The sequence below is a fragment of the Mauremys mutica genome, chromosome 7, assembly GCF_020497125.1.
Source record: "Mauremys mutica isolate MM-2020 ecotype Southern chromosome 7, ASM2049712v1, whole genome shotgun sequence".
In the NCBI taxonomy this organism is placed as follows: domain Eukaryota; kingdom Metazoa; phylum Chordata; order Testudines; family Geoemydidae; genus Mauremys; species Mauremys mutica.
The window spans coordinates 46,269,729-47,423,161 of NC_059078.1; the positions used below are offsets into that span (position 1 = coordinate 46,269,729).

The 1,153,433-nt window shown below is 46.1% G+C and overlaps 6 protein-coding genes and 2 long non-coding RNA genes across 18 annotated transcripts; 4 read left to right on the forward strand and 4 right to left on the reverse strand.

The window, feature by feature from the left end:
* Positions 1-48,291: 48,291 nt before the first annotated feature.
* CISH (cytokine inducible SH2 containing protein) lies at positions 48,292-58,524 on the reverse strand. The gene is made up of 3 exons (XM_045025084.1): positions 57,640-58,524; positions 52,116-52,342; positions 48,292-51,587 (listed from the first exon to the last, which is right to left on the reverse strand). The coding sequence occupies exons 1-3, from the start codon at positions 57,684-57,686 to the stop codon at positions 51,085-51,087; spliced, it is 777 nt and encodes a 258-aa protein (XP_044881019.1). The 5' UTR covers positions 57,687-58,524; the 3' UTR covers positions 48,292-51,084.
* Positions 58,525-92,469: 33,945 nt separating this feature from the next.
* MAPKAPK3 (MAPK activated protein kinase 3) lies at positions 92,470-208,298 on the forward strand. Of its 3 annotated transcripts, XM_045025262.1 has the most exons (12): positions 92,470-92,582; positions 119,534-119,706; positions 123,957-124,282; positions 183,940-184,079; positions 185,023-185,087; positions 192,304-192,383; positions 199,303-199,429; positions 200,910-200,985; positions 201,222-201,346; positions 202,843-202,928; positions 205,449-205,529; positions 206,464-208,298. In XM_045025262.1, the coding sequence occupies exons 3-12, from the start codon at positions 124,058-124,060 to the stop codon at positions 206,620-206,622; spliced, it is 1,164 nt and encodes a 387-aa protein (XP_044881197.1). In that variant the 5' UTR covers positions 92,470-92,582; positions 119,534-119,706; positions 123,957-124,057; the 3' UTR covers positions 206,623-208,298. The 3 variants fall into 3 exon arrangements, with proteins under 3 accessions (XP_044881197.1, XP_044881195.1, XP_044881198.1); XM_045025260.1 differs by lacking the exons at positions 92,470-92,582; positions 119,534-119,706 and adding an exon at positions 121,874-122,030; XM_045025263.1 differs by lacking the exons at positions 92,470-92,582; positions 119,534-119,706 and adding an exon at positions 122,660-122,677.
* Positions 208,299-277,862: 69,564 nt separating this feature from the next.
* Positions 277,863-325,027, reverse strand: LOC123374879. Its single transcript, XR_006581233.1, has 3 exons — positions 324,732-325,027; positions 279,506-279,576; positions 277,863-277,985 (listed from the first exon to the last, which is right to left on the reverse strand). It is a non-coding gene; the product is annotated as an uncharacterized LOC123374879 (long non-coding RNA).
* A 107-nt stretch (positions 325,028-325,134) lies between these two features.
* On the forward strand, positions 325,135-966,462 carry DOCK3 (dedicator of cytokinesis 3). Its single transcript, XM_045024316.1, has 52 exons — positions 325,135-325,547; positions 402,948-403,031; positions 418,319-418,359; positions 464,535-464,590; positions 502,422-502,518; positions 578,867-579,015; positions 623,031-623,115; positions 647,048-647,089; positions 648,456-648,610; positions 720,505-720,586; positions 738,495-738,555; positions 739,449-739,596; positions 783,349-783,437; positions 785,328-785,453; positions 801,023-801,147; positions 809,729-809,891; positions 810,473-810,579; positions 811,353-811,524; positions 812,453-812,550; positions 819,069-819,152; positions 819,548-819,648; positions 821,215-821,296; positions 831,690-831,860; positions 836,154-836,346; positions 841,042-841,169; positions 843,846-843,950; positions 850,370-850,468; positions 857,945-858,039; positions 860,458-860,533; positions 861,192-861,292; positions 861,578-861,636; positions 865,041-865,189; positions 868,830-868,915; positions 870,517-870,612; positions 885,708-885,768; positions 886,464-886,557; positions 887,497-887,645; positions 904,802-904,888; positions 906,604-906,708; positions 917,205-917,346; positions 918,586-918,752; positions 919,296-919,382; positions 920,060-920,239; positions 921,348-921,431; positions 938,335-938,451; positions 940,918-941,039; positions 942,862-942,997; positions 943,624-943,771; positions 952,283-952,401; positions 954,240-954,327; positions 960,920-961,002; positions 963,274-966,462. Exons 1-52 carry the CDS (start codon positions 325,511-325,513, stop codon positions 963,784-963,786), a joined length of 6,024 nt encoding a protein of 2,007 aa, XP_044880251.1. The 5' UTR covers positions 325,135-325,510; the 3' UTR covers positions 963,787-966,462.
* LOC123374393 lies at positions 859,650-868,082 on the reverse strand. 3 transcript variants are annotated; one of them, XR_006581090.1, is made up of 4 exons: positions 867,745-868,082; positions 866,805-867,454; positions 866,363-866,482; positions 859,650-859,739 (listed from the first exon to the last, which is right to left on the reverse strand). It is a non-coding gene; the product is annotated as an uncharacterized LOC123374393 (long non-coding RNA). The 3 variants fall into 3 exon arrangements; XR_006581089.1 differs by lacking the exon at positions 859,650-859,739 and adding an exon at positions 864,550-864,806; XR_006581088.1 differs by lacking the exon at positions 859,650-859,739 and adding an exon at positions 865,035-865,320.
* Positions 966,463-994,528: 28,066 nt separating the features above from the next.
* Positions 994,529-1,002,961, forward strand: MANF (mesencephalic astrocyte derived neurotrophic factor). 2 transcript variants are annotated; one of them, XM_045024349.1, is made up of 4 exons: positions 994,529-994,668; positions 997,410-997,537; positions 998,601-998,742; positions 1,002,522-1,002,961. In XM_045024349.1, the coding sequence occupies exons 1-4, from the start codon at positions 994,542-994,544 to the stop codon at positions 1,002,704-1,002,706; spliced, it is 582 nt and encodes a 193-aa protein (XP_044880284.1). In that variant the 5' UTR covers positions 994,529-994,541; the 3' UTR covers positions 1,002,707-1,002,961. The 2 variants fall into 2 exon arrangements, with proteins under 2 accessions (XP_044880284.1, XP_044880285.1); XM_045024350.1 differs by having other exon boundaries at positions 994,611-994,771.
* An 827-nt stretch (positions 1,002,962-1,003,788) lies between these two features.
* On the forward strand, positions 1,003,789-1,007,141 carry RBM15B (RNA binding motif protein 15B). The gene has a single exon (XM_045024348.1). The coding sequence runs from the start codon at positions 1,003,925-1,003,927 to the stop codon at positions 1,006,637-1,006,639; it is 2,715 nt and encodes a 904-aa protein (XP_044880283.1). The 5' UTR covers positions 1,003,789-1,003,924; the 3' UTR covers positions 1,006,640-1,007,141.
* Positions 1,007,142-1,010,796: 3,655 nt separating this feature from the next.
* DCAF1 (DDB1 and CUL4 associated factor 1) lies at positions 1,010,797-1,138,710 on the reverse strand. Of its 6 annotated transcripts, XM_045024128.1 has the most exons (26): positions 1,138,605-1,138,653; positions 1,121,111-1,121,189; positions 1,108,446-1,108,563; positions 1,100,703-1,100,779; positions 1,097,356-1,097,429; positions 1,094,963-1,095,076; positions 1,086,605-1,086,742; positions 1,085,021-1,085,524; positions 1,082,034-1,082,135; positions 1,081,178-1,081,336; positions 1,077,738-1,077,917; positions 1,076,609-1,076,818; positions 1,075,210-1,075,379; positions 1,074,107-1,074,231; positions 1,071,640-1,072,900; positions 1,070,439-1,070,637; positions 1,065,381-1,065,463; positions 1,062,602-1,062,686; positions 1,060,896-1,061,129; positions 1,048,468-1,048,561; positions 1,047,071-1,047,175; positions 1,046,182-1,046,255; positions 1,044,711-1,044,815; positions 1,029,179-1,029,187; positions 1,018,112-1,018,367; positions 1,010,797-1,011,729 (listed from the first exon to the last, which is right to left on the reverse strand). In XM_045024128.1, the coding sequence occupies exons 3-26, from the start codon at positions 1,108,553-1,108,555 to the stop codon at positions 1,011,671-1,011,673; spliced, it is 4,527 nt and encodes a 1,508-aa protein (XP_044880063.1). In that variant the 5' UTR covers positions 1,108,556-1,108,563; positions 1,121,111-1,121,189; positions 1,138,605-1,138,653; the 3' UTR covers positions 1,010,797-1,011,670. The 6 variants fall into 6 exon arrangements, with proteins under 6 accessions (XP_044880063.1, XP_044880061.1, XP_044880064.1 ...); XM_045024126.1 differs by lacking the exon at positions 1,121,111-1,121,189 and having other exon boundaries at positions 1,138,605-1,138,710; XM_045024129.1 differs by lacking the exons at positions 1,121,111-1,121,189; positions 1,138,605-1,138,653 and adding an exon at positions 1,134,516-1,134,545.
* Positions 1,138,711-1,153,433: the final 14,723 nt, after the last annotated feature.

Below are 1,153,433 nucleotides of genomic sequence, written 5' to 3' on the forward strand. Positions count from 1 at the left end.
ACTCAGTTAGATCTCAGCACAACCAATATTCCAATTGTAATTGCTGCTTGTTGTGTGCTCCACAATATCTGTGAGAGTAATAGGGAGACATTTATGGTGGGGTGGGAGATTGAGGCAACTCGCCTAGTGGCCAATTTTGCACAGCCAGACAACAGGGTGATTAGAAGAGCGCAGCAAGGCGTGCTGCGCTTCAGAGAAGCATTGAAAGCCAGTTTCATGACTGGCCAGGGTACGGTGTGACAGTTGTGTTTGTTTCTCTTGAAGTTACCTGCCCCCTATATATATGAAAGGAAATAAAGTCAAAATTGTTTAAAACTGTTCTTTATTATTTGTTGCTCAACACATTGAGAGAAATCCAAAGGTAGACGGGGGGAGGGGGTGGTTGGGTTAGGGGAGTGGAGGAGGAGGGAAGGACAAGTCCATAAACCAAATCAAAAGTTTGCATATGCCAGCTTTCTGCTGCTTGGGCGATCCTCTGGGGCTGAGTGTGTGGGTCCCCGTAGCCTCCCCGCTCGTGTTCTTGGGCATCTGGGTGAAGAGGCTATGGAACTTGGGGAGGAGGGAGAGCAGTTATACAGGGGCTGCAGCAGCAGTCTGTGGTCTTGCTAAAGCAGCAAAGAGTCCTGTGGCACCTTATAGACTAAGAGACGTTTTGGAGCATGAGCTTTTGTGGGTGACTACCCACTTCGTCAGATGCATGTGGTCTTGCTGCCTTTCCCGCATTAGATCCACCATACAGCGGAGCATGTCAGTTCGCTCCCCCATGAGCTTGACCATAGCGTCCTGCCTGCTCTCATCGCATGCATCCCTCTTCTCTTCGTGTTCCTGTAATGCTTTACGGGACTCTGCAATTGTTTGCCTCCATGCATTCAGCTGGGCCCTATAAGTGTAGGAGGACTGCATGAGCTCAGCTAACATGTCATCCCAAATTCGTTTTTTCCACCTTCTAATCTGGACTAGCCTCTGGGAAGGAGTAGATAGGGGCTGCGTTGGAACATTTGCACCTGTGGGAGGAGAAAAAGGGAGGGTAATATTTTAAAAGATACATTTCAGAGAACAAAGGAGACACTTTGGTGTGAGTAAGCCATCACACACGGCCGGGCAACAGAATTCAGCTTGCAGGCAGCTTAGAGGCACGCGGGGTTCTGCTTCTTCTACATTCATTTCAATGCTTTCAAACTGCCAGGCCCCCTTTCCCATAGCAAGCAATGCCTGGTGAGTTTGCCATATAAAAGGAGGGCCTGCGGGCTCTCTGGGATGATCGCTTCACACACACACACCCCGCACCCACCGTGTGGCTCCGATGAGGCTCTGAGCAGGGATGAGCCCTTTAAACTAAATGCAAACAGTCCAGCGCGGCTGGGTTTCCCTCCCGCCCCCCCACCGTGTGGTTCCGATCAGGCTCTCACTCACCAGAAGTACCTTCTCCAGGGTCATGATCCGGAAGCCCACCTTGGGAGTAGGGGGAGGCCATTGGCTCCAGCGTTAAGAACAGTTCCTGGCTAGGGGGGGAAATGGATTCCCCACTTGCCGCCTGTGCACTGTGTCCTCCTCCTCCTCCTCCTCTTCATCCTCCAATGACTCTTCCTCCTCGCTCCATGCAACTCCCCCTTTGTAGGTGTCCACGGACAGTGGTGGGGTAGTGGTGGTGTCACCCTCCATAATTGCATGCAGCTCACGGTAGAAGCAGAATGTATGGGGCTGTGATCCAGAGCACCCATTCACCTCCCTGACTTTTTGGTACACTTGCCTGAGCATCTTGATTTTTGTACAACACTGCTCTGTGTCCCTGGAATAGCCTCTTTCCGTCATGGTCCTGGAGACTTTAGCGTTTGTATTTGCGTTCCTTTTTTTGGAACGTAGTTCTGCCATAACAGACTCGTCTCCTCAACATGCAATGAGATCCAGTACCTCCCGTTCAGACCATGCTGGAGCTCATCTGCGAATTCGGGACTGCATGGTCACCTGTGATGGTGGACCGTGCTGATGGTGACCAAACAGGAAATGAAATTCAAAAGTTTCCGGTGCTTTTCCTGCCCACCTAGCTAGTGCATTGGAGTTCAGAGTGTTGTCCAGAGCGGTCACAAGGGAGCATTCTGGGATAGCTCCCGGAGGCCAATAACGTCGAATTGCATCCGCAATACCTTTAACCCAGGATTGTGATCTTGATTTAAGCGCTACTCCACTTGCTGAGGTGGAGTACAGAAATCGGATTAAAGAGCCCTTTAAATAAAAAAAAAACAGTTTGGTCGTGTGGACGGAATCTTTTTTTTTCGAATTAACTTGGCTAATTCTGAAATAACAGACTAGTGTAGACCAGGCCTTAGACTTCTGTAAAGCATTAGACTTCATAATGCATGACATCTTGATTAAAAAGCTAGAAAGATATAAAATAAACATGGCAGATATTAAATTGATTAAAAGCTGGCTAACTGATCTCAAAATATAACTGTAAATGGAGACTCATCAAATAAATGTGTTTCTAGTGAGGTCCCACAGGGATAGGTTCTTGATCCTATGCTATTTAACATTTTAATGATGATCTGGAAGAAAACATAAACTCATCATTGATGAAGATTGCAGATTACACAAAAATTGGGGGAGTGGTAAATAAGAAAGAGGACAGGTCACTGATACAGATCTGGATCACTTGATTAACTGGGTGCAGACAAACAATATGTATTTTAGTATCAGAGAGGTAGCCATGTTAGTCTGGATCTGTAAAAGCAGCAAAGAGTCCTGTGGCACCTTATAGACTAACAGACGTATTGGAGCATGAGCTTTCGTGGGTGAATACCCACTTCGTCAGATGCATGTGACGAAGTGGGTATTCACCCACAAAAGCTCATGCTCCAATACGTCTGTTAATATGTATTTTAATATAGCTAAATGTGAAGTCATACATCTAGGAACAAAGAATGCAGGCCACACTGACAGGATGGGATGCGGGGAATGGAATTATTCTGGGAAGTGGTGACTCTGAAAAAGATTTGGGAATCATGGGGGATAATCAGTTAAACATGAGCTCCCAGTGGAATGCTGTGGTCAAAAGGGTTAATGCAATCCTAGATGCGTAAATGGGGGAATCTTGAGTAGGAGTAGTGGAGAGGTTCTTTTACCTCTGTTTTTGGCACTGGTTGGAATGCTGTTGGAATACTGTGTCCAGTTCTGGTGTCCACAATTCAAAAAAGATGTTGACAAATTGGAGAGAGTTCAGAGAAGAGCCATGGGAAATGATTAAAGGATTGGAAAAGATGTCTTAAAACTAATGATAGACTCAAGGAGCGCAATCTGTTTATCTTAACAAACAGAAGCATATAAGGGGTGACTTGATCTCAATCTAGAAGTGCCTACTTGGGGAACAAATATTTGCTATTGGGCTATTTAATTTAGTAGACAAAGATATAGTAAGATCCAATGACTGGAAGTTGAAGCTAGATAAATTTGGACCAGAAGTAAAGTGCATATTTTTAACAGATTAACCACTGATACAATTTACCTAGGGTTGTGGTGGATTCTCTGTCACTCGCAATTTTTAAATCAGAATTGGATGGTCTTCTAAAAGATCTGCTTTAGTTCAAACAGGAGGTAATTCAGGGAATTTTTATGGCCCATATTATGCAGGGGGGCAGACTAGAATAGATGATCACACTGGTTACTTCTGGCCTTAGAATCTATAAATACATTCCAGGAGTCATAATCCACAAGACCTTGCTCTCAGCAGCAGACACCATCTCTAGATAGAGATCTACACACACTGCACTGTGCATGGTAGCAGCACTGCTCATACTGCTATAATTAAGCATTTTTTCACTAGCTTTTATCTAACTTCCCTAACCTTAAAGGATCATAGTAGTTCTCTACTGCTGCCTTCACATGCACTTGTATACACCAATGAGAAATGCTGAAAATAGGTTCTGTCTTTTAATAGTTTTAGTGGAACATGAGCCACAGTGCTACCTATGCCCATATGGGCCATAAGGAACAGGTGGCATATTTGGGGAGCTATAGTCCCTTTAGAGCCAAATGCCTCCCTTAAAAATATTGGACGTGTTTCTGCTCTCACTTGCATTGGATTTACACCATTGTCTTCAGTGGAGTCACTCCACATTCACTCTGGTGGGATCAGAATCAGGCTTCTTTGTTTAGTGGCACCTTCTCCTCTTGCCCCAAGGGAAAGGGTTCTGGTGCCAGTGTCAGGAATGAATTTAAGGTAAGTTTATGAAGTGTATGTATTTTAAAAGCATGGGCCAATCAGGCTCATGACTAGGAGTTCTACAACTCTTCAAGCAGATTGGAATGCTAAACTGTATAGTACTATTTGGCCACTGGATAGTGCTGTGTGTAAAATACTTATTTAAACTATCCTCAGCCACACCTAGCAGAGCACTAAAGAATCTTATGATGAACATATCTGATGCATATCTCCCTCAGAAGTAAGCTCTGTAGCCAGTCTGTATCTGATACAACAGCATGGCATTGTGTCAGAAGTAAACTAAGGGCTGGTCCACACTAGCTCTTTAAATCGAATTTAGCAGCGTTAAATCGAATTAAGCGTGCACCCGTCCACACCAGGAAGCCATTTAATTCGACATAGAGGGCTCCTTAGTTCGACTTCGGTACTCCACCTCGACAAGGGGAGTAGCACTAAATTCGACATGGCTATGTCGAATTAGGCTAGGTGTGGATGCTAATCGATCTTAGTAGCTCCGGGAGCTATCCCACAGTGCAACACTCTGTTGACGCTCTGGACGCCAGTCGGAGCTTGGATGCTCTGACCAGCCACACAGGAAATGCCCCGGGAAAATTTGAATTCCTTTTCCTGTCTGGACAGTTTGAATCCCATTTCCTGGTTGCTCATCGGGGCGAGCTCAGCAGCACCGGCAACGATGCAGAGCTCTCCAGCAGAGGAGTCCAGGCAATCTCAGACTAGAAAGAGGTCCCCAGCATGGACTGACCGGGAAGTCTCAGCTCTGATTGCTGTGTGGGGCGATGTGTCTGTGCTTTCGGAGCTGCGCTCCAGCAAACGAATGCTGGACCAGCAGGCGACTCAAACGCTGCTTGGACTAATAAGGGAGCAAACGGACACGCTCAGGCACCTTGTCGATGTTCTGCAGGACCGCAGGCAGGAAGACAGAGCCCCCCTGCACTGTATCTGCAACCGCCCACCCCCGCCTCAAACTCCAATCCCCCCCTCATCAAAAATAACAAGAAGGAGGGTCACCAGGGGCCGTGAAAACTGTCACTGCACCACAGGACAGTGTTAAATTACCCAAAAGCTATCAGTCACTACATTTTGAAAAGTCCTTCCCTTACTGTGTTGTTGATTATTAAAAGTAGTTTTCTGTTACTTACTTTTTCCGTCATGGTTTTTTACACAACGCTGTGTTAGATGTCTTGGGTGGGTCGTTGGGTGGTTGAGGGGGTAGTGTAATGCATAGGACAGTCACCTTTAGCAGGGTACAGAGACGGGGGCTGGATCAGCAGCATGTCACACACACAGTGCAGTCAGTAGGCAGTTAGCTGGTATGGGAGGTGGTTTGCAGGTTTTCTGTCGTTGGGGGTGGTACGTCCATTTGTAGCGGGGGAGGGGAGTTACAGATGTCATGCAACGGTCCCTGTAATGGACCGCAGAGCCACGCAGCAGAGGAATCTGTATCCGTCTGTAGGGATATTAAAGAAGGTTTATATTAGACATGGTTTATATAAAAAATGACTTATTGTTAATTGATGCCTCATAACTAAAGGTTTATGTTAAAAGTAAATTTGTGATTCTAACCTGCAAGCCACCAGCTGTGTCTGTGTGAAGCCTGCTCAAAGAAATACTTTGTATAAAACTTGTTAAACATTAATTAACTCTAAGTAAGCCAAAACAGTGAAATAGATGTGATTAAGATAGAGAATGTATGTGACTGAATGGTTAGGGAGTTACCAGTCTGAAGAATTCAGTGTTGGCTGAAGAAGGTGTCAAGTGGGATCAACCAGATGACCCACCACACCTCAAAGGAAGGAAAAACAAGCATCTGACAGAATGGAGCCAGCCATCTGCTGATTGATTTAGCAACAGCAGAATGAGGCAACTCCTATGAACTAACATAGGGAAAAATCCCTATAAAACTGGACTCTAAAGACTGAGGACTTTGAGTCTATGGTTCTGATACCAACCTCCAGGAGCATCAGGTGCATCTGACACAGACTCGGCTCCATCCTCATGACCAAGATACCTGGCCAGTAACTTGGCATGAGCAACATCTAGGCTGGTAACTATAACATCTATACAGAACCTGAATGAATGATTGTGTGAATGAATATGTGTGTGCGTGTGTGTGTGTGTGTGTGTCTGTGTCTGTGTGTGTATAAGGAATAAGTAGTAATGGAAACAAGTAGGAAAACATTGTCTTTTGTTTTGTTATGGTATTTACAATAAATGTGGCATCTTTGCCTTATCCCTCTTAATAAGATCCTGCTGGTTTTTATTATATTGGTACAACATTTTGGTGGAGAATAGCGAAAGGGGGATTATTGGTATTTTTGCCTCACTTATTGTAAACCATTCTGTGTGCACACAACCGGCTCTACAGAGCACGGTTCTATTCTTGGTTAACCAAAACTGCTGGCCCCCGTGTGGGTAGCAGGAAAATAAAGAGCTCATAAAATTATTGACAAAACCTGCTGGCCCCCGTGTGGGTAGTAGGAAAAGATTGTTAACAAAACCTGCTGGCCCCCGGGTGGGTAGTAGGAAAAGATTGTTAACAAAACCTGCTGGCCCCCGGGTGGGTAGTAGGAAAAGTAAAATTGTTAACAAAACCTGCTGGCCCCCGGGTGGGTAGTAGGAAAAGTAAAATTGTTAACAAAAACTGCTGGCCCCCGGGTGGGTAGTAGGAAAAGTAAAATTGTTAACAAAAACTGCTGGCCCCCGGGTGGGTAGTAGGAAAATTGTTAACTAAATCTGTTGGCCTCCGTGAAGGTAGCAGAAAAAGAAATATATATATATATATCAGGAGCAACAAGAGGGTCCCAGGGACCAGACAGTGCTGCTCGCTGAACAAAATTTAAAATGTTTAAGAAAAGGCAAGGGAAAACAGTCCCAGAGGAAGAAATGAAGTCAAAAGTAGCTTCTACCTCACCTTTTATTAAAGAGATAACGCCTTTTCAGAAAATTCTCCAAAGATATGGGCACAGTCCTTGGACTGAACAAGCCCTTGCAGATATCTGCACCATTTTGAACCTAGAGGATAGATTGGCCCAATATATCCTCATATGCAAACCCCTAAATGCAGTAAAAAGAGATGCTGCAGGGATCTGGCTGCTGTGGAAGGCTTGTAATGACAGCTACCTCCACCTAGCAGCCTGTAAAGAGGAGAAAATAGCTCTAAAAAAAAAAACTATCCCAATTGGAAAAAGGGGTAGAAAATTGGAAAGTAATGGCACATTGGGAAAAAGAGGCTTGGGACCCCCGAAAAACATGGGAAGAAAATATGTAAAACAACCATTGTAAGCTGCTCTTTTAGGAATTAGGGGCTATAGTGCTTAATATTTATCAGTTTGGTTTTTGTTGTTGTTGTGGTTGGTTGTTGTTCACAACTGTTGGGAAAATGTAAAAACAAAAAAAAACTGCATTAAGATTTACAAGCCTCTGCTGCAAAAGCAGAAAAATAAAAATGTATGTAGTACCCAAACCCAGTTAAGTGCCCTTAAGGTTGGGTACAGAGAGTTAAAACAGCACTCTCAAATCCTACAACAGCAGAAACATCAGAAGAAGGAACATTTGAGACCCCTCTGGAGAGTGGGAAGGGGAATATTTGGGTAGATTCCTCCTCCCAGGGCCAGAATGCCATGGCAAAGTGGCTGGGAATTCCTGCATCTGCCTCAGACCTCCAGGCCATGGCAAAGTGGCTGGAAATTTTAAAGTAAAAATTTTTTTTTTGCACCACTTAATTAGCATTTGTGCAGCCCCAAGTACCAAACACACTGTGGCAGAGACTAAGCAGGGTCTGCCATGTGGAAGCACTGTGCTAATTTATTTCTAAGTTTCTATTTTTCAGGCTCTAAAACCAAAACATCAGAAGAGCTGGTACCAGCTGAAGAGTTATAAAATACCATGGTTATAGTGTCGCAACAAAGTCTGTGTTCAGTGTTCTGTGTTGCATGTTCTCTGTTGCATGTTCTGTGTCTGTCTCTAGTGGTGTCCTGTGCTAGCATTGGGTCCAGAAAAAATATACTACACTAGACAGAGCAAATGTCTCTCTACTTCCCCCATGTCCATCCAACTTATCAATCACCACTTGTGTCCAAAAGACTTTGGTCCCCAGTGCATCAGGTTTATTTTTTGTTAGGTTTTCCACACTTTTCTCTATACACTCTGGTTCTACTTCCCCAAGTCCTAAAGGGTAGTTCTTGGGCCCCCATAACCTGTAAGACCTTGGCCCATAATTGCAGGGCCCCATCTTTCAGGTCCCCAAAAACCTCTTAAGTACAACTGTTAAAAATAGGGAATTCTGCAACATTTTAGCAAATAAATGTTAAAGTCCAAATCAGCTTAACCCTGCATAACAACTGTGGTCCTCCTACAAAATCTTATTTGTTGTGTGTGCTTAAAAAGGTCCTAACCTCAGTAACTTTTATTGTTTGATGGCTATTGCAGCATCAAATGTACCCAATTATTGTAATGGTTATGGTTTTACTGTACTCCCAATTATTATAACTATAATTGTTTGGATTTGTGTTTAGGTTATATCTGGTCTTTAGTCAATTGTAATGGTTTTAGTTATATTCACCTGGTTATAATTGTTTGGTTTGTTTACAACAGATCACCTGTGCCCTACCATGACAACAACTACTGTAATGATCATAGATCAAGGGGCAGAGTGTTAGCAGCCCCCAGTAGATAAATGTAAATGCAATGTCAGTACTGTTTTTACTAAACAAATAACCTACCACTGGTATGATATATTCTCTGAATGGTCCCCAACCGCTACTGGCATCTTATCAGTAATGCTACATCCCTTGATAGTTGTCTTAGTATTAAATTGTATTTGTATTATTGAAATGTTTAGCATGTACTTTTGGATAAAAAGAATGTACAATAGATTGGAATCACAAACCCATGTTGCCTCACAGTACCTTCTTTTAAACAGGTTACATAGAAAGTGACACTAACGAATATATGTATATCGTAGTGTCAAAAGGGGGATTATGTAGGGATATTAAAGAAGGTTTATATTAGACATGGTTTATATAAAAAATGACTTATTGTTAATTGATGCCTCATAACTAAAGGTTTATGTTAAAAGTAAATTTGTGATTCTAACCTGCAAGCCACCAGCTGTGTCTGTGTGAAGCCTGCTCAAAGAAATACTTTGTATAAAACTTGTTAAACATTAATTAACTCTAAGTAAGCCAAAACAGTGAAATAGATGTGATTAAGATAGAGAATGTATGTGACTGAATGGTTAGGGAGTTACCAGTCTGAAGAATTCAGTGTTGGCTGAAGAAGGTGTCAAGTGGGATCAACCAGATGACCCACCACACCTCAAAGGAAGGAAAAACAAGCATCTGACAGAATGGAGCCAGCCATCTGCTGATTGATTTAGCAACAGCAGAATGAGGCAACTCCTATGAACTAACATAGGGAAAAATCCCTATAAAACTGGACTCTAAAGACTGAGGACTTTGAGTCTATGGTTCTGATACCAACCTCCAGGAGCATCAGGTGCATCTGACACAGACTCGGCTCCATCCTCATGACCAAGATACCTGGCCAGTAACTTGGCATGAGCAACATCTAGGCTGGTAACTATAACATCTATACAGAACCTGAATGAATGATTGTGTGAATGAATATGTGTGTGCGTGTGTGTGTGTGTGTGTCTGTGTCTGTGTGTGTATAAGGAATAAGTAGTAATGGAAACAAGTAGGAAAACATTGTCTTTTGTTTTGTTATGGTATTTACAATAAATGTGGCATCTTTGCCTTATCCCTCTTAATAAGATCCTGCTGGTTTTTATTATATTGGTACAACACGTCCTCCCCCGCAACAAGGCCACATAGCCCCCACACACAGAGTCCAAAAAAGGAGGGATGGCAGGATCCGTTGAAACAACCAGTCCGGCACTGCTGACCGGTCTGGGAGCGGGAGCATGTCAAACCTCGACTTTAGAGGCGGTCTTTACATGACCACACACCCTACCCAGCACAGTGTGCGTCCCAGTTTCAACCCTTTAACGCAAAGTCATCAATAAAGACACCGTTGTAAAGCTACAGTGGAGCACGTACTTTAATTTTTAAATGTGTGTTAGAAGTTGGGGAAGCGGGGTGGATGGGGTATGTAACTGCAGAGGCTAGTCAACAGTAACTTGGTAAAGAAACAGGGGCAGGTTCAGCTTCTCTGTGAAGAAACTGAACAGTCACAGTTCTCGCTGCTCGCTGCTCGCTGGTACTTGAAGACTTCCTTGTCGCTGTGCAAGGTGCCTGCATAGGGCGTGACGAGCCAGGGCATTAGCGGGTAGGCTGGGTCCCCTAAGATCAGTATGGGCATCTGCACATCCCAAGCGTTATTTTGTGGTCCGGGAAGAAACTACCTTCCTGCAGGCATCTAAGCAGTGCACCGCTTCCAAAGTCGACGCTTCGCCCGTTACTGTGGACTCACACAGTCGAATTAGTGTATTTATTGTGGATACACAACTTCGACTTCATTAGGTCGATTCCAGAAATTCGAATTAAGATTAATCGAAATAGTCTTGTAGTGTAGACGTACCCTAAGAAGAGAAACAGAAGGAAAACAGCAACAAAGGTTGCAAACAGCAAACAGGAGGAACAAAGCAACAAAGGTTGCAAATTCCTCATCAGCGTGCCATTCTTCAATGACCCAGAGAATTTCAGCTTTGACGAACTTTCTCAATGGACATACTGGAAGCAATATTTCAAGGTTTCACATTGCAAATAAGCTCCACAAAGAAACTGGAAATATATAGCTGTATTCTTTAATTTATGCTATGCAGAAGCAGGCAGTGCATATCTTTGAATTCTTTGACTTTACTGAAGACAGTCACAAAGATGACTTTGAAAGGGTTTTTGTTGTGTTTGATGCAAGCTTTATACCTCGGAGAAATTTGGTTTGTGAAAAAGCATTTTTTCACCAGAGAATTCAAAAAACAGGGGAAATATTGAATGTTTATAAGAGCTCTGCATACATTGGCTGAAAACTGTGATTTTTGGGAATGCAAATCATGAAAATATAAGAAACAGGCTAGTTATTGGGTTAACATATAAAAATCTTTCACAGCAGTTACAACTGAAGTCAGACTTCATCCTAGCCACAGATGTACAGAAAGCAAGCGGTCTGAATTAGTCAAACAACAGAACAAAAGGCAGGAGCAACTTGAAAAACCTGAAACTAGCTTAGACGCTATAAACAGATATTTGAGTGTTAAAAGACATTATCATAAAATCCCTGAGGCAAGAAGAGAGAATGCCCAGACTAAGAGGGACAAATTTCAGCCTACGTGCACAAGGTATGGAAGAAGTCATGTCCCCAGAGATGATCCATGTTCAGCCAGAGACACACAGTGTAATAAATGAATGAAATATGGACCTTTTTCAGATGTTTGCTACACTGAAGCAGTCAGGAAGTTGACTCATATTACAGACAATCAAGAGTCATTTTTTCTGTGATCTGTCACTTGCAATAACACAGAGCCTACCTGGAGAGTGAAACTGAATATTCATGACAAGATTATTGACTTTAAAATTGGCTCAGGAGCATATTTAACAGTCACCTCGGACAGGACTTACAATAATCATCAACTCCTCCTAGAGCTGAAGTCACCTAACACAGCTCTGACTAGCCCTGGATGTATTCTGTACTGTGTGGGCCAGTTCACCACAGAAACAACTTGCAAAAGCTATGCATTCAGAGTGTATGTGATCAAAGGATCAAAGGATCTTTGAAAACTCATGGTGATTGGGGGAGGTCCCAGATTACTGTAAAAAGGCTAATGTAGTGCCCATCTTTAAAAAAGGGAAGAAGGAGGATCTGGGGAAGCCTCACCTCAGCCCCTGGAAAAATCATGGAGCAGGTCCTCAAGGAATACATTTTGAAGCACTTTGAGGAGAGGAAAGTGATCATGAACAGTCAGCATGGATTCACCAAGGGCAAGTCATGCCTGACTAACCTAATTGCCTTCTAGTGATGAGATAACTGGCTCTGTGGATGAGGGGAAAGCAGTGGACATGTTATTCCTTGACTTTAGTAAAGCTTTTGATACAGTCTCCCACAGTATTCTTGTCAGCAAGTTAAAGAAGTATGGGCTGGAGGAATGGACTATAAGATGGGTAGAAAGCTGGCTAGATCATTGGGCTCAACGGGTAGTGATCAATGGCTCCATGTCTAGTTGGCAGCCGGTTTCAAGTGGGTCAGTCCTGGGGTCGGTTTTGTTCAGTATCTTCATTAATGATCTGGAGGATGGCGTGGACTGCACCCTCAGCAAGTTTGCAGATGATACTAAACTGGGAGGAATGGTAGATATGCTGGAGGGTAGGGATAGGATACAGAGGGACCTAGACAAATTAGAGGATTGAGCCAAAAGAAATCTGATAAGGTTCAACAAGGTGCACAGAGTCCTGCACTTAGGACAGAAGAATCCCATGCACTGCTACAGACTAGGGACCAAGTGGCTAGGCAGCAGTTCTGCAGAAAAGGACCTAGGGGTTACATTGGACGAGATGCTGAATAGGAGTCAACAGTGTGCTCTTGTTGCCAAGAAGGCTAACAGCATTTTGGGCTGTATAAGTAGGAGCATTGCCAGCAGATTGAGGGACATGATCATTCCCCTCTATTCAGCATTGATGAGACCTCATCTGGAGTACTGTGTCCAGTTGTGGGTCCCACACCACAAGAAGGATGTGGAAAAATTGGAAAGAGTCCAGCAGAGGGCAACAAAAATGATTAGGGGGCTTATGAGGAGAGGATGAGGAAACTGGGATTATTTAGTCTGCAAAAGAGAAGAATGAGGGGGGATTTGACAGCTGCTTTCAACTATCTGAAAGGGGGTTCCAAAGTGGATGGATCTAGACTGTTCTCAGCAGATGACAGAACAAGGAGTAATGCTGTCAAGTTGCCGGGGGGAGGGGCTCAGTTGGATATTAGGAAAAAATTAGGAAGGTGGTGAAGCACTGGAGTGGGTTACCTAGAGAGGTGGTGGAATCTCCTTCCTCAGAGGTTTTTAAGGTCAGGCTTGACGAAGCCCTGGTTGGGATGATTTAGTTGGGGATTGGTCCTGCTTTGTGCAGGGGGTTGGACTAGATCAGTGGTTCTCAAACTTTTGTACTGGTGGCACCTTTCAGATAGCAAGCCTGTGAGTGTGACCCCCCCACCATATAAATTAAAAACACTTTTTTATATATTTAACACCATTATAAATGCTAGCCATGAAGCGGGGTTTGGGGTGGAGGCTGATAGCTTATGACCCCCCATGTAATAACCTCGCAACCCCCTGAGGGGTCCTGACCCCCAGTTTGAGAACCCCTGGACTAGATGACCTCCCCAGGTCCCTTCCAACCCTAATATTCTATAATTCTATGATTAAACCAACAGACTTCTCAGACACAGTGTGGCAGCAATGATGGGCTTAGTGAGAAAGGTGGAAGAAATCAATGAAATATTCAGTGATATTGAACTTTTGAAAGGAGATCCAGTACAAATAACCTAAAGAGGCAATACTGAATCATATAGTGTACATACACCTCACAGGATTCCAATCCCAGTACTTAATAAAGCAGAAAAACTGAGTTAAAGAGAATGGAATGGATTGGCATAATCGAGAAAATCTCTGCCAATAACATAGAGTGCCACAATAGTACCAGTTATAAAGACAAATGGGAAAATACAAATCTGTGTGGATCTCAAAAGACTTAATGAAGCAGTTTTGAGAGAAAGCTATACCCTCCCAACACTGGACGACTTCCTCCCCAAAGTGAAAGGAGCTACAGTATTCTCCAAGCTGGACGCCTCAAGTGGATTCTGAGAAATTCCTTTAGGCAAAGAAATGCAGTCAGTTTAGTGCTTTATCACACCCTTTGGGAGAATTTGCTTTCAAAGATCACCATTTGGGATTACCAGTGCACCTGACATTTTCCAAAGAATTAAGGTAGAAATGTTATCAGACACAAATGGAATTGTAGTTTTTATGGATAATATTTTGATATCTTCAATGGAAAAACATAACAAAACCATCAACAAAGTCCTAAGACTAATCAGTCAGTGTGGACTGAAGCTAAACAAGGAAAAATGCATTTTCCGCCTATCCCAAAGCGAGTTTTTGGGACAGACAATAAACAAAGAGGGAATCAGTCCTAGCCCTGAAAAAGTAAAAGCAATTTGAGAATTGAATGCACCAACTAATGTACCAGAACTGAGACACCTCTGGGGATGGTAAATTACCTTGGTCAATACCCACAAGACCTTTCTACAGTGACAAAATCATTGAATGAATGGTTAAAGTCCAACACATCTTGGGTGTGGGGACCAAATCAAGACATTGCCTTCAAAAAGGTAAACAAAATTATCTCAGCAACTCCAGTTCTCAAGCATTATGTCGTGAACAAACCCACCACGGTCAGTGTAAGTGCAAGCAGCTATGGCCTAGGGGGTGTACTGTTGCAACAACATGGCTCTGAGTGGAAGCCAATTGCATTTTGCTCTCGCATACTCACAGAAGCAGAAAAACTATATGCACAGACTGAAAAGGAGTGCCTGGCGAGCGTATGGGCATACATTACAGATATCTGTGTGGATTGGATTAGTTTATACTAGTGGTTCTCAAACTTTTGTACTGATGACTCCTTTCACAGAGCAAGCCTCTGAGCGCGACCCCCCTTATAAATTAAAAACACTTTTAAATATATTTAACACCATTAAAAATGCTGGAGGCAAAGCAGGGTTTGGGGTGGAGGCTGACAGCTCACGACCCCCCCATGTAATAACCTCACGACCCCCTGAGAGGTCCCGACCCCCAGTTTGAGAATCCCTAGTTTATACTGATGATAGACTACTAACCGCTTGTAACCCTCAACAATGGAAAAGACTTGAATCAAGCACCATTGAGATGATAACATCTATTGTTCGGGTTAATATGAGTTAACCCTTTTGCTAAATATGATCCTGGGAAAAATCTGGTAGTAGCAGATACTCGGTCATGGAGCCCAGCATCACACTCATCTATCTGTGAGCTTGAAGATTATGTAAAGGCTTACATGGATGCTCTGGATCAGTGGTTCCCAACCTTTTCGTCTGGCGGGCGCCAGACGAAGGACCGTGGCGGCGGTGGAGCACCCACCGAAATGCCGCCGAATTTCTGCGGTGTTTCAACGGCGACGCCTCTCGATGACGTTGCTTGTCGGCGGCAAGTGACGTCATCGAGAGGCGTCACCGCTGAAACGCCGCAGAAATTCGGCGGCATTTCGGCGGATGCTCCACCGCCGGCCAGGATGCGGGCGCATTTAGATGCCCCCATGGGTGCCATGGTGCCCACGGGCACCGCATTGGGGACCCCTGCTCTGGATGCATACAGACCAGTGTCAGAAAAGAGACTACATCAGCTATAGAAAGCAACCGTGACAGACAATGCTACTTCAGGAAGTTCTAAGTTACATTAGAGCCAGCTGGCCCAACTATCTAAAGGACAATGAGGAAGTGACAAGAGACTGCTTTGCAATGCATGGACAATTAAGTAAATCAAAATGGACTTACAATTAAAGGCAATTGCATCTTAAAACAAAATGAGAGGAGAAATCCTAAACCTCATCCATGAAGGACATCAAGGATTAACTAAATGCTGCTAATGGACCAACTAGTTAGTGTAGTAACTAGGAACCAGCAAAAGCATAAAGAATAAAGTATTTGTATGTGAACACTGCAGAACTAACAGACCAACACAACACAAAGAAACTTTAATAACAACACCTCTACCAGAGGGATCTTTAAAGAGACTAGCTGCAGATTTATGCAAATTCAGAGATCATCATTACCTGGTCGTCATGGACTATTTTTCCAGGCATATAGAAATAATGTGCTTGAAAGACATAACATGTCACAGTGTTACCGAGAAACTGAAGTATGCTTCATTATTCCAGAACAGCTAGTGATGGGCAATGGACCACAATTCATTGCAGCAGAATTTGTCATTCTAAACAAAATAAGATTTTGATCATATTACTAGCACCCCACATTATCCACAAGCCAATGGAGAGGCTGAGAGAGCTGTACAGACAGCCAAGAAAATCATACAACAGGAAAATCCATTCCTTGCTCTTCTGAGTTACAGATCAACACCAATAGCAGCTACTGGACATAACCCAGCACAACTCCTGATGGGAAGACAACTCAGAACTACTGTTCCAACTTTGGAAAAGAATCCAGCTCCAAAGTGGCCAGACACGAAGAGAGTTGCCAAATTGGATAAAAAGGCTTAAAGAGCTTATGAACACTTTTGCAACAGATTTCATTCAGTTAGAGAACTGCCGGGGTCTAGAACCTAGTGACTGTGTTCATGTCAAATTGGGTGGAGAAAAGGTGTGGACAACTCCAGCTGTCATAAAGAAAAAGAATTCAGTGCCCAGATATGTGATTGATGGTGGAGAGTTCAGCAGAAACCATTGACATCTACAGTTTGTTCCTCAGAGAGAGCAATGAACAGAGCAAACTCTACAGATGGTGGATGGAGAACAGAAGAAGACGACTCAAGGATTCAGGACCAACCACAGCCAGTCATTTCAACTAATGGACAGCCAGATGGCTAAGTGGTTGTGTGTTTGGGTTGTGTAACTGGAAAACAAGTACAATTCAGAAACACTTAACAGATTGATACATCCTGAACTTCAAAGACAGTGTGATAGTGTAAATATTGTAAATGGTAGGAATGTAGAACTTAAATGGAGAGATGGAATGGAATGTGAAACTGTATTGTACTGTTCAGCCACTAGGTGGCACTGTGTGTAAAATACCTCATTTAAGCTAACCTCAGCCATACCTGGCAGAGCATTAAAGGATCTTATGATGAACACGCCTGGTATGTATCTTCCGTAGAAATAAAAGCTCTGTAGTCGGTCTGTGTCTGATACAGGAGCATAACAGAGGAGGGGACTGGATTTCTCTTGGGTTCTTGAAGCAAGCCTTTAACTCGTGTTCTGACATGCACTTTGGGCTGTGCATGTTCCAAGCCTAATTCAGAGCTTTGCACAACCCTGTCCCCCATGTTACTTCTGCCTGGTTTTCATTTGGATGGCGTCATCCAAGTGGTTGGGTTTTTGTGTGTGTCACACTACGCAGAAGCCAGGTCCTGAGAAAAAGCAAAGAGCTGCTTCTTTTTTTTCAAATAGTTTCCTCTTAAAAATCTCCTCACTCTGCTGTGTGATTGGGTGGCTGGCAGAGGAGTGACTGGGCTCTTGTCTTGTCTGATTTCCTGGAAGATTCCAGCTATTGGCTAAAATGACTACGGGGTGAAGAGGGGAGGGACAGGCTGTTCTGCAGAAAGCTGATGGCAGAGCGGGGGCTGACTGATAGGACATATTTCTTAGAGCTCATTACGTTATATTGCCACAGTCTGACGGAGAAAGGGGAAAGAATGCTGCACACAGGCTGTCCAGGTCATTCATCATCACACTGTTAGAACCCCCTACAGCCTCCCCAAATAGGCACTAGCTCAGGGCTTCCAAATCTCATTTGAGAATCTACACCAGAACATCCTCACAGAGGAGACACTCCAGTCTGGCTCTTAAAGGCATCAGCTCTGGGCATCTTTCAACACTGTAGGTCATGAACCTATTACCCCTCTGCCTCCCATTCCATTTTCACTGTGTTTTCTCTGCTCCACATATTTTATTCTTGTCTTTTGAACCCTTTCCCCCACTGATGTGACTCAGACCACATTGCCATCAAGGAAGGGGGGAAATCCAGATATTTTGGCAGCTGGGTAGGGTACAGTTGGGGCTTTTGGCACCTGGGGACATAGTTTGAGATTGTGAGATGAACACATGAGCTGGTTGTTTAAACCATCAGCAGTGAGATATTTACCACTGATATTTACATTGTCATCTTTAAGTTTCAGTGTGAACACTGCAGTTTACAACACTGTTGTTTCAGGCTCTCTGCAGACTCAGACAAACAGCATTGCATCAGATTACGCTTAGCTCATGGTTTTTGAGATTTTCTTCTCAGCCGTAGGAGCTAGTAACACTTTTGTTTTAATAAATGCTTAAATCTGGGCACATAGTTCTGTGGGAAGGGGTGGATTGCGTGGCAAATTCTATGGCTGCAGGATTGTGATACACACAGGCCTTGAATAGAATCAGGAAAGGATGAAGACTAAGCTGTGAGAGGGAAATAGAATCTCTGAGTGGTAGTAAAGGCAATCTTGGTGGCGAAAAACAGCTCCCTGACTCTCTGTAGCTGGCTGGACCAAGCGTTGTGCTGTCCTGCCCTGTGGCCATACTGTGAAGGAGAAGAGAGCTCTACAGAAACATTTAGAAGAAAGCGAAATCAGCAAAAAGGGAAAAGATACTTCTTTACAGTTCAGGCACTATCTTTCTGTAGGTCCATCTGATGTCAAGCAAATGGCTGTCTTGTTATTCAACTTAATTTAAAATGTATGAGTCATTTTCCATTGATGGGTGCATATGTGTTAAGGCCAGAAGAAAAGAGGGCTGGGGAAATAGAAGAAGGTGAAGGTCCCAGGGCAGAGAGAAGCAAGATGGGACGAGAATGAAACATGGGGCAATTGAGAAGGGATTGTACACATAGGGAGGGATTGAGAGACAGGACTGGAAGGCTGCAAAGAATAAGAAGGAAGGAGATACTGCTTTCCAGAGAATGAGAAAATGGTACAGAGAGTGGTAAACAAAGAAAGAAAAAAGAAACACTGAAAGGAGAGAATGAAAATGGGAGAGGGATAGAAAAAACAGCCTTTGCCTAAAACATGTCAGATCTGTGCAATGTTGGGTTCAAGCTGAATATTTCCATGCTCTCTCTTTGGCCATGAGATCTTGACTATCGCTTCTACAATTCACTGTGTGATCTTTAAAGCCACCTATAAACCTTAAGCACCTGCTCTCCTATCGCCATACTGCTGGGAATCTTACTCCCATAGGAATGGTATAAAATATAAGTTTCTGGTTGGCCCAGCCATGTAATAGCAGATGGGCAATGCTGCCACCACCATGTAGATTTGAATTAAATATTGATCCCAGGCTAGGAGTGCTGCAGAAGCAGCACATGCAGTGCTAGCTGGTAGGAAGAGGGGATCTCGCCCAATCCCTCAGAACAACGTGCACAGACTAAGAATGGAAGCCCGTTCAGTTGTGTGAGGCTGGAAGGAGTGTTGCCACCACCAGGGCTATAAGAAGGAATAAAGGCCAGAAATAGGGGATTATGGAGGACTGCAGCTTCCACAAAAAGTTGAGTTGATTGGGTGAACTGACATTGGCAGCGGGCTGTACAGAGCATATTAGGAGCTCTTTACAGAAAGGTCAGATTTCAGTTTTGTTTGTGCAATTTGCTTCATATGAAAAAAAATCTGTTTTGTATTTCTGAGCCTTTTACAGCTGGGACTCAGTACTTAAGCCAAATCTGAGCAAAGAGTGAGAAAAATAGCTGTTTTCTACAATGGATGAAAAATAATTTCTGGGCTGCCCCATCCATCCTTTTCTTCCTCAGTCGGCCAACCTGATGAAACCATTTTCCTGAGGTTTGGTTTGGTTTGCTCTTACATTCTTAATTTGTATCTAGTTTGTAGATGTGTAACAATCAGGAAAACCCTGGAAGGAGACAGGCTCAAGGATGTGGTCTTAAAGAGGCAATGTCAGTCTGAATCTGTGGCGGAACCAAGCAAGGAGTACCTGCTGTGTAAGGGTGACTGATCATAAAGAGAACAGCATATGTAGGTAGAGCTGATCACTGCCAATTGCAGTACTCTGTAGAGTAAAGGAACTTCATAACACTGTAGACCAGCCCTCCTGATAATCTCCTCTTGCTGCCCCAGAAAAGGGTTGTTTATATCATTCTGTCTCACTGTAAGGAGATGATGAGGATGTGCTAAGCCCTTCCCTCCTGGAAACAGCACCAGCGCTGTGGGCATAGACTGTAGGAAGTCCTGTCTTGCTCCACCATTTAGCAGAACCTGTGAGAGAGGCTACAGACATGGGGATGCTCATTCTTTCTGATGCTGCCTCTGGTGACATCAGCATGGCTTTTCACTGTTTCCTGTTCCCCTTCCCTTTTGCACTCTTCCATTTTGTGTCAAGAGAGGAGATTGGCTGGTGGGGAGTAGGTGACTCAGTCTCCAAAACTTTGCATCACATCCTGACAGTGACCACAGTGGCCTGTGTTAGGTGGAAGTGCTATTCTACCCAGAGATAACATGACTCAAGCTCTGGGACCAGCATGTGGCCACATATTCTTCCCTTACAGGAAGTCACCTGATACTGGCCTTTGGAGGCCCAAGGGTTCAGGCTTTTCCATCTGTTGGTTTAAACTCACTTTGCATTGGTTCCCATAGGAAGAGTGGGAACTAGATGTGGAGCAATGCCAGGTTCCTAATCCTGCTTCTCATGACCGACTACCCCAGTGGCCACTCCAAATGAGCAAAGGACTATAACTAAACTGGCAGTGGGAGTCTGGTGGAGGGGAGGAGAGAACTTGTCTTTTGGACTTAAAAGGCTTTAGGATAGTGGCATACACAAAATAATCTTGAAGCCTCTCATTGTTGTTATTATTGCCATTGGATTTCTGTCTTTAAAAATGTATATTTATTTTCTGAAGCCTAAAATGCATTTACAACAGTTCAGCGTTTGTCAGTATTTGACAGTGGATAACGGCAACTCCCAGAGCAAAGGGGAACTGGGGCCAGAATGTGACTGTCTGAGTTACTATCTGGTTCCTGATCTACACTAAGGGTAATGAAACTAAGTACTGCTCCTTGCCCAAGGGTTGTATCAAAGCCACAATTTAGCCTTTTAGATACATAATAATTCATACTGCTGACTACTTCCCTGTTGTCTATAACACCAGTGGCTGGATAGGTTCAATGGCATGGCCTGAAAATATTCTCATGCTATAGATCAGAATAATTTCCTCTTTTTTTTTTCATTTCCCTGGCCCTGCAGAAACCAATTGGCTAGGGCCCAGATAGGAGAGAAGTTAGAGAGAGAGAATGAGAGCTCTCCTCCCCATCCCCTTTCATAGCCTCTGTTCAGTGTACTTGAGAAACAATAAATATTTTTCCTGGACACTGGCACACTCAGTTGGAGATCCTGAGGGTAAAAGTCCATAGTAATTTCTCTCTGCTACACAAACATCCTCTCTCAACCTTTTATAAACCAAATAAACACACGGGATTGTGACCTTGGGGACAGGCCAGGAAATGGAACCGAGTTGTCACCTTCCACCACCGTGCACACAATTGGAAAGAGAAATTGGTAGTGGAGGAGCAAGAAAATCCATTTATCTTATTACTGTCTTTCCCAGTCTAATTTCTTCTTGGCTCCTCCCACATTTTTTGCTTTTACTTTTCAGTCAGTTAATTATTTTAAGAGCTCTTCCCTTCCAAGACTGCCTTTTTCTGGTAGCCTCAAACCCATCAGCAGGTGCATCAATGCTTTTGTATTTATATATATATATAAATGCTTTCCGATACATTCAAATGGGAGCTGCCTCCTCTTAGCCCTACTCATAGAAGTTGGATGTATATCCCATTATACATTTGGCTGTAAAGTGCATTTCTAGGGAATGAATGTCTACAACATTAGCCAGTCACATCTGGGGACAAATTCTTCTCTTAGCTCTCATGTGTTCCCTCCCTCATTTTCATGATGTTGTACCAGTGTAGTGGAGAAGAGAATTTGGCCCACAGTCCAGTTTATTTCCCAGCGTTCCATTTGGTTGGTTTCTGATTCACACACATGCATTGTATGTCAGTCTCAGGGCAACTGCACTTGTTTTCCCCATCCATGGTCCCCAAGGGCACCCAGTTTGCTCCTCTGACTCCCAGCTCTCACTTCTCTTGGGCGGCAGGTGAATACAAATCGGGTCCCGCACTTGTTAATGCTGGCCCTGTTGGGCTGAATAAATCCACATCGCCCTCCCTCTTGACTGGGGATTTTAAGTCTGCACAGCTCCCTGCCTTATACCGTGATATCCCCAGCAAAACAGACTGCCTAAAATGGCTAGCGCCTGCACTTGGCCTTCTCTCCAAGGGCTATGACTAGTGTATGACCTGTAGTTATATGTTACCACACTGCTCCTTCTAATATTCTTAAGGTAAAAGCATTACAGAGAAAACATTAAAACAATAAAAGATCCTACACACATGCTAGAAGGCTTACCAGAGGTCACTTCCCTCTCCAATCTAGGGCTCTGGTAGGTTTTAGTCCCTCAGAACCCCGAGATGGGTTTTCCCCATGGTTACAAATTCATCTGTTTTAGATCCACAACCAGAGCAAAGGCTGGGCAGCTCAGCCATTATTTTATACTGCTTGGGCCTTTGATTTTGGCCTCTTGTGACAGGTAAACCAGAAGACAATGACCCTCTCCTGATGGCATAGCTTCAAAAGGCTAGGTTTTTTCATCACCGGAATTGGGGAATTTGCATTAACCTCTCCCTGGGGATTCCCCAGGAAATCCACTTAACACTTATCATCCCAGAAGTCCATATCTGTCTGGACGTTTTCAGAATAGTATTTGGAAACCTTTACGCTTCCCAGGTCTGACATCTGTCACATCTCCCCCCAGGGAAGTTGCATACAATCCCGGCCCATCTTAATACATAAACTTAATACAATAAGGTCTTCTGAGGATATTGCAGGAGATTGCCATATCTTCACAATATAGACACAAAATATGTGAAAGTGATTACTTTAAAAAGCCAGGAAGTTTGTTCTATAAAACAGTTGATTTTCACTGTGTTAATCTCAGGTTTCCTTTAACACACATCACAGGCATTAGCTAGGGTGACCAGAAGTCCCGATTTTATAGGGACAGTCCCGATTTTGGGTTTTTTTTCTTATGTAGGCTCCTATTACCCCCCACCCCCATCCCGATTTTTCACATTTACTGTCTGGTCACCCTAGCATTAACCATGAAACATGCCAGCAAGTGAAAGCTGATAAAGCATATCATCCTTTTGGGGAAATCCATCCCAGTGCAGATCTTCCACACAAGCCCCAACACACAGTTTAAACCCTGCTGCACTGGGGTCTGTTTCACCCAAAACTATTCATACCTAAAACATCACTTTGCATAATGTCCTTTGAACACTGAAAATAAAATCCAGTTTGAGAGGCCATCAACACCCAGATATTGCTGCCTCCTGTCCCTGAGTCATTCTTAAATTTGAGAGACGTGATTACTGAAAGCAATCTCCAAGACATGCCAGCAGTGGGGAGCAAAGCCAGCTGGAGGAATTCCTTCCAGCATGGGAAGAATGGGAATGGGGGGCAGCTTGCATGAGCGGATGGCCCAGACAGGCCGCAGCTGGGCTCACAGCTCAGGTTCATGCACTCTCTGATATTTAAAAATTAAATGAAAATAATCATTTTCAATCCTGCTGGGATTTGAATAAAAATGGAGGGAGAGGTTCTGGTATCCTTGGAATATGGCGTGGTGAAGGGATAAGGGAAATGCTGCCTGTTTTCTGTGATTCTTCTCTGTCTCCACTTCCAGCCCCCCAGCCCCTGACTTCTTAAATCTTTTTTTGTTTTCTTCCCTCCTTTCGAATGAGGTGACCAGAGGCCCAGCTGTTCTAGGAAAAGCTCAAGCCGAGTCAGCAGCTGTGAATTCCAGTTCTAGGAATTGCAGTTGTGGGTCCTGGCGGAAACTTCCTGGAATTCTCTCTGCCATTTGAAGGAAAGCAAAATAACTATTTCAGTGACCTTAAACTCCCAAAGACTTAGGAGCAAGAGTTTAGAGGCAGCAGAGATAGAAGGGGTTAATATTTTTCTCCTGTAATTTAGTAGGTTGTTTGGCTTTTGTACTTTATTTAACGTCCGGGCAACTGGCATGAGAAAGTGAGCAAGAGAGCTCGCTATACAGACAGAAGAAGATAGCTGTAGTGACCACAGGACCACAGGAATTTTTAAAAGGAAGGTACGGTAAAAAGGTCAGAGTTTTCAGCCATCAGCCACAACCTCTTTGTGAAAGGTCAGTGTCTGTGTCAGACCTGGGAGACACCCATAACCAACCTCACACAACCACAGGGCCATGAATAAAAGGACCCAGAAAGCCACTAACAGAAAACGGTGCTGTTGTTTAAGCTGTAACTCAAGACAGCAGGTGCCACCTGGCACTATGTTGCCTCTGTTAATTGTTCACCCATTCTCAGCCCAGTCAGGGATTTGTCACTTGCTCTCTCCAAACAGGAAATGATGGGGAGATTTCTCCAGTAACCCTGCAAAGCAATTAAGGAAACAGACTCAGCATGGCATGTACAAAGTAACCCTGTTTTCCTCACTGTCCGCAGCCATATCCACATCTGCTCCTCAGTCTGAGGGAGGAGTGTTCTCGCCATCCTGAGTTATTTTAATAGTCCATCTCTCTTCTGTGCAGCACCACTTAGGCACCATGTTTGACTTAAAATCAGCAGTGACATTAGGGGGAAAAAGTTTGACAAGTGGGCATTCAGCTCAAAAGCACTGTCATAGGTTACATGCAGCCCTGCTACAAGTGTACACATTAGTACCTATTTTTCTTCTCTTACAAGTTTTAACTCCCAAATGGTCGGCAGCCCCACTTAACAGATTCTGAAAGAGATATTCTAGCTGTGCCATAAGTTATTGAGCTTGAAGCAGGAATTATGGTTTGAAATTCTCTGGCCTATGTTATGCAAGAGGTCACACTAGATGCTCGGAATAGTCCCTTACTGCCTTAATATTGAAGGATCTATTCATTTAACCTGGCTGTTTCCACTCAGCACTTGTTCTTTAGTTTAGATTTGCCCCCAGTCACCCTTTGCAAGTCAGATGACAGATTTTGGAGACTTCACATCCAAACCGCGACTTTAACCTGCTTCTTGCATTTCATTGTGTGTCTGTACATAATGGGATGGATTTGCTATGAGATGGCAACTGACGCTGGACAAACTCAGGCTGGAAATAAGGTATACATTTGTAACAGTGAAAGTAATTAACCATTGGAACAAGTTAACCAGGGTCGTGGTGGATTCTCCATCACTGGCAATTTTTAAATTAAAATTGGATTTTTTTAAAAAAAGATCTGCTCTAGTTTGAAATTAATTATTCTGGGGAAGTCCTGTGGGCTTTGCTATACAGAAGGTCAGACTGGATGATCAGAGTGGTCTCTTCTGGCCTTGGGATTGCATTTCACTGCAGCTAAATGAGAACCCAGGGTTCTTGTGGCATCCTAGGCAGCAGTTTTACAAGGTGAATCAAAAGGCACCCTCCCATTGGCCATCCCAGTAGGAGCCATGCTGAGCTGCTGTCAGGAGAAGCAGCTCATGCATTATGGGTCTTCCCTCTTTCCCCTTCATTATTTTCTCCCTAATGTACTCAGATACCACAGTGATGTGAGCTTGATTGATAACGATTCTGTGGCGCACCTCCTTTGTGGCACACCTCTCCCGAGTCTGTGCTGCTGCTGAGTTGGTGCAGTGCCCAGTATAATGGGGCTGTTTTCACTTATATCACAAAAGCTGTTGGTGGACTGTGTTAGACTAGAATCTTCATTCCATCCCTGGCATGGCCCCTCCCTTCCAGCAAATCTCCTATACCCCTGCTTGTGAGACAGGCAATGTAGGGATGTTCGTGCTAGGGAAATTGTTTCTAGGCCCCTCACAGTGCATATATGTGGCTGGAATGGTGTACATGGGCCAAAGCAGGAGAAAGAATATCTCCCATAAAGTTACCCCTTCATTGTTAATTTGTAGATCTGTAACCTCTCCTCTATCTCCTTTCATATCCTCCTGGCTTCAAGTGTCTTTATTTTCATTTCTTACCCTAGTTTTTTCTCTGCATTTCCCTCACCCTCTTTTCTTTGTTCTTCTCTTTTTTTCTCCTGGGTGTGTGTGTGGGTGTGTTTGAAATAATTTGCCATTGCTGCTTGTTTCTTTCCTTTCGAGAAAAGAACAGGATGGAGCTCAGGCGAGTCAAACAATTTCATACTGAGTTTAAAAGCAAACCAAGCCCAGGTTTCTTTGTGTTTCAGTTCCTTTTGCTGGTGTAAGTAGCTGCAGGTGTCACATTTTACAAATCTGCTCAGTAGTATGCAAAGTTATTAGCAGCTAATGCTCATGTTGGTGAAGAACCCATCAAGGCTTCAGATATTATTTACATGCAAGAAAGTCTTCAATAGTGATTTTTTTTAAAGGAAAACTTTTTGCCTTTATGGCAAACTAAAAACAGACAGAAGCTATGAAGTGACAGTCAGTGTGATGAATTCATATATTCCAAGGCTGGAAGGAACCAGTGTGATCATCTAGTCTGACCTGTATAACACAGGCTGGAGAACTCTCTCAAAATAATTCCTAGAGCAGAGCTTTTAGGAAATCATTCAATCTTGATTTAAAAGTTATGTGTGATGGAAAATCCACCACAACTCTTGATAAATTGTTCCAGTGCTAATTACCCTTGCTGTTAAAAATTTACACCTGATTTCCAGTCTGAATTTTGCTAGCTTCAACTTCCAGCCATTGAATCATGTTATACCTTTCTCTGCTAGATTGACGAGCCCATTATTAAATCTTTGTTCCCCATGTAGGCACGTATAGCCTGTAATCAAGTCACCCCTTAACCTTATTTTTGTTAACCCAAATTGAGCTTTTAGAGTGTGTCACTGTAGCAGGGTGGATCCTGCTGGAAGGGGTTTAAAAAGTGGCCTGACAGGGCTTGAGAGCAGTGGCTCTCAAGGCTGAGCTGATCAGGGAAGTGGCTGCAGCTGGGGGCCATGCCCCAAACAGAGCAACCGGGCCTTATAAAAAGGCCAGGGAAGCCAGAGGCCAGACAGTCTCTCTCTGCCTATAGAGAGAGATGGACCTGGCTGCTTAGGAGCTTGAGACCAGGTACTTGAGTGCAGCAGGGCTGGGGAAGGCTGAGGAGCTCCAGCCTAGAAAGCCCCAGACTGCGGCCTAGCAGTGGGCCAAAGGTACTGGGGGTTGCAGAGGGCAGCCCAGGGGTAGGACAAAGCAGCAGGTCCAAACCCTCCTTGCCAGGGATGAGTTGGCTGAGACTGCAGTCTGCCCCAGAGTGTGGGGCTAGACAATGACTGGCAGTAGCCAAATACTGAGGCAAGGTAGGGATAGAGGGTGGGGGTTCCCTAAGGAGGGGAGACCCAGAGAGATGGGGGGTTACTGCTAGGGGGCAGCACCCCATGTAAAAGGGCACTGGGTCCAGGGAGGGACACGGGGGGCCTGCGAACAGGTGGATCACCAGCCTGCAGAGGGTGCTCCAGGGCTGGACTGAGCTAAATTTGCAGAGCAACCAGCAGGAGGCGCTGCAGGGGTGAGTCGACCCGTTTACAGTCACTATAAGGCATGTTTTCTGATCCTTTAATCAGTCTCATGGCTCTTCTCTGAAACCTCTCCAGTTTATCAGTGACCTTGAACTGTGTCCAGTTCTGCTGCCCACTCAAGATTCCCCTGTTTATATATCCACAGATTGCATTAGCCCTTTTGGCTGCAGCATCACACTCGGAGCTTGTGTTTAGTTGATGATCCATCACAACCCCCAATCTTTTTCAGAGTCTCTGCTTCCCAGGACAGAGTTCCCTATCTTGCAAGTACACATGTACATTTAGCCATATTAAAATGCATATTGTTTGCTTGTGCCAAGTTTACCAAGACATCGAGCTAGCTCTGAATCAGTGAACTTCCTATTTACCATTTCCCCAATTTTTGTGTCATCTGCAACCTTTATCAGTGTTGATTTTATGTTTTCTTCCAGGTCATTAATAAAAATGTTAAATAGCTTAGGGCCAAGAACCGATCCCTGTGGGACCGCATTAGAAACACACTCATTCTATGCTGATTCCCCAATCCAATTATATTTTGAGATCCATCAGTTAGCCAGCTTTTAATCCATATAATGTCTGCCATGTTTATTTTATATCTTCATGGTTCTTAATCAAAATGGCATGTGGTACCAAGTCTAAGTATATTATGTCAACACTATAACCTTTATCAGCCAAACTTGTAATCTCATCAAAAAAAGATATCAAATTAGTTTGACAAGGTCTATTTTCCATAAACCCATGTTGATTGGCATTAATTATATTACCTTCCTTTAATTCTTTATGAATCGAGTGTGCTAAATCTTGGGCATGGCGTTGGTAAAATTGTTCTACATGGTTGGCTCTTAACTGAAAGGATGGTGGTTTGGCCCCCTCAGGGATGAGGACCAGGATGAATACCTGAACCTGGCATACTGCTCGCACTCAGGAGAGGGAAAGCTGGGATTGTTCTTATGTTTATCATATATCACCACATGCATGAGTCCCTCACAGGAAGAATACAGTATGAAGGATATATGTAGCCTGCTTTGGGAGGTGATGATGTGCAGAGCACTTAGCAAAACTCGGCTCTTTCTGCAGGTTCTTACAACAAGCTGTGCAGTGATTCCTGGGATTACTGAGTGAACATCTCCAAAGTAAGTGGCTTAATCTCAGAGAAAGCAGAGGAGAGCTTGCGTCCTTTCCTACAAGGAACAGATGTTCGAAATGGCAAGGATTCACCCCTCTACACTGTTATAAAAGCACCTTGGGCAGCCAGGAGAGCATTCCTCTTTCACTGGCATTGCATTGAATAGGGGATGGGCGCTGTATAATTCTGTAGGCAACCTGGGTTGGGCTACATAACTCAGAGGAGCCCCTTGAGCTGACTAAAGTATTCCATGGACCCTCTCAGTCCCTGGAGCAGCCTGGAATTTGGAGGGCACAGGAATCAAATGTGGAGTGACACTGCCTTTGCCCTGCTTCCTGCTATGCTCTGAGTTCTGCTCAGAGCATACCAGGAGACGCAACACAGAATCTCACCCAATGTGTGTAATGGCACTTGCACACTGGTGACAGGACCCTTTGACAATGTGAACGTGGTGGTGGCACAGGGAGGAATTTTGGCTGCTAGACAGAAGTGAATATTGGTGGCAGCACAACACTGAAAAGCCCCCTGTCTTTGTTGTGACCTATGCCAGGAGCAAGGAACATGAGCTTCACCCTCCGTTCTGCCATATGAAGCTTCCATCTGATCTGAAATTAGCACAAAATAAGGAAGTGGCTCATCCCCTGCATGCACATTTTAAATTCTTTTGCAATTTGCATGCTTGGTAGTTACTGGAAATTATAAAAGGTGCTGGCTGTCACACCACCCAGGGAATAAACCACTGAGTTCCCCTTGGTTGGCAGTCAAGACCCCTAGTTACACCCACTTCCTTATGGGGCCAATGTGACAGATGTTGCAATCCCATGCAATGTCTTTAGGGACCAACTATATTGCGGTTATGAATGGTTCAGAATGGCTTTAATGGATTCAAAACTGGCTGATCAGTCTTAGTGTGTAATTGTAAATGGGGAATCATCATTGAGTGGGTATGTTGCCAGTGTGGTCTCTCAGGGATCAGTTCTTGGGGATATTCTATGGTCTGTGTGATACGGGAGGTCACAATGGTCCCTTCTGTCCTTGGAATCTATGAATATGTAATTGCATTCTGTTCCATGGAGAGAGGATTACCATAGCACCTACAGGAGCTAAAAACAGTGGGGCTTAATTAAGGTGAGTCACTGAGACTAAACAGTGCTAGAGAGGTGCCACCCCCTGAACTGGTTGGCTGGGTCATTCAAACTATGGAGGAGTTACATTAAGGATGAATTTGGTCCATATTTTGTTAAGCCTTTTGAGATCCTCAGCTGAAAGGCTCTATAGAAGTCCATTATAAGTACAAGGGAATTTGACCAGGACACTGGAGCTACCTCCCCCTATTAGAATGAGCTATGTGGTGTGTATCATAGCTATGACCATATGCCCTATCTACTGCATCTTTATATTACTAGGTATCTCTAGCAGGCGTCTGCTATTTTGTTTTGAGTCCAGATGCATCATGCTACAGAGGAGAGAGATGCACACTTTGCTCTCTCAGGGAGGTTTTCCTTTGTTGGTTTTCCCTTAGTGTCAAATAAGAAGTCATTGAGACTGAAAGTATATGGCTGCTTTTTGTGTCTGGCAAAACATTAGGAGTGTGATTCTGTGCCTCTAAGCCCAGGGAGAGTGGGGGCTGAGATGTGCTCACCACTGCCAAATGAGGTGTACGTGCAACAGCAACCCCTCTCCCAGTGTGAACTCATGAAGTCCACAGTGAAGCCTACAAGTAAAACTCCACCGTTTTCCCAGGTCTTCAGCTGAGATCCAACAGACGAGCTGTAGAATGCAGGCCAAGAATGTCACTAATCTCTTTCTGAAAGAGAGAGCACCATTGTTCATCAGAACAACGCCTGCACTACCCTCATGCCCAGGCAACTCCCTGTATTATGTTTGTTTCTCATGCGTCACCTAAATCACTCATAAAATGAGGATTTTTTAATAAAACATGTTTAATTAGCTTCCTCTCAAAAATCTCCACTCCCTGCCATCTGATTGGCTGCTGGCAGAGGAGTGACTTGGCCTGCTGCATGTCTGGGTTCCTGGAAGAAGCTGCGTGCCAGTGAAAATGACTCCAGGGAGGAATGGGCGGTACCAGAAAGAGCTGGCTGAGAGGAGAGAGGTCTTGAAGCTCATTTTGTTTCCTTTCTGCAGCCTGACAGAGAAAAGGAGGGAAGGGGAAAGCTGCACACAGCTTCTGCCAGGTCACTCATCATCTGATTCCTGGAGCTCCCACCATCCTGCTTGTCAAAGACACCAGCTAACTACTCCGTGTTTCAGTAAAGACGTTGTACCAGGGGTATTCTTTGGGGAGATCCAAGAGATACTTCAGCCTGGTTCTGACCATCTTAAACCCTGTAGGTCACACACTCCTTACCCCACTCCACATTCTCTCTTTCTTACCTACACCATACATTTTGTTCCTGTTTTTGGGATATTTCTCTTCACGTGTTTATCTTTGGTTCGTTAACAGACAGACTTTGAATTGCAACTTTCACCCCCTAGTGTTCTTATACTTTTGAGGTGTTCTGATCATAGAGTTGGATCTGGCCCATTATGGAAAGAGGATTTGGTTTCCACCCTCACCGGCACCCAGACTTTGATGAATGCTGGGATATGGGGGGGTGAAGGGTGGTTCAGGTATATATCAAGTTTCTTGCCTCTAAAATCCAAATGTCTCTTAACTGGTGGGTGGAGACAAATTCCACCTGTCATTTCAGAGAATGGAGAAATAGCCCCTCATCTGAGGGCTGGGCAGGTATGTGAAATGTAACATTAAATAACAAAGCAATATATACTCTACTCTGGTTTTGGAATTACAGGCAGGTGGAACTGGGGAGCTGAAACCTGCTCTCTAGCCTACATGCTGTCTCTTTATCTCTTGCCAAGCACATCTTGCATCTTTATCTTCCCTAGTCCCTGTGGGAGAACTACAGGGAAGGATGGAAGCCATCCTCTTCTCCTGCTTCCAAAGCAAACTCCTATGACTCAGAACACTGTGTGGCTTATGAGGAAGTGATCAAACAGCTGGCACCTACAATTTGGGCTCCCTTACTTAGACACACTTTAGGAATGCAGCTGGAGTCTAAATACAGCAGGTCATATTCATCCCTGGTGAACCTCCCATTGACATCAGTGAAGTTATATCAGGGATTAATTTGGCTCACTGACTGTACAGTATTTCAAAACCAAAACTGAGGCACTCTCTGGCTCTGAAGCTACGGTGCATGAAGCTTTTTTTCCTGGAGAGCACCCCTAGGCTGGTAGTGACTGAAAGCTGTCACCAGCCAGCAAAGGCTGCTTCAGAAGTTACTTGGTGAGCTCATTCCTATTCCTAGCAATCTGGTGTCAGTATCATCACTGTTAGTCTCTGGTCAAGGACTAAATGGAATAAAAAATGAAATTATCTTCTTGCCTCCAGAGGTGTTCCCTCCAGATTTAGCATGAGCAACATGTTATACTTCATTTATGGATAAAGAGCTTCAGGGCTGTCAAGCCAAAATTTTTCTCAACACCAAAATTCAAATGCAAATATTAATTCTCCACTTAACCACTGAGAAATCTGAAAAAGGTACACACTTCTTTCTCCCATAGATTACACTAGCAACCCAGCAATGCATAAATTCCCCTTCTGGCTCTCCTGTTCCCACAGTCATTGTTGACTGTGGTGCATACTCAGAGGACTGACTCGCCTCTCACTCACCCTACTTTCATATCCGTGAAGCTCCACCATCTTCTGTGGAGCCACTTCTGACTTACACTGGTGTACATGAGAGGGGATTGAGGTTCAAGGTATTCAACAGGGGATTAAAATGGGCTTCCACGCAATAAGAAAGAGAAAAAGAATGTTTGCCAACTAGACAAGGTCAAACACAATAAAAAGAGAAATGTTCATTCCAAGTCTCTTTACTGGCTATTGCAGCAGGTTGCAGAGACTCCAAATATAAATATGTAAATAACAAAGTTGACATTTAATACCTCAGTTAATTGAAACTAATCAATTGCAACATAAACAGCAGGAGGAAGAGACTCTAGTGTAACTGACTATCTTACAGTGATCACATCTAGCAGTTAAAGGCATGTTGGAATAGGTGTTCTCTGTCTCATATAAAAAGGGTGTAGCTAGGACCAAAGGGTGTAGCTAGGACCAGTTTTCCACGAAAAGCTCGTTAACCAGCATAGGTATTAACCCTGTTCAGGAATTCTGTTGCTGTAAACAGGGAGTGCTGCTCCAGCCACCTCGCATAATAATGGATTACCAACCAGCAATTACATTTTATTGTATTCGGCTCTTAGCTGCCAAAAGATTGGGGATTGCAGAGCTGAGTTTAAAACTCAATCAAGAGAAGGGCTCCTGAAGTAATCATGGCAACTCATGGTCTGATTGCCTAATAGAGGGGAGGCTCCGCCTGATTTTTCTCCCCATTCTAGGGGAAAGAACCAGAAGGAAACCCTGTGTTTAAGGAAGCCATTGTGGCAGCTTTACTGCCTGAATATTCTAAAGCCATTGCTGGGGAGAGTGACTTTTTCTCCATGTGATATGCAGCAGATTCCTTCAGCAAGAAGGGAGGACAAAATTTAGCTAAGTCCCTTGTGCTCTCTCTTTCCTCTTCTGTCCCTTTGCTCCTTGTTCCCCTTCAGTGGGCTTGGACCAGGTGTAACCAGGGATAGAAACGGGGTCCAGAGGTTCTACAATGAATAATCCCCACTAGGACCTGAGCCAGTGGCCCTAGCTGTTCGTTTGGTAGAGGGCTACAGAGGTATTCATCTTGACATAAAATGCTTTATGCCTGACTCTACATCCTGTTGCCCTGTCTTTTGCCCATTTAATATCAGTGGAGTTCCATTGGCATGGAACAAGGTGGAAAATTGGACCCTCTGTTTTACTCTGATAAACTGAATCCTTCCTTGAGAATTAGATTGTTTTTAGGTTGCACTGAGCCAGACCCTGAGCTGATGTACTGCATCGCTGACAACTTTTTATTTCAGAAGGTTGAAAAAGCTACTAGAGGGGAAGCTGTCCTAGACTTGATTTTAACAAATATGGAGGAACTCATTGAGAATTTGAAAGTAGAAGGCAGCTTGGGTGAAAGTGATCATGAAATCATAGAGTTTGCAATTCTAAGGATGGGTAGAAGGGAGTACAGCAAAATAGAGACAATGGATTTCAGGAAGGTGGATTTTGGTAAGCTCAGAGAGCTGATAGGTAAGGTCCCATGGGAATCAAGACTGAGGGGAAAACCAACTGAGGAGGGTTGGCAGTTTTTCAAAGGGACACTATTAAGGGCCCAAAAGCAAGCTATTCCGCTGGGTAGGAAAGATAGAAAATGTGGCAAAAGACCACGTTGGCTAAACCAGAAGATCTTGCATGATCTAAAAAATAAAGAGTCATATAAAAAATGGAAACTAGGACAGATTACAAAGGATGAATATAGGCAAACAACACAGGAATGCAGGGGCAAGAATAGAAAGGCAAAGGCACAAAATGAGCTCAAACTAGCTACGGGAATAAAGGGAAACAAAAAGACTTTTTATCAATACATTAGAAGCAAGAGGATGACCGAGGACAGGGTAGGCCCACTGCTCAGTGAGGAGGGAGAAACAGTAACAGGAAACTTGGAAAGGAAGGAAAAATCAGTTTCACACATACAAAATGGGAAGAGACTGTCTAGGAAGGAGTATGGCAGAAAGGGATCTAGGGGTTATAGTGGACCACAAGCTAAATATGAGTCAATAGTGTGATACTGTTGCAAAAAAAAAAAAAGCAAACGTGATTCTGGGATGCATTAACAGGTGTGTTGTGAGCAAGACACGATAAGTCATTCTGGTTAGGCCTCAACTGGAGTATTGTGTCCAGTTCTGGGCACTGCATTTCAAGAAAGATGTGGAGAAATTGGAGAGGGTCCAGAGAAGAGCAACAAGAATGATTAAAGGTCTTGAGAACATGACCTATGAAGGAAGGCTGAAATAATTGGGTTTGTTTAGTTTGGAAAAGAGAAGACTGAGAGGGGACATGATAGCAGTTTTCAGGTATCTAAAAGGGTGTCATCAGGAGGAGGAAGAAAACTTGTTCACCTTAGCCTCTAAGGATAGAACAAGAAGCAATGGGCTTAAACTGCAGCAAGGGAGGTTTAGGTTGGATATTAGGAAAAAGTTCCTAACTGTCAGGGTGGTTAAACACTGGAATAAATTGCCTCGGGAGGTTGTAGAATCTCCATCTCTGGAGATATTTAAGAGTAGGTTAGATAAATGTCTATCAGGGATGGTCTAGACAGTATTTGTTCCTGCCATGAGGGCAGGGGACTGGACTCGATGACCTCTCGAGGTCCCTTCCAGTTCTAGAATCTATGATATAGCTTCAGTGACTTCACAGGAGCCAGGCTGGTTTATGCCAGCTAGAGATCTGGACCAATGTGTTCAGAAAGTGTCCCAGTTGCTTCAGTTCTTACCTTGTTCCCAGCCTACATCTCTGGGTGGGATGCTGTGCTAAGCTTCTTAGGGTACGTCTACACAGCCACCAAAAAAAAAACAAAAAAAACCCTGCAGCAGGGAATCTCAGAGTCCAGGTCAACTGACTTGGGTTCATGGGACTTGAGCTGCAAGGCTAAAAATAGCAGTGTAGATGTTCAGGCTTGGACTGGGGCCCAGGCTTTGAAGCCCGGTGTAGGGGGTGGGTCTCAGAACCCAGGCTCCAGCCCAAGTGGAAACCTCTACACTGCTCTATTTAGACTCACAGCTTGAGCCCCGCGAGCCCAAGTCAGCTGACCCAGGCACTGAAACTCGCTGCTGCAGGGTTTGTTTTTTATTTGCTGTGTAGACATACCCTTAGACTCGGAACAGCACAGAACTCGTGGCCCGGGGGTAAGGGTATAGGGAGCCTTCAAGCCACCCTTGAACTCTCCCAAGCCTGAGCTGCTGCAGGGCTGGAGATGCCTCCATATATTTTAGCCATTCCCAGGCCCCCTCCATCCATTTGTTTGGTGTCTGATAAATGTGCAATATATCAAGAATCTGGAGGTTCCTGGCCTTTGCAGCCAGTAGTGATTGGTGTAGGATATGAAATGTGCTCGTTGTAATCCTTTCACTGGCCCTAGTCTATGTTCTGTGTTATATTAAATAGATGAAATATGAATAGCCATCTTAGACTTCTGTTACCTGTTTAGGTAAAGGAATGATTTAACCGCACCCTTTGTTCCAGGATTATTCACTGCAAAGGATTATTTTATTTAAAACAACATAGGAATTGCCTAGTAACTGGAATAACCAGTTAAAATAAACATAGCTATGCTCTGCATCACACTGAAATTGATGTTGAAGAAATGACCTACTTTCTGCAGAGAGAGCAGTCATTTTAAAGCAAACATGTTGTTAAATTGATACTTGGTAACTCTAGGCACCTTAATATTTCTGCTTCCTTCTCAGTTGCTCAATTTTGTAGCATCTCAAGGTCAGGCTGAAATGAAGCAGGTCACCAGATGAGGAATTTGGATGGGTAAATCTCTCAGATCATTTTCTAAAGATACAGCGATAGATTACCAGTGCAGGAGACACGGACAATGCATGACATGAAAGCTCACCCCATCTCTGCATTGCTTCATATTAGTATGTGGGAGATGTACGTTCAATCCTCGTATTGGTTTTTATCTCCCCAACTGAAGTTCCTGCATCTCTCTGATTCTGATGGATAATGGAACAAGCTTTTGTTATCTACTGGTATTCCTGAGTTCCAGGACATGCAAAGGGATGCGGTGTGTACCCTGTTCAGTTGTAGAAGGTCCAAGCACCACTCATCTGTGCGGAAATGAAAGCTTATTTTTGCTGGTATTTTTATTTATTTACTTATTTAATCTATTTTTAAGAAAAAATTTTGTCCAAAGACTCAGAGCTAGGTTCTTCTTTATGCAAATAGCATCTCTTTAACACTAGCAGACACAGTTGCCCCTGCTACTTATCGCTCATCAACCATGCCCTAGATTTGTAGACTATAAAGTCAGAAGAGACTATTGTGATCATCTTGTCTGACCTCCTGCATAAAACAGGCCATAGAACTTCCCTGAATTAATTCCTAGAGCAGGGGTCGGCAACCTTTCAGAAGCGTTGTGCCGAGTCTTCATCTATTCACTCTAATTTAAGGTTTCGCGTACCAGTAATACATGTTAATGTTTTTAGAAGGTCTCTTTCTATAAGTCTATAATATATAACTAAACTATTGTTGTATGTAAAGTAAATAAGTAAAAGTAAAGTAAAATGTTGAAGAAGCTTTATTAAAAATTAAATTAAAATGCAGAGCTCCCCGGACCAGTGGCCAGGACCCGGGCAGTGTGAGTGCCACTGAAAATCAGCTCGCGTGCCGCCTTCGGCACCCGTGCCATAGGTTGCCTACCCCTGTCCTAGAGTGTACCGTCCTCTTTCTCCTCTTTGCTGCTGTTAAGAGGAGAGACAATCACTTATATATTTTGATGGTTTATTTAGTTCAGTAAGGATGTCTACCTTTGTCAGCTAGGCCATAAGAAGCTTAGTTGTAGTTTGTCAGCCACACTCTAGCTAGGTGAGATCCCCACTTACTTCTCAGCAGGCATTCTGCTCACAGGGACCCAAGAGAACAGCTAGGGCCTGGACTGCAAGGTATACTCAAGCCAAAGAGATCTTCCAGGAAGAGTAACTGGTTTCCTAAATCCATACTGTTGGCTTGGATGGAGGTCCTCCATATTAAGGAGTTAGGTTTTGTCAGCTAGAGAAGGTTGACCCCGCAGAGTCTGGACACCCTGTTGCCACAATGCTGATAGAGTTGGAAAAGGACACGATCTCATCCCGTTAAAATTTTTTTTAGTTTTTCAACTGTTTGTAGCTAAAAGGAGTAAATCATATAATTCCAGACCCCTCTACCCTCCAAACACAGCTGTGTCAGGTGAACCCACTTGCAACATAGGATTGATTTAAAACGTACTTGGTTGAAACTATAGTAAAGAACACGATTATCAGACACATATATGAATATGATATGTTGGGGAAGAGTCAACATGGCTTTTATAAAAGGAAATCATGTCTCACCAAGCTATTAGAAGTCATTGAGGGTATCAACAAACATGTGGACAAGGTTGATCCAGTGGATATAATGTACTTGGACTTTCAGAAAGCTGTTGACAGTGTCCCACATCAAAGGCTCTTAAGCAAACTAAACAGTCATGGGACAAGAGGGAAAGCCCTCTCATGGATCAGTAACTGACTAAAAGACAGGAAACAAATGGTAGGAATAAATGGTCAGTTTCCACAACAGAGAGGGGTAAATAGCAGGGTCCCCGAAGGAGCTGTACTGGGACCTGTACTGTTCAATATATTAATACATGATATTATGAAGGGGGTGAACTGTGAGGTGGCAAAATTTGCAGATCATAGACAATTACTCAAGATAGTTAAGTCCGAAGCTGACTGCAAAAGGTTACGAAGGGATCTCACTAAACTGGGTGACTGGGCAACAAAATGGCAGATGAAATTTAGTGTTGATAAGTACAAAGTAATAATGCACATTGGAAAATATAATCCCAACTATATCTACAAAATGATGAGATCTAAATTAGCTGTTACCAGTCAAGAAAGAGATCTTGGAGTCATCGTAGATAGTTCTCTGAAAACATCAGCTCATACTAGAAGAGATTAAAAAGCCTGGGACTGTTCATCTTAGAACAAAGATGACTAAGGGGGGATATGATAGAGGGCTATAAAATCATGTATGGTATGGGAAAAGTAAGTAAGGAAGTGTTATTTGCCCACTGACATAACACAAGAACTAGATATCACCTGATTAAATTAATAGGTAGCTGATTTAAAAAAAAAAAAGGAAATATTTTTTCACACATCATGCAGTCAACCTGTGGAACTCATTGCCATGGCATGTTGTGAAGGCCAAAGCTATAACTGAGTTCAATTAGCCAAGATGGTCAGGAACACAAACCCATGCTCTAGGTGTCCCTAAACCCCCCCCACTGCCAGAAGCTGGGAATAGGCAACAGGGGCTGGATCACCTGATGATTGCCCTGTTCTGTTAGTTCCCTCTGAAGTTTCTGGTGCTGGCCACTGTCAGAATACAGGATACTGGGCTACATGGACCAGTGGTCTGACCCAGTATGGCCGTTGTTACATTCTTATGACTCATGGTATTCAGGAATCTGATAAAAATGTTCTCTTTACCATGTATAGTTTATTCTTTACTCTGGGTTAATTTGCCAGGAGTACAGAGGTGGCTACACAAATACATACACTGACGTGTACAGCATGCACATCAGAATAAACATCTATCAGTCTGGCATCAGAGATACATTGATTATTAGTGACTGGTTGTGTCATAAACAGTTAGTTAAGGGTTAAGGTCTCTTTTACCTGTAAAGGGTTAACAAGCAGTATCTGAGGAACACCTGACCAGAGGACCAATCAGGGACAAGATAATTTCAAATCTCTGTGGAGGGAAGTTTTTTTTTTCTGTGTTCTTTGTTTTGAGTTGAGTCTCTCTTGGGAGCTAAGGGAGTCCAGACATCTTAATCAAGTCCTCCCAGGTTTCTGCAGTATTTTTCATCTATTCAGTCTAGTGAGCATTAGAAAGGCGTACTAGTATTATAAGTTTATTTCTACAATTGCAATTGTGTGTTTGCTGTATAAATTCTTTATTCCTGATTGCTGTTACTTTGCTTTTACTGAGAAAGAAGGGGGAGGGGGAATTCTCTCCAGGTTTATAGGTTAGACTCTGTGTATTGTTCCATCCTGGTATTACAGAGATAGTGTACTTTCTTTTGTTCTTTTAATAAACTCTTTTCTTTTCTTTGGACTTGGTTAATTCCTTCTCTTGTGGAAATTCAGGGGAAGGGGAGGGGGGAAGAGTGAGTTCCTCCTGGGTTTGATTCACGGAGTTGAATCGGTGTGTATCTCTCCGGAGTAGGCTAGGAGAGAGAGAGAGGGGGGAAGTGGGCTGCTTCCCTTTGTGTTGAGATTCAGGGAGATTGAATCTGTGTTCCCCAGGGAGAGTTTGAGGGAACAGGCAGTGTGTTATCCACTTTAAATGTAACTGGTGGCAGCAGGACCAGATCTAGACTAGGATTAGTTTAGAGGAGCTCATGCAGGTCCCCATCTTGGAACCCAAAAGCTCCAAGTGGGGGAGAAAACCTATGACAGGTTGAGATAAAGATTAGTGGGTATTTTACCGCCATTTGACTTTGTGAGCATTTAGGGCAGGTGAAAGGTGCTGGATTGCCAGTCCACAATACTAAGTCCTCAGTTCCCAGGATAGGTACAAAACCATCCAGGACAGGGCAAGCTTCCCCCACACATTGGCCCCCTCCCTCCAATGTGCACAATCCCTGATCTGGAGGGACCATCACTAAGGGAGAAAGAGGCACTCATTGCACATTGTTTAATTTTTGGCCTCTCTGCTGAAACTGCCCACAAAGATGCCAGTTAGCACTACCTTTAATGTCAGTTCTTGATGTGGTCATTTGCCCACTGGGAATTAGATGGACAGGACTGGGCACTGGGTCATCCTAATCAAACTCATTTCACACAGGTCAGTAAAGAACTATTTGATGATGACCACTTCTAGACACAACTGACTTGGGCTATATTTGCGCCAGTGACCTGGGGGCCTAAGACCCATTCTAAAGCTCCTGGGGCATCCCCCACATTTTCTTATTTGTTGGACCCTTGTTGCTAGCTCTGTGTAGACTCACTGAATGGGACCCCTTACCTGATTGGGAAGATTTAATATTCTCAAGCATAAGGATGGTCTTGTGAGAATCGTATGCTCACTTCCTCTGTCACAGCAGCAAGATTCAAAATCAGGTTGACAGCTGGCAGTTCCCTTGGGATATGGTGCTTGTCAGAAGTTATTCAGCTTGGTCACGATCCCTCCCATCACGTAAACCTCTTAACGTTCATTGCCAGATGCTAAACCTTGGAGAGACAGAGTTCAAAGTGCTACATGTAAGCCCATATACACTTATTTCTGGCACTTCGCACAGCAGATGCGGTGTGTGTTACAGAGCATATGTTTGAAATATTTAACTATTAGCAAACATGCTGTTGTGGTACCTATCAGACTGGGACACTGCCCTTCTGGGAAAACCTAAAATGTGACTGACTTTCATTATTTTCTTGTCTCTTTTTTTGCAAAATCCAGGTAACGTTTTATATGAAGGTATGCGAAAGATGCACAAGGGGCAGGGTGTAGTTTCAAAACAAATGCTTCAACACTCTTGTCTTCAGGTTATCGTTCACATGCCTCCCAGACCCCAAGGATCCCTTTGCCCTTCACCCACCTCCCATTTGCTTGTAACTTATTCCCCGCCCTGTGTCTATCCCGCCCTGTGCCAGAAGGAGGCTGTCCTTCTGGCACAGTGGGGCTGGGTAGAATACCCCTAAGAAGTGTGAAGTTCTCACCAGGAGCTGAGTATGCTGCCTCCACACTACCTTTAATCTATTTTAGACACTGAGGAATAAGCTAACAGAGGGCATCTAAGTCCTTCCTCAGTGCAAGGACCTATCATCCAGTCCTTACTACAGAAGGGCAGAGTATTACAGAGTGACCGTGACAAGCTTTTCATCCAGGGGCGCTCACATACTCTGGTTCCGAGCTGATGTAATAACCTCAGTGCCTCAGGGTGTGTGAACTAGCTGGGAAGAGTAGTTTGGTCATTAAAGTAGCAGTGAAGCACCCTGTTGCAGAACATGTTGATGTTGTTGTAAAATACACAGCTGAAAAGATGCACCTTATTTATTTTACATTTCACATTCGGTGACAATCACTCTGGTGGCATAGACCAGATCTAATAAATTACTTCCACAAACCGCTCTGCACTGCCTATTACCCAGCTCCACCCAGCTCACACCCATCTGACACATGTGGAATCCTTCATGTACCTCCAGGCAGCAATCCAGATGTCGTCTGCTGGCTTGGCTCTGCTTTAAGAGCAGGGTTTTGCTATGCATTGAGAATCTGTGTGCCAGACAATCACAGAACGTAACCAGATGATCTGCACATACAGTAGCATGCAGTACTCTTTTTTTTTTTTTGATGTGCCACTGGGAGGAGGATATTGCTATTTTTAAATCTTCATTCTGATAGTTTATCCCTACTCTTTGTTTCCTGTCTTTTAACCAGTTGCTGATCCATGAGAGGCCCTTCCCTCTTAGCCCAAGACTGCTTCCTTTGCTTAAGAGTTTTTGGTGAGGGACCTTCTCAAAGGCTTTCTGAAAGTCCAAGTACACTATATCCACTGGATCACCCTTGTTCACATGTTTGTTGACCCCTTCAAATAATTCTAATAGGTTGGTGAGGCATGATTTCCGTTTACAAAAGCCATGTTGACTCTTCCTCAACGTATCGTGTTCATATATGTAGTTTCAACCAGTTTGCCTGTTACTGAAGTTAGGCTTACCAGCCTGTGACTGCCAGGATCGCCTCTTTTTTTTAAATTAGGTGTTACATTAGCTGTCCTCCAATCCTCTGGTACATAGAGGTTTTTAAGGACAGGCTTGACAAAGCCCTGGCTGGGATGATTTAGTTGGGAATTGGTCCTGCTTTGAGCAGGGGGTTGGACTAGATGACCTCCTGAGGTCCCTTCCAACCCTGATATGAAAGGCTGATTTAAGTGATTGGTTACATACCACAGTTAGTAGGTCTACAGTTTCATATTTGAGTTCCTTTAGAACTCTTGGGTGAATGCCATCTGGTCCTGGTGACTTATTACTGTTGAATTTATCAATTTGTTCCCAAACCTCCTTTGGGACCTCAGTCTGGGATAGTTCCTCCTAAAAAGAATGGCTCAAGCGTGGGATCTCCCTCACATCCTCTGCACTGAAGACATGATGCAAAGAATTTGTTTAGTTTCTCTGCAACGGCCTTGTCTTCCTGAATGCTCTTTTAGCACCTTAATCATCCAGTGGCCAATCGACTGTATCAAATCGATTTCTAAAAAATCGACTTCTATTAAATCGACCTAATTTCATAGTGTAGAAATACCCTTAGACTCATAGACTTTAATGCCAGAAGGGACCATTCTGATCATCTAGTCTGACTTCCTGCACATCGCAGGCCACAAAACCTCACCGACTCCCTCCTGTAATACATGCATCCGACGAAGTGGGTACTCACCCACGAAAGCTCATGTTCCAATACGTCTGTTAGTCTATAAGGTGCCACAGGACTCTTTGCTGCTTTTACAGATCCAGACTAACATGGCTACCCCTCTGATACCTCCTGTAATAGACTCCTAACATCTGGCTGAGTTACTGAAGTCCTCAAATCATGATTTAAAGATGTCAAGTGACAGAGAATCCACCATTTACACTAGTTTAAACCTGCAAGTGACCCATGACCTGCAGAGGAAGGTGAAAATTCCTCAGGGTCTCTGGCAATCTGACCCCATAGAAAATATCTTCCCGACCCCAATATGGTGATCAGTTGGACCCTAAGCATGTGGCCAAGACCCTTCAGCCAGACACCTGGGCTGGGAAAGAATTCTCTGTAGTAACTCAGAGCCCTCCCCACCTAGTGCCCTATCTCTGGCCGGTGGGGATATTGCTACAAGCAGTCACAGATAAGCCACATGCCATCATAGGCAGTCCCATCATACCATCCCCTCCATAAACTTATCAAGCTCAGTCTTGAAGCCAATTAGGGTTTCCCCCACACACACTGCTCCCCTTGGAAGGCTGTTCCAGAACTTCACTCCTCTGATGGTTACAAACCTTCATCTAATTTCAAACCTAAACCTGCTGATGGCCAGTTTATATCCATTTGTTCTTGTGTCAGCATTGGCGCTTAACTTAAATAACTCCTCTCCCTCCTATGGTGTTTCTATAGTGAGCAATCATATCTCCTCTCAGTGTTTGTTTTGTTAGGCTAAACAAGCCAAGCTCCTTGAGTCTCCTCTCGTAAGCTAGGTTCTCCATTCCTCTGATCATCCTAGTAGTCCTTCTCTGCACATGTTCCAGTTTGAATTCATCTTTCTTAAATACGGGAGAACAGAATTGCACAAGTATGCCAGATGAGGTCTCACCAGTGCCTTGTATAATGGTACTAACACTTCCCTGTCTCTACCAGAAATACCTTGCCTGATGCATCCTAGGATCTCTTAGCCTTTTTCACAGCCGCATCACACTGGCAGCTCATAGTCATCTTCTGATTAGCCAGTACACCCAGGTCTTTCTTCTCTTCTGTCTCTTCCAGCTGTTTTGCAACTTCACACCTACTCCCTTTCCAATGGCCTCTTTCCTTGCCTAGCATGCAGCACAAGGGACAAGGTTTGTTGTTCCAGCACAGTTGTGAGTGGAGGATCCATGTGAGGCTCAAGCGAGGTTAACCATGATGTTCCACAGTGATTGAGAGTATGTTTCAAGCCTCCTTTCATTCCCGCTCCCCCCCACACTGAAATGCACTTGATAAAAAGGGTGTGGGACTGGGTGTGGGTGGAGAATAGACGTGTCTGAGAAAAAATGGGTTTGAGCAGGAGCCTCAGTGTATTATCAAGACCTTTAGTTCCATGGCCCCATTTTTGGTATCCTGATATGAGGGAAAAGTTACTTGGTGCACAACAGCAGCATCAGATTGCCCTGCTCTCCCTGTGCTGCAGATCACATCCTGTCTGGCTCTTATACATGAAACACCATGCTGCTGCTAATCTAACAAGCCGAGAGGTGCCCCAGGTGCTCTGCAGAATGGCAGGGCATACTCTGGGAATGTAGCCCTGGGAATGGAGCACTGGCAAGGAGCTGCAATGGGAAGGCTCCATTCCTTGGATAATTACACATTCAGGAAGATTTTATCTTATTTTTTAATTATCTCCCGTTTTTCGCTCTTGGCTCTTCCTCTAATTAGGGGCTGCCAAGTTTAATGGTTTTAAAAATTTTCCACCTGTGGGGCTAGGGGGCAGGGCTTGTTAAAGTTGATGCACAAAACATTTTAACTTTGCAATTAGGGATGGGGATGAGATGCAAAATTCTGATCAGCATCCAAAGCTGGGGGTTGTTCAGACCCACTTCTACTCACTATTCCCTCCCCCCATATTCCAATCCCTTGGACAGCAGGTGAAGTGGGGGAGGGAGACATTAATGGTGGTGCCATCCATTGTATATGCACCGGTGATGGCTAAGGAGATATGGGAAGCAGCAGTGATAGACAGGCTTTCCACAGACTTGAGCATTAGTAAGTTGCTGGGCCAAGTGGAAGAACTGTATGTGGAGTATCCAGTTATTTTGCTTTTTGAGTCTCCATTTCCTCTGATAACTGGTGAAAATAGCGATGGACAGTGGCCCAGAAATGCAGTGTAACAGGTCAGCAGGGTTTGCTAGAAACACCCCAACGCATCTGCAAGTGTTGGTTCTGCTGCAAAAGGGTTAAGTGGATTGTAGTGATTCATTGAGAGTTTTGCTGACTAATTAACCAATCTGCCTGTAAGGGAGTGCATCTTCAGAGAGAGGATCCTGGGCATGGGCTGAGCAGTCCAGGGGAAGGAACCCTTGAGCAGCGAAACCCAAAAAGAAGGTTGGAACTAAACCACGTTAATGTATAATTGGTTTCCTGGTTAATAATAAAGCTAAACCCCAGGAGACAGGGTGAGATTTCACTGTGTTTGAGAGCAGGGTGGGAAAGGTGTCTGCTCACACACACACATGCTGTCTACCAGGGCCGGCTCCAGGCACCAGCATTCCAAGCTGGTGCTTGGGGCGGCAATCTGCAAGGGGCAGCAGTCCCTGTTGTTTTGCCCTCAAGCAGCATGCCAAATTGCCGCCGCAGGCGGTGGGGACAGTCCGTGTGCCCTTAGGGCGGCAGGCACGTTTCAGCGGTGGCGGCAATTCGGCAGCAGCTTCTATGTTTAGCTGTCAGGGGCAGCTTGCCACCCTAATGGCACACGGATTGCCCCCGCTGCCTGCGGCGGCAATTCCGCGTGCTGCTTGGGGCGGCGAAAACTGTAGAGCCGGCCCTGCTGTCTGCTCAGAAGAGTGATTTCTTAAGGCATGAAGTGAGACTGTAGGAGCTAGTGTGGAAAACACTTTACCTGCTTATTTCACTGTGAAGAACTGCAGGGCATCTCTGTAGCACATTTTCAGATGTGGATTGGAGGATCTGTCACATACCCTTCCGACCTGCTTAGAGGTCTGCTTCAAATGCTCTGTGTGCATTTGTATGCATCTAGCCAGAAATAATATGCATGCAGAAAGAATGCCGTACGCTGGCCCGGCAGCAATGATACTTAGCACACTACATAAGCATCCCAGGGAGAGATATTAAAGCAGGCTTTTCATGATGTTATAATTAAAGTGTTGTCTGCGTTTTCATTCACACCCCTATTTTCAGAGATGTATAACTCAGCTGTAAAAATAAATTAAATCTGGGTCGAAACTTGGCACGTGGGCTCCCAGAGCATGAACACATTTTCTTTGGCAAAATGTCCTGAAGATGCAGGAGTGGAAAATAATAATTACGATAACATAGGGTGTCAGTAAAAACACCTGTCAGCACATGACTACCTTTGTGTGTTAGCTGGCCATATGCATACTCCAGATGACCTACCTCCAACTTCAAGGGGTTGCATACATTAAATGAGGGAAGAATTTGACTTCAGAGTATTTAAAATCATATTCAAGTAATTTCTTAGTGCTTTTCTTCTTTCTTTTTAATGCTCTCCATTGTTTGCAAATATTTCTTCCAAGTCTGTTCACAACTTCCCTCCTGATTTTATTTTTCCATATGACTTGCCTTGATTTCCCCATCCCTCCATGCCTCCAATGGAACCAACAGAGACACATCTGTTTGTGTTTAACAACTTCAGCTTGAGCAGCAGCATTATCCTGCCCACATATCCTCGGTGTGCAGTGGAAATCTCATGTGTGTGGTACTGGCAGGAGTGTTCTTTAGTGAATGCCCATTCCAGGGCCAGTGTAGAGAGAACAAAGTGTGGATTTTGGGGGCCCATGAAAACAGAAGCCAATATTCTTGGCTTTCAGACAGTGGATTTTAAAAAGGAAAAAAATCCCAGATTGGGATCCAAATTCTACTCACTTACATGGGGGTGAATCTGGAGTACAGTAGAACCTCAGCATTATGAACACCAGAGTTATGAACTGACCAGTCAACCACACACCTCATCTGGAACCAGAAGTACGCAATCAGGTAGCAGACCAAAAAAAAAAAAAAGCAAATACAGTACAGTACTGCGTTAAACGTAAACTACTAAAAATAAAAAGGGAAAGCAATATTTTTCTTCTGCATAGTAAAGTTTCAAAGCTGTATTAAGTCAATGTTCAGTAGCAAACTTTTGTCCCTAACCCTAACGTTTTGTCAGAGTTACAAACAACCTCCATTCTGAGGTGTTGTGAGGTTCTACTGTAACCTCCATTTAAGTGCATGCAGCTATTCCAGATCAGTATCAATGTAACTGAGAGCAGAGTTTTATCCTTGGGGCCTGTGGTGGGGCAGGTCCCCACCCTCATGAGGAAGGAGTTAAAGAGCTCCTCTAGGCACAATCAGCCTCAGACCGGCATGCCTGTGACGCTTGTCAAGCCTGGAGATGGGCAGGTCCTGAAGTGTATGTGTGCACTGCAGCTGGGAGATGTGATTCCCAGCAGAGGCAGGCAGACGTGTGCCATTTCAGCTCAAGGTAGTGCACTGAGAAGAGCAGTGTGGACATTGTGGTAAGGGCTGTGGCTCAGGCTAGCTAGCCCAAGCCTGGCCAGCCTCCTGGATCCAAGCCTGGGCAGCAAGCCTGAGCCGGCACTCGCACTGCAACGTCCCCACTGCTATTTTTAGTGCACTAGCTCCATCTGAGCTAGCATGAGTCTATCTACCCATGCTGGGAACGACACTGCCCAGCTGCAGTGTAGACATACCCTAAAAGGAAGGGTCCCTGCTTGGTGCAAGGTAGCTCTCTGGAGCAGGACTGAAAGTCAGAGCTCCCCCTGCCCCTGGAAGCAGGGGTTGCTGACCAGGGAAATGCCTTGAGAGCACTGGCCACCTCAGAAAGAAGGACTGGTGCTTTTTTTTTTCTCTCTCTCTTTGGCTTCCCTAAGGCCTAGGACTCTGCTCTCTTTTTGTTTGGATTACTTTAGGTCCCCCTGCAAGGGAGCAGAGACCCTGACAGCATTGCCAGAGGGCTATGCCCCAGACTCCAATACAGAAGAGGAACCTACCATCTCCCCAAGGGAGTACTAGAGGTGTATAGCCTACAGTAGGGCCAAATTCAAAACTGGTGTAAACAGGTGCACTTCAAAAGACTTCTAGTTGCATTGCACCTACTTACACCCAGATTTTAGACTCTGGAGGGTTTTCTCTCCCAGGTACTAGCAATGTTAAGATGGGTGAGATGCTTTCATAAACTATTTGAGAGCATTCCTTCCATGGCAACTGGAGACCTGTGAGTTTGCTGCCCGTAACTATTGTATAAGGAGTGGCAATCAGATTCCTGTTCACCTACATTGTGATGTTCAGTTCAGAATATTCTAAAACTCTGAACTCTCCTGATATCTACAAAATAAAAACTTGGGTTTGTGTGTATTTGGCAGGATGGGGAGGCTGGCTAAGAGCTTGTCCCTTGTTCTCAGACTCATTTTTTAAAAAGATTAAATGAAGAGTCACTGTTTGATGATTCCACATGGATATGACCAGAGATTTTTAGATTGAATGGCTTTAAAATATCAGACTTTTATTTAAAATCCAGTCAAATGATTTAAAAAAAAACTGTTTCAAGGTAGAAGAAAGTGATTTTTTGGAGTCTGTGTATATTATTATTTATATTGCAGTAGAACCCAGAGGCCCCATGTGCTAGGTGCTGTACAAACATCACAGAGAGCCCTTGCCCATAAGAGCTTACAGCCTCCAGCTCTCCCTGTGCATCCACTCACTGTCAGATGGACCAAGCATGCCACATTGTTACCCTCGTCTCCCACCCACTCTTCCTACCTGGGAGCTCTTTGGGCAAGAGCTCAGAAACCTGCAGGCTCAATTCCCGCACCAGCCCCACAAAGAAAAAAGGTTGGCTGTTGGGACACAGCTGAATGGGGGTCACCAGGGGATGGTTCAGAAAGCAGAGCCACCTACCCACTCCCTACACACATTACTATAGTGATTGAGTCTCTCCCAGAGCCCTGCCACATATGCAGCTCTGCTTGGCAAGTCATACAGGTGTCCCAAGATCATTATTGTGCATTCCATAGCTGGGCTGTCCTGGTCTCCACACACACCCCCAGCAGACAGATGAGCTTGTCTAAAAGGAAGCCTTGTTCAGTGGTCTTATGGGTTTATTTTATGTATTTTCTATTTGTTTTTTAATTTTCTATTCTCATTTGATTGCCTTTCCACAGCCCCTGCGTGAGGGCAGGGGTGCAGTAACAGGGAAACCTGACCTCACACACACACGCTGTCAATCATCAAAGTATGGAAAACAAAGCCAGCAATACTACCAGTGTGTAAAAATGTGACAAGAAATGGGCGTTGACTAAAAACACTGGGCCGTGTTGTCCCGTAGGCAGGATGCTGCTATCTAGGGAAGAGGAAACTCCACTGGTTTCCTTCAGACTATTATCCCCTGGGGCATTGTCCTGTCTCTTCCTCCCATTCCAGCTCTCTGAACAAACTGGGATTTCTCTCCCCAAATACACCCAGCCCTGGGACCAATGAAGGCCAGGGCCTACTGCCTGCTAAAGTCCTGAGGGTTCAGAGGTGAGGGAAGATGCTGTGGAGAGGAGCAGCCCCCCCTAGACCCATGTGTCCCCTTCCTAGCTGCATCTTCCTCACACACACTCCCACACAGCCCTGTGAATTGGTCTCCATGAGGTTGGGCAAGTGGTGGGAGATAATGATGGTTCAGAGGAGGCAGTCTTCCCCCTTCCATGCTCATTGCTGGGCAGAAGCCACCCACTCTGTGTCCCCTCTTTCTGCAGGGGATGATGTGGCCCAGTGTGATTGATTTGCTGTGTGGGGGCAGAGGCAGGGGACTGGGGGTAACAGCTTCATTTTGGCACCCAAGGGTCAGAACAGACATTGATCAAAGATTCCACAGATAGCCGTCGGGGGAAGGAGAAGGCAGGGCTGTAGGGTGTGGATACTGGCAAAGGGGAGGAAGCTCCAAGTGCTGTTTCTACTATGGGATGCAAAAGCAATACTGGTGTCAGTTAGATTAAGTCTTGTTCAAGTGAGAAGACGCTACCAGCAAATTAAGCAGGGGATAACAAAATCATACACAGTTCTGATTGAAGCTGCCTAGTGGTGGTTGGCTAGTTATTTAGTGCTGAACAGGGCAGAGGGGCTGGTTATTTGGCAGCATGGTGATGATGGAGCAGGGACAGGTGTGTTTTTTTTCCTGTGCCACTGAAAGAATAAATAAATAAATAACCTCAAACCATGTGTCATCATTGCAGCTCAGCAGAGCCAGCTTTGAGCCAAGGCCAGGATGCCACCACCCTTCTCCCTGCTTCACCAAGGCAAGGGCAGTGTCAAGAGATTGACACTGATGGGAAGAAAACACAAGCCATATGGGAGAGATGCCCACGACCCCCCACTGCCTGAAGATAATCAGCCTGGGACTTGGATTGCCAAGGTTAATGTAAAAGTGTTACTGGGAACTTCCTTTTGAAATGGGAAAGAGGATAGGGGCGGGCAGGGGAACAGAGCGGGGCTTCCTTATCCCAAACTCAATATCCAGAACCTGTGAACTCGCAGAGGAGAGGTGTTTTTGTCCAAAAATTCTTCCAACCTTGGTGTCATCCCAGTGAAATATACAGATGCCTGCCATACATACCGCTTGGAAGTCACAGCATTTCCAGCCCTTTCTTAGTTTGTGAATTTAGGAAATAGACTATATGTTTCAGAGATAGGGCCCAGGTGCCAAAGTTTGCATCCAAACTCTCATCTGAATCTCAGTTTCCCCCATGTTGCCAGGGGTGTTTGGATGTTGAATTTAGAGTGGCCTACTTCAAAGACAGGGTCAAAGAGGTGACACTCAAATCCAGATCTGAATCCAGATCCAAACTGCCCTGGAGTTTCGGGTTTGGTCTGGTTTGGGATCCTTTATTCCAGCCCAGGTCCATCCCTAATTTCTTGAAAGGAAAAGAAACAAAAACAATAGACTAAAAGGTGCTTTAAAATATCAGGAGAGAGGCTACCAAGGAAATAAATAGTGATAAGAACAATGGTAATACTCCTAATGTCACGGCAGCTCTAAAATTCAAGTAGTGTGCATGTGTCAAGAGCATTTCCTTCAAGCCTCTGTGGCTCGGAGGTTGGATTGTGCCCCACAGTTCACAGGTACCATCAGCCCCCTCCCTGGTGTAGACGTGGAATTGGGGGAGGGGAGAGGAAAAGTGGATGCAATCACTGCGGATGACCATGTCTTTACTGTACCCCCTTGATGCCATGCTTCAACGAGACAAAAAGACATCAAGATTCTAGTCTGTTGGTCTGAGGCCAGTCGGCTGTACCTCAGAGCTGGAAGGGATATTGCTTCAAATAGTCCCCCATCCTCCTGGGCAGGGGCAGCTGGTCCACCTCCTCTGTCGACTTGTTAATCTGTAGCCGGCACAGGTGCTGTAGGCTGGGGACACTGTCCTTGCGGCTGAGTGGCCGTATCAGCTTCAAGTGCACTGCCGCAGCCACCATCTCCTTTTGCATGGAGGACAGGGGCGAGGGCGGTGGGTAAGGGGCCTCATTCTTGTTCTCCACTGTGCAGGACATGACATAGTGCTGGATAAGGCTGACCACATCTGGGAAGGCCAGGATGCGGGGTTTGGACAGGCAGTTCGAGTCGAGCCGGAACTTGCTGTCGGCATATTCAATGCGCACATTGGTGGGACCCCGGTTGGTCTTGACGGAGAGTGTGAACAGGTAGCTGGGGTGGGTGCTGTCCCGTACCAGGAAGGTACCCTCAGGCATCTTCTGAAGATGCTGCTTGGCCTCACTGGCTGTGATAGACCCCCAATACCAGCCTGGAAAGGAATCCCAAAAAGAGAGTTCATTTAGAAAGAAAGAATCATCACTAGACTGAAAACACAGGCTGCTCATATCAGGGAGGCAGGAGGAGGCTTCATGGGAAATACAGTAGAGATGGCATAGCCAAGCCCTGCAAGGATTCCAGCCTACGTTTTTAATCAGTGTGCTTAGGCTGGGGGAGGGGAGGCCACTTCTGCAGTGTTTGGGGCTTACACAGACAGAGGAGCCAGTTCCCCTTTCTGTCAATTGAGCTATTAAAGGCAAAGCTCCCATGTATGCTAGTGGTAGGCTACTTTGTGATATAAACACTGACTGTATGGTGGCTGAGACCAGGACCACTCATTGCACTGATAAGTTTCTGCTGTAACAGCTTCTGGGGCAAGACACTTACAGCAGACCAACCTTAGTGCCTAGCGACCTTCCTAGGAGAGGAAATTCTTCTTAGAGGTGACTCACAGAGCGTTCTTTCCCACACCCTGTGGCCTCCTCACCCAGTGACCTCATGCTGGTGGGTAGAGCCTTACCGGATTCTCGCAGATAGGAGAAGGTTTTTGCAATGCATAGCAGGTCTTCTTCAGGATCTCGCATCCGAGGCAGGTTATTCTCAGGAGCAGGTGCCATGAAGGCAGGAGCAGATTCTCCCTGGAAGACCATAACGGAGCGAGGTTGCATGATCTGCTCGGACAAATCCACTGCAATGCCTCTGAGCGACTGTCTCCTGATCTTCTCCTCCGCCAGCAAAGGATGGGGTCTGAAATGAAGGATGTATTGTGTGATTTTTAGCTTGTCTTGCCTAAGGTTGCATTATCAGATCAGCGTCTGCTCTGCTGTGCTACAGCACGTGTTCTGTAAAGAGATCCTCACTATGGTTATGTTTCCAACAGAAGTAGAAAAGGAAAAAACAAACATCACAGAGTTAAATATGAACCCCTCGATGCAGGGAGGCATGGGTGGCTTTTTCCACCTTGGAAGGGACACTAGTTCAAACACCTTGTAACTCCACCAAGAGTCTGACATTCCTCTAATCCATTGGTCCTCAACTCAGGGTATGCATACCTCTGAGGGGTACGCAGAGTCTTCCAGGGGGTACATCAACTCATCTAGATATTTGCCTAGTTTTACACCAGGCTACATAAAAAGCACTAGCGAAGTCAGTACAAACTACAATTTCATACAGACAAGAGCTTGTTTATACTGCTCTATATATTATACACTGAAATGTAAGTGCAATATTTATATTCCAGTTGATTTATTTTATAATTATATGGGTAAAAATGAGAAAGTCAGCAATTTTTCAGTATTAGTGCGCTGTGACACTTGGGCATTTTTATGTCTGATTTTGTAAGCAAGTAGTTTTAAGTGAGGTGAAACTTCAGGATACACAAGACAAATCAGACTCCTTCAAGGAAGGGGTACAGTAGTCTGGAAAGGTTGAGAGCCACTGCTCTAATATATAGGATATTGCATTTTTAATAAGGCTGTGGGGAGGAGATACAGATAGGATTCCTGATGACATGCAGTGGGCCTGATTCTGTTTCACTGGTTTAAACTTCGGTGGAGTTACTCCAGATTTATGACAGTGTGTCTGAGAGGAGAATAACCTTTCCCCTCCCTCCCCCCAGTTATCTTCCTGTCACTACAGGTTGGCCTGATCTTGTCATGGCTGTTAGAAGCTAAGTGTGTGTTGATCTTGAAATGCCATCACAGCAGAATAACTAGCCAATCCCTGGCACTACACAGGCCCTGGCATTCAAATGGCATGAAGGAAACAGTGTAAAGTGGAACCACCCAGCCCCTGGCATGTTTAGTAATGGTAGAAGGGTTTCAACAAGGTAGTGCCATGGTGAGCATTGTTCAGTGTGGTTATAAATCTTCCAAGGGAGCAGGATTGTAGCCTTCTAGCAACTAGCTGCAATGTGTCCCATTGCCCTGTGGTCTGTGACAAGTCCTTCTCTGTACCATGGGGAATGCTAACCTGTGGTGAGAGTACAGGATGATGGAGTGTAAGGAAGGAGCTCTCATTGCCAGTCAGACTTCTGAGTCTGAGGAAGTAGCCCAGAGTTTTCACTGCCAGGGGAATGTACAAAGCTGCATGTCCTGCAGAAGGAGGCTGAAAATAAGCAGCATGTGTGTCAGTGCTCTAGGTGAGCAGCACCCTACTTGCATTGCGCCTGCATGTGAAAATCCTACAGAGCTGGCAAGAGTGAAATGTAAAATTAAAGGAAAGAGAATAAAAAGAGCAGCTGATAGGAGGGTCTGACTGGGCCTGGCTCAGGCCTTCTGTCACTCTTCACCCTCACACAACCCTGTGCTGCAGCACATCTCAAATGTTTATCCCTACTGCACCTGGCACCAAGGTGACCTCTCTAGGGTCAAAAAATATAAGGTAAATGTGTTCCCAAGGAAATGCAGTACAATCCCCAACTTGAGACACAGGGACTGCCTGAAGCTAATGGATATTTAAAAGGCAGCTGCAGCATTCTCCCACGTCATAGGAAAAAGAGGGGGAGAGAGGACAGATGTCCCTGGCATTTCTCCTCCAATCTTATCAACTTTGTCCTTTGTATAGACAGTGACATTTAATGGGCACACAAATGTGGATGAGGCAGGGATAAGGTTACAGACTGATCTTCCCCAGCCTACCTTGGCTTGGCCCACTCCTCTCTCCAGCCCTCTCGCCCTGCTGTGTCCCAATTGTGGGACAAAGACCCAAAAGGAGAGACATATGAAGAACAATAGCACAGAGGGGATTGAAGGGGAGTTTTTCCTTTAAGAGAGAGAGTGAGCTGCAGTCAGAGTTCCACGGTTCTGCATTTATGGGGCCATAGGTAAATCTGGCTCTAAAGTGAGGGACACTCAGTATTCTTAAACAACGAAGGGCAGTCAAGGACAACACACTGATCCCACAAAATCAAATGCTCCACAGACTTTCAGAAGAGACTGTTGTGAGTTAAAACATCAGCCAAATACATCCCTTGTCTTCTTCAGCCAATCTCTACTTTAGGAAAAGCAAGATATGACATGCATGGACTTTGAATCCTGCCTATTAATTTCTATCCCAGAAGACCTCACCTTTGTTTTAGCCCCTGGTTTTCACCAGTATTCTCTGATATCTAGTGTACAAAGCGTTTCTCTGTGGCTCTTGTTTTGCAGGCAACGGCTCTGGATAAGATTCCCTTCCATGGTAGCACTGTCGTGAAGGAAGAACAGACACTTTCTCCAAGGAAAGTCTGACCTGGGTTATATTCAGTAGCTTTTGGGCACTGCCTGTGCTCTTTCAAAAAGAAGTAGTACAGGCCTGATTCTCCACTGCCTTGCACCTTGTGTAATCACTGTGAAAAGTGGGTGTCAAATGCTGCCCTCAGTGGAGGATTGGTAGCTTTCTACACCAGCAGTTTGCATTGCACAGAGATGAATGACTGCCAAAGGTGAAAGGTAGGGGAGAAGGGGTCCCATGGTGCATAGACCTCATTCCCAGCTCGAGAACAATAGTGCTGCAGCTTGGATTCCAAAATTGAGCTTGCTTCTTCTTGGAAATGTTTCTGCTACGCCCTCAGGCAAAGTCTTGTGTTTAAAGAAATGTTTTCTTGTTGCTAGCATGAGAACCATTTTGCTTTTTAGACACCTGATTTGGGAAGGGGATTAAGATTTGTCTGGAGGAGATGGAGAGACCAGGAAGCGGTTTTGAATGGAATCTTTAGACAATCACTAGGTACCTTAACTGATAAATTATTAGAAAGTTCTGCTCCTGCTTTCACTATGCTGCTTCTGTATCTTCCATTGTCTCATGGAATGCGGACTCTGAACCTCCAGGACTCATCTTGAAGCCACCTTGGGGAGGCCATTCCCCTTTCACTAAAGGAAGCTGTGAACCAATTCACATTTCACTTCAGAGATGTAGAAAGGGCTCAAGTCTTTAAACTCTGTGTACAATCATAGGTGCTGGAACTAGGAGTGCAGGGGATGCTGTCGCACCCTCTGGCTTGAAGTGGTTTCCATTATATACAGGGTTTACAGTTTGGTTCAATGGCTCTCAGCACCCCCACTATAAAACTTGTTCTAGCACCACTATGTACAATCCCCTCTCCGTAGTCACAAAAGCTCTTGTGAAGTGGAGCCAGTGTGGACTGGAGAAAGATGAGTTCACCTACAGTGGTCATCCTCTGGCTCCCATTTGCTCCCTGACTATCCTGCCACCTAAAATCTGTGGAACCCAAACCCCCGTGCATTTCCAGTGGGGTTCTTCCACAATATCCAGGGAAAGGTAACAGGGGATGCTGCATGGATTTTGCTGCCCTTCCATACGTATAAAAAAGCCTGGGGTTACAGTACCTCTAATGAACTCACTGCAGTGAAAGAAAGTTTTAAAATCTATGTGTGGCAGGAACGTGGACCCATTAATGGAGTCTAATTAATGATGATTCAAAAGTGGCTGAGCTACTAAACAAGACAAATATAGAAAAGAGGTCAAGGATCAGGTATGAACAGAATACGTGTGACTATAGCTGCTATTATGAACCAGATAAAGAACTATGTGGAAGAAAGTGTATTTATAAAAATCAGCAGGTCCAGTTGATATCCATCTTTTTGTCCTAAAAGAAGCAGCAAACAAACTTTTTCTGACTCCTCGAGAAAAGCCCTGGAGAACTAAGAAGATACAAGAGCGCAGACACAGGTGGTACCAATTAGAGTGATCTTTACCATTTCCTCTGTGATAAGTCAAACAAGACCAGTCCTACACTCCTTATATTGGCAAACTCCCATCAACTCCTACAGGACTTTTGCCTGAGTAAGAAGGGCAGGATTGGGTCCAAAATGCATACAATCTTAGGAGGACAATGGAACAAGCAGCTTTATAAAGACAAACAGTGGACAAACTTGCCCCATTGGAATGAAGGACAGGTTATAGGTATAGATGATAGGTAGGCTGTAGAGATGATATATTTGCACTTCAGTAAAGCATATGATAGGGTCCTGCAAAGCCTAAACTGAAAAATTAATTTCAAGCAGCTTGGCTATGAGCACTATCATGTGGGCTGAAAACATGGGTGAAACCAAGCAAAGAAAGACATAGGTTGAGCAGCAGGAAAATATTTGTAATAGTGAGCTCTATGATACATTGGGGGCTCTCAGGGGAAGTGGTGGAAATCCCCAGACTTGAGTCACTTAAAAGTAGACAGAGCAAAAAGTATAATGCTGTGAGGAAAATCTTCTAGTGGCAAACAGGATGGTTAAAATGACATCATGGCCAGCCATTAATGAAGGTGGGAGCTTGCAAATATTTCCAAGAGCACAAATGCCTAATATATTCATCCAGATCAGGTACGTACATATGTAGATGACCCATGTAGTGCCTAACTGACCATGTGAGCATGCAAATGCCAATATGCATGCACTAGCCAGGGGTACTTATATGATAAAATTAGGCATGCACAAGAATTTATTTGCACTTTATTGGATATCTGGGGCACTAGGGCTTTCCCCAGCTTTAATTTTTATAATGCACTGTGTGTATACACATGCATGTGTACACACATAATCTTGTATAGAAAAGCTATGCAAGAAGAAATATACATTAATTCTATATATTCATTTGGAATTAGACATAGACAATTTAAAAAAAAATTCCTGGAAAGCTTTTCCCTGTAAGTAGTTTGTTTCTATGGAGAAATCGGATAGCTCCTATTATTCTGTGCTTCTCTCCTCTCTAGTTTTACATATGATATATTGTACAGCATAGTCAGACTTTTCCCCTAACTAATTTTTACCTGTAAGAACCTTGAGTGCCATGTGATTTCTCAGCTATAGAGAGAGCATGGATATCAGGGTGTCTGTTCATGCCCTTCTTAGACAAAAGATATAAAAACCCCAGAAACAAAAGACACTCACATGTACTGAGGGCCAGATACTCAGCTGATGCAAATCAGCATAGCCCCATTAACCTGAATAGACCTACACCAGTTTATACCAGCTGAGGATCTGCCCCAGAGTCTGTTATTGAGAATTCTCAAATCAAGCGTTTAAAATGAAGGCTGCAAGGAATCTTACCCCTGAACACAGATGATCATGTCACTCCAGGACAAAGAAAAACGCATTAAGTCTTCAATAGGATGGGAAAATGGTCTTCCCCTTTTTCTTGCCGCCTTCTTTGTTCCCCAGAGGAGCTAGGGCAAATCTTTAGTTAGGAATTCACAGGAAGAAAAAGACTGGACTGCTCCCAACAAACCTCTTCCACGACACTCTGGAGTTCACACACCGGGAGAAGCCAAGCAGAAAGCAAATCAGGCTGCCCAGAGAAAAATTGTACTGATTTTTCAGCAACTTTAGCTAGGAAAATGTGCGCAGTCTTGGTACTTCTGAAGATAATAAAATATATTCTTGCTCTGATTAAAAAGAAAAAAAGAAAAATGACCAGAGAAAAGGGAAAACGATTTAAAAAGAAGGAATGAAATCTCCTTCAGAACGACCTTTCAAGTCAGGATTTAAAGCACCTCCGAAATAACAATAAATAGGTATCAATAAATAATCTCTCCCTGAATGTGGAGCTGGGAGAGCTGCAACCTACTTGGACGCTGGCTCCAGGAGTAATGAAGCTCTGGGAAAAAACACAACTAAGTAATCTTTTGTTTGCCCCTTTTAATCTGTTCCAGGAAGTGACGGATTCCTGGAATTGTATTGTATTCACATCACTGTTCTGACATTAAAAAACAAAAAGTATAAATAGATGTGTCCGTAATGGACATCTTGATGTCAGCACTGCACTCCAGAGAATTGGGGTGGGGGGAGAGCCTCCAAAATATACCAAAATCCCCAAGGAAAAAGACAGGGTCAGGTCAGATTGGTCAGCTCCTTCCAGGGACTCAGCTGAAAAGTTGTAAGTTGTTTTCTGTTTTATAAAGCATTTGGCTGCTGTCCCCTGTGTGTTCACAGAAATACCTTTGATAGATTTCCAAGAACTTTCCAGGAAAGCTGGGCTGGACCACAGAGCTCTGCCAATCAGAGGAAACCGAGGCTGGGCTGGACCTCAGAGGTCTGCCAATCAGAGGCGAATGAGGCTGAGCTGACGCTGCAAGCTGCAGTGAGCCCCTCCCCCACAGTCACAGAGAAACACACACACACACACAGCAGAAGAGGGAGGGAAATGTAGGCAGCAGTTGCAATCACCAGGGGCCCTTTGACCATGTGACTAGGAAAAAGCGAGATTAGAAACCTTGCTGACCATTCCCAGATGGCTATGTGAAACCAGAGAGCAGCTGTAATGCACCCGCTGCTCCAAATATCGGCAAGTAGCCTCCTTGTTAGGCTTTGTACCACAAGGCTAGGATCAAGAAAACTCCCCTCCTCTAGCTTTAACTTGTAGCACCAAACTTGTCAATTCCCCCTGCTTTCTCATAAAAACAAACAATCTTTCCCTTTCCTCGCCAACCCAGCAGTGTCTGGCCAGACAGGCTGAGATTTCAATACTGAGACTCATGTTTTCCAAGTGGATTTGGTGAACGTGAAAGGTGCTGAGTTGAGAGCCCCAGAGATAATTTCTCTTTAATTCACAGAACAAGGACTGCAGGGGCAACAGCTGAGCAAACACCTTCCAAGGAACATAGAAGGTAGGACTGGAAGGAACTTCCTGGGTCATTGAGTCCAGTTCCTGCTATTGCAGGCAAGCCCATCCTATAATCCCATTCCTAAATTTATCAAGTTTCCTCTTCAAACTAGTTAGGTTGTTTGCACCCATTCCTCCTACTGGGATGCTGTTCCAGAGCCTCCTCTGATGGTTAGAAACCTTTTTCTGTTGTCCCGCTTAGATTTATTAATGGCTAAATGAATAAATTCCATACCACCCAGGCCAATGCATCTCAGTCACTGATCTGTAGGGACCACCTTAAGGGATAAGACAGTGAGCAGGTTGAGCTCTAGAGCGGTGGTCCCCAAACTTTTTACCTTATGCTCCCCTTCACTCCTGTCTGTGCCCCTCCCCCAGAGCCAGGGCCGGGAGCAGGGCCACAGCTCTCGGGGGGGGGAAGAGGATGCAGCCAGGAGAAAGGGGGCCATAGCTGAGGGTGGAGGAGGGGGTGTAGCCTCAGGCATGGGCCAGGGCCAGAAGTGGAGCTGGGTGGTGCTCCTTCCCCCCCCACCCAGTGAGGGTTGGCCTGGCCCCAGCCACGCCCTCCCCCTCCCCCAAATGTTCCTCTACGTCTCCCTAGAGGACCTCTGCCCTAGAGAAATGGAATCCTTGGAACCTCCACTGGGACTGTCCACAAGAGTGCCAGTGAGGAGTCCCTTATAGTCAGAAAAGACAGCTGAACAGTAGATGTTGGGCTATGTAGTTGGCCAAGTGCCCTTGTAACCTGGGAATCTCCTAGTCTTTGAAGACCGTCCTAGCCTCTGGATAAGGTATATAAAACCAGTGATTCCCCCTACCTTCAGAGTCATTTTTAACATAGCCATGTGGCCTCGGGGGATGGGGGGGGGGGAAGAGAACAGAGTAGGTCCCCTACAAGCTGCCAAAAAATTCCATGTGTATCTTCCTGACTTTCCAGGTAGTAGTCTTTGGCAATGGCTAATTAACCTTTACATTCACAGTGCATCTTCCGCTTCAGTTATGAAGGGGAGTTCATTGAGGTAATACAGTTATTATATCTTAGGCAGGAGCACGGCGGCTCAGTAGGGACATGGAAAAGGCATCTTCACAGATTTCTTAAATATCTCCTGTCTGTGTGTTCCATTCTATGCATCCGAAGAAGTGAGCTTTAGCTCACGAAAGCTCATGCTAAAATAAATGTATTAGTCTTTAAGGTGCCACAAGTACTCCTGGTTTTTTTGTTAGATTTATCAGGCTCTATCTAGTGGCCATTTTCTGAAAAACACTTCTCTCTCCAAGGAGCAGGAGTACATAACTAAGTACGGAGTGGCAAAAGCCAAAAATCAACAAATGCACTCAATTTGATAACTCAGTTCTTTGGTGCTATGGGAGTGGTGGTAGGTGGGTGCACATCAGTAAAGAAGTGTACTGGTGTGTATATATAACTCATCTTGGTAATCCCCTGAAAGGTGGTGGGTAAATGTGTTCCAGTGAATGTCCTGTTTCTAAGTACTGGATCTATTACTAAAACCTGTCACCAAAATATGGAAAGAGAACAGCTACATTTTAGTCAGATCCAGGGGCGGCTCTAGAAATCAGGCTGCCCCAAGCAGCGCGGAGCGCTGCGCCGCCCTTCCCCGGTCCTGCGGCGGGTCCCCTCTTCCCGCGGCTCCAGTTAAGCTCCCGCAGGCATGACTGCGGCAGGTCAACCGGAGCCCGGGACGAGCGGACCTGCCGCAGGCATGCCTGCGGGAGCTCAATCGGAGCCGCGGGAAGAGGGGACCTGCCGCAGTCATGCCTGCGGGAGGTCCAGCCGAGCCGCGGGACGAGCGCCCCCTCCGCAGTCATGCCTGCGGCAGGTCCACTAGTCCCGGGGCTCCGGTGGACCTCCCGCAGGCATGACTGCGGCAGGTCCACCGGCCCAGCCTCCCGCCCTCCCCGGCGGCAGGGGACGCCCCCTACATTTTGCCGCCCTAGGCACCAGCTTGTTTTGCTGGTGCCTAGAGCCGCCCCTGGTCAGATCTACACACACTCCCTCTTCTGTCTGTATTTAACTTACAGATGGTGGGGCAGATCCTCAAAGTTCCATTGACTTCAATAGCTCTACATCACGGTACATCAGCTGAGATTCTTGTCTATCATTCCCACTCCTGACATCCCTGATGCTTGCACCAATGCACAAAAAAGATAATAAACAGAACAGAGTGCCCGATTCACCATTGTCCTTCACCTTGTGTAGTCATCTACCCTGTGCAAAGCCAGTGTAACCCACTGCCATTCCGACTAGGTAGCATCCCTGTGTAAATGTCTGCAGAAGGTACAAGTCAATGGAGAAGGACTTTGAATTGAGACTTAAAAGACACAGCATTACTTACTGCTGACCAAATGGAAGAGAATTTGTTTAAGAGTTTCAAAGGATAAGATGGGAAGTAAAAAATATAAAAGTGAATAAGATGACAGCGTCCCTTACGAAATTCCACCAATGCACTATCACCATCTACTGGTAAATGCCTGTATATACGAAAAGATAAATGGTCCTGACTCTCCTTTTCACTGACACTTTCACTAGTCATGCAAATGGCCCTTAAAGTGGGTTTAAATATAATTGTTGCCCACTTTAAAGTCCCTTCACACTGCCAGAGGGCTGTAAAGTGGCCTTATTGTAAATGAGAATCAGGCCCAGAAATGTTTCATGTGCTAGATTTACCCCTAAATGTAAAATGTTATACCTACAAAGGACAGGAAATTCTTAGGTCAGGTTTTCACAACAGCCTTAAATCTAACCCAACTGCTCAAGTCTGCTATCATTTGATCCTTAATCCCTGTAGGATCCCTTGACAATGGGGCAGAGCTAACTGAGGAAGAACTCAAATTTAACAAGCCACCTCCTAAGCCACCAGAGGAGCTAGTGAACAGGAGCAGGAAACAGCAGAGTTTTGCGAGGGAGCGTGAGAGCCAGACACGTCCAATAAACACACTCTAAATTTAGGCCGATAATCCCCCCCCCCAAAACAACGAACAAACAAAAACCCCCACAATAGTAAAAATAATGCAGGCAGAAATCCAACAGCAGATGGGGGCTATCCAGTTTATTGCACTGAATGCAGCATGTACAATTTCCTGCCTTGTGAGCAGGTGGCATATGTGAACATTTGGTGCGATCAACTCATGGCCCTCAGAGACAGGGTACTGGCTCTTGAGACCAGAGTGGCTGAACTGAAGGAGCTAAGGGAGACAGAGATGCACATAGACGTGACATTCAGGGACACAGTAGAGTGGTCCGACCCCCAGTCTGACAGCCTCTATGCTGTTGAGGATGATGAAAGTCTCAGGGAAGGAGAACATCAAGCTGGCACGGAGGGAAATGATCCCAGATGATGTCATTGTAGCCTCTCGCACTGAAGAGTCTCTCCTGGGAAGGGAACCTCAGTTATTAGGAAGAGACAGGTAGTTGTAACGGGGAATTTGATTATTAGAAATATAGATAGTTGGGTTTGTGATAACCAGGAGACCCACATGGTGAATTTCCTACCAGGTGTGAAGGTTGCAGATCTCTCAAGACACCTGGACAGACTTATGTTTAGTGCTGCCGCTGGGGAGGAGCTGGCGGTTGTGGTACATGTAGGTACCAATGAAATAAGAAAAGGTAGGAGAGAGGTCATGGAGGTCAAATTTAGGCTGCTAGGTAAGAGATTAAAGTCCAGGACCTCCATGGTAGTGTAAGGGGACTGTTGCCCCCTTACTAACATTCAGTGGGGGTGTTTTGGTTGCTAGCTCCCAGCACTAAAAGGGGAGGGATCGATGGCAAATCAGGACCCTGAGACTGACAGTCCCCAGGAACAATGGCAAGAGGCCAATGCTCCAGGCCAGCCTGATTGACAGGGCGGGCCGGCTAATCAAGGAGACAGAAGGCCAGGGTGGGCCCCGTCCTCCGGGTGAGCAGGAATGTGCCTGGAGTCAGATGGAGTGGGGCCGAGCTAAGGAGAGAGCGGGGCCCCAAGCTAAGCTGATGGGAGCGGAGCTGCAGCCCAAAAAGCCAGAGCACGGCCCAGAGAGAGCAGCCCTGCCCTGGGAGCAGAGCTGTAGCAACCAGAGCCAGAGGGGCCAGACAAGCAGCCCAGGAAGCAGATGAGAGCTCAGAGCAGAGTCACAGAAGCAGCCTGCAGAGCAGCCCTGCCCTGGGAGCAGAGTGGTAGCAACTGGAGCCAGAGAGGCCAGAGAAGCAGTCCAGGGAGCTGAAGTCAGAGCAGCAGCAGCCGCCGTGCTGAGGCAGAGTGGAGCTGGAGCTGGAGCAGGGGCAGTCTGGAGCTGAGTGCGGTGAGCAGCTGGGCAGAGCGAGGGGGACCCCGGGCAGTGGGCCCAGCGCAGGGAGATACCTCAGCCAAGAGGCCCTGCAGGCCAGACTGGGAGGGGGATTGTAACCCTGACAGGGCGGGGGTGACGCTGGAGAGAAGGGTCCTGCCACCCAGAGCCTGAGAGTGTGTGGCCACCGCCGGAACAAGTGTCCGACCTGCAGCGTCCCTGCAGCACAGCCAGGGCCTGAGAAGGAGGCCTGGGACCTACAAGGAGCAGGCTGTGAACTGCCCTGACCTTTCAGAGACACTGTTTGTGATGTTCCCTGCCACAGAGCAGGGTGATGTGTTTCCTGTAACCTTTCCCATTTTTCCTTATTCTTTTTTTTAAATTAAGTGTTAATTAAATAACTTGTATTTGCTTTAAATTGTATGATGTGATCAGTGGGTCAGGGATGTGCGCAGTGCAGAGAGAGTACCCCGGAGTGGGGACACCCTAGCCCCTGTCCTAGGTGACCACAGCAGGGTTGGGGGTCGAGCCCCCTAGGAATCCTGGGCCCAGCCTTGTTGGGGTTACGAGGACTCTGCCAAACAGGAGAGTGGAAGGGGAGTCCTCAAGGGCAGGGAGGCCTCTGGGTAAAGGAAGTGGGAGCGAGGACTCAGATCCTTTCGCTAGCCCACTTCACCGGGGTAGTGCAGAAGCCAGGAAAGTTCCCCACAATAGCGGGACCATTCCCCCGCTTACATAATTGGCGTCACGAACAGGATCCTATCCACAGGGTCCACCCCATTGGTTTACTGGTTGAGTTCTAGTAGCACTGTCCAGGCCTGTTTGAGCACTCTACCATGGCTGGAATTGAAGAACTACGAACCCAGTTTGCTGAACTTCAGCGCAAATTATCAGACCAAGCGGAGGCATTACAACAAGCTAGAACTGAACAGAGAGAAGCCTTATCGCTGGCCAAGGCAGTAATAGACCAACAGACAGCAGAAGCTAAGAAACCCCCTACTATTTATGTCCCACGGGAGCGGAAGGTCACGGAGTTTGGTGGCTTCCCAACTAGACCAGGAGACATTACGGTAGAGGAGTGGGTCAAGTCTGTGAAGGCGGCTCTGCGTGTGCTAAGAGTACCTGAAGAAGATCATGTGGACTTCATAGAGGAGCACCTCAAGGGCCAGGCCAAGGCCACAGTAAAGTTCATGGCAGTGGCAGACAAGAAAGATGTGGAAAAGGTATTTGAACTCCTTCTAGAAGTGTATGGAGACAAGGTACCTGTTGGAACCCGACTAAAGGAGTTCTTTGAGAGAAAGCAGGAGCCTGGTGAAACTGTCCGGGCATACGCATATGACCTCCAGGAGAGAATGAGTAAAGTGGAGCGGCGAGACCCTCAACGAGTTCCAGACCCAGATACAGCTCTGAAAGAGCAGTTGGTGTTGGGGCTTCGTGATGCCTCCCTCCGACGTGAAATGAAAAGGAGGTTTAAAGAAGAGCCCAGTAAGAAGTTCCATCAACTCATGCAGGCTGCCATTATGTGGTCAGAAGAAGAGGAAGTTCCTGTGGCAGAGACAGCCAAGCCTAACCCCCGTACACGAAGTGAGGGCCTAGTGAATGCAGCTGCTGGGGAAAAGGCCCTGTCCCAAACAGAGCTAACATTGGATAGCTTAAGTGAAGCTGTCCAAAAACTGATAGTCCAACAGGGGGAAATGCTGAAAGTGATGACCGAGTTGATGAAAGAAAAAAATCCCATTAGTATGCCAAAGTATCCAAGGGCACCGGGATCCCGAAGAGCCCCACTGAAGGATGAGCTGGGAAGATACATTTGTTACACTTGTGACAGGCCAGGACATACTAGCCGAGAATGTTCACTGAGAAGGAGAACAGAGTCCCAGGCACTCAAAACCAATGGGGCACCAGGAGCGAGTGGTCCATCTAGAGTAGAAGGCCAAGCAGTAGCAGAAGGATTCCTAGGCCTGTCCTTGGTGGAAAATCCCTCTGCATACAGTGAGAGGAACGTGGTCAGTGCCAGCATATCTAGCGACTTCTGTAAGCGAGCATTTGGAGACTGTCTAACTGCTGAAGTATGTATAGCAGGGGTGAAGACCAGATGTTTGTTAGATGCTGGCTCAGAAGTCACCACCATTACAGAGTCGCATTTTAAAAAATATTTGAAGGACAAGGACCTGACCATGCACAGCACACGGTTTGTACGTCTAACAGCTGTTAATGGACTGGCAATCCCAGTGGTGGGGTGCCTTGAAGCAGACATAGAGTATATGGGCCAAACGCTGCCAGGAAAATGCATCTTCATCCTGAAAGACAAAGCCTCGAAAGGGAGCCATATGGGAGAAGTCGTCCCAGGGATTCTAGGAATGAACATCATTAGTGAGCTGAAGGAGCTACTCTTACCAGGAGAAGGAACCAGGAGGATGAACTGTCACGAGAACTCTACGAAGAATGCTGTGCTGAGTAGAGTACTGGCTCGAGCGGAGAGGCAGAGTCATTCCCTGGGCCCCACAAGGCATACTGGAAATGTTAAAGTGGGCAGAAAACGGAAGACCATTATTCCTCCGTGGAAAGAGAAGATCCTTGATGAACACCGCTGTGTACCAGAAAATGAGCTGCAGGTGATGAGCGAGAAGGGAGGACGAGTTACCTTTCTTCAAGAAAGATGTGATGGGAGACTGCCAGTTCCTGTTCAAGTGGCACGCCAAGGGCTGGTTCCTGCACATGTGGCTAACATAAGGGCGTTGCCAGAGAAGCATCAAGAAGTCTTTTCTAAGGATGAGGTGACCAATTATGATGACCAAGTCAAAGGTCACCATGACAGGCTGAAGATAGCCTGGAAAGTTGCTCTCAGTACAACTAAAGACACAGCCCAAAGTAGGAAAAGGACTTATGATCGCAAGTCCAGTGGGGCTCTCATCCGATCTGGTGACTGTGCACCAGTTCGTAGCAGTAGACGCCGGAGATGTAATAAAATACAGGACAAATGGAAGCCAAATCCCCACACTGTGGTCACCCACAACAATCCCGAACTGCCAGTGTACGCTAACCAGCCTGAACAAGGAGGTGCAGAGCGAGTAGTACATAGGGACCAGCTAAAGCGTTGGACTATTAATCTGACCAGGGCTCGTAGGAGGCATAGTGCAGAATTTCCCGAGGAGACTGAAACCAATGGGGTAAACCCAAACCCTAATGAGAATGGGAAGATCCCTCAAACTGACCCAGTATTACCCGAGGATAGGGAAACAGAAAATATGGGTAACGAACCACCAGTCTTAAGAAGGTCCCAGAGGGCTAATAAAGGTGTACTTCCTGTTAGACTTAGAGATAATTATGTTATTGGTTCTATGTAGTGTGTTGATTAATATTGTTATGTATAGTATTAAGAAGTAGATGTGGAGTGTTAACGATGTTGAATGTTCTTTTCGTAATTGTTAATGGGTTTTTAATATAATATGATGTGGATATATGTTGTTTTTATGGGGCCCGGATGTACTGGTGTGAATATTGTGGCTGTGGCAGAATTTTAGCAGGGGGGAATGTAAGGGGACTGTTGCCCCCTTACTAACATTCAGTGGGGGTGTTTTGGTTGCTAGCTCCCAGCACTAAAAGGGGAGGGATCGATGGCAAATCAGGACCCTGAGACTGACAGTCCCCAGGAACAATGGCAAGAGGCCAATGCTCCAGGCCAGCCTGATTGACAGGGCGGGCCGGCTAATCAAGGAGACAGAAGGCCAGGGTGGGCCCCGTCCTCCGGGTGAGCAGGAATGTGCCTGGAGTCAGATGGAGTGGGGCCGAGCTAAGGAGAGAGCGGGGCCCCAAGCTAAGCTGATGGGAGCGGAGCTGCAGCCCAAAAAGCCAGAGCACGGCCCAGAGAGAGCAGCCCTGCCCTGGGAGCAGAGCTGTAGCAACCAGAGCCAGAGGGGCCAGACAAGCAGCCCAGGAAGCAGATGAGAGCTCAGAGCAGAGTCACAGAAGCAGCCTGCAGAGCAGCCCTGCCCTGGGAGCAGAGTGGTAGCAACTGGAGCCAGAGAGGCCAGAGAAGCAGTCCAGGGAGCTGAAGTCAGAGCAGCAGCAGCCGCCGTGCTGAGGCAGAGTGGAGCTGGAGCTGGAGCAGGGGCAGTCTGGAGCTGAGTGCGGTGAGCAGCTGGGCAGAGCGAGGGGGACCCCGGGCAGTGGGCCCAGCGCAGGGAGATACCTCAGCCAAGAGGCCCTGCAGGCCAGACTGGGAGGGGGATTGTAACCCTGACAGGGCGGGGGTGACGCTGGAGAGAAGGGTCCTGCCACCCAGAGCCTGAGAGTGTGTGGCCACCGCCGGAACAAGTGTCCGACCTGCAGCGTCCCTGCAGCACAGCCAGGGCCTGAGAAGGAGGCCTGGGACCTACAAGGAGCAGGCTGTGAACTGCCCTGACCTTTCAGAGACACTGTTTGTGATGTTCCCTGCCACAGAGCAGGGTGATGTGTTTCCTGTAACCTTTCCCATTTTTCCTTATTCTTTTTTTTAAATTAAGTGTTAATTAAATAACTTGTATTTGCTTTAAATTGTATGATGTGATCAGTGGGTCAGGGAGGTGCCCAGTGCAGAGAGAGTACCCCGGAGTGGGGACACCCTAGCCCCTGTCCTAGGTGACCACAGCAGGGTTGGGGGTCGAGCCCCCTAGGAATCCTGGGCCCAGCCTTGTTGGGGTTACGAGGACTCTGCCAAACAGGAGAGTGGAAGGGGAGTCCTCAAGGGCAGGGAGGCCTCTGGGTAAAGGAAGTGGGAGCGAGGACTCAGATCCTTTCGCTAGCCCACTTCACCGGGGTAGTGCAGAAGCCAGGAAAGTTCCCCACAATAGCGGGACCATTCCCCCGCTTACAGTAGCATTCTCTGAAATGCTTCCAGTACCATGTGCAGGGCCAGTTAAACAGGCAGAACAGCAGGGTCTCAATGTGTCGATGAGACAGGGGTGCTGAGAGGAATGATTTAGGTTTATTAGGAACTGGGAACCTTTTGGGAAAGGAGGAGCCTGTACAGGAAGAATAGGCTGTACCTAAAATGAAACAAAACTAGATGGCTGGCATGTGTAGTGCCCCTTTCCACCTGGTTACCTCCTTTAATGGCAATCCGCTTACAGGTTTTGATGGACAAGTCTGGGTTCTTTTGGATCCCGCCACCCACTCAGCAGGGTGAATCTTTTCTTTTTTGCTATTGGAGGTTACACATGTAAAATTGAAAAGGTCATAGAGGAGTTTTTAAACTAAGGGCTGGAGGGAAAGCCAACTGGTGCGGAGGAGCCAAAGGTTCAGACAGACATATCTCTTAGGCGAGGATTTATTAAAGGGGATTCTCTGTATCCTAGTAAAGAGGAGAGAATGGAAGTTGATAAAGTTACAGTAGGAACTGAAGAGAAACAGTCAAATGAAAAAGAGTCCCATTCAGTTACATCACATGAAGGCAGACAACTAAGCACTTGTGTACAAATGCTAGAAGTGTAAATACTAAGATGGATGAACTTGAGTGCTGGTATTAAATGAGGATATGGATGTAATAGGCATCATGGAAACTTGGTGGAATGATGATAATCAATGGGACACAGTAATACCAGTGTACAAAATATATAAGAATGACAGGGTAGGTCATGCTGGTGGGAAATGTGAAAGAAAGCAGAGAGTCAAATATAGTAAAAATCCTAAATGACTCAAACTGTACAGATAGAAATTCCATGATTGAATATTAAGAGTATAGCAGTAGGAATTTACTACTGACCACCTGACGAGGATGATGACAGTGATTGTGAAATGCTCAGGGAGATTAGAGAGGCTACAAAAACTGAAAACCCTGTAATAATAGGGGATTTCAACTATTCCCATATCTGTTCCAGAGATAACAGTTTTAGATACCATTAATGACTGCTTCTTGGAGCAGCTTGTCCTGGAACCCACAAGAGGAGAGACAATTCTTGATTTACTACCAAGTGGAGGGCAGGATCTGGTCCACATTGTGTATATAGCTGAACCACTCAGTTATAGCCACCATAATGTAATTAAATTTAACATCCTTATGGGGGGGGGGGGGCAGGAAATACCAAGGAAACTCACCAAGCATTTCACTTCAAAAAGTGGAACTACACAAAAATGAGGAAGCTAGTTAAACAGCAATTAGAAGGAACAGTCACAAGGGTGAAATGTCTGAAAACTGCATGGAAACTATTTAGGACTCAAACTAAATATTTACCCCCAAATTAAAAAACACTGTAAGAGGATAAAAAATGCCACTATGGCTAAATCACAGAGTAAAAGAGGTGGTTAGAAGTAAAAAGTCATCCTTTAAAAATTGGAAGGCAAATCCAACCAAGGAAAATAGAATAAACTCTGGCAGGTCCAGTGTAAAGTATAATTAGGCAGGCCAAAAAAGAATGTGAAGATCAACTAGCAAAAGATACAAAAAGTAACAGCAATTTTTTTGTTAGTATATCAAGAGCAGGAAGCCAGCCAAACAGTTAGTGCGGCCACTGGATGATTAAGAGCTAAATGAATTCTTTGCATCAGTCTTCACTGCAGAGTATCTGAGGGAGATTCCCAAACTTGAGCCATTCTTTTTAGGTGACATCTGAGGAACTGACCCAGATTGAGGTGGTTTTGAAACAAATTGGTAAATTAAACAATAAGAAGTTACCAGGGCTAAATGGTATTCACCCAAGAGTTCTGAAGGAACTCAAAAATGAAATAGCAGAACTACTAATTGTGGTGTGTAACCAATCACTTAAATCAGCCCCTCTACCTGATGACTGGAGGGTAGCTAATGTAACGGCTAATTTTAAAAAAGGCTCCAGAAGCAGTCCTGGCAGTTATAGGCTGGTAAGACTAATTTCAGTACATAAGAATGGCAGTACTGGGTCAGACCAAAGGTCCATCCAGCCCAGTATCCTGTCTACCAACAGGGGCCAATGCCAGGTGCCCCAGAGGGAGTGAACCTAACAGGTAATGATCAAGTGATCTCTCTCTTGCCATCCATCACCACCCTCTGACAGACAGAGGCTAGGGACACCATTCTTTACCCATCCTGGCTAATAGCCATTAATGGACTTAACTTCTATGAATTTATCCAGTTCTCTTTTAAACCCTGTTATAGTCCTAGCCTTCACAACCTCCTCAGGCAAGGAGTTCCACAAGTTGACTGTGTGCTGTGTGAAGAAGAACTTCCTTTTATTTGTTTTAAACCTGCTGCCCATTAATTTCATTTCGTGGCCGCTAGTTCTTATATTATGGGAACAAGTAAATAACTTTTTCTTATTCACTTTCTCCACACCACTCATGATTTGATATACCTCTATCATATCCCCCCTTAGTCTCCTCTTTTCCAGGCTGAAAAGTCCTAGCCTCTTTAATCTCTCCTCATATGGGATTATCCCCCCTAATCATTTTAGTTGCCTTTTTCTGAACTTTTTCTAATGCCAGTATATCTTTTTTGAGATGAGGAGACCACATCTGTACGCAGTATTCAAGATGTGGGCGTACCCCTGGATTTATATAAGGGCAATAAGATATTCTCCGTCTTATTTTCTATCCCCTTTTTAATGATTTCTAACATCCTGTTTGCTTTTTTGACTGCCGCTGCACACTGCGTGGATGTCTTCAGAGAACTATCCACGATGACTCCAAGATCTTTTTCCTGATTAGTTGTAGCTAAATTAGCCCCCATTATATTGTATGTATAGTTGGGGTTATTTTATTAGTTTATATTTATCCACATTAAATTTAATTTGCCATTTTGTTGCCCAATCACTTAGTTTTGTGAGATCTTTTTGAAGTTCTTCACAGTCTGCTTTGGTCTTAACTATCTTGAGCAGTTTAGTATCATCTGCAAACTTTGCCACCTCACTGTTTACCCCTTTCTCCAGATCATTGGTTGAAATTATAGGAAAGAACACAATTATCAGACACATAGATTAACACAATATGTTGGGGAAGAGTCAATCCAGCTTTTATAAAGGGAAATTTCATGCCTCACCAATCTATTAGAATTCTTTGAGTGTGTCAACAAACATGTGGACGAAGGTGATCCAGTGGATATAATAGAAAGCGACAAAGAGTCCTGTGGCACCTTATAGACTAGCAGAAATATTGGAGCATAAACTTTCATGGGTGAATACTCACTTCTTCAGATGAAGTGAGTATTCACCCATGAAAGCTTATGCTCCAATACGTCTGTTAGTCTATAAGGTGCCACAGGACTCTTTGTCGCTTTCTACAGATCCAGACTAACACGGCTACCCCTCTGATAGTGGATATAGTGTACTTGGACTTTCAGAAAGCCTTTGACAAAGTACCTCACCGAAGGCTCTTAAGCAGAGTAAGGAGTCATGGGCTAAGAGGGAACATCTTCTCATGGACCAGTAACTGGTAAAAAGACAGGAAACAAAGGGTAGAAATAAATGGTCGGTTTTCACATTGCAGAGCGGTATGTAGCGGGGTCCTTACTGGGACTTGTGCTGTTCCATCTATTCATAAATGATCTGGAAAAGGGTGTGAACAGTGAGGGGACAAAGTTTGCAGACAATACACAATAACTCAAGATAGTTAAGTCCAAAGCTGATTGCAAGGAGTTACAAAGAGATCTCACAAAACTGGGTGACTAGGCAACAAAATGGCTGATAAAATTCAATGTTGATAAGTGCAAAGTAATGCACATTGGAAAACATAATCCCAACTATACATACAAAATGATGGGGTGTAAATTATCTGTTACCATTCAAGAAACAGATCTTGGAGTCATCATGGTTAGTTCTCTGAAAACATCTGCTTAATGTGCAGCAGCAGTCAGAAAAACTAACAGAATGTTAGGAACCATTAGGAAAGATACAGGTGATAAGTAAGGCTACAATTTAGTCAGGGGTATTTCTAGTAAAAGTCATGGATAGGTCACGGGCAATAAACAAAAAATCATGGCCTGTGACCAGTCCATGACCTTTACTATAAATACTCCTGACTAAATCTTAATTTGGGGGCCCCTGAGTGCCACTGCTCTGGGAGGCCGCCAAGGCCAGCTCCACTTACTGCTACTTGGGTGGTCCCTGAGGCCAGGAGCCAGCGGCTGGTGTGGCCGCCCTCCGGGCCACTGCTCCGCCAGCCTCCGGGACCACTGCTCAGGCAAGCCCCAGGGCTGACGGCACCAGCTGCCTGGAGCCACCTGAGTGGCTGGTTTCGGGGCCGCTCCAGCAGCAGCTTGTGTGGCTGTCCCTGGGGGTCACTTGCTCAGCTGGCCCCAGGGCCAACTGCTTGGGTAGCCCTGGGGTAAACCACACTGGCCGCTGCAGAGGTCACGGAGGTCACAGAAAGTCATGGAATCCATGAGTTCTGCAACCTTTGTGACAGAGATGCAGCCTTAATGATAAGACAGTAAATATCATAATGCCATTGTATAAATGCATGATACACCCACACCTTGAATGCTGCATGCATTTTGAGATGGTCACCTCATCTCAAAAAAGAAATATTAGAACTGGAAAAGGTACAGAGAAAGGTAACAAATTATCAGGGTTATTGTAACGGGTCCGGACTCACCCCCGCAGCGCCTCCTGCTGGTCACTCCGGGAATTAGCTCAGTCCAGCGTTCGGAGCGCCCTCTGCAGGCCGGTGATCCGCCTGTCCTCTGGCCCGAGTCCCTCCCTGGACCCCGGTGCCCTTTCACATGGGATGCTACCCCCAGCAGTAACCCCTTTTCTCTCTGGGTTTCCCCTGCCTCGGGAACCCCCCCCACCTACTATCCCCACTTCGCCTCAGTAGTGGCTACTGCCCAGTCTCTATCTAGCCCCCATTCGCTGGGGCAGACTGCAGTATCCAGTACTCATCATCGGCAAAGGGGGTTTGGACCTGCTGCCTTTGCTTACCCCTAGGTTGCCCCTTGCAACCCCCAGTACCTTTAGCCCTCTGCTAGGCCGCAGCCTGGGGCTTTCCAGGCCAGAGCTCCCCAGCTCCTTAGCCTGTCCCCAGCCCTGCTTCCCTCAGGTACTTGGTCTAGCTCCCTGCAGCCAGACCCATCTCTCTCTACAGGCAGAGAGAGACTGTTTGGCTTCTGGCTTCCCTGCCTTCTTATAAGGCCTTGTTGCTCTGTTTGGGGCGTGGCCCCCAGCTGCAGCCACTTCCCCAATCAACTCAGCCTTGAGAGCCACTGCTCTCAAGCCCTGCCAGGCCACTTTTTAAACCTCTTCACAGCAGGAGCAGGGTCCACCCTGCTACACCCCCCCCCTTAAAACCCCCACCCCAGGGGATCATGGGGCCTTAGGGCCTGTGCGACCCGGAGGTGTCCTGCCAGCCGTGCCTGCACCTCCTCACTGTCCTTCAGTTTGCAGGCCAGGGCTTCCTTCTCCTGGCGGACTTTTTGGAGCTCTACTTGGGCTGTCTTCCAAGCCTGCTCTGTGGCGTCTAGCTGCGCCTGCAGATTCTGGTCCCCCAGGCAGTCTTCCTGACCCTTCGCACTCAGGGTCTGGGTTCCCACAGTCATCTTGTCCACCCCCACCTGGGTCCCGGCCTCCTGCTGGGCCCAGTGCATTTGGGTCTCCTTCTCCACGACCTCCCTGGCGATGGTTTGGGTCTGACCTTCTCGCAGGGTCCCCAGTTGCGGTCCTCACCACCTCCCCTGGGTGGCCCACTGGCTGGTCAGCCACTCTCTTGGCTGCCTCCAGCTGCGTTGCCCTCCCCACTAGGGGGCAGTCTTTCCTCAGGTGGCCCAGCTCCCGTCAATGCCAACAGGCTCCCCGCCTCAGTGTTGCCTGGGCCTCCTGCTTCTTCCCATTGTCCCTCCCTGGGCCAACCCTTCCTGGGTTGCCCTGGGTCATGTTCCTTGGGGCCAGGCAGTCCCGCCAAAGGTGGCCCCACCTCCCACAGGCCCAACACGCCCGCAGCCGCCTGGGTTCCTTTACCCAGCACGCTGTCTGAGGGACTGGGTGTTGTCCCAATCTGGGGTGAGGCACCCTGCCCCCAGTCCCATAGAGACAGTCTCATTTTATGTGCCTGCTCCTGGCACAGACGAAACAAGTCCTTCTTTCTGCCCTAGGCCTCCTGGCCCTAGAGCCGGGCTCCTCCCTTGGCGGTTCCTCCTGAACACCTGCCGCAGGAGCTTCCGCAAGGCCCGCTGTTCCTCCACCAGCTGGGCCATCTGTCCTTGGAGGGCCCATTGCGCCTCCCGCAGTCCCTGTGGGTCATCAGTCCCCTTCCACTGGGGTGCTGATTCCAAACCCCACCCATGGACAACGCCTGGAGTCTCCACAAACAAGACCCCAGTGTAACAGGGATCCATCACCCCTGCCTCAGTTTCTCCACCTTCTTAATGTCCAGGCCTTAGTTCCACAGTCCTTGCCCGGGCCCCTTGTATCAGGGGCGGACTGCTAGTACCCGCATTCTCCACCACATGTAACGGGTCCGGACTCACCCCCGCGGCACCTCCTGCTGGTCACTCCGGGAATTAGCTCAGTCCAGCGTTCGGAGCGCCCTCTGCAGGCCGGTGATCCGCCTGTCCTGTGGCCCGAGTCCCTCCCTGGACCCCGGTGCCCTTTCACATGGGATGCTGCCCCCAGCAGTAACCCCTTTTCTCTCTGGGTTTCCCCTGCCTCAGGAACCCCCCCCACCTACTATCCCCACTTCGCCTCAGTAGTGGCTACTGCCCAGTCTCTATCTAGCCCCCGTTCGCTGGGGCAGACTGCAGTATCCAGTACTCATCATCGGCAAAGGGGGTTTGGACCTGCTGCCTTTGCTTACCCCTAGGTTGCCCCTTGCAACCCCCAGTACCTTTAGCCCTCTGCTAGGCCGCAGCCTGGGGCTTTCCAGGCCAGAGCTCCCCAGCTCCTTAGCCTGTCCCCAGCCCTGCTTCCCTCAGGTACTTGGTCTAGCTCCCTGCAGCCAGGCCCATCTCTCTCTACAGAGAGAGACTGTTTGGCTTCTGGCTTCCCTGCCTTCTTATAAGGCCCTGTTGCTCTGTTTGGGGCGTGGCCCCCAGCTGCAGCCACTTCCCCAATCAACTCAGCCTTGAGAGCCACTGCTCTCAAGCCCTGCCAGGCCACTTTTTAAACCTCTTCACAGCAGGAGCAGGGTCCACCCTGCTACAGGGAGCGCTCTGCCTGCTTGGGCTGCCCTGCTGGCTGGAGGGCTCCCCCTTCTCTGGCTGCCTTGCTAGCTGGAGCTCCTTCTCCCTTCCTGGGCTGCTGCTGCTGGCTGGAGTGCTTCTTCCCAGGACTGCTGCTGCTGCAACTGCTGCTGAGTGGGTGAGTGAGGGGTGGGGAGGGCCTTGCTGGCCAGCCCCCACTCCCCCACCTCTGGAGGGAGAAGCCAGGACCCCACCACCACCACCACTACAGCTGCCACCTGTGGGGGGTCCTTCCTGCCTAGCCACTGGGGCTGCTAGAGAAGGAGCTGCTGCTGCTACTGCTGCTGGAGCTGTGTTTGTCCTGGGGAGCTGCTGGAGCCTGGAGGAGGAGGGAGAAGAGGACTGAAAAGACCACCGGCTGCTGGGGAGCGCACAGAACACCGAAGACCACTGTGGAGGGGGCTCCCAAAGACTGAGTAACCCTTTAACTGTGCTCTAGTGGTGGGGGTTTAGACTGTGTTTGTGGGGACACAGGGGGTGTGGTGTGAAGCCTGCCCCCTGGTCCATCTGTGTCCCCCCCCCCCTACCCCCACCACCACCGCTGCCCCCTCCACCACCCCCGCAGGCTGCTTACCATCTGCCTCTGCTCCTGCCTCTGGGACCCAGCTGCTCGCCTGGCTTGCCAAGCCCTATTGCCACCATTTGGGCTTCCAGCAGCAGCCAGCCAGCCATTGACTTTGCACAAGTGCTTGTGGGTGCACGCACCCCCCCTTCCCCGGACTGACCCCTTCCCCTCAGCAACAGGCCCCCTCGCTTTGCCCCTTGTTGCCTGCCCCATTTGCCCCTCGTAGCCTCCCTGCCCCCCCCCTCGCTTCAGTTTGTTTGCCTGCCCCGCCCACCTCCCTTTGCAGCTTTGTTTGTCCTGCCCCAGCCCTGAAGCCGGCCCTTGGTCCCTCTGCCCCACTCCCAGCCTGGTTGCTACCTTCCCTCCGCGGCCCCTCACCCTGATTAGCCCCTCCCCTCGTGCGCCCATAGCCCCATCAGTGCGCTTGTGCCTCTCCCCTGTTTCAGTTGCCCCTCTTGCACTGCACCCCCCATTGCTCTTGTTTCCCCTCCCCTCCCCTAGTGCAGCTAGAGGAGCCGGAATTCGATCCTGTGTTGGTACCTGACACTGCCCCCCCCGCGTCCTTGGTAGTCCCCCTATCTGCCCCACCCGTTTTGGCACCCTCCTCCCCTGCCCACAGCCTAGCAGGGAGGAGTGGTTGACCTGTCCTTCCCCCCCCCGCCCCTTTCTCCGGTGTTCTCCCTCCCTCCCTACTCAGCATGGCAGGAGACGCGGTGGGTGGGACCCCTGGGACAACGCCTGTCCCCCCTCCCCCGCCTGCTCCCCCTGAAAACCCCCCAGTCTCGACCTCAACCGCCGCTGCCGGACCTCCTGCCACCGCTACCACTGAGGCGCCGGCAGCGGCGACCGATGGGGTGCCCTCTGCTGCTGCCACGTCCCTTGCCCCTTCCGCCTCTGGGGGAGCCCCCCCAGCCGGCGGAAAGGGCCAGGGCAAAAAGAAGGGAAAGGGCCCCGCTAGGAAGACAAAGCCCTCCATGGCGGAGCCTGCCACCGCGGCCCTGCCACCGGCCGCGGCGTCCCTCCCCGCTGTCCCCTCCCCCAGCTCTGCGGGTGCCCCTCCCTTGGCCCCCAGAGCGTACGCCCAGGTGGCGGCGGCCCCCCCGCCTGCCGCTACGTCATCTCCCCTGACCGCCGCCTCCGGTACCATCTACAGCGGCCGGGGCCCCTTCCCCACCTTGACCCGGAAGCACGGCGTCCGTTGCCTCCTGGTGCCCGCCTCGCCCCACGTGGAGACCTACGTGCGGGCGTTGGCGAGGGTGGTGGGGCCCACGGCCATCGTGGCGGCCTCCAAAATGTACGGCAAGGCGGTCTTCTTCCTTGCCTCGGAGGCCGCCGCCCAGGAGGCGGTGGAGAAGGGCCTGGCGGTGGGGGGCGTGTTTGTCCCCCTGGAGCCGCTGGAGGACCTGGGGGTCCGTGTGGTCCTGACCTCCGTCCCTCCCTTCCTGCCTAATGTCGCCCTGTTGCCCGCCCTCTCTACTCTGGGGAAGCCCATCTCCGTGGTGAGCCCTCTCCCCTTGGGCTGCAAAGACCCCGCCCTCCGTCACGTCCTCTCGTTCCGCCGGCAGGTACAGCTTCAACTGCCGCCAGCGGCGCGTGGTGGAGAGGCGCTCGAGGGGTCTTTCCTGGTCCCCTATCAGGGGGCCCAGTACCGGGTGCACTACTCCACGGGGGAGGCCCGGTGTTACCTCTGCCAGGCGACGGGGCACGTTCGGAGGGACTGCCCTTTGGCCCGGCACGGGGGAGCGCCCGGGACCCCCGAGCCCCGGCAGGGTGCCGGCCCCGTCATCGCCGGCGCCCCTGGCCGCCCGGTGCCCAGAGCCGCCCCTCCTCCTCCTCAGCCCATCACTGCTCCCGCTCGGGCCTCAGGGGGCCGTCCTCCCGTGCGCCCAGACGAGCGGGAGTGCCCTGCCTCTGCTGCCTGCACTCTGGCGGGGCCTGTGGAGGAGGGTGCGGCAGGGGTACTGCCGGGCGTGGGAGAGGGCTCTCCCCAGGGGGACTCTTCCCTTTCTCCTGCTGTCCCCCCAGTGCCTCTCCGAGCCCCCGAACTGGCATCCTTGCCCCCCGACCCAACCCCTGTCGACCGGCCCAACGATGATGCCATGGAGGGCTGGACCCGGGTAGAGGGTAAGCGGGGCAAGCGGAAGGCTCGAACTCCGCCCGTGCCACCTGAGGCGGAAGCCCCCCGTAAGACCAGAAAGGGGGCCGCCGACACCGAGCCTTCCGCCGTGCCCCAGGGGTTGACCCATCTGCCGATGACGGCTAGGGCAGACGTGGCAGCACCAGAAGGTACCACCATCCCTCCTCCGCAGTCCCTTCTTGCGGAGGCCTCCGATGAAGCCCCTCCTGTTCCCTTGCCCCCCGCAATACCCGAGGTGAGCGTCGCCTCGGGTGCGAGTGGGGAGGACCCCGGGGTGGTGGGAGGTGGGCTCCCCTCCATCTTTGCGGAGATCGAGGCCCTGGGTTTGACCCCGGTCACCCCGGGGGAGGACGACCCTCTGCCCACGGGCCTCGACTTAGCCGACCTCACCCCAGCTTCTCCCTCCCCGTGCTCCACCGACCCTCCCGCTGCGTCCGCTTCCGCCTCTGAGGGTCCCCTGGACTCCTCAGCCTGCCCGGCTGCAGACGGCACCCTGCTGCTGGCTGCCGAGCCTGCTGTGGCAACGGCCGGTGCCTCGTGGCAGGGAGATGGGCTACCGGGGGTGTCCCTCGGTGGTGTGGGGCAATCGAGTTCCTTCCCGGGTGGGGGCCCCTCTGAGGGTTCTGCATCTCTCTGCGCCGAGGCTGCTCTACCTGCCATTGAGCCTGAGCCCGGTGTCACTGGGGACCCCCTCCCTACCCCTCCAACTCCCGTACCTGGCCGCGAGGAGCCACTTACTGATGGTTCAGCTCCTGCGGCCCAGGGTCCCGTCTCTCTCCCTCCCCCCGCCCCTGCTCCTGACCCCAGCCCTGCCCCCTCCACCTCCCATGATGTTATTGCCGCCCCTGGGGCTGTCTCCTTCCCTTTCCTAGAGGATGACTCCCAGGGAGCGGCCTTTGAATTTCACAGTCCCGACCCACTCGGGGCTGTACTCTTCCCTCCGCCGCCCCCCACTGAGCCAGGGCCCGTCCCTTGCTTGCCCGTTCCGGTGGGCCACGGGGCTGCGCCAGAGGTCCCACCGGTGGACCCCCGGAGGCCAGTGACCCCGCCCCCCCATACGCTGCGAGAGGAGTTGCAGGAGTTCCTGGAGGACGTCCGGGGCTCCCGCAACAAGATCCCACTTGCTCTCCAGCGCTGGGGGGACTTTCACAAGATCCTCCTGGCCACGAGGGCCCTCATGGGGGAGGGAAAGAGGACCGGGAAGCAGGGTGCCGCGGCTTACCATCGGGTGCGCAAATTCCGTGACTCCTTGCTCACCTTCGGGGTGGGCCACGGTTTGTTGCGCGGCCCAACGGGGGCCGTGAGCGCTCCTGCCGACGAGGATCCCCCCCAGCCCTCCTCATGGCACTCGTCACCTTTGCCACACTGAACACCCGGGGCTGTAGGGTGGGCTTCCGCAGGAGCCAGGTGCTCTCCTTCCTTCGGGAGGGGGGGTACTCTGTGGTTTTCCTGCAGGAGACCCACACGGATCCGGCCGCCGAAGCTAGCTGGCGGCTGGAGTGGGGGGACGAGGTCTACTTCAGCCATCTCACAACCCGTCGGGCTGGAGTGGCTACCCTGTTCTCCCCCGACCTACGGCCTGAGGTGCTGGGGGTCGCCGAGGCTGTGCCGGGCCGCCTGCTGCACCTCCGGGTCCGTATGGAGGGGCTCGTGGTCAACCTCGTCAATGTCTATGCCCCGACATCGCCCCCGGAGCGGCTGCAGTTCTATCAGCAGGCGTCCGCCTTCCTCGGCTCCTTGGATCCTCGTGAGTGCCTGGTCCTGGGCGGGGACTTCAACACCGTCCTGGAGGAGCGGGACCGCTCGGGGACCGAGCAGAGCCCAGCCGCCGCGGACGTCCTCCGGGAGATTGTCACCCATCACTCCCTGGTGGACGTCTGGCGCGACCACCACCCGGACGATGCCTCCACGTTCACCTATGTCCGGGTGGAAGCCCATCGGTCGTGCCGCTCCCGGTTGGACCGCATCTATTTGTCACGGTTCCATCTCTCACGGGCCCAGTCCTCCAGCGTCCGGCCGGCCCCTTTTTCGGACCACCACCTCGCCACCGTGACGGCCTCTCTCTGTGCGGAGAGGCCGGGGCCGGCCTATTGGCACTTTAACAACAGCTTGCTGGAGGATGAGGGCTTCGTAGCGTCCTTCCGGGAGTTCTGGCTGGCCTGGCGAGGGCAGCGGCATGCCTTTCCCTCGGCGCGGCGGTGGTGGGATGTGGGGAAGGTGCGCGCCCGGCTCTTCTGCCGTGACTACACCCGGGGCGCCAGCCGACGGAGGGATGCGGCGATAGGGCAGTTGGAGCGGGAGGTCTTAGAGCTGGAGAGGCGTCTGGCCGCCAGCCCCGAGGATCCATCCCTTTGCGGGGCGTGCCGGGAGAAGCGGGAGGAGCTCCGGGTCCTCGAAGACTATCGGGCCCGGGGCGCCTTTGTTCGATCCCGCATCCGCCTCCTTCGGGAGATGGATCGCGGCTCCCGCTTCTTCTACGCCCTGGAGAAAAGGAGGGGGGCCAAGAAGCACGTCACCTGCCTTCTGGCGGAGGACGGCTCCCCCCTCACGGATCCGGCGGAGATGTGCGAGAGGGCCCGGACCTTCTACGCGCGCCTTTTCTCCCCGGATCCGACCGATCCTGCCGCTTGCAGAGTGCTCTGGGACGGGCTCCCGACGGTCAGCGCGGGCGACCGAGACCGGCTAGAGCTGCCTCTCACTCTGGCCGAGTTCTCGGAAGCCCTCCGTCGCATGCCCACCAACAAGTCTCCGGGCATGGACGGGCTGACCGTGGAGTTCTACCGCGTGTTCTGGGACGTCCTCGGCCCGGACCTGGTCAGCGTCTGGGCCGAGTCCTTGCGGAGCGGGGTCCTCCCTCTCTCGTGCAGGCGAGCCGTGCTCGCCTTACTGCCGAAGAAGGGGGACCTCCGCGACTTACGGAATTGGCGTCCCGTCTCGCTCCTCAGCACGGACTACAAGATCGTAGCCAAGGCCATCTCGCTGCGGCTGGGGGCCGTGCTGGAGGACGTGATCCACCCAGACCAGACCTACACCGTCCCGGGCCGTAGCATCTTCGACAACCTGTATCTGGTCCGGGATCTCTTGGAGCTTGGGTGCAGGGATGGTCTGTCGTTCGCCCTCCTGTCCCTGGATCAGGAGAAGGCGTTCGACAGGGTGGACCACGGGTATCTCCTGGGCACTCTGCAGGCGTTAGGCTTCGGGTCCCAGTTTGTGGGTTTTCTCCAGGTGCTGTACGCTTCCGCAGAGTGTCTGGTCAGGCTCAACTGGACCCTGACCGAGCCGGTCAGCTTCGGGCGGGGAGTGCGGCAGGGGTGCCCCCTCTCGGGCCAGCTGTACGCCCTGGCAATCGAGCCCTTCCTCTGTCTCCTCCGCAGGAGGTTGACGGGGTTGGTGCTTCGGGAGCCGGAGCTGCGGCTGGTCCTGTCGGCGTACGCTGACGATGTGCTCCTCGTGGTCCAGGACCCGGGCGACTTGGCGCGGGTGGAGGCCTGCCAGGCTGTGTACTCGGCAGCCTCCTCCGCCCGGGTCAACTGGGTCAAGAGTTCTGGCCTGGTGGTCGGGGACGGGTGGCAGGCGAGCTCCCTCCCAACCGCGCTTCAGGCCATCCGGTGGAGCGCGGGTCCGCTGCTCTATCTCGGCGTTTACCTTTCTGCCACGCATCCTTCTCCGCCGGAGAACTGGCAAGGTTTGCAGGGCAGGGTGGCGGAGCGGCTCCGGAAATGGACAGGACTCCTCCGGTGCCTTTCCCTCCGAGGGAGGGCACTGGTGCTCAATCAACTGGTCCTGTCCATGCTCTGGTACCGGCTCAACACCCTGGTCCCGGCCCCGGGGTTCCTGACCGAACTCCGGACGGTGGTTCTGGAGTTCTTTTGGCCAGGACTGCACTGGGTCCCTGCAGGGGTGCTCCACCTGCCCCTGGAGGAGGGAGGGCAGGGCCTGAAGTGCCTGCGCACTCAGGTCCACGTCTTCCGCCTCCAGGCACTGCAGAGGCTCCTTTATGGTGTGGGTAGTCCGGCATGGAGAGCTCTGGCACATGCCTTCCTACGCCGCTTCCGAGGGCTCCGATACGACCGGCAGCTCCTTTATCTCAACCCGAGGGGCCTTCCGCGAGACCTCTCCGGGCTGCCGGTCTTCTACCAGGACCTCCTCCGGACCTGGAAGCTGTTCTCTGCGACCAGGTCCGTGGCGGCCACCGAAGGGGCAGATCTCCTCGCGGAGCCCCTGCTACACAACCCCCAGCTCCGTGTGCAGGTGGCGGAGTCCCCCGCGGTGCACCAGAGGTTGGTCCTGGCGGAAGCTACCAGGGTTGGAGACCTCCTGGACTACGACCGGGGAGACTGGCTGGATCCCCCGACGCTCGCTCGGCGTATGGGGCTCTCCAGACCTTGTACTCCCCGGCTCGTACTACAGAAGGTGAAGGCCGCTTTGCCGCCCGCTGCTCGGGCCTACCTCGACCGGGTCCTGCGTGAGGGCACGCCCCGCCCACCCCCCACCCCGAGCCCTCCAGACCTTTTCATTGGGCCCCCGCCCCGTGGACCCGACCGCCCCCCCCGCCCCTTCTCCGCCAGCCGGCTGCACGATCTGCAGCCGGTCCGTTTCCAAACCGCGCCAAGGAAGCAGCTCTACGCGCTCGTGCTCCACACCCTTCACTTCCTCACCCTCGTGTCCCACCCCGACACCAAGTGGCGGGACCTCCTGCCACCTCTGGAGGGTGAGGAGCCCCGGTGGGCCAGCCTGTACTCCACCCTGGTCCCGAGGCCCGTCGGGGATATCAGTTGGCGGCTCCTCCACGGGGCCGTGAGTACGGGCGTGTACTTGGCGCGGTTTACCCCTGTCCCAGACACCTGCCCCTTCTGCGGCGTGAGGGAGACCCTGGCGCACATTTACATAGAGTGCGCCAGGCTGCAGCCCCTCTACCGGCTCCTCACTAATCTCCTATTGCGTTTCTGGCTGCACTTTTCCCCACACCTCCTTCTCCATGCACTCCCTATCCGTGGCCCCACGAAGTCGCGGGACCTCCTGGTCAACCTCCTCCTCGCCCTGGCAAAAATGGCCATCTACGCGACCAGGGAGAGGCGGTTGGCCAATGGAGACTCCTGCGACTGTGGGGCTTGTTTCCGATCCCTAGTCCGCTCACGTCTCCGGGCGGAGTTCCTCTGGGCGGCGTCCGCTGGCTCCCTTGACGCCTTCGAGGAGCAGTGGGCGCTGTCCGGGGTTCTCTGCTCGGTGTCACCGTCAGGCTCCCTTCTTATGACCCTTTGACCGCACTCCTGTCCCTGTTCTTTTATTAGTTGTCCCCCGCAATTAGTGGGTTTCTGAGGCTCTGTGGCACCTCCCCTTAGGCTGGGGGGGGTTCCGTTAGCATGGGGCGGGCTCGCCCGCCCCATTTCCTGGAAACCCAATAGATACAGTTATGGAACAGCTTCCATAAGGGGAGAGATTAAAAAGAGTTGGACTATTCGTGTTAGAAAAGAGATGACTAAAGGGGTATATGAGAGAGGGCTATAAAATCACGACTGGTGTGGAGAAAGTGAATAAGGAAGTGTTATTTACCCCTTCTTATAACACAAGAAGTAGGGGTCACCAAATGAAATTAATAGGCAGCAGGTTTAAAACAAACAAAAGGAAATATTTCTTCACACAATGCACAGTCAACCTGTGGAACTTGTTGCCAGGGGATGTTGTGAAGGCCAAAACTATAACTGGATTAAAAATATTAGATAAGTTCATGGAGGATAGGTCCATCAATGACTGTTAGCCAAGATGGTCCAGGATGCAATCCCACCTCCAACTGCCAAAAGCTGGGACTGGACAACAGGGGATGGATCACTCAAAATTGTCCTGTTCTGTTCAGTCCCTCAGAAGCATCTGGCACTAGCCATTGTTGGAAGACCATTCTTATGCTTGAGCTGTGATGGATTGTTTCAATAATAAGGCCACAGAACACTGGGGAAGCTGACCTGCTAGTCAGCAAATGTTTGTTTTACAGATATGGGTGAACAATAAGCAGGTTCAGAAATATATCATACTGCACCCAGTTAGACTACATGGATTATATGACATAGGAAAAATTGCCCCTGTCTCTTCACCTGACTCGTACTCCCTTCCTTTGCTCCTGCCCCTGTCTCTACTTTGTACCTGTACTCAGAGGTGTTGACTTCATTTCTACCGGGAGGGGGGAGGGTGCTCGACCCCTCCCCTCTGCCCCAGGCCCTACCCCCGTTCATCCCTTCCACCAGGCCCCCGCCCCACCTCTCCCACCCCCGCTCCGCCCTGCCTCTTCCCTGCCTCTTTCCACCCTCTCCTCTTAGTGCACCCCATCCCCGCTCCTTCCCCTCCCTCCCAGCACCTTCTGCACACCATGGAACAGCTGATCACGTGGGCCAGCAGGCTCTGGGAGGGCGATGGAGGAGCTGATCAGCGGGACCATGGGTGGGTGAGAGGCGCTGGGGGGAGAGGGAATGGGGGGGAGCTTGGCTTAGCACCCACTAATTTCTGTCCCTGCCTCCTGCTCCTAACCCCCTTTCCCCAGATTCCTATCTTCCTTCCTCCCCTGGGGTTCAGGTTCCGCCCCCCCCCCATTTCTTCCCCCTTGTCACTGTCTTCTTCATTCCTCTGCATTAGGGAATCAGGCTGAATTCCCCTTCTCCATGCCACCTGGGTGCCAACAGGGGGAGCATTAAGACCACAGAAGAGATTTGTCTCCCTGCTCTCAGTTCTGGTGCCTGTTGCCACAGCAGGCCTGGCAGCCTGAGGGATCAGTTGCAGGGAAAGCCCTGCTAAGTTCCTGCAACTGAACATTGACTTAATACGTGAACTTATCTAGCTCTTTTGGATAGGTCCATCAATGGCTATTAGCCAAGATGGACAGGAATGGTGTCCGTAGCCTCTGTTTGACAGAAGCTGGGAATGGGTGACAGGTGCTGGATCACTTGATGATTACCTGTTCTGTTCATTCCCTCAGGAGCACCTGGCACTGGCCACTGTCGAAAGACAGGATACTGGGCTAGATGGACTTTTGATCTGACCCAGTATGACTGTTCTTATGTTCTGGCAAAGAGTTCCACAGGTTGACTGTGTGTTGTGTGAAAAATTACTTCCTTTTGTTTGTTTTAAACTTGCTGCCTAGTAATTTTATTTGGTGACCCCTAGTTCTTGTGTTATGAGAAGGAGCAAATAACACTTCCTTATTTACTTTCTCCACACCAGTCATGATTTTATAGCCCTCTATCATATTTCCCCTTAGTCATCTCTTTTCCAAGATGAAAAGTCCCAGTTTTATTAATCTCTCCTTTTATGGCAGCCATTCCATACCCCTAATCATATTTGTTGCCCTTTTCTGAACCTTTTCCAAGTCCAATATATCTTTTTTGAGATGGGGCAACCACATCTGCACACAGTATTCAAGATGTGGGCGTACCATGGATTTATATAGAGGCAATATGATATTTTCTGTCTTATTATCTATTCTGTTTGCTTTTTTGACTGCTGATGCACATTGAATAGATGTTTTCAGAGAACTATCCACAATGCTCCAAGATCTCTTTCTTGAGTTGTAACAGCCAGTTTAGACCCCATCATTTTATATATATAGTTGGGATTATGTTTTCCAATGTACATTACTTTGCATTTATCAAAATTGAATTTCATCTGCCATTTTGTTGCCCCGTCACCCAATTTTGAGACCCTTTTGTCGCTCTCCGCAGTCTGCCTGGGACTTAACTATCTTGATCAATTTTGTATCATCTGCAAATTTTGCCACCTCACTGTTTACCCCTTTTTCCAGATAACTTATGAATATATTGATAAGGACTGGGCCCAGTACAGAACCCTGGGGGATACCATGATTTACCTTTCTCCATTCTGAAAACTGACCATTTATTCCTAACCTTTGTTTCCTATCTTTTAACCAGTTACTGATCCATGAGAGGACCTTCCCTCTTATCTCATGACAGCTTACTTTCTTAAGAGCCTTTGGTGAGAGAACTTGTCAAAGGCTTTCTGAAAATCTAAGTACACTATATCCACTGGATCCCCCTTGTCCACATGCTTGTTGACCCCCTCAAATAATTCTAGTAGATTGGTGAGGCATGATTTCCCTTTACAAAAACCATGTTGGCTCTTCCCCAACAAATTATGTTAATCTATGTGTCTGACAATATTGTTCTTTACTATCGTTTCAACCAGTTTGCCCGCTACCGAAGTCAGGCTTACCGGCCTGTAATTGCCGGGGTCACCTCTGGAGCCCTTTTTAAAAATTGGCATCGCATTAGCCATCCTCCAGTCATTTGGTACAGAAGCTGATTTAAATGATAGGTTACAGACTACAGTTATTAGTTCTTCAATGTCACAATTGAGTTCCTTCAGAACTCTTGGGTGAAAACCATCTGGTCCTGGTAACTTATTACTGTTTAGTAGGGCTGTTGATTAATCGCAGTTAATTCATGCAATTAACTCAAAAACTGTTGAACAATAGAATACCAATTTAAATGTATTAAATATTTTGGATGTTTTTCTACATTTTCAAATATATTGATTTTTATTACAACACAATACAAAGTGTACAGTGCTCACTTTATATCATTATTTTTTATTACAAATATTTGCACTGTAAATATGATGAACAAAAGAAATAGTATTTTTCAATTCACCTCGTACAAGTACTATAGTGCAATCTCTTTATTGTGAAAGTGTAACTTACAAATGAAGATTTTTTTGTTAAATAACTGCACTCCAAAACAAAACAATGTAAAACTTTAGAGCCTACAAGTCTACTCAGTCCTACTTCTTGTTCAGCCAATTTCTAAGACAAACAAGGTTGTTTACATTTATGGGAGATATTGCTGACTGCTTCTTATTTACAATGTCACCTGAAAGTGAGAACAGGTGTTCGCATGGCACTTTTGTAGCCAGCGTTGCAAGGTATTTACGTGCCAGATATGCTAAACATTCATATGCCCCTTCATGCTTCAGCCACCATTCCGGAGAACATGCTTCCATGCTGATGATGCTCATTAAAAAAATAATGCATTAATTAAATTTGTAACTGAATTTCTTGGGGGAGAATTGTATGTCTCCTGTTCTGTTTTACCCACATTCTGCCATATATTTCATGTTATAGCAGTCTCAGATGATGACCCAGCGCATGTTTGTTTTAAGAACACTCACAGCAGATTTGACAAAATGCAAAGAAGGTACCAATGTGAGATTTCTAAGGATAGATACAGCACTCGACCCAAGGCTTAAGAATCTGAAGTGCCTTCCAAAATCTGAGAGTGACGGGTTTTGGAGAATGCTTTCAAATGTCTTAAAAGGGCAACGCTCTGATGCCAAATCTACAGAACCCGAACCACCAAAAGAGAAATCAACCTTCTGCTGGTGGCATCTGACTCAGATGATGAAAATGAATATGCGTCCGTCCATTCTGCTTTGGATCGTTATCAAGCAGAATCTGTCATCAGCATGGACGCATGTATTCTGGAAAGGTGGTTGAAGGATGAAGGGACATGTGAATCTTTAGTGCATCTGGCATGTAAATATCTTGCGATGCTGGCTACAACAGTGCCATGCAAACGCCATGCAAAAGACTTGGGCAGCATTATCTCCAGCAAATATAAAGAAACTTGTTTGTCTGAACGATTGGCTGAAGTAGGACTGAGTGGACTTGTAGGTTCTAAAGTTTTACATTGTTTTATTTTTGAATGCAGTTATTTTTAGTACATAATTCTACATTTGTAAGTTCAACTTTCATTATAAAGAGATTGCACAACAGTACTTGTATTAGGTGAATTGAAATATACTATTTCTTTTGTTTTTTACAGTGCAAATATTTGTAATAAAAATAAAGTGAGTACTGTACACTTTGTATTCTGTGTTGTAATTGAAATCAATATATTTGAAAATGTAGAAAACATCCAAAAATATTTAAATAAATGGTATTCTATTATAACAGTGCGATTAATCACACAATTCATATTTTTAATTGCTTGACGGCCCCACTGTTTAGTTTGTCAATTTGTTAAAAAAACTCCTCTAATAACACCTCAGTCTGGGACAGTTCCTCAGATTTGTCACCTAAAAAGAATGGCTCAGGTTTGGGAATCTTTCTCATATCCTCAGCCATGAAACACGAGGCAAAGAATTCATTTAGTTTCTCCGCAATGGCCGTATCATCCTTGAGTGCCCCTTTAGCATCTCGATCGTCCAGTGGCCCCACTGATTGGTTAGCAGGCTTCCTGCTTCTGATGTACTTAAAAAAATGTTTGTTATTAATTTTTGAGTCTTTGGCTAACTGTCCTTCAAATTCTTTTTTGGCCTTCCTAATTATATTTTTACACTTCATTTGCCAGAGTTTATGCACCTTTCTATTTTTCTCACTAGGATTTAATTTCCACTGTTTAAAGGATGCCTTTTTGCCTTTCACTTCATCTTTTACTTTGTTGTTTGGCCACGGTGGCACTTTTTTGGTTCTATTACCCTGTTTTTTTAATTTGGGGTTTACATTTAAGTTGAGCCTCTATTATGGTGTCTTTAAACCATTTCCATGCAGCTTGCAGGGATTTCACTTTGGGCACTGTACCTTTTAATTTCTATTTCACTGACCTCCTCATTTTTGTGTAGTTCCCCTAATTATGTTGCTTTTTAGTTCCAAAACCAAGATCTGATAGGTTTTTATATTTCAAATGGTAGACCTTGCTTTTGCAACCACACACTGGATCTTATCAAGGAGAATCTAATGAGATATGTTTGCTGTGTTCCTACTCATTGTTTTTTCCATAGCTGTTCACACAAAGTGTTCAAAGAATTTTGTACCTTTAAAACAGCTGATTTTTAGGGTGCCTTATCTTGGTAACCTCTTGGTCAAAGGACTTCAAAGTTTCCCTTGTTCCAGACCCGACCTACCAATTTTCAAGCTGATTTTAAATTTCCTGTGGATTTTAGAGAGGATGCAAAAATTCATCTTTAAACAGAAACTTAGCTGCATCCGTAACTGTGGAGTGAATAGCAGTCACTCTGTAATAGTTGTCCTGTCAGACAATGAGAACAGAATCCCATTTGTTTGAGTTTCTTGCCTGTCCAATGTCTCTACAGACGATGATGTGAGACAGCCACTACACTGAGGCTAGCTGGAGCCAGCACAAAAGTCCTGCAGGCTGTGTGTGGCAGATGCCAAAAGTGTCAGCTGGCTCTCTAGGTCAGCACATTTGCCATGTGGTCTAGCAGTGTGAGGTGGCAAGGAGATGGAGGCCTCTGCATGTTAGCACAGCTCTGGACACAATAGACGCATATACGTGTTTGGCAGCCTGTTCACAGATGTCTCTCTGTGTTGCAGAGCATCCCTGCAGGTTATGAGTGTGAGATTTCAGTCACAGGAACTGGGTCATTTCAGTCTACTGGATTGTGCCACAGCCATCCGTGCAGAATTTACATTCAGTTCCTCTGGGTGAGCTTGGCATATAATGTAATCTGAGAGATGACAGCAGTGTGCTGCTATTGTCTGCTTTTAAAAACACCACTAACATTATATGGCAGGAGTGGCCAAACCATGACTTGTGAGCCGCATGTGTCTCTTTTACAGTTAAAGTGCTGCTCACAGAGGGGGCCCCCACCTATTCTCCACCTACCAGACTTGGGGGGAAGGGAGCTCGGGACTCTGCCTTGCAGCAGGGTGGTGGAGTAGGGGCTTCTGCCCAGCGGGGAGAAGGGTATCAGCCTCATGGGGCATGCCCCAGCTCTCAAACTTCTGAAGATTGTTGAATACAGCTTGGAGAGTCACTAAATTTGGCCACCCCTGTTATATGGGTTGGAGACAAGGTAGTGAGGTGAGGTGGCAATTGGAGGAGAAGATAAGAGAGGACAGATCGAAGCAAGACAGAAAGAGGTTAGAGGCAGAGTAAAATCCAAGGAGACAGAAATCTGGAGAGATGCTGCTAGCGACACAAGAAATGACAGAAACCACCCCTCCAGAAACTTTTCCTCTTGTTAATCTCATACAAGAATCACAGTTTCTAAAGAAACAAATTCAGGAGGATGCAGAAGGCCATGCCAAGCCTGTTCAAACCGTGCTGCCATACCTTCAGTTGTACAGTCCCGTGGAGCACATAGCCCCACTCCATCAGGGGCAGGCTGATGCTGCTGTGAGTCACTGCTCATGCTCCATTGGTGTGTGGTATGACGCACAAGCTGCTACAGTTTGACTGGGAGCTTTGTGAGGATCACTTGAGACCCCTGGGGAATGTTTCCCTTTATTGCTGGTTTTCCAGCTGCTCCTTCTTTTTAACTGGAACTATATAATGCCCCCACCTCTACCCCAGCTCACTCCATGAACACACATACACATTTTGCTACGGTAGCGCCCAGTGACCCCACCTGTGATTGGGGCCTCAGTGTGAGAGGCGCTGTACACAGACTGTGAGAGACAGTCCCTGCCCCAAAGAGGTTCGAGTCTAAATAGACAAGATAAAGTGAAGGGAAAGAGAGGCAGTGATTTGCTAAAGGTTAGACAGTACCATGGAGCAGAGGCAGGCACCAAACCCACATCTCCTGATTTATAATCCAGGGCCCTTTCCTCTAGAGATCTGCTGGCCACATATTGCAGCTTGTCTCCCCCTGTTCCTGCCCCCATGGGATTAAAGCTCCTCAGCTGGCATTGGTGTTTAGGGCAAGTGGGTGAAGGATGGAGGTACATCAGATTGTACATTTAAATCTTGATCCTGGTAACAGGAGGCCAAATTTTGCTTGCATTAACCCTTGGGTCACCTCAGGCAGGAAAACAGGAGGGAATGGAGAGGTATGACTCTTACTTTCAATTCCTGACCCCCATTTTCCTTCTCCCATGTAAATTATCATGGAGTGGCACTGGCCCTGTAAGAGGGAGCAGGGCCATTGCACCTGTGCCTGGCCAGCTGACCCCTGGTTGGGCTATAAGAGAAGGCATCTGGGCCTTGCAGAGGGGAAGTGTGAATGAATTATATCTGAGAGAGTGGATGAGGGGCTGCTAATTGCCAGCTCCTTGGGAATTGGGAGACAGGTCTGAAAAATTCCCTGAAGTGACTACCAGAGTCCCCTGGGAGGTGAAGCAGCGGGAGCCTGTTGAGAGAGACCTGGTGAATCAGAGCAAGGTTGCTGCAAGAAGCAGCAGGTTGTTCCCTGGGAGCGGAGGCAATGGGAACTTCCTGGGGGGGAAAGGAGCTTCTAGATAGAGAGCCCTGGGGATGGTGCTGTGTGAACAGAACATTGAAACTTCCTGCAGGAAGGGCTGAGTGGTACAGGGAAAACCTCCTGGGAGCCGTAGCCCAGGGTGGACTGATGAACTGGTTTTGTTAACTTTGCCTGTATTGGGGAAAATAAAACTGCCAGGAAAGAGGTTCTGGGTACGGTACCGGCCCTTTGCCAGTGGGGCAGAAGGTCAGCTTGTTATGCTGTCCTCCATGGTGGTGTTTCTGAACTGAACATTCAGGCCTCCTCCTATGCCGTTTCCATTACCAGTACTGTTAGCTAGATGTGTGTGACTGCCATGGCACAGGTGCCTTTCCAGGTCCCACAACTTTTGCAGCAAGGTGTGAACACTAGCATGATCCCAGGCACAAGCCCATGTCAGCACGGTAGCCCCACAACCCAACCATGTGAGATAGCTACCTCACAGATGTTGCAGTTAGTGTGAGATATCTCTGACCTCAGAATGGGGTAGCCATCAATAGAGGAGCAAGAGTGGGAAATATTAGAGCCTTATGGATGACAAGTGGGCCTGCCTTTAATAGAGTGTATGAGCCCAGAGTTATAAAGGGAAATCTCCTAAGCTAGTACCACCCTGTCTTAGGTTTTCCTAGAATAATATTGTGATGCCATGTACCAGGTGTCTTTCCTCCCCTTCGCGGATCCTACCCAAAAGTATCCTTTAGGGGGAAAAACTCCCTGAGTTTAGGAGTTGCCTAGGAAGGCCACCCAGGACAGATGTAGGTGGAACCAATGAGAATTGGTCCTCCAGGGACTAGAAGGACTCGGAGGAGGCAGAGGCCAATCAGGGCCCGGCATGCAGGATAAAAAGGGCTGGCTGCTTCTTCTAAGGGATGAGTTCTCAGCAAAGCTAGAACCAGGGAGGAAGGCTTGCTCCCCATTAACCAAAGAAGCCTGGCCTAGTCAGGGCTAATCTCCAACTGCACCTTTGTTTCATTCAGTGAAAGACTACTTGGTGGAAGGAAGAGCCTAGGTGTGCCACCCTGAGTTGAATATTCATTTGACTGTTGTACGACTAGAGAAGCATACTTTGGGAGATGCGCCACTGGCTCAGGTGAGCTTGTGACAAATAGCTATGTGAATGTGAATATGGACACTGATGGAGAGGAAGTAGTCAGGAGGAAGCAGTGTGGAGTTCATAAAACAGCTCGTACCGATCCTTTGTTTTTAGGACAAAAGGCTAGAATTCAGTAGGCTGGCACTTCTGACTCTCCTCAGTTTCCAGTCAGTGTCTTCCCTGAGATCCCAGGAAACATAGTCCTAGTCCAGGGCCAGCCATGCTGGGAAGGGTATAAATTTTCCAATAGCTAAGATTTTTGCATCAGATCAACTTATGTTACTGCCACTGAACAGAAGTGGGGCCAAGCTTTGCTGCTAGGTTTTCATGGAATCTGTGGGTAAGAGAAACTACTCACTTTGGTTTTTTGTTTTATTTTTTCTTGTCTTTGTAAAGAGTTTGAGGCAGATGTAGAAATTTTTCTATCTAGGATAGACTGGAAAAGAAGATCCCAGGCAGCAAAAGGCTTTTTTTCCTGTTTTTATAAATTCTACAAATGTGCCTTCCCCTTGCCCACCTTCCCCCTATACCTCCCTCCCCCCACACCCCATAAAACATCTGCCTTTAAGAAAGCCTCTCCTGCATTAGGAGTGGATAGCAACAGGTCTATTGTTTGGCCCCTCTGAAGACAAGATGAGGATAGATTGGTTCCCAAAGACATCAGAACTGAAGGGGGTTGTAGACCATCATATTGTCCCGCCCCTTCTTCTGGAAGGTTGTGTCATAGTTTCAAGATAACTGCATCTGTATCTCTCTGTTTCTCTCTTCTCTCCCTCCCCCGGGCTCCACTCCAGGAGGGCCCAGTCAGGTCTCCAGCCATCACCTGTTTTTCTCATTCCTTTCTGAACGGGAAGTTTTAAGGCTTCTGTAGTATCCCCAGCAAGCCAGTCTGCCTAAAGGCCCGGGCGTATCTGTTGCTTTCACACCAAGGGCTATGAACCGTGTATTGCCAGCAGTTGCAAGTTCCCGCACAGCTCTTTCTAAGCAAGCACATTTATTCTTGAGCTAAAAGCATTACAGAGAAAACAAACAATAAACAGATTTAACCACAAACTAAACATACTAGGAGTCACCCATCAGTCTTATGGGGCCCTAGTAGGCCAAAGTTTTTCCATCCCTTCTGCAAAGGTTGGGGAAGTGTCCTTGCACAGAAGGTCCTGTCTGTTTGCCTGAGTCCATTTAAACCTAGCTTTTTATATATATAATACTCTTTCTTTGTGTGTTGGTCTGGGAAAACCCACTTTGAACCAGTATATGCAAGCTGGGCAACGAGAGGCACCTCTCTGGAGGTGGTTACAATCTAAGTGACTCACCTTAATCACTCCCTAACATACTGGGTTTTTTTGGTTCCTGGAGGAGCTAGATTTAAAAAAAGTTGTGAATTGTTTAATGATCCAATGACTGAGGGCTTGTCTTCACTACCGCGCTAAATCAGTGCCACGGTGATTGATGCAGTGGTGTCAATTGGCGCATCTGGTGAAGAAAGGACAGGAACAAGCTCTCCCATCGAAGTAATTAATCCACCTCAATGAGAGTCAGAAGCTGGCAGGGGAGCATCTCCTGCCGACATAGTGTGCTGTAGACACTGCATTAAGATGACATAAGTGATGTTGCTCAGGGGGGTGTTTTTTTCACACCCCTAAGCAACATAACTTACATCAACTTAAGTGGTAGTTTTCAGAGTAGTAGCCGTATTAGTCTGTATCTGCAAAAAGAATAGGAGTACTTGTGGCACCTTAGAGACTAACAAATTTATGCTTATGCTATAATAAATTTGTTAGTCTCTAAGGTGCCACAAGTACTCCTATTTTTTTTAAGTGGTAGTGTAGACAAGGCCTGAGATGTAACCAGGGCCATCCCTAGCTATTCTGGGGCCCTACTCAGCCCCCCCCGCAGGGGGCACGCCTCCACGGGAGGTGGGGCTGGCCCCAGGCCTCCGTTGGGGAGGGGCTGGCTTGGGAGACAGGGGGGAACTACCCCCCTGCACTCACCGGCGGTGTGGCTGGGGATGGGCCACTACACTTCTCACCGCCAGTGAGGCCTGACCCTACTACAGTCCTCAGGGGAGTGGGGGCGGGGCTTGGGTGGGAAGAGGCAGGACTGGGGTGGGGAAGAGGCAGCGCGGAGCAGGGGTGAGGGCTATGGGAAGAGGCGGAGCAGGGGCTGGAGCAGCATGCAGCTGTGCAGGGCACCAGGAAATTTGGTGCCCAAAATTTCCTGGTGCCCTACACAGCTGCGTTCTTTGCATATGGGTAAGGACAGCCCTGGATGTACCTGCTTTTTCACAGGGACACTTCTGTCAATCTTCATAGTGAAAAAACACATTTTTGCAGAGAGAGAATCTCTGTCACTATCTACAACAATCACAGATGCATCGGTTCCCAAAGAACCTTCTGAGAAAGTTCAACAAGGGTATAGTAATTTCCCAGTCAGCCAAAGATCTGTCCTCACTTGATCCCAAAAAATAGAGTGTATCAGCTGCCTAGTGACAGCCTAGATAGTGGATTTCCCACAAGACAAAAAAATACAGAGATTGCTCAGAGGAGGTGATATTAGAAAGAAACAAGTCAATATGTTTTCTTCCATTGGTGTTTTCTGTATTGAAACTACTGTTATCCCCTCAAGAAGTTGCCACTGAAGGATAAATTTCTGAATAATTCACCATCTGTAGACATAAAGACCAAGATGACTTCAGAGTTTGCATAAGAGGAGGAAGACATGATGACTTTAGATCTCCTGGCTTTCCAGATGTTTGTGAGATGAGATCTCATTTCTTTTCTTGAAAAGAGCACAGTGTCTGAACAGGTGGAGAGCACAGATGTTTCTCAATAATCACTGAATGGATATTGCCTGGTGAAAGGGACATGCAATGTGTGATAGCCAAAGTTAGCCCCTCACCCTTCTTCTGTTTAAATATTATTGCCTCCATGTAAACCTAGATGAACTCTAATTGGAGACTCCCACACCAATTCCTGTATCCAATCAGTCACCCATCTACAATAATGATCAACTCAGAAGAAAGTGCACAAAACTGAGCACTCAGATATTTTAAAAAAACAACTTGTGAAAAAATGTAAATAGTGGGCCTGTAGCAGGGTGCTGGTGCAAAAGCACCTAATTAACCCCTGCCCAGTCAGCTCCAATCAGGGGAAACAGATTGGGGTTGATGGAAAAGGCCTGATGCCAGCCTGAGGATTGGCAACACCTGCTGGCCTGACAAGCCAAGGGCTATGAAGCCTGGGCGGGAGCTAGAAGGAGGGAGGGGGGGACAGCCAGGGGGAAGTCAGTCACTGAACTGAACTGAACTGAACTGAACTGGAGGGCTCCTTGCAGAAGGCCAACTCTGCCTGTAAAAGAGGTTGAATAATCCTGTAAAACTTGTAAATAGATAGACACTGGTGGTGGGATAACTGTACGTAAATAAAGACATGGGTGTTGCACAACCCTGAAGCCTCTCTCAGCCTTATTGGGGGCAGCAAGCAGGCCCCAGGAAGAGGGGCAGGTCGTGAACCCTGTTACAGGGACATATTTAGAGGGGAGTCTAAAGGGTACGTCTACACTACCCGCCAGATCGGCGGGTAGTGATCAATCTATCGGGGATCGATTATTTATCGCGTCTAGTGTAGAGGCGATAAAATTGATCCCCAATCGCTCTGCTGTTGACTCTGGAACTCCACCGCTGCAAGAGGCGGAAACAGAGTCGACGGGGAAGCGGTAGCGGTCATCTTGCCACCATCTGCACAGCCAGGTAAATCGACCTAAGACACAACTTCAGCTACGCGATCTTAGATCGACCCCCCCACCCCAGTATAGACCTAGCCTAAGAAAATCTAGAGGAGAACTAAGTTGGTGTAATGTATGCTTTTTCTGCTCTTCTCGGTGTGTATCAGGCCTGCACAACTCGTAAAGCAGCGAGGGCCACATTACTCCAAAGAAAACATCTGAGGGCCAAACCCCACCAGCCCCATGGAAACACCCTCCCCAGCACCTCCTGGCCCCTCGGAAACACCCTGCCCCAGCACCGCCCAGCCCTGCAGAAACAAACCCTCCTTCCCCAGCGCCGCCCCACCAAAACAGCTGTGGGCCAAAAAGGAAGGTTGGGGGTGGGGAGGTGATACTTGATTTTAAATCAACCAGGGGCTCCCAGCTGAAGAGGTGGCTGGGAGCCCTCAGGGGCAAATTAAAGGGCCCGGGGCTCCGGCGGCTGGGGGAACCCGGAGCTTTGCAGGGCTGGGATTTAAAGGGCCCAGAGCTCCTGCCACTGAGGGAAGCCCGAGCCCTTTAAATCCCAGCCCCAGCCCATCCGCTGGAGCCACGGCCGGGATTCAAAGGGCTCTGGGCTGCCCGCAGAGCACCGTGTGCGCGGGATTTAGAATCCCCCCGCAGGCCATATGTTGTGCAGGCCTGGTGTGTATGCTACACTAATTTAGGACCCCTCCATAAGCCTATAAACTGACTTAAATCCCCATAGGCTTACAGGTCCTGACAAATGTAGAACTTACTCTGCTCTTACTCCTTATGTAGCACCTATAAATTTGGCTTAGTAGTCCAGCTGCTGTAACTGACGTGCTGAGGTGCCAAAATGTTTGGCTTGTAAGATGGTGTGAGGTCACAGACCTTCCTAGTTAAACACAGACTCTGCTGCTACCATTCCAAGGCATACTGAGGAGAACACAGCAACCTGCCAAGCTGAGACACTAAGGATTGCCTGATATAAGCACAACACCACTCAGAATATGAGCCAAATTCAGAAGTGGTGTTCAAAGAGCTATAAATTAGATTCCCTTACAATAGTCAGAGTCGTTAGTCTCACTGGCACCCACTCACCAATGCATAACTGTAAGGGGATCTAAACTGGTGTAATGTAACTTGTGGGGGAGCCAGAAGAAGTTGGAAGTTTAAGTGCACTTTCTTATACTCTTGTTTTGTTTGTTCTCCTCCTGGCTACATTTCTTCCTTCAGGCATTGAAATCTTAATCACCCATTTAGACTCCCTTGCCCTCTGAGTTAATGGACCAGATACAAAGAATGGAGGGGGTAACTAGTGGTGTTCCCCAAGGGTCAGTCCTAGGACCAATCCTGTTCAACTTATTCATGAATGATCTGGAGAAAGGGGTAAGCAGTGAGATGGCAAAGTTTGCAGACGATACTAAACTGCTCAAGATAGTTAAGACCAAAGCAGACTGTAAAGAACTTCGAAAAGATCGCACAAAACTAAGTGATTGGGCAACAAAATGGCAAATGAAATTTAATGTGGATGAATGTAAAGTAATGCACATTGGAAAAAATAACCTCAACTAGCCTAAGAAAATCAACACGAAGGGGGCTAATTTAGCTACAGGAAAAAGATCTTGGAGTCATCGTGGATAGTTCTCTGAAGATGTTCTCACAGTGTGCGGCGGCAGTCAAAAAAGCAAACAGGATGTTGGGAATCATTAAAAAAGGGATAGAGAATAAGACAGAGAATATCTTATTGCCCTTATATAAATCCATGGTACACCCACATCCTGAATACTGTGTACAGATGTGGTCTCCTCATCTCAAAAAAGATATACTGGCATTAGAAAAAGTTCAGAAAAAGGCAACTAAAATGATTAGGGGGGATAATCCCATATGAGGAGAGATTAAAGAGGCTAGGACTTTTCAGCCTGGAAAAGAGGAGACTAAGGGGGGATATGATAGAGGTATATCAAATCATGAGTGGTGTGGAAAAAGTGAATAAGGAAAAGTTATTTACAGGTTCCCATAATATAAGAACTAGGGGCCACCAAATGAAATTATTGGGCAGAAGGTTTAAAACAAATAAAAGGAAGTTCTCCTTCACACAGCGCACAGTCAACCTGTGGAACTCCTTGCCTGAGGATGTTGTGAAGGCTAGGACTATAACAGGGTTTAAAAGAGAACTAGATAAATTCATGGAGGCTAAGTCCATTAATGGCTATTAACCAGGATGGGTAAAGAATGGTGTTCCTAGCCTCTTTGTCAGAGGGTAGAGATGGATGGCAGGAGAGAGATCATTTGATCATTACCTGTTAGGTTCACTCCCTCTGGGGCACCTGGCATTGGCCCCTGTCAGTAGACAGGATACTGGGCTGGATGGACCTTTGGTCTGACCCAGTATGGCCATTCTTATGTTCTTATGTAAAGGTGATGTGTAAGTTGGGATATAAGTTATGCCCTGGTAAAGGAAAGTCAAGTCTGGTAAGAGCCAGTTATTACCAGTTTTGATGGAGGTTTTTTGACATGGAAAGTGCACTTAAACTTATACCTTATTCTGGCTCCTCAGTGAGTAATTAGGAAGCTGAAACCCGTCATCTTGTTGCCTACATTGTATGCCATCAGAATTTTGACTTCTAAATGATAAATGCTTTGCTTCGTGTTTTAAAATCATGTGTATTATTCATTTTTAGTTTGGGATGATAAAAAAAACTAAAATGTTATCAAATGTAAAATAGTTTAAACATCACAAAATTCCAGTATGAGAAGAGTGACGGGTTCGGTCATGGAGACCCCCTTGGGACTGTCACCTGATATGCTGAGACTATCTCTGAGCCTGTTTTCTCTGCCAGTTTGGGCCTCCAGAACCCTGTCTTGTTGAGCCAGATATGCTAATCTGCTGCAACACAGACCCAGGGTCTGAACCACGCCCCCAAAGCTGCAAACGTAACTGAAACCGGCTCAGCAAGTGCTCCTATCTTTAGCACCCAGACACCCAGTTCCCAATGGGATCCAAATCCCAAATAAATCCGTTTTACTCTTTGTAAAGCTTATACAGGGTAAACTCATAAATTGTCTGCCCTCTATAACACTGATAGAGAGATATGCACAGCTGTTTGCTCCCCCAGGTATTAGTCACTAACTCTGAGTTAATTAATAAAATCACTTTTGCTTATTAAGTATAAAAAGTAGGATTTAAGTGGTTCCAGGTAATAACAGACACAACAAAGTAAGTTACCAAGCAAAATAAAACAAAACACGTAAGTCTAAGCCTAATACAGTAGGAAACTGAATACAGGTAAATCTCATCCTCAGAGATGTCCCATTAAGCTTCTTTCACAGACTAGACTCCTTCCTAGTCTGGGCCCAATCCTTTTCAGATCAACGTTGTGCCTTAAGGCCTAGGTCCAGCAATCACTCACACCCCCATAGTTACTGTCCTTTGTTCCAGTTTCTTTCAGGCATCTCTTTGGGGTGGAGAGGCCATCTCTTGAGCCAGCTGAAGATCAAAATGGAGAGGCTTCTAGGGCCTTTTATATTTTCTCTCTTGTGGGTGGAAACCTCTTTGTTCTTCTGTGCAAAGTCACAGCAACAAGATGGAGTTTGTAGCCACCTGTCCATGTCCATGAATGTCCATGAATGATTCAGCTTTTTGCAGGCCAATGGTATTGTTTACATGTTAGTTTGAACGTTCCCAGGAAAGCTCACATGTGGATTGGCATCTCCAAAAGTCCATTGTCAGTTAAGTGTTTCTTGATTGGGCATTTACTGAAAATAGTCATTTCTCAACAAGCTGACCAAATGCTTCACTGAGGCTACTCAGAATCAAACACATTGAGATACAAGTACATAGCCAATATTCATAACTTCAAATACAAAAATGATACACATACAGACAGCATAATCATAACCAGCAAATTACAACCTTCCTATAGACACCTTACTTGACCTCCTTTGTACAAGATTTGGTGCAACTATAGGACCTTGGTTGCAACAATGATCTATACGGTCACAGTTCATGTCAAATAAGTCACAAAGAGTACCACCAAATATCCAAAAGGAAAAATCTGGAGCCTTACTTGAGTTACATGCAGGCTGAGGGGTCCGCTGGCACACAGCTCATTGCAGGATTGGGACCTATACTTGTTCTCCACCACCACCACCCACTCACCGACTGCAAGTTTTGGGGCCATAGCAGAAACAGGCTGACTTTTAAATTCTGTGATTAAAATCTGGGGTTTATTTTGAGTAAAACCTGGATTAATATTTAACTTGCAAACTTAGGTTTGTGTTTAAATAAGGATGAAAGGACTCTTGCCCCTGCTGGGCTCTTATCCAGCAACAATAATGCTCTTCAGAGAGCAAACATCAATAAAAAAAATGCTATCCAAAAGAAAAACGCCCCATTACCCTCTCAGCTGCAGTGGGCCTGTCAGCATCCCCTTCATTAGTATCTCAAAAGGATTCTAAGCCACTAGAGCTGCCAGAAGCACAAGGGAAGCAGTAGGATCCACAGTGCAATTTCTGGATCACATTTAATATCATCAGTCCCCAGGAAATCTAAGACTAGTATTTGAGGGTGGGCACAGCAAAGCACATATTGCAGAGGTTTCTACAGCCTAAGGTGCAGAGAAGGTGACAGTACAGAAGTTCCATTCTCTTCTCTTGCCCCATGTGTGTGGAGTGGGGGTAAACTGCATCCTCAGGTATTTCTTAACTCAGCATGCTTGCTCCTTCAGAAAGCTTGGCAGAGAAATTATAAAATGTTAACTGGCTCAAGAGAAGAATATTGAAGAACATATGAATATCCGTACTTAGATTGGAGAAGTCAGGATTTTATGATCAAAAGAATTTCAGAATGATCATTCCAGCATGGAGAGCTGCATGGATTATGACCTTAAAAAGCACAATTTATTCAGTATGGCTAACTCATTGTAACACTGTTATGCCTAAAACAAATTATTATCGGCTCTGCTTCATTTTGGCCAAACTAACACGAAATGAAAAGCACTAAGTGGGAAGGGGAATCGGGTTGAATAAGCTCCTGTTCTGGAGGGAAAGGAGATTTAAGGAGTTAATAGGAGAGGATGCATTCTACGAGCAACAGGTATCTGTAGCCAGGGCCTGCTCCAGGCATCAGTGAAGGAAGCAGGTGCCTGGGGCGGCCAATCAAAAGGGGTGGCAGTCCGTCCATTGTTGGGGCGGCACGTCTGAGTTGGCGGCAGTGGCGGCGGCACTATCAGTTCGCCTCAGTCTTTGATGGCGGGCCCTTCACTCCTTGTTTACCTCGGCGGCATTTTGGCAGTAGCTCAATCTTTTTTTTTTTTCCCCTTTCTCACCGCTTGGGGCCGCAAAAAAGCTGGGACATCTGATCACCCTAAGCCATGAACTCAAACCAGTGCTTGGGAGCTATGTCTGTGATACAGCACTTCAAATAGTGACTTCATAACACCCTACCTATTAGGGACTGCTATTTAATTTTGTCCTGCTGAGGAACTATTTGTTTGCCACTTATGAAAATACTGTTCCTCTCTAGTTTGTTTAGAACCAGGAAACATCAGAGTGTGGAACACAGCAATCACGTTCCTTGATTTTATTTTTTATGGGCAACTCTGTACTGTGTGCATTTATTAGTCTCTCATGATACTTGGTTAGGGGAAATGGTGACTTGTTAACTTACTTTTTGGCTGAAGATGCACCTTATGGGCTCCAGAGATGTAACTTAACACCAATGATTTCCTAGGGAGGTTCCAGTTTTGAATTCATGCCTTCTCTTGTGATTGACATTGCTCTGGGTAGGGTACAGATTATCTTGGGCTAGCATTAAACAGGGTTAGCTGGCTGCTTTGATCAGGCTGAACCTTTCATCACATTTTGATATGACTGACCATATCAGAGCTGGCCCACAACATTTTGGCACCTGAGGTGGGGAGCTCAAATGCTGCCCCCCCAGCCCCTCTCTTGGGCCAAAACTTGGAAAGGTCTCAATTCTGTCTTCTCCCTGTTCTACTTCTCTCATGGTACTGCTCTGCTACCTACCCAAATAAAGGAGAACTAACAACTTAAAATGCCTTGTTCAAAAATTTTAAGTAACACTTAACTTTCAAACGCCTTAACAGCAAGTGTAACTTTTCTTGTCTGCATAGTAAACACTGGGATTTTTATAAATTAAATAAATAAAAATATCTGTTTCAGTAAGCAAAGTGATGCTTTCCATGCCTTCTTGGTTGCAAAGATTTCAACTGCTTCCTGAAGGTCACAGTCTGGGCCAGCTTATGCTCTATTGAGATGGTTGCAAGGCCAACCAGCTTCTCCTGTGTAATTGTGGAGCGTAGATGTGTTTTTATTAACTTCAGCTTGGAGAAGCTGCGTTCTCCACTGGCAACTGTTACAGGAAGTGTTAGAAGTATGCGCAGAGCAACAAAAGCATTTGGAAAGAGGGTGGTCATCTTATTTGTGCACATATATTCCAGAACAGCCTTTGGAGTTGATCCTTCTGAAAGGTATCTTGGAAGGGCTTTCAGTTCATCACCTAAATCACTCGCATCAATATCGCACATGTCATCATGTGTCAACACTGTCTCTAGTGCCCTGCATTGCTGGTGTAGGTCTTCTTCGGGTATAGTGAGGAGTTTTGGAATATCATACAACATCACAAATATACTGCTGAGTTCCCTGAGCTGCATGAAACGTTCTTCAACTGACTGTATTGCACAATCTAGCACCAGGTTAAAGAATTCAACTTTGAATTGTTGTTTGGGGTCTCTTATGGGATTATCCTGTGCCTTGTAATCAAAATGTCGTCTTCTTCAGTGACTCTTGTATTCTTGAATTGGTGGAAAAATAGCATCAGTGTGAAATTCTTCTGCCAACTTCTGTGCATTCTTCAGAACGTTTTGAAATCCCTCATCGACCGGTAAGACTGTAGGAATGACTTTGCTTTGTCCAGTTGTTCCATTGCTCCAGATATATCAAGGTCAACACCTTGGAGTCTCTTGCTTACATTTATTTCAAACAGTATGTCATGCCACAACACTAAGCCACACAAAAATGTGAAGTTATGTATGTTCTTCTTCGAGTGATTGCTCATATGCATTCCAGTTAGGTGTGTGCGCGCCGCGTGCACGTTCGTCAGAAGACTTTTACCCTAGCAACACTCGGTGGGTTGGCTGGGCGCCCCCTGGAGTGGCGCCGCTATGGCGCCGAATATATACCCCTGCCGACCCATCCGCTCCTCAGTTCCGTCTTATCGCCCGTGTCGGTCATTGGAACAGTGGAGCGCGGCTTAGCTGACCTCCACTTCCCTAGCTACTCGTAGTTTCTCTCGTTAATTCTGGTATATATAGTTCAGATTTCTATAGTTAACCTTATTCATTTGTAGTATAGTTTGTGTATATAGTCACAGGGGTTTGGGGCTTATTCCCTTCCCCGCACCCGGTGCCGGGTACTATGCCCGGTTCACAGGGTTTCAAACCGTGCTCGGCCGGCCATAAGCCGATGCCGACAAGAGATCCTCTCCTAAGTGCCTCGAGGAATCTCACCTGACAGATAAGTGCCGCATTTGTAAGGCCTTTAAGTCGAGAACAATAGGGGAGCGAGACTTTCGTCTCAAGTAGCTCCTGAGGGAGGCAGCTCTTACGCCTCCGCTCTCGGCACCGAGCGCTGGTAAGTCTTCAAGAAGCGCTCCCTCGGCACCGAATCGCCGGTGCCGCCAAGGCCTCCCGGCACCGGCCATCGCCGGCACCGTCGTCCGCTCGGCACGGATCCCTCTCCTGGAGGATGAAGAGGCACAGGACTCCTGCTGCGTCCGAGCCGCCTGCTCCACAGCCCGAGCACTATACTAAGTCGGACCACCCAGCACGGATATCTGCTGTGGCACCAACAATATCGGCACCGCCGCCTCCGGCCACACAAGAGCCGTTGAGTCCGGTGCCGGAAAGCTCCCCAGTACGAGCCGTGGTTGAGCTCACTATTAAGCTGCGTCAGAGCCGCCTGCTCCGCAGCCCAAGCGCTATACTAATTCGGACCGCCTGGCACCAATACCTGCCGTGGCACCGACAATATTGGCACCGTCGCCTCCGGCCACGCAAAAGCCATCGAGTCCGGTGCCGGAAAGCTCCCCGGTACGAGCCGTGGTTGAGCTCATTATTAAGCTGCGTCAGAGCCGCCGGTTCCGCAGCCCGAGCGCTGTACTGAGTCTGACCGCCCGGCTCCGATACCTGCCGTGGCACCGACAACATCAGCACTGTCAACTCCGGCCACGCAAGAGCCGTCGGGTCTGGTATGTGAGTGCTCCCTGGTGCGAGCCGTGGTCGAGCTCACTATTCCCTCTACGCCGGAGACATTTCCATGTCGAGGAAGTTGATTGCAATGACAGCGCATGCGCTGCCTCAACCCCTGGTGCTGCCGGTGCGAGTTATATAGTCGATCGGCAAGCCTGCCTTGATCAGACCACCCTGCATCGGCACCGCGGAGCGGCACCATTCACGATCGCGGTCCCGCAGATGTTCTCGGTCCCGTCGCCAATCCAGGTGCTGACGCCGCTCACAGTCCTGGCACCATTCACCATTTCGGTACCGGTCGTACTCACGGCATCGATCAGCGTCCCGTTCGCCGGCCCGGTACATTCGGCGCCGATCCAGCTCCCGGTACCGCTCCAGGCACCGGACTCCCGTCACCACTCCCGACGTCAAGCCTCGAGATCTCGGTCGACCTCCCGGCACCGCTCCGGTGGCAGGTCCCGTTCTCGCTCTCGGTACCGGTATGCCTCCCAGTACCGATCCCCTGCGTGTCGAGTGACGTCAGCTAGAGAGGGAGACCCTGCTCAGGGCTTTTTAGCTCCTCCATGGCCATCCAAACATGCATCACTGTCGTCCTGCACAGGCAATTTATACGCGCAGGACTGTGATTCAGATGTGCACACCAGAGTCTTCCAGGTGCCCCAGGCCCAGGACCCTGACCCCATCAGTGGTCACCCTGTACATCTTGGGCGTGTCATCAGGCCAAAGGCCTACCTGTGATCCCATCTCGCTCTGTTCCGTCAGAGCACTGGGTGCCAGGAGACAGTTAGCTGCCCCCCTCCGACCGGTCCCACCGGATCAGGAGGTCGTCTAGGAGCGCGAGCCCACACAGGACCCGCTTGTCCCCGGCCTTTCTTCTTCCTCCTCCCCAGATGAGGCTGTGGCAGGGGCGTACTCCTCGGGCCCTCCTCTAATCGACTTGGGGGGCCATCAGAACCTCCTGAGACGGGGGGCACTCAACCTGAATCCCCAAGTGGGGGGAAGTCTTGGAGATACGGTATCCGGTTGTAGACATTCTGTCGGGTGACGCCCCACTAGAGTGGCCCTACCGTTCATTCCGATGATCAAGGCCAAAGTGGATACCATCTGACAGTCTCAAGCTACTATCCCGCCCGCAGGCACGGGAGTCGAACGCATGTACATGGTACTCTCCAGGGGCTACAGGTACCTATATGTCCACCCCCCGCCCCCCCCCGCCCGCTCCCTTGTCGTCCAGTCCGTCACTGAGATGGAACGCCATGGCCCGCTGGCACCAGCCCCTGAATCCAAGGAGGCTAGGCAAATGGACTTATTGGGCCATCAGATGTACTCGGCAGGGGCCCTGCAACTTCGCGTAGCAAACCAGCAAGCCCTGCTTAGCCGCTACTATGGGCGGTGGTGGGCAAATTTACGGAGTCGGTTCCTCAGGACTCCTGTTAAGAGTTTGCTGCCCTCCTGGAAAAAGGGAAGAAGGTGGCGAGAGCTTCCCTCCAGGCCTCATTGGATGTAGCTGACTCCGCAGCCACGACCTGGGCCTCGGGTGTTGCCACAAGGCGTATTTCATGGCTCCAGTTATCGAGCCTTCCCTCGCAGCTGCTGCACACTATACAGGACTGGCCCTTCAATGGCAAGGGCCTGTTCTAAAAAAAAAAACAAAAAAAAACAACTGACCCTAGGCTGCAAAGCCTAAAGGACAGCAAGGTCGCTGTGAGCTCCCTCTTGGCATGCACACGCCGGTGACTCAGCGCCGACCTTTCTGCCCCCAGCCTCACCGCCCTTACCCTGCGCCTAGACAAGGACAGGGCTTTGCCAGCAGGCGTCGCTGGGCCGTCGTAGGCGTCAGTCAGGACCCCAAAGCAATTCCTCTTGCAAGAGGGGCGGACGCTCCTCCCCATTGGAGCTATAGAGGAGGTACCAAAGGACGAAAGGAACAACGGGTTCTACTCCCACTAATTCCTAATCCCCAAGGCGAAGGGAGGTCTTAGACCTATCCTAGGCCTGCAGGAACTCAACGAGTTCATGGTTCGCCTGAAGTTCCGCATGGTATCCATGGGGACCATCATCCCATCCTTGGATCCCGGAGACTGATATGCCGCCCTTGATATGAAGGGCGCGTATTTTCACTTCGCCATTTATCCTCCACACAGAAGGTACCTCCGGTTTGTGGCCAACCGTCATCCTCTCCAGTTACGGTCCTCCTGGTTGGCCTCTATACAGCCCCAAGTGTACTCAAAGTGCATGGCTGTAGTCGCTGCCTCTCTCCGCCACCGTCGGGTACACGTTTTCCATATCTAGACAATTGGCTCATTCGAGGGACCACCGGGGCACAAGTTACCAGTCATGTGGGCGTCGACAAGGATCTATTCCTGCGTCTAGGCCTGATGATCCATATACAGAAATCCGCTCTGATTCCCACACAGGGCATAGAATTCATTGGGGCCATCCTGGACTCCAGTCTCGCCAGAGCCTGCTTACCTCAGCCTCGGTTTCACGCGATGGTAACAATTATACAAGGTCTACGGACCTTCCCGACAATTTTGGCTCGCACTTGTCTAGGTTTCCTGGGTCTCATGGCTGCCTGCATGTTCGTAACCAATCGTGCCAGGCTTCGCCTCCATCCATCTCAATCGTGGCTCACCTCGGGGTGCCACCCGGGCGGAGACAGCATAGTCAGGGTCGCCCCAATCCCCCCGAGCGGCCCAGGCTCCCCCGACTGGGGGTCGATGCCCTCCCTGGTGTGTGCAGGGATGCTGCTCCATCCACCTCACCCCTCGGTGTCCCTCATGACGGACGCCCCATTTCTCGACTGGGGGGCTCACCTGGGTCGGTTTCGCACTCACAGCCTTCGGTCGGCTCCAGAGCTGGCTTTGCACATCGATGTCCGGGAGCTGAGAGCAGTCTGCCTTGTGTATCAGGCATTTCAGCAGCACCTGCAAGGGTGTTGTGTCTCGGTGTTCACACTCAACACAACAGCCATGTGTTACATAAACACGCACGGAGGAGCACGGTCCTCCCCTCTTTGCAGGGAGCTATCCGACTCTGGGACTTCGGCACAGCCCAATCGATAGACCTGGTAACGTCCTTTCTCCCAGGGGTCCGGATCACTCTGGCGGATCACCTCAGCAGATCCTTCCGGTTTTCTCAAGTGGTTGATTCCTCCGGACGTTATACATTCCGTTTTTACGGAAGTGGGGCTTTCCCTGCATAGTCGTCTTCGCTCTCGCGAGAACGGAAAGAGAGAGGCAAGTTCTGCTCATTGCAAGACCTCTCCCTGGGCTCGATCTTGGAGGCTTTCTAATGCCGTGGACGAGCCGTCTGCTGTACGCTTTCCACCGTTCCCGCTAGTTCAAGGTTCTGCTAAAACTCCGCAGGCACAGAGCGCTCCTTATCATGATCGCTCCAGCGTGACCCAGGCAGCACTGGTACACCATGTTGCTAGGCCTGTCGGTGGCCAATCCGATTCCCCTGCTTCTTTGCCCAAACCTCATAACGCAGGATCTCAGCAAACTTTACCACCCTGACCTACAATCCCTGCACCTCACAGCATGGCTGCTGTGTGGCTAAACTGATCCGAGTTACGTTGTTCTGCCTCGGTTCTACAGGATTCTCCTGGGTGGCAGGAAACCTTCCACTCTGTTAACGTATCTGGCCCGCCAAAACCTGGGTCTTCAACTTGGTTCTAACCAGTCTTATGGCTGCCCCATTCACGCTACTGACAACATGCTCGCTGGTGTACCTGTCCTGAAAGACAGTTTTTCCTTGTAGCCTTTGCATCGTCCAGACGAGTCTCCGAGCTTCAGGCTCTCATGGTGAACCCATGGTATACTGTGTTTCTCAAGGGCACGGTGCAGTTGTGACCACGTCCGGCCTTCCTCCCCAAAGGTGCTGTCAACCGTTCATATCAACCAGGATATCTTCCTTCCGGTCTTCTCTCCGCAGCTACACTCGTCGCGAGGGGAGCACATTTGCCCTCCCTAGACGTCCGTAGGGCGCTCGCATTCTATCTCGAGCAGACAAAGCCCTTTTGTAACGCCCCACCTCTTTGTCGTACTGGCGGACCGGACGAAGGGCCTACCTGTCTCCTCCCAGAGGATTTCATCTTGGGTGACGTCGTGCATCCGCACCTCCTCTGACTTGGCCTATGTTCCATCGAGCCACCTTACTGCACATTCCACCAGGGCTCAGGCTTCTTCTGCTGCCTTCCTGGCTCTCTTCCCCTTCCAGGGGATAGGTCATGCAACTACCTGGTCCTCGGTCCACACCTTTGCCTCATTGGTTCGACAGTCTAGAGGTGATGCAGCCCTTGGCTCAGCAGTTTTGCATTCTGCAACATCTCACTCCGACCCCACCGCCTACGTAAGGCTTGGGAATCACCTAACTGGAATGCATATGAGCAATCACTCAAAGAAGAAAAGACGGTTACTCACCATTGTAACTGTTGTTCTTCGAGATGTGTTGCTCATATCCATTCCAGACCCGCCCTCCTTCCCCACTGTCGGAGTAGCCGGCAAGAAGGAACTGAGGGGCGGATGGGTCGGCAGGGGTATATATTCGGCGCCATAGCGGCGCCACTCCAGGGGGCGCCCAGCTGACCCACCGAGTGTTGCTAGGGTAAAAATCTTCCGACGAACGTGCACACACCTAACTGGAATGGATATGAGCAACACATCTCGAAGAACAACAGTTACAACGGTGAGTAACCATCTTTTTCTGCTATTTCCATTTCCCTCTGCCACTGTTCTCCCATGAACAGTTCCTGTCATAGTATTATCCTCCATAATGGCAACTATGGCATTTTCCATCTTCCCAATTTGGTGTTTGATAGGCTTTATCGCCTCCACTCAACTTTCCCATCGTGTGACACTCAGTGGTTTCAGTGTCAGAGAGGATGTTCCCAGATGTTGCTTCAAAATTTGCCATCAATGAGTTGATGCAGAGAAAAATACATAGATGCTTTGAATTACATAAAAAAATTCAGCAGCCTGACTGGAAACTGATGCTGCATCACTGACCACCAAGTTCAATGAATGAGAACTGCATGGGACAAAAAAAGCTTGAGGGTTTAATTCTCGGATCCGTATCTGCACTCCTTTCATTTTGGCACCATTATCGTAGCCCTGACCTCTCCTGTCAGCTATCGCAATTCCCATATCTTCCAGCTTTTTAAGAAGCACATTTGTCATACCAGCTCCTGTAGTATCATCAGTGTCAATATATTCTAGAAAATGGTCTCTGACAGTCACCATTGCAGGGACATTTTCACTAGGTTCTGTTGTTACAAAACACATCAGCCATATGGAACAAATGACTTTAATGGTGTCAGGTGTGCAGTCCAGAATAACAGAGTAATATCTTGCTGACTTCAGATCTGCCACAATCTTGTTTGACTTTTGTTGCCAGGAACTGTATGATCTCATTTTGAATTGTTTTTCCAAGGTAGTGGTGTGTGTACATTTCTTGGGTGGTGATTCTTCTTAGATGCTCCTGGAGTACAGCATCAAACTCAGCCATCAGCTCCACAATTGTTGCCATTGTTGGCACATACAGCTGATCTGAAGTGCCACGCAGTGTTAAGTTTGGGGTAGCAAGCATTCTCACAATGGCAATGCGCCTTTTCAGAACATTTTGCCAGTAAAGAGACTCTGATGCAATCTTCTCTTGATGCTGATCATCTATGATGGCCTTTAACCTTAGTCTCATCTCAAGCTCTTTCCACCTATGGAATGCTCTCTGGTGATTTGCTGCCTTCTCACGGCATGCCAGATTTCTAGCCAGATTTTTCCAGTCCTTTGTTCCCGTAGAACCCAATGTGGATGGAACATTAGACTGGAAGAGTTTGCAACAAAAACAGCATGCAGCGTTCTGGGTTTTTTAGTACATAAGCCATGGCCTCTCCACTTTGTCACCATTGGGGATTTCATCCCAGTAATGTGTTGGATGGAAACTTCTATTTTCATTGTCTTTGGGAAACATGAAGTTTTTCACTTACTGTGGCCCATGCAGTACAAGGACATCCCTCAGGCTGCTGCTCAAGTGGGTCCACAGTCCTGGATCATCTAGGCTTAAGGAACTAACCTGAGCAGCAACTGTTTCTTGTGCCTCCACCACACTCTTCTCTGATCTACACTTTTCTTCAGGAATGTGCATGGTTACATCCATTTGAGATGGAGATATGGATGCTGCAGTAGCTGCCAGGTCACCTGCACTCGAACTGGAAGATCAGGCATCTCCTCACCACTCACATCCTCACTGGGGCCGGAAGGCTCACCATGAACACTTGTGTCTATGTATCTCAGGAGAGCTCCTTCCTGCTTAGATAGAAAAGCTTCCTTTGCTTGCTTGCTTTTTCTGAATGCTGCCCCACAGGGGCGTTTTCTTCTTTCACTCATGATCACTGTTTGTGCCAGGTATAGTGCCTCTCAACCCTCAATTGAAGGGGACAAATAAGCAGGCTGGTAGCAGGGCCTGAGTGAGGGAAGATATCAGCGTCTTAAGGGCCTAACTGGCTCCTACTACTTCAGTTGACTGCCTGTTCTCCTCAAGTGGGTTCAGGGAAGCAGCAGGAAACAGGAAGCTCCCTGAGAAGCTGGTGTTAACCAGTCCAGGCTCCTGGGGGTGCTAGAGAGGTACATAAGAGGCTCCTCCTCCTCGCTCTTCCTGCAGCTTCTGCTGCTTTCTGTTATTCCCTCTCACCTTTTCTCCTGCCTTCCTGTTATGTCTCTTGTGCCCTCCTTCTCCAGCACAGCATTCCACCATCTCTGGTATCTAGAACAGAGAGAATACATGCACCAGCAGCGGAAACAATTTTCTATACTCTGGGTCAGTCTGGCACCTGAGGTGGCCGCCTCAGTTCGCTTCATGGTAAGGCCAGCCCTGGACCATGTGGTGTTACTTTGGTGACGAAGGAAAGTTTGTGTCTGGAATCACTCTCCAGTGGTTCTAGTTGCATCTTTCAATGTAGTGATGGTAGACAACTTTCATTGGTGAGGGAGTTCAGATCCAGTAATCCATCAGTTCTCTTTCATCTCTCATGCTTCACAACACGTGAGCCTCGTGGCAAGGTCATTTCTCTATATAAAATATGCCTGTATGGCTCATATTTTGAGATTGGAGCCTTGACTAGACTAGACAGTCCCTCTTTGTCTTAAAGTATCCACCAGTATAGACAGGCAGTAGTCTGCATTTAAACACTGTCACTTAATTCTGTACAGGATGGTCTTCATGACCTGATGCTTCAAATATCAGCATTTGTCAGCACCTTGTCTGTGGATAGTGAGAGCTGAACTGGTGGTAGCACTGGTGGGAAAAATCAGGGAAAACGTCTTAGTGTAAATGCTAATGTAAATGCTGCTGCAACAAAATGGGGCTTGAGGGGCCCAGAGAGGGAGAGAAGAGTAACCATGTAGGAATACCCTGCCTCTGGCTGCTCCAAGGCATGGCTCTGAACTTGTTTAAATCTAACTTCTATTTTGATCCTGAAAATCACTTTAAAAACAAAACAAAAACTTACTGTACACACCCCTGCCTACTGCAGGAATGCTCAAAAGCAAAGTCAGGCAGAACAATGTGGTTCTTACAATCAGAGTTAGACCTTTGACACAAACAAGAGACAACTTGACACATGATCACAGCTAAATGTTAATGCCTGTCAGAGGATGCTGATTTCAGTGATTACTATTACTGCATTTGCTTTTCGGGAGGCCCACACAGATTTCTCTTTGTGTACAAAAGGTAACTTTTGGGGAGTACTGAGAGGGCAAGTAATGAACTGGCTAAATAAAACACTTACATTAATATGATCCACAGTGAAGTGTGTGCACTCGAAATTATACCAGCCTGTAGGTGGGAGTGAATATCTTGGAGGCACAGATGCATGAATTGTGCACAGAATGACACGGTAACTGCAGCCTGTACTCTACACCTTTGAACTAGGTAATGACCTATGCACCCAAAATTATTGAAACCTCTTTCTGTTGGGGCATGATCTCATTGAAGTAAATGGAAGCAGGCCCACAGATCTCTGGATGCTCCTAACCAATGTGTTCCCAACATTAGCATTTTGGTGGAATAACCCAGTGTGGCTAAGGGAGACGACCTCAGACAATACTAGAATCCAGACTCCTCAACGTGTTAAAAGCATGTTGGAAGAGTGAAAAATGTCATGTTTTGGGTCTAAATCCTGTCCATCTGCCCAAGAGGAGATAAAGGAAGATGGGCTGTCTTGTGGATAGGGTGCTAGCCTGGGACTTGGGAGACCCAAGATGAATTCCATGCTCCATCACAGACTTTTCTCCATCTGTAAAATGGGGATAATAGTACTTTCCTGTCTCCCAGGCACTGAGGATAAATGCATCAGACAATGAGGTGCTCAGGTCATACAGTAATGGGAGCTATATAAACACCTTAGATAGCAAATGGAAGGCATACTAGAACGGACATGATACATCTAATAATGCATACTACCCAGATAGTTGACAATGCCTCAGAGGAAGGTACATAACCACTACAGTGCATCTAAATGTCTACAGACACATGCAGAGGGTTCTTCCTAACTGTAACAATGTGGTCTGTCCCCTTTAAGGGGTGGTAGGCCCAGGGGCCTGCCAAACCCCTGTGCCAAGGTAAACCTCTTTAAAGGTAAGTGTTTCATCAGAATGGGGGCCAGGTGTTTTAATAACATGCCTACAATTCTTAGCAGGTAAAAAGATGGGGCGGGGGGGTCTGGAGAGAAGTTCCCTGGAGCAGAACCTGTACCCTGATAAGGGTAACCTAGGGAAGCCAGTGAGGATTACAGCACAGTCCCTGTGGGGCTGTGATAATTTCATCTCAAGGCAGAAGGAAGTTTGGGCTGAGAAGGAGGCGCTGGGAAGGAGAAACAGAACAACTTGAGGGGCAGAAAGACTGATTATTTAGGATTTCCAGGTCTGGAAATTCATGGCAGAGGGTGGGTGTAGGTTCTCCCTAGGCTACCATCCAGGTAGAGAGTGCAGCAACAGCTGCTGCTAAGAGGAGGTAGACAGAACTAACCAGAGCTCAGAAGGGCTGGAATTTGAGCCTGGGAATAGAAAGGCAAAGCCTGTTATGTGACCAGCACAGGTCCAAGATGGAAGACTGATGTTTTTCTTTAGACTTTGATTACCTCAGAAGGGTTGGACTTAGCCAGAAAGCCAAGCCACCTCAGAAACTGAGTCACTGAAAACCCAGGAGGGAAACTGAGGCAGGTTGACTGCAGTGCCACACCACACAGGGGCCTGCTCTGGAACTACACCCTCTATCTTAACCCCATCTTATACCCTGGGGGATTCATGAACCACTGTAACTGTTATCCTACTCTCTATAATTGCAGATGCTGCTGTTTTATGTAAAATGTGAAATCTCCCTTTTAATCCCTAAAGAATGGATACATGGAGATCCTTGCATTGAAACAAATACAGCTACTTTTCAATGGAATGATTAATATCTTCACGTGTACAAAGAGCTTAGCATCTCACATCCACATAACAGCACTCTGTGCAACAGTTATGAGTGACGGTGTGAGAACTACAATATTTTTAATATCCTGACTGAGCATTCAGATGTGTAATGAAACATTGCACAGTTGAGGAGGGTTGTGTGTGTATGTGGGGGGGGGGTGTGAATTGGATAACAATGCTGAATATTCCAGTAAACTGCGTATCCATGGAGATGTATCATAGAATCATAGAATCATAGAATTCAAGATCAGAAGGGACCATTATGATCATCTAGTCTGACCTCCTGCAAGATGCAGGCCACATTAGCCGATCTACCCACTCTTTTAGCAAGCGACCCCTGCCCCATGCTTCGGAGGAAGGCGAAAAACCTCCAGGGACACTGCCAATCTGCCCTGGAGGAAAATTCCTTCCCGACCCCAAATATGGCGGTCAGCTGAACCCCGAGCATGCGGGCAAGACTCTCCAGCCATACCCTCTGAAAGAGGTTAAGAATATCATATCATTGACCCAATTTGACCCAATTAAGTACCAGTTTGGCACTTAATTGACCTATTGACTAAGCCCGTTATCCTATTATACCATCTCCTCCATAAACTTATCTAGCTTGATCTTAAAGTCATGGAGGTCCTTCGCCCCTACTGTTTCCCTCGGTAGGCTGTTCCAGTATTGCACTCCCCTGATGGTTAGAAACCTTCGTCTAATTTCAAGCCTAAATTTCCTGACTGACAATTTATATCCGTTTGTCCTCGTGTCTACATTAGCACTGAGCTGAAATAATTCCTCTCCTTCCCTGGTATTTATCCCTCTGATATATTTAAAGAGTGCAATCATATCTCCCCTTATCCTTCTTTTGGTTAAGGAAAACAAACCGAGCTCCTCAAGTCTCCTGTCATACGACAGGCCTTCCATTCCTCGGATCATTCTAGTGGCCCTTCTTTGTACCCGTTCCAGTTTTAACTCATCCTTCTTAAACATGGGAGACCAAAACTGCACACAATACTCCAAATGAGGTCTCACCAACGCCTTATATAACGGGACTAGCACTTCCTTATCCCTACTAGAAATACCCCGCCTAATGCAACCCAAGACCGCATTAGCTTTTTTAACGGCCACATCACATTGCCTACTCATAGTCATCCTACGATCAACCAGGACTCCCAGGTCCTTCTCCTCCTCCGTTACTTCCAACTGGTGCGTCCCTAGCTTATAACTAAAATTCTTGTTAGTCATCCCTAAATGCATAACCTTACACTTCTCACTATTGAATTTCATCCTGTTACTAATACTCCAGTTTACAAGGTCATCCAAATCTCCCTGGAGGATATCCCGATCCTTCTCCGAATTGGCAATACCTCCCAACTTGGTGTCGTCCGCAAACTTTATCAGCCCACTCCTACTCTTGGTTCCCAGGTCAGCAATAAATAGATTGAATAAAATAGGACCCAAAACCGAACCTTGAGGAACTCCACTGGTAACCCCCCTCCAACCCGACAGTTCCCCTTTCAGTACTACCCTCTGCAGTCTCCCCTTTAACCAACTCCTTATCCACCTCTGGATTTTCATTTCGATCCCCATCTTTTCCAATTTAACCAATAATTCCTCATGCGGTACCGTATCAAACGCCTTACTGAAATCCAGATATATTAGATCCACCGCATTTCCCTTGTCTAAAAAATCTGTTACTTTCTCAAAGAAGGAGATCAGATTGGTTTGGCACGATCTACCTTTCGTAAATCCATGCTGTAATCTATCCCAGTTGTCATCGGCCTCCTGCTCCTTAACCACTCTCTCTTTCAAAAATTTTTCCATTACTTTGCATACTACAGATGTTAAACTAACAGGCCTGTAGTTACCCGGGTCACTTTTTTTCCCCTTCTTGAATATAGGAACTACATTAGCTAATCTCCAGTCCAACGGTACAATCCCCGAATTTAGAGATTTATTAAAAATCATCGCTAATGGGCTAGCAATATCACTCGCCAATTCCCTTAATATTCTAGGATGAAGATTATCCGGGCCCCCTGATTTACTTCCGTTAAGCTGTTCAAGTTTGGCCTCCACCTCAGATACCGTAATGTCTACCCCCATATCTTCATTCCCATCGGTCCCTCTATCACTATTCCTTAGCCCTTCATTAGCCTCATTAAAGACCGTGGCAAAATATTCATTCAGATATTGTGCCATTCCAAGATTATCCCTAATCTCCACTCCGTTTAAAGTTTTAAGCGGTCCCACTTCTTCCTTCTTGGTTTTCTTCCTATTTATATGGCTAAAAAACCTTTTGCTATTGGTTTTAATCCCCTTCGCTAGGTCCATCTCCACCCGTCGCTTTGCCTTTCTCACTGCATCCCTACACCCTCTGACCTCAATAAGGTAGGTTTCTTTGCTGATCCCTCCCATTTTCCACTCCCGGTACGCTTTCTGTTTTTTCTTAATGACCCCTCTAAGACGCTTGGTCATCCAGCTCGGTCTAAAACTGCTACCTACGAGCCGTTTTCCCTTTCTCGGGATACATGCCTCTGACAACTCCTGCAATTTCAACCTGAAGTAACCCCAGGCGTCATCTACCTTTAGATTCCTAAATATGTTGGTCCAGTCCACTTCCCTAACTAGTCGTCTTAATTTAGTAAAGTTAGCCCTTTTGAAATCGTAAACCCTAGTCTCAGATGCAATATTGATTATCCTCTCATTAATTTTGAAACGAATTAGCTCGTGATCACTCGAGCCAAGGTTGTCCCCTACAACTATTTCCTCAACAAGGTCCTCATTACTCACCAAAATCAGATCTAAAATGGCATCCCCCCTCGTCGGTTCAGCAACCACTTGATGGAGGAATTCATCAGCTATCACGTCTAGGAAAAGCTGAGCCCTATTGTTATTACTAGCATTTGTTTCCCAATCTATATCTGGGAAGTTAAAGTCTCCCATGATCAAGCAGTTCCTATTAGTGTTTACCTCCTTAAAAACATTAAAGAGCTCTCTATCCGTCTCCAAGCTAGATCCTGGCGGTCTATAGCACACCCCAATCACTATCCCGGGTGAGGCTCTGGTAGTTTTCTTCCCTAATGTGACCATTGCCCACACAGACTCCGTATTAACCATTGCATTGCTAGTTATTTCATTACATTTCACCTCATTATTGATATACAATGCTACTCCCCCACCTTTACCTTTGCATCGGTCTTTTCTAAACAGCACATACCCTTCCATACCTGTACTCCAGTCATGGCTATCGTTCCACCATGTTTCGGTTATTCCTACGATATCCGGTTTCAATTCTCGGACCAGGAGCTCCAGTTCCTCCATTTTATTACCTAAGCTTCTCGCATTGGTGAACAAACATCCTACCTTTTGCTGTTGGGCTCCTCTCACTCTTCTCACCCCGCTCGGTAGGGACACAGTACTACCAGTATGACCTGTCGATCTAGTATCTGTCCCCCCCCCTTCCTTACACCTAACCGTCCCCCTCTGGCTATATCTGTTGTTATCTTCTTGTTCCCACTCCCAATGTATAAATTTGGCGTGGAGTGCACCAGGGCCTCTCCCAACCGTCTCCCCCCAGTGTCTAGTTTAAAGCTCTTTTAATCAGATGAGCCAGCCTCCCTCCTAGAAGTCTACTTCCTTCCCTACTTAGGTGGAGCCCATCCCGTGAGAACAGTTGTCTGTCCCCAAAAGCCTCCCAGTGCCCATACATCCCAAAGCCCTCCTTGTAACACCACTCTCTCAGCCAACTATAAATCGTCAGGATTCTCTCACCCCTTTGGCGCCCTTCCCTAGGGACAGGTAGGATCCCACTGAAGATCACCTGAGCCTCAATTTCCTTAAGCGTCTTACCCAACCTGGCATAGTCTCCCTTGATCCTGTCTAGTGAGAATCTAGCAGTATCATTCGTTCCCACATGAAGGATGACCAAAGGGTTCTTACCTGCTCCTCTTAGGATCCTTTTCAACCTCAGGTCCACATCCCGTATTTTAGCGCCCGGTAGACAGCACACCCTTCTGTTCTCCGGATCAGCCCTGGTCACAGGCCTGTCCAACCTTCTCAGTATGGAGTCCCCAATCACGTAGACCTGCCTTTGCCTGGGGACAGTGCGGTCCTCTAACCTATCCCCCGTTCCCCCTGGTTGCAAGCTCCTTCCATTCCTATCTTCCCTTGTGGTTCCCCTTAAGCCATCCTGTAATCTCCCCTGACCCAAACTTGGTGTTGCCTCCATAGACTCCTCCCCTCTATCTATGGGACTGGCCGCTCGTCTCTTTTTCCTTGGCCTCCCACCATCAGCTACCATATTCTTTACCCCTTCCTCATTCTCCAAACCTTCAAACCTGTTCCTTAGCTCTATTTCCCCCTCACTGGCTCTCCTTTTCCTCGGCCTGCTTCTCACAGTCACATGCTTCCACCGCCCATCCTCCTCGTCTGGTGGTCCCCCCTCACTGGCCTTAGCCCCTGCTCCCACCTGTGCCCCTGGGCGTTCCCCTTCAGTTACTGCCTGCCATTGCTCCATCAGCTGCTCGAACCCCCTTCTATTCTCTATCAGGGTTTCTACCTGCAGCTCTAGGCCCTGGATCTTTTCCTCCAGCAGCTCTATTAGGCGACACTTCATACATACATAGTACTGCTCTGGGTCCCCTGCTAGAACCAGGTACATACCGCAGCTGCTGCATGCTCTCATCCTTGGTGTGTCCTCTGCTGCTTGGCTCATGGCTGCTGCTGTCCCGGCCTCGCTCGGTGCTTGTACCTAGGGAAACACAGGGGACACGGCGCGGCCCCCTTCCACCTCCCCCTGCTAACTCCCACGCAAACTCCCCTGTTAGCAGCTCTGTTTGCTGCCTCCTGTGCCGCTGCCTGGCTGGGCGGCCGCTTTTATAGGCCCCTCCTAGCCTGGCTCCACCCCCTAATCAGGGCTCAGCCAATCCAGGCTCGGCTGCCCCTTCAGCAGTCTGCCCCTCCGGGCCTCTACTGAGGGAGACAAACACTACACAAACAGACACAAAGACACTCACCTGCTCCTCCAATGGGAACTCCCACGCAAACTCCCCTGTTAGCAGCTCTGTTTGCTGCCTCCTGTGCCGCTGCTCGCATGTAGCCTCAGGGCCATCCCTAGCTATTTTGGTGCCCTACGCAGCCCCCCTGCGGGGGGGCTGTGTGGGGCCCCCGGCCTCCGTGGGGGACAGGGGCTGGCTGGCTGGGAAGTGGAGTGACCCGGCCCCAGCCTGCTCTGCTCCCCTGGATCCCAGGCTTGGGGGGAAGAGGGCACTGCCCCCCAGCACTCGTTGGCAGCACGGTGAGTTTGGTGCCCCAAATTTCCTGGTGCCCTATGCAGCTGCATACTTTGCATATGGGTAAGGACAGCCCTGTGTAGCCTGTCCAAATTGCTTTACTGATTCCTTTTGCTTAGCTTTGTAGAAGAAATTTTACAGGTTGATAAACAGACTTTATTTAGACTGAATGTGACAATCCTGTCTCACTTTTAAAATAACAGGTGCGGGACACACATTTGATGCAGCCTTTGAGAAGATTGCTTCAATCTTCCCTGTTATGCTTTACCGGTTTGCTGTTGGGATATGCCCATTATCACCAGAAGGTGTCACACTGCTACCATATCAAAAGTGGAGTGATACCAAAATTCAAAGAAGGCTAATGCAGCTGTGTTTTGTAAGTGGTTCCCTCCTCTTTACTAATCAATCTGTGCCTCAGGGAAGGGTGTTACTGGCAGTGGTTCTTGGAATTCTCCTCCCCCCGCCCTCACCTTTATATATATATTTAAAAAAAAGTCTTTCTTCCCAGGACCTGTTGTACTGATGCAGCGACTGACTCATCTGTGAAGCAAACAGGGCAAAAGCTTCTGCAAGCTAGGCTTCTTTGCCATTAGTAACCCTTCTCTACTGAGGGTGCCCTAAGAAAGGAGTGACAATTCCTTTGCTGCTGTTTTAGAGTCTCAGGTTTTGTAGCAGCCTCTTCTCGTTTTGGTCTGCTGCTCATTGGTCTTCTAACAGCTTCACCATGCATGCATGGTATCCCCATCATGTAACTACTGTGACACCTATATTAAAAGATCATCCCAAATTATTCCCAGCTATAATGAATGCATCTTCCTTCCCCCTGCATCCCAAAGAGTGGGCCATCCAGCTGGTGCTGGAGCCTTCCATCTCAGAGTATGCACTGTAAGCCTAATTGCCTGCTGCTGGAGAGGCATGTCCTTGGCTTTCTCAGTGAGGAAGAAATACAGCTCTGTTGTTATTGCCTCTCTTGTATATGTTGCCTGCATCTGCACACAGGCACTGAAGTGACAACTGGGCCTTGTCCACCCTAGGGTCACTTTAAAAAAATCCCCCGAGTTCAGCTACACTGCTGTGGACAATGTTGAGATGCCTATATGGATGGGCTGCTGTAGTGTCTAAACATATTGATTAGAGCTGGTCTGAACTGGGTTACTGGACACAGTAGTAAAAATACTCCAGGTGTGTCTTTTACTTACCCTCTACCATCGTACCCTCTGGGGGAGCTGCAGCAGCAGAGAATACGGTACCTGAATTTCCCATTGTAGAAGAAACCAAAGGAGAATTCTGAGTCATAATGCTTCCCATGGAAGATTATAGCTTTATCAGTTCTGTGAGCAATACTTTATTGGCATTACAAGTGTTGCCAGAAAAAGAAAAGAAGCAAACAATTTTAAGGACAGAACCCTTGTGAGGTTTGTCAGTACTACATTACAGCAGGCACGGGGGCCTTCAGCGTGGGTTTGTGTCTTTATTTTTATTCCCCTGTCTCTACTAGTCATGCCTGCCTCACTCACCAGTGCTAAGGTTCTCCCTGCCCTCTGACTCATCCTTTTGCTCTCTACCAGGAGGGTATTTCACATCAGTTCTTTTTGCCTCAAAGCTGATTTTTGCCTGTTTCCCCATCCAACTAATTAACACATAATCCTTGTGTCCCTCCCCACCACAACCCACACCCTGCCAATGTGTCCCTCCTTCCAGGAGGAAGGTACGTGTACCCCTTCATAATACCACCTCCTCCTCTGCTATCTTGTGTGTCTGACCTGGCAATGCCCCTGTGGCTAATGCCCCCTGCCCTTTGCACATCTCCTAGTCAAGAGGCTGGTGCTTGGTCCCTGCTCCCCCTCCTGGGCTGACTGGTACCCTGTGTGCCCCCCCTCCCTGCCTGGCAGGTATCCTGTGTCCCCCTCCCACCCCTGCCTGCCTAGCTCATGTGCGTTCCCCCCTTGGCTAGCAGGTACCGTGCCTCTCACCCCTGTCTGCTCCCACCTGGCTGGCTGGTACCACCCTTCTCAGCTAGCTGGTGCTCTGTGCATCTCCCTCCCCCCCACGGCCCAGTCCACTCCCATGGTTGGCTGGTACTCTGTGCCCGCCCCACCACCAGGGCTGGCTCATACCCTGTGCATCTCACATACACACATACTCTCCCCTCATGGCTGGCTTGTACCCTGTGCATCCCCCCCGCCCCCTCTCACACTCCCTATAGCTGCCTGGTACCCTGTGCATTTCCCTCCCCCTCTCACACAGACTCCCTATGGCTGCCTGGTACCCTGTGCATTTCCCTCCCCCTCTCACACAGACTCCCTATGGCTGCCTGGTACCCTGTGCATTTCCCTCCCCCTCTCACACAGACTCCCTATGGCTGCCTGGTACCCTGTGCATCACGCCCCCCACACTCTCCATGGCTCGCTGGCTGGTACCCTGTATATTCCCGCCCCGTGGCTGGCTAGTACCCTAGGCGGCGCCCCTCCCCTTCCCAGACAGCTGGCGCAGCACGTGCTCCTGCCCCTCCCCTGGGCCGCGTGTCTCCGCCGGGACCGGCGGTGGCAGGAAGGCGGGACCGGGGCGTCACATGAGCGGCCGCCTCTCCTGGCGGCCGGGGGAACAGACCGCGCCGGACCCTGTGCGGGAGGCGGCCCGGGGCTGCAGCAGCCCCGTCCCCCTGGGACACCCCCCCTCACCTGCGGCGGGCACCTCCAGGTAACCCTACCCCCCCCCAATAGCGCGGCGGGCAGGCTCACCTGGGCCCGTCCCGCCCCTAGCTCTGCTCGGGGCAGCCAGGTAACCTGCCCGGCTCTGCCCCTCCCTCGCCTGTGTCCGGTGGGAAGCCCAGGTGGGCCCTCACCCGAGCCCTGCCCCTCCCCCCCCCGCTGGGCCCTGGGTGAAACCCAGGTGGGCCCTCACCTGCCTCTGCCCCTCCCCCCTGCCTGTGTCCTGGGTGAAACCCAGGTAGGCTGACCAGATAGCAAGTGTGAAAAATCGGGACAGCGGGTGGGGGGTAATAGGAGCCCATATTAAAAAATGCCCCAAATATCAGGACTGTCCCTATAAAACTGGGACATCTGGTCACCCTAAACCCAGGTGGGCCCACACCTGGGCTCTGTCCCTCCCCCATGCCTGTGTCCTGGGTGAAACCCAGGTGGGCCCACACTTGCACCCTCCCCCCACCTCTGTGTCCTGGCTTAGAGGAAGCCCAGAAGGGCCCTCACCTGCCACCCAACTGTGCCCCAGGGGAAGCCCAGGTTAACCTCCCCTCCTCCTCCTATGCCCAGAGTGCTCTAATTGTAGTGACTAGGTAACACCTCACCTGAGGCCTCCTCTCCTCCAGTCTACTATAGTTTAGCCAGGTAACTCCTTACTTTGCGGTTCTCTCCTGTGATTCTCCACCAGGGCTGTCATTACCACCTCATCTGGGGGCCAGCTCTTCCACATACACCCCCCCCTCCCAGCCTTGGATGCTGAATGGGGGTAGTCATGTACCTAGGGTGACCAGACAGCAAATGTGAAAAATCGGGATGGGGTGGGGGGTAATAGGAGCCTATATAAGAAAAAGACCCAAAAATTGGGACATCTGGTCACCCTACGTGTACCTCTCATATAGGGCCTTCATCCCTTTGAATTCTGCAATAGAGCAGCTGGGTAAACCCTCACTTGAAGGCCTTCTCCCCCATATCCTTGACCCGTGCACCAGGATGGCCACATAACTCCTCACATGTTTTATCCCTGCCCCATAACTCTTCACTAGGGCAGCCAAGTATATCCTTATCCATGTATTTCATTTCACCTATCACCTGCCCCTCTTCTTGACCCAGCACTGGAGTGGCCAGGTGATTCTTCACCTGGGGGCCTTTTCCCCCAACCTGACTTCACCTAGGGACTACTCTTGCACTGGAATTGCCAGGTAATCCCTTGGCTGGGGGCTTCCTTCTCCCAGCAACTTGTTCAATTATGTATGATCAATGAACCCCAGACCTTGGGACTTTCTTCCTTTTGACCTGTGCACTGGGATAACCAGGTTGCCACTCAGCTGGGGACACCCTCCCCCCTGCTTTTTCTCCAGCTTATGTACCAGGGCAACTAGGTAACCTCTTATTTAGGGCTTTCTTCTATCTCTCTACGCAGTCCTGTTCCTGAGTCGGTGCATCAGTGACTCATTTGAAACCAAGTTCACTTAGGCCTGTAATTAACTGGGTGATTTTGAACCTTTCAGTCACTGTTCAGTGCTGTAAGGCTGATATTCAGATCATAGGTACAACTGTCTTCAACATTTGTCATTAGAGATTGTAAGCTCCTTGGGATATAGGGACCATCTTTTTGTTGTGTTTGTATGGCACCAGGCACAATGGGATCTGGGTCCATGGCGTAGGCCCCAGGCTCTGCCACAGTGTAGATAAATAGTGATTGACTGTTACCTCTGAATAAGCGATTCAAGGCAACTTGATCAAGTTCTTTATGCTGATAGGCGAAATTTACTTTTCTGATGTGAACAGCCATCTTCAGTCATTTGTAAGTGTGGTAGTGCCAGATGTCTAAATATGAAGAAGGGAGGAGAGTGAGGCGCTTGTGTAGGAGCAGAGTTTGATTCTACCAAGCAAATTGCTAATATTTATTTGCATTTTTGTTTAGGAAAACTGAGTGAAATACAACCAAATGGACTCCTCGAAGCTCTTGCTTTGATCTGCTGAGGATCTGGTGTCTACATCTGTAACCTCTAATTTCTCAGTGCTATGGAACAAAGTGAGGGTGAGCAGGCGCCCCAGCCAGAGAGTCATGAGGACAGCAAGAGCAATGTGAAATCCTTGCCTGGGGGACCTGTCCATGTCTGGGGAGAAATAAAAAAACATGCAGTTACTGATGACTATAAGCTCTCCAAACGGGTGCTAGGCTTGGGTGTTAATGGCAAAGTACTGGAGTGTTTTAACAAGGTGACAGAGCAGAAATGCGCTTTAAAGGTATGTAGACTTTTTCTTGTATACATTTTTGAGGCCAAAGCTCATCTCTCAAAATCCCACAGAAGGCCATCTTTTCTGTTGATGCCTAAAACAGAGAGAGATGCATTAGAGATTCTTGGATATGCAGAGAGACAGTCTAGTGTAACAGTATGTTGTTTCAAACTCGAGGTCTTTTTCAGACTGTTCCTGAGTGAGTTTCTGTAATAATTATCATTTATATAACTGACTGTGCTTTTCTACCAGTACTGAAACCACCTCCAGCCCTCCCCCGCTGAGTGGTTTAATCAGGGTTTTTAATACGGATACTATGCAATCAACAGTCAGGAATCTGTTGCAATAGGTCTAGGGCAATGGTTCTCAAACTTTTGTACTGGTGACCCCTTTCACATAGCAAGTGTCTCAGTGCGACCCCCCCCCTTATAAATTAAAAACACTTTTTTGTATATTTAACACCATTCTAAATGCTGAAGGCAAAGCAGGGTTTAGGGTGGAGGCTGGCAGCTTGTGACCCCCCCATGTAATAACCTCGTGACCTTGTCTCTAGCAGGCTGGACCTGAATTCTACAGCAAGGTTCTTGCATTCTGTACTATGCTGGTGTGGCAGACAGAAATATTGGACTTTTAATTGATTAAACATGAAAATATCAATCTGTACAGAAATGTGGGCTCAAAATAACATAGGGACTAATTAATGCATTGCTCACATCTTCAGTTTTCCTGCAGATTTCTGTATTGATAACGCATAGTTGAATTGCAGAAGTTTATTAGGATGGAGTTGCAGGTTTTGGTAAGTGGGTGGGGGAACGTTGAGGCTTCTGGCACACAGGCAGGCATAGGAGGGTGTTTGAGATTGTTGGATAAGTACATTAGCTTGTTGTTTCTGATTAAAATGACCAGCAATGAATTATGGAGTGTAGTCGTAGTCATGTCTGTCGTAGTGAATTAGTTAATATTGACACTTATTTAATTTTCAGACCTAACTCATTAAAATGAAGGGAACAATTAACATTCAGAGCTATTTCACAGTGTCTGCAGACTCAGGCAGGCCTCATTATATAAGTTTATGCTTGGTTTAGGCCTCATTATATAAGGTTTTTGTTGCAGCTCTAAGAGCTAGACATTTTTAAAATGTGAGCTTACTTTCTAGAGCAGGGGTGGGCAAACTTTTTGGCCTGGAGGCCACATCTGGGTATAGAAATGGTATGGCGAGCCATGAATGCTCATGAAATTGGGGGTTGGGGTGCAGGAAGACTCCAGCTGCGGGTGCGAGCTCTGGGGTGTGGCTGGGGATGAAGGGTTGGGGGTGCAGGAGGGTCTCCAGGCTGGGACAGAGGGGTTCAGAGGATGGGAGGGGATCAAGGCTGGGGCAGGCACTTACCTCCAGCGGCTCCTAGAAGCAGAAGCATGTCCCCCCTCTGGCTCCTATGCGGAGGTGCGGCAGGCGGCTCTGTGTGCTGCCCTGTCTGCAGGTGCCATCTCTGTAGCTCCCATTGGCTGTGGTTCCCGGCCAATGGGAGCTAAGGGGGTGGGGCTTGGGGCAGGGGCAGCGTGCAGAGCCTCATCTGCCCCTAGGCGTAGGAGCCAGACGGGGGTACATGCTGCTGCTTCCGGGAGTCGTGTGGAGTGGGGCAAGACCCTGACCCTGCTCCCTGGCTGGAGCGCCAGAGCGGGGAAAGCCCCTGACACCGCTTCCCGGTGGGAGCTTGAGGGCCTGATTAAAATGTCTGGAGGGCCGAATGTGGCCCCCGAGCTGTAGTTTGCCCACCCCTGTTCTAGAGCAGTGGTTCTCAATCAGGGGTACACATACCCCTGTGGGTGCCCAGAGGTCTTCCTTGGGGTACAAAAACTCATCTAGATATTTGCCTACGTTTACAACAGGCTACATATAAAGCACTAATGAAGTCAGTGCAAACTAAAATTTCATACAGACAATGACTTGTTTATACTGCTCTACATACTATACACTGAATTGTAAGTACAATATTTATATTCTAATTGATTTATTTTATAATTATATGGTAAATATGAGAAAGTCAGCAAGTTTTCAGTAATAGTGTGCTGTTACATTTTTGTATTTTTATGTCTGATTTTGTAAGCAAGTACTTTTTAAGTGAGGTGTAACAGGTATGCAAGACAAATCAGACTTCTGAAAAGGGTACAGTTGTCTGGAAAGGTTGAGAGTCTCTGTTCTAGAGCATGGTTCTGTGGTAATGGATGAATTTGAATGCAAATTCTGTAACTGTGAAATCATGTAATAAACTGTGTCTTGGATATAGATGTAATTTTAAAAAACTAATTCAGTACTGATGAAGCTACAGAGAAGAATGTCAGAAATTAAAGGTAATGTGCTTTTTAACAGGCTTCCCTTTGCCTAATGAGCAGGAAGAAGTAATGATGGAGAAAGAGATCTGAGACATCCAGTGTTGAGGTTCCCTGTAATAAAAAATGATGCTGAAAAATCAGTTAACCCCTTCAGTACTAACATACATAGGGCACACAAAACCCCATCCCCTACTTCACCTCCCACACACACATACACAACCAAAACTATATTCTGTCTGATGTACCTGGTATATCACTAAAGTCTTGTTGTAATGTTCCAGTGGAATGTCTGCACTTCAGGGAGTGCGCCCTTGTTTTGCTGAAATGGCCAGAAAGGTGTTAAGATGTGTGTAAAGGCCATAGGGACCTAAAATAGCAGCTGATGCCATATTCTGTGTATACAGTTTTCATCACTATGGGTCTGAGTGCCAAGTACAAAATGAAATATGCAATTATGTAAAACTGCCAATGGCTAAGAGTGCAGCCACTCCCAAAAAATGACAAAGAAAAAAATAACCACAGAAGGATAGACAAAATCATTTAATTGTCCTGAACAGAAAAATCTGTATTGAATCCTGAAGATACTAAGAGGTGGCAATGTTCAGGGAGGATGTTGTCATTGTTTCACCGGGATCCTGAACCAAGCAGCACAAGTCCCTCTCCTGCTCCTCATGGGACCTCAGAACAGCCCATCCAGACAAAATAGCTGTGTAAAAACTTCTGGAAATATGTTCTGTTCAGAAACTCTGCTTTTATATCCTACAGTGTAAGGCTTGTTCTCCTTTTGGAGGAAAAATAGGTTCAAGAGCTCTCAGTTTACCATTGCTTTCTATTCCCCACTTGCATGTCATTGTCTCGCATTGGTGTGGTTAAACGGTAGGGGCGGATGAATTATTATAAAAACACTCAAAAGTAGAGAAATGCAAATGTTACTTTGTGTGTAAATTTTTTTGTATAAGGAGCCAAAAGCTGGAAAGAGGGACAGAAGTGGGTATTTTTAGGGCTTTATTTGTGCGTGTCATATAATACATAGTCTTTTAGAATATTAGGGTTGGAAGAGACCTTAGGAGGTCATCTAGTCCAATCCCCTGATCAAAGCAGGACCAACATATGCATGTGCACATGCACACACACTTCCTCCATTACCTCTCTGCTCCCTGTAACCAAGTCCCCTGAACAAAATAAAAAAATCCTCTTGCTGCTGAAGGTAGAGCTTATCAACAGTAGGTTCTCTTTACCACCAAACTCTCCCATCAAAGCTGCTCCTGACTTGGCAGATGGCACTGCTTTCTGCCAGCAGGTTTTCTTTCACAAGGGAACAAAGCCAGCACAGAGCTTACTCAACGGAAGGAATTTTTACGGAGGTACTCAAGAGAAAAACGCTTGAAGAGGCAGAAACATTCATCCGCAGAGCCATGTGTCAGTCAAGCACTACATATTGTAATTGGGAGGTCCCTGTTGTCTCCTTTAGTCCGTGCCTGTAATTGGAACTAGTTAGAATTTCACTAATCATTTTAGACTGGGAAAACACAAGGCATCCTCCCAGGATACTGCAGGGGTTCTGACTGTGGCTTTGCTTATTTTTCTGAAGTGTTATGTGGCTTCGTTTACTCTGCTTGGCATAGTGTTCTGTTATTCGCTTTTTAAAGGTGCTGTCACCTTTGTTTCTATTAGATTGAAATGCCACCCACACTGCTTCCACAGTTCAGAAAATCTAATTTGGCTACTTGCTTATAGGCATAATGACACGTTGGCTGTACAGCAATGTTTCCAAACAATAAGGGTGGAGGAGTAAACAAACTGGTCTACAGGACAGTGGCCTTCTAGAAGGCAATTTTGAGTAGTCCACACATCTATTATTTTTCTGCCAGGTAGGCAACTAACCTAGATTCACTTCCATAACTTAGGTGATTTCACAAGCCCTCTTGCATTTTTGTCCCTTCCTTTGTGTCCTGACCCCATTCTTCATAGTTCTACTTCCCTGTGGAGCTAGACTTGGAGAAAGTGCTGATACTTAACTTCCCTTCTGCTTGCATTGCAGTCAGCCTGAAAGCACTCTATTATGTCCCTTCCTTATGGGGATAAAGGAATCTGGGCCAGCTTTCTACCTGGGACAAAGATGATAAACATGACGGTTACTGAAAGTTGCCTTCTTGAAAAAGGCCAGTGGTTCTCAACACTTTTTTCTTCTTCTGTGGAATGAGACTCACAAAGTGGCCAAAAAAATCATCCTATGACCCACCCTATCCCACAAAGCTCAGTGGAACTGAGGATGATGTGATTTAGGTTTATAGGATGGAGGTGTATCAAAAAAGGTGAGGAGGCTGGAGGGTCTTCTGGGTCATGGAGGCTTTTCTGTGCTTGCACGGTGCTCCGTTCCAGGGTGGCAATGAACTGCTGCTAGTGGATGAGAAGCTGGTCAAACAGATCCTTAAAGCACTGCTTCCTCTTGCCCTGGAGCCTAGCACAGTGTGGAGGGAGAAAACAATTGTCCTCAAACTCAGGGGTGGCTATTCAGGGATAGCATCAGCAGGAGTGAGCCTCTTCTTTCTTTTTGTTACTGCATTGTCACTGTGTCCCAGAGTTTGAGATTTTTACATTGGTCAGCAGCTGGATGTGACTCACTGAGCATCCTCTTTAACCCACTTCTGCTTCACACCCCACTGAGTGAGAATCAGTGCATTACGGCTTGTAGATCACAAAACTGTTTTTTTATTTGAGACTTGCAGACCATGGGCAGGCTGTGTCTTTTACTAATCCCTGGATCTCTTTCCTTTTGAGCTAGTCTGAACTTAGTAGCTGAGCAGGGGTAACATTGAGATTTCCAGAAAGGTCAAAGGCAGTGGTTTGAGCGTTTTGATACACTACGAAAAAGGACTAAAATGGCAGAGTGGCTGCCTGTGAGTTTTTCCCTCTTGCGCACACACACACAATATACGCTAACACCCTCCTCATCTTGGTTAGGGCAACATGAGTTTGGTGTATGAATGGGCCTGCTTCCTCAGGTCTTCTAGCCTAGAACAAACTAGGCTGTCACCTTCTGGCTGCTGGAAAAGTTAAGAATTGGAGATTATGGCTCCCCATAAGCTAATGCCCCGAGAACATTAGAACATATAAAAACATGAGAGGCCATATTGTGTCAGATCAAAGGTGCTTCTAGCCCAGTATCTTGTCTTCTGACAGTGGCCAATTCCAGGTGCTTCAGAGGGAATGACCAGAACAGGTAATCATCAAGTAATCCATCCCATGTCGCCCATTCCCAGCTTCTTGGAAAGCAGGCCTTGAATTCACATCAGAACAGCTCAGCAACAGGAAACCAAACAGGAAACTTACCTATATTGTAGGTAACCTTTGCTTTCTTAAGTGCCTTTTTTATTATTACCTGAGAGGGTAAAAAGTTTGAGAGAGAGAATACAAAGTTCATATGAGGGCAGCATTTACAGAGTGCAAAAAATGTGCAGTTTTACATGACTGAGACCAAGGCAGTGAATCAACATTTTCAAAGTGCAGATGCAGGCAATGGTTATGATTGTAGTGCATAAAATCATCCCCTGATAATAGGTATCATTGCCATTTTCTTGAGATGTTTGGGCTGGCATTTTCCTGTGAAGGATCAATACCTTTTGCTTCTTGAAGAATGTGGAAGTGATTTTCAGCTGATGATTTGATACAGAACGAGAAATGTTAGCAAGTTTCCTGGTTGACAGAAGTTAGTATTAATTCTCTTTCCATTGAAGTCATCCTTTAGAGTGAAGAATTCCAACTGCATAACAGTGTAAAACAACACTGCAACATTTTAGGACAGGAAATAAGAATGCTGGGTCATACCGAAACTGCAGGGGAATTCAGGGTGTCAGAATATAATTATCAGAGTTGGAATTTTGTAACGCATGTAAGAGTGATTGTGTTTTGTAGGTGGAATTTTAGGACTTCCGACTATAGGACACTTCATCTTAATCTCAACTTTTTTTTTTTAAACCCTTGCCATCTGTTTACGCCAGTCTGTCTCATTGGTACAGGACTTCTAGAATCATTATCACAAACGATTACATGTAATGAGCTCCAGCTCCAGGGAGCTAATGGGATGTGGGAGAAGGCAGATGCTGGGTGAAACAAGCATACTTCAGGAAGATTCTACCTGAACTGGAGCAGAACCTAAAATATGCATAGTGTGAGACTGGTACCCTGAACTTTGTTCTTAGATGCCAAACCCAGATCATGTATGAAATACCTAAAATAAACATCCACTGGGTGGATAGTGGATTATTTTATCTGTCCCAAGAAACTTTTTGCAAATCAATGGGTTACTTGAAAGACCAGGATCATTCAAGCACTTACCTCTCTGCAGTTGGTCTAGAACTGCTGCATCTTATGGACCAGTTGTTTTGGTTTGGTTATCAGTGGAGTTTGTCAATTGGCTTGCACTCTACAGATGTAAATAAGTTGGTTAGTCTAGTGGTCTCTTGTGGTTATTGCCAGCGTGGGCTGATTTCTAACCATAGAAGAGTTGTATAATAGGGGTATAGCAGGTGGATGCTAACTCATCAAGCCTGTAAAGTGGAAATGCAGAAAGGAAGGGGATGCTGTAAAACGATTAAGGTCTCTGTGAAAAGCAAGCTGTATTGCTGTTCCTTCTGTGCTTTTTATGTTCTCTTCTAGTGTGCCAACAAGCTGAAACATGTTCCATCCAGACATGTGTTGTAACAAAGCTTAGGAAGATCAAGGTGTGTCTCTGTGGCTTCAAGCAGATTTGAAGATCTGAAAAACTATCACAGATACAAATCTTGTCACCTGGGTCTGTCTGTCTGTCTGTCCATCAGACCTGACTAAGATCGCTTTGTTTTAGGAATAGATGACCCTTCTCCCCATCTCTTCCCCCTTTATAGTTTAAATCCTTCTGTTCCATTTAACGACAGTAGAACCTCACTAATTCACACTGACTGAGCATCTCATTACAGATAACTGGATTTTGCATATCAGTTTTAATGTAAACATCCAGTAAGCTAGAATAACAAAACGTTCATTTATTTAGACAAGTCTGCTTCGGTTTTAATTACTTCTGGTAATACTTCGCAGCACAGGGATGCCTGAACTGAACGTCTGATCCAGCCTTCTGCAGTTTGAGGAAAAACACATCCTCCTTTGAATGTCAAGGCTCAGGCCCGTTTCGCCTTCATAGTGCACTAGTAAACGTGGTGAGGTGTCCTGTGTACAAGTAATGCAGCCTTAGAAAAATGAGGAGCCCTGCTAGCCCTCTGCTATTAAATTTCTGCCCAAAAAATGGGGAGAGACCCCCATTTTCCTGTGTTAAAGTGATAGGGAGCACAGATTAGTAACATTCTGCGGTAATTGGGACCATATGCCAACATGCACCTAAGACACTTAATAGATAAAGGTGCTTAGCATACATAGGATGTTTAATATTAATATTTTAATTGTATATTAAGTGAACCAATTTAAAGCAGATGTAAATTAACCATTATTGATCAGTTCACATCTGTACAACACTCCATTCTAAAATAGTTTGCGAAGTACATTTCACTCACTCTTGAAAAGCAGCCATTGTTAGCATGAAATGATTATTGTTCCATATGATGGGATAATAGCTACACTCCCATTTTTTTTCTTGATTTTCCTGAATTAAAGATGTATTTAATTTAAAAAGCCAAACTGTTTAGGACTATGTGTAATGTACCAATGGCAATGGTTGCTGTTTAGCAGTCCTTATTTCTTTTGCCACAATAAGAGTTTGTTGAACTGCTCCGCTTCATGGTTTTAATACTGCAGATATCCACATGGAAACCTTCTTTGAACAGCAATGTGGTGTACATGTGTCCAGTGATGGGACTAGAGTAGAAACCTATTTGACTGGAAAAACGTGAGAACTTCTGTCTCCCCTAACCAATGGAATCAGCAGCCTCTCTGGATTAGAGCGTATAAATTGTCTGGATTGTGGTACTTTTACAGAGACTTCCTAAGTATTTAAGATGATTCAAAGCTCTCTTAATGAGATTAAGCTATAACTCCCTTGCATTTTAATACCTCTAAACTGAAAGGAGGAAAGAATTCTAGTTCAGCCTGCTAATCAGCCCCGGGCTTCCTATTTTCTGCATCTTTACAATATGGCATTTCATGCTGAGGCGTCTGAAAACTGCTTTGAGAGGAATAGCAAACACAAAATGTTTAAAATTAATTTATTCCAAAGCAACTTTAACAATGCCAAACTTTTGATAAAATACTCTGAATGTTTCATCTTTAAAATGTAATTTCAGACACCAACCAAGCTGGCCAAAGAGCCAGAGCTTATTAAAGTTGCACTGTTCTCGAGTCTGACCTATTGTCAGTTCAAAATCTGGCTCTTCTCCATAGGCCTTTTCCCAAAAATATTAGTTCTTCCTGATTCCTGTTTTGAGCGTGCTAATGGTTAAGTAATAAGCCCTCGAGCAGCTTGTGGGATTTGGGTCAGCTACTGTTTAGGACAGATTTATAATGCCTATTTCAAGGGTGGAGTTGAGAAGTGCAGAATTCTGTTGGAATGCTCAGGGCCCCCGTCACTGGAAGCCACAAAGAGTAGCTAGAATGGTACTCTTTGGTTGCTGTCCATTGAGATTTTGGCTAGTGAGAGTGATTTGCCTTGTGAACTAGCTGTGATGCCCCTTATATTCAATATCTCTGTTGCCCCTTACAAACACGTGAGTAGGTAAGATAACTTATAACCATTATTGGTTTTCAGGTAAATATTTTTTTTGAGGGAAAGGAGAGAGGGAAAAGCCTGGATGGTGAACTACTAGTGTCTTTCTTGCACACTGTTCTGTGCATATATATCCTGAAAGTCTAAGATCTCTCTAAGGTTTATGGCAGATTGGATATTACTGTTGTGGGATATTTAAAGCCCTGTTCACAATACCATAGGGCATAGTGAACAATAGAAGCCCTGCTACCAAAACGTTCTCCTTATTTGCAGGTCTGTGTGTCTGTTTGGGGGCTTGTTTGTTGTTTTTACCAAAACCCTAAAATCCTAATTTTTTTTTCTTTTAAGAATTCGTTTCTCACAGAGCTTTATAATGATTCCGGTTTCTCACATGTTGCTTTCAGTCAATGTGGCTTTGTCAAAAGCAGTCTGGTTGCCACAGCAACAGAGTTGTTAATAGCAAAGATGTCATTGCTTGAAGGTGGGGAGAGGGGGAGGGCGGGTTTCTCTGGCTCAGCTGCCTCTCCACAGTAGAAGCTTCTGCTGGAGCCACACTACAGTACAAGGTCTCCATTGTTTTTGTGAGGAGTAAAAGCCTTTTATTTTGTTCTCCTCTTCCCTTTCCAATCAATTTACAATCAAACTTTGACACATGGGAGGGTGACGGGGCTTGACATTGGCTTGATACTCTGAAGCGATCCTGTTCTTTCAGACCCTCCAATCTCAAGGATACTGCTGTTGTCCTCTGTGTTTAAAAGAAAGTTTCTGTGAACGACAAAGCACTTGCATACATACAGAACCTGCAGCATTCAGTTTGTGTTTATAACTAAAATAACACATAGACACGCCATTCTCTTTCACTTTAGCTCACAGCCCTTTTATGAAGGTAGTGTGAAAAATGATCTATCCCTTCACCCTGTGCTGTAATATGAAACCAAGAGGACACTCAAAGAGCTTAAAGGGCATTGAGTTTTCAAAGGAACCTAAGGATGGGATGTGGGCATCTAACTCCCTTAGGAAAATCCCATCCTTAAACAGCATGTTACTTTTATTAATATTTAGTGAACCTGTGGAATTCTCTGCTCCAGTGTCAGTGAGACCAATGCTATCAGGATTTTAAAAGGGACTGGGTCATGTTGATGAACCTTAATGAAACATGTATCTCTGCAAGCAAGTTATACAAACTTTTATGTTTTGAAACTAATAGTGCTATGTAAGTCCTTTGTGTTAGCTTGTAGTGATAGTACCCATGCTTCAGGGAAGTAGCTGATTCTCTCCCTTTCCCTGCTGCTAAATATACCGCCTCAGCAAGTATAGCATTCTGCTAACCAAGGAGAGAGAAGTGGAGCTAGGTCCCGATTTTGCAAGTGCTTACGGACATGAGTAATGTCATTCACATGCAAAAAGTTATGCACGTGTAAGAGCTTGTCCACAGGGAGAGTTATTCCAGAATAAGGGAGGAAGTGAATTTAAAGCACATCAGCTATTACAGAATAGCTCCCTGTGTGGACACTTATTCTGATATAAGAATTAGAGACCTAAACCGGAAAAAAGGCTTATTCCGGAATCTGAGTGTCCACACTGAGCTATTGCGGAATAGCTATTCTAGTCAATTTCCCCATGTAGACAAGCCCTAGGTGTTTTCAGGATCAGGGACCTGGAGTCATCCTATCAGCTCTAGTATGGTTACTGTGCTACTCCTGGAGCATTATGCTGTCCTCATTTTTTTCTTTTTTAAAAATAATCTTAGTTTTGGGTGCACTGCCTGCTACTTTAGCCTTTAATAGAAAGAAAAAAGCTACAACCAGGTAATTGCTATTAAAATTACATTTAACCAGGGATTTGAAATGGAGTGGAAATAAGCTGGTTTAAAATATTTCTATATAATATATTTCAAATACACAGTAAAATCAGACTCTACCCAAATGCACGCAAGGATGTAATTCCAATTTAGGTCTCTCTCACATTAATAGTTAAAACAACACAAAAGTTTTATAGCCCTTTTTTTGCAGTCAGATGTATTTTATTACTGTACCTGTATGTTACTTTCAGGCAGGTGCCTTATGTACTGTAGGAATCCTCCAGTTATGTACACAAATATCCTGGGTAGCAAAAGGGAAAATCTGTGCATTGTCTGCATCTGGTATGTTGGAATTTATTGTTTTACAAGGTAAACCTCTTGCAGGATTAACTGGGTTGGATCTCATTAGGTTCTTCACTTTACAGTATTTGGAAATTGACAGGATTTCCAGCACCAGAGAGAGAGAGAGCTCGGGAACGGGCGATTAATGTAGAAACTGTCTCAGTTATGAAGGATTGGCACTGAGTGGAATAGTCTTTCAGCTCTGTAATAACTTTCTCTTGTTGCTGAGATACTGTGATTAAAGGCCTTTTGAGGGTGGAGGGCAAAAGAACTTGGGGTTACTTGTAAGACAAGTGCATTTCAGAAATCCTGATTGTCAGGCGCACCTTTATTTTAGCTGGTGGTGTAACTGCCTTGACTTGTAATGGGGCTGCATGCCTATTGCTATTCATAAATAGGATGTTGCAATGAAGATCTGAAAATTCTAACCTCTTTCTGCAATAGGGTGGGGAAGAAAACAAAAATATACATTACTGAGAAAAGGCTTAAAAGAGAGATTAACTGAGCCTTTCACACCTCTCAGCTGTCTGAATCATTGGTAGTGGGCAGCAAAAACAGTTTCAATGTTATATATTGGTGCACAAAAGTCAATTCACATAGGAAGAACACGTGGGAAAATGCTCAGAATTGCTTCCAATGAAGCAATATCAAAATTTGTTGTTTAACAAAAATACCCCCAACTTCCACTCCCCCCCCCCCAAATTGTACTAGTGTAGTTGTGGCCATGTCAGTCACAAGAGCTGTGTGTGGCTGGGAAGCTTGTCTCTCTCACCAACAGAAATTGGTCCAATAAAAGAGATCTCACCACCTTGTCTCTCTAAAACTGTATTAGGTAATTTGGCTTAACCATTCTGAAGTGTTCAGTGTTGTTTTTTTTTAAGACTTTTAAAATATATTTGCCAGGAAATTGCTTGTATCCTATAATGCAGGGTGGAGTTCATAGTAGAAATTTTAGGAAGGACACGAAGACTTGAAAAGGAACAGTGGTCCAGGACTGGACCCTAGGAAGAGAGTATTAGTATAAAGTGAGAATAGGTTGGGTGGAAGTTCATTAACAATAGGACGTGAAAGTATTGATGATAGCTGCTGAATGGTTGTTTCTCACATGTCTGTTTTTGCACGATTAATGATATGAGTGCTGTGATCTCCAAATGCAGATATTGTTGGTATTCTGTGCATTTGTTTTGCTTTTTATTTCTTATATTGCAGTATACCATTTTAATTCAAGCCTATGGGGACATTCAGTGTATATATTCTAAACAACTTTATTTTGTAACAAAACAACATTGTGTATGTTCTGCCTATGACTACTTCACCCCACTGCTGCTTCTCGGTGGAAACCTGACTCAATCAATTAGAGACAAGGCGGGGAGGTAATATCTTTTATTGAACCAACTTCTGTTGATGTTAGACAAGCTTTTGAGCTACACAGAGCTGCTCTTCAGGTCTGGGAAAACTACAAGCAGTGAATTAAGACACTCCTTTCTCCCTTCTCGGGTTAGTCTAATGACCTGCATTTGAGCATCCTTAGAGCAGGGGTTTCACCATCCTTCCTCTCTTTAGCTTCTATTAGTCAATAGCCTGTCCAATAATGATAGCTCCTCCTTCCTCTGTTGCTTAATGAAATGCTAATTGCCTGGTATTGGGAAGGAGAGGGAAATCAGTTATTACTTTCTCACTTGCAGTGTGGTTCAAATGGTTCTTCGTTTGAACAAACTGAACCAGAACTTCAAATAACTTGTTTCAATTACATGCAATTTCTTTTACATATGCTTTTGTGTGCAAGTGATGAGTATAGCAAATATCCAACATGCAGTTGGTAAGAAGTAAAATTGTAATGGCTGTGTTTTAATTAGAAAGTTCAGTGCCATGGCTATGACAACCTAGCTGTGTAAGGGAATATTTAAGTGTGTGAAAAATCCCAGAGCAGCTCTTACGGCATTTTAACTCATAGAACTCCAGAATCTGAACAAAGTGAAGACGGCTATTTTACTCATGCTGTGGGAGTGGGTGCTTCTGACTATGCTGCTTCAGTCAGAAAGAGAAGAGTATAAATATGTTTGTGGAGTAAGTGGGGGAAATGGAGAGGGATACTTAGGCTCCAATGTTGCAGATTTACATACATGCTCAAGTTTAGCTACATGAGTAGTTCCTCTGAAGTCGACTCAAATACAAATTTCTAAAGATAAGTATATTGCGTATATCCTTGCAGGACTGGGGCTTTAGTTTACATTTTCCTGTTAGTTCTGTTGAGTATTATGATTCTTCACAACTCAGCGATAGATGTAGGTTTCATTTTTAGAAGGTATGCACTATACATTTTTAAGTGATTTATTTTGAAAACTTTTCAGATTAGTTTTACAGCTATATCAGAAAATGAATGATTGTTTGGTTATTTCATTTACCAAAAGTAATTGAAGCAGATAGTTCAGCTCCCAATGACTTCATAAATATCTCCAGCTGAACAGGTTAATCATTACTATTTGGAGGATTTTCTTGGCATGCTGTATTAGGAGGAGAACATCACCAAACAGAGACATTTAAACACTTAATATTTTAACAAAACAAGCATATGAATTTTTGAATTTAGTAAAACATTCAAGTTTTTATAAATCAGGTTTTTGTTAAAATTGTTTTTAACTAAAATAGTTAAATTAAATATTAAAAAAAACCCAACAAATTAAATCAACTACGTCAGCCAGGTCAACATGAGAAACTTAAAATATTGGCTTCTGCAGCTAACTCAGTTGTCTTCACCTTCATGTTCCTGTTTGTTCATAAACTGGAAAAGAAAAACAAGCTTTCCTGCTTTTTCAGGTCCTAAATGATTTCTCAATTTGGAATGAATTAGTCCAAAGGAAGAAAATATTCTTTCTACACCGGCAGAAGAAGCTACTGCTGTTAAAAGTGAGATTATCATTTCAACAGTCTCTGAATCCAAGTGCTTAAGTGAATTCCACCAGATTATTGGTGTGATTTTATTTAAAACAACATCAGCAAACATATATTTCTTGAATGGTTCACCCTTAGCTCTCAAGTTTATTATAGTTGGCATTATGGAGGGATGATTGCTCAATGTCCATGTCGAAGCCAACTCATCTTCTTCAGCAGTTCAGGTTCGACCCTGGTACTGAGTATTGAGAATATTTGCAAGAAAATGAGATGGGGATAGTGCTTGTCCCATTCGTTTTTTAATTTAATGCTGTCATTGCATATTTCTCTTTTTAAGATCTCACTCAGTTCCTTCCAAATTTCAACAGTCAGCAATAAAACAGCTATTTCCCTGCATTTTCTTCAAGGCTACAGAAATCGGCTTCAGGGTACTCAGCATGTGTTCAACATTTCTTTTAAGCCCAATGTTAAGAACTTTGGCTGTGACCATGCCATCTATTTTTTCACAAACTGACATCAGATTAGGCCAATTCTTGATATAGTGCTCAAAACAGTCCATTACTGAATTCCATTGCACATCTTGTGGGAGAGTTAACTTGGTTTCTCCAACTTTTTTCAGAGCAGCTGCTGCAAAGTGGTTATTACGGAAGTATTTTGCAATTTCAGCAACATTAGCCTTTATTTCTGGAACACTGAAGTCTTTGGCTAAGAGGTGCATCAAATGAGCACTGCAACCGTATGTTATTAGCTTGGGATGCTCTTCTAAATAATGTCTTCTCATCTTGGATACATTTGCAGCATTCTCTGTGACCAAGCTGCATACTAGACATTTGAATTTTTTTTCACAGTTTGTTATAGCTTTTACTGCTCCTACTTGTAAGTATTCTGCTGTGTGTGCATTTCCCAGTGTATCAATTGTTTCTGTAAGGAAGACATTCCCCACTTCTGTTGTTACACAGGCACATACAAGAGGATCATTGTGGACATTGCTCCACCCATCAAGATTCAGGTTAACAATTTCACCCTCTAGACCTTTTGCACACTGCTAATTTTCTCTTTCATACACTTTATTCAGCAATTTGCCTGCGACATCTGCTCTGTTGGGTGGACTGTATCCTGGTCTTAATGACTGAACCATGTTAATGAAGTGTGGGTTCTGAAGCATACAGAAAGGAGAGTTTTTCATCAATTACCTCTTTTTGTAATCTGGTTCTTATCACAAACTTATCGATGGTTGTTTCTGGATGATGGAATTTTATTTTTCTTTTTGCTACAGGTGATATACTATGGCTATGTGACATAGATGATGTGACTGAAACACTATCATTGGCAGATAACTCTGAACTATAGAAAATGATGGTGATCTTGAAGGTGGATAGTCTTCAGAATCCTGTAGGTTAAGGATGGATTCTCCTAAACAAAATAAGTCAATGCAGTTATTTAATTATTATTACCATACTGCTCATTTAGTATTACTCATTGCATTCCCTGACACTCAGTACTACTTTAAACGTGAAATTGTAAAAGGAAGATCAGCCTATTTCAGCTATTTATTTTTTATCACAACTGCATCTAAAAGTATAGTACCATAGAATAACAACTATATTTTTTTGCTCAAACATAAGAATTCAAGAATAGTCCAGAAGGAAGACAGGCAGTTCTTAAGAAAGAAGTATGAAATAAAAAAGTTTACTAACCTGAAGATCCTGTATGTTCAGACATGTTCCTTTCATCATCTTCAACTCAGCTTCCTCCTGAGAAGGAACACTTCTCATGATGTTGTTTTATTCAGGCAACCAGGCCTTGCATTTCTTTGAGGCATGCATGCAAAATGCAAACAGTGCAAATCTTACCCATTGGTAGAGGAACTTAATTAAAATATTCCCAAACTGGGTCTCTTTTACGGCCTGCTGCCATTATAGGTTTTCCCTTCTAGTGAGAGAACGGTATGGTAGATCTCAGATCAATGAAGGCTACACTCAGAAAGACCTCAAGACTAAGAATATGCTGCTCAAACAGTTTCACTTTTGTTTCTACTTCCTGTCCCTCCCTTCTCACGTTTATCTCCAGACTTCATCTCCTTATCCAGACCTATTCCGCTCCCAACAATCTTCTATTCATTGAACTTTTTTAAACTTTGAACTTTTAGAGAGAGGTAAGGGATTGACTCTGTGTACACAAATTTGCAGAGGGACAATAGGGTTGAGGTCTGTTATTTCTCACCTCTTTATATTATTTATTTATTTAAAAACATTTTTGCTGTTAACAAGCATGTTATTTCTGGAGACACAAATCCACAGTTTGAGAACTGCAATACTAAGCATCTTTGATGGTATCTTCTAGACTGAGCACTGAGTCCCAGTCTATACAGAAGCCCCTGGAATCCTATAAGGTTGGGTCCCTAATCCATGAACTATTGGAACTAATTTACAAAACTTTTCTTAAATATTACATGAATATATTGTCTCATACTATAGAGTTAGAATAATCCCTATTCCATGATGAGATCTTTTTGAGCTATAATGTATCTTATATAAAATGATCTTTAGGTAGGTTTTTTCCTCAAAAAGCATTTTATCAAAAAAATCCGATTTAAATTAAAAAAAATTAAATCATTTTTAAATCATTGATTTTTATCCACCCTGGTATTATCATTAAATTCTGGTACTTAAATTATTCAGTGCTTATCTACCCCCTCCCGTTGCCAGTACTTGAAATTTCTGAGTATCCTTATTTATGAAACCCCAGTTTGAGTTTTTAATACATATATGTGCATTTCTAAGGCCTGGGCTACACTGGGGGGGGTGGTGGTGTTCGAATTAAGATACGCAACTTAGTGTAGCTGAAGTCGAAGTATCTTAGTTTGACTTACCTGGCCATCCTCACAGTGGCGAGTCGACCGCTGCAGCTCCCCCATCGACTCAGCTTACTCCTCCTGCCGAGGTGGAGTACAGGCGTTGATTCGGGGATCTATTTATCGCATCTAGACGAGATGCGATAAATGGATCCCTGATACATCGAACACTACTTGCCGATCTGGCGGGTAGTATAGACGTACCCTAAGACACTTTTCATTGTATCTATATTAGACAATATAGTCTAGATACAGATGCTAACCCTGCCTGGAAGACAAGGAAAAATAAGGCAAATTGACTTTTTTTAACTTAAGACTGCAGCAGAGTGGACAAAGGCTAGTGAAGAGGTCTGCAGAGTTTATTTGCACTGGCTTCCCAGGTTGTTCCTGCCGGTTTCTGGATGATATTTACATGCCTCTTTATTTTGTCGTGGATACTTTTCAGATGCTGGTGGTATGCAAGGCTTTGGTCTAATGTCATTCCACAACAGTTCAAGCTGGGATAACAAAAAGCTGCTGGCCACCAAAGTCTGTGTGCAGCTCCATCCTAGCATCTCTATTGCTTAGATGAAATGCTGACGTGGCATTCTTAGAGGTTTTGGTTTTAGCCTCCAATGTAAAAGCTATTCTGTGGTTTTAATGTTCTATAGGACAAACCCTAACCAAAGTAGGTAGATTTCATGCCTGTGTAGTCAGAGCAATTTTATTAGCATAGACTGATTTCAATGACATTTGGGGACAGTTGGTGGTGCAGATATTAAACAAGATCAGTGCTAAGATGGTCGCTGTGGTAGGCCGTCATTGTAAGTGCATGGCCTGCTGATCTGGTCACCAACAAAAAAGTGTGGTGGTCAGGCTAATACTTGGTCAGTACAGCTGCGGCCTGGTCAGAAACCTGCTTGTTTATTCAGTAACATTTCTTCTACAAGCGGCATAATCTTTGCCAATAATATTCTCTCCATGACCTTGTGTAACATGCAGAGGAGTGACATGGGCCACTACAATGGTTGGGCTTGTCAATGACTATGACCACAGCCTCACACCAGATCCCTGGGACAAGTCCTGAGGAATGGATATTGGCGAACAGTGCTTCCAGCCATTTCTTTTCTTTAAATTCAAGATTTTTAAGAAATTCTGGAAAGAAGCCATCAGGCCCTGCAGCTTTCCTAGCTTTTTTGAGTGAGAGAGTTTTATTCACCTTTTCATTGTTGAAGGTCAATGATGTGGGGAGGAGGTGGATAGTGTTTGTCAGTGCTTTCTGAACACATTGTGCTTATTGGACTTGTCCCCTAAGCTTACCATTCAAAAGGTCTTCAGGAGGCACCTGTCTGTCTCTACTCCATCTCCCTGCTTTCCTCTGCTTCCCCACCCCACCCCAAAAAAGAGGAAACAAGCAGGGAAACATTCTGTATCTAAAGTGCTAGGGATTATGGGGTGCTATCTAATGCTGGTTTAATAGAATACTATGTTCTTCACCCTCTCCCCTAAGGAAAGATGAAGCTTAGGGTGTAGTGGGTACCCCGTGGCTGGAATTTTATTTTGAGGTTCAGGTACTGTAGAACCCAGATCCCCCAATGAACTTGTAGGAGCTGAACTGGACAGGATCTGTTTGAGGCTCATGAGCGCCCCCACTTACTGTCAAGAATAGTTAACTGGCTGGTCAGGATTGTGCCTGTGAGTTTGGATAAGAAAATTCAGTGTCTCTCTCTCTTTTACTTCCTTTTATGAAAGGGTGAGGATAAACCAACTGATGCTCTCTGTGTTTAAAAAGAGGATAGTTTTGTGTGTGTGTGTGCACATATATGTACCTAACAGTCAGTGTAAATAAAGAAGTAGATTTTTACAAGATGTGGAACATATGAGAGTTGAAAATGACCACCACCATTTAGATCCAGAGAGAGAACCTGCAATGGGTAGGTAAACTACTCAGTATCATGAAGTGCTGTGCAATGATAGATCAGTGACTCTTCTCCTTCCCCAGCTTGACTTGTCTCTGTGATCCTTCTCTTGCACAGATGGAATAAACATCACTGGCAGCTTCCTCCTCCTCCTCCTCCTCCTGCCACTTGCCTGGTGTGAAATGTTAGCTCAGCTCTTTTGAGAGGGACTTGCAGCTGCACCAGTCGGACAATCTGCCTCTCTGTTAACATGGCTTTAGTGTGGGTGTTTCCCTGATTCCCTGGCACATCATGTCCAGGAGAATGATAGTGGATGGCACATCATGTCAGTGAAATCCATCTCTTCAAAAAGCATTTTACAATTTCATGAAGCAGCTGCTGCTGCAGCTCCCCCTGCTAGGTTTAGAATAAGAGAGCTGCTTAGAGTCTGATCAAAAGTCACATCAGTGCTATTTCTCCCTTTTACCCCACCTCCCTGCTCCTTTCTCCTTCTACAAAACCCACACTTTTATCTTAGAAACACACTGACTTTTGGAAGTATCAGAGGGGTAGCCGTGTTAGTCTGGATCTGTAAAAGCAGCAAAGAATCCTGTGGCACCTTATAGACTAACAGACATTTTGCAGCATGAGCTTTCGTGGGTGAATACCCACTTTTGGAAATGAGCCAGCATTGCAGGCTGACACAGAAATAAACCGTTGCAGGGACAGGAGGAGAAAGGCAGGGTCCTATAAGAGTCAATTGGAGGTGTGTTTCACAGCTTGCTTAAGAAAGAATTGAAACAACTAGAATGACATTTGTTTTCCACCTTTGCAATGTCTTACTTTTCTTCCCTCTGTTTTATCCCCAGTTTAAAGGAAGAATAAGCCTTAGTCTTCCAAATATTCTTGGAATTTCTCCCTTTCCTCTAATGTGCATGGTCATCGAGTAGGCATCCAGTGGCAATACTACAGAGCAGCAGTTTTCAACCTTATCTCATTTGCAGACTTCTAATACATTTCAAGTGGCGGTATGGACCCCTTTGGAAATCTTAGACATAGTCTGTGGATACCCGGATGTACTCGGACCATCGGTTGAAAAGCACTGCTAAAGAAGAATGGAGAGGAAATCTATTTAGGAACATTAAGAAGCCTCTTTTGATTATAGCAACATACTCTTTTCCATTTGAATTGCCCTGTTCATACTTCACTACGTTTGAATGTCTGCAGCCCTATAATCCAATAGCAGGGAGTGCAAAGGAGATTGCTTTCTTTCTAATGCCTGGAAAATTGGATCACAGATCTTGGAATGGGTGGAAAAACTCTGCCTCCCCTCCTCCATAGCATGATCTTGGCTAGGGAGAGACTTCAGAGGAAGGTCACAAGGATGGAAACTGCAATAAGGTGGGGATTGGAGTCAAAATTACATTTTCTTTCTGTGGGATTGGAAAACTCCGCTCTCCGCAGGGCAAGTGGAAAAGGAGATTGGGGATCTGAGAGGTATTCTGTATGTCTACATTCTGATGGATGATGAGCATTTGATTTAAGGCCAGAAGGGTCTGTTTTGATCATCTAGTCTGACCTCTTGTCTACCACTGGTCATATAACTTCCCCAAAATAACTCCTAGAGTAGATATTTTAGCAAAACATTCAGTCTTGATTTAAATATTGCCAGTGATGGAGAATCCTCCAGGACTCTTGGTAAGTTGTTCCAATGGTTAAGTACCCTCACTGTTAAAAACGTATACCTTATTTCCAGTCTGAATTTGTCTAGCTTCAACTTCTGGCCATTGGATCATGTTGCACCTTTTTCTGCTAGATTGAAGAGCCCATTATCAAATATTTATTCCCCACATGGGTACTTACAAACTGTGATAAAGTCACCCCTTAACCTCTTTAGGTACGTCTACACTATGGAGACTATACCAGCATAGCTACGTGTAGACACAATATACTGACAGAATAGGTTTTTCACATCAGCGTAGGAACACCATTCTCTCAAGCAATGGCAGCTACATTGACAGAAACATTCTTCTGTTGGTCAGGGGCATGCATTTTTCATACCCCTGACCAACATAGCTATGTCAACCTAACTTTTAACCTAACACTCACACCTTTAGTTAAGCTAAATAATTGAGCTCCTTGAGTGTGTCATTATAAGACACGTTTTCTAAACCTTTAATCGTTCTTGTGGATTTTCTCTGAATCCTTTCTATTTTATCAACATGCTTTTTAATTGTTGTCACCAAAACTTAAGAACATGCATAAGAATGGCCATACTGGGTCAGATCAGTGATCCATCTAGCCCAGTATCCTGTCTTCTGACAGTGGTCAATGCCAGATGCTTCAAAGGGAATGAACAGAACAGGGCAATCATCAAGTGATCCATCCCTTGTTGGTCAGTCCCAGCATCTGGCAGTCAGAGGCCTAGGGACACCCAGAGCAGGGGTTGCATCCCTGACCATCTTGACTAATAGCTGTTGATGGACCTATCCTTCATGAACTTATTTAATTCTTTTTTTAATCCAGTTATACTTTTGGCCTTCACAGCATCCCCTGGCAACAAGTTCCACAGGTTGACTGTGCATTGTGTGAAGAAGTACTTTTGTTTGTTTTAAACATGCTGCCTTTTAATTTTATGGGGTGACCCCTGGTTCTTGTGGTATGTGAAGGGGAAAATAATACTTATTCACTTTCTCCACATCATGCATGATTTTATAGCCCTCTATCGTATTTCCCGTTAGTAGCCTCTTTTCAAAACTGTCCCAGTCTTTATTATTTCTCCTCATATGGAAGCTGTTTGATACCCCTAATAATTTTTGTTGCCCTGTTCTATACCTTTTCAATTTCTAATATATCTTTTTTGAGATAAGGTTACCAGAACTGCATGCAATATTCCAGGTGTGAGCGCACCATGGATGTATATAGTGGCATCATGATATTTTCTGTCTTATTAGCTATCCCTTTCCTAATGGTTCCTACCATTCGGTTAGCTTTTTTGACTGCACACTGAGCGATGTTTTCAGAGAACTATCCACAATGACTTCCAAGATCTCTTTTTCAGTGATAATGGCTAATTTAGATCCCACCATTTTGTGTATATGGTTGGGATTATGTTTTCCAATGTGTGTTACTTTGCATTTATCAACGTTGAATTTCATCTGCCATTTTGTTGTCTAGTCACCCAGGTTAGTGAAATCCCGTTGTAGCTCTTTGCAGTCTGCAGTGGACTTAATTGAGTAAATACCCCATCTTGTGCTTTATCTGTTAGGACATTGATCATAATTATTCAAGATCATGTTTTTCCAGGTTGTGAGTGACTCTGAAACAGCTAATGCCATTTTTGACAGAGTGTCACGCTCCCTTCCCTTTTGCCAACTCTTTTCTTCCTAAATAGGTTATGACCATTGATTGTAACATTCCAATCATGCAAATCATCCCATCGGGTTTCAGTGCTACCACCTAGATTGAATTTATGCTCCTGAATGAGCAATTCCAATTTCTCTTTAGTTACCCATGCTTCTAGCATTGGTGTAGAGGCAGTTAAAGAATTTCTTCTCTTCACATCCTGTGGTTCCTTGATTAATTTTATTCTCAACATCTCGATTTTTGTGCTAAATGAGTGTTCCTGCCTTCCCTCTCTTCCCCTTCCCCTTTTGTAGTTAGCTTAATGCCCTTTTGGCTACTCTAGCTAGCTGGTCCCTGAGGAGATTAGTTCCCTTTTTACTGAGGTGAAGGCCATCCAAACTATACAGCCCCCTCTCCCCATAGAAGATGGACCAATGTTCAACTAAACCACTTACCTAGCCAGCAGTTCATGTCTTAAATCTTCTGCCTTTTGTCTTTCTTTGCTTGCATGCTTCTGATTGCCCTGGAGTCATCTGTTATCTGTGAGAGATCCTGTGATGCAGCATCATTAGTGCCGATATGAACCATCACCAATGACTCCTTGCCCATTGGCTTCAGAAGCCTATCCAGTCTGAGAGAGATGGCTCATGTCTTGGCTCTGGGAAGATGGCACATCATCCTGTTTTCCATTTGTCTCTTGCAAAATGTTCTTTCAAATCTTCTGAGTTTTGAATCCCCAGCAAGGATCGTCTCTCTTCCTTGGACAGCTGGAGATGTCTTTGTGGGCAAGATTGATTTTCTTACAGATTGAGCCCAGCTGCCACCCATGGGTGTCTCTCCATTCCCTTGGACCAGCTGGATCTTGAGGTATCTTTTGCAATTTCCACGTTGAGGACCTGATATTGACTGGAAATTCTAGCTGTGTAGAATTCTTCCTGGTCCTCTTCTCTTTGGTGGCCACAGCCTTCCCATTCTTGTCTGTTTCCCGCTGTGCAGAACTAGTTGCAGTTCATGGTCACAACACTATGTCCTGCTTCCTCCCTCTTCTCTGCCCCATTACTCGACTTGGAGTGATGGAGAGAGAGCTTAGGAGCAGCAGCATGGAGCAGGCTAAGCTGCAGAGAGCAGCAGATTGGCAGGAGACCAGCAGGAAGTAGACAACTGAAGGGAGCAGAACAGAGTACTGGACTGTAGACATGCGGACTCACCCCTGCGGCGCCTCCTGCTGGTGACTTCTGGGAATTAGCTCGGTTCCAGCTCCAGAGCGCCCTCTGCAGGCTGGTTATCTTCCTGTCCTCTGGCCCCCATGTCCCTCCCTGGACCCGGTGCCCTTTTACATGGGGTTCTGCCTCCTGGCAGTAACCCCCTTTCTCTCAGGGTCTCCCCTCCCTGGGGATCCCCCACTCTCTATTCCCACCTCACCTCAGTGTATGGCTACTGCCAGTCATTGTCTATCCCCACGCCCTGGGGCAGACTGCAGTATCAGCCTACTCATCACTGGCAAGGAGGGTTTGGACCTGCTGCCTTGGCCTACCCCTGGGCTGCCCTCTGCAACCCCCAGTACCTGTTAGCCCAATGCTAGGCTGCAGCCTGGGGCTTTTCAGGCTGGAGCTCCCCAGCTCCTCAGCCTTTCCCCAGCCCTGTTTCACTCAGGTACCTTGTCTCTAGTTCCCAGCAGCTAGGCCCATCTCCCTCTACATGCAGAGGAAGACTCCTGAGCCCCTGGCTCCCAGCCTCTTTATATAGGCCAGCTGCTCAGTTTGGGGCGTGGCCCCAGCTGCAGCCATTTCCCCCAATCAGTGCAGCCTAAAGGCTGCTTTCTCTAGCCACAGCCCCTTCCCAGGGCTGTTTTTAACCCCTTCAGGGCAGGAGCAGGGATCCACCCTGCTACATGGACAAGTAACCATTGAGAGAAGGGAACCAAGCAGTGGGGAAGCCCTGAGCCTGTAGGGACCCAATCAGTGGGAGACACAGGCCAGTGGACCTCTAGACAGTTGGAATGTACCCAGCAAAGGAATCAAGTTCTTCTCCTTTTCCACTCTTTGTTCTCTCCACTCCTTCTCCGAGAAAGATGCTTTCTAGGCTACTTAGTGCAGGGACCTATTTCAAATGCTTTCATTGTCTGTCTGGAAATCCTGAGCTATAGATAATGTCCTGAATGCTAGTGCAACGAATCTGCTGAGTGATTTTACATCAGGAAAGTGCATTCTTATGAATCTGCTGCTGCTCTTTTCCTCCCACTTGTGAAGGTTCTAGGCCAGGAGTGGAGGATGGTTATGTGACAGTTGGTGAGGAGAGGGTCATAGAGACATGGTACCTGGGGACCTTGCAGGAGTATAGTGTTTCTGGAGGCAGTTGGTGAGGGTGTCTGGAAGACCTGCCAGTTGCTAGACCCCATCAGGCATAGCAGTTGAAGCAACTAGAACACTTCCTAGAGAAATGGTGTACAGAGCATGGTGTGACATCCTGCTCAGGACACCCAGAATTATGAGCCGCTGTGTTACCCCTCTCTGCCTCAGTAAGGGAGAGTTTTTCTGTTGCTACAGCTGTGCATCAGCTCCCTGACACACCAGCCTGTCTGTCTTGCTGGGAAACTCTTCCGGACTCTGCCAGTCCAAACCTCGCCTTGCAGGTAACAATCAGTGAACCAAATTCCCCAGAGATGTGTCTCTGCTGGGTCCAGTCCCTCTCACTGTGACACTCTCAGAAATGATCAGGTTTGCTGTCTCCAAAGAGACAGAACATGCACAAGTGTGTCAGTTTTGCTGAGGACTCGCATAATACGCAGCCCTGAGGTGGTTTTGTAATAAAATAAGAATAAGTTTGCTAGCAAAGAATAGAGATTGAAGTGATACTAAGCAAGAATAAAAAAGACAGGTATGGTTATAAGCAAAACAAAACATTCTTTTTATTGACTAAAACATAATTTCAGCAAATTATGGTTGGTTAAGCAGATTTCTCACTCTCATCAAGTTTCCAGTAGCTCTTGCCTTTTAGGCTAAGAGGATCCAGGTTCAAAGGCGCAAAGGGTTCTGTACCCTATCGTCTCCTCAGTGATGGATCCCTAAAAGGTCTTTTTGCTCCCCTTATATTACTCAGAGTCCATTGTTTCTGCCTCAAGAGCCAGGAAGTCTTCCTCAGATTCGGATTCTGTCCCCCAGCATGAGGGGATTGGGCCAAAATAATCTGATGAGATTCAACAAGGACAGGTGCAGAGTCCTGCACTTAGGATGGAAGAATCCCATGCACCACTACAGGCTGGGGATCTGCAGAAAAGGACTTGGGGATTACAGTGGATGAGAAGCTGGATATGAATCAGCAGTGTGCCCTTGTTGCCAAGACGGCTAATGGCATATTGGGCTGCATTAGTAGGAGCATTGCCAGCAGATCGAGGGAAGTGATTATTCCCATCTATTCGGCACTGTTGAGGCCACATCTGGAGTACTGCGTCCAGTTTTGGGCCCCCCCACTACAGAAAGGATGTGGACAAATTAGAGGGAGTCCAGCGGAGGGCAACGAAAATGATCAGGGGGCTGGGGCACATCACTTACAAGGAGAGGCTGAGGGAACTGGGATTGTTTAGTCTGCAGAAGAGAAGAGTGAGGGGATTTGATAGCAGCCTTCAACTACCTGAAGGGGGGTTCCAAAGAGGATGGAGCTTGGCTGTTCTCAGTGGTGGCAGTTGCAGTGGGGGAGGTCTAGGTTGGATATTAGGAAACACTATTTCACTAGAAGGGTGGTGAGGCACTGGAATGGGTTACCTAGGGAGGTGGTGGAATCTCCATCCTTAGAGGTTTTTAAGGCCTGGCTTGACAAAGCCCTGGCTGGGATGATTTAGTTGGTGTTGGTCCTGCTTTGAGCAGGGGGTTGGACTAAATGACCTCCTGAGGTCTCTTCCAGCCCTAATCTTCTGTGATTCTATTGTAAATGGTCTTGTTCCCTGTTCATTTAACTTGATGACTTTGTTTACCTTTATATATGTACTTCTATTGTCCTGTGCCTGTAAACAAGCTGGTCAGATGGGTAAATACACATTCCTTTGTCTAGGGCAGGCTGAGCTCATGCTCTGCCTCCCAAACACATTTTAAGAACATATTCCCATCACACATTTATATCACTTGTACACAATCCATACATACATCAAATAATGATTTTTGGGACCAGCTTGTCACCAGTTGACACACATCTTGCACGATGCCTATGATTATCTATCTATCTATCTAATCTATCAAAATATTACGACAACAGTATGTTAGGGCAATGAGTGTCAGGCCTGAATCCTGATATGAGTTACAGTATGGGAAGGGGCCCCTCTGCCTTTGGCATTGATGTGCTCCCAAGGTCACAGGAGAAAGATTGACAAACACTAATGTGTTCTGCCTCCCCAGGATAACTGAGGTTTTGGAGATGAATACTGGCAAACCCAAACAAATATCAAAGTTAAAATCTGACACCTCCTTAGAGATAAATTGTGTGTAAGGATTTAGCACCACTTTAGGGAATATAGTGAGTAGAGTATCTGCTGCAAGAACATGTGGCTTATGTTGTTGCTGTGAGAAATGTAGGGTTAATAATCAAAGTGAAACAGTGAAAACTGCACCAGTGGTTCACATGGATAGTCCCAACAGCATTCTATTTAAATTTAGATTTCAAATTTCACACTGCTTGCAAAGGACCCTTTAGAAATCTCTTCAGTGTTGGATGAGTGACGAGAACATATCTTTCAGAGATACATGGTAATCTCATGTTGCTCCTGTGCACTTTCAGCAAAGGACATTGAGGAAATAGAATCTTTCAACTGAAGTAGATAATCTTGAAGATATCTGGAATTGAGGATGAAACAAGATTGAATTATTTTCTCTCTTCCCTGGTTGGATGAATTGTAGCCATTTGGAAGAAGCTATGGATAGAGGAAAAGGCAGCGCAGGCTGCACTAGGTGGGAGAATGCCCTTTTCCCTGACAGCAAAGGCAGTAACTGACATGGGCTTGCAGTTGTTGTACTGTTATAAGCTCAGATGCTTCTCTGGTTTAGCCATACTCAAATCCAGTGCTGCATAAAAGCCCCAAATGGCTTCTAGGCCTAGAATATGAAGGGGGTATGTGTGTGAGAAGAGTCCTAAAGCTACTTACAGCTAAAACTAACTGAATACCTAGGACTATACAGTACTACAATGCAGTTAACCACAAGAATACTTTAAGCCTAGATCCCCAATTTGGGGCAAAATTAGTTGGACTGTCTAACTCACTCCAAGCCTCCGAGCTATTGCAGTAGTTGACTGTGAAAAGGAAACAAGGTGACTATTAGGAGCTACACCTTATTTATAGCTTCTCATAAGTTCCATGCACAAGGAGTTCGTGGCTTCAGCAGTCACTGCCAGCAAAAGGTTCCAGACACATAGCTAAAGGCACATGCATCCCAAATGTTAATGTGGGGATTTTTGTGATGCAATTCTCAAAGCATGATGTTCATCTGTTGTCTTGTAATACCGGTTAGCTGTTAAAATGCATTTGCAAGGCAAGTCTATATTGTGCAAGAAATAAAATATGATTAAGAAATGTTTTGACCTTCTTACAGGAGGGTGAAGGGTTTGTTGCTTTAACCTAAAAAACAGATGATTGCTTATATTCATAGCTAAACACCAACCCCAATGAATGGATGATTGCATGAGTGTGAATGATTTGATAGTGTATTAACACACCAGAACATGTGTGGGTTTTTTTTCAGTACTATTGGGCACAGTCATCTTCTGAAGTGCATATTTGCAAACTGCCGTCCTGTAAATCTGAGCTTATTTCCCATATCTGCACTTTCCTCTCTACACTGCAGGTTATCATAGAGTCTGACAGACCACCTAAATGTCATGCTTTCCAGGGTTAATTAAGACTTCCAAAAGCCTGGACTTTGAGAGAGGGGGAAGTATGGGAGGGAACTATGCACTGAAACCTGTGCTAATAGTCCCCTTGTAACCATTGTAAAATCTTACGCCGCACAAGATGCCTCATATTAATTGTATTCTTGGGTGATCGCCTATTAACAAACAGCCCCTTGGACATGATTAATAGTCTTACTGCACTGTCACCCATATGAACTGAGTCCACCTTTGACTTTTTACTTTGAAATTTTGTTTTCTTCACTTTGAATTTATTAATTTTCTTGGCTCTAGAAGCTGCATACTCAGAAAAGCAAGCACAAGCAGAGGTTCGGAGAGAGTTATTTTCACCAAAGTTATTCCTACTTCTTGTATCTGCTCTCTTGAGTAGCAATACAGAAATGGCACCTGCATTTGGAACAGTTCTGATTTTCACCCCTTGCTGTGTCAAGTGTGCCTTGCACAAGATGTGCAGATCCCGGTGATCCTCTTGATCTGTTGCTCTAATGCAGTGGTTCTCAACCTATTTACCATTGTGGGTCTCATATGCAGCTCTCTCTGTGTTATGTGGTCCGCATCCACAAACATATATGCTACCTTTATGGCCCTGAGGATATCACATGGGCTGCAGCTCTGTGCTGACTGGGCCACGGGTTGAGAACCACTGTTCTAATGTATTACTCCTGCTGCAAGTTGGGCTGTAACTTAGGGCATGTCTACACTTACCTCCGGAGTGATAAATCCAGCAGGGGTAGATTTATCGCGTCTAGTCTAGATGCGATAAATCCACCACCAAATGCTCTCCTGTCGACTCCGGTACTCCACCAGAGTTCCATAAGCCAGAAATAGGATTTTCGAGTTGTGGAAATTTTTGCGTAACATAGGGATATACGTTTCCGATTTATGCAAAATTCGAGTTACACAAGGCTTTCCAGAACGGAACAATTGCGAAAGTCGGGGGGCGTCTGTAGTCCCCTTGTTGAAAGATTTTGCAGACAAGAATTAATGCAAGAGAAGTAGTTCACACATATGACACATTGCTGGAGAAAATGGTGCTGCAGTGCATTGGATCCAGTCATTCTAGTTGGATAGATAACAGAGAGTAATGGTGGGCAGCTCTTCTATGTTACCTGGAGTTATATGGAGTCCTACGAGATTCTACACTTCTCCTGTTACAGATTGTGAGATACCATGGTCCACTAGTATACGGGCCACATGCCACCAACATTGGGACTGCATTCCAGCTGCATGTCTCCTCTTCCACTAATAGAGCCTCTGGCATAGACATCACAATGCCTTGAAGAAATAAATGGATGGATGAAGAGCGGGTGGTTCAAGCTCCCTCCAGGAAAGAGGAGACATTTCAAGGAAGTTGATGGTAATCTATCCTCCCCATTGACTGAGAGCATCAGGTCACAGACAGTCAAAATTTTGTTAAGCTACAGGCTCGTGCAGAATTCTTTGCTGCTCCTGGACATGCACACTGCTCTAGTAATGAAGAATACTGTTTTCTTCAACTATCCACTAAACTGCTCCCTTTCTGCTCAGAAATCTACCCACTGGGCTTGAACATAACTTAAACTGATGCATGATTGCACCATGTCATTGGTAATAAAGGAATGATACCTCACAAATGCCACTGTTCTGTCCATTTTGAAATCCCTGATCTAGCCAGAAAACATTTATTTTGGTCCCAATCTGTTATCGTAGTAACTGCCTCATTCTCTGCAGCCATCTCAGACAGCTGCAATACACAGGGATGATGCATCTTGACAGCTCCAGGTTTAGATTAACAAACATCATGCTGGGGACAGAGTATTCTCCCTGAAAATAAGGACCAAGACCTTGAACTTGATTAACTGGGTAGCCAGTGTAAAGAGCGGAGAATAAGTTTGATGTGTTTGCAGTAGCCTATGTTGCTGAGGAGACATGCTGCAATATATGGTACTGTTGGAGTTTCCTAAGCCTTCATGCCCAGGAATATTGCGTTGATTTAGTCCATCTGCAAGGAGAATAAAAGAGGACAGGTCATTGCTTGTCAGGGATGGCATGATTCCTTATTGTCAGGGATTTATAAATTGGCAGTAGTGATATTTTTTTCTCCTACAAGGAAACTTTTATTTCAATTTCCAGAGTAGGACCACAAGTGAAAAGTGTAATTATTTCAGATGGGATTTTAAACTGCCTTTTTCCAAATCACTACTTGAATAGCAGTGGTGGAGCTGCAGTTGAGGTCATTTGATTGAGAAGCCCAATTTACTGCACATAGGCGCTCACTTTCTCCCTGCAGTAAATATCCTTGGAAGGTTTATCACCAGCAATTGGCCCGAATATGCTGCAGTCAGAACAATGATGGTCTATCAGGCCAAACAGGCCAGGATTTTAGGTGGCGCAGTTGTCTAACATACTTGACTTTTACCTCCCGATACTAGTTCGAATCCTGGCTTTGGTCAGGTGGAAATTTAATTTGGTCATCTCCAAACAACCAGATTTATGCACACAGCTGGAGCAGGCTGAGATTCCCCTCAGTGATGAATGACCAAACATCCAGCACAAGAGCTTCAAGCAAGAATTTGTGGTCTGCCCAGTCATTCTGCATCCTGCGTGTTGGTGGAGAGGAGGGAGACGAGAGAAGACTCAGATTACTGTGGTGGCAAGCAGTCTTTAAGTCTACTACTGTGCTAATGGAGAGAAGCTTGTCCGTGGCAGGGCTTTGAGACAGAGGATTCCACCTGGATGATGACTGTTGAGCCTAGAGTTATTCTAGTACTGGATGCGTAGGTCATCAGTAGCATATCATGCTAATAGTACTTGAGAAACAGGGCCGTCCTTAGGCATGCACAGCATATGTGGCTGCATAGGGCACCCGAAAATTTGAAACACCACCAGAACCATAGGCGCCAACTTCTCATCTTGCCAAGGGGTGCTCGACACCCCGCCCTCCTTTCTAGGCCCTGGCCCCACCACACCCCTTCCCCACCTCTGTGCATGAGAGGCGGCGGGGGGGGGGGAAGCTTGGCATTGGTGGATGCTGTGCACCCACTTAATTTTCCCCATGGATGGTCCAGCCATGAAGCACCCACCCACAAAGTCTGTGCCTATGACCGGAACAGCAGGTAAGAGTGGGTCAGCTCCCACACACCCAGTGCACGCTATAGTCTCCTTATTAAGCAGAAGGCAGGGGCTGTATTCACAGAGCCAAATGTGTTGGCATAGGGGCACCAGTTGCGCTGGCATAAGGGCACCAGTATAGGGGCACCAGTATTCACAGAGCCAAATGCACCGGCATAGGGGCACCAGTTTAATAATAATGCGTAGAGCCCCATAAATCCTAAGGATGGCCCTGTTGAGAAGTAATGGTGGTGGACTGGGAAATGGAGTCCTAGACCTGCCTAAACAAATTGTCAGACTAAGAATTTTGTGGGAGAAAAAAATTTGTTTGTGGCTGTGGCTTTTTAAACTAAATATGGTTACAGTGTTTAGAATAACATAGAAACCATTTGTGGGCAGCTTGTAGCTTAAATCTTATTCTGTTCTAAAATGCTAACAAAAGTTGGTGGAGGAGGTGGAACAAGGTTACTCTATGCAAGCAGCACTAGAACACCACCTCCTTTTTGGCTTATGGAAAATTGGAAGCCTTTCAATAAAGGGCTAATATTTATCAACATTTGAATTTTTAAATGTTGGGAAATGAGAGCGCCTGAGCTGTGAAGTCGGCTTCCCTCATTCTTTCCTATCTCACCACCACCACCCTCTTGACCCACCTTTCCTCTCTCCCCACTACAAATGAATGTAACTTTTATTCTTATGGCATGTATCAGATGGCTTTATCTATCCAACTTGCAAAGCAAGTATAGTGCTAAAACACAAATATATAGTACTTATCATAGAATATCAGGGTTGGAAGGGACCTCAGGAGGTCATCTAGTCCAACCCCCTGCTCAAGGCAGGACCAAGCCCCAGACAGATTTTTGCCTCAGATTCCTAAATGGCCCCCTCAAGGATTGAACTCACAACCCTGGGTTTAGCAGGCCAATGCTCAAACCACTGAGCTATCCCTCCCGAACAAGTGCCCAATATGGGGCTTGAACCCACGACCCTGAAACTAAGAGTCTCATGCTCTACCAACTGAGCTAGCCAAAAAATAAAAGGAAATTAGACTTTTAAATCAAATTATATATGCAGTGTGGTATAAACATAAACCTGAGTAGTTGGGTCACCACACTTCAATTAGGAAAACACACTCATACTATTAAATATAACAGCTCATTGGTTTGTGTTAATATAAATTGTTTTTTTTGCTTTACTGTATGCTAACCTCATGTGCAGAGGATACCTCTGAAATATATATATCCCTCTGTTATTTTGCCATTTCAGTTGCCCTTGCCCCGTCTCTGCTGATGTTATGAGCAGAGACACTTGACCTTTGCAGAGTCAGTGGCTAGCGATATGTGTAATTAGAGTTAATAGCTGTATGTCTCATTTATTTATTTCAGTTTGTACAATCATATTGCTGGGCACCCAGGCCATCTTCTGGGTACCTCTACAATAAAGTATACTGTGACATACGTTAAACAGATATATTTGAAGCCACTGCCCAAAATTACCCACCATGGAAACCAGTTATACTCAGAGGACTCCTTAATTCCTCATACCAAATCCAACTAACTCCCAAATGCTTGGGAAAAGAGTTGGACTTCGTAGTGTCCCCAGAAGGCTAATAAATCATCCTCTCCATAAATGCACAGAGATCCTTGTGTTATTCTAAAAACAGAAGAATCTTGACATACAACTTCTGTTCCCCTTGCTTCTTCCCATCTCTGCTGCTGCTGAAACATGTGGCTATTTCTTACTGAGATGTGCACCTCATAAATTGACCACATCTGGTCTGCAAGCAAGCAAGTTTTACAAATGGTCAGATTTATAAAGGATCATACCTCTCTCTGCTTGTGTGTCTTCTTCTCCTCTTTGCCTCTTTTTGTTTTTCTCTTAAATGTGCTTGTGATACAGCATGGCCAGAGGGCAGCAGGAGAGGGTTAGAAGGGAGCCTTATTCCCTGTAAGGGGAAGAAAGTTTGCTATAGATTAACTAGAGCACCTGATGCCAATTAGAGCACCTGAAGCCAATTAGAGCACCTGCAGTCAGTCACATGATAAAAACCCATGCTTCAATCAGACAGTATGGGAGTAGGAGCAGAAAGGATTGGTGTTGGAGCAGAGAACAGTTTGAAGGGAAGCAGAGGAAAGTTTGGAGGAGTGCTGCGGTGAGCTAAGAAGTCCTAGAACCTAGGTAAGGGGCACCTGGCTTGTGCAGAGGGAGGGCAGGAAGCCCCCCACAAACTGAAGGGCAGGAGAGGGAAGTAGCCCAGGGGAAGGAACCGTCAGTTCAAGTGGTTCACCACTATCCTCAGGGCCCCTGGGCTGGGAACTGGAGTAGAGGGTGGGCCCAGGTCCCTCCCTCTCCACTCCCCTCCTCTAGGACACTAGTGGGGCAATTAATATTCCAATTTAGGGGCAAGAAATGGTGCCCTGAACCCCCCCCCCAAAGAAGAGAAAGCGCGAGACCCATCATAATAGTGCCGGCAATTTGCCACACGTGGTGTCAGAAGTGGGAGTGCACGCTGGGGACTTAAACCAGGGTTAGCCAAAACCTCCCATCCTTAAGATGGACGACGTGGTCAGGGCCCTAATACAAGCCACCGTGGCCCAGCAGGAGGCTACCCGGGTCCAAGCAACCGCCCAACAGGAGGCAACTCGGATGCAGCAGGAGACTAATCATCTGTTGATGAGTCAGGCTGCCCAGGACCGGGCCCTGCTGAAAGACCTGGTGAACCAGATGAAAGCCCTTATGGAACTGAACCGCAACTGTGAAGGGACCCGGACCATACGGGCCAGCCATTGCCTACAGAAAATGACATGGGAGGATGATGTGGAGGCATACCTCCTGGCTTTTGAAAGAGCAGCCTTGCGGGAGGCCTGGCCCCGAGATCAGTGGTCTGGTATCCTCACCCCATTTCTGTGTGGGGAGGCCTAGAAGGTCTAACACGATATGGCCGCAGAGACTGCAGCAGATTACCCCCAGCTGAAGGCAGAGATCCTGGCCAGATCCGGAGTAACGACGGCATTGCGAGCCCAGAGGTTCCGTGAGTGGCAGTATACAGAGGACAGGACACCCCGATCACAATTGTTTGACCTGATCCACCTGACCCGGAAATGGCTGCGCCCTGAGGCCCTCAGCTCTGAGAAGATGATGGAGGTCCTGGTACTGGACCAGTATATGAGGGGGCTACCACCAGGCCTCCGGGCTTGGGTTGGCCAGAATGACCCCTCCACCTATGATGAGTTGGTCTCCCTCGTGGAAAGACAGCTGACAGCCCGTGAACTGTTCCAGACCCCAGGCGGGGAGACACGGCAATCCAGGAAGCCAACCCCAAAACCAAGGCCCTGGACTGTCGAGAACTACAGGAGAACTGTAACAGGGAGGAAAGACACCGAGGAATGGCCCGAGGCCAAGAAGGGACCTGGGGATTTGGGAAGAGAGGTGGGGGGCTGGCCAAATAGCCCCAGGCAGAGGGTGACAACCGGAATAAGGGGGCGGTGTTCTGAGTGTGGGCAATTGGGGCATATAGCAACCCAATGCCCCAACAGTGTAATCTGGGGAATTACGGGGAGCAATGTGGCCTAATCGGCCTGGTAGGGGTCACAATTACCTCATATGGGTATACAAGATCAGTAAAAATGAATGGTATTAAGACCATAGCATTAATAGATTCTGGGAGTGCTGTCACGCTGGTCTCGGGGAAGTTGGTGGGGCGAGACCAATTACCCCTGTGTTTTTGGCCCAGGTTAACGTGCGTTCATGGCACCGTGAATTTCTACCCCACAATCCCGGTACGGATTGAGATCCAGGGGAATACTACCAGGATGACTGCAGGGGTGGTCCCCAAGCTCCCCTACCCTGTCTTAATCGGTAGGGACTTCCCCGGGTTTGAGAGCTTACTTACCCCAATAGAGCCAGGGGAGGGTAGCAACCCCCAGGCTGAGACGGAGGCACCTACAGATAGCCTCACCCCAATGTTTGCCGAATTTGCTCCAGAGTTATTCTCATCCCCTGGGAAACCCGAAAGTCTAGGCGGGAAAGGAGGGCAGATAAAAGATTAGGGACCAGGATTCTAGCAGAGAATCAAAAAACTTCCCTTGTGGGTAGGCGAACCCGTTCAGGAGGCCAGGAGATAATTCAGGCCAGGGAGGACTCGGAGGCGGTTCCTAGCCCAAGTAGGAGCAACCCAGGGGGCAGAGTAGAAATAGGCCCCCTAGAATTAGGTCAGATCAGTACCGCACGTGAGAATTTTGGGCAGGACCAGGCCAATGATCCGCTATAAGCGAATGTGAGGGAAGAGGTAGTGAAAGTAAATGGCATACCTGTGGAAGGGAAGATCAAAGGCCCAAGGCCATATTATGTGCTCAAACGTGATCTCTTGTACAGGATAGAGCAAATATGAGGGGAAGAAGTAGAGCAACTCTTAGTCCAACAGAAACACACAAGGGCAGTATTAGAGTTAGCTCACACTCATCTATTTGGGGGACATCTAGGAGTAGACAAGGCACTGGATAGAGTCCTAAGAAGGTTTTATTGGCCAGGAATACATGCAGAAGTCCAGCGCTATTGTGCCTCCTGCCCTGAATGCCAGTTGCATAGCCCCCGACCTTACTTGCGGGCCCCATTAGTACCTTTGCCTATTATTGAGGTCCCTTTCGAGAGGATAGCCATGGACATAGTGGGCCCACTGGAAAGATCGGCACGGGGCCACCAAAATGTACTAGTCATCCTTGACTACTCCACGCGATATCCAGAAGCCATTCCTTTAAGAAACCCCACATCCAAGGCAATAGCAAAAGAACTACTACAGGTTTTTGCCAGAGTGGGCATCCCTAAGGAGATCCTGACAGACCAAGGAACCCCTTTCATGTCAAAATTAATGAAGGACTTATGTGCCGTACTCCGCATCCAGGCCATACAGACCTCAGTCTACCATCCACAAACAGATGGACTGGTCGAGCAGTTTAATCGTACCCTTAAAAGTATGATCTGGAAGGTGTTAGCACAGGACGGAAAAGACTGGGATACCCTTCTACCATATCTAATGTTTGCTATATGGGAAGTCCCTCAGGCATCCACTGGTTTCTCTCCCTTTGAACTACTATACGGACACCACCCACGTGGGATATTAGATATCGCCAAGGAAGATTGGGAAGAACAACCCAACCCAGGAAAGAATGTCATTGAGCACGTGACACAGATGAGAGAGCGAATAACTCAAGTAACCCCTATAGTACGAGAACATTTGGAAAAAGCACAAGAGGCCCAGCGGACATATTACAACCGTCGGGCGAAAGTACGGAGATTTCAGCCAGGGGAACGGGTGATGGTGCTAGTGCCAACAGCAGAAAGCAAACTCCTAGCCAGCTGGCATTGACTATATGAGATAGTGGAAGCCATTGGGGAGGTGGACTATAAGGTCAGACAACCAGACCGCCGAAAGCCAGAGCAAATCTACCACGTCAACTTACTGAAGCCCTGGCATGACCGAGAGACGTGCCTGGTCATTTGAGGAGCTCCACCCCAGACAGATGACCCACAGGGGCAGGTAAAGATATCTCCTGAATTAACCCCAGAACAATGAACAGAGGTCATTGAGATGATCCACCGGAACCAGGACTTGTTCTGTACACAACCGGGACGTACGACACTGGTCCAACATCATATTGTCACCAGCCCTGGAGTAAGGGTGACGATAAGACCGTACCGAATACCGGAAGCTAAAAGGGAAGAAATTAGGATGGAAGTGAAGAAGATGCTGGAACTCGGGGTTATTGAAGAATCCCACAGTCAGTGGTCCAGCCCTATCGTCCTAGTCCCCAAGCCTGATGGCACCCTGAGGTTTTGCAACGACTTCCGGAAATTGAATGAAGTATCCCAATTCGATGCCTATCCAATACCACGCATTGACGAGCTAGTTGATCAGTTAGGCAAGGCCCGATACCTAACCACTCTGGATCTGACCAAAGGATATTAGCAAATTCCCCTGGCCAAGAATGCCAAGGAAAAGACTGCTTTCTCTACACCCGATGGCCTGTTTCAATACACTGTTCTCCCTTTCGGACTCCATGGGGCCCCTGCAACATTTCAACGACTTATGGATAAGTTACTGCGACCCCATGCCAAGTATGCCGCCGCCTATCTAGACGACATAGTCATCCATAGCCCTGACTGGGAAATGCACCTAGGAAAAGTAGAAGCAGTGCTAGACGTCCTGTGGAAGGCCGGCCTCACTGCTAACCCTCTCAAGTGCGTGATAGGACTAGCTGAGGCCAGATACCTTGGATATGTAGTAGGGAGAGGTTTGGTGAAACCCCAATGGAACAAAGTGGAGGCAATACAAGGTTGGCTTCAACCAGTCCGCAAAAAGCAAGTCAGAGCATTTCTAGGGATAGTAGGATACTGTCGGAGATTCATCCCTCATTTCGCCACAAGAGCAGGGCCATTGATGGATCTGATAAAAGCTCGGGGCCCTGAGATAGTAAAGTGGACTGATAAGACAGAAGAAGCATTTGCAGATTTAAGGACAGCCCTATGCTGCCATCCAGTACTCATAGCCCCAGACTTCGAGAAGGAATTCATCCTACAAACAGACGCCTCGGAGGTAGGGCTAGGAGCCGTCCTTTCACAGATGGTAGAGGAGGAGGAACACCCAATCTTGTACCTCAGCCGGAAACTCCTCCCCAAGGAACAAAAGTACGCTGTCGTTTAAAAGGAATGTCTGGCGGTAAAATGGGCTATAGAGACTCTCCGCTACTATCTGCTGGGGCGGCGGTTTACCCTCGTGACAGACCACGCCCCGCTCCAATGGATGCACAGAAACAAGGAGAAGAATGCAAGAGTGACTAGGTGGTTCCTATCCCTGCAGCCCTTACATTTCCGGATACAGCATAGGGCTGGAAGCCAACATGGCAACGTTGATGGCCTATCACAACAACACTGCCTCTCATCCCAAGTAGCCCAACCCCATGGTGTTGAGCGGGGGGGGGGGAGGGGGCGGGATATGTGATACAGCATGGCCAGAGGGCAGCAGGAGAGGGTTAGAAGGGAGCCTTATTCCCTGTAAGGGGAAGAAAGTTTTCTATAGTTTAACTAGAGCATCTGATGCCAATTAGAGCACCAGCAGTCAGTCACATGATAAAAACCCACGCTTCAATCAGACAGTTTGGAGGAGTTGGAGCAGAAAGAACTGGTGTTGGAGCAGAAAACAGTTTGAAGGGAAGCAGAGGACAATTTGGAGAAGTGCTGCGGTGAGCTAAGAAGTCCTAGACCCTAGGTAAGGGGCACCTGGCTTGTGCAGAGGGAGGGCAGGAAGCCCCCCACAAGCTGAAGGGCAGGAGAGGGAAGTAGCCCAGGGGAAGGAAAAGACGGTTACTCACCGTTGTAACTGTTGTTCTTCGAGATGTGTTGCTCCTATCCATTCCAGTTAGGTGTGCGTGCGCCGCGTGCACGGCTCTTCGGAAGATTTTTACCCTAGCAACTCCGGCGGGTCGGCTGGGCGCCCACTGGAGTGGCGCCGCTATAGCGCTACATATATACCCCAGCCGACCCAACCGCTCCTCAGTTCCTTCTTGCCAGCTACTCCGACAGTGGGGAAGGAGGGCGGGTCTGGAATGGATAGGAGCAACACATCTCGAAGAACAACAGTTACAACGGTGAGTAACCGTCTTTTCTTCTTCGAGTGATTGCTCCTATGCATTCCAGTTAGGTGATTCCCAAGCCTTACCTAGGCGGTGGGGTCGGAGTGAGACGTGGCAGAGTGTAAGACTGCTGAGTCGAAGGCTGCATCGTCTCTAGATTGTTGCACCAACGCGTAGTGGGAAGCGAAGGTGTGGACAGAAGACCAGGTGGCCGCTCTACAGATGTCCTGGATGGGGACATGGGCCAGGAAGGCGGCAGACGAGGCTTGCGCTCTCGTAGAGTGAGCGGTGAGGCGGCTAGCTAGCACTCGAGCAAGCTCGTAACATGTCCAGATACAAGATGTTACCCAGGAGGAAATCCTCTGAGAGGAGACCGGCTTGCCTTTCATGCGATCAGCAACCACTACGAATAGCTGGGGTGAACGCTGGAAGGGTTTTGTTCGCTCTATGTAAAATGCGAGGGCCCTGCGGACGTCAAGGGTGTGAAGCTGTTGTTCACGACTTGAGGCGTGCGGCTTCGGGAAAAAGACCGGGAGGAAAATGTCCTGGTTCAAATGGAAGGCCGACACCACCTTAGGGAGGAAGGCCGGGTGTGGGCGAAGCTGCACCTTGTCTCCATGGAAGATGGTATACGGTGGACCAGCCGTTAGGGCACGAAGCTCGGAAACTCGTCTCGCTGAAGTTATAGCGACGAGAAAAGCCGTTTTCCATGACAGATAGAGCAGGGAACATGTGGCCAGGGGCTCGAAGGGGGCTCCCATAAGCTTTGGTAGAACTAGGTTCAAATCCCAGGACGGGGTAGGACGCCGTATCGGCGGGTACAGGCGATCTAGACCCTTAAGGAAGCGAGAAACCATCTGATTGGAAAAGATGGACCGTTCTCCTACGGCCGGTCGAAAGGCGGACATGGCCGCTAGGTGTACTTTCAAGGAGGAGACCGCGAGTCCTTGCTCCTTAAGGGACCAGAGGTAGTCCAGGATCGTAGGAATAGGGACCACGAAAGGATCAAGGCCTCTCTGATCGCACCAGAGTGCGAAACGCTTCCATTTCGCGAGGCAGGTTGAGCGAGTGGAAGGCTTCCTGCTTTCCATCAGGACTTGCTGCACCGCCGCCGAACAGTCACGCTCCACGTGGGTCAACCACGCAGGTACCAAGCTGTAAGATGGAGGGACTGTAGGTCCGGGTGGCGGAGCCTGCCGAAGTCCTGCGTTATCAGGTCCGGCCATAATGGGAGGGGAATGGGATCCCGTACGGAGAGCTCGAGCAGCAGAGTGTACCAGTGCTGCCTCAGCCAGGCCGGAGCGACGAGTATGAGGCGGGCCCTGTCCCTCCGGAGCTTGAGTAGCACGCGGTGCACGAGGGGAAACGGAGGGAAAGCATATAACAGGTGACCCGTCCATGGGGCGGAGGAATGCGTCCGATAGGGAGCCGTGGGAGCGACCCTGGTAAGAACAGAACTGGTGGCATTTCCTGTTCTCTTTGGAGACAAACAGGTCTATCTGGGGAAACCCCCACCTTTGGAAAATTGTGTGCACCACATCGGGACGAAGGGACCACTCGTGGGAGAGGAATGACCTGCTGAGATGGTCGGCCAGCGTGTTCTGCACTCCTGGAAGAAACGACGCTACCAGGTGAATAGAGTGGGTTATGCAGAAGTCCCAAAGGAGCATCGCTTCCGTGCAAAGCAGGGAGGAGCGAGCCCCGCCCTGCCTGTTGACGTAAAACATCGCCGTCGTGTTGTCCGTGAAAACAGCCACACAGCGCCCTTGGAGATGGGCGTGGAAGGTTTGACACGCCAAGCGGATCGCCCGCAGCTCCCTGACATTGATATGGAGGGAGAGCTCTCGGGGCGACCAGAGACCCTGGGTGTGTAGGTCGCCGAGGTGTGCCCCCCACCCCAATGCCGAGGCATCCGTGGTCAGGGTGATCGACAGGTGAGGAGGGCGGAATGGGACTCCAGCACACACGACCTCTGGGTCTAGCCACCAGTTGAGCGAATCGAGGGTCGGTTTCGTGACTGTGACTGACTACCATGTCTATGGAGTCGCGGTGCGGGCGGTACTTCGACGCAAGCCAAGTTTGAAATGTGCAAAGACGCAGCCTCGCGTACATGGTCACGAACGTGCATGATGCCATGTGGCCCAGGAGTCGGAGGCAGGACCGCACCGTTGTTGTGGGAAAGGATTGTAGGTCCCGGACGAAGGAAACCATAGTCTGGTGCCGAGATCGAGGGAGGCAGGCTCTGGCCAAATTGGAATCCAGGACCGCTCCGATGAACTCCACCCTCTGTGATGGAGCTAAAGCGGACTTCTCGGCGTTTATCATAAGCCCTAGGTGCTGAAACAGGGCTAGGATCTCGGCCAGTTGACTTGCTACCAGTTGGCGGGATGGTCCGTGGACCAGCCAGTCGTCGAGATACGGGTACACATGTATGCGGCGATGGCGGAGGGCTGCGGCAGCCACTGCCATGCACTTGGTGAAGACCGTCGGCGCGGTGGAGAGGCCGAAGGGTAGCACCGTAAACTGGTAGTGCATGTTGTTGACGACGAAACGCAGGTAGCGTCGATGAGGAGGGTAAATCGCGATATGGAAATACACGTCCTTCATGTCGAGGGCGGCAAACCAGTCTCCCGGATCCAGGGAAGGAATAATGGTCCCCAGGGTTACCATGCGAAACTTGAGCTTGAGTAGGTATCTGTTGAGCTCTCGGAGGTCTAATATAGGTCGTAGACATCCCTTCGCCTTGGGGATTAGGAAATATCGGGAATAAAATCCCCTGCGTTGTATGCCGTTCGGCACCTCCTCTATGGCACCCAAACTCAACAGAGTCTCGACCTCTTGCAAGAGGAATTGCTTGTGAGAGGGGTCCCTGAAGAGGGACGGGGAGGGTGCGAAACAAACTGAAGGCGGTAACCATACTCTACCTTGCGAAGTACCCAGTTGTCCGTTGTTATCTGGGACCACGCCGGGAGGAAGTGGGAAAGACGGTCTAAAAATAACGGGGAAGGATCCGGTGAATACACTAATGGGCCGTCCTCGGGCGTCCCATCAAAAGGCTTGCTTAGGCCCCTGAGGGGGCTTGAAGGGTGCTTCGGACTGATTACCCCGGTTGCCTGACGGTCTACGGCGGTTCACCCTGCCTCTGCGCCTGTTATCAGGCCGTGGCCTGACCTGACTAAACTGGCGGTACGGCTGCTGCCGGAAGGACCTCCACTGGGTAGCCGGCGTGTGCATGCCCAGGGTGCGGATGGCGACTCGGCCATCTTTGAGAGTCTGAAGCCTCGAGTCCGTTTTCTCAGAGAAGAGGCCCTTGGTGTCGAATGGTAGGTCCTGAAAAGTGTGCTGGACCTCGGGCGGCAAGGTGGAGGCCTGCAGCCAGGAGATTCTCCTCATGGTCACTCCCGAGGCCAGAGTTCTGGCTCCTGAAGCTGCTGAGTCCAGAGAGGCCTAGAGGGATGACCGGGAGGCTTTCTTGCCCTCTTCAATAAGGGCTGAGAATTCAGGTCGGGAGTCTGTTGGTACCAGCTCCGTAAACTTTGAGAGTGACACCAAGGTATCGTAAGTGTAGCGACTGAGGAGAGCCAGTTGATTGGCAATCCTTAGCTGGAGGCCACCGGCCGAATAGACCTTCCGGCCCAACAGATCCATCCTTCGCGCTTCTTTTGATTTTGGCGCTGGAGCTGGTTGCCCATGCCGCTCCCGGTCATTAACGGACTGCACTACTAAGGAGTCCGAAGCTGGGTGCGTGTATAAATACTCATACCCGTTGGGTGGAACTGAGTATTTCCTTTCAACCCCTCGAGCGGTGGGAGGGATGGAAGCCGGTGACTGCCACACCGTATTGGCATTTCTTTGTATGGTCCGAATGAAGGGCAAGGCCACCCGCAGCGGGGCCTCAGCACCGGGTCATCGTCCTCAGCAACCTCCTCGACAGGGAGGTTAATGTTCTGGGCCACCCGTCGAAGCAGGTCCTGGTGGGCCCGCAGGTCAATCGGTGGAGGGCCCGATGCCGATGCCCCCGCCACCGCCTCGTCTGGTGATGAAGACGATGACAGGCCCTGGGTCAGGGCTTCTGGTGGGGGCTCGTCCATGCGCTGCGAGGCCTCCGCGTCTGTGGGATGCTCTCCCACTACAGGTGGCGGCGGTTCCTCCACCAACGGTGATGGAGGAGGTCCGCTGACCGTGGCTTCCGGCGCCCTGTGGTTGGAAGTGCTGGGCCACTGAGTGAAGGGGACTCCTTGAGCCTCGTGATAGGCCCAGGGGGTCCAGAAGCCCCATTGCTGGGGGCCGTGGTCCTGCCCTTGGGGGTCGGCGCGTAGATCGCCCACACTGCCCGCTTGGGAGGAGACTGAAGGCTGGCGGGAAGGCCACGGGGGGGCAGAGGCACTGTGGGACTGTGCCGTCGATGCCGCCGGTCTGTCCCTGGACGGTGCCGGGGAACGGTGCCGGTCGTCGCGGTGCCGGGAGCGAGAACGGGACTGTAGCGAGTCGGTGTGGCTCCCCTCCTGCCCAGCAGAGGGAGCTCCCTCCCAGACGCCCAAGTGGGCTGAGTCATCACGTCCTGTCCCCGCCCCCCGGAAGTCAAGGGGCGGGGCAGGAAGTAGAAAAGGAGAACGCCAGAGCTCAGTCAGGACCCAGCCACCGCCGCGAGCAGACGTGCCGGCGGGAGCTCCAGACTGGGAACCCTCCAGGACCCAAGGCGGCGATCAGGACTGGCCCCCATTGCCCCGCGCCCGGTACGACGAGGAACCCGCGGAGCTTCCCCGGGATCGGAACCCGGAGCAGCCGCTAGAACTTCCTCCCGCCCGGTACGAGGAGGAGCCGCCGCCGCCGCTTCCGCCCTGCTGTTATCCGGAGGAACCATCGGACGCAGCCTGGCCGGACTTCCAGCAGGAGTTGCCGGACCTGCCCCCAAGCCCTGGTCCTTCAGACCCCATGCCGATGGACTGGTCCGAACTCACGGCGACCGAGGAGCAGGTACCGGGAGAGGGGGAAATGGAATGTAGCCCGGGGATAGCCGACCCCTGTCAGGCTATAGGCACCGAGGTGCCCATGTCGGTGTGTTGCGGTCAGGACCCCACTGACCAGCGGCAGTACTAGCCACTAATAGGGCCCCGGGCTGGGACACAGTGGAGTGGGTGGGCCTGTGTCCCCCCTGCCACCCCACTCACGGGTGGCAGTCTCCCCCTCACCCCAGCGCAGACAGAGCTGCCTGCACTAAACTGGGTTGCTGTCATTGCCCAGCTCCTGACACCAGGACCTGAGCCCTAAACTGATTGCTGTTACCCAGCGCCCTGCTCCAGAGGGCCTGGGCTCATATTGATTGCTGTTGCCCCGCCCTGACTGAGGGCCTGGGCTTCCACTAATTGACTGGGTGCCTTGTGCTCAGCCCCTGCCTGAGGGTCTGAACCCATGAACCTTCTATTGAGACTGATTGCTGTTACCCAGCCCCCTGCTCCAGAGGGCCTGGGCTCATATTGAACTGCTGTTGCCCCGCCCTGACTGAGGGCCTGGGCTTCCACTAATTGACTGGGTGCCTTGTGTTCAGCCCCTGCCTGAGGGTCTGAACCCGTGAACCTTCTATTGAGACTGATTGCTGTTGCCCAGCCCCCTGCTCCAGAGGGCCTGGGCTCATATTGATTGCTGTTGCCCAGCCCCCTGCTCCAGAGGGCCTGGGCTCATGTAAATTGCTGTTACCCAGCCCCCTGCTCCAGAGGGCCTGGGCTCATACTGAACTGCTGTTACCCAGCCCCCTGCCCCAGAGGGCCTGGGCTTATATTGAACTGCTGTCACCCAGCCCCCTGCTCCAGAGGGCCTGGGCTCATGTAAATTGCTGTTACCCAGTCCCCTGCTCCAGAGGGCCTGGGCTCATACTGAACTGCTGTTACCCAGCCCCCTGCCCCAGAGGGCCTGGGCTTACTGATTTTGTAGTTGCTCAGCTCCTAAGGCAAGGACCTGAGCCCTAAACTGGATTGCTGTTGCCCAGCCCCCTGCTCCAGAGGGCCTGGGCGTATATTGAACTATTGTTATCCAGCCCCCCTGATCCAGAGGGCCTGACTGTGAGACGGTGCTAACCCTGATTTCTTGCTGTCCCACCAGTTAGAGGGGACAAGGAGCGAGTCGGTGTGGCTCCCCTCCCGCCGGCCGGAGAGTTGAGCCCTGACCAACAGCTTACAGGGACCATCGACCGTGCCGGTGCCGGGAGGTCGACTGAGATCTCGACTGACGTCGGTGGGAGCGGCTGCGAGATGACCGGTACCGCGAGCGGTACCAGGATCCGGACCTTCGTCGGTACCGAAGGTCGGGTGACCGGGACCGGGATCGTCTTCGGGAGTGCGACCGGTACCGCGATGTGGAGAGGTACCGGGACTGCGACCGGTACCGTGATGTGGAGCGGTACCGGGACTGCGACCGGTGCCGGGATCTGGATCGGCGAGAAGGCGAACATCTCCGGGATCGGGACCGGGACCTGGAATGCCTTCTATCCCGTCTGTCAGGGGAAGGAGGCCTCATGATGGCCGGTTTGCCCACTGACTTCACAGCCCGCACCGGCGGTGCTGGGGGCTGGAGACACGGTGCCTGTGTGAGCTCTATCAGCTCTCTCGCCGTCGAGAAAGTTTCGGGCGTTGACGGGAGAGGCAGCTCGACCACGGCTTGCACCGGGGAGCAGGGCAGTACCGGACTCAACGGCTCTTGCGGTGCCGGAGTCGACGGTACTGTGCACGGTTTGTGCACCACCACAGTCGGTGCCGGGGGTGCCGGCGGTGGCTGGGTGAGCGGTCCCGGTGCAGGAGGCTTGGAGGCCGTCTGCGCCGTCTTACGCTTCCTCACAGGAGAGAGGGAACGGTGCCGGGATGCCGGTGCCGGCTGTTGTTTTTTCAAAGTCTCGGTACCGGACCGGCTTGGGACCGCTGGTGCGCTCCGCACCAAAGAGGACTGCTGAGCTGCTGGTGCCGGCACCGTAGGGCTAAGTGCCGACTCCATCAAGAGCTGCTTTAACCGAAAGTCTCTCTTTCTTTGTCCTCGGCTTAAACGACTTGCAAATAGGGCACTTATCTGCACGATGGGACTCTCCTAAGCAGCGCAGGCAGGAGTCGTGAGGGTCCCCAATCGGCATGGGCCACTGGCAAGCCAAACAGGGCTTAAACCCCGGTGCCTTGGGCATGAGCCCACACCGGTTCGGGAAAAGAGGGGCTAAGCCCCCCCGATTCCCCTTAATCCACTAACGAACTAACTATTTTAAATAACTATATACACTAAATAGAACAAGAACCAGAGATAAGCTAGGGATGTGGAGGTCAAAGGAGCACTCCACTGTTCCAACGGCCGTTACGGGCGGTAAGAAGGAACTGAGGAGCGGTCGGGTCGGCTGGGGTATATATCTAGCGCTATAGCAGCGCCACTCCAGGGGGCGCCCAGCCGACCCGCCGGAGTTGCTAGGGTAAAAATCTTCCAAAGAGCCGTGCACGCGGCGCGCACACACCTAAGTGGAATGCATAGGAGCAATCACTTGAAGAAGAACCATCAGTTCAAGTGGTTCACCACTATTCTCAGGGCCCCTGGGCTGGGACCTGGAGTAGAGGGTGGGCCCAGGTCCCTCCCTCTCCACTCCCCTCCTCTAGGACACTAGTGGGGCAATTAATATTCCAATTTAGGGGCAAGAAATGGCGCCCTGAACCCCCCCCCCCCAAAGAAGAGAAAGTGCGAGACCCATCCTAATAGTGCCGGCAATTTGCCAAAGTGCTCTTTAAAACTTCTTATGGAACAGTGTTCAAGGTTTGAGTGTCAGCATGTAAGCGAGTCTTCTTCTGACACCACATGCAAGTACTCCTCTTTAGCCCCCTTCACTCTAGCTCATTGTGGCAGGACACTGAATATCAGTCTTCCAGCTTTTGTGTTTAGAGTGATTAGCTGGGTATAAATTAGAAGAACGGAGACAGGAGGAGGAGGAAGGATTCCTAAAGCAGACAAAGAAAGCCCTTGATTTAGTGCTTAGAGGCATTGAGTAGGTTAGGTATAAAACCAGAGCCATCTTTTAAAACTGTTCTAGACACTTTGGCATTGTTCAGGTTTTTAATGGCTTTATCCCTGTGTAGGCTTATGAAAGGTGAATGAAAGCTCTTGACTGAACTCCCCTGTATACAAGTATAGCGCAGGCAGGAGCAATGCAAGCTTTGCTACTGCATAGTGCTTCTTTACTAACCTGGAGGGATCACCTGTGGGGTTGGTCTTTCCACTAAGGGTGCCCATTAGTGCTGACAGCAATGGTAGTTTTGGTAATGTGGACAGCTCCACTGGAATTGGAGGGACTAGCGGTTCACTACACTTTAGGCCACCAAACAGTTTTGGTCACTAACACCCTGGTGTAGAGACCTAGAAGTGAAAGGCTTTGTGACCCACCACCAATCCCCTGATCCATCCAATCCATCTGGTTATTTTTAAATATCCAACAGTCACTGAAAGATTTAAAAAAAACAACCACTTTTTCCGTGAGGGTTTGCAGGCGTGTGTTCTCTGCTGGTTTAACTGCCACAGCTAACATGCTTCTGCTAGAGCTTTTCTGACTGATGCACAAACAAGGAAGTAAACATTCTTGTTAACATCAGTTCCATTAGGACTGTAGCACAAAGGACTAATTTGCAACCCTTCTAATGGACTATTAGAAATCATGGTGAAATTTTGGGTGGTTTTTCCCCCCCCCCTACTGAGAGCGGAAGAGAAACCTATTCAGAGGGGTATGTCTCTACTGCATTTTTTCCCTTTCCCCACTATTTAAGGGAGAATGTGGACACTTCTCCACCAACTGAGGCTCTTCTCCTATAAGGATTTTTTCACCTCTATGGGTAACACAAGCCAGAAGCACTGTCTTACTTCCATCTACCTATCACTAAGGCTACGTTTTAGTCACGGGTATTTGTAATAAAAGTCATGGACAGGTCACGGACAGTAAACAAAAATTCACAGCCCACAATCTGTCCATGACTTGTACTATATACCCCTGATTAAATCTTGGTGGAGGGGCGGCCCAGGGGTACTACAGGTGCTTGGGGGGAAGGCAGCCCAGGAACCCTGCTGGTACTGGGGGGGCAGCGGCACGTGGTCCAGGATCCCCACTGGTGCTGCTGGGGGTGAGGTTGGCAGGGCTGGCAGGCTTCCTACCTGGCTCCTCCTGGCTCCCCAGAAGCGGCAACATGTCCCTCCCTTAGAATCATAGACTTTAAGGTCAGAAGGGACCATTATGATCATCTAGTTTGACCTCCTGCACAATGCAGGCCACAGAATTTCACCCACCCACTCCTGTATCAAACCTGTGTCTGAGCCATTGAAGTCCTCAAATCATGGTTTAAAGACTTCAAGGTGCAGAGAACCTTCCAGCAAGTGACCCGTGCCCCACGCTGCAGAGGAAGGCAAAAAACCCCCAGGGCTTCTGCCAATCTGCCCTGGAGGAAAATTGCTTCCTGACCCCAAATATGGTGATCAGCTAAACCCTGAGCATGTGGGCAAGACTCACCAGCCAGACACCCAGGAAATAATTCTCTATAGTAACTCAGATCCCACCCCATCTAATATCCCATCACAAGCCATTGGGCATATTTACCGCTAGTAGTCAAAGACGAATTAATTGCCAAAATTAGGCTATCCCATTATACCATCTCCTCCATAAACTTATCAAGCTTAGTCTTGAAGCCAGATATGTCTTTTGCCCCCATTACTCCCCTTGGAAGGCTGTTCCAGAACTTCACTCCTCTGATGGTTAGAAACCTTCGTCTAATTTCGAGTCTAAACTTCCCGATACCCAGTTTATATCATTTGTTCTTGTGTCCACATTTGTACTGAGCTTAAATAATTCCTCTCCCGCCCTGATATTTATTCCTCTGATATATTTATAGAGAGCAATCATATCTCCCCTCAGCCTTCTTTTGGTTAGGCTAAACAAGCCAAGCTCTTTGAGTCTCCTTTCATATGACAGGTTTTCCATTCCTCGGATCATCCTAGTAGCCCTTCTCTGTACCTCTTCCAGTTTGAATTCATCCTTCTTAAACATGGGAGACCAGAACGGCACACAGTATTCCAGATGACGTCTCACCAGTGCCTTGTATAGCGGTACTAACGCCTCCTTAGCTCTACTGGAAATACCTTGCCTAATGCATCCCAAGACTGCATTAGCTTTTTTCACAGCCATGTCACATTGGTGGCTCATAGTCATCCTGTGATCAACCAATACTCTGAGGTCCTTCTTCTCCTCTGTTACTTCCAACTGATGCCTCCTCAGCTTATAACAATAGTTCTTGTTATTAATCCCTAAATGCATGACCTTGCACTTTTCACTATTAAATTTCATCCTATTACTATTACTCCAGTTTACAAGATCATCCAGATCTTCCTGTATGATATCCTGGTCCTTCTCTGTATTGGCAATTCCTCCCAGCTTTGTGTCATCCGCAACCTTTATTAGCACATTCCCACTTTTTGTGCCAAGGTCGGTAATAAAAAGATTAAATAAGATTGGTCCCTAAACCGATCCCTGAGGAACTCCACTTGTAACCTCTTTCCAGCCTGACAGTCTCTCCTTTAACCGGTCTCCATTGTAGTCTCCCCTTTAACCGGTTCCTTATCCACCTTTCAATTTTCATATTGATCCCCATCTTTTCCAATTTAGCCAATAATTCCCCATGTGGAACCGTATCAAATGCCTTACTGAAATCCAGGTAAATTAAATCCACTGCATTTCCTTTGTCTAAAAAATCTGTTACCTTCTCAAAGAAGGAGATCAGATTGGTTTGGCACGATCTACCTTTTGTAAAACCATGTTGTATTTTGTCCCAATTACCATTGACCTCAATGTCCTTGACTATTTTTTCCTTCAAAATTTTTTCCAAGACCTTGCATACTACAGATGTCAAACTGACAGGCCTGTAGTTGCCCGGATCACATTTTTTCCCTTTCTTAAAGATAGGAACTATGTTAGTAATTCTCCAGTCATACGGTACAATCCCTGAGTTTACAGATTCATTAAAAATTCTTGCTAATGGGCTTGCAATTTCATGTGCCAGTTCCTTTAATATTCTTGGATGAAGATTATCTGGGCCCCCGATTTCATCCCATTAAGCTGTTTGAGTTTGGCTTCTACCTCGAATGTGGTAATATCTACCTCCATATCCTCATTCCTATTTGTCAGCTTGGTCTACAACTCCTGCCTATGAATTTTTCCCCCTTTCATGGGATGCAGGCTTCTGATAGTTTCTGCAACTTTGACTTGAAGTAATTCCAGGCTTCCTCCACCTTTAGATCCCCAAGTTCTTCAGTCCAGTCCACTTCCCTAACTAATTTCCTTAATTCTTTAAAGTTAGCCCTTTTGAAATAAAAAACCCTAGTCACAGATCTATTTTTGTTTATCCTTCCATTTAGTTTAAACTGAATTAGCTTATGATCGCTCGAACCAAGGCTGTCCCCTACAACCATTTCTTCTATGAGGTCCTCACTACTCACCAAAACCAAATCTAAAATGGCATCCCCTCTTGTTGGTTCAACAACTACTTGGTGAAGGAATCCATCAGCTATCGCATCTAGGAAAATCTGAGCCCTATTATTATTACTAGCACTTGTCCTCCAGTCTATATCTGGGAAGTTAGTCTCCCATGATCACACAATTCCCATTAGTATTTATTTAATTAAAAACATTAAAAAGGTCTCTATCCATATCCAAACCAGATCCCAGCAGTCTATAGCACACCCCAAGCACTATCTCATGGGAGGGTCTAGTAGCTTTCTTCCCCAGTGTGATTTTTGGCCAGACAGACTCTCTTATCCATTCCATCCCTTATTTCTTTACAGTCTACCTCATCATTGATATACAATGTTACTCCACCACCTTTGCCTTTATTTCTCTCTTTCCTAAACAGCACATAGCCTTCAATACCTGTACTCCAGTCATGACTACTACTCCATCATGTTTCTGTTATCCCTATAATATCCAGTTTCGCTTCCTGCACCAGTATCTCTAGTTCCTCCATTTTGTTACCTAGGCTCCTCACATTGGTGTACAAACATCTTAATTCTTGCTGGTTGGCTTCACTCACATTCTTTACCCAATTAGGCCAAGACGTTCTACCGCCAGTATCACCTATTAGAACTGTATCTACAGTACCCTTCCTCCATATGTCCATTCTCCTACCCACAACAGTATCCTTTCTTGCTTCGTTTTCTTCCCTCTCAATGTTAAAATCCGGCATGGAGATTACTTGGACATCTCCCAACCATCTCCTCCCAATTCCTAGTTTAAAGGTCTCTTAATCACTTGTGCCAGCCTTCATCCTAGAAGTCTATTTCCCTCTCTACTCAGGTGAAGTCCATCCCAAGAGAACAGTCCTCTGTCCATGAATGCCTCCCAGTGGCCATACATCTCAAAGCCCTGCTTATAGCACCACTGCCTGAGCCATCTGTTGTTCGCCATAATCTTGTTACACCTTCGTTGCCCTTCTCTAGGAACAGGCAGAATCCCACTGAAGGTCACCTGAGCCTCGATTTCCTTAAGTGTCTTCCCCAGTCTGGCATAATCTCCCTTGATATGTTCCAGCAAGAATCTAGCCATATCATTCGTTCCCACATGAAGGACAATCAGCGGATTCTTTCCTGCTCCTGTTAGGATCCTCTTCAGCCTCAGGTCCACATCCCGTATCTTAGCACCCGGCAGACAGCACACCCTTCTGTTCTCTGGATCAGCTCTGGTGACAGGCCTGTCTATTCTTCTCAGTAAGGAGTCCCTAATCACATAGACCTGCCTTTTCCTGATGATGGTACGATTCTCCAGGCTATCCCCTGTTCCTTCTGTCTGCAAGTCCTCTCGATTCCTATTCACCCTTGCAATCCTCTGCAACCCATCCTGTATCCTCCTGGGGCTCATGTTTGGTGTCATCTCCATTGACTCTTCCCCTCTTCTTATAGGACTAGCTGCTCTTCTCTTCTTCCTTGCCCTCTCACCTTCAGCAACCACCTGCTGTGCCTCTTCTGCATTTTCCAACTCTGCAGACCTGTTCCTGAGCTCTATTGCTCCTTCACTAGCCTGTCTTTTCCTCTGCCTGGTTCACTTAGTCACATGCTTCCACCTTCCACTTTCCTCACCCAGCAGTCTCTCCTCGGAGTTCTTTGGTCCTGCTTCCATCTGCAAATCTGAGCTTTTCCCTTCGGCCTCATCATGTCTTTGCTCCATCATCTGCTCAAACCCCCTTCTAAACTCAACCAGAGTTTCCACCTGCATCTTCAATCCTCGGATCTTTTCTTCCATCAGCTCTATCAGGCGGCACTTCATGCAGACAAAACTCTTTTCAGGTACCCCCTCCAGGATCATGTACATGTTGCAGCTTCCACATCCAGTCATCTTCATTGTGTCGTCTTCCACTGCTGGGGTCACTACAACTGCTGCCTCTGTATCTATCATAGGCTTCCCACCTAAATCCTGTAAATCTGGGAAACACAAACCAACCCAAAACACCACCACCCACAGCAAAACAAACCCTCAACAAGAACCAAGACACTGCTAGAACACTGCACACTCCCTTCAGTAGCTTGTGTTCCTCTACCTGCCTCTCTTAGTCTTCTCCCAAACCCCCACTCAAACTCCCCTGTTTACAGCTCTGTTTGCTGACTCCTGTGCCGCTGCATCTGTCTAGCTCCACGCACTGCCCCTGCCCCAAGCACTGACTCCACAGCTCCCATTGGCCTGTGGGTGGAGGCAGCACGTGGAGCTAGGAGCTGAAAGAGGGACATGTTGCCGCTTCTGGGGAGCGCCCCAAGGTAATCACCATCCAGAGCCCGTACCCCCTCCTGCACTACAACCCCCAGCCCTGAGCCCCCTCCCACACACATCCAAACTCCTGCTGCTGGGGGAGGGGAGCAGTGGCTTGAGACTGCCCCCGCAGCAGCTGGTGCAGCTGGCCCGGAGGCTGCCGGAGGTGGTCAGGTGGCCTGTGGGCCAGCCACACTGGCCGCTGCAGAGGTCTCAGAAAGTCACGGAATCAGTGACCTCTGTGACAAACTCGCAGCCTTACCTATCACTGTCTGTTCCCCACCCCCTCTCCAGTTTAGAAGTGTCTTGGAAAAATAGTAAGTGAAACAGCATCTCACTGATACCTGAGCTTCCCCATAGAGTTTTCTGTTTTCAAGGTCAAAAAGCTGTTAATGTTAAGAGCAAGCAGTAAAGCAAAATGCAAAACATGATCCTCTTTGGGGAATTACAGCACTTAGAGAAAGACAGTGCGGTATCTCTTATTGAATGGTATTAATCAATGGGCTCTCCTCCATTACCTTCCCCTGATGCACCTTTTAGTCACCAGAATTCACAGTCTTTGCAAAGGCCTTTTTAAGGTTTCCTGAATTAATAAAAATATGATTTAACAACCAGTGAAGTAAAGCTATCAGAACTGCCTTTGCTGAAATTGAGGTGCAATCATCTTGTTTAAAAACCTTTATAGTTGATTCAGTGTCCTTCTCTCTTTCCACTCTAATGGCACACATGTGGTCTCCCCAGCATGTTCACATTCATTATGCATTAGACCATCCAGATCTGCCTTTATAGAGTAAGTGTAGAAATAAGGAATTGACTGCAAGACAACATGTGGTCCAAAGCCATGGTGGTAGAGACATTTTGTGGGTGGGGGAAGAGGAAAGGGACAAGTAAAAGCTGCATTAATCATACATAACTGGACATTTAGTTCAGGCCCATCTCTACTAATCTTACAGCCCTATCTCTGACTGAAATGAACAACAGAAAGGTGAGGACACTTAGTTTCTGTTTGCAGGAGAGACTAGGTGCTGGGAATGGGAGTAAATGAGTGAACCTAGAGAGGACCATTTGTAAAATCAGATGTTACTGAGACAGCTCAATTCAAGTGCAGATGCCTAAAGTAGTAGTCAGTGAGTCTGCTAGAGGTCTAACACAAGTCTCAGAACTTGTTGGAATCACAGGGACTAGAAAAAGAGGATGTTTTTTCTTAATCTACTAAAGAGGGACAATGTCAATGGATATGTCTACCCTGCAAAACAAGACCCACAGCCACTCTCAGTTGACTTGGGCTCATGCTATGAGTTTGACTTCAGTCTGGAGCCTGGCCTCCAAAACCTGGTGAGGGAGGAGGGTCTCAAAGCCCAGGTTCCAGCCCGAGTGGGAACATCTACACTGCTATTTTTAGACCTTTAGTGTGAGTCCCAATCAGTTGACCCAGGCACAGAGTCTCATTGCTGATATGAGTTTTTGCAATGTAACCGTATCCTTAAGCCCCAGAAATCAGATGAAATAGTAAAATCACCTTCCATGGAAATGTTACACACCAATCACTTAGTAGTTCTTGGTGTACATCGATGGGAAATCACACAGTTGTCAGAGGACAGCACACCATGCTCAGTTTCCTACTGCACCAGCCCACAGATTCCATTACTACCATTAATTGCACAAAATGGTGCATATGTTTGTACCTGTATATAGTATGCAAAGGGCTTATTTTTGGTATCTGTGTACCAAATAAATACAAAGGATATTTTCCAGAGTTTAACCCTCACCCTCTAAAAAAGGCTTTTGGCAGGCACTTTGACATAAAACGATTGCTGCACCTCCTCCTTTCTTCGCTTCTGGCCAACAGCCCAGGTGTGCTCCCTAGTGCCAGACTTGACTATGGTAATGTCAAGATGACAGCTGGAGAGAGTGGGAGAGGGAGAGAGCACACACAAAAATCGAGAGCAGAAATGTGAGGACTTGATTCACATTTCAGTGGTGGTTTGATTTATATTAACTCTTCACAGTCAAATCTTTACTGGTAAGAGTACTACAAAAATTAAATTAACCTTTGGTTACAAATGTAAAATGAGATGCCCTTATCATACCTTGGAATGGTACTTGGAAAAGCCACTCACCTGTGCCAAGAGGGAAACTTTCCTTGATGAGTGCAGGGCCTACAAACAATTTCTGCAAAATTTAGGCTGTCATTTAAAACCACTATTAGGATTTTAGCTCTTATGGGTGCAAAGAACATTTTCCAAATTTGCACTAAGTGTAAACTGGAGCTTTGTCATCTTCCTGAGTCTGTAGAAAGATGGCACTGGTCCTCCTGCTGCTAATAGCTTGCCAAACCAACAGCAAAGCGAAACTGGTAAGACTGGAAATCAGTTTCACTGATGATTTTCAGAACTCTGAAAATATCAAGGAAACTGAAGCATCATGTTGTTTTTTTCATGCTGTTGGTTCAGAGAGGCAGCTGAAACAAGAACCAGAGTTCTTCATGGGAAGACCCAAAAACGGAGGTTAGGAGAGGTCTAAAGTAATAGAACCCTATTTCCTTGTCCTCCCCTCAGCTCTTTGCAGCAGCCAGGAAGGCTCTGGGGGAGAGGTAGAAGTTCAGTGTATATGACAGGACCAAGGCCAGGGTTCTGGTAGAAATTCTAGCACACATTCCTATTCCAGTAGCTGGTGGTGGAGGCAAGACTGAGCTTCTCCAAAGGGCATTGCCCCTCGGCCTTGCTTGTCATCTTTTGTGTCTACCTCTGGCTAGCAATTATGTGTTTAAAAAAAATTGAGCCCTGCCTCAGAATGCCTGCTCTAGCCTTGCTCTGTGAAATGTCTTTTGATCATTTCTGTTGAAAAAAAAAAGAGACTAGGAAATTACACTGTATCTGCATTTGCTAATTGAACTTTCATTGATTGAGCGTTGTGTAAAAGGGAAGGGTGGCAGGAACTCTCACACTTTAATCGTCTGATCTATACAGGAAATAGCCTTCTAAGAACTCCAGTGAGAGGCAAATTTCAGAGTGGTAGCCATGTTAGTCTGTATCAGCAAAAACAATGAGGCGTCTTTTGTGGCACCTTAGAGACTAGCAAATATATTTGGGCATAAGCTTTTGTGGGCTAAAACCCACTTCATCAGATGCATGGAGTGAAAAATACAGTAAGCAATATATATATATATATAGAGAGAGAGCACATGAAAAGATGGGAGTTGCCTTACCAAGGGAGGGGTCAGTACTAATAAGGCCAATTCAATTAAGGTGGAAGTGGCCTATTCTCAACAGTTGACAAGAAGGGGTGAATATCAAGAGAGGGAAAAGTACTTTTTGTAGTGACCCATCTACTCCCAGTCAGTGGGATCCCTGGCCATTTAACTAAAGAGGAGGCAGGTCCATGGAAGAGACTGTGGGTTTCATCTTCAGCTGCACTGAGACAGCTTTCCACCACCTCCAGGAGCATGAAGATTTCCTAACGGCTCCGGCCTGGGGGAATCCCTAGGTAATGTATAAACACCATAGTCACTCCGATGTCTTCCTCCTCCCTGCATCCGGAACAGGGGCTGCTGCCAGGGAGAAAGAGGCGGTGGCACCTGTCATCTAAGGATCTCAAAGTACTTCACAAATATTTAATTGATTTAAACATAATAAGGCCCTATGAAGTAGTTTTGTATTGCTGCCCCCATTTTACAGAAGGGGGAACTGAAGCACAGAGAGTAAATGGCTGGCCCAGTGTCGCATGGAGAGTCTGTATCAGAGCCTGGAAAAGAAACCAGAACTGCTGCTATCATTTCCTTGCTCCAACCTTTAGACCATGCTTCTTTCTCTAAGCACCTAATGTACCAATGACAGAATACATACTGATACTTGTTCTCAACAAGTATTTTCAGTTCCGTTTTGAATGAAATCTAATATAATAAACGAATGAGACATGAGGCAGACTTTGGCCTCATAAAGCCAGTGATAACGATGTTGCCAAATTCTCTGAAAATATTTCACCTACTATTGCTATACTTAACTCCTAAGGCCCCAGTAACTGAAAGAAATTAGAGAAAATTATTTTTTTCCCTTTTTTTACTTTGTGCATTTGACAGTAATGTGTGGAGAGTCAGTTTCATTATTTCTCCAGTTCTGTTAATACTACTATTATATTAGCACTGAGATGCATCAACTAATATCAAGAACCCATTGTGCTAGTCACTGTACTGATACACTGTATGAGACAGTTCTTGCCCTAAAGAGTTTACAATGTCAAAATAGACAAAACAGAGGGAATGAGTGGAAGAGAAGTCACAACTGATATCCTATACAGGGATATCCAGAAAAGTTAATCCAAATTAACTAAAGGTATGAATTTGAAGTGAATTAATCAAATTGCATTAAATCCCTGTGTGGATGCTGTTATTCAAAATTAAAGTGGTCTTAATTCAGTTTAGCTTAATTCACTTTGGAAGTGAATCAAGGTAAACAGAATTAAAGCCACTTCAGTTCTGAATAAGGGTGTTCGCATAACAATTTAATGCAGGAGTTTCACTAATCCACTTCAAATGCACCTTTAATTAATTAAGATTAATTTTCCTGGATGTCCCAGTGTAGACAAGCCCAAGTGAAGTGACTCGCCCCACGTCATACAACAGGTCAGTAGAAGAGTTGTCAGGGTTCCTTCCCCACTGAACTTTAGGGTACAGATGTAGGGACCTGCATGAAAGACCCCCTAAACTTATTTACCAGCTTAGATTAACAGTAAGCTGCCACCACCAAGCGTGTTCCAAATCTTAGGGTAGAGCCACTTGGAACTCTGCCTTCCCCCAAATATTTCCCAAGTCCCTAACCCCTCCACCCTTTCCTGGGCAGATTTGAGACTAATTCCTTCCCCTCGCCCAAGTCCTTACACCCCTTTTCCTGGGTAGCCTTGAGTTTATACCCTCACCAATTAGTCCTGGTGAACACAGATCCAAAACCCTTGGATCTTAAAACAATGAAAAATCAATCAGGTTCTTAAAAGAAGGATTTTATTAAAAAAGAAAATGTAAAAACCATCTTGTAAAATCAGGATGGAAATAACTTTACAGGGTAATCAGATTCAAAGAGCCCAGAGGAACCCCCTCTAGCCTTAGTTTCAAAGCACAGCCAAACAGGGATAAACCTCCCTCTAGCAAAGGAACATTTACAAGTTGAGAAAACAAAGATAAAACTAACACGCCTTGCCTGGTTGTTACTTACAAGTTTGAAATATGAGAGACTTGTTCAGAAAGATTTGGAGAACATGGATTGATGTCTGGTCCCTCTTAGTCCCAAGAGCTTAGTCCCACCAAAGTAAAGAGCACAAACAAAAGCCTCCCCCCCTCCCAAGATTTGAAAGTCCCCTTAATGGTCCTTTGGGTCAGGTGTCAGCCAGGTTACCTGAGCTTCTTAACCCTTTACAGGTAAAAGGATTTTGGTGCCTCTGGTCAGGAGGGATTTTACAGAATTGTTTATAGGAGGGTTGTTACCCTTCCCTTTATAGTTATGACAAGAGTCTAGAATAGAACTCAGGTCTCCTGCCTGCCAATATACAATTGTGTTTCATGCAGAACACTGGGCATCGGATCTGGCTGGCACAGTTCATTTTGAGTCATGGTGTTTTCTGGCAGATGAATAATTGGAATGGTAATATCAGAAAGCTCTTGTGCTGCTCAGAATAATTTTTGGGGAGGGAGGGAATATGTTTCTTGTTGTGCAGAGCTCCCTATGATCAGAAAAGCTAATCTCTAACCTAACCTACCTACTGAGGGGGTTATAATATTATAGGTCACTGAATATAATAGAGAAGCATGAGTATCTAGCCAGCAATCCTGGGAACATTAGAGGTTTGTTAATACTCAAGGAGCATACTCACAAACAGAGGACTATATACACAGTCACTGCACACGTTTAAAATCTCACTACATTTTAGGGCTCTGTAGTGCACCTTGACTTTTTCAGGCTCCATGGTGGCTGGAGTGGGGAGGAAGAGTTGCTTTCAAAATTGTCTGGACAGCTGGGGCCTCCTACTTCATTCACACTATCAGTTGCTTCTATTATGGAGAAGGCCAAGAGCAGTGCTAGCCTCTCGCTGCTATTAGATGCTAATGCTGTAATCCCTGCCAGCTACACGAGACCACCTCCTGCCCCTCTGTTGCCCCCACTTCCTCCAACAGGTGAACAGCGTCACATTCTTTCCCCACCTGTCCAACTTCACTGGCTGGCCAGCCTCTCTGCATGGTGCCTCTTCTGGGCTCCATGTCAAGAAGTCCCTTCCCACAGCTGCTGCTCTGAGCAGACCTGCTTCTCTACGTGTGTGGCAGCGTTAGGATCCCATGCAAGCCAGTGAGGAAGGGAATGTTCCTAGCAAGAAGTGGGTAGGGTTGGACTGCCTCCATCTAGGAATCCCTATGCCACCCTCCTCCTTGCACCCACAGACCCTTTTTTCTCCAAGGAACAATAGCCCTCTATAGCCTTCCCACTAGTCCAGGAAGCTTGTCAGTCCTGATAGCATAAACCATCTCAGGATGGGCTAGCATCCTATGGGCTGAGAGGACAGCCAAAGAGGATTCCTGCCACAGTCTTGAGTGCAACTGCCCTTTGAACCCTAGATACTAGATTTAAGCAGAATAGCTTAGACCAGTGGTTCTCAAACTTATTTGATCAGGCCCCCCTTCTTTTTGTCTATAGTTGTTTATGCCCCTCTCCTACAAGTACATATACTGCCAGCCAGCTATGAAGGCAGCGCCATGCCAGTAGCAGCACAGAAGTAAGGGAGGCAATGTGAAAAGTGACATTCATCAATATCACTTTTCACAGCGGACTTAGCGCCCCATTACCCCTTACTTCTGTGCTGCTACTGCTACCCTGAGGCTGACAGCTGGAGCCCCACCGCATCCCGGTGAGGGATTGGGGGGCGGGGAGGAGAGCCCGGGGGCTATGGCTGTTCTGTTTATCCCCACATTGGCCCTTCTGCACAAGCTCTGGCTGCCTGGGGCTGACAGAGCTCTTAAAGCGGGGTGGGGGAGAGGGGAGCACACAGCTTGCACCTGCCATGACACATTCCCATGTCTCCCTTGGGAGGCCTGCCCCATAGTTTGAGAACCCCTGGCTTGAACTGATAGCATTGCTCTCTCCTGTCTCCTTACAGCTCCTGTATGACAGCCCAAAAGCACGACAGGAGGTGGATCATCACTGGAAGGCGTCAGGATGTCCCCATATTGTCCACATTCTGAATGTGTATGAGAACATACATCAGGGGAAAAGATGCCTCCTCATCGTCATGGAATGGTACGAACCAGGAAAGTCCCTTCCACCTGATCCATATTCTGGAGAGTAGAGGGAATGTGACCTCTAGATGTAAGAGCTGGGAGCAGTCCTGGCTGCACAGTCTTGCCATGCAGTAGCCTAGTGCATGTCTCTCTTTATAGGATTTATGGGGAAACCTGCAGCTGCTCCAAGCAGCCTGTCTGTGGGAGGAACAAGAAGACTAATCATGAAACTAACCTTCCTTTGCACTCAGAGAAAAGTATCTTTATGGAAACGTGGGTGTAATTAATACATATATTCAAACATGCATCTGTCACTTTCCTCGATACATTCTCATGGGGGGCTGACTGTCCTTATAAGGTCGTTTGGCTCCCCTCAGGCTATTACTTAACCCTAATTCTTCCCACTGTCCCCTACTCTCTTGGTGCCACTGTTGCAATGTTGTCTTCCTCGGGGGTGCGGGGGGAAGGACATTTAAATTCTCTTATCAGTTCCTTATTTGCTTGCTTGCTTGGGTTGTTTTCCTCATCCCCAAACCTTAAAGAACTTTTTAGCAATGCAGTAAGACCACAAGATTGCTATCAGCCTTCTGAACCAGCATCTAACCTGTCATTTCTCGTCCCCCAGCAGAGATGTGTGGCACGTTACCAATGTCAGTGATTCTGTTTTCTGGGAAATGCCTCACTACATATTAAATCACAAGCCTCAAAACTCCTGGGTTTTATTTGGTTTTTTTTAATTTAATGGTAGAGCAGGACAGCAATCTGCACTGGACCTATCAGGAACAGATTATTTAGCAAGGTTATTATTATATTACAGATTATTTAGCAAGGCAGGCAGTTTACCTAACTTACATAAAACCACAGTTGCTGCAGGTCCATGCACACAAGATGATGCACAGTCTGGTGGAGATTTTCTTTTGTTCGTCCCCCTGAGTTTGTTTTGTATGTGTTCTCTGTTTCAGCATGGAGGGAGGGGAGCTATTCAGTAGGATCCAGGAGCGAGGAGACCAAGCTTTCACAGAGAAAGGTAGAATGTCATGAGAAAGTTGGTAAGGTTTTATTTCCTTCACCCTCCCTCCCTACCCAAAATAAATGGAAAATGTTTGCATAGTTTTTGCAGGAACTTTATTGGGTTCAGTTTTGTTTCCTGATGTTTTACATTTCTATTTTTTATCTTTAAAACAATTTAATGTCAGAGCTTAAGAAAATGAGAAGCTACCAGAATTGGCTAGATTTAGGCATAATGTGGAAAGCTAGATGAAAACTTCCTGATACACATCTGCCTATACACTTTAGTACTAAACTGCAGGAGCCACTGCTGTTCTGATTCCTGGTCCTCACACAGCTCTGCCAGTGTACCCCCATCCTGACATGCAGTCCCTTCCTTTAGTAGCATCAGTTGTGTTCAGCTGTGTTGTGAATAAATGATTATAACAAACACTTTGTACAGAAAGGCTACATGACTTGTTTAAGGTCCCACAGTGAATCAGTGAGAGAGCCTGGAACACAACAGCCTTGTTGTTTTTTAATTATCATTATTACTTATTATTTGGACAGTACCATAAATGCACATGACTGCAAAATTCTAGTTGCCCACTCTCTGCAGGAGAAGTGGCTTATTTTTACTGAAGAGTAAAATATTATTAGAGTTGTTTCATTATTGTCCTCGCAAAATGGGTAGGTGAGTGGAATTTATACCTGGATTGTAAATTATCGTGACCGTTGTGCAAGGTTGGTATAGAGGCCAGGTTTTCTGATTCCCAGTTTCCTATGCTAATCTCTAGTCTATGACGAATCCCTCAAGAGGCATGAGCGACTCATGTGGAGCACATGAACTGGATGCAGTTCTAAGGAGTGTTCTGTGTAATTCTGTCAGATACAAGACTCCAGAGGGAAAGAATGGTTCTGTGGCTGTAGGTGATTCTACCCTGATAACAACATGACTTTTATGCATTGTATACTTAGGGTATTTCTACACTACAAGACTATTTCGAATCAACTTAATTCGAATTTGTGGAATCGACCTTATGAAGTCGAAGTTGTGTATCCACACTAAATACACTAGTTCGACTGTGTGAGTCCACAGTAACGGGGCCAGTGTCGACTTTGGAAGCGGTGCACTGTGGGAAGCTATCCCACAGTTCCCGCACTCCCCGCTGCCCATTGGAATTCTGGGATTTCCCCCCAATGCATGCTGGGGGGGAAAATGTGTCGAGGGTGGTTTTGGGTAACTGTCATCATTGAACCGTCAATCACGCCTTCCCTCCCTCCCTCCCTCCCTGAAAGCGCCTGCGGGCAATCTGTTCGTGCACTTTTCTGCTCAGTGACAGCGCGGGCGCCACAGCACTTTGAGCACGGATCCCGCTGCAGTTATGGCCGTTGTCAACTCCTCGCACCTTATCGTCCACCTCTTCCACAGTCAGCTGCTGAGAAATAGGGCTACATTTCAATGGTGCTGCGAGCACTGGTGGACCATGGGGGACGTTTTACCAACATCAACGTCGGGTGGCCAGGCAAAGTTCATGACGTGCGTGTTTTCAGGAACTGTGGTCTGTTTAGACGCCTGCAGGAAGGTAGTTTCTTCCCGGACCACAAAATAAGTCTTGGGGATGTGCAGATGCCTATAGTGATCGTTGGGGACCCAGCCTACCCACTAATGCCCTGGCTCGTGAAGCTCTGTGCAGGCGCCTTACACAGCGACAAGGAACTCTTCAAGTACCAGCGAGCAGTGAGCAGCGTGACCTGTGACTGTTCAGTTTCTTTACAGAGAAGCTGAACCTGCCCCTGTTTCTTTACCAAGTGACTGTTGACTAGCATCTGCAGTTACATACCCCGCCCACCCCGCTTCCCCAACTTCCAACACACGTTTAAAAATAAAATACATGTTCCACTGTAACTTTACAAAGGTTTCTTTATTGATGACTTTGCGTTACAGGGTTGAAACCGGGACACGGACTGTGCTGGGTAGGGTGTGCAGTGATGTAAAGACCGCCTGTAAACTCGAGGAATGACAGGCTCCTGCTCCCAGAGCGGTCTGCAGTGCCAGTCTGGATGTTTCAACGGAGCCTGCCATCCCTCCTTTTTGGGACTCTGTGTGCGGGGGCTATGTGGCCTTTTGGCGGGGGAGGACGGATACAGATTCCTCTGCTGCGTGGCTCTGTGGTCCAGGACAGGGACCGTTGCATGAGATCTGTAACCCCCCTCCCCCGCTACAAAGTCACGTACCCCCCCACCCACACAGAACCTGCAAACCACCTCCCATACCGACCAGGGTGCGTACTGACTGCAGTGTGTGTGTGTGACCTGCTGCTGATCCTGCCCCCATGTCTGTACCCTGGTAAAGGTGATTGTCCTGTCAAATTACCAACTCCCTTCCCCCCCCTTCAAACACAGTCTCCTCTAAAAGAACATGACGGAAAAAGTAATTAACAGAAAAGTATTTTTTATTATCAACTAGACAGTTAGGGGATGAAACTGGGATGGGGGCTTGGGTGAGTCAGGAAGGGAAGGACTTCTCAAAATTTAGGGTATGAGAGCTTTTGGGTACTTGAGCACTCTGCTGGGGTGCAGTGACAGTTTACACGGCCTCTGGCGCCCCTCCTTCTGGTTATTTTGGGTGAGGGGGGTATGGGACTTTGTGGCGGGGGAGGGCGGTTGCAGATACACTGCAGGGGGGCTCTGTCCTCCTGCCTGAGGTCCTGCATAACATGCACAAGGCGCAGGAGCATGTCCGTTTGCTCCCTCATTAGTCCAAGCAGCGTTTGAGTCGCCTGCTTGTCTTCCTCATGCCACCTCTCTTCCCGTTCGCTGTGTGAGCGCTGGTACAGAGAGAGGGTCTCCCTCCACTGGCTCTGCTGGTCCGCCTCGTCTCGGGAGCACCCCATAAGTTCAGCGAACATCTCGTCCCCTGTCTTTTTCTTTCGCCGCCTAATCTTTGCCAGCCTCTGTGAGGGGGATGCTGTGGCAGGTCTGGAGACAGTCGAAGCTGTGTGATGGGAAAAAGGGAGTGAATTCCTTGCAAAGATAAATTTTTGAGAACAATGAACACAGTCTAGTCTGTCTCTGTGAATTCTGGGTTGAGATCCCAGTGCCTGATGGGGCAAAAACCATTTTCGCGGGTGGTTCTGGGTAAATGTCGTCAGTCATCCCTTCCTCCGGGAAAGCTACAGCAGACAATCATTTCAAGCCCATTTTCCCTGGATTGCCCTGGCAGATGCCACAGCATGGAAACCATGGAGCCTGTTTTGCCTTTTGTGCCTGTCACCGTATGTGTACTAGATGCCGCTGACAGAGGCGGTCCAGCAGCGCTACACAGCAGCATGCTTTTGCTTTTGCATGACAGCAGAGATGGTTACCAGCCTGTACCATCTACCATACCATAAATTGGTAATAAGATGGGCATGGTTACCAGTCCTTTTGCACTGCACCATTTGCTGCTGTCATAAGTGCCCCGGCTGCTCTTAGCCAGGGGCGCAAAAGCCAAAATTGGGAATGACTCCCTGAGTCAATCCCTCCTTTTTGGTATCTAAAAATAGAATCAGTCCTGCCTAGAATATGGGCAAGTGTACTAGAGAACCACTGTATCAGAGAACCAGAGAGCACAGCTGCTCTGTGTCAGATCCTGCATAGATTATGAGCTGTATGCTATTCACAGGGGGTGCTCCTGCAACAACCCCACCTGTTCATTCCATTCTTCCCCAGCCTTCCTGGGCTACCATAGCATTGTCCCCCCACTTGTGTGATGAAGTAATAAAGAATGCAGGAATAAGACACAGTGACTTGTTAGTGAGAAATGAGTGGAAGGCAGCCTCCAGTTGCTATGATAGTCCAGATAGGACATTAAGGAGTGTGGAGGAGAGGAGCCCAGCATCCTGCTGCTAGTCCAGGGGCAATTGAATCTTTTCTTGACACATGAAGGGTGGGGGCTGATGAAGCTCAGCCCTCTGTTGCTATGATGACGATGGTTATCAGCCATACTGTACCATCTACCAGGAAAAATTAGGGCCAGGCGCCCTTGATCGACCTAACGGATGGTAGTCTGCATGGTTACCAGTCCTTTTGCACTGCCCCATGTGCCAATAGGCTGATGATGACGATGGATATCAGTCTTATTGTACCATCAGCCATCCATAGCGTGGGGGGAGCAAGGATGTTGGTGTTGAGTGCTGCACCATCGCGTCTATCTGCAGCATTCATTAAAGATAGGGTGACATGTAAAAGAGTCAAGAGAGGATTGTTTTCCCTTTCACTTCTGGGGGTGGGTGGGGGGCTGCGTAAATTGCCGAGCTATGCCCTGACCCACCGCGGACACTGTTTTTGACCCTAGAAGCATTTGGAGCTCAGCTAAGAATGCAAATGCTTTTTGGAGACAGCAGGAACTGTGGGATACCTTGCGTCCTCAGTCCCCCCTCCCTTCATGAGCGTCCATTTGATTCTTTGGGTTTCCGTTACGCTCGTCACGCAGCAGCGTGCTGAGTCTCTGCTATGCCGTCTGTCCGGAGATTTTTTAAAAATACTTGGGACCAGGCGTAACATTACAGTAATTCCCCTAATTAGATGCAGGAGTCTCCGAGCGAGATCACCCTGAGGACGGTCACTGAAGGAGATAGAGAGCGCATGCTGCGTGAAAGCCAGCACAAACCAGGGCCCTATGCAGCCGTGCTCGGGGAGGCAATGCTCCCTGAGTACCTCATGAAAGCCTCGCGTGGAAAAGTGTGCTACCACGGAGCACCCAATAAGGCAGCTCTCCCCAGGAACCTCCTGCGGAGGCTTTTCGATTACCTCCAGGAGAGCTTCGTGGAGATCTCCCAGGAGGATTTCTGTTCTATCCCTCCTTTTCACACACTTCAGATTCCTGTTATATTAAGAATAAAAGTTTACATGGTTAAAGCACTTACCGACTGCTCCTTCCCCTGATTCAGGATCCGGGTTAATGGCCGGGGACGGTTGGTAGGGGATCTCCGTGACGGTGATGAAGAGATCCTGGCTGTCGGGGAAAGCAGCGTTGTAAGCGCTGTCGCCTGCCTCGTCCTCCACAAACCCTTCCTCATCTTCCCCGTCCGCGAACATCGCCGAGGAACTGGCCGTCGACACTGTCCCATCGTCAGAGTCCATGGTCACTGGTGGGGCAGTGGTGGCAGGCTCCGTAGCGTCCGTTTGCCGCTTTGATTTTTTGGTAGCCTTGTCTGGGGTCCTTGATTTTCACGCGGCGCTGCGTTGCATCCCGGCTGTATCCTCTGTCTCTCATGGCTTTGGAGACCTTCTCGTAGGTCTTTGCATTCCATTTTTTGGAGCGCAGCTCCGAAAGCACAGACTCCTCGCCCCACACACCGATCAGATCCAAGGGTTCCCGGTCAGTCTATGCTGGGTCCCTCTTTCTATTCAGAGATTACATGAACTCCTCTGCTGGAGAGCTCTGCATCGCTGCCGGTGCTGCTGAGCTCGCCCCGATGTCCAACCACGAAATGAGATTCTAACTGTCCAGACAGGAAAAGGAATTCAAATTTTCCCGGGACTTTTCCTGTATGGCTGCTCAGAGCATCCAAGCTCGGACTGCTGTCCAGAGCGTCAACACAGTGGTGCACTGTGGGATAGCTCCTGGAGCTACTAAGTTCGATTTGCATCCACACCTAGCCTAATTCGACATAGCCATGTCGAATTTAGCGCTACTCCCCTCGTCGGGGTGGAGTACCGAATTCGAACTAAAGAGCCCTCTAGGTCGAATTAAATGGCTTCCTGGTGTGGACGGGTGCACGGTTAATTCGAATTAACGCTGCTAAATTCGAATTAAAGTCCTAGTGTGGACCAGGCCTTAGTGTGTTTTCTCCCAGATACCCATTCACAAACCTTTGGGGACTACAAGAGAAAAATACTCCACTTGCGCAACAGGCGCTGAGAAATTAATATCCCTCTTTCTTTGAGGGACCTCCCAAGATCCACTGATCTTCCACTCTCCACCCACCTAGCAGATAGCTTCCCAGTGCTCAAGGCCTAGGTAGTAAGGGAGAAGGGTATGCAAGCTTTTAGCCTCACAGCTTCCAAATGGGATGCATTTTTCCTCCCTTTGATTGTTCCTGCCTGACAGGGCACAGTTTATGCTCTCAAGCAAAAGCATCTCTGTATCAGTCCAGACCTGGATATTCCAGCCAAAGCAGGAGACTTGCTTTATATCCAGATGGGTCTATATAAACTAGGTTTTCCTGGGTACAGTACAATAATCTTGGCTTTTCCCCTCAGCCTCTGAAGCTGAGAGCATCACTTTAGTTATGCTTCTACCTGTGCAGGAAACAAACGGCCAAGTTAAAGATATTAACTCTGACCTCTGTTAATTCAGACAATATTGGATAATGTAGATATTTCTGTAGACTTGTGGATTTAAGATAGTGTTGATCCATAACAGTGGGAACAGAGAAAATGAGAGAGAGCCTGCAGGTGAGGTACCTTAGGGGGTTGAAGCCAAAACCAGCACTTGCTCAACAATAACTGCTCAGCACACAGAGCCGGGGGAGGCCACAACCAAGGCTCTTCTGGCTGCCGCAAGTTGATGAACTCTTCCAGGCTGCACATCATGAAATCTGTTGCTGGGGGGACAGACAGCTCACTGGCCACTAGAATTTCCTACTGGAGTATGTATCAAGTGCAGAAATTAGACATCAAAATAAATTGGTGACAAAATATACTAGGATAGGCTTTGCTGGATAAAATGGTTAATTCACTTTTATTTTTATATGAGGAGACACTGTTAAGGCTGATGAGGACCAAAAATGTAACCTACCATGGTATTATTTTATTATGATGTTGACCTGATGCTAAAAGAACTTTTAGCCCCTCCAGAAATAGGTGCGCACTGTTAGTTAAACTTCTCTGCTGGGCAACCCAAAAATATACCCAGGGGCACTTTCTTCATGATCTTGCGCATTGCTCCATCACTCTGTTATGCCCTTAATACTCTGTTCTGATGAGCACAGCAGAGCATTAATTTACAAGTACACACAGAGCAGGAGTCTCAACTATTTAAGTTACTGTGCCTGCTCATGAGAATGGCTGAGCTGCCAGGGGGGGATTGTGGGGTATGATTGCCTTCAAAACAAAAACACAGCTGTTGAGGCTAATTTTAGGTTTTCCAGCGTTGACGCTAGCCCTGTATACAGACAAGCTGGATGTAACTCAGAAACATTCCCAAGCATGTCTCTGTGCTACAGTGGGAATGTTAATATGACCTTTCTCTAAAATTATATTTATAGAGGCCTCTGAGATAATGAGAGACATCGGAACAGCCATCCAGTATCTGCATGCAATGAACATTGCCCATAGAGATGTCAAGGTGAGGCCTGTGCAGGGGAGAAAAGTTAAACTGAAAACAAGTGGATGATGCTGATTTATATAACATTTATGAGTACAGTAAAGCATAGGTGCTGGAAGTAGGGGTGCCGCTGCACCCCCTGGCTTGAAGTGGTTTCCATTATATACAGGGTTTACAGTTTTGTTCAATGGCTCTCAGCGCCCTCACTGTACAAATTTTTCCAGCACCCCTGCAGTAAAGTAACCAAAGTGTACCTGTTTCACGCCAGTATTGGGAGGATCTGTCATGCCCAATCAGTTCAGGGTCTGAATACCCACCGATACCAAAGCCAGTTGTTTTCAGTTACATATTCAACACAGATCTAGGTAGTCATAACTGATATTAAAGAGACATTCAACTTGAAGTCAAGTTAATTGAAAAAAATGTATTAAGTTGTTTCAGATACTGCACCCACACCTGAAGTCCCCTTGTCAGTTTTTGTGGTTTCAGAATCATATTTTCCTATTTTATGTTTTCAAAAAGACCACAGAAAAAGGAGAAACTGCCTATGTAGAGGAAAGTGTGAAACCAATTCCACACAAAATAAACAAACTGGGTAGGGGGAAGAGAAATTAATCTTAGACTTGATCCTGACTAACAGGGAGGTATTGGTTGCAAAGGAGGAAGGCAACTTGGGTTGATCATGAAATGACCGATTTCATGATTCTAAGGAAAGGAAGGAATGAGAGCAGCGGAATAAGGACAATGGCCTTTAAAAAAGCAGACTTCAGAAAACTCAGAACTAGTAGGTAAGGTCCCAAGGGAAGAAAATTCTAAGGAAAAAAGAATTCAGAAGAGCTGGCAATTTCTCAGTGACAATATTAAAGACACAACGGTAAACTATCCTGTTGTGAAGAAGAGATAGTAGGACTAGCAAGAAATCAGTTTGGCTGCTTTAATGACCTGAAAATCAAAAAGGAATCCTACAGAGAAACATGGACAAATTGCTAAGGATGAATACAAAAGAACAGTGCAAATGTGTAGGGACAAAATCAAAAAGGCTAAGGTGCGAAATGAGTTACATCAAGCAAGGAATATAAAAGACAATAAGAGGTTTTATAAATACATTAGGAGAAAGAAAAAGATGAAGGAAAGCACGGGTACACTACTTAGTGGGAAAAGAGAGCTAATGATGGAAGACATCAAGAAAGATCGGGGTGTTTTGTTTTGTTTTAGTCGTCGCTAAAAAAAAGGTTTCAATGTGACCAGATGCTTAACATAATTAATATTAACAACAAGGGGGAAGGACACAAGCCAGAATAGGAAAAAAATAGGTTAAAGAAAATATTTAGATATTTAAGATGTATTCAAGTTGGCAAGGCCTGATGAAATTCACCCTAAGGTACTTAATGAACTTGCTGAAGCAATCTGAGAACCATTAGCGATTATCTTTGGGACCTCACCCATCCTCCATGAGTTCTGAGAGGACTGGAGAAGGACAAATCTTTAAAAAGGGGAACAAAGAGGAGGTGGGGAATTATAACCAGTCAGCTTAACTTTGATACCTGGAAAGATACCGGAACAAATTAGTAAACAATCAGTTTAGAAACAACTAGAGAATAATACGGTGCTAACTACTAGTAGCAAATATAGATTTGTGAAGAACAAATCATGCCAAGCCAACCTAATTTCCTTCTTTGACAGGGTTACTGACCTACGAGACAGGGGAAAGCAGTAGTTGTGATACATCTTGATTTTAATAAGGCTTTTGACACAGTCCCACATGACATTCTCATAAGCAAACTAGGAAAATGTGGCCCACACTATAAAGTGGGTGCACAACTGGTTGAAAGATCGTACTCAAAAAATGTACAGCTGATACCAAACTGGGAGGGTTGCAAGCACTTTTGAGGACAGGATTAGAATTCAAAATGACCTTGACAAATTGCAGAATTGGTCTTTTACTGGATTTCATCTTGTTGATTTCAGACAAAGTACTAAACTTAGGAAGGAAAAATCAAATGTGCAACTACAAAATGGGGAAAAACTGCTAGACACAGTACAGCTGAAAAAGATCTTGGGTTACAGTGGATCACAAATTGAATATGACTCATCAATATGATGCAATTATAAAAAAAGGCTAATATTCTGGGGTATATTAACAGGAGTATTATATGTAAGACAAGGGATCTGATTGTCTTGTTCTATTCAGCAGAGGTGACACTCCAGCTGAATATTGTATCCAGTTTTGGGCACCACAGTTTAGGAAAGATGTAGACAAATTGGAGAGAATCTAGAGGAGAGCAACAAAAATGTTAAAAGGTTTAAGAAACTAACCTATGAGGAAATGTTAAAATAACTGGGTATGTTTTGTCCTGAGAAAAGAAGACTGAGGGGAACCTGATAAATCTTCAGATATGTTAAGTAATGTTATAAAAAGGACGGTAATCAATGGTTCTTTATGTCCACTGAAGGTAGGCCAAGAAGTAATGGACTTAATCTTCAGTAAGGGAGATTTAGGTTAGATATTAGGAAAACTTTTCTATCTGTAAGGATAGTTGAGTATTGGGATGGGTTCCCAAGGGAGGCTGTGGAATTCATGTCACTGGAGGTTTTTGAGAACAGGTAAGACAAACAACTGTCAGGGATTGTCTAGGATGCTATGCTTGGTCCTGCTTCAGGGTGTGCGGGCTGGACTAGATGACCTCTCAAGAATCATAGAATATCAGGGTTGGAAGGGACCTCAGGAGGTCATCTAGTCCAACCCCCTTCTCAAAGCAGGACCAATCCCGAACTAAATCATCCCAGCCAGGGCTTTGTCAAGCCTGACCTTAAAAACCTCTAAGGAAGGAGATTTGACCACCTCCCCAAGTAACCCATCCAGTGCTTCACCACCCTTCTAGTGAAAAAGTTTTTCCTAATATCCAATCTAAACCTCCCCCACTGCAACTTGAGACCATTACTCCTTGTTCTGTCATCTGCTACCACTGAGAACAGTCTACATCCATCCTCTTTCAGGTAGTTGAAAGCAGCTATCAAATCCCCCCTCATTCTTCTCTTCTGTAGACTAAACAATCCCAGTTCCCTCAGCCTCTCCTCATAAGTCATGTGCTCCAGCCCCCTAATCATTTTTGTTGCCCTCCGCTGGACTCTTTCCAATTTTTCCACATCCTTCTTGTAGTGTGGGGCCCAAAACTGGACACAGTACTCCAGATGAGGCCTCACCAATGTCAAATAGAAGGGAATGATCACGTCCCTTGATCTGCTGGCAATGCTCCTACTTATACAGCCCAAAATGCCGTTAGCCTTCTTGTCAACAAGGGCACACTGTCGGCTCATATCCAACTTCTTGTCCACTGTAACCCCTAGGTCCTTTTCTACAGAACTACTGCCTAGCCATTCGGTCCCTAGTCTATAGCAGTGCATGGAATTCTTCCGTCCTAAGTGCAGGACTCTGCACTTATCCTTGTTGAACCTCATCAAATTTATTTTGGCCCAATCCTTTAATTTGTCTAGGTCCCTCTTTATCCTATCCCTACCCTCCGGCGTATCTACCACTCCTCCCAGTCTAGTGTCATCTGCAAACTTGCTGAGGGTGCAGTCCACGCCATCCTCCAGATCATTAATGAAGATACTGAAAAAAACGACCCTAGGACCGACCCTTGGGGCACTCCGCTTGATACCAGCTTCCAACTAGACATGGAGCCATTGATCACTACCTGCTGAGCCCGATGATCTAGCCAGCTTTCTATCCAACTTATAGTCCATTCATCCAGCCCATACTTCTTTAACTTGCTGGCAAGAATACTGTGGGAGACCGTAGCAAAAGCTTTGCTAAAGTCAAGGAATAACACATCCACTGCTTTCCCCTCATCCACAGAGCCAGTTATCTCATCATAGAAGGCAATTAGGTTAGTCAGGCATGACTTGCCCTAGGTGAATCCACACTGACTGTTCCTGATCACTTTTCTCTAAGTGCTTCAGAATTGATTCCTTGAGGACCTGCTCCATGATTTTTCCAGGAACTGAGGTGAGGCTGACTGGCCTATAGTTCTCCAGATCCTCCTCCTTCCCTTTTTTAAAGATGGGCACTACATTAGCCTTTTTCCAGTCATCCGGAACCTCCCCTGATCGCCTTGAGTTTTCAAAGATAATGGCCAATGGCTCTGCAATCACATCTGCCAACTCCTTTAGCACCCTCGGATGCAGCGCATCTGGCCCCATGGACTCGTGCTCGTCCAGCTTTTCTAAATAATCCTGAACCACTTGTTTCTCCACAGAGGGCTGGTCACCTCCCCATGCTGTGCTTCCCAGTGCAGTGGTCTGGGAGCTGACATTTTTGAAGACAGAGGCAAAAAAAGCATTGAGTACATTAGCGTTTTCCACATCCTCTGTCACTAGGTTGCCTCCCTCATTCAGTAAGGGGCCCACACTTTCCTTGACTTTCTTCTTGTTGCTAACATAGGTCCCTTCCAGTCCTACATTACTATGATTCTATGATTTTTTAAATCTAATCACTTTTCATTAGCAATCTGAGGTGTTGTAACAACAGCAGGTAAAAAAAATACAGTGCAGTCCCGTCTGAATATTTCTTAAGTTGTCTCTCTCTCCAAGAATGTTTTAAAATAGCTAATGAAAAAGAAGATGATGTTGGAAGATGCTAGTACCTGATAATTATTTGTGGCACAATACTGAAGAGAATCATTCCGGAAAGCAGGTCTGGATTTCAGACCCTGATTTAGAACAGTGGTAAGAACCTCAGGCTATTCCAGAGAAGCAAGAATGCCTGGCCTGCATACAGTATACACACTTGCAAGACAGGTGTTGGTGCACTCAGCTATCCTCTCCATAAGGCCATGTAGAACTATACCCCTGGCTATTTAGTGTTCCTCAGCATCACTGATAATGCCTCAGTCCCATTCAGCAGAGGAGATACAGCCTGTCCTGAAATAGACATTTGACACACTTGTACCATTTCTGTGCGAGCCCACTTTATACGTAGGATGTGTTTTATGGTTGGCACCCATTTGTTATGGCAGTGGCACTGCTTACAGCTCTTGCAAACTCAGCTCTGAGGCAGTCAAGATGTAAATGCAACTTTTTAAATATTCTTAATATTATTGCTGAGTTCAGAATCAGGAGGAGTAGGGAGAGCTCATTTAACACTACCATGCAGAACTGATTTAAGGTACTAGCTAATATTTTCCAGCCTATTTAGTGGGGGAGATTTGGCAGGCTTTTGCTATTAAATTACTGTATTTACATAGTGTTTATAGTGTGCTTAGCAAAAATAAAGACAAGACCAGTGCCCCCAAAGAGTGTACAATCTAAATACTCAATGTACAAATGAGGGATGGGATGTAACAAAGAACAATTGATTTAGTGATGGGGGTTAGCACCTGTCCTATTCCCATTCCACAACTTATTCATTTGTGTGTGTGTGTTTTCTAGCATCTATTTCTGTTCACATTTAGTTGAAAGGAGGACTAGAGTTTGTAGGGCTCATGGAAGGAGTGTGTTTTAAAGAGGGACTTGGAGGATGATTTACAAGTTAAGAGACTACATTCCATGTACTTTGGCGGAGCTGAGTTTGTGCCACTGCCAAACATAAGCATGAGAACTAGATGCTGGCTGGCTACACAACACGTGCCATATGCACAGCAGGTTAATGCAGAAATGGTACAAACTGGTTAGCCATCCCTCAATTCCCTCCTCCTTCAAGTCCTTCCTCAAAACATGTTTCTTCCATCCTAATAGCCCCAGTGTGAAAGAGGGCATATCTGTGTACAGAACTGTAATTTCAGAGTGTTTTCTTCTCCCTCCCAGTGAAGTTAAATAAAGTCCTTGCTTACTAATACTTTAACTACCAGTGCCCTTTGACTCAGGGTTTAAGAACCTTCCTCCTCTTCTCTCAGAGTGCACTGTGCAAGGGTGCTAGTACACAGATTGCAAGGACAGAATTAGTTCAGTTTTGGGGGAAAAGCTGTATCTTTGTGCTGGTTTTAATAGAGTAGTGTCAGACACTGGCCATGGATCCGGTTCTTAAGATGGAGCTGTTACCGGTACCCTGGTTTTTAGCTCCTACTGCCTGAATGCCTCATGGAAACACAAAGCATGGACCGATATCTTAATCAGATTAGATGCCATGTAGGGAATGTCCCGGGCTGGGACACAGTGGAGTGGGTGGGAGTCTGTAGGAGGGACAGGGAACAACGTTAGGCGGCCCAGGCCCTCCGGAGCAGGGGCTGGGCAACAGCAATGCACTTAGGCCCAGGCCCTCTGGTGCAGGGGCTGGGCAACAGCAGTACAAATAGGCCCAGGCCCTCTGGAGCAGGGGCTGGGCACCAACAGTACAAACAGGCCCAGGCCCTCTGGAGCAGGGGCTGGGCACCAACAGTACAAACAGGTCCAGGCCCTCTGGAGCAGGGCGGGGCAGCAACAAGATACCGGGCTCAGTGTATAAGCCCAGGCCCTAGCTCAGGGCGGGGCCGCAACAAACACAGGGCTCAGACCCTCAGGCAGGGCTGAGTAGCAGTTCAAGTTCAGGGACTCAGGTCCTCAGTCAGGAGCTGAGCAAACAACCGGTAAGTCCAGACCTTTGGGTCGGGGTGCTGGTGTGAGGGCGGAGACTGCCACCTGTGAGTGGGGTGGCAGGGGGGACACAGGCCCACAGTGGAGTGGGAATTTTGTCATTGACTCCAGTGGGTGCAGGACTGAGCCCATTTTTCTGTGATTATTGGGTTGGGAAGGATTTTGATGCCTGCTCTAGGCAAAGATGCTGCCTACTGTGGAAGGGGAATGATCCTAAATCTGGGTGCAGAAGTGAGGAGAGAGAGTGCAGCAGTTCATGGTTGGTAATGGGAGGCCGCATGGATGAATTAGGAGTATAGCCCAATAGAATTTATTTTGAGACCCTTCTTCTGTGTTGTTGCGATTACCTTTTCTCTTGGTGCCATTGCAGCCTGAAAACCTACTTTACACATCCAAAGAAAAGAATGCAGTACTCAAGCTCACAGACTTTGGGTTTGCCAAAGAGACCACTGTACAGAATGCACTGCAGACGCCCTGTTACACTCCTTATTATGTGGGTGAGTCTTCTGGGAGGCCCTCCTCCACATGTATAATCATCCCAGCGAGCCTGGAGACCTCAGAGATGAAAAGGAGGAACCCAGAATTTTAATTGAGGTCATACTTGGACACTAACCTAGTCCCAACACAGAGTTCAAGCCCTTCTGCGTGGGAAGGAGAGAGAAAATGTAATGGCAAACTTGGCTACACAGAAGCAATGTTGGCTTTTTCACTGTGGGTTGATGTGATTAAATCCATAATCCGAACCCAGCCTTCAAAACCATTGGATGTTTTCTTGCAAAACTTCGCTTAGCATAAAAACATGATGGGAGAAAACAGGGTGATTAATTATTCCCCCAACTATAAAGGTGCATTTTTAAACTAGGAAAATGGAAGAATTGGTAATCCAAGGACAAAATTTAGTCTTGGCTGAAATATTGCCTTCCTTGCATCCAGCAGTGTGTACCAAGGTACTGAATGTCTCATTACAGTGTACTTGTACTAATTCTAGGGTACACCCACTGCAATCTTTAGGACAGTGATTTCCTCAAGATAGGATGAAAAGTCACTCTCCCTTTTGTATGGCTGAGTCAGTTTGCACTCATAACACCTCTTTGGGGATGAGAAGGGATAATAAAAAGCCTTCACCATTTTGGCAGAGCTGGTTCCCTTTGCTATACAGATGAAAGCCTATTTGATGTTTTTAATGGGGTAAGTATCTTCATGGGGGGTGGGGCAAAACACAAGCGATAATGGCAAAAACCATGTAAAGAAAAACAGCACTAGGAAAACAACATTGGGCTGTACCCACCATGCGTAGGATCAGCACACTGACATGTTAAAGGAATTCATATCCACATATTTTAATGTCCTATATATTTGCACATGAACAGGCTGACTTTTCCCTTTCCATACCTCTATAAACCAGCATGAATTGCTCATATACTCAGAGAACCTTTTTCTTGCTAAGCAAACCTAAAAACAATTTGTTTCGCCTAAGAAAAAAACAATTTTCCCCATCTCCCGAGCCCCTGATATCTTTTTTTCTCATTTTTGTACTTTTGTAAGAATTAGATGCAGTGGAGTATAATAATTCTGGCTGGAGCCAACCACAATCCAGGCAGATGCTGTGCAAGACTTCCCCACATAGCTCTGTCATTGCACTTCAGTTCCAATGTCTGCAATATGCACTCCCGGTTATTCCAATCCTGGCTCCCCATAAAGTCCTCAGCTGCAGCACCCTCTGCTACTTTAGCTCAGGACTTCTCCTGAGCAGAGATTTGACAATGAGGAATTGTGCAGTTTTTCAGATTGACACCCACACATTTGGAGCTCCATAGAGATCACACAGCAGTTTGTAAATAGAAAAGATTACCTAGTGATAGCAATCGTTTATTTTTTCCTGCAACATATCTTTGTTGTCATTTTATACTGCTTCTTGCTGTTTAGAGGTAGGAAAATATCTGGCAATCAACTGTTTCTGATTTTTCCCGTCCTCAGCCCCGGAAGTCCTCGGTCCTGAGAAATATGACAAATCATGTGACATGTGGTCTCTTGGTGTCATCACATATATTCTGTAAGTATGAGATATGGGGACAGGTGAATAAACAAGGGTAGGCCAGCTATTAGCAGACTCTCGACCCATATGTCTTGCCTACCTCCATCCCAGATACCATTGCACTAAGTAATGGGCTAGTCACTGGGATTTTACTCATCCCATCTTTGGAAGAATCATAGGCTGTATAACTTTATATGGGACAAAGGAATGTGGGGATTTCCTCGTTATAACCATTCCATGCACCTCTCTTACAGCCTGTGTGGGTTTCCTCCATTTTACTCCAACACCGGACAAGCCATTTCCCCAGGGATGAAAAGGAGAATTCGGATGGGGCAATATGGGTTTCCCAATCCAGAATGGTCTGAAGTATCAGAAGAAGGTAATTGAACTAGCCTGTGTCTCTGTTGCTCACACATACACACTGGCTGGTGAGATGGTGTTTACATTTCAGACTGTTTCTAAGGAGTCTTTCTTTTGTGATGTCCTTTAAATCAAGACTTTATAAAATGATACAGGGAAGGGCTAGGGATTGATGCATTTCCTGAGCAGTGTGGAACGTAAATAACAGAAAACTTTTATTAAAGGGCACTTAGTGCTGGTGAGAGGTGTTAAACATCCCTGGAAACTGAAGACCTTAAACTATAGAACAGGTAACAGTGTGGTGCAAGGTGAGCTGCAGGGGAGAACTCAGACATTGGCCTCCTTATTGATACTGCCAACTTCTCAAAATAAATTTTGTGATGTGGACACTTATCATCCAGGTATTAGACTGACGTCAACAATCTATTTCAGCTAAACTAGTGACCAAAGTCAGCTGTTGAGTGGTGACCTGGATGAATTAAAATCAGTGTGCTAGAAGTGGAAGGTTCTGATTCTCTGTTACTACACCAGTTTCCTAGACCACCTATACTCACTTGCCAAACCAAGTGTCAGGGAAATAAGTTCAGCAGCTTCTGATCATACTTCTAATGATAGAATGGCTTGTTAGAAAAGAAGTGGGTTATGCTGTGATAACACCCTTTAATTTTTACTTATTGAGTGAAACCAGATATCATCACTGTGTCACACTGTGAGATGTGGTACACAGCTGCCCATTATGGGATCTCATGGATGTGCATGCGGAGTGGGCCACTGCACATTTAATGTGAAGGACGATGCATCAGTTGTATGTCCCTGGGTGAATGTTCATTCTCCCCTGGATTCTGTTCCTATCCTCTCCCAGGACAGCAGTTATTAAAATGCTAGAGGAAGGTGGAGAGAAGTAATTTATTTAGAAAACTTGTTTTCATATGGATGTGATTGAGGGTAGTTCCCTCCTAATTTGAACGTATTCAGTCCTCTCTACAAACCAAATTCAGCACTGGGTCCCCTTGAACCAGTGCTGAAAACTGTTTAACTGCTAGTATGGATGGGACAAAACTGATTACAGAAAGAATGATACATCAACAGTGCTGAGAACAATTTTGTCTGGTATATGCCATGGTCATTAAAGGTTTAGATATTATGTTGATGTAGAGCTACAGAAAACCCTCTGTTAGACAACAGCCAAGGTGTACGGTTTTCAACACTGGTCCAGCGGGACCCACTTCTGATACCTGTAGTCAGCAACAGGTTAGTTTCAGGGTGTAGACTGGCTCATAGAATCCCTAACCCTCTTGTCTCCTCTTCCTACTACCTTTCCTGTGTGTGTGTGTTTGTGTGTACATGTACGTATGTTCTCTCTCTCTGTCTCTCCCATCTCCTCTGCTTTTCAACATGAGAGTAGACACAGGTAGCTGTCTTGAGCTGTATACAATTACCCTTCTTAATTCTTGTTCTGAAGATTGTGCTGGATATAGCTGAATACAGTGTGCTATGTTGGTCCTTGTCTTTCAGCCAAGCAGCTGATTCGTCACTTGCTTAAGACAGACCCGACTGAGAGAATGACGATTTCTCAGTTTATGAATCATCCTTGGATTAATGTGAGTCCTGTGTGATTTTTACAAAGGAGAGGGATGGATTCTTACCTGCAGAGCCTGAAATGCTGCTCTGCCTGGCACAGGAAGGGGGAGCATTGTTGTTGTTATTATTCTTTGTTAATTAGCAAAGACTCTACCCAATGTGCTCTCTGTAAAAGGACACCTGTCTGCAAAGAGACAGTTCCTCATTGTGGTACCAGAGGACACACTTTACAATTCTTGTGAGCAAGAACTAAGTACATCCTTACCTACTCTCAGCCAGGAGTTGCTACTGACTGTAGCATGCACCACCCTCCTCCCTTTAAAAAAAGCCATGGTACTTCATTGTTGCAGAACTTATGAAGAGCTATTATTAGAAGTCCCAGGCTTAGCTATGTTGATATGAATTCAGAGCCTCACGCTAAGGGAATTCTCATCCTTGGCATAGATGCCTGGGAAAGGGGAAGGATTTATGCACTGTAACCTATGAGAAAACAACAGAGACTGGTATACATGATGGTGTTGAGGAAACCAGTTCAAATCTTGCTTTGTCACTTTTTTTTTCTCCCAAGTATCTGAGCAGATGCCTCTGTTTCATAAAGTAATATTTATTATCTCAAACAGGAAGCAAATTCCTGCTAGGGTTCCAAGGTGCTATCGGGATGAGTCAAGCACAGAGGCTTTTAGGATGTAATCTCTGCTCTGTAGGTGTCACTGAGAATGTTATAAATTTTCGACGTTCATGCCTAACACGGAGCTTGGTTCTCACTCCCATGAAAACAAACCCAAAGGAAACAGAATGCTTACAATGCACAATCCTTTCTCCCAGGGATGGCGGTTCTAAGGAACTTCCCTGTCTATGCTCACCCCAGGAGGAAGAGACACAAACAGCAACATAACTTCATATTGTGTCTTATTTTATTGTATTCATTGCTGAAGATAAGTCTGCACTTCTGCAATGCCTTTCATCTGAAGATCTCAAAGCCCTTTACAAACATGAAGGAATGTAGCCTTATTAGCCCCCTGTGAATCAGCTGGGTGTCCTCATTTTGTGTTTGAAGCATGGATGAGGGCATTATCATTGCAGCCCATGCATCTCCGGTGCAAGAGGATGTGGTTTGTCATTTAGGAGGAGCATGTTGTCCTCCAGTCAGTTGGTATGGAAGTGGCAGTCGGCAAACAGTAACTGTCAGCAGGTGGGGGCACACTCAGCTCCTGCTCAGAGAAACTAATATGCACTCCATGCTGCCAGTTTTCCATTCCCTCCTCCCTAGCCTATCCTTAACAAATCATGCCTTGGTCAGCAGGAGACTTTTTCCAGAGAAGGCATCAGCTGTGCTTTTGGCTTCCTCTTGCCATATTAGCTAGAGCAGGATTTAATTTTATGGCACCCTGACCTGGGTGGCCTTTAGGCACTACTATAATATAAACGTACAGAGATCTCTTCACCCTTTGTTGAAATGCAGCTTGCTTTGGTATGGAATGCAACAGCAGGAGAATTCTGTGCCCAACTGAATCTACAGTGTGAGCTGTAGACAGGCAAAATGTCATTGCTCAGCTGGAATTTAGCAAGGAAATTGAGCTAACAACAATACTCTACCAAAAAGATCTACAAAACCTTTCTTGACAAGAGATCACGGACCTCAGTCTTAAGTCTTATCTGAAAGAGCATCTCAAGCAAAACAGTTGTTGGGGCATTGAATGTGTACTTACTCAAGATAATAAAACTATACATTGCTCTTCTGTAGCACCCTTCAGCCAAGGATCTCAATTATTTTCAGCCATTAATTGAGCCTCCCAACCTTTTCCTGTGAGTTATTGTGTACCTATTTTACATTTGGATGAATAATAATCCCTCACTCGTATATAGCACTTTTCATCAGTAGATATCAAAGTGCTTTACAAAAGGAGGTCAGTATCATTGTTCTCATTTTACTGATGGGGAAACTGAGGCACAAAGTAGCTTGGTTATTTGCCCAGCATCACACTGCAAATACTGAGCAGAGCTGAGAATAGAGCTCAAGTGACCGAATTCCCAGTCACCTGTTCCAAACATTTGATTGTGTTTCCACCTGCCAATTCATGCAGACCTTACTTTTCCTGAAAGGTTACCTATGGGAGTACTGCTGTATCCCTCCCTACATTTAAGGTCTGATGAGATCATAGCCAGTAGTACTATATGTGCAGAATGAAATTTCCACTATCACAAATGCTAGAAGAAAAATAATGAACTGCTTTGAATGGGATACTTAATGAAAGAACAGTTGTTAAAAACAAAGTATAATAAGAATACACAATATATGGTTTAAAAAAAAAACCTAGAAAAGAATAAAAAACAAATGAAATTCCAGACTGCGGCTTCTACATCCTCTTCGCCTTGGTGATATTTTAGGAGGATAATAGTACTTCTTTATCTTACAGGATAAATGCATTTGATTGTTGGGCACTCAGATTCTAAGGTAATGGGAGGCCATTTAGTAGCTTAGATAGGTCTTCTGCCTCACATACATTCATGCTTCTTTCTGGTTTTATTTCTCTCCTTAGAAATCAATGGTGGTACCGCCAACCCCTCTTCATACTGCACGGGTCCTGCAAGAGGATAAAGACCACTGGGATGAAGTGAAGGTCAGCCAAAGAACAGCTGCATGAATTATTAGTTTTGTGGTTATTGGAGATTCTTCCCAGAATGGGGTTTGAGAAGAGGAGAGGCCTTTCTTTGCATGGAATGAAAGAAATCCAAACATATTAATGTATGGAAATACACATTATGGGCACCCAAACAACCTTAACTCTGCCCTGAGACACCACGAGGAAAAAGAGTGAAAAAGATCTAATTTGTCTTTTTAAAAAATCATTTTAATCTAATCTGGGACTCCAAACACTGTTGTGCATTGACCACAACTGTATGGTTATTACATTGTCATTATAGGGCAGACTTAAGGTTGTTTGGATTCTCTAACTCTGTTTCCATATCTTAACATATTTGCATTTCTTTTAAGGTTAACTGTATTTTATAATGTTTGGGTTTGGGATAATTGCAACATCCCTGTAATGTATTTTAACCTAAATTAGTCATACATTCTCTTAACTTTTAAACTACATTAAGACGGAGTTTTGTCTGTGAAATGAGTTAAGGCAAGGCCAAGACTCTCATAAAATGTCATTAAAGGGATTGAGATGATAGTTTCATTTATGATTTTTCAGTCCCATGTCTCTATTTGATTGTATGTATTTTGTTCAGGCCTCTTGGATGTTCTCTGACCGCTTGACCACTAGTCTGGTGCATTCTCTTGTAAATTTGAACTATTTTCTGTTTGCAAAATTCATTGACACTCACATAGGCAGCCTACATTGAGTGAGAGTAAGATTTTTGCTCCCTTACCTTGTTAGCAGGTGATAACACTTTGTCTCTCTCCCAGGCAACAGAAAGGTCTAATTTATTATTGATTATAATATAACCTACAACAGGGCTCCATTCTGTCAGACAGTCACTCATCAGTAGGATGGAATGGCTGTCTTGCCTATGTCTGAGTTTCACAATTGTTCAATGTGGTTTCAGGAAGAGATGACAAGTGCTTTGGCTACCATGAGAGTGGACTACGACCAAGTGAAAATCAAAGATTTGAAAACATCCAACAACCGCCTCCTCAACAAACGCCGCAAGAAACAGAAACAGGCAGGCACCTCCTCCGCAGCCCCAGGATGTAACAACCAATGAGAATAAAGGAGAGGAGACTGAGGACTTGAGGGTTAAAATTAAAAGGAACAAATAAAAATGAATAGTCAGCTCACCCTATACCACAAAGGGGCTGGCCTGAGAAAAAGAGGAACCTGGCCTGCAAAGGGGGGAAGTGTTAAAGACTACATCATTCTAGAACTTTTTCTGGGCTTTGCTTTTTAAGGGGGATTTGTTCTTGTCATATGATTTTTGCATTTTGCCAGGGGTACCAAGCAGTACCAGAAATTGTGGAATTTTGACACAGCTTTAGCTGTTTTGGGGCAGCAGAGGGTACAAGAGATCAAGTCTTAGGATACTGATGCACAAAGGTTTTAACTACAGCCTGTGAGAGTGACTTCTACTGTGATTTTAAGCTTGTGGAGGGGAAGACCAAAGTGTTCTGGTAGGAGAGGTTCAAGAGTTCTGGCACAGGGAATGGAGTGAAACATCACTGCCTTCTTCACACAAGCAGCACAGTGTCAACTCTTGGTGTTGCTGGCGCATCAGAATCGCAGCTCATGCTAGCATTGGTTAGAACAGTGTGTGTTTTCCAGGTTTAACTCCTACAGCTGCACATTATCAGCTGAACAGGGAACCACTGTCCTTGGTTTGGGAAAGCCTTCCTGTGCAGCTAATGGATGGAATAAGGGTTTCTTCTTGCATTTCCTTATTCACACAGATCCTTAGTCTTATGTGAAATTCAGGTTTTGTAGCACTTTTCTAATTCAGTAGTTTGTTCATTTTCTACAGTTACAATGATGCCATGTCTGTTCTATTGGCATATCCCTTTCTTGCGTTTTTTGTTTTTAAAATCTATGGCAGTATTTTACATAAAGCTGTTTGTTTTTAATTAGGACTCAGAACATGTCATTAATCCTTCTGAGTCTGTGAACCTTCAATAAACACACCTGGATAACTATCATATACACACCTCTGCTCTAAAGAGAGGCGTCTGAAGTCCACAAAGAAATGGAAAGGGTTGTTCTCTGTAGGAAATCCCATTGGCTGACTTCATCCAGTCTATTACATGCAGGCCTTATGCCTGATGTAAGGTGCTTATTTCTGTTAGGTTTTACCTGCTGTGCTTTAACAAGCAAACTTTAAACGTTGGGGAGTATCTTGACCCATTCTGACACTAGCAAGTGTAAACCTATGTCAGCAATACTGCTCGATCCAGAGTCCCAATATGGATATGCACCCATTGTCTTTTTTTCCTAACTCAAACTTCTGTTTCATGGTATTCTAGCTGTGGTTTGTTAATTTGTTCTTTTACTTTATGTTCTGATTGTTTCCTCTTCATTACGGGTTTTATTTGAGGCGAACAAAATATCAGCAAGAATGTTGAGAGTTTTTAATGTGAAATTAAGTGCTTCCATTGGTGAAAATAAACACATTGTAACATGGGAAATGAGGGGCTGAAAGGGTCAGACAAGAGGACAACAGTGTATAGGAAGCAAAGCAATCATGCCAAACAGGGTCTGGATCTTCCAATCTATCTGAAAGCCACACTGAACTTGTTACCTCTCCACTGAAGATTTGCTTGATGCTTTGACCTTACAGATGGGCTGTGGTCCCATATAGGAAGCACTGGCTATCCCTACAAACCATCCACTTTTTTTTGTGTAATCTTAGGATTTTACAAAATTATTTTAATAAATCATGATGTTCCAGCATTTCCAGCACTACAGTAGTCCCTGTTTCCATTGAAATGTTGTGTGGTTTCATGATACAGTCAGGACCGGCTCTAGGCACCAGCGCAGCAAGCAGGTACTTGGGGTGGCCAACGGAAAGGGGCAGCACGTCCAGCTCTTCAGCGGCAATTCAGCAGCGTGTCCCTCAGTCCCTCTCAGAGGGAAGGACCTGCCGCCGAATTGCCACCGAAAGATGAAGTGGCAGCGGTAGAGCTCCAGTCGTGGCTTCCCCCGCCCCACCTCACCACTTGGGGCGGCAAAAACTCTGGAGCCAGCCCTGGATACAGTACCAGGTACAGTCATCTTTGAGGATTTTGGCAGGAAAGGAAAAGTTTAAAAAGGAAAAATACCACCTGCACTCAAAGGCTGGCCAGCGTATCTGAACATCTTTTTGCTCGCAAAGCTTTGTTTTTAAAATATAAATCTCTGTGTAAATGAAAGCACTGAAGGGTTATTTCATGTTATCAATCTAGCTACTCCCATGACCATAGCGTATCTCACATTAATTGATTTATCCTTTAGACTCTGGTATGAGGGGGAAACATTACTCCCCTATCTATAAAATAGGGATAATAAGGCAGAGAGTGATTAAGTGACATGCCCATGGTCACATGGATGAGGGTGTGTGTCAGAGCTAGGAATTGATCTCCTTAGTCCCAATTTAGTGCCTTTACTACAAGACCATCCATCCTTCTTCCCAAGAGTTCATCTGTTTTCATCATACCAGCCATCTGAGTTGTACACCTCTTCAAGTTGGAATTTGTTCTCCAATATCCCAGCTAGTAGGGCAAGGAGTGCAAAGGATGTGTTTCTAGTAATCTGCCCGTTTTTGATTATATAGAAATATGGCCATCGTGGTCCCAGTGTTATTCATCCTCTGCAGTGGGTTTCCCATCATCTAAAGGTTAAAAGTCTGAGCCGTTGGTCTCCTGCAAAACAATGGCTCATGTTTTCTCTTAACTTGTCAGTTCAAGCAGTCTGGAGCGCTTTAAGGCAGTGGTTCTCAACCAGGGGTACATGTACTACTGCGGGTATGCAGAGGTCTTCCAGGGGTACATCGACTCATCTAGATATTTGCCTAGTTTTATAACTGGCTACATAAAAAGCACTAATGAAGTCAGTACAAACTAAAATTTCATACAATGACTTGTTTATACTGCTCTATATGCTGTACACTAAAATAAGTACAATATTTGTATTCCAATTGATTTTATAATTGTATAAAATGAGAACATACGCAATTTTTCAGAAATAGTGTGCTGTGACACTTTTGTATGTTTGTCTGATTTTGTAAGCAAGTAGTTTTTAAGTAAGGTGAAACTTGAGGGTGTGCAAGACAAATCAGACTCCTTCAAGGAAGGAGTACAGTAGTCTGGAATGGTTGAGAGCCACTGCTTTAAGGAATGTGCTTAAGCATTGGTCATTTCTGATGGAGAACTCCAAAATATACTAAGGGCCCAATTCATCACGTTTACAGCAGTGTAATTCCCTCAAAATCAGTGGAGTTACGCCACTGGAAAACTGGAGTGACAAATTGGTGAGTCAGGCCCTCAGGTACTCAAATTCCAGTCCCTGGACAGTGGAAGCTGTGACATATTATTTTTCTGACTAATGCCATCACATTCTGTTGTACCATGACATCTAGGAATGGACTAAGTCAAACCACAAGGGGCAGTCCCAGAAAGATCTCCAAAGTACAGTGTGAAAATGGGGAGAGGGGGCATGAGGGAATATTTCTGCTTAACGTCTTTTAATGAGGGACAGAGGAACATGTGAGGTAAATGCCATGTAATATATGTCAAGCCTTCAAGCCCAAATGTGCTACAACTTCAGCCATGTAGGGGAAACTGGCTAGAACATGGTTATTACACAATCTGGTTCCATTTACAATATAAACAAGCTTTGTTTTAACCTTGTTACTGAGCCACACCAAAGCCTTAGATACATCAAAGATTTCAGCAGGGTTTGAGCATGTGGTTAATGTGCCATCCTCACTGAAATATGCAAGTGTTTTGTAACTGAATCTGGGGATAATTATGTTGTAACCCTTCCTGCCCCCCCGCCACATGGCTAAAAATGTAGATTAGACAAAGCCTTGGAAAATGAAGGCTTTTAAATTTCAAAAGGTTTTTTTGTGGATGTGGAGCTACCTGCTGGTCCTTCGGCATCATTGCACTTGTTACAGCATTAAAAAGTGGTGAGTATTAAGTCTCAACATCAGTAAGAAGCCAGGATGGGATTAACATAGAACAAAGTAAAACAAAATTGCTTTTAATGGATAACATCCACACCCTAAAGATTTTTGTAATGATACTGAAATGTTGCAACTGTTCAAAGCACAGTGATTTTTTTTTTTGGGTGCCTACCTTAATGTAGGTTACTCTGCCATGGAAGAGGTTTGCAAGACAAGACATGAATGGTGCTCTGTATTCTATGGATTCTCATGTTTCATAGAAGACCTTTCCCTTGCGGCCTTTAGCTCAGTTATACAAAATAACCATCACAACACTCTCACACATCATAAAGTGCTCCGACTATTAGCTATGGTACTTGGATCTTACTTCCATGAACCCTACCCCCACTCCCATCCAGTCCTCCCACTTGGTATAATAGCTTCTTTGGAACATACTGCTTGGGAGTCCAAATTTATTGCCTGTTTTTAAAGAGGATAGACTATTATAAAACGGATTCATTTGCATATTAATCAGGCACATGGATGAGGTGACACAGACAGGAAGAGAAAGAAGTGAATGGCCAATAGGACATGCTGCAAAGAAAACATAGATTAAAAGGGGGGGAAAACCTTTTAGGCAGAAGCTGAATAAGAACTGTATGCACAATTCCCTGCCCATTTCTTTTAATGATTGCTTATGGGCTGCCACTTCCCTTGTGCATGTCTCCAGCCCATCTCTCTCCCTCTCATGCGTGCACTCTCTCACACACAGATATAGTAATTCCCTCCACCAGCTTTTCTCTGCCTGCATTACACATCTGACTACCTCCTTGTCTTTGATCAAATGTACATTGTGATGAACCTTTTCTGACACACTACATTTCAAAACTAATTTTAATTGTAAGCCATTTGTTCTACTGCTGTGTCTTCTAATTGAGAAAACACAGCATGCAGTCTTGGGACTGCATGTCTTAACTCTTAATTGGCTGGGGTTTGGAAGCCCATTTATATTGCAGCTCCTGATTTGCCTGAACTTGGGAAAAAGTAGGGTGCTACATACACAGTTTGATCTAATTTCCTGTTCTCATTTCAATTAACTTGGGTTTTTTTGGCCACTATATGACCAAGTTCTGATTGTGAGCCTTTTTGAGAAGAGGGGTATTTGGTGGGATGGGGAGTTGGTGGTCTTGGAGGTACATTTGTGAAAACATTTTTTGCAATGTTTTGAAACATCTGTTAGGGGGGTGCTGCTTTCACACACATACACCCACAATTAAACTAGCCCCAGGAAATTTTCCTGCCTCTGCTGGGAGAAGAATTAATTCTTGAACTGAGAGGTTCATTCTCAAACTGTACATCACCCCTTCTACTTTTCTTCCAGACTCAGACCTGCAATCTGCCTCCCTTCCCTGTATAATAGGTTTGTTTCATCTTTGTCTCTGCATCTTCCTTCCCATGCTTTTGTCTCCTTTCACTTTGGCAATTGCAATTCCATCATGTAAAGCCTCCCTGTGTCCTGGTTTCCCAGACACCATCATATGCTGGATACCCGCCTGTATTTTTTCACAGGTGGAAGGAAGCATTGCCCCATCACTCCCCCACATACACACACCATTCCCTAACTCTGTGAATTCCCCATTCATATCAAGAGCCAGATCAACCCCTGCCCCTTTTTTGCTAAAATCTCTATGAACTTGCTGCCACTTGCACGTCTGTTAGTCTATAAGGTGCCACAGGATTCTTTGCTGCTTCTACTGACATCACAGACACCTCCCCTACCTACCAACCCCTGTTCATTCATTACTGCTCTTTCAGACTACCTACAAACCAAAGTGGGGTAAAGAAAGAAAGGAAAAGAATAATTATGCACTTAGAAAGTGGACCTAACTCCCTCAAAAAAAAAAACCATACTTTTTCCCTCTGATCAGAACAAGGGTCCTCTTTCTCCTAAACTCTTGTTCTCTCTCTCTTCACCTTGCTATTTTTAGTGATCTGGTCTGCAGGGTAGGCTCCTTGTTTAAGCTGCTTGAAGAAGAACCATCACAGGGTATCTGTCCTGTTAAGGGGAATCAGGCTCAAGCTTGCCTGTGACCTACCAGTTAACCCCCAGCTGATCCTGCTCTGATGACTTAATGACCATTAGTGACCCCTAGCTGTGAAAGGGTCAGGGAGGCCTACATACAGAGACAGGGAAAACTACATGCAGAAAGAGGAAAACTCAGAGGAAGGAGATCCCAGAGAGAGATACAAGGGGAGTTTCCTTTCTCTAGGGAGGGCTGGGGAAGGTAGGCTGGAGAGATCTGCAGGGAATAGGTCAAGCTCCTGTGGAAAAAGCCCTGAGGTAGGGATTATAAGAAGCTGAAATGGCCCTGGGAGAAGCTGTGGGAGTCCCCAGGGAAGGAGGTCAGTGGGAAAATCTATTAGGAAGAAGTGCCTGTAAGTAAAAAGCCATGGAGGATAGTGCTTAGGCAAAGGAGCAAATGTATTGAAACATTCCAGTTGAAACTGTAAAGTCAGTTTCAGCTATTAAATAAATTGATGAAATGTTTTTTCATTAGAAATAAAAGCATTTTCTGTGAATGAAATGCAGCCTTAATAATGAGATTGTCTTATACAGTGGGCTATTAAGAAAAGTTAATATGAGGTAGGGGAGATAGAAACACATCATAGTGAAAGGGGAGTGAGAATTGAAAAATGTCTAGTGTCATGAGTGCTGTCCTGTACCCCAGATATGCTTTATTTATTTTGTTTTAGTGCAAATGCCTAGAGCTGCACAATTACAGCTGACTGGCTTGGTCATCCTGAGAATGCTCCCCCTAGGATCTAAATGTATCCATAGCTGTGGACAATTAAGCAAGAAATTTGGAAGTCAAGGTTCAAGACTCAAGCAAATTAACATGGGTTCTATGGTCATCCTTATGTGGCATAGTTATAATTTCTTTACATGGTATCTGTCTTGAGGACCAAGATTGAGGATTTAGAAAATGGAGATGTAATAGCCACTGGAATACTGGCCTCCTGGAAGGTAGCTAGGGATCTGATTAAACAATTTCCCCTGCAAGAAATAGTACCCTGAGTCCTGAAGAACCTCATCAGGCAAAATCCTAATTTACTATGTGCAATGCTCTATACATGCACACCTTGCTAATGGAACAAGACTCCTGCACACATGAGGGTACATCCCTATCATGACAAGTGATATTATAAGCTCCTCTCCAGCAGAAATGTTCTGAATGAATAAATCTAACCTTATTTCCAAACCTGCCCAGCAACTTCCAGATGCAGAGAACTTTTAGATCCATTCAAGAAATTACATGCTCACTGTCATAATAAGACAGTCGAGGGTTAATTTCTCTTTTACCTGTAAAGGGTTAAGAAGTTCACATAGCCTAGCTGACACCTGACCAGAGGAACCAATGGGGGGACAAGATGGTTTCAAAGAGGGAGCAGGGGAAATCAGTCTTTCGTCTGTTCAGAAAAGTTTGTGCTGGAGTGAAGGATCCAGGAATCAGCCATCTAACATTTCTTAAAAGTAGTAAGTGTTTAGAGAAGGAATGTACTAGATTATGTTTATTTTCTTTTGTGACTTTGTTTTGCATAGAGGGAGAATCAAATTGGGTTTCTTTGTGTAACTAAGGTTTTTGCCCAGAGGGACATCCTCTGTGTTTTAAATCTGTTGTCTGTGAGAGTAGCTTGCATGCTAATCTCTCAGAGGTATTCCTTTCACCCTTTTTCTTTAATTAAAAGTCTTCTAAGAACCTGATTGATTTTTCCTTGTTTTAAGATCCAAGGGTTTTTTTTTTTATCTGGGCTCACCAGGAATTGGTGGGAGGTGAATCAGTCTCAATCCTGCCAGGAAAAGGGGGATAAGGACTGGGGAAATATTTGGGGGGAAGACAGAGTTTCCAAATGACTCTCTCATAAATGTGTGTTTAAACTATTTGATGGTGGCAGCTACTAGATCTAAGCTGGTAAATAAGCTTAGGGGTTATCTCATGCAGGTCCCCACATCTGTACCCTAAAGTTCAGAGTGGGGGGGTGACACCTTGACACCCACCTTGCATTCGTGCACTCAGCATTCCTCAAGAGTTTGGAATCTAACTGTACTAACCACTTCCAAATCCAAAAGTATACTCTAAACATATCAGTGGAGGAAGATTATAGAGGCACTTGTATTATGAAGCACTATTGTTCTTTGGTGAAGTTTCCTTCTGTGAGACTTTCTTGTGTCTGGCCGAGACATTCCTTGGGGGTCCCAATCCAGATGCCAGTGTCCTTGCCCAATGCAGTCCTACTTGTCTTTCCAATCTTCTGTTACCTAGCAGGAGAGATTTTTACTTTCTTTATTGTTGTTTGGTTTTCCCCTTGTTTTTACTCCTGATACCTCATGTTTTCAGATAGTTGGCTCTGCTGTGGTACCCTTTACATGCTCCAGTAGCATAAATGGGCCATAAAGCCAACTTAGCCATTCAACTGTGGATTCTCCTGGCCTGAGGGAATCTCCAGGCAGCATTGATGGCATTCCCCTCACCACATCCTGTGTTGTAAGGGTAGAGACAAACAAGGTGGGAGTGCTACTGCATTCCAGCAATCCCTGGCTGTTGGAATGGCACCTTAGAGCTAAGGTCGGTCAGGCATAAAGAGTAGCCCTGAAACAGCTGTAAGTATCACCATGAGCCAATGTATCCCCTAGCTGACTAAAGAAGAGTTGGAACTCAAAGATGGTATAGGTACCTCTGCCCTCTCCCCTCCTCCCCCTACTAAGTCTGGCATGAAGCAAAGCATTGTTAGTAATGTCTGTCAAGTGGATGGGGTATTATTTTTCATTGTTACATTGGGCCATACTTTATGGAGTTCAACTGTAACTGCCAAGCATGGACTGTATGGAACATAAAGAATCCAAAAAGTGGAAGTTGCATGGTTTTCTTATAGAATTGACTTGTGCTGAATTCCAATGTACTGAAGTTTAATTACAAATGCTTTTTGTTTCACAACCATTTCTGATCACTTTATTCGTTAACAGGAATTATAGATGCTCCTTCCTTTTTTTGTTGCATCAGTTTTATCCAGGTCCTTGCAATTAAATGGGATGGTTATTTGGACTATAATTGCTCTTCTGAAATTTCCTTGCTTACCGCTTTGAGAAGCTTGCAATACTGTTCTCGGGAGACATTTCTTATTGCTTAGCTACTGAAACACCTGCTAAAACTGAGCTCTCTGAAACTGAAAATTTAAATGTGAAAAGGGTGGGTAGAGCTGGAACAGAAACTTCTTAAAACACTAATATTAAAATAAAATGTGTTGGTGGAGAAACACTGGAGAGGCGGGGGTGGGGGAACTCAGATTTTAAATCTAAAATGTATTGCTTCACTAATGAATCAGGAAAATTCTGGTTTGGATATTAGCTATTGCCCCATCTCAGAGCAGTTCCTGAATTCAGAAGTAATTAAATCTCCCTAAAGACAAGTACAACATGTATTCTACCTATTTCTGGAGAATGCTAATGCAAGACTGTGCCTTATGGATATGAATGAGTCATTTGAGTACATACCTTAATTTACCTAATAGGCTCAATTTTTAGAGCAGCTGATAACTGAACAAATGCACTGTCCATGTGTTATCAGATGCAGTCCCACTCTCCCAAAGTTACTTGGCTGATCTCGCTCTTTGTTTTTAAAGAAAGATATATGATCAGGCAAAGTAGACCTTCCCTTTTTAATGATCCTTTGTCAATCTACAAATTTTTGACCTGGATGAAGATTTATTTCATTTGCCTCAAGCCCGAGACCTATTCCATGATGTCTCTTTATCTTTGTTTCAACTCAAGAGGCTGCCTGCCACTCCATCTCTTACAATCACGTAGGGCAGGGGGAAATATCAAGGGATTGTTGTCTGGCAGGAAACTTTCAAAATAGGATTCTATATTATGTGCAAACCAGTGAGGAGGAAAAGCCCAAAACATCTAGGAATGGAAGGTGTATCCCTGTGCCATGCCAAACTCCTGAGATCTCCCCTCCATTTGCACGCCAAGACCAGAGACAATGGACAACTCTGCCAATGAAATCAGCCCAGATAGAGCTCTGGGTACTGGGAGTGTGCGGCATGGTTCCTCTGTGGCAGCTTCCTCTGGGTCACCCTGAAAGAATGTTGCCCCCCTCAGCAACTGTCTTACTCGAAGAAACCCAAGATTGTGGGACACAAAGATTGGTTGCTTTCAGATGCACAGTATTACCTATGGTCTGTGGAGGCAGGGAGAGGTCAAGAAGCAGTGAAAGCACAAGGCCTCTGTATGAAAGGTGCTGGTGAGTCTCCCAGATCCATGGTTTTACAGAGATGGATCTATTTCACGAGAAGACGACAAGCAGTTGCTATAACACATCTATAAATCAGCAGAGCTGGTTGAAAACTTTGTCAGAACAGTTTTCTGTCAGAAAGTTCTGCTTCATCAAAATATTTCATAGGAACATGTCTATATCAATGGAAAAAGTGACATGATTTGAATGACAATATTTTGTTTAACTTTATCATTTCAGTTTGACTTTCTCATTCTGTTTATTTGGACTTTCTTGTTCTGTTTAATTTCATTTTATTGTTGCATTTTGACTTGATGTGGAAAAATTTCATTTGAGGGATTGTGTACTGGGATTGACCTGTCACATACTGCCATGTGTCGTCTTTCACTGGATCTGACTGCACATTGCTTCTGATTATTTCAGCTGACCCATGTGATGTCACAGTGTGAGCAGCAGCTCTCCGTTTAGTGCCAGGCTCAGCCTTTGAGTGAGGCTGTGATTGCATGACATCTTTGCTGAAAGGCAGCAATAATTGCCATCTATCTTGCATCTCTGTCCTTCCCTTTCCCCCCCCCCCCCCAGGTGCTCTGGGCTTCTGTGAAACATGATATTTTCAGTGATTTCACCTCAGAAAGCCTGCCCCCGATCTGAAAGATTTAAAGAGGAAGTGGAAGCAGTTCAGGTAACACTCAGCAGTTGTCTGACTCTCAAATAATAAAAAGGTCTCTTCGTATGACACTGCTTCCACTATAAATGACAGTGCCACATCTCCTGTCACTTCTAAGAACATAATGCCCATACTGGGTCAGAGAAATGATCCTTCTAACCCAGTATCCTGTATTCTGATAGAGGCCAGTGCCAGATGCTTCAGAGAATGAACAGAACAGGGCAATTATTGAGTGATCCATCCCCTGTTGGCCAGTCCTAGCATCTGGCAGTCAGAGGTTTAGGGACCCCCAGAACATAAGGTTGCACCCCTGACCACCTTGGCTAATAGCCATTGAACTTATCTAGTTCTCTTTTGAACCCATTTATGCTTCTGGCTTTCACAACATCCCCTGGTGATGAGTTCCACAGGTTGACTGTGTGTGTATGAAGAGGTGCTTCCTTATGTTTGTTTTTAAACCTGATACCAGTTAGTTTCATTGGGTGACCCCTGGTTCTTGTGTTATGTGAAGGCGTGAACAACTTTCTCCACACCATTCATGATTTTATAGACCTCTATCATATCACCTCTAGTCGTCTCCTTTCTAAAATCGACAGTCCCAGTCCTTTTAATCTCTCCTTATATGGAAACTGTTCGATACTACTAATTTTTGTTGCTAATCTCTGTACGTTTTCCAATTCTAATATATCTTTGAGATAAGGCAACCAGAACTGCATGCAGTAGTCTAGGTGTACCATGGATTTATATAGTGGCATTATGATATTTTTTGTCTATCCATTTCCTAATGGTTCGTACCATTCTGTGGGCTTTTTTGACTGCTGCTGCACGTTGAGCAAAGGTTTTTCAGAGAACTATCCAGTGACGCCAAGATCTTCCTGAGTGATAACAGCTACTTTAGACCCCATCATTTTGTATGTATAGTAGGGATTATGGTATGCATTACTTTGCACTTATCAACGTTCTATATTATCTGCCATTGTGTTCCCAGTCACCCTGTTTTGTGGGATCCCTTTGGAACTCTTTGCAGTCACCTTTGGATTTAACTATCTTGAGTAATTTTGTATTGTCTGCAAATTTTGCCACCCCACTGTTTACCCCTTTTTCCAGACAATTTATAAGTGTATTGTACAGCACAGGTCCCAGTACAGAACCTTGGGGGACCTGCTATTTACGTCTCTCCATTGTGAAAACTGACCACTTATCCCTATCCTGTGTTCCCTATCTTTTAATCAGTTACTGATCCATGAAAGGACCTTCCCTGTTATCTCATGACTGCTTACTTTGCTTTAAGAGCCTTTGGTGAGGTACCTTGTCAAAGGCTTTCTGAAAGTCCAAGTACCCTACATCCATTAGAACAGTATAAGTGGAACTAGCAGCGGAGGGGTAGGGATTGAGCATTGGCCTGTTAAACCCAGGGTTGTGAGTTCAATCCTTGAGGGGTAGGTCCTGCTTTGAGCAGGGGGTTGGACTAGATGACCTCCTGAGGTCCCTTCCAACCCTGATATTCTATGACCCCAGCATGAGGCTGCCCAGAAGCTGCCATCTTCAATGGAACAGTTTAGGGTGGAAAAATGACCAGCTCTTGAGGCTTGGGCTTGCTCAGTAGAGAAGCTGTTGTGGATGCTCTGCACCATGCACCCCAGCAACTGCACGGGGGACCCAGTTTGCCAAGAATTCAGAGAGGGGAGGGAACCCTGACATGGTGGCAGCACGGGGGGATCATTTTGAACTAGAAGCGCAGACCTTGGGATTTTAAAAGGACACATTTTTTTTCCTTTTAGCTGCTTGAAAACCAGGGAGTGTGGTGTGTGTTTGTTTTTTCTTTCTAGCTCTCTGGTTAAGCTAGGCTAAGTGCAGGAAGGCTAGAATGATGGAAAGTGAGGTTCAAAAGAAACTAGAATTAGCCTTATTGGAAGCTGAAGAGAGACAGAAAGAACATGAAAGACAAATGGCCTTAAAGCACTTGGAGTTGGACATGGAGGAGAAGAAGGAGGCAAAATGCTTGGAGGCAGAGGCAGCCAGGGAGGAGGCTTCCCATAAAAGAGTCCTGTAGTTAAAAGACAGAGAAATACAGGCCCAGATTTCGGCCCAGAATCATGAACTGGCTGTTATGGAGTTGAAAAGATGGAACCCTTCAGCAGCTGGCTCCACTTCCCCAAAAATCCACAAATGGGAGCGACTATATTCACAGTATGATGAATCCAGTGATATTGCTGAATATTTCATCACCTTTGAGAGACTGTGCACCCTCCATGCAATTCCTGAAGATCACAAGATAACCACATTAGTAGCAAAATTGACTGGAAGAGCTCTGGACATATTCAACAAGATGCCTATTGAGGATGCTTCTGACTATGGTAAATTTAAGGATTTGGTTTTGAAACAATTTCAACTTACACCTAAAATTTAGAGCCCTTAAGAGAGGGGCTGGACTAAGTAATGTGGCTTATGTAAACCAGATGAAGGATCTGTTAGATACATAGGTCAAAGGAAGGGGTGTAACTAGCTTTGAAGGAATGTGTGATTTGGTTGTACAGGAGCAGTTCCTGACTCTGACCAATGATGATGTAAAACAGTATTTATGGGATAAGAAAATGGACTCAGCAGAAAGTCTTGCTTCTTATGCTGATCAACAGGAGCAGTCCCAGACTGTCTGAGAGGCAGGGCAAATCAGAACAAAGCAGGTGGAGGTAGCAGAGAGGAACAACGTGGGTTGCAGTTTGGGTGGATACCAGAAGGGACACCCCAAGGCCACACCACACCACCAGGGGAAGCCTAAGGCCCCACCTACACCCCAAGGAAAACCCCAGACACCTTATCTCAGCAACCCACCTCACCCCAGTGAAAGGCCAACTGCCCTAAGAATCCCAACAGGTTACAGTTCACTGCACCGGGGTCTCACCAAAGGTCCTCAGGTCCAGATGTCTCCCAGATACCCTCAGAGTGAAAGGAAACTGAGTGTGGGCAGGAAGAAGGTTATCACATGGAGGGACACTGGAGCACAGGTGTCAGCTATCCACCAATCCTTAGTGGACCCCAAATTCCTCAACCCAGAGGCCCAAGTGACGATTCAACCCTTCAAGTCAAACTCTTTTGACTTGCTTACAGCCAGGTTGCCTGTCCAGTACAAGGGCTGGTCAGGAATGTGGACTTTTGCAGTCTATGATGATTATCCCATTTCCATGCTGCTGGGGGAAGATTTGGCCCACCATGTGAAGCTAACCAAGAGGGTGGGAATGGTCACCCACAGCCAGGCTAAGCAAGCCTTCACACCTATCCCTGTTCCTGAGCTTTCTACAACGGCCCCGTCTGAGTTACCAGAGACACCGACTGAGGTGGTGGAACTGGACCCTACGCCAACATCTGCGACAACAGTAGTGGATCCAGTTGCAGAGACCCAGCCAGAACCAGTCCCAGAAGGGCAACTGGCAGAGCAATCAACACCAAAACCATTGCCAGCACTGAATCCAATGCTTGCAACCCCATCTACAACTCCAACACCAGAGGGCACCACCGAGCCTGCCCTGGCAGCAGCAGATAAACCTATGCAACAGGCTCAGCCAGAGCCTGAAATACAACAGTGCACCAGCAGAGAGCAGTTCACAGTCAACGGAAACAGCCCCATCGCCTACATCACTTCCAGAGGGACCAAGCCCAAGTCCACAATCCAGTGAGGAACTGATGTCTCTAGCATCAAGGAAACAGTTCCAGGCTGAGCAGGAAGCAGATGAAAGCCTCCAGGGGGCTTGGACGGCAGCATGGAGCAACTCACCGCCTCTCAGCTCTTCTAATCGATCCTGGTTTGTTGTAGAAAGAGGACTTTTATACAAGGAAACTCTTTCTGGTGGACACCAGGAAGACTGGCATCCTCAGAGACAGTTGGTAGTTCCAACTAAGTACTGGGTGAAGCTTTTGAGCTTAGCCCACGATCATCCTAGTGGCCATGCTGGGGTAAACAGGACCAAAGACCATTTGGGGAAGTCTTTCCACTGGGAGGGAATGGGCAAGGATATTTCTACCTGTGTCTGGTCATGTGAGGTGTGCCAAAAAGTGGGAAAACCCCAAGACCAGGTCAAAGCCCCTCTCCAGCTACTCCCCATAATTGAGGTTCCATTTCAGCAAGTAGCTGTGGATATTTTGGATCCTTTTCCGAAAAAGACCCAGTACATACTGACTTTCATGGATTTTGCCACCCCATGGCCAGAATCAGTAGCTCTAAGCAACACAAGGGCTAAAAGTGTGTGACAGACATTTTTGCCATGGTAGGTTGGCCCTCCGACATCCTTACAGATTCAGGAACTAATTCCTGGCAGGGACCATGAAAAGCCTTTGGGAAGCTCATGGGGGGTGAACCACTTGGTTGCCACCCCTTACCACCATCAAATAAATGGCCTGATGGAGAAGTTTAATGGAACTTTGGAGGCCATGATATGTAAATTCATAAATGAGCACTCCAATGATTGGGACCTAGTGTTGCAGCAGTTGCTCTTTGCCTACAGGGCTGTACCACATCCCAGTTTAGGGTTTTCACCATTTGAACTTGTGTATGGCCACGAGGTTAAGGAGCCATTACAGTTGGTGAAGCAGCAATGGGAGGGAACTTTCTCCAGGAACTAACAACCTCCAAAACACCCTCCAAAACTCTCTTTAGCCCTTACTAGAGAGAACCTAAAAGATGCTCAGGAAGAGCAAAAGGCCTGGTATGATAAACATGCCAGAGAGCGTTCCTTCAAAGTAGGGGACCAGGTCATGGTTTTGAAGGCACTCCAGGCCCATAAGATGGAAGTGTTGTGGAAAGTGCCATTTATGGTTCAAGAGCACCTGGGAGCAGCATAACTATCTCTTAGCATCCCCCACCTCAAACCTAAAGCCTAAAGTGTACTATGTTAATTCTCTAACACCCTTTTATTCCAGAGAATTAAAGGTCTGTCAGTTTACAGCCCAGGGAGGAGATGACACTGAGTGGCTTGAAAGTGTCTACTATGAAGGAAAAAGTGATGGTGGCATGGAAGAGGTGAACCTCTCAATGACCCTCAGACATATGCAGCAACAGCGATCAAGGAGCTGTGTACTAGCTTCATGCCAATGTTCTCAGCCACCCCAGGACGGACCAAACTGCTTTTGTAGTTGGCTAGCCATTCACAGTCTTTGTTTAATCCTGATCTGATGGTGTCAAATTTGCAAAGACTGTGAGTGGCTAGCCAACTACAAAAGCAGTTTCTCCCCCCTTGGTGTTCACACCTCAACTGCTAGAAGAGGGCCTCACCCGCCCTGATTGAACTAACCTTGTTCTCTCCAGACTGATTCTTGCCTGCATATTTACACCTGCCTCTGGAAATTTCCATTACATGTGTCTGACGAAGTGGGTATTCACCCACGAAAGCTCCAATACATCTGTTAGTCTTTAAGGTGCCACAGGACTCTTTGTTGCTTTTTAGAGATCCAGACTAACATGTCTACCCCTCTGATACTTGTCTCTCGTGAAAGTTTCCCAAAATCAACTGGTTAAAATCGTCCTCAAAATGTGAAAAATATTGTTTGTTTTTTATATAATCAGTAGTATATCTAAAGGTGCATGTGTCTTAACTGTCTCCTCCTAGACCTCCAGGAAGAAATCACAGCCAGTGCGGAACAGGCTGTCCAGCACCATCTGTGATTTGAGGAGCGTGTCAAAAATATAAAGGGAAGGGTAACAACCCTTATTTATGCAGTAACATAACCTCCCTCTTGGCCAGAGGTACAGAATCGCTTACCTGTAAAGGGTTAATCAGTTTAATTAACCTAGTTGGCACCTGACTAGAAGGACCAATGGGAAAAGAAGATACTTTCAAAGAGAGGGGGGGAGGGGAAGGTTTTCTTTGTGCTCTCTTTGTGTGTGCCCTCTCAGACAGGAGACGGACCAGGGCAGGAAAAACATCTCCTAAAAAGATCCTGAAATTATACATGTAAAATTACAGAAATTGTAAGTAACAGCAAAGAAATCCATTGGATTCTTTTGTTTTAGCTTGTGAATTTTCCCTATGCTAAGAGGTAATTTTATTCCTGTTTTGTAACTGGGAAGCAGAGTCAGAGGGAAATCCTCTGGGTTTTAACTTTACAGGGTATTTATCTTCCATCCTGATTTTGCAGGTGTGATTCTTTTACTTTTTAAGACCCTGATTAATTTTTTTAGTGTCCTAAAAACCAGGGATTTGGTCTGTGCTCACTTTAACCTATCAGTTGGTATATTCTTCTCAATCCCCCCCCCCCCGGGAAAGGGGGTGAAGGGGCCTGGGAGAATGTTTTGGTGGGGGATAGGGCTCTACATGGTCCCTCCCTGCATGTTTGTTTAAATCACTTGGTGGTGGCAGCAGCAGCAATAACATCTAAGGACAAAGAAATGAATTTGTGCCTTGGGGAAGTTTTTAACCTAAGATGGTGGAATATAAGCGCAGGGGGTTTCATGTGGGTCCCCAAATCTGTACTTCAGAGTGGGGAGGGAACCCTGACATGCATCAACACTAATAATAAAGGTTTTGTGGTGCAACTTAGGCTTTCACTTCTGTGCAGTCCCATTGCCTTTAAATAATGCCCACTAATGCTCCTGTGGTTCTATTGCCTTCAGTGAGTTTTCACAGATGTAACTGATTGGAACTTAGAACAAATGCTGATGATGATGCAGGTGAAGGAGTAGAACTCTCACTTTCACTTAGTACAGTAATCTGCTTTGTTTATTGCCTCCCTGCACTGCAGAGCTAATGTAGCTAAGTGCATACTGTGAAACTCAGGACAGACAGCTGCAAGGGGTTGGGGTAGAAAACAGTCCCAGAAGGTTAAAAGGCACTCCTCCCTATCAACTGAGGAGGGGTAACTACAGGACTAGGATCAGCTGAGAGGGAGTTACCTGAGGTCAATTAGGATCAGCTGATTCCAACTAAGGGCTGCCTGAGACCTTTTTAAACCCTCCCTTGTTGGGAGAAGAGTGTGTGTGTGTGTGAGAGAGATGCATGCATGCATGCAACCAACCAACCAACCAACCAACAGGTTGGGAGCAGCGAGCCTCACCAGGAGGGGAAGCTGCATTGCCTCCCATAAGGGAGAAAAAACAGCCCAGAAGACTGGTGGAGAAAAGGAATGGATTTTCCCTGTGCAACCAAGAGGAACTGTTTTTACCCAAGCCTGTCTCACCAAGACTAAAATGCAGTGGAGGCTGGTGAGACTGAGAAGGTGCCTTGCCACAATACAGAAAGCAAATCTATTGAATAAAAAACTTAATTTCAGAATGTGTGCTAAAATGTAAAAATTTGAAGCCCACATTCATTCTTGCTCTTCTAACATGTTCTTGGAGGGGGTGGAATATACTAGATGTCGGGAAGTGAAAAGTTGGCTAGATGCATTGCATTTTGCTAGTAGTTCCTTTGCAACTTTCTCTCTTGAGGAATGACTAGTAGGGGGTGAGTGTTCCAAATCTTCCAGGATATTCATATTAATCAGAACAGTAGAATCTAGTGTTTTTAAAAGACTTGCTAGGTCATATGGGCCATCTTTCTGCCAATGCAAGATTGTTCTCCATTGTATTGAATAGTTTTCACCTCAGCTCTTCTGATAGTTACCCACTAGCTCATTATACAAGGTGTATCATCTCGTACTCCTTTGGAAACATGGTTTCAATAATTCCTCAGGATTTATTATGGTGGTGACATAGCAGCTCCATAGTGAGAGATTTGTACTCTTATTAGGAATTAAACTTCTTTGTTATGCATAGTTTCTACTCCCCAAAGTTACAGCATTTACTCTGAGTACAGAATGAATTTTCTGGAAATTTATGAGTAAATCTGTTAATCGTGTTATGAGTTATAAGCATTAAATGTGACCCCTTATTTTTTTCTTTTAAGAATTGTCACTTGTAGCTTAAATATTTTTTTAATAGTCTCCAGGCTATTAAGATTATTACTGTGCATACTTAGTCATAACCATTTTAAGTATGCTGATTTTTATCAAATTTGTCATAAAATATATCTTAACAATGACTACTGGGGCTATACAACTGATTTTTTTGTACTGGTCACTTGTGTTTGGAGAAGAGGTTATATAATATATTTTTACAGGCTGTTTCCTAAAAGGAAGCTGATGGAAAAGAAGCGTTCTTTGTCAAAAGGAGTGTCTTGCAGCTCATCTAAGTAGAGTTTCAGCAGCCTACTTTCTGAGCAATATCCAAAGAACCTTCTTGTCTCCTGGACTTCCTCATCCTTTGTAAATCTTCTAGGAGGGAAACTGCCCTCCTGCAGGCTTCCTATGATACTCAGGTGAAGAGCTTCTCTTCTGTTCATTACCTAAGGAGCTCTTCTAGAGAATTTGGAAAGAGCCCTTTGATCAGCATCTCGCCCAATCCAATGTCTTCTACTACTGTTACCACCCCTCCCACTCCTCTGCCTCATCCAGTGTACTTGTAAACTATAAGCACATTACATTTTAACATACAAAAGTTATACTTGCAAAATACGTTGGCATAAGTGTTTATAGTTCATAAGAAGAAAACTGGCTGAAGCAGTAGCAAGGGGGATGGCAAAAGATGTCTACTTAGGTCTGAGAGCATAGGATGGAGACAAGTAGAGGGTTCCAGGGTATAAACACTTATGTTTTTTTTACCCTACTAACTCTTATCTACTCTTCACATTCAGTGGAGAAAGCTTTAAATAACATCCCCGGCACCAATCTTGACTTGGACTACAGCCAGGGAAGACTGAAGTGATGCTGATGGAAGGGGGAAACACTGCATCCCCTGCTCCCACACTTATGCATGTAAAATTAAGTTAATGATAGTTTGTATGGAAATTTTTGTCTAGTTTCTCATGACAACACACACACCAGACTACAAGGAATCATAAGTTAAGACAACATATTCACCTAGAGCAGTACCCTTCTACAAGCACAAGAAGACATTCAACCACAACATGCCCCCCACAATTTCTCTAATACGTTGAAGAACTGACAGCCACAGTACAGCTTATGACATATATCTTGCACAATAACATTCTTTCAACCTTTTAAGTTGCGAAGTCTAACACACCAAAGTTAGAAAATTCCTGTTTTATGGCTATCTATATAAATTTGCCCCATATCGTGTGCAGCCTGTGTCCTGAACTAGGCAGGGGTCTTTTGGGGGCTGGGGGAAAAAACCCATGTGATCATACAATGTAATGACTGTACTGTAATGCATAGAAACATGAGGGCAGTATTAAAGTTTCACAGACAACTAGATCTGGCCCTTTCTAGCATGTATTCTTGACTTTGCAACCTATTTTTTTAATGTAATTTCCTAAGAGTTTTTAATGGAAAAGAATAAAAAGTTATACTTTTACACAACTGTAACAGCCTCCCCATCATGCATCATCAGCAGAGCTTGAACCCTGCACATTCAACAGTGCAAGAGAGACTGCTACCACATGAGCAACAGGATTAAATATGTTATCTATCACCAAGAGAAGGCTATTATTCCAGGGCACGGGCCATCCCACCCTGATGTGTGCTTGCTCTCCTTCACTCTGGACTTGGGAGAGCTCCTGCCCCATGTGGTACCTTCAGAGATGGGGAGAGGCTGCTGGCACCATGTGCTGGGTCTGTTGGATGGTTGTGGGGAACTGGGCCTAGCTATTTTTCCTCACTATTCTTGGGAAGTAGGGGAATGCCACCTCCATGTAGTGCCCTAAGAAATGGGGGGAATATGCTGCTAGGGTGAAACAGCATGCTGAGTCTGTGGGGATGGGGTGGAGAGAGAAGTCTGGCCCATTTCCTGCTGAATGTGGTGCCCCAAGGGAAACATAAGCCACTGTGACCATGTGAGGGGAGTCCAGCCTGGCTATCTTCACACTCTGCCCACAGTTGCTCTGGCAGTCCCCAGCTGTTTCAAACATAGTCTCATCTGCTGCCGTTGCAGTGGTACAAACCCAGTGTTCAGATGTCTGCACATTTAGCCATTATTTGGGTAAGCTGCCAAAATTTTGTTGAAGAAAAGTGGGAGAAGGAAAATGGCCATTTTTAACAGTTTCTATTTCAGGAAAAGCTGAACAGAATTGTATCGAACAAAGACAAGACACTTTCCTAGCCTAAGGGTATTCCCTCTGCCAAATATGAAAGGTCTGCTTGTAAACAATAGAAGTATGAGAGCTTATAAAAGAAAAGGTCACAAGAATCTTTTATAACAAAGGGTTGGGCAAGTAGCAGCTTCTTGGATAATACATACATGATTGTTAAACAGTGTACATGTACATTTTAAGAAGGAGTATGGTTTTGTTCAATAAGCTAATAGATGTCTAAAAAGTCTAAATACACAGTAGAAGTTTCTGGCTTGAGGTAAAAAATCCCAAATATGTAATTTTGCTCCTCCCTCCCCCCATTTACTTTATGGAATGTAAAGATAGTATGATCATTTGCCTTATTAAGTCTTTGCCTGTTTATTGTTTTTAAGTAGTAAGGAAAAACACGAAGGCAACCTTAATGGTAAAGACTAGAGGGTGGACCTCACCCCAGCCTCTTTGTATTGCTCTGGCAGTACAAAGGGGACAGAAATGTCATAACTTGGTAACAGTGGGATAGAGCCAGTATAAGAATGCTTGTTTGGGATAGAGCCAGTATAACCATATCCACACCACCTCTTCCAAGCCCCACCAACATAGGGGACTGGGTTGCCAAGAGTTGGAGGGGTTGTAGCTAGTGTGTGCTGCGAGGGGCAGTGAGTTGTATGGGCCCATGATGCCCAAGCTCCAGCAAATTCAGGGCTGGGGGCGGGCATGCCTCCTCCAAGCGTTCTCTAGCCCCGCCTGCCACCCCTGCACGCCTCCTTCAAGCATCCCTGCCTGCCTTGGGCAGCAGGCAGCTGCCCTCTGCAGCTCCGCGCTGAACTCCCTCACTGGCTGCTGCTGGCTACATGGGAGTGGTGCTGGGGCCAGGCTGAGGGAGCTGTTGCCCTGGTGAGGGAGGGGGTGCGTGTGTGTGTGGGAGGCTTATCCTGGCTGGACAGCCTGAGCAGCAGGCTAGGGGGCATGGGTGAGTGTCCTCCCTCCCCCCCCAGAGCTCGCTGCTGCTGCTCATAGGGAGAGGGCTGGGGAGAGTCCTCTCTGGCTCCCCTCCCCAGCCCCAGGGCAGCCTGCCTGCTGCACCCCAAACTCATGCCCAGCCCCATGACCCACACCCCAACCCTCTGTCCCAGCCCAGAGCCTGCATCTAGTGCCCAACCCCCCACCCCTGGAGCCTGCACCCAGCACCCCCTTCTGCACTAACCCCCATTCCAGCCCAGAACCCACACCCAGCACCCAAACTCTGTCCCAGAGCCTGCACCCCAAACCACTTCCTACACCTAAACTCCCTCCAAGAGCCTTAAGCAAGTGTGTCTGTGTGTGGGGGGGGTGGCGCAACAGCAGGACTTGAACCCATTCTGGGCACCAATAAAAATTATACAAACCTGCCACCCCTTCTGTAATCTGGCAGTGTAATGGCCTCTTTTGAGCAGGAGGAGGTGGAGCCTAGGAGGACTGAGTTATATGCCATTGTAGTTCACAGTACACTGAGGATGGAGGCACTGGAAAACCAGCCCCAGGATTGGGAGTGTAAAATGAGTGGCTCGTGGGAGGTGAACAAAAGGTCAAGTGCCCCTCCTGCAGAGTCAAGTGCCCTCAGCAGCCAGCCCGGGCTGGGAGAGGAAGGGGTGAGGCCAGAGCCGGAAGGGAAGAGGTGGGGCCAGAGCCTCTCTCCTTCCAGCCATGCTGCCTCGGATGCTGTCCAGAGCAGTGAGGTGCCCGGCTCTAACTTTTTTGCCGCCCCAAGCAAAAAAGAAGAGCGCTGCCCTGCCGCCGCCCCCAGCACTGCGCCGCCGAAACCCCCACCCCCCCAAGCACCATGCTGCCTGAAGCCCCCGAGCGCCGCACAAGCCCCTGCCCCCCAGCGCCACGCTGCCCGAAGCCCTGCCCCCCTTCCGAGCGCCGTGCCAAGCCCCCACCCCCCCTCTGAGCGCCATGCCATGCCCCCACCCCCCTCCGAGTGCTGCATTGCCCCAAGCCCCCACCTCCCTCCGAGTGCTGTACCACCCCCGCCCCCAAGTGCTGCACCAAGCCCTGACCCCCGAGCACCGCACCGCCCGAAGCCCTGCCCCCCCGAGCGCCGCGCCGCCGAAACACACCCCCCCCCCCTCCAGCGCTGCCCCGATGAATAAAACAAACAAACAAAAAAAAAGCCACCCGAGCGCCGCCCTGCCCCAAGGTGCCACCCCAAGCACGTGCTTGGTTGGCTGGTGCCTGGAGCTGGCCCTGGCAATGGCTGACTGGGAGAATGCCTGGCTGCAGCAGTAGAAGGCTGCCCCCCCACTCAGGCTAGACAGTCAGAGGTACCGCCCCCTCCAGCATGCTCAGAGTTGGCTCCTGAGCCTGGGCTGGGAGCAGGCTGAGCCTGGGGATAGGAGCAGAATCTGAGCAAGCCAATGGGGTGTGGGGACTCCAATTCGCTCAGCCCATGTCCTGGAAGTCAAGCCCAGGCAAGAGGCAGCCTACTGCTGCCACAGCCAGGTACTCTCCTAGGCAGCTGCTGTGCTGCATGAGACAGAATCCGGTAGTGGCTCTGGGGCCTGGCTGCCAGGAAGAGCAGCTGAACATGCCGGGGGAGCCAGTGCACTGAGGACAGAGTGTCTCTTGCCCCCCACCCCCCTAACATGGGATGCGGAGCAGATGGAGAAAGTGTAGGGGCCCCAGGCTGGGGGTGGGGTAGGGAGGAGTCATGTGTCCTCCCCTTTAGCTGGTGTCCCTGTGTCCCTCCCACAAGTTGCCCGCCACCATCAAATGACTACTTTGCACCCCCTCCCCATTTGCACCCAGTGCTCATGAACCACGTATGAGGATGCAGCCGTAAATTAACAATGTGGCATTTCAGTTCGGTTTGATTTGTGGAAGGGGGTGGAATGTATGAGAAATGGAACTCTATGGGAAAACGAAGGGAGAAAAATCTTACGCCATTAGAAACAGTCTCTCTACTGTCAAAAAAACTATAGAGGACGTATTGGTTTTAGCTAATCAAATACCTGTGGCTCTTCAGGAGAGCAATTTTCAGATCACTTGTCCCTCTTGTGTAGTCACCTTGTATGTCCTGGGTGCCACTGCACCCTTTAGACCTCCTTTAGTCCACTCCTTCTAGTGTCTCTCTAATGGCTGCTTCCTCAAGGAGTACCTGTCTCCAGGACCAGTAGGTCCTTGGCTGAAGTGTCATATTCTAGTGCCTTCTTTCTCTGATTGTTGGCCAAGGCTCTCGGTGGTAGCTTCATCTTTTTGGCTGTAGCAGGTCTCCCCTCTCTGGTAGCAGTGTTGCTGATTGCATCTTACCATTATTCTGAGAGAATGCCAGGCAGGAAGTGTGGTGGTCAAACTCCCATTTGTATGCAAATTCCTTTAAATTTTTCCAAGCCAAATTGGGATCTGTTGTTGGTGAATAGTGTCTGGAATGCCATAATTTGTTAAGTGGGCCCTCAGTTTGCCAATCCCTGACTTGCTTCTTGTATCAGGCGGGTCCTCAACCTCCCAAAAGTTAGAATAGCAGTCCACTGTAATCAAGTACTGCTTTTCCTTGAAGGTAAACAAGTCCGTTCCCACCTTTTCTCATGGTCAGGTGGGCAGCTCATGTGGTTAGTTTTTTTCTGCTGGTGGTTATCACATAATTGGGAGGTGTCACATCCTTCCATCCAAGGAGTGGACTTGTATTCATTCATGGCCTATAAACACATGAGCCCATCTAAGACCGCTGTCATCAGGGGCGGCTCTAGGTATTTTGCTTTGCTGCCACAAGCATGGCAGGCAGGCTGCCTTCGGCGGCTTGTCTGCGGGAGGTCCCCGGTCCCGGGAATTTGGCGGCAGCCTGTGGGAGGTCTGCTGAAGCCACGGGACCACCGGACCCTCTGCAGGCATGCCGCCGAAGGCAACCTGCCTGCCGCCCTCGAGGCGACCGGCAGAGTGCCCCCCATGGCTTGCTGCCCCAGGCACGTGCTTGGTGTGCTGGTGCCTGGAGCCGTCCCTGGCTGTCATGGCCCAGGTGTGAGGCGTGTATTTTCTTCAAGACATCCTTACATAATGTGGTGGGAAAACAGCTCTCTGTCCTCGAAATAGGACTCCATCCTGCATACTTAGCTCATCTTTAAATTGAAAATATGGTTCTTGTCCTACTTACTTGGCTTTTGTCTTCTGGACATCCTGCTAGTATCGCTCTCTTGATGTCTGTAACTGGATGTCCTTTTCCGTAGCTTCTTTGATTTCCATCAGCTTCACTATTGAAATTGGGAGTGCAACATGTTAATGAATTCAGTGCTCTGATGGTATATGCCCTACTAAGAGTGTTAGCTAACAGTCTAATCATCCTGAACAATATCTGATCTCTATATGGTATTACTGGAGGCACATCAGCATGTGCTGCCATGTCTTTGGCACACTAAGGAATTTTGCCATGACCGTCTCTAGGGGTTTGTGGTCTGATTGCAGTATTACTGGGTGGCTGTAGATGTGCTGCTGGAATTGCTACACTCCAAATACCACAACCAGAAGCTCTGTTTCTAATTGGGCCTACCTATGATCAACCTCTGACTGGCATAAGTGACCTTCTGCTTCTGGAAAAGAGCAATCCTTTCTCCCATGCATCACACTGAAGTGTCAGTGGCTCACCTGGCTGTTAGTACTTCAGGACAGGGGCATGTCATAATTTGTTTCAACATGTCAGATGCTTGCTTTTTGGGATCTACCCAATCCCACTGCACATTCTGCCTTATGAGCTGACATATGGGTTCCACTACTGAAAACAGTGGGGACAGAACTTGGACAGAAAATGTATCATAGTTTTGCAAAAGACGGTTACTCACCTTTGTAACTGTTGTTCTTTGAGATGTGTTGCTCATATCCATTCCAATTAGGTGTGTACGCGCTGCGTGCACGTTCGTCGGAAGACTTTTACCCTAGCAACACTCGGTGGGTCGGCTGGGCGCCCCCTGGAGTGGCGCCGCTATGGTGCTGAATATATACCCCTGCGGACCCATCCGCCCCTCAGTTCCTTCTTGCCGGCTACTCCGACAGTGGGGAAGGAGGGTGGGTTTGGAATGGATATGAGCAACACATCTCGAAGAACAACAGTTACAAAGGTGAGTAACCGTCTTTTCTTCTTTGAGTGCTTGCTCATATCGATTCCAATTAGGTGATTCCCAAGCCTTACCTAGGCGGTGGGGTCGGAGTGAGACGTCGCGGAGTGTAAGACTACTGAGCCAAAGGCAGCATCGTCTCTAGATTGCTGAACCAATGCGTAATGTGACGCAAAGGTGTGGATGGAAGACCAGGTAGCCGCCCTACAAATTTCCTGGATGGGAACATGGGCCAGGAAGGCGGCAGAGGAGGCTTGAGCCCGAGTAGAATGGGCAGTGAGATGTCCAGCGGGAACATGCGCCAAGTCATAGCACGCCCGGATACATGATGTCACCCAAGAAGAAATTCGTTGGGAGGAGACCGGCATACCCTTCATTCGGTCAGCGACGGCCACAAAGAGCTGAGGAGACCGCCTGAAGGGCTTGGTTCTCTCAATATAAAAGGCGAGAGCCCTACGGACATCCAAGGTGTGTAGTTGTTGTTCCCGACGTGATGAGTGCGGTTTCGGGAAGAAAACAGGGAGGAAAACATCTTGATTGACGTGGAACGCAGAAACCACTTTAGGGAGGAATGCCGGGTGTGGTCGGAGCTGTACCTTGTCTTTATGGAAGACTGTGTAAGGGGGATCTGCAGTGAAAGCGTGAAATTCCGAAACTTGTCTTGCCGATGTAATAGCAACGAGAAAGGCCGTCTTCCAGGAGAGGTACAGCAATGAGCAGGTAGCCAAAGGCTCAAAGGGGGGACCCATGAGCTTAGCCAACACCAGGTTTAGGTCCCAGGTAGGGGTAGGTCTCCTGACTTGAGGGTACAGTTGTTCCAACCCCCTATGAAACCTGGAAACCATGTGGTGAGAGAAAACTGTACTGCCTGCCTCGCCCGGATGGAAGGCCGAAATGGCTGCAAGATGCACCCGTATAGATGAGACTGACAGGTTTTGCTCCTTAAGGGACCATAAGTAGTCCAGGATAGTGGGGGTGGGCAGCTGACTCGGAAGGAATCCCCGCTGAGCGCATCAACAGGAGAAGTGCTTCCACTTGGTGAGATATGTCGTTTGCGTGTAAGGTTTTCTACTCCCCAATAGGACCTTTGCACCACATCCGAACAGTGCAACTCCGATTGGCTTAACCAGAGAGCAGCCATGCTGTCAGATGGAGGGACTGCAGGTCCGGGTGGTGAAGCTTGCCGAAGTCCTGGGATATGAGGTCTGGGTAGAGTGGTAAGGGGATCGGATCCGCCACTGAGAGGTCGAGCAACTGGGTGTACCAATGTTGCCTCAGCCACGCTGGAGCAATTAGTATTAGGCGAGCCCTGTCTCTGTGGAGCTTGAGGAGGACTCTGTGAACAAGCGGAAACGGAGGGAAGGCATAAAGGAGGTGATCGTTCCACGGGATCAGGAACACGTCCGAGAGGGAGCCTAGAGAGCGACCCTGCAGGGAGCAGAACTGCTGGCACTTCCGGTTCTGCTGGGAGACGAAAATGTCTATGAGGGGAAACCCCCACTTTTGGAAGACAGAATAGAGAACGTCCGGCGGATGGACCACTCGTGAGTGAGGAAGGATCTGCTCAATTGGTCCGCCAAAGTGTTCCGGACTCCTGGGAGAAAATAGACCTGGTAGCATCCTGAGTGGGCTATGCAAAAGTCCCATAGTAGAATCACCTCCCAACAAAGGGGGGAGGATCGTGTTCCCCCCTGCTTGTTTATATAATACATGGCCGTTGTGTTGTCTGTGAAGACTGAGACACAACGACCCTGCAACTGATTCTGGAATGCCTGACATGCCAGGCGGACTGCTCTCAACTCCCGGACGTTTATGTGTAACGCCAACACTTGGGGGGACCAGAGGGCTTGTGTGCAAAGGCGCCCCAGATGAGCGCCCCATCCCAGGGATGATGCGTCCGTTGTTAAGGACATGGAGGGTTGAGGCGGATGGAACGGGAGGCCCGCACACACCAGGGACTGCGACCTCCACCAGTTGAGGGAGGCTAGGACGGGCGATGGAATGGTAAGTATCATGTCTATGGCGTCCCTGTCTGGGCGGTATGTCGAGGCGAGCCAAGTTTGAAGGGGCCTCATGCGTAGTCTGGCGTGCTTTGTTACGAATGTGCACGCTGCCAGGTGGCCGAGGAGGCGGAGGCAAGTGCGAACTGAGGTTGTCGGGAAGTCTTGGAGCGTTTGAATGAGGGAGACAATTGTCTGAAATCGAGGCAAAGGCAGACTGGCTGTTGCGAGAGTGGAGTCTAGCATCGCCCCGATGAACTCTATTCTTTGCATAGGCATTAGAGTGGATTTCTCTAGATTGAGTAGCAGGCCTAGACGCATGAACAGGCTCTTGATGATGTGCATGTGCGTGGTGACTTGTGCCTCCGAAGTCCCTCGAATCAGCCAGTCGTCGAGGTATGGGAAAACATGAATTCGACGACAGCGGAGGGAGGCCGCGACTACAGCCATGCACTTTGTAAACACCCGCGGGGCCGTGGAGAGGCCGAAGGGGAGGACTGTGAACTGAAAATGCTGGCGGCCCACCAGAAACCGTAAATACCGTCTGTGTGGAGGGTAGATGGAAATGTGGAAATATGCGTCCTTCATGTCGAGAGCGGCGTACCAATCTCCGGGATCCAGGGAAGGGATGATGGTCCCCAGGGATACCATGAGGAACTTGAACTTTTTCATGAACTTGTTCAGTCCTCGCAGGTCCAGGATAGGTCGAAAGCCTCCCTTCGCCTTGGGGATTAGGGAATATCGGGAATAAAACCCCTTGCCCCTTGAGTGCTCCGGTACCTCCTCTATAGCTCTGATGGCACGGAGTTTGAGTACCTCTTGTAAGAGGAGTTGCTCGTGAGAGGGGTCCCTGAAGAGGGACGAGGAGGGGGGGTGGAAAGGCGGGGTTGAAATAAACTGCAGGTGGTATCCCGACTCCACCGTGCGAAGGACCCAACGATCCGAGGTGAGTTGGGACCACGCAGGGAGGAAGGAGGAAAGGCGGTTGCAAAACAAAAAGGGATCCTGGGAGGTCATCGGTACGCTGCTCTCGGGCGCACCCTCAAAAGTTTGGCTTGGGTCCCGCAGATGGTTTAGCGGAACCAGAATTATTGTTGCCCCCTTGAGGTCCAGACTGCCATCTGCGATTAGAGCGACCTTGACGCCTAGCAAAGTCCTGCCTCGACCTGGGCGGGGGGTAAGGGCGCTGAGGCTGGGGGCGGAAGGACCGTCTCTGGGTCTGAGGGGTATGCATTCCGAGTGAATGCATGATCACCCGGTTGTCCTTCAGGCTCTGTAGCCTGAGGTCTGTCTTTTGAGGAAAATAGGCCCTGGCCATCGAATGGTAGGTCCTGGATAGTATACTGAAGCTCAGGTGGCAGGCCTGACATCTGAAGCCACGAAATATGTCGCATCGCTATGCCAGAGGCGACTGTATGAGCTGCCGAATCTGCAGAGTCCAGCGAGGCCTGGAGCGAGGTACGCGTTACTTTTTTGCCTTCCTCCAACAATGCTGAGAACTCTTGTCTGGAGTCCTGAGGCAGCAGCTCAGAAAACTTGCCCACTGACTGCCAGGTGTTATAATTGTACCTGCTCAACAGGGCCTGCTGGTTTGCTACCCTTAATTGGAGGCCCCCTGCGGAATAGACCTTTCGGCCTAATAGGTCCATGCGCCTGGCCTCCTTAGATTTTGGGGCAGGGGCTTGTTGGCCATGGCGCTCCCTCTCATTAACAGATTGCACAACTAACGAGGAGGGAGGGGGGTGTATATACAAGTACTCGTAGCCCTTGGAGGGCACCATGTATTTTTGTTCAACCCCTCTGGCAGTCGGTTGGATGGATGCCGGAGATTGCCAGATAGTATCTGCTCTGGCCTGGATTGAATGAATAAAAGGGAGGGCCACGCGGATGGGTGCCTCCGCTGACAAAATGTCTATGACAGGGTCTTCCACCTCCGGGACTTCCTCTACGGGCAAGTTGATGTTTTGTGCCACCCGCCGGAGGAGGTCCTGATGTGACCGAAGGTCAATGGGAGGTGGACCCGATATGGATGTGCTCACTACTGCCTCATCTGGGGAAGAGGAGGAAGATAGCCCCGGAACGAGTGGGTCCGGAAGTGGCTCCTGGTCCTGGGCAACATCTGGGGCTGGAGAAGGTTGGACGTCCGGTGCGGGCGCTGAAGCATCCTCCGTACCGGCCGGTGGAGGCCTGCTAATTGCTGCCTCTGGCACGCGATGCTCTGCAGCAACAGGACGAGGCGTCACAGCAGGCTCGCCTTGGGCCTGATGGTATGCCCAAGGCGTCCAAAAGGGCCACTGTTGCGGTGCGTGGTCTGGGCCGTGAGGTCTCTGGGTGACTCTACTGTTATTGTCCGAGTCCCCATAGGAGGCAGAGTCTGCATGGGATGAAACTGATGCGTGTCAAGACGGCCATGGCGGAGCTGTGCTGGAATGGGGCGGGTCTCTGTAGACCGACGACCCGTGTGCCCCATGCGGTACCGGAGACCGGTGCCGGGAGTCGTACCAGTACTGGGGCGGAGATCAGGACCTACTACCAGCACGGTGCCGGGAGGTCAACTGACGTCTCGAGTCCCTGCGTCTCGACCTGCTACGGGAGGCGCGGTGCCGGGATCGGTGCCGGGACCAGGAGTGGCGCCGGGAGTACCGCGTCGGCGAACAGGACTGTGATCGGTGCCGTCAGTACGACCGGTGCCTTGATGGATATCGGTACCGGGACTGCGAACGGTGCCGGGATCGGGATCAATGACTGGATCTCGACCGTCTGTGGGATCTGGATCTGGAGCGGCGACGCTCGACGGTGCCCTGCGATGGAGGCCTCATCATGGCTGGCTTGCCTATTGATTGAGGAGCCTGAACCGGCGGTGCCGGGGGCTGAGGCGGCCCTGGGTCAGTTAGGGCGATCAAGTCCCTCGCCGTTGAAAATGTCTCCGGCGTAGAGGGCACAATAAGCTCAACCATGGCTTGAGCCGGGGAGCTGACGGGCACCGGACTCGATGGCCCCTGCGAGGCCGGAATCGATGGTGCGGTAGGTATCGGTGTCGTGGCAGTTGAGGGTGCTGGGCAGTCCGACCTCGGTGCGCGCTCAGGCTGCTTCTCCGATGCGGGCGGCACAGGAGCCTTGCACTTCTTGCCACGCGGAGAGAGAGAGCGGTGCCGGTGAGTAGGCTGCTGGCTAGGAGTCCTCACGGTGCCGGTGCTCCCCGGCGCGGAGGAGGTACTCGTCCCTGGTGCTGTGGCTGGTGCCGATGCAGGAGGAGTGAGAGCTGCCTCCATTAGGAGCTGCTTGAGGCGAATGTCCCGCTCCTTCTTTGTCCGGGGTTTAAACACCTTGCAAATGCAGCACTTGTCCGCGAGATGGGATTTGCCCAGGCACCTAAGACAGGAGCTATGAGGGTCTCCTGTGGGCATCGGCCTATGACAGGTCGAGCACGGTTTAAACCCCGGCGAACCGGGCATGGGCCTGGTGCCGGGTGAGGGAAAAGGGCTAAGCCCCGATCCCTCTCAACTATTTACACTAACAACTTTTATTGTTGTTAATAGTAAACTATAAATATCAAATACTGAACTATATACACAATAAACAGGAAAAAAACGAGCGAAAAGCTAGGGAAGTGGAGGACAGCTAAGCCGCGCTCCACTGTTCCAACGACCGACACGGGCGGTAAGAAGGAACTGAGGGACGGATGGGTCGGCAGGGGTATATATTCGGCACCATAGTGGCGCCACTCCAGGGGGCGCCCAGCCAACCCACCGAGTGTTGCTAGGGTAAAAGTCTTCCGACGAACGTGCACGCGGTGCGCGCACACCTAATTGGAATCGATATGAGCAAGCACTCGAAGAAGAACAACTAGGTTCCAAGCAGTTGTTGTTAACTTGGACTCTGGCTGTACGACATGAGTTTATAAAGGAATCCCATCTATTTCTTTCTCCACCCCATCCCTGTATGCAATTTTCAAATAAAACAATTTAAAATATAAACGTAGAATCTGCTGCTGCTGTGAGAATTAAGCCAGACATGCTGTTAAATAATAAATGAAACTTTTGTAAGGCATTTGGGAATAAAGTTTATTATACATGATTCCTCAGGATAGCAGTATATCTTTCTCTTCATCCACCCAGGCGGACTTACGTTTTCAGCCTCAGGTAAGAATGAGGTCCAATATTCTGGCATGAGGGAATCCGATCTTGAGTTCCCTCCCCTCCTGTTGTTGTGGAGGGCAAAACTTAATTTTCTTTTTCCTCTCCATTCCTGCTGCTAGAGGTAGGATCAGTCTTCCTGTAGTAAAGTGGTCATAACTGGGTTACCCACATAACCGGAGTGGAGCCATGTTCCACTCCTCCCTTACTTCCTGTTTTGTGAGTCATCCTCTTCCCCTCTGCCCCAATACACTGTGAGGTGTTATGCAGTAAAATAAAACAGCAAGTTCCCAGCCTGCAGTACTGTGAGTAGAGCTTGGTTTGTGTTGTACTGAGCCTTCCCTTAACCATCACTTGCAAAAGTTTCATGAGCGCATGGGAGGTTTCAAGCAACTGCTTGAATAATTTGTTTAAGAAATGTCTCACTCCACCATGTTCCCCACCCCTCCCCCTCCACATCCAAGTCCAAAAAATGCACTGAGGGCCTCTGTTTAATCACATGATTTACTACATGCAAACTAAAAAACCTGATCTTGCCATGCACTGGAGTTCAGGCTTGATCCTGTGCCTGACAATATTAGAATTCTATTTCTAATTTCTTCACATGTGTCATTGTTTAATGGTCTTTGTAAAGAAAAGATGCAGTTATAGGTGCTAATTCTGTGGGTACTCTGGGGCTGGAGCACCCATGGGGCGAAAAAAATGCTCAGCACCCACTGTCAGCCCCACTGATCAACTCCTTCCCCTAACCCCGCAGCCATCCCATCTGCTGGTGGGCCTTCCTGATCAGCTCCTCCCCATCCCTCCCAGCACTTGCCATGATCAGCTGTTCAGCAGCATTCAGGAGGTAAGCGGGGGGGAGGAGGCAGGAAGAGGGGGGGCAGGGGTGGAGCAAGGGCAAAGAGGCGGGGCAGGGGCTTGGGGGAAGGGGTAGAGTGAGGGTGGGGCCTGGGGCAGAGCAGGGGTCGAGCACTCTCAGGAACTGGGAAAGTCAGTGCCTCTGGATGCAGTCATTTTGGAAGCCTTATTATCTACCCTCTATTCCTTGACTTGTAGATACATTTCCTCATACTGTTTTCCTTGGAAAAATTTCAGAGTTCTACTGCCTTTGGTTGTGAGCCATTAAATATCATCTTCTGACAATACAGTGTAATCCTTGGCAGGACCCATGCAGCAGCTATTGACAAAGAGCAAACAATGCCCTTTGAAGCTCCTGCCAATTAGAATAATTTTGTTTTAGCTGTTCATTCATTAGCAGAGAAGTAAATAGTGCAGACAGATGCTTGTGAAACAGGGTGTTTGTTCACTTGTTTTCTGTCCTTCTCTGGATTAATAAAATGACTCATAGGTACAATTGCATGTTTGGAGGGAAAAAAACTGTAGGTGGAATGTGTATTGAGGCTACTGGGTTTTTTGCCAAAACACCCCCATTCCACCATGCCCACACTTGTGATGTGATTCCTCTTAGAATGGCTACGTTCTGGAGCACTTTGTTGCTAAGGGGATCAGAACACCAAAGCCAGCAGAATCAAAGAGCACCTACAAGGATTTGGGTGGTTCACATCCATTTGAAAGGAATGGCTGGTAGGTGAGCAATGGAGAGCACAGAGTTGCCTATGAATGTCTGCACACTGCAGAAACACTTGGGAAGAAGCACTATAACAAGTTTTATGTCTTAATTTCTCTGTTGTGCCAATAGAAGGAGCTGAGGGGAGATAGAGAGGCTTTCATAAGAACATATCCAGTAGCTCTCTCTCTACTGCTGTGGCCCCCATCACTGTAGTAACCAAGCACTTTAGTGTATTTATCTGCATAACACCCCTGTGAGGTAAAAAATATATTATGTTTTACACATGAGACATGGGGGCATAGAGAGACTAAGGTCCATATCCACAAAAGGACTTAGGCACCTAATACCTTTGTGGGTCTGGGCCTAAGTGACTTACTCAAGGTCACATATGGAATCTGTAACAGAGCAGGGACTTGCCCTGGTACTCAGCAGACTGAGATTCAACACCTTAACCACTGGAGCATCCTTCCTTTCTGTATAAACACACATCATCTCTACAGCAGGCCACATATTTCTTGTAAAGTAAGAGAGTATTACTTAGTAAGATCCATATACTACAAATGAAACTCTAATTACAAAGAGGATTTTGTCACTTGAAGGACCTTTAAAAGTGTTTAATGTTTTACAGTTGATGAAGTATACTTTTTCCATCACTGTATAATTCAAAAGCAGGTGAAGAGGTTTTTCTGTAAGTTCTGCACAACAAAAAAAAATTACATTTGGGTGATGAAGGATGAACAACTTTCAGCTAAATAGGAAAAATTTTCAGTAAGCTATGAGAAACTGAAAGCAGGACAAGAAGGGAGGGTATTGTCATGGAACTCCTGATCGGAATTTAATTATAGCAGTTGCTACCTGGTGACTTCTATATTGAGGAAACAGTCAAACTAGAAGCACCCAACTGACTTAATTTGAGACACAGGAAATTTTGCTCAGCATTTAAGTGCATGAGAAAAAGCAGGAAACTGTTTGTCTGATTTTTTTTCTTTTTCTTTTTCTTTTAAAAAGACTATAATTATGAAAAAAGAAACCAGTGCCTACAATGCAGCCACAGAGTTTTCAAACAGCAAATTACATATTCAAAAAGTGTTATCCACATAGGTAGGAGTACATTTCACAGCAACAACTCACCCAATAAACCAGCTCATATTTCACTCCTGTAACCACTCAATTCATGAGCGGTCCTAAAATTAGAATTTACCGAAGAGATCCTACATTTATTTTTTAAGACCACTGATGTTGGAAACTATTCCCTTTTAATCACGTGCCATTCACTCTTAAAGAGGAGCCTGTGTGGCTAGAGAAGAGGCTTGGGCCTAAATCCATAAAGGGACTTAGGCACTGAAATGCCTCCCTTCCCCGGCCCAGTGACTATTTAAATATTTATCCCAGTCAAATCGTCATTGGGCCAGAAGGAAGGGAATGATGCTGTAGCCTGGTGGCTAGGGCACCCACCTTGGAGGTGGGAGACCCAGAGTCCAGTCCCTTTGCTCCAATGACTTTTTTTTTGTTATTTATCCACAGTGAAACAGCTTTAACAGGAGAGACTGAGGGAGCCTTACATCATACTGTCCCATAGCACTGTGGTTAGCAAACTCTCCTGAGAGGTGGAAGATCCTAGTTCAAGTTTTTTCTCCCCCTCAGCCAGAGGGGGGAATTGATCCTGTGGGATCTCCCAGATACTATGCAAGTGCTCTAGCTGCTGGGTTAAAACTTATAAAATGGGAAGTGATAGCATACTTCCTCATCCTCCTGCCAGATTTTGAATGGGACCTGATCCAGTAAGTGACCTCTGATTGGCCCCACATGTGGGGGCATTTGTCTGCCTATCTTCCTCCAGTTGGTGGATCACTCTTAGGCTTAGGTGAGAGCTATGCAGAGCTCTAGAGAGACAACAGTGGACATGCCGGGTGGCAGAAATTTAGGCATCAAGGAAACTTTCTCCCTGAAAACTTAAGCACCAAGTACATTTAGGCACCTACAGTGTTTGGCGAGAGTTTTGTGGATCACAGTGGTGCCTAAAACTGGGATTTAGGGGCCTAAATACCTGTCTGGATCAGGGCCTAGGGCTGTAGGAAGTAAAGAAGTGGAGGAGCAGGTTGGATCTAGAGCCAGGGATGGGAAGAGCGGAATGGGATCTAGAAGTTTGATCAAAGATTGAGGATAATTAACAAGGCAAAGAAACTCAAAGAGGAGAGGAGAACAGGTATTCCCAGGGAAAAGTGTAAAGGATTATAAAGTCAAGGAATTAGAAATGTACGGCTGGGAGGGGCCTCAGGAGGTCATCTAATGTATCTTGCTTATGCGGAGGCAGACCCACGTAAATTTAGACCATGCCTGAAAGGTGTTTGTCTAACCCAGGGGTCGGCAACCTTTCAGAAGCAGTGTGCCGAGTCTTCATTTATTCACTCTAATTTAAGGTTTCGCGTGCCGGTAATACATTTTAATGTTTTTTAGAAGGTCTCTATAAGTCTATATATTATATAACTAAACTAGTGTTGTATTGTAAAATAAACAAGGTTTTCAAAATGTTTAAGAAGTGTCATTTAAAATGAAATTAAAATGTTGATCTTATGCCGCTGGCCCACTCAGCCCACTGCTGGTCTGGGGTTCTGTTCACCTAGGCCGGCAGCGGGCTGAGCGAGGCCTGCGGCCGGGACCCGGGCTGGCAAGGGTCCGTCAGCCAGAACCCCAGACCAGCAGCGGACTGTGCAGGGCCGGCAGCCAGGACCCAGAGGGCTGGGGGCGGGCTGGAGTCAGGGCTGGGGGTGTCAGGGCAGAGGGGGGGCTAGGTATGGGTGGGGGTGCCAGAGTCAGGGCTAGGGTTGGGGGATGAAGGAGTCAAGCAGAGGGCTGGGTGTGTATGAGGGAGGTACAGGGCTCAGGGCAGAGGGTGTGGTGTGTGTGTGTGTGGGGGTGTGTGTGTGTGTGGGGGGGGGGTGTGCCAGGGCTCAGGGGAGAGGGTTGGGTGACTGCCCCCCTAAGAACTCCCGACCCCGCTGCTCCTTGTCCCCTGACTACCCCCTCCTGGGACCCCTGCCCCCCAGGACCCCACCCCCTATCTAAACCTCCCTGTTCCCTGTCCCCGGACTGGACCCTACCCCCTACCTGTCCCCTAACTGCCCCGACCCTTATCCACACCCCCATCCCCAAACAGACCCCCAGGACTCCCATGCCCCATCCAACCGCTCCCCGCCCACTGACAGGACCCCCAGAACTCCCAACCCATCCAACCCCCCCACTCCCTGCCTGCCCCAACCCCTCTCCACACCCCTGCCTCCTGACAGGACCCCCAGAACTCCCAACTCATACAACCCCCCCAGCTCCTTGTCCCCAGACCACCCCCTCCAGAGACCCCCCCACCCTAACTGCCCCCCCCAGGACCCTTCTTGCTCCCGGTCCCCTGACTGCCCTGACCCCTATCCACCCCCTCACAAACCCCGGGACTCCCATGCCCCATCCAACCCCCCCTGCTCCCTGACTGCCCCCTCCAGAGACCCCCGCCCCAGCCACCCGCCCATCCAACCCACCCTGCTCCCTGTCCCCTGACTGCCCCCACCCCTTATCCAACACCCCCAGCCCTGGGCCCTTAACCTTGAGGCTCCACGCAGAGCCAGACACGCTGCCCTGCGGGAGAGCACAGCTCCGGCCCTCAGAGCCCTGCGCACGGCGGTGGCAGAGCTCCAGTTGAGCAGGGAGCGTGTCTGCCTCCCTGCGGAGCCAAACACTGCCCCATGGGAGCACGCAGCCCCAACCCCCAGAGCGCTGGTGAGGCAGCAGGGCTCCAGGGGAGGGGAGAAGGCGGGGGAGGGGCCAGCAGCTTGCTGTGTTCGGCCCAGCGCTCCGGCCCGGGAGCGCGGACCCCGCGGCTTGCCGTGCTCAGAGAGTGGGGCCATTTGCCCACCCCATGCACACGGCTATGCTTCTGCTCCCTGCCCCCGCGGGGGGAGCGGAGGGCAGAGGAGAGCGAGCCGGGCTGGGCAGGATTTTTAATAGCATACTGGAGTCCCGGCAGGCTCCAGCGTGCCATTAAAAATTGGCTCGCGTGCCGTCTTTGGCACGCGTGCCATAGGCTGCCGACCCCTGGTCTAACCTGTTCTTAAAAACCTCCAATGATGGGGATTCCACAACCTCCTTTGGAAGCCTACTCCAGAACGTAATTAGATAGATAAGATAGAAAACAAGAGAAACAACAATAACAAGGCAATGTATACATCAGAGAGTCTGATGAGGGGGGAAAACCCCAGACTCAGTCATTATACAGTTAGCTCTATAAAGAAAGAAATCAAAACAAGACAGCATTAAAATACTTAGGCTTGAATGATGCAAGGTTCATTTACAAATAAACCCAATGGCAGTTGCTAAAAATAGCAGACAATGATGATCCCTCACAAGTGTAGGAATTAAATAATCAAAATAGATGATGTGAGGGAAGAGTCCAGATAGTGCTGTTAAAAATGGATATGTATTGAAACATTACATTAGGGGCGAAAAATATACATTGTAACATTTGGGTTACTTCAAGGCAGTGGTCCCCAACCTTTTCGTCTGGCAGGTGCCAGACGAAGGACCATGGCGGGGGTGGAGCACCCACCAAAATGTCGCCGAATTTCAGTGGCATTTCAGCGGCGACACCTCTCGATGATGTCACTTGTCGGCGGCAAGCGGCGTCATCGAGCGGCGCTGCCGCTGAAATGCCGCAGAAATTCGGGGGCGACACCTCTCTATGACGCCCCTTGTCAGTAGCAAGCGGCGTCATCGAGAGGCGTCGCTGCCGAAATGCTGCCGAAATTCGGCAGCATTTCGGCGGATGCTCCACCGCTGGCCAGGATGCGGGCACATTTAGATGCCCCTGCGGGTGCCATGGCACCCGCGGGCACCTCATTGGGGACCCCTGCTTCAAGGGAACCCATGGAAAAAAGATTGAACTGCAGTTTATAAACAAAAGTGCAACTGATTTGCTTAGTCTTGTTGTCCAAGCACAGGGCCTTCTAAGGCTGCTGGGGGAATGAGCCCCATTTTCTTGCTTCAAGAGGACCTCTAGCTACAGGCCACTGTCCTTGCCAAATCTAGAAGATTCTTTGAGAGGCCAGAAGCAGACTGACACCCCTTTTAAAAAAAACAAACAAACCCCGGAGCAGCAGAATTTGAACAGATGCCGCCTCATAATAAACCTTAGAATAGTAGAGGACACTCAATCTTTAGGCACAGCTGCTGGGAAACCTGTTGCTATTTAGGCTCATGGGATACTTCATAGAATCATAGAACTTAAGATCAGAAGGGACCATTATGATCATCTAGTCTGACCTCCCGCAAAATGCAGGCCACAAAAGCTGACCCACCCACTCTCTTCATGCACTTACTTAGGAAAGCAGTGCCACTCCTATGTTCACTGTGGTTCCCCTGGGGCTAGGAGATGGGGAAGAGAGGAGCAGCCAGAGAAAATCACCTTTTCCCAGGAGAGAGCAGTAGGGGGAGAAGTTGTGGTCAGGCTATGGGTCCTATTAAAAGATGGAAATGGTAAGGTTGGAGAGGTTCCTAGTTTGGGTGAAAGGAAACATCAGGAGGGCTTTTAGTAGGTCAAAAATCTAGATCTGTGCAAACTGAGGCCTCGTCTACGTTACAGAGTTAGATTGATGTAAGGCAGCTTACATTGACCTAATTGTCAGTGTACACACTACAGCCTAGTCCTGCTGATGTAAGTGCCCTACTCATAGGTGCCAACTTCCACTGTGCCCCGTGGGTGCTCGACCCGCCCTAGCCCTACCCTCGCCCTGCCCCAATTCTACCCCCTTTCCCCAAGTCCCTGCCCCGCTTCTTCCCGCCTCCTCCCCCGAGCGTGCTGCATCCCCACTCCTCTCAGAAAGTCCTAAGCACCACCAAACAGCTGTTAGGTGGCAGGGGGGAAGCATTGGAAGGGGGAAGAGCGGGGACGCGGCATGCTCAGGGGAGGAGGAGGAGGGGTTGGGGTGGGGGGACCTTAGCTGCTGGTGGGTGCGGAGCACCTGCTAATTTTTCCCCATGGGTGCTCCAGCCCCGCAGCACCCATGGAGTCGGTGCCTATGGCCCTACTACACTGACATAAACCCTGTGCCCCTTGACAAGAAAGCCAGGCTAGGGGGCAGACTGGGACTGCCTCTGCAGGCGTTTCTTATAGTCCTGCGACTTTTTATAAGGGGACTTGTATTTAGAGTGGGCAGCCACTCTACCCTTCTGCACCAGAGCTTTGAACTCCTTCCTGTCACATTCTTGGAGGGAGTCTTCGAATTTGGGTAGAGAGCCCCACAAACTGAACTCTGTCTGTTACAGCTTTTCCCCCTATTCCATTTTGTTTCTTACAGCTGTCCCCCTACTCCATTTTGTTTTTGTTCTCCTCCTGTGGCTGCCCCTCCCTGGCTGTTAAGTTGTTTACCAGTGCCACTGCCCTTCTCAAAGGGAGGGCCCCTTAAGTTGTTTAACAAGAGCCATTGCCATTCTCAAAGGGATGGCCACTTGTGCTGCGTGCTAAGTGGGACCACTGCCCTGTTCAAAGGGTTAGTCCTGTTATCACCTTGTTAAAACTTGGGCTTGGTGTAGGGTAGGCAATGTCCAGAGCTGCAAGACCTAAAGGCCAAATAGCTGAGCATATGAGTCATACCTGGGGGCTCAGTACTTGCCCAGACATGTTCTATGCCTACCTGCAGTCTTTTCCCTGGCTTCTCTCCTCCCTGTGAGAAGGGGAATCAATCAGAAGCCTGGTCTACACTAGGCGTTTAAACCGGTTTTAGGAGCGTAACACCGATTTAACGCCACACCCGTCCACACTAGGAGGCACCTTATATCGATTTTAATGGCTCTTTAAATCGGTTTCTGTACTCCTCCCCGACGAGAGGAGTAGCGCTAATATCGGGACTAACATATCGGAATAGGGTTAGTGTGGCCGCAAATCGACGGTATTAGCCTCCGGGCGGTATCCCACAGTGCACCACTGTGACCGCTCTGGACAGCATTCTGAACTCTGATGCACTGGCCAGGTAGACAGGAAAAGCCCCGCGAACTTTTGAAATTCATTTCCTGCTTCCCCAGCGTGGAGAGCTCATCAGCACAGGTGACCACGCACAGCTCATCTGCACAGGTAACAATGCAATCTCCTGAGAATCGAAAAAGAGCCTCAGCATGGACTGCACGGGAGGTACTGGATCTGATCGCTATATGGGGAGAGGATTCAGTGCTAACAGAACTGTGTTCCAAAAGACGAAATGAAAAAGTATTTGAAAGAATTTCTAAGGCTATGACGGATAAAGGCCACAGCAGGGACTCAGTGCAGTGCAGAGTGAAAGTTAAGGAGCTTAGACAAGCCTACCAGAAAACCAAAGAAGCAAACGGAAGGTCCGGGGCAGGTTGAAAAACATGCCGCTTCTATGCTGAGCTGCATGCAATTTTAGGGGGCTGCGCCACAAGTACCCCACCCCTGACCGTGGATTCCGAGGTGGGGGTTGTAATCTCTGCCATGTCTGAGGATTATGCAGACGGGGAAGATGAAGATGAAGAAGAGGAGGACGACCTAGCAGAGAGCACACAGCACTCCGTGAGCCCCAGCAGCCAGGAGCTTTTTCTCACGCTGACGGAATTACCCTCCTCCCAGCCCTCCCAAGCAACTATCCCAGACAATGACGCCATGGAAGGGACCTCTGGTGAGTGTACCTTTGCAAATAGCAAACATTGTTTTTTAAGCAAGCGTTTTTTAATGATTGATTTGCCCTGAGGACTTGGGATGCATTCGCAGACAGTATAGTTACTTAGAAAAGTTTGTTAACATGTCCGGGGATTGAGAGGAAATCCTCCAGGGACATCTCGATGAAGGTACTCCAGAAGCCTTTGCAGAAGGTTTCCGGGCAAGGCAGCCTTGTTCCGCCCACCATGGTAGGACACTTTACCACGCCATGCATGTAGCAAGTAATCAGGTATCATTGCATGGCAAAGCATAGCAGCGTATGGTCCCGGTGATTGCTGGCATTCAAGAAGCATCCGTTCTTTATCTCGCTGTGTTATCCTCAGCAAAGTGATATCGTTCAGGATAACCTGGTTAAAAATCAGGAATTTAAGTAAGGGGGATGGCCATTTTCCTACTGGGTTCGTGGACTGCAGCAGCTTAAAAAAAAATCCTTTCCTGCACGTAGCCAAGCGGGGGGAGGGGAGGAGTGAAATGCCGATGATCTTTTTTGTGTTTGGTCAGCGGGGATCTTCCCCAAGCTACCAGCCACGCAGTGGGTGGGGGTGTGGGAAGGGTGTTGATTAGCAGGGAGCTAGCGTGGTATTAGCCATGCGTTGGGGGGAGGGGTAAATCACTACAGAAGCCGAAAGACAGTGGCTTACCATGGCCGCATGCAAGCTGAATTCTGATGCCCGGACCTGTGTCTGTGAGATCTGTAACTCCAGAGCTGCAGGCACTCAGTATTAAGATGAAAAATGCAACCTTGTAGGGAAATCACATGTGCTATGTAAGGTGAATAGTGCTGTTCACTGTGAAAGAGTATAACCATTGTTCTGTCAAATGTATCTTTTTAAATATTTCTCTCCCTCATGCAGCTGCAAATTTTTCAAGCGTCCCTCCTCCATCCCAAAGGCTAGCACAGATAAGGCGGAGGAAAAAGAAGACGCGAGATGAAATGTTCTCGGATATTATGGAAGTTACACGCAATGAAAGAGCTCATCTGAATGAGTGGAAGGACATGGTATCAAATTACAGGAAAGATGCCAGTGAACGTGAGGACAGGAGGGACACCCGAGATGAGAGGTGGCGGCAGGAAGACCGGCAGGAAAATCAGCGGTGGCGGCAGGAAGATCAGCGGTGGCGGGATGCAACTCTGGGGCTGCTGCGTGATCAAACTGACATGCTCCGGCGTCTGGTGGAGCTTCAGGAACGGCAGCAGGATCACAGAGTGCCGCTGCAGCCCCTGTATAACCACCCTCAACCCTCACCATGTTCCACATCCTCCTCACCCAGACGTGTAAGAACGCGTGGGGGGAGGCTCCGTGCACCCGCCCACTCCACCCCTGTGGACAGCCCAACCAGAAGGCTGTCGTTACTGTGAAATTTTTTTAATGGCCTTCTCCATCCCTCCTATCCTTCTCCCAAACCACACCCTTACTTCTCTCCCTCTTTTTATAATGAATTAATAAAGAATTCATGATTTTTAAATGAGAGTGACTTTATTTGCATAAGTAAGCTGTACTCGAAGGGGGAGGGTGAGTTGCTTACAGGGAATGAGTCAATCAAGGGGGTTGGGTGTTCATCAACAAACACAGCAGTCACACTGTACCCTGGCCATTGATGAAGCTCGTTTTCAAAGCTTCTCTGATGCGCACCGCTTCCTGGTGTGCTCTTCTAATCTCCCTGGTGTCTGGCTGCGTGTAATCAGCGGCCAGGTGATTTGCCTCAGCCTCCCACCCCGCCATAAAGGTCTCCCACTTACTCTCACAGAGATTGTGGAGAATACAGCAATCAGCAATAACATAGGGGACATTGGTTTGGCTGAGGTCTGAGCGAGTCAGTAATGTCCGCCAGCGCGCCTTTAAACGGCCAAATGCACATTCCACCACCATTCTGCACTTGCTCAGCCTGTAATTGAACAGATCCTGACCACTGTCCAGGCTGCCTGTGTATGGCTTCATGAGCCATGGCATCAAGGGGTAGGCTGGGTCCCCCAGGATAACGACGGGCATTTCAACATCCCCAACTGTTATTTTCTGGTCTGGGAAGTAATTCCCTTGCTGCAGCCGTTTAAACAGACTAGTGCTTCTGAATACGCGAGCGTCATGAACCCTCCCTGGCCATCCCACGTGGATGTTTGTGAAACGTCCCTTGTGATCCACCAGTGCTTGCAGCACCATTGAAAAGTACCCCTTCCGGTTTACGTACTGGGTGCCCTGGCGCTCCGGTGCCAAGATAGGGATATGGGTTCCATCTATCGCCCCCCCACAGTTAGGGAATCCCAGTGCAGCAAAGCCATCCACTATGGCCTGCACGTTTCCCAGAGTCACAACCTTTCATAGCAGCAGCTTAGTGATTGCTTTGGCTACTTGCATCACAGCAGCCCCCACAGTAGATTTTCCAACTCCAAATTGATTCCCGACTGACCGGTAGCTGTCTGGCGTTGCAAGCTTCCACAGGGCTATCGCCACTCGCTTCTCTACTGTGAGGGCTGCTCTCATGTTGGTATTATGGCGTTTCAGGGCAGGGACAAGCAAGTCACAAAGTTCCATGGAAGTGCCCTTACGCATGCGAAAGTTTCGCAGCCACTGGGAATCGTCCCACACCTGCAACACAATGCGGTCCCACCAGTCAGTGCTTGTTTCCCGGGCCCAAAATCGGCGTTCAATCTATAGAATCTGCCCCATTACCATCAGGATCTCCAAAGCGCAGGGGCCCGCGGTTTGAGAGAATTCTGTGTCTACGTCCTCATCACTGTCATCGCCGCGCTGCCGTATCCGCCTCCTCCTCGCCTCGGTTTGAAGGTCCTGGTTCACCATATACTGCACGAGAGTGCGCGAGGTGTTTAAAACATCCATGATTGCGGTATTGAGCTGAGCAGGGTCCATGCTTGCTGTGCTATGGCGTCTGCACAGTTCACCAAGCAAAAAAGGAGCGAAACGGTTGTCTGCTGCTTTCAGGGAGGGAGGGGTGAGGCTGTACCCAGAACCACCCACAACAATGATTTTTGCCCCATCAGGCACTGGGATCTCAACCCGGAAATTCCAATGGGCGGGGGAGGCTGCAGGAACTATGGGATAGCTATGGGATAGCTACCCACAGTGCAACGCTCCAGAAATCGACGCTAGCCTCGGACCGTGGATGCACACCACTGATTTAATGTGTTTAGTGTGGCCGCGCGCAATCGATTTTATACAATCTGTTTTGCTAAACCGGTTTATGTAAATTCGGAATAATCCCGTAGTGTAGATGTACCCAGAGTTACTGGCGGGAAGCTGCCTAAGTTTGCCTTTATAACCAGACATTTTCTGATCAGACTTTAGAACGGTTCCTGCATTGCTGCCTGGTCTGATCAGCCAGGGGTTCTGGGGGGTCCTTTCTCCGCTCTCGTTTTATTTTTGAGCGTACCCCCGTTTTTTAACTCCCCTCCCACGAACAACGAATTTTGCCTGGAGATCTCCTGATTATTGTGAACGAATTGAGTCCTCTCTGTATCCTCTGATGCTGAAACTGCTGTGCCTGCTTCTGCCTTTGCTGCTGTCCTGGGGATTGGTAAGAACTCCCTCTTGCAAACTTCCCCTGTCCTGGCTGCTGGCTCTGTTTCCCCAACAGACAGACCTAAGCTAACTCCGTGGTCTGTGCTGCTAAAAAATAAGCCTGTGCCACTCCCAAGCTGTGCCTCCCTGGATTCTATCCTGGGCAGCCCACTTGCAGTTGTCCCACTGCTGCAGACACACCCTCTAAAACTACCCTTAGCATAAGGTGCACCCATTAAGTTAGGTTTAGCATTATACTCTAAGTTAGGCTTAGAGAATTGTTGCATTGTGTTTTGTTACTTGCTGATTTGTGTAGTCTTGGTTAAGTTAGATCATAGATAAGATTTTGCTGTGTTCTGTATAATTGTAATTAAGTCTGTCTTCCCACTGCCAACCCCCCCCCCCCGAGCTTCTCTGTGTTTCCCTACCTTGTTACACTCTCTCTGCTGCTTAAACTTACAGCCTGTTTGTTCTCTGTGTTTCACTGAGTTTAAATCTCTAGCATAAAACCCCATTGGTTACTTTTTCCTCTCTGATACACCTCACATTCTACATTTACACCACTGTGACACATTTTTACCTAAAATTGTTTGTTATTTAACATATTTTTCCATAACTGTTAGTTGATTATATGCTGCTGTAACACACCCTTTACATAGAAATTGTTAGCTACCTGTTACATTTATATTTCTGTGTTAATTGGTTACCCACTGTATTGTACCCCACTATTGAAACCCCCCTACTGTTCACTAAAAGAAACCCCTCCCCAATTGTCTACCTTAACAAACCCCATACCCCTCACTATTGAATTTTCCCTGTTTTTGCATTTTATTAATAAAGCTTATTTTGCACCCCACCAGTGCAGTAATTGTCCCCCAAGATCCCCTACCTGCTGGCAGGGCAGGGACAAACTCATACCGACCCAGGAGAACCTGATGGTTCGCCACCCTTACTGGAAACTTGAGGACGAATAAATCTCTCCCCCAAATAAGTCCAGCCTCCTTGAATCTTTATTTTTCGGAGTAGGAGCTGGTTGGCCCTGCCTCTCCCTGTGGTTGACCGACTCGACAACCAGAGAGTTGGGGGCAGGGTGGGTGTACAGGTATTCATGCTCCTTGGCAGACACAAAGTACTTCTGTTCTGCCCTCTTAGAGATGAGGGGCAAGGAAGCTGGGGTTTTCCACAAGGCATTTGAAACTTTTGCCACCGCTTTGTGGAGTGGAAGGGCCACCCTGCCTGGTACCAAGGCCAATAGGACATTGAAGAGGGAGTCCGAGGGTTCCTCCACCTCCTCGGCCTGAAGGTTGAGGCTTGATGCCACCCTTTTCAATAGTTCCTGGTGGGCCTTAGAGTCCTCCTGCGGAACAGAGGGAGGAGGGGCCGTAATCGTCTCCTTGTGGGAGCGTGAGGATGCAGGCATGGTACTCTGCGTACCCTCTGGTACTGGAGGTCCCACCACTTGGTCGCCCTCTGGGCACGGAACGGAAGACGCACATCCCACCGACTCCTTTCTGGGAGGCTGGGAAAGGGAGGCTGGCGGTTGTTCCGAGGCTCCGGCCACTGAGCAAGCCCCCACCATTGGTATCAAGGTGCCGGCCAAGGAGCCTGGTGCCACTGCACCTGTTTGGGCACTGGTGGAGCAGGCTGTTCAGCCTGACTAGCCTGTCCCATTGACTGATGACTACAAAGGGAGGCCGGGCTGGCGTACGACCTGCCACTGTCCCTGGACTGGGAGGACCGGTGGCGTCAGGAACAGTGCTGACCACAAGACCATGATTCCGATGTGGAGGAACAGTACTGCCAGTAGCAGCTGCTCTGCGATTGGCTCTGGCGGGCGGATCCGCGATGGCAAGGCGCTGGCGATCGATGCACGGGACTGTGGGAAGCGAGATGAAGAATGGAAATGGTGTCAACGCCCGTATCGCGACAGGCTATAGTAGCCTCTCAGAGACGAGGACCTCTGGTGCCATCTGTCTCGGTCTCAACGGGGCCCACCCCCTTCGCGAGATCTACGGTCCCTCGAGATGGAGCAATGCCTGGAACCCCTGTCAGTTGGAACCCAGCCAGACAATCTGGTGGAGGTTGATGGTGACCAGCGTGGACTATGCATGGGATGGTCACTAAGCAGTGATTGGCATCAGGAACATTCCCTCAACTGCCAACGGTACCGACCAGGAGGCGACTGTGGCTTGCCTCTGGACTGGGGAGCCAACGGTGGCGGTGCCCCTGGTACTGGCAGGGACATAGTGTCCCAGGCTGCTTGCAGGGCCTCCGGCATGGAGAGCACCTGGACATCCAGAGAAGCCTGCGCTGACTGGGCCAGGCTACTCCGCTCAACCTGAGCTGGAGGTCGACAGGGACCAAGAACTGCCCAACGTGGGTCTAGTCTCTCCCGGTCTTGCCCCAGTGCCTCGGCAAAGACCTCTTCTTAGCCTTCTTGGTTGCCCTGCGGATGGGGAGCGGTGCTGACTGGTGGAAGGCACTGAAGGGTCGCCGTGCACCGATGCCATGATACCTGGTGCTGACTCAGAGTGGCGCACCGGAGTTGGAGTCAGCGCCGACTCCATCAGAATGGCTCAGTGCTGAATGTCCCTTTCTTTCTTGGTCGGAGGCTTGAAAGATCTGCAAATCTTGCACCGATTGCTCAGACGGGTTTCCCCCAGACAGCATAAACAATCTGCGTGTGGGTCACTCACTGGCATCGGCCGCCCGGAAGTGTTGCACGACTTAAAGCCTGGGGCACACCTGACCCGGGCACACTAAACTAAACTAACACTCTTGGTAGTCCATCGATCCGATGATGACAAATCTGTGCAGATCATCTATTGTTAGTCTCATGGTGTGCCCTCTGATGACTATACAAGCCAATTCTAGAGGTGCACATTTTACTGCAGATAGTGCATGGGAAGTTTGCGGTCAGTGGATTGTGCGCTGCTGATGCTCTGTGACGTCGTTCGCATGCCTCTTGTAGACACTGGCAGCGGTCTTCCTCAAAGACGATGCAGGTATTTCTAACTGTTGCACACCACTGTGTTCTGTCACTGGCGGCGTCCTCAAGGTCCATAGGTTTGATACTGCTGTACTGCAGATTGGCTTTGATGGTGTCCTTGTAACGTTTCCGTGGACGACCTATATGCCGGGTGCCCTGGGAGAGCTCACCATACAGAAGCTGACGGGGGATTCTGTTGGCATCCATGCGGCTGACATGACCGGTCCAACGTAGCTGTGACTTCATGATCATCATTTCGATGCTTGTCATCTGGGCTCTCTCGAGGACCTTGAGATTGGGCACTTTGTCTTGCCAGCAGATCTTCATGATGTTGCGGAGGCAGCGCATGTGGAATGCTTCGAGCTGCTTGATGTGACACCTACATAGTGTCCAGTTTCGCACCTGTACAAAAGAGATGAAAGAACAACAGCTCTGTACACAAGCAGTTTTGTTGACATCCGGATGTTGTGGTGATTTTAAAACTTTGACATGCAGACAGCCAAGTGCCTGGCTTGCTTTGGATATTCGTGCATTGATCTCATTATCCAGTGATCCATCACTGGATGAGACACACTACCCAGGTATTTTAAAGTTCTCCACTACTTTCAGCTGAGTGCCGTCAATGGAGATACTCGAGACAGAAGCATTTGCTCCAGGTGCAGGCTGATGGAGAACTTCTGTCTTTCCGAGGCTGATAGTTAGTCCGAAAAGTTGCGAGGCCTCAGCAAACTTGTTGACAATGTGCTGAAGATCATTTTCAGTGTGAGCCATGAGGGCACAGTCGTCAGCAAAGAGTGCCTCAAGAAGGAGTTTCTGCACTGTCTTAGTCTTTGCATTCAGGCGACGGAGGTCAAAAAATGAACCATCATGCCGGTATTTCAAGTATATACCTCGGTCCAGATCTTTCATTGCATGGTTAAGGACACATGCAAAGAACAGGTTAAATAGGACAGGAGCGAGAACACATCCTTGTTTCACGCCATTGGTGATGTTGAAGGGGGCTGATGTGGCTCCATCAGACAATACTTCGTCTGTCATGCTGTCATGAAAAAGGCGTATAATCTGGGCAAATATTCTTGGGCAGCCCAGTCGTGTTAGAATGGTCCAAAGGGCTTCCCTGTTGATGGTATCAAACACCTTTGTCAGATCTACGAAGACAGCATACAGGTGCATGTTCTGTTCAATGCACTTCTCTTGTATTTGTCTGACAGCAAACACCATGTCAACTGTGCTCCGGCCAGGTCGAAAACCACATTGACTTTCAGGTAGATTTGCCTCAGAAATACTGGCTATTAGGCGGTTCAAGATGATACGGGCGATGATCTTCCCTCCAATGGAGAGGAGGGATATGCCTCTATAGTTTCCACATTCTGCTTTGCTGCCTTTGTTCTTGAAAAGAGAGACAATAGTAGCGTCGCGGAGGTCCTGTGGTATGTTTTCATCCTCCCAGATGCTGATGATCACGCTGTGGAACGCTGCTAGTGCTGCTGGACCTGCTGCTTCGTATATCTCTGCTGGTATCCCATCTTTTCCAGGAGCTTTTCCTGAACTCATCTGGCTAACAGCTTTCTTAATCTCATCTATAGTGGGCGGAAAGTCAAGATTTGTCAGAGCAGGTTGTTGTGGAATTTCACTGAGGACATTATTATTCACGGTTGATGGTCTATTGAGAAGGTTGCTAAAGTGTTTCTCGCCATCTTTCGTTGATGCCTTCTTTATCTTTAATCAGCGTTGTGTTGTCTACTGGGAGCAATGGGGTGGTCCTTGGTTTAGAAGGTCCATAGACAGTCTTAATAGCACTGAAGAACATCTTTAAGTTGTGGGTCTCAGCATAGTGCTCAATTTCTTTGGCTTTGCTCTCCCACCAGTTGTCTTGTATCTGACGGAAGTCTTTCTGTGTTTTGCTCTGAAGGTACTTGAAATGGTCCCGTTTAGAGACTGAGGAGGGGTCATTCTGTCATTCAATAAAGGCTTTTCTCTTTACTTCCAGTGCTGAGCATATTTCTTCTTGGTTCTCAAACCAATCCTGATGTGTTCTTTTCTTTGGTCCAAGAGATGTTATTGCTGTGTCAGTCACTATCTTCTTGAACTGGTTCCACTTTTCGGTTACAGTACCAATCAGTTGTCCATGGGATATCAGTTTGTCATCAAGACTCTTCTGGAAATTGTTGAAACATTGAGCATCCTTCAGTTTGGCTATATTGAAAGCAGGTCGCACATGCTTAGGGCATTTGTGCTGCAAGGGAGCGATGTAAAATTGAAGAGACGTCCTGACTAATCTGTGATCTGTCCAGCACTCTGCGCCTCGCATTACCTTGGTAATCAGTACATCTCGGATGTCTCGCCTTCTGACAATGGCATAATCTATCAGATGCCACTGTTTGGACCTAGGGTGCATCCACGTCGTTTTGTACTTGTCCGCTTGTCGGTACAGAGTGTTGGTAATGATCAGGTCATTTTCAGAGCAAAGACTCAAAAGGAGTAGTCCATTGCTGTTCATTTTGCCTACACCGTGTGGCCCAATTACTCCTTTCCAGTTCTCGCTGTCAGCCCCAACTCGGGCATTGAAATCTCCGAGTAGGAGTAGTTTGTCTGTTACAGGTTTAGCCTTGATCAGTCTGTCGAGATCTTCATAGAATTGTTCCTTTGAGTTGTCAAAGCATGTTAAAGTGGGTGCATATGCACTGATGATGGTGACATGACGTTTGGCATTTAGTGGGAAGCGTAGCTTCAGCAATCCTTCATTGATACCCACTGGAAGGTCTGGGAGTTGATGCATCAATGAGGTTTTTATTGCCAGACCAACTCCATGTATTCTGTCCTCTGTCTCAGTCTTACCCTTACCCTTCCAGAAGAAGGTGTAACCACTTCCTGGTTCGCTCAAGAAATGCCGCTATATCGATGTTGTAGCAGACTAGTTCTCGAGCAATGAGAGCTGTCCTTCTCTCAGGTCTTGCAACAGCTTCTCGATCCATGAGGTTACCAACATTCCATACACCAATGGTAAGTTTTCTCAAATTTTTCTTTTGGTTTTGGCCGCAATTTGGGTTGAACTGCCAGCCGCGGCTTGCTGGCCAGTTGTTGTAGGGCAGGCAATTTTTAGGCCACCTTTTCTAGGCCCCTCCCTTACTAGGGTGAGCAGCGCTGTCCTGAAGAGGGCTGCTCAGACGTCTGGGATGCTGCCAGGCAACTCTGCTGCCCCAAGTACAGAGCTGGATGACCACCTATCCACAGGCTGCCTGCATGCAGGATTGGGACTATGACTCCCAGTGGTAACCTCCACCTGTTGCTTTGCCCCTCCCCCATCGCCGCAGGACTTGGGTGGTATGATGATGATGTTTGATGATTTGCACAGGATCTGTGCGTGAAAGCTTTTTAAGTGGTAGAGCCGTTGCATGGGAGGAATCCCACTCTCTCGACCTTAGAAGCCAGACACCAAGGGCACAAAAAATCGTCACGACTGGTAACTTCTTTGATTGCAGTGGATGGCTTTGACATCTTTCGTGCCTTGTCAAACCCTTCGCTTTCCACAAAGTGTTGCAGAACCGCCTTCTTGGCCGTTGGATCTTAGTGATCTCTTTCACCCAGTCCGCCGGAGCTGACATCACATGCAGGGTAGGCATATCCCTAATTCACTGAGGGTTTGAGTCCCATCAGTTACACTCACCTGGTTTGGCTGGCCTGTCGAAGCCGTTGCCTGGGGTGTGGCCGCTGCACATGCTGCAGCTACTTGGAGCCACAGGTGAGAGCTGAGTGAAAGGTGGGGACCAAAGTGGATGGACTACCCCCGAAGGGGTACGACAAGTCTCTCCATCAGAGGTACTACCCCTCCCTGGCCACCCCATACACCCTAAACTTAAACTAACACTAATCTAGGGATATCTCGGTGGTTTGAGCATTGGCCTGCTAAACCCAGGATTGTGAGTTCAATCCTTAAGGGGACCACTTAAGGATCTGGGGCAAAATCAGTACTTGGTCCTGCTAGTGAAGGCAGGGGGCTGGACTTGATGACCTTTTTGGGGTCCCTTCCAGTTCTATGAGATAGGTATATCTTCATATATTTAAACTACTTCAACTACTACTACTACTACGAACGGACAAGAGTTCTAGAAGAAAGCTGCAGACAAGCTGGAGCAGAGCAGTTCTGATGCACCTTCACTGGCGGCAAGAAGGAACTGAGGGTGTGGGGAGCGCGCAGCACCCCTTATACTGCACCTTAGAGGTGCCACTTCAGGGGGTCACTAGGTGCACTCCCCTATGGGTACTGCTAGGGGAAAAACTTCCGGCACCAGTGATTACGGCGAGCATGCACACCTATTGTGGAATACACATGAGCAATCACTCAAAGAAGAAGATTGCCTTTCTGCACAAAAGATGCGCTTCAACTCACAGGAGCAGTGAAAGGATTTTTGTACAGGAAGAACGAGGACTGAAAATGGGAATAATAGTATTTCTCTACCTCACAAGGGTATTGTGAGGATATATACATTACAGATTGTGAAGTTCTTTGAGATATACTGAGGAAAGGCACTATATAAGAGCCAGATATTTATTATTATTGTTAGGGGAAGAGATGGCATCCCAAGTTGCACAAATCCTCCCGTGATCTCATCAGAAAGGAAATTATTCCCAAGATGTCAGTTAGTTTACCCTGAAGGTGATTATTGGAGTCCAAATTATCTCTGCAAACATGCTGGGGGAGAACTTCGTGGTGCACTGAGGGTACATCTGCACTGCAACTGGAAGTGTAATTTCCAGCTATGGTAAACATAGTTACACTAGCTTTAATTGAGCTCCAATGTAGCCAAGGCAGCACAGGCAGGCAAAGTGACACGAATGGCTAGCCTGTGCTGCTGCCCACTATGCCATGGCTACACTGGTGTTTTTATCAGATGTTTGTCTACCCAAGCTGGAAATTGCACCTCCAGATGCAGTACAGATGTACTCTGAGTCTATTCTTGCAGTATACTGTTTAGATTTAGTTAAGGACCAGTAATTGGTAGCTTGCAATATGATGATTTTCACATATATTCCAACTGTTCCCACCTGTAATAAGGAAAAATAATTCTTTCCACATGTCTCATGTTTACTTCATGTGACAATTGGAAGTAAAAGGATCACTTTATTTTCTCACTTCACTTTTATGATGAGTCCAAATTCTGCAGCTCAGTTTTAGTATTGAGCTGCCTGACTTAAAAGCTGCATTTGAGAAGCATGTGTGTACGAGGTAGAGCAAACTGAGACCCCAATCCTGAAAGCACTTGTGTAACGTGCTTAATTTTAAGCACACAAGTAGTCCATTAACTTCAGTGTCTCTACTCAAGCACTTTAAAGCACATGTATAAGCATTTGCAAGACAGGGGCCTGAGTCAACAGTTTCCCTTACAATGTATTCTGGGATATCAATAAGCAATCACAGCAGCTCAGGCACATGAGTTCAGCAGCAGAGAAGTTGAGAGGAAGCTTAGAGAACTAGTGTAAAGCCTATCAGAGTGAACTAAATAGACTTTTTGTTTTGTATTTTTTATTTGTCAAGTTTTATTTGTTTCTTGTTAAAACAACTGCATTGTAGCTAAAATATTCTAGCCACTTTCTGTGTCAGCATTCCACATCTCACCTATCATTTAGGGTGTTAAAAAGAGAGGTTGATTACTATTCTTTTTCCTCCTCCTTTGTGATTATTCAAAGCTAGGGAAGATTACCCAGAAAATTTAGCCTGAGTGATCCATTCTTGGTAATGTGCTGCTCTTAGAATTAAATTGAGAAAGATCAGGGAAATAACCCGTTTCCCTAAGTAATAAGGATCCTATTAGGCATTTGTTGGCAACATTTAAACTCACTTAATAACCCTCCAATCACTTCTTATAGGCAGTTTTGGCTGTGACATCCTATTAATGGATTTGATTTTTTTCATTGCTGCACTAGAGCTCACATCAGCTGGGAAACTTTCACACATTACCCTAAATTAGTTATTCTTCTAAGTGTCTCTTTTACCCTTGCTGTTTTCTTTCCTCTTTCTGTATCTTACCTTTATTAATATTAAATAACTTTTAAACTTTAAAACACTGTAAGCTGTTTAATATTTCTGCGAGGAACACACACATGAGTAAAAAAAACAAGGAGTCCTTGTGGCACCTTTAGAGACTAACAAATTTATTTGGGCATAAGCTTTCGTGGGCTAGAATCCACTCCTTGGTTTTTGTTTTTTTGCTGATACAGACTAACACGGCTAGCACTGAAACCTGTCACACATGAGTACAACTCCATTAGAGAAGTGACTTGCCTAGGTGGATTTGGTATTAGTGCCAGGATTAGTAATCAGGAGTCCCTAACTCTCAGTCTTGTGTCTGAACCACTGCTTTATCCTCTTTCCTTTCCTGCCTTCATCTTCTTTTCCCTCCACCCTGTGTCTTTTTCATTACTCTTTACCCCACAAGCAATTTTTTTGCTTCCTTTCCTTGTGCGAGTTTATAATTTCCTGCTTCTTTGATTAATTCAGACAGCAGCACTCCTGTGCAGGGACTTTGCCAGCTACCTTGATGAACTAAAGAGATGCTAGTGCTGGAACTCCTGATTTAATGCAGCAGGAAAGAGGTGGCCTAGCAGCAGCAGTAATATTCAGTTAAAATGGGTGGGAAATCTGCCTGAACTGGAAAAATCACAAAATACAATAATTGCACAGCTGCAATTCTTATCAAGCTACTGATTCTTTCCAGTGGTCTTGCTTAATGAGGATATTGGCCTTCAAAAGGAAATGGGTTTTTTTGCACATGCTGAGGTTCTACTGTGTTTCTTTGTAAATCTACAAAACTGTCAGTTTCTGTATTCAAGCTGTCAAGAACTCAGAGAAGGGATCCAAAGGACTAAAGAACATGATTAGACTACATGTTAACCTACAGTTCAGCTATGTGCCCATGGACAAGTCTTCAGCTTTTTGTCTCCCTGCTGTGCACTGCATGGAGTTTTTAAAATCAATTTCCTTTTGGCTACAGCTAGCAACCTTTTTATTTAGAATTAATGCTCCTATTAGCTACTGAAATCAAACACATGCTTGTATCTGTGCCTTTTCTTTCCCCATACAAAATTAGGTTAGTGGATAAAGAGTTCCTCTCAATTTTTGTTTTGTTATCACAAAAGGTTTCAGCTCCAGTCTGGGAGAAGAAGGTTTGCAGATTTCTGAGTTCCTTTATGCTTACTGACTTTATTAATTAGTGTGATAGACCAAGGCCAGTTGGGTACAGCAGAATAGCAGAAGGCAGATATACTGGCCACTGGATTAACAGTTTTCTGTTCCATGACTGACCAGAGCAGGGGCTGCTCCAGGCTAATGAGAACACCTGACTCTAATTAACCTGTAAAGAGTCAGGTGAGGCCATTCAGTTAATGTGACCACCTGACTCTAATTAAGGCCTTGCTGATACTATAAAAAGGGCTTACGCCAGTCAGGCAGGGGAGTCAGGGAGCCAGAGAAGAGGAAGTGTGGCTGAAGGGCTGGTTACTGAAGACACCCTCAAACCATCGTTAAAGGAGCCCTAAGGTAAGGGTGAAGGAGGGAGAAGCAGGAGAGCTGTGGGGAAGTGGCCCAGGGAAATGTAGCAACTCTGGCAGTGAAAGGTTGGCCTCCAACAACTGCTACCATTAGGGTCCCTGGGCTGGAAGCCGGAGTAGAGGGTGGGCCCGGGTTCCCCCAACCCACCACTACAGGAACATCTCCTGGAAGGGGAAGTCAGGTCCCTGTCAGGACAGGAGGCTGAACAGAGACTGTGGGAGTTCTCTCACCAACCTCCTTGCAGGCTTATGATGAAAAGGGCTCAGTAGACTGTAACCCTGGCCCTAGAGAGAGAAGGGCTATGTGGAGGGTCACAGTGAGCCACTGAGGCTAGCATAAACCGCCTAGAAGCGCAGGACCCATGGGAGCAAGGTCAGAGCTCTGCCACATTAGTTAAACTGACCTAAACATGGAGGCTTTTTCCAGTAACTTATAGTATTTGCTGGGAAATATACTAGTAGAGTAAAAAGAGAAAACATTAAAAAAAACAGCCACAGTAGAACCTTGTTGTTTCCCAACATGTATAATTTGTATCAGAAAAGTTTCTCTGACTTTTCTGAATAAATTTCATAACTCAAATTCGACTTGATTAAACTCAAGGACCATGTGGAGGGAAAAACTGTCAACATTCTGCCCCTGCTACTGTAAGAAGGTCATGTCTACACTACAAAGTTTGGTGGACAAGTTACATCAGCATAAAACCAATGACTTTTGTATATTGCTCAGGCAAATGCATACTTGGCTACTTGCATTGGAACTGTGCATACACATCACAAGAGGCTATGTGGATGGAAAATGCAGTGCATCATTATCAGGTATTCCAGCTTGCCCCCTGCTGCTGTCCAGAGCAGTGCTTTATGGGATATTTTTGCAGTGCTTTATGGGATAGCAGCTATTTGCCAGGGATTTCTGGGAACTGGGTGTCAAATTCCCACAATGTTATTGTCTCCATCCCATAATTTTAATGCCTTATTTTAAAACTTCCACAGTCCAGTGTGTCACTCTTAAGTTTCTGCCATCTCTCTGGCAGAAGCCTGGATCCTGAAGAACTCAGCACAATTTTAATGACTACTGCTAGTACAGGACACATGATTCTCCAGTATTTGCAGAAAAGACGGTTACTCACCGTAGTAACTGTTGTTCTTTGAGATGTGTTGCTCCTATCCATTCCAGTTAGGTGTGCGCGCCGCGCGTGCATGGCTCTTCGGAAGATTTTTACCCTAGCAACTCCGGCGGGCCGGCTGGGCGCCCCCTGGAGTGGCACCGCTATAGCGCAGGATATATACCCCAGCCGGCCCGTCCGCTCCTCAGTTCCTTCTTGCCAGCTACTCCGACAGTGGGGAAGGAGGGCGGGTCTGGAATGGATAGGAGCAACACATCTCGAAGAACAACAGTTACTACGGTGAGTAACCGTCTTTTCTTCTTCGAGTGATTGCTCCTATGCATTCCAGTTAGGTGATTCCCAAGCCTTACGTAGGCGGTGGGGTCGGAGTTAGATGTTGCAGAACGCAACCGCTAAGCCAAAGGCTGCATCAGCTCTGGACTCCTGGACCAATGAGGCAAAGGTGTGGACTGAGGACCAGATAGGTGTACAACACATCCCCCGAAAGGGTATGCGAGCCAGGAAGGCAGCTGAGAAGCGTGAGCCCTGGCGGAATGTGCAGTAAGGTGGCTCTATGGAACATGGGCCAAAACAGAGGAGGTGCGGATGCACAACGTCATTGAAGATGAAATCCTCTAGGAGGAGACAGATATGCCCTTCGTCCGGTATGCCAGTACGATGAAGGGCTTGGGGGCGTTACGAGAGGGCTCTGTCCGCTAGATATAGATTGCGGACGCCCTACGGATGTCGAAGGAGGGCAACCGTTGCACTCCTTGCAAAGAGAGTGGCTTCGGAAAGAAGACCGGAAGGAAGATATCCTGGTAGATATAAAAGGCCGACACCTCCTTAGGGAGGCAGGTCGGACGTGGTAATAACTGCCCTTGTCCTTGAGGAACACAGTATACCTTGGGCTTGTTGTGAGAGTCTGAAGCTCAGAGACTCGTCTGGCTGCAGGAAAGGCTACAGGAAAACTGTCTTGCAGGACAGGTATATCAATGAGCATGTTGACATTGGCTCGAATAGGGCAGTCATAAAACTGGTTAGAACCAGATTGAAGAGCCAGGTTTATGGTGGGGCCCCACTGGGGGGGAGGTATAAACGCTCCAAGCCCTGAGGAACCAGATGGAATGGAGCGGGACCTCGGCGGGAGAAACATTGCGCGTTTCGGAGCAGCAGGAGAAACGCTTCCACTTGGCCAGATACTTTAACCGAACGGAAGATTTTCTACCACCCCGGAGAATCCTGTAGAACCGAGGCAGAACAACGTAACTCGGATCGGTTTAGCCACTCAGGAGTCCTGCTGTGAGGTGCAGGGATTACAAGACCGGGTGGTGAAGTTTGCCGTGATCCCGCGTCATGGGGTCTGTGCCAAGAAGGTTGCTACCGACAGGTGTAGCAACATGGTGTGCCAGTGCTGCCCAGGTTACACTGGAGCGATCACGATCAGGGGTGCTCTGTCCCTGTGGAGTTTTAGCAGGACCTTGTGAACCAGCGGGGACAGTGGAAAGCGTACGGCAGATGGCTGATCCACGGCCTCAGGAAAATTCTCCAAGACCAAGCCTGGGGAGAGGCCTTGGAATGAGGAGAATTTCTCTCTCTTTCCGTTCTCGCGAGAGCGAGGAGGGCTATGCGGGGAAAGACCCACTTCTGGAAAATGGAATAGATAAAGACGGGAGGAAACTACCACTTGTGAGACAGGAAGGATCTGCTGAGACGATCCGCCAGCTGAATCACCTGGTACACAAGGCAGACTGCTCTCAGCTCTCGGACATTGATGTGTAAGGCCAGCTCTTGCGCTGACCGAAGGCCGTGAGTGCGAAACTACGCCAGGTGCGCACCCAGCCGAGAGATGGGCTGTCTGTCATGAGGGACCCCGAGGGGTGAATGAAACAGCATCCCTGGATACACCCGGGAGGACGCTGACTCCCGGTCGAGGGAGCCTAGGCTGCTCGGGGGGAACGAGATGACCACGAGTATGCCATCTCTGCCCGGGTGGCACACCCAGGTGAGCCACGATTGAAGTGAACAGAGGCGAAGCCTGGCCTGTTTGGTTGCAAACGTGCAGACAGCCATGTGACTCAGGAAACCTAGGCAAGTGCGAGCCCAAGTTGGCGGGAAGGTCCATAGACCTTGTACAATTGTTACCCTCGCCTGAAACCAAGGCTGAGGTAAGCAGGCTCTGGCGAGTCTGGAGTCCAGGACGGCCCCAATGAATTCCCTTCCCTGTATGGGAATCAGAATGGATTTTACTATTGATCATCAGGCCTAGACACAGGAATAGGTTCGTGTCGATGCCCACATGACTGGTAACTTGGGCCCGGTGGTTCTTCGAATGAGCCACTCGTCTAGATACGGAGAACGTGTATCCGACGGTGGCGAAGAAAGGCGGCGACTACAGCCATGCACTTTGAATACCCCTGGGCTGTATAGAGGCCAACCGGGAGGGCCGTATACTGGGAATAACGATGGTAGGCCCCAAACCGAGGGTACCTTCTATGTGGAAGAGAAATGGCGACGTGAAAACACGCGCCCTTCATATCGAGGATGGGATGACGGTCGCCCTGGGTACCATGCGGAACTCATCTGCATCGTGACTTGTTGAGTTCCCGCAGGCCTAGGATAGGTCTGAGACCTCCCTTCGCCTAGGGGATTAGGTTTCGCCCCTAGGTACCTCCTGTATAGCTCCGATGAAGAGGAGCGTTCGCACCTCTTGCCAGAGGAATCGCTCGTGAGAGGGGTCCTTAGGAGAGGCGAGAATGGGTAGGCTTGTGCCCCATTGGTGGTCAGAAGGACCCTAATTTCGGCTCCTTTGGGGTGCGGATTGATGGCCACGACCGTGTAAGCCACGCCCGCTGGCCAAGTCCTGACTTTGTCAAGGCGCAGGGTAAGAGCGGAGGTTGGGGACGGAAATGTCGGCGCTGAATCACCGGCGTGTGCATGCCGAGAGAGAGAGAGCAAAGTGACCCTGCTGCCCTTTAGTGTCTGCAGCCTAGGGCCAGTGTTTTCAGAGAACAGGCCTGTGCCATTGAAGGGCAAGTCCTGTATAGCGTGCCGCAGCTGCGAGGGAAGGCTCGACAACTGGAGCCCTGAAACGCGCCGCGTGGCAACACCCGAGGCCAGAGTCATGGCAGCGGAGTCAGCTGCGTCCAACGAGGCCTGGAGGGAAGCTCTCTCCAGCTCCGTCCTTTGCTGCAGTAGGGCATCGAACTCTGGACGGGAGTTCCGAAGAACCGACTCTGTAAATTTGCCCACCGCCACCCACAGTAGCGGATAAGCAGGGCTTGCTGGTTCGCTACACGAAGTTGCAGGGCCCCCTCCGGGTACATCTTACGGCCCAGTAAGACCACACGCCCAGCCTCTTTGGATTTAGGGGCTGGTCACATTTCGATTAGAGGAGGGCCGGAGGGGTATGTTCCTGCCCCCGCCTCATCTGGGGAGGAGGAAGAAGAAAGGCCAGGGACAAGTGGGTCCTGTGTGGGCTCGAGCTCCTGGACGCCCTCCTGATCCGGTGGGATCTGGGAGCTCGGTGCCGAACCGGGGGTTGCTCTGTACCGGTCGGACGGGGACGACTAATTGTCACCTCTGGCACCCAGAGCTCCGAGGGAACGGAGCGAGATGGGATCACCGGTACGCCTCTGGCGCGGAAGTACACGCAAGGCGTCCAGAATGACCACTGATAGGTCTCCTGGAAGACTCTGGAGGGCACATCGGAAAACAGAGTGCTACGCATATGAAGTGTCCGCACGGGACGACACTGATGCGTGGCTGGATGGCCCTGGAGGAGCTGAAAGCTCTTGGTAGAGTCTCCGTCTGTAACTGACGTCGCTCGATGCGGCACCGGGGATCGGTACCGGTAGACAGACCGGTACCGAGAACAGGACCTGCCACCGAAGCTGTGCCGGGCGGTCGACCGGGGGTGCGAGGCTCGACGATCAGGAGTGGCTATGGGCGTCCCGGTGTCTGGGGCGGTGCCGGGAGCTGGATCGGTGCTGAGTGCCCCGGACCGGCGAACGGGATGCTGACTGGTGCCGCGAGTACTACTGGTACCAACATGGAGAACGGTGCCGAGACTGTGAGCGGCGTCGAGACCTAGATTGGAGACGGGACCGAGAACGTCTGCGGGACCGCGACCCTGAACGGTGCCGCTCTGCGGTGCCGACGTAGGGTGGTCTGATCAAGGCAGGTTTGCCCATCGACTATGTAACCCGCACCGGTGGTGCCGGGGGTTGAGGCAGCTGTCATAAACAGATAGTTAAGGGTTAAGGTCTCTTTTACCTGTAAAGGGTTAACATGTAGTACCTGGTGACCACCTGACCAGAGGACCAATCACAGATAAGATTTTTTCAAATCTCTGTGGAGGGAAGCCTTTGTCTGTGTGAGAACTGTTTTTGGATTTAACAGAGGACAGTCATGTCCCCAAGTTCTCCTGGAGTAGTTTCTACTAATTAATAGTGAGTATTAATTAGAAAGGCGAATTAGTCTTATGATTTGATTTCTATATTTGCAATTGTGTGTTTGCTAAAGGAAATGCTTTATTCCTGTTTGCTGATATTGCTTTTACTGAGAAAAGGGGGAGAGGGGATTCTCTCCAGAGATTGATAAGGTTATACCCTATGAGTGTCCAGCTTGGGCTCATAGAGATTCTGTATTTTTCTTTTTATTCTTTAATAAATTCTTTTCTTTTCTTTGGACTTGGTTAATTCCTTCCCTTGGGGAAATTCAGGGGAAGGGGAGGGGGAAGTGGGCTGCTTCCCTGTGTGTAGAGATTCAAGGCATTTGAATCCAGGCACCTCTGTCTCCGGAGCAGGGGAGAGAGGGAAGAGGGGGGAGGTTCCTCCTCTGTGAATTGATCTGTGTTCCCAAGGGGGGAAACAGGGGTGTCCCGGCCCACGGAATTGACCGGGTGGTGGCAGCCGAAGGGGAGACCTACCCTAGGATTTTGGGGTGGGGGGAAGACATGCGGGTCCTCACTTTGAAACCGCCCAGTTTCAAGTGAGGGTAGACTCCAGGCTAGGCTTTTCTACCAGAGGCACTCTGAGGCAGTTTCAGGGTTACAAGTATTTTCAGTTTTTTGCAGGGCTTTCTGTTACAGTACTTGCGTCCATTGTGATACGAGGTACCACTCAGGATTCCTGAGGTGGGGGGAAGTGCTCGCCAAAGTACATTCCCATCCAACAGAAAAAGCAGGTTTGGGGGTTGGAGAGACAAACCCTCCAGCCAGGTTTTTTTTTCTCCCTGTGTCTTTTCAAAGGATCAGAAGACAGGAGAACACAAATCCCTGAGGAATACACCAGATTTTTCTCAGGGGTATTGTTAGCAGCAGCCTTTCAGCTGGGCTGCTGAGTACAGCAACTCAGAGCAGAGGCAGTTTACAGTTTCAGCCAGGTTGGCTGCAGGCAATTTAGTTCCAGCAGGCTTTGTTGGAAGCAGTTTTCTTCTGGTTGCTTGAGGCAGCTTGAGAAAAAGGCAAGTTTCAAGCAGTTTTCAGGGTTAGGAGGAGGTTTTTTTCTCTGCTGGCTATGCTGAGGAAAAACTCTTCTCTAGAGGTGTGTCCTTCCTTTGTGATATCAGGTATCACTCAGGATTCCTAAGGTGGGGGGAAGTGCTCGACAAAGCACATTCCCATCCAACAGGGAAAACAGGTTTCGGGGGGGGAGACAGAAACCCTCCAGCCAGATTTTTTTTTCCCTGTGTCTTTTCAAATCCTCTGGAGCCAGGGAATACAAATCTCTGAGAGGATTTACTACACTTTTCTGCAGGTACTAAGTAGCACCAGCCGGTCAGCTGGGCTTATTAGGAAGATTGTTTTTTTTGAAAACAGATTTTCAGCTGGGTTTAGCTGAGGCATAAGGTTTCTAACAGGCTGTGTTAGAAAAGGATTTTTTTCCTTCTTCTTTTCTTTTTTCTCCTTTTTTTTTTCTTTCTGTCTGCTTAAAAACAGCTAGGAAAGAGGTGCAAGTTTTTCTAGCAGGCTTGTTAGAAAGGACCCCCACTGTCAGGTACTTAGCAAGTGCTAGAAACAGGACAAACCAGTTTTCTTTGGTTTTCTCAGTATATCAGCAAACAGCAACTACACATTTGCAAATGAAAAGGTTTTGTTTCTTTTCTATTCAGTCTCTCGGGAATAGAGAGGGTTAGGAATTGGGGAAACCAATTCCCTGACTGCAAAGGGGTGTGGCCAGCACCAAAAAGCAACACCAGCAAGCCACACATAAAATTCACTAACTGCAGAGGGGTGTGGCCAGCACCAGAAGGCACTGTTCCCCATCCCAAGAAATTTCCCACCTACATGGCAGGTGAGGACACTGAGGCCTTCTTCAAAAAGGTTAAAAGGACCTGCCATGGGTACAGCATCCCTTAAGACCAGTACAAGGACTGGTCAGGAAAAAGAACTTTTGCTGTCTATTACAATTATTCCATCCCCATGCTACTGGGGGAAGACTTGGCCAACCATGTGCAGCTGGCCAAGAGGGGGGGAGTGGTCACCCGCGGCCAGGCCAAACAAGCAGACACTCCCATCCCTGTTCCTGAGCCATCCACCAGGACCCTGTCTGTGTTACCAGAGACCCAGACAGAGGTGGTGGAACCAGATCCCATGCCAACAACTACAGCAGCCATAGTACATCCAGTCCCAGGACCGGAACTGGAAAAGCAACCAGCGGCAGAACCAGCGCCAGCACTGACGCCAGCGCTTGCAACTCCACCGCCAGGGGGCGCCAACGGGCCTAAACTGGCATAAGCAGCAGACAACTCTACCCAAGAGGCTCAGCCAGAGCCTGAAATATCACCTTGTGCACCAGCGGAAAGCGGTCCACAGTCAATAAAAACAACCTCATCACCTACATCGCTCCCAGAGGAACTGGTGTCTCCCGCCTCAAGGGAACAGTTCCAGACTAAGCAGGAAGCCGATGACAGCCTTAAAAAAGCTTTGGGCGGCGGCACGAAGCAACCCACCGCCTCTCAGCTCTTCTACCCAATTCCAGTTTGTTGTAAAACAAGGACTTTTATATAAGGACATTCTTTCTGGTGGACACCAGGAAGGCCAGCATCCTCAAAGACAGTTGGTAGTTCCAACTAAGTACTGGGACAAGCTCTTAAGCTTGGGCCCTGACATCCCAGGGGGCATTCTGGGGTCAACAAAGCAAAAACAGGTTAAAAACATTCCTTCCACTGGGAGGGGATGGGCAAGGACAATGCCAAGTATGTCCGCTCAAATGCATACAAAGTGTTCTTCAGTGTCAAAAATCTTGTTGTTTACATACTTAGTAGTATATGTAATAGTGCATGTGTTTTGTTTATCTGTTTATGTTACAGTGCTAGGAGGAAATCACCACCAGTAGTTCCCACTGTTGGCGATTTGGGGGGCGTGTCATAAACAGATAGTTAAGGGTTAAGGTCTCTTTTACCTGTAAAGGGTTAACATGTAGTACCTGGTGACCACCTGACCAGAGGACCAATCAGAGATAAGATTTTTTCAAATCTCTGTGGAGGGAAGCCTTTGTCTGTGTGAGAACTGTTTTTGGATTTAACAGAGGACAGTCATGTCCCCAAGTTCTCCTGGAGTAGTTTCTACTAATTAATAGTGAGTATTAATTAGAAAGGCGAATTAGTCTTATGATTTGATTTCTATATTTGCAATTGTGTGTTTGCTAAAGGAAATGCTTTATTCCTGTTTGCTGATATTGCTTTTACTGAGAAAAGGGGGAGAGGGGATTCTCTCCAGAGATTGATAAGGTTATACCCTATGAGTGTCCAGCTTGGGCTCATAGAGATTCTGTATTTTTCTTTTTATTCTTTAATAAATTCTTTTCTTTTCTTTGGACTTGGTTAATTCCTTCCCTTGGGGAAATTCAGGGGAAGGGGAGGGGGAAGTGGGCTGCTTCCCTGTGTGTAGAGATTCAAGGCATTTGAATCCAGGCACCTCTGTCTCCGGAGCAGGGGAGAGAGGGAAGAGGGGGGAGGTTCCTCCTCTGTGAATTGATCTGTGTTCCCAAGGGGGGAAACAGGGGTGTCCCGGCCCACGGAATTGACCGGGTGGTGGCAGCCGAAGGGGAGACCTACCCTAGGATTTTGGGGTGGGGGGAAGACATGCGGGTCCTCACTTTGAAACCGCCCAGTTTCAAGTGAGGGTAGACTCCTGACAGCAGCGCAGATGCTGTCGTTGCAATCAGCTCCCTCGCCGTGGACACTGTCTCCGGCGTGGAGGGAATAGTGAGCTCGACCGTAGCTTGCACCACGGATGCAGCTTCATAGCGAGCTCGACCACGGTCCGTACCGGGGAGTGTTCCAGCACCGGTCTCGACGGCTTTTGCCTGGCCGGAGTTAATGGTGCAGGCATTGTCGGTGCTGCGGCAGACATCGGTGCCGGGCGATCCGACGGAGCATAGCGCTCGGCTGCGGAGCAGGCGGCTCGGACGCAGCTTCAGAGCGAGCTCGACCACGGTCCGTACCGGGGAGCTTTCCGGCACCGGACTCGACGGCTCTTGCCTGGCCGGAGTTAATGGTGCGGATATTGATGGTGCCGCGGCAGACATCGGTGCCGGGCAATCCGACTGAGCATCGCGCTCGGCTGCGGAGCAGGCGGCTCGGACGCAGCTTCCTAGCGAGCTCGACCACGGTCCGTACCGGGGAGCTTTCCAGCACCGGACTCGACAGCTCTTGCCTGGCCGGAGTTAAAGGTGCGGATATTGTCGTTGCCGCGGCAGACATCGGTGCCGGGCGATCCGACTGAGCTTAGCGCTCGGCTGCGGAGCAGGCATCTCGGACGCAGCTTCAGAGCGAGCTCGACCACAGTCCGTACATGGGAGCTTCCCAGCACCAGACTCGACGGCTCTTGCCTGGCCGGAGTAAATGGTGCGGGTATTGTCGGTGCCGTGGCAGACACCGGTGCCGGACGATCCGACCAAGCATAGCGCTCGGCAGCAGAGGCGGCGGCTCGGACGCAGCAAGGATATTGTGCCTCTTCATCCTCCAGGAGAGGGATCCATGCCGAGGGTACGTCGGAGCCAGCGACGGTCGTGCCAGGAGGCCTTGGAGGTACCGGCGATCCGGTGCCGAGGGAGCGCGCCTTGAAACTAACTAGCGCTCGGTGCAGAAAGCGGAGGAGCAAGAGCTGCCTCCCTCAGGAGCTGTTTAAACGAAAGCCCCTCTCCCTTTTGTTCACGGAGTAAAGGCCTCACAAATGCGGCACTTATCTGTGAGGTAAGATCCCTCGAGGCACTTAGGAGAAGATCTCTTGTCGGCAGCGGCTTGTGGCCGGCCGAGCATTAGAAAACCCTGTGGACCGGGCATCGGACCCGGCACCGGGTGAGGGGAAGGGGATAAACCCCGAACCCCTGTAAAATAAATACACTATACTATGCTACAAACAAACAGAGTTAACTACAACTATAAACAGAACGAGAGAAAATTACGAGTAGCTAGGGAAGTGGAGGTCAGCTAAGCTGCGCTCCACTGTTCCAACGGCCGTCACGGGCGGAAAGAAGGAACTGAGGAGCGGACGGGCCGGCTGGGGTATATATCCTGCGCTATAGCGGCGCCACTCCAGGGGGCGCCCAGCTGGCCCGCCGGAGTTGCTAGGGTAAAAATCTTCCGAAGAGCCGTGCAAGCGCGGCGCGCACACCTAACTGGAATGCATAGGAGCAATCACTCGAAGAAGAACTTCAACAAGTACTACTACAGCTGGGTGTGTGTGTGAGGAGAAAGAAGAGGTATTCAGCAATGATGACTGTATGCTGATGGACACAGCGAATAAAAATGCCAGGTTGCTGCTGGTATTCCCAGAGCAGCTCTACATGGTGGCTCACTGCTTCTGGTCTTGAGAAACAAGCACTGATTGGTGTGATCACATTGTAATGCATGATTGGAATGATAAGCAGTGATCTGCAGAATTTTCAGATGCAAAAGGCCACATTCCAGGTTCTGTGTGCTGAGCTTGCTTCAGTGCAGGGACACCAGAATAAGAGCTGCACTGACAGTGGAGAAGCAAGTGGTGATCACGCAGTGGAAGCTTACAATGCCAGATTGTTACCACTCCATGACCAAACAGTCTGGAGCTGGAAAATCCACAGTGGGGGCCATCTAACATTCATCCAAGTGTGCAAGGCCATTAAGTGTATCCTGCTACAGACGACTGTGATTCTCAGCAATGTGCAGAAAATAGTGGATGGATTGGCAACAGTGGGGTGCCCAAATTGTGCTGGGGTGACAGGTGGCACTCTTATCCTTATTCTGGCACCACCCCACCTCATCAACGATTATATAAACAGAAGGGATACTTTTTCCATGGCTATGCAAGTGCTAATGGATCACTAGGGATGCTTCACTGATGTCAATGTGGGCTTGTCAGGGAAGGTGCATGGTGCTCATATCTTTAAGAACACAGGACTTTTCCAAAAGCTGCAAACCAGGACATTATTTGCTGACTGGTGGATTACTATTGGTGATGTTGAAATGCCAGCAATAATTATGGGAGACACAGACTATCCTGGTTCATGATGCCGTATACTGGCCACCTCAACAATTTGATGACAAACCTCAACAGTGCCAAATAAAGATTCAACTACTGACTCAGCACTGCAGGATGACTGTTGAATGCATTTTTGTGTGTATAAGTTGTATACAGAGCGGTCCCCAGCCAAACCATCACAATATATTTTTTGTAAAGTTGAAGAAAATATTAACTTACTCTATAAAACATCATTTCCATTGGCTCCTAGTCTCCTGCAGTGTGCTATAGAACTCTGACACATGTCAAAGTCAAATCACCTACTGATGCACCTCTCTGAAAAACAGTTTTTGGGGTGGGATGCTATTATGATTACATTGACTCTCGTTAGCTATATGTTCTCTCTCTCATGCTGCTACAGCAAAAACAATACATTATGTATTTCTGCAGAAATTAAACTATGGTTGTCTATATATTATGCAAATGCCTGAAGCATGCCAATAGCATTTCATGCATATATAAGAATACATATAAAGCATATTTTTCAGTAAAACTAATCTGTGCTGAAGCACAAAATAAAACCCCACCACCTTCCATCAAGCTTTCATAATCTGAGTAGAATTTGGGGTTTTTTTGGACTGCTAACCTTAATAATTAATTAGTTAATAGTGAATAGCTGTTTTATTGTTTTCCTAGTGATTAGGAAAGTCTAGATAAGATACACTAAAGCATTTCATGTATACCAAGCAAGAAACTGCATTTATTTTGGTTGCAGTCCCTTTTTATTTCTACATCTTCTTTTGAAATGATGCTTTTCAAGGATCAAGAAAAGGATATGTTTATCCTTCTGTAACATTTATATTCATCTGGCCTCTTTATCTCCCTTGGAAATAATATTCTCTGCTGAATAGATCTGGATGTACAATAAACCAATCAAAAGTTCCTATGCAGTATGTTAAAAGTGGCCTTGGTTTTTTTTAAAGTTGGTCAATTGGTGACCAACTGAGCAAGGGGTCATATGGGCTCCTCCTGGAACATAGTCACTCTGTGCAGCTTCCCTGAATACAGGTGTGCTGTGTGGTGGTTTGTGGGTTTTTTTTTTTTTTTCCAGAAAATGGTATAGATGACAATCAGAAGAGTTTAGCAAGTGTACTTTTGTGTTTGATTCCTTCATTTAATTTCCTTTTGTTTGGAAGAGACCGATGAAATTTGTTTCTCTTGTAGGTATTATTCTAATTTCATAACTTTCAAATCAAATTTTTGAGGTGGTAGAGAGGTGCAACATCACAAGCACTCTGGATACTGAAATATAGAAATTTGATAGAGAGGAAAAACATAACTGGTACATGATTTTTTGGTTACATCCCATCACAGAATGGACTAATGATTGATCATATCACTTTTACATAACCTTCACTTGAAGGTTCGCAAAGCACTTTGCAAACTGTGCAACAAACTATAATTAAGGATCACTTCATTATCCATTCAAATACCAACCTCTGTGATAGTCTTCACTTCCTATCTTTTTATCCAAATGAACCCCCAGGGGGAATTTAGGGACAAAAAATGTAATTAGCAAAGTTGGAATCTGGCCAGACCAGTACTCACAGGAGTCTGATTGAATGCTCGTATAGTTAATAGAAAATACGGTGCTTTCTCTCTTGACTAACCTGATCCCTGAATGCTTTTAAACCTTAAATTTTTATTTTTCAAAGGAGCCTAACACTCCTGGCTGTATTTTAAAGAAACCTTATTGAGGTTGCAGGAACAAACCATCCCGATGTGTAGGAAGAAAAGTAAATATGGCAGGCGACCAGCTTGGCTTAACAGTGAAATCCTTGCTCGTCTTAAACACAAAAAAACAGCTTACAAGAAGTGGAAGATTGGACAAATAACCATGGAGGAGTATAAAAGTATTGCTCAGGCATGCAGGTGTGAAATTAGGAAGGCCAAATCACACTTGGAGTTGCAGCTAGCCGGAGATGTTAGGAGTAACAAGAAGGGTTTCTTTAGGTATGTTAGCAACAGGAAGAAAGTCAAGGAAAGGGTGGGCCCCTTGCTGAATGAGGGAGGGAACCTAGTGACGGAGGATGTGGAGAAAGCTAGTGTACTCAATGCTTTTTTTGCCTCTGTCTTCACAGATAAGGTCAGCTCCCAGACAGCTGCACTCTGCAGCACAGTATGGGGAGGAGGTGACCAGCTCTCTGTGGAGAAAGTAGTAGTTCGGGACTATTTAGGAAAGCTGGACGAGCACAAGTCCATGGGGCCGGATGCGCTGCATCCGAGGGTGCTAAAGGAGTTGGCCGATGAGATTGCAGAGCCATTGGCCATTATCTTTGAAAAATCATGGTGATCGGGGGAGGTCCCGGATGACTGGAAAAAAGCTAATGTAGTGCCCATCTTTAAAAAAGGGAAGAAGGAAGATCCAGGGAACTACAGGCCGGTCAGTCTCACCTCAGTCCCTGGAAAAATCATGGAACAGGTCCTCAAGGAATCAGTCCTGAACCACTTAAAGGAGGGGAAAGTGATCAGGAACAGTCAGCATGGATTCACCAAGGTCAAGTCATGCCTGACTAACCTAATTGCCTTCTATGACGAGATAACCGGCTCTGTGGATGAGGGGAAAGCAGTGGATGTGCTATTTCTGGACTTTAGCAAAGCTTTTGATACAGTCTCCCACAGTATTCTTGCCAGCAAGTTAAAGAAGTATGGGCTGGATGAATGGACGGTAAGGTGGATAGAAAACTGGCTAGATGGTCGGGCTCAACGGGTAGTGATCAATGGTTCCATGTCTAGTTGGCAGCCGGTATCAAGTGGAGTGCCCCAAGGGTCGGTGCTGGGGCCGGTTTTATTCAATATCTTCATTAATGATCTGGAGGATGGTGTGGACTGCACCCTTAGCAAGTTTGCAGATGACACTAAACTGGGAGGAGTGGTTGATACGCTGGAGGGTAGGGATAGGATACAGAGGGACCTAGACACATTAGAGGATTGGGCCAAAAGAAATATAATGAGGTTCAACAAGGACAAGTGCAGAGTACTGCACTTAGGACGGAAGAATCCCATGCACTGTTACAGACTAGGGACCGAATGGCTGGGCAGCACTTCTGCAGAAAAGGACCTAGGGGTTACGGTGGATGAAAAGCTGAATATGAGTCAACAGTGTGCCCTTGTTGCCAAGAAGGCTAATGGCATTTTGGGTTGTATAAGTAGGGGCATTTCCAGCAGATCGAGGGATGTGATCATTCCCCTCTATTCAGCACTGGTGAGGCCTCATTTGGAGTACTGTGTCCAGTTTTGGGCCCCACACTACAAGAAGGATGTGGATAAATTGGAGAGAGTCCAGCAGAGGGCAACAAAAATGATTAGGGGGCTGGAGCACATGACTTATGAGGAGAGGCTGAGGGAACTGGGATTGTTTAGTCTGCAGAAGAGAAGAATGAGGGGGAATTTGATAGCTGCTTTCAACTACCTGAAAGGGGGTTCCAAAGAGGATGGATCTAGACTGTTCTCAGTGGTAGAAGATGACAGAACAAGGAGTAATGGTCTCAAGTTGCAGTGTGGGGGGGTGGTTAGGTTGGACATTAGGAAAAACTTTTTCACTAGTAGGGTGGTGAACTGGAATGGGTTACCTAGGGAGGTAGTGGAATCTCCTTCCTTAGAGGTTTTTAAGGTCAGGCTTGACAAAGCCCTGGCTGGGATGATTTAGTTGGGTTTGGTCCTGCTTTGAGCAGGGGGTTGGTCTAGATGACCTCCTGAGGTCCCTTCCAACCCTGAGATTCTATGATTCCTAGGCTCCTTCTAAAATTCTTGTTTATAATTGATTCCAGTTTTGTGTCCTATAACAGTACTTCAGTAGCACAGTGTTCCTGCTTGACAAAATGCTAGATCATTGATTCTGTGCAGATCCTGAGGAAAGACTGCTATCTACTGAAACTCTAACCCCACTTCCTGGAGCATGTAGGTGTTCCTGGATATCCATCCAGTTACAGAATGGTGTGACCTTGCTTTGGTTCCATGATCTCCTGAGATCACAGGAAAGATAGTATAGCTACAGGTAATAATTACTCATCCTTTTCTAGAACACCCTGATGCAGATTTAACACTTAGTCATTCCATTTGGAGGAAGATTAACAATCTAAAATACAGTAATAAATTGAACAGTATATACTGAAGAATTAAAGTATAGAAGAGCAGTTAATTAAGAGAAGTAGATAATTGGGGTAGTTTTCCCTCAGCTGTGGCCTTCATTAACTTACTGAAATTGCCTCCATCCAGTCTGCCACTGCCTGACCAGTTCTTCTCTATCCTCAGGTGGCAGCTCCCATCCAGTTCACTGCCACCATTCTACCAGGTCAGATCCAGTGCTGCCAGCTCTTACCTAAGTAACCAACAAAGTCCACAATGTTTGCTTAGAACTAGGGCTGTCGATTCATTGCAGTTAACTCATGTGATTAACTCAAAAATTAATTGTGATTAAAAAAAATCATGATTAATTGCAGTTTTTATCGCACTGTTAAACAACAGAATACCAATTGAAATGTATAAAAATGTTCGATGTTTTTCTACATTTTCATATATATTGTATTCTGTGTTATAATTGAAATCAAAGTGTATTATTTTTATTACAAATATTTGCACTGTAAAAATGATAAACAAAAGAAATAGTATTTTTCAATTCACCTCATCCAAGTACTGTAGTGCAATCTCTTTATTGTGAAAGTGCAACTTACAAATGTATTTTTTTTTTGTTTCAGCTTCTTCAACAAATGAATTAGAGATCCTACAACCAATAGTCAGTCAGTCACTGTCACTATACAGTCTTGATTTATTCCCAGAGCAGGTCTAGCTTGTAGACTCAATGAGGCCAGGGTCCCATGGAAAAAACAGTATGTGATCATGTAATTAAAGACTGTATCATACTGCACATGCACAATTGTCAAGGCTAATTCCCCACTCTAAGTGCCAGAGTGCAAAAAGTGGGGGCCTGCAAGGATTCTAAATAATAATAATAAAGTGTATTAAACTCCCAAGGTTACAGCTTTTCTCTGACCTTGGATTGGTAGATGCTGCCACCACCCAAGTGCAGATCCCCTTTGAGAGCTCAGGAAGGCGCACTTGGGAATTCCTTCCTGTGGGGTACCCTCAAGCCCTTTCACCCCCCCACCCTGGGGAATCATGAACTCTATCATTTCACCCAAGTTTCCTTCCACTTTCAAATTCTCAACCAGTTCCTTCCTATTTGTCAGAATCAAATCTAGAACAGCCTCTCCCCAATAGCTTTCCCCACCTTCTGAAATAAAAAATTGTCTCCAATACATTCCAAGAACTTGTTGGATAATCTGTGCCCTGCTGTGCTATTTTCTCAACAGATGTCTGAGTAAGTTGAAGTCCCCCCTCACCACCAAGTCTTGTGCTTTGGATGATTTTGTTAGTTGTTTAACAAAAGCCTCATCCACCTCTTCCTCCTGGTTAGGTGGTCTGTAGTAGACCCCCCACCATGACAGCACCCTTGTTTTTCACTCCTTTTATCCTTACCCAGAGACCTTCAACAAGGCTGTCTCCTATTTCCATCCTGACAGCCATAGTAAGAACCTTGCTTCCCAGAGCCAAGATGACACTCTAGAAGAAATCCTTACTTTCTATCTAGTTATCCATCTTGGGCCTGACTAGATTTAAATCTTATCTTAAATCTGTACACCTTGTATTCTGTATTGTAATTGAAATGGTTGTATTTGAAAATGTAGAAAAATATCCAAAAATATTTAACAAATTTGTTTAACAGTACGATTAATTGCAATTAATTTTTTTGAGTAAATCACGTGAGTTAACTGCAATTCATCAACAGCTCTATTAAATATACACAAACATGCAAGGGCTCACTATGAAGCCATTACTTACATTCCAGACAGCACGTTTACATGACAGTCCACTCAGGGTAGATGGGCGTCTCCCATGGTCCATTGTTGCTTCTGAAATATATAACACTGTGAGTGCCACTAGAGATTTCACAAACTGTTTAAAAGAATGCAATTCTATCCCTATATGCTATACTGGTGCACTCCAGGATTTAGAATGCCCAAGCCACCATTATATATTTAGTCTGGCAAAGCACATGGAAGTACTGTCCAACTCTATTGCAGATACACCGTGGTCACACTTTAAAAATAAATAAATAAATCTCCCAGTTTGAGAGAGAGTACTCCTGTGAAACAGTTCCATTACTTAAATGAAGGATACCTCTGAAAACAGTAATCTCTCTCAAAATAATAGACTTCTAAAGTGAAGCTAGTCATAGAATCACAGGGTATGTCTATACTATGAAATTAGGCCGATTTAATAAAGTCGATTTTTTAGAAATTAATTTGAATACAGTCAATTGTGTGTGTCCCCACTAAGCGCATTAAGTCGGCGGTGTGTGTCCACAGTACCGAGGCTAGCGTCAACTTTCGGAGAGTTACACTGTGGTAGCTATCCCACAATTCCGGCAGTCTCTGCTGCCCATTGGAATTCTGGGTTGAGCTCCCAATCCCTGATGGGGGAAAAAACATTGTTGCGAGTGGTTCTGGGTACGTCGTCAGGCCCCACGCCCTCCCTCCCTCCTCCATGAAAGCAACGGCAAAAAATTGTTTTTTGCGTTTTTTTCCTGGGTTACCCGTGCAGACAACATACCTGCTCAACTCACTGTCACCGTAGGTGGTCTGGTTGCTGCTGGCAGACACGGTACTGCAGTGCTACACAGCGGCATCCCCTCTTGCCTTGCCTTGCGGACGGCAGACGGTGCAATACGCCTGCTAACTGTCATTGTCGTCCCGTGGGTGCTCCTGGCCAACCTCGGTTAGGTTGGTCGGGGGCACTTGGACAAAAATGGGAATGACTCCAGGTCATTCTCTTCTTTAAGTTTTGTCTAATGGAGATTCAGTCCTGCCTGGAATATCATAGAACCTGGAGGCTTCTGCCTCAGGTTGCTCTCCCAGGCAGCAGCACTGCGCGGTCACACATACCCCAGCCTATCCCTTGCTCCCATGGGTCATGAAGCCTGGACAGTAATAAGGAGCAGTTCAACTATAGGCTGAGCAAATGCATAATGGTGGTAGAATGTGCCTTTGGACATTTAAAAGCTCACTGGTGCAGTTTACTGATTCGGTTAGACCTCAGTGAAACCAATATTCCCATCGTTATCACTGCTTGCTGTGTGCTCCACAATATCTGCGAGAGTAAGGGGGAGACGTTTATGGGAGGGTGGGAGGTTGAGGCAAATCACCTGACCACTGATTACACGCAGCCAGACACCAGAGCGGTTAGAAGAGCACAGCAGGGCGCGCTGTGCATTAGAGAAGCTTTGAAAACCAGTTTCATGACTGGCCAGGTTACGGTGTGAAAGTTCTGTTTGTTTCTCCTTGATGAAAACCCGCCCCTTTGGTTCACTCTACTTCCCTGTAAGCCAACCATCCTCCCCTCCCCCTTTGATCTCCGCTTGCAGAGGCAATAAAGTCATTGTTGTTTCAAATTCATGCATTCTTTATTAATTCATCACACAAATGGGGGGATAACTGCCAAGGTAACCTGGGAGGGGTGGGGGAGGAGGGAAGCACAGGGGTGGGGTAGTTGTAGGGCAGCTCTTCATAAAAGTGGCATGTCTGGGGCTCTGACCCGGAGCGGCCATTTGCCTCTCTTGTTCTTTGGTAGGCTTGCCTGAGCTCCTTATGTTTCACACGGCACTGCTGGTCCTTGTTATAACCTCTGTCCTTCATGCCCTGGGAGATTTTTTCAAATATTCCGGCATTTTGTCTTTTGGAACGGAGTTCGGATGGCACGGATTCATCTCCCCATACAGCGATCAGATGCAGTACCTCCTGTTCGGTCCATGCTGGAGCTCTTTTGCAATTCTGGGACTCCATGGTCACCTGTGCTGATGAGCGCTGCATGGTCACCTGTGCTGATCAGCTCACCACGTTGGCCAAACAGGAAATGAAATTCAAAAGTTCGCGAGGCTTTTCCTGTCTACCTGACCAGTGCATCTGAGTTGAGAGTGCTGACCAGAGCGGTCACAATGGAACACTCTGGGATAGCTCCCAGAGGCCAATACCGTTGAATTGCATCCAAACAATCCCAAATTCGACCCAGCAAGGTCAATTTCAGTGCTAATACCCTTATCTGGGAGGAGTACAGAAATCGATTTTAAGTTGACAAAAATGGCTTCGTCGTGTGGACAGGTGCAGGGTTAAATTGATCTAACGCTGCTAAATTTGACCTGAACTCATAGTGTAGACCAGGGCTAAGAATATTAATTAGGGTTGGAAGAGACCTCAGGAGGTCATCTAGTCCACTCCCCTGCTCAAAGAAAGACCAACACTAACTAAATCATCCCAGCCAAGGCTTTGTCAAGCTGGGCCTTAAAAACCTCTAAGGATGGAGATTCCACCACCTCCCTAGGTAACCCATTCCAGTGCTTCACCACCCTCCTAGTGAAAAAGTGTTTCCTAATATGCAACTTGAGACTATTGCACCTTGTTCTGTCATTTGCCCCCACTGAGAACAGCTGAGCTCCATCCTTTTTGGAACCCCCCTTTAGGTAGTTGAAGGGTGCTATCAAATCCCCCCTTACTCTTCTTCTGCAGACTAAATAACCCCAGGTCCCACAGCCTCTCCTCATAAGTCATGTGCCCCCAGCCCCCTAATCATTTTCATTGCCCTCTGCTGGACTCTCTCCAATTTGTCTACATCCCTTCTGTAGTGGGGGAGACCAAAACTGGATGCAATACTCCAGGTGTGGCCTCACCAGTGTTGAATGGAGGGGAATAATCACTTCCCTCAGTCTGCTGGCAATGCTCCTACTAATACAGCCCAATATGCCGTTGGCCTTCTTGGCAATGAGGGCACACTGTCGACTCATATCCAGCTTCTCATCCACTGTAATCCCCAGGTCCTTTTCTGCAGAACTGGTGCTTAGCCAGTCGGTCCCGAGCCTGTAGTGGTGCATGAGATTCTTTCTTCCTAAGTACAGGACTCTGCACTTGTCCTTGATGAATCTCATAAGATTTCTTTTGGCCCAATCTTCCAATTTGTCTAGGTCACTCTGGATCCTATCCCTATCCTCCAGCATATCTACCTCTTCCCTCAGTTTAGTGTCATCTTCAAAACTGCAGAGGATGAAATTAATCTCATCATCCAGATCATTAATAAAGATGTTGAACAAAACCGGCCCCAGGACTGACCCCTGGGACACTCCGGTTGATACCAGCTGCCAACTAGACATCAAGCCGTTGAGCCCGACAATCTAGCCAGCTTTCTATCCACCTTATACTCCATTCATCCAATCAATACATTTTTAACTTGCTGGCAAGAATACTGGGGGAGACCGTCTCAAAAGCTTTGCTAAAGTCAAGATATATGACATCCACCACTTTCCCAATATCCACAGAGTCAGTTATCTCATCATAGAAGGCAATCTGGTTGGTCAGGCATGACTCGCCCTTGGTGAATCCATGCTGACTGTTCCTGATCACCTTCCTTTCCTCCAAGTGCTTCAAAATAGTTTCCTTGAGGACCTGCTCCATGATTTTGCCAGGGACTGAAGTGAGGCTGACCGGTCTGTAGTTTCCTGGGTTCTCTTTCTTCCCTTTTTAAAATATAGGCACTATATTTGCCTTTTTTCCAATCATCTTGGAACTCCCCCGAACGCCATCAGCCAACTCCTCAGCACCCTTGGATGCATTAGATCTGGTCCCATGAACTTGTGCATGTCCAGCTTTTCTAAATAGTCCTTAAACAGTTCTTTCACTACTGAGGGCTGCTTTCCTCCGCCCCATACTGTGTTGCTCAGTGCAGCAGTCTGGGAGCTGACCTTGTCTGTGAAGACCAAGGCAGCTATACTCCAAATTTATTTTAACTATGGAGGAATGTCAATCAGAAAGTTAGCCAGCCATCAGATTACATTAAAACCAGGACAAATCACTAGTTTCAATATACTTAATTATCCAAAGCTCGGGCATTCCAGGAAAGGAGATTTTTAGAGCACTGTTGGGCCCTTCTTAGACCATGAGCTCTTCAGCAAAACAATGCCCCTGACGGACACCAAGGCATTGTTTAATATTTGACTGAGGCCTGGTCTCCACTTTTTACCAGCATAACTTTGTGTTAAGTGGTGTTATTAGTATTTTTTTTTTAGTAACATAGTTATGCTGGCAAAAGACCTAGTGTAGACAGTTACACCAGTATAAAGGTGCCTTATGCTGGTATAGTTTTTGTTTCACCAAACTGGAATAAGCTATACTGCTCTAAGCACCTTTTTATATTGGTATAACACTGTCTATCTGGGGGCAGGGTGGAAGGAGAAAGAAGTTGCCTCTTTAACTATGCTGGCACCGTTAAAGCAGCACCACTTTTAAGCAGGGTGAATTTGATTTAAATCAAACTGATTTAAATCATGATTTAAAACACTAGTCAGGAAGATTTGAGTTAATCATGGATTTCTACATAAAAGTGCATTCTTGTTAGTTGTTATAATCTTAATACATATTCTTCACAACTCAGAGATAGATGAAGGTTTCATTTTTAGAAAGTACACTATACATTTTTAAAGTGATTTATTTTGAAAACTTTTCAGATTAGTTTTACAACTATATCAGAAAATGAATGATTATTTGGTTATTTCATTTACCAAAGGTAACTGAAGCAGAGATTTATGAAGTCATTGGGAGGTGAACTATTTCCAATTCAACTGGTTAATCATTATTTGGAGTATTTTCTTGCCATGCTGTATTATGAGGAGACCATCACCAGACAGACATTTAAATTGTTTTAGTTAACTAAAACAACAACGCTTATGTATTTTAGATTTTTTTTCAACAGCAAACATATAATATTTTAACAAAACAAGCATATGAATTTTTGAATTTAGTAAAACATTCAAGTTTTTTAAAATCAGGTTTGTTTTTGTTAAAATTGTTTTTAAAATAGTCAAATGAAATATTTAAAAAACAAACAAAAATTAAATCGACTATGTCAGCCAGGTCAACATGAGAAACTTAAAATATTGGCTTCTGCAACTAACTCAGTCATCTTCACCTTCATTTTCCTGTTTGTTCTAATCTGGAAAAGAAAAACAAGCTTTCCTCCTTTTTCAGGTCCCAAACGATTTCTCAGTTCGGAATGAATTAGTCCAAAGGAAGAAAATATTCTTTCTACACAGGCACAAGAAGCTACTGCTGTTAAAAGTGAGATTATCTTTTCAACAGTCTCTGAATCCAAGTGCTTATGTGACTTCCACCAGTTCACTGGTGTGACTTTCTTTAAAACATCATCAGCAAACATATATTTCTTGAACGGTTCACCCTTACCTCTGAAGTTTATTATAGTTGGCATTATGGAGGGATAATTTTTGTAATCTGCTGGTTCTTATCACAAACTTATCGATGGTTGTTTCTGGATGATGGAGATTATTTTTTCTTTTTGCTACCGGTGATATACTGTGGCTATGCCACATACATGATATGACTGAAACACTGTTATTGGCAGATAACTCTGAAACTATAGAAAATGATGGTGATCTGGAAGGTGGATAGTCTTCAGAATCCTGTATGTTGAGGATGCATTCTCCCAAAGTAAGTCACTGCAGTTATTTATTATTCCATACTGCTCATTTAGTATTACTCATTGCATTCACTGACACTCCACTGAACCATCAATACCACTTCCTGTAGCAGTTGTGCTTTACTTGAAGATCTCTCACACAAGTATTGGTCAGGCCTTGACACTGCTTGTCTTATAAAATCACAGTCTGAGATGGGATGGCTGCAGGCAATGAATCACTGTATGCACTGAGTTCCCCTGTTCCTCTGCAACACTTTGACTCTAATATTTTATTTTGCAAAAGTCTACTAATAATGGGTTTTGAATTTTCTGCTTATGTAGCATCCATATGTTTCTTCTATGAAATTATTTCCACAGGGAAGTCTTCCCCTCTTCCCTTACTGTCAGCCTATTACACATCCAGAATTTCTCATTGTACAGTTGCACTTTGCTTTATAATAAATTTTTAATTCTATAATTTTGTTTTTTCATTTAATATAGGAAAGGACTTTAAGCTTCTCTTATAAAAGGCACTATATAAATCAAGTGTTGTTACCTTGTTCTACTTATGTATTTTTAACATTTTATTTACACTTATGTTTTTAAACATCAATAATTATATATACCTCTACCCCGCTCTAACGCGGTCGTGGGGAGCCAAAAATCCCTACCGCGTTATAGCTGAAACCCTGTTATATCGGGGTAGGGGCAGCAGGGCTCTGGCGGTGATTTAAAGGGCCTGGGGCTCCCCGCAGCAGCCGGAGCCCTGGGCCCTTTAAATCGCCGGCAAGCCCCGCTGCCGCAGCCCTGGGGTAGCAGCGGCAGGGCTCCAGTGGGATTTAAAGGGTTCGCGGCTCCCCGCAGCAGCTGGAGCCCCGGACCCTTTAAAGCGCCACCGGAGCCCCACTGCTACCGCACTATACGCGAACCCTTGTTATATCGGGTCGCGTTATAGCAGGGTAGAGGTGTACTTGAAAACTGGTAACACAAACTAGAAAAAAAATATTTAATAAAAGCAGTAGTTGCAATCAATATAATATTCCAGGATTGTTATTCTGGGTGTTACTCTGAAGTCTAGAATGTCTGAGTGAGTGGAAGTGATGGAAAAAGACGGTTACTCACCGTTGTAACTGTTGTTCTTCGAGATGTGTTGCTCCTATCCATTCCAGTTAGGTGTGCGCGCCGTGCGTGCACGGCTCTTCGGAAGATTTTTACCCTAGCAACTCCGGCGGGTCGGCTGGGCGCCCCCTGGAGTGGCACCGCTATAGCGCTAGATATATACCCCAGCCGACCCGTCCGCTCCTCAGTTCCTTCTTGCCGGCTACTCCGACAGTGGGGAAGGAGGGCGGGTCTGGAATGGATAGGAGCAACACATCTCGAAGAACAACAGTTACAACGGTGAGTAACCGTCTTTTCTTCTTCGAGTGATTGCTCCTATGCATTCCAGTTAGGTGATTCCCAAGCCTTACCTAGGCGGTGGGGTCGGAGTGAGACGTGGCAGAGTGTAAGACTGCTGAGCCGAAGGCTGCATCGTCTCTGGATTGTTGCACCAACGCGTAGTGGGAAGCGAAGGTGTGGACAGAAGACCAGGTGGCCGCTCTACAGATGTCCTGGATGGGGACATGGGCCAGGAAGGCGGCAGACGAGGCTTGTGCTCTCGTAGAGTGAGCGATGAGGCGGCTAGCTGGCACACGAGCGAGCTCGTAACATGTCCGGATACAAGATGTTACCCAGGAGGAAATCCTCTGAGAGGAGACCGGCTTGCCTTTCATGCGATCAGCAACCGCTACGAATAGCTGGGGCGAACACCGGAAGGGCTTCGTCCGCTCTATGTAAAACACAAGGGCCCTGCGGACGTCCAGGGTGTGAAGCTGTTGTTCACGACTTGAGGTGTGCGGCTTCGGGAAAAAGACCGGGAGGAAAATGTCCTGGTTTAAGTGGAAGGCCGACACCACCTTAGGGAGGAAGGCCGGGTGTGGGCGAAGCTGCACCTTGTCTCCGTGGAAGATGGTATACGGTGGACCAACCGTTAGGGCACGAAGCTCGGAAACTCGTCTCGCTGAAGTTATAGCGACGAGGAAAGCCATCTTCCATGACAGGTAGAGCAGGGAGCACGTGGCCAAGGGCTCAAAGCTTGGCTAGAACTAGGTTCAAATCCCAGGACGAGGTAGGACGCCGTATCGGCGGGTACAAGCGGTCTAGACCCTTAAGGAAGCGGGAAACCATTGGGTTGGAAAAGATGGACCGTTCTCCTACGGCCGGTCGAAAGGCGGACACGGCGGCCAGGTGTACCTTCAAGGAGGAGACCGCGAGCCCTTGTTCCTTAAGGGACCAGAGGTAGTCCAGGATCGTAGGAATAGGGACCACAAAAGGATCAAGGCCTCTCTGATCGCACCATAGTGCGAAACGCTTCCATTTCGCGAGGCAGGTTGAGCGAGTGGAAGGCTTCCTGCTTTCCATCAGGACTTGCTGCACCGCCGCCGAACAGTCACGCTCCACGTGGGTCAACCACGCAGGTACCAAGCTGTAAGATGGAGGGACTGTAGGTCCGGGTGGCGGAGCCTGCCGAAGTCCTGCGTTATCAGGTCCGGCCATAATGGGAGGGGAATGGGATCCCGTACGGAGAGCTCGAGCAGCAGAGTGTACCAGTGCTGCCTCGGCCAGGCCGGAGCGACGAGTATGAGGCGGGCCCTGTCCCTCCGAAGCTTGAGTAGCACCCGATGTATGAATGGGAACGGAGGGAAGGCATATAGTAGGTGATCCGTCCAGGAGCCGAGGAATGCGTCCGACAGGGAGCCTCGGGAGCGACCCTGGTAAGAACAGAACTGGTGGCACTTCCTGTTCTCTTTGGAGGCAAACAGGTCTATCTGGGGAAACCCCCACCTTTGGAAAATTGTGTGCACCACATCTGGACGAAGGGACCACTCGTGGGAGAGGAACGACCGGCTGAGATGGTCGGCCAGCGTGTTCTGCACTCCTGGAAGAAAGGACGCTACCAGGTGAATCGAGTGGGGAATGCAGAAGTCCCAAAGGAGCATCGCTTCCGTGCAAAGCAGGGAGGAGCGGGCCCCGCCCTGCTTGTTGACATAAAACATCGCCGTCGTGTTGTCCGTTAACACCGCCACACAGCGCCCTTGAAGATGGGCGTGGAAGGTTTGACACGCGAGGCGGATCGCCCGCAGCTCCCTGACATTGATATGTAGGGAGAGCTCTCGGGCCGACCAGAGACCCTGGGTGTGTAGGTCGCCGAGGTGTGCCCCCCACCCCAACTCCGAGGCATCCGTGGTCAGGGTGACGGACGGGCGAGGAGGGCGGAATGGGACTCCAGCACACACGACCTCTGGGTCCAGCCACCAGTTGAGTGAATCGAGGGTCGGTTTCGTACTGTGACTACCATGTCTATGGAGTCGTGGTGCAGCCGGTACACCGACGCAAGCCAAGTTTGAAACGGGCGAAGGCGCAGCCTCGCGTACGTAGTCACGAATGTGCATGACGCCATGTGGCCCAGGAGTCGGAGGCAGGATCGCACTGTTGTTGTGGGAAAGGATTGTTGGTCCCGGACGAAGACGACCATCGCCTGGTGCCGAGGTCGAGGGAGGCAGGCCCTGGCTAAATTGGAATCCAGGACCGCTCCGATAAATTCCACTCTCCGTGATGGAGCTAAAGTGGACTTCTCGGCGTTTATCAGAAGTCCTAGGCGCTGAAACAGGGCTAGGATCTCGGCCATTTGACTTGCTACCAGTTGGCGGGATGGCCCGCGGATGAGCCAGTCGTCGAGATACGGATACACGTGCATGCGACGACAGCGGAGGGCTGCGGCAACTACTGCCATGCACTTGGTGAAGACCCGCGGCGCCGTGGAGAGGCCGAAGGGTAGCACCGCAAACTGGTAGTGCACGTTGCTGACTACGAACCGCAGGTAGCGTCGATGGGGAGGGTAAATCCCGATATGGAAGTACGCGTCCTTCATATCGAGGGCGGCAAACCAGTCTCCCGGATCCAGGGAGGGAATGATGGTCCCCAGGGTTACCATGCGAAACTTGAGCTTGAGGAGGTATCTGTTGAGCTCTCGGAGGTCTAGTATAGGTCATAGACCTCCCTTCGCCTTGGGGATTAAGAAATATCGGGAATAAAATCCCCGGCCTCGCATGTCGGTCGGCACCTCCTCTATGGCACCCAAACTCAGCAAGTCTCGACCTCTTGCAAGAGGAATTGCTCGTGAGAGGGGTCCCTGAAGAGGGACGGAGAGGGTGGGTGGGAGGGAGGGGGCGAAAAAACTGAAGGCGGTAACCAGACTCTACCATGCGCAGTACCCAGTTGTCCGTTGTTATCTGGGACCACGCCGGGAGGAAGTGGGAAAGACGGTTGAAAAATAACGGGGAAGGATCCGGTGGAGAGACTGATGGGCCGTCCTCGGGCGTCCCATCAAAAGGCAGACTTAGGCCCCTGAGGGGCTTTGGAGGGCGCTTGGGACTTATTTCCCCGGTTGCCCGACGGTCTCCGGCGGTTCACCCTGCCTCTGCGTGGATTATCAGGTCGTGGCCTGGCCTGATTAAACCGGCGGTACGGCTGCTGCCGGAAGGACCTCCGCTGGGTAGCTGGCGTGTGCATGCCCAGGGTGTGGATGGCGACTCAGCCATCTTTAAGAGTCTGAATCCTCGAGTCTGTTTTCTCTGAGAAGAGGCCCTTGGTGTTGAAGGGCAGGTCCTGCAGAGTGTGCTGGACCTCGGGCGGCAAGGTGGAAGACTGCAGCCAGGAGATTCTTCTCATAGTCACTCCCGAGGCCAAAGTTCTGGCTCCTGAGTCTGCCGAGTCCAGAGAGGCCTGGAGGGAGGACCGGGAGGCTTTCTTGCCCTCCTCAATAAGGGCTGAGAATTCCGGTCTGGAGGCTGCTGGTATCAGCTCCGTAAATTTAGAAAGGGACACCAAGGTGTCGTAGGAGTAGCGACCAAGGAGAGCCAGCTGATTGGCAATCCGTAGCTGGAGGCCACCGGCCGAATAGACCTTCCGGCCCAACAGGTCCATCCTTCGCGTGTCCTTGGATTTTGGCGCCGGAGCGGGTTGCCCATGTCGCTCCCGGTCATTCACGGACTGTACTACCAGGGAGTCCAGAGTTTGATGTGAGTACAAATACTCGTACCCGCTAGGGGGAACCGAGTATTTCCGTTCCACCCCTCGAGCGGTGGGAGGGATGGACGCCGGTGACTGCCAGATCGTATTGGCATTCTTTTGAATGGTCCGGATAAAGGGCAGGGCCACTCGCGGCGGAGCCTCAGCTCCAAGGACTCTGGTCACCGGGTCATCGTCCTCAGCGACTTCCTCGACAGGGAGGTCAATGGCTTGTGCCACCCGTCGAAGCAGGTCTTGGTGGGCCCGCAGGTCAATCGGTGGGGGGTCCAATGTCGATGCCCCCGCCACCGCCTCATCCTGTGAGGAAGACGAGGATAGGCCCTGGCCCATGGCTTCTGGAGGTGGTTCGTCCATGGGGTGCGAAGCCTCCGCGTCTACGGGATGCTCTGCCGCTACAGGTGGCGGTGGAGCCTCAACCGGCGGTGATGGAGGAGGCCTGCTGACCGTGGCATCCGGCACCCTGTGGTCAGAGGTCCTGGGTCGCTGAAGAAAGGGGACCCCTTGAGTCTCGTGATAGGCCCAGGGGGTCCAGAAGCCCCACTGCTGCGGACTGTGGTCCTGCCCTTGGGGGTCGGCCCGGAGATCACCACCGCTGCCCGCTTGAGAGGCGACCGAAGGTTGGCGGGAAGGCCACGGGGGGGCAGAGGCGCTCAGGGACTGCGCCGTCGATGCCGCCGGTCTGTCCCTGGACGGTGCCGGGGATCGGTGTCGGTCGTCGTGGTGCCGGGAGTGAGAGCGAGAGCGGGACCATCGACCGTGCGGGTACCGGGAGGTCGACCGCGATCTCGACCGACGTCGGTGGGAGCGGCTGCGTGATGACCGGTACCGGGAGCGGTACCGGGATCCGGACCTTCGGCAGTACCGACGTTCGGGTGACCGGGACTGGGATCGTCTCCGGGAGTGCGACCGGTACCGCGATGTGGAGCGGTACCGGGACTGCGACCGGTGCCGAGATGGAGAACGGTACCGGGAACGTGACCGGTGCCGGGATCTGGATCGGCGAGAAGGCGACCGTCTCCGTGATCGGGATCGGGACCGGGAGTGGGAACGCCTTCTGTCTCGTCCGTCAGGGGAAGGAGGCCTCATGATGGCCGGTTTGCCCACTGACTTCACAGCCCGCACTGGCGGCGCCGGGGGCTGGAGACACGGTGCCTCTGTGAGCTCTATCAGCTCTCTCGCCGTCGAGAATGTCTCCGGCGTCAATGGGAGAGGCAGCTCGACCGCGGTTTGCACCGGGGAGCAGGGCGGTACCGGACTCGACGGCTCTTGTGGCGCCGGAGTCGACGGTACTGTGCACGGTCTGTGCACCACCACAGTCGGTGCCGGAGGTGCCAGCAGTGGCTGGGTGAGCGGTCCCGGTGCAGGAGGCTTGGTGGCCGTCTGCGCCGTCTTGCGCTTCCTCGCCGGAGAAAGGGACTGGTGCCAGGGCGCTGGTGCCAGCTGTAGCTTTTTAAGAGTCTCGGTACCAGACCGGCTCGGGACCGCTGGTGCGCTTCGCACTGAGGAGGACTGTTGAGCCGCTGGGGTCGGCACCGTAGGGCTAAGTGCCGATTCCATTAAGAGCTGCTTTAGCCTAAAGTCTCTCTCTTTTTTAGTCCGCGGCTTAAATGACTTGCAAATCGGGCACTTATCTGCTCGATGGGACTCTCGGAGGCAGCGCAGGCAGGAGTCGTGAGGGTCACCAATCGGCATGTGCCGCTGGCAAGCCGAACAGGGCTTGAACCCCGGTGCCTTGGGCATGAGCCCGCACTGTTTCGGGAAAAAGAGGGGCTAGCCCCCCTAATTCCCCTTAATACACTAACTAACTAACTTATTTAACTATTTTAACTAACTATATACAATAGAACCAGAGATACGCTAGGGATGTGGAGGTCAAAGGAGCACTCCACTGTTCCAACAGCCATCACGGGCGGGAAGAAGGAACTGAGGAGCGGACGGGTCGGCTGGGGTATATATCTAGCGCTATAGCGGCGCCACTCCAGGGGGCGCCCAGCCGACCCGCCGGAGTTGCTAGGGTAAAAATCTTCCGAAGAGCCGTGCACGCACGGCGCGCACACCTAACTGGAATGCATAGGAGCAATCACTTGAAGAAGAACAGCTACAAGCATTGTGGATAGTTCTTTTGGTTCAGAATATCATCAGGTTGAATCATAACTGGGTTTTGCAGTCTGTTACTGTTGGAAGTTTATTGATACCATTGCTTATTCCAATACCACTATGATCCCAATTCAACCATAAATTCCTTTATCCATTGTAAAGGCTGAATGGTATTTGTACAATTGTTCCAAGCATGTCTAAATAATAAGCAATTGCTACATCCATACAGTAACAAACATTCCTAAGCATTTGATCAGAATACTCATGAAAGGATCAGTACTGGGGATAACTATCATCCAGACTTGCTCAAGCATAATCAGGTAGGATCTGATAAATACCCATCGCAAGTCTTGTTCTTTTACACAGTGGAACAAACAAGTGATGCTTTACTGAATCTTACTATTTTAGCTAAAAACCAGGTTTTGGCTAGTTTGGGATTACTACAGGTTCAACATGCGCAATCCTTTATTGTCCAAATTAGTTAGAATTATTTCTGATGAGTGGGACCTTTTTTTCCAAGCACTTTTCCTCCTATCTTATCAGTAACCTTTCAAATTCAGTTTTTCCACTTAAGCCATTGTGAAATTACCCAGGGTAAAATCTGGATTGATGGATAACACTCCCCCACTCAATTCCCCAACCTGGGGTGCATTGTACACAGCTTTGCTGTGAGATCAACCACTCCTGGTCTGCTATTATACAGCCTCCATTATGTAATTCATTGCTAGCTATACTGTATGACTGCTATCATGACCCACTCATGTATTACACTTTAGAGCAACACCAGCAAACTCCCAAGTTCAAGATTTCCCCCCAGAAATGTGCACTTTGTACTGTCCAGCACCCTCTTGGACAACACAAACGCTCATTTATTAACAGAAAATGATATGAATAAATCTTGTTATCCCAAATGGAGTTTCCCAGACACTTCAATCCAAACACACTGGTTTAGATAAAACAACAAAACACATAGCTGATAGATTCCTTCACCAAGTAGTTGAAGAACCAACAAGAGGGAATGCCATTTTAGATTTGGTTTTGGTGAGTAGTGAAGACCTCATAGAGGACATGGTTGTAGGGGACAACCTTGGTTCGAGTGATCATGAGCTATTTCAGTTCAAACTAGATGGAAGGATAAAGAAAACTAGATCTGGGACTAGGGTTTTTGATTTCAAAAGAGCTAACTTTAAAGAATTAAGGAAATTAGTTAGGGAAGTGGATTGGACTGAAGAACTTGTGGATCTAAAGATGGAGGAGGCCTGGAATTACTTCAAGTCAAAGTTGCAGAAACTATCAGAAGCCTGCATCCCAAGAAAGGGGAAAAAATCATAGGCAGGAGTTGTAGACCAAGCTGGATGAGCAAGCATCTCAGAGAGGTGATTAAGAAAAAGCAGAAAGCCTACAAGGAGTGGAAGATGGGAGGGATCAGCAAGGAAAGCTACCTTATTGAGGTCAGAACATGTAGGGATAAAGTGAGAAAGGCTAAAAGCCATGTAGAGTTGGACCTTGCAAAGGAAATTAAAACCAATAGTAAAAGGTTCTATAGCCATATAAATAAGAAGAAAACAAAGAAAGAAGAAGTGGGACCGCTAAACACTGAGGATGGAGTGGAGGTTAAGGATAATCTAGGCATGGCCCAATATCTAAACAAATACTTTGCCTCAGTCTTTAATGAGCCTAATGAGGAGCTTAGGGATAATGGTAGGATGACAAATGGGAATGAAGATATGGAGGTAGATATTACCACATGCGAGGTAGAAGCTAAACTCGAACAGCTTAATGGGATGAAATCGGAGGGCCCAGATAATCTTCATTCAAGAATATTAAAGGAACTGGCACATGAAATTACAAGCCCATTAGCAAGATTTTTTAATGAATCAGTAAACTCAGGGGTTGTACCATACGACTGGAGAATTGCTAACATAGTTCCTATTTTTAAGAAAGGGAAAAAAAGTGATCCGAGTAACTATAGGCCTGTTAGTTTAACATCTGTAGTATGCAAGGTCTTGGAAAAATTTTTGAAGGAAAAAATAGTCAAGGACATTGAGGTCAATGGTAACTGGGACAAAATACAACATGGTTTTACAAAAGGTAGATCGTGCCAAACCAATCAGATCTTCTTTGAAAAGGTAACAGATTTTTTAGACAAAGGAAACGCAGTGGATCTAATTTATCTCGATTTCAGTAAGGCATTTGATACAGTTCCACATGGGGAATTATTAGCTAAATTGGAAAAGATGAGGATCAATATGAAAATTGAAAGGTGGATAAGGAACTGGTTAAAGGGGAGGTCATACTGAAAGGTGAACTGTCAGGCTGGAAAGAGGTTACAAGTGGAGTTCCTCAGGGACCAGTCTTATGTAATCTTTTTATTACTGACCTTGGCACAAAAAGTGGGAATGTGCTAATAAAGGTTGTGGATGACACAAAGCTGGGAGGTATTGCTAAAACAGAGAAGGACCAGGATATCATACAGGAAGATCTGGATGACCTTGTAAACTGGAGTAATAGTAATAGGATGAAATTTAATAGTGAAAAGTGCAAGGTCATGCATTTAGGGATTAATAACAAGAATTTTGGTTATAAATTGGTGACACATCAGTTGGAAGTAACAGAGAAGGAGAAGGACCTTGGAGTATTGGTTGATCACAGGATGACTATGAGCCGCCAATGTGATACGGCTGTTAAAAAAAGCTAATGTGGTTTTAGGATGCCTCAGGCGAGGTATTTCTAGTAAAGATAAGGAGGTGTTAGTACCGTTATACAAGGCACTGGTGAGACCTCATCTGGAATACTGTGTGCCTGGTCTCCCATGTTTAAGAAGGATGAATTCAAACTGGAACAGGTACAGAGAAGGGCTACTAGGATGATCCGAGGAATGGAAAACCTGTCTTATGAAAGAGCTTGGCTTGTTTAGCCTAACCAAAAGAAGGCTGAGGGGAGATATGATTGCTCTTTATAACTATATCAGAGGGATAAATATCAGGGAGGGAGAGAAATTATTTAAGCTTAGTACCAATGTGGACACAAGAACAAATGGATATAAACTGGACACTAGGAAGTTTAGACTTGAAATTAGATGAAGGTTTCTAACCATTAGAGGAGTGAAGTTCTGGAACAGCCTTCCAAGGGGAGTAATGGGGGCAAAAGACATATCTGGCTACAAGACTAAGCTTGATAAGTTTATGGAGGGGATGGTATGATGGGATAGCCTAATTTTGGCAATTAATTGATCTTTGATTATTAGTAGGTAAATAGGCCCAATGGTCTGTGATGCAATGTTAGTTGGGGTGGGATCTGGGTTACTACAGAGAATTCTTTCCTGGGTGCTAGCTGGTGAGTCTTGCCCACATGCTCAGGGTTTAACTGATCGCCTTCCTCTGCAGCATGGGGCATGGGTCACTTGCTGGAGGATTCTCTGCACCTTGAGGTCTTTAAACCATGATGTGAGGACTTCAATAACTCAGACATAAGTTAGGGGTTTGTTACAGGAGTGGATGGGTGAGATTCTTTGGCCTGCGGTGTGCAGGAGGTCAGACTAGATGACCATAATTGTCCCTTCTGACCTTAAGTCTACGAATCTATGAATCTATGTTATTAACTACAGGAAGATAAACTTTAAGTAACTACAAGTAATGAGGCATATAAGTCAGAATTTGTTACAAGGAAATAAATGGTAAAACGCAACTAACACCTAACTTAAGAAGCTAAATTAATATAAAGCAAAGGTCTCCCCCACCACATGTTCCAGCAGTCTTACTGGTTGAACCTCTTTCAGTCAGGTTCCCTCCCCTAGTCCAATGCTGCTTCCTTTGTTCTCCAGGTATTGATAATGCTGTGGGTAGAGAGCAAGGGAGAGATGATTTGGGGGTATCTGCCCTTTCCTCTTTATAGCCCTTTCTCTTTCACAAGAATATCTCCAGCTAATCAGAAGACAGAAAATCTGTGTGACCAGGAACCTTAAGCTGCTTCTTTGTCACTATGTAGATTTTATTTTATTTATTTATTTTTTGCCACCACCCTCAGCATGTTGACAGCTGGCAGAGGGATTGGCTAGCTTTTTGTCTCTGGGGAACTTGTTTGTGACTGCCCTCGAGAAAACGTTGGAACATGTCTTGGTAAAATCATACAGTGGAATCTTCCATCTTTACATAATGTTGTCACACATACTTTACCAGGACAATAATGATCAGCAAATCTTGAGTTTTCAAATAACACTTTACACAATCTGCTTTGTACATAGTTTTATAAAAAGAGTGAACATAGGGGTACAGCCTGTCACAGCCACATTCCAAGTCCACTGTTTCTAATCAAGCCTACCATCTTTCAAGACCTCTCCACAACTGCTAACTGCAAACCAAGCCATATCTTTTTTTTTCCAGTTAAGCTAATTTAACCCTTTTATACCTATCTAATCCTACAATTACCATCCAGTTTTTAAGTTCTTACAACTGTCTCACAGAAAGGCATGTATCTATACTATATCTACGTATCTATACAGCAAGGGTCCTATTCCATTGTGACATCAGAAGTAATGCAACCAATCATCACCCTTATTCTACAGCTAAAGTTTAATTGGACGTATGAGGGAGATGGCACAGATGGTGGACTACGTGGTCCAGCTGCCCCACCCGTATGACAGCATGGGATTTCAATAACTAGTTTAAGCAATTTGAAAAGAAAGTACAAAATTTTACATGATACAATGAACACAAACAATAACTAGACATTCATTAGACAAAGGCATTAAAACAAAAACAGTATTGCTTGTTGGGATATAAATTCCTTTTTTATAAATAGAATTATCCAAAATAGTTAATATTTAATATTTGAATTCAGGTACAATAGAATGCAATTAGATATTATTCTGATGTATTATGGACCTAATCCCATTCTCATTAACATCAACAGACCTGACTCCCATGTTTCCAGTGTTGTTGTAGCTGTGTGCCATGGGCATTGAACCAGGCTCTAAAGTGCTCCATTCTCATGTCTTCCTTCTTATATGCATAAATGAAAAGAGATTTGGCATCGTTGTAATCCATAAAATGTTAATTGCTTTCAATCAAAGCACAATCACATTTTAACAGGTTATAGTGCCAGTGTAGGTATAGCTACAGAAGCAAATTCTTATCTTAAATTCAGCAATATTCTCTACTGTACCTAAGTTGCTCTAGAGACAGCCAAACTTTTGTAGTCATAGCTCTTTTCTTAAATAATACAGAAAGAAACGTAATAAAAGTGAGCTACGCAATAAGGAAAAGTCAGAAATAACTGGTGGAAGAGGCTTACTGGGCATTCTAAAAGCTTTGCCTATTTGTTAAAAATTGATCCTTTTCTTTTGTTCATGTGTGGTTTCCAGTAATGAAGAGACTGTTGTACAAATCAATGTACATAGCTTTCTAAAATTCTAATGTTACATGACTTGATCCTATTTTCAATAATTTCAATTTTGCAATGAAGCAAATCATTATCCTGTATGAAGACTCCACTGAGTAACTGAAATGTCATACTGTGATTGCAATTCAGATATTTTCTCTATGATTTTTGTAATGTTCTTTGATTTAAAAAAATCTTAGAACTAAATGAGCTGATTCAGTTTCAGACTCATTGCAACAAGACTCTAAAGGTTGTATTAAAGGAAACACAGATGAATGATATCTTTGAAGATAGAAGACAATTTATATACAGAACATACTGGGCCAGATTCTCAGATGGTATTGACTTCAATGGAACTATACTGATTTACAGGAGCTAAAGAGCTGACTTGCTGCATTCAGTGCTGCTCTGGCCAAAGAAGAATATGATGGGGGGCAGATTCCCTCTTTTTTTTGTCTGAATGTCTCCTATAACTGTCCATACATTATTTTTTAAATACCTCAAGAATCAAAAGGAGAAAAGACATATTGAGAAAGGACCTCCTTTCAGCAAAGAAAAGCAAGACATATAAATAACCATCTAGCTAATTACAGAAAACATCAAAAAATAGTCCCTGCTCTACTGGGTGAAGAGAGTTCCAACAGGGAATGTATGGGCCACTGGCAAAGGCACAGAAGCAGCATCAGCAAGAACAGCAATCTGTCAAGGGAGAGAAGCTTTAGGGAAATCTTCTTTCCTAATATAACTTCTTGATATTTCACTGTAAATCTGCATCCACTCCCAACTTTTATAACGTATACATCAGGAGATTTGTGCGCCCAAGTCAGGCCCATGCAAAAGTACGTCTGTTTTAAAAATGTGTTCCACCTGCCCTCTCAAACTAAAAAATCAAGTGGGGCAGAGGGAGGAAGGAAGGAAGAAACAAAACATTTATTCTTCGAAGTTCTCCAGAACCAGGGGACCTTTGTGCATCCACTCACATTATCATGGCTAGTTTAAGGTTTGGAGTGCTGTGTAGCTCCAGAGCTCAGCATCCTTCTCACTGTTGTACATACATTGGGTACAATTCTGTGCTGTGCCTCTTGGAAAGTGTGGGCTGCTCTGAGTACTGGCATAGCCCCTGTTGGTAAATTATAACACCCAGTGGCTAATCTAATTTATGGCAGCCTTCTGAAGACTGCCTATGGGCTGTTTCACAGCCCAGAATCTCTGTAAATTCATGCACTCCAAAGAGACCATCAAAATCCCCCTCTTGCCCCTGCAACATGCTCACTGTGCCAGAGCTTGTTAGTGGAGCAACACAGCACCATTTCTACTGACTCTATACTGCTCATGTGCTGGAGGAATTCATGACCTCTATACAGTATATAGTGATTAAGGCAGATGAAGAGAACCTCTCCTTCTGATTCTCTCACTCAAACTGACTACTACAGGAAACAACTGCTCCTCTAGAGGAAAGAAATTGAAGTGATTATTGTTCTTTAAATGTTTCTAAATTTAAAGGAAAATGCACCAATACTTTTTAGATGGTGTCAACAACTAATTTAATTCTGTACCTTACAAACTGTGTCCCCTTGTGAGAATCTAAGCAGTGTAAATAATCCTCAGCATGGAAATCACTGTTACAAGGGGAAGATGACAGACCTTTTATTTTGAAACACTGTAGGCAGCTCTTTCTTTCAGGGAATATTCCCTAGGATTATCTTCATTTCTTCTGAAACCTCAAATTGATTAAATTAGATCACTGAAAGGACACTAAGGATACGTTTTGTAGGGCAGCAGCATGTTAATCTCCTTGGATTTGGAGTCTGTGAGTTTGAATCCCAGCATAGCTGGCTGTTCAAAGGAGCAATATGTCAAGGTCTACACATGCCAGTTCAGTGAGGCTTCTATCTACAGCTATTAAGAGAAAAAACAAAGATGGGAAGTAAAGACCTATGATCATCCTGCATAATCATATAGGTAGTCATAGAAGTAAGAATTTTTTATTAAAATCATTTTCCTAAGTAGTGCTACCTGAAATTTCATTGACCTGCTCAGATTTGTAACACTGGCCTGGTCTACACTACGAGTTTATCTCGAATTTAGCAGTGTTAAATCGAATTAACCCTGCACCCGTCCACACAATGAAGCCCTTTACTTTGATATAAAGGGCTCTTAAAATTGATTTCTGTACTCCTCCCCGATAGGGGAGTAGCGCTGAAATCGACATTGCCATTTCGAATTAGGGTTGGTGTGGCCGCAATTTGATGGTATTGGCCTCTGGGAGCTATCCATTGTGACCGCTCTGGACAGCGATCTGAACTCGGATGCACTGGGCAGGTAGACAGGAAAAACCCCGTGAACTTTTGAATTTTATTTCCTGTTTGCCCAGTGTGGAGAGCTGATCAGCACAGGTGACCATGCAGTCCCAGAATCAAAAAAGAGCTTCAGCATGGACCGTACGGGAGATACTGAAGCTGATCTCTGTATGGGGAGATGAATCTGTTCTATCAGAACTCCGTTCCAAAAGACGAAATGCCAAAACATTTGAAAAAATCTCCAAGGCCATGATGGACAGAGGCCACAACAGGGATTCAATACTGTGCTGCATGAAACTTAAGGAGCTGAGACAAGCGTACCAGAAAGCCAAAGAATCATATGGACGCTCACGGAGGGAGGGGCGATTGATGACTGTAGCTATCCCACAGTTCCCGCACTCTCCGAAAACCATTTGAATTCTGGGCTGAGCTCCCAAAGCCTGAAGGGTCAAAAACATTGTCGCGGGTGGTTCAGGGTAAATGTCGTCAGCCCCCCTCCTCCCTCTGTGAAAGCAAAGGGAAAAAATCTTTTCTCGCCTTTTTTCAATGTCACCATATGTCTACTGGATGCTGCTGGCAGACGTGGTGCTGCAGCGCTACACAGCAGCATCCCCTTGCCTTGCCTTGCGGACGGCAGACGGTACAGTAGGAGTGGTATCCGTCGTCATTGTCCCGTGGGTGCTCCTCGCTGGCCTCGGTGAGGTCGGCCGGGGGCACCTGGGCAAAAATAAGAATAACTCCAGGTCATTCTCTTCTTTAAGTTTTGTCTAATGGAGATTCAGTCCTGCCTGGAATATCATGGCAGCTGGAGGCTTCTGCCTCAGGCTGCTCTCCCAGTCAGCAGCACCGCACGGTCGCGCCTACCCCAGCCTACTCCTTGCTACCAGGGCTCACAATCAGATACTTAGACCTCTACATTTTGCTGCAAATAAAAAAAATTAAGCTGCCATTTAGAACTGTCCCCCAACATACATATCCTGGGACATTTTGTATTTTACTAGTTTCAACCAAAGGCCCACACACAAATAGAGATTCAGTCCTGCCTGTGCTTCTATCCTAGTGCTTATCACAGATTCCCATTTTCAGCTATAGGCTGAGCAAGTGCAGAATGGTGGTTCACTCTACTTCGCTGTAAGCCAATCATCCTCCCCTCCCCCCTTTGATCTCTGCTTGCAGAGGTAATGAAGTCAGTGTTTGTTTCTTATTCATGCATTCTTTATTACTTCAGCACACAAATGGGGGGATAACTGCCACGGTAGCCCAGGAGGGGTGGGGGAGGAGGGAAGCAACTGGTGGGGTTGTTGCAGAGGCACCCCCTAGAATGGCATGCAGCTCATCATTTCTGCGGGATGTCTGGGGCTCTGACCTGGAGCGGCTGTTTGCCTCTCTGGTTCTTTAGTAGGCTTGCCTGATAGTCTAGGCAGGACTGACTCTGCATTAGACAAAACTTAAAGAAGAGAATGACCTGGGGAGTCATTCCCATTTTTATCCAGGCGCTCCTGACCGACCTCACCGAGGTTGGCCAGGAGCACCCATGACAGCAGCAGATGGTACAGTATGACTGGTAACCGTCTTTGTCAACTTGCAAAGCAGCAGATGGTATAGGAGGGCTGGTAACCGTCTTTGCTAACTTGCAAAAGGCAAGGGGATGCTGCTGTGTAGCACTGCAGTACCGCGTCTGTCAGCAGCATCCAGTAGACATACGGTGACAGTGAAAAAAGGCTGAACGGGCTCCATGGTTGGTGTGCTATGGCGTCTGCCAGGGCAATTCAGGGAAAAGGGCGCGAAATGATTGTCTGCCGTTGCTTTCACGGAGGGAGGATTGACTGATGACATTTACCCATAACCACCCGCAACAAATTTTTTGCCCCATCATGCATTGGGATCTCAACCCAGAATTCCAATGGGCAGGGGAGACTGCGGGAACTATGGGATAGCTACCTACACTGCAATGCTCCGGAAGTCGATGCTATCCACCCCAAAACTCTCCTCAGCTCTTCTGCTCCCTCCACACCTGCCAGCCTCTGCTCCTGAAGAAACCAGGGAAAATGGTAAGCTGTGTAATGAGTCTGTTAGGTTGCCAAATGCAGATGAATAGGTTGAACATGAGTATCAGAACTGAGGACTCCTCACTAAAGGATGTCTACACTGCCACTGGGACAGGCACAGCCAGCTGCAGTGTAAATTTATAGTAAGAAACTAACAGAGAGTCCTGTGGCACCTTTAAGACTAACAGATGTATAGGAGCATAAGCTTTCGTGGGTCAGTAAGTATCTGGCTTCAAGACTAAGCTTGATAAGTTTATGGAGGGGATGGTAGGATGGGATAGCCTAATTTTGGCAATTAATTTGGCAATTGATCTTTGATTATCAGCAGGTAAGTATGCCCAGTGGTCTGTGATGGGATGTTAGATGGGTGGGATCTGAGTTACTACAGAGAATTCTTTCCTGGGTGCTGGCTGGTGAGTCTTGCCCACATGCTCAGGGATTAACTGATCGCCATATTTGGGGTTGGGAAGGAATTTTCCTCCAGGGCAGATTGGCAGAGGCCCTGGAGGTTTTTCGCCTTCCTCTGCAGCATGGGGCACGGGTCACTTGCTGGAGGATTCTCTGCAGCTTGAGGTCTTCAAACCACGATTTGAGGACTTCAATAACTCAGACATAGGTTAGGGGTTTGTTATAGGAATGGGTGGGTGAGATTCTGTGGCCTGCATTGTGCAGGAGGTCAGACTAGATGATCATAATGGTCCCTTCTGACCTTAAAGTCTATGAGTCTATGAACATAAGAATGGCCATACTGGATCAGACCACAGGTCCATTTAGTTCAGTATCTTGTTTTCCAACAGTGGCCAATAGCAGGTGCACCAGAGGGAATGAAGAGAACAGGTAATCATCAAGTGATCCACCCTGTTGCCCATTTCCAGCTTCTGGGAAACAGAGGCTAGGGACACCAACCCTGCCTATCCTGGCTAACAGCCATTGATAGACCTATCCTCCATCAATTTATCTAGTTTATCTAATTCTTTTTTGATGACAAATAGAATTTTTTATTTTTATTAGATTTTTCAAACAATAGAAAAATTATACATACACACACACAAACACACACATATACATACAAAGCAGAGGACAGATTTTCACAGCTGTCTGGAAACAGGCAGGGGACTCATGCCATAGCCTTTGTCAGTGGAACCACCACATCTCTCTAAGATAGCCCTCCTCCTCCCTCACAGTCTTTTCACTTCAGATTCACTCCACACCTGCCCTTCTTTCCCTCTCTCTGCCCTGTCCCTCTTATTCCCTTCCGTTCAATGTCTCCTCTCCCTTCACTTTTCTTTCAATTTAGCTTATCCCCTCCTACCTAAACCTGACCCCAAAATAATAACAGCTGTGGAACTAACATGTTTGATGCTACCACACAATTCACTCTGCTTGATTATTATACCTTTTTCAGCAACTTGTATTTGTCTGCTCTCTATTTAGATTGTAAGCTCTTTGGGGCAGTGACTGTCTATTACTCTATGTTTGTGCATTATATAACAGAATGGGGCCTCAGTCTTGGTTGGTTGTTAACCACAACTGTAGTAAATATTATTAATATCTACTACAGATTATTTATCAAATATGCCATGCTGAGTACAGTTTCAAAACATTTCATCTTAGAGGGCATAATGAGCCATTTATTTTTTTTAAATATATATGGGAGCAGGCAAAAAGGTCAGTAATAGGGTGACCAGACAGCAAATATGAAAAATTGGGACAGGCGGTGGAGGGTAATACGAGCCTATATAAGAAAAAGACCCAAAAATCAGGACTGTCCCTATAAAATTGGGACATCTGGCCACTCTAGGCAGTAAGCACCCAACTCGCATTGATTTTCAGTGGCATTTGGGCAACTAACTTCCATTAGAACCTTTGCAAATCTCCCCATATCTTTAATATCTCTTTTCATCTCCAAACATGTTTGGAATAAGGCCAAATTCAGAGATGAGTCTAAAATAGGGCTCAGAGTAGCAGCCGTGTTAGTCTGTATCCGCAAAAAGAACAGGAGTACTTGTGGCACCTTAAAGACTAACAAATTTAAAAAATAATCACGATTAATTGAGTGATTAAAAAATTAAGCTAAATTTAACCGCACTGTTAATAATAGAATACCATTTAAATATTTTTGGATGTTTTCTATATTTTCAAATATGTTGATTTCAATTACAACACAGAATACAAAGTGTACAGTGCTCACTTTATATTTATTTTTTATAACAAATATTTGCACTATAAAAAACAAAAGAAATAATCTTTTTCAATTCATCTCATACTGTGATGCAATTTCTTTATCATGAAAATTGAACTTACAAATGTAGAATTATGTACCCCAAAAAAATTGCATTAAAAAATAAAACAATGCAAAACTTTAAAGCCTACAAGTCCATTCAGTCCTACTTCTTGTTCAGCCAACAAGTTTGTTTAAATTTGCAGGAGATAATGGAAGTGAGAACAGACATTCGCATGGCATTGTTGTAGCCGGCGTTGCAAGATATTTATGTGCCATATGTGCTAAAGATTCATATGTCCCTTCATCTTCAACCATCATTCCAGAGGACACGCGTTCATGCTGATGATGGGTTCTGTTCGATAATGACTGAAAGCAGTGCAGACCAACGCATGTTCACTTTCATCATGAGTCAGATGCCACCAGCAGATGGTTGATTTTCTTTTTTGATGGTTCAAGTTCTGTAGTTTCCACATCGGAGCGTTGCTCTTTTAAGATTTCTGAAAGCATGCTTCACACGTTGTCCCTCCCAGATTTTGGAAGACACTTCAGATTCTTGGACCTTGGGGCAAGTGCTGTAGCTATCTTTAAAAATCTCATATTGGTACTTTCTTTGCATTTTGTCAGATCTGCAGTGAAAGTGTTCTTAAAATTAACATGTGCTGAGTCATCATCCGAGATTGCTATAATATGAAATACATGGCAGAATGTGGGTAAAACAGAGCAGGAGACATACTATTCTCCCCTCAAAGAATTCAGTCAAAATGTAATTAACGCATTTTTTTTTTAAGGAGCATCATCAGCATGGAAGCATGTTCTCTGGAATGGTGGCTGAAGCATGAAGGGACATACAAATGTTTAGCATATCTGGTACATAAATACCTTGCAATGCCTGCTACAAAAATACCATGTGAAAACCTGTTCTCACTTTCAAGTGACATTGTAAATAAGAAGCCGGCAGCATTATCTCCCGTAAATGTAAACAAACTTGTTTGTCTTAGCGATTTGCTGAATAAGAAGTAGGACTGAGTGGACTTGTAGGTTTTAAAGTTTTACATTGTTTTATTTTTGAGAGCAGTTATGTAACAAAAAAAATAATTATGGTACTTGTATGAGGTGAACTGAAAAATACTACTTCTTTTGTTTATCTTTTTTATAGTGCAAATATTTGTAATAAAAATAATAGTATAAAGTGAGCACTGTACACTTTGCATTTTGTCTTGTAATTTAAGTCAATATATTTGAAAATGTAGAAAAACGTCCAAAGATAGTTAATAAACTTCAGTTGGTATTCTATTAACAGTGTGATTAAAACTGCAGTTAATCATGATTAATTTTTTTCAGCCAATCGCCTGAGTTAACTGTGATTAATTGACAGCCCTATTCTAACCTAGTATATTTTACATTTTCTTGTAACCACCACCATATAAATTACACTAATTTAGACTCCTATAGATGCTCACTGATATGTAAATTACATCTCTATATACATCACCATTGCCATTTAATTTAATTAATCCTGACAATAGCCTCAGAGGGTAGGTCCATTTTATAGATTGAAAAATTGAGGAACAAAAAAAGTTAAGGCCATAATTCTCAAAAGCATTCATTAATTTTCCGTGCCCAGTTTTAGAAACATAGACGCTAGAATTTCACTTTGCATATTGGCACCATAAGTGCTCAATACTTTTAAAGATTTTGATATAAGTGACTTCCTAAAGACAGATAACAAATGAATGACAGTGCTAGAATTAGAATTGATGAGTGTGTTTTTTGATGATACAGACCTTTATAAGATATATTCACATCCACTTTTCCAAATTCAACAGCAACAATATAACAAAAATAGCTGAAACATTTTAAAAAATTAAATTATGAAAAGCAACTCTGGCATTTTTAAAGCTGTTGATGTTAAAAGTCAAAACATATAACCAGTCACTCATTTGTATCCACATCTGTTTCTGAACAAGATTGTGTAGCAGATCTAGCCTCTGATTTTTTTTCTTCTACATCAGCTTTCATGGCAAATGTGGAATTTAATTGAGTACAGGACCAAAGCCTCCACAAATCTTTTTATGGGAACTCCTTCCTGATGCTTCTCATGTCATGGAAGTGATATCTATAAACACAAACACTTATTCATCCTTAAATAAATCACACTTCTTTCTAGCCACGGGGATGATTCTCTGTCACTAATAATAAAGATCAGATTGCTTCCTTGAGGATTCCTTTGTATCTACTTATCTGTCCTCTTTATCAGACTCCTGAAGGCCATTTTTCATATAAATTAGCTCCTCACTGTCAAGCAGCAGAACCATAGAAAACTAGGACTCCTGAAATCCTGTAGGGTCCTCCCACTCTGCACTGCCAATTAGCTTGATATTTTTATCACTAACCTGATTTGGAACTAATTATAAATCAGTATTTTACCAATCTGTTTTCTGTGATAAATGCCCCAGTCAACTATTATTAGATCTGTTCCTAGGACAGCTAAGTAGCCTCACATCCACTCCAAGTCTTTGCTTTTCTTTATTACCTGTCCTGACCTTGAAGCTAGAGGGGAAAAAACACGCACATGCACACACACAAACAAAAACGAACTCAGGGCTGGCCAGAAGTCTTATGGGTTCTCCTCTATTCGTGGGTGTAGTGTCTGAGTGCTTTCTAGTAGTGCATTAAGTAATATGACTAGCATCACATACTTGTTCTCTCAGCCTCTCCCTCGGGGAGAAATGCATGCAGTGGATTGCTTTGATTTGGAAATTTGTTTTAGTGTGTGTGTTTATAAAATACACATTTTGCTAGTAAATCTGTGGCTACCTAGTACTTCATGGCCATCAAGCCCTATGGAATGCATGGTCATAAGTGGAGATAGAATGTATGTGCTTCTTTTTGCTCCAAAATCATAGACCCATGGCCATCAGAGACCTGTGGTTCCTTTTCCCACACCAAATGTAGAAGGTTCTCCCCAAGGGTCTGAGACCCAGGACAGTTAATACTCAGTCCTGTTCCAATGTCAAGTTTAAAATCTATCATCTCTTGACCCATCCAGTCTAACAATGGGAGCTTTATACCATTAGAAGGGGGAGTGTAATGGGGTTTACAGACCCCAAACTAAAGTTATAGGAATGCTGGAGTAATTTTGGGCCAAGAATGCCCCATCTCTGAGCAGCTGCTGGGCATGATCCTATGGAGGACCTGCTTAAAAAGGGAGCTCTGGCAGTCAGGTGGGGTAGGAGGGAAGAAGAGACTGGCTTCAAGAAGGCTGGCTATAGCTGCTCAGCCAGAGTGATTGACAGGGGAAGGACTGAGACTGTGAGTAAGACTCAGGTGCGGCCCTGACCCCTCCCCACTTCTCCCTGACAAGGAGTAACAAGTGAACTATGTGAGTGAGCTGGGGAATTTCCCCCTCGCTCCTACTCAGCTGGGAGTTGGGGTGATGAATTGTGACTTGGCTGACAGGCCTCCTGGACTGCCTGGAAGATCTATCCCGTGACACAGAGAGACTGTTTGGCCATAGCTTGACCACTAGACCTGCTGTCCCTCGACCAAAACCGACTACAGAGATTTCCAGTTGGCCAGTAATTAAAGCACTTGTTTCTAGCTTTGACAGTTCCTAAGATATCGAGCTTTATAGTCACAATATTTTCATATATAGAAAGGCTATTTTAGGTCACTATCAGTGTCCTGTACAACTGGACTTTGACTTCATAGGTGGAAGAATGCAAAAAAAATAGTCACCAAAATATCAGAGGGGTAGCCGTGTTAGTCTGGATCTGTAAAAGCAGCAAAGAGTCCTGTGGCACCTTATAGACTAACAGACGTATTGGAGCATGAGCTTTCGTGGGTGAAATGCTCCAATACGTCTGTTAGTCTATAAGGTGCCACAGGACTCTTTGTTGCTTTCACCAAAATACGTTTTTGAAGTCTTTCCAACATTTCTAAAATGGTTCCCCTGCAAAATGTGCATATTATTATTATTTGTATTACTGAAGTAACTAGCAGTCTCAGTCATGCACCAGGACCCCATTGTGCTAGGTGCTACACATACAATTTTTTAAAACGCCTCTTTTTAATAATATAACTATAACTATAACTATATATATATATATGCATATGCTTTTTTTCAATAACAAATGTAAATCTAAGTGAGGGTGATACTATACTTATATAATAATTCCTGGGTTCATCAAAGTTCAGGCCATAGAGCAGTGGCTTTCAACCTTTTTTTTTCTTCATTTGCAGACTCCTACAAAATTCTGAATGGCGGTGCGGACCCCTTTGGAAATCTTACAGGGTCCACAAACCACAGATTGAAAACCACAGCCATAGGGGGATGATTGTGATTATCTAGTTTGACCTCCTCCAAAACACAGGCCATAGAATATCCCCCAGTAATTCCTGCATCAAGTCCATAACGTCTGGTTCAGCTAAAGCATCGTTTTAGAAAAACATCCAAACTTGAGTTAGACTTCAAGTGATGCATAATTCACCACATCCCTTGGTAAATTGTTCCAGTGGTCCTCTTGGTTAAAAACTGTACTTTATTTCCAGTCTGAACGTGTCTCACTTCAACTTCCAGCCATTTGATCTTGTTGTGCCTTTGCCCACTAGATTAAAATGCTATTAGAAATCTCCCCATGTAGGTTCTGACACTCTGTGATCAAGTCATGCTTTAACCTCCTCTTTGTTAAAGCTAAATAGATTGAGCTTCTTAAATCTCTCCCAGTTAGAGAGATTTTTCAGACCTCAAATCATTCTTGTAGATCTTTTCTGAAGCATTTCCAAGTTTGTAGCATTCTTTTTGGAAGTGTGGAGACCAGAACTGGATACAGTATTCTACAGTATCAAAGGGATACCAATCTGTATGATAAGATTAGGTCTATGTAATTTTGTTTTTAAATAATTGATTATTTCCTATTTTCTTTTGAACTGGTCCAAGTTCTGGGTTGCTCTTGCTGAGACTTGCTCCATTATGAAGTTTACTCTGATCAGTTGTACAACTTGTTATGGTCCTGTTGGGTTCATTCATGCTCTCAGGATTGATTTCTTAGCCAGTGTTATCAATAATGAAGTTCTTAAAATGTTCATAATGCCAAGACTACACAATTGTGGCCTTTTAGGCACAACAATTTATATCGGGTCCTTTGCTATGTGATTACGTTTTATTGTAAATGCTTTGTTCTTTTTTACATATTTTGTCAAATAATCATTGAAAAATAATGCAACTATGGATTAGAAAGATCTCCGTTTGTATAATTTATTTCTGGAAACATAGTAGATGTGTCTTATAGCTTCAGAACACTGCTTTTGGCTACTTTCTGTTTTAATATCTTTATTTAGAAGGGTGATGATGCTTACAAAGTTCCCTTGTATGGTTTCACTTATATTTTACAGGCTGCTGATATCTCTTTTGCTCCTAGTGGGTCTTACTATCTACTTTCCAACAGGATGCATTTTTCATAGATCTTTGTTAGTATTTAAGTGCTTAAAATTGTAACTTCTGAAATAGAGATAATGCACCTAGAGCTTGTCTGAAATTCTTGTTTGTTATAGGTATGGGTAACATTTTTGCATATCACAATAACTTTTTAGGCCCAAACTTGCCAACATTTGAAATATAGAATCAAGTTACTCCTTGTCAAAAATAATTATATCTTCTTATTGACTGAATCCATGTAATTTTATATTGTTTTCTGAAATATTTTCTAATCTTGTGCTAGACCACAATGCACTTTCTATAACGGAATGGTCAATTGGTAAGCAAGAAAACTATTCACTCTAATCAAATAAAGTGATTATTGAAGTAACACACTTGGATACAAATTGTTCAATTCATATCCAAGTCCTACCCATTGGCTCCTGGGGCCAGTATATAATGTATTCTAGTTGGGTAGCCCAGAAGTACTTTAAAGCAGCTATGTCATAGAATATTAGGGTTGGAAGAGACCTCAGGAGGTCATCTAGTCCAACCTGCTGCTCAAAGCAGGACCAACACCAACTAAATCATCCCAGCCAAGGCTTTGTCAAGCCACGCCTTAAAAACCTCTAAGGATGGAGATTCCACCACCTCCCTAGGTAACCCATTCCAGTGCTTCACCACCCTCCTAGTGAAATAGTGTTTCCTAATATCCAACCTCCCCCACTGCAACTTGAGACCATTGCTTCTTGTTCTGTTATCTGCCACCACTGAGAACAGCCTAGCTCCATCCTCTTTAGAACCCCCCTTCAGGTAAATGTAAACAAAATTGTTTGTCTTAGTGACTGGCTGAACAAGAAGTAGGACTGAATGGACTTGTAAGCTCTAAGGTTTTACATCGTTTTGTTTCTGAGTGCAGTTATGTAAGAAAAAATTCTACATTTGTAAGTTGCACTTTCACGATACAGAGATTGCACTACAGTACTTGTATGAGGTGAACTGAAAAATACTATTTCTTTTGTTTATCATTTTACAGTACAAATATTTGTAATAAAAAACAAAGTGAGCACTGTACACTTTGTATTCTGTGTTGTAACTGAAATAAACATATTTGAAAATGTAGAAAAACATCCAAAAATATTTAATACATTTCAATTGGTATTCTATTGTTTAACAGTATGATTAAAACTGTGATTAATCATGATTATTTTAATCACAGTTAATTTTTGAGTTAATTGCATGAGGGAGTTAACTGTGATTGATAGACCTAGTTCTTTTTATTCACTAAATTCTAGTGCCATATAGTAAGTTTCTGTAACTCTCTCATAGCAGTTGGTAGGGATATTAACAGAAGTCTGTTTCTTCATTGTTTTCAACCAAGTAACTATTTTCTACAGCACCTCTGCAAATTGTGATAATAGACATGAACTCCAAACTAACCATTAAGGAGGAATAGCTCCTCTAGAGGTGAATGACAAAGTTTGACAGTTTGCAACATGGTTAAGTTTAGTGAAAGGTTACCTGACAGTTAAAATCCCTCCATTAGCTGCCCCCAGACAATTCCTATAGTAGCATCAAATCTTAAATCTCCCCTGAATTCTGTAATTGTGGATAATGCTCTGTAGATGGTGACAAGTAACAGCTGTTATGATTGGACTCAGGCTAATAAGGTCAAGCACTCGGAGAACAAAACAACATTTTGAACTTGCTACAGGGGCCAAGAGATTTAACAGACAAGGAAGAAATCACCATATTATTATGAGAACATAATGTCTAACTAGGAATGTTGAAATTTTCAATTTAAACAGCAAAATCTCTACTGCTTCCTTTATCTGGAATCCTTAATCATGCTATCCTACTAACTATAGGAAAGGAAAATTTCATTAAATATAGGGTGAGTTTCCTCTTTTGTAAAAGCAGCAAAGTCTCTTGTGGCACCTTATAGACTAACAGACGTTTGGGAGCATGAGCTTTCGTGGGTGAATACCCACTTTGTCGGATGCATGTAGTGGAAATTTCCAGGGGCAGGTATATATAAGCAAGCAAGAAGCAGGCTAGAGATAACTAGGTTAGTTCAATCAGGGAGGATGAGGCCCTCTTCTAGCAGCTGAGGTGTGAAAACCAAGAGAGGAGAAACTGGTTTTGTAGTTGGCAAGCCATTCACAGTCTTTGTTTAATCCTGAGCTGATGGTGTCAAATTCACAGATGAACTGAAGCTCAGCAGTTTCTCTCTGAAGTCTGGTCCTGAAGTTTTTTTGCTGCAGGATGGCCATCTTAAGATCTGCTATTGTGTGGCCAGGGAGGTTGAAGTGTTCTCCTACAGGTTTTTGTATATTGCCATTCCTAATATCTGATTTATGTCCATTTATCCTTTTCCGTAGAGACTGTCCAGTTTGGCCGATGTACATAGCAGACAGGCATTGCTGGCATATGATGGCGTATATTACATTGGTGGACGTGCAGGTGAATGAGCCGGTGATGGTGTGGCTGATCTGGTTAGGTCCTGTGATGGTGTCGCTGGTGTAGATATGTGGGCAGAGTTGGCATCGAGGTTTGTTGCATGGATTGGTTCCTGAGTTAGAGTTATTATGGTGCAGTGTGCAGTTACTGGTGAGAATATGCTTCAGGTTGGCAGGTTGTCTGGGGGCGAGGACTGGCCTGCCACCCAAGGCCTGTGAAAGTGTGGGATCATTGTCCAGGATGGGTTGTAGATCCCTGATGATGCGTTGGAGGGGTTTTAGCTGGGGACTGTATGTGATGGCCAGTGGAGTCCTGTTAGTTTCTTTCTTGGGTTTGTCCTGCAGTAGGAGGCTTCTGGGTACACGTCTGGCTCTGTTGATCTGTTTCCTTATTTCCTCGTGCGGGTATTGTAGTTTTGAGAATGCTTGATGGAGATTTTGTAGGTGTTGGTCTCTGTCTGAGGGGTTAGAGCAGATACGGTTGTACCTCAGTGCTTGGCTGTAGACAATGGATCGTGTGGTGTGCCCGGGATGGAAGCTGGAGGCATGAAGGTAGGCATAGTGGTCGGTAGGTTTTCGGTATAAGGTAGTGTTAATGTGACCATCACTTATTTGCACTAAAGTGCGCTTTATGTCTGGGGAGAACCTCTTCTGTTGAGGCAAGGGACTTTTTTAATGGTCTGCTCTTGGAGGGTGATGGATCATTTCCAGAGGGCTTCATAGCAAACTAGTTGCTTCTGATCGACCATTTTTGTTTGTTTTTCATCATCAATTAGGTGGCTCCCTGTCATCTTCTTCCTTTGTTTCATTGTCACAGGTCTTCTTGGCTTTTTGGATGATGTGCAATAGATGAAACAAGGGCAAACTGCTGGAACCTATGGTGGATATTCAGGGCTGAAGGTAACTGACTACACATAAAGAATTCTTAAGATTTTATTAGAAGATTCTGTTTGAGAAAAAAGGTTTTTTCCCCTTTAATATAGCATATGCAATATCTTGGACAGTAGATTCTCCCCCCCCCATTTTTGCCCCCAGGGATTGATTCAAGCATTTCCCGTCATGAAGAAATTTGTTATTATTGTAGAGAAATAATTCTAATTTTCACTGAGCTGTCTGCATCCATGGCAGCCAAACAGCATATTGAGATGACTGCTTGAGTTTGCACCAGTGTTGCTCACTGAGTTTCTGAATGTTCTGGGAGAAATTAATACTGCATCCCATATTTTGAACCCATCTACCCCTTGGCTGGAGAAAACTATCAGGATTTGTTAGCTAGTGGAGATTGTCAACAACCCCTTTAAGGAGGGCAGAGTACTGAGCACTCTTAAGAACGTGTGTATGAGCTTTTCTCAAGAAAACATCATTTCATGACTATAATTTAGCCAACTATAGACCAATATTTAATCTTATACTTTTGAATAAGAACATAGAGCGAAGGCAATAATGGTGAGACAATTCTGAGTATCTAGATGTGTTAGCTGGCCTTGTCAATCTGGTTTTATATTAAATTTTAGCATTGAGACTGCACTCATTGATTATCTTGTCCTGATGATAGACGAAGATGAGGTGTCCATGTTATGATTGTTAGGTCAATCATCTGCCTTTGATAATGTTTTTCGTGTGCCTTTGACGCTGTTGGTCACAATGTGACTCACTTGTAGAGCTGAGCACGAGTAGATGGGATTGTCTTCTAGAGGCTTCATCTTTTTCTCTCAGATTCCAAAGGATAGTTTAAGGTAATTGCTGCTGTGTCCTGTGGGTTCTTTTGTGTTATGTTCCACAAGGTTTTACTTATCTTCCCTATTGTGAACATAGGATCATTAGGAAGGTTACTGAGGAGGCACAAATTGAGGTTCTTTCGATATGATAATATTGCTGTATGCTATCTTTCCATTTCAACTGACTCTAAGGGTGCAGCTGAGTTTCTTCCTCAGTGTCTGTTGGTGATTGGGCATGGATGAGAGCAAACTGGCTGAAGCTCAATCCAGAGAAGACTGAATGGTGTTGGCAGGTTGGGAGAAAAAAACTAGGAGATATGGTAAAGGTTAGATTGGCTCTTCTTACTGAAGATGTGTGACCAATTTTTCACTCAAGCTTTCAATTTGTGGGTCTTGTTAAGTCTCACATCTGTAGCAGGATGGTCATAAAGCAGCAGGATAAGATGTGTTTTTTTCCTATCTGCATCTGGTCAAGTATTTTACTCTTTTTCTTTGATACAGATCTTATTACTGCCATCCAAGATTCTTTCACTTCAAGATTAAACTATTCTAATGTCGTTTATATTGGACTACACCTTAAATCAGCTCTGGAAACTGAAGGTGGTATAAAAGGCAGTGGTCTACTTGTTCAGTATCTAGGTCTGAGCATGATACTACTGCCCAGCAACCTGTGTTGGCTAGCTAGTAGGATTCCAGGTGGGGCTTACATTTTCTTACTTTCTTCATTTTAAATTACAAACATAGTGTTATTTCTATTACATTTTTATGTGTTCATATCAGGTATGTATTGTCTGGTTTTACTTTGATAAGTACTTATCTCTGCACCTATTTCAAAAAAAAAAAGAGGGTTTTAAATTTAAACCCAGAGTCTTTTTGCTTGTCACGTTTTGTGTCTAAAATGTCTCATAAAATCTGTGACTAATATAATAAATATAATAACTCTGGTTGAATACAGTAGGTCACTGGTAACAGCATAACAGAGAAGGAACAGTGTGCAAACATTACATCATCATAATATAAATGTCACAGTTCTTCATATAGGATAATTTACTAGAGCACACCAGCACCATGGATAGCTCCTTGCCATTTATTCTCTCTCTTTGAAGACAGTGGGTGAAGTATGCTGTATTTTGGAGGGATTTGTGCAAGCAACATAGCTTTGTTCTGATCTACTGTATGCCTTACAAAATGGATGGTGCCCAAACATTTACTGCACCAGCTAGGATAAGGAAGAATTCTTCTAAAAATAACTACCATGGAATATTTAATTTGATAGTAAGGGTGCTGTGACTAACCCATGGAATAGAGAGGCTGTGAGATAAGGGACAGCACAATAATAGGAAGGTATTTTTGTTTGACCTTTAAACCAATGCAAAATGAAATAAATTTGCTGCATCCTTGTTGTACAGCTGAACATTAATAAAGGTATATAATAAATGTTATTCTACAGCCACTAGTTCCAGGAGGTGTATTGGTTCACTGTGGGGGGAAAAAACCTAACATTCAATTTTCCGTGAAACAAGGCAATAGCATTAGAGAAAGCACTTTTAGAAATGAATTACTCTGTTAAATTGTAGACAGTTATGCTAGAAATGGCCTAAGTGATTACTAGTGTCAATTAAGACAAGCTCTGGAATGCTAACCTGGTTGCATTTTCAGATGCAATGAAACCAGCTCTCAAAGATTTGATTCAAATGGAACAAAATTAATGGAATGAAAGGAAATATATCCTTTCAAGAAAATAAATAAGTACACATGGTAAAAAGTAAACCAGATCAAAAAAAGATTTCTGAACTCTGCCACTTGAAAGAAACTAAATGCTAACAGTTTGCCATGATCTCTCCAGAATGCAGAAAATCCCTCATATCCTAAAACATTACAAGAAATAAAAAGAAAATAGTATCCATTTGTCAGAAAATTGCTAATTAATCTTTTATGATTTCTCTTATCATCACCAAGCAACCTGCTGCAGTAAGAACTCTACAGTTCCTATCAGAGGAAAAGCAAAAATAAAGTCAGAGTAGCATTTCCCAGAATTTCTCCATTATTTATGGAACACACATGAAAATTCAGAGGAATCTTCTTTGGTAGTACCGGTAATTGGAGAACAAAATATTCTAAATTTCTTAGTATCATAAAAATGTATTTGTTTAGTGTAATCCTTGATATTTTTCAAATCAACATCTAAAAGACCAAAGAATCCTAGGCTATACCATGAATTTATTATTCTTGTATTTGATTATGTTCTCTCTGTATTAAAGTATTAAACTGAAATAATTTTAAATTTGTAATTTAATGTAATGCTCATAAAAGCGAAGAGTGGATAGCCCTCATTTGATCCAGACATAGGAGAAGCAAACATCATGCAAACTTTCCACAAACAGCTGTGCCAAGGCACCCCAAGCTTGACCCATAACAGCTCTTCCTATCTGAGTCCTGATCCTCTCTCATTTTAATTTATTTTCATTGGAGATAAATTTTATTACATGATGACAAAAATAACATTGCAAATATAGTACATGAATTTTTTGATATTTGAATATAGTTATCTTAGTTTTATTTTTTTTTAAATTCATCTTCCAATGTAGTGTTGAAATTCAACTATATAGTGCTTTCCCAAAAATTAAAAAATAAAGAATAAAAACCAACAAAACACTCAGCTATTTTAAACTTCAGTTAGAACCATTTTTATTCTGACACTCACTTGGTATAAAAGTGAGAATTGTGTTGCTAGATGAATATTGGTATTTTTACAAAATGATTATTTTAATCTAGGTATTTTGAGGACTTCTGAGAGCCCCTCTTCTTTTTCATTTGGGTGAAACATGGAAAGTTTGAGCTATTTCCAGCTGTATCTCCCCCCACTTGAATCATGGGACTGGAGTGCTCCCACATAAAACCCCTGATCAGAAGGCGCATATGATGGTAGAGTCATGTGACTTCTATAGGAGGTGGCTGCCTTTCTCACCTTAAGAGACCAGAGTTTGGATGTAAGTGTGAATAGGGGTCAACTTTATCACTGTGCCACAGTGCCAGTTAGATTTTAAGCTGAAAACTAATAAACTAGATTTATCAATTTGATAAGTATTATAATCAATATTTGAATGGATTTAATTAGGATAATTTATTTTTATTGAGTCCAGAGAGCGCTAGCTTATTAATTTTAGCACTAGGTTCTTTTCAGGTCTACTTTTACCTTGGACAGTATTTCTTAGATCAAGACATTTGGCTATTCTTAACTAATCAACAACTTACTAACTCACCCAGAACAATCAACAGTTCATCAATCAAATGTAGATACAACCAACTTTCTAGGCATGTACTGAACAGAAAATATACATATAATCTTGTAAGCAATTAACACAGGTCAGTGCCGGGGCCCAGCAGCTATGCCAAGGAACACTACAAATCTCCAAGATTTCTTGTAACATTTACTTACAATCTTCAGATATCAATTCTTTAGTAGCTCTAATATATTTATTACTCTTCCAGTAATTCTCCAATGAGAAAGGATGCATATGTCTATTTTAATGGCATGTTACAAAAGGGAGTAGTTTAAAATATCAAGAGAAATTGCTTAAAGTTATTGGCTAAGTCTCTCTTAGGCCAATTTGCTTGGGTGTATAAAGAAGAAACATTAGTTGGTTAAAATCCAAAGTATGGTTATTTGAGGTCTCACCTGAAACAGTAGACTCAACAAGATAACTCTTAGTTATTTATATTAAAGAACATGAAGAAAAATACAATATCTGAAATGAAATTTCTCCACTGCTTCTTCTGTCTTATTAACCCTGGAAGAAGGGAGAGCTATCCATGAGGCTGGTCTAAGTGTCTGATAGCACTTCTGGATTCTGAAGCTTATTTGTGTGTTCAGTTAACTCTTTTCTTAGTACTGTACCCTGGAGGAGGGGAGAACCATGCGGGTTCAGTTAGTTCTGGGGTCCCACATGGTGACCTCAGTTTTACATACCTTGCTTGGGAGTTTGTCAGAGAGGGGCCACCTTCTTGTTTTTATCAGACACTTATCAACTCAATGCTCAGATTTCCTCTCTCTCTTTCTCTGCTGCTCTTGTTGATATACAACAAATTTCTTCAATCCTTTTCTTAGTCAGGGATTTTTTATGTTTGTTTAATTTCAAGGATTGTATTTCAGTGAAAGCCCTGGACTATGAACTGGAATATCACTTTTTAAGCAATTTCTTTCAATATTTCCCAGTTATACCCCAGTTATGTGCTTATATCTTTCAACATTCCTTTTTTCCTTCTTGTGTTGTACCATTCATTCCACTTCTGTAGTGCATCAATCATTTAGAATTAAAACAAAAATCCCTTAAATTTCCTCTCAATTTAGTTGACGTAGTCTGTGCATTGTTTGGTTATATCTCTTACTTTTCTTTTCACATGGTTACGGATTAAATAGAACATGACATACATAGATATGGGTTATCTGATTCATAAGGCAGAGAAATTTACGGCTTCTAATTTGGGATGAAAGTTATACTGAAGGAACAAAACAGATTATTCACATATGGAAAGATGGTGCTTTTGATTCAGAAAGCAAACACATGTAGTTTCACATTTGTGGTGAAAGCTAGTTGGTTTGGACTTCTTAATTTTCCAGTTCCCACAGTAAGTTATTTCTAGTTGGTTTAACTCCTACAGTTTCTTTACTCATATCTGGTGCTTGGTTAACACATACACTCTGCACAGGAAAAAAGGGCAGTTATTGTTGTCTGTCACCCTGTAGCTAGACCAAACAAGAGATGGAATTTTCATCCGCGAGTAAATTATGAGTCTTTGGTCTGAGGATCTAACAATAGTTTGAAGACTCCTTCTCAAGCTTTCCCTTCCTGGGGAATGTATACTTCAACTTCAGTTTAACTGATATTCCCCAGACAAGATGACCCACCCTGTTGGACGTGAATATTGGTTCCCAATGCCTTTAGCTCCAACAAGAAGCTAGTTTTGGATAATGCATAAGGGTGTGTGGTTATAATGTTAGCTGACACAGATAGATGGTTTCCTGATGAAAAGGGGCAGAAAGAAAACTATAGTTGTTAAATTTTTCAGGGCATATTTGACATCTATATTTCTTATGGGGGAAAAGGTCAGGGAAAAGGCTTGTCTGTGAAGGGCTTAGCCAGAGGAGGCCTAGGAAGATATGTGTAGAGGAGCTGAAGAAGTTCTGTGGTAAAGACCTAAGATAAAAGGCAACCTAAGCAATGTCAGAAGTAGCTCTGATAGAACAATGACGTGGATGAGCATAGAGCAGATGGCTATTTCACTAGTTAGGGCCTTAAAGGGAGGGTCCGAGCTACCTTGGATCTTTTCGCAATGTCCGCTGAGTAGACAACTTTCTTACCAAAGGTGATGGATTGATTGCAGTCCTAGGGTGAAGTCTGTGAGGAGCACCTGTAGTAAGAGGAGAAAGACTACTGTGTATCGATTCAGTAAGAGCTGAGGAATTCTTTTTAAACATGGGGAAAAGAGCTAAAGTAGGGGTTCTCAAACTGGGGGTCGGGACCCCTCAGGGGGTGATGAGGTTATTACATGGGGGGGTCGCGAGCTGTCAGCCTCCACCCCAAATCCTACTTTGCCTCCAGCATTTATAATGATGTTAAATATAAAAAAAGTTGTTTTTAATTTATAAGGGGGTCACATTCAGAGGCTTGCTATATGAAAGGGGTCACCAGAACAAAAGTTTGAGAACCACTGGGCTAAAGGATTACTTCAGCACAGGGAAGGGCTATGGGGAGTAGCATTCCCTGAAGCTGGGACAATGGCCTAGCCATTGAAACATGGTTAACAGATTCATAGATTCCAAGGCCAGAAAGGATCATTGTGATCATCTAGTCTGACCTCCTGTATAACAAATACCATAGAACTTCCCCAGAATAATTCCTAGAGCATTTCATTTAGAAAAACATACAATCTTGATTTAAAAATTGTCAGTGATGAAAAATCCACATCAACCCTTGGAAAGTTGTTCCAACGGTTAATTACCCTTACAGTTAAAAATGTATGCCTTAGTTCATCTGAGTTTGTCTAGCTTCAACTTGAAGAGCCTCTGCATTTAGAGGCCAAGGGGAAAACCTCTGTCACAAAAGGGAGAATACTTTGGGCATGAAGATGACCACTGTGGCTGTGAAAAAGAGTGGACTTGTTTGGTTTATTTACTGAGATCCTTTAATTTCCCCTGGAAGGGGAGATTTATGATTTAGCTGGAGAACCAAGTTGCTTCAACAGACCAGACCAGCCTATCAATAGGGAGAGACTGTGTACTTGAAGGGAAACAGAGATACAGAGTGTGGGAAACTGAGGCATGGACAACTAGCTTATTCCATTCTGGGATCTGAATTATAGGAGAGAAACAAAATCCACCCCTTGTTTACTATGTTAGCAGGGGGTAGGCCAGTAGCAGCTGGTCTTGAACACAGACTTTAATCACTGATGCCTCCATTTAGTATCACCACCAACCCTAAGGACTGAAGGGACAAAGGAGAAAGTCAAAAGTATATGTGCCGTTCCCAGGCATATGGAAGTGGAAGGGGCAATAGTGATAAGTATCCCAAGATACCTGAGGACTGAGAGGATGAGGAGACATCTGATTGTGGGATTGTGCAAGAATAACTCAGTGCCAGCTGCCTGCACTGTCTGATCCCCACATGTCTTTTGAGGAGTATCTGAAGTGACCATTCAGCTCTTTTCTCCTCCTGGCTCTTTGATCTATGTACAGGAGGACATTTTTGCAAGTCTTTCCTTTCCCAGCCTCCTATCTCCCAGATCATGTGTATACTATGAAAAAGCATTATGCTGTAAAATGTGCTAACTAATGCATTTTAACTAAAACAACGTTCAACATGATTTAACACTATGTATACACAGGGACAGTTGTGTTTAAAATAGACCCTAAGTTAAACATGACCAATGAACATTTTAAACACAACTATACCTGTCTACCATTGTCATGTTTAATATTGTGTTTGTTAAACATTTTTTTTTCTAACATGTGTTTTCCCAGTGTAAATAGGCATCAGTGTGGGGGATTTGGCATTCCTTCTTTAGTTTGTGAGACCGAGGTCTGAGGAAAAAGACTTGCAATGCTGCTTCCTAGACAATGGCAGCTCAAAGGGTCACTGTGAGGGGAGATAAGGTTGATGATCTGCCAGTACAGCCAGTATCTGGAATCCATGAAGCCCACCCTCAACCATTTAGATTTAGGGGCCCTAGATATTCAAGGAAAATCTTATCTTTCATTTTGATTTCTAAAATAAATTTCCAGAATCTTTCCTTGCCAAGACCCTCTAAAACATAAAAATCTACACTGACAATAGAGATGGAATGAACAAGCACGCAATCCTTATATAAAATAAATCTTACATTTGGGGTGTATCAAAGAATCATTGTGCTATACCTATGCATAGTGGTGTGATCATCATGATTAGACAGTCAATTACATTTGGAGGGAGGAGAAGAGGCACAACATTGTTCTGCAGGCCTGCCCAAAAGTGCTAAAGTTGGCTCTATTTGCAAGGCTACCATATGTTGCTCTGGGCTTCCTTTGTTGCATATGGCTGACCCTAAGCTCCTTCTTCCTCCCCAGTGGACTAGCTCCTGTGGCTCCTTCACAGGACAAGATATATATTTAGCATTGGTAAGAATGTTTGTTAAAGAAATCAGGATTTGTGTTGGGCTGGTAGAGGACTCATTCAGTTTGTGGATGCACATCAATGAAACAGGAGTAAATACATCTGATAACTTTAAATTATGTAAAATTGCATTCCATCTACTATATTGTAGAGGATAGTGATTTGTTAATTAGGATATCTGCCCCTCATGTCACTCTTTGGGAAGTACAAATGTACTAACTAACAAGATAACTGTATCTGAGGAGATAATTGGGGATTAAATATCTAATCTGTAGAATGTTGCAAATAAATCTTAAAATGTTTCAATACTTAAAGAATGACTGGAACTGCTGATACTACCGTTTTATATAATGGTCAAATATACAAATGACCAGTCGGTCTTTAAAACAAAATATTTTGGTCCTCTGAAGGCTTTGTCTGTCCCCACTTCTAATTACTAGCCCCACCATCTCTTTAGAGTTTATTTTAATTTAATCTTGTGTGGTGTTATATACCCTCAGTCTGTATTGTCTTCAGTGGATGAGGGTGCTCAGAAGCATATAGCATCATCATCCTGTTGAGTTCTTCCTCAAAGAGGAGCAGCACTAGGGCTGTGAGGAGAAGCATTTCTTATCTCTGTAAAGAACAGGGCACTTAGGAGAGGGCTAGGAAGAATCCCTGAGAGCAGAGCGTAGAGAGATGGCCGTAGCAGAGGGACTGTCTCTTGTCTTTAGAAAGTTTAGGATAAGTAAAATGTCTAATATTTAAAATTCAGCTGGTACAGATAAAGGTAAGAGAATAAGTAAAATGTCTAATATTTAAAATTCAGCTGGTACAGATAAAGGTAAGAGATTAAGTGTTATATTACGAATGTTAAAGTGAATAGAAAAATCCTAAAAGCTAGTAGCATCCTAGCTATAACAACAAAAATCTCAAGATTTCTCAATTTTTGTTACTACTAAAAGCTACTCTTGTATGCTATGAGAGTTCTTAGGAAGATAAATAACAAAACGAATGCAAAATATGTATGCTTACATTTATGTGTAGAGTAAAGTATGATAAAATAACTGTAGTTTTCTAAATCACGAATGTAAGAACACATGCCTGCATATTGGCATTGTATTTGTACTCTTATAAAATGCTGTCAGTACATCATCAATGTTGAAAATTTAGTTGCACAAACGTCAGAAAATTTATAATGAAGGTTTCCACGGCAACCTCAGCTCAGTAGCTCAATTCAGCAACCTTTATTATTTAATTACATAATCGCAGAACACATATTTAGTAAAACAAAATGTTATATTACAAAAGTACTATGTAACAATAAATTGGATATTACGCATCTTATTGACAGATTTTCCGGAAGAGCTGTACAAAAAGAGCAGTCCTCTTCAATTATATTAGGGACAGTATGTATTGAAAAAAATAGCTAAATTATCAGGAAATTGAACTGATAAACCCAATACCAAACTTATTGAAATCCTAGGAAACATCTAGAATGACACATCCTTCAACTTCAAAGGCTCTGTGAAGAATTCATATCTGATCCCTTGACATCAGAGGTTAAGTAGAAGTCATAGGTGAAGTCTAACACTTAATACAAACGATAGATAACTACTTTTCCAATGATATGCATAAACACCGGTTACTTCTAGTTAGAAACTTGTCAAACTGTTCATAATCGCCACATTACAGGATTTTATAACTTTCAGAAGAATGTCACATTAGCTAGTGTTAGATGAATATATTGTGAAAGCCCCTATTGTAATGCATATGTAAATTTCCAATACAACTACAATCTCAGGCTTAATGGTGCAACAACCACATTTATTTTTTTAAAGAAAAACAGACTGGAGAAATAATGATTTTCAATAAATACTCATCAAACAATGCAAAAATTACAGTAAAATCTGCCTTAGAGACCACCTCTGAAGAGAGACCCCCGTCACGACCAACTACTTGCAGAGGCCACAGAACACAGCTGCTCTCTTGTCTGCAAACTTTTGAAGAGAGACCACCTCTTACAAGAGACCACTTTTGCTAACTCCCATGCATGGTAACTTTTGGCAGGTTTTACTGTACTTGGAAAACTTTCCACTAGCCCCTGGGCTAAAAATCTTTGAAGTTCCAGCCTGAAAAGTCTCTTATTGAGAATAGGAGTGCAAAACAGAAATACTGTTTTAATTTGTGAAGCCACTGAATAGAGTGGAATATCAATGTTAAAGTTCGTATCAGGAGAATAATAATCCAAATTGTTAGTTTTTTTTCCTCATGTAATCTGTATTAGGCATTTGTACCAGGATTGAAGTACTGAATATGAATTTGAACTTAACTCCTATGATTCCTGCATGCTCAAAGAGTATGTTCTCTAGACCACGAATATACATATGGTACTCACTGTACCATGCAAACATTCTATAGTATATGACCTTAGGGGACTGAAATTCCTACACTTCTGGGAGCAACAAGTTTGAATCCTAGTAGTCATCTTGGTTATTCTACTAAAGTAGATACATTGAATACGATGAAGTTTACTGTGAAGTTTTTCAGATGAGATATAAACAAAAATCTAAGATTCTGAATAACCCTCTTATTCTTTTAAGTAAGCATTTGTCTTTCTGTGTGTGGCCAAAATTCCATTCATTGTGCGTCCTGTCTGCTGTTCATTTGCCAGATACCTGCAATCTGAGGGAGCTTTTATTATGGATTTAGTTGGGGAAGCACTTTGAGATGCTTTAAGAAGAAATCAGCAATATAAATGTGAGTTAATAAAGGCCATATAGTGTATGTGCCCATTAAAGTGTCATAAACTGAAGATTAGAGCAAGGGTTGGTTTATCACTTCACAGTTAGTTGAGGTACACACTTGTGTACAACTTCTCCCAGATAGTACTGGTGGAAGAGATCCGGTTAACTACACAGCATGGACAACCGCAACACTTATTATCCAACAACTTCGGTGTAATAGTGACTCTCTCTCTCACACTCACACACACACACACACTGCTGTAGATTAAACAATAGCTTTGTTTACAAACAAAATGTCAAAGTTTACAAATTCAAATTACATGAGGTAGACAGCTCTAATATCTGTGCTCCCCACTAGCTGGCAGAGCCCTCGTTCAAAAGAGGAAGAAGGAAAAATAAAAACTCACAGCTCTAGTTGTTTTGAAATGGCCCAGTGATTTCTGCAGGTGGCTGTTCACAAAGGCGGCTGCTGGTGGGGGTAACATGTTGGCACTCCCAAACCTGCCGTTTTCGCTGTTTCCAGGTCTTGCGGTTTGTTTTAGCAGGAGAGGTGAGATAGAGGGGGTGTGGCTTTTCTTCATGCAGCCCCAGCTCCTGGAGGCATTTTTCCTTATTTTTCCCTCAGAATCTGCTGTGGCGCAGAACCCCTAACGCCTCGCGCGTGTGCCCCCATTTCCTGCCCTTTTCGTTCCCCTCTGCGGGTACCGTGCGGCCCCGGGACCAGGGAGCGCAGGAAGGTGTCTGCGCATGCGCGCGATGTGGAAGGTGGGCGGGCGGCGGCAGTAGCGCCAGTCCTTCGGCGACGACGACGACAGTGAAGAGGCTGGAGCTCATCCCAGAGTGATCTAAGGGAGGGAAGTGGGGACCCCTGCAGCCGAGGGGTTGGACTGTGAGAGGCCGAGAGCCGCCGGTACCATCCCCGTCACCCGGGGCCATTGGCAGTTCCGCGCTGGGTGCTGCCGAGCGCTGAGGGATTCGGCACCTGCCGCGGCGGCTCCCCGGAGAGTGCCCCCCCCCCGCACCTGCGCCTGGTCCAAGTGAGAGCGAGGAGGAAACGTTGCCGTGCTCGGGGGCTGTGCGGAGCAGCGGCCCCCCCTGTCAGCTGGGGAAACCGCCTCCGCTCCATGAGCAGGGCTCGGCTGCTGCGCTCCGTGAGGGGGGAACCGCGGCCGCCGCCGGCACCAGCATGTGGACCCCGACCGAGGAGGAGAAATACGGCGTAGGTAGGTGCCAACCCCCTCTTCCCTTCCCACTGGTAGCACGGCGACCCCCTTTTACTGCCTCAGCGGGCTGGGGAGCTGCCTCCTCCGCACTGGGTGTGGGTCTGTATCCCGAGCTGACCTCTCGCGGTCCGGTGGGGGGGGGGGCTGCCCCTCCTCTGAGCAGCCCTAGCCCTTGTGTCGCGGGCGGGCGTTGTACAACGAACCCAAACTTGCTGTAGCGGGAAGGGTCGTAGTGGGCCGGGGGTGGAGGAATGCGGGGGTGGGGCTGTTGCTGCTGGATGGCAGCGGTCGTCTCTCCGCCTTTTGAAAACAGTAACGTGTGCAGCAATGTTCGCATCCCACTGTTCCCAACTGCACCACAGGCCTGAGCATCCCCCAACCCCCATCGCCTTGCAGGTACAGTAGGAAATGAAGGAGGGCCATGTTATGGGGCTGGCCCCATCTCCCATGTACGTTGAAGGGCTGCCCGATAAAAATAACATGAACATCATGAGGTCTGTGTGTGGGGTGAAACATCTGCTTGGGACTTTAGTCCTTTCGGATTTTCGAGCCTGGAGTCCACTGTTTATATTAATTGGAAATCCAATTGAACTGTGCATGCTTGTTTTGTGTGTGTTTCTTTTTGAGATGGTAAGGGAGTGGAAGGAGAGGAGTAGGCTTCCAGGGTCCACTTATAGGTTCTCTTTGCGGAAATAATCAGTAAACTATTGTCTCAACCTTAATCTACTTAACTGCTATTCCTTTTTCTCTCTATTTTAATCTGTGGTCTGTGGTGTTCTTGTTTATATGATTGAGTTTAGAGAAAGGGAATGATCATGATGGTATGTCATTAGGGGGCGCCAGCGATGCACCTGCTCTGAGTGCTGGTATCCTTCCAGGAAAAGAGACACAAGATGTAACATATAGATAAATGTTAAAACCTGGTACTGTACTAAGCCCTGGCTATGATATTGAAAACTGATGAGCATTTTTGGATTCTGGCAGCACTTTACACTAGTAACCCAGAGTTACTGGAAAAACCAAAACGACCCCCCCTTTTAATGGTGAAACTAAGTAGTATGGTGTTATGTATAATATGAAGGGAGTGTATATATACTTAGGTGACCATTTGTTCCATTTCAAAATTTGTAAAAAATTCACATCTTGTGTAATATCCCTGAAAATGTTTGTAAAAATACATTATACTTTCTGCTAACATTGATTATTTTTCCTGGGTGTTAATAGTAGATGTGGTTTTGATCAGATGCCATAATGCACATGTAGTAACAAATACTTGTAATAGTCAACATTCATTATATTTTTACAGACATGTCTTGTTTCTTGTAAACTTGGTATATTTTAAATACTTTTTATCAACACTTGATATTTTATGGTGAAAATTGGTATCTCTAGGATCTGGGAAAACCTCACCTTCTGAAGTGACAGTTCACTTCTGCTCAATTATAAAATTAAAATGTTAATGATTTAGAGCATTTTTTGAGGGGTGTAGAGGACCAGTAACATGACAAAGTATTCTCAATTAATTTGTCGTGTGATGCAGCTGTGTAGTAGTTTTATTACAGCTAGATTTATACATGTGGTAAAAACAAATTTTATTTGCTTAGAACTTATTAATGTATAGACACATAAGGAATGTAGTTTTATCAGAAATGCAATTAAATGTGGTGTATGTTACTACCAGAGATACATGTATTAAATGTAAAAACCTATGATAATACATGTAATAAGGCTGTACATTTACTACTACTACTAATTTAATTAAAAAACCCAGGGGAAAGTTCAGTTTACATACCTGCAGCAGTATTGTTACCAGAGTGTGTATACTGTGTAAAATACAGATTTTAACCTCTGAAAAGAGCCTATATTGTAATCAGTAATATTATATATGGTTTTTGTGTTGAGAATCTCAAGTAAATCTTCTGATATGTTTAACTTCATATTAGCAACTGTAATGTTGTATTAAAGCAAGCTTTTTGTATTTGAAGTTTATATATAAAAAATTGTATACCGGGGTACCATGTTTGTTTGTTTGTTGGTGTTTTTTGGGTAACTGTTTAACTTTGCTTTAAATTGACTGTAGATGCAGGAAAATCCCAGCTGAAGAACTCTGAAGTTTGACAATGTGGCAATAATGTCACTAAAACCTTTTTTTACTCTGATGTGAAAGTGAATTTTTAATCATTTTCTTGAATTCTCATTCTATCCCATTTAGAAACTGATTCTTCCTCACTGTGGACTAACAGCACATGAAGTTTGATGGTTTTAATATTGTCTCTTTTGAGTGTTGTACGTAGTCATGGTGATCTTTGGGGGAAAAAAAAGAGCATTCTGCCTTAACTCAAAAGCAACTGTATTGATTTTGCTTAATCTGAGGCAGAGAGGGATCACTCTTGGACTCTAAACAAGCCTGGAAAAGTTCACCTAAAGTGAGAAATGAGTAAGTGACAACAAGGGGGATATAATTAAAGTTTCTGGAGTCTTGGACATCTTCCTGTAACACCTTGTGACAGGGTTGGACCAGATGGCTACAGGAGAGAGATCGTTTTGAGTACCACTGCTAAAAGCCTCCCCCCCCCAAGCCTAGGGAGGGGCTACTAAACCCAGAACCCAACTGAGTTCGGGGGACAACAAATGCAATAACAGGAACAGGTGTGAGAGTCAAAGGGCCAAAACTAGGGAACCAGAAGGGCACACCGAGCAGAGCGCCCCGGACAGCACCCACTGCTCCTCGAAAGCATCGAGAGAGCTGGCGGATGCTACCCAGATGAACTCTGCCTGGATACGTGAATGGATAAATGAACAAAAAACAGCCCGACAGTCGCAGGGCTCCCCCTCTGCCAACCTCCTCTCCCTGGTGTTACTCCTGACCGCCCTGGCCAGGAAGAGGTTGACGAGGTGGTCCTGCAACTTTGTGGAGCCTCGAATCGGGTGTGCATAAATAAACACGTGTGGGGAAAAGTGCAGCCAGAACCTCAATAAGAGGTTCTGGAGGAGCTGGAAGAGGGGCTGCAGCCTGGCACACTGAAGATACGCATGTGCCAAGGTCTCCTTCACGCCACAAAGGGACTAGTTTCAGGGATAGAGGTGAACCGCGCCAAGTACGTGCCCGTGCTCACGGCTCCATGGAGGAGCCACCAGCTGATATCCTCGGCAGGCCACAGGACCAAGATGGAATATAAACTGGCCCACCGGAGTTCCCCACCCTCCACTGCTGGTGAAAGGTCACGCCCCTTGGTATCAGGGAGGGACGTGAGGGTGGGGTAATGAAGTGTGTGCAGCACAAGCGCATATAGATGGTCCCTTACCATGGTTTGGAAACGAACCGGCTGCAATGCATGCAGCCGGCTCGAGGTATGAGGAGGGGGAGGCTGGGAAGGCTCATGGGGCAGGAGGCGATGGAAAGATCCGGAGGGCCTGGAGTGAGGGGCAGGCGAGGCGCACCTTCTCTCAGGACCTGCTCGAGGAAAAACCAAGCCACAAGAGGCATGGCTGCCTCCACCTCCTAGAGTACATGCCGGGGGGTCGTAAGGGTGGAGAGCCCCATGTGCCGACCGAGCGCCCAGGGATCCACCCAACTCTCCAGGTCGTACTCCAGGAGGTCTCCAATCTTGATGACTCCTGCCAGGACCAACCTCCGAGACACCAAGGGGGACTCTGCTACCTGCACACGAAGATAGGGATTGTGTAGCGGGGCTACAAAAGGACCTGGTGGCCACAAAGGACCTGGTTGCTGAAACCAGCCTCCAGACCTGGAGGAGGTCCTGGTAGAAGACCAGCAGCTCGGAGAAGTCTCGTGGAAGATCTCTCGGATGGAGAAAAAGGAGCTGCTGGTCATATCGGAGCCCATGCAGGTGGCGGAGGAAGGCGTGTGCCAATATGCTCCATGCTGAGCCACCTGCAATATAAAAGAGTCTCTGCAGGGCCAGGAGGCGGAAGACATGGACCTGTGTGCACATACAGGTCAGGCCCTGTCCTCCCTCCTCCAGGGGGAGATGGAGAACCCCTGCAGAGACCCAGTGCAGTTCCGGCCAAAAAAACTCCAGAACCAACCTCTGGAGATTGGCCAGGAACACTGGGGGCAGGCACAGGGTGTTGAGTCCATGCCAGAACATGGCCAGGATCAGTTGGTTAAGCACCAGTGCCTCTCCCCTAGAGGGAGAGGCACTGGAGCAATCCTGTCCAGCCCTGCAACCGCCCAGTCACCCTGCCCTCTAAACCGTGCCAGTTCTCCGGCGGAGACAGATATGTGGCAGAAAGGTAAACACCAAGATAGAACAGCAGATGCATGCCTCACCGGATGGCCTGAAGCGCGGGTGGGAGGGAGCTTGCCTGGCACCCGGCCCCAACCACCAGACCAGAGCTCTTGACCCAGTTGACCTGGGCAGAGGAAGCTGCTGAATAAACAGCTTGACGAGCATCGACCTGCTCCAGGTCATCCGGGTCCTGGATCATGAGGAGCACGTTATTGGCGTATGCTTCCAGGACCAGCCGCACCTCTGGCTCACACAGCACCAATGCTGTCAACCTCTTGTGAAGGAGACAAAGGAAGGGCTCAATTGCCAGTGTTTACAGCTGACCCGACAGCGGGCAGCCTTGACGCACCCCTCGCCTGAAGCTGAGAGGTGCGGTCAAGGTCCAGTTGAGCCTGACCAAACACTCTGCGGAGGCATACAGCACCTGGAGAAACCTCACAAACCGGGGCCCAAAGCCGAATGCCCGCAGAGTGCCCAGGAGATACCAGTGGTCCATCCAGTCAAAAGGCCTTCTCCTAATCCAAGGACAGAAGGGCAAACGATACACCATCCCTACACCCAACCTCCAAGAGATCCCGGAACAGAGAGAGATTATTAAAGATGGTATGGCGCGGGACAATGTAGGTCCGATCTAGATGGACCATGTCCGCCAGCACGGACTGCCGCAAGATGGCCTTCGCCACAACCTTATAGTCTGTGCTGAGGAGCGAGATGGGATGCCAATTCCAGAGATCATGGAGGTCCCCCTTCTTTGGCAGCAAGGCGAGCACTGCTTGTCTTCACGACAGAGAGAGGACCCTGCTTTCCAAAGACTCAGCCCAGACGGTGGCAAGGTCTGGGCCGAGGACGTCCCAGAACATGTGGTAGAACTCCATGGTCAGCCCGTCCATGCCCGGAGATTTGTTGGTGGGCATGAGACAAAGGGCTTCCGAGAACTTGGCCAGAGTGAGAGGCAGCTCCAGCCGGTCCCGGTCGCCCGTGCTGAGTGTCGGGAGTCTATCCCAAAGCACTCCGCAGGCATTGGCATCGGTTGGATCCAGGGAGAAAAGGCCAGCATAGAAGGCCCTGGCCCTCTCACGCATCTCCACCGGATGCATGAGGGGGCGCCATCCTCTGCCAAAAGGCAGAGGATGTGCTTTTTCGCCCCCCTCTTCTTCTCCAGGGCATAGAAGAAGCGGGAGCTGCGATCCATCTCCTGCAGGAGATGGATGCGGGATCTAACAAAGGTGCCCCAGGCCCGAAGATCGTCAAGGGCCCAGAGCTCCTCTCGCTTCTCTCCGTACGCTCCACAGAGGGGTGGATCACCGGGGCTGGCAGCCAGATGCCTCTCCAGCTCTAAAATCTCCGACTCCAACTGCTCTATCACCACATCCCTCTGCCGTCTGGTGCCCCGGATGTGGCTATGGCAGAAGAGCCAGGCACGCACCTTCCCCACATCCCACCACCGCTGCGCAGAGGGAAAGGCATGCCTTTGTTCCCGCCAGGCCAGCCAGAACTCCCAGAAGGATGCCACAAATCCCACATCCTTTAGTAGGCTGTTATTGAAATGCTAATAGGCTGGCCACAGCCTCTCCGAAGAATGAGAGGCCGTCACGGCCACCAAATGGTAGTCCGAGAATGGGGCCGGCCGAACGCTGGAGGAATGGGCCTGTGAAAGATGACAGCGAGAAAAATAAATGCGATCCAACTGGCAGTGGCTCATTGTTCCTCCACCCGGACATAAGTGAACGTAGAGTTGTCATCCAGGTGGTGGTCGCACCAAATGTCCAGCAAGGAGTAATGAGCTACGATTTCCCTGAGGACGTTTCTGGTGGCCGGGCTCGGCTCAGTCACCATGCGGTACCGCTCCTCGAGGGTGCAGTTGAAATCTCTGCCCAGGACCAGACACTCGCAAGGATCTAAAGAACCGAGGAAGGCGGACGCCTGCTGGAAGAAACGCATGTGCTCTGGGCCGGATGTCGGGGCATAGACATTGACAAGATTGCCTTCCGCCTGAGCCCAGAGGTGCAGCAGGCAACCCGGCACGACCTCGGTAATCCCCAGCACCTCGGGCTGTAGGTGCGGGGAGAACAGGGTCGCCACCCCAGCCTGACGGGCCGAAAGGTGGCTAAAGTAGAACCTGTCCCCCAACTCCAGCCGCCAGCTTGCTTCGGCAGCTGGGTCCATGTGGGTCTCCTGCAGGAAAATAAAATCATCATAGAATATCAGGGTTGGAAGGGACCTCAGGAGGACATCTAGTCCAACCCCCGGCTCAAAGCAGGACCAATCCCCAGATCCTTAAATGGCCCCCTCAAGGATGAACTCTCAACCCTGGGTTTAGCAGGCCAATGCTCAAACCACTGAGCTATCCCTCCCCCTGGATAACTGAGTACCCCCCATCCTGAAGGAAGGAGAGCACCTGGCACCTGCGGAGACCCAGCCTACAGCCCTGGGTGTTTAAAGTGGCAAAGATGGATGGCGACGTAAGGAGGGCTGGGGATGATCCTCGTGGACAGGGGCGCTAGCGGTTCCCATTGGACCCCGGAGCAAACCGTGACCGACCCCAAAAGCCATCAGGGCATCACAGAAGCTGCGGGTCTGCTGGTAGGCTGCAGCGTCCCTCTTCCCAGTCTCTTTGCCTTCCCCCAAAATGGAGAACAAGATGGAAATCACCCCAGCGCTGAAGAGCGAGATGCACTCTGTTCGTGGAGCCACGAATGTCCTCCAAGAAACAGCGCATCTCGTTCCTCTGTGCAGAAGGGACCGGGGTCATGGACCCTGGGGCATCCCCCGATTGAACCCCCCTGCCAGTCCCATGGCCTATTGAGATGGGCAAGCAGGGATCAGATCCCTGCCGTGGCACTTGTCCCTCCAGTGCTGCGCCACCCGACTCAGCACTCGGCCCTAGGGACGTTGGCAGAGGGAGAACTGCAGCCCCAGATGGGCCAGGGGAGGGAAAAAGAAAATCCACCTCCTGGGGGCCTTCGTTTAAAAATAAAAATAAAAATGGGGCAACCTCGGGGGCAGCAGCAACAGGAGGAGGGAAGGAATAAAAGTTAAGGACAGGAACAGGGGCTGGAAGGGGGTCAGGGATAGGGACAGGACACAAATCTAGGACGGGAACATGGTCAGGGCAGGAAACGGACAAAAATCAGGGGCCTGAGTGGCAGAGCCACGGAGACACAGTGCCTCTTGACCTGGCACGATGGTCAAAGGGGCAGCAAGGGATTGGGGCATTTCCACAGTGCTAGGCTCAGGCGCCTCACCAACCAAGGCACCCATGATTACAGCACTGGGGGGTGACGAGGGCCAATGCGAAAAGAACATACTTTCAAATCGGGGGGCAGGGGAAGGTTTTGTTGGTGCTCTTTTTGTTGGTTCCCTCTTGGGACAAAGACAGAGACCAAGCAGATAAACCAGCTCCTAACAAGATCCTGAAATGATACAATTTTGATATAAGTAATAGCAAGGAAATGCCCCTCTGAGCCGGGCCAGGGGGCAGTCCCTCCAGATGTGCCCCGCTGCCCGGCAGAGAAAACACCAGGCCTCCCCTGAAGAATAGTAAACCTGATACTGGGCCCCTTGATGGGGCACCAGAAAGGACCCCTCCAAAGCCTCCCTGTCATGTGCCACTGGTGGCACTTGAACCTGCACCTGCCGGCGGAACAACAAAACGTGGCGGAGGGCGGGGTCCTTACAGCCCAACGGAAGAGGGCTGAGGACGGACAGGGGCTTCCCCAGGGTGGAGAGGAATGGCCAAAGGGTGGCATTGGGGAGGAAGGGAGGAACAGAGGAGAACACCACCCGCCGCCAATCCCCTCTCCACCACCTCCTGGGCAGCGGCCTCCGATGCCAGGAAGAACACCACCTTCCCAAACATCTTAGAGGCCGCCACCATGGCCCCGTGGGCCCCACCACCCGTGCCAATGGCCGCATGTAGGTTTCTACATGGGGCGAGGCCAACAGCAGGAGGCAACACACCCTGTCTCCCTGGTGAGGGTGGGAAAGGCGGCTGTCGGGAATGGGAGGTGGCTGGGGCAGACGGCGAGGTGGCGAGCAGAGGGGTTGTGGCTACCTGGGCATATGCAAGGGGTCGAGGGAGCGGCACCTCCAGGGCTGGCGGAGGGAACAATGGGTTGGGGGAAATAGGGGACTGTGGCTGTTAATGGGGCCGCAGCAGGAGAAGGAACCACTGCCACGGGGGGTTTCGCTTTCCGGGCAGGGCCCTTGTCCTTCTTCGTCCCCTGGCCCTTCCCACTGGCCGAGGGAGCGGTCTCAGAGGTGGAGATGGCAGAGGTCGTGGCAGCAACAACGGAAGGGAGGGATGGGATGGGGAGGGGGGAACGGCTACCACACCCTCCTGCTAGGCTGAAAGCAAGGCAGGAGGGCACCAGCAGAAAGGGGCAGAGGAAAAACAAGGAACACAACTCCCAGCACAAGATGAAAGAAATCGGCTCCCCCGGCTGCACTAAGGAAAGGAAGGGAAAACTAAGAAATCATAGGGAAGTGTGCATCAGCGAAGGGATTAATGGGGAAAAAAAGGGGGCGGGATCTCAAGTGCAGACAGCAGAATGTGGGCATGCAGGCAGTGAGGGCAGACTGGGAGGGGGAGCAAGAAGCAAGGAGACGGAATGAAGGGGAGGGTCAGATCAGGTATGCCTCAGGAGCAAAAAACAGGGTGGATTCAAAAACAACCAAACCGAAAAGGGGGAAATGGGGCTGGCAACCACACCCGTACCGCGGGACGAGGGCAGGGCAAACAAACTAACCAAGGACCAAAAAACAGAACAGAGCAAACAGGGTGGCTAGAAAGGGGATGGGCGGGACAGGCAGCAAAGGGAAAGGGGGCAAACAGCTGCAAGAACAGGGCAGTGGGCGAAGGGAGCCCACCGGCCAAATGCAGCAAGGGGGCGGGGAGGGCAAAGCCAAGGGAGGGGAAAGGAAATGTGCACCCACGAGTGCCCAGAAAACTAGTGCCCGCTCGCTGCTGCTAATGTCCCAAGATGGGAAAAAGGACAGAGTAAACTGCTGGGCTGGGGAGTGAAGAACAGAACTAGATGGTAATTGGAAAGGTGGAGGGGGTGGTGGTGGCAGTAGGGGAGTGGACTGACCAGGGGGAGGGCTTCACACCACTCCCCCAGCTCCCCACTACAACACCACAGAAGCAAGGATGTTACAAACCCTCTCCACAAAGCAGGATTTCCTCAGCTCCAGCAGTAACAGGCTCTCCAGCAGCAGCCAGGGGAGCAACCCAGCCAGGGGAGGTCCCACAGATGATGGAAAAAGTGGAACCTCACACTCCCCTCTGACGGTCACACCAGCAGGGTCCTCCCCACAACAGCGACAGCCAAGGGGGCAACCGGCCAGCAAGACAGACTCAAAAGAGTGGAAGGCAGGTATCTCAGCCTTCAGAACGAGCAGGTCCCTTTTCCCTGAGTAAAGTAACGGCCAGTTCCAGAACCATCAGGAACTTGCTGAAACCAATTAAGGCAGGCAGGCTAATCAGGACACCTGGTTTAAAAAGGACCTCACTGCAGTCAGTGAGGGGCATGTGAGGAGCTGGGAGCAAGAGGTGCGTAAGAAGCTGAGAGTGAGTAGGCGTACTACTGGAGGACTGAGAAGTACAAGTGTTATCAGACATCAGGAGGAAGGTCCGGTGGGGAGGACAAAGAAGGTGTTGGAATGAGGCCATGGGGAAGTAGCCTAGGAAGTTGTAGCTATCACGCAGCTGTTACAGGAGACACTAAATACAGCTGCAATCCACAGGGCCCTGGGCTGGAACCAGGAATAGAATATTGTATACCTTGATGTGGATGAACACTCTGTCTTAAGGGACCCTGCTTCATAGGTTAAATACATGAAAACTCCTATTTTGCTCAAAGAATAAATCAGTGTCTTATGTGGCTGCCTCACAACACTGTTTCTCTTTTCACCAACTCCCTGGCCTTTAGTCTATCCATTGATAGCAGGAGCAAAAGTAATATGCACCCTGGCTGCACAGCATAGAGGTGAAAGGAGAGAGAAGTCCGAGACTCTGTTTTAGCAGCAGCTCCTGGCCCTGTTGGGACAGGAGTTTCGTAACCGAGGCTGATGAGGGAGATGGTGTTATGGGGGAAATTAAAGAAAAGAGCTAATGACAAGAGAAAAGTCAAGTTTTGCAGCATGGATTAGGGGGAAGTAGAAATAATGGCAGTATGTCCTAGCTATTGAATTAGCCATCTGGCTAGTGACTGTAAAGTTGTGAAACTTTTCATGTAGCTTCTGGTGTGAACTAGAGAATCTATATTGTTTTGAACTCTATCTTTTATATTCTATTTAATCTTTTCCTGTGATATTTCTACTACATATGTAAACCAATATCATTGCTGCCAGTGGCACCTGTGAATTCCCATTAACATTAATCAGGATTGTGTACTTAAAATCTAGTGTATTTGTCTTACATGTCAAAGGAATAATGTTCAGATCCTTTGGATGTGACGTTTTAGTCAGAATTTGACATAACTCTGTCAAATGCTTACAACAACTTCTACGTAGTGAGGCTTTCTTCTTTTTACCAGCCCTTCACCTTGAAAAAATGAGGGTCCGGGTCAGTTATCCAATCTGATTGCATTACATTTCTTTTAAGAATCAGAGGCTTTTCTCCTTAAATCAAATCAAGTAGAAATTTTATAAATAAAACTGGTGTTTTCAACTAACTGTCTCACTGTGGAGGGATTTCAGAGCAAAATAAAAATCCATAGATTTGTAGGTTTCAAGACCGGAAGGAACCATTGTGATAATCTGGTCTGACCTCCAGATAGGCAATAGTACTTCCCCCAAAATAATTCATAGAGTACGTCTCTTACAAAAACATCCAATCTTGATTTTTAAATTGCCAGTGATGTAGAATTCACCACAACCATTGGTAAATGGGGCCGGTAGTTAATTACCCTCTCTGTTAAAAATGTACACCTTATTTCCAGTCAAAATTTGTCTAGCTTCAATTTCCAGCCATTGGGTCATGTTATGCCTCTCTCTGCTAGGTGGAAGAGCCCATTATTAAATATTTGTTCCCTATGTAGATACTTAAAGACAACAATCAAGTCACCTCTTAATTTTCTCTTTGCTAAAATGATAAATTGAGCTGCTTTCCAATTTAGCAACATCCTTTTTGAATTGTGGGCACAGGACCTGGGCACAGAATTCCAGCACAAGTTGCACCAGTGTCAAATACAGAGGTAAAATAACCTCTCTACTCCTGCTCAAGATACCCCTGTTTATGCATCAAAATATTGCATCAGCTTTTATAGCCACAGCATAACACAGGATTCATGTTCGTCTGATTATCCACCATGACTCTCCAGGCCTTTTTCAGAGTCACTGCTTCCAAGGAGAGAGCCCCCCTTCATGTAAGTATGGCCTACGTTTTTTGATCCTTAATAGGTACATTTACATCTAGCCATATTAAAAGGCATATTGTTTACTTGCACTCAGTTTACCAAGTGATTCAGATTGCTCTATATCTGTGACCTGTCCTCTTCATTATTTACCACTCTCCCAATTTTTCTGTCACCTGCAAACTTTATCAGTGATTTTATGTTTTCTTCCAGGTCATTGATAAAAATGTTAACTAGCATAGGGCCAAGAACCAGTCACTGGGGATCCCACTAGAAATGCCCCCACCCCCAAATGATGATTTCCCCATTTATAGGTGCATTTTGAGACCTATCATTTAGCTAGTTTTTAATCCATTTAATGCCATTTTAATTTTATATCATGCTGGTTTTTTTGGTCAAAATATTGTGCAGTACCAAGCCAAATGCCCCACAGAAGTCTAAGTATATTACATCAACATTATTAGCTTTATCAACCAAAGATTTAATCTCATTTAAAACAAAAGTTAATTGACAGGATTTTTTTTCCATAAATCCATATTGATTGGCATTATTTATGTTACCCTCCTTTAATTCTCTATTAATGGAGTCCAATATCAGTTGCTCCATTATCTTGTCCAGGATCAGTGTCAGACTAACAAGTCTATAATTACCTGGATCATTCCTTTTACCCTTTTTAAAACTGACACAACATTAACTTTCTTCCAGTTTTCTGGAACTTCCCCAGTGTTCAGAGACTTATTGAAAAATCAGTATTAAAAGGTCAGAGACTACAACAGCCAGCTATGTAAAAACTCTTGGATGCAAGTTATCTGGACCTGCTGATTTAAAGATATCTAACTTCTGTAGCAGCCATTTAACATCCTCCCAAGATACTAGGCAAATAAAGAGTTATCATCATGATATAATAATATGTATTTTCCCAAATATAGAACCGAAATGTTTAACACTTTGGCCTTATCTGCATTATTATTGATAATTATACTACATCCATCTAGTAATGGACAAATACAATTTTTTAAAAAGTATATTGGGAACAAAAAGAATCCTTTCTTACTCTTAATTCTGCAGGTCATTGAGAAATCTGACAAATAGAAATAGAAATAGACAGCCTCCCAACCTGAAGCAAATACTTACCAGCAACCGTACACCACACAACATAAACACTAACCCAGGAACCTATCCTTGCAACAAAGCCCGATGCCAGCTCTGTCCACATATCCATTCAAGTGACACCATCATAGGACCTAATCACATCAGACACGCCATCAGGGGCTCATACACCTGCACATCTACCAACGTGATATATGCCATCATGTGCCAGCAATGCCCCTCTGCCATGTACATTGGCCAAACCGGACAGTCTCTACGCAAAAGAATAAATGGACACAAATCTGACATCAGGAATCATAACATTCAAAAACCAGTGGGAGAACACTTCAACCTCTCTAACCACTCAGTGACAGACTTGAAGGTGGCAGTTTTGCAACAAAAAAACTTCAAAAACAGACTCCAAAGAGAAACTGCTGAACTTGAATTAATATGCAAACTAGATACTATTAACTGTGGGTTAAACAAAGACTGGGAATGGTTGGGTCATTACACCAATTGAATCTATTTCCCTATGTTAAGTTCTCCTCACACCTTCTATGGGCCATCTTAATTATCACTTCAAAAAGTTTTTTTCCTCCTGCTAACGATAGCTCATCTCAATTGATTAGACTCTGCCTGTTGGTATACATACTTCCACCTTTTCATGTTCTCTGTATGTATAAATATCCCCTGTCTGTGTGTTCCATTCTATGCATCCGAAGAAGTGAGCTGTAGCTCACGAAAGCTCATGCTTAAATACATTTGTTAGTCTTTAAGGTGCCACAAGTACTCCTGTTTTTTTTTTGAGAAATCTGTGTCCCTTTACTTCCCAAATATATTTTTTCTACAATCATATGATTATATTCATTACTATAAACTTCATTTTTCTTTCATTTGTTATATATATTTTTATAGCTGTCTTCACTTCCCTTTTCCTTGATTGTGGGTTTTTTGGGATCTAGTAAAATATTCTTAAGCAATTCCCAGTTACTCACATTTTTCTGATTAAATTCTTCCACCCAGCTGATTTGGCTCATAATAGTTTTCAGCTTTGTGAAACTGGCCCTTTTAAAGCACCAAGTACATCTATTACTGGTGTCAGGGTTCCCTCCCCACTCTGAACTCTGGAGTACAGATGTGGGGACCTGCATGAAAGATCCCATAAGCTTATATTTCACCAACTTAAGTTTAAAAACTTCCCCAAGGCACAAATTCCTTTCCTTGTCCTTGGACGGTATTGCTGTCACCACCAAGTGATTTAAACAAACATTCAGGGAGAGGCCACTTAGAGCCCTATCACCCCCAAAATATCCCCCAAGCCCTTCACCTGGGGGTGCTTGAGAATAATATACCAACCAATAGGTTAACAAACTCAGCACAGACTAAATCCCTGGTTTTTAGGACACTGAAAATCAATCAGGTTCTTAAAGAATTTTATTTTAAAAAAAAAAGTAAAAGAATCACACCTGCAAAATCAGGATGGAAGATAACTTTACGGGGTAAATAAAAAGATTTAAAACACAGAGGATTCCCCTCTGACTCTGCTTCCCAGTTACAAAACAGGAATAAAATTACCTCTTAGCATTGAGAAAATTCACAAGCGAAAACAAAAGATAATCTAATGCATTTCCTTGCTATTACTTACAATTTCTGTAATTTTAGATGTATCATTTCAGGATCTTGTTAGGAGCTGGTTTACCTGCTTGGTCTCTCTCTTTGTCCTGAGAGGGAACCAACAAAAAGAGCACCAACAAAACCTTCCCCCCCCCAGATTTGAAGGTATCTTCTTTTCGCATTGGTCCTTCTGGTCAGGTGCCAACTAGGTTAATTGAACTGATTAATCCCTTACAGGTAAGTGATTCTGTACCTCTGGCCAGGAGGGATTGTATGTTACTGCATACATAAAGGTTGTTACCCATCCCTTTATATTTATGATAACTGGATTGGACCGTATTCTGTTGGCGCATTATAAATGCAATCAAGTCACTATCATTTGTACGTAAGCTACCATTCATTTTTACTTCTGTGATCAGTTCCTCTTTAGACTAGGTCTAATATAAAATTCCCCTGTGTTGGATGGAATACTTTTTGAGTAAGGAAATTGTCATCTATAATGTTAAGAAATTCTGAGGATGTTTTAGTACTGTCAGCATGAGATCTCCAATACATGTCACTCAAATTGAAGCCCCTCATGTTCATGTGTCTTTTTAACCTAAATATTACAGATAGTGTGTAAGGAGCCAGTCATCCTGTTCCTTAGTATAATTTGGACGCCAACTAATACCCGCTCTTATGCTTTATCTGTTAGGACATTGATCCATAAGCATTCAGTGTCACTTTTTTTCCAAATTATCAGAGACTCAAAAACAGGTAATGCCATTTTTGCACATAAAGTGCCACCCCCCTCCCCTTTTGCCCACTCAATCCTTCCTAAATAAGGTATAACCATTGATATATATAAAACTTAGTTACAGAAGTAGAAAATATCAATCCTTTCTGACAAACTGATATGTTCTGCCATTGAAATGGCAGTACATTCTGCATGTGTGTTGACTTTCTGTGATGCTAGGTAGTGACTGGGGATAAGCAGCCTTCCAAAGGATAAGGTAACTTCGTCAGCTCAATAGTTCTTAAATGTACACAATAGATCAAACACTTGCTTTTCTCTATCTGGATTGGTTTCACTTCAGGCAGCTGGGTTTTAAATGTCATATAAAAGAGGGCACCTTAGATAATTTAAAGAGATTGTTCTTATTTTCTTTCTCTCCTCTGATAAAGAAATCATATTGATGATTTAAAAACCTTACCAAATATCCATTACATATTAGTATACATGAAGGACATTAGTGGGGACCTAACAGCGATTTTCAGGAGCTACCCATGCAGTGTTGTGAACTCTAATGATTGTATTTCAAGTCTCACAGTATTCTGTATCTCCTTTTCTTTAAAGCCTTAGCTCCTGGAAGCATATGATGAGGTGGAAATCTCAGCTTTTATTTAAAACTATGTGTTTTTTAAGCCCTCATGATTGCAAAAATATTTAACATGTGACACATGCACTCTAAATACTCAAAGGAGAAGGCAAATAAAAAACATTAAATGTATTACTTGATTAAAATCTAATGATTTTTTTCAGTGCTCCTAGGTGATGAGAATGAGTATGGGGAAATTGATGGGAATGAGTATGGTGTTGAGATTTTTAATAGAGTGCTATCTTTTGGATTTTGATACAAACAATAATGCTCTGAATCTGCCTCTGGCCATGAAATCTCTTATAAATTTGAAGATCAACCCCTTTCTAGTTGCTTAAGGGTGAAAGGAGCTCCCACTGGAGCTTCTTAGACTTCAAGGCCAGAAGGGGATACTAAGGTAATCTAGTCTGATCTCCTGCATAATACGGGCCATAAAATGCTATTCCGAGAGAAGGATAATTTCCATTATTCTAAATACACAAATTGCCAGAGTGGAATAAACAGCATTATTCAAAATCCTCTCATTGGGAAATTGGGGATTGTCTATTTGAGGAGCATGTTCCAAGACAAACTTCAATGCCATTGGCTCAGTTGTACTCTGGCAGCAGGCAAGTGGGAGCTGAGCCAAGGTATCTGCAATAATCTGTCCACCAAGTGGCCTCTCCACAATGTAGTCTTATTTGTAACCTGCAACAACAGAAAGATGCCAAGAGTTTGCTCCTGACGATGAAATCCCTGAACCTGGAAGACAGACAATGTCTTTTCACCAAGAACAAACCCATCAATGACATACAAAATAGGCCAAATGTAATTCTGAAGACATGTTATTTGCCATGCAGACTGTGGGTCTCCAGGTTCATAAAAGTGGAAGCCTAAATTCCCCAGAAGATTGTGGTTTTCAGTGATTGCTTTCAGTTACCTTAATCTTAATAGTGAATGAACTGTATAGCATAACTACAGTTGAGAAGAAGGCTCCTATATCCATCCAAATAACTTGTTGTGTTGTTTGTGTAAACAGTGTTGCTTACGTTGACTGTTACTAGATTTTAGAAGCCGTCCCACAATGCCTTCCACTGACAGTACAGTTGGTACGAGACTTCTGGTGTGGATGTGCACCACCGACCCAAGGAGTGCAGTGTGGATATGCATAAGTGACTTAATTACTGCGGCAGCTCTATGGCAATGTAAGTTAGATTGACGTAATTTTGTAATGTAGACATAACCTCTGGGTCACAACTAAATACAAGATGAAACAGATATTTTGGCACATACTCTATCTAGAGGACCATTCAAGGTGAAGTGGCCTGTTAACACTCCTGTAGTCATAGGACAAAATTTGTGTGTATGTGTGTATGTATGTGTCAGTGGATTACAGATAGTTATTTAGACCGTGATTTTTAGTGCTCAGCAAAATTATCAGTTTAAGCTTCCAGGCTTGTCTTTTGAAAGTGTTGTGCAGGTTGCCTTTGAGGATGAGGACTGATAGGTTAGATACAGATTGTTTTATAAAAAGTGTTCACCCACAGGGGATATGGCATTCAGGGTGGACAAAAATCAATGATTTAAAAAAAATCCATTTTTTTTATTTAAATCCAGATTTTTTTGATAAAATGCTTTTTGAGGAAAAAACCTACCTAAAGATATCTTTGAACTACACCTCTACCTCTATATAACGCTGCTCTCGGGACCCAAAAAATCTTACCACATTATAGGTGAAACCGCGTTATATCGAACTTGCTTTGATCCACCAGAGCACGCAGCCCCGCCCCCCTGGAGCACTGCTTTAACGTGTTATATCTGAATTCGTGTTATATTGGATCGTGTTATATCGAGGTAGAGGTGTATAATGAATCTTAATTAAAACTGTCTCATCATGGAATAGGGATTATAAATTCTAATTCTATAGTATGAGAATATATTCCTGTAATGTTTAAGAAAAGTTTGTAATTGAGTTCCAATAGTTCATGGATTAGGAACCCAATTTTTATGGGGTTCCAAGGGCTTCTGTATAGATTATTTAAATTAATCTTTTTGTCTACCCAATGGTACTCAGTGGTCAGTCTAGAACAGGGGTGGCCAACCTGAGCCTGAGAAGGAGCTAGAATTTACCAATGTACATTGCCAAAGAGCCACAGTTATATGTCAGCAGCGCCCCATCAGCTCCCCCACCCTGCTCCCAGCACCTCCCACCCACCAGCAGCCCCGCCAGTTGGTGCCTCCCCGTCTCTCCCTGCACTTCCCGATCAGCTGTTTGGTGGTGTGCAGGAGGTTCTGGGGGGCGGGGGGAGGGAGGCAGCTAGGGCACAGCAGACTCAGGGGAAGGGGTGAAGTGAGGGCAGGGCCTGTGGCAGAGCCAGGGGTTGAACAGTGAGCACCCCCTGGCATATTGGAAAGTTGGCACCTGTAGCTCTAGCCCCGGAGTCTGTGCCTATACAAGGAGCTGCATATTAACTTCTGAAGAGCCACATGTGGCTGAAGAGCCACAGATTGGCCACCCCTGGTTTAGAAGATACCATCAAAGATGTTTAGTTTTGCAGATCTCAAATTGTGGACTTGTTAATAGCAAAAATGTTTTTAAATATAGAGGTGAGAAATAACAGACCTCAACCCTATTGTCCCTCTGCAAATTTGTGTACACAGAGTCAATCCCTTAACTCTCTCTAAAAGTGCAAAGTTTCAAAAAGTTCAATGAATAGAAGATTGTTGTGGGTGTAATAGATCTGCATAAGGAGAAGAAGTCTGGAGATAAATGTGAGACCGGAGGGATGGGCAGTAGAAACAGAAGTGAAACTGTTTGAGCAGCATATTCCAGAAGTCTTGAGGTCTTTCTGAGTGTAGCCTTCACTGATTTGAGACCTACCATACCATTCTCTCACTAAAAGGAAAAATGTATAATGGCAGCAGGCCATAAAAAGACTCAGTTTGGGAATATTTGAATGAAGTTCCTCTACCTATGGGTAAGACAGGCATGCGTGCGAAATGCTAACAGCGCAACAAAGAAATGCAAGGCCTGGTCGCCTGAATGAAACAACATCATGAGACGTGTTCCTTCTCAGGAGGAAGATGATGAAAGGAACATGTCTGAACATGCAGGATCTTCAGGTTGCTAAACTTTTGTATTTCATACTTCTTTCTCAAGGACTGCCTGTCTTCCTTCTGGACTATTCTTGAATTCTCATGTTTGAGCAAAAAATATAGTTGTTGTTCTATGCTACTATCCTTTTAGATGCAGTTGTGATAAAAAATAAATAGCTGAAATAGGCAGATCTTCCTTTTATAATTTCACCTTTTAAAGTAGTACTGAGTGTCAGTGAATGCAATGAGTAATACTAAATGAGCAGTATGGTAATATAATAAGTAACTGCATTGACTTGTTTAGGAGAATGCATCCTCAACATACAGGATTTTGAAGACTATCTACCTTCCAGATCATCATAATTTTCTATAGTTTGAGTTATCTGCCACATGATGTGACTGAAACACTAACATTATGTGTCATAGCCACAGCATATCACCTGTAGCAAAAAGAAAAAATAATCTCCATCATCCAGAAACAACCATCGATAAGTTTGTGATAAGAACCAGCAGATTACAAAAAGAGGTAATTGATGAAAAAATTACCCGGTTTGTTTATGCAACAAACTGTCCTTTCCGTATTATTGAGTATGCACACTTCATTAACACAGTTCAGTCATTAAGTCCAGGATACAGTCCACTCCACAGAGCAGATGTCACAGGCAAATTGCTGGATAAAGTGTATGAAAGAGAAATTGAGCAGTGTGCAAAAGGTCTAGAGGGTGAAATTGTTAACCTGAGTCTTGATGGGTGGAGCAATGTCCACCATGATCCTGTTGTATGTGCTTGTGTGACGACAGAAAAAGGGAATGTCTTCCTTACAGAAAAAATTGATACATCAGGAAATGCACACATAGCAAAGTACTTGCAAGAAATAGCAGAAAAAACTATAACAAACTGTGGGGAAAAAAATTTGAATGTCTAGTATCCAGCTTGGTCACACACAATGCTGCAAATGTATCCAAGATGAGAAGAAATTATTCAGAATAGAGTGAAGAGTGTCCCAAGTTAATAACATACGGTTGCAGTGCTCATTTGATGCACCTCCAAGCCAAAGACTTCAGTGTTCCAGAAATAAAGGCTAATGTTGAAATTGCAAAATACTTCCATAACAACCACTTTGCAGCAGCTGCTCTGATAAAAGTGGGAGGAACCAAGATAACTCTTCAACAAGATGTGAGATGGAACTCAGTAGTGGACTGTTTTGATCACTGTATCAAGAACTGGCCTAATCTGATGACAGTTTGTGAACAAAATCGTGGAAAAAGTAGATGGCACTGTTACAGCCAAAGTTTTCAACATTGGGCTTAAGAGAAATGTTGAACACATGCTGAGTACCCTGAAGCCTATTTCTGTAGCCTTGAACAAAATGCGGGGAAATAGCTGTTTTATTGATTACGCTGTTGAAATTTGGAAGGAACTGAGTGAGATCTTAAGAGAACTGTGCAATGACAAAATTAAATTACAAGCATTAAAAAAAATGAATGGGACAAGCACTATCTCCAGCTCATTGTCTTGCAAATATTTTCAATATTCGGTACCAGAGTCAAACCTTAACTGCTTAAGAAGAGGAGTTGGCTATGACATGGACATCCAGGAATCATCCCTCCATAATGCCAACTATAATAAACTTCAGAACTAAGGGTGAACCATTCAAGAAATATGTTTGCTGATGATGTTTTAAAGAAAGTCACACCAATGAACTGGTGGAAGTAACTTAAGCACTTGGATTCAGAGACTGTTGAAGTGATAATCTCATTTTTAACAGCAGTAGCTTCTTCTGCCGGTGTAGGAAGAATATTTTCTTCCTTTGGACGAATTCATTCCAAATTGAGAAATCATTTGGGACCTGAAAAAGCAGGAAAGCTTGTTTTTCTTTTCCAGATTATGAACAAACAGGAAAATGAAGGTTAAGACGCCTGAGTTAGCTGCAGAAGCTAATATTTTAAGTTTCTCGTGTTGACCTGGCTGACAGTCTATTTAATTTTTGTGGTTTTTTAATATTTCATTTAACTATTTTAGTTAAACAATTTTAACAAAGAAACCTGATTTTAAAAAACTTGAATGTTTTACTAAATTCAAAAATTCATATGCTTGTTTTGTTAAAATATTTAAAAAAATCAGGAATACATAACGTTGTTTTAGTTAAATAAAACAATTTAAATGTCTGTCTGGTGATGGTCTCCTACTAATACAGTATGGCAAGAAAATCCTCCAAATATTAATGATTAACCTGTTGAATTGGAGATAGTTCACCTGCATGACTTCATAAATCTCTGCTTCAATTACGTTTGGTAAATGAAATAACCAAACAATCATTCATTTTCTGATATAGCTGTAAAACTAATCTGAAAAGTTTTTAAAATAAATCACTTTAAAAATGTATAGTGTGTACCTTCTAAAAATGAAATCTACATCTATCTCTGAGTTGTGAAGAATATGTATTAAGATTATAACTAACAAGAAGGCACTTTTATGTAGAAATCTGATTATCGAGTCTTCCTGATTTAAATCAGGATGGAATTTGTCTTTTTTTTTCTTTTTTTTTAAAATCATTTTCCTGTATGAGTTCATTTAAGAACATAGTGATTGTCGGGTTTCACCCACATAGTTGTTGTTGGGGTATTTAGTGCACTGGATGAGTACCCCACATGTTATGATAGGCATCCGTAAGACCCATGGATCTTGAAAGGTGTGTTGTGGGGGAAATTGATCATTGTAGCCGTGGAGATAAGTCTACAGGTTTTGCATCTGTTGTCCTGCCAGGATCTGGTGCCTCTTTGAGTTTGTGTGTCCTGGTCTGTGGGGAACTTGTATAAACCACAAACCTTCTGGGTGTGGTGTTCTGTCCCATCTAGTGGCACCGAGACCACTTAGAGAGAGTTAAATGAGTCTGCTCTATAGCCTTAGCTAAGAGCCAGTTGGCTTTTAGCTCATGTGGTAGAGGCTCATGCAGTAAGCTCCAGAGCTCCCAGGTTTGATCCATCCCACCACCAACCGGGGTCTGTCGGTGTTACGCTTGCTTTTGATGATGAGCTTTCAGAGGGGAGTGTGTTTGAGGGTCAGAAGAGGGGATTTAGGAAAGATTTCTTTTGGGATGGGGTCCCCATCAAGTGTGGGTGGTGGTTGTTTGATACCTTGTATGGGTTCTAGTGTGAGGTGGTAGGTGACAACTGTGGGTGTGCAGTGAGAAGATTTTATTTCTGTATTGAAGCAGGTTCTCTCACCATCCAGTTACCCTGAGGGAACCTGCCTCAGTACAGAAATAAACCCTCTGATAACCTCATCACCCCCAAGGGAGGTACTTTGAAAATTTATGAACTAAACTATTTGAGGTTAGTACTGGGTAATGAGAGAAAAATCAAGGGGCATACAATGGACTTTCACACAAAGTTAGCAGACTGACTTTGCAGATGACATCAGCGAGCTATTTCATATCCATAGAGACATGTAAGCCAAAACCAATGATCTCCATTAGGTAGATAATTAGATCCTGCCTGAATCAAAATAGTTAATTCAGCCTCTGCTGAGTGCAGCTTACTAGGTTTTTATCTACAGCTAATCAGGGATTGGAGCGACTTTGGAGATATGACTGTGGCATAAGACAAATCAAGCTTTTACTTTTTTCTCAAAAGCCATCATATTTTCTCCATGTTTCCTCTTCTTGGCAGATTCAAAACTAATATTTCTATTCTACCTCTCAAATGGGCCTTTAGCATATCTGAGAATTGCCTGCTAGAAAATGTTGAGGGTGACTTATTTTTTCAATAAAATTTTTGAAATTGGGATCTAATAAAAGCAAAGAATTAAATCTATCAACACAGCTGTTTCTGACCTGGATTTGATGCTATTTGAAGAGTTGTAGGGTCATGATCAGAGACTGCATTGGTATCATTGGAGGAGTCAGTTACAGAATTAACCAAGTCTCTGGAGATCAAAAAGAAATCCACACAGGAATAGGACCCAGGTATTGGGTCAAAGTCTGAATGAGTATGGATGTATGAGCCACCAAATATCAAATAGTCTTAGGCCTTCGATATGTTGGTTTATGACACTGAGTGTGAGATTTATTCACAAAAGAATCAAGCACTTTATTCATATCCTTAGCAATCACAACAGGAATATGAGGTTCTCTGTATAATGTAGTAAAAAACCTCAAAGGTTTCAGGATCATCGAGGCTTCATGCCTATTAGCAGTAATAGATTCAGATTCATTTATGGTGACTTTAAGGATTAAAAATCTGCCCTGATAATGTGAAATTGATTTAGACTGTTACCGCCAGTGCTTTATGGAGTAGTATGGCTACCTCTACAGATTTGGATGAGAAGCAGCAAGACACTGCTTTTCCCACCCAGTCACATTCTAATTGAGCAGTCTGATCTGTGGTCAAGTGTGTTTGTTGCAAAAGCACTACATTTGCCTTTGCATTCTTTAGTAATGAGTATACTTTGTTTCTTTTAATTGTAGTTTAGAGTCTCTACATTCCAGGAAATAAAACTGAGATTCAGGACCATTTGCTATGTTAAGAATTTTTGTCATGTGGGGACCTTATAAATGAATGTGATGGAATTGTGTGTTTGTCATCCTATTCACCACATAGAATTCCATGGCGTGCGGAGTGTCATCTATGGATTAAATGCTTCAGATACTTACTCTGCAGACTTTTGGATTACCTTGCCAGATGCTTGCCACTTGCCAGATCTCCAGAGAATAATGTAGGTGCAGAAGCGTGGGGGGAAGCATCAGCATTAGGCTTGTCTACACTACTGTGATAAGTTGACCTAAGTTACACTACTTCAGTTACGTGAATAACATAACTGGAGTCGACGTATCTTAGGTCGACTTACTGTGGAGTCTACACTGCGCTGCGTTGACGGGGGACGCCCTCCTGTTGACTTACCTTACTCTTCTTATTCTGGGGAAGTACTGGAGTTCACTGGAGAGCACTCTGCCGTCGATTTAGCGGATCTTCACTAGACCCGCTAAATTGATACCAGCTGCATCAATTGCAGCAGCACCAATCTACTGGTAAGTGTAGATATAGCCTTAGTTGCAGCCACCTGCAGAAGTTTGATTCAATTCACTGTCATGTAGGGCGCAATTTTCCTGAGTAATGTTGGTCTAGAGCAGTGGTCCCCAACGTGGTGCCCGCGGGGCACCACCGGGGCATTTATGTGCGCCCACCTAGTGCCCAGCAGGGGAGAGAAGCCGTGGCCCAGCACCTGAAGGGGACAGAGAACTCCGGGGCTGCAGGCACTGGTGTTCTCAGTCCCTGGCAGGCGCGGGGCTGTGGCGTAAGCCAGAGAGAAGCCACGGCCCCGTGCCTGCCGGAGACAGAGAACTCCGGGACTGCAGGTGCCGGTGTTCTCTGTCCTCGCAGCTTCTCTCCAGCTTCTCTCTTCTCTCTGGATTCATATATTATGTTATATTAAATATGATTTTCGTATTATTTAATGTACAAATATAAAATAAGCCTTGAAAAATTGTTGGCGCCCGCCACACTCTTCTGAAAACATGAATGTGCTACTGGCCACAAAAAGGTTGGGGACCACTGGTCTAGAGAGAGGTGGAAAGAGTGGGGGTGATAAGGAGAATATAGGAGAGGGTTCTGGAGTGGGAAAGGGAAAAGTACAAAAAGACATTAAAGCAAAAACATAGAAGTTGACACATTCCCTAAGTTGACACATTCCAAAGCATGATTGGCTGTTTTTGGTATGTGATACTGGGCATCACGGGCCCACTTTAAAGGTAAATCTGAGTGAAAAAGCAAGAATTGTCAAGTACTTAACACTATAAACAAAGCTAAACCAATTGTAAGTTCCAGAGGGTGGGCTGGGGAGGCACACCCATGCAGGCTGGTATTTTTGCCAAATACCTACTATTTTAAATTATATTTTCCAACAGGCATCCTATATTTTTCATACTGCAACAAAGTAAGCACATCTTAAAGAGCTAGAAAGGGATCACATGCTCCGCAAACATGACTTTTCTTAATCTGGTATGTCAAGGATATGCCTGAGTATATTGTACCACCTGAAAGTCCAGTCCTTTCTCCAAGTAGTGGGACAGTGGAAACGGGACAAGCAGGGGATTGCTTTGTAGGGTGAAGTATGATGGCAAACTCTGGTCTTCAGGCTGTTATGGTAGCCATGAAGGCGTACAGGTATTTACTCTGAAACACCCTGGCTAACGTGGCTTTGGTCAAGCAGACTAGGCTTATTAGCTTGTACAGTTGAGCAGCTGATCTAAGAGAAGGTCACTCTGAAAATAAACCTGCTGCCAGCAAGTCCTTCAGTTTTGGTTTACCTTGCCACTGGAAATGGTCTTGTTGGCACACAACTGCTAATCGATTTTAAAAAAAATTCTCACAAAGTCTTTGAAAATCCAACCAGTCCGGCAGCGATGGGGCAGTGGTGAAATTGACATGCAGTGGATATTGCTGGCAGTCATAGATGTGAACCTGCATGAAGGGCAGGTCAAAGCTTTGGTTACTCTGCATTGACCTGGGGTGACATTGTAGTCCGACAGCATCTTGATCAACTTGGCTGCTCTGTTCAGGGACAGCACAGCCAACCTCAGTCTGAGGAGTCCTGACCACCTTACCCTGGCTTGAGGGTGACCCATAATGTGGTCAAAATTCAATCAAGCCTTGAAAAGTTTCCTTTTATTTCAGGGTTGTGATGTGGAATGTTTGTACGCTCCTTGGACTCCAAACCAAACTGAATATCTTGCTAGGCGGACTACTCTAGTTGTGTGAGGGTTTGGAAGATATTATGTAGACCAGTGGTCTCCAACCTTTTTATGCCCAGGATCACTTTTTGAATTTAAGGGCAACCCAGGATCTACCCTGCCCCTTCTTCGAGGTCCTGCCCTGCTCACTCCATCCCTCCCCTGTTGCTCACTCTCCCGCACCCTCACTCACTTTCACTGCTGGAGCAGGGGTTTGGGAGGGGGTGCAGGCTCTGGGCTGGGGCTGAGGGCTTCTCAGTGTGTGGGGTGCTCTGGGCTGAGCCTGGGCAGGGAGGTTGGGGTGCAGGAGTGGGTGCAGGACCTGGGAGGGAGTATCGGTGCAGGAGGGGGCTCTGGGGTGGGGAAGAGTGTTGGGGTGCAGGAGGGGGTATGAGGTGTGGGCTCCCACCAGGGGGCACTTACCTCTGGTGGCTCCCGATGGGTGGTGCAGCAGGACTAAGGCAGGCCTGCCTGCCCCTGCCCCACTCAGGCACATTGGCACCTACACCTCATCACGAGCCAATCACCCCCCCACTCTGCCAGCCAGTAGTGCACCATGTGGCCACGCTGTTCCCAGAAGGGGCCAATGCGTGCTGGCCCTCTCTGCAGTCACCGCCATGCAGCTCCCATTGGCCACAGCTCCCCGTTCCTGGCCAGTGGGAGCGGTGCTTATGAGCAGCCCCACTGCACCACAGCAGCCGAAGATTGTGATCGACTGGGAGAGTCCCCAGGACAATCAGTCGATCACGATCAATGGGTTGGTGACCACTGGTATAGACATTATAGTGCTGAGTGAGATGCAACTGGCTGAGGAGAATGCCGGGTACAAGGTTTTTCTGGAAGGGACACCTACAAAACAAGACGTGCATCCCAGGAGTCGGCTTTCCTATCAGCAAGACTCTTGTCTCATTTGGAGATACTACCCATCAGTATAAATGATAGACTGATGAAGCTGTGCCTACCCCATGAGATGGACATTATGCTTTACTGATCAGTACTTACGCACTGACAATGGCTAACTGAGAGTAAGGAGAAGTTTTGTTCAAACTAAATGACCTGATCTGATTGACTCCCCACGAAAAGTTGATTATTTTAGGTAACTTTAGTGTTCATGTTGACCGTAATGGTGTGGCATAGTGGGCAAATGTGGTGTCGGCAAAATGAACCTCAATGGCCTACTTTTGCTGATGACATGTTGAGCTCCACTGTCTTCCAACTCCCTGACAAATATAAAACTACCTGGATGCACTCTTGCTCACATCACTAGCATCTGATCGAGTGTGTGTTGGTCCAACAGCCTAACGTACAAGATATGCTCGCAACTTGGATATTTGCCAAATGGGTATCCCTGCATGACACACTCTATAACACTGTTGTGGACTGTGTTGGGTACATGAAATGCTGTTATCCAGACTGGTGCAGTGATGATGATCCTGAACTATCAAATTGCCTTGATATCAAACGGCAAACACAGTTGCGCTCTTAGCTGAGCCTTTCTGTGTCAGAAAAGGCCATGTACTGGGGATATTGCAGCACGCTCCAGTGCAAACTCTGCCAAATGCAAAATATGCGATTTGACTGTAAAGCAGATGGAACCATAGGCTCTTGCTGATAAACACGACTTCAAAGGTTTCTGTGATGGGGTCAGTGCTGTGTATGGCCCTACCCAATCTGCCTTGTTACTGCTAACAAGGACTAATGTTGCATCTCTCATCACAGATTGCACTGCCATCAATCGGTGGTGTGAACCTGTTGTTTATCTACTGTTTCTTCTTCGAGTGATTGCTCCTATGCATTCCAGTCAGGTGTGCGCGCCGTGCGTGCACGGCTCTTCGGAACATTTTTACCCTAGCAACTCCGGCGGGCCGGCTGGGCGCCCCCTGGAGTGGCGCCGCTATGGCGCCGGATATATACCCCAGCCGACCCGTCCGCTCCTCAGTTCCTTCTTACCGCCCGTGACGGCCAGTTGGAACAGTGGAGTGCTCTCTTACCTCCACAGCCCTAGCGTTTCTCCATTCTTCTTTGTACATAGTTGGTTAACTTAGTTTAGTAGTTAGATTAGTTGAATAAGTTTAGTTAGTTATAGTATAGTAGGGGAATTAGAGGGGTTCGCCCCTCTTCTTCCACAACCGGTGCGGGCTCATGCCCAAGGCACCGGGGTTTAAGCCCTGTGCGGCTTGCCAGCGGCACATGCCCGTGGGCGACCCGCACGACTCCTGCCTGCGCTGCCTCGGGGAATCTCACAGGACAGATAAGTGCCCGATCTGCACGGCGTTTAAGCCGCGCACCAGAAAGGAGCGAGACTCTCGCCTCAAGCAGCTCCTTACAGAGTCGGCACTTCAGCCTCCCTCGCCGTCCCCGGCGGCACCGAAACCGTCCTCGGTGCGCAGCGCACCAGCGGCACCGAGCCGCCCCAGTACCGACGCTGCCAGATCTTCGCAGACGGCACCGAAGTCCCGGCACCGTTCCCTCTCTCCAGCGAGGAAGCGGAAGACGGCGCACTCGGCTCCTAAGCCTCCTGCTTCGGGACAGCTTACCCAGCCATCACCGGCACCTCTGGCACCGGCTGTGGTAGTGCACAAGCCGTGCACGGTCCCGTTGACTCCGGCACCTCAAGAGCCGTCGAGTCCGGTACCTCCCTGCTCCCCGGTGACAACCACGGTCGAGCTGCATCTCCCGTCCACGCCCGAGACATTCTCGACGGTGAGAGAGCTTATCGAGCTCACAGGGGCACCGAGCCTCCGGCCCCCGGCACCGCCGGTGCGGGCTGTTCAGTCAGCGGGCAAGCCGGCCATGATGCGGCCCCCTTCCCCTGACGGACGGGAGAGACGGCGCTCCAGGACTCGGTCTCACTCCCGGTCCCGAAGACGGTCACCGTCGCGCCGCTCCAGGTCCTGGCACCGCTCTCCATCGCGGTACCGTTCACCCTCTCGATGCCAGTCGCAGTCCCGGTACCGCTCAACATCGCGGTACCGGTCGCACTCCCGGAGACGCTCCCGGTCCCGATCACCGTCCCGTCGGCACCGCAGGAAGTCTGAGTCCCGGCACCGTGACTCCAGAAGCCGCTACCGGCACCGCCGGTCGAGCTCCCGGTCGAGCTCCCGGCACTGGTCGAGCTCCCGGCACCACGGCAATCGATGGTCTCGCTCGCCATCCCGGTACCGCGACGACCGGCACCGAACCTCGGCACCGTCCGGGGACAGGCTGCCAGCTTCGACGGCGCAATCCGTCAGCGCCTCCGTGCCTCCGTGGCCGTCCCGTCACTCGTCGGTCACTTCGCGGGCAGACAGCTATGGCCATCTCCAGGCGGCCCCGCACGGACAAGTCCAAGGGGCGCAGCAGTGGGGTTTTTGGGTCCCCTGGGCCCAATACGAAGCTCAAGGGCTACCTTGCCCCCAGTGGACCCCAGCCTCCGAGCGCAGAGTGCCAGAGGCCACTGTCAGCAGGCCACCCCCACCACCGGGTGAGGCCCAGTTACCGCCTGATCCCGCGGAGCGTCCACGGTCCGAGTCAGCTGCCCACCCCATCGAGGACCCACCTGCGGAGGCGGTGGTCCAAGGGCTCTCCTCGTCATCTTCACCAGACGAGGCGGTGGCGGGGGCTTCTACGGCAGACCCTCCGCCTATTGACTTGCGGGCCCACCAGGACCTTCTTCGCCGGGTGGCGAAGGCTATCGACCTACCGGTAGTGGAGGTCACTGAGGACGAGGACCCGGTGACAAATGTGATTGGAGCGGAGGCTCCAGTGCGGGTGGCCTTGCCGTTCATCCGCACTATCCAGAAAAATGCCACTACCATCTGGCAGTCACCGGCGTCCGTCCCTCCCACTGCCCGCGGTGTCAAAAGAAAGTACTCCGTCCCCCCCACGGGGTACGAGTACTTATATACCCATCCTGCACCAGACTCGCTTGTGGTCCAGTCGGTCAACGACCGGGAAAGGCATGGTCAGCCAGCTCCTGCGCCGAAGTCCAAGGAAGCGAGGCGCATGGACCTGTTGGGCCGAAAGGTCTATTCGGCAGGGGGTCTCCAGCTCCGAATCGCCAACCAGATGGCCCTCCTCGCCAGATACACCTTTGACATCTTGGTGTCTCTGGCGAAATTCACAGAGCTGATCCCAACAGCCTCGCGCCAGGAGTTCACGGCCCTCCTGGAAGAGGGCAAGAAGTCCTCCAGGTCCTCCATCCAGGCCGCTCTGGACTCCGCGGACTCGGGTGCTAGAACCCTGGCCTCAGGAGTAACCATGAGGCGTATCTCCTGGTTGCAGTCCTCCACATTGCCACCGGAGGTGCAGTACACCTTGCAGGACCTACCCTTCGACACTCAGGGTCTGTTTTCTGAAAAGACGGATTCCAGAATTCAGACCCTGAAGGACAGTCGCATAGCCATTCGCACTCTGGGTATGCACACACCGGCTACCCAGCGAAGATCCTTTCGGCAGCAACCCTACCGGCCATTTAACCAGCCTAGGTCGCGACCCTACAATAGCAGGCGTTCCGGCCTGAGTCGCCGTAGACCGTTGGGCAACAGGCGAAACCAGGGCCAGGCGCCTTCCAAGGCCCCTCAAGGACCCAAACAGGCCTTTTGATGGGACGCCCGAGGACGGCCCATCAGTCTCTTTCCCGGATCCTTCCCGTTTATTTTGCAACCGCCTTTCCCACTTTCTTCCGGCGTGGTCCCAAATAACATCGGACAGCTGGGTGCTTCGTACAATCCAGTCCGGTTACCGCCTTCAATTTGTTTCGCCCCCTCCTTCCCACCCGCCTTCCCTGTCCCTCTTCAGGGACCCCTCTCACGAGCAATTCCTCCTACAAGAGGTCGAGACTCTGTTGAGCTTGGGTGCCATAGAGGAGGTGCCGCACGACATGCGGGGCAGGGGATTCTATTCCCGATATTTTCTCATCCCCAAGGCGAAGGGAGGTCTTCGGCCCATATTGGACCTCCGAGAGCTCAACGCGTATGTGCTCAAGCTCAAGTTTCGCATGGTAACCCTGGGGACCATCATTCCCTCCCTGGATCCGGGAGACTGGTTTGCCGCCCTCGATATGAAGGACGCGTACTTCCATATCGCTATTTACCCTCCCCAGCGACGCTACCTGTGTTTTGTGGTCAACGGTGCGCACTACCAGTTTGCGGTGCTACCCTTCGGCCTGTCCACCGCGCCGAGTGTCTTCACCAAATGCATGGCAGTAGTTGCTGCAGCTCTCCGCCGTCGTCGCATTCATGTATACCCATATCTCGACGACTGGCTGGTTCACGGGGCATCCCGACAGCTGGTAGAGGCCCAGATGTCAGAGACACTATCCCTGTTTCGGTCCCTCGGCCTTCTCATCAATGCCGAGAAGTCCACTCTAGCTCCATCACAGCGGGTGGAGTTCATCGGAGCGGTCCTCGACTCCACTTTGGCCAGGGCCTGCCTCCCACGCTCTCGGCACCAGACGATGGTATCCATCATCCAGGCCCTTCTCACCTTTCCCACAACGACGGTTCGGTCCTGCCTGCGCCTCCTGGGCCACATGGCGTCCTGTACGTTCGTCACGGCGTACGCAAGGCTCCGCCTTCGCCCCTTTCAATCTTGGCTGGCGTCGGTATACCGCCCGCACCGCGACTCAATAGACATGATAGTCACCGTCACAAAGCCGACACTCGCGTCGCTCAGCTGGTGGCTGAACCCAGAGGTCGTGTGTGCAGGAGTCCCGTTCCGTCCTCCTCGCCCATCCGTCACCTTAACCACGGATGCCTCGGCGTTGGGATGGGGGGCTCACCTGGGCGACCTTCACACCCAGGGTCTCTGGTCCCCCCAAGAGCTCACTCTCCACATCAACGTCCGGGAGCTGCGAGCGATCCGCCTAGCATGTCACACCTTCCGCGCCCCTCTGCAAGGACGCTGCGTGGCAGTCTTCATGGACAACACGACGGCTATGTTCTACGTGAACAAGCAGGGCGGAGCCCGCTCCTCCCTCCTCTGCAAGGAAGCGATGCTCCTGTGGGACTTCTGCATGACCCACTCCATTCACCTGGAAGCTTCATTTCTTCCAGGAGTATAGAACACGCTGGCTGACCATCTCAGCAGGTCGTTCCTCTCACACGAGTGTTCTCTTCGCCCGGACATGGTGCACACAATTTTCCGGAGGTGGGGGTTTCCCCAGATAGACCTATTTGCCTCCAAGGAGAACAGGAAGTGCCACCTGTTTTGCTCATACCAGGGTCGCTCACCAGGCTCCCTGTCGGACGCATTCCTTTGCTCCTGGACAGATCACCTCCTCTACGCCTTCCCTCCGTTCCCGCTCGTACACCGAGTGCTACTGAAGCTTCGGAGGGACAGGGCCCACGTCATACTTGTAGCTCCGGCCTGGCAAAGGCAGCACTGGTACACCCTGCTGCTCGAGCTCTCCATTTGGGATCCCATGCCCCTCCCGTTGTGGCCGGACCTCATCACACAGGACTTCGGCAGGCTCTGTCACCCGAACCTACAGTCCCTCCATCTTACAGCTTGGTACCTGCGTGGCTGACCCACGCAGAGAGGGACTGTTCGGTGGCAGTGCAGCAAGTCCTGCTAGAGAGCAGAAAGCCTTCCACTCGCTCCACCTACCTTGCGAAATGGAAGCGTTTCGCGCTCTGGTGTGATCAACGAGGCCTCAATCCCTTCGTAGTTCCTGTCCCTACCATCCTGGACTACCTCTGGTATCTTAAGGAGCAAGGTCTGGCGGTCTCCTCCTTGAAGGTGCACCTGGCAGCCGTGTCCGCCTTTCGGCCATCCATAGGAGGTCGTTCCATCTTCGCTAACCAGATGGTTTCCCGTTTCCTTAAAGGCCTGGACCGTTTGTGCCCGCCGGTGCGGCGTCCTACTCCAACCTGGGATTTGAACCTCGTTCTGGCCAAACTGATGGGACTGCCCTTCGAGCCTCTGGCCACGTGCTCTCTGCTCTACCTCTCCTGGAAGACAGCCTTCCTCGTCGCAATTCCATCAGCGAGACGAGTCTCTGAGCTCCGTGCTCTAACGGTTAGTCCACCGTACACCGTCTTCCACGGAGACAAGGTGCAGCTTCGACCACACCCGGCCTTCCTCCCTAAGGTGGTGTCGGCCTTTCACCTTAATCAGGAGATCTTCCTCCCGGTCTTCTTCCTGAAGCCGCACGCCTCACCTCGTGAGCAACAGCTTCACACTCTGGACGTCCACAGGGCTCTCGCTTTTTATATCGAGCGGATGAAGCCCTTCCGGCATTCGACCCAGCTGTTTGTAGCGGTTGCCGATCGCATGAAAGGCGAGCCGGTCTCCTCGCAGCGGATTTCCTCCTGGGTAACGGCGTGTATCCGGACATGCTACGAGCTCGCTCGTGTGCCAGCTAGCCGCCTCACCGCTCACTCTACGAGAGCACAAGCCTCGTCTGCCGCCTTCCTGGCCCATGTCCCCATCCAGGACATCTGTAGAGCGGCCACCTGGTCTTCTGTCCACACCTTCGCTTCCCACTACGCGTTGGTGCAACAATCCAGAGACGATGCAGCCTTCGGCTCAGCAGTCTTACACTCTGCCACGTCTCACTCCGACCCCACCGCCTAGGTAAGGCTTGGGAATCACCTGACTGGAATGCATAGGAGCAATCACTCGAAGAAGAAAAGACGGTTACTCACCGTTGTAACTGTTGTTCTTCGAGATGTGTTGCTCCTATCCATTCCAGACCCGCCCTCCTTCCCCACTGTCGGAGTAGCCGGCAAGAAGGAACTGAGGAGCGGACGGGTCGGCTGGGGTATATATCCGGCGCCATAGCGGCGCCACTCCAGTGGGCGCCCAGCCGGCCCGCCAGAGTTGCTAGGGTAAAAATGTTCCGAAGAGCCGTGCACGCGCGGCGCGCACACCTAACTGGAATGGATAGGAGCAACACATCTCGAAGAACAACAGTTACTACGGTGAGTAACCGTCTTTTCTGATGGGTTACTGGACAATGTCCGCAAGTTGCCCACATCTAAGATGCTTGGCAATCCACCCACATGAGCCAAGGTGTTGGAGGATGTTCAAAGTCAGAGGTGATGCGTTTGGGGGGCTACATGTGGGGTCAAATGCCCCCTCCTAGATTGCTCAGTCATGTGTTGTGGCCAGGCTCCACCCTTGCGGAGCAGCTGAGCTGGAGAGCTGCATCAGACATCGAGAGGCAGAGCTGCAGGAGGGGCCACCACTTTAACTCTGCCAGGAGAGTCAGAGCGACAGCTGGGAGCTGCACGCAGGGGCTGCCACTTGGCGGGAACGTAACTCAAGTTGTTCTGGGATTGCGGCCTCCCTCCACTGTCAGCAGGCACAAGTTGTCTATGGTTCAAGTAAGAAAGAATAATAAATCTTCTGGTCCTAATGCTATTCCAGCTGAAGCTTTCAAACATGAAGAAATTCTTATTGATAGGCTTTTTGAATTTTTCTTACATGTCTGGCTTCAAAAAATCATACCACAACAACTGAAAGCTAGCAACATCTATAAGCATAAAGGCTCAAAAAGCAACTGTGGTAATTACAGCAGTATGTCTTTGCTGTCTGTGGCCAGCAAGATTCTTGCCCAGATCTGCCTGAAATGACTCTTGACCCACATCATCACCAATGTTCTGAGTCACAGTGCTACTTTTGTGCTCAGAGGAGCACTATTGACACTATTTTCTTCATTCAACAGTTACAGGAAAAATGTTGTGAACAGTACCAACCTTTGCACATCATGTTTTTCGAGCTAACCAAAGCATTCAACACGGTCAACCACAGTACTCTCTGGAAATTACTTGCTAAATTTGGATGACCAGAGAAATTTATTAACATTGTTTGGCAATTCCATGAACGCATGGCTGGAAGAGTTAGCATTGATGTTGATCTAACAGACCCATTTCCAGTTATGAACAGGGTAAAGCAAGGATGTGTCCTTGCTCCTAGCCTTTTTGGTCTATTCTTTGCTGCGATGCTAGAGGAAGCCCTTTGTGGCTCTTCAAATGGTGTCTTTATACACTTCTGCACTGGTGAACTGTTCATTCTGCATTTACGTGCGAACACCAAGGTGATAAAGTGTTGATCCAGGAACTGCTTTACTCCGATGATTGTGCCTTGATGTCACACTCTGATGCAGCACTACAAGATCTTATAACCTGCTTTGTTGTGGCAGCTAAAAACTTTGGCCTCACCATCAGCTGAATGAAAATCACTCCTCAATAACTCTACTAAGACCTGCAATACACTTGAAAGGTACCACGCTCCAGGCTTGCAAACAGTTCACTTATCTCAGCAGCATGTTGAACAATGAAGTGACAATTGATCTTAACATAGATACATAAATTAAGAAAGCCAGTGCTGCATATGGTAGCCTCCATCACCAAATCTGGAAGCAACATGGAATTTTTCTACAGACTAGTCTTTGACTTTTGTCATGCTGTTGTCCTCTTGACATTGCTCTACAAGTGTGAAACGTGGACCTTTTTATCAACAGCACATAAAAAACCTGTTTTTGTGACACCTACGATGATTGCTGGACATCATGGCAGGACTGGGTTTTGAATATGGAAGTCCTGGTGAAAGCTTGTTCGATTGAGTCTGATTTGATCTTCACCCACTTGAGATGTACTGGCTATGTAATTAGGATGCCTGAGACCCATTTAACAAAACAAGTTATATTCCGAATTAAGCACTGGCAGTTGTAAATGTGGAGGGCAGATTAAATGCTTCAGACTCCCTGAAACAAAATCTGCACAAAACAAACATTTCTGACTCAACCTTTGAATGACTGGATACTGATCGTATTGCATGGGTACCGCTCTGTAAGTGTGGGTGTCCATGAGTTTGAGAAGAATGGTGTTGAACAGCCGGATACACAGCGCCGGGCACAGAGAGAACATGCAGCTCAATCAACAGAACTTGGCAATGGGCTCTATGTCCAGTGCGGTAAACGTTCTTCCTGCATTGGGTCTATGGAGTCACACAAAGACCCTTGAATACAATCTATGATTGTTGGTGTTGTCATCCTTGAAATCGAGGTGACAATCACCATCATCCCCTAATTGTAATCTGTTTAATTTGTCAAATTGAATGCCAGAGTATTGGTAATATAGCTTGGTGCACTGAGTGAGATATATGTTGGGTTATTTTCCCAGATCCACATGCTCCCATCCCTTTTGTTTACAACCAAACATTCAGTGTCCTTTCCCCATATTAAATGGGTATATAACTGACAGGGAAGAAATATGACTGCTCCCTTAAATTGTAAATTGCTGCAGCAGAGAACACAAACAAACCAATCCAGCAAGTGAATTTTCTGTACAAAGTCATACTCCATGTACTAAAGGTCTGAGTTTGTAGAAGATGTTAGGTTGCGGAAATGAAGTTAGTCACAGTTACTAGGTAAGTTTGTATGTGCAAGTAGGGCAGAAATAACTTTGATGTAAAACAGAACAGGTACTCAGTACATAGCAGGCTGTTTTAAAAAAAACCCAACAAATTTTTGCACTTCCTCACCAACTCTGACATGGAATTGAGCTAGAAACTTCATAAAAATATTTCAACCCTTGCTGCATGGCAAGTTCCCTTGTTCTTCTAAAGGTTGATCTCTGTTTAACCACATCTTTTGCAAAATCATGAAAAATCATTATCTTAGTTCATGATCTCCCCTTAAATGGTATTAATCACCACACTACGGAAGGGTCTGCCATCTTTTTGGATAAAGAGAGAAGCATAGTGATCTTGTTATAGAACTTTTTTGTTTCATGCTTTAGTAGATGTAGTACTCAGACTTATTTAACTTTGTTGTGTATAACAGTATAGTCAATAGTAAATGTTACATTTATGATAAATAGGTTCTATAAATACATACAATGCTGTTGTCTTTATTATGTGTAATTGAGTACAAAATTAACACAGTATTCATCTTCAGTAGCAAAGGGAAGATAAAATAGTGTTCTTGTTTTAAAAATGTTCTAGCATCAAGGTCCGCTTACCTTTACACTTCCTATTATGTCAAAAACTATATATAATTTGTTCCATAGTTAATTTTATTAAGTGGATTGATTTAATTATTTATTAAATTTATTTGCTGTATGTGGACGTTTTTTACAATAGCTAATATAATATATAATACCTCTTTATCCCATTTCTTCCCAAATACACACAACTTTTTACCCTGAGGAAAGAGCACTTGAAGGATGTATCTAAGACTCATTCCTGTTCATTATCACTATAAGTGGGTAGGGATACTGCCAAGTTGAGTGTTCTAATATCTGAATTAACCTTCTTGCATATATTGGGTGTAGCAAAATGAAAACATTAAAGGCCTAAATAAAGGTATTATAGGGGAACCTGTAGCAACCCTTTTTTAGTTATCTAACAGTTTCTATTATAAAAGATTTGTGTGCTTTTTTTAACACCTCCATTGTTTGCACCAGGCATTTGAAATTTTGGCAGGGGAAAGGCTTCTGGCTAGAAAGGTGTCTATTTTATTTTATTTTATTTTATTTATTTATTTTGGTCCTGTGAAATTCCACTCAGGTTTTGCTGAGATATAAACTGTTGAAAATTGCCATTTCCCTTTTGTTACTTGCATTCCTCAGGAAAACTTTGGAGCCTAGCAAAATAACAACTGAACATGAACATTCTAAGGTTGGTTTCACACCACTGCACTGGGAATGCCTGGGAACAGCGAGAGCAGCTGAAGAGTGTGGGGAGAGCCAGGCATTCCTCTGGGAATGCTATGTGGGGAAGGGGAAGGGTGGGCTGGTCTGAGCTCCACTCCCCATGTCTATCCTCTCAACACAGCACCTGGTTCCTTTTTCCCTGACCTCAGAGTATCAGTATTCTCCTATTGCCATCTAACTGTTAGTCCCGTAGCTTAGGTGATTGTCTGCAGTATTGAAGTTTCAGGGTTCATTTAAAACCATGATTATGTCATTTTGGGGGGGGTGTCAAGAGTGGGGTTGTTGGTTTTACATAATTTACTTTTTTCTTTAAACAACCAAACATAAAACAGGAAATTAGTTACAAAAACTGTTAGTTCTTTAGGTAGCAAAAGTAAAGACTCCAAAGATAGGATATGCCAGATTTGTGATAACACAATGTAATTTTAATTCTGCCACCTGGTGCATACGCATTATGATACAGACTTTAATAACAAGATCTGAATGTATGCTTTCTGCAGGACCCCTGCCTCATTTAGTGTATAGGTTGGACACACAAGAGGTTAGGATTGAGGGTGCATCGGCGACTGTAAATCTGCCTGTGACTGGGGGATTCTACTCACTGCAGGATGGCATCGCCTTCTAGCTCTTCTGAGGATTAGCTCTGTGTGGCCGAAGCCCCTTCTTGTGGTAGCACTCCATCTCTTCCTCCCTCTGCGGCCCCTCTCTTGCTCCAGGAACTGCAGTGTCCTCTTAGTGACTTGGCCCTCCCCTTCCAGGGGTGTGTATCAAAGTCCCTGCTCACCAGCCATCTCAGGCAGGCCTCCCAGTCCCTGCCCCAGGTGCCACTCCCTCAGTTTCTTGTAGGGGGACCCGGATCTGCCCTCTACTCTGAGTTCCTGATCAGGAATCCTCTAAACAGCAGCCAAGACGTGGTTCCCTCTTGCACTTTGCTGCCTTTTCTTGAGCCTTTTACTTACCTCCTGGTTCTCCCCACTCCTCTGGGTTTGCCAGCCTCTCAACTCCCTTCTCCCAGGGAGTGACTGCAGACTACTTTCCTGCAGCCCCCTCTGCTTCTAATTTCCTTTTAGCTAAGTTCCACCTGTTCCCTCACAGGTGAGTCTCCCTCCAATTGACTTCCTCCAGCCTAAATCTCTTCTTTTTCCAGCATAGTAGGCTGATTGGGCCCACTTGGCCTAATTCAGTTCTTCGAGGGCCAGTGTGGGGAATATACCCCATCACAGTGCCATTTTCTAATTTTGGAGTGCCTTGATGTTTACAGTCTAAGTAAGTTAATATTAGTTATGGATGTTCTAGCCTACGGATCTTAAATGTTTGCCATATTTGATTTTACAAGTGTGTGTTTCAATGACTTTGCTCAACTTGTCTTGGATTCTTGATATAATTGGATTTTTTGCCATTTTTGATTAAGCTTATGAACTGATTTAGGATTAGATTATGAGTTAATGATTTTCCCTGAACAGGAAGCAGCATTTTGTTGTGCTGTCTAGAAGGGAGATTTGTGATTCAGCAAAATAACAATCTCCTTCACTGTCTACCCATTGCATCAACAAGGGAGTAAACTGTGCAAGGTCTATATCGGGTGTAGTGTATGTTTGCTGGCATATTTTCTGCCCACCTGTATGATTGGGGACAGGGTTGGCTCACAGTGGCTATATGCAGAGTGCTTCACCTTCTGTGCTGTGGGTGGTGGTGTGGGTAGTTGGGACAAGGCAGTAAGTAGGCTTTTTAAAGAGGCATGGATGCATGATTGTGCAGGCCAGGTCAAAAGTCTACTCCTTAGTAATTGCTATTTTTAATATCCTTTAACATAATGAAATGTAATTTTCCCCCCAAAGTCTTCACCCTTTTTTCTTTGTGGTTTGGTTATATGTGTGTATTTTATTTGATAAAATACTTTGCTGCTTATATAATAGCATTCTCAGGTTGTGGTCTAATTTGATTCTTCTACTGACATAGGTTGGGGGCAAAGGGAGCTATATTTTTCCTTGTCAGAAAATCTTTATACAGTGGAACCCATTTATGTCGACCTCGGTTAACTTGCCAACCCTATTAAGTGGACGGTTTACAAGAGGAACCGCCAAACGCCCTGTTTGCCTTATGGGTTTCTCATCTGTTATGTCGATTTGCAGAACCCTAATATCTCGAGCCCGTCCCCGACCCACCGTGTCCCCAGCCGCCCAGCCACGCGGTTCCCCGGCCGCCCGGCTCCCCAGCCCGGCGGTTCCCCGCGTACCCGCCCGCCCAGCTCCGCTTCCCCGCCTGCCCGCCCCCGCATACCCGGTCCCTGCCTGTCTCCGCCTGCCCGCCCGGACCCGCATACCTGGTCCCGGCTCGCCTGCCGCCCGCCCGCCCGGCTCCGCCTCGCCTCCCGCCCGGTCCCTGCCTGTCCCCGCCCGCCCGCCCGGACCCGCATACCTGGTCCCGGCTCGCCTGCCGCCCGCCCGCCCGCCCGGCTCCGCCTCGCCTCCCGCCCGGTCCCTGCCTGTCCCCGCCCGCCCGCCCGGACCCGCATACCTGGTCCCGGCTCGCCTGCCGCCCGCCCGGGTCCGCCTCGCCTCCCGCCCGGCTCCGCCTCGCCTCCCGCCCGGTCCCTGCCTGTCCCCGCCCGCCCGCCCGGACCCGCATACCTGGTCCCGGCTCGCCTGCCGCCCGCCCGCCCGGCTCCGCCTCGCCTCCCGCCCGGTCCCTGCCTGTCCCCGCCCGCCCGCCCGGACCCGCATACCTGGTCCCGGCTCGCCTGCCGCCCGCCCGGCCGGCTCCGCCTCGCCTCCCGGCCGGTCCCTGCCTGGCCCCGGCCGCCCGCCCGGACCCGCATACCTGGTCCCGGCTCGCCTGCCGCCCGCCCGCCCGGCTCCGCCTCGCCTCCCGCCCGGTCCCTGCCTGTCCCCGCCCGCCCGCCCGGACCCGCATACCTGGTCCCGGCTCGCCTGCCGCCCGCCCGCCCGGCTCCGCCTCGCCACCCGCCCGGTCCCTGCCTGTCCCCGCCCGCCCGCCCGGACCCGCATACCTGGTCCCGGCTCGCCTGCCGCCCGCCCGGCTCCGCCTCGCCTCCCGCCGGTCCCTGCCTGTCCCCACCCGCCCGCCCGGACCCGCATACCTGGTCCCGGCTCGCCTGCCGCCCGCCCGCCCGGCTCCGCCTCGCCACCCGCCCGGTCCCTGCCTGTCCCCGCCCGCCCGCCCGGACCCGCATACCTGGTCCCGGCTCGCCTGCCGCCCGCCCGGCCGGCTCCGCCTCGCCTCCCGCCCGGTCCCTGCCTGTCCCCGCCCGCCCGCCCGCCCGGACCCGCATACCTGGTCCCGGCTCGCCTGCCGCCCGCCCGCCCGGCTCCGCCTCGCCTCCCGCCCGGTCCCTGCCTGTCCCCGCCCGCCCGCCCGGACCCGCATACCTGGTCCCGGCTCGCCTGCCGCCCGCCCGCCCGGCTCCGCCTCGCCTCCCGCCCGGTCCCTGCCTGTCCCCGCCCGCCCGCCCTGACCCGCAGACCTGGTCCCCGCTCCCCCGCCGCCTGCCCGCCCGGCTCCGCCTCGCCGCCCGCCCGTCGGCCCGGCTCCGCTTCACCGCCTGCCCGCCCCCGCCTCCCCGGTCCCGGCCTGTCCCCGCCCGCCCGCCCGGACCCGCATACCTTGTCCCGGCTCGCCTGCCGCCCGCCCGCCCGGCTCCGCCTCGCCTCCCGCCCGGTCCCTGCCTGTCCCCGCCCGCCCGCCCGGACCCGCATACCTGGTCCCGGCTCCCCTGCCGCCTGCCCGCCCGGCTCCGCCTCGCCGCCCGCCCGTCGGCCCGGCTCCGCTTCACCGCCTGCCCGCCCCCGCATACCCGGTCCCTGCCTGTCCCCCCCCCGCCCGGACCCGCATACCTGGTCCCGGCTCGGCTGCCGCCCGCCCGGCTCCGCCTCGCCTCCCGCCCGGACCCGCATACCTGGTCCCGGCTCGGCTGCCGCCCGCCCGCCCGGCTCCGCCTCGCCTCCCGCCCGGACCCGCATACCTGGTCCCGGCTCGCCTCCGCCTGCCCGCCCGGCTCCGCCTCGCCGCCCGCCCGTCGGCCCGGCTCCGCTTCACCGCCTGCCCGCCCCCGCATACCTGGTCCCTACCCGTCCCCGCCCCGCCTACCTGGTCCCGGCTTCGCCTGCCGCCCGCCCGGCTTCCCTGTCCCGCTTTGCCGGATCCAGCCACGTGCAGGCAGCGTGTATAAGACGGTTATCTTGAGTCACTGCGCATGTGCTGAGTTCACGTAGTACGTGATCACGGTCTGTATGGTCGTTCACTCCCATGCCAGTTCACTCATTCTTGTTGATCTTGTCTGAAGGATCTGTTTATTTTTTCCCTTCTAAAAATGTCTGGAGGTGTTAAGAGAAAACTGGACAATCAGTCAATAGAGAAAAAGTATGAAATCATACTGCAGCTAGAAAAAGGAGGAAAACCGGCAGACCTTAGTCGTCAGCATGGCATTCCAGCAAACACCATTTCAGGATGGAAAAAGAAGGCCGACGTGATAAAGCAAATGTACGAGAAGTCTATCTTTGATCCAGCAAGAAAAAAACTTAGAGTGGCTGAGCACAAAGATGTCGACGATGCACTGTTTCAATGGTTCACAAATACGCGAGCAACAAAGCTTCCCGTCAATGGTCCCTTGCTGATGGAGAAGGCGGACATCCTTGCTGCAAAGCTAGGACACCCTGACTTTAAAGCAAGTCAGGGGTGGGTGGATCGTTTCAAAAAGAGGCACAACATTGTCTTCAAAGCAATTTGTGGAGAGAGCGCTGCGGTTCAACAGGAACAAGTGGATTCATGGCTGAAGACTCAAATGCGCACAATTTTGGATACCTATGAGACTCGGAACATTTTTAATGCTGATGAAACTGGGCTGTTTTGGAAATGCCTTCCAGACAAGACTATGGCGTTTCGTGGGGAGGCTTGTCACGGTGGAAAAAAGTCGAAGGACCGACTTACAGTGCTAGTTGCTGCTAACATGGATGGAAGCCAAAAACTCCCGCTCTACGTTATAGGAAAGTCCAAGAATCCCAGATGCTTTAAGCAGACCAAAGTTCTCCACTGTGATTACGATGGCCAGCCAAGCGCCTGGATCACAGGAGATCTATTCAGTGCATGGGTGAAAAAGTGGGACAGGAAGTTCCAAGCAGAGAAAAGGAAGGTGGCACTGATCGTGGACAACTGTAGAGCTCATCCGGATGTTCCTGGTCTCAAGGCCATTAAGATCTTTTATCTCCCACCTAACACAACCAGTAAGCTCCAACCAATGGACCAGGGGATAATCCAAGTGCTTAAGGTGTACTACAGGAAAATGTTGATGCGCCAATACCTGCTCCATCATGAAAAGAAGGCACAATACACCCCTTCCCTTCTAGATGCAATGAACTTCCTGAGATCAGCCTGGAATGACGTGAAGAAGGAAACAATCTCAAACTGCTGGATGCACTGCGTCATTCAGGATATTTCCGATGATGAGTTTCAGGCACAGTGCCGTGCAGCCGCAGAAGAACTCGCGGAAGTGGCGGGAAAATCAAGCCTTACAGATGCTATCTTGGAAGAGGAGGCACAGGAGTTAGCCATCACTGTCCAGGAATTCCGAGATTACATAGAAATCGACAAAGACGTCGTTACTGATGGCGTGATCACCGATGAAGACATTGTATCAAGTGTGCAGTCAGCACAGGCAAGCACATCTGCATGCGGCAATGACAAAGAAGATGAAGAAGATGCGGACGAAGATTTGGAACCAATTCCCTCAGCTGCTGAGGTGGTAGAAATGCTACAGAAAATTCGACGGTATGGTTCTTTTGTAGGAGATGAAACTGTTTTAGACAGCATAAATAATATTGAAGCATTTGTTTTCAAGCAGACTGTTAAAGGCAAAAAGCAACAAAGCATTTTAGGCTTTGTAAAGAAACCACAGTAACCGCGTGTACGATACTTTTCAGAGCTGTGTCAGAGTGAAATGACTCGCAAATTTAATTTTGACACTGGTTAGCTTTTTGTAAAAACGAACTACACCCCGCACGTTTTTTGTGATTTTGTGATTTTGTGAGCGATCTTTGTGTTTGCAATGTTGGAGAATATAATAAAGGTTTGTATCGAGAATCGACGGTGGTTTGTATTGTATACTGGTAAACAAAAAAACTGTGTAAAAAAACCTCCAAAAACATGTGCATGTACATTCTCATTTATTAACGCACATCATGTGCATAAAGAAATTTCAAGCACATGTTAATGTATTGCCGCCATATTGGTTTTTGTTTATCTCGATCATCGGTTATCTCGACGGTTTTTGGCAAACCCCTAGGCCATCGAGATAACAGGGTTCAACTGTAGTAGAATGAATTCTTCTGAGTCCATTCCTCAAATACTTCCCATTCATGTAGGGAAGTTGGGATCATTAAATAGAGTAGATACTTATGAAACAAATTTATCTTAAATTTTCTTTTGTAAATCGCTCTCCATACTTGTAGACATCCTCAAAGTAGTGTGTGGGTAAATTTTATCTGAGCAGTTTGCATTTTGTATTCAGTATAGTTGTAACTGTGTTGGTCACAGGATATTAGAGAGACCCGAAGAAGAGCTGTGTGACTTGAAATCTTGTCTCTCTCACCAACAGAAGTTGGTTCAGTAAAAGATATTCCCTTACCCACCTTGTGTCTGTTTATTTTTTGTTTTACTAAACATAATCCAAAGGATGATGGGAAGCAATCCTTACAAGTACTTGTTCATTAGGCTAAAAATGTTAATTGCTAAGATGACATTTACCAGTACAGTATTGTTCTGTTTTAGGCTAGGTGGAATTGTTTTCCTGTTATCTGTCTAGTAAGATTTTGTAAGAGCTGAGCAGAAATGTAAATAAAATTTGGAAAACCTAGGTCTCCTTTGGTTTACCTGTATCTTACCACCTGCTTTTTTATTATGGTTTTTCATTTGGTTTGTTTTTAAGTGAGCAAGGGTTTTATTTCACAAAGAATGTGGCCTTAAATCTATATGAGAACAATTTATATTTGATGTGAAATCTGGGGAAGAATGTTCACTTTTATTTGAAACCTCTTTTCATAAATGTTACACTGATTGTCACCTATGTTTTTACTGAGCAGGGAGGGAGAGTGAAAGAATGGCATTCTTCACCCCAAAGGTATGGGGAGAGAGAGAACTGTTAATTTATCCCATCTTTACTCCTACAGGTGTGGGAAAGTGGCATCTTTCTCCAAGTAGCCAATTCAAGGCTTATATTTTGCCTTCCCATGTAAGATTGAATTTTGAACTTGAAGTAATTTCAAAATAATTGGGGGGTATATGTGAGTGGTTTCTCCCTAAAAACTCAACAATCAGAAGACAGACAAAAATGTCATTCATAAGTTTTAAATACAAATAACAGCCAGTCATGGTGTCTGATTCATAATCTTTGAATGATTGGGATAGGCAATACTGCTTTTATTGCCCTTCCTTATTCTTCCCTTCCACCCACCACCATAATCCATTGCATCTCTCCAATGCCTGAACTCCTCCAACCACAAAACAATGGCAGTCTTTGGCTGATGAACTTAACATGATCCATAAATTAAATTAAGAACTGATGATAGATGTCAAAAAGTAGCTGTCAATGGGAAATAATCATCAAATAGGGGTATTAGTAGTGGTGTTCTGCAGAGATTATTTATAGGCACAACACTATTCAATGTTTGTATCAGTCTGCAGAAGAGAAGAGTGAGGGAGGATTTGATAGCAGCCTTCAACTACCTGAAGGGGGTTCCAAAGAGGATGGAGCTCAGCTGTTCTCAGTGGGGGCAGATGACAGAATAAGGAACAATGGTCTCAAGTTGCAGTGGGGGAGGTCTAGGTTGGATATTAGGAAACACTATTTCACTAGGAGGGTGGTAAAGCACTGGAATTGGTTACCTAGGGAAATAGTGTAATTTCCATCCTTAGAGGTTTTTAAGGCCCGGCTTGACAAAGCCCTGACTGGGATGATTTAGTTGGTGTTGGTCCTGCTTTGAGCAGTGGGTTGGACTAGATGACCTCCTGAGGTCTCTTCCAACCCTAATCTTCTATGATTCTGTGATCTGGAAGTAGATATAAAATCATTGCTGATTGGCAGAATGATAGGTGAAGACAGGACAGTCATACAGATCAGTTGGGATCACTTGTTAAGCTGGGCCTGTTCAAACAAAATTCTTTTTAATACAGCTAAATGCAAGGTTATAATATATATAGGAACAAAGAATGCAGGTCACGCCTACAGAATGGGGGACTGTATCTGAGATAGCTGTATCTGAAGTAGTCTCATTCAGAATGCAAAAATAACATAATTTGGCAGAAATGTCAGTAATTGAGAATGCCATGAAATTTCTTATCCCTTTCTCAACCTCTTTATTCTTCCTGATACTATAATTGTATGGTCAGACTGTATCTTACCAGCAGGGGAAGCAAACATTCAGTTTACTGTTGAGAATGGAATCCTTTAAAATTTTCATCTGGACAGAAGTCATAGTTTTAGTTCCATATGTTCAAGACAAGCTCAACATTCAAATAATAGATTATTAGGGTTGGAAGGGACCTCAGGAGATCATCTAGTCCAACCTCCTGCTCAAAGCAGGACCAATCCCCAAATCGTCCCCTCAAGGATTGAACTCACAACCCTGGGTTTAGCAGGCCAATGCTCAAACCACTGAGCTATCCCTCCCCCACAAATCAACTGGTTGAATTGTCAAATGATGCCTCCAGGAGAGGATTTAAATAGCAAGGTGTTTCAAAAAATTACTTGGAGTAGGGAACTCTCCAAATTGATTTGTCTCCAATACAAACAGAGATATGAATGTCTGTTGCCCCAGATATTGTGAAAGGCAAGCATGGAGGACAAAATATCTTCTGATTTAGCTGGTCAGACCATCTGATATATGCTGTCTTTCCTTTCTTGCTCTTAACTTTGGCCAAGAAGATTGAGGAGGATAAGGCCAGTGTACTTCTAATAGGTCCTTTCTGGCAGCTCAGACTACAATACATCAACGCTATTATCATATTTGGAAAGTCTTCAGATCCTGGGTGCTTTAAACATGGTCTTAATTCAAAGTTAACTTCAGTCACGACCTGGGTTAATTTATTTTTTGATGGATTCAGTAATAGTACTTGGCCTCAGCACATTTGAAATCCATGTGTCAGCTTTGAGAGTCATTTGAGTATTTTTTGGGAAATAGTCTTGCTTCACATTTTCATGTTGCCAGATTTATTAAAACAGTAGCGATGTTTTGTCTCCTGTCAAGACTCCTATTGCCAGCTGGAAGCTAAATCTAGTCCTGGAATAATTGATGGGGCAGCCTTTTTGAACTGGTGGCTCCAGCATCTGTTTTTCTATTTCTGTTAAAGTGGCCTCTCTTGTGGCAATTACTCTGTGAGAAGGGTCAGTGATTTGAGTGCCCTTTTAGTTAATACTCTTCTCTTCAGTTTTTCTCTGGCAAAATAGTACTTCACAATACACAAGAATTCCTGCCTAAGGTAGTCTCTCCATATTGTCTGAATAGATAATTACTTCACCTTTATTTTTGTCTTAATTTGTCTCAGAGAGAAGTGAGATGGCATTACCTTAATATCTGTAGAGTCATAGGACAGTATCCTTCAGGAAGTCTGATGCCAAAATCTGAAAGCTTTAAAAGCAATTAAAGGAAGGCTGGTAAAACTCCTTTTTATTTTGTTTGGTTTGGACTGCTTCCTAAATCCCAGTGGCCCTTTCCCTCACAAATTAATTGACTGTATGTGAATAGACAATCTTGTTCTTTTTGTTAATTTCTCATACCAGGAAATCTATTAGTCTGAAATTTCTCTCCCTTGTAAATATGTGTATAATTATTTCTCTGTGTCTTGTAAATATGTGTATAATAAGTATTCTGAACACTGGAAGATGTCTACTGGAGCTGTGAAGCAGTGAACAGACAGATAAGAAATTTGATTTGATGCAAAAATCATCACCATTTAGCTGCCTCTGTGGGTACAGATGGACATGGTCAACCCATTAGTCCTCACCAGAAGAATAGATTGCTTGCCATGAGAAGACAAACTTGAAATAATAAGATTATTTAATTTTGTGCTACACTGGCCACCATTTTTATTGGAAAACCTGAATATGCAAAATTAAACATGATGTTAAGACTTATTTTCCTTGGAAATGAACAAAATAACAAGAGACGTGTGTGTGTATGTATATATATATATATATATATATATATAGTGGCAAAGTACCTGCTTCTCCTCAGCTGGCTCAGTCCCTTTTTGCTTCGGAGACACAGGCTTGGGCAAAGCAAAGTCCTTCCAGGTCGCGCAGGGTCTGGCTGATCCTTTCCTCAGTCAGTCCCTGGCTCTGGTTTTCTCCCCTCCTGGGGACAGAGTGCAGTCTTCCTTGCTGGAAGAGTTCAGAGTCTTGCTGCACCTAGTCGCTGGCAGCTTCTCTCACTCCCCCCCTGCTTCCCTGCCAGGGAGGGTTTAAAAAGGTCTCCAGCAATTGGGGCCAGCTGAACCTAATTAGTTCCCTGGTAACCCCTGTTCCAGCTGAATCTTATTTCTCCATGGCTCTCTCTCCTCAATAGATAGGGAGAGGCCTCTTAACCCCTCTGGGACTAATTACTTTTGTGTGTGTGTGTGTGTGTGTGTGTGTGTGTGTGTGTGTGTGTGTGTGTGCGCGCGCAGAGCATAAACAGAAAGTGTTCTATTACCCTGGCTTAAAATGCAACTCTCCTTTATAGGCTTTATTGTTGCATTCCCTGTTCACATTCTCTCTAGCCTCTGTTTCTCTGTCTATAGGTTCTTGTGTATTCTCATGTATCTCTTGTATTCTCTAGAAAAATGCAGTTTTTTGAAAAGTGCACTTTTCTTACAGTCTCTTTTAGGTTGGTTATCTTTTCAGGTTTGGATTTTTTCAGTTATGTTTTTACTTTGGCCTTCTTTATTAAGTGCTTCCTCTATTTCTTTCCTCTCACTTTGTGCCCTTCTCTTTGGTCACAGTCTGTCTTTTAAGCCTCTCTTCTGTGTTCTGGGACTCCTCCTATCCTTGTTTCCTTTCTTTCTGGGTTTACTTGTTTTGCATACTCACCCCGAGAAGGTGCATTGCCTGTTGTGCTTCTACGACTATGAGTTCTATTGGTTTTGTTATGATTTAAATGTGTTGCCAGGGAGTATTTTTACTATCAAGAAGTCAGTAAGGTTTATAAAAACTTAAAAGTTGGCTGTGCTGATATATTTTGCAAATATGAACTTAAGCAAATTTCAAATCCAGTTTAAGGGGCATTCTCCAAGATGATTCAGAAGTGAAGAATAAAAATAAGATTTTTTTAAAATTGGTTACATATTAAAGTACCTTAAACACAGTCTTTTTTGTAGTATAGATTTATTTTCATCAATATGTAACATGGCAAGACAACTTTTGGAAATGACAGTTTGAAAAAAATATTCTACATAGTTTTTGATTACCTAATAAGTGTATTGATATGGTTATAATGTAATTTACTTGAGTAATTGGACACTCCATAAAAATATATCACTATGAAAATTTCCAAGTATTGTATAGCTTCAGTAAAAGAAATATTGTATGGTTAACTGCTTCAACTGTTGACTGTACAGATCAGTGCAGTATATGTCCATTAGTTCAGTGATTAATACATAAAATAAAAAAGTTGTCCTTTAAGGAGGAATTTCCATTTAATGTCTTTTATTTCTGCATCAGAAAACTACACAGGTAATTCTTTGGAGCCATAATTGTAACTCTTCATACTGCAGTAATGGTTTACTTGTCTTCTAAATGGAGGTGTGGATTAGGTTTGTTTGAGTGGGGTTTTTTTAAACAGAAAAAAATCCAAGCTTTTTGAAGAGACCCTATAAAGTGTATTGCAATTTATTTTGAATTTTTTTTATAGGTGCACTGAAAACAAAGAGTGATGTATTACCCTAAGTGTACTACTACCTAATTTCCATTCAAATTAATATTTTTGCAAGTTTTGGTCCTCCTAAATCTTAATTTGGGTGTCTTGTATTCTTGAGAAAGGGGAAATTATTTCTGGTATAGATCTTACTTTATTTTATTTTTAATTTTTATATATTTATTTTCAGATACACATATTGGATTTTAGATAGGTGTACATTTGCACAGTCAGTCTAGGGAAGAGGGATTTGAACTCTCTAGAAAAAAAGAAGGAAAGAATTGATAGACATCCCCTTCACACCTTCTCTTCTGCTTTCCCCCTATCAGGCCATTTTTTTTGCCCACTGCTGGAGGTGGTTGTGTCCTGACACCTCCCTACTCAAGGAAAACCCACTTGGAGCGGGCTTCCAACAAGACTAGTCTACATTAGAAGCACTACAGTAGCGAAGCTGCACCAATGGAGATGTGCCACTGTAGTGCGTCTGGTGAAGACACTCTGCTGATGGGAGAGAACTCTCTCATAAGCATAATAAAACTACCTCCGTGAGAGGTAGTAGCTATGTCAGTGGGAGAAGCTCTCCTGGCGACATAGTGCTGTCCATACTGGCTTATTCACACCCCTGAGCAACATAAGTTAAACCAACATAAGTGGTAGTGTGTACAAAGCCCTCGGTCCTCCAGAGGCGTAGAAGTGCCAGGAGGAGATGCTGACCAATCAGAAGCCAGCAGGCCAGTTGAAAAGGTTTGTTTGCTTCTCAGGAGCCCTGCTGGATGAGACTGGGACAGAAGAGGAGCTCGTCAGTACCAGGTCAGGGCCTTGCCTTCAAGCATTGCAACTAAATGCTTGCCTTTGAAGTTGTGCTTATTTACTGGAGGGAAGGTAGGCCTGACACAGGACAGTTTGGGATTGCCAGGGCTGGCTGATTATTATTATGCCATGCTGTGACAGAGGGTTGGAGAGCTGGGGCTTAAGAGTGGGCAGATGAATAACCTCAGAGAGGCTGAGTAGTAAGACCAGCTGGAATAAAGTCTTTTTTATTTTGCCTTATTTTGGGATTATGACTTTGGACTCTGCTGCCCCAAAAAGGAGAACTGGATTTTTATAGTGACTGGCAAGGCAGCTGAGCCATAAATCCTCAAAGCGGGCTGGAAACTCTGTCAGGGAAGCTGAGGCAGAGAGGCTGCAATGCTAGGTCCCGCAACAAGGATGAACATGGCGACAGTGATCTGGTGCAGGAGAGGAGTGGTCCACAGGGTGTTCAGTGAATAAAGAGAAGTAGTAGCATCATATAGATGTTTATAGGTATAACAATGGATCACTGATTAATATGTATCAAAGAGTAAAATTCATATGTGTTCTAATGTTTTTGAGTCTCAAGTTTTTGAGTGAAGTTGTCTTAAAGTTCACAATCCCTATCATCTATGTGTGGGGGCGTTTGAGACCTTTTCTCTGCAGCACTAGTTTTAGCCACTAGCGGCATGAATAAACCAGCATTCTTCACAAATATGAGATCTGGAGACCTTGGAATTGCCCTCAATCTGAATAGCTTGGGCCTGAATGAAACACTGTCTTGGTGGATGATGGAAATCCTGGAATGCAACACCTCTCAAAATCCTTTAATCATGGAATATTCTCAAGAGCATATGTGGCAGGGTTCTTGGAGCCCAACAACATCAGCAAGTATTATTGTCCTTTAGCATTTTGGTGGGAGGCCAGTGGAGGAAGAACTGTATTTTCTGTTTGAGTCTGTGATGGAAGTGTTAGAAAGATCTTTCAGTTTAATAATAAGGCTAATTATAGACTACAGTTCATTTTAAATAAAGGTCTGTAGTTTTGTGTTTTTAAACGCTCTAGGGCAGTGTTTCCCAAACTTGGGACGCCGCTTGTGTAGGGAAAGTCCCTGGCGGGCCTGGCCGGTTTGTTTACTTGCCCCGTCAGAAGGTCCGGCTGACTTTTATGCCTCATTACTTGTAAGCACTTAAAATTAGTCTTTTTGTAGTTAATAAACTTGTTTTGTCTAAACCTGTGTGCTTGGATGGAAGTGTTGGGGAAACTCCATTTGAGGTACATATTTTCTGTTAATAAATTGAAGGACTTTGTATGAGCTTGTGTTGTCCCCGAGAGGGCTGGGCAGTACAAGAGAAACATTTCTGGGTGAAAGTCGGGGCCTGGGAATTTGCTCGTATTGCTCTGCAGTGTCATTCAAAGTGGCTGGCCATAGCTCTCATACAATATAGCTAGGAGTAATTTACATGCTGGAGGCCTTGTGAGAGCTGACCAGGAGTGGTTGCTCTCACAGCAAAGCAATGTAAAAGTCACACCAGCTTGGATAATTGAGAGGAATGCCATGGGGAATGTCACACTGTCTGAGAATAATTTTTATAAGTTTGCCAATTTGGAGAAATTGTCATAAGATTTTTTTGGTAATCAGGATTTGCATCATCTTGCACAAACTTGCAAAAGTGTTTTGTTTTAAAAAACAAAAACAACCCCCCCCCCCAAAAACTTAAAAATGCAAAGCAAGCATAAAAGTTGGAACTGAAATAATTCCACACACAACCTCACATTCACTCAATATGACATTCACCCAACAAACACATGGGATAAACTTCCATATTGTAAAATTATAGACACTATGGGTATGTCTACACGACGGGATTATTCCGATTTTACAGAAACCGGTTTTTGGAAACAGATTGTATAAAGTCGAGTGCATGCAGCCACACTAAGCACATTTATTCGGTGGTGTGTGTCCATGTACCGAAGCTAGTGTTGATTTCCAGAGCGTTGCACTGTGGGTAGCTATCCCATAGTTCCCGCAGTCTCCCCCACCCATTGGAATTCTGGGTTGAGATCACAATGCATGATGGGGCAAAAACAGTGTCGCGGGTGATTCTGGGTAAATGATGTCAGTCAATCCTCCCTCTGTGAAAGCAACGGCAGACAATCATTTCACGCCCTTTTCCCTGGATTGCCCGGGCAGACGCCATAGCACGGCAACCATGGAGCCCGTTCAGCCTTTTTTCACTGTCATCGTATGTCTACTGGATGTTGCTAACAGACGCGGTACTGCAGTGCTACACAGCAGCATCCCCTTGCCTTTTGCAAGTTAGCAAAGACGGTTACCAGCCCTACTGTACCGTCTGCTGCTTTGCAAGTTGACAATGACGGTTACTAGTTATACTGTACTGTCTGCTGCTGCCATGGGTGCTCCTGGACGGCCTCGGTGAGGTCAGTTGGGAGCGCATGGACAAAAATGGGAATGACTCCCCAGGTCATTCTCTTCTTTAAGTTTGGTCTAAAGGGAGAGTCAGTCCTGCCTAGACTATCAGGCAAGCCTACTAAAGAAACAGAGAGGCAAACAGCCGCTCCGGGTCAGAGCCCCAGACATCCCGCAGAAATGATGAGCTGCATGCCATTCTAGGGGGTGCCCCTGCACCAACGCCACCTGTTGCTTCCCTCCGCCCCCACCCCTCCTGGGCTACCGTGGCAGTTATCCCCCCACATTTGTGTGATGAAGTAATAAAGAATGCATGAATTTGAAACAACACTGACTTTATTGCCTCTGTAAGCAGAGATCAAAGCGGGGAGGGGAGGGCAGCCTCCAGCTGCTATGATATTCCAGGCAGGACTGAATCTCCATTAGACAAAGCTTAAAGAAGAGAATGACCTGGGAGTCATTCCCATTTTTGCCCAGGCGCCCCCGGCCGACCTCACCGAGGCCAGCCAGGAGCACTCACGGGATGACAATGACGGATATCAGTCATACTGTATCATCTGCCGTCTGCAAGGCAAGGCAAGAGGATGTTGCTGTGTAGCGCTGCAGCACCGCGTCTGCCAGCAGCATCCAGTAGACATACGGTGAAAAAAGGTGAGAGAGGATTTTTTCCCTTTGCTTTCACGGAGAGGGGGAGGGTGACGACGACATATACCCTGAACCACCCGTGACAATGTTTTTGACCCTTCAGGCTTTGGGAGCTCAGCCAAGAATTCAAATGGTTTTCAGAGAGTGCGGGAGCTGTGGGATAGCTACAGTCATCAGTCGCCCCTCCCTCTGTGAGCGTCCATTTGATTCTTTGGCTTTCTGGTACGCTTGTCTCAGCTCCTTAAGTTTCACGCAGCACTGTGTTGAGTCCCTATTGTGGCCTCTGTCCATCATAGCCTTGGAGATTTTTTTCAAATGTTTTGGCATTTCATCTATTGGAACGGAGTTCTGATCGAACAGATTCATCTCCCCATACAGAGATCAGATTCAGTATCTCCTGTATGGTCCATGCTGGAGCTCTTTTTTGATTCTGGGACTGCATGGTCACCTGTGCTGATCAGTGCTCCATGTTGGGCAAACAGGAAATGAAATTCAAAAGTTCGTGGGGCATTTCTTGTCTACCTGGCCAGTGCATCTGAGTTCAGATTGCTGTCCAGAGTGGTCACAATGGTGCACTGTGAGATAGGTCCCGGAGGCCAATACCATTGAATTGCGGCCACACTAACCCTAATTTGAAATGGCAATGTCGATTTCACCGCTACTTACCTCGTCGGGGAGAAGTACAGATATCGATATTACGAGCCCTTATATCAAAATAAAGGGCTTCGTTGTGTGGATGGGTGCAGCATTAATTCGGTTTAACGCTGCTAAATTTGAAATAAACTCGTAGTGTAGACCAGGCCTATGTATTCTACATTCAAATGCATAAACTACCCTTTTTATAATTTGATGCATAGTTGAACTTTAAACAGTATTTAACAGAAAATGTCAGTGAAAAATTAAGTATGTTTTACTTTATATGTGACTCACACTTAAATTACTGTAACTAAAATAGAAATACTAGACAGAATATTTTTCTATAGTTTTCACTTTGTGCATCTGATAGCACTTTCTGTATTGTCAGTTTCCCTTAATGTTTTTGTGGGACTTTAAATGCTTCTCTTGTTGCATGTGTTTTAAAGAAAAAAAAAAAAGAGTGAAATATAATTGTAAGACTACCCAAATATGGGCACACAAAATCAGGAGCTGTATAATGGACATAGGGAGAGGAGAGCTCCTAACCACCTGTAGTCTAGATGCTCTCTTGACATTACTTTAACTTTTTTTTTTTTGAGCGATACTAAATTTCAAGTTTCAGAATAGCAGCCGTGTTAGTCTGTATCCGCAAAAAGAACAGGAGTACTTGTGGCACCTTAGGCCTGGTCTACACTAGGATTTTAATTCGAATTTAGCAGCGTTAATTCGAACTAACCGCTCAACTGTCCACACCAGGAAGCCATTTAATTCGAACTAGAGGGCTCTTTAGTTCGAATTTGGTACTCCACCCCGACAGGTGGAGTAACGCTAAATTCGACATGGCTAGCTCGAATTAGGCTAGGTGTGGATGCAAATCGAACTTAGTAGCTCCGGGAGCTATCCCACAGTGCACCACTCTGTTGACGCTCTGGACAGCAGTCGGAGCTTGGATTCTCTGACCAGCCACACAGGAAATGACCCGGGAAAATTTGAATTCATTTTCCTGTCTGGGCACTTTGAATCTGACGTCCTGGCTGGACATCGGGGCGAGCTCCGCAGCACCTGCAACGATGCAGAGCTCTCCAGCAGAGGAGTCCGGCCAATCCAAGAATAGAAAGAGGTCCCCAGCATGGACAGACCGGGAAGTCCTGGATCTGATCGGTGTGTGGGGCGAGGAGTCTGTGCTGTCGGAGCTGCGCTCCAGCAAGCGGAATGCAAAGACCTTCGAGAAGGTCTCCAAAGCAATGATAGAGAAAGGATACAGCCGGGATGCAATGCAGTGCCGCGTGAAAATCAAGGACCTGAGACAAGGCTACCAAAAAGTCAGAGCGGCAAACGGACGCTCCGGAGCTCTGCCGCAGACATGCCGCTTCTATGAGGCACTGCATGCCATTCTAGGTGGGTCTGCCACCACTGCCCCACCAGTGACCGTGGACTCAGTGGATGGCATAGTGAACCTGGACAGTTCCTCCTCGATGTTCGCCGATGTGGAAGATGAGGAACGGTCTGTGGAGGACGGCGCAGGCGACAGCGAACACAATACCGCTTTCCCTGACAGCCAGGATCTCTTCATCACCCTCACAGAGATCCCCTACCAACCCTCCCCGGCCGTTAACCCGGACTCAGAATCAGGGGAAGGATCAGGCGGTAAGTGCTATAAACATGTAAACATTTATTTTTTATAAAACAGGTATAAAAAAATAGAAATACTATATATAAAATTTTCAATGAAAAACTATATGAAAAGTAGGTCCACACATATAGGGATTGAACAATAATCCTCCAGGGACAATTCAAGAAAGGTCTCATTTAGGTCCTCGAAAAGCCTCCGCAGGAGGTTCCTGGGGAGAGGTGCCTTGTTGGGTGCTCCATGGAAGCACACTCTTCCGCGCCAGGACATCCTTATGTAGATGGGAATCATCGCCTCCACAAGCATGGCCGCATATGGTCCTGGTCTCTGCAGGGCTTCCCTTAGCATCCGCTCTTTGTGACTCCGAGGGACCCGCATCAGGGTGATCTCGTTCATGAAATGCTGCATCTAATTAGGGCAATTAGTGTATTGTTACTGTTGTGAATGGTTGACTTTTACTTTGCATAACAATGACCCTCGCTTAACAGCCACGTGTTGTAGGCCACATAGGAAAAGCATACATTGATCTTTCCCGTGCACTGGCGGGAGTGGCTGGAAAAGGGTCAGAGTATATGATTTCCAGATTGCCTTTAGCGCGAGGGCACAGCTATCCATTAACTGATAAGCAGAATGTACTGTAAGGCTTACCAGGACTGTCTGCTAGACGGATTCAGCTGTCTCTCCCCACTTGTCCGCTCTCCTGTGCAATGCCGCAGCCAATGAGAGCGTATTCCGAAATCTCAAACTTGTCCTGAGATCTCGTGAGACTTGTTGCCCTGTATGGTCTTGTTCAGAGAAACTGACTAGACTGTGTTCACTGTTCGCAAACATGTATCTGTTCAAGGAAATCAGTTACTTTTCCCATCACACAGCTTCGGCTCTTTCCCGGACTGCCCCGGCATCCCCCTCGCAGAGGCTGGCGCAGATTAGGCGGCGAAAGAAAAAGACTAGGGACGAGATGTTCGTGGAACTGATGGCTTGCTCCAGAGCCGAGGCGGCAGAGCAGAGACAGTGGAGGGAGACCCTATGTCAACAGCATCGCACACACATCGAACGGGAGGACAGGTGGCGGCAGGAAGACCAGCAGGCGACTCAAACGCTGCTTGGGCTAATGAGGGAGCAAACGGACACGCTCCGGCGCCTTGTTGATGTTATGCAGGACCGCAGGCAGGAGGACAGAGCCCCCCTGCAGTGTATCTGCAACTGCCCTCCCCCGCCAAGAAGTCCTGCCCCCCCCTCACCCAAAAGTACAAGACGGCGGGGCGGTAGGGGCCGTGAGAACTGTCACTGCACCACAGCTGAGCGCTAATGTTCCACACACCTCTGACGCTATAAATTTGTAGAAGTGCTTCCCTTACAGGCTCACCCAGTCCCAAATCCAAGTTTCATCCCCCCAGTGTGTATTAGATTATTAAAAGCTGTTTGCTGTTATTCACTGTTTCGGTCACGTCTTTCATGTCAGAGGATTTTTTTGTGTATGGGGGGGGGAGGGGATTTATAATTGCACGGTATAGCCTACATTACCAGGGTACAGACTTGGGGCCATGATCAACTGCAGGGCACACACAGACTGCAGTCAGTAGGCACCAGGGTCACTCTGTGTGGTGTATGCTGCCCCGGGTCATTCTGTGATGTGTATGCTTGTCCAGGGTCCTAGCGCCTGCCACCCCCTTAATGTTAAGGCACGCTGCCCTTACCATGCACTTCCACCGTAGCAACGAGCCTCTCCGCTGCCCTGAGCCCCAACAAGAGCCCTCATCCACGGACAGATACTCACCCTTCCCCCACACCCCTCACCCCTTCCTACGCCCAAACCCGCAGCCCACTGCGGTCATCCAAACCCCTATCCAAAGAAGGCACCACTCGCCCCTTCCTGCAATCCCTCCCCTTCATGCACAACCACTTGCAACCGTCCCCCACCCCAGAGACCTATGTAGGAGCAGGAGGATGTCATTCTCTATGGAACAAGCGGTCTGTACATCAGTGCACACCGTGCCCAGCACAGTATGCATCCATGTTTCAACACCTGAACAGAAATGCAAAGTAAAACAAAGATTTATTAATAATGAGTGTTACAATTAATTTGCTTTAAAACGTGCTTTGGAAGTGGGGGAAACTTGGAGAACGGGGTATGTAACCGCAGATCGAAATCGACACATACAGACACAGGCCCAGGGTCAGTTGAAAGCAAGTGGAGAGTCATAGGTTACCCTGCTCTCCGAGGAAACTTGCTTTCAAAGCCTCCCGGATACACAGCGCTTCCCGCTGGGATATTCTCTCGGCACGGGTGTCTGGCTGAGCGTAAACCGCAGCCAGGCGATTTGCCTCAACCTCCCATCCGGACAAAAAGGTCTCGCCCTTGCTCTCACAGAGATTGTGTAGCACACAGCAAGCAGCAATAACTACGGGGATATTCTTTTCGCTGATGTCCGAGCGAGTCAGTAAGCTCCGCCATCTCCCCTTGAGACGTCCGAAAGCACACTCCACCACCATTCTGCACTTGCTCAGCCGGTAGTTGAAGAGTTCCTTCTCTCTGTCCAAGGCGCCTGTATAGGGCTTCATGAGCCAGGGCATTAGCGGGTAGGCTGGGTCCCCGAGGATCACTGTAGGCATCTGCACATCCCCAACCGTTATTTTGTGGTCCGGGAAGAAAGTACCTGCCTGGAGGCGTTTAAACAGACCAGAGTTCCTGAACACACGCGCGTCATGAACCTTGCCCGCCCACCCAACGAAGATGTTGGTAAAACGTCCCCTATGGTCTACCAGTGCTTGCAGCACCATTGAAAAGTAGCCCTTTCGGTTAATGTACTCGCTGGCCTGGTGGGCTGGTGCCAGGATAGGGATGTGAGTCCCATCTATAGCCCCACCGCAGTTTGGGAATCCCATCGCGGCGAAGCCATCTATGATGTCCTGGACGTTTCCGAGAGTCACTACCTTTGAGAGAAGTTGCTCAACGATTGCGTGGGCTACTTCAATCACAGCAACCCCCACGGTAGATTTGCCCACGCCAAAGTGGTTCGCTACTGACCGGTAGCTGTCTGGCGTTGCAAGTTTCCAGAGGGCTATGGCCACTCGCTTCTGCACACTCAGGGCTGCTCGCATCCGGGTGTCCTGGCGCTTCAGGGCAGGGGACAGCAAGTCACAGAGTTCAAGGAAAGTGCCCTTACGCATCCTGAAGTTTCGTAGCCACTGTGATTCATCCCAGACCTGCAGCACTATGCGGTCCCACCAGTCCGTGCTTGTTTCCCGGGCCCAGAATCGCCGTTCCACACCATGAACTTGACCCATTGCCACCATGATCTCCACTGCGCGGCGTAACCTGCTTTGTGAGAGGTCTGCGCCACTCTGTGAATTCCTGTCCTCACCGCGCTGCCGGAGCCTCCTCGCCCGATTTCTCAGCAGCTGACTGTGGAAGAGGTGGACGATAAGGTGCGAGGAGTTGACAACGGCCATAAGTGCAGCGATGATCGCAGCGGGCTCCATGCTTGCAGTGCTGTGGCGTACGCGCTGTAACCGACAAGAGAAGGGCGCGAACAGATTTCCCGCCGGAGCTTTCAGGGAGGGAGGGCATGATTGACGGTTCAATGACAACAGTTACCCAAAAGCACCCTCGACATATTTTTCCCCCAGGAGCATTGGGAGCTCTACCCAGCATTCCAGTGGGCAGCGGGGACTGCGGGAACTGTGGGATAGCTTCCCACAGTGCACCGCTTCCAAAGTCGACGCCAGCCCCGTTACTGTGGACTCAGAAATTCGAATTAGTGTATTTACTGTGGATACACAAATTCGACTTCATAAGGTCGAATCCACAAATTCGAATTAAGTAGATTCGAAATAGTCTTGTAGTGTAGACAAGGCCTTAGAGACTAACAAATTTATTTCAGCATAAGCTTTCGTGAGCTGTAGCCCACGAAAGCTTATGCTGAAATAAATTTGTTAGTCTCTAAGGTGCCACAAGTACTCCTGTTCTTTTTACTAAATTTCAAGCTGAGCGCATTCCTTTTAAAAGAGATAAGAAACAAGAGGCAGACAAGGAAAAAGCTCTTTTGCCAAAACAAGTTCTCATCTTGGCATTTAAATTCTAATGCACCTTTTTGTTTAAATGTTGTTTAGCTTACCTTGGGAGCTGTCAGGCTAAAGGAGGGCGCGGATACACTCAATGAAGAGACACCAGGTGCATAAGTATAACCGGTTTTATTGCCAAAGTCTAAGAAGCTTCCTAGCCTTCACGCGTTACTAAATATATGCTTTCCAGCAACCTAGCAAGCAAGCAAGCATCAGTGCTTATGCCCCTTCTGCTACAGACAGTCCCGGACCCTCCAGCCTTGTCCTTGAGGGCTGGTAGCAGGCGCTGCTCCAGGGTGGGAAATTCCTGGGCACCCACAAGGCGAAGGTCCGCAGGTGAGACTGTTTGTCTGTCTAAAGCAATTTTCATAGCCGTTTTTATCCTCATCTCTTTCTCATGGGGTGTATACATCCACAAGCAGGCTCTGGCAGGAAACACTACTGCTTTCTATTCCCACACTTAACACACTCAGGCCTTCCTTATCTCTTTACTTGTTTATCCAGTCGGAGTGGCTGCACGCCAGCTTGGCCGGTCACTAACTCCGCCTGGACCATTCTGTAACAACAGGCCAAGGTAACTTGTGATCAGCCCCAACAGGAGCTAGTTCATAAGTCCTTCAGGAATCCAGTTTACGAGCTATTATTTCTGAGCACCTTACCATAGAAAATAATTCAGTCTTGAAGGTGTCAAACTGATTTAGGGATTTGGCTTATTTTATGACATATATTCTTGCAATATGTATAATAAATAAAATCCAAACCCTGTGTTGATGAGAGATCATTCGGTGGTGACATGTCACTAGTGAGTCTCTTTGGATTATCTTTCTCTGACAAAATAATGAACTTGGGTATTTTTGAAAATATTTTGTCTCTCTAACTTTGTTCTTTATGTACAGTAGTTCCTATTGACTTTGGAAATAGCAACTGCTTATGGCTTATGGCAGTAGCAGGAATTGTGCAAAAGACCTAGCAAGAGTCTATGTTTTGAGTTAGAGGATGATCACTATACTTTATGAAGAATTTGAATTTTCTCTGACAGTTTGAACATAAGAACAGCCATACTGGGTCAGACCAAAGGTCCATCTAGCCCTGTATCCTGTCTTCCAACAGTGGCCAATGCCAGGTGCCCCAGAGGGAATTAACAGAACAGGTAATCCATCAAGTGATCAATCCCCTATTGCTCATTCCCAGCTTCTGGCAAACAGAGGCTGGGGACACTATTCCTGCCCATCCTGGCTAATAGCCATTGATGGACCTATCCTTCATGAACTTATCAAGTTTTTTTTTTAACCCGGTTATAGTGGTGATAGGGTTAGTTGACTGTTTTTAAAAAGTGCCATCTGACTAAATTTTTTTCTATTGTTTGAAGTTTTCTTTATAAATTTGGGTTGTCAAGTGTTTAAAAAAAATTAATTGCAATTAATCGCACGATTAAAAAAAACTAATCGCACTGTTAAACAATAATAGAATACCATTTATTTAAATATATTGATTTCAAGTACAACACAGAATACAAAGTGTACAGTGCTCATTTCTATTATTGAATACAAATATTTGCACTGTAAAAATAGTATATTTCAATTCACCTAATACAACTACTGTAGTGCAATCTCTTTATCATGAAAGTTGAACTTTCAAGTGTAGAATTATGTACAAAAAAACTGCATTCAGAAATAAAACAATGTAAAACTTTAGAGCCTACAAGTCCACACAGTCCTCCTTCAGCCAATCGCTCAGACAAACAAATTTGGTTACATTTGCAGGAGATAATGGTGCCCGCTTCTTGTTTACAGTGTCATCTGAAATGAGAACAGGTCTTTGCATGGCACTGTTGTAGCCAGTGTTGCAAGATACTTACATGCCAGATGCGCTAAAGATTCATATGTCCCTTCATGCTTCAACCACCATTCCAGATGATATGTGTCCATGCTGCTGATGGGTTCTGCTCAATAACAATCCAAAGCAGAGCTGACTGATGCATATTCATTTTCATCATCTGAGTCGAATGCCACCAGCAGAAGGGTTTTTTTTGTTTTTGTTTTTTTTTTGTTTTTGGTGGTTCGGGTTCTGTAGTTTCTGCATCGGAACTCTTTTAAGACTTCTGAAAGCATGCTCCACTCCCCGTCCCGATCATATTTTGGATGGCATTTCAGATTCTTAAACCTTGGGTCGAGTGCTGTAGGTATTTTTAGAAATCTCACATTGGTACCTTCTTTGTGTTTTGTCAAATCTGCAGTGACACTGTTCGTAAATCAAACAACATGTCATCATCTGAGACTGCTATAATATGAAATATATGGCAGAATGTGGGTAAAAGAGAGCAGGGAACATACAATTATCCCCCCAGGAGTTCAGTCACAAATTTAATTAACATCAGCAGCATGGAAGCATGTCCTCCGGAATGGTGGCTGAAGCATGATGGGGCATATGAATATTTAGCATATCTGGCATGTAAATACTTTGCAACGCTGGCTACAAAAGTGCCATGCGAATGCCTGTTCTCACTTTCAGGTGACATTGTAAATAAGAAGCAGGCAGGAGTATCTCCCGTAAATGTAAACAAACTTGTTAGTCTTAGCAATAGGCTGAATAAGAAGTAGGACTAAGTGAATGTGTAGGCTCTAAAGTTTTACATTGTTTTGTTTTTGAGTGCAGTTATGTAACAAAAAAAAATCTACATTTGCAAGTTACACTTTCACAATAAACATTGAACTGCAGTACTTGTAGGAGGGGAATTGAAAATACTATTTCTTTTGTTTATCATTTTTACAGTTCAAATATTTGTAATAAAAACTATAAAATGAGCACTGTACACTTTGTATTCAGTGTTGAAATAGAAATCAATATATTTGAAAATATTTACTAAATTTCAATTGGTATTCTATTGTTTAACAGTGCGATTAATCACAGTTAATTTATTTGAGTTAATCGCATGAGTTAACTGTGATTAATTGACAGCCCTAATAATTAGTTATTTAAGATTTTAAAAAAATACTGGTTTGAATGTGAACATTGATGACACAAGGTATAATGGTGGCTTGAGAGTTTGACATGTTATTGAAGACTCAGCCTATAATGATAGCACTGCCCTTATCTGAACTCGACAGATTATTTAGACACACTATTTACTATCTCTCTACAGGACTGAAGACATTGCAATTGTTACTCATCCTAACACGAAGTGGTTCTTTGTCCTCCTCTGTGGGCTAGAGTACAGATAATAGTTTGAGCATGTTCCTTTCTTTGAGCTGGTTCTTCATCTTAGCACCTACAGGATCATGGTTTTAGAGGTACTAATTTCATTCCCCACAGATGCATGTAGGTGACTGTATGCGTGCGGGACTCACCCCTGCGGCGTCTCCTGCTGGTCACATCTGGGAATTAGCTCATCCAGCCTCTGGAGTGCCCTCTGCAGACCAGTGTCACCTGCTGCTTGGCGCCCGTGTCCCTCCCGGACCCGATGCCCCGTTATCTGGGGTGCTGCCCCTTGGCAGTAACCTCTTTCTCTCAGGGCCTCCCCTCCCCAGGGAACCCCCACCCACTATCCCCACCTTGCCTCAGTATAAGGCTATGGCCAGGCATTGTCTAGGCCCGGCGCCCTGGGGCAGACTGCAGTATCAGTCTACTCATCACCGGCAAGGTTGGGTTTGGACCTGCTGCTTTTGCCTACCCCTGGGCTGCCCTCTGCAACCCCCAGTACCCGTTGGCCTTCTGCTAGGCTGTAGCCTGGGGCTTTCCAGGCTGAAGCTCCCCAGCTCCTATGCCTTTCCCCAGCCCTGCTCTTCTCAGGTACTCTGCTCAGGTCCCTGCAGCCAGCTCCCTCCCTCTCAGAAGCAAGAGGAAGTCCGCTGAGCTCCTGGCTCCCAGCCTCTTATATAGGGCCAGTTGAGGCCTGATTGGGGCGTGGGCCAGCTGTGGCTGCCGCCCCAATCAGCCTAGTACCTGCTTCCCCCTGCAACAACCCTCTCCAAGGGCTATCTGTAAACCCCTCAGGGCAGGAGCGGGTGACCACCCCGCTACAGTGACTTAAATTTCTGGGGAACTCTGCAGCTTTAGGAGAAGGTTTCCTGGCCAGGATGAGTGTGCAACTTATACTAACATTAACAATGAGGAATCCTTGTGGCACCTCTAGAGACCTTAGGTGCCACAAGGACTCCTCGTTGTTTTCACTGATACAGACTAACATGGCTACCCCTCTGAAACGTTTTACTAACATTGTGGCTTTTTGACCCCTCTAGTGGCTTGATAATATGTAACATTGCTCCTAGTTGGGTCATATGTGGAAGAAAGCACTGTGGACTTCTGGTTTTAAAAGTATGAACTGCTACTGTTTGAAATGAAGGACAGAGGCCATTAGTTTAAAGGCAGGAACAGAATCAGGAACCTTAATATGTGGTGTAGCCACTCGAGGAGAATCAAAGTGTGTATTAGTGTTTTCAATGGAGAAGGAAGTTCAGGGCATTCTGGAGTAACTGTTATATTTTATTATGTTTGACCCCATTTTGTGCTTCATGTGTTAAACTCTGACAATACTTTGGAAACACATTTGCTAATGTCTTTCACTGCAGGGTGTCGGGGATGGGAGGCACAGTCTTCTCTGTAAGAGTTGCCCATCCATGTGGGGAAGAGTTCTTCCTCCAACCCCTGTCTTTACAGGCAGATTGACTAGCTTCATTAAGCTCACAAGTTATACTGGTGACCCAGGGGAAGGATGCCAGCAGAAGTTATGTTTATATTCTGTTTGTGTCAGTTAAGACCTTTACCAATGTAAGTATTATATTTAATCCACACAAACAGCTGCAGAAGCAGAAGATGATGTTATAACATCCTGGGATTTTTCTTCTTCTTTGGAGTGCTGATGCCAATATTGGCAAATTCAAAGGTGGAGAGGTATGTTTTTTGTGGTGGTAGAGATTGGGGGGCAGGGGGCGACCAGATGGAGAGGGAATGTTGTAGGCACACCTGCTACTGCAGCTGCTCTTGGCCGTATCCACATAGAGTCCAGTCCCCTGCTATTTCAACCAATCATGTCGCCTAATCACTTTAATAAACTTTATCGAGTTCTATCATGAAACCAGTTCAGCTTCTTGCTCCCACTACTCCTGCTTGGAAGGCTGTTGTAGAACATTGTTCCTCTGATGGTTAGAAATATTTTTCTAATTTCCAGCCTAAGTTTACTCAAGGCCAGTTTATACCCATTTCATTCTTGTCCCAACATTGTCCTTTAGCTTAAATATCTCTTCTCCCTCCTTGGCGTTACCCCCAAATGTATTTATAAAGAGTAGTCATATTTCCCTCCCGTCTTCATTTTGCTGGGCTAAACAAACCAAGCTCTTTTAGTCTTAAGATAAGCTCTTCAGTCCCCAATCAACCTAATAAGCCCTTTTCTGCACCTGTTCCAGTTTGAATTAATCTTTCTTAGAGGTTGGTGACCAGAATTTTACACAGTATTCCAGGTAAGGTCTTATTTGCCTTGTACAATGGTATTACTTCTCTATCTCTACTGGAAATGCTTTTCCTGATACACCCAAGGATAGCATGTGCCTTTTCATAGCTGTATTATATAGGTGTAGTAGTTGATCACAAGATGACTACAGGCCACCAAAGTCTTTCTCTTCCTCTGTTATTTCCAGCTGATGAGCCCTCCATTTATAGAAGAAATTCTCATTAGTCCCTAAGTGCATGACCTTGCACTTTGTGTTACTAAATTTCATCCCATTTCTATTACTGCAGTCCTTAAGGTCATCCAGCTCTTCCTGTATGATGATCTTTGTTGATAATGCGTCCTAGCTTGGGTCATCAGCAAATTTTCATACATTTTTGTGTCAAGGTCATCAATGAAAATATTTTCATAAGATTAGTCCCAAAACTGATTCTTGAGGAACTCCACTGGTAACTTGCAATTGTTTTTCTAATCCACATTTTCTCCATCCTAACTAATAATTTTCCTATGTGGCACTGTATCAAATGCTTTAATGAAGGACATCTAAATTAGATCTACTGCATTTCTGTGGCCTGCAAATTATTTTAATCCTAGTTGAAAACATTATCCAAACTGCATGATGTGGCTAGCTGACATATATAATCATTTCAGTGTTATAATGATGCACCCAGATACAAGTTACCATAGCAGTTCATTGGTTGTTCAGCATTCTATCAGAACTCTGGAACATAACAGTTAATTACCGCATATACTTGTTCATAAGCCAAATATTTTTGGTAAAAAAGTGACGCATCAAGGAGTGGGGGTCGGCTTATAAATGGGTCTACACCAAAATTTGATGATTTTTATGGAATCATTGAATTGAATATCTAATACATTGTCATTTTGTTTACCTGGAGCATCTGCAGGCATGGAGCCCCTAGCTCCGCCACTTCCCACAGCTCCCATTGGCTGGGAATGGCAAACTGCGGCCACAGGGAGCTGAGGGGCTCCATGCCTGCAGACGCTCCAAGAAAACAAAACGTCCTGACCCGCCAGCGGCTTACCCTGATGGCCGGGAGCCTAAGTTTGCCAACCCCTGAAATATAAGGTCGGCTTATGAAAGGGTCATACAGTTTTTGCTATTTTTACCTAACCATCTTGGGGGGTCGGCTTATAAACAAACGGGCTAATGAACGAGTATATACAGTAGTTTCAGGAGCTGCAATACAGCATTCTGAGAGGAATGAGTTTAGGCCCAGAATTCAGACTTGGACAAAGAGGTTCTGAAAATGACAAAAGTGTAATTAGTGAACTTCAGATATCCAGACCTATGTCCAAAATCAGGTTACAGTTTTCTCCATTACTTAGATCAAGTCAGTCACTTCCACTGTGTTTTATTAAGTCTAAAAATGCTGCAGTCTCCTTTTTCTAAAGGTCATTCTTTGGTAAGCATCATTCAGGATCATTCAAAGCAGTAAGTTTTCTAGCATGGTTAAATAACACCTTGTCATTGAACAAAAAAATAGAATTTTTTTCTCAGATATATTAATGTCTTTTTTGTAACCCAGCTGGGCACCCATTTACCAAATAAGGAAATAGGGATTTTAATTTCTGTATTTCAGAAATTATAACCACTGCAACTGATTTCTCCACAGCTGTTCTTTCTGAGACATTACTCGATTTCTTGACTTGCCTAGAAGCAATTTGCTGAGCCTGACTAGTGTAATGCAAATATTTTGTTCCTAGATGGAAACAAAAGCCAAATGCAACCCATTTTACTCATCTACAATTTGAAGTCTTGTTTTAACAGAAAGGGGAGACATTGATTTGAAACAGTTTGCTCTTTATTATTAATGAACTCCCCTTAGGCACCTAAGGAGAGAGCTAAATCATTCACCTTAGCACCAAAGGCTAATCTGGATGCAGATATCTGAGGAAGTCTCTGTGCAATCTGTGTCTGTGAAAAAATGTATCTTACCTTTCGTTGTGTATATGTAATGCTTATGCACATTTTCAAATTCTCAGGCTACTTCAGAGTCAAAATCTGATTTGTTACATTGTGTATTTCATTCAAAATATAAATATTAACTACATATTATTCTGGAGCTTGTTTATTGTATGTAATATAGGAAGGATAATGGACAGGTCATTGACTGAGACATGGGAGACCTGGTTTAATTTTTTGTTTAGCCCAGAGGTGGGCAAACTACAGCCCGTGGGCCACACTTGACCCATGGGACCGTCCTGCCTGGCCTCTGAGCTCCTGGCCCAGGAGGCTAGCCCTGGCCCCTCACCTGCTGTTCCCCCTCCCCCGCAGCCTCAGTTCGCTTGCTCTGCTGCCAGTGCAATGCTCTGGGCAGCGGGGCTGTGAGCTTCTGGGGCAGCATAGCTACAGAGCCCAGCCTGACCAGTCTCTGTGCTGCGTGGTGTGGACCGACTCTAGCCGGGTGGCGCGGCTGTAGCGCTTCCAGCCACCGGCGCTCCAGGCAGCGTGTTAAGAGGGCAGGGAGCGGGGGGGTTGGATAGAGATCAGGGGAGTTCAGAGTGGTGGTCAGGGGGCAGGGGAGTGGATAGGGGTTGAGGTGGTCAGGGGGAGATGGGGGTTGAATGGAGGGGCAGTCAGGAAGGAGTGGGGGTTGGATGGGGCAGCAGGGGGCAGGAGTTCTGGGGGCGGTCAGGGGACAGGGAGCGGGGGTGTGTGTGGATGGGGTAGGGGTCTCCAGGGGGCTGTCAGGGAACGGGGGGGTTTGGATGGGGCAGGAGTCCCGGGGGGGGGCAGATAGGCGGTGGGGGCCAGGCCACGACCTCCTCCCCTAACTAGCACTCCATACAATTTACAAAACCCGATGCAGCCCTCAGGCCAAAAAGTTTGCCTGCCCCTGGTTTACTCACAGACTTCCTTTGTGACCTTGGGTAAGTCACTTAATCTACCCTGTGCTTCAGTAGTTCTTCTATATAAAATGTTGATAATGCTTCTCTACCTCTTTGGGTGTATTGAGATTAAAATCCATTAATGATTGTGAGGGGGCACAGATATCACAGTGGTGTAAGTACCTAGATAGATATGGACAAATTATTTTTTTCTGTTTGTTTTGACCTGGGATATTTCCCTGGAGTAGTTTCATTAAATGCACATGCTTGTGTGTGATTTTATGAAATAGACTTATATCAAGAATTTTGAATGAAATTGAAAATAAAAAAATATATAAAATACACACATCAAGGTAGAGTATCATTAGAGTGGGACATTTTGAAAATTACTTATAATTTTGTGCACATTATATTTTTAATTGGTGATATTTGAAATCTGTAGATTAAAGATAACATTATAAATCAACTTGCATATTTCTGAATTTTGAATGAAGGTTCCTAAAGGAAGTTGCTCCTTGACTGATCCAAAGTACTATATCGTACCTTACTTCCTCCTTTACTACTTTTTAGCATGAGTCTGAGATAATTTTCCCTGACTTAAGTAGAGCATTGCAGATTTGTAGATACTTAATTTCATATAGTATATAATTTTATCAGTAGTTTGAAAAATGAGATACATTTCAATCTTTGAAACATGATATAGACTTGTGAAAGTTCTGTATTTTCTTCCAGACTGATGAATGTGATTGTACTGAAGCCCATGTGTATGCATATGATGCAAGTTAAAATTCTTCAGGGTCTGTTAAAGGGGACTAATGCCACTGAGCACAAGGCCTTTTTATGGCTGAAATAATTTATTATGATTTTCCTTTCAATAAGCTCTGTGTGATAATATCAACTCTGGGTATTCATTACTAATCATACACCGCTACCTTGATATAACACCACCTGATATAACACGAATTTGGATATAACGCGGTAAAGCAGTGCTCTGGGGGGGCGCTGCGCACGCCGGTAGATCAAAGCAGGTTCAATATAACATGGTTTCACCTATAACGCGGTAAGATTTTTTGGCTCCCAAAGACAGCGTTATATCGAGGTAGAGGTGTACTTTTTTATTAGGAAAAAAATCTGTTACAGCCTTTTTCTTTGCTAGGTGGACATAAAATTATAGCAATGTAGGGCTGGAAGCGACTTTGAGAAGTTACCAAGTAAACCTAGACCATCGCTGACAGGTGTTTGTCCAACTTGTTTTTAAAAGCTTTCAATGATGGGGACTCCATGACTTCCCTTAAAAGCCTATTCCAGACCTTAACTACCCTTATAGTTACAAAGTTGTTGCTAATATCTAACCTAAATCTCTCTTGCTGCAGATTAAGGCCATTACTCCTTGTCCTACCTTTAGTGGACATGGAGAACAACTGACCACCGTACTGTTTGTAACAGCCCTTTAACATATTGGAAGACTGTTATCAGGTTCCCCCCTCAGTTTTTTTTGTTCTCAGGACTTAAGCATGCCCAGTTTTTTAACCTTTCCTCATAGGTCAGGTTTTCTAAATCTTTTATCATTTTTGTTGCTCTCCTCTGGACTCTTTCCAATTTGTCCACATCTTTTCTAAACTGTAGGTGCCCAGAATTGGACACAGTGCTTCAGGTGGAGCCTTACCAGGGTGAAAAGATCAGGACAGTTACCTCCTTACATACAAAACTCCTGTTAATATACCCCAGAATCATATTAACCTTTTTTGCAGTTGCAGCACATGGATGACTCGTATTCAGTTTGTCACAATGTGTCAAATAATAAAGCCAGAGTTTATCTGTATATTGGATATGATTGTATCCAGTTATTTGTTATGGTAATAAAAAGGTATCTAATAGGTAAGAACTTTCCTTGTGTGAGGCGATCAGCCATGTTCCAGCTTAGCAGAAATGTAGTTAGAAACAAACAAAACCAATATAGAATGCAATTTCACCTTTCCTGGAAAGACATGTAAAGGCCAGAGAGCAGTTGCTCAGTCTGAGTTCTCATGAGATTATTTAATATTTGTGATTGCCACAGAAGCACAACAGACCTAGAGTGGTCTTAGACCTCAAGTCTTTAAGTGCATTTGCAGGACAAGATGGAACAACCACAAGAAGCTTAGAAAACGACAATATCTAACAATCTTATTGGCAACATCCTTCTAAGGCCCAATTCACTGGTGTGATTGGGTTGCTTTGTGCTCTTCCAGCAGGGTGGCTTTTATTTAAATCAAATTGATGTAAATGATGATTTAATTAACTAGTCAGGAAGACTCAATTTAATCATGGATTTCTACATAAAAGTGCATTCTTGTTGGTTGTTATAACCTTAATACATATTCACAACTCAGAGATAGATGTAGATTTCATTTTTAGAAGGTACACACTATACATTTTTAAAGTGATTTATTTTAAAAACTTTTCAGATTAGTTTTACAGCTATATCAGAAAATGAATGATTGTTTGGTTATTTCATTTACCAAAGGTAATTGAAGCAGAGATTTATGAAGTTATGGAGGTGAACTATCTTCAATTCAACAGGTTAATCATTAATATTTGGAGGATTTTCTTCAGATACTGTATTAGGAGAAAAACATCACCAGACAGACATTGAAATTGTTTTATTTAACTAAAACAACAATGGTTATGTATTCTGGATTTTTTTCTTCAACAACAAACATAATATTTTAACAAAACAAGCATATGAATTTTTTAATTTAGTTAAACATTCAAGTTTTTTAAAATCAAATTTTTGTTAAAATTGTTTTTAACTAAAATAGTTATATATAAAAACAAAAATTAAATCGACTATGTCAGCCAGGTCAACATGAGAAACTTAAAATATTGGCTTCTGCAGCTAACTCAATTGTCTTCACCTTCATTTTCCTGTTTGTTCATAATCTGGAAAAGAAAAACAAGCTTTCTCCTTTTTCAGGTCCCAAATGATTTCTCAATTTCGAATGAATTCGTCCAAAGGAAGAAAATATTCTTTCTACACCGGCAGAAGAAGCTACTGCTGTTAAAAGTGAGATTATCACTTCAACAGTCTCTGAATCCAAGTGCTTAAGTGACTTCCATCAGTTCACTGGTGTGACTTTCTTTAAAACATCATCAGCAAACATATATTTCTTGAATGGTTCACCCTTAGTTCTGAAGTTTATTATAGTTGGCATCATGAAAGGATGATTGCTGGATGTTCATGTTATAGCCAACTCCTCCTCTTCAGCAGTTAAGGTTTGACCCGGGTACCAAGTATTGAGAATATTTGCAAGACAATGAGCTGGAGATAGTGCTTGTCCCATTCATTTTTTTAATGCTTGCAATGTAACGCTGCATATTTCTCTTTTTAAGATCTCACTCAGTTCCTTCCAAATTTCAACAGCATCATCAATAAAACAGCTATTTCCCCGCATTTTGTTCAAGGCTATAGAAATAGGCTTCAGGGTACTCAGCATGTGTTCAACATTTCTCTTAAGCCCAATGTTGAGAACTTTGGCTGTGACAGTGCCATCTATTTTTTCACGATTTTGTTCACAAACTGTCATCAGGTTAGGCCAATTCTTGATATAGTGCTCAAAACAGTCCACTACTGAGTTCCATCTCACATCTTGTGTGAGAGTTAGTTTGGTTCCTCCCACTTTTATCAGAGCAGCTGCTGCAAAGTGGTTGTTATGGTAGTATTTTGCAATTTCAACATTAGCCTTTATTTCTGGAACACTGAAGTCTTTGGCTTGGAGGTGCATCAAATGAGCAGCGCAACCATATGTTATTAGCTTGGGACTCTCTTCTAAATAATTTCTTCTCATCTTGGATACATTTGCAGCATTGTGTGTGACCAAGCTGCGTACTAGATATTTGAATTTTTTTTCACGGTTTGTTATAGCTTTTACTGCTGCTACTTGTAAGTATTCTCCTATGTATGCATTTCCTGATGTATCAATTGTTTCTGTAAGGAAGACATTCTCTTCTTCCCTTCTTCTGTTGTCACACAAGCACATAAAACAGGATCACTGTGGACATTGCTCCACCTGTCAAGACTGAGGTTAACAATTTCATCCTCTAGACATTTTGCACACTGCTCAATTTCTCTTTCTCTTTATCCAGTAATTTGCCTGTGACAGCTGCTCTGTTGGGTGGACAGTATCCTGGTTTTAATGACTGAACCATGTTAATGAAGTGTGGGTCCTCAGTCATACAGAAGGGAGAGTTTGTTGCATAAACAAACTGGGTCATTTTTTCATCATTGCCTCTTTTTGTAATCTACTTTAAAGGTGAAATTGTAAAAGGAAGATCTGCCTATTTCAGCTATTTATTTTTTATCTCAACTGCATCTAAAATGATAGTACCATAGAGTAACAACTATATATTTTTTCTCAAACATGAGAATTCAAGAATAGTCCAGAAGGAAGACATGCAGTCCTTAAGAAAGAAGTCTGAAATAAAAAAGTTTACTAACCTGAAGATCCTGTATGTTCAGACATGTTCCTTCCATCATCTTCAACGCAGCTTCCTCCTGAGAAGGAATTCTTCTCATGATGTTGTTTCATTCTGGCAAGCAGGCCTTGCATTTCTTTGTTGCACTGTTTGTATTTTGCACGCACGCCTGTCTTACCCACAGGTAGGCCTGGTCTACAGTACACATTTAGGTCGAATTTAGCAGCGTTAAATCGAATTAAGCCTGCACCTGTCCACACAACAAAGCCATTTACTTCGACATAAAGGGCTATTAAAATCGATTTCTGTACTCCTCCCTGACGAGGGCTGGGGGCATGTGAGGGTGGGTGCAGGAGTCAGGGAAGACATAAGGGATGAAACCCTCACTTCTCTTTGGGCACTCTTATGCTAGGTAAAAGGGCTGGAACAGCATGAAGGGGCCTCTCCACGTCCCTGAGTAGCCCAGGATCGGTAGGGTGCAACAGTGTCTCGAAGCCAGTTTAGCCCCTCTGGTTGCAAGTTTTGTGTTGCACCACTAAGGGATGCAGCTCAGAATCTCATCCATGCTTTTTAGTGGTGTCTTGAAAGAAGAAAGAACAGCCATTGTGCACATCAGAGGCAGGAGCGAGTTCCAGATGGGTGAAGCAACATGGAGGAAAGCATGAAAATGAGAGTAGGAGTATGGATACAAAGAAAATGATGAAGAATGAGAGCTGAAGCTAAAAGAATGAGATATCATGGAGTGGGTGTGGAGGGAGTACGGAAAAAAAAATACAGATACAGGTTGGGCTGGAGATCACTGCATCCACTTTAACTTATTGGGCCAATTTAATGGATGCAGATTCACTGACTTCAATGATATTGCACCAGTTTAGACTAGGATTAATTTGACTTGCATTTTCAAAGGCATATTGACGTATGCAGTGAATGCAAGTTAAATTTTCACTTTTTTTGTTTTGACAAAAGTTGTTAGAAAACTAATTCTTAGTCAAATATATATACTAAATAATGTTAGAGAAATTAATATTATATATATATATATAGTTTAAGAAAATATAAAGGAGTTTTTGCTTTTTGTATGTGTTTCTGCTGATCCAGCATTTGCAAATTTAACTGAAACAGCATCAGGGTTACTCCTGGGGAATTCTGCACCAAAATATTAAAAATACTGCATGCAATATTTTAAAATTCTGCAAAATTCTGCATATTTTATTTATCAAAATAACACAATATAATCACACCAGTTTCAATTATTTTGGTAATTTATTTCAAAATACCTGTCAGCAATTATGTGTCTGTATTGTTAACACAACAAAAAAAGATTCAAGAAATGTTTTTTGACAAATAGATTTCTTACTAGGCATATTAATACAGAACTCTGAGTAATAATTCATTTAAACTACAGTACAGAACCGTATTTCCTGAACCCCTCAGAAGCAGTGCAAAGGCTTGGTGTAACGGAGGAGCTGAGGGAGAAGAACTTCAGCAAATGTGGGTAGATTTTAGCCTTTGGAAAGGAGTAGCATGAGCACCCAGCTAGCACCTTCTGTTCCCCATACATTAGCTGCCTAGGGAGATGGGCATTCCCTCTTGGGGCTATGGCATGTTGGAAGACATGGAAAGAAGCATTCTTACTTAATACCCAGGCCCAAACTGGATCAGGTTTCTAAACTCTGAGAAGGTTCCAGGCCCTATGCTTGGGGTGTAAAGGTGGGTAGTAGGCCCATGGGATACAGATAAATACAATTAATTGGTAAGTGCCATTTAAACACTTAGTATCACTGGAAGTTGGAGTAGTTCTTCGAGTGATGTCCCTATGGGTGTTCCAATTTAGATGTTTGTGCACCCCTGTGCTTGTAATTGGAGATTAATGGTAGCAGTGTCCGGTTGAGTCACACATGTACAGTCTCCGTCTTGCACCACTTCAGGCGATTAATTGGTGCTGTGCGACCAGCCCTCCCTCAGTTCCTTCTCTACCGTGGTTGGCTCGAGTTGGAGCAACTAGCAGCACCTCTCAGCTTTCTGAGTAGCATAACTCAGACATAGGTTAGGGGTTTGTTATTGAAGTGGATGGGTGAGATTCTGTGGCCTGCATTGTGCAGGAGGTCAGACTAGATGATCATAATGGTCCCTTCTGACCTTAAAGTCTGAGTCTATAAGAAAGTAATTGTTGTGAAGGAGCCTGGGTATGAACTTGAAGAGTTGTTGGGTATGAGTGGGAAAAGTATGGAACAGGTTTTTGTGGGGGGGCGGGGAGAGATTGTTTGGGAGTGTCCCCCATGCAGCCCCTTGTGGACCCCTCACCTCTCCCATTCAGCCAGGCACATCTGCTCCTGTCCCCATGTGTCCTTGCACCCCCTGTCCACATATGTCCCTCTACCCCCCACTCAGACACCCATTCCCCCATCCCCATGTGTGCGTGCATCCCCTCCCCATCCTCATGTGTCTCTGTGCTCCCATTCAATCACTCCACTGTCCCCATGTGGCGCTACACCCCCTCCCCCCTGTGACCCTTTGCCTCCACTCCCATTCAGTCCTTGCCCCAGTCTGTCTTCCCGCACTAGCCCTTATGAGTAAGACTGTGTGTCTGTCATGGAGGTCACGGAAGTCATGGATTCTGTGACTTTCTGTGACCTCCATGATTTCTGCAGTGGCTGGTGCTGGCTCAGGGCAGCAGCAGCAGCAGGTTGGATGTGTGGGAGGGGACTCAGGGCTGGGGCAGGAAATTGGGATGCAGGGCAGCACTTACCTGGGTGGGGGGCTTCCTGGCTCCCACTCGCATGTCCCTGCAGCTCCTAGGTGGAGGGGCTAGGGGGTTCCGTGCTGCCCGCACCCACAGGTGCTGCCCCTGCAGCTCCCATTGGCTGCAGTTCCCGGCCAATGGGAGCTGCAGAGCCAGCACTTGTGGCGGGAGCAGTGCGCGGAGCTCCTTTGGCTGCTCCTCCCCTAGGAGCTGCAGGGACATGCCAGTCAGAGCTGGGAGGCTAGAGAGCGGGGGCTGCTGGCCGGGCGCTCAACTCTGAATGTAGTGCTGCTGCCAGCAGCAGAGGAGAAGAAAAGGTGGCAATACCATACCATACCCCCTTTATTTCTCTGCTGTTGCTGGCAGCGGCACTGCCTTTAGAGCTCGGCTCCTGGGCAGCTGCCACTGCTCTCTGTTCTGCCTGCAGAGCTGGGTGGCTGGAGAGCAGCAGTTGCTGTCCGGCTACCCGGTGGGGGGCGTAAACTACTACAGACATGAAGAAGGGGGTGCGATTAAAGAAGTTTGAGAACCACTGCTGTAGCGTATTGATTGGAGCCTATAACTTCTGAATGTTGTAACTCAACAACTCAATAACTTTATTCTTCTTTGGCGCTTAGTATTTTGGTACTTATCCTCAATAACAGGACCTATTTATAATTATATATAATAATTCCTCTGTGATTGAAAGTGAATTCAATGGATTGAGAATACTTGTATGTGATTTAAAGGATTTTTGCACTATTGCCCCAGACAGGCTTTAAGTCACCCTGAGACTCCTCCGGTCCTGGAGCTGTCTGGACGCTTGTCCTGTCTGACATAAATTAGAAGAGTGAAGTCTGCTCTAGCCTACAGTGGCTGCCACTAGACCCAAAGAGCTGTTATAATGGCTGGGGTTTGGTGGAGAAGTCCAGCCATGACCCCCTTTCCTTGACTGTGCACACTGCATAGAGATCTCCAGGAAGCAGGAAGAGGCGCAAATTCTATTGTATGTAGGTTCTTATACTTCCATTGTTACTGTAGAATCTGAGCAGTTTCCATTAGTGCATTGAGCAATGTGACTAACCTGGTCATGGGTTTGTTCCCCTCTCATCCTCTCCACAGGGGGAAAATTGTGTGTGCAGTGAAATTTTTGTTTTGCCAAGGTTTAGGTTTTGGTTTTTTAAAATATACCGTGTTACATGTTAGAAAAGGTTGAAGAAATGTGATTTGCACTTGGAGCAGAAAATGGTGACATTTGATGATCCCAAGTTCTCGTGGGAGTTTGTTCCACAGTATCAGACCAGCCCCTGAGAAAGCTATGCCTTCTGCACGGATGGCTTTATACACAGGACTCTCTACAGTGGCTCCTTGTTATATGAAAATGCCTGTATGAAGTAAAGAAGTGAGAAGCAGCTAAACTGAATGGAGAATTAGGCCCATAGTCTTGAGTTTAATTTTAAAGGAAAACATATTTCTTCTTAAATTGAAAAAAAAATTACTTATGGGCAAATGTCTGAAGTTTTAGCCTGAGTATATTATTCCCCACTGGAGGTCACTATTTCAACTCATGGTTTTCCATTATAAACCTCCGCTCTGTGTGTGTGTGTGTGTGTGTGTGTGTGTGTAAAATGTATATACAAGATGTGTGTATTGTCAGTGTATATATAAATCATCTTAAAGTTAGTTCTCCAGGAGAAAGTGGGTTTTCTGTTTTCTCCATTTTTTAATAAACAAATCTCTGATGTGCCCATAATGACACTTATAGATACAAAGGTTTTTAAAAGAATGATCATAATTATATGTAATCCTAGTTACTGATGACATGACCTATTAATGTAAAAAAAAAAATACAACCCCCACCAAAAAAAACCAAGAACCAAAAAAACCCAAACAAACCAGTAGCCATGCCGCTATGGCATTTTAACAAGTATCATGGGTAAGGAAGACTTTGTTATGCATTTCCAACAAATAATTCCTTTCTTGTTAGATTTAGGTTCTGAGTGGTGATTTATTTTATTTATATTTTCCTATTTTCATTTTTAAGACAGGACATTTCATAAAGTGATTTTTCTTAATTCAGTTCTACAGTAATTAACCAATAAAAAACCTGGAAGAAAAGACACAACACTTAAGGCTGTCATCTCTAAATTATTAAAGCTCTACAACCTATTCAGTAATTCTAAACAAAAAACACATTCTCTAATAGCCTTAATCATAAATATCTAAAAACAGCAGCTTTCCTATATTAAATTAGCTCCAGACCGCGCTTGAAGATGAATAGAAATGTTGGAGAAAAGTAATCTCTGCAATCTACTTCCCTTTTTATGTACATTAATGCTCAAGAATAATATTCCTGATCCAAATAAAATCAGTGCTATTTCTTTCATTTGATAAGTTGTATAGATGAAGTGAATCTTGGTATACAGCATGATTTCATCTGGGATCAGTTATTAAAAATGGTTGAGGTCTTCCTCAGCCTAGATTATTTTCCCTAAAAGTATGGATCATCTTTAAACATGATGGAGTTCAAGGTTGTGGTAAGAGGGAGAAGGACATACAAGAGGAAGTAATTGGCAAAATGGGAAAGATTTTTTTTTTGAGCAGATATGTAACAGCTCTTTGTGTATAAATAAATTAAACTAATATGTGATTCTCCTTTGTTTTAAGAACAAAACAAGACAATATGTAACCTTTATCTTTTATTTTTTCTAGTGATATGCAGCTTCCGAGGATCTATACCACAAGGCTTAGTTTTGGAACTAGGAGAAACTGTCCAGATCTTGGAAAAATGTGAAGGTTAGTATGATGGGTTGAAGTGGGTTGTGTTTCCCAAAGATAAATCTTATTTGCAGTAGAAATATATAAACAAATTTACAGTTGCGGATTTTAATAAATCATTTTGGGACCACGATGTATCAGATCATCAAAATACTCTGATAAAACCTCATTTGACCCACTTACCATAGGAAAGACTAGAGCTTTACTGGCAGTAATCCAGTCTGATAGGAGGTCAGCGTGTTTAAGTAAACCATCTGTCCAGAAAATGTTCAAACCCTGACTTGAGCATTTTATGGTTGTTGTGTCTAGTGGTGAATTTTCATCATGTTGACTTTTGAACAAATATCTAGATTTCCAATCATATTTTGTAGTTTTTATCCCCTTCCCATTAAGTTGAGCTTACCAATATTATTCATTTTCCATAAGTATTTGAAAATATGCTTAATGAAATGTAGTAGTGATTTGGTTGGGACCAGGACTGTGAAAAAGAATAATTTGTTGACGTTACTGATTTATGTAGGAGAGTGTTTTACAATTAACCTTCTTTACCTTCTTTTTACTCTTAAAAGTAAATGCCATTTCCAGTACATTACAGCAATAGCAGCCATTCTCTCTCTTTGAATGTATACATATAGGGTCCAATCCTGCTGCCTTACTCATAGGAATAAACCAGTTGAAGTCAGTGCTGCTAATCACATATGTAAAGGATTTGTCCCCTATTGTACAGAAAAAGCAAGCAACTGTAAATTGTTTGTAATATCTTTGAGGCATACTTTTGACAACATAAAACATGAGAGCACGTTTCACTAAAACCTCTGAGATGGAATTATAGGTCCTTAATCCAAAACTGTCTTCAAAAAAATTAATCCAGGTCCCAGATCCATAGTTATGAATCTGAGTTGCAGATCCATGGGCCATACAGTCTTTTGTCTCTAACATCCATGAATAGGAATCTTGTACTTTGAGAATGTTGCATCACACCAAAGAACAATTAGAATTGTTTTTTTCAAATTTGGATTGCAGTGCATTAAAATTTACTCAGTAGTTTAGCATAGTTTATCAGTATACCATTTTACCCATAGACCACTGTGCATACTACAGTAAATACAAATTTTAAATTGATAACTCCAAAAAACGTAGTTTTAAAAGCACAAATTAAAAACACAAGATTTATCCTTCCCCCATATCAATTATACCTTTAAAATTGCCACTCCTAAAACATTGTATGAAAATAAGATTAAAAAAATTAGGAGTGCAATATTTCATTTTGGTAAAAAGTGGCCTCTCTCTCACATATTTTTTCTTATGGTTATGGCCAACCAAGGAAATACGGTAACAGTCTATATAACTGAAATGTTTTCAGTGCATAACAAGTATGCTGATTTCTGATCTGATGCAGTAAAAGACATCTAGGCCAAGAATGAAAATAGCCATTTATTTCTCAGGTGGCAGTGTAGGTTACAAGACTATAAATAGTGTGTTAAGTCTGCAGCTTAGCCAAACGTACATGGACAAAGATGATGGTCTCTCAATACCAGCATAACTCCCTTCCTTCCAAATAGGCCCTTTGCATAGTTTGAAACAGAGACCTCTAAAGACCTTCCTTAACATACTGTTGTTTAAAATACTCAAATATTTCTCATAACTGTAGATATTCTTTGTTAGAAAGTCAAGGAGACATTTGTTGTATGAACAACTGCCACATCCAATTGTTTACAATTATATTTTGCTCTGAACTTAATTAAGGTTTTCTCAGTTTTGTCTACAGTGGTAACAAAGACAAATTCCAAAAAGCCCAAAGAATGGAGGGAATAGTGAACTTGCAAAAGCCAAGGGAATGTCAGAGGATATACCTTACTGAGCTTTTCCTTCACACAAAATCATGGCAAGCACTGTCAATTCATATGCTGCATACAGAGCCAATAAATATTAAGGCATTGTACTTTTGTTGAAATAGTATATTCCCCTACCTCTGCCCTGAGTAAAGCAGCTTGGGTGTAACTTAGGAAGCTGAACATTCTCCTTACAAATTTGTTTTATACACCCTGTAATTCACTACGATTCTTCCAGCCCCAAATTTCTGTATTATACAGTATTTGGGAACACACTTTAGCTTTAAACTCTAAGAGCTGGAAGGACTGGATTGCCTCTGTAAATGTGAATGAACATAGCACTGCTTGCATAGAACCTTGGGCTTTCTTCTTTATCTCCTCTATATGTTTATCCTACTGGCCATTATGTGTAAAACAGATATCCAAACGGGGGAAAAACCTGACTTGTTCAATATAATGGCCATCAATCATCCATGTATGCAGTCTTGGTCTGTGGCCAGAGAAAATTACTTTAGTTTTCTAATAGTTTATGGTCAGGTTCTCCTACTTGCAAAAAGAGCTAAAGTCCTTTAACATATACTTTAAGCCTAGGGGGGTTTGAGACCACAGAACCATGTTGTCTGCATAAAGAAGGACCAACACAAATCGGTTCAGAATTTTGGGAGGGAAATGTGCTGCTTCTAAAGCTGTCACAGTCTCATTAATGTAAAAATTAAGAAGAAAATGGGCCAATAAGCAGCCCTGTTGGATGCCTTTTATGATGGATAAGTAAATTAGTTTATCTCGCCACCCAATCCTAATCTTGACACTGTTTGTCTATGGAGGGCTTTCAAGATAAAGAAGCCTAGGGTCTATGCTAGCCTTCGCAAGTTTCTCCCAGAGATGATCTCTGTCAGTAGACTCAAAAGCTGATTTCATGTTGACAAAGGCTGCATAAAATTTTTCCTGGGAACTGGCTTTGAAGGCTAATAAAATACTCTTGTCAGATGGCTGAGATAAATCTTAATTATCTGGTGTGACAAAAAGTGGCTAGTCCAAAACTACATGGCTCTTGAGCTAGAAGGCAAAATAATGTACATATTTATCATTTTGTGAATGGTTACAGTACACATCTTTGTAGACCAGATTCTTGAATACCGAAAGTGCTATATAAGGTTATTAGGCCATTAACACTATGGACTTAAAGGAAACAATTGCTTACTGGAATTTCTCTGCTCAAAGGTAGATCATTTTTCCTGAGATGGCATATATTAATGATGGTACCTATCTTAAGAGTCTTTGTTCTGTGCAACTAAACTTGTAAAAAAATCCAAACATCCTTCCCAGACTTGAAGAAGAGCTCTGTGTAGCTCAAAAGCTTGTCTCTTTCACTAACAGAAATTGGTCCAATAAAAGATATTATCTGACCCACCTTGTCTCTCTACTAGCCTGGGACCTGCATGGCTACAAAAACGCTTCAAACAAGCAGTGGTTTGTAATTAAAAGCTAATTCTCCAATTCCATGGTATATACCTACCTCTCTTCAAGGGCCAGGGGAAACAAATGGGCCCTTTTGCAACATGTCTTGAAAGTTGACTAGTCTAATCTATTTTGTACCACAAATGGTGGGAATTCTAGAGTCATATCAGCTGGCCCCTATTTGTTATGTCAGGAAGGATCTATCAGTACATCTGCTGATCACAATTGTCAGTGTATTGCAGGAAGGGACATAGGCACAGAGTTTCTAATCTGTTAGGGGGTGCTCCTCCCTGGCCTCGCCCTCACTCCATCCCTTCCCTAATGCCTCACTCCTGTCCCGTCTCTTCCTGGCCCAGTTCTTCCCCCTCCCCCGAGCACGCTGCGCCCTTGCTCCTCCCCCCCACCAGTTCCTCCAGACATTGCAAAACAGCTGATCCGCGGTAGGCGCTGGGAGGGAAGGGGAGGTGCTGATTGGTGGGGCCTGCTGTCAGGCAGGAGCCACTGGGGGAAGAAGGAGGCGTTGATGGGGGGCTGCCAGTGGGTGCTAAGCACCCACCATAGTTCTTCTTATAGACTTTTATATTCCCAAATCTAGTACAAATCCTCATTGCTTAGGATTTGCCAGTTTATTTCTATTTTATTTCTGGAACTTTTCTTTATCTGCCTTCGTTCCTGGAAAATAGACTTTATACTCAGTTAACCTAATTTGATGGCTTGTATCCTGGATTAACAAGGACAGTACATATCAATTGCTTGATCCACACTTAACATAATGACACAGATTATGTGTGTGTGTTATAGAACTGTAAAACTGTAGAATCCGATTTTGGATTCATCCAGAAATTTTCTATACCACTGAATGTATTTGTGTCCTTTAAACGTTGATAGCTATCAATTATTGGAAAGACTGTCACTGCCAGCTTTTAGCTGTTATTGAAAACATTCCTCAATAAGCATTCCACCATCAACATATACAATAACTCTTCACTTAAAGTTGTCCCAGTTAACGTTGTTTCGTTGTTATGTTGCTGATCAATTAGAGAACATGCTTGTTTAAAGGTTCGCAATGCTCCCTTATAACGTTGTTTGGCAGCCACCTGCTTTGTCCTCCACTTGCAGAAAGAGCAGCTCATTGCAGCTGGCTGGTGGGAGCTTGGAACCAGGGTGGACTGGCAGCCCCCCTTATCAGCTCCCCACTCCCTTAAGTTCCCTGTCCGGCACCTGCCCAGCAGGCTATCGATTGCCGGCAGTTCAGCTGTCCTTCCCCACACTGCCATGTGCTGCTCCTGCCCTCTGCCAGGAACCTCCTGCTTGCTGGGGGGTGGGGAGGAAGAAGGGTGCTAATGTCAGGGTGTCCTCCCTCCCCCCTGATCCTGCCCCCCGCTTACCCCATCTCCATAGAGCGGGGCGGGGGCACAACAGGGCTCAGGACGGAGGAAGCTTACTAGCTTCAGCTGCTGTCTCTACTTGCTGATCTACTTAAAAGGCAATGTACTTAGAGTGGCATCAGCGTACTTAAAGGGATAATGCACATCTCTCTCTTTCACACACAGGGTATGTGTCTCTCTTTGTCTCCCATGCTGTCTCCCCTCCCTCCATTTGTGCTGCCTTATAGAGTGTGAGGCTACATTAACAACAATTTGTTAACCTTTGAGGGCTCAGCTGAGTGCTAGTTCATCATTCAGCACGAAGGCATTTCCTGGGAAATATTCCACCCTCTGACTCCACCACCTCAACCAAGCTTCACAATCATCATTGCTGTGTACAGTATTAAATTGTTTGTTTAAAACTTATACTGTGTGTGTGTGTGTATATGTATTTGTGTGTGTGTGTGTGTGTGTGTGTATATATATATATATATATATATATATATAAATAAAATATAGTCTTTTGTTTGGTGAAAAACATTTCCCTGGAACCTAGCCCCCCGATTTACATTCATTCTTATGGTGAAATTGGATTCGCTTAAAATTATTTTGCTTAAAGTTTCAGGAACATAACTGCAACGTTAAGCGAGGAGTTACTGTATATAAGTACTTCAAACACTATATCAAATAATTATTAAATTTCAAAGTGGGATTCTCTTCAAAAGACCTTTCTTCTCTGTTGGAGTTTTGCAGACACTTAGGTAAACACTTATTCTTTCTGGATCTTTCGAAAGAAATTATTTGAGATTAACCAAAGATTTTAACCAGTGTAGATTTCAATCATTAGTATGAGCAGTCATGACAAATCAACAGTTTATTTTATGGGAGAAAACCAGCCCAGAGCATTTTGTTGAATTTTCTGGATTTTCCCCCCGTTTACTTTTTTCTTTCTATCTGAAGAATGCAATTTTATGTAAATTTATGCATATTTATATAAATGTGTAAAACAGAACTTGTAGTTCTTCTTCGAGTGCTTGCTCATATGCATTCCAATTAGGTGTGCGCGCGCTGCGTGCTCGTTCGTCAGAAGACTTTTTACCCTAGCAGCACTCGGTGGGTCGGCTGGGCGCCCCCTGGAGTGGCGCCGCTATAGCGCCGAATATATACCCCTGCCGACCCATCTGCTCCTCAGTTCCTTCTTACCGCCCGTGTCGGTCGTTGGAACTGTGGAGCGCAGCTTAGCTGTCCTCCACTTCCCTAGCTTTTCACTCGTTTTTCTTATAGTTATAGTGTATATAGTTCAGTCTTCATGTTATAGTTAACTTTTATTGTTTTTTTAGTAATAGTTAGTGTAAATAGTTGAGAGGGGTTGGGGCTTAGCCCTTTTCTCCCTCGCCCGGTGCCGGGCCCATGCCCGGCTCGCCGGGGTTCAAACAGTGCTCGACCTGCCGTAGGCCGATGCCCACAGGAGACCCGCACAGCTCCTGTCTTAGGTGCCTCGGGGAATCCCATTTGGCGAATAAGTGCCGCATTTGCAAGGCTTTTAAACCCCGAACAAAGAAGGAGCGGGACATTCGCCTTAGGCAGCTCCTAATGGAAGCGGCGCTCACTCCTCCTGCACCGACTCCGCCGCCGGCACCGGGAACAAGTTCTGCCTCCGCACCGGGAACCTCCGGCACTGCAAAGACCCCGCACCAGCTGTTGTCTCATCCATGGCACCGGTCACTCTCCCCGCGGGGGAAGAAGCGCAAGACTCCTGCGGCACCCGCGTCTGGGGCGCAGTCTGAGCACGCACCGAGAGCGGATTGCCCGGCACCTTCATCTGCCGTGGCACCGCCCACGACTGCACCATCGATTCCGGCCTCTCAGAGGCCGTTGAGTCCGGTGCCCGTTGACTCCCCGGCACCCGCCGCGGTAGAGCTTATTGTGCCCTCTACGCCGGAGACTTTCGCAACAGTGAGAGACCTGATTGCCCTCACGGACCCAGGGCCGCCTCAGCCCCCGGCACCGCCCCCGGTCTCTAGGCAAGCCAGCCATGATGAGGCACCCCTCGCAGGGCACCGTCGAGCGCCGACGCTCCGGGTCGCGCTCCCATGGACGATCGAGATCCGGCCACTGATCACGGTCACGGCACGGTTCCCAGTCCTGGTACCGCTACCCATCAAGGCACCGGTCCTATTCACGGCACCGATCATGGTCCCGCTCTCCGTCCCGGTGCTCCCGCTCCCGGCACTGATCCCGGCACTGTGTCTCCCGTAGCAGGTCGAGACGCAGGGACTCTAGGTCGACCTCCCGGCACCACGCTGGTAGTAGGTCCCGATATCCGTCGCGGTACCGCTATGACTCCCGGCACCGCTCTCCGCTGCGACGTACGGTGCAGGGCCGCTCTGCCTACGCAGACCCGCCCTATTCAAGCACGGCTCCGCCATGGCCGTCCAGGCACGCCTCGGCCTCATCTCACGCCGGCTCTGCCTATTATGGGGACTCAGACAATAATAGCAGGGGTTCCCAGAGACATCATGCCTCGGACCACGCACCGCACCAGTGGCCCTTCTGGACGCCTTGGGCGTACCATCAGGCCCAAGGCGAGCCCACAGTACCACCTCACCCGGTGGCTACAGAGCATCGCATGCCAGAGGCGATGATTAGCAGGCCTCCAGTGACCGATACTGAAGACGTTTCGGCGCCAGTTCCGCAGGCCCAAGCCTCTCCGACTCCAGATGTTGCCCAGGACCAGGAGCCACTTCAGGAGCCACTTGTTCCGGGCCTTTCCTCTTCCTCTTCCCCGGATGAGGCAGTGGCTGGCACATCCGCATCTGGTCCACCTCCGATCGACCTTCGTTCGCTTCAGGACCTCCTCCGGCGTGTTGCACAAAATATCAACTTGCCCGCCGAGGAAGTCCCAGAGGCAGAGGACCCGGTTGTTGATATTTTGACAGCGGAGGCCCTCACTCGTGTGGCGCTCCCCTTTATTCGCACAATCCAGGCCAGAGCAGACACCATCTGGCAATCCCCGGCGTCTATCCAACCGACCGCCAGAGGAGTTGAGCGCAAATACATGGTGCCCTCCCAGGGCTACGAGTACTTGTATGTGCACCCCCCTCCCTCCTCATTGGTCATGCAATCGGTTAATGACAGGGAGCGCCATGGACAGCAGGCCCCCGCACCGAAATCTAGGGAGGCCAGACGTATGGACCTCTTGGGCCGCAAGGTCTATTCCGCAGGGGGCCTCCAACTGCGAGTAGCAAACCAGCAGGCCCTGCTAAGCAGGTACAATTATAACACCTGGCAGTCAGTGAGCAAGTTCTCTGAGCTCCTGCCTCAGGACTCCAGACAAGAGTTTTCAGCATTGTCGGAGGAAGACAAAAAGGTGGCCCGTACCTCGCTCCAGGCCTCGCTGGACGCTGCAGACTCGGCTGCTCGTACGGTCGCATCCGGTATAGCGATGCAACGTATTTCGTGGCTTCAGGCGTCGGGCCTCCCACCTGAGCTCCAGTATATGCTTCAGGACCTCCCATTCGATGGCAAGGGCCTATTTTCTGAAAAGACAGATTCCAGGCTTCAAAGTCTGAAAGACAATCGGGTGATTATGCGTTCCCTCGGGATGCATACCCCCCAGACTCTTCCACTCTCAGCCTCAGCGTCCTTACCCCCCACCAAGACCGAGGCAGGAGTTTGCGAGGCGTCGAAGACTATCATTGGCCCTGAAAGTATTGTCCAAGGTTCTCTCAATAGTAGCCATGCAATTACGCTCCCAAGGAATCCTGATTTACCCTTATCTGGACGATTGTCTCCTGAGAGCCCCATCTCTCCTGGAGGCTCAGGAAGTCACCAAGGCTAAAGTATGCCCTTTTACAGAATTGGGCCTACAGATCAATGCCCAGAATTCAACCCTTGTTCCAGTACAGCACCAGGAATTCATAGGTGCAGACCTCGACTCACTAAAGGCCAGAACTCTTCTACCTCAACAAAGATTTCTCTTCCTGGTTACACTTATAGAGCCCACAAATATCAGCCAGACATTGCCTCCAATTCTTGGGGCATATGGCAGTGAGCACAGCAGTAATACCACATGCCTGGCTTCATGTGCGATGCCTTCAGATGTGGTACAGCTCAGTTTACAGACCAAACAGGGACAGGTTAGAAAAACCCCTGTCACTACCCTCCAGGATCAAAAACTCCTTAGATTGGTGGAAAGACCCGGCCAATGTTTGCAGAGGGATTCCCTTCTCGCAACTTCACCCATTGTTGCTTCTCATCACTGATTCATCATGCAGAGTGATGTGCACATCTAAACAACCTCACCACACAAAGCAAGTGGTCACCCACAGAGATGTTCCTTCACATCAATCTCCTTAAGCTCAGAGCCGTTAGGAATGCCTGCACCCACTTCCTGGCATTGATTAAAGGATCACACATGAGAGTTCTAACAGACAACATAGTCTGCATGTACTACATAAATCAACAAGAGTGAGCCAGGGCACCCTCCCCTTGTACAGAAGCAATGAGGCTATGGAACTGGTGTATGTCCCATGACATCACGATGTCAGGAGCCTACCTCCCGTTCTGGAGGAGGGACAGGTGCTGGCCAGGACTTCTCTTCAGGCCACCCTGGACTCAGTTGACTCAACCACCCGCACCATGGCCACAACTTTTTGTGAGTTGTGCTGGGGCTATAAAAGGGGTATATCTCCTTCTTGGTTCCTTTTCACTACCAATGGTGAGAGTCGGAGCGCCACATAGCTATTTACATTGGTTAGCCAGCGTTTTCTGAAAAGCTTGGTGTATATAGTTATAGATAGTTTAGTTCGTTGTAAGTATTTAGTGTAGTGATCTGGGAATGTATTATGAAAAAATCAACAGGTTTCAAGTAGTGTGCCACCTGCATGGTGATTTTCCCTGTCATGGACAGGTACAAAAGCTGTTTAATCTGCCTAGGGGGAAAGACACATGAGGGACAAATGTCCAGTTTGTACCTTGTACCCACCAGTACAAAGAAGCAGAGGACTTCTGCCTAAAAGTTCACCTGATGAAGGAGGCGATGTGTTGGAACCAGCCCCTGAACGTGTTCCTTTTTCACATAAAGGTACAGAAATTTATTGAAAATATTCCCAAAGAGGGTCTTTTTTATGACCTACGACCATGGCAGTTCTTTTCTCCACTACACAGGTTTTGAAATCAACACTAGAAGCTTCACTCGGAAGAATGTTACTACTTTTTCCCTACAGTGTCCTGCTTTTGACACCAATGTTGCTCCTTTCTGGTTGTACGCTCTGTTCTTTCCACCTTATTTCATAACTCTCTCACACACACACACCCTTACCCCCAGAAAAACAAAAATGAACAACAACCACGCAAGACTTCTGCTTGTGTAACCCACGTGCCTTTTGCATTCCAGTATTTTATTTACAGAGAGGGAGGCTGTGAAGAATTTAATGGATTTTTTTTGTCTCTCTGTCCGTGTACACATGGAAGGGGACAGAGCAAGGCCATTTACTCAAAGGGCCCAGAACTATTGAGAAGCAAGGGCTGGTAGTTACTGTGCAGATCAATGTTTTTCCATGCACTGAAGCATAAGTTTCCATGTTGGTTGGAGTATAAATATTCATAATTTGAGAACTGAGCCAGTCAGAGCTCAGGTAGGGAGAAGCTATAAAATGGGAGTACGAGACCACACACATGGTCTCAATGGATGAACTTGATGAGATACTTGATGGTGTCTCCTGGAATCAGAGGTTGGGTCCAAGAAACTGTGATGACTTTGCCAGTCTCTTGCACCCCCTAGCACAGCCTCTCAGTCCCCCACTGCATCAAGGCCTTAATACAATACATGACCTTTTGTGCCATGTTTATAAAGCTTAACCTCAAAAGTTAGATGTTTTTCCATGATTATTTCTTTACATAGAAAGGAAGCCTTTAACTCAACATTTTTGATAGAGCCTCATGGATTCAGCATATTTATTTTTTTATTTAAATGTTTTAAGAGATTGCAATAAATGTAGGCCTTAACATACTTTGCCCTAAATTCAGATTTCATTTTATGCAGTTTATTTTTAAAAGGAAAAACTTATAATTTAAATAATTGTAAAAATCTGATATTTAAATACAATAATCTGATTTTTAAAAATTAAAAAAATCTATTTTTATCCACACTGATTTTTAGCAATGTTGGAAACATCACAAGTATGGGGCATGTATAGGGAATAAGTTTGGACAGACCAAGATAATACTTATGCTAGGCTGGTTGACTTTGATCTAGTCTTGGCTCGGCATGGGTGTTGTCTTGTTGACTTGCCCTTATGTAAGCTTGCACAATGATTATAGCTGCTGTATAGGACAAGGGTAATGTTCTGACCACAGAAATGTACTGACAAATGCATATTCAATGGATATACAAAATATACTGACAAATGGCGATTACAGAAAAACAGGAAAGTCCCAGCATTGAGTAAGGGGTAGATGGCCTGGTCAGCATGCATGATCAATGTGTGAACAATGGAAGTAAACCATTTGGAAAAGAGATGATAATGTGGAGATAATGAGATAGCAAAAAATTTGTACATCTAAGCTTGTGAATTCATAGTGTATGAGTTATATAAGACATAATTCTTAATGTTTGTTGGAGGATAGATATGGGTATGTAATTTGAAATTGGTTTGAAGACAGATGCTAGAAGGTAAGGGGGTAGTTGGAGGATCGTAGGAGAAATCCATCATGACCTGCCTGCCCTCTAAGAAAATATAACTGGCTGTTGTCTTTTCCTGCCTATCTGTCATTCATTGCTTTTATAGTAATTATAACTGCAAGGTATGCTTTTGGTTCATAAAAATGTTGGATTAATAAACCTGGGCATTTTGGCCAGAGTGTGTTAAACTTCACTCAACAGTTATTTAGACAGTTAATTATGATGTTTTTAAAAACTCTTAATTTGTTATAACTACATAACTTATATATTAACACAATTATCTAAATTGTACAACAATGTAGAATGGTTTAAATTATTTTTGAAATGCTTTGAATGTGAGAGAATTATTTTTTTTAAATTAAGATTACAAATAAAAGTACTGCGCTGAGTGAGTTATAGGAAACTCTGCTTGCGTTAGAGATTTTCTGCAGTTAGCAAGGAGATTATGTTTTAAAGACATTCTTGCATGTAAAGATCTTTGCAGCTCACATAAATCTTTATTATAAAATATTTGGAAAACTTGATACATAAGGAGAGTTCTTTGTGGTTTGTAGCAATAAAATATCCTTTCTTGGATGTTCATTGTTCATTTGATTTTTTGTGTGCCTGATTTATGAACATGCAGGTGATTGGACAGGAGGCAGGAGAATGCAAGGGCAGATCACAGAGGAAGATTGAGGAGGGGAATATGATGGAAAAGGGGGAAACTCAGAGGGTAGAGGCAAGGCTATGATGGGAAATGGATGGCTGTTCCCCATCTTAGGGGTATGGAGCGAGTAAGTAGAGTCACCATCCTAGAAGCCAGGGAGAGGGGGTGTAGTAAATTTTAATGTTAGTTAAGGGTTGACTTTTCAATCTGATATTCTCTCTCTCACACCCTGGCAGAATAGCAGAGGGGAGTTGGAAAGTCAAAAGACTGACTAAAAAACACAGTTTGGCTCCCAAATCCATTAATTTTTTAAAAAAATTCAATCTCATGATTTTTGGGTTCTCATGATTTTTGATGTCATGTAATTGGCAATAATTGATATGGAATTTTTGTAAAAAGCCTCAGCAAGGTTACAGCCTATCTTTGGGCAGTTGTTGGAGTGATATATCAGTCAGTGTCCCTTTAGAGAGATGGCTATTTTAAACTTTCTGATCTTCAGGGTCTTTTCCCTTGATGGTTTTACACACAGTCCAAGGGAAGAGTCATTGAGAAAAATGAATAAGAGAAACGCTTCTCAAAATGTCATCCATCTGAAGGCTGTTGTAGCTTCCGGACTGTTGAGAACACTGAGAAATGGCAACTGTTTTGAAAAATGGCTGTTCTTTGTGAAATTCTCTGTGGCAGACTATTGTATCCTTTAGCCTTTTCTGAAAGAGAAACTTTCAGTTATGAAAAGTAATGGGGAAAATGGCCATTAATAAGAAAAAAATCAAATATGGCCTATGTGTAACATTTCAGTTAGTTTTACTTGTATGAGAAATTTGAAAAGTCTTTTATTCTGTTACTGAGATTATTAGAGGCAAAGGTCTGACACTGGGTACTTAATTTCTTAAAGGACCCATTTTTAATTATTTTTCATTCCTAAGTAATTAAAAGATTTACTTGTAAACTGTCAAAAATTATTCTGTACGTGAACTGCTATAATTTTAAAGAGGATATGCTTTGTTTTTCTGTCCATAACAAACCTGTATGCCTCCTTTATGTGCTAGAATCAACTCAGTCTCAACTATGGAGTCAGTATTGATGCCATAATTAATTCTGTAATATTTTTTTTTTTTGGTCAGAGGAACTGGGTATGAATATTTATTTTTGATTCTTTAACATACTATCATAGTAGAGACTGGGAACATTTTATAATCCAGGGCAGGGGCCTCCTCTTTATTGGTGTTTGTAAAATGCCAAGCATTTTTAGGCCCTGATATTGAATGAGGCTTTTACATGCAGCCATAATACAAATGATTAATAACAGTAATAGTATATTAGAATTGCTGATTATTTAAAAATTTGCTGTGTGTACGTTTTTATAAGAAGAGATTATTTTAAAAAGAGAGAACCTCAATACTACAGTAATAATAATATACAAAAATAACAGAAAAAGAATCTTAAGGTTGCAAAGTCAAGATCTCAGTAGTTAGGAAATGCCGGAATTAAGGTTGTCTGTGATTCATTAATTTACTCTTTGTGCCTATCCATTATGATAATCTGCAATTATACCACCTCTTTCACTATACACCTTCTAACTCCCACAACACTGAGGCATGAGTCCTACAGACAACAGCCTTATTCAGTACACATCCCTGATTCATTCCCTGATCACTGTCCATTCTGTGCACTGAATGAGGCAGGGGTCTTATTGAAACAATAGTATAGGATCATATAGTTATAGACTTTATCATAATGGATATGTACATACCCACAGATTAACAGGTAGCAGTTGAAGACTGTTATCTGTGTAGACATATCTCTAGAGATGTATGAGAGACAAACTTCGGGTTTTATAATTATTTTTAAGATTCAGGAATCCTGGGTTCAATTCCAGTTCTGGAGGGGAATGTGCTTCCTGCACCCATTGCACTTCAGCTGTAGGGGGAGGGATCCCTGTACAGGGAGCTGCTCCTCCATCTGCCCAACCCCCAGGAATCCAGACCCCGACATACCCAGACCCTCTCACCGAGCCTCACCCCCCTGCACTTAGAACCCACCCTGATGGGTCCCACTCCCCCTGCACCTGGACCCAGTGGTGAGCTGGAGCAGGTTCCCACAGGTTCTCAAGAACCGGTTGCTAAAATTAGACCGCCGTGGAGAACCGGTTGTTAAAGGGCCAGAGGGTGGGCAAAGAACTCTGGTCTGTGGGCCGGACCATCCTGTTGCTCCTAGGATTCCCAGCTGGGGAGGCTGAGGCTCCCGCAGCCCTTCCCCCGCTTCCCGCCAGCTGCAGCGTGGCCAGCTGCCGGCATCAGCTGGGCAGCTCAGCTGAGCTCTGGAGTCGTCCTGCTGCCACTTTTTGAATGGCCCAGCAAGGTGTGTGTGTGGGGGGGCTGCTGCAAGCTCCAGGGCTGGCCAGAGGAGAGGGGAGGGGGCAAGTGGGGCAATTAGCCCAGGCCCTGCAGGGGCCTCCGGCCCCACGATGATCTCTCTCTGGCCCCTCCCCCGCTTCCCCCCCCTTAAATCAGAACTTTTTATAGGGAACCGGTTGTTAAGATTTTGGCAGCTCATCACTGCCTGGACCACCCCGATGAGCCACCCAGACCTGTATCCCCACCCCACCGAGCCCCAACCAGTTGCACCTGGATCCCCACCCCACTGAGTCCCACACACCCAGACTCCCCTGACGAGCTCTATACACCCACACCCAGAAATTCCCCCCTGCTGACCCCCAACCACCTTCACCTGTACCCCCTACAGAGTCCCATTACCATTGCACCCAGAACCCCTCAACAAGTCCCTGTGCATCCAGATCCCCCACTGAGTCGCCTGCACCCAGATTACCTCACAGAGAATCCTCTCAACCCACACCTGGATCCCCCAACACTAAGCCCCTCCACACTTGGATACTGTCTTGGTGAGCCAGCCTGCCCACACCTGGTGCACCTGGCGTTGAGGCACCAGCCCAATCCTTGCACTGTGTCAGGGTTGGGTGCAGCCTCCCCGCTGAGTCTGTGTCCCAGGGGGGTGGGGGGGAGTAACTGTACAGTGATCTCCCACTTCTGTGCAGCTAGTGGCCTGTGCTCTCCAGTGCTATGCTGGAGCTTCCACATTTATTTGAGAAATAATATTTGCAGAATTTTGCAGAATTTTAAAATATTGTGTGCAGAATTTTAATTCTGTTGGCACAGAATTTTTTGGTGCAAAATGCCCTCAGGAATAAATGATTACCTCAGCATTTGGACTGTTTTGCCAGCGGCAGTCAGATTATTTCAGTATAAAGAAATGCAATGCCACAATTTAATACAGTATATTTTGTCCTGTTTTAGGCTGGTACAGAGGAGTTTCCATTAAGAAGCCCAATGTAAAGGTAAGTGTAAATACAGTCTCTATTTTTAAAAATAATTTGAGAATGAGGGCTTTCCACCTTGCTGTTGCAGCCCTAACCCATTTTCTCCATCACTCTTAAGACTCCACTTCCATTTACAATTATTTTGGCATACATAATTGTACTGAATTCTCTTCTGAATTGGTAAACATTGCTTCTTAGTCATCCCAAAGGTTCAGAGACCCTTTCCACCTGCATACATGTAGGCTGCATCCATTTTGACTTTTTTTCAAAAAAGCCCAAATGCCTAAAAAAGCCTGTACAATTCTTAATTCAGGATTTTTTTTAACAAATTTAAATAAATTCACTTTATCATAATATAAATAAGAGAATTTTTAAAATAAACCTAATTGGGGGAGAATATTTTTAACGTTTTATATTTCACAGATTTTATAGTCTAATCAAGGAAATTTTGCACTAGGAGGGCTCTTTATGCTGGCTGTGAATTTTTGTGTGAGTTCATGTATGCTTAAGTATACAAAGACACAAGCTATTTCCAACATTCAACTGGCTTTAGTTTAAAATACTGTAATTTTCAGTGTAATTTGTAAAAGTATATTAATGAACACTAGTGTCTAATGAATTTTTTGGGTTTTTTTTTTCAAAAATATAACATACATAGTGTTCAATTACATTTTTCTTCTGATAAAACTCCACTAAGTTGTCAAGCATTTCATTTACTTGTGCATTTATTGTTACATTGTACACTGCATAAATCTGTGTTCACAGTTCTGACACAAGAACCATTCAAACTTACCAGTTTCCTAGGTAACCAACACAGTGCCTCAGAAACAGATTGCATAAAGTGGGAGTAAATCAGATAAAGTAATTCCAAGCAGCATTTCTACCTTTCCAGTATTTCTGTATGGTTAAAATGTATGTGTTCACTATTGACTTTCCTGGTGAAGTCACTCTTGTTGGGAAAACCTATGGAAGAATCTGCTTCAAGTTTGTATTTCAGTGGAAAGGGATTTTTCCTCCTTTATTTTTTTTCCTTGAAAATTCTTCATTTTAGTACTTCAGTGAGGTTTTTTTTAAATTGTTGAACTAGTTTATTTTTAGCTCCTATGTATATTGCCTTTCTGCTAGATTTTGATCTCTGCGTGGATGGCTTGTATATTTCAGGGCCGCCCAGAGGGGGGGGGCAAGTGGGGCAATTTGCCCGAGGCCCCGGTCCCTGCAGGGGCCCCCACGAGAGTTTTTCGGGGCCCCTGGAGCAGGGTCCTTCACTCACTCCGGGGGCCCCGGAAAAGTCTCGTGGGGCCCGGGCCCCCGGAGCTTCTTCGCTCCCGGTCTTCGCTGGCTGGGGGTCCTTCCTCTCCGGGGTCTTCGGCGGCGGGGGCCCCCGCTTCGGCGGTAAGTCGGCGGCGAGGGGTCCTTCCATTCCGGGACCCGCCGCCGAAGTGCCCCGAAGACCCGCGGTGGGGGCTGCACTTCGGCAGCAGGTCCCGCTTCGGCGGTAATTCGGCGGCGGGGGGTCCCGGAACGAAAGGACCCCCCGCCGCCGACTTACCGCCAAAGCGGGGCCCCCTGCCGCCGAAGACCCCGGGCCCCCGGAATCCTCTGGGCGGCCCTGGTATATTTTCTTGATGCTGAGCAGCTGTGTATTTTGAATCTTGCCATCTTTTCTAGGGATACTGTGAAAAGTAGAGAAAAGTAGCCATTTTTTTGGTATGACTGTATTTAAAATTGTGTGTACACAACTAATTGTAGGCAAAGCTGGTAGCTATGCCTGTTGAAGATGCAACACTTTCCATTATGAGACCTTGTTTTCAGTTTCTTATAACTTTGCCAAACATAAACCGTTCAGACTCATATTTCCCATGTCAGTTGTTTCTCTCGGGTTGAATGTTTTTTCAGCTAAAATGTTTTAGCCATTTCTTACACCAAGGTGAGGGAAAAATACATAGTTTTGCTCACATTAAAAAAATTCTCAACTCTTTCTTTGATATACTCTAGCACAGGGATTCTCAAACTTTTGTACTGGTGACTCCTTTCACATAGCAAGCCTCTGAGTGTGACCCCCTGCATATAAATTAAAAACACTTTTTAATATATTTAACACCATTATAAATGCTGGAGGCAAAGCGGGGTTTGGGGTGGAGGCTGACAGCTTGTGACCCCCCCATGTAATAACCTTACCACCCCCTATGGGGTCCTGACGCCTAGTTTGAGAACCCCTGCTTTAGCACGTCCATGCTTTGCAGCAGATGTTTGAAATTTCGTAAAGGGGTCACTCTGGTGTCAGAGTGATCTTTTGTCCCAGTGAAAATCTTCTCAAATTTGGCCATGTTTATAAGTCCCTGGAAAATCACAGTTTGGACATGATTAGTAGAGTTTTGTTAAAGGTTCTGAAGATTCAGTCTGTACAAAATGTGCTCCACCACCACTACAGAGCTCCTATGTACTGGCAAGGTTGTCTGTGCCATCCTGACAGAGCGACTGAGCATGCTGTATCCTAGGACTGCAGGAGCCATGCAGGACTTTACCTGCAATTGCGCCTCCTGGCAGCAAAGGGACACTGTGGCACCAGGCACCAGAAGTAAGAGCAGGGAGACTCTCTCCTTTGCTCTCAATGCTTCTGCTTCTGTAGTGGCAGAATGGAAGAGAATGATCAAGCAAGTTGACTTGAAAGTAGAGGCTGAGGAACAGAGGGGAGCTGTGGAAGTCAGGGTGTTGAGTAGCAGGGGTGAAGATGGGAGAGAGAGGAGCAGAGAACAGAAGGGAGTTTGGGAGTGAGAAGGTGAGCAGATTGGGACAGACGATATGAGCCTCAGTAGACAAACAGAATGGAAAGTGCCTGCTTAATGAGCAGCTATTTGATACTGTTTTCGCTATTGTTTGTTGTGTGGCCCCATGGCTTATTTACTGCACACTATTGAAACCCAGCTCTGAAGACAGAATTGTTAATTTCCACATGGGCTTTTCTATGGCACTCGTCACTACGATGTCTGAGTGCTTCATCAATATGAATGAATATATTTTTACAACTCCCCTGTGAGATGAGGGAGGATTATTATTCCCATTTTGCAGATGGGGAATTGAGGCACTGAGAGAGATTAAGGCTAAAAGTATCCACTAATTTTGGGTGCCCAATTTGAGACACCTAGAACCTGATTTTTCAGAGTATTTAGCATTTTATAGCACTTCATTTGCTTGGAGCTCAGCTTCTGATTGGTTTCAGTTGCAGTAGTTAATGCTCAGCACTTCTACAAGTCAGACTGCAGGGTCTCAAGTTAGGCACTCAGAAAATGTGGACTAAGTTAGTGACAGCCTGTGAAAAGGTTGGTGTAAGTGACTTGTTTAGCATCATATAGAATGGAGGAAAAGAATCCACATACATGGATCATCAACAGGATTGGGACTGTTAAATACATCACACCCTCTGCCACCTCAGCTAAAGGAGTAACTGATAGCAACCTTAGGTTGTCATTCTCTGTGTGGTCATGCAGTAGAGGGAACTTGACACCTTTTGCCAATGGAGTTTGGAGATACTTGCCGACAGCAGAGGAATGATGAAACTTGGTAATCGGGTTCCATTCCAGGCTCTGGAAGGGAGTGTGTTCTAGTTGGCACAGTCTGTTCTGCCTTTTACCCTCAAGAGTGACACCTTCAGTCCCATCCCTGCCAACCTCTCCTTTTCCCAATTCTGTCTTGTCTCTATTGCTGGTTTCTCATTCCAGCTCCACCCTTTTCACCTAGCCAGTCCAAGTCTCCAGGCTTCTCATACCGGTTTCCTTGCCAAGCAAGTCTTAGTCTCTCCCCTCCAAACTCCCCATTCCAGCCCTAGTCTCTCCCCCCCACCTCCCGCACGTTCCCTATCCCCACTGGCTTCCTCAATGGGCTCCTCATCCAAACTCAGTATCGTGTCTCTCCTGTTACTCTGCTACTCTTTGTCCCAGTCTTTTTGCTCAGGCAGTACCAGGTCTCCCCCTATATCTCAGTTCTTTATCAAATTGGTCTCACATTCCTCCCATCTCCTTTCCCTGACCCACTGACCCTCAGTCATAGTGTCCCCCTACCTCTTCATCCAGTCTAACCTGCCCCCACCTATTGGTTCCCAGTCCCAATCTCCCCCCGGGTCCCAGTCCTAATCTCTCCACCCCCATACCAGTTTCCTCCTTCTTCCCCCCCCTTACTATCCTCCACTCCTAGTCTCTCCACCCCAGGCTCCTTGCCCCAATCTATAACTCCTTCCCCACTGCATGTCTAGCTCTTGTCCCCTTTGCATTCACATCAGGCAACTTACTCCTCCACCCTGTCTCTACCCAGCAGGGAATCATGGAAAACTCTGTAGAGCCAGCCTCCTTGCTGTTAGTTCAGATAGCTGGACTTGGCATGCTCTCTAGCAGGTACAGTTCTGCTGAGTCCTGGTCTGAAGCATGCTCAGTGCAGACAGAATCTTCAGGGAATTTAGTTGGAAGAATCTAAGTCTCTGGTGAGAGTGTGAGAACTGTGATTTTTTTTTTCAAAGACGTATTGCTTGGCCAAATTTGGGCCAAGCAATTGGCAAAAGGCTCATTGCTAACACAAAGGCCACCCCCTGCGAAATTTCAAGTTTCTGCTCTAAAGCATGGGAGTGCTAGAGGTTTTCAAAGAAATGGTCACTTGAATTTTGAAACATGGGAGAAACAATGTGTGATTCCCTAGCCTCTTTCTCAAAAGTTTCTGAATCATTTTAGCTGAAATTAAACAACCACAACCAGCACCCAGACTTAGGCAGACGCAAGGGATAGAAAAGTTCAGTCCAAACAGTTAGTTTAAGTTATAAGCAATTGAAAACAGGGTCTTAAAATGGGAAGTCTTAAATTGGGAAGTGTCGGGCAACCTTAATAATATTCAGTACTACAAGTCGCATCTGTAATAAAATCGTAATAATCTGCACTGCAAGCACTGCCTATAATTATAGTAGCAGTGGGAGAGCCTGAAGAGATGATTAGCTTGGTTCAGTCAAATATTGAAAAGTTTGGATATTGATCTAGAAATATTAATCTATCTAGCCTGGGAGTCTAGTGAGAACAGGTTTTATTGCACTTTTTGTAGCTTCTGTTCTTACTGTAGCAGAATTAGTACATTCATAGTGCCCTTTTCTGTAACATTTTTATTCGTCTTGGAGTGATTGTTCATGTCAATTCCAAGTAAGGGTGTGTGTGTGTGTGTGCGCGCGTGTGTGCGTGCTGCATCCACGATCGTTGGAAGGTTTTTCCCTGGTGGTACCCGTCGGGTCAGCTGTGTAGCCCCCTGGAGTGGCACCTTCATGGCCATGTATATAGGTCCCTGCCGACCCGCCGCCTCTTCAGTTCCTTTTTACTGCCAGTGATGTCACTGGAGCAGCTCCTCTCTTGCATTAGCAAGCGATTCCCTAGTGGTTTCTTTCTTTTCTCTCTGCAAATAGTTTAAAAGTAGAGTTCAGTGGTCCCCAAGCTTTTTTGTCTGGCGGGCACCAGACGATGAGCCACGGAGGACCGTGGCGGCGGACGAGCATCCACCGAAATTCCGCTGACAAGCGGCAACATCAATAGGTGTCGCCGCCAAAATGCTGCTGACAAGCATAGAATCGTAGAATATCAGGGTTCGAAGGGACCTCAAGAGGTCATCTAGTCCAACCCCCTGCTCAAAGCAGGACCAATTCCCAACTAAATCATCCCAGCCAGGGCTTTGTCAAGCCTGACCTTAAAAACCTCTAAGGAAGGAGATTCCACCACCTCCCTAGGTAACCCATTCCAGTGCTTCACCACCCTCCTAGTCAAAAGATTTTTCCTAATATCCAACCTAAACCTCCCCCAATGCAACTTGAGACCATTACTCCTTGTTCTGTCATCTGGTACCACTGAGAACAGTCTAGATCCATCCTCTTTGGAACCCCCTTTCAGGTAGTTGAAAGCAGCTATCAAATCCCCCCTCATTCTTCTCTTCTGCAGACTAAACAATGCCAGTTCCCTCAGCTTCTCCTTATAAGTCATGTGCTCCAGCCCCCTAATCATTTTTGTTGCCCTCTGCTGGACTCTTTCCAATTTTTCCACATCCTTCTTGTAGTGTGGGGCCCAAAACTGGACACAGTACTCCAGATGAGGCCTCACCAATGCTGAACAGAGGGAAATGATCACGTCCCTTGATCTTCTGGCAATTCTCCTACTTATACAGCCCAAAATGCCGTTAGCCTTCTTGGCAACAAAGGCACACTGTTGACTCATATCCAGCGTCTCGTCCACTGTATCCCCTAGGTCCTTTTCTGCAGAACTGCTGCCTAGCCACTCTGTAGCAGTGCATGGGATTCTTCCTTCTTAACTTGTTCTTGTTGAACCTCATCAGATTTCTTTTGGCCCTATCCTCTAATTTGTCTAGGTCCCTCTGTATCCTATCCCTACCACTCCTCCCAGTTTAGTGTCATCTGCAAACTTGGTGTGGATTGCACCCTCAGCATCCTCCAGATCATTAAATGAAGTTATTGAACAAAACTGGCCCCAGGACTGACCCTTGGGGCACTCCGCATGGTACCAGCTGCCAGGTGGAGCTGGCATCACTCCCGGCACTGCCTTGGACAAGACAAGGGACAGCCCGTGCCTGTAATATCCTGGCCTCCGCAAGGGCAGGGATCGACACAATGGCCATTTGGACACCGTGGGCCTACCACCAAGTCCAGGGTCCGGGTTCCAGGGCCCTGTCGTTGGTGTCGGAGGCGTGAATTCCTCCATCGGCCATGTCTGTAGCCTGGGAGCCTCCCAGCATAGGGATGCTCAAGCCCAGGCTGATGAGAAGGTCAGCACCAGCACCGAAGTGGCTGTGGCACCAGGTGCTACTACCACTTCCTGCACCTCTCAAGTGGCCCAAGAGGATCCCCCTGAGCCGTAAGGGCAAGAGGACCAAGTGCATCTGAGGGTGTCATCTTCGTCCTCTCCAGTAGCAGCCACCTCCATCACTCTGCCTGCTATGGACACTCAGGAGGGTGGCCCAGAACTTGAACTTGCCGGCAGAAGAGATCTCTGAGAACACAGATCGCATGGTGGATACTCTGGTCCCAGAAGGGCCCTTGAGGGTGGCTCTGCCTGTAAACGGGTCGACTCACCCCTGCGGCGCCTCCTACTGGTTGCTCTGCGAATTAGCTCAGTCCAGCGCTGGAGCACCCTCTGCAGGCTGGTGATCCACCTGTTCGTAGGCCCCCCGTGTCCCTCCCTGGACCCGGTGCCCTTCCACATGGGGTGCTGCCCCCTAGCAGCAACCCCCTTCTCTCTGGGTCTCCCCTTCTGTTTCAGGGAACCCCCACCCTCTATCCCTACCTTGCCTCAGTATTTGGCTACTGCCAGTCATTGTCTAGCCCCACCCTCTGGGGCAGACTGCAGTATCAGCCTACTCATCATTGGCAGGGTTGGGTTTGGACCTGCTGCTTTGGCCTACCCCTGGGCTGCCCTCTGCAACCCACAGTACCTTTGGCCCACTGCTAGGCCGCAGCCTGGGGCTTTCTAGGCTGGAGCTCCCCAGCTCCTCAGCCTTCCCCAGCCCTGCTGCACTCAGGTATTCAGCCTCAAGCTAAGCAGCCAGGCCCATCCCTCTCTGAAGACAGAGAGAGACTGTTTGGCTCCTGGCTCCCTGCCTTCTTATAAGGCCCTGTTCCTCAGTTTGGGGCGTGGCCCCCAGCTGCAGCCACTTCCTCAATCAGCCCAGCTTTTTGGAGCAGCAGCTCTCAAGCCCTGCTAGGCCACTTTTAAACCCCTTAAAACCCTGGAGCAGGGAATCCACCCTGCTACACTGCCCCTCATCAAAACCATACAAAATACCACCAAGACGCTGTGGCATACGCCTGCCTCTATCCCACTGATAGCCAAGTGAGCAGAGCGCAAGTACTTTGTGCCTTCTAAGGGTATGAGCACCTCTTCACCCATTCCCAGCCTGGGACCCTGGTGGTGGAGGCAGCAAACCACAAAGAGCACTGTAGGTAACTGGTGTGTCTCCCCAAATCCAAGGATGCTAAGAATCTGGACCTCTTTTGTTGGAAAGTCTACTCCACTGGGGGGCTCCAGCTTCGCATAGCAAATCAACAAGCAGTACTGAGCCGCTGTGCTTATAATTCTTGGAAAACTCTGGTCAAATTCCAGGAATTGCTTCCAGCGGACTCCTGTTTGGAGCCGTTCTGGAGGAGAGACAGGTGGTGGCCAGGACCTCTCTTCAGGCCGCCCTGGACTCAGTTGACTCGACCACCCACACCATGGCCACAGCCATAGCCATGAGACACAGCTCTTGGATACAGATCTCAGGGTTCCCGCACAAGATCCAGAATACAGTTCAGGACCTGCCCTTTGACTGCTCCAGACTCTTTGCAGAACAGACAGACTCAAGGCTACATAGTCTTAAGGGGCTTCATACACCAGCCCCGCAAAGACATTCAAGCCCCTGGCCACCCAACGTTTCTACCCTGCCCCTCCTAGACAAGACTACAATAGGAAGCGGGATAGAAGCAAGAGGAGGCGCCCATCCCAGTCCTTCTTCAGCCAAGGGCCGGTCTCAGCTAAGCAGCCCTCAGGCTCAAAACCAAACTTTTGGATGGAGCACCAGTTCAATACTTGGATCCTTCCCCTCCCTTTGTTAACTGCCTATCCCATTTCTACCATGCCTGGGCTCAAATAACCTCAGACCAATGGGTCCTGAGCACGGTAGAATTGGGATATTCTCTTCAATTTTGTTCCCTCACATCCTCCTACCTCCCCTCCGTATCCCTCTTCAGGGACTTGTCTCACGAGCAACTTCTAGTGTAGGAGATGCAAATGCTTCCATAGCTGGGGGTGGTAGAGGAGGTTCCTCTGAAGTTCTGGGGCAGGGGTTTCTATTCTCCTTACTACTTAATCCCCAAGGCCAAGGGTGGGCTCAGGCCCATTTTAGACCTGCGAAACATCAACAAATTCATGAAGAAACTGAAGTTCCGCGTGGTCTCCCTGCCCTCCATCATTCTATCTCTGGATCTGGGGGACTGGTACACCATCCTCAACTTGAAGGGTGCGTACTTCCATGTCTCCATAACCCCGTCCCACAGATGGTTTCTGTGATTTGTGGTCACCAACTCCAATTAGTTCACAGTCCTCCCCTTCGTCTTGTCGTCAGCCCCTTGGGTGTTCACCAAGTGCATGGCGGTCATGATGGCCTGCCTTTGGAAGTGTCAGGTGCAAGTCTTCCCATACCTAGACAACTGGCTCATCAAGTGCTGGTCCCGAGCCCAGGTGGAGGACCATGTGAACCTAGTACAAACAATGTTCCGCAATCTTGGTCTCATCCTCAACGTGGTGAAGTCGACCCTGGTTCCCACTCAAAGGATAGAATTCATTGGGGCTCTCCAGGACTCCACCCAGGTTAGGGCGTTTCAGTCTGTCTCATTTTTAGCCATGAGTACCATAGTACAAGGTCTCCACTGGTTCCCCACCACGATGGTCAGGAACTGCCTAAAATTACTTGGGCATATGGCAGCATGCACTTACGTGGTGCAGCATGCAAGGCTGCACCTCAGTCTCCTCCAGGCATGGCTGGTCCAAGTGTACAGACCAAACAGGGACCATCTACAGTCTGGTCACACTTTCTCCTCGGGCTCCCGAGTCCCTACGGTGGTGGCTCGATCCACAAACAGTTTGTGCGGGAGTACCCTTTTCCAAACCTCAGCTGTCTCTGTCACTAGTCACAGATGCGTCAGTGCTTGGGTGTGGAGCGCACCTGGGCAACCTCAGGACTCAGGGTTTATGATTCCAGGCATAACTATTGCTGCACATCAACGTCAGGGAGCTACAGGTGATGCGCCTAGCTTGTCAGACATTTCAGACCCACCTTGAGGCAAATGTGTATCGGTGTTAACAGACAACACCACGGTGATGTTCTGTATAAAAAAATGGGGTACTCACTCCTCTCCCCTATGCCAGGAAGAACTCAGGTTGTGGAACTTTTGCATCATCCAGTTGATACAATTGGAGGCATCATATCTGCCAGGTGCACAAAACGAACCGGCCAATCACCTCAGCAGATCTTTCCGTGGCCGTGAATGGTCTCTCCAACTGGACATCAGCAATATCTTCCTGAAGTGGGAATCTCACCAGGTCGACTTGTTCATGACATGAAGCAACAGGAAGTTTTACAGCTATATCAGAAAATGAATGATTGTTTGGTTATTTCATTTACCAAAGGTAATTGAAGCAGATATGTATGAAGTCATTGTGAGGTAAACTATCTCCAGTTCAACAGGTTAATCATTAATATTTGGAGGATTTTCTTGCCATGCTGTACAGTAACTCCTCGCTTAATGTTGTAGTTTTGTTCCTCAAAAAAAGGTGACTTTAAGCAAAACAATGTTAAGCGAATCCAATTTCCCCATAAGAATTAATGTAAATAGTGGAGTTAATTTCCAGGGAAATTTTTTTCAACACACACACGCACATGCGCGCGCGCGCACACACACACACACACACACACACACACACACACTAAGTTTTAAACAAACAATTTAATACTGTACACAGCAATGATAATTGTGAAGCTTGGTTGAGGTGGTGGAGTCAGAGGGTGGAATATTTCCCAGGGAATGCCTTTGTGCTGAATGATGAACTAGCACTCGGCTGAGCCCTCAAGGGTTAACACATTGTTATTAATGTAGCCTCACACTCTACAATGCCTTTGAAGTAGATCAGCAAGTAGAAACAGCAGCTGCTGCTAGCAAGCTCCCTCCGTCCTGAGCCCTGTCGTGCATCTCTCCTCTCCTCCCCCTGCTCTATGGAGATGGGATAAATGGGGGGGAGGGGGACACCCTGACATTAGCACCCTTCTTCCCCCTCCCCCCTCAGCAAGCAGGAGGCTCCCAGGAGCAGCTCCAAGGCAGAGGGCAGGAGCAGCACATGGCAGTGCGGGGAGGGACAGCTGAACTGCCGGCAATTGATAGCCTGCTGTGCAGCTGCCGCACAGGGAACTTAGGGGAGTGGGGAGCTAATAGGGGGGCTTCTGGTCCACCCTGGTTCCAGCCCCCTGTCAAGGTTCCCTCCCCACTCTGAACTTTAGGGTACAAAAGTGGGGACCTGCATGAAAGACTCTCTAAGCTTATTTACCAGCTTAGGTTAACAGTAAGCTGCCACCACCAAGCGTGTTTCAAATCTTAGGGGAGAGCCACTTGGAACTTTGCCTTTCCCCAAATATTTCCCAAGTCCCTAACCCCCCCTTTCCTGGGCAGATTTGAGACTAATTCCTCCCCCCCCAAGTCTTTACCCCACTAGCCAGCTGCAACAGACTGCTCTTTTTGTAAGCGGTGGACAAAGCAGTCAGCTGCCAAACAACGTTATAAGGGAGCATTGTGCAACTTTAATCAAGCATGTTCTTTAATTGATCAGCAACGTAACAATGAAACAACGTTAATCGGGATGACTTTAAGTGAGGAGTTACTGTATTATGAGGAGAACATCACCAGACAGACATTTAAATTGTTTTATTTAACTAAAACAACAGTGTTATGTATTCTGGATATTTTTCTTCAACAACAAACATATAATGTTTTAACAAAACAAGTATATGAATTTTTGAATTTAGGTAAACTTTCTAGTTTTTTTGAATCAGATTTTTGTTAAAATTGTTTAACTAAAATAGTTAAATATTTAAATAAAAAACCCAAAAATTAAATCGACTGTGTCAGCCAGGTCAACATGAGAAACTTAAAATATTGAACTCAGTTGTCTTCACCTTCATTTTCCTGTTTGTTCATAACCTGGAAAAGAAGAACAAGCTTTCCTGCTTTTTCAGGTCCCAAACGATTTCTCAATTTGGAATGAATTCGTCCAAAGGAAGAAAATATTCTTTCTACTGCTGTTAAAAGTGAAATTATCACTTCAACAGTTTCTGAATCCAGGTGCTTAAGTGGCTTCCACCAGTTCACTAATGTGACTTTCTTTAAAACATCATCAGCAAACAGATATTTCTTGAATGGTTCACCCTTAGTTCTGAAGTTTATTATAGTTGGTATTATAGAGGGGTGTTTGCTGGATGTCCATGTCATAGCCAACGCCTCTTCTTGAGCAGTTAAGGTTTGACCCCGGTACTGAGTATTGAGAATATTTGCAAGAAAATGAGCTGGAGATAGTGCTTGTCCCATTCGTTCTTTCAATGCTTGTAATGTAACTCTGTCATTGCATATTTCTCTTTTTAAGATCTCACTCAGTTCCTTCCAAATTTCAAAAGCATCATCAATAAAACAGCTATTTCCCCGCATTTTGTTCAAGGCTACAGAAATAGGCTTCAGGGTACTCAGCATGTGTTCAACATTTCTCTTAAGCCCAATGTTGAGAACTTTGGCTGTGACAGTGCCATCTATTTTTTTCACGATTTTGTTCACAAACTGTCATCGGATTAGGCCAGTTCTTGATATAATGCTCAAAAAAGTCCACTACCGAGTTCCATCACATGTCTTGTGGGAGTGTTAGCTTGGTTCCTCCCACTTTTATCAGAGCAGCTGCTGCAAAGTGGTTGTTATGGTAGTATTTTGCAATTTCAAAAAAATTAGCCTTTTTTTCTGGAACACTGAAGTCTTTGGCTAGGAAGTGCATCAAATGAGCACTTCAACTGTATGTTATTAGCTTGGGACTCTCTTCTAAATAATTTCTTCTCATCTTGGATTCATGTGCAGCATGGTCTGTGACCAAGCTGCATACTAAACATTTGAATTTTTTTTCACAGTTTGTTATAGGTTTTACTGCTACTTCTTGTAAGTATTCTGCTGTGTATGCATTTTCTGATGTATCAGTTGTGTTTCTGTAAGGAAGACATTCCCTTCTTCTGTGGTCACACAAGCACATATACAACAGGATCATTGTGGACATTGCTCCTCCCATCAAGACACAGGTTAACAATTTCATCCTCTAAACCTTATGCACACTGCTCAATTTCTCTTTCATACACGTTATCCAGCAATTTACCTGCAACATCTGCTCTGTTAGGTAGACTGTATCGTGGTCTTAATGACTGAACCATGTTAATAAAGTGTGGGTTCTCAATCATACGGAATTGAGAGTTTGTTGCCTAAACAAACTGGGTAATTTTTTCATCATTACCTCTTTTTGTAATCTGCTGTTTCTTATCACAAACTTATTGATGGTTGGTTCTGGATGATGGAGATTTTTTTTCTTTTTGCTACAGGTGATATACTGTGGCTATGTGACATACATGAAGTGACTGAAACACTGTCATTGGCAGATAACTCTGAAGCTGTACAAAATGATGGTGATCTGGAAGGTGGATTGTCATAAACAGACAGTTAAGGGTTAATGCCTCTTTTACCTGTAAAGGGTTAAGATGTTCACATAGCCTAGCTGACATCTGACCAGAGGAACCAATGGGGGGACAAAATGTTTCACCCAGGAAGGAGGGAAAAGTCCTTTGTTCAGTCAGTTCATTAAATTGTGTGCTGGAGAGAAAAGATCCAGGAATCAGCCTCCTATCAGGGTAGTGAGTATTAGAGAAGAAATAAATTAGCTTGTTTATTTTTTTGTGTGACTTGTCCTTTTGCATTAGAGGGATAATCAAATTGGGTTTTCTTTTGTGTAACTAAGGTTTTGCCCAGGGGAACATCCTCTGTGTTAGCCAAAAGGGCTCGTTCTCCCCGGAGTTAGCCAATTACCCCAAGGAGGCACAGAGACCAAGATAGAGTATAAACATATATCAGCCCTTTATTATACGATCAGCTGAGCGGGTGCCCCCTCCTCGACTCATGCCAGAGGAGTGACACCCCGATATAGAACAGTGAGTACATATATATACCATTATTGACGTCATATCAGACCACACTGACAAAGCATATTTTCAGGGATTTTGCAGACGTGGGGTACATAGGTCTATTTACTTGTACTCTAAACATTCCACGTTTTTCCCCTTGACCATGGTGCTGTTCAATGTTTATTATTGGTTATGCAAGCAGGTCATAGGATCATTGAGCAATAGCATCGTTTCCCAGAACAGACAACTAAGCACAAATCATGTTATCTATCAATCCCCCCTATTTATGAAAGCATTTTAAGAGTTTTAATATCCCCAATCCTCAGCTTTTACTGGCTGGAGTAATACCATGACTTGTTGATTTATAGTTTGGTTAATCAATCGTCGGATTAATGTCACCAAACAGGGGGTAAGGCAGGCTAAGGCTAATAGGGCTATGATAATATATATAGCAAAGAGGAAGCTTTGGCGTATTCATTCTTTTTGTGGCAACCATGAAGTAAGCCAATCTGTGTCCCACCCTTTCCAGGTTTGTACTGGGACGTGGGTTAGCTTTCTCATTTCTTTTGTTAATCGTTTAACTGCTTTTCCATTATCATCTATTTGTAAGCAACAATTTGATTCATTCAATTTTGCACACAATCCTCCTTCTTCTGCTAGCAAATAATCAAGAGCTATATGATGCTGATAAATTGCGGTTCTCATTTGAGTTGCCTGATCAGCTAAGAGATCGAGTGCTGTGGCTGTTTGGTTTGTTACTATTTCTAAAACAGCCTGCAATCTGATTATTCGATTCAGGTTATAAATTGGTTCCCTAGCTCCTGTTACGAGCTCATCGGGGTTCCACGTGGCTGGTCCATAATGTTCTATGATTCTCTCAGGAGGCCACTCCTGTGTACCCCATTTTTGGGAACTTCCGGCGGTTAAAGTGGAATCAATAGATCGTTGTTCCCTAATAAGATCATCATATACTTTGACTCCTAGAGTTTTTCCCTGTAGGAGAGGTAAGAGGAAGACTAGGGGCCTGATATATCCTACATAACATACCCCTGACCAATTGGGCGGTAGCCGACGGTAAGCATATTGACCACAAATCCAATAGTGGCCTTTTAGGGCCCATGTCCCATTAGCAAAGGGTCCATCCCAGGGGTCAGGAGTCTTACCAGGTGACAGAGCCCAATTATTGTTTTTATACTTTGGAAGTTCAAAATATAAATGATCGCCGGGTCCTAATGGTCCTGCTGTTGTGGAAGCAAATCCACTCTGCAATGCTAGCAACACCAGAGGTACGACCCCGGATAGAGTGACTGTTTCGCCCTCAGAGTTGCAATGTTCACATTTCCAGGCTCCTGCTCCTGCTTTCCATATACAATTGCAACCGCCCCCTGTAGGTTGATTAGTACCAGACCAAAATTGCTTAAAGCGGGTTGTTCGAGTCCCATTATAATGTTGCCATGCCCAGTGATAGAACTGTATCACATGGTTTTCGGCTGTGGTATTATCTCGCTGGCAACTTAAAAACAGATAATTATCAAAGAATTTATCCTGTTGTATTGCGTTGCAGCTGGGAAAATCATCACTATCATAAAGTTGATAGGAGCAGGCTATCCAGCTGCCATTAGTCAGCTGTACATGGGTCTGATTCCATCGCCCCTGATATTTAGAGCAATTGTATGGCAAACAATCGGGATCCCAGCAATCAAATCCTGGGGATAAGGTCCATTCACATTGACTTTCCCCTACATATACTCCTTTTGGCCTTGTTCTATTAAGGCATAGTATACCCATCCCAGAGGAATAGAGTCGCCATGGGCTACTATCCTGGGCCCATAGTTCTGATCCGTTACGGACCATGCTTAAATTACTGACCCACCATTTGGGCTGTATTGGTTGGGCTACCCATGGCCATTCATTTAAGTCTCCTGGTCCTCCACATACCCAACAATTACTGAGATTAAAGGACTTTGCTATTGTTTCTCCTAGCTCTAGAAAGGTATTTTCCCAACCATAACAATGAGGAAGGTATACACCTAAAATTAACAGTGTTATTTGCATTACGATTTCTTAAACAAACCCTTAAGTCCGTCTAGGGGCTCGTAAGTCCAGTCTGAAACTTCTCCTGTGCTCCCTCGGGCTTCCGGTGCCGGGGTGGACAGAGAGCCGGAGTCTTTTTCTGGCGGTTTGGCTCCTTCGTCGAGGGTGAGAAACCGTTTTATTCTTGTGTGATGAGTCCACTTGTCGCTCCCAAGGAGCTTAACTGCGGCGTGGCTGATGAGGGAGACGGTATGTGGACCTTCCCACCGTGGTGTAAGGGGGTCACGTTTCCACTTCTTGACGAGGACCTGGTCACCAATTTGAAACGGATGGACAGGCCGATCGAGGGGCAGGGATTGGAAAGATGCTGCGTATTGATGTAGTTGGGATAAAACAGTCTGTAGGAGAGAAACTTGTTTCCATAAGGTATCTTTTCCCACTTCCCAGGTCACATCTTCCCGAAATTCTGAAATAGGAATTCGGGGAGGAAATCCGAATACCAGTTCAAAGGGTGACAGTTTTAATCCTCGTCTTGGGGCCCTTCGCAGGCGAGTTAGCGCTAGGGGCAAAGCATCAAGCCATTTCAATCCTGACTCCATGCATATTTTAGTAAGAGTCTCTTTTAGTGTTCTATTCATTCTTTCCACTTGGCCTGAACTTTGGGGGCGCCATGCTGTATGAAAGTTCCATTGGATGCCTAAGGCTTGAGATACTTCTTGTGTTACCTTTGAAATAAAGTGACTACCCTGATCAGAATTAATAACCTCTGGTACGTGGTATCGGGGGATTATTTCTTGTATCAAGGCCTTAGCAACAGCTCGAGCTTGGCAATGTCTGGTGGGGAAACATTCCACCCACCCAGTTAGTTGGTCAACAAAGACAAGTAAATATTTGTAGCCCCTGCATGGGGGTACTTCGGCAAAATCAACCTGCCATCTCTGAAATGGATATGTGGCCCAGGGTTGACCTCCCATTGGGGCTGGAGGTTCTCGGCCCTTTTGATTTGTTTGTTGGCAAATTGGGCAAGTGTTAACAATTCGTTGGGCCTCCATATGCATCCTTAATCCTTTGAGGGTTCGGATAGCTAAGTCAACCATAGCTGCTGATCCCATATGCCCTTCCTTATGTAACAGTCGAAGGGTTTCCTTTAAAATTGGCTGAGGCACAAAAATTTCCCCTCCAGGTAATTTCCACCATCCCGAGGGGAGCAAACGGGCCCCTATACTTTGGGCATACTGTGTTTCTTCAGTAGTATATTGTGGGGTTGGGACTTTACATTCAGTATCTTTTACTATCAAAAGCCACGCAACTCCATCTTGTGCTGCCTCTCGTGCAGCCTTATCAGCTAATTGATTGTATTTTCGCTGCTCCCCCTGAGCAGTTTTGCCGTGAGCACGCACGTGGATTACAGCGACTTGTAGCGGGAGCATTAGAGCCTCTAGTAGGGATTTAATAAGGCCTCCATGTGCTATCTTTTGGCCCGAGGCTGTAATGAATCCTCTTTCTTTCCATAGGATACCGTGAGCATGCACCACCATATAAGCATAACGGCTGTCTGTATATAAATTAAGAATCTTTTCTGTGCCCATTCGGAGGGCCTCAATGAGAGCCACCAATTCTGCTGCTTGGGCTGACCAATGTGGATTTAATTTAAATTTATAGGTCTTGTCATTCTTAATTACCACTGCTGCCCCGGTATATCGTTTGCCATTAATTACGTAGCTAGATCCATCTACGTATCCCTCGATGTCAGGGTTAGGCCACGGTACGTCAGAGAGGTCTGAGCGTGGTTTAGTTTCTTGCTGCAGGACCTCAATACAATCGTGTATGGGTCTGGGCTTACGGGGGTCCCCAGGGTCAGGCAACAAGGTGGCTGGATTAAGGGAACTAATGGGTCGAAAGGTCAGGTTAGGAGCTAACAGGAGTCCTACTTCGTATCGTGAGTGGCGACTGGGATTTAAATGTCTAGCTCCGGCTCCTGTTCCTAATATTTGGGGTACTCCATGTGGGACTATGACCTCAGTATCTCCACCCAGGGTCAATTTTTCAGCTTCTTGCACAAGAAGGGCGGTAGCTGCTACGGCACGCAAGCAAGCAGGCTAGCCTCTGGCGACAGGGTCCAAGATCTTTGAATAATAACCAATAGGTCGCCAGGTTGGTCCCGATCGCTGGCACAGGAGTCCAGCTGCTACTCCCTTTCGCTCGTGGACATATAGGGTAAATGGTTTCCGTGGGTCCGGGAGAGCCAAGACAGGGGGTTGAATTAGTGCAGTTTTAAGCTCTTGAAATGCTTTCTCCATTTCCCTAGTCCACGTCCAGTGAAGCAACCCGTCCTTAGTCAATGATTCATACAGGGGTTTAGCTTTCCCTCCATAGTCAGGGATCCAGAGCCGACAAAATCCGGTTAGGCCTAAGACGGCCCTCAATTCACGTGGATTTTGTGGTTGGGGACTATCAAGTATAGCTTGGATTCGTTCCTTACCCAAGCTGCGACTGCCTTGCGTTATTTGATACCCAAGAAAAGTAACTTGCTGTTTTACTAGTTGGATTTTGCTTTTTGAAACCTTGTACCCGTGTTTGCCAAGATAATTTAGGAGTTCTATAGTTTGCTTTCTACATGCTGTTTTTGTTTTAGTACTTAACAACAAATCATCACAGTACTGAACTATAGTACATGAGGGATATTTAACTAGGAATGGGGCCAGGTCTCTTTTTAGCTGGCTGCCAAAAATCTCGGGAGCACAAGTCAGTCCCTGTGGAAGAACAGTCCACAGATACTGAGCTTTATAATGTGTATCCGGATCTTCCCATTCAAAAGCGAACAGTTTCTGGGATTCGGTATCAAGAGGTATTGAAAAGAAAGCATCTTTCAGATCTATTACCGAAAACCAGGTATGTTCTTTGGGAATCTGACTGAGGATTGTGTGGGGGTTCGGGACAAATGGATAGGGGGCCTCTACAAGTTTATTAACTTGTCGCAAATCCTGTACTAAATGGTATTGTCCATCAGATTTGGGGATTCCCATTATTGGAGTATTGTATGGGGAGGTACCTTCCTTTAACCATCCACATCGTATGAACTTTAGAATAAGCGGTTTTAGCCCAATTCGTGTGGTTAGTTTCAGAGGGTATTGTCGGACACGAACCGGCCCGCCTCCCTCTTTTAATTGAATTTGTACTGGGGAAGCATTATGAGCTCGTGCCACGCCTCCTGTCTCTGCCCAAACCTCGGGATTAACCCTTGATATCAAATCCCCTTCGGTTCCCTGGCTTTCTGAGTAAAGGATTTTATCGCCCATTAGAGCCATTATATAGTTGGAAGTTTGTTGTTTAGGCATGCGTACTTCTATGGTCCCATTATTGAACGAGATCTCCGCTTGCAGTTTAGTAAGGATATCTCGTCCTAACAATGCAATGGGGCAGGAGGGGTGACAAACAAACTGGTGTACGATATGATGGTTACCCACTTTCACTAAAAGGGGAAGGGTTTTTGCTACTACTACATTTTGTCCTTCAAGTCCTTGGACAATAGTATGCCCCGAGGGTCTGCCTGGCGGCGCTGACTTAAGCGGGAGTACACTCAGGGCAGCCCCAGTGTCAATCAGGGCTTCAATTTGGCGGCCCCCTACCTTAATTTCTACCGTGGGATCCAGTCTAGCAGGTTGTGCTGCTAAGAGGGGCCGCTGGGTCCCTTGGTTTCTTCATTGGGGAGACTCGCTATCCGAGCCTCCTGCATTGTAAAGGATTGGGGGTGGGATTGTTTCAGTCCTACGTCCCTGTCGTATCATGTGCCTGTTAGGACACTCATTCTTCCAATGTCCTTCCTGTCTGCACAGAGCGCACTGGTTTCGTCCTAATCGGGGACGTCGTGGCTTTCCTCTATCCCCTATAAAAACATACTCATTCCTCATATTCTGTTTCTCATCCTCATCCTTATCCTGTCCTTGCCTCAAAGCCATAACGAGAGCCTTTGTTCCTTTCTTCCTTTCCTCCTCGTCCCGTCTATCATATACCTTTAAAGCAATCTCTAACAATTCCTCTATATTCTTTCCTGATGCGCCTTCCACCTTTTGTAATTTCTTTCTAATATCCTCATAAGATTGACCAATAAAGAGGGGAATTAGCACTGTTTTCCCATTTTGATCCCCCGGGTCCAAATCCGTGTATCTCCTACAGGTTTCACATAAGCGCTCATAAAAGGCTGCTGGATTTTCTTTTCTTTCTTGTCTTATATTATACAATTTGGCCCAATTAGGGGTTTTCCGAATACACTTTTTCATACCCTGCACTATAGCAGCGGCATATCTCTGATGGGCTGGTAACCACTTCTCACTATGCTGCCAATCGGGTTCCTTTTCGGGCATTATATCGCCTACAACTTCTAAATTGCCCTTGGTTTCTGCTACCCACTCGCGGGCCTTTGCTAAGACCATACGCCTTTCGTCCGGGGTTAGCAACACATTTAATACTACTTGCATGTCCCCCCATGTTGGATTATGTGCTGTTATAAGCATTTCAAAAATTGCTGTCAAGGGGGCCGGGTCCTCTGAAAATGTGGGATTTTGTAGTTTCCAGTTATATAAATCACTTGTGGCAAAGGGGACATATACCATGGCAGGCTTTCCCTCTTGCCCTATCGTTTCGCGGAGAGGCAGTGCCTTATGCAGTGTGGTTTCATCCGTGTTGCTCCTTAGGTGTCTATATACACTGTTCTCCTGTAGGAACGTATGTTGGATCCCTATATCGGTGGGGCTTGTCTCTTTTACTACAGTTGAAGGCTGCTGATGGCCCTCACCTGTCGTTATTTGTTTATCCAGGGCTTGCAAACTGGGATATAATGGAGGATGGAGTACATAATCTGGGGCCTGAGGAATTACAGGGGGTGGACATGGCTTTAAGGATGGGCATGGCTTTAAGGGTGGGCATGGCTTTTTCATAGGCATACGCGGTTGTTTTTTCATCGGGATCCGGGCCATCAGTATTTGTAAAGTTTTTTGTCTACATCTTTGTAGCCAAGGCGGGGAATCGGACACCAGATCCTGCCAAATATTAATATACGGATACTGGTCCCAATGCCCGTCTTGGGTTACAGTATTATGTACGGCTTGTATTACATCTGGTTTCAATGAACCCCCATCTGGCCAATCTACTCCGAATGTTGGCCATTCTACTGTACAAAATTTTATGAGATCGTCCTTACTTAACGGGATTCCAAAGTCTGATTGGCGTCTAAACGCTTGCCAGTTGTCTAGCATACAGCCAAGGGGTGTCCCTGCGTAATAACTCTGAGTAGACCCCATCTTAGGGTCCTCTCTTAGTCGTAAACTATATGCACAAGATACACACACTTAAAAGGAAGAGACCTTCAGACGGTCGGCTGACCCCCCTTGCAATCAAGATATCCTTGTCATCGGGTTTCCCCTAGCAAGAATCTAAAAAGTCCCTATATATCAATAACTCTCTAACATACACTCATTCTCTGGTACAAAATAAAAAGAAAAAATATTAACATACTGAATAAGAGTACAAAGCCTAAAACATGAATAACCCACAAACTAGTTGAATCCCACTGTGCATGCATACTAACACATAAAGTTAAACCAACATACTCACATTATACCTTCCTGTATACAGGCAGCCTCTTAAGATTCCCTTAGTCCTCCCACACTTCGGGGGCATTACTCCTCAAACCTAGAGGTAGACGCACTTACCGCCCGGAGTGGCCGCGTCCGGCTCTGGGGACTTAGAACAGGGCAAATTTAAGATCTCTGTGTCCTTGTGGACCCTCTCTAAAGAGGACACCGCCGCCCCGGTCGGCCGAGGTGATCCGAGAGCACGAGCCGCACAATCAGCTCGAGGTGGCCACTTCTCTCGGCACCAGCTCACTAGCCCCCGGTAGCGATAGCGCCCTCTACAGGGAGGGTCCCGGCGGAGTCGCCAAATTGTTAGCCAAAAGGGCTCGTTCTCCCCGGAGTTAGCCAATTACCCCAAGGAGGCACAGAGACCAAGATAGAGTATAAACATATATCAGCCCTTTATTATACGATCAGCTGAGCGGGTGCCCCCTCCTCGACTCATGCCAGAGGAGTGACACCCCGATATAGAACAGTGAGTACATATATATACCATTATTGACGTCATATCAGACCACACTGACAAAGCATATTTTCAGGGATTTTGCAGACGTGGGGTACATAGGTCTATTTACTTGTACTCTAAACATTCCACGTTTTTCCCCTTGACCATGGTGCTGTTCAATGTTTATTATTGGTTATGCAAGCAGGTCATAGGATCATTGAGCAATAGCATCGTTTCCCAGAACAGACAACTAAGCACAAATCATGTTATCAATCATCTGTGTTTTGAATCTGTTGTCTGTGAGAGTAGCTTGTATGCTAATCTCACAGAGGTATTTCTTTTACCCCTTTTCTTTAATTAAAAGACTTCTTTTTAAGAACCTGATTGATTTTTTCCTAGTTTTAAGATCCAAGGGGTTTGGATTGATGTTCACCAGGAAATTGGTGAAAAAGTCTCTCAAGGTTACCCAGGTAAGGGTCACAGTACTTGGGAGGGAGAGATTTTTGGGGGGAAGTTTCCCAAATGACTCATAAACAGCTGTTTTAAACGATTTGGGTGGTGGCAGCATACTGATCTAAGCTGATAATTAAGCTTAGGGGTTCTCATGCAGGTCCCCACATCTGTACCCTAAAGTTCAGAGTGGGGGTGAAACCTATGACATGGATAATCTTCAGAATCCTGTATGTTGAGGATGGATTCTCCTAAACAAAATAAGTCAATGCAGTTATTTAATTATTGTTACCATGGTGCTCATTTTGTGTTAATCATTGCATTTACTGACACTCAGTACTACTTTAAAGGTGAAATTGTAAAAGGAAGATCTGCCTATTTCAGCTATCTATTTTTTATCACAACTGCATCTAAAATGATGAGGAACTTCATTAAAATATTCGCAAACTGGGTCTCTTTTAGGTGAGAGAATGGTTTGGTAGATCTCAAATCAATGAAGGCTACCCTGAGAAGGACCTCAAGACTTGTGGAATATTCTGCTCAAACAGTTTCACTTTTGTTTCTACTGCCTATCCCTCCCTTTTCACATTTATCTCCAGACTTCTTCTCCTTGTCCAGATCTATTCTGCCGTCAACAATCTTCTATTCATTGAACTTTTTGAAACTTTGCACTTTTAGATATAGTAAAGGGATTGACTCTGTGTACACAAATTTGCAGAGGGACAATAGGGTTGAGGTCTGTTATTTCTCACCTTTATTTTTTTATTTATTTAAAAACACTTTTGCTGTTAACAAGCAAGTTATCTCTGGAGACACAAATGCACTGTTTGAGAACTGCAAAACAAAGCATCTTGTAGTATCTTGTAGTATCTTGTAGACTGAGTACTGAGTCTCATTAGGTAGATAGAAATATTAACTTAAATAAACTGTACAGAAGCCCCTGGGACGGCAGAAGATTGGGTCCCTAATCCGTGATCTATTGGAACTCATTTACAAAACTTTTCTTAAACATATATTGTCTCATACTATAGAATCCCTATTCCATGATGATATATCTTTGAGCTATAATGTATCTTAATTAAAATTATCTTTAGATGGTTTTTTTCCTCAAAAATCATTTTATCAAAAAAATCCTATTTAAATAAGAAAAATGCATGGGAAATCCATGGGTAAACCCATTAGAGCTCCAGTGCTCTGATTCAGTTACCGAGGTTCTCCTTGGCAATAGAAAGCCTTCATTCATGCCACTTATCTAGTCAAGTGGAAAAGGTTCTTTATTTGGTCCACACAGAAGGGCACCCCTCCGCTGCAGTACTCAGTTCCCTTTATACTGGACTACTTATTCTACTTAAAGCAGCAAGAGCTGGGAGTCTCATCAATTAAGGTACACCTGGCAGCTATTTCTGCTTTCCATCCGGGCGCAGCAGGGCAGTCAGTATTTGCTAACTCCATCGTTGGACATTTCCTTAAAGGACTAAACAGTCTGTACCCCCAGGTGCGGCAACTGGTCCTCCCTGCCAGGATCTTAACTTGGTCCTGTCAAGGCTCATGGGGCCCTCTTTCAAACCTCCTAGCAACTTTTTTGTTGTTTTACCTCGCTTGGAAAGTAACGTGTCTAGTGTCTATCTCATCTGCCAGAAGAGTGTCTGAGCTCAAAGCTTTAATGTCTGAGCCTCCTTATATAGTTTTTTATAAGGACAAGGTGCAATAGTGGGCACACCCGGCCTTTCTCCCTAAAATTGCTTCACAGTTTCATACAAGTCAGGACATCTTTTTTGCCAGTGTTCTTCGTGAAACCTCAATGCAGACTCCATTCTCCTAGATGTTAGATCTTCCCTGGCTTTTTACATTGAGCGAACAAAGCCATTTAGGAAGTCAGCATAACTCTTTGATACCGTTGCTGAGAGAATGAAAGGTTTGCCCATCTTATCCCAACGAATCTCATCTTGGATCACAGCCTGTGTGCTTTGTCCTGGTGAAGATTCTAGCCCCAGGACTGACAGCGCACTCCATGAAGAGTGCAAGCTTCATCTGCAGCGTACCGGGTGCAGGTCCCCATCCAGGACATCTGCAGGGCGGCAATGTGGTAATCTATTCATGCGTTTGTGTCACTATGCCATCACTCAGTAGGCTAGAGACGATGCCGTGTTTGGCAGAGCAGTACTCCAGTCTGCAGCTCGGTGAACTCTGAGCCCTCCTCCAGGGGACTGCTTGGGAGTCACCTACTTGGAATTGACATGATTAATGGTTCCCAATCCTGCTGGAAAGGTATAACAAGTGGGGTTCTGCAGGGGTCTGTTTTGGGACCAGCTCTGTTCAATATCTTCATCAATGACTTAGATATTGGCATAGAAAGTACGCTTATTAAGTTTGCAGATGATACCAAACTGGGAGGGATTGCAACTGCTTTGGAGGACAGGGTCATAATTCAAAATGATCTGGACAAATTGGAGAAATGGTCTGAGGTAAACAGGATGTTTAACAAAGACAAATGCAAAGTGCTCCACTTAGGAAGGAAAAATCAGTTTCACACATACAAAATGGGAAGAGACTGTCTAGGAAGGAATATGGCAGAAAGGGATCTAGGGATTATAGTGGACCACAAGCTAAATATGAGTCAACAGTGTGATGCTGTTGCAGAAAAAGCAAATGTGATTCTGGGATGCATTAACAGGTGTGTTGTGAGCAAGACACGAGAAGTCATTCTTCCGCTCTACTCTGCGCTGGTTAGGCCTCAACTGGAGTATTGTGTCCTGTTCTGGGCACTGCATTTCAAGAAAGATGTGGAGAAATTGGAGAGGGTCCAGAGAAGAGCAACAAGAATGATTAAAGGTCTTGAGAACATGACCTATGAAGGAAGGCTGAAAGAATTGTGTTTGTTTAGTTTGGAAAAGAGAAGACTGAGAGGTGACATGATAGCAGTTTTCAGGTATCTAAAAAGGGAGTCATAAGGAGGAGAGAGAGAACTTGTTCACCTTAGCCTCTAAGGATAGAACAAGAAGCAATGGGCTTAAACTGCAGCAAGGGAAATTTAGGTTGGACATTAGGAAAAAGTTCCTAACTGTCAGGGTGGTTAAACACTGGAATAAATTGCCTCGGGAGGTTGTGGAATCTCCATCTCTGGAGATATTTAAGAGTAGGTTAGATAAATGTCTATCAGGGATGGTCTAGACAGTATTTGTTCCTGCCATGAGGGCAGGGGACTGGACTCGATGACCTCTCGAGGTCCCTTCCAGTCCTAGAATCTATGAATCTATGTTCTATTCCCTGGACGTTAAGCATGCCCTAGCATTCTACACTGAGAGCACAAAGCCATTTCGTAAGTCATCACTGCTCTTTATTGCAATCGCAGAAAGGACAAGTGGGCTCCCGATCTCGTCTCAGCTCATTTAATCATGGATCACATCCTGTATCAGGACTTGCTATGATCTAGCAAAAATTCCAGCCCCTCCGTTTATGGCGCACTCCACCAGAGCGCAGGTGTCATCCACAGCATTCCTGTCGCATGTCCCTATCCAGGACATATGCAAGGCAGCAACATGGTCTTTCATCCACACCTTCATGTCACATTACGCCATTACCCAGCAGGCGAGGGACGATGCAGCCTTTGGCAGGGCAATCCTGCACTCAGAAACCAGGTGAACTCTGACCCCTCCCCCAGGGAAACTGCTTGGAAGTCACCTATTGGAATGCACATGAGCAATCACTTTAAGAAGAAAAAACGTTTACCTACCTCTCGTAACTGTTGTTCTTTGAGATGCGTTGCTCATGTCCATTCCAAATGCCACCCGCCTCCCCTCTGTCGGAGTACTCCGGCAAGAAGGAACTGAGCAGGCGGCTAGTCGGCAGGGACCTATATACACTGCCATAAAGGCGCCACTCCAGGGGTCTTCACAGCCAACCCGACAAATAACGCCAGGGGAAAAACCTTCTGATGATTGTGCATGTGGAACACGCACACCTATTGGAATAGACATGAGCAACATATTTCAAAGAACAGCAGTTACGAGAGGTAGGTAACCATTTTTTGTTCTCCCATGAGCTATACCAAACCAGCAGCAAAAGTAAACTTCTGTCTCACCACACTGGCTAACAAGAAGTCAGGAAAGCAGTTTCCTTAGGCATTCCAGTCCTCATATTGCCAACAGAAACACTGGATTTAAAGATGAGTGGTTCTTTAAAACCAGACTCATCAAACAAAAGGTTCTTCTGATCCCAAAGGGCCAGCCACACACCTAGGTAAGTATATAACTCAGATCTTACCCAAAAATCATGCTGATGCCAATCCTTCAGTATCTAAAATCTAAAGGTTTATTTATAAAAAGAAAAAAGAAAGGTAAGAGTTAAACTTGGTTAAAGGAATCAAATACATACAGCACTTGCAAAGTTCTTGGTTCAGGCTTGTAGCAATGATGGAATAAACTGCTGGCTTGATAAGTCTCTGGTTGCTTCCAAATCATTGGAAGGACCTCAGTCCCTTGGTTAGAATGCTCCCATTAGTATAAGTCCATAGTCCAGAGGTTTGAGCAGGAAAGAGGCTGGAGCAGAAAAGAGGCAAAATGGAGGTGTTTCCAGGGCCTTTTATAGTTTTTGTCATGTGGAGGGAAACTCATTGTTTCAAACAAAGCTCTCTGTGGAAAATTACAGTAACAATTACAGTAACAAGTCTCATGGACAAGTCACATGTCCATGCATGATTTGGCCTAGTCACAGCTGGAAATCCATTAAGAGTAGGTAGGTGTCTTCCATTGTAAGTTAAGTCTCCTTTAATGGGCAGTTCTCCTTGAATAGTTCCTTCAAGATGTGCAGGCTAAATACCTTGTGGGCATTACCCCAGGAGCAAACATTTGAAATATAGGTATAGAGCCAATACTCGTAACTTCAAATACAAAAATGATACATGCATACAAATAGCATAATCATATTCACCAAATCATATCTTTCCATAGACATCTTAATGCCAACCTTTGTACAATATTTATTGCAAATATATAACAGTGGTTGCAACAATAATCTATATGGTCATATTTTAATCAGATAACGTCACACCCAGTATAGCCATTCTTATGTTCTTATACTTCACTGATTACTTCAATATTGATTAGCTGTTGGAATCTGATGAGAGGCCTGTAGAAAAGTTATGTAGTCTATATACTGTAGTCCAGTATTGCAAAGAATGATATCGAAACTTGCATCAGTGACTATGATTTTTAAAAGAAATGTATGTATTTGGAATATTGTTTTCCAGTCTATTTTTCTGTTCTTCTGGTGGAATTACTTATTTAAGTGGTGTGAAATTCAGTGTACATAGCTTAATTTCCCAGCGTGTCCTCTCTCCATCCTCTAAATCAGGGGTCCCCAACCTTTTTAGGTCCAGGGACCGGTTTCGTTTGCCGGACCCTCCGCAGGCGTGCCTGCGGGAGGTCCAGCTGAGCCGCGGGACGAGCGCTCCCTCCGCAGTCGTGCCTGCGGGAGGTCCGCTGCTCCTGGGGCTCAGCTGGAGCTTCCGCAGGGACGCCTGCGGGAGGTCCACCGGCTCCAGCTGAGCCCCGGGAGCAGCGGACCTCCCGCAGGCACGACTGCGGAGGGAGCGCTCGTCCCGCGGCTCAGCTGGACCTCCCGCAGGCATGCCTGCGGAAGCTCCACTGGGTCGGTTCGCGGCCCGGTTTCTAAGAGGCCGCGGACCGGTACCGGGCCGCGGACCGGGGGTTGGGGACCCCTGCTCTAAATTAAACATACCGTCTTACTGTTCAGTCCCTACAAAACTACACACTTCAGCGTTGGCTTTTAGCAGGGTGTGTTAATGACTGTTTCCATATTTGACAGTAATATTTGACAGTTGTTCCATATCAATTTTAAATGTTTTAACTTATTAACTGATCTGGCCATGGTGAAGGTAATTGAGTCTTGTACTGTTTCAGTAAATTTATGCGGTAGTTTTTAAATACTTTTAATACTTTAAATGTGTTGTGAAAAAGGCCACCAGCTAGTAAGCTTTTATCATCTTCATTTATGCAAGTACTTATGTGGCTTTATGTGCCAGATGAGAGAAATGTAGTTTTATTGTTTCTAAATGTTGTAAATCATTTTGTATTTACCTATGCTGATGCAAAGTTAAGCTGCTTAAAGTGATCCTTTTATAAGACAAAACAGTGTCATGTAACAGTGTCATTTACATTAACGAATAAAAAGTTCTTGCAGGAGTGCCTGAATGAGAAATACCTGGAATATTAAGCAAAGACATTTGCTTAGGTCTGTGTATGCTGCTGGCCTGTCTCCCCAGCCCAAGAAAGTTTGACAACATATCCAGAATCTGGTTCAGGCCCTCTTTTTCAGGGATTTGGCTTTATTTCTTCCACATATAAACTGGTAACAAATTCCACATCAGCTGTCACTTCCCCCTAACCAAGGGTCTTCTGCAGGGGGCTACAGGTTTCTATGCTACAGGCAAATTGTCTCAGAGTCATTCACAAATTGTGCTTTTGACCCCACTGAGACAGGAGCGTCTTTTCAGAGTTTCCCTGTTCCTGTCAGCTTTTTTGCAGTCTTACAGGCAGTTTGCCCTGGGAGTCCCCCTACTCCAGGACCCACCACAGGATTCAGGGCCGGCTATACTGTTTTCGCCTCCCCAAGCAGCACGCCGAATTGCTGTCGTGGACGGTGGGAGCAGTGTGTGCACCGTTAGGGCGGCACACGCGTTTCCGTGGCGGCAGCAATTTGGCGGCAGCTTCTGTCTTCTGCCGGAAGACAGAGGCTGCGCCGCCGCAGACAGCTGAACATAGATGCTGCCGCCGAATTGCCGCCGCCGTGGAAACGCGTGTGCCGCCCTAATGGCACATGGACTGCCCCCACTGTCCGCGGCGGCAATTCAGCGTGCTGCTTGGGGGCAAAACCACACAGACTGCCACCCCTTGCAGATTGCCACCCCAAGCACCTACTTGGAATGCTGGTGCTTGGAGCCGGCCCTGACAGGATCCAACCCAGTCCCTGTATCTCTCCCCAGGGACTTCTGCAGGAGGCTTCCTGCACTCTGCAACTCTCTCTCTCCCAACTGGGATACTTAGAATCATAGAATCTCAGGGTTGGAAGGGACCTCAGGAGGTCATCTAGTCCAACCCCCTGCTCAAAGCAGGACAAAACCCAACTAAATCATCCCAGCCAGGGCTTTGTCAAGCCTGACCTTAAAAACCTCTAAGGAAGGAGATTCCACCACCTCCCTAGGTAACCCATTCCAGTTCTTCACCACCCTACTAGTGAAAAAGTTTTTCCTGATGTCCAACCTAAACCTCCCCCTCTGCAACTTGAGACCATTACTCCTTGTTCTGTCATCTGGTACCACTGAGAACAGTCTAGATCCATCCTCTTTGGAACCCCCTTTCAGGTAGTTGAAAGCAGCTATCAAATCCCCCCTCATTCTTCTCTTCTGCAGGCTAAACAATCTCAGTTCCCTCAGCCTCTCCTCATAAGTCATGTGCTCCAGCCCGCTAATCATTTTTGTTGCCCTCCGCTGGACTCTCTTCAATTTATCCACATCCTTCTTGTAGTGTGGGGCCCAAAACTGGACACAGTACTCCAAATGAGGCCTCACCAGTGCTGAATAGAGGGGAATGATCACGTCCCTCGATCCGCTGGAAATGCCCCTACTTATACAACCCAAAATGCCATTAGCCTTCTTGGCAACAAGGGCACACTGTTGACTCATATTCAGCTTTTCGTCCACCGTAACCCCTAGGTCCTTTTCTGCAGAACTGCTGCCCAGCCATTCGGTCCCTAGTCTGTAGCAGTTCATGGGATTCTTCCGTCCTAAGTGCAGGACTCTGCACTTGTCCTTGTTGAACCTCATCATATTTCTTTTGGCCCAATCCTCTAATTTGTCTAGGTCCCTCTGTATCCTATCCCTACCCTCCAGCGTATCAACCACTCCTCCCAGTTTAGTGTCATCTGCAAACTTGCTAAGGGTGCAGTCCGCACCATCCTCCAGATCGTTAATGAAGATATTGAACAAAACCGGCCCCAGCACCGACCCTTGGGGCACTCCACTTGATACCGGCTGCCAACTAGACATGGAACCATTGATCACTACCCGTTGAGCCCGAACATCTAGCCAGTTTTCTATCCACCTTACCGTCCATTCATCCAGCCCATACTTCTTTAACTTGCTGGTAAGAATACTGTGGGAGACTGTATCAAAAGCTTTGCTAAAGTCCAGAAATAGCACATCCACTGCTTTCCCCTCATCCACAGAGCCGGTTATCTCATCATAGAAGGCAATTAGGTTAGTCAGGTATGACTTGCCCTTGGTGAATCCATGGCTGACTGTTCCTGATCACTTTCCCCTCCTTTAAGTGGTTCAGAATTGATTCCTTGAGGACCTGTTCCATGATTTTTCCAGGGACTGAGGTGAGACTGACTGGCCTGTAGTTCCCTGGATCTTCCTTCTTCCCTTTTTTAAAGATGGGCACTACATTAGCTTTTTTCCAGTCATCGGGGACCTCCCCCGATTGCCATGATTTTTCAAAGATAATGGCCAATGGCTCTGCAATCTCATCAGCCAACTCCTTTAGCACCCTCGGATGCAGTGCATCCGGCCCCATGGACTTGTGCTCATCCAGCTTTTCTAAATAGTCCCGAACTACTTCTTTCTCCACAGAGAGCTGGTCACCTCCTCCCCATACCGTGCTGCAGAGTGCAGCTGTCTGGGAGCTGACCTTGTCTGTGAAGACAGAGGCAAAAAAAGCATTGAGTACACTAGCTTTCTCCACATCCTCCGTCACTATGTTCCCTCCCTCATTCAGCAAGGGGCCCACACTTTCCTTGACTTTCTTCTTGTTGCTAACATACCTGAAGAACCCCTTCTTGTTACTCCTAACATCTCCGGCTAGCTGCAACTCCAAGTGTGATTTGGCCTTCCTAATTTCACTCCTGCATGCCTGAGCAATACTTTTATACTCCTCCCTGGTTATTTGTCCAATCTTCCACTTCTTGTAAGCTGTTTTTTTGTGTTTAAGATGAGCAAGGATTTCACTGTTAAGCCAAGCTGGTCGCCTGCCATATTTACTTTTCTTCCTACACATCGGGATGGTTTGTTCCTGCAACCTCAATAAGGATTCTTTAAAATACAGCCAGCTTTCCTCGACTCCTTTCTCCGTCATGTTATTCTCCCAGGGGACCTTGCCCATCACTTCCCTGAGGGAGTCGAAGTCTGCTTTTCTGAAGTCCAGGGTCTCTGTTCTACTGCTCTCCTTTCTTCCTTGTGTAAGGATCCTGAACTCGACCATCTCATGGTCACTGCCTCCCAGGTTCCCATCCACTATTGCTTCCTCTACTATTTCTTCCCTGTTTGTGAGCAGCAGGTCAAGAAGAGCTTTTCCCCTAGTTGGTTCCTCCAGCACTTGCACCAGGAAATTGTCCCCTACACTTTCCAGAAACTTCCTGGATTGTCTGTGCACTGCTGTATTGCTCTCCCAGCAGATATCAGGATGATTAAAGTCACCCATGAGAACCAGGGCCTGTTATCTAGCAACTTCTGTTAGTTGCTGGAAGAAAGCCTCGTCCACCTCATCCCCCTGGTCTGGTGGTCTGTAGCAGACTCCCACCACGACATTACCCTTGTTGTTCATACTTCTAAATTTAATCCAGAGACTCTCAGGTTTTTCTGCAGTTTCATACTGGAGCTCAGAGCAGTCATACTGCTCTCTTACATACAACGCAATTCCCCCACCTTTTCTGCCCTGCCTATCCTTCCTGAACAGTTTATATCCATCCATGACAGTACTCCAATCATGTGAGTTATCCCACCAAGTCTCTGTTATTCCAATTACATCATAATTCCTTGACTGTGCCAGGACTTCTAGTTCTCCCTGCTTGTTCCCCAGGCTTCTTACATTTCTGTATAGGCATGTAAGATAACTCACTGATCGTCCTGGTGTCCCAGTATGGGGCAGGAGCCCTCCCCTCTTGCACTCACCTACTTGTGCTTTCTCCCGATATCCCACTTCCCCATTTACCTCGGGGCTTTGGTCTCCTTCCCCCGGTGAACTTAGTTTAAAGCCCTCCTCACTAGGTTAGCCAGCCTGCTTGCAAAGATGCTCTTCCCTCTCTTCGTGAGGTGGAGCCCGTCTCTGCCTAGCACTCCTTCTTCTTGGAAGACCATCCCATGGTCAAAGAATCAAAACCCTTCTCTCCGACACCATCTGCGTAGCCATTCGTTGACTTCCACGATTCGATGGTCTCTACCCTGGCCTTTTCCTGCCACAGGGAGGATAGACAAGAACACCACTTGCGCCTCAAACTCCTTTATCCTTCTTCCCAGAGCCACGTAGTCTGCAGTGATCCGCTCAAGGTCATTCTTGGCAGTATCATTGGTGCCCACCTGGAGAAGCAGGAAGGGGTAGCGATCCGAGGGCTTGATGAGTCTCGGCAGTCTCTCCGTCACATCATGAATCCTAGCCCCTGGCAAGCAGCACACCTCTCGGTTTTCCCGGCCACCACCCTCCTCCTCCTCCTCCTCTTGGGAGTGGTGGTCGTGGAACCCCCATCCCTAGGACGGTGCATCTCATGCCTTCCAATCAGTGGAGTCTCCTTCTGCTCTGTTCCCTCAGATGTATCATCCACTCCACTCTCTGCACTAGTACCTGCGGAGAGAACATGAAAACGGTTGCTCACCTGCATCTGTGTTACTGGTACATGAACGTTTCTGGTACTCTTTCCTCTTCTGGAAGTCACATGCCGCCAATTATCCTCGCTGGCCTTCTGTCCCCGCTGCGTAGCCTGCTCTGCATCTTCAGAACATTGTGCCCGCTGAAGCTGATCCTGACGTCTATCCAGGAAATCCTCATTTTCTTTTATGGAACGCAGGGTTGATATTCGTTTCTCCAGACCTTGAATCTTCTCTTCCAATATGGAGATCAGCTTGCACTTTGTACAGACAAAGTCACTTCTATCCTGTGGAAGGAAGACAAACATGGTGCATCCTGTGCGGGTCACAAGAGCGGCTCGCTCAGCATCCATAGTCTCTTCCTTCTACGAGCTTCCTTACTTGTGGCAGAAGCTACTCAGAGAAACCTGTGAGAGGGGAGCCTGAGTAGGCTCTCTCCAGGCGAACTCCCAGGCAAACTCCTTCTGTTTGCCTCTCTGCTGTTCGCTGCTCAGCTGGTTCACAGCTGACTGCCTTTTTAGAACAGTCAGGCCCAGCTGGAACAAAGCACTCCCAATTCACACTGTTCAAACAAGCAATTAAACAATCAAGCACACGGTCAAACTGCCAAACTGTCCCCTCAACAGACACTCAGATACTCACCAGATACTTTTCTGATGGAAGAAAAGATCAGAGGATTAGAGATGCAGGTGGAAACTCTGGTTGAGTTTAGAAGGGAGTTGAGAAGCTCAGACTTGCAGATGGAAGCAGGACCAAAGAACTCTGAGGGGAGACTGCTGGGTGAGGAAAGTGGAGAGTAGACACATGTGACTAAGAACCAGGCAGAGGAAAAGACGGGCTAGTGAAGGAGCAATAGAGCTCAGGAACAGGTTTGCAGAGTTGGAAAATGAAGAAGGGGCATAGCAGGTGGTCGCTGAAGGTGAGAGGGCAAGGAAGAAGAGAAGAGCAGCTGGTCCTATAAGAAGAGTCAATGGAGATAACATCAAATATGAGCCCCAGGAGGATACGGGATGGGTTGCGGAGGATTGCAAGGGTGAACAGGAATCGAGAGGAATTGCAGCCAGAGGGAACAGGGGATAGACCGGAGAATCGCACCGTCACCGGGAAAAGGCAGGACTACGCGATTGGAGACTCCTTACTTAGAAGAATAGACAGGGCTGTAACCAGAGCTGATCCAGAGAACAGAAGGGTGTGCTGTCTGCCGGGTGCTAAGATACGGGATGTGGACCTGAGGCGGAAGAGGATCCTAATAGGAGCAGGAAAGAATCCACTGATTGTCCTTCATGTGGGAACGAATGATACGGCTAGATTCTCGCTGGAATGTATCAAGGGAGACTATGCCAGGCTGGGGAAGATGCTTAAGGAAATCGAGGCTCAGGTGATCTTCAGTGGGATTCTGCCTGTTCCTAGAGAAGGGCGACAAAGATGTGACAAGATTATGACGATTAACAGATGGCACAGGCAGTGGTGCTGTAAGGAGGGCTGTGGGATGTATGGCCACTGGGAGGCATTCATGGACAGAGGACTGTTCTCTTGGGATGGACTTCACCTGAGTAGGGAGGGAAATAGATTTCTAGGATGGAGGTTGGCACAACAGATTCAGAGAGCTTTAAACTAGGAATTGGGAGGAGATGGTTGAGAGATGTCCAGGTAGTCTCCACGACAAATTTTAACATTGAGAGGGAAGAAAAGAAAGAAAGAAAGGATACAGCCATGGGTAGGAGAATGCACATACGGAGAAGGGTAGCGTAGATAGCTGTAGAAATAGCCGTGAAAAAGCTAATGCAATCTTGGGATGCATCAGGCGAGGTATTTTCAGTAGAGATAAGGAGGTGTTAGTACCGTTATTCAAGGCATGATGAGACCTCATCTGGAATACTGTGTGCAGTTCTGGTCTCCCATGCTTAAGAAGGAAGAATGCACACAGGAACAGGTACAGAGAAGGGCTACTAGGATGATCCAAGGAATGGAACACCTGTCTTATGAAAGGAGACTCAAAGAGCTTGGCTTGTTTAGCCTAACCAAAAGAAGGCTGAGGGGAGACATGATTGCTCTCTATAAATGTATCAGAGGAATAAATATCAGGGAGGGAGAGGAATTATTTAAGCTCAGTACAAATGTGGACACAAGAACAAATTGATATAAACTGGCCATCAGGAAATTTAGACTTGAAATTAGATAAAGGTTTCTAACCATCAGAGGAGAGAAGTTCTGGAACAGCCTTCCAAGGGGAGTAGTGGGGGCAAAAGACATATCTTGCTTCAAGACTGAGCTTGATAAGTTTATGGATGGGGTGGTATGATAGGATAGCCTAATTTTGGCAATTAATTGATCTTTGACTATTAGCAGTAAATATGCCCAGTGGCCTATGATGGGATGTTAGATGGGGTGGGATCTGAGTTACTACAGAGAATTCTTTCCTGGGTGTCTGGCTGGTGAGTCTTGCTCACATGCTCAGGGTTTAGCTGATCGCCATATTTGAGGTCAGGAAGGAATTTTGCTCCAGGGCAGATTGGCAGAGGCCCTGGGTTGTTTTTTTTTTTTTGCCTTCCTCTGCAATGTGGGGCACGGGTCACTTCCTGGAGGATTCTCTGCACCTTGGAGTCTTTAAACCACAATTTGAAGACTTCAGTAGCTCAGACATAGGTTAGGGGTTTGATACAGGAGTGGGTGGGTGAGATTCTGTGGTCTGCGTTGTGCAGGAGGTCAGACTAGACCAGGGATCGACAACTTTTGGCATGCGGCCCGCCAGGGTAAGCACCCTGGCGGGCCAGGCCAGTTTGTTTACCTGCCACGTCCGCAGGTTCGGCCGATCGCTGCTCCCACTGACCGCGGTTCTCTGCTCCAGGCCAATGGGGGCTGCAGGAAGCTGCGCGGGCCGAGGGATGTGCTGGCTGCGGCTTCAGATGGATGGAGTGAAAATTACAGATGCAGGCATAAATATACTGCCACATGAAGAGAAGGGAGTTACCTTACAAGAGGACAACCAGTGTTGACAGGGCCAATTCAATCAGGGTGGATGTGGTCCACTCCCAATAGTTGATGAGGAGGTATCAATACCAAGAGTGGGAAAATTTGCTTTTGTAGTGAGTCAGCCACTCCCAGTCCCTATTCAAGTCCAAATTAATGGTGTTAAATTTGCAAATGAATTATAGCTCTGCAGTTTCTCTTTGAAGTCTGTTTCTGAATTTTTTTGTTGTTGAAGTATGGCTACTTTTAAATCTGTTATAGAATGTCCAGGGAGATTGAAGTGTTCTCCTACTGGAATGAAATGGTAGAGTTCATGATTCTAAGGAATGGTAGGAGGGAGAACAGCTAAATAAAAATAATGGATTTCAAGAAGGCTGACTTTAGCAAACTCCAGGAGTTGATAGGTAAGATCCCATGGAAAGCAAGTCTAAGGGGAAAAACAATTGAAGACAGCTGGCAGTTTTTCAAACAGACATTATTAAGGGCATAAGAGCAAACTATCCCACTGCATAGGAAAGATAGGAAGTATGGCAAGAGACCACCCTGGCTTAACCAGGAGATCTTCAACGATCTAAAAATAAAAAAAGAGTCCTACAAAAAGTGGAAACTAGGTCATATTACAAAGGATGAATATAAACAAGTGACACAAGTATGTAGGAACAAAATTAGAAAAGCCAAAGCACAAAATGAGATCAAACTAGCTAGAGACATAAAGGGTAACAAGAAAACATTCTACAAATACATTAGAAGCAAGAGGAAGACCAAGGACAGGATAGGCCCATTACTCAATGGGGGGTGGGAAACAATAACAGGAAATGTGGAAATGGCAGAGGTGCTTAATGACTTCTTTGTTTTGGTTTTCACCAAGAAGGTTGGTGGTGATTGGATGTCTAACGTAGTGAATGCCAGTGACAATGAGGTAGGATCAGAAGAGGCTGAAATAAGGAAAGAACAAGTTTAAAATTACTTAGACAAGTTAGATGTCTTCAAGTCACCAGGGCCTGATGAAATGCATCCTTGAATACTCAAGGAGCTGACTGAGGAGATATCTGAGCCATTAGCGATTATCTTTGAAAAGTCATGGAAGATGGGAGACATTCCAGAAGACTGGAAAAGGGCAAATGTAGTGCCAATGTATAAAAAGGGAAATAAGGACAACCTGGGGAATTACAGACCAGTCATCTTAACTTCTGTACCTGAAAAGATAATGGAGCAAATAATTAAGCAATCAGTTAAGATAATAAGGTGATAAATAACAGTCAGCAGAGATTTGTCAAGAACAAATCTTGTCAAACCAACCAGATAGCTTTTTTTGACAGGGTAACAAGCCATGTGGATAGGGCGGAAGCGGTAGATGTGGTATATCTTGACTTTAGTAAAGCTTTTAATACTGTCTTGCATGACTATCTCATAAACAAACTAGGGAAATGCAACCTTGATGGAGCTACTATAAGGTGGGTGCAAAACTGATTAGAAAACGATTCCCAGAGAGTAGTTATCATTGGATCACAGTCATGCTGGAAGTGCTGGGTCCGGTTCTGTTCAATATCTTCATCAATGATTTAGATAATGGCATAGAGAGTACACTTATAAAGTTTGCAGATGATACCAAGCTGGGTTGCAAGTGCTTTGGACCTGCTGCATACAAACAGGGAAGAACTGGTAGGGGAAGTAGGGTGGCAACCTAGGCAGCAGTGACCATGATATGGTTTCAAGTATCAGAGGGGTAGCCGTGTTAGTCTGGATCTGTAAAAGCAGCAAAGAGTCTTGTGGCACCTTATAGACTAACAGACGTTTGGGAGCATGAGCTTTCGTGGGTGAATACCCACTTCGACATGCATCCGATGAAGTGGGTATTCACCCACGAAAGCTCATGCTCCCAAACGTCTGTTAGTCTATACGGTGCCACAAGACTCTTTGCTGCTTTTACATGATATGGTTGAGTTCCGGATCCTGACAAAAGGAAAAAAGGGGAGTAGCAAAATACGGACCCTGGACTTCAGAAAAGCAGACTTTGACTCCCTTAGGGAACTGATGGGCAGGATCCCCTGGGAGACTAATATATGAGGGGGCAAGGAGTCCAGGAGAGCTGGCTGTAATTTTAAAGAAGCCTTATTAAGGGTGCAGGAACAAATAGTCCCGATGTGCAGAAAGAATAGCCAATATGGCAGGCGACCAGCTTGGCTTAACAGTGAAATCTGCAGTGAGATTAAACTCAAAAAGGAAGCTTACAAGAAGTGGATATTTGGACAGATGACTAGGGAGGGATATAAAAATATTGCTAGAGTATGCAGGAGTGTAATCAGGAAGGCCAAGGCACAACTGGAGTTTCAGCTAGCAAGGAATGTGAAGGGTAACAAGAAGGGTTTCTACAGGTATGTTAGCAACAAGAAGGCGGCCAGGGAAAGTGTGGGACCGTTACTGAATGAGAGAAACAGCATAGTGACAGATGTGGAAAAAGCTGAAGTACTCAATGCTTTTATCTGTGAAGACCGAGACAAAAAGATCAGTTCCCAGACTGCTGCACTGGGCAACACAGTATGGGGAGGAGATGAGCAGCCCTCAGTGGTGAAAGAACAGGTTAAGAACTATTTAGAAAAGCTGGACATGCACAAGTCCATGGGTCCAGATCTAATGCATCCAAGGGTGCTGAGGGAGTTGGCTGATGTGGTTGCAGAGCCATTGGCCATTATCTTTGAAAATTTGTGGTGATTGGGGGAGGTCCCAGATGATTGGAAAAAGGCAAATATAATGCCCATATTTAAAAAAGGGAAGAAAGAGAACCCAAGGAACTACAGACTTCAGCCTCACTTCAGTCCCCGGCAAAATCATGGAGCAGGTCCTCAAGGAATCCATTTTGAAGCACCTGGAGGAGAGGAAGGTGATCAGGATCAGTCCACATGGATTCACCAAGGGCAAGTCATGCCTGACCAACCCAATTGCCTTCTATGATGAGATAACTGGCTCTGTGGATATGGGGAAAGTGGTGGATGTGATATATCTTGACTTTAGCAAAGCTTTTGATATGGTCTCCCCCAGTATTCTTGGCAGCAAGTTAAAAAAGTATGAATTGGATGAATGGACTATAAGGTGGATAGAAAGCGCCTAGATTGTTGGGCTCAATGAGTAGTGATCAACGGCTCGATGTCTAGTTGGCAGCCGGTATCAAGCGGAGTGCCTCAGAGGTCGTTCCTGGGGCTGGTTTTGTTCAACATCTTTATTAATGATCTGGATGATAGGATAGAGTTCACCCTCAGCAAGTTCGCAAATGACACTAAGCTGGGGGGAGAGGTAGATATGCTGGAGGGTAGGGATAGGGTCCAGAGTGACCTAGACAAATTGGAGGATTGGGCAAAAAGAAATCTGATGAAGTTCAACAAGGACCAGTGCAGAGTCCTGTACTTAGGAAGGAAGAATCCCATGCACTGCTACACGCTCGGGACCGACTGGCTAAGCACCAGTTCTGCAGAAAATTACCTGGGGATTACAGTGGACAAGAAGCTGGATATGAGTCAGCAGTGTGCCCTTGTTGCCAAGAAGGCATATTGGGCTGTCTTAGTAGGAGCATTGCCAGCAGATGGAGGGAAGTGATTATTCCCCTTTATTCATCACTGGTGAGGCCACACCTGGAGTACTGCATCCAGTTTTGGTCCCCCCACTACAGAAGGGATGTGGACAAATTTGGAGGGAGTCCAGCAGAAGGCAATGAAAAGGATTAGTGGGCTGCGACAGATGACCTATGAGGAGAGGCTGAGGGAACTGGGGTTATTTAGTCTGCAGAAGAGAAGAGTGAGGGGGGATTTGATAGCAGCCTTCAACTACCTGAAGGGGTTTCCAAAGAGGATAGAGCTAGGCTGTTCTCAGTGGTGGCAGATGATAGAAGAAGAAGCAATGGTCTCAAGTTGCAGTGGGAGAGGTCTAGGGCCTTGTCTACACTACAGGACTATTTCGAATCTACTTAATTCGAATTTGTGGATTCGACCTTATGAAGTCGAATTTGTGTATCCATACTAAATACACTAATTCGAACTTCTGAGTCCACATTAACGGGGCCGGCGTCGACTTTCGAAGCGGTGCACTGTGGGAACCTATCCCACAGTTCCCGCAGTCCCCGCTGCCCATTGGAATGCTGGGTAGAGCCCCCAATGCCTGCTGGGGGAAAAAATGTGTCGAGGGTGGTTTTGGGTAACTGTCGTCATTGAACCGTCAATCACGCCCTCACTCCCTCCCTCCCTGAAAGCGCCTGCGGGCAATCTGTTCGTGCACTTTTCTGGTCAGTGACAGTGTGGACGCCACAGCACTGCAAGCATGGAGCCCGCTGCGATCCTCGCCGTTTTCTCCTCCTCGCACTTTATCGTCCACCTCTTCCACATTCAGCTGCTGAGAAATTGGGCTACTTTTCAATGGTTCTGCAAGCACTGGGGGACCATAGGGGCCTTTTTACCAACATGAACGTCGTATGGCCGGGCAAGGTTCCTGATGCGTGTGTTCTCAGGAACTGTGGGCTGCTCAGACGCCTGCTGGAAGGTAGTTTCTTCCCGTACCACGAAATAACTGTTGTTGATGTGCATTTGCCTATAGTGATCCTCGGTGACCCAGCCTGCCCGCTAATGCACTTGCTCATGAAGCCCTATACAGGCGCCTGGGACAGCGACAAGGAACTCTTTAAATACCAGCGAGCAGCGAGCAGCATGACCTGTGACTGTTCAGTTTCTTTACAGAGAAGCTGAACCTGCCCCTGTTTCTTTACCCAGTTACTGTTGACTCTCCTCTTCGGTTAAATACCCCGTTCTCCCCGTTTCCTCCACTTCCAAGACACGTGTAAAAATAAAATACATGTCACACTGTTACTGAGGAGAGGTTTCTTTATTCATGACTTTTCGTTAAAGGGTCGAAACTGGAACGCAGACTGCGGTGGGTAGGGTGTGCGCTGATGTAAAGACCGCCTCTAAACTCAAGGAATGACAGGCTCCTGCTCCTACAGCGGTCCGCATTGCCGGACTGCTTGTTTCAACGGAGCCTGCCATCCCTCCTTTTTGGGATTCTGTGTGCGGGGGGCTATGTGGCCTTGTGGCGGAGGAGGAGGGATACAGATTCCTCTGCTGCGTGACTCAGCGGTCCACGACAAGGACCGCTGTATAAGATCTGTACCCGCCCTCCCCCGCTAAAAAGTCACATCCCCACCGCCCACACAGAACCTGGAAACCACCTCCCATACCGACCACGGTGCCTGCTGACTGCACTGTGTGTGTTACCCGCTGCTGATCCGGCCCCCGTGTCTGTACCCTGCGAAAGGTGCCTGGCCTATGCAATTAGCAACGCACTTCCCCACGCACCCCATTCAAACACAGTCTTCAGTGAAGAAACATGACGGAAACAGTACTTAACAGCAAAGTATTTTTATTACTTAAGTACACAGTTATGGGATGGGACTGGGATTGGGACTTGTTTGAGTCCGGAAGGGAAGGACTTATGCAAATGTAGGGTATGAGAGCTTTTGGTTACTTGAGCACTCTGCTGGGGTGCAGTGACAGTATTCACGGCCCAGGGCGGGCATCCTCCTGGTTATTTGGGGTGAGGGGGGTATGTGACTTTGTGGCGGGGGAGGGCGGTTGCAGAGATACTGCCGGGGGCTCTGTCCTGCAGCGGTCCTGCAGAACATACACAAGTCGCCGGAGCGTGTCCGTTTGCTCCCTCAGTAGTACAAGCATTGCTTGAGTCGCCTGCTTGTGTTCCTCACGCCACCTCTCCTCCCATTCGCTGTGTGAGCGCTGGTACAGAGAGACTTTCTCCCTCCACTGCCTCTGCTGGTCCGCCTCGGCTAGGTAGCAGCCCACACATTCATCGAAAATCGTGTCCCTTGTCTTTTTCTTTCGCCGCCTAATCTTCGCCAGCCTCTGCGAGGTGGATGCTGTGGAAGGTCTGGAGACAGTGGAAGCTGTGAGATGGGAAACAGTTAGTTAATTCCTTGCAATGATACTTTTTTGCGAACAATTAACTGAGTCTAGGCTGTCTCTGTGAATTTTTTGTTGAGACCCCTGTGCCTGCTGTTGCACAAATCATTTGCGCGGTGGATTCTGGGTAAATGTCGCCAGTCATTCCTTCCTCCGGGAAAGCAACGGCAGACAATCATTTCGAGCACGTTTTCCATGAAATGCCCTGGCACACGCCATAGCGTGGCAACAATGGACCCTATTTTGCCTTTTGTGTATGTCACCGTATGTGTACTGGATGCCGCTGACAGAGGCGGACCAGCAGCGCTACACAGCAGCATGCTTATGCTTTTGCATGACAGCAGCGATGGTTACCAGGCATACTGCACCGTCTACCATACCATGAACTGGTAAGAAGACGGTAATAAGATGGTCATGGTTACCTGTCCTTTTGCACTGCGCCATTTGGTGCTGTCATAAGTGCCCCTGGTCGATCAGCCAGGGGCGCAAAAGCAAAATTTGGGAATGACTCCCCGAGTCAATCCCTCCTTTTTGGGTATCTAAAAATAGAATCAGTCCTGCCTAGATTATGGGCAAGTGTACTAGAGAACCACTGTATCATACAACCAGAGACCACAGCTGCTCTCTGTCCAATCCTGCATAAATTTTGAGCTGAACGCTATTCACAGGGTGTGCTCCTGAAACAACCCCAGCTGTTCATTCCGTTCTTCCCCCAGCCTTCCTGGGTTCCAATACCATTGTCCCCCCACTTGTGTGATGAAGTAATATAGAATGCATGAATAAGACACAGGTAGTCGTTTGTGAGAAATGAGTGGAAGGAAGCCTCCAGCTGCAATGATAGTCCAGAGATGACATTAAGGGGTGTGGAGGAGGGAGCCACTCATCCCTCTGCTAGTCCAGGGGCAATTGAATCTTTTCTTTACAATGAAGGGTGGGGGCTGATGGAGCTCAGCCCCCTGTTGCAATGATGAGGACGGTTACCAGCCATACTGCACCATCTACCATGAAAAATTAGCAACAGGCGGCCTTGACCGACCTGTCCCAAGCAAGTTGGTATGGTCGTTATGGTTACCAGTCCTTTTGCACTGCCCCATGTGCCAATAGGCTGATGATGAGGATGGATTTCCATCTTATTGTACCATCAGCCATCCATAGCGTGGGGGGAGCAAGGATGTTGGTGTTGAGTGCTGCACCATCGCGTCTGTCTGCAGCATTCAGTACAGATACGGTGACATGTAAAAGAGTCAACAGAGGATTGTTTCCCCTTTAACTTCTGGGGGTCGGGGGGGTGCGTAAATTGCCGAGCTATGCCCCGACCCACCGCGGACACTGTGTTTGACCCTAGAAGCATTTGGAGATCAGCCAAGAATGCAAATGCTTTTCGGAGACAGCAGGAACTGTGGGATACCTTGCGTCCTCGTTCCCCCCTCCCTCCATGAGCGTCCATTTGATTCTTTGGCTTTCCGTTACGCTCGTCACGCAGCTGCGTGCTGAGTCTGTGCTATGCCGTCTGTCCGTTTATTTATTAAAAATACTTTGGACCAGGCGTAATGTAACATTTCTTCCCCTACTTAGATGCAGGAGTCTCCGAGCGAGATCACCGTGAGGACGGGCACTGAAGGAGATAGAGAGAGCATGCTGCGTGAAATCTAGCACGAACCACGGACCTATGCAGCCGTGCTCTGGGAGGCAGTGCTCCCTGAATACCGCATGAAAGCCTCGCGCGGAAAAGTGTGCTATCACGGAGCACCCAATAAGGCAGCTCTCCCCAGGAACCTCCTGCTGATGCTTATCAATTAACGGCAGGAGAGCTTCGTGGCGTTCTCCCAGGAGGATTTCTGTTCTATCACCATATATACAGAGACCTCCTTTTCACACACTTCAGATTCCTGTTATATTAAGAATAAAAGTTAACATGGTTAAAGCACTTACCGACTGCTCCTACCCCTGATTCAGGATCCGGGTTCCTGGCCGGGGAGGGTTGGTAGGGGATCTCCGTGACGGTGATGAATAGATCCTGGCTGTCGGGGAAACCAGCGTTGTAAGCGCTATCGCCTGCCTCGTCCTCCACAAACCCTTCCTCATCTTCCCCGTCCGTGAACATCGTCGAGGAACTGTCCGTCGACACTGTCCCATCATCAGAGTCCATGGTCACTGGTGGGGCAGTGGTGGCAGGCTCCGTAGCGTCCGTTGGCCGCCTTGATTTTTTGGTAGGCTTGTCTGGGGTCCTTGATTTTCACGCGGCGCTGCGTTGCATGACGGCTGTATCCTCTGTCTGTATCATGGCTTTGGAGACCTTCTCGTAGGTCTTTGCATTCCGTTCGTTGGAGCGCAGCTCCGAAAGCACAGACTCCTCGCCCCACACACCGATCAGATCCAAGAGTTCCCGGTCAGTCTATGCCGGGTCCCTCTTTCTATTCAGAGATTACATGAACTCCTCTGCTGGAGAGCTCTGCATTGCTGCCGGTGCTGCGGTGCTCGCCCCGATGTGCAACCAGAACGTCAGATTCAAACCGCCCAGACAGGAAAATGAATTCAAATTTTCGCGGGTCATTTCCTGTGTGGCTGGGCAGAGAATCCAAGCTCGGGCTGCTGTCCAGAGCGTCAACAGAGTGGTGCAGTGTGGGATAGCTCCCGGAGCTACTAAGTTCGATTTCCATCCACACCTAGCCTAATTCGAACTAGCCATGTCGAATTTAGCGTTACTCCACCTGCCGGGGTGGAGTACCAAATTCGAACTAAAGAGCCCTCTAGTTTGAATTAAATGGCTTCCTGGTGTGGACGGTTGAGCGGTTAGTTCGAATTAACGCTGCTAAATTCGAATTAAAGTCCTAGTGTAGACCAGGCCTAGGTTGGATATTGGGAAACACTATTTCACTAGGAGGGTGATGAAGCACTGAAATGAGTTACCTAGGGAGGTGGTGGAATCTCCATCCTTAGAGGTTTTTAAGGCCTGGCTTGACAAAGCCTTGGCTGGGATGATTTAATTGGTGTTGGTCCTGCTTTGAGCAGGGGATTGGATTAGATGACCTCCTGAGGTCTCTTCCAACCCTAATATTCTATGATTCTATGGAGGATTTGATTAAAATTCAAAATGATCTGGAGAAACTGGAGAAATGGTCTGAAGTAAATAGTTTTCAAGTATGTAAAAGGTTATTACAAGGAGGAGGGAGAAAAATTAACCTATGAGAATAGGACCAGAAGGAATGGGCTTAAATTACACCAAGGGATGTTAAGGTTGGACATTAGGAAAAACTTCCTAACTGTCAGGGTGGTTAAACACTGGAATAAATTGCCTAGGGAGGTTGTGGAACCTCCATCATTGGAGATTTTTAAGAGCAGGTTAGACAAACACCTGTCAGGAAGGGTCTAGATAATACATAGTCCTGCCATGAGTGCAGGGGACTGGACTAGATGACCTCTCAAGGTCCCTCCCAGTTCTATGATTCTATGTATGTAACTTCACTTGTGGGAAAATTCATTGATGTCAATAGGAATGTCCCAGTAAGTAATGTTACACATGTCCTGAATAATTATTTCTCAAGATCAGGTCTTTTGTGCTATATATGAAATAACAAATTGATCTACATTCCGGAAAGCCACTGCAGATGATGTAAAGTTGATTTTTTATTGTTATAAAACTTGTTATTCTGGCAACAGCATTCTGCACCATCTGTAATCTATACAATCACAAAGTTTAGCCTTAAAGTGTCAAATCAGAGGATAAAAAGAGGGATGATACATTTTTAAGGGTGGAGTGTGATGGAAAATAGGTTAATTCTGAGGATTAAGTCCATAATTTGACAGTCAGAGAAACCACAATAGATAACAGCGTAAATATTCTTTGAATTAACAGCAAAAATTAACTCTTGTAAAGAGCAAAGAGGAAAAAGTAGAAAGTATTGTTGGAGACCAGTATTCTATTTCAAACCAGAAAATTAATGATTTTTTAAAGTTGCTTTTTAGAATTATAGAGCTTTCAGATGTTTTGGTCTGTTTGCTGTGATATTTTTGTTGGATACATACACAAGTTTGTTTGTTTTTTTCAAGAATGAAAGATTATATAACTTACATAATTGTCAAATCAACATACTGGCCTATTCTGAGATAAGTTGAAGCCATGTGATGTGACTATAATTTGAATATTGATTTTGACAGTGATAGCTTGTTTTGCACCATAGATGAAATTGGAAAGTTGGCAGTTATGAAATGTTTGCTAATTTTGTTATAATGAAAACTGTTCAAAGCTATGATTGTATTTTTCTGACAAGTAGAATTATTATTCTCTCTTGCAGGGGATCTTTCCAGCTAACTATATTCACTTGAAAAAGGCAATCGTCAGTAACAGAGGGTGAGTATTTTTCTTGATTATTAAGAAGTTGCCTCATTTGTGTAAATGGAGAGAATCTGAGAAATGATCTGATTGGAATTTTGAAGGGATATTGTAAAAAACTTTCCTACAAAATGTATTAATTTTCTTTCTTGTTGTGTATGATACTTAGGGCTCTACCAAATTCACCGCTATGAAAAACATGTCACAGACTGTGAAATCTGGTCTACCCCATTGAAATCTGGTCTTTTTTGCACTTTTATCCTATACTATACTGATTTCACGGGGAGACCAGCCTTTCCCAAATTGGGGGCCCTGACCCAAAAGGGAGTTGCAGGGAGGTTGGAAGGTTATTTTAGGGGGCTTGCAGTATTGCCACCGTTACTTCTGTGCTGCCTGCAGAGCTGGGTGGCTGGAGAACAGCAGCTGTTTGCAGGGAGCCCAGCTCTGAAGGCAGTGCCCCGCCAGCAGCAATGCAGAAGTAAGGGTTGCAAAATGCAATACCATACCATGCTACCCTCACTTCTGCTTTGCTGCCTTCAGAGCTGGGTGGCTGAAGAGTGGTCACCGCTGACTGAGGGCGCATCTCTGCAGGCATCAGCGCAGAAGTAATAGTGTCAATACCATACCATGCCATCCTTACTTCTGCGCTGTTGCTGGCAGTGTCTCCGCCTTCAGATCTGGGCTTCCAGCCAGCAGCTGCTGGTCTCCAGCTGCCCTGCTCTGGAGGCAGCACTGCTGTCATCTGCAGCAGTGCAGAAGTAAGAGTAGCAATACCGTAACCCCCTGTACAATAAACTTATGACCTCCCCCCCACTCTTTTTTGGGTCAGGACCCCTACAATTACAACACCATGAAATCTCAGATTTAAATAGCTGAAATCATGAAATTTATGATTTTTTAAATCCTATGAGAGTGAAATTGATCAAAATGGACTGTAAATTTGGTAGGGCCCTAATGATACTCTTTGAATCTTGAAAATCAGATGTCATTCTCTGGGGTTCTGTTCTCCATTTATCAAATGTCACAATTGTATTTTTAATATTGGAAGAATAAAAATGACTGTGTTTACACTCCTCTGGTTGTGCACTGGAAAAGTAACATATGAATGATGTCATCAGTAATATGTACACTTTTAAGAAACCATTCACACTCCTTGCTCACAGTTCTCTAACATACATGGGCTCACTGTTTTATTGATTATAGTATGCTAAGGGACCACAGATATGTAGCCAGCACCTCTTATTTTGCTATGATCAGACCTTCAATTACTTCTCATGATTCTTAGCCTCCTAAGTGCTTAAGTTACTTTTGAAAATTGAACTAGGAGTATAATTTTCAAAAGCATCAAAGAGCCAAAGTCCCTGTTTTTTAAAAAGGGAATTAGGCAGGCACTTTTGAAAATTTTACTTTGTGTGTGTGTAAAAGAGTGTGCTGAGATGAAGTCTAGGTATTGTCACCTAAGAGCAGAGTGTGATATTAATATACAATAACTCAGGGCACATCTTTAAAAATTATCAGCTGTACATAGTCAAAACTTGGGAACAGAAGGCCTTGCTGTTCTGTGACCCCTTTCATGCAATATTTTGTTGACATAACATGTTTCAAGAGAAGGTAACTACGCTAATAACTTAGAAGGGGGACTTGACACTTCAAGATAAGTATCAGTCCATTGAACCATTACAGGTTGAAAAAACTCTGTGCATTGGGTGAAGTGTTGAGTTGGTGTTATGTACCAAAGGAATATAAACTTCCACAGGAAACAGTGAGATCAGTGACCCACAAAGCAGCAAAATCGGTGTATGAACCATTGAAGGCAACATCTCCTTGCTTCCATGATGTGTTAGCAACTAAGACTGAGCTACAAAGATGCTGAAGGAGATCATTGCTGTGAAGAATTGCTCTGGCATATTGAGGAACTGTAGGAGTGCAGGGCAGAACAATCAAGGGATACAGAAACACTGTCCAAAATAAAGCCAGTAATAAGAGCAACAGAGAGCTGGAACTAACCTAAATGGCTACAGTCGCATAGGCGGGCTCCTTAGCTGTGTTCAGAAAGGAATATAAAAGTAGCATGTTCTAGAAGGCACTGAGGTATTGGCAGGTGATTTCAGAAGGCCAAATATCTTGCCTACTGGTACTTTAGAGGGCCAAATATCTTAGAGGTCTAGAGGAGTTCCAGCCTTTCTTGTGCTAAGGAGTTGAGCTCCAAGAGTAGGGATCTAGTTATTATTCACAGACAAAAACCTATATTAAACTAAAGTGAAAGTTGAGAGTACACATCAGGTAACATGGGGTAAAAAAAATTTAAATAATGTTGTAATTATTCCCCAAAATAAGCGTTGCAAACCCAGGACCACAGCCACTAAAATGTCTTAATCGTGATCAGATGGTTGCTCTGTGGTATCACTTTTCTGTCAGCCTAGATGCCTATATTGTATGTAGCATTTTGATTGTGTATAGAAGTTGTGCCATCATATAATCTAAAACCTTATAGTAATGCAAAGATGTAAGGGATTGAGGCCTATATCCTCAAAAGATATTTAGGCACCTAACTCCCACTGATTTCAATGGGAATTAGGTGCCTAAATACCTTTGAGGATCTGGGCCTTAGTGTTAGGTGTGCTGTGGAAATCTTGGCCAAGATTTTCAGAAGTGTCTAGTGATTTGGGGTGCTTTCAAGTTTTCAGTGACCAATTTGAGACACCATAAAAGGGCCTGATTTCAGAGGGCAGGTGCTCAGCACTTTCTGAAAAGAGATTCAAATTGAGCACCAAAATCTTGAGGCACTGAAAGTCGCAATTTTTCTGAATTTGTTCCTCTGCATTGCACACTCCTTAATCATCAGAATTTCTCCCAGCCAGCCAGGAAGATACTGTGGGAGATGTAGGAAGGATCTGATAGAGGGAGGGATCCTATTCCTGCATTCCAAACCAGTTCACTGATATCCTAGTTCAGCAGTTCTCAAACGGGGGTACCCCAGGGGGTCTGCAGGCCCCGCTAATCAACACCTCCCCCTCCCTCAACTCCTCCCCCTCCCTACCAGCACCTCCTGCATGCCAGAGAACAGCTGTTCAGCAGCGTGCAGGAGGTGCTGGGAGAGAGAGGGAAGAACAGGGATGGGGTGCGCTTAGAGGAGGGGTGGAATCATGTCGGGGGCTGCCGGCCCTGCTGATCAACTCCTCCCCCTCCGTCCCGGTGCCTCCTGCATGCCAGGGAACAGCTGTTCGGCAGTGTGCAGGAGGCACAGGGATGGGGTGTGCTTGAGGGAAGGAGCAGGAAAAGGAGGGGCAGGAGTGGAGCTGGAGCGGAAAGAAGTGGAGCAGGGGTAGGGTCTTGGGGGAAGGGCGGAGTTGGGATGGAGCATGGGGCTGAACGGGGTGACTTGGGGGGTCCGTGAAAATTTTTAAATCAAAATGGGGGTCCTTGGGTTGCTAATGTTTGAGAACTGCTGTCCTAGTTCATTGTGCGTATGGTTTGGAGCTAGGCAGTTCTAAGATGAATTCTCACTTCTTTCCCATCAGTCTTGATAATTCATTGCACTTTAAAATCCCTATTTAGAGAGGCTTCACATCAATACCTCTAAAAGGTTCCGCTGTTCTTTTTCGAGTACTGGTCCCTCTGGGTATTCTCTGTGGGGTGTGCATGCACTCTGTTCACTTGGGACCAAAAGTTCCTCAGTAGCAGTGTCTATTAATCTGTGCCTACATGCCTCCTCATGTTGAAAACCACTGGCATAGATGGCGTTGTGGACCAACTACCTCTTCAGTTCCTTTTCTACAGCTCACAGTCTGGGATGAAATACTCCTGTGTCTGTATTCTCTTCTTTCACTTGACATTTATCTTTAAATAATTGTAAATAGTTATTTCATTTTTACTTTTAGTTATCTTAAGTCTAGTTTACTTAGGGTTAAGGTGGGTGGCGGGTTCCTTTCTCACCGTGTCCCTCCATGACAATGGGGCCTTATCCTTCAGGATTCTGCCAGTTCAAAGCTTGCTTTGCAGGTAACAAACAGTGAACCCGAACACCTGGGTTCCCCAGAGATGTCTCCCTACAGTGTCCAGCCCTTTCCTGAAACATTCATAATAGTTAAGGGTATGTCTAGACTACAAGAGTAGTTCGATTCAACTTAACTCGAATTTGTGGAATCGACCTTACAAAGTCGAATTTGTGTATCCACACTAAGGACACTAATTCGACTTTGTGAGTCCACACTAACGGGGCAAGCGTCGACATTGGAAGCGGTGCACTGTGGGCAGCTATCCCACCGTTCCCGCAGTCCCCGCTGGCCATTGGAATTCTGGGTAGAGCCCCCAATGCCTGCTGGGGGAAAAATGTGTCGAGGGTGGTTTTGGGTAACTGTCATCATTCAACTGTCACTCCCGCCCTCCCTCCCTGAAAGCACCGGCGGGAAATCTGTTCGCACACTTTTCTGGTCAGTGACAGCGCGGACGCCACAGCACTGCGAGCATGGAGCCCGCTGCGATCATCGCTGCACTTATGGCCGTTGTCAACTCCTCGCACCTTATCGTCCACCTCTTCCACAGTCAGCTGCTGAGAAATCGGGCAAGGAGGCTCCGGCAGCACGGTGAGGACATGAAGTGTCAGAGTGGCATAGCCCTCTCAGAAAGCACGGGATCCCGCGCCGTGGAGATCATGGTGGCAATGGGTCATGTTCATGCTGTGGAACGGCGATTCTGGGCCCGGGAAACAAGCACGGACTGGTGGGACCGCATAGTGCTGCAGGTCTGGGATGAATCACAGTGGCTGCGAAACTTTTGCATGCGTAAGGGCACTTTCCTTGAACTGTGTGACTTGCTGTCCCCTGCCCTGAAGCGCAAGGACACCCGGATGCGAGCAGCCCTGACTGTGCAGAAGCGAGTGGCCATAGCCGTCTGGAAACTTGCAACGCCAGACAGCTACCGGTCAGTAGCGAACCACTTTGGCGTGGGCAAATCTACCGTGGGGGTTGCTGTGATGCAAGTAGCCCACGCAATCGTTGAGCTACTGCTCTCAAAAGTAGTGACCCTGGGAAACGTCCAGGTCGTCATAGATGGCTTCACCGCGATGGGATTCCCAAACTGCGGTGGGACCGGCCCACCAGGCCAGCCAGTATATTAACAGAAAGGGCTACTTTTCAATGGTGCTGCAAGCACTGGTGGACCATAGGGGACGCTTTACCAACATCAACGTCGGGTGGCCGGGCAAGGTTCATGATGCGCGTGTTTTTAGGAACTCTGGTCTGTTTAGATGCCTGCAGGAAGGTAGTTTCTTCCCAGACCACAAAATAACTGTTGGGGATGTGGAGATGCCTACAGTGATCCTCGGGGACCCAGCCTACCTGCTAATGCCCTGGCTCATGAAGCCCTATACAGGCGCCCTGGACAGTGACAAAGAATTCTTCAACTACCGGCTGAGCAAATGCAGAATGGTGGTGGAGTGTGCGTTCGGACGTCTCAAGGGGAGATGGAGGAGCTTACTGACTCGCTCGGATCTCAGCGAAACCAATATCCCCATTGTTATTGCAGCTTGCTGTGTGCTCCACAATCTCTGTGAGAGCAAGGGGGAGACCTTTATGGCGGGATGGGAGGTTGAGGCAAATCGCCTGGCTGCTTATTACGCTCAGCCAGACACCCGTGCGATTAGAAGAGCCCAGCAGGAAGCGCTGTGCATCCGGGAGGCTTTGAAAGCTAGGTTCCTCAGCGAGCAGCGTGACCTGTGACTATTCAGTTTCTTTACAGAGAAGCTGAACCTGCCCCTGTTTCTTTACCCAGTTACTGTTGACTATCCTCTGCAGTTACATACCCTGTTCACCCCGTTTCCCCCCTTCCAACACACGTGTAAAAATAAAATACATGTTCCATTGTTACTTAACAAAGGTTCTTCTTCGAGTGATTGCTCCTATGCATTCCATGTAGGTGTGCGCGCCGCACGTGCACGGCTCTTCGGAACATTTTTACCCTAGCAACTCCGGCGGGCCGGCTGGCGCCCCCTGGAGTGGCGCCGCTATGGCGCTGGATATATACCCCAGCTGGCCCGTCCGCTCCTCAGTTCCTTCTTTCCGCCCGTGACGGCTAGTAGGAACAGTGGAGTGCTCCCTTACCTCCACAGCCCTAGCGTTCTCCATAGATTTAGTGTATATAGTTGTATCATAATTTGTTAAAGTTTCTTGTTCTAGTTGTATAGTTAGTTGTATAGTATAGTAGTTAGGGAATTAGAGGGGTTAGCCCTCTTCTTCCGCCCCGGTGCGGGCTTATGCCCGGAGCACCGGGATTCAAGCCCTGCGTGGCTTGCCAGCGGCCCATGCCGGTGAGTGACCCGCATGACTCCTGCCTCCGCTGCCTCGGAGAGTCGCACAAATCGGATAAGTGCCCGATTTGCGTAGCCTTCAAGCCGCGTACGAGAAAAGAGCGGGACTCTCGTCTAAAACAACTCCTTATGGAGTCGGCTCTCCAACCTCCGGCGCCAGCTCCATCGGCGCCGAAGCCTGCCTCCGTGAGCAGCGCACCGGCAGCACCGAGCCGCTCCGGTGCCGACGCCTCTCGGCACCCGGCACCGAAGATCCGGCACCATTCCCTCTCCCCGGGGAAGAAGCACAAGGTGCCGAAGACGGCCTCTGCGAAGCAGCAGCAGAAGCCGTTAGCCCAGCCACCTCCGACGCAAACGGTACAGGCTGAGGCAGTGCACAAGAAGTGCACCGGGCCGTCGACTCCGGCGCCGCAAGGCCCGTCGAGTCCGGCACCGCCCAGCTCCCCGGTACCTACCGAGGAGGAGCTGAGGCTCCCGTCCACGCCCGAGGCGTTCGCGACGGCGAGGGAGCTGATCGACCTCACCGCTGATAGGGGCCATCAGCTACCGGTACCGCCGGTGTGGACACTCAAGTCCATTGGGAAGCCGCTGATGATGCGCCCTCCTTCCCCTGGCGGCCGAGGTGATCGCGGCACCACGATCCGGTCTCGATCCCGATCTCGCTCAATGCGCCGGTCACCAACGCACCGGGCCCGATCCATGAGACGGTCAACGTCGAGACACCGCTCCCCGTCTCGTCGCCGGTCGCAGTCCTGGTACCGCTCCCAATCGCGGTACCGGTCGCACTCCCGGCGACGCTCCAGGTCCCGGTCGCCGAGTCACCGGCACCGCACCAGGTCCGGCTCCAGGCATCGCGGGCGACGTCGAGAGTCACGCAGCCGCTCAAGGCGCCGCCGCTCGCGCTCGAGGTCCGTCTCCCGGCGCCGCAGGTCGAGCTCCCGGCACCGTCGGTTGAGCTCCCGGCACCGCGCCACGCGCAGATCCCGCTCGCCTGTTAGACCGCATGACGACCGGCACCGTCCTTCGGCACCGGAGAGACAGTTTACTCCGGCACCGGACGTCCGCCCGGGAACCGCTACGGCTCCTCCCTGGCCTTCGAGGGAACCCTCAGTTGCTTCCCCTGAGGGCAGTGCGGTAGACTTCCGAGCGGGGTCTCTTCCGCAGGACCATGGACCCCAGCAGTGGGGATTTTGGGTACCCTGGGCCCAACATGAGCAAGGGCCTCCCCTTCCACCGAGGCAGCCAGGCTCGGCGCGTTCGGTGCCAGTGGCCACTATCAGCAGGCCACCCCCGTCTCCAACGCCACAGACCGCCGCTCACGGCACACCGTTGGGGCATGAGACACTGGCACCTGATCGCCCAGAGGCAGAGCAGGCACCTGAAGAGGTGCTGCCAGGTCACTCCTCGTCCTCCTCTCCCGACGAGGCTGTGGCAGGGGCGTCACCATCAGAACCCCCGCCTATTGACCTCAAGGCGCACCAGGACCTTCTCCGGAGGGTAGCGAAAGCCATCAACCTGCCCATCGAAGAGGTCCAAGAGGTCGATGACCCCATCATGGATGTGGTGGGAGCAGACGCCCCCGTGAGAGTAGCGCTGCCATTCATCCACACAATCCAGCGGAACAATGCCGCCATCTGGCAGTCGCCTTCCTCCGTCCCTCCCACGGCACGCGGAGTGGAGAGGAAATATTCTGTCCCGCCCAAGGGGTACGAATATCTTTATGTGCACCCAACTCCGGACTCTTTGGTAGTCCAGTCCGTGAACGACCGGGAGCGTAACGGACAGCCTGCCGCTGCGCCGAAGTCCAAGGAGTCCCGGCGCATGGACTTATTGGGCCGCAAGATTTATTCGGCGGGAGGCCTCCAGCTCCGCATTGCAAATCAAATGGCCCTACTATCCCGATATACATTTAACATCTTGGGATGCCTGGGAAAATTCGCGGAGCTGACCCCGCAGGACTCCCGCCGAGAATTCTCGGCGCTCCTGGAAGAGGGAAAGCTGGCCTCCAGGACCTTAATCAAAGCGGCGGTGGACTCAGCGGACTCGGGGGCCAGAACCGCGGCGTCCAGGGTAACCATGCGGCGCATTGCGTGGCTCCAGTCTTCCACTTTGCCGCCGGAGGTACAATACACCCTCCAGGACCTCCCCTTTGAGATGCAGGGTCTATTCTCTGAAAAAACTGACACGAGAATTCAGACCCTAAAGGACGGACGAGTGGCGATCCGTACTTTGGGAATGCATACGCCGGCCACACAAAGGCGATCGTTCCGGCAGCAACCCTATCGGCCCGTCCCGCAGGCCAGGTCTCGGCCATTTAATAATCGAAGGGCCCCCTTCCGCCGCAGACCGTCAGGGGGGCGTCGTAACCAGACCCAAGGCTCGTCCAAGGCTCCTCAAGGTCCAAAGCCGGCCTTTTGATGGGACGCCCGAGGACGGCCCACCACTTTCCCCCCAGGATCCATCCCTTTTGTTTTCAAGTCGCCTTTCCCTCTTCCTCCAGGCGTGGCGTTCTGTAACATCGGACAGCTGGGTACTCAATACCGTCCAGCACGGCTACCGCCTACAGTTTATTTCGCCCCCTCCCTCCCACTCACCTTCCCCGTCCCTCTTCAGGGACCCCTCTCACGAGCAAGTCCTCTTACAGGAGGTCCAGTCTCTGTTGAGCGTGGGTGCCATCGAGGAGGTGCCTCCCAGCAGGCGGGGCAGGGGATTCTACTCCAGATACTTTCTCATCCCCAAGGCGAAAGGAGGTCTTCGTCCCATCTTAGACTTCCGGGAGCTCAACAAGTACCTCTGCAAGCTCAAGTTTCGGATGGTAACCTTGGGGACCATTATCCCTTCCTTGGATCCGGGAGACTGGTTTGCCGCCCTCGACATGAAGGATGCTTACTTTCATGTGGCAATTTACCCCCCCCACAGACGCTACCTGCGCTTCATGGTCAACGAGGCCCACTACCAGTTTGCGGTGTTACCCTTCGGCCTCTCCACCGCACCGAGGGTATTCACCAAATGCATGGCTGTCGTGGCCGCAGCCCTCCGTCGTCGTCGAATTCATGTGTACCCATATCTCGATGACTGGCTGATTCGTGGCCGCACCCAAGAGCTGGTGGCGGCTCAGGTGTCCGAGATACTGCATCTGTTCCGGTCTCTCGGCCTACTTATCAACGCCGAAAAGTCCCACTTAGTTCCGGCGCAAAGAGTGGAATTCATAGGAGCAGTCCTCGACTCCAATCTGGCCAGAGCCTGCCTCCCTCATACTCGGCACGAGACGTTGGTCTCCCTTATACGGACACTGCATGCCTTTCCGACAACAACGGTGCGGTCTTGCCTACGTCTCCTAGGTCACATGGCAGCGTGTACGTTTGTGACCGCACACGCAAGGCTGCGACTTCGCCCGTTCCAAATGTGGCTGGCATCGGTGTACCGCCCTCATCGCGACCCCATGGATATGGTGGTGACGGTGCCGAGACCCACTCTCCAGACGCTCAACTGGTGGCTAAATCCGGAGACAGTCTGCGCAGGGGTTCCGTTCCGCCCTCCTCGACCGTCAATCACCCTGACCACAGACGCGTCGGCGCTTGGATGGGGGGCTCACATAGGAGACCGGCACACCCAGGGTCTCTGGTCAGCCCAGGAGCTCTCCCTCCATATCAACGTCCGGGAGCTGAGAGCGATCCGTCTGGCGTGTCTCGCCTTTCGGACCCACCTTCAGGACCGCTGTGTAGCGGTGTACACGGACAACACCACAGCCATGTTCTATGTCAACAAGCAGGGCGGAGCTCGATCCTCCCCGCTTTGCAAGGAGGCGATGCTCCTCTGGGACCTTTGCGTGACCCACTCGATTCGCCTCGAAGTGTTTTTTCTGCCGGGGGTGCAGAACACGTTGGCCGACCGTCTGAGCAGGTCCTTTGCCTCCCACGAGTGGTCGCTTCGCCCAGATGTGGCTTACGCAATCTTCCAGAGGTGGGGGTTTCCCCAGGTAGACCTCTTCGCCTCCCGGGCCAACAGGAAGTGCCACAGGTTCTGCTCCTTCCAGGGTCAAGCTCCAGGCTCCCTCTCGGATGCGTTTCTCCTGCCATGGACGGACTCCCTCCTTTACGCGTTCCCTCCGTTTCCGCTCGTCCACCGAGTGCTACTCAAGCTTCGGAGGGACAGGGCCCGCGTAATACTCGTCGCTCCGGCCTGGCCGAGACAGCACTGGTACACCCTGCTGCTCGAGTTGTCAGTTCGGGATCCCATTCCCCTTCCGTTATGGCCGGACCTCATCACTCAGGACCTCAGCAGGCTTTGTCACCCGAACCTGCAGTCGCTGCATCTTACAGCTTGGTTCCTGAGTGGTTGACCGACGCAGAGAGGGGTTGTTCGGCGGCGGTGCAACAAGTTCTGCTGGAAAGCAGGAAGCCTTCGACGCGCTCTACCTACCTCGCGAAGTGGAAACGCTTCGCGCTCTGGTGCGACCAGCGAGGTCTTAACCCATTCTCGGCCCCCATCCAGATCGTCCTCGATTACCTCTGGTACCTGAAAGGTCAAGGTCTCGCGATCTCGTCCCTCGGGGTGCACCTGGCAGCTCTGTCAGCCTTTCGACCCGCTATAGGAGGTCGCTCCGTCTTCTCCAACCCAATGGTAGCCCGCTTCCTTAAAGGGTTAGACCGTCTCTACCCTCAGGTTCGTCCTCCTGCTCCGACTTGGGATCTAAACCTGGTTCTCGCCCAGATGATGGGCCCACCCTTCGAGCCCTTGGCCACGTGCTCTCTGCTCCATCTTACCTGGAAGACGGCTTTCCTCGTAGCAATCATATCCGCCAGACGAGTCTCGGAACTCCCGAGTCTCGGAACTCCCTGACGGCGGGTCCCCCGTATACCGTCTTCCACGGGGACAAAGTGCAGCTTCGGCCACACCCGGCCTTCCTCCCCAAGGTGGTGTCGGCCTTCCACCTCAACCAGGAGATCTTCCTCCCGGTCTTCTTCCCGAAGCCGCACGCCTCACCTCGTGAGCAGCAGCTCCACACCCTGGACGTCCGCAGGGCCCTCGCTTTCTACATTGACCGGACGAAACCCTTCCGGCGTTCGACCCAACTGTTTGTAGCGATCGCAGACCGCATGAAAGGCGAGCCGGTTTCCTCACAGCGGATTTCATCCTGGGTGACGGCCTGCATACGAACATGCTACGAGCTTGCTTGCGTCCCCCCGTGCCGACTCACTGCACACTCGACCAGAGCGCACGCCTCGTCGGCCGCCTTCCTGGCCCATGTTCCCATCCAGGACATCTGTAGAGCGGCCACCTGGTCTTCCGTCCACACCTTCGCTTCCCACTATGCGTTGGTGCAGCAGTCTCGAGACGACGCAGCCTTCGGCTCCGCGGTATTACACTCCGCCACGTCTCATTCCGACCCCACCGCCTAGGTAAGGCTTGGGAATCACCTACATGGAATGCATAGGAGCAATCACTCGAAGAAGAAAAGGCGGTTACTCACCGTAGTAACTGGTGTTCTTCGAGATGTGTTGCTCCTATCCATTCCAGACCCGCCCTCCTTCCCCACTGTCGGAGTAGCCGGCAAGAAGGAACTGAGGAGCGGACGGGCCGGCTGGGGTATATATCCAGCACCATAGCGGCGCCACTCCAGGGGGCGCCAGCCGGCCCGCCAGAGTTACTAGGGTAAAAATGTTCCGAAGAGCCGTGCACGCGCGGCGCGCACACCTACATGGAATGGATAGGAGCAACACATCTCAAAGAACACCAGTTACTACGGTGAGTAACCGCCTTTTTCTTTATTACTGACTTTGCGTTAAAGGGTTGAAACTGGGACGCAGACTGTGCTGGGTAGGGTGTGTAGTGATGTAAAGACCGCCTCTAAACTCGAGGAATGACAGGCTCCTGCTCCTAGAGCGGTCCGCAGTGCCGGACTGGTTGTTTCAACGGAGCCTGCCATCCCTCCTTTTTGGGACTCTGTGTGCGGGGGCTATGTGACCTTGTTGCGGGGGAGGACGGTTACAGATTCCCCTGCTGCATGGCTCTGTGGTCCAGGACAAGGACCGCTGCATAAGATCTGTAACCGCCCTCCCCCGCTACAAAGTCACGTACCCCCCCACCCACACAGAACATGGAAACCACCTCCCATACCGACCAGGGTGCCTACTGACTGCACTGTGTGTGTGACCTGCTGCTGATCCTGCCCCCGTGTCTGTACCCTGGTAAAGGTGACTGTCCTATGCAATTACCAACCCCCTTCCCCACCCCACCCCTTCAAACACAGTCTTCTGTACAAAAACATGACGGAAACAGTAATTAACAACAAAGTATTTTTAATAATCAGCTAGACAGTTAGGGGATGAAACTGGGATTGGGGCTTGGGTGAGTCAGGAAGGGAAGGACTTCTCATTTAGGGAATGAGAGCCTTCTTGTATTTGTGCACTCTGCAGGGGTGCAGTGACAGTTTTCACGGCCCCTGTCGCCCCTCCTTCTTGTTACTTTGGGTGAGGGGGGGTTGGGACTTTGTGGCGGGGGAGGGCGGTTGCAGATACAGTGCAGGGGGGCTCTGTCCTCCTGCCTGCGGTCCTGCACAACATCCACAAGGCGCCGGAGCGTGTCCGTTTGCTCCCTCATTAGTCCAAGCAGCGTTTGAGTTGCCTGCTGGTCCTCCTGACGCCACCTGTCCTCCCGTTCACTGTGTGAGCGCTGGTACTGAGAGAGGTTCTCCCTCCACTGGCTCTGCTGGGCCGCCTTGGCTCGGGAGCAGCCCATAAGTTCAGCGAACATCTCGTCCCTTGTCTTTGTCTTGCGCCTCCTAATCTGCACCAGCCTCTGTGAGGAGGATGCTGGAACAGGTCTGGATACAGTGGCAGCTGTGTGATGGGAAAAAGGGAGTGAATTCCTTACAAAGATACATTTTTGAGAACTATGAACATAGTCTATTCAGTCTCTGTGAACAAGACCATGCACAGTGCCTATCTCATGAGCACTGACTCAGGACAAGTTCTAATTTTCGGCTTTCGCTTTCATTGCCTGGGGTCTTGCACTGGAGATCAGACAAGCGGGGCAGGACAGCAGAATCCGTGCAGCAGGCAGGCATGGTAAGCCATAGACTTTAGGCTGCTTAAAACTGAATGTATGGCACTGTCCTCTTGCTGCAGGCAATCCGGAAAGCATAAACTCTGCCCCTGTTCCACCTCCTCGCGGCTGTTTCCTGGGAAAGATCCCTGTATGCTGCCCCTCTGCAGCCTCCACCACGTGGCTCTAAACCAGGGGTCGGCAACCTTTACTATCAAAAGAGCCATTTTGCCCCCTCTTCCACTAAAGAAAAATAGTCTGGAGCCGCAAAACATAACACTGCTTATAAACTTTTAAAAGTTTTAATCTTTTTTTAATTTTACCTGTTACAACAACAGAATACAACAAACAGAAGTGCAGTGTGCATGTGTAGACCTACTTTGAAATAAATTAAACACTGAACTATGCAGGCCTTTTTGAGTCCTTCCCGTATTTGTGTAAAATTAAAATAAAACGTAGCCCACTTTAATATAAAAAACATATAGTTGCAGCTTCGCAGTTTTAAAAAAGTAAACATAAAATTAGGAACGTTTTTTGACAAGTCCATTTCAGTGTGCTCTCATCCTCTTCGGGTTTCTTTCTCGGCCAGCAATCAACCGAAGCATCTGAACATACAATAAAAAACTACATCAGCTCCGGGTCTGAAATAAATGTTTTTTTCTGAATAATAATAGCCTATTAAATGCTAGTGTTCTCACCTGTTTAATGTGACTTCTGTTTCTGAAGCTCGATGCTGATCTTCCCTATGTCGGGGCTGTAAGATGTGACTTTGATCTTCACACAGGACTGTAGGCTCTCATTTGTGAGGCGGGAGCGATATTTGGACTTTATGAAGTTCATGCTCGAGAAAACTTGCTCGCATAAGTATGTTGAGCCAAAGATGGACAGGACTCCAAATGCATACTTTTTCATGTTCATATACGTGTCGGGAATGGCGCTCCATGTTTCAAAAACAAGTTTGTCGGGTTTGGGGAGGTTTTCAATATCATTCCATTTGTGCTCTTTAGCGAGAGTGGCCTTCTGACGGGCGACTTCTTCGAGATCCGTTGTCAGGCTTTTGAACTTGGACACCCATAAGTCTTTATCCGCTATGTCGGCCAGTTCAATTTCAAGATCGGGCTGACTTATCCCTGTGAATGCGGATATGTTCAGCAGGGATGGGTCGATGTCCAGCGGTGTGAGTGTTTTTTTCCTTTCTGAACTCGCTGAATCTTTCTCCAAATGCAGCTTGCATTGCCATAATTGCACGGTGTAAATAATCACAATTTATGTGATTGTTCTCTTCTTTGAACTCTCTCAGGGAGGGGAAGTGAGAGAGCGTACCTCTCTGTACATCTCTGGCAAACACTGTCATCTTGCGCTCAAACGCCAGAACATCCTCCAGCAACTGCAGGGCCGTGCTTCCCTTTCCCTGGAGATTTTTATTCAGCGTGTTTAAGTGACTTGTCATATCCACCATGAAATAAAACTTTTCCAGACAATCGAGGTCTCCCAGTTCGGGATAGCTGAGGCCTTTGCTTTCCAAGAAGGTTTTCACATGTTCCAGACAAGCAGCGAAGCGTTTCAGCACGTCTCCCCTTGACAGCCACCGAACTCTGTTGTGCAGCAGGAGATCCAAATATGCGCTCTCGACTTCATCTAACCATGAACAAAACTGTCGGTGGTTTAACCCGTTTGCAATTATTTTGTTCACTATTTTAATAACGAGGTTCATCACTTCCCCACATTCAGGGGGGAATGTTTGAGCGCACAGTGCTTCTTGGTGCAAGATGCAGTGAAACGTCATCAGCTCTCGATCCAGCGACTTTTGAAGTAAATTCACAAAGCCCTTCTGTGCTCCTCTCATACTGGGTGCACCATCAGTAGACACTGACACCGGGTGAGTGGTGTTTATTCCTTTGGCTTTTAGACAACTCAAAACAGCCTCACAAATGTCCTGTCCCCGCGTTTGGCCCTTTAGCGGTATGAGTTCAATCAGTTCTTCCTGCGGCCCATCAGAGTTCACATATCTGCATAACAGTGCTGTCTGCTCAATATCGTTTACATCACTTGACTCATCACAGGCAATTGAATATGCTTGAGCTGAATTGATGTCATCAATTTGCTTACTGGTGATGTTTGTTGCCATTTTAATGGTCCTGTCCTTGACGGTCTTTGCAGAGAGAGGCATTTCTTTAATTTTCTGAATAATTTCCTGTTTGTTTTTGAATTCGGAGAATAGATGCTCTGATATTTTTATGAACGATTCTTTCATGTATTCTCCGTCTGTGAACGGCTTCCCCCTCCTTACGATCTCATGAGCTGCCACAAAACTAGCAGCTGTAGTTGAGTTTGGAGAGTTGATCCACTTCTTGAAAGTATGTTTGCTCTGCTCAACTTTCCGTAGTAGTTCCAAAATCGCTCTCTTTCGCCCATCTTCAGTTGGGTACTTTTCAGAAAATGCTGAGTGCTTGTTTTGAAAATGTCTTTCAACGTTACATTTTTTGTTGTTTGCTAATTTCTCGCCACGTATCAAGCACACAGGTAAGCCAGCGTCGTTGGCAGTGAAGGCAAAGGAATCTGTCCATGCAGAATTAAACTCTCTATTTTCTTCTGAGATTTTTCTTTTTTGGGATGTATTCATGGTTACCGCGGGGGTCGCACACTCAAGAAGCCGCCTGCAGGTAAAGGCGAGGGCTATAGACGTGGATGTGACGCATATTTTAATTGACAAATTATAAAAACTTTTTAAAAATTCGATGTTAAAGTATCACCTCGAACTCCAAGATAACTGTGCAACAAAATAAACAAAAATTAAATTAATAAATAACCGTTATTCTTTTTTTTTCTTTTTTTTTTCTTTTGTCAAGGCCGAAGGGAGCCACAACAAGGAGGCTGAAGAGCCGCATGCGGCTCCGGAGCCGCAGGTTGCAGACCCCTGCTCTAAACGGAGGCTTATTGTCATGCAAAGGAAAAGTCAAGCATTCCCAATACTAACAGTACACAAATTACTCTAATTAAATGCAGGAGTCTCCGAGCGAGATCACCCTGAGCAGGATCACAGGGCGAGATAGAGAGCGCATGCTGTGTGAAAGCCAGCACAAACCAGGGGCCTATGCTGCCATGCTCGTGGAGGCAATGCTCCCAGAATACCTCATGAAAGCCTGGCGCGGAAAAGTGTGCTACCATGGAGCACCCAATAAGGCAGCTCTCCCCAGGAACCTCATGCGGAGGCTTTTCGGTTACCTCCAGGAGAGCTTCGTGGAGATCTCCCAGGAGGATTTCTGTTCTATCCCCATATATATAGACCTCCTTTTCACGTAGTTCAGATTCCTGTTACATTAATAATAAAAGTTTACATGTTTAAAGCACTTACCGACTGATCCTTCCCCTGACTCAGGGTCCGGGGTAACTGCTGGGGAGGGTTGGTAGGGGATCTCCATGAGGGTGATGAAGAGATCCTGGCTGTCGGGGAAATCAGCGTTGTAAGCGCTGTCGACTGCCTCCTCCTCCTCATCTCCTTCCTCATCTTCCCCGTCCGCGAACATCGCTGAGGAACTGGCCGTCGACACTATCCCATCGTCGGAGTCCACGGACACTGGTGGGACAGTTGTGGCAGACCCACCGAGAATGGCATGCAGTGCCTCGTAGAAGCGGCATGTCTGGGGCTGGGCTCCGGAGTGTCCGTTTGCCGCTTTGATTTTTTGGTAGCCTTGTCTCAGGTCCTTGATTTCCCCGCGGCACTGCGTTGCATCCCGGCTGTATCCTCTATCTGCCATGGCTTTGGAGACCTTATCGTAGGTCTTTGCATTCCATTTTTTGGAGCGCAGCTCCGAAAGCACAGACTCATCGCCCCACACAGAGATCAGATCCAAGACATCTTGGTCAGTCCATGCTGGGGCCCTCTTTCTACTCTGAGATTGCATGGACTCCTCTGCTGGAGAGCTCTGCATCGTTGCCATTGCTGCTGAGCTCACCACGATGTCCAACCAGGAAATGAGATTCAAACTGGCCAGACAGGAAAAGGAATTCAAATTTTCCCTGGGCATTTCCTGTGTGGCTGGTCAGAACATCTAAGCTCGGACTGCTGTCCAGAGCGTCAACAGAGTGGTGCACTGTGGGATAGCTCCCGGAGCTATTAAGGTCGATTTCCGTCCACACATAGCCTAATTCGACATAGCCATGTCGAATTTAGCGCTACTCCCCTCGTCGGGGAGGAGTACAGAATTCGAACTAAAGAGCCCTCTAGGTCGAACTAATTAGCTTCCTGGTGTGGACGGGTGCACGGTTAAGTCGAATTAACGCTGCTAAATTTGACATAAACTCCTAGTGTAGACAAGGCCTAAGTTTGTTGCTTTTTATAAGACATAATATACTGCAGGTTGTTCACTTAACTGGTGCACTGAATTGGTTTATAGTAAAAGTAAAAGTTTATTTAACAAAAAGATGTAGGATTAAGTGATACCAAGTATAAGGAATAAAGGGCTACAAACAAACAAACAAAAAGTAAAAATGCGCTTTTAAGACTGAAACTTAATTTCCGCAAGTTACAATCTTTTCCTAAGCAGATTTCTCATCTAAATTGAAATCTCTGGGAACTGAATCTCGTTAGTTGAAGGATTCACTTTTCTTAGATGTACAAGAGCTCTGGCTTCCTGTATCTGCCCAGTAATGCATACTAAAATGCCTTTCTGTTTCTGCTGATGTCTCCCAAAGTTCTTTGACCTGGTTACAAAAGAAAGGAAGGCTTCCTGCTGTTCTTCCCTTCCTGTTGACTTTCCATTCCCCTGCTGATTCCTATGTAAATAGGGCTTCCATTGTTTTGATTCCATAATGTTTAATTTACATTGGAGACAGATCCCTCCTGTGGAGGAGAAAACTAGTTTTTCCCTTGTGTTTGGTCACAGACTTTGAAGCATAACATCAGTGAGTATCCATAACTACTCATATAGTGTTAATATGTACATTTCACCATGATATGAATCACCATTGTCTCACAGGCTTTCTTAAAAGACCTTAATTGATGCACTTTTATTTTGTATAAAATCAGTATATTTAATTGCTTATCATCTTTGATTGGCAGAAGCCCTGGGGGGTTTTCGCCTTCCTCTGCAGCGTGGGGCATGGGTCCCTTGCTGGAAGGTTCTCTGCACCTTGAAGTCTTTAAACTATGATTTGATGGTTTAAAACCATGATTTGATGGTTTAAAGACACAGGTTTGTTATAGGAATGGGTGGGTGAGATTCTGTGTCCTGCATTGTGTAGGAGGTCAGACTAGATGATCATAATGGTCCCTTCTGACCTTAAAGTCTATGATTCTATGATTTGAAGTTCAGACTCCCCGTCTTTATAGACCAGTAAACCTTTGAAATGTATTCTCAGATTAAGTTGGTCTCTCCTAGTGGGGTATAGATGACACGCTATCTTCCCCCTCCTTGTTAGCTTGATAGCTTTGTTAGCTTATATGTAAATATATTTGCATTGTCTCTTCCTGATGACCAAGCTGGTCAGACAAGCATATACATGTTCTTTTGTCTGGGATTATGCATTGTTTGACAAACACATTTTAATAACATAATTTTGTACATGCCTCGTACATACATCATGCAATAATACTAATGATCAGTGAGTTAGTAGTTTTCCAGTGACATATTGTTTTGGGTATCTATCATGACAACAGTGTGTTAGGTGTAGTGAGTATGTCAGGTCTGACAAGAGTTGCTAACACAGAGTAGTAAACCACCAGTGGGCCTTTGTGTCAGAGACATCTGGGGCTAGATTTACACAATTGTTGAGCACTCACAATTGCAACTGAAGTCGATTGGAGCTGTATTTTGAACATATAAAGTGCTCTAAAGTGCTAAGTGCTTTTGAAAAATCAGGCCTTAGTTTCCTGTAGTTGGATGCCCAATATTACTGGACAGTTTTGACAGTTCTGGCCTTAATCATTTTGTGCCTCAGTTTCTCATCTGTAAAATGTAGATGATTATGCTATCTAATCTCACAGAGGTGTTGCAAAGACAAATTCATTAATGTTTGAGAAATACTCAGTTACCATGATGAGAATATTACAGAAATGCCCATTAGTAAATTAATAATTTTGTGTTCGGTGCAGGATTTGGATAGTATCTGTTAAATAAGACCTGGGCCATACACTGAATATGGAGACTAAAAAGTGTTGAATAAGTACCCGTTCACCGAAAGAGGCAGGGGACCTACGTGAGTGTGTAATTAAAGATTGTACTGTAATGCATAGTTACAATGGGACAGAATTAAGATTGCATGGATAGCCTTAATACTGGCATTTTCTAACTTTTGAAGGCTTGATATTGCTATCTTAATGTTCTTTTAATGTACTTTTAGGATGGAATATATATAGTACATTGAATTCCTATCTGTTTTTTTTTTCTCTTCAGGGAGGCTGCAAGTCTCTTATAATCCTTAGTTGTTACTGATTTAATGCTTATTTGCAAATTATTAATTTAGTTTTAAATCGGTAAAAGGCATCCAGTTTAATATCTCTAGGTTTTTTATATAATATTTAATGTAACATGGATTTTTAAAACAAATGTGTAACAAAAATATGCACACTAACTGATCCAATACCCATAATTATCACTTATTAATGCCCTGTTTCTGGTAAACATCTGTAAACCGAGTAGAAAAGGTCTTGGAGGGAATCCCGACAATATCTAAAGACAGACACAGTATATCATAATTTACAGTTTCTGGATAAAAATTCCCTTTAACTAACCTTTAGTAAGAACTATTTCTTTTTGCACCCAGTTTTATTTTAGCTTAGTTTCTTTCAATGGCCAGCTTGTAAGTGTATTTCATTAGAAACATTCTGGCATTCAAGGCTGGGGAAGCTAAAGGGAGCCTCAAGACAACCTGCACTGGAATTTAAACATTAGTCACTCATGCTTGTTCAAGTGTGACGTACATGAAAACCTATCTATTTAGAGTCTGACCTTGTCCATTGAAGAAATGCAATTTACAGGTTAAAAAAAAAGTTCATGATGTTATAAAGTAGACCAATAAAGACCTTTATTAAATTGTACAGCAGGGCATTTGACCAATTTAAAATTTAGACAGACACAACATGATATTTCATTGAAAGTATAGACAAGAATGCAAGTTTATAGGAATCTGAGCCATGATGCTTAAATGGTTTAACTGTAATCCTGTTATGCACTCTCTTTAAATTCAACCACATACTTGAAGGTTAGAGTTAATCTAGCAGAATGTTCTTTCTTGTCAGCAATGAAAGAAGCTTGCAAACCATTTTCCAAAAAAAATCTTTAGGAAACGTTTTCTTCAGATTCAGTGAAATTATTATTTATGTATTGTCATGTAAAACAATATTGTCTGGGTTTTTTTCCTACCTCTAGAAGATTTCTTGAATGTATACTAGGGTTATTTTTCAACCTCTCTTTTGTAGTTCAGTGACATTTTAGGAAGAGCCCAACAGAAACTGTAGATGATTTTCAGCTTTCCTGATGCGCTGTTCTCAAGTTGTTGCCAACAGGCAATCCTTTTGATTCTCCTTTTGGTGTACATTGTCAGTGCGAGCCACTGATATGATCTTTGACTTACTGTGTAAATCTCAGTTCCACATAAAAGGCAATACTAGTCTAAGTTTATTATAGGCTGATAAAGAAACTTCTTTAACAGGGATCCTGAACGCACACTAAAATTATAAATGGACTATAGAAGATTTTTCAGAGGCAAATATGAACTTTTCAAATACATTAAGAACAGGATTATTAATTACAAGACTCACAGATCTCTGTTCTTCTTCTTCGAGTGGTTGCTCATATCCATTCCATGTAGGTGTGTGCGCGCCGCGTGCACGTTCGTCGGAAGACTTTTACCCTAGCAACTCAGTGGGTCGGCTGGGCGCCCCCTGGAGTGGCGCCACCATGGTGCTGGATATATACACCAGCCGACCCACCCACTCCTCAGTTCCTTCTTACCGCCCGTGTCGGTCGTTGGAACAGTGGAGCGCGGCTTAGCTGACCTCCACTTCCCTAGCTACTCGTAGTTTCTCTCGTTAAGTATATAGTTCAGATGTTTATAGTCGTAGTTAACTTTATTTGTTTCTAGTATAGAATAGTATATTTATTTCACAGGGGTTTGGGGTTTATCCCCTTCCCCTCACCCGGTGCCGGGTCCGATGCCCGGTCCACAGGGTTTTATAATGCTCGGCCGGCCACAAGCCGATGCCGACAAGAGATCCTCTCCTAAGTGCCTCGAGGAATCTCACCTCACAGATAAGTGCCGCATTTGTGAGGCCTTTAATCCGAGAACAAAGGGGAGCGGGACTTTCGTCTCAAACAGCTCCTCAGGGAGGCAGCTCTTGCTCCTCCGCTCTCGGCACCGAGCGCTGGTTAGTCTTCAAGGAGCGCTCCCTCGGCACCGGATCGCCGGTACCGCCAAGGCCTCTCGGCACCGGCCGTCGCTGGCTCCGACGTCCACTCGGCATGGATCCCTCTCCTGGAGGATGAAGAGGCACAATATCCTTGCTGCGTCCGAGCCGCCTGCTCCGCAGCCGAGCGCTATGCTCAGTCGGATCGCCCGGCACTGATGTCTGCCGTGGCACTGACAATATCCGCACCATTAACTCCGGCCAGGCAAGAGCCGTCGAGACCGGTGCTGGAAAGCTCCCCGGTACGAACCGTGGTCGAGCTCGCTATTAAGCTGCGTCCGAGCTGCCTGCTCCGCAGCCGAGCGCTATGCTCAGTCGGATCGCCCGGCACCGATGTCTGCCACGGCACCGACAATATCCGCACCGTTAACTCCGGCCAGGCAAGAGCCGTCGAGTCCGGTGCTGGAAAGCTCCCGGTACGAACCGTGGTCGAGCTCACTATTAAGCTGCGACAGAGCCGCCTGCTCCGCAGCCCGAGCGCTCTACTACGTCGCACTGCCTGGCACCTGTACCTGCTGCGGCACCGACAGTATCAGCACCGTCGACTCCGGCCACGCAAGAGCCGTCGAGTCCAGCACCTGAACGCTCCTCGGTGCGAGCTGTGGTTGAGCTCACTATTCCCTCCATGCCGGAAACATTTCCACAGCGAGGGAGTTGATGGCAAGGGCAGAGCCTGCGCTGCTTTAACCCCCGGCACTGCCGGTGCGGGTTATATTGTCTATCGGCAAGCCTGTCTTGCTCACGCCACCTTGCGTCGGCACCACAAGGCGGTACCGTTCACGATCGCAGACCCGCAGATGTTCTCGGTCCTGTCGCCAAGCCCGGTGTCGGCACCGTTCACGGTCCTGGCACCGTTCCCCATATCGGTACCGGTCGTACCCGCGGCACCGATCAGCGTCCCGTTCCCCGACCTGGTACACTCGGTGCAGATCCAGCTCCCGGCACCGCTCCAGGCACTGGACTCACATAGCCACTCCCTGCGTCGAGCCTCGAGATCTCGGTCGGCTTCCCGGCATCGCTCCGGTCGCAGGTCCCATTCTCGCTCCCGGTACCGGTAGGCTTCACGGTACCGATCCCCGGTGCCGCGTCGAGCGCCATGAGCTGCAGAGGGAGACTCTGCCCAGGGCTTTAACTTCTCCGTCAGAGCACTGGGTACCAGGGGCGACAGTTAGCCGTCCCCCTCCGACCGGTACGGAGGAAGTCCGGTTCTGCCACCGGATTCCCACATCCCACCGGATCAGCAGGTCGTCCAGGAGCGTGAGCCCACACAGGACCCACTTGCCCCCGGCCTTTCTTCTCCCTCCTCCCCAGATGAGGCGGTGGCAGAAGCGTACTCCTTGGGCCCTCCCCTAATCGGCCTGGGGGCCCATCAGGACCTCCCAAGACGGGTGGCATTCACTATGAATCTCCAAGTGGCCACTATCCCGCCCATAGGCACGGGAGTCGAATGCATGTGCATGGTATCCTCCAGGGGCGACGGGCACCTATATGTACGTCTTTCCCCCTGCTCCCTTGTCATCTAGTCCGTCAATCAGACGTAACGCCATGGCCTACAGGTACCAGCCCCTATGTCCAAGGGGGCTAGGCAAATGAACTTCCTGGGCCATAAGATGTACTCGGCAGGCACCCTGCAACTTCACGTAGCAAACCAGCAAGCCCTGCTTAGCCGTTACTATGGGCGGCGGTGAGAGAATTTACGGAGTCGGTTTCTCAAATCTCCCGTCAAGAGTTTGATGCCCTCCTGGAAAAAGGGCCGCAGTGGCGAAAGCTTCCCTCCAGACCTTGTTGGATATAGCGGTCTCCACAGCCACGACTCTGGCCTCGGGTGTTGCCATGAGGCGCATTTCATGGCTCCAGTTATCGAGCCTTCCCTCGCAGCTGCTGCACACTATACAGGACTTCTCCTTCAATGACAAAGGCCTGTTCTCAAAACTGACCCTAGGCTGCAAGGCCCAAAGGACAGCGAGGTCACTACGCACTCCCTCTCGGCATCTACATGCCGATGTCTCACTGCCGACCTCTCCGCCAGCCTCACCGCCCTTACCCTGCGCCTAGACAAGGACAGGGCTTTGCCAGCAGGCGACGCTGAGGCAGTCATAGGCGTTGGTCGGGACCCTAAGGGGCCAAAATAAGGGTCCTCCTAACACCATTCGGGCAAAAGCCTATCCCTCCTCATCCCTCTTAGGGACCCCTCTCACGAGCAATTCCTCTTGCAAGAGGTGCGGGCGCTCCTCACCATCGGAGCTATAGAGGAGGTTCCAAGGACGAAGGGACAAAAGATTCTAGCCCCACTAGTTCCTGATCCCCAAGGTGAAGGGAGGTCTCAGACCTATCCTACATCTGCGGTACCGGCGATCCAGTGCCGAGGGAGCACTCCTTGAAGACTAACCAGTACCGCCAAGGCCTCTCGGCACCGGCCGTCACTGGCTCCGACGTCCACTCGGCATGGATCCCTCTCCTGGAGGATGAAGAGGCACAATATCCTTGCTGCGTCCGAGCCGCCTGCTCCGCAGCCGAGCGCTATGCTCAGTCGGATCGCCCGGCACCGATGTCTGCCGCGGCACCGACAATATCTGCACCATTAACTCCGGCCAGGCAAGAGCTCCCGCAGATATACCTGGAGTTCCGCATGGTATCCATGGGGACCGTCATCCCATCCTTGGATCTCGGAGGACGCAGCTTCATAGCGAGCTCGACCACGGTTCGTACCGGGGAGCTTTCCAGCACCGGTCTCGACGGCTATGCAGCCCCCTGTGTATTCACAGTGTCTAGCTGTAGTCGCCGCCCTCTCCGCTACCGTCGGATACACGTGCTCCGTATCTGGACGATTGGCTCATTCCAGGGGCCACCGGGGCCCAAGTTACCTCTCGTGTGGGCGTCGACTAGGTCCTATTCCTGCGTTTAGGCCTGATGATCCATATAGCGAAATCCACCCTGATTCCCACTCAGGGAGTAGACTTAACTGAGGCCACCCTGGACTTCAGTATCGCACAGCCTGCTTACCTACGCCTTGATTTCACGCAATGGTAACCATTGTACAAGGTCTACAGACCTTCCCGGCAACTTTGCGTTGAACTTGCCTAGGTTTCCTGGGCCACATGGCTGCCTGCACGTGCGTAACCGAACATGCCAGGCTTCGCCTCCGTACACTTTAATCGTGACTCACATCGGTGTACCACCCGGCCAGAGACAGCATGGTCATGGTCGCCTCAATCCCTCCGAACGTCCTAGGCTCCCCCGACTGGGGGTCGACGCCCTCCCTGATGTGTGCAGGGGTGCTGTTCCATCCGCCTCACCCTCAGTGTCCCTCATGATGGACGCCCCCATCTCTTGGCTGGGGTGCTCACTTGGGTCAGTTTCCCACTCCAGACCTTTGGTTGGCTCAACAGCTGCCATTGCACATCACTGTCCGGGAGTTGGGAGCAGTCTGCCTTGTATACCAGGCGTTTCAGCAGCACCTACAAGGCTGTTGTGTCTCGGTGTTCACAGACAACACAACGGACACCCGTTGCATAAACAAGCACGGAGGAGCACGGTCCTCCTCTCTTTCCAGGGAGCTATCCAGCTCCGGGACTCCTGCACAGCTCAATCGACGGACCTGGTAGCGTCCTTTCTCTTAGGGGTCCGGAACACTCTGGCGGATCGCCTCAGCAGTTCCTTCCTGTCTCTCAAGTGGTTGATTCCTCCGGATGTTATCCATTAGGTTTCTGGAACTTCGCTCTCGCGGGAACAGAACGAGAGAGAAGTTCTGCTCGTGCCAAGGCCTCTCCCCGGGCTCGATCTTGGCTGCTTTTCTGATGCCGTGGACGAGCCGTCTGCCATCCGCTTTCCCACCGCTCCCGCTGGTTCGCAAGGTCCTGCTAACACTCCGCAGGGACAGAGCGCATCTGATCATGATCGCTCCAGCGTGGTCCAGGCAGCACTGATACACCATGTTGCTAGACCGGTCGATAGCCAACCGATTCCCCTGCCTCTTTGCCCAGACCTCATAACGCTGGATCACGGCAAACTTTACCACCTAGACCTGCAATCCCTGCACATCTCCGCATGCCTGCTGTGGGCCTAAACCGATCCGAGTTACGTTGTTCTGCCTCGGTTCTACAGGATTCTCCTGGGTGGTAGGAAGCCTTCCACTCGGCTAATGTATCTGCCCAACTGGCAGTTTTTCTTTTGCTGCTACGAAACACAAGGTTTCCCCCACAGAGGTTCCGATCCATTTCCTCTTGGATTGCCTATGATCTTCAAACAGCAGCACCTGGCACAGTTCATCATTAAGGGTGCACTTGGCAGCCGTCTCTACCTTCCTCCCAAGGGAGAGTGGCCGCTTCATATTCTCACACGCTGTGGTTTCTAGGTTCCTCAAGGGCTTGGGGCATTTATGCCCCCAGGTTCGGCGCCCCACCAACTCCTGGGTCTTCAACCTGGTTATAAGCAGACTTATGCCTGCTCCATTCGAGCCACTGACAACATGCTCGCTGAGATACCTGTCCTGAGGGACAGTTTTTTCCTTGCAGCCTTTGCATCAGCTGGACAAGTCTCCTAGCTTCGTGCTCTCACAGTGGACCCACAGTACACTATGTTGCGTAAGGACAAGGGGCGGTTGGGACCACGTCCGGCCTTCCTCCCTAAGGTGCTGTTGACCTTTCATATCATCCGGGATATCTTCCTTCCGGTCTTCTTTCCGAAGCCCCATTAATTGCGACCGGAGCACATTTGCCCTCCCTAGACATCCGTAGGGCGCTCGCTTTTTATGTCGAGCGGACAAGCTTTTTTGTACGCCCCCAACTCTTCGTTGTATTGGCAGACCGAATAAAGGGCCTACCTGTCTCCTCCCAAAGCTTTTCATCTTGGATGACGTCATGCATTTGCACCTCCTGTGACTTGGCCCATGTTTCATCGAGCCACCTTACTGCTCGTTTCACCAGGGCTCAGGCTTCTTCTGCTGCCTTTCCGACTCACATACCCTTCCAGGGGCTATGTCGTGCTACTACCTGGTCCTCGATCCGGACCTTTGCTTCTTTGGTCTACTGTCCAGAGATGATGCAGCCTTTGGCTCAGCAGTTTGCATTCTGCAACATCTCACTCCGACCCCACCGCCTACGTAAGGCTTGGGAATCACCTACATGGAATGGATATGAGCAACCACTCGAAGAAGAAAAGACGGTTACTCACCGTTGTAACTGTTGTTCTTCGAGATGTGTTGCTCATATCCATTCCAAACCCACCCTCCTTCCCCACTGTCGGAGTAGCCGGCAAGAAGGAACTGAGGAGTGGGTGGGTCGGCTGGTGTATATATCCGGCGCCATGGTGGCGCCACTCCAGGGGGCGCCCAGCCGACCCACTGAGTTGCTAGGGTAAAAGTCTTCCGACGAACGTGCACGCGGCACGCACACACCTACATGGAATGGATAAGAGCAACACATCTCGAAGAACAACAGTTACAATGGTGAGTAACCGTCTTTTCCTTCAGGTATACCTATGCAAACCTTTGAAATCCAGGAGTTCATACAAAAGCCAGTGCAGAGTTATGCACATTATTATTTACCTGTGGCATGATCAGCATTGGTACAGATAGATGGGTGTTTGTGTATTTGGTCCATCAGACACATGGAGTCCAATTAGGATACAGGAATTTTTGTTCCCAGCTCCTCCCCTTCTAGGCTCCCCCATCATTCCTTGACTCATACCAAAGAAACAGCTAGTGTATCATGCTGAAATGCCATTTTGGATCCTCTACTGACTTAATCTACTGAATGTAAAACTGGTAAAAGACAAGCCAGCTGGGAGCTACAAGCTCTGTGCTGGATGAAAGTCTACTCTTTAGTCCCTGGTTGTGGGTCCCTTGTACATGAGTTCTCAGATACAGAGATTTTGCTCGTCTTCTCTATATGGGGCCTCCTGTGCGGGAAAAGCCAAGTAAAATGCCACTGTGCTTCATCTCCCCCTGCAGAACTGGCAGTTTCTTTCAGGCCACATCACAACAGGAGGAAAATGGGGAGAGTTCCTATGAGGTGCCAGTAATTCAGGGGGAGGTGGTCATGACAACTATGTGGTCTTTTCCTCACAGTGAATTTCATGACCGCTTTCAGCACTCAGCTGACACAAGAGATAGGCAGAAGATGCATGAATGGTGCAAGGTGTGAAATGGAGTCAGTGAGGGCAAGCTTTGAAGAGGGGGACAGAAATGGAGGAGTGTAGCAAAGTCAAAGACTCACTGTCACGGCGCCTCCTGCTGGTCATCTTGGGAATTAGCTCAACTCCAGCTCTGGAGCGCCCTCTGTGGGCCAGTGGCTTGCCTGCCTCAGGCTCCATTTCCCTCCAGGACCCCAGTTCCCCTTTACCTTGGGGTTCTGTCCCAGCAGTACCCTCTCACTCTGGGTCTCCCCTCCCAGGGTATAGCAGGGTGGACCCCTGCTCCTGCCCTGAGGGGTTTAAAAATGGCCTGGCAGGGCTTGAGAGCTGCTGCTCTCAAGGCTGGGCTGATTGAGGGAGTGGCTGCAGGTGAGGTCACGCCCCAAACTGAGCGACAGCTGGCCCCTATAAAAGGCCAGGGAAGCCAGAAGTACAGACCCTCTTCAGGCAGAGGAAGACTAAGAAGGGCCTGGCTGCAGGGGCTATAGGCAAGGTACCTAGGGTGAAGCAGGGCTGGGGAAAGGCTGAGGAGCTTGGGAGCTCCAGCCTGGAAAGCCCCAGGCTGCGGCCTAGCGAAGGGCTAACTGGTACTGGGGGTTGCAGAGGGCAGCCCAGGGGTAGGCCAAGGCAGCAGGTCCAAACCCCTTTGCCTGTGATGAGTAGGCTGATACTGCAGTCTGCCCCAGAGTGTGGGGCTAGACAATGATTGGCAGTAGCCAATACTGAGGCAAGGTGGGGCTAGAGGGTGGGGGTTCCCCAAGGAGGGGAAACCCAGAGAGAAAGGGTTACTGCCAGGGGGCAGCACCCCCAATAAAAGGGCACCGGGTCCAGGGAGGGACACGGGGGGCCTGAGGACAGGTGGATCACCAGCCTGCAGAGGGCGCTCCGAACACTGGACTGAGCTAATTCCCGGAGTCACCAGCAGGAGGCGCCGCAGGGGTGAGTCCGACCCGTCTACACGGGGGAACCCCCAACCCACTATACTCAGCTTGCCTCAGTGGCTACTGCCAATCATCACCTAGCCCCCTCTCACTGGGGCAAACTGCAGTCTGTACTGGCCACTCATCATTGGCAAGGGGGTTGGACCAGCTTCCTTTGCTTAACCCCAGGCTACATCTCTGTAGCCCTGGTAACTTTGTAGGCCTTCAACAAGGCCTGCAGCCTGGGGGTTTACCAGGCTGGAACTCCCCTTGTCCTTTTCCCCAGCACTGCATTGCTTCAGGTACCTTGCTCTCAGGCAGCTAGCCTTTCCCACTCCAGGGCTGGAGTGAGACTCCTTCAGCTCCTGGCTCCCAGCCCTCTTATCAGGGCCAGCTGGGCCCTGATTGAGCTGACCACACTTGTGGTGAGCTACTTCCTCAGCTGCTCTCACTGCTTATCCCAGCCACAGCCGTCTCCAGGGCTGCTTTCAACCCCCGTTCTGCGGTAGTGGGGCAGCTGGAGGAGGTATGGATTTACAGTGCCGTGCACCAACACACCCCAAAATTCTCCCTCTTTTTTCCAACTCTGCAACAAAAAGTTATGAGAATCTGAAAATGTTATGAGCAGTTAATGTTAGAAGGGCTATGTATCATTTAACCCCTTGACCAGTTGACCCAGTGACTTGCTTTGCTTTGATCTTACTCAGTCACATAGAAGCAGCAAAGAGTCTTGTGGCACCTTATAGACTAACAGACCTTTTGGAGCATGAGCTTTCATGGGTGAATACCCACTTCGTCGGATGTATTCATCCACGAAAGCTCATGCTCCAAAACGTCTGTTAGTCTATAAGGTGCCACAAGACTCTTTGCTGCTTTTACAGATCCAGACTAACACGGCTACCCCTCTGATACTCAGTCACATAGGAAATTGTTGAACAGGAATAAGGCTGCAATTTAGTTATGGAGGACACGGAAGTCATGGATTTTGTGACTTCCAAAGACCGCCATGACTTCAGCCAGCACTGGCTGGGATCTGCAGGGTTCTCTGCCACCTGCGAAGGCAGGGAGCTGTGGGATACCCCCGCTGCCACGAGTGGCAGAGGGTACCCCCGGAGGCAGGTGGGACCTCTGCAGCTTGGAGCTGCCAGTGGAGGGGGACCCTGGAGCTCCCAGCCTGCCCACAGCTGCCAAGGTGCCTCATTTTGTCATGGATATTTTTAGTAAAAGTCAGAGACAGGACACAGGCTTCCGTGAATTTTTCATTATTGCCCATGACCTGTCCATGACTTTTACTAAAAATATCCGTGACAAAATCTTAGCTGTAAACATGTCATGACTGTATTACCTTGTTTACTAGTCTTTCATCTCCCCTGTATTTAATCACAGCTATTTTCCTTGACAATACTTCTAAAGTAAAAATAAATAAATAAAATAAATAATTTAAAAATCAGGTGTGCATGTTGATTTTTGAGCATTTAAAAATATTGCTCTTAAACCAAAACTTTCGATCTCAGATCAATGTATCCAAAAGCAACCCCTGCAGAATGCAGAGCAATGAACAAGTAAAACACACATTCCACAAATGCTGCCAAGGGTAGAGCTCAAACTTATAGTACTTCATTGTAGCTCAGTTTCAATGGCCACAGTATGTCATCGTGTACATTTCAGTCTCTTAGTTAGTCTGTTTACTCCATGTTGGAGTGTAGCAGGGTGGACCCTGCTCCTGCTGTGAGGGGTTTAAAAGCAGCCTGGCAGAGCTTGAGAGCTGTGGCTCTAAAAGGCTGGGCTCAGGGGTGAGCTGGAGCCGATTCGCACGGGTTCGCGCGAACCTGTTGTTAAATTTAGAAGCGGTTTTAGAACCGCTTGTTAACTGGCTTCCCTGCGAGGGAAGCTTTGATGGGCTCTGCCTGGGAAGCCTGTAATTCCTCCTCCCGGCCACCGGGGGGCGCTGCGCTGTGCTGCGAGAGCCGTGTGAGCTGCCTCCTGGCCCTGTTGCTGCTCCTGCTCTTTGGACCTCTGGCCCTGGGGCTCCGGCTGCGTCCTGCTGCTCCCACCGTGTGAGTATCTGCGCCCCTCCCCCGCCTTGCCTGCCCGCAGCCACAGCCAGCCCCTGCCCCCAGCCAGCCCCTGCCCCCAGCCCCAGCCGCCCCCAGCCAGCCCCTGCCCCCAGCCGCCCCCAGCCAGCTCCTGCCCCCAGCCCCAGCCAGCCCCTGCCCCCAGCCGCCCCCAGCCAGCTCCTGCCCCCAGCCCCAGCCACCCCCAGCCCCAGCCAGCCCCTGCCCCCAGCCCCCCGCAGCCAGCCCCCTGCCCCCAGCCAGCCCCCTGCCCGCAGCCAGCCCCCTGCCCACAGCCACCCCCAGCCCGCAGCCAGCCCCTGCCCCCAGCCACCCGCAGCCAGCCCCCTGCCCACAGCCACCCCCTGCCCCCAGCCACCCCCTGCCCGCAGCCAGCCCCTGCCCCCAGCCACCCGCAGCCAGCCCCCTGCCCACAGCCGCCCCCTGCCAGCCCCCTGCCCGCAGCCAGCCCCCTGCCCGCAGCCGCCCCCTGCCAGCCCCTGCCCCCAGCCAGCCCCCTGCCTGCAGCCGCCCCCAGCCACCCCCTGCCCCCAGCCACCCCCCTGCCTGCAGCCACCCCCCTGCCTGCAGCCTGCCCCTGCCCCACCCTCTGTCCCCAGCCACCCTCTGCCCGCAGCCACCCTCTGCCCGCAGCCCCTGCCACAGCCACCCCCTGCCTGCAGCCAGCCTCTGCCCACAGCCGCCCGCAGCCACCCCCTGCCCACAGCCACCCGCAGCCCGCCCGTCTGCATCACCTGCCCACAGCCAGCCCGTGTCACTCCCTGCCTCCAGCTAGCCCTGCCCCACGCCCCTATCTGCAGCCAGCCCCACATCCACTGGTGCCCTGCAGTTCCCAGGGCAGTAACCCTGCACACATGCTTTAATGAGGGGGGGGCAGGGAGCAGCTGGGACCCACACATGTGCACACCCTAGAGTGACCAGACAGCAAATGTGAAAAATCGGGACGGGGGTGAGGGGTAATAGGAGCCTATATAAGAAAAAGACCCAAAAATTGAGACTGTCCCTGATCACCACCCACACATGTAAAACGGAGCTCATTTCTAGTTCAGCCCCATCTTTTTAAAAAAGAACTTTAGGTAGGGTTAAAATACATCTATATTTTCCTGGACATGTCAGGCTTTTCGGTTCTTAATCACCTCCTGGGAAAATATGGACGTATGGTAACCCTATTGGTACAAAAAATACATGCTGTTGCACATCCCTTAAATCAGAACTTTTTATAGGGAACCCGTTGTTAAATCAGAACTTTTTATAGGGAACCCATTGTTAAGATTTTGGCAGCTCATCACTGGCTGGGCTGATTGAGGAAGTGGCTGCAGCTGGGGCCACGCCCCAAACTGAGCCACAGGCCTTATAAAAAAAGGCCAGGGAAGCCAGAAGCCGAGACAGTCTCTCTCTGGCTATAGAGAGAGATGGGCCTGGCTGCTTAGGAGCTGAGATAAGTACCTAGGGTGAAGCAGGGCTGGGGAAGGCTGAGGAGCTGGGGAGCTCCAGCCTAGAAAGCCCCAGGCTGCGGCCTAGCAGTGGGCCAACAGGTACTGGGGGTTGCAGAGGGCAGCCCAGGGGTAGGCCAGGGCAGCAGGTCCAAACCCTCCTTGCCTGTGATGAGTAGGCTGATACTGCAGTCTGCCCCAGAGTGTGGGGCTGGACAATGACTGGCAGTAGCCAATACTGAGGCAAGGTGGGGATAGAGGGTGAGGGTTCCCCAAGGAGGGGAGACCCAGTGAGAAAGGGGTTACTGCTAGGGGGCAGCACCCCATGTGAAAGGGCACCGGGTCCAGGGAGGGACACGGGGGCCACAGGACAGGTGGATCACCAGCCTGCAGAGGGCGCTCCATTGCCTGGAACGATCTAATTCCCAGAGTCTCCAGCAGGAGGCGCCGCAGGGGTGAATCCGAACCTGTTACACGTGGTGGAGAATGTGGGCATAGCGGTCCGCCCCTGCTACAAGGGGCCAGGGCAAGGACTTTGGGACTATTGCCTGGACTTTGAGACTTGGCAGACGGAAGAAAATGAACAGAGACTATTATTGGAGAGCCTATGTGGCCCGGCTCGCCGAGCAGCAAGCGCGGCTGCTTCAGCTGCTGCGGGGGCGGGCACATGGACCTCAACAGGGGCCAGGCACCTTGGACTGGAGGCCAGTGCCGAGGCCTAAAGACTGTTTTGCCTGTGGGCGACGGGGACACTTCAGAAGGGAGTGTCCCTACCAGACTCGAGTGCCCCCTGTGAAGTTAACAGTGGGGCTCCAAACTTGTTGGGCTTGTGGGGAGCAGGGACACCTGAAGAGGGAGTGCCCTCATGGAGCTCCCAAGGCCCGGGCCAGCCCAGAAGAAAGGGCTGGGGCCCAAACAAGCAGAACTAGGGCCGTGGCAGGGGGAAGGCGCCAAAGGTGCTTCCACTGCCACACCAAGGGCCACATAAAGAGGCACTGCCCCCTAAGGCAAAAAGGGGAAGTGCCTGAAACTAAGGCTCGGTCTGGAACTAACCGCCAGGAAGGGGTAGTCCAGACTGAGGCCCCTAAAGAGAAAGGGGCTGGGGTAGAGAGGCCCCACCTTAAACAGGGAACCCACACAAGGGCCAAGAGGGCCGAGGTGGGGACCCAAACGGATGTGGGAACCCACATAGGACCAGGGAGGTCTACAGTGGGGACCCAGACCATGGAGGAAACAAGCAGGCTGCTCCAAGCAACGGAGAGCCTGCGGCAAGAGAGAGATTCTCTGCAGGCCCAGCTGAGGAGAAAGCTAGGCCGGTAGAGCACCCCACCTGCCCCCTGGTGGAGGGGTTCTTGAGGTGGGGGGTGTGTAGCAGGGTGGACTCTGCTCCTGCTGTGAGGGGTTTAAAAGCAGCCTGGCAGAGCTTGAGAGCTGTGGCTTTAAAAGGCTGGGCTGATTGAGGAAGTGGCTGCAGCTGGGTCCACGCCCCAAACTGAGCCACAGGCCTTAAAAAAAGGCCAGGGAAGCCAGAAGCCGAGACAATCTCTCTCTGGCTATAGAGAGAGATGGGCCTGGCTGCTTAGGAGCCGAGATAAGTACCTAGGGTGAAGCAGGGCTGGGGAAGGCTGGGGAGCTCCAGCCTAGAAAGCCCCAGGCTGCGGCCTAGCAGTGGGACAACAGGTACTGGGGGTTGCAGAGGGCAGCCCAGGGATAGGCCAGGGCAGCAGGTCCAAACCCTCCTTGCCTGTGATGAGTAGGCTGATACTGCAGTCTGCCCCAGAGTGTGGGGCTGGACAATGACTGGCAGTAGCCAATACTGAGGCAAGGTGGGGATAGAGGGTGAGGGTTCCCCAAGGAGGGGAGACCCAGTGAGAAAGGGGTTACTGCTAGGGGGCAGCACCCCATGTGAAAGGGCACCGGGTCCAGGGAGGGACACGGGGGGCCAGAGGACAGGTGGATCACCAGCCTGCAGAGGACAGGTGGATCACCAGCCTCCATTGCCTGGAACGAGCTAATTCCCAGAGTCACCAGCAGGAGGCGCCTCAGGGGTGAGTCCGAACCTGTTACATGGAGTAACAAATTCTGTCCTCAGTATCTTTTCACTATTACTTCCTCAAAGGGGCAATGGTTGCTGATCAATCGCTAAAATAAATTCGAAGGGATGATACCAATTTCAGGGGAACAGAGCCGTCATTTTAGTTCCAGGTGTGTATAAAAAACATAAGAACCATGTTTTATAAACACATTTTTTGTAGGTAGAGCTGTATCTTGAAAACCCCTCTCTCAAATGACCTCATAATTGTACCACTAACCCTGTGCTCCTTGCACCCCCTATGATTTACGACAAACTGCAAGACAAACCGAACCAGCATGTGGATTTTAGAGTACTTAATATAGTCATCTTTTAAACAGTAAGCCACTCTCCACTTCAACTGTAGGAAAGCTTCCACTCCACTGTAATGACTAGGCCAAATGCCCACATCCAAAATTTTAAATGCCATCAGAGTGTACAGGGGGACTTTGGCGAACCAGTAAAGTGCCTGAAACCACTATGGCTTATTGTTAAAGACAGCCTAGTCAGCAAGCTGTTAAAAGCAAGTCTCTGCTTGACCAAGGCAGGAGGGGAGTGGGTTTAGGGTGCCACTGAAAGGGCGGCTTTACCCTGTGTCCTTCCTGATAAGAATTGGGTTAAATTTGCTGATACATGCATTTTCAAAGAGTAGGATATGCCCCAGGAATGTCTATTGAGGTCTCCAGGCAGCAAGTTCTGGAAAAACCCACACCTGGTTAATCAATAATCAGAAGGAACCTCTTGCTTGAAACTGCTTACTTAACAAAGTTTCTTTAATTACTAATGTATAAATAAGGGGAAAAAGCTTGAGACAGGTGGGACTCCTTTCAGGACTGGCCTCTCCCTCTGGATGCATCTTGTGTTCCCCAGCAGCAGACGGGCTGCCGCTGTATCACTCGAAAGCCACACTCAGCTTTGGTAATTATCAAGGGTTGGGGGTGTTTTACTAACTTGTTGCAGACGTGTGTAAGTGCTTGAGACTAAGTAAAGTTTAGCTTTAAGTGAAAGCACTCTTGTGTTGTCCTGTTTGTGCCAGCCATCTATCGGTCGGACGGCCGTGTCTCCCCTGATTTATTTCCTGACACCTCCTCGTACAGAGTAAAGTTACCAAGAGCTTTGGGTTGAAAGAACCCCAGGTAACAAGAGGTGTGACAACTTCTTGGCTCGTTGAGCATAAGCATCTGCCTCAGAAGTTTGTGAGGAGACTACCTGGTCATCTCACACCTTCATCTGGCATTAACAATTGTATCAGTCTTTGCTGACATTTGTTGATTGCTGTGTGCACCAACCACCACTGTAAGGTACATCGGCCTCCTTTAGCCCATTGGTGGCTAAATCTGCAGTTTATAATTTCTGTTCTTGGATAGGATGGGGTAAAAGAGATGATAGAACAAGGGAAAATACCCTGTTTAATATCCCAAATCAGTAAGCGAATATGAATTGATTTAAATCATTGATTTAAATGGGAGTTTGGGGAAAGCTAGGAATGCTGTAAGGGCCGTTGTGTGTGCTAGTTTTCTAGTCCCTGGGTATTTAGAGAAACACATATTCACTCAATTTTGTAACCATTTTCTAACATTAGCTTTAGTTTGTAGTGAGGCACAATTATAAAACTCTTGGCTAAATGGATTAAAATTAAATGTTGCAAAGATGATGGGAAAACCAAATGAAAGTTTGTTTTGAGAATTTGGTTTTACATGTAAAAAGATTCAGTCTTTTTATTTAGATAAATCTTCAATTTCTGTTATTTATTTGGAGCTAGCATGAGTACACAAGGGGAAGGTAAGGGGAAAAATGACTTTGCTTTCTTTCTCTGTCTTTCACATCCTGCATGGGTGTGGGGGAGACAAGTAGCTGAAATGTGGTGGGGAGTAGGTGAAACCATAGCCCTACCCGCTGCAAAAGTTCACAGAGCTGGCTAGGTGCAGAGAGCGGAGAGAAAACTGTACCATCTAAGAGGAAGGGCAGTGGTTGCATGCCTCTAGTGTTCTTTGAAGTTCTGGGATTGTGCCTCCTGAAGCAGTTTCTTCTGGAGATTCTTTAGAGTCAGTGTAGCTCCTACATCACTCCTCTACTCAGATCTGTGAATAAATTCCACAATCTAGCACTTGATATTTCAGAAACACTGATGCCTGTCACAGATTTTTGCTTTTGTTTTTTAATTGCTGGAGTAGTAGAAGCTTTAGATACACTTTACTTTTATAGTTCTTGCCAGTTGTACAATACCTAGCATTTGTATTTGTTCCACTTAAAAGGCTAAGTAAAGGAACTGGTGGCTCCAGGCACCAGCACGCCAAGTGCGTGCCTGGGGCGGCAAGCCACCTGGGTGCTCTGCCGGTCGCTGTGAGGGCGTCTGGCAGATTGCCTTCGGCGGCCTGCCTGCGGAGGGTCCACTGGTCCCGCGGCTTTGGCAGACCTCCCGCAGGCGTGCTGTCGAATCCGCAGGACCAGGGACCTCCCGCAGGCAAGCCGCCGAAGGCAGCCTGCCTGCCGTGCTTGGGGCGGCAAAATACCTAGAGCCGCCCCTGGCTCCGATAATATAAAAAGCAGATTATTACACTATATCACATTATATTATTACCATACCGTGTGTTCAGAGGGTGTGAAGGAATCCTGCTTCTTGCTCTATGGGTGTGGAAGACCCTGAACACAGTGGAACTAGTGTGATACTTCTGCTTAGTTGGTGGACAGGAAACCCACACAGAGACAATGTAACCCACTGCATTAAATGCTCTCTGGGCTGAGGAAGGAACAGAACTAGTGGATCCATAGAGTAATGGATTTGTTGGCCAGAGTGCTGAACATAGGGGAGAGGATCAGCATAGTCTTGAGGAGAAAACTCAATCCTGTGGAACTCCCCAGGCACAACCTGGTTACTTTGGCTGTGGGATGGACATAGGATGGGTCATAAGGGATATTAGTGCATCATAATCAAGAAGACTCTAATACTGAACTTTACTACAATTATAATTAAATAGTGCCCTCATATAATTAGAAAATACTTCCTCTCCTTGCAGGTTCCTGTGGAAGATAATGGAGTGACAGTTGAGCTGCTTCCTGAAGATGATATGTAACGGTGGTCAGCATAGCAGAGGGCTAGTGCTAAAATACGGTGTTCAAAAATTCTTAGAAATATTTAACATTTAATAGACTAAATCTATAGAAATTAGAAATGCAAAGTACCTATTTTTATTTAATTGTTTGTAATATAAATAATAATGTCTTTGTGTCACAAAGTAAAATTTGGTATAAAAAGAAAACAGTGTAAACATTCCTATGGCTTCAGAGCTCAATTTAGAGCCCCCTGGAAAGGCAGTCTAATTGGTCAGTTTTTGGAGAGCATGTTGTAATAATTGTCCTTTTCGCTATATATTGCTCACATGGATTTCAGGTCATTTTTGTTGTTTCTACCTTTTCATGAGAGCCTTTGTAAACAATATTTTTCTCTCTTTTACAGGCAGTATGAAACAGTAGTTCCACTTGAAGATTCTGTTGTGACTGAAGTCACAGCAACGCTCCAGGAATGGGCTATCCTCTGGAAACAGTTGTATGTGGTAGGTACAGTGAGAACACTCTTTTTTATTCCACCATATGTAGAAACAAGTGTTGTGTTGCACACCATTAACTCCATCTAAGAAATGATTGTTGTACGTGTGGCATCTTGGGAACCTGTGGAATAATATTAGCAAATTATTCTGGGCGTGACTTTTAGAGGTAGTGAGCATCTGCGGCTGCTATTGACTACATCTGAAATTGTGGATGCTCTCAACTCTTCTGATGTCTAAAATTTCCATTGCCAAAAACTGATGGTGATTTTTATTGATTGATCATTCAATATTTTAAGGATTCTTATGGTATCTGTGTGTGAGTAGCTCTGTTTAATAACAAACACATGAACTTCAAGGACTACCTTTAAGAACTTTTCCATAAATGACTCTGAAGGATTATTCAACACAGTTCGTAAATGTAAATTTTTCCTATAGCATAGCATCAGCTTTTTCAAAACTTACCTAATTGGTGCTCGAAAACAGAGAGAGCCCTAGCAAAATAAATTCTGAGTTAGATCATTGTCTCTCGTCAGAAATAAAAATGTGTTAAATAAATTAAGAAGAGGCTTGTTGAGCTGATTTTCTTTTAAAATTAACTTTCTTGGTAACATTCTTGTTCTTCTTCGAGTGATTGCTCATAAGCATGCCAGTTATGTGTGTGCGCGCCGCGTGCATGCCCGTCGGAAGATTTTTACCCTAGCAACACTCGGTGGGTCGGCCGGGCGCCCCCTGGAGTGGCGCCGCTATAGTGCCAGATATATACCCCTGCCGACCCATCCGCCCCTCGGTTCCTTCTTACCGCCCGTGACGGTCGTTGGAACAGTGGAGTGTGGCATCGCTGTCCTCCACAGCCCTAGCTGCTCGCTCTTATTTCTAGCTTATTGTGTATATAGTTCAACTTTAGTGTAGTTATAGTTAGCTTTTACTAGTTTAGTTGTAGTTAGTATTTGTAGTCCACCGGGGGATTGGGGGACTAGCCCCTTTTCCCCCTGACCCGGTGCGGGCTCATGCCCAAGGCACCGGGGTTTAAGTCGTGCTCGGCCTGCCAGAAGCCGATGCTGGTGGGAGACCCTCATGAATCTTGCCTGAAGTGCTTAGGAGAGTCTCACCTTCCTGATAAGTGTCGAATTTGTAAATCGTTCAAGCCAAGAACAAAGAAGGAGCGGGACTTTCGCTTAAAGCAGCTCCTAATGGAATCGGCACTTAGCCCTGCGGCGCCGGCACCAACCGCCCAGCAGTCTGCATCGGTGAGGAGTGCACCTTCGGCACCAGCTCACTCCAGTACGGAGACCCGGCACCGGCTCCCCGGCACCGATCCCTTTCTCCCTCGGGGAAACGTCGGGCTGCGCTGGCCACATCCTCTAAAAAGGATCATGCACCCAGGCCCGCAGGCCGGACCCCGGTACCTGCGCCGGCACCATCAACTCCGGCACCGCAGCTCCAAGTTCCTCCTAGCACGGCACTGTCGATTCCGGCACTGCAAGGGCCGTTGAGTCCGGTACCACACAGCTCCCCGGTTCACGCTGCGGTTGAGCTAGCTCTCCCTTCAACTCCCGAGACTTTCTTGACGGCACGAGAGCTAATTGCACTAACAGAGTCGACACAGCTTCAACCCCCGGCACCGGCGGTGCGGGTCGTCAAGTCGGTTGGCAAGCCGGCCATTATGAGGCCTCCTTCCCCTGACCACCAAGAGAGGCGTCACTCCAGATCCCGATCTCGGAGACGTTCCCGCTCACGCCGATCCCGATCCTGGCACCGCTTGTAGTCCCAGTACCGCTCTCCATAGCGTTACCGGTCGTACTCGCGGAGACGCTCACGATCCCGGTCCCCGGACAGACACTATCGGCACCGGTCCGGCTCTCGGTACCGTACGTCCCGCAGCCATTCTCACCACAGAGACTCGAGATCCCGGTCGACCTCCCGGCACCGGCGCAGTAGATGGTCCCAATCTCAGTCCCGGCACCGACAGGACCGGTACCGTTCTTCGGTACCACCCCGGGACCGAACGGCTGAATCGGCGGCACCGTCCCAGGGCCTCTCGGCACCACCATGGCCTTCGAGGCACCCATCCATCTCGTCCCACGCCGGCAGTGCTTCCTACCAGCAGTCCGAGCCACAAGGCCAAGAGCAAGGCCCTCCTCAATGGGCTTTCTGGACTCTGTGGGCGTACCACGAGGCGCAAGGTGCCCCATTCGCGGCTCAGCGATCAGGTCCCTCTGACCATAGAGCCCCCGAAGCCACGGTCAGCCGGCCTCCTCCCACGGGCATGGACGAAGCGCCAATTGTTTCTGCGGAACCCGAAGTTCCTCCTGACGCACAAGGAGCTCCGCCACTCACTGACCCACCACAGGACCCCTTGGTACCGGGCCTCTCCTCCTCCTCCTCGCCTGATGAGGTGGTAGCAGGAACATCCTCCTCAGGTCTCCTCCTATTGACCTTCGGGCTCATCAGGACTTGTTACGGAGGGTAGCTCAAAACATGAACCTACCGGTCGAGGAGGTGGCAGAAGTAGAGGACCCAGTGGTGGACATATTGACGGCAGATGCCCCCTTCGAGTGGCCCTCCCCTTCATCCGTACTATTCAAAACAATGCAGATACCATCTGGTAGTCCCCAGCCTCCATTCCACCGACGGCTCGGGGAGTGGAAAGAAAATACATGGTCTCGTCAAAGGGCTATGAATATTTATATACCCACCCTCCTCCCTGCTCACTGGTAGTACAATCTGTCAATGAACGGGAACGGCATGGCCAGCAGGCGCCGACTCCTAAGGCTAAGGAGGCGAGGCGCATGGACCTTCTAGGCCGTAATTTCTACTCAGCTGGCGGCCTTCAGCTTAGGGTGGCCAACCAGCAGGCCCTCCTGAGCCGTTACAACTTTAATACATGGGTGCCTGTAGGCAAGTTCACTGAACTCCTGCCACAAGACTCCCGTGCAGAATTTATGGCCCTTTTGGAAGAGGGTAAAAAAGTAGCCAGAACCGCCCTCCAGGCCTCCCTGGATTCAGCAGACTTGGCGGCCAGAACTCTTGCCTCTGGGATAACGATGAGGCGCATATCCTGGCTCCAAGCTTCGACTCTCCCACCTGAATTGCAGCAGATGATTCAGGATCTACCCTTTGATGGTCAGGGTCTCTTTTCAGAGAAAACCGACCCAAGACTGCAAAGCCTCAAGGACAACCGCATTACAATGCGCTCGTTGGGCATGCACACTCCGGTAACCCAACGTAGGTCCTTCAGGCCCCAGCCATACTGCCACTATAATCAACCCAGGCCGCGACAAGACACCAGATGTCGTGGCAGGGTGAACCGGCGGAGACAATCTGGCAACCAGGGAAACCAAACTCAACTGCCCCCGAAACCATCCTCGGGGTCAAAACAAAACTTTTGATGGGATGCCCGAGGATGACCCACCAGTTTCCCTACCGGATCCTTCATCCTTTTCCAACCGTCTCTCCCATTTCCTCCCTGCCTGATCCCAGATAACCTCCGACAGCTGGGTCCTCCGCACGGTGGAAGCGGGATATCGCCTCCAATTTGTTTCTCCCCCTCCCTCCTACCCTCCCTACCCGTCCCTCTTCAGGGACCCCTCTCACGAGCAATTCCTCTTGCAAGAGATCCATACACTCCTGAGTCTAGGTGTCATAGAGGAGGTGCCAGCGGGCATGAGGGGCAGGGGGTTTTATTCCCGTTACTTCTTAATCCCCAAGCCAAAGGGAGGTCTTCGACCAATCCTAGACCTGCGAGAACTCAACAGATTTATGGTAAAACTCAAGTTCTGCATGGTAACCCTGGGGACCATTATCCCATCCCTGGATCCTGGAGACTGGTATGCCGCCCTCGATATGAAGGACGCGTACTTCCATATTGCCATTTACCCGCCACACCACCGCTATCTTCGATTTTTCGTCAACCACCAGCACTACCAGTTCACGGTGCTCCCCTTCGGCCTCTCTATGGCCCCGAGAGTCTTCACCAAATGCATGGCCGTAGTCGCTGCCACCCTCCGCCGTCGTCGAATACACGTTTACCCGTACCTCGATGATTGGCTCATTCGAGGGACTTCCCAGCTGCAGGTATCCCAACACCTGCGTATGGTCACAGACCTCTTCCAGAGGCTAGGCCTTATGGTCAACGTTGAAAAGTCTACTCTAACTCCAACGCAGCGTATAGAATTTATTGGAGCAGTTCTGGACTCCAATCTGGCCAGGGCCTGCCTCCCTCTGCCACGTTTCCAGACAATATCTTCGATCATTCGAAGTCTCCAATCCTTCCCGACAACGTCCGTGCGTACCTGTCTCGGCCTCCTAGGTCACATGGCGTCATGCACCTTTGTGACCCTGTACGTGAAACTCCGGCTTCGGCGTTTTCAGACATGGCTCGCTTCACTATATCGCCCACACAGGGACAATATAGACTCGGTGGTCACGATCCCTGGGACAATCCTCGACTCCCTCACTTGGTGGTTGGACCCCGTGGTAGTTTGCGCAGGGGTACCGTTCCACCCTCCCCAACCCTCAGTGGCTCTGACCACAGATGCGTCATCTCTGGGTTGGGGTGCCCACCTCGGGAACCTACACACTCAAGGCCTCTGGTCACCCCACGAGCTGGCCTTACATATCAACGTGAGGGAGCTGAGAGCAGCCCGCCTGGCGTGCAAGGCGTTTCGAGTCCATCTACAAGGCCACTGTGTATCCGTGTTCACGGACAACACGACGACAATGTTCTACATAAACAAGCAGGGCGGGGCGCGCTCCTCCCTGCTTTGCCAAGAAGTCATCCACCTGTGGGACTTTTGCATAGCCCACTCTATTCATTTAGTAGCGTCCTTTCTCCCAGGAGTACAGAACACCCTGGCAGATCGCCTCAGCAGGTCATTCCTGTCTCACAAATGGTCAATCCATCCCGATGTCATCCATACAGTTTTCCAGAGGTGGGGCTTTCCCCGAGTAGATCTCTTTGCCTCCAGAGAGAACAGGAAATGCCACGTGTTCTGCTCCTACCAGGGACGCTCCCCGGGCTCTCTCTCAGACGCTTTTCTCCTCCCGTGGACGAGACACCTGTTTTATGCCTTTCCGCCCTTTCCCCTCATTCACAGAGTGCTGCTCAAGCTCCGGAGGGACAGGGCCAACCTCATTCTCATTGCTCCAGCATGGCCGAGGCAGCATTGGTACACCCTGCTGTTCGACCTATCAGTGACGGAACCAATCCCCCTACCGCTGTGTACACCTGGCAGCTATCTCGGCCTTCCGACCAAGCGAAGGTGGCCGTTCTATTTTTTCTAACCCGATGGTTTCCAGGTTCCTTAAGGGACTAGAATGGTTGTACCCATAGGTCCGGCGCCCAGCCCCTACCTGGGACTTAAACCTGGTCTTAGCCAAACTCATGGGGGCCCCCTTTCGAGCCTATGGCCACGTGTTCCCTTTTATATCTTTCCTGGAAGACGGCCTTCCTCGTCGCTATCACTTCGGCGAGGCGAGTCTCAGAACTTTGCGCCCTGACAGCTGACCCTCCTTATACGATCTTCCACAAAGACAAGGTGCACCTGCTTCCCTCCTTCCTCCCTAAGGTGGTGTCCGCTTTTCACGTAAACCAGGACATCCTCCTCCCTGTTTTCTTCCCAAATCATAGAATCATAGAATCTCAGGGTTGGAAGGGACCTCAGGAGGTCATCTAGTCCAACCCCCTGCTCAAAGCAGGACAAAACCCAACTAAATCATCCCAGCCAGGGCTTTGTCAAGCCTGACCTTAAAAACCTCTAAGGAAGGAGATTCCACCACCTCCCTAGGTAACCCATTCCAGTTCTTCACCACCCTACTAGTGAAAAAGTTTTTCCTAATGTCCAACCTAAACCTCCCCCTCTGCAACTTGAGACCATTACTCCTTGTTCTGTCATCTTCTACCACTGAGAACAGTCTAAATCCATCCTCTTTGGAACCCCCTTTCAGGTAGTTGAAAACAGCTATCAAATCCCCCCTCATTCTTCTCTTCTGCAGGCTAAACAATCTCAGTTCCCTCAGCCTCTCCTCATAAGTCATGTGCTCCAGCCCCCTAATCATTTTTGTTGCCCTCCGCTGGACTCTCTTCAATTTATCCACATCCTTCTTGTAGTGTGGGGCCCAAAGCTGGACACAGTACTCCAAATGAGGCCTCACCAGTGCTGAATAGAGGGGAATGATCACATCCCTCGATCTGCTGGAAATGCCCCTACTTATACAACCCAAAATGCCATTAGCCTTCTTGGCAACAAGGGCACACTGTTGACTCATATTCAGCTTTTCGTCCACCGTAACCCCTAGGTCCTTTTCTGCAGAACTGCTGCCCAGCCATTCGGTCCCTAGTCTGTAGCAGTGCATGGGATTCTTCCGTCCTAAGTGCAGGACTCTGCACTTGTCCTTGTTGAACCTCATCATATTTCTTTTGGCCCAATCCTCTAATTTGTCTAGGTCCCTCTGTATCCTATCCCTACCCTCCAGCGTATCAACCACTCCTCCCAGTTTAGTGTCATCTGCAAACTTGCTAAGGGTGCAGTCCACACCATCCTCCAGATCGTTAATGAAGATATTGAACAAAACCGGCCCCAGCACCGACCCTTGGGGCACTCCACTTGATACCGGCTGCCAACTAGACATGGAACCATTGATCACTACCCGTTGAGCCCGAACATCTAGCCAGTTTTCTATCCATCTTACCGTCCATTCATCCAGCCCATACTTCTTTAACTTGCTGGCAAGAATACTGTGGGAGACTGTATCAAAGGCTTTGCTAAAGTCCAGAAATAGCACATCCACTGCTTTCCCCTCATCCACAGAGCCGGTTATCTCATCATAGAAGGCAATTAGGTTAGTCAGGCATGACTTGCCCTTGGTGAATCCATGCTGACTGTTCCTGATCACTTTCCCCTCCTTTAAGTGGTTGAGAATTGATTCCTTGAGGACCTGTTCCATGATTTTTCCAGGGACTGAGGTGAGACTGACTGGCCTGTAGTTCCCTGGATCTTCCTTCTTCCCTTTTTTAAAGATGGGCACTACATTAGCTTTTTTCCAGTCATCCGGGACCTCCCCCGATTGCCATGATTTTTCAAAGATAATGGCCAATGGCTCTGCAATCTCATCGGCCAACTCCTTTAGCACCCTCGGATGCAGTGCATCCGGCCTCATAGACTTGTGCTCGTCCAGCTTTTCTAAATAGTCCCGAACTACTTCTTTCTCCACAGAGAGCTGGTCACCTCCTCCCCATACCGTGCTGCAGAGTGCAGCTGTCTGGGAGCTGACCTTGTCTGTGAAGACAGAGGCAAAAAAAGCATTGAGTACATTAGCTTTCTCCACATCCTCCGTCACTAGGTTCCCTCCCTCATTCAGCAAGGGGCCCACACTTTCCTTGACTTTCTTCTTGTTGCTAACATACCTGAAGAACCCCTTCTTGTTACTCCTAACATCTCCAGCTAGCTGCAACTCCAAGTGTGATTTGGCCTTCCTAATTTCACTCCTGCATGCCTGAGCAATACTTTTATACTCCTCCCTGGTTATTTGTCCAATCTTCCACTTCTTGTAAGCTGTTTTTTTGTGTTTAAGATGAGCAAGGATTTCACTGTTAAGCCAAGCTGGTCGCCTGCCATATTTACTTTTCTTCCTACACATCGGGATGGTTTGTTCCTGCAACCTCAATAAGGATTCTTTAAAATATAGCCAGCTTTCCTCGACTCCTTTCCCCGTCATGTTATTCTCCCAGGGGACCTTGCCCATCACTTCCCTGAGGGAGTCGAAGTCTGCTTTTCTGAAGTCCAGGGTCTCTGTTCTACTGCTCTCCTTTCTTCCTTGTGTCAGGATCCTGAACTCGACCATCTCATGGTCACTGCCTCCCAGGTTCCCATCCACTATTGCTTCCTCTACTATTTCTTCCCTGTTTGTGAGCAGCAGGTCAAGAAGAGCTTTTCCCCTAGTTGGTTCCTCCAGCACTTGCACCAGGAAATTGTCCCCTACACTTTCCAGAAACTTCCTGGATTGTCTGTGCACTGCTGTATTGCTCTCCCAGCAGATATCGGGGTGATTAAAGTCACCCATGAGAACCAGGGCCTATGATCTAGCAACTTCTGTTAGTTGCTGGAAGAAAGCCTCGTCCACCTCATCCCCCTGGTCTGGTGGTCTGTAGCAGACTCCCACCATGACATTACCCTTGTTGTTCATACTTCTAAATTTAATCCAGAGACTCTCAGGTTTTTCTGCAGTTTCATACTGGAGCTCAGAGCAGTCATACTGCTCTCTTACATGCAACGCAATTTCCCCATCTTTTCTGTCCTGCCTATCCTTCCTGAACAGTTTATATCCATCCATGACAGTACTCCAATCATGTGAGTTATCCCACCAAGTCTCTGTTATTCCAATTACATCATAATTCCTTGACTGTGCCAGGACTTCTAGTTCTCCCTGCTTGTTCCCCAGGCTTCTTGCATTTCTGTATAGGCATGTAAGATAACTCACTGATCGTCCTGGTGTCCCAGTATGGGGCTGAAGCCCTCCCCTCTTGCACTCACCTACTTGTGCTTTCTCCTGATATCTCACTTCCCCACTTACCTCGGGGCTTTGGTCTCCTTCCCCCGGTGAACCTAGTTTAAAGCCCTCCTCGCTAGGTTAGCCAGCCTGCTTGCAAAGATGCTCTTCCCTCTCTTCGTGAGGTGGAGCCCGTCTCTGCCTAGCACTCCTTCTTCTTGGAAGACCATCCCATGGTCAAAGAATCGAAACCCTTCTCTCCGACACCATCTGTGTAGCCATTCGTTGATTTCCACGATTCGACGGTCTCTACCCTGGCCTTTTCCTGCCACAGGGAGGATAGACGAGAACACCACTTGCGCCTCAAACTCCTTTATCCTTCTTCCCAGAGTCACGTAGTCTGCAGTGATCCGCTCAAGGTCATTCTTGGCAGTATCATTGGTGGACACGTGGAGAAGCAGGAAGGGGTAGCGATCCGAGGGCTTGATGAGTCTCGGCAGTCTCTCCGTCACATCATGAATCCTAGCCCCTGGCAAGCAGCACACCTCTCGGTTTTCCCGGTCAGGGCGGCAGATAGATGACTCAGTACCCCTGAGGAGAGAGTCCCCGACCACCACCACCCTCCTCCTCCTCCTCTTGGGAGTGGTGGTCGTGGAACCCCCATCCCTAGGACGGTGCATCTCATGCCTTCCAATCAGTGGAGTCTCCTTCTGCTCTGTTCCCTCAGATGTATCATCCACTCCACTCTCTGCACTAGTACCTGCGGAGAGAACATGAAAACGGTTGCTCACCTGCATCTGTGTTTCTGGTACATGGACGTTTCTGGTACTCTTTCCTCTTCTGGAAGTCACATGCCGCCAATTATCTTCGCTGGCCTTCTGTCCCCGCTGCGTAGCCTGCTCTGCATCTTCAGAGCATTGTGCCCACAGAAGCTGATCCTGACGTCTATCCAGGAAATCCTCATTTTCTTTTATGGAACGCAGGGTTGATATTCGTTTCTCCAGACCTTGAATCTTCTCTTCCAATATGGAGATCAGCTTGCCCTTTGTACAGACAAAGTCGCTTCTATCCTGTGGGAGGAAGACAAACATGGCGCATCCTGCGCAGGTCACAACAGCGGATCGCTCAGCATCCATAGTCCGAAACCGCACTCATCGCACCGGGAACAACAGCTTCATACTTTGGACGTCCGTAGGGCTCTCGCATTTTACATAGAGCGGACGAAACCCTTTCGGCGTTCGCCCCAGCTCTTTGTAGCTGTAGCAGAACGCATGAGAGGCATGCCGGTCTCTTCTCAGAGGGTCTCGTCTTGGGTAACATCCTGCATCAAGACATGCTACGAGCTTGCTCATGTTCAGACTAGCCATCTTACTGTGCACTCTACAAGAGCACAGGCCTCTTCTGCCGCCTTCCTGGCCCATGTTTCCATCCAGGAAATCTGTCGGGCGGCTACCTGGTCCTCGGTTCACACCTTTGCTTCACACTACGCATTGGTACAACAATCCAGAGACGATGCAGCCTTCGGCTCAGCAGTCTTACATTCTGCCACGTCTCTCTCCGACCCCACCGCCTAGGTAAGGCTTGGGAATCACCTAACTGGAATGCATATGAGCAATCACTCGAAGAAGAAAAGACGGTTACTCACCGTTGTAACTGTTGTTCTTCGAGATGTGTTGCTCATATCCATTCCAGACCCGCCCTCCTTCCCCACTGCCGGAGTAGCCGGCAAGAAGGAACTGAGGGGCGAATGGGTCGGCAGGGGTATATATCTGGTGCTATAGCGGCGCCACTCCAGGGGCGCCCGGCTGACCCACCGAGTATTGCTAGGGTAAAAATCTTCCGACGAGTGTGCACGCGGCGCGCACACACCTAACTGGAATGGATAGGAGCAACACATCTCGAAGAACAACAGGTACAACGGTGAGTAACCGTCTTTTTTCATTGATGCTACATTTCATTCCAGTTTTCTGGCCACACAACATTTTGAGAAATGGCTGGCCTGATCCCATGGTCAAAGGGAACAGAAAGCAAGAAAAGCAGCTTGTATGTTAGAAAATTTCTTTCCATTTTCTTTTATGGTCTGTTTATCTATGATTACTGTATCTGCTGTGTTAGGGCCAGAGGCTCTAGGTGAGCAATCCTTGAAACTTCCCTTGACTTTAAAGGTATTTCTCCATGTGTTGCTGGTGTGGCTTTGCTTCTCTATTAAGCCTGAATACTAGTAGTCTATTTGCCATCTACAGTACATAGTGTTACTCCTGGGGGAATTCTGCATCACTGTGCATGCACAGAATTTATGTCCCCCTCAGATTTCTTTGATTCCCCCACAGAAAAATGACTTTCTGACAGGGAAGCAAAGGGAAGCCACAGGAGCGGTTATGCGACCCTCCCCAGCAGTATGTTACAGGTGCCTAGGGCAGCCAGCAGAGAGGTAAATCACTCTGGGGCAAGGGACGGGAGTGGGGAAGACCTGACCGATGGCTCCTACCCTGCGTCAGGATCAGCTGCTAGTCCCAGCTGGGCTGGGGAGGATGGGACTTCCTCTTACCCTGCATGGCATCTGGGGCCAGGTCAGACCCATCCCCAGATTTTTCCCCCAACTGCAGGAAGCTCTGCAAACTTCCCCTTTCCTCACCAGTGGCCTGTGCTCCTCAATGCCATGCTGGAGCCTTCACTTTTATTTGACAATACTTAAGGACGATAAAGTTATTGTGGAGAAACTAAATTAATTCTTTGCTTCAGTCTTCACAGCTGAGGATGTTAGGGTGATTCCCAAACCTGAGCCATCCTTTGTAGGTGACAAATCTGAGGAATTTTCACAGATTGAAGTGTCATTAGAGGAGGTTTTGGAATTAATTGATAAACTTAACAGTAACAAGTCACTGGGACCAGATGGGATTCACCCAAGAGTTCTGAAAGAACTCAAATGTGAAATTGCGGAACTATTAACTATGGTTTGTAACCTGTCCTTTAAATCAGCTTCTGTACCCAGTGACTGGAAGATAGCTAATGTAACGCCAATATTTAAAAAGGGCTCTAGAGGTGATCCTGGCAATTACAGATCGGTAAGTCTAATGTCAGAACCAGGCAAATTAGTTGAAACAATAGTAAAGAATAAAATTGTCAGGCACATAGAAGAACATAAATTGTTGGGCAAAATTCAACATGGCAATACCGTGACATGCAACTACCTTTTGGGTCAGGACCCTCAATTTGAGAAACGCTAGTTTCCCTGGTGAAATCTGTATAATATAGGGTAAAAGCATACAAAAGATCAGATTTCATGGGGGAAGTCCAAATTTCATGGTCTGTGACACATTTTTCGTGGCCATGAATTTGGTAGGGCGCTACTCATGAGTCAGGGTCTGTGCTGCATTTTTAATACCATTGTTGAAGCATGTGCTGTGGTGTCTTCACTGATGTTTTTACTTGTGCTAGCTAGATTCAGTCTACATCAGGCAGGCTAGCCCGCAGACATACCCCAAGCATGAGGAAAAAACTGTTGTGTATCAAGTACCTGTGTGTGATAACTATTAGCAAATTATTACTTGATAATAGTGATCATGGTACTTAGAGACATGCAAAGCAAAATATGTAAGACTCTCTGAATAGGATCAGCATTTTTATTAGTGTTCTTTACACAGATTTTTATTTGAAAGGCCAAGTGCATATTAATTTAAGAAGTCCTCAAATAATTAGGATGCATTGTAAGATTTGGTTTCAGAGTAGCAGCTGTGTTAGTCTGTATCTGCAAAAAGAACAGGAATACTTGTGGCACCTTAGAGACTAACAAATTTATTTGAGCATAAGCTTATTTGTAGCCCACTAAAGCTTATGCTCAAATAGATTTGTTAGTCTCTAAGGTGCCACAAGTACTCCTGTTCTTTTTGTAAGATTTGGATCTGTCTTCTGATTTGTGAGTTAGCCAATAGGAATAAAGATGTGACCTTCCATCCATGTAAAATTATCTTAGTCAAAGTTGCTTGCCTTCAAATGTGTTGATTCATTCATATATATATATATATATATATATATACCGGAAAAAATGTTATTTTGGTGAAATGCAGAAATATTTAAATACTCTTATATTTTGAGTTAATTATGTGGTCGGTGAAAAAAAAATCTTTATAAAAAAGCTAAGTGGCTGCTCTGTTTAAATAACTCATAATGCATATTATATCTGTACCTTTTCATTTTCTTTGGGAAAAAGACTGTTTTCTTGAATCAACACCAAGCTGAAAAGTTTGAAATACTGTGAGGTAAATTTTCTTTCTAGATATAGTATTTTTGCTATTGTGAGAAGCAGCAATGGATACTGGGATTTAAGAGAACTCACTCTTGCTTCTTTAAAAAAACATTCCATTCTAACAATAGTGTTTGAAGAACATAATTTAATGTGCCATGGCTTCTCATAGAAATATGATCTCCCTTCACGAAACATTTCCCTGATATATTCTTCGTAGAATTCTATAAACCTTGGCTGTGAATCCTGAAGAGTACTTAGTGCAGTAATGTGCTTCCCTTCTTAAAGCAGCCACCACCTGTGTCTATTTGAACTCATATCTTCTAACTGCAGCCCTATTAACTTGCTAGGGAGCCCATATGTCTAGCCACCTTGCTGACAACAGAAGAATTTTAACACCTAGAGGGACACTTATAACATCTATGGAAGCAGTTATTAAACTCTCTCCATCAAAATATATGGAGTCAGGGAAATTTTCTACTTGTTTTCATAAAATCTTAACTGTTCTCTTCTTTCCCTGTGCCTCTTCCCCACACACAATGTTACCCCTATGTAGTCTGTTGGGGGGAGTGGCTCTGTGACATTGCACTCCATATTTTTTATAAAAATATGTTTATAAATGTGGATATGATGTAACTGGAATATGCTTTATGCAAAAGGTCTCTTGTAAGGTATCATTACAAAGCTTATAATCTACTGAGTGTGGTCACCCTGTTTGTCTGAATGTATCATTCTTGTATCTGAAACTAGGAATATGAACTATAACTCTGAGGTCCTATTGTAATTTTGCAAAGTGTGGGCCATTAATGGTGGTTTGGAATCTTGATGGCTCCCATTAACCAGAACAATTGGTTATAAATGGTTCTGCTGTTTACTTGTAAGACTTCCTGTATATATGTGTGCCAGCAAGTGGGTAATGAAGTCTCACAGGACATGTAATCATGTCACCTGAACTGGAATCCATCTTTAACGTGGTGCTTTTCCATTTAGATGGAGGGGTGGGAACCCAGAGAGACAGAAAGGATTCCTGCCTTGTGCCAAAGCTATTAAAGGGGGTGGAACAGAGCAAAGGGGGACAGAGTCATGTTGAATCCCCTGCTTTTCATGTAAGATGCCTGCTGGAACTAACAAAGTCTGTACCAGGGGAAAGGATTGAGCCCAGAGTAGGAAGGAGTCTAGTCTGTGAAAGAAGCTTATTGGAACATCTCTGAGGGTGAGGTTTATCTGTATTCAGTTTCTTAATGTATTAGGCTTAGACTTGCGTGTTTTTGCTTTATTTTACTTGGTGACTTCCTTTGTTCTGTCTGTTGTTACTTGGAACCACTTAAATCCTACTTTTTATTCTTAATGAAATCACTTGTTTATTATTGAACCCAGAGTAAGTGATTAATACCTGGATGAGCAAACAGCTGTGCATCTCTCTCTATCAGTGTTATAGAAGGCAGACAATTTGAGCTTACCCTGTATAAGCTTTATACAGAGTAAAATGGATTTATTTGGGGTTTGGATCTCATTGGGAGTTGGGTTTCTGGGTGCTGGGGACAGGAGTACCTGCTGAGTGGTTTTCAGTTAAAGTCTGCAGCTTTGGTGATGTGGTTCAGACTCTGGGTCTGTGTTGCAGCAGGCTTGCGTGTCTGGCTCAACAAGATAGGGTTCTGGAGTCCCAAGCTGACAGGGAAAACGGGCTCAGAGGTAGTTTCAGGACATCAGGTGACAGTCCCAAGGGGGTCTCCTTCCCCTCCGAGTCTGTGGGCGGCCAATCCAGGGGTCACCTGGGGAATCAGTGGGGCAACAGGGAATGTGAGCTCGGGCCTGTGATCAGAGCCAAACAACAAACTCAGTTTCGGAGCCCCAGCCCTGGATCAGGGCCGGGCAACAAAGAGTCTCAGGCTCAGGCCTGTACTCAGGCTGGGCATCAAACAGTCAGTTAGCACATGCCCTTGATCAGGGCAGAGCACTAGAGAGTCTGAGGGCTCAGGCCAGCACGCAGGCTGAGTAGCAAACAGTTGGGCCTCCTAGCTCTGGCAGAGGGCCGACAATTGCAGGCTTCTTGCCTGAGAGAGGGGGTGACTGCCGCCCATGGATTGGGGTGGTGGGGGGCGGGGTCACAGGTTCCCCCACTCCACTGCGTCCCGGCCCATGTCCCTAACATTGATAGAGCGGTCTGCCACTGGATCAATGGGGCCACTTCCCAACTCCCCCTCAGGGTGTACATGGCTCTGTAGAGGGTCGTCTTGGTTGTTGGGGAAGAAGGCCTCTGTCCGTGTTTGCAGCTCCTCCATACTCAGGTCTGTAAATGGCTCTGGTGATCCTGGCCAGTCCTTGGCTCCCTTGGGGTCTGCAGCGGCCTCCCGGCTCAGGAGCTCACAGGAGGCATCTGGCTCTTCTGGTGACTGCCTCCCAACTGAGTTCTCCGGCATGCCGTTTGTACTTCCAGTCCCACTCACTGACTTCTGGCAGGAAGGTTGAGCGTGGCCTGGCTCTGCCCACCAGGGTTCAATGAGGGGTTCCTCCCCCTCCGGGTCTGTGGGCGGCCAATCCGCTCCACTACACCCTGTTATAGCAAAACAATCCTGCAATGAAGTCTTGGCAGCCAAGTAAAAATTTTCAAATAGTTTGTTTAAAAGAGTAAATGGGTTAGTAACATTTCCCCTACATGTAGTTTGTTTTTTATTTTGGATTTTCAAAGTTTTTTTTTTTAAATAGAATATTTTCAATTAATATTGAAAGGAATTAAATCTAAGACAAGTGAATGAATAAATTTGCATTAGAAAGATGAACTGCTAAAGGTCCTAATCTGTTAAATAGCTTTTCCTTGTATTAGATGAAACCATATTTTCTTCTTTGAATGCTGGTCCCTATGTGGCTGTGCTCCATGCACTTGGAGTCAGAGAATTTTTTGCAAACCGTGTCTGGTCCGTGCATGAACTCTTGCTTTCCTCGTGTTTCCAACCAAAGACATGAAGTGCAGAGTGGACCAACCCCCTCTCCAGTTCCTTCTTACTGCCGCATGGCCTGGGTGTCCATGTATCCAGTGCCCAGGGCCTTCCTTCAATTACTCCTATCGGTAAATATTTCAAAGATTGCCTCAGTGTCTTGTATGTAGTTCTTTATAATGAGTACATTTGTAATAGTTTTTATAGACCTTTAGCAGAGTTTTTTCTAGTTAGTTAGATTCCCTGCCTTGGGGACTTCCCACCTCTGCTATTACTGTGCTCAGAACTCTGGGCTTCAGAAATGTGTGTCCTGCCCCCGTTCCTTCTTGGTCAGTGATGATCACCAGCACTGTTTGTACTGTTTCAGGAAAGCACAGATCGTGGCTACGTGAAATATCTGCCACCTTTCCCCTTAGCCAGATCTGTGAGATGAGGGAACTCTGGCTTAGAAAACACCTCATGGAGAAGGCCATGAAGCCTCAATCAGACCCCTCCCCCCCCCCCCCCAGTATGTTGGCCTGAACTGATACGGAGCATGCCTCCTGCCACAAGGTCCAACTCTGTTTCAGGGGAATCCATACCTATGGATCCCTCCCGGCCCCATTGGGCAAGCGTACTCTGCCTTTCCAAGCATAAAAGCAGGTCTCTCCCTAACTCTGCTTTGAAGATGTCTGATATGGACGTACTAAGTCCCAGGGTCGTGACTTTAAAGTCCATAAGGCCAGGGCTCACCAGTAGCGGATCCCCATACCAGCCACATCCACTCCACTGGTACGGTCCAAGTCAAAAAGCCAGGTTCCATCAGTTCTGGCATGATCAGAGCTTCTACCACTGATGGTATTGTCATATCTTAACACTCCAGCCTCATGAAGCCTCCCTCCTCCAACCCATCTGACATGAGTGGATTGGACCCCTCACACTCCAGGGATATCAGATACTTATGCTACACCGAAGCCTGAGTTTCCACCATCATTGGGTCCTTCTCTCACTAGGAGGATTGTGACTCCACCAGTGGATGCTACCTTTGACAGACTTATAGAAAGTAGAGGGGTTCAGAATTGAAACAGTGGTTCAAAATGATGGGATTGGTAGAAACCCTGCAACCCCGTTTGGGACTCTCGTCTCCAGATATTGTGTCTTGGGCATATGTCTGTAATCCTTGTTAATATAAAATAGGGCAATAAACAGCCCATGAACTGGTGAAGGAGTTAAATTAGGAATTTCTTTGGAATGTGTTCTAATATATTATGCATAAATATGTTACTTGTTACTTCATATCAAATAATTTACTCTGTGACATGCCTAATCTGTAATATGTTGCATGGAAAAAAACGTCATACCAAAATCATTTTACCACTGTCTGATCTGTAGTATTACCCATTGTTTTGAGACTCCTTAAATACTTGGGCACAACATGTAGGATATTCAGTTGGAGTACTACTTTTGATTCTTCTAGAATTGTATTCAGAAATAATGCTAAATATTGTTGTTTGAAGCTAGATCTGGGCAAACTGCTGAATTATTCTAAGAAAATTCAACTATCTTTAAAATGGCAAGTTAGCACTTTTCATGTGGCCTGTCTTCCTAATGCCGTAATGAATCTTTTGGCAGTTGGTCCAATTCTGCTGTCACACCAGAATAAATCTGGAATAAGCGTGCAATGAGTTTCCTCAGCTATAGGGAGCATATAACACTTGGTAACATAGGGGTGGCTCTTTGTCGTGTGGTTCCTCCCCTCTCTACTGGAGCTAGATCACGTATAAAGGTGTGAGTGTTATTTGGTATGGGCCAGTGGGTTTGGTTAATTACTCGAAGTAGCAGAGGTTATGCTTTGAGATCCAGAGGTCCTCGTTTCAATTCCTTCAGGCAACCCAGTGAAAGTGTTGTTACAAGTCATTGAAGTGTCTTTGGATATAGCTGGATGTAACTGAAAGTATAGTTTGGCCCTGTATCGTAATGCATACACACATGGGAGTCAAGTTAGGATTGCACATTCAGCCTTAGCATTGACATTTCCTACTTACTGAGGGTTTTAACAGTGCAATCTTTAACATTGTGTTAACTTGGGTTTTTGCATTTTATTTACTAACGTGTGGTGTGTTTTGTTTAATTTTATTTTAAGAAAAATGGTGGTGAAAAGGGGTAAAAAAAACCCCAACAACCCGAAAAGTGAGATTTTCAGTCTTCCATGCTTCCAAGCTATGCTAAGTTGCAAAACTTGTAATAAGAACCCCCTCTGTTTCCCCACATGTAGTAAGTGCCATTCTTTCCAGCTCCTGCCCAAGCCATATATACAAGTTATATAGGGGCTCCTTACTGCCATACTCTCTTTTTCCACTGTGTGCATGCATAAAGGCAAGCCAGAATCAAGCCCTAAGTGAAATGCCCATGTCACACACTTGGAACAGCCTCTTTCTTCCCATTTGCCAAACAGCCTCGCTATCTAGATTCAGCCTTTCTTTACTTAGCTTTCAGAGTGGTAGCCTTGTTAGTCTGTATCAACAGAAAGAACGAAGAGTACTTGTGGCACCTTAGAGACTAACCAATTTATTGGGCATAAGCTTTTGTGGGCTAAAACCCACTTCATCAGATGCATGGAGTGGAAAATACAGTAGGAAGATATATATATACAGAGAACATGAAAAGATGGGGGTTGCCATATCAACTGTTAACAAGACAAATCAATTAAGGTGGGCTATTACCAGGAGAAAAAAAAAAAACTTTTGTAGTGATAATCTGGATGGCCCATTTCAAACAGTTGACAAGAAGGTGTGAGTAACAGAAGGGGGGAAATTGGCATTGGGAAATATCACTATAAAAGTTTTTTTTTCTCCTGCTTATAATAGCCCACCTTAATTGATTTGTCATTAGAGTTGGTATGGCAACCCACATCTTTTCATGTTCTCTGTGTGCGTGTGCGTGTGTGTGTGTGTGTGTGTGTATGTATGTATATATATCTGCTTACTGTATTTTCCACTCCATGCATCTGATGAAGTGGGTTTTAGCCCACGAAAGCTTATGCCCAAATAAATTGGTTAGTCTCTAAGGTGCCACAAGTACTCCTCATTCTTTTTACTTAGCTTTGTGGATCTTGGGATGCTGTGACTAAATGACACTTCTGCGTCTGAGGAAGCACAGAATATTCTTTAATCTTGTAAATTATCACTCTGGAAGTCCTCTTGGACTTCTCACTCATTCACTTCTGTAGAGTAACATCTGTTAAGATTTCTCTAGAGACTGTTTTGCCTTCTGAGAGTCACTGGAAGAGAAAATTCCATTTGCTCACCCTCAGATGAAACACTTCATGAAAGGCTCCTTTGTCTTTATCCACGGGTGAAATTCTCTAATCAGTCTTGGGGCATTAATCTGAACCTCATTAAATTTTGATCCTCTTCCTGAACTGTTCAGGAAATGTTCATTCTACTCCTCTTCCTTGAAGGTAACTTGTACTCCCCTAAAATCCCTGATAGCTTATTCTCTTTTCCCTGCTTTCCATAAGGACAAAGAAGTTCTTAAGCTTAAAATTCTTTCTAAGGTGGTTCCATCTAATTCACCTTATTGCTCTTCTTTCCAGTTTTTTTCCCTGGGGATGTGACTCTTCTAGCACAATTCAACAGAAGTTTCATAAGAAATTAGTTTTTCATCTTTACATTGAGAGAATGAAAAACGTTGTCATCTCTTCTATATCACTTACAGGATAAAAACCAAGAGGAAATCCAACAACTATCTGGGCAATTCAGGCAGTGAATTGAAGCTTGCTATAATAAGATGATTTATGTTCTAGTGCAGAAAATGTTGACGGCTCATTCTAATAGAAATATGGCAATGTAGAAGATTTGCCTTAGCGAAGTTCCTTTTCCTAATATGGTATCTGCAAGGTAACTCCTTGCAGTTTAGTGAACATAACTTGAAGCAGAACTTACATAACATTATCATCTACAGTAGTTTCAGAGGCTAGGTCAGTAATCGGGATCAGGATGTCAGTTTTGTAGACCAGGTCTACACTAGAAACTTTTGCCAGTATAATAATGTCAGTTAGGGATGTGATTTTTTTTCTTAAGACCTTTTAAAAGACCTAGTGAAAATACTGTTATACTGGGGAAAATGTGTTTTTGCCCAGATAGCTTACTTTGGGGGAACTGAAACAATTAGAAATAACTTGTAAGTATCAGGGACATTTTTAATTTACTTTGAAAAAATATGCTAGCTTGGAAATGAACAATACTATTGTATTGTAACGATACTATTTTAAATAAAGCACAGAATGCCGTCATTAAAATACAATTCTAGAGAGAACAGACAAAGGTTAAGTCTTTTTTCCTATAGTACGCTTTATCTGTGAAACAACTTAAATCCCATCATTTCATGATGTCCCAGTAACCTTTTATTTTTGACAGAAACACTGTATGTTCTAAATTATAATTACAGTAGCCGGCACTCCCCATTCCCCCAACATGCAGGATAACAAAGCTTTTACTGTACTTGCATATTTATATATTTATGTATTTACTACTAAGCAACATCTCACCCATTCTCCCCCAATGACCAAGCCTCTCATATAGCTGAGTTGGGTAAATGTATTACTGCATGGGTCAAGAGCTCAAGAACACAGAATTTGAACTTTCTGACACATGGTTTATGACTTTTCCACAGAGTGCACTCTATGTGGCTCTTTAAGCTATACTGCCATATTGATACTATTTCTTTGTTTATTTGAGACCCAAGATATCCATTTGTCAGGCATAGTTTCTAGATTTTTGCCTATGTGGCAAGAAATTCTAATTCAGCTGCTAATCCAAGTACTGTACAATAAAAAACACTGATACATTTGCATAACAAGAATAATTAGTGTTGGTACAGTTTTAATGTTGTTGTTACTCCATGTTTTCTTACAGTTCTTCTTCGAGTGATTGCTCATGTCTGTTCCACAGTAGGTGTGCGTGCTCGCCACATGCACCGGTGCCGGAAGGTTTTACCTTAGCAGTACCCGTAGTGGGGGAGCACCGCTGTGACCCCTAGAGTGGTGCCTCTATATCGCGCTATAAGGGGAGCTGCGCACTCCCCCCACCCGCAGTTCCTTCTTGCTGCCAGTGAAGGTAGTCAGAACTTGGTGCTCCAGCTCTGCTGTAGCGCTTCTAGCCTTAGTAGTACAACTCTTCTTCATAGATTGCTTCTCTAGTTAGTTGCCTGGCTCGGGGCATGACCCATGCCCCAGGCTTCAAGTCGTGCGACTCCTGTCGCAGTTCTATGCCCAGGAGCGACCCACAGTCTCAGTGTCTTCGCTGTCTGGGCGAGACTCACGTAAGTGAGCGTTGTAAAATCTACAGATCGTTCAAGCCTTGAACAAAGAGTGAAAGAGATATCCGACTCCGGGCCCTGCTAATGGCATTGGCCCCGGCACCAGTGCACCGACCCGACTCGGCGCCGGGCACCATGTCATCGGTGCAGTGCGAGGCTCCATCTACCAGTCGGCACCGCTCCCCCGCCAAGAAGCAAGGGAAGACTCAGCGGCGCCGAGAGGAGGATGGGGTGAGGCTGGACCTGAGTTGGGCAGCCTACGATCCCCCTCAGGAACCAGACCTCCGACTTGCGCTGAGCGGAGTAGTCCAGTCCCATCTGCGCGTGCCTCTCCTGCGGTGAGAATGCCGTCGACGCTGGAGGCAGCACAGGCAGCGCGTGACATCCTCGCCCTTCCGGTGCTGAGTATGCCGCCTGAGATGGGCCCCTGATCCCGAGGGAAGCCATCATTGGGAGCTCATTAACCCTCCCCTTACGGCATAGCCCCCGCTCTGAGGACGAGATACCTACCCATTCTGAGGGGCCATCCCAGAGCCCGCACCAGACTTACACTCTGTTGGCCGATTCACCTGAGAGGGAGTCTCGAGAGTTCTCCACTACCCACAGAGGTTGCGGGCACCGAGACAGGAGGTGTTGACGCTCCTCTTCCCACCGAAGCTACAGGAGCAGGTCTTAATGCCATCGGCAGCGACGCTCAGATTCGAGTGTTCGCTCCGACAGACGTAATGCTCGGAACGCCCCTCGACCGTCATCGGCACCCAGGCGTCGTAGCCATGGTCGCTGGGGGGAATGTAGAAGCAGCACCTCCGATGGGTACACGTCTTCGTCATCAAGGTTTAAATCTCAAGGTTGGCACCAACACGGCCATGGACGCTCCTGACGCTCGTACGGCACCGTGCGTTCCTCAGCGACTTCGGCTTCGGCACCCAGCCGCCCATCCCCGGCCGTGCCACCCCCCACGATCAAACGGCTCCGCTCGGTCCCCAAGCAGGTCAGTGGCAAGGGGCCCCTTGGCAAGGGCAGTGGTGTCAGTGGGCACCGTGGCCCCAATTACCTGCACCGGCGAGACCCCTTCAGTGGCCGGGGCATCACAGGTACGCTCTATGTCCCTGCCTCGGCACCAGGAAAAGTCAACTGGTACCAAACCAGCAGCACCACACCCGGGCTCGGAATTGGGGGTTGAACCATTGGTACTGCCAGATGCCCTGGGGGCAGAACTGGTCCGATCACCAGCACTGGAAGAATCCATAGCGGCGCCACCACCCGCCCTACAGGAAGATTTTAAGGCTCATCAAGAGGTCCTTAAGCGGGTGGCCTCAAATCTCCAGCTTAAGGCTGAGGAGATGGAGGAGACATTGGACACCCTGTTCGATGTGTTGTCCTCCTCGACACCGGGCCGTGTGGCCCTACCTCTCCACCAGGCGAACCCCAGCCTCCTTGACACCTATTTCTAAAAAGGCGGGAGAGAAAGTATTTTGTGCCAGCAAAGGGGCACGAATACTTGTACTCTCACCCGGCACCCAACTCTCTGGTGGTGGAGTCTTTGAGCCCCTGGCTTCGTGCTCTCTGCTATACCTCTCATACAAGGTTGCATTCCTTGTCGCTATCACTCAGAGTGCTGACATCCGAGCCTCCATACACCGTCTTCCATAAAGACAAGGTCCAACTCAGGCCACACCCGGCGTTCCTTCTGAAAGTAGTCTCCCAATTCCACATGAGTCAGGATATCTTTCTCCCGGTGTTCTATCCAAAACCACACTCTTTGGGTACGAAGCGTAGGCTGCATTCCCTGGATGTCCGCAGGGCCCTAGCTTTCTATATTGAACGGACCAAACGGTTTAGAAAATCAACCCAGCTCTTCATTGCTGTGGCAGATAGGATGAGCGGGCTCCCGGTCTCGTCTCAGCGGATCTCCTCATGGATCACGGCCTGCATCCGGGAATGTTACCGTCGGGCCAAGGTCCCTACTCCTCCAATCACGGCCCACTCTACAAGGGCACAGGCCGCCTCCGCGGTGTTCCTGGCCCAGATCCCGACTCAGGAAATATGTAGAGCCGCCACGTGGTCCTCCATCCACATGTTTACGTCGCACTGTGCCATCACGCACCAGGCCAGAGATGACACAGCCTTCGGCCGTGCTGTGCTTCAGTCAGCAGTGAACTCCGACCCCACCGCCTAGGTTCAGGCTTGTGAGTCACCTGCTTGGAATGGACATGAACAATCACTCGAAGAAGAAAAAACAGTTACCCACCTTTTAGTAACTGTTGTTCTTCGAGATGTATTGTTCATGTCCATTCCAATACCCACCCTCCTGCCCCTCTGTTGGAGTGCTGGCAAGAAGGAACTGAGGGGGTGGTGGCGCCACTCCAGGGTGGGTCGAGGCCAACCCTACGGACGTTGCTAGGGGAAAACCTTCCGGCTGGCGTGCACGCGGCGTGCACACACCTGCTTGGAATGGACATGAACAACACATCTCGAAGAACAACAGTTACTAAAAGGTGGGTAACCGTTTTTTATCATCTCAAAAAGATCAGTTTGGTCTGGCACAATCTACCTCTCATAAAATCAAGTTGTATTTTATCCTAATTGCTGTTTACCTCTGTGTCAGGGGTGGCCAGCCTGTGGCTCTGGAGCCACATGCGGCTCTTCAGAGATTAATATGCAGTTCCTTGCATAGGCACCAACTCTGGGGCTTGAGCTACAGGCACCAACTTTCCAGTGTCCTACAGGGTGCTCACTGCTCAACCCCTGCTCTGCCCCAGGTCCCAGCCCCACTCCACTCCTTCCCCCAAGGCCTCCATCCCTTCTCCTGAGTCTGCCGCCCCCTTGCTCCTCCTCCTCCTGCACACCGTAAAACAGCTGATCGCGGTGAGTGGAAGGCGCAGGAATGGAGGGTTAGGTGCTGATCGGCGGTGCTGCTGGCAGGTGGGAGATGTGGGAGTGGGGGGGAAGCTGATGGGGGGGCTCCTGATGTGTTACTGTGGCTCTTTGGCAATGCACATTGGTAAATTCTGGCTCCTTCTCAGGCTCAGGTTAGCCACCCCTGCTCTATATCCTTAACTACTCTCTCTAAGACCTTGTATACAATTGAGGTCAAACTAATGAGCCTGTAGTTTACTGGATTAGTTTTTTTCCTTTCTTAAATATAGGTACTATATTTGCAATTTTCCAGTCATAGGGTACAACCTCCGAGTTTCTAGATTCATTAAAAATCCTTGCTATTGGGCTTTCAAATTCATGTGCCAATTCCTTTAATATTCTTGGGAGCAGATTATCTGGGCCCCTGATTTGGTCCCATTTTAAGTGGTGTGAGTTTGGCTTCCACCTCATGTGGTAATTCTACTTCCATATGCTAATTGCCATTAGATACCTTGTGCTGTCCCCAACCTCCTCATTACTCTTATTGAAAATGGAGGCAAAATATTCATGTAGGTGTTGGGCCATCTCCACCCCGTGATAGAAGTATGTAAAATTATTAATAGTGTAGAAAAGGTAGATCAGGAACTTTTGTTCTCCCTGTCTTACAAAACAAGAACAAGGAGACATTCCATTAATTTGAAAGGTAGCAAATTCAGAACTGAGAAAAGGAAATACTTTTCCACTGAACCATAATTGCTCTGCAGAACTTACAGCCAGAGGGTGTCACTGAGGCCAATAACTTAAAAACATTCAAGAGGGATTGTTTTCAGTGGTGTTGTAGCCATGTTGGTCCCGACCTGAAGAAAAGCTCTGTGTAAGTTTGAAGGCTTGTCTCTTTCACCAACAGAAGTTGGTCCAATAAAAGATATTAGCTCATGCATCTTGTCTTTCAAAAGAAGGATAACAATTAAGGCAAAACGAAGATTTTGGAAGGGATAAAAATGTCTTGTTTCAAGGCTTAAACTAATCTTTAACTATTAGGGATTATACTGAGACCCTTATGGGTCAGATTATACCATATTTGCCTGCTCTATGGTTCTTGCACCTCCTTCTAAGGCACCTGGTACTGGCCCCTGTTGGTGGCAGGATGCTGGACTGAACTAGGTGGTCCATAGATCTGATCCAATATGCCAATTTCTATAATGGAAAACTAGAAATATTTGCCAGCAAAAGAAAACCATAAACTCACTCGCTCTCCAAAAAGAGGTTATAGTTATGGAAAAGGCTGCTTTTAGTGAGAGCCAAAATAAGGATTCTAATGCCAGGGGTTCAAAGAGTCAAGTACAGAGGCTATTAATCACCTTGTTTAGGCTCCAAGGAGGGATGATCCTTCTAGGTCTCACTGAAATCTATGTTATTGCCCTGAAAAAATAAATCAAGTTATTAGACTGGGAACCCATTGAGTATCCAGCCTTGCTGACGGGGCCAGGTGTTTGCCAATGCTGAACTTTTCAAGCTCGGTTTAAACCAAATCTTTAATTTTGCACCATCATATAAAGACCTATTGCTCTTGCAAGTCCTGAAATGTATTGTAGTTATGAAATCCTTCCATATTTAATCCTAGCTGGGCAACTAATGCATATCATTGCACAGTACATTACCAATTCAATGGCATTTAAGTGAAATCGTTTTCAAAAATAAGTAAAAAATATAAGTTGGAGCTCTCTTCCAGCATTTTATGCTTATGTTTTTCCCTCGGGCCATCAGCACAGCAGTACAAATGCATAATTTCACTGTATTCTGCTTAAAGGATTGCAAAATACAGAATTGTCCAGTAGTGTCTAAATGGGGTTTGAGTGATGGTAAATTTTCATGCAGATTACAGTTTTGGGAACAAGGGTTCCATTATATAGGGAACTGTAAAGCATAAATCTTTCTTCTCCAATTGTTTTGTGTTTCAAAGGGATAATTACAGGAAAGTACACAACTGAGTAAGCAGTTACACTTTCAGAACATACATAGATAACATCATATTTCTTTAGAATGCAGGAATTGTTTTATGTTTGCATTGTGTTTTGGGTCTGAGGTTGTGGATCTGTTGGTTTATGTTCTTTTATGTTGTGCAAGTGCTAGATATGCTAAGGCTCAACTTTCTTTGACTTGGACCTAGGGTGGTTTCATTTAGGTAGTAATTTGTTCCATATCTTGTTCTTTGTTCAGATACATCTTAATGGTAGGACTGTTGTGAGCCATAGTATGATGATACATCATAGACTCATATACTTTAAGGTCAGAAGGGACCATTATGATAATCTTGTCTGACCGCCTGCGCAATGCAGGCCACAGAATCTCACCCACCCACTTCTTTTCTGGTATCTATTATTCTAAAATTGAGAGAATTACCTGCTTCACAAGCAGTGTTGAGACTACATTCACTGATATTTGTAAACTGCTTTGATGTGTTTAGATGGAAGTGATTAGAGAAATATAAGGTACAGTTGTCTTCCTCTTCTTTCTTGCCATTTCTCTATTCCTGGGCATTGACTTTTATAGCCTTCTTCCAAAACTCATGAATGTACACCTCGCTGTCATGCAAATTGGTCTCTTTATGGTCTGCTGATATCCAATCTGTGTATTGAGGCTTTGGCCTCCCCCTTGGTCGTCTTCCATCCACGATCATTGCAAGGGCCATCCTACCAATATAACTCTTAGATCTCCACTGTACATGTTCATACCAACGTAGCCTAGCCTCCCTGAACTTGTTTTCAATTGAGACAACCTCCATTAGGCCGTCACAACTTCATTTCACTTCCTGTCATGGAGTGTCTAACCATTTGACCACCTTCAGTATTTTCATTACTGTGGTGGAGGTGGAGAGCATGGTGATTTCTTTTCTTGGTCCAGTCTCTGCTCCGTACATTAGGACTGGTTGAATTACAGTTTTATACACTCTACCTTTTAACTTTATTGGCATCTTTTTATTACAGAGAACTGGGATCAGCTCCTGATATTTGCACTAAACAGTTTAAGTGTACAGCTGGGCATTGCTCAGGAGGGCACCATTGTCAGCAACCATTGATTCTAGGTATTTACATTCTTTAACTCTTCTAAGCTCTCTACCTGTAATGTTCTTTATGATGGGTCCTCCTCCATCAGTTATCATAGCATCAGTCTTACCAACTTTCATTCTAAGTCCTACTATTCAAAGTTGGTTTGCAGGATCTCCTAGTCGTCTGTATGTATCACTAAGTCATCTGAGAACAGCAAATTCCAAGGTGATTGCCTTCATATATTCTCACTGATCACATCCAAGACAACCACAAACGAAAAAAAGGCTTAACTGTGACTCCAGGTGCAGGCCACTGTTTACGGGAAATTCTCGGCTGTAGCTGCCATTTGCTTTTGATTGTGGTAGTTACTCCATCATCATCATCATCATCATCCTGGATAAGATGGACATATCCTTCTGGCACACCTGTAAACTCCACCAAACAAATTCTCTTGGCACACAATTGTATGCCTTCTCCAAGTCCACAAAGACTAGTTACTGTCTCCTTTCTCTGAGCTTTTTCATGAGGATTCATAAAATAAATATGGCATCAGATGTACTCCTTCCTGGCATAAATCCATACTGACCCTGTGATGGGTTCCCCACCCTCTTCTGCCAGAAGTGGTACCCAGTCCCAGTTGGCAAACCGCCAACTGCCACCCAGTTGGCGGTTTGCCAACTGGGACTGGGTACCACTGAGCCCACCTGACCCACTAGCCTGGGCTCCCTTTCTCCCTGTAATGCTGTGATTAGCTGCAGACATGCTTCTGGTCTCACACTTTTACCAGCACACAGGTAGGCACACAACCAGCTTCAGAAACACACAGACATTGAAATCATCTCTGCATGGGAAGACTCAGCTAAGGAAGTGCCCAGTAATCAAGTGCACTCACCCCTCTAGAGGATAAACCCAAAATTATACCGTCTTGCACTACACAGTGTAAATTCAAGAAATTTGTATCCTCCCTCATTGTGGAGAGAGAGATGCTACAGCTTTTTGCCCCCCAGTTATGAATTCCACACACTGGATTTTAGACAAAACAAAAACAAGTTTATTAACTACAAAAGATAGATTTTAAGTTATTATAAGGGATAGCAAACAGATCAAAGCAGATTACCCAGCAATTAAAACAAAAATGCAATCTAAGCTTAAGATACTAAAGAAACTGGTTACAAGTAATAATTTCTCACTCTAAATGTTGTTTTAGGCAGATTGCGGAGATTCTTGAAAGCCAGCTGCACTTGCTTGCAGCTTAAACCTTCAGATATTTCATTCACAGGCTAGACAACCTTCCAGCCTGGGCTCGGTCCTTCTCCCCCAGATCGGTCTTTGTTTCTTAGATGTTTACAGCAGTCATCTTGGACGGGGATGCAGTGAACAATGAACCATGATTGTGTTACTCCCCTGCCTTAAATAGGTTTTACAGATTGTGGGAATCCTTTGTCTTTCAGTGTGATTCCCACCCCCGGTCAGTGGAAAAATACTAATATTATCATGGTGTCTGGTAACTTGATCACATGGCCCTGCAGCCATAACTCAGAGTCTATTTGCAGCGTCCCCAAGAAGGCATTCCCGGTGAAAGATTACCATCTTCTAAGACCTATTGTTCTTCCTAATGGCCCTTTCCAGCCAGCAATCTAGACCAGTGTTTCCCAAACTTGGGACAACGCTTGTGTAGGGAAAGCCCCTGGTAGGCCGGCCGGTTCATTTACCTGCCGCATCCGCAGGTCTGGCTGATCATGGCTCCCACTGGCTGCGGTTCGCTGCTCCAGGACAATGGGAGCTGCTGGAAGCAGCGCGGGCCAAGGGACATGCTGGCCACCGCTTCCAGCAGCTCCCATTGGCCTGGAGCAGCAAACCACGGCCAGTGGAAGCCGCGATCGGCTGAACCTGCGGACGCAGCAGGTAAACAAAACAGCCCAGCCCGCCAGGGGCTTTCCCTACACAAGTGGCGTCCCAAGTTTGGGAAACACTGATCTAGACTGATTGCATTCTGTCTAGTGGGCGGGCATTCCCCAGGTGTAAACACATTTGTAATAAGGGCATAGACAATATTCCTAACTTCAGATACAAAAACGATACATGCATACAAATATGATAATCATATTCAGTAAATCATAACATTTCCAATGATATCTTACATGCCTTATCTTGCACAAAATACATCATAATTATGCCATATTCATATCATAATATTACTATGAAGAATATGGGGCATAATGCCTCAGAGCCTTCCAAATTTCAACTGTTCCATGCAGATTCTTTTCAGTAATCTTCTCCCATACTTTCATAGCATGTGACAACAGCTTAATTGCATGATATTTAGCACACAGTGTAATATCTCCTTTATGTTTAAAAATGGACATCGCAAAGCTTTTATGCCATTCCATCCATCATTCTCTCTGAAGAATATAATACAACAGACTTGTAAAATACTTGATGACTTCCCTTCTCAATGACATCAGCACATCCACTGGTACTTCATCAGGATAAGGTGCTTTCTCTTTTTTCATTTTCCTAAGTGCCTTTACAACCTCTTCCTCTTGTATCCGGTTGATCAGACTTGACTTACATTTCTTAGTTCATCACATTGGATTTCTTCATTCTTTCAAAGTTATTACTCCAGAGTTCACTGATTGATTCACCATTCATTTGCAATATACTATGTTCATTTCTAATATAAGCAAACTCTTTCATGTCCTTTGTCGATATGTGTCTTGCCATAGTGAGATGGTCTTTTCTCCCTCAGACATATAGTCCTAGTTGGTTATATAGCTCATCACAGGCCAAATTTTTAGCTGTCACAACACTTCTTTTGGCCTCCTTTTTTGCCTCCATATACTCCATCTTGTCACTGCTCAAGCCACTGCCCTGACATTTTTTTAAGTTACTTTTTTTCTTCTCACTGCATTCTTTAACTAGAAGATTCCACCACCAAGTCTTCCTTCTTACCCTTTTTGGGACTAGTTTAATCACTCCTAGGATTTCATATGCCATTTGCAGCAATGTTAACTTAGTTTGTACCAGTTATCCTCCAGGCATCCCACTGTGTAGTCAGCATTACTTTTTGTTTAAAGATCTTGTCATTCCTATCTTTATGTTTCCACCACTTACACATTTCTGGTGCCCATGGGTTCAGATGATTCTGAGATCTCTATATTCTGAAGTCGGTAAGTCTGTCCTGGTTCATAATGTTCGCCAGGCATTACCTTACAATTAATTAATTTGTGACCTATTATTTCTTCTTGTTAAAAAATAAATCAATTTGACACTTGTGTCCTCCACTCGCATAAGTTATGAGGTGGCTTTTCCTCCACTGAAAGTGTGTTTGCAATCACCATGTCCAGTGCCGCATAAGTCTGATGGGCTGTTTCCTCTTTGGAGTTTCTGGCTCCTATGTCATGCCTGTGACAGGGCAATTTCTTGCAATATCCTGAACAAATCTTATTGAATTGAGTTTACGTTATGTTGTGGACCAGGGGTTGTGTAATTCCATTTGGGAGAGGGACCATGGACTTCCAAGGACTAAAGGACAGTGGGGGGTAGTTAGGCAAATTCGCTCAGGTTGTAGCATCTCCAGATAGGTACCGCCACCTGGAGAGAGGCTCACGTATGCTGGATTCTCCAGGGACCAACAGACAAAGAAAGGACTTTTAGTTAAATAGCCTGAGTAGAAACTGATGCAGGACCTTTTTTTTGGATCCAACAAATGGTTAATTAATTTCCAGTTCCCCATCTTCTTTTTTTACCAAGCATGATTTCAACATAGTCCTTTGGATCATATCAGTGACTTTTTGTTTGTTTGTTTGTTTGTTCATACTAATTTAGTCTATCTTTTTTTCTTGCATCTTTTTTATAACATTCATTATTGAAAGCATCTTGATGTACTTTCAATCAACATTGGTTATTTTAGGTTATTTTAGGTTATTCATTTTATGAAATTTAATATACTTTTTACAATTGAGTTTACATTTAGGGTAAATTTGTAGACACAATTATCACAACCCCACTCTGGTTTTGCAATTATTTATTCTTCTGCTTCCTCTTTTAGACACTGGCTTCTCTATTGCAATCTACCTTTTCTTTGAAATTCTTGAATGCTACGATCCTATGAATTATAGACTGCAATCTGAAATACCCACATAATCCATAACTATAGGTAATTAAAAAGAGGAAGTTGCTGGCTGCAGAGAAATGGTTCTATCCGAAATTAAATAGGACGCACGAGCGCTTAAAATAGTGTTTATGACTGGGCTGAGAAATATGGTGAGAATTGGACCAAAGCTTGATGGAGTGCCAGGACTGGCAGAGACTTTTGGGACAGATATGTGTTGCAGTGTTGCTAACCCTAGAGCTTTTATCATGAGTTTCATGATATTTGTTGTTTTTCTTAAAGCCCAAGATCGTGGAGTCCTGTGATTATGTGAGAATGTATGCTTCATTGAAAAAAAGAAAAAAAATTCAAGGATTTGCAGAGAAGAGCTTGAAAACACAAACCATAAAGGTTCAACTAGAAGGTGAATAGAAAGGATCAATAACTTACTACTGTTTAAAATCTCATGATTTTTAAGCCAATATCATGAGTTTTGGAGGCCTGACTTATGATGTTAGAATATTTAGGATTTTCAATACTGGTACCACTGCTTGAACTGGCTGGCTGTTCTGCCTCTTTTCACTGCTGGATGTCTTCTCAAGCCACCTGCAAGAACTGCACCCTGCTTCACCAGTGCCTCAGGGAGTGTAGCACTACCTGCTTTTCTGTGTTTTCCCATATCGTCTCAGTATTGCTAATGCCAAGTGTTTAAAAATCATGACATTAAGAAACATCTAATATTACAGCACTTGCAATAATGTCCTCAGAGTTAATAAATACTGCTCTCTCCACCTTCCTATGTTGCAAAAACAGGGGTGGAGGTGGGGGGAGAGTGAGAGAGAGAGAGAGAGCCTACAGGCCCTCACACTCTTCTCCATTCTCCTGTGGCAGCAGCAAGTAGTTCCTCTTTGGGGCTACAGCCCCCTGGCTCTCTCCCCTGTCCCTCCATGGACATATAAAGCAGGCTCTAGGTTCCCTTAGGCTCATCAACAACAGGAGGAGAAAAGTGAGTGAGCTAGGATGCCACGGTGACTTAGGAGCTTGGCTGTGAGTGAATGTAGGGTGAATGAAGAGCTGCCTTGGTGACAGGGGAATTGAAACATCAAGGAGGACCAGTCAAAAACAAGGAAGGAATGTATTTCCCAGTGGGGAGTGGGAAGGGCTACAGGGGACAAAGTCAGAGACAGGCAATATGCGGACCAGGCTGCTCCAGCAGTGGGTTTGTAAGAGGGCCCCAAGTTGACATGTTGTCCCAGGCCCTATAAATACTCACTGCTATCCTGACGCTGGATGGGGACTAGGAGGTGGAGGGGATCTGCACAATAAGAAAGCAGCAATGGGATTGCAGTTTAACACTATTTTATTGAAACAAAATTGAAGTTAATTCATCATTAGAAGAAGTAACAGCAATATTAACCTCCTTTTGTAATGTCATAATAAAGTATTAATAAAGCACGAGGAAATGGAATTGAAGGGGGTAGTTGCTTGGACATAAAATTTACTTAATTTCAGTATGTAATTTTAAGCATGTTAACTGCAGTAAGATTAATGTCATAAATGACTTTTTCTCTCGTTTGAACTCATACAGTGCAGCCTGTCCCAAATCATTTACTTATTAAATACATTACATTTATTTGCATTACTATAAGAAAAACACATTTTATTGCAAAAAAAATTGTTTATTTTTTCCATCATACCAAAAATTACCATGTGCAAATTTTTTATTGTTGAATCAAGGAGAATTTCTTGTTTTTTATATTCTCCTAGTTCAACCTGTATAGTTGCTGGTTTTATCATATCAGTCAGTCATCAAAATAACAGAACACATAGGACTGAAAATTAGCACACTTCATTCTATTTGCCTGTGTTTTGTTGTGTTTGGTAATACTTTTGAATAAACAAATCTGACAATCAGTTTTCTTGGTAGTGTTGATCCATATTATCTTTGATAGAGCCCCACGTGAAGCGTGAAGGCAGCTATGTGTGGCATGTTCCTTTCTCTCCACCATGTAGCCACCAGCAGTCTTTGTGCAAGCTCAGCACCATAGCTAAAATGGAAGCATGTCTGGGCTGAAGGTGAAAAGCTGGGGAACTGTAACTTTTTGTGGCTTGCTCTAGAAATACATCAGATGTGCCCTGTGATTGTTGCTGATGTGGAAAAGCTCTGTATTCTGCACAGATGAGGTGGACCTTCTTTTATACCTAAGGAGTGCATTTGGAAATCATGGCACTCATTCCAGTGCTGTAGGAGAGCTTTTATGTATCCTGGGCCCAGACCACTGAATGCCCTGAAGATAAGCACTGAGACCTTGAATTTGACTTGATATTCTATAGAGACCCAGAGTAGTGAGAAAAAGACTAGTCTGAGTGCTCATGCTAGCCTGTGTTGCTGAGGGGAGGCACTACAATGCACTCAGATTCTAGGGTCATGAGCACAATATAATAACTTATATAGAATATAAAAATATTCACAGCCCCCTGGTGCCTGGTTCCATTGAACAATGCAGAGAATATAGAATCATAAAAATGTAGGGCTGGAAGGAACCTCGAGGGGCTATCTAGTCCATTCCTCTGGCTGAGTCAGCATTTAAGTATGCTTAGACCATGAGAGATGTTTGTCTAGCCTGTTCTTAAAAGCCTCCAATGCCAGGAATTCTAAAAACTCTCTGCATAACTTGTTCAAGTGCTTAAGTGCCCTTAAAGTCACTTGGGGTAAAATTTTCAAAAGCACAGCTATATGCCCAGTCTTGCTCCCCATAAAGTCAACGGGGAATTTTGCCTTTGACATTATTGGGACTGGTAAATTTGTATAATTTATGTGAGAAAACTACATACATTTTTGTTCTTCTTCGAGTGATTGCTCATATGCATTCCAGTTAGGTGTGCGTGCGCCGCGTGCACGTTCATCGGAAGATTTTTACCCTAGCAACACTCGGTGGGTCGGCTGGGCACCCCCTGGAGTGGCGTCGCTATAGCGCCGAATATATACCCCTGCCGACCCATCCGCTCCTCAGTTCCTTCTTACCGCCCGTGTCGGTCGTTGGAACAGTGGAGCTCGGCTTAGCTGACCTCCACTTCCCTAGCTACTCGTAGTTTCTCTCGTTACTTCTTGTGTATATATAGTTCAGATTTATATAGTTGTAGTTAACTTTCTTCGTTTGTAGTATAGTTAGTGTATTTAGTTTACAGGGGTTCGGGGATTATCCCCTTCCCCGCACCCGGCGCCGGGTACTATGCCCGGTTCACAGGGTTTCAAACCGTGCTCGGCCGGCCACTAGCCGATGCCGACAAGAGATCCTCTCCTAAGTGCCTCGAGGAATCTCACCTAACAGATAAGTGCCGCATTTGTAAGGCCTTTAAGCCGAGAACAATAGGGGAGCGAGACTTTCGTCTCAAGCAGCTCCTGAGGGACACTCTTACTCCTCCGCTCTCGGCACTGAGCGCTGGTCAGTCTTCAAGAAGCGCTCCCTCGGCACCGGATCGCTGGTACCGCCAAGGCCTCTCGGCACCGGCCGTTGCCGGCACCGACGTCCTCTCGGCACGGATCCCTCTCCTGGAGGATGAAGAGGCACAGGACTCCTGCTGCGTCCGAGCCGCCTGTTCCGCAGCCCGAGCGCTATACTAAGTCGGACCACCCGGCACCGATACCTGCCGTGGCACCGACAATATCGGCACCGTCGACTCCGGCCACGCAAGAGCCGTCGAGTCCGGTGCCAGAAAGCTCCCTGGTACGAGCCGTGGTTGAGCTCACTATTCCCTCCACGCCGGAGACATTTCCACGTCGAAGGAGTTGATTGCAATGACAGCGCCTGCGGTGCCTCAACCCCCGGCACCGCCGGTGCGGGTTATATAGTCGATCGGCAAGCCTGCCTTGATCAGACCACCCTGCGTCGGCACCGCAGATGTTCTCGGTCCCGTCGCCAATCCAGATGCCAACGCCGCTCGCAGTCCCGGCACCGTTCTCCATTTCGGTACTGGTCGTACTCGCGGCACCGATCAGCGTCCCGTTCGCCGGCCCGGTACATTCGGCGCCGATCCAGCTCCCGGCACCGCTCCAGGCACTGGACTCCCGTCGCCACTCCCGACATCGAGCCTCGAGATCTCCGGTCGCAGGTCCCGTTCTCGCTCCTGGTACCGGTATGCCTCCTGGTACCGATCCCCAGTGCCGCGTCGAGCGACGTCAGCTAGAGAGGGAGACTCTGCCCAGGGCTTTTTAGCTCCTCCATGGCCATCCAAACATGCATCACTGTCGTCCTGCGCAGGCAGTTTACACGCGCAGGTCTGTGATTCGGATGTGCACACCAGAGTCTTCCAGGTGCCCCAGGCCCAGGACCCTGACCCCATCAGTGGTCACCCTGTACATCTTGGGCATGCCATCAGGCCAAAGGCCTACCTGTGATCCCATCTCGCTCTGTTCCGTCAGAGCACTGGGTGCCAGAGGCGACAGTTAGCCGCCCCCCTCCGACCGGTACGGAGGAAGCCCCGGTTCAGCCACCGGACTCCCACATCCCACCGGATCAGGAGGTCGTCCAGGAGCGCGAGCCCACACAGGACCCGCTTGTCCCCGGCCTTTCTTCTTCCTCCTCCCCAGATGAGGCTGTGGCAGGAGCGTACTCCTCGGGCCCTCCTCTAATTGACTTGGGGGGGGCCATCAGGACCTCCTGAGACGGGTGGTACTCAATATGAATCTCCAAGTGGCGGAAGTCTCAGAGATACGGTATCCGGTTGTAGACATTCTGTCGGCTGACGCCCCCACTAGAGTGGCCCTACCGTTCAATCCGACGATCAAGGCCAATGCGGATACCATCTGACAGTCTCAAGCTACTATCCCGCCCGCGGGCACGGGAGTCGAACGCATGTACATGGTATCCTCCAGGGGCTATGGGTACCTATATGTACACCCCTCCCCCGCTCCCTTGTCGTCCAGTCCGTCAATGAGACGGAACGCCATGGCCCGCTGGCACCAGCCCCTAAATCCAAGGAGGCTAGGCGAATGGACTTACTGGGCCGTAAGATGTACTCGGCAGGGGCCCTGCAACTTCGCGTAGCAAACCAGCAAGCCCTGCTTAGCCGCTACTATGGCGGCGGTGGGCAAATTTATGGAGTCGGTTCCTCAGAACTCCCGTTAAGAGTTTGCTACCCTCCTGGAAAAAGGGAAGAAGGTGGCGAGAGCTTCCCTCCAGGCCTCGTTGGATGTAGATGACTCTGCAGCCACAACTCTGGCCTCGGGTGTTGCCACGAGGCGCATTTCATGGCTCCAGTTATCGAGCCTTCCCTCGCAGCTGCTGCACACTATACAGGGCTTGCCCTTCAATAGCAAAGGCCTGTTCTCAAAAAAAAAACAAAAAAACAAAAAAAAAACTGACCCTAGGCTGCAAAGCCTAAAGGACTGCAAGGTCGCTGTGCGCTCCCTCTCGGCATGCACACGCCGGTGACTCAGCGCTGACCTTTCTGCCCCCAGCCTCACCACCCTTACCCTGCGCCTAGACAAAGACAGGACTTTGCCAGCAGGCGTCGCTGAAGCAGTCGTAGGCGTCAGTCAGGACCCCAAAGCAATTCCTCTTGCAAGAGGGGCGGACGCTCCTCACCATCGGAGCTATAGAGGAGGTACCAAAGGACGAAAGGGTTCTACTCCCACTAATTCCTAATCCCCAAGGCAAGGGAGGTCTCAGACCTATCCTAGACCTGCGGGAACTCAACAAGTTCATCATACACCTGAAGTTACGCATGGTATCCATGGGGACCATCATCCCATCCTTGGATCCTGAAGACTGGTATGCCGCCCTCGATATGAAGGGCGCATATTTTCACGTCACCATTTATCCTCCACACAGAAGGTACCTACGGTTTGTGACCAACCGTCATCATTTCCAGTTTACGGTTCTCCCGGTTGGCCTCTATACAGCCCCAAGTGTACTCAAAGTGCATGGCTGTAGTCGCCGCCTCTCTCCACCACCGTCGGATACATGTTCTCCGTATCTAGATGACTGGCTCATTCGAGGGGCCACCGGGGCACAAGTTACCAGTCATGTGGGCGTCGACAAGGATCTATTCCTGCGTCTAGGCCTGATGATCCATATAGAGAAATCCACTCTTATTCCCACACAGGGAATAGAATTCATTGGGGCCATCCTGGACTCCAGTCTCGCCAGAGCCTGCTTACCTCAGCCTCAGTTTCATGTGATGGTAACAATTATACAAGGTCTACGGACCTTTCCGACAACTTTGGCTCGCACTTGCCTAGGTTTCCTGGGTCTCATGGCTGCCTGCACGTTCGTAACCAATCATGCCAGGCTTCGCCTCCGTTCACTTCAATTGTGGCTCACCTCGGTGTACCACCCAGGCAGAGACAGCATAGTCATGGTTGCCTTGATCCCCCCGAGCGTCCTAGGCTCCCCCGTCTGGGGGTCGATGCCCTCCCTGGTGTGTGCAGGGATGCTGTTCCATCCACCCCTCGGTGTCCCTCATGATGGACGCCCCATCTCTCGGCTGGGGAGCTCACCTGGGTCAGTTTTGCACTCAAGGCCTTCGGTCGGCTCAAGAGCTGGCTTTGCACATCGATGTCCGGGAGCTGAGAGCAGTCTGCCTTGTGTACCAGGCATTTCTGCAGCACCTGCAAGGCCGTTGTGTCTCAGTGTTCACAGACAACACAACGGCCAGGTGTTACATAAACAAGCACGGAGGAGCACGGTCCTCCCCTCTTTGCAGGGAGCTATCCAACTCCGGGACTTCAGCACAGCCCAATCAATAGACCTGGTAACGTCCTTTCTCCCAGGGGTCCAGAACACTCTGGCGCCTCGCCACAGCAGATCCTTCCTGTCTCTCAAGTGGTCGATTCCTCCGGACGTTATCCATTCCGTTTTCCGGAAGTGGGGCTTTCCCCGCATAGTCCTCTTCGCTCTCGCGAGAACAGAAAGAGAGAGAAGTTCTGCTCATTCCAAGGCCTCTCCCTGGGCTCGATCTTGGAGGCTTTTCTGATGCCGTGGACGAGCCGTCTGCTGTACGCTTTTCCACCGTTCCCGCTGGTTCACAGGGTCCTGCTAAAACTCCGCAGGGACAGAGCGCACCAGATCATGATCGCTCCAGCGTGACCCAGGCAGCACTGGCACACTATGTTGCTAGAGCTGTCGGTACCCAACCCGATTCCCCTGCCTCTTTGCCCAGACCTCATAACGCAGGACCTCGGCAAACTTCACCACCCAGACCTGCAATCCCTACATCTCACAGCATGGCTGCTGCGTGGCTAAACCGATCTGAGTTACGTTGTTCTGCCTCGGTTCTACAGGATTCTACTGGGTGGTAGTAAGCCTTCCACGCCGTTAACGTATCTGGCCAAGTGGAAGAGTTTCTCCTGCAGCTACGAAACGCACAATGTTTCTCTCACCGAGGTTCCTATCCATTCCATCTTGGACTATCTCTGGTCTCTCAAACAGCAGCGCCTGGTGCGGTCATCATTAAGGGTACACTTGGCAGCCATCTCTACCTTCCACCCAGGGGAGAGTGGCCGCACCGTATTCTCACACCCTGTGGTTTCTAGGTTCCTCAAGGGCTTGGAGCGTTTATACCCCCAAGTTCGCCGCCCCGCCAAAACCTGGGTCTTCAACCTGGTTCTAACCAGTCTTATGACTGCCCCATTCGAGCCACTGACAACATGCTCGCTAATATACCTGTCCTGAAAGACAGTTTTTTCCTTGTAGCCTTTGTATCGGCCAGACGAGTCTCCGAGCTTCAGGCTCTCACGGTGGACCCACGGTATACTGTGTTTCTCAAGGGCACGGTACAGTTGTGACCACATCCGGCCTTCCTCCCCAAGGTGCTGTCGACCTTTCATATCAACCAGGATATCTTCCTTCCGGTCTTCTTTCCGAAGCTACACTCATCGCGAGGGGAGCACATTTGCCCTCCCTAGATGTCCGTAGGGCGCTCGCATTCTATCTCGAGCGGATAAAGCCCTTTCGTAACGCCCCAATTCTTTGTCGTACTGGCAGACCGGACGAAGGGCCTACCTGTCTCCTCCCAGAGGATTTCATCTTGGGTGGCGTCGTGCATCCGCACCTCCTCTGACTTGGCCTATGTTCCATCGAGCCACCTTACTGCACATTCCACCAGGGCTTAGGCTTCTTCTGCTGCCTTCTTGGCTCACTTACCCTTCCAGGGGATATGTCGTGCAACTACCTGGTCCTCGGTCGACACCTTTGCCTCATTGGTTCAACAGTCCAGAGATGATGCAGCCTTTGGCTCAGCAGTTTTGCATTCTGCAACATCTCACTCCGACCCCACCGCCTACGTAAGGCTTGGGAATCACCTAACTGGAATGCATATGAGCAATCACTCGAAGAAGAAAAGACAGTTACTCACCGTTGTAACTGTTGTTCTTCGAGTGTGTTGCTCATATCCATTCCAGACCCGCCCTCCTTCCCCATTGTCGGAGTAGCTGGCAAGAAGGAACTGAGGAGCGGATGGGTTGGCAGGGGTATATATTCTGCGCTATAGCGGCGCCACTCCAGGGGGCGCTCAGCCGACCCACCGAGTGTTGCTAGGGTAAAAATCTTCCGACGAACGTGCACGTGGCTCGCGCACACCTAACTGGAATGGATATGAGCAACACATCTCAAAGAACAACAGTTACAACGGTGAGTAACCCTCTTTTTCTTCAAACTGTCTTGAAAACTGATCTGCCTGGGGTTATAAATAAGGAGAAAATAGAGCCTTTGATGGTGATAGACAGTTTAATATTTTTTAATTTAGGGATTATTGGCACATTTGCTAAAACTGTTTTTGAGAGGGAAAACTTGCTTATAAGAATTGTACGAATGCTGAGGCTTTGTATTCTGTGCCTTATGCTACTTTGAGAGCAGTTTTCATCTGATATTTTGATTTTAAAATATGGAAAATAAGATGAAAGGCTGTGTTTCTAATGTAAAGACTTCTTTAGAAGTAGAGCAAGCTTATGTAATTGCCCTCTCCCTTGTTTATTTTTTCCCACAGCTCAAGGAAAGCCTTGTGGCTGAAATGCTACTTCAAATCAACATGTTTTTTTCTTTAAAAAAAATACTCTATTTTATGAACTCCTTCTTTCACAATTTACAGACTACATTGTGATGTGCAATTTGTTTACTTTTGTGACTTTTTTTAGTACTCTAGTATAGTTATTGCTGTTTCCTTTCAAAATTAATATTTAAAGGGGAAAAAATAAATAAACTTCAGGAATGTGGGCCTGCTATATGCCCTTAATTACTAGTGCCATATATGAGGATATACCTCACAACCAGCACAATTTGTGTAGTTAACACATGATGGACCAAATCTGGTTTGTTCCTGTACCCAGGGATGCCTCCAGGCAACAGCGCAGCAAGTGCGTGCCTGGGGCAGCAAGCGGGGGGTGGGGAGGACGTGCCAGTCGTTGTGAGGGCAGCAGTCAGGGAGCCTTCGGTGGCGTTTCTACGGGAGGTCCGCTGGATCTCGCAGATTTGGCGGTAATTCGGCGGCGGGTACGCCGAAGGTGCGGGACCGGTGAGCCTCCTGCAGAAACGCTGCCAAATTCACGTGACCAGCGGACCTCCCGCAGAAACGCTGCCGAAGGCTCCCTTACTGCCATACTTGGGGCGGCAAAAAACATAGTGCCGCCCCGCCTGTACCATTTCGATTATAGTAGTAGTAAATAACATTTTAATTTTGAAAAAGTTTTGAAAAAGGATCTGAATTAAATAATTTGTAAGGGAAATGTGGTTTAGATGTTTGTGGGCCATGAAGACTATGAAGCATGAATAAGAAAGAATCTGCCATTTTTCATGTGAGGAAAGACCGCAATTTGGCATGAATCCCTTGTAATTTAATTTCTCTTGCTAATGTGAAAAATCTTGGAACTTCAGACTAAGTTGACTTGTTAATTGCAGAGTACTGTGATAATGGGTTTGAGTATTAGTCATTTGCCCCACTGTTCTTTGCAGTCAGATAGTAATGAAGGAAGAAAACAAAACTTTTCAAGGAATTACTAGTTTTTAGAAAACCATGGACTCTCTCCCTCTGCTCTCATTCTATGCAACTTCCTTGAATTTTGGTATTGGAATAATGTTACTTAGAACCCTTTCTGAATCATATTTATAGAAGCCACGAGTCATGACTTAACAATGTTGGTTTGGTGTGCTCCAGGTACACTAAATGACCAGATGTATTCATCCTGTTGGTAGATGGCTTTGATATAGATGAACATGCTGGTTTATTCTTAGATCAAATAATTGTTTTTCCATTTGTCATATAGAATTTTAATTAATTTAACTGGTTTTTATTTGTTTTGAGTAGTACAGAAATGTGCAATGCTCAGAGAATTGAAAAAATGTTGTAAGGAGTCATTTGCTGCTATAGCACTGTAGAGAAATTACTGTGGAGCAGAGCATATCATAAAGAGTTAAGTTTGTGCAAGTTATATAGACCTTAAATATTTCTAGAAAATAGAGGTGGTGAGGAGAAAAGAGGAATTTGCATATACAGAATAGATCCGTCAGGATTCCCACATATAATCTTTAAAACCTCCTGTTCCTCATATTTTAAGACTTCACATCACAATGATCATACTTCTTTAATCAGAGGATAGGATAGGATGGAAATCCCATTATTTTTTCTCATAACTCAAGGAAAGCCAAATAAACTTTTTTTTTTGCATTTTTGCACCACAAAATTCTGTTTAATTATCCAGAGGCATTGGTTTTGAGTCACATATGAGGTACTCCCTCAAAGGTGAAATATGTAGAATTTGCAGCATTCACAACTCCTGGCCCTGAAGTTCCAGATGTATTCAGAAGTAAATAATTATTCTGACTAGTTTATAAGAATATACAGTGATGCAGCCACGTTCGTCACATTAACATAAATGGAAATTATGTAACCAAAACTCTGCTTTCTATTTTACTCAATTTTTATTTGCTTTAATGTAAAATGTTCTGACATTCCTTATATCTCTGTTTATTTATGTCACACACTAATATTTAAAACTTAGGCAAGTTGTTGCCATAACACATTTTCCACTGGTTAATAGAGTCTGTAAATAGTATACTATGAGCAATGAGAAATAATTTTTTCTGTCACTTTATCTTGCTTTAATGCAAACTCTGCAAATTGAGGTGTCGTCCTCCTCTATTTATGAAGACAGTTGAGAACCAAATAAACAACAGATATCTAGTACAATACATTGATTTCTTCTTGAAGCAAAATATCTTAATTATCTATCAGTAGGAATAAATAAAATGCATACAGGTTAATGCATCTTTATTCACTAGTTGAGAGCTTAAGCATATAAAAATGAAGACATTCAAAGTTCTGATCCCCCTTTCATGTGTTTATTAAGGGGACGGATATCTACACTGGAAGGAAAAAGGGAGAGGATTCTTAACTCAGCTTAGCTAATCCACATTAGCTATCTCAGGTCAGAATAGAAGTGAAGGCATGGAAACTTGGCTTTTAACTTGAGTTAGCAGTTCAAGGTCGACCCCAGGCTTCCATATAGATTTTAACATGAGCTGCCAAACCGAGTTAAGCAGAGTTGTCAGGTTTTTACTGTTATCTCAGTCCGAGTTAGCTAACACAGGTTAGCTGAACCAATGTCAAAACACATCATTTTTTTTTTTTGCAGTTAGGCATACCCTAAAGAGTTAGTGACACACTTTCTAAGAAATGGGATATCCGCCATGGACTCATGTCTGAATTCCAGAGTTGATATTTAAATTCTTGTAAAATTCACCTTATAGTTTGAAATTGGAGAAGTTATTATTGACTTCCTTTCTTTAAATCTGTTGTTTAATGGTGATGTGCACTGTTAACAGTCACTGCATTTTATCAGACCTGACTGTGTTTTAGTGGAGGTGAAAGTGATTCCTCTGTCTCTCAAGCTAATCTATTATTTTTTTACTATTTAGAAGGTAAACAAGGGTCTGGATGAGCTCTCCCCTAACATCTAGTGATGAAGTGTAGGGGGGGGGATTTGGGAGCAGACTATATTTGCACAGACATATCTACTCTGCCTAGGTGTGTGGTAGATGGAGCTGCTTTGCCAAAATTATCAGTTTTGTCTGGTTTTGGGTTACAAATCACTTTAATATTTGAATGCAGGGGTAGTGAAATTTTGTTATACTTATTGTCCAAGTAAAGTGCAGCCAGCTGTGCTTAACTTGCCCTGATTGAGGGGGATCATCCTAAACTGAACCTTGCTTGCTAATTAGGGTTGTCAAATCCCAGTAAGGAGAGAGTGGGTGGGAAAAGGTGTTTCTACATGATGGTATGGACACTGCCTAAAGAGTCCTAGACACCACTTAACCTGCCCCTCTCCAGCTTTTAAAAACAGAGTTGATTAGACTCAATTGAAAGTCCTTTTTTCTAGTTGGTGATTCCTGGAGCTGATATCACTGCTGAGCAGTTCTAGGGGCTAAGCTTCAGACTTTGTGCAGGAACAGTGCTGCAGCAAAAGACAACATAGCAACTACACTGGCAGTGAGGTTCTCCACTACCTTCTAAAATCCAGGAGAGTTTGCAATCACTAAGAGCTAGGTAAAGTGGTGGAACCTCAGAATGTGATCTTGCAGTGCATGGAAACAGAATAACAGTGACAGCAGCAGCCAGTGGGGTAGAGAGACCGCGGTGGCCAGCGGTAGCAGACAGGCAGCAGAAAGGCATCAGCAGTCAGCAACATCAGAGAAACAGCAGCAACTGTGAGACAGTTGCAGAGGTGGCTGCAGCAGCAAAGACATTACTCAACACCCCCCAGGGGCGGGAAGTGAACCCTCATGAATGCACCTCTGAACTCTGGATCTTCATTAACCAAGGGCTAGTAACTGTGAGTGCGATGCAGCGGCAGGAGAAGGGATTGGTGTGTTAAGGAATGTTTGTTTGTCAGCCTTTATTGCCTGGAGGAGCTTCACATCGCCATCAAGTATAGTATCTGCCACTCCTTTCTTCCCTGAATGTGTGAGGGGCGAGGGCCCCACCTGCAGAAGCACCTCATGGAGCAGGCTATAAGGTCCCATTTGGATCCAGGTTGGAGAGATGCCCCTACCCCCGCCATGCAATGGCCTCAAACTGCGTGCAGCGCCCTTCTTAGTATGAGCTCTGAAGTAGAGGCTAAAACACTTAAGTCTAAGAAACCCTCTCACAAGAGATGGGGACATGACGATTGGCATAAGGACAAGTCCTCATCCAGATCTGCCTCTAAGAAAAAGGATCCCTATCTACCTTGGTCTAAGTCGGTTGAGTCCTTGCCTGCCCATCCTAAGGAATTAGGTTCACATAAACCTTCCATTCAAGAAGGTAAAGCAGAAAAGTAGAAGGATCTGTTGATACTAGTTCCAGCTCTGTCCCACAAACCAAAAGGTCGGTTCACATCGGTCCTGTCTGGGAGCTCCACATTGGACCCCCCCATTCAGTGGAGGATCTGATATACTCTGGGGATCCTCCAAATACTAGACCATCAGATGCCCGAGAATCTGCCAGTGCCTTCCTCAAGAGCTCTCCAAACTTTACCTCAATGGAGGATATTTTCACTCTCCTACCCACAATTTCCTCTTCTGTTCGGGCCTGGTCCTCCATAGAGGCATCTTTATGCCTGAAGAAACCACTTGGAGGAGAAGGGGATCTTCACCTACTGTGTCCACAACTCAGAGCATCCTCTCACCAGTATCGATGGCAGGTAGAGCAGGAGCCTATTATTTCATGGAGTGAATCTGAGGCTCCAGATGAATCTCTCCTCAGCAGAAGAAAACATGGACAGAACCTACCAAAGGTATTGGAATCATCCACCGGCTTCAGGATATGGCTAACCAGAGAACCCCTGGTACCTGATGCCTTGGGGCCCTCCTCCTCCGGACAGGTCTTCTTACTTGGCTTATTGGACCCTGTGGGATCCATATAACAAAACGTCCTGGATCCATGCAAGAATCATTCTGGCCTTTCTCTCCTAGCTGATACTAATTGGCTCCCCAGTTCCCAGCCTTGTATCTCAGGAATATACTGTCTTGCACTGCTCAAGATGAGCAGTGCAAATTTATTATTTGTTTTATAATGAAAAGTGGATGTACACCAGCCTTTTTAAACTTGAGCAGATTCACCAGACACTTCAGGCAAACTCACTGGGTAAAGATAAACAGTTAAAACAAATGTATTGATGACAAATGATAGATTTTAAGTAATTATAAGTGATAAGCAAAAAGTCAGAGTTAGTTACCAAAATAAAATATAAGCATGCAGTCTAAACTCTCAACCCTATTAGACTGGGCAACATCTAGATTAAGCAGTTTTTCTCACTCCACTGGATAGTTCAGTCCTTAATATACAAGTTTGTCTCTTAAACCTGGGCCAGTCTCCTCTGTTGGAGTCTTCAGTCTTCTGAGTGTCTTCGTTGCTTGCAGCATAGGTAGGGGTAGGAGAAAGGCCAAGCAGTGGGTCCCTTGTGTTCTCTTTTATACCTTTAGTCCATGTGCTTGGAGAACATAAGTCCAGGCATGTCTAGTGGGCATTGCTGAGTTCCCAGGCAAGGTTGAGCAGACACAGGAGAAGTTGACCCAGACTGTGGGGAAGATCACTGAGGTGAGCAAATCTGCCAAATAAGCGCAGGACCCACCAAGATAGAGGAAGAACTTTGTCACATAACGATATACATATTTAGCTAGAACAGTGACTTTTAGCAGATCATAACCTTTCTCCTGATACTTAACACAGAATGCTTTATATGCAAGATCACAATGATATATAAATGAGGAATATGGGGGTTACAGGGCCCTCCCCCATGGTATAGACTGTCACATCATGACGTTACACATTGGTCCAGACTTCTACTGTAGGTACAGCTGTGGGAATGACAGTACTATAGACATCCATGGTATCTGCATCCTCACACCCGCCGCCTGTTCTACTCTGCTTACTAATCTTCCAAACATGGAATATACATAGGGACCATCACTAGAAGAAGAAATAGAGGTTACTCACTTGTAACTGGATGTTCTTCATGATGTGTGGTCCATATCTGTATTCCATTACCCCTCCTCCATCTGCTGTGGTGTAGATTATGATTAGATTTGCAGTAAAAAAAGGAACTGGAGAAGTGTTCCGCACTACCCTTTATATCCTCTGTTTAGAGCACAAGGAGAAAAATTGAACATGAGCATACTGAAAGACACTGCTTACTAAAAATCTCTGTAGCAGGCACATTGTGTACATGTGTACTCACTTGTGGAATACAAGTAAGGACCACACGTCTCAAAGGAACTCCAGTTACAGGTAAGTAACCTCTATTTACCCAGGTCATCCTGTTTACCCTTTTAAAAAATTGGCACATTAGCTTTCTTCCAGTCTTCGGAAATTTCTTCAGTGTTTGCAAATGTATTGAAAATCAACATTAATTGTTGAGGGAGCTCCTTATCCAGGTCTTTTGAAGTTGTTGGCTGCAAGGCCATTATATAGGGCCATTAATTTTAGTGGAGCTTGCTGATTTACATCTGTCATGAATAGTTAGTTAAGGGTTAAGTTTCCACCTGTAAAGGGTTAACACATAGTACCTGGTGAACACCTGACCTGAGGACCAATCAGGGAAGAGAATTTAAAATTCCTAGGAGGGAACTTTTTCTCTCTGTTTCTGGGTGTGTTGTTCTTAGCCGTTTGGAGTTACAAGGGTCCAGATGCTTTAATCAAGTCTTCTACAAGTTTCCACCTTTCTGAACTAATTTCTTCTAGTCAAGATAGTGAGTATTAGAAAGATACTTTGTGTCCTCATCTAATAATCCTATGTTTGCATTTCTGTGTGTTTGTTATTGATTATTCTTAATTCTGCCTGTATTGTTTGTACTGAGAAGGAGAGAGGATTCTCTCCAGAACTTAGCAAGGTTATACCCTATGAGCTTGGACTCATAGAGATTCTGTATTTTCTTGTTTTTCTTTTAATAAATTCTTTCTATAAAGATTTGATTAAATCCCTCTACTGTGGATACAGGGGGAGGGGGCTAAGAAACTCTCTCTCGGTGGTGAGACAAGCTTATCTCCGGGCAGAGAGGGGAGGGGGGAGGTTTTTCTCTCTGTGAGTTGATCTGTGTTTCCCCAGGGAACGTCTTTGGAAAGAGGAGGGGGGGGAAACAGGGGTGTCCCGGCCCACGTATTCGACCGGGTGGTGGCAGCAAAAAGGGGACCTACCCTAGGATTTTAGGGTGGGGGATACATGCGGGTCCCCACATTGGAACCCAACAGTTCCAAGTGGGGGTGAGACCTATGACAACATCAGCTGAAAATCTTGACCTATTTGTTCTAGGGTCTTTACAGGCATCATCTGTTTATTTAGTTAGTTAGTTTATTTGTATATCGTAGAACTTAGGAGCCCCAGTCGTGGACCAGGACTTCATTGTGGCAGGCACTGTACAAGTACAGAACAAAAAGGCTGTCTCTGCCCCAAAAAGCTCACAGTCTAAGTATGAGAGAAGAGAGAACAGATGGGTATAGACAGACAGACTGATGAGACAATATTGGTCAGCATCATAGGCTGTGGTGTCAAAATGCTAGCAACACAAGACAATAAATAAGCATAGTAAGACAGAGTATAATATCAATTTAGATAGCATATAAAGGAGTGGTGGGAAGGGTATAAGTTTTTGATACTTTACATATTAGCCCCTGTAATTTCTATGGAGCCTTCAGCCCTTACTTTACAATCAATTTTAAATCCACATCTATATATTTTACATCATTGTTACTACCTTTTCCCCTTGATCGGGTGGTGAAGCACTGGAATGGGTTACCTAGGGAGGTGGTGGAATCTCCTTCCTTAGAGGTTTTTAAGGTCAGGCTTGACAAAGCCCTGGCTGGGGTGATTTAGTTGGGTTTGATCCTGCTTTGAGCAGGGGGTTGGACTAGATGACCTCCTGAGGTCCCTTCCAACCCTGAGATTCTATGATTCTATGATTCTATGATTCTTCTGAAACTTTGCCCCTCAAAATGGTAGACAGGTCACGGAAGAAATTGATCACCTTCCTTTTTACGAAGTGTAATGGATTCTTCTGGGTATACAAAATGGCTTCTTTAGATCGCTGTATTTGGAAAGTGCATTTCTGTGGAGACCTGCCTGGGCTTATTTATCTCCAGGAGTAGGAATCAAGACAATATGAGGTCTTTAAAAAATATATTTATAGTTTGGCTGCTCTCAAAATTATTTGACTAGATTCCTGCTTACCTGTCTGTTTTACTCTTAGCGTTTGGAAGTGAAAGATTTTCAGTGACTCCTTTTTGGTGTTCATCTTGTCATATGCCTGTTTGAAAATTACATTTAGAATTTGGGGACTCTTTGTATCCTGCTTTTCAAGAATTGAGGTGAAATATTCTGGGGACACTGAGGCACTGGCACTTGGTGTGTCTTTGTAACATATACCTCAAGGTCCTTGACACCTCTGCCCTTTCCTATTTATCTGCTCTTGTCTTTTACTGAGTTCTCTCCATCCCCTCTGCTTCACTAAGAAAACCATCTTTAATCAGCCATTTGTCTGCTTCTCTCCCAATCAGATTTATACTTCCTTACACTCCTTCCCTTAACCCTGGAACAACCTCCCTGAATTGATTTGTAAAGCCTCTAATTCTTACTACATCAAATTCCTCCTCAAGGCCCACTTCTATTGTGATGTCTCAGAGAAATTAGCTAACTCCCAATGGCCAAATAGAGAGGCAGTTGCAGATAATTGTTACTTATTTAAACAATTTGATCAATAGATTTTGATTGTTTTATCCTTCTCCCTTCCTTTGCATGTTGCTTGGGTTTTTTTATTAGATAGTAAGCTCTTGGGGCAGTGTTTATGGACAAAGTCTAGTATGTTGGATACACTACGCGAACATAAATAACAATTTTCCCAGTAATATCTGAGCCCCTAGGTCTGAGCCTGAGACTCAGCTACTGATATCCCAAGTTATTATCTGTTCTATAACTAAAGGTGTTCACAAGAGCACAGAACCCAAGAGTAGGGATCTAGTCAAATGATATATTCAGAATTGCCAAATTACATGCTAGTAATTTACCCTTCTTTGTTTTTTATGAGTGTTTTGTCTTTCTGCATTAAAACTTATTATTTTAATTGTGTAGTCCTACTGTGCATAATCTGAGATTAATTCTCTGTTGATGGCAGGAAGCCTCATAGTAACATTACTATTTGGAAGTTGGTTGAACTGTGAGACACAGTATTATGTATAAAGTATATTTTGTCATGCTTAAGGGATTTGGTTGCATTTATAACATTAGAGACTTGCAGTAAGTTTTAAACCATAAATAAGGCACAACACTGTATATTCCAACTGAGTTTTATTGAGAGAAGATTTGTTTAGCAGTTAAAACTGAGAACATGGTGGCACGAGGTCTATGTTCTGTTCCCAGTTCTATTACTATCTTCCACTTACATTATCATTTTTCAGACTTTAATGTGGAAAGTTAGACACCTAAATCCATATTTAGACATCAGAAAATTTATTAGCCTAGGGACAAAATCTAATCATCCAGTCTTATCATAATTATGATAAGAAAAAATTAGATTTAACTCACCTTTTTAAAAAATTATACCCCAGACAAGTGTCAGTGGAATTTTTCAGATTGCACTATAGAAATACAAAGATGTTGTTTTCTTTACAGTACCTTTAAATATAGTTATGATGATAAAAAGTGACTATTAACATGTCGCCTTCCACAATACACTTGCTTCCTATGTATCTTCATGGCATGCAGTATCTGTTTATCTTAGTGACAAAAAACAAGTGTAGACTATTTGTAGCATTGTAAAGCTAGGTATGGAAAAGTGAGATGTTTCATGCATAAACACAATAGTCAGCCAAATTCTAATTTTAGAATCTTTATTATGAGTGCTTGAGTAGGAGGCAGAAAATGCTCATTGTGATTTTGGGAACCAAGGTTAAGTTTTTAAAGAACTGGCAATTAGAAAAATCATCTTTTGATTTGTAAACTCCACAAAGTTGATATAGAATCACTGAGAGAGAATTAATATGGAACCTCACAATGTAACTATTCTGCACTTAAGACAGTCTTAGCAGTGCTGATACTATGAGTTGTCAGTAGTAATAGATGATGCCATAGAAGCCTAGGAAATGGTCTGTATCTGGAACATAAAACATGGCAACAAGATTTAGTGGACGATAGACTTGTGCTGCATGTGATATCAGATCCAGCAATGCATAATATCAAGTCTGACCAGGTACAGTTAGCCCTTAGCCATCTTCTATTATTATTACTATTATAAACAAATTGTGTATATGTTTACTAAAATATCCTAGGTACAAGAGAGATTTGCAGAATTTGTTCATGCAAGTGCAGTGTAGTTCACTATAGACAAACTGACAAGACTTCTGTTGCCTGGCAGCCCGTGACATGATAGAGCAGCCTGAAGTGAAAGCTATAATAAGTTACATGAGAGACAACTAAAAACATAATGAACAGTTACAAATAATATCTGACTGATTTGAAGAGGGCTGATTAGCATGTTTGATTTATTAAAAAAAAAATTTATTTTTATTATGGGATTACTCTTTTGACTAAAGTTTCCCCACGTTAATGACTAATGAACTTTGATAGTTTGTCAGAAAAGGTGGTGTTCAGGATCATGTTTGGTAATTCAAGCAATTTTCTCTTCAAATAGGGTGGGGTGTGGCGAATCCAGATATTGCTAGCATGGTAGTGAATCTTAGGGTTTTCTTCTTAGAAAGTTGAGAGAAAAATGCAGAGAAAAGTAACTGAAATTCACCAAAATGTGTGCAAACCCCTCTGTTGAATGGACCCTAGCAATCCCTAGATTCCTGGTTTATTTAAAAAAAATGATTATTTCAGCCATCACATTACTGTCCTCAGTCCCTCATTTCAGAACTACCTCAACTCATCCAGATTTCTCTCCTCCAATACAGCTCTCCTTCTTTACTCCATTTTCATGGCTCCCCAATCTTTGCTGTACTCCATAGCTTCTGGGCTGTCACCATAAATTCTCTTATTTCCACAAAGCCTCACCCACGACTACCCCTCTTTCTTTTCCCCTTAGGTAGAGATTAAACATCTATCTTCCTTACGTGCAGGGGTGGCTCCAGGCACCAGCACCCCAAGCACATGCTTGGGGCGGCAAGCCACTGCCGGTCGCCGCGAGGGCAGCAGGAGGGTCCGCTGGTCCCGCAAAATGCCTAGAGCCGCCCCTGCTTACATGGACATAATCTTCTCAGCTCCCTAGCCATCAACATCTACCTCTTCTGCTGACAATGGCAGAGAAGTAATCTGCTAAAGAACAGCATTGTCAGCTGCAGCCAAAAGAGACAGGGGATTGGAGTAGCTGAGCACTAAAATAGGCCCTTCTGTTCTTACAATACTTCATCTGGAGCTCTGTGTGTTTGCCAAATCTATATTGCAGAATTTTCAGTAGAATTTTACTCATTGCAGCAGAATTGTGCTTCAGAATCTCTTTAATTTAAATTTATATATGTGCTTATGATTCTGAAGACATTGAAAATGTGATTTTAATTTAACCAATGTAGTGTTCGTGTGAGTTTACTAATAACTTGAAACAATAGCATGAGAGTTTTGAAGTGCCCCATTCATCTCAATGAGTTAATTCTGAAACCTAAATAAGACAATTTTAATGTCATGATTCTGAACTATTATTTCACTGCTGATCATTTTAACGGAAATATGCAGCTAACTTGCTTATCCCACAGTTCCAAACCATCTCCCACTCCTCCCTCTGTGTCACCAAAAGCATCAGTGTGTCACCAAAAGCTTCAATTCTGCTCTCTACTTAATTGTCTAAAGCTCCAGTTTTGCCCATGACAAATTCTGATACAATTAAGTGTTACAAATACAAAAATGTGTGGCATGTTGAAAACTGAAAATACTGGAACAGTATAAAGTAAATTGAATTTCATATAAAAATAAATGAGAGGCTATTGTGCTGACTACTGTTTATTTGTAGAGTTACTTAAAACCTCATGTTTTTAATTTATCTGAAGCTGCTGCATAATTTCCACCACAGTGCTGCAGAATCCAGAGACCTTGCCACAGACTACACAGAATGTTGATTATAATCTTCTCCAGAACTAGATCAGACTTTGGACATTGCTGGGGACTGCATGTACTTAGGACAGAGTGGGAAAATTCTTCATATCAGAACTCTTGTCAGCTGTTCAGGATATGCTGTTAATAATATTTATTTGTATCTTGAAGGTGTGGCTTACAACTGAACACTGCATTCAATTCCAAAAATCTACAGTAATTGTCTCTAGTTGCACCATATTACAAACAACTTAATTTCACAATATTACTTTGTTTCAGAAGCTTAACAGTGCCATTTCCAGAGGATGGGCAAACCTTTGATATGGAATTAAAATCTTCACATACTACTCAGCTAGATGGGGACATTGGTGTAGCATTATGCAAACATCTCTTTCACAATTATTTTCTTCTTCAGTATAGGGAACCCTCTACCCCAGCTTCCAAGGGTATTCAGTAGAGTAATCTTTCTTGACCAAATGGCACTAGATAAGGTGTCTTTAGGAGACCATCAGGATGCTTGTAGTTCAGCCGCAGTTGGCACTGCAGAACTACATAACAGAGACGACCCATGCCTGCCAATAGTGGGGGGACAGAGTGAGGGCAGCCAGCTTCAGCAGTGTTACTGAGCATTCTCAGTGTGTGAGAGCATGCTCACAGGCCAAGCAGCAAATCTGGGGGGAACGTAGGGTGACCAGACAGCAAGTGTGAAAAATCGGGACGGGGATGAGGGGGTAATAGGAGCCTATATAAGAGAAAGACCCCAAAATCGGGACTGTCCCTATAAAATCAGGACATCTGGTCACCCTAGGGGAACATGATCCTGTTTGTTGCCCCCCCCCGTAGTGGTGCCTCTGCTATATTATAAGGTGTGCATAGGGAGTAAGAAATCTGACTGATGGGGTCTTTTATGAGGTCGCGTCCATGGCTAACCTCATGGGCAAACAAGCTGAACCAGTTATTTTATGTCTTATTAGGATAAAGATATTTCTTATATAAAATGCTTTCTGGGAGCCCTTTTCATAAGCCCCCCTAGAGAACATATTGTGTCTCTGAACCACAGTCTACTGTGGGAGGAGCTGGATGAAGAGAGACTGGGCAATTTGTACTCAGCTTTTAAGCACGGATTCCTAAACTTTTAAAAGCTGATCCCTCCTTCAGGAAAACGAAAACAATTATCTATCCCATTACAGTCTCATCATGTGTTGCGAAAGGCCTACATTTTTAATTTATACATCTTTTGTGTCCCCCTTCCCCTTTTCTTTTGACCACACACTTTGGCTGTGGGAAATACTGTGTAATTATTCCTCTCTTTTCTTACATGCTTCCATGCGCATTGACATAGTTAATAATATTCACATCTGAAGAATCACCCATTACAAAGAATAGGACATTTCACACCTCAGAGTTGTCAAAACTATCGTTTCTTCTAGTGCTGGTCCCTATGTGTATTCCACACATAGATATGCATGCTCTCCATGTGGAGATGTAGCTAGCAGCAAGCAGTGTCTGATGGTCCACGTCTGCACAGATGCTCTCCTTGTGCTCTAATCCAAAGGCATAAATGGTGGTGTGTGTGACATTGCACTCCATATGATCTTATGAAAACATGTTAATAAGTGTGAATAAAATATAACTGGAATATGCTTCATGCAAAAGGTCTCTTGTAAGGTATCATTACAAAGATTATAATCTACTGAGTGTGTTCATCCTATTTGTATTAATGTATCATCCTTGTATCTGAAACTGGGAATATAAAATATAACTCTGAGGTCCCATTGTAGTTATGCAAAATGTGGGCCATTAATGGTGGTTTAGAATCTTGATGGCTCCCATCAACTAAGACAATTGACTGTAGATGGCTCTGTTTACTTGAAAGCCTTCCTGTGAGAGTCAGGCCAGGAAGAATGAAGGCTTGGGGTCTCACAGGACATGTGACCATGTCACCTGGTACTGCAATCCATCTTAAACCTGGGGCTTTTCCATTTAGAAGGAGGGGTGGGGACCCAGAGAGACAAAAAAATCCAGCCTTATGCCAAAGCTATATAAGGGGTTGGAACAGAACAAAGGATGCTGCAGTCATTAGAAATCCCCTAGCTACCACCTGAGCTGGAACAAGGACTGTACCAGGGGAAAGGACTGGGCCCAGACTACGAAAGAGTCTAGTCTGTGAAAGAAGCTTATTAAAACATCTCTGAGGGTGAAATTTATCTGTAATCAGTTTCTTAATATATTAGGCTTAGACTTGTGTGTTTTTGTTTTATTTTGCTTGGTAACTTACTTTGTTCTGTCTGTTACTACTTGGAACCACTTAAATCCTACTTTTTATATTTAATAAAATCACTTTTGCTTATAAATTAACCCAGAGTAAGTAAGTGATTCCTGGGGGAGCAAACAGCTGTGCATCTCTCTCTATCAGTGTTATAGAGGGCGAACAATTGATGAGTTTACCCTGTATAAGCTTTATACAGAGTAAAACGGATTTATTTGGGGTTTGGACCCCCTTGGGAACTGGGTATCTGGGTGCTGGAGACAGGCGCACTTTTTAAGCTGTTTTCAGTTAAGTCTGCAGCTTTTGGGGGATCTGGTTCAGACCTGGGTCTGTGTTTGTAGCAGGATAGCATGTCTGGCTCAACAAGACAGGGTACTGGAGTCCCTAGCTAGCAGGGAAAATGGGCTAAGAGGTAGTCTCAGCACATCACGTGGCAGTCCCAACCCATCACAGTGTGGATTGATGCTTCTCCAGTTCCTTCTTACCACTGCATGGCTTGAGTTGGAATCTTCAGCTATCCTTGTTCTATTCTGAATCTGTAATGTGGATATTGTACATCATTATATAGCTTTTATAGTTTTCTAGCTTTAGACATTTATGATTAGTTTAGTTCTTTCTGTTCTGGGAAATTTTTCCCCACAGAGAGAGATTATGCTCAGGGTCCTGGGGCTTAATAACTGTATTATCTTCCCCCATTACTTCTCCATCAGTGATGAACATCAGCACTGCCTCTGTTGTCTTGGAAAGCCTCATGTTGCCTCCAAGTGCAGCATTTACTGCTCCTTCTCTCTCTCAACCCAGAAAGAAAGGGAGCTATGCTTAAGGAACATCTCATAGAGAAGGCCATTACACCACAGTTGGACCCAGGCTAGGGAGATCCCCATGTGTAGCAGCCTCAGTCTGTGAGTAGTCCCCTTCCAACCACAAGCTCTGGGGCTGAGGTGGGGTCTGTTTTAAGCCTAAAAGACCCTCTCATGAGAGTAATGGGCATGACCATAGACACAAGGACAGACCCCCTTCCAGATCTGCCTCTGAAAGAAAAGATACCTTTCCAGGTTGGGCGAGTCCTCATGCACGAGACCTAAGGACTTAAGCCTGCTTAAATCTTCCATTCAAGAAGGAAATGTGTGAAAGGGGGAAGGATCTGTTGGTACTGGCTCCATCTCCATCTCACTGACCAAAAGACTGGCATCCAACAGCTCTGTTTGGGAGTTCCATGTTGGATTTCCCTTCCCTGGTACTGCCTCAGCCAAGACAGGTCTGCTCTCCGACATCCCAGATGCATTGGTACCAATCTCTGGTACTCCACATACTCTGAGTTAAACTGAGACATTCACTTCCATGGAGGATATTTTTGCATTCCCATACCCACAATCTCTTCTCTTCTCAAGGCCGGTCCTCATTAGAGACATTCCCACACCAGAGGTGACCACTTTCGGGAGAAACAGGTTCTCTCTCAATACAAATGGGAATATTCTACCGCAGGCACCGCCAGTAGAACATAACCCAACTTTCTCATTGGAGGAATATGACATTTGGTATAAACCTTCACCCTCCCTCGTAGGGAGACCAGCCTAGACAGATCATCAAGGAGGTTTTGCAACCATTCTCCTATCAGACAGTGCCTTGGAGGACACCGCCCCAGCCAGTTCTCCCATCTTTTCATCTTATTTTGGCCTCTGGGAACTGTATCCTAGGCATTCCAGATTTGTGCAGGAATCACACTGACCATCTTCCTCAACTGGCCCAGCCATGGTTACAACCAGCAAGGTAACTCAACGCACTCCCAGTTCCACATTTTCCCAAAATCGTGTGTACTGTAATGCCCAGCCTTCTCCTGGTCAATTCAGAGAAATAATAAGATTTGTTTGTTCCTCTAAAGATGCAAAAGCACACCATTACTTATTAACATAAATAGGGTAAATACACCTTTCCATTTAAACAAAACCCTCAGTTGGTTTATATTAATAGTAAAACAAGTTTATTAACAAAAGAAGATAGGATTTTCAGTGATTTCAAGTATAAGAGATAAAGTTAGAAAGTGTTACAAGCAAATAAAAGTGAAAACACATCTAAAAGTCTAAAACTAAGTCTAGCAAAGTACAGGCTTTGTTCAAGACAGTGTCTCTCACCAATCTTCCTTCTTCAGAGACAGGCTGATTTTCATTCAGTCAGGACCTTTCACAGAAGTACAAGAGGCTGTTTTCCCTTGCCTTCTTAGGTGAAAGATCTTTGCCTATGCATGTTTCTCACCTATATTCAGTTTGCAGAGACCTCAACCCCCATTGATTGAAGGACCCATCTTTCTCAGTTTGCAAGAGCTCTCTTCCCTTGTGTCTGTTTAATGATGGATGCCAAAGATGGCTTTTGTGTTTGGTTATATCTTCCAAAAGTCAATGACTTTGTTTCAAGAGGCTGGATGACCTCTTGCTGTTCTTACCTTCCTGTGGGCTTCCCATCCCCCTATATGAAAATGGGGCTTTCATTGTTTTGATTTCACCATGCTTAATTTACATATGAGACAGGTAAACAGCTGCCTTCTCTCGTGTCTGGGAGGGAACGTCTTCCTCTCTGTTTGACCACAGACTTCAAAATGTAATATCATTAAGTATCCATATTTCTTCATATAGTGTTAATACATACATTTCACAATGATAGTAATCACCAATGTGTCATTAGTTTTCAGAGAAGACCTTACTCTATATACTTTTATAATACAGTAATATTGTCAATCGCTTATCACTTGAGGTTCAGCCCTCGTCTTTATAGACCAATAAACCTTTGGAATCGATTTTTCCAAGGGATACTCTTCAAAGTAAAGTTGATTCAAGTGGAGAGGAAGGTGAGATGGAGTCTTGTGGTGAAGGATGTACTATGCACTTTCTTCCCCCACTTGCTAGCTTAACAGTTTTGTTTACCTAATATGTAAAAATGTACCTTCATTGTCTCTGCTTGAACTTCGGGCTGGTCAGAGAATCAAATACACATTCTTTCGTCTAAGGCAGACCTGTTTACCAACTACCCCTGACATGCCTGGTTTAAACACACTTTAGTCATAATTCTAGCATATATCCATAACTTTTAATAACCACCATGTACAAACATCACACAAGAATATTAATGATCAATGAGTTATTAGTTTTCATATGGTTCCTCACAAGGTGTATTTTCTATAAAGTTTATTACAGTAATGTGTAGGGTGTGAATACAGGGATTTTTAGTGTTTCACCCACCCAGCACCAGATTCCTTGACAGTACAGTGATCCAGATTACAGCACCCCAGGTCAATTCAAGGGTGATAAATGACTTGACCTTCTGGGGTGGAACATTTTCTCATCTCATCAGACCCCGTCCTCAGGCATTTTATCACCAATGTCCTCTCAGCCCACCACATTAAAAGTAGAGTATGCATAAACCCATATTTCATATTCAGCTTTCTCAGCCTCAGCTACTGCTGCCCAATCCCACCCACCAGGCTTCTTTTGACAGGATGCTCAATAACTGCTTACCGTTATCAATGACATTATATACTGCTATCCAAACATTTGGTGGCCCTCTCACCCTCTTCATATATAACTGGAGAGCAATAACAACAGACAGGTGGTTACTAGAGATCACCCACCTTGGCTACACTATCAATTTCCACTCTCCTTCCACTCACAGACCCCCATCCTGGACCCTCTACAGGGACCTCTCTCATGAGGTGATTTTCTATCAGGAAGTGGGTTCTCTCCTCCAGTGGGGAGCCATAGAAAAAGTACCTCCTCAGCATCAGGGGAAGGCCATTTACCATACTTTCTAGTTGCCAAGAAAAATGGAGGCTGGAGGCCCTATTCTTGATCTTCGATAGTAAAATGTTTGTATTCACATGTCAGAATTCAGAATGATTACACTGGTGTTGATCCCCTCCTTGAATTTTTTTTCCATTCAGATTAGCCACAGCACTCAGGGTCTTCACAAAGGTCTTATGCATGGTGTTGACCCAGATGAGATGAAATGGTTACACTGTCTTCCCATACCTGGATGATTGGCTGCTTATGGGCTGATCTAGTCAGGAGTTCCGGTCAGCAACCATCTTTTTACTGAGTCTCCTGGCATCCTTGGGAGTCTGTGTAATATCCCACTTTGACTCCCATGAGGACTATAGATTTTATAGGGTCAACCGTAGATTAAATCTTATCAGGGGGCCTATTCCCTATGGAGAGATTCCATGCCATGAACTCTTTGATAAGAAAAGTCAGTCTTGATTCTCAAACATCAGTCATGGTTTGTCTGTCTGTACTGAGCAACGTGCCCTCATATACTAATGTAATGCTGTTTGCCAGACTCTGTCTCCATTGTCTGCAGGCCCAGCTCAGCTCTGTTTACTCTTGAGACAATGACTACGTGAACACTAGAGTATCAGTTCCTGCCAAGTTGCAGCCTTTTTGGTTTGCTGGACAAAACCAGAGCAAGTGTGTGTGGGAGTATCTTTCATTCCACCCACAACCAATGTGACCATTATCACAGATGCATCCTTTATAGAATGAGATGCCCCCTGGGAACTCCTGCTGTGCAAGGCACCTGGACCCCTCAAGAAGCTAGCATGCATATCAACCTTCTAGACCTCTTCAGAGCAGTCTGCCTACCTGTAATGTGTTCCTCCCACTGATTTTATCCAGCTATGTCCAAATAATGTCAGACAACATGATGACTGTCTTCTACTTAAACAGAGTGGAGCAAGATCCCTTCCTCTGTGAGTTGAGGCAGTCAACTTATAGGACTGGTGCATCAGGAACCACATAGCATTCATGTCAACATATCTTCCAGGGGCACAGAATTCTCTGGCAGGCAATCTCAGCGGACATTTCTCCACAGACCACAAATGGGAGTTATACAATTCCATCCTGAATGAGAGATTCACCCACTAGGGAACACCATCCTGGGACCTGCTCACTTCCCAGACAAAGAAGAAATTCAGAGCAGCTCTAGCCAGGGATTCTAAGGGGGATGCCCTTCTCCTGTTCTGGGCAGACTATGTGAAGTACACATTTCTTCCCATTCCACTACAACTACAGGTTGTAAGATTGACTCGAGCTTTCTCATAATGATTGTCATTGCATCCAACTAGCCCAGACAGTTCTGGTTGTCCGATCTTCTACAAATACCAGCCCATCTTCCCATCAGCATCAGAGATCTGTTGACCCAGGAAAACAGCACACGCAGACAACCCCATGCAAACTCTGTGTACCTCACTGGTATGGTGTTTGAATGGGCATCAGACCTAGAAACTTTCCTGTTCAGAGAACATCCTGGCTATTCTCAGTCAAAGTAGAAAAGACTCCACCACAAAATGCTATCTGGCTAAATGGAGATGTTTCTCCACCTGTGTGCAACAGAACCATTTCTGTTCAGGTGCTATGGTCATTCCTGTTGTTCTTGATTACATGCTTCATCTTAAGATGTCAGGCCTTTCTGTTACCACTCTGTGGGTCCACCTAGCAGCAATCAGCGCCTTTAATCCTCCAGCTGAAGGATATATTTTTTCCCCCTCACCAGTGTTTTCCCCAGGAATTGAAATTAGGGGGGGTGTTCAAATTTAGGGGGTGTCAGGACCAATGAGATATATAAAAGAGATATGAATAAAGTAAATGTTTTGTTAGGATAACGCAAGTTACACCAAAACATATAACAGGTCTAGATTTCTAAAATCATATATTTTTTAAAAATGTATTTAAATTGACTTTTGAAAAGTAAGCCATCATGGGATAAGAGGGAAGTCCTCTCATGGATCAGTAAGTGGTTAAAAGATGGGAAACAAAGGGTAGGAATAAAATCAGTTTTCAGAATGGAGAGAGAGAGAAATAGTGGTATCCCTGAGGGGTCGGTACGGGGACCATTACTGTTCAACATACTCATAAATTATCTGGAAAAATGGGTAAACAGTGAGGTGGCAAAATTTGCAGATGGTACAAAACTATTCAAGATAGTTAAGTCCCAGGCAGACTGCAAAGTGTTACAAAGGGATCTCACAAAACAGGGTGACTGGGCAACAAAAATGGCAGATGAAATTCAATGTCGATAAATGCAAAGTAATGCACATTGGAAAACAATCTCAACTATATATACAAACTGAAGGAGTCTGAATTAGCTGTTAACACTCAAGAAAGAGATCTTGGAGTCATGGATAGTTCTCTGAAAACATCCACTCAATGAGCAGCGGCAGTCAATGATTCCCAACATTCTGTTTGCTTTTTTAAAAAGACTAGGAGTACTTGTAACACTTTAGAGACTAACAAATTTATTTGAGCATAAGCTTCTGTGGGCTCTAGCCCACTTCATCGGATGTAGCCCACAAAAGTGTATGCTCAAATAAATTTGTTAGTCTCTAAGGTGCTACACGTAATCCTGTTCTTTTGCAGATACAGACTAACACGGCTGCTACTCTGAAACCTTTGCTTTTTTAAGAAAGGGATAGATAATAAGACAGAAAATATCATATTGCCTCTATATAAATCCATGGTATGTGTACACCTTGAATACTGTGTGCAGATCTGGTCAGCCCATCCCAAAAAAGATATATTGGAAATGGAAAAGGTACAGAGATGGGCAACTAAAATGATTAGCGGTATGAAACAGGAGGAGAAATTAAAATGACTGGGAATTTTCAGCTTAGAAAAGAGATGACTAACGGGGGATATGATAGAGGTCTATAAAATCTTGACTGGTGTGAAGAAAGTGAATAAGGAAATGTTATTTAATCCTTCGCATAACACAAGAACTAGCAGTCACCCAATGAAATTAATAGGCAGCAGTTTTTTAAAAAAACAAAAGGAAGTACTTCTTCACACAACATAAAGTCAACCCGTGGAACTCTTTGCCAGGGGATGCTGTGAAGACCAAAACTATAACAGGATTAAAAAAAGAACTAGATAAATTCCTGGAGAATAGGTCCATCAGTGGCTATTAGCCAGGATGGGGAGGGATGCAACACCATGCTTTGAGTGTCCCTAGCCTGTTTGCCAGAAGCTGGGAATGGGCGACAGGGGATGGATCACTTGATGATTACCTGTTCTGTTCTGAAGCACCTGGCCTTGACCACTGTCGGAAGACAGGATACTGGGCTATATGGACCATTGGTCTGACCCAGTATGACCATTCTTATGTAAAAATTAATTATAATAATAAAAATGTTTAGTACAGAAACTCCCCAACATAATGACCTCTCAAGATAGCAACAATGTGAGATAACAACCTTGACAAACACTGCATTTTAAAAATCTTGGCCTAGTAGGAAACATATTTATATAAGTTTCCATTCCCAGTCACAAATCTAGCATTCTGGAGCAAAGTCACTAAAATATAGTCCAACAAACAAATGTTTATTTAATGTGCCCCTTATTTAAGCCGTCAGAGGTGCTTTCAAGTGAGTACACCTCCCAGGTGGAGGGCAAGAAGGCACCTTGCTTGTTCCTCCAGCTGCTCACTGTTCGCTCTGGCCACGGCTGTTCGTTGTGTCACTGTTCACTCCACCACTCTGTTGCCAATGGCCCTGCGCAGTCACCTTCTGCTGCCACCTGCCACTGTGACCTCTGTGAGTTGGTCTCTTGAGGTTCCACCCAGCTCTCAGTGATTTCAGCTGAGCTCTCAGTGGGGGAACCTCGCTGCTAGTGCAGTCTGGGCTGTCTTTTACACAAAAACACTGTACCCACAGGAACACTGTCCCCACAGCAGTACTAAGCACTTAGACCTGATTATCAGTGATTTCAGCTGCAATGGTCACTTAACAGAACAAAAGACTATCTATGGAGCCTAATAAGCTCTGTTTTTAAACAGTGGAGAGGGACAGGTCCACACCCTCTCTTTTGATGCCCTCAGTCAGCACAGGCTAAGTACAGTTCTACTTCCCTTTACTCATCCAATAAAAACAACAACATTTAATTCCCAACCTCACCCCTACCCCCTGCATTCAAGTGATTTGTAACCCAACCCCAGCCAAAATCTATCACTTGGGCAACAAAGCTCTGTTTGCTGGATACCTTGGTAGATTAGGTGTGAATGTAAATACAATCTGGTCCTGAAGCCTTTCCCCCCAGCTCATCATTAGCTGTCAGGGAGAGCTCATTTAGACTTTGCTTACAAATCATCAATTGAAATTATTAGGTTGGCCAACATCACTGAAATGAATGCACTGACTTTGTCATAAAAAACAACAGCTGTATAAGGAAGCTAGTCTATGTTCATACTTTTCAAATCTATTATACTTTCAGATACACATATTTTATCATACACTGTATATGCTTTTAAAGTGTGTATTAATGTTTCAATTTCAATTGATATTTCCAAACAGTCACTAAATTGGCATGTTTCAGAGTAGCAGCCGTGTTAGTCTGTATCTGCAAAAAGAACAGGAGTACCTGTGGCACCTTAGAGACTAACAAATGTATTTGAGCATAAGCTTTCATGGGTCCACTTCATCGGATCCATAGAATGGAACTTATAGTGAGGAGATATTTATACATACAGAGAACATGAAAAGGTGGGAGTTGCCCAACCAACTCTAAGAGGCTAATTAATTAAGATGCGCTATTGTCAGCAGGAGAAAAAAAAACTTTTGTAGTGATAATCAAGACAGTTTGACAAGAACGCATGAGGATTCTTAACATGGGGAAATAGATTCAATGTGTGTAATGGCTGAGCCATTCCCAGTCTCTATTTAAGCCTAAGTTGATTGGATCTAGTTTGCATATTAATTCAAGTTCAGCAGTTTCTAGTTGGAGTCTGTTTTTAAAGCTTTTCTGTTGCAAAATTGCCACCTTTAAATCTGTTACTGAATGGCCAGAGAGGCTGAAGTTTTCTCCTACTGGTTTTTGCATGTTATGATTCCTGATGTCAGGTTTGTGTCCATTTGTTCATTTGCGTAGAGACTGTCTGGTTTGACCAATGTACATGGCAGAGGGGCATTGCTGGCACATGATGGCATATATCACATTGGTAGATGTGCAGGTGAACGAGCCCCTGATGGTGTGGCTGATGAGATTAAGTCCTATTATGGTGTCATTTGAATAGATATGTGGACAGAATTGGCATCGGGCTTTGTTGCAAGGATAGGTTCCTGGGTTAGTGTTTTTGTTCTGTGGTGTGTGGTTGCGGGTGAGTATTTGCTTCAGGTTGGGGGGCTGTCTATAAGCGAGGATGGGTCTGTCTCCCAAGATCTGGGAGAGTGAGGGATCATCTTTCAGGATAGGTTGTAGATCTTTGAGGATGCGCTGGAGAGGTTTTAGTTGAGGGATGAAGGTAACGGCTAGTGGCGTTCTGTTATTTTCTATGTTGGGCCTGTCTTGTAGTAGGTGACTTCTGGGTACTCTTCTGGCTCTTTCAAGCTTTTTTTTTCACTTCAGCAGGTGGGTATTGCAGTTTTAAGAATGCTTGATAGAACTCTTGTAGGTGTTTGTCTCTGTCTGAGGGATCGGAGCAAATGCGATTGTATCTTAGAGCTTGGCTATAGACAATGGATCATGTGGTATGTCCTGGATGGAAGCTGGAGGCATGTGGGTAAGTATAGCGGTCAGTAGGTTTCCAGTATAGGGTGGTGTTTATGTGACCAGGAGCAGGGAGCCCAGGGCCCTTTAAATCTCAGCCGGGGCCGGGATTCAAAGGGCTCTGCGCTGTCCGATGCGGCGGGGAGCCCAGAGCCCTTTAAATCCCAGCCGCGGCCGGGAATCAGAGGGCTCTGGGCTGCCCGCAGTGGCAGGGAGCCCAGAGCTCTTTAAATCCCAGCCGCGGCCGGGAATCAGAGGGCTCTGGGCTGCCCGCAGGGGCAGGGAGCACAGAGCTCTTTAAATCCCAGCCGCGGCCGGGAATCAGAGGGCTCTGGGCTGCCTGCAGCCGTGGGGAGCCCAGAGCCCTTTAAATCTCAGCCGCGGCCGGGAATCAGAGGGCTCTGCGCTCCCCGCTGCAGCGGGGAGCCCAGAGCCCTTTAAATCTCAGCCGGGGCCGGGATTCAAAGGGCTCTGCGCTGCCCGCTGCGGCGGGGAGCCCAGAGCTCTTTAAATCCCAGCTGCGGCCGGGAATCAGAGGGCTCTGGGCTGCCCGCAGGGGCAGGGAGCCCAGAGCCTTTTAAATCCCAGCCACAGCCGGGAATCAGAGGGCTCTGGGCTGCCGGCAGCCGCGGGGAGCCAAGAGCCCTTTGAATCCCAGCCCCTGGCCGCTGATTGCCCCCTCCCCAGACCCCTGCCCCAACTGCCCCTTGGGACCCCAGCCCCTATCTAAGCCTCCCTTCTCCTTGTCCCCAACTGCCCCCTCCTGAGACCCCACCCAACTTCCCCCCAGGACCCCACCCCCTACCTGTCCCCTGATAAACCTCCTGGACTCCCATGCCTATCCAATTGCTGCCTGTTCCCTGACTGCCCCTCCGAACATCTGCCCCATCCAACCCTCCCTGTCCCTTGACTGCTCCCCGGAACCCCCTACCCCTTCTCCAACCCCAAAACCGCTTACTGTGCCACTCAGACCAGCGTGTCTGGCTCCTGCAGCTCCAGACAGTTGCTGCCATGCTCCCCCATGGAGCCCACAGCCCTCTCCCACCCCCAGCACCTGCCTTCCAGATTTGAACACCTCAAAATTCAGGGGTGCTCAAGCTCGGTTTGGGCAGCTTTTACTTCATTTCTCCCAAATCAAATATACTGATCCACTGTAACTTGCTGTAGAAAAAGTAGGATAAAATTGAGCAAGAAATGCTTATTAGGACTGGAATTGCTATTTTCAACAGCCATTGCCTTTTTGTTTGTTTGAAAGGAAGACAGTGATATTGCATTGGGAAATTCCCCATAGAAAGAAAGAGTGGAACAAAAGAATAATAAAGGCACCTCAACTTTTCCTCATTTATGGAGGACAGTCTTATAATATGCATCCAGATATCCTCCAATCACACAAGCTGAAAATTGTTCCACTTTACTGCAGCTCTGTAACCATATGGGAACCAATCCTGTCTGTGTTTTGTGCACATCCGAAATTCCTGCTGAATGACCCGCCCTGGGAGCGAGTTACCAGTGACCCAGGGTTGGGGCGGCAGGAGGTGGGGGGGCACTAGAGGGGGGGAGCCCAGGGCTGGGGCAGCAGTAGGGTGGAGGGAGGGCACTGGTGGGGAGGAAAGGGGGAAGCCCAGCGCTGGGGTGGCAGGGGGTGTGTTTGTGGGGCGGGAGAGCCCAGGACTGGGGCAGCAAGAGGGTACGGGGGGAGCCCAGGGCTGGGAAGGGGGACAGCCAAATTTTTTTTGCTTGGGGCAGCAAAAAACCTAGAGCCAGCCCTGCCGGGTTCCCCCAGCCGCCGGAGCCCCGGGCCCTTAATTTGACCCTGAGGGCTCCCAGCCACCTCTTTAGCTGGGAGCCCCTGGTTGATTTAAAATAAAGTATCACCTCCCCACCCCCAACCTTCCTTTTTGGCCCACAGCTGTTTTGGTGGGGCGGCGCTGGGGAAGGAGGGTTTGTTTCCGCAGGGCTGGGCGGCCCTCGGGCAGGGTGTTTCCTCGGGCTAGGAGGTTTCAGCCCTCAGCTGTTTTCTTTGGAGGAATGTGACCCTCGCCGCTTTACGAGTTGTGCAGGCCTGGTCTAGGCTGAGGTTGATGGTGGGATGGAAATTGTTGAAATCATGGTGGAATTCCTCAAGGGCTTCTTTTCCATGGGTCCAGATGATGAAGATGTCACCAACGTAGCACAAGTAGAGTAGGGGCATTAGGGGACGAGAGCTAAGGAAGCATTGTTCTAAGTCAGCCATAAAGATATTGGCATACTATGGGGACATGCAGGTACCCATAGCAGTGCCACTGACTTGAAGGTATATATTGTCCACAAATGTGAAATAGTTGTGGGTGAGGACAAAGTTGCAAAGTTCAGCCACCAGGTTTGGCATGTAACTAGTTCACAAAACTGGGGGGGGGGGGTTGGGAAAATTCAGGGGGGGTGTAGGGAAATCACTGCCCCTCACCCTACATTAGTCAGATTTCTGAGAGGCCTCATTAGGGCCTTCCTGAAGCCAGCACCACAATGGGACTTCAGTCTTGTACTTTCCACACTGACCAGACCTCCCTTTGAGCTGTTGTCACTTGTTCCATGTCCCACTTCTTCATGTAAGTAGTCACCTTCCTAGTCGCCATCACATCAAGGAAAAGGGTTAGCGTATTAGGAGGGCTGATGGCAGACCCACCATATTTCATAAGAAGAAGGTTTCTTTTAATCTCCATCCAAAATTTATTCCTAAGGTGATCTGAGTTCCACATGAATCAACTGATTTTCTTTACTAACCCTTATGCTTCTGGGGAAGAGAGGAGATTTCACTCTCTTGATGTCGGATGAACTTTGGCTTTTTATCTACAGAAAACAAAACCAATTAAAAAACTTCTAGGCTTTTTCTTGCTATAGCAGAATGAACATGGGAATAAGCATTATTTGCTCAGACACTAAGTAGATTTCTGGATGTATCCTTTTTCTATATCAGTTGGATCATCTCACTTCCCCTGAAAGGGTAAGAGCCCATTCTACTAGAGCATAGGCAACTTCAGCATCATTATTTGGAGATGTACTTATTCTGGACATTTGTAAGGTGGCTAATTGGATTTTCATCCACACTTTCAGAAGGCATTACTCCTTAGTCCAGATCTCTTCTGCAGATGCAACATTTGGAACAGCAGTGTTAGTATTCTACTACTCTCTGAATACTATTTACTAATCACCCATGTGTGGAATACACACAGGAACCAGCACTCGAAGAAATGAAGGTTACTCACCTGAACTGGAGGTTCTTCGAGATGTTTGATTCCTATCTGTATTCCACTACCCACACTTCTTCCTCTCTGCTGCGGATATTGTCTGATTTGCAGTAAGAGGAGGAACTGGAGATTTCGGTCAACATCACCTTTATGTCCTCAGATCAGAGCACAAGGAGAGCATCTGTCTAGGTGTGGACCAACAGACACTGCTTGCTTACAAAGCACCAATCTCAGATGCATGGAGCCCATGCATACCCATGTGTGCAGTACAAACAGGGTCATGACCTCCTGTTATGGGTGATTAACCTTCATTTCAGGCTCTCTCAAAACTCAGGCAGACATTCCTGCATTGGTTACACCTGGGTCACGTTGTCAAGGTTTTCTGCACAATTGTAGTAGCTAGAGACTTGCAAGGAATCTGAAACTGGAGAGCAATTGAGAAGTCTGTCCAGGCATTCTGTCTAGTCATTCACACACGTCAGTGGAGGAGGGTGCACCTCACACTTTGGGGAACACTATTTTACAGGAAGCAATGTGTTCCTGTGCTGTGTGCCCACTCCGATACTCAAGTTTGGGGAACAGGGTCATAGCCCTGCCCAAGCCCATACGTCCTGTCTCCTTGGGTGAGTCTAGTGCTGCCAGTAATGTTGCACTCATGCAACCCTTGTTCTCACATAAGTGGAAATAACGGGATTATGCTGGCCCTTTTACAGCGATTCAAGGCTGGTGGGAGACTCCTTGAGCCCTCTCCCTTCTCTCTGCTAATTTGTACAAGACTGTCTGTCTTGTGGCCCAATTATTTATAAATGTGATGTTATTTTAAAAGCATTAACACCATTACTTTGCCTTTTCTGTTTTTTCTGTTTTTCCTTTGGCTTTTTGTATTCAAAGCATGTATCTTGTACAGGAAAAAAGGGAGGAATAGTGTTTATATCATTTTGGACTGGCTGGATGGACAGAGTAGCTCAATATGTATATTTAGTACACCTTTTTTTTATACTGGCAGAATCATTGCTGTCATTCTTTCTCCTGTGTACTGTCACCAGGGAGAGAATGCAATGACTGAACAGATGCTGTGTGCTATATGAAAAACAAAATCTTCTCCAGGGCATTCATCTGCCCTGGAATTCATTTCATTTCTTACACATTCTGAGAATCGTTTCTTACCCATTCTGAGAATGAGATGTAAAATTTGCTCCCTTCTTAATATTTGTTTTGCTTTGCTAGGGTATCTCTATAGTTCAAACTGTATAAAATTCATTTTTCATTACTTAAAGTAATAAACTGCAGTTGTCTTCTCTATTTTGTGTGTGACATTTCTCACTGGTTTGTGTTTTTGGAAGTCCATAATCCTCTCTATATAGTGCTTTTATAACCGAAAGGAAAGTTATACCTGTATATTTTCAAGTCCTTGTGTTACTCCAGTCAACAAAACTAACATTTTATTCTTCCAGATATAATAGGTATTTCTTCTTCAAATAGTGTCCCTATGAGTGCTCCACTGTAGGTGTGCATGTGTCCTTGTGCTGCTGATTGGAGAACTTAGGTAGCAGTGTTCGTTAGGCCCGCATATGCGCTGACCCCGTGCTGTGCCATGAGGCTAGTCAGCGCAAGCAGGCTAACCACCTCAATTCCTTCTCAACCACGCCTGACAAGAGACATAGCAATTCACAGTCGATTAAAACTATCGCTTTAATTTACATATCTATAGTTAATCTCCTAGTTATAGTTCTAGTTGTAGTTTTTTCTGTTTTCTAATTTTACCCTTGAAAATTAAAATTAAAAAGAAAAAGACTTTAATTTCTTTTCTAGCTCTTTTTTCCCTGCTGGGGACCCTTCCATCCAGTGGGGTATGCCCAGTTCACTGGGCTTTAAGGAATACCTCACTTGCAAAGAGACAATCCTGATTGCAGACAAGCACTCAGTGCATTCGCTGCCTCGGAGAAGGCCACATCCAGCAAAAGTGTGGTTTCTGCCAATAACTCTTTCCATAATCTCATATGGACCGAGAGCTTGACAGAAGGTCATCTTCTTGGCGGCTGCTCTCAGGCCTGAATCACCTGGCAGACATGAGTCTTCCCCTCAGCCCTCTACATCTAAGGGTGGTGGATCGAAGAAACAAGCCGCAGACTCCTCTCATAAATAATCTAAGAAATGAGTGGGAAGTCTCCACATTGAGCCCTGACATAACTGTAAGTAGCGCCTACCTGCAAGAAGGCAGACAAAAAATTCTATGTGCCTGCCAAGGAATTTGAATTGCTTTTTTACCATCAGCCACCCAACTCCATCGTGATGGACGCCATCAAGTCCTGCAGCTGAAAACACCAGTCGAAGGCTACTCCCAGTGCCAGGGATTGGAAGTGCCTGGACCTTTTTAGAAAGAAAGCGTTCTCTTCGGCCACTCTTTCATTCCATATTGCCAGCTACCAGGCCCTCACAGCAAAGTATGACTACATAAACTATTCAAAACTGAATGACTTTATTGAATGGGTGCCAGAGTCACATCATGACCAATTTAAGTCCTTTGTCCAATGGGCCAGTTAGTGGCAAAGACATGGGTGCAGTGTGCCCTCAGTGCAGTCGACACAGTGGCTAGCTCCATTTCCACGGCTGTGGTGGTGCAACGGGCATTTTGGCTCCACCTGTCAGGCTTCCCGAAGAAGGTACAGTCTATGGTGGAAGACCTCCCACTTGAGGGCACAAAGCTCTTTGCCGAGAAGACCGATGCCTCCCTTCACACCTTGTAGGATTCTAGGGCAATTTTCTGATCACTGGGCATCTATATGTGAGGACAAATAAGATGGTTCAGTCCCCAATCCCAGCACAGACCGCACACATATCAGTACACAGCTCAAAGCTACTATGAGCCGAGGAAGAAAGGCAAATTCCCCATATGTAAACCATCTGTCCCACTGTCTTCTTCATCCAAGCCCTCTACGTCCAAACACTAGTATTGATGGGCAGGTCGAGGCAACGTTAGACCGCTCTTCCCGACTAATTCCGCAGATCATGGCTTCACACCCGTGGCTACCCATTGTCAGCATTCAGCAGTGCTTGGGGATGCTTAACAACAGACCGATGGATCTTAGAGATCATTTGAACTGGATACTCCATCCACATTACCTTCCCTACCCCCTCCACAACACCTTTCCATGTCCGTCTTCAGGGACCCTTCTCACGAGAGTTTACTGTGAGAAGAGGTAGATTGTCTCCAGTTACTAGCCATAGAACCGGTATCTCAAAATCTAAGAGGCAAAGGTTCTACTCTTGTTATTTCCTAATCCCGAAGAATAAGGGATGTTGGAGACCCATACTAAACATCAGAGCTCTCAACAAGTTTGTCAAGGCTCAAAAGTTCAAGATGGTCACCTTAGCAATGATTATTCCAGCATTAGAGCAGGGAGACTGGTTTTCAGCCCTCGACCTTCAGGACACCTATTTTTCATATTTCCATCCTACCAACTCACAGGCGATTTCTCAGATTCACTCTGGGACAAGACCACTATTAACACAGAATACTTCCCTTTGGGCTATCATCAGCCCCAAGAGTGTTTTCGAAGGTCCTCTCAGTGGTGGCTGCTCAACTATACTCCCAAGTGATCATGAATTACCCATACTGGGATGACTGCCCCTTCAAAGCCTCCAGGAGGCTCAGTGAGTCACCAGAGCTGCAATGTACTTATTTATGGAACTGGCCCTACAGATCAACACCCAGAAACCTACCCTCACTCCAGTGCAATGCCTGGAATTCATAGGTGCCAGCCTCGATTCATTACAGGCCAGTGCTCTCTTACCTCAACACAGGTTCCTCTGCCTGGCCATGCTCATAGAGGTTCAGAGCAGCCTGTGAATATCAGACAGACTTGGCCTCCAACTCTTGTGGGACATATGGCAGTGGGCATGGCAGTGATACTACAAGACAGGCTTCATGTGCAACACTTTCAAATGTGGTTCAGTTCAGTTTGCAGACCAAACGGACAGACTGGAGAAGCCCCTTTCACCACCCGCTAGGATCAAAACGTCCCTAAACTGGTGGAAGGACCCAGCTAACATTTGCAAAGGGATCCCCTTCTCGCAAGCCCCACCATCATTACTTCTCACCACCAATGCACCACTTTAGAGTGTGGTGTGCATCTAAACAACCTCACAATACAAGCAAGTGTTCACCGGAGGAGATTATGTGCAGGGATATCTCCATAAGTTAAGAGCGGTCAGGAACGCCTGTGCCCTTTTCCTCCTGCTGATCAAAGGATCACACACAAAGATCCTGATAGGCAACATGGCCTGTATGTACTATATCAATAGATAGGGGCGAGCCAGGTCTCCCTCTGCTGCACAGAAGCAACGAGGTTCTGGAACTGGTACATCTCTCATGATGACATGCTCTCTGCTGCTTACCTCCCAGGCACACAAAATTGAATAGTGGGCAGTGTCAGTTGCAAATTCCCACACGACCATGAGTGGGAAATAGATCCAACAATACCTCACGACCAATTCCAATGTTGCCACTCCTCTGAGCAAGAAATGTTAATGCTAGTGCTCCAGGGCAGGGGTAGGATAGTATTCCCTGGGTGATGCTCTCCTCCTCCTCTGGGACAGTGACCTTCTCTATGCCTTTCCCCATTTCACCTACCGTAAAATGTCCTGCTGATAATAAAACAGGGCAGGGCTCATGTCATTCTGATTGCTCCTACTTGGCTGAGACAGACTTGGTACCTTTACCTGTCACAGCTTGTGATGTGTCCGCCAGTCCCTCTCCCAGACATTCCACACTTCCTCTTGCAGAACAGAGGACATATCCTACATCCCAACTTGGCGGTCTTTGCCTCAAGGCGTGGATCCTGCTTTTTTCTAATACCTAGAAAGTTCCTGTTTAAGAGACGTACAAAAGGTTCTATTACACAGTAGAAAGTCCTCAACACGACATACTTACCTGCAAAAATGATCTAGGCTCCAGATTTGGTGCACATCTCAACAAATTTCTCAAACATCTGTGACTTTTCCACATATCCTAGACTATGCATTGAACCTAAAGAGGTCGGGACTCTCTTTGAGTTCTCTCAGGGTCCAGCTAGTGCAGTGTTTCCCAAACTTGGGATGCCACTTGTGCAGGGAAAGCCCTGGTGGGCTGGGCCGGTTTGTTTACCTGCCCCGTCCGCAGGTCCAGCCAATCACTGCTCCAGGCCAATGGGAGCTGCAGGAAGTGGCGCGGGCGGAGGGATGTACTGTCCGCCGCTTCCAGCAGCTCCCATTGGCCTGGAGCAGCGAGCTGTGGCTAGTGGAAGCCGCGATCGGCTGGATCTGCTGACACAGCAGGTAAACAAACTGGCCCATCCCACCAGGGGCTTTCCCTAAACAAGCAGCGTCCCAGGTTTGGGAAACACTGATCTAGTGGCTTTTTACCAACTTGTAGAGAGGTACTCAGCGCTGTCACACCCAATGACTAAAACAAGGGTCGGCAACCTTTCAGAAGTGGTATGCTGAGTCTTCATTTATTTACTCTAATTTAAGGTTTTGCGTGCCAGTAATACATTTTAACATTTTTAGAAGGTCTCTCTCTATAAGTCTATATTATATAACTAACTATTGTTGTATGTAAAGTAAATAAGGTTTTTTAAAATGTTTAAGAATCTTCATTTAAAATTAAATTAAAATACGGATCTTATCAGTTTAGTGCAGTGGTTTTTAACCTGGAGTGCATGCCCTTTCTGGGAGTGCGAGACATGCAAGATTTTTTTAGAAGGTAAATCATTGAAAACACAAATTAAGCACAGGCAGATAAGTACAACTCCTGTGTTTCATCAAACCTATGTATTTATTAACATTATACGTTTTTAACAATTACTGTAATATACAAACAAAGTTTATAAGTTTTCAAGTTTTTAAGCTAATTGTAGTGTAATTTTTGATAAGGGGTGTGAGAACATATTTTGAGAACTCCAGACCATCAGTGGGCTGAGCGGGGCTGAGTGTAGTGTATTAAATTGCTCCCCATAGCAATGTGCTACTTATGGTGTACTACTTTGGGCTGCCCGTCCTGATGCTCTGAACAGCATGGTCAGGGAACAGGGGTGGTTGGATAGGTGTGGGAGTCCCAGGGGGCCTGTCAGGGGTCGGGGCAGTCAGGGGACAGGGAGCAGGGGGGCTTGGATGTGGGGGGTGTCCCGGGGGGAGCGGATGGGGTGGGGGGTCCCGGGAGGGGGTGGTCAGGAGACAAGGAGTAGGGGGGGTTGGATGGGTGGGGAGTTCTGAGTGGGGCAGTGGGTCCTGGGAGGGGGCAGTCAGGGGACAAGGAGCAGGGGGGTTGGATGGGTCAGGGGTTATGAGGGGGGCAGTCCGGGGGCGGGAAGTGGGAGGGGGTGGATAGGGGGCGGGCTGTTTGGGGAAGCACAGCCTTCCCTACCCGGGTGTAGTGTATTAAATTTCTCCCCGTAGGAATGTGCTACTTACAGTGTACTACTCACGGCTGCCAGTCCTGGTGCTCCGCAAGTAGCACGTTCTTACTGGGAGAAATTTAATACACTATACCAGCGGACAGAACTCCAGACTGGTGGCGGGCTGAGCGGCTCAGCCCACCGCCAGTCTGGGGTTCCGGCCGCCGGCTCCTGCCAGCCGGGGTCCCAGCTGCCGGCCCCGCTCAACCCGCAGCGGGCCTGGGGTTCCATTCACCCAGGCCAGCAGCGGGCTGAGTGGGGGCGGCAGCCGGGAACTCAGCCATCGTGCCAGTAAAAATCGGCTTGCGTGCCTCAGGTTGCCGACCCCTGGACTAAAAGTTTCCTCAGGGGTATAGTAAACCTCTTCCCACAACCTCAACTTCCTACCCACATGTGGAACCTAAACTTAGTGTTGAAGGACTGACTAGGCCTCGCTTCAACCCCCTGGCCACCTGTTCGCTGACATACCTGTCAATGAAAACAGCCTTCCTGATAGCAATTACCTCGGCCAGGAAAATAGCAGAGATAGCAAACCTAATGGTGCATCCCCCCATATGATAATTTTTCCAGAAAAGGTTACACTCAGTCAGCCTTCAAAATTCATCTCAAAGGCAACCTCTCCATTTCACATGAATCAACTGATTCACCTTCCTATCTTCTACCCCAAGCCTCACCAGGACAACAAAGAGGCTATATTGTATAACTTAGATGTTATGCAATTAATTAGATCCCCCATTCCACTGGCTCTGTGTTCCCCCATTCCCATTTTCCCCCATACTTGGGTCCCCCAATCTCTCCCCCACCAGGGGTTCTGAGTGCCCCACATTATCTCCTCACCCTATACCAGCATCCTCCATTCTCTCCTCTATGTCAGGGTTCTGTGTCCGCAGATCCCTCTCTCCCTCATTCTCCATCCCATGCCAGGCGCTGTTTGTTTCCCACCATGTTTTGTCTGGGTGATAAGTCATTCATGATGTCATCATGTGAAACTCTTGGGAGAATGAGCAGAGATCAGATAAGGTATTGTTATGTTGAAAGTCATTAATGAGTGCCATTAGTTTATTCCTTATAGACAATTGCCGAGTGCTTGAAACTGTGGCAGTGCTAATCAGATGGCAGGGACTCCATGTGACTCCTGTTTTCTGGTTTACCCAAAAATTAATAGAATTCTGGCCACTGATACCTAGAACAGTCTTTGAAATTTTTGAATTTATCAGATAGGACATTCAAAAGTTACTGCATTACAGACTGACAGAAAAATGCTATCAAGTGGGTAGTAAGGTCTTCACAAGCTCGGCCAAAAAATTTAGCATCTCGTGTCAAATCTTTTCTTCATGGCATTATTTTAACAGTGGAATTACACAGACTCTTCAGACTTCCCATATGGTTAAATGATAGAAATATTTTGTTTTAGACTACTTCTAAATATTTTTTTAAATGATTAATAGTATTTTTCCTGTATTCTTCCTCTAGTTTGAGGATTGCACTGGGGCTGAGACATATGTGTCTAGAATTATGCCTACAGTGAAGCAGCAGTGCACATGTTCAGAGGCAGAAACTTTTACAACCAAAAATTTACATGTTGGTTGAGTTTAGTCAGGCAGGAGCTGAATGGCGGTTTTGTGGATCTCAGTGGTGCTTACATTGAGACTGAGACACCTGAGTCCCTTTATTGATATGTCCCCATCAATATTTGTTGCCTGTATTTGTTGCAGGCACTGTGAAGAATTATTTTGTTGTGATTTACTATTGCTTATGTTGGTACTGATTTAAATGTTTTTCATTCTTTTGATTGTGATAGACAAGTTTTGGGGACCTTTGCCTGTGTTTTTAGTTTATACTAGGTACTCCAATTAAATCCTGGACCTTAGTACCTTAAGAGTTACAGATGTCACTTTAAAAAATGTTTGGTATGAGCTGAGCTCTGCTGCCAGCCAGTGAAGTCAATAGAAGTAGCATTCTGGAGCTATTGAAGTCAATGGCAAAACTCCCATTGACTTCAGTAGGGCCAGGATATCACCCTGGGAGTTTTACCATTGACTGGTAATGAAGAAAATTTATTTTACTATGAAGATTTTATGCCATTAAGAAAAAAAATGCTAAAAATACAGTTTTAACCCCCTGATGCATATACTTACTTGTAAGTAGTCCCATTGAAGTCAATGGGATTCTACATGTAAGTAAAGTTATGTACCCGCTTAAGTGTTTGCAGACAGCCTTCTACTAGTGGCATTAAAAACAAACAATAGTTATAATTTAGTGTATTATACATTTTAATCTAAAGATGCTATAGAGCAGTTTTTCAAATTAGTTTTACAAACACTGAACCTGATTTAAATCAATTATTGGCGGGCACGGGGAATCAAGTGATTTAAATTGGGTTGTTTTAAATTGCTCCATCCTGAAGGTTAGGTACACTTTCAAGGGTAGGATGGAATTACATACATATAAATTCATGGGTTTTTTCCTTCTCTTTCTGTGATTTAGGCCTCAGGCAAGAAAACCGTACCTAATTCTGCCTCGTGGTCCATGTACCTTTCTAGTACTGCTAAAATGTTCAAGGCCACAGCAATTAGCATATAATTCGATTTCAAGGTTTACAGTTGATTGCCTTTTTGTGGCCATAATACTTAAAACGGAAGCTGTTGTAGAGTATTTTTTACTTATTGAAGCAAAACAAACTGTAGAAAAAAGGGAATTGAATGACTGTGACAGCTTGGTAAAGGAACCTGGAGTTTGTATTTATTTATTTTCTGGAAGCATCATGACATTGATACATACATGGGGAAAAGAATGATTCTTATGTGAGTTGTTTTTTTTCTTGGATAATTGATGAAAATCTCACTTTATTTTTTTAATCTCTCTCCCCCCCGCACCTCCAAAATGTACTTTTACAGAAGCATAAGATAGATCTTTTCTACAAACTGCGCCATGTGATGAATGAACTCATTGACCTGCGTAGACAGCTACTGTCAGGTCACTTGACACAGGATCAGGTACGAGAAGTCAAGAGACACCTTACAGTGCGACTGGACTGGGGTAATGAGTAAGTACAAATACCATCTGAGTGCCATCTATTTTAATTAATATGGAATGTTTTTTGTGTAATGGAATTTGCAAACTGTTGAACTATCTTCTAGTTGTTGGCAACTGAAACCAAATATCACTTTTTACATTCTGAGTTTACGACGTACCTCCTCCCCCATAGATATACATAATTAAAAATTGTAAAAATGTATGATTTGCTTCTACCATTCATTCCTTTCTGAAGGAGTCTGTATTTTTCAATGTGTTTTAGGCCTTATTGCTTAAGTTGTACAGTGAATATTAAATCTGAGGTAGTCTATACATTGTAATTTATCTGCATTATTATTAATATTACCATTTTGCCATTTGAAAAATTGTTACTGTCAGTGGAACAACTGTACAGCTTTGTTGTTAGGCAACACTGTAGAATAGCCAGAACTGACACTGTCTGATCAAATGATTAACACTGTGGAGTTGAGGATTATAGTATTCAGATTTAATTTTGTTTTAGGTCTTGTAATCCGTATAATTCTCTGCTGATGGGTTCTCAGATTTTGTGCCCTGATTATCAGTCCTGTTGTAAAGAAGTGACCATGTGAATCTTCTTTTTATGGAGCCAAAGGGATTTATAGTAATTTAGAGTTGAGTCTGGAATTATAATTAATTACTTAAAAAAAAAACACTAGCCCTATCCCAGAATCGATTCTTTAAAAACAACAAGTAAAAAGCTTAGCTTGCCTAGTTCTAAGGCAAAGTGCTGTGAACAGATATGTTATGCGTGGCATGCACATGACCTTTTAGGAGGAAATGTCACTCTCCTTAGGCTTACAACAACCTTTCGTCCACCAGGATGTGGATACTTATAATTAAAGTACAGAGTAAAATTCTGTGTAAGTTACCAAAAACAGAAAAATGTCAGTTTTTCCTCCCTAACTTACTCTAGTCATGTCCACATTCCTTGAGCACCTGTGTCAGGACTCCCATGGAGAAGAGTACTGAAATGAACTGACAAAAACTCAACTGGCCCCTCTTGTTAAATTAATATATTACTCTCTTCTTAGTTGAAAAAGAGGCTCTGAAAGATGTAGACTAACAGAATTACTTAAGTGATTGTCTTGCATTTTAACTGCCACTAATGTAAATGGAACCCAATAAACCATTGTGATGCTTTGGGATTCAACCCAGACTAGTAAAGGGCTCTTTCACCACCTGCCCTGCAACTCTAGATGCCTGAAATGCTCTTGCTGTGGCTCACAGCCCTGACAACAACAGCCAGCAGACAAGCATGCAGGTCACACCCTGGTTTCCATTGCTCAGTTACTTTTGAAAAGTGACCCCATAATGGTCCCTTCTGACCTTAAGTCTATGAATCTATGAAAACCCCAACACCCTCCCATTTCCGAATATCCCCCAAATCATCTGCTAATGTGGCAATCTGCTGAGGTTCCCAGAATTGTGAACTACTGTGTTACCCCTCCCAGCCTCAGTAAGTGAGAGTTTTTCTACTGCTAAGCTGTGTGACAACTCCCTGACACACCAGCTAGTCTGTCTGGCCAGTAAACCCTTCAGGACACACCTTGTCTTGCATGTAACAAACAGTGAACCCCCACCTCCCAAGTTCCCCAGAGATGTCTCCATGCCATGTCCAGCCCTCTCCTGGAATACTCTCAGAAGTTCATAAATTTGCTACTCCTTTAAAGAGATTATGCACTGCAGTTCATTAATTTAATTAGAGTGTGACAACACTCTTATTTCAATCATAGCACTGAATTGGCTTTTAGTAAAAGTAAAACACGTTTATATAACAAAAGGACATCGGATTAAGTGATACCAAGTAAAAGGAATAAAGATTAAAAAGGGTTAAAAGCAAACAAAAGTAAAAATACATTTCTAAGGCTAAAACTTATTTTCAGCAAGTTACAGTTTTTGCCTAAGCAGGCTTCTCACCTAAATTCAGGTCTCAAAAACTTCAACTCACTTGTTTGAAGGATCCAACATTCCATGATTTCAAGAGCTCTGGACCCTTTAATTTCCCAAGTGATGGATAATTATGAGGGTTCTCTCCCCATTCTATTTATAGTCCAGTAAACCTTTGAAATTTATTATTTGACAAGTAAGCCCAGACAAAGCTTCTCTCTCCTCCTGGGATGTAGATGCCATGCTGTCTTCCTAAAGTTCATTGTCCCTACTTCAAGAGGCAGGAAGACTTTCTGTTGTTATTCCCTGCCTATTGACTTCCCATCATACAGAAATGGGGCTTCCATTGTTTTGATTCCATAATGCTTAATTTACACTGGAGACAGGTAGGTAGCTGTCTTCCCTCCTGGCAGGGAGAAAACCTATACAGGTCTGTCACATCTTACGCGCATTTAACATGTGTGATTTCAGCTTTGCGCGGTCTGGAGAAAGAAAAAAAATCGGGCGATTCCACCAGTGTGAGACGCGAATCTGCTGTTCCCACTAAAATATTTTTTGGGGGGGACTTGACAGCAACAGCATATCTTTAGGCCTGTGATAAGGGACTCCCTGTAGACGGGCCGGACTCACCCCCGCGGCGCCTCCTGCTGGTTACTCTGGGAATTAGCTCTTTTCAGCACCAGAGCGCCCTCTGCAGGCTGGTGATCCACCTGTTCTCAGGCTCCCGTGCCCCTCCCTGGACCCGGTGCCCCTTTTCTCCGGGGTGCTGCCCCCTGGCAGTAACCCCTTTTCACTCTGGGCTTCCCCCTTTGTCTCAGGGAACCCCCACCCTCTATCCCTACCTTGCCTTAGTATGTGGCTACTGTCAGTCATTGTCTAGCCCCACACCCTGGGGCAGACTGCAGTATCAGCCTATTCATCATTGGCAAGGAGGGTTTGGACCTGCTGCTTGGCCTACCCCTGGGCTGCCCTCTGCAACCCCCAGTACCCGTTGGCCTCGTGCTAGGCCGCAGCCTGGGGCTTTCCTGGCTAGAGCTCCTCAGCTCCTCAGCCTTTCCCCAGCCCTGCTTCACCCTACGTACTTATCTCAGCTCCTAAGCAGCCAGGCCCATCTCCCTCTGAAGGCAGAGAGAGACTGTCTGGGCCTCTGGCCTCCCTGGCCTTCTTATAAGGCCCTTGGCTCAGTTTGGGGCGTGGCCCCAGCTGCAGCCACTTCCCCAATCGGCCCAGCCTAGAGCAGCAGCTCTCAAGCCCTGCCAGGCCGCTTTTAAACCCCTCAGGGCAGGAGCAGGGTTTCACTCTGCTACACTCCCGTACAGTAACCCTGGAGGATTGGCAAAAAAAAAAAAATGTTTAAATAGTGTGTCTGCCCCGGAGTGAGTGTGAGATGGGAGAAGCGAATCTGCTGTTCCCATTACAGTACTCAGTCCCCCTGTGCCTCTCATACTGTGTGCATCTTGCCGTGCTGAGTGAGATTCTGCTGTGCCTGTACTGTTTAAAAAGACAGTACGTATTTTCGTACTGTATAACATGGCCCCTAAACGCAAGTCACCTACTTCATCTGGTGCTCAACCGAAGAAACAGCAATGTGTTCCAACGCTGGAGGAAAAACTGGCCGTGTTGGACTTATTGAGAGATGGTATGTCTATTGCCAACGTGGTGCGTAAATACGGCCGCAACGAATCTAGCATCCGTGCCATCAAGATTCGAGAGACAGAAATTCGTCAAGCCGTGGCATCAAGTGCTCCAGTAACTGCTAAGGTGATGAGCCAAGTGCGTGATAAGACTTTAGTGAAGACTGAAAAGGCATTAAAGTTATGGCTGGAAGACATGAACCGTAAACGTGTGCCTATCAATGGCAACATGTTGCGAGAAAAGGCTCTTAGCATCTATGCGCTGTTTAAACCTCCCGCCGAAGAGGGACAGCCTTCTGATAAGAAGGAATTCAAAGCCAGCCAAGGTTGCCTTAAGAGTTTTAGGAACCGCTTCAACCTCAAAAATGTGCAGACTACTGGTGAAGCGGCATCTGCCAATGAGGACGCAGCAAAAGCCTACCCCGAACAATTAAAGAAAATCATAGAGGAAAGGGGCTATCTTCCAGAACAAGTTTTTAATGCTGACGAGACTGGGCTCTTTTGGAAAAAAATGCCCACCCGCACTTACATTTCAAAATCAGAAAGACAAGCCCCTGGCTTCAAAGCAGCTAAAGACCGTGTGACTGTGTTGCTTTGTGGCAATGCGGCTGGGCATTTAATAAAGCCGGGCTTGCTCTATAGGGCTGCAAATCCCCATGCACTAAAAGATAAGAACAAAAATCTCCTGCCTGTGTTCTGGCAATCAAATAAAAAGGCTTGGATGAAGGCAGCATTATTTCTGGATTGGTTCCACAAGTGTTTCATTCTGGAGGTCAAGCAGTACCTTGAAGAAAAAGGACTTGACTTTAAAGTGTTGCTGATCATAGACAATGCTCCTGGCCATCCTGCGGCACTCCGGTTTGCGCATAACGATGTTGAAGTCGTCTTTCTCCCCCCCAATACCACCTCCATCCTCCAACCTCTCGACCAAGGCGTCATTAGCTATTTCAAGGCCACGTACATGAGGCTTACATTCTCACGGATCCTTACCGCTATGGATGCTGATCCCAATGTTAATGTGATGGAGTGTGGGAAGTCCTTCAACATTGTTGATTGCATCACTTATATTAAACAGGCAATGGATGCAGTCAAGCCTGAAACAGTCAATGCATGTTGGCGAAACCTATGAGAAGACTGTGTGAGTGATTTTAAGGGTTTCCCAACCATTGATAAAGAAGTGCAACTCATTGTTCATGTGGCCAGGCCAGTGGGTGGTGATGGCTTCGTCAACATCCTCGAGGAAGAAATGGAGGGATTAATTGTAAGGGCCATAGAGAAACATTGACTAACGAAGAGTTAGAGGAACTGATAAAATCATCTGCAGCAGACGAAGATGATGACGAACAGGAAGAACCAGCAACTTGGAATCTTCATAAATTTTCTGAAGTGTTCCCAGCAGCAAAACATTTGAATGATTTAATTTCTGAATATGATCCCTCTATGGAATGAAGCCTCAAAATCACATGTAGTATTACGGATGATTTGAGACCGTACCAAGAAATGTTTGAGGAGCTCAAGAGACAACAGCGACAGTTGCCAATCACCATGTTTTTAAAGAAAAAACAACCAGCAGCAGCAGAGCCTACACAATCAACTTCTCAAGCTGAACCAGAGCCAACCACTTCGTCTACGACTCGCTCTTTGTCACCTAAGCCTAGCCCATCGTCTCCTGGATCGACATCAAGCCCTGATGACTCAATAATAGTGTTGTCAGGGGAAGAGGAAGACTAATCATTGGAGTGTGTACAGTAGAAGAGTAGGTTTCAGAGTAGCAGCCGTGTTAGTCTGTATCCGCAAAAAAAAAACAGGAGTACTTGTGGCACCTTAAAGACTAACAAATTTATTTTAGCATGAGCTTTCGTGAGCTAAAGCTCACTTCTTCGGATGCATAGAATGGAACACACAGACAGGAGATATTTATACATACAGAGAACATGAAAAGGTGGAAGTATGCATACCAACAGGCAGAGTCTAATCAATTGAGATGAGCTGTCGTTAGCAGGAGGGAAAAAAAACTTTTTGAAGTGATAATTAAGATGGCCCATAGAAGGTGTGAGGAGAACTTAACATAGGGAAATAGATTCAATTGGTGTAATGACCCAACCATTCCCAGTCTTTGTTTAACCCACAGTTAATAGTATCTAGTTTGCATATTAATTCAAGTTCAGCAGTTTCTCTTTGGAGTCTGTTTTTGAAGTTTTTTTGTTGCAAAATTGCCACCTTCAAGTCTGTCACTGAGTGGTTAGAGAGGTTGAAGTGTTCTCCCACTGGTTTTTGAATGTTATGATTCCTGATGTCAGATTTGTGTCCATTTATTCTTTTGCGTAGAGACTGTCCGGTTTGGCCAATGTACATGGCAGGGGGGCATTGCTGGCACATGATGGCATATATCACGTTGGTAGATGTGCAGGTGTACAAGCCCCTGATGGTGTGTCTGATGTGATTAGGTCCTGTGATGGTGTCACTTGAATGGATATGTGGACAGAGCTGGCATCGGGCTTTATTGCAAGGATAGGTTCCTGGGTTAGTGTTTATGTTGTATGGTGTGCGGTTGCTGGTGAGTATTTGCTTCAGGTTGGGAGGCTGTCTATAAGCGAGGACTGGCCTGTCTCCCAAGATCTGTGAGAGTGAGGGATCATCTTTAAGGATAGGTTGTAAATCTTTGATGATGCGCTGGAGAGGTTTTAGTTGGGGGCTGTAGGTGATGGCTAGTGGTGTTCTGTTATTTTCTTTTTTAGGCCTGTCCTGTAGTAGGTGGCTTCTGGGTACTCTTCTGGCTCTGTCAATCTGTTTTTTCACTTCAGCAGGTGGGTATTGTAGGTTTAAGAATGCTTGATAGAGATCTTGTAGGTGTTTATCTCTGTCTGAGGGATTGGAGCAAATACCTATCCTTAAAGATGATCCCTCACTCTCACAGATATGTTAAGTTCTATGTTAAGATATGTTAAGTTCTAAGTCCCTATGTTAAATTCTCCTCACACCTTCTATGGGCCATCTTAATTATCACTTCAAAAAGTTTTTTTTCCTCCTGCTAACGATAGCTCATCTCAATTGATTAGACTCTGCCTGTTGGTATGCATACTTCCACCTTTTCATGTTCTCTGTATGTATAAATATCTCCTGTCTGTGTGTTCCATTCTATGCATCCGAAGAAGTGAGCTTTAGCTCACGAAAGCTCATGCTAAAATAAATTTGTTAGTCTTTAAGGTGCCACAAGTACTCCTGTTTTTTTTAGTAGAAGACTAGTGACTGTTTAGGTTTACAGTACTGTACTGTACTGTTTTCATTTTTTATTCTTTCATTCTTCTGTCTCTCATGTTATTAAAAATACTGTAAAATTATATTTTGCATATGTAGTCTTTATTATATACTGTACTGTACATTGCCGTATACAATACATAGTACTTTATGGGTGATTTAAGGGATTTTCAAGGGTCATTTTGACTATATGCGATTTTCACTTTACGCGCTGACCGCGGAACGTAACCCCAGCGTAAGATGCGACAGACCTGTATTTGGTCACAGACTTAAAAGCATATCATCAGTGAGTATCCATAATTCCTCATATAATATGAATGCATACCTTTCACAATTAAATGAATCACCAGTGTGATAAAAGACCTTGATACACTTTTATAATACAGTAATATTGTGTACAAACAGTTGATTCAATTGTATCTTTGAGGTTCAGCCCCCCCCGTCTTTATAGTTAAGAGGCTGTCTCCCCTACTTGCTGGTTTGATGGCTTTGTTTACCTTGCATGTAAATGCAATTTCATTGTCTCTGCCTGATGATCAGGTTAGTCAGACAAGCCAGTACACATTTCTTTGTCTAGGGTATACTGTGCTTATGCATTGCTTGCCAAATACATTTTAAGAACATAATTCTAGAACATATCCATAACCTGGGGTGAAAGTAATATAAAATTCTTACCAGTACGGGGCCCAGAGTTGGTCCCTGGAAGGGGCGGGGGTTTGGGCAGAAGGGGTGGGGGCTGGGGGGGTCAGCCTTCCCCAGCCAGCCCACCCATTTGCATTGCCTGGCCTGTGCCACCCAGGGCTCTGGCAGCATTTTAAAAGGGCCCGAGGGGGGGGAAGGGGCAATGATGTTAAAGCGCTGCCACGTTTGCTCCCCTCTCCGCATTGGCGGCCGTGCCAGTAGGGACCCTACCAGCAGGGCCACCAACAGGATGTGTTGGGGGGCAAAAGGGGCAGCGATGTTCAAGTGCAGCCGTGACAAAGGACCCTCCTTAAAGCATTGCTGCAGCAGCGCTTTAGCGTTGGCTGCGTATGGGCCGGTACCATCTTCTTACTGGTACGCCGTACTGGCCCACTTTCACCCCTGTCCATAACTCTTTGTACATATCTTGTATATACCTTACACAAAAATATTAATGATCAATGAGTTATTAGTTTCCCAATGATATATTGCATACCATCGTTTGGGTATATGTCATGACAACAGTGTGTTAAGTGCCATGGGTATGTCAGGCCTGACAAGAGTTGTTGACACAGAATAGTGAACCTCTAAAGGGCCTCTGTGTCAGAACCATACAGGAACTTTATCCCTAGATAATTTTGCTGAGAGAGGTAGCAGACAGAGTGAGCAAGAGGAAGTGAGAGAGGGAGTACTGAAAAGAAAGGAATTTGGACTAAATGGTAGTTCAGCACTGAAGGGGAGTAGTTAGCTCAATTAGTTGTTAGTGGACCAAAGAGAAGGAGTTCTGTTAAATAAATAATACAATAAATAAGTGTAAAACTTAAAGATAAAACCCATTACCCAACCACCTTATAGAAATTATCAATAGAGGTAAATAATGGTTAAATATAACATCTGCTAGGTATACCAGTAATACAGTGGTATTCTGTTTACGGTGGTAGAGAAAGACAGAACTTAGGCTGTGCTAGAGAAAGGGATGGGTTGAAATCAGAGACAGAAATAGAACACGATATTAGATAAATCTAGGCATATGTTATAGTGAGTGTGTATCTGTGTGTGTAAAAATCTGTATACCAGTGTGAGAAACATAATAGCAAAAATAAATGAGCTATACTGGGATAAAAGACATGTCTGAGATATGGTTGGATGAAAAACTCAATGGGCTATTGTAATACCAGGCAGTAGACTATATAGGAAGAATGGATTAGGTTATAGAGATAAGAGCATAACACTGTATCTAAAAGATGCCATAAAATTTAATCAGATAAAATTTCTGAGTAGGGAGGATCGTACAGTAGAATCCATATAAATTCAAATCCCATGTCACAATAATACAAATATATTAATGGAGTTATACAATGAGTCTCCAGATAAGGGAAGGTATGTTGAGCACATAATGTTGAGGGAGATCAAAGAGCCAACTAAAGATAGTAAAACAGTAATAATGAGTGCCTTCAGCTATCCACATACATATAGTTCACATTGGGGGACAGTTTAGAAAAGCAATTTCAAAATTTGCTTCTGGGAACAGCTAGCTCTATGGCAAATAGGAGAAACTACCCTCAAGTTGATCCTGGGAAACTCTCAGAAGTTGGTTAAAAAAATCATAGAATATCAGGGTTTGGAAGGGACCTCAAAAGGTCATCTAGTCCAACCCCATGCTCAAAGCAGGACCAGTCCCCAGACAGATTTTTACCCCAGTTCCCTAAATGGACCCCCCAAGGATTGAGCTCATAACCCTGGGCTTAGTAGGCCAATGCTCAACCCACTGAGCTATGCCTCCCCCCCATAACCAGAGTAACAGCAACAGTAATCACAATACAACGTTTACTTCCAGGTGACAGGGAAGAGCTGCAAGGGTCTCAGAAATCAGTGCACATAGCCTTGGTCTCCAAGATACCATGAGAACTGATGTTTGGGTGTAACATCTACAACTTTTTCTGCAATCTCTACTCTTAGAATAGTAGAATTTAGATGGAATTTCAAGAAAGGGGATTTACCAAGTTTTCTTCTCTTGGAGCATCTCCTTTTCAGTTGTATCACGGAGGGCGTGATTATACCCAGAATTATTATTATTATTGTTTTATTAATTATCCCAAGTCAAACGTTTCTTATTCCTTTTGAAGACTGAAGTGGTACTTTGTTGTTGTTTTTTTAATTAAAATAGTAAATAGTAACATACACAGTGAAATAGTGACAACCTTACAGTAGTCTGGAGATCAGCATATTAACTTTTTGAATCAGCAAAAAGAATTTAGCAACAACATGCTTTTTTCAGAAACTGTCTGTTAACTGACTTGACAGTTTTGATACTCGGAGATCTGTATTCATTACAGCTATATCTGGGTGAATTTTTTTCTGTGTCAAGAAGTTGCTTTTTTAAACAAAATCTGTCTCAAAATATTGCAAACTGTAAAAGTGATTTAAATATTATCTCTCTCTTCCCTGTCTTGTAATGGGAGTTACTTTCAGTTCTCACTAATCTTGAAGTTCTTTAACCCTTTTTGGAGCAATATTGTCTGGTATCTAGAACAAAGGAGTGAGTGTCATGATTCTCATCTTTTATTCTCAAGTTTGTCACTTTCTTAGTTATGTAACTTAACCACACTGTGCCTCAGTTTTCCCATGTGTAGAATGCTGTAATAATTCCATTTCACAAGGGTTTAGGAGACTTAATTCCATTAATGTTTGTACGGCACTCTGAGATCATCAAATGAAAAGCACTGCTGTTAATATGTGAATTACATAATTATTAACAAAGCATATAAAAGTAAATATCAGTGCACAGTTTAAGCAGCTCCTTAGTTCCCCAAGGCAATGCTGAAGGATGGCACTCCAGGAGCAAATATTTTACAATCAATTGTGTAATTTAATATTTCTAAGATGTACTATGTGTAGGTAATCAGTTTATGGCCCATAAATATCACAAGTAGAGCAGACGATTAATCACAGTTAACTCAAGCAATTAACCCAAAACAAATTAATTTGATTAAAAAGATTAATTGCAATTTTAATCACATTGTTAATCAATAATAGAGTACCAATTATTTAAATATTTTGGATGTCTTCTACATTTTCAAATATATTGATTTCAATTACAACACAGAATACAAAGTGTACAGTGCTCACTTTATATTATTTTTTATTACAAGTCTTTGCATTGTAAAAAAGAAATAGTATTTTTCAAATCACCTTTTTACAAGTACTGTAGTGCAATCTGTTCATCATGAAACTGCAATTTACAAATGTACAGACACTCCGGAAACGTATCTTTGACCATTACGCCAAAAAAAAACAAAAAAAAACACCTCCTATTTCTAGCTTACGGAACTTTTTCCCTAAGCTCGGATTTGTGAACGTCGGGTTTACGTACCTTGGGGAGCATCTGTAGATTACTTTTGTTACATAACTGCACTCAAAAATAAAACAATATAAAACTTTAGAGCATACATGTCCACTCAGTCCTACTTCTTGTTCAGACAATCACTAAGACAAACAAGTTTGTTTACATTTACGGAAAATAATGCTGCTTCCTTATTTATAATGTCACCTAAAAGTAAGAACAGACATTCGCATGGCACTGTTGTGGCTGGCCTTGCAAGGTATTTATGTGCCAGATTTGTTAAACATGCATACGTCCTTTCATGCTTCGGCCACCATTTCAGAGGATATGCTTCCATGCTGATAACTCTCGTTAAAAAAAAAGCGTTGATTAAATTTGTGACTGAACTTCTTGGGGGAGAATTGTATGTCTCCTGCTCTCTGGTATTACCCACATTCTGCCATATATTTTGTTATGGCAATCTTGGATGACAACCCAGCATATGTTGTTCAATTTAAGATCACTTTCATTGCAGATTTGGCAAAAAAAAAAGGGTACCAATACGCAATTTCTAAAAATAGCTACAGCACTTCACTCAAGGTTTAAGAATCTGAAGTACCTTCTAAAATCTGAGAGGGACGAGGTGTGGAACATGCTTTCAGAAATCTTAAAAGATCAACACTCCAGTTCAGAAACTACAGAACCCGAACTGCCAAAAAAGAAAATCAACCTTCTGCTGAAGGCATCTGACTCAGATGATGAAAATGAACATCTGCAGTTTCTCCATCAAAGCTCTGATAGGTGCAGAAATGTTTGTTTCAAGTTCATATAATTTACACAAAGTCGGCCCATGTTGTTTGATGCTATTTAAACTTATTTTAAGAGTCATTATACAATGCAAAGTCACTTCAAGAGCTGTTACTCTTCAGGAGGTTGGAACAGATGTGTATAAATCTTCCTTTTCCGTTCTCTTTGTTTTAACAACAGTAGGGTACCTTAGTATGCATGGCTGAGATGAGTCTGTGCATTATTACCCAGTTACATATCTGATTATTCCACTTTGTTCTAGTGTCTTTATAAAACACACTGTTGGTTTTAAGAACAGGAGTGCTTGTGGCACCTTAGAGACTAACAAATTTATTTCAGCATAAGCTTTCGTGGGCTGCAGCTCACTTCTTCGGATGCATAGAATGGAACACACAGACAGAACATATTTATACATACAGAGAACATGAAAAGGTGGAAGTACGCATACCAACTGTAAGAGTCCAATTAATTGAGATGAGCTATCATCAGCAGGAGAAAAAAAAACCTTTGAAGTGATAATCGAGATGACCCATAGAAGGTGTGAGAGAACTTAACATAGGGAAATAGATTCAATTAGTGTAATAACCCAACCATTCCAAGTCTCTGTTGAAACCTAAGTTAATTGTATCTAATTTGTTTTAGTTCCTTTTATTTACTGCCTCTTTCGGCACAGTTGTATTTCACTAACTTTATACCATAAGCATGCTTGATTGCAAACATTAGTCTTACTTCTTCACTTTGTCACTAGTAAAGTAAAAGCAATCAATATGAATGCAACCCATTTCTTACCTAAGAGGACTACCCGTGATGTAAGCTCTGCCCGTCAATATATTGCTCAAAGCTGTATCACTTATAGTTCACTTTGTTTTTATATACATTTTAATCATATTAGATTCCATCACATTCCCCATTTTACTACTGTATCTGGCGCATCATATAATATATTAATTTGAACTATTTTTAATTCATTTACCTATTCACAGACAAGAAAAAAGGGATGTCTGTTTAGCTGCACAAGCAATACATACTTGTGAAAGGCTGCAGCAACTCTAAGTTTCCTCACACTTGAAGAAAGCTAGATCTTGTGGGGTTTTATTCTTTTAGACCTCCATTGTTTCTTTTTTCTCAAATGCCTTAATCTGTGGGCAGTTCTTAAATAGTAGTAACTCATAATTTTGTGGCCTTAGTTACTACATATGCTTAGGGTCCAAATCCTTCCTGGCTGGTTAAGGCCATTAGGGAAGAACTGGATACTGTCAAAATCTCCCCGGGGAAGATCAGGTCGCTGGCTTCTTTAAGGAAGGTGTTGTACAACTATCACTCAAAAAAATGTTTGATATTCACAATCTGGCTAACCATTGTCCAGTAGCTGATCTTTCCTTTCTAGTTAGAATTGTTAATGTTATAATGGGACACCTCTTAACATATCTGGTTGACTCAGATCTCCTTGATGCTTGTCAGTCTGATTACAAATCTGAGTATGGCATGGAAACTGCATTGGCAGCATTGGTATATTATCACCTTCTGGCCATAGATATATATCAGATGTCCATATAGATGTTGTGAGATCTATCCACTACCTTTGATATTGCTGATCATGAGGTGTTGTTGACTCACCCGCATATGCGGGGGTGGAAGAAAGGTTGACCTTCAGTGACTTTGGTTTTCTCTCTCTGAGAGATCCCAGGTGATAATTTTGGACAGTTGCTCTTCTGCTGCAAGGGTACTCTCATTTGGAGTTCCTTAGGGTCCTCTTGCCCCCTCTCTTGTTCAGTAGATGAGAGGATTAGTGAGGTAGCATGAGCTCTGATGTTTTCAGTACGCTTATGACTCCTTGTTTTGTTTTTTTATTATATTCAGTCCACCCGCTGCTGTTAAAGACCTTATTTAGTAGAAATGGGTCAGGGTAAGCTGGATAGATAAGATGGTGGACCTAGATAAGACTGAGGTTATATAGGTAGGTTGGGGGAAGCAACTAGGGGACATGGTGAAGGTTTATTTTTGTCACTTTAATTGAGGGGTATATTTGCCACTTGGTGCTAATATTCACATTCTGGGGGGGATTGTTGGGCCCCCAGTTGCTTAGACAATAACTATTGCTTTGTTTTACAGTATCACCTAAACTGAGAGAACAGATCTATTGTGCTAGGCACTGTATAAATGCATAGTAAAAGACAGTGTGAGCCTTGAAGATCTTACAGTCTAGAAAAGGCAAGATTAAGGGTTTGAAACTATTCTAATTTATCTGGAACTTAACCAATGCTGTAATCTCTTGTGTCACTTTAACCAAAGTTCATATCATATTTGATATTCAATATAATATGAAATAAAAATATTTAAACCTACAAGCTAGTTTAAAGCTTCTTGTCTTTTTGTCTAAGAAACTTTTCACTACTTCTTTGGGTGATGGTCCCTATGTATATTGCAAACATGGGATATGCATGCGCACCATGGACTCGAATCCAGAATTTTTTAGTAATTGCTGTCGTTGGTCCACACGTGGCATAGCTTTCCTCATGCTCTGAACTGAAGGTATAAGGGATGGTGCAGACAAACGCTTCTCCAGTCCCTTCTTACCGCTGCATGGTCCGAGTTGGAATCTTTTGTGTCCTCAGCTCCTTTTGCTACTGCATCATTTCTGTGAATATATTGCAAGTGTTTGTTTTCTGTATAATCTCCCCCTTTTAGACTCGAGTATAGTGTAGTTAAATAGTTTCCTCCTCCTCTTCTCCTTCTTGTTGATTCTGATATGAATGCATCTTGTACTGCAGCTCAAATGCTTGCTGGTAAACAATTATGTTGTGCTCCATGTGGCTTGACTTTAACATCCATGCCCTGAATGCTCTGAAACTTTATTCATTTGTTCAATGTATGAGCACGGAGAGGTACTCATGTAGTTCCAGCATTTGTCTGGTAAATGTTGGCTGGCCCTCAAAAGGTGTTTAAATTTGAAGACACTGACTCCTTAAAGAGTTTGATGATGATGTAACTGAGTATATGCTACCATTACTGGAGGAACTTCAGACATGGGGGCATGCCTAGTCTCCTACATTCAAGTTCTGGGTTCGTTTTCTCCAGGTTGTGCAGATCTAAATGTCCGTGCAGAGAGATGGTGATTGGAAAGTTCACCTGCAAACAGCATGCCATGCTTCCATAATTCTTAACTACAGATAAGCCCAGCTGTCCCTGGTGGATATTAATCTACATTTGTGATATGTGAAATCTCCCTGAAAAAATACACAGTGCCTTTGAATCAAGGGAATTTGCTGTGCATCAGATTACTAGTTCTTGTATTGGAATGTGCCATCAAAGACTCAAAGGGCAGTACTGGGATTGTAGGACTGACAAGAAAGAAGCTATCCTTTGTCAGGTGGACCCTCAAAAGACTGGTCCTGAGTGAATATGCAAAAGAAATGAGAGAAAGATGTGACCTAGCAAGAAATAGTGAAGACAAAGTCCACAGAAATATCCTTGCCTCTGTACTGAAATGGATGAAGAGTGTGTTACAGCATTTAATAACCTTGTCATCAAAAATATGACAAACACAGTTGACCCTGAATCACATCCAGAAATGCTAATTAATGTAGCAGTTGGACTTCAGGGAACATCAGATGTACAAAAAATAGCAGATGTTGGCAAAGAAGAAATGGAAAGATTTGTGAGAGGTCCTTTTGATTCTGATGGGACATGAAGCTTCTTCAACCCAGTCAAGACGACCAAATTTTAGTCTGACAAGGGAGGGACAATTACAGCAGCTATCAGTCCAGAAATTGTTTTCCCTAGAACCCTGTTTATAGCAAGATGCAGAGAAGTTACAGTGTACACACATTAACAAGATGTGACTCTGTGTCATCCCTATTTGGTATTGGGGAGAAAAAAATCCAAGTTTGATATTGTCAAAGTAAAGGAAGCTTACTGCCTCAGAGATCTTGCCAGATTGGGAGAGAATGATGGATAAGTTGCAATTTCTTCAGCGAGGAAGTTGGTAGCGGTGCTGCATGACCAGAGTGAGAAAGAAAAGGAGAACCACAAATACCAGAATTGCTTGTACCTTAATCTGGCCATCAAAAAGGTCAAATCACAGGCCAAACTCCCACCATGTGAGGACAGTTTTGAAGAGCATATAAAAAAAGCATCTTGACAAATAGAGATTTGGATGTCTTTGCACGTAGGTAAATCGGATATTGGATCACCATTCCAATATGGATGGGAAAATGTGTATGATGAGCTACTTCCTGTACTCTTCAAGGGATGAATGGCATCTGAGCTTCTACAAGACCTTATTTGTGCCTGTACAGGTAGGAGGGCACTGAACAGTCAACTGTATCTGTAGTCTGAACAATCTTCCCTGCAGAGAACTGTGTATATGACAAGATAATGAAGACTTTGGTAACCCACATGCTCTTGACAGAGATCATAATGATGAATAATATGATGATAATGCTGTTAACTAGAAATGTCACCAGTGGTATTACATTTCAATGATACCAGTGCAAATTTTTATTATTAGATTTTGTTTTACCCTTTAGATTGTCGTAGTGATGGTTTGAGGTCACAATAGAAATCCAATTTTATGTATTGAAATAATATGTAGAGTCATCAAGAAACAGAAATGAATGCAAATATTTCATTTGCAGTGATCGTTTTAGCATGTTGGTGTCATTGTTCATCTCCATTTCTGTGGTAAAGGCACCTCTTGACAGCTCCATATCATGTCTCTCTTTAAGTACACATAAGCTTTCAAATGATGTGCATGTGTTTAGAGGGGGTACATTAAGTCAGTCAGTGGTGTCTGCCACTCACCTACTTTGTCTGGAAAATTCCAGTATCATCTTGCAAAACATCTTGTCCCATACTAGTTTATGTAAGACATTTTGGACCATACAGTGAACAGCTGCCAGCTTAGCTTCAGACAGCAACATATTTCTGCAAATTATTTTCTGTGGGGCTCCTCTGGTCCTTTGGCCAACTTTGCACAACTCCATGCTTTTTCCATCAGCACTTTTAACTATCTGCAGTAATGTCCATTTTTAATTTAGAGCAGAATGTAAAGTCTTTTCACAATTCATGATGGTTCTGCCCTTGTTTAATAGTTTTCACTATTCAGCAGTATAAAAGCATTTGACTCATTTGGTTTGCCAGTCAACAGTAGGTCAATCAAAACAGCTGTGCACATCTCCATACCAGTGCTTGATTATTCCATATACCACAGTGATAAGGGTGGTAAGATTACTTCATATGTGAAACGCTCTCTGTGCAACTGCCAGTCATATGCTTGATCAGGTCTTAGGGCCTTATAACATTTTTGTTGGTTCACTTAAAAGATTTACACCTCACTTTGTATTCTCAACATACCACTTGAATGGATCAGCTTCTTCAATACAAAATGAATATTTTGTTAGCTATTACTTTTAGTTATATATGTTGATTGGATTTTCTATTTCAGATAGACAGCATGCTCTGAAGTATTTGCAGTATTTTATGATGAGGTTCCCTAAGGGATGAAAAATCCTCAAACTTGAAGGGGTCTATGACATAATGCCTGTAGCATAGCTTTAATTTTCTGATATAGTTTCTTAAATCTGAATTGACACCTGTTCTATTTCTTTATCTACTAAAAACATTATATCTTGTCATACTGTATCAACTAGTATAGCTTGATCTATGGCATCTCTATTACCGATTTATAGGCACAGATGAGGAAGTAACTTCACAGCTTAATAAGAATTTGGGGTTAGGTCTAGCTAATTAGCTGTTATAGTATAGCAACCTACATCTCCTCTGTAGTATCTGCTCTTCTATATCTTTTAAAGGCTTAGATGTAAGTTTTGACAAGATTGCAGCCTGTGTGTGGATGTCTATAATATTGTTGTTAATAAAGTCCATATTGTCTGTATCATTGCTACAGAAGGAACATTTGAAGAGGCTTCAAAATAAATCAACTCCCCAAATCATGTAAAAATTTAGAAAGACCTTATTCTGGAGTTCTGTAGAAGAACTTTGCAGAAACCTGTAGATCACTACTGATCATCACAGAATACTCATGATGGGCTGGATATTCATACCCTTATATTAAGTTGTACCTCACTCTACAGCTAGTTCCACTAATTTTAGTGAGGCTACTTAAAGTATAAAGTTTTCCAACCTGAGGATGGCTATCCCAATCTAGCCCTATAATTCATGAGAGAGGTCAGAAGAATAGAAATGTGAATTTGGCATTCAAAATGAGTATGGCTGAGGAGATGGATAAGGAGTCTGGCTCGGTAAATTGCCAGGCAAATTGCCTGGATATCTACATAGTACAAATGAGACATGATTGGTGAGGCAATATCTTTCATTGGTCTGACTTCTGTCGGTGAGAGAGACAAGCTTTTGAACTTACACTGAACTTTTCATTAGGTCTGGAAATGTACTCAGAGCGTCACAGCTAAATACAAGGTGGAATAGATTGTTTAGCGTAAGTAGTTAACACATTTCAAGGGACCATTTAAGGTGAAGTGGACTGTGTGCAGTCTGGGAACCAAGAGAACCGCTGCACCCTTCTAAGACACACAACTGGGCGGGCCCTGCTTTTCCTGCTCTGTTGGAGACACAACCAGCCTCACCAGGCTCTGTTTGTGATGGGTTGGATCACAGAAACCCCCTTGGGAACTGCCAACCAATGTGCCAAGATTACTTCTTCCCCTGCTTTCCCTGCCAGCCTGGGACTCCAGCACCCTGTCTTGTTGAGCCAGACACGCCAGTCTGCTCCAACTCCGACCCAGGCTCTGAACCTAACAGCTGTAGGCTTAAACTGAAAGCAAGTTACAGAAGTGTTCCTGTCTCTAACATTCAGATGCCCAACTCCCAATGGGGTCCAAACCCCAAATAAATCTGTTTTACCCTGTATAAAGATTATACAGGGTAAACTCAAACTTTTCGACCTCTGTAACACTGATAGAGAGGTATGCACAGCTGTTTCCTTCCCCCCCCAGATATTAATACATACTCTGGGTAAATTAATAAGTAAAAAGTGATTTTATTAAATACAGAAAGTAGGATTTAAGTGGTTCAAAGTAATAGCAGACAGAACAAAGTGAATTACCAAGTAAAATAAAATACGCAAGTCTGAGTCTAATACAGTAAGAAAACTGAGCACAGATAAAAACCTCATCCTTAGAGGAATTCCACTAAGCTTCCTTTTACAGACTAGTCTCCTTCTAGTCTGGGTCCAGCAATCACTCACACCTCCTGTAGTTACTGTCCTTTGTTCCAGTTTATTTCAGGTATCCTTGGGGGTGGAGAGGCTATCTCTTTAGCCAGCTGAAGACAAAATGGAGGGGTTTCCCAGGGATTTAAGCAGACTTTCTTTTGTGGGTGGAGACCCCCTCCTTTCTCCTATGCAAAGTCCAGCTCCAAGATTGAGTTTTGGAGTCACATGGGCAAGTCACATGTCCAGGCATGACTGAGTTTCTTACCAACTGTCAAGGTTCCTTCCCCACTCTGAACTCTAGGGTACAGACATGGGGACCAGCATGAAATACCCTCTAATCTTATTTCTACCAGTTTAGGTTAAAAACTCCCCAAGGCACAATTTCTCTCTTATATCTTGGATTAAGTAATGCTGCCACCACCAAGTGATTTAAACAAACATTTAGGGATGGCCACTTGGAGCCCTACCTTCCCCAAATACAGGCTTTGTCTGTCTGTTCTGTGTGCTCGGACAGGTCTCTCTGTGCTGGTCAGCACCCACTGAATTCATATGGATAGAGACAGGGTTGGCAGGCCCCCAGCCTGAGTCTTCTACCACTTTGCCATATCGTCTGCTGGAGAATTCAAGCCAGGCACAAGTTGCATCAAGGAAGCTAGCTGACCTGACTACCCTGCGCTCCTCTGGGCCCATTTATAGGTAATGAACGGTCCTGTGATGTTACAGGGGATTACTGTTGTGTACATGAGAGTAGCACCTAGGGACTGTGCCTGAGATCAGGGCCCCCTGGTGCCAGGCACTGTACATATACATGGCGAGAGACCGTCCTGTCCCAGAAGCGTTTACCATCTAAATCAGAGGTGGCCCCTCCCCTGATGTCCCCCCTCCCCCGCAGCCTCAGCTCACCGTGCTGCCAGTGCTGTGGGTGGTGGGGCTGCGAGCTCCTGCCAGGCAGTGCTGCTGGCCTGCCCTGGTGCTCTAGACTGTGCGGCGGCACGGCTGCCAGTCCTGGTGCTCTGAGCGGCATGCTAACGGGCTGGGGAGGGTTGGATAAGGGGCAGCGGGTTGCCGGGGGGCAGTCAGGGGCCAGGGGCTTAAGCCAGAGAGAAGTCATGGCTCCGTGCCTGCCAGGGACAGAGAACTCTGGGGCTGCAGGCTGCGAGCGCCGGTGTTCTCTGTCCCCGGCAGGCACGGGGCCCGCCTAGTGTCCAGCAGGGGAGAGAAGCTGGGGCCCCACTCCTGTTGGGGACAGATTACTCCAGGGCTGCGGGCGCCAGTGTTCTCTGTCCTCGCGGCTTCTCTCCAGATTCATATGTTATGTAATATTAAATATGATGTTTTTCATATCGTTTAATGTACAAATACAAAATAAGCCTTGAAAAATTGTTGGCGCCCGCCACACACTTCTGAAAACATGAATGTGCTACTGGGCTGCGGGTAACAGTGTTCTCTGTCTTCGCGGCTTCTCTCCGGCTTCTCATGTCATGTCACCTGGTCACATGCCCTTGATGAGTCATAGTAGCCATTACTTACAGGCTGGCTGGAGCGTTCTCAATAAGGCTCACCATGTGGAGGATAAGCTTCTCCTAAGGCCTATTTTTTTCTTTAATGTCACATTACCCTGAATAGGCCCTTCACAACCAGCTGTCTAGACTGGAAGCCTTTTGCCTAGTGGGTGTTACCCAGGTGTAACCACATTTGAAATACAGATACATAGTCAGTTTTCATAACTCCAGATACAAAAATGATACATGCATATAAATAAGATAGTCATATTCTACAAATCATAACTTTTCCAGACACCTGACAAGACATTTTTATATGAATTGCATAATAATTATATCATAATCATACAGCTATGAAGAATATGGGGTGCAATGTCACAGCTTCTTCATATGATACAAGTCCATCTACCATAGCACAAACTTAAAAAAAGAAAAAAGAGCCATGCAGAAAAAGCATTAGTACTCTGTTGGAGGGGTTGGTCAGTAGATCCCTAGGGTACAGATTTTACCCCAAGCCATCACAAAAATCTCCTCTCTATAAAGTAGTGTCGTGAAAACCTCTATGGAAATCTATGGCATCCAAGGAGCGTGGTCTCCCCACAGTGTAATCTCCACCTGTTCTGCTAGGTCCATGGCCCTCCATATCTATCAGAGTAAGTAGACAAGATTTGCTCCTAAAAGAGAATTTAATCTCTTTGACATTGTTGGCAGTAATAAAATAATATTTTAAAAAAGTAAATGCATAACTAAGCAGTTAGATTGGATGCCATAATAAAGTACTTGATCTTCTGTAATCTGTGCATTATCATCTGGAACAAAGAACCCAAAATTCAATTTTGGTTCAGGTAAACTAATACCAGTTCTTTAAAGATTGATTTAGCATAGAATAACTTTGAATAGGGACATGCAATTTTAGTAAGTTTCTCTTAAATAGTTTCAGCCAGGAGAGTAAAATCTCTCACCTTCCATCCACTTCCCTGTCCAGTGCTGTTAAAAAGTCAGACTAATAGAGAATAAAGTTTTGGGAAGACATAGTAACATTGTACAGTGGGAATACAGTGAAAGCATTGTTTTAATTTTTGACATGTACTTATGTAAAAAACTGTACCATACTGAAATGATAAAGGACAAAGTGCCAATTAAGAACTCAGATATTGAGTTTAGGAGCATTTCAATAAATATGTGCTAGCTGTGGCAAAGCTCCAACCTTGTCTCCATGGGGCCCGTGCTTCCAGGCGGTTTATGCTAGCCTCAGAGGCTCATTGCGACCCTCCATGTAGCCCTTCTCTCTCTAGAGCCAGGGTTACAGTCTACTGAGCCCTTTTCATCATAAGCCAGCAAGGAAGTTGGTGAGAGAACTCCCAGTCTCTGCTGTCCCTACGGGATTGTTCAAGAAAAGTTTAGCCTCCTGTCCTGACAGGGGTCTGTCTTCCCTTCCCAGGAGGTGTTTCTGTAGTGGCAGGTTGGGGGGAACCCGGGCCCGCCCTCTACTCCGGGTTCCGGCCCAGGGACCCTAATGGCAGCAGCTATTGGCAGCCAACCTTTCACCGCCAGAGCTGCTACACTTCCCTGGGCCACTTCCCCACAGCTCTCCCGCTTCTTTCTCTTAATGCCTTCTTCACCCTTACCTTACGGCTCTGTAACAGTGCATAGACTCACCCGGCAGCACCTCCTGCTGGTCATCTCGCGGAATTAGCCTCCAGCCTCCAGAGCACCCTCTGTTAGCCGGTGTCTCACTTTGCCACTGGCCCCGTGTCCCTCCCGAACCCTGGGTGAACCTTTCACTGTGTGCTGCCCCCTGGCAGTACCCCCACTGTTTCTCCAGGTCTCCCCACTCAGGGGAACACCCACCCACTACCCCCACCTCACCGCAGTCATAGGCTACTGCCAGTCACCAATTCACCCCCACGCACTGGGGCAGACTAGAGTGTAAGCCACTCATCATAGGCAAGGTTGGGTCTGGACCTGCTGCCTCTACCTATCCAGTACTTGTCTTAGGCCCTCAGTTAGGCCCGCAGCCTGGGCGTTTTCCAGGCTGGAGCTCCCCAGCTCCTCTAGCCTTCCTCCAGCCCTACTCCACTCCCTGTACCCTGCTTGGCTCCCTAGCAGCCAGGCCCTTCTCTCTCTACAAGCAGAGAGAGTGTTTGGCAGCCTCTTACAGGAATCAGCTGAGCCTGATTGGGACGTGGCCCTAGCTGTTACTGCCTTCCCCAATCAGCCCAGGCTTTGCTTCACAGCCTCAGCCCTCTCCCAGGGCTGGCTTTAACCCTTCCAGGGCTGGAGCGGGCGACTACCCCACTACACCCCCCCCAAACCTCACCCTTGGGGATAGGAGGGCCTCTCGGCCTGGGCTCCCCAGAGTTGGCCCTCCAGGGCTGCCACTCTCCTCTCGGCCGCTTCCCAACCTCAGCCCATCTCCCGAGCGTGCACCTCCGCCTTCTGGCGAGCCAACTCCGCGGCCTCCAGGTGCACCCAGAGGTCGGGGTCCCCCAGGCCCTTCTCCTCCAGGGTCTCAGTCCATTTAGTTTGTTTTTCCTGGACCACCTGGACCCCAGCCTCGTGCTGGGCCCACTCTGTCTCGGTTTCCCACTCGGCGACTGGCTTAGCGACGGTCTGGATCCCCACCTCCTTCGGGGTCCCCGTCTTCTCTGCCTCGGCCTCTGTCGCCTTTAACGGGTCCAGTGCGGCCCCTTCCGGGCCTCCAGGCACCTCCTTCACCCAACCCTCAACTCCCGTGAGGGGGCAGTGCCTTCTACTGTGTCCTGGGATATGGCAGCACTTGCAGGCTCCCCGCCTCTTTGCAGCCTTGGCTCCTCGGTCCTTCTTAGGTCCCGCCCTTCCACCAGGGTGGACCTGGACCCTCCAACTTGGGCCTGGGCATGCTCACTGCATGTGGCCCTTCTGCCCAGAGGCCCAACATATTGGCAGCTGCCCAGGTTCCCTCACCCAGCGGACTGTCCCCGGGACTTGCCCCTGTCTCTCTCCTGGGTGAGGCGCCCAGCCCCCGCCCCAGTAGGGACAATCCCTCTTTATATGTCCTCGCCTTAAACAGGCATAACATGTCCGGCGCTCAGCCGCAGGCCTCCTGGTCCCGGCTCTCCACCTCTCCCATCCGTCTCTACCACTCCTCTGAAACTCCTTCCTGAGGAGGTTTACCAAGGCCCGCTGTTCCTGTACCAGCTGGCCCAACTCTTCCTGGAGGGCCTCTTGCACCTCCCACAATCCCTCCTGGGCCTCCCGGATTCCTTGCAGGTCATCAGCCCCCTTCCGCTAAGGTGCTGACACCGGGGCCCAGCCAGGGATAGCACCTGGGGTCTCGGCATAAAACACCAGCATACCCAGGATCCATCATCCCTCCTTGCAGCGGCAGTGTCCAGGCAATAGTCCCACAGTCCTTTTCCCTGCCCCTTGTATCAGGAGCGGACCGTCTCTGCCTGCATTCTCCACCACTAATGTAACGGGGCAGCGACTCACCCCTGCAGCGCCTCCTGTTGGTCGTCCTGGGAATTAGCTCTTCGACCCAGGAGTGCCCTTTTCAGGCTGGTGTCCCGCTTGCCACTAGGTCCCGAGTCCCTCTTCAACCCTGGTGCCCCTTTCAGAGCAGGGTGCTGCCTCCTGCAGTACCCCGCAGTCTGAAAGGGGCACCGGGGTGCTGCCCCATGCAGTCTGTAAACTAAACTACCCCAGAGTCTGAAAGGAGCACTGGGGTCCAACAGGGACTCGGGACCCAGCAGGAAGCGGGACGCTGGCCTGCAGAGGGTGCTCCTGGGTTGAAGAACTAATTCCCAGGATGACCGACAGGAGGCGCCGCAGGGGTGAGTCGCCGCCCTATTACAGGCTCCCTTCCAGTGGCTTGAGGGTGTCTTCATTACCCAGCCCTTCAGCTGCACTTTCTCTCCTCGGGCTCCCCTTTCCTCTCCCTGGCCTGACCGGAGTGAGCCCTTTTATAGTATCAGAGGGGCCTTAATTAGAGTCAGGTGTTCACATTAGCTTAACGGCCTCACCTGACTCTTTGCAGGTTAACTGGAGTCATGTGTCCACCCTAGCCTGGAGCAGTCCCCGCTCTGGTCAGTCAGGAAACAGAAAACTGCTTATCCAGTAGCCAGTATATCTGCCTTCTACTACTCTGCTGTACCCAACTGGCCTGGGTCTATCACATAGCATATTACATTTTAGAATTTCAGTTATGTGATGGCTTTCTGATTTCAGCCAATACTTAGATAAGGGGCATATAAAAGCACTACATAGGGTGATACATTAGATAAGTATATTGTGTCAAATTCTGAAGTAAATCCAAGTGAATATAAGCTGATGTAGCTTATTACTTCTAGCCTCCTTAGTGTGTTACACTAACCTAGATTCATACAATCATAGAATCATAGAATATCAGGGTTAAAAGAGACCTCAGGAGGTCATCTAGTCCAACCCCCTGCTCAAAGCAGGACCAGTCCCCAACTAAATCATTCCAGCCAGGGCTTTGTCGAGCTGACCTTAAAAACTTCTAAGGAAGGAGATTCACCACCTCCCTAGGTAACCCATTCCAGTGCTTCCAGTGCTTCACCACCCTCCTAGTGAACAAGTTTTTCCTAATATCCAACCTAAACCTCCCCCACTGCAACTTGACACCATTACTCCTTGTTCTGTCATCTGCTACCACTGAGAACAGTCTAGACCCATCCTCTTTGGAACCCCCTTTCAGGTAGTTGAAAGCAGCTATCAAATCCCACCTCATTCTTCTCTTCTGGAGACTAAACAATCCCAGTTCCCTCAGCCTCTCCTCATAAGTCATGTGCTCCAGCCCTCTAATCATTTTTGTTGCCCTCCGCTGGACTCTTTCCAATTTTTCCACATCCTTCTTGTAGTGTGGGGCCCAAAACTGGACACAGTACTCCAGATGAGGCCTCACCAATGTCGAATAGAGGGGAATGATAATCAAAGGCTGCTCCAGGGCCCAAGTGGAGGCCCATGTGAGCCTAGTCTGGGCAACATTTCATAAGCTTGGCCTGATACTGAATGTGTGGCAAAGTCGACCCTAAACCCAAGTCAGAGAATAGAGTTTATCAGCACTCTCCTGGATTCTGGTCAAGCCAGGGCTTTCCTTCCAGAGACTCGCTTTCTCACCATGGGTGCCATCAGAGGGGATCTCAGGTGATACCCCACTACTACAGCATGAAATTGCCTGAAGCTGCTTGAAGATATGGCCACATGTTCATATGTAGTGCAGCACGCCAGACTGTTGCTCTGTCCTCTTTAGGCTTGACTAACCTCGGTGTACAGACAGAATCGAGACCACCTAGACAAGGTGATCACACTCATTCCCCCAGTTATAGAGTCCCTCAGGTGGTGGTTTGACCCACAAGTGGGGTGTGCGGGATTGTTCTTCTCTGGACTCTAACCCTCGCTGTCTCTAGTAATGGACGCATTGGCAATGGGTTGGGGTCGCACTTAAGCAGACTCAGGGCGTCTGGTCCCAGCCAGAACTTTTGTTGCTCATCAACGTCAGGGAGCTAAAAGTGGTCTGCCTTGCTTGCCAGAGATTCCAGGCCCATCTGGAGGGCAGATGTGTATCGGAATTGACTGACAACACCACGGCACTGTTCTATTTAAACAGACAGGGTGGTGCTCACTTCTCTCCCCTGTACCAGAAAGCTCTCAAGCTGTGGGACTTCTGCATCACCCATTCAATACATCTAGAGGCATCATACTTTCCAGGTTCCCAGAACGAACTGGCCGATCGTCTCAGCAGGTCATTTTACAATCATGAGTGGTCCTTCTGCCTGGATGTTGTGATCAACATCTTCCAGTGTTGGGGGTTTCCTCAAATACATTTATTTGTGACAAAGAACAACAGGAAATGTCACCAGTTTTGCTCCTTCCTGAATCACAGCCCAGGCTCATTCGCAGACAGTTTTCTCCTCCCTTGGAAGGACCTATCTACTATACACTTTCCCACCCTTCCCGCTTGTACACAAAGTACTGCTCAAAGTCAGAAGGGAGTATCAATGATCTTAATAGCATCAGTGTGGCCTCACCAGCATTGGTTTACCACCTTTCTAGACCTGTCAGTGCACATGCCAATAACCCTGCCACTGGTCCCAGACTTGATCACCCAGGACCACAGCCACCTCCAGCATCCCAATCTGCAGTCTCTCCATCTCACAGCATGGAAACTCCATGGCTGAACCCCTCAGAGCTCACATGCTCAGACCCTGTTAGAGAGGTCCTTCTTAGCAGCAGGAAGCCATCCACTAGGGCCACCTATCTGGCCAAGTGGAAAAGGAACATGCCATTTGAGCATTACCAAAGCACTCCACCCTTACAGTCATCAATTCCCTTTATCCTGGACTATTTGCTGCATCTAAAACAGCAGGGTCTGCCGGTATCATCAATAAAAGTGCACCTGGACTCTATCTCAGCTTTCCACCTCAGTTTGGCTGGTCACTGAGTTTTCGCAAACCCCATGGTGGGCTGTTTCCTCAAGGGATTAGATAGAATGTACACTCAAGTAAAACAGCCAGCTCCCCCATGGGATCTTAACCTTGTGCTCTCTAGATTGATGGGACCTCCTTTCAAGCCCTTAGTAACAGCCTCCCTCCTCTACCTTTCCTGGAAATTAGCGTTCTTGGTAACTATAACTTCAGCCAGGTGGGCGTCTGAGCTTAGGGCCTTAACCCAGGAACCCCTGTACACAGTCTTCTTTAAGGACAAGATGCAGTTGCAACTGCACCCAGCCTTCCTCCCGAAGGTAGTTTCGCAATTCCATGTGAACCAGGACATTTTTCTTCCTGTTTTCTTTCCTAAGCCGCACACTAGCAACAGGGAACGTATGCTCCACTCCCTGGATATCAGACAAGCATTAGCATTCTACATTGAAAGAACAAAACCATTTCGAAAATCAACGCAACTCTTCACTGCAATTGCCAGGGGATTCCAGTCTCATTCCAAAGGATCTCTTCTTGTATCATGTCCTGTGTCTGGATGGGATGTGATTTGTCAAAGATACCTGCCCCCACACTGACAGCACACTACACAAGGTGCAGGCATCTTCAGCGGCGTTCCTGGCTCAAGTTCCTATCTGGATGGATTTGATTTAAATCAAATTGATTTAAATCATTAGTCAGGAAGACTTGATTTAATCATGGATTTCTACATAAAAGTGCATTCTTGTTGGTTGTTATAACCTTAATACATATTCTTCACAACTCAGAGATAGATGTAGGTTTCATTTTTAGAATGTACACACTATACATTTTTAAAGTAATTTCTATTGAAAACTTTTCAGATTAGTTTTACAGCTATATCAGAAAATGAATGATTGTTTGGTTATTTTATTTACCAAAGGTAATTGAAGCAGAGATTTATGAAGTCATTGGGAAGTGAACTATCTCCAATTCAACAGGTTAATCATTAATATTTGGAGGATTTTCTTGCCATGCTGTAATAGGAGGAGAACATCACCAGACAGACATTTAAATTGTTTTATTTAACTAAAACAACAAAGTTATATATTCTGGATTTTTAAAATATTTTAACAAAAGAAGCATATGAATTTTTTAATTTAGTAAAACATTCAAGTTTTTTAAAATCAGGTTTGTTTTTGTTAAAATTGTTTTTAAAATAATCAAATGAAATATTAAAAAAAAATAATTAAATCGACTGTCAGCCAGGTCAACATGAGAAACTTAAAATATTGGCTTCTGCAGCTAACTCAGTCATCTTCACCTTCATTTTCCTGTTTGTTCTAATCTGGAAAAGAAAAACAAGCTTTCCTGCTTTTTCAGGTCCCAAACGATTTCTCAATTTCGAATGAATTAGTCCAAAGGAAGAAAATATTCTTTCTACACTGGCGGAAGAAGCTAATAAGAAGCTACTGCTGTTAAAAGTGAGATTATCACTTCAGCAGTCTCTGAATCCAAGTGTTTACATGACTTCCACCAGTTCACTGGTGTGATTTTCTTTAAAACATCATCAGCAAACATATATTTTTTGAATGGTTCACCTTATCTCTGAAGTTCATTATAGTTGGCATTATGGAGGGATGATTGCTGGATGTCCATGTCATAGCCAACTCATCTTCTTCAGCAGTTAAGGTTTGACCCCGGTGCTGAGAATAATTTGCAAGAAAATGAGCTGAAGATAGTGCTTGTCCCATTTGTTTTTTTAATGCTTGTAATGTAACTCTGTCATTGCATATTTCTCTTTTTAAGATCTCACTCAGTTCCTTCCAAATTTCAACAGTGTCAGCAATAAAACAGCTATTTCCCTGCATTTTGTTCAAGGCTACAGAAATAGGCTTCAGGGTACTCAGCGTGTGTTCAACATTTCTCTTAAGCCCAATGTTGAGAACTTTGGCTGTGATAGTGCCATCTATTTTTTCACGATTTTGTTCACAAACTGTCATCAGATTAGGCCATAGATATAGTGCTCAAAACAGTCCACTACCGAGTTCCATCAGATGTCTTGTGGGAGAGTTAGCTTGGTTTCTCCCACTTTTATCAGAGCAGCTGCTGCAAAGTGGTTGTTACGGTAGTATTTTGCAATTTCAGCAACATTAGCCTTTATTTCTGGAATTCTGAAGTCTTTGATTAGGAGGTGCATCAAATGAGCACTGCAGCCGTAGGTTATTAACTTGGGACTCTCTTCTAAATAATTTCTTCTCATCTTGGGTATATTTGCAGCATTGTCTGTGACCAAGCTGCATACTAGACATTTAAATTTTTTTTCACAGTTTGTTATAGCTTTTACTGCTACCTCTTGTAAGTATTCTGCTGTGTATGCATTTCCTGATGTATCAATTGTTTCTGTAAGGAAGACATTCCCTTCTTCTGTTGTCATACAAGCACAAACAACAGGATCATTGTGGACATTGCTCCACCCATCAAGACTCAGGTTAACAATTTCACCCTCTAAACCTTTTGCATACTGCTCAATTTCTCTTTCATACACTTCATCCAGCAATTTGCCTGTGACATCTGCTCTGTTGGGTGGACTGTATCCTGGTCTTAATGACTGAACCATGTTAATGAAGTGTGGGTTCACAATCATACAAAAAGGAGAGTTTGTTGCATAAACAAACCGGGCAATTTTTTCATCAATTACCTCTTTTTGTAATCTGCTGGTTCTTATCACAAACTTATTGATGGTTGTTTCTGGATGATGGAATTTTATTTTTCTTTTTGCTACAGGTGAGACTGTGGCTCTGTGACATACGTGATGTGACTTAAACACTATAATTGGCAGATAACTCTGAAACTATAAAAAATGATGGTGATCTAGAAGGTGGATAATCTTCAGAATCCTATATGTTGAGGATGGATTCTCCTAAACAAATTAAGTCAATGTAGTTATTTAATTAGTATTACCATACTGCTCATTTAGTATTACTCATTTCATTCACTGACACTCAGTACTATTTAAAAGGTGAAAGTGTAAAAGGAAGATCTGCCTATTTCAGCTATTTATTTTTTATCTCAACTGCATCTAAAATGATAGTACCATAGAGTAACAACTGTATTTTTTGCTCAAACATGAGAATTTAAGAATAGACCAGAAGGAAGACAGGCAGTCCTTAAGAAAGAAGTATGAAATAAAAAAGTTTATCAGCCTGAAGATCCTGCATGTTCAGACGTGTTCGTTTCATCATCTTCAACATAGCTTCCTTCTGAGAAGGAACACTTCTCATGATGTTGATTCATTCAGGCAAGCGGGCCTTGCATTTCTTTGTTGCACTGTTTGTATTTTGCACGCATGCCTGTCTTACCCACAGGTAGAGGAACTTAATTAAAATATTCCCAAACTGGGTCTCTTTCACAGCCTGCTGCAATTTTAGATTTTTCCTTCTATTGAGAGAATGGTATGGTAGATCTCAAATCAATGAAGGCTACGCTCAGAAAGACCTCAAGACTTTTGGAATGTGCTGCTCTAACAGTTTCACTTTTGTTTCTACTGCCTGTCCCTCTCTTCTCCCATTTATCTCCAGACTTCTTCTCCTTGTCCAGATCTATTCTGCCCCCAATAATCTTCTATTCATTGAACTTTTTGAAACTTTGCACTTTTAAAGAGAGGTAAGTAATGTGCAGAGGGACAATAGGGTTTAGGTCTGTTATTTCTCACCTCTATATATTTATTTATTTAAAAACATTTTTTGCTGTTAACATTTTTTGCATGTTATCTCTGGAGACATAAATCCACAGTTTGAGAACTGCAAAACTAAGCATCTCTGATGGTATCTTCTAGACTGAGCACTGAGTCCCATTGGGTAGATAGAAAGTTTAACCTAAATCAGTGGTTCCCAAACTTGTTCCGCCACTTAAGCAGGGAAAGCCCCTGGTGGGCCGGGCTGGTTTGTGTACCTGCCGTGTCCACAGGTTCGGCCGATCGTAGCTCCCAGTGGCCAAAGTTTGCTGCTCCGGGCCAATGGGAGCTGCTGGAAGCAGCGGCTCGTGTCTGCAGGTTCAGCCGATCACAGCTCCCAGTGGCTGCGGTTCGCTGCTTCGGGGCAATGGGAGCTGCTGGAAGTGGCGGCTCAGCCTGCGCTGCTTCCAGCAGCTCCCATTGGCCCAGAGCAGTGAATCGCGGCCACTGGGAGCCGTGATTGGCCGAACCTGCGGACGCGGCAGTTAACAAACCGGCACGGCCTGCCAGGGGCTTTCCCTGCACAAGTGGCGGAACGAGTTTGGGAACCACTGACCTAAATAATCTGTACAGAAGCCCCTGGAACCTCGTAAAATTGGGTCCCTAATTCATGAACTATTGGAACTCATTTACAAAACTTTTCTTAAACATTACATAAATATATTGTCACATACTATAGAATTAGAATTTATAATCCCTGTTCTATGATGAGATATCTTTGAGCTATAATGTATTTTAATTAAAATGATCTTTAGATAGGTTTTTTTCCTCAAAAGGCATTTTATCAAAAAAATCTGATTTACATAAAAATCCAATTTTTTTTATTTTTTTTAAAAACATAATTGATTTTTATCCATCCTGGTTCCTGTCCAGGGCATCTGTAGGGCAGAGACATAGTCGTTGATCCATAGCTTTAGTTCGCATTACACCATTACACAGCAGACCAGAGATGATGCAGCTTTCGGCAGAGCGATCAGCGATTCCATAAACTCCGACCCCACCTCCTAGGTAAGGCTTGAGCGTCACCTATTTGGAATTGACATGAGCAAGCACCCGAAGAAGAAAAAACAGTTACCTACCTCTTGTAACTGTTGTTCTTCGAGATGTGTTGCTCATGTCCAAGACTTACCCGCCTCCCCTCTGTCAGAGTATCCAGCAAGAAGGAATTAGAGAGGTGGTGGACCGGCAGGGACCTATATGCACTGGCCTGGAGGCGCAACTCCAGGGGGCTGGCAGCTATCGCTAGGGGAAAAATCTTCCTACGACTGCACGTTTCACGCACACACCTACTTGGAATGGACATGAGCAACACATCTCGAAGTACAACAGTTACGAGAGGGAGGTAACAGTTTTTTTGGCCTGCATGACGTATTTAGATTCTGCAGAATCTCAGCTTTCATCTTTTTTTTTTTTTAAACAAAATCAAGTTTCTAGGGCTCGGGGTTTCAAGGAATACCTCCCAAATATGAATCAAGTGTAAACTTACACAATGATGTCTACCTGAGTCTGCAGACAGTCAGATAAAATTTCCTTGGGGTGTGAACTGTCTCACTCCCCTTGAAATGTCAGCACTAAAGCCCAATGATGACACATCAATGTCAACATTAACTATTTCACTGCTGGTCATTCTAGCAAATGGTACAGGAAAAGGTGTGGAAGAAGACCCCTCAAGGAGTTGGGAATTAGGAGTTGCTGCATGGAATGAATACAAAATGAAGAACAAAGGAGACTTTCAAATGTAGGGGAAAGGGGAGAGAAAAACATAGAAAGAAGGTTAAGGAAATAAGATAGAGGGCAGAAGTAGTGGTGACCTAAAGGGGAGCAGATTTTCTTACTGAGTGATGCTGAATATGATAGTAAGGGACCGAATAAATTAAAGTTAGGCTACTACATAAAGACTTGATATCTCTGAAAACTTCTTACTGACATCAATGGGAAATCTGCTGTGGATTGAGAGGATTGCAACAATACTGGAAATACTTCATATTTTGTATATAGCAGCAAAGGCTTTTGCACAGCAGGAACCAAACATTAAAAATCGAATCTATAATTTATCTCATTTTTTAAATAAATTAGTGTTTAAAGTAAAAGGTAGGCTTAACATTGAAAGGTTCTTTACTCCTGCATTTAAAAGTCAAAACTAAGTTTTAAAATATTTACTAAATACAGTGTTTAAGCAAAGTTAGATTTTTCCCATATGAAGATCCATTTCATCGTAAGGAATCCTTTGCAGCTGAGGAGCAGCAAAAGAAGGGAAGGAAAAGAGCTCCTGAGCACCATGGGAATGCTGTGCTTCTGCTCCAGTGCACAGAAATAATTGCAGTCTCTTTTTTAATATTTAGATGCATAGTTAAATTATTTCTGTAAAGTAAAAGATTATCAAATGTTTTTGTAATCAATTAACATGGCATCATAATTCTCAATTTGTTGCAGAAATCTGTGTCTTTCTATCAGTTGAAGTGGAGTGGGACAGGTCAGGTGGAAGCTTCTCTCTTGCCTTTTCCTGCACTCTGGGAAAGGTCAAAGGTTTAACTGAGGGAGCAGTCTGGCCATAAATATAAAAAGGACCATGCAGAGAGAGGTGGTAACTAGTTGGCCACAGAAAAGGAGATAGAAATGACATTCATTCAGAAAACCAGATGCTCCTTCTAATTATGAATTAGGCATCTATTTACATGATGGACTCAGTGCAGCCACACTTCTGAGTACAGTCACTCTCTCCGTTATAATGCTGAGAGATACTTACTTTCTTATCCTTTAAATATAGGAGTGTTATTCCTTATACTTAGAAACAGAGTAGGGAAGAAGGACACATCAGTAATATGGGACTTGAAATGGGACCATAGGAATTAACAAGTAAAGGCTTGCGTTACTTGATAGTAAAAGGTTATTTTTCCTTATAAAATGCATTACAATTATTTTTTTAAATCACTCCAATCATAGCAGTAAATAGCTGGAAACAACTAGAAAGAACACAAATGGCCAACAGTTGCAATTCAGTGAGAATTGCTAAGGGAAAGTATAGTCTTTTACACTGTGGTCTGAGTGAAATTAAACCCTGCTTTGAAATTCATGGTCTTTCCCTGCTCTTCACTTAAATGAAAATTATTTTACCCACTGGCAGTTGCAATACTAGCACTTACTGAATATCGAAATGAGTAATATTGTATAGTTAATGAAGTTTTATGTGACCTAAGCAGATGATTGGGAACTGAGAACTCCCAAGTTTTAATCCTGGCACTTACATTAACTTTCTCTATGGGTTTGGGACTTGCCCTCTCTGTCTGCATTTATTTATTTGTACAAGGGAGGATAATAATACTACAATCTTGCCTCATAACAGCATTATGTGAATTAGTTTTTTGTTTATAAAATACCATTCATGATTAAAAGTACTAAGTAATAAGATAGAAAGGATTCTGAAGAGGCAAACCTAAGCAATTTCTCTGTATTCTGGGACATGTTGGAAGACATCCTCACTCCAGAGAAGCCTGTGTGAGGAACACTTCATCAAAGAGGTCCTGGTGTCTTTATTTTTTGGTTCTCACTTGGTACTTGCTCCCTGGCCCCTGTTTCCCACCCCACGGATGATGCATTCCATATCATACTTTTCATTTCCTCCTAAAACCTTCCATTTTCATTCATTGCTCCACTACAGAGATTTCCTGACAGCCCCTGTTTTCTTCCTTCTGCTGCAGCTGTTTTCCTTCTCTACCTGAAGCTGATTTCTCTGTAGCTCCTTTTGAATCTATCTTCCCCTGCCCTACTTGATACAGTTTCTCTGTACTCCCCTTGACACCAACTCTCCCACCCCCAAACTTCATTTATTGATGGTTCCCATTAACTTCCTATTTCTTCTTCTGCTTTCTCTTTCTTGCTCCAAAAGTGACCTTTATTCCATTTTTGCTGTTTCCCTGCCTTACATCCCTTGACCATCTTCTGAGTTGGAACACAGGCAGCATTCTACCTTCATCATTCCCCTAACTCCTCGTTGTTTCTGGGAGCCATATATTTTCAGTTATAGTTGACTAATATTTGTATTGCTTGAATATTCAGCTGCCAATCTAGTTGCCAAACTAGTTGCTATCAGTTCTCTTAGCTATGTCCTACCACTCTCATATGGCTGAATGTTTGACTAGCACAAACGTCAAACAAAAATATTCTAAAATATTTGGGTCACCAATATTGCTGATATTTACATAATTTGGCAAATTAATAATTCAATTCACACTTCCCTAATAAACTGTCCCATTACATTATACCTATTCTAAGATGGCTTCCAGCTAAGCAACCTATTACTTTTAAAGTTTTATTAATTTTATAAGTAACTGCATAACTCTTAGTTATTCAAATTACCTCTCTATCTTCTGTGTCTCTGGGAAATCTTTATACTCTGTTTTATCTGAACTAACAAATACCATAAGTTTGGATGGTGTCATCTGCTATTTCGTTCTTTCTTGCTCCGCTCCTCATCAGCGGAAAACCTTAGCATTGTGTATAATTTCAGAGCCCTTGACTATTAAAAATGTTCTGTCTCAGTGGTACACTTTACATTCCTTCAGTACAACACTCTTCCTTGCTACACAAAATAGTCATCAGTTCTACATTCACTCTTTCTCCACCTCTCCCCTAAAAGCAAAACAGAAAAACTCCATGAATTCCATACTCTCCCCCTTCCCAAATTCATTAGTCCTTCTACCACCATCACCCTCTGGACCAGTTCACCATACTGCTCTCTCTCCAGTACTTCATTGAGGATCCTCTAAACATCTCTCCTACATGACATCCTTTGCTCACTGCAGCAATAGCAGTGAAGGCAAGTTGTTCTGTGGGCTGTGGCTGTGGAGTAGATGATCAGGTGGGGAATGGGTTTCTTTTGATGGTGGACTGCATGGCCATATGAGGAACAGATCCTCTTTGGTCATGAAGTAGGCAATTCTCCTTGAACTACTGAAGATCTTTCTTAGCTGGGGCAAAAGAGTGGGAGTGGGGCTGGGAGGAAAAGTCTCTCTTGGCTTATGAGTGGATGAACAGGGCTTTAGGCTCCTCCGTAGTAAGAACTCCACAGACTCTAGGCTAGGAGAGGGGCTGGGTAGGCACCAGTGGGGAGACTGGTGGACTAGAGTGGCTATAGTCACTTTAGTGGCAACTTGGCCCCATCTCTTCCTGGTGTGCTGCTGGTATGACTGATGGGAAGGGTTTGTGAGAACTGCATGGTGTATGATGAACTGCAGGTTGGCACCTGTGCTAAATGAAGGGGTGGGGGATAGCTCCCTTTTTTGGACACCCACCCAGCCAGTTAGTTATAAAATTCCTCTTAGTAGCTTTTTCCTACTTGCTTTACCTGTAAAAGGTTAACAAGCCCAGAGGTAAAAGGAAAGGAGTGGACACCTGACCAAAGACCCAGTGGGAGGGCTAGAACTTTTTAAAATTGGGAAAAAACTTCCCTTTGTCTGTGTGTTGTGGTTCTCCAGATCAGAGGGGAACAGGGCAGCAGTTATGTTGTGAGAAGCTTTAAGCCAGGTATGAAAACCCATCAGATCATACCTAGAGATTGCTTATCTGAAACTGCAGATATGTAAGTAAGGCCTGGTCTACACTAGGACTTTAAATTGAATTTAGCAGCGTTAATTCGAATTAACCGCTCAACCGTCCACACCAGGAAGCTGTTTAATTCGACCTAGAGGGCTCTTTAGTTCGAATTCGGTACTCCACCCCGACGAGGGGAGTAGCGCTAAATTCGACATGGCTATCTCGAATTAGGCTAGGTGTGGATGCAAATCGAACTTAGTAGCTCCGGGAGCTATCCCACAGTGCACCACTCTGTTGACGCTCTGGACAGCAGTCCAAGCTTGGATTCTCTGACCAGCCACACAGGAAACGACCCGGGAAAATTTGAATTCCTTTTCCTGCCTGGGCACTTTGAATCTGATGTCCTGGTTGGACATCGGGGCGAGCTCAGCAGCACCTGCAACGATGCAGAGCTCTCCAGCAGAGGAGTCCATGCAATCCCATAATAGAAAGAGGTCCCCAGCATGGACAGACCAGGAAGTCCTGGATCTGATCGCTGTGTGGGGTGATGAGTCTGTGCTTTCGGAGCTGCGCTCCAACAAACAGAATGCAAAGACCTACGAGAAGGTCTCCAAAGCCATGGCACTCAGAGGATACAGCCGGGATACAACACAGTGCCGCGTGAAAATCAAGGACCTGAGACAAGGCTACCAAAAAGTCAGAGCGGCAAACGGACGCTCCGGAGCCCAGCCCCAGACATGCCGCTTTTACGAGGCACTGCATGCCATTCTAGGTGGGTCTGCCACCACTGCCCCACCAGTGACCGTGGACTCTGAGGATGGCATAGTGTCGACGGGCAGTTCCTCGGCGATGTTCGCCGATGGGGAAGATGAGGAAGGGTTTGTGGAGGACGACGCAGGCGACAGCGCTTACAATACCGCTTTCCCCGACAGCCAGGATCTCTTCATCACCCTCACAGAGATCCCCTACCAACCCTCCCCGGCCGTTAACCCGGACTCAGAATCAGGGGAAGGATCAGTCGGTAAGTGCTATAAACATGGAAACATTTAAAAACAGGAATAAAAACTATATAAAAACTATATGAAAAGTTTTCCATATAAAACTATATAAAAAGAAGGTCCACACATATAGGGATGGAACAGAAATCCTCCTGGGACAGTTCCACGAAGCTCTCGTAGAGGTGCTCGAAAAGCCTCCGCAGGAGGTTCCTGGGGAGAGGTGCCTTATTTGGTGCTCCGTGGAAGCACACTCTTCCGCGCCAGGCCATCCTAACGTACAGCGGAATCATTGCCTCCACCAGCATTGCAGCATACGGTCCTGGTCTGTGCAGGGATTCTCGCAGCATCCTCTCTCTCTCTCTCTCCGAGTGACCCGCCTCAGGGTAATCTCGTTCGGCGACTGCTGCATCTAATTAGGGCAATTAGTGTACTGTTACTATTGTGAATGCTTGACTTTTACTTTGCATAGCAATGACCTTCGTTTAACAGCCACGTGTTGGAGGCCGCAGAGGAAAAGCATACAGTGATCTTTCCCGGGCACAGCCGCGAGGGGCTGGAACAGGGTCAGACTTTATGCTTTACAGATTGCCTTCAGCGGGAGGGCACAGCTATCCATTAACTGTTAAGCAGCCTATAGTGTAGGGCTTACCAGGCCTGGCTGCTACACGGATTCAGCTGTACCGCCCCGCTTGTCCGATCTCCTGTGCAAGACCGCAGCCAATGAAAGCGTATTCTGAAATCTCGAACTTGTCCTGAGAGCTCGTGAGACTAGGTGCCCTGTATGGTCTTGTTCACAGAAACTGAGTAGACTGTGTTCAGTGTTCGCAAACATGTATCTTTTCAAGGAAATCACTTCCTTTTTCCCATCACACAGCTGCGGCTCTTTCACGAACTGCCCCGGCATCCCCCTCACAGAGGCTGGCGCAGATTAGGCGGCGAAAGAAAAAGACTAGGGACGACATGTTCTCGGAACTGATGGCCTGCTCCAGAGCCGAGGCGGCCGAGCAGAGACAGTGGAGGGAGACCCTATGTCAGCACCAGCGCTCACACAGCGAACGGGAGGACAGGTGGCGGCAGGAAGACCAGCAGGCGACTCAAACGCTGCTTGGGCTAATGAGGGAGCAAACGGACATGCTCCAGCGCCTTGTAGATGTTCTGCAGGACTGCAGGCAGGAGGAGAGAGCCCCCCTGCACTGTATCTGCAACCGCCATCCCCCGCCACAAAGTCCTGTCCCCCCCTCACCCAAAGTAACAAGAAGGAGGGGCGCTAGGGGCCGTGAAAACTGTCACTGCACCCCAGCAGAGCGCTCATGTACCACACAGCTCTCATGCCATAAATTTTGAGAAGTGCTTCCCTTCCTGGATCACCCAGTCCCAAATCCAAGTTTCATCCCCCCACTGTGTAGTTGAGTATTAAAAGTAGTTTGTTGTTATTCACTGTTTCCGTCACGTTTTTCTTGTCAGAAGACTTTGTGTGAAGGGGGGAGGGGTTTTTTAATTGCATAGGACAGCCTCCATTACCAGGGTACAGACTTGGGGGCAGGATCAACAGCAGGACACACACAGACTGCAGTCACTAGGCACCAGGGTCAGTCTGTGAGGTGTATGCTGCCCCAGGGTCCTAGCGCCTGACATCCACAAATGGCAAGGCAGGCTGCCCTTACCATGCCCTTCCACCCTAGCCACGAGCCTCTCTGATGCCCTGAGCCCCAGCAAGAGCCCTCATCCACGGATACATACTCACCCTTCCCACACACCCCTCACCCCTTCCTACGCCCCAACCCCCAGCCCAGAGCCTGCATCCAAACTCCGTCCCAAAGACGGCACCCCTCACCCCTTCCTGCAAACCCACCCCTTCCTGCACACCCACCTGCAACTGTCCTCCCCCCAGAGACCGCTGTAGGAGCAGGAGCCTGTCATTCCTCTAGTGAAGAAGCGGTCTGTACATCAGTGCACACCGTACCCACCACAGTCCGCGTCCATGTTTCAACCCTTGAACAGGAATTCATAATTAAAGAAAACTTTATTAATAATCAGTGTTCCATTAAAGTTATTTTAAAACGTGTGTTGGAAGGGGAGAAACCTGGAGAACGGGGTATGTAACCGCAGATCGAAGTCAACAGTCCCTGAAACAGGCTCAGGTTCAGCTTCTCTGTAAATCAACTGGAGAGTCATAGGTTACCCTGCTCTCCGAGGAACCTATCTTTCCAATCCTCCCGGATGCACAGCGCTTCCCGCTGGGATCTTCTATCGGCACGGCTGTCTGGCTGAGCGTAATCAGCAGCCAGGCGATTTGCCTCAACCTCCCATCCCGCCATAAAGGTCTCCCCCTTGCTCTCACAGAGATTGTGGAGCACACAGCAAGCAGCAATAACAACGGGGATATTTTTTTCGCTGAGGTCCGAGCGAGTGAGTAAGCTCCTCCATCTCCCCTTGAGACGTCCGAAAGCACACTCCACCACCATTCTGCACTTGCTCAGCCGGTAGTTGAAGAGCTCCTTCTCACTGTCCAAGGCGCCTGTATAGGGCTTCATGAGCCAGGGCATTAGCGGGTAGGCTGGGTCCCCGAGGATCACTGTAGGCATCTGCACATCCCCAACCGTTATTTTGTGGTCCGGGAAGAAACTACCTGCCTGGAGGCGTTTAAACAGACCAGAGTTCCTGAACACACGCGCGTCATGAACCTTGCCCGGCCACCCGACGTAGATGTTGGTAAAACGTCCCCTATGGTCCACCAGTGCTTGCAGCACCATAGAAAAGTAGCGCTTTCGGTTAATGTACTCGCTGGCCTGGTGGGCCGGTCCCAGGATAGGGATGTGAGTCCCATCTATAGCCCCACCGCAGTTTGGGAATCCCATCGCGCCGAAGCCATCTATGACGACCTGGACGTTTCCCAGGGTCACTACCTTTGAGAACAGTTGCTCAACGATTGCGTGGGCTACTTGAATCACAGCAAGCCCTACGGTAGATTTGCCCACGCCAAAGTGGTTCGCTACTGACCGGTAGCTGTCTGGCGTTGCAAGTTTCCAGAGGGCTATGGCCACTCGCTTCTGCACAGTCAGGGCTGCTCACATCCGGGTGTCCTGGCGCTTCAGGGCAGGGGACAGCAAGTCACAGAGTTCAAGGAAAGTGCCCTTACGCATCCTGAAGTTTCGCAGCCACTGTGATTCATCCCAGACCTGCAGCACTATGCGGTCCCACCAGTCCGTGCTTGTTTCCCGGGCCCAGAATTGCCGTTCCACACCATGAACTTGACCCATTGCCACCATGATCTCCACTGCGCGGCGTACCCTGCTTTGTGAGAGGTCTGCGCCACTCTGTGACTTCCTGTCCTCACCGCGCTGACGGAGCCTCCTCGCCCGATTTCTCAGCAGCTGACTGTGGAAGAGGTGGACGATAAGGTGCGAGGAGTTGACAACGGCCATAAGTGCAGCGATGATCGCAGCGGGCTCCATGCTCGCAGTGCTGTGGCGTCCGAGCTGTAACCGACCAGAGAAGGGCGCGAACAGATTTCCCGCTGGCGCTTTCAAGGAGAGAGGGCGGGAGTGACGGTTCAATGATGACAGTTACCCAAAACCACCCTCGACTCATTTTTTCTCCCAGCAGGCATTGGGGGCTCTACCCAGCATTCCAATGGGCAGCGGGGAGTGCGGGAACTGTGGGATAGCTTCCCACAGTGCACCGCTTCCAAAGTCGACGCTGGCCCCGTTACTGTGGACTCAGACAGTCGAATTAGTGTATTTAGTGTGGATACACAAATTTGACTTCATAAGGTCGATTCCACAAATTCGAATTAAGTAGATTCGAAATAGTCTTGTAGTGTAGACGTACCCTAATTCTCATTTGCACCAGGCAACTTTTCCAAAAAATTTCCTTCTGTTGATTAATCTGCCTCAGGGCCATCACTCCTAGCAACAGTGGGAGCTTTAGTGTGAATGGGCTCTGGCATTTTAACCATTGTGTCATCTGACCCTGCACAGAGCAGGTCTTATCAACCCAATTAAACTTTTTACATAATATGGCTTGAACTTCAGCCCACATTACAGATAAGAACATGTTAGGTTCTTAAGAGCTAGTAGAAAAAGATTTAATTTGGTTACTGTGGCACTGCACACAGGTACCAGCTTAATGGGTGTAGGTACTGTGCAGGATTACCATAGTATTAGAGGATGAGAATCCTCTAGACTGGAAATCCATGGTGTTAGAAGATTTTACTAAATTTAGAGTGCCAAATAAGTTTCAAAGGTAATAGTTTCAGAGTGCTACTATGGCTTCTGTGTCAAATGTTATTAACTAGAGGATAGCATCTTTGTCACATACTGAATAACATATCCTGCCACTGTTTGAGTTGGCAGTTCCAAAGAGAGTTGAAATCATGAGAATGGAACAGTTTTAAATGGTGATCAGCTTTGGCAGCCTTTCCTGTAATGCTGTAATGATAGTCTGTAACTACACATAAAGGGTAGTTCTATGTATTCTGTTCTTTTGATAATACTATTAGAAAGCATCTGTTTATTTTTTGTCACCTGAGATCCACATGTTTGGGAGGGATTACTTCTTATAAATTTTAACTTGTGTATGCATTGTTGTTTTAGGGGAAGCCTTTTAGACTCAGGAAAACTTTCTAAGCTGTGTTATTTATATGGTGCTAATTGTTGAAATGGATCTTTAAGGGCCCACAGCTGGGCAGATTGTTACCTGTACCAATGAAAATTCACATTCAATTTGCGCAATGCACAGCAGTTTATTTGAGAAAGAATCACACAAGCAGTAAAAGGTTATATAATACTGTACATCTTCCTAATAAGCCTCAATTCCCCAAGTGTAAACCCTCAGTAATTGTGTTGGCCTTACACAGTATCCTGATTGTCAAACAAAGCAGATATAGCTACCGGTTCTAGATGGAGACTTCTTTTCTTCTCTTCTCTTACCCTTTCAGGTACTTGGTCTGTCAAACATCCCCTGAAGCAGGGTATTGGTTACCCTAAGGCCCTCTGGTTCAAAAGTCTACAAAAGTCACTCATAGCAGGATGTTGGCTACCCTGAGACCCTCTACCTCACAGCATCACAGACCTCTCTAGATATTAATTGGGGAACTAACTAACTCTGCTTAGCATTTATACCTCTTGTTCTCAAAGGAGTCACATGTTGCAGAAATATGCCCTGTTGGATGTTCCATTACTGTGGTTTTTTTGTAATTAATATTTTAGAAGAGACTGCAAAATGGACAGAGACCAAAGATCAGTTGACATTTACCCTCTCATTAATCATTCACTTGAGCTCTTGGTGTGGTACCATCCTAAAGGATCATTTTGACCCAGGTCAGCCTGTACCAAGCTCCTGTGTCTTCTACATATTTACTTTTGTGACCTGGCCATCAGCTGATATATTTCAAAGTCCCATGTTGAAACACACACACAGATAGAGTCTCTGATTAACGAATTCCAGCACTTTCAGTAAATTTCCATACAAACTATCTGATGCTAAGACAACCCTGCTCTTAGCATCCTCTAGCAAATTTAGACATACCCAGCCATACCAAACTCATGTTCACCACATTGATTCATATCAAACACAACAATTCACAATAATAATTTGGCACCATCCCAACACTAATCACCATAGTTTCTACGTGCTGACGTCAATGCATATTATAATTAAAATATAAACACTATATCTTTTATTATATCTGGCACTCTAGTGACAGCACATTTTAAAATTGCCTAAACCGTTCTATTATAAACCCCCATTTTCAGTTGCTAATGAAGGTCAGCATTTTTCATCTTTTGGCCTGTACCGAGGTGAAATATATTTGGTAAGTTTCAGCAAAAACAGGTTAGCCATTTTTCAGAATGAAGACAGTGGTGAAAGATACACATTTCCTATTATTAAAAAGCATAAATAAATTGTGCCACCATTTTTAACATGATTACCTCCAAAGTGTGCTTAGGGTAGTAATTGACGTTTGATAGGGAATACTTAGGAAGGAAGATTGCCTTCAATGTCCTGGTGTAAATCTAATTGTGTTTGGCAAAGATATGAGGGTTTGAAAATTGTAGTTTGCCTACCTGCAGTAGTTTTATAAAAATTATAGCACTTTTTAACAACTGTCTTCCAATGGTATAAATGAAAGAGGGCTGTACAGTGCTTCTGTGAGTAGATAATTTAGGACCATTAAAAAAAAATCTATTGAGTCCTGCCTGATTCATTGGGAGTGAGTTTTGTGCCTCATAGCCAAATGCCCCAGTGGGCCATTCTGGTTGCTGCTGATTGCTAAAGTGTAGCAATGCTGCTTCCTTAGCTATGCACAGAAATACCTTACACTCTCTCAGCTGGCCAAATAAGACAGATTTTCAACCCATTTATACCACTGGACCCTATTTTGCAAAATAAATAAATTACTCAGTGTTAAGGTTGGGTTTTAGTTGCACAAAAGTCATGATGTTCAGAGTGAATTTCCCAAAGCATCCTACTCTGTTTCCTTGCATGTATGCCTTTTATTAAACGATTACACAATACTGAAACAATGTGATATACTAGTTCGCAAATCAGACCTTAAAATGGAAAGAAAGTGATTTTTTTCTCTAGTCCTCCTCCAGTTGGACTGCATAAGTAAATTGAATACTATTTTTAAAATATATATACATACATGAATATTTTTTGTTGCTCTATATGTGTTGTTTAATCATGTAACAAAAGAACCTGCTGAAATTATATGGGTGGGAACCTTAACTCTAAATTTCCCAACTTTTGTGACATTAACTCACTCATCCCATTGCATCAACATAGTGGCCCAGATCCTCAGCTGATATACACTGGGGTAGCTCCATTGAAGTTAGTGGAGCCAGCTAATTTATACCATATGAGGCGCTTGATCCTATGTTTTTGGTTGTTTTTGTTATTTATTTTTATATTTAAAAGGATTATCTGTGTTGAAAACCAACAGTATTTGAAGGATAACATGCACCTTAGTGGTTCAAGTGTCATTGTTCCTGTGTGTGCATGTAGAGTAGATAGATGTACTAACAGTTGTTCCATCTGCCTTTCTCTTTCATAGACATTTGGGCCTGGATCTAGTTCCTCGGAAGGACTTTGAGGTGGTGGATTCAGATCAGATCAGCATCTCAGATCTTTATAAAATGGTAAGAAGCCTCGGGTGAAAGTCCTTTGTTTGTGGGGAAGAGATTTTACTTTCCTTATTTATGTTGCTTGTTTGGAGGGAGGGGGTGAACTAAATCTTTTTTTATTGTTTTCAACATTACTAATATTGGTGGGGGAGAAGGGGAGCGATTGGTGCTAGTCCTTAGCTGATGCTACGAAAGATGGGTATTTCTGGGTTTGTTACATATCACTCTATAAAGCTTCCAGTATCAGCGAGTCTCATTATTTTCAATTTGAACTTTTTTTTAAATGAAAAATCAGGTAAATGGTGATGTCAGGGTTCTTCCCTGAGAGCGGTCTATAATAAGTGTTTTTCTCTGTGTGATCACTAGACTAGGCATATACGTAACACAACATGCTTGATTTATCAAATTCTGCTTTTCAATAGGAAAAGAGGCTTTTCCTTTGAGGTTTTATTACACTAGCTGTGTTAATTTTATTCTTTCCCTTTATTTTCTTGATTCATTGACTACATTGTAGTTTAAATTAGCATTTCTTTTATCTCTTTAACTCATTGATTATTTTGGTAGTTACTGTCTTTATTTGTCTTTATTACTCTGACTTGTTAGTTAAAAAAACCTATATTTTCTTGTTCAAAGGACATAATTTTCTACAAACTTGGCAAAATGGAGAGAAAGAGGGGCAGGGAAAGAGAAAAATGTTGAATAGCTCTAGTAAAATATAAATAGAATATACAAATCAGTTCTGGAGAATCAATAATAACCTGGCATTGGTTTTGAAACCGAACTGGTGTTTTAGAATGTGAATTCAGCCCAGCTGCAGTTTAATCTGTTTGCTTGACACATTCATCTGGGTGCCGGTGGAAAAAGCACTAGGGTATGTCTATACTGGAGCTGGAAGTGTAACTTCCAGTTTAGGTAGACATAGCTGTGTTAGCTCTCACTGAGCTAGCATGCTAACAATTGCACAGTAGCCACAGCTGCACTGGTAGTGGGATGGGCTAGCCATCCTGAGTACATATCTATGTTTTCAGATGGGCTTGTACTCTGGGCAGCTAGCATAGATATGGAAATTACACCTCCAGCTACAGAGGAGTACCATATCAGTAGAGGAGCTACTGAATTTAAGGTTTTTAGGACTTCATGAAGAGAGAGACAAAACCATCAGATGTAGCTATAGCAATAACATTACAATCCAACAGTTTCTGCCATTCTCATGTCAGTGCTCCAGAACCACCAGCGATTACTATCCACTCATTCATTTTCTCATTTTTATTCATTTATGCTTCAGATATTATATAGAGAAATCTGCCATTAATATGCTGTGGCTATAAGACCTGCTAGTGTTCTATAAGTACTACAAGATCTGTCATAACACCCAGTTTGTTAGTATCTTGTTCACAAATTGTTGTTTTTCTCACTTTAAAGCCCCATGCACCAGGCAGAAGTTTCAGAATACCATACTGACCAATAACAACACGGTCTGATTGGAAAACAGGTTGACCTCTATAGCCTTCTACGAATAAATAAAATCCTACTTTGGGAATGTAAAATCCTGTCGTTAGTCTTGTTGAATATGTCATGCATTTCTCTCAGACTGTCCTTAATCAGTTGAGAGCATGCAAAAGATTACAACTCCCTGAAATCATCTTAAGTAGGCATTAATTTTGTTTAATAGGTGCTGTGGATTGGACAAAACCACTTTTTTACCATTTAATTGAATACCAAATAATCAGCAACAGTATTCATCAACACTAGATGCAAATACTGATTGTTAACATTCTTTGGATGTTGTAAAATCACACTGGTAGCAAGATAAAGAGTTGGTTAGCATTAGGCCTCCTCCAGTAAATATACCTTCTGGAGCATGGAGTCCATCAAGAATTTGTGCATGTGTCTGGTACATTCAGGAGAGCTACTATTTGATGAAATTGCAAATTTCTATTCTTTGTATTCACAAAAGGCCACAGAGATGTTATAATGGATTTGGTGACAGGTCAGCTGCCAGTTTTTTAATAAGGGACTCATATTAAAAGTATACCTCTTTGCCTAAGTAAGATGATGCGTATCACAGGTATTTGAACTCACAAAGAGTCTGGATATGAGGAACTATGGAATACATTAATTTAAACAAAACCATTTCATCATGTACATAATCAAGGATGGAGGCAATATCGCTAAACTAAACAAAACAAAAATACCATCCATTTTACTGGAAATGTTTATACTCTTTTCCTGATAGTATAGTATGGGGTGAGCAAACTTTTTGGCCTGAGGGCCACATCGGGGAATAGAAATTGTATGGCGGTCCATGAATGCTCACAAAATTGGGGTTGGGATGCAGGAGGGGTTGAGGGCTCTGGTTGGGGGTGCGGGCTCTGGGGTGGGGCTGGGGATGAGGTGTTTGGGGCGTAGGAGGATGATCTGGGCTAGGACCCAGGGCTTTGAAGGGTGGGAGGGGGATCAGGGCTGGGGCAAGGGTGCAGGAAAGGGTGCAGGTTCCAGCTGGGGGTGTGGGTTCTGGGATGGGGCTGCGGATGAGAGTTTTGGGGTGCAGGAGGGTCCTCCAGGCTGGGATCGAGGGGTTTGGAGAGTGGGAGGGGGATCAGGGCTGGGGCAGGGGGTTGGGGCATGGGGAGAGGCTCGGGGTGCAGGCTCTGGGTGGCGCTTACCTCAAGCAGCTACCGGAAGCAGTGGCATGTCCCTTCTCCGGCTCCAACGCGGAGGCACGGCCAGGTGGCTCTGCCTGCTGCCCCATCTGCAGGCATCTCATTGTCATCTCATCCACAGGCATCTCACTGGAATGGCCAGAGGTGGCCATTGGAGCACGTAGGAGCCGGAGTGGGGCCATGCTGCGGCTTTTGGGAGCTGCGTGGAGCGCCCCCCGACCCAGCGCCCCGGCTGGAGCGCTGGAGTGGGGCAAGTCACAGACCCTGCTCCCCAGTGGAAGCTTGCAGGCCGGCTTAAAACAGCTTGTGGGCCGGATCCAACCCACAGGCCATAGTTTGCCCACTCCGGCATAGTATGATATAAAGTAGATGATAATATAATAAAATGTTGAACTTAGGTATTTGTTTTATAAAAATTCCTTCATTTCAAGGAGTTCAGACTTTCGGCATTTTTAGGCATTGATACATACAATGAAGTAAAACTACAATTTCACAGGCCTAAATAACTGTTTGGTGACTATGGAAGTACTGAGTTGTAGACTCAATAACACAATTTAAAATAAGGGAACCCTAGTTCTCCCCTGTCTGTAGGATCACAACATTTTAATACCCATCTTCCCAAATAAAGTGACTGATAAGATAATTAAGCTTCTCAAATGTTAATATCCTAAATAGTGGGGTCCAACCTTCATCCAAGGATGACAAGTTGAACAGTAGGGCTGGAAGGGAGAACCCTTAAATAATATGCCTTTCCTAAGCTGTAATATCAGGAACTGTTCGTGTAATTTGTAGGTGAAGACATTACTATTATTTATTATTTGTATTACTGTAGCACCTCGAAGCCCCAGTCATGGACCAGGACCCCATTGTACTAGGTGCTATAGAAACACAAAGCAAAAGATATTTTCTGTCAGGGGACCCCCTCACCTTAGTAAAATATTTGAAAATACCTAAAATGCAATCTAGTGCATTCCAGAGAAAATAGTAATTGTTTGTCATAACTATTTTTATGGGTGCCAGGGATAATCCGTCTCAGGCAAATATTTTTATTTCCCAATTTAAAGTTTTCAATGGTTTTTAGAGTTATTTAGATTTTAGAACTATAAAAATATAAAATTAGACCAACGAATAGAGGATCAGTTCCCAGAAAGAAGGAATGAATTGGCAGCAGGAAAAGAAGAAAGCAAGAAGCAAAAAAGAAGACAGGATTGTCCATTGAGCATTCTCTGAATTAAGACATTGTCAATTGGAAGTGTCATTCAGAGATTTCATCATGTAACAGTAGATAGTTGTTCATACATGGAAAGAAATAGAGACCATATGTTTTCAAAAACTTAAAATCTGTAAAGATTTGTCTATGTCACCATTTTCAAAGTGTAGTCATAATTTGTAAGTCCATTTCTCTATGCATGGGAAATACAGAAGCTTTCCATTCTGCAGCACTGGTTTTTACTATTAACTTCTCAATTTGTCCTGTATTAAAAGGTATTAGTACAGGCTTCATATCAAACCTTGAATGACTCAGAAAACACCTAATACAGATTTTAACTTTATGACTTGCTTGATTTCCTTGCACTTGATTCAAAGTATCTTTCTTAATTTGAATATTTGTGACATAATGAATGTTTAAATTGATTAATGTAACTAAGGTTCTATTGTCCTGGCAGAGACATTGATTCAGTTACAATGTGAAAGTTCCAGTGGGAGTTTTCTGAGTTAAAAATCCAACACTTGAGTGTTCTGGTACAGTTTATCACTTCAAACAGTTTTTTTCCTCCTGCTGACGATAGCTCATCTCAATTGATTAGACTCTTCCTGTTGGTATGCATACTTCCACCATTTCATGTTCTCTGTATGTATAAATATCTCCTGTCTGTGTGTTCCATTCTATGCATCCGAAGAAGTGAGCTGTAGCTCACGAAAGCTCATGCTTCAATAAATTTGTTAGTCTTTAAGGTGCCACAAGTACTCCTGTTCTTTTTGCGGATACAGACTAACACGGCTGCTACTCTGAAACTAGTGGTATTTGAGTGGCCTTGCTCCAGCACACTAATGTCTCAGGTTATAGATGTTCAGTGCACATTTGGGAGGCTATCTCCACAACCTAAAAGGCAAAAAACTTAATTTTTGTTTAAATAAAAAAATAGATTCTGCAGAAACTGATCAGAATCCCTTATAAGGGCAAGTTTCATACTTGTCAACAACAAAGCTTTAATTGGCTTGTCAAGCCCTGCAATAAGATTTCTTAGTCTGTGGAATAGTCTTCCAAGAGTATTCATGCAGGGGTGCTGGAACAATTTGTATAGTGAGGGTGCTGAGAACCACTGAACCAAACTGTAAACCCTTTATATGATGGAAATCACTTCAATCCAGAGAGTGCAGCAGCACCCCTAGTTCCAGCACCTATGTATTCATGGGATCCTTATTGCTTTTCACATTTACAGAATTGGAAAATAGTACAACAGGGAACGGTATTGTACTGGCAAAAAAAAAAAATCAGGGTACTTAATCGGTCTTTTCCATCTATAAATAGTGTGAAATGAAAGCATGTTATATAAACCCTGCTCATTATATTAATTCCATTAACAAAATGTGTGGATTTAAAAGTTTTTGTATGATGTGGCTTTTATTTAGTTTTAAGTGTTCTATCTGGGTATGCATGTCTTTGCAGCTTATGAACAGTAACTCCTCACTTAACATCCTAGTTATGTTCTTGAAAAATGCAACTTTAAGTGAAAAGGTGTTAAGCGAATCCAATTTCCCCATAAGAATTAATGTAAATAGGGGGAGTTAGGTTCCAGGGAATTTTTTTTTGCCAGACAAAAGACACAATATACATATACAATATAAGTTTTAAATAATTTTAAACAAACAATTTAATACTCTACTCACCAATGATGATTGTGAAGCTTGGTTGAGGCAGAGGTGTAGCAGGGTCAGGGTGAGGGGGCTTGCCCTGTTCCGTGCCCCCCCTCTTGCCCCGGTGCTCCTGCCAGGGAGTGGGGTCAGGGCATGGGAGCTTGCCAACTCCCCAGCTGCAATGCCGGGAAGGTCGAGTGCGGGGAGCCAAACAACATTATAAGGGAACATTGCAGGACTTTAGAGGAGTATGTTCTCTAATACATCAGTGACTTAATAATGAAAGGTTAACCGGGAAGACGTTAAGTGAGGAGTTACTGTATGGTGTTTCATTGTTCTTCTTCCAGTGATGGTCCCTATGTGTATTCCACTCAAGGTGTGCATGTGTAAGGGGACTGTTGCCCCCTTACTAACATTCAGTGGGGGTGTTTTAGTTGCTAGCTCCCAGCACTAAAAGGGGAGGGGTCGATGGGAAATCAGGACCCTGAGACTGACAGTCCCCAGGAACAATGGCGAGATGCTAATGCTCCAGGTCAGCCTGATTGACAGGGCAGGCAGGCTAATCAAGGAGACAGAAGGCCAGGGTGGGTCCCGTCCTCCGTGTGAGCTGGAATTGCCTGGGTCAGACAGAGTGGGGCCAAGCTAAGGAGAAAACAGGGGCCCAAGCTGAGCTGGAGAGCAGAGCCGTGCCAGATCCAGAGGGGCCAGAGCTGCAGCCACAGAGCCAGAGACACAGCCCAGGGAGAGCAGATCCTGTGCTGGGAGCAGAGCTGCAGCCACAGAGCCAGAGACGCAGCCCAGGGAGAGCAGACTCTGTGCTGGGAGCAGAGCTGCAGCCAGAGAGCCAGGTGTGGTGAGCAACTGGGGCCAGCCAAGGTGGGGGACCTTGGGCAAAGGGCTGAGTGCAGAAAGACGCCCCCAGCCAAGGGTCCTTGCAGGCCAGGCTGGGAGGGGGTTCTTAACCTGACGGGGGACTGACGCTGGGTAGAAGGGTCCCACCCCCCAAAGCCCGGAGGTGTGCGGCCACCACCACTGCAAGTGTCCAACCTGCAGCATCCCTGCAGCACAGCCAGGGCCTGACACGGAGGCCTGGGACCTACAAGGAACAGACTGTGAACTGCCTTGATGTCCACAGACACTCTTTGTAATGTTCTCTGCCACGGAGCAGGTTGATGTGTTTTCCTGTAACCTTTCACATTTTTCCTTATTCTTTTTTAAAATTAATTGTTAATTAAACAACTTGTATTTGCTTTAAATTGTATGGAATAATCAGTGGGTCAGGGAGGTGCCCAGTGCAGAGAGGGTACCCCGGAGTGGGGACACCCTAGCCCCTGTCCTAGGTGACCACAGCAGGGGTGGGGGGTCAAGCCCCCCAGGAATCCTGGGCCCAGCCTTGTTGGGGTTACGAGAACTCTGCCAGACAGGAAAGTGGAAGGGGAGCCCTCAAGGGCAGGGAGGCCTCTGGGTAAAGGAAGTGGGAGCGAGGACTCAGATCCTTTCGCTAGCCCACTTCACCGGGGTAGCACAGAAGCCGGGAAAGTTCCCCACAATAGCAGGACTATTCCCCCACTTACACATGCACTCCATGTGTCTGAGACCAGAAGACATTTTCTAGCCGTGTCAGTTGGTCTGCACCTGCAGTTTTCTGAACTGAGGGCATAAGTGACAGTATGGAGTCCCTTTCAGTTCCTTTCTACCACCCATGGTTTGAGGTGGAATCTCTTCAGAGTCCAGAGTGTTAGCTAGCATTCTGATTCAAAACTTGTAGATAACTGTAAATAGTTTTTAAAATCTATTTTTAGATAATTTTTATAATTAGTGTAGTTTAGTAGTCTTGAGGGTTTCTCTCACCTTAACATTCACCTTTATGCAGTGCCTAGTATGTCCAGGATCCCAGGATTTAAGATCTGCATGGCTGGGCTTACCCAGTCAGCAGTAACCATGACATGTGCTTCTATGACACGGGGAAGCCCATATTCCTGCTCGTCCTTTCTGAGCTGAACCTATCAAACTCATGAATACAGACTATGAGGCCCTAGTCCAATTCTGGCCTGTCAGACCTCCCGTGCATCAGGCAGAAGCACCAAGAAGTGTCCCTCAGAGCACAGTGAGCTCTGGCTCCAGGGATCACTGGAGCAGAGCCAAACAAAGGCATGAAGAGGGTAAGAGCAAGTACTCTCACAAGACATGTGAGAGAACCCCTCCAAGTCCTCATCCAAAAAGAGGACCTCCTCTCCAAAACTGTCTAAATTGGGTGAGACTCCATGCCGTGGTATGGGAGTGTCAGGAACTTACAATGAGCACTGTGCTGGTTTCCCGGTAATAAAAGGTAAGATCATCTCAAAACTGGCCTTAGCTAAAGAATAAATGGGCCATTCTTGGTATCAGTGAGAGAAAGAAGGCAGTGGACACTGTTGGTACCAATGTGAAGGCAAGGCCTCCTACACCATTGGAACCAATGTGGAGAGAGAAGGAGTCGTCAGTACTAAATAGAACAGCAGTAAAGGCAGCACCATTGGTGTTGCTGAGGGAAAGAAGCCTGGTCCACTCTTGTTTCAGGGGTTATATATGCTGCTGTGGAGGACATTGCTGTCTACATGGATCCGGAATCACCAGTACTGTCAGATCCATTATTAATCAGGGAAGTACCCACATTGTCAGTACCACTCACCAGTACCATCAATCATCTGAAGCATAAGACCTCCCATAGCAATGGCACTGCTCATCAACATAAAAGCCCCCTTTTCCTCTCACAGGTCCAGTATCAGTGGGAGATCTTCACTATCCCTGTCAAGACCAAGGGTCAGCCCCAGTAGAGGTGCTGGGATCTCATGAGCACCTTCCTTCTTACAAAGGAGGGACTGCACACTTTCGGTCCAGTGGCACCCTGCTCCATGGGACTGCCCTATTTTCCCTATGACTCCTAACACTGGCCTTGCTGGAGCTCCTGCCATCCATATAAGACATCCCAAATCTATAGAGTCATAAGGGGAGTCATGTCAGGCTTCAAATCTCAGGGAAGATCTCAACCCACTCAGGAACAATCTGAGGAAGAAGAGCAACCAGACCAGGCGGGACCACCTGTCCTGGCAGGATTATCATCGTCATCCCCAGTTGGTTGCACCTGCCTCACCATCACCGCCTGACATCCACAGATAGTTCCCGGATCTTCTGAGGAGGATTACAGTTACAGATCCCCCTGGAGGAAGTACAGGACACTCCTCATAAGCTACTGGACATCTTCCAGAGTACAGGTCCCAGAAAGGTGACAATTAATGAGGCCTGACAATTAAAGATGGTCTGGCATACTCCAGCCAATTGTGCTCCCACTTCAAAGAGAACAGAGAAGAAACACTTTTTGCCTTCTAAGGGAGAAGAATACTTATTCTCATGCTGTGCTCTGAACTCTTTTATGGTGCAAGCTATCAGTGAAAGGAACAAGCAAAACCACACTAGCTCTACACCTTCTTATAAAGAGGCCAAATGTTTAGACCATTTTTTAGAAAGAACTTCACTGTGGCAAGCTTACAATTCTGCATAGCAAACTACCTAGCTTTAATGTTGAAATATGATTTTATTGATTGCAGTACATTCTCAGAATTGACCAACAAACTCCACCAAGAAAATAGACCTCATTTCCAAGCAGTTATTGATGAAGGTAAATTGTTGACTAGATTGGCTCTCAGGCATTAAGAGATGCAGTAGATACAGTCTCCCACTCAATGGCAATTTCCATAGTCATGAGACGGGATTTTTGGCACAATCCTCCAGATTTCCCAAAGAAAGCTGATCCATCATGGAGGATTTGCCTTTGAAGGAAATAATCTATTTAGTGAGAAGACAGATAAGTCATGACATTCCCTCCACAACTCAAGAGCAACCCTTGGCTTACTAAGTACCGTATTTTTCCGTGTAGAAGATGCCCCCATGTATAAGACGCGCCCCCCCACACTTTTCTAACCCAAAATTCAGGTTTTTTGTTTTGTTTTGTTTTTTTCCCCCCTTCTGCTTTGCCGCTCCGGCCATGCCTCAGGTTTTTTTTGTTTTGTTTTCTTTCCCTGCTTTGCCCCTCCGGCGGCGCTGCAGGTCCCTCCCCCCCGCTGCTCTGGCTGCGCTGCAGGTTTTTTTGTTTGATTGTTTTTTTCCCCTCCTGCTTTGCTGTCCGGCCATGCCACAAGTTTTTTTTGTTTTTTTTTCTTTGCCGCTCCAGCCGCGCTGCAGGTGTCCCCCCCCTGACTTTGCCGCTCAGGCCCAGGAAGAGGACGCCAAAAGAGCTATCAGCCCCGGCCCCGCTTCCCCGGCCGCCCGGCCCCGCTGCCCTGGCCGCCCGGCCCCAGCCCCGGCCCCGCTTCCCCGGCCGCCCGGCCCCAGCCCCAGCCCGGCTTCCCCGGCCGCCCGGCTCCGGCTCCGGGTCCCCGGCCCCGCGTCCCCGGCCGCCCGGCTCCGGCTCCGCGTCCCCGGCCGCCCGGCTGCCCAGCCCCGGCCCCGCTTCCCCGGCTGCCCGGCTCCAGCCCCGGCTCCGGGTTCCCTGCCCCGCTTTCCCGGCCGCCCGTCTCCGGCTCCGCGTCCCCGGCCGTCCGGCTCCAGCCCCGGCCCCGCTTCCCCGCCCGCCCGAATCCGGCCCCGTGTCCCCGGCTCCAGTAGTGCGGGTCCGGGCACTGCGGCGGCCGCGACCCCACCTACCGGGATGCCCGGCTCCGGACACTGCCTGGCCCCGTGGCTCCAGCCGCCCGGCTCCTGCTCTTTTGCCACGCGGCCGGGCTCCGGCAGCGCGGGTCCGGGCATGGCGGCAGCCCCGGCTGCCCGGCTCCAGCTCCGGCTGCGTGGCTCTGGCCGCGGCCCTCCCCAGCTCCGGCCGCCTGGCTCCCGCCACATCCTCTGGCTCCGGGCTCCGGCTGCGTGACTCCTGGCCCAGCCCCGTGTCCCGGGCTCCCAGCTCCAGCCACGGCCGGACTGTAGCGCCGCCAGCCACATCCAGGAAGCGCGGTAAGGGGGCAGGGAGGGGGTGTTGGAGAGAGGGCAGGGGAGTTTGGGGGTGGGGGGGTGGATAGGGGCTTACTTCCGTGTATAAGACGACCCTCAATTTTTAGTCTAATGATTTTAGGAAAAAGTATAGTCTTATACACGGAAAAATACGGTATCTATACCCCCGCACCAGGGAGGAAATAACCCAAGACTCAACCTTATAGACCACAGCCGAGCCCCTGAACTATTCTACCACCAGAGGGCTTATGAACCACCTACGAAATGCAAGAGAATGTGGCATAATAAGCATAATTTTCCACCTTCATTCTCCTTCCAGCCTCCCACCAAGAAATTTATTTAATGGTACTTTCAAAAGCTGCGAATCAGTTCCCTTGCCATATTTACTTGTCAGGACTCCTGCATCCCATTTGGTGGCTGCCTAGCTCATTTTTCCCAGGCTTGGCACCTAATAACATCAGACAAATTGGTTCTGGAGATAATTACCTCTAATTATACAGTATAATTCCTCTCCCTTCCCCGACCCCGAGAAAACACTTTCCCATCCCTCTTCAGAAACCCTTCTCATGAGAGGTTGCTCAGACAAGGAATTAGACTCTCTATTCCATTTGGGAGCTTTAAAACCAGTAACTTCTCAGCACAGACAAAAAGGATTTTATTCAAGGTATTTCCTCATCTCCAAGAAGAAAGGAGATCTCAAACAGCTGAATATCTTTATCTACCATCTGCAGTTCAGAATGATCACCCTAGCTTCTGGAATCCCTTCACTGGACAAGAACAATTAGTTCACAGCTCTCAATTTAAAGGACATTTATTTCCACATAGATATCCACCCTGCATGCAGGAGATTCCTCTGATTCACCATGGGCTTAGATCATTATCAACAGAGAGTGCTCCTCTTAGACCTCTCAGTGGTAGTGAGACTATATATGAACGTACTGTTGGTACTGTCATGGCTTGTCAGTGTTCCCCTTCTTCAATGATTGATTGTTCACGGGGGAATTCATATCAAGAAGAATGGGCAACAACCCTGTCCATCCTCAATCTCTAACTCTTCTAAGGGCTTCAAGTAAATGTAGAAAAGTCCATTTTAGTTCCCACACAGACTACAGACTTTATTGGGATGACCCTAGACTCAATGAATGCCAAAGCATACCTACTTGAGGATATATTCCAAGTTTTGAGGGATCTCAGCACTCAGCTACAGCTGAGCCCCCAGATGACAGTTTGATCATGTCTGCTCCTCCTAGGTCACATGGCCAAGTGTACCTATGTGACACCTTTTGTGAGAGTTTGCCATCTATGTCTATAGGCTTGGTTACGGAGCATTTAAGCAAGCACAGTCTGTGCAAACTGATGCCGCTCTCCCACAGAGTTCTGGCTTCTCTCTCCTGGTGCGAGAACAGGAAGATGGTATTTCATCCCTCCACTACCCACAGAAAGACTGATTACAGATGCCACCCTACTAGGGTGGGAGCCATTCTGGATGAACACATAGTGCAGGATATCTGGACTCACCAAAAATCCCAATTGCACATAAACCTTCTGGAGCTTCATGCAGTACACAAAGCCTGCAAACAATTCCTACCATTTATCCAGACTTTGCATGTTCGAGTCATATCAGACAACATGACAACAGTTTACTATATGAACTAACAAGGGAGAGCAAAAGTCAACCTCTCTTTTCGTAGAAATAGTCAATCTCTGGAACTAGTTCATTCACCACCAGATCACCCTGTTCTTCTTTGAGTGATTGTTTATGTCCATTCCAGGCAGGTGTGTGCACGACATGTGCACGCCAGCCGGAAGATTTTCCCCTAGCAGTGTCTGTAGGGTCGGCCTTGACGCCCACTGGAGTGGCGCCTCCATGGCACCCTATATAGGGGCCTGCCGACCCTCCACCCCCTCAGTTCCTTCTTACCGCCAGTGACGGCTAGCTGGAACCTTGCTCGCTCTTACAGCGAGATTAGCAGTGTCCCGTTGTCCGTGTATATAGTTTAGTTTTAGCTTAGAGTTAGTTGAACATAGTTGATAGTTGTTGTGGGGGGTTCCCCCAACGTATTCGTCACCCTGCTGGGGCATGCTCGGGTCCCCAGGGTTTAAACTCTGCAAGGACTGTGGGAAGTTTATGCCAAAGAATGACCCACACTCTTCCTGCTTAAGGTGCCTCGGAGAGAGCCACCAAAGAGAGCGGTGCAGTATCTGCAGGGGCTTCCGTCCCAGGACTCTTAAGGACAGAGAGCAGAGACTCAAAGTGCTCCTGATGGAGGCGGCCTTGCAGTGGACCCGGCACCCAGCACCTCATCTTCGGTGCGCAGCTCCCCGGCACTGGTATCAAGACACGAGGCCCAGGCCAAAGCCTCCAAATCCCGGCACCGGAGGGAGTCAGGACACAAAAAATTGTCCTCCGTGAGGCACCGTTCACCTTCTCCGGTGCCCGCTAAAAAGAAGAGGCCGGTGAGGGAACGAAGACCCCGCCAGGACCTTAAAAGTCCGACTCTGTCCACGAGTGCAAGTGGACAAGCCGGGCCACAGACTCATCCTCCCGTTGCTCCGTCGACTCCCAGAGAGGGGGTGGTCGAGTCCGGACCGGCCCAGGTTCCCAGACCTCAGCGAGGATGTGCGTCTTCCATCGACGCCTCAGGCGTTTGAGGCGGCCTCTGACTTGTTGAGCCTCCCGGTGCCGATCTCTCCGCACCAGCGCAAGGAGCCGCTGCCCGTGGCCCGTCCCCTGATACAATCACAGGGCAAGCCAGCCATGATGTTGCCTCGGTCCCCGCCCCGCGCTACCCCGTCGGCTCCGGTGCAGAGAGAGCGTTCTCTGGCCCCGTGGCACCGCTCCACGGCGACAGTGGGTAATGCTCCCCCTAGGTCCTCCTATTCAGAGACCTCAGAGTTGGAGTCTTACCACTCCAGTAGATCGAGGAGCAGGAGGTCGGCTTCGCAGGCAAGCTATCAACCTTACCCGCCGCAGTGGCAGCAGCAGTGGCAACCGCCCTCCCAGTGGCCATTCTGGACTCCCTGGGCCTACCATCAGTCCGTGGGACAGGCGTTCGGACCTCGCTCCAGGTCCGCATCAGTCTCCTCGACGTCGGTGACTCCGGCGCAAATACCTCTACCACTGGCACCTCCATCCGGCAGGGGTGTGCAGCAACAAAGTCCAGCACCCCCTAGCCATGCACCGGCACCGGCGGGGGCCCTGGTTCCGGCACCACCAGGCATGCCTTGTTGTTCGGTGTCGACCCCAGTACCAGCTGCCGTGCCGCGTCTCGAATCTGCACCGGCCACGCAACCGCAATACTGTGTGCCGCAAGCCCCTGAAGAGATGGACGGTGCAGAGGAAGGTCTGTTGCAGGTGATCTCCTCCTCTTCATCTCCGGATGAGGCGGTCGTGGGTACTGCAACGGCACCGGCCCTAGAGGACAACCGGATGCTCCAGCAGCTACTCAAGAGGGCAGCCCAGAGCCTGGCGATCCAAGCGGAGGAGATTGAGGTGGATGTGGACCCGCTAGTGGACATCCTGGCCCCCTCGGGCCCATCCAGGGTGGCCTTACCATTGATCAAATAGCTGACACGTACCGTACTTTGTGGCAGACGCCAGCTTCATTGGCCCCTACGACCAAAAAGACAGAGAGGCGCTACTTCGTGCCCTCCAAGGGCCACGAGCACCTGTATGCCCACCCTCCCCCAGACTCTTTAGCAGTGGATGCGGCCAATCAAAGGGAGTGTCAGGGGTTCCAAGGGTCTACACCTAAGAACAGAGAGGCCAAAAAGTTGGATCTGTTTGGCAAAAAGGTGTATTCAGCAGGGGGGCTGCAGTTACATATAGCCAACCAACAGGCTATAGTGAGCTGGTATGGACACAATACATGCTCGGCGTTGTCTAAGTTCGCTGAACTTCTTCCCCAAGATTCGTGAACAGAGTTTTCGGTCTTGGTTGAGGAGGGGAAGTTGATCTCCCGAGCATCCCTCCAGGCAGCCTTAGATGCGGCAGATGCAGCCTCCTGCACACTGGCGACTGGCCTGGTCGTGAGGCGGGGATCCGGGCTTCAGGTCTCAGGCCTTCCTCATGAGGTTCAACAGACCATCCAGGACCTCCCCTTCGAGGGGCCCATGCTCTTCTCCAAAAAGACAGACAAGAGGTTACACAGCCTGAAGGATTTGAGGGCTACCCTTCGCTCCCTGAGCTTGCACACCCCAGTAACCCAGCGAAGGCAATTCAGACCGCAACCAGCCCCACGTCCTTACCAGCCTCAGAACCGCTCGGACGCCGGGCACAGGTGAGGCAGGAATGGCAGAAGGAGGCACCAACATCAGCCCTCCAGCCAGTCATCCGGCCAGACAAGGTCACCATCGGGGCCTAGGCCCCCAGTTTGATGGTATGGTCAGGGACTCTGGATCCTCCCAACCCTACCTTTGGGTCACGTCTGTCCCCTTTTTACCATGCCTGGTCCTGAATCACATCGGACAGTTGGGTGCTTCGCATGGTAGAGAGAGGATATTCTATCCAGTTCTCCTCCCTCCCGTTCCACCAGCCCCCCTCCCTGTCCCTCTTCAAGGACCCCTCTCACAAGCAACTTCTAACTCAGGAAGTACAGTCCTTCCTCGCAGCAGGGGCAATGGAGGAAGTTCCTCAGGAACTCGGGGGCAGGGGCTTCTACTCCCGTTATTTCCTAATACTAAAGGCAAAAGGGGACCTCAGACCTATTCTGGACTTGCGGCGTCTGAACAAGTTTGTAAAGAAGCTCAAGTTCTGAATGATCTTCCTGTCCTCTATCATTCCCTCCATGGATCCAGGGGACTGGTATGCCGCCCTCGACTTGAAGGATGCATATTTTCATATTGTCATAATCCCCCAGCACAGGCGTTACCTCGGATTCATTGTGGGCAACGCCCATCTTCAGTTCACAGTGCTGCCTTTCGGACGTCTCAGCAGCCCTGAGGGTTTTCACAAAGTGCATGACAGTTGTGGCAGCCTTCCTGAGCAAGCAGGGGATTCAGGTGTTCCCCTACCTGGACGATTGGCTCATCAAGGGCCGTGCCAAGGCACAGGTAGAGGCTCAAGTCCACCCTGTCTCCCACTCAAATGATAAATTTATAGGGGCAGTTCTGGACTCAACACACGCCAGGGCGTACCTACCGGAGTCCAGGTTCCGGTCCATGTCCAAGGTCATTCTCGGTCTCCAACGCGTCCCGACCACCACAGCAAGAAACTGCCTCAAGTTACAGGGTCACGTGGCGGTGTGCACCTATGTGGTGAGCCACGCCAGGCTCAGGCTGCGCCCTCTCCAGTCCTGGTTGGCGACTGTGTACCGGCCAGCCAGGGACGCCCTAGACTCTGTGGTGACGCTCCCCCGAACGGTGCTCGATTCCCTCCAGTGGTGGCTTGACCCGCGGAAGGTGTGCGCGGGGGTACCTTTCACCAGGCCCCAGCCCTCCCTATCCTTGATAACAGACACATCGGATCTGGGGTGGGGGGGCGCATCTGGGGAACCTCAGGACCCAAGGCCTGTGGTCACCAGAGGACCTCTCCTTGCACATCAACGTCAGGGAGCTGCGAGCAGTGCGTCTAGCATGCCTAACCTTCAAATCTCACCTGGCATGCAGGTGCGTTTCAGTCCTCACGGACAATAAATCGGCGATGTTCTATATCAAAAAACAGGGGGGTGCATGCTCCTCTCCTCTGTGCCGGGAAGCCCTTGCGTTATGGGACTTTTGTGTTCGGAATGCAATTCGCCTGACAGAATCCTACCTTCCGGGGGAGCAGAATGGACTGGCGGACGCTCTCAGCCGCTCATTCCAGGGTCACGAGTGGTCCCTTCACCGAGATGTAGTATGCCCAATTTTCTGTCTCTGGGGCTATCCCTCGAGAGAAAACAAGAAGTGTCAACGTTTCTGCTCCCTCATGGGCTGCAGTCCGGGGTCTTTGACGGATGCCTTCCTCCTCTCCTGGGAAGAGGGTCTGCTTTACGCCTTTCCCCCGATTCCAATGGTCCACAGGGTACTCCTCAAGATCCGCAGGGATCGCGCTCGTGTCATCCTGATAGCGCTGGCGTGGCCGCACCAACACTGGTACACGTCACTCCTGCATATGTCTACTCGGGCGCCCCTCACTCTGCCCCTGCTCCCAGACTTGATCACACAGGATCGGGGCCACCTCCGACACCCGAATCTAGAGTCACTCCCCCTCACAGCCTAGATGCTCCATGGCTGAACCCTGTGGAGATGCAATGCTCTCAACAGGTCAGGCAAGTCCTGCTTGGTAGCAGAAAAACCCTCTACCAGGGCCACTTACATGGCTAAGTGGAAACGCTTCTCCATCTGGGCCGAACAGCGGGGACAGGCTCCTTTGCTCGCCCCGATCCTTCTTATCCTGGATTATTTGCTTCATCTGAGACAGCTAGGACTTTCCATCTCTTCCGTTCAGGTCCACTTGGCGGCCATCTCAGCGTTCCACCCAGGAGAGCAAAGTGCTTCGGTTTTCACGAACCCACTGGTTGGTTGCTTCCTCAAGGGCCTGGACAGACTGTTTCCACATATTCGACAACCAGCCCCGGCCTGGGACCTCAATTTGGTTCTTTCTGCCCTCACAAGGCCCCCCTTCGAGTCTCTGGCTTCATGCTCTCTGCTATATCGTTCATATAAGGTCGCATTCCTCGTGGCCATCACCTCGGCCAGGAGGGTCTCAGAGCTCAGGGCGCTGACATCCGAGCCCCCATACACTGTCTGTCATAAAGATAAGGTCCAACTTAGGCCACATCCGGCGTTCCTTCCGAAGGTAGTCTCCCAATTCCACATGGGTCAAGACATTTTTCTCCCTGTGTTCTATCCAAAGCCACACTCCTCCAGCACGGAGCGTAGACTGCATTCCCTGGACGTCCGCAGGGCCCTAGCTTTCTATATTGAAAGGACCAAACCGTTCAGGAAATCAACCCAGCTCTTTGTTGCTGTGGCCGACAGGATGAGGGGACTCCCAGTCTCATCACAGCGTATCTCCTCCTGGATCACGGCCTGAATCCGCAAATGCTACAATCAGGCTAAGGTGCCTGCCCTGCCGATCACGGCCCACTCAGCAAGGGCATAGGCCTCCTCCACGGTGTTCCTGGCTCAGATCCCGACACAGGAAATATGCAGAACTGCCATGTGGTCTTCAATCCACACATTTACGTCGCACTATGCCATCACGCACCAGGCCAGAGACGATGCAGCCTTCAGCCGCGCGGTGCTTCAATCTGCAGTGAACTCCGATCCCACCACCTAGGTTCAGGCTTGTGAGTCACCTGTTTGGAATGGACATGAACAATCACTCGAAGAAGAAAAAACGGTCACCCACCTTTTTGTAACTGTTGTTCTTCAAGATGTGTTGTTCGTGTCCATTCCAATACCCACCCTCCTGACCCTCTGTCGGAGTGCCGGCAAAAAGGAACTGAGGGGGTGGAGGGTCAGCGGGCCCCTATATAGGGTGCCATGGAGGCGCCACGCCAGGGGGCACCAAGGCCGACCCTACGGACGCTGCTAGGGGAAAATCTTCCGGCTGGCGTGCACGCGGCGTGCACACACCTGCTTGGAATGGACATGAACAACACATCTCGAAGAACAACAGTTACAAAAAGGTGGGTAACCGTTTTTTAGCCATGCACCTTTCAGCAGATACTTCTCCAAACATAACTTGGTGATACAGAGAGCAGCTTAATCAGTGGAGATTCCCATTTGGGGATCTCTTTGCATCTCAAGGGAACAAGAAATATCCAGCCTACTGCTCCAGAGTAGCTCCAGGCCATGACTCCAGATGGGACACATTTCTATTTCAGTAGTCAGGACAACTGATGTATCCTTTTTCACCCATCCCACCTTTACTCAAGCTGTGAGGAAGATCAAAAAAGATTGCAACTAGGGGTGGCCCAGGCAGTTCTGGTTCCTGAGTCCTTGAGCTTGTGCATCCATATTCAGCTCCTCTCCGACCTACTGGCTTAGGACAAAGGCAAGATGAAACACTCCAACTCAGGCCATGTCTAATCTACAGGGACTATAGTGGCATAGTTACGGCAACGTAGCTATGCTGCATAACTCCATTACGTAGACGCAGTCTACAGCAGCAGAGTGACATTAGCTAGTTTGATGGAAGCATTTTTCCATTGACCTAGCTGTGCCTAGGGATTATGTCAGCATGGCTATGGTACTCATGGATGTGGATGTGTAGACCAGACCTTGGCATCCTTCCATATAGCAGCATGATATTTGGATGGATGACAGACCTAGAAAAGTTATGGTTAGAGGCAGTACAATCCATCCTTAGCAGTAGTAGAAAAGATTCCACAAGGAAATATTACATAGCAAAACGGAAAAGATTTTCTGGGTGGTGCCATTGTTGTCCAATATCACCCCCCAGAAGATGCTGATATCCCTACTATTCTGGATTACCTCTTCTTTCTAAAAATGTCAGGACTATCTCTCAGCTCCTTGTGAGTATTTTTGGAAACCATTAGTGCCTTTCACCCTCTGGTGGACAGCCATTCAGTCTTTCCCCATCCTACTACAATATTGCTTCTGAAGGGACAGAATCTTTCCCCTGATACTGAACCCTACCCTGATATGGTATGTCCACCAAGACCTGTAAAGCGTTAATGAAAGCTCCATTTCAACTCAGCCTCATGTTTCTTCTTTCATCTATCTGTGAAGGTTGCTTTGCTGATTGCAATCACCTGAGCCAGAAGAGTAGGTGAACTGGGAGCTTTTGTGGCTGTACCAGGTTATACTGTCTTCCATAAGGACAAAATTTCCCTGAGGTTACCCCCCAAATTCATCCACATAGTAATTTTATCTAAAGCAGGTCATCCATTTACCTATCTTCTATTCAAAACTACATGCCACCAGAGAGGACAAGAAACTACACTCTCTGGATGCATGATGACCCTTGTCATTCTATCTACAGAAGACAAAACCCTTCAGGAAATCTCCTGAACTGTTGACTATTTTATGGTACATATGAGAGGGCAAGCAATCTCTTCACAGAGACTTTCCAAATGTATTTTGGGTTGCACCATCCTTTGTTATGAGTTAATGGCAGCCCATCTCCCACACAAAGGCCCACTTGACCAGAGCCCAGGCTGCAACTGTTGCTTCACTTCAACATAGCCCTCTTCTGGAGATCTGTAGAGCAGCTCTGTTCACACCGTTGTGAACCATTATGCTCTTGTATGATCTTCTACAGTAGATGCACCCTTCAGCAGAGCAGTCCTCCAACTGGTGGTAGAGCAGATGCAGACCAACCTACCCTCCTCAATGAATACTGATTGTGAATCACCTTGAGTGGATACACATAAGGACCATCACTCAAAGAAGAAAGTTTACTTACCTTGTATAATAACTGGAGTTCTTTGAGATACGTGGTCCCTATCTGTATTCCACTATCCACCTTCCTTCCCTTCTACTGCAGAGCCTTGGCCTATGGCTATTCACAGTAGAAAGGGAACGAGAGAGGCAGTCAGTCCACACTGCCACTTATGCCCTCAGTTCAGCGCTCAAGGAGGTGAAGAGTGCAGCTGTGGACCAATGGAGTCTGCTAGAAGAGATCTTCCAGTCTTGGGCACATAGAGTACATGCACTCTTCTAATAGACTACAGATAGGGAACCACACATCTAAAATAAACTCCAGTTATTGTACAGGTAAATAACTTTTCTTTTTCATCTCCTCTCTTGTCAGAATCATTTTGTCTTAGGCCTTGTGAATCAGGTTACTGATTATGAAGCTGAACAATGTGGCTTAACATGAACAAAATTTACCTAAAATTGATGTTGTTTTCTAAGAAAAACAAATTACCCTTTCCATATGAAAATGTGCATGTTTTTTTTTAAATGGTATAAGCTGAATAGTATTTGTTGGTATGTACATCGTTTTTAACCTATATAACATTGTGGGGAAATGTATTCTGAGTTGTGAAACTGTTCCATGGAGCTTCCTGTAAATCAGCTTGCCATTGGAATTGCTGCTGGATTTAATCTACATTGATCAGTGGTATATAGGCCCAGCAGCACAGCAGTAACAGTGGGACACTGGAGATAGCTGCAGATCTTTAGAAGGGTTTAAATCTAGCCTCTAAACATTTGTTTATCCTTCGTTTTGATCAATTGAATGTTTATTTATGCATCATTCTGAAATGCCTATAGGGTGAGTACTGTAGATGGGCAGAAGACAGAGCTACTGATCATGTTTCTTCCAGGCCTCAGCTGTTTGTCTTTAAATTGAACTATTTTATTTTTAAGTTAAGATAAGTAATATATCAAGATTTCTTACAAATACACTAGTTTTGAAGGAAGTTTTGAAGTGGAGAGAAACTAGAAATAGACTTTCAATGAACATAGCATTTGATGTCAAAACAACAAGATACATAGGGAGTTCAAAGAGAGTTGAGCATGGCAGCTTTTATACAGCTATTATACAGAACTGGAAACCTCTCTAAGCTTTCTAAAAAATATTTGTAAATATATAATAAAAATGAAAATGGCATGTATACACTAAAAATTCCCCACAATGTGAAGCATTTTGCCTTTGCATGCAAGTAGACACAGTGTGGATGCTCATCACCCTAGAACACTACTGATTGGGGCTTTGTAGATGCCTTGAGGGAGGGGAAAAAACTCATCTTTGCCTCCATCACAGCCACAAGATAAGATTAAAAATGTTTTATAGAAGTGAGACTCAGATATGGATATCCTGTGCAAATTCTAGCCATCTTCCATTTCATGTCATTTTTTGCATGTCATCTGTGTATTATGGTGATCTGTGATGGTAATGGAGGGGAGAGACTATTTTCACAGCTGAGTACAAAATATTTTTAGTTTATCTGTAGGAATAGTGTTAGTTCAAATGCAAATGTAATGTACTGTTTGGGCTTTTTTTGATGATTCCATAGCGTACACCAAACTCTCTATAGGCACATTGAGACCTCATCATTGAAACTCACTGAGAACACCTGTTCCCTACTTCTGGGGATAGAGATGGAGTGGGAAGAGGGGAAGAGGATGCAAACAGTTCAGGGAACAACTTTTTAAAAGAGATAGTGGGTTAGAAAAATAAACAAACAATAAATATATTCAACATGAGGATTGAAACAATCATTTTTCACGGTTGAAGGATACATTGCATAAAAAACCCCACAAAACTTTAGGAAGGGTGTTCAAAAATAATGAAGTATAAGATTAATAAGCCATACTCTAATAGCCCTATTAGTCATTATAATGTAGTAGTAAGCTATGATGAGTCAGAAATAGGAGTAGGTGTGCATTAGTATTTTATTGCTGCAATTCTCTTGTGGTTAAAGAAGACAAAAGGCCTTGGACTAGATCCTAAAATAGGACTTAGTCTAAGCATTGCAGTGCCTAAATTTTAGACACCCTGTCATCTAGTGGAATTTATAACACTGAACCAGGTACCCTGTATAACTCCTGCGGAGAGTTAAGTACCTAAGAATGGGATCCACAAATGCCAGCAAATTGAGTGGGGAACTGTCTAAACTAACTAATATGAAATGCTGAAGACTTAAGCCCTGGTATGATCTAAACCCTGCCCCTCAAAGGAAGTTAGATGCCTAAGTCCAGGTCTGAGGGAAATGCCTATTTTCGTTTGAGATTCACAGCCATGAACCTTCTCCTGGAGCTAGGCACCTAAGTCCTTTCTTGCAAAAAGAAGGTGGGACAGGATTGGAAGAGGGACTCAAACTTAGGTCTCTCACGTACTGGGTGAATGCCCTAGCCACTGGGTTAGAGAGTCATTCCTGCTCTTTCTCTGACCCAATAAATATTTAATTATTTATACAAAGTAGAGTGGCTTCTACAGGAGAATTGGAGAGAGACTCAGCCTAGACTATCCAGGCGGGGGTGGGGGGGGCAGTTTGAGCCCAAGTCTCCCATGTCCATGGGGAGTGCTCTAACCATTGGGCCAAACGTTATAAGGTGGAAGCAACATCACCATCACCACTTCCTCCTCTAGATAAGTTTTGTGTGGGATCTGATCTGTTAGGTGACCTCTGAGAATGCCTGCCAGATCAGGCCCTGCAAGCAAGATAGGAGAGAATGCCTAGTTTGAGGATCCCAGCTGGGCACAGGACTGAGATTGCTGTGCACGTGCCCAGTGGCAGGTTTAAGGGGACTTTACCAGCAGACACTTAGGTGCCTAAATCCCTTTATGGATTTAACCTCTTGTGCCTCTTAGTGCATCTGAGGCATGCAGCAGTGGCTTACTCATTTCCACTTTTTTGTAGGTCATTGCTGTATCCTATCAGATCATCAATACAGTGGCCCACTACTGGTAAAATGCAAATTAATTGACCTCCAATTGTATTATTTAATTTCAGTCCCTTGTAAAGCTTATTCTTTTGTATAGACTACCTTTCAATCCCATAAATAAAATGGCCTTTTTCCTCTGTTTTTATTCATTTTTTCTGACTGCAAGACTCATAAGAATGCTGTTGCTGAAGCTCTTGGTTTGTTGAATTTCTGTTCCTGCAACTGCTGCCATTTTGACAACAAATCATGCAGGTTTTGCTAGGTAGTGTGTTTGGGTTTGTCAGAACAACAAGGTCTTAGACATGTCTGAAACGGGTAGGGTATGAAGAGAGGGGAAGGACATAAGCTATTCTGTTGATCATGTTGACAAGATATTTCATTTTTTAAATACTAAAGTTTAAATGAATGTACATAACGAGGCATGGCAAAATCATTAACAAGACATTAAAAAAACAAAACTCTCAAACAATTTAGATTTAGATTAATATTTAAATCTCTCCTCTGGAGATTAAACAGGCACAGTTAGAGACTTGCAGTCCATTTTCTGATGATAATGTTACCCTTTAGCATGAAAAAACAGAATCATCATCTGAGTTACAATTTCAGAGATGTTGCTCTTACTACAAATGTTTTTGTACAGGTGTTGACTATTTGAGATTAGTGAAAATATCTTCAGTGTTTACTGGCATTTCATTTTGTATCACACAATCCAGATCTGTGCAAAATTTGAACATGGAAAGTATCAAATGAAATACAAAGGCAATTTTAAATGCTATCAGGTCTGTAAGAGCCTTTTACATTCAAAGTTAAGGCAACACCACCCCTAAATTATCTCGGTTAAGTATAAAAGGGTTGTCAGAAAAAGCTAGTGGTATTGGTGTATGTCTTAATGAATAACACAAATGAAAGAAAATCATTCTGAATTATGAAAATAAACTGAAAAATCAGTTTGCTCTGATCTCAGAAGTGTCTAGTATGTTTATGATAAAGGACACAGTAACAATTAGAGGAATACATAGAGAGAAGAGAGTACAGGCAGGAGGATTTTAGGGTTGAAAATTAATTTTTAAAAATAGTGGTCCAATGCTGTATAAAGTGAATACAAATGTTTCTCATATAATAAACAATTTATATTTTTATTCTTTTTTCCTCCACAGCATTTATCAAGTAGGCACAGTGTCCAGCAAAGCACAACACAGGTAAGATGGCTACAAAAACCTAGCATTGTGTCTTTTTTTTCTTTGAAGTCTGTGATAATGTATCTGAATGTAAAGAAATAATGCAAATTGCTGACTGACTGATACGTATATAGAGCCTTTCATTCAAAGATCTCAAAGCATCATTCATCCTTCCCCTGGGTCCCTCTCCAGCCTATGTCTGAGCCTCCTTTTCCTCAACTCAAGCTGCTGCTCTTACCAGGGCTTCTGCCATGGAGTCATCCACAAGTAACAGCTACCTATCTAGGTCTCTCTCCTCTCCATCCCCACACCCTTACCCCTGAAAAGCTGCCTTTTAATTAGCCTTACTGTCACCTAGTTCCTGCTTGGTCACAGAATCTCTGGAATCGGAATGGTACTTCCCAAAATTTCCAGCTTTAAATGACTACTCCTGTTTTTTTGGGGGTTTCTAACAGGTATTGTACGTTGTGAATGTACCCTGTTATATCTTGATTTATTGTAAAATTTAGAGAATTTTTACATTTAGATTGTACCTTCAAAGATAGGGCAAATTTGAAAACTAAAATCTTAACATTGTCCCTGTACGGAAATACATTCCCAGCTCATTCTGAACAGAATTGGCTCAAATTGATTGTTGACCTGCACATAGTGTTTTTATTTACACCAGTGCAAAATAGAAATAAAACACTGTCAAATTAGAATGGTAGTATTTCACACATGCTTTCCACTGATATAAATGATGTAACTGGTATTAGGCCCAAATGTACACACTTCTTGGGATTTGGCTCTTTTGGTTACTCAAATATCAGTAATAAAAGATATGCCCCCCCCCAGCCTAAGCTTTCTCCTTAAATTGTTCCTAGACTTTCCTAGCAGAGACCTCACTATTTTAGACTCCAAATCCCTCCTTCCCCCTAATCTCACATAGCCAGTTCCACATCTCTCATCTCCAGGGTGGTTAATGAGCTACAACTATTATAAAAAGTCAGCAAGAAGCAGTTTCTGAAGCATTTTTTTTCAGAATTCTAATACCTGCTAACAGTGTGACTCAAAAAGGAGAATTATATTTTCTAGAATCAGGAGCGCTGGCTGAGAAACAGAATTGATGTAGTCTGTTTGATGGTTAGATAAATTGATTTCAGATTGGTAACACCACACATCATCTTATCTCTGTTTCCAAAACCACTGCAATGAAAAACAAATATATAAGTTAAAACTAGAAAAACTGAAAACACATCTGCCATCTGTCTCTGATGTAGCACCTCATTCATGAGGCTAAACTTCTACTCCAGGGAGAAGGAAGAACTGAGTTATGACTCTGCCATGTGAGTTATGTGCCCCTTATTTGTGAAGAAAATAATACTTGTTTTTGATTTTTAAATATCAGGTGGATACAATTCGTCAGCGTCATGGGGAAGCTTGCCGTATGCCAGTGCCCCACCACTTCTTCATCAGTCTAAAGAGCTTCACCTATAATACTATTGGGGAGGACACAGATGTCTTCTTTTCTTTGTATGATGTTCGAGAGAGCAAGCAGATCAGGTAGGACAATATCAACCTCTTGTTTGCTTTTCATCACATGTGGAAGAATGTGAATTCAAAGAATACAAAGCTTGGAGGAAAAATGTCTGAACTATCTCCTCTCACACTTGTCATGAGGCATTTTGATAGATGAATTCAGCAACTGGCAGTTTTGTGATGCATACATCAAAATATCAAAGTATGGTGTTTTTTGTGTGAGAAGTGTAGTTCTCAGGAAAGTGAGTGACTCAGAGCATTGACTAACAGTAGACCTAGCATGGGCAGTCATTGTACAAACTTCCAGATCAGTCCTAAAGCTTAGCCTTAAAAAAGTTTTCTAATGTAGTCCAGGTCTTGTGCAGAGTTAAAGTTGTTACTCTGTAAAAAGTGATAATGCTGATTTGTGCCATGTTATATGAGAGTTTTGAAAGGAGCCCAGCTGTTTGTTTAGGTGCTTGGCTGAGATCATCAAACTCTCTTTCCCTTGTGATCTAAGAAGGATCATAGTGGATTGGAGAGATGCTAGAATTACCATAATAATTTGTGTTCCTCACTCTGAGTTAGATATAAATACATAAATTTGGCTGCAAGCATCCATTCTTCTGGCCGGTTTGACTGTACAGTATATTACAGGCAGCCACTAGAGCAGAGGTCCCCAAATTGTGGGGCACGCCCCCTAGAGGGGTGCAGAGGAGCATTTGGGGGGTTGTGGTGGGCGGGGCCAGCCCCCATGGAGGGTGGGCCAGGAGCGCCACCCAGCCCTGCCCCAAGTTTTGCTCTGACCCCACCCCCAGCCACATCCCCCATTCCCAGCCCTGTGTCTGACCCCATCCCCAGCCTTGGTGCGGCGCCGCACCTGGATGGGGGCTCAGCTGCCACTCCGGCCCCGCCCTCAACCCCTGGCTGAGGAGGAAGCAGAGACAAACCCAGTTGCGGGCCTGGCCACGTCGCCATTCCTGGCCCAGGGATGGGAGCGGAGCTACACCCAGCCACAGGCCCACCTGTGGCTCTTCTCGCACCCCAGCCTTGGCCCCTGGCGAGGCTCCGGCCCTAGACCCACCCTCAGCTGTGGCCCCAGCCTCAGCCCCCTTGCCCCATCCATGTTCTCCCCGCCCAGCCGCAGCCCAGTCCTGGCCCTGGCTTCAGGGGAGGCCAGGGAAGCACGACCCTCAAAACTAAAGGTTTCAATATGATATGAAATAGTTCCTATTTTTTTCCTTCTCATAAGTGGTCTTCGGAAATACCAGGATGAAAATTAACAGAAAATGACCACATCAAGTGCCTTGTATCTGAGTAGTGAAGTTAGTATATGTCTTTATCAAGAGAAGTCATTGAGACACCTTATGCTGAAGAAAATGTTGCAGGCAAAGGTCTAGTACCACTGGGGATCCTTGACACTTAACTCTTATTGATGTCATCTTACTCCTGCACAACAAAAACAAGTGATGAAAACAGGTTAGAGAGAAAACTGAAGATTTCCAGACTAAAGGTTTTTTAAATTCTAGTTATAGGATAAAAGGAAGCTATCATCTACAATTCATTTGAAAAAAGCAGCACTTATAAATCATTCTTTTGAGCTTTGATTAAATTATGTCTGGGTCCTTGGACAGAGATATTTAACATTTCCCTAAAAGAATTTTGTGCCACTGTGATCACAACTGTCTTGTACATTTTGACAGATTTAAATGTGTCCCAAGCTGGGAAAAAAAACAGATTTCAGAGCTCTTTCTGCCTTTTGTTTCATTTTGAAAAAATTATTCTTCCAAAGAAGTTGTGGGGTAGAACAACTAATATTTGGGGCTCTCCAGAGTACTAAAAAAAGTAGAAATATTGGAACACCCTAAATAAATCAGTTAACTCTTACAGTTAAACAAATGTGTCTGCCACCAATTAGCTGGGCATCTTAAAGAACACTTTTAAGGAATGTAGGGAGGGAGTCTGACCTGATATTGAGTCAGCTGTTTGATTCTCTCTATCCATAGGAGTTATTAAAACATTTATTTTGGCTGGTCAGAACACTCAAAGGCATGGTCCTCCTCAAGAGAATAGAACAAAAAATAGCTGTCACCAAAAGTTTAGTGTGAGAATGGCACATCTAGATACTTCAAATAAACAAAACTATTCAGTTTCTATAACAATTAACTGAAGTGTCAGAAACTGCTGAGTTCAAGAGCAGCAGTCGGAAATGGGCAAGACAGATGTGCAGCTAGTAAATAAGCCTGTGCAAGGCCTCTAATAGCTTCAGACGGAGAGAAGTTGTCACATAAGAGACCACACTCGCTTAACCATGAGATCTTAAATTATCTGAAACTCAAAAAGGAATCCTACAAGAAGTGGAAACTAGGTCAAATTACAAAAGATCAATATAAACAGCACAAGCATGTAGGGATAAAATTAGCAAGGCCCAGGCATGAAATGAGATTAAACTAGCTAGAGACATAAAGGGTAACAAGAAGAAATTCTACAAATACATTAAAAGCAAGCGGAATACCAAGGACAAGATAGGCCTGTTACTCAATGGCGGGGGGGGACAATAACAATAACTTTTTCGTGTTTCAGTTTTCTCCAAAAAGTTTATTTGCGAATGGACTTCTAACATAGTGAAAATGGGGTAGGATCAGAGGCTAAAATAGGCAAAGAACAAGTTAAAATTACTTAGACAAGTTAGATGTCTTCAAGTAGCCAGGGTCTGATGAAGTACATCCTAGAATACTCAAGGAGCTGACTGAGGAGATATTTGAGTTACACCTCTACCTCGATATAACACTGTCCTTGGGAGCCAAAAAATCTTACTGCGTTATAGGTGAAACCGTGTTATATTGAACTTGCTTTGATCCACCAGAATGCGCAGCCCCCCCCCGCCCATGGACTCCTTTACCGCGTTATATCCAAATTTGTGTTATATCAGGTGGCGTTATATCGAGGTAGTGGTGTATTAGCGATTATCTTCAAAAAATCATGGAAAATATAGTGCCAATGTATACAAAGGGAAATAAGGACAACCTGGGGAATGACAGACCAGTCACCTTAACTTCAGTACCTGGAAAGATAATGGCACAGATAAGTAAGCAATCAATTTACAATTGCCTAGAGAATGATAAAGTAAGTAACAATGAGCATGGATTTGTCAAGAAGAGATCGTATCAAACCAAGCTAATAGCTTTCTTTGACAGGGTAACAAGCCTTGTGGATGTAGGAAAGCAGTAGATGATGTATATCTTGACTTTAGTAAGCCTTTTGATACTGTCTCTCATGACCTTCTCTTAAACAACTAGGGAAATGCAATGTAGATGGAGCTACTATAAGGTGGTTGCATAACTGGTTGGAAAACTGTTTCCAGAGAGTAGTTATCAGTGGTTCACGGTCAAGCTGGAAGGACATATCAGGTGGGGTCCCACAGGGATTGGTCCTGGTTCTGTTTCTCTTCAATATCTTAATCAGTGATTTAGCTAATGGCATAGAGAGTACACTAATAAAGTAGTGGTAGTGGTTTAGTAAGTTTATCTTATAAGATAAGATGAGACAACAGTGTAAGACTGTTGCAAAAAAAAAGTTTGCAGACGATACCAAATTGAGAGGGGTTGCAGGTGTTTTGGATGATAGGATTAAAATTCAAAATGATCTGGAAAAAATGGAGAAATGGTCTGAAGTAAATAGGATGAAATTCAGTAAAGAGGAATGCAAAGTACTCCCTTAGGAAGGAACAATCAGTTGCACACATACAAAATGGGAATGGACTGCCTAGGAAGGAGTGCTGTGGAAAGGGATCTGGGGGTCATCGTTGCTTACAAGATAAATATGAGACAACAGTGTAAGACTGTTGCAAAAAAAGCAAACATCATTCCTTGGATGTATTAGCAGGAGTGTGGTAAGCAGGACACAAGAAGTAATTCTTCTGCTCTACTCTATGCTGATAAGGCCTCAACTGCAGTATTGTGTCCAGTTCTGGGCACCACATTTCAGGAAATATGTGGAGACATTGGAGAAAGTCCAGAGGAGAGAAACAAAAATGATTAAAGGTCTAGATAACATGACCTATGAAGAAAAACTGAAAAAATTGTGTTTGTTTAATCTGGAGAAGAGAAGAGTAAAAGGGGACATGATAACAATCTTCAAGTACATAAATGGTTGTTATAAAACAGAGGGTGATAAAATGTTCTCCTTATCCACTGAGGACAGGACAAGAAGCAATGGGCTTAAATTTAGGTTGGACCTCTCGAGGTCCCTTACAGTCCTATGATCTTATCATTCTATGACCCAGTTCAGGAAAACAGTTAAGTATATGCTTAAATCCTTTTGCATTAAATGTGACTTCATCCTTAAATGCTTTGCTGAATAGGGATGAAGTTACCCACACTCTTTGTTAATGATGTGCTTAAATGCTTTGCTGAATCAGGGCCTGAATGGCAACATCTGGGGGAATGGTGCACAAAGGAAGATGGGAAATACCTGGAGAGGCTCTTTGTATAACTGGCAACCAAAAGAAGCTGAAAATAATGCTGACCATGAAGAGGAAAGTACAAGGGCTTCTGAGATACTTGAATGCATACAAAAGTGCCTCAGAAATGCAAATAGTTGTTATTGTGCTCTTGGGGTTGTATCATGCACCAGTGAGCATCTGTAGTGACAACAACATCAGTTTTAATATTGCCCTAACTTCCCAAAGGAAGAGGTGCAGGAAGACTGGGATGAGAGGTTGAACTGCACTTAACTCTTGAAGACAGGAAATTATCTTTCCTAAACCAGAAAAGAAAACAAAGATAAATGTTTCTTTTAAAGTAGATATAAAAACATCTTTTTAGCTTTTGAGCAATAAAGGTTTTCCCCCATCTCAGTATGCTTTGGAAAATAGTCAAATATTCCCCTGAGTCAATGGCTCAATAGGCTGATGTGGTTCAGGAATGTCAATGTCATAGCCAACAGTATACAAGGGGGTGATGCAGCCAACATCATGTCTGACAGCCCTAACTGGATGGATCAGATACACATTTTACAGCTGAATGAACTGCAGGTGCCTTTCAGTATGAGATTGAGCAATACTTTAATCCATGAGCGTCAAGATTCTAGTCAAGTGCTTTAACCACTTAGCCACTAGATCAGATTTTTTTGGCTAGCAGTATATGTTGAGGCCACGGATGGCCCAGGTTACTGTGCAAAGACATAAAGGGCAAAGTGGCTGTGACCCTCCCTCAGTTCCATCTTACTGCCTACAACAGTGAGAAAGAACCTTGTGGTGTACCACCTGCTGGCACTCTATCATGAGCTATTTTTGTTTAACTTCTGAAAATTTTCATAACAGCCTTCAGTCCTTTAGTTTTAACATCTTGGACAGAATAAGCCTCTGTCTGGATCAGATTTCTTCAACCAGACCACCCTTGTACAGATCCCCCTTCCATCCCATCCCCCCGTATAAGGACCTCAAGATTGCAGACTGAAAATACTTCACTTACTTCAAGTACTTCACTTGCATCCGAAGAAGTGGGTATTCACCCACGAAAGCTCATGCTGCAAAACGTCTGTTAGTCTATAAGGTGCCACAGGATTCTTTGCTGCTTTTACAGAACCAGACTAACACGGCTACCCCTCTGAGACTGAAAATCTGCAGTCTTCAAGTCTTGTTCATCCTGTGATGGACTAATTCTTCTTACAGACAGGTTGTGCGTGGGTGAATGCTATACAGTTGCTTGGTTTGCCTCTCCTGCATTCATACTAAAAAATTGAAAGATCCAAGACTGAAGCTCCATCTCTTGGAGCAGTCAATGAGATATCTGTTTGATATTTTATAAGCCTCTGAATCAGCCATAAATGAGGGACTGTTAGACCCAGCAAGAGCTCTGTGGTAGGCACTCGCCACTACAGCACTAATGGCAAAGCGTATCAAGAAAATATACCAGATTTGAGTACTTTCCGGGTTCAAGTACTTCTATTCACACTCTGACCCCAGAAGTACAAACCATGACCAAGAATCTGCAACTTGAAGGCTGGAGACTGCAGACTACAACTCCACTGAATTAAGAAAAATTGCAAGTGGCAAACCACAATCATTAGTCTCACACATAGGGAGACCTATGCACTAGGGATACCTAAAACACACAAGTTATACTGCTTCAACTATACCAGAATAGTTAAAGCAATACAGCCCCCATCCCCAATGTGGATGTAGTATAGAGGTGCTTTATAGTACTATAGCTGTTCCTGTATGGAAAGGGAAATAAGATAAACTGCTCTAAGGCACTGTGACATGGTGTACCTAGCTTTTGTGGCTCCCTACAGGAGGCCACACAGTCATACTAAACCATGTCCCAGGAAACAGCAGAGTGACAGGAAAGAGCAGCGAAGGTGGGTGCTTCAGGCCTGCCTAGAGAGGCCTCATGGAAGCAGCCAATCAGAGTCCAGTATGCTCAGATAAAAGGAGCTGCAGGGTCTTAGCAGGTCAGTTCCTGGCTGGGACCAGAGGAGTGAAGAAAGGTGCTTCTCTCTGGCTTGGAGATAGCAACAAATCTGAGGACGCTGGCCCTGAGATAGGACTGGAGATAAAATGGGCCTGGTAGGAAGAGGCCCAGGGAAACAGCAGCAACAGATTGGAGTAAGCAATCCCAACTATACATATAAAATTATGGGTTCTAAATTAGTAGTTACCACTCAAGAAAGAGATCTTCGAGTCATTGTCGATAGTTCTCTGAAAACATCCACTCAATGTGCAGCGGCAATCAAAAAAGCAAACAATGTTGGGAATCATTAAGAAAGGGATAGATAATAAGACCGAAAATATCATATTGCCTCTATATAAATCCATGGTACACCCATATCTTGAATACTGCATAGATGTGATCACCCCATCTCAAAAAAGATATATTGGAGTTGAAAAAGGTTCAGAAAAGGGCAACAAAAATTATTAGGAGTATGAGGAGAGATTAATAAGACTAGGACTTTTCAGCTTGGAAAAGAGGCTACTAAGGTGAGATATGATTGAGGTCTATAAAATCATGACTCGTGTGGAGAAAGTAAATAAGGAAGTGTTATTTACTCCTTCTCATAACACAAGAACTAGGGGTCACCAAATGAAATTAATAGTCAGCAGGTTTAAAACAAACAAAAGGAAGTATTTCTTCCCACAATGCACAGTTAGTCAACCTGTGGAACTCCTTGCCAGAGGATGTTGTGAAGGCCAAGACTATAACAGGATTAAAAAAAGAACTAGATACATTCATGGAGGATAGGTCCATCGATGTCTGTTAGCCAGGATGGGCAGGGATGGTGTCCCTAGCCTCTGTTTGCCAGAGGCTGGGGATGGGCGACAGGAAATGGATCAGTTGGTGATTACCTGTTCTGTTCATTCCCTCTGGGGCACCTGGCATTGGCTCCTGTTGGAAGACAGGATACTGGGCTAGATGGACCTTTGATCTGATCCAGTATGACCGTTCTTATGTTCTTAGAGGCTTTTTAGCAAGAAAACCAACAGTACCTTACACTTACTCAAGGACTTCAAGGTAATTCTATGCTCACTTGGATTTACACATCTCCAGTGTACTGCAAAATTTGCACCATCAGCTACAGCACCAGCAAATACAACTTATGTTGCCCTACTGTAGTCAGCCAGAATATCACTGTAAAAAGCAGCAGAGATACACTTGAGGACATCAGTCTTCCTCAGTTCCAGCAATGCACAGCACTTTGCTCACACACCATCAAATTTGACAGATTGTTTGAGAGCTACAGCAGGGTCAGTCTATGGAGCACCTCTTTCAGAAGCCTCCTCACCCCATTCCATCAGGCATGCTCAGACATTACTACCAACAAATGGGTGCTGAATATCATCACCCATGGCTATACCATCCAGTTCCTTTACCACCTCCTTCCCTATCCCCCTTCAGGGATCCTTTTTATGGGAGCCTTTTTACAAACTATATATTCTTCTTCCAAAGAAAAGATGGGGTCTTTGTCCTGTCCTAGTCCTGAGGCGACTCAACAAATACCTATACTGCCTCAAATTCAGGATGGTAGTGCTTGCCTCCTTTGTTCCATTGCTCCAGACTCAAGACTGGTTAGCAGTTCTTGACTTGTAGGACATGTACTTCAACACTGCCTGCCACCGACGTGGCACACAGGACGTTCTTCAGGTGATCAATACAGGGTTCTGCCTTTCAGACTCTCCATGGCACTGAGAGTTTTCAACAAGTGCCCAGCATTGGCAGTGGCACATCTAAGGAAACAGGAATTTCATGTCTATTTGTACATAGAAGGGTTGGCTGATCAGGAGCAAGTCCCAGGATTAAGATAAAGACAGCCCTAAATTGAGTCCACACTCTGTTCTCTCAGTTAAGATTCCTGGTGAACTTAGAAAAATTGTGTTTCACGGTATTCTAGATGATAGAGTTCATAGGACCCTATTGGACTCGTGGTTAGCATGAGCAACTCTGCTGGAAGGTAGATTCAGGTCCCTTCAGGAGCTTTTATATGACATAAGAACAAGACCATACACAATGGTTTGCATGTTCCTGAGGTTATTAGGACACGTCTGCATGTATATACATGACACCACGTGCCAGACTTTGCCTGCAGCCAATACAATACTGGGTAAGGACAGTGTACTTCCAGGCAAGTCACTGTTCTTCTTTGAATGATTGCACTAGTGTATTCCACTATGGTGTATGTGCACTCAGTGAACGACCATCAGAAACTTTTTCCTACAGTGGTTGGGTGGCTTGAGCCCCCCTTGCTGCTGTGTACCACTGTGTGCAGGTATAAAGGGGAGATCCTCCCCAGCCTCCTCCGTTCCTTCTTACCACCCATGATGGTTATTGGAACTCTGTTCTACACCAGGACAGTTCTTCTCTCAGCCTTTGTGAACATGGCATACTCATGTATTTAGTTTAGTTTAGTTCCTAGTGTTGTTAGGATAGTTAGTTTTAGTTCTGTTATTTTAAAAAAAGGTTTTTCAGACTTCTTGTTTCCCCATTTGTTTTTTTTTTCTAGTCTCAGTACCAAAGTATTCCTGGTCACCAGGTTTCAAGCCATATGCTTCTTGCTCCAGGCCTATGCTGGTGAGCAAACTGCACAGTTGCTGCCTGAAATGGTTGGGAGAGGCTCACATGAAGGACTGATGCCAGATTTGCAGGGAGTTCAAGCCTAGGATGAAGGCTAGGGAGGCTATGCTGAAATTCTTGCTAATGGATGCAGCACTCAGGCCACCATCGAGCTGTGCCAGTCTGAGTCAGTGCTGAGTGCTGTAGCTTCAAAGAGAAGCACATCTCCAGAATTAGTGGAATCCCAGTACCATGCTTCCTTGTCCATACTGAGGAAGAAATACAAAGCTTCTAGAGAGGAAATCAGAGGAAGGTCTCCACCCTCTTAAGTCTGGTAAGAGGGTTGAGAAGGAATTGAGTAGAGAGCATCTGAAACCTAAGCACTCCTCCTCCAAATCCGTGCCTAAGTTGGCACAGTCGACTCCATGCCACAAGGGGCACCATCAGGCCCAATGCTGGGAGAGGCACTATCAACTTCTTCTGCACTGTAACAAGAGACCATCTTGATGCCAACTACTGCAGTGGCATTTTTGGCAGCAAGAAACCTGCTTTGCATTTTGGTACTGGTGTCTCCATCCTTACAAGAGTCCAGTCCCCTGGCACTGTGGCCAGTGATTCAACCTCCAGTACTGCTGTTGCTTGCTTCCCAGATAGGCAACCTCTTGGTCCCCCCTAAGAGGAAGCTTGCTATGATGGCATTGCTCTGCTCATTGCCTGGCTCCCAGCATCAATCCCTGGCACTGATGGGATCAGCTCTGACATTGTCAGAGGAAAGGGAATCTTTGAGTCATAGAATCATAGAATATCAGGGTTGCAAGGGACCTCAGAAGATCATCTAGTCCAACCCCCTGCTCAAAGCAGGACCAATCAACCATGAAGCAAGACCCACAGATCTGTGCACAGATCCTTTCTTCCTATTTACCACAGCAACCCTTCAGTGGGACCCATGGGAATGCCCTGCCCCATATCAGTGGTTCTTTTGGAACCCTTGGAGATTTCCCCCAACTTCCTGATCTTCCCCACACTGTGTATATTAAGTGTCCTCATCTAGAAGGGCTGAGTCTACACACTGAGCAGTTCTGTCCCCCGAGTCGAGTACCAGGCGCGGTACCGAGCATCCCGGAGGAGGTTCCAGAGCCACAGCAACAACCAGTAGAGGAGATTCTATCTTCTCCAGTCTTGGCTTCCTCTTCATCTTCACCAGACAAAGCCACTTTGTCCAGCATGATTTCACCTCCTCCTGATTTTAAAGTTCATCAGGAGTTGCTGAAGACTGTGTTCCTTCTAAGGTGCATGCCTGCATGGCCACGCAAGAGGGCATCAAAGGCCGCGCACCTAATTAGTGGAGCCATGCAGGCGTGCAGCCATACGTGTGCCAGGACCCTGGAGAGGACATGTAAGAAGGTGAGGTGGGGGGAATAAGGGGTGGGTGGAGGCAGTGGGGTAAGATGGGGGTGGGGAGCTTGGGGCGTGTAGGGCTGAGATGGCCAGGGAGAGACACCTCTCCCCCAACCCCAGGGCTATGGCAGGGAGAGAGGAAGAGGACTCCCCCAGCTCTGGGGCCGAGGCAGGGAGAGACGCCTGTCTCTCCCAGCCAGGGCTATGATGGGGAGAGAGGGCCCAAGGGAATCCTCTCTCCCCACTGCAGCCCTGGGGTTGGGGGTGCCCCTTCAAATCCACAAACCTATCTCTCCCAGGGGGTAGGGTTTGTGAGACTCCAATAGAGGTCACTGTGGGTGACAGAATCATCTCTCTGTGTGACCACAGCTCCCACTAGCATCATTTTGCCACCACAGCAGTCTTCAGTGTGATGCCTTTTCTCTCTTGGGCTGCCTCAGCTTCGTTATGGTTATAACTTTTTAAAAATATATATCTCCGTTTTTTGTTTCTACTGGTGGCACACATCTGCACATTAACTCAATATTTGTGCTGCATGGAACAAAATTCATTCTGCACATGGATGGAAAAAATTAGAGGGAACATTGGCTGAAGAGAGTGGCTGCAGGCTTAGGTGTATAGGACAAAGAGGTCAGGGAGATTTCGTATCATCTGGTTGACATTTTATCATTGGTCGGTCCTTCTAAGGTAGCTCTGCCAATTAACAAGGCAATCTTAGAGCCTATAAAAGCTCTATGGCAAACTCCATCTTTGCTTTCTCCCACCTCAAAAAGAGCAGAAAGAAAATATTATGTATGCTCTCCAAGCTTTGAGTACTTCTACACTCATCCACCACTGGACTCATTAGCTGTGACAGCTGCTAGTGAGAGAGTATATCCAGGGCACCAAGCTGTGATCCCCAAATAAAAGAACACTAAAAGGCTGGACTTATTTGGAAGAAAGATTTGTTCAATGCAGGGTTTACAGCTCCATATTGCTAACCAACAGGCTCTGCTGGGGCACTACAACTTTAATTTATGGGGCTGTGTAGAAATGCGGATTCACCCCTGCGGCACCTCCTGCTGGTGACTTCCAGGAATTAGCTCGTTCCAGCTCCGGAGCGCCCTCAGCAGGCCGGTGATCCGCCTGTCCTCTGGCCCCAGTGCCCCTTTAACTGGGGTGCTGCCCCCTGGCAGTACCCCACCGATCTGGGTCTCCCCTCCCTGGGGAACCCCCACCCAACCCACTATCCCCACCTCACCTCAGTCTTGGCTACTGCCAGTCATCACTTAGCCCCCGTTTCCTGGGGCAGACTGCAGTGTATCAGCCACTCATCGCAGGCAAAGGGATTTGGACCAGCTGCCTCTGGCTACCCGTGGCTACCCCTCTGTAGCCCCAGTACCTGCCTGGCCTTACACTAGGCTGCAGCCTGGGGGTTTTACCAGGCGGAGCCCTACAGCTCCCTTGCCCTGTTCCCCAGCCCTGCTTCCCTCAGATACTCTCTCAGCTTCCAGCAGCCAGGCCCTTCTCTCTCTGAACGCAGAGAGAGACTGAGACTGCTTCAGCCCAACAGTCCCTTTATAGGGACAGCTGAGTCTGTTTGGGGCGTGGCCACATCTGCGGCTGTTTCCCCACTCAGCCTGGGCTGTTCTCCCAGCCTGCTAGCCCTCTCCCAGGGCTGGTTCCAACCCTGTCAGGACTGGAGCGGGTCACCACTCCGCTACAGGCTCCATGGAAATGTTCAGAAAGCTGCTACTGGAGAATGCTAGACAGTTCTTTTTCCTAGTCAATGAGGATAGACTAATTGTAAGAACATCATTGTAGGTGGTGCTACCAGGAGTTCAGTTCAATCCTTCTCCCAGCACTATTTCCTGGGATGTGTATGGACAATCACTTGAAGAAAGAATGGTTACTTATCCTACAGTAACTGTGGATCTTAGAGGTGTGTTGTCCACTTGTATTCCATGACTTGCCCTCCTTCCCTGCTACTGCAGAGTTCTTGCCAAATAGGGTTCAGTATTAGGGAAAGAATTGGAAAGCCATTGTGGTTACCCTGCCCTTGATGTCCTTGGCTGTGGAGCATGGGAAGGCATGCAGGGCACAGATGTAGCCCCGATGAACACTGCTGCTCAGAAAGATTCCGGTCTCATGAGCACGGCGCACATGCACACCAGAAGTGGAATATATTTGGACAACACATCTCAAATCACAATTACTGTAGGGTAAGTAACCATCTTTCCTACCATCACCTTGCACCCTCCTTCCACCCTCCCCCTTAAAAACAGGGATTCTGGGGCTCTGTGGGGGTCTTGATATTTTTTATTATATCATATTTGGATTGAAATGGGAATGATCTGAGTTTTTTATTGTTAGCATATTTGGACACCTAGCAACAGGCATAATAGGGAAAGACACCTACAGAGGCATTTACTTCCATAATGACAGATAAGTGACTGTGTACAAGCAAAGAAGCTGTCATTATGTGCTCAGCAACCTCCTACATACAAACAGTGGTGAATTTCTGCATTTCTGCCAGGTAATTGATACTAATACAGAATGAGGGTACGTCTACACTACGGGATTATTCCGATTTTACATAAACCGGTTTAGCAAAACAGATTGTATAAAATCGAGTGCGCGCGGCCACACTAAACACATTAAATCGGTGGTGTGCGTCCACGGTCCGAGGCTAGCGTCGACTTCTGGAGCGTTGCACTGTGGGTAGCTATTCCGTAGCTATCCCATAGTTGCCGCAGCCTCCCCCGCCCCTTGAAATTTCCGGGTTGAGATCCCAGTGCCTGATGGGGCAAAAATCATTGTCGCGGGTGGTTCTGGGTAAATGTCGTCAGTCACTCCTTCCTCTGGGAAAGCAACGGCAGACAAGCATTTCGCGGCTTTTTTCCCTGGATTGCCCTGGCAGATGCCATAGCATGGCAATCATGGAGCCTGTTTTGCCTTTTGTGACTGTCACCGTATGTGTACTAGATGCTGCTGACAGAGGCGATTCAGCAGCACTACACAGCAGCATGCTTTTGCTTTTGCATGACAGCAGAGATGGTTACCAGCCATACTGTACCATCTACCATACCATAAATTGGTAATAAGATGATCATGGTTTCCAGTCCTTTTGCACTGCACCATTTGCTGCTGTCATAAGTGCCCCTGGCTGAGATCAGCCAGGGGCGCAAAAGCCAAAATTGGGAATGACTCCCTGAGTCAATCCCTCCTTTTTGGTATCTAAAAATAGAATCAGTCCTGCCTAGAATATGGGCAAGTGTACTAGAGAACCACTGTATCAGAGAACCAGAGAGCACAGCTGCTCTGTGTCAGATCCAGCAGAAATTATGAGCTGTATGCTATTCACAGGGGGTGCTCCTGCAACAACCCCACCTGTTGATTCCGTTCTTCCCCCAGCCTTCCTGGGCTACCGTAGCAGTGTCCCCGCACTTGTGTGATGAAGTAATAAAGAATGCAGGAATAAGACACAGTGACTTGTTAGTGAGAAATGAGTGGAAGGCAGCCTCCAGCTGCTATGATAGTCCAGACAGGACATTAAGCAGTGTGGAGGAGAGGAGCCCAGCATCCCGCTGCTAGTCCAGGGACAATTGAATCTTTTCTTTACACATGAAGGGCGGGGGCTGATGGAGCTCAGCCCCCTGTTGCTATGATGAAGACGGTTACCAGCCTTACTGCACCATCTACCAGGAAAAATCAGGAGCTTTTTACACAGGCGCCCATGATTGACCTCACTGAATGCTAGTCGGCATGGTTACCAGTCCTTTTGCACTGCCCCATGTGCCAATAGGCTGATGATGACGATGGATATCAGCCATATTGCACCATCAGCCACCCATGGCGGGGGGGGAGCAAGGATGTTGGTGTTGACTGCTGCAGCATCGCGTCTATCTGCAGCATTCAGTAAAGATAGGGTGACATGTAAAAGAGTCAAGAGAGGATTGTTTTCCCTTTCACTTCTGGGGGTGGGTGGGGGGGTGCGTAAATTGCCGAGCTATGCCCTGAACCACCGCGGACACTGTGTTTGACCCTAGAAGCATTTGGAGCTCAGCCAAGAATGCAAATGCTTTGCGGAGACTGCAGGCACTGTGGGATTGCTTGAGTCCTCCAGTCCCCGCTCCAGTCCCCCCTCCATGAGCGTCCATTTGATTCTTTGGCTTTCCGTTACGCTTGTCACGCAGCAGTGCGCTGAGTCCCTGCTATGGCGTCTGTGTGGAGATTTTTTAAAAATTATTTTGAATTTCGTCTTCTGTAACGGAGCGCTGATAGAACAGATTTGCCTGCCCTTACTGCGATCACATCCGCATGGTCCATGCTAGAGCTCTTTTTTTATTTTTATTTCGGACTGCATCGCCACCCGTGCTGATCGGAGCTCCACGCTGGGCAAACAGGAAATATTCAAAAGTTCGCGGGGATTTTCCTGTCTACCTGGCCACTGCATCCGAGTTCAGATTGCTGTCCAGAGCAGTCAGTGGTGCACTGTGGGATACCACCAGGAGGCCAATACCGTCGATCTGCGGCCACACTAACCCTAATCCGATATGGTAATTCCGATACTAGCGCTACTCCTCTCGTTAGGGAGGAGTACAGAAACCGGTTTAAAGAGCCCTTTATATCGATATAAAGGGCCTCTTAGGGCTGGTCCACACTAGCTCTTTAAATTGAATTTAGCAGCGTTAAATCGAATTAAGCGTGCACCCGTCCACACCAGGAAGCCATTTAATTCGACATAGAGGGCTCCTTAGTTCGACTTCGGTACTCCACCTCGACAAGGGGAGTAGCGCTAAATTCGACATGGCTATGTCGAATTAGGCTAGGTGTGGATGCTAATCAATCGTAGTAGCTCCGGGAGCTATCCCACAGTGCAACACTCTGTTGACGCTCTGGACGCCAGTCGGAGCTTGGATGCTCTGACCAGCCACACAGAAAATGCCCCGGGAAAATTTGAATTCCTTTTCCTGTCTGGACAGTTTGAATCCCATTTCCTGGTTGCTCATCGGGGCGAGCTCAGCAGCACCGGCAACGATGCAGAGCTCTCCAGCAGAGGAGTCCAGGCAATCTCAGACTAGAAAGAGGTCCCCAGCATGGACTGACCGGGAAGTCTCAGATCTGATTGCTGTGTGGGGTGATGTGTCTGTGCTTTCGGAGCTGTGCTCCAGCAAACGGAATGCAAAGACCTTTGAGAAGGTCTCCAAAGCCATGAGAGACAGAGGATACAGCCGGGATACAACGCAGTGCCGCGTGAAAGTCAAGGAGCTGAGACAAGGCTACCAGAAACTCAGAGCGGCAAACGGACGCTCCGGAGCCCAGCCCCAGACATGCCGCTTCTACGAGGCACTGCATGCCATTCTCGGTGGGTCTGCCACCACTGCCCCACCAGTGTGCGTGGACTCTGAGGATGGGATAGTGTCGACGGACTGTTCCTCGGAGATGTTCGCGGACGGGAAGATGAGGAGGACGAGGCAGTCGACGGCGCTTTCCCCGACAGCCAGGATCTCTTCCTCACCCTCACTGAGATCCCCTACCAACCCTCCCCAGCCGTTACCACGGACCCTGAATCGGGAGAAGGATCAGTCCGTAAGTGCTTTAAACAAGTTAACATTTATTTATTAAAAGCAGCTAAGACCAACGAGTTAACATTTTTTTAGTAACTAAACAGGGAGAGACATTAGGAGAACAGAAGGTTTACATACAGGGGGATGGAACTTTTATCTTCATAAGAGATCTCCAGGAAACTCTCCTGGAGGTAATCTGAAAGTCTATGCAGGAGGTTCCTTGGCAGAGCTAGCTTATCGTGTGCCCCGAGGTAGCACACTTTGCCTTGCCATGCTATAAGCTGGAACTCCGGGACCATTGCCCTCACGAGCATGGCAGAGTAGGCCCCTGGGTTGTGGTGGCTTTCTTCCAGCATGCGCGCTCTCTCTGCCCGTGAGACTCTCCTCAGGGTGATCTCTCTCGCACACTCCTGCATGAAATTAGAGTAATTGTGGTACTATTAGTAATGGGAGCGCTTAACTGTTCCTTTGCATAACAAGAAGCCTCACTTAACAGCCATGTGCTGCAGTCTACAGAGTGGCAGCATACAGGGATCTTTCCCAGTGAACAGCCGCGAGGGGGTGCAACAGGGGCCGAGTTTATGCTTTCAGGATTGCTTGCATCAAGAGGACAGAGCTGTACATTCACTTCTATGAATCCAAAAGTGTTTGGCTTACCATGCCTTGCTGCTACACGAATTCTTCTTTCCTGCAAAGGTTCTCTGATCTGCAGCCCAATACCCCAGGCAATGAAAGCGCATTCAGAGAACTCGAACTTTCCCTTAGTGAGTGCGCATGAGACAGGTGCTGTGCATACTCTTGTTCACAGACACCGAGTAGACTATGTTTCTTTGTTTAAAAAATGTATCATTGTAAGAAATTCACTACCTTTTTGACATCACACAGGTGCAACTGTATCACGACCTGATCCACCATGCCCCTCACAGATGATGGCGCAAACTAGAAGGCGTAAGAAAAAGACAAGGGACGAGATGTTTGCTGAACTTATGGGCTGCTCCAGAGCCGAGGCGGACCAGCAGAGCCAGTGGAGGGAGAACCTCACTCAGCAGCACCGCTCACTCTGCGAACGGGAGGACAGGTGGCGTCAGGAGGACCAGCAGGCGACTCAAACGCTGCTTGGACTAATGAGGGAGCAAACGGACACGCTCAGGCGCCTTGTCGATGTTCTGCAGGACCGCAGGCAGGAAGACAGAGCCCCCCTGCACTGTATCTGCAACCGCCCACCCCCGCCTCAAACTCCAATCCCCCCCTCATCAAAAATAACAAGAAGGAGGGTCACCAGGGGCCGTGAAAACTGTCACTGCACCACAGGACAGTGTTAAATTACCCAAAAGCTATCAGTCACTACATTTTGAAAAGTCCTTCCCTTACTGTGTTGTTGATTATTAAAAGTAGTTTTCTGTTACTTACTTTTTCCGTCATGGTTTTTTACACAACGCTGTGTTAGATGTCTTGGGTGGGTCGTTGGGTGGTTGAGGGGGTAGTGTAATGCATAGGACAGTCACCTTTAGCAGGGTACAGAGACGGGGGCTGGATCAGCAGCATGTCACACACACAGTGCAGTCAGTAGGCGGTTAGCTGGTATGGGAGGTGGTTTGCAGGTTTTCTGTCGTTGGGGGTGGTACATGCATTTGTAGCGGGGGAGGGGGGTTACAGATGTCATGCAACGGTCCCTGTAATGGACCGCAGAGCCAAGCAGCAGAGGAATCTGTATCCGTCCTCCCCCGCAACAAGGCCACATAGCCCCCGCACACAGAGTCCAAAAAAGGAGGGATGGCAGGATCCGTTGAAACAACCAGTCCGGCACTGCTGACCGGTCTGGGAGCGGGAGCATGTCAAACCTCGACTTTAGAGGCGGTCTTTACATGACCACACACCCTACCCAGCACAGTGTGCGTCCCAGTTTCAACCCTTTAACGCAAAGTCATCAATAAAGACACCGTTGTAAAGCTACAGTGGAGCACGTACTTTAATTTTTAAATGTGTGTTAGAAGTTGGGGAAGCAGGGTGGACGGGGTATGTAACTGCAGAGGCTAGTCAACAGTAACTTGGTAAAGAAACAGGGGCAGGTTCAGCTTCTCTGTGAAGAAACTGAACAGTCACAGTTCACGCTGCTCGCTGCTCGCTGGTACTTGAAGACTTCCTTGTCGCTGTGCAAGGTGCCTGCATAGGGCGTGACGAGCCAGGGCATTAGCGGGTAGGCTGGGTCCCCTAAGATCAGTATGGGCATCTGCACATCCCAAGCGTTATTTTGTGGTCCGGGAAGAAACTACCTTCCTGCAGGCGTCTAAGCAGACCAGAGTTCCTGAAAACACGCGTGTCATGAACTTTGCCTGGCCACCTGACGTTGATGTTGGTAAAACGTCCCCCATGGTCCACCACTGCTCGCAGCACCATTGAAAATTAGCCAAATTTCTCAGCAGCTGACTGCGGAAGAGGTGGACGATAAGTTGCGAGGAGCTGACAGCGGCCACAACTGCAGCGGGATCCGTGCTCGCAGTGCTGCGGTGCCCGCGCTGTCACTGAGAAGAAAAGTGCACGAACAGATTGCCAGCTGGCGCTTTCAGGGAGGGATGCTGGGCGTGATTGACGGTTCAATGATGACAGTTACCCAAAACCACCCTCCACACAATTTCCCCCCCCCCAGCATGCATTGGTGGGAAATCCCAGCATTCCAATGGGCGGCGGGGAGTGCGGGAACTGTGGGATAGCTTCCCACAGTGCACCGCTTCCAAAGTCGACGCTTCGCCCGTTACTGTGGACTCACACAGTCGAATTAGTGTATTTATTGTGGATACACAACTTCGACTTCATTAGGTCGATTCCAGAAATTCGAATTAAGATGAATCGAAATAGTCTTGTAGTGTAGACGTACCCTTAGTGTGGACGGGTGTGGCGTTAAATCGGTTTTATGCTCCTTAAACTGGTTTAAACGCGTAGTGGAGACTAGGTCTGAGAGAAACTGATGGCCAGGATCTCTGTTGATCCCTCTGTTCTTTTCCATGGTGTTATAACATCCATTACTTTCCCTATAAACACATAATATTAAAAAGTGTAAATGCTTGAGGTGCATACGTGGTTTTAGATTGGTGGGAATATGTCACAGAGTGACACTGGCCATTTAAGATGGAAGAGGCCAGTGCTCCTGTGACTGGTCAACTGACCCCTGGTTGGGCTTAAGAGGGCACCTGGGCCATAGGGGTGCTTGATAACAGACACAGAGAGTCAGGAAGTGGCAGGTGAGAGCTGCCAGAAACAGAGAAGTGCCATGGAAAGCTTGGGAGAAAACTGCAGAGGACTCTAGAGGGAAAGAGCTGAGTTCTGATAAGAGCTAGAAGAGAACTATTGGTTGGAACTGACCAAAACTGGGGAACCCTCATGAGCAAAAGGCTTGGGCAAAGAACCCTAGGAAAACAGGAAGATCCAGCTCGATCAAGGGAAGCTGAGCCCAGAAGCAAAAGGATTGTTATTGGAGGGTGCATCACCAGGTTCATGCAGAAGACTCACAGTCAGGGAGGCCTGGGAAGTGAAACACTGCAGGAGGGGAAGCCCTCTGCAAAGCTCTGCAGGAGGAGTCAGGAACAAGAGGTTGGTCCTGAAAGGACATTCCCTGAGCAAGGCTAGGACTCCCAGACAGGGGGGCTGGGGAGTGGAACACTGCAGAGAGCTGTCTCATGGGAGACCTGTTTGGGGGGCTGTGGTAGAAGAGTCTAGTCACTCAGGTGGAGGCCTTGGAGAGTGGTGGCCTGGAACAGGAACAAAAGGAACTGGGAGCTGGTGAACTCTTGAGTGGGTAACCTGGAAGTTATGTCCTTGGAGATGGGAATGGAAAAGCTCTGTACCATTTATGTGTTTTATTGTGGTAACTGGAGAATGGTTTTACCATAAGGATTTTGGGGAACTACTGTGTTGATGTATATGAATACATTATGCCCATAGGTAGGACTTTGTATTGGACACTGAGAGAGATTGCATTCCTCTTACGGGTATGGCAGGTATCCATGTTGTGCTGTGGCCTGCTGCAGGAGGGTGCTCAAGATTTCAATCGTTTCCATCCTACCATCAACCTCAGCCTGGACCAGTCCACACAAGAGGTCCACTTCCTAGACACTACAGTGCTAATAAGTGATGGTCACATAAAAACAACCCTATACCGGAAACCTACTGACTGCTATACTTACCTACACACCTCCAGCTTTCATCCAGACCACATCACATGATCCATTGTCTACAGCCAAGCTCTAAGATACAACCGCATTCTCTCAGACAGATCTCTCAGACAGAGACAAACACCTACAGAATCTCTATCAAGCGTTCTTGAGGCCTGGTCTGCACTACGCGTTTATACCGAATTTAGCAGCGTTAAACCGAATTAACCCTGCACCCGTCCACACAACGAAGCCCTTTATTTCGATATAAAGGGCTGTTAATACCGATATCTGTACTCCTCCCAGACGAGGGGAGTAGCGCTGAAATCGGTATTGCCATGTCGGATTAGGGTTAGTGTGGCCGCAATTCGACGGTATTGGCCTCCGAGCGCTATCCCACAGTGCACCATTGTGACCGCTCTGGACAGCAATCTGAACTCAGATGCACTGGCCAGGTAGACAGGAAAAGCCCCGCGAACTTTTGAATTTCATTTCCTGTTTGCCCAGCGTGGAGCGCTGATCAGCATGGACTGTACGGGAGATACTGGATCTGATCGCTTTATGGGGAGACAAATCTGTTCTATCAGAGCTCCGTTCCAGAAGACGAAATGCCAAAGCATTTGAAAAAATCTCCAGGCTATGATAGACAGAGGCCACAGCAGGGACTCAACACAGTGCTGCGTGACAAGCGTGACGGAAAGCCAAAGAATCAAATGGACGCTCATGGAGAGAGTGGGGGGTACTGAGGACTTCAGCTATCCCACAGTCCCTGCAGTCTCCAAAAAGCATTTGCATTCTTGGCTGAGCTCCCAATGCTTGACGGGTCAAAAACATTGTCCCGGGTGGTTCAGGGTATATGTTGTCAATTTACCCCCCTCCCTCTCCCCCGTGAAAGAAAAAGGGGAAAAAATCGTTTCTCGCCTTTTTTCAATGTCACCGTATGTCTCCTGCATGCTGCTGGTAGATGTGGTGCTGCGGCGCTGAACAGCAGCATCCCCTCCCCTTCCTTTCCTGATGGCAAACAGTACAAAAGGCTTGAAAACCGTCATGATAATCCCGTGAGTGCTCCTGGCTGGCCTCGGTGAGGTCGGCCAGGGGCACCTGGGCAAAAATGGGAACGACTCCCGGTCATTCCCTTCTTTAAGCTTTGTCTCCTGGAGAGGCAGACGGTACAAAAGGCTTGGTAACTGTCCTCATCATAGCAGCTGGAGGCTGAGCTCCTCTCCCCCCCGCTTTCATGTTTAATGAAGATTCTGTACTGCCTGGACTATCATAGCAGCGGGAGGCTGCTTCCCCCTCATTTTATCTCACTAAAAAGTCAGTAAAAGCAGCAAAGAATCCTGTGGCACCTTATAGACTAACTGACGTTTTGCAGCATGAGCTTTCGTGGGTGAATACCCACTTCTTCGGATGCAAGTAGTGGAAATTTCCAGGGGCAGGTTTATATATGCAAGCAAGAAGCAAGCTAGAGATAATGAGGTTAGTTCAATCAGGGAGGATGAGGCCCTGTTCTAGCAGTTGAGTGAAAACCAAGGGAGGAGAAACTGGTTCTGTAGTTGGCAAGCCATTCACAGTCTTTGTTTAATCCTGAGCTGATGGTGTCAAATTTGCAGATGAACTGGAGCTCAGCAGTTTCTCTTTGAAGTCTGGTCCTGAAGTTTTTTTGCTGCAGGATGGCCACCTTAAGATCTGCTATTGTGTGGCCAGGGAGGTTGAAGTGTTCTCCTACAGGTTTTTGTATATTGCCATTCCTAATATCTGATTTGTGTCCATTTATCCTTTTCCTTAGAGACTGTCCAGTTTGGCCGATGTACATAGCAGAGGGTCATTGCTGGCATATGATGGCATATATTACATTGGTGGACGTGCAGGTGAATGAACCGGTGATGGTGTGGCTGATCTGGTTAAGCCCTGTGATGGTGTCGCTGGTGTAGATATGTGGGCAGAGTTGGCATTGAGGTTTGTTGCATGGATTGGTTCCTGAGCTAGAGTTACTATGGTGCGGTGTGCAGTTACTGGTGAGAATATGCTTCAGGTTGGCAGGTTGTCTGTGGGCGAGGACTGGCCTGCCACCCAAGGCCTGTGAAAGTGTGGGATCATTGTCCAGGATGGGTTGTAGATCCCTGATGATGCGCTGGAGGGGTTTTAGCTGGGGACTGTATGTGATGGCCAGTGGAGTCCTGTTGGTTTCTTTCTTGGGTTTGTCTTGCAGTAGGAGGCTTCTGGGTACACGTCTGGCTCTGTTGATCTGTCTCCTTATTTCCTCGTGCGGGTACTGTAGTTTTGAGAATGCTTGGTGGAGATTTTGTAGGTGTTGGTCTCTGTCTGTGGGGTTAGAGCAGATGCGGTTGTACCTCAGTGCTTGGCTGTAGACAATGGATCTTGTGGCGTGCCCGGGATGGAAGCTGGAGGCATGAAGGTAGGCATAGCGGTCGCTAGGTTTTCGGTATAGGGTGGTGTTAATGTGACCATCAATTATTTGCACCGTAGTCTCTAGGAAGTGGACCTCCCGTGTAGATTGGTCCAGGCTAAGGTTGATGGTGGGGTGGAAGCTGTTGAAATCGTGGTGGAATTTTTCCAGAGTCTCCTTCCCATGGGTCCAGATGATGAAGATGTCATCAATGTAGCGTAGGTAGAGAAGGGGCGTGATTGGACGGGAGCTGAGGAAGCGTTGTTCCAGGTCAGCCATAAAAATATTGGCATATTGTGGGGCCATGTGGGTGCCCATAGCGGTGCCACTGATCTGGAGATATATATTGTCATCAAATTTGAAATAGTTGTGTGTGAGGATAAAGGCACAGAGCTCAGCAACCAGTTGTGCTGTGGCATCATCAGGGATACTGTTCCTGACAGCTTGTATTCCATCAGCGTGTGGGATGTTTGTGTAGAGAGCCTCTACATCCATGGTGGCCAGGATGGTGTTTTCTGGAAGGTCACCAATGCATTGTAGTTTCCTCAGGAAATCAGTGGTGTCACGGAGATAGCTGGGAGTGCTGGTGGCATAGGGTCTGAGTAGAGAGTCCACATATCCAGACAGTCAGTGTTTCTTATTCCTGCATTCTTTATTACTTCATCACACAAATGGGGGGACACTGCCATGGTAGCCCAGGAGGGGTGTGGGAGGCGGGAAGCAACAGGTGGGGTTGCAGGGGCACCCCCCAGAATGGCATGCAGCTCATCATTTCTGTGGGATATCTGGGGCTCTGACCAGGAGCGGCTGTGCTCTCTGGTTCTCTAGTAGACTTGCCCTATATTCTAGGCAGGACTGACTCTATTTTTAGACAAAACATAAAGAAGGGAATGACCTGGGGAGTCATTCCCATTTTTGTCCATGCGCCCCGGCCGACCTCAGCGAGGCCAGCCAGGAGCACCCAGGACAGCAGCAGACGGTACAAAAGGACTGGTAACCGTCATCGCCAATTTCCAAAGCAGCAGACGGTGCAATAGGGCTGGTAACCGTCTCTGCTACCTTGAAAAGGCAAATGAATGCTGCTGTGTAGCACTGCAGTACTGCGTCTGTCAGCAGCATCCGGTACACATACGGTGACAGTGACAAAAGGCTAAACGGGCTCCATGGTTGCCATGCTATGGCGTCTGCCAGGGCAATCCAGGGAAAAAGGGTGCTAAATGATTGTCTGCCGTTGCTTTCACGGAGGAAGGATTGAGTGACGACATTTACCCAGAATCACCCGTGACACTGTTTTTGCCCCATCACGCATTGGGATCTCAACCCAGAATTCCAATGGGCGGAGGAGACTGCAGGAACTATGGGATAGCTATGGGATAGCTACCCACAGTGCAACGCTCCGAAAATCGACGCTAGCCTCGATACATGGATACACACCGCCGAATTAATGTGTTTAGTGTGGCTGCGTGCACTCAACTTTATACAATCTGTTTTAAAAAAACGGTTTCTGTAAAATCGGAATAATCCCGTAGTGTAGACATACCCTAAAACTGCAATACCCATCTGGTGAAGTGAAGAAACAGCTTGACAGAGTCAGAATGGTACCGAGAAGTCACTTATTACAAGACAGGCCTAACAAAGAAAGTAACCAAATGTGACTGGCCGTCACCTACAGCTCCCAACTAAAACCTCGCCAGCTCATCATCAAGGATCTACAACCTATCCTGAAGGATGATCCCTCACTCTCACAGACCTTGGGAGACAGGCCAGTCCTCACTTACAGACAGCCCCCCAACCTGAAGCAAATAGTCACAGCAACTACACACCACACAACAAAACCACCAACCCAGGAACCAAACCCTGCTACAAACCCCGGTGCCAACTCTGTCCACATAACTATTCAAGGGACACCATCATAGGACCTAACCACATCAGCCACACCATCTGGGGCTCGTTCACCTGCACATCTACCAATGTGATATATGCCATCATGTGCCAGCCATGCCCCTCTGCCATGTACATTGGCCAGACTGGACAGTCTCTACGCAAAAGAATAAATGGACACAAATCTGACATCAGGAATCATAACATTCAAAAACCAGTAGGAGAACACTTCAATCTCTCTGGTCACTCAATAACAGACCTAAAAGTGGCAATTCTTCAAGAAAAAAAAACTTCAAAAACAGACTCCAACGTGAAACTGCAGAACTGGAATTAATTTGCAAACTAGATACCATCAGATTAGGCCTGAATAAAGACTGGGAGTGGTTGGGACATTACAAAACCTATACTTAATTTCCCCAATACTAATTTCTCCCTACTGTTACTCACACCTTCTTGTCAACTGTCTGTAATGGGCCTCTCTCTCTTACCACTTCAAAAGTTATTTTTCCTCCCTTGGTATCCTGCTGTTAATTGATTTATCTCGTTAGACTGACCTAACACTTGGTAAAGCAACTCCCATCCTTTCATGTATTTATACCTGCTCCTATATTTTTTACTTCATACATCTGAGGAAGTGGGTTCTAGCCAATGAAAGCTTATGCCCAAATAAATTTGTTAGTTTCTAAGGTGCCACAAGGACTCCTCAGGTTTTTTGCTGGTACAGACTAACACGGCTACCGCTGAAACCAGAAAATAGAGAGTGAACCATGAAATTGAATTTAGTTATACATATATTATTAATTTAATGTCATAAATAATGACAAATTAGTTACATAATATGGGTTAAGCAAGGCAAAAGCCTGTAACTCAGCTACAGCCCTTGTTTCCAGTTTGAAAGGTATATGTAGTCCCCAGGAAGTCTTTCCAATGTAGCGTATCTCAAGGATTGAATGATCCGGGTTGAATTTCTGTGCTTTATAGCAAACACATCTTTGTCTTCCCTAAAACTCCACTAATTTGGGTTAGTGGTTATTCATTATATCATCTCCCCCAAGTCAGTTAGGTTTATTTCCTGCCACAAAAATACTTGTATGATCTCAATGAATATTAGACCATCTCCTTTTTGGCATGTCTTTTTCAAAACTGCATGCTTAATTCTTGCTTGGCTTTCTTCTGCCTAACAACTCCCAATCCATACCTTCGGAGTATAGACAGGTGCATAATATGCATTTTGTTAATAATTTTGGAGTACAAGAAGAATGAAAAACATACTCTGGATGCTGCCCAAAGCCTCAGCTAATTGGGGATTTGACTTCGTACATGCATACGTCACAGCATAGAGAAGAGATTTATCAGTTTTCTGGCTGTACTGCCTTTCTTAGACTTGTAAAAGAATGAGAACATTTTATTTAAATATATGAAGTTTTTATTGGTGGTAAACAGCAAGGTACTACTAACAACCTATTCAGCTGTTTTCTTCTCACTTTCTCTTCTGCTGAAAACATTTGTTAGGAATAAAGTTGTAATGAAGAATGGGTGAACATTTGATATGCTTCCACCGTGTGTGTAGGTTCCATACACTTAGGACTTGTTTACACAGTGGGGTAATGCTAAGTACAAGGATGGATTTCTAAAGCACACTAATATGTTTTTCATTAATTGGTGTCTGTAGAGCCTACTTTTGCACACCAAAAATTATCTATTGCACTTTAACATGTTACACTAGGGAATTTTTAGTGTGTGCCAGCAGGGTTCACACAAGCCAACTAATGCACAACATGTTCATGTACTTTAGAAATCATACAGCCATAGTGAACATTACCCCACCTTACATACATGCCCTAAGGTTTTATTGAAGAATTGTGACATTCTTCATTTATTTTTTCAGTTCTTTTGTTATTAGTGATCCAAGTATTTAATTAAGAGGTTATGTTCTTGTGTGTGGTCGACTGCCCTTTTGGCCTGACTTTTGAGGTGTGGATCTTTTGGTGATACACAGCCCCAAAGAAGAAAGTCACTTGAGAATCCAGGGAAATAAAGGCAATTAAAATTAATTTAATTCCAAAACTAAGTGGAGCAGGAAATTTAGGCACCTTTTCATGCAGATCTATTTTTCCAAGAGGTGTATAATCTTATTCAGTTTATGGATCAAAAGGCTGACGTGTTTTTAGTGAAGATCAAAAAACTTGAAGAATCTGTAGAAAGTATTATAAATGAACAAGTAAAGGTTTTGACCAGGCCTTTGAGCATTGTCCAAAATGTACTTCTAATCTGAATAGTGACTCTATCAAATGGCACTTTTTTGTTCAACATATACGATCCCTGTGACCAAAAAAAAAGTATAATTGTTTTATTGCTGTTGGCACAGCAGAGCTGCATGGCTATTTGGAAGTGATTCTAATTCTTCTCACAGATCATCAACTGATTGCTTAATTCCAATGTCATGGCTAAATTATGCCCTCACTTACCCCTTTGCAACTCTGTTGAACATACTGGGGTTACACAAGACAACCAGGAATACTATATAATAGAGTAGGACTCTGGTTAAAATCCCTGTTTAATCCTATTTTGAAGCAACCATCTTTTTGTCACGGAGTGTGGGGGAGTCAAGACCCTGCACCCCCGGCTTCCTGTGATTCACCATGACTCTCAGCCAGCTAGTAAAACAGAAGGTTTATTTAGACAACAGGAACACAGTCCAAGACAGGCCTTGCAGGTACAGACAAAAGGACCCCTTCAGTTAGGTCCATCTGGGGGGCCAGGGAGGCCAGAGCCGCATTGGGAGACCAGAGCCCCATCTCAGCTCCCGTCCGTTCTCCCAGCCAGCTCCAAACTGAAACTGCCTCCAGCCATCTCACTCTGCCTCCCCCCGGCTCCTTCCCCACCCTTTGTCCAGTTTCCCGGGCAGAGGTGTCACCTGACCTCCAACCCCCTTCCTGGGTTCTCATGTTATGTGCTCAGGTATCCCTCAAGGAAAGTCTCCCATCCCCAATGCAGACAGTCCCAGCAAAATCCCCCTGCAACCTTCCCAGGCCAACAGTCCCCACTCAGCATTCAAAGAACACATTAAGAACATTCCCAGTTTGTCACACTTCTAAACTTCCAGGTCCCATGAATCTCATGAAGAGCTTGACAGAACATTTTACACATGCGCTGAAGAATTTATTTTTAAATTTTCAATTACTATGAAGATGTGTGTATTGATGAAAAGAAGATCTAAATAAGATATGGGAATACAACTAGAAGATTCAGGTACCTTTTAATTGGAGTCAGATGTACCTCCGGAATATGTGTGTGTGGATTGTTTTGAGAGCACTGTTGGGGTATCTGCCCCACCATACATTTCTTACCACATTAAATTGACTATAGTGTCAAACTATGTCTGGCTTTTAAATATTGAAATACTATTTATTATTACCTTACACATTCCCAGCTTCCAGAAACGATGAGTCAGTATTATTGGATGGTGGGTAACATGAGGGGTGTAAGTAAGAAATGGCCATTTTAAATGTCTGAACATCTCTGGCCTACATGTTTTCAGCAGTAGCACCAATTTTGCTTTCCATGATTTTTAGATACAAGATTACAGTGAAGATTGGCAGTTAAGAACATTCTTAGTAACAAAATTGCTAGACTAGAAAATATCTGTGTCAATGACAGCATCGTGTTTGTAAAATATATGTGTGTGTGTGTATATATATACACACAAACACATATGTATGTACACATATATTATACAAGAAAGACACAAAGTGTGCATTATTAAAATTGCAAAACCAAGTACTCAAAAGTTAGCAAATGCCAATATGAAGGTTGCTTGTGCAACCTTAGTTCAGCCACCTTCTGCTTATGGATATTAATAAACACTTTAATTACATGATCATATACTATATTTTCCATAGGAACATATTTCATTCAGTGCATAGAATAGACAGTGCTCACTTAATATTTTTCTCCTCATTGTTCAATATGTGTTCCTATGCCTTATTGACTGCTTACTACTCAAACCCTGCTCTGAAAACAGAATTTTTAAATGCCTTATGGTCATTTCTATGGCATGCATCACTATAGTAGCTGAGTGCTTCACAAATATTAATACATTTATTTTCATAACACCCCAGTGAGATGAGGGAATATTATTATCCTCATTTTGCAAATGGAGAACTGAAACACAGGTTAAAAATATCCACTAATTTTGGCTGCCCAATTTGAGATACCTAGGACCTGATTTTTTCAAAGTACATCATTTTATACATATATATTTTATATATATATAGCACTTTATGTGTTTCTGACATTCCCCTGGTGTTATCTGGACCAGTGATCTGCTAGATCACTCCAATCCTTGACTCTGGGAGCCAGACTTACCCTGCTCCACTGTGAGAACCCCCACTCCCGGGCTGTTCACGCACAGCATGTAAGCTGCTCCCAGTTACGTGAGTGAGCACTTTTGGCCAGATGCTGCTTGGATTGTGCAACTGAATGACACTAGCCAATATCTCCGGACCCAGACCCAACCCTAGGAACCTCCGTCTCGCAGTGTCCAGTTATGCCCACTGGATGCTGCAAGCTTGTATGAGTTCATCAATTTAACAAAGAAATTGATATGTACCAGGCTTGTTATCCCAAGGAGAGTCTCTGACATGCTTCAAACCAAATGCTTTGCTTCAGTAGAACAAACAAACAAATTTATTAACTACAAAAGATAGATTTTAAGTGATTATAAGTCAAAGCACAACAGGTCAGATTTGGTCAAATGAAATAAAAGCAAAATTATAAGCTGATCTTAACACTTTCAGTGCCCTTACAAATTTAGATGCTTCTCATCACAGGCTGTCTGGTTGCCATTCAGCCAGGCTCTCCCCTTTGATCAGCGCTTGAGTCACTTGGTGGTGATGTCTGTAGATGGAGGTGGAAGAGAGAGAGCATGGCAAACATCTCTCCCTTTTATCATGTTCTTTCTTCCCTCTTGGCTTTGCCCTCCCCCCTTCATAGTCAGGTGAGCATTACCTCATTGTAGTCCCAAACTGACCAGGGGAAGAGGGGTGACTCACTTGAGAGTCCAACAGATCCTTTGTTGCTGCCTAGGCTAGTGTCCTTTGTTCCTGTGAGGCTGGGCTGGGTTTGTCCCATACATGCCCTGATGAGGTGTGAACTGCCCCTCTGCTCCTGGAGAGTTTTGCCCGGGCTTGTTTTAAGCCATGAGGACACATTTTCAGCCTCATAACTATATACATGAAATTACAACATATAACATTACTATGACAAAAATGCTCAGTGCATCATGAGCCTTCCGAAGACACCCAACCTGACAAACTTTGCATTGGATACCACACAATCATTTTATAAGGATGAACCTGGGGGTGCAGGGTGTTCCCCTGAGGCACAGAGTGTCACAGTGTTCAGAGCACATTTCTTCTTTGGGTGGTTGCAGACACGTATTCGACTCACGTGTGTGTGTGCCCAGCAAAACAAAGCCAGAAACTTTGTGCGGTAGTACGCATCAGGGCCACAGGCGCCGACTTTCATTTTTCTGGGTGGGTGGCCTGCTCCACTCCAAGGCCCCCACTCTGCCCTTTCACCAAGCCCCCACCCTCTCTTCAGCTCTTCCTGCTCCCACTCTACCCCCTCCCCTGACCGCACCCCGCCCTCAGTATGCCTCTTCCCACTCCGCCCTTTCTCCCCACTGCCTCCTGCCCATTGCCAAACAGCTGATCAGCGGGTGGCTGGTGGATGTTGAGCACCCACTATTTTTTTCTGTGTGTGCTCAAGCTCGGAGCACCCACGGAGTCGACGCCTATGATCAGAGCAGTGCATGTGCCCCCACAACTCCTCATGGCCACTTCCTCAGGCTGTATAAGGGTGGGGCTGCCCCAATCCTCCTCAGCTACTTCTGACTGCTCACAGCCTAAGTCTGAGCTCCCCATGTGTTTTTTTTTCTCACGGTTACTGCACCACAGCAAGATTTCTGTGTGCTTTGTAAATATTTAATTTTAGCTTAGTAGTACTGTTTAGTTAGATTTAGTAGTTTAATTGACTACAACACTGCATATAATTAGTAGTTGGTTAGTAAAGCTGGTGCAGTGCCTTCACCAGGTTTTAAGCATTGTCCTTTGTGTGAGGAGGCTATCCCAAGTAACGACCCCCACACACATACATTCAGTGCTTGGTGTGCCCAGGAGAGGAGCACACTAAAGAAAATTGCACAATTTGCCAGTCATTCAAAAAGAAAACACGTTGCCAGAGATCTGTGCCTGAAGCAGCATCAACATGGAGTAAGACATGAGGCCCACTTCAGCTCCGGGATCTTATACAGATTGCCCGGCCCCTCAGACTACGTCAGAGCCAGTGCAGGTCTTTTTTAGACTGCCAATGTCAGATTTTTTTTCTACAGAGAAGGGATTGTTCTCCTTCCTCTGGTCCACCGAGAAGAGAAACTAATCAGGGGTCAGAGAGACTCGTTCTCCACTTCTAAGAAGAGCGTGGGGCTTCACAAAGACTCTTCAAGTGCTCAGGATAGAGCAGGGCCATCTACCCACCCCCCAGCACTGAGATGAGAACAGATTGGTACTGTACTGTCAATTCCTGGTACCCTCTGTGGGTTGTCCATTGAGTCCAGTACCAATGACATTGGTTTTGGCACTGATGATATTGAGCAGAGTCCTGCATGTATTGGCTGGGGGTTCTATTCTATTTAACATTTTATCAGTGACCTGGGAGAAAACATAAAATCACTACTGATAAAGTTTGCTGATGACACAAAGATTGGGGGAGTAGTAATTACTCTCCGTTAATTCTTTATTGAGTCCCACATCAGCTGTTCCATCATTTTGCCCAGGATCAATGTCAAGCTGACAGGCCTATAGTTATCTGTGTTGGCCTGTTTACCCTTTTTAAATATTGGCACCACATTAGCTTAGGCAGTAACATAAGACTCCTCAGTCTCTCCTGTGTGGATTACTGCTTGATAGTAGCCACAAATGGGATCCACATGGACAAGGAATCTACTAGGTCCCAGGGCTAAGAGTCAGACAGGCAGTGGGGTCTTCTACCCACCAAGGCAGCCGTGACTCTAGCAGCGGGAAAGTGGACCAGGAACCCCAGTGCAGACCAAGGAGAGGCTCCAAAAGCAAGGAGTACCCTGACTACTGGAGTTGGGGCTAAGTCCCAGGGGAACCTTACAGAACAAAGAGGGGAGGCTTGTGGGGCCATCATTCACCCTTAACCTCCCAAGTTTTAAAGTGGGTCCTGAGAGCTAGGGGAAAGAAAAAGGATTACTAATCAGCCCCCCTCCTCAGGGAAATTGGGACCCAGTGCAGGAGGATTCTGAGACAGACCTCTGGGTAGCACTCCTGACCCTTAGGAAAGCGAGGTGAAAAAGGTTTCACCAAAGCCACAGCAGAGTTTCTATGCTCCAAGGCACATAAAGAAGGTTTAAAATATCTAAAAAGACTACAATGGAAAAGAAAAAGCACAAAAAATCTAGAAAATATGAGTCATATGACTCCTCATCCCCCTTCTCCACTGAAGAAAGTGAGCTGTCTGGCTTTGAATCTGAGCAGGATGGGAGAAAAATACAGAGGTACCAGCAAAGGGACAACAGATTCCCCAAGGGGAAACAGTGGAATCAGAGTTCAGGGGGAAAGTCCAAAGGGACCTCCGCTTCCCCTAATCCACTTTGTAATACAGATCACACAGGCACCTGCCTAGAACTGAAGCTAGGGACAAGATTTCCCATTTCCTAGAGAAATGATTTTCATCAACCACTGACCAGTGGGTCAGGAAAATAGTGAGCCAGGGATACTCCCTAAAACTGGGGCTCCACCCATTCATTCTTCATCCAGTCACTCAGCTCCAATGACCCCGTAAAACACAATCTGATCCAGAATGAAATATCTCATCTTCTGGATATGGGAGTGATAGTGTCCCCTCAGAAGAAAGGTTCTTGGAGTTCTACGCCATCTTCTTTATTGTACAAAAGCGCCCAGGGGTATCAGAATCATTCTCAACCTCACAAGGCTCAACAATTGGATAAAGGAAAAATGATCTTTTGGATGGAGACCCTGGCCTCTACAATGTCATCCCTCTCCTGGTGGACTTCTTAACTTTAGTAAATCTAGCAGATGCATATCTCCATGTATCCATCACATCATGCCTTTCCTAGGCAAAGAAAGGAGAACATCCCAAAAGTCCAGAATTGTGAGAGACACAGGGCTGCAGAAAAATAAATATCTTGTAATGGCTTAAACCCAAATTCTGCCTTCAGTTATATGCAAACGACCCATTGTCTTCAGTGGGTTACAGAGTTTATAAATAAGTGCAGAATTTGTTTGTTATTAGTAATAGTATTACTTAGAACTTACATAGTGTTTTTCATTCATAGATCTCAAAGTGCTTTCTAAAGATGGGTAGGTACTATTATCCATGTTGCACAGATGCAGATGTAGACACTGATACACAGAGGGGATAAGTGACTTAGGTTTACTTACCTAATCAGTGGCTAAATTAGGAATGGTACTGAGATCACCTGAATCTCAGTGTTGTGAACCATCCAATGAATCACACTGCTTCCTGTACAATTAGATATCTGAATTAAAGCTAACTTGTCCAGTTCAGGTGCCAGGAAATTTTAGGTCAAATTAATAACCTTAAACTGTTATCAGGACTGTACTTTTGTTTGGTTTACTGTATAACTCTGACCAGGTTTTGAATTTTTTAAATAATGTACATTTCCATTTTAAATTTAGTATCTTACAAAAGCAAATAACTGGTAAAAGAAATTATTCATATTCAATCTTTTAGCTGTTGCTAATTTATGCCTATAATTGATGCAAAGGGAGTGTAAAGCTGTGCTAAACAAGCAGCTGGAGATTCCCCAGGCGCACACACATTCCTGGCTAGTGTAGAGCTGGAATAACTAGCTTTATACCACCCCCTCTCCATACTCATTGTCTGGGATGTGCCATGGCTGTTATACGTCAGCACATAGTAGAGTAGCCCTGAGGTAGTTCTCATTTATATTGGGAATCAAACCAATCCCCAGCGCCCTTGGGGATCAGAGAAGTACAAAGGTGGTTCTGACACATGTGATGATCTGGACCTGACTTTCTCACCAATTAGAATTTCAAATAGTAGTACATAAACATTTATGTATAGTTCCACAGAAAACAGACACATTACTTGTTTAGTATATTTTGGTCACATATCTCAAGTACCAATACCCCAAACAAACACAACAAAAAAGATAGTTGTAGTGTAGGGACATTTATGATGTGCGCATACATATTAACAGTCATAGCCAATCCCCTTCTCTTATTATGCTTGTGTTGCTTGTCTTATGGAGTTTTCTTATACTTCTGCCTCTCCATACAAGAATATTTTTTAAGAAGAGATACTATAGTTCAACTAGTGCAGAATGAATACAATTTCCTACTAGATTATTTTAAATATTGAATTAGTTTGTTTACTAGAAAGGAACAGCTTAATCTGCAAGAAGACATTATGTCATTAATACTGTACTGCATTCTTGTGATACTGTTGTTTTGGTGCTCATATTAGAAAAACAGACCTTCGTAGTTACTTTCAACTCCACCCCACACAAACCTTATAATAAGAACTGTTTATAGAGCCAGAACTAAATAGATGTGACAACTAGTGTACGACACCTGAAAAAATATTGCTGGCAAATTAGAGGCTTCTGGCTTAAAGACTGCTTTAAAGGTTATACAAAATAGGAAGAGAAGAGGTCAGTATCATGAGGCTGGGGAAGATTTATAAATAGCTCATGACAGAGCAGCAGTACCTAAACAGGGTATCAGTGAACAGTCTGGTTTTAGAAACAGAAAAGAAAATGAACAATCTGACTGTCAGAATGAAATGTGAAGACTTCGTTGTTGCCTCAGAAAGTTACAGAAGGGATTTCCATTTCAGTTCTTTCATTCCCATGGCGTGGATGATTTAAGTACCACAGCAAAACATGGTATAGCTTTCAAGGATATCAGTAGCATTTACAAATGTATGGTAAGGGTTACTGATGTATGAATTTTCTAAGAGGAATTCCTGCATAAATGTTTAACCTAACTGACAAAATGAGTTAACCACACAATTTATCTGTAAACAAATAAATGGCATTCTCTTTCCCTTTGCTGCCACTATTGCTTTACTACGGGCTTGTCTATACTACAAAATTAGGTTGACTTATGTTAGGTCGACGTACAGCCACTGCAGTAATTAAATCAGCTGTTGGTGTGCGTCTTCACCAGGAGCGCTTGCACCGACTGAAGTGGGGTATTGTGGGGTACTGACAGGGCCACACTCCAGCTGACAGCCACGCGGCTCACAGCTGGAGCCTCACACTCCCACCCCAGAGTTGACAGCCACAGCTGTGAGCCAGGCACAGCTCAATTTCACAGCAGGGAGCCTACCAGCAGTGAATTTGGCATTCTTGTCAGTTTCCTGGATGCTGCTATTTCACATTTCTTCTCCGGCTCCTGCTGTCAACCCACGCGGGGTTCACAGCTGGAAACCTCTCTTCTCCCCCCACCCTTCCCCAGTTCTGGAGCTGACAGCCAGGAGCTGGAGACCAAATGTGAAATAACAGTAGCCATGAAACTGACAAAAATATCAATTTCAGGCTGGTAGGCTCCCTGCTGTGAAATTTGATGTCAGCCGTAGGGTGCTCCCACTGTGAACCCTGGGGTTGGGGATGCGGTGGCTCCTGCTGGAAGTCTCCTGGAGAGGTTTTGGGGTAGGAAGAGGAGAAGCCAAGCCTGGCCGCCTCCCATTGAGGGATTGGGTGGGAGAGGAGAGCCCAAGCCGGGCAGCGGACAGGCTCAGGATTTCCTTCCTCCATCCCCTAATCTGTCACCAGGAGGCAGCAGTGGGGCTCTGGGGTGTCAATTCTGGGGTGTCAGTCCTAATGGCGGGGGTCCAGCTGTGAGCCCCCGTGCAGGGCTGACAGCCAACAGGCAATGTCAATAACAGTGTCTACACAGACAGTGCATCGCCCTAACTACATCGACTCAAGTGCTATGTGTCTTGCAGAGGCAATGTTATTAGGTTGATGTAGTGGGTGACTTACATCGGCGGGAGCACCATTCCAGTGTAAACACTTGTATAGTTAGGTCAGTGTAATCTGCCTTACGTCGACCTAACTCTGTAGTGTAGACTAGGCCTACCTATTTTATCCTTAGTCCTGGTCTACACCTAAAACTTAGGTCAACCTAGCTACATCGCTCAGGGGCATAGACACCAATCAGCCAAAGAAAGAAATCTTCTGACCTAAATACCGCTTCTTGAGGGGGTAGATTAACTACAGCAAGGGGAAAACACCTTCCATTGCACTAGAAAGTGTCTGCACCACGGTGCTACGGTGGCACAGCTACAGCACCATCACTATGACACTGCAGCATCTGTAGCTTAGACAAGCCCTTAGTTTTGGAAGACCTAGCAGTCTGCTGCTTTCACAGTTGATACTGATGCCTCTAACTGGCTGAGTGCCACATACTGTTGTATGTAGAAAGCTGGTCAGCAGAAGGTTAATTTTCAGATTATTTAGATTATTTTTCAACATTTTCTGCAGTCAAGTCACATGCAGTTGCTTCTGATGTAAATCTGTTCGTTGAACCAATAATGCTGCTTTACTGATGCCAGGACCATTGACATTGTGTGTAGTGATCATATTATTATGCTCAGGTATCAGAAGGGTAGCCGTGTTAGTCTGGATCTGTAAAAGCAGCAAAGAATCCTGTGGCACCTTATAGACTAACAGACGTTTTGGAGCATCCGACGAAGTGGGTATTCACCCACGAAAGCTAAAGCTCCAAAACGTCTGTTAGTCTATAAGATGCCACAGGATTCTTTGCTGCTTTTATTATTATGCTGTGGTTTTTTTCCACTTTCAGTTATCATAACTGAGAAGAGAGGTAGTTTCTTGGTAGAACAAAATGCAAAGCCTATCTAGATAGGCCTCAGTGAGAAAATGTGTCAATATCAGACAATAACAGTCAAGACTTTAAAAATATAAATAAACTAGAGATTAATCAGTGGATTTTAATTATTGAAGCACTAGTTTTAATCTGAAATGCCATCATCCCTAAAATATCAGTAGTCAATGTTTAGAAGTCCTCTCCACAATCAAGTTTACAACATTTCACATTAGGAAAAGCCTGCAGGATTGTGTCAAACTCTTTTGTCACCATTTCTGTGTTGAGGGCCTCTGACAAGGATGGTAGAAATGAGGGATCACATTTTGTGACTGACTTCTCTCCTTTGGAAGTCAGAAATCTTTTCCAATTAATGGGGACGAATCAGTTTCCAGTGCCTTTCATCAACGCTAATATGAACCTTTCCTGATTTCAAATAACAAAAAAAATGCTAAATAGAACATCAAATGTTGTTGTGTGGCAGATTTACAAGAATCCAAGGAGAATCTGTAATTGGTACTTAGTTATATTGCTTCTGCAGTCTTTAATACACTTTCAAGCATTTTTTGTTGTTTTTGCTTGAATCTGGGATGACAGGTAGTTATTTTAACTAATTTGTGTTTCTATGGAAACCCAGTATTTGCAGTGACAGTATTACTGTATGCTCTGTAATCCTCCCCTGTGGCTTCTAGCCAAGGTGGTAACTTAATAATTCATGAGCACTAAGCCTGAATTTGTTGGAAAGCAAACTGTGTTGCTTGGAGCTGTTTTTCTTAGCCAAACTCATTTCCCTCACAAATTTGGGGTTCTTTTCTCCAAGATGTCTTTTTAAAGTACACTCCATAAACCAAAGCAAAGCACTTTTATAGACTTGTTTTTGAAACTGGGGTTACTGCAGGTCATTTTAGCAAAGCAGCTGATGAAAAAAAGATAATGTAAACACTTGCGTGAAAATGAAGATTTTAACAACAGTCTGTGAATCATATTTCCTTTTAATGGCCATCATAATTTAATCAAACAATTTTTAAACTAGGAGAACAGCGGAGGTGATGCTTCTGGCTGTGAATGTGTGGAGGAAGGTGAGTCTCCTGTTCCTTGAGTGACTTCTGTTGGCTTATTAGAGACAATACTAAGTACTAAAGATTGTTCAGAATAGTGTGGTGCCATAAAGTCTAGGTTAAGGGGTTGGATAGGTTTGTAAATGGAATGTGAGCTCTTCATAAAGGCACAGTGTCATCCTGAACACACCCTTTGCCCTACATGACTCATTCTCTCTCACACACATGTTGTGCTGGCTGAGGATTGGATGACTTGATCATGTTCCCTTCATCCTATGGAGAGGAGGAAGATTGTAATATTGGGTCATGTCAGACAGCAGTTCAGAGAAACTGAATAGACTTTTCTAGAAGAGATTTCAGAGTGGTAGCCGTGTTAGTCTGTATCAGCAAAAACAAAGAGGAGCACTTGTGGCACCTTAGAGACTAACAAATAAATGTGTTAGTCTCTAAGGTGCCAAAAGTATTCCTCATTGTTTTTTCTAGAAGAGATGGCCTAAAATAGCAAAACTAACTAGGTAAATACTAATAATAGAAAATGCACCATTATATTTACTGTAGGGAACAGTCGTAAACTGACTCCTGAGAAATGTACTAATATCTTTTCCAAATCTAATTTTTGAGCTAGAGAAGGTTTTCTCTTTTAAAGTGGGGCAGATAACATATATTCATGCTTCAGCATATTTGACAAAAGGGAAAATGAAAATAAACTGTTTCCCTGATTCTGCAATGAGATGTCTGGAGATGGCCTTCTGCAGAGCCCCAGTAATTTTTTAATGAACATCAACACTGAAGCCTTTTGCTATAGTAGATATTTGTGCTTTCATTAGAACGTGTTCCCTTACTGCTCATCATCTCCTTCTTTTGTATCATTTAGGCAGCGTCAATCCTGTATTAATGACATCAGGAAATGACTGGAGTGTAACCAGAAGTAGTTTATGTTCTTCTTCGAGTGATTGCTCCTATGCATTCCATTTAGGTGTGCGCGCCGTGCGTGCACGGCTCTCCGGAACATTTTTACCCTAGCAACTCCGGCGGGCCGGCTGGGTGCCCCCTGGAGTGGCGCCGCTATGGCGCTGGATATATACCCCAGCCGGCCCGTCCGCTCCTCAGTTCCTTCTTACCGCCCGTGACGGCCAGTTGGAACAGTGGAGTCCTCCCTTACCTCCACAGCCCTAGCGTTTCTCCATCTCTTCTTTTATATATAGTTCATTACTTAGTTAGTATAGTTGTATAGTTAGTCAAGTTTAGTAGTTAATAGTGTAAGTAGGGAATTAGAGGGGTTAGCCCTCTTCTTCCACTCCCGGTGCGGGCTTATGCCCGGGGCACCGGGATTCAAGCCCTACGCGGCTTGCCAGCGGCACATGCCGGTGAGTGATCCACACGACTCCTGCCTTCGCTGCCTCGGGGAGTCACACAGGACTGACAAGTGCCCGATCTGCGTGGCCTTCAAACCCCGAACGAGGAAGGAGCGGGACTCTCGCCTCAAGCAACTGCTGATGGAGGCTTCGCTCCAGCCTCCGGCGCCAACTCCACCGGCGCCAAAGCCTTCCTCGGCGAGCAGCGCACCGGCAGCACCGAGCCGCTCCGGTGCCGAAGCCCCTCAACACCCGGCACCGACGTCCCGGCACCGCTCCCTCTCCCCAGGAAGGAAGCATAAGGCGCCAAAGACGGCCTCTGCAAAGCGTCCGCAGAGACCGTTAGCCCAGCCGCCTCCGACAAAAACAGTTCAGGCTGAGGCAGTGCACGGGCAGTGCACGGTGCCGTCGACTCCGGCGCCGCAAGGGCCGTCGAGTCCGGCACCACCCAGCTCCCCGGTACCCACCGAGGATGAGCTGCGGATCCCGTCCACGCCTGAGGCGTTTGCGATGGCGAGGGAGCTAATCGAGCTCGCAGAAGCTCAAAGCCTCCGGCCCCCGGCACCGCCGGTGCGGGCCCTTAAGTCAGTGGGCAAACCGCTGATGATGCGGCCTCCTTCCCCTGACGAGCGAGACGGTCGGCGCTCCAGGATTCGGTCTCGATCCCGGTCCCACTCTCGGAGACGGTCGCCGCCGCGCCGATCCCGATCCGGAAGACAATCGACCTCGCGACGCCGTTCCCCGTCTCGGCACCGGTCGCAGTCCCGGCACCGCTCTCAATCGCGGTACCGGTCGTACTCCCGGCAACGGTCCCGCTCCCGGTCACCGAGTCACCGGCACCGCAAGAGGTCCGGTTCCAAAGACCGCTTTCGGCACCGAGACTCCCGGAGCCACTCCCGACGACGACGCTCGAGGTCGAGGTCGAGCTCCCGGCACCGTCGGTCGACCTCCCGGCACCGTCGGTCGACCTCCCGGCACCGTCGGTCGAGCTCCCGGCGCCGTCGGTCGAGCTCCCGGTACCACGCCACACGCAGGTCCTGCTCCCCGATTAGGTCACGCGATGACCGACACCGACCTTCGACACCTGCTAGACACTTGACGCCGGTATCGGTCGCACGCTCGGGGATCGCCTCAGCTCCTCCCTGGCCCTCTCGTGAGCCCTCCATCACTTCCCCTGAGGGCAGTGCAGTGGACTTCAGGGCAGAGTCTCAAGGTCGGGACCATGGACCCCAACAGTGGGGATATTGGGTTCCCTGGGCCCAACACGAACGAGGGCCTCCCCTTCCGCCGAGGCAGGCTGGTACGGAGCGTTCGGTGCCGGAGGCCACAGTCAGCAGGCCCCCCCCGTCTCCAACGGGAAAGACCAACTCGCCTCAAGGCCCGGCGCTGGGGCAGGAGGCCGTGGCGGCTGATCGCCCAAGGGCAGAGCAAACATCTGACGAGGTGCTGCCAGGCCGCTCCTCGTCCTCCTCACCCGACGAGGCGGTGGCGGGGGCATCACCATCCGAACCCCCGCCTATTGACCTAAAGGCACACCAGGACCTTCTCCGCCGTGTGGCAAAGGCTATTAACCTGCCCATTGAGGAGGTCCCAGAGGACGATGACCCAGTAACTGATGTCGTGGGAGCGGAGGCCCCCGTGAGAGTGGCACTGCCCTTTATCCGCACGATACAGCGGAATAATGCTACAATCTGGCAGTCGCCTTCCTCAGTCCCCCCCACGGCGCGAGGGGTGGAGAGGAAATATTCCGTCCCGCCCAAAGGGTACGAGTACTTGTACGTGCACCCAACCCCGGACTCTCTGGTGGTCTAGTCGGTGAACGACCGGGAGAGGCACGGGCAGCCGTCCGCTGCGCCAAAATCTAAGGAGTCGCGGCGCATAGACTTGTTGGGGCGAAAGATCTATTCAGCGGGTGGCCTTCAGCTCCGCATAGCGAACCAAATGGCGCTCCTTTCCCAGTACACTTTTAACATCTTGGGGTGCCTGGGTAAATTTTCGGAGCTGACCCCGCAAGACTCCCGCCGGGAATTCTCAGCGCTCCTGGACGAGGGCAGGACGGCCTCCCGGACCTTAATTCGAGCAGCCTTGGACTCCGCGGACTCAGGAGCCAGAACTATGGCTTCTGGCATAACCATGCGGCGCATTGCGTGGCTGCAATCCTCCACCTTGCCGCCGGAGGTGCAATACACCCTCCAGGACCTCCCCTTCGATACACAGGGTCTCTTCTCAGAGAAGACAGACTCGAGAATTCAGACCCTGAAGGATGGGAGGATTGCTATTCGAACTTTGGGCATGCACACGCCGGCCACCCAGAGACGGCCGTTCCGGCAGCAGCCCTACCGGCCCTTCACCCAGGCCAGGTCTAGGCCATTTAACAATCGCCGGACGGCCCCCTACCGCCGCAGGCCGTCGGGGGGTAGGCGTAACCAGACCCAGGGCCCCTCAAGGCCCGAAACCGGCCTTTTGATGGGACGCCCGAGGACGGCCCACCACTCTCCCCCCAGGATCCATCCCTATTATTTTCAAATCGCCTTTCCCACTTCCTCCAGGCGTGGTGCTCCATAACATCGGACAGCTGGGTCCTCAACACCGTCCAGCACGGCTACCGCCTGCAGTTTGTTTCGTCCCCTCCCTCCCACCCACCTTCCCCGTCCCTCTTCAGGGACCCCTCTCACGAGCAAGTCCTCTTACAGGAGGTCGAGACTCTGTTGAGCGTGGGTGCTATAGAGGAGGTGCCTCGCAGCAGGCGGGGCAGGGGATTCTATTCCAGATACTTTCTCATCCCCAAGGCGAAAGGAGGCCTTCGTCCCATCTTAGACCTCCGGGAGCTCAACAGACACCTGTGCAAGCTCAGGTTTCGTATGGTGACCTTGGGGACCATTATTCCTTCCTTGGATCCGGGAGACTGGTTTGCCGCCCTCGACATGAAGGATGCATACTTTCATGTGGCAATTTACCCCCCCCACAGATGCTACCTGCGCTTCGTGGTCAACGACGCTCACTGCCAGTTTGCGGTACTACCCTTCGGCCTCTCCACCGCACCGAGAGTGTTCACCAAGTGTATGGCGGTTGTGGCCGCAGCCCTCCGCCGTCGTCGAATACATGTGTACCCATATCTCGACGACTGGCTGATTCGCGGTCGGTCCCAAGAACTGGTAGCGGCTCAGGTGACCGAAATACTGTATCTGTTCCGTTCACTAGGCCTGCTTATCAATGCCGAGAAGTCCAGCTTAATTCCAGCACAAAGGGTGGAGTTCATAGGAGCGGTCCTCGACTCCAATTTAGCCAGAGCCTGCCTCCCTCGTCCTCGGCACGAGACGATGGTCTCGGTCATACGGGCACTGCAGGCCTTCCCTACAACGACGGTGCGATCCTGCCTGCGCCTACTGGGTCACATGGCAGCGTGCACGTTTGTGACCGCGCACGCAAGGCTGCGGCTTCGCCTGTTCCAAATGTGGCTGGCATCGGTGTACCGCCCCCATCGCGACCCCATAGACATGGTGGTGACAGTTACAAAGCCCACTCTCCAGACGCTCACCTGGTGGCTGGATCCGGGGATTGTCTGCGCAGGGGTCCCGTTCCGCCCTCCTCGCCCATCTATCACCCTGACCACAGACGCCTCGGCGCTGGGATGGGGTGCTCACATAGGAGACCTGCATACCCAGGGTCTCTGGTCAGCTCGGGAGCTCTCCCTCCACATCAACGTCCGGGAGCTGAGAGCGATCCGCTTGGCGTGCCTCGCCTTTCGGGCCCACCTACAGGACCGCTGTGTAGCGGTGTACACAGACAACACCAAAGCAATGTTCTATGTGAACAAGCAGGGCGGAGCCCGATCCTCCCCGCTTTGCAAGGAAGCGATGCTCCTATGGGATCTTTGCGTGACCCACTCGATTCGCCTAGAAGCGTTTTTTCTGCCGGGGGTGCAGAACACGTTGGCCGACCATCTCAGCAGGTCCTTCGCCTCCCACGAGTGGTCCCTTCGCCCAGATGTGGCTTACACAATCTTCCAGAGGTGGGGGTTTCCCCAGATAGACCTGTTTGCCTCCAGGGCCAACAGGAAGTGCCACAGGTTCTGCTCGTACCAGGGTCAAGCTCCGGGCTCCCTCTCAGATGCGTTCCTCCTGCCATGGACGGATCCCCTCCTCTACGCGTTCCCCCCGTTTCCGCTCGTACACCGGGTGTTACTCAAGCTTCGGAGGGACAGGGCCCGCGTAATACTCGTCGCTCCGGCCTGGCCGAGACAGCACTGGTACACCTTGCTGCTCGAGTTGTCAGTTCGGGATCCCATTCCCCTTCCGTTATGGCCGGACCTCATCACTCAGGACCTCGGCAGGCTTTGTCACCCGAACCTGCAGTCGCTGCATCTTACAGCTTGGTTCCTGAGTGGTTGACCAACGCAGAAAGGGGTTGTTCGTTGGCGGTGCAACAAGTTCTGCTCAAAAGTAGAAAGCCTTCGACGCGCTCTACCTACCTCGCGAAGTGGAAACGCTTCGCGATCTGGTGCGACCAACGAGGTCTTAACCCATTCTTGGTCCCCATCCCGACCATCCTCGACTACCTCTGGTACCTGAAAGGTCAAGGTCTCGCGATCTCTTCCCTGAAGGTGCACCTGTCGGCCTTTCGGCCGGTCATAGGAGGCCGGTCCGTCTTCTCTAACCCGATGGTTGCCCGCTTCCTTAAAGGTCTAGACCGTCTGTACCCGCCGGTACGTCGTCCTACTCCAACTTGGGATTTAAACCTGGTTCTGGCTCAGATGATGAGACCACCCTTCGAGCCCCTGGCCACGTGCTCTCTGCTTCATCTCACCTGGAAGACGGCCTTCCTCGTGGCAATCACATCGGCCAGACGAGTCTCGGAACTCCGCGCCCTGACGGCCGGTCCCCCGTATACCATCTTCCATGGGGACAAGGTGCAGCTTCGACCGCACCCGGCCTTCCTCCCCAAGGTGGTGTCGGTCTTCCACCTCAACCAAGAGATCTTCCTCCCGGTCTTCTTCCCAAAGCCGCACGCCTCACCTCGTGAGCAGCAGCTCCACACCCTGGACGTCCGCAGGGCCCTCGCTTTTTACATCGACCGGACGAAGCCCTTCCGGCGTTCGACCCAGCTGTTTGTGGCAGTCGCCGACCGCATGAAGGGTGAGCCGGTCTCCTCCCAGCGGATTTCATCCTGGGTGACGTCATGTATACGAACGTGCTACGAGCTTGCTCGCGTCCCCCCATGCCGACTCACCGCACACTCGACGAGGGCGCACGCCTCGTCGGCCGCCTTCCTGGCCCATGTTCCCATCCAGGACATCTGTAGAGCGGCCACCTGGTCTTCTGTACACACTTTCGCTTCCCACTACGCGTTGGTGCAACAGTCTCGAGATGATGCAGCCTTCGGCTCAGCAGTCCTACACTCGGCCACGTCTCACTCCGACCCCACCGCCTAGGTAAGGCTTGGGAATCACCTAAATGGAATGCATAACTACTAAACTTGACTAACTATACAACTATACTAACTAAGTAATGAACTATATATAAAAGAAGAGATGGAGAAACGCTAGGGCTGTGGCGGTAAGGGAGCACTCCACTGTTCCAACTGGCCGTCACGGGCGGTAAGAAGGAACTGAGGAGCGGACGGGCCGGCTGGGGTATATATCCAGCGCCATAGCGGCGCCACTCCAGGGGGCGCCCAGCCGGCCCGCCGGAGTTGCTAGGGTAAAAATGTTCCGGAGAGCCGTGCACGCGCGGCGCGCACACCTAAATGGAATGGATAGGAGCAACACATCTCGAAGAACAACAGTTACTACGGTGAGTAACTGTCTTATTTTACTGTGGAGTTAGGTAGTCCTTTTTAAACACAAATATTTTTGTTAGTTGGCAAATGTGATAAGAAAAAAGTAGTAAAAGCATCTGAATAATAAATGGGTGTAAGATTTAGTACAAGATCATCACTAACTCTACATAGGTGTGCAAGAGAGTAAGAAGGAGTAAAGATGGAGCCTTAGCTCTGCCCCTCCAACTTCATAACGTCCCAATTACTTGTGTCAATGCACTGGGAAACCATACACTGTGCTAGTTCAGTGTATTTCCTCCCCAAAGCCAGGGAAAAACTGAGTCACAATTAGCTTCCCAGACTTTTACCTTGAACAGCACAACTACATGCTGCCCTTGCTTAGGGCAAACCATAAAGTGATTGTCCTGGGGTCTCACCCCCACTTTGAGCTTGTGGGTTCAAAGATGGGGACCCGCATGTATTCTGCCACCATGTCATAGGGTCTCACCCCCACTTTGAGCTTGTGGGTTCAAAGATGGGGACCCGACTTGGTTTCCCTCTAAACTAAAATCCTAGTTTAGATCTAGTAAGCTGCCACCACTCAATCAGGAAATGTGGATTGAGACACAGTCCTTCCCCAAAATCCTAGGGGATTCCAAGAGCCCCAAATCCATGGAGTTCTTACACCCAGGAGAAACAAACCATTCCCCCTGCTTCCTCCCCCCTCCCTTTTCCTAGGAGAGATACCGGGATCTAACTACAGAGGGATACCTCCCCCTTCTCTTTCCCTGAGAATCCACCCAAGGAAAGACCAAACAAGTCCTTAATAGAAAAGAATTTATTAAAGAATAAAAAGAAAGTAACTTGTCTCTGTAATCCAAGATAGAACAATACAGGGTCTAAGCTTATCAATCTCTGGAGAGAATTCCCCCTCCCCCTTTTCTCAGTAAAAGCAATATCAGCAAACAGGAATAAAGCATTTCCTTTAGCAAACACACAATTGCAAATATAGAAATCAAATCATAAGACTAATTCGCCTTTCTAATTAATACTCACTATTAATTAGTAGAAACTACTCCAGGAGAACTTGGAGACATGACTGTCCTCTCTTAGATCCAAAAAGAGTTCTCCGAGCAAAACAAAGAAAACACAGACAAAAGCTTCCCTCCACAGAGATTTGAAAAAATCTTATCTCTGATTGGTCCTCTGGTCAGGTGGTCATCAGGTACTGCATGTTAACCCTTTACAGGTAAAAGAGACCTTAACCCTTAACTATCTGTTTATGACAGTGATAATCTAGTCCCTATTTTGTTACATCTGAAAGTTTTCTCTAAACTAAATGTCCTCCTTTAACTAGGCCGCTACTTGCTTATACATGTTCAGATTAGCAAGAGAGTAACTGTTGGTGCACCCCATAGGGACATATATTGACACCAGTAAATTCCTAATAAGACTCCAGAAGCTTGAAAAGCTGGCTCTCAATGAGATACTTAATCCCAATTCCAGAAGAAAGGCAGTCATGAATAAGAATCAAGATTACAGCAAGATAGATGAAAAAAGGGTTGTGGCAATAACACAGACCTGCTTAACAGTGTAGATGGTGAATGGGTCCCTCTCCAACCCATTACAGAGGATGGTGGCAATCATCTCTTCATGAAATATCCTGAGAACAAGAATGAACTTCAGTGGACAACTGAACCTAGACAGCACCTTCCATAATGCTTCACGACAGATGGAATCAAGGGCCTTAAGTCAATAAAGGCCATAAACAATGGCTGGTGGTATTCTCTTCTCTTGAATCTGTCGTTCAACAAAAGTCATGTCAGTGATGCCTCAAGACAGTTTGAATCCACACTGGGATTCCTGAAGGATGTCTTCAGCAAGTGGGAGGAGAAAGTTCAAAAGGATGTGAGCAAGGATCTTCCCGGCAATGGAGAGGAGGGATTTCTAGGGTTAGGATTCCTATGGGTAGGGCTCCCTGCCCTAGAGTTAGGGTTCCAATGGGTAGGGTTTGCCAGCCTAGGATTAAGGGTTCCTATGGGTAGGGTACTTGGAGCTAGGCTTAGGGTTTCTGTGGGTAGGGTGCTTGAGCTAGGGTTTGGTTCTTATGGGTGGGGTACTTGGAGATAGGTTTAGGGATCCTGTGGGTTGGGCTTCCCATCCTAGAGTTAGGGTTTTTTTTGGCTTGGATACTTGGAGCAAGGGTTAGGGTTTATATGGGTAAGGTACTTAAAGCTAGGGTGAGGATTCCTGTGGGTAGAGAATATTTGGAGCTAGGGTGAAGGTTCCTATGAGTAGGGTACTTTGAAATATGATGTGACTAGCCTGCTGGAGGCCTCGCTGCACTGGAATGGGTTACCTAGGGAGGTGGTGGAATCTCCATCTTTAGAGGTTTTTAAGACCAGGCTTGACAACACTTTGGCTGGGATGATTTAGTTGGTGTTGGTCCTGCTTTGAGCAGGGGATTGGACTAGATGACCTCCTGAGGTCTCTTCCAAACCTAATATTCTATGATTCCTATGGGTTAGGGCTCTCCACCCTACTGTTACAACTCCTCCTTGAGTTAGGGTTCCTATGGGTAGGGAGGTGGTGGAATCTCCATCTTTAGAGGTTTTTAAGACCAGGCTTGACAAAGCTTTGGCTGGGATGATTTAGTTGGTGTTGGTCCTGCTTTGAGCAGGGGGTTGGACTAGATGACCTCCTGAGGTCCCTTCCAACCCTGAGATTCTATGGTACTTAAAGCTAGAATAGGGGGTTCTTCTTTGAGAAGCATCCCTGTGGGTGCTCCACTTTAGGTGCCTTGGCACCCTGTGCTTGTAATTGGAGATTTGTAGCAGCAGTGCCCTGGTTGGCCACGCATGCGTGGCAGCCATCTCACACAGCTATGAGTGGCCACTTAGCATGCGCAGCCAACCATCACTCAGTTCCTTCTCTACTGCCTTTGGCTTGAGTCGGAGCGACAGCGGCACCCTTCTATCTCGTAAATTGCTTATATGCCCAGATTTATTTATCCTTTTTGCCAGTTTTCTTCTGTTTTCCCATCCTTATTTACCCATTAAAAAATATTATTTCATTTGTCCCCCTCCCGCTCCCAGTGGGTCTCCACCAAAGTGACAACTGCAACCGTTTTCTATAGATCTGGATCTCCTCAGGCATGCCTGGTTCCCCCAGCTTTAAAAGTTGCCTGACCTGCGGGTTATCAATTTCTGTATCAGATGGTCATGCTCAGTGCAACTGCTGTCTCGGGGAAACCCATATACCATAGAAGTGTCCACATTGCAAGAAATTATCTGCCAGGATACTGAAAGCCAGAGACCTTCAACTAAAATTATTAATGATGGAGAAATCCCTTAGGCCAGCCTCCAACCCAGAGTCCAGGACTTCCTCCTGGCCAATGGTCTCCAGCAGCAGCCTCAGACAAGGGTTCCACACAAACCATGTCTAAGGATCCGGCACCTAAGAAGGCCGCCAAATATCGGTTGCAGTCATCACCACAGAGAGATCCCTCTAAGAAGAAGTGGTCTCCTGGTGAGAAATCTGCCCCGCTACCAACAGCACCGAGAATCTTGAACCGAGAGGCAGTGGGAACGTCCAGTACTGAGACATCCCAAGGAGCCAAGGTACCGATGTGGCCAGGCTCTCACTCAGGTGCACGAGCCAAAGCTAAGCTCCCTAGCTCGGCACCAACAGTGCCGAAGAACGCCTCGGCACCAGCTAGTGTAATGGTGCCACCTGCTGCATAAGCACAGCCTCACAAGACCACGGCACCATCAGAGCATACTATGCTGCCATCCACAGCACCGAGCTTCCTGGTACCACAACCCTTTACCAGGCAGGCAGACCTGGCAATCTCCTCTATGCCCGGAACACCCCCCTTCGGCACCGACGGTACCCCAGTCAGATCAGGACTGAGCCAAATAGGCACTCCTGGTGGATCTGCACCTCCACTATCTAGTGATGAAGATGATTCAGGTCTTTATATCCCTCATAATTTCTCACCAAAACCAGGACTCTCTCACCAACAACCACCTATACAAGGGCAAAGCTAGCAGGCACAACCATGGATGCCACCACCCATTGTTATGCCACCCAACTGGCCATACTGGGACCCATGGGCAATCTACAGAGCCCAAAATCTTAAACCCCCCAACCCACCAGCGTAAAGGGCCACCCAGTCCCATTCACCCACAAACTCACTACCATCGGAGGTCCAGGAGGAAGAGGGAGAGGAGCCGAAGACGCTCCTGAAGGCAACACACTGTTGGCAACCCATATTTTGTCCTCGTCCCCAGACGAAACAATTATGTCACCACCTCCCATCACAGGAGATGATTTCAGGTCCTTCCAGGACTTATTCAAAAGAGTTGCAGAATCCCTGGACATCTCTTTAGCAGAGCTGCCAGAGACCCAGCACAAACTTATTGACATCTTGCAGGCATTCCCATCAGCAAAGATAGCTCTGCCCATCAACACTGCTGTAATGGATCCTGCAGAGATAATATGACAGACACCTGTCACTGTCCCACCCTCCTGTAAATGTTTGGACAGAAAATATTATCATAGAATCATAGAATATCAGGGTTGGAGGCGACCTCAGAAGGTCATCTAGTTCAACCCCCTGCTCAAAGCAGGACCAATCCCCAACTAAATCATTATGTACCAGCGAAAGGGGCTGAGTTCTTATTTACTCACCCTGCTCCAAATTCACTGGTCACAGAGGCAATAAACCGAAGGGGAAAATAGCACCAGTCAAAAACCACCCCTTATGACAAAGACTGGAAAAGGCTTGACCTCTTTGGATGCAAAGCCTATTCCTCGGCCTCACTGCAGTTTCGCATAGCAAACTACTCTGTTCTGTTGGTGAAATCCACTTACAACTTGTTTAATAAAATGACATATTTTATTGAACAAATGCCAGAGGAGTCAAAGGAGCAATACAAAGCTAACATTGCGGAGGGCTCCTTAATTACCAAAACAGCCCTGCAGGCCTCCCTTGATTCTGCTGACACAGCAGCTTGTTCTATCGGTACATCCATGGTCATGCGTCGAGCATCATGGCTCCACCTCTCTGGATTTCCTAGGGAAGTACAAGGCACAGTTGACATGCCCTTTGAGGGACAAAAACTATTTGCAGAGAGCACAGATGCATCCATACATACCTTAAAGGACTCAAGAACCACCTTCAAGACTTAGGTATTTAGTTCTCCCCAAACAAGAAAAAAACAGGGCAGATTTTGTACCCAAAGACTCCATCCTGCCCCGTACTCCCAGCCCCAAAGACAATACGACCAACGCCACAAGCAAAAACAAGCGAGGCACGGGCAGAACCAGGATCAACCTGCGACGTCTCAACCTTCAACATCACATCAATCGTTTTGAAGTATTGGTCGAGAGCTCAAGACCTCTATCTTCTCCCATGCCAGATTATCAGATGACCTCCAGTCTCTTTGGAGACTGCCTGCTACCACACTACCCAGTCTGGAACAACATCACTAAAGACAAATGGGTGCTGGAAATCATCCAGAAAGGTTACTCTATCCCATTTATTTCTACTGCCCCTACTCACCAACCTTCCCCGTCCCCCTTCAATGACCCCTCTCACAAGACCCTGTTGCAAGAAGAAATAAGTGACCATTCACCCAGCATACAGATGATTTCTGCCCTTCACACTAGGCCATCAACATTACCAATACAAAGTACTACCCTTCAGCTTGTCAGCAGCCCAAAGGGTATTCTCCAAAGTCCTAGCCGTCCCCACAGCTCACCTCCACAGACTAGGGGTAATGATCTTCCCATACTTGGACGACTGCCTCATAAGAGCACCAACTCAATAGACGGCAGTATAAGCTACACAGACCACTATAAGCCTCTTCACCAACCTAGGGTTTCAAATAAACGTCCAAAAGTCCATCCTGGTCCCTGTCCAACAACTAGTGTTTATAGGGGCCTATCTTGACTGCCTCGCAGCACAAGCAAGATTACCCCAACAGTGATTCCTCAGCCTAACCAGGCTGATGATAACGATCACAGACAGCCCCCAAACATCCGCCAGGGCCTGCCTACAACTTCTTGGGCATATGGATATTACAACTTATGTAGTCAAACATGCCCGACTGCATCTGCTATATACACAAGCATTCCCTCACAAACAGCTCACTATGCCCCGCAGAGTGAAGGACTTCCTCAAGTGGTGGATGCAACCACAAAACATCTGCTCAGGGGTCCCATTTCAACAAAAATCTCACACTATAGCAATCACCACAGGTGCCTCCCTCGTGGGATGGGGAACCCATCTGGACAACACCATCATCCAGGGATGCTGGTCCCCAGCGGAAACCAACCTATATATAAACATTCTAGAGCTCCGAGCAGTCAGAAAAGCATGTGAACACTTCCTTCCGCTTATCTGCAACAATACCCTCTAAGTCCTCACAGACAACACAGCTTGAATGTTTTATATAAACCAACAGGGTGGAGCTCGTTCATACCCTCTCTGCATCGAGGCACTACACCTGTGGCAATGGTGCATAACCAACAAGATAGATATTTCTGCAGCTTTTCATCCAGGACTTCAAAATACCAGGGCAGACCATCTGAGCAGACACTTCTCACAAACCCACGTGTGGGAGATGGACTACCTGACCCTCATGACCATATTCAACCAGAGGGGGTTACCTACTATAGATTTATTTGCAACAGCTCACAATTCGAAGAATACCCTCAATATTGTGTCCGAGCAGGGCTTGGGCACCACTCACTGGGCGATGCCCTCCTCAAAAAATGGGAAGCACCACTAATATACGCGTTCCCTCCAATTCCTCTACTGAGACGGGTGTTACACAAAGTCAGACAGGACAAGGCCAGAGTCATACTCATCGCACCCATATGGCCCAGAGAGATGTGGTTCCCAAACCTAACACAGATGGCAGTGAAACCTCCTCGAACCCTTCCACAACTATCTCACCTCCTTACACAGGACGCCGGCCACGTCATTCGCCCCAACTTAGTAATTCTCTGCCTCAAAGCCTGTTTACTCCATGGCTAACTGGGCTGATCAGGATTACTCTGAGGCAGTTAAAGACATTCTCTTGAATAGTCGCAAACCAAGCACACACAAAACATATGCTCATAAGTGAGTATGTTTCTGCACCTGGTGCAAGGCTCACCTTATGTCTCCTCATTCTGCCCCTCTATCCAGAGTCCTGGACTATATACTAGGCCTTAAAAAGACGGGCCTCTCCAATAGCTCCATAAAGGTACACTTAGCAGGAATCACCTCACTAAATGATAAGGTAGATGGAGCCATGATCTTTGCTCATCCAACAACTAAATGATTCTTAAAGGGCATGACCAACATCTACCCTCGCCTAAATCACCCTACTCCTATATGGGACCTTAACCTCATGCTATGCACCCCCATGAGCAAACCATTTGAAACTCTTGCAACTTGCTCATTGCTACATCTGTCGATGAAGGTCTCCTTCCTTATCGCGATCACTTCACCAAGAAGAGTAGGGGAGCTAAGGGCGCTAATGGCACACCCGCCGTATACCACATTCTATAAAGAAAAGTGATCCTAAGAACCCACCCTAAATGTATACCTAAAGTAGCCTCTTCATTTCATTTAAACCAACCCATTTACTTACTTGTGTTTTTTCCGAAACCCCACACTGATGCCAGGGAGGCATCCCTTCACACTCTTGACATCCATAGAGCTCTGGCCTTCTACCTAGAAAGAACAAAGATATTTAGAAAATCATCATGTCTCTTTCTCTTGGTCGCAGAGCGATTGAAGGGTGAGGCCATCTCTAAACAAAGACTATCTAAGTGGATTTCTAGCTATATCCACCTGTGCTATCATCAGAGCAGCATTCCGGCTCCACCTGGGATTCATATGCACTCCACCAGAGCGCTATCCACATCAGTAGCCTTCCTCAACTATGTACCCATCATAGACATTTGCAGGGCAGCTACCTGGGCCTCGGCCCACACGTTTACCAAACACTATGCCCCAGTACAACATTCCTCTGCTGACACTCAGTTCATAGTCTCAGTGCTATCCACCATCAACAGAGATATTCCAAAGCCCTTCCTTCCATCAAGGGATACTGCTCCATAGTCACCTAAAGTGGAGCACCCATAGGGACACTCCTCAAAGAAGAAGAGAAGGTTACTCACCTTGTGCAGTAACTGAGGTTCATCAAGATGGTTGTCCCTGTGGGTGCTCCACTACCCTCCCTCCTCCCCTCTACTTCAGAGTTTCACGCTGATTCTCTGGGATAGAAAAGGAACTGAGAGATGGTTGGCTGTGCATGCTAAGTGGCCACTGGGAATGGTGCAAGATGGCTGGTGCGCATGCACGGACAACCGGGGTACTGCTACTACAAATCACCGATTACAAGCACAGGGCACCAAGACACCTAAAGTGGAGCACCCACAGGGACAACCATCTCGAAGAACCTCAGTTACTGCACAAGGTCAGTAACCTTCTCTTCCTATGGCTAGGGCTCCCCACCCTAGAGTAAGGAGTTTCTATGGGTAAGGCTCTGCTCCCTAGGATTAGTGTTCCTATGAGTAGGGTACTTGTAGCTAGGGTTAGGGTTTCAATGGATAAGGAACTTGGAGTTAGGGTTCGGGTTCCTTTGGGTGGGTGCTTGGAGCTAGGGTTAGAGTTCCTAGGGTATGTTAGGGCTCTCCACCCTAGAGTTAGGGTTCCTATGGGTAGGATAATTGGAGATAAGTTTAGGGTTCCTATGACTAGGGTAATTGTGTTACCCGGGGTTTTCAGACCCCCCAACAGTGGTAACTAAACTATTTTACTCCAGGCAGTGTCCGGAATAAATCAATAGAAACACAGCAATTATGTCTGATCAAGGATTAAATGCAAGTAAGCATGCTCTTATCTAACAATGCAGTTTATTAGATTTAAGCACACACTAACATAAGCAATAGGTTTAGAACATCCCAGATATTTACCTAAACTGTATTGAGTAATTAACAGCAGATTTGCAGTGGTCAATTGCTCACCTGCTGGGGGGAGAGAAGGTGTCAGGAAAAACGTCTTTCAAGATGGCTTCAGAGGATTGTTCCAAAGTACACTCTGTTAGCTAATCTTTTATAACTAACTTCTACAAAACACATAGGTCATAATGACCCCGACTGGATCATCACTTCTCTAACTTTCAATAAACTTTTAGTATCAGCAGCGTCTAGATCCATGGTTTTCTAACCACCAAGATTTTCAGTCTCAGTTGTTTACTTGTCCGTCCCCTCCTCTCATTCTGATTAGCAGAAACTGTAGCTAGTTTTGACCTTGCTTTTGAAAGCCTGTCTTCAAATTAACCCTTAACGATGAGGTATTCTATTTCATTACTTCAAGGTGGCTGAATGCTCATAATATGGTTGTAATTAGCTTGATCACATTCTGGGATATGTACACCCCTCAAATCCAGGGCAACACTTGAACCTAGGGTTAGGGTTCCTATAAGTTAGGTTCCTGCCCTATGGTTAGGGTTTCTGTGCATAGAGTACTTGGAGTTAGAGTTGGGGTTTCTATGCATAGGGGTTCCTGAAGCTAGGGTTAGGGTTCCTGTGGATAGGGGACATAGAACTTAGGGTAAGGGTTTCTATGTGTAGGGCCTATCCCTGATTGTCAGATTCATAGATGCCCTGGTGTCTCCTCACTTAAAGTATGTTCCTGCTTGCAGCTCCCTCTCCTGGACAGGCAGCTGTGTTGGCTTCTCCTTTCACAGTGACTTAACAAATCTCACCCACAGGCTTGGGAGGATTCACTGGATGTACCCCACGGGCACAGAAAGGCTCCCAGCTCTCTTCTCTTCTGCTCCTCACCTGCGTCCCTGCCAGAGCCACCCTGTGGAACACTTAATTCCCCAGCCTTCTCCCTCTGTGCACCGGCCTCCTCCAGAGGGCTAGACATACTGCAGGGAGTGAACAGCACAGTGCAGATGGGATAGCTCCAGTTGGAGACACCCTGCAGCTGCCCGTGCTTCCAGAGGCAATACCCCTCAACTCCCTCACTAGGGCCAGGTGCACTTGCTACACCCACCTCATATTCAGAGGGAGTCATCCAGACTGACAATTAGATACGCTCTTCCATGAAACACCCACTTCTCATCTCTCGCTCTCAGATCTTCAGGTAAAGACCATATTCCTGTCTAAAAGTGGTTGGGGAATAGTTTGGGTGGCCCCTCTCCCCACTCCACAGCCTATACTACTGAGCTGTGTGGTTCCTTTCAAACTGCCTAGCTCCACAGGCTACTTCTAAGTGAAAAGAGGACTAGCTCTGCCACTAGATATTGTAATGCAAGTGAAGATGTGAGGCTTTTGACTTTTACATTAAGATCAACAATGGTGCCCCTCAATCTCATATATTTTATTCAATGCAAAAAAAACCCAAACCTATGTTAATGGAGTTTTATGGTTGAGAATTTAAATGGACAAAAGGCAGGAATTTCAAAGCTGTTATAATTTTCCCAGCAGCCATAATTTGGCCAGCATAAAATGTAAGGGCATGTCTTGGAAGAAATAGGTACACAAGAGGGCAATTTATGATTGATATGCTAGCTGTAATTTTAAATCTGAGTGTCAGTTTTTTGAAGGTAGAGGCATTTTCCAGTAATTTTATATGTGCTGACAGCATCTTATTCCATAACATTTTGAAGCATTTTGGCTTCATTAGTCCATTCTGCTAAATGATATTTTAATTTAAAGAAAAATGTAATTTTACTATTTCTCTGCTATATTGTGTTCCTTTCCTAAGATAGGGTCATAATATATGCCTGTATCTGTAATAATGTATTGATTTATCAGTTCTTCATTCTGAATAAAATTAAGAATATTAATATTAATCAAAATCTCCAGTGTCCAAGCCTGGAATCTCAAGCAGAATAAAATTGGACGGGATTTATCGGTTTTTTACACTGATTTCTTTATTTAAAACTCCTAAAATGCACAGCTTCTCTGAGTGTTTATTACCTTCTCCCAGAAACACTCTCTCTAATTTTAGACTTCTTGGTTTTATGAACATTATCTTTGATTTTCTAGGTCAGAAACTTTAGAGGTATAGGTGAAGTCTAGGAATTAGTATCTGTCAGATTACAAAATTAGTTTATTGACTTTGGCTCCATTTTCCAAGTCCCATGCAGGAAAAAAACTCTGAAGATTTTTTCAAGTTTTGCACTTTCATTTATATATTCCTTCAAACTCCTTCATCACCACCATGCTAATTTTTATGCAGACTAATCCAAGTTGCACCTCTTTATGCTGTGGTTATGCTGATGGATGAGAGAATTCGACTCCATGTAGCAATCCCTTCTTTTTGATAGCATGAGTCACAGAAAAGAACAGCACCACTTCTTACTGTGATTTATTAATTATGGATGTCATGTAAGACCAGTGTCAGGGCCAAAAGAAATCAGCAGAAAGAGTTAGCAAAATTATATGGTAAATGCTGTAAGAATTCTACAGAAACTTTTAGACCTCCGATTCTGAGCCTCCCTTTTATTTGCATTTATTTCTTTTGGAGTATAAGTATGATGCTGTCCTAAGGACACCCAGAACTGTAAGCCACTATGTTACCCCTCTGCCTCAGCCAGGGAGAACTTTGCTGAGGCTTAAACTGTGTGTCATCTCCCTGCCATGCCAGACTGTCTGCCTCAACAGCAAATTCCTTGAGACTCTGTCAGTCTTAATCTTTCCTTGCAGGTAATAATCAGTGAACCCCAGTTCCTGAGTTCCCTGGAGACGTGTCTCTGAAGTTTATTAATAAAGAACAGAGATTTAAGTGATACTAAGCAAGAGAAAAAGAGACAGATATAGTTACAAACAAAACAAAAGAAAACAAGCTTTCTAGTGCCTAAAACTTTAGCAAGTTACGTTTTTGCATAAGCAGTTTTCTCACATATATTAGGTTACCAGCATCTCCAGTCACTGGCATGAATGTTACCTTTCTTTCCTTTTTCCTTTTTTAGTTATGGTATTCTTCTTGTTTATAAATCAATTATTGTCTTTTCATTGACCTGTCAGTTACAAGGTTTTGATAGTATTATTAAATAAATTTCCAGAACCTGACAATAAATTCTGAAAACAAAAAATACAGGTAATAGTGGTTATAATAGGCTCCCACTCATATTCTCTACAGTTAGGGAATCTTTGTTTTATATATTATAATTCTGTTACTATTTACTCCAAAACCCATTAATGGTTGAGGCAGTTGTTGGCCATAGCACCTCGTCAATTAAAGGGAAATTAAGATGAGAAAGTCAAACACTCAAAAGTTAGGAAATGCTGGGAAGTAAGATTGCCCATACAGTCTTAAATTGGCTCCCTTGTGTGTATGCATTATGATAGTGTTTAATTATACGATCACATACTATTTTTCCACAGACTCCTGCATCATTCTGTTCAGAGGCTGGACAGTGTTCCCTGAATGGGTTCCTAACTTTTGAATGTGTGGCTTTGCCATCTTATTTTTCTGCTAACATAGTTTCTTTACTATAATTTCCTACATATGCATGATAATTCTTCACCCCTCTGGATTTGAGTAAGACTGAATCTTCCTTCTCCACCATGTTGTCTGGACAGTAGCATGGGGAGCAGAGCACAGGGGAGACAGTCTCCTTTCTGTCAGTTCTGGTGCCTGAGCATGCAACAGTCAGGGAGAGCAAGTGCAGCCCTTGAATCTCCAGTTATTTGGAGCATGATCAGTAGCTATGTGGGGGTGGTACATGCACAGTCCAATTGCCACATAGGAGCTGTGAGATAATGGAGTAATCCCCTGCCAAATTTAAAGTCCCTGCTCCAGAGCATGGAGGCACTAGAGCATCTCAACAAAACAGCTGGAAGAATTTTTTTAATATGGGCAAAACAATGTATTTTCCCAAATATTGCTCTCGGAAACAACTGAGCTTTGAAACTTTTCAAAAAATTCAGCCTGAGGCAGACAAATAACATGGAAAATTTCAGCCTGAACGATCTGTTTGGCAAAGTTGTAAGCAAATGGAAACAATCTTATAACAGAAAAAGTTGGGAAACCTTGAATATAGATGTTGTTACCTGCACTCCCTGTAATAAGTAGGCGTTGATGAGAACATTGGTTTAACAGCTCAGAGCATGGAGCACAAGCATCTTAAGCCAATCAAATACAGAAAGCACAGCATTAAGAATGGTCATCTTTATTGGAATTATTACCTTTTGAGAAGTTATAGCAGTATAGAGATGGCACACAGCTCTATTGATCCATAAACACATATGGCCAAATCACTACCACCAAGATGTCCCAGTGCTTGGATAAGCTCTGTCTTTGGAAGAAGAACAGCTGATTGAAGCTGAATCCAGGCAAGATAGAGATTATTCTGGTGAGCAGAGGAAAGCACTTCGAAGAGTTTGCTGCTGCAGTGCAGTCTTCTTTGGTTGAAGGTATATACCCACAATTGGTCAATTCATTTTGTATTTTTGGCATGCTCCTGGATGCCTCACTGATACTAAGCTATCCTATAGTGAAAGCATTATTTGCTGATACTGCTATCTCCAGTTGGCTAGGAGACTGCCCCATCCTGGCAAATGGTGACAGGCCTCAGTTATTCATGGCTTTGCCACCTCTCAGGTGGACTATGGTAATACAACATACCTGGGCATGAGACATTCTGCACTTGGGAAACTCCAGCTGGTACAGAATGCTACAGCATGGCTTCTCAGAATACTGGCTATGGCAAACACATCAGACCTGTCCTTCTCTCCCTACACTGGCTTCCCATAGAATATCAAGTTCAAGGTCTCGGTCCTTATCTTCAAGATACTCAATGGCCTGTGCCCAGAGTGTCTAAAAGATAAACTAAAGCCCTGGGATGAAGACTACATCAACAACTTTGCTCCTCTGGCACAATGAAACTTTCTACAATAAAAGTAAAGCTCATCTGTGCAGATAACAGAACTTTCTTTGGAGCTGACCCAAAACTGTGGAGTGAACTCCCACAGGAACCAGGGACTGTTACAAACCTCACCACTAAGAGCAAGGTGCATTTCTTTGATCTTGCCTTCTCTAACATAAACATATAACTCTATGTGTGTGTGTTTGTATGTGTTTAAAATAATCCAAAACAAAACATTCAACTACACACCCAGTTCTCCCTTGGGAAGAGGATGAGAGAACATACCCATGTGAAACACTGCTGAAAGGCACTCAGGGCTAGATCCACAAAGGAATTTAGGCATCTAGTTGCCCCATTCAGTGCCTAAGGACTAGTCTACACTAGAATCCCTTCAGCGGCTCAGCTGTACTGATGTAGCTGTGCCGCTGTAGCGCTGCTAGTGCAGACCCTAGTGCCGAAGGGAGAGAGCCTCTCCCACTGACATAGCACTGTCCACACTGGTGCTTAGGTCAGTTTAACTTGCATCACTCAGGGGGAGGCTTTTCCACACCCCTGAACAACTTCAGTTATATGGAAGTAAGCACTAGAGTGTACAAGCTCTAAGTCTAAAATTTAGACCCTCAAAACCTCCACGCAGTTGCTGCCTAACCCTGTGGACACCTAAATACTGTTGTGCCTTTGTTTCTGCTGTTAAATTCCCCATGATACCTAAAAATATGCTATTGAGCATGCACACAGACACCAAAGTCCCGACGCATGGGCACCCAGCTCATGCCTAAGTTCCAGTGTGATCCTCAAACTTGGCATTCCAACCCAGATCCTGAAAGGTATTTAGGCACCTAGCTCTTATTGATTTCAGATAGAGTCAAGTACCTATATACCTTGATAGATCTGGTCCTTTCTGCCTATCTTGCTTATGGGGCCTGGTCCAATAGGTGTTCTCAGAGGCTTCCTAAAACCATGTTTATTGGATCAGGCTCTGCATAGATGGTGCTGGTGGTCCCTGCATCCCCTTTATTACCATATAACCTTTATTCCAATTGTTAGAGCACTCACCTAGGATGTGAGATACCCAGGTTCAATTTCCTCCTCTGGAAAGAAATTGGAGCAGGAATTTGAACCCAAATCTCCCATCTCATCGGAGAGTGCCCTAATAGCTGAGCGATCGGATATTCTAAGGTGGATCTCCCTCAATCTCTCCTGTTGAAACTGTTCCACTTTGTATAAATAATTAAATTTATGTGGGTCTCCCACAACCTGTGGGAGTGCTCTAACCGTTGGGATAAAGGTTATATGGAGGCACCAAGACCACCTCCTGTTTGGCTTGTTTGTGAGAAATGGCTTAGGTGCCTTAATTCTAGGGAGGTTTCATGGCTGTGAATCCAAAGCAGAGATAGGCACCTCACTGCAACCTGGACTTAGGCACCTAACTCCCTTTGAGGGACAGGACTTAGGCCCCACCCCTCTCCTCAGCATTTTCTATTGACTAGCTTAGGCAGCTCTCCACTCAGCTTGCAGGCTTTTGGAAATTCCTTTCTTAGGTGTCTAACTTTCATTGTGCATTGTATAAGAAGCCTGGGTGCCTAACTCAAAGCTGTGGATTCCGTTAGGTGGCAGGGTATCTAAGTCCCCTTTGTGGATCTAGCCCTCAGAGCCTATGAGCACTGTATAGAACCTATATAGAACAAGAATGACAAAGAACTACGTTTTCTCTTTTATGTCTTTGTTTTAGAAAGTGGGAGGGAATTTAGAGGTCATGTTCTTACAAAACATATGGGCAAGAAGGGAAAGCTGTCGGATTAACTAAATAGATTGCATCAAGTTCACGTGTCAGAAGCCTTCCATTTAGATCTTATTGATCCCAAATGAACACACTTTAGTATTTAATCACTATTTCTATCTTCTTAGTAATTAATGGTTTGGTGTTCACTTCCACTGAGATAAGAATCGGTTTAATGGACAGGGTGAAGATGAGCATCTTGCCTATGTTGGCTTTGACTCTCATATCTGGTAAAAGACAAGGATAGTGAATTGATAGGCAGTTTCCTTCTCACATTGTCTGCAGATGCTGCCTCATTCTTTTCTCTCTCTCTCTCTCTCTCTCTCACTCTTTTTTTTTTTTTTTTGGTTTTTCTTTTAAAATTGTTTAAAGTAGAAAGTAAATCAAAGCTAGCACAGCCAAACTGGCCATTAAAGATGGAAAATTAATCTTTATTTCTTCTCCTCAGGTTTTATCAAATATTTTTAATTATATTTTACCTTCATACTACTTTAGCACTCACAGAGCTGTCAGACTATAAATTCCAAGTTTATTATGAGTTGAATTGGATGAGAATGGTTGAATAAATTATTAAGAATATTTCAACTTTATCAGAAGGGATTATTCATTTGTTTCTCATATCACATGGCAAATTCCAACAGAATGTGTACCCTTGAAAAAGAAAAACTACCTGAAAATTTGAGGCCAGTTGTCATAGACAGTTAAGGGTTAATTCCTCTTATACCTGTAAAGGGTTAAGAAGTTCACATAGCCTAGCTGACACCTGACCAGAGGAACCAATGTGGGGACAAGATGGTTTCAAAGAGAGAGGAGGGAAATCAGTCTTTTGTCTGATCAGAAAAGTTTGTGCCGGAGTGAAGGATCCAGGAATCAGCCATCTAACATTTCCTAAAAGTAGTAAGTGTTTAGAGAAGGAATGTATTAGATTATGTTTATTTTCTTTTGTGACTTCATTTTGCATAAGAGGGAGAATCAAATTGGGTTTCTTTTGTGTAACTTTAAGGTTTTACCCAGAGGGACATTCTCTGTGTTTTGAATCTGTCGTTTGTGAGAGTAGCTTGCATGCTAATCTCACAGAGGTATTCCTTTTACCCTTTTTCTTTAGATAAAAGTCTTCTTTTAAGAACCTGATTGATTTTTCCTTGTTTTAAGATCCAAGGGTTTTTTTTGGATCTGGGCTCACCAGGAATTGGTGGGAGGTGAATCAGTCTCAATCCTGCCAGGAAAAGGGGGATAAAGACTGGGGAAATATTTGCGGGGAAGACAGAGTTTCCAAATGACTCTCCCATAAATGTTTGTTTAAACTATTTGGTGGTGGCAGCTACTAGATCTAAGCTGGTAAATAAGCTTAGGGGTTATCTCACGCAAGTCCCCACATCTGTACCCTAAAGTTCAAGTGGGGGTGGCACCTTGACACAAGTAAATAATAATAATTTTATAAAAAATGTTTCAGACTCTGAAGAAACAATCACCAGTTTGAATATGGAAGCACTGGATTGCATTTGGTGGAGTTTAGATTTTTTTTTGTGTAACAAGTCCAGCATTTTACAAGTATTAGTATAGTATAGTATATTTGTTAGAAAATAGTACCTGACAGAGTCAAAACCGCAGTATAGTGGTTAGAAAATAGTACTTGACAGAGTCAAAACTGCTGTGTTCTGTTTCCACCTCTGCCACCTACTTGCTTTATATCTCTGGGGTAGCTCAGTTAACCTTTCTGTGGGGTTAGTTTCCTCATCTGTAGAAGGATAATTCCCACCTCACAAAATGTTAAGAAGCTTAATGAATTAATGTTTGTAAAGTGCTTTGAGATCCTTATATAAAAAGGCATTATAGAATACATTACAGACAAATAAAATGACAGGTTCCTACCCAAAAGAGCTTACACTCTAAGGGCTAAATCCTTTGTAGCAGAACCCCACTGAAGTCAGGCACAGGGAACCACCTCTGCAGATCCAGTTGCAGGATCCAGGTCTATAGTATGGTTAACAAAGTGAGGTATGACAATAAACAAGAAGTGAGAGAGTTGGGTGTGGGAGGACAAGTATTAAATAATTAAAGAGTGTATTTTATGTTTGTATGCTTTAGTGTTGTAAACTCATCTCGTTAGTCCCTCTACAGATTTATATTTTAGGGGAGGAAAACTATTTTAGAGTTTTTGCATAGTGCCCAGAATGAAGGCTGGTTTGGGAGGGAGTATTAAGATACACATTGCTGTAACTTTGCAGCAAAACCCAGGTTTAATACATTCATTGGTTTGCAACTTGCAAAATGAAATATTTTTCTGCATTGTTTTCTTATATGAAAATAAATTCTGTTATTAGAGAAGCTTACTCAGTACCTCCTAAGTATTCTCAGACAATTTGCTGCTGATAAATTAGTAAGCAACAGTACAACAAACATGAAGTGGCTATGCTAAGACATTCTTTTTAGGTTGATGCTCTTTTGATTCTCTAATGTTGAGGGGTTGATTTGCTCCCTTGAATCCACCACGGAAGCTTTACCAGTGGGGAGCAGTTTAAACTACGATGCGTCTTAAATTTAAGTTGGCAGAGGTGACATAGTGGCTTGTTTCTCCCCCTCACTAACTGTCCCTGTTGTCTTTAAGGGCTTGCCAGTGTGCTTCGAGGCCCTCTGGCAGAGCACAGGTTGATGGGAGCTTATGCCAGTGTGCTTCCATTGAGCGGACTATCTGTCACAAGTCTCCCATAGCCTGGGTTTTGCCGGCAGAAATAAGAATGAAGCAGGCCCAAGATGTTGTCTATGGAGACAGCTGGGTATTCATGCATTTTACATCCTTATTCAACAAAATAAGGGACAGTTATCACCTATGATGAGTACTTATTAGCTGTAATTTGCAATACTGCAGTAGACCAGACATGCCAAACCCATGAAAAAAACACAGAAATTGGGCTTGGTTTTGGCTTAATTGGCTTGTGAGTTGCTTGTTGGCTAGTTTTTGGCTTGTAGCTTGTTGCTTGTTTGGCTTGTTGCTTGTTGTAGCATGTTGCTTCTTTTTTTTTTGATTGGCTCCCGGCAAGCAGGGGGAAAGGGGGAAGAGAGTCAGGGGTGCACAGCGGGCCCACCTCAATCCCAGACTGCATACTGGGGGGATCTAGTCACATAGAGTGTTGGAGTTCTTAGGGATCAGCTAGTTTGGCCTTGTTTTGAAATGGGATTAGCTTGATTTTTGGTTTATTGTGAATGTTGAGGTGCTTATTTACCACATGAAAGTTGGCAACTGTGCATTAGACAGCAGTGGAAGATTTGCATCCAGCAGTTACCAAAAAAAGGTTACATTTTTTAGGTATTGGAATGCTTTATAATTTGGTGTGACAGGGCGTACCAGGTCCTTTGAGGCCTTGTGGTCCTATCACATCCTGCCCCAAGAAAGGAGCAGTGAAGGTGGGTCCTTCAGGCCTGCCTAGAAAGGCTGTAGGGAAGCAGCCAATCAGGACTCAGTTAAAAGGGCCAGAGCAGTTCAGTCCCTGGTTGAGACCAGAAGGGTGAGGAAGTCCTGGAAGATGGAGAAATTCTCCAGGCAAGGAGGATTGGGAGAAGCCCTGCTCAAGCAAGAGTATGACAGAAAATCTCTCCAGGCAAGGAGGCCTGGAAGAAACCCTGCGCAAACAAGGAATGAGAGAAATAGAACCCAAAGACTGTAACTCAGGGGTCGGCAACATTTCAGAAGTGGTGTGCCGAGTCTTCATTTATTCACTCTAATTTAAGGTTTCGTGTGCCAGTAATACATTTTAATGTTTTTTAGAAGGTCTCTCTCTACAAGTCTATATATTATATAACTAAACTAGTGTTGTATTGTAAAATAAACAAGGTTTTCAAAATGTTTAAGAAACTTCATTTAAAATTAAATTAAAATGTTGATCTTATGCCGTCGGCCCACTCAGCCCACTGCTGGTCTGGGGTTCTGTTCACCTAGACTGGCAGCGGGCTGAGCGGGGCCTGCGGCCGGGACCCCAGACCGGCAGTGGGCTGAACGGCTCAGCCCACTGCTGCTCAGGGGTTCCATCTGCCGGCTCCTGCCAGCCGGGATCCCGGCTGCCGGACCCGCTCACCCCGTTGCCGGTCTGGGGTCCTGGCCCTGCCCACATACAGTGGGTACCTACCTTCTCCCTGGTTCTGGCCCATTCTCTTCCTCTCTCTGCACTGAGCTGAGGGTGGGAGTGCACTGAGCACAGGGCTGGGGGTGAAGGGTCTGGCCAGGAGCTAGAATGAGGGAGGGGGCTCAGGGTTCGGGCTGGAGGTTTGGGTGTGGGGGCACTTACCTGGGCAGCTCCCATTTGGTGCGAGGGGTGCAGATGGGAATGGTGGGGGGTGCAGGAGCTCCCATTTGGTGCTCAGGGTGGGGGTGGGGATGTGTGGGGTGCCTGGGATGTGGGGAGGCTGGGGATGTGGGGGGTGCAATAGTCAGGGCAGAGGGCTGGGGGCATGTGAGGGGGGTGCATGTGTCAGGGCATGGGGGGCTGGGGATGTGTGGGGGTGCCAGAGTCAGGGCTGGGGTTGTGGGAGGGGGGGTGAAGGAGTCAACAGAGGGCTGGGTGTGTATGGGGGAGGTACAGGGCTCAGGGCAGGGGCCTGGGTTGTGTGTGAAGGCACAGGGCTCAGGGCAGAGGGCTGGGTGACTGCCCCCCTCAGAACCCTCAACCCCCCACTCCTTGTCCCCTGACTACCCCCTCCTGGGACCCCTGCCCCTAACTGCCCCCCAGGATCCTATCCCCTATCTAAGCCTCCCTGCTCCTTGTCCCCTGACTATCCCCCTAGGACCCTACCCCCTACCTGTCCCTTGACTGCCCTGACCCTTATCCACACCCCCGCCCCCAGACAGACCCCCGGGACTCCCATGCCTATCCAACCACTCCCCGCCCCCTGACAGGACCCCCAGAACTCCAGACCCATACAACCCCCCTCCTGCTCCCTGCCTGCCCCAACCCCTCTCCACACCCCTGCCTCCTGACAGACCCCCCCCAGAACTCCCAACTCATCCAACCTCCACAGCTCCTTGTCCCCTAACTGCCCCCCCCAGGACCCTCCTTGCTCCCTGTCCCCTGACTGCCCTGACCCCTATCCACCCCCACCCCCAACAGACCCCAGGACTCCCATGCCCCATCCACCCGCCCTGCTCCCTGACTGCCCCCTCCAGAGACCCCCGCTCCTAGCCACCCCCCGCTTGGGATCCCACTCCCATCCAACTCACCCTGCCCTCTGTCCCCTGACTGCCCCCACCCCTTATCCAGCCACCCCAACCCCCTTACCATGAGGCTCCAAGCAGAGCCAGATACGCTGCCCCCGTGGGAGTGCGCAGCCCCGCCCCTCAGAATGCTGCGCACGTGGCGGCAGGGCTCCGGATGAACGGGGAGCATCTTTCCCTCCACGCAGAGCCAAACACTGCCCCGCGGGAGCGTGCAGCCCCGGCCCCCAGAGCACTGCGCGCGTGGCGGCAGGGCTCCAGGGGAAGGGGCTGGCGGCTTGCTGCGCTCGGCCAGATGCTCAGTCCCGGGAGTGCAGACCCTGCGGCTTGCCGCGCCAGCAGGGTTTTTAATGGCACACTGGAGTCCTGGCAGGCAGCAGTGTGCCATTAAAAATCGGCTCGTGTGCCGTCTTTGGCACGCGTGCCATAGGTTGCCGACCCCTGCTGTAACTTAAGGTAGAGTGAAGGTGATGGGACCAAGTGGGAAGCGCCCCAGAGAATAGCAGCAGCAACCAAGTAAAGGAAAGCAGTATATGGCTGCTGTCTATAAGGTCCCTAGGTTGGGATCTGGAGTAGTGGGCGGGCCTGAGACACTCCTTCCCCCCAGCCACCGGAAAAGTGGCTAACCCCCAAGAAGGGGATAAGATTCTATTAAAAGCCCAAATAGGCCCAGGGACATGGCTGAAGACCCCGGAGAGGGCCAACCCTTTGTTGAACTTTGTTTCCCTCCCCCGACTCCCACGAAGGGGACTTAAATTAAGGACTGACATGGCTGGAGAGCTGGGATACCAGAGAACAATTAAAGGCAAAGAGTCTCCAGGGAGAAAGCCCTGGGGGCGCTGCTTTATAACAGGACAGGGACAGACTTAAAGTTAGCCCAGAAGGGGCTGAGAAATGAGCCCAGAGGCAGGGCTGCAGATACCAATAAGTGCACAGTGATAGTCCTTTTGGACATTTGTTACCATGGAAGGGGTTCATCCATTTTAGACTATGTTTGAATTAGCCAGAGGGCTGAGCCACTGAAGACATGCCTGATGAGGGCAACAGCTGACCGGGAGCACTGTGAACAGAGAGAGTGCAGGTTCACACCCAACTGACAGGCAGTGCTCAGGAGAGGTGAGTGCACCCTGTCACATTCAGTTTTAGTGAGGGATAAACACAGTCTTAGAACCTCTGTTACAGAAGTAATCGTCATGTGTTTGAGGGTCATTATGGCTATCTGCAACAATCTTGATAGTTAATTCTAGGCCTTTTTGGATTTGCTGTTCTTTTCTTTGGAACTCAGATTTTCCTTATGAAACCAGTCAACCATATACAAAGCATTATGGAGAAGATATGTGATATGAATTATAATTGCAAGAGAAATGAAAAAAATGTTTTCTCATATAACTGCAAGACTGCATAATAAAACTGGTTTAAGAATTAAAATAGCTGCATCTGTTGAGATAAAAGTCTATGCAGAGGTGACATCATAACTATTTTTAAGTCTTTCTGAAAAGTATTTTTGGCAGTATAGAAAAAGCCTCCTTTGTATAGTTCCTGTGGCTCAGGGAATGCATCTACTTTTTACAAGCTATCAGTTCATTATTATCTCCTAAAATTAGTGCAGAACTTTAAAGCTACTGTAGTGTAATTCTTATCTGAAAAGTGACCATATAAAAATATCACAGTATGCCTCTATTTATCCAGAGTCTGAGTTTGTGGAAATGCTCAGGTCCACAACTTGAGTTGAATCTATGTCCATCCTGGCTGCTGGAGACCAGTGAAGAAGTACTGAGCCCATCGTGGATTGTGTATGTCACTGTGGGGGTAGAATAACAGCAGACCTTAAGAAAGCTATTGGCTTGATTCTGACAATCTTGCTATTTATTGACCTCTGTCTAGTCTTCATTTTCAGGAAAAATTGTTGAAAAGGTTGTGGCAAAACAGGTCAGATGATATGTGAGAGCCTTGAGCTCTTCCAGGGCCAGCCTTAGGAAAAATGGTACCCTGAGAAAACTTGTATTTTGTTGACCCTGCCCCTGTCTCCCCAAGCTCCCCCATTGCCTTGGGCCCCTCTGCCTCTCCAGGCTCTCCACCCATCCCCTGATCATTTCGGGACCCCTCTGCCTCCTCATCTATCGCCCCTGGCTCCCACTGCCTCTGGGGGCTTATCCCCATTGCTCCAGGCCCCTGCTGCCTCCACAGGCTCCTCTCCCATAGCCCCTGGCTCCCACTGCCTCCCAATCCATCCCCCACAGACCTCACTGCCTTCTCCCCTCAATACTTCAAGCTCCCTTCCGTGGTCTTGTACCCCAGGCCCACCCTGCTCCTTGCCTCTTGACCACAATGCTCCCCTGACCAAGGCGTCCTGGGCAATCAACCACCCACCCCTTAAGGTTGGCCCTGTGCTCCTCACCTGGCAGACCTGCCCCAGTCACACACCCAGCACCCTGGCGTGCCTCACAGGGAACGAGAGAAGGGCTCGGGGGCTGTCAGTGCTGGGAAAAAGGCACTCAGGCCAGGCCTGGCCGTTACCTTATTGGTCCCAATCCTAGTCATGGCGTTGTCCAGGTGGAAACAGCGGCACCGCCAAGCCCCAATCCCTGCAGCAGCTGCAGATCCTCCAGGGGACCCAACAGGCATGGATTGCAGGGTGTGGTGACTCGAAGGCAATGGCCATGAAACCTCCAGCCTCCTCCAACCACTCTCAGGGCCAACCCCTTCTCTTTGCCCTCCCCCCACCACCTAGTGGCTCTGTTTCTCCCTCTGCCACCTGCCAGGACACTGGGCTCCTCTGGCCCTGGGTGGAGGCCATCGCCAGCCGCCACTCCACTAACATATACTGTTGGGGGGACATTGCTCCCCCAAACCCTGCCCAAATTTCTGAGTGTCAAGGTTGGAATTTTTAAAATGCTTAATGTTGGTCTAATTCTGCTTCCATTAAATTCAATTGACTTCAGTGGGAACAGAGTTAGGCCAACACTGAACACTTTTGAAAATCTCACTCCAAGGCTCTTGAGATTCACTTCTTTCTTACTACATTGGCTCCAGCTGTAAGAGCACTCCACTCCAATCAGCCAGAAGGAAGCTCTAGCAGAAATAAGAACAGCCATTCGTGGGGAAATGGAAGTGAGAATTTTCTCTACTTATATTTTTCCTTAACATATATTCAGAAGCTTAGTGGGTACAGAACTATCTTTTGCCCCTGGGAAATTTAAAAAGCATTTTTGTCACTTTTATTTTTATGCCATTTGTCTTAATTTTTACTACATTGTTTGTGGCCTATATTGCAGCTGATACAACCTTAAAAAGAAACAGAAGAGGCAGGAAATTTGCCCAAAATGCTTATGTTCTGTGGAATAAGTTTTAATATCTGAAAAACATGGTCTCTTACACTAAACATCTAGCAGGATGACATAGGACCTGCTATAAGACTTCTCTTTTTATGTCTTAAGAATTTTATTTCACAGGGACATCAGTTTTACAGCATATTCTATATTACAGGGTCACATGATCCTGTTTCAGCCACAGATCATTTTTGGTGCCAAAAATTATTGATAATTTATGAAGATATTTTAGTGCAAACCTTATTAAGGGTATATGACCATGTCTCAGCCTACTTTGGCAGGTCATGGGAGTAATAAATATATTTAATCACATCATAGCCATGTTTAAACATACAACAGAACTGTCAAGATTCAGAATGCTTTCAAATTAAATCTCTCACGCTAAGAAAGAAGCATCAGTTTATGGACACTTATATTGCTTGATGTAGTGTAAATATACCTCACCATGCTCTACATCAAAGTAAAAGATTTATTTGTATTCCTCCGAAGTTCTGGCTCAACCATTCTACTTATGAGTAGTAGAGCAATGCAGTGACAATCTGGTTTAAATTGTCAGGTCGCAATTTTTAACGTAAATCTAAAATGTAAACTCACATTATAATGTTTACTATAAATTTTGTATTTATAGCTACAGTAACTCCTCGCTTAACGTTGTAGTTATATTCCTGAAAAATGCGACTTTAAGCGAAATGATGTTAAGCGAATCCAATTTCCCCATAAGAATTAATGTAAATGGGAGGATTAGGTTCCAGGGAAATTTTTTTCACCAGACAAAAGACTATATATATATATATATACACACACACACGCACACAGTGTAAGTTTTAAACACACAATTTAATACTGTACACAGCAGTGATGATTGTGAAGCTTGGTTGAGGTGGTGAAGTCAGAGGGTGGAAGAGGGTGGGATATTTCCCAGGGAATGCCTTACTGCTAAATGATGAACTAGAACAGCTGAGCCCTCAAGGGTTAACACATTATTGTTAATGTAGCCTTACACTCTACAAGGCAGCACAAACGGAGGGAGGGGAGACAGCATGGCAGACAGAGACAGACACACATCCTGTGTGTGAGTGAGAGATGTGCATTGCCCCTTTAAGTACGCTGACCCCATTCTAAGTACATTGACTTTTTAAGTAGATCAGCAAGTTGAGACAGCAGCTGCTGCCAGCAAGCTCCCTCAGTCCTGAGCCCTGTCATGTCTGTTCCCCCCGCTCTATGGAGATGGGGTAAGCGGGAGGCAGGAGCAGGAGGGAGGGGGACACCCTGACATTAACCCCCCTCTCCCTCATGGCACAGCAAGCAGGAGGCTCCTGGGAGCAGCTCCAAGGCAGTGGGCAGGAGCAGCACATGGCAGTGCGGGGAGGGACAGCTGAACTGCTGGCAATTGATAGCCTGCTGGGTGGCTGCTACACAGGGAACTTAGGGGTGCAGGGAGCTGAACGTTAACCGGGACAACTTTAATTGAGGAGTTACTGTACAAAGAAACAATATATCGCAGACTGTGTTTCAATGAATTTAGTTGATCCTTACAAGAGTTGTTTATTAATAGCAGTTGTCCACAGGTCTTGGGTTCTATATATGGGGAGGAGACAGACTAGGCTATGGGGACTTGCATCATTCCTTCCCCACCCCTGTAGAATATCTGTGCAGCGATGACAAAGCTGAGCACAGTATTATGCAGGAAGTAAGTCCCCTCCATACAGCAGACACCACTTTAAGGGAAACTACAGGGGCAGCTGCGAATCAGGGTGCTTTAAGTATGTCTTTCCTTGGATCTGTGCTCTGGAGAGCAAGCTGGAGGAGTCAAGCATGTAGACTTGAATCACAGAGCCTCCATGTTTGTTTTGCAGATAGCTTAATGAAGCAGTGCTCCCCATAGGAGGGAACAATCTGGGTCTAGTTTCTCGTATAGTTTGAGAGGCCATCTTAAGCACAGTTTTTAAACCTTGTTGAAATTTCAGTGTAGATGGCACCAAATAGGATTGTGGAAGGTGATTACCATGCAATCCTATTTGAACTGGCTTAACACTTCCTGAGCTACTGATTGAAAAATTGCAAGATCCTCCCACTGTATGTGCCCTTCACAAGCCTTACAGGGATGGTCACTAGGAAACAAAGTGTTTCAGATGCCATTCCAAACCATGGAGCCATCCATATCTTAAGTTTAATAGTGCAAATAAATGTCCCACTTTAAGAACATTAATAATTAAATAATTGCACAAGGTTGGAAAAGTTACCAAGGCTACATAGTCTAAGGTGCACAGCTGAAGGCTGAGAGTTATTTAGAAGTGTATACAAGTGCATAGTCACAAACCCAGCAAATATTAAATCTTGGTTTTGTATATGTATATAAGTAACTTCTCTGTCATGACTTTTGTGTAACTACCATATTGTGTCTCCATTAGTGGGTGGATGATTTGGTTTGCAACCCCATTTTGTTGATTTAGACTCCATCCTGGCTTTGCAGTAGGGCTGTTCAATTTATGAATGATAAAAAGTTTGGTAAATCAGGTCCTAAGATTCAAGAATTACTACAGTATTTTATTGGTTTTGTTTAAAATGAGTACGCATTCAGCCACATTTTTCTCATCTCTGTATCCTTCTTTTGTTATGATGTCTTACATTTTGAGTGAATTTCAGTTGTCATGAAAGTGAAAGGCAGACAGAACTAACTTGAACCAAGCATCATGCAGGCAGGTGCTATGTACGTTTCCTTTACACAGCTCTGCAAATGCACTTCAGTTCTTACCTGAAGTACCTTCCGACCCCAAACAGCTCTGTCAGTAGACATCAGTCCTGCACTGCAGCATTCCTGCTATTCTAGTCTTGGGTCACCGAGCTCTGCCACATGCTTTTTAGTCCTTATCTGCAGCCCACTTGTTCAAGTCCTGTGCTTTCATGAGACTTCATGCACTTGAAAAATAGCCTTAACCCAAGTCTGTTATTTTAGTATGATAATCTGCCAGTAAGATGTATCAGCACTGCAGCTTTTCATGGAGAGCTACTTCCTGTAAAACAAAGCCTTCTACAATAATTACTCATGGCTTCACAATGTAATTCTACCTGAGTCGCTGAATACAGTTCCTTATGCTTTGAGAAATTAAAAAAATGACAGGGTTTAACACACAGTTTTAAATATTTATTCTTTTGTATTTAAGTTTGTTGCAAGTAAGTGTCCTTTGTTTCTTTTGCTTTTTAGTGAGCGGTTTCTGGTGAGGTTAAACAAGAACGGAGGCCCGAGGAATCCAGAAAAGATAGAACGGATGTGTGGCCTTTTCACAGTATGTATGAATTCTCATTCTCTTTCCCTATCTAACTGTGAACTGAGACTTCTCTTGAAGATTGTTTGACTGTGGGCACAATCACTCTGGGAACAAATAGAAATTCTTTCTTTTCTGTATACTGAGAAAAATGAAAACTGTATATTTCTGCTCAATTTAATGAAATGTTAACATAACAAAATTGAAATAATCTTCCAGAAAAATTGATCTTTTGCAAGTAAAGGGACATCAAATACTTTTTCACATTTTTCATTTTTAAATGCCCATTGCATGTATTATACTCTTAGAAAACAGAAGATGGGAAATTATTTCTTTTTTGACTGTTTGTGTGGATCCCACTATTCATACACCTCATGTTCACAAGATAGGAATATTTGAATAGCAGTGTCTGCAGGGCCACACCTATGCCATGTGTACCCTCCCTCTCCCCCATGCTGGCATAAAGGCCAGAGCTATCCCTTGGTACTCTTTTACCACCCATATCAGTTAGATGGAGCAAGCAGTGTCCACCCACTACCCTTAGTGGAATCTGCTTCAGTTGCAAATTAGGTGATTAGTTAGTGTTAATGCCCTTTAGATGACTTCCCCTTTTTTTTCTTATTTTAGCTCCCCCAAAAAAACCTAAATTTAATTTGCCTCTTAGCACTCTGAGCCACTATCCAGGTCAAAATGGTAGATTCAGAGCTTTCAGGCTTCAGATAGTTGCTGTCCTGGGATGTTCTCATTCCACCCATGGACAGCCATGGTGACAGCTGTGTGCCAGACTGTTACTTAGCGTGTCATTCCTTCATAACAAGAAAGTCCAAGGACACTTGTTTGAAGTTATACTTCCTCAAACGATCAATGATAAGAACTTCAGACCTTGAAGAGGGAGGATCAACTTCCAACATGGATCCTGCCTCTTCTAAGTCTTTGTCAGACAGGGACCCTGCTAGCTAGCATGCAAAACCCAACATGTTGTCACCAGTCTGTTTCTTCCCATAAGGGGACCCAAATCTTTGCTCTCCTGGGAAGAGAGCACTAAGCCTGCTCATTCACCGGGGCAAGTGATGTCGGTTCGGCTCTGGCTAGATACTGAAGAAGCACAATGCCTGTTACTAGTACTTTTAGGCATGTGTACCAAATGTGACAACACTAATCCCAACATATGCACCAGAACCAGTGTCAGCCCTGTCGATGGAAGTCTTAACAGTTCCGGCTGATTTAATGTTGGTGGAGGTGACTCCATCCCAGTACCACTGTTGGCACCAATATCTCTATATTTGGAACTAGTGCATATTTCTGACCAGTACCAACGTTAGGGGGACAGCTTTTCTCCTCCTCAGATCACACAGATCAAGATAAGACCTCTCTCTACAGATCAGGGACTCTCACTTTAGAGCTGGAAATCATCTGCTTCCGGCATGGCAATGGCCTGGTCAGCCTTGTCAGAACCAGCATTGTCAAAATGATGCTCCACCTTGGCCCTATGGATCATACTGGAGACCACCATGCAGGAGCCAATCTCCTTCTTATCATTCATGGAAATGGAGAGGGTCTCAATCCCCTTGACAGATCCCTGCACACAGGGAAGAACAGCAGCCGGCAAAGGAGGATTGGTTGCCCAGGGGCTGATATTATCAAGAGACAAATGGTCGTCAGTACAAACAAACTTGTTACTCCACAATAGGCCTCCAACTAGATTTTGAGAGGTCTGCTTTGACACCAGTACAGTGAATAGATTTCACAGGTACATCTCTGTGATGCTCTGAACCTCAGGGGAACACCCTACACCCCGATGTGCATCCTTATAATATGATTGTGTGGTATCCAATGCAAAGTTTGTCATGGCGGGTGTCTTTGGAAGGCTTATGATGCACTGAGCATTGTTAGTATAGTGATGTTATAGTAATTGTTGTTACAGTAATGTTATAGGTTGTAATTTCATGTATATAGTTATGACACTGAAAATGTGTCCTCGTGGCTTAAAACAGGCCCAGGCAAAACTCTCCAAGAGCAGAAAGGCAGTTCACACCTCATAAGGTGTGTATGGGACAAACCCAGCCCAGCCTCACAGGAACAAAGGACACTAGCCTAGGCAGCAACAAAGGATCTGTTGGACTTTCAAGTGAGTCCCCCCCTTCCTTTGGTCAGTTTGGGACTATGATGGAGGTAATGCTTCACCTGACCAAGAGGGAAGAAAGAACATGATAAAAGGGAGAGACGTTTGCCATGCTCTTTCTCTCTCTTCCACCTCCGTCTACAGACATTACCACCAAGCGACGGGCACTGAAAATATTAAGATCAGCTTAGAATGTGTTTTGCTTTTATTTCATTTGACCAAATCTGACTTGTTGTGCTTTGACTTATAATCACTTAAAATCTATCTTTGTAGTTAATACATTTGTTTGTTTATTCTACCTGAAGCAGTGCTTTTGGTTTGAAGCGTGTCAGAGACTCCCCTGGGGATAACAAGCCTGGTGCATATCAATTTCTTTGTTAAACTGACGAACTCATATAAGCTTGCAGCATCCAGCTGGCATAACTGGTGTGACAGACCCAGACCAGTGGGATACAGGAGTCTGGTAGAGGGCAAATATACTGGTCACTGGATGAGTAGTTTTCTGTTCCCTGAGTGACCAGAGCAGGGGCTGCACTAGAGTAATCAGGAACCTGCTAGAACCAATAAAGGCAGACAGGCTGATTAGAACACCTGCAGCCAATCAAGGCAGGCTAATCAGAGCACCTGGGTATAAAAGGAGCTCACTTCAGTCAGGCGAGGGGGAGCCAGAGGAGAGGAAGTGTGTGTGAGGAGCTAGGAGCAAGAGGCGCAAGGAGCTGAGAGTGAGAGGGTGTGCTGCTGGAGGACTAAGGAGTACAAGCGTTATCAGACACCAGGAGGAAGGTCCTGTGGTGAGGATAAAGAAGGTGTTTGGAGGAGGCCATGGGGAAGTAGCCCAGGGAGTTGAAGCTGTCATGCAGCTGTTACAGGAGGCACTATAGACAGCTGCAATCCACAGGGCCCTGGGCTGGAACCCAGAGTAGAGGGTGGGCCCGGGTTCTCCCCAAACCTCCCAACTCCTGATCAGACAGAGGAGGAGTTGACCCAGACTGTGGGGAAGATCACTGAGGTGAGCAAATCTGCCAATAAGCACAGGACCCACCAAGGTAGAGGAGGAACTTTGTCACAACGGACATTGCAAAACGGAGGTTCCTAGGGTTATGTCTGGGACCGGCGATATTGGCTAGTGTCATTTGGTTGCACAATCTAAGGAACAGCTTACATGCCAGAGGCTGTGCATCAACAACCCAGGAGTGGGGGTTCTCACAGCAGAGCAGGGTAAGGCTGGCTCCCAGAGTCCTAGCAGATCACCAGTCCAGATAAAACCAGGAGAACATCACAGAACAGATTTCACGGGGACATCTCTGAATGCAGTGACAGGCAGGGCTAACTTTTACCTACTGATATATTTCTCACCCTAAAGTATCTTAACAATTCAGCTCAACCTCAAACCTGAGTGAGGAATCGCCTTCAACTATTGGGCCATGTTTTTGTAACCCAAAACACTAGGTTACATCTTTGATGCCTCCATGGATTTCTCAGGATACTCTACATACCAAACAAACAGTCTGGACAAGCAAGTGTCTGTAGTCAACTGGGTTCTGCAGTCACTCAACTGGTGGAAGGATCCTTCCAAGGTCTGTGCAGGAGTCCCGTTTATTCACGATTTCCCTACCATTGTGATAACAGACACTTCCCTCTTGGGTTGGAAATCACACAATCCAGGGCAAAGGGTCATCCCAAGAGCAGTTACTCCATGTCAACCTTCTAGAGTTGAGAGAGTTCAGAAATGTTGGCCTTCAATTTCTTCTTCTGATCAGAGCCAAATCAATCAAGATCATGACAGGCAATGTGGCCTGGGTGTTTTATATCAGTTGTCAGGGAAAGGATCTCCCCCCTCATTCCGTGCCAAAGCAATAAAACTGGTGCATACCCAACCAGGAGTCATCTCAACTTCTTACTTTCTAGATGTGCAAAACACTGTGGCTGATGACCTCAGCAGGCATTTCCCCCAAAATTACTAATGGGAGCTGGACTCATGAGTCCTCAACAACATATTATTAACTTGGGTGCTTCCAGAGGTAGACCTCTTTGCAACTTCTGCCAATAGAAAGTGCAAGAAATGTTGCTAAAGAGTCTAGACCCTCAGTTACTGGGGGATTTCTTCCTCATCTCATGGATGAGAGGCCTTCCAACATTACTTTGGAAAGTATTGAATAAAATCAAACAAGACAAGGCCAGGGTCACTTTAATTGCAACATTCTGGTCGAGGCAAGTCTGGTAACCTTTCATCATTCAACTTGCTTCCTGTCCACTCATGACACTTCCAGCTAGTTGGCCTTCTGTTGTCTCAGGATGCTGGTCAGATTTTTCACCCCAATGTGAAAGTTCTACTACTCCAGGTGTGGCTCCTGAATGGTTCTTGGGGACAGAGACCTCCTGTTCAAGGTAGGAGCAACATATATTATTAAACAGCAGAAAACATCTACCAGAAATAAGTTCCTTCAAAAACGGAAGAGGTTTTATCACTGGTATACCTGTCAACAAGTCTCTCCTGTTCTCTTCTCTTCCCACCATCCTTGACCAATTAAAGACTTCAGGTCTCACTGCGAGTTTCGTCAGGGTTGATTTGGCAGCTATTACAGCCTTTTACTCATTGGTAGAAGGTTTTTTGATCTTTGCTCACCCTGCAAACTCAGGATTTCTCAGAGGACTGATGAATCTTTTGCATCAGATTAGAGAACCTACTCCAGTATGGGACTTGAACCTCGTTGAACCTTACAAAACACCCTTTTGAGCCATTAGCTACAATATATTTGTTGCTTTACTTATCCATGAAAACAGCTTTCTTCGTGGCCAGCACTTCTGCCCCGAGGGTAAGAGAACTGGGAGCTTGAATGGCAGACCCTCCTTTTACAGTGTTTCTCAAGGAAAAGGTAACTTGCGACCAGATCTCAAGTTTCTGCCTAAGATGTCTTCTGAATTTTATATTAATCAGACCATTTATCTCCCAGTTACTTTTCCAAAAGCATATCAGACTAGACAAGAAGCAACCTTCTATATTCTTAATGTCAGAAGGGTGTTAGTTTTCTATCTGGACAGAATCAAACTGTTCAGAAAGTCTTCTACACTCTTTGTTTCAGCTATAGACATATTCAAGGGATCTGCACTCTCCTCTCAAAGATTCTCAAGATGGATCTTGGGGTATATTATTGCATGTTATGATTTGGCTGATATTCAGCCTCTTTCTAGAGTAATAGCTCATTCTACAGGTCAGTCTGTGTCTGTGGCATTACTCAAAGACGTCCCAGTTACTGAAATCTGCAGAGCTGCAACCTGAACCTCTGTACATACTTTCTCCAACCATTATGCTCTGCTTTCCCTCTAGATCAGATGCTACAGTTGGTAATGCAGTTTTCTCTTCAGTACTGAACTCTGTTCTGAAGCTCCCTCCTTCTTATGGAGGTACGTCTTGGAAGTCACTTGAAATGGAGGATCCATAGGGACACTACTCAAAGAAGGAGAGCTTAACTTGTGTAGTAACTGGAGTTATTCAAGATGTTCCACTACCCACCCTCCTTCCCGTCTCTTGGGAGTTCCCCCTGTGGAATTCTGTGGTAGAGAAGGAACTGAGGGCAGTTTGCCCATGCAGCCCTATATGTCCTTGAAATGGGGAATGAGGATGTGTAGGGCGCATGTGTAGGCCAAATAGGTGCTGCTACCAATAATTTTCAACCAAAGGTTCAGGGATACATGCACTCCTGAAGTGGAGCAACTACAGGGATACACACCTTGAAGAACTCCAGTTAAGGCACAAGGGTGAGTAACCTCTTCTATTTGGGTGTATGTCTGTCTTTGATGGGACTCTGATGGCATAAGTGACTAACTACTCCTGCAAAAGAACTATGCCCAATCTTTTCTCTGATGCATCACTCTGGAGGGTCAGTGGCTCTCCTGCTTGGTGGTACTTCAGGAGAGGGGCATCTGTTATTAGTTTCAGCATGTCAAATATTTGGAGTTGGTGACCTTCCCAGTCCCACTCTACATCCTGCCTTGTGAGCTGACATATGGGTTCTACTACTGCAGCCAGGTGCGGACAGAAAAAATTATCATTCCTCTGAAGCGCCATACCCCTTCTATATACACTGGAGCTGATGTGTCTCTGACTGCCTTAATCTTGTTGGGATCTGCTTTCAATGCCTCTGCTGTGAGCAGTTGTTCAATATATGTCATCTCATGCTGTTTGAGTAACTTTTTTTTCTGGATTGAGCTTAATGTTCTGGTCCCTGCATGGCTGTAGGAAATCTTGTAGTTTTCTGTCATGGTCTCATTCATCTTCTGTGTCACTTCTCCGTTCACCTATAATGAAGATAACATCTGCAGTTATTTTCACCACAAGCAGGCCTTCCAGTGGTTGAGTGAGTCTTCTCTGGACCACCTCTGGTGCTGAGCTTATGCCCATCAGCATGCACAGCCATCTGTAGCAACCAAATAGTGTTACGCCTGACTCTTTATCCAGGCTTATGTGCCAAAACATGTTCCTCACATCACAGATCATAAATATTCTGGCTTTGAAATGTTCTGTCAAGATGTCATCAATTGTGAGCAGTGGGCAATGGCATCTTGTCAATGCCCAGTTCAATGGCTTTGGGTCTATGCAGATGCATAATTTGCCTGAAGGCTTCTTTACCACCACCATGCTGCTTACCCAGGCGGTACTGCCTTCTGCAGGTGCTATGATACCACTGCCTCTGCAGGTGCTGTGATGCATCTGCTCAGCAGACTTTTGAGCTCCTTGTTTACTGGATTATGTATTGCCACTGGAAATTTCCTTCGTGATAAGCACACCGATTCCACTGTAGGGTCAACTTGCCACATTCCTTGTAATGCTGTCCCACATATGCGGTGTCCCACAGTAAACACATTTCAGTATGCGTATGGAATCCTGGCCACCTCCTCTCCTTTGCTGTTGTCTCACTTCATATACTTCTGGAGGTGTTGTGCCTCCTAGGGCTTTCATCCTTTGTCTTTTATTTTCACTGCATGCCTCATATATCTCATGTGAGGTTGCCTTCCTGGAGCTTCCACTCCCACAAGTTTTAATCCCAAGTGCTGTAGACCATCTGTTATTAGGGAGTTTGCCAAGTCCCCAAAATTGCATGGAGCAGCCAGAGTGCATAAGGCAGTAACCATAGGGGTTTATCTCTGTCCCTTCGGATTTGTCTCTAGTGAAAAATTTGTGTCATGCCACAGTTTCATTTTTTTGTGAGCAATAGTTCCCCCAGGCTCCTAGGACTGCTGTATGGCTTGAGGCAGTGGTGAGCTTCAGAGTGCAGCAGACCTCTCTGCCTTATTCCCAATAAGGTAAAGTAACAGTTTTACTTCTCTGCTATTGTTGTTATCCTGCATGGGCATGTCTGTGTACTGCCCAAACTCCTCTTCCACTTGGCCAATCACTGGGCTAGGTTTGTATCTGCAAAATCCAAGGCTCCATGGTTCACACTGCTAGCTGCTGCACTTCAGAGAACTCACAGCTCCAACACTGCCACCATATTTCATTCACAATGAATGAAAGTTGAGATGAACAAGTAAAACTTTATTAAATTCTGTGCACTGTTTTGTCCATGTGGATGAGTTGCTCCCAGCCTAACTTCCTTGCTTCCCTGTTTCTATTGGTGTACTGTCAATAAAAGTCCCTCCAGGAAACATGGACCCTCTGACTCTAGTTCCACTGATCATGATAAAGGCAGAACACTGGTTTCAAGGCCTATGGCAGTTGGGCTGCAAAGTCCCACATCCCAAGGAAGGAGGATGGACAGGAGTTCTGCACCCAGAATTGTACCTGAGAGGCCCAGAGTTTTAAACAGTGACTGGGTGCTGCCCAAATCCAGCTGGTTTGGAAGCGCACGAGATCCAAATGTTGGTCCAGTTGCAACATGGAACACAGCCGGTTATTTAATATGGGGTATCCCCCTTTCTAGCTAAACTCCCACAAGACAGTTTTCAGGTATCTGAAAGGGTGTCATAAGGAGGAAGGAGAAAACTTGTTCATCTTAGCCTCTAAGGATAATCTCATTGCAGACTGCACTGGATGTATCAACACAGCAGCTGATCCATGGCCACCATGGTAGCTGTGTGAAGAGATACATGGCTGTAAGCCTCTGGCATTCTGAGAGATGTGCAGAGCACAACTGGCAGTTTGCCCTTCAAGGGCACAGGCCACACACAGGTGACACACTACACTTCCTATATGATTCCTGAGCCAGATTTCATTCATTGGTCATCTACATCTCAGCCCCAAATCATAAGTCCTCTAGATATCAGGGCAATCCAGGCAGAAGACGTCTACTTGTCCTCAACAACAGCCTTCTGAGTAGCTACCCTGGAAGATGTTACGGTTCTCTCAAAAGACATGATCTTCCCCACTTACTAGGCAGCCTTCATTTGCTTCCAGACAGCAGGTTTGACACAAGGTCGGGAGCCACATTCAAATCACTCAAGAGCCACTCCAAGCCCTACCTTTGGATGCCATCTTGCTTTCTTAAGAACATAAGAATGGCCCTACTGGGTCAGACGAAAGGTCCATCTAGCCCAGTATCCTGTCTTCTGACAGTGGCCAGTGACAGGTGCCCCAGAGGGAATGAACAGATCAGGTAATCATCAAGTGATCCATCCCCTGTTGCTCATTCCCAGCTTCTGGCAAACAGGCTAGGGACACCATTCCTGCCCAATAGCCATTGATGGACCTTCCTTCAAACTTGGACTGCAATAACAACAGACAAATGGGTGCTAGAAGTTGTGTCTCATGACTATTCCATCTAATTTCAGGCTTTACCCCCTACCCATCCTCCCTTCCCTATTGTTCTTCAGGGACGCTTCTCATGAAAATCAGCTAAAGGAAGAATTGTCTTTTCCACTTTGCCAAGGAGTCATAGAGGACATGGTACCTCTGGAGTACAGAGGAACAGGTTTCTACTCCTTATATTTATTTCTTTGTCCTGAAGCAAAAAGGGGGTCTTCATCCTATACTAGAACTGAGTAGACTGAATAAATGTATATGCCATCTCAGATTCAGGATAGCAAAGGTTATTTGGATCATCCTTTTTCTTTCAGGCTTAAGACTTGTTCATATCTCTTGAGCTGCAAGACGCACACTTCCATATTGCCAACCATCTGTCCCACAGGAAGTACCTATATGGCATATACCTATATGGGGATTGGTCCTGCTTTGAGCAGCGGGTTGGACTAGATGACCTCCTGAGGTCCCTTCCAACCTTGATATTCTATGGTACAATCATTAGCAGTACAAGGCTGCCATGTCCCATTCAATCTCTCCACAACAAGAAGAGACTTCCCAAAATGCTAATGACCAATATCAAAAACAAACAGTCAAACTTCTTGGCTTCTTGTTGGCTTGCACATATGTGATACTGCTAGCCAGACTTCACCTGTGTTCATAAGAAGTCTGGTTAAGGTCATCCTCCAAGATATCAAATGAGCATGTGATTTATGGTCCTTGGTATTCTATCAACACTGTTGGCTAGACCCCCAAGAACATTTTGGAGGGATTCCCTTCTCTGCTCTGTCTCCTGCAATGTTGTTTCATGGTATATATACTCTAGAACTAAGAGTAATCAGATATACTACATAGCATTCCAACCTATTCTACAGAATTCCACTCTGCAAATTCTCATAGACAACACATCCACAACATACTGTACAAACAAGCAAGGAGGTGCCCATTTATCTGTCAGGAGGCAGTCAAGTTATGGACATGGTGTCAGTAGCACAAAATGAACCCCAAATGCTCTTCATCTACCAGGAGTGAGCAACAGCCCAGCAGAATTTCTAAGCAGACACTCCATCAGCAACCACAAATGATTTCTGGACTGTCTGCTAGGAACTCTGCTAGGTTGATTCCTGGTGGATTAAGAGCTTTGGGGGTTCATTTGTGTTATGTACAACATGTCCATAACTTGACTACCTTAATTTCTTTTGTTTGCCATCTCTGGTGCTCTTAGAGGTCAACCCATCTCCTCCCAGAGGCTACCAAAATAGATTATATGCACTGTATTTTGATCTGGTGTTATAAGACTGGTACATATCTTCCTCCAAATATTAAAGTTCACTTCCCTAGAGTGCAAATTGCATCCTCTCCAGGCTTTAGAAACATCCCCATATCTGAAATGTGCAGGGTAATTTCCTTACTTTGGTTCAGTACTATGCCCTTGACTTGGCCACAAGATCAGATGCCAAATTTGCCAGGACAGTGTTAAGTCACTTGTAACGGGGTTCACTCACCACTGTGGGTCCTCCTGCTGGCTGTCTTGGGAATTAGCTCTACGTGTTAGTGCACCCTCTTTGGGTGATGCCTCGCCGCTGTCACTCCTGCTGTAGGACCCACATCTCTCCAAGGACCACGGCGTCCCTTTCAGCAACACAGTCCTCTGACCGTGCCACACACTGTGCTCCCCCTCCAGGGGACCTGCAGTCTGCTGTTCAGTCACTTCCCTTAGTGGCTACTGCAGCAAATTGTCTGGCCACTTCCTCATGGCTCCAGCATCCTTTTGCCCTTGCCTCAGGGCCTCAGCCTGCAAACCCCAGCAGCCAGCCAGGAGCTGTCTCTCACTCCCCCGGCCTCTGCTAGCAGCAGTTCTCTGTCCAGGGTGCTGACAGCTCTCTCAGCCCTTGAGACACAGTCCTTCCTCCCTGGGCTCCCAGCAGAGAACTGAACTCCACTGCCCTGAAGTTCCCTGTTTATATGGGCCTGCTTGGCCCTGATTGGCTGCTCTGTTCAGCCCTTCTCTGATTGGCTGCCTCCTACGCAGCCTCCTTAGGGCTCTGTTAACCCCTTAGAGACCAGTGTGGGGCAGGTGCCCCATCACATCACTATTTAGGTAGTGGCAGTCAGGACTCCTTAATATTAATACCTGCTTCCAGTTGGGGCACTGCTTATCGATCGCATAGAGGAGATGACAACATCTGGAAGAACCACAGGTACTGTAAAGTTCAATAACCATTCTTTTTAATGAAAATTTGTTGTTTTCCATTTGGCAAACTTTTTTTTAACCTGTATTCCTAATGAAGCATTAAATTATCATGGTCTTTTGGTTTACTACGTTTTGTCTGTCACCCAACATCACTTGAAAATGTCAGCTCTGTAGGGAGAATAGTTTACACCTACTGCAGAGGCAATATTGAGAGCTCAGTTCAACAAATCACTTTAGTTCCATGGGACACAAATAAGTAATTGGCTCAGATTGTCCCCTCCTACATTAAAACCCAGGAGAAGGGAACTTTTTGTCTGGAATTTTCTGGATTTCCTCATAGATATTCTTGCATTCTCCTGTCAGGGGTGAGGCAATATTTTCTCCCCTTGCAAAAAAGCCACCCTCAACCCTGGCAGATCTCAGGGCCATCTGCACTGAGGTCCTATGCCCTGTGGCCGTGACCTGCAGCCCCTGGGGCTGTATTAATATTTTTAGTATTTTCTGTGGAGCTGAAGAAGGTACAGTATGTTTCCCCACTTCTCCCCAATATTTTGACATTTTCCGCTTGAAAAATAGTCCCCTCTATAAATCAATTTGTCATATTGAAAATAAAAATGCTACTTCTCCAAATAGAGTAATGAACATGTACAGCTGTAGCTATTTCAGTATCTGCTCAGAGTATCATCCATGTAATACTTTAATTAGGCAAAGGGTTATATGTAAAACCTAAACACAAGTAATGTTAACTTTTAACTGTCAAATTAGAAAATATAACCAGTCTTGTTGCCAAGAAGGCTAATGGTATATTGGGCTGCATTAGTAGGAGCATTGCCATTATTCCCCTCTATTCGGCACTGGTGAGGCCACATTTGGAGTACTGTGTGCAGTTTTGCCCCCCTCCCTCCCCCCCTCCACAGAAAGGATGTGGACAAATTGGAGAGTCCAGCGGAGGACAACAAAAATGATCAGGGGGCTGGGGCACATGACTTATGAGGAGAGATGGAGGGAACTGGACTTGTTTAGTCTGCAGAAGAGAAGAGTAAGGAGGGATTTGATAGCAGCCTTCAACTACCTGAAGGGGGGTTCCAAAAAGGATGGAGCTCAGTGGTGGCAGATGACAGAACAAGGAGCAATCGTCTCAAGTTGCAGTGGAGGAGGTCTAGGTTGAATATTAGGAAATACTATTTCACTAGGAGAGTGGTGAAGGATTGGAATGGGTTACCTAGGAGGTGGTGGAATCTCCATCCTTAGAGGTTTTTGAGGCCCGGCTTGACAAAGCCCTGGCTGGGATGATTTAGTTGGTTGAGCAGGGGGTTGGAATCAATGCCCTCCTGAGGTCTTTTCCAACCCTAATCTTTTATGATTTTGTGATTCTATGATTACATCGAAAAGTAAAGGATTTGTAAAGGAACCATGCATGTTTTCAAATGCCCTTTACTATCTAGGAAGACTGAGTACAGTTGTGTGTCCCTGGCCTGTTTCTGAGTTTCTTTGCTTGTCACCATGCACTTTCTCAAAGAGAGAATTACAAAGCAAATAAAGTATTTAAGCAGTGGTACTTCTAACAAATGAAAACATGGAAGCCTGTGCTGTAAATATTCTAATAATTATCCATAATTTTAATATTTTAAAATATGGTGAATTAACTTGCTTTTACATTTGTACTCTGTTTTCACAAATACTCTGTGAGCATGAGGCACTACTGAACAAAAACAACAGACAAACACTTCTTACTAGGGTTGGTCTATAATTTTTAATCCCTGTGTGAGACGATGTTAGCAGGATAAGCATCCCCGGAACACTGGGAAATAGAAGAACCTTACCGGCTGAAGATGAGCTAATGATAGCTATGAAGATTAAAACTGCACAAAATCCCTTCTTATCATTGAGCTTCATTTTTTCCAAGACACACGGGGCTAAATCTTGCCATATGCTGCACTGGTGCACTAGACAGTAAAGAGAGCGTACAAAGCTTACCCCTTACCTATGCAGCAGGAGAGAAAGAATACTAGGAAAATTTTATGCAGCTTCCATATTGGCCAACACTCCACAGCCCCGAAGAGGCATGATTTGCTAGCTAGAGAGCAGAGGCAGCACAGAAGCTAGCAAACAGAGCTGAAACGGGAATTTGAGTGGGAATTTGTAAAGGAAGTTTGGAGGAGGAGGTATTTTTGTGGGGTGTTTTTCCTTCTTGACAGGAGCTTAGGAAGTGAGGCTACAGAGGCAGCCCTGCTAGTGAACTGAAGAATGGAAGAGATGGTGAAGATGACTGGAGGTGGAAGCTGCAGGATGTATATTCTTCTGGAGTGGATATCTGAAAGGTGCTTTGTTTGTATGAAGTGCCGGCTGAATGGTTTGATGGAAGAGAAGATCCAAGGTTTGGAGATGCAGCTAGAAACTGTGATACAGTTTTGAAGAGAATTTGAGTGAATAATGAAGGGAAGGGGACAGGAGGCTAAAGGGAAACATAAACACTTGTGGATACATGATAGACCAGAGAACTGTGAGGGTAGACTGTTGAATGAAGAGAGTGACCAGTGGAAGCCTGTGACTATGAGAACAAAGCAGAGGAAAGGACTGGCTACTAAAGGAGAAATAGAGCTGAGGAACAGGTTCAGTGAGTTGGAAAATGAAGGGAGGAGGCAGGCAGTAACAGAAGATGGGAGAGCAAGGAAGAAGAGAAGAACTGCTGGTTCCCTATAAGAAGAGGGGAAGAGACAGTGAAGATAGCCAGAGTTTGGAGCCCTAGGAGGATAGGGAATGAACAGAAGATAAGAAGACTTGCAGCCATTAAAAACAGAAGGGGAATGGACAGAAGATCACATCAACACCGGGAAGAAATAGGTCTATGTGACTGGGGACTCCCTATTAAGAACAGACAGGCTTGTCACCAGAGTTGATCCAGAGAACAAAAAGGTGTATTGTCTGCCAGGAGCTAAGATATGGGATGTGGACCTAAAGCTGAAGAGGATCCTAATGAAATCAGGAAAGAATCCACCAATTGTTCTTCACTTGGGAAGCAGTATAGCTAGATTCTCTCAGGAATGCATCAAGGAAGACTACATCCAGCTAGGGAAAACACTTAAAGATATGGAAGTAGAAATTACTATATCTGAGGTGGAAGCTAAACTCAAACACCTTTATGGGACCAAATCAGAGCACCCAAATAATCTCCATCTGAGAATATTAAAGGAACAGGCACATGAAATTTGCAAGCCCAATAGCAAGGCTTTTTAATGAATCTGCAAACTCAGGGATCATATCCTGTGACTGGAGAATTGCAAATATAGTACCTATATTTAAGAAAGGGGAGAAAAAGTGATCCAGGAAACTGCAGGCCCATTAGTTTGATCTCAATTGTATGTAAGGTTTGAGAAATTTTGAAAGAGAGAATAGTTAAGGACATAGAGGTAAATGGTGATTGGGATAAAACACAACATGGTTTTAAAAAAGGTAGAATTGTATCATACCAACCTTATCTCTTTCTTTGAGGAGATAACTGATTTTCTAGACAAAGCAAATGCACTAGATCTAATCTATCTGGATTTCAGTAAAGCATTTGATACAGTTCCATGTGGGAAATTACTAGTTCTATTGGAGAAGATTGGGATTAATATAAGAATCAAATGATGGATAAAGAACTGGTTAAAAGGGAGGTAAGGAACTGGTTAAAGGATACAGTGGATCAATCTGAAAATTGAACTGTCAGTCTGGAGGGAGATTACTAGTGGAGTTCCTCAGACATCGGTCATTTTCATTACTGATGTTTGCACAAAAAGTGGGAGTGTGCTAATAAAATTTGCAGATGACACAAAGTTGGAAAGTACTGCCAATACAAAGGAGAAACAGAATACCATACAAGAAAAATTTGGACCACTTTGAAAACCGGAGTAATAGAAATGGGATGAAATTTAGTAGTGCATCTGGAATACTGTGTGCAATTCTGATCTTCCATGTTTGAAAGATGAATTCAAATTGGAACAGATGCAGAGAAGGGCTACTAGGGTGATCAGAGGAATGGAGATTCTACCTTATGAGAGGAGACTTAAGGAGCTTGGCTTGTTTAGCGTAACAAAATGAAGGCTGAATGGATATATGATTGCTCTTTACAAATACATCAGAGGGATAAATGCCAGGGAGGGAGATGAGTTATTTAAGTTAAAGGTCAATGTTGGCAAAAAAAAAAAAAAAGCAACTCCAAACAAATGGATATAAATTAGCCATCAATAAATTTAGGCTTGAAATTAGACAAAGATTTCTAACTATCAGAGGAGTGACAGCCTTCCAAGGGGAGTAGCGGGGACAAAAAACCTAATTTTTTTTAAGACTGAGATTGATAAATTTAAGGAGGGGAAGGTATGATTGCCTACAATGGCATATGGCCCAACCTCCATTGCCTTTAGCAAATATCTTCACTGGCTGGAGATGGTAGACCAGCTGGGGAGGGCTCTGAGTTACTACAGAGAATTTTTTCCCAGGTATCTGGCTGGTGGGTCTCACCCACGTGCTCAGGGCGTAACCGATTACCATATTTGGAGTCGGGAAGGAATTTTTCCCCAGGTCAGATTGTCAGAGTCCCTTGCGGGATTTCGCCTTCCTCTGCAGCTGCGGGCATCAGTCACTTGCTGGTTTAAACCAGAGTAAACGATGGATTGTCTGTAATTTGAAGTCTTTAAATCAAGATTTGAGGACTTCAGTAACTCAGCCAGCGGTTTTGGGCCTATTACAGAAGTGGGTGGGTGAGGTTTTGTGGCCTGTGACAGTCCCTTCTGGCCTTTAAAGTAATAGGCATGGCCAGTCTCCAGCATGATATTTACAATAAGCAGCATGCACTATCCAGGGAAATACACTATTTTTTTTCAAAGGAGTAAGTAGCAAGATATCCCCATCAGTTTATAGCTCCCCTTCAACCATCCTGCACTGTGCTAGCAGTGTGGTTCTATTGCTGGAAACACAGCTCTGGTTGATATCTTCCCCTCCCCTCTCTCCCCGCACTCAGCATGCATGGCCACATATGTAAAGGGCAGAATTTTTCTCTTAGAACTTTGCTTATAAAATATGATCTTTGCTGTAGTTAGAAGTGTAACTGTCCATATGCATTTATTTTAGCTGTACTTCTATATTTCACTGTCTGCATTGCTATCAGAAACCTCAGTTTTTGAGATTTCCTCTCTCAAATCACATAGGACAGAAATCTGCCATGCAAGGTGACAGGTAGGATTCATATTTTCTTTTCAACAAAAAAAACATTTTTAATTCTCTACATTGATTTTAAGTTATAGAATTGCAAAACCAGAATTTCTCCACCTTTACCTGTAATAAAAATTGTTTTCTTTTCTTTTCACAATGGCTTTAGTGTCATTTGACTTATGAGTGATTTCATTTTGAAAATTTGCTAGTGAGAAACAAAGTTGAGCTGTTTATATTTTACAAAACTTAGTAGTAGAACAAGCCTTGTTACTGTATAAGCAAACCTAATAATGCTGTAACACTCTCTCACTCAAACATTTCGGAGTATGCCACCATCACTAGGATGGAGGTCATAGTTTAATTAATAGGGAAAGAAAACATGAAAAATTTGAATCCCCAGCTATTATATTAAAATAACATTAAGGGTTAGATGTAAGCTCTCATAGCTTTTAGATTGGGAACTGAGGCTGCTGCAACATCCTAGTCTCATTTTATTAAGTCTAGTGATTGTAAAATGCATGGGGTTTTTTCATCTTGGGTCTCAGATGAAGTGAGATGACTGTTTCCTCTTACTAGGAACAATAAGGATGAGTTAAGTTACAACTTCATTTAGAATTTCTGTTTGTAGGTATGTATTTCTCCGTTTAGTATTACTATGACTTTTTTATATTTAATATAGTAACAGAACCAAAACTTCATAATTTTCTAAATATTCTATGAATGACAACTATTTAAATGACTCTTAGACACTGTTCTCTTCTTCTTTGAGTGCTGGTCCCTGTGTGTATTCCATTGTGGGTATGCATGTGCTCCATGTGCCTGAAAGAGAGAGAATTCTTGCAAGTGCTGTCTGTTGATCCACTCCTGCGCCCCTGCCATCCTCATACTTTGCACCAAGAGTAAAAGGGGCAGGGTGGACTGACCACTGCTCCAGTTCCTTCTCTACCATGAATCCAGTCATTATCTGAAGTAGGGGGAAGGAGGGTGGGTAGTGGAATACAGATAGGGATCACACATCTCGAAGAGCACCAGTTACAACCAGGTAAGTAACTTCCCTTTCTTCTTCAAGTGTTGGTTCCTATGTGTATTCCACTGTAGGTGTCTGACAAGCAGTAGTAAGAGAGGAGAGTATGAGGATGCAGAGTATGGCTGCATGTAAAACTACAGCCCCAAAGGATGTCAGCAGAGGAGTCTTGGACCAAGACATAATGTCTCATGAATGCATGGACGGGACTTCACATAGTGCCCTGCAAGTGGCCATCAGACAGTGCGGAGCAGTGCGGCAGAGTTTTCTAATTTCCTGATATTGTGTAGTGCTGCAGCTCAGAGATTTCATCTCAAGTAGGGTGTGTTTGGATCAAAGGGTTAAATACATGTTTGAAAATGACTGTTGACAGAATTTCAACATAGTTTCACTCACCGAGGTAGACAGTTGATTTTTATTTTTTCTTTTATAGAACTCTGCTAGCCAAAACATAACCTGTCTGTGCCTTATTTTTCTTCATCCATAACCTTCCCACCTTTGTAAAACAGATTTAAAGATGGAAGAAGTTAAATAAGTGAAAAATATTACTATTTATTATTATTTGTGGGATGTGTTTGTTTGAGTAATTTTGCAGACCTGCTTTAAGGTTCAAAAGTGTGTTGTGTTGTTTATTTTAACTTTTATTTGTTTCCAATTCGTTAGGATCTCAGCAGCAAGGATATGAAGAGAGACTTGTACATAGTTGCACATGTAATTCGAATAGGTACAGTATGGTTTGCTAAGTAAATTTTTTTTATATTAGCTCAAAATGAAAAGTATTTTTAAAATCTATCTTATACTGAATTAACACTGTGATGAATTTTACCAGTTAGAAAGTTCCATCACAGACCCTACCTCTTTGTTGAAACACAAGTTCAAATCATGGCATTATAGATTAGTGTTAATACATTTTAGTAATTGCTAGACAGTGATTTTCTTGATCTGGAACATAAGACTTGGGTAAATACCCATTTGGAAAGAGAAGATTATCAGTTTTATCGTGCACCCTTCTAAACCTTGAACACAAGATGTAGGAAAGTCCCAAAAAATGGGACATCTGGTCACCCTAATGTCAGTGTACCTGGTCATTCAGAATTGTAAATCATTTGAAGATGGATAAATACAGGAACTCTTTTTTGTTGTGTGCCCGATGACCATAAATGGCTATGGCAGCTTTTTGAGACACACAGTTGGCAAAAAACCTGCTTAATGGGGATGCATTTAACCAGTGCCAAGGTGTTAAGATATTGGTGTTTTAATTGAGAAGAGGCCAGATAAATGTTTCTTGTATTTGTGTTAAGTACACTATTTTATTTCTAGTTTTTTCAGGTTGTTTAAAAATCTCATCTCTTAATGGGACAATAATTTAATCAAAATAATAGTCTACAGAAATGTCCCAGTTAAAAAGTTTCTATGTAACAATTGACAGCATAATTCATATATATAAGAATATGAAAAGAGGAACATAGACAGTCTAGAATACCTATACAATATGTTGAAAGCTCTATACTGTAGTTTGTACTGTATGTATGTGTACACATTCATATAGAGACAACAGAAAGATAGGAACAGAGAGATCAGCTGCGTGTTAATTTCTAACCAAGCTGTCTGTTTCAGGTCGCATGCTGCTAAATGATTCCAAAAAGGGCCCCTCCCATCTACATTATCGTCGCCCCTATGGCTGTGCAGTATTGAGCATCATGGATGTACTTCAATCAATCTCTGAACTAAAGGAAGAAAAAGATTTTGTTCTCAAAGTTTACACGTGAGTAACTCACCAGAGGGAGAAAGAAATTGTGTGAGCAATTAGTATAGGTCAGGTGTCTTAATACTACATGAATACACGTGTGCCACAAACCAGAGATTCAGCACTGAGCTATAAATGACATGTAAAGGATTTATATTTTTTGTGAGATCTTCTCTGTGACAGGTTAGCATGACCTGCTCTCATGCATACAAAAAATAACCTAAATAAATCTCTTGCAGAAATGTGCAAGTGTATGATGCTTACGTTGATGAATTCTCCAGCCTTCTAATCCATTTTACTTAGCTGGCTGATGCTAATGCTGAGCTCTTTAAAGAATAACCATTGTAGCACACTTTTCAGATGTTTCTTTTCATAGGGAAGCAAGCTTGGGGATGGAGGGGAGAGCATAAGCAGGGAAGTTTCTACTTGCCCTTGCTTTTTCTTACAGTTGCAAGACAGCTAGTGAGCCTATAGGAGATATACTAAAACTACATGTATCAGAGGGGTAGCCGTGTTAGTCTGGATCTGTAAAAGCAACAAAGAATCCTGTGGCACCTTATAGACTAACAGACGTTTTGCAGCATGAGCTTTCGTGGGTGAATACCCACTTCTTCAGATGCAAGTGGTGGAAATTTCCAGGGGCAGGTTTATATATGCAAGCAAGAAGCAAGCTAGAGATAACGAGGTTAGATCAATCAGGGAGGATGGGGCCCTGTTCTAGCAGTTGAGGTGTGAAAACCAAGGGAGGAGAAACTGGTTCTGTAATTGGCAAGCCATTCACAGTCTTTGTTTAATCCTGAGCTGATGGTGTCAAATTTGCAGATGAACTGGAGCTCAGCAGTTTCTCTTTGAAGTCTGGTCCTGAAGTTTTTTTGCTGCAGGATGGCCACCTTAAGATCTGCTATTGTGTGGCCAGGGAGGTTGAAGTGTTCTCCTACAGGTTTTTGTATATTGCCATTCCTAATATCTGATTTGTGTCCATTTATCCTTTTCCTTAGAGACTGTCCAGTTTGGCCGATGTACATAGCAGAGGGGCACTGCTGGCATATGATGGCATATATTACATTGGTGGACGTGCAGGTGAATGAACCAGTGATGGTGTGGCTGATCTGGTTAGGTCCTGTGATGGTGTTGCTGGTGTAGATATGTGGGCAGAGTTGGCATCGAGGTTTGTTGCATGGGTTGGTTCCTGAGCTAGAGTTACTATGGTGCGGTGTGCAGTTACTGGTGAGAATATGCTTCAGGTTGGCAGGTTGTCTGTGGGCGAGGACTGGCCTGCCACCCAAGGCCTGTGAAAGTGTGGGATCATTCTCCAGGATGGGTTGTAGATCCCTGATGATGCGCTGGAGGGGTTTGAGCTGGGGACTGTATGTGATGGCCAGTGGAGTCCTGTTGGTTTCTTTCTTGGGTTTGTCTTGCAGTAGGAGGCTTCTGGGTACACGTCTGGCTCTGTTGATCTGTCTCCTTATTTCCTCGTGCGGGTACTGTAGTTTTGAGAATGCTTGGTGGAGATTTTGTAGGTGTTGGTCTCTGTCTGTGGGGTTAGAGCAGATGCGGTTGTACCTCAGTGCTTGGCTGTAGACAATGGATCTTGTGGTGTGCCCGGGATGGAAGCTGGAGGCATGAAGGTAGGCATAGCGGTCGGTAGGTTTTCGGTATAGGGTGGTGTTAATGTGACCATCAATTATTTGCACCGTAGTGTCTAGGAAGTGGACCTCCCGTGTAGATTGGTCCAGGCTGAGGTTGATGGTGGGGTGGAAGCTGTTGAAATCGTGGTGGAATTTTTCCAGAGTCTCCTTCCCATGGGTCCAGATGATGAAGATGTCATCAATGTAGCGTAGGTAGAGAAGGGGCGTGAGTGGACGGGAGCTGAGGAAGCGTTGTTCCAGGTCAGCCATAAAAATATTGGCATATTGTGGGGCCATGCGGGTGCCCATAGCGGTGCCACTGATCTGGAGATATATATTATCATCAAATTTGAAATAGTTGTGTCTGAGGATAAAGGCACAGAGCTCAGCAACCAGTTGTGCTGTGGCATCATCAGGGATACTGTTCCTGACAGCTTGTATTCCATCAGCGTGTGGGATGTTGGTGTAGAGAGCCTCTACATCCATGGTGGCCAGGATGGTGTTTTCTGGAAGTTCACCAATGCATTGTAGTTTCCTCAGGAAATCAGTGGTGTCACGGAGATAGCTGGGCGTGCTGGTGGCATAGGGTCTGAGTAGAGAGTCCACATATCCAGACAGTCCTTCAGTGAGAGTTCCAATGCCCGAGATGATGGGGCGTCCAGGATTTCCAGGTTTGTGGATTTTGGGCAGTAGATAGAATAGCCCTGGTCGGGGCTCTAAGGGTATGTTGACTTGTTCCGGTGTTAGTGTAGGGAGTGTCTTGAGTAGATGGTTCAATTCCTTAGTGTATTCCTCAGTGGGATCTGAGGGAAGTGGCCTGTAGAATTTGGTGTTGGAGAGTTGTCTGGCGGCCTCCTTTTGGTAGTCAGACCTGTTCATGATGACAACAGCACCTCCTTTATCAGCCTCTTTGATTATAATGTCAGGATGGTTTCTGAGGCTGTGGATGGCATTGCTGTGGATGGCATTGTGGTGGAATTTTTCCAGAGTCTCCTTCCCATGGGTCCAGATGATGAAGATGTCATCAATGTAGCGTAGGTAGAGAAGGGGCGTGAGTGGACGGGAGCTGAGGAAGCGTTGTTCCAGGTCAGCCATAAAAATATTGGCATATTGTGGGGCCATGCGGGTGCCCATAGCGGTGCCACTGATCTGGAGATATATATTGTCATCAAATTTGAAATAGTTGTGTCTGAGGATAAAGGCACAGAGCTCAGCAACCAGTTGTGCTGTGGCATCATCAGGGATACTGTTCCTGACAGCTTGTATTCCATCAGCGTGTGGGATGTTGGTGTAGAGAGCCTCTACATCCATGGTGGCCAGGATGGTGTTTTCTGGAAGTTCACCAATGCATTGTAGTTTCCTCAGGAAATCAGTGGTGTCACGGAGATAGCTGGGCGTGCTGGTGGCATAGGGTCTGAGTAGAGAGTCCACATATCCAGACAGTCCTTCAGTGAGAGTTCCAATGCCCGAGATGATGGGGCGTCCAGGATTTCCAGGTTTGTGGATTTTGGGCAGTAGATAGAATAGCCCTGGTCGGGGCTCTAAGGGTATGTTGACTTGTTCCGGTGTTAGTGTAGGGAGTGTCTTGAGTAGATGGTTCAGTTCCTTAGTGTATTCCTCAGTGGGATCTGAGGGAAGTGGCCTGTAGAATTTGGTGTTGGAGAGTTGTCTGGCGGCCTCCTTTTGGTAGTCAGACCTGTTCATGATGACAACAGCACCTCCTTTATCAGCCTCTTTGATTATAATGTCAGGATGGTTTCTGAGGCTGTGGATGGCATTGCATTGCGTGGCACCAAGCATTCTCAAAACTACAGTACCCGCACGAGGAAATAAGGAGACAGATCAACAGAGCCAGACGTGTACCCAGAAGCCTCCTACTGCAAGACAAACCCAAGAAAGAAACCAACAGGACTCCACTGGCCATCACATACAGTCCCCAGCTCAAACCCCTCCAGCGCATCATCAGGGATCTACAACCCATCCTGGAGAATGATCCCACACTTTCACAGGCCTTGGGTGGCAGGCCAGTCCTCGCCCACAGACAACCTGCCAACCTGAAGCATATTCTCACCAGTAACTGCACACCGCACCATAGTAACTCTAGCTCAGGAACCAACCCATGCAACAAACCTCGATGCCAACTCTGCCCACATATCTACACCAGCAACACCATCACAGGACCTAACCAGATCAGCCACACCATCACTGGTTCATTCACCTGCACGTCCACCAATGTAATATATGCCATCATATGCCAGCAGTGCCCCTCTGCTATGTACATCGGCCAAACTGGACAGTCTCTAAGGAAAAGGATAAATGGACACAAATCAGATATTAGGAATGGCAATATACAAAAACCTGTAGGAGAACACTTCAACCTCCCTGGCCACACAATAGCAGATCTTAAGGTGGCCATCCTGCAGCAAAAAAACTTCAGGACCAGACTTCAAAGAGAAACTGCTGAGCTCCAGTTCATCTGCAAATTTGACACCATCAGCTCAGGATTAAACAAAGACTGTGAATGGCTTGCCAATTACAGAACCAGTTTCTCCTCCCTTGGTTTTCACACCTCAACTGCTAGAACAGGGCCCCATCCTCCCTGATTGATCTAACCTCGTTATCTCTAGCTTGCTTCTTGCTTGCATATATAAACCTGCCCCTGGAAATTTCCACCACTTGCATCTGAAGAAGTGGGTATTCACCCACGGAAGCTCATGCTGCAAAACGTCTGTTAGTCTATAAGGTGCCACAGGATTCTTTGTTGCTAAAACTACATGCAGCTCCATTTTAAAGATATGATGTTTCAGCCAGGTTGCATGACAGGAAGACATATTTTGGAATATTCCTTGAATATACATCACTTGGGAGAATTCATAAACTGTCCTTTTTCCTGTTTCTTACTGATGTTGCTCTCAGTGCTACTAAGCATAACTTTTAAAAGCTTAAAGAATGGCTAGAGCAGTATTCTGCAATCTAAAGGTAGGGGAGAGAGAAGCCTAGGTTTGGGTACAGGGGTGCAGGGAAGAGGAAAGGAGCAGTAAGGGTGGGGAAAGCTGCATGACCATAGATCCACTCTGAATGTCCACTGCAAAAGTGCTGCTGTGACTAAATCATTTGGCATCTCCTTGAAAAACTACATTCCCTCCCTGCACTTGGTGCAGTTTCCTAATGCACATGGCTATAGGTGCAACTCATGCATATCGGACTACAGTTTTAAGAAGCACATCATCAGCTGAAGCTTTGTCTCTGCTCCCACAAAAGAGTACGTCTTCAGGAGCATGTGTCCAGGTTTACAGATTTCTGATGGACACCCCCACTTTTACAGGAAGGGTGAAACAGGCAGGAGGGGGCGACCAGTAAAAGGCAGCAAAACATAAGAGAGCAAAAATGTATAAAAATAGAAAGTAGAAAAGGGGGGAGGGAGATGTAGGGGGTAAAAAAAAGCATGGAAACAGGGAGGTTGAGGGGGAGGAAGAGAGAATGGATAGAAAAAAGCAGAGATACTGCAATGCCATAAAGGGTTGTGGGGGCTTCCATGGAGCCCATAGATCAGTCTATTGCACATAAATAAAAGCCAGGGAACCACTGGGTTAAAGACTGAAATGTTGACTTTCATTCATAATATGAGGGAAGACTTTGCTGATGGAAAAGCATGAAAAGTTCAAGCATATTTCTATTTTTCAGTCAGGTTTGTAGATTGAAGTCTTATTTTGAACCTTTAATATGCAGTTTACTTCTAGCTTTAACCTCAGTGGCATCATCTGCCTTTGACCTGCTTAAAATAAATCTATCAGATTTTCCAGACTAAACTGAAATTGTCTGTTTGGCTTCTATTCACAACTGCTCACAGAGGCTGCTTTATTGGATCAATATTGCTTTCTGATGGTTAATTAAATAGAGAACATTGGCAGTTATTTTCTCAGTGTGCTGGGATTGTTCGTAGACTGTCACTTTGCACGGGAGGTCCACTAGTAGTTTACCTTCATCCTTTGAAAGATGCTAATCAGATTAGTGAATAAATACCCACACACACCTGACCCAAGACTTCCTTCTACCTGCACATTCCCATTAGTATTCAAATTCTGTTCCATACTGGTGTTTGAGTGACAGACTTTTTGAAAACATGCTGGTAGGTTTAATTGCCTTAAAAGCAACCACGAGCTGTTCTTTCGACCCAAGAGATTGTTTTGCAATAACAAGGATTAGTATTTTAGCTGTTGCTTTCAAAGGTTTACAGTCTGAAATATTTTTAATTTAAAAAGGTAAAATACTCAGATTTTCAAGGTTGAAGGTGCTTTCTTGTTTTAGGAGCATTAATAGAGATTAAAATATATGTTAAGTTTGGGAATTATGGCTGTAAATTCAGATTATTTTCAAAGTGATTTGCTTGCCGTTCTGGAATTCTTTAGTAGATCTGTGTGGGATTTAAATCCACTTGTACTATCAGTCTGTACAAGCTATACCATACATTTGTTGTTGAAGGGCTTTGTTAACACTAGCTGTAGGAGAAATGATGGATGGATATTGTGTTGGGTCAGAGGTTAGGTGTCAGATAAAGTAAGGCTTTTGTTCTGCTTAGTAGCTGATGGTCCTGCAGCATCCAATAAGGATGATGAAAATTGGCAAACATTAAATTTCTTCTGGACAACTTGGTCTCTGAAACAAATGAAAAAATATTCATCAGTTCTCACAGTCATTACCTCTTTAAATAACAGAAAATGATAAAATGTGCAATAGCTCATGCCAGCTTCCATTAAAGCAGATTCAGTCATTGGTGCACTTCTCCTTCAGTCAGGCATGTCTTTTCAAATACCTCTTGTTTAGATTCAGTTTTGTGTTCTCGTGCACTGTGCCCACTTCAGGACAAAAGGCTATTCGTCTGTATTAGTAACTAAGGGACAGATTTTTAAAGATATTTAGGTGCCTAAAGGTCCACATAAGAGCCTAGTGGGATTTTTAAAACTGCCTAACTCCCTTTGGAACTTAGGCACCTGGAACTTTCAAAAGTGCCTAGGTGCATACATCCAATGGGAATTAGGCAGCTTTGAAAAATCCCACTAGGCTCCTACCTGCATCTTTAGATACCTAAATATCTTTGAAAATCTGGCCCTAAAGCATTGTCTGTGTTTATAATGGCATAATATAACTTCAGGAACCATAGTATAACTGTATACTTTAAACTGTATACCTTCCTTTCAGTCTATCAGCAGTTTATGTATCTAGTAGAAAGTTGTGAATCCCAAAAGGAAGCTATATTTGAAAATAAGAATGCTAATTTCTTCTTCCTCATTTAGCAGAGGCACCACCAGTAGTACAGGATGAAGTGCTCTATCTTTCTCTTCAAAAGTATCAGGATTTAGAATTTAAAATTTCACATGCAGAATTGTACACTCTGTTTAAAAATAGCCTTATCCTAAATGTACATTGAGACTTTGGTTGTTTTTTGTTTGTTTGTTTGCTTTTTTTTCCCTAAAGCACTATACAATATTGAAGTAAAAAATACAAAAGTTTCAGGGTCAGATGTAGTATCCTGATGGAATCCTCACTATTTTACTGGTGGATTTTATTGTTTTCTACTCCCTATGTGGGTTGGCATACTGTCATTGAATTGATGCTTGTACTGTGCTTAGAAGTTTGTGTCATAGCATCCAGTGTTGTAATTTCTCTTGTGGTCTATGCTATTTCTTTTGACCTACATTTTATGTAGTCTATATTATAGGATATTTATATTCCTTTCACATTGCAGTAACCCTCATAAATGTCATTGTTTAACATGGTACAGATTATCCCTGAGACCTCACAATTATTTAATTTCTTTTCTAAATTTTAAATTGATTTTTTTACTTATGAGAGATGTTGAATTGACAACGCTGGGAACTGAAGTCCTCTATTTAACCACAAATCAGATAAAGCATGTTAGGCACTTCCCTACACGGCCAACTACTTCTGTGTTTCAACAGAGCTCCCATAGGTTTCTTTTCAGAGTCCTATGTGAAGTACTAGTAATACATGCAATGACCTAGCTAGATCCTCCCTACCTATGACCACGTGCTCCCACTTTTGCATACCCAGAATGGCCAATTCTTGTCTATATTCTATTTCCACACCCACCATCATCCCACTCTTCAGGCTGCAGCTTTACAGCTTCAATTAATTCCCTGAATGGACCAGGCAGCCAGAAAGTTGTGCATAAAGTTAACTTTTCCATGGAGAGAGATGGGTAAATTATTTGGCCCCATTGACTGCAGAATCAGACAGAACTGCTATTGGGAAATAAGCACTCTGGGTGCTGCGTTAGCCATATGCACCTGGGTCAGGAAGAGTGGCTATGTACATTTGCATGGCCTTAAGGTCACTAGCCGGCTTCAACCCTGGCCATAAGGGGCCATTCTGGGGCAAGAGTGTCATATGGTTCTTGGTCTACTCAAGATAGTTACGTCCCAGGCAGACTGCGAAGAGCTACAAAAGGATCTCTCAAAACTGGATGACTGGGCAATAAAATGGCAGATGAAATTCAGTGTTGATAAATGCAAAGTATTACACATTGGAAAACATAATCCCAACTATACATATAAAATGATGAGGTCTAAATTATCTGTTACCACTCAAGAAAGAGATCTTGGAGTCATTGTGGATAGTTCTCTGACATCCAATCAATGTGCAGTGTCAGTCAAAAAAGCTAATAGAATGTTGGGAATCATTAAGAAAGGGGTAGATAATAAGACAGAAAATATCATATTGCCTCTATATAAATCCATGATATGCCCACATCTTGAATACTATGTGCAGATGTGGTCATGCCATCTCAAAAAAGTATATTGGAATTGGAAAAGGTTCAGAAAAGGGCAACAAAAATTATTAGGGGTATGGAACAGCTGCCATATGATGAGAGATTAATAAGACTGGGACTTTTCAGCTTGGAAAAGAGACTAATAAGGGGGGATATGATTGAGGTCTATAAAATCATGACTGATGTGGAGAAAGTAAATAAGGAAGTGTTATTTACTCCTTCTCATAACACAAGAATTAGGGGTCACCAAATGAAATTAATAGGCAGCAGGTTTAAAACAAACAAAAGAAGTAATTTTTCACACAGTGTATAGTCAACCTGTGGAACTCCTTGCCAGAGGATGTTGTGAAGGCCAAGACTATAATAGGGTTCAAAAAAGAACTAGATAAATTCATGGAGGATAGGTCCATCAATGGCTATTAGCCAGGATGGGCAGGGATGGTGTCCCTAGCCTCTGTTTGTCAGAGGCTGGGAATGGGTGACAGGGGATGGATCACATGATGATTACCGGTTCTGTTCATTCCCTCTGGGGCACCTGGCATTGACCACTGTCGGAAAACAGGATACTGGGCTAGATGGACCTTTGGACTGACCCAGCCTGGCCATTCTTATGTCTCTCTGCCCAGACTATCAAACTGGCCAGTTTGGTGGAGATTTTATAATGTGGATATCTGTGTGCTAGGAGTTAGACTGACACTACCAATCCATTGCAAATACTATAGGCCATCAGTTGCCACTAGATGGTACCAACTTTCAGTCACTATCAACTTGGGGTGGATTCAGTCCAGTGACCTAAAGGTGAAAGGTGTATATCTCATTATCTATCTATTCCTCCCTTTTTTTTAATTGCATTTAAAGAGTGAAACGAATGAGCTTGTCAACCTATTTTGCTCCATCATTACTCTTTTGAGTGCATCCTCCCAAGTCTTTTAAGTTTAACTTAACACACACAAGGACATAAAATTTCTGCGTTCCAGCAGTCCATCTAGTCAAGCAGTCCATCTGGTCCTGTATTCTGTTTACAACTGGTCAGAACCAGAGATAAGAATCTTTCAGCAGGCATATGTGGAATAATCTGACCCACATATAGGTCTCATCCTGATTTCTGTTAGTTAGTGATTGTCTTAAGCCCTGAAGTACAAAGTTAATATCCCTTCCAAAAGTTATATTTTCATTAAAAACAACAACTCTGGATGTTCTTGATATCCATATAAATATCCAATTGCTTTTTGCATTTTGCTGATTTCTTGGTCTCAACAACTTTGTCTAGTGAAATTCTACCGTTTAATTACATGTTGTGTGAAAAAGCATTTCCTCTTATTGGCTTTTTATTTCATTGAATGTTACCTTATTCTTGTGTTACACACACCCTGCAAGCCTTTTAATAGAACAGTATTCTGTTTCTGGATCTTGACCTTTTCCCCACTCCGAGACAGTTGGGCTGCACCTTTCTTCCTCATATACTAAAGGAAGTTCAGGCTTAACAATACTCTTTATGCCTTCATGGAAGATTCGCAGTGTTCTCAGCCACCATTGCACTCCCCAATCCTGGAACTGGCATATTATGGACCGATCCCCTCAGCATAAGTTAGAACAGTCTAAAGGCCTCATACCAGCAGTCAGGGTGGTGCTCCCAGTGTAGAGGAAGGTGTGGGTGGGAAAATGGGAAGAGACTATGTGATAAAGGATTTCTTGTAAACCGTTGATTAAAGAGTGAAAGAGGTGAATTTGTGGTGGAAGTAGGTGTAGGAAACAGCCTTGAGGCAAAAGTAGCAGCTTGGGCTGAGATCTAATGTGGGCACCTTCTACTGTTTAAGAGTTGTCTGGGGCTGAGGGTGGGAGAACGCTTCCCCTTTGCAGCCAGGGGAGAAGTGTGCATAGACACAGAGGAAGGAAGGAGGGAGTGTCCCAGAGCTCAGGCTTCAGTCCAAGCCCGAATGCCTACACTGCAATTAAACAGTCCCTTAGCCTGAGCTCCGCGAGCCCAAGTCTGCTGTAGACATAGCCTCACAGCATACAATTGCCATAACTGAGCTACTCAACATTGGGCCAGATAAGCTTTTTTAGGTGGAGAATATAGGAAATGTAAACAAGACTGAAAGGTATATAATATTTAAACAGGGATTTTACAGGTGTGCAAATCAGAATGGTTGTACAAAAATTCAGTTTATCTTACCATTCTTTTAGAGCCTGCCTTCTTGTTGTTAAAGATTTATGTCTGAACAAGATTGTTCCTCTCACAATACAGTTTTTCCTGCTTCTTAATCCTACAGTCATGTTACAACCTTGCAAAGAGGATATAATACCACAGCTCCACAGTTATAAGCTCATTACATAAACCATGAAAAGATTTACTTTATTAATAATACATTTTAATTATATACCCATAAAACTATTTTTAAAATGAAGTAAAAACTAATAAATCTAACTGTATAAATCATTTTTATCTCATTTTTGTGGTTGCCTGTATTTTTATATTTCTGTATGACCTTTTTGTCTTTAATTCTTTGCTCCTTTTACCTTATCTCCATTGGTTTTCTTTTCCATCTTCCTTAAACCGATCTCACTTTTTTCTTATTCCTGCTTTCAGTTTTCCTTTTTGTCCTCTCTTCCCCAGTCCTATTACTCTCTTCCCCTTTTTCCTCATCTGACAGAACCTTTTGGCTTTAAAATTCCTTTTTCTTATTGCAAGTATATTGCCTAAATGCTTTTCCTCCTGTAACACTCCTTCACTGCTATTTGCCCAGCTGGGTAGTGCCTTCATTTTACTTCTGCCCCCACAGTGTTTGACATTATAGCCTAATACTGTGTGTGAAACATTCAGCATTGTGAATTTACTATGGAAGCAACAAACAAAAAAAGGAAAATTGGACTGCAAAGAAGGACTTTTTATTTAAATAGAAATATATTTGATCACTAGTAAAATGCCCAAAGAAAACTATGAAAAGTTTATTAATGATGAATGTATTAAGGTCTAAATTTTCAAACTTGGATGCCTAAAATTAACCAGCTAGAACCAGATCCTTGGCTTTGGCCAAAAAATATACAGTGCAACTTAAAAGGGTGGTTGGTGCAAAAATGGCTTTAGGCCACCTTTGTGATACCTAGGTTTTGGGCCAGTTTGTCTTAAACAGGTCCTCTGGCATAAGGTAGAGTAGGCTAAGGGCTGCTCTAACTTGCATGTGCTTTTCTAAAACGAGTCACAATACAGAATGCAGGGTAGGCAAGTAACATGGGGCTGCTTGTGGGTAATATGTTAAAACCATCTGCTCAATGTTTGCTTGTTTCAGAGAAAGCAAACAAAATCTTGTGATGTAGATAAAGAGGCATAAATTGGCAGTTGTATTCTTGTGTTATATAAATGGTATCATGTTGCAACTATTGTCTGGTATTCAGTTCATTTATCATAGGGATGATCTTTCTTAGAATAGAAAGGTATATTAAAGAATAAATTTATTTGACGTTCTGGAGTAAGAATTGCAAAGAAAGGCCAGCTAGATTCGGCTTTAGTAGTTTAGGAAGAAAGGGACCTGTGAAAGGATTCCAGGATCTTGAAAGGAGAGGAATGGATTGATGTCAGTTAACTGAGAGAAATATAGTTTCAAAAACAAGAGGTCAGTGAATGAAATTAATGAGGAACAACGGTATAAGAAATTTGGGCCAGGTTTCTTAACACAAACGATGGCTGGCATATGGAACAAGCTGCCAGAGTCAGCAATAGATTTAAACCAAAAAAAATCAATTCAAGAGGGAGTTGGACACATTCATGGAAGCCAATGTTCTTCTTCGAGTGATTGCTCCTATGCATTCCAGTTAGGTGTGCGCGCCGTGCGTGCACGGCATCTCGGAACTTTTTACCCTAGCAACCCTGGCGGGCCGGCTGGCGCCCCCTGGAGTGGCGCCGCTATGGCGCCCATTATATACCTCAGCCGGCCCGTCCGCTCCTCAGTTCCTTCTTACAGCCCGTGACGGCCAGTTGGAACGGTGGAGTGCTCTCTGTACTCCACAACCCTAGCTCTCGCTACTTTTTGTTGTACATAGTTTGTTTAGTGTTAGTATAGTTAGTTCTGTAGTTAGTTAGTTAGTATTTTAGGTAAGGATAAGGGGGGTATTTCCTCCCTTCCCTTCCCCGGTGCGGGCTCATGCCCAAGGCACCGGGCTTTAAGCCCTGCGCAGCGTGCCAGAGGCCTATGCCGGTTGGTGACCCTCACGGCTCCTGCCTCCGTTGCCTGGGCGAAGGACACCGCACGGACAAGTGTGCGATTTGCTCAGCATTCAAGCCGCGGACCCGTAAGGAGCGAGACATTCGCTTAAAACAGCTCCTTATGGAGGCGTCCCTCCAACCCCTGGCACCGTCCGCGCCAGCACCGAAGGCTTCATCGGTGCAGAGTGCACCCGCGGCACCGAGCCGTTCCGGCACCTCGGCCCCGGTACCTAAGCCGGCGGCTAAGAAGACCCGGCACCGCTCGCTTTCGCCTTCCGCCAAACAACAGCTGGCGAAGGCAGTGGCAAAGGCCCGCACGGAGGACGCCGCGCGAGTAGCAGCGGCTGTGCGTAAAACGTGCCCTGGGCCCTCGACTCCGGCACCGCAAGCGCCGTCGAGTCCGGCACCGCCACGCTCCCCGGCACCGACCGTGGTTGAGCCAAGGCTGCCATCGACGCCGGAGACATTCTCCTCCGCGCGTGAGCTGATCCGGCTCATAGAGGCACCGAGCCTCCGGCCCCCGGCACCGCCGGTGCGGGCTGTCGTCTCAGCGGGGAAGCCAGCCAGAATGACACGGCCCCCCTCTCTGGGCGAACGACACGGAACACGCTCCCGGTCCCGGTCCCGGTCCCGGTCCCGACCCAGGTCGCCGTCCCGTCGTTCGGGATCTCGACGCCGCTCCTCATCACGGCACCGAGCACCATCCCGACGCCGGTCCGAGTCCCGGTACCACTCCCAATCTCGGTACCGGTCGCACTCCCGGCACCGATCCAGGTCCCGGTCACCGTACCGTCGGTACCGCCGGAGGTCTCCATCCCGGCACCGTTCACGGCACCGCGACTCTCGGAGTCATTCCCGGCACCGCAGATCCCGGTCCCGGTCGAGCTCCCGGCACCGGTCGAGCTCCCGGCACCGCGGTAGCCGACGGTCACGATCGCCGTCCTGCCGGCGATACACTTATCGTCCCTCGGCGGCGTCGGCGGAGGGACTCCCGTCTTCAGCGGCTCAATCCCTCGGCGCCTCGGCACCGCCTTGGCCATCCCGCCCAGCATCGGTGGCCTCCGGTGCGGATGATACCACCCACCGTTTGTCGACCCCGCAAGGACTCCATCATGAGCAGTGGGGCTACTGGGTCCCCTGGGCGCATCACGAGGCGCAGGGCATCCCATTTCCTCTGCGGGATGTGACCACCGGGACCAGGGTCCCCGAGGCGACAGTTAGCCGCCCGCCTCCCTCTCCTCCGCACGAGCCCTCCGCTCCTACGGACCGCCAATCAGCCACACCGCACGACTCAGTGGAGGCTCAACCAACAGCCCCGCCGCCTGAGCCAATTGTGCAGGGCATATCTTCATCGTCCTCGCCGGACGAGGCGGTGGCAGGTGCTGCGGCCAGCGAACCCCCGCCCATTGACCTTCGGGCCTTCCAGGACCTGCTTCGCCGAGTGGCGACGGCCATGGGTCTCCCCGTCGCAGAGGTCCAAGAGGACGAGGACCCGATCACCAACGTGGTGGGCGCAGATGCTCCTGTCCGAGTGGCGTTGCCTTTTGTGCGGACAATTCAAAAGAACGCCACTACGCTCTGGCAGACCCCCGCTTCCATTCAACCCACAGCACGCGGGGTCGAGCGTAAGTACTCAGCCCCCCCAACGGGCTGTGAGTACCTCTACTCCCACCCAACCCCGGACTCCCTGGTCGTTCAATCCGTCAACGACCGCGAGAGGCACGGCCAACCTGCCCCTGCACCCAAGTCCAAGGACGCCCGACGCATGGACCTGCTCGGCCGTAAGGTCTACTCCGCAGGGGGCTTACAAATGCGGATTGCAAACATCATGGTCCTTCTCGCCAGGTACGTCTTTGATATTCTGACGTCCCTGGCGAAGTTCACGGAGCTCCTGCCATCAACATCCCGCCAGGAGTTCTCGGCCTTGCTGGACGAGGGAAAGAAGTCCTCCAGGTCCTCTATCACGGCCGCCCTCGACGCCGCGGACTCCGGGGCTCGGACCTTGGCATCCGGCGTGACGATGAGGCGCATCTCCTGGCTGCAGTCCTCCACCCTGCCGCCGGAGGTGCAGTATACCCTCCAGGACCTCCCCTTCGACACCCAGGGTCTGTTTTCCGAAAAGACAGATTCTCGGATCCAGACCCTGAAGGACGGTCGCATCGCCATCCGTACGCTCGGGATGCACACGCCGGCGACGCAGCGCAGGCCCTTCCGGCCGCAACCCTCCCGCTACCAACAGCGCTACCGGCCGTATGTTAACCGGCGACCGGCCCAGAACCGCCGTCGTCCGTCAGGCAATCGGCGGAACCAGGGGCAGGCCTCGTCCAAGGCCCCCCAGGGGGCCAAGCCTGCTTTTTGATGGGACGCTCGAGGACGGCCCATCTCTCTCCCTACCGGATCCTACCCCCTTATTTTACAACCGCCTTTCCCATTTCTTTTCGGCGTGGTCCCAATTAACAACGGACAACTGGGTGCTGCAAACAGTCCAGTCGGGATACCGCCTTCAATTTGTTTCGCCCCCGCCTTCCCACCCACCCTCCCTGTCCCTCTTCAGGGACCCCTCTCACGAGCAAGTCCTCTTACAAGAGGTCCAGACTCTGTTGAGCGTGGGTGCCATAGAAGCAGTGCCTCAAGACAGGCGGGGCAGAGGATTCTACTCCCGTTACTTCCTTATCCCCAAAGCGAAAGGCGGGCTACGTCCTATCCTGGACCTTCGCGAGCTGAACAAGTACCTGCTCAAGCCCAAGTTTCGCATGGTCACATTGGGGACCATCATTCCCTCTCTGGATCCGGGAGATTGGTTTGCCGCCCTCGACATGAAGGATGCTTACTTCCATGTCGCCATCTATCCCCCTCATCGACGTTACCTCCGATTTGTGGTCGGCAACACCCACTACCAGTTTGCTGTGTTGCCGTTCGGTCTCTCCACCGCACCGAGGGTCTTTACCAAATGCATGGCGGTAGTCGCCGCAGCCCTCCGCCGTCGTCAGATCCACGTATACCCGTATCTGGACGACTGGCTGGTTCGCGGACAGTCTCGACAACTCGTGATGGGCCAGATGGCAGAGATCCGGTCGCTCTTCCGGCGGCTCGGCCTCCTCATCAACGCCGAGAAGTCCACTTTGATTCCTTCTCAGCGAGTGGAGTTCATCGGAGCGGTCCTCGACTCCACCATAGCCAGGGCCTGTCTCCCTCGCGCCCGCCACCAGACGATGGTCGCCTTCATCATGGACCTAGTCACCTTTCCGACCACGACGGTGCGCTCCTGCCTCCGCCTCCTGGGCCACATGGCAGCATGCACGTATGTGACCGCGTACGCGCGGCTCCACCTCCGCCCGTTCCAGTCCTGGCTCGCGTCGGTGTACAGGCCTCATCGAGACCCCATCGACATGGTGGTAACGGTCTCCAGCGCGACCCTCGAGTCCCTCCGATGGTGGCTCGACCCGGAGATCGTGTGTGCCGGGGTCCCGTTTCACCCTCCGCGCCCGTCCGCCACGCTCACCACGGACGCCTCGGCGCTCGGTTGGGGGGCTCACCTGGGCGATCTCCACACCCAAGGACTCTGGTCGACCCAGGAGCTCGCCCTGCATATCAATGTCCGCGAGCTGCGAGCTATCCGTCTAGCCTGCCAAACTTTCTGCCCCCACCCGCAAGGCCGATGTGTGACAGTGTTCACGGACAATACAACAGCAATGTTCTACGTGAACAAGCAGGGCGGAGCACGCTCCTCCCCCCTCTGCAGGGAGGCGATGCTCCTGTGGGACTTCTGCGTGACCCACTCCATTCACCTGCAAGCGTTTTTTCTTCCGGGAGTGCAGAACACGCTGGCCGACCGTCTCAGCAGGTCGTTCCTCTCCCACGAGTGGTCCCTCCGTCCAGATGTCGTCCACACAATCTTCCGGAGGTGGGGGTTTCCCCAGATAGACCTATTCGCCTCCAGGGAGAACAGGAAGTGCCACCTGTTTTGTTCATTCCAAGGTCGCTCGCCAGGCTCCCTGTCCGACGCCTTCCTCTACCCCTGGACGGATCGCCTCCTCTATGCCTTCCCTCCGTTCCCACTCATGCACTGAGTGCTCCTGAAGCTTCGGAGGGACAGAGCCACCGTCATATTCATAGCGCCGGCCTGGCCGAGGCAGCACTGGTACACCCTGCTGCTCGAGCTCTCCGTTCGGGATCCCATCCCCCTCCCGTCGTGGCCGGACCTCATCACCCAGGACTTCGGCAGACTCCTCCATCCGAACCTGCAGTCCCTCCATCTTACAGCTTGGTTCCTGAGTGGTTGACCCACGCGGAGAGGGACTGTTCCGTGGCAGTTCAGCAAGTCCTGCTGGAGAGTCGAAAGCTTTCCACTCGCTCCACTTACCTCGCGAAATGGAAGAGATTCGCGCTTTGGTGCGATCAGTGAAGCCTGAATCCATTCGTGGTTCCGTTACCTACCATCCTCGAATACCTTTGGTACCTTAAGGAGCAAGGTCTTGCAGTCTCCTCATTGAGGGTTCACCTGGCAGCAGTGTCCGCCTTTCGTCCATCGCTAGAAGGTCGGTCCATCTTCTCCAACCAGATGGTTTCCCGCTTCCTTAAAGGCCTGGACCGCTTGTATCCGCCGGTGCGGCGTCCTGCCCCGACCTGGGATTTGAACCTCGTCCTGGCCAAGCTGATGGGTCCCCCCTTCGAGCCCTTGGCCACGTGCTCCCTGCTCTACCTTTCCTGGAAGACAGCTTTCCTCGTCGCCATTACATCCGCGAGACGAGTCTCTGAGCTTCGCGCACTAACGGTGGGTCCACCTTACACCGTCTTCCATGCTGACAAGGTACAGCTTCGGCCGCATCCGGCCTTCCTCCCCAAGGTGGTATCGGCCTTCCACCTCAACCAGGAGATCTTCCTCCCGGTCTTCTTCCCGAAGCCGCATACCTCGCCTCGGGAACAACAGCTTCACACCCTGGACGTCCGCAGGGCGCTTGCCTTTTACATCGAGCGGACGAAGCCTTTCCGGCGTTCGACCCAGCTGTTTCTGGCCGTCGCCGACCGCATGAAGGGTGAGCCGGTCTCCTCCCAGAGAATTTCCTCCTGGGTCACTGCCTGTATTCGGACCTGCTACGAGCTTGCTCGCGTGCCACCATGCCGACTCACCGCTCACTCGACAAGGGCGCACGCCTCGTCGGCCGCCTTCCTGGCCAATGTTCCACTCCAGGACATCTGTCGAGCGGCCACCTGGTCTTCGGTCCACACCTTCGCCTCCCACTACGCGTTGGTGCAACAGTCTCGAGACGACGCAGCCTTCGGCTCCGCGGTATTACACTCCGCCACGTCTCACTCCGACCCCACCGCCTAGGTAAGGCTTGGGAATCACCTAACTGGAATGCATAGGAGCAATCACTCGAAGAAGAAAAGACGGTTACTCACCTGTAGTAACTGTTGTTCTTCGAGATGTGTTGCTCCTATCCATTCCAGACCCGCCCTCCTTCCCCACTGTCGGAGTAGCCGGCAAGAAGGAACTGAGGAGCGGACGGGCCGGCTGAGGTATATAATGGGCGCCATAGCGGCGCCACTCCAGGGGGCGCCAGCCGGCCCGCCGGGGTTGCTAGGGTAAAAAGTTCCGAGATGCCGTGCACGCGCGGCGCGCACACCTAACTGGAATGGATAGGAGCAACACATCTCGAAGAACAACAGTTACTACAGGTGAGTAACCGTCTTTTACCCAGGATTGTAGCACTATCCAATTTATCAGGTTAAAGGATGAGAGAATGTAAAGTTGATTTGAAGTTCCTAGCTTTATCAGGACAGACAGCTATTTTCATTCAATAAAAAAGAAAATGACCAAGAGTGTTCTCTGAGAAAGTACTTTGTCTCCTTATACTATTGCTGGACAGCTTGGGCCCATAGAAATGACAAAGGGGTTTCTTGCTCATCATACAGTGGGTGGGAAAGCTTTAAAATTGTATCTAAATAGAACAATTCTAAATGTACTGCGTAGGCCATATGAAATCTGCTGAATTATTGAATTTACCAGTACAGTGTCACACAATACAAAGAGAAGCTTTTGTTTAGACAATAGATATCAACACTGACATGGGGCAGAGATACAAATCTGTAGTATCTTGAGATAAAAAGTACAAAGAAAACACTCTTTTTCTCAAAAGTAAATTTAATGCTGGTGAAAGGAACAGTTCAGCTCTGTAAACTAAAGTACTGTACCCTCAGAACAACATGGATAACAGCAGTTCAAGCTTCCCTACACTGCCACTCTTATATACCTCTACCTTTTTTTGCAGAGATCCTTTTTAAGAGTAAGAGGGTAGTTCATTCTCCATAGCTATTATGCTGCGACAGCCAACAGATATGCCAAATGTGACTTTGGAGAGGAATATTGACACCTGTACAACTAAGATTTAGACTGAAACCTTACAAATCTGTATGAAACCAGTAGTCTAGAAGTGAAAGGGGTCCATACATACCCCACTACCAAACTTTTCAGTTATTTAATTCCCTTTTGAACATATTCTGGGAAAATTTAGTTTTACTTTTTAGTACTTTTTCACCGCTCAGATGGTATGCTTGATATATAGCCTCCTATTCCCTGTTGTCCACACAGCTTTTTGCTGTTATAATATTCAGCATTTTCTTAAAGGCTGTCAGGCTAGAGCAGAAGCTTCTGGTAACTCATTATACCTGACAGAACATGGGTTTATAATGTGAAAGCTGTAGAAAATGACCAGTTTTCTTTACAGTTAGCCTGTTTCTCCTTATGCCATTGAGTGTTCAAGTTCCACGAACATAAATGCTGAAAAATTGTTGATGTTTTTGTCTGTCTTGACAGCAGCTGGTTTTTCTCCTGTCTAATTTTGCCAACATTATGTGCCCTTTTAAAAAAGAGGAATTAACATGCTTCATACAAGGAAAGCCTCAGGGTAAACTGCTTTTATCTTCCTGAAGTTTTGCATCTTTTCAGCAGCTGAAAGCTATGGTCTGTAAAGATGAACAAATGAGGAAAATCAGTAGGGCAGAGGTTTAATTTAATAACAAGCCAACGTTACATCAGAATAACTAGGACTCACTCTTTGCTGTTGAGGAAAAATATATCAAGGGGGCAGGGATAGCTCAGTGGTTTGAGAATTGGCCTGCTAAACCTAGGGTTGTGTAGTTCAATCCTTGAGGGGGCCACTTAGGGATCTGGGGCAAAATCAGTACTTGGTCCTGCTAGTGAAGGCAGGGGGCTGGACTCAATGACCTTTCAGTTCTATGAGATAGGTATATCTCCATATGTTATGTTATCATGACTTCAAAGGCATCTTAAAAGTCTTGCAGCTGTGTTATATTCAAAATAACCTGGCCAGTAGTCAGAATTGAGAAGATCTTAGTCCTGGTCTAAATTTTTGTACCAGAAGAACTATATCAGTTAGGAAAGGTTGGGGTGGGGGTGTGTTCTGGTTTTTTACTGATGTAGTTATATTAGAACCTCACAGTTACGAACTGACCGGTCAACCACACACCTCATTTGCAACCAGAAGTATGCAATCAGGCAACAGCGGAGACCAAAAAAGCAAATACAGTACAGTGCTGTGTTAACATAAACTACTAAACAAAATAAAGGGAAAGTTTACCAAAAAAAAGATTTGACAAGGTAAGGAAACTATTTCTGCGCTTATTGCATTTAAATTAAGATGGTTAAAAGCAGCATTTTTCTTCTGCATAATCAAGTTTCAAAGTTATATTAAGTCAATGTTCAGTTTAAACTTTTGAAAGAACCATATGGTTTGTTCAGAGTTACAAACATTTCAGAGTTACAAATAATTTCTATTCCTGAGGTGTTCGTGACTCTGAGGTTCTACTGTATATACCGGTACAACCTCTAATTTGAATGCTGTTATATCAGTGCAATAGTGCCTTATACCAGTATAACTTATTCCCTATCATAGAATGTCAGGGTTGGAAGGGACCTCAGGAGATCATCTAGTCCAACCTGCAGCTCAAAGCAGGACCAATCCCCAGACAGATTTTTGCCCCAGATCCCTAAATGGCCTCCTCAAGGATTGAGCTCATAATCCTGGGTTTAGCAGGCCAATGCTCAAACTACTGAGCTATTCCTCCAATATGGGAATAAGCTATACTACTATAAGGACTTTTATACTAGTATAACTTCATCCACACTAGGAAAGGTCATACTGCTTTGACTATATCAGTATAGATAAAGCAAGACAACTAGCAAAGAAAGGTATAACACGATCCAATGAAATTAGATGAATTCAGACTGGAAACAAGGCATAATTTTTTAACAGTGAGGGTAATTAACCATTGGAAGAATTTACCAAGGTGTGACATTCCCCTGGTGTTATCTGGACTGGTGATCTGCTAGGTCACTCCAATCCTTGACTCTGGGAGCCAGCCTTACCCTGCTCTGCTGTGAGAACCCCACAGCTGCTTGGATTGTGCAACTGAATGACACTAGCCAATATCTCCGGACCCAGACACAACCCTAGGAACCTCCACCTTGCAGTGTCCAGTTATGCCCGCTGGACGCTGCAAGCTTGTATGAGTTCATCAGTTCAACAAAGAAATTGATATGTACCAGGCTTGTTATCCCAAGGGGAGTCTCTGACATACTTCAAACCAAACGCTCTGCTTCAGGAAGAACAAACAAACAAATTTATTAACTACAAAAGATAGATTTTAAGTGATTATAAGTCAAAGCACAATAAGTCAGATTTGGTCAAATGAAATAAAAGCAAAACGCATTCTAAGCTGATCTTAACACTTTCAGTGCCCTTACAAACTTAGATGCTTCTCATCACAGGCTGTCTGGTTGCCCTTCAGCCAGGCTCTCCCCTTTGATAAGCACTTCAGTCACTTGGTGGTGATGTCTGTAGATGGAGGTGGAAGAGAGAGAGCATGGCAAACATCTCTCCCTTTTATCATGTTCTTTCTTCCCTCTTGGCTTTGCCCTCCCCCCTTCATAGTCAGGTGAGCATTACCTCATTGTAGTCCCAAACTGACCAGGGGAAGAGGGGTGACTCACTTGAGAGTCCAACAGATCCTTTGTTGCTTCCTAGGCTAGTGTCCTTTGTTCCTGTGAGGCTGGGCTGGGTTTGTCCCATACATGCCCTGATGAGGTTAAACAGCCTATTATACCAAGTCATCTGGCACAGGCCAGCTGCAGGTTTTTAATTGCAGTGTAGACATACCCAAAGAGACTTCTTGAGTCTGTTCCACGATCAGTATTTACAGAGAAAAGATCCTTTGAATTATCTTTATTTGCAGATATAAATAATTTAGCCAAGTGTAGAAATGGAGTTCAACCAAAGCTTTTACTTTACATCAGGAGTTCTCAAACTGTGGGGCGGATCTCTGCAGGGAGGTGAGGGAATGTGTCAAAGAAGGCACGAGGTGTGTACCTTTTTTTTAAGAGCTGTGGCTGTCAGCCCCAGGTGTCTGGGGCTTGTGCAGAAGGGCCAGGCACACCTGGGAGGCAAGGATAAAGGGAACAGGCAGAGCTCCGCCACTTGGGGCTGACAGCCAGAGCCCAACCACCTAGGCTTTCACTCTCCTTCCCCCCTTCCACATCCCTCACCAGGAGGCAGCCCGGGCTCAGGCTCTCTTCCACTGGGCAATCACTCAGCTGGAGGTAGCCGGGCTCTGACTGTCAGCCCCAGGGTGGCAGCAGCAGCACAGACGTAAGGGTGGCAATGGGGCACTTAGGCTGCTATGAAAAGTTGTTACAAATATCACTTTTCACATTGCCTCCCTTCTGTGTGGCTGCTGGTGTGGCACTGCCTTTAAAGCTGGGCACCTGTCCAGCAGCTGCTGGTATCCGCTCTGTCTTCAGAGCTGAGTGGCGGTATATGTACTTGTGGAGGCGGGGGGCATAAACGACTATAGATACAAAGAAGGAGGGCCTGATCAAATAAGTTTAAGAACCACTGCTTTACATCAAGAGGAGAGTACTAATGAGAATTAGATGCTACATTTACATACTTAGTTAATGTAATAATTTATTGAAAATGTGTGAATTTTTATTGAGGACTGAAAGACTGGAAAGGCAACCTCTCCCTCAGTTATATGTGAGTCCCAGGCTGAGTGAGTGTGGATGGATGTGGGTACCGGGCTGGAAGGGAAGGAGGCAGAAACAAGGGGAGAGTAAACTTACAGGGTCAGGACAGCCATTGGGTTGCTATATAGGGCTGGCTTAAAAAGGAATCCTGTTTTGACCTGGGGAGGTGTTCTACTTGTTTTTAACATTAGAAATGTCACATATCACGTGTGATCATCTTTGGTTTTGCTTGAGGACCACACAGATGTCTCAAAGAATGTGTGTTCCCTACTGTCATTGTTCAAGTGAATGGGTGAGGGGAAGGGGGGGGGGATTCTTTAACAAAGCTGTATTTTCTCTAAAATGTTAATTAGTCTGATATAAAACAGGTGTTAGCACAAATAGTCTTAAAAAGTCTGACTAAAACTCCTCTCCTCTTTCAGTTGCTCACCTTTCAGCCCCTTGAGACAAGGGCCTGGTCTACACTTAAAAGTTTTATTGGCATAGCTGTATCAGTTAGAAGTGTGAAAAATTACACCCCTAACCAACATAGCTATGTTGGCAAAAGCTCTAGTGTAGATGAGTTATACTGGCAAAAAAAATCTTCTATTGGTATAGAGAATGAGGAAGATATCTGTAAAAAGAACAGGAGTACTTGTGGCACCTTAGAGACTAACAAATTTATTTGAGCATAAGCTTTCGTGGGCTACAGCCCACTTCATCAGATGCATAGAATGGAACATATAGTAAGAAGATATATATACATACGGAGAACATGAAAAGGTGGAAGTTGCCATACCAACTCTAAGAGGCTAATTAATTAAGATGAGCTATTATCAGCAGAAGAAAAAAAACTTTTGTAGTGGTAATCAAGATAGCCCATTTCAGACAGTTGACCAAAAGATGTGAGGATACTTAACATGGGGAAATAGATTCAATTTGTGTAATGACCCAGCCACTCCCAGTCTATTCAAGCCCAAATTAATGGTATCTAGTTTGCATATTAATTCAGGTTCAGCAGTTTCTCGTTGGTGTCTGTTTTTGAAGCTTTTCTGTCCCCGTGGGCCCTGCCACCCAGGCAGTCCCTGACCATCAATAACCCGAACTTGCACTGTGGCCACTGCTTCAGCAGTGAGGAGCTCATCCAAGAAGGTGCAAAATGTGGACTGGGGGGTCTACAGCATGTGGGGGTGGGCTGAGGGTGTGGAATGCAGGCTGGGAGTACAGAGTATAGTGGGTCGGGGGGCTGAGTCCTGTTGTGGTTGAGCTGAGAGGCTCCAGGGAGGGGTTGTGTAGGATGTGGCCCTGATCCCAGGGGATGGAGGAGGAGGCCAGGGGAGGTTGCAGAAGGTAGATGGGGATCAGCCCCTGATTACAATTAATCTCTCTACTGTGTTAGAATGTGTTTCTCCTAACTGGGCTAGATTCACTGGTTCTCTGTGGTTCCTATGCAACATTTTGACAATGGAAAACTATTGGCAACCTGGTCTAATCAGCTAGGTAAATTCAGTTTACGGAGTGGCCCAAAAGTAGCTGGAGCATACCAGTGAATCTTATACCATATGAGGTACAATCATATTGCATCCGAAAAGTGTGTATATCTTGGAGGTACTTAGAAAATGTTACAGTTGTTGGTGAGGGCTGGCTTTTTATCTAGGTCAGGTAACATTTCTATGATATTTGCAGTGATGTTGTAGCCCTGTTGGTCCCAGGATATGAGAGAGAGAAGGTAGTATTTTTTTTATTGGTGGAAGGTGTGATGGGTTAGATCACAGAAACCCCGTTGGGGCTGCCAACTGATGTGCCAAGACTACTTCTGCCCCTACTTTCCCTGCCAGCTTGGGACTCCAGCACCCTGTCTTGTTGAGCCAGACACGCCAGTCTGCTCCCACACAGACCCAGGGTCTGAACCACGTGCCCCAAAGCTGCAGACTTAACTGAAAGCAACTTAAGAAGTGTTTCTGTCTTTAACACTCAGATGCCCAACTCCCAATGGGGTCCAAACCCCCAAATATATCCATTTTATCCTGTATAAAGCTTATACAGGGTAAACTCATAAATTGTTCACCTCTATAACAGTGATAGAGAGATATGCACAGCTGTTTGCCGCCTCCCTCCCCCCCCCCCACCAGGTATTAATATATATTCTGGGTTAATTAATAAGTAAAAAATGATTTTATTAAATACAGAAAGTAACAGCAGACAGAACAAAGTGAATTACCAAGCAAAATAAAATAAAATATGCAGGTCTAAGCCTAGTACAGTAATAAAACTGAATACAGATAAAATCTCACCCTCAAAGATGTTTCAATAAGTTTCTTTCACAGACTGGATGCCTTCCTAGTCTGGGCACAATCCTTTACCCTGGTACAGCCCTTGTTCCAACTCAGGTGGTAGCTAGGGGATTTCTCATGATGGCCGCCCCCTTTGTTCTGTTTCACCCACTTATATATATTTTTACATAAGGCGGGAATCCTTTGTCCCTCTCTGGCTTCCGACCAGGGCCGGTGGAAGCACTAGGCAAGTTAGGCAGCCGCGTACGGCGCCGAGATCTCGGGGGGGCACTAAAAAGCCGGTGCCTAAAAATAGACACAGGCTCAGGCTGCAGATCGCAGACTGTAGGGAGGATGTAGATAAGAACTACGCTCCCAGTGAATTGCTCTCCTGCCATTTACAAAGCTAGCGATTAGGGAAGTCCTTTGATTAGATTGCAGACTATAAGGAGGTGATAAGAATCACACTCCCAATAAATTGCTCTCCAACTACTGCCATTTAGGAAGCCAGCGAAGATCTTTGATTAGATCACAGACTATAGGGAGGAGGAGGTGCTGTCTGACTCTTGTCTCCTGCCATTTAGAAAACCAGGGAAGTCCCAATTGCTCTCTGACTTCTGCCATGTGAAGTCCTTTGATTGTGAATCAATAATTGTACAGATTGCTGTGTTGGTAGGTACATTATTACAGTACTAGCTCCTCTGTCTTGTAGTAGATTGCACAGCAACAGCCAGAAGGAGAGTGGAGCAGCTTGGGGGGGGGGGGTAAGACCCCCTGCTGGGGCTAGGGTGACTAGATGTCCCAATTTTATAGGGACAGTCCTGATTTTTGGGTCTTTTTCTTATCTAGGTTCCTATTCCCCCCAACCCCCGTCCCGATTTTTCACATTTGCTGTCTGGTCACCCTAGCTGGGGCTGAGCTGTGCTCTGCTCCCTGGGGAGAGAAGAGAGGGAGGCCGCGGCTGGCAGCTCTGTGGGCTCTCTTGTATGGAGGGGCGGCTAAGCCGCTTTAACCCATCTCCCTGTGCCCCAGCTTTCTACCCTCCCGACCCTGCTTTGGTGTGAGGGCCACGTACTCTCTGCCCCACGCCCCCCTGCCAGAACGAGAACCCAGCATTCAACTCCCCAGCCTGGGCGCAGGACGGACTGGTGACACGCTCCCATTGCCCTGTTGCAATTGCACTGTGACTTGGCCCACTGCTGCATGCCAGGGACTGGTGAGGGGAGTGGCGGACAGGGTAGGATTCAAAGAGCCGCAAGGTGAAATGGGTGCTCTCCTCCACACCCAAACCCGGTCTGCTCCCCTTGCACTCCCCAGCCAAACCCAACCCCCCACTGACCAAACCCAGTCTGCTTCCCTTCCCCACGTAACCCGATCCCCCACTGACTCAACCCGGTCTGCTTCCTTTCCACTCTCCAGCGAAACCCAATCCCCCACTGACCTGAACCCAGTCTGCTTCCCTTCCCCACCTAACCCAATACCCCAGTATGACGGAGTATCTGCCGTTCTAATTTTATAAATTTTATAAATAACAATAATTCAATATTATAAAGGTAGAATAAAAAGTAGTAGATTTTGATATGAAAGAAGGAAGGAAGGAAGCATAGGTGACCAAAAAGGGTGTATTTCTGATTACAATCAAGATTGCTTAATTTTCAGGAAAAAAGTCATCCTGATCTTTTAATCAATGTTTACGTCACCTAGGGAAAGACATACAGAATGAGCTTATTCAGCTTCTATCCAATGCCATCAAACAAAAAATCCTAGCATCTGCTTGTGCTGCAAAATACTTTTCGATCATTCTAGATTGTACACCAGATGCAGGCCACATTGAACAAATGACCATAATCATTCGGTTTGTGGATAGGCCTACTTCAAAGACAGAGAATGAGACTGAATCAGTATTCATAAAGGAACACTTCTTGGGATTTGTGTCGCTTATGGAGACAATTGGAGCTGGTATGACAGAAACTATTCTTCACCAGTTAGAAGAGATGTCACTGCCTATAGAAAACTTGTGTGGTCAAGGGTACGATAATGGGAGCAATATGAAAGGGAAAGAAAATGGTGTCCAGCAAAGAATTTTGGATATTAATCCACGAGCCTTTTTCGTTCCTTGCAGTGTACATTCATTGAATTTGGTTGTTAATGATGCTGCAAAGTGTTGCTTGGAGGCAACTGCCTTCTTTGATTTAGTTCAACGTGTGTATGTGTATTTCTCAGCTTCTACACATCACTGGGAAGTTCTAACACACCACATATCTAATCTCACAGTTAAACCATTGAGTGAAACAAGATGGGAAAGTCAAATTGATGCCTTGAAACCTCTTCGCTATCAGCTTGGTGACATCTATGATGCTCTGATAGACATCTATGAAGACACTACTCTAACAGGATCATCTGGCAATACGGCATGAGTTGATGCAAAGGATCCTGCAAAAGCCATTTCTAGTTTCAAGTTTCTTGTTTCTCTTGTTGTGTGTTATGCCATATTGTTTGAGATCAACATGACTAGCAAACAACTTTAGGCGAAATAATTCAACATAAGTGACGCCATTAATCAACTTGGAGAAACCAAGAAGTTTCTTGTAGGCCGCAGAAGTGACGCAGACTTTGAGAAAACATTGGTAGATGCAGGTGAACTTGCGGAGGAGTTGTATGTACTGGCACTTTTTGAACCAGATCCAATCCATATTAGAAAAAAGAGGAAGCAGTTCACATATGAAGCAGATGACAAATCTATTTATAATCTGAAAGAAAAATTCAAAGTGAACATTTACTTTGCAGTCATCAACACAGCAATACATTCAGTTGAAGAAAGATTCACACTGATGCAGCAAATTAGTTCAGTATTTGGCTTCCTATATGATGTTTACAGTTTGCAAAATACAACACCAAAGCAAATTATGGAACATTGCTTGAATCTGGAGCAAACTTTGCAACATGGTGAATCCAAAGATACTGATGCCTTTGATTTGTGCAATGAATTGCAAGCTATTGCATTACGAGTCCAAAAGAGTGCATCACCGCAAGATGTATTGAACTTCATATGCACAAATAAACTGACAGATAGTGTCACCAACACAGTTGTTGCTGTGGGCATCCTCTTGTTAGGCTTCAGGGATAACTCAGTGGTTTGAGCATTGGCCTGCTAAACCCAGGGTTGTGAGTTCAATCCTTGAGGGGGCCATTTAGGGATATGGGGCAAAAATCTGTCTGGGGATTAGTCCTGCTTTGAGCAGGGGGTTGGACTAGATGACCTCGTGAGGTCCCTTCCAACAGTGATATTCTGTGACTCTTCCAGTTTCTGTGGTGAGCGAAGCTTCTTGAAGCTCAAGTTGATACAAATATACATGCCAACATCAATGTTGCAACAAAGACTTGTTGGGCTATCTACCTTGTCAATAGAACATGACATTGCTCGCAGCATTGACTTGGAGGAACTTGTTTCTAAATTTGCTAAACTGAAAGTACGGAAAAATAAATTATCACATGTTACTTTGTGACAGCGTATTGTGTATAAGGTATGTGATTTATTTTAAGATCCATGCTATGTTGTGCAAAGTGAAAACAACAACAGTGTCAACACTGTCAGGTTATTCATTTATTTTCATTAAATATGTAGACTAAATAATTAAATTATTACATTTTCAAGACGAACATGTATTAATTCTAATGAACAATGCCACATTATGCAGCATTCATTTTTGAACGTTTTTAATAAGCGATGCTCGGGGGGGGGGTGGAAATTTTGCCTAGGGCGCAAAATATCCTTGCACCGGCCCTGCTTCCGACCACTCCTTCTCAATGGAAAAGCACCAGGTTAAAGATGGATTCCAGTTCAGGTGACATGATCACATGTCACTGTAAGACTTCATTACCCACTTGCCAGCACACACATATACAGGAAGACTTACAAGTAAAACCAGGGGCAGTTCCAGGCCCCAGCATCCCAAGCGCGTGCTTGGGGCGGCAAGCCGCGGGGGTCGCTCTGCCGGCGCCGTGAGGGCGGCAGGCAGGCTGCCTTCGGCGGCTTGCCTGCGGAGGGTCCGCTGGTCCCGCGGCTTCGGCGGACCTCCTGCGGTCGTGCCTGTGGAGGGTCCCCTGGTCCTGCGGCTTCAGCGGACGGGAGGTCCGCCAAAGCCAAGGGACCAGCGGACCCTCCGCAGGCAAGCCACCGAAGGCAGCCTGCCTGCCGTGCTTGGGGCAGCAAAATGCCTAGAGCTGCCCCTGAGTAAAACAGAGCCATCTACAGTCAATTGTCCTGTTTAATGGGAGCTATTAAGATTCCAAACCACCATTAATGGCCCACACTTTGCATAACTACAATAGGACCTCAGAGTTATATTTCATATTTCTAGTTTCAGATACAAGATGGATACATTTATACAAATAGGATGACCCCACACAGTAGATTATAAGCTTTGTAATGATACCTTACAAGAGACTTTTTGCATGAAGCATACTTTAGTTACATTATATTCACACTCATCAGCATACTTTCATAAAATCATATAGAGTGCAACGTCACAAAAGGGACAAGCTTTTCAGTATCACAGAGCTCTTCTTCTAGTTTGGGGAAGGTAAACAGAATGTCTGAGCTAAATACAAGTTAGAATAGATAGTTAAGCACAAGGGGTTCACACATGCAGTAGGAGACTACTTGAAGTGGGCAGTTCAGGGTTGTCAGGGTGTTGGACAAATGATATGATATGGAAACAGACATACCATAAGTTACTCCTGGGAGAATTCTGCGCTAAAAATTAAAAATGCTGTGCACAGTATTGTAAAATTCTGCAAAATTGTTAGGGAGTTGAGGAGTCTCCCGCATGCAGACCCTGGCTGACCCCAAGCCTCTCCCATTCAGTCAGGCACATCTGCCCCTCTTCCCCATGAATTCCTGCAGCCCCCTACCCTCTGGCCCTATGTAGCCCTGCAGCACCCCTTCCATTTAGCCCCTGTCTCAACACTGTCACCTCACTGGCTCCTGAGCCTGTGCCCCAGTCTGTCTCACCCACTAGCCCTTCTGAATCACAGTCTGTGACCCCCAGCACCCCCATGTGCCCCACTCTGTCTGTCCTAACCTGGCTCCATGGGCAGGATACTGTGATGAACGCAGCTGGCTGCTGATTGTTCTGGTGCCACAGTGGCCTCTGGTGGGTGAAAGGCAGAACTGCAGCACTTCTGCCGTGGGGAAAAAATTCTGCACTGGACATGAATTCTGCACATGTGAAGTGGCACAGAATGCCCCTAGTTGTAATAAATGCCTGACTTAGTCAGTAATGTAAAATGGACTAGGTATCATGATCTTTGAAAAGTGCTGAAGATGTAGTTGTTTTACTAGTTAGTTGTTTTGTTTTTTATTGACATGGCAGTATGGATCTCTGTGCTTGGTTTCTGTGACACAGAGACCACATTTAGAGTGGTCTATATGTTTGTGACAATACTTGTTTTCATTTGGTGCCCACCCAAACATGATTGGTCAATGCAAATGCTGTGTGTGTTCAAATTGCAAGTTTTGCCATGGACAAAATTGTGTGTTCAGATATATAAAGATTTGGGGCTTGATTTCCTGTTGTATTACTCACCCTCTCTATTCACTCAGTTCCAATAGAATTGCACCAACTTGAGACAGGAGTAGCACAATGGTGACTCACATCTTCGTGCTTTTTGGCAAACTGCATGTATACTTTGGACATGCCTTATGCGTAGTTTAAAGTTTGGAACACAAAACCTGAGTTACATATTTTTATGTTGATACAATGTGTGTTTATTACTGATGTTTATGTTGTGTGACAGACCCAGACCAGTGGGGTACAGGAGTCTGGTAGAGGGCAAATATACTGGTCACTGGATGAGTAGTTTTCTGTTCCCTGAGTGACCAGAGCAGGGGCTGCACTAGAGTAATCAGGAACCTGCTAGAACCAATTAAGGCAGACAGGCTGATTAGAACACCTGCAGCCAATCAAGGCAGGCTAATCAGGGCACCTGGGTTTAAAAAGGAGCTCACTCCAGTCAGGGAGGGGGGAGCCAGAGGAGAGGTAGTGCGTGTGAGGAGCTGGGAGCAAAAGGCGCAAGGAGCTGAGAGTGAGAGGGTGTGCTGCTGGAGGACTAAGGAGTACAAGTGTTATCAGACACCAGGAGGAAGGTCCTGTGGTGAGGATAAAGAAGGTGTTTGGAGGAGGCCATGGGGAAGTAGCCCAGGGAGTTGTAGCTGTCATGCAGCTGTTACAGGAGGCACTATAAACAGCTGCAATCCACAGGGCCCTGGGCTGGAACCCAGAGTAGAGGGTGGGCCTGGGTTCTCCCCAAACCTCCCAACTCCTGATCAGACAGAGGAGGAGTTGACCCAGACTGTGGGGAAGATCACTGAGGTGAGCAAATCTGCCAAATAAGCACAGGACCCACCAAGGTAGAGGAGGAACTTTGTCACAACTGGTGTCAGGGGTGGGATTTGGTGCGCACAGTTCAGCGGAAGAAGGAGGTTGATTTAAAAAAAAAAAAGGAGAGGGTTTTTTTTTTTTTTCACCACAATGGATGACTTAGTGCGGGCATTGATATAAGCTACGGCGGTCCAGCAGGAGGCTACCCGTGTCCAGGCAGCCGCCCAACAGGAGGCAGTGCAGCTGCAGCAAGAGATTAATTGCCTGCTGATGGACCAGGCTTCTCAAGACCGAGCTATGTTGCGGGAACTGGTAAACCAGGTAAAGACCCTTACAGAGCTGAACCGTGGCCATGATTGGACGCAGATCATACGGGCCAGCCATTGGCTGCAGAAAATGATGCGGGAGGATGATGTAGAGGCATACCTTCTGGCCTTTGAGAGGACAGCCCTAAGGGAGGCCTGGCCTCGAGATCAGTGGTCTGGCATCCTTGCCCCATTCCTCTGTGAGGAGGCCCAGAAGGCCTACTATGATCTTCCTGAAGAGACTGCAGTAGACTACCCGCAGCTGAAAGCAGAAATCCTGGCCAGATCTGGGGTAACAACTGCAGTGCGGGCCCAGCGGTATCACGAGTGGAGGTACCAGGAAAACAAAACCCCGCGGTCCCAATTGTATGACCTCATCCATCTCGCACGAAAGTGGTTGCGAACGGAATCCCGGAGTCCGGAAGAGATACTAGAGGTTCTGGTCATCAACCGATACATGAGGGGGCTACCGCCAGACCTTCATGCTTGGGTAAGCCAGAACGAACCCTCCATCTATGATGAGGTTGTCGCCAGGAGCGGCACCAGGGTTTTTGGCGCCCTAGGCAGGGGTCCTTCCGCACTCCCGGTCGTTGGCGGCAATTCTGCGGCGGGGGGGTCCTCCCGTGCTCCCGGTCTTCGGGGCACTTCGGCGGCGGGTCCCAGAGCGAGTGAAGGACCCGCCGCAGAATTGCCACTGAAGACCCGGAGCGCAGAAGGACCCCCCGCCGCCAAATTGCCGCCGAGGGCAGCAAAATGCTGCCCCCCCCAAATCCTGGCGCCCTAGGCAACTGCCTAGGTCACCTAAATGGAAGCGCCGGCCCTGGTTGTCGCACTGTTAGAGAGGCGAAGGACAGCGAGGCAACTGACCCGACCAGTTAAGGAAGTGGCACCCCGGGTTAAACTAGCAGCACCAAACCCTAGAGCTCGGGTGACTGGGCAACCAGGAGATCACAGGTGGTCTCTTTTTCCAACTGTGATCTCCTGGTTGCCCAGTCACCCGAGCTCTAGGGTTTGGTGCTGCTAGTTTAACCCGGGGTGCCACTTCCTTAACTGGTCGGGTCAGTTGCCTCGCTGTCCTTCGCCTCTCTACCAGTGCGACAACCAGGGCCGGCGCTTCCATTTAGGTGAAGACCCACTAGAGGCCACAAAGAGTCGGAGCACTGAGGGAGAAGAGGATCGTGATGTTCGACTTGATACAACATAAACATGGATCACTTGATGATAACCTGTCTATTCATTCCCTTTGGGGCATCTGCCATTGGCCACTGTCAGAGGACAGGATACTGGGCTAGATGAACCTTTGGTCTGACCCAGTATGGCTGTTCTTATGTTCTTATGTGTGAAGCCTCATGATTGCTGTTGTGCAGATTTTCAATTAGATAACCCAAGTATCATTTTACTAGTAAATGTTTTGTATATGGATGCTTTATCTTGTGATGGAACAATATGCAGACTAGTATCAGAGAGGTAGCCGTGTTAGTCTGGTTCTGTAGAAGCAGCAAAGAATCCTGTGGCACCTTATAGACATCCGAAGAAGTAGGTATTCACCCACGAAAGCTCATGCTGCAAAACGTCTGTTAGTCTATAAGGTGCCACAGGATTCTTTGCTGCTTCAATATGCAGACTGCGTGTTTATGGATATGATGGATAAATTATGATTTTCCAAAATGATAAAGGTAAGCAAAATTTTAGATTTTGGAACCAGAAAGGAGACCTCTATCTATTCTTGCACCAGGGCCCTCTCGGGCCTTGCTACGCAACTGCTAGCAAGGTTTATCCTTCCCAGGCCTGAGCCTAGGATCAAAGAGGTACTAGATCATTAAAGGACTCCTGGCCTAGAAAAAAGAAAGGGGGAGATGAGCCTACATCTATACTACACGCCAGTGGTGGCAGCATGTATGGTATGTGATAGCTATGTGCCGAAGTGAAAAGCAGATGGTGAAAGGGTCTGGTAAGGGGAGACAGAAGGGAAAAGCTTCAGCAGCTTCCCGCTGCTAGAGCCTTTCACTGTGGTAAGGAAAGGCTCTGGGAGGTTGAGGCAGCTGTGAAAAGCTGAGCCCTGTGGCAGGGAAAGCTGGGGAGCTGCCCAAGGCTTTCTCTGCTGCCTCCCAATGTCAGAGCCTTTCCTGGCTGGAGGAGTCTTTTCCTGCAGACAGTAAAAGCTCCAGCAGTGGGGAGGCAGCGGAACACTACACTGCTAAAAATAGCAGTGCAAACAGGGGGGCATGACTTGGGGAAGCAGAGAGTATGTAAGGTATTCACATAATTCTTCAGGCGTGTCTTTATTCACCTATGTTGTGCCTCACCATCTACACTGCTATTTATACTTATGCTAGGGCAGAGGTAGGCAAAGTACAGTCCGTGGGCCACATCCGGCCCGTGGTATCATCCTGCCCAGCCCCATAGCTCCCGGCCGGGGAGGCTAGCCCCTGGCTCCTCCCCTGCTGTTCCCCCTCCCCCGCAGCCTCAGCTCACTGCGCCGCCGGGCAGCTCAGCACTGGCACACACACCCCCGCGGGGGCGGGGGCAGGGGAGAGCAGGGAGGAAGGCTCACCCGCAGCCTCAAGGGAGCAGGCGGGAGGTGCAGGTGGCAGGAGCACTGCGAACATGGGTGGAGGACTCAGGAGGAGCACCAGGCAGCGGTGCAGCCAGCCGGAGAGAAGCGGCACTTTGAAGGGGAAACCGCCATTTCTCTCCTGCTGCCCCTACTCCTCCTGAGTCCTCCACTCATGTTTGCAGGGCCACATTCTGAATGGGGTTGGGGGGGTCAGATGGGGGAGGTACCAGGGGGGCAGTTGGGGCAGGGGGTCCCAGGAAAGGGCAGTCAGGGGACAAGGAGCAGGGTGGGTTGGATGGGTTGGGAGTTCTGAGGGGGGCAGTCAGGGGGTGGGAAATGGGAGGGGGCAGATAGGGGGCAGGGGCCAGGCTGTTTGGGGAGGCACAGCCTTCCCTATTCAGCCCTCCATACCATTTTGCAACCCTGATGTGGCCCTTGGGCCAAAAAGTTTGCCCACCCCTGTGCTAGGGGGACTATGCATGTATGTACTCCGCATAGTGCTGAAAGAAGCATGCAGTGTATATGTACTGTGGCAAATTGCTGGCACTACTTTCTCTTCTTGTGGGGGGTTCAGGGCACCGTTTCTTGCCCCTGAACTGGGATATTAACTGCCCCACTAGTGTCCTGGAGGAGGGGAGTGGAGAGGGAGGGACCCAGGCCCACATCTACTCCGGGTCCCAGCCCAGGGGCCCTAGGGATAGCGGTAAACCACTTGAACTAGCAGTTCTTTCCCCTGAGCTACTTCCCTCTCCTGCCCTTCAGCTTGTGGGGGCTTCCTGCCCTCCCTCTGCACAAGCCAGGTGTCCCTTTACCTAGGGTCTTGATCTTCTTAGCCCACCGCAGCACTTCTCCAAACTGCTCTCTGCTCCAACTCCTCCACTTGTCTGATTGAAGCAGGGTGGGGTTTATCAGGTGATTGGCTTCAGGTGCTCTAATTGGTCTATAGCAAACTTTCTTCCCTCTACAGGGAATAAGGCTTCCTTCTAACCCTCTTCTGCTGCCCTCTGGCCATGCTGTAGCACAGTACCTAGAGGGACATACAGAGCATGATACAGCAGCACAACCTATTTCTTCCAGCCCAGAGCTGGAGATAACTGGGCTGAATGGAACTTACCAGAAATTTCAAGGAAAGATTAAGGTTTACATAAGGGGAAGGGTATGTGTATATCAGCCTTTATTGTTTTTACCCTTTGCTCTGTGTGCTATATATATATATTTGGGTGAATAAATAATGCTTTGATTTTGAAGAAGCTGTTTCTGAGTCACTTTAATCAGCTGCTGTCACAGACTCCTGGAAGAAAAGGGGTTTCAGATGACAAACACAGCTGGGCTTGTCATGTTGGTAAACAGAGAAGCTGTCACCCGGAGATCCTGTCCTAGGTTGTTTGAACTGCATGGGTCCATCCTTGAGAGAGGTGAAGGATGTTAGGCCTGTCACCTCAGGGACAAAAAGGGATAGAAGGTATGGATCACCCCTCAACCATGACAGCCAGGACAGCTTTTGTTCAGGGTACTGGTGTAAACTGCATCTCCACTAGCAGTTTTGCCTGCAGACTCTTTCTAGGGTAGATTAAGGCCTAATTCTCCAGTTATCATAGACTATTCTCTATGGTCCCTTCCAACTCTACTTTTCTGTGGTTCAAGGGCATACAAGACTTGAGTTTCCAATATCAACAACATGTTGTTTGTTGTTTGGGATGTTTTGTTTTGATTAAAACATTTCAAGCCTTCCTTATATATCTCAAAGAAGTGAAAATTGGCAGAAAGCCAGTTCCTCTCCCCCACATGTCCCAATATAGACTTTAATTCTCATCTAGTAACTAATTTCTCCTTTGTATCATTTTTATGTTCTTGACAGGATAAGTTTGATCAGTCCCTAATGTTTCTATTAAAAAAATAATTAAGGAGTTATTTCACTTTAAAAAGTAAATAGGTACATATGCTTAGTAATATTTAAGTTTTTATAAATTGACTTTTTTCATAAGTGAAACAACTGTGCACAGCTCACATATTCGCCCTATAACTCTGAGCTATTATCATTTTTTCCAGTGGTTAGAGGATGAAGCAAGATGTATTGACACTCAGCACATCATAACTCATCCCTGACATGCTTTCATATATCTTCCAAAGATGTCATCTTACATGTCAGTTCCAAAATTAAATTTCATTCCACATTTTTGTGCCCTAAAAAAATTATCCATGAATGTAGATTGTCATAATTCCAGGACTAAATTTCTGCTTGAAGACAAAATTTTGAATCAGAATTTAAAAATACATTTTTTCAACATATTATTAATGGTCTCCATTTAACTTGGATATTTTACAATTAATTTTCTTGTGTGACTGCTTCATATTAGTCCCTTTGGATTGTTTTCATGTAGCATTTGCTAGGTGACTTAATTTCTTAAAGCAAAGAGGTCAGCAGCAAAGTGGAAGGAACAGTGAAACACATACTGTACAAGGTTTCAGCAGCTCCTGCTCTGCAAGCTCCCAAGTCATCATAAAATGTCTTATTAGTAAGATCTGTGACAAACTGGTAAATCTACTCTTCTTATGAAGATTAATGTCAGCAGTCATTGAAATCACTAAACCCATAAGCTACTCTTCATCTAGGTGTAAATTTGTCTGCTTTGCTAAACTGTCTTTATAGAAGAGACCCATATGGTTCATTAAAGCCGTAGAGCTGCTATATGAATGTGGAGATTAGAAGTCTTATGGGCTCTTTCTACCCTGTGGCTACATTACACTTGGGGGGAAGGATAGCTCAGTGGTTTGAGCATTGAGCTGCTAAACTAAGGGTTGTGAGTTCAATCCTTGAGGGGCCCACTTAGAGATCTGGGGCAAAATCAGTGCTTGATCCTGCTAGCAAAGGCAGGGAGCTGGACTCAACTCCATGACCGTTTAGGGTCCCTTCCAGCTCTATGAGATAGGTGTATATCTCCATATATTTATAGCAAGTGGCTCTTGCAATCTTGTAGACCTAGAAAGCTACAAGGAAGCCTGACAAAGCAGCAAGTCTGGTATAAGCATTTTTACACCTGTGTAATAGTTCAAGGTATTGACTAATCTGGCAAGTGAAGAAGTTACAAGTGTCAAGCCTTTAAGGGATTGTAAAATCTGTCAGAGCCTCTCATTGCTCAGTTACCGATGGGACTTCAACAAATGGATTGTATTCACTTTAGACAATGTTCTGTTCTCCCTAGATTCTGAGGAAAGAGGGGAGACCATGTGCTTTTTCCAAGCTGTATATCTCCTTGCTTTCCCAGTCTTCTATTGCATATTTTATGCTGGCTATTGTGGTTGCTTGTCTTACTCATTAATTGTGTTCCAATGGTTAGAGCAAAGGACTGAGGGTCACCAACTCACTAAATGACCTTGGGTAGTCACTTACTGTTCAGTTCTTCAGCAACTGTAAGAATAAGGAAAATAGAGTTGCAGTAATCTCCATTAATTAAATGTACCCACCTGATATATAAGAATCTAAGAAAAAAATACTGTCTGCAACAGGCCTGCACAACATGAGGCCCGCGGGCCGTGGGCTCACTGTGCGACCCATGGGCAAGTGGCGTGGTGGGGCTGTCGGGTTCGCCCAGGGCCGGTGCAACTGTCCGGGATTTTTCCTCCCTTCCCTCCCTTCCCCTCACGCAGAGTGCGGAGCGGCTGATTGGGCACCTGGGCCTGATTTAGCTGCTCCCATTGGCCTCTAGCCGGCAGAGTCCCTCTCCCGCTCCCCCCTTCCCCTGTCTCAGCGTCGCGTCACATCGCGGCACTGTGGGGGAGGGGCTGTGTGCTTGGCAGCTTGTTTGGTTGGATCCACGTGGAGCCAGCAGCTGGAGTGGCATGGTGGTAAGGGGAGTCCTGGGGGGAGGGGGTGGGGGGAGGGTTGGATGGGTCGGGAGTTCGGTGGGGGCTGTTAGGGGGCGTGTGTGTGGAGAGGGATCAGAGCAGTCAGGGGACAGGGAGCAGGGGTGGAGGGTTGGATGGGTCGGGAGTTCTGGGCGGGGCTGTCAGGGGCGGGAAGTGGTTGGATGGGGCATGGGAGTCCCGGGGGGTCTGTCTGGTGGCGGGGGTGTGGATAAGGGTTGGGGCAGCCAGGGGATGGGTAGGGGGTAGCGTCCTAGGGGGGCAGTTAGGGTGGGGGAGTCTCAGGAGGGGACAGTCAGGGGACAAGGAGCAGTGGGGGGTTGGGAGTTCTTAGGGGGTGGGAAGTGGGAGAGAGTGGATGGGGCAGGGCTCAGGTGGGGCTCTCCCCCCATCCTCTTCTTTGATTGTTGAAATATGGTAACCCTAAAAAAGTGGTGCCCTGGCTCGGCAGGGAGGAGCCGCCTTCTGGAAGCACCGGAGAGCCAATGTGTCAGCTTGCAGGGGCGGCAAGCCCCAGCCATGGAGGAGCCAGCGCGGCACAGGGGGGCAGCAGCCCTGCAAAAGTGGTGGCACCACTAGCAACGAGCAGCTGCGCCCCCCGCCCCTCCTGCCCAGGCTGTAGCCTGGCGCGCCCCCACCCCCACCAGGGCTCCTGCAGGCTGCAGCAGATGCATGCGGTCGGCGGCCCCCGTGCACCCCCTGGCTCCCCCCTCGCCGCACTCGGGCTTTGCGGCTCCCAGGCGTGTGAGCCGCCGGGGCACGGGGCCCTGAGCCTGCTCCGGTAGGGGCAGCGGTGGTGGTGGCTCAGACTCCCGGGAGCCGCAGAGCCCAAGCATGATGCGGGGGACGCAGGGGGGGGCGGTGGGAATCAATTTGGAGTGGGCAAATCTACTGTGGGAACTGTTGTGATTCAAGTAGCCAATGCAATCACTGATGTTCTGCTATCAAGGGTAGTGACTTTGGGAAATGTGCAGGTCATAGTGGATGGCTTTGCTACAATGGGTTTCCCTAACCGTGGGGCGATAGATGGAACGCATATCCCTATCTTGGCACTGGACCACCTTGCCAACCAGTACATAAACCGCAAGGGGTACTTCTCAATGGTGCTGCAAGCACTGGTGGATCATAAGGGATGTTTCACCGACATCAACGTGGGATGACCAGGAAAGGTGCATTACGCTTGCATCTTTAGGAACTCCGGGCTGTTTGAGCAGCTGCAAGAAGGCACTTACTTCTCAGACCAGAAAATTACTGTTGGGGATGTTGAAATGCCAATAGTTATCCGTGGAGACTCAGCCTACCCCTTGCTCCCATGGCTCCTTAAGCCATGCACAGGCAGCCTGGACAGTAGTAAGGAGCAGTTCAACTGAGCAAGTGCAGAATGGTGGTAGAATGTGCCTTTGGACATTTAAAAGCCCGCTGGTGCTGTTTGCTGACTAGGTTAGACCTCAGCACAACCAGTATTCTCATTGTTATTACTGCTTGCTGTGTGCTCCATAATATCTGTGAAAGTAAGGGGAGATGTTTATGGTGGGGTGGGAGCAGGGCCGGCTCCAGACCCCAGCGCGGCAAGCACGCGCGTGGGGCGGCCCTTTCCCGGGGGGGCGGCAGGCTGGGCCGGCGGACCTGCTGCAGTCATGCCTGCGGGAGGTCCACCGGAGCCCCGAGACGACCGGACCTGCCGCAGGCATGACTGCGGAGGGGGCGCTCGTCCCGCGGCTCCAGTGGACCTCCCGCAGGCATGACTGCGGACGGTTCGCTGGTCCCGCAGCTCGGCTGGACCTCCTGCAGGCATGACTGCGGAAGCTCCACTGGGAGCCGCCGGACCAACCAACCGTCCACAGCTGCGGGAGGTCCAGCCGAGCCGCGCGACCAGCGGACCCTCCGCAGTCATGCCCGCGGGAGGTCCGCTGCTCCCGCGGCTCCGGGGCGCCTCCCGCGCATAACTGCTTGGGGCGGCCAAAAAGGTAGAGCCGCCCCTGGGTGGGAGGTTGAGGCAAATCGCCTGGCTGCCAATTTTGAACAGCCACACACCAGGGCGATTAGAAGAGCACAGGTAGGCATGCTGCACATCAGAGAGGCTTTGAAAATTAGTTTCATGACTGGCTGGGCTATGGTGTGACAGTTGTGTGTGTTTTTTCTTGATGCAAACCCGCCCCCTTTGTTGATTTTAATTCCCTGTAAACCAACCACCCTCCTCCCTTCGATCACAGCTGGCAAAGGAAATAAAGTCACTATACTTTTGAAATCATGCATTCTTTCTTTATTAATTAAAAAAAATGTAGATAAGTGATAAGGTAGCCCGGGTGGGGTGGGGGAGGAGGGAAGGACAAGGCCACATTGCTTATTGTAGCCACACTACAAATCAAAACTGTTTGAATGACAGCCTTCTGTTGCTTGGGCCATCCTCTGGAGTGGAGTGGCTGGTTGCCCGGAGTCTTCCCCTGCATTCTTGGGCATTGGGCGAGGAGGATATGGAACTTGGGGAGGAGGGCAGGCAGTTGTACAGTGGGTGCAGTGGCAGTCTGTGCTCTTGTTGGCTTTCCTGCAGCTCCACAAGACACCTGAGCATGTCCGTTTGCTCCCCCATTAGCCTTACCATTGCATCCTGCCTCTTCTCATTATGCTCACTTAGTGCTTTCCTAGACTCTGCCACTGAATTCCTCCATGCATTCAGCTGTGCCCTATCAGTGCGGGAAGACTGCATGAGCTCGGAAAACATGTCATCGCAAGTGCGTTTTTTTTCGCCTTCTAATCTGCGATAATCTCAGGAACGGAGATGGTAGGGGGAGCATAGAAACATTTGCACCTGTGGGGGGATAAAAAAGGGAGAGTAAAATTTAAGATGATACATTTCTGAGAACAAAAGGGAGACTCTTTCACAGTGAATCAGACAATTCACAGCAGACAGCACATGTGCTTTAGGTACAAGGTCGCATTTTGCCTTTTATATTGAGCGCCTGCCAGTATGGTGCAGGTGTCCACGGACAGTGGTGGGGTAGTGGTAGGGTCCCCCCCTAGAATGCCATGCAGCTGATTATAGAAGTGGCATGTATGGGGCTCTGACCCAGAGCGACCGTTTGCATCCTTTGTCTTTTGGTAGGCTTGCCTGAGCTCCTTGACTTTCACGTGGCACTGCTGTGTGTCCCTATTGTAGCCTCTGTCCATCATGCCCTGTGCGATGTTGGCATATATATTAGCATTTCTTCTTTTTGATTGGAGTTCTGCCTGCACAGATTCTTCTCCCCATACAGCAATCAGATCCAGTGTCTCCTGTTAGCTCCATGCTGGAGCTCATTTGCGATTCTGGAGGGACATGTAGTGCTGCTGAGCTCGCCAGGCTAACCAAACAGGAAATGAAATTCAAAAGTTTCCGGGGCAAAGTTCCCGGGGCTTTTCCTGTGTACCTGACTAGTGCATCTGTCAAGGTTCCTTCCCCACTCTGAACTCTGGGTACAGATGTGGGGACCTGCATGAAAGATCCCCTACGCTTATTTTTATCAGCTTAGGTTAAAAACTTTCCCAAGGCACAAATTCCACCTTGTTTTTGAACAGTGTGCTGCCACCACCAAGTGATTTAGACACAGAATCAGGGAAAGGACCACTTGGAGTCCTATTTCCCCAAAATATTCCCCCAAGCCCTGCACTTCCCTTTCCTGGGGGAGGATTAAGAATAATATCCTCACCAATTGGTACAGGTGAACACAGACCCAAACCTTTGGATCTTAAGAACAATGAAAAATCAATCGGGTTCTTAATAGAAGAATTTTAATTAAGGAAAAGGTAAAAGAATCACCTCTGTAAAATCAGGATGGTAAGTACTTTACAGAATAACAAAAGACTCAAAAACACAGAGGATTTCCCCTCTAAGCAAAACTTTAAAGTTCCAAAACAGGGATAAACCTCCCTCTTAGCACAGGAAAAATTCAAAAGCTAAAACAAAAGGCAATCTAACGCATTTCTTTGCTGTTACTTACTATTTCTGCAAGACTAGGCAATCTAACGCATTTCTTTGCTATTACTTACTATTTCTGCAAGACTAGATGCTTAGTTCAGATATGGCTTAGGGAGATGTATTTTCCCTGCCCTGTTTCCTAGGAAAACCAGACAAAAAACCTTCCCCCACAGATTTGAAATTATCTTCTCCCCTTATTGGTCCTTTTGGTCAGGTGCCACCCAGGTTATCTGAGCTTCCTAACCCTTTACAGGTAAAAGAAGAATTAACCCTTTACAGGGTAAAGAGGGATTTTATGCTACCCTTAGCTGTATGTTTATGACAGCATTGGAGTTGAAAGTGCTGTCCAGAGCGGTCACATCGGAGCACTCTGGGATAGCTTCCGGATGCCAATAACGTCGATTTGCATCCGCACTACCCCAAATCCGACCCCTCGCTGGGGATTTTAAGTCGATTTTAAGAGCCCTTTAGGTCAATGGAATATGTTTGCTTGTGTAGATGCATTCATTATAAAATCGACCTAATGCAGCTAAATTTGACCTAACCCTGTAGTGTAGACGAGGGCTTCATTGCCTTTCTAATTACTCATTATTAACATTCATTTTTAAGTTATTATTTGAGAGAACAAAGTTGAAGAAGAGGTCAGAAGTGGATGAGACATAGAAAACCTAACTGTCAAAAGTGGAAAATCAACAATCTGTAAAAATGAGAACAGGAGACATCATCTTTTACACTTTTATTATATAGTCATTCTGCAATAAAATCTGAAGCAGCTAGTACCATGGCCAAGATATATTGGTTAGAAAATATTTCAGAACGTACCCTGCTCATAGGCATTATTTCTGCTAACACTAACTCAGAAATGTGTCTGGATGGTTTGTACTATTAAAGATCAGTACAGTTGGCTATCTTAGATTAATATTGTTAAATGACATTTATTCATAGAACAAATTACTAATGCATCATCTGGACTGACATCAATAGTTGACTTTTTTTATCAATCAAAAAAATAGACTTAACTTATGTACTAGTGATAGATGAGTAAACATATTGTAATTGTTATCCTGGAAACTTTTTGAAAATATATTGTTATATTAACTTTATAAATACAATACTGTAATAGTATTTGCAGGATCTAATTCAAATTACATATGCACAGGGGCTAAAGGTGAATAAATAATTGGAAGAAACCCTTTCCCCAATCCCAGCAAAAGAAACTCTCTCTTTCTCTGTAGATTTTTGTTTGTTATCCCATGGTTTTTTGGATTTGTCTTATATTGCTAGATAGTCTGTTCAACATAGTTTAGCATAAGACTTTTTGCAAATAACTGAAATACTCAAGAGTCTTTTTGTCATTTCACCTTTCGATTACCCAGTTTTAAGTTCTGGGATGTAACTTGATTTGTTGCCAAATGTGAAAGAGTAATAAATAGCAGCAATTAATTTTAGGATTAAATTGATCTTTTTTTTTTTTCAAAATTCAATTAAAACATGTGCGAACTTTCCCCCACTGTATCATAATGTGCAATATGAAACTCTTCCCAAAATTACAGAAGCCACCACAGGCTCAAAAGTGTCCAAGATAAAGAGATTAATACTGGAAGATGAGACAAGACTGATTTCCCTTCTGGCCCAATGTCCCATTGTTGTCTTTTAAAAAAGAAGCTTGTGTTGGATTTCTCCCACAAAACAGAATCATACAACATGTGCAGTAAAACCTTTCTCTCTTTTTATCATTTGGATAAAAAAAGATCAGGTAACTTTAACTAGTGTCCCTTTTATTTTAGGTGCAACAATGAAAATGAATGGTATCAGATCCATGAAAACATTATCCGCAAGTCCAGTACCAAGTACACAGCACCCAGCTCAAACTATGGTAATTTTTTTTATTTTATTTATTTATTTTTGGCTAGAGAACCCTTAAAGTGTAGCTTGATAAAACTGAGAATTCTTAGTGGGCAGAGAAGTTCCACAAGATATGCTGTGACACCTAGCCCATTGCCAATTATCATACATTCTTTCTAGTTGTTTGTTTATTTGTGCTGGTGTTCGTACTTTGTCAGGTAAAGATTTATACTGCGTTACAACTCTGAAAACTGACTCTCTGAAAATGGCATTTTGGGGTTCCATGTTTGTGTTTTTAATAATTTCCATATAAAATTTCTTCAGTTTACAGGTTAAAAAAAATCTCTAACTTCCACTCCTACAAATTTGCCCTGAATACAGAAAGTCAGTGCGGACTCTGTCTTGCTCGTGCACTATTGGCATTAATAAAGATTCTGCACATTAAAGTCTCTCCTTTATTATATCTGTACAATGTCATTGTCTGTAGATCAAAGTGGAGGCAACTAGTGGCTATCTCTGATTTTTAATTCGTGGCCACTCTTACTTTTGTTAGGCATTTTACCCTTACTTATGAAAACCAGTAACCAAGGAAAGTGTACAATATCAGCAGCTAACTGCAATGGCAAAAATATTTTAAATATCCATTTAGAGCAAAGTTTCTTGTTAAGTGTTCCTAGATAGAAATCAAGGGAAGTTCCACAGGAGCTGAAGGATTTGTACAGGACTCAAAAATGTAATTAGAATCTCTCTTGATTATTCTGGATCATACCACCTAAGTATTCCCATGAAGATTCCCGCAGTGACACATACCTGAGACATTCTCATCTTAGGACACTATGAATCTATTTGTGAAGGGATAAATATTGCATTTCTTTAAGATACTTATCTGATTTTTCCAGAGAGAGACCAGTGCATTTATACCCGAAGATTAATTATCATGAACACTAGCTCTAATAGTTGCAGTGCAGAGTGCTTCATATATAGCCTGGGGGAGTTATTGTCTTGGCATAGTCCTTACTGTATTCTGAGTCCAGATTTCTTAAATTAAATAAATCTATTAAAGATAAATTTGTGATTTGCTGAGTAAATTAATCTTTCTCCTTATCCTGTCAGCCACCTCAGTTTATAAGTGCCATAGATAGCTAATTTGGAAATGCAATTGCTATTCCATTCCAAATGCTACTGTTACCCTTAATGTACAGTCATTTAAAGGTACAGGCAGTTTTGCTTTTGTTGCAAAATAAATTTATAATTCAGCAGGACCCCATTGAGGTTTAAATCCTAATCTCTTCTGGATTTCAGTTGTTTACATATCAAATATGCTGTCACTGAATTTGCAGTAATTCATATTAGCATAAAGGGCACTAGGTACAACTGAAGGCAAATGAAGCAGTTAGCAAGCAGGGTTATGTTATAGGTAGAGTTTGTAATGCCACCTATAGGTAAGGTCGCCCAACACTTCATGTTATAAGACTCTGTTTACAGTTGCTCATAACTTTGCAAAACTTTAACCACTTGGGCTGAGACAGTTCAAGGAAACCATATAGCATTGTACTGATGTGGTAATTAAGATAAAGGCTTATGTTATTATTCCCAAGTGGTTCTAGCCTAGTGTGTACCAGGAAAAAACATAGTACCTCATAAGTGTTTTACAGTCAACCTGCAATGTTTAATTTTTTACTTCCAAATTCACAGTCCTGTATAACATTACACTACGCACCTAACTAGTTCTTTAGAACAGTTTGGTTTCTCCAGCATTACTTCAGATTTAGATACATGATATTATTCAAATAAAAAAATGCTGTGTGTATTATCATGTTGTTCATACTGTAATACAAGCCATTATTTCCCACATATACCTTGATGAGAAGTGAGTTATAACTCTCGGATCTGGAAAAATAAATAACTTCGTTTCTTGCAGGACTTATAATTTCTCTACAGCTTCTTCGTGGGGACATGGAGCAGATTCGAAGGGAGAACCCCATGATCTTTAACAGGGGGATGTCTGTTACCAGAAAACTCGGTTTCCCCGATGTCATAATGCCAGGTAGGTAGATCGCCTCTAACTATAAAATGCAGATGCTATTGTTCACAGTCTTTCTTAACCATTGATAACTAGGATGGTTTTTCACTCAAGGATGGACAATAATGTAAGAGATGCCTTGGACGTTTCCATATTACAAATTCTAGATTGCAGTAAAGCATACCTGTTGCTAATTTGAAGTATTTTTCACTGAAGCAGTACAGAACCATAATAGAATGCATTAAATTGACATACATAACATGTATTCAACAGACTGTTTTGTTCTTTTTTTTTTTAATTCGAAATCACTGTATAGTCTAAGTGTAGGGCTGTCTGTTTCAAAACCAGGGAGAGTTATCACACCCCTTCTTCCCCATAATAAAACGCCTGGGAAAACAGGAGAGTTTCCATTGTGGAGCTGATTCTCAGGTTTAATATAGCTCTTCTTCATTGTTTGACAGCACAAAGGGCGTGTAAAACTGCCTAATTCCCCCTCGCCCCAATTCCCTAATTCTACACAACACCTAATCCTCCAACAGATGTCTTGGCCACAGTGCTGCAGCATTCTAGCTATCCCTGGCTGCCGGAACAGTCTCTTGGGTCCATTGTCATCTGGGCAAAAATTAGAGCCGCCTTGAGTCTACTGAGTTGATTTAGGGGCCAAACTAGCACATGGCCAGTTCTATGATCAATGGGCATGAAGGTTGGCATCATATAGACTGATTCATGCAGTGTAATGAGGAACTGGCCTTGAGACTCTCTATCATACATAAACTTCATATGCCAGAATTTGAAATGCCACTCCCTCACTTCACATTACGAATCAGACCCAAATAAGGCTTTTTTACATATGGGAAATTTTGTGTGAGCAGTGTTTGGGAGAAATGTTGGATTTCTGTACTAGAAAAACTGTGCTGACACATTAACATCTTTGGTTGGTGCAATCTCATCAGGCAGTCTTTATAGAAACCATACTGAAAAGCTCAGCAGGGATTATGGGGGAGTATTTTTAGAAAATATAGTGTAAATGATATGATCGGAAGTTTAGAACCATATATATTTTAACACTCTTGAAAGTACCAGGATTTCTTGCATTAAGATGGGTGAGAGAGGAGGATGAGAACGCAGGGATGCTAACCCCCAAATTCTATATTGTGATAATTACATGGGAATTTAAAAAGAAACAATTTCAAATTAAAATTGTGTTTTATTGATCACAATTTTTTTTTATAAATCTGAATAAAGCTAAAGAAATTTAATTGACACATATTTAATGTGAATGTCTTTTTAGTGAATTTACCGAAGATATTTTTTGGCCTAAGAGCATGCTAAAGAATTTCATTTATTTAACTATATTCTAAACCTGTGTTCTACAAGCCAGGCCCAATGGCATGATGGCATCATATCACTCTGCAGTCTGCTATTCAAGAGGTTGTATATCAGGATAAAATCACAACTCCCACTCAGTGGACTACTGTAGTTGACATCAGGGCCAGACTTTTGAAATTTCAGTGCTTAAATCCATATTTAGACACCTGGATAAGTGGCCTGATTCTCCTTCATGAATTACTCATATGGATCCACACTCTTGGGTATGTTGAACTGCCCCTTGGTTCCTTCAGACCACTGCAGGTATAGCAGGTTCAAAGAAGAGCTCAATGGCCTCCATGCTTCCTTCATTGTTTTTGCTCTTCCTGGGGCACCAGCCCTGCTCTGGGGGCTGTCATAAAGTGGGGGTTGCCCTGCCTCCTCCATGCCTCTCCTCTTTTAGGCAATTTGTTTGCAAAGGAATCGAAGGGGAGCAGTCTCCATACAAGGGCTGTCCCCAGTCTAAGCCTAAGAGGTTTCCTCTAATAGTATCAACTCAGTCTACAAATCTTCTAGACTGTGGCTTAGGGGGTTAGTCTAGCAGTCAGTCCATCTCAACACAAAAGCTGTCCAAATGAGTAAGATTATGGGTACATTATTGTTGTGACTTTGCTGGTGTTCAGCCACTGAGAGACATCAGGAATATTAAACTAAAAGCAGCTTCTACAGAATGCCTTCAGAGCGTTTCTATCGTTGAGATATGCTGGGCTGTGACTTTCAGTTCCATATTCAGCTGTACGCACTTGACTTGGCCTCTAGATCTGGTGCCCAATTCAAGAGAGCCTGTCCTGCACTCTCTTTTCAGCTAATGCTCCTCAGAGACACCTCCTGCTGCTTGTTAATCTCCCTAGAGTGGGAATCCATACTGCCAATCCTTGAAGGAGAAAAAACAGCTACTTACCAGAGTAACTGTAGTTCTTTGAGATGACTGTGGATATGGATTCACACTGCCCTTGCCACTTATTTGGAGTCTCTTATTAAGGATTCCTGAACAAAAAGAAGGATGCAGAGGGGCAGTTGGGGCAATTATTAGTGAGTGGAGAGAGGTTGGGTGCAACCAAAACCTCATCAGACAGTGATTACTAGAATGTCCATACTTGTGAACCAGGGGTGTGCATCTCCCCAAAGTGTGGGCCTACATGGACAGTCATCTTGAAGGACCACAGTAAATTATTGTTTCTTTTTTTTAGAGGTGCTGAACACCAGAACTCTGTTAAATCCAGTGGTGTCTGCAGATGTTCTGCATATCTGAAAATTAGGCCTCTTATTTAGGTGCCTAAATATAGAATTAGGTGTCTAACTTTAGGCACTCACATTTGAAAAATTTGGCTCAGGTATGTCAGAAATGGAGAAAAGCACATTGGACACTCCCTGACAACCAGTACCCTTCTTTGAAGAGTTTGTGCACAGACGAAGAGTAGGTATAAAGGAGCACATAACCACAGTGTAAGTGGGGTAGGAAGAAAGAAGTAGTCATATGTGAAGTGATGCATAATGCAAACACTTAACTACCTGGGCAACTCTCCATCAGCAAAATCAGTATACTAAAAAAAATAAGGGAATTTCAATGATACAGGTTAGTGCCCCTTCGCCTCTGGAGATATATGTTTTTACAAGTGAAAATATGTTTGATCTCATCCATTCCATAGTAGATATTTATCCATCTCATGCAGTTTGACACAGTTGATAGACTCTGTTTAGAAGAAGTCCAGTATTAGAGAACCAGAGATAGTTCTGCTAATTCAATCCTGATTTATACTATGAGAATAAAGATTACGTGATCTTTGGTTCCAATGTTGTTGTCAAATTCAAAAGTCTTCATTTTCTGGCAACTTTATTTGTATTTTCAGTGATTTAGAGAAGACTACTGGTTACCAAGTCAAAATCTTTTGGGTGCTTTTGGTAGCTCTTGAGCATGTCCACGTATTTGTTAACTCTCTCTTTCAGACTGCTTTCTCCCTGCTTTACTTCGGAGCTGTTGCTGTGTTATTAAAGACAAGGTTTCTTCTCTCTGAAACAATTAGCAGTGAGCTCAAAGGTTTCTATTAGAATCATACTTTGCAACTAGGTGCACGTTTTCAAAAGGTGATGGTCAAAAGAGGATTAATAACCATGTAGAGGCTGTGTCACCTAATGTTGCCCATATACACTGATCAGACTGTGAAGCCAAAAACTGTCAAAAGAAAGCAAATAACTTTAATGTATTCAAACCGATTTCAAATGAACTTTAACATTCTTTTCTCTTCCTTTTTATGAGGAGTCAGCAAGTTCCCTTTGCCCCCAGACATCCAAACATTAAAATTCTAAGGTTACTACTTTTCTCCCAGTTTCCTCTCTTCCTCCCTGGCTTTTGTAATGGCACTGGTGAGGATTCTTCTAATAAACCTCTCCCTCATCGACCAAGAATCTTGACTGATATCCAGCAATTGTTAGGGAACAGAATTACTGGAACCAGTCAAGTCATGCATATGTCCTGCATAGCTGTACAGAGCATTGCTAAAGTCTCTTTGGACAATCATGTCTGTTTCAATGTTAAATTTAGAAGTTCTGAGATTTTCATTGTGTTGTGATCTGAGAAGAGCATCCTGGTGAACTTAATGATCTTCTGTGTCCTTGTGAATCAGAAGGGATTCAGTCAGACCAGCCTTATCAAGTTTCTTTCTAAATTGCTATTGGATTTAAGAACATCCATTTAATCCTGACAATAATTTTACCTTTCCTCAGAGATAAAAGCAATGAGGCATGTGCTGCTTGCCTTTTGGATTGCAAATTTATTAGTATACAGAACTTGCTGTCAGAAATTTATTTCATAGGCATGGTATTTGTCAGTTTCCCAAAGGACATCCCTTCCCTTCCCCATGTGCTGATACATATTCTTTTACTTCGATTCTCTGATGAAAAGTGCATACTTCATCTTTTACTTGTGAGTGATGTTTCTTTCTCTTTTCTCTCTCTCTCCTTTCTAATTGTCCTGGTTCCTCTCTTTACTTTTCCTTCATTTTCTCCTCTTTCTTTCTGATGCAGAGATGAAGATAGTTGGGTGTAAGTTTCTGCTTTTCTGTGTAATTTCTGCTTATTGCTTGATTTTTTTTCCCATCTTTACCTCATGTTTTTTTCATGGAATGTTGGGGATTGGTAAAAGTAACAAACCATAATAACATTGTGAGGAAGCTTTGGTAACAGATTAGCATTATCAGTGTATTATCGGTATTTCTTCACAACTAATGTATTCCAGACAGAGTTGCTAAGTATAACAGGATGAATCAGTATCACTGCTTAGAAAGCTATGGGCATCAATGCTTTGAATGTTCACGAAATCATGGCAAGAGAAACATTAATAACAGGATATGACAGGGCTTGTCAGCTGCTCAGAGCACAATTATGGGAAGAGGGTTAACAAGAATAAAAAAAGGCATACACATTTATAAAAAATTGTAAATAAGTGTTACAAAGAGAATGAAGACCAATCATTTTCATTAGTCAGAAAAAAGAAAATAAGCAAGGGTTAAGATGGAGCAAGGAAAATTTAGGTAAAATATTAGAAGAATCTGTTTGTAAATCCAGAGAGAAAAAATGGAACAGTCTGTCAAGGAAGTTTCTGGAATCACTGATTGATATTCAAGGACAGAAAAGAAACCTATCTAACCGGGACAGGAGGGATAATGAAACCAATCATTTATTTACGCAAGGGCATATGCTGGATCATCCACTAGTGTGCCTTACTCACCCTAAAGATTGCATGATTCTATCGGTATGAAAAAGAAATCTTGTTGAAGGAGAGGAAATAGAGTGGTCAGCTTTCTCCAATGTAATCTGGGAGCAAAACCATGACACTAAATACAAATATTTGTGTAGATATGTCCTGCTGGCTCTATAAATCTATTTATAAAACATAAGAACATAAGAACGGCTGTACTGGGTCAGACCAAAGGTCCATCTAGCACGGTATCTGTCTACCGACAGTGGCCAATGCCAGGTGCCCCAGAGGGAGTGAACCTAACAGGCAGTGATCAAGTGATCACTCTCCTGCCATCTATCTCCATCCTCTGACAAACAGAGGCTAGGGGCACCATTCCTTACCCATCCTGGCTAATAGCCATTTATGGACTTAATCACCATGAATTTATCCAGTTTCCTTTTAAACATTGTCATAGTCCTAGCCTTCACAACCTCCTCAGGTAAGGAGTTCCACAAGTTGACTGTGCGCTGCGTGAAGAAGAACTTCCTTTTATTTGTTTTAAACCTGCTGCCTATTAATTTCATTTGATGACCTCTAGTTCTTGTATTATGAGAATAAGTAAATAACTTTTCCTTATCCACTTTCTCCACATCACTCATGATTTTATATACCTCTATCATATCCCCCCTTAGTCTCCTCTTTTCCAAGCTGAAGAGTCCTAGCCTCTTTAATCTTTCCTCATATGGGACCCTCTCTAAACCCCTAATCATTTTAGTTGCCTTTTTCTGAACCTTTTCTAGTGCCAGTATATCTTTTTTGAGGTGAGGAGACCACATCTGTACACAGTATTCGAGATGTGGGCATACCATGGATTTATATAAGGGCAATAATATATTCTCACTCTTATTCTCTATCCCCTTTTTAATGATTCCTAACATCCTGTTTGCTTTTTTGACCGCCTCTGCACACTGCGTGGACATCTTCAGAGAACTGTCCACGATGACTCCAAGATCTTTTTCCTGACTCGTTGTAGTTAAATTAGCCCCCATCATACTGTATTAATTCCTTTGGATCCACAGGTCCAAATATCTGTTATTAGAAAGCAGATTAATGTGACAGTCTGTCTTTCCCTAGTTCCCCTCAGAAGCAGAGGGGAATACAGCCTGACCATTTTCTTCACCAAAAGCCAGAGTGATCATCACGGGTTAAAATGCATGTACTAATCTCAATAATGATACTTAAATACAAAGAATAAATAATAATAGATGTTGTGCGTCCCCTTTCTACTTTCACATTGTTCCTATTAACATTAATATAGTCTCATGCACATTTTAAAGAAAGAATAGGACCTGATACTCATTTACGGTATGACAAATTATATTTACACCAACTTTAAGGATTCTTTCACTGCCAAAACAGTGAAAATTGTCCTTAGTGTAAATGCAAATCAGGCCCAGTAGACCCTTAACAGGTTTTCAGTGGTGATTGGAAGAACAAGAGAGTAGTTATAAATCAGAAATCGCATGATACAGTATAAAAGAAATGTTTGCTTAAGAGTTCCTATACAACATACGGATTATAGTTAATTGTGATTTCTTACAAGAAAAATCTAGTAAGGCTTAAAAGATACACAATTTATGAACATACTGCTAACCATGACCCTGATTCTGTCATCTGAACGTATTTGGAAAATTACCATACTAAGTAGTTCTATTTATTTCAATTGGACTATTCATGGATGAAGTTACTACTCAATGTAAGAGTGGCAAAATCAGACTGCCTAAGATCAAAACTGAGATATGCTGATCTATACTTGCTGAGGATCTGAACCCTAATTTTTACATGTGGTGTGTGGTCTGGGTTGATTGTTTCTTGTTTGTTTGGTTTGTTTTGTTTGTTTCAGAACCAGGGAACTGAAAAACAAATATATTTTGATTGCCCTTTCTACCCCACTGTCTCTCAATGAGCACCAGGCAGTCTTTTATTGTGTATAGGGATCCAATCCTGTAAAATGCTATCACTTTCTATTGCTGAGCCCCAGTGACTTAAGATGGTGTAGAGAGAGCTCAGTAGCTCACAGGATCGGGCTCTTCATAAATAGGGCCATTTCAACAGTTGGGTATAAACAGACACACATATTAGGTTTTTAATATAGTCCTCAATCACCTGGCTTTACAAGCCATGAGAGACTGGATTTTTACTTTAAAAAATCCTGTAAAGACTCCCTGGGTAAATACTCCTTTTTACTGAAATATTCCTCAATTATTCAGAAAGCTGGGTGCATCTAAGATACAAATACCAACTAATCTGAGCTGCCTTTTTCCCCCAAATGGACATTGATGTATTAAGTCCATTTCAGAAGGCTGCAAAGCTGGAGAAAGCTGGCCACTCTGTAAACTGAAGTTGAGAGTCAAGACTTCAAGATTTTATTTACTGTTCTGTCTCTAGCTTATTCTATGACCTTGAACAAGTCATGTAACCTCTTTACTTAATTTTTCCAATATATAAAATAGGGATAATAATCATTTCTTTCCTCAAAAGGTCATTGTAAGTGTAGTTGAAAAAAAAATTAGATCCTCTAATGAAAAGTGCTACATAAATGCAGACTGTAAAAAGCAACAAAGAGTCCTGTGGCACCTTATAGACTAACAGAAGTATTGGAGCATGAGCTTTCGTGGGTGAATACCCACTTCGTCAGACGCATGCAGTTACTATAAGGTATGATTACTTTGTGGCCAGAACATCATGGTAAACCCTTTCACAAGAGAACATGAAAATCCCTTTAGCAAAAATCTCCTCCTTACTCTAATAGATGTCAGCTACTAAGTTGTCACTAAACTAGAGTAGTTCATATTTTTAAAGATATTTTCAGCTTAAAGCCGTTAAAACAAAGGATGAGCATTAGCGATTTTCAAACCTTCTGCAGTACATTTTTCAATTTCTGGTACATATACAAAACCAATATATAGTTATAACAGCTTTTCATGGCATTTTTAGGTTAGAAGATAGAGGCTTTCATTTTCATCTAAGTGAAGTTGCCAAAGCTTACTAGGTTTATAGCTTGATCAGGATTTGTTTTCTGAACCTGAGGCTTCATAAACAGAGAGAGGAAAAAACTCCAGTGGACGGAGGAAGGAGCCATTGGGTATATTTTTCTGATAAAATACAGAAGAATATAATGTGGTCTGATGTAGCATTTTTCACACTCAAAAGCATTTTCAAGGCATTTCACTGAAAAATAAATTGCAGTCACTGGTTAGGTGAATTCTATAAACTTTTTATGCTCAGTAACAGCTAATACCTAGCTTTGGAAATTAGACTCAATTTTGTTGAGAGAAGTAACATAAGCAGAGACACTCATGCTATGCTATTGAAAATTGCCATTACATATTTCATTTCAACCTAGACAGCCACCCAAAATGAATCTTATAGTAGTAGTATTCCTGCCATTAAAGGTATGAGGCTACAACTAATCTCATTTTCTAATCTGCAATATTCTCTTTACAAAGATAAGAAGTCCTAAACAATCCATGCTTCCAAGCCACACTGTCCTTCTCCCAAAACCATGAATAGCGAAATATCAGTTATTGCTGCTTCAGGGAGCCATTGCAATTTACACGTTTGCCATACAGAGGAAATAGATTAGCTGGTACGTGAGAAAAGTCCTTTTTTGTTTGTTTATTTTTGTTTTATAAATGTTGTGAAAGATCTGATTTAAAGAGCAGGAATTCTGTTAGCCAGGCCTTTTGATTTGAAATCGCATTGCCATTCTGTGTTAAAGCTGGCTTAGATCATTTTCTAAAGTCATGGACCAGACCTTTTTAGTCACATGCAAGCTGCACTCTCATTTCTGTTTAAACATTTGTTGCAGGATGGCACCTCTTGCTTTCTAAGTGTAATTAAAGAACATGGATAATTGCAGTTAATGAACTGATGTGGGACTGAAGACTTGCTGTGGTTTCTGTGCAACCCTTAGGCCTTGTCTACACTACAGAGTTTTGTCGACGCAAGTTAAGCCGACAATAAAAAATGGTATAATTACACCATGTGTGCATGGTCACACTATGCTCCTTCTGTCAGCAGAGTGCATCTACACTTGGTGCTCTAGCATCAACAATGAGAGCAGTGCACTGTGGGTAGCTAGCCCACTATGCTACTTGCCACCTTCTGCAGCTAAGAGTTGTGGGAAGGTGGAGTGGATCGCAGTGCATCATGCGTGCAGGCTCAATGTCCCATGATGCAATTCTTTCTGTCCCAGCATTCCATGAGCTTCCGTTTCACCGCATTTTTCAATGGGCCCCGTTTTCTGTGCACCCGCCATCTCTGTCTGAAAGGATGGATCCTGCACTGCTCTCTACTGTTGTGGTCATTGTTATGAACACATCGTGGATGGTCATGCAGTATATCATGAGCTTCAAATCTGAACAGACATGAGTTGCCTGACCTGCTGCATGCCATGGAAAGAAACAACATCAGATTACTTTTGACATTCACAGAGCAGCTGAACATGGTGGACTGTTGCTTTTGGACTCAGGAAACAAGTACTGCTATGGGATTCCCTAACTGCGAAAGGGCAATAGATGGCATGCATATTCCAGTTTTGGCCCAGACCATCTTGTGATGTAGTACATCAATAGAAAGGGGTACTTCTTTGTGATATTTCAAGCACTTGTGGATCATGCAGACGTTTCACTGACATCAGCGCAGGGTGGTCTCAGAAGGTGCATGATGCATGTGTCTTCAGGAGCACTGGCCTGTACAGAAAGCTCCAAGCAAGAACTTTCTTTCCAGACCAGTTGATTCCAGTGGGGGATGTTGAAATGCCCACCGTGATCCTGGGAGACCCAGCATACGCCTTATTCCCATGGCTCATGAAGCCTTGCACAGGAAATCTGCACAGCATCATGGAGCGCTTCAAGAATAGGCTGAGCAGGTGCAGAATGACTGTGGAATGTGCCTTTGGCTGATTAAAAGCATGCTGGTGCTGCCTTTATGGCAGGTTAGTTCTAAATGAGGAAAACATTCCCATAATCATAGCAGCCTGCTGCATGCTCCATAATATTTGTGAGGCTAAGAGTGAAAAGTTTTCCCACGGAGTGGAGTGTGGAGATGGATTGCCTGGCAGCTGAATTTGAGCAACCAGATACCAGGGTTATTAGAGGAGCACAACAGGGGTCTATTCAAATCAGGGAGGCTTTGAGGCAAGATTTTGATAATGAGCACCAGTAATTTGTCTTTCTATACAGCACTCTGGCATGCTGTCATAAACAGATAGTTAAGGGTTAATGCCTCTTTTACCTGCAAAGAGTTAAGAAGTTCACCTAGCCTAGCTGACACTTGACCAGAGGAACCAATGGGGGAACAAGATGTTTCAAAAGGAAGGAGGGAAGTTTCCTTTGTTTAGAGTCAGTTTCAGTTTCAGCCGGAGTGAAAAAGATCAAGGAACCAGCCTCTTATCAGAGTAGTAAGTTCTAGAAAGGAATAAATAGGTTTATGTTTATTTTCTTTTGTAACTTGTCTTTGTGCAATTAGGGGAGTAATTAAATTTGGGTATTCTTGTGTGTACTAAGGTTTTTGCCCAGGGGAACATCCTGTGTTTTAAATCTGTTGTCTGTGAGATCAGCTTGTATGCTGTCTCCCAGAGGTTTTTTTCTTTTACCTTTCTTTTCTTTAATTAAAAGCCTTCATTTTAAGAACCTGATTGATTTTTTCCCTGTTTTTTAGATCCAAGGGAATTGGCTCTGGACTCACCAGGGATTGGTGGGGGGGAAAGGGAGGGGGAAGGAGTAATTCTTCCTTGTTTTTGAGATCCAAGGGAATTGGATCTGGACTCACCAGGAAATTGGTGGAGTCTCCTCTCAAGGCTACCCAGGGAGGGGAAGGTTTTACGGGGGAAGACAGTTTTCTCCAGACAACTCAGACATCTGGATGGTGGCAGCGAGACCAGATCTAAGCTGGTAGTTAATCTTAGAGGTGTTCATGCAGGTCACCACATCTGTACCCTAAAGTTCAAAGTAGGGGTGAGACCTATGACACATGCTTTGTTAACATGCTGCCTTGCATGAAAATTGTGATGATTCCTGACCAGGATTTGAGGTCAGCAAATGATCAAACTGCCACTATGTATTTCTACCAGCAACAAACACCACGTGTAGGAGACAAATAAAGATTGGTTATCTTTCAGAGAGTTTGTTTTTATTAAATACCAATTAACAACAAAAGGCTTTGTGGGAAGGGAGATAAGAGTGCAGGGCAGTGTAGGCTCTCATAGCAGTGTGTAAGTCCAGCTGTGTGGGAGGAGTTTGGGGAGGACATGGAAATCAGTTCCATATCGGCTGCGGGGCAGTGGGGAGAGCATGCATGTGTTCTGCCTGGGGCATGATTAGGGACTTCACTATCTCTATTTGCTCCTCCATCACTTTTATCATCTGCTCCTGGCCCTTTACAAATGCGCTCCTTGCTCTCCTTTCTGTCCTGCCTTTCTATTTTAAATTTTTTCCTCAGGGTCTCTTGCCACTCCCTGCATTCTCTTTTTTCGGCCTCTGAGGATTGGGGCACCTCTCGGAACATGTCCTCCTTGCTCCGCCTTGGTCGCTTCCTTATCTGGCGGCGGCACTTCGCCTGTATGAAGAGGGTTCTCCTGAAGGCCATATCTGCAGGAGCACAAGAAAAAATACAAGGAAGCATGATTGTTAGTTCACACACAGCATTGAATCATTACAGTAAAATACATCTCTTTTAACATACGAATCACTTTCTCACTGTCCCTTGGCAAGCACACATCTTGGCGAACACCCTAAACATGGTGAGTTCGGCCCAGGTGGGGGTTGGGTGTTCAAGATGGGGCAAAGGGTCTAGGTTGTTTTTTAAGGGGATTGGTGCAGGCCCAGAGACAATATTGTAAATTCTGCCACCATTTTCCACAGGTGGGTTATCAAAGCCAATATTTCACTCCTGAGGGTAAGCAAGGGTGCATCTCTTGCACGCATGCAGCTTCAGATGGGTCCCTATGCTGCTCACCTGTGTGCTGCTTTGGTCCCTGCACAAGTGATTGCCAATTGGCACGGGAAAGTTTCCTACAGTGCGGGAAGAAACAAAGCAGCTCTGCCAAGGAACATTCAGCAGAGGATTGGCAAGTACCTACACAAAAGTTTCCTAGAGATATCTCTGGAGGATTCCCGTGAAATCTCGGTGTGCATTAACACACTGTTCCACCGTGCTGCTTAGCTGCACAGGGGAATGTATAGCACATTCAAACATAACTAGTCTTGTACATTTCTATCCCTTTACTCACTTCTAGAATATACAGAGCAAAGGACAGCTCTACCTCATATAACCAAGCAGCATCAACTCAAGAAGATCACTTACCAGAGTTCTCCTCTCCTGTATCATGCGCACCAGAGATGGACTGCTTGGACTGGCTAGACCCCTCCGGAATGGAAAAGGGGTCCTGACTCACTGTGCCACCAGGTGACCCTGCCGTGTGCTGCACATCATCCTCCATCTTGACCTCCTCATCCACGACTTTGTCCTTGCCGTTGAGTTCACTGTCCATTGCCTCCAGCCCCACCGAAGTATCCATGGGGCTCTTGGTGGTGGAGGTAGGGTTGCTGCCAAGGATGGCATCCAGCTCCTTATAGAAGTGGCAGGTCTTCGGCGCAGCACCAGAGCGACGGTGTGAGGGGAATGAAGGGCAGCAGAGTTCGAATTGCTGACAGAGCGGTCAGGAGGGGCATTGTGGGATATCTTCTGGAGGCCATTTACAGTAACATAACCAAGCGCAGTGTCTACACTAACACTTTGTCGATATAACATAGCCACAAAAATCTCTACACCTCTCATCGAGGTTGTTTTATTTTATCGGCAAAGCAGGCGAATTTTGTCGGCAGATGGAGCATTGCAGTGTGTACACCTCCGCTGTTTTGTCAATGAAACCTGACTTTTGTCAACAAAACTGTGTAGTGTAAGCAAGATCTTAGTGCCTCTGGGCTTAGAAACTTCCTGCTGATAGCTACCATCTCAGGGAAATGTGACCCCAACTCATGGGGGCCAATGGAAGAAGTGGTAAACCAATGTAATATTTATTTTCAAGACAGTAAAATTATTTTCATTGTTAAAGTGAAGAACTTAATTCAGCAGTTTAAGCTTCTGATTTTGGAACTAGACTCTCTGCAATCATAGGTTCAATACCTGATCAAGTTAACTCACCCCTTCTCTGTGTCAAAGTACATACATTTTCTCTTGTACCCTTTGCTGTGGGAAACACCTTATTTTTGAAAAGGTCCTGTTTGCTCTGCATTAACATTACAGACCCCAAGCCATTTTTTTGAAAATTCAGTTGCACCAAGGTGCTTGACTAAAATGCCTTCTCCCTTCATTATTTCTCATTGTGATGTCAATCACGGTATCGAAGCTGTCTGTATCTTATGGATTTCCTTTATATATACCTATGTAAAGCATCTTGAAATGTAAGATGCTATGTAAATATCAAATATTGTTATTAAACCAGGCTAGGGACTGATTTGCAATCTGTCACTAGAACTCTGTATTTGCAGAGTCAGTCTTCAGCAAGGTGGGGTCACCAGCAAGAGGCTCCAAAAACCCAATTATAATTATGAAAATATATTTCCAGAAAGTTAGTTTATAGATGTAAATTAATTCCTCTCACCATATGAAGTGTTCTAAGGAAAATGGGTGCAATTGTCACTAAAGACTGACCAGGAGCAATTTCCAAGCAAATAACCAACTCTGCCCTACTTTTCTCTTTCATGTCAACAGACTGTTACATTTCTTTAATAGTCCCATAGCAAGTGCATAAATGGCTCAGTCTGCATTTTGAGCAATGAGACTGATTAGAAATGCATTATCGCTTTCCCATAATTGTGGTTTGCTAGGTGTTAAGTTTGACCACTAAACATTAGTAAGAAAAGCTAGGTAAAATGCTTGAGGGTCTTCAGAAACATCTGTTGTCAGTTTCCATATAACAATTCCGCCCTCCCTCCCTCCTCTCCCACCCCCCATTAATTAGCCTTGGCATTTTCAGATCTCTAATTGTGAGATGCTTCAGGCTGCAAACTTCATGGGGCTACACATTGGGAGTGGGGATAATGGATAAGGAGGAGGCCCTGCATATAGATTCCCGTTCATAAATAACTCCCAACAGAAGTCTTGGCAAAATAATATAGCTCTGTATCTAATATTAAGTGCTAAAGAGTTATACCTGTCACCAGCAACAAGTGAGATAAAGACAAGGCTGAAAGCTTGTAGTGTTGATCCATACAGTGGATTTAGGAACGGGGTTAAGGAACATTTCAGTTTGGGTGTAGACTACAAGAAAGACAGTACATTTATGACAGATACATAATTTCCCTCACTGCCTCTTTCCTTGTGCTTCTGGTTAATAAACAGATTTAAATGCATCAGCTTCTCCAAATATTGAAGTGGAAAAAAACATGGTTCCAAACAGGCTCTGTATTGCTGGATAGCCATTCCATTACTTCATTATTTAGTTTCTTTGGGCTGCTTAACACAATATTTGCCTGAAAGGGTTTGATTTTTTTGTTTTTTAACCTTACACATTTTTCACACAGTGTTAGCATGAGCTATCCTTCAGTATGCTATGTGGAAAACCAACACAGATGAAAAAATGTATCTTTAGAAGCCAGTGACAGTTAAAAATAAATAAATGAAAAACCTAAAGAAAAATGGGTACTCTCTAGTCTCCTTTTGTTACAAAACATAAACACTTTAGAGTTGACTGCATTAGATTTGAAAGCTGATTTTCCCACAACAGCAGTAAATACTAGAAAAGTGGACTAGAAGCTGTCAAATTCAAATCAACAAGGGGTTTACAGATTGTTACCCCCAATACTCTAGCATCTGTATTTCTGGATATAATCATCTGCTCTGAAAGCACTTGAAAACAAGGTGATGAAAAATTGGCAGGCATTTCTAGTGCTTTCTCCTTAGCACTCCTGCATGGAGTCTGCAAGCTAGCCAGGAAACCAGCAGAAAGAAATGTATTAATTCTCACCCACTCCACCTCAGCAGAGGTTTGAATTACAAACAGATCTCCAAAACAAAGAACAGCTTTTGCTTTTGTTACAGTAATAATAAACATTAGTGTTGTGAAAAGAATTACTTGAATTTAATTTTCTATTAATTGCTACAAAATATAATTTTTAAAGCATACAAGAGACAGTTAATCAGGTGTTATTGACCATTTGTTAAACTTACCCGGATCATTCCAAATCAGATGACTCAGCAAAAGAATGTGAGGTTATTTTCCCATTCCCTTCACTCCACCCATAATAATGCAATTATTGATTCTGAATTCAGATTTAATACAAAAGTTACTAACAACCCTCTGATTTACTGCATTGTTGGTCAAATACCGGTATTCTTTTTTTTTTATTATTAACTTGCTGCTTGGAATGAGTTGGGCTCCAGTCAAAATCTTGAAGAACAAAATCAGTCAGTTGCCTCCATAGAGGCACCATATCTTTGATGTGGTCTTTAAACATGTGACTCCTGTCTCTCATTTTAGGTGATATACGTAATGACTTGTACCTGACACTAGAGAAGGGGGATTTTGAGAGAGGTGGGAAGAGTGTTCAGAAGAACATCGAAGTGACCATGTATGTTCTTTATGCAGATGGAGAGATCCTGAAGGTAAGCAAATAAGTTTGTTTCTGTGCTGAGTTACATCAATATCAACCTCCTTGTTCCATGTACATCTTCTCTTGCCTTCTCTAATACCCTGGAAAGTTTTGAATAAAATTATTTCCTTTAACTTTTGGGGCCTTTTGAGTTCTTTATTTACTTCAATACTATGATAAAAAGATTCAACTACCAGGTTTGAATTAATTTAGGGCAATTCTGCTAGTGGAGAAATAATTGTAAACCTCTGAATTTGGGGATTTGGACAAAACATTAACAAACAGTAAGTGAAAAGCTAATTTAGTTAAAATTTTCACTCATAGTGGATCAAAACTCAAGAATTCCATGCCAGTGATGGGAGGGGAGAAGGGTGTGGCTGACTAAATTTGAATGAATGCATTGTGCTCTGGTGTGTGGGATCACAGCATTGCTCAGGTTTGGCCCAGCTGCCCCTCTGTTAATGATGGAGGGGTGGCTGGGCCAAATGTGAATGGCGCTGTAACCCTGTGCCCAGAATGGGGAGCCAGGCCCAGCCCCAGGGGAAGGAGCCACTACTGCAGGGTGTGTGGGGCAGGATCACAATTTTTAGTGTCTAGCAAAAGTTATGAAGTTAAGCTCCCAGGCTTGTTTTTTGAAAGTGTTGTGCAAGTTTCCTTTGAGGATGAGGACTGAATAGGTCGCTCTATATCTGACTGAATAGAAACACTGGATTTCTGGTTTATTAAAATAATCTATTACCCACTACCAAGCCCCCCTTTCCTTTCCTCCTTTTGACTGGAGGGATGTTAACGGACCATTTCATCTTGAATGGTCCCTTGAAATGTGTGTTAGCTACTTATGCTAAACAACCTGTTCCACCTTGTATTTAGCTGTGACACTCTGAGTGAGTTTCCCAGACCTATAGAAGAGCTCTGTGTAAGCTCGAAAGCTTATCTCTCTCACCAGCCAGATGTTGCTCCAATAAAAGATATTACCTCACCTACCTTGTCTCTCTGATATCTGGGACCAACACAGTCACAACAACACTGCATACAAAAATATGAGTAAGGATGACAGAATTGGGCTTTTAGGGAGAGATTGAGATGTCCTTAAAATTATTGGGTTGTCCCACTGAAGTCTGTAGAAGGCATTGTATTCAAATATGAATTATGTCCCAAGTCAACAAGTTTGGTGGTTTTAGTCTAATTTCAGTCTAATTTTAATGGAAATTCCCTCACACTGCTTTGTAATTTAGCACCCCTTATCACAAGCAGCAATCTCTGTTCAGAATAGGCCATAGACCAGGAACAGCAAAATATATTTTGAATCGGAATTGTGGTGCTTTGACTGTGAGAGGAACTTGCGCAGTTCTGCTCAGTTACTGTATGCTTGGAATAGAGAATTGCTATCAGTCTCTCTTCTCCATTAAGCACTAAAAATTATTAAATTCACCCTATAATTAAACAAAAGAAACTTGGAGAAAATGTCTGCATCCCACTGTGTAAGCAGCCTCAAGGAACTCAGGTGATCCTTCTCGGAAAACAAATATAAACACTGAAGATATTGGCTCAAGCAGCTCTTCCAGAAACTCCTTACTATTAATGTTTACAATAAAAATTATTAATCTTTAATGCATTCTTTTGCATTTTCTTTCCTATTATGTTGAATTATTGCAGCTGAAGTTCTCTGGCTGACAGTGTCTTTGCAGCAGCAGCTTCTCCTTCTGTTTAATATCAAAATCCTATCTGACCTTGAGTGATATCTGCCTCACTCCTGATGGGAAATGGCAGGGACATCACAAGTATACACTTGCTCTAAATGCACAAAATGAAGATTAACTAGACCACATGTATGAAGTGTAAAACAAAATACCTTGAAATTTTGCAAATAGTTTGAAACAAAAGCAGAATGATCTGAAAATAAAAGATAAAAAAATATTAATTTAGTGTCATACTGAAAACACCTGGGGTAATAAACCTGTGTAGGTTTTTGGCAAATGGATGCCTAGACATCTTAAAATCCATTACAAAGATGAGACTATTAAAAGTGATAGATCTCATCATTCTCGGAGATCTTCACCTAAATTAAGAGGAAGACCATGAATACAAACTTTCTTTATCTAATCTTTACAGCATTTTGAAGGCTGACACAAACTGGAAATCTCATGTTTGAGGAGCTGACATTTTCTGTTTTTCTGGGTTTTTCTATAGATTTACAACACCAGTATACACTTGATAGGTCAACTGTCTTCTGCAATGACAAGGATATTAATGTTCAATGATAAGTTACCCCACTAAATTAACAGTAATCCCAGATGGCTGGTCTCATTTGCTTTTACTTTGGCAGATGAATTGGCAAAATTTTTACATCAAGCAGAAAACTCCACAGTGAACAAAGAGATGAGACAGGATTAGTCTCCAAATTTAATTCCATATAGTGTGTTTCTGTTATGTGGTAGTGATTATTTCTGCATATAGGCAATTGGCATTTTTGAAGTGATCTAAATTCAGTTCAATAGATGTTAAATTTGATATGTTTCATGCTGCTATTCTGAAGTAATAAACTATACAGATATTCAGATTAATGGGAGCAAAGTTCTGCTTCCTCTTGTGGGCTATTATTGCACTAGGATGGATATTTTGCTTACTTGTTATTAGGTATGTCAGATCCCATAGTCCATATTCCACAGTGTTTCCTATTTAGGAATCCTCAGTTGTTGTTAATCAGTTCCTTTTTGGACAACTGTTTGAACATTTGAAATGCTGTATAATATTCTTTTGAATTTTGGGTCAGATCCTCAGCTGGTGTAAATTGAAATATCTCCATTGTTTTCAGTCAAGCTGTGTTGACTGATACGAATTGAGAATCTGGCCTTCTATGTTTCAATTAAATATTTGGTCTGAAGTTTAAAAACACATGAGCTTCTTTGTGCATTGAGCACACAATCTCTCCATTTTGAGGATGTGTCCACTTGAATTCATCTGTTTGGATTGTAAGTTCTTTTGGGCAAGGACTGTCTCTTGCTATGGTATCTGTTTGTACAGTACCTAGTACAATGAAACCCCAATTTCAGTTGTAGCCTCTAGGTGCTACTATAATATAAATAATAACAAAAATATGGGTCGATATTGAAATGGCCCATTCTGTTGAAATGAGGATGCTCAGAGAGCTGGCAATATATTCAGTTCATCTTACTTAGAATCAACATTATATGTTGACTAATTATATAGATTTGGCACATTTATTATTATTGATGTGTTCAATAATAATTATGATTAAAGTTTCCCTTTTTCTTAATGAAACCTTTTAGAGTATTTCCTTTGTTGGATGATGGTGAAGTCATGTAAGGAATTAGGACAGAGTTTCAGATATCACAGATTTGAGAGGTTAGAGACACATATAGATTGTTAGGTAGATTTTATTTTATAAGTGACTGATTTTAAAAATATATCATTTAATTTCAAAGGTATCCCAAATCCAAGTAAATAAAAGAGCATTGGGTCCTCCTCGGAGAAGCCAGGACCACAAATAACTTTCTTACAAGAGATCCACCTAATTTCTTACCAAATTACAAGCAAGAATGGATGTATTAAGTAGATTGAGTGACAATGATTTTGATACATGGGCACTTCAGTGTTAAGTCTCTTTTGAGAAACAGGATAAAAAGACCATTTTATTGTAGTGGAGGGAAAGATAGGTGAGATGGAATTATTAGTTAATATGAATTCCTATACTTTGAATGCTTCAGGAACTGGCACCTTACAAATAAACTCTGTTTTTCTACTATATGTAGAAGCACGTGATATAATAATAAGTACTTATTAACAAAATTATTGATCATTGTGACAAAGTCAAACCTCACAGCTATAAGAGAGTGGTGGAAGGCATGTGTATCATTCCTAGAACGGTGAAGGCCCTTTTACCTATGAACTGAAAAGACATTATCTCAGGTTAATTTGAGACATGTGAGTCCCATTAAGGGGCTTCCAGTGACCTTTAAAAACCCCTCCTCCAGTGAGAGAGTGGGAGGAGGGAGAAGAAACAAGCTGCAGCAGGGTTAGGGGCAGCAGGAAGAAAAGGGTTCTCCTAGGTGAGAAGGCTGGTCTCCTTACACAGGAAACATTGAATTTACGTCTGTTTTGGGGAAGGGCTAGTAACCCGAAACCAGCATAATAAGTTAATACTCTAGTCAGGGATCAAGGAGATGTGTTTCTTTTGTATTATGGGGTTCTTTTGCTTAAGAGAACTATTCTAGCCTACCCTGAGCCTGACCTTGTAAATAAACCAAAGTTAAGAACTTAAAAACCTCCAGAGCAGGACTGACTTACTCCAGCTTTGCCTCTGCCACCACAGAGAGAAATGCTGAGGCTGACGTGGCCAAAAAGTTGCCTTGCCACATCGTATACAGCAGTGTTTCCCAACCGCTTGTGTAGGGAAAGCCCTTGGTGGGCCAGGCCAGTTTGTTTACCTGCCCCGTCTACAGGTTCGGCCGATTGTAGCTCCCACTGGCTGCGGTTCACTGCTCCAGGCCAATGGGAGCTGCTGGAAGTGGTGGCCAGCACATCCTCGCGCCGCTTCCAGCAGCTCCCCTTGGCCTGGAGCAGAGAACCGTGGCTAGCGGGACCCGCAATTGGCCGAACCTGCGGACAGGGCAGGTAAACAAACCAGCCCGGCCTGCTAGGGGCTTTCCCTACACAAGCGGTGTCCCAAGTTTGGGAAACTCTGATATACAAAAATCTGCTGTATGGGTGACGGGACATGCAGAAAGAGAGAAACCTCACCTTTAATCTTAGTTCCTCCTGAGCTGCTGACAAATTGGAAAGTCCAGTTCCTCCAGTGATTATGGTCACTCACTAGTTGTTGTGGTACTTCATCCCAGCTGATGCCAGATCATTCAGTGTCCTCTGGCACTGTCTTCTGTCATTTCTTCCTTGACCTTTCTTGCTTTCTCTTTCCTTTCTCAGATACCCATTTCAATACTTGCTTAGCATGTCTCGTCTTCCCTATGGTATATATATCCCAGGCAGCTGACCCGTCTTTCTTTGATGATATTTTATAACATGTCCTGCTCTCTCAGCTCCCTTACTCTTATATTTGTAATTTTGTCTTTCCATGAAATATTCAGTATTTTCCTCCACCATCTTTGATGGGAAGCCTCCAATCTCTTTTTGTTAGCCACAGTCATTGGCCATGTCTCTGCTCTGTACAGAAACATGCTCAGTACAATCACATGGTATAATCTGACCTATCATTTGGTGTGAAGATCTGTTTGACCAAATTTGGTCATCCTTCCAAAAGTGGTGTTTGCTTTTCCTAATCTTGTGCAAATATGTTTATCACAGCCACCTTTGAATGACATCACACACACCCAGGTAATAGAACATTTCTAGCTGTTCAATTTCTTTTCCATCCATGTGCACCTTTGTATCTGTTGTCCAGTTTTCTATTTTCATAATATTGTTTTTTCTCTGCATTTATTTTCAGTCCAAATTTTGCTGCTTCCTGTTCTACCTCTGATGTAAGGGCAGTCATTCCATTCCACGTCATACTTAGGGCTGGTCTACACTATGGCAGTAAATTGATCTAAGTTACACTACTTCAGTTACATAACTGAAGTCAACGTAGCTAGATCCACTTACCGCAGTGTCCACACTGCGCTGTGTCGATGGGAGACGCTCTCCCACCGACTTCCCTTATGCTTCTTGGTGGAGAGGTGGAGTGACAAATCAATCGGAGAGTGCTTTCCCATCGATTAAGCGTGTCTTCATCAGACCTGCTAAATCAACACTGCTGCAGGGATCACAGCAGTGCTGATTTAGCCGGTAGTGTAGACCTGGCCTCAATAAAGCAATGTTGTCAGCAAAGTTAAGGTTGTGTAACTAGTCTCTGCTAACCAATTTTACACCGTCCATGATGCCTTGTGTTGCCTGCTTCATCACCCAATCTATCGCCAATGCAAAGAGGATTGATGATAACACACACCCTTGTCTAACTCCAGTCATAGTATTGAACCATTCACCCAGGCCTGTATCCAATCTCACTGCATATCTACTTCCATGATATAAACTCCTTATAGTGCTGATCAGTTTATCTGTTATATACTACAGTGTAAACACTGTAATGGCAGCAAATGTCATATTAGTTACATGATTATATTTATTTATTGTGGGGTTACTTAGAAGGAGATAAGCTAAATATAAAGGGTAGGGAAGGAGAGTAAGGCTGATAGGGAAGGGAGGGGGTAAGGTGAAGAGACTGCGAAGGAGGGAGAGGGTTGGAGCTAGAGCACTGCAACTCTACAGATATCCACCTTATATCCATGGACCATTTTTGCAGATCGTGGATCTAATGCAGATACAAATTTTGTATCCGCGCAGGGTTTTCCTTGAAGCAAACCTCCAGTTAGCATAGGGCACAGAAAATCCAGTCAAAGTTTTAGAAAGTTGTCTGAATGTCCAGTGTTCCCTGCTTTGGCTGCTTTTGTTCCTTCTGGCTGGTTCCTCTCTGCCGTTTTCCCTGGGGGGGTGGCACTTGGGTCCTAGTGCCCCCAGAGTATTCTGTTAGATTATAATCTCGTAGACTTTAAGGTCAGAAAAGACCATCATTATCCTCTAGTCACCTCCTACACATTGCAGGCCACAGAACCTCACCCACTCACTCCTGTAACAGACCCCTAACCTCAGGCTGAGTTACTGAAGTCCTCAAATCATGATTTAAAGAGAATCCACTAATTACACTATTTTAAACCTGCAAGTGACTCTTGCCCCGTGCTATAGAGGAAGGCAAAAAAACCTCCCAGAGTCTCTACCAATCTGACCCGGGGGGGAAAATCCTACCCAACCCCAAATATGGTGATCAGTTTTAGACCCTGAGCATGTGGGCAAGAACCACTAGCCAGACACCTGGGAACAAATTCTCTGTAGTAACTCAAAGCCCTCCCCATCTAGTGTCCCATCCCCAGCCATTGGAGATATTTGCTGCTAGCAGTCACAGATCGGCTTCATGCCGTTATTGTCAGTCTCATCATACCACCCCTCCATAAACTTATCATGCTCAGTCTTGAAGCCAGTTAGGTTTTTTGCCCCCACTGCTCCCCTGGGAAGGCTGTTCCAGAACTTCACTCCTCTGATGGTTAGAAACCTTTGTCTAATTTCAAGCCTAAACTTGTTGATGGCCAGTTTATATCCATTTGTTCTTGTGTCCATGTTGGGGCTTAACTTAAATACCTTCTCTCCCTCCCTGGTATTTATCCCTCTGATGTATTTATAGTGAGCAATCATATCTCCCCTTAGCCTTCTTTTGGTTAATCTAAATAAGCCAAGCTCTTTGAGTCTCCTTTCATAAGGTAGGTTTTCCATTCCTTGGATCATCCTAGTAGCCATTTTCTACACCTGTTCTGTTTGGAATTCATTCTGTTCTGTTCCTTCCATATACATATTTCAAATTGATAGAGAAGTTCAAAACATTAAAAGGGAGGAACCTACCCCACCCAAAAAATAAAAAATCAATAATCCAAATACTGGGTTACTATTTTCCTGGGGGGCAATGGGGGTAACATAAACAAAATCAATTTTTCTTGGAAGTTATACTTGCAGATTCTTTCAGCTGTCCTTTTTCTGCTTTGTTTTAAGATGTATGGTGTAGTCAGAGCTTCCAGGTTGCTTTGCAAGTGTCCAGCCCAGTGCATGCACTTGTGCTTTACCTTTTTATATATCCGTATTTCAATACAAACCCTGGAGTGTCTCCTCCTTGGGAACATGCGGCCCTTTCTCCAGCTGTTTGCCACCTGCTCACTATTTCTCCCAACTGTCCTACCTCCTGTTGTGAATGGGGGATTCAGGAAGTTTCCATAATACTCCTAAATTAAATTGATATGTACAGTTTTTGTTCCTCCATGGGTTGAGAATGTATAGATTAGTCAAGACTACCCTGGAGTTTTTTAGTCTCCAAGAATGGGAATCCATTCTGGTATCATTAGGTGGTAATTATTAACCTGAATGTTCTTTGCTTGCCATTACTCAGTGACATGAAATAAAATGTTCTATCTAAGGGCACTAGGGCACTGGCATTTGATCTCAGAATGAGGTTGTATGGCCAGTGCTTCAAAGAGCCAAAAAAATTTGAGAGCTCAGAGAGTTCTTCCCTGAATCACATTAGTGAGCTGAGACCCAAAAGTAGGAATCTAGCTAAATAATGTTTTCAGAGAAGCCTAATTACAAGTGAGTAATTATCTGTTACTACCCATTTTTTCCTTCTGGTCTCTTTGTTAATATATATCCTGTACTTACTTGATACAACGGTTAAACTAAATAATAATCTGAGGAAAACGGAAAGCAAAGAAATCCTGTTTGAATGCCGCTTGAGACACAGGTCTCAGAGTTGTACCTCTGATCCGAAGCACAGTCTAAAAATCTCCCTTCAAAAAACTTCAGATTCCTTTGCATCCAGGATTCTCCTTCTATCTCTGTCCTCGTGTTTGCAGAAGGGTATGAATTATACAGAGAAAAAAAGACACTAGATTTCAGTAACCTCAGCATGAGGCTCACACAATGTAATAAAATGACTTGTGTAGCAGTGTGATGTCTTTTATTCTTTCTTTTTTGTTTTGTTCCAGGACTGTATCAGTTTAGGCTCAGGAGAGCCAAACAGAAGTGCATACCACTCTTTTGTCCTCTACCACAGTAACAGCCCTCGTTGGGGGGAAATTATCAAGCTACCCATCCCCATTGACAGGTTCCGTGGGTCTCACCTTCGCTTTGAGTTCAGGCATTGCTCCAGTGAGTGCAACATAATCCTTTGTCCAAAACAAATCTAAAAATGTTGATTTCTTTCCATTACAAGTAGAAGATTAAAATGCTAAGTCACTGGAAGAGGGAATCTTAAAGTACAATAAGTACAGTGTTAAGGATCCAGTGTTTGGAATGGTGCTATCAAGAGTTGTTAGAGAATATAAAAAAGGGTCTAAATTAGAACATGCTCTTCAGGACAACAGACTCCCATATTGTTTTCCTACTGTGTTCTTTGACATATTGTTTTTTCAAGTTGTGCATATGATTTACTCTGGTCAACACAATCTTGATAAAGGCTTGTCTGTTTTACATTTGTAGAGACTAATTTTGTGGTCAATAGCATAAACTGCAACCTAGTACAGTGCGTGTGTCTATCTATCTATCGATCGATAGCTAGATAGATTAGATAGAAAAATTAATCCTGATGTGGCTTCATGCATTGGTTGTTAGAAATACAGAGAGGCTAAGGAGTGAGTATGTAGTATAGAGAGTGGGGGGGGGGAATATACACACACACATTTGCAGCATATGCAGAAATGTTTCTCTGTGTTCTTTATTTCCTGTTGCAGCTAAAGACAAAGGAGAAAAAAAGCTTTTTGGCTTTGCATTCACTCCTCTGATGAGGGATGATGGCACCACCCTATCGGATGATATCCATGAGCTTTATGTTTATAAGGTACCATAGCTCACAACTCTTCTAATGCTGCACTGCAGACCTGCCACCCATTTATCCCTACTTCAGTGTAGATACATTTGAGTAAATGTCATTACATTTCTGATAATGCTGTTTTTCATTACATGAGGAAATAGTGATAGGATTCTGAACCTATTTATAACAGATCCCAATTTATAGGACTCAGTATAGATGGGTGTCATTTTTCCTCCTCAAATTATAATGACCTTTGTTACTCCTCTCTGGTTTTAAATTCAGTCTCACTAGTATTCATAACCACCCAAGAATGCTATGAGGGTATGTTATTACTATACGCTGTTATGGACTAGACTAGTAATGTGAGACACCATAATCCTGCTCAGCAATACCCTAGCAGAGTAATTTTGTCCTTACAAGGTTACCCTAGTTTTTTCCTTCAGTGTGTGTATATATATATATATATATATATATATATATATATATATATATATATATATATCTCAAACAGCTAGATTACATCTGGAAGATCCTTAAAAGTTGTGAAGAGATCTGTGAGTGGGCGACCACATTTTCTTAAGCACAGGTGACTTAATGTACTGTACCTGAGGATGGCAAGCATAGGTTTCTGTGTATAGTTTTTCTGTGCACTCAGAGGATTGTACAATGGCATTCTGATTTATGACTAGGTATCCTAGATGCTATGATAATACAAATAATAATTCAGGCTAGCAAGGCATGAATGTGTGGAATAAAGTAAATCAACTGGGTAAAATTTGGTTTCCTTTCTGTATCTGCAGTGTGATGAGAACAGCACATTTAATAATCATGCTCTGTACCTGGGGCTGCCCTGCTGCAAAGAGGACTACAACGGCTGCCCTAACATCCCTTCTAGCCTCATTTTCCAGCGTAGTACCAAAGAGACCTTCTCGATCTCCACCCAGCTCTCCTCCACCAAACTCACCCAGAACGGTACCATATCTGTCCCTTCTGAAAACAAGGCCATTGAAACATGTTCTGTTTTTTCACTATTTTTCACTGTTTTTTCTATGGATTAATGTTAGCTGTGCTTATATTTACTAAGCTCCAGTGCTACTGGAATGAGTAGAGAAAGGGTTTTTTTAAGGAAATGAGCATACTAACTTGTAACAGATAGTAGGTATATTCTGTAAATAGAGGCACAAAGGCTAGGATAAAACATTGTTAATTCTGATTAAACTCATGAGAATAATAAATTCAAAGTTAGCTTGTTAACTCAATTCTAAATTAGCTCTGTTGGGCTTTGTATTGAAGGTTTCTGTGATCAAGGCTTGATGTTGCTTACTTCAAGTCCTCAGAGATACCAAAGGGCTGCCCACAATGCAACATCAAGACAAAATACAACCTTTACTTTTTAAACACCATTCATTTCTTTCGCAATAATGTAGGTTTCTAGGTTTACTCCTTAGGTTTTCTCTTTGAGGTGAGGAGTAATTCATGGAACAAGTATCGTCTCTTCAATCTCTATCACATCTTGGGGGTGGCTTTCTTCCTACCTTACTTGTTTATAAATTTTGAATGGTTCTGTGTGTGTTTCTAACCCACAAGCTTTTGTTATGGGAAGGATTCTTGAACTGTTGTTAACTGTTTTAGAGGCTTCACTTAAACTTATACCATGTTTCAGTCTTTCATCATATTGCATTAAAAGCAGGAGAGAGACCACAGACAAGATCTAAATGTGCAGTGGAAACTGAAACATTTCTTTCTTTCTTTTAATGGCCAGTCTGGGCCCTCGATAGTTGTCATACTGATTCTGAACTTTAGTATCCCAGCCATGCACTGCCTGTACTAGACATTCTTCAGTGTCCTTGTGCTTTATAGTATATCAGAGTGCATGTTCCTTTCTTGTGTCATTTTGCAGTGGACTTGCTTGCCCTCTTAAAATGGAAGGCTTACCCAGACCGTGTAATGGATATCCTAGGAAGACTGAGGCATGTCAATGGCGAGGAAATTGTTAAGGTACTGAGTCAACTAATGGTCACTCTTACTGATGGAAAAATTATTTTTTATGATAACAAAGTATTTGAGGGAGCAAACCAGAAGAGGCCTTCCTGTGATTGACTCTCTGCTGTCAATTTTTAAAGTCCAGATAATATGACTGTTATCTGAGATGTTATGTACCTGGTATTTTTTAGGGGGCTCAGGGTTTTGTATATATATTTTTTCAGTGTGTAGATAAAATTCATGTTTCTGCTTTATTCCTCGACCAAAAAAAGTTAAAGATTGAGATAATGTTGAACATTACACATTAATCTATAACAACATTAGAATGTTGCAGTTATTTAATACATTTGAAAGAGAATTTAGACAAGTTTAAGAAAATAAATGTATGAAAGCTGAGAATTTAAAACACTGTAATTCAAAAATCCTAAACTCCAGAAACACACAGTAAATCCATATTATCCCTGCCAACTACAGCTTCTCCTTGGAGTTATTGTCCCAAAGGGGCTCCACTTTACGCAGGCACACATCCAGGCACTTTTGATCAGAGATTTTTCACCAGCAGTGTCCACATCTCTGTGCCTGCTCCCTACACATCCTCGTGCTCTGGACCAATGGTATATTAGTGAGGAGTGGACCCACTGCAGCTCCAGTTCCTTTTCAACCACCTGTAGCTAGAGAGGGAGCATTGTGGTGTCTGCTAGCTTAGCATACCTAGCTGACCATTTATTTTATTATTTTCTTATTTTTGTTTCTTCTTGGTACAAGCTGTGCTTTTGGAGGTTCCCCCACCCTTGTTTTTCACAGCAAGGGCCTCTGCCCTTTTACCTCCTTTGTCTGCAGCCTTCCTCCTTGGACTATGCCCAAAAACCTGGATTTTAAACCCTGCCAGACCTGCCACGGGTCGTTCCCCTTGGCAACGGGCATTCTGGCTGCCTCAGAGAGTCCCACATCCTACAAAGTGTAAGGTCTGCTCTGGTTTCAGGAGCAGATCCAGGAAGCTGAGGGAGGACAGACTAAAGTTACTTCTTATGGAGCAGTCCTTGAGAGCCACCATCACTTCAGGGTCCAACTCCCCGTGCATACATTTGCATCAACCTCTCAGAGCATTCTGATGACGACTTTGGCTCTGGTGTGCAGAGAAAGGGTAGCTTCAGAGAGCTCAAAGCCGTCTAAAAAAAACAGACATCACTACACCCATATGTGGCATATAAAAGAAGGGGAAAGTCACCCCAAAGGCCAGGGATTGAGAAGGCAGGATAGGTACAACTAGACTTCTACCTCCTCTGGTATCAAGATGTCAGTACTCATGAACAAGACTTCCAGCACACATACTGAGAAGTCTTAGGACAAACAGCCCTGTTCAGCACGATTGTCGGTACTCTTGGAGCCCTCCAACCTAAGGACTTCAAGAAACTGCCACCGACCCCAATCCAGGCACTCTCCTCAGGCTTTGTGCATAAGGAACATATGGACCACCCATCCATACTGTCTCCACTACCACTCAACTCACCTCAGCCTGAGGAGCAGTGTCCAGAATTGCTGATACCAACCAGTTTCCTCTATCACGAGGCTCTCCAAGTCACAGCCTGAATCCACTGTACTGAAAGGTACACAGGGATTTCCTACCGGTACCAACGTACCCACCTGTCCTGACATACTGCCCAGCTTCTGTGCACCTCCACACTAAAAGTCAGCCACTGGTTCCAACTCAGAATCCAGTACCAACACAACCACCAGTAAAGACATGACCAACAGTACCAATACTCCTAGCTCCTCCGTTAGATACAGGGAGGCAACACCTCCTTGGACTTAGACATTTCTGTCCAGGATTCCACCACATTTCCATTCCAGCCTCCCTCTCCAGCAGTGTACTGTAAGGACAAGACCCCTGGAACGAGCCAACTTCCAACCTGCCAACCTTGGCAGGAGAATCCTTACGGTCTCTTCTGCTTTCCTTATACACCTCCACAATGGGCTTTCTGGAACCCTTGAGCTTCTTATGCTGACTTATTTTATAGAATGCTCTCACAGAAGAGGACTTATCAAGAAAAGCAGGCACTGGGACCCTATTCTCCAGCAACACTGCCAGAGCCCATGTCAGTGTGTTGCAGCCAGGATCCCCACTGACACAGCAGCAGGTCTTCTGCCACTGCTAGGGCCCCAGGCTGGGATGCAGTGGAGTGGGAAGGCCTGCATCCCGCCTGCCACCCAACTTGTGGGTGGCAGTCTTCCCCTCTCCCAGGTCCTTTGGAGGCCTGGGCTCATTGCTACTGTTCACATTGCTACTGCTCAGCCCTGCCTGAGCGCCTGACACGTTTTTTTTGTTTGTTTGTTTGTTTTGTTTTTGTTTTTTTGGAGGGGGAGGGGTCCACTTTTGTTTTATTTATTTCTCAGAAGAGTTTCTCCTGGCCCTTTCCAGAGAGAAAATACAAAACAAGATGCAAAACTTTGTTTCATGTACATAAACAGCCTGTTGGAGTATAAAGAGCAACCGATAAGTGTTTCAGAAGAACATTGGCTTACTCCAGGGGCACTTCAGGAATAACCATGAGGAATAACCATGATTTCTCCTTTCGTCCCACTGGGATGTTCTTAAGTCATTAGTCACTGTTCTTTTACAAATTTGCCATGGAGAAGATATGAAGACTGGAAATCATGCTGACAATTGGGATAAGCCATTCTTAATCCCATCCCTGACCCAAATGCAATAGGCCATGTCTTTCTTTTAAAGAAGATAACTGTGAGAAAACAATTCCTAATCCAAAACTAGCATCCAGCTTGACAACCGAGTAGGCCAGACACCGATCCCACTTCCTGCCCAACTCACGCTCCGATGCCATCTTGTTCCCTCCCCCTCGCAGTAGCAGTGTCGCTCGCAGGTCACTCTCAACTCCCCTCCCCCCGTTGTTGCCCCGCCCTGACCCAGGGCCTGGGCTTATTGCTACTGTTTGTGTTACTACCGCTCAGCCCCTGCCTGATGGCCTGAGCTTCTGACTCATTTTTGCCCCGCCCTGACCCAGGGTCTGGGCTTGTTGCTACTGTTTGTACTGTTACTGCTCCACCCTGCCTGAGGGCCTGAGCACCTGACTCACTGTTGCCCTGCCCTGACTTATGGCCCGGGCTTTCTGTGCTTCTTTCAGTTGCTGCAAGGGCCGCCGAGGGAGACTCCCACTGCCGGACTAATTCCCCCAAGACATCAACAGTGTATAGTGAGGCAGTATGGCTCCCCGCCGCCCCGGAGAGGGATGAGCCCCGGCTAACCTCTTTACACCACATAATACCAAAGCTTCTTTGCAGGCCTCTCTCAATGCTGCTAGTACAGCCTCTTGTTCGTTTTGACTATTTGGTCCAGGGTCACAAATCACTTCACTATGGATCCTGTGGTGCACCACCCTGCCCAACTGCTACTCTGTGATGTACACCTCTCCCAGAATACATCAGATCAGACAGATGGATACTTGAAGTATTATAGTCGGGTTACACCATCCAATTCAGCCCCATTCCCTCTTCCTCATCCCTTTTGAGGGACCCTTCTCACAAGGGTCTCCTAAGGTAAGAGGTAGAATTTTTCCTGCTGCTGGGGGGCAATTGAACAGGTTCCTCACAGTTTCACCTAAAAAGACTTCTACTCCAGGTACTTCCTGGTTCCCAAGAGAAAAGGGGGATGGAGACTGAACCTGGACCCTGGGCTGGTGCAACCCATTAGGTGACCTAGGCGGTCGCCTAGGGCATTAACATTTGGGGGGCAGCAGCCACCCCGGTCGTCGGCGGTATTTAGGGGGTGGGACCATCCGCTGCCTCTGTCGGGGGCACCATTTCAGGCATGAGACCTTCCGCCGCCTAGGGCGCCAAAAAAGCTGGCGGCACTCCTGCCTGGACCTCAGGTCTCAGAATACTTTCCAAAAAATTGCAGAGATTCAGGATGGCATCCCTAGATACTGCTGATGGAAAATCTCTGATCAAAAGCTCATGGGCACGTGCGCATCCGTAGGGACAAAACATCTCGAAGCACTCCAGTTTCTGTACTGGTAATTAACCCCTCCTTATCCTCCTCTTACTCTTGCAACATGAAAGAAAGGAAACCTTCTTTGTTGTGTCTATAAATTAAAATAACCCGGATGGTCTTTTGTTATCTGATTATATAACCTGCACCTATCATTTTGGCCTGTAAGAGCTATGGGAGAACTCTCAGGTCTAGTCTGCTGGGGGTCTGCAGCCTGTGTGTTCAGGATGAATGTGTAAAAACTTGATTTCTGTCTGTAATTGTAAAAGGGGTCTCTAGCCATTATTGTGTTTGGGGTGAACGTTTCCTTAACTTATGATTTCCTTGTTTTTTAGTATTTGCATTGTTGTGAGAAAGTACAGCTAAGCAACCTTACCTCTAAATTAACCACGTTTTTTGTGTGGAAATATTGAAAAGGTGGCTGTCTCTGAACTCCCTTCCTAAATAAGCAAGAATACTCAAAAATTCATTAGTTGCATGGAGGCAATGATGGAACTGAAACTCCAGTCGACAATTTGATTTCTGAGCTAAATATGCAGCTCCGCTTGTTCACAAAGCAACAACGTGTTGTCTATTAGTTATGACTGACAAACCTCAAAAATTTCAGCATTTGGACCTGAATAGGCTCAGAAAATGCCAGATGGCTAATCAGATTTATTTCAACTTTTTAGGTCTCTTTTCTTCTATGTCTTGCCCAGATCCTTCCCTTCAGAGCAAGTAGATCATTCTCCCTTACCATTACACCAACTGCTTAACAATCTACAAGATGCCTTCTTTATCTCTCTCCACTTTTCCAAATCTCTCCTTAGTCCTCAAAATTAGAGCTGATCAGAACATTTTTGACAAAATGTTTTTTCATCAAAGTAAGCTGTTTCACCAACACTGAAATGTTTCACAGATATGTATGTATTTTGATTAAGTTTTTAACAAGAACATTTCCAAGGTCCAGGGTGGACTCTCTGGTCATTTCCAGGGGGAGAGAGAGAGAAACCCCAATTTGAAAACCTGACCTTTTCAATCCAAACATAAATGTTTAGACACAATTTCATTTTGCAAAAAAATTAAAAAGGTTTTGTTTTCCTTCCAATACAGAACAAAAAGAAATGTTGGCAATCTCTATTGTGCTGAGTTCCAACTCTTCTGTTATCTTACATGCCCCAGGCTTTTCCAGATCAAAGATGATATTTCAGAATACATTCACACACTTGTGAGCCTGGAGAAGGACACATGCATGCCAGATATGAAGACAGTGGCTATCCCTTCCACTAGTTCCAGAAATGCAGAGAGCCCTTCCTGCAATTTATTTTGCAGAATTTAAGATTTGGAAGGAGATGTGTTTGGGCTCTGGGATAGTGAACCCAAAAAACCTGCCCACTCCAATAGTACTCATTTTTTAATAATGCTAATTATTGAATGTTGACTTATATGACTATGAGCAAAACAGGCCTACTCCTCCATGTCCATATTTGAATTCTTCACAAAATTCCATAATTTTGAGAATAAATTTTGTCTTCAATGCAGTACAGCAAGGGTTTGCACAGGGAGAATTTTTCTTTAGGAAATCGTAAAAAATATGTGGACTTAACATATTCCAAGTGAAGTGGTGTCTGACTCCCTTTTGGAATTCACTGCCATTCAGTGACAGCTGTATCTTTTTTTCGGGAACTTCATAAATCATTTTGGTTTTTTTTTCTTGTTTTTCCACATCAGAGAATCCGGTGGAATAGATTGCGCAAAGCTAACCTACAATGCCAGCTATCAGTGTCACCTATAGCTAGGGTGACCAGACAGCAAGTGTGAAAAATCGGGACAGGGTGTGGAGGGTAATAGGCGCCTATATAAGAAAAAGCCCCAAATATCCCTATAAAATCGGGACATCTGGTCACCCTACCTATAGCACTGTCACTTCGCTATCTTCTTCTCCAGTGGGTCCTATTTATTGAAATGGAAAGCAGTGGGAGATCAGCACACTGAGCAGCCTGCCATGTCATGGACAAAAGGGGCTGACATTATATAGCTAAATTGTTGCACAGATACTTGATTTAAAAAATAAAAACCTGAATCTCTGTGCTGTAAAATACAACCATTTTGTACTAACCATGTCTTGAAACATTTACTGTTTACTGTGAATCAGTGGATGTGCTTGTGTCAGATGTGGAATGCTATCTGACATGCTATTAGGACTGCAGAATAGTGAACAGTTTTGTCAGTCTTGGGCAATACTGTTGATCTGCCCAGAGACAGTGAAAGGCAAACACTATGTAAATTAAATGAAAATAGTTTGTAATAAAATAATGTTTCTGTTTTCTGTCATTTTCTTTTATAATTGTTCTTTGTAATGGGAAGGGAGACATTCTTGGCAATAAGTAATTTTTCTTACACATACTATGGGTGAATCTTAAGTGGTCTGTTCCTGCAGAATGGTGGTAAAGACATAGGAAAGTATGACACATCTGAGAATAAAAGCAGTGCTATTGAATGTAAGCAGGGTTTGTAGATTTAAATTATCTGTCTCTTCCTACCATTTCAGTTCCTGCAAGATATTCTAGACACGTTGTTTGTGATTTTGGATGACAATACAGAAAAGTATGGCCTGTTGGTCTTCCAGTCACTGGTAAGTAACCCCATCCCATTAAATTAGTACTTTTCTTTCTCTGGTGGTCAGTATTTCCCGTGCTCTTATTACCTTACCACCATGCCTTATTGCTATTATCTTATTACCTTAAAATGTGTGAGAGATTCAGCTGGAGGTTCTACACCTGTATTTTTTTGTAACTTTATTGGGTGCAAGGAGTAGGATAACCATAGCCAAAATATGAGGAGAGAAGGATTACATCCATCAGTATGGGAGGGGCAAACAATAAGTCAAAGAGGAGCATTTCCATTGTCAGCATATGAAAAAAAAGCATCAACATCTGACTGTTTCTTAGCCTGTTCAGCTTGTTCATTTAATCCCAGGTGACATGTGCAGTTTGCTCTGTTATGGGTTCCCTTCTCTATCTTCCGCAGGTGTTCATCATAAATCTGCTACGTGACAGCAAATATTTCCATTTCCGACCTGTTATGGACATGTACATTCAGAAACACTTTGCAGGAGCACTGGCTTACAAGTAGGTTGTGTTTTGTCATCACTCCGTACAGTAACACTCTCAGACTTCCGAGTAGTATGGGCACCAGAGTCATCACTTTTACAGTAGCAGAGTATATCTGGTATTCAAAAGCAAACATTCTGGAGAAAAAAAATTGTAGCATGACTTCTAAATCTAGCCACAGAGAGAGGCTGCTGAATGTCATGCCAGTCCTAGTTCCAGTCTTAGCCTGCAGGGGCTAGGAATGCTGTGAAGTGAGGAAGTCACTCAGCAGCTACTAATTAGAAACTGTGTTGTTTGATGGGCCCCACAGAGCATCCAACCTTCCTATACTAGAAGGATGCTGGCTACTTGAGGCCTGCATGAAACTTAAGCAGAGATCATGGAAATGATTCTTACATTTCTTACCAGGAATGCATCCATTGGCACAAAACCAATAGCTTCCACTTTAGGGAGATAAATCACCTATTCTCTAATGCCCTCTTCTTTGAAACTAGCCATAGGAAAAGGTAAGTATTCAGATTAGATCCAGGTATTCTATTCTGTGAGATTAAAGGCAGAATGTTCATTTCAATAGAGAATTAGAAAATTAATTTCCATTAACATTCAAAAGAGTGGTGAGCCTTCTTTTCAAGTATATTACAATGAAATCTTACTTCATGAGTCAGATTTAGAAAGCAGTAGCAATTATTAGCCAGGATTGTAATTTATCTTTCTTCCAAATTGCTTCTTGTACATAATTTAGTGGCTCCCAAACTGGGTCAAAACAAAGTGAAGACAACAATCTTCCAGCTCCATCATTCTTGGTCCTGATATTATAGGAGACTCAAGCTATAGTGTATTGAAAAAATCTTAAATAGGTTACATTAAAAATGTTCTTTTAAAACAGATTGGAAACTGTATGTTTGGTATGGGATCACAAAGCACAGTGAAGTTCAGAATGATGAGAAAGCAGTTTCACAATTTTTAATAATCAGTGTCATCTTTGATCTAAGGGAAATGTTATTTGCAGTTCTATTTTCTTCTGATGAGCTGGTGTCTAAACAAACTTGTTCTTCAGCATATGTAATACCTCAGGGCATTCTAAACAGTCTTGTGCACTTTAGGAAATTAGATGAAGGTATTTTCTCTATGTTTTTACATAAGTTGGTCTCTTCCAGTTTCAAACAGTTTCTGAAAATTGCTTATCTATAAGAGCCTTACTCAGATTGCTTAGCCAAAGAGAAATACTACATGTATTTTATTTTCTGTAAACTGATTCTTTTCTTTATTTGAAGTGATTTGTTATAACCCCTTTTTGATTCTTTGTTTCTTGCCATCTGAGTTAATTATGGACGGAGAGTTATTTTTTGGTGTCAGAAATTTCTTTTTTACATTTAAATTAATGTATATGTCATTACTGTAAACTTGGTTGTTTAGACTAATATGCCTAATTATTAGAAGTGAGTGTAACAAGAGAGCACATTGCATTTCTTGCTGTCTAAGGAAACAACTGCCAAGTCGTTTAAAAAAAAAAAACAGAAGGTTTCAGGGTTGGCCACTTTCAGTTAATTGCTTGATGTTTCTGTCAATGTGTCTCTTACTCAGAGAACTGATCCGATGTTTGAAGTGGTACATGGACCGATCAGCTGAGCTTGTACGACAAGATCATATCCAGGAAGCAATGAGGGTATGTGTTTGTTGTAAATACCTGTATGTTCAATGTGGCTGTGGCTTCTACACAGCTGAGGCTGCTCTAAGGCACATGAAACCTGGTCTTGAACAGATTTCCAGTACTCATTTGTCCAGAGCAAATTTCAACTTTTTGTCAAAAACTGCACAAATTCTAATCTTAAGGTGAAATTCACCCTTGTGCAGAGGGCAGTACAATGTCTATGCCTCCTTAACTCCTACCAAAACCTTATTTTGTGGATTTAAGTGATATTTTTGTGGGGCGTTGGCCTTGTGCTGGCCCTCTGCACAGTAGTAAATTTCACCTTTATAGAAGTAACATTTTATAGCGATTAGAGTACAGACTGGGAGTCTGTAGTTCTGGGTTTTATTTCTGGCAGTGACACAGACTGGAAGAAGCTCTAGAATATTTTAACAGTAAATGGACCCTTGAGTGGACCATGGTGATGACAGATACCATCACATAGAGCATGGATCAGTTGTCAATTAACAGAGCGTGATTTTGAAAGAAAACACAGCTTCTCATCCCTGTGCGTGAACCAGGGGAATAGTTTTTGCACTAGTTCAGTTCCACAGCAAACAAATAAAATGCTACCTTTTTACTACAATTATAGTATAACAGCAAGAACTCAAAGTCACTAAGATTAAGAGGTTTACTATAGAAAGACCATTGAATTTGGAATTCAGATGTTCACTAGGTGGAGAAACACAAACTTCTTTCTGAGTTCGCCTTTGTTGAACCCAGAGGAATGAAAGTTGGCTTCACTGACAGGTTCTCAAATAGATCATTTCATCTTGAGCAGGTCCAACCTTTTTCAGCAGATTCTGGGACAGGCAAACAGAAGTATGTCACCCTTTCTCATAAATGACATTTCCAGCTAGTATACACCTTCACATTTATGCTAATGATGCTCAGATGTTTCAGTAACTGTGGAAAGAGAGAAACAAATTGTTTCTAGTGCTCTGACACAGATCAGACTTTGAATGCTCTTTTTTTTTTTTTGAAGGATGGATAGTTTTATGTCAAAGGCCTGTAAGGTCAAGGTCCATTTGTTGACTTCACATTTTAAAGTTCATTGCTGTGTCTGCATCCTGAACATTAGCTTCAGTTCAGGAACTATGTAAAGCATCTGTATAGAGATGGACCATTATTGCTACCAGCATCATTTCAAATTGCCTATGTAGCCTTTGGTAGAAGGTTTCACCAAGCAGTAATCCAACAAAGGGTCCACACTTCTGAGTTGCTACTTCTTTAAGTCCATACGATCACAAGACTGGTAACAGACTTGAAGAAAATGTACTTAATTCCTGAAAAATTACTTTTTGTTTATTTCTCTGTGCTCATCTGATAGTCTTTCCCTTGCTTTAAATGTTCCCTACCACCTCCTTCAAGCTGTATTTCCAATCTTTTGTGCTTCATATTGTCTGTGCTGTAAAACAGTAGGATTCATTGAGTATTTGAAAACTAAAGCAGAGGGCTTTGGTGCCGCACGCACGCACAAACTATTTTGCCTTTGCCGCTTGCAGAAACTTAATTTCCAGTTAGGGACTGAAGTCCCTTTTGTCTCTGTTAATTGTCAGACAATGCCTCCAAGATAATAGCGTTCAAGAAAACAGAAGGTTTCAGGGCATTTCAATTGATTTCTACTTCTCTAAGGGCCTTACACTCTACAACTGTGATTTTGTAGACTAACTGAACTTCTAACATTTAACATGATTTGTTAGTGTTCATGCACTAGCTTTTCTGCCATCACAGCCATGTGTTTGCATCCACAACTAGTGCTCTGCCTAACTCCGTGAGGGCATTCTGGGGAGCCATTGCAGCAATAGCTGCCTGCCTCCAGAGGCATGGGTCTTTTTAAGGACCCTTTTTTTCATAGAGGATTATGGAACATCATATACAATTCCTATAATCCTCTTCCTTGGGTCACAGTGACCTTTCCCTTTTATGGAGAATTTCAAGTCACTTCACATTGCTGCATCCTCCAACTTCTGGAATTTGGTGGTTGACAGCCTGGAAGCAAAGCAGGGCAGAAATTGTAATACACTCAGAGCACTCTGTAAAGAAGGAAGATGCAAATGAAGAGGTTTATTATATTTCCAAACTGAATCACGAGGAAAGTGGTTTCTGGGTCAGGTCAAATGTTATGTACTAATGAGACAGTGTTGTGTAAATTAAAAAGGAAGTTGAACTGGCCCATTTGATCAAGGTTACCACTGTACCAGAGATAATGGAAGACTTTGAACATTGTGACTTCTCAAACTGTGCTGAGACTATTGATGAATCTCATTTCCCAATTCTTTGTCCTTAAAATCAGTCCACAGATTTCTACAAGCATAAGTCTTACTGGCTGTTGCAAATCTTAGAGAGCAAGTCCTGGAACTCACACTGGCTGACCAGGCAAGATGCATGATGTGAGAATGTTAAAGAATTCCACTTGTGACAGGCAGGAATAGTTCTTCTTTGAGTGCTTGCTCATATCGATTCCAATTAGGTGTGCACATGCCGCGTGTACGATCGTTGGAAGATTTTTACCTTAGCAACACTCGGTGGGTCAGCTGAGGCGCCCCCTGGATGGCGCCTTCACGGCGCCGGATATATACCCCAGGCGACCCAGTGGCCCCTCAGTTCCTTCTTACCGCCCGTGACGGTCGTTGGAACTGTGGAGCGCAGCTTAGCTGAACTCCACTTCCCCAGCTTCTAGTGTAGCACTTGTTTATAGTTGTAAATAGTTTTAAGTAATTGTTATTAGTTCTTTAGTAGTAGTTAATAGTTATTGTTCTTAGTGTAAATAGTAGTTGGGGGTAAGGGGCTTCTCCCCTCCCCATCCTCCCCGTACGCAGGCTGATGCCTAGGTCCCCGGGTTTCAAACCGTTCTCGGCCTGCCTTAAACCAATGCCTGTGGGAGACCCCCCACGACTCCTGCTTGAAGTGCCTGGGGGAATCCCATCAATCTGACAAGTGCCAAGTGACAATTTGTAAGGCATTCAAACCTCGGATTAAAAAGGAGTGGGACTTTCGCCTGAATCAGCTCCTTATGGAAGCGGCACTTAGCCCGATGTCCTCGGCCCCGCATCAAGACTCGGTGCTGACTTTGTTGGTTCGAAGCGCGCCTGCGGCACCAGAAGGGTCAGCGCCACATCCAGACACCGGCAAAGACTCCTGGCATCAGACATCTCCGGCACCCTTACCAACACGGCGTCACTCCCTGTTTCTGGGACCGAAGAAGCAGCGCAAGCAATCTGCTGCCCCCTTGCAGTTGCCGTTGCCACCTGTGCTTCCCTCGGAGCCACGTCCCGTGTTGGAGTGTCCAGCAAAGGCATCAACCCCGGTACCGTTGACTCCGGCACCCCAAGAGCCGTCGAGTCTGGTGCACATAAGCTCCCCAGTGTGTACCGTGGTTGAGCTCAGGCTGCCATCCACTCCAGAGACCTTCTCCACGGCGCGCAACCTCATTGCACTCACAAAGTTGAGACCATCACAGCCTTCGGTACGGCCGGTACGGGCTGTTCCCTCAAAAAGAAAGCCCTCCATGCTTTGCCCTCTGTCGCAGAGTGAGATAGGACGGCACCGATCCCGGTCCCAATCCCGGTGACAGTCCCGATCCAGATGCTGGTCTCGTTCACAGCACCGCCCACAGTCCCGGCACCAATCACCGTCTCAGTACCAGTCGCACTCGGTACCAGTCGCTCCACCTCACGAAGATCTACTTCTCGGTATGGTCGGTACCGGTCCAGCTCCCAGCACCGATCCCAAAGCTGGTCTGAGCGCCGATCTACTCGTAGTCGATCCCGGCACCATTCCAGCCATAAATCTTCATCAAGGTCCAGATCCATCTCTGGGCACCGATATGACTGCTGGTCCCGATCGGGATCGCGGTACTGCTTGAGACCACGGCGCCAATCTCCATCTCCACGGCACAGTACGGTACCGCACGACAAGGTGACACAGCAAATGTGCTCGGCTCCACCTCGACCATCCCACCCCGCCTCGAGGTCATCCCAAGCAGAAAGTGGCTACCATGTCCAGGACCAAGATGTGGATGGTGTTAGCCAATGGCAGGATGAGGGCCAGGATCCTGGTCAGGGACCTCTGCAATGGTCCTTTTGGACCCCTTGGGCTTACCATCAGGCCCAGGATGTCCCCTCGGGGGCTTCTTGCTCTGCTCACTCGGAGCCCCTGGTACTGGATGCCACTGTGAGTCGCCCTTCCTCGGGTGGCTTGGAGGCGACAGCCCTGCCCCCAGTCCAGGCCCATGCCCCTAGCATGTTGGACCTAGGGCAGCCGGACCCTCCCCAGCAAGACCTTCCCCAGGACCCATTAGTCCCCAGAGGTAGCCTCCTCATCTTCATCCGACGAGGCGGTGGTGGGTACGTCCTCCTCTGGCCCCCCACCTATAGACCTCTGTGCCCACCAGGAGTTTCTCCGCAGGATGGCACAAAACATGAGCCTGCAGGTAGAGGAGGTGGTGGAGATAGAGGATCCAGTAGTGGACATTCTGTCTGCCGACCCACCGACCAGAATAGCCTTGCCCTTTATCCGGACTATTCAGGCTAATGCCACCACGATCTGGCAATCTCCAGCCTCTATTCCTCCTATTGCCAAAGGGGTGGAGAGGAAGTATTTGGTCCCCTCCAAAGACTACGAATACTTGTATACTCACTCCCAGCCGTGCTCCCTCGTTGTACAGTCCATTAACGAGAGGGAAAGACATGGCTAACAAGCTCCCGCTCCTAAATCCAAGGATGCTAGATGCCTGAATTTATTTGGGCACAAAATTTACTCCACTGGCGGCTTGCAGCTCAGAGTGGCTAACCAGCAGGCCCTCTTGAGCCAATACAATTATAATACCTGGAACTCAATGCAGAAGTTCAAAGAACTTATTCCTCAGGAGTCCAGGGAGCAGTTCGGGACCCTACTAGAGGAGGGCAAGAAGGTAGCCAGGACATCTTTACAAGCCTCAATACATGCGGCAGACTCGGCGGCTAGGACGCTAGCCTCGGGCATAGCTATGCGCCACATCTCGTGGCTACAGATCTCCGGTCTCCCACCGGAACTCCACCAGACTATACAGGATCTACCCTTTGATGGCCAGGATCTGTTTTCAGAGAAGACGGACTCCAGGCTTCAGAGTCTGAAGGACAACCGGGCCATCATGCGTTCACTGGGCATACATACCCTGGTGACGCAACATAGGCCCTTCCGACCCCAACCGCAGCACACCTACCCTAACCCCCAGCCAAGACAGGACTTCCTTTAGAAGATGCGGCCGGGGTGGTAGGCGGAGACAGTCTGGTCCAAAGACGGACCAGAACCAGAGTCCCCCCAAACCATCGGCAGGGCCCAAACAAAATTTTTGAAGGTGCGCCTGAGGGTGGAGCACCAGTCTCCTTCCAGGATCCTTCCCTGCCTTTCAACAACCTCGCCTCTCCTATTTCCTACATGCGTGGTCCCGTATAACGTCAGACCGCTGGGTCCTACATATGATGGAAAGTGGATACCGCCTTAAATTTGTTTTTCCCTCCCTCCCGCCCATCCCTCTTCAGGGACCCTTCTCATGAGCAATTCCTTCTACATTGCTCCTAGCTATTGGAGCGATAGAGGAGGTTCCAAGGGAACCGAGAGGCAAGGGGTTTTACTTACGTTATTTCCTAATCCCCAACGCAAAGGGAGGGCTACGGCCCATCCTGGATCTGTGCAGACTCAACAAATTCGTGGTAAGGTTGAAGTTCCGCACGGTTTCCCTGGGGACTATTATTCCTTCCCTGGATCCTGGAGACTGGTACGCTGCCCTCGACATGAAGGACGCATACTTCCACATAGAGATTTACCCGCCACACAGGCATTTCCTTTGCTTTGTGGTCAACCAACAGCACTTCCAATTTACCATCCTTCCCTTTGGTCTATCCACAGCACCAAGGGTCTTTACAAAGTGTATGGCTGTCGTAGCTGCCTCACTCCGTTGACATCGGATCCAAGTGTTTCCGTACCTCGACGACTGGCTCATTCAGGGTCGCTCCAGGGACCAGGTGCAATCTCATGTTCAGTTCACCATGAGCTTGTTCAGACAGCTGGGCCTGCTGCTCAATGTCGAAAAGTCCACTTTGGAGCCGACCCAAAGAATAAACTTCATCGGCGCAGTCCTAGATTCGAGACTCGCCCACGTGTGTCTACCGCACGTGCGCTTTCAGTTCTTGGTGAGCATCATCCACAGCTTCCAAGGCTTCCCGACCTAAACAGTATGTATGTGCCTGGGTCTCCTGGGACACATGGCGTCTTGTACCTTCATGACCAGACACGCCTGACTGCGCCTCTGTCCACTTCAGGCCTGGCTCTCAACCATATACTACCCAGGCCGGGACAGCATGGGCACAGTGGTCACGGTACCGCCGGAAGTCTTAACCTCACTGGACTGGTGGCTGAACCCCAACTCAGTATGCCAAGGGGTACCATTCCATGCCCCACAGCCCTCCCTGGCCCTAACCATGGATGCATTGTCTTTGGGCTGGGGCGCTCACCTTGTGGACCTTCGCACACAGGGCCTTTGGTCCACACAAGAGATATCCCTCCACATCAATGTACGGGAGCTGAGAGCAGTGCGCCTGGCTTGTCAAGTGTTCCACAAGCACCTTCAGGGCCGTTGTGTTGCAGTTTTCACAGACAACACAACAGCCATGTTTTATATCAACAAACAAGGGAAAGTGCGATCATCCCCCCTCTGTCAGGAAGCCATTCACCTGTGGGAATTCTGCATAGCCCACTCAATCTACCTGGTGGTGTCATTTCTCCCAGGAATCCAGGACACCTTAGCCGACCGCCTCAGCAAATCCTTCCAGGCTCACGAGTGGTTGATTCGCCCGGACGGTATCCATTGTGTTTTCCGGAAGTGGGGGTTTCCCCAGATAAACCTATTCGCCTCTCGCGAGAATTGGAAGTGCCAGGTGTTCTGCTCTCTCTCTCTGCACTCCCCGGATTCCCTGTCAGACGCCTTCCTAATACTGTAGAAAGACCACCTGTATTACGCTTTTCCTCATTTCCCGTTAGTCCACAGGGTCCTGCTCAAGTTGCGCAGGGACAGAGCCCACTTAATTTTGGTTGCCCTGGCGTGGCCCAGGCAGCACTGGTATACCACTCTCCTAGATCTGTCGGTGACCATTCCAATTCCACTTGCGTTGTGGCTGGACCTGCTCACTCAGGAACACGGACGACCCTGACATCCCAATCTGCAATCCCTCCACCTCACAGCGTGGATGCTGCAGGGCTAACTCAATCTGAGCTACGTTGCTCCTGCTCGGTACAGCAGGTACTTTTGGGTAGCAGAAAGCCCTCTACCAGGTCCACGTATTTGGCCAAGTGGAAGCGTTTTTCCTGCTGGTGTGCTCTGAGCAATACTGCCCCCCTGGAGGCACCAGTACCTATCATCTTAGACTACTTCTTGTCCTTGAAACAGCAGGGCCTAGCAGTTTCATCCATCAGAGTACACCGAGCAGTGATTTCAGCCTTCCACCCGGGTGAAAATGGGCACTCGGTCTTCTCCAATCCCATGGTCAGCAGGTTCCTCAAGGGATTAGAACGTCGGTACCTGCACATTCGGCATACGGCCCCTACGTGGGACCTCAACCTGGTCCTATCCAGACTTATGGGTGCCCCATTCGAGACGATGGCCACCTGCTCACTCCTGTACCTTTCCTGGAAGACAGCCTTCCTCGTAGCTATCACCTTGGCGACCACACCCTGCCTTCCTTCCTAAGATGGTGTCTGCCTTCCATGTCAACCAAGACATCTTCCTCCCGGTCTTCTATCTTAAGCTGCACACTTCTCGACGGGACCAACAGCTGCACTCCCTAGATGTTCGCAGGGCCATCGCCTTTTACACTGAACGAACAAAACCTTTTAGGAAGACTACCCAGCTGTTCATAGCTGTGGCAGACCGGATGAAGGGCCTTCTGGTCTCCATCCAGCGCATCTCGTCCTGGATCACATCATGCATCCGTGCGTGCTATGACTTGGCTGGTGTCCCAACTGCACAACTTACTGCCCACTCCACTGAGGCTCAAGCTTCGTCCTCTGCTTTCCTGGTTCATATACCCATACAGGAGATATGTAGGGCAGCAACTTGGTCATCGGTGCATACCTTTGCTACCCACTATGTGATAGTCCAACAGTCAAGGGGTGACACGGCATTTGGCTCAGCAGTTCTGCACTCTGCAACATTTTACTCCAACCCCACCGCCTAGGTAAGGCTTGGGAGTCACCTAATTGGAATCGATATGAGCAAGCACTCGAAGAAGAAAAGATGGTTACTCACCTTTGTAACTGTTGTTCTTTGAGATGTGTTGCTCATATCCATTCCAAACCCGCCCCCCTTCTCCTCTGTTGGAGTAGCTGGCAAGAAGGAACTGAGGTAGCGCTGGGTCAGCTGGGGTTTATATCCGGCGCCATGAAGGTGCCACTCCAGGGGGCACCTCAGCCAACCCACCGACTGTTGCTAGGGCAAAAATCTTCCGACAATCGTGCACACCTAATTGGAATGGATATGAGCAACATATCTCGAAGTCCAACAGTTACAAAGTTGAGTAACTGTCTTTTTTTCACCAGTAGGGACATTAATAATGTGTGTCTGCCAGCTGTGGGGATCCAACCTATCCTTTGCTTCCTTAGACAATGTAGTTATAGGTACCCAGACTATGAGGATGGCATCAAACAGCACTTCAGCTGCTACTTCAGCCGTGCCAAAACGGAAGACTGAAGGGAAGGGGGAGGTGCCTACTGAAGCAAAATGGCATGGCCTCATTGCTGCTGCTTGTGTACTCCATGTGATGAGAATGGAGAGCACTATGTTTTCATATGGGGTACTGGCACTCAGTTCTATCCATTTTCTCAGCTAGCTGTGAGTCCTGTGATTACTATTGCTGATCATGCTGGGCTAGTTAGCATAATAAAGCGTGCACTACGACAGTATTTTTTTCTTACACTGACACTTAGCTCACCCCTAGAGTGCATTTCTGCCAATTGATACGTAGAATTATAGAATCATAAAAATACAGCTAGTTTCCTGTTTAGATCAGTGTTTTTTAAAATATGTTAGTTAAAGCATTTTAGCAGACACTTTTTTAAAATACACTGTTTATCCTAGTCTGTACAAGCCATATTGTGACATTTCACTCTACTGTAAAAAACTCACTGAGGTAATCCTCTGGAACCGCAGTAATTATCACTCACTATATAGTGTTAAATGCTGTATTTCAAGAAGATTATTCCCCCTCTGCCTGGGCTAAATAGGGACAAAGAGATGTTGCCATATGGGGAGAGAGAAAGAAGAATCCCTAACTCCCCCTGCAACTGTATTCAGCTGGGAGAAAAGGGAAGCCTGTTTGCTACTGTACAACTGCTCCTTGCTGGTAGTAAAGTTATGGCCTTCCAGAGACCCTCACATCCTGCTCCTGCCTCCTTCTATACACACATACTGCTATTTCTACATGCAGCTGCAGGGGATAAAGAGAGGCCAGGCCATCGTGGCCAGAGTGAAGAGCAGGGTTTTTTTCCCCCGGTAGGCACTCTTCTGTTACTCTAAGGGTATTTGAACATTTGGAGCTGGAGGTATAATTTCCAGTTTGAGGAGACATATTTGTGCTAGCTCTGATTGAGCTAGGCATGCTACAAATAGCATAGCCACAGCAGCACAAGCATCAGTAGGGGCTAGCCACCCCAAGTACATGCCTAGCATATTATGCCATCTTGGGTATCTCTACACAGCAATCAGTGGTGTGACTGCAGCACATGTAGATATACCTAAGCTAGCTTTGATCTGGCTAGCTTGAATTCCAATAGCAGTGAAGCTGCAGCAGCAGGGGCTATACAAGCCCACCCATGACCCTGGTATTTACTCAAGTGGCTAGCCCATGCAGCTGCAGTATCATTGCTATCTTTTCTAGGAACAAAAGATGTATTCTCAGCTCAAGTTAGTTAATTCATGGTAAAATCCTGTTGAAGACAAAGTAGTTTGTAGTTCTCATGTAAGTTAGAAAGTTGACTGAAAGACTAGGCTCCCCCATAGTTTTTAGGTCAACCAGCTAACTTGTATGAAAACTACCTACTGCATTATCTTCACTAGGATTTTGCCTTAATTCAGTTAACTTGAATTAAGAACAGAACTTTTATCCTAGTTAGAGATTTCCATAGTGAAGATTGTTGGTGAGGAGGGAACACTTAGCTACGAGCAGGATGTACATAACTGTGTTTTAATTTACAAAACCTGTTTTTCTTTCCCTGTTCTCTGTGAATGAAGAATTCCATTATTAATAATGTTATTAAAATCTTCCTGGCTCTCTTTAAAGCTCCTTTATCCCTCTCTTTCTTTGTTACTCTTATTCCTCTCTTATTCATTAAGGCCTTGGAATATCTTTTCAAGTTCATTGTCCAATCTCGGATCCTTTACTCGAGAGCTACTTGTGGAATGGAGGAGGAACAATTTCGTTCCAGTATCCAAGAGCTTTTCCAGTCCATCAGATTCGTGCTCAGCTTGGACAGCAGGAGCTCAGAGACTCTCATCTTCACACAGGTTAGTTATTTTCTATACTCGAATACAGGAAGTGCAGAGGCAACTATTTTGTGCACAAGCAACATATTCATCCAATAGTTAAGAGCCATAATTTGTGCTCTTTTACAGGCTGATTTTACAGAAATGAGTAACATAGTTGCACAGTAATTTTAGACAGTGAACAGATGCAGAACAGCTGGGCAGTTTTACAGTGAAGAAGGGAGACAAATGGATTGTCATGTTATGTGGTTAGAGTAGACATTCCATATTCTTGTTGTTTTTATGTTAAGTGTCTCATTCATAAGCACGTCTCAGAATTGGCACAGAGGAATTTTAATTCCTTTATTAGTCACAAAGAAAAGTAACAGCTCAAGTCAATACCGTAGGTCACAGCAGCTGCGCATAGTGGAAAAGTTCTGATTGATGTGTAGTTAACAAATAGGAAACCCTAGAAAAATTCACATCCTCAGTTTCACCATCACTACTGAAATCAATTGTGGATTGACTACAACCATATTATGATATCCTTATTCATGTTTGGTAATGCCTTACTCTGCAAACAGTCCCATTGACTAAAGTGGGAGTTCACATAAGGTAAGACACTCCTCAGTGTGAGTAAGGATGTCACAGTCTGGCTCTGTGTTATTGTAAAGATCACTATACTAACATTTAAAACTTAACACTTTACACAGTAGGATCTTTTGTTGTATGTACATACCCTAGCTCAGAGGCTCTCAAATTGTGATTTGCATAGAGCTGACTGGTAATGCGGTGCTGGTTCTCGACATTCTCCGTTGTTAAAATGCAATAAAAGACAGTTACAGATACATTTAATATTGTCCTAATAGGATTTTCCATGGAAGCAATTGCTGTAGTTGTCACAATAAAGTTTAATTATCCCAGTGGGAGGGAAAGTGGTCAGCAAGACAATCTCTCTCTCAAGATGTGGTCCACATTATGACAAAGTTTGAGAACCACTGCTGCAGTCTTTGGTTTAATCACTTAGCAAGAGTATGGACCAGGGTCATCAGAAATCACTGCAACTTTCTACCAAGAAACTGACATTCGGAGGAAAATAGTGTCTGGGGAAACTATTCTTTTGTTTTTCATTTGGGCTATCGTAAATACATAAGGGAAGCTGAACTGAGGACAGGATAGTTCTCTCTCTCTCTCTTTTTGCCCTGTGTTACTACTGTCTTTCAAAATGTCTTCATTTCAGGCATTTGTATATTTATAAAACCTGTCCTGTTTAATATTTGAAAAGTTTACTTTTTGTTTCCCACTTGCCATTGTGTTGCCCCCTCGACCCTCATTGCCCCATAGGCCCCTCAGCCTGGAGGACAGGTGAGCGGAGCTGGGATATGTGCCCCACAAAAGTGTGGTGGTACTTCAAGGCCGTCGTTTAATTCTGTAAGTAATAATCACCTTGCCTGCACCGCTCTTTCATCATGGATATGCCTCGTGACTCTCCTTTCCCTACCCAAATCCATCTTTTCCTGCATATAATCTTGGAGTGCAGTGTATAACTGTTTAGGTTTTTTTTTAAATAGGGAAAGAGATGTGGAATATTCTGATAATGGATTGAACATGTAGGATTTCAAACACTGAAAATACAGTACAAGTGGTCATCAATACCTACGTGAGTCAACTTGCTCAGGAGAACCAACAATGAGTGGAAAAAATATATCCAATCAGTCATGAAAGAGAACAGATATTGGATCTTATTCATCCATCAGTAAACAAGTTATATTTAATAACTACATGGTCATGAAAAACAATGACAAGAAAGAAAATATTTTAGATCCAGTATTGAAAGAGAAGAGATATTGGATCTTATGCATCCTTCATTATAAAGGATGCTTAACATGTTAATAGTCAGGAGAAGCAATGGTAGGAGAGAAGATATTTTAGACAAATGATGAAAGAGAAGACTTACTTGGACCTTGCTCATCCTTTCTGCTTCTACCAGGATGATTGTGACAAATGGCAATTTACAAGTTCAAGCCTTTTGTTATAATGATTAGGTTCTTTAAGTGCATGTATCATCGTATGATACTAACGCTAGTCCAGTGCTTGTCTGTTGGATATTTCATATCAATACTGATCCAGTAATGTTCTAGCAAAGACTTAAATCTAATAGTGAAGGTGGTTATTTAGAACAGCCCTGTTCCTGTTTCATTGTTTATATTTTCATACACTGATCCAGAGTTAGGTCTTTTGAGTGAATAAAAAGCAACCCAGATAACTGGAAAACTATTAAGCCATGACAGAAATGCTCAAGGCCTTAGCAAAAATCTTTCTTCACACTTCTCCTTTCACCCAGGATGTTAGAGATCTCTCTCTCCATGCTTCTTTCCCGACCATCACAGTGAAATTGATTCTGCCCTCTTTCCAGTTCAATGATCTGACAAGAGGAATATACCAGACCATTGCAGATACTTGTACAGAGAGCAGCCATACCCTTCTAAGAATTAATAAACCATCACAGAGATCCCACCGGTTATCTAGCATATTATTGAACTATTACTAGGTTTCCTAAATCATTACAGAAATCCTCCCACTCAGAAGAAAGATTTATAGGCAGGCTTCAGGCAAACTGTTGCAAGAATACCCAGGGCCATAATACCCAGCCCAAAGGCTGTCACAGACCTCCCAAAATTAGTCCACAGAATCATCAGATTATCAAAGAGATAAACTGATGTAGAGATTCACAGCCATTGTAATAGCCTTCAAAGAGATACCTTGAAATATTTCAAAACTCAGATTGTTATTAGTTTAATTAAAAATCTATATGTTGCATGTGATGGCACTTGTAAGCTCTTTAGGCCACTATGTAATCAAAATTGATTACAAGACAAGATGCTGGGGGAGATAACAGGCAAGAGAAATGGAGGAAGGGGTGAAGGAATATAGAGAATGTTACGGACTATACAGGACAAATTGTTAGTTCTAAAAGGCTTTTGTTTTTATTTTATTCATAATTGCATTTTTTATTTTTATTGTGTAAGGGACATTAGCTAGAGGATCATTGTTTGTTGGAAGGATTGTGGATAAAGGTGTTTTGAAGAGGGAAATTGTGTAGTGTATAGGATCAGGGAAGACATTCCAAGTCTAAGGCAAGCATGAGAGAAGGCACAGAAGTACTTCTGGGAGAAAAGAAAAAGTATGTGGAGGGAAGAAAGACTGGCAGAATAGAGGAGAGTGGTGGACAGCCACTGATGAGATGTAGGCAAGAGCAGAGCTGGAAAGAGTCTAACAAATTGAGTTCAGTTATTTTGAAATTGTTACACAAAAGACTGTAGAGCCAGTTAAGGGATTCATAAAAGGGGATGATGTGGTCAAAAAGTGAGTTTCATGGTGACATTTTGGATAGACTGGATAGGAGTGAGGCAGTTGTTGGGAAGACTAGAGAAGAGGTTACAATAGTCCAGGTGGGAGGTTATTAAGACATGCACAGAGATTTTGGATGCACTGTAAAGGAGAAAACAGAAGGATTTTAAAACATCCTGAATATGAGGGGTAAATGGGAGGAGTTAAGGATAACATCAGGCGTGTGGGCCTGGAGATTGGAAGGGCTCATGGAATTATCTGCTATCATGGAGAAGTGAATATGAAGAAAGGACATGAGTGTGAAATGAAGAGTTATGTTTTTGTTATGCTGAGGTCCTTCCTCCGGTCCAGAGATACCTCTTAATAATTTTGCTCTATTATTTGCATGATATGATGCATAATTTTCATGCAAAATACCCTGCGTCGCTGTTGTAGAAGTATAGTAATATCATGTGCTGGTGCTTTTAAGGGTTTCACAGTATCTTATTTATAAACAACCTTTCAGAATGGTTTGTAAATCTCCCTTATTAAGTTGTTTCAGTGCAAAAAAACTTTATAGAAGTTCTTTAACTCAGAAGCACTTTTTTTTCCATTAAAAGATAAAATCAAGAAAAAATATTTGGACCAGTTTGGGATTTTTTCTTTTTTGTTCTCTTGTCCTTAAAAAAACACGAGGCTATAATATGGCCAGTACTATTGTGGGATTTTTGTTTTTTTAAATCACTCTGTTCTCAATTTATTATATAATATGTTGATATTGCAAAGCTTCAGAACAAAGAGTGATCTTACATACCAGAAGTGCTTTGCTTTTGGGAGCTGCAGGGTGATACAAAGATAGAACATCAGCCACCATTTTGAATGTAATAGCTTTTTTCAGACCCTTAACTCTGTTTTACCATTGTTTATTTGTATTTCACACAAATATCCCTATTCTGTAGTTACAGAACTCAAAACTGTCATAGCTTGTTCATTTTCTTTTTTCAGGCTGCTTTATTGAATTCCTTCCCTGCAATCTTTGATGAGCTATTGCAGATGTTCACCGTGCAGGAAGTAGCAGAGTTTGTGAGAGGAACTCTAGGAAGCATGCCTAGTACAGTGCATATCGGACAGTCGATGGATGTAGTTAAGCTGCAATCTATAGCACGCACTGTGGACAGCCGCCTTTTTTCTTTCTCGGGTAAGACATTTGTAACACTTGCAGCTGAATGCCCCTGGTAAATCCAGCCAAGTAATAGTAGGATTGTATTGCATTTTTTGCAGCTGCTTTGTGGAGAACCATACAATGAAGAATACAAATAAATTTGGAGAAATTGTTAGCTATGTTGTAGTTCTGGTGTATGTATGCACTCGATGTATATATTGTTCTACATATATGGAGCTTTTCCTACAGTGAACAGCGTGGTGTACTCTATGTGATATGCGCCCATAAATAAATTTTGTGTGACCGCAGATAGTGGAGAAAACATGAGATTTAGGATACAGAACAATACTCTTAACTAGCATATCCACTGATTAAAAACATACTTATTAAGTGATCACCCAATTATTATGATTATCAGTGCTCAAAGGAATACACTGTGCTACAACTCTAATATTATTTCTTATTACAACTGGATTGAACAAGACACAGATATGAAGACAGTCCCTGCCCCAGCAAGCTTGCAGCCTGGAAGACACTCACTGAAAGAGGAGCTGCAATGAGACACCCAGGAAAGAGTCACTTTAGATACATATTTTAAAAAAATTCTTAATCTGAACATTTTTATTTTCACATTTATGGGTGTAACGGGTTGGACTCACCCCTGCGGCGCCTCCTGCTGGTGACTCCGGGAATTAGCTCTATTCCAGCACTGGAGCGCCCTCTGCAGGCCGGTGATCCACCTGTCTTCAGGCCCCCCGTGTCCCTCCCTGGACCCGGTGCCCTTTCACATGGGGTGCTGCCCTCTAGCAGTAACCCCTTTCTCTTAGGGTCTCCCCTCCTCAGGGAACCCTCACCCTCTATCCCCACCTTGCCTCAGTATGTGGCTACTGTCAGTCATTGTCTAGCCCCACACCCTGGGGCAGACTGCAGTCTCAGCCTATTCATCATTGGCAGGGTTGGGTTTGGACCTGCTGCTTGGCCTACCCCTGGGCTGCCCCTTGCAACCCCCAGTACCTCTTGCCCTTTACTAGGCCGCAGCCTGGGGCTTTCCAGGCTGGAGCTTCCCTAGCTCCTCAGCCTGTCCCCAGCCCTGCTTCACCCTAGGTACCTTGTCAGCTTCTAAGCAGCCAGGCCCATCTCTCTCTAGAAGCAGAGAGAGACTGTCTGTGCTCTGGCTTCCCTGCCTCTTATAAGCCCCAGGGCTTCAGTTTGGGGCGTGGCCCCAGCTGCAGCCTCTTCTTTAATCAGCCCAGCTTCCAGAGCCACCCCTCTCAAGCCCTGTCAGGCAGCATTTCAAGCCTCTCCGGGCAGGAGCAGGGTCCACCCTGCTACAATGGGGTTTATAAAAGAAGTGGGTGTTTTGGAGGCATTTGAATGAGGAAAAGGTGAGAGCCTGGTGCACTGAGTTGAGAAGGTAATTCCATGTATAAGGGTCTGCATGAAAGAAGTTAAGAAGACAGGAGTGGAAGAAGAAAACAAAAGGGTTTTAGATGCTGGCATATTTGTCCAAAGAAAGGGACAGAGAGGAAACACCATAGACGGTGAGATCCAATAAGCCAGGGCTGAGTCTGGCAGGGCCTTGAAGGTGAGGAAGAGAGGATTAAACTTTACTAAAGTGGGTGACAAGGGGGAACAAGTGAAGCACATCAAAGAGGGCAGTGATGTTGTCTGACTGGCAGGCAATGGATTCTGTTTCTTTAAATACTTTAACCCTATGGGTTAATATATTTTCCTTAGGGTTCTAAAGGCAGGAGCTAAGTAAACCTGACTCCTCTTTGTTAGCCTCTCCATTTCCTCCTCCTCTCTTTAACAAAGGATTCTGGGATCCAAAGCCCTCCTTTACCTGCCAACTCTACAGCTTCTTAACCTCATTGCATTCCAATGGACAGAAAGCCTCACTGTTCCATCCTGTTTCAGAGTGGTAGCCATGTTAGTCTGTATCAGCAAAAAGAATGAGGAGTACTTGTGGCACCTTAGAGACTAACAAATTTATTTGAGCACAAGCTTTCGTGGGCTAAAACCCACTTCATCAGATGCATGCAGTGGAAAATACAGTAGGAAGATATATATACATAGAGGACATGAAAAAATGGGTGTTGCCATACTAACTATAACAAAAGTAATCAGTTAAGGTGGGCTATTATCAGCAGGAGAAAACAAAACTTTTGTAGTGATAATCAGGATGGCCCATTTCCAACAGTTGACAAGAAGGTGTGAGTAACAGTAAGGGGAAAAATTAGCATTGGAAGATAGGTTTTACTTTTTGTAATGACCCATCCTCTCCCAGTCTTTATTCAAGCCTAATTTAATGGTGTCCAGTTTGCAAATAAATTCCAATTTTGCAGTTTCTCGTTGCAGTCTGTTTTTGAAGTTTTTTGGTTGGAGTATTGCGACTTTGAGGTCTGTAAGCGAGTGACCAGGGAGGTTGAAGTGTTCTCCGACTGGTTTTTGAATGTTATAATTCTGAACTTCTGATTTGTGTCCATTTATTCTTTTGCATAGAGACTGTCCAGTTTGGCCAATGTACATGGCAGAGGGGCATTGCTGGCACACAATGGCACATATCACATTGGTAGATGTGCAGGTGTTCCTCTTCCTACTGGCCTGTTTTCCTTGCACCTATCCACTCAAACACGTGGCTGCCTTTGGTGCTGATTTCTATTTTCTCCCAGCACATGAGTCTTTTGCAGCCTTTCTACAGGGGTAAGATCGTTGGCCAGGCATACTAGAGGAAGGAATGAGGAAATCCTAGCAGTGAGGAGTCTGGGCCAATCAGAACTCACTGCAGGCAAGAATCCTGATGTGTGGCCTTGCCTCCCAAAAGCCAGAAAACCTCCCTGCTTCCAACATTGCACCCTTTCCACTATTTTGTGCAATGAATACAGTCAGGTCCTTAAGGTGATGAACCAATAAAGATAAGCTAATTTCCTAAGAGTTAAATATATACAGAGTTTGACTCACTGAGCTGCTGTGAAAGCAGCATGAGGTGAACAAAGGGCCACACAGCAGGAAATTAATTCTAGCAAATGGCAATTCATACCTGTTGTTTGCAAGCATATTCACAGTATTCTTACCACTTCAAAAGTTATTTTTCCTCCCTTGGTATCCTGCTGTTAATTGATTTATCTTGTTAGACTGACCTCACACTTGGTAAAGCAACCCCCATCCTTTCATGTATTTATACCTGCTCCTGTATTTTTCACTTCATGCATCCAATGAAGTGGGTTCTATCCCACGAAAGCTTATGCCCAAATAAATTTGTTAGTCTCTAAGGTGTCACAAGGACTCCTCGTTGTTTTTACATTCACAATAGTTAACATCAGGCATGCCATTTAGATGCACCATTAATTCATTGTTTAGTGACTTTGAAATGCATTGCACTGAAAATCTGTTCTGTAGCAATCCCACCAATTAAGCAGGCATGCTGTTTATCAGAGGGCCAATTAAGTGAATTCTACTGTATCAGCATCCTATAGTAATACTAATTCCTCGGTTTCCACATACAGTAGCTCCTCACTTAACATTGTAGTTATGTTCCTGAAAAATGCGACTTTAAGTGTAACGATGTTAAGCGAATCCAATTTCCCGATAAGAATTAATGTAAATGAGGGGATTAGGTTCCAGGGAAAAAAATTTCACCAGTCAAAAGACTATATTATACACGTGAGTATAATATAGTCTTCTAAGTATAATATAGTTTTTTGACTGGTGAAAAAATTTTCCCTGGAACCTAACCCCCTCATTTACATTAATTCTTATCAGGAAATTGGATTTGCTTAACATCGTTTCACTTAAAGTCGCATTTATATATATGTGTGTGTGTGTGTATACACACACACAGATTATAAGTTTTAAACAAACAGTTTAATACTGGTACACAGTGATGATGATTGTGAAGCTTGGTTGAGGTGGAGGAGTCAGAGGGTGGGATATTTCCAGTGCCTTACTGCTAAATGATGAACTAGCAATTGCCTGAGCCCTCAAGGTTAATTCTCACACTGTACTATACAAGGCAGCAGGAAAGGAGGGAGGGCAGACAGAGACAGAAACACACAGCATGTGTGTGTGTGAGAGAGAGAGAGAGAGAGAGAGAGAGATGCGCATTTCCCCTTTAAGTATGAAGAGTGGGGTCAGAAGTACACTGCCTTGTTAATTAGATCAGCGAGCTGAGACCAGACCACAGCTGCAGCTGCTGCTGCTGCCTGGAAGCTCCCTCTGTCGTGTGTCCCCCCTGCTCTATGGAAGATGGGGTAAGCGGGGTGCAGGAGCAAGGGGGAGGAGGACACCCTGACATTAGCCCCCTTTCTCCTCCCCCCCACACAGCAAGCAGGAGTCTCGGGGAGCAATGAGGGCAGGAGCAGCACATGGCAGTGCGGGGAGGGACAGCTGCAATTGCTAGCCTGCTGGGCAGCTGCTGCACAGGGAACTTAGGGGAGCAGGGATCTGATAGGGGGGCTGTCGGTCCACCCTGGTTCCAACCACCCACCACCTACCTCCACCGGGCTGCTCTTCCTGCAAGCAGTGGACAAGGCAGGCAGCTGCCAAATGACCTTAGAAGGGAGCATTGCACAACTTTAAAAGAGCATGTTCCCTCATTGATCAGCAATGAAACAATGTTAACTGGGATTACTTTAAGTGAGGAGTTACTGTACAAAGTTTTTGGATAATATCAAGGTTGCTGAAATTCAGGTCTGTCCTAGAATAATTCTGAGTCTTGTTTCCCTCTTTTAGAATCCCGGCGAATCTTGCTCCCTGTGGTTCTTCATCACATTCACCTTCATCTGAGACAGCAGAAGGAGTTACTCATCTGCTCTGGGATCCTCAGTAGTATCTTCTCCATTATCAAGGCCAGCTCCTTGGTAATCTGCCCACCTGTCTTCTCCATTCCAACGCTAAATTACTGAAGAACAATCCGAGATAGTTTCTATTGGATATATATCTTTTTCAGTGAATCTTTTTATAACAGAACTCTAACTTTATTAGCAGCAAGAGAATTCCTTAAGTGAACGACTTCTTTTGTGTGTATGACTCATAGCATTCTGGTTACAGCATGTTCTTGCTGTGAAAACACACACACACACCTCAGACAAACCGAGCAAGACTGACACTGTTTAATTTTCTTCACCCTAGCCTGGAACTCACTTATCTGTGGTGCTCAAAAGCCCTACCCAGTCCTGTCACTTGCAGTTGTGTAGGAGACAGTAATTAGCACTTTATCGTGAATGTTAAGAGAACTCTGTAAAATTATCTAATCAATGAAATCATGCTTATTTTCAGAAATTGCTGCTGATTTAAACAGCTGGGTTTTATCTTCAGGATACTCTTATCTCAAATGCCACCTCAGTCATTTTTTAAAACGTTCAGATTTTCCTACAGGGCAGTGAAATATCCCAGGTTACTCCAAAGGAGGAAGTCTATGGCATTTAAAATAAGTGACATCAATGAGTATTTTGAACTGTACACTGTAGTTCTGTAAGTTTGAATGGGATGAAAGAAACAATAAAATAAAGTAATGTTCCCACAGAACACAGGGGAACAGAAGTTGGTCCCATTGTGCCACAGAGTACATAGGTCTCTGATTATGGATTTATATTAGGGCTGTCAAGCGATTAAAAAAATTAATCGCACGATTAAAAAAATTAATCGCAATTAATCGCACCGTTAATAATAGAATAACATGTATTTAAATATTTTTGGATGTTTTCTACATTTTCAAATATATTTATTTCAATTATAACACAGAATACAAGGTGTACAGTGCCCACTTTATATTTATTTTTTATTACAAATATTTGCACTGTAAAAAACAAACAAAATAATATTTTTCAATTCATCTAATACAAGTACTGTAGTGCAATCTCTTTATTATGAAAGTTGAACTTACAAAGGTAGAATTATGTACAAACAAACTGTGTTAAAAAATAAAACCATGTATAACTTTAGAGCCTACAAGTCCACTCAGTCCTACTTCAGCCAGTCGCTCAGACAAACAAGTTTGGTTACAATTTACAGGAGACAATGCTGCCCACTTCTTGTTTACAATGTCACCAGAAAGTGAGAACAGGCATTCGCATGGCACTGTTATAGCTGTCGTAGCAAGACATTTACATGCCAGAGGTGCTAAAGGTTCATATGTCCCTTCATGCTTCAACAACCATTCCAGAGGACATGAGTCCATGGTGATGATGGGTTCTGCTCGATAACGATCCAAAGCAGAATGGACTGACACATGTTCATTTTCATCATCTGAGTCAGATGCCACCAGCAGAAGGTCAACTTTCTTTTTTGGTGGTTCGGGTTCTGTAGTTTCCACATCTGAGTATTGATCTTTTAAGACTTCTGAAAGCATGCTCCACACCTCGTCCCTCTCACATTTGGATGGCACTTCAGATTCTTAAACTTAGGGCCCAATCTCACATTGGGACCCTCTTTGCATTTTGTCAAATCTGCTGTGGAAGTGTTCTTAAAACAAACGTGCTGGATCATCATTCGAGACTGCTATAACATGAAATATATGGTAGAATCCGGGTAAAACAGAACAGGAGACCTACAATTCTCCCCCAAGGAGTTCAGTCAAAAATTTAATTAATGCATTATTTTTAACGAGCATCATCAGCATGGAAGCATGTCCTCTGGAATGCTGGCCGGAGCATGAAGGGGCATACAGATGTTTAGCATATCTGGGATGTAAATACCTTGCCACACTGGCTACAAAAATGCCATGTGAATGCCTGTTCTCACTTTCAGGTGACATTTTAAATAAGGAGCAGGCAGCAGTATCTCCCGTAAATGTAAACAAACTTGTTTGTCTTAGAGATTGGCTGAACAAGAAGTAGGACTGAGTGGACTTGTAGGCTCTAAAGTTTTACATTGTTTTATTTTTGAGTGCAGTTATGTAACAAAAATAATCTACATTTGTAAGTTACACTTTCATGATAAAGAGATTGCACTACAGTACTTGTATGAGGTGACTGAAAAATACTTTCTTTTGTTTATCATTTTTACAGTGCAAATATTGGTAATCAAAATTAATAATATAAAGTGAGCACTGTACACTTTGTATTCTGTGCTGTAATAGAAATCAATGTACTTGAAAATATAGAAAAACATCCAAAAATATTTAATACATTTGAATTGGTATTCTATTGTTTAACAGTCCAATTAATCATGATTAAATTTTTTAATCATGATTTTTTTTGAGTTAATCACGTGAGTTAACTGTGATTCATCGACAGCCCTAATTTATATCTTTTGATGTGTTCCAATATCCTTCTATCAGGGAGGGAAGAGGTGAGAAGTCACATACTGTAATATTGCAGCCACATGACAGTGTCTGCTATGTAGGGTGATGTTTATTTTCTCCCTCCGAACCTACATCTCCAGGAATCTCTTTTGGTAACAATTCTTCCTGAGCTTCTCTAAAATTATCAGAATCCCATTAGGAAGGCTGTTCCTGGCATGGTTGGAGCTGCACATTTGGCTTGCGATTTCTGTCCTCAGCTACTAATTGTCTGTTTTCTTACTGCTCATTGTAGGAGGCAGATGTAGTGGAGGAGGTTGAGATGATGGTGGAGAGCCTCCTGGATGTACTTTTACAAACTCTGCTTACTATCATGAGTAAATCGCAGTCTCAGGAGGCGGTAAGAGGGCAGCGTTGCCCGCAGTGCACAGCTGAAATCACTGTTAGTAACTAACAATCAGGTTCTATTTCCTGCTTCTCTAACGTTCAGCTCCCTTTATCCCACTCCCTCACAACCACCTACACCTCATTACCATCTCTCCTGCATGAACGATCACAGCTTTCTCTCCTTTCCTTCCCACTCATGAATTCATTCCTTCCACTCTGAAAAAATCTGTCACAGTGTACTAGTCAGGTTGCTTCACGTTTACATCAGCAACTGATGAGGCCCAGAAAGCTTTCCGGTTGCTGTAGTTACTGTCTTGGATTACATTTGAAGCTATGATTGCAAATTATCATTTGGTAGTCTTTGGCAGATGCCAATTAGGTGATGATTTAGGGCTCCACCTCTAAATGGGCACCAAAATAGCATTGGGAATATCTTGATTGCTCACCAGCAGGCCAGTGCCATTCACTTCAGTTCCTGGAGAGATTCTGCTCAACTGATCCACAGTTATCACTTCCCACAAATGAAACAGGTGCATCCTTCTGGAGAAGGAAATAACAGATAGGGAATCAAATGTGTTGCTGAGCTGGGTGGGAGGAAAGGAGCAAAGAGAGATGAAAATAGCACCAACCCTGATCTTTGCAAAGGGTGCTAATACGCTTACAGCTGGCCCAAATTACTCAGCAGCATGGGATAAAGACGGAATGAGAATTCTTCCTTGTCCTTCACTAAAAGAGGGGGGAAAGAATAAAATTCCTATCCAGCCTTCTCCCTTCCTGGACTCATTGCACGACATATTCTATCCTAACCCTATTTTTACTTGATTCAAACACTGAGCTGAGGTCAGCACCATTTGTGTTGTCAGTCTGTTCTCCAAAACACCTTCCACGCAGTGTTAATTTTCTTACAAATTGGCTGGGAATTTGAGTGTGTTGAGCAGGTAGATGTACAGTCAGTGCCTCCACACTAAGAACAAAGATGTTTCCTAACCTCTTGTTAGCTAAAATGCAGTAACAAACATAAGGTACATTCCTAATGAAGACAAGGCAGTTTGTAGGGACGAGTCTAGGGTTTACCATCACTTGCTAACATGTTAGAACCGCAATTGCCTTTTCTTCACTATGATTTTACATTCTTTCGCTTACATCTGTTAGCTAACACATGGTAAGAACACACCTTTTTCTTAATAAAGACAAGGTATTAACATTAATTGGAGTAGCTCAGAAAAGTTTATAAACATTCCAGAGCATGTGGGCAGATACCTGAGTCCATCTGAAAAAGGAAATTGCCCAGGACTCTCTCAGATATAAAATCTCTTCAGAAACATTCTTCATGAACATTCATATTTAGCACAGTATCTGTAATGTGTGACACAAGATTAGGTACTTCTTAAAAAATCTTTGCAATTGTTTAAAAATAAATTGTTTCAATGGCTTAGGGACACAATTGCTACAAGGAAACATAGTCATAGCAGGGAACTAGTAATGTGGAGACAGATACCATTCCTGACAGCCACTGACTTGCAACCTTACCTTTGACACAATGCCTACCCCCTTTATGCTGTACTCTTCAAATGTGTAAAAATGGGGATTTTTACTCACCTTTGTAAAGCACTTTGAGAGGCTGTGGTGAAAGGAGCTATATAACTGCAAAGCATTATTTACTATGTAAGACCTTGATTTCAGAGCAGCTTCTCCTACATACTGGGAGAGAGACCCCTTGACTGTCCGTATTGACTGTTTAAACTCTGATATTTGTAATAAGTCCTATGAAAAAAGAGCACACACAGCTGAGCCTCTGAGAGTTTTTGCTTTGTATTAACAGGCAATAGAGAGAATTTGTCATACAGTATTTTTAATCTCTGCAAGTGAGCTTCTTCTTCAAGTGTTTGTTCACGTCCATTCCACATTAGATGTGCGCGTGCCGCATGCACAGACGTCAGAAACTTTTTCCCTTAGCGGGTCCCATCGGGTCAACAGGGAAGCCCCCTAGAGTTGCACCTCTATGCTGGTGCATATATACCCCTGCCGAACCGACCCCCCTTCAGTTCCTTCTTACCATCCATGGCGGGGTTGGAACAACTCTTCGCTTGCTTACAAGTGATCCCTTAGCACAGTTGTAGCAGTTATCAGTAGTTAGCAGTTATCTGTAGTTAATAGTTACCAGTAGTTAGTACTTCTTTATACTACAGTTAAGCTTCCTTTGTTTTAGGTGTCTGAAAGTTGTTTCCAGCACCACCCCTGGGCTGCGGGGCATGCTGCAGGCCCAAGGGTTTAAGGCTTGTGCCACGTGCCGCAAGCCTATGCCAATCAGTGATCCCCACGACTCCTGTCTCTGCTGTTTGGGAAAATTGCACCAGATTGAGCGCTGCAAGATCTGTAAGGCTTTTAAGCCAAGAACCAAGAAAGAAAGAGACTTTTGCTTCAAGCAGTTACTCATGGAGGCCACGCTGCAACCTACGGCCTCGGACCATCCGGCTTCGGTGCCGGTGTCCTCGGTGCGGAGTGCCCCGGCATCAGTCCGTGATCTGGCACCGGTGAGGCTGCATAAGCATTGTGGCACTGAAGCAACAGGACAAGCTCCGGCACCGCTCAACTTTTCCAGTACGGTCAAAGGGGCAGCCTAAAGGCGATAGAGGGCGCTCCCCACGTAAGAAGGCGGCGCCTTCCAAGGGACCGAGCACTCAGAGGGGCAGTGTGGCCCCAGAACATACACCGGCACCGGTGGCTCCGGTGCCGCAGGGCCCATTGAGCCCCGGGCTAAGTGGGTTGAGCGCAGAGAAGGGCTGGAAGACATCCTAGAACAGCCCTCCACGCCAGACACCTTTGAGGCGGCAAAAGACCTCATCGAGCTGTTGTTGGAAAGCCCCCTCCCTGGCAAGGAGAAGCCTCCAGCACCATCATGAAGGGTGCCGTCCAGAGACAAGCCGGCAATGGTGCGCCACTCAAGGTCACCCTCCCGGCGCCGGTCCCAGTTGAACTCAGCCTCCATGGACCCCCAGTTACCTTTGGCTCAGCGGGACTCGATGGCACCGGAACCTGAGCCAGCATATGGCACCGGCTCCGCCGGCACATCGCTGCCCGGCACTGTCACTAAGTCGGCACCAAGGGGATATAAGGCCACAGTCCCCGGCCCAGGGAAGAAGGCAGCCATCCCAGTCCCGAGAGCATTGGTACCAATCCCAGTCTGGGTTGGTGAGGAGCCGCTCTCCAGCCTCCTGACGGCACCGTGCCACGGCACTGCCTTGGCCTTTGAGGTTGGCGTCCTCGGAATCCGAGGTTGACTCAAGCAGTTCCAGTTACACCCACAGGGCGCCGGCTAGCAGGGAGCCCCAGACTGCGTGGCATCCCCAATGGGGCCCGCCACGACAATGGCCCTTTTAGACACCGTGGGCCTATCAGCAGCAGCAAGGGACCTCCTCCAGAGCTTTGAGGTTCGGCTATTCGGTGCATTGGTCCCAGTCCTCACACAGGCACCCTCCGCACCCAAGGAGGCTACGGTATCCAGGCAGCCAGACGCTTCTCCAAAACACCAGCAAGTGGAAGCGGCACCGAGCCCGGGGCCATCCTGGGGACAATCAACCAGGCAGGGATCAGATGTGTCCCCGGCCTATGATGAGGGGCAAGAAGAGCAGGTGAGGAAGCACAGCAGGCCCTCACCTCCTCATCGTCCCCAGACAAAGCTGTGGTGGGCACGGCAGTTTCAGGGCCTCTCCCGATTGAACACAGGGCACATCAGGAGCTGCTCTGCAGGGTCACCCAGAACTTGGGCCTACCGGCGGAGGAAGTGGTGGAACAGGAGGATCCTATGGTGGACATCCTAAGCCCTGAAGGCCCTCCAGAATTGTGCTCCCACTCATAAAGAAAATTCAGTCTAACTATAAGACGGTCTGGCAAACCCCAGCCTCCAGTGCACCGACGGCAAGGGGGATGAAGAGGAAGTACTTCGCCCCCTCCAAGGGATACGACTTCCTATTTTGTCATCCAGCCCCCTGTTCACTGGTCGTCTCAGCCGTGAATGAACGGGAGCGTCATGGCCAGGAAGCCCTGGCCCCCAAGGCCAAGGAGGCTAAACGTTTGGACCTCTTTGGAAGGAAGGTCTGCTCCTCTGAGGGCTTCCAATTAAGGATTGTGAACCAGCAGGTGATCCTAAACAGGCACAATTTTAATTCCTGGGCAGCAGTTTCCAAATTTAAAACTCCTTGCCTCAGGGCTCTCAACCTGAGTTCACGGCCCTTGTGGAAGAGGGAAAGGCAGTTCCCAAGACCTCTTTACAGGCCTCTCTGGACGCGGCAGACACAGCAGCAAGAACAACTGCCTCAGGTGTGGTGATGAGGTGCTCAGCGTGGCTTTGGGCTTCAGGCCTTCCGCCAGAGGTCCAGAACACCATCCAGGACCTCCCCTTTGAAGGGTCAGGCCTCTTTTCTGACCAGATGGATGCCAGGCTGCCTAGCCTTAAAGACTCCTGGGCAACCCTCAAGTTGTTAGGAATGCACACCCCAGCAACTCAGAGGAAGCCATTCAAGCCCCAACTGTTGCAGCAATGGCAGTACCAGCCTCGCCCTAGGCAGGAGTCTTATCACAGGAAGGGCAGAGACAACAGACGCAGGCGGAATAACATGCCTAATTAAGGCCAGGGCCAGGGCAAGCCCCAGCTTGGCAACAAGCAGGGGTTTTGAAGGTGCATTCGAGGATAGCGTACCAACCCAGCTCCTGGATCCTTCCCCATGTTTCCTGGACCGCTTGTCCCACTTCTACCAGGCGTGGTCCCGTATAACGTCGGACCGTTGGGTCTTGCGCACGGTACAAGTGGGTTACATGCTACAGTTCTCCTCTTTCCCTCCTACCCACCCCCTTCCCCGTCTCTCTTCAGGGACCCTTCTCACGAGCAACTCCTTATGCAGGAGGTACAATCGCTCTTAGAGGCGGGGGCAGTGGAGGAAGTCCCTCAGGAACTAAGGGGGAAGGGTTTTATTCCCATTATTTTCTCATCGCAAAGGCAAAGGGGGGCCTTCGGCCCATTTTAGACCTTCACGGGCTCAACAAGTTCTTAGTCAAGGTTCGCTTCTGCATGGTCTCCCTAGGCACTATTATCCTGTCACTGGATCCGGGGGATTGGTACGCTGCCCTCGACATGAAAGATGCGTACTTTCACATCACTATTCACCCCGCTCACCGGTGGTTCCTGCAGTTCACCATAAACCAGCACTATTACCAGTTTGTGGTCCTCCCGTTCGGCCTGGCGGCAGCCACCCACATGTTCATGAAATGCATGTCAGTAGTGGCAGCCTTTCTGCGAAAGAGGAGAATACAGATATACCCATACCTCGACGATTGGCTCCTCGTGGGTCGGTCCGAAGAGGAGGTCTGTTCCCATGTGACAGTGGCCCTGGACGCGTTCCACAAGCTGGGTCTTCTCGTCAACATGCCCAAGTCTTCCTTGATACCAACGCAAAGGCTGGAGTTCATTGGGGTAGTTCTGGACTCGGTGCAGGCGCGAGCGAGCCTCCTAGCTGCCATTTCAGCATTCCACCTGGGGGAATCCGGATGCTCTGCATTTTCTAACCCCATGGTGGTGCTGTTCCTCAAGGGACTGGAGAGAGTGTTCCCTTACTCATGCCTGTCGGTTCCTCCCTGGAACCTTAATCTGGTCCTTTCCAAGCTTATGGGGCCCCCGTTCGAGCCCCTGGCCTCTTGCTCTGTCCTTCACCTCTCCTGGAAGGTGGCGTTCCTGGTGGCCATTACGTTGGCGACAAGGGCACAAGCATCCTCAACAGCTTTTCTGGCGCACATCCTGATCCAGGAGATCTGTAAAGCAGCCACCTGGTCATCAGTGCACACATTGACAGCCCACTACGCAGTCAACCAGCAGGTCAGAGATGATGCAGCGGTTGGCAGGGCTGTTCTTCAGTCAATTGCTCCATGACTCCTACCCTCCTCCTATGGTAAGCTTGTGAGTCACCTAATGTGGAATGGACATGAATAAGCACTCAAAGAAGAAAAAACAGTTACCTACCTTTCGTAACTGTTGTTCTTTGAGATGTGTTGTTCACGTCCATTACACTTCCCACCCTCCTTCCCCTCTGTCTGAGTCTCTGGCAAGAAGGAACTGAAGGGGGGTCGGGTCAGCAGAGGTATATATGCACCAGCATAGAGGTGCCACTCTAGGGGGCTCCCCTGCCAACCTGATGGGAGCCGCTAAGGGAAAAAGTTTCTGACGTCCGTGCACACGGCGTGCGCGCACCTAATGTGGAATGGACATGAACAACACATCTCGAAGAACAACAGTTACGAAAGGTAGGTAACTGATTTTTTTCTTTCATATGCATTGGTGCCATTTCAGACCCCACCTTTTATCTCCTACCTCAGGTTGAATTTTACATATAAAAAATTCTTTGATTGTCTGGACTAAATAATTCTTCATTTACTTGACAGGGAGAGTATGTGTCCTGTCTCTTGTCTCTGCTTCGTCAGATGTCAGACACTCATTTTCAACATTTACTGGACAACTTCCAGAGCAAGGATGAGCTAAAGGTAGGATATAACTTCATGGTTTTTAGAAGCAACTATTAAATATTATCCTCAGAAATCAGATAGATGACAATGCAGAAAGTGTTTTCACTTATTCTGCTGAACATCCACATTCACTACAGATATAGTCACTATTTGTTTCATATACTTAGTTTATTATTATTAGAGAAAAGGATGGTCCAGTGGTTAGGGCACTAGCCTAGAAGTTGGGAGTCCCTACCTCCAGCCCAGGCTTACTGTGTGACCTTGAACAAGCCACCGAAGGTATGTCTACACTGCAAAGAAAAACCCATGGTGCTGAATCTCAGACCCTGGTTCCATTGACTTGGGCTCACGGGACTTGGATTGCAGGGCTCTAAAAATAGCTGTGTAGACATTCACACGTGGGCTGGAGCTGAGGGGTAGGGTCTCAGACCCTGGGCTCCAGTCCGAGCAGGAACATCTAAACTGCTATTTTTAGCCCGGTAGCCCAAGTCCTGCAAGCCCAAATCTGTTGACCTAGGCTCTGAGACTGTGCTGCAGGTTTTTTTCTGCATTGTAGACATACGCAGAATCTCTCTAGTATGTCTACACTGCAGCTCGGAGGTGTGATTCTCAGTGTGGGTAGACAGACTCACGCTAGCTCAACTTGAGTTAGTGGAGTGTGGATGTTGTGGCACTAGCAGTGGCTCAGGGTAGCTGCCCAAGTGCAAGCCTGCCCAACCGTTTGGGTCTGCGCTCAAGTGACTAGCCCAAGCCAACGCCGCAATTTCCACACTGCTATTTTTAATGTGCTAGCATGAATCTGTCTACCCACACTGGGAATAACACCTCTCAGCTGCAGTTAGTTATACCCATAGCACTTCCCTACCTCATGGCAGTAGTGTGAGGATAAATATATTAAAGATAGCAAGGTGTTCAGATCATATGGTAATAGGGAGCAGATAAATACCTGGGATAGATATCATTGTGGAACTTTGTGGAACATAGCCTGAACTACAGACTAGTAGTCTATACAGACTAGAAAATCCAAAGTAGTTTATTCTGCAACCTATTGAAGGGCATGGAATATACATAGGAGCTCACTTAAGAAAAGGTTTGAAGTTTGTTCTTTTGTCAAAAGATAATTATATTCCAAGGCTGACTTTTGACAAGCAGAGAAAAGTCAACAGCAAAGTTTTCCTTGATTTGTTGGAGTATTGGCCAGCCTAATCCACCTGGTATGCTTCGACAAGCTCTCCAAATTCCCATTGGAGAGTGGTGACCTAAATCATAGCTATTAGTGGCCAAGAGAGAGTTGCTTAGTACACAGTTTATGCACCCTCATTGGTGGCTTCCCAACAATCATCTGCTTTGAGGTGTCCATCTCAAAGGGAGAGAAGCCTACCTTTTACCTTCACGTCTTTATGAAGGCAGCATGTCTCAGACCACAAGCACTCAAAGAAGAAAAAACGGTTACCTACCTTTCGTAACTGTTGCTCTGAAGTGCAGAATAACATCAAGAAGCAATACATAAATCTGATGGAAGTAACAGTCATGCTGTCACTTTCCTTTCACAGTATGATGACGGGGTTATATACAAAATGTTTTTGTGGCTAGTGTGACAGCTCAGTAATAGAGTGAATAGTAATACCAAACTGACACCATGGTAGAAACCTGTTAAAACACTGAACAAACAAGGTGGAACAGGATCTGAAGTGCTTTTGGAAGAGGTTGTCAACTTCCAATTATTGTATATACCAATGAAAATTTATCCTGAGACAGGCTGGGTGGTTCAGAGATATAGACTTTGGGATAACAGAGCCTCTTACCTCTAGGTGGCTAGGTTGAATGGAGCACAAATTGGTAGTGATCTAAGGGTACGTCTACAGTACAAAATTAATTCAAACTTATTCTATTCAATTTTCGGAAGCGATTTTATACATTCAGTGTTGTATGTCCCCACTAAAGCGCGTGAATTCGGCGGAGTGCGTCCACAGTACCGAGGCTACAGTACCGAATGCGTCCACAGTACCGAATGTCAGAGTAGTGCACTGTGGGAAGCTATCCCACAGTTCCCACAGTCCCCGACGCCCATTACAATTCTGAGTTAAGCTCCCAGTGCATGATGGGGCAAAAACATTCTTGCGGGTGTTTCTGAGTATGTGTCGTCACTTGCTTCTCCCTCCGTGAAAGCTACGGCAGACGCCATACTGCCAGCAGACAGTGCAGTACAGTGCACCGTCTGTCTCCTGGTACTATGAATCCACCTCGCATGTCCTATCATCTTTCTATCTACTCTTTTATCTAACCATTTCCTGCCTTTTTTCGGCCATCATGAACTGAGCATACAGCTTCTGCTGCAAACTCTGCTCTCCCGCTATTGCAGCTCTAGCGAGCTTCTCGCCTTTGTGAAAGCTACAGAAGACAACCATTTACCGCCTTTTATCAGCCATCTTGAACCGAAGAGCTCTCCTACGTTTCGCGCCCTTTTTCCAGGACTACCCGTGCAGGCGCCATAGCAAGCATGGAGCCCGCTCAGATCTCCGCTGCAGTTTTGACCATTGTACATACCTTGCGCATTATCCAGCAGTATGTGCAGTACCTGCAAAACCGGGCGAGGAAGCGACAACAGCGCGATTACTATACTGATGAGGACATGAATACAGACGTTCCTAGAAGCACGGCATGTGGAAATTGGGAGATCATGTTGGCATTGGGCCAGGTTCATGCCGTGGAACGCCGATTCTGGGCCCGGGAAACAAGCAGACTGGTGGGACCGCATAGTGTTGCAGGTCTGGGATGATTCACAGTGGCTGCAAAACTTTTGTATGCGTAGGGCCACTTTCATGGAACTTTGTGTCTTGCTGTCCTGTGCTCTGAAGCGCAGATACCAAAATGAGAGAAGCCCTCACAGTTGAGAAGTGAGTGGCCATTGCACTGTGGAAGCTTGCAACGCCCAACAGCTACCGGTCAGTCAGGAATCAGTTCGGAATGGGCGAATCTACTGTAGGGGCTGCTGTGCTGCAAGTAGCCAGTGCAATCATTGACCAGCTGCTATCAAGGGTAGTGACTTTGGGAAATGTGCAGACCATTGTGGATGGCTTTAATGCGCTGGGGTTCCCTAACTGCAGCAGGGTGATAGTCGGAACGCATATCCCTATCTTGGCCCCGGCACACCAGGGCGGCCAGTATGTAAACTGCAAGGGGTACTTTTCCATGTTGCTGCAAGCACTGGTGGATCACAAGGGACCGACATCAACATGGGATGGCTGGGAAAGGTGCATGACCCTCGCATCTTCAGGAACTCTGGTCTGTTTGAACAGCTGCAGGAAGGGACATACTTCCCAGACCAGAAAATTACTGTTGGGGATGTTGAAATGCCTATAGTTATCCTCGGGGACCCAGTTTACCCCTTAATGCCATGGCTCATGAAGCCGCACACAGGCACCCTGGACAGTAGTAAGGAGCAGTTCAACTATAGGCTGAGCAAGTGCAGAATGGTGGTAGAATGTGCTTTTGGACATTTGAAAGCGTGCTGGCGCAGTTACTGACTCGGTTAGATCTCAGCACAATCAGTATTCCAGTTGTAATTGTTGCTTGTTGTGTGCTCCACAGTATCTGTGAGAGTAAGGGGGAGACGTTTATGGCAGGGTGAGAGGTTGAGGCAACTCGCCTGGCAGCCAATTTCGCACAGCCAGACAACAGGGTGATTAGAAGAGTGCAGCAAGGCGTGCTGTGCATCAGAGAAGCATTGAAAGCCAGTTTCATGACTGGCCAGGGTACAGTGTGACAGTTGTGTTTGTTTCTCTTGAAGTTACCCACCCCCCTATATATATGAAAGGAAATAAAGTCAAAATTGTTTAAAAACTGTTCTTTATTATTTGTTGCACAACACATTGAGAGAAATCAGAAGGTGGGAGGGGGGGCGGGGGGAGGAGTATTGGGTTGGGGAGTGGAGGAGGAGGGAAGGACAAGTCTAGAAACCAAATCAAAAGTTCACATATGCCAGCTTTCTGCTGCTTGGGCGATCCTCTGGGGCTGAGTGTGTGGGTCCCCATAGCCTCCCCCCTTGTGTTCTTGGGTGTCTGGGTGAGGAGGCTATGGAACTTGGGGAGGAGGGAGGGCGGTTATACAGGGGCTGCAGTGGCAATCTGTGATCTTGTTGCCTTTCCCGCATTAGATCCACCATACAGCGGAGCATGTCAGTTTTCTCCCCCATGAGCTTGACCATAGCGTCCTGCCTGCTCTCATCACACACGTTCCTCCTCTCTTTGTGTTCCCGTAATGCTTTATGGGACTCCGCAATTGTTTGCCTCCACACATTCAGCTGGGCCCTATCAATGCGGGAGGACTGCATGAACTTGGCGAACATGTCATCCTGAGTCCATTTTTTCCGCATTCTAATTTGGACCAGCCGCTGGGACGGAATAGATAAGGGCCATGTTGAAACATTTGCACCTGTGGGAGAAGAAAAAGGGAGGGTAGTATTTTAAAAGATATATTTCAGAGAGCAAAGGGGACACTCCTCAGTGAAACAGGCAATTCATAGTACACAGCACATGTTCTTTCTGTACAAGTTAGCATTTTGCCTCTTATACTGAAGTGCCTTCCACTTTGGTGTGAGTAAGCCATCACACACGGCCGGGCAACAGAATTCAGCTTGCAGGCAGCATAAGGGCACGCAGGGTTCTGCTTCTTCTACATTCATTTCAATGCTTTCAAACTGCCAGGCCCCCTTTCCCATAGCAAGCAATGCCTGGTGGGTTTGCCATATAAAGGGAGGGCCTGTGAGCTCTCTGGGATGATCGCTTCACACAACACACACACACCCACCGCGTGGCTCCGATGAGGCTCTGAGCAGGGATGAGCCCTTTAAACTAAACGTGAACAGCCCAGCGCAGCTGGGTTCTCCCGCCCCCCACCGCATGGCTTCAATCAGGCTCTCACTCACCAGAAGTACCTTCTCCAGGGTCATGGTCCGGGAGCCCACCTTGAGAGTGGGGAGAGGCTATTGGCTCCAGCATTAAGAATAGTTCCTGGCTAGGGGGGGAAACAGATTCCCCACTTGCCGCCTGTGCACTGTTCTCCTCCAATGACTCTTCCTCCTCATTCCGTGCAACTCCCCCCTTGCAGGTGTCCACGGACAGTGATGAGGTAGTGGTCGTGTCACCCCTCATAATTGCATGCAGCTCACAGTAGAAGCAGAATGTATGGGGATGTGACCCAGAGTGCCTGTTCACCTCACTGGCTTTTTGGTATGCTTGCTTGAGCTCCTTGATTTTTGAACAACACTGCTCTGTGTCCCTGGAGTAGCCTCTCTCTGTCATGGCCCTGGAGACTTTAGCGTACGTATTTGCATTCCTTTTTTTGGAATATAGTTCTGCCATAACAGATTCATCTCCCCAACATGCAATGAGATCCAGTACCTCCCATTCGGACCATGCGGGAGCTCGTCTGCAAATCCGGGACTGCGTGATCTCTTGTGATGGTGGACTCTGCATGGTCGCCTGTGATGGTGGACTGTGCTGATGGTCACCTGTGCTGATGGTGACCAAACAGGAAATGAAATTCAAAAGTTCCCGGGGCTTTTCCTGCCCACCTGGCTAGTGCATCAGAGTTGAGAGTGTTGTCCAGAGCGGTCACAAGGGAACATTCTGGGATAGCTCCCGGAGGCCAATAACGTTGAATTGCGTCCACAATACCTTTAACACAGGATTGCGATCTCAATTTAAGCGCTATTCCACTTGCCGAGGTGGAGTACAGAAATCGGATTAAAGAGCCCTTTAAATAAAAAAAACGGTTTGGTCATGTGGACGGAATCATTTTTTTTTCGAATTAACTTGGTTAATTCCAAAATAACCGACTAGTGTAGAGCAGGCCTAAAGTTAACTTTTGATGACTTCTTCAATAGTCCACATGATAAGAGTTGGCACTCTCATACTGAGTCTTAAGTAGACATGGAGTATACATAGGAATAGAGCTTGTTGGAAATTTTTGTGGAATTTTTTAACAGAAAATGTTGGTTTCATCATAATTGAAATATTTCTGAAAAAGTTGTCAATTTTGATCAAATTTCAAAACAAACAAATATTTCAGATTTCCAAATTTTGCTTTGGGATTTTAATTTTTGCTTTGAAATTTCAAAATTTCATTTTGAATTCTATTTTATTTGTACCTGTTTTTATTGTTACATTATTTTATGTTAGTAGCATTGCACATTATGCACTGTAGCTACTGACTCATAATACTATATAATAGTTTAAATATTCTATTTTTAATATATATTTTATTTTTAAAAACATTAAGGGCGCTATTAATATGTTTCAGTCAGTACTAAGAAGCAGCTGCCTTTAATGATATTTACTACATCTACATGTCATGAAATAATATTATGTATAATAAAAATAAAAAAAAATCAAATCAAATTTGAAACAAAGTTTTGAAATTCCAGAACAAAAAACAAGCTTCCAAAATAAAACTGAGAAATCCAAAATGAAATTTCAAAATTAATATCTTCCAAAACTCTATTGGGGGGCCGAGGGGAGAAGAATTTTGGGTAATTAGGAAATTTCAAAAATATTTGTTTTCTACCTGAATCAGAAGAAAGGAATTTTGAAATTTCCCATAAACCAGAAATTCGAAGTTTTGACCAGCTATATTGAGGTGTTCACTTAAGAAAAGTTTTGAAGTTGTTCTCACCTGACATCACAAATACCACTATCACAGCTAGCAACCTTCTTGATAGTCTCAGTAAAAAGACCTGTGATTAAATTGGCTATGGAGATAGAAATGGAACTATGTTGGTGTAACAATAATAATGTATACCCCTTTTATGGGTTGAGAGGATTACTATCACTGTTATATAAAAGTGAAAAATGAGGCAGATAGTGACTTGCTAAGTGATTTATTCAGAGTCAAAAGGTAAGTCATTGGCAGAGCCAGGATTTGATCTCAGGAGTTTTTCCTCAATCCTTTGCTCAGGACTACATCACAGACACAGACAGTCTCTCTCTCTCTCTCTCACTCTGAAGTGGTCCTTTTGGAAACAGACATCTGGGTGGGATGCCTTTAGCAAGTCCTTTATTCTTCATCATAAATGCGATCTTATATTACCATATTACATAACCTATAAAAGATTTTTTTTTATTTTATGACGGGGTGCCTAGAACCATGAAAACATACCCTTTTTAATATAAATTAAATAAATAACAATTCCTCCAAAAGGCACACTGGGAACTCAGACCAGAATTCTGCATGATACTATTGAAATGTCATATGGAATAAAGTAAAATGAAGTTCTGCATTGTAAGCTTTAAAATATAGGAGAATGCACTTGCTGAAAAAACTGTATCTGCCTCATTCCCATATATGCTGCTTCCATGTTCTGAGCTATGTAGAGTAGTGACACAGGGATCAAGCAAGGGAAACATAATTAGCTTAATTGTCTTGGCTGTGGCTAGGAAAGTACATTTGCCTACAGCTGCCACTGCTTATTATTCTCTTCTTTCTGTGTATTAGGAGTTCCTGCTGAAGATTTTCTGTGTGTTTCGAAACCTGATGAAGATGAGTGTCTTTCCTCGGGACTGGATGGTGATGAGGTTGCTCACCAGCAAGTGAGTGAGGACATGTTTAAAGCACTGAAAGTTTGTATGAAAACTCTGTGGGTGCTCTAAATTAGGGCTTCTCAGTCCCAGAGAAACAGTGTGTTTTAGTGGACTGAGGGATGGGACTCTATGCAGGAACTCCTCCTGAGTACTAATCCTGGTTCTGCAAAATTACTTAAGCTATCAGGGCCAAATTAGGGCTTCTGTGAATGAATGAGTTTTACATGCTACCAGTGGGCATGCATACTATATAGTTAATACTATAAACTTCTTCTTTTTTTCACAAAAACCAAGTGCAAATAGGCTTCCTGTATGTAAATTCTATCATTTATGCACACAAGTGATAGTGAGCTAAAATGATTTGCCCAAAGTTGGTCACATACGGAGTATATTTACCCCTTTGTACATCTGCCCCTTTGTCTGTTTTCCCATCTGTAAAGTTTAGGTAATTGCTTTGCTTAGGTCCATTGCTTTGAAGACAGGCAACACTCTTGAAGTGTCAAGTAGAACTAGATACCAATTCCAGTTATCTTTGATTGTATCCACAAGTACCCCTCAAATCCTTCCCTGACCGAGGGAGGCATGGTTTCCTCTTGCCATGTGATAGATGCACTTCATCAATAGTCCGAGGTGCAAAGAGTGACAGCCAAAAAGACTGGATCTACCATTTCAGCCAAGTTACTAAAATGGAAGGAGCTTCTACGGAATACATAGCTCTTGGATATATAGTGCTCATAGTCTTAATTTTCCCTTTACCTACATTGTTACCCAGGGGCGGCTCTAGGAATTGCGCCGCCCCAAGCAGGGCAGCACGCCGCGGGGGGCGCTCTGGTGGTCGCCGGTCCCGCGGCTATGGTGGACCTCCCGCAGACGTGCCTGCGGAGGGTCTGCTGGTCCCGCGGCTCCGGTGGACCTCCTGCAGGCACGCCTGCAGATGCTCCACCGGAGCCGCGGGACCAGTGGACCGTCCGCAGGCATGTCTGCAGGAGGTCCACCGGAGCCGCCTGCTGCCCTCCCGCGGCACGCCGCCCTCCCGCAGCACGCCGCCCCAAGCGCGCGCTTGGCGCGCTGGGGTCTGGAGCCGGCCCTGTTGTTACCTTTCTGTCATCATTGTGTCTCAATTTAAAAAACAGCAACAAAACTCACCAAGGAGTTTTCTCGCAGTCTGTGCCTGGTGCACTACCTTGGGCTGCTCCTGGCAGTACCAGCATCCCTATTGGCTCTAAAACTGCTCTTTGGGTGAAAGACCAGAGCAACTCAGCTTAGATCAGTGGTGGACTCAATTTTTTTTAGAAAAGGAGGGGCAGACCGCAGTCCTTAAACCAGATGACAGAGTATCAGATTGAAATCATTTTTTGATCATGCAGTTATCATTTGGGCTTGAATTTATTTAGTTTTGTTTTTTATTTTTGCCTTGTCAAGCTTTTTCTGTTGTTTTTAGGAGGTAGCAGCAGCAGGCTGAGAGCCAGGATTATACCCAGAGGCTGGGATTACCTACTAGTGTCTCATTTTATTAGCTAACCTAACTGTAGCATCACAGTTGACTAACTGAAGTACTGGAGGGGTCCATATTGCAAGTTGATGTCATGGACCTGTTCCTGAAGGCTGATTGGTCAGCTGTGGTGTTGTATGTTCTCTGAGTTCACAGTGCTAATGGGAAGTGAAAGAAGTGGCTTCAGATGTTGTGGACCCCCAGGTTACATGCTGTACTGTAGAAAAAGAGAAATCCATATAAAGTAAAAAGACCAGGTTACCTAGATAGCCTGATCCTGCTGGCGTCGCTTAGCTGGAAATCTCTTCAGGTTGAAATAAGGTGCATTTATCAATGTCACTGAAAGTGTCACACGAATGAGATGCTGAGCTTTAGCCTATTACTTTTTTATACCAAAGCAAATTAGACTTTGTTAATTCTTGCACGTTGTTACATGATTTATTCCCATTTAATTAAAGGCTTTTATAACTTACTAAAAAAATTAAGTTTCCCAGTGAACCCAGAGCTTACAAAATATTACCAAAAATGTACAGAGGAGATCAATTTACAGCAAAGTCCAAAAACTGTAGAGGATTGTGCCTCCCTGAAAAATTCTGCCTTTTTTATTAAAGAAATGCACAGAAACAAACATAAATAAGTTATGTTTGTCCCTTTATTTATTAACTGTAGTACTGGACTTTTGAAAATAAACTCAAGAATTACAAAGATACTCTTCCGTTTCCAAAATCTACAATATTTTAGGAAAACATATTTGTGAATTCTGCCTTGCATTGTTTAATATGAAGTCTTTGTTTAAAAAAAACACAGTGACCTTTATGGTGATATCTAGAAATGACTGAAATATAACAGAAATCACCAGTGCTCAGAGCTATTCAAAGACTCTTTGAATGTGATTTGTACTGCAGATTGAAAAGGATCTTTTTTTTAAATTATAGTATCATAGTTACAACAGTCCAGTACCTGTCCTCTGCCCTGCACAAGAACTTCACAGAAACAGACTTTGATTTTAAGGTAAGGTTTGAAATCTGGAAAATTTCATGACATCCTTTAAAACCAGCAGCAATGCAGGAACAGTGGTTACTCTATGTTAATGGATTATGTTCACTATGTTTGTTAGCTCAGAAAATAAACTAGCTGATACAGAAAGTCATCAAATTCTGCTGAGTCTTTGACTGAACTGGGAAATCCTGGAAGAGCAAAAGCATTATGAATTCTAATGGTTTGAAAAGTGAGACCGCTTGCATTGGCTAAAGGCAAGAATGTATAGTGTCTAATGTAATTCAAAGCACACTCTATGGTGTGGTTTAGGGTATGAAAAAGTGTTCACTAGGACTATTTGAAACTACCAAACTCATTTCACTTTTGGCCCAAAGCAGAATTGAATTCAGGTGTCAAGAGGTGAAAGGCCTATGTTTGAAGCCCCAGCACTCCCTTGCTGCTGGGTTCTTTTAATTGTCATTTCCTCCAGTATTTGTATAATTCCTGGCACTGATTTAACTTATTTTATTATTACATCTGGTTTATTTAGACATAATTATCTACTTTCCTCTGATTTAAGATGGAACAACCTGATGCCTTCTGTAAAATGTATGCATGGCATGTATGTTTGTGTTCAGAACTTGTTCTGCCTTTGGACTATCATGTGTTTAATTTCCTTCCTGTTTTCTAGGTGTGGAACTCCTATTTCAGCTTGGCAGTTCTGTTTATAAACCAGCCAAGCCTGCAGCTAGAAACTGTCACTCCAGCTAAGAGAAAGAAGATTCTGGACAAGTAAGAATCTGATCTCCTTGCCTCCGAAACTCTGATTTTTTCCATCACCTCAAAAGTAGGACAAAAGTTTTTATCACAAACTCCCATACATTACAGGCAGTGGGAGGAATTGCCCCAGAAAAATCATAAGTAGAGATCATAGGACAGCTATTCAACAATTAGATGAATCCCTTGATGTTCTTAAAAAAGTATAACCTTGGTTTAAATATTAATTTAATTGCATTAGATCACCAACTTGCTGTATTTTGTCCCATTAAGGGGTTGTGTCTATGCCGTCTCTTTCAGATATGGCGACATGCGAGTGATGATGGCATATGAGTTGTTCAGCATGTGGCAGAACCTGGGTATGTCTCTCTGTCTCCTGTTCTCCTCCTAATCACCAAAATTAAAGTTGTCTAAGAATTGCATTACTAATATTCAGCTTTAGTGGTGTAAAACCACAGAGCTCATGCTGGGTTTTGTAGTTTCTTCAGGAATTTTTAACTAAAAAAAATGACTTTCTGCATAGCTCCATGGTGATATTTTTCTCTTTTGAAATAACTCATGTTTGAATATTTTACTCTCAAATCTTGTAGTGACTGGTTTCAACAGCTTTTCTTTGGTATTCCCAGATGATGTACTGCATTAGCATTTGGAAAGCCCTGCTATTGTGCTGCAATCTAGTCTAGTATTTGAGATACGCTTGTACACTCTTGACTTTAATCTGGTCTATGTTGGCACAGCTGAAACTAAACCTTTACAGCTGTGTCCAATTTCATCCATTTGGAAATGGTACAACAGAACAAGTCAGAGTGATGCAGAATTCTAAAAGTGCACAGTTAGCGATCATGTACAGACGTGACATGCAGTAAAGTGCATATTTATGAGTGCTGTATTAATGTGTCTAATAAGCATGATAACAAATTCTCTGTTACTGGTTAAAAAAACAAAAGTTTGCCCACAATTATGCAATATTTTTTACACCAGTTGTAATAGACTTACATTTCTGTAAGTCATTTGAATTTGTACCACATGATATTTTGATTAAGACACTGGAATGTTACTAAATCAACACAGCATATATTGAATGTACTAAAACTAGCTAACTGATAGCTCACAAAATGTGATTGTAAATGGGAAATCATAATCAAGCAAGTGTGTTCTTAGTGGAGCCCCACAGGGATCTTTATTGGCCCTATGCTATTTAACATATTTGTCTGTCTGGGAAGAGTACATACAATCATTCCTGGTAAAGTTTGTAGATGACACAAAGATTGGGTGAGTAGTAAATAATGAAGAGGATAAGTCACTGCTACAGAATGATCTGGATCACTTGGTAAACTGGGCGCAAGCAACAAATAAGCTTTCAATGTGGCTACATATAAAATCCTACATCTAGGAACAAAGAATTTAGGCCTTACTTCTAGGATGGCGGGGATTCTGTCCTGGCAAGCAGTGACTCCAAAAAGGACTTGGGGGTCATGGTGGATAATCAGCTGAACAAGATCTCCCAGAGTAAAGCTATGGCCAAAAGCGCTAATGTGTTTCTTGATTATAAAAAAAACAGGGAATGTTGAATAGGAGTAGAGGGGTTATTTTACCTCTATATTTGGCACAGGTGCAACTGCTACCTGAATATAGTGCCCATTTCTGGTTTCCAAAATTCATGAAAGACATTGATATTGGAAAGGATTCAGAAAAGGGCCACAAAAATGATGAGAGAATTGAAAACATTCCATATAGTGAAGGACCCAAGGAGCTCAGTCTGTTAGCTTAACAAAGACAATATTAAGGGATGACTTGATCTCAGTCTATAAGAATCTGTGTATGGAACAGGTAACAGAAGGCTCTTCAATCTGGCAGACAAAGATATAGCAAGATCTAATGGCTGGAAATTGCAGCTAGACAAATTCACCCTAGAAATAAGGCATAAATTTTTAACGGTGAGGGTAGTTTTCCATTGGAACAACTTACCAAGGGCTGTGGTGGATTCTCCGTCACTGCCAATTTTAAAATCAAGATTGGATGTTTTTCTAAATGATATGGTCTAGTTCAAACAGGAATTAATTCAGGGAAATCCTATGGCCTGTTATACATGAGGTTAGATTAGATGATAACAATGATCCCTTCTGGCCTTCAGGGGTGGCAGGTTTGTATAATTTTTGGTGGTGCCCAGAATGGGTCCAAGTCCCCGCTCACCCCCCACACACACACATACCTGCCTAAGGCTCTGAGATGGAGTTTGGGAGCTAGGTGCAGGCTCTGGGCTGGGGCAGGGGGTTGGGGTGCAGGAGGGGGTTTGGAGTGCAGGCTCTAGGAGAGAATTTGGGTACGGGATGGGTGCAGGCTCTGGGAAGGAGTTTGGGTTCTGGATGCGGGCTTTGGGCTTGGACAATGGGTTGGGGTACAGAAGAGGGAGCGGGAGGGGTGTTGGGGTCCTGAACATTGGTGGAGCCGGGCCCCCCAGGCCCTGAATTTGCTGGAACCCAGGCACCAGGGGCCCATACAACTCGCCACTCCTGCTGTCATAATCTACAAAATGATGAATTGTGCTTATTTCTGATCTAAATAACATCATCTGGTTGAAGTGAGCTGGGATGCAGTGTAGCATCTTATGGCATGTGCCACATCACATTGGCAGGGAATGTATCACATTGACTCCACTGTATTAGTTATGTTAGAAACACACTTTGCTTCTCATTATTTGTCTGAAAAGCAGATAGCCATATTCATGAAATTGTTAACAGGCTTAAACAAATGTCACATGCAGCTTAAAAGACAAAATCCAGTACTTCTAAATTGTAATCATCCAGATCATGATTCTGAGGAATAGACCAAACTGTCTGCTTTATGCTTCACATACACAATGACAGAAAAGAAATAAGAGTTTTAATATTGCAGAGTTAATAACATATGCTCCCCTAAGGATTAAAGTTACTATCTCTTTAAATCAAAATCATTCTTTTCTGCTTTTCCTGATTTATTTATTTCTCTCTTCCTACCCCTGCCTTTTTGCAATTGTGGGACCACCTAAGAGGCTGATTAATTTACTAGAGGAAAACCTCCAATATGTAGGTGTGTGTTGGATTCCCAATTTAACCTGAAAGATAATTTTGGGGAGAAATGATATCTCAAAACAATATTGCCCTATCAGTGGGGTTTTTTTTCAGATAATTTTGTTTTATTTACTAAAGTTTCACAGTGGAAGCACACTATAAAAGTGATTGCTAACAATGCTGTATATTCCTGCTACTTAGAGGTGACACTGTTTGGTTCGAAGTCAAGGTTCTTGTCCATTCGATTGCAAATTTCACACCACTGAGGTTAAGGAACTCTAAAAAGTCTAAAGGACCTGTAGCTTATCCATTAAATACTATTGCCACAGTTCCTTTGAAAAAGCCCTTTCTTCTTAGGAGCCCGAGCCCCCAAAACAGCAGTGGAATCTCTCAATCTTCTCTGGCAGAATGAATGTGTGCTGGCACGTAAAGGTGGAGCAGCTATTGAATGAGTTTCCCTGTAGGATCTGCGGTTTCTGCTAAATGTAAAGATTAATTAATGTAAAGATAACCAGGCAGACTTCACCATGGAAAATGGAAAACTTAAAGTAGGATTGATTTGATAATTTTTGGAGAAAGAACCTGTTTGCTTCTTTAGGCTTAATTCAGGGACAGGTTGCATGTTCTTTACCAAAGAGTCTCACCTTCTTCTCAGCAAGGAATGATAAAAAAGGAAGGCTTTCATTAAATGTAACTTGCTTTGTGTTGCCCAGGTGAACATAAAATTCACTTTATCCCGGGAATGATTGGCCCCTTTCTTGGTGTCACACTGGTCCCACAGACAGAGGTCCGCAACATCATGATCCCCATCTTTCATGACATGATGGACTGGGAGCAGAGGAAAAATGGCAACTTCAAACAGGTGAAATAGTTTTCCAGGCTCTTGCTATATCCTCTGTTGTTCTTCCCTTCTGCAACACTGTACTAGAGGTACTGCTAGTTTGTTTCTGAATGTGAGGGAGCTGTTGATGTGGATGGATAGATAGACTGATCCTAATTAAAAAGTAACATCCTTTACAACACTGCTACCAAAGTCCCACATTATATGAACATTTCTATAAGGCATTTTCCAAGTAGCCATTTCTCCTATTAATACAGAACACAGTGTTGCACTCACTGCACACGGAGCAAGGGAAAGTGGATTTTCCTTTGCCAGCTGGGCCCTATTTGCAGAGCAAACAGACAGCAAATTGCATGGCCGCAAGGACTCCCACACCACCCTGAAAACCCTTGGTCTCTACGTCCCAGCCTCGGCGTGTAAGCGGTTCAAACCGCAGCAGCCGCAGGGCCAGGGGAGCCAGCCTCGGCAGGACCAGTCCCATAAATGAGCCAAGGGCTACAAGCGCTGCCTGAGCCACCCGCCTCCACCCTTTGCCCAGTCGGGCTCAACCCATAATAAGCAGGGGGCCAAACGGTCATTTTGAGGGTGCACCCGAGGGCAACCTACCAGACTATTCCCCAGATCCATCTTTCCCAGTGTTCTCCTACTGCCTTTCCCTCTTCCTGCCTGGACGGCTATAATCTCAGACGTAAGGGTCCTTAGCACTGTGGAACAGGGTTATGCCCTCCAGTTCCTTTCTTCCCCCCTGTTCCCACCCGCCTTCCCCGTCCCTCTTCAGAGATCATGAGAGTCTTCTCACACAGAAGGTAAAAGGGTTGCTTACAGCTGAATGTGGTGGAAGAAGTTCCACTGGAGCACAGGAACAAGGGGTTCTGTTCCTGGTACTTTTTAATCCCAAAGGGAGAGGGTGGTCTATGGCCCATCTTGGACCTGCGAGACTTCAACAGATACTTAAAGAAGCTAAAGTTCCGCATGGTCTCTCTAGCTTCTATTATCTCCTCCCTGGATCCAGGAGACTGGTATGCCGCCCTCGACTTGAAGGACGCATACTTCCATATAGCGATCTTTCAAGGACACAGATGCATCCTCCGGTTTACGGTGGGGCCCCACCACCACCAGTTTGCGGTCCTCCCATTCAGCCTGGCAACAGCACCGAGGGTGTTCACCAAGTGCATGTTGGTGGTGGCAGCTTACCTCAGGCACCGAGGTATCCAGATCTACCCGTACCTCGATGACTGGCTCGTCAAGGGCAGCTCTAGGTCTCAAGTCCAAAGGGATGTTGCGGAGCTTCACTATGTGCCCTCTCTGGGTCTACTAGTAAAAGACAAAAAGTCAATGTTAGTGCCAGTGCAGAGGATAGAGTTCATCAGAGCAGTCCTCGACTCAACCTGCACCAGGGTGTTCCTGCCACTGGAAAGGTTCCATGCACTGACAAACCTCATCGCGGAAATCTCGGCATTCCCTCTGACTACAGCCAAGGTCTGTCTGCACCTGCTGGGCCACATGGCAGCGTGCACTTACGTGGTCCACCATGACAGGCTCTGGATGCGGCCCCTGCAACAGTGGCTGGCGATGGTCTATTCCCAGTTCCGAGACCCCCGGAAAAGATCATTGCTCTTCCCCACACGATTCTTACCTCGCTGAGGTGGTGGACCAACCACAGATCAGTCCTGGAAGGCATTCTGTTTGACAACCCTCCCGACTCCATCAAATTGGTGTCAGATGCCTCGGACCTCAGCGGGGGGGCACATATCGGTGTCCTCCAGACTCGGGATGTGGTCCCTGGATGAAGCATGCTTACACATAAACATCAAAGAGCTCTGAGCAGTCCAGCTGACATGCAGAGTCTTGCCCCACCTGTTGAGCAAGTTGGTACGAGTCCTGACAGACAACACAGCCTCAATGTTCTACATCAACAGACAAGGGGGACTGTGCTCATCAGCTCTCTGTCAGGAGGCCCTCTGTCTATGGGACTTCTGCATCAGCCATGAGATCCACCTGGAAGCTTGTCACCTTCCCAGCATCAGAATTATGCCGGCAGACCAGCTCAGCAGGGCTTCTCCCCTCAACACAAGTGGTCGCTCCATCCAGAGGTAGCCTGCATGATCTTCCAAAGGTGGGGAACTCCCCAAGTGGACCTGTTCGCTACCAGACAGAACAGGAAATGCCACTGGTTTTTTTCTCGTCAAGGTCTGAGCAATGGTTCCCTCTCAGACGCCTTCCTCCTGTCGTGGTCAGGGAGCCTGCCCCTACACGTTCCCTCCGATTCCGCTCATCAGCAGGGCCCTGGCAAAGATCAAGAGAGACAAGGCACAGGTCATCATGATCGCCCCGACATGGCCTCGCCAGCACTGGTTCAGCATGCTCATGAGCCTGTCAGTGGCCCCTCCCTGGCCCAGCCCAACCGACTGGACCTGCTGTCATAGGACCACGGTCGACTCCTGTACCCCAACCTCATGTCCCTCCACCTCTCAGTATGGATGCTGCATGACTGAACCCAGAGGAGCAGACCTGTTCAGAAGGAGTCCAACAGGTCCTCCTGGAAAAAAAAAAAGCTCTCAACTAGACTGACTTACCTGGTCAAGTGGACGAGGGGTTCCGCCGCCGATTGTCAGAGCCCACTCAGTGAGAGCGCAGGCGTCTTTGTCGGCCTTCCTGGTGCACATCCCTATCCAGGACATCTGTAGAGCTGTAACGTGGTCCTCTGTTCACACATTTACCACTCATTGTGCCATCACTCAGCAGGCCAGGGACGACACTGTTTTGGCAGAGCTATGTTGTAATCTACATGTCAGTGAACTTCCACCCTCCTCCAGGGGTACTGCTTGGCAGTCACCTAATATGGAATGGACATGAACAAGAACTCAAAGAAGAAAAGACAGTTACCTTTTCCGTAACTGGTGTTCTTCAAGATGTGTTGCTCATGACCATTCCATGACCCACCCTCCTTCCCCACTGTCGGAGTTTCTGGCAAGAAGGAACTGAAGGTTGGGGGAGCCAGTGGCACCCCTTATACCATGCCATGCGGGCACCACTCCAGAGGGCACCAGAGCTGGTCCCCTATGGATATTACTGAGGGAAAAACTTGCAGCACCAGTGCATGTGGTGAGCACACACACCTAATATGGAATGGATGTGAGCAATACATCTCGAAGGGCACCAGTTACGGAAAAGGTAACTGTCTTTTACGAAAGTAGGTAACCATTTTTCCCCCTCTTATTGACAGGCAGGACAGGGTAAGATTCTACTTGATACATTCGTTTATAGAAAATCCATATCTAGGTATTGATAAAAACAAAGAAAGTGGATGACAAGGACTCCTGTAAGAAACAAAAAAGCCTCTCTCCACAGGGAACCCCATTTTACCCCTCTGCTCAGCCAGAGGATAATTGAACTCTGAGGTCCACCTCTTCCACTGACCCATATGAGGCCAGTTGTTTCACTGACTCCACTGAGCCATTGTTTTGTAGATTTGAAAGGGGTCTGTTTTATTACAGATGCTTTTTTATATCAGGGCAGAAATCATCCATCCGTAAAATCAGACAACTTGCAGAGCATAAGAAATTATCCATGAAACACAATCTCAGCCTTCTTGATGTTTGAAATTTACCTTCTCTGCAAACACAGTTAATTTCTAACCCCTCATTTCTCCCTGATCCAGGTGGAAGCTGAATTGATTGATAAGCTGGACAGCTTGGTATCAGAAGGAAAAGGAGATGAGAACTACAGGGAGCTCTTCAGTCTACTGTAAGCAATGCCTGTCTCCCTTCATCTTGCATGTTACAAGGTCACCTTAAAAGGCTTGGTGAAATTTCAGTGTAATGATCCATTGTAAAGTACCAGCAATGGAAGTGGCCTCCCTCAGAACACAGTAATGTACAGGGACTTTTGGCAGGTTATCGTGACATGGGCCACAAATCAGAGAGGGCTATGAAAAAGCTTGCCATCCCTTTTGCACTGACAAGAATATAAAAATATTTTTTGTATATTTCATGCAATAAAATCTAGTATCGATGCTGCATAGGTTACAGTATCCAGTGTGCCAAGTGGTTTCCACGTTCCTATCACAGACACACTAGACGTGCCAGTGCTCAGCTTTGTGACATCACTGTGTGAAATCATAGTCTTCAGACTGTTCAGACAGACAGCTAAACCATCAAGCAGTTCAAACCTGTTTTGGGGCATCTAGGATTTTCCTCCATTTTCTCCCTTTGCTTATCTTGCTCTTGAAGGTCATACATTAATTGAAAGTTGGAAACTGCTCCCTCCAAAGCCTGTCAGTTCACAGCATTTCCAGTCCCTTCCAACCCAAGAAACAATAATGATAGTAGGCGGCTAACCTGAAATCTCAAGATCTGACCCTCCCACATTGTTAGTTCTAGGGTGCTGAGCTGTATGTCCAAGTCTGATTTTCAAATGCCTCCCTTGTTGGATGCTGATCTTGGTTTGAAGGCATATATTGTGACCCACTCTGATCTCCACTGAGTTAAATCTTGACTCTTTAATTGATCCAGTGGTCCCTCTGAGATCAGTAACAGAATACAGGGCAAATTTTCAAAAGGATCTCAATCCAGTCTCCATTTATGTGCATGCAGCTTGATGTATACAAACATCTACATGCATTGTTGGTGCACCAACACCTCTGGATGGAAATTATAGAATTTACTTGTGCACACACATCATTTTGGGTATGAAGGTATATCTATAACCTGTGCACCTCTCTGTTAATACACAGAAAGTATGCACTTGTATTTGAGTGCACACAAATGGAAACCACTTTTTGGAAGTTTGGCTCCATCAGTATACATGCAAAAATGGCAAATACATTTGAAAAAAAAATAATGGAAAAATTGTTTTTCTTTTTATTTACCTGGCAAAAACAATGTTCTGTGTTTCCCTTGCTTCGGCTGATGATATCTCTGATAACAGTTGTGAAGCAAGATGTTGAACTGGGATTGCTCATTAGAGACCAGAATTTAACAGTTTAACTGAGGAGATAAAATGTGTTACAGTGGGTTTAGGCTCCTTCCCAGTCATAGCTTTCCATTGCTATAAGCAGCTACCATTAGCAGCTTGGGAACCAGTTTTTGTTACGTTCAATGTTCTCTTTCCTATGTTTGAAACAGTATTGTGATGGGAAATTTTACCTTTTGCTGCCAATTCCATCTTTTCTTGTCTTTGCTTCATGCTGCATGGAGTAGAACCCAGCTCTTTGGGCCCTACCCCAGGTAAGACTGTAATTCTGTCAGTCTTCTGTATGAGAGAGAAAGAAAGTTGCTCCTGGCTCCCTGTAGGATCTATACCATTTCCAGGAAAGCCTCATATGCTGCCTCTTCATTTCCAAACAGCCTGCTGGAGAAGATTGAACAAGAGACGTGGCGGGAGACTGGCGTCTCTTTTGTTACATCAGTTACTCGCCTCATGGAGCGTCTCCTTGACTACAGGTACCTGGTCACAGCAGTAAAGTGTTCTGAGTATAAGTATTCTAGCATTCTGCAAGAAGGGTGTACAGAATTAGTAATGCACCAAATTCTTTTTGTATAGAGAACTGTTTTGTATTGGTTTTAAAGCAGTCAGTTAATTCGGTGCTGTGGAGTAATGTGAGTGCAACCATTACACAGAACTGTTGGTTTCTGAATTAAGACAGTGGATGCACACGTTCTCATTTAATTCTTGTTCATTCTTGATAAATTGTCAGAATGAAGAAACTGGTGTTTAGTTTACTTGATGATAAGGCTAAAGGACTATAGAAATGTTAGAAGTTATTAATTTGACTCTCTTCTTAGAATATTTGGCCCTGATTCATCAAAGCCTAACACCATACCTTCTAACTCAGCTAAGGGAGACATTTTTAAAAGCAGGGCCCCATGTATTCCATGTCTCAGTGACCATGGAAGCAGATAGTGTTCTGTGCCAGGGTTGAGACTCACCACCGCGGTGCCTCCCGCTGGTCACTCCGAGAATTAGCTCAGTCCTTGGTGGGGTGCCCACTGCTGGTGGTGTCCCATCTGTCCTCTGCTCCTTTGCTGTTGTCTGGACCCAAGTTGCTTCCTGCTCAGTGGCGTCCTCTTCAGGACACTGCCCTCCAGCAGTGCCCACTGCTCCGGTCTCACCCCCTTCCGGGGGTCTCTGCGCCCCAGCCACCATGGTCAACCACACCCCAATGTCTAACCCCTAGCGTCAGGGGTCTGGTGCAGTCCACTATCACCACATCCACTGGCTGGGTGTTCATGCAAGGGGGGGACCCAGGGACCCTTTGGTGGCAGCCTTCCTGCCCTCCTTCTCTCCCTTGTGCGCCTCTCTCCCTGGGCCGCTTCCCCTTCGGCCCCTTTGCACTGGCTAGGCCCTTCCCTCAGGGCCTGCAGCCTGGCAGGTAGCGGGCTGGAGTTCCCTTCTACTCCCCCAAGCCTGCCCAGCACTGCGCTGTCCCAGGTGTAGGTCTCCTCACTCAGGAGACAGACCTTCCCCTCTAAGGGTCTGGGAGAGATTGCTTGCTGCTCTTCTGGGCAGCCTTTATATAGGGCCAAGCTGAGCCCTGATTGGCTCTCTCCAATCTCGTCCCCCATTGGCTCTCAGCCCTTTCCTGATTGGCTGCCGGCCTGCACAGCCTCTCTGGCCTACTCTAGCCCCCTCTCACATGGGGGTGGGGCTGCCACCCCACCACATGTTCATTAATCTCAACATTCATTTATTTAAAAAAAAATTTCCAACCTTAATGGTTGTAAAGAAAATCTTGAAAGTGTGAAGAGAACGTAAACAGATGATGAAACAGTAGTGAACTGTCCCATTCATCTTCGTGGACTGTTATCTCTGGAACTTAAAGACCAGAGTTTAACTAATAATTGGCTGTTTTGCTGTTGATCATTGTAACAGAAATATTTGGCTAATGTGCTTTATTCAACAATCTCAAATAATTTTCCATGTTCATGTGCCAGAAGCCCCAGTTGTCCCCACCCACATGACAAAACCTCCAGTAGTTCTTCAAATGATTGTTCATATCGATTCCAGTTAGGTGTGCGCACGCCACATGCACAGTTGTTGGAAAGTTTTTCCCCTAGCAGCACCCGTTGGATCGACTGTGGAGCCCCCTGGAGTGGCACCTTCATGGCGCTCAATATATGACCCTGCAAACCTGGCGCCTCCACAGTTCCTTCTTACCTCCAGTGATGATTGTTGGAACTGTGGCATCTTGCTCAGGAAGTTCTACCACATTTCCCTAGCTTTGTTTGTGTTCTCTGTACTTATTAGTTAGTTCTTAGGTGGTAGTTAGCAGTTGGGCTGGGGGGGGGTCTACCCTCTATCCCAACCGCTTTTCCTTGGGAGGGCTTACATGCCCAAGTCTCAGGGGTTCAAGCCCTGCAAGTCCTGCAGCAAGCCCATGCCAACCGGCAACCCCACGACGCTTGTCTGAAGTGTCTGGGGGTGGCTCACCGAGCCGACAGGTGCAGGATTTGTAAGGGGTTTCGCCCCAGAACCAAAAAGGAGCAAGACTTTCGCCTCAAACAGCTCCTTATGGAGGAGGCACGTAGACCAGAGCCTCCACCGGCGCGGCAAGACCCGGCACCGAGTTCATCGGTGCATAGCACCCCGGTGACAGTGGTGGAAGTGGCACTGTGGAAGAACACTGGCAGACACCCGCGGCACCAAAACCGGCAGGATCGACCCGGCACCGCTCCCTGACGCAGAAGCGGCACCAGAGGCAAGGGAGGAGCAGCTCTCCATCCCAAAGATTCACCCCTCTAGAGCCGGCCAGTGGGGTGTGTCCTCAAGAGGAGTACCCAGCGCTGAAGTCTGCAGAGATGGCACTGTCGACTTCGGCCCTGCAAGGGAGGACTATCGAGTCTAGTGTTTTCAGACTCCTCGGCTCACTCATTGAGGAGGTGGAACTGCCATCCACCCCAGACACCTTTGAGGTCACGAGAGACCTCATCACTATGACAGCGCCGAGGTCACCATGGCACCGTCTTGAGGCAAACTGGTGATGCTCCATCCTTTGGCCACGCTGCTAAAATCACAGCATTGCTAGGAGTCCCAGCACTGCTCGCAATCATGGCACCGGTTGGACTCGCAGCACCGCTCCAGGTCACACGAGCGCTTCCACTTGCAACGCTGATCTGCACATTGATCTGTGTCATGCAGCAGGTCCCACTTCCAGCACCAGTCCCAGCGCCACTCAGCAACTCCACACATCTCCAGATCGCGATGCTACTCCAGCCTCGCAGCACCGCTCTCTGGCATTGGAACACCACTCCCCAGTGCGGCGCCGCTTGCAGGATCAGCTCCTCTTGTCACCACCCTGGCCACGGCATTCCCGATCCCGGTCTTCGGACTTGGAGACGGGATCTAGATACTCAGAGCAGGGTCGGCACCAGTTGGGCCATGGATGCTCTGAGGTGGGGGCAAGGCCATGGCCTGCTCAGTGGCAGGGACCAGCACAGTGGCCGTTTTCGACGCTGTGGGTGTACTACCAAGCGCAGGGCGCCCAGTCTAAAGGCTCCCAATCGGCCACCTCTCAACCACAGGTGCCGGAGGCTTCCGCCAGTCACCCCACCCCTAGGGGTGCCAAGGAGGTGCCGTGCCCACATCCCACCCATGGAACCAACTCCAATTCCTGAGCAGGACTGTTGTCTACCTGGTCCAGCCAGCGAGACAGGATGGGAGGTCCCTGACAAGCAGGAGGGACAGGAGGACCCTATTCTCCAATTAGCCTCCTCGTCCTCCTCCCCAGATGCAGCTGTTGCAAGCACTTCTTTCTCTGCACCAACCCCCATAGACAGCCGTGCCCACCAGGACTTCTTTCACAGGATGGCGCACAACATGGGTCCGCAGGCCGAGGAGGTGATGGAGTTGGAGGACCCAATGGGCGACATCTTGGCCCCAGAAGGTCCTTTGAGGGTGGCTCGGCCACCATCAAGACCATACAGGCCAATGCCAAGACCATCTGGCAGACCCCAGCCTCCATCTATCCCACCGCCAAGGGCGTTGAGAGGAAATACTTTATCCCATTGATGGGGTACGAATACCTCTTCACGCACCCGCAGCCTTGTTCTTTGTTGGTTGCGGTAGTGAATGAGAAGGAGAGGCAGGGGCAACAAGCCTCAGCACCTAAGTCCAAGGACACCAAGCTCCACGGGGGGGGCTCCAACTCAGGATTGCCAATCAGCAGGCAATTCTGAGCTGGTATAGTTTCATCTCATGCATCCGACGAAGTGGGTATTCACCCACGAAAGCTCATGCTCCTATACGTCTGTTAGTCTATAAGGTGCCACAGGACTCTTTTCTGCTTTTACAGATCCAAACTAACACAGCTACCCCTCTGATACTTTCATCTCCTGGAACTCGATGCTCAAATTCAAGGAGCTGGTGCCAACAGAGTCCAGGGAGGAGTTTGGCGCAATGGTGGAGGAAGGCAAGGCAGTGATACTGGCCTCTTTACAGGCCTCACTAGATGCTGCGGACTCGGTGGTGCGCACCTTGTTCTCTGGTATCACCATGAGGTGTAGCTCCTGGTTGCAGGCCTCGGGCCTCCTGCCCGAGGTTCAACAGACGATGCAGGACCTGCCTTTTGATGGAGCGGGCCTCTTTGTGGAGCAGACTGACTCTCGGCTGCATAGCCTAAAATACTCAAGGGCTACTATGAAATCTTTGGGTATGTACACCACAGCAACCCAATGCAAACATTTCAAGTCCCAGCAGCAGCAGCAGCAGCGCTCCTACCATCCTCGGCCGAGGCAGGACTTTTACAGGAAAAGGGGCAGGAATGGCAAAAGGAAGCCTTCCAACCCCCCTTCCGGGCAGGGCCAGGGCCCAACTAAACCATTGCTGAGTTCCAACCAGGCCTTTTGAAGGGGTGCCCAAGGATGGTGCACCAGCTTCGATTCCAGATCCTTCCCCCTCTTTTTTGAATCGTCTGTCCCACTTCTACCGTGCTTGGTCCCAAATAACTTCGGACTGCTGGGTCCTCCGTATGGTGGAAGTGGGATATGTTCTCCAGTTCTGCTCCTACCTTCCCTCTCACCCCCCTTCCCCATCCCTCTTCAGGGACCCTTCTCATGAGCAACTCCTTATCCAGGAAGTGTAGGCACAGTGGAGGAGGTTCCTCAGGAGTTAAGGGGCAAAGGATTCTATTCCCGATACTTCCTAATCCCCAAGGCCCGGGGGGTCTTAGACCCATTCTAGATCTGCACAGACTCAACAAATTCATGGTAAAGTTGAAGTTCCGCATGATCTCCCTGGGCACCATTATCCACTCCCTGGATCGGATCTGGGAGACTGGTATGCCGCCCTCGACATGAAGGATGCATATTTCCATATGCACACACCACACACACCAGCACTTCCTATGCTTTGTGGTCAACCACAAGCATTACCAATTCACTGTCCTACCATTCAGCCTCTCAACACTCCACTGAGTGTTCACCAAGTGCATGTCGGTCATGGCTGCTTTCCTCTGTTGACAGCAGGTGCAGATATACCCCTATTCGATGACTGGCTGCTCAAGGGCTGCACCAGGAGGAGGTGCAGTCCCACATCCATTTGGTCAGGTATACGTTTGAGCAACTGGGTCTCCTCCTCAACTTGGGGAAGTTGACCTTGGAACCGACCCAAAGAATAGAATTCATTGGGGCGGTGTTAGATTCGGTTCAGGTGTGAGAACTTCTGCCAGAGACCCGATTGCGAGCCATCATGGACATAATTCAAAGCCTCCAACAAATCCCAAGCACAATAACAAGGGAGTGCCCGAGTCTCCTCAGCCACATGGCTGCTTGTGACCCAGCACTCCAGGCTGCAGCTCAGACCATTGCAGGCATGGTTCAGCTCAGCCTACCTCCCGGAGTGCAACAGCTTGAATTCAGTGGTCACGGTGCCAGGGCAGGTCCTCATGTCCCTCTACTGGTGGCTCAACCCTCAAGCAGTGTGCGAAGGAGTCCCCTTCCACAACCCTCAGCCTTCCTTGTCCCTGGTTAGGGCCGCGTCAGCTCTGAGATGGGGTGTGCATCTGGGAGACCTCCAGACACAGGGCCTGTGGTCGCAGGATGAGCTCTCCCTACATATCAACATCAAAGATCTGAGGGAAGTGTGCCTAGCCTGCCAGGCCTTTCAGGCCTGACTACAAGGCCAGTGCATAGCAGTTCATAGACTCATAGACTTTAAGGTCAGAAGGGACCATTATGATCATCTAGTCTGACCTCCTGTACAATGCAGGCCACAGAATCTCACCCACCCATTCCTGTAACAAACCCCTAACCTATGTCTGAGTTATTGAAGTCCTCAAATTGTGGTTTGAAGACCTCAAGCTGCAGAGAATCCTCCAGCAAGTGACCCGTGCCCCATGCTGCGGAGGAAGGCGAAAAACCTCCAGGGCCTCTGCCAATCATAGAATCATAGAATCTCAGGGTTGGAAGGGACCTCAGGAGGTCATCTAGTCCAACCCCCTGCTCAAAGCAGCACCAAACCCAACTAAATCATCCCAGCCAGGGCTTTGTCAAGCCTGACCTTAAAAACCTCTAAGGAAGGAGATTCCACTACCTCCCTAGGTAACCCATTCCAGTGCTTCACCACCCTACTAGTGAAAAAGTTTTTCCTAATGTCCAACCTAAACCTCCCCCTCTGCAACTTGAGACCATTACTCCTTGTTCTGTCATCTTCTACCACTGAGAACAGCTATCAAATCCCCCCTCATTCTTCTCTTCTGCAGACTAAACAATCCCAGTTCCCTCAGCCTCTCCTCATAAGTCATGTGCTCCAGCCCCCTAATCATTTTTGTTGCCCTCCGCTGGACTCTCTCCAATTTATCCACATACTTCTTGTAGTGTGGGGCCCAAAACTGGACACAGTACTCCAAATGAGGCCTCACCAGTGCTGAGTAGAGGGGAATGATCACATCCCTCGATCTGCTGGAAATGCCCCTACTTATACAACCCAAAATGCCATTAGCCTTCTTGGCAACAAGGGCACACTGTTGACTCATATTCAGCTTTTCATCCACCGTAACCCCTAGGTCCTTTTCTGCAGAACTGCTGCCCAGCCATTCGGTCCCTAGTCTGTAACAGTGCATGGGATTCTTCCGTCCCAAGTGCAGGACTCTGCACTTGTCCTTGTTGAACCTCATCATATTTCTTTTGGCCCAATCCTCTAATTTGTCTAGGTCCCTCTGTATCCTATCCCTACCCTCCAGCGTATCAACCACTCCTCCCAGTTTAGTGTCATCTGCAAACTTGCTAAGGGTGCAGTCCACACCATCCTCCAGATCGTTAATGAAGATATTGAATAAAACCGGCCCCAGCACCGACCCTTGGGGCACTCCACTTGATACCGGCTGCCAACTGGACATGGAACCATTGATCACTACCCGTTGAGCCCGACCATCTAGCCAGTTTTCTATCCACCTTACCATCCATTCATCCAGCCCATACTTCTTTAACTTGCTGGCAAGAATACTGTGGGAGACTGTATCAAAAGCTTTGCTAAAGTCCAGAAATAGCACATCCACTGCTTTCCCCTCATCCACAGAGCCGGTTATCTCATCATAGAAGGCAATTAGGTTAGTCAGGCATGACTTGCCCTTGGTGAATCCATGCTGACTGTTCCTGATCACTTTCCCCTCCTTTAAGTGGTTCAGGATTGATTCCTTGAGGACCTGTTCCATGATTTTTCCAGGGACTGAGGTGAGACTGACTGGCCTGTAGTTCCCTGGATCTTCCTTCTTCCCTTTTTTAAAGATGGGCACTACATTAGCTTTTTTCCAGTCGTCCGGGACCTCCCCCGATCGCCATGATTTTTCAAAGATTTTTCCAATCTGCCCTGGAGGAAAATTCCTTCCCGACCCCAAATATAGCGATCAGTTAAACCCTGAGCATGTGGGCAAGACTCACCAGCCAGCACCCAGGAAAGAATTCGCTGTAGTAACTCAGATCCTATCCCATCTAACATCCCATCGCAGACCACTGGGCATACTTACCTGCTGATAATCAAAGGTCAGTTGCCAAATTAATTGCCAAAATTAGGCTATCCCATCATACCATCCCCTCCATAAACTTATCAAGCTTAGTCTTAAGGCCAGATAGGTCTTTTGCCCCCACTACTCCCCTTGGAAAGCTGTTCCAGAACTTCACTCTTCTAATGGTTAGAAACCTTCGTCTAATTTCAAGTCTAAACTTCCTAGTATCCAGTTTATATCCATTTGTTCTTGTGTCCACATTGGTACTAAGCTTAAATAATTCCTCTCCCTCCCTAATATTTATCCCTCTGATATATTTATAAAGAGCAATCATATCCCCCCTCAACCTTCTTTTGGTTAGGCTAAACAAGCCAAGCTCTTTCAGCCTCCTTTCATAAGACAGGTTTTCCATTCCTCGGATCATCCTAGTAGCCCGTCTCTGAACCTGTTCCAGTTTGAATTCATCCTTCTTGAACATGGGAGACCAGAACTGCACACGTATTCCAGATGAGGTCTCACCAGTGCCTTGTATAACGGTACTAACACCTCCTTATCTTTGCTGGAAATACCTCGCCTGATGCATCCTAAAACTCCATTAGCTGTTTTAACGGCCATATCACATTGGCGGTTCATAGTCATTCTGTGATCAACCAATACTCCGAGGTCCTTCTCCTCCTCTGTTACTTCCAGCTGATGTGTCCCCAATTTATAACTAAAATTCTTGTTATTAATCCCTAAATGCATGACCTTGCACTTTTCACTATTAAATTTCATCCTATTACTATTACTCCAGTTTACAAGGTCATCCAGATCTTCCTGTAGGATATCCTGGTCCTTCTCTGTGTTAGTAATACCTCCCAGATTTGTGTCATCTGCAAACTTTATTAGCACATTCCCACTTTTTGTGCCAAGGTCAGTAATAAAAAGATTAAATAAGATTGGTCCCAAAACTGATCCCTGAGGAACTCCACTAGTAACCTCCTTCCAGCCTGACAGTTCACCTTTCATTTCTAACGGAGAACGCCATCGACATGTTTTACATCAACAAGCAGGGTGGAGCCCATTCCTCTCCCCTGTGCCAGGAGGCCTTCCAGCTGTGGGAGTTCTGCATAGTCCACTCCATTCACCTGGAAGCCTTCTTTCTACCAGGAGTTCAGAACATGCTGGCAGACCACCTCAGCAGGTCCTTACACACACAGGAGTGGTCCATCCAGCTGGATGTCATACACTTTGTTTTCCAAAGGTGGGAGTTTCCCCGGGTCAACCTGTTTGCCACGTGACGCAACAGGAAATGCCCAATGTTCTGCTCCTTCCAGGGTCACAGTCCAGGCCCACTTACAGATGCATTCCTACTACCCAGGACAGATAGCCTGCTGTATGCCTTTCCCCTGTTTCCTCTCATGCATAAGGTCCTGCTCAGGGTCCACAGGGAAGGGGCAGAGATAATTTTGATAGCTCCAGCGTGGCCTCGACAACACTGGTACACCACACTCCTGGAACTGTCAGTGGATGCACTGGTGACGTTACCTCTCCTCCCCAACTTACTCAGGACCATGGTCACCTCCATCACCCTGACCTGCGGTCCCTCCACCTCATGGCTTGGAAGCTTCATGGCTGAACCCCATGGAACTTCTGTTATCAGAACAAGTAAGAGAGGTCCTCCTCGGCAGCAGGAAGTCCTCCACTAGAGCCATGTATCTGGCAAAGTGGAAGAGATTCTCGTGTTGGTGTGACCAGTGTCGTACACCCCCTCTCCAGGGGCCTGTACCTCTCATCTTGGAGTACCTCCTACACCTGAAATATCAAGGCCTGGCAGCATCCTCCATAAGAGTACACCTCACTGTTATCTTAGCCTTCCACCCAGGAGCGTCTGGTTGATCCATCTTCGCCAACCCTATGGTTGGTCGCTTCCTCAAAAGTCTGGACCGCCTACATCCCCAGATCCAGCAGCCTGTCCCTGCGTGGGACCTTAACCTGGTCCTCTCCAGGCTCATGGGGCCCCCATTCAAACCATTGGCAACTTGCTCTCTCCTGTATCTGTCATAGAAGGTGGCCTTCCTGGTTGGGGAGGGATAGCTCAGTGCTTTGAGCATTGGCCTGCTAAACCCAGGGTTGTGAGTTCAATCCTTGAGGGGGCCATTTAGGGATCTGGGGCAAAAATCTGTCTGGGGATTGGTCCTGCTTTGAGCAGGGGGTTGGACTAGATGACCTCCTGAGGTCCCTTCCAACCCTGATATTCTATGAATTGTAGTTCTATGAATTGTCACCATTACTTCTGTGAGGAAGGTGTCTGAGCTAAAGGCCCTCATCTCTGACCCACCTTACATGGTTTTCCACAGGGATAAGGTGCAACTCAGGCCTCACCTGGCCTTTCTCCCCAAGGTGATGTTGCACTTCCACACCAGTCAGGACATTTTCCTGCCTGTCTTTTATTCTAAACCTTATGCCAGTTACTGGGAGCAGAGGCTGTACTCCCTCGATGTTTGGCGAGCACTAGCTTTCTACATTGAGCACATTAAGCCGTTCAGGAAGTCGAACCAGTTGTTCATAGCAACCGAATGAAAGGGCTCCTGGTCTCATCTCAAAGAATATCCTCCAGGATCACGTCATGCATCTGCATGTGCTATAAGTTGGCCAGAGTACTGGCCGCGGCTCTTATGGCACACTCCACGAGGGCCCAGGCTTCGTGGGCAGCAGTCTTGGCCCAGGTCCTGATCCAATAAATCTGCAGGGCAGCAACTTGGTCCTTGGTACATACCTTCAGCTCTCACTTCGTCATCGTCCAGCATGCCAGAGATGATGCAGCTTCAGCGGAGTGGTGCTACAATCAGCATTTCCTTAACTCTGACCCCACCACCTAGGTACAGCTTGGGAGTCACCTAATTGGAATCGATATGAGCAATCACTCGAAGAAGAAAAAAATGGTTACTCACCTCTTGTAACTGTTATGCTTCGAGATGTGTTGCTCATATCCATTCCAAACCCACCTGCCTTCCCCTCTGTCGGAGTAACCGGCAAGAAGGAACTGAACAGGTACTGGGTCGGCAGGATCATATATTGAGTGCCACTCTAGGGGGCTCCACAGCCAACCCGACGGGTGCTGCTAGGAGAAGAACCTTCCAATGAATGGAAGGTCTCATTCTTCTTCAAGTGATTGCTCATGTGTATTCCACAATAGGTGTGCGTGCTCTCCACATGCACCGGTGCCAGAAGTTTTCCCCCTAGAAGTACCCGTAGGGGGGAGCACCCCCCGTGGCCCCTGGAGTGGTGCCTGCCTGGCATGGTATAAGGGGAGCTGCATGCTCCCCCAACCCTCTGTTCCTTCTTGCTGCCAGTGAAGGTGCGTCAGAACTGCTCTGCTCCAGCTTTGCTGTAGCTCGTTCTCAGAACTGTTTGTTGGTTCAGTGTTAGTACCTGTAGTTAGTTAGCTGTTTAGTTAGTTTAGTTAGTCAATGAGCCCGGGCCACAGCATGCCCAGAGCCCCGGGGTTTAAGTCATGCGGCTCTTGCAGGCGTTCTGTGCCAAGAAGTGACCCGCACACAGACTGTTTGCGCTGCTTGGGAGAAACCCATATCAGCGAAAGGTGCAAGATTTGCAAGTCGTTTAAGCCTCTGACCAAAAGAAAAAGGAACATTAGGCTCTGGGCCATACTAATGGAGTCGGCGCTGACCCTGCCCCTGGCACGCCGCTCCAAACCGGTACCTGGCACCGGAGCGTCGGTATGCGGCAACCCTCCAGTACCATTGACCAATCAGCACCACTCCCCGTCCACGGGGCATGCCAAAAGGGCCAGGAAGACTCCCTCTTCGCAGTGGCACCAAGGGAAATCTGGGACAGAGGCTAGGCCAGACGTGGGCAAACTATGGCCTGCGGGACCGTCCCTCCCGGTCCCTGAGCTCCCAACCGGGGAGCCTAGTTCCCAGCCCCTCCCCCGCTATCCCCCCTCACCCACAGCCATGCCGCCACACGGGCCACACTCTGGCCCGCTGCTCCTGCTGGGCAGCGTGGGGAGTGCAACTGGCTCTGGCCAGGTGTCATGACTGTGAGCTCCTGCTGCTGGTAAAGGGGCGGGGAGCAGGGGGGTTGGGGTAAGGGAGCGGGGAGGTCCTTGGGGGCAGTCAGGGAGGAGGGGGCGGTTGGATTGGGCGGAGGTTCTGGGGGGGGCATTCAGGGGATGGGGAACAGGGAGGGTTGGGAGTGAGAGTCCCAGGGGGCCTGTCAGGGGTGGGGGTGTGGATTGGGGTCGGGAGGGCAGTCAGGGGACAGGGAGCAGGAAGGGTTGAATAAGGGGGTGGGATCCCAGGGGGCGGTTAGGGGCGGGGCTTCCCAGGAGGGGGTGGTCAGGGGACGAGGAGCAGAGGGCGTTATGATAGGGGTGGGAGTCCCAGAGGGGCTGTCAGGGGGCAGGAGTGTGAATAGGAGTCAGGGCAGTCAGGGAGCAGGTGCGGTTGGATAGGGGATGGGGGTCCCGGGAGGGGGAGGTCAGGGGACAAGGAGCAGTGGGGGGTTGGATGGGTTGGGGATTCTGAGGGGGGCAGTCGGGGAGGGGAAGTGGGATGGGGCAGATAGGGGGCGGGGCCAGGCTGTTTCGGGAGGCACAGCCTTCACTGCCCAGCCCTCCATACAGTTGTGCAACCCCGATGTGGCCCTCAGGCCAAAAAGTTTGCCCACCCCTGGGCTAGGCCCATGTTGGGCAGTCCTCGATCCCCACCAGGCCCCAGGCCTCCGACTCAAGCTGAGCAGAGTAGCTCCCCTTCGGAACAGGCCTCTCCAGATGTCCAGATGCTTTCCATGTCTGAAGCAACGCCGATGTCAGCCCCGCGCTCCAGTGGCAAGCCACCACTGGGATCTCCGGTCTCAGTCAAGGGAACATTCCCGAGGCCAATCACCACCCAGCGACCACTCGGGGCAGAGTTCAGGTGGATTGCCCTCGATGCTGACCAGACTGTCTGTCTGGGTCCCATCCAGCCCGGATTCGCAGCACCGCTCGTCCTGAAGGGGCAAACATCGGCAGGACTGCGGCAGGCGGTGCCGTCAGTCCTCATCTTGGAGAGAGACGAGAGTCTAATCAAGAGACTGCAGTCAGTCATGGCACGATCATCGACGCCGTTCTCACTCGAACTCCGCTCCAAGTCTCCGTCAAGACATCGTGGCCCCGGGCGTCAATCGCCGATGTCTCGCCGTCGTGGGTCTGCCCATTGAGGCCGTTAGCGGAGCAGCTATTACCGTCGGTACCAGTCCTCCACGTCGAGATCGTGATCCCATGGCCATCATAGATCCCGGCACCGCCGCTACTCCAGGTCCAGGGACAGCAGCAGATCGTACGCCAGCCCGGTCTCCATCCGTAGCCATCCTTTGATGGGCCAGGCCAGCCAACCTGGACAGCCGGTCCTGCCGGTGCCACAGCAGGTGCAGTGGCACCAAGCGTCGTGGCTGGCTGAATGGTACCAGTGGGCACCATGGCCTCCCGCGCAGCCCCCAGTGGGAGCTCGCTCAGTGGCCAGAGCTTCAGAAGCACCGTTGGCCTCCCTCTCCAGACCCCTGAGAAAGGAGTCAGTGGGACGTACATCCTCGGCACCGTGCCCGGAGTCCGACCAGGTGGTGGACCTGCCGGTGCCAGCCGACACCCAGAGCACTGCATCAGCCTCTTCACTCTGCCTGGAGGAGGCGATTGCAGCCCTGCCCCCCTCCGTCCCACAGGAGGACTCTAGGGAACACCAAGAACTCTTAAAGTGGGTAGCAGCAAGCCTACACCTCCAGGCAGAGGAGATGGAGGAGCCGTCGGACAAGGGCCCTGATTGCCCTGGCATGGCCCAGGCAGCATTGATACGGGACCCTCACGGGCCTGGCGGTAGCACCGCCATGGCCGTTGCCACTCCACCCAGACCTGCTCTCTCAGGACCACGGCCACCTCCTCCATCCCAACCTAGCGGCTCTTCACCTTACGGTGTGTCTGCTCAGTGGTTAGGTGGAGAAGAAAGGACATGCTCAGAGCAGGTTCAGCACATCCTCCTCGAAAGTAGACGGCCCTCCACTCTCTGCACTTATTTGGCGAAGTGGTCCCAGTTTTCTAGGTGAGCGGTGGACCATGGTGTCTCCCCGGTGACCATGCCGATCCATCTTATCCTTGATTACCTCCTCCACCTGAGGGCCCAGGGCCTGGCACCCTCATCAGTCAAGGTGCACCTGGCAGCCTTATCTGCCGGTGCAAGGGCACACAGTATTTTCCCATGCTATGACTGGCTGGTTCCTTAAGGGTTTGGACTGTCTTTTTCCGTATTCTGGACCCCCAGTCCCACAGTGGGACCTAAACCTGGTGTTGGCTCACCTCATGAGACCCCCATTTAAACCACTGGCCACGTGCTCCTGGTCTCACCTGTCATGGAAGGTGGCCTTCCTGGTTGCAATTACATCGGGCAGGCAAGTCTCGGAGCCCAGGGCCCTGACCTCTGAGCCGCCGTACACAATCTTTCATAAGGACAAGGTCCAGCTCCTCCCACATCCCGCGTTCCTCCCAAAGGTGATCTCCGCCTACCACATGGGTCAGGATATTTTTCTACCGGTCCTCTGCCCCAAGCCTCAAGTGAGGAGTGCCGTCTCCACACGCTCAATTTGTGGCGGGCTCTGGCTTTCTACCTCAAGCGGACTAAGCCGTTCAGAAAGTCCTCACAACTGTTTGTCGCCTCAGCTGAGGGGCCAGCCGATTTCCACTCAGCAGTTTTCCAATTGGATCACTTCATGCATGTGTTCCTATTATGAGCTGGCGGGTGTCCCCCCGCCACCCATTGTGAGGGCACACTCAACTCAGGTGCAGACCTTGTCGGCTGCCTTTGTGGCCCACGTTGCCATCCAGGACATTTGTAGGGCCGCCACGTGGTCTTCGGTTCACACGTACACCTCGCACTATGCGATCGTTCCCCAGACCAGGGATGACGCCAGGTTCGGCAGGGCTGTCCTCCGTCCTGGGAACTTGTGAACTCCTACCCACCTCCAACAGATATAGCTTGGAATCACCTATTGTGAAATACACATGAGCAATCACTCAAAGAAAAAAAGACAGTTACCTTTTCCGTAACCGGTGTTCTTCAAGATGTGTTGCTCATGTCCATTCCACCTCCCACCCTCCTTCCCCTCTGTCGGAGTTGTCTGGCAAAAAGGAACTGAGAGTGGGAGGAGTGCACAGCTCCCCTTATACCGTGCCAGGCAGGCGCTCCCCCCTACGGGTACTGCTCGGGGAAAAACTTCTGGCACCAGTGCACATGGCGAGCACGCACACCTATTGTGGAATAGACATGAGCAATACATCTCAAAGAACACCAGTTACGGAAAAGGTAAATGTCTTGTCTCTAAGGCACTCAATCCAGAACCTTTTAATAGCACTAAATTAACTTTAAAATATTGCTCATTTGAAGACTTTCTTAAATAACTTCTTTAGATCTGCACTGTATGGAGTCTCTTTTGAGGGGTGCTTTAAGAATAAACTTTAGCCTTAACTATTGTTTTTGCATCTGAGAGAATTCTGGTTCTAGAACAGTTTCATCTTTAGTTAAGAAACACACTCTTGCAGTCTAAATATCTCAACAGTGTTTCTCTTTTCAGGGACTGCATGAAAGGAGATGAAACAGAAAACAAGAAGATTGGCTGCACTGTTAACCTGATGGTAAGAACACTTTCTTTTTGTATTTATTGACCTGTACATCATGATCCTATACACAGTATTTTAATCTGGACTGGTAAGCTTTAGGTATGATGATCTACAGAGAGGGTTAATAGCGTCAGCATCCTGCAGCTAAAATTTAGGGTTTTTTCCATTTTGAATTTACAGCAGTGTGTAGTAAAATGGTTCCATTGAGACAGGAGGGAGCCCAGCAGATGAGCAAGTCTGACTCTTAGCAAAGAATATTTCTACAGTCATTTTATCCTTTTCCCTTCCTCCTCTTTAATCTCCTCCTGTACAAACACTCCCCCACTCACATCTCCTTTTCTGTAGATTCTCGAGATGGCAGGAGTATTTTTAGAGTGCAGAGGGAATGAATCACCAGTACATATTTGTGGGCACTCACTCTCTTGTACCTTGCTCTCTCACACTCATATTTATGTGGATACAATGGGCCTGATTATTTTCTCCTTTGCACTCATGTTAAGTCCAGCATTACTTCATTGAAGTTAGTGGAGTTACTCCTCATTTACACCAGTTTAAATTAATGCAGTATTGGGCCCAATCTTTCATATTATTAATGCACTTTCTTCATATTATATTCAGTTTCTATTAGCTGCCTGGAAGTAGGGGGTTATTTTACACTGAAAAAGTATCTCAAGATTGTTTCTGAATATTAATTTTCAACTCTTTTTCAGAACTTTTATAAATCTGAAATTAACAAGGAAGAGATGTATATCCGCTACATCCACAAGCTGTGTGACATGCACTTACAGGCTGAGAACTACACTGGTTAGTAATGAATGAGGAGGCTTTCTTCAGGGTCTGTTAGAAAGCAGGCCAGAAGTGTTGAGTCTCCCAGCATTCTCTTTGAATATTCATCAAATACTTTTCTAGGAATTTTTGTGAAGATCAGCTACTGCAGTTAGAAGAGTTAGAAGCCCTGTTGTTTCATATTGCTAATCAACTTGCTTTAATGCCATTTAAGAAACAGACCAGTTTGTAAATTTAGAAATCTAATGAAGAGGTTGATTTTGAAACAGTACATCAAGGAAAAAGGGTGTTGAAGGGACCTTGTGGATGGTAGCCCTTTGCTAATATTCGGTATTGGCAGAATCCACATGTTAGTCATGTATCCTGTTCAGGAGGTGTTTATAAGCGAGGGAGAAAACCTAAGGAGAAATGAATCATAAAAGCATTAGCAGTCTGATATGTTGCTATGTTTATATCTCAGTTGAAAGATGAGAATCTATTTTTAAATTATATACATCTGCACAACTTTGGGGAACTTGGAGGAAGTTAGAAAGATGACTTTGAAGGGGAAAATACAAACATTAGTAAGGTGCTTTTTCCATTTCAGAGAACATTCATCAAGAAAGTGTAATTGACGCTACAGTTAGATAGCAGTTGTGAAAACCCATCATGTTAGCTCCCTATTCCCTGTCCAGATGACAGGAATGGAGTCCAACACATTTTCCACTGAATGACCAGGACATGTCATCTTTGTAATGCTGCAGCATGAAGTTGTTGATCCACTGACCAAGTAGCTTCCATCTCTCAGATGTTTCAGAAAGGGGATCTTGGTTTTCAAGCACTTTGTTCCCCACTGGGTTATTCTGTAGGTAAATTTCAGATCATGATTTGGTTGACAAATCCAAGTGCAAATCAAACCCATTAATTGTATTTATTTGTTGTAATTTACTCAGTCTTCATTGATTGCTGTTCTAACAGAGGCTGCATTTACATTGCTTCTGTACTGTGAGCTACTTCAGTGGGAGGACAGACCTCTGCGAGAGTTCTTGCACTACCCATCACAGACAGAGTGGCAACGTAAGGAGGGGCTATGCCGGAAGATTATCCACTACTTCAACAAAGGGAAGGTATGCCAACTACTGCTCTCCTCCAACATCTTCCCTCTGTTTCCCTGACTTGGTTTTTTCCCTCCCAACCCATCTTTTCAATTAAGTAGTATATTAAAAAATCTTATGCTGTGATAAGTGGACCTTCAGCATTGTAGACTAAACAGCAGATAGCTAGAGAGTAGCTGAGAAAATGAGTGGGGATAAAACATAAAACTCAGAACTAGATGAGTTAGATCCAGAAAAAAGAATCCAGCAAATTCCTGCACCTTCTATCCAAATTCTGAATCAGCTGGACTGATAAAGAACTCTGTGAATTTCAGTTGCTTTATTTCCAAAAAGTCTCTCTTTGTAGAAAGTTCTGCAAATTTCCACTTATATGTATTGTGATTCATGTTAAGATTTGGTTGTTTTCTGACCTGCAGGGTTAAATATGAATGGTCAGTGGAATTTAAGACTAATCCTCCTCACCTCAGCAGTTGTTTTACTCCCAGGTTTGGGGTTCCAATTGGACTCCATTATCCATTCACTGCCTCAGAACAAAATGCAACAACTTGCAAACGTCATTGATTTGATGTATCTTTCCCACAGTAAATAAACAAATTTTAAAACTACTGTACTGATATATGAGCTATGATCCCTTATGTTATGATACTTCGGGATGGTTTCATTAGGTGAGTTTTAGAAGGTATTTATACAATTTTGTAGAAATTAAAGACCAGATTATCCCCCTGTCTACATTATCTCTATTCTTTAAAAACTCCTGAGTCTTAGCTCCATAGAGCAAGACTAGCAGAATTCCCTGAGTTTTAAAGATTTTTTGTTGCTGGCGGGGGTTTTTTCACCCAGGAGGGCAGTGGCTGCAGCATAAAGCACAAACACCTCTGCACCATACAGAGAATGGGATTAATATTTCATTTAGTTCCTCGTTGGCCACGGTCAGTGAAGGAGCTGTACTTTGGCAAAGACACACTACATATATCTATAATGGGAAAAGTCTATCCTCAATTTACTGGGGGAAGGGAGTGGCGTATTTACAAGTAATTTGTTACATTAACAAAGAAATACTTTGTTCTCAGGGTAGTGTTCTTGTATAGTAAAACTGACTATCACCCCCTCTATAAAGCTTCAGATAGTCTCAGTATTTAGCCAACTACATTCCACAGATTTATCAACTTCAGCTAGTATCTCAGGACTACCTGATTAGGCAAAGAGTACAGAGAACATATATATAAAATAGTGTATTCTCTATTAAAGGTTAGTAAAGTCTTGTTTGACGCGTTATCAGTTGTATGAGACAATATAACAAAAGTACTACTGGTTCTTGCATTATTATGCTTCTACTGTTCTTCCAGATGGACATTTATGGGGTTCTCTGCTCATAGGCGGCAAGTTTGTATAATTTTTGGTGGGGCCCAAAATGGTGCCCCCCCCCCACTCCCGCCCTGTAAGCCGATATAAAATGAAGCTACAACGCGTCAGTGCCACAAGATTACAAGGGTCAATTAAAAGTGGAAAGTCAGAAGCAGCACTTGCCTACTTCAATATACAGTATTATATTTTGTTGCACCTGTTGTGATGAAGTGGGAATGTTCTTAATATTTTCTCTGAATACTGTGTGGGTGCCTCAGCTTCCTCTGCAAGGTGCCAACTGAAGGTGTTGGGGACAAAGATCAGGTGGCCTCCTTGTCTGGAATCGAGACACAAAGGCCAGAGGAGGGAGTGTCAGTTTGGAGCTGGCTGGAGAAATGGGGAGAGGCCCAGAACCTGGGTCTGGGCTCCCCACCCCCGAAGATGGACCTGACTGAGGGGTCCTGTTTTCTGTACCCACAAGCTCTGTTCTAGACTGTGATCCTGTCATCTAATAAACCTTCTGTTTTACAGTCTGGCTGTGAGTCACATCTGACTGCGGAGTTGGGGTGCAGGGATCTCTGGCTGCCCCAGGACCCCGCCTGGGCGGACTCACTGCGGAAAGCACACAGTGTGGAAGAGCATGCTGAATGCTCTGAGGTCAGACCCAGGAAGGTGTAAGCTTCTTGCCCTGGAGACAGTATGCTCAGAGAGGATGCTCCCCCAGAGTCCTGACTGGCTTTGAAGGAGTGGTTACAGAGCATCCCAGCATCCTCTTCCACACCATGCGCTTCCCGGAAGTCCGCAAAGGCACTGACACTCCCTCCTCTGGCCTTTGTCAAGAAGGCTAACAGCATTTTGGGCTGTATAAGTAGGGGCACTGCCAGAAGATCGAGAGACATGATCATTCTCCTCTATTCAACATTGGTGAGGCCTCATCTAGAGTACTATGTCCAGTTTTGTGCCCCACATTGCAAAGAAGGATGTGGAAAAATTGGAGAGTCCAGTGGAGGGCAACAAAAATGATTAGGGGGCTGGAGCACATGACTTCTGAGGAGAGGCTGAGGGAACTGGGATTGTTTAGCCTGCAGAAGAGAAGAATGAGGGGGGATTTGATAGCTGCTTTCAACTACCTGAAAGAGGGTTCCAAAGAGGATGGATCTAGACTGTTCTCAGTGGTAGCAGAGGACAGAACAAAGAGTAATAGTCTCAAGTTGCAGTGGGGGAGGTTTAGGTTGGATATTAAGAAAAACTTTTTCACTAGTAGGGTGGTGAAGCACTGGAATGGGTTACCTAGGGAGGTGGTGGAATCTCCTTCCTTAGAGGTTTTTAAGGCCCGGCTTGACAAAGCCCTGGCTGGGATGATTTAGTTGGGAATTGGTCTTGCTTTGAGCAGGAGGTTGGACTAGATACCTCCTGAGGTCCCTTCAAACCCTGATATTCTATGATACTCTAAATTGACCACCAAATTTAAGTAGCGTGTTTTTCCCATCAGGTGAGGACTCTGGGGCAGGGCTGGGGATAAGGAACTTGGGGTGCAGACAGGCTGCCCCAGGGCTAGGGCCAGAGAGGACTCCCCTCCACCCTCCCTGGCAGCAGCAAGCTCCAGGGGAGGGACCCGTCCTCTCCCCCCCAGTCACTGCACATGCTCCTAGGGTCCCTCTCAGGTCCAGAAAGCCCGCTCGCCTCCCCTATGGTGGGTACCGGGCTGGGGGAGTTGCCATCACGTGTGGCCTCCCCTGCTGCCACCCCTCACCATAGCCTCACTGGGGATGGGGCTGCCCCTTGCCCAGCATGGTGCAGGAGTGGGGGATGCAGGGTGGTGGCTGGGGAGGGGCAGAGTATCACAAAATTCACCCAAGCCCCAGCTGCTCAGGTCTAGGAAGCTCCCCTCCCCAGTGGTGTAGCCAGGTTCTAACATCAGGGGGAGCAAACACGTAAAAAAAGGTGCCAGCCAACATATCCAATTACTAATCAGGTAGTAGGGTTTACAGTGCTATAACAAGAGATTATGCTATTATCATTATCCAGTCAGCTTGCACGCTACTATTTTGAATTAGTGATAATTCAGAGAGAGAGAAAGAAGAAAGCTGAATTTAGAGAACAATTATTAACCAGATTCCTGGTTATCCACCAGCCACTTTGCTCCAGCCCATGGCACAAAGCACCATAAACGCAGTAGAATCTGGCCAAGAGACTATTCACCTCAAATTGGCATCAGCTACACTCCCCCCTCCCCCACCCCCAGTCCCTACTATTCAGGATGTAGCTGAGTGAAAAGGTGACATTGCGGAAGCATTTAGCAGGTAATTGAAAACTCCTATAGAGCACTGCATAGTCCCTGAGAACATTGCTGAGTTCTGAACACTGGGTCTGCAGCTAGTCAGCAGTGAGATGAGGAGACACAACTAGCACCTTAAAGCACCTTTACCCCCCCCGCCCTTCACAAGCTGCACTAAGCACCGTTTCACAGCCCCAGGTGCAACACTGAGGGAGGGTAAGTGGGGGGGCAATAACCCAAAGTCGCTCCTTTGCCTCCTGGCCCTGCTGATCCCTCAGCCCCCTCCGCTGAAGAGAGACCAGGAGAAAAAAACATCCCCCCCTCCCCTTTTCCTTCCCTCTCCACGGGCACCAGCTGAGCTTCAGAGCCCCCTTGCCTGCCGCATGGCTGCCTTGCTCTGCACAGGGCTGCTGCTCCTCAGTCCCCCGCCGCACTTGGGGGGGCTGCCCTACGGCCCCTCCCGGCAGAGCCCACCCCGGCCGGCTCAGGGAACTGGGCAGCTGCGAGCGGATGGGCGCCTCCTCCTCCTCACCCCCGGGGAGCCCGGCAACCAGCCGACCTGCCTGCAGCCCCCTGCAGGAGGGCGGTACAGAGCCCAGAGCCAGCTGGCAGCCACATGCAAAACCCGGTCTGGACTCCAAGTCCGGAGCCCAGTGCTGGCTGCCTGGAAAGGTGCTGATTTTGTAAAATGTGCTCAAAAGGGAGCGGCTGCTTCCCCCCTTCCACCCCACTACGCTACTGGGTGGGCGGGGATGCTCCGGGGCTGGGGGTGGTGGTAGTGGCAGCCAGGGGCCGGTGCCTGCTCCAGGCAGGGCCAGGGGAGAAATCCAGCTCCAGTTATTGGTGGAGCACAGCCCCCAGCCCTGAATATTCCTGGGGCTGGGGCTCCTGGAGCCCATATAACCCGGCGCCTATGGCTCTGCTGTATGTTTGCTTCCTTTTACCTTGTACAGTAACTGAATCACTGAATTAGCCTCCCAAAACAAGTATTTTTTTCCTGAGTATGTAGCTCAGTTTTTCTAGACACAGGAGTAAAACTGAAATGCCTTGAGCAGTAAAATTATTTTGACACTATTCAGCACATTTTTCCATTGCTGTGTAGCACGGCTCAGGTCAGGGAATAGCAGAATTTTGCAGCTATCAATTTCTGTTAGCTCTTTTTTTCTGGGCAGCCAGAAGAAGCCTTTCTCTGCCTCTACAACCAATAGCTGCTATTGTGCTGCTTGCTGTAATTTGTTCTGTCTGTCCTTTATAAAGGTTTCCTTAGCAGCATTCTAGGGGTGAGATTCTTACCCCGTTCTAGCCTCTTAACACTTTGTAAAAGGTCTGCAGTAGCATAAAGGGAATCTAAAACCCCTGAATACAGCTTGAGGAGAATTCCTCCAGCACAGAAATTGAAGAAGACAACAGCTATGGGCTGTTTTCTGAGGACCCCCTCGCAACCATTGACAAGAAGGGCATGCCAGGGCTGGGCTGAGGACAGGAGGGGTGTTTCAGGACAGGGCCACAGCTCATAGCACTAAGTGATTGTGGGTGGTGCTGCTGCCCATAAGCAGCCCCTACATGACTGTCTAAGTTATGTCAGGAGCCACTTCAGCCCATGGAGCAGCCCAGAATTGCCACATTAACACCCACCCAGGCTGCAGGAAAGATGTTTTTTGTTCCATCACTTCCACTCTGTCCTTAATGGGTTTGTATCTCAAGAAGCCAGTAGCGCTAAGATTTTAAGCACTGGCTTGATTTTCTCTGTCTAGTCTGCAATTTGTGCAAAAATCTTGTTTTAACAGATTTTTTTAAATCTCAAGGATCTCAGTCAACATTTTGTCTTATAAAACTCCTTGTGTATCATTTTCACATATGAAGATTTCAACTTGCTCTCAGTAAATGTGAATTCTAGTGATTCCGCCTTATTTCTCAGTATTAAAATACTTCATCTCGGCTTGACTGCATCTTATCTGCATTCTTTGACAATGATTCTAGGAGCTTCCAGGTTGTAACCTCTCCAGTTGCAGCAGAGCTTGAGGAAGAAGAAGGGAAATCAGTAAAGTCGCCAGCTTCTTGCTGGCAGACATTTTTTGTCCATTTCTGTCTTTTTTGTTCTTCCCTGAGGTACAGTTAATTAGCCAGGGTCAGAAATGTAACCTTTATACTGGAAATCAAGATTTAAGAGATTTTACTTGCTGTTCTCAGACCCAAATATTCATTGACAGCACCTTAAAAGTTACTGAGACTTCGTTAGTTTACAGACAGTGAATGGAACAGACTAAATGTGATTCATTCTCTTGGTGGATAGAGATTTAGAATTAAGCAGCATTTTGCATCAAGTCCACTGCTAGCTCCCATCATTAGCGATATTTACCAGCCTAATGAAGCCCATCCTGTTTGTGACATCTCAGTGTACATTCTTCTCCCTTACTGTTTTGAGCAGGGGTGCACAAAGCCAGATTTTCAAAAGAGTGCATGTTCAAATGCCCAGAACCCACAACTGGAGCTCAGCTGACATTTGTGCTCCAAAATAAGTAGCCAAGTTTCCAAAAGAGTTCAGCATATTGAGTTCTGAGGTCTTCTGAAAATCTGCCCCCAATTGTGCATGCTGAGCACTTTTGAAAATCTGCCACATAAATCCACTGCAGCTCATGTAAATAAATGTTGCAATTTGTGAATTTTGAGATTTGCTTTATCAGTGCCTCCTGAGTGTGTTTGGTGTTAATCAGTGTAGAACTGCTGGCACCATAGAGCAAGGTTGTAATAAGGGGGTAGATGAGAGATGCTCAGCAAGTGAAGGAGGCTGTAAAAGGTGAAAACAGATCAGGCACAAGGTGAGTGGAGGATCAGGGTCAGATGAAGAAGTCATGGTGAGAAGAGGGAAGAGGAATGATATCATAGAGAGGACAGGAACTTGCACAGGGCCTACAGCTAGAACTCAGATCTTTGATTATATAAAATTACAAATGGGTCTCATTTAAGTTATAGATTTTAATCAAGGGGATCTAATGTTTCAAGGGTAACTTCCATGTGCGATATTGCCAGAATCCTTGAGTGGAATTACAGCACCATACTTCAGTTGTCTGTTTATTCTCTCTATATCCTTTTCAAATCTACACTCTCTGTCTTCCTTTCTCTCTTCTGTAAAAGATGGAGACAGTAGTCATATCCTGGAGTTTTCCTCCCTAGTATCTCAATTTGTAGCTACAAAATGTTCACCCAGTGCAATAGAATATCTCCATGTTGAAATCTAACCAAAAAAGAGAGCTTGATTTATGATGACACGTGTAATATCAAAGTACATTTGACAGAGCTGGTAGAAGTAATGAAAACTGAGATAAAATTATAATAGCATTCAGATCACAGGAAAAAAGGGAACATGCAAGCAGGAGGGGAAGACATCTATAGGGTCAAGTCAGAGGAATAGCTTCCATGTTTTCACTGTCCTCTGTCTAAAACTAGACATTAGACATTCATATAAGCTTCAGTTGTAACATCCCAGTTGGATCTCTGAATCTCTGGATTCAGAAAACGACTCTTACTCCTTTCAAACTGCTTTAGAATTCATTTTTCTGTTCTGTTCTTTTAGATAAATCCAGAATATCTGAGGAGGCAAAGGGTCGATACATTGACGTTTAAAAATGTTTGTGTGATAAATAAAAAATAAATGCCATTTGGATTGCAAATATAAACCCTTAACCATGTAATGTTTGAAAAGGAAATTTTTGGCCTATAAGAATGTATCTGTTCATTTGAATTGGAAACCCAGAGCAAAGATGCTATTGTTATGAGATCATAAAGCCTGAGTGATATTCTGAGCACCCAAGCAACTGGTCCTCCAGCTGGTTTCCTGTTATGTTATTGACTATCTAAATATAACTCATGTCCTCAGTGCAAAAGATTTTCATCATTTAAAGCTATATATATTAATGGAACAACCAAAAAAGACCCTGAAAAAGCTGATGCAAAAAATCTTATATTCGTTTTTGCCATTCACAAAAGCTGCAGAAATTTAGGATGGTTATTTTTGTTTTTTTAATTCTTGGATTTATGCTTTCTTTTCTAAATGTTCCCGAGATCTCACTTACCATGTTTTGAGCTTCTTCAAATAAAAATACAGCATCTCTCAGTTCTTCTTCGAGTGCTGTCCCTGTGGGTGCTCCACCCTAGGTGATGGTGCGTCCCGGCGCCATTGATCGGAGATCTTCGGTAGCAATGCCTGGCCAGGACTCACATGCTCAGCTGCTGTCTCGAGGTCTCGTTAGAGTCTGCCTGAGAGCGCACATCCCGCGCCCCCCTCAATTCCTTCTCAACTGTTCTCGGCTGAAGACGGGACTCGGGGCAGTGCTGATCCTCTTCCCTGGTCTCTGAAGGAAACAATTACAAAGAATATAGAAATAGTTAGTTGTAACATCCCAATTGTTTCCCCTGCCTTAGAACAGTTACTTAGTTTAAAAAAAAAAAAACCCACCTCTTTTCCCTCAAGCTTGTCTCCCGCGGAGACACTCTCCCCCGGCATTCCTAGTTCAATAATGCCAGGGGCTTCAGGATTCAAGAAATGTGCTTCCTGTCAGGACTATGCCAAGGTCCGATGGACTTTCACGTTGTGTGAAGTGCCTTGGCGAGACACACGTCCCTGCCAAGTGTGTCCATTGCACGAGCCTCAAAACAGGGGCTCGTCATGACAGGGACCTGCGGCTGAAAATGCTTCTCATGCAGAAATCCCTGCAGCCACTTCTGGAGACGGCAATGTCAAACCCTCTCCCTCACACTCCCCGGCCAGGTCCGAACCAATTTGGAGCATGGCTTCACCCTCTCAGGCAAAGAGACAAGAAGCTCAACTGTCTCCAAGCAGAGACTTTCACAAGGGTAAAGGGTCTCCTGCGAGATCCTTACCCTCAGTACTGACAGCGCCGAAGGCAGGCGCCTCATAGAATCATAGAATCTCAGGGTTGGAAGGGACCTCAGGAGGTAATCTAGTCTAATCCCCTGCTCAAAGCAGGACCAAACCCAACTAAATCATCCCAGCCAGGGCTTTGTCAAGCCTGACCTTAAAAACCTCTAAGGAAGGAGATTCCACTACCTCCCTAGGTAACCCATTCCAGTGCTTCACCACCCTACTAGTGAAAAAGTTTTTCCTAATGTCCAACCTAAACCTCCCCCTCTGCAACTTGAGACCATTACTCCTTGTTCTGTCATCTTCTACCACTGAGAACAGTCTAGATCCATCCTCTTTGGAACCCCCTTTCAGGTAGTTGAAAGCAGCTATCAAATCCCCCCTCATTCTTCTCTTCTGCAGACTAAACAATCCCAGTTCCCTCAGCCTCTCCTCATAAGTCATGTGCTCCAGCCCCCTAATCATTTTTGTTGCCCTCCGCTGGACTCTCTCCAATTTATCCACATCCTTCTTGTAGTGTGGGGCCCAAAACTGGACACAGTACTCCAAATGAGGCCTCACCAGTGCTGAGTAGAGGGGAATGATCACATCCCTCGATCTGCTGGAAATGCCCCTACTTATACAACCCAAAATGCCATTAGCCTTCTTGGCAACAAGGGCACACTGTTGACTCATATTCAGCTTTTCGTCCACCGTAACCCCTAGGTCCTTTTCTGCAGAAGTGCTGCCCAGCCATTCGGTCCCTAGTCTGTAACAGTGCATGGGATTCTTCCGTCCTAAGTGCAGGACTCTGCACTTGTCCTTGTTGAACCTCATCATATTTCTTTTGGTCCAATCCTCTAATTTGTCTAGGTCCCTCTGTATCCTATCCCTACCCTCCAGCGTATCAACCACTCCTCCCAGTTTAGTGTCATCTGCAAACTTGCTAAGGGTGCAGTCCACACCATCCTCCAGATCGTTAATGAAGATATTGAATAAAACCGGCCCCAGCACCGACCCTTGGGGCACTCCACTTGATACTGGCTGCCAACTAGACATGGAACCATTGATCACTACCCGTTGAGCCCGACCATCTAGCCAGTTTTCTATCCACCTTACCATCCATTCATCCAGCCCATACTTCTTTAACTTGCTGGCAAGAATACTGTGGGAGACTGTATCAAAAGCTTTGCTAAAGTCCAGAAATAGCACATCCACTGCTTTCCCCTCATCCACAGAGCCGGTTATCTCATCATAGAAGGCAATTAGGTTAGTCAGGCATGACTTGCCCTTGGTGAATCCATGCTGACTGTTCCTGATCACTTTCCCCTCCTTTAAGTGGTTCAGGATTGATTCCTTGAGGACCTGTTCCATGATTTTTCCATGGACTGAGGTGAGACTGACTGGCCTGTAGTTCCCTGGATCTTCCTTCTTCCCTTTTTTAAAGATGGGCACTACATTAGCTTTTTTCCAGTCGTCCGGGACCTCCCCCGATCGCCATGATTTTTCAAAGATAATGGCCAATGGCTCTGCAATCTCATCGGCCAACTCCTTTAGCACCCTCGGATGCAGCGCATACGGCCCCATGGACTTGTGCTCGTCCAACTTTCCTAAATAGTCCCGAACTACTTCTTTCTCCACAGAGAGCTGGTCACCTCCTCCCCATACCGTGCTGCAGAGTGCAGCTGTCTGGGAGCTGACCTTGTCTGTGAAGACAGAGGCAAAAAAAGCATTGAGTACACTAGCTTTCTCCACATCCTCCGTCACTAGGTTCCCTCCCTCATTCAGCAAGGGGCCAACACTTTCCTTGACTTTCTTCCTGTTGCTAACATACCTGAAGAACCCCTTCTTGTTACTCCTAACATCTCCGGCTAGCTGCAACTCCAAGTGTGATTTGGCCTTCCTGATTTCACTCCTGCATGCCTGAGCAATATTTTTATACTCCTCCCTGGTTATTTGTCCAATCTTCCACTTCTTGTAAGCTGTTTTTTTGTGTTTAAGCTGTTTTTTTGTGTTTAAACAAAAAAACTCCGACCATCCCAGCACCTCAGCCATGGCTCCCGCAGAGTGCAGAGGCAGGGACCCAACTTCCTGTGCCGGGAAGGTCTCCTCAGCACCGAAAATAGACCTGGTGCCGACAGCGCACTTTGCCCTGGTGCCAAAAAGAACGTCGGCACCAAGCCTGCCTGCTGCTCAGATAGCAGCAGTGGTCCTCCCACAGGGCGCCTACAAGAGACCAGCGTCACTGGGACAAGGCAAACAAAAGTCTGTGCACGCCTCTGAGCACAGATTGCGCGCAGCGGAGTCATAGCCTAGGGAACAGCAACAACAGTTCCTGAGTCAGGACGACCTTTCAGTGGCACCTGAGCCTAACTCTCCGCTCCTGGACACACAGTGCTCACTCTTTGACCAGCCGCTCTCCCCACCTGACCTGGCTACCTTTATTGACAGCAAGCCTGATATGCAGCAGCAGGTGGAGTTCTCCTCACCTGCCTCTCCTCCTCCACTGGAACCTTTTGCACCTCAGGTCATGGCTCACAACCACCAGCCTCAATTTCCCTACTTCGGCCCCCCGTGGGTGGCACCTAACTTTCTTTTCTGATGCCTTTGCCTCATTGGTATCCATGGCCAGCTCCTACTGCCACTCGCCCTCATGCTTCTTCCACCAGACCACAAGCTCCTTCCTCGCCTCTATCTCCATCTCCGTCTACTTCTAGAGCACCTGAACTCCCCTCTGAAGAGGTGGGCTATGGACCATACCCTGATTCGCCAACTCCTTACTCTCCATCAGCTCCAGAATGTGGACGACTTCTAACAGTTCCAGGAACTTTTCAAGAGGGTGGCACTCAGCCAAGACATCTCTTTAGAGGAGGTCCAGGAGACACAACACAAACTCTTCAAAATCCTCCAACCTTCTGCGCTCTCAAAGATCGCGCTTCCCATAAATGAAGCACTCCTAGAACCAGCTGACACTCTCTGGCAGACCCAAGCCTCTATCTTACCAACTTGCAAAAAGGCTGAACGTAAATATTATGTTCCTGCTAAGGATGTAGACTTTTTATTCTTCCATCCACAACCAAATTCTCTTGTAGTGGATGCAGCGACTACCGGACCACCCCGCAGGACAAGGACCTCAAATGCCTTGACATCTTGGGCCACAAGGTTTATACCTCCTCCACTCTGCAATTCAGAATTGCAAACTATCCCGCCCTACTTTCAAGTTATGACTTTGATAACTACAATAAACTCTTTGATTTTACCTGCCATATTCCAGAGGACAGGAGAGCAAACTTTAAGTCAGTCCTTGTCGAGGGCCAGTTGGTCTCCAGAATGGCCCTACAAGCATCTCTGGAGATGGCAGATACAGCTGCCCACACTACTGCAACTGCAATGGTTATGCACAGATCTTCCTGACGCTCTACATCCGGTATCCCCAAAGACCTGCAGACCAAAGTGGAGGACCTCCCCTTTGATAAAGACAAACTCTTTTCCAAGAAAACCGACAAAGTCCTTCACACCATGAAAGATTCTAGAGCGACCCTGCACACCCTGGGCATCTACCCATCCCTTCCCAGGAGACAACGGTATCAACCTTACCAGAGGCCACGCACACAACAGTATCACCAGCCTCAGAACAGACCATGTGATATACCCAAGAATCGCCCTAGACTTCCTAGGCTCAGACAAAACCAAGCGCAAACAGCTACCTCCCACCCATCAGGAAATAAACAACAATTCTGAAGCATTGGTTGAGGGTCTGCATGACCACCCCTTGACTCGACCACCTACTTGCCCATTTGGCCACTGCCTCCAGGTTTTCCACCATGCCTTGCAGCAGATTATACAGGACCGTTGGGTCCTGGAAATAGTTCAATCCGGTTACTGTATCTCTTTTATATCCTATGCTCCTATCCTTCCCCCTTCCCCATCCCTCTTCAGGGACCCCTTTCACGAACACCTGCTTCGCGTAGAAGTGGCTCATCTTCTACATATAAGAGCAGTGGAATCTGTGCCGACACAACATCGAGGAAAAGGGTTCTACTCCCACTACTTTCTGACCCAGAAAAAGACCGGGGGATGGAGGCCTATACTAGACCTACGCTGACTGAACAAATTCGTAAGGGTACAGAAATTCAAGATGGTACACTGGGCACAATAATACCTGTGCTGGAACAAAGGGACTGGTTCACAGCCCTTGACCTACAGGACACCTATTTTCATATATCCATTCATCCAGCCCACAGACACTTCCTGCGGTTCACAATCGATCATGACCATTTCCAATACAGGGTACTTCATTTCGGACTCTCCACAGCACTGAGAGTATTCTCCAAGATCCTAGTCGTAGTCATGGCCCACCTCCACAGACACGGGATCATACATTTCCCCTACCTAGACGATTGCCTCATCAAGGGCAACTCATACGATGAGACGCTACAAGCTACCCATTTTGCCATTTCCCTCTTCCACAACTTGGGCCTGCAAATAAACGTCCAAAAATCCACCCTGACAGCTACACAGCAGAATGTGCCTACAGCTCCTTGGCCACATCACCTTCGTGGTCAAGTACATCAGGCTGCACATGAGATGTCTTCAGGGCTGGCTCAACTCAAACTACAAACGCAGCAGGCACAGCCTCTGCATACTGTTAACTCCTCCAGCAACATACTAGCTTCCCTGCAATGGTGGACAAGACCAGAGAACCTTTGCATGGGCGTTCCCTTTAAAAAAAAATCCCCCATGCTCATGCTCACCATGGACGCTTCCCTGATCAGTTGGGGAGTGCATCTGGGGGGACACACAGCACAAGGCCGCTGGTCCGCGCCAGAGACATGTCTACACATAAATCTCCTAGAGCTCAGAGCAGTGAGACAAACCTGCCTTCACTTTCTTCCCCTCATAAAGAACAAATCTATCCGGGTTCTAACGGACAATATAGCATGTATGTTTTACATCAACAGACGGGGGGAGCACAATCGCACTCCCTATGCATAGAAGCCATCCAATTGTAGAACTGGTGCATACAACACCACATACAGATTGTTGCGTCGTACCTACCCAGCTGTCACAACACTACCGTCAACACACTCAGCAGACACTTCTCCAAAGAACACGAATGGGAATAGGAGAATAGGAGACCACGCATCCTATTATAGCAGGGGTGGGCAAACTTTTTGGCCTGAGGGCCACATCTGGATATGGAAATGGTATGGTGGGCGATGAATAAGAACATAAGAACGGCCGTACCGGGTCAGACCAAAGGTCCATCTAGCCTAGTATCTGTCTACCGACAGTGGCCAATGCCAGGTGCCCCAGAGGGAGTGAACCTAACAGGCAATGATCAAGTGATCTCTCTCCTGCCATCCATCTCCATCCTCTGACAAACAGAGGCTAGGGACACCATTCCTTACCCATCCTGGCTAATAGCCATTTATGGACTTAACCACCATGAATTTATCCAGTTCTCTTTTAAATGCTGTTATAGTCCTAGCCTTCACAACCTCCTCAGGTAAGGAGTTCCACAAGTTGACTGTGCGCTGCGTGAAGAAGAACTGCGTGAAGAAGAACAGAGGTAGGATAGATTGACGCTCCTCCTAATGGAGCACTCCCTGAGGCCTGGGGGATCCAAATCCTCTTCCATTCATCAGCTTAGCCTCTCAGGCGTCACCGGTGGTACTTCCTGAACTCTAGAGACAGTTTCAGAAAAGAAGCATTCACAGAAGAGAAAATCCCATTCCCTGAAGAAAGACTTCAGAAGGGGTAAGGTCACCTCTTAAAGCTGGACTCAAGGAGACCACGCATCCTATTATAGCAGGGGTGGGCAAACTTTTTGGCCCGAGGGCAACATCTGGATATGGAAATTGTATGGTGGGTGATGAATAAGAACATAAGAACGGCCGTACTGGGTCAGACCAAAGGTCCATGAAATTGGGGTTGGGATCAGGAGAGGGTGAGGGCCCTGGTTGAGAGTGTGGGCTCTGGGGTGGGGCCAGAAATGAGGAGTTCAGGGTGTTGGAGGGGGCTCCAGGCTGGGGTAGGAGGTTGGGATATGGGGGGGAGAGTGTGAGGGCTCTGACTGGGGGTGCAGGCTCTGGAGTGGGGCTGGGGATGAGGGGTTTGGGGTGCAGGAGGGTGCTCCAGGCTGGGATCAAAGGGTTCAGATGGCAGGAGGGGGGATCAGGGCTGGGGCAAGGGGTTGGGGCCTGAGAGAGGCTCAGGGGTTCAGGCTCCGGGTGGTACTTACCTCAAGCAGCTCCCGAAAGTAGTGCCTCCGCTCCGCTCTGGCTCCTACGCGGAGGCACGGCCAGGCATTTCTATGCACTGCCCCATCCACAGGCGCTGCCCCTGCAGCTCCCATTGGCCTCAGTTCCTGGCCAATGGGAGCTGCAAGGGCAGCGCTTGGGGTGGGGGCAGCACACGGAGCCCCCTGGCTGCCCCTAAACGTAGGAGCCGGAGTGGGAACATGCCGCTGCTTCCAGGAGCTGTGCAGAGCTGCGGCATGTGCGCGCAGAGCAGCCCCTGACCATGCTCCCCGGCTGGAGCGTGGGAGCGGGACAAGCCCCAGACTCTGCTCCCCAGCAGGAGCTCAAGGGTCGGATTAAATCAGCTGGTGGGCCAGATGTGGCCCGCGGGCCGTAGTTTGCCCACCACTGCATTATAGGTACTGCTGAGGCTCCTGCAGGCATTGGTATCCAAGAGTCGGCACCTCCCAAAAGGACATCCCATTCCGAGAGATCTTCCAGTAAACAGCACTGAGAGGCCCCATCCTCGGTACTGGGAGCAGACCACTCTAGACACAGTAACTCATCTAAGATTAAGGACTCTAGAACAGTGTTTCTCAGCCTTTTTTATACCAGGAACTGGCTTGCTGCCTTTCAAAACTGTGTCAGGCAGATCTCAGGGACCAGTGCTGGTCCACAGACCAGTTGTTGAGAAACACTACTCTAGAAAAGCTGCCTCGAAGGCATCAGTATCGCTGTCTTCTCACAGCTACAGAACGTTCAGACTGGCTTCCATCTGTCTCCAGTACCATCCTCCTCATTATGCATCAGTTCAGAGCGCAGGGACAATGGTCTCTCCAGGACTGGGTCTAGCCCTGATACCAGCTATGGCCTAGGCTCCTCCTGTCCTCTACCTTAACCCACTGTCACTGTCCAAGTTCCTGTCCTATGAAGATCTTCTCATCTCAGAAGAACTGGAATCTCCCCTCTTAAGGGGCACTGAGAGAGGTTCTTCCCCAGTATCATTACACCAGCCAGTGACCAACCCTCTTTTCTCCTTTCCATCCTTGTTGTCAGCCAAAGTTCTCATCAGAGTTCCATATCAATCAAGACAGCCATTTCTGTGTTTTATCCTATGCCCCACACCTTGAAAGAGGAGGCTAAACGCCATACGTTAGATGTTAGAAAGGTGCTTGCCTTCTGTCTTGACAGGACAAAGACTTTCAGGGCTTTCCTCCAACTATTTGTATCTTTCATTGAAAGGTTGAAGGAACAGCCAAGCTCTACTCAGAGACTGTCAAAGTGGGGTTCAGGTTGCATTGTAGCCTGCTATGAAGCTGTTGGAGTGCATCCCCTACCTAAAGTAACAGTCAACTCCACCAGGACTCAGTCCATGTCCATAGCCCTTCTTAAAGGCATTCCCATCATGGAGATCTGCAGGGTCACAATCTGATCCTCAGCTAACGTCTCCAAGCATTACTCCATCCTAACTGCTTCCAGGACTATACAGCCCTCAGTGATGCTGACCTCCAAACCATCTTGGATCTACCTTTTCAGCACCCACATCCATCTTGAATTACTGCTTAGGAGTCTCCTACAGTGGAGCACCCATAAGAACAATAACTTGAAAAAGAAGGAGAGGTTACTTACCTATACAGTAACTTGAGTTCTTTGAGATGGATTGTCCCTATGGGTGCTCCACCAACTGTCCTCCGTCCCCTGCTGTAGAGTCTAGAAGACTTCATGGTTGAGAAGGTACTAGAGAGGCAGTGGGTCTGCTCCTTCCTAAATGCCCTGATCCTGAAGCACAAAGTGTATAGTGCACAGACATGGACCTTGCTAATAAAAGTCTCCAGTCAAAAGTGCAAAGGCATGCACATATCCTACAACGGAGCACCCACAGGGACAAATCATCGAAAACAACTCAAATTACTGTACAGGTAAGTAACCTCTCCTTTTCTGTGCTGAAGAGTCTTTTCTAGTGCTTGACAACATCATTGTTCCTGTGGAAAATAGCAGTCATGGGGGCGGGGGTTGTCATATTCAAGGAGAGAGATACAATCTTTCAGATAGCTAGGGCCAATCCCATGATTAAACCTGACTTTATTCCATTGGGATTTAGGCAGAAGGCGGAGTAGCTATGCAGAGCTTTTTTTTACAGTAAGGCTATTTGTTAGCTCTTGTATCTTTCTCTGAAGAAGTTCCTGATTAGTGAATTAAGAATGATGTAAAACTCATGGAAACATAGGCATCTGTTAGCATCAAGTTGCTAAATGTCTGGCATCAAACATTTATATGAAGCCTAATAGAAAACCCTGTATTGCATTGTGTTTTCATATGTGTTTGCTCCTTGGGTTTTAATCTCTAATGAATTCTCCAAAATGCATTTCCCTGTTCGTAACTGTTAAGAGCTTTAGTTGTGGCTGAGAATCCCAGTTGGTCTGAGTCTTGTTTGCTTTTGCAGAGCTGGGAGTTTGGAATCCCACTGTGCAGAGAGCTGGCCATTCAGTATGAAAGTCTGTATGATTATCAAAGCCTCAGCTGGATTCGGGTAAGTGAAACCAGCCCTTCTCCCGCCAAACTCTTTATCCATTCCTTAGTGATTACTGCTAATGTGTCAGAGAAGTCTGAATTAAAAAACAAACATACTGCTCCTCACACAATTAGGATGGCTCCTTTCTGAGTATGTAATTTTTCCCCCTCTGCCAAGATTACAGATCTGTTCCTGCAACCTTTACTAACAAATAGACATAACTCTCCCAAATAGGCTCATTGAAGTAATGTCTGATCCTGCCAGCTGTAATTACCAACAAGTATATGGACAACAGTTAAATATATAAATATGAACTATGCTCACAAGCACAAATACATACATGTATATTTGTATTACTGCATTAAATTTTATTTATTTATATATTTTCTTTATTGGCGGCCAAATTGGTCTCCCCCTCAAGATGGAACTTGACAAGCTTATGAATGAGATTATATGATTGGGTTGCCTGTGCTATGGTTTTATATAAAATTTATTCTAAGGGCAGCAAGAGTAGCATGTCAGTCTAGGCTTTTGAGAAGATAAAGAGAGATAAATAGAATGCAAAGCACAGTGAAGTTCATGGTATTCCTGCCAATCATGTCGATTCTCTCATAAAAGCGAGTAATTAATTGTCAAGGAGAATTTGTGTCATCCCTGCTTTTATCAGAAAATCTTAACCAAGGCATCAATAAGGATTTTAAACTGTATGGTTCATCCATTCTGGTTTATGTCCATAAAATATCAAGTATTACACTAAAATAAAAAGTGCCATGTGTTTGTGAATTGAGTCTCAGGTTGATGAGCACACCTGTCCAATGATGAAGCTCAATTCAGTATTGTATCATTATCCTAAAATTGCATCAGTAAATTAGTTATTATTGCTGTTTCCTCATCGGTTGGATTTAATCAGTCACGTGAAAAAAATTTTGACTAGTCAGTAACAGCCATTCACCTGATTCTTATTCTCATCTCTCCTTCATTCTATTTCCACATTATTCTGTCTGTTCATTTATTCTACCTGTAATGTTTTGAGGCTAAAGCCCCTTTTTCAAAAGAAGGGTTAATGTATGCAGGAACCATGAACCTTGACTCAGTTCTTTGTCTGGGCCAGAGTTGCGATTAGGTTCCCCTGTACTGGAGGCTAGGATTCCAAACTGGATTCCTCTCTCCAAAAAAGTCACCACTGTGAATAGTGAACTTGCTGTGAGCCTTTTTGAGCTTTGAGTTGCATGTGGCCCAGCTGGACAATGGGGTCTGAGAGCCTGCTTTTGGGACAGGCCAGCATACTATCAGTAGAAAAGTACCTTTTCCTTCCCGCAAATCATTTTTTTCCTTCTTCCTGTTAAACTTACGGATGTCCAGAATTCCAGATAGTCTAGTCCAAATCCACTTCCTGCCCTTTCATGCCCTTTGGTTCACTGTTTAACCTGTGGGAGAGAATATGGTTAAAACAGGAGACTGGGAGACTGGGATTCAGGCAATCTAGATTTTAATCCCATTAGTTGCCACTAACTAATTCTGAAACCCATAATTCTAACTCCCATAAAATTTAATGTAAAATGGGGATAATTAAACTTACCCATTTCCCAGGAGTTTTGTTTAATTACTGTAATGTTTAAGTGTTTTGAAATCCTTACATAGCAGGCACTACGTAAATGCAAAGTATTATTATGAGATTCTGAAACAGTAGCAGGAACTTTGAGTTAGATATCAACTGCTTTTTCCGTCCACAGAAAATGGAAGCTACCTATTATGATAACATCATGGAACAGCAGCGCTTGGAACCTGAGTTCTTCAGAGTTGGTTTTTATGGCCGGAAATTCCCCTTCTTCCTTCGGGTAAGGCAGTTCAGAAGAAAGTGCAACATATCAACCAGGTCTGGGGTTTTTGTGGGAGTGAGGAATGTTGTGACTGTTGAGTGTTAAAATTAAGGTTTTGCTTTGAAAGGGATAGAACTGATTGATCCAGCTCAGAGACTTTTTTGTGTCATTTCCACTGGGCTATTTGCTGCCCTCAACTCTGTGCTTTAATATTTTGTATTGTTTTGTAACTATCAGGAACAACCAAAGGTAGTTTTATCAACACCAATCATTTTGGAAACTTACAGCTGATTTTTGTTTATGCAATAAACATAGAGATCTGTAAAACATCAAACCATGGTGGCAAGTTGGCCATCTTTCACACTGATTGGTGTGAGATGTCAGGTCTTGGCGTGTAATCTCTCTTGCTTTCTACAGTGAGAAATGGGTAGCTTGTTATATCTGCTCCCATAAAGCCAGCTTACTGGGTAAACTAAAGGAACTGGACCATTGGTAATAATTCATGGTGAAGATACAGAGGAGAGGATTTTCAGGTGCACAGATTTGCAAGCTCATATCAGGAGTTTTGATACATGCAAGTTTGTGCATGTGAAAAGTCTTATCCAGACTCAACAGCATTTCTTTCTCTCCATTCAGCATAGCACCCTGTTGCAGCAATTTTGGCTGTAGTACATTACAAACTTCCATTTTTTCATAACACGTCATACTTACAAGGTCTCAAATGACGTTCAGAGCCTAATATCAACTTGGTGGCTCTTCTAGGCTGCTTTTACACTAGAATTTTCAGAAATGTTCAGCCACAGCTGTAAAACATAGCCCCTCATCTACTGGTGTCAATCCTCATTGTCCACTGGTCTATACATGATCAACTGGGTTTAATACCTGTTGTTTTAAAAGAGTGGTTGACTCCTTTTTTCTAATAGTGAATCAACACTAAAGCCTAGCCTAGGAAAATGAAGGCTCTGAGTGGTTATGATTGCGCTCTATAAATGTCTCTGGGAAGTAAACACCAGAAAGGGAGAAGTGCTATTTAAACTAAAAGATAATGCTTATAAGAACAAGTGGTTATAAACTGACTGTGAATAAATTTAGGCTGGAAATTAGAGGAAGGTTTCTAAGCATCAGAAAAGTGAGAATCTAGGAGTAGTGGGGATAAACAACCTAATTGATTTTAAGATGGAACTTGATAAGCTTATGAATGAGATTATATGATTGGGTTGCCTGTGCTAGCAGGGGACTGGACTTGATGACCCAAGAGGTCCCTTCCAGTCCTGTGTCCCTAAAATGGGTGTTGCTGATTATAGTTTGACACCTCATGTAAAACTTACTTGTCTGACAATTCTAGTGTAGGTAGATCCCTAGCCAACTACATTGACAAGATAAACTAACTTGAGACAACTAGAACTCCAGATTTCTGGTTTTCTTCAAGGGAAGGTGTGACAAGAGATTGTAATCAATTCTGTGGGGCATAGGAGGAAGGGAGGTCAGAGCCTGCAATGGTGAGAGTGTGTGGGTGCTTTGTTAGTAATCTATATATTTTTAAGGTTTCCCAATTTTAAAAAAATACCAGTACTTTGAAGGGAGTTAAAAAATTTAAACTCTGGTGTATAGGTAATTTGAAAAAAAGTGTGTTTTATGGAGAAACTTGAAGGGGATGGAGGCATGTTAGAATAGGTCAGCAACAGAGGTGCCCACTGGTGGAGGACAGCATAGAACAAGGGACAGACATGAGAGGCATGAAAGAATCGAAAGGGCAGTTAGGCACACAGTTTGGATGGAGGAAAGGGAGCTGGAGCAAAACAGAAACAGACTAGATTAGAAAGTTAAGCCAAAGCTAAAATGAGCAAAGCCTGTGTCAATTAGCTTGATTCTGATGTGGAATGTGAGTGGGAGTGGGTAAAGAGATCAAAAGAGATGACAAATCTTACAAGAGTGAACATAAAAAAAAATTAAGGACTGGAATATTAGAGATGCTCGAACCCTGATAACCTACAGAATCTTACATGATAAATATGATTTGTGAGGGTCAAAAAAACAAACAGAAAAGCATAACCATATCCAGTAGTTCAACTGTGAAAGGCAAAATGTAGAAGAAACCAGTATCAACACATATGGAGAATTCCAGAGGAAATTATCTCAGTTTCACCTTTTGTATCTGGCAGTGGAAATTTCAGAACATGAACAATAAAAACTAGTCATTATAGCAGAGGAAGAGATCCTAAGGTCTGTAGTTCCATAAGTGAACCTAGCCTACTTTTCAGTTGTGGACATACATACAGCTGCATCTTGGATAGTAAGTGACCTGGCCTGTATGTTTAAGAATATGCATGAGTTTTCGGTGGTACAACAAGTACTCTTGGTTAAATTGTATAAGAGTGTGGGAATTGCTGCTAGTGACAGAAACAGCAAATACACTGTATACAATTATAATCCCCCTTAATTCTGTAATTATATTCCATAGCAGTGTTTCTGATAGCAGAGTGGGAATTAATAGTGTAACAACCTCAATAAACTCCCTCTTTCTCTCTTAATGACTGATAGTGTACAGACATTTCAGAGACTGAGTCCGTTAGCTGACCTATCTGCATGGATCATATAGTTACATGGTTGATTAGTGTTAATCTAAAGAAGAGTAAGATTTTCACTGATCTAAAATAAAATATGTATTCAGGAATTCTCAGGGATCAAATAAGCACCCAACACTTTCCTCTGATTTATTGTTTCCTTGCTGCAGATTTTAAAACAGGAAATTACCATGCTCACTTCCACCTCTTCCACTTGGTAGCAAACATATCTAAAAATGTCATTGTTCATGTTGCTATGAATTCTGAATCTCTTTCTGTCCTGGCTGTATAAAGGGCAGTTAATTAAAAACTGTCTGATTCTACATTACAGAAGTTCAAGTAAGGCTTGACAAACCATGTTTTGAGAGCTTGCACTGGCTTCTGCAGGGAAGAATCTGTATTAAATGCAGATTTCAGGTATTTTCAGTGCATTATGGTTAGAACCATAATAATTTGGTGCATAGGCTCACAATTTCCTGGGTTGCCACAGTCAAAAGGCAAAAAAAAAAAGATACAACAATAAGTAGAATGGGTCTCTATTTGAAAGTGAATCTCTTCATGACAAAGTTAATAATAGCTGGGAACTTTGTGCATTACACACAAAACTGTCCAGATCCATCATGTAATATTTCTTCCTGTTCAACAGTTGCTATGATTGATGTATGGCAAGTTAGATATCACAAATGAAACTGATGTCTGTTCCAAAATGACGTAGTGTGATGCCATGGAATAAGCATTTATTTTGCCCATTGGACTTGGAGTGTTTTTGCTTCAAGATCACTAGAGTGTGCCTTTCTACTTGTATTACAGTCCTTACAGAATAGCTGGTGATCTATCATAACCACCAAGAACAATCCATTATTTTAATTTCTAATTTTAGGACTTCATAAAGCTCATCCACTTTCTCATTTTCCATGCAATGTTTAAATATGCTGCAAGGCAATGAAAAAAAAATTTAATTCTTTAGCAGAATTTCTTGTATTTATCTTGCCACCTTTTGTCAAGACAAACAGGAGATATGTTTTAGCTCCAATTATCTTCCAGCTGAAGGAAGACGCAGCAATTATTCACAAGCACCTTAACTTCCAGTTCAAGAGGAAGGCAGAGAAAGACTCATCCATGAAACAAGGGTATTAAAATGTACCTCTTGCCACTACAACTAATGAACTGGTGAAACAGTGCTGTTTTTCTGGCTGACCTTAATATTCTTTCATTACCTTTTGTCCTTTCCAGACTGATCAGACAGATAAGTTTTGACACCCTAAACAGTTTTGTCTCTACTTCACAATGAAGGTTAGAAATGTTTGCAAACCTCTTCTTGGAGTGGAGGTTAAATCTCTTTATACAGGATTCTGCAAAGTGAATGGACAAAAATAACTACTGCCCTAGTCCAGAACTAATAGCTGCTCCATTGTCCTTCCATGCACAGGTAGGTGGATCTTTACAGAGAAGAAAATTCTAGTAGCAGGATCTCCCCTCAGAGCAATTCACACCTCAAAGTTACAGTTTTTTGTCTACTACTCCATCCTTCTGCAGTCACAGGACTATGATGGATAGAGGGATAGAAATTTTATGCTTGGAAATTAGAACAGTGGTTTCGCAGGCTGTAGCCAGGGTGTCCTGTCCCTTCTGCCATCTCACTCTTTCCCTTTGAACAGGGTTGTGGGACTCAGAGAGCTTTGGCTGGCATTCTGGGAGTACAGAGCTAGCTCCAACTCCCTCTTGACCACTATCCATGATCAAGACTAGGCCTTATTTGATATGGCTTTTTCTGGGCACTGTGTGTGACTTAACAAGACAATCTACACGGCTATGCTGAAGTCAGGTTCCCACCAAGCTCTGTTGTGGTGAGGGGAGCTACAGAAGCAGCAACTTCACTGTGATCAAGTAGCCCCATGCCAGAAGCCATTTTTCCAGAGGTTCATCCCGTGGCCACTTGGCATTTGTCTTCTCCTTCCCCTACAAAGTCTTCAGGGATACATTTCTCAGTGCCAAACACCCAAACAGCAGCCTAGCCAAAAGCAGTCAGAGTCAGACTTCCCACTACCACAGATGAGGTTCCAGGAGGTTCCAGAGACAAAATAAAAATCTTTATATTCCTCCTTCCATTATAATAATGATCTTTAACATGGAACATAAAGAAAACTCTCACCACCTCTCCCCTAGCCCTGCAGGCAACAGTGATCAAGAGCTCTAGGCAGACATAGCTCCCCTTCCCCCTCAAAAAAGAAATAAAATGCTTAAGGATGTCAGAGACACTGACATTCTGGGGCATAGTTGGTCCCACCATTTTACCACAGATAACTACCATTTCTTGATCGATGAACTATCCAGGGTCCTGTACTTATCATCAGAGAAGGAAACTAGCAAAAAAGGAAAATCTGTCAAATGCTTCTTCTACCTTAAGACTAAAGAAGACATGTTTCTCCATAAACCCAAATCTCCTTGACTTTGTTAAAGAGAAGGCTCACCCAATAGCACTCCTTCTTTTCCAAACTGTAAACTGTATCTTGCCCAAAGAGATATTTGAAGAATGGATTCCCAATGTGTACTTGTCAGCCTTCAGTATTAAAGAGAGCTCTATTTGCTTTGCATGAACGGTGGTGTCATAAACAGATAGTTAAGGGTTAAGGTCTCTTTTACCTGTAAAGGGTTAACAAGCTCAGTAAACCTGACGGACACCTGACCAGAGGACCAATCAAGGGACAAGATAATTTCAAATCTCTGTGGAGGGAAGTCTTTGTTTGTGTTCTTTGATTTTGGGGGCTGTTCTCTCTTGGGATTAAGGAGAGGCCAGACGTACATCCAGGCTCTCCAAGCTTCCTGAAATATTTCCTTCTATTCAGTATAGTGCGTATTAGCAAGGCGGATTAGTTTTGTGATTAATTTCTGTATTTGCAAATGTGTGTTTGCTGGAGAACTATCTTTATTTCTGTTTGCTGTTACTTTTGATTAGTCTGAGAAAGGGGGAGGGGGGTGAGTCCCTCTAGGTTTATAAGCTAGACCCTGTAATATTTTTCATCCTGGTGTTACAGAGATAGTGTTACTTTCTTTCTTTCTTTCAATAAAACCTTTCCTTTTAAGAACCTGATTGATTTCTTCCCTTGTTTGGAACCTCAGGGGAAGAGGAGGGGGGAAGATGAATCCCTCTTTGTTTTGATTCAAGGAGTTTGAATCAAGGTGATCTCTCCCGACAGCTAAGGGAGGGGGAGGTGGGGGAATGGGCTATTTCCCTTTGTGTTAAGATCCAAGGAGTTTGGATCGGTGTTCCCCCGGGAAAGTTTTGGGGGAACAGGGAGTGTGCTAGACACTGGAATTTCTAGCTGGTGGCAGCATTACCAGATCTAAACTAGGATTTAAGTTTAAAGGAGCCCATGCAGGTCCCCATCTTGTGAACGCTAAAGTTCCAAGTGGGGAATAAACCTATAACAGGTGGCCATCAAGAATCTGTTATTGACCAGTAGACACCCATTTTAAGAATGACTAAGAGCTTGTCTCAAAATGTATTTCAGTCAGCATAGCCTCAGCATTTTGCTCTCAAGGAAACAGACTACTAGAAGTCAGATGACAGAACAAGGAGTAATGGTCTCAAGTTGCAGTGGGGGAGGTCTAGTTTGGATATTAGGAAACACTATTTCACTAGGAGAGTGATGAAGCACTGGAATGGGTTACTTAGGGAGGTGGAGGAATCTCCATCCCTAGAGGTTTTTAAGGCCTGGCTTGACAAAGCCCTGGCTGGGATGATTTAGTTAGTGTTGATCCTGCTTTGAGCAGGGGGTTGGACTAGATGCCCTCCTGAGGTCTCTTCCAACTCTAATATTCTATGATTCTAAGTCAAATCTAGAACAGGGAATACCTAAGAAGTCATACAAAATGAGGAAGAACTTGGAGATTTGCCAGTGTGCCACAAAGTATATCCACAAAGTTGCCTTCAACTTAGTCTTTGTCATTAGTTCTCCTTACTAACAAAGACAAGAGGGCTATATGGCCTTATTCATAGCAACTGGATGTCCAGGCCAAACATAATTTTATTGTACTACTTTTTCCAGGCCAGTACTTTGGGGACAACTTAGACAAGGACCTAAAAGAACAGAAAGCCTATGTCCCAGAAAAGAAACACCCTTAGTCTTCCTCTCAGAATTTTGTTGCTTTTGCTGCTCTCCAGCAAAGTCCAAGGTTAGCTCTTGTTTCAAGTGGGCCTTCTCATTCAAGTTGTCCAGAGGCTGAGAACTACAGAGGCCTCCAACAGTCTTCTCACATCAGAATATCAGCAGATCCCCTTCTCTCCCAAAAGACAGAATTCATCACTTCAAACAAAGGGGAGAAAACCACCAACAATTAGTGTGTACCATCTAGTTTCAGATAGGCTGTATGTAGAATTCTTTCAACTTCCGCTCTAATGCATTTAATCATTTCACCAATTCCTTCAAACTTAAAACAAAATAAGATATTGCTGGCAGACATTAGGTACCTGGTCAACATTCAAGCGATAAAGCAAGTTTTGATGTCAGAAAGATTCCAAAGAATGTACTACTCCTGTTTGTCCTCTCCAGTAGATCAAAAGTGCATAATGTTGTCTACCTGTGCTCCCATTTAAGTCAGTGGGAGTTTTACCACTGACATCCGTGGGAGCAATTAAACCAATTCTGGATAAATTATTTCATAGCCTATAGGGAGGTACTGCTCAGTGGTTTGAGCATTGGCCTGCTAAACCCAGCATTGTGAGCTCAATCCTTAAGGGGGCCATTTAGGGATCTGGGGCAAAAATCTGTCTGGGGATTGGTCCTGCTTTGAGCAGGGGATTGGACTAGATGACTTCCTGAGGTCCCTTCCAACCCTGATATTCTATTATTCTAGTTCAAGATGGAAACACTAAGCAGCATGTAGCAGCAATGGAACTGGAAAATTTCCTTGCATTCATTAATTTTAAAGATGCCTATGTTCATATTCCAAAAGTTGAGTCCCATTTAATATAACTTCAGTTTACATTGAGTCCGAATCATTGCACATTGACATTTCTGTCCATCAGTTTGTTATGATACCTAGAATATCTTCCCTAAGATTTTCATCATGTTGGTCATGACACTGTGCTGGTGATATATCAGTCTTTAATTTGACAGCTGGTTGATTTGAGCACTGACAGTGGATAAAGTATAGTTTGTAGTGGGGAAGACCAAAACTCTCCTGTCAGCTTCCTGATTAATGTGGAAGAGTATCTTGTATCAGAGGGGTAGCCGTGTTAGTCTGGATCTGTAAAAGCAGCAAAGAGTCCTGTGGCACCTTATAGACTAACAGAAGTTTTGGAGCATGAGCTTTTGTGGGTGAATACCCACTTCGTTGGATGCATGTAGTATCTTGTAATTAGTTCAACAGCACACACCCACAGGTACAGCAAATGCAGCATGTGTGTGTGGTTTGTTTTTGCCTTTGAGAATCCAAAAGTCCATGAAGTTAGCAGCTCAGCTTTTCTCACCTATTTGCCTATGACATCTTGCTTGGATGATTATTAAAATGCTAGACAGAGACCTTTAGTGCCAGGTCAGGGGATCATCAAGCCTTTTGTCCCTTACCTATAAATTTCATTTTGACAAGAGACTTTCCCAATCCACAGTGCTCATCTGGTGGTTCTGTGGCAAATCCTGGATGATGTGGGGGTGGGGATGTTTGTGTGTCTATATATTTATTTGGGTTTAGTTTAATAAAAAAAGCAATCTATCATTTAGCTAAGAAGCAATTCAGATGAGTTTTTAGGGGTGGTCTTGTTGCTGAGCAGTTGTTCAGTGCAAAAGATCAATCTACTTATGTGTGGCAGGACAGTGGAACAGCCCATTAGTTCTGGATTAGAGGAGCTTCTTCCAAAAATATAATGTAAAGGCAAGGAACAAAATGTCCTTCTCCAGTCAATGTTAAATGCAGCTTTCACCCTTAGCCCATTCCACCTGTACCTCTTGTGATTAATGCTAACAGGATGCACATATCTTTCCTAGGGTATTGTATTAGCTACAAGTTCTAATAATTTAATTGCTCAGCTGGTTTTAGAAAAAGAGCTCTATAAAAAAATCATCATATTTTTCTTACAGAATGGAAAGATCCCAAATAAGTGTAGAGACTTTATAGATCTAAAGATTGTATAAGCCTTCTTTTACCAATCTGGAATTTCTACAACTGAGCAGCATTAACTGTAGCATTGATTACAACATGCAGAGATGAAAGGAACTGCTTCAAATTACCAGGGCCTCAAAGCCTTGTTTCCTAATTTAACTTACAGTAATGGAGCATTCTTTTAATGTAATCCAAATGTGAATACCACACTGAAGGCTCAGACTGTGACAGGTTTTTTCCAAAAGTTACAGCTCAGTATTTATTTTGAGACTAGATTACGGTGCTTCTGCACCCACTTGCCTGGGCATAGAGGGCTATGGCTGCAGTATGACCAGTATGGTTTTGCTGCATGGAAGAGGAGGATTCAGCGAGTCAGCTTTTTGGAGGCTACCTGAACTTCTCATGAAGAATGCAGATTTGGGGCCCGGAGATTTGGGGCACAGCCATTCCCTTCCATGAAAGAAGGTGTAGTGTCTGAAGGAGCAGCTGCAGAGCTGCTCTCCAAGTGTGGCATGGAGGATTCCTTCACCATGCTGGGTCCCTGCAGACCTTCTCAGTGCATTATTCAGTGTGTGGGATGAGAATAAGATTTGCACCTCTATGCACAATTGAGGGAGTTTCCAGGCTTCTCTCCTGTTTTTAAAGATCCAGACAAAAAATTAAGTGAAGATAAAAGGCTGAAACATCTGGGAAATTGTTTCACCAAATAGCATAACAAGATTTTTGATCAGCTTAAAACTAAACAAGATTCACCCAACAGAGAGTTCTATGTGTATTTACAAATTAGATAGGTTTAGCAGACTATATTCGACATAAGCAACTATATCTTATTTTTAAAAACATCATCTGGAAGAGTCACTCCTATCATGACAGGTATCTAAGCGGGTTCTGTCTAAAATATGTGGCCCTGTTATAAATCATGTTTTCAAATACATAGGGCTCAAATGTCTATGGGAGTGAGATTTGCAAGGCTATCCTTACACAATAAACCATGGCTTGAAGCCTTGGCTTACCCCTCTACTTCAGTTGTTAAATATACAATGTAAGTAGATGCAGTTGTTTATATCCTTGTTCAGTGGCAGTGCTCCATCACTTTACAGTTGAAATACTAGAAGACGCATTGCTTTTGGGAGTGTCTCGTAATTAGAATTTTCTGGACTTTACTGCAAAATTTTGTCAAATGAAAACGAGGACAAATTCTTGGGGTGGATGTAGAAGAGATGCTGGATCCTATCCTGATTCCATTCAAATCATGCTGAGGTTATACCATTGACTTCAGAGGATTCTATCCTTTATCTATATTCATTTTTGAAAATGACAAAACATTAATTTTGCTTGCGAAAAAGAGATTCTGCATTTCAGGACAAAACCTGTTGCTCCTACTCTGTCAACTTGGTTAAAAGAATTTAAAACATATTTGGGCCTGCTGTGGATTAGCTTACATCTTTAATGGGACAAAAGAGGAAACTAGATTATTAGTAAAGTATGTCTTACTTCCAATAGTTACTCTAAACAGTTGCTTCAGTCCATGTTCCAACAGTGAGTACATCTTGGAGGCTGAGTTGTGGATTCCTATGTTTGATGGCATCCATATTATAGATAGATGTAAAGTTAAACATTGTAAATAATTAATAGTAATAATGAATAATTAAGTAGTTAAATCCTTTAAAGATGTTTTCATAACTTTATCGTTTATAATTTTATTTTTTATGTAATAAAACAAAAATTTAAAAATATATAGATTTGAGCCTGTTATTATGTATGAAGAAGACCTCTTCCAATTAAACGGCAAGGAAGGCAAAGAATGGTTTAGGGATTTAGTGGTTTTCATGCCTGTTTGTTTTGCAGAACAAGGAGTATGTATGTCGAGGCCATGACTATGAAAGGCTGGAGACCTTCCAACAAAGAATGCTGAGTGAGTTCCCACAAGCCATTGCAATGCAGCACCCAAACCATCCAGATGACACCATTTTGCAATGTGATGCTCAGTGTATCCTTTCATAAAGGCAGCCTAATGTTAATCAAACGGTTGTAGGACACAAATGATGTAGGGAAAGGAAAACGGTTTCATTTTAGAAGATCTTGGTTCATCTCTGGCTTTAGTGATAGGTGTCATGATTTTCATCATCTCCAACTTGTGTTTAGTGGATATTTATCTACATCATTGCACACCAGTTGGACATAATTGTCATTTTTGCTTAGGGAATACTCCAGGTCATGGCTGATGTACATTTTCAGGACTGTGTGGGAAGATGTGCACAGGGCCCAGTCTGGTCCATGACACTCGCTCCCTTATTGAACATTACATTTCACCAGACATCCACCCAGCTACCTTCTGCAATTCCCCAAGAGAGAACTGTGCAATTAGATTCATACCTATTCTCAACATACTTTCCATTTTGTTTGTTTTTCACTTCACCTTCCTTTTACATTGCACATTCCTTTCCATCCAGACTATCTGCCTCTTTTATGCAGTACTTTGAGTCCACTTCATCCCATTGATACTAATCTGCATTGTGAATTTAAATGCAGACACAAAAGTAATGTTGCTGTGCAGTATCTGAGGACTAGACCACATGGCATTTGTTTGAGAGTGTGAACATTTTAGGTGAGATGGGAGGGGAAGATTGCCTGCTGGCTCCTATTTCACTAATTACAATAATGAACAGTACTTTGATTTTACTGACTAATAGCCTCAAGTTAAATTCACCAAGAGTAGAATGGTCAGTATTTCCCACTCCTACTGCTGCCTTCCATCCCTGACAGAACCCACTTTTTCCTTGCTGTGTGATGCTGAAACACCAAATAACAAGGGTTTGTTTTGAGTTGTGATCATTTGGGTTTGCTTTGCTTTGCTTTCTAATGCCTTGTCTACACACAAGTCACATGAGTTTAATTAAATTGGTTTCTAAACTGATTTTTTTAAATCAGTACAACCTGTGCATGTAGACAAAGCCTAAGTAAAGGCCAGATTTTCAAAGGTATTTGGGTGCTGAAAGATGCAGCCCAGATGCCTAGTAGGGTCCCCTGGCCCAATGAGTTGCTGCTACCTTTGAAGCAGCAGTGAAAAGGAGAGGTGTGTAATGGAAGGAAAAGGGAAGTATGGATTTCACACTTTCTCCATCGTTTTTCTTTTGGTAACATGTGACATCCCTAAGGGAGTCATGTTTTGTCTCATTGTTTTCTTATTTGATGCCTCCGTGTGTTTCTTTGACTCCTCGTTTTGCAGATTTACAGATATATGCAGTGACTCCCATCCCAGACAATATTGATGTGCTACAAATGGAACGTGTGCCTGATCGTATAAAGAGCTTTTATCGTGTCAACAACATCAGGAAATTCCGCTATGATAGGCCTTTCCACAAAGGTCCAAAGGACAAAGAGAATGAATTTAAGGTAGGAGCACTCAGTAATAGTAACTAAATTTTAATCTTTCCAGGGCAGGTAGTGTCTTCCTCTTCTGCATTTGTACGGCGCATCACACAATGGGGCCCTAATCCTAATTTGGTGCTGCAAGATGTTGTTTTAATTCAAATAAAATGCAGGACTGTTGAGCCCAATGGTTGCACACCCGGCATAAGTAAAGCCTACTCTGTTTAGAAGGTACTTGTGGCAGTGCCATGGAGAGAGATTCTGAAGCAATGGGGCTTGCTTTGTTGATTGACATATTACCCAAAATGCTTCCTTAGTTCCCAGCTAATTGGTCTAGAAACTAACTGAAAAGTGTGATGCATTGCTTTAAAGCACACAGAGTTTTTTTCTTTGTGTTTAAATGTAAAGCAAACTTCAGTTTCATGTTACATTCCATTGTGGAAAACATAATATCTGCTCAGAGTATTAATGCCTTCTTCTATTCAGCAATTCCTGAACAACTGCAGTGAGAATAAGAGTGTTCAGATTCTGATTCACTGGGTCCCCCACTTACTGTATTCTTTACAGAGCTTGTGGATTGAACGTACCACTCTGACACTGACGCACAGTTTACCTGGGATCTCCCGGTGGTTTGAAGTGGAGAGAAGAGAGCTGGTAACATTTGTTATACTTGTAACTGAGATTTGAATGGATAGTTTCTTCAGAATGAAGGATGGGCAATTTAAAGTCTCTTGACTGGGTCTTGCAGTTGAAAAAAATTCATGCTTCACTGGTGGCTATTGCAGAATCCATTCCCTCAGCCAAAATAATTGCTAAACATAACAAGAGGAGCAATGTGAAGGAAACAGAGCAGTCAGAGTAAGTGCCAGTGAGGTACAATTCTGAATCTTGACAGCATCTTCAGTCAGTTATTCAGCGACATGTGACAGCTATTGTAACTGCTAAGATGAGTGCACAGTGAGGTGAACTGAGATGTATTGCTCAGGGGCGGCTCTAGACATTTCGCTGCCCCAAGCAGCTGGTCCCGCGGCTTTGGTGGACCTCCTGCAGGGACGCCTGCGGGAGGTCCACCGGAGCTGCCTTCCGCCCTCCCGGCGACCGGCAGAGCGCCCCCCGCGGCATGCCGTCCCAAGCACAGGCTTGGCGTGCTGGGGCCTGGAGCCGCCCCTGGTATTGCTGATACACAGTAAAAAAATGGCTAGCTAGTCTGCACATCAGAAAAAAATTGGAGTGCTCATCAAGCAGTAGTAGGAATTGGTTTCATAGTAAGGAAGGGAACATGATGGCAGTTAGGTGTCCGTGGCATTGAACTATTCTTTGTTGCCTTGTAGGTCGAGGTGAGCCCCTTGGAAAATGCCATTCAAGTTGTTGAGAACAAAAACCAGGAGCTGAGGACATTAATAAGCCAGTATCAGCACAAGCAAATGCATGGCAACATTAACCTGCTCAGCATGTGTCTGAATGGAGTGATTGATGCAGCTGTGAATGGTGGCATAGCACGGTACCAGGAGGTAAGCAGGGACTGTACCTCTGAGTGTAGTATCAACCTGTTAGCAACTTTTTCCAAGTAGCATTTCTCCTGCTGTGTTGAAAAGAGCATGACATATTTGACTTTTTATTATAAGAAATTACCCCCCGTGTGCCCAGTTTTCATACTGGTGATCTAAACAGGATGCTGAAATCCCATGTTTAGTTGTGTGTATATATATGAGCACTTGGACATGTAAATCCTGTTGTATGTAGCTAAGTGTTGATGTGAATGTCCAGATATGGGTTCTGGATGTCCTGTTTTGATGGCCACAGTTGAAAACTCAGCTTCTGAAGAGTGAATTCTGATTGACACGGCAAAGCTGATCTTGCATGTACAATAGTGAAACAGGGAGTTTATATGCTGCTACTCTGTAAACACATTTTGCAAAGCAGGCAGTGGGTCTCGCTCTCTGAGCTGATGGAGACTGAATGTGATGAGGTCCCTGCTGAGGGAAAGTTGCTGGCTGGCACTTCCAAAGAGTTGTCTTTGCCAGACAGTGTCCAGTATAGTCTTAGTCCTAAGGGGACCTAATGTGCTGTTTCCTTCGCCAGGAGTTAGTTAAAGATGTATGTTGCAAAAGGGAGCTACAGGGACACTTACTGAAAAATGATGATTCTGTTCCACATTTTTGGGTTGTGTGTGCCCTGCAGACAAGCCTAGAAAAAACTCTTCATCCCTTATATTATTTACTACTTTAGTCACTCATTTCCTACAGTTTCTTGAGATACTTAAATGAAAGAAGCTATATAAAATTCAAGTAATGGTCTTAATGATAGTGCTTTGCACTATCATGTGGGGAGATTTGATTAGATTCATAATCCTTTGGGGCTGGGAGGAAATACCTTATGCTACTCAACAGTGATCCCTTTGACTAATTGAGGAGCAGGATTATCTAGGCAGCTAAAATTGTGGTACTGTAGCTTCACCTAGATCCCAAAATACTAGAAGGAGATCAGTTAAATTGACTTTTCTGTTTGCTAAGTGTACTTGGGTCCCCTAGGATTTCTGTTCCTTCTTCTCTCCCTCTTTGACATATGGACATAATGAAATGTTTCCTAATAAGGAGATGATTTGTCTTTCTCCCACAGGCCTTTTTTGATAAAGATTATATCACCAAGCACCCTGGAGATGCAGAAAAAATCACACAGCTCAAGGAGCTCATGCAGGAACAGGTAATGCAGTGCTTTTAAAGATGAAGGAAGAATGCTGTGATAGTGTGTAGATTCCTCAGCAATCACCTTGCAAACCCAGAGCTAAATAATTCATTCAGAAGCAAAGAAACACAGGAGCTTTGCAGTTTATTAAAACATAGGGAAGTGAGAAGGCCAGTGAATTAATAATGCACTAGCCTTTCACCTCTATAGACCTGAGTTGAAGCCTGATTTAGATAACAAATTAAATGAGTGTGGCTTCTCCATTTATTAAGCACTGTATGTCTTTCTACATTACAAAACTACCCATCATTATGGGACAATTAGCAACCTCTTCTCAGTGGAGTCTCAGATAGACATAGTAAGGGTGGCACATGGATGACTGAGATATGTTGGCAGAGCCATGTGGGAAAGCATATACAGAGCCTACTTGCACTATCCCTGACTCTATCCAGTGTTCTAAGTGTCTCACTTGCACAAACATATCAAATCTCACCAGATAGGTTGTAAATCAGTGATGTGATGAGAAAGAAAAATCATGTCACTGTTAAAAGAATGATTAGCAAAATATTTACCCCTCCCATAACACAAGAACCAGGGGTCGCCAAATGACATTAATAGGTAGCAAATTAAAAACAAACAAAAGGAAGTACTTCTTCACACAATGAACAGTCCACCTGTGGAACTCATTGCCAGGGGATGTTGTGAAGGCCAAAACTATAATAGGATTCAAAAAAGAATTAGATACGCTCGTGGAGGATAAGTCCATCAGTGGCTGTTAGCCGAGATGGTCTGGGGTGCAGCCCCATGATCTGGGTGTCCTAAACCTCTGACTGCCAGAAGCTGGGAGTGTACAACAAGGAATGGATCACTTGATGATTATCCTATTCTGTTCATTCCCTCTGAAGCATCTGGCATTGGCTACTGTTGGAAGACAGGATACTGAGCTAGATGGACCATTGGTCTGACCGGGTACGGTCATTCTTAAGCTATATTCAAAAAGTCTGTCCAAGTCTGAATGGAGTTTGGGGATTATTCAGCAGAGATAGCATGGACTTTGAGGGTCACTTAATCCCTGTGTAGCTCATATTTTCCATCTACAAAATAAGGATAATGGTTATTTTACCAATACTCAAGGGGAGTCGTGAGGATCAATTAGCTACTACTTCTACATGATGTAAAGTATTATTATTATTATTAAGTATTACTGTGCTCTCTTATCTGAGAGTTTTTATAACCCTACTCACTATTATATTTATGACCTTTAAAAATGGGACCTTTATGAATAAATAATGAGCAATAGAGAGCCAACAGTTAGTAGTGTACATGCAGCTTTGCCACTATTCAGATTAATTGTAGAAAATTCCCCTACAAATCTCCATTAGCAACTTTGATCTCTTGTCTGACATTATGTGAAGATATGGAGAAAGGGAATTTCCTGTGTCACAAAGAACTGTCAGAGTGAGAACTCAATACTGTTTGCTCTGCAGAGTTGTGGCAGGGCGGGACTCACCAGTGCAGCACCTCCTGCTGGTCGTCCTGGGAATTAGCTCTTCCAGCCCAGAGCACCCTGTGCAGGCCGGTGTCTTGCCTGCCGCTGGCCCCCGGGTCCCTCCCAGACCCCGGTGCTCCTCTACATCAGGGTTCTGCCCCCAGCAGTAACCCCCAATCTGGGCCTCCCTTCCCAGGGGGACCCCCATCCCTCTATTCCCACCTTGCCTCACTGTCTAGTGCCAGTCACCATCTAGCCCCCGCTCACTGAAGCAGACTGCAGTCGGTAAACCACTCATCATCAGCAAAGGGGGGTTGGACCAGCTGCCTCTTCTTATCTCTGGGCTGCCCCTCTGCAGCCCCAGTACCTTTTGTAGGCCTTTAACAAGGCCTGCAGCCTGGGATTTTACTACGCTGGAGCTCCCCAGCTCCCTCTACCCTTCCCCTGCACTGCTCTGCCCTAGGTACCCTGCTCAGGTCCCAGGCAGCCCGGTCCTTCTCTCTCAGAAGCTAGAGAGGGAGTCTCTCTAGCTTCTGGCCCACAGCCCTCTTAGAAGGGCCAGTTGGGCCCTGATTAAGCTGGCCATAGCTGTGGTCAGCTACCCAGTCAGCTTCCCCAGCTGTTCTTAATCCCTTTCCCTACTGCAGCCCTCTCCTGCTTTCAACCCCTGTTCTGTGGGAGTGAGGCAGCTGTCCCACTACAGGGAGTGGTCAGTCTACTTGGCCTGCTGCTGCTGGCTGGAGCTCTACCTCTCTGGCTGCCCTGGGCTGCTGCTTCTGGCTGGAGCTCTCCTCCCTTCCTGGGCTGCTGCTGCTTCTGCTGGCTGGAGTCTCCCTCCCTGGACTACCGCTGCTGTTGCTGAGTGGAAGTGGGAGTGGGGGGGCCTTGCTAGCTTGCCCCCCCCAGCCTCTGGAGGGAGAAGCATGGGCCCCACCACCATCTGGGGATCCTCCTGCCTGGCCGGCTGACTGCTGCTTACTGCTGCTGTGTTGGAGCCGCTGCTGCCGTCATCGAGGAGTAAAAAGAGAGGATTCCTACTAAGGGACATTGTGGAGGGGGGTTGTTTACAAACTGAGTGACTTTTACCATCTCTGCTCCTGGGGTGGTGGTGACTCCTATTGCTGTTGAGGGGAGCACAGGGGAGAGGTGTGGAGCCCTCCCCCTCGCCCATCTGCTCCCTCCCACTACCACCCCACGTACCACCTGGACCTGCTCTTTGCCCCTCGGCGTGGCTGTTTGTCCCCCCCCCGTTTTACCACCTGGGCCTGTTTGCAGCAGTGAGCAGCAAGGACTGAGCTACACAAGTGCATGTGGGTGCACAAACCTCCCCACCTTCGACTTACCCTACCCCCCCAGCTGTGCCCCTCAAGCCCCTTGTGTTAGCTTGCCCCTCCACCCCTGCAACCTGCCCCACCCACCACCTGTTATGACCCTTTGGGAGTTTCCCTTTCTGTTGGTTTGCCTGCCCCGCCCCAGCCCTTCAGTATTTGTTACTTGCCCCGCCCCAAACTTTGGGTTTTGGTTTGGTTGCCTGCCCCACCCTTCCCCTTGTAGTTCCCTCCTGTGATTTACCTCCCCCCTTTCTTTTTCCTCTGCCCTCCCTTGCCCTCCCCCCCCCGTTTGGTCCCTCTTACCTGTGTGCCCATGCCCCCTCCATAAGCGCTGTGCCCCCTCTTAATTGCACCCCTACCACGGTTCACAGCCTCTCCACTGATATTGTAGTCCCTCCCCTTCCCAGTGCAGCCGGAGAAGCCGGTATCCCTACCCCCGGTGCCCCCTTTTTTTTTACCCCTGCATACCCCACCGCTGGCGCCCTCCTCCCCTGCCCACGGCCTAGTGGGGAGGAGCAGTTGCTTCTTCCCTTTCCCTCGCTCCCCCCTGCAATTCCCTGCCCACTGGTGCCCTTCTTCCCTGAACACAGCTTAGCGAGGGAGGAGTGGTTAGCCCCATTCCCTCTCCCCCATCCCCCCTACCCCTTCCGCTGGACCCTTCTCCCCTGCGTGTTGCCTAGCGGGGAGGCGTGGCTGCCCATCACCTCACCCCCATCTTAGGGCCTCCTCTTGCCATCATGGAACAGGACACTGCTCCTGCCCTTGTCCCAATCCCTGCTTCAACCCTGACCCTGACCCTGCCTCTGCTGACCCTGTGGTGTCCCCTTTGTTACCACCCCTGCCCGCCCACCATTAGCCTCGACTCCACCGCTGCCATGGCCGCCTCTTCCACTGGCAAAAAGGGCCAGGGGAATAAAAGGGCAAAGGCCCTGCCCAGAAACCAAAATCTCCCTCCGGCGGGGCCACCCTCCCTGCCATGGCCCCGACACCTGTCACGGCCTCTCCTTCCCCTGCTGTTCCTTCCACTAGCTCTGGGGGCGTTCCATCTCAAGCTCCCAGAGCATACGCTCAGGTGGCCGCTGCCCCTCCACACGCCACCGTGCCATCCGCCCTGACTGCCGCCTCCGGTACCATCCCTGGCGGCCGGGGCCCCTTCCCCTCAATGACCAGGAGGCATGGCGTCCGCTGCCTACTCGTGCCTGCCTCGCCCCACGTCGAAACATGCATGCAGGCATTGGCGAGGGTGGTGGGGCCCACAGCCATCGTGGCAGCCTCCAAAATGTACAGGAAGGTCGTATTCTTCCTGGCGTCAGAGGCCGCCGCACAGGAGGTGGTGGAGAAGGGCCTGGCGGTGGGGGATGTGTTTGTTCCCTTGGAACTCCTGGAGGACCTGGGCGTACAGGTGGTGTTAACCTCCGTCCTGCCCTTCCTTCCCAACGCTGCCCTGCTATCTGCCCTCTCCACCCTGGGGAAGCCCATTTCCGTCATCAGCCCTCTCCCGCTGGGCTGTAAGGACCCCGCCCTCTGTCACATCCTGTCCTTCCGCCAGCAGGTCCAGATCCAACTGCTGCTGGTGGCGAGTGACAGAGTGGGGCTTGAGGGGTCCTTCCTGGTGCCCTATCGGGGGCCCATTACCAGGTCCATTATACGACGGGGGAGGCCTGGTGCTACCTCTGCCAGGTGACAGGGCACATCCTGTCATTGCCGGCAACCCTGGTGGCCTGGCTACCGCTGCCGCCACCCCTTCTCCTCCTGCCGTAGCCCCCGCTTGGGCCATGGGGACGGCCGAGTGGGCGGGCCTCGCCTCCATCGGTTGCAGTTCGGTGGGGCCCGTGGAGAAGAGGGCGGCAAAACCTCTGCCAGCTGAGAGAGAGGGCCCACCCCAGGGAGAGGTTTCCTTCCCCTCTGCTGTCCCACCCTTGCCGTCCCGAGCCCCGAAACCATCGCCCTTGCCCCCTGGCTCTGCCCCCACTGACCATCCCGCCACCTCCACTTCCACCTTGGAGGGCTGGGTGCTCGACCAGGGGAAGCACGGCACCCACAAATTGCAGGCTCAATCCCTCCCCACCGATGAGGAGGGAGAGGAGGCCCCCCCGAAAGATCCTGCGAGGGGCTGAGGCTGCTAAATCTTCCGCCGTGCCCCTGGATGGAGCCCAGCAGGAGATGCCGGCCATGGAAGCCATGGCAGTGGACAGAGGCAATCCTGCCCCCCTTGTCGAGCACCCCCCTGAGAGGGCCCCTATGCCACCTGTGCCTGCCACCGATACCGGGGCAATTGTTGCCTCTGTGACTGGCGGGGAGGACTCTGGGGCTGTGGGGACTGACTTCACCTCAATTTTTGATGAGATCGAGGCCCTGGGTCTGACCCCTGTCACCCAGGGTGAGGATGACCCCCCGCCAGCGGGTCTCGATCTGGGCAGTGGTTTAGCCCCACCACCCCCTCCTCCTTGCCTCTTACCCCATGGTGTGGCCCCTGGTCTTGTCCTTGGGGCCACCCCTGGCCCTACCTGTCAGCCTCGGGGCGATGGCCGATGCAGAGCAGCCAGGCCCTGAGCCTGTGGGTGCACCCTCTACCACCCGGACAGGAGCCCCCCTGACGACTCCATCATGCCGGACGCCGTGGCTGCGGGCAATGCACTTGCAGTGACACCTGTGCCCGGTGTCGGCAAAGGCCCCACTCCTGCCCTGAGTCCCGGTCGAGAGGAGCCGAGACCCAGCGGCTTGGCTGCTGGGGACCATGTATCCATTTCTGTCCCCGTTCCCATTCCAATCCCTGCCCCTGCTCCTGCTCCTGTCCCCTCTCCTGCCCCAGTCCCCGAACCCGCCCCTGTTCCTGCCCCCACCCCGTTCCTGTCCCCAAAGCATCGCCTGTCCCTCTCCCCTCCACCTCCCATTCTGTTGCCGCCCCTGTGGTTATCTCATTCCTGCTACCCACGGACAACCCTCAGGGGGTGGTTTTCGTGTCTCCCCTTCCCGACATTATGGGAGCTGCTCTATTCCCTCCGCCTCCCCTTTCCTTGCCGGGGATGGAGATGGGCTGTCCGGCGCAGCAGTGCTGGGGCTCGGCCCCTGGTTTGCCCATCTCCGCAGGAAGCGAGGATCTCTTGGGGGGCCCCACTGGAGGGCGGCAGCGGATTGGCTGCTGCGTCCCCCTTTGCGCTGAGGGATGAGCTGCACCACTTCCTGAAGGACACCCGTGGCTCTAAGGGCAAGGTGCAGCTCACCCTCCAGCGCTGGGGGGATTGCCATCATGTCCTCCGGGCCGTGAGGGCCCTTTTGGGGGAGGGGAGAGGGACCGGGAGGCAGGACATTGCGGCCTACCAGCGGGCCCACAAGTTCCGCAACTCCCCTGACCTTTGGGGTTGAACGTAGGTTGTTGCGGGGCCCGCTGGAGGCTGTCGATCACCCTGCCTGTGAGGATCCTCCCTATGAAAGCTGTCATCTTTGCCACATTAAACACCTGGGGCTGTAGGTTGGGTCTCCGCAGGAGCCAGGTGCTCTCCTTCGGGGGGAAACTCTGTGATCTTCCTGCAGGAGACCCACACAACTCCAGCTGTTGAGGCTAGCTGGCGGCTGGAGTGGGGGGACCGGGTATATTTTAGCCACCTCAGTGCCCACTCGGCCAGGGTGGCCCCTCTGTTCTCCCCTGAGCTACGGCCTGAGGTGCTGGGGGTCACCGAGGTCGTGCTGGGTCACCTGCTGCACGTCAGGGCCTGTATGGAGGGGCTGACATTAAACCTCGTCAACGTGTGTGCCCCGAACACGGGCCCGGAACGAGTGCATTTCTATCGGCAGGCATCGGCCTTCCTCGGCACCCTGGTTCCTCACGAGTGCCTGGTCCAGGGCAGGGATTTCAACACCACCCTCGAGGACTGGGACTGCTCAGGAGTCGAGAAATCCCAGGCAGCCACTGGCATCCTCAGGGAGATCATGGACCATCACTTCCTTGTGGACGTCTGGCGCGACCACCCCCCGGACGATGACACCACCCCCAGTTGGACCGCATTTATTTCTCACGTTTCTACCTGGCATGGGCCCACCTAATGACTGTGACGGCCTCTCTCAGTTCGGAGAGGCCGGGGCCGGCCTATTGGCATTTTGACAACAGCTTGCTGGAGGACGTGGGCTTTGTGGCGTCCTTCCAGGAGTTCTGGCTGGCCTGGCGAGGGCAGAGGCGCGCCTTTCCCTTGGCGAGATGGTGGTGGGATGCGGGGAAGGTGCGCACATGGCTCTTCTGCCGCAACTACTCCCGGGGCATCAGCCAGCGGAGAGATGCGGTGATAGAGCAGTTGGAGTGGGAAGTCTTAGAGCTAGAGAGGCGTCTGGCCTCTGGCCCTGAAGATTCACCCCTCTGTGCAGCGTACCGGGAGAAGCGGGGGGAGCTCTGGGCCCTGGAGGGCCATCAGGCCCGGGGTTCCTTCATTTGATCCCACATCCATCTCCTTCTGGAGATGGATTGCGCCTCCCGCTTCTTCTACTCCCTGGAGAAAAAGAAGGGGGCTAAAAAGCATGTCACCTGCCTCCTGGCGGAGGACGGCACCCCCATCATGGCTCTGCAGGAGATGTGTGGAAGGGCCAGGGCCTTCTACGCCAGACTTTTCTCCCCGGATCCAACTGACACCAAAGCCTGCAGGGTGCTCTGGACCGAACTCCCTATGGTCAGTGCGGGCGACCGAGACCGGCTGGAGCTGCCTCTCTCTCTGGCCGAGCTCTCGGAAGCTCTCCGTCTCATGTCCACCAACAAATCCCTGGGCATGGACGGGCTGACAGTGGAGTTCTACCGCGTGTTCTGGGCAGGGGCGGGTCCGAAGCCGCGGGACCAGCGGACCCTCCGCAGGCAAGCCGCTGAAGGCAGCCTGCCTGCCGCCCTTGCGGCGACCGGCAGAGCGCGCCCAGCGGCTTGCTGCCTCAAGCACGCGCTTGGCGTGCTGGGGCCTGGAGCCGCTTCTGGTTCTTCTTCGAGTGATTGCTCCTATGCATTCCAGTTAGGTGTGCGCGCGCCGCGTGCACGGCTCGTCGGAAGATTTTTACCCTAGCAACACTTGGCGGGTCGGCTGGGCACCCCCTGGAGTGGCGTCGCTATAGCGCCGAATATATACCCCAGCCGACCCGTCCGCTCCTCAGTTCTTTCTTACCACCCGTGACGGTCGTTGGAACAGTGGAGTGCTACTTTGACCTCCACAGCCCTAGCGTTTCTCGGATTTGTTTGTTGTAAATTTTGTATATAGTTCTTAAATTAGTTAGATTAGTTCATTAGTTAGTTAGTTAGGGGAAACTGGGGGGCCTAGCCCTTCTTTTCCCGCTCCGGTGCGGGCTTATGCCCAAGGCACCGGGATTCAAGCCCTGCTCGGACTGTCAACGGCCCGTGCCGATAGGAGACCGTCACACCTCCTGCCTGCGGTGTTTGGGAGAGTCTCATCGTGCAGATAAGTGCCCTATTTGCAAGTTGTTTAAGCTGAGGACAAAGAAAGAGAGAGACTTTCGTTTAAAGCAGCTCTTGATGGAGTCGGCACTTAGCCCTGCGGTGCCGACCTCAGCCGCTCCGCAGTCCTCATCTGTACGGAGCGCACCAGCGATTCCTGGCCGGTCCGGTACTGAGACTGTGAGAACCCAGCAACCGGCACCAGCATCCCGGCACCGCTCCCTCTCTCCTACGAGGAAGCGTAAGCCGGCGCAGACGGCCACCAAGGCTTCTGCACCAGGTCCGCTGGCACAACCTCCGGCACCGGCACCTTCAGCACCGCCTCCGCCGGCGCCCAAGACAGGCGCTGTACCGTCGACTCCAGCACCGCAAGAGCCGTTGAGTCCGGTACCACCTGGCTCCCTGGTTCAAACCGTGGTTGAGCTGCCTCTCCCGTTGACTCCCGAAACTTTCTCGACGGCGAGAGAGCTGATAGCGCTCACCGAGCCACAGCGCGTCCAGCCCCCGGCTCCGCCGGTGCGGGCTGTGAAGTCAGTGGGTAAGCCGGCTATCATGCGGCCTCCTTCCCCTGACGGTCGAGAGAGACGGTACTCCAGGTCCCGGTCCCGGTCTTGGTCCCGGTCCCAGAGACGCTCTCCTTCACGCCGGTCCAGATCCCGACGCCAGTCGCAGTCCCGGTACCGCTCGCCATCGCGGTACCGGTCGCTCTCCCGGGGACGTTCCCGGTCCCGCTTGCATGACCGTCGGTATCGGCGAAGATCAGGATCTCGGTACCGCCAGTACCGTTCTTCCCGCAGCCGCTCCCACCGCCAGGATTCGAGATCCAGGTCGACCTCCCAGCACCGGCACGGTTGATGGTCCCGATCTCACTCCCGGCACCGTGACGACCGGTACCGTTCCCCAGTACCGTCCAAGGACAGACCAGCAGCGTCGGCGGCACAATCCCACAGTGTCTCCGCCCCACCATGGTCTTCCCGTCAGCCGTCTGTCTACTTGCAAGCGGGCAGTGTGGCCAATCCGCGTGCTGATCCTCAAGGCCAGGACCAGGGCCCCCCACAGTGGGGCTTCTGGACCCCATGGGCCTATCACGAGGCGCAAGGGATACCCCCCTCTCAAGGGCCCAGAACCTCCGTCCACACGGCGCCCGAGGCTACAGTCAGTAGACCGCCTCCCTCGCCTTTGGTAGAGGACCCTCAGCCGCCTGTGGTTGCCGAGCATCCCCCGATCACGGAGGCTGCGCAGGACATGGACGAGCCGCCACCTGACACCCTGGTCCCGGGCCTGTCATCGTCTTCCTCACCAGATGAGGTAGTGGCGGGCGTGTCGTCATCGGGCCCTCCCCCGATTGACCTCCGTGCCCACCAGGACTTGCTTCGACGGGTGGCACAGAACATTAACCTGCCCGTTGAGGAGGTGGCAGAGGATGATGACCTGGTGGTGAGCATAATTGGCGCAGAGGCGCCTCTTCGGGTGGCTTTGCCTTTTATTCGTCCCATCCAAAGGAACGCAAATACCATTTGGCAGTCACCGGCTTCCACCCCTCCTACGGCTCGGGGGTGGAACGGAAGTACTCGGTCCCCTCCAATGGATATGAATATCTGTACACACACCCAGCTCCGGACTCGCTGGTCGTGCAGTCCGTTAATGACCGTGAGCGCCATGGACAGCCGGCTCCGGCGCCAAAGTCTAAAGAGGCCCGCTGCATGGATCTTTTGGGACGGAAAGTCTATTCAGCCGGTGGTCTCCAACTGAGGATTGCCAACCAACAGGCTCTCCTCAGTAGATACACCCATGACACCCTGCTCTCTCTCTCAAAGTTCGCAGAGCTCGTGCCGTCAGACTCCCGCCCTGAATTCAAGCCCCTTATTGAGGAGGGTAAAAAAGCCTCCCGGTCAGCACTCCAGGCCTCTCTGGACTCCGCGGATTCTGGAGCCAGGACCTTGGCCTCTGGGGTGACCATGAGGAGGATTTCATGGCTGCAGGCCTCCATGTTACCACCGGAAGTCCAACACACTATCCAGGACTTACCGTTTGACACCAAGGGCCTGTTTTCCGAGAAAACAGACTCAAGGCTGCAGACCCTCAAAGATGGCCGGGTCACTATCCGCTCCCTGGGAATGCATACGCCAGTGACCCAGCGGAGATCCTTCCGGTCTCAAGCATACCGCCCGTTCAACCAGACCAGGCCGCGCCCCGATAATAGGCGCAGGGGCCGGGTGAATCGGCGTAGACTGTCGGGCAACCAGGGGAACCAGCCCCAAGCGCCCTCCAAGCCCCCCCCTGGGACCTAAACAGAACTTTTGAAGGGACGCCCGAGGGCGGCCCACCAGTTTATTTACCGGATCCTTCCCCATTATTTTCCAACCGTCTTTCCCACTTCCTGCCGGCGTGGTCCCGCATAACAACGGACAGCTGGGTGCTCCGCACGGTGCAGTTTGGTTACCGACTCCAGTTTGTTTCGCCCCCTCCCTGTCCCTTTTCAGGGACCCCTCTCACAAGCAGTTCCTCTTACAAGAGGTCGAGACTCTGTTGAGTTTGGGTGCCATCAAGGAGGTGCCGGAAGGCATGCGGGGCAGGGGATTTTATTCCCGATATTTCCTAATCCCCAAGGCGAAGGGAGGTCTGCGGCCCATACTGGACCTCCGAGAGCTCAACAGATATCTGCTCAAGCTCAAGTTCCGCATGGTAACCCTGGGGACCATTATTCCTTCCCTGGATCCGGGAGTCTGGTTTGCTGCCCTCGACATGAGGGACGCATACTTTCATATCGCGATTTACCCCCCTCATCGACGCTACCTGCGCTTCGTCGTCAACACTATACACTACCAGTTTACTGTCCTCCCCTTCGGCCTCTCCACGGCACCGAGGGTCTTCACCAAGTGCATGGCAGTGGTGGCTGCGACCCTTCGCCGTCGTCGCATACATGTTTACCCGTATCTCGACGACTGGCTGATCCGCGGACCTTCCCGCCAACTGGTAACAAGTCAAATGGCCGAGGTTCTAGGCCTGTGCCAAGGGCTGGGCCTTATGATCAACGCAGAAAAGTCAACCTTAGCTCCAACGCAAAGGGTGAAATTCATCAGAGCGGTCCTGGATTCCAACTTAGCCAGGGCCTGCCTCCCTCTACCTCGGCACCAGACTTTGGCTTCCCTTGGCCAAGACCTACAGTCTTTTCCGACTACGACGGTGCGGTCCTGCCTCCGCCTCCTCGGCCACATGGCGGCATACACATTCGTGACCATGTACACGAGGCTGCGTCTTCGCCCCTTTCAAACTTGGCTGGCGTCGGTGTACCGCCCGCACCGCGACTCCATAGATATGGTGGTCACAGTCCCGAGGTGGACCTTCGAACAGCTCAACTGGTGGCTGAACCCGGAAGTAGTGTGTGCCGGAGTTCCATTCCGCCCGCCCCACCCATCTGTCACACTGACCACGGATGCGTTGGCATTGGGTTGGGGTGCACACCTCGACAACCTGCACACCCAGGGTCTCTGGTCGCCTCGAGAGCTCTCCCTTCATATCAATGTCAGGGAGCTGCGGGCAATTCGCTTGGCGTATCAAACCTTCCACGCCCATCTCCAAGGGCGCTGCGTGGCCGTTTTCACGGACAACACGACGGCGATGTTTTACGTGAACAGACGGGGGGGCTCGCTCCTCCCTGCTTTGCACGGGAACGATGCACCTTTGGGACTTCTGTATAACCCACTCTATTCACCTGTAGCATCATTTCTTCCGGGAGTACAGAACACGCTGGCCGACCATCTAAGCAGGTCATTCCTCTCCCACGAGTGGTCAATTCGCCCAGATGTTATCCGCACAGTTTTCCGGAGGTGGGGCTTCCCCAAATAGACCTGTTTGCTTCCAAAGAGAACAGGAAATGTCACCAGTTCTGCTCTTTCCAGGGTCGCTCCCAGGGCTCCCTATCAGACGCATTCCTCCGCTCCTGGTCGAGTCACCTGCTGTATGCCTTCCCTCCATTCCCCCTCGTACACCGGGTACTACTCAAGCTCCGGAGGGACAGGGCCCACCTCGTACTCGTCGTTCCGGCCTGGCCGAGACAGCACTGGTACACCCTGCTGCTTGAGCTCTCGGTACGGGATCCCATTCCTCTCCCCTTATGGCCGGACCTGATAACTCAGGACTTCGGCAGGCTTCGCCACCCGGACCTGCAGTCCCTCCATCTTACAGCTTGGTTCCTACGTGGCAGACCCGAGCGGAGCGTGACTGCTCTGCGGCGGTGCAACGAGTCCTGATGGAAAGCAGAAAGCCTTCGACTCGATCGACTTACCTCGTGAAGTGGAAGCGTTTCGCACTCTGGTGCGATCAGAAGGTTCTCAATCCTTTTGCAGTCCCTATTCCTACGATCCTGGACTACCTCTGGTCTCTCAAGGAGCAGGGACTCGCGGTCTCCTCCTTGAAGGTGCACCTGGCGGCAATTTCTGCCTTTCGACCTGGCGTAGGAGGTCCATCTTTTCCAATCAGATAGTTTCCCGCTTCCTTAAGGGACTGGATCGCTTATACCCGCCAATACGGCGTCCTACACCCTCCTGGGATTTGAACTTAGTTCTAGCTAAGCTTATGGGAGCCCCATTTGAGCCCTTGGCCACGTGTTCCCTTCTCTATTTGTCATGGAAAACGGCATTTCTCGTCGCTATAACATCAGCAAGACAAGTTTCCGAGCAGCACGCCCTAACGGCTGGTCTGCCGTATACCATCTTCCATGCAGACAAGGTACAGCTTCGGCCACACCCGGCCTTCCTCCCTAAGGTGGTGTTGGCCTTCCATGTCAACCAGGACATTTTCCTCCCGGTTTTTTTCCCGAAGCCACACGCCTCTCATCATGAACAATAGCTTCACAGCCTCGATGTCCGCAAAGCCCTCGCGTTTTACATAGAGCGGACGAAACCCTTCCGGCGTTCGCCCCAGCTATTCGTAGCGGTTGCCGATCGCATGAAGGGCAAACCGGTCTCCTCGCAGAGGATCTCCTCCTGGGTGACATCATGTATCCGGGCATGCTACGAGCTTGCTCGTGTGCCAACTAGCCGTCTCACTGCTCACTCTACGAGAGCGCAAGCCTCTTCTGCCGCCTTCCTGGCCCATGTCCCCATCCAGGACATCTGTCGGGCGGCCACCTGGTCTTCGGTCCACACCTTTGCTGCCCACTACGCGTTGGTGCAACAGTCTAGAGACAATGCAGCCTTCGGCTCAGCAGTCTTACACTCTGCCACGTCTCACTCCGACCCCACCGCCTAGGTAAGGCTTGGGAATCACCTAACTGGAATGCATAGGAGCAATCACTCGAAGAAGAAAAGACGGTTACTCACCGTTGTAACTGTTGTTCTTCGAGATGTGTTGCTCCTATCCATTCCAGACCCGCCCTCCTTCCCCACTGTCGGAGTAGCCGGCAAGAAGGAACTGAGGAGCGGACGGGTTGGCTGGGGTATATATTCGGCGCTATAGCGGCGCCACTCCAGGGGGCGCCCAGCCGACCTGCCGAGTGTTGCAAGGGTAAAAATCTTCCGACGAGCTGTGCACGCGGCACGCACACGCCTAACTGGAATGGATAGGAGCAACACATCTCGAAGAACAACAGTTACAACGGTGAGTAACCGTCTTTTCTGGGACGTCCTTAGCCCAGACTTCGTCACCATCTGGGCCGAGTTCTTGCAAAGGGGTCCTCCCTCTCTCATGCAGGCAAGCCGTGCTCGCCTTATTGCCGAAGAAGGGGGACCTCCGTGACCTATGGAATTGGCGTCCCATCTTGCTCCTCAGCACGGACTGTAAGGTCATAATGAAGGCCAGCCATCTTGCTCCAGCTGGGGTCTGTGCTGGCAAACATGGTCCATCACAACTGGGCTGGACCATATTCCATAACTTGTATTTGGTCCGGGACCTCTTGGTGCTGCGGGGTGGGGATGATCTGTCATTTGCCCTTCTGTCCCTGGACCAGGAGAAGGCATTCGACAGGATGGACCATGGGTATTTCCTGGGCATTCTGCGGGTGTTCGGCTTCAGGCCCCAGTTTGTGGGCTTTCTCCAGGTGCTGTGCACTGACACAGAATGTCTGGTCAGGCTCAACTGGACCCTGACCGAGCCGGTCAGCTTCGGGTGGGGAGTACGGCAGGGTTGCCCTCTCTTGGGCCAGCTGTACGCTCTGGCAATCGAGCCCTTCCTCTGTCTCCTCCGCCGGAGGTTGATGGGGTTGGTGCTTCGGGAGCCAGAGCTGCGGCTGGTCCTGTCGGCGTACACCAATGACATGCTCCTCGTGGTCCAGGACCCGGGCGAACTGGTGCGGGTGGAGGCCGCACCAGGTCATTTACTCGGCGGCCTCCTCCACCCGGATCAACTGGGTCAAGAGCTCTAGCCTGGTGGTCGGGGACGGGTGGCAGGCGAGCTCCCTCCCACCCGCGCTTCAAGCCATCCGGTGGAGCGCAGGTCCGCTGCTCTATCTTGGCGTTTATCCGCCACGCATCCGTCTCTGCTGGAGCACTGGCAGGATTTGGAGGCCAGGGTGGGTGAGCAGCTGTGGAGATGGACAGGACTGCTCTGTTGTCTCTCCCTGTGAGGGAGGGCGCTGGTGCTGAACCAGCTAGTCCTGTCCATGCTCTGGCACCGGCTCAACACCCTGAACCCGGCCCCGGGGACCCTGGCCAGGCTTCAGAGGATGGCCCTGGAATTCTTCTGGCCGGGGCTGCACTGGGTCTCTGCAGGGGTTTTGAATCTTCCCCTGGAGGAGGGAGGGCAGAGCCTGGTCTGCTTTCGCAGCCAGGTCCATGTCTTCTGCTTCTAGGCCCTGCAGAGACTCCTTTACGGTGCAGGTAGTCCGGCGTGGAGCATGTTGGCGCACACCTTCTTCCGTCACCTCTGAGGGCTCTGATATGACCAGCGGCTCTTTTTTCTCCACCTGAGAGGTCTTCCGCGAGACCTCTTAGAGCTGCTGGCCTTCTACCAGGACCTCCTCCAGACCTGGAAGCTCTTTTTGGTGACCAGGTCCTTTGTGGCCACCGAGGGGGCAGATCTCCTCGCAGAGCCCCTGATGCACAACCCCGATCTACATGTGCAGGTGGCGGAGTCTCCCTCAGTGCGCCGGAGGCTGGTCTTGGCAGAAACCACTACAGTCGGAGACCTCCTGGACTACGACAGGTGGGACTGGGTGGATCCCCATGTGCTCGGTCGGCGCATGGGGCGCTCCACCCTTCCGACCCCCCTGCACATACTCCAGGAGATGGAGGCTGCCTTGTCACCCGTCTCTCTCATCTTCCTGCAGCGGGTCCTGTGAGAGGGTGCTCCCTGCCCACCCCTCCGGACATTTTTATTCGGCCCCTGTTCCGTGAGCCCCCCCCGGCCTCCCCGTTCCCACGCCCTGAGCCAGCTGCACACCCTGCAGTCAGTCTGGTTCCAAACCGCACCTAGAGACCAACTGTTCACACTTGTGCTCCACACACTGCGTTTCCTCACCCTCGCGTCCCACCCCGACACCAAATGGCGGGACTACCTTCCACCTAAAGAGGGTGAGGCGCCCCGGTGGGCCAGCCTTTATTCCACCTTGGTTCCACGGCCCGCTGGGGACATCGGTTGGTGGCTCCTTCACGGAGCCGTGATCATGGGCTTGTACCTGGCGCGGTTCACACCCATACCCAAGGCCTGCCCCCTTTTGCAGCGTGAGGGAGAACCTGGCGCCTGCCTATCTTGAATGCGCCAGGCTGCAGCCCCTATTCCAGCTCCTCCAGAACCTCTTGTTGAGGTTCTGGCTGCACTTTTCCCCGCACCTGTTCCTTTTTGCATACCCCATCCGTGGCCCCACGAAGTCACGAGACCTCCTCGTCATAGAATCATAGACTATCAGAATTGGAAGGGACCTCAGGAGGTCATCTAGTCCAATCCCCTGCTCAAAGCAGGACCAATCCCCAGACAGATTTTTGCCCCAGATCCCTAAGTGGCCCCCTCAAGCATTGAACTCACAGCCCTGGGTTTAGCAGGCCAATGCTCAAACCACTGAGCTATCCTTCCCCCCAACCTCCTCCTGGCCCTGGCCCTGGCCCTGGCCCAGCTCTCCTGCTACACTACCAGGAGGAGGATGCTGGAGGAGGGGCTGCTCTGCGACTCTGGGGCCTATTTCTGTTCCTCCCTAGTTTCACACACCTGGTCAGAGTTCCACTGGGCAGCGTCCGCTGGCTCCCTCAACACCTTTGAGGAGCACTGGGCGCTGTCCGGGGTTCTCTGCTCGGTGTCCCCATCCGGTACCCTCGTTTTGAACCTATGACCTTCACCTCAGTCCTTGTTTTTCTCATTTGTTGTCCCACGTACTCATTTGGTCCCTGGGCTAGGCTGGGGGAGGGGCCTTTAGAAGTGGGCAGGCTTGTGCCCGCCCACCTCCCGGGTTTCCAATAAGACTACAAGAGTGAATCAATTTTGTCATTTTTTTATTGTTCTCTCTTGCAACTGTAAATCCAACATGTCACAAATGTGGTTGTCTCCTACTTAAAATGTATGTTAAACACATACTTGTCAGCTTTCTTATGTTTACTAATTTTCAGCAACCTTGCAAATGAACAATAGACTATTTTACAGATCTCTCTCACATGCTGACCAAACTTGAGGATATAATTATGTAGTGTCTTCTAGGATGAATGAAGATGTCTTGATTCATGATGTTATAATTTCTTTTTTTTTTAATAGGTGCATGTTCTTGGAGTGGGTCTGGCAGTACATGAGAAATTTGTACATCCAGAGATGCGTCCTCTACATAAGAAACTGATTGATCAGTTCCAAATGATGCAATCTAGTCTTTACCATGTAAGCTAATCCCCACCACCCACCACTTCCGGGTCATCGTCAGTAGTACAGAGCCATGATAAAAATTCGTTCAGTTGCAATGAGATGCACACAGGAACTGGACAAAAGTAGTGTATATTAAACCTATGGGATTGTCTAACTTACAAGAAACCTTGTTTCCAGTGCAAGAATTAAAGCCCAAAAAGATTTGCAAACTGAGCCTTTAATATAGGCCCTGGGATTTTTCAAGGTCTCTCTCCTCTAATTTATATCACTGGTGATATGGCAGAAGGTCTGTGAAGCTGAATACTTACAGTCTTACGTAATGTAGGGCAAAATTTAGCCCTTATCATAGGGTGCTGTGCCATGGGTAGAGAGAAGATGACTAGACAGTACTAGTTGCCCATCTCACAAAACAGCCATCCTGTTGCAACTTGTTGAATGCAGCATAGGTGCCACCCAGATGCGGGGCTGGACACATTCCCTGTTTGGCAGATCATACTCAGCAATGAGCTGTGCAGACCAGGATGTTCATGGGATATGCCTTCTAGTCACCTTTTGTGGGAGAAGTTCTTTCCTGCTCCCTGCACTGGGGGATGGAAGTCCTCTCACCAGACAAGGACAGCAGTAGAAGGCAGAGGATCAGTCCCATAGTCAGAATGCCCTTATTTCTCTTTTAGCCTGCAAAGTCCTACCATTAGTCCAGTGCCGCAATGATGGGAGAGCTAAAGTAAATAGGGCACCAACAGCTGCTGCTGATTTTACCTCTGTATCACAGAAATCTGCTCAGGGTAGATAATTGGCAGTCACCATTTCACATATATGCTTCATATTTTATGTGTCTTTTATTCTATAACAATAGAAAGAACAAATAGGGGCTTCCACTTAAAATGTGCTTTAGGAAATTTCAGAGTGAATCTCCAGTGTTGAAATAGTGGGGCCTGTTTAGTGTGTTGTTTAACCAAGTGTACATGATTTGATTTCCATTTAGTTTTGTTGGGAGATTTAAAAAGAGCTTGCCTCTTGGAACTGCTACTGAAGTCATTACTTTGTTAGCACATTTGCCACTCAGCTGTTCTTAGTGAGCGGAGACATGTCCATTTCATGTAATTATCACTTCTTAAAATTCACTAGCACGGGACATCCATGGTTATTTAAGAAGATACAGACTATAAGTTAGCTTCAATAGCATATAATAAATAGGTATGTGATGCTAATGTGTTGTCACTCAGAAGAGTTGTGTGATCAAAAGTTTTTTCTTGCCAATTTGTTTGAAAGCTTAATAAGAAGTTAATTATACAAAAAGCAAACTGTGCTGCCTCTCAGTTACTAGTGTCTCAAGATTTGGCTGAAGCTGTAAAACCAAACAACTCAGAATTAGAAAGGTTAATGCTGTGTAAGATAAAGCTCATTTAGAAGACTGCCCCTGTTCTGTTTGAAGAAATCTGATCACATAGTAGTCTCATGGTCATCTCTTCCCTATGGCCAATTTATCCCCAATACATCCCACCCTAATCCTCAATATCCTGAAGCACGTCACTGAAAAGGCAAAACCTGTTGGCAGGGGGGAGGAGAAATAGAACAGTCATAGAACAATCATTAGTGTCTCTGCAAGTGCTGACTGTCTGATTAATGTTTATTTTTTTATCAGTGGTTCATGCAGAGTCAGTGATCCCAAGACAAGTCTAAATTTCTCTGCTTCTCAGATTGTTAATAATGTTGTCAGACATCATAGAGAAGCCATAGACTCCACTGTCGCTTGATGTCCACTTGTCCCTTTATGCTGTTTTATTCTTCAGTGCTCTGGGACAGCTCCTTGAGATGTTTGGGTTAAATGGGTCCTAAGAAATGGCAGACCACATATCTATTCATAGTACAGTGTCATTTTCACAGGTCTCTTGACTCCCTCATAAACATTTTAAAAAACAAAGAAGGGGCAGCTTTCAAAGATTTAAGAAAACATTTTGAATTACATATGCTAGAATTTTACATTATACGCTGAAAGACAAATCCACATTTTCTAAGTGTTAGCTATATGAGGATGGCCACAAATGAGGCCTCCAGAATTCTACAGTATGGCCACTTTTAATATGGAGATGTGGTCCCCATAGATTACAGCTCCCAACCTGCCGTTCTCCATCTTTGTACAAGTGGCTGGGCCACACTATATGCGGGTATTTGTGTTCTCTGCACGCCTATCTTCATATTAAAAATGAAGGCACTTGCAATCTGGTCCATTGTATGCCTAAGCTTCCAGCAAATTGCTGAGAAGGCACCTGGGAATTGTTGGTAACAAGCTAATTAGGTTGGGAGTGAAGGGGTCTGAAAGCTCTTGGGCTAATTGCAGAACCATAATAGCTCTGTGAAGAACATAGTCACAGATTTATCACCAATCCTTTGACAAAAAGGGAAAGCTTATTTCCCCTTTTCCCATGATCAAGCCCAAAATTTCTGCAGTAAATAAGTAATTTTGTATTTCCTATGTAGGAGTTGCCTGGTTTGGATAAATTGAGTCCAGCCTGTTCTGGTACCAGCACCCCACGCAGCAGTGTTCTTGTTTCACATGGCCCGATGAGTCCAGAGAGCATCAAGCTGGTGCATCGACACAGGTACTGTTTTTTTGCTGTAATCTCTAGAATGTCTAACGGTTTAAGCAGAAAGTTCTAAATGTACCATTCTGTACTGGCATGGGTTCTCAAAACTCCATGGAAGGGCAGAGAGAGACTTTAATAAAGTTTATGGGCCCAAGTAAGCCTAGCCTCATAGGTGGCTAGAAGAACTGTGGAGGCAGCAACATCAGCCTTTGTAGAAAAGTGTTCCTTTTGTTAGTCTGCAAAGACCACTGATGTTTGATTTAGAGTCATCATTGGAAAGCTTTGAAGTGAAGCCATCCGTTCCTTCTCATGTCTAGGTTGGAAGCTGTGTTACACTGAGAAGCCAGGGATTTAATAGAGATCTTAAGCGCTTGTTAGCTGGAAGCTGACACATAGCCACTTCACCGCAATATTTATACATACAGATAAAATATCCTTAACTGGCACTTAGGTTTTTCTCAGAGCCCAAAATTCACAATGACTTTGAAGGTCCAAACTTTTAATATTTCTGACACGTAAATAAGGGATTGGTAGCCTGCTCAAGTTGAATAAGACACATACTTTGACAACCAAAAAAAAAAGCCTTGTTGCTTATTTTTGGAACTGAACTCAAACTGAATCTTTGTTTAAAGTTCTAAAGATGTTCAGATTGTTGTGTTTACAATTCTGATTTCCAGCCTAGACTAGAATCAAAATACAATAAGAGAAGCTTTCAAGGTATTAGATCAGAATGGTATAAAATAATACAGGCCAGTTTTCAGATTTAAGAGGCTTATAAGATTTAAATAAGCATCTGAATTTTTTTATTCTTATTCAGATTGAGGACCCATCCCTAAAGCCAACCCTAGAACTGATGATAGCAGGACTTCAGGATACAAACAAATCTTTTTAGCATCTATAAAATGTGCTGTTAGTTGAAAAGAGTTATAGCCTCACAAGACCAAACAACAAACACAAGAATGCTACAGGAGTTGTGAAGTCTCAGTTGCTATTCTCTGTTTTTCCCTTTTGAAGAGTGAGTCCATATAGCTGTTTTTAAAGCTTTGTTCAGTAGGAGAGGGTGCAGCGACTCACTCTCAGGTGTGTAAATCCAAGAAGTTAAGTTGTGTAGTAGAATTCCATAGTCCACCACTCACTCAAAGTGATGGCACTTTTCTCAAAAGTCATCAGCTTATAAAGGGCTTCCAAGTTGTCGGTGTGATTTAGCAAGATTCTACTGTGTATATTATGTATGTGATTCAGAGTAAGAGAGGAACATATCAACGTGATTTTACATCATGAGGGATCAAAGTGCAGCCTGCAGGCCATTTGGGCCATAGAGTCTACATTCAGCTGCAGTTGCCTTCAGTTTTAATACATAGGTGTGGACCACGGAGACTACAGATTACTCAGGAAATGCTCCATCTTGATCTGAGTAGCCTCTGCTGGAGCTGGATGAAACATTCCTGGAAGTTGTCTCCACAGGTTGCATCTCAGCATTAAAAACGAGAGCAGTTTCAGTCTGCTCTGTTTGAGGCAAATTAGGTGTAGCACACAGGTTCCTGGAAAGATGCCAGCTTGGCCCCAGATTGAAGTTTGAATGACCTTGTTTTATATTGTCAGTGTGTAGCTAACTGAAATGTAATGGTATTGGTTTCTTATTACTATTGCCATGAAAATGAAAGGCGTAAGCATTTATGGCCTCATTTTTCAAAGGTGTTCAACACAAAAGTCTGTGGGACTTGCAGGCATTCAGCACCTTTGAAGATAAGGCCTCACTACTTAAAACTAAGATTTGGAAAAGAATATTGTCTAACCATTGCACCCTGTTTTGCCACTGTCTCCATTTTTGTTTTAGCCCATTGAACTTGCTGGGTTCAGTCAGACACTCGTCATCGTCTCTTTCCTCCCATACTTCCAGTGAAACAGGAAACCTGGTTATCCTAACAGACAGTTCTGTAGGGGAGACCGCTGAGGATATGTACCACATGCAGGTATAACTGCCGTATAACATCAAGGACCTATTGCTAGGAATATAATTGAACATGCCCTGTAGGCTGTACTTGGGACAAGAATCATTTACATGTGCAGTAGACATACTTAGACCTCTTCTGTCTTAGATTTATCTATAGCTATGAACTGAAAAGATATAGCAATAATCCCATAGAGTCTGACCTGGTGTATAGATCAGTATCTCTTAAAGATTGATAGAAATGTCATGGAGGCAGAGATGGCTCCCAGTGATTTCCTTCTAAGGTAAATATTATTAACTCTTCTATAGGTGTAAATTAAAAGTTCCTAGTGTAGCCTAAGAACAGAGCAAAGTAAAGGTCATCTTTATAAGGGGTGTGGTATCACCTAGTGAGCGGAATAGTTAGTTTTTCTTGTTGAGATGCTTATCTCACTTAGTAATTTCTCTTTCAATCCATGACAATCAATATGAAAGGCCGAAATGGGTCCCACAGCCCAGTGACTGTACAGTGTTAATAGTGAGTTTAATTGTAACTATTTCCTAGACAGAGGTCACATTCCCCACACATTTGATGATCTGAGGGAGGTGAATATATAATGCACCAGTCTGCTCAGTTTTCTGTCTTGCTCATTTCTCTGCCTCCTGCAGCTTGTTTACCCTAACTCCAGGTACCAAGGCTCAGTCACCAACGTCTCTGTTTTATCCTCGTCCCAGGCCAGTCCTTCCACTTCAAGCCTGAGCTCTACCCACTCTGCACCATCCCAGATGATTAACTCTGCCCCTTCCAGTGCACGAGGTAAGAATGAAGGGACCCAAATGGCCCTGACTCTTGTCCTATCAGTTTAAAAATTGTGCTGCTAAGATGCTTTAAATATACAGTAATTTTACGATTTTACTTTATTAGGGATTGTTTTTTCAACAGTGACTTCTTCTGAAATGTTTTGTGTAACCCTCAAAGTGGTCTCAGTCATCTTTTCAGCAAAATTTGGTGGAGTGTATACCTTTGGTACTTGCTGACTTCAGGGAGTTTAGCTATGTAATGGTTTTGAATGTGCTTCCACACAATTGAGCCAACCACTTGCATCACAGACATTGTAAGGGAAAGGATGCCATACTGCCCTGTTGCAAACAATCTACTGAAGGATGTAAATAATTTGTTTCAGTATTTGCAAGAAGTGGAATATCAAGAAAAGGCAAAGTTCAGTCTTGTTTTAGGGAAATTAGACCATTCTAAAGAAGTCATGAGATGGGTTAACATTCATGTATACAATGAAGATTGAAGGGCTTGGAATGAGAGATACCAGAATTAAGAGGACTTTCATGCTGGATCATACTTGAAGACAAGAAAAAAAAACCCACACAAAATACTTTACCTCCTAATGTTTTGTTTTCCCTTACCTCTTAGGATAACGAGGCTTAGTGCAGTGAATCCCCTTTTCCCCAGGCCTCAGAACTGCAGCAGAGTCATTCCATGTCTGCTACTGCAGCCTCAGAGTTTTCATAACCTCCATTCAAGTTGTTTCCTTCCCCTTTTGTGGCAGCTCTGTTGCATGTCCACCTGCCCCCACCCCAGCCACTGCTGCATCTCCCTCCACAGGTTCATGCAGAAGGCCTCTACAGTACAAGCTGTAGAGCTTGGCTCCAGTTGCTCGGATCTTGTCCCTCTTCCCCACACAAGAGAATTCCACTGGTTGCACTGTGGCCAGGGGTCTCTGTAAACACAGAAGAGGGGGCAGAATTTGTTTCTTCTTAACTAGAATAAGAGCTTTTTTCCTCTCAGTCCAGCCTGTCTTTGTGCGTGATCCTACAATGAAGTCATAAATCACAGTCTGTTGCCATGTCAGAAATGCAACAGGATGATTTAATGGAAGGATCAGGTGGAACAGAAAGCTGAGGAATGGGATTCTTTATGTCAATAAAAATAGCTTGGTTAATTTTCAAGAGCTGGAGGAAAATAATGACAACCCAAATAATAAAGTACACCCCTACCCCAATATAACGCAACCCGATATAACACAAATTTGGATATAACGCAGTAAAGCAGCGCTCCGGGGGGCGGGGGCTGTGCACTCCGGCGGATCAAAGCAAGTTCGATATAACGCGGTTTCACCTATAACGCGGTAAGATTTTTTGGCTCCCGAGGACAGCGTTATATCGGGCTAGAGCTGTAATTAGAATAAAGGTGACATAGCAGGGAACAGAAGGTGGAACTGAATATGGTACTGTCATGTCAGGAAGGCTCTGTAAATGAACCTACCCAGCAAGTTCTATGAATCCTGAATCTTTTGGGGGAGCAGTGTGAGATTTTGGTGCTTGCAGCATTTCAAGCTATTTTCCAGTCCAGAAATCCGGTATTCACAGCCACAGGCTTTGCCAGTCATTCTGAGCTGTCTGACTTCCCAGCATCACCAACTGCCCCCTCAGCTGTGGTCTCTGCTGTTGCTTAGGAACCAAAGTGATGAACAATATAAAAGGATGTCTGGCTGATGCTTAAGTCAACAGCACCTCCCATAGATGAGAACTAGATAACTCTACTGACTACAAATAAGGAAACAGCAAGAGAAACAGTGATTTTTAAAAGTGTATTATTTGAAGGGACAGTTTCGGATATTATTTATTTTATTTTGTTTTACTCGCCATTCTTAATAATACATTTTGATAAATTCAAGATAAAACATTTCTTCCCTGCCAGTTTTGTCCATTTTCAGTTAGGCAAAAAGCAGTGTTTACCTCCACAGTCTAATGAATTATTATGAAACTCCATTTGCAGTAACGTGGAATGAAAGTCCTAGATCTTTTCCATACTTCGCAATTTGCAAGTTTCTAATCTGGTTATTATGAAAGCTCCTTTTAGAGTGAAATTGTTCAGCAGGAAAAACAACTTCACTATATAAAAGTTCCATTGTGTTTAAAATTAACATGGCTTTGGTTTCTTTGTTTGACTTTTTTTTGTTTTGTTTTTTTTTTAATTGGGGGAATTTGATGCTTGTTAAAATGAGTGATGGCACTGGCTAGAGCAAAGTACCATGCAGACTTCACATGCAGCTCTGCCAATGCACCTCTATCCTTTTTATATTTATTTATATTCTTTTTAATTTAGTGCTGGTGAAAGGTGCTGGATTGACAACACTGGAGGCTGAAGCCCTCTATTTATCCACAGAACAGATACAGCATGGGCGGCAGCAGTGCAAGCTTCCCCACACTGCCCCCACCAATGTGCCTCATCTCTGTCCTGGAGGGACCACCTCTAGAGGTGAGAGGATAGTTCAGTCTCCATGACCCGTTCAATCCTTGGCCTTTCTGCTGAGACTGCCGACAAAGTTACCAGTTGAGATGCAGCATCAGTCAGGAACTGTACTAAGGCTATCAACTCATTTCACATGGCCACCTAGCATTTCTCAGATTTAACAGTTCTTGTCAGCTCCGGTCCTAGGTTGAACGTTGGTTACCTCTGTTTCTACTTCTAGTATTTATCAGTTGTTAAAAGCTTTCATCTGCAGGTTCACATCTTAACCTAGAGGTGAAAAACTGCATCCCATTTCCCTAATCCTTGCACCAGCTTGTCCTGTTAGCTGTAGTCCTGTCTAGCAGCATGCTTACTAACGTCAGTCTGAGCAGAGAGGTGGCTTTGTGAGGTGAATTAATTTCCACAGTGATCAAGAGACCACCCAGATCACTTGCACTTAGGGTTCAACTAGAATTTGAATCCCCCAGCCCTGGAGATGGTAGAGCTAATACCCCACTCCCAAAATGTGGCACTGTTCACTGAAGGAGAAAAATACCAGTTGTTTGAGGGTCAGCAATAAGCCAAGTAAACTAAGTAATAGAAATATGTATTAATAACTTAACATTTTATTTGCGGGAAGATAGTCATCCAGAAAATAGATTGATACTGATCATATCCATAAAGAACAGATTAAATAGTACACAGCAAACCTTACAGTGATGTTATTATGCACATCACCTCCAGCCAGGATCCAGGGAGTTGAATATTATAAGGATATGTTGTAATCAAGATACAGTAAGAACTCCATTAGCTTGCACTAGTGATAGAGAAACACATTACAGATTACTGTTATTTGCCAATTTAAAGAGTATGTTCCTCTCTGGTTTTGCCTGGCCTGACCCAAACCCTAACATAGCCTGGTGCAGCACTTCCTGTTTACCCGTTGGGAAGCACCATGTCCCAGCCCCAGCAAAAGAGCAGCACTGTATTGTAGGCAAGGTCAATGAGAATTTTTGAGTTTGCATTCACTCCCCTTGAGATTGCTCAGATGAGGCACTACTCTCATAGACTCATAGGCCTGGTCTACACTAGGAGTTTATGTCGAATTTAGCAGCGTTAATTCGACTTAACCGTGCACCCGTCCACACCAGGAAGCTAATTAGTTCGACCTAGAGGGCTCTTTAGTTCGAATTCTGTACTCCTCCCCGACGAGGGGAGTAGCGCTAAATTCGACATGGCTATGTCGAATTAGGCTATGTGTGGACGGAAATCGACCTTAGTAGCTCCGGGAGCTATCCCACAGTGCACCACTCTGTTGACGCTCTGGACAGCAGTCCGAGCTTGGATGTTCTGACCAGCCACACAGGAAATGCCCAGGGAAAATTTGACACGCTCCGGCGCCTTGTAGATGTTCTGCAGGACCGCAGGCAGGAGGACAGAGCCCCCCTGCACTGTATCTGCAACCGCCCTCCCCCGCCACAAAGTCCCAAACCCCCCTCACCCAAAGTAACAAGAAGGAGGGGCGACAGGGGTCGTGAAAACTGTCATTGCACCCCTGCAGAGTGCACAAATACAAGAAGGCTCTCATTCCCTAAATGTTGAGAGGTCCTTCCCTTCCTGGCTCACCGAAGCCCCAATCCCAGTTTCATCCCCTAACTGTGTAGTTGATTATTAAAAGTAGTTTGCTGTTAATTACTATTTCCGTCAAGTTTTTCTACAGAAGACTGTCTGTGAAGGGGGGGGGAAGGGGGTTGTTAATTGCATAGGACAGTCACCTTTACCAGGGTACAGACACGGGGGCAGGATCAACAGCAGGTCACACACACAGTGCAGTCAGTAGGCACTCTGGTCGGTCTGGGAGGTGTTTTCCATGTTCTGTGTGGGTGGGGGGTACGTGACTTTGTGACATGGGAGGGCGGTTACAGAACTTATGCAGCGGTCCTTGTCCCGGACCACAGAGCCACGCAGCAGCGGAATCTGTAACCGTCCTCCCCCGCCACAAGGTCACATAGCCCCCGCACACAGAGTCCCGAAAAGGAGGGATGGCAGGCTCCGTTGAAACAACCAGTCCGGCACTGCAGACCGCTCTAGGAGCAGGAGCCTATCATTCCTCGAGTGTAGAAGCGGTGTTAACATCACTGCACATCCTACCCACCACAGTCTGCGTCCCTGTTTCAACCCTTTAACGCGAATTCAATAATAAAGAAAACGTTGTTAATTAACAATGTTCCATTAACTTTATTTTTAAACGTGTGTTGGAAGGGGGGAAACGTGGTGAACAGGGTATGTAACCGCAGAAGAAAGTCAACAGTAACTGAAGCAGGGGCAGGTTCAGCTTCTCTGTAAAGAAACTGAACAGTCACAGGTTACCCTGCTCCCTGAGGAACCTAGCTTTCAAAGCCTCCCGGATGCACAGCGCTTCCCACTGGGCTCTTCTAATTGCACGGCTGTCTGGCTGAGCATAATCAGCAGCAAGGCGATTTGCTTCAACCTCCCATCCCGCCATAAAGGTCTCCCCCTTGCTCTCACAGAGATTGTGGAGCACACAGCAAGCTGCAATAACAATGGGGATATTGGTTTCGCTGAGATCCGAGCGAGTCAGTAAGCTCCTCCATCTCCCTTTGAGACGTCCGAAAGCACATTGAATGATGACAGTTACCCAAGACCACCCTCGACACATTTTTCCCCCCAGCATGCATTGTGGGGAAATCCCAGAATTCAAATGGGCAGCGGGGACTGCGGGAACTGTGGGATAGCTTCCCACAGTGCACCGCTTCCAATGTCGACGCTTGCCCCGTTAGTGTGGACTCACAAAGTCGAATTAGTGTCCTTAGTGTGGACACACAAATTCGACTTTGTAAGGTCGATTCCACAAATTCGAATTAAGTTAAATCGAACTAATCTGGTAGTGTAGACATACCCATAGACTCATAGACTTTAAGGTCAGAAGGGACCATTATGATCATCTAGTCTGACCGCCTGCACAACGCAGGCCACAGAATCTCACCCATCCACTTCTATAACAAACCCCTACTCTAATTCTAATGTGGTTAAAAGAAGATATGAGCCAAGGTTCCTTAACCAGGAGTTATAACAGGGAGTCCTATAAGGAGGTATGTAATGTTGTTTTAAAGTGAATCGTTTTAAAGCTGGCTTGGAGCATGTTCAATACACTTTAAAGGCAGCTCATATTGAGTACTCGCTGTGGGAGCTGTCAAGTCATTCTCAGTGCTTCCTCTAGACAGCCTTCTTCTCAGGCTTATAGAGCAAAGATCCCAGCTTCTTACTCAGCATGGTAAAAGAGCCTCTGTACTTGGCATTTAAAGTAAATAAAAATCTTCATCAGAGCTAAAAGTTCATGTTTGGGGCTGGAAGCAAATGGTTTCAAAATACCAATAGAAGTGGGAGAATCAAGAAGGATTTAGCAGGAATTTACAGATTCCTCAATTAGTTAAAAATGAGTTGCTAAAACCAGTATTTTTGTGTCAGTTTTAATATTTTATTTGGTTAAAAATGTTGGAGTAGAATTAAAAGCCTCCCCAGGCCCTGACAAACCAAGTTTTGCTTTCCTATAAACAGTGTGTAAAACACTGCACACATTACATGTGCAGGGCTACAAGCTGAAAAGTATAGGAGACCAATGGTACATGCAGCCGAGTTGTGTAAAGTCTGCAGGGCCACTGCATTGCAATGTTGTTCTGAAGGATATCCCTATGGCAGCTCTGGAAGCTTTTAAAAGGTTTGAGTTTGTTTTTAAATGTTTACTTGACACAAAAGGGGGCCTCAGAGAACTCCTTAGCAAAGTCCAAGATAGCAGTTTTGATTGTTAACAGGATCTCAAATGAGCCATTCTTTTTGCACCCACAATTTTGCCAGCAAATCAGATGCTGAGACACCATTTATAATATTTTTAACCACAGTAATTTGCAATTCCAAACTGAGGGCACAAAAAGGAGGGCTGGTTTTAAAAATTAGATTCTGCCACCATAAAGCAGCATAGAGAAGGGATTTTAAAGATCATGCACTGCAAAGTCTTGGGGGGGGTTGTGATTCTTTCTAAACTGATGGCACATATAGCTGCAATTTGCTTCCACGACAAGAAAAATGAGGATCAGATGATAAATAAAAGGGGAAAAAGTTGCAATGTGGTTTGTGCTGTGATGCAGTTCTTGGCACCCTTATAAGTTCAGTATTTTTATATTTGTCATGCAGAAATAGGACTATCTGTGATGTGTATGTGAGTAAAAGAGACTCAGCATAGTGTTAAAGCTGTCTTTTTAAAGATAATGTGTATAAGAATTAAGAATGTCTAAATGTATTTGTTGTATGTCTGTGGAGAAATTGTGATTGGAGTTAGGTTGCAAATATTTTGCATTTACTTATACAGTGCTGGGGTTTAGATTTATCTGGGCCTTACACCCCCTGATGAAATTGTTGCAAGTATAGGATTTTATTCTGCACTCTGCTGGCCACATTGTTACCTCCACAGTGTGCTGTATATCAGTCCAAAAAGGTGCATGTTATGCTGTTGTTGGTGTAAAAGCTGCATTAACTGGGGGTGGGAGAAGCCTTTGCTCATTAATGTTGGAGTGCTGTTCCGGTAATGCGCGTGTGGTTGTGGAAAGTTTGCAAAAGGGGGCATGTCTTTCCCAAAAGCAGGCATGGCTGGGTAATGCGCTATGTGCTCTGCCTGTGAAGTGTGTGTTTGTGGCACAAATAATAAGTACAAGATATAGCTCACTTCTGCAGCTTCAGGATGTTAACTTCTGCATATTATTGTGTATCCATGAGTGTGTGTGTATCAGTATTACCAGACATCCACAAGCCATCCCATTAATGTGAATCATTCTTGTGGCACAACCATTGTGGCTATATACATCAGCAAGCCCATTGGTGTGTGGCGTGCTCCTTGCAGAACATGGTGCCTAATGTAAAGAAACAAAGTAGGCTGGTAAAAAATGCTGTACTCCAATAAATATTTAACATGAAACACATAGACCCTCTGTAATGTAATATCTCCTGGCAATTATCCAGATTACAAACAACTACTGGATCACATGAGCAAATACCCTCCTACTATATATCAGCATGTTGGCAAACCTCTGACGTATTCTCAGAATAGCAGCATGCTGCTTAGTAATTGTATGTCATCTGAAAGCACAGTGATAAACAAAGTGCCCTCAAAATTCACAGAATGGTGGTTTTCAACCTCTGGTCTGTGGCCCCTGAGGGTCCGCAGACTATATCTAAGATTTCCAAGCGGACCTCACCTCCATTCAAAATTTTTTAGGGATCTGCAAATGAAAAAGGATTGAAAACCACTGTCAAAGAACACTCCATTTTTATCTGCTAATATTAATAAAGAGGAAGCCAGGCATGGGAATCACCATTTATCTGTACCATCTCTGACACACATGAGGCAAATTCAAGTATCAGTTATATTTGTATCCCAAATTCATATCCCATTCATACTTATTCAGTCATAAAGTACAGTTTTATGGCATCTGAATACATAACTCTGATATCTTATTGGGCCAGGGAAGAGTAGGCATATTAAAGGTAATAATTGGAGATATACCAATCTCCTAGAACTGGAAGGGACCTTGAAAGGTCATTGAGTCCAGCCCCTTGCCTTCACTAGCAGGACCAATTTTTGCCCTAGATCCCTAAGTGGCCTCCTCAAGGATTGAACTCACAACCCTGGGTTTAGCAGGCCAATGCTCAAACCACTGAGCTATCCCTCCCCCACAACTGCTGCTGATTCCACACAGACAAATACACTTTTATTTTAGGGGTAAGTGGCTTGTAATGTGCAGCTAGTGACTTGCTGAGTTGTACATCCTAAACCTAACGATGTGTCCACATCTTAACTTTATAACAAATGGATTATTACTGCACCTACCTACAGTCAGCTGCTAAGTGGGCTCAGCACCATGTCTTCCTGGAGTCCTGTGAGATCATCATCCAGATTGTTGGGGTAATTTGTGAGTCCCAGGAAAGAAAGAAGACTAGATCACTGGGCCAAGCTGAGATCTTTCTGTGGTTTGTCATGTGTACGTGATTATTCTCACTTGTTTACAGGCTCTCCCTCTCTACCAGATAAGTACCGCCACACTCGGGAGCTGATGATGCTGCTGCCAACCCACCGGGACCGACCAAGCAGTGCCATGTATCCTGCAGCTATCATGGAAAATGGACAGGTAATAGACTTACTGTTCTTTCCTAGTACAGCAGCTGTGGCATTTGTGTATTTGTGATTAGCATATAGATCCACTGTTGTCATTTGTAATTATCTTCACTTCTTCCCTTTTTACCTTCCCCTGCATCCAGAAACCACTGACAGCTACATTTACAGAGTGGCTCATCAGATTGTGCAGAGATTTCTATACTTGTCTCTCTCCCCCCTTTCAGAACCACTATTTTTGATACACTAAAATCAGCATCATACTAGTATGTTGTAACTTTAAACCTGACCAGTAAACGCTGATCCATCATAAACTGTCACATGACTTGACTTTTTATATGGCGCCTAGAGCATGGGATGGGCACAATTTTAGAAATAGAAATAAATTAATCAACTTTATAAAATGCCACGTCAATTGATAAATGAAATATAGTACCCAGTCTCCCAAAATCAAAGACAAATTAATTCATGATTCAAAACCCAGAGCTCTTCAAAGCAAATATAACCTCAAAACACTACCATCATCCCATCATTTAGCATCTCATGAAAGCCATCCAGAAAGGGCTGGGAGCACAGCTGAGCCTGGCAGCATGATACGAAGGTCAAAAATTCAAATCTCTCAAATGATGGGGGAAGCAACTTCCATAGTTAACACCCCTCACTGAGAACAACCCATCCCTTCACAAATAAACCTCGGGAGCAATGAGGTTGGTTGCATTAGCTGATCTTGGCTGCTGTGGAATATACCAGGACCATGGAGGTCAAGAAGTGGTTTCTGGAGTAACCAGAACCCAACCTTTATGAGGCTTTAAGAGTTAAAACTTCCAAGGGCATTTAACCAATAAATAGCTAAAATGGTTTCCAACAATGCAGTGCCTCCAAACAGTCTCCCATCTGCCCCTTGCCTACTGACATTCATGTGAAAGCTCAGAGGCTAGAGCAGGGGTAGGCAACCTATGGCACGGGTGCCGAAGGCGGCACGTGAGCTGATTTTCAGTGGCACTCACACTGCCTACCTCCTGGCCACCAGTCTGGGGGCTCTGAATTTACATTAATTTTAAATGAAGCTTCTTAAACATTTTAAAAGCCTTATTTACTTTATATACAACAATAGTTTAGTTATATATTATAGATTTATAGAAAAAGACCTAGGCCAGGGGGGAGGGATAGCTCAGTGGTATGAGCCTTGGCCTGCTAAACCCAGGGTTGTGAGTTCAATCCTTGAGGGGGCCACTTAGGGATCTGGGGCAAAAATCAGTACTTGGTCCTGCTAGTGAAGGCAGGGGGCTGGACTCAATGACCTTAAAAATTTTTGGGGAAGGGATAGCTCAGTGGTTTGAGCATTGGCCTGCTAAACCCAAGGTTGTGAGTTCAATCCTTGAGGAGGCCACTTAGGGATTTTTTTTTTTTAAATTTGGGGAGGTTTAGGCTGGATATTAGGAAAAACTTTTTCACTAGTAGGGTGGTGAAGAACTGGAATGGGTTACCTAGGGAGGTAGTGGAATCTCCTTCCTTAGAGGTTTTTAAGGTCAGGCTTGACAAAGCCCTGGCTGGGATGATTTAGATGGGTTTGGTCCTGCTTTGAGCAGGGGGTTGGACTAGATGACCTCCTGAGGTCCCTTCCAACCCTGAGATTCTATGATTCTAAAAACGTTAAAATGTATTACTGGCACGTGAAACCTTAAATTAGAGTGAATAAATGAAGACTCGGCACAGCACTTCTGAAAGGTTGCCGACCCCTGGGCTAGAGCTTTCCCTGGATTTTTATCTTGGGCTCTTCAGCTATCACAGGTTTCTATATTGGCAAATCTGTAACTGTTTTCACATTTCTATGCTGCCTCCCCTCGTCTTTAGCCTCCAAATTTTCAGCGCGCCTTGATCCAGCAAGTGATCGGACCATGTAAACCTTGCAGTGATCCCAATCTATCTGTTGCTGAGAAAGGTATTCCTTTTCTTAATTATGTTCCTGCATCTTGTAGTAGTGTTACTCTGTTCATGCTTGGACATTTATGGACTTCCACCTCTGTACATCCTGTCACATTCTTAGGCTGAGAGTTTCTAAGCTGGGAGCTTCTGCCAGCCTAAAGACAGCTGTGCTGATGCTTTAGATCTGCAAAGAGATGCACAAATGCCTCCATTGAAGAAGCTCTTTACCATTTGTTAATGACAATGGGCCAAATCTTGCAGTCCTGACACAGACAAACTCTCACTGAGTTCAGTGGGAGCTTTGCCTGAGTAAAGGCTGCAGGAGCTGGGCCAAAGATAACACGTATGTGTATTGAGCTTTTTTTCCTTCAAAAGATTCTCCAAACTACCCTGTGAGGTAGCTTTTGACATTTGATAGTCATTAGTAGAGATGAACATTTTGTTAAATCAAGTTGTCGTGGGTTTTTTTAAGTTACAAACAGGAATCCCTGTTGGCAAAAACAAATGCCTCATGCACATATCAAGGGCAGGTGCTTGATTGGTTAGTCTCTTTAGGAATATTTTATAATCCTCTGTAGGGGACAATCAGGGAATCCCAGTTCCTGAACCATGTTGTGAATGTAAATAAATGCAGCTGCAGGCATATGTGCAACCTTTTGAACCATTATCACTGTCTGTAAGTCAAGAGTGCCATTAACCAACTTGTCAAGTATCAGAGGGGTAGCCGTGTTAGTCTGGTTCTGTAAAAGCAGCAAAGAATCCTGTGGCACCTTATAGACTAACAGACGTTTTGCAGCATGAGCTTTCGTGGGTGAATACCCACTTCTTCTTTTGTTAATGTTCATGTCCTGTGAACTTGTCCAAGCCCTTCTCCTATGAGAAGTCCTCTGCACTAATTCTCATTGACAGTAGAGTGACACCAGCTGCTGAAGGGAAAAACTGTTCAGCTATTGCTTTCCTACTGCTGAACTTGACCACCAAGTGCACTTGGCTCCATCAGATGGTTTGGCTGCTCTAGGGCAGTAGGAGCTTCGATAGTAGCTTCTTCCCTGGAGCATAGCTGGATAAAGTGTTTCCAACAGGCAGAAGCCGGGCTCTGAACCATCCATCAACAGAATCGTGTACAGTAGTTCTAGGTACTGATATGGGCTGGGGCAGATCCACATAGTGTAATGGGCTAGTAGATGAGATTTACATCTATTTTTCAGATTCCCTCTGATTAGTGCTAATGATTTCTCCCTTTTAACAAAAGTGCCTCAAGGAAAGGAAAAGAAAGAAACTCTAGTTTAGTGCTTGTGGTTATCATCCTAGTACAGAATATTACTATGAATGTCAATTTTAGTCCCATCAGGGAAAGATTACTATTGATCAGTAGAACATTGTGTAGGTTTAACGTTTGACCTTTGCTCGGTACTCTCAAGTAGCAACATTGTTGCTTGGTAACCATTTTGTGGCATACAGCTGTTGTATATTATTTTTAATGGTGGCACTACGGTATCCATTTCAAGAGTCTGATTTGTCTTGCGCACCCCCAAGTTTCACCTCACTTAAAAACTACTTGCTTACAAAATCAGACATAAAAATACAAGTGTCAGCACATTATTACTGAAAAATTGCTGACTTTCTCATTTTTGCCATATAATTATAAAATAAATGAATTTGAATATAAATATTGTACTTACATTTCAGTGTGTAGTTTACAGAGCAGTATAAACAAATCATTGTATCACATTTTAGTTTGTACTGACTTTTTATGTAGCCTGTTGTAAAACTAGGCAAATATCTAGATGAATTGATGTGCCCTCTGGAAGACCTCTGAGTACTCCCAGGGGTATGTGTACCTCTGGTTGAGAACCACTGCCCTATACTATAGAGCACCAAACTGGTAAAAATACCTGTGGCTGGTCTATACTAGCATGCCGACAGTTGCTTTTACCAGTTGAACTGCATCAGTGCTAGAACAATAATGGGAGAATTTCAGGAAATCCTAGATGCAGCCCAAGGCAGTTGACTTTCTGTTCTGATCCAACAACTGTGCCTTGGTATGTTAATTGTCTTGTCTGGACATGTCAGCCTCAACTCAGCTCACTATCTGCATTAGAAGAGACACCACTTGACTTTATTCTTCTCTATATCGTATATAATCACCAATCTGTGACAGGCACTGAACTCCAGCATTGTGTGAAGCATTGTCTCCCCAAAAGAAATCACAGGAAAATGCTCTCCAGTATATCATTGCCAAAGCCCCCAACTTCAGATCAAAACCTGCAGTGGTCCCCTTTCCATACAGTTTCAAAGCTGGAAGACAGATCCAGGGAGCCTCTGCCAGGGCCGCCCAGAGGGGGGGGCAAGTGGGGCAATTTGCCTCGGGCCCCACAGGGGCCCCCAGGAGAGTTTTTCAGGGCCCCTGGAGCGGGGTCCTTCACTCACTCCGGAGGCCCCAGAAAACTCTCACGGGGCCTGGGTCCCCGGAGCTTCTTCCGCTCTGGGTCTTTGGCGGCGGGAGGTCCTTCCGCTCCAGGGCAGAAGGACCCCCTGCCGCCAAATTACTGCCAAAGTGGGACCCGCCACCGAAGTGCAGCCTGGTCTTCGGCGGTAATTCAGTGGCGAGGAGTCCTTCCCTTCCGGGACCGGCCGCCAAAGGGCCCCGAAGACCCGCGGCGGGGGCCCCCCGCCACCGAATTACCGCCGAAGACCGGGCTGCACTTCGGCGGCGGGTCCCGCTTTGGCGGTAATTTGGCAGCGGGGGGCCCCCGCCGCGGGTCTTCGGGGCACTTCGGCGGCGGGTCCCGGAGCGGAAGGACCCCCCGCTGCCGAATTACCGCCGAAGCGGGGGGCCCCCGCCGCCGAAGACCCCAGGCCCCCGGAATCTTCTGGGCAGCCCTGGCCTCTGCAGTGATATGTCTTCGGAGATGTAGCCATATCGATCCTGGTAATTTCCAAGGCTGCACTGAAGGTTGCAGTATTGCCTGCAGCACTTACCTCAGACCCTTTGCCAAGTGTCCACAACTGGAACTCTTTCAGTTGCAGATTAACAGATCTTAAATGGCCAAATGACAGGTCAAGTGTGGGGAAAAAGGCCTCAGATGGACTCTGGCCTTAAGACTGGCTTAGGCAACCCAAGGTTCCTCATCCATCTATATAGATGATTGGTGGTGTAGAACCAGCATAGAGGTTCTTATTCAACTCCCTTTTCCTGATGCCAGTGTAGCAGAGAAAAGGACACCGGTGGGAAGACCCGGCACTACACCAATCCCTGGCTGTGTTTTTGGCCATTGGGGCTATTTGCAGCTGGTATAAACTAGAGTAATCCTCAGGCCATTCTAAACAGCAGAGTTAGGTGAGTGCAGAATTGAACTTGATGCCATCTTTGAACATACTTCCCTGACCTGCACTCTGTACAGATCAGGTGCATCCCTGGAGCTCTTTTAGGATTCTCACTCGGTCTCTTCTCCCGCCTCCCCTACTCCCCCCCCTTCCACTTTTGGATTGGTGTTTTTAAGGTGTGTTTATCTTTACATCTTTCATGCTTGAGGGTCTAATTTTGCAATCATTTTGATTTTATAATTGGCTGGTTTTTTTCTCTTGGGAAGCCTTTGCTTCCTGGTGAATCAGGAACTAATTAAAAAGCTCCAAGGGCAATATATAAGAGTTGTGGCACACAACCTTGGTTGTGGGGTGACTTTTATTCCTATCCACTATCACAGACCTTTTAGGGACCATAAAAAACCCTTCAAAGCTTGGGAGGTTTTGCCTGTTTACACTAGGGAGCTGAGACTCAGGAGTGAGAATCCTGCAAGATGATGTGTTCAGAGAAGCATATTTACAAGGTAAGTAATATTTGCTCATGCAGTTGAATGGCTAGTGGAATTAGGAAGGAAGATTGGAATTTGGCCAGGTGCCTGAGGCTGACAATCATGTGACTAGAGGATATCTTTTGATGGGATGGTCTTCTGAAATACATTAGTAAAACATTTTCCTGGACTGGGGAAAAGATTAGGGAATTTTTAAGCTTCTTCAAGATCACCAATCCTCTTCCAGAACATACATGTGTAGTCCAACGTTAGACATTGATGGATTTGGAGGTGGAGCCCCCAGTCCTTTAAAAAAAACCTCACCAAGTACAGAAATATGGAAAATATACAATACCTGTCATGTTAAGAGTGAAATATTCACAGGTTAGTGATTCCTGGGACTGAAGGGCATTTCTTTCCCTCTCCAAGATGCAAACTCTTTCCTGGGCATATATCCTCTTCCTACCCTATCCCTGTCCCCCAGCCGCCATTAACTTTAGTTAAGTTTAAGGCCTATAAAATATTCTAGGCTAACTGAGCATCTCTTTGATTATTTTTTGCCGGTGGAGGCCCTTAGCACCTACTACTTTCATCCAATTATGTCCCCAAAACAGATGCAGAGGAATGAGGATAAGGTCCCATTAGAAAAAAAATTGTAACTAAAATTCCATTGGCATCTACTATCAGAGCAGTAGCCATGTTGGTCTGGATCTGAAAAAAGCAACAAAGAGTCCTGTAGCACCTTATAGACTAACAGATATCGGCATCTATTGCTCTACAGACCCTGTTGCATTTTCCACTTGCTGCTTGGCATTAGCTTTTTGTAACCCCACATGTATTTTCATCTTCTACTGTCAGACCTATTGTTAGAATCCATATTTTCTGTCATCTAGAGCCTGCAAGGAAGATCTAATATTTTTAATCAAAACTGGTTTCAGTGTCTGTTAAAATAATACAAGTAGAGAATAGGATTGAGATGGTAAGAAAAAATTTGAAAGAGATGAAGAAAAGAATGGTTGTTCTAGAAACAGAAGAACGGTGCATCAAAACATAGGTGCTTTAATCAAAGGTAATTCCTGTCTATACAGAGAATTATGCCAGAGGAATTAATCTCTCTGTACTGGATCTATCTTCCATATCTGAAGGTGATGAGCTTTTTCATTTAATTTTTTCTTTGTTAGGCTCTCCAAATCATTTGATTCCCCCTTCAGATATTAAACAGTTTTAGAATAACCAACACAGCAGTAAATAGATAAAATCGCTGTTCCGGCACATTGATTAGTATATTGGCTGCTTCTTGTGATCAAGAAAATGGTGCAGTGTGTCTGAAAGAAAGAAGGGTGTATTTTCTTTAATAACAAGAGTTCATATCTTTCCAGACATTTCAAATGTCACTCAGCCTAGAAGGAAAAAGCTATTGCTTCTCAGATCTGAATGTATTACTTTGGGTTTCTCTGCCTGAGTTGTTTTCCATGCAAAACTGAAGGCGTTTAGAGATCGTAACCAGTATGTATTATATGATTGTGAAGGCAGGAAAGCTTTATTGTCTTCTATGGCTAAAGAAAATCAGGGCTTCTGATGGTAATTCTGAAATAGGATTATCTGATTCCTTAGAACCACATTTTGAAGAATTGTTATCATAGCTAGTGATTAACTTTACTAGGCAAAAGAGTTAATGTTTTTGTTGCATTATGTTTAGATATGATTAGCTTAGTCATCCTCCACCTAGCCATTATGGTGCAGTAATAGGTTTTGTTGTGTTTAGTGAGGTGTCTGCCACTTATGCTTGTACTCTACTTCTCTTTACCCTTACATTTAAAATAATGACCTTTCTGTAGATCGCAGTCCCCTAATTCACCCTGGCCCTGGAGCCTGGCCCATCCTTGCAGCCAAAGAGTGCACAGTTTCTCTTGTGCTTGCTGCCTTCAGGTCTACCTTGTGGTCAGATACTACATCAAATGGCAAGGAGCCAGACCTACATACTCAGTTGAGGAATGGAGAAATGCCATTGCCTCTAGCCCCAAGAAAAACTTGTAATGTAATGATACCCAAGTTCAATCTGTTTCCATCCTTCAGCTGTGCCAGCAGCGCCCAGCAGCTGGAGCCTAGACAGCGGAACCAGAGAGGCCCTGCCATTCCTGTCTGCCCACGTTGGGAGCATCTTGGCCCCACCAGTACCTCCCCGAAGCCTACCCCATGGTAAGGAAATCCCCAGTAGGTCCACTTGATAAATCCTGTGCTCAGGCACAGATAAACCTAGGCCACATGAAAGCCAACATTGACTTGTGTGAGCCTTTTGTAAGGAGTGCAGGGAGAGAAGGCTATTTGGTCTGCTTGGTTGACTATTAGATAATACTTAAAATTTTATCAGCTGCAGCAGTAAGGTAGTAAGTGTGTTTTGGGACTAGAATTAGGTTTATGAGTGGTGTAATTTGGCTTGGCTTCTTGTCAGTGACTATCCTCAGCAGTAGATTAAGGCTACAAAGATATTGTGTTTCCAGACATTCAGCGTGTAAGAGCCTGTTGTCTTGCCATGAAATCCTTGATAACAGTGGTGGGTAGAATTCTGTTGTTGCTACTAAACTCCTCATTTGCACTTCGTAACAGATACACTTCGGGTTACCCATTCCAGGGATTGCTTTCCAGGATATATGGTAAGCTCTGGACTGGAGATGGGGCTCTCAGCAGTTGGACCTGGTTACCTGATGTTACAGAGGGCTAGAACAGTGAATTCTTACTGCCTTGAGGTTGTACAGATCTCTGAGCCCCCAGCTACAATTCTTTATTAATATTTTATTCCTTGTCTCATTTCAGGTCACTACTCACTGCACTTTGATGCCTTCCACCACCAGCTCAGTGATGCTCCTCCAGCACTGCCTGCACGGACATTGCGCAAGGTAAAATGATCTCTCAAGGTTGCAGGACACCACATCCAGCAAATCTGGTCATTAGCAGTTATGATCAATTCCAGAATCTCCAGCTCTCACATACCTTCTCCATCCTGCCTTATTCCCGTATTGTCTGAGCAGCAGAAAATACATCATCTATTTCTAAAAAACAGAAGCTCAGACTGAAGGCTGACATGGTGATTGTCTACACCATTAAATGGACAGTTTGCTGCTGTTCCAGTAATCAAGTAGCCCATAGATATGTTTGTGCTCTCTTTTGCCTATAAGAGGCTTACCCTCTTTTACTATATATATGTGTGGTTTCGATCCAAGCACACAAGCCTTTGAATAGCCAGTTCTAATCACAGTTGGGACTCTCATGTCCCTCACATAGGGATTTTTGAGAGAGGTTGAGGGCAGACTAGCAGCATTTTTATCTTGTTGGCCTATTATACCTGTTGATTCAAATTGATACAGGAATGGGGGATAAAACATGTAGTTGTCAGCTCTCTTTAGCTTGCCCTCCAGAACAGAACATCAGGTAGTGATTTGGCAGGTCATCTTTTCTCTTTCCACTCTGCGCCTCAAGAGGCAAGGGTTAGTTACTCTTTCCCTATACATACAGAAAACAAAGGGTCTGTGACCTCATCTGGAACTCATTGTTTTGAATGAACACAATGTACAGTAAAACTAATGCTTAGCCTACTGTCTCTGCAATCAGTCCTTTTAATCAAATAATAAAATCTCTAGAATCAATCTGCCAAAGAGAGTGTTATTTATTAGAGAGCAAACAAATTGCTAACGGTGTTCATTCATTGCTATTCCCTTTAGGGCCAGATTTTCAAACATGCACACAACAGGTGCACCTGCATGAACGTGCTGGCAAATGAATTGGTTGGGCCAATATACATCAGTAGGCTGTATACTGATGCTTTCTAAAACTCCTGTCTGTGTGCTGCTCCCAGCAGAGCAGTACACTGAAATTAACAAGATTTGATGAGTGCTTTAGAAATTGCTCCCCCTTTGTTCTTTTTCCTCACCCCCTGCTCAGTGTGCATCAGCAGTGGAGTAGAGAGAGGAGCAGAGCAGGTGATTGCAAGTGTGAAATTAACAAAACTCTCTGACATTTACTGCTATTGAGCTTCAGTGAACTTTTTACTTTTACTTCATCTCTGAGAAGCCAGGCAGCAGAGCAGCATGGAGGCTGGGAGGAGAAGCAGTAAAGGGAAGAGAAGAAGAGGGAAATAAAGCAGCACAGAATACAAGGAAAAGAAGCAGAGGGAGAAGGGAAAGAGAAATGAGAGTATAAAATCACAGACCAAAAATCCTTATGGCTGTGGAAGGTCCTGCTTGGGTGGAGCTACTTCCTCACAGCCTCAGAGAAGATTGGGGACAGGGCTGGATAGCTGCAGAGCCACTTGCCAAACTGATTGATTTTCCCATCAGACCCCATTGGACCTCACCTGCAGACAGTTTGGTTTGAGCTGGGGAGAGGATTGGACAGGGAGAATAGAGAAACGACAGGAAAAATATAGACATAACCTCAGGAAAAAAGACAGCTGAGAAAGATTAGAGAGAGAGGAGAGAGGGAAAAGGAGAGAGAGAAGAGAAAATTGGAAAAGACAGAAATAAGATAAATGTGGAGATGCTCACAATAAGTGCTACAGGATTTGGGGGAGACAGCATGCATTAAGCAGAGCGGGGGTGCACAGTGTGGTATTAAATCTTTTAAAATAAAAAGACAAAAGGAAGCTAGTTAATATCTACTATTGAACTAAGGAAAGGAGATAGCTACTGAAACAGTTTTAATAAATAGCAATTATTAACTTCTAAATAGCAAAACTCCTGAAAAAATAAATCAATGTGTAAAAACTTGTAACACATTATTAATGTTTTCATTGTAATATTTGTGTTGCAAGATTTTACATAAATACCCTGATATTTACAGAATGTGGGAGGACCTAGCAAGGCAGGTGTGGTGAATGGAGGATGCTGGGATGTAGGACATGTTAAATAGGGTTGGAGAAGAGGGTGTCACCACCACGACCACTAGTTTTTTACTGTTTGATCATGCATATAGGAAAAACACATTTGCCTGTACAAACAGGTATTTGTACATGGAAATCAAGTGTGTGGGTGTTACAAATGGCTCAGAGTTCTTATTTTCTTAAGCACAAAAGCAATTAAGCAGTAACTAATGAGCTGTAAACATTGAAACATGGCTGCTGAGGTGCAAAATTGCCCGATCATGGATATTAACATGTGTTTTTCTTTGAACAGTCTCCTCTTCATCCAATTCCTGCATCACCCACAAGTCCCCAGTCTGGCCTGGATGGAAGTAACTCCACTCTGTCAGGCAGTGCCAGCAGTGGTGTGTCCTCCTTAAGTGAGAGTAACTTTGGACACTCATCTGAGCCCCCTCCTCGCACAGACACCATGGATTCTGTCCCTAGCCAGGCCTGGAATACTGATGAAGACTTAGAGACACCCTACCTCCCTGTCAGGTACAGTCTCTCTGAACCTGATGTTCTGGAGTCACTCAAATCCCAGCCATGTCGAAGCCACTCTGCTCCATCTGGAGTCATTCCTCAGGACACTATGGACCCTCCAGCTCTCCCCCCAAAACCATACCATGCTCGGCTCCCAAACATGGAGAATGAAGAGGAAATGATGCTGATGATGGAAGAGGAAGACAAACATCGGCCACTGCATCGCAAAGTCTCCCAACCAGCTAGTGGTGGAAAGGAGGAGCAGGCCAGGGTAGCATGGGAGCATGGCATCAGTGAGCAGTAAGCAGGACTACCTAGAAAGAAGCTTGTGTAGTAATTCCAGGGCTGACCAGAAGAAAGACGTAAAAGTTCAGGACTCAGAGGAGAGAACAGTGATCCAATTCGTTACTTTCTACTGCCATGAGTTAATGTTCAGAGCCCATACAAAGCTTGGGCTGGCATGTGAGGTTGCTGCTTTCCTTTTTATTGCATTTTATACTTTTTGGTTTTATGTTATTTTTAATTATTATTTTTTGTGTGCAGTGGGTGCTTTATTCCTTCTGCAGTTTATCAGACCACACAAAGTGGCATGTAAGCTGTTAGCCATAGAGACTTGCAGAAACTAAAAAGAATTGGAATATGGAAGGGGGGTGTGGCGAATTGTTTTAAAAAGCTTTCCTCACAGTTTTGAGACGCACACAAGTAGAAGCAGTTGCACTAGGGACATGTTTCTTTGATGCATAGAAGTGGAAGCTCATTGCTGAATTCAGGGAGTCCATGAACTGTCAGGCTGGAAGGTGCATTCTCTGCAGGCAATGGAAACTATGAAGAAACTGTCTCTTCCAGGTGTGTGATCATAAACAGCTTTATAGTAGTCTCCTGCATTGACTCAATTGTGATGAAATGATCTAACCAGTGCTGACAGGCTTCCATATTGATTTTTGAGGTATCATTTCAAATAAACTCTGCATCCTTTGGTTTTTCATGGATATGTACTTTGGTTTTTCATGTTTTTGTTCCGTAATTTCATTTTTTTACTGGGTAAACCAGCCTGCTTTTCCATTGGAGTCATAGTCCATATCCACCTTTACTGCAGAGTAAGAGAGGGTTATGTAGCCTTTAGGGCTGCAACCCAATTCTGAGCCTTTTCCCATGCCTAGCTCTGGGCAAGTGGTTGTAATCAGCACTTTTATTCCAGTCAAGGAACCAGTTGAGTGGCTCATTCCACAACTGCTTGATGACTCAGCAAGTAAGAAGAGAAGGCTTGAATGCATCATATCCAGTCCTTGCCTCAGGATTGAAAGTCTGCACAATCCACACCAACATCCATTAACTGTGTTTGTTACTGTAATATCTTATGTGCCCTTCTGATACATTTCACTGCTGCTCAATGCCTCCATCTCCCCCGTCAGATAGGAAACCCTATGAGCTGCAAGAAATGCCCAGTTTTTTAGTGTGCACTCCAGCTTCAGGGTTTTTAAAGATGAACTGTCAGGGGAAAGGGGGGAGATGTTTATTCCCTTTTTTTGCTTCTTTATGGTGTGTAAAGAAGGCTTGAAAAGTTTTTCTTGTTTTATTATAAGGGTTTTTTTCCTCTGTTTTTTACATTGCACAAATATCCAGTCTCGACTTCCCTTTTTTGCTGGCAGACTCTGTGAAGAACTGTAGAATTTAGTGCAATTATGATATGACACAAAGCAAGAGATTGAGACCAGAGCAGTGGAGTGGGGAAGGGAATTTTAGTCAGGCTGTTTTAAGTTCTAGGGTTTTTTGTTTTCTTTGTTTAACACCTGCTTAGTACCTGACAAACGGGAGAAAAACTTTGTTGGTGAAAGATCCAATAAAACTGCCATTTTATCTGAGGGCTGAGAAATTTCCCAGTTCTCAAGTCTTTTGAGAAATCTTCCAGCAAAAATAAGGAAGAAAATATCCATCTATTCTGTTTCCTATATATCATAAACATTATAAAGAAGCAAAAAAGGAAACTTTTTTTTCCCTTTGCAAGTCACCTTTAGCACTACCGCTATGCAAAGTGACTGGTCAAATAACCATTTCCAAATTCTCCTGAAAATGATAATCTGTATCAAGTTTGGACTCAGGTGGCCATTGTATAGAGTGGGTGTTGAGATTGTTCATTATTCTTTCTCAAACTCTAGCCCATGCAAAAAAAATATTGTTCTGGTTTTGTTTCTTAACTGGCCTGCCTGACTAGAAAAAGATCTGTCCCATTTCCTTTACCTTTCCTAGAGCAGGACACCTGGAATCATTGTATCCTTCACCATTGAAACACAGGTGTTAAAATCTGGTCCACAATGGGCATTTCATCTCTAGCATAAACGCCAAGGCAGGTCTGAGTAGAAATGAAAAATGATGAAGCTCTTAAGAGCAAGTCTCAGCTGGTGTAAATCAGTGTCACTCCATTGAAATGAATGGAATATTCTGATCTACACCTCTGAGAATCTGGCCCAGGATCTTCATATGAAACTTTATTAGAACAAGACACTTATTTTCCTTTTTTGGTAGAAGGGTTAAACATTATTGTATCTGGAAATGTAAGCTCTCCTTTAGAGCAAAAAATAAGGTGTCTGCGCATAAAGCTTTGTGAGTAAGTTGGAGTTAACATTCGAGTTAGTCTAAACATCCAGCTAGAGGGACTGACTAGAGCTAACTGCTAACCAGAGTTCTAAGGGATTCCCTAAGGCATATCATGCTGTGCTGATTGGAAGGACGGTGTCTGGCATGGAGACGCCCAGCTTTGATGTGTGATTTTATTTTATTTTTTTTGTAAAGGCTCTTTCTAAAAGTTAGATGATCAGTTAGCTTATATAAACAGATGTCAGCCAATTTTACAGCGAGTCCATAGCCACCAAGTTTCATGAAGGAGCAAATTCAATTAACACAAACATATTAGATTTGAATCTCCAAGGAGTTATTCAGAACCATGGTCAAATTTTTGCAAAATACTTTGTATTCTTTTTAAATGCCTAATTTCAGAGGGCAGTGGGGGGTTGGGTGGGAAGAGAAGGAGGTGGGGGAGATTCTATTATAATTAAGATCTGGATGTGAAACTCATACTACTCTCTGGGGCAAGTATGCTTGGCCAATAGCAGCATCAACATTTAAGCCAAATTCACCCCTCGGGTAAACGGGCACAACTACATTTTCTGAATTAGGGCTGAATTTGGCCGCCAGGGTTTGTTGCTGTGCTCTGTGTAATTATAATAAATAGACATAATTTACAAGGAACATGGTCATTCCAAACTCATGTACCAAGCTTGAAATGGAAAATACTTCTTTTGGGGTCTTGGGCCACCACTTCTCTCCTGAATGCACAGGCTATTAAACTTTCCACCATTGATGTTTACACCCTCTGTCTGGAGAAAAAGGAATGGGCAGAGGCAATGATGGAGGCGAAGCAATGAGAAGAATTGCATTAATCTGCCACATTAATTGCTCATTGGCTGGAAGAATGTTTTGATTGTGTTGCCAAGTGCAAGACCACAGGATTTTTTCCTCTTTTTTGATTTCTTTTGTTTAACCTTTATTTCCCCCTTTGGGTGGGGAAGGGGTTACTACATATCTGTCGGGGGGAGAGAGGGCAGCCAAATTGGAAAGGCTGTAGAGCAGAAGCAGAAAAAAAGTGTGATATTTAAATTTTCCTTCCATCATGCTTTTTTTGTATATATCCCATTTGAATGCTGTGTATTTGTACAGGAAATTGAGCAAAAAATGTATAGATCGTGCTGTCTGACTGGTACTCTGCCCTGTAAATGTGTTTTTAACCTCTGGCATTCTGTGCTTATTTAAAAAAGGCAAAAACCTCTAACCACTTCTCTTTTGTGTATTCATGTTTAAAAAAAAATTTTAAAAAGCTCTCTTAACTATAATGGAAAGCAAACGTAAAAGAAAAAAAAGAATTTGAACAAATGTCCTAAAGGTATTTCATTGTATATATTGTGATAGCATGTTTCCAGAACCAACAAATAAGTGATGTGAATTTTAGATGTAAATATCTGCTGTTTTTTTTTCCTTCCCCATTCACTCGACTGCTGTGATGTGGAATTAAAGATTAATACCTGATATTAAAACATTGGGTTAATGTGTATTCATTATGGTCTTGCTGAGAAGGTTGTCTAGATGCTGCTCCTGGTGTTCGCAGGGTCTGTGTGTGCTAGAGACAGAAACAGATAGTGTATTTTTAATCCTGTTTATCTTTCCCTACCTTCTTCTTGCAGGTGGTATCAAAATGCACAACAAAGAAACCAGCCACAACCCAGCATTTTGGGTGTGGGAAACTACTGAGGAGACAAAAAGGAAATCCAGGAACATTACATGGGGAGAGGGAACTGATTCCCAACTGCCTCCCTAATTGACTGATTGCTGCTGTTTGAATTAAGATGAGAGTTTTCGGTTTTTAACATTTTAAATCACCTAGTGCTGGGATGTCAAGCATACAGCCATGAGCCAAATCCAGCCAGATAGTTGTGTTCATGTGGCCGGCATAGTATCAGATTGTGCATAACAGATCAGGTTATTTTTTTAAGTACGTTTCTTGCCATCATGGTCATGAGGAAGAACTTCCAATTGTCAAATGAGTGTAACTGATGTAATGAGATCTGGCCAAGTCTGTGGACAACCAGAAACAATTACTCAGAAGTGTGAAATAGATTGTCTCCCATTAATTTCATTGGTGTGTCAACATTATGCATTTAATTACTAATTCATTAGCAGATGAGAGTGAAGACAGGAGTTACTGCAGAAAATGAAATCCAAAGGAGATGTATGAATGAAGGGACTATGAGGAAGGAAAACTAACTAAAAGGTGGAAAGGTGGTGTTCCTAGAGGAGAGTGTATTTTTCACTGATGCTGAATCTGACAATAAGGTACTGAACAAATAATACTATTAACTAAAAGTATAGTCACTAAATAAAGGCCATCCAGGCCCTTATAGATTTGTTGAGCCACAGTCTAGCTACTAGATTGACTCCTAGACTAGACCCAGAGTCCTTAGCTCGAAAAAAAAATGGAGAGATAACAAGGGTGTTGTACTTGTGCCCTTAGGTTTTTGCTGTCTTATAGGTGAGGAATAAATACTTTACTTCAAAAGGCATTTGGCAGCAGGCAGTTATATTGATTTAGATTTGTATCTGATTATTTTAGTTAGTTTTAAATCGATTTTTACTATTCTTCATTAGTATATAGTGTGATAGACCCAGGCCAGTTGGGAAGAGCAGAGTAGTCAAAGGGAGATATACTGGCCATTGGATAAGCAGTTTTCTGTTCCCTGAGTGACCAGAGCAGGGGCTGCTCCAGGCTAATGAGAACACCTGACTCCAATTAACCTACTAAGAGTCAGGTGAGGCTGTTAAGCGCCTGACTCTAATTAAGGCCCCTCTGATGCTATAAAAGGGCTCACTCCAGCCAGGCCAAAGGGAGCCAGAGGAGAGGACGTATGTGCAAGGAACTGGGAGTAAGAGGTGTGCAAGAAGCTGAGAGTGAGTAGGCATACTGCTGGAGGACTGAAGTACAAGCGTTATCAGACATCAGGAGGAAGGTCTGGTGGTGAGGACAGAGAAGGTGTTTGGAGGAGGCCATGGGGAAGTAGCCCAGGGAGTTGTAGCTGTTGCGCAACTGTACCAGGAGGCACTCTAGACAGCTGCAATCCACAGGGCCCTGGGCTGGAACCCGGAGTAGAGGACGGGCCCAGGTTCCCCCCAAACCTCCTAACTCCTGATCAAACACAGGAGGAATTGACCTGGACTGTGGCTTCTACCAGAGGGGAAGGTCTCTAGGCTGTTTCTTGACCCACAGGGTGAATCTGTGAGGCGAGCAAATCCGCCAATAAGCGCAGGACCCACCAAGGTAGAGGAGGAACTTTGTCACAATAGTATACTTTATTGTGTATTTTTCCCTAGGATGTACATTGAAATCAGTTCTTCCTACCTATGAGACTGGCATCATTACTCCCATTTTACATATAGGGAAACTGAGGCACAGAAAGGTTAAAATTACTTGCACAGTGTTATGTAGCAAAGGCAGAACCAGAGTAGAACCCAGAAGCCCTTATTTATTGTTCCTGGCTCTCAGGCCAAAGTAAATGGGCACCAAATAAATAACATATACTGATCAGAATAACAGTTCAGTAAATATTGTTGGGAAGTTGAAACACTTTTAAAATGAGTCAGATAAATGGAGGACTGTCACTAAGGATTCCAAGAAAGTGTGGTTATGCCCACGCCGACCAGCCACAGAGAGAGTTAACCACATTACTATACAAGCAATAAAATACTTCAAGAAATCAGGATATACAGGAAAACAAGACCTGGTGTTTAACTTTAGAGGGTGGTGAAGTCACTTGGTCTTCTGATTCATGTTTCACCATGCATAAAAGACAATCTGTAACCCAGGTGTAAATGCCTACTATGTTACATGATTGCTTATGTACCCAATTGCAGGCATGCTGATCCCATGTGAGATGATCAATACCTTGCAGGATTGGGCTATCAGCTTGAGCTGGATGCTGTACTAGGCTGCTGAGGGGCTCCTTTGAAAGGTTAAAATGTAAATATATATGTTTTTCTCTTCAGGTACACATAGACAGAAAATAAGGGCCTCACCGTATTGATATTATGAAAGAGGGAGAATGAAGAGAGTTGCTGCCCTTCTATAGTCTACTGTAAGAGTAAGAAACCTCTGAAGAGAAAGTGAGCTGGAGGCGTGGTAATGTCCAAAATCCTCTCGCTAAAGTGAGGACTGTGGATTCCCTTATCCTAGTATGTAAGAAATTAGAAGCTGAAGAACAGCATGAGAGGTTCTATTTCCAATCTTTTGGATGGGGTGTTTCATGCAGTGTGTTCACTCCTTAGCTGTGAGTTACAGAGGAAACTCTTCCCAGCCACAAAACAACAATTGTATATTGTCTTTGCTGTGGGGGTGATATTACATAGTAGGGGAAAGCAGCCCAGCCAGAAAGAGATGGTTTAATATTCTAGGTGCCTCAACACTAATAAGCTCAGCCTTTGCTTTGGAGAGCTGAGAAGCTCTGGCATACGTTTTTGCTAAAATCAGTGAGATGAAAGAAAGCACATGGATCCTATGGCTTTTCCACAGAAAACCAAAAATGTTAAGATTTGGACATCTGGGGCCAGATTCCTCATTGGCCCTCTGACCGCTTTGTACCAGCAAGGCTGTAGCAAAGGGGTTGTGTTTTAGGCAAAACTGCTCTGGGCTACACCTACTGGTCCACGGGTCCCTGCACCTGTTTCAGAGCTGTGTCCACCAGCTATGTTTCACCCCCACAAAGTCCAGGACACAAATTGTTCCAGGGAAGAGGTAAGGAAGGAGCATGGCCAGGGCAGAATCTGTTTCTCTACAGTAGTCTATAGTGACCATTACAATAGGGACACAAGTTAGAAGTAGCCTGCACTGGGGCCCCCACACACTCCCACAGTCCTTGAATAGGAGACCTGCAAGCCTCATCCCCTCTGTTCTTATGCCAGCACAGGGATGAATCTGGTCCCTAGAAGGTGCACTGTTAGCTATCAGGCAAGTTGCCGTCTCCTATATGGAAAATGTTACTGGAGTTCATAGGTTCTTTTTCAGTCATACTGCTGGTTTGTGCCTTCAAGGGGCTTGCACTTGCTTCCTCCTTTGGACCTGGCCCAGTGGTAAGTACAGCAGCTCTGAATCCACCTACTGAAATATTTGAAGAGAGCCTTGAATGGAAGACTACTTAAACCCCCTTGTGGACCAGCAGCTAAACCCTTACTGGGAGCAACAGGCACTGGTAATTAGAATATAGTACATTTTCATCATGGCAAAAATTAACAATGGGGTGTCCTGAGGATTCTGTACTAGCGTGGGTGTTGTATAATATATTTATTAATTATCTGGAAAAGGGGGTAAAGCAATGAAGTAGCAAAATCTGCAGATGACACAAAATTATGTGAGTGGTCAACACTGAAGAACTTCAGATGGACTTAACCACACAAGGTAAATTGACAACATGATGCCACATGAAATGCAAAGCTGACTAATACAAAGTAATGCACAGTGGAGGAAATAATCTGAACTACTTTTACAACTTACTAGGATCTAAATTAACTATTAATTCAGGGAAAACATTTGAGCTTCAGTGTGAAAATCTCTGCTTAATGTGCAGCAGCAGTCAAAACAAAATATTAGGCTGTCTGAGGAAAAATGTTTAGAAAAATGATAAATATTTAATATCATTATAGAATCATAGAATATCAGGGTTGGAAGGGACCTCAGGAGGTCATCTAGTCCAACCCCCTGCTCAAAGCAGGACTAATTCCCAACTAAATCATCCCAGCCAGGGCTTTCTCAAGCCTGACCTTAAAAACCTCTAAGGAAGGAGATTCCACCACCTCCCTAGGTAACCCATTCCAGTGCTTCACCACCCTCCTAGTGAAATAGTGTTTCCTAATATCCAACCTAACACACACCCCCCGCAACTTGAGACCATTACTCCTTGTTCTGTCATCTGGTACCACTGAGAACAGTCTAGATCCATCCTCTTTGGAACCCCCTTTCGGGTAGTTGAAAGCAGCTATCAAATCCCCCCTCATTCTTCTCTTCTGCAGACTAAACAATCCCAATTCCCTCAGCCTCTCCTCATAAATCATGTGCTCCAGCCCCCTAATCATTTTTGTTGCCCTCCGCTGGACTCTTTCCAAGTTTTCCACATCCTTCTTGTAGTGTAGGGCCCAAAACTGGACACAGTACTCCAGATGAGGCCTCACCAATGTCGAATAGAGAGGAATGATCACATCCCTCGATCTGCTGGCAATGCCCCTACTTATACAGCCCAAAATGCCATTAGCCTTCTTGGCAACAAGGGCACACTGTTGACTCGTATCCAGCTTCTCGTCCACTGTAACCCCTAGGTCCTTTTCTGCAGAACTGCTTCCTAGCCATTCGGTCCCTAGTCTGTAACAGACAATGGGATTCTTCCGTCCTAAGTGCAGGACTCTGCACTTGTCCTTGTTGAACCTCATCAGGTTTCTTTTGGCCCAATCCTCTAATTTGTCTAGGTCCCTCTGTATCCTATCCCTACCCTCCAGCATATCTACCACTCCTCCCAGTTTAATGTCATCTGCAACTTGCTGAGGGCGCAATCCACGCCATCCTCCAGATCATTAATGAAGATATTGAACAAAACCAGCCCCAGGACCGACTCTTGGGGCACTCTGCTTGAAACCAGCTGCCAACTAGACATGGAGCCGTTGATCACTACCCGTTGAGCCTGACGATCTAGCCAGCTTTCTATCCACCTTATAGTCCATTCATTCAGCCCATACTTCTTTAACTTGCTGGCAAGAATACTGTGGGAGACCGTACCAAAAGCTTTGCTAAAGTGAAGGAATAACACATCCACTGCTTTTCCCTCATCCACAGACCCAGTTATCTCCTCATAGGAGGCAATTAGGTTAGTCAGGCATGACTTGCCCTTGGTGAATCCATGCTGACTGTTCCTGATCACTGTCCTCTCCTCTAAGTGCTTCAGAATTGATTCCTTGAGGACCTGCTCCATGATTTTTCCAGGGACTGAGGTGAGGCTGACTGGCCTATAGTTCCCCAGATCCTCCTCCTTCCCTTTTTTAAAGATGGGCACTACATTACCTTTTTCCAGTCATCCGGGACCTCCCCTGATTGCCATGAGTTTGCAGAGCCATTGGCCATTATCTCTGAAATCACATCCACCAACTCCTTTAGCACCCTCGGATGCAGCGCATCTGGCCCCATGGACTTGTTCTCATCCAGTTTTTCTAAATAGTCCTAACCACTTCTTTCTCCACAAAGGGCTGGTCACCTCCTCCCCATACTGTGCTGCCCAGTGCAGCAGTCTGGGAGCTGACCTTGTTTGTGAACACAGAGGCAAAAAAAGCATTGAGTACATTAGCTTTTTCCACATCCTCTGTCACTAGGTTGCCTCCCTCATTCGGTAAGGGGACCACACTTCCCTTGACTTTCTTCTTCTTGCTAACATACCTAAAGAAACCCTTCTTGTTACTTTTAACATCTCTTGCTAGGTGCAACTCCAAGTGTGATTTGGCCTTCCTGATTTCACTCCTGCATCTGAGCAATATTTTTATACTCCTCCCTGGTCATTTGTCCAATCTTCCACTTCCTGTAAGCTTCTTTTTTGCGTTTAAGATCAGCAAGGATTTCACTATTAAGCCAAGCTAGTCGCCTGCCATATTTTCTATTCTTTCTACACATCAGGATGGTTTTTTCTGCATCCTCAATAAGGATTCTTTAAAATACAGCCAGCTCCTGGACTCCTTTTCCTCTCATGTTATTCTCCAAGGGGATCCTGCCCATCAGTTCCCTGAGGGAGTCAAAGTCTGCTTTTCTGAAGTCCAGGGTCCATATTCTGCTGCTCTCCTTTCTTCCTTGTGTCAGGATCCTGAACTCGACCATCTCATGGTCACTCCCTCCCAGGTTCCCATCCACTTTTGCTTCCCCTACTAATTCTTCCCGGTTTGTGAGCAGCAGATCTAGAAGAGCTCTGCCCCTAGTTAGTTCCTCCAGCACTTGAACCAGGAAATTGTCCTGTACACTTTCCAAAAACTTCCTGGATTGTCTGTGCACCTCTGTATTGCTCTCCCAGCAGATATCAGGGTGATTAAAGTCTCTCATGAGAACCATGGCCTGCGATCTAGTAACTTCTGGTAGTTGTCGGAAGAAAGCCTCATCAACCTCATCCCCCTGGTCTGGTGGTCTATAGCAGACTGCCACCACGACATCACCCTTGTTGCTCACACTTCTAAACTTAATCCGGAGACTCTCAGGTTTTTCTGCAGTTTCATACCAGAGCTCTGAGCAGTCATACTGCTCTCTTACATACAATGCAACTCCTCCACCTTTTCTGCCCTGCCTGTCCTTCCTGAACAGTTTATATCCATCCATGACAGTACTCTAGTCATGTGAGTTATTCCACCAAGTCTCTGTTATTCCAATCACATCATAGTTCCTTGACTGTGCCAGGACTTCCAGTTCGCCCTGCTTGTTTCCCAGGCTTCTTGCATTTGTGTATAGGCAGTTAAGATAACTCGCTGATTGTCCCGCTTCCTCAGTCTGAGACAGGAATCCTCCCCTCTTGCACTTTCCTGCTCGTGCTTCCTCCCGGTATCCCACTTCCCCACTTACCTCAGGGCTTTGGTCTCCTTCCCCTGGTGAACCTAGTTTAAAGCCAGCCTGCTTGCGAAGATGCTCTTCCCTCTCTGTGTTAGGTGGAGCCCGTCTCTGCCTAGCACTCCTCCTCCTTGGAACACCATCCCATGGTTGAAGAATCCAAAGCCTTCTCTCCAGCACCACCTGTGTAGCCATTCGTTGACTTCCACAATTCAACGGTCTCTACCCAGGCCTTTTCCCTGCACAGGGAGGATGGACGAGAACATCATTTGCACCTCAAACTCCTTTATCCTTCTTCCCAGAGCCACGTAGTCTGCAGTGATCCGCTCAAGGTCATTCTTGGCAGTATCATTGGTGCCCACGTGGAGAAGCAGGAAGGGGTAGCGATCCAAGGGCTTGATGAGTCTTGGCAGTCTCTCCATCACATCATGAATCCTAGCTCCTGGCAAGCAGCAGACCTCTCGGTTTTCTCGGTCAGGACAGCAGCTAGATGACTCAGTCCCCCTGAGGAGGCAGTCCCCAACCACCACCACCCGTCTCCTTCTCTTGGGAGCAGTGGTTGTGGAACCCCCATCCCTAGGACAGTGCATCTCATGCCTTCCAATCGGTGGAGTCTCCTTCTGCTCCCTTCCTTCAGATGTATCATCTAGTCCACTCTCCGCATTAGTGCCTGTGGAGAGAACATGAAAACAGTTGCTCACCTTTATCTCCATTGCTGGTACATGGACACTCCTCTTTCTTCTTCTAGAGGTCACATGCTGCCAAATTTCTTCACCATCCCTCTGTCACCTCTGCACAGCCTGCTCCAATTCTTCAGAACATTGTGCCCATAGAAGCATATCCTGACGTCTGTCATATAAATCCAATTATATGCCTTCATCTAGATTGCTGTGTTCAATTCAAGTCATCCCACCTACAAATGATACAGCATAAGAAGAGGGGGTTCAGAGATGGACAATGCAAATTATTAGAGGCATGGAAATACTCATGACTGAAAAGAATGAGGTTATCTCAGGAGACAAATAAGGGGACATCATAAATGCTCTAGAGAAGGTAGACTGGGAACTTCTATTCACTCATAACACAAAAACTGAGAGCTATTGAAAGGTGGTAAATTCAAAACTGATGATAGGATATTATTCTTCACACAACACAATTAGCCTGTGGAACTCTGTAGCACATTTAAGCACTGAGGCCAAGACTTTAGGAATAAAAAAAAATAAATGTTGACCTGTACATGGTTAACAAGGATATTCAGAGTTGCTATAGTAAATATTAAAAGAATAAACAATAATTGGGGAAGGAAAATAAACACTCATACTTTAGGCCACAAGCAAATTTCTAATTATTGGGGGTTAAAAGGAGATTCTGAGGGCAAGTTATCCCATAACTGCCTCTTGAAGCATTTCTTGCACCTGCCTCTGAAGCATCTGGTGCTGGACACTGTCTGTAACAGAATACTGGCTAGATGGACTACTGGTGAGATCCAGAATGGCAATTCCTGTGCTCTAAAGGAGAGAGAGAGAAAGAAATACCAGGAGAAAAAGCTAGAGGTTTTGGATTCACAACCACGCAAAGAAAATGCAATACAGGGCTGCAGTCGATGTTGATTTAAATTAATTTTAGATCCACCTTAAACTTCCATTTGGTGGTGATGAAGTACCTCCCTACAGTTGATTTACTATAATTGTTTGTTTTTGGTATTCATGCATCTACAAAAGGCAGGGGGGTGGGGGGAGTGAGGAAAAATTAGTGAAGCAAATCTATACCACTGCACCTAGATCAAACAACAGACTTACTGCAAAATCAATACATCCAATATAGCAACACTGTGTATGTATTTTGTAATAAAATAAGAATGGGGCCACTTCTGGTCCCTGCTATTCCTGTATGCAGTTGCAACAGCATATGGAACCACATAAGAGCCACCAGGAGCCAAGGAGAATTCCCCTTAGGCAGGAGCGGCGTATAGCCAATGTACCCCCTCATTTGCAGTCCTAGAAGTGGGAGGGAGCGTACCTATAAAATTGAGTGTAGGGCTGTTGATTAGTTGCAGTTAACTCATGCAATTAACTAAAAAAAATTAATTGTGATTAAAAACATTAATTGCAATTAATTGCACTGTTAAACAATAGAATAGCAATTGAAATGTATTAAATATTTTTGGATATTTTTCTACATTTTCAAATATTGATTTCTATTACAACACAGAATACAAAGTGTACAGTGCTCACTTTATATTTTTATTACAAATATTTGCACTGTAAAATGAAAAAATAAATAGTATTTTTCAATTCACCTCATATAAGCAAGACTAATCCCCAGATCCCTAAATGCCCCCCTCAAGGACTGAACTCCCAATCCTGGGTTTATTAGGCCAGTGCTCAAACCACTGAGCTATCCCTCTCCATCCTTTTATGTATGTTAAAAAAATAGTGCATTAATTCAATTTGTGACCACTCTTTGGAGGAGTGTGTCTCCTATTCTGTTTTACCTGCATTCTGCCATATATTTCATGTTATAGCAGTCTCGGATGATGACTGAGCACATGTTCGTTTTAAGAACACTTTCACAGGCAGATTTGACAAAACGCAAAAAAGGTTGACAACTTCTTCCCTTTCATAGATTATTAGGGTTGGAAGGGACCTCAGAAGATCATCTAGTCCAACCCCCTGTGCAAAGCAGGACCAATCCCCAATTAAATCCCTAAATGGCCCCCTCAAGGATTGAACTCACAACCCTGGGTTTAGCAAGCCAATGCTCAAACCACTGAGCTATCCCTTGCCCCAAGGTAGCAATGTGAGATTTCTAAAAATAGCTACAGCACTGGACCCAAGGTTTAAGAATCTGAAGTGCCTTCCAAAATGTGATCAGGACAGGGTGTGGAACATGGAAAGTGACAAAGGGGGAGGGATAGCTCAGTGGTTTGAGCATTAGCCTGCTAAACCCAGAGTTGTGAGTTCAATCCTTGAGGGGGCCACTTAGGAATCTGGGGCAAAAATTGGTCCTGCTAGTGAAGGCAGGGGGCTGGACTCAATGACCTTTCAAAGTCCCTTCCAGTTCTAGGAGATGGATATATGTCCAATTTAAAAAAAAAAAAAAAAACTTTCAGAAGTCTTAAAAGAAAAACACTTTGATGTGGAAACTACAGAGCCACCAAGAAAAACAACCTTCGGCTGGTGGCATCTGACTCAGATGATGAAAATTAACATATGTTGTTCTGCTCTGCTTTGGATTGTTATTGAGCAAAACTCAGCATCAGCATGTTCTCTGGAATAGTGGTTGAAGCATGAAGGGACATATGAATCTTTAGCGCATCTGGCATGTAAATATCTTGTGACTCCAGCTACAACAGTTGCATGCAAACACCTGTTCTCACTTTCAGGTGACATTGTAAACAAGAAGCAGGCATCATTATCTGCTGCAAATTGTAACCAAACGTGATTGGCTGAAGTAGGACTGTGTGGACTTGTAGGCTCTAAAGTTTTACATTGTTTTATTTTTGAATGCAGGGTTTTTTTGTACATAATTCTATATTTGTAAATTCGACGTTCATGATAAAGACATTGCACTACAGTACTTATATTAAATGAATTGAAAAATACTAATTCTTTTGTTTTTACTGTGAATATATCTGTAATTAAAAATAAATATAAAGTGAGCATGTACACTTAGTATTCTGTGTTGTAATTGAGATCAATATATTTGAAAATGCAGAAAACATCCAAAAATATTTAAATAAATGGTATTCTATTATTGTTTAAGAGCATGATTAATCATGACTAATTTTTTTAATTGCTTGACAGCTCTAATTGAGTGCTACAGGACTTCTGGGCTACAGTGCACCACACAGGTAGTCCTAGAGATGCTGCTATAAGTTAGTGCAGCCCTAGGCTCTATCTTGCTTCAGGAGCTGTTTGACCCTTGCAGCAGTGCAGAATCAAAAGGGCACAAAGGTGGCATGAATCCATCTTTGCTCACACGCTCCTGCGCACCATGACCTGAACCTTCTATGCTGTGTCTATCAGGATGTACAGCGAGCTGGTTGTGACCCCCCACATTTAGGTTGCCTAACCCTTTTCATTATAAAAAAATATTTTATATGAGAAGCCCCATTGTTTCCAGCAGTTAACAGGGGAAGCGCCCCACCCTAGATCACTAATGTTTGTTTGAATAGGTCTACAACATAAATAGCAGAAATGTCCATTTAAAACAAAACTGGGGTCATGTTGACATGCAGGAAGGATTAGAGTAGCTCAGTTATAACAGTCTGCATCTAGGGACTGCCAAAAACATGCAAGTACAGTAAGCAAATGAGCTAGCTAAGTTTAAAGATAAGTTCATATCAGTTTAGTCTTGGATTCAGCCATTTACTTGTAGTTCTTGCAACCCAAATACTGCAATATGGTGGAAATGAAACTAACTGGAAATAAAAGTGAAACTGACTAGTCTGTTTCTATGGTCCGCGCTGAATGAAGTGCAAACAGGAAACAGCCTAAATGATGAAAAACTTATATTGATTTTTTAAAACACCTTCAGTTCTTGTAATCGAAGGTATCATTACCATTTTTTTAAAATATTACTATTAATGATAAAATCATGACAGAGAGGTAGCGTGGTACAGAAGGATGGGCAATAAGGCATGGTTTAATGGGTAAGGGTACAGTAGATTGGGAGCCAAGAGACCCGGGTACTATTCCTGGCTCTGCCACTGGCCTGCTATGTGACTACAAGCAAATTACTTTGTTTCTCTGAACTCTGCCCATCTGTCTATTTAGACTAGACGCTCTTGGGGGCTGGAACTGATCTGTGTGTGTGCAGTGCCTAGTACAATACCCCTGATCTTGTTTCAGATCTCAAGAAATAAGAGAATACAAATAATAATAATTGGGGAATTAGAAACTCCCTAGTTTCACTCCTAGCTTTGTGGCCTAGGGAAAGTCACAGACCAAACTTTTTAAAACTGGCTACTGGCTTTAAACTGGCCACTCAATATTTGAGTGTCTAACTTCATACAATTTGAGCCTTATTTTAGAACTGCTGAGCCCCTAGTGGAGTCAATGGGAGCTGCAGAAGGTCAGTATCTCTTAAAATCAAGACAAAGGTATATCTCAAGTTGGGCATCCAAAAATTGAGTTTCTTTTTTGAGTAGTGTCCTTATGGGAGCGCCACAGTAGGTATAGGTGTATCTGTGCCCCTGTGCCTCTAATCAGAGATTTTAGGTAGCAGTGTCCATTCAGCCCACACTGCCTGGGCAAACCCCCCTCAGTGCCTTCTCCACCGCCTTTGGCCTCATGGAGCGAGCAGTTGTCTCTTCCTTATCTGTGTCATCAGGATAAGTAGTTATTTTTGTCTCTTTTTTGTTCTCCTTAATGGTTTGTGTTTCCTTTTTACCCTGCTGGGATAGAAAGAAAAGAGGAAAAAGAACTTTAGTTTACATTTCCCATCCTGTCAGGGAGGGATTCCCCCCTCCTCCAGGATGTTTAAAAGACTCTCTAAGTTCTTTCAGTTTAAGAAAAGAAGAGGAGGAAAAAAAGAACTTTCTTCTGCATTCCTCACTGCTAGAGGGTGATAGTCCCCTCCCCTTCCCCTCCCCCTCCCACCCCCCTGCATGCCCGGGTTCCAGAGGTGCTTCTCCTGCAAGGAGTCAATTCCAATAATGGACAGACACTCTCATTCATAGAATCATAGAATATCAGGGTTAGAAGAGACCTCAGGAGGTCATCTAGTCCAACCCCTGCTCAAAGCAGGACCAATCCCCAACTAAATCATCCCAGCCAGGGCTTTGTCAAGCCTGACCTTAAAAAAACCTCAAAAACCTCTAATCTGAGCTGATGATGTAAAACAGTTTATTATTTTAAAAGAAGATCAAGTTTTATTACATAATACAGAAATTGTTTGATAATTGACCTATAAAAAAAATCCTGAAATATATAACCATCACTGAGCACAGATGACTGAAATTCCTTAAAAACAATAGTCACTCAGATTAAAATTAGTGAATAGAATTAATATTTTTGACCCAAAACTGTCATATCTAAAAACCAGAACAATGAGTAGTGAAAAGATGTTTTGACTAAAAGATTATTCTCAGGAACATATATGAGCAACAAGGTGGATAAAAATCAATCATTTTTTTAAAAAAATTAAAAAACGGATTTTTTTTTTAATTTAAATCTAATTTTTTTGATTAAATGCTTTTTCAGGAAAAAAACTATCTAAAGATAGTTTTAATTAAGATACATTATAGCTCAAAGATATCTCATCATGGAATAGGGATTATAAATTCTAATTCTATAGTATGAGACAATATATTCATGTAATGTTTAAGAAAAGTTTTGTAAATGAGTTCCAATAGTTCATGGATTAGGGACCCAATGTTATGGAATTCCAGGGGCTTCTGTATAGATTATTAAGGTTAATCTTTCTATCTACCCAATGGGACTCAGTGCTCAGTCTAGACGATACCAGCAGAGATGCTTAGTTTTGCAGGTCTCAGACTGTGGATTTGTGTCTCCAGAGATAACATGCTTGTTAACAGCAAAATAAATAAATAAATAAATAATATATAGAGGTGAGAAATAACAGACTTCAACCCTGTTGTCCCTCTGCAAATTTGTGTACACAGAGTCAATCCCTTACCTCTCTCTAGAAGTGTGTTCGATGCTTAGGAGAGTTCCATATCCCTCAGAAATGCTTCCTCTGCCACCAGCTGGCATGAATGGGGAGCTGAAGTTAAAACTCCTCCTTATGGAGAAGGCACTTCAGCCTCCAGGGGACTTCGGTGCTGACCCCAGATCCTCCCTGGATCCTTCAACTTCAAAGGAGGTAGAGTCGTGGAAAAGACCAGCAGAATTCCTCCTAAAAGCTCAGAAAAAAAGGGCTCCAAGACCCCAAACTGAGTCATTGGCCAGCCAGAGGGGTTCTCCAATGCAGCCACCTCAGTACAGGCAGCTTGTATGCATTTCCCCTCATTGCCTCTTCTATCCAAGGTCCTGTTGAAAAATTCTACGAGATTAATCGCTGTGAGCTCTGCTGCACTGCCTAGAGATGGCAGGGGCTCATGCCATGAGACAGCAGTACTGCCACCTAAAGGCAAAGACAAATGAAGCGGCACCGAAAAAAACTTTGGTACTGGGTGCAACAAAGCTCCTATCTAGGGAACGCTCTGCATCTTCACAACCATCAGTACTGACAACGTACCATGGACACAACTCTGCGGTACCGAGTTTGCCGAAGGTACCATAAGAGTTCTGGTACCCTAGAGACCTGATGGGGAAGAACCACACGCCCCATTATTCAGAACCAAGGCCCTAGTACCAAACACATTCTGGTGCCTCAGCTCTGGGCCATGTACCACCAATATCCCGGTCAACAGCACCCATACCAAGTGATGAGTCTGACAGTGACCAAGAGGATGTCATTTCCCTGGCTTCTCATCATGGCCCGCCATCACAATACAAGGGTCCTCCTCAATTTCATTGAGCTAATCCACAGTTTTGGTACAGGCCCCCTTGGGCACCCTAAACCATCCATGTCCTTCATCCACAATGGCCGTATTGGGATCCCTAGGAAATGTACAGATCCCATACTTCACAGGCATTTAGTGTCTCTCAGAAAGAGTCTGCCAGATACTCTCCTACAGCATCACTGTCCAGAGCCCCTGAACCAGAGGAGGAGGAAGCTTTTGAGGAATAGGAGGAAAGGTTCAAAAGGGAAGCTACCCCTCCAACAGACTTCGCCTCATCCTCGCCAGATAAGGCTGTAATCCTTTCCCCTCCTCTCCCCCCCCCCCCCCGCCCCTCCACAGTCACTAGCTGATGATTTCAAGAACTTCCAAGACATTACAAAGTAGATGATGAATGAGCTGCAAATTCCCTACAGGAGGTGGCAGCTACACATCACAAGCTGGTGGATAGTCTGCACATCTCCTCCTCATCCAGAATTGCCCTCCCAATTAATGAGGCGATTCTAGATCCTGCCAAAGTCATCTGGCAGACACCAGCCTCCATCACACCGACCAGCAAGAGAGACGACAAAAAAATACTACATCCCTCCCCAAGCAGACTTTCTATTTCAACATCCGCAACTCAACTCCATCATAATGGATGCAGTTAATGCATGAGGCAAGCAACATCACGCCAAGTAGACCCCATACAATCGGGACTGGAAAAGGCTAGATCTCTTTGGGAGGAAGGCATATTCATCAGAGTCATGAACTACCAAGCTGTCATGGCCAAATATGATTTTATTAATTATGGGAAACTCAAGGTTCAAGACAAGTGGTCTTCCACAGAAGTGACCCTCCATATCAATCTTTTTGAACTAAGAGCCATCAGGAACACTTGTGCACACTTTTTGCCTTTCATCAAGAAAACCCACTCAAAGATCATAATGGACAATATGACCTATATGTTTTACATAATAGCCAGATCTCCCTCCCAAGCATGAAAGCACTCACATTTTGGAATTGGTGCATCCATCGCAATGTGATCAGTTCAGCTATCTGTCTACCAGGGATACAGAATGTGACCGCCTACAGTCTCAGTCCGAACTTTTCTCATGACCATAAATGGGAACTCAACTCAGAGGTGCTTCAAGACATATTTGCCCTTTGGAGAAAGCAACTACAGATCTCTTTGCTACTTACCAGACCAAGAAATGTCCTTGTTACTGCTCCAGGGTTGGCTGGAGGAAGCATTCACTGGGAGATGCCCTCATCCTCCCATGGGACAGGGTCCTCTTGTATGCCTTTCCCCTCATTTCCTCCTCTATCCAAGGGCCTGTTGAAAATTCTATGAGACAAAGGGTATGTCTACACTATGAAATTAGGTTGAATTTATAGAAGTCGATTTTTAGGAAGCAATTTTATACAGTTGATTGTGTGTGTCCCCACTAAACGCATTAAGTCGGCAGAGTGCGCTCACAGTACCAAGGCTAGCATCGACTTTCAGAGCGTTGCACTGTGGGTAGCTATCCCACAGTTCCCGCAGTCTCCGCCGCCCATTGGAATTCTGGGTTGAGCTCCCAATGTCTGGTGAGCAAAAACATTGTTGCAGGTGGTTTTGGGTACATATCATCAGTCACCCCTCCCTCCGTGAAAGCAACGACAGACAATTGTTTCGTGCCTTTTTTCCGTGCAGGTGCCATACTGCTTTCAACAGACGGTGCAGTAGGACTGCTAACCGTTGTCATCGAACGACCACTTCTGCTGCCACTCTGCTCTCCTGCTCTGGCTGCAGATGGTGCAATAGGTTGGAAAAACTGGCATTCTGACCACTGCTTCTGCTGCCACTCTGCTCTCCTGGTGGTCTCGCAGGGCCTCTATATGACCGCCGTCATCTGCCGCTTCCGCTACAGCTCTGCTCGCCTGCTCTTGTCTTGCCGTACCATGGCAAGCGTGCAGCCCACTCAGCTGTTGTGTCCTGGCAGCAGACGGTGCAATAGGTCTGCAAAATGGTCATCCAACCACCGCGTCCCCTGCAACTCTGCTCTCCTGCAGACGCCATACCACAGCAAGCATGGAACCCGCTCAGATCACCGCAGCAGTTATGACCATTGTAAACACTTCGTGCATTATCCTGCAGTATATGCAGAACCAGAACCTGCAAAAGCAGGCAAGGAGGCAACGGCAGCGCGGTGACGAGAGTGATGAGGACATGGACACAGACTTCTCTCAAAGCACGGGCCCTGGCAATATGGACATCATGGTGGTAATGGGGCAGGTTCATGCCATGGAACGCCAACTCTCAGCCCGGGAAACAAGCACAGACTGGTGGGACCGCATAGTGTTGCAGGTCTGGGATGATTCCCAGTGGCTGCGAAACTTTCGCATGCGTAAGGGCACTTTCATGGAACTTTGTAACTTGCTTTCCCCTGCCCTGAAGCACAAGCATACCAAGATGAGAGCCGCCCGCACAGTTGAGAAGCAAGTGGAGATAACCCTCTGGAAGCTTGCAACGCCAGACAGTTACTAGTCAGTCGGGAATCAATTTGGAGTGGGCAAATCTACTGTGGGGGCTGCTGTGATCCAAGTAGCCAATGCAATCACTGAGCAGCTGCTATCAAGGGTAGTGACTCTGGGAAATGTGCAGGTCATAGTGGATGGCTTTGCTGCAATGGGATTCCCTAACTGTGGTGGGGTGATAGACGGAACGCATATCCCTATCATGGGACCGGACCACCAAGGCAGCCAGTACATAAACTGCAAGGGGTACTTTTCAATGGTGCTGCAAGCACTGGTGGATCACAATATCTGTGAGAGTAAGGGAGAGACGTTTATGGCAGGATGGGAGGTTGAGGCAAATCGCCTGGCCGCTGATTATGCACAGCCAGATACCAGGGCGATTAGAAGAGCACAGCAGGACATGCTGCGCATCACAGAAGCTTTGAAAACCACTTTCATGATTGGCCAGGCTACGGTGTAACAGTTCTGTTTGTTTCTCCTCGATGAAAACCCAACCTCTTGGTTCACTCTACTTCCCTGTGTTGTGGAAAAATTGACCACACCGTTGATTTTGGGTCAGACACAGCCTGAGGCACCTTTATTAAAATACCGATATGCATAAAGGGAAGGTCAGCATGGCCCCATGCAAAAATGGGGGGTTGCTGCCTTGTCTTTAACAGATTTTCACCAAGCTTATAAAGGCTAAAACCAAAGAGCATAATTACACATCACACACATTATACTTTATTAACTCCTTATTTGGCATACTTTCTTACTTTTAGTGAGCCTGTCACTGCCCCTCACCATCTAGGGTTTTTCCTGTTATTGTCCCAAATGAGGTTTTCGTTGGTAGTCTGCCTGCCTGTAAGACCCCTCCTTTGCGGTTGCATTGGATAAGGCTCTTGTCGCATTCTAGCTGAGCTTCCCTCAGTTCCCCTTTCTCTGGTTTCTTCACCACCACCACCACCCCCTCGTGCCCCTTATATAGACAAACAAGTTTTGCAGAAGTTAACCTTTGTTCTATATAGCAATTGGGTTTTGCTAACAGGCCTGGGCCTGAAAGGCAGGGGTTAGGATGCAGTCTGCTTCTGACCCTATGGGTGGGGGTCTGGCAGCTAACTCAGCTTGGGGCAAGCGGGACACAGTCTGGGGCAAGCGGGACCCCTTAAAATCCCTATCACCTGTAAGCCAACCACTGTCCCCTCCCACTTTGATCACCGCTTGCAGAGGCAATAAAGTCATTGTTGTTTCAAATTCATGCATTCTTTATTAATTCGTCACACAAATAGGGGGATAACTGCCCAGGTAGCCCGGGAGGGAGAGGGGAGGAGGGAAGGACAAGGCCATACTATACTTCAAAACTTATTGAAGGCCAGCCTTCTGTTGCTTGGGCAGTCCTCTGGGGTGGAGTGGTTGGTTGCCCGGAGTCCCATCCCCCCTCCATGTTCTTGGGCATCTGGGTGAGGAGGCTATGGAACTTGGGGAGGAGGGAGGTTGGTTACACAGGGGCTGCAGCGGCCGTCTGTGCTCCTGCTGCCTTTCCTGCACCTCAACCAGACACCGGAGCATATCAGTTTGATCCTCCAGTAGCCTCAGAATTGCATCCTGCCTCCTCTCATCACATTGCCACCACCTATCCTCTTGCTTCAGCCATCTATCCTCTCACGCGTCCCTCCTGTCCTTGTGTTCATTTTGTGCTTTCCTGGACTCTGACATTGTCTGCCTCCACGCATTCTGCTGGGCTTTTTCAGTGTGAGAGGACTGCATGAGCTCAGAGAACATTTCATTGTGAGTGTGGTTTTTTTTGCCTTCTTATCTGCGCTAGCCTCTGGGACCAAGATGATAGTGGGAGCGTTGAAACATCTGCAGCTGCGGGAGGAAAAAAAGGGAGAGTAGTATTTAAAAAGACACATTTTAGAAATGGGAAGACGCTTTCATGGTGAACCAAGCTGTTAACATTACATAGCACATGTGCTTTCTTTACAAGGTCGCATTTTGCCTCTTATATTGAGGGCCTGCCCGTTTGGTGTGAGAGATCACACATGCAGAGCCGGGCAACAGAATTCGGCTTGCAGGCAGCCATGGTAAGCCATGGTCTTTTGGCTTCTTTAACCTTTATAACATGTGGGAATGGTCTCAAACAGCAGTGCCCTCATTTCCCATACCAAGCACTCGTTGGGTTGGCCATTTAAAAGGCGGGCTTGGGTTTTTGGGTTAATGTGCAGCGCAAGCCCAACTAACCCCCCCACACCTCCCCCCAATTCTCTGGGATGATCGCTTCACCCCTCCCCACCACGTGGCTAACAGCAGAGATGATTTCTTTTCAGACACAGGCAAACAGCCCAGCAGGAACGGCCACCTCTGAATGTTCCCTTAATAAAATTCCCCTTTCTCAACCAGGTGACCATGAATGATATCACTCTCCTGAGGATAACACAGAGAGATAAAGAACAGATGTTGCTTGAATGCCAGCAAACACCGGGACCATACGCAGCCATGCTTTCTTATGCAATGATTCCAGACTACATGCTGCTGGCCCGGTGTGGTAAAGTGTCCTACCATGGAGGACGCAATAAGGCTGCCCTCCTCAGAAACCTTTTGCAAAGGCTTTGGGAGTACCTCCAGGAGAGCTTAATTGAGATGTCCCTGGAGGATTTCCACTCCATCCCCAGACACGTTAACAGACTTTTCCAGTAGTTGTACTGGCCGGGAATGCATCCCAAGTCTTCAGGGCAAATTAATCATTAAACACACTTGCTTTTAAACCATGTATTATATTTACAAAGGTACACTCACCAGAGTTGCCTTCTCTGCCTTCAAGGTCCGGGAGCCCGGGTTGGGAGGGTACTGTCTCCAGGCTGATAAACAGTTCCTGGCTGTCGGGGAGAACGGTTTCTCCACTTGCCTGGTGTGCGCTATCTTCCTCATCCCCAAAATCTTCATCTCTGTTGTGTGAGACTCCCTTGCAGGAGTCCACATACGGGGTGGGGTAGTTGTAGGGGCACCCCCCAGAATGGCAGTTCATCATAGAAGTGGCGTGTCTGGGTCTCTGACTCGGAGCGGCCATTTGCCTCTCTGGTTCTTTGGTAGGTTTGCCTGAGCGCCTTAAGTTTCACATGGCACTGCTGGTCCCTGTTATAACCTCTGTCCTTCATGCCCTGGGAGATTTTTTCAAATATTCCGTCTTTTGGAACGGAGTTCTGATAGCAAGGATTTGTCTCCCCATACAGCGATCAGAGCCAGTACCTCCCATTCGGTCCATGCTGGAGCTCTTTTGCAATTCTGGTACTCCATGGTCACTTCTGCTGATGAGATCTGCACAGTCACTGGTGCTGATCAGCTCGCGATGCTGGCCAAACAGGAAATGAAATTCAAAAGTTCGCGGGGCTTTTCCTGTCTACCTGGCCAGTGCACCTGAGTTGAGAGTGCTGTCCAGAGCAGTCACTATGGAGCACTCTGGGATAGCTCCCGGAGGCCAATACCATTGAAATGCGTCCACACTACCCCGTCATGTGGACGGGTGCAGGGTTAAATCGATCTAACGCTGCTAAATTTGACCTAAGCTCGTAGAGTAGATCAGGGCAAAGTGAGAGTTATTCTGATTGCCCCCTCCTGGCCAAAACAAGTCTGGTTTCCTTACTTGACACAGATGGCAATATGTCCTCCAGTTCCATTTCAGCCCATTCCCCACCTGCTCTCTCAAAGTGACATGCTGATCCTTCACCCCAACCTTCGAGTCCTCTGCCTCCAGGCTTGGCTCCTTCTTGGTTCCATAAATTAGAGGCAGACTGCTCTGATGAGGTGAAAGATGTGTTGCTGCACAGCCAAAAGTCAACCACTTGATGTACTTACCTGCACCTTGGCAGGGGGTTAGACTAGATGACCCTTGCGGCCCCTTCAGATCCTATGGTTCTATGCCATCCCCAGCCAGTCTGCCCTGGCATAACTGGCAGTTCTCCTTAAGTGCAGAAAAGGGAGTTCCTCTCCTGAGTACCATAGAAGACTGACTGGAGCTCTTCAGTGCTTGCCTGAGGTTACCTGCACACATTAGGGCACCCCACTTTTTCCCGGTCAGTAGGGCTTTAGGTGTAACCCGGTTAATTTAGGAACCCCCACCTTTTCCCAATTTGTAGGGCTCCAGGCAAAAAGCACCTACCCTTACCCAATTTGTAGGGCGCAGGGCCACCCGTACCCAATTCGTAGGGCTCAGGGTGTAACTAACCTGGTCAATTTAAGTACCCACACCCTTTCCCAATATGTAGGGCTCCAGGTGTATATTACTTCTGCAGGTGTGCAGGACCTTTTACCAGTGAAAGAGCCTTATACAGTAATGTACTACATACCTTCTATTTATTAACAATTACCAAAACCAGACTGCACACGCCACACATACAGTGCTCACCGCTCCCAATAAGACAGGTGAACTTTTCTTGACGACCAGTTAGGATCAGGTCCATCTGGGGGACTCCAGTTTCTGCAGGGTATCATTGGCAGAGTGTTGAGGTCTGGCAGCTCTGATCTTTGGGGCTATGTCCTGGAGTTAGTTCCCAAAGAAGTTCCTTTTGGACCCCAGTTTATAGAATGAAATTTGAGTCCTTTTTTAGCTATACCTTAACCAACCATTATACTAAAATTTTACTAACCAATCCTAACAGTGTAGCAAAATTCTCTAACCAATCCTACCCCACCACCTTCATTAATTTACACCTAACAACATTAATTATGTAACAGACAGAAACAATTAAAGAACCGGACAGAGACTATACAGATAAACAATTAGGGAAGTGAGGACCATAATAACAAAACAATAAAGAAATGAGGATTTCACATCCACAGCTATTGATAAGTGATTTCTTGCCAGACAGGATGGTATCAAACTAAGTTTTCCTTAGCCATCTTAAGATCTGTTTTTTTAATCTGGTGATAGTGGATGCTATTAGGACAGGATCTCCTTCTTAACAGCCTGATGTTACATTGTTCTAATTAAATTTAGATGGAATGTGAGGATGTGACTTCCTGCTTCTCAGCTAATGGCTGCTGCTCAGCTGCTCTTTTAATCTGGCTGCAGATGAAGGTGTCAAGGCTAATTCCCCACTCTGGACACTCCAGGCTTGTATTAAACTCCCAAGGTTACAGCTTTTCTCTGACCGTGGCGTGGTAGATGCTGCCACCACCCAAGTGCAGAACCCCTTTGAGAACCCAGGAAGGTGCATTTGGGAATTCCTTCCTGGGGGGTACCCTCAAGCCCTTTCATCCCAGCCCCCACCCCTCCAGGGAGGAGCTGAGAAAGAAAAAGGAAATCAGCTGTTGCCACCAGATAATTAAACAACATGTGCACAAACTTCTTAAGACACAAAAATCCAATTCTGTTCTTAAAAAAGGTAAATTTTAATAATTAAAAAAAGAAAGAAAATACATGTGGGAACTCAGGCTATTGCTAGATTAAAAAAAAACCTACAAGGATTAAGCATCAAAAATAGCTTTCTTGCGGTCCAGATTAAAGGTTACAAGCAAAACAAAAGCCCCTGGGTTAGCACAGAGGAATCCACAAGCCATAATGAAATAAAAGGAATAAAGCTTATCGCATCTTCCTAGACATTTCCTGATTACATATCTGGGGTTTTAAATGAGTAGTTTCTAGGTATGATACTGATGATTTTTTCATACCTGGACCAAGCTCTTACACCACATCTGGATGGGGAAATTGCATGCAGGGCCAGGAATGTAGAGCTGGGGCAAGGGATTGGGGTGCAGAAGGGAGTGCGGGCTGTGGGAAGGGGTTGCGGTGTGCAAGAAGGGGCTCAGAATGGGGGGCTTGGGGTGCAGGGAGGGGTGCAGAGTGCAGGAGGGGGCTCAGAGCAGGGGGTTGGGGTGCAGAATGTGGGAGGGAGCTCAGGGCAGGGGGTTGGGGTGCAGGGTGCAGGAGGGCTTCAGGGTGCGGGCTCCGTGGTGGCAGCAGTGCGCAGCAGGCTCCCTGCCTGCCCTGGCCCCGCACCACACCGCTCCCGGAAGTGGCCGGCACTATGTCCCATCAGCCCTTGCGGGGGGGGTGCAGAGGACTCCACTCGCTGCCCTCACCTGTGGGTACCTCCCCTGAAGCTCCCATTGGCTGCCGTTCCCTGTTCCTGGCCAATGGGAGCTTTGGGTTTGGAACCCACAGGTGAGGGCAGTGCACGGAGCCCCTCTGCTCCTCCCCTCCCTCAGGGAGTGGCACGGGGCCCGTGGCGCCACGGGGTTGGCAATCCCGCAGGCCGGATCCAAAGCCCTGATGTGCCGGATCCAGCCCGCAGGCCGCAGTTTGCCCACCCCTGTCTTACAGCATAGCTCTGTCCTGTCCGCCTCTCCCGGGGAGAATGACAGATCAAAGGGGAGTCTTTGTTTCAATTTTAAAAAGTTCTAGCCTTCCCATTGGCTCATTTGGCAGGTGCCCCCTCACTTCCTTTTACCTATGCATCGCAGTGAGACTTTTTAACTCTTTACAGGTAGAGCAATTAGAGAACAGCTACTAAGAGGGATTTTATAGCTATTGGCTGTCTGGGTGTCCATAAAAGGGAGCAACCCCCACTCCCCTTCATTTATCACAGAAGGTCTTAGGCTTTAGGTCTTAAAATATGGCTGCAGACAAAGGCCTTATATTTACAAGGTGACAGTTCAGTTCAAGATAAAGCTAGCTTAGCTGTATGCATGCACACAGCATTCCTAACTTAGGTTCACACATAATGAACAGAGCAAAAGCATGGAATGCTTGGAATGCCAGTATGCTTAGAATCTGATTTTCAATTGTTCATAAACTGTTCAAACCCAATTTACTCTGGAATAAGATGTGTACTGCTCCTTCATCAAATTTCTACCCATGCATGTTAGGATTAGAACTGTTTCACTAACAGGAAACATATATTCTTTTTCTATGCTTCTTGTGCTCAGAAACTTCTTAGCTCTTCTTTCTCTGCCTCAGTCTGAAATATGAAAATGCCAAAAGTTTTGACACTTTCATATTTCAGCTCTGTGTAAATCTCAGTGTGAGCCTGAAAGCTTAGAGTCAGTAACCAGTTTTTAAAAGTTTGAGTACGCTTGAAAGCTTGTACCAAGAGAAGTGGGTCCACTAAAAGATTTTACCTCACCCCCTTTGTGTTTCTATAATATCCTGGGACCAACATAGCTACAACAACACTGCAAACAAAAGTTTTAAATGGCCAAAATGAAATTAGAATGGAAACCATTTTGCAGCCTTAACTAGTGGTCACTGGTTTACAGGCTATTAAGCAACATTTTTTTCCTTTGAGAAAATATTTGTTCTGAATCTTCTCATCCAACTCCAAAATCCAGTAGAAGGCAGTATAGCTACACGCAGTGATGAGCTGCCAAAATACTAACAACCGGTTCCCTCCTCCTCACCCCATGAGGGGTCATGCCCCCCCCCGGGGGACTCCTGCCCCATCCAACCCCCCCATGTTCCTTGACAGCCCCGCCCCGGACCCGTGCCCTATCTACCCCCCTTCCCTGTCCTCTGACTGCCCTTTGCCACCCCATCTAACCCCTTCTCTCATTCCTGATGGCACCCAGGGACTCCTGCACCATCCAACCACCCCTTCTCTCTGTCCCCTGACTGTCCCTGGAATCCCTACCCCTAACTGCCCCCCACCACCCATCCAACCCCTGCTCCTTCCTTACTGCCATCCTGGGACCCTTGCCCCCGTTCAATCCCCCTGTTCCCTGCCCTCTGACTACCCCGACACTAATCCACCCCCCCAACTCCCCTGCCCTCTTCCAACACCCCCTCCCTGCTCCCTTACCGTGCTACCTGGAGGTGGGGGCCCAGCTGGGCTGGGGCTGGGACCGGAACCACCCGGCCAAGGTCGGGCCGGGCAGGAGCTGCGTCACCCGGCTGAGGTCGGGGCCAGACCCAGGGGCTGGGCAACAGCTACGCCGCCCGGCGGGACCCGGGGGCCAGACCTGGGGACTGGGCAGGAGCCACGCCGCCCGCCCGGACCCGGTGGCCGGAACCGGCGGCAGGAACCGCGCCGCCCGCCCGGACCCGGCAGCAGGAACCGGCGGCCGGACCCAGCGGCAGGAACCGCGCCGCCCGCCCAGATCCGGCGGCCGGACCCGGCGGCAGGAACCGTGCCGCCCGCCCGGACCCGGGGGCCGGACCCGGCGGCAGGAACTGCGCCACTCGCCCGGACCCGGGGGCCGGAACCGCGCCGCCCGCCCGGACCCGGGGGCCGGACCCGGCGGCAGGAACCGCGCCGCCCGCCCGGACCCGGCGGCGGCCGGGCAGGAACCACGCCGACCGGCCGAGATCGCAGCGGGACCCTGGGGGCAGGAGCTGCGCCGCCCGATCCCAGAGTCTTGCCAGGACCTCCCTGAGCGGCGCGCCGCCTGGAGCCCTCCCCCCGGCCCCGGCTCCGGCTCACCTGGTGGAAGCCGCTGCTTCCTTCTCAGCCCTCCCAGGCTTCCCGTGCGAACAGCTGATTCACGGGAAGCTGGGGAGGGGGAGGAGAAGCCGGAGGAGCTTCAGAAGAGGAGGCGGAGTGAGGTGAGCTGGGGCTGGGGGAAGGGTAGGGAGCTGCTAGAGTTTTAGTTAAATTTAAAAGCCCTTTTGGAACTAGTTGTCCCTCCAGGAACAACCGGTTCTAAAGGGGCTTCTAAATTTAACAACCGGTTCGCGCGATCCGGTGCGAACCGGCTGCAGCTCACCACTGGCTACACTAGAAAAGGGAGTGTTTGCCAATTCCTGCAATTTTATCTCAATTCTTTCAATATTTGGTGTTTTTCTTGACGCCTTAACTCCTGGATTCATAGAATTATATGGAAATCTCAGCTTTCTTTTTTTAAGTAAGTTCCACTTTACGGCAGCAAAGGAAAGTCTGAAATGGTGACCTATGTGCATCCCAATGGCTCAAAAACCAGATGGGAACTAAAAATACACAACAGTTATAACTATTTTTAAAAAGTCTCATTTTTAAGCCAATCTTATGATTTTGAGTGCCTGACAATTTTTAAGCATGTGGGGTTAGAAGCCCTGTTCTCTAATCCTTGTCCACTGTGCATATCTAGTGCCTAGGCTTTCTAAAGAGCGGCACAAACTCTCTTCTTTTTCCTGGCTGCTTCCCTAATCAGGTTCTGACTTTAACAGCTTTCTTCTAAAAGTCATGATCATAGGCCATGCTGCTGTGTAGACCTGCTGAGATCCAGTCTGTGTACCAAGTCTTTGGGGTCCCCTTGGTCCCTTCCTAGGGTGACCAGACAGCAAGTGTGAAAAATCAGGATGGGGGTGGGGGTAATAGGAGCCTATATAAGAAAAAGACCCCAGACTCGGGATAGTCCCTTCCATCCCCAATTACTGCAAGAGCCAACCTCAGGCAAAAGCTTTGCTTGTTAAAGGGAACTGGAAGCATGGCATGAATCCATGGGCAGCTGGGACCAGGGAGCCAGCCTGGTCCACAGCACTTGCCGAATTGTCACGCAGTCAGCCTGGGCTGTCGTGCTTGGTGCCAGGTCAGGAAGCCGCCCTGGGCCCCAGGCAGCCACCAAACGCCCTTTGGCTCCAGCACCCACCTCCCCCACCACAGGGTGCTGCCCAGGCCCCTGCTAGGCTCAATCCCTCTTGGCTTCAGGACGTTCCTGACAACGACGGGGGTCCCGGCCCCTGGGAGCGGGGACCTGCCTGAGACCCAGAGCAAAGCGCCAGCCCCTGCTCTCTGCCGCCTCGTGGGTAACAGCTCTTGGCATGGGGCACTTGCCCCGCACAAAGATGGCGGCTGCACGGAATTCCATTGCGCGATCATGCTCCGCACAAAGATGGCGTTTCGCGGGGGTTGTTCCGTCTCCTGGAGACCGGCCGCTGAAGCCGTTCCGCGCACCTCGTCCAATCAGCAGCCGCCAACTCTCCAGTCTCGGCCGCGGCCCGCCCAATCGGGAAAGGGAGCGTGGAGGCCTATGGATCAGTGGGCGAATGGGAGCTCGACTTGTGAGGGAAGCGCCAGGAGCACCCAATGGGGTGGGGGACGGGCGGTGCATGTTGTTAAGGCACCGGGTGCGAAGGGGTCTCGCAGAGCGGCGTGTGCTACCGAGGAAGCCGGGTGCGCAGCGGAAGGATGCGGGTGGCGAACGGGCTCTGGGCGGCGCTGGCCCTGATCCTGCTCCCGGGCGGCAGCCGGGCCCTGCGGGAGGGGGAGTGCGAGGGTGAGCGAGGTGCCGGCGGGTGTCCCTGTCCGGGGGCTGCGCGGGGCGGCACCGGCTCTGCCGAGTCCCTGGCCTCGTGGGGCTGCTTCACCCGAGACTCGCTCTCTCGCTCGCTCGGTGGGCGGACTGGCGGCCGCTGCGCGGGCCGGGAGGAGTGGGGCTCCTGGAGCTGCCTGGGCCGGAAGGGGCTATCGGGGGGGGGGGCTGCCCGGGGGCTCCCTGGGGTGCCTGTAAATCTCAGAGGGGAAAGGCCCTAGTGAAGAGCAGCCCAGGAAGGCAAAGGGAAGCTGCCTCTTGTCACTGGTTGATAAGTCTGGAATGTTTCCTGCCTGAGCTTTGTCCTTCATAGCAGCTTTCTGTTGTCTCTGGCAGCCTGTTTTAAAACACCTAACCAAAACTTTTGCTTGTTTATATCAGGAAGAGGGAGTCCTGATTTTGGAAAGATCTGTGGAGGGCCTCATAGTGATGTCAGCCAGGACTACAACTCTCTCTCACGTGCACCCAGTTGAGAAGAGCAATTTTGAGACCCGGGTCCAAATTTTTGAAGGTATTTGATCACCATTTTCAGGTGTCTAAATACCTTTAAAAATCTGCCCCTAATACTGATATTTAGTATTCTGCCCCCCTCGTTTTTTTTTTAATTGCTCTTATTTCACAGTTCACCTTCATTAAAGATCCATTTAATACTTGGTTTTTCACTTCTCTGTTCTATCCTGGGTTTAGGGTGTTTTTTTCTGTAATGGCTGATAATCTCCAAATAAAGCAAAGTAGGGAGGGTGAGGAATGTTCTGATTAAAGGTTTTGTGATAGGAAGAACTTCCATAGGTAAGGAAGTGAATTCTGAACCTGAATGTTGGCAGGTTAGTAAAGGAGAAAGTGAATCTTGACTATGTTCAAATGTATTTGTAAATTGCAAGCCTGACCTGATAAGTGAAATGTAATTTAAAAAAAACTTTGTCTCCTTACATGGCATAAATGATACCATGGTGACTAACACAATAGAAATCATGCAGAACTGGTCACCATTATACTCCAGTTCAGGTAATATATATTGTACCTTTTATGCTAAAGAGTGCCAGTGTTCTGCTAATAATACAAACTATACACTGGGATGTTGGTGCACCACTGAAATGCATCAGCCTCTTAGGTTTAAACCACTTAACAGCACAGAAGAGTTACACAGCAATTCTTAAGTGAAGAAGTGAACAGATTCTGCAGATGGAACTTTAAAGATGTAGTTATCCAATTTGGAATTTCCCTGCAGTTCTGGAATTTTGCACCACTACCGCTGCAAAAAATGCAATAGTCTCTTTAACTGGGGATTAATTTTTTCACCTCATCTGAAAGATGGCATCTCCAGCAGCCCAGTGCCCTGTAACACCATGTTGGAACTCAGGTTCAAGAATAACTCAGTCACCAGTATCATTCCCTACAGAACCTGGAATCCAAATACCAGATCGCAGCACAAGACCAGCGGACAGCACTATGTGGGAGAAGTAATGTGAAATGGCCAAAAAAGATGCCATGCATGTAGGAAAAAGTTCAGCTGCCTATTTAGTTCAGGTTATGCTTTCTGCCAGTGTTACATATTTGGAGTGCAGACCTCTTCTTGGTTGTGTGGGGCTCAAATAGGTGATCCTGTATTTTCCATCTTCTTATGCCCTCCCTTGACTTTGGAATTGAGTGTAAAAGTAGCTGAAGGCCATAGAGATTGGTTGATCCCTTCTCCTGGTATCAGTAAAACGTATGGAAGCCCTAACCTGGGCCATTTTTTCTGCCCAGAAATGGGGTCAGTGTTGGGCACCTTGTCTCATCATTGAAGGTAACAGGATTGCAAGAGGGCTGCTGAGGATCTCCTTTGGCCCACAGAATTTTTCATACTAGTGATGTTGAGATCAAGGTTGAGTTTCCAAAGCTGACACTCTTAAAGCATGTTTTCCTTTTGTAAACTGAGTGGACTTGATCTGTACACACTGAGAGACAATAAACATGGAGTCGACAGTGCCTTAGAGTCTGTCATTTTCAGAATAGTGTTGCATATTTAAAGTCCTTGGATTGACATTGAGTTATTGTTTTGGGAGGGAAGGATAAGAGAGTCTGGGCATTAAATTGGCTCTTCCCACCCACCACTTAGTGCTCCCTCTATTGTTTGCTGCTAGCATTGTATTTCCACAGCTCTGGTTCTCAACCTGTGGCCAATCAGCACAGAGCTGTGGTCCATGTGACATTTGCAGGGCCATAGAGATAGTATTGGATGTGGCCCACAATGGTAAATAGGTTGAGAACCACTGCCTCAGCTGAATCTGTGCTGCTCTTCCAGTACAGTACATGAATGCCATTGATGGGATCTCTCCTCAGGGATCTGTTTCTAAGTATTAGCGAGACAAGGTGGGTGAGGTGTATAAGTATGTGAGTTATATGTGAGTCACCTGTCCTCATTCATGCTCTGAAAGATTTACTGTGGGGTAATTGTCATGTGTGCAGCTCCAAGGGGATAGGTTCTTGGTCGCTAATGCAGTGTCCTAACCTCATTCACAAACCCCTTCATTCTCTTGTTTTCGTATAGGAGTTCTCCCCAAGTGCTACTTCCAGGTTAGTGCAAATGTTATGAATCTCTCCATTTTTTTCCCCCCTTTAGTGTGTGTTACATTCCTGGGAAGGTTCTACCAGAGTCTAAAGGACAAGGATGTTGAGTTCACACCAGCTAGTGTTGAAAAAGAACTCTTGAAATCCTGCAAAGAAGCAAAAGGCAAAGAGAACCGACTGGTAAGTAACAATGATCCATCACCATCTCTTTTGCAGAATAATTCATAGAACAGCTGGGAGGTAGATAGAAACTGGGAAAGTCTCTCACTGAATGGTTGTGTATACAGTATAGGCCTATCTAGGGAAGATTTGAGGAGGAGTGCAGTCCCTCTCCACCATAAAAATAAATTGGTACCAGTTTTCCTATCGCTTGACCTCATTTCTGCCTGTAATTGAACTGCCGTGAGAGAGTTTCTTATGAAATTTTACTTTCTACTGAACCCCTTGAGCATAAGATGATGCATCTAGATTGCTGTACAAACTATGTTTAAGTAATAATGCTTATCAGCCCTTGAACTGAAAAATGGCAAAGGAAATTAACCCAAAAGGAAGTGCTAATTGAAAGCAGTCCAAAATGCTTTCACAGTGAAGTGACCTGAGTAGAAAGGTTTTCCCCTATCTTTGAAGAGAACTAGGAGTGACTTTGTCAGACATACTCAGGGACATATTGTACTTCAGACAAGCTGTCTTTGAACTGAGAAAAAACTGCCTTCAGGCCAGCTCAGATAAAACGTCACTCGGGGGGTACTAAGACAACCTACATCAACATAATGAGAAATCAGCTTTTCTCTTAGCTCTAATAGGACTCATGGAGAAATATTCTGTACCAGTAAATGTGAAACTGCAAAACCAGGCAACTTAGTGTGTCAAAAATGTGCATGACAAAAGGCCAAATAAGCCATTTATTGGTAGCATGTTCTCTCTGTTCCTTATGAGTGAAAATAAATCTTCCCCTGGAGCTGAGGTGCTTCCAAGAGGTAGAGTGAAAGTGAGGCTGTGGTTCCTGTTCCCCTTTCACTTTGCTCTAGAAATCCGAACCAAAGCAGCTGGTTCTCTCCTCTGGATGAAACAAATTCTGAGATGAAATCATGGCAAGACACTGAGATTTGCATGGCAGAAAGCCCAGGGTCTCTGGCACAGAGGAGGGAGGAAGCAACCAAAAAAATCAGCTGAATTCTTCTGAAAGGATTCTTTTCCCTCAGCATCACTAGACACCTCATACTTTTCCTTTCTACCCCTCTAGTGCTATTACATTGGAGCCACCAGCGATGCAGCCACTAAAATGGTTAATGAGGTATCAAAACCTCTGAGTCACCACATCCCTGTGGAAAAGGTCTGTGAGAAACTGAAGAAGAAAGACAGCCAGATCTGTGAGCTAAAATATGGTGAGTTTGGGGAGACGTTAGCTATGGGGTTAAATGACTGGATTTTTCTGCAGTATGGATCTTTGTTCTGATAGGTAACGCACTTGCACCTGATCCCTTGTATGGATCTGCTTCTAATCTAAAACAGCCTAAAGTGGGCTTCTTTTGAAAGTTGATGAGGTGAAGCCACTTGCTCTTAAATCCTTCAGCAAGATCAGCAGAGTGAGTATTATGACAGATAACTTGAGCTGACCCCCTGTTAGAGATGTTTGAATGGTTAGGCAGTAGCACAAGTATGTGTAGTAAATGTTCCTGGAGGCTCCTAATAGGGTGATTCGGTGAAAGTTGCTGTGTCTGGCACTAATCCAACTCAGAGGGTTCCTGCACAGACATGGGTTTGTCTAGCGTGCAGCATTGCTTATAACCAGGATTAGCCCAGACCCTTGCAGCTAGACTCTCAAAGGGTGCCTAACTGCCTCTCTAGATGCCTAGGTCCAACATTTAAGCACCACTGACGTTCACAAAACCACTGCTCAGCTGCTGCCTAACCCTGCTTAAGTCCTGATCAGGTTGTTGGCTTCTGAGAATCTCTTTCTTGGATGCCTAACTCTCCTCATACAATTGGGCTTCTTGTTACCAAACTCTATCAAAGACATTGACAAGAGACTATTTAATTTTTAAATGGTCCCGCCTTGATTCCCTAAAAGTCTGGCTTCCAGTTCTGCTCCACTGAAACTGCTCATGACAGTCTATTAATGAGGTCTTCCTTGCCAAGCCTCATTAATGGTCAGTCTCGCAGCCCTCCATGATTATCCTCTCCAAGTGATATCTACCTTGCTGGCCACTCCTTCAGAAATATCTTTTAGTTGCTAGGCGTCTGTCCTTGGGCTCCATTTTTCTGTGCTTGCTCTCTGAGTATTCCTATCCATTCTCTCATCACCTCTATTTTGATGATTCTCAAATCCTCCTCTTCTGTGCAGGCCACATCTTTCTTTTGTTCTGTCTCCTCATGGATAGTAAGATCCATTTGTCATGTTTCTCTTATCTTTCGTCCTAAAACCTCTCCTTTCACCTCTTGAGATGGAGAATTCCACTGTCCTCTCATCATTAGAGTTTGCAGCTCTGGGGTTACCCTTGAATCCTCACATCCAGGCTTTCACTGAACCTTATGTTTCTCTCTAATAGATAAAATCAAAAATCTGCCCTTTCCTTTTTGTGCTTACTACCAAAACTCTAATTCTTGTCTCGTTTCTGTCTCGCTTGAACTCTTGTAACCACCACCAACACCTTTCTGGTGTTCCCGACTCTCTCCCCTTCAATAGGTTCAGTCTTCAGCAGCTGAATATAAGAATGGCCATATTGGGTCAGACCAATGGTCCATCTAGCCCAGTATCCTGTCTCTGACAGTGGCCAGTGCCAGATATTTCAGAGGGAATGAACAGCACAGGCAGTTTTGAGTGATCCATCTCCTGTCATCCTGTCCCTGCTTCTGGCAGTTGGATGGTTAGGGACACCTGGATCCTGGGGTTGCATCCCCAACCTTCTTTTCTAATAGCCATTGATGGACCTGTCTTCCATGAATTTACCTGATTAACTTTTTTTTAAGCCAGTTATATTTTTGGCATTCACAGCATCCCATGACAGAGTTCCACGGGTTGACTGTGCATTGTGTAGACAAGTACTTCCTTATGTTTGTTTTTTTAAACCTGCTGCGTGACCCTTAATTCTTGTGTTGTGTGAAAAAGGTGAATGATACTTCTTTGTTCACTTCCTTCACACCAGTCATGATTTTATAGACCTCTATCATTCCCCAGTATTCATTTCTTTTCTAAGCGAAACAGTCCCAGTCTTTTTAATCTCTCCTGATATGGAAGTTGTTCCCTACCCGTAATCATTTTTGTTGCTCTCCTCTTCCAATTCTAATATATCTTTTTAGAGATGAGGCAACAGAACTGTGTGCAATATTCAAGGTATGGACATACCCATGGATTTACATAGTGGCATGACGATATTTTCTGTCTTAGTATCTATCCCTTTCTAATGATTCTTAACATTGCTACCTTTTTTGACTGCCACTGTGCATTTAGAGGATGTTTTGAGGGAGCTATCCACGATGATTCTAAGATCTTTCTGGTAACAGCTGATTTAGACCTCATCATTTTGTATGAATAGTTAAGATTGTTTTCCAATGTGCATTACTTTGCATTTATCAACACTGATTTTCATTTGCCATTTTGTTGCCTAGTCACTCGGTTTAGTGGCTCTTTGCAGTCAGCTTTGGACTTAACTATTTTGTGTAATTTTGTATCCTCTACAAGTTTTGCCACCTCACTGTTTACACCTTATTTCAGATCACTTTTGAATATGTTGAACAGCACATATCCATGAGGGACCCTACTATTTACCTCTCTCCATTATGAAAACTGACCATTTATTCCTATCCTTAGTTTCCTGTCTTTTTAACTAGTTACTGATCCATGAAAGGCCCTTCCTTCGTATCCTATGACTGCTTAATTTGCTTAAGAGCCTTTGGTGAGGGACCTTATCAAAGGCTTTCTGAAAGGCCGGGGACGCTATATCAACTGGATTTCCCTTGTCCACATGCTTGTTGACACTCTTAACTAATTCTAATACATTGGTGAGGCATGATTTCCCTTTATAAAAGGAGTGTTGACCAACATACCATGTTTATCTTGGTGTCTGATAATTTTGTTTTTTGCTATAGTTTCAAACAATTTATCTGTTACTGAAGTTAGGCTTCCTGGCCTATAGTTATCAGAATTGCCTTTAGAGCCCCTTTTTTTATTTTTAAAGAATAGACATTACATTAGCTCCACTCCAGTTATCTGGTACAGAGGCTGACTTAAATGATATACATACCACAGTTCAGCAGTTTTCATATTTGAGTTCCTTCAGAACTCTTCTGTGGCTACCATTTATCCTGGTGACTTTATTACTGTTTAATTTATACCCAGAGCTCCTCTATTCCTCAGATCTATCACCTGCAAAGACCGCTGCAAACAATTCATTTAGCTTCTCTGCAATAGCCTTGTCTTTCTTGAGTACTCCTTTAGCACCTTGATCATCTAGTGGCCCCACTTCCTGTTCATCAGGCTTCCGGCTTCTGTTGTACTTAGAATTATTTTTTTCTTTTCCTGTTTCTCTGACTGCATCAGTCTGACACTGCCAGTCTCTTTACTGATTCCGTGTCCTTGTGCATAAAATTCAGCCTTGTTTGTCTTCAATTGCAATTCTCCTTCTTGCCTTGCCTCATCACAAAATAATAATAATAATTAAAAAAAAATTGACAAGAAGATGTGAGGAACTGTGTGTGTGTGAGAGAAAAAAATAAGCATGGGGATGCTATTCCCCCTCCCTTCCCCACCCTTACGGTTCCTCACATCTTCTTGTCAATTGCTGGAAATGGGCCATTTTCATTACCACTACAAACCGTTCTTTTTCTCCTGCTGATAATAGCTCACCTTAACTGATCACTCTCCTTATAGTGTGTATGGTAACACCCATTGTTTCGTGTGTGTGTCTGTCTTCCTTCCTATTGTATTTTCCACAGCATGCATCTGATGAAGTGAGCTGTAGCACACAAAAGCTTATGCTCAAATAAATTTGTTAGTCTCTAAGGTGCCACAAGTACTCCTGTTCTTTTTGCGGATACAGACTAACACGGCTGCTACTCTGAATCCTTTAAGAAAGAGATTAATTTTGACAGCTTCTAATCAATTTGTTATTGCTCACTTAGAGTAACTGATGTCTTCCCCCCCCCCCCCCACTTCTCTCCTTAGACAAGCAGATTGACTTGAGTACTGTGGATCTGAAGAAACTGAGAGTGAAAGAACTGAAGAAGATCCTAGATGACTGGGGTGAAACATGCAAGGGCTGTGCAGAAAAATCAGACTATATTCGCAAAATCAATGAACTAATGCCTAAATATGCACCAAAGGCAGCCAGTTCACGGATGGATCTCTGACCAATGTAATAGCCTCTGTCATACTAGCACCTCGTACAAACTACATTAATCTGTTTTGTTTCTTATGAAGCCTTTTTTGTAACTTATTTAACTAGGCTCCCAAGGCTGGCAGTTTGGAGCTGGAGCAGTTGTGAAATGCTCATTCAACACCCCCGTTATGTCATGTCTCTAGTTTGTATTTCTCTTGATTCTGGTTTAGTTTAGGACATCACAATCTGTATGGAATTTTTTTTTATTAAAATAAGAAGAAATCTATTCTTTTTCTACAAAATCTGGGTTGAAAGGAGTGCAGTAGAAATCACAGGAAGGTACGGCTTTAGCTTAGCTGAACTTAGTCTGCTAAAACTAGCAGCAGTGATGTCCTGGTGCACAAAGTTGAGCTGCTCTAGTCCTGTGGGCATATGCACTTCCCAGCTGCTACAATCAGACTCTTCGCTGGAGGCTGGTCATAGGGTGGGTGAGAGGTTTGGTGTGATACAAGACCCTGCACAAGCTTCACTGTGAGTCATAGCCTCCAGTTCGGGTGCAGACTGTACCTCTCATGCTCTGTCAGGCAGGGGCAGCGGGGAGGGGTGAGACCAGGGCCTGCAGCCTGGTCACGTAAATGTAAATACAGCTTTACCCCAGCCCTGTCTCCTGAGTCGCAGTGTGGAATGGGGTGAGTTCCTGGTCCAGTGCTGCGGGGGGGCACGCATACAAAGGGGCCGGGGCCCTGGTAGCAGGATGCCAGGGGCAAAGCACCTCCGGCCGGGCACGATGCCGAGATGGTCCCAGGCAAGGCGCAAGGCTGCTCGATTGGGGAATGGGCTGGGCCCTGTTGGCTGATCTCAAGTAGCAGTGGGCCGCCCCGCTCCTGCGGCAGGGGGCGCTGTGCGGGGCCGGGACATCGCCCATTCTTCCCCGCCCTCGAAGCCGGCGCCCTCCAAATTGATCCCCTGTCGGGGGGGAAGGGGAAGATGTAACTGTCCTTCCCCATTGGGCCTTTTTTTTGTCACGTGACTCCGGCCGCGTGGGTGCCGGGAGCCTGTCCCTTGTCATGTGACGGGTGCCTCGGCGCCAGCTCGCCATTACCCCTGACGCCACCATGCGGCGGGGCGCGGAATGATGACGTGAGGCCCGCGCGGCGCCGCGGCCGGACTCCGGAGCCGCCTTCGTTCCCTTTTGTCCAAGATGGCGGCGGCCGCCGGAGGCGCCTCCTGAGCCGCGGGTCCGGGAGCCATGAAGCGGGGCAGCGAGCGGGACCCCAGCCCGGGCGGGGCTGGGGGAGGCCGAGCCGCCGCCGCCGCCAAGCGGCCCCGGGAGCGAGAACGGGAAAGCAGCAGCAGCCGGCGGGGCCCGCACCGGAGCTCGGGCGCCTCTCGCAGTAGCCGGGACAAGCTCCCGCCCGGCGGCGGCAGCGGCGCCTCCAGCTCCCGCAGCCACCGCGGTGACGAGCGAGCCGGAGGCAGCGACTCCAACCACCGCACGGCGGGGAGCGGCTCGGCCTCCAGCGCCCGCAGCAGCCAGGCCGCCCCTCCCTCCACCTCCTCCTCCTCTTCGTCGTCCCGGGCGCTGGGGGCCCCCAAGGCCAAGGCCCTACCGGGGGCCGTGGTGGCCCCGTCACTGCTGCTGGCGGGCCCCCCCCCGGGGGCAGCACCCTCCCTGCTGCTGGCCCCGCTGGGGGGCTCGCCAGGGCTGGTGGTGGAGCCGCCCGGCTCCTGCGAGTACAAGACGTTGCTGGTGAGTGGGCTGAGTGCAGCGCTGCCTGACCAGCTGCTGGAGGATGGGCTCTTCCGCCAGTTCCAGCGCTTTGCGAGTGGGGGCGCTGGCGACATCAGTGTGAAGCTCTCCCACACGCCCGAGCTCGGCCGTGTCGCCTATGTCAACTTCCGGCACCCGGGGGACGCCCGTGATGCCCGCAGACATGCCCGGGCCCGGCAGCTGCTTCTGTACGATCGTCCCCTCAAGGTGGAGCCTGTGTATCTGCGTGGGGGTCGCAGGAGCCGCACACCCCCACCTGTGCCCTCCCCAGAGCCTCTGGGCTACCTGCCACCCATCCACAGCACCTACCAGTATAAGCAGAGGTCACTCTCACCTGTTGCCAGCCCTTTATTGAGGGAGCCAAGGCCCCGACATGCTCATGCCGCGGCTGCAGCCTTTGCCTTGGAGGCTGCTGCACTCGGGCTCTCCCGGGAGCGGGAGAGGGCGCTGGATTACTATGGGCTGTATGATGAGCGTGGCCGACCCTATGGCTACCCCATAGTGGCTGAGGAAGACCTGATGCCAGAGGATGACCAGAGAGCCACCCGGAACCTGTTCATTGGGAACTTAGATCATAACGTTTCAGAGGTGGAGCTGAGACGTGCTTTTGAGAAGTATGGCATCATTGAGGAGGTGGTGATCAAGCGCCCTGCTCGAGGTCAAGGTGGGGCCTATGCATTCCTCAAGTTCCAGAACTTGGACATGGCCCATCGGGCTAAGGTCGCCATGTCTGGCCGGGTTGTTGGCAGGAACCCCATCAAAATTGGCTATGGTAAAGCCAACCCTACTACTCGACTCTGGGTAGGCGGCCTTGGACCAAGTACATCCCTGGCTGCCCTTGCTAGGGAGTTTGATCGCTTTGGTAGCATCAGGACTATTGACTATGTGAAGGGGGATAGCTTTGCCTATATTCAATATGAAAGCCTGGATGCTGCCCAGGCTGCCTGTGCGCAGATGAGGGGCTTCCCCTTGGGCGGACCAGAGAGGAGACTTAGAGTGGATTTTGCCAAAGCTGAAGAGACAAGATACCCCCAGCAGTACCAGCCTGCACCGCTCCCAGTGCACTATGAGCTGTTACCTGATGGATATAGCAGGCACAGAAGCCTAGAGCAAGACTTAAGGGTGAGAGATAGGACTCCTCCACATCTCCTGTACTCGGACAGAGACAGGAGCTTTGCAGAGGCAGACTGGGCTAGCCCTGCCAAAAATGCTGAACGCAGAAATAACTTGGAGAGCTACGGCCGATCCGTGCGTAGCCGCAGCGGAGAACGTTGGGGTAGTGAGAGTGACCGCAGCGTGCCCAAGCTTTGGGAAGAAAGGCGGAAACGCCGGAGCCTTTCCAGTGACCGTGGAAGGACTGCTCATTCACCTTACGAGGACAGAGGCAGGACAAAGGCCAGTGGGTTAGCTTTAGATCGCAGCCCAGACAGGGTTCGCAAAGAGAACAACACTACAGAGTCTGGAACAGAGAGAGACCAGAGTAACTCCCTTCAGAACAACCGGCACGTATCTGAGGATAAACCCCATCGTGAAACTTCTGATCTTCCTCAGCCTAAAAAAAGGGACAGCGAACGCAATCATCGAACTGGTGAATCGGAATCAAAAACTCACGAGGAGCCAAAATCTGAGACCAAAAAAGTAAAGAACTTATCAGAATTCGCTCAGACACTGCAACTTGCTTGGAACGGGCTTCTTGTGTTAAAAAATAGCTGCTTCCCCACGTCTATGCACATCCTGGAGGGAGACCTAGGTGTCATCAATGGGCTCCTAAAAGACCATTCATCTGGTGGGAAGTTAACACAGCTCAAGATTGCTCAAAGACTTCGACTTGACCAGCCCAAGCTGGATGAAGTAACTCGCCGTATCAAACAAGGCAGTCCTAATGGTTATGCTGTGCTACTGGCTACCCAAGCCACCCAAGGAGGGGTAGGGGCTGAGGGGACCTTTCCTGTTGTGGAGCCTGGCTTGCAGCGAAGGCTTCTCAGGAATCTGGTCTCCTACTTGAAACAGAAGCAGGCTGCTGGGGTGATCAGCCTGCCTGTGGGAGGGGCGAAGTGCAGAGACAGCACAGGCATGCTTTACGCTTTCCCTCCTTGTGAATTCTCTCAGCAGTACCTCCAGTCAGCACTAAGGACATTGGGAAAGTTAGAAGAAGAACATATGGTGATAGTTATAGTCAAAGACACTGCCTAGAGCCCACACTGTCTCTTCAGATTCCATGTTTTCTTTGAGTGTGTCACAACCCAGTTGTTTTTAAGGCCGATCATTTTGGTGGAAGCCCAGTAAACCTTAAACAAAACTGTAAGATTTTTAGTTTCTAATTAATTTTAATACCATTTGAATAGATCCAATTTTATTCGTTTTTTAATATGTGACACTGTCCACTGTGTTCTGTATTTTTATTTTTTAACTGTATGGAAAGTTGTCAGTAAAGCCTTGTTCACTGATGGATTTTTAATCTTGTGCAGTATCTTGGTTTTTATGGCCTTACGAGGGGCTGGTTCCCTGTCCTCCCAAGAGCTAAAAGATGATGCCTCCTCCCTTTCCAGTTTCTTAGACCTATAGTTCCCCTCCCTCTTTCCAGGTGCCCTGGAAAATTGGGGGAAGACTTCTTTATGATGTATGAGAGAGACTGAAATGTCAATTCATGTTCTTGGCCTGCTTGCTTTGTATATTATAAATTTGAGTCTTGACACTTTTCTGCTACTTCTCCAATATTTGATAGAGGCGTCCCAGGTAGAGAAGTTCCAAGGAAGTGAATCCTGATCAAAAATAGAAGTGCCTTTTATTCATCGTTTTAAATCTTTTAACAGCTATTTAACATTTGAGAGAAAAATGCTTCTTGTAAAAGGTCGCAAGGACTGACCAAGAAGCTTCAAAAAAATATAGGTAGACACGTCTTGACATTCCTGATAATTTTAGGGGGGGGAAATAAAAAAAAACAAACCCTGCCTTTCCTCTTTGGAGAGAACCCTCTTGGGCCTCTGTTATACATAAACAAATAAAGGGCACAAGCTTAGTTTTTATTGCACTGCAGGTGCTCTTTTGTATAGTGCAGAGCTTGACTATCTGGACAAGGTTAACTGCCATGGTTTTGCCAAAGTTAAATTGTTTGCAGGATTCTAAAGGAGGAAAAAATACCTTTGGCTGTTTAAAAACATAATTATGTATTAAGAGTTAATTTTCCTAAGATCTTGGAACGTCCTGCCACAGTAAGAGCATAAACAAGGAATGAAAATTGGAATTGAAGAAGGGCCGGTTCCTTCCGGTAGTCTGTGAGGTGGTTGTCTGACAGAAGCTAGGACATTTGCCTCTCTAATTTCTCAGTATCTTAATGATGGGGGTTAACCATTCCAAACTTGACTTAAAAGCCACACAGTTACATTATGTTATAACGCTGGTAGCCTTTAGCAGTCTTCAAGAAGCATTTCTAGGATTTAAAAAAACAAACAAACCCTAGTTTGTCTTTGAATTTCCAGACTTTTTTGTTGTAAAACAACAATGCTGGAGGATCCAACCATCTCCGTTGTGGGTGTGAGCCAGACACTCGGTGGCAGAAAGTTGGCAAAGACCCCTTTAAAACTGCTGTCAGCTAATATGCTGGTATGACTGGTAGCAGAAGCTATGTAAGGGGGAGGTTAATGCACACTAATAAAGCCCATTTATCCTGCAGTTTTAGACTAGGGACAGCAGTGTTGGTGCATGGTCAGTTGCTTGTTTCAATAATGTAAATAATTTGTTGTTTTTATTTAATACAGCGGTTATATTAAAATAAAGCTACTGGGTGAGTTTAATAATGAGGCTTCCATAGTAATGCCCCCCGCAAAAGTCTAAAAGTTGGAGGCTAGCTGGCTTGACTAGGGCTTTGTTTTTTAACCGTGTTGTGGCCAAGTCCTGTAGTGTTGATGGTTCCTTATGTAAGCTATCAGCGCCTTGAAGTGTTACATTTGTTTTTTTTTTAAACCAACTGCTATTAAATATTCCACATGGTCAGTGTTAGAGAGCAACTCTAACTTTTGTCACAAACAGCCTGTGTATTGAAGACATTCAGTATTGAAAGTGCAGTTGTGAACTGAATCTTTTACTGCCTATTGCTGTGAATTCTAGCTGCTACTGCTTCTTTGGTTGAGTGGCAATGACTGCTTGTTACATGATCTGAGTTGGAAGGTTCCAGAGACAGATGATTCCCTGAGGCAAAGCCAGAAAAATGTTACTTGAGCTCTGCAATGCCAAGGCCCAAGTAAATAGTCATTAGAACTTCAGATTATTAGAGCTTTAGCCTTGTACTGTTGCTTCCTGAATGGGTTTCTGTTCAATGTGGCTGAGTGTTTATGAATGGAGTTCATCATTCCCAGGATATGGTTGTGCCCCTGGTGTCGAGTATTCCGACAGCTAAAGTTACTATTAAAAACAGGTGCCTGTTATCAGTCTAGCATCGAATGTATGCTAGATGTAGAAAAATAAGGCCAAGGTCCTTGCCCCAAAGACTTCACAGCAGATAAGGCAGGGGGAATGTACTGACAAGCAAGTAATAGTACATGGGTGCTGCTAGATCTATGACATTTTTTTCCAGCTATGAGAACCCTTCACGGCAGGGCCTCAGTGAAGATGCAACGAGAGGATGGCAGCACCATCCTAGGGAGGTGCAACAGGTGGTAATGTCATGTGACCTTAACATCTCATTGACTGTAGGAGACTGGCCCTATAGTGTCTTTTAGATACATACGGGGCCACAAAAGCATGGGTCTTGATAAATGTGAATCTTGCCTGACCCTCGTGGATAGATGAGATTTTTGGGGAGGAGGAAGGAAAATGTAAACCAGTCTCTGCTCTGGGGAAAGACACCAAAACAATTCCCATCTACTCTAAAACTAGCAGTGGGAACTGTAGTGTAGACATAGCTCCAGCAGTGAACTTTTTTGTTGCTGTTTTAGTAAACGTGCTGAAAAGCATAACACCATCATGGTAGTAAAAATGGTTCGGCCTTGTCTACACTAGGATTTTGTACTGGTTTTAAGAGCAGATCAGTGGCCATTTTTGAGGACAGTACCCTGGGAAGAGAGCCTGGTTGAACTGATTTCTAGGCTGTCTTGCTCTAGTGGAGAATTCGGTTGCTAAGATAGAGCTGACGCAGAGCACAAACTGTTCAGCATGTCCATGCTATAAACCACTTATTGCAATGCCCCTTGGGTAAATATCCTGGCACTGCTCCCTGTGGGACATTTCAAAAAGCCCTTGATGCATTATGTACTATTCGTGCTGTTAGACCAGAAAGCCGCCTCGCTGAAGTGGCACTGTAGGCATACATCATGCATATAACCTGTTTAAAACAGTCTTGTATAGGGATCTTTTTTAATGGTTAATTTCTCTAGGGTAGACAAAGTGAATTAGCAACTGTTGGAGGGAAGTACCACTGTGGGAGGGTGGGCAGAGAGTAAACACCATCTCCTGTTGTGGTTAAAAACATTCTACTCGGGGTAGTGCTGGCCTGACTCTCTGCCTGAGGAGGAGGAGGAAGAAGAAACTCACTGGGCTTCCCTGCTCTCTACTCAACATCATTCTTTTTGTGAAAACTTCCCATTCTGAATTCTAGGAATAGACAAAAGAGCAACCCACCAGGGTAAGTTAAGAAAGGTGTAAAAGTTTTCAGAAGAGACACGTTTTCAGCCAAGTGGTGGCATGTTTTTTGAGCACCAGGCTGTATGTAGTGGGCTTTGTTAGGGCCTGGAATTTGATGTGAAAGTGAACGACTTAGTTCTGCTCTGTGTAATGAAAGCCAAGGCACCTAACCTAGGTGATTTTTAAGGTGGGGCCCTTGCGGTCTCAAATAGGTAAGTTAAATAAGGTGCTGCTGTCATCTAGCCAGCATAAATAATATGATCTCTTCCTCTCTCGTGTTAACCCCACTACAAAACCATTTATTACACTGTTATGGGCACTACATAAATATTCAGGTATATGTTAAATCAGTAGTAAAGCAGTAAGAGTTTTATTTCAAGGCAGACCACATATGCTGTTAATCAGTAAATATTTGTTTTGATCTAACCTTGTAAAAAGAGGAATCTGGAAGAGCTGTCAGGGATGTCCAAGGCATAGAGCTCTGGTGAGCAGCCTTAAGTGAGTGAAGGACAAGTTCTGTATCAGAACTGAACATGTTTTAAGTGAACAGTTCTTTGTAACTGCAGCACTGCTCCTTCCTCCCACCCGATTTACCTTGTCCTTTGTGTTGCAACTCAGCCGTTTCTCCCACAGATGGCTGCTAGTTGGGGTGTCTTGGGAGATACTGTGCTGCCAAATACTATTTGGGCAGGTCTGAGGGGGAAAACATGGGTACAGCTCACAGCCATATGTAGAGACAGGACTTGTATTTTATTTTTTTTAATAAATACACTTTACATTAAAGAAAGGCCTTCAATTTGCAGTTTCCACAGAGGGTGTGAAAGGGAGAAAAAAAGATTAAAAAAACTTGAATCACAAGGGGAAAAAAGGGCCCAAACTGCAATCCCAGAGCCCCTTGTCTCCATGAATACCAGGGTGTCAGCCTCCCCCTCTGGCTGCTGTCACAGCAAGAACCTCTGCTTAAAACAGGCTGGAGGTTCAGTTACCCCCTTGGGCTTTTCCCTAAAGGCAGGTGACACATGCCATCTGCTGCTAGCTTGTGTAACACCTGTTTAAAAAAAATTCTCAATTCTTGGTGATTTTAGAAACCATGATCCTCTTATTTCATTTAGTACTCGGTAAAAATGGCCCTTTTGTTAATTTTAAACAATTTTTCTCCCCCATAACCTGACCCGTGGTAACAAGATACTAGATTGATACAAAGTTCAGACCCTTTTTACTATAACACCTGCCTTTTTTTTTCTTTTCCTTTTTTTTTTTTTTCCTTTTTTTGGTTTTATATAAAACTATTTTTGTTCTTTAGGAAAGAACTTTGTACAAAGAAAATATATTCTGAAATAGCTTCAGACGTTTCCGTGGAGAGGAGAGTCTCATCTCAGCCTAAAATTAAAAATTAAAAAAAAAAAAAAAAAAAAGGCAGAGAGAAAGAGGCCTAACCCCGGTCTGTTTATTCAAGCGCCTCAATCTGACCCAAACCAACACAACTGATGGGCTGGAGTTCCTTGGATGTCCCAAGGGGTGCTCAGAAATTGCTTCCGAGTTGGTCTCTTGTCTTCTGGGAAGGGAACTTCTCTTGATGCCAACACCCTGCGTGGTGGTCACTCCTCACTCATTCAGAGACAAGATTATGTCGTCTTCCAAGTCAGAGTTATCTGAGCTGTCAGCTGGAAAGGGGACACATGGGTTATTTGTTTGGTGTATGTGGAAAAAATGCAGCTGTCAGGCCAGCTAAGTAATGAAGCCTGTTCTGCATCAGTCAGTTACAAGAGACCACCACCACCTGCTCAAGCAAACTGACCACAGACCAATGAACTCCTTAGCATTAGCAGCGAGAGAGAGAGCCTGTAATTGTGTTTCAGGCCAGGAAGTCAACTGGCATAAGGTGAGTGCGCACTAGGGTTTTAGTGGATCAAAGGGACTGGTGCAATTTTGCCCAGTATAATTCATGTAAGTTGACAGAACTCCCTTGCACAAGTGGGGCTGGAACTTTCCACCAGGAGGTTACTCATATGTAAGCTGTTTGCACAACTTATTGGGAACATATAAATGACATAACTTCATGTTATTGGGACAGGACAGATGTGGTTTTGCAACACAGTTATCCCACACATTATTTCAAGAAATGACATCCTACCTTGATGTGTGGGCTCTGCATAAGTTACTAGTTCATTATGTAGCAAACTGGACACCAAAAGCTACATTCTTATTGAACAGTTGTTGCCTTTCCAGGCAGGGCACTGCTGGGACCTCATTAGTGAGGAAAGTCAATAATTCATTATACTTACACCATCATTTATAGCACCTCCCACAAAGCACTTCACAATGAAATAGCTGCACAGCACTCATTAAAGGTGACCTGCAGAGCATTTCTAAAAACCAGGCTTTTGCCCTTTTTAGCTTTGTGAGGCAGAATGAAGACATGAAAGTATTTGCCAAGAGTTCCACCCCACCACCACTTGCTTTAACTTTAAACAGGAAAGTCCAGTCTCCCTCAGTTGTGCTGCAGGGGAGTATAAAGTGACAGAGATGCATACCATGAGTTCTCAGGCCCTAGCTGAAGTGACATGGTTACTGAATCTTTAACCAAGATGGCCTAAGTACGGTATTTGTTGAGTGCTATAGTTAACTAGGTGTTAAAAGCAGTTTTAAAGAATACCCAAAACTCACTCTCCCCTCAGCTTCCAGTCTCTTATGATTTTGCTTACATTTCATGAGTTCTCCAGAGAGCCTTCCAGGGTAAGCAAAGCCTCAAAAAAGGGGACAAACCTTTTAGGCCTTAAAAAAAAAAGGGGGGGGGGGCGCCTCAGGGCACAAGTCTGTTTTTTCCCCTTTGGAGGTACCTTTAATATAGGTAGGAAGAATGGGTTGGCAAAAGTTAGTCAAAGAAATGTTTTATATTCTGAAGTATCCAGTATCACAAGCTCACTGCCCAGACAACTCAATGCCCAGATGGAGTACTTCACAAGCAGCTGGACTCCTTTCAACTTTTCCTTTCGCTTAAAAAGATTATCTGGGAGCTATTTCCATGGTCCTGATTTATACAGAGGAAATGTTTATAGCAACTTTCCGGTGCTGCTGATTTCTGTGGCCAGGCTGGGCCAAGATCTCTGACCACTTCAGGAGAACCAGCTGCCACACAGCTCAGAAGTTTCAAGAGAAAGTACAAGTCAACCCAGCTGCGTGTTCTGCCATGGGGCGGGGCGGGGCTGGGCAAGGGACAGCAGCTGCTGGGCTGAAAAGTCAGGGGAGCTGAAGGAAAGCTGAAGTTCCAGAATGTCCGTGCCCAAAATGCTTGGCTGCCCTTTCAGCTGTGACCCACTAGCCAATCAAGTCTCAGCCTCTATTGTAAAGCCTAGGAGAGCAGTAGCTATGGCAATGCAATGGGAGCTGAGCCACAAAGTGCTGCTGTAAAATAGCAACTAGGTTACATGGAGAAAGAGGAGGGACAACAGATCTGAAGAGTCCAGAAAACATGGAGAGGAAAAGAGGCAGAAAAAGAAGTTATTACTGGCAGGTGGGAACTGAATGAGAGAGAGGCATCCTGATCTCACGAGGAAAGAATTTCTTGGCTGATCAGCCTTCAGCCATGTCCTTAAGAACTCAACGTATGCCTCAGGTATACCACCGCTATCACTACACTGGCCAGACAGCACAGAACCTTTCAAGATGTTTACAAGCACTTATCTTGTCAACTGTTCTCACACTGCCCAAGTGAGACCACACAAACCTGTTACAACTGCCATGAGCACAACGCTTCACTGGGTCCTGTAGGGCTCTTCAATTCAAAGACTGGCTGTTCTCGCAACACAAACCCTTAAATCTGCAAATACATATGCCTGGAGACAGCTCACATAGTAGCTTGGCAGTCACCGTTCCAGGTGTTAGAATAGTAGTTCACAGCTCAGCCCAACACTCAAAAGCAAGTTATTCTGCTGTGAGTTGCCAGTCACCAGCAAGAGAGACAGAAATGCCCATTTTAATCGGACACTTTACTTGCAGATACCCAAGTTCAGCCTGTCAGCCTTCCCAGGGCCTGCATCAGAACTCCTGCTGAGCTTCTTTCTGTAGGGCATTACCAGGGGGAGATAGCCCCACATTTCCTAGGAGCGTTTTCATAAAGACATCCTGACTCAGACAGTGAAACGAGCTTCTGCAAGAACCCCAGTGGGTGCAGAAATTGCCCTGGTCCAGAAAGGCCAAGCTTCAAGCTGCTTTGTGCAGATCTCCTCCAACCCAAGTGATGCATTAGGCTGAGAGGAACATCTGCACGTTTTAAATGTTTTCACAGGTGATCCCTGAAAAGGCAACCCCTCCCTGCCCGGGACATGAGTACCAGGGTCACTCACTTCCCCGTTTTCATTGTTCCTTTAATTATTATGTCCCCACACTGTACATGGGCATACTAACTGTGCCAAGCTTAGGGAGGGTTGTCAAGAAATACCAGTATGGCCAGTAAGAAGCTCATCAGAGGGCCAGTACCACTGGGGGGCAGAGGAGGAGAGGCGAAGTGCTATACATTGGACAGTGCATCTTAAGATTGGACTCTAAGCAGTGAATACAAGGATCCGAGTCTCTGAGGTTCACTGGTGTCCCCATGACTGGGAACTTGTAAGACATGACTGCAGCCTCAGGGAAGGCAGAGGAGAATGAGGTAAGTACGAGATGCCTGCTGGACCTGGACCACACTAGCCTGACAAAGCTGAGTCCAAAAAGAGGAGCCGCCACAGGACCCAGCTACCCATACAAGTGCAACCTGACCAGAGCATGGCTGAGAGTCCCACTCCTAGCTAGAGACTCCAAAGATGCAGGGGAACTTCACAGCCATCTTGGAGGGTCAGCTGCACTATACAAGTTCAAAGTAGAGCCTCAAATAGTCCAAAATCACAGGGCACGTGCTCAGCAACTTCTGAGCAGGCAGCGCACTCAGTGCAAGAGATGCTGATGCTACTCATAAATGACCCCTTTGGTAGAGGCTTGGAACTTGGGCCAGGTGAAGCTGTGACATGTCCTTTTAGCCTGGTGACTTATGTAGCCCTTGTAACTGATGGCAGTGGGAAGAAGCCTAAAGGAATTACCCGACAAACCACTTTGGCTAGCTTCTGAACAAGAGCACCCCATAGTGCTGTCTCTCTGCAAAGCTGTCCTTAGGAGCACTATGTCCATAATAGCTATGTATGTACAGGGCCAGTATGCACCCTACTCCCAAACCTGCTTCCCATCCTACCCCAACTTTAGCTGACACGGCTAGTGAGGCACCATTCAAAACTGCAGATGCTGAAATGAGGCACAAAAAGCACCTGACTCAGGTATTTGCAGAAACACATGGGCCAGCATGGGGAGCCAGAGCAAGAAGAGAGCCAGCCAACTGCTGCGGCTGCTCCTCCTCACCAGGCTGTGGTTCTACCTCCCTGCCCATGGTCCAGGCCACCACATACGCAGGGAAGGGATCAGCAACTCCCGGACTCCCATTTCCTCTGCTTCTTTTCTACCTCCTCCCTATTTTCTACTACACCGAGAAATTAAGTGGGCAACAAGGAGATGGGGTGGGGGATAGCTGAGAAGGGACATGTGATGGGGTGGGAACCAGTCATGGGCAGTGCTCTGGTGGAGCATAGATGAGTGCCAGCCTGTTTTCCCCCAATGTGCCCATTGGAAAGGGGTGTCACAGGCTGCAATTTCACTGCAGGGTTGACAACCTCAAACCACCAGTCCAAATCTAGATCTAAAACCCCAGAATAAACTTGATATTACATGTCCATTTGCCATATTAGTAATGCTCCACCCCTCACCTCTCTACATTCACCCCCTTCCCCTTCTATAAATCACAGGCCGCTCAGGAATGAGTGGTGAGGTGTGTCTAATTCCCTCGAGCATCAGGAGTTGGATGATTACTTTAACTACTGCCCCTAAGTGTCAAACCTGTTACCCACTGGCCTCTCTAATGGAAGCCTCTGCTTTGTCTCTCCCATATAAGCCTGGAGTTTTCTATGTGCTTTTCAGTGCTGTAGACTGAGTAGTTTTTAATACTTTAGGCATCAAGTCTAAATGCTCGGTGCCCAGCTGAGATTTTGGAGCCAACTAGTGATCTCTGTGACTCAGTATTCAAACAGGTAAAGTCGTGAGCAGGAAAGGTGTACTCACATTGCCTGGATGTCAGATGATCACTTATTCTCTGCTGCAGCCGCCTCCCCTTCTACCGAGACTCAATCACAGATTGATGTGTACATGTGCCATTTACATTACAGCCATTTATTAGAACTAAGAGCCAATTTACTTGCAAATGCAGAGGTTTTTAAAGACAGTCAAGTTAAAATAAGCTCCTTTTCAAAGTGCACAAATTTTCACCCATTCCTGTGTAACCTCCCCTCTCCTTCCCACCAGTGTCTGCTACCTACCTGTCCTCAACTCCTTCCTCAATACCCATTCCCCTTGCGTCCTTACAAGCCAAAGTGCAGAGATGTCAGGTTCTTGTGGCTTCCTTACCATTCCCACTGGGTCTTCCCCGCACAGCTGCTGAGTGCTCACAGCAGCCCTGTAAGCCCCATCAGAGGAAGCAGGAACACAGAGTTAGTGGACAGGCCGGAGGCAGCCCCACAGGACTTTGCCTTTCCTCCAACAGTAAAGTAAGTGGGGTAAGGCAGATGCAGCTCAGAATGCCAGTCTCCCCCTCTGGCAGAAGGGCCAGAAAGTGGTGAAAAGGCCCTGCAGGACCGAGTTTTAGTCACTTCTCTTCCTGGCACCGGTGACTCCTAAACTGAGATTTCCTTTAGTTTCAGTTCAGGAACCTGTCATAGGCCTGTTAGACCCCACTCTCCCAAAATAATACCGCTAAGTATCTATTAAAGTGCAATTCATTTTTAATTAGAGCTATGCAAATGTCCTGTTTGGACAAAATACCTACCACCTTCAAGAGAACTGCGGACTGACTGACATACATATAAGAAAATCTCTGGAGACCTGAGGGGGCATTACCCCCAAATTCATGAGTCTGATCACAGAGGAGCAGGGCTGCACTACAATGAAACAGAAGAAGAGCATGGATGAGTCTGCCAGCGAGAGAGACTCTGAACTTAGTGTAGAAGGCTATACCAGCTCAGAAACAGAACTGCCACTCAAAGCCTTCCAACCTGCCACCAAAGAGGTCAGGTTTCCATCTCGGTTCCCATCCAGCCCCATCACTGCAACATTTTAGCACCTCAAACATCATTTATCTTCAACACCCATGTAAGGTAGGGCAGTGCTACTACCCTCATTTGACAGATGGGGAACTGCAGCACAGAGACACTAAGTGAATACCTAAGATCACACAGGAAATCTGTAGAAGAGGTGGCAACAGAACTCAGATCTCTTGAGTCTCAATCCAGTGCCACCTTAACCACAAGGTCATCCTCTCTTGATTGTTAAGCGTTTTCAAAATTGAAGTGCTAGACAAACTCCAAAGCCGTTATTTATTTATTTTTCTTTTTAACGAAGTTTCTGTTTCTCCAAACCAGGAGGGAGAACAACTTCAACCTTATGCGCAGAGCTAAGTTAGCATTGGAACGGTCAGGGGCAATGAAGAAGCAAGCTCAGAAACGCCATGCTGGGTTATTCTCTAAGTAACTGCAGAAGGTGAAAGAGGCTCAAACCAGCAAGGAAGAAAATGGCTTCCCATTTCCATGAGTGTATAAACAAAGCAGAGGAGAGGAGAGGAGAGAAGTTACATAGTGGTCTGGGTCCCTCTGGAGAGCAGGATTTGTGAGCATACATAAAACAATCCTTCACACGAAGTTGCAGAACCTGCTTTTAAATTCTCTCAAGTGTATCTGGGAATAAAGATGGAAACAGTTTCCTTCCTAAACCTAACAAAGGTGATTCCCTCAGACCATGGTTGGTATTCACCAGTGAAGCTCTTTGGGAGGCCTAAAGCTGATTGAATGGGGGGGACCAGTGCCTTTCATCCAGGGAGGGAAGGAGAGAAATCAATTTTTCCGGAGGGAAAATGTCTCTCTTTCATATTTGTGAGGATGGGACCACCTGTGACCACCAGTTTAGAAGTATACTTACTATCGCCAAGGATCAGCTCAACTTCCTCATCTGCATCAGAATCCTCATCTTCACCTTCATCCCCCTCTTCCAGCAAGTTGGCGAGCTCCTCATCATCAGAGGGAGCGAAATCATTGTCTCCATCCTCACCAGCATTCTCATTGTTCTCATCCTCCTCCAGCTCGGCCTCCAGCAGCTGGTCAGTGTCTAGTTCATCAAGGTCATCTGTATCATCATCATCTTCATCATCATCCTCTTCCTCTTGTTCTTCCTCCTCCTGCAGCGACAGCAAAAGAGCCCATTAGGACATGCAAAAGTATATGGGGACCCTTCTGAGGGAAATGCATACCTTCCCAAACTAAAGGTCACCCAACATTACTTGTAAACTCTACCCTCTTCACCCTTAAATCACATGATAGATACTAGATTGACAGCCCTGGAGAAGTCCTTGTTACCCATAAAACAGGTATAACACAAGATAGTAACATCGCATGCCTAAACCCCATGATGTTTCTTGCCAACATGCCTCACACAGATCTGCAGAGGCACGAGAGTTCAGTCCCAGCTCAATACAATCCCTGGCCTCATGCCAGGCTTACACAGACAGCTGTTTCTTCACAATTGGTCTGAGACCATTAATTCAGTCAGAGTAACTGGTATTGGTCACTGCTGACCAGGATGAGATTTGAGGTCCAGTGAAAATCTCTGTTATCCCATTACCAAACCATGAGCCATTCAATCCTCAGATTGTAAATTCTTTTAAAGTGGCTCAGCAGTCTCACTACTGAAATTTACACTGTGAATCAGGGTCTCCATTCTACCAGTGTGCTGAATGAACAGCTTAAAGAGAAGAAAACAATCCATGGGAATTTTTATTTGTGTTTAGTGATTGAATTTCTTATTCCATAAATTAAACCCTTTCCAGCCTGAATGTCATTTCTGGTATAAGCATGGTTTTATGAGTGGGATGAGGAGAATGGTAGCGCTCAATGATCCTTACACAAAACTGAGAGGATACCAGCTGCACCAAAAAGTCTCTGAATTTCAGTTCCCTTTTAGTATTCTTGCACCTATGTCACACCCACCCACACCCCTCTTCTCCGATGGAATATTTTCACATGGCAGGAAAAATACCGGTACATCACTGAACCCTGGATTCTGATGGAGTATATGGGACACACCTTCCAAGATTATAAAGCAGTTGGGGAATATTTGACAAACCCATAAGAGACAGATACTCAATCCTGCCTCTTTCTGTGGCATTGACAGATTTTGGATGGTTTCATTTTCAGAATTATGCTAAGAGAAGAGAAGCCCCATCTTCTTTGCTCCCCCACACCACACTTTTTTTGTGTGTCTAATACACATACATACAAATGGTATTATGACTAAAAGCAGTAGGTAAATGTTCTCCAAAAGCATGTGCATCCACAGCATAGGGTTACTGAGCTTACTGTCCACAGCTGGAAATTTAGGAATAGCAGCAAGCCCTAACATTCTATCCATCCAGTGAGCTCTATTATTTTTAGATTCATGAAAGGCCTCCAAAGTATGTCTGTCACTCACTGGAAGTATTTACATAATTTAAAATGGGATGGATAAAAATAGATGTTAATAATAAAGAAAAAACTGATTTAAAAAAATCTAGTTTATTAAAATTAAAGACATTTTTCTTTTTCAAAATCAACATGTTTAAAATTCAGTTTGGAATAACCTAGGTAAAAGCCTAAATTTACTATAAACGATTAAAATCATTTAAATAAATAAAAAACAATATGGTATATCAATAAGCCCTCCTTCAATTTCAATGAGTTAAAAGGTGCGGCTTTATGTATAGAATTGGGGAGAACAGCTAATTTTTGAGGTCAACTTGAGTTTTATAAATATATGTCACAATGTCAAGTACTATATTATTGTCAGCCTTTACAACTGAGTAAATGCTAATATTTACATTTTTCCAAAAGTGCTTTCGGTTTGCTGTTCAGAATTAACCTTAATTACTTTTGGTTTCAGTTCAGATTTTTTTTTTTTTAATTCATTTGAGCTAGTTCGAAGTTGAGATGCCAACTGGGAGCTGAAAAAGCAGGAAAGCTTGTTTTACTCTTCAAATATATGAATAAAAAACAAATAGCAGAAGATGAGTTCTACTAATTCTAAAAGCAAGAGCCCAGATTTTCAAGGGCACTTAGGCACCTAGATGCAGACAGGCGCCTAGTAGGATGTTCTAAAGCACCTAACTTCTACTGATTTCAATTCCAATTGTTTTCAATAGGAGTTAGGTACCTAACCTGTTTAAGCATTTTTGAAACTCCCACTAGAAATCTCTCACCGCTTTTAGGCACCAAAATACCTTTGAATATCTGGCCCACAGTGATGAGAAACCATCAGTCAACTCACTAACTACAGTATATACTTCCACTGTTTAATAAATCAGTTTTATATGCAAAATATGCTTTAATAAACTTAGTTTTTTCTTATGCATCCAACACATTTAGGATTGTTTTATTTAACTAAAAAACAATTTTAAAACGCTGGTTTTGTGCATTTGTAATTGAATTCCAAGCTTGACACAAAACATGAGTAAACAAAATCATCTAGTATATAAGAAATGAGTCATCCAACCTTTTCTAATAATAAAAAAGGTAAAAATCAAGAGTACGTGGAGCCTTAGAATTGCTTCAATGTGTATAGATATAGTTTATCCTAGTGGCTAGCAAAAAGAACCAAAGGCTACATTTAGTTGCAAACCAACAGATTTTAATATTTATATCAACTAATGACAATGAAACTTTAAGAAAGTAACTAAAAAGTACCAGTGCAAAATAAGATTAAAATCAATTATTTAAATCAAGGTTTCTTTCTTGCCAGTTTAAATCATGATTTAAATCTGCGATTTAAATCAGTCCACCCTGATTTTAACACACCACAACAATACTGTCTCAGCCACACAGATATCTCCCCAACCCCAGTAAAAGCAGACTCATTTCTCAAGTCTCCCATTCAGGCTACAGTCTGAGGAAAGCAATGAGCCTTACACTGTCCCATGAAAGTCAACAAATTCTGGTTGTGATGAACTAATGGAGGAACAAGCCCCAGAGCCAAGAGGCCTGCATGGAGAACACCTTTATCCAGTACCTAAATGTACAAGTTTTTTAGGTCAGCCAGCAGATACTAAATAACTATTTGAAAGCATATGCAGTATTGTTATAACCACGTTGGTCCCAGGATATTAGAGAGACAAGGTGACTGAGGTAATATCTTTTAATGGACCAAATTCTGTTGGTAACAGAGAGAAGCTTTTGAGCTTACACAGAGAAGAGGAGCTCCGTGTAAGCTCGAAAGCTTGTCTCTCTCACCAACAGAAGTTGGTCCAATAAAATATATGACCTCCCCTACCTTGTCTATCTGAAAGCAGATATTCTCAAACTGTGATCTACCCTTGCCAGTGGGCCACAGAATGAAACATTTTGAGACCCAAGTCATAGGGGGTTAGGGTGCTGAGAAGGGAGGTAATTCATGAAAGGAGTGCTGCAAAGGGTGGAGCAGTTGGAGAATCTCAGGTCTAGGTGGACAAGTGAAAGTGCCCTATCTGATCTGACACAGGGGAGCACCAAATCTGTTCTGTAAAGGTATTCAGGGGTTGCTGTGCTCAGTGATGAAACATCTAACTGATTTAAGAGCCTAAATCTCATTTTCGAAAGGAATTTAGGCAGTTAAGAGCCCAAATCACATTGACAGCCAATGGGATTTTGGCTCCTAAGTGCCTAAATCCCTTTTGAAAATGAGATTTAGACATTGCAACAATGAGTTCAGCACTGTCTAAATACCTATTAAAATCTATGCCTTAAAGATCCAAAGGCAGCACTCTGAATTGTACACAGAAGCAAAATGTCAGCCCGTACAATGCTGAAAAATAGATGCAACATGGTACCCCCACTAAACAACAGGCAGCTGGATTCTGCTTTCGTGTCTGAGCAGTCTTTAAGCCTAACTCTTTGTACAGGACAATGTAGTAATCGAATCTGTAAGTGAAAGGCCTTGCTAACTGTGGCAAGGTCTACACTAGCAAGAGTGAAAATGGTTGCAATTTTCTAGCCAAACTAACTGGGGACGAGGGTTTCAGTCCTGGGTGACAGGACTCATTTTACAGGCCCTCCGCCTGGGGCCGAAGGCTTGGGCTTCAGCTTTGGCCCCCTGCCCAGGGTGGTGGGGCTTGGGCTTGGCCCCCACCACCTGGGGCAGAGGGGCTTGGGCGGTCTTAAGCTTCAGTCTCCACTCCTGGGGTCACATAGTAATTTTTGTTGTCAGAAGGGGGGGGGGTGCAGTGCAATGAAGTTTGAGAACCCCTCACCTATCAGACCATTACTTGGTCTGAGTTCATACCAGCTGATTCTAATGCAGGCCCTTACCTTCATCAGGTGAGACCATCCAGGTCTCAGAGAAAAGACAAAGCTTTGTCATCCATATGCAGATTAAAATCACACCCCCAACCATGTGACAATCTTCCCCAATGACCACCATACACACTGGAAGGGAGTGACAGACAGAACTGAACTTTGCAACCCTGTGCAACTCTGCAAGAGAGGGTGTTCTGGGCAGAAGAGCAAATTACCCTCTGGGATCTGAGAAAAAACAGCAAAACCAGAATCTAACCCTGTCAAGGTCCCCAACTTAGCTGGCCAAGCCTCATGGTCAATGGAAATTGCGAACAGATCTAGAAGAATCAAAATGCACACCTGTCTCCACTGGAGATAAACTAACGAAACTTGTGTGTCTGCGGTATAACCGGGTCTGCATCTGAGGAAGGAGAAATTCAACACTCTGAAGAAACAGGGCAAATCAGCATGAGAGGTAAGGGGCCCAATTTTCAAATATGGGTTAAGCACCTTACAATCACCCATTTTAGGTAGTTACATGCTGGTTTAGGCAGCTAGGTCACCACATAGATGCCTAAAATGGGGATTTAGGTGCTTAACTTTGATAACTGGGCATTAAGGTTGGGACCTCTACAAGCATCTAAGTAATTTAGGTGCACAAATGCCATTGACTTTCAATGGGACTTGTGCTCCTAAGTCACGTACGTGCTTTTGAAAATCCTACTTCAAATGACTTGTGAAAGGTCATATATGCCTCTTTTTGCTCTATAAATCTAAATAAAAACACCACATTAGTGATAGAGATAAGAATACACCAGGAGTCAATCACCAGGCCACTGCTTCCCTTAAAAATGCAGTAGTAAGTTAAAACAGGAAGAGGTTCCGTTTATGAATGCTGAACATTTTTATTGACCATCACCTTCATAGCACTGTACCAACATTTCTCCTCAGCATTCCTGTGGTATAACTATGTAACATGCATAGGCTACCATGGGAAATCCATTGCAATATGCAAAGAAATAGAGAATCAGCTCTTCCTGATAATCAAAATATATGCAGAACCACTCTAATCTATGCCCCTTGTGGTTCATACATAAAATGCCTGCCCCACTTTTCTACTGATATTTGATAGGAAAGTGCTGACTTTACCTGGCTTCAACAAAAGCCCCGGCAAGAGATTTGTAGTGTACACTGCTAGCCTTAACTGTGTTATAAGGTGAACAAGAAACAAGCTGAAATAATAATTAAAGAGCATGGTAAAAAGAGACCCTGCCCAACATTACCAAAAATAGTGTCTACACACAGATTTGTACTGTTTTAGTGAAAGTGGTGCAAACCCCTGTGTGGGCACAGGGAGTGTTGTAAGCAAGACACAAGAAGTAATTCTTCCGCTCTACTCTACACTGATTAGGCCTCAACTGGAGTATTGTGTCCAGTTCTGGGCATCACATTTCAGGAAGGATGTGGACAAACTGGAGAGAGTCCAAAGAAGAGTGACAAAAATGATTAAAGGTCTAGAAAACAAGACCTATGAGGGAAGATTGAAAAAATTGGGTTTGTTTAGTCTGGAAAAGAGAAGACTGAGAGGGGACAAGATAACAATTTTCAAGTATGTAAAAGGTTGTTACAAAAAGGAGGGAGGAGAATTGTTCACCTTAACCTCTGAGGATAGGATAAGAAGCAATGGGCTTAAATTGAAGCAAGGGAGGTTTAGGTTGGACATTAGGAACAAATTCCTAACTGTCAAGGTGGTTAAGCACTGGAATAAATTGCCTGGGGAGGTTGTGGAATCTCCATCATTGGAGATTTTTAAGAGCAGGTTAGACAAACACCTGTCAGGGATGGTCTAGGTAATACTGTGTCCAGCCATGAGTGCAGGGGACTGGACTAGATGACCTCTCAAGGCCCTTCCAGTCCTATGATTTTATGACACTTATTTCAAGTTAGTTTAACCTGTTCCTAACTGACTAAAGCTACACTGAAATAAGAGTGTCCATGCAGGAGTTTGTATCAGTTTAATTAAAATGTTTTAAAATCAATCACACCTTAAAACTAAATTGGTGAACTCTGCATATAAACTAGTGTGGCAATGGCAGTACTAGCTTCCTAACAAAGCTCTCCTTTAGCAAGGGCAGATCAGCATTTGTAATCAAGCTGATACAAGACTGGAATGAAACTGAAGGCATCATGAACTTTGCTCACAGAAACTCCCTCCCTCCTGAAGTCCAGCATCTCATACCAGCAACACCCAGGGAAGGTGCACTTCACTTTAGAGTCAAGTATAATAATAATAGGATTCCATATGATTTAACACCCTTTTTGGCCCATGCTAGTACAACATTAAGCGTCAAAAATATAACTAACAGGTCCAATCAGACTGGCCTGGAGTAGCTCATCAAGATGGGTATCACCTTCCGCTCCAGAATTTCATCTTTTATTTAAAAAAATTAAGTCTCTAGCCCTTATGGTTGTAAAGAACCACCTTTAAAATATGATCTGAGTGTAAAAAGACACAGGTGATACCTGCCTGAGTCCTCAGACAGCCAGAAATGAGAGGTCTATAGGAAGGATTATTGTTCCGATTCATCACAGTTGGGTGTTGACAATGAAGCCTAACGACAACTTTAAATGCCAATATTGTTTCTTTTTCTTGTACAATTTCATCAGAGGTGAACTAAAATCTTACTATTTTTTGGTAACCGATCTGACCCCTGAAAACTAGACTGCAAAAATAAATGAAACAAGAGGTATTATTATTATTATTACTATGATTCATGAATTCCCAAAATTAAGTTATTCACAAGGTGTCCCTTAGTCATTAGTACAAGTTAGCGAGATGCCTGGAGTAGCGTAACATAGGCCGATTTACTGGGGTAGGTAGACAGACAAAGAGCATCAAAAATAGTAGTACATTCATACACCAGAACAAAACTACATTTTAGATATTAACAAACCAAATGGTCACCACAGAAAGTTAAACACTTACTGTGCATTATGAAAACCAAAGTTTGGGGAAGAAAGAAGAATGTTTTACACTAGCATTTAGTAACAAGAGAACCACACTTAGGACTTGCCTACACTGGGATATTTACCAGCATACTGCTACAGTTATACCTATATAGCTCCCTGTATAGACACAGTTATTCTGGAATAAGAGTGAGTTTTTCCAGCTTAGCGTACATTGCTCTGAAAGTGGTTTAACCTAAACCAGAAAAACAGAATTAACTCCGAAATGAAAGTGTCTACACAGGGAGATATACAGTAGCAGTACAGTTGTAACAGTATAAATATGCCAGTATATTTCCCGGTATAGACAAAGCCTCAGTACAAAAGAACGTAGTCAAGAGTTTTCCAGATGTTATCACTCTCCTGAGCTCAGTCTCCAGAAAAGATATTGTGCCAGCAGATTTGGAAAAAAAACAAACTTACCAACAGTGCAGATAATGAAGTCTAAAACTGAAGAAACACAGGAAAGAGGGAAGAGGGAAAATTTATTCAAACAGACCTCCAGGCTGTTCAACAGCCTCCAAATGGAGTATTAATTATCTTACTAGGAATCCTAATTCATTTTCCTGGGCCAGGAGTTTATACAAATGCATCCAAAGAGATGTGACACCTATAAGGCTACATAATCTATATATTTAGTGCTATTTCAAACTTAACTATTAGTAGATATAACCTTCACTTACACAGGAAAGTTCCCCGGTTACAGCCGACAGTCATGGCTCCAAGACAAGACATGGATGTCAACCTGCATCAATGGAACTTCCCTGTGTTACCCAGTTAAGGGAATATCCCCTTTATCCTGGACCACACTAGATTGTAATCACATTTATTTAAGTTCCTGGACTGAGAACATAGCTGAAGAGGATATCTTCCCTCCTGAGCCATGGAATACATACTGTGTGAAAGAGATTAACTCAGGATCATATCATGACATGAGTTGAATCATGGAACAAAGTTTCTGCAGGAGGACACTACCATTGGACCGTTTGATACAAGACAGTATTCCACATCCTTTCTAGACAACTATTTGTCCAGATCTGACATGGCGCCCGATTGTCTATATGTATTTTGTGTACACACACACACACACACACACACTCTCACTCCAAGACTGTGGGTAAAGTTGAGTTTTAGCATTTATCTGCTGCAAGTTTTAAAGAATATAAGGCTGCAAAGCAACCCATGACATGTAGCAGAAGTTGCCCTGTTATCTCTTAAAGCTGCATAGCACAGACCAGCAATGATTGAAAAGCTACTTCCACTGAACAGACCAGATCCTAAGCTGGTGTAAGTTAACACAGTTCCACTGACTTCAGTGGAGCTAACTTGATTTACACTAATGGAGATCTGGCCCAACATGTTTTCTACACCTCCCACTCTTGAAGGACTAAACTCCCTTTGGTTGGCATGTCATTAAGGAGTGTTACACTTGTTGGATCCCTCCTTTTCTAGAAACATCAAATAAACAAAGGGAACCCATTATCAGGATTGTTTTCACCAACAGGGAAGCCAGCTTTAAACACAGATTGATACAAGAGTCTGATTCCCATTATCTGGAAGGCAGTTGAGCAGAAGTGACCTAGAGACACTTGCTTTGACACCAACTCTTTCCAAAGATTTGATAGGCTTTGATCTGGCGCAGATATTTCTGATTCGAGAAAAGAGCTTCCCATTCTCACAGTGTACTGATGAGGAGTCTGGTCAGCACAACAAACTATCAGAGAAATTTAAACTCAAAAGATTGGTTCATGGCCCACCATCTCCAAATATATAGGACATTGTAGAAACTTCATATTTTGGTCTATGTGTTAGATTTGAGTCTTTTGGGATTTATTATTACCATTCTTCCCTTATAAACTGTGGGCTGTCGTGTACTTCACCTCCTTCCAAGGTGTCTCTTCCCTCCATTATGATAGCTTACAAATACTCTTCTACCTGTGGTGCTCCTGGGTTTTCCAGGAGCACCACAGGTGCTTTAGCAAATTAAATGGCATTACAACAAGGCTACAAAAGTTAGAATTCCCTTCTTCTCCACAATAGGTACTTTAGTTTATAAAAATAGGTCAGGCTTTCCTCATTATCCCATTTCCAAAGAGCTTTTGGTACCAAACAAGTCTGTTGCTTAGTGGCTCATACAGACGGTAAAGACTACATGAGGACTAACATACACCAGCTTGTTTTACTGTCACTAAAAAACCACTTTCTGTACAATATTTTCCTGTGAGAATTTCTGAAGTCTGGAAACACTTTCATAATGATTGGATGTCCAGAACCAAATGAGATTCCTCAGTAGGAGGAGGAGGAAGAAGAGGATATAGTCTCTCAGGCTTACATGTTTAGATTCTGGTTTTGAAATCAAATCAGAAGATCTCTCAAGCCTTTTTGTAAGCTTGCAGCTGGGTTTGCATTCCTCAGACAACTTCATTTTGGGGATTACAGTACATAAATCTGGGTTTTAGCCTTTGAAATAGTTTCAGCTATTACCACAAAATAAGTTCTGCTCTGTCTAATTTTTTTGACCACTTCTCCTTGCTCTGTGAGGAAATAATTTGGAGTCCAAATAAACCACATTTTGTATTCTATTACTCGGTTGTGCATCCTCTGTTGGGGGTTGTTTTCTTACTTCCAAGTATTAAGACTCGTCCCTCATCCTGGAAATTATGCCTCATGAGGCCAGAGGAATAAAATAGTGGTGGAACCTTTCCAGCCTCCTTAATCTTGTCTTTTATATTTAATTCATGTCTCACTATTCCTATTTCACACTTCAGGAAGTCTTCAATTATCTGCCAGTCACTATCTACTCTATGCATTCACGTTTGATTCGGAAGGGTCTAGACATTTATTTTCTGATCCACTTTCAAAGGTTTTTGCCCACCCTCTCTCTCTCTAGACCTCTGGAACATTATGTTCCCCCCCCCTACTGCCCCCCCCCCTGTTTTTTAAAGGCAATTCCTTTCTCCCACAGTCTTGATTACTTTGGTAAGTTTATCCATTTCTTACACACAGACATCTTACTGGTTTCTCTCTCCAGATTTTTCCTGTGGAAAAGCAAGTTCACTTTCAGCAATGCGAACCTTTCTAGAAGGTCAGTATTCTATTGGTATCTGCCTCTTTTCCTGATACCAAAGGATTTTGTTTTCCATGCTCATCCAAAAGGTTGAACAAAGAATGTTCTACTCCAGAGGAGGAAACCTTCCCCATATTAGTAAGTTATCTTGCTCCACAGCCAAGCTACGCTTTATTCTTCTGACAGTTCAACACTCTGCTGCCAAAGCCATAAGCAGCTCCACATCCCTCTGTAACTGACTCTCAAGCATAGACAAGTTCTGGTTTTTTGCTGTTGGAGCGGTTACCTGATTTCCTCCCCCAACTCCACTTTTTAGCCTCCCTAAACACTATATAGCAGTGAATGCTTAGTGATAGCAATAGTCATTCTATGTCTTATTCATGTCATGACATCACCACATTTCCCTATCTAAACTCTGCCCCCCTTTTCCCTCCCTTCCCCAAATCTGAACTTACACCTATTATCTCCACGCTAGGCATTAGCAGAGTCCTCCGTAACATGTGGCTACCCGTGCTTTCACCTTTACGGCTAGTTTGGTGTTGGAGCTCAACTTCTTTGTGGGTGAAATGACGTGATTCAGGTAAAGACACAGAGCTCTGGCTACGTGTATTAGTACATGTAATGAGTAAGGATTCTTACCATAGGCTTCTATGCAGATGGAGAGGACATGGACAGACGTAATACAGGGAGCACAGCAAACACAGCATACAATATGTCACAGATGCAAAAATGGAGCGAAGAGATAAAACACAGTTATTCTCTTATTCTATAAGAGTATCCTTAGCCAGTTTAACAATAACCACAGCTCTACAGTAAAGAAAGAGGTTACCATTACACCTTTTTAACAAGTCAGCTAGACAAGACCTTGGAGATATTAGTCCAGTCTCAGAGAGATTCACATCATGCTTCGTTGTGGCTCAGCGTTTAATGATCAATACCCTTTACTTTACATGTGAAACGTGTTTGGTCACACACGGCCATATAGTTTGTCTATGTACCATAATTTTTTTTTAAGAATAAAGGGATTAAGAATAATCAATTTAAACAGAAACCATTATTTCCTTAACTGTCTGTAAATAGCACAGTTAAGGCAATTTTTCCATCAATGGGAAGAATATTTGTTGTTGTTTTTCATATATAAACTTTATTACAGGTTAAAACTGTGCCACCTCAAAATAATCAATACAATCATCAGCTACTGTGTGGTCTTATTACAGAAAAGGCCAAGGCAGCCAACTGGCCAAGTAGACCTCAACCCTTAAGATCTAAGAGTTAATATCGCAAGTGTGCTCTATTTTCAAGCCTGGCCAGTTTCCAGGGGTTTGCTGAGGCTCACAGGAGGTTCTTGTTGAAGGGGATGGAGAGGAACAGAATCTGGGGCAAGACTCTTGAAAAGGATCCATCCCACCCTGATATGTTTCCACCCTGCCAGGAATATCTCTGACTAGCTCTCCTACTCTTCCCCTTTTCCCTGTACAGCTAGTTCCATTCGCCTCCTCTCACACAAGTCAGAAATTGGGGAAACAGAGCACTGCACAGGACTTGTGCAGAGTCCTGCAGCGGGATTGGGATCCCGTGGGTCCCTCAGGACCCACTGCCTTAATAGCAGGAGTGGCTGGGGGTGGGAGTGGGTATTGCAGGGTGAGAACGGGATTTAAAATAGTCCTGCGCAGGGCTCTACTCTGAATTATTACCCATATGTTCTTAAATATGTCCATCCCTCTGGTACCCATATGCCAGAGCAGCAGCATTTGCAAACACTGTCAATTTGGAAGTAGTTTGACTTTCTCACCATAAATGAAAGCATGTTCCCCTTATTTCCACACTCCTAGTTCCTTGCTTAATTTTTTTACTGCAACTGTGATAGCCTTTCCTGTTTTAAATCACAGCTGCTTTGGAGTTGCAGGAATATCCTCTGGGCTATGGGGAGGCATCAACCTTTGATTTTGTGACTGAAGAGCCCGAACATTCTTTTTTCATTTCTGTTTTCAGCAGGGAAACTGCACTCTAGGATATTAGAGCTAGAGGTTTAAGAAGTCTCAAGTATTCTATAGTAATTTCCTCTGTCTGTATCAGAGGGCTGCCACCTTCTGAAATTACAGCATAGTTCAGAGATGGACCCTAGCAATCCATACCAAGAACTAACAGGAATTCTTGTTGCCAGGCAAAGATGTAGCAAACGTGAGCATGTGGCTAAAAAAAGACGGTTACTCACCTGTAGTAACTGGTGTTCTTCGAGATGTGTTGCTCCTATCCATTCCATGTAGGTGTGCGCGCCGCGCGTGCACGGCTCTTCGGAACATTTTTAGCCTAGCAACTCCGGCGGGCCGGCTGGCGCCCCCTGGAGTGGCGCCGCCATGGCGGCGGATATATACCCCAGCCGGCCCGTCCGCTCCTCAGTTCCTTCTTGCCGGCTATTCCAACAGTGGGGAAGGAGGGCGGGATTGGAATGGATAGGAGCAACACATCTCGAAGAACACCAGTTACTACAGGTGAGTAACCGTCTTTTCTTCTTCGAGTGATTGCTCCTATCCATTCCATGTAGGTGATTCCCAAGCCTTACCTAGGCGGTGGGGTCGGAATGAGACGTGGCGGAGTGTAATACCGCAGAGCCGAAGGCTGCGTCGTCTCGAGACTGGTGCACCAACGCGTAGTGGGAAGCGAAGGTATGGACTGAAGACCAGGTGGCCGCTCTACAGATGTCCTGGATGGGGACATGGGCCAGGAAAGCGGCCGATGAGGCGTGTGCCCTCGTCGAGTGTGCGGTGAGTCGGCACGGGGGAACGCGAGCAAGCTCGTAACACGTTCTGATGCAGGACGTCACCCAGGAAGAAATCCGCTGCGAGGAAACTGGCTCGCCTTTCATGCGGTCAGCTATTGCCACAAACAGCTGGGACGAACGCCGAAAAGGCTTCGTGCGGTCGATGTAGAACGCGAGTGCTCGGCGGACGTCGAGGGTATGCAGCTGCTGTTCCCGAGGCGAGGCATGCGGCTTCGGGAAGAAGACCGGGAGGAAGATCTCCTGGTTGAGATGGAAGGCCGACACCACCTTGGGGAGGAAGGCCGGGTGTGGTCGGAGCTGCACCTTGTCCCCGTGAAAGACGGTATACGGGGGACCCGCCGTCAGGGCGCGGAGCTCTGAGACCCGTCTGGCGGATGTGATCGCCACGAGGAAGGCCGTCTTACAGGTAAGATGGAGGAGAGAGCACGTAGCGAGGGGCTCGAAGGGTGGGCCCATGAGCTGGGCGAGGACCAGGTTCAGATCCCATGTCGGAGCAGGAGGACGCACCTGCGGGTAGAGACGGTCTAACCCTTTAAGGAATCGTGATACCATCGGGTTGGAGAAGATCGAGCGACCTCCTATAGCTGGTCGAAATGCTGACAGCGCTGCCAGGTGCACCCTGAGGGACGAGATTGCAAGACCTTGACCTTTCAGGTACCAAAGGTAGTCGAGGACAGTCTGGATGGGGGCCGAGAAAGGGTTGATACCTCTCTGGTCGCACCAGAGGGCAAAGCGCTTCCACTTGGCGAGGTAAGTAGTTCGCGTTGAAGGTTTCTCTGCGTCGGTTAACCACTCAGGAACCAAGCTGTAAGATGCAGCGATTGCAGGTTCGGGTGACGAAGCCTGCCGAGGTCCTGGGTTATGAGGTCCGGCCACAGCGGAAAGGGAATGGGTTCCCGAACCGACAGCTCGAGCAGCAGGGTATACCAGTGCTGCCTCGGCCAGGCCGGAGCGACGAGTATGATGCGGGCGCTGTCTCTCCGGATCTTGAGTAACACTCGGTGGACGAGCGGAAACGGAGGAAACGCGTAGAGAAGAGGCTCTGTCCATGACAGGAGAAACGCATCTGAGAGGGAGCCTGGAGCTTGACCTTGGAAGGAGCAGAACCTGTGGCATTTGCGGTTGGACCGGGAAGCAAAGAGGTCTATCTGGGGAAAGCCCCACCTCTGGAAGATGGAATAAGCCACATCTGGGCGAAGGGACCACTCGTGAGAGGCGAAGGACCTGCTGAGGCGGTCGGCCAACGTGTTCTGCGCTCCTGGCAGAAAAAACGCTTCGAGGCGAATCGAGTGGGCTACGCAGAAATCCCAGAGGAGCAATGCCTCGTTGCAAAGTGGGGAGGACCGCGCTCCGCCCTGCTTGTTGACATAAAACATGGCTGTGGTGTTGTCCGTGTAGACCGCTACACAGCGGTTCTGCAGGTGAGCCCGAAAGGCGAGACAAGCTAAGCGGATCGCTCTCAGCTCCCGGACGTTGATATGGAGGGAGAGCTCCTGGGGTGACCAGAGACCCTGGGTGTGTCGGTCTCCTACGTGAGCCCCCCAGCCCAGCGCCGAGGCGTCCGTCGTCAGGGTGATTGACGGGCGAGGCGGGCGGAACGGAACTCCCTCGCAGACCGTTTCCGGGTCCAGCCACCAGGTGAGCGTCTGGAGAGCGGGCCTTGCCACCGTTACCACCATGTCTAGGGGATCGCGATGAGGGCGGTACACCGACGCCAGCCACATTTGGAATGGGCGAAGTCGCAGCCTGGCGTGTGCGGTAACAAATGTGGACGCTGCCATGTGACCCAGGAGGCGGAGGCAGGATCGCACCGTTGTCGTCGGAAAGGCCTGCAGTGCCCGAATGAGGGAGGCCAACGTCTCGTGCCGAGTGCGAGGGAGGCACGCTCTGGCCAGATTGGAGTCGAGGACCGCTCCTATGAACTCCACTCTTTGCGCTGGAACTAAGAGGGACTTCTCGGTGTTGACAAGCAGGCCGAGAGACCGGAACAGATGTAGAATCTCGGTCACCTGATTCGCCACCAGCTCTTGGGAGCGGCCCCGAATCAGCCAGTCGTCGAGATATGGGTAGACGTGGATGCGACGACGGCGGAGGGCTGCGGCGACGACCGCCATGCACTTGGTGAATACCCTCGGCGCGGTGAAGAGGCCGAAGGGGAGCACTGTGAACTGGTAATGAGCTCCGTTGACCATGAAGCGCAGGAAGCGTCTGTGGGGGGGGGGGGTAGATTGCCACATGAAAGTAGGCATCCCTCATGTCGAGGGCAGCAAACCAGTCTCCCGGATCCAAGGAAGGGATAACGGACCCCAAGGTTACCATTCGAAACTTGAGCTTGCACAGGTATCTGTTGAGCTCCCGGAGGTCTAAGATGGGACGAAGGCCTCCTTTCGCCTTGGGGATGAGGAAGTATCTGGAATAGAATCCCCTGCCTCGCCTGCTGGGAGGCACCTCCTCGATGGCACCCACGCTCAACAGAGATTGGACCTCCTGTAAGAGGACTTGCTCGTGAGAGGGGTCCCTGAAGAGGGACAGGGAAGGTGGGTGGGAGGGAGGGGGCGAAATGAACTGTAGGCGGTAGCCGTATTGGACAGTGCTGAGGACCCAGCTGTCTGATGTTACAGATGACCACGCCTGGAGGAAGCGGGAAAGGCGATCGGAAAACAGAAGGGGTGGATCCTGATTGGAGAGAGGTGGGCGGCCCTCGGGCGGCCCATCAAAAGGCCGTCTTTGGGCCTTGAGGGGCCTTGGACGATCCCTGGGCTTGGTTACGCCGCCCGCCCGATGGTCTGCGGCGGAAGGGGGCTGAGCGCCGATTGTTAGGTGGGCGAGGTCTGTTGTGTTGATAGGGCCGATAAGGTTGATGCCGGAAGGAACGCCTTTGGGTGGCCGGCGTGTGCATTCCTAATGTGCGGATCGCCACTCTGCCGTCCTTTAGGGTCTGAATGCGGGTATCAGTTTTTTCTGAGAATAGACCCTGCATCTCAAAAGGAAGGTCCTGGAGCGTGTATTGGACCTCCGGCGGCAGAGTAGAGGACTGAAGCCATGCAATGCGTCGCATGGTTACCCCTGATGCTATGGTCCTGGCCCCCGAGTCCGCTGCGTCTACCGCTGCCTTAATCAAGGTTCGGGAAGCCAGCTTTCCTTCCTCCAGCAGTGCCGAGAATTCTCGGCAGGAATCCTGCGGGGTGAGCTCTGCAAATTTCCCTAGGCAGCCCAAGATGTTGAATGTATATCTTGAGAGCAGGGCCATTTGATTAGCGATGCGGAGTTGGAGGCCGCCCGCTGAGTAAATTTTTCGGCCTAACAAGTCCATGCGCTTGGACTCCTTCGACTTTGGCGCAGCGGCGGGCTGTCCGTGTCGCTCCCGGTCATTGACAGATTGGACAACTAGAGAGTCCGGAGCCGGGTGAACGTAAAGGTATTCGTACCCCCTCGGGGGGACCGAGTACTTCCTCTCAACTCCGCGCGCTGTAGGCGGGACGGAGGAGGGCGACTGCCAGATAGCGGCATTGTTCTTTTGTATTGTCCGAATGAAGGGGAGCGCTACCCTCACGGGGGCCTCCGCTCCCACCACGTCCGTGATGGGGTCATCGACCTCCTGGACTTCTTCCACGGGTAGGTTGATGGCCTTAGCTACCCTTCTGAGAAGGTCCTGGTGCGCCTTGAGGTCGATCGGCGGAGGTTCCGACGGTGACGCCCCTGCCACCGCCTCATCGGGGGAGGAGGATGAGGAAGGACCCGGTAGCACTTCTTCCGGTGCCTGCTCCGTGTCTGCGGGAATAGGTGCCCGCGTTTCATGCCCCAAGTGCGTGCCGTGAGCGGCGGCCTGTGGAGTGGGGGACGGAGGTGGCCTGCTGACAGTGGCTACTGGTACCGACCGCACCGAGCCTGGCTGTCGCGGCGGAAGGGGAGGCCCCTGTTCATGTTCGGCCCAAGGCACCCAAAATCCCCATTGCTGAGGTCCATGTTCTGGTGGGAGGGACCCCGCCCGGAAGTCAATTGCGCTGCCCCCAGGGGAAGCGACTGAGGGCTCTCTTGATGGCCAGGGGGGAGCCGAAGCGGTGGCCGGGCGGACGTCCGGTGCCGGAGTAAAGTGCCCCCGCGGTGCCGACGGACGGTGCCGGTCGTCACGTGGTCTAGCCGGCGAACGGGACCTGCGCGTGGCGCGGTGCCGGGAGCTCGACCTTCGGCCCCGGGAGCTCGACCTTCGGCCCCGGGAGCTCGACCAGCGGCCCCGGGAGCTCGACCAGCGGCCCCGGGATGCGGATCTGGACCGCGTGCGGCGGCGCCTGGAGCGACTACGTGACTCTCGACGCCTCTCGCGGTGCCTGGAGCCGGACCTGGTACGGTGCCGGCGACTCGGCGACCGGGACTTGGAACGTCGTCGGGAATGCGACCGGTACCGCGACTGGGAGCGGTACCGGGACTGCGACCGGCGAGGAGACGGGGAGCGTCGTCTTGACGTGGATCGTCGTGCCCGGTGCGGTGGAGAGCGGTGCCGTGAGCGAGATCGGGATTGAGATCTGGCGGCGGTGCTGCGATCAGCTCGGTCGCCCGGGGACGGGGGGCGCATCATAAGTGGCTTCCCAATAGATTTGAGAGTCCGCACCGGTGGCAACGGCAGCTGAGCGCTCGCATCAGCGGTAAGGTCAATCAAATGTCTTGCCGTCGCGAACTCCTCGGGCGTGGACGGCAGCCTCAGCTCCTCCTCGGTAGGTACCGGGGAGCTGGGCGGTGCCGGACTCGACGGGCCTTGCGGCGCCGGAGTCGACAGCACGGTGCACGTTTTGTGCACAGCCTCAGCCTGCACCGTTAAAGTCGGAGGCGGCTGGGCTAACGGTCTCTTGTGCTTGTCAGAGACCGTCTTCGGCACTTTGCGCTTCTTTCCCGGGGAGAGGGAGCGGTGCCGGGTCTTCGGTGCCGGGTGCCGAGATGCATCGGCACCGGGGCGGCTGGGTGCGGTCGGCGCGCTGCTAGCTGAGGCAGTCTTTGGCGCCGCCGGTGCTGGTGCCGGAGGTTGGAGGGCTGACTCCATGAGGAGTTGTTTCAACCATGAGTCCCGTTCCTTCCTCGTGCGAGGCCTGAAAGCGACGCAAATGGGGCACTTGTCCGACCGGTGCGACTCTCCAAGACAGCGGAGGCAGGAGTCGTGCGGGTCACTCACCGGCATAGACCACTGGCAAGCCGCGCAGGGCTTGAAACCCGCCGGTCCGGGCATAAGCCCGCACCGGGGCGGAAGAAGAGGGCTAACCCCTCTAATTCCCTAATGACTATCGTAAACACTAACTATAGAACTATTAACAAGACTTAACAACTATGATAACTATATACACTAACGATCGGAGAACGCTAAGGCTGTGGAGGAAAGCAGATCACTCCACTGTTCCTACTAGCCGTCACGGGCGGAAAGAAGGAACTGAGGAGCGGACGGGCCGGCTGGGGTATATATCCGCCGCCATGGCGGCGCCACTCCAGGGGGCGCCAGCCGGCCCGCCGGAGTTGCTAGGCTAAAAATGTTCTGAAGAGCCGTGCACGCGCGGCGCGCACACCTACATGGAATGGATAGGAGCAATCACTCGAAGAAGAACTATCATTTTAATCCATTTTACAGGTTGCCCTTCCCCAATCTCTTGTCTGTCACAAAGAGGTCTTTAATCAAAGCCATCCCATCACTAACCTCATGGCTGAAGTCTGGTTTCAGACAGCCCTGCTAAGATATATGATCACGATATATGATAATGTCCATTCATAATGCCTCTATTCAGCGAAGCTCTCTCACAGAAACTACTGTCCTGTAATCCAGTGCCGGAGTTCACATTAAACCTTATCGTGCAAGATTATAAGCACCTCGTATTACGAGTTGAGAACCATCAACTCCCACTGACTTTTTGAGGGCACTCAGCACCTTGCAGAATTGGTGGGTTCTTAAACATGTCTGCCGATTTGGATGGAAGCTTTTTGACAAGGATCAACATGAAAACTACAGGCTTCTCTCTAACAGCAATGGGTTTGGCATAGGATTTTTGCTGTAGACAGAGGGGAAAGAGTCCTAAATAAACACACACAACATTATTGGAATCACTAGTGGCAGAATGTGAGCTGATAATGGAAAAAATAATGCTATGAAAGCACCACAAGCACTGAAAATCCAGCAGCTACAATTTCAGTTAGTGCAGAAGAGAGATTTCATTGGCAGGATCCAATCTGCAAACCTAAAACAAGTCTCTCTCTAATCTAGATTTACAGAAGCTTGCAATAGAAATTTTGACATTATACTGTAGAAGGTGAATGTCTCAAAAACCAGTATAATTTAAACTTGAATGACATTTACCGATTCTCACAGAACAAATCCATATAACTACAGAGTATAAATAGATTTTCTCTAAAATTTTTAATAGAGGATTCCACATTTTTTCCACTGCAATTAATGAAAAGGGTGAGAGAGGAAGATACTGGATAGATTACCATTGGCTAGGGCTATAAAATATGGACAGATATTCCTTGTCCCTGACCGTACGCTTCCACTCAAGAGTATACACGAAGACCACAGAATTTAGGAAATATTAATGAAGTATGTAAACATTATCTCCCTAAACTCAAGATACCTTTCCCACAATCCACAACTCAGAAAGACCTATGTTAGCAATGGGAAATCTCTGTATTCTGTAGAGATATAAAAGAAGAAAAACAGACCATGCCTTTTAACATCAGAAAAGCTAGCCAAGTTTAGGTGGTGATGGCACTGAGGGAGGAGGATGTATCCAGGAGATGTTTTTAACGCAAAATAAAACAGAGCTTCACAAATGTCTTATGCTTAATACAAAAATAAAAAGACTGAAGACAGAGAGCTCCCTATCTGGCTAAACTAGGGATTACAAGAAGAATGATCCTTCCCCCAAATATTTGTTCCCTTAGGTCCACACAATCAGAATTTCCAGGAGTTGAATAAAAATATTCAGAAATGTCATTTGGCGAAGGTATCCACATAAAAGCAAAAGCCAAATTATACAGAGCACTCCTCCCACATAGAGAAGCTTCTATTAGATACATACTGATGTGGAAGGATGACTAAGAAAAAACAGCCTTTCAATACTGATGATTAAAAAGTATACCACATTTCAAGAGCAGTCTATGAACAGTAACAGACTACTAAGCTTTTTAACCTGCCCTTCAAGACTCCAGTCTCTGTGAACATGACAGTTTAAGTAGGCAGAGACTCTCAAAACTCACACCTCTGTGGTGGAGTACCCCAAATATTATATGCCATAACACTTACAGTTATTAATGAGGAAAAAAAGCAATGTTTTCAATCAACAAAAATGCAAAAGTATAATAAAACCAAACTTTTTGCGTTCTATGCAACTAGTCTCAAAACAGTGATGGGCCAGACCACAGACCTATTTAACTTGTAGATTTTGACTCTACTCGCCAGCAATTCCCCTCTCTCCCCCGCCCCATCTCTGGCCTTTTTGACTAACCAATATTTTTAAAGTTTTCATCTCCTGCCACTCAGAAAGACCTCAAGACTTCTGGAATATGCTGCTCAAACAGTTTCACTTTTGTTTCTACTGCCTGTCCCTCCCTTCTCACATTTATCTCCAGACTTCTTCTCCTTGTCCAGATCTATTCCGCCCCCAACAATCTTCTACCCATTGAACTTTTTGACTCTGTGTACACAAATTTGCAGAGGGACAAAAGAGTTGAGGTCTGTTATTTTTCACCTCTATATATTATTTATTTGCTGTTAACAAGCATGTTATCTCTGGAGAGAAAAATCCACAGTTTGAGAACTGCAAAACTAAGCATCTCTGATGGTATCTTCTAGACTGAGCACCGAGTCCCATTGGGTAGATAGAAAGATTAATCTAAATAATCTATACAGAAGCCCCTGGAACCACATAGGATTGGGTCCCTAATCCATGAACTATTGGAATTCATTTACAAAACTTTTCTTAAACATTACATGAATATATTGTCTCATACTATAGAATTAGAATTTATAACCCTATTCCATGATGAGATCTCTTTGAGCTATAATGCATCTTAATTAAAATTATCTTTAGATTGTTTTTTTCCTCAAAAAGCATTTTATCAAAAAATCTGATTTAAATTAAAAAAAATTGATTTAAAAAAATAATTGATTTTTATCTACCTTGTTTCCTGCCTACTGCAGGGGGCACGTGGGCAGCACCTGAGACTCCTTCACCCTTCCCTCCTTGGTTTCTCAGTGCATTCACTGCCTGCTGTACCAGTTCCTCCACAGCTCCTGCTCTGTCTCTCATCACAGAAGACAGGTAATGAATGAAATGAGTAACTGTCCAGGGAAGGGAGAGTTGGAGACCTTAGCAGGCCAGCAGCCAAAAGATGTTTGGGGGGAGGATAGCTCAGTGGTTTGAGCACTGGACTGCTAAACCCAGGGTTGAGTTCAATCCTTGAGGGGACCATTTAGTTGATTTGGGGATTTAGTTGGAGGTTGGTCCTGCTTTGAGCAGGGGGTTGGACTAGCTGACCTCCTGAGGTCTCTTCCAACCCTGATATTCTATGATTCATCTGCATCAGCAGCCCAGATGCCCACTTGTGCAGTCAAAACCTCAGAGAGTGGGGAAGCCTGAAGGAGCAAGACCAGGGAAACTGTAGGGAGCAGGGAAGGTGAGAAAGGGCTTAACGGGAAGAAAGAGTAGGGAACTGGACCCTAATGATACTGCAGGAATGGGCCTTCCACCTGCACCTAAAACTCTATTTGCCTACAAACTGTGTATGCAAATTTTATGCAAGCAAGATTGCCAGGGTTTCTGATGGGCATTATGATGAACTCACATTGAAACACACTAAATGCTAATGGCCAAAGACAGTCAGTAAGGCCATTCATCTGACAAAGTGGGTATTCACCCACAAAAGCTTATGCTCCAATACATCTGTTAGTCTATAAGGTGCCACAGGACTCTTTGCTACTTTTTACAGATCCAGACTAACATGGCTACCCCTCTGATACTTGTCAGTAAGGCTTGAATTTTCAAAAGAGCCCAAGGACGCCAGGCTTTAATTGAATTTCAGTAGGATCTGGGTGTCTAACTCCCTTGGCCTCTTATGAAACTCCCAGCTTAAGAGACAAAGGGAAAGAAAGAAGGAATGGAAGTGTGCCACCCAAAACATGTACCCGGCTCCCCTAAATCTGAAAGAAATGGGGTTAGAATGGAAGCCATATTAAATAAAGAAAATGTTAATGCCACCTACTGGTTAGATGTGGAACTGAATTCATTTGTATATTTAGCATCAAACATTCGTTATAAAGGCCTAATTAAAAAAAAAGCCCACAACTTCACCATTGCTCTAACTGGCCATCATAAACCCCTTTCTTCCTTATCTCCCCCTTACTTAATGTAGTAACTCCCAGGAAACATCTTAACAGTACAATACCAAAAGATTCACCTTAGTTTTGCTTAATTGGGCTTGATATTCTGAAGTATTCCCCTCAGCTAGGACAAGAAGGCTTTCCAGAGGTCTAATATGAAGTCTAGCACGAGTAACCTTGGCAGAAACTCACCAGCTGCAGAAACCCACCCTAACCGTTAACCTCAAATATTTTATAACAAAAACACTATGAATAAAACAGCTAATCCATCATGGTCACTGGGTTTGAGGGTAGCTTAAGCAGCAGCAAGTCAGTTTGATTTTACCTTCTCCCCCTCCCAATCAAATCACGGGCAGGGTGCAAAGAGATGCCTTGCAAAAAACAAAAAAAAAGAAAAAAAAAAGTGCTGCAGCTTCAATTTTGCTCAGAAATGTCTAAAAACAGAGCCATTCGGTGATTTTGCTATTCTCTACTCAGAAACATCTGAAAACAGAGCCATTAGGTGACTTTGATGCTGGGATGTCACAATCTGAAGCCAAGAGGTTATCATAGTTCCCACCCACCTCCATTACTTGCTACGCCTAACTTGCTGCAAACACCATTACCAAAATGAGCAGGACACCTTCAATTCCTTCCTTCACTGCACTAAGGGGACTCAAACCAAGAATTGGGAAACTTGCTGGCAGACCATTTACAGAAGAAATAGATGTGAAAGCAAAAGGCCTGGAGGTATAGATCCAGGATACCAAGAAAAGCCAACAAACAACCTCAGCTATCTAAAAGCTGCAAATGATCTAGTACCAGAGCATCACTTAGAACATTTAGTGAATCAGATTAAGAACATATGATCTATGAGTTCTGGTCAAAAGAGGAGACATCAGATTCATATGCTATAGGGAGGACATTGTGCCTCGATTTTCAAGGAACTCAGTGAGAAGACCTAACAAGGAGAAATCTGGAAGTACCTTTCTGATTTTCAGGGCCTACGCAATGCAGTAGAACTGTTTAAGCACCCCAAACTTTTAAAACTATATTAGATATAGTAAGATACAAATTACCTTTTTGATCAGCCTTAACAGAGAGACACAAGACAGGTGGAAGAAAAGTGTGTGTGTGGTGGGGGAAAGGGGTCTGGAGCGCTCTGCTCCTTCTAGCTCAGGGGTGGGCAAACTTTTTGGCCTGAGGGCCACATCTGGGTATAGAAATTGTATGGCGGGTTGGGGTGCAGGATGGGGAGAGGGCTCTGTGGTGGGGCCAGAAATGAGGAGTTCAGGGTGTGGAAGGAGGCTCTGGATTGGGGTGGGGGGAGGGCTGGTGGTGCGGGCTCTGAGGTTGGGCTGGGGATGAGGGGTTTGGGGTGCAGGAGTGTATTCCGGGCTGAGACTGAGGGATTTGGAGGGCGGGAGGGGCATCAGGGCTGGGTCAGGGGTGTGGGGGGGTTGAAGGCTCCAGCTGGGGGTGCAGGCTCTGGAGTGGGGGGGATAAGGGGTTTGGGGTGCAGGTGGGTGCTCCAGGCTGGGACTGAGGGGTTCAAAGGGCAGGAGGGGGATCAGCACTAGGGCTGGGGTGCATGCTCCAGGAGGTGCTTACTGGAAGCAGCAGCATGTCCTTCCTCTAACTCCTACACGGAGGTGCGGCCAGGCAGGTCTGCGCGCTGCCCCGTCTGCAGGCACCGCCCTCACAGCTCCCGGAAGCAGCAGCATGTCCCCCTCCAGCTCCTACATGGAGGCACGGTGCCTGCCCCATCTGCACGCGCCACCCTGCAGCTCCCATTGGCCATGGTTTCCAGAACTGCGGAGGGTGGTGCTTAGGGCAGGGGCAGCATGCGGAGCCCCCATAGCCCTGGCTGCCCCTACGTGTAGGAGCCGGAATGGGGATATGCCGCTACTTCTGGGAGCCGCACAGAAAGTCCCCGACCCTGCTCTGTGGCTGGAGCACGGAGCGGGACAAGCCCCCGACCCTGCTCCCTGGCAGGAGCTCGAGGGCCAGATTAAAAGGTCCGACAGGCCAGACGTGGCCCGCAGCTTGCCCATCCCGTTCTAGCTCAACACAGGAAGTTTCTATGAAGACATAAAGCTATATTTTGAGGATCTGTAAATCTGCAAGTCAATGTATTGGACCAAACAAAGGGACACAATGGAGAAAAGGTTACCAGAAGCAAAAAGGATGTATGTTTCTGGTTTAGATTTTGCTAAATATACAGTGACTGGAATTTGGGTAGCTTTTATGTAGTTTACATTAAAACTAATCTCCTTCACACCCAAGACTGATGTTGACAGTCTCAAAAAGTGACTGTAAAAGTGACTGCATTTTAATAAAGTCAAGGGACAAAGATAGTCAAGAGCAATAAATGCATACATCAACCACATGCTCTTATTCTGCAATTGATGCCACAGTACCAAACGAAGAAACAGTTCTGCTTTGTTACTTCTTAAGTTTTGTGATAGCTTTTCAGTACACAAACAGTGCCTGAGACCTAGATATACAAACAGAAGTTCATTTAGGGCACCAAACAAACACACATCACCACTGAAAAGTCAATGACTACCAACCAACCATTACCACGAGCTATTATCTGGTATTACAGTATTTTCCTATATTTAGGATAAGAGAACAGTGATATTTGCCTGGTAACGGCTGGTAAATGCTGTCTGTGAAAAATGGAAATAGCTATTAAAAAAAAGTTTTACAGTAAGTTTATTTTGTAGATTTGTCAAAATCATGACAAAGTTTACCACAAGGATGCTGAACATTAAATTAATTTAGGAGGAAACAGGCATGAACACGAGGCACACTCACTGACTACAGCCAGAAACCCTTATTTTACACATACATGTGCTCTGGGACAGATGTTGGCTGGCTATTAGGTAGTCATGATTTGGAATATTATTTGGAAAGGACAACAACTGGTATTTCTTCTATTAGAAAGTATTTTTGCTGTTCTAAAGAGTTACTAAACCAGATCCATCCAGTCTGGTGGTGTGCCTCAAACAGTGGCAGATAGAGAATTCCTCCTTCATAGTAAAGCACTCACTGCCCCATAACACAACATTTGAACCAATGTGGTATCAGGGATGAGAAAGAAAAGCATTCTCCCAATCTAATTTGTGTAGGTGATGTGAGGTACTACCAATATTATACAGAGCATAAATCCACTGATTAGGCTGAAATCCAGTCTCCTCCATGGATGCTATTATCAAATGTTCCTCTGAAAGCCAGTAAAGCAGTTTTATTCTAACAGGAGATTAAGGAAGTGGAATGAACACCAAAACCCCAGCTTTCCATGCAGTCTGAAGAAATCAAACTTCTCTTTACAGCCCCCTCACCACGCTAACACAGAGGAAAAAAGAAAAGTTAGCTGTGTTTCTACGATGCAGACATCAATGTATCACAATACAAACACCAAAAAGGTGGTGATAAACCACTCCAGGGTGTGTGTGCGTGTGTGCGTCTGGGTGTGCGTGTGTGTGTCTGGGTGTGAGAGAGAGAGAGAGAGATTTCCCCTCTCCTCCAACCAAAGCAACATGTGTTGGGCAGTTCTATGAAGTCTGGCACCAAGAGGTCTCCTGAAAGCTGACTATAGAATGTGCTGTAGCATAGCCGGTAATCCTATTACCTACTGTATCCTGAGTAATAATAATTCTTAGCTCTTTTATAGATTGTCAGACACAGTGAATCCAGAGGTCAAATGCTTAGTTTATGCCAGATATTAGTGCATCCCAATATAAACCTATAGATGTTACCAAATTTCTTAAACATCTTTATTACACAGAAACATTGTGCAATTTCACAATGCAATACTGTGTTCCATATCCTATTTTTACAAGGGTTACAAATCATAAATGACCAAGCCAATCTTAAACCTAAAGATTTGGAAATATGTACTTAAAGAAAGCTAGAAAAAAAGAACACTAGAGTAGAGAATTGCTATTTTACAGTAATATTTTAACAAGCAGAAGCTCCCAGCATTCCAGCTATGAGTGAAAAGAGTTTGATTACAACTGGACTGCAACAATCAAAATGACTACAGTACTCACCTGATCTTCCTCTTCATCCTCTTCATCTTCTGCCAAACGCTGCCTGCCTACCTCATAGAGCCTGCAAACTGTATCCATGTTCATGGCATCCATGCTCCCTTGATTCTGAAGAAAACCCCCAACACAGCAGTTAGTACCTAGTGCAACTGTTTATGCTTTCTTACGTAACTCAACTCTATCATGATCTCCATTACAGAAGAGAAGTTACGACCAAGAACAAACAACAAAAAGGCATTTTATCTTTTTTATTTGCTACTTACATAGTGTAATTAGTACTAACGATTATTCTGTTATGCTGCAAGAATTACCTCAAGAGCAGCATAAAAGGTTTGGCTTTGAGATTCTAGCATCTATACCACTCTCAACAAATAATTTTATACCCCATAAACCTTCATTTTGACCATTCAACACCCTGCATGTCCAACTTTGGGTTTGTTCACCCTCTCCAAAACTGCATGCCAGCTTCCCTTTAGATTCTCTCCCTCCTCTCCCACCTGAACTTTGCCAACAACCACTGCTTTAAAAACAAAACAGTTTGTCCCAAGTGGGATTTGAACTCTCCACTCTTATAGACCAACTGCTGATACACTAATAGTTTGCAATGGGACCATAGCATTACTGTTAATCGTGCCCCTAAGCATAAACCCTGCTGGTGTGTCAGGAACAGCACAGTAATCCCTGGGCTAGTATTATCGTGCCACTCTGTATGAGCATGAGGCGAAAGCCTTATCAAAAGTTAAAACTGCTTCCAAGCTGAGAAAGAAATGATTTTATAATGATCCATAAATAACTCACAATACAAAAGAACAGACAACCAATACAAGCCTGTTAGCCACTCCATCACTAGAGGGTAATGGAGAAACTCAGATCATTACAAGGCCAGAAGGGACTATTGTGACCATCTAGTGTGACCTCCTGCATACACAGGCCATAGAATGTCACCCAGAAATTCCTGCATCGAGCCCCTAACTTCAGGATGTCCATAGCTTCCTTCTTATCAAGAAGAAACAGGGAGGGTAAGAAAGGCCCAAATAAAAGCTCTGGGTGCACCAGACAGAGGGAGTTTCCTTTTTTGTGCAAGTTTCAACAACAAAAGACTAGAGAATCAGAATAAAAATGTATTTCTCCCTGCTTGTGAGGAGGACTCCTCCCTCTGTAGTATATTTCTTTTAAAGCAAGACAATGTTTGAGGAATGCAGGTGAAGGGTTCCAAGAAGTCCCCAAAATGTGCATATGCTAGAGACACAGAGACAGCACTGCATTTAAGCACAAGGGATGGGGTATCGGGAACTGATCACTACTCCCCTATCCACATCAAAGCTCTAGTGCACAAGACACCTGAGACTGATAGTAGGAGCTCCAGAACTTCCAGCTCCAATGATGGTAGATGTTTATTTTTTAAAGCATTGCTCTCAGACCATAGCCACAAATACTGGTATTTACTCTTCCCCAACTATCTCAGATCCTTTACCTCAATAACAGCCAAATAGCAATCCTTGCTGTCCGTGCACAAATCAAAGATATTCCGTTTTACATCAATGGTGGCTAGAAAACAACACAAAGTGAACTTAATGGTTACCAGCAGGTTATTCAATGTTTTGCCAAATATACAATATACAAACATGTCTGGACAGCTATAGCTAAAACAAAAGCATGTTTAGCACATCTATCTAATTTCAACCAGGAATGGAGACTATTTCTAAGCTGATAACACTGAGCTAGTCAGTTCTCATACTGAGCACCCCCAACTCATGTGCAAGTATGGCTACTGGGTTTTCTGTGAAAGGGAGAGACCAAGTTGGCCTCTCAACTTCCAATGAGGTAGTGACTGAGATGGATAGAAGTGTGGGACATCTTTTCTCATCTCAGCACATGGAAGCCAGAGAGGCCTTGTTTACTCATGCCTGTTGCTGCTGCACTGAGCTCAGCTCCAGGAGCGCTGCGGGCTGGAGGCTGAACTGACAGACATCTGAGCTAGAGATAGGAACAAATCCTGAGGGGAGAGGGGAATGCAGGGGAGAAAAATGGGCTCTTTCATGAAGCTGTGCAATTAAAGCCTAGGCCATACCACCGACTATTTCTCAGATTCATGTCTGACTTGGTGGAAGGAAAACCAGAGCTGGTGACTGTAGGCCACAGAGTGAGTGAAGAGAAGAAATCGTGTACTGGAGCAGAAATTCTAACTCAAGCTAGTTTAGTGTTGAAGATGAAGTTTGTGCTTGGAACAGGGTATATTAAGCACAATATGTTTTCATAAGATACTGTGGGGAGGTAACAGGTGGGGTTAAATAAAGAAAAATTTAAGTCAACCTGCACCAAACCCACAAAGCAACCCCTGGCAACTGCACCTTCATCCTCACCTATAGGTTTATAGTCCGTTGCATTGAATGTCCTGAAGGATGACCCAAAGGGGCTTCTCATCCTCTCCTCCAGTAGGTCATCTTCATCATCCGCCTGCAACATAGCTGACAAGGGAAAGACTATTAGGCAAGTCCATGTCTCATTTACAATGCTACCTCTAATCATTTTATGATTCTGTCAGGGTACACACAATACTATGATTTTTTTTTTTTTAGGTTTTTGCTTTTAATAATTTGGCAAAACCTCATTTAACCAACATGTACTGTTCCCAAGTTGTCTTTCACAACATTGAAGGTTACGAAGATTAGCAAATAAATGGAAGCAGATTCTTTCCCCAATCATTACAAGCCAAACTTTTGCATTGCATTACAAATTTTCAAAAGGCACAAATGGAGTTTGATGCCCCACTTCTATTGACCTTTGGTGGGAGTACAGTGCCTAACTTTTCTTTGTGCCTCCTATTAAAACTTACTAAATAAACAGATTTTTTTTTAAAAATCTCTCCCTACAAGTTATGGGCAGAGGATTTGGAGTCAGGACCCTTGGGTCTCTTCTGAGCAGGGGAAAGGAGAACGTCTAATTGTTAGAACAGGAGATTCTGAATTTATGACTAGGGAATGTAATTAAAAGCTATCATAATGCATATGCAAAGGGGACCTAATTAACATTGCACAGACCATCTTAACTGTGGCATTTCCTAACTTTGGACTACTTGACATTACAACTTAATGTTCTTTTAATGCAGTTGAGTGGGTGTTCACTCCTTAAGGCAACTTGCTCACGGCCCAAAGAGTCACTGCTTTCTAGAGGATTACAACTTAATATACTCCAAAGGAAGCAAACTGTATCATAATCTGATAATATGACCATCATATCATAATCTGCAAAAGTGGCCAGTATATTTCCTTATGTTCCAAAATCCCCAGAAACTGCTAAAACCAGTGGTTCAGATTTCCCTTGAGGAACGCAACTGAAGTTCAGTGGCCATGTATCCTTAACATGCTGCTCTATTCAGAAGCGTCAGATTAATAGGCGCTCCACTGACAGTAAAGTTCCACACTGTGAAATTAGATACCACTACTAGAGGGATGGGTAAAGTGTAGCCAGTGAAGTTTTAAACAGCACCCTAAAAAGAGTTGGTGGACACTACAGGTCCCCACCATGCAATGATTCACTGTAGCTTTTATGAGTTGCAATCTCCTTTAAAAATGACTGAAGCCAACTACAGCACTCTTTCCTCATGTAAATTACAAAATACAGCCATTGGCTGGAAAAAGTTTCCATTTGTCTGCTTTACTATGAACATGAGGGAAAGAACACACCTACCCTCGGCTTCTACTCCAAGGAGACTGAGGAGAACAACAATGCCATGGTGCAATACTAAGGGACATCCTACCTCCATACATAACTGTGCCAGTGTAGTTGAAGACTACACGGCACTGATCCAATGCTGGTACCGTGTGCAGCAAATGGAACGTTCGAAGATCCCACTGAAGAAAGAAATTAAGGAATAACACACGACAAACTTTCCATTTTAACTCCATGGTGAGCGGGAGAGTAATAGTGCGCAACTAATGAAGCCCTCCACAAGCCCTCCAGCATGAACAAAAATATAATTAAACATGTTGCACCAAGTCCTCAGCTGTAAGCACGGTGGTCATGATGAAGTTTTTGGTGAGGTGAGAAATGATCCCCTGAATGAAATGAAAGTGGTAAAACTACAAACACCAATGAGTCACACCTGAAAGGGCAGAATATAACACGCTTCAACAGAAAACCCTCTCAACTTCCTCTGTTGCTGGAGAGGTCCATATTTCCCTCTCCTCTCCTGCCTCCCTTTCTGAAAGTCTTAACTCCCCACCCCACCCCCATCTCACCCAATCTTTAACATAACCAGCGTCTTACCACCAAGACTACAGAGATGTAAGAACCTTCGCAATGAAAACAGAAAGGAGTTGTACTTGCATGGAGAGCACCACTGAGAGTTAGCACAGGAAGTGTGGCTCAAGTGAAAGTCTGGTACTGAGGCAAGTAAGCTTCTAAATTAGTTCATTCAATGTAGTACACAGAGGAAAAACTCCTGTTTAAATTATGGTACCCCCGATATAATGTGACCCGAAATAACACGAATTCGAAAGTTCGATATAACACGGTTTTATCTACAACGAGGTAAGATTTTTTGGCTCCCGAGGACAGCGTTATATCGGGGTAGAGGTGTAGTAGAAAGTCAGCAGCAGATCAGTCAAGATGAGGGGCACCCAGTTTACTGCACAGAGTGCAGAATGTGTGACTGCTTGCCTTCTGGCCAAATGCAGCACCCTGAGACTAGAATTATTCAAATGGACAGAAATATTTAGAGATGAAACACTGAAAGCTGAACCCACCTCAGAATTAGCTGCCCCAATCCTCCAGCTGAGAAAGCCAGTCTCCCAATGAGGCCAATGTGGAAGAGAAGAACAAATTTCCCTAGTTGGAACCCACTATTATTTCTTACTCACCATGGCAATCACTCCAAGAGATGGGGTTACAGATTAAATAACTAGAAATATCAATAGTTCAGCATGTGGTGATCATGAAATTTGACTATGGAATGTGCAGGTAAAATATCTCAAGAGACATCTGGACAGACTTATAGCAAACACTGGGGATTTGCTCATAAGACGTGCCATATTGGTAAGAGAGACAGAGAAGTCATCCTGGAAGTTAAATTGTGGGGGGAAAAACACTTTAAATCCTGGCCTCCATAGCATCTCTCTGTAAAAACTGGGCCAACTCGGCAGGCCTGATTTCAAAATCTCAGTGTATAGGTGAGAGCATGGAGAAGAATGGAGGAGTTTACACCTACTAGATGCTGGGGAATGTGAAGGGACAGCCTATGCAGAACAAATTAAAATTCTAGAACTCAACATGTAGGTTATTTAAACATACCAAACCATTAAGCAAAAAAGAATCAAGAGGACAAGAATAAAACACAAATGACAGACAGTACAGTTAAATGGCAAAACTCAACAGTTTCAGAGGTGTCCTTCAGAAAATAGAAGTGTGAAGCCATTAGAAATAAATAAATAATCCTCTCTTAAATAGTGTTTTTCAGCCATGACACTCAAAGCACTTCACCAAATAAAGTCAGTATCATTACTTTCAGATTGTGAAATTGAAGTACAGGGGTAAGATGGACTTGCTGAAATGTTTCACAGCAGGTCACTGGCAGAGCTAGGAATGTTACCCAGGTCTCCTGACTCTCAGTTTAGTGCCCAATCCATTAGAACATGTTGCCTTCCAGATGGAGACTAAACTAAGGCAGGTAAAGTGTAAGCTGCAAGTCAGAAGGGCTAGGAGAGAATCTGAAGTGCAAATAACCAAAAACAAATAAGAAATTCTGTAATCTGGAAGCAGAAAGCCTGCAAAAGAGCTATTATATCTGCTGAACTAACAGTGTTAAGGAAACAAGAAAAGACAGGGCGCACAACCCAAAATTATGTCTGTGCATCAAACTTCACTGCAGAAGATGCTGGGGAGGGGTACCCACCTCAGACCTACTTTTTTCACTTCACAGACATCCGATTAAGCTGTTAAAATGAGAAGGTACTGGAACAAACTGATGAGTTAAAGTGCAAGAAGTTACTAGGACTAGAATCCAAAGGAATTTAAGAATGAATATGCTAAACTGCTAACAAATATACACAATTTATCATTAAAGTCAGCTACAGTACCAAAGGACTGGAGGGGAGAAAAGGTTGCATGTATCTTTAAAAAAAAAAAAAAAAGTGTTGGAGTGAGAATTACAGACCAGTAATCCCTACTTCGGTATCAGGTAAGTAAACTGGCTGGAACAGCAGCTAAAAATAGAATATCTAAACGGGAATGGTGAGATACACAAAATATAGCATGGCTTCTCTGAAGAAAAATGGTGCCTCTAATCTACTCAAATTGTTGAGGAGATGAATGGAGGTATAAGAACAAGAACCAGTTGACATAATTTGAGTTTATAAAAGACTTTTGAAAAAAATTCTTTTTTAAGAAATCTAATGCATGTGGGGTAAGTGGCAACATTCCATCTTGGATTAGAAACTGGCTATCAGACAGAAATGGTAGGAACAGTCAATTTTCAGTGTGTCCAAAGAGTTAGAGGGAATGTCTCAAAGTTCTATACTAGGACGGTTTTTAAAATATTTATTAATGAGCAAATGAATGTGGGCACAGGAGGAGGTAAAATTTTGCAGAGGACAAAAGTTTTTAGATCACTCAAGATTAATGAAGAGCTTCAAAGAGTCCTAAACAAAGCTAGGTAAATAGGCAGCACAACGGCAAATAAAATTCAATGTTGTCAAATGCAAGATAATGTACATTGGAAGGAATAATCTGAATTATTCACTCACTACAAGTCAATTTAGAACCGAGCAATCATTCAGGAAAGTCCTGCTGTCAGTATTGCAGTTCAATGGAAAAAACAAACAAACAAACCAACCCTCTGTTCTATGCACAGCAGTGTTTTTAAAAAAAAAAGCAATAAAAAAGTTAGAATGTATAAGGAATGGGATACAAAAGTGACAACATAATGCCTTCATATAAAGCAATGGTCTGCCCTTACCTGGGTCAACACTGGCCACCCTAGCTCAAAAGGGATAGCAGAAATAGAAGGGGGAATCAGAGTCAAGAAATGCAAGCATGAAAAGATTGTTCTCAATACTAAACCATCTCAAAGAGGGAACAAGACTGAAGTACATAAGATAACGAATGGTACAGAGAAGGTAGGTCAAGCATTCCTGTTCACCCTCTCATAACAGTACAACAAGGGGCGTCCAATGAAACTGAATGACAATAACATTTAAAAGTGAACAAAAGAAACCTTTTTATATAATGCATTAACTAATATTTGCAACTCACTGTCAAAGCATTACTGAAGCCAACGGTTTAACAGGATTCCAAAAAGTATAGACATCTATATGGATAATGAGAACATCGATAGTTGCTTTACAGGGCACTTTTGTTTTTAAGTAGAGATAAAGTACTGGGTTTTACAAGGGCATTGGTTCTCAAACTTTTCACTACGACCCCATACTACAAAAAATAAGCAGTTGCAGACCTCTCTCCCATCTAGCCACTAAGAAAGGTCTGGGTGGGGTGGGGTGTCACAACAACTGTCCCTTTTCACAACCCCTGGGTCAAGAACTCATCCAGCATTATTCACATGGCAGCCCACGGGCCACATCCAGCCTGCAGGGGCCTTCCCTTTGGCCTGCCGGGCATATATTGTTCCCTCCTGCTCCCCACTGGGGCTTCCATTGTAAAGGTGGCCCCACTTCATGGCTCCAACTCTGAACTCACCTGCCAGGCAATTCCTTTCCCTCCCTAGCTGCAAAGCATCCTTTGAAGCCAGCAGGTGTCAGGCAATAGGGATGGGTGGGAGACGGGGAGTGGTGCTCAGAGGCGGGTGAGCACAAGGATGCTGCAGCAAGGAGCGCACAGGGGCTGGTGCTGCCAGGTGTCTGGGGTGGAGACGGAGCCAGGGGCTCTGTCCTTACAGCTAAGCCCCCAACTGGGAACACAGGCAGAGGGAGGCAGGGATGAAACAGGCTCTGGGGGGAGTCACCCCTGCTCCACTCCTCCATCTTCCTCCCACTCAAGTATTAATAAGGAGGCACCTGACTCCTGCAGTGACTCCACACACACCCCGCTCCATCCTCAGGGACTGAAAATCCTGGTTACCCCCAAATGACCATGGGGAACACATTGCTCATTTGGATAATCAGGATTTTCAGTTCATTGAAATTTGGACAAAAGCACTTCACCTGTACCCGTCATGACTGTGAACAGAGGGAAAATAAACTGAAGCGCATCTCAAAACATGCCTCTGATTAGACTAGCAGTCTGCATGCCAGTCAAAATCAGCCAACATAACATCTTTGGTCCACTTGCCCTAAGTTGCCAATGCCTGCCAGCAAGGCAAAAGTAGCAGTGCTCTCTCCATGCTATTTGCTTCCCACCCAGTCAGTCTGCTGAAATCAGCAGAGTCATAAAAATGGCTCTCTACTCTCACAGAAAAAATGAAAAATTGATACCAAAACCAGATCCTTTAATGAAGAATGGATCATGAATATTTGTTCTAACAAATGTAGCCAAAGTGAAGCCAATGTTCTTGATGCGCAACAAGTGTTTCTGTCGTAAAGGAATACAACCTGAGATACCATTTTTATATGAACCACTCAACTTTCAATGACAATTATCCTTTGAACTCAGAGATAAGGTGTTCAAAGGTTGACTCCCTGATCTCATCTTACAATTATGGAAGTAAGATGCTCATGAGTTCTGCATCACAACAGGAGATGGGTATGGCTGCTTCTCTAGGAGTGGCCTGGACTCTGGCATGAAAGACAAAGCCCTTCACTGATTCCAAAACCAAAACCAAAATCAAAGAGTGTATGCTGGCTGTTCTCCAGGAAGTGGAAGCTGATGAGAAGATGAAGGCAGCCATCATGAACACTGTCAAGCAAGTTCCTGTCAGACACGACTGTACTGCGCCCATGTCCAGGCTTTGACGAAGCGTTCCACTGATTGTTTGTTGAAAGGTCAGAGGTGCTGAGTTTGTGTCAGTGGCCATTGACTAATCAATTACAATAAAGACATAGCGCAGCTGTGTTTGAATGTGAACTACTTTGATAGCCAAAGCTTCTGAGAAGAACTTTTGAGTTTGATGCCCCTGGAAACATTTTTCCCTGGAGATGTCATATTTGAAGAAAATCAATGGAGCGTTTGATAAACAGCGACTCTCACTAAGCAACATTTGCTTTCTGGTAACAGATGGCAACCTTCAATGCTGGCAAGTGGCAGCACAACCAGCGGAAGTAGCATCACAACTGAAAGCCTTCCATAAAGTGTGCTGTGGGCCAAGTTGAGTGGGGAACTGAAAGATAAGGAGACTGATGAGAAAGCTCTGATGAAATTGATTGTTTTCAAGTCCGCAACAGACTATTTTGTGAGCAGATTGCTGGGCCCTCTGCAAACCATGAAGATCATCTTCTCCAGAATGATATTCACTGGCTTGGTGAGGCTACATCATTGGCCTGCTTCTGTGAGCTCTAGGCTCAAGCTATTGAGCAGCCACAAGGAGGCATTTGAATATCTGGTCCTTCTAGAGATATTGAATTCATAGTCAAATCAGCATTTCTTTGCAACATATTTGGCCACCTGAATACCCTGAATGTACAGCTGCAAAGCGGAGAAGAATATAAGCCGCAACCTTGTATAGAAGCTAGAAGCTTTTCAGAAGAAGCTAGACATACTTCTCATGGATTTGAGTTCTGGAAAGCTTTATTCAATTCCACAATCATTGTTCAGCACTGGAGACAGATAATGTGATCAGTCCTCTCATGATAAGCTGCCTTTAACAGCGACAGGACAATTTCAGCACCCAATTTGGAGATTTTTTTCACGCCAAAGGATGTAATTGGTTTTTTACATGATCTTTTCTCCATACCACCTGAGCATGACTTCTCATCTCACATCCACATGGTCCTCCCTGTAATAGATGAGGGGGCCCTGAAGCTAGAACTAGTCAACCTGCAGACTTCTGATATGCTGAAGAATGAATTCAAGAACACCAAAATCATGACATCCTGGACACGTTATCTGGACACAGAAAAATACCCAAACTTCAAGAAACTCTCCCTCCTGGTACTCTCAAATGTTCAGATGATACATGAACAAATCCAGATTTGTAGTCAGAAGCACATTCAAGAATGATGCTTGAAACAAGCTCACAAACGAGTCTCTGGAGAGCTATCTTTGCATAGCAGTCACTTCACTGAAGCTGACCTTAAACGAGCTAGCACAGAGGAAGAAGTGCCACTTTGTGCTCTAGTAACAACAGGTAAATAATAAGGCTGCCAAGCGATTAAAAAAAATTAATGGTGCTGTTAAACAATAATAGAGTACCATTTATTTAAATATTTTTGGATGTTTTCTATATTTTCAAATATATTGATGTCAATTACAACACAGAATACAGTGTACAGTGCTCACTTTATATTTATTTTTATTACAAATATTTGCACTGTAAAAAACAAAAAAATATTTTTCATTCACCTAGTACAAGCACTGTAGTGCAATGTCTTTATTATGAAAATTGAACTTACAAATGTAGAATTATGTAAAAACTGCGTTCAAAAATAAAACAACGTATAACTTTAGAGCCTACAAGTCCACTCAGTCCAACTTCAGCCAATCGCTCAGATAAACAAGTTTGGTTACAATTTGCAGGAGACAATGCTGCTTGCTTCTTGTTTACAATGTTATCTGAAAGTTAGAAAAGGCGTTCACATGGCACTGTTGTAGCTTGCGTCGCAGAACATTTACATGCCAGATGTGCTAACGAGTCATATGTCCCTTCATGCTTCAACCACCATTCCAGAAGACATGCGTCCATGCAGATGACGGGTTCTGCTTGATAACAATCCAAAGCAGAACAGACTGACGCATGTTCATTTTCATCATCTGAGTCAGATGCCACCAGCAGAAGATTTTTTTTTTTTTTGGTGGTTTGGCTTCTGTAGTTTCCACATCTGAGTGTTGCTCTTTTAAGACTTCTGAAAGCATGCTCCACACCTTGTCCCTCTCAGATTTTGGACGGCACTTCAGATTCTTAAACCTTGGGTCGAGTGTTGTAGCTACTTTTAGAAATCTCAGATTGGAACCTTCTTTACGTTTTGTCAAATCTGCTGTGAAAGTGTTCTTAAACATGTGCCGGGTCATCATCCGAGACTGCTATAACATGAAATACATGGCAGAATGCAGGTAAAACAAAACAGGAGACATACAATTCTCCCCCAAGGAGTTCAGTCACAAATTTAATTAATGCATTGTTTTTTTAATGAGCATCACCAGCATTGAAGCATGTCCTCTGGAATGGTGGCCAGAGCATGAAGGGTATACATACGTTTAGCATATCTGGGATGTAAATACCTTGCAACACCAGCCACAGAAGTGCCATGCGAACTCCTGTTCTCACTTTCAGGTGACATTTTAAATAAGAAGCCAGCAGCAGTATCTCTCGTAAATGTAAACAAACTTGTTTGTCTTAGGAATTGGCTGAACAAGAAGTAGGACTGAGTGGACTTCTAGGCTCTAAAGTTTTACATTATTTTGTTTTTGAGTGCAGTTATGTAACAAAAATAATCTACATTTGTAAGTTACACTTTCATGATAAAGAGATTGCACTACAGTACTTGTATGAGGTGACTTAAAAATACTATTTCCTTTAACATTTTTACAGTACAAATATTTGTAATCAAAACAATAATATAAAGTGAGTACTGTACACTTTGTATTCTGTGCTGTAATAGAAATCAATATACTTGAAAGTGTAGAAAAACATCCAAAAATATTTAATAAATTTCAATTAGTATTCTATTGTACAACAGTGTGATTAATTCTTTTAAATCGCGATTAAATTATGAGTTAATCGCGTGAGTTAACTGTTATTAATCGATAGCCCTAGTAAATAATAGTACAGACAAAAACTCTCTATTAGTCACCACTATGCCAATAAATTATGTGAAGAGGATTGAAGCTTGTGGGTCACGTGTTAAATGACAGAGAACTTTTTATTTAGACACAAAATTCAGTAAAACAAACAAAAAAAGCTTGAAAAAGGCAAACAAAATGATGTGGTGATGAGGGTTTAAGTGTCAGATCGGAAACAAGGATGCACTGAGTGAAAGTGTATGTCTACTGTCACCATATGTCTACTGGATGCTGCTGACAGACGCGGTACTGCAGTGCTACACAGCAGCATCCCCTTGCCTTTTGCAAGTAAGCAAAGACAGTTACCAGCCCTACTGTACCGTCTGCTGCTTTGCAAGTTGACAAAGATTTTTACCAGTCATACTGCACCGTCTGCTGCTGTCATGGGTGCTCCTGGCTGGCCTCGGTGAGGTCGGTCGGGGGGCGCCTGGACAAAAATGGGAATCGGAGTAGCAGCCGTGTTAGTCTGTATCCGCAAAAAGATAATCAAGATAGCCCAGTACAGACAGTTTGATAGGAAGTGTGAGAATACTTACAAGGGGAGATAGATTCTCACACTTCTCATCAAACTGTCAGTACTGGGCTATCTTGATTATCACTTCAAAAGTTTTTTTCTTACTTAATTGGTCTCTCAGAGTTGATTAGACAGCTCCCACCTTTTCATGCTCTCTGTATGTGTATATGTATCTCCTCAATATATGTTCCATTCTATGCATCTGAAGAAGTGGGCTGTGGCCCACAAAAGCTTATGCTCAAATAAATTTGTTACTCTTTAAGGTGCCACAAGTACTCCTATTCTTTTTTAAAAATGGGAATGGCTCCCCAGGTCATTCTCTTCCTTAAGTTTTGTCTAATGGAGAGTCAGTCCTGCCTAGAATATCAGGCAAGCCTACTAAAGAACCAGAGAGGCAAACGGCCATTCTGGGTCAGAGCCCCAGGCATCCCGCAGAAATGATGAGCTGCATGCCACTCTAGGGGGTGCCCCTGCAACAACCCCACCCATTGCTTCCCTCCTCCCCCACTCCTTCTGGGCTACCATGGCAGTTATTTCCCCCCCCCCCCATTTGTGTGATGAAGTAATAAAGAATGCATGAATAAGAAACAACACTGACTTTATTGCCTCTGCAAGCAGAGATCAAAGCAGGGAGGGGAGGGCGGTTGGCTTACAGCGAAGTAGAGTGAACCACCATTCTGCACTTGCTCAGCCTATAGCTGAAAATGGGAATCCATGACAAGCACTAGGATAGAAGCACAGGCAGAACTGAATCTCCATTTGTGTGTGGGCCTTTGGTTGACACTGGTAAAATACAAAATGTCCCAGGATATGTATGTTGGGGGACAGTTCTAAATGGCAGCTTAATTTTTTTATTTGCAGCAAAAAGTAGAGGTCTAAATATCTGATTGTGAGCCCTGGTAGCAAGGAGTAGGCTGGGGTAGGCGCGACCGTGCGGTGCTGCTGACTGGGAGAGCAGCCTGAGGCAGAAGCCTCCAGCTGCCATGATATTCCAGGCAGGACTGAATCTCCATTAGACAAAACTTAAAGAAGAGAATGACCTGGAGTCATTCCCATTTTTGCCCAGGCGTCCCCGGCGAACCTCACCGAGGCCAGCCAGGAGCACCCACGGGATGACGATGACGGATACCAGTCATACTGTACGGTCTGCCGTCCGCAAGGCAAGGGGATGCTGCTGTGTAGCGCTGCAGCACCACGTCTGCCAGCAGCATCCAGTAGACATACGGTGACATTGAAAAAAGGCGAGAAATTATTTTTTTCCCTTTGCTTTCACGGCCCCACCATGCGGCTGACGACATATACCCTGAACCACCCGCAACAATGTTTTTGACCCTTCAAGCTTTGGGAGCTCAGCCCAGAATTCAAATGGTTTTCGGAGAGTGCGGGAACTGTGGGATAGCTACAGTCGTCAGTCGCCCCTCCCTCCGTGAGCATCCATTTGATTCTTTGGCTTTCTGGTACGCTTGTCTCAGCTCCTTAAGTTTCACGCAGCACTGTATTGAGTCCCTGTTGTGGCCTCTGTCCATCATGGCCTTGGAGATTTTTTCAAATATTTTAGCATTTCGTTTTTTGGAACGGAGTTCTGATAGAACAAATTCATCTCCCTACAGACTAGGGACCGAATGGCTGGGCAGCAGTTCTGCAGAAAAGGACCTAGGGGTTACGGTGGACGAAAAGCTGAATATGAGTCAACAGTGTGCCCTTGTTGCCAAGAAGGCTAATGGCATTTGGGGTTGTATAAGTAGGGGCATTTCCAGCAGATCGAGGGATGTGATCATTCCCCTCTATTCAGCACTGGTGAGGCCTCATCTGGAGTACTGTGTCCAGTTTTGGGCCCCACACTACAAGAAGGATGTGGATAAATTGGAGAGAGTCCAGCGGAGGGCAACAAAAATGATTAGGGGGCTGGAACACATGACTTATGAGGAGAGGCTGAGGGAACTGGGATTGTTTAGCCTGCAGAAGAGAAGAATGAGGGGGGATTTGATAGCTGCTTTCAACTACCTGAAAGGGGGTTCCAAAGAGGATGGATCTAGACTGTTCTCAGTGGTAGAAGATGACAGAACAAGGAGTAATGGTCTCAAGTTGCAGAGGGGGAGGTTTAGGTTGGATATTAGGAAAAACTTTTTCACTAGTAGGGTGGTGAAGAACTGGAATGGGTTACCTAGGGAGGTGGTGGAATCTCCTTCCTTAGAGGTTTTTAAGGTCAGGCTTGACAAAGCCCTGGCTGGGATGATTTAGTTGGGTTTGGTCCTGCTTTGAGCAGGGGGTTGGACTAGATGACCTTCTGAGGTCCCTTCCAACCCTGAGATTCTATGATTCTCCCCATATAGAGGATCACATTCAGTATCTCCCATACGGTCCATGCTGGAGCTCTTTTTTGATTCTGGGACTGCATGGTCACCTGTGCTGATCAGCGCTCCACGCTGAACAAACAGGAAATAAAATTCAAAAGTTCGCGATGCTTTTCCTGTCTACCTGGCCAGTGCATCCGAGTTCAGATTGCTGTCCATAGCGGTCACAATGGTGCACTGTGGGATACCGCCCGGAGGCCAATACCGTCAAATTGCGGCCACACTAACCCTAATGCGAAATGGCAATGTCAATTTCAGTGCTACTCCCCTTGTCGGGGAGGAGTACAGAAATTGATTTTAAGAGCCCTTTATATTGAAGTAAAGGGCTTCGTTGTGTGGACGGGTGCAGGGTTAATTCGATTTAACGCTGCTAAATTTGAGATAAACTCGTAGTGTAGACCAGGCCAAAGTATCGAACATTACCTCCACTTTAGCTGGGTATAGAACTTTGACTCCCCATGTAGAATGTCATGGTCAGTGACTGAAAGAAATTTCAATGTGAAACTGCAGCTAAAATCATCATTTACCTTTATCCAAATGTCCAGTTTTCCAAAGGTAATTAATGTCCTTGAAGCTAAAAGTTTCACCTATGGATAGGCTAGTCCATAAGTGTCCACTGGGGGGGAGGGGGGGGGGAGAGAGAGGGTGCATCATCTTCTGAAGCACCAGGCACTGGGTTAAGATCAGGGTTTTTCAACCAAAACCGGGTTGTCAGAATGTTTCAAAAGGTGGAGTGGCAGCTCCTGAGACTCCTGTCCCATGGGATGGGATGGGCTCGTTTCCCTGCTCCAGGCACTGCAGCCTCTGGGGTTCCAGTGCCACACAGGTTTAACCCAGCTGTCATAACGACAAGAGTCCAGGTAGGCCATTTGAGTGAATGGCACTGCAACCCCATGAGCCAGGTCACAACTCCACTCCCACAAATTTGGTCAAGTCGGGGGTGGGGGGGCAAACATGAGCAGCATTGCAGCCCTGGAGGTTGCAACACCCAGAGCGGAAGAGCAGAAAGCTAAGCCCAGCCAGCCCCACAACACAAGACATGCAGAAGCAGCCACTGTGGGTGAGTGCTGGGCATGACCCAAGCCCCCAAAAGGGCAGGATCCAACCAAAACCATCCCAGAGCCTCCACCCCCAGACTACTTACTGGGTTGCGACAGGCCCTAAATATTTGTAAATGGGTCCTCATCGGAAAAAAAAATTGAGAACACCTGGTTTAGATGGACTATTGATCTAACCTGCATAATTCCTATGTTCACCCTATTTAACTTATGTATTAAAGCTTTGGTTACTACCACAGCCTGTGAAATTCTATTTCTGCTTATCCTATGATGCAGCCAGAAGTTATACAGGCTGCTGTAATCAGACCACCTGTTTGTCAGTCCAAGGTTTTTATGTTTCCAGTGCATTAGTGTTATAACTGATGTAAAAGGATACAATCTCTGTATTGACTATGACCTCTAGCCCATTAGGATGAAAAACTCCACTGATGGTCATGTTGAATTTGTCAAACTTGTGGATGGCCTGTGCAGAGCGGACATCCCAGAGCACCCCATCATTTAGGACAAGGTCATCTGTGGGGTTAAAGGTGGCACAGTTCTTCTTGTAGTTGTTGGCAAGATCTGGGTTAAACAGAGTCAATAGCTTGTTGCCAGTCTGAATATCATAGATCTTTTAGATTAAAAAGAAAGAGAAAGATTAGTTAAGATTTGTAGTTCTATCAGTGCCCAAGAACACTATGTACCATCCCTTCCAGAATGTTTTTGGTGATCTCTCTCACCCTAGCTTTCCTTATGCATCACAAATGAGAGCTTGCCAATGTCAGACTCTCCATTCCAAGGCATCAAACGTTCAGAACGTTGAGTTCTCCAGGCCAGAATCTGTGTTTCCCCCATATATTTGGACAATGCTTAGCTCATCTGGGGCTCTCTAACATGTTTAACAAGCTTGAGGTTGGTACTAGAAAACTAACCCAGTTTTGAAAAATAGGTTGCGAAGTTTTAGACGAAGGCAGCATTTAGCCAGTCTGCTCCAGAAATATTTAAACTAATTTTAAAGGAGGTGATATTTACAGGCTACAAGCAAAGAGTCCATTAGCACACAGTGAAGGAAACCCTGAAATATAGGAGAGAAGGAGTTCAAGTTACTGGCAATTACACTACATGGTCTCGATAAACTGTGCCCTTAATTTCCCTGAGAGGATTTTCACAACCAAAGACAAAACTTTCATACTTTTTGTGCCTCTGACTATTTTCTCAGAGGTATTTCTCACAGCCTAGTTTCCTTCTGACCCTGCAATGAAGCCATAACCCTGTGTTTTTTGGATATCAATTTGTTGCCAGATGATCACATTGCAAACTCAGATTTGATTTCCCTGGCGTGCCAAAACACTGGAAGAGCTCTACAAGGATGAATAACTCATTTGTTTAAACAAAAATGTACATGAAAATTAGCAAGAGTGGCAAGGAAAATGATGAACAATCTGAATAAGTAGGCTTTGTGACATTTTTTGTCAACGTTTCTTCAGGTGAGATAATCCCTGTAATGAATTCTGTCTAGCACTGGGACCTTCAAAAGAAGAGAGGAACCCCTCAGGATTTTCATGGCCTGATATGTGCAAAATGCTGAATGAGTATTATGCAGAATACACAGAGATAATTTAAACCAGTTTATCTGGCACTGTAAAATAAGCTCATTCTGTGCATTCCTGCTGGAACACTTCCAATATCCCATTTCCCTCAACTGCTGGTTAAGTACTCTTCATGGCAAAACCTTTCATTTATAAAAAGCTGCCATAACTTCTTCACAGCTGCATGTGTTCCAGTACAATTCCCTGCAGAACATCTCTCAAATGAATGGCTCATCAGGCCAGATACTAGATATGCCCAATACAATTAGAGACACCATATGTCTAAAAGACAGGTGGCATACCATTCAGCATTACAGCCTAACTCAATATTCAGGTTATCCCAATGCTTTTAAATGCAGTGAATAAGCTAATCTACACTTTTGAAGCTGTTCCTGTAAGCCTTTAGTTTGCCAGTTACATACAGCTCCACAGTACCCATATCAGTTAACAGATGGTACGGGTAGGGGAATAACCTTGTCATGGCTTCAAGGAATCAATTTCCACTGGTACTTACATGAGCAATGTCCCCTTTTGTGCCAATGACCCTATCCTGAGAGTGCTTGCTGAACTCCACATAGTGATCATCTGGGAAGGAATGCCTGCACAAAAACAATCAGTGACGAGGTCAATGAGCAGCAGATTCATACTGTCTATTCTGAATCAGACACACTGTGGAAATACTTCTGGCAGAGGTTACAATTTTTAACACACAAGAAATAAAACCTAAAAGAGTATTCTCTGCTCCACTGACCACAGCAAATGGCAGTGCTAAAATGCGCACACCAGCTGGGAGCTGTCCATTTGTCAGAAGAGTATTTCCTATCCACAGTCACAAACAGTACAGCTGTGAAACACACCAGCAGCAAGGCAACTTGTGATCAAAAGTCACCTCAGAACATTAACTGCAGCTGCTCAAGAAGACAAGAGGTGACATTATATTTGCTAAAGAAGGCTAGGGGGAACTGTAAAATTCCCACATACATAGATTTGAGAGCATAAAATTTCCTTCCAGTTAATTTAAACATGGTCACATTAAAAAGTTAATGCTATTCCCCATAGTCTAGTGGGCAATGGTTAAACCTTTGAGAGACGGGAATCTCTCCCTTCTGTTTTCTAAAGGGACTAAAGAATGGTTAATATTGAAATGAATTTAACTTTGCCATGTTTGCAGTATTCATCTGCACTGCAAAATTTACCATGCAAATTACACTTTTTCAGTAGCCAGCCTTAAAAGATTGTCCTGATAATTTACCAATGAAGCAAAAAACAAAAAAATGCTACTTATTTGCTTTTTATCAAAATCACTATTTTACTCATCTGTCTCAAGTAAATATCCTCCAGGCAAATAGAACAGTAAGGCTATCTGCATCCAATGAAGTGATGAAAACACAGCAACACAGGAACAGAGCCAGACTTTTTTATTCAAACACTAAAAATTTGAATGCTCTGGTCATAGTTATGTTGCACTATCCTTTTACACAATAACACTACCCATTTTTTCCCTTTGAAGTTATTTCATTTAACTGGTTTCCTGGTAACTTTTAATTGTTCTAATTTTGTTTGATTATTTTAAACTAGTCAATACTGTGTGATCTGTCTTCTACAAAACCTTGGGATAGGTAAGATTCCTTTTCCCTTATCCCTAAAACTGAAGCAGTATTCAGAAGCTTGCTTTCAGGATGCACATCAATGACTCTACTAAGAAACCAGGAGCTGAAATGTTCCTTACTTTGGCCTTTGAGTACAAAATGCTCTCTTAAGAGAGCCAGATTTAGTGTAATGTACATATCGTGCTCTAAGTATTTTCTCTTTTTATAAAAAAAGTTGTTAATGTCTCAGAGTATATGGAGTCTGGTGGGGTTTTCCCCCATTGCCCCAAACTCTCACCTTTGTTGGAATTAGGGCTGTCAATTAATTGCAGTTAACTCAAGCGATTAACTCAATACAAATTAATTCTATTAAAAAATTAATGGCAATTTATCACAGTTTTAATTGTGCTGTTTAACAATAATAGAATACCAATTTAAATTTCTTATTTTTTGATTTTTTCAACATTTTCAAAATATATTGAAATTACAACACAGAATACAAAGTATACTGTGCTCACTATTTTTTTATTACAAATATTTGCACTGTAAAAAGGATAAACAAAAGAACAGTACATTTATGAGAGATAATGCTGCCTGCTTCTTATTTACAATGCCACCTGAAAGCGAGAACAGGTGTTTGCATGGCACTTTTGTAGCTGGTGTTGCAAGGTATTTATGTGCTAGATGTGCTAAACACTCATATGCCCCTTCATGCTTCAGCCACCATTTCAGAGGACACACTTCCATTTAGATGACGCTCATTAAAAAAATAATGCACTAAATTACATTTGTGATGGAATTCCTTGGGGCTGAATTGTATGTCTCCTGCTCCGTGGTTTTACTAACAGTCTGCCATATATTTCGTGTTATGGCAGTCTCGGGTGACAACCCAGCACATGTTCATTGATTTAAGAACACTTGAACTGCAGATTTGATAAAACACAAAGAAACAAACTTGTTTGTCTTAGTGATTGGCTGAACAAGAAGTAGGACTGAGTGGACTTGTAGATTCTAAAGTTTTACATTGTTTTGTTTTTGAGTGCATTTATGTAAAAAAATTCTACATTTGTAAGTTGCACTTTCACGATAAAGAGATTGCACTACAGTACTTCTATGAGGTGAACTGAAAAGTACTATTTCTTTTATCTTTTTTACAGTACAAATATTTGTAATACACCTCTACCTCGATATAATGCTGTCCTTGGGAGCCAAAAAATCTTACCGCGTTATAGGTGAAACCGTGTTATATTGAACTTGCTTTGATCCACCGGAGTGTGCAGCCCCGCGCCCCCCCCCTTCCCCGGAGCACTGCTTAACCGCGTTATATCCAAATTCGGCGTTATATCAAGGTAGCGGTGTAGAAATATAAAATGAGCACTGTATACTTTGTATTCTGTGTTATTGAAATCAATATGTTTGCAAATATAGAAAACATCCAAAATATTTAAATAAATGGTATTCTGTTATTAACAGTGTGATTAAAACTGCGATTCATCATGATTTTTTTAAATCTTGTGATTAAATCACAATTAATTTTTTTAATTGTTTGACAGCCCTAGTTGGAATAGGTTTCCTAGCATATAGCAGCTCTCAACTGCCAAGTACTTGAATACATTTTTGCAGTTTGCCATTCCAGGGGTTTTGGGGTACATTTAAAGGTTCTTCTTTAATTTTGTGCATTTCAGACTATCAAAGAGTACCTACTTCATGTCAAAGACAGATTTCATCCCCCACAGCGCAGACAACGGTTGGCTCCACGTAGCAGATGTTAGCAGTAAAGATCCATCCTGTAGTCCAATGGTGTGAGAAAACAGCAAATCAATACAAAGTGGAGTTATTGGTACACAAGTGTATTTTCTCATTATGTACAATAGGGGTTTAGGAGTGCTCAAAAAGGACCCTTTCTCACTGTACGACTCAGGAATGGTGATCAGGTGGTAAATTATACCACTATACAATATTCCTCAAAAATGTTATGGCCATCCAAAGGAGCTATACATTATGATGTATGAGATGAGAAGGGGGTAATCCTTGCCTAAGCTCCAATGCCCTGTGAGTGAAGAGAAAAGACGGTTACTCACCTTTGTAACTGTTGTTCTTTGAGATGTGTTGCTCATATCCATTCCAATTAGGTGTGTGCGCGCCACGTGCACGTTCATCGGAAAATTTTTACCCTAGCAACACTCGGTAGGTCGGTGGGTCGCCCCCTGGAGTGGCACCGCTAGAGCGCCGAATATATACCCCTGCCGACCCAATGGCCCTTCAGTTCCTTCTTGCCAGCTACTCTGGCAGAGGGGAAGGAGGGCGGGTTTGGAATGGATATGAGCAACACATCTCGAAGAACAACAGTTACAAAGGTGAGTAACTGTCTTTTCTTCTTCGAGTGCTTGCTCATATCGATTCCAATTAGGTGATTCCCAAGCCTTACGTAGGCGGTGGGGTCGGAGTGAGATGTTGCAGAATGCAAAACTGCTGAGCCAAAGGCTGCATCATCTCTGGACTGTTGGACCAGTGCATAATGTGAGGCAAAGGTGTGGACCGAGGACCAGGTTGCTGCGTGACATATCTCCTGGATGGGTACATGAGCCAGGAAGGCAGCAGCAGAAGCCTGAGCCCTGGTGGAATGTGCAGTGAGGTGGCTCGATGGAATATGGGCCAAGTCATAGCAGGTACAGATGCACGACGACACCCAAGATGAAATCCTCTGGGAGGAGACAGGTAGGCCATTCGGTCTGCCACTGCGACGAAGAGTTGGGGCGTTTTACGAAAGGGCTTTGTCCGCTCGATATAAAATGCGAGCGCCCTACGGACGTCTAGGGAGTGCAATTGTTGCTCCCATCGCGATGAGTGTGGCTTCGGAAAGAAGACCGGAAGGAAGATATCCTGGTTGATATGAAAAGCCGATACCACCTTAGGGAGGAAGGCTGGATGTGGTCGCAACTGCACCTTGTCCTTGTGAAACACAGTATACGGTGGGTCCACTGTGAGAGCCCAAAGCTCGGAGATTCGTCTGGCCGATGTAATGGCTACGAGGAAAACTGTCTTCCAGGACAGGTATAGCAGCAAGCAGGTTGCCAGCGGCTCGAATGGGGCAGTCATAAGTCTGGTTAGAACCAGGTTGAGGTCCCAGGTTTGGGCGGGGCGGCGAACTTGGGGGTATAACCGCTCCAAGCCCTTGAGGAACCTAGAAACCATAGGGTGCGAGAATACGGAGCAGCCACTCTCCCCTGGGTGGAAGGTAGAGATGGCTGCCAAGTGCGCCCTCAATGAAGATACCGCCAGGCCCTGCTGTTTGAGAGACCAGAGGTAGTCCAAGATGGAATGGATCGGGACCTCGGTGGGAGAAACGTTATGCGTTTTGCACCAGCAAGAGAAACGCTTCCACTTGGCCAGATATGTTAACCGAGGGGAAGGTTTCCTACTTCCCAGGAGTACTTGTTGTACCGAAGCAGAGCAACGTAACTCGGATGGATTTAACCATGCAGCAACCATGCTGTGAGGTGCAGGGATTGCAGGTCTGGGTGGTGAAGTCTGCCGTGATCCTGCGTTATAAGGTCTGGGTGAAGAGGCAGGGGAATTGGGTTGGCTATCGACAGGTCGAGCAACATGGTGTACCAGTGCTGTCTGGGCCACGCTGGAGCGATCATGATCAGGTGCGCTCTGTCCCTGCGGAGTTTTAGCAGGACCCTGTGAACCAGCGGGAACGGTGGAAAGGCGTACAGCAGTTGGCTCGTCCACAGCATCAGAAATGCGTCCGAGATCGAGCCCGGGGAGAGGCCTTGGAATGAGCAGAACGTCTGGCATTTCCTGTTCTCGCAAGAAGCGAAGAGGTCTATGTGGGGAAATCCCCACTTCCGGAAAACAGAATGGATAACGTCCGGACGAATCGACCACTCGTGAGACAGGAAGGATCTGCTGAGGCGATCTGCCAGGGTGTTCCGAACCCCTGGGAGAAAGGACGCTACCAGGTCTATCGATTGAGCTATACAGAAGTCCCAGAGGTAGATGGCTTCCTGACAAAGAGGGGAGGACCGTGCTCCTCCCTGCTTGTTTATGTAAAACATGGCCGTTGTGTTGTCTGTGAACATTGAGACACAACGGCTTTGTAGGTGCTGCTGAAACGCCTGGCACGCAAGGCGGACTGCTTTCAGCTCTCGGACATTGATGTGCAAGGCCAGCTCTTGAGCTGACCAAAGGCCTTGGGTGCGAAGCTGACCGAGGTGAGCACCCCAGCCGAGAGATGACGCGTCCGTTGTCAGGGACACCGAGGGCTGAGGCGGATGGAACGGCATCCCTGCACACACCAGGGAGGGCGTCGACCACCAGTCGAGTGAGCCTAGGATGCTCGGGGGGATCGAGACGATCATGTCTATGCTGTCTCTGCCCGGGTGGTACACCGAGGTGAGCCACGATTGGAGGGGACGGAGGCGTAGCCTGGCATGTTTGGTCACGAACGTGCAGGCAGCCATGTGACCCAGGAGACAGAGACAAGTGCGAGCCGAGGTTGTCAGGAAGTTCCGTAAACCTTGTATAATTGTTACCATGGCCTGAAACCGAGGCTGAGGTAAGCAGGCTCTGGCAAGATTGGAGTCCAGGATGGCCCCAATGAATTCTATTCTCTGTGTGGGAATCAGAGTGGATTTCTCTATATTGATCATCAGGCCTAGGCGCAGGAATAGGTCCTTGACGATGCCCACATGACGGGCGACTTGTGTCTCAGAGGTCCCCCGAATGAGCCAATCGTCTAGATACGGAAAAACGTGTACCCGACGGCGGCGGAGGGAAACGGCGACTACAGCCATGCATTTTGTAAATACTCTTGGGGCTGAAGATAGGCTGAACGGAAGGACTGTAAACTGCCAATGCTGACGGTTGGCCACAAACCGGAGGTACCGTCTGTGGGGAGGATAAATGGCGACGTGAAAATACGCGTCCTTCATATCGAGGGCGGCATACCAGTCTCCGGGATCCAAGGATGGGATGATGGTCCCCAGGGATACCATGCGGAACTTCAGCTTTATCATGAACTTGTTGAGTTCCCGCAGGTCTAGGATAGGTCTGAGACCTCCCTTCGCCTTGGGGATTAGGAAATAGCGGGAGTAGAACTCCTTGCCCCTTTCGTCCTTTGGTACTTCCTCTATCGCTCCGATGGTGAGGAGCGTCCGCACCTCTTGCAAGAGGAATTGCTCGTGAGAGGGGTCCCTGAAGAGGGACGAGGATGGAGGGTGGGGGCGAAATAAACTGGAGGCGGTACCCAAGTTCCACCGTGCGTAGGACCCAACGATCCGAGGTTAGATGGGACCACGCAGGGAGGAAAAAGGAGAGGCGGTTGTAAAAGGGAGGGAACAGATTCTGGGTAATAACTGGTACGCCGTCCTCGGGCGTGCCTTCAAAAGTTTGATTTTGGCCCCGCTGGTGGTTTAGAGGGACCCTGATTTTGGCCCCCTTGGGGCCCTGACTGTCGCCTACGACCGCCTTGGCCATGCCTTCTGCCAAAGTCCTGTCTTTGTCTAGGCGCAGGGTAAGGGCGGTGAGGCTGGGGACGGAAAGGCCGGTGCTGAGTCACCGGCGTGTGCATGCCAAGAGAGCGCATAATGACCCTGTTGTCCTTTAGGCTTTGCAGCCTAGGGTCAGTTTTTTCAGAGAACAGGCCTTTGCCATCGAAGGGCAAGTCCTGTATAGTATGCTACAGCTCCGGGGGAAGGCCCGACACCTGGAGCCATGAAATGCGCCTCATGGCAACACCCAAGGCCAGAGTCCTGGCAGCAGAGTCAGCTGCATCCAACGAGGCCTGGAGGGAAGTTCTTGCCACTTTCTTCCCTTCTTCCAGGAGGGCAGCAAACTCTTGACGGGAGTCCTGACACTTATCTGTTAGGTGAGATTCCCCGAGGCACTTAAGACAGGAATCGTGGGGATCTTCTGTTGGCATCGGCTTGTGGCAGGCCGAGCATGGTTTGAAACCCGGTGAACCGGGCATGGGCCCTGGCACCGGGTGTGGGGAAGGGGTTAATCCCCGAACCCCTCTTAACTATATACACTAACTATACTATAAACGAATAAAGTTAACTACAACTATAGAAATTTGAACTATATACACAAGAATTAGCAAGAGAACTACGAGTAGCTAGGGAAGTGGAGGTCAGCTAAGCCACGCTCCACTGTTCCAACGACCGACACGGGCGGTAAGAAGGAACTGAAGGGCCATTGGGTCGGCAGGGGTATATATTCGGCGCTCTAGCGGCGCCACTCCAGGGGGCGACCCAGCTGACCCACCGAGTGTTGCTAGGGTAAAAATCTACCGACGAACGTGCACGCGGCGCGCGCCCACCTAATTGGAATCGATATGAGCAAGCACTCGAAGAACTCTACTTACTTTTTTTTAAAATTTCTTCCTAGATCCTTGCACATCAGGTTTCTAAAGGAGAGTTCTTTGTTACAGCATCTTGTGTTTCTCCTATACATATAAAAAGCCACTTCAATAGCCCTCTTTGTCAATACAGATAACAAACACAGGTTATCTATGCAGACACAACACTACTGCATCCCTCTTGTGCTATCTGTTAGGTAAAAGGAAGGATTTATATAATTCTAAGGGAGGAGAGCAAAAACTGTTTCACTGTTATTCTGCTAGTATTTTTGTAGGCTATGCTGCATGCTAGCCAGTAGATGTGCTTTGGGTACATGTAATCCATATTGAGCAAAAACAGGACAAGATTTAAACCACAGGAACTCAATGTTCAGATGAGGTCTTTGACTCCTTACCCTGGATGGCTCAAGGTGTGTGATGGCAGAGTTATGGCAGTTGTAACTGGCCTCCTCCTGCCCACTGAAAACATTGTAGAGCTTCAGCTGCCCAGTGCAAGTGCCCAGCATTAGGAATCGCTCCCGTGCAGAGAATGCACAGCAGGTAAAGCCACTTTCATCCTCATTTGCTTCCCGGAACACAGAAATTGGACGAAACCTGGTGAAGGAAAGAATGTAGAAAAGTGACCCAAAAGGGTGGAAAGAAAAGCAACGATGAACAAGGGTGGGATGATCTTAAAACCTGTGCTTGAAAGCTCAGGTAGCTTCAGTTATGACTTCAGCTTTCTTTTTAGGGGAAGATTAGAGAGAATGACACCAGCGGAGTAGGAAGAAAACAGCTGACACTGTGGCTTGTAACATCTCGGGATTTGTGTCCTGCAAGATGAAATCCTTGAGTCATAACATCCTATCAGATGTAAAATCTGGATTCAATACCTTCCAAGTTGGACTGGTGGAAAATCTGTGGCATGGTCACATGGGAAAACCTGGCCAGGTGGCTAAGACCTCATGAAAGAAGCATAGAACAAGCAAAACAAGGAGAGAAGGTACATCAGGTGTCGCAGGCTCATAAATTTTTGAAGGTGGTAGTGTGGTTTTACCACCACCAAAAAACATTTGCATCAACATATGATCATTTTACAGGCTTATCAGCTCTTCCCATTTATTCCACATCTGAAGAAGTCACAGACTTCTGTGTAGGTAGGACAGAACTACTGGTGGCTATGAGGAAGAGGAGATGTGGGTAGGCTGCAAGAACAAAATAGAGCTCCTGTATTCATTAATCTGCCAAAATCCCTGGATCTGACAGATAGGCTGAGCTACTGATGGCATGAGGTTATCTGCCTCAATTGTCTCACCTGTAAAGTGGGGATTACAATACTTACCTCCCAGGGTGGGGACATGAGGCTTCATTAGTGTCTTTACAATACTCTGAAGCTTGAAGGGGCTATATTAAGTGCTAATAAATATCAAAGAGAAACAGAATAGCTTCTCAAATTGGATTTGAAAAGTTCTCCCAACTATCACCATAGAAGATAAATGTTTTTATCTGTCCAAGAAATGAGGATTCTGGGACCTGCATCCACCTTTGTAGCAGGTAAGATCTTTTGGCACAGACACCACCCCAAGAGGATTTGAGAAACATTCCTTTCTTCCTTACCTGCTGAATATAAGGTGTCTATCAAAGCATCCACCGTCCACCCCTCCATACTTCGGAAAGGCCGCCCTACGGGTCAGCCGCGAGGTAAAGTTAGTTGGCGCCTGGCGCCTCTGTTTTGGCTCAGGGCACTGGTGGGGAGTAAAGAGAGAGAAAGGGGGGCAGGTGGCAACAGGGTTCTTGCAGCGGGCATGCTGCTCCCTAAGGTACTCTGTAATTATACTGTCCAGCGTGGGTGGGGAAGGGAGGTGTCTGTCCAGCTGCTTTTTGATGGCTGGGCTCTGGCTGTAGGCGCCGTGGTCCGATTTTTGTCTCAGCACTCTGATTTTCCTGCCATTGCAGGGTGGTGGCCGCTCTCTGATGAAGCTAATCCTGCCAATCAAGGGGGAGTTGCTGGCATAAGAAGGACCTGGAAGGGCAAGTGGACCCTGGGATACAGAAGGCCTTGGCTGAGCATGGACAGAGGTGGCAGCAGAACCTACAGAAGCATGGCTACTCAGTCGGGCTGAGATACCATTAGCTATACGAGGTGTGCGAGGCAGAGCCACAGGGGAGGCAGCAGCTGCAACAGGGGTGAAGGCAGAGGAGTGAGATGCCGCAGTCATGGGTAGATCTGCCTCTTTAGTGAGGACAGTGGCAGTTTCTCCTAGCCCCTTAGAGATGAGATGGTTCCGAATCAAAAGCAGCAGCTCCTTTTCAGGAAATGAGATCCTTGACTGGGCCACCACATCCGCTTTCTGCAACCGAGCCAAGGAGACATCTGTGCCAATCAGCAATGGCTTCCCTGAGACACGCTCTATCAGCTCAGCAGCATACTTGCAGAACTTGACATGGTCACTGCGCTTGTCCTGGAGCACAGGCTCCTTCATCAGTTGCTGGATCTGACAGCTGCTGAAGAGGGGAAGCTTGCTGATGATCTGCCGGACTGTACTGCTACGGGACAGCCCCACCAAGGCCTTGCAGGCTAATGCTCGGATCTGATCTGCATCCGTAATTGGCATCTTTATAGACAGCAATGACAGCAGCACTTTGATACCATTGTTAGACTGTACCACATTCCACATCTTGGCCAGTGTGTGCTCACTGCTTTTGGGTGCCTGGGGGAGCTTTCGTCGGGGTGTTCCCGAGATGAATTTGCCGATACTGGAGATCCGATTATCTGGGCCACACACACAGTTGATGATGATCTGAAGGGCTGACTTCTGGATCTCTGCATCATGGATGAAGAATTCACCCTCAGCAACTCCCAGGATGATGCTGATACCTAATGAGAGAAATACTTCTGTTACCATGCTAGCCTACTTAAGCATTACACACTGTTCTACAAATCAGAGTATGAGACATTGTTCAGCTCTCCATCTGGGGCCCTCTGCAGTCACCTCCTTCTCTCTGACCACCACAGCTGTTCCTCTATCTCCACAGGCTAGATAATCCCCTCCACTAGTACCATTCACTGATATGCTCCGTGAATCACACCACAGCAATACTTAGTGGTGGGTAAGATATGGTCTCTCACAGAAGGGGAGTAGGCATGGTCCATGTTTGCTTTAGGCCAGGCACCTCACCAGACTGCAGCTAGGCCATGGGGATTGACATCACAGAAAGGAGCTATCTATTATGTACGTGACAAAGCAAAAGTGGAGGAGAGGGTAACTTTTTATAAAAAAAGGTCAATATACATCACACCCTCCAGAGTGACTCAAAGGAAAAAGGCTGGAACTGATTGCTTTTTGGTCAAAAAGCATCTATTACTTTAATTGTTCTTCAAATCCAACCTTCATTCCAGGAAGGACCAATGTGCTGCCCAGAGAAAGTGCTCACACGTGAGAGGTTCTCTCTCAGAGCTACACCAAGTGTCCTTTCCTCCCTCACACCGACTTCTATAACATGCCAGGCCCCTTCCTTCTAACATTTAGGGCCCAGCTATCAGCCAGATTAATTCATTTGCAAGCTGTGAGTGTGTGGCATGACTGACCCAAGAGACTGAATCAAAAAGAGGCACACTCATCAGCTGTTTAATTATTTAACAGTCTGTACTCCCCTCCTACCTACTCCCAATGCCATATCCCATGAGGACACTTTAAGAGTCCGGGAAGCTGAGTGACCCTCACTCTCCCATTGGAAATGTGGATTTGCCAGTATTATTTGTTGAGCACTGACAGTGTGCTCTGGGTTCTTCAGAACAAGGAGGAGACAAAGGCTGTGCCCTCCAGTAGTTTACAATTTAAGTACTATATCACAATCTCCTCATTTATCTGCATCACTGGCTGTGACTATGAATGAAGTGCTGTAGATCCTCTATCTTACTGTGGGGGGCATAAAACAAGTCACCTAAATACCATTTAACTAAAGATATGTTGGTCCTGCTTTGAACAGGGGGTTGGACTAGATGACCTTCTGAGGTCTCTTCCAACCCTAATATTCTATGGTTGTTAAAGTACTTAAACCCTAAAGGCCAAGCTCAGCTTACCCACAGTGGAGACAGTAGATCCCGCTTCATCCAACACATCTACAGGCTCTGCCAGCTGCAACTGGATTTTAGGAACCACAGTAAGGATAGCCAGAACATCCAAAGCATAGCGTACTGTGTCATTCCTGAAAGAGTACAGCAAAAGAAATAAATTAGAAATACTAGGATAGAACATTTATAACACTTCAACAGGACTCCCTGCAGATTCTTCTCTCTTTGGCTACAGGTTGGATACTGCAATGTAAGATGAGGTCCGGGGGATGAGATGTCTCAGGAATTTACCAGAAAGTAGCTTTGCTCTGGCAGCATGCCGCTGTAGAGAGCCTATTGTCAAAAACAGCAGAGAGGCCTTTAGGAGTGACATCTCCTAGGTTAGTTCTATGCAACTCTAGAGTTTGGTCACTACAGAATTTCCTCTGAGGTCACCAGTCTAAGCATAATATAGCAAATCAGCAGCTTCCAACACCCACTTTTTGACTGGCCAGATATTCATAACCTCTATACAGGCTTGTATTTCAAAACACCTGGCCAAATTCAGCAAAGTCAACACAGAGAGATGAGAAGTATCCCTCCCTGACCCAGCTAATGGAGATTTGCCCTCTGTAGGGCAGCCTAAATAGTTGGTTTTTCCCTTCTGTCTGCACTATGAAAGATTATGTTTTCTAGTCTCCAACAATGCCGTGGTTATTGCTTTCTGCTACTAAGCAAGCACAATGAAAAGTAAGCAAAGTCAGGGGTGGATGGGAAATGCAGTGGATTAAGACTGTGGTTAATATCTACTCAGCTTCTATTTTACCAGTGATTCTTGAACACTAGAGCATTCTGGCTCTATAGAGCCCTTATGGAATTCACATCATCATGTTTCCACTGTGGTTCAACTGTCAATGATACTCCTCCTTTCATACACACTAACTACATGACTATAGCAGAGGCTCCCTGCAGATCACGAGACACTGTGTATGTGTGCCCTTAATTAGACGTTGGGGCTCTGTTTAATGTAAAAATGGAAAATTTTCTTATTTAAAGTATTCAATGCCCAACTACAGAGTTGCACCCTACAGTTTGGGAAATGCAGCAGTACAGTATAGTATCTACTGTCTCACCTGGCATAGTATGTCTTCCAGTTGCATGCTATAGAGATAAGCTGGAGCATGAGTTGCACACAAGACAATTTGAGAAAGACTTCTGCTGGCTCCCAGTAGAGCTGTGCTGGACCATACTCTATTAGAAACTCCATCATCTCCACAATCTGCTCATGAGTGTAGGAACAGGCCTGTAGGGAGGAGGCAGGGTGAATTAAAGAGCTATCACAAAGGTTATATGCTTAGTAGAGATTATACTCTATATTCTTAGGAAATCACTCCCCTTGGCAGTTGCATTAACATCCAAGTGTAGTGGCCATTAAGATACCACGCAGCTAAAATAAATACAATTTCATTCATAGTTAACTTGCTGTTGTTTTGCACTTTATTCCCTTACTATACTATCTAGTGTAGCTGCCACTACAATAGATGCTAGAGAAATGACTAAAACAATATCTTTCAAGTTTCCCACTAGACCTAGAAATGACAAGTGAGTTTGAGAAAAGCTAAGAAAGAGATTGTATCAAAATAAAGTTCTGGCCTCATGGGGCTAATATACACTAACTACTACACAATTTAGAAAGAGCTCAGTAAGAATTTTACACTAATATGATTCAAACTCTCAAAAAGCTGCAGTAAAATGGAGTTACAGTCCCTAAATTCCAACCATAAAAACCATTTAAAAAAGAAAAAACCTGAATAGGCTTTTTTCTCAACCTTGGTCACTTCATCTTTCATACATTTCAATAAACATGTTTTTACAACATAAAAGTCCTGCATTTTTAATTCCTTTGTTTTTCTGAATGAAACTTTAAGTGTAATTTTTGTCACTCCACAGAAGTGGAAGTTGTCTTTTCAGTTCGCATCTAAAAACCCAGAAAAACATCAGAACAGAAACCATAAATGTATTGAATTTGCTCCCTCAGGACGAATGGTTAATGGATTTACAATTTAAGATCATCTGGAAAAAATAGGAACTAAAGGTAACACAAAGGATTTCTTAGCTTATTTCTAAAGACTATTGTCCTCCTTGGGCACAGAGAGGATTGTTCCCTCTGTTGCCAGAGCAGAATCTCACAACGTGACCCAAATTCTCTTCAGTACCTTTAAAAACTTTCTTGATCTTGCCCTTTCAGAGGTGAAAAACATGAGAAGGAAGTAGGTATGTGATGAAAAAGTTCTGATTAGACACTCTTAGCTTAACTCTTTGATGGGAAAGAAGTGGCAGCTCCCAGTTAAATGGAAGCCAAATACCCCCTGAAACTTTGCTACAGCCATTTTTCTATTGCCATGACAGATCACTGGGGAAAACAAAAAAACAGTCTGTTGTGTGTCCTGCATGGATTCCACCGACTTCAGAAGACATTATTTCATTTCCATATCTGTGACAATGTGAAAACGTCACACACAGACTGCTCACCTTATATGGTGGTTGCGGATGGACCAGAATGCCACCTTCAGTGCGCTGGAGCGACTGCTTCACCTGTTCAAGTTTTATGGCAAGGTGAGCTTCAAAGTACCTGCGCAGGGCCATGCAGGTGTGCTTCCCAGTTTGGCGACTGGCAAAGATCTCGTCGTCACTCAGGAGGGCTCCCTGGTCTTCCAGGTTTAAGATCTCCAAGGTGCTGATCTATACAAAGCAAGTCAAGAAAGGGGAAGCATCTTTTCACTAGGCTCATTCTTCAGGAGTAAGATGCCTACAACTGCCAACTGTATATGTACGAAAACTTACCCTACAGAGCTAACCTCACTATCAGGATGGATATCAAATATCACAGCTGAAACTGTAGATTTGTGTTCTCTTTTAGCTATTAAATGGAAGCCTCTTTTTGCAGAGATATGACTGGGTGAATAGCAATATTCTCCAGGAAGAGTAGCTCCCTCTCCCCCGTTACGCATAAAACCAAAGGCAAATCCAATAGCCACATCAGGGCAGATCTGGAGAAGATGTTTCTACAGCAATCACATGAGGATTAGAATACACATTGGTGGAATGGTATCACTCATGAGGTGAAAGGTCTGAGAACTAAGCCAAAGTTAGAATTTAATAGGCCATTGCCCAGCCAAGAAGCCATTGCCCAACCAAGGAGGAGCACTAACAGGCTGTTTGGGAAGTGTCACCCAGTCCTCAGCCTTGAAGACAATAATCATCAGGACCGGCTCTAGGCACCAGCAAACCAAGCATGTGCTTGGGGCGGCACAATTCCAGGGGCAGCATTCCGGGAGGTTTTTTTTTTTTTTTTTTGCGCGCTTCGGCAGTTGTGCTGAGGTGTTTTTTTGGGATTTTTTTTGCCTGGGGCGGCAAATACCTAGAGCCGGCCCTGATAATCATAGGATCTTTGAGTGTGAGAAGAGAGTAAAAATGACCCCAAAATGGGGAGGCAGGCTACTCACATCCATCACACAGAATCCCCACATCCCACTTCCATCCATTCCAACGGGAGGGAGGGCTGGAGAAAATGGAGCTCTTTACAGCTATAAAGGTAAGAGCTCTAAAACTTGACACTAAAGCAATGTCTCGGAACGTAAAAGGAGACTGTAATCATTACCAAGTTCACTAGGCGACGGAGGCCATCATGCCTATCGAAGAGCTCCAGGACAGCACGGAAGGAGAAGCAAATGGAGAAGAACATGGTAGCATGGCAGCAGCCCGAGGCGTGGGAGCATTCCATCAACCACAGGGTGTAGTTCACAACATCCGACAGCACGTTATGGGGATGCATGCACACCTACAAAGCAAAAGGTGCAATGACAACCCTCCCATCCTGGGGACAGACACACTGAGTGCGTGCTTACACTCAGACAGTCACCCCTGGCTACATAAGAAGTGAAGTAATTACTAATACAGCTGCTTTTATCCTGAGCAGCAATGAGCACAACCTCTGAATCTCAGACCGAAGGACACAACTCGAAAACATGTGCGTGGCTCAAAAGACTTTGCCCCATTTAGCCCACAGTGGCTGACTGCACCATGGTCCCACCTCTCTGGATAGGAAGTGTGATTGTTAACAAGCTGTTTTATTAACCTGTGGTTATCTTTAGTCATATACCATACTTTTTTTAAAAAATCGAAAAGCCCATTAGCCTTGCTAAGGTCAGACAATATAACCTTGTTTCAGATTATTATTTATATTTATCAAGCACAGGAGAGGCAGCTTAGACTAACAGAAATGTTCTTTGACCTGCAGAGTTTACATCTGAATATAAACTAGGAGCTTCAGAAAAGTGGGGTTTGGATCATTGGAAAAGCCTGTCGAACAGGTTCTCCTTATTAGGGCAGCAGGAGTGTACAGACACAAGAGGATCCTAAGTGCCAGTAACTAGAAGTGCTCTAGTTAGATCAAGCTAGCTAACTAGTTTTCCATCCCCTGCCCTGTGTTTTCTGGAACCACTCCCCTTTGCTTCCTGCCAGACAGCTGGCGGAACTGGCTAGCAAGTCAGATGATAGTGATGTGCTGGCTGCCAATTATCCAGAGATTTTGGGTAACTGCCATCGCTTTGGGATAGTGGTGTTCACCGTGCTATACTAGCAGAAACCCTTCTTTAGCTCCAGGTTAACGGCTCATCATGCAGGATAACCACAAATCTGAACACTACCTATTTACTGGAGTTGGCGTCAAACAGAAAAGAAATAAGCAGACACTCAGGAACAGCCAGACACTAAGGAATTTAATAGGCAGAAGTGTAGTTTCTTACGTTAACTACTAGTTTAGTTGTTGTTGTCCTTAGTTGAAAAAGAGAGCATAAGAAGTTACGGTGATATGGCCAGGAACCACATGTAGCCTACTGTCCCTCTGAAAGTGTGGTACACCTGTGGGGCTAAATGCAGGGTACCACCAAAACCTGTCTAAAGGGGCTCAGAGATCGTAGCCACAATCAGAGTGTTAAATGAAAGATATGATCTATGGTCAAGTCTCTTAACCATACACCCTTTAGAGACCAGCGCTCCAGTACCCCAATTTGGTACCTACCAGAACAGAGTATCATAGAAGAAACAAAAGCAAGGCTCCTTGCTCCAAGAGTTACATTGTGAACAGCTTTGGTTAGTGTGCAGTGACCTCTCCAGGCAACTCAGAACTAGTTACTGTATTCTGAGAGAGTTATATCCAGCCCGTCTCATTTTAAGAAGAAGTCAGTCATTGCACAAAACTACATTTGTAGCAGCCATTCTATAACATACTATTCAGATGACCTCCTGAGGTCCCTTCCAACCCTGATATTCTATGATATTCTATGAAAGCAATTTAAAAACAGACCAAAAATGGAGGGAAGTTGTTAGCAGATTCTCATAATTTGACAAGAGGAGACAAGGACCAACTTCCTAGTGGCAGATACAAGACAAAAATTCAGGTAGGGAAATAACTCTCCTTAGCTACTCTGTTCATAGCTTCATAGATCTGAACACCAGGAGGGACCATTATGATCACCTGGTCTGACCTCCTACATAACAAAGGCGATGCTGCTGTCCATGCTTTCATAGAATCAGAGAAATGCAGGGCTGTAAGGGACACAAGAGGCCCCAAGTCCAGTCCACTGTGCTGTGGCAGAAGCAAGAAAACCCAGATCATCCCTAACAAGTGTTTGTCCAACCTGTTCTTAAAAACCTCCGTTGATGGGGATTTCACAACCTCTCTATTCCAGAGCTTAATATCATTATAGTTACAAAGTTTTCCCTAATATCTAACCTAACTCTCCCTTGCTGTAGATTAAGCTAATTAATTCTTGTCCTACCTTCAGTGGTCATGGAGAACAGTTGATCACTGTGCTCTTTATAACAGCCTTTAATAAATTTGAAGACTTATTAGGTCTCCCTCATCCCCCAGTCTATTTTTCTCAAGATTAAACATGCCCAGTTTTTTTAAAACTTTTCCTCACAGGTCTTGGTTTCTAAACCTTTGATGATTTTTATTGCTCTCCTCTGGATTCTCTCCAATTCATCTACATCTTTCCTAAAATGCAGTGCCTGGAACTGAACAAAGTAATCCAGCTGAGGCCTCACCAGTGCCAAGCAGAGAGGGACAATTACCTCCATTATCTTACATGCAAAACTCTTTTTAAAACACCCCAGAATTATATTAGCCTTTTTTGCAACTGTATCACATTGCTGACTTGTATTCAATTTGTTATCCACTATAACCCTCAGATACTTTTCAGTCATACTACATAGCCTACAATCATTTTGTACTTGTGTATTTGATTTTTCCTTCTTAAGCATAGTATTTGGCAGTTGTCTTTACTGAATTTCTTCTTGTTGATTTCAGACCAATTCTCCAATTTATCACATTTTGAATTCTAATCCCATCCTCCAAAGTGCTTGCAACCCCTCCCAGCGTGGGTGTCATCAGCAAATTTTATAAACTTTCGCTTCACTCTGTTATCCAAGTCATTAATTAAAATATTGACTAGTACCAGACCCAGAACTAATCCCTGTGGGATCCCACTAGATACGCCCTCCTAGATTAACGGTGAACCACTGTTGCAGGTGCACTATACAATGAAGTGTGGGTGGCCTCATGAAGTTTCACTGCTTGTTTTGGGGCCTCCCTCTGGACCGTGCAATAGAGCAGCCACCCAAGCTTGGATTTTATGTGGAAAAGCAATCCCAGTAAATCAGTAGCCACGAATTCATAGATTTGAAAGGCCAGAAGGGAGCAATATGATCATATGACCTTCTATATAACACAGATTACAAAATTAGGAAGCGGGGTTGGCGAATTTTCCTGTGATTTTATGTTCTGCTATGCCCCCAGATACACCCCCTGGAAGGAGTTACACACCCCCATGTTTAAACATACTCAAACACTCTCTCAGTGGTACTGTACATATTCTTTCACTTCACTCCTAATCTATACAGGCCATGGCCTCAAAACAGTAGCTGGCTCTTCAACTCTACCATTGAACTGTTCATTCATTGTTTGAACCAACCATGACACAGAGCTTCTTGATACCCTGTGAATCACTACAACTCTAGTAAGGGAGTGTCTCTTACCCTCTCCATGGCATCCTGGTTGTAGGATAGATAATATAAGCACATGGAGACCCCTGTAGCTGCCATGGAAGGACGAGGAATCTCTAGCAGCTTCTGCACTCCTCCATGAGCAACAAACTCCGTAGCAAACTTGTTGTGGAGCAGCAACGATGCCAAATGCTAAGAAAAGAAATCAGGTTAGCGTGGGATTCCCCATACTTCTCTCAGTGCTCGGCAACACTTGAGAAAGATCCTGCCCTGCTACTTGTATAGGGAAGTAGCAGAGAAATTTGGTTCCCTAATTCCTATTCTCCCCACCATCACAGGCAGCAGAATGTAAGATTTAACTTACGTCAACATCTTTCTATTATACAGTAACTCCTCGCTTAATGTTGTAGTTATGTTCCTGAAAAATGCAACTTTAAACAAAACGATGTTAAGCGAATATTAACACTCAAAGAACTTTATAAAGGCTCGAAAGAATCCTCATTTTACACATAGGGAATCTTAACCTAACTGCACTTCAGTTATTTGTTCAAGGTTACACAGCCAGTTAGCAGTAATGTCAGGATTAGAACCTGCAATCAACATTTATTCACTTGCTCTCCCCACTAGAAATCACTCCCCATTTATTTCATATGACAAATGGGAAGTGGTCTCTCCCACTTGTTGTTTGCTTTGTCCTTGCAGAGCGAGGAAGCATCTGATTCAAATTGATTCCATTTCCAATCCCAGGCCAGCCTGCACGACATACAGGTGACATCTACTGAAGGAGAAGAGCATTCACCTCAGAAACCTTTGAGCCTGCAGAGCAAATATCTGGTTCAACATACCACAATTCAACACACAACTTCTTTGCACTATGAGAGTAATTTACCTTTAGAGCTTCAAAGGTGAGCAGCACATCATTGGTCCGTTTCAGGTCAATGTAGAACATCATCAGCTCTCTTGATCCAAGTTGCATGAAGATAGGGAGCAGCTGAGAACAGTGAGAATTGAGAGACTTGCTCAATGTTTCATAGCATTTAAAAGGTCTGTTTTATTTTTTACTCTTTTCCCAAACCCCACTTTTCCCCTATTAGAGGATACCTGTTACGAGAGGTCAAAGGTACCCAGCTCCATCCATAGGAAGCAATAAAGGTTAACAGACCTCTTGTAATACATCTGCTGACTGCAGCAAGATGCATGACAGCGGCCACATGGAAATCTCAAGCCACTCCTTCTGTAAGAATATGACATGTCCATACAAGGAACACCCTGGCGATAGGTTCCGTTTTCCATCTGTGCAAAGACAACTACCCAACAACCAAACGAAAAACAGGAGAGCAGGGCAACAAAGCCAAAACCCCTTCATATAAAATTATATGTACAAGTATTAACTCAAAATTTTATATCTTATTATTGCTGACAGACTGCATGCCATCCAGCATGCAGCAATACATGGGGATTATTATGACAGTCCCATAGTTTCTTTGGTTCTCTCAGAAGCAAAGAGTGCATACGCACATATAAGGTATGCCATAAGGCAATTTTGTGTTGCTGGGTTGCATCTCAGACCAAGTTAATCAAGGGAAATTTTCTAAGCAAAGGTACAGCCTCTCGACAGACCTATTTGTGTCCACATATACAACAAAGCGAACAGCTCCATTTTTCAGCTTTTCTGTGCAGCATGAATGGAGCTAACTTCCACAAACCAGGATTACTGAAGCAGTCACACAAGGCACTTGCTTTAACACTTCACATATACATGGCATCTTTCCTCTCAAAGCACATTACAAATGTAGGGTGTTAATCTTAATTTTACAGATATCTTGAAACATATACAATTTCCCTACAATATTTGCTCCGTCTCACACAACAAATCACTAAGGGCAGGTCCATACTCACCGCGCGGGTCGACGCGGTGAGTTCGACTTCTCCGAGTTCGAACTATCGCGTCTAATCAAGACGCGATAGTTCGAACTCCCCGCGCGCTCCGGTCGACTCCGGAACTCCACCACCGCGAACAGCGGTGGCGGAGTCGACCTTGGAGCCGCGGAGTTCGACCCCGCGGAGTTCGACCCCGCCTGTCTGGGTTGTCTGGACGGGTAAGTAAGTCGAACTAGGGTACTTCGAGTTCAGCTACGCTATTCGCGTAGCTGAACTTGCGTACCCTAGTTCGACCCCTGCCCTTAGTGTAGACCAGGCCTAAGAGTTAAGAAAAAGAAATAGAATCCAGGAGTCTGATTCCCAGTGACCTACTCTATAACTGTTACCCAGGACTTCCACTTAGTTTCACCTTAACCATTTAGGTCTCATATTTTAAATGAACAATTAGTCTGAAGATTATAGATTCCTAAAGTGTAAATTGTGACCTATGCCACATTCAGGACACATCCTGAAATGGAACAATGGCACTCAGATCTTTCCCCCTAATACCATACATAGGGTTGGCAGAATTTGATTATTTTTTTGTTTTAATTTTGATAATTATTTTTATTTTTAAGGGTTTTTTTTTCTATTTTTAACTATTTTTATTTTTACAGTTGTGGGGCATATAGGGTTGCAGTTCATGTTAGCAGTGCTGACAGTGGGACTGCAGGGGCTAACTGTGCAACCAAGGGGCCCAAGACACCAGGGCTCAAGGTGTGGCTGCAGTCATCCAGGCCTGATGGAGCAGGGACCCCCAGGTAGGACTGAGCAGGACAATGAGCCTCCAGCTGGGGGGAGGCCATCTTACTGCTGAACAGTTCCTGCCCAGGGACAGCTCCCACACTCTTCGCTGGTGAGTGAGCAAGTGGGGCCGTGTCAGCAGAGCTCAAGAGGGATCCCTTGATGGCCACAGGATTGGTGACACTGGATCCCTGCAGGTGTGGGGAAGGCTGGGGTTCTAACGGGGTACAGCAAAGACCCCTGGCCAGGGCCATGAGGATGACAATGAGTCCCCAGCTGCAGGGGTGGACACCACCCTGCTGAATGGCACCTGCCCAGGAATAAAGCCATTCAGAAGTGGAGTAGCATCCTCCATGGCCAGGGACAATGACGACTCCTCCTTGCAGTACTGGCCAGGTGTCTCTCTTCTACCAGGCGACTGCAATTTTCCCCACACCTTGCGCCTGCAGGGACCGGATGTCACTGGCTCCACTCACTCACACACACCAGCCAGAAGCATGGAGGCTGCCCCAGGCTGGAACTGCTGGGGGCTCATCCACTTCCTTGCAGTCCTGGCCAGGGGTCTCCACTCCTCTGAACCAGGAGACCACAGCCTCCCTTGCACCTTATGCCTGCAGGGATCAGATGTCACTGGTCCCGCAATCCATGCAGGTTGCCCTCTGCAGCTCCACTGTCACAGGAGTGAGGGAGCTAAGCAGGGACCACTGAGCTGCAAAGGATACCCTGCATGGCCACAGGGCCAGTGACACCCAGTCTCTATGGGTGTGGCAAAGGCTGCGGTTCTGGAAGGGCAAAACAGAGATCCCCTTCACTCCCAACTCATGAGTGAGAGAGTGGGACTGTGACAGCAGGACTGCAGTGGGCACCCTCCATGCCACAGGAGCCATTACAGCAGTGGGGTGATCGCCCTTGTGGCCAAGGGCTCATCTTCCTCCTCCTTGCAGTCCTAGCCAGGGATCTCTACTCTGTCCTACCCCTCCCTGTATCTTGTGACTCCCGAAATCAGGTGTCACCGGTGCTGAGGCAGCACAGGAAACCCTCTGCCTGGTGTCACCAATTGATTTGTTTTAGTCTATTTCAGTGTGTCAACAGAAATCAACTTTCACTGACAATTACTGATTAAAAGCAAATCTTGCCAAGAGTAAAACATACAAAAGTCTCATCAAAATAATTAAAACTCAGTCCGCTTCCTCCCCTCCCCTATATGCTCACCTCTTGGTATTCTCCTAAGGGGGTCAGGTACTGCAGAATTAGTCTCTGTTCTATGGCAGGAGTCAAAGGGTAAAGGGTATAGTTGGTGCCAATTACCCATGGGGACATTTCTGACCAGCTGCTGTTGGATAACTCAACAAACATCCGCTCTGGCTCTGAAGAAGAGAAGCCCAGTTTTTGTTTGGCCTTCCGGAAGCTGTCTCTTTCATGCTGTTTCCCTGATTTGCTTTTCCTTAGTCCCATGTCCTCAAGCTTTGTGGCAGAGTTCACTCGACTGCTCGTCTTGTGGCTTGAATCAAGATGAAAAGAGATGTCCATATCCCCAGCAACTTCCTCCTGTTCCCCATCTACTGCCATCTCCCCATAGTCCATATCCACAGCCTCTTCATCCAGAGGCAACAGAGGTTCCGAAGGCAGCTTCCGAGGACTGGGACGCTTGTTTTCCTGTTTCATGGTCATTTCATTACCCTGTAGCTCCCGTAGCCGTCGAAGAACCAAAGCTACCTGTCATGCAAACAAACAAGTAAAAATGTATCCACTGACTTCATGTAGTAACCAAATAGAGCATCTAGCCTGCTCCAAAGATTGGCCATTACCAGATTTGTAAGTCTTCTCACGCTTACCCTAGATCCAGGTCTTTAGCATAAGGCATCATGCATGCTGTGGTCTGCATTTGGGCCAGAAATAATCTGCCTCAAATATTTAAACCTAAAGAATTCTAATCAAGCAAAAGGGAAGGTACTTTAAGCCATAATTGCTTCCTCTATGAATAAGGTCAACAATACCCAACATCCTTATGACTGATGAAGAGATGGCCTGGGAGTTGTAATCAACAACAGAAATGCTATAGCCAGAATACATATGCTAGAAGATCCTTTGTGTCCCCTGCATGTTTCCTCTACTCCCTTAGTCTGTGGCAAGTGCACACTACCTCTGCAGCAGTAATTATATCAAACTTGACTGAAGTTTCTACAAAACTCTCAAGCCCCAATTTCACCTCAGTTGTGCAAGAATGAACTTAATCCTGCTCATACACTGATGTATCGTATTCACTTGAGAGCTAATTTCACCTGTCCCATATGTATCTAAATTTATGCCATTTATGTGTTGACAACTTACATAAGGCATCACAAAACTAAAGTGATAACAGGCTTCATATAAAAAAAAAAGTTATTTCACGTTAAGTTGTTTCTTTGTTGTTCAGCCTTTCATTTTATAGCATGTGTCCAATATGTGAGCTTTGACATGTGATAGCTACGGACTTTGAGTGGAATATTCAAATGCACTTAACAACTCCCATTGACAGTCAACGGTACTTGTGTTCTTAGCTCCCATAAGCACTTTTGAAAATGCCACCCACAGAACACAAGAAATTGGGTCACAAAACATACCATCAAAAAAATATGCCTTCAGGGAGAAGGTGAATGAACCAAAAGGCATTTACTCCTTCAGTTTTACTATTCGAGCCACTAAAGCGTGCATAAAATACTATTTCATAAATGTCAGCAGCCCCAGGCAAATAAAAAAGGTTTTATAATTTCATGCCCCTCTCACGAAAAGGAAAGCATCTCATGTGGACATTACCAGTTGAGAGTTCTCATCTCTGTAGTTGGCAGCAATATCTTGGTTTTCCATAGCACCTCCTAGCAACCCAGTTGCATATGTCCTCAATGGCTGATCCGCCTCTCGGGCCCACTTAAATAGATTTTCAACTATGCCTTCCTAAAGTAAAACAAAAAAGCCATTCAGACACTAAATTTTCCCGTCCTCCCTCCCACCATCAACTGTGTGGAGGCACAGTTCACCTTACTTCCCATTATTCATGTTCCTCACCAACAATTTACATTACATGGTTTGGGTCAGGATTTCTATGTATGCAGAATTCACTTACATGTTCATTTGGCTTATTGCACAAGAAAGTACCAGCACTCAGGAGGTTAACACTGACTATTTGGCCTAATTCTCTTCTCAGTTACACCAGCATAAACCTGAAGTAATTCCACTGATCTCAGAGGAGTTGCTTTGGATTTACACTAGTATAATGAAGCAGGATCTGGCCAAAAGTGCTTTGCTTCAACAAGACATTGTATTATTCTTTATGGCCAGATTGTGAACCCCCTTACTCATACAAGTAATCCCTTTGGAGCCAACAGAACTATTAATGAAAGTAATTGCTCATCAATGAAAATAAGGGATTCCTTAATCTGGCCCTAAATCCAGAATACTTTGGTGCAACAGACACCAGTGGAAGCGTACTGATCATTTCACTAAGAAAGAGAAGCTATTTTTTGTAGTAAGAATGCCACCCAACTTCTGTTTGAACAAAATATCTGACAGATAAGAGCTAATCCAGACAGAATTCAAAAGTGAAAAGTAACAAAGCCAAATCCTGCTTTTCTCTTGAAACAGTATCACTGACCCCAAAGCATAACACAAAGTTTCATTAGCAGCTACTACTATGGGGCTCTGATACATAATTGGAATCCCTACCCTAGCCATTACAGTACTAATAATAGAGTAATAATAACTGGGCATCTAGAAGGTCATGTATTGCTGCAAAGAAATCAGAACCCTGAATTTACCTCTCAAGATTTGAGTAGAACAGATGTTTAAAATGTGGTCTAGTTTTTATTTTAGTGAATTACTTTATATACACATGTTGTCAATTTTAGTTCTTTCATATTTTCTTCTTCAAGAATGTTTTAAGAGCATTTAAATTAATCTTTAAAATCCATGAAATGTGAAATACTTTGACCACTAGAGGGCCATATTATTCCCAGGAACAAACAAAACTATTAAATAATGGCAAAAGTAACCAGCACACAAAGAATGAAATGCAGTGTAGTTTACAAAAAAATCTGTATGACTGAAAAAATGTTATAAAAAAATTAACAAAATTTACTGAAGGGTTTCATATCTTTGAAAAAAATTCAGATAAAATATAGAACCCTACTTATGGAGAAATTATGGTATTAAAACAAGCCTTGTATTGACCAAAAGCACAAAGTTCTAACATTTGATATTGTCAGGACACATACCAAAAATTTTCCGTTAAGTTCAATCATACAGAGGGAAAAATGTAGTGATTTTCCTTTCCAGGTTGTCCTGGAGTCACTACTGAGAATTAATTTTAATAGTAAATAATATCACACTTAGTACTTATGTAGCTTTTTATAAATATTAACTAGTTAACCTTCACCACCTCCGGAGTTTGGTATTGTCTTAGGGCATGTTGACACCTACCGATGCAGCTGCGCTGCTGCAGCACATCTGGCAAAGACACTCTATGCTGATGGGAGAGAGCTTTTTCGTTGGCATAATAAAACCACCTCCACGAACGGCAGAAGCTATGCCGCCGGGAGCAGCTCCTCCCGCAGACATAACACTGTGCATATGAGCACTTGTTGTTGCTTAGGGCGGTGGTTTATTCACACCCCTGAGGGACATACATTATGCTGAAATAGGCTGTCACATAGACATAGTGTCAGTTTTACAGAATGGGCAGATAAGTGCAACTGACTTGCTGTCTCCCAACCCTTTGTTTTTCACAGATTAACAGATTTGAAGGCCAGAAGGTGACCAATGTGATCATCTAATCCAGGAGTGGCCAAACTGGGGCTTGCAAGCCACATACGGTTCTTTAACAGTTAAAGTGCAGATTGCTGAGCCCTCCACCCACCCCACATTCTCCACTTACCAGACTGGGAGGGGAAGAGGAGAGTTTGGGCTTCTGCTCTGCAGCAGGATAGTGGGACTAGGGCCTTTTGCCCAGCAGGGAAGGGGGTCTAGAGGCTTCCGTCCCGAGGGAAGTGCTTGCTGGGGCTTGGGGCTTCAGCCCCGCTCTTGCGGTGCACCCAGTTCTCGAACTTCTGAAGATTATTGTATGTGGCTCAGAGGATCAGTAAGTTTGGCCACCTCTGATCTAGTCTGACCTCCTTTACAACACAGTCCACAGAAATTCCACAAAATAATTCCCAGAACAGATCTTTTAGTAACATCTTGATTTTAAAATGGTAAGTGATGGAGAAAATCCACCACAACCTTTGGTAAATTGTTCCAATGGTTAATTATTCTCACTGGTATAAATTTACACCTCTACCTCAATATAACGCTGTCCTTGGGAGCCAAAAAAATCTTACCGCATTATAGGTGAAACCGTGTTATATTGAACTTGCTTTGATCCACCGGACTGCACAGCCCCGCCCCTCGGGAGAATTGCTTTACCATGTTATATCCAAATTCGTGTTATATTGGGTGGCGTTATATCGAGGTAGCGGTGTATACTATATCCAGCCTGAATTTGTCCAGCTTCAACTTCTAGCCATTGGATCACGTTATACCTTTCTCTGGTAGACTGAAGAGCCCATTATTAAATATTTTTTCGTCATGCAGATACTTGCAAACTGTAATCAAGTCACCGCTTAGCTTTCTCTTTGTTAAACTAAACAGACTGAGCTCTGAGTCTATCACTATAAGGCATGTTTCTAATCATTTAAACATTTTTGCGGCTCTTCTCTGAACCCTCTATAATTTAGCTACATCCTCCTTGAATTGTGGGCACAGAACTGGACACAGGGTTCCAGCAGTGGTCACACCAGTGCCAAACGCAAAGGTCAAATAATCTCTCTACTTCTACTTAAGAGTCCACTGGTTTCAGAGTAGCAGCCATGTTAGTCTGTATCCGCAAAAAGAACAGGAGTACTGTTGGCACCTTAGAGACTAAAAAATTTATTTGAGCATAAGCTTTCGTGCATAGAATGGAACATATAGTGAGGAGATATATATACATACAGAGAACATGAAAAGGTGGGAATTCCCATACCAACTCTAAGAGGCTAATAATTAAGATGAACTGTTGTCAGCAGGCGAAAAAAAAACTTTTGTAGTGATAATCAAGATTGCCCATTTAAGACAGTTTGACAAGAAGCTGTGAGGATACTTAACATGGGGGAAACAGATTCAATGCGTGCAATGGCTCAGCCATTCCCAGTCTCTATTTAAGCCTCCTCAGCAATGTGACACAGCATTAAAATGGTGTGGTGGTAGCCAGGGCCGGCTCCAGACCCCAGCGCGCCAAGCGCGCGCTTGGGGCGGCATTTTGCCGGCAGGGTGGCAGGCAGCTCCGGCAGACCTTCCGCAGTCATGCCTGCAGGAGGTCCACCGGAGCCGCAGGACCAGCGGACCTCCCGCAGGCATGACTGCGAAGGGTTCGCTGGTCCCACGGCTCGGGTGGACCTCCTGCAGGCATGACTGCGGAAGGTCCGCCGGAGCCGCCTGCCGCCCTCCCAGCGCACCCTCCGCAGGCACGTCTGCAAGAGGTCCCCTGGAGCCGCGGGACCGGCAGCGTGCCCCCTGCGGCATGCCGCCCTGCTTGGGGCGGCCAAATTCCTAGAGCCGCCCCTGGTGGTAGCAGCAAAATTTCCATTTTAAAAGAGGTGAAAAAGACCTAAAAAAAATTGTCTTCTGGATTATAGTAACATTTTTATATGTTGATTGTAGTTTATACACTGCTGTAAGGGCAAAACTTTCAGGATCCCCTACAGAAGCAAATTCAGAGAGTAAATCATTCTCAGAACATACTCTCAAGGTAGGTCTACACTATAGCTGCTACAGCGCCATAGCATAGACACTTCCTACATGGACAGAAGTTTTTTTTTTTTTTTTTTCCTGTCATGGAGTTAATCCATCTCTCCAAGAGCCAGTAGCTAGATCAACGAAAGAATTCTTCTGTCAACCTAGCCATGTCTACCCCGGGGGGTTGGGAAGTAGGGCACCCTAACTACAGAGGCTAAGGACACTAAATTTTTCACAGCCCTAAGAAAGGTAGCTAGGGCGACATAATTTTTAAGTGTAGACAAGGCCTCAATAAGCTGTATAGGGCAGGACTCAAACTCTCAGTACATGGGTGCCACTCAGGTTCAATGGCCAAAGCATGGCCCCTTGAGAAAACCATTAAGGCCAGGTCTACACTACAGACATATATCAATCTAACTATGTCGCTCAATGGTGTGAAAAATCCACACCATTAAGAGACAGTTATACCAACCTAACCCTCTGTGCAGACAGAGCTATGGCAACGGGAGAACTTCTCCCATCAACACAGCTACCGCCTCTCAGGGAGGTGGTTTGGCTACACCAACTCAGGAAGCTCTCTCATCGGCACAGGAGCGTCTTCATTTAAGCACTACAGAAGCAAAGCTGCATCACTGCAGCTGCTCCAATGCAATGTTTTAAGTGTAGACCTGCCCTTAGACCTGGTCGACACTATAAAATTTACTGGCATAGGCCAGGTCTACACTAAAAAAATTAAGTACACCCACCTTCATCACTCAGGTATATGAAAATCCACACTCACAAGCAATGTAATTAAAGCTGACCTAATCCCCGATGTAGACAGTGCTAGGTCTATGGAAGAATTCTTCCACTGACCTAGCTTCTGCCTCTCAGGGAGGTGGATTGACTACGACGACAGATGACCTCCTCCTGTCACTGTAATGAGTGGCTACACTGAAGTGCTTCAGCGGCGCAGATACAGCACTGCAGCTATGCTGCTGTAGCTGTTTAACTGTAAACATAGACATACACCGCTACCTCAATATAACACCACCCGATATAACATGAATTCGGATATAACATGGTAAAGCAGTGCTCTGGGAGGGGGGGGCCTGCGCACTCCGGTGGATCAACGCAAGTTCAATATAACACGGTTTCACCTATAATGTGGTAAGATTTTTTGGCTCTCAAGGACAGCATTATATCGAGGTAGAGGTGTAGTTGTGTCAGCTGAGGAGGAGGGGGAAATCACACCCCTAACTGACATAGCTATCCCAGCAAAGCCCTAGTAAAGTTGCAATTATAACAACAAAAGAGTCCTTATTCCTTTCAGGCAACTGATTTAAACTTAACTTTTTCACTGGCATATAAACTCTCTCTCCAGTGACAGCGGGGTGAGGGGGTTCTGGCATAGCTCTACTGGTACATGTATACCGACAGATCCTTTTAAGTGTAGACAAGGCTTTACTCCAACGTCAAGCTGCCTACAACATTCTTGCTTGCAACAGATCCTCAGTCTTGCAGCATGTGCGTGCAGAACTTTCTCTGGCTTATCAAATTGGCCCAAGTTCCATTGTAGATCCAAATTTTATCCTAAAGAACTTTTTAAATGTTGCTTCTCAAAAAGGGCAGTGGATGCCAGACACTAGTTGAGTTCAAGTCTAAATGAGTAATATCGGTTTGAGGAGGATTAGTCACAGTTTTAGCCCCAAGCGTGTGCAAAAATATATTACAAGACCCATTTTTTAAGGGGGCTGTGTGTCAGGAGCCAGTTGCTTAAACAATCTCAAATATAGATAACAAGGGGTATGATGCTGTGTAGAAGAAAGATGACCATTTTACTCCTGAGAGCATTCTGCACCAAAAAAAATTAAAAATTCTGCACATAATATTTTAAAATTCTGCAAGTTTTATTTGCCAATAAATAAATGCAGAGGCTCCAGCATGGCAGTGCATGAAGGTTGGAGATCACCCTGCAGCCTCCCCACCCCGCATCCCGGGGACACGGACTCAGTGGTAAGGCTGCACTTGTCTCTGACACAGCACAAGGCCTGGCCTGCCCCAAAAACACTCTGGGGCCCTGCCCCTCTGCACCAGGTGTGAGGCAGGCAGGCAGGATGGATTCAAGTGTGGGCTGGCGTGGGGTGAGGATTTTGTGTGGGACAATCTGGGTGCAGGCAGCTCAGTGGGGGGGGGGGGGGAGAGGGCAGTTCCAGATGCAGGGGCAATGGGACTCTGCAAGGGCTTCCAGGTGAAAGTGCTGGGGGCTCAGCGGAGGGGTCTGGAGGTCTCAGCAGGGGGATCTGGCTGCTGGGGAAGTGGGGTTTGGTGGGGGCTGGGTGCAGCTAATTGGGGGTTAGTGGCGTGGGGGTCTAGATGTGGGAGCTCAGGGTGGTGCAGGGGGTTTGTCAGAGTGGGGGTTTGAGTGCAGGAAGCTCAGTGGGGGGTGGTCTGGGTGCAGAGGTGGTGTTCTGGAGGCAGGAGATCTGGGTGCAGGGAGCTCCAGGTGCAGGGGTTGAGGTTCAATGGGGTGGGGTTCAGGTATGGAGGGCTAAGGGGGTTCTGGGTGTATTGGGTGAAGCTTGGCGGGGGTAGGTATGGGAGGTCCAGATGCACGGGGGTTGGGCGGATGGGGGAGCAGCTCCCTGTACAGTGCCCCTGACTCCCGTAGCTGAGAAGCGATGGGGGCAGGAAGCAGGGGAGGATGCTGAGCTTCCTGCAGCTGGGGGAGGTTTCTGGAGGTGGGTCTGACACAGCCCCAGTCTCTCCTTGCAGGGGAAGAGGAAGTCCCATCCTCTCCTGCCTTCAGCCCAGCCAGGATTAACAGCTGATCCGGGCTCAGGGTAGGAGCCACTGGCTTGGGTGTCCCCAGCCCTACGGTGATTTACCTCTCCGCCGGCTGCTCTGGGTGCCTGAAACAATGTACCTGCGCAGCTAGGGAATGGTGTGTGACTGCTCTTGCAGCTTCCCTTTGCTTCCCTGTCAGAAAGTCATTTTTCTGTGGGGAAGAAATCTGCGGGGGCCATGAATTCTGTGCACGTGTAGTGGTGCAGAATTCCCCCAGAAGTACCATTTGTATCATTGCTGCTACCACTGTTACACAATTGCAACAAATCTTGTACAAAGTATGTCATATAAGATGTCAATGGAAAAATTACAATTGCTAGGTATGATTATCTTGTCTATATCCATGTATCATTTTTGTATCTGAAGTTATGAATATTGGCTATGTACTTGTATCTTAATCATGTGTTGTATTCCTGTGTGACACCCCCCAGAGAGAATTTATATTAGGGCTAGACAGTTATGTGTTGATGGCCTATCAAGGACACTCCACTCTCTGAATGGGCCATTGAAGAAACTCATCCATTCCAGATAGCTCTTCTCACTTCCCCTCAGATGCAAATGGCCACCCCCTGTGATTCAGCAAAACATGTAAGGGTACATAATATGCTCATGTGACCCTGGACTCCATCTTGGGCCAGTAACTTTCCACATTCAGGGGCGGTGGGATTTGTTTGGGACAGTAAATTTAAGTAAATAAAAGATCCTTGAGACACCTAATTTGCCTCTTTCCTGCTCTAATTCTCTGGACTGTGGATTTACAACTAAAAGCAGCATCTTGAACTATAGATTGAAGACCCTCCAACCTTTTGGAAGTTACCAGAGAGACTTCACAAGCCTGCATCTATTCCATCACTGCTACAAACCTGACATAAAGACTTTGCAATCATTTGTGTGTATATGACGTATTTTATAACTCTCTTCTTTTATTATTAAAACTTTAGTTAGTTTACTAAGGATTGGCTGCCAGAAGAATATTTGTGTAAGATCTGAGATACATATCGATCTGGGGTAAGTGTCTGATCCTTTGGGATCAGTAAGAACCTCACATATGGTGAAATGTGTTTTCAATAACCTCTCACTATATCAGACTTGGTTGTCTGGATGGGAGCCAGGGGCTAGAATGACTAAAGGAGATTGTGTCTGACTTCTTATCAACCAGTGTGGTCAGACGTGCTGCCTTCCTCCTTGCTTCAGGGGTGCTCAATTCCTGCTCTGGCCGAGGCCCTGCCCCCATTCCACCCCTTCCCTCAAGCTCCCACCCTTGCCCCACCTCGCCCCACCCCTGCTCTGCCCTAGGCCCTGCCCCCACTCCACTTGTTCCCCCAAGCTCCCAAGCCCACACCACCTCTTCCCTCACTGCCTCTTCCCTCCCAGTTCCAACCCTCCCCTGAGCGCACTCTGTCCCCACTCCTCCCATTCCCCACAGCGCCTCCTGCACGCCGTGGAACAACTGATATGTGGCAGGTGCTGGGAGGGAGAGAGAGGAGCTGATCAGCAGAGCTGCTGGTGGACTGAATCAGCGCCTATCAGTATACATGTTACCTTTTCCTGAAAGACAACGGCAGTTTCCAGTCCTGGCATGATGTCCAGAAGGAGTCGGCAGGCAGCAGTATTTAATGGAGGTTCCCTGCTTGTCATCACGTAAGCATTCACCAGCTGGGGGAAGAATATCAGGAATAGGAGTGGCCTGAAATTCAACTCTGACTCAAAACAGTGCAACACAGTGAAATCATTAGTGACTCCCCTAGCTTCACAAAACACGGGAGCAAAGGGAAAGATACCAGTAGTATTGTCAGTGTGTAAAGCCTTGACCTACACACTTTAGGGCTTGTCTACATATATAGCACTGATGAAGACGCTCTATGCCGACGGGAGAAGCTCTCCTGCCGACGGGAGAAGCTCTCCTGCCGACATAAGCGCTGGTGTGGACAGTGCTCATGTCGGTGTTACTTATGTCGCTCAGGAGAGTGGTTTATTCATACATCTGAGCAACGTATGTTATGCCGACAATCTATAGTACAGACATAGCTTCAGAGAGAGCATAGCCAACTGCCTGGTGACTTTTCCTCTCTGTTGTATCAGAAAAGAAGTGCAAGGACAGCACAACTTATTTTTCTCAGCCAAATGAAGTTCTCTCTTCTATACTGCTCACCCTGGACTGATCTGTAAGGCTACAATGCCTATACAAAACCAGCTAATCAATGATGGCTTAAGGCAGAGGAGAACAACCGGCATTTACTTCGTTTAGAAAATTCAATGCACAGGATTTTTTCTTAGTTGCTTGTGTCCCTTTTCACTGAGTCTTTATAGTCTTACAAGTGATATGCAAGCAATTTGGGGAAGGGTCCATGTATTAATGTGAGTTTTTAGAGGGCCTAGAACAATAGGGTTAATATTAATTCAGGCCTCTGGGTGCTACTGAAATTTAAATATTAAATAAAAGATGTTGTAAGTACAAAGCATTAGCAGTGCAGGAAAAGAACCAGTAACTCTTAGTCCTCTGCTCAGTCCCCTAGAACTCATTTTCTTCTCCAGCTCACGCAACCAGTCCAGCATGTAAAAGCATCCACAGGCGTAGCCTGTAATCATTAAAAACCATATAATGCAATAATTCCAAACTAGTATTAGAGACTGTTTTAACAGTTTACCTGACGAATCTTGACCAGGCCTGACTCCATTTTTCTTATTTATATTACAGTAAGTCCTCCCGGTTAACGTTATGTTACTGATCAATTAGAGAACATGTTCGTTTAAAGTTGCGCAATGATCCCTTATAATGTTTAGCAGCCGCCTGCTTTGTCCACTGCTTGCAGAAAGAGCAGCCCATTGGAACTAGCTGGTGGAGGCTTGGAACCAGGGAGGACCGGCAGCCCCTCTATCAGCTCCCTGCTCCCCTAAGTTCCCTGTGTGGCAGCTGCCCAGCAGGCTATCAGTTACAGGCAGCTCAGCTGTCCCTCCCCGCACTGCCATGTGCTGCTCCTGCCCTCTGCCTTGGAGCTACTACCAGGAGCCTTCTGCTTGCTGTGCGGGGGGAGGAGGGTGGCAGAAGAGGGGTGCTAATGTCAGGGTGTCCCTCCCTCCGGCTCCTGTACCCCCATCTCCTGTACCTCATCTCCATGGGGGGGGACACTACAGGGCTCAGGACTGAGGGAGCTTGCTGGCAGCAGCTGCTGTCTCAACTTGCTAATCTACCTAAAAAGGCAATGTACTTAGAGTGGGATCAGCGTACTTAAAGGGGCAATGCGTGTCTCTCTCTCTCTCTCTCTCACACACACACAGGGTGTGTGTGTCTGTCACTCTGTCTCCCCTCTCTCCATTTGTGTTGCCTTGTAGAGTGTGAGGCTATATTAACAACAATGCATTACCCTTGAGGGCTCAGCCAAGAGCTAGTTCACCATTTAGCAGTAAGGCATTCCCCGGGAAATATCCCACCCTCTGACTTCACCACCTCAACCAAGCTTCACAGTCATCATTGCTATATACAGTATTAAATTGCTTAAAACTTTTGTCTGGTGAAAAAAATGTCTCTGGAACCTAACCCCCCCCCTCCCCCATTTACATTAATTCTTATGGGGAAATTGGATTTGCGTAACATCGTTTCGCTTAAATAAACATTTTTCAGGAACATAACTACAACGTTAAGCGAGGAGTTACTGTACATCAGTGTATGCATGATGATTTACATTTAGAAAACTTCCTTCCCTCAACTTTAATAGAGGGAGGCAAATCATATTTAACCCTGTTTTAAAATCAGAATTTGGAAGAAATATTCCTAACAGTAGAAAAACTCCAACATGGACTGGACTAAAAACAAAAAACACAAGCACTGAGGCTAACCAGCCCAGGGCAGATAAAGACAAACCATTACAGGTAACAGGGAAGCGTCATCACTTGCCAATTATAATTCTTAGGATAAATGCAAATGGCAAACCTACCGCATTCATGAAGTCGTCATTCTTAAAAAGTATTCTCAGCAGATGGCCCAGCATACACTCTGGATCTGCTCGACCTGGCAAGGCACAAAGAAGGGGCTGAGCTAGTCATTCAAACCTTCTTAGCTAAACAAAATATTAAAATAAAAAATGAATGGAAGAGCAAAGAAAGGAGACAGTCGCTTGGTAAACTTGACAGCTCTAAATGGCTTGTCGTTTAATAAGCTCTAGGCTTCATGGCCAACACTGAAGTATAAAACTAGGTCATGCCACAGAAAAACTGGCTGTGGGATACCTCAATTAGCAGGATCAATCTTACACAAAAGACGACTTACATAAGAAATCATGTAAATTAAGACATTCAGTAGTTGAGATCAGGGTGGATAAAAATCAATGATTTAAAAAAAATCGGATTTTATTTAAATCAGATTTTTTGATAAAATGCTTTTAAAGGAAAAAACCTATCTAAAGATAGTTTTAGATAAGATACCTTATAGCTCAAAGATATCTCATCATGGAATAGAGATTATAAATTCTAATTCTATAGTATGAGACAATATATTCATGTAATATTTAAGAAAAATTTTGTAAGTGAGTTCCAATAGTTCATGGATTAAGGACCCAATCTTATGGAGTTCCACAGGCTTCTGTATAGATTATTTGGGTTAATCTTTCTATCTACCCAATGGGACTTAGTGCTCAGTCTAGAAGATACCAGCAGAGATGCTTAGTTTTGCTGTTCTCAAACTGTGGATTTGTGTCTCCAGAGGTAACATGCATGTTAACAGCAAAAATGTTTTTAAATAAATAAATAAATTATAGAGGTGAGAAATAATAGACCTCAATTCTATTGTCCCTCTGCAAATTTGTGTATATAGAGTTGATCCCTTACCTCTCTCTAAAAGTGAAAAGTTTCAAAAAGTTCAATGAATAGAAGATTGTTGGGGGCGGAACAGATCTGGACAAGGAGAAGGTGTATGGAGATAAATGTGAGAAGTGAGGGACATAAGCTTGTTTTGTTAAAATATTATATGTTTGCTATTGAAGAAAAAAATCCAAAATACTTAACGTTGTTGTTTTAGTTAAATAAGACAATTTAAATCTCTGTCTGGTGATGGTCTCCTCCTAATACAGCATGGCAAGAAAATCCTCCAAATATTAATGATTAACCTGTTGAATTGGAGATAGTTCACCTCCCAATGACTTCATAAATATCTGCTTCAATTACCCTTGGCAAATGAAATAATAAATCATTCATTTTCTGATATAGCTGTAAAACTAATCTGAAAAGTTTTCAAAATAAATTACTGTTTAAAAATGTATAGTGTGCCCCTTCTAAAAATGAAACCTACATCTATCTCTGAGTTGTGAAGAATATGTATTAAGGTTATAACAACCAACAAGAATGCACTTTTATGTAGAAAACCATGATTTAAATCAAATCCACCCTGGTTGAGGTAGCATTTTTCCTTCCACACCCATACTGCCCAAGGGCTCCACCTCCCTAAAACAGTGCCTCCAGCCAAAGTGTAAAGAATTTTCACTCAATGCCATTAGGAACCACTATCATTTTTGTAGCCCTGGAATACTGAAGGACCAATTTATTCTCTGTGGCTGCAATGCTGTTCTATGTCCAGCCACTAGAGGGTGCATGAGATTCAGATTGCAATCTCTAACCTTTTCCAAATTGGATATCTGGAGACCCAGGCCAGGTCTACATTTAAAATTTAGGTCAACAGAGGTAACAGATCTGGATAAAGAGTTAAGCAGAGAGATGGAAAAATCTGCAGATGATACAAAACTACTCAAGATAGTTAAGTCCAAAGCAAACTGTGAAGAGTTACAAAGCGATCTTACAAAACTGGGTGACTGGGCAACAAAATGGCAGATGAAAGTCAATGTTGATAAATGCAAAGTAATGCACATTGGAAATCATAATTCCAACTGTACATACCAAATGATGGGATCTAAATTAGCTGTTACCACTCAAGAAAAAAAACTTGGAGTCATTGTGGATAGCTCTCAGAAAACATCCACTCAACGTGCAGCAGCAGACAAAAAAGCTAACAGAATGCTGGGAATCATTAGGAAAGGGATAGATAATAAGACAGAAAATATCATATTGCCTCTATATAAATCCATGGTATACCCCCCATCTTGAAAACTGCGTGCAGTTCTGGTTGCCCCATCTCAAAAAGATATATTGGAATTAGAAAAGGTACAGAAAAGGGCAACAAAAATTATTAGGGGTATGGAACAGCTTCCATATGAGGACAGATTAATTAAACTGGAATTTTTCAACTTGGAAAAGAGATGACTAAGGAGGAATATGATAGAGGTCTATAAAATCATGACTGGTGTGGTAAACATAAATAAGGAAGCATTAGTTGCTCCTTCTCATACCTAGTTCTTGTATATCACCAAATGAAATTAATAGACAGCAGGTTTAAAACAAACAAAAGGAAGTATATCTTCAAACAACGCATAGTCAACCTGAGGAACTCTTTGCCAGAGGATGTTGTGAAGGCCAAGACTATAACAGGGTTCAAAAAAGAACTAGATAAATTCATGAAGGATAGGTCCATCAATGGCTATTAGCCAGGACAGGCAGGGATGCAAAACCATGCTCTGATGTGTCCCTAGCCTCTGTTTGCCAGAAGCTGGTAATGGGTGACAGGGGATGGATTACTTGATGATTACTTGTTCTGTTAAATCCCTCTGAAGCATGTGGCGTTGGCCACTGTTGGAAGACAGGAAGCTGGGCTATATGGACCATTGGTCTGACCCAGTATGGCTGTTCTTTGTTCTTATGTTCTCATGAGCTCTGGTGCTCAGGGGTGTGAAAAATAGAGACCACTGTGCGCCATGGCTATGTCAACCTAACCCTCAGTGTAGACACAGCTAGGTCAATGGAAGAATGCTTCCATCGACCTAGTTACCATCGCTCAGGGAGGTGGTGAACTTACAGCAATGGAAAAACCCCTTACATCGCTGTAGGCTGTGTCTACACTATGGGGTTATGCCAACATAGCTACAGCAGTGTAACTATGCTGCTATCATGCTTGTAGTATAGACAGGGCACAAGAAAAGTATCTCCAAATTAGTCCCCACATCAACAGCCAGAAAAGTCATTCAAAATTGTGCCTGGAGCCTAGACCTCTTACAGTCAGAAATGCCAGATGATAAAACTATAAAACAAGGTTAGTAAGCTGAGTAGTGATGCCAGGACTTAACCAGCAGCAAGGACCTTCAGGCTATTTTTTTGGGTATATTTTAAACATATGAATGACTAATTTTCTCCTGAAACAGAGTGGGGTCACACAAAAGGCATTGTGTTTACCAGGCCTTACCAGGGTGTCTGTCATCAAATGGGTCCGGATCCCCCTTGCGGTATTCTTCAGTCTCCTTCTCAATTAACTCAGACATTCTAGGGAGGGAGTAAAAATCAAATAAACATGCCACATGCATTTTCTTTCCCCAATGGACAGCTCTTAAACAGTCTATTTGACAAAATACTATAAACAACCTATCAATTCACATTCAAACTGTACTCTGTGAACCACCAGAAGATTCCAGGCATCCACTGGATACATATAAGAGCGAGTGAGAGAGGATGCCTGCCCTTCCCAAAACACTGAACACATATCTATGTTCTAATGATATGCTAGCAGGCTATACTGAAGTAGCTTGACCGCTTCTCTTTGCTGAGTCCCAACGATGGAGAGAAAGCTTTTTTTCCTCCTCTGAAAAAGGCAGTGCATCCAACTGAACTGCTTCAATGCTATGCCAAAGGTGAGGACACAAAGAGAAAAACCATCCTGCTGTCATGCTACCTCAAAACTCTGGTACTGATGGCCTACAAGATATCAGGTAGGAAACTCCTGGCCACTCTAGCCTCCGCTGCATAGCACTTCAGATTGCTTTTTGCCTCCCTGACATATAGATGAGCCACTGCAATTCATACGGCTTTATTATTTTTGCTCGGGGGGGGGGGGGGGGGGTTGGAGGAATTTCTCACCACCACATACTCTACTACAAGAGGTAAAGGAGACTAAATGTCACGAGAAAGCTTTCCATCCCGTCCCCGCTCAGTCTGTTAGCGTAGGGGGCATACCCTCTGATTTCTTCCCCCTCCTCAACCACCTGAAATAACATTGAGGGACCTAAACCTGCTCAGCTGGGCCCCTGCTCAATTCCTCAGACAATTAGTCAGCAGTTGTAGGGTCGGAGTAAGGATGGACTCAAGCAGCCAACCCCCCCCAACCCTCCATGGAGCCTTACACCAGATTAACTGTTCATCTGTACCAGACAGGAGAGTTGTGGGAGCAGCTTTAAAGTTGTGCATTCCCCTTGCCTGAGCCATGACATTAAAGCTATAGGCAAAATTCCAGACGATGACTAGTAGCCTGAACAGTTATAAGAAATCTTATGTTCCTGTTCCTCTAGAAAGACCAGAAGAGGTACCTGAGAGTGGGAAATGCTAAGTCATCAGAGACACTGATCATTATTTTGGCCTGATTCCGAAGAGAAGTAAACCGCATCTTACACTAAAAGATTGCTGAATTTGGGCTCAGGTGGATTTCTAGCAACAGCAAGTTGTACAATCGGGTACACCTTTATATAGAACATCCTACTGTCAACTCTAACAATTTTGCCTTGGGAATTAACACCTTGAGAGCACCTGTTGAGCACAGAGACTATGAGGAGGCAGAGAAGGAGATGTGATCTGAGAAATCAGATTTATGGGTTTGTCTACACATAATCCGCTACTGCACCACCGCTGTAGCACTTCAGTGAAGACTCTTACCTACACCGACAGAAGGGCTTCTAACACCCGAGCCACATAGTTATACAGACCTAATTTTCTAGTGTAGACCAGGCCATAGACTAGTTAGACCTTTCAAGGGACGTAAATAGGGCTTAAAAATAGTACCATTTAACCTATTAAAATTCTATCAGGTAAACAGTTAACTGTTAAGGAGTTCACATAGGCGGTGAACTGGGGTGGAGTGCTGCAGCACTCCCACATTTTATGCAGGGCTTCACTGCCGCCTGTGCCTAGCATCCCAGCTGCCGGCCCAGGTGTGGGGCTCTGCTGCCAGCCTGCGCCCAGGGTTCCGTCCGCCGGAACAGGCCTCTGCTGCCGCCATGCTGGCCCCGGAATTGGCACTCTGGCTGCCGCCCAGGGCTGGCCACAGGGAACCCAGGCATGGGAGGCAGCATAGTTTAACTGTTAACCTAAACCGAGAAGACTGTGCTTATTGGTTAACTAGTTACACTTTTACATCCCTAGGCCTTTCAAGCATCTTGAATTTCAGACTAAACTGACAGATAGTACAGAACACACATGTAACATCAGGCCACCTGGCTTCAGTGGGCAGTCAAATCACATGATATGAGCGGTCAGTCCCATGGAAGAGAACATTACCATAGACAAATCTAGCTGTGATATGTATGTGCGTGTATATCGATAGATATATCTATATATATTGTGACAAGGTCAGGCCAGATGGCTACAGGAGAGTGATCGAAGGCAGATATATTAGCCCCAGGTTAAGCAGGTCCCTTTTCCCTGGGTAAGGTAACAGGGAAGGTTCCAGAACAATCAGGAACTTTCTGGAAACAATTAAGGCAGACAGGCTGATTAGAACTCCTGCAGGCAATCAAGAAGCTGCTAGAATCAATTAAGGCAGGCTAATCAGGGCACCTGAGTTTAAAAGGGAGCTCACTTCAGTTTGTGGTGCGTGTGTGAGGAGCTGGGAGCAAGACGCACAAGGAGCTGAAAGTGAGAGGGTGTGCTGCTGGAGGACTGAGGAGTACAAGTGTTATCAGACACCAGGATGAAGGTCCTGTGGTGAGGATAAAGAAGGTGTTTGGAGGAGGCCATGGGGAAGTAGCCCAGGGAGTTGTAGCTGTCATGCAGCTATTACAGAAGGCACTATAGACAGCTGCAATCCACAGGGCCCTCGGCTGGAACCCGGAGTAGAGGGCAGGCCTGGGTTCCCCCCAAAACCTCCCAACTCCTGATCCAACACAGGAAGATCTCTGAGGCTAGCAAAATCTGCCAATAAGCGCAGGACCCACCAAGGTAGAGAAGGAACTTTGTCACAATATATATATATAGAGAGGGCTTGGCTACACTTACAAATTTGCAGCGCTGCAGCAGGGTGTGAAAACACACCCTCTCCAGCGCTGCAAATTGCGGCGCTGCAAAGCGCCAGTGTGGTCAAAGCCCCAGCGCTGTACGTTATTCCCCACAGGGAGGTGGAGTACGGACAGCGCTGGAAGAGCTCTCTCCCAGCACTGGTGCTTTGACTACACTTAGCGCTTCAAAGCGCTGCCGCGGCAGCGCTACCGCAGCAGCGCTTTGAAGTGCTAAGTGTAGCCACAGCCAGAGATAGATAGATCACGGACTATGTTTGAAACTGAGATGAATGGGTGCAATTACTTAGCTAGTCAAAATGCAAGACAGTGCTCTGAAAGAGTTCTTGCCTCACCCACAACCGCCCTCCAAGAAAGTTTGTTTGATTTTTTCCCCTTACCCCCAATCAAAAAATGCCTTGAGTGTTTAGTCCCATTTTTCCTTTTTGATTGGATAAATCAAATTTTGATTGGTGGCTGTGTCAACCCTTAACTGAAGAAGTGAGAGTGGTGAATAATTAAGAGTTTCCCTTCCCCTCCTTCCCAAGTGCTTAGTTCAACCGGTGGTGTTTAAAAAAAAAAAAAACAGAAACAAAAATAAGGTCTTGAACAAAATGAATAAGAGTCATTTCCCTCTCAGTTAATGTTTCCTTGACTTCCTTGGTATATCTGACATCATACACCTACTAGTTCTCCAGTCATCCATACAGTGCAGAACCTAGAGTTTTTCACGTGAAGACAAAGCAAAAGCACATGCCCCCCATTTTGTTTTGTTCATTGCCAATCTTCTCTTTGCAGGTTATATTTGAAAAGACTATGGGTCAGATCCTCAAGTGCACCTGAGCTAACCTCCACACATCTGAGGGAGGGTGAGGTAAGGGGACATGCATAGGTAGCTTTCTACCTCCTTTACTTACTTACACTCTCTCTCTCTCTCCCCCCTAAGTGGCATAAGTTAGGCCATGTGTACGTACAGGTCTGGTGAAGACGCTCTCCCATCAGCATTAAAAAAACACCCCCACAAGTGGCACAAGCTATATTGGTGGGAGCAGCTCTCCTGCCAATGTAGTGCTGTGCATACCAGAGCTTATATTGGTGTAACTTATGTCGCTCGGGGGTAGAATATTTACACCCCTGAATGACAAGTTTTGCCGACATAGGCGGTAGCGTAGACATAGCCTTCGCGTAGTCTCACGGCTGCTTCATCTTGCTCTGATCACTACAGCCCTCAGGGGCCTTTCCTCTAGCAAAGATCACCGTAGCAGAGTGTGCTGCAGTTACTCCTCACACCACAAAATACCCCATTCTAAGTGGATGAGGATACAGCCAGGACGAGTGGTATAGAGCCACTGGCTTTACACCATCTAGGCATCCCCTTATGTAAGGAGTTTGAGAATCTGGCCCATAGTAGGTAGAGAACTGGTTCATATGAGCTACACCCAATCTTGAATGAATGCTGTTGCATCTTCTCATAACGAAGTATTCTAGAAGTACTTGCTGATCGACATTGCCTTATCAGCCTCTTCTCTTATACAGTGTTTGTACCTTCTGACACTCTGGGATATACAAGCCTATTTGGAGGCATTGTTTCATATGCAGCCTGTCACTCTGTGAGTCACTGACTACTTCCATTTATTGTCATTTAATTTTACTGTCACATTTCTAATAGTTACCACAGGTTACATTGAAGCCTTGACACCATTAGAGTTTGCCTATAGCTGACAAATAATTTTTTTATCAGAGCATTTCTCATGATGTTTCAGTACAGCCTTCAACACCACACTTTGGTGTGTGCTGTCAGCAAATTTCATGCAATTTTGCCCCTCAAAGATTTCCTCTATTTCAACTCAGAAGGAGGAAGGAAACAGAAAGATGTCACTCACTGACAAGCATGACCACAAGTTCCTCTGTCTTAGCGTCTACAACAATATACAAAAGGATCAGATGTACCTTGAAACATCACCGAGCACAATCAATCTCTATGGGGAGTATCTAATATCCAGAGCGGAGACACCCCAAGAGACTCCCTTAAATCTAGGTAGAAGCCAGTCTGGAGCACTTCTATGTCCTGTCCTCAAAGCAGATGATGGAGTAAAGCTATGCTGTTGAGCTCCTGAAAGTTGGTACTCTCTTATTGCTTTCTACAGCAATGTAAATTCAGCTACTGCTCAGTCCAATGGATCCTCTTCACCAGTTGCCTTAAAGCAATCTCTGTATCTGCCTGAAGCCAAAAATGTCAACATGCCAGATCTGTACTGAGCTTTGGCATCATTTTCACAAAAGCAAGGAGCAAGAGCCAGCTGCTTGCCCAAACCACTCTGCTGACGCTATCGACGCCGAACAGCACTACAGCAAAGCCTCTGGAAACCACTCTCCCCAAAAGGCTCTGTCTTCAGACTAACTTGGAGGACCTTGTTTGCAGTAGTGTATGCTCATGGAGTTTGTCAAGTCCAGCAGGGAATCAGTGAGGTTGCCCTGCAGGGAGCTGAGATCCATTAGAACTGTCTGCACAGTAAAAGTACTCTTTGTGGTAAGTTCCACTAGTCAGTCTGTTCCGTGAAAGATGGGCTGACAACATGAAGATCCTCTCAACCATTCACTCCAAACATCAGTGTAATCCAGGGGTTCTCAAACTGGGGGTCGGGACCCCTCAGGGAGTAGCGAGGTTATTACACTGGGGGGGGGGGCGCGAGCTGCCAACCTCCACCATTTATAATGGTGTTAAATATATTTTTAAAAGTTTTTAATTTAGAAGGGGGGGGGTCACACTCAGAGGCTTGCTATGTGAAAGGGGTCACCAGTACAAAAGTTTGAGAACCTCTGGTCTAAGGCTGTGTTCTTAGGCTAAGGCCTTTGGCTAAACAGCAGAGGCAGCCATAAGCTGGGAAGTGAACGGTCACAGCCTCACCAGTCACACTGAAATAAGGCAGTTTTGGGCTGTTAAAAAGGTGATCCAATCTATCCCTTCCAGAGAAAGGTAAGAGCCTCCTGTCTGGCAAGAACTCACTTATCAATAGCCAGGGTGTGAAATCCTCATTTCTTTGTTGTTCTATCACTGTAGTCCCCATTTTCCTATTATTTGTCTGTATAATCTGTCTGGTTCTGTGATTGTTTCTGTCTGATGTATAATTAATTTTGTTGGGTGTAAACCAATTAAGGTGGTGGGATATAACTGGTTAGATAATCATGTTACAATATGTTAGGATTGATTAGTTAAATTTCAGTAAAATGATTGGTTACGGTATAGCTAAGCAGAACTCAAGTTTCACTATATAGTCTGCAGTCAATCCGGAAGTAAGGAGGGGGGAATGGGAATCATGTTTTGCTAAGGGTGGGAATGGGAACAGGGACACAGGCAAAGCTCTGTGGCGTCAGAGCTGGGAAGGGGAACACTGAGGAAGGAAATTGGAATCATTGCTTTCTGGAAGTTCACCCCAATAAACATCAAATTGTTTGCACCTTCAGACTTCGGGTATTATTGCTCTCTGTTCATGCGAGAAGGACCAGGGAAGTGAGAGGGAGAAGGAATAATCCCTCTAACAGTCACCAGTAAAAAAGTTTGAGAACCACTGGTGTAATCAGCCTCAGCATCTGCAAGATGGTGTTGGTGCTTCTAACCTCTCTGCCAAACATATGTAATCAGTGTACCATGTTGAGTCCTATAAGCAGGATCAGGGGAAACTCTGAGGATAACTTACTTGGAAACTGATGATGTAGAGGACAGAGACCAAGTAATTCTCTGGAGCAGCAGAAATGCAAGACTGCTCTGAACAATATGACCTCCCCTCCACACCCACCCCAGATAGATAGATAAAAAAAAAAATCTAAGTAGACTAGGACAACTGGATATGTCTGAGGATTCTTGGACAGGAATCCTCAAGGGCCAAGATAGATGCTATCTATCTTATTGTTGCAAACTCTTAATAATTTGCACATCTGATAATACTTGGTGTTTTTCTTAAAACCCTAGCTTGGAAAGCTAGAGAACACATGAGGATCTTGGCTTACACTTAAAGGAGTAAGTTTCTAGCCCTTGTGGTTGCAGGGAAAAGCCTAAAATCACGAACTGAATGTACCCTGAAGTCTCAGGAAATCAGAAAACAAATAATAAAAGCCCTAAATGTTTGTTTTTAATATCTCATGATTTTTAAAGGTCTGAGAATGGCAATACTGCTGTCCATTCAACGAGTACCATTCTGCTCTTGCCCCCTATTTTTCCATGAGTTAGTGAAGATGTTGTGGAAGAAACCTCACACCTCTCTCCTCCTACCCTGAGTTACTTGAGGCAATCAGTGCTACTACCTCATCCCACCAAAAGAGAGCTTTAGTCAAGGCAGCAACGGTCAGAGGAAAGAGCACCTCCTCATACATACAACATAGGACCAGCATCCTATCCACAAAGTGCCACTGATTCCCTGTTCATTAAAGGATTCCACTAAAGGAGTAGGGGAAGCCACAGCTCATTTTCAAAACTCTCCACTGGAATTGGCAAGCCAACCTCACAAACTTCTTCTCTCTACTCACCTCAGTTCATCTTATGTGAGTCTCTTGCATGCCTTCACACAATCTGACCTCTGTTACTGCAAGACTCTCTGTAACCCCAACCAGATGGAATAAACTTGTAACTCTCTACCCCAGACTATGTTTTACAAGTTTCAGAGGCAGATCTAACTTTTCTCCCTTCTCTAAATCTCAAATAGTAGAAGAACGAGAGAAACTTTAAGTGTATTAAACTCAAATATTTTGGAGACAGTTTATATAAAATCTATACAAAGTAACACCATACTGTTTTGACAAGAACTGTGAAGTACTGCACATTGCTCAATTTTTAGGCCAAAAAGAATGTAAGCTACCAGTAACTGAACAACTTCAAGTATAAGTCACCAGATGACAAAAGCTGCTGTTGTGCCTCAGAGGTATTTGCATCTCAGAGCATATTTAACAAAGCTTACCTGGTGAGGATAGGGACCATGTCTTGCCCACTGCCATGTTCTTTTTCCCATTGCTCCAGCAAAGCGGTGAGTTCAGCCTTGGAGTCCACATGCCCAGATCCTGACGTCATGGCTTAGCCTAAGCGAGATGGGAAAAACAAAAATAAAGCGAGGTTAACCAGCAAATTGTCCCACTCAGTTATGGTTTAAAAATCCACTTGGCAGTGGCAAGCAAACTTTGGCTGCAAGGCAGGGAGGAGGCTAACCCATCAAATTCTACAGAATTTGACATAAAAAAAGCAGAGGGCTGTTTTTCATCCTTCAGGTATATAAACAAATGCAAGTTTACTTTGCAAACCCAAATCTGGACTGGTGCATGCAAATCCTCAACTGTGATGGGTAATAGCCACAAGTGTGTCCAAAGTCAGAGGATTTTTTGCAGGTTAACGTAAGTCTCCACAGGCAGACTGCTCCTGCCCCTTTGCTGTTACACCTAGGTTTACCCAAGAAACAGCAAAGCAAAGCTGACAAGACTCTCCTCAGTTTCACTGCTCCTGTTCAACATCCTCTGGGCATCAGGGAAAGTGACAAGAATTATATTAGCTTTATATTGCTGCTGCTGTCCCACAAGATTTCAAGTAGCAGCAGAGGGAGGCACTGACAGTTGTTCACAGTGGACTAAGGACAAAAAGAGATGCAGGGAAAGGATCTCTACCACTCTGCCCCTTCAAGCCTCCCAAGAACAGTCAGGTGGCTCTAGTGAAAAAGAGGAAGAGACAGAGACAGACACACATTCTCCTTTCCAACAGCTTCATGGGAGGAAACAAGAAAGCAATAACTTCAAGTTTATCAGACACCTACTTAGTGCAAACCAGAGGCTGATACAAAAAAGATTTGCCCCTATGAAGGTGCCAGGTACAATACTAGACTTTATACCAAAGTGTTTCTGCCCTGGACTTTACTAAGGTTACCACCTCTCATCTTATGTATTGGTCTCCAGCTAGCGAACGTCAAAAGAACATTTTCAAGCTGGGAAAAAATGCGCCTAAACCACTGATGGTTCATAACTCCGGGCATGGCTTAATACACAACCACACTCTTTTTGCCTTCACTTTCTAACCTGATAGGTCTTGGATTACTGGGAAGGTAGACAGACTACAGCTTTTTGTGGCATGGTTGCAGGGCACTGAGAAGATCTCAAGGGAGCTGTACCCAGGCCTAATCTACAGGGATGGTCAAGATGATGTGTGACTTTTAAGGGTGAAAGAGAAGGAAAGTGATTACAAAAGACATTCCTTCTCCTCCAAATATATGTTAAGACTTCCAGTATTTGAGTAGTGGCGACAAACTGACAGGTAACAGATGCCAGTGCATATCTGCTACCAAAACAACGAGTTTGTCATAATTAAACAACAGAACACACATAGAACTTTGCTGAGCCATTTACAATGCAGACACCTAAAAGGAGAACACACACATACCGTGCCCATTCCACTTCCTCAAATATACATTACAGAAAGTCAGTTGAGGGGAAGAACATGTAGAGAACCACAGTTTAGTCCATACTACAGATAACGCAGGTTAGCTAGAAGTTCATAAGGTCAACTGTCAGTATTTTAAATCAAATGGACCACAGGGCACCTCCAACTGGCCTGGAATTTTTCTCGTTAACAGAATGAAGTAAGTTCTATTACTCAGACTTCTGTCTCATAGGTCCTTTTGAGTTTAATGTATTTTGATTGGTTAGCTTATTAGATACAAGGCAACAATCAAATGGGAAACTAGTCATGCATGAAACTGGCAGGAATCACTTAAAACTCTGCATCGGCGCAGCTGCATCACTGTAGCACTTAAGTGAAGATGCTCCTACGCTCATGGGAGAAGCTCTCCCATCGGCATAGTTAATCCACCTCTGCAAGAGGGAGTTGGCGGATGTGATTGCAGAGCCATTGGCCATTATCTTTGAAAACTCATGGTGATTGGGGGAGGTCCCAGATGACTGGAAAAAGGCTAATGTAGTGCCCATCTTTAAAAAAGGGAAGAAGGAGGATCCAGAGAACTACAGGCCAGTCAGCCTCACCTCAATCCCTGGAAAAATCATGGAGCAGGTCCTCAAGGAATCAATTCTGAAGCACTTAGAGGAGAGGAAAGTGATCAGGAACAGTCAGCATGGATTCACCAAGGGCAAGTCATGCCTGACTAACCTAGTTGCCTTCTATGAGGAGATATCTGGGTCTGTGGATGAGGGGAAAGCAGTGGATGTGTTATTCCTTCACTTTAGCAAAGCTTCTGATACGGTCTCCCACAGTATTCTTGCCAGAAAGTTAAAGAAGTATGGGCTGGATGAATGGACGGTAAGGTGGATAGAAAACTGGCTAGATTGTCGGGCTCAATCATCTGGTAGTGATCAATGGCGCCATGTCTAGTTGGTAGCCGGTTTCAAGCGGAGTGCTCCAAGGGTCGGTCCTGGGGCCAGTTTTGTTCAACATCTTCATTAATGATCTGGAGCAGGGGTCCCCACCATTGTGCCCGCGGGGGCGTCTAAGTACGCCCTGGTACTGGCTGGCAGACGAGCATCCACTGAAATGCCGACAAGCTGCGTCATCCAGAGGTGTCGCCGCCAAAATGCCGCTAGTTTTTGGTGGTATCTCGGTGGCAACGCCTCTGGATGATGCTACTTGTTGGCGGCAATGTCTCTGGATGACGCTGCTTGTCGGCGGCATTTTGGCAGCGACGCCTACTGATGCTGCCACTTGTCTGCGGAATTTCAGCGGATGCTTGTCCGCCACCACGGTCTCCGTGGCTCGTCCTCTGGCGCCCGCCAGACAAAAAAGGTTGGGGACCACTGGAGGATGGCATGGACTGCACTCTCAGCAAGTTTGCAGATGACACTAAACTCGGAAGAGTGGTAGATATGCTGGAGGGTAAGGATAGGCTACAGAGGGACCTAGACAAATTAGAGGATTGGGCCAAAAGAAACGTGATGAGGCTCAACAAGGACAAGTGCAGAGTCCTGCACTTAGGATGGAAGAATCCCATGCACTGTTACAGACTAGGAACCGAATGGCTAGGAAGCAGTTCTGCAGAAAAGGACCTAGGGGTTACAGTGGATGAGAAGCTGGATATGAGTCGACAGTGTGCCCTTGTTGCCAAGAGGGCTAACGGCATTTTGGGCTGTATAGGTAGAGGCATTGCCAGCACATCGAGGGACGTGATCATTCCTCGCTATTCAACATTGGTGAGGCCTCATCTGGAGTACTGTGTCCAGTTTTGGGCCCCACACTACAAGGAGGATGTGGAAAACTTGGAAAGAGTCCAGCGCGGAGGGCAACAAAAATGATTAGGGGGTGGAGCACATGACTTATGAGGAGAGGCTGAGGGAACTGGGATTGTTTAGTCTGCAGAAGAGAAGAAGTGGGGGGGGTTGATAGCTGCTTTCAACTACCTGAAAGGGGGTTCCAAAGAGGATGGATCAGACTGTTCTCAGTGGTAGCAGATGACAGAACAAGGAGTAATGGTCTCAAGTTGCAGTGGGGGAGGTTTAGGTTGGATATTAGGAAAAACTTTTTCACTAGGAGGGTGGTGAAGCACTGGAATGGGTTACCTAGGGAGCTGTTGGAATCTCCTTCCTTAAGAGGTTTTTAAGGTCAGGCTTGACAAAGCCCTGGCTGGGATGATTTAATTGGGAACTGGTCCTGCTTTGAGCAGGCGGTTGGACTAGATGACCTCCTGAGGTACCTTCCAACCCTGATATTCTGTGATTCTAGGAGAAGCTCTCCCACTGACATAGCCCTATCTACATCAGTGGTTAGGTTGATATAACGACATTGTTCAGGGGGGGTGAAAAATTCATAGTTATACTAATAGACCTGGCGATAGGGATACCACACAGACCCAAAGACAATGAAAGATTAAACTCACAATTACAAAATCCCCAATCAAAGGTTATTTGTTATATATATTATGGTAGCTCCTTGGGGCACCACTGTGCTAGGTACCATACAAGAGTTAGTATCTACTAATGGATGTCGCAAAAAAGCATAAAGAAAAGGGGACATACACCTCTACCCCGATATAACATGAATTTGGATATAATGCGGTAAAGCAGCACTCGGGGGAAGGGGGAGAAGCAGGCTGCACACTGCGGCGAATCAAAGCAAGTTCGATATAACGCGGTTTCACCTATAACATGGTAAGATTTTTCGGCTCCCGAGGACAGTGTTATATCAGGGTAGAGGTGTATATGTTTCATTTTGTGCAGTCTTAAAAGAGAGCCTCCCTCAAATGATCTGCATGTTTGATTCAAATCTCCCAGCCTAACTTAATGTGTTGAATGAATGCTCCACATAATAAACAGGATAAGAGGAGAATTCATACAGTCATTTGAAATGTGGTACACCTCTACCCCGATATAACGCTGTCCTCGGGAGCCAAAAAAATCTTACCGCGTTATAGGTGAAATCGCATTATATTGAACTTGCTTTGATCCGCCGGAGTGTGCAACCCTCCCCCCCCCCTCCCCCGGAGTGCTGCTTCACCACATTATGGGCTTGGCTACACTTGAGAGTTACAGCGCTGGTGATGGCTTTACAGCGCTGTAACTTACTCCCAGTCCACACTGGCAAGGCACATACAGCGCTGTATCTCCCTGGCTACAGCGCTGGCTGTACTCCACCTCGTCCTGGGGAATAACGACTATAGCGCTGCTCTTGCAGCGCTGGGGTGCCAGTGTAAACAGTGATTAATCTTACTACGCTGTAACTGACCTCCGGAACCTTCCCATAATGCTTTTTAGGTAAAGATAACACTCTTTGTTTTGTTGTGATGCCTCTCTTTGTTTTGTTGTGAACTGGGGCTCCCGGAGCTGCTTATCTAAAAAACAAACACAGCCACTGTTTGCTCGAGCAGAGGCAGGGAGGGGGGATCCCCTAGTGTTTGCTTGAGGAGAGAAGCAGCCCGGAGGGGGGGTCCATTTTGGAGCAGCTGCTTATCTTGTCTGAAGGCTATTTGCATTTAGTGAATGAGAGAGGGTTGGGGGAAGGGGTCGAAACTTTTAAAATGATTGAAGGTTGGTGCTATGTATCTTCAAGTCCTTAGAACTTGCAAGGCAGGGAGCTGACACAGTGTCAGCTCCAAAAATCCACTCTCTCTGTCTCCCCCACGCTCCCTGTCACACTCCACCCCACCCCCCTCTTTTGAAAAGCATGTTGCAGCCACTTGAACGCTGGGATAGCTGCCCATAATGCACCACTCCCAACACCGCTGCAAATGCTGCAAATGTGGCCACACTGCAGCGCTGGTAGCTGTCAGTGTGGCCACACTGCAGCGCTTTCCCTACACAGCTGTACGAAAACAGCTTTAACTCCCAGCTCTGTACAGCTGCAAGTGTAGACAAACCCTATATCTGAATCCGTGTTATGTCGAGTTGCATTATATCAGGGTAGAGGTGTATTAGAAAAGAAATCTGGTCCAAACCCATGAAGATTTAGATGACCAGCAGGACTCAGCGTATAACAGATACATACTAGTCAGAGGCAGATATAAAAGATATTCTCCTTCCCCTCAAAGGGTCCTGGCACTGTGGCCTTTCTAGGAAAGTCAGCTCTTGGCTCCAGGGAAGGAAGACAGGCTGGACTTCCCACCAGGACTCTAATGCTGGATCCCACTTTAGGACAGTTACCTCTCCTCTAAAACAACTTGGCAGGTATCTAGTAAATATACAATTCTTCCTGATTGTTTTCCTGCTCACTTACTGAACTCACTAGCTACTGATGAATGCATTTTCAAGTCTTTGCACATTACAAATAAGACTTTAAGTCCATTACTTCCACAGAAGAACTATCTTTTTTTTTCCCACTTGGAATGCTAAGTGCTGGGCTTGTAATTGCATCCAATCTTTTCAGTCATCCCCATCCCAGTACTGTACTCCAGGGATACAAAGGCACTAAATGACCCTCACAAGGCCTTCCCAGCTCCCTATGTCATTGATTCATTATAACTGAAAAGCAGTTTACCCCTCATTTTGGAGCCCTTCCCTGTCAGCCACAGTAGTTCCAGCCGGAACAGCAAAAAGATTGCTCTGGAAGTACTGGCAACAGATCAGCAAAGTTCAAGTCTGGAAGTAATAAGAATGTACATTCTTCACCCTAACCTACTAGACATACAGCACTGCCATTCCTGAAAAACCAGGAATCCCAACTTTTCCTAGAAAGTTGGATCATTACCTGTTTAAGTCATAATGTGGACTTAATGCGAGAATTAGCCATGCTCTAGTATATTCCTGATTTTTTTTCCAATCTGCATACATGCACACAAGTTTAAACTTAACTCTTTGTTCAAAGCATCTAGTTAGTGCATGCCACTTTTTAAAATTGTTGTTATAACAAAAACAAGTACATTCTAAGTCCCACCATACAGAACAAGTACTATATATCAGAAAAGACAGGCTTAGTCTACACTAGAAAATTAGATCAGCATAACTACATCAATCAAATGTGTGAAAAATGCACATCCCTGAGTGGTTTAGTTAAGCCAACCTAAATCCCCATGCAGACAGTGCTAGGTCGACTGAAGAATTCTTCTGTAAGCCTAGCTACTGCCTCTAGATGGGGATTACCTACACCAGGCCTGCACAACGGGCGGCCCACATGGGCTCACTGTGCGGCCCACAGGGGATGAGTAGGCAAGCAGCAGGTGAGGGAGGGGGACAGAGGAGGCAAACGGGTGGGCAGTGGCAGGGTGTGAGTAGGCGAGGGGGCAGGTGAGCTGGGGGGGCATTGAGGAGGCAAGCAGGCGGGCAGTGAGTAGGCGAGCCGGGGGACTGAGGAGGTGAGCAGGCGGGCAGTGGCTGGGGGTGAGTAGGCGAGCGGGCGTGGGGGCTGAGAAGGCGAGCGGGCGTGGGGGCTGAGAAGGCGAGCGGGCAGGCAGTGGCGGGGTGGGCAGGTGAGCCGGCAGCTGAGGAGGCGAGTGGGCAGGCAGTTGCAGGGGGGGCAGGTGAGCTGGCGGTGGGGCAGGAGGGGGCTGAGGAGGCGAGCAGGCAGGCAGTGGCGGGGGTGAGTAGGCAAGCCAGGGGTGGGGAGGCTGAGGAGGCGAGTGGTGGGGGGGCGAGCAGGCAGGCAGTGGCAGGGGGGCAGGTGAGGCGGCAGCCGGGGAGGGGAGCTGAGGAGACGAGTCAGTGGCTGACCTGTTCTACTGATCTGGTCTGGCTCCCATCCCCTCTCCAAGGGTTGCAGCTGTCTGGAGGTGCTGCCTTCCAAGTCTTCCTGGTTCACACCTCGTTCATTCAACAGGGCAATTGATTACAAAGTGGAGGGAAGATCTTATTCTACTTCTAGCAAAAAGACAGTTTTCTTTTACCTTAATTATACTACCTTAGGGGCCCGCTATATTACCAAGGTTCAATACTGCTGTTTCAGTGGGGTGGTGCTAGGGAAGGAGGGTTTGTTTCCATGGGCCGAGCAGTGCTGGGGGGGGGGGCTGTGTTTCAGGGGGGCTGGGTGGTGCAGGTGGGGGGTTCGGTGGGGCTGGGGGTGTGTCAGCCCTCAGCTGTTTTCTTTGAAGTAATATGGCCCTCGCCACTTTAGGAGTTGTGCAGGCCTGACCTACACTAACAGTAGAATCCTTCCCATCAGAGTAGGTAGCATCTAGACTGAAGCTACAGTGGCACAGCTATGCCACCGTAGTGTTTTAAGTGTAGACAAGCACCATGGCTAGGTCTACAGTGGGGGTGGGGGGTGCTGACCTAAGATATGCCGACTTCAGCTACACTATTAGGTCGATTTACCTGGCTGTGGGGACGGCGGTCAACCGCTGCCGCTCTCCCATCGACTCCGCTTCTGCCTCTCGCCGCGGTAGAGTTCCGGAGTCAACGGCAGAGCGATCAGGGATCAATTTTATCGCGTCTAAATCGATCCCCGATAGATCGATCACTACCCGCCGATCCAATGGGTTGTGTAGACGTACCCTAAGATTTACACAATGCTTGCATTCCAAAGGATTAACTGCAATATTCCCAGCACACACATTTTTACAGAACATGTATGGCACTGTTAGACACAGTATCCAAACCAATTCCTCCCAGAACATGGTCACCTCATTCAAGTATTCTGTTTTAACTCAAAGGGGAGAGTGCAAGAGAAAGGGCAAGATCATAAACTGTGTAAATTGTAAGGTCATATCTACACTACCATTTATGCTGGCAAAATTTACGTCGCTCAGGGGTGTGAAAAAAAACACTTCCCTGAGCAACATAAGTTTTGCTGGCATAAGTGGTAATGTGCACATCACCACGTCGGCGGGAGAGCTTCTCCCACCAACACAGCTACTCCCACTCATTGAAGTAGCTTTATTCTGTCAATGGGAGAGCTCTCTCCCCATCAGCATAGAGCAGCTACACAAGTGATCTTAAAGTGGTGAAGCTGCATCGGTTCAGTTATGCTGCTTGAAACTCACTCGTGTATACATGGCCTAACTGTCAAGAAGTGCCCCTATGCTACAGGAGAGAATACTTATTAGAGCAGCCCTAATTCTCATCTTTTCCCTTGAATAAACCAGTTGACAATTTCAATCCCAAATTGCTCTCCAGGAACTGGTAAAACAGGGTGGAGTGATTTAATCACTAATTTAAACCACTTTTTGTTTTAAATCAATATTTAAATCAGGTTAAGGACTTGTGAAACTAATCTGAAAACTTGAGCTATTGCAACTACAGATTAAAATTTATAATGAATTAAATGATAAATGCAGTTTTTTTAATGCCATTCCTGTCAGGGTACCTTATTTGAATTTTATGAAGCTGCTATATACAAAATATAAAATATTGAAAATTAAGGCCCTGATTCCACTCACACTTAAATAGGCATGTAACTTTACAAACCTAAATAGTAACTGACTTCAGTGATATTATTCATGTGTTTAAAATTAAGGGCAAAGTTAAGAGCTAAAACGTTTTCTTTGTTTTTGTTTTTTATTAAAAACTTCTCTGTTAAACCATATCTATACCATGGCACAACAGTGTAATCCACAGAGCAGAGGTAGCCCTCTGCAACAGTTTTCCTATCGCTGTACGAGTGGCACCACCCTGACGGGCAGTAGCTAGGTCAACAGAAGCAGTCTTCTCTTGGCCTAGCTGCATCTACATAAGGCATTAGGTAGGCTTGGGATAGCTACAACACTTGTGTGTGGATTTTTCACACCCCTGACCACCACTGCAATGTAGACCAAAGTTTTAAGCCTCAGTGGCCAAAAAAAAAAAAAAAAGAGTCACCTTAAAACAAAATCGGTTCTGTTTTAACAACAAAAAGTTATTTTAAACTTTCAATTTAACAACAAAATTATTGTGAATACAGGCCAAAATATTGAAGCCTAAAGTTAGGCTCCTAAGCCCATATTTAAGCACTAAACATTGGATTTTCAAATGCACCTAAAGGACTTTGGGATCACAAGTTCCACTGACTTCTAATTGCAAATCCTGACAATGTATAGTCCGGTCAAAGTATTTCAACTTTTTTGACTTGTGGAACTTCAATATACTGGAAGATGTCACTGGCAGCAAGAACAGTGCAAGATATTTGCTTATCAGTTTTGTGTTATTCTCACAGTAAGGATGATAATGAAGCACTCAATTGGTTGTTTTCAGCATAGATAAGCATTGTAAACGTGAAACTTCTTAGAAAAAAATAGCGTACAATCTGAAATTTTACTAATGTCAGGAAACAAGTTCAAAATATTCATTTGATAACTGAAAATTATAAAATGGGAAGTGAAAAACTAGAAACAAATTTTAAAGAAATTTATATAAGAAAGGAAAGAAAATCTTATGAAGCTGCACAATTTACTGTGAATTAAATTACATTGTGGTGGGATAAGTGGGTGGAGCTTAGAAGAGCATTACCAATTATTTCCAGTTCAGCTCCAGCCAGACAAAACTCTACTTACCTGCACTTACTGCAAACATTAAATAATTATTTTTTAAAACTATCAATATTTTACTTGCCTATCAAAAAAAAGGAATGCTTACTCACACAAAAGGCCTGCCTAAAATATTAAATCAGTCAGTTGTCTAGATTTAAATTTCTAGGAAATAAAACTCAAAATAGCTGTTACCCAATCATGACAAAACTTTATTAAAACTCAGGAAAAAAAATAGCACAATGAAAAGGCAATGCTCTAATTTCAGCTGCCCCATTTCTCAGGCTATAGATTTCCAAATTGATTCCTACATACATAACTGAAAAGAAATATTAAGGACTTCTTTACAACCAAAAGTTATACTGCTTTAACTATGCCTGTATAATTAAAGCAGCACGCACACACACACACACTGTGGAATATACTTATATGAGTGGATACACTTATACCAGTACAGCTTACTCCCATATGGGAAGGGGAATAAACTAAATCAGTAGACATCTTTTATACTAGTACAACTGAGTCAACACTAACAATTGTACTGATTTAACTATTTTGGTACAAAAATCATACCCTTAACTGAAATAATTAAAACTGATACGCAGACCGTGCTCCAATGCCCACTACAAAACACTACTATACTTTCTGCAAAGAGAGACCGCATAATACTTAATTAGTTCCACACACCCATCAGATGGCGAGGGGAAGAAAGTGGTTGGAGTCTCCTCTTTGCAAGGGGCTGGCATTCACAATCCCCACCCAAAGCAGGTGGGGAGAAGATTAAGTATTAGGTGAGGGTAAGTGCTTCAGGGATACGTGGAGCACTACTACACACCACATTAACAGGCACAAGAAGAGGTGAGACATGAAGGCACCTCAGCCGGAGGTGTGCAGAGGAAGGCAATGCCCCCCACAACGGCAGGAGAAGGAGGCGTGGGGAGACACGTGAGGAGACACATGGGGAGGCGAAACACCTCCCTCCCAGCAGCTGGATAGGCTAAGTGCATGGGGGGAGTTGAAACCCCACTAGCGGTCGGCAATCACCCTGGCAAAAAGCCGGAGTGAAGCATCCCCCCACCCCCTCGTAGGGACTGGCGAGAGAAATAACACCTGCTCCACCCCGTGGGTGGGTGACAGTGATGGGGGCGGGGGAAGGCTATAGCCCCCTACGAGGCGGGGAGGGGCAATGACCCTGGTGAGGCGAAGCCTGACACACGGGCGGGGAGGAGGAGCGAGAAGTGAGACCTCACCCCACACACCCGCGTGTCTGTGGAAGCCCCCCCCCGGCAGTGGGGGAGGGGAACAGAGGAAGCCCCCACGGCGGAAGGGACTGATTGGGGGCGGCCCCGTGCGCGGCGGGAGAGGGAAGCCGAGCCCCCCCGGCCGGTGTGTGAGGTGAAGACCCCCCGCGCCGAGGACTGGGCAGAGGAGCGGCCTATGAGGCTGCGCCGGGGGCCGCGCCGTGCCCGCTCCCCGTGGTACCTGCCCGATGCCCCGCTGGGTCCCCGCCGCTGCTCCCGGCCCCTGCACTGGGCCCCGCACACACCGCGGCGGCGGCGATTGCTATGGCGGGCACACACTTTCCGCGTCACGGCGCGCGAAGGGAAGAAGCTCGCGCTCTGCCTCTAGGGAAACACAGTTCGGGAGCAAACGACTCCAGTGCGCAGGCGTCTCTGCTCCATGGCGGGGAGCCCAAGGGAGGCTGGGAGTTGTAGTTCTCCCCGTGGCTGTAGGCTCTATGCATCGTTTTCAGAGTAGGGGGACAGCACCTACTGCCCCACGCCCAAAAGAATGTGGCAGCGGCCTCCTCCTTCTGTGCACATCCTATGCCCCTGCCCACCATATACACGGTCCCCACAGTGCCCCCTCCTCACTGGGTCTGGCCTAAATGGCATCCCAGCCCCTCTGCCCCCCAGTGCCCAGCCAATTCCACCCATCAGGCAAAGTCCTGCACTTGCAAAACTGCATCCCCACACAGAGGCCAGGCAGGTTCAGCATGGGAAGGAGTGAGGCAGGATTCCAAGCCAGGGCAGGAGAGCTAACCGATACCATGCACAGATAAATTCCTGCACTCCACCCCTCAATGACACAAGCCATGGAATAGCCTCCTGGCATTCAATAAGTCCAACCTCCCCACAGCTCCCACCCCATCATTACTCTCTTCCCTTTCCCCTCCACCCCCCCCTAAAAAGACATAGTACTGAGCCAATGATATTGATTGATGTACCAGATTCTGGCCACCAGAAGCCTGTGAAGCCAGCTTCCAGGATGTCCTCATTGTGTCTGCCCTGCTCCCTGCCTTTGCACACTTTTAGCTGGCCAGAGACTTCAGTGGAAAGGTTGGGGGGTTAGACCAGCAATGGTGGGGTAGGGACAGCTGTCTTGATACCATGAATCTGCCCCACCTAAATGCAGCTCTACAAGCTATAGGAGATACAGTACCTGCTACAAATTACTTACAAACTAGATTGGACAGCTATCATGGGACAAAATTATTACGTGCAGCCCAAAGGCCAGAAGGAGTTCTACAACCAGAACAGCAGCTGGGGGTGGGGGGGAGTTGGTTTGTTTTTTTTATTAGAGGTCACTCAACTGAAAATGGAGACCAGCATGCCAAGACCTGTAGTGGTCACAGGCCACACCTCTATTAGACAAGACAAGAGCAGCTATGAACTGATCCATTTTATGTAAACCAGGTTTAGTCTCCAGCTCCTGGAAAGTTACCAACAGGGGATTAGGTTGGGCATTGCCTGCAGAAGAACAGCCAGCTCCTTTACCTGCTGAGTGCCAACACAGCCTTTTAGGGGCACAAGCCAGTTTTTTGTGCAAATATCTCAACTGCTGTTTGAGAACCACCTGCATGAAAATAAAAGGAACATAAATAATAATTGTTTTTCCATTGATTTTCTTTCCAAGTGTTACCTGCCCTGCACTTACCATCTATGGGACTGCATGATAATAGCCTGACATCATGCTTGTGGATGTAGCCAGGTGTAAACCATAATTAACAATTTTTCATTACCTGGGACTAATATTACCATATTACTATTCTTCACTATTCAACTGCACCTGCTCCATTACTGATCACGTTGGATCCCATTTATCCCTGGAGTAACTATCAGTCACTCGAGTTACGAGAGGGATGGTCTTGGCACATTATTAGGATCCTACCAAATTCATGGTCCATTTTGGTCAATTTCAAAGTCATAGGATTTTAAAAATAGTAAATTTCATGATTTCAGCTATTTAAATCTGAAATTTCATAGTGTTGTAACTGTAGGAATCCTGACCCAAAAGGGATTTGGTGGCGGGGGAGTCACAAGGAGGTTATCATAGGGAGGGTTGTGGTACTGCTACCCTTACTTCTGCGCTGCTGCTGGCGGCTGCACTGCTTTCAGAGCTGGGCAGCTGGAGAGCGGTAGCTGCTGGCCAGGAGCCCAGCTCTGAAGGCAGAGCCGCTGCCAGCAATAGCACAGAAGTAATTATGACATGGTATAGTATTGCCACCCTTACTTCTCTGCTGCTGCATGCAGAGCTGGGCACTCAATCAGCAGCCACCACTCTCTGGCTGCCCAGCTCTGAAGGCAGCAGCAGAGAAGTAAGAGTGACATGGTATGGTATTGCCACCCTTACTTCTGCTCTGCTGCTGGTGGGGCACTGCCTTCAGAGCTGGGTGCCCAGCCAACAGCCGCCACTCTCTGACTACCCAGCTCTGAAGGCAGTGCTGAAGTAAGGGTAGCAATACCCCTAAAATAATCTTACCACCCACCTGCAACTCCCTTTTGGGTCAGGACCCCAATTTTGAGAAATGCTGATCTCTCCGATTAAATCAGTATAGTATAGGGTAAAAGCACACACAAGACCAGATTTCACAGTGGGAGAACAGATTTCACAGTCCGTCACGCATCTTTCATGGCCCTGAATTTGGTAGGGCCCTACACATTATAGACTATAAATTCTTTGAAGCAGGAACTATCATTTATTGCATTTGTACAATGCCTAGACTGGGCTGGGCTCTAAAGAGATACCACAATATAAATGCTAAATAAGTTCTGTGCAAGGGCACATCTACTTAGGGATATTAAATCTATATTGTAGGATGGTACAGAGGCAGTAGCAAACGGAGCAGCATGTACATTCCTTCCAAGATGGTTGACACCCCTTTGATAGTTCTGCAGCAGGTCACGTTCCTAATCCCTCATAAGTTAAGTACATAAATTGTGCACTCATATTGTAATACACAGAGATCCACACAGCTGAATAAACCCCATCATGCACTGTATTAACCATAAAACTTGGGATGGATTCTCTGGGACAGTGTCTCTGGTTGTTCCAAAGTCCTGTCCAGGAATCTGGGATGAGGACGACGGGATCAGTACTTTACCAAGCAATGGATGGTTATATAATCCATATAATAAAATCATCTCTCATTTTCACCATTTCACAATACCAGCCTCACCTATTCCTTAGTTCAAGGCATTTGTTTGGTTTTGAGCTCCCTTTTATTCATCTCAATAATTTCTTTCCCTTCCTGTCTTGCTCCACAACCATGAAATGAGACATTGATGAATACTGGTCAATTTGGCCTTGGCTCTGTTCCCAGCGCCAACTACTTTCACCCATTAACAGCAGCTCGCTTTGGCAACAGGGCAGCTTTTCACCAGGCAGGGAACAGAAAGGAACCGAACCCCAAGCAAGCCATTTAGATAGAAAACTATTAGATTTAAGAAGACAAATCCATCCCAGTTCTGACTCTGTCCATGCACAGATCACTTTGGCACGGTTACTTTAATCACAGGGAGGAAACATGATCTAGTGCTTATAGCAGGGGATGGAGTCAGAAGCTGGTTCTGTTCCAGCTTGGCCAATGACACACTTGTGACTGTTAGCAGGTCACTTCACTTCTCTATTCCTTCTCTTTCTTATCTGTAAGATGGGAAATAACCTCCACTTCCAAGGGGATTGAGACACTTGATTAATTAATGGAACATGCTATACTGTAGAGGTGCTGAGTTACATCTAGGCCAGGGGTAGGCAACCTATGACATGTGTGCCGAAGGCGGCACATGGGCTGATTTTCAGTGGCACTCACACTGCCCGGGTCCTGGCCACCAGTCCGGGGAGCTCTGCATTTTAATTTAATTTTAAATGAAGCTTCTTAAACATTTTAAAAATGTTATTTACTTTACATATAACAATAGTTTAGTTATATATTATAGACCTTATAGAAAGAGACCTTCTAAAAACGTTAAAATGTATTACTGGCATGCAAAACGTTAAATTAGAGTGAATAAATGAAGACTCGGCACACCACTTCTCAAAGGTTGCCGACCCCTGATCTAGGCAGCAGTCTGTTCTTTTGCACATCCACCCTTCAAGATAGGAGAGATGACTCACTGGAACACCCAAGAGGTTATCTCAGAGTGTTTTTCAGTTTAACTCCAGAATGTCTCTGTTTCGTTCATCTACATAACCACTTCAAACTCCGCCCACTTTTCATTAACTTTATGCCAAAGACACGAAGTGTACAGATTTTGTCTCCATGTCTTTGGAGAAGACAGGTTAGCTCACCACCTAATACACATTTACTTGGCCCTCTCACCTGCCCACCACTGTACCTGAACTATTTCCCCCCTTCGCCATTTTGTCTTGTCTGTCAGTTTGTGCACTCTGCAGGGGAGGGCTAGTGACTTATTCTGCATTTTGTAGTGTCACGTACTTTGACAGTGCTATAGTGTGCCCCTTCCTCCACCTACGACATGCTTAGGTTGTACACAGAGTAGTTCTAGATATACACACAGCAAGGTTAGCCAACAATCCTCTCTATGATCAGAACAGTTTACAACATCTGCAGGGCGATGAAAGAAAACACTCCCTCAGAACTAACCTACCCTCAAGCAAAACTTGAGTCAGCAGAACCATGCAGTTTCCAGGAAGGGGAGAGAGTTCCAAACCAGAATGCCTTGCCACTAGTCCCCAAATTCCAACTCTAGTGGTGCCAAGGGTAGCATCTCATCTGATCTCAATCATCAGGAAAGTTCACATGGATGTTTCATCTTCCCCTCTGAAAGCCCTGTGGGCAACATTTAGTTCTTCCCTATAATGCATTTGTCATCAGACACAGCCATCCCCACTGACTCCAGAATCACAGTTGGAACTCCCAATCTAGGCTGTAGATTAGGTCATTTAATTATGTCACAACATGGACAAAATGCTGAGACCCCCTGTTGGTTGACGATCAGCCTCAGAGGCCATGGAGACCAAGAAGCACAGTTCTCTTTCCTGCAGTAGAAATACAAATTATTTTCCAGTCCCTCGCCCTGTCCTACAGAGATGCCAAGGGGGTAAGATTGCTTCCTACCCCGCGTAGGCCTCATCATTGTTAACAAGGGGCTTGCTTGGTCTAAGCTGAAAGGTATTGGAACATTTTATTTCCTTTAGGAGACAAAGTAGAGGAGCGTGCTCTCTCTCTCTCTTTGTAATTTGTCCCTTCAGTTTTACCTCAGACCTGAGCAGGCCAAGATTACAGCAAAGGTGATCTACCACTTTTCCATTGACATCTCCACTTGTTGCTGAGTCTCAATCTAATGCTAGCACACTCATTCTTTCATGCCAAGAGGCAACATTTGCATTAATTGCTTCAAAAGATCAGTTTAGCCACTTAAGGGGCAGACTGATTCAGGCTTTAACCATTTCTAGTCCAGATCATACAGTTGATAACTGGCTTTGGGCCTTCTCCCAGCCTGGTCTCCCTCCTCCTGGAACTGAAGTCTCTAAGATTTCTAGATCGTAGCATTTCAACCTGCAGAGGAATGTGGATATGCAAGTGTCATAAATAGGCACATCAAGGGTTGCAATCACCCTGCTCTTCCCATATTGCAATACAGAAGGCAAATGTTGTTATGGAAAAGCCAATGGGAGGGCTGTCCCCCAATATGGAAGAGGTTGAGTGTGAGGAAGATGACAGCTCTCACTTGCTGTGAGTCCAACTGCCATATGCCTATTCAAGTCCACCCATAAGCTGGCTTGAGACAGGGCTGCAGCAGATCAGATCTCCACAGATTCAAGGACCTGTAAGTACCTGTGGACATTCATTCACAAATCTCTAGGAAGGCTTGTGGGTCATCGACTGGTCTTATCTTAGTTAAGAAAAGGCCCAGCGCCATGGAAATCATTCTTGCATAGTCACCCTGCTTGATGCATTTGGGCTGCATAAGAAGGCCAGATTCATGAACAGGACTAGTTATTGCTAGCAGCTGCACCTCCTGCTAGTTCTGTTCCACCTGCAATTTCTGGTGCAGAATGGCAGCTTGTATCCATACCTATCGCTATAGCAGTTTGCACCTATTATTGTCTTTCTTGGGCAACAGTTTGTTTCTTGGCCAGGAAGTATACTGACTCTTAAATTTCACCTTTATGGCAAAACCTTCAAGGGGGGTCACTACCAGACAGCCCGACTTTTCCTACCAGTTGTGAGAGCTCTGACCAGGGCAGCTGTTCAGTCCAGTAATACTATTCCTTTAAGATGCTAAATGAGCCCCTCCTGAGTGCAAGGTCCAGTTATTATAAGTTTCCTTTGGTTTTGCTTCAGTCCAAGCTAAAATAGTAACAAGGTTCCAGAGCCAGCTTGGACTCATGGAAACCCTTCTTTCCTGGTAGCTGGTAAATAGTTCTAAACAGCCCTTGTTGTTTCACTTCAGAGCCCCTTTCTTCATGCTGTCTGTCAGCCAGTCCTCTTCATTCTGAGGATACAGGCTCTGTAATCAACTCCAGCTGAAGCACTTCCTGCTTCTCAATGTCTGAATTAACCCTTTCCTTCCTCCTTGGTGTATAAGACCCTATCACAGACCTACTCTGCATAGGCATGAATGCTGCTCTTAAAAATACTGAATCCAAGTATGAAATCTTCAATTGCTGCAGGATACAAAATGCAAGAAGATCCAGTGAAATGGCATGAGATTCCTGATCATCTTTGGTTCGAGGCTGGTGCAGATCTATTTTAATTAATTCTTTTGATATATCAGTTGAAAACACACCCTGTCAAGCAAGCCCTTATCATGAACAGTCACATGTGATAGCAGAAAAAAAATCAGTAAGAATAATAAAGAGTTAGATTTAAAAGAGCTAACAGGGTAGGTTCAAGAGATCCATATTTAGAATTGTTATACTACCCCAACACACCTCACAATACTTGATTAGGATCACCAGTTCAGACACTTATGGACAAGAGGACAAAAACCTTAGTACCAGCATCTAAGAAGTTTCTTGAGCCAAAGGCTCAAGGAACAGGAAGAACAGAAGACATCTAAACAGAATCCAGGAATATACTGGCTCTGATTCCTAAGAACATCCAGAATACTACTGCCAGTGCTCATGTTCTGACAAGAATACTTTTCTCACCAAGTCACAGTCATTGACAAACATGAAGAGCAACAAACACGGGGTCCAGGCAGCGGATCCACCTTATTGGCTGAAGAGGCCACACAAGGGGGACTGTTTTAATAACAGAAGTGATCATGTTTTCAGAAAGTCACTGAGGTGCAGAGAGATTTTATTGATACATGTCCAATAAGAGGCCTTTAACTTCTTGAGAAGGTTCAGGTTTCTTACCCTAAATTCCAACCTAGACATCTCCATTTGTGTGCTGTGATGTGGTATATAAATCCCACATTGGTTAATCATGGGTTAACAGGAGCCCGAGTCCAGTTAGACCAGAGCATGTCACCTGGAGCTGCTGTTAGGCATAACTGGAGATCAAACGCAGCTGGGGAGGGGCTGGGCCTGCATAAAGGCAGGAGCACAAGGTAGTGGAAGAAAAATCAGGGAGGAGAGACAGATGAAAGGTAGGTGGGGTGTTTTTTTTGAGTGGGGGGGAAGAGGAGGAAGAGAAGAGGTGTTAGCAGGCTGAGTGGTGTTTGGGAGGTCTGGAGGCTATGCTCTGAAATAAGAGCAGGAGAGAACTTCCTGAGCTGTAGCAAGAAACCTTGGGGAAGGAGGGTGGGAGATGTGGTAAAGAAGCCCAGGGTGTTAGGGAAGGCCCCTGGAGGTAGAGAAAATCCTTGGTCTGGACAATTAAAAGGTAAAGCTTATAGGAGATGGTGATTCTCACTAAAGTAGGCCTAAAAGAGGTTTAAAAATGAATTGCAAATGAGGGAGTACTAAAATGGCAGGAGATAAGAGGTTTTGTGGTGGGGAGCCTGACTACTTGGTAAAGTACTGGGAGTTGGTTGGGGGTGGGGGGGGGGGTGTGGTGGTTTTTTTTTTAAAATGAATGGTTAACTTGAAGATCCCACGGGAGGACCTGTATGTCTTAATAATGCCTGAGAAGAGGGGCTGCAAGGATTGGGTATTGTTTTATGTGGGCTTGTGACTGAAGTACCATGCAAGGGTAGGAATAAGTGTTACCGGGCCAATGGGCTGAGTTACAAGAAGACATTGACTGCTGTGGGTCTGGAGTGACTGTCAGCAGGGGGCACTGGAGAGGACAGCCTGCCATGCTATGCCCAGCTAGGAGAAGGTGCTCTAGGGATGAGTCTACTCTTCCACAGGGCTTTATTAACTGACTACAATAGCCTGTAGATGCCATTTTTGGCTACTATTATTATTTGCATTTGATTTGTTTTAAGGGAAGATATAACAGTAGTTATTGAGTCTGTGACTACTGACCCCTGCTATGTAACACCATGTCAGGTGAGAGGGGACCAGATAACAAAATTCAATCTCCTACCAGCACTTGTATATGTGTTAAACCTCTACTACAGTTTGCAGTGCCCAGGTTGATTAACTGCAGGCATTTGAAGGAGGGATACGGTATCAGGAGCTGATCTATAAAGACTAAACTCTGATCCCATATTTTCAACCTAAAGGATCTAATGCTACAGATTTTGGTGTCACAGGCTGACTGCACAAATTGGCCTCTTTGCTAGGAAATATGAAGGATTGCCCTAGGGAAATGCAGAGGATTTTCTCTTAATTGCCCACTAGAGGTCACTCTGTTTCTACCCCAGTCCAGCTAATGGAGCAGCCCTCTGGCAGAAAAACTTTGAAAGCTTTTCCTCATTTTTTTTGTGCATGCAAGGTATTCTTGGTTTCCAGGTGGAGTGTATACTGCAATGGCAAAGCTCAGCCCCACTCCTGGTGCTATCCATCTCGACTCGCCAATATCCTGGAGCAGTCACAGTGGCATCACATCAAAATATTGTTGGAGGGAGTTTACACGGTGGGTAGACCCTCCAACAGTATCAATTTTCCATGCACAGTGCTAGGTTTCCAAGTACTGTGCCAAGGATATTGCAGATTCTGGCCACCAGAAGCCTGTGAAGCCAGCTTCCAGGATGTCCTCATTTTGTCTGCCCTGCTCCCTGCCTTTGCCCACTTTTGGCTGGCCAGAGACTTCAGTGGAATGGTTGGGGGGGGGGGGGGTTAGACCAGCAATGGTGGGGTAGGGACAGCTGTCTTGACACCATGAACCTGCCTCACCTAAATGCAGCTCTACATGCTATAGAAGATACAGTACCTGCTACAAATTACTTACAAACTAGATTGGACAGCTATCATGGGACAAAATTATTGCACACCATATGACCCTATGTGAATGATGGGAGTTGAGCTGGAGACCCCAGACAAATCACAAGGAGGAGGCACACAAGGATCATCCCTTTAGTGTGAGGGGAAAGAGAAGGAAACAAACCAAAACATCTAAATAATAATTATGCCAACCAATCCTTTGATATTTTAACAGAACCGGGACTAGCCACACAAAACAAACAAATGGGGAGAAAGGGGGACAGACAAAAGCTTTAGTAATTCAAGGACTCTGCATCCAAAAGACCTGGCAGGTGCAGGGGGAGCAGTTGAAGGCCCCAGAGTCTGCCTGCAAATTAAGTCCAATCTTCTGCTCATGGGGCTGTTCAGCAAGATCACAGGCAGCAGCAGGAGGCAAGGGAAGGGGAGATGAACCAGCTCAGGAGCAGGGTGTGAAGAGACTGAGCACAGAAGGAAGTGGATGCAGAAGCTGCTGTGGGGGACCATGTGGCCTGGGAGAGTCACTCCTGCATTGGGATGTGCAGATGAACAGAAATAATGTTGGGGTGATTCCTCCATCAGAAGAGTCACAGCGAAGTAGAGAAGCTTTCAGCAGCAGATCAAATCTTTCCACTCTCCAGATGGAGACTGACCATGGGGAAGCAGTAGAAGGGAGATGTCAGAAAGGGCCTTGCTGCAGAAGGCTTTTCACATAGTATTTGTGGGGAGAATATAGAGAAAAGGGGATTAAAGGAAAAGAAGTAGTAGGTTTCCCAGGGCTGCATTTTCCCTGAGCTTGAGTTGGCACAGCAACACTAACCAAGACCAGCACCAGGATTTGGGATTAGGGAGAGACTTTTAGGTCTGAGGCATGTCTAAACTACTGTGGTAAGTTGACCTATGCTATGCAACTCCAGCTATGTGAATAATGTAGCTGGAGTTGACGTACCTTAATTCGAGTTACTGCAGGGTCTACACCACAGCAGGGTCGATGGGAGATTTTTCTCCCATTGACTTACCTTACTCTTCTCGTTGAGGGTAGAGTACAGGGGTCAACTGGAGAACAATTTGGGGGGTCTTTACTAGACCTGCTAAATTGACTGCTAGTGGATCGATCTCAGAGCTGTAGTGTAGATCTGCCCTTAGATGAGTCGCCACTATCAATGGTGACTTACCTTCTACAAGTAAAGAATTGGTAACAGCTCATCCAACAGATCAGGGTAGTAGTAGCATGATCAGTTATATTAATGCCTCTATACAAACACAAGATCTGCAGGACTTGACATCAGATGGATAATGGACCTCAGGCAGTGCTAGGGTTTGCAGCAATTCAGCCACACAATTTATCAGCCAGCTATGCCAAGCAAAGAGTTGATTTAGAATTTAATCTAGACTGGAGAGAGGAGCCAGATCTGTCTAGAAACACAGGAGAATGTAGTTCATGGGCTCCGATGCTAATGAACAGGCAGCTAATATCCAAATTACTTTGCTCCAAATATATCCTGGAGCTAAAACCCCCACTCAGACTCCAATTCAGATGCCAAGTGTATTTATACTTGGCCTAGCTGAGTATTTGGATGATGATGTACCTGAGTTTACAAGGTAGAAGTTAATAGGAAAGTGGTTAAGCAATTTAAACTATTGAAACATTCTGCTATAAGAAGCAAATAATATAATCTGTTTCCCTCTGGTAGTGGTGGGGTCTGGGGTGATTGAGTGGGAGAACAATTAAGGATTCAAGTGAATGCCCTTCCTTAAGATAAATTCAGGCTGGTCACCCACATACTTTTTTCCTTTAGAGATGGTCCTGAGCCCTAATCCTGGATCTGAACCCTGGATATGAGTTTAGCTCATAGTTCACAGTTCCAACTCCACCCTCTCTAATGGGATTGAATCTGAACACACTAGCTGAATAGTGATACTTAAGAGAGTCTAGATATGTATCTAGATTTCAAAATTTATTTGTGGTCACTGTCTCCTCCATTGCATCTATCCTTCTCATTTATTGCTCCAGCCTCCCAATGAATCTTTTAGCCTTTACGTTTAATTATTTGCATGGGCTGGAAACTATTTAGTCATAGATCCTAACGTCCAAAGGGACCGTTATGAGCATCTAGTCAGACCTCCTGTATAGCACAGGCCAGAGAACTTCCCCAAAATACTTCCTAGAGCAGATCTTTCAGAAACACATCCAATCTTGATTTTAATAATGGCCAGTGATGGAGGATTCACCATGACTCTTGGTAAACTGTTATAGGAGTTAATTTACATAGCATTGGTGAATTGGTTCTGAACCAGCCTGCTCACAGATGTCAAAAAACCTTCAAAGAAATAAGGTCCAAATCTGGCTTGGCACAATCACCATATATGGCTCTATGAACAATTAAAAAGTCACCAGAGAGCCATCCAGAGATTAAAGGAGGGAGCACTCCGTGATGCACACTGGAACTTCTTGCTGTTCAGAATCATTTCCCACCACTATGCCTCAAGTATCTATAAATAGCTAAACCAAAGGCTAGCACCGCAGCTGTAGCTCAAGAGAAAATCCAGGAGGCCAAGCTGCAAAAAGTTTATTCAGCAATGGGAAAGGTCTGTCAGCTGCCAGAACAGCTCACAATTTCTGACGGATGAGCTCCAGGTCCAACCAATTGCTATTTTTTTCCCCATAGTATATAGTGGATATCAACCCATTTAGATCACCAGAAATATCGTCCTTCTGACACTTGCTGGAAATGCTCTTCTGAAAAAGGGACATGGATACAGATACACTGGGAGTAACCCAACTTTAGGCCCTGTTAATTAAATATTATGCAGAGAATAAACCTCATAGGCATACTGTGTCCTCCAAAAAACTGATGGACTAGAAAATGCCAACCCAGCCAATTATCATGCAAAAGTAAATGCCGTCTGCCAGGCACAGTTAAAACATAGGAAAATGCCAGACTAATTAAATTCCCAAACTACTGCAATGCAATGATCAAACTGGATGAGTGCTCAGCTACATAAACATGGTGGGAGAACTCAGGACTGTAAAGGAGATGGGGGTAGGACAGGGGCATGAGGAAGGTTATGTCTGGCCATGCAACCAATCTGGATGCAGAGTGGCTGTTAACCCTGGTATCCTGGTCAAATTCTAGCTCAGATCATTACATTCTGCTTCCCAACACTATCTCAGCAGTTTCAAGTGAAAACAGTATTCTTTCCTTCCTTTCAAACTGTTGTATAGCTCCATGCTGTTAGATAAGTGCTGTGTTTTACTCTAGAGCAGGAGTGGGCAAACTTTTTGGCCTGAGGGCCACATCTGGGTATGGAAATTGTATGGTGGGCCATGAATGCTCTCAAAATTGGGGGTTGGGGTGTGGGAGGGGTTGAGGGCTCCAGCTGGGGGTGCAAGCTCTGGGCTGGAGCAGTGGGTTGGGGTGTGTGGGGGCTCCAGCTGGGCATGCGGACTCTCAGATGGGGCTGAGGATGAGGGGTTGGGCTGGGACAGAGGGAATCAGAGGGTGGGAGGGGGATCAGAGGGTGGGAGTTGGGGCACAAGAGGAGCTCAGGGATTCAGGCTCCGGGTCACGCTTACCTCAAGCCGCTCCCAGGAGAAGTGGCATGTTCCCCCTCTGGCTCCTATGCAGAGGTGTGTACAGGCAGTTCTGAATGCTGCCCCATCCACAGGCACTGCCCCTGTAGCTCCCATTGACTGTGGTTCCTGGCCAATGGGAGCTGCAGGGGCAACATGCGGAGCTCCCTGGCTGTCCCTATGCATAGGAGCCAGAGCAGGGACATGCCTCTGCTTCTGGGAGCCGTGCAGAGCCGCAGCACACATGGAGCAGGGTAAGCCCCAGACCCCACTCCCCAGCGGGAGCTTGAGGGCTAGATTAAAACATCTGAAGGGTTGAATGTGGCCCCTGGGCCATAGTTTGCCCAACCCTGCTCTAGAGGTAGCTACATATCAACAGTGGATGCAATAATCCAGGCATGTAACTTGAGATTGTAAAGAATTTTGAGGTTGTCTCAGACTACACAAATGCAAAGATGGACATTTCAGGCTCAAACTTATTATTGATGATAAAATATTCAAGAGACCATAAAGAAACTCTGAGGTGGTAAGTACATAGAGAGGGGAATTATAGCAATTGTTTGGGGTTTGGTTAAACCTTATGGGCTGGGCATAACCACTGCCTTTCATTCAGGATAAATGTAAACAAGCATCGTTTTAGCCTCTAAATATAATAACCACAGCACCCAAAACACATACACATGGAAAAGCTCAAGCAGAAAATGAACCATGCAGTCTATGGGGTTTCCCAGACAGGACCGGTTCTACAGTTTTCGCCGCCCCAAGCAGCACACCGAATTGCTGCCGCGGACAGCGGGGGCAGTCCGTGTGCCGTTAGGGTGGCAGGTGTGTTTCCGCGGTGGCGGCAATTTGGTGGCAGCTTCGGTGTTTAGCTGAAGCCGCCGCGGACAGCTAAATATAGAAGCTGCTGCCGAATTGCCACCACCGCGGAAACGCGCCTGCTGCCCTAAGGGCGCACGGACCGCCCCCCGCCGTCCGCGGCGGCAATTTGGCGTGCTGCTGAGGGCAAAACAACAGGGACTGCCGCCCCTTGAAGATTGTTGCCCCAAGCACCAGCTTGGAATGCTGATGCCTGGAGCCGGCCCTGTTCCCAGAGTTCTGATAGCAAATACAGTGGGTAGGGCTTTGGCTGATGGAACTGTGTGTGTGGCTGGAGGGCAGAGAAAGACAGAAGAGCTGGTAATGTGCCCTGAGAGAAAGCTAAGAGACATTGCTTTTTGGGCACTCTGTGCTGGCTAGAAAGGCAGGCTCCGAACTTTGAGCAAAGGAATTGTCCCCTGCTGTTGGATTTCTATGATGTTCAGGAACACAGGACTTAGTGTACAATCTTTGTAAATAAACACAATTGCATCAAACATCTGGCTTTATCATCAATGTCTCCTCCTAACTGCATAATCCACAACACCCTCAATCTGGCTAACCACTCAGGTCAAGAGGGGCTAGCTAAAACCTTGCTAGCTTCAATCCTCATCCGTTTGCACTGTTTCTCTTATTAGGAGTGAATGAAAAGATCATTTAGATACTACACCTGTTCCAAAGTCCCCTGTCAATTTTTGTGATTTTAATAGTATTTTCCAGATTTTGTAAATGATCTTTCTCTGTCCTAGTACCATGTGAAAGACTTTCACAAACAACAAGGGAAACTGGCTACTCAGGTGCAAACAATGAAAGATAATACACAAAGTGCGCTCAAATGCCCAGAGTAAAGAAACTAGGAACAAAACCAATGCCCTCTATTCTCTTCCAGTTACAATGATCTTAGGGGTTACTTGTAACAACATCAGCTTAAAAAAAAAGTGAGGCAGCAGTGTAGTTTTTAAATTGATGGTGCCTTTTTAGAAGTTCTCATAGCTGTCTTAAGAGCTATTAGACAAGCAACAGTGTTGATTTTTGTATCTGCCCTCATACATAATTTGTTTCCCGTGGCTTCTGCTTAAATGGGTCAATTGCCTGTATGTGGCAATTTTGACGTATGTGAAGACAATGAACAGATTAGTGAAACTAGGGCATGGTGCTTACAGGTGCTGTGGATGCACATAAACAAGTTAATTTTTGAATCCTCAATAGTTCCAAGGTCACTTCACCTTTGTGGGGTTTTCCTTAAATGATAGCATGTACTGTGCCTGATGAGATTGAAAGAGAAACAGGTATTAAGGCTTTAGTAATTCAGACTTTCCCATACAGGTACCTAAAGTATTTACTAATATCATCTAGCTCTTATATAGTGCTTTTCATCTTTAGATCTCAAAGCACTTTCCAATACTATGTGTTACACTACCCAGGCTGAGATATTGTACCGCAGTAATGGATAAGAGAGAGGACTTCACTCTCCACTGAAATTAGCCACACTTGGGATGAAACATTGTAGCTATTTAGCAGCATACAGCAATTCTGTGTTAAACTTCAAAAAGGAAAAAAAGAATAAGCTGAATCTGCAGATGGAATTTAGGGAGGCAGAATGCAAGCACCTAAGCTGGAACTTGCCTGGGACAGCTTGCCAAATATCCCTTCTACCATGAAATATGCCATGGGCTCTTAACCTGAAAGGCATAACCTCCACCACTAGTGCTTCCTACTATTATGCTAGATGCCCTCATTCAGCAGTGATTCAGAAGGAAGAATGCCCCGAACATCACTTCCTGCAGCACATAGGATTTTCACGGAGGTCTCTCATCCAAGCACTAGTCACTCCAACCCAGCTTAGTTTGTGAAATGTAAGAGACCTCAGCCCAAGGTGATGACTACAAGCCAAAATATACCTGGTTACTGTGGACTTGATAATGTGTCAGCTAGTCTTATGAGGTCACAAGTGTTGCCATCAGATAAGTTCTATTAGGGCCTTAGGATACCGGGTGTACCAGGACATGCACACGCACTCTCTCCCAACTCTATTTTGCTGTGTGTGTGTGTAATGGACCAATGTGCTTGATAATCATATTAGAAGGCAAGCACATTTTCTTGTCTAGAATGTTTCATAAACTTCTTTGCTCAATTAAAAAAAGAGGATGCGGGGGGACCTGAATGTCCTGAAGTCTGATCTGATGCAAAACAAATGAGTGCCTGCTATTGGGCTATGCGCATGGGCACCACCAAGTCTGTACTAGCAAGTGCAGTGAGGCATTTTCCATAGGCCTTGTCCTTCTGGGAATCTTCATATTTTGGCACCTCCTTTCAGTTCTGTGTAAGGGGCTCCTCATATAGTGGTTTGCTCATTGTACTGAACAATTGCGTGAAGTAAATAATAGTATTGCCTATTAGAAATATCAACCAGCATTGATAGATGGTAACCAGAGATGTATCTGCCCACCTTGTTTGTATCCACATCCAGATTTTCCTCAGATCTAGAGGTGGAGAGGTGTTTAAAGTCTAAGATTCCAGCTAGAACTCTCTCTATGGGTAATGCAAGGTATATGTGTGGTGATGCACTCCATATGCTTTATGAAAATATGCTTATGAATGTGACTATGATGTAACTGGAATATGCTTTATCCAAAAGGTCTCTTGTAAGGTGGTATTACAAAGCTTATAATCTACTGTGTGTTCATCCTATTTGTATGCATGTATCATTCTTGTATCTGAAGCTAGAAATATGAAGGATAATTCTGAGGTCCTGTTGTAATTATGCAAAGTGTGGGCCATTACTGATGGTTTAGAATCTTGATGGCTCCCATTGACTAGGACAATTGGTTGTAAATGGTTTATTTACCTGTAAGCCTTCCTGTGTACTTATGGGCCTTGGGTAATGAAGAATGAGGTCTCACGGGGACATGTGACCATGTCACCTGATAATGAAATCCATCTTAAATCTGGTGGTACTCCATTTAGAAGGAGGGGTGGGGACACGTGAAACAAAAGATTCACACTTCGTGCCAAAGCTATAAAAGGGGGTGGAGCAGGACAGAGAAGGCGGCCAGTCCATGAGAGAGTCCCTGCTTTCCACTTAAGATGTCTTCTGGAACTAACAAGGACTGTATCAAGGGAAAGGATTGGGCCCAGACTAGGAAGGAGTCTAGTCTGTGAAAGAAGCTTATTGGAACATCTCTGAGGGTGAAAGATTGCCTGTAATCAGTTTCTTAATGTATTAGGCTTAGACATGAGTGTCTTAGCTTTATTTTGCTTGGTGATTTATTTTGTTCTGTCTGTGATTACTTAGAACCACTTAAATCCTACTTTTTATACTTTTGTTTATTAGTAAACCCAGAGTAAGTGATTGATACCCAGGGGAGCAAATAGCTGTGCATCAGGGCCGCCCAGAGGGGGGGCAAGAGGGGCAATTTGCCCCAGGCCCCAAGCCCCTCAGGGGCCCCCACCAGAGTTTTTCGGGGCCCCTGGAGCGGGGTCCTTCACTCCCTCCGGGGGGCCCGGAAAAAGAAGCGCAGGAGCTTCTTCTGCTCCCGGTCTTCGCTGGCGGGGGGTCCTTCCGCCCCGGAGCGGAAGGACCCCCCACCGGCGAATTACCGCCGAAGACTGAGCGGGACCCGCCGCCGAAGTTCAGCTCGGTCTTCGGCGGTAATTTGGTGGCGGGGGGCCCTTCCCTTCTGGGACCCGCCGCCGAAGTGCCCTGAAGACCCGCGGCGGGGGGCCCCCTCCACCGAATTACCGCCGAAGACCGAGCTGAACTTCGGCGGCGGGTCCGGCTTTGGCGGTAATTCAGCAGTGGGGGGGGGGGTCCGCCGCAGGTCTTCGGGGCACTTGGGTGGCGGCTCCCAGAACGGAAGGGCCCCCCGCCGCCGAAGACCCCGGGCCCCTGGAATCCTCTGGGCGGCCCTGCTGTGCATATCTCTCTATCAGTGTTAGAGGGCGGACAACTTTTGAGTTTACCCTGTATAAGCTTTATACAGAGTAAAATGGATTTATTTGCAGTTTGGATCCCATTGGAGCTGGGTGTCTGGGTGCTGGAGTTGGGTAACCTGCAGAACAGTTTCCACTTAAAGCCTGCAGCTCTGGGGGCATGGCCTGGACCCTGGGTCTGTGTTGCAGCAGGCTAGCATGTCTGGCTCAACAAGGCAGGGTTCTGGAAGTCCCAAGCTGACAGGGAAGATGGGCTCAGAGGTAATTTCAGTACGTCAGGTAACAGTCCCAAGGGGATCTCTGTGACCGAACCCATAACAATATGTCTTGGGGAAAGCTCAAATATCTGGGATATATAAATGCTTGCTTTCAGCTTACTGGCTTTCAAATTGCTCCCAGGACTGAGTACACACCCTGTGAATATATAGTGTATTCACACTGGATCTGATGGATATTGTTTAGACACCCAAATTGTGGCATTTGAATTCAGATCTTCCTTGCATTCCTACAGGATAGAATGATGGCTAAACTCTGCCATGTTGTCTCTATGGGCTCACTCTATAGATCCTAGAATGCAGAGAAAATGATCATTGTTATATGAAATGCATGGAGAGTTTGCAATAGAAACTGTATACCAAAAAGCCAATAGCTGAAATGTCTGGTTCTCTTAGAAAGAGAAGGCAATATGCATCCGTATGACTGAACACCTATAACTGGATGCAAAAGAGATCTGAAAGACCCTTGCTTCATCTCTGCCTTCTTGACCTCAGGATCCTGACTTAAGAGTTTTGCTTGTGTGCTTTGCCTGGGATTCAGAAGGAATTTCTTAGAGTTCTGTGTCTTATGACCAGTCAGATTTTTAGTAGATGAACATAGCTTCTGTAAAGGAACCTAGGGAATAAACACATTTGCTCTGGATAGGAGGAACAAATGCCATGTCAGTATAGTTTTACATTGAATATAATCCTACTGTTTGATTTTGTCTGTTTATAATACACTGAAATCTCTGCATTTGAAATTGTGTTCAGTGCCTTCAAATGTATTCACTTTAACGTATGTTCTCTCCTCTAACATTATAAGCTTTTGTAATGTACCCATTCTTATAGCATCTGGGCACATTTTTTCTTTTACTAACATTTACATGATTTGTTGAGTGTTTACATGTGGTATTTTGGATGTCACTGTTCATGAATTATATTTGCAAGGCAAAATTCAGTCCTGATAACCAGGTCTGACTCTTGGCTGTAGTCTGGATCTATTTATTGCTATATGCTGGTTAAATACTGTAAAATACAACTAGTTATTTATAAAACAAATGTTTCTATTATTGACCCTTCCATAAAAAGAACTGGTATTTTAGACTAGTGACTTCTGGATCTTACCACTGCGTGAAGGGGCTAATGTGCTCCCTTGTGATGGTAGGAGTCTCTCTCGGTGTTTCATATGACTGTTCTCTGCTTGAATCCCCCTGTGTCTGGCAAAGATCCACCCTCATCGGAAGTACCACTGTTATCATCAATGAGCCCCCATTGTGATGTCACAAGATGGGACATGATTTTTCCCTGTATCTTTTTTTCTTTAACATTCATGTGGTGTTGGTTTTTGTTTTTAATATGAGAATTTAACAGTGAATTTTCATGCTGTCTGGGAGCAAAAGCCTGTGTCTTTGTCTAATTTCTGTAGAGGAGGTTAAACAGGTGAGATGGGGGAGGAATGAAGTCTCTATGACTCACGGGCTGCTTGGACTCATGTTTGCAGAGCAGGGGTGGCCAACCTGAGCCTGAGAAGGAGCCAGAATTGAACAATGTATGTTGCCAAAGAGCCACAGTAATACGTCAGCAGTCCCCCATCAGCTCCCTCACCCACCGGAAGCCCTGCCAATCAGCACCTCCCCCTCCCTCCCCACACCTCCCGATCAGCTGTTTCGAGGTATACAGGAGGCTTTGGGGAGGAAGGGCTGAGGATCGAGGGTACGGCAGGCTCAGGGGAGGGGGCAGGAAAGGGTGGAGTGGGGCAGGGCCTGTGGCAGAGCCAGGGGTTGAGCAGTGAGCACTCCCTGGCACATTGGAAAATTGGCACCTGTAGCTCCAGGCCAGGCCTGCACAACATGCGGCCCGCAGAGCCTCACTGTGCGGCCCGCAGGGGGATTCTAAATCCCCCGCACACCGCGCTCTGCGGGGAGCCCAGAGCCCTTTGAATCCCAGCCCCCGGCCCCTGATTGCCCCCTGCCCCAACTGCCCCCCAGGATCCCCACCCCCTATCTAAGCACCGCTGGTCCTTGTCCCCTGATATCCCTCTCCCGAGACCCCTGCCCCTAACTGCCCCTTGGGACCCCAGCCCCTATCTAAGCCTCCTTTCTCCTTGTCCCCAACTGCACCCTCCTGAGACCCTCCCAACTTCCCCCCCAGGACCCCACCCCTTACCTGTCCCCTGATAAAGCTCTGGGACTCCCATGCCTATCCAATTGCTGCCTGTCCCCTGACTGCCCCTCCAAACCTCTGCCCCATCCATCCCCCCCCCCCCCCCCCCGCTCCCTGTCCCTTGACTGCCCCCCGGAACTCCCTACCCCTTCTCCAACCCCCAGCCCACTTACCGTGCCACTCAGACCAGCGTGTCTGGCTCCATGCAGCTCCAGACACGTTGCTGCCATGCTCCCCCGCAGAGCCCACAGCCCCCGCCCCCCAGCACCTGCCTTCCAGATTTGAACACCTCAAAATTCAGGAGTGCTCAAGCTCCGTTTGGGCAGCTTTTACTTCATTTCTCCCAAATCAAATATACTGATTCACTGTAATTTGCTGTAGAAAAAGTAGGATAAAATTGAGCTAGAAATGCTTATTAGGACTGGAATTGCTATTTTCAACAGCCATTGCCTTTTTGTTTGTTTAAGGAAGACAGTGATATTGCATTGGCAAATTCCCCATAGAAAGAAAGAGTGGAACAAAAGAATAATGAAGGCACCAACTTTTCCTCATTTATGGAGGACAGTCTTATAATATGCATCCAGATATCCTCCAATCACACAAGCTGAAAATTGTTCCACTTTACTGCAGCTCTGTAACCATATGGGAACCAATCCTGTCTGTGTTTTGTGCACATCCAAAATTCCTGCTGAATGACCCACCCTGGGAGCGAGTTACCAGTGACCCAGGGCTGGGGCGGCAGGAGGTGGGGGGGGGGGGGGCACTGGTGGCGGGGAGCCCAGGGCTGGGGCAGCAGCAGGGTGGAGGGAGGGCACTGGTGGGGAGGAAAGGGGGAAGCCGAGTGCTGGGGTGGCAGGGGGTGTGTGGGTGGGGGGGGAGAGCCCAGGACTGGGGCAGCAGGAGGGTACGGGGGGAGCCCAGGGCTGGGAAGGGGGACAGCCAAATTTTTTTTTTGCTTGGGGCAGCAAAAAACCTAGAGCCAGCCCTGCCGGGTTCCCCCAGCCGCCAGAGCCCTGGGCCCTTTAATTTGACCCTGAGGGCTCCCAGCCACCTCTTTAGCTGGGAGCCCCTGGTTGATTTAAAATAAAGTATCACCTCCCCACCCCCCAACCTTCCTTTTTGGCCCACAGCTGTTTTGGTGAGGTGGCGCTGGGGAAGGAGGGTTTGTTTCCGCAGGGCTGGGAGGCTTTGGCCCTCAGCTGTTTTCTTTGGAGGAATGTGGCCCTCGCCACTTTACGAGTTGTGCAGGCCTGCTCCAGGCCCAGAGTCGGTGCCTATACAAGGAGCCGCATATTAACTTCTGAAGAGCCGCATGTGGCTCCAGAGCCACAGGTTGGCCACCTCTGCTGTAGAGGATTTAGCAATCTGGCTGCTACAAAGGCCATGACCCAAGGAGGGAAGTGGGGGAGGCACATCCTCATCCTTGGATATTTCCATGCTCTTCTCAGACAATGCTGCTACTGGCAATGCTTCTATGATACACACATTCAGATCACGGTGCATCTAATAGGAAATGAGGTTTATTTTGGTTTGTCTTTGGATTTTAGGGGTGAAAGCCTGACCTCACTGAAGTCCATTGGGAGTTTACAATTGACTTCAGTAGAGCTAGGATTTGTCCCCTGGACTCTTGAAATTGACTGACTGCCACTTATCAGTTAATGCCATGTCGGCCTCTAACAATTTTCTGATCTGGATCCATTCCCAGCCAATCTCTCAGCAGACTTGCATTTCTCTTTCCGGCTGACAAATTCACACCATTTTATCTTGGAATCCACTCTACTGCTGTCTAGTGTTAACTTACACCTCATATTTTCCCCTAATACCACATGAAATCCCCCTAAGTCGTGTGGGTTGCGGGCAACAGCCAAAGGATGAACTTAAGGGAAAAGAGTTCCAGCAGGGGCTGCTGCAAAGAAATGTATCCTGGATAATATGGTTCACAAAAGAAACTTGTAAGTTACAAATCAGATCTGGCTACAATCAATACAAGATAGTATTTGTATTACAGCAGCATGTAAAGGTCCCAACTGAAATCAGGGCCCCATTGTACTTGGTACTGTACACACCTAGTTATACAGCCTCTGCCCCAAAAATCTTGCAATCTAAATGGATAAAGCTGGGGGTGGGGAAACTGGCACCAAGAGGTGATATGACTTTCCCAAGGTCACACAACAAGTCAGTGGCACAGTTAGAATTAGAACCCAGGTCTCCGGAGTGCTGCCCTACGCACTAGGAACAAATCACAGCTCAGATGGTAGAAGGCTGCTGAAATTTAGGCCCATGTCCTCAAACATATTTGAAATCAATGGAAATTAGGAGCCTAAACACCTTTGAGGATCTGGGCCTTAGCTTTCCTGACCTCAGCATACAAGTTAATAGTAATCCAAATTCAAATCACACTGTATTGCTGCCAGAAAAGATGTCAGTCTTTCCTTTATAGATCAGGATCTATACAAAATTATTCTGATTACCAACCTCCAAACAGTTTATATGCTATCATCTTGTGTATCTACAGCCTCAACATATTTATTCTACAGTGAGCAACTGTGCATACTTCTCTACATCTTTGTTGCATCAGCTGTGTGTATATATAATAAACTGTATATACTAACACTGGATCCAAAGGGTGTATTTACTCGTATTTTCCTGCATGTTTTCCTCTGTTCATATTTGTATACTGGCTTCCATGCTCCATTGTAAATTAACCTGTGTAACTATTGCTAAATGCTTTTCAAAATACATATAGATAATTGTACATAAACTAAACAGGCCACTGAATCGGTCAGTTCCAGTTCTTTCCAGCTGTCTCAACTAGTTTTCCCCCTCACCTGGAAGTAATTAGCAAATCTGTTTCAGTTGCTTACTGTTAGCTTCACTCACATTAAAGAAGAAAAACTTTGCAAAGGGGGAAAGGTATGATGGTGCTTCAAGTTCAGCATGTGCAAAGGGAGGATCATAAAGACAATATACCGCTGGTGTACTGTAGAGACTCAATATTCTCCCCTGCTCTTAGCTTTGCCGCTGAAGATCTTTGCCTACTACTGTACTGCTGACTTTCCCCTGCTTTCTCATTAGACTCCTGTGTAGTTAGCCAATCATCAAGAGCTTTGATAGTTTGGACAAAAGAATAATCAGTATTGGTTAAACTCATTGTACTTTTCCCAGGAAGGCAGATATATCCAGACAAGTAAGCATTCTCCGTTCACTCATGTGTCATTAGCATTTTGCAAAGCTGATTTTTTTTTCAATTTAAATAACCTAAACACACACTTGAACCTTGATGGACTGGATGTTATCAGGGAATGGAAAAATGATGATGACAGTTATTGCCTTTTGCTGGCTGTTTGGTGTCTCTGCCATGTGAAATGAGTTGGAGAAGTAGTACCTGTAGTCAGTGATGAGCTGCCAAAATCATAACAACTGGTTCCCTCCTCACCCCAGGCGGGATCATGCCCCCCCTGGACTCCTGCCCCAACCAACCCCCCGTGTTCCTTGATGCCCCCCCACCCCAGGGACCCCTGCCCCATCCACCCCCTTCCCTGTACCCTGAGTACCCTCCGCCGCCCCATCCAACCCCTCCTCTCATTCCTGATGGGCCCCCCAGGACCCCTGCCCCATCCAACCACCCCTTCTCTCTGTCCCCTGACTGCCCCTGGAACCCTTGCCCCTGACTGCCCCCTGCCTCCCCATCCAACCCCTGATCCTTTCTGACTGCCCCACCGGGACCCTTGCCCCTATTCAATGCCCCTGTTCCCTGCTCTCTGACCCCCCCCCACCCCCAAACTCCCCTACCCTCTCTCCAACATCCCCTCCCTGCCGCCTTACCGCGCTGCCTGGACGTGGCTGGCAGCTACAGTCCGGCCGCTGCTGGAGCCGGGAGCCTGGGGACGCGGGGCTGGGACAGGAGTCGCACGGCTGGAGCTGGAGGATGTGGCGGGAGCCCGGTGGCCGGAGCCAGACGGCTGGCCGGGTGGAGCCAGGGATGGCTGCTGCCAGAGCTGGAGCCGGGCAGCCGGGCCACCGCCACGCCCAGACCCGCGCTGCCGGAGCCCAGCCCCGTGGCAAAACAGCAGGGGCGGCTGGAGCCACGGGGCCAGGCCGGGCCGGAGCTGGGGGCCATGTCCAGAGCTGGGCATCCGGGTAGGTGGGGGCATGGCGGGGCCGGGGGGGGATGCGGCCGGAGCTGGGCAGCCGGGGACAGTGGGGGGGGGATGCGGCCGGGGGCAGTCGAGGGGACGCGGGGCCGGGGTGCCGCAGCCGGGAATGCGGGGCCGGGCAGGGTCACGGCCGGGGATGGGGGGAGACGCGGGGACAGGGGGTAGGGGGTGCAGCGGCCGGGGCCGGTGGGGGTCGGGGCTGGGCGGGGACCCGGGGCCGGGGGAGGGCGTGGCCGGGGAGGGTTGGGGCTGTGGGCCCGGGGAGGGTTGGGGCTGGGCGGGGATCCGGGGACGGGGGGCGCGGCCGGGTGGCTGGGGAGGGTCGGGGATGCGGGGCAGGGTTGGGGACGGGGATGCGGCCGGGGAGGGTCGTGGCCGGGAACGCGGGGCTGGGGGTGCCGCAGCCGGTGGCCGGGGGGGGGGGCGGTCGGGACCGGCCGGGGACCTGGGGCCACGGAGGGTCGGGGATGCGGGGCCGGGCAGGGTCGCGCCCGGGAACGCGGGGCCGGGAACGCGGGGCCAGGGACGGGGGGGTGCCGCGGCCGGGTGGCCGGGGAGGGTCGGGGACGCGGGGCCGGGCAGGGTCGGGGCTGGGAACGCGGGGACGCGGGGTCGGGGACGGGCCGCGGCCGGGGACGGGCCGCGGCTGGAGACCGGCTGGGGCACACGGGCCCCCCCCTAGTTTCCTATCTCAGCGTCTTCCTGGGCCGGGGAAGCCTGCTTGCTTCTCAGCCCTCCCAGGCTTCCCATGCGAACAGCTGATTCGCGGGAAGCAGGCAGGGAGAAGAAGCAAGGAGGAGCATTCATGGCAGGAGGTGGAGGCAGAGCTGAGGTGAGCTGGGGCCAGGCAGCAGGGAGCGCTTGTTAAATTTAAATGCCCTTTTAGAACCAGTTTGTCCCACGGGGAACAACCGGTTCTAAAAGGGCTTCTAAATTTAACAACCGGTTCGCGCGAACCGGCTGCAGCTCACCACTGCCTGTAGTAAGTGCAGGCCCTGATAAAGGCCCAGTATGAGGCCTGAGGCCTGAACTAAAGTAATGGACAAGACTTAGCTAAAAAGCAAAGTAAGGCTGTGAGCTGAAGGCTGGCTCGCATACCGAAGTATAAACACAGCACTAGAATACACTATACTGAAACATTCCATAGATAATAAAAGGACAGGCCGACCCATCCCAATGACAGGGGCAAAAGGGTAAAATGATGGATAGAGTTGTTTTGATCGAACCAACATGTACAAGGTGAGGGGCGGCACCTTAATACGTAGAGAGGTTGAACCTTGCTGCGTAGAGGGGTGGCACCTCAATACGTCAGGTGTGATGTGTAACTTGTTTGTATCTGTGTATAAGAATGCATCCCTGGGGCGGTGTCTTTGTCTGGCCAAGGGGGCAGTGGAAAGTCTCGCCACTGACTGAGCCGGGTCCATTGCCAAGAGGCACTTTCTCGTAGTATGCCCTGAGTTAGGCTAAGAAACCTACAGGGAACTGCAATTGTGTCCGAGGTCGCAATAAACCTAGCCGACGTGGCTTTGCATCTTACTGGACTCTGTGGTTATTGGGGGTTCTCGTCGGGTCTGCTGTGTCACTATCTGTGCAGAGCTGGGACAGCACACAGAGGAAACACATGCACGCAGCCGAGTGATATCAACATTGGAGAAAGCAGAGCACCATACCGGTAACACTCTGACAACAGTACCTACATCACAGAAACCACCTTGACAATCAGCACTAATTGATTCCCCTTGTTCGCAGTCTCAGAAGAAATGGAACAGCCAAGGAGAATGAAGTACCTTCCCATTCCCAGAAATGGTTTGACCAAGTCAGAGCCGAACCACATTAGGTCTGATTCTCCAATGCCTTGCTATTTATACCTGTGCAAAGGGTCTAAAACACTACTAACCTCTTTAAATTAAACAATTCTTCAACCCTTGCTGAAGAAACCATCTTTGGACATTGATAATCTTGCCAATTATTACCTGGCCTTTTGCATTACCAGAGATGCTTTGGAAGTAAATCCGTCAGTTCCTCAGAGTTCTTTGATCCTGGCCTTGAGCTGGGTATTGTATGGAAACAGCATTGGTTTTGCTGGTCAATGATCTCCTAATGGTGATAGATAAAAATTAAGTACTGTATTCATACAGATTTTAGATCATAGAATCATAGGACTGGAAGGGACCTTGAGAGGTCATCTAGTCAGTCTCCTGCCCTCATGGCAGGACTAAGTATTATCTAGACCAGTGGTCTCTGACCTTTTTACACCCACGATCACCTTTTTTAATTTAAGGGCAACCCAGGATCTAGTCCGTCCCTTCCCCAAAGCCCCGCCCCATCCCTTGCTCTCCTCCACCCTCACTCACTTTCACTGGGCTGGGTTGGGGTTCGTGAGGGAGTGCAGGCTCTGGGCTTGGAATGAGGGCTTCACAGTGTGGGAAGGGGTACAGGAGGGGGTGAGGGGTGCAAGCTCTGAGAGGGCGTTTAGGTGCAGGAGGGGGCTCTGGGCTGAGGCGAGTCTTGGGGTGCAGGAGGGGGTGCAGGCTCTTGGAGGGAGTTTTGGTGCAGGAGAAGGCTCTGGGTTGGAGCAGAGTGTTAGGGTGCAGGAGGGAGTATGGGGTGCTGGCTCTGGGAGGGGGTCAGAGCTGGGGCAGGGTGTTGGGGTGCAGGAGAGGTTTTGGGGTGTAGGAAGGGGTATGGGGTGCTGGCTCCAGGAAGGGGTTCAGGGCTGAGGATTGGGGTGCAGCCTCTTGCTGGGCGGCACTTACCTTGGATAGCTCTCGGTCGGTGGCACAGAAAGGCTAAGACAGGCTCCCTGCTTGTCCTGGCCCCACGCCGCTCCCGGAGGGGGCTAACACAGACAGGTGTTTGTCTAACCTGCTCTTAAATCTTCAATGATGGAGATTCCACAACCTCCCTAGGTAATTTATTCTAGTGCTTAACCACCCTGACAGTTAGGAAGCTTTTCCTGATGTCAAACCTAAACCTCTCTTGCTGCAATTTAAGCCCATTGCTTCTTGTCCTATCCTCAGAGGTTAAGAAGAACAATTTTTCTCCCTCCTCCTTGTAACAACCTTTTATGTACTTGAAAACTGTTATGTCCCCTCTCAGTCTTCTCTTTTCCAGACTAAACATACCCCATTTTTTTCAATCTTTCCGCACAGGTCATGTTTTCTAGACTTTTAATAATTTTTGTTGCTCTTCTCTGGACTTTCTCCAATTTGTCTACGTCTTTCCTGGAATACAACACCCAGAATTGGACATAATACTCCAAGTGAGGCCTAATCAGTTCAGCGAGAGCAGAAGAATTACTTCTCGTGTTTTGCTTACAACACTCCTGCTAATACATCCCAGAATGATGTTCACTTTTTTTTGCAACAGTGTTATACTTTTTATTGTTGGTATTATTCTCTTCAAGCTGTAGGAGCCAGCTTCTGTCATGGACTTTGATACCCCGATGGAGACAAGGGCACTACTTGTTATGATCACTTGCCAAGATTTCCCATTGGTCAGGATCAATGTCAAATTCCTTCATCTCACTTCCATGTGTCTTTTTATAGCGAAGCTTGGGACAGCCTGTTGTTCTTGTTCCCTCTGATACACAAGGACATGCTATACAATGAGCTATGTGTCTTCCAACCTATTCAGATGGCCCAGCCAGTGCAGTCATCTTTGCTTGAGCAGGGCTGTCACACTTGGTAAATTTGCCCTTTGAAGAACCTCTGTGTTGGTGACTTTATCTTGCCATTTGGTGTTGAGTATGCGACGTAAACAATGTAGGTGAGTTTTTCTCCGACAAGGTGGAAACGGTTTAACCTTTTCTCCTGATGAGTATAAGTTGTCCATGTGTCCCCACCATACATGAGTGCTGAAGACGCAGGCTTGGTACACTAGCATTTTGGCCTTGATGGTAAGCGTTGAGTTGTTCCATGCTCTTTTAGTTAGTCTGCTAAAGGTGGTGGCAGCCTTTCCAATGCTGGGGGAGCTATGTAAAAGAAAGGAAGCTAAACTTTAAAAATCTTTAAAGTCAGGGCTGGTGTCTTTTCTCTAGGAAGCTGATCAAAGGCAGAACGAGGTACCAACCCCAGACCAGTACATAGAGAGGCCCCAGTTCCCTTTCAGGGCATGAAGATGCCCCAGAAGACCAAGAACAGAATTAATCCGCAGGACCAGGAGAGTCAGAGGATGAGTTCACAGAGTAAGGCATGGAGGATGATGATGAGAGCGGAAGCAGCAGTGACCAGGCCCCATCCAGTCCTAGCTCCTCAAATTAGCAGAAACTGGTGTGGAAGAGGCTACTGCTAGAGAGAGAAAAGCTGGGTCTGGAGTGACAGAGGTTGGCAGAGCTGAAGTGTCAGCGGCAGCACCAGGAGGCACAGCACCAGAGCAAACAGGCAGAGAGAACTGGACCTTGTGATCCAGTAAACCGGACAAAACATGGAATGCCAACTCTGCAGGGAGCATAGGCACTAAATTGGTGCACCAGTGTAAGGAAGGGGGGATGTTGATGCCTATCTCTCACTGCCTTTGAGAAGGCTTGTGACCTGAAATGGGTTCCCCCTGCTGGTTGGCTGTGTTTTCTCACCCCCATCGGTGTGAGTAAAGGCACAAAACTTGGCACCTGAGGAGGTGCACTCAAGGTATGTCTACACAGCAAAGAATAACCGCTGACTGGCCAATGCCAGCTGACTTAGGCTGAAGTGTGGTGTGGGCTTCTGAAGGCTCCCAAATATTTAGGGCAGGGGTTGGCAAACTTTCAGAAGGGGTGTGCCGAGTCTCCATTTATTCACTCTAATTTAAGGTTTCACGTGCCGGTAATACATTTTAACGTTTTTAGAAGGTCTCTTTCTATAAGTCTATAATATATAACTAAACTATTGTTGTATGTAAAATAAATAAGGTTTTTAAAATGTTTAAGAAGCTTCATTTAAAATTAAATTAAAATGCAGAGCCCCCCAGACCGGTGGCCAGGACCTGGGCAGTGTGAGTGCCACTGAAAATCAGCTCACGTGCCGCCTTCGGCACATGTGCCATAGGTTGCCTACCCCTGAGCTATGACATGATTTCTCCAAGAAAGGTTCGTGGATTCTTAGTATTTGTGTATTGCCTTCTGCACTCTCCATTGACTATCATTCCATAGCCTCAAGCTGAGCAAACAGGAATGATTTGACTTTCATTCTTGAATTCCAGTTTCATTAGTATCTGAATAGTTTACAACAGTTGATTTGTAGGGTTGACTACATCAATAATATGTTTAGGGTCCTGTTTACACTGCCAAAACTGCCATGTTTGACACCATTTCAACCACAGCTCAGATCAGCAGCAAAGGGGGAGTTTTATGTTTGACACCTGGTGCCTATTGAAGTCAATGGCAAAGCTCTCATTGACCTTCATTGATTTTTAGTGGTGCAGGACTAGGGCTCTGATGTCAGTAGTAGTCAGTTTCTGTAATATAACCAACACCCACACTGAGGTAAATCATTAAAGTTTTTTTAAAAAAGTCTAAAACCTGAATATACTTTCCTTATGAAACAGCTGATGCAGTGAGTGCCTACAAACTAAAAAGTGCTGTAAAAGTAGATTTGCGGTGAAGGTGTGTTCACGTCTAGTTGTTCTTAGGAATCCCCACTGAATGTGAAACTCAAACATGAATGTGAAAATATCATGAATGCTGCAAATGAGACTCAAAATCCCTAATATGAATGTGACAGTGACAGTTTGATTAAGAATGAAGAAAAGCTAAACTTGCTCATGGGATCTCAATATCTACCATGGGCATTGAATGACTTCACAAAGTAGTTAGTGATGTTACAACTTAAAATACACTGCTAATGGGACAAATTTCCTATTACTTTCATGAACAGACCATTTGCAGTGTTGTTGCAGCCCTGTTGGACCCAGGATATTAGGGTATGTCTACACTATGAAATTAGGTCAAATTTATAGAAGTTGGTTCTTTAGAAATCGTTTTTATATAGTCGATTGTGTGTGTCCCCACACAAAATGCTCTAAGTGCATTAAGTCGGCAGACTGCATCCACAGTACCGAGGCTAGCATCGACTTCTGGAGCGTTGCACTGTGGGTAGCTGTGAGTAGCTGGGTTGAGATCCCAATACCTGATGGGGCAAAAACAGTGTCCCGGGTGGTTCTGGGTAAATGTTGTCAGGTCCCTCTCTCCCTCCCTCCCTCCCTCCGTGAAAGCAAAGGCAGACAATCGTTTCACACCTTTTTTCCTGGGTTACCTGTACAGACGCCATACCACGGCAAGCATAGAGCCTGCACAGCTGACTGTCACCGTAAGTCTCCTGGGTGCTGGCAGATGTGGGACTGCATTGCTACACAGCAGCAGCTCATTGCCTTTTGGCAGCAGACAGTGCATTATGAGTGGTAGCCATTGTCATCATATTCCTGGGTGCTCTTTTAACCAACCTTGGTGAGGGGCGCCTGGGCAGCTGGCAGATGTGGGACTGCATTGCTACACAGCAGCAGCTCCTTGCCTTTTGGCAGCAGATGGTGCGTTATGATTGGTAGCCATCGTTGTTGTATTCCTGGGTACTCTTTTAACCGACCTTGGTGAGGTCAGTCGGGGCGCCTGGGCAGACTCCTTCTGCCGCGCACCCAGGAGCTGATGATGGCTAGCAGTCAAACTGCACTGTCTGCTGCTACCCTAAAGATCTAAAAGATAGATGGAGTGGATCAAAACAAGAAATAGACTCGATTTGTTTTGTATTCATTTGCTTCCTCCTGCCCTCCATGAAATCAACGGCCTGCTGAACCCAGGGTTTTGAGTTCGATCCTTGAGGGGGACCATTCTGTGTATGGCAGTTTTTCTCCTTGATGCAAAGCCACCCCCTTTGTGGACTGTAATTCCCTGTAAGCCATGTCATCAGTCACCCCTCCCTCCTTCAGAGCAGACAATCATTTCACGCCTTTTTTCAGCCCAGACACCATAGCACTGGGATCATGGAGCCCGCTGAGATCACCGCCGCAATTATGAGCACTGTAAACACCACACGCATTATCCTGGAGTATATGCAGAACCTGCCAAAGCAAAACCAGGCGAGGAGGCGACAGCAGCGTGCTGACGAGACTGATGAGGACGTAGACATGGACATAGACTTCTCGCAAAGTACGGGCCCCGGCAATGTGCACATCATGGTGTTAATGGGGCAGGTTCATGCTGTGGAATGCCGATTCTGGGCCTGGGAAACAAGCACAGACTGGTGGGACCGCATAGTGTTGCAGGTCTAGGATGATTCTCAGTGGCTGCAAAACTTTCACATGCGTAAGGGAACTTTCATGGAACTTTGTGACTTGCTTTCCCCTGCCCTGAAGCACCAGAATACCAAGATGAGAGCAGCCCTCACAGTTGAGAAGCGAGTGGCGATAGCTCTGTGGAAACTTGCAATGCCAGACAGCTACCAGTCAGTTGGGCATCAATTTGGAGTGGGCAAATCTACTGTGGGGGCTGCTGTGATCCAAGTAGCCCACGCAATAAAAGATCTACTGCTATCAAGGGTAGTGACTCTGGGAAATGTGCAGCTCATAGTGGATGGCTTTGCTGCAATGGGATTCCCTAACTGTGGTGGGGTGATAGGGATATGCATTCTATCTATCTTGGGACCGGAGCACCAAGCCAGCGAGTACATAAACCGCAAGGGGTACTTTTCAGTGCTGCTGCAAGCACTGGTGGATCACAAGGGACGTTTCACCAACATCAATGTGGGATGGCCGAAAAAGGTACATGACGCTCGCGTCTTCAGGAACTCTAGTCTGTTTTCAAAAGCTGCAGGAAGGGACTTTCTTCCCAGACCAGAAAATAACTGTTGGAAGTTGAAATGCCTATAGTTATCCTTGGGGAACCAGCCTACCCCTTAATGCCATGGCTCATGAAGCCATACACAGGCACCCTGGACAGTAGTCAGGAGCTGTTCAATTATAGGCTGAGCAAGTGCAGAATGGTGGTAGAATGTGCATTTGGACGTTTAAAAACATGCTGGCGCAGTTTACTGACTCGGATAGACCTCAGCGAAACCAATATTCCCATTGTTATTACTGCTTGCTGTGCGCTCCACAATATCTGTGAGAGTAATGGGGGGACATTTATGGCGAGGTGGGAGGTTGAGGCAAATTGTCTGGCCGCTGATTACATGCAGCCAGACACCAGGGCCATTAGAAGAGCACAGCAGGACACACTGTGCATCAGAGAAGCTTTGAAAACCAGTTTCATGACTGGCCAGGCTACGGTGTGAAAGTTCTGTTTGTTTCCCCTTGATGAACCCTCCCACCTTGGTTCACTCTACTTCCCTGTAAGCTAAACACTCTCCCCTCCCCCCTTCGATCACCACTTGCAGAGGCAATAAAGTCATTGTTGCTTCACATTCATGCATTCTTTATTAATTCATCACACAAATAGGGGAATAACTGCCAAGGTAGCCCGGGAGGGGTTATAGTGGAAGGAAGTGCAGGGTGGTGTGGAGGAGGAGGGAAGGACAAGGCCACCTCACACTTTAAAACTTAAACTTAAAAACTTTAAAACTTATTGAAGGCCAGCCTTCTGTTGCTTGGGCAATCCTCTGGGGTGGAGTGGGTGGGTGGCTGGAGGCCCCCCACCGCCTTCTTGGGCATCTGGGTGAGGAGGCTATGGAACTTGGGGAGGAGGGTGGTTGGTTACACAGGGGCTGTAGCGGCGGTCTGTGCTCCTGCTGCCTTTCCTGCAGCTCAATCATACGCTGGAGCATCGACTCTTGCCTTCTGTCAGCAAGCTGACGCAACCTATCCTCTTCAGCCTGTCACCTCTCCTCACGTTCCTGTTGTGCTTTCCTGCACTCTGAAATCGTCTGCCTCCACGCATTCTGGTGTACTCTGTCAGTGTGGGAGGACAGCAGTAGCTCTGAGAACATCTCATCCCAAATGTGTTTTTTTTCGCCTTCTAATCTTCACTAGCCTCTGCGAAGGAGAAACATTTGCAGCTGGTGGGGGGGGAAAAAGGAGACTGGTAGTGAAAAAGACACATTTTTAGAGAACAATAGGATCACTCTTTCCTGTTAAACCTGCTGTTCACATTACACAGCACATGTGCTTTTGATACAAGGTCACATTTTGCCTCTTATATTGAGGGCCTGCCAGTGTGGTGTGAGAGATCACTCATGCAGTGCCAGGCAACAGAATTTGGCTTGCAGGCAGCCATGGTAAGCCACAGTCTTTTGGCTTCTTTAACCTTCATAACATGTGGGAATGGATTCAAACAGCAGCGCCCTCATTTCCCATACCAAGCGGCCGTTGGGTTGGCCATCTAAAATGGGTTTGCAATTTAAAAGGAAAGGCTGTGGTTTGCGGGTTAGCGTGCAGCACAAACCCAAATACCCGCCCCCCCACACCCCATGCTATTCTCTGGGATGATCACTTCACCCCTCCCCCCACCGCATGGCTAACAGTGGGGAACATTTCTGTTCAGCCATAGCGAAACAGCCGAGCAGGAATGGGCACCTCTGAATGTCCCCTTAATAAAAGCACCCTATTTCAACCAGGTGACCATGAATGATATCACTCTCCTGAGGATAACACAGAGAGATAAGGAATGGATGTTGTCTGAATGCCAGCAAACACCAGGATTTCAGCTCCATCCCCATACACGTAAACAGAC

Excerpts from the sequence above, each read along its gene's own strand:
- DOCK3 (XM_045024316.1), top strand. The coding sequence starts at position 325,511 with ATGTGGACCCCGACCGAGGAGGAGAAATACGGCGTAG. Across the intron at positions 886,558-887,496 it reads ACAGGCTGAGAACTACACTG|AGGCTGCATTTACATTGCTT; the intron begins GTTAGTAATGAA and ends CTGTTCTAACAG. Across the intron at positions 954,328-960,919 it reads TCTATCTGTTGCTGAGAAAG|GTCACTACTCACTGCACTTT; the intron begins GTATTCCTTTTC and ends GTCTCATTTCAG.
- DCAF1 (XM_045024126.1), bottom strand. The coding sequence starts at position 1,108,555 with ATGACGTCAGGATCTGGGCATGTGGACTCCAAGGCTGAACTCACCGCT. Across the intron at positions 1,097,430-1,100,702 it reads ATTTGATGACAGACACCCTG|GTCGAGCAGATCCAGAGTGT; the intron begins GTAAGGCCTGGT and ends GTGCCTTGCCAG. Across the intron at positions 1,046,256-1,047,070 it reads AACGGACTATAAACCTATAG|CCACCATTGATGTAAAACGG; the intron begins GTGAGGATGAAG and ends GTTGTTTTCTAG.
- CISH (XM_045025084.1), bottom strand. The coding sequence starts at position 57,686 with ATGCGTTTTTCTTTGTCCTGGAGTGACATGATCATCTGTGTTCAGGG. Across the intron at positions 52,343-57,639 it reads ATGATCATCTGTGTTCAGGG|ACCCCATCCTTTGCTGGCGG; the intron begins GTAAGATTCCTT and ends CCTTCATTTCAG. Across the intron at positions 51,588-52,115 it reads CTCCTATCTGCGAGAATCCG|GCTGGTATTGGGGGTCTATC; the intron begins GTAAGGCTCTAC and ends ATTCCTTTCCAG.
- MAPKAPK3 (XM_045025262.1), top strand. The coding sequence starts at position 124,058 with ATGGAACAAAGTGAGGGTGAGCAGGCGCCCCAGCCAGAGAGTCATGAG. Across the intron at positions 124,283-183,939 it reads AGCAGAAATGCGCTTTAAAG|CTCCTGTATGACAGCCCAAA; the intron begins GTATGTAGACTT and ends GTCTCCTTACAG. Across the intron at positions 201,347-202,842 it reads GTCTGAAGTATCAGAAGAAG|CCAAGCAGCTGATTCGTCAC; the intron begins GTAATTGAACTA and ends CTTGTCTTTCAG.
- RBM15B (XM_045024348.1), top strand. The coding sequence starts at position 1,003,925 with ATGAAGCGGGGCAGCGAGCGGGACCCCAGCCCGGGCGGGGCTGGGGGA.
- MANF (XM_045024349.1), top strand. The coding sequence starts at position 994,542 with ATGGGAGCTCGACTTGTGAGGGAAGCGCCAGGAGCACCCAATGGGGTG. Across the intron at positions 994,669-997,409 it reads TGTGCTACCGAGGAAGCCGG|TGTGTGTTACATTCCTGGGA; the intron begins GTGCGCAGCGGA and ends TCCCCCCTTTAG. Across the intron at positions 997,538-998,600 it reads AAGGCAAAGAGAACCGACTG|TGCTATTACATTGGAGCCAC; the intron begins GTAAGTAACAAT and ends CTACCCCTCTAG.